The following is a 1,153,433-nucleotide window of genomic DNA, read 5'->3' as shown; positions in this document are numbered from 1 at the left end:
ATTTTCTTCCTGCCAAAATGGACAATTTCACATTTTCCCACATTATACTCCATTTGCCAGATCTTTGCCCACTCACTTAACCTATCGATATCTCTTTGTAGCCTTCTTATGTCCTCTTCACAATTTACTTTCCTACCTATCTTTGTGCCATCAGCAAATTTAGCAACCATACCTTCAGTCCCTTCATCCAAGTCATTTATATAAATTGTAAAAAGTTGAGGCCCCAGCACTGATCCCTGTGGCAGACCACTTGTTAAATCTTGCCAATCAGAAAATGACCCATTAATGCCTACTCTCTAGGCTGGATTTTATCAATGGGGACGCATTGGGGGCGGGACTGCTGGTTGACGGGTTTTAGTCCCGCCCCCAACGACATCCGGCCAACCCACGCTATTTTCCCTTGATTGACCTTGTTAAGCCCGCTCTGCGGCTTAGCTGGCCAATTATGGGGAAAGCCGGCGACAGAGGACATCAGCGTATGACGTTTCATCTGTCAAAATTTTTTGACAGATGAATTGTCAGCGTTTGACAGCTTAGAGAAGCTGTCAAACACTGACAATCTCTGTTCTGTGGTGAGCCCTTGTACTGAAGACTCACTAAAACCTCTTTCCTCAGCAGAAATCAGATGGCTGCTGCATCTGAGAATGCAGCAGCCATTCTGTCATCTCTGCCATTGAGATGAGGCACCTCCGGACCCCCAAGGGTTGAAGCCTGCAGGAAGAAGCAAAGGTAAGTAAACCTTTTCTAACACTTTACACTCACCTCTCATACTTACCTGTCCACACTTGCACCCATCACTCACCTCCACAGTGGACTTTTTGATCCCCCTCACCCCTGCAGACCTGCTGCTCGTCTCGCTGACCCTGGCGAGGTTCGCAGCTGTCGGGAAGCCCGCACTTGCTGGGGCAAATTGGGGATAACAGGCAATTAATTGGCTGTAATCCCCTTCCCGCCTCGAGGAGACGGGTCCCTGCGCGAATCGGGGACCCGCCTCCCGGGAAGATGGCACGGAGGCGGGTTGGGAGTGGGTTCGGTACCCGCTCTCAGTTTCTGCCATTTTCCCGGCAGTCCCGCCTCCCCAGGGCTGGCAAAATACCCCCCAAGGTTTCCTGTTAGCTAGCTAATCTTCTGTCCATGCCAATATGTTACCCCCTACACCATGAGCTTTTATTTTCCGCAATAACCTTTGATGTGGCACCTTATCAAATGCCTTCTGGAAATCTAAGCACAGTACATCCACCAGTTCCCCTTTATTCACAGCATGTGTTACTTCCACAAAGAACTCCAGTAAATTGGTTAAACATGATTTCCCTTTCACAAAACCATGTTGACTCTGCCTGATTACCTTTGAACTTTTCTAAATGCCCTGCTATAACATCTTTAATAATAGCTTCTAACATCTTTCCTGTGACAGATGTTAAGCTAACTGGCCTGTAGTTTCCTGCTTTCTGTCTCCCTCCCTTTTTGAATAAAGGAGTTACATTCGCTATTTTCCAATCTAATGGAACCTTCCCCGAATCTAGGGAATTTTGGAAAATTAAAACCAACGCATCAACTATCTCACTAGCCACTTCTTTTTAAGACCTTAGGATGAAGTCCATCAGGACCCAGGGACTTGTCAGCCCGCAGCTCCAACAATTTGCTCAGTACCACTTCCCTGGTGATTATAATTTTCTTGAGTTCCTCCCTCCCTTCCATTTCCTGATTTACAGCTATTTCTGGGTTGTTACTTGTATCCTCTATAGTGAAGACCGATGCAAAATACCTGTTCAATTCAACTGCCATCTCCTTATTTTCCATTATTAATTCCCCAGACTCACTTTTTATAGGACCAACGCTCACTTTGTTAACTCTTTTCTTTTTTAAATATCTATAGAAACTCTTACTATCTGTTTTTATATTTCTAGCTAGTTTTCTCTCGTGCTATAATTTTTCTCTCCTTATTAATCTTTTAGTCATTCTTTGCTGTTTTTTATATTCTGTCCAACCTTCTGACCTGCCACCCATCTTTGCGCAATTATATGCTTTTTCTTTAAGTTTGATACTATCTTTAACTTTTTTAGTTAACCATGGATGGTGGGTCCTCCCCTTGGAATTTTATTTTCTCGTTGGAATGTATATATTTTGTGTATTCTGAAATATCCCCTTAAATGTCTACCACTGCAACTCTGTTGACCTACCCCTTAACCTAATTTGCCAGTTCACTTTAGCTAGCTCTGCTTTCATGCCCTCATAATTGCCCTTATTTAAGTTTAAATACTAGTCTCGGACCCACTCTTCTCTCCCTCAAACTGAATGTAAAATTCAATCATATTATGATCGCTGCTACCTAGGGGCGCCTTCACCTATGAGGCCATTAATTAATCCTATCTCATTGCACAATACCAGGTCAAGTCTAGCCTGCTCTCTGGTTGGCTCCAGAACGTGCTGTTCTAAGAAACTATCCCGAAAACATTCTATGAACTCCTTATCTAGGCTACCTTTGCCCATCTTATTTTTCCAATCTCTATGTAGATTAAAATCCCCCATGATTATTGCCGTACCTTTCTGACAAGCTCCCATTATTTCTTCCTTTATACTTCATCCTACCGTGTGGTTACTGTTAGGGGGCCTGTACACCACTCCCACAAGTGACTTCTTGCCTTTATCATTTCTCATCTCTACCCAAACCGCTTCTACATCCTGGTTTCCTGAACTTAGGTCATCCCTCTCTATTGTGCTCATACCATCATTAATTAACAGAGCCGCCCCTCCACCTTTTCCCACCTTCCTGTCCTTCCTAAATGTCATGTACCCTTCAATATTCAGGTCCCAATCTATGTCATCCTGCAGCCATATTTCTGTAATGGCTATCAGATCGTATTTATTTATTTCTGCTATAGTTCATCTGTTTTGTTTCGAATGCTATGTGCATTCAGATGCAGAGCCTTTAGTTTTGCCCTTTTATTATTTTTGTAACCTCTAGTCTTAACTGTTGATTTACTCTTAGATTTGCCCTTCCTGTCATGGTCTGTTTATCATTTCCCATATTAATACCTTTCTCTCTTGCCTTGTCTCTACTCTTTGATTTACCACATCTTCTCAAATTTGATCCCTTGCCCCCACTATTTAGTTTAAAGCCCTCTCTACTGCCCTAGTTATACGACTCACCAGAACACTGGACCCAGCACGGTTCAGGTGAAGACCGTCCCAACGATACAGATCCCACTTTCCCCAGTACTGGTGCCAGTGCCCCAGGAATCGAAGCCCATTTCTCCCACACCAGTCTTTGAGCCACGCATTCATCTCTCTAATTTTATTTACCCTATGCCAATTTGCTCATGGCTCAGGTAATTATTACCCTTGAGGTTCTGCTTTTTAATTTAGCCCCTAGCTACTCATACTCTCTCAGCAGAATCTCTTTCCTAGTTCTACCTATGTCGTTGGTACCAACGTGGACCACGACCACTGGCTCCTCCCCCTCCCACTGCAAGTTCCTCTCCAGCCCAGAGCAGATGGGCCTGTGGGTCATTGGTTGTCTGTTCATTTGTCCAAACTAACTTTGATTGTAGAGTGAAAGATTATATTCACGCATTAACAAAACGCTAAGTTTGTCATTACAAAAGAATATGATTCCATGAAGAAGACAACTTGTCCAACCTTGAGTTCAAAGAACTCAAACCCAGTTTCTATTTACCACTTCAGGAGTTGCATATAAAACTTCATAAAACTTAAGACTTTAAATGTGTTCTTCATGGTACTGGCAGCAGTAATGCAACAATTACTTATATTTGTGTAGTGTCCCTTATGTTGGAAAATGGCTCGAGATGTTTAACAATGTTACTGGGCTAATAATCCAGAAAATGTAACTTCAAATCCCACCATGGCAGTTTTAGAATTTGAATTCAGTTTAAAAAAATCTGCAAATAAATAAAGCTGCTATCAGTAAAAGTGACCATGAAGCAGTTGTAAATTGTTGTAAAAACCCAACAGTAGTGCCCTTTGGGGAAGGAAACCTGCCGTCCTTACCTGGTCTACCTTATATGTGACTCCAGTCCCACACCAACATGGGTGAATCTTAACTGACCGCTGAAGTGGCCTTGAAAGCCACTCAGTTGTATCAAACCACTAAAAACCCTGGAACTTCCTACCAAACAACATTGTGGGAGTACCTTCACTTGGACTGCAGTGGTTCAAGAAGAAAGCCCACCACCTTCTCAGGGCAACTAGGGATAGGCAATAAAGACCAGCATTTCCAGTAATGCCAACGTCCTGAGTATGAATAACAAAAAAAAGGACACTGAGCCGGAAGAGGAGGATGAAGCAGTTGGAGGTCTGAAAGCGCAGTTGAAGAAATGGGTTTATGTGAGGCTTTTAAAAGAAATTAAAGAAATGGTGGCATGCAGTGATTTAGTGAGAGTTCGAGTGCCTGGGAGTAGTGACAGAAAAATAGATTATTGATGGTAGAGTGAGGAATAAACAGTAAACCAGAATCAGAGTAGAGGTTACATGCCTGGACATTAAATTAGAGAAAATTACACAGATAGCAAGGCACAAGGTCGTGGAGGCATTTGGAAAGGGGACAATTGCCTTGAAATCAGTATGCTGCAGAACAGGAAGGCAGTGGAGATTGCAACTAATGGGTGTGTGCAACTCACTACAGTTTGTGAAGTTGAGGAGGTCAGTGGAGAAGGCAATGAAGAAGTCAATCCTCAGCATGCTGAAAACATGGATTAGGGTTTCAGTAGAAGAGGGAGAAAGATAAGGATATGATATTTCTGAAGTGGAAAAAGGCAGAAAGGAAGAATGCCAGAGATGGGAACTGAAAAGGATGGCTTTGATTTTGCCAACTTTGAGCTGGAGGAAATTACTACTCATGCAGTCCTTGATGTTGGCGGGACATTCAGATGTGACTACTTTGGAGTTAGTGGTGGAATTGGAGAGTGGAGTTAATTGTCATCAGCGTACACGTAAAAGCTGATGCCCTGGTTGCAGATAATGTCGCCAAGAAGTCGTGTGTAATATTAAGTAGCAGGGGGCTTAGGATGGAGCCCAAGGGCAGACCTCATGTGCCTAACCAGGCATGGGAGGAGCAACTGAGGAAATTAAGTGGCTGCATTGAGATTGGAGCCAGGATGGCAGGGTACTATGTACTGTAGTTGAAACAGGAACAAAAGGCAGTGCAGAAGAATTGAAGGACTCTGGTATCCAATTAGTAAGTTGACTCTGTTACAACTTTCCATTTACATGCATGTCATCTTGGACCCAATTTGACCCCAAAGAGAACCAATTACCTCCCCTCCTCTGGTGCGCCAGTTGGTCATTTGACAAAAGACAAATGCAGGTTTGAGCACTCGCTAGGGATAGCACATAACAGGAGCTCCTTAAGTGTAACATGATGAGCAGGACAACTTGCCATTAGATATGTAAGTGCATTACCATTATCCTCCTGACCACAGCATGGGCATGCACCATACTCCATTGAACAATGGTTCCAACTATTGGGGGTGTAAAACTTGAACAGCAGCCCCTCATCTACCTGTAACCCAATCATGATAGGCACTAAACCTTGAGTATAAACATGCCATGCTCAGCCTCTGGGCAGTGCCTTCCAGCAGCTAATGTTCCAAACCTCAGAGTGTCCTCATCAGCTGTGCAACAGGAGAAGTAACGAATAAGCAACAGAAGAAAATAAGAGAACAGCCAAAGAGGTAGCAAAGAGAACTGAAGTGGAAGGAACCCCGTCAGAAAAGTGAAGAAACATGTAGAAACAATAAGCCTACTATTTAATTACTTCAATAATTTCTATGGTCAATTCTAAATCATGGTCTATCAAACAGTTGCTGTATTTTTGAAAAGCTGCAAATTAAAATACAGTAACAGAAATGCACACTGTCAAGTGTTCTGGTACGTGTATCGGTGATTTTAGTAATCACTGTTAACTAAAAATACTAAAAGGCAGTGTATCATTAAACTTCCTGAATTCAAAGTTAAACCTGATATTTCCTGCCTCCCTCTTCCAAGATGAAAGCCAAAATTAAGATTAAATGTATTAAAATCCAGAAACGGCAATGTTGGTATACTGCAGTCCTTGGGTGATGCACACTCTTCCCCTATTTAGCACTAGGTATACTTTTTACAGAGGAACAATGTTCATTGGGAGAGGAGACACTGAGCTTGTTACTAATGACGCACATCAACTCCTTGTTAGCATTAGATTTTGTGAAGACTTATATATATTATTTACTTGATGTATTTCATTTTTCCTTCAAAAAGTATTCTGATTAAATGTGAAGTTTTCTCATTATGAACATTATTTTTGACCTGAAAAATCCATATTTGCTCACAGCTGGGTTTTTTTTTAACCCTATTAGGAAAAAATGTTAATTTTTTAAAATAACCATATTGTGTACTGCAAGTATGCTGTGTTTCATGAGTAGAAAAAAGTCTTTGGATTGATTTTATATTTTCTAATTGGTAAATTCAGTTGGTTTTGTTTTATAAAAGTAAAGCACTGGTCTGTTTAGTTCCCTTGACTACAAAATGTCAATGTAACTTGCTACCACGTAAAGACCTGGTATTATCATCATGCAGTGGCGTGATGCTGCATACATTATGGTCCAATGTCACAGGTCAGTGTTACCCTGTCACCTATCTTACTCAAGGGACACAAACGTTGCCAGCTACTTATATATAATAAAAATGAAAGAAGTTTGACAGTGACGCACAGCAGCAATAGAAGCTTGCAACTTTGGTGACGTTGAAAATCATTTTAGTTTTAGTGTTGCGGTTTATGCTATCAGAATCTCTCCGTTCAGTTACTGCTTTTTATCTTGCCGAGAGATGTACATTTATACTTAAATACTATTAGTACCTCTCTAATCATATGATGAGAGTCACTCAAACTTGCAGCAATGGCGTTACAGGAAACTTTCTGGTATCCGGCACGAACGGGACCGACGTGGTGCCGGTTCATCAACAATTCCGGATAACCGAACGCTATAGTAAAAGATACGAGCTCAGAGCTCCGTATAAAGCAACAAACCCTGTTGCAGCTTCAAAACAATCGGCACAAGTTGCAAGCATCTCTGTAGCTTAGCAACAGCTTCAGCTACACCCTTGCACAGCAACAAATCAATTAAAAAAAGTAACTAAAAGTAAAAAAAGTTACCTGAACCGACTCCTGAATTTTGCCGGTGGATAGAGCGTTCTGGTTATTTAGGGGCCAGTTAACCGAAAGTTTCTTGTCCAATCATTTAATCTTTCAGCATGGAAGTCGTATTTAATGAAACATAGTGCACTGGTCATTGGTGCCTTACAATGCTGCTGACCGTCAAAACATAGCAACATAGAAGATAGGAGCAGGAGTAGGTCATTCGGCCCCTCGAGCCTGCTGCGCCATTTAATGAGATCATAGCTGATCATCCAAATTCAGTACCCTGTCCCTGCTTTCTCCCCATATCCCTTGATCCCTTTAGCCTTAAGAAATATATCTAACTCCTCCTTGAATATATTTAATGAATTGGCCTCAACTGCCTTCTGTGGTGGAGAATTCCACAGGTACACCACTCTCTGGGTGAAGAAATTCCTCCTCATCTCTGTGCTAAATGGCTTACCCCATATCCTGAGACTGTGACCCCTGGTTCTGGACTCCCCCGCCATCGGGAACATCCTTCCTGCATCTAGTCTGGACTCAAATGGACACAAAAGTGGATAATACGAGTACCATAAACTTCAGTGACCAAACAAAAACTGTATTTTCTTTAAAGTACCCTGTAGTGATTTCAGGACTGTAATTGTGCATCCAGATTCAGAAAACCGCCATAAACTGCTCAAAGTTTTCTGGTGTTATCATTTTTTATAATCTTATGAAAGGTCACCGACCTGAAACGTTAACTCTGTTTCTCTCTCCACAGATGCTGCCTGACCTGCTGAGTATTTCCAGCAGTTTCTGTTTTTATTTCAGATTTCCAGCATCTGCAGTATTTTGCTTTTGTTTTATCATTTTTTGTAGTTTGGGATAACCTGAACCCCTCAATTGAACTGTTTTATTGTACTACCAGCTATCCAGTAATCCCTCTCACCTCAGAGTTCAAGTAACTGCCACAAACCATTCAAGTTACAACACTGTCTGAACTTTCCCTATTCTTGTATTCACAAACAATGTGTAATGGTATATTTTTTAATTTATCAAAGACAGCTTTTGGAGAATGACACAAATGTAATTTTGAGGACTGACCTTAGTTACCACATCATGATCATATCTATTCTGACAAATTTTTCTTCTCAAATATATTATTTATGCTTTGTGTGTTCTAATCTTTTCAGCTTTTATGCACTACCAAGACATTTACTTTCATTTTTTGGCAAATGTACCAAGAAGACCTTCAAAAGCTGTTAAGTAAATTATTCATCAAGAAATGCAAATCACTACTCCAGTAGCTTAACTTGAGCAAAGTTAGTCTCAGCTTCATGTGCCACTGTCAAAAAGAATATTCTACTTACTTTCCAAAGTACACGGCAACGCTTTGAAGGATGGGTAGTACAATGCAAAGATCTCTTCTTGTGCAGAATAGGCCTATTCAGTTTGATTGATTTCTGAGTATGGTTGATGGTTATTCAAGCCAGACTGAGTTTAACATTAGATCTCTTACCCAAGTTCATGTGAAGAACTGGTCTGGTCTGCACAGTGTAGAGATTAGGCCAATTAGTAGCTTATCACTAGTCTTTCAAATAATCAGGATTGACTGCAAACCAATATGGTGAGTATATTGTGATTAATCAGAGTTTAAGACAGAATATAACATGCTAGTTATACAGCAAAAACATATGACCGTAGAGGGTAGTTGAATAAATGGTGTGAACACACCGAGTTATATTGGGCACCATACAAGGGATTTATTCATTGTAAGCCACTGGCTCCAGCTTGATTTCGATATCTAATGTTTTAATGGTTAATTTTGCTGATATTCACCAGATATAAAAAGGTGCAGATTTAGTGAGGGATAGTGGAGTGGCACACCTGGATATAAGCATTCTTATCTAAATAGGACATAGATCAGTGGTTGATCCACAAAGAAATCACACTTGTCTCAACCAGACTTTTGTTCAATAAAAGATTCTGTCGTGGCAAAGTGGCCATACAAACCAACACACACCAAAATGTTATACGAAAGGAAAATCTAATTGATTTTTGATAAAATAGAAAGATTGTGCAAACGAGAAGGTTAAACTCCAAAATCAGATTTTGTTTTGAAATCAATCTAAAATTCTCTCTCTCTCGTCCTCTCACTCACTATTCCACCTCCTCTCACTTTCTCTGTCTCCTCCTCCCTCTCGCTCCCCTCCTTTCATTCTCTCCCCTCTTTTCACTCTTTCCCCTCCTTCCTCTGTCTTTTTCACCTCATGGAGTGATTTTATTCAGATTTGGGTCAAAGCAAATTGCTGGAGAATGACAACAGAAGCACCTACTGGCTTTGAATGCTTGTGCATTCTGTGCCATCATGTATTGGTTAGCTTTCAGGATTAACATTGCTGACATCATAACTGCAAATTAATCAAACAGTAATTAGTAGTTGACTACAGGTATAGATTAGAATACCTCCTGTATTTTCCTTTTCCTGTAACAAGCCATTGTGCTTTAAATTTTTAGCTGTCGAGAAAATTTCTAATTTATTTTCCATATTAGTTTCCATTTTAGTATTACTAGTCGTTCTCCCATGACATTGCATATGGGAAGCTGAGACCAAGTATAGTCTTCAGGTGAAGCAGGGTTTGAGAGCAGTGGATAATTGGACCAGGGCATGCAGACCAAATTGGCTTCTGCGTTCCTACATTACAATAGTGACTACACTTCAAAAGTACTTCATTGGCTGTGAAGCGCTTTGGGACATCCTGAGGCCATGGCAGATGCTATAGAAATGCAAGTCCTTCCTCCTCCTCCTCCTCCTTCCTTCCTTCCTCTCTCTCTCTCTGGGACTTACAAAACCCTGATTAAGTGCAGATAATTTTATTTTTAAAAGGAAAGTGTATTACAAAAACATATGTTAATCAAATTGATTTTATAGTGGAGCCTTTTGAAGTACAATGCAACTAAATCCCATGGTCAAGTAAATATAATTGTGTGACAGTCACAATGTAGGATTCTACCTGATGATGCTGTGGTGACATATACTGGAAAAATATTGTAAAACCTAATTTCTCAATAAAAATAATGTTTTATTTTTGCATTTCGCTGGATCTGCAAAACATTTTTCGCACAAAGTTAATGTGATGTGTTGTCTCTTTTAATTTGCCGAGGTGTTGTCCAGGCTCACTGACACTTTACTTTTAATTAGCAGCATCAGTGAGGTGCCAGTACTCTGCCGTTCCCTGACCACCTGAGAGTGCAAGAGGTTTCCAGCTGGTGATTCCATCATGTGTTCCACCCATTGGCACATTTCTATCAAGGGGGCACCCATTTAAAATGGAAATGAGGAGGAATTTCTTCTCTGAGGGTCGTGAATCTTTGGAATTCTCTTCCCCAGAGAACTGTGGAGGCTGGGTCATTGAATATATTTAAGGTGGAGATAGACAGATTTTTGAATGTTAAGGGAGTCAAGGGTTATGGGGAGCGGGCTGGGAAGTGGATTTGAGGCCAAGATCAGGTCGGCCATGATCTTATTGAATGGCTGAGTAGGCTCGAGGGGCCAAATGACTTACTCCTGTCCCTATGTCTTATGTTCTTGGGTAAACTTGCACCAACAACAGCTTACACTCGGAGACACAGTTATGTTTTCAAGCACTTTAATATCAAAATTTACAATTGGTTTGCTAACCAAAAATGTAGTCAAAGATCAAGTTCTTACGAATTCTTCAAAGAACCCAAGTTTGCATCCAGTGTTACCTATTCAAGAATATTTTTATTAGATTAACAGTGGACTTGTACTGAACAATTAAAAAAAATATTTTCTGATAAATAGAAAGATCTAGACATTATAGTTGTATATTTGAATCAAAACCTTTTGAGAGCATCCAGTGAGTATGACTGTAAAACCAGCTGGTAACTTTCGCCATGCTCCACTGGCCAGGAAAACACGAGAGCTGGCGTTTTATACATGTTGATTAAACTTGAAGTGCTGGTGAGCCTCGGAAACACAGCTGCAGATTGAAAAAGGTAACGTTGTGAATCAGCAAAACAAAGTGGCAAAACATAGAATATGTGAAAATTCTCAGTTTTACAATATACTTCACATGGCTATTCTGCATCGTTCTCACACTGTAGGAATATGACCAAACTTCTCAGGTGTACATAAAAGATCTTGTGGCACTATTCAAAACTGAACAGTAGAGTTCTTCCAGTGCCCTGGTCAACATTTTATCCTTCAACCAAAATCACCAAAACAGATTACCTGGTCATATAGCACATTGCTATTTGTGAGATCTTGCCGTTCACAAATTCCCTGCCAAGTTTCCCTACATTGCAACAGTAACTACACTTCAAAAGTAATTAATTCACTGTGAAGCACTTTGAGATATCCTGAAGTCATGAATGCTGCTATATAAATGCAATATCTTTCATTAACTTGATGGGTTCTTGGAAAACCATGTGCTAAGCAGGCACATAAAAATGTCATTATGATATTGCACATAAGAGTTAAGATATTGCCTCCGACTCTTGTGTTGTTTAATGGATCACAACCTGCACCATTGCAGCAACCTTTTGTTCTCTAGCTAAAGGTTCTTTGGAGTTCTAATAACCAAAAGTTTAGAGCAACATTTACATCTCTGCAGGAGTAGGTTAGATTAGGCAGACATTAAGAACATCAGACATTCTGCGAATGTATCCAGCCTGTCTGGGTTCTTGTGTTTGTTTTCAGATTTCCCAGGAGATTTAAGTGTCGACTTGGGTTGGCATAAAGCTTTGAAGACCCATAAATATCATGCTAGACTGTACTTTGCAAGATAAATACGTAAAGGTATGGTATGTTCTCTATAGTAATGTAAAGAGCAAATAAAACAGGTTTAAAAACAAATCAGTGCATTAATGTACAAAGGCTTAGGCACAAATTGGAATTTTACCCTTGGCACAGAGTGTGGCCCAGTTGTGCTGTGGTGGTATGTATGCCATTTGACACTCAGAGATGTACAGTAACATATTCACACTGCATTAAAATCAAACTAAGTACCTCCGCATTAGCATCTACCAAAAGCTTTAAATACTGTGCAAACTGCAATTGTCTTTTCACAATCACTGATGCTTATGATCATCATTGTATAATATGCATGCTGCCTAAATTTAAAAAAAAATAATTCTTGGGATGTGGACGTCACTGGCATGGGCACATTTATTGCTTATCCCTAGTTCTCCTGAGGAGGTGATGGTGGGTGCCCTTCTGAACCGCTACAGTTGATGTTTGTAGTGGTTTGATACAACTGAGTGGCCTGTTAGGCGACCTCGGAGAGTAGTTAAGAGTCGACCATGTTGGTGTGGGACTGGAGTCACATGTAGGCCAAATTCAGCAAGGACGGCAGATTTCACTCCCTAAAGGGCATTAATGAACCAATTGCATTTTTACAACAATCCGATAGCTTCTTGGTCACTTTTTACTAGTACTAACTATTTACATTTTTTAACTACATTTAACTTCTCAAAGTGCCATGGTGGGATTTCACCTCACTTTCTCTGAATTATCAGTCCAGTAACATAGCCACTATGCTAACGTACCCTTAATGTGACATTGTGGCTTACCAAATTTGTCTCGGGTTTGCAAAATGCAACATGTATCCTGCATTATTCAGAATAAAATATAAGTGTACAGTAACTTAAGAAATCTGGCTGAGCTCAGTTGAGCATCATGGAAGGGGTTTAGCCAGGTGCTGGCCTTAGCAAATACAGTAAATTTACACTGAAGTTGCTGCTGGCTACATGAGACTTGCACTTTGGAACAGTCAGCAGAAACACCCCACTGACATCAATATTAAAGCATCTGAGACAGAATGTAAGATCTTCTTAGGATTTCATGCAGACCACATTATATTTTGGGATCTCTTACTGCCATATCCCTATGGACCACAGTCATAAAGGTCTTGGCCGACATGCAAGTTATTAACACTTAAGTGCAGGTTATAGCGGGACTCAGTAGATCCTTTGTATAGTACACCATCCTAGATTTGACAGTTATACTTCAGATTTGGACAGCTGGCAGCATCTGTGGAACTGTATTATAGTGTGAGTCAGTGCCTCGAGGATAGTAGAAATTTGGGGAGGAGGGGAAGAGAAACATGCAACTTTAAATATTTTTCTGTCACCAGATACTGGATTCCTTTCCTAAATGGACACACTAGGAATATGTGCGAAGATACATGAAATGTGACCCATTTCCATAATAAAAATTTTTTTTCAAGAGTGCCTTCAGGAAACATGGGGAGACAGTAATAAATCTCATCTATATTTATAATTGTCATTTTTATTTCTATAAAATTGTCCTAAGCTTCAATTTAGTCCACATGAAACTACACAAGATAAAACCTCCTATGTGGGTGTGAAAACAAACTATTGATGTACTTATTATGAATGTATCATGCAGGTAAGCCTGCCAGCGATGACGGCTGTTACGGATCTATAAATGTTCACTGTTCTAATCCAAACCTAGTGAGGAGAATTTAACGATGGAGCAATTAACTTTTCCTCTGATGAAATGCAACAATAAAATAAAGATTTATTAAATCACTGGTCTAAAAAGAAGTTTCCATCACCTCAGGAAGCACTTAAAAGAATAAACAGCCTTTAAATAATCAATAATGCATCTGCGCTAGAGAAGCAAGTCGGTCCAATATTCTCCAACTTAATTGAAACTTCAGATCAATGTTAAATGCATTTGATTTCAAACTAGTGGGTCGTATGTCATTGCCTAAGATTTCAAGAAAAAATTAAAAAGTAAAGGGACAAGGTGGCACCCCCACAGTGATGCCAGGTAGGCTATACAGGGAGAGGCCAGGCAAGAAGAGCTACTGCCACCTTACACTCTGTGTGATACAGGTGGGCCTAGTTTTTAAAAAGTTTCTTGTTTTTTTCCCTCTCTCTATTACCCTTCTTTCTTATCCCCTGCTTAAGGCCTCCCTTCCTTTAATCACCCTGTTTTTAGGTGTTTTTTGGTATCCTGTGTTCACCCTCTTCTTGCTTCCTTTTTCCTTTTTTGATTATTATCTTTATCCTGTTCTCCCTTTATGTTGTTTTTCTTTGCCTGTATCTTTTCAGGGATGAGGCGGGTGTAGGGAGTTAGGGTCGCGCTGGGAAGGAACCACTCAGGAAGCTGATTAAAAATTATTTACTTTTTTAAAAAGTTAAAAGAAAACCTATTTGAAGCGGGGGAACGGGGTGGGGCAAGGCACCTCAGCCAAGCCCAGTCACCTTCACCTGCTATCTATGTCCTCAAATTTCCAACAAGGCTAGATGGATAGACACCAGGAGTAGAAACACTTGCCAACTTGTTGTCATTTACCCCACCCCCTGCCTACCATGAGCTATTGAGCCAGCTCTCAAACCCTACCAGCACCCTGGCTGAGACCAGCTAACTCAACATAGACCAGGGATCAAACTTGGGATCCTCCTGATCTGTGTAGCTCAACTACAAACTGGATAAAGTCACCAAGTTTTTGAGAAGCTCGGCTGATATTCTTAGAAAACATTATTGATGCAGACTGTAGCAAGAGTGTGCTGAGAACGCAAACATAGAAACATAGAAGATAGGAGTAGGAGTAGGCCATTCGGCCCCTCGAGCCTGCTCCGCCATTCAATGCGATCATGGCTGATCATCCAAATTCAGTACCCTGTCCCTGCCTTCTCTCCATATCCCTTGATCCCTTTAGCCTTAAGAAATATATCCAACTCCTTCTTGAATATATTTAATGGATTGGCCTCTACTGCCTTCTGTGGTAGAGAATTCCACAGGTTCACCACTCTCTGGGTGAAGAAATTCCTCCTCATCTCAGTCCTAAATGGCTTACCCCTTATCCTTAGACTGTGACCCCTGGTTCTGGACTCCCCGGCCATCGGGAACATCCTTCCTGCATCCAGTCTATCTAGTCCTGTTAGTATTTTAAAAGTTTCAATGAGATCCCCTCTCATTCTTCTAAACTCCAGCGAGTGTAAGCCCAATCGACCCAATCTCTCCTCATACGTCATTCCTGCCATCCCAGGTATCAGTCTGGTGAATCTTCGCTGAACTCCCTCCATGGCAAGAACATCCTTCCTCAGATAAGGCGACCAAAACTGCACACAATACTCCAGGTGTGGTCGCACCAAGGCCCTGTATAACTGCATCAAGACATCCTTGTTCCTGTACTCGAACCCTCGCGCTACGAAGGCCAACATACCATTTGCCTTCTTAACCACCTGCTGCACCTGCATGCTTACCTTCAGCGACTGGTGCACAAGGAAACTCTGGAGGTGGGGGAGGGATTGAAGTTCAGTGAACAGAAAAGTTTCCTTGCAGTGGTTTAAACATTATAATAACTTGAAGCACTGTTCTCTTTGGTGTATTCCCAATCTATAAGCATAAATACTGACACTACTTTTTATTTGTTACAAAATGCCTGCATCTGTTTTGGCACAAGGTAATTGAAGCCCCGCAAGACAAAATTCAGCCAAATTATGCTGTAGTGCTTTATTTCAATCAAGTATTCAGCTTTTAAGTGTTCTTTTTGACACGAACAAAGCGCAACCATTGATTGTCTTTGTAAATGTTCTCCGTGTTATTCAAGCTGCCCATTGTCTTCTCAAAAGCTTATTTTGCTACACTTTGGCCTGTAGTGAATGACTATTGATGGTCATTATTCTGCGTCTGGTTATATCAATACACCTCCAGGAGAATAATGCATCTTCAATATTGCATGGTTGGTGTCAATAATTTGCTTAGAATTTCTATTGGTGCTTAATTGCAAAATTAGAATGGCATTTTTCTCTGTAAATCAGTAGTTGGTGTATGAAACAATTACTGTGTTTCATTTTTGTGTACAGATAAATTCAAAGCAAAGTTAAAAAAAATCTTGTTCTGCTTGCAGTTATATTGAAAAATCATTTCAGTAAAACTGCGATGAGATTTTGATGTAGTGTTACTGTGTTAAGGCTTCATTGCTTTTGAGTCATGTGTGTTTTATTTAATATTTATAGGTTCCTCAACTTTGAATCAGTGACTGCTTGAGCTGCTATTTTTTATTGTGCCAAGACCCATAGTAGTGGCACTGGTTCCAGATGAGGTCTTGTGCAATTAAGTCCAACACAAAATAAAGTTTTCTGAATTTGCTGAGGTCACTGCCCAACTTCAGCAAATCCCACCAGGTTTACTCGTGGGTTTCAGCCAGCTGCATAGGACTCGCACATTAAGAGCCAGCGCCATTAGCACAGGTCTTACTACAATTTAAAAGCAGCTTTGTAAATGAAGTGTCTCCTCATGGAAAATCAGCAATGGGGAGAAAGTTTAAAGTCAGATAGGTGAAAAAGATTAGGTCTAATGTAAATCAGAACAAGGTGCATCATAAAGGGATCTTCTGAGCTGAATTTATTTTAAAAACCTTGAGGATTTAAGATTTATTTATAATCATGCTTCCTTATTCACATATTGCAAGCAAATTCCCTCAGCAGTAAAGGTGCACAAATCTGATCAGATTTGTATTTTGTTCAAATAAATCTGGCGAATTGAAAAATATTGTCAGCCCATTCACCTTTTTCAGGTTTTAAAATATATATATTTAAATATTCTCTCCTTCCACTCTTGCTCACCAAGAACCTTCCCTGCCCATGAAGATCTGCAACAAACTGTATCTCGGCCTCTACTAATTCTGTAATGTACGAGGGTTACCGCTGTCACCTCTGTTAGTATTTCTCTCTTATTTCACCCTCCCTGTGCGAAAGCAACTGGCCTCTGCATCAAGTCTCAACAAAATACCAGGCCTCAAAATTTGCATGTGGGAAACTGCAGGCAGAGCCTCCACAGGTCACTGCAAAGCACAGTGCATTGGAGCACCTGCACACTCTGCTTAATACCTCAGATATCAGAAATTTACAGAAGAAAAATACGTAATGAAAATGTAATGTTTCAGCAAAGAGAGGATTTTAATGATTGTGCATTACCCAGAGATTTAATGAAAATAGGATGACTTAGTGAGAGTGGAAAGCCATCTACAGGAAACTCTCATTTAAACGGCACCTAATATCCGGAATTCTCTTTTAACCGGCAAAATTCTCTCTCCGAAAACAACACCTCAATAACCGGCAATGTTGCCGAGTCCGAGTCTCCTGCGGTGGCCGAGTTAGTCAGCGGGGATAGTTCTCCAAACTGCCTCTACTCGGCTTCTTGGCGCTATTGGGAGTCGGAACACCTCAAAACCCCTGTAACAGGAGTCTGACTCTCCCGCGCTGCCGGTAGTCTCTTCTGATCTGCCATTTTACAGGGGTACTGTGTGTCTCCCACACTGCTGGTAGTCTTTGCATTGCATTATGGAAATCCCAAAAGTTGGTCCAAGCAAAAGGAAGAGAGTGGTGTTAACTTTAAAATAGAAAATCGACATATGCCAACGACTAGAAAGGGCAGCGAAGGGTATCAACATTATGAATGAATTCAAAATCGGTTTGTCAACAATCTACAACATCAAAGCGCAGAAGGATAAGCTGCTCAAGTTTTATTCAAGCTCGGAGACATCTAAGTGTAGAGAAACGGTGTAAGCCTAAGCTTGAAGAGCTGGATACCATGCTTTGAGTGGTTTTCCCTTAAGCGTTCAGAGGGTGTTCCACCCATGCTAATCGAGAAAGCGAAAGATTTCTACGTAAAGATGGCGCTCACTGACAAGTGTGCTTTCTCCGAGGGATGGCTAACGTGCTTCAAGTTACGGCACGGGATACGACAACGCGATATTTCCAGGGAGAAGAAATCAGCTGATCACGACGCCGCAGAAGAATACTGCGATTATTTCAATCAGATTGTGCAGCAACATGATTTGTCGCCAGCACAGCTATACAATGCCGATGAAACTGGCTTATTTTGGGGATTTTTGCCAGAATCAACGCTTGCTGGGGCTAGTGAGGCTAATGCTTCAGGTTACAAGAAAAATAAAGATCGTGTAACCGTGCTAACATGTGCGAACGCTGTTGGATCACACCGGGTTAAACTTCTTGTCATTGGGAAGTATAAAAATCCCCATGCATTTAAAAATGTGAGGCACTTAGCTGTTCAAAGAAATGCTTGGATGGATAAAGAAATCTTTTCGAATTGGTTCCATCATATTTTTGTTCTATCTGTGAGGGAACATTTCCGTAGAATAGGGAAACCTGAAGATAGCAAATGCATTTTATTGCTTGATAATTGTAGAGCCCGAATCCAAGGTGGTTTCGGGAAATATTTTCACCATTTTTTTGCCACCAAATGTAACTTCTCTCATACAGCCCATGGACCAGGGCATTATCCAAAATCTCAAGTGTCATTACAAGAAAGACTTCCTATGTAAACTGATAAGCCAAGATGACAATATTCACGCATTTCAGAAGGAATACAATCTTAAAGATGCCATCTTTAATGCTGCATGTTCCTGGAACTTGGTGAAAGGTCACACTTTGAGACAAGCCTGGCGCAAATTGTGGCCTTCTGTAATGTTTGCTGAAGGTGGTTCTTCAGAGGAGGAATTTCTTGGGTTCAATGTTCGTCCCAAGAGGAGTACAATAATGGAAATGGCTGGCATGGTGAAAAATGTAGACCCAGCAAACCCTCTACGTCACCTCAGTGAAAGTGATATTGAGCAGTGGGTTGATGCAGATAGGGAAGTTGCTGTTGTGCATATGCTAAGTGATGATGAAATAATGGAGAATGTTTTGAATCCAAAGAAAGAAAAGGAAAGTGAGATGGAAAGTGAAGAGGATGAGATTTCTGAAGAGAAGACGATTTCTTGGGTTAAAGCTGCAGAAGGATTTGCTTCATTCCTCAAATTTGCTGAAAGGCATCCTTGCTATTCTGCCCAAGAAGTTATGCACCTCCATATTCTGCATTCCACCTTTCTACAAAAAAGGCAAGAGTCCACTAAGCAAGTAGACATCCGGGACATGTTTAGGAAAGCTTCCAAAAGAGTTGAAGCAGTGGAAGTGCCTGAAGAATCTGTTGATGTGCGTGATCCTGATGGCCCAGCTGACATGGATATTCCTGATCAACCAGCTGACTTGGAATAAGTGTACAGTCAACCACAGTACTTTATACTATACTGTACAGTTGTTTATAAGTTTTATTTTACTGTTAAGTAATTAAAGAGTTATGGATTACCCTCAACTGGCAGTACTGTATTTAATCAAGCATCTTTCACCATCCATTTAACACAACATTCTGTAGGTGAGTACCCAATTACTGTGTACTGCACATTTCTTGATTTTTTAATTTTTCTTTGTTAAAAATAGCCTCGGTAGATAAACATCTCCGTCATCCGGAAATTTTGATAAACCGACAACATGGCGGTCCCGTCGGTGCCGGATAAAAAAGAGTTTCCTGTATTAGAACGATGAAATGCAAGAACAAACACCAAGGTCTGCTTTGTGAAATTATTTCAGTTCTGTCTTGTGATCAGTGAATTGAATGACATGTCAAGAAAATCAAAGATCCCCAGCTTACTCCAGTATAAATGTTTATCTTTGATGTCAGAGATTGATGAGCAATAACAGATAATGGTATTTGTAACACTAACAACTGTCAAACCTACTCGGCATACCTTTTACACACTTTCTCATAAAGTCTGACATTGTTATGCTGAAGTACAGTTTCAATGCTCAGAAGGGGAATGCATCAGAAAGTAGCAATGTATTTCTGCTGCAGTTACAGATAGAAATTCCATTTGAATTTTATAATGAGTCTAGCTTTTTTTTCTCCCTCCTCTCCACAACACACTGATAGGGGACGGATCTGTGGGCATCAGCTGGTATCCAGTGCCTTGTCGAAGTAGACATTTACACATCAGGGTAGCTTTCTTTACATTTTTTAAGCTAACTTCCAGATTGCCCATTTTAGGTTTACAGGGTCCAAATTCATAAGAACATAAGAACTAGGAGCAGGAGTAGGTCAATCGGCCCCTTGAGCCTGCTCCGCCATTCAATAAGATCATGGCTGATCTGATCCTAACCGCCAATCCACTATCACAGAACCATCTCCTGAATCTAACAGAATTAGACACACGAAATAGGAGCAGGATCAGGCTACACGGCCCCTGGGCCCGCTCCACTACCCACAGGGCCATGTCCGATCCGAACCTAGACTCATGTCCAAATTCCTGCCCGCTCGCCGTAACCCTTAATTCGCTTTACTTCTAGGAAACTGTCTATTTCTGTTTTAAATTTATGTAATGATGTAGCTTCTACAGCTTTTTGGGGCAGCATATTCCATGGACCTACCACCCTCTGAGTGAAGTAGTTCCTCCTCATCTCAGTTTTGAAAGAGCAGCCCCTTATTCAAAGACTATGCCCCCTAGTTCTAGTTTCACCCATCATCGGGAACATCCTCCCCGCATCCACCCGATCCAACCCCTTCACAATCTTATATGTTTCAATAAGATCGCCTCTCATTCTTCTGAACTCCAATGAGTAGAGTCCCAATCTACTCAACCTCTCCTCATATGTCCATCCCCTCATCCCCGGGATTAACCGAGTGAACCTTCTTTGTACTGACTCGAGAGCAAGTATGTCCTTTCTTAAGTATGGACACCAAAACTGGATGCAGTATTCCAGGTGCGGTCTCACCAATACCTTGTACAACTGAAGCAATACCTCCCTATTTTTATATTCTATCCCCCTAGCAATGAAAGCCAACATTCCATTGGCCTTCTTAATCACTTGCTGCACCTGCATACTAACCTTTTGAGTTTTGTGCACCAGGACCCCCAGATCCCTTTGTACTTCAGTGCTTTCCAGTTTCTTGCCATTAAGATAATAACTTGCTCTACGATTTTTCCTGCCAAAGTGCATAACCTCACACTTTCCAGTATTGTATTCCATCTGCCAAATCTCTGCCCACTTACTTAGCCTGTCTATGTCCCCTTGCAGGTTTTTTATGTCCTCCTCACTCACTACTTTCCCTCCCATCTTAGTATCATCTGCAAACTTTGATATGTTACACTCGGTCCCCTCCTCCAAATCGTTAATATAGATTGTAAAGAGTTGGGGACCCAGCACTGACCCCTGCGGAACACCACTAGTTATTGATTGCCAGTCTGAGAATGAACCATTTATCCCAACCCTCTGCCTTCTGTTAGATAGCCAATCCTCTATCCATGCCAGAATATTACCCCCAATCCTGTGATTTTTTATCTTAAGCAATAATCTTTTGTGTGGCACCGTGTCAAATGCCTTTTGGAAGTCTAAATACACTACGTCCACTGGTTCCCCTTTATCCACCCTATATGTTACTTCCTCAAAGAACTCCAGCAAATTTGTCAAACATGACTTCCCCTTCATAAAACCATGCTGACTTTGTCCTATTAAATTATGATTATCCAAATGTCCTGTTACTGTCTCCTTAATAATGGACTCCAAAATTTTACCTACCACAGATGTTAGGCTAACCGGTCTATAGTTTCCAGCCTTCTGTCTACTGCCCTTTTTAAATAAGGGTGTTACATTAGCAGTTTTCCAGTCTGCCGGGACCTTTGCTGAGTCCAGGGAGTTTTGGAAAATTATTACCAATGCATCCACAATCCCTACCGCCACTTCCCTCAAGACCCTAGGATGTAAGCCATCAGGTCCAAGTGATTTATCTGCCTTGAGTCCCATTATTTTACCGAGTACCACTTCCTTAGTGATTTTGATCGTGTTTAGCTCCTCCCCCCCCTTTAGCCCCCTGTTTGTCCAGTGTTGGGATATTCTTAGTGTCTTCTTCTGTAAAGACTGATATAAAATATTCATTGTGTTTTTGCCATCTCCATATTTCCCACCATTAATTTCCCGGTCTCATCCTCTAAGGGACCAACATTTACTTTAGCCACCCTTTTTCTTTTTACATAACTACAAAAACTCTTACTATCTGTTTTTATATTTTTTGCTAATTTACTTTCATAATCTATCTTCCCTTTCTTAATCAATCTTTTTGTTATTTTTTGCTGTCTTTTAAAGTTTTCCCAATCCTCTATCCTCCCACTAGATTTGGCTACTTTATATGCCCTTGTTTTTAGTCGAATACTATCCTTAATTTCTTTACTTAGCCACGGATGGCTGTCTTTTCTTTTACACCCTTTTCTTCTCAGTGGAATATATATTTTTTGGAAGTTGTAAAATCACTCCTTAAATGTACACCACTGATCATGTATCGTCTTACCCTTTAATCTATTTTCCCAATCCACTCTACTCAATTCCGCTCTCATACCTTCATAGTCTCCTTTATTCAAGCTTAGCACGCTTGTTTGAGATCCAACCTTCTCACCCTCTAATTGAATATGGAATTCAACCATGTTATGGTCACTCATTCCAAGGGGATCCTTTAGTAGGACATTTTAAATTAATCCTGTCTCGTTACACAGGACCAGATCTAAGGTTGCATGCCCCCTGGTCGGTTCAGTTACATACTGCTCAAGAAACCCATCCCTAATACACTCAATGAACTCATCCTCAAGGCAGCCCTGCCCAATTTGATTTGTCCAATTAATATGATAGTTAAAATCCCCCATAATTATAGATGTTCCCTTATTACAAGCCTCAACTATTTCCTGATTGATACTCCGTCCAACAGAGTTGCCACTGTTCAGAGGCCTATAGACTACGCCCACTAGTGTTTTTTTCCCCTTATTATTCCTTACCTCCACCCAAACTGTTTCATTATCCTGATCTTTTGACCCAATATCATTTCTCTGTATTACAGTGATTCCTTCCTTTATTAACATAGCCACCCCACCTCCCCTTCCTTCCTGCCTGTCCTTCCTGATCGTTAAATAACTTGGTATGTTTAATTCCCAGGCATTGTCACCCTGCAGCCATGTTTCTGTAATGGCCACAAGATCATACCCATATGTAGTTATTTGTACCATTAACTCGTCTATTTTGTTACGAATGCTACGTGCATTCAGATAGAGAGCTTTCAAAGATGTTTTGTGACACTTAGTTCCTGCTTTTGCCCTTTTTATTACTTTACCTTTTACTCCATATCTTCTGCCCCTTCCTGACACGCTCTGGTTTTTAATTTCCCCACTGCTACCTAAGTCTATGACCCTTCTCTGTTGTCATTTTTATTATTTGCTCTCTAGGAACCTCCCCCCCACTAGTTAGTTTAAAGCCCTCTCTACAGCCCTAGTTATAGGGAGCACAGTGGCATAGTGGTTAGCACTGTTGCCTCACAGCGCCAGGGACCCGGGTTCGAATCCGGCCTCGGGCGACTGTCTGTGTGGAGTTTGCACATTCTCCCCGTGTTTGCGTGGGTTTCCTCCGGGTGCTCCGGTTTCCTCCCACAGTCCAAAGATGTGCGGGTTAGGTTGATTGGCTATGATAAATTGACCCTTAGTGTTAGGGGGATTAAATACGTGGGGTTACGGGGATAGGGTGGGATATGTGTTGGTGTAGGGGTTACAGGGATCGGGTGGGATATGTGTCGGTGCAGGCTCGATGGGCCGAAATGGCCTCCATCTGCACTGTGGGGTTTCTGTGATTTCTGTGATATATGATCCGCCAGGACTCTAGTCCCAGCACTGGCCAAGTGAAGCCCGTCCCAACGGAACAGCTCCCTCCTGCCCCAGTACTGGTGCCAGTGTCCCAGGAAGCAAAACCCATTTCTCCCACACCAGTCTTTGAGCCACACATTTAACTCTCTAATTTTATTTGTCCTAGCCAAATTAGCTCGTGACTCAGCTAATAATCCAGAGATTATTACCCTTGTGGTTCTGCTTTTTAATTTGGCCCCTAGCTGCTCAAACTCCCTCAGTAGAACCTCCTTCCTTGTCCTATCTATGTCGTTGGTACCAACATGGACCACGACAACTGGATCCTCCCCCTCCCACTCCAAGTTTCTCTCCAGTCCAGAGGAGATGTCCTTAACCCTGGCACCGGGCAGGCAACACAGCCTTCGGGACTCTCGCTCTCGGCTGCAAAGAACTCTCTCTATCCCCCTAACGATACTATCCCCTACCACTACAACATTTCTTTTAACTCCCCCCACTTGAATGGCCCCCCGCTCCACGGTGCTGTGGCCAGGTTGCTCATCCTCCCCGCAGTCCCTGTTCCCATCCTCTCAGGGAGTAAGAGCCTCGAACCTGTTGGACAAGTGCAAGGGCTGCGGCTCCTCCAACACTACCTCCTGGATCCCCGTACCTGCCTCACTTCTAGTCACACCATCCTGACCCTGGCCACGGACTACATCTGAATTAATTAATCTAATTGGTGTGAATACCTCGTGATACACGGAGCCCAGGTAACTCTCCCCCTCCCTGATGTGTCTCAGTGTTTGAAGCTCGGACTCCAGCTCTTCAACACGGAGCCGGAATTCCTCGAGCAGCCAACACTTACTGCAAATGTGATCACCGTGAGCATCAATGGTGTCCACCAGCTCCCACATATTGCAGCAGCAACACATCACCTGATCTCCCATTCTATGTAATTAATTAAATTTATTAATATTATTCTTAAATACCCTCTGCCCCGATTCTAGATGGTGAATATCACACCTTAGAAACTATAAACCAAAGAGATTTAAGCTTAAAAAGGGAGAAATACTTACCAACCAATCACTTACCCGCTTTCTGGTGACGTCACACTTGGATTACTTTTTACCTCTCTCCTTCCCTCCGAGTTCCGAGACTGGAGACTGGTAGGCCTTACCTGGGTCTCTGGGACTTTTATAGACCCGCTGCTGCCGCTGAGTTCCCGCCGACGCACTGAGGCCTTACCTGGGTCTCTGGGACTTTTATAGACCCGCTGCTGCCGCTGAGTTCCCGCCGACGCACTGAGGCCTTACCTGGTCTCTGGGACTTTTATAGCCCCGCTGCTGCCGCTGAGTTCCTGCCGACGCACTGAGGCCTTACCTGGAGCTGAGAACTTTTCCAATAAGTTCTTCTTAAGAAATGTTGTGCTCTTTTTTTTCTTTCTTTTCCAATCTCCGCCCCATCATTCCCCGCCCCTCCCTCCTCCCCACCAAATGAAATCTATCTTCCACACTCCATGACAAAACACAGGCCGTTCAAGCACCTGTTTTCCTGAAAAGTTTATCCAAGGTGCCTCTGTTAGGATGGCAAACTGCAGTTTATATATTTCCATTTTCTGCATTTCCCTAACTGACCAATTGTCTATATGTACTCCAACAACACATGAACATTTCATTTACAGCAATTGTGTTGAACAGCCAGCCTGTAAACTTATGAAATGTAAAATAGCCTTTGGTTATTGGCTCAATCTGTATTAAAAAAAAAAAAAAAAAATCCAGCCAATCCAGTTGGGTTTTGTGAACACTGTTTCTTGAACCTGGGAATCTTGAAGCCCCAGTCATAATGGATGCAGTATCTTAAATAGCAGGTTTGCCTGCATGCAGTAGTTTGAGTCACAAATCGATGCTATTTGGATGGTGTTGCAACTTTCCCCAATAGCTATTGAAGAGTTGTACAAGCCAGCGGAAGCAAAACCAGTTCATTAGATGACCTTGTTTACATGGCTGACTTCACCATTGGCAAGAAGCTTGGAGTTTATGCTGCCATTGAAGAGTATGTTGAAACTGCCTATTTTAGTGTCCTGTGCCACGTCTCTTGACCCCACAACAACTTGTGCCATTGGACTGCCTGTCTAACATTGTTAAGAACAAGCCACAACTTGCTCCAACTGAACATCAGGAAGACTAAAGCCATTGTTTTTGGCCTCCGCTGCAAATACTGCTCTCTTGCCACTGACTTCTCCATTATCCCGAGCCGCTCACTCAGGCTGAACGAACCTCTGCAAAACTTTGGCATCCAGTTCAACCCTAAGCTGAACTTAAAACTCCAGATCCTGTCCATTCCAAGACTGCTTATTTCCACCTGGGCAGCATTTGTTTGACTCCGCCTTTGTCTCAACCTCTCCACTGCCGAAAACCTAATCCACACTTTTGCCTTCTCTAGACTCGACTTCTCTACTGTCCTTCACGCAGGCCTCCCATCCTCCACCCTCCATAAACTGCTCAAAATGTAGCCGCCCATACCTTGCACTTACAGAATTGTGCTTGCCTATTCCACACCTCTCTTTCCCCCCCCCCCCCACCCATCCTCTGTCGTCGAATTACAGTATACAGACGACGCTTGCGTCTGCGCTCACTCGGAGGTCGAACTCCAAACCATCGTCAACACCTTCACCGAAGCGTATGAGAGCATGGGCCTTACACTAAACATCCGTAAGACAAAGGTCCTCTACCAACCTGCCCCCGCCACACAGTACTGCCCCCCAATTATCAAAATCCACGACAAGGCCTTGGACAACGTGGACCACTTTCCATACCTCGGGAGACTACTGTCAACAAGGGCAGACGTCGACGACGAAGTCCAACACCGTCTTCAGTGTGCCAGTGCAGCTTTCGGTCGCCTGAGGAAGAGAGTGTTTGAACACCTGGACCTCAAACCCGGCACCGAGCTCATGGTCTACAGAGCAGCAGTGATACCTGCCCTGCTGTATGCCTCAGAGACATGGACCATGTACAGCAGGCACCTCAAAGCACTGAAGAGGTACCACCAACACTGCTTCCGCAAGATCCTGCAAATCCATTGGCAGGATAGGCGCACCAACGTCACTGTTCTTGCTCAGGCCAACATCCCCAGCATCGAAGCTTTGACCACGCTCAATCAGCTCCAATGGACGGGCCACATTGTCCACATGCCCGATATGAGACTCCCAAAACGAGCGCTCTACTTGGAGCTCCGGCACGGCAAGAGAGCCCCAGGTGGGCAGAGGAAACGCTTCAAGAACATCCTCAAAGCCTCCTTGAAAAAGTGTAACATCCCCACCGACACCTGAGAATCCCTGGCCCAAGACCGCACAAAGTGGAGGAAAAGCATCTGGGAAGGCGCCGAACACCTAGAGTCTCTTCGCCGGGAGCAAGCGGAAGCCAAGCGCAAGGAGCGCACGTCAACCCAAGCACCCCACCCACCTGCCCCTTCAACCACCATCTGCCCCACCTGTGACAGAGACTGTAGGTCCCGCATTGGACTAATCAGTTGTGGTAAACCACTTTTATCGTTCACTGTCGTTACACTATGGTTATCACTGTTTCTATCGTTACACTATGGTTATCACTGTTTACACTGTTGTATCACTACACAAGGTCACCTCTTGTCACGCTGTTATACCTGGGCTGACCACAGCTGACTCCGCCCATGGCTCCGCCTGCTTGCCCAGGTATAAAGGTGGTCGACTGGCTGGTATTCCTCCTTGTTGGATCCGATCACCCACGAGGGTGGGCTCTGTTATTTAGCCAATAAAAACCTATAGTTACTAACTTAACTCGTCGCTTTTCATGAACTGAATTGATAGGTATATCAATTTTATTGGCTAAATTTTGAAATGTCTTCAACGGAGCAGCCAAACGACCAGCCAGACGTACAGCCTCAGCCAAACGGCCATCTACAACAGCCCCAGCAGCCGGCCTGGCTGCGAGCCCTCCGACTGCCGTACCTGGATCTAAACCCACAGGCAGCGAACTCAGCCCTCGACTTCGAACACTGGCTGAGCTGTTTCAAATCCTACCTGGGAGAATCCGGCGTGCCTCCGGGATCCAAACTAAGAGTTCTGACCGCCCAGGTGAGCCCTAAAGTATTTGCATTCATCCGGGACCTTGCTACATACGAGGACGCCCTCAACCTGCTGAAAGAGCAGTACCGGAGCCCTGTAAATTCCATGTATGCCAGACATCTCCTAAGATCCCGCTCGCAACAGCCAGGAGAGTCTGTAGATGAATTTTTACGGGCGCTACAAACACTCGGCAGGGACTGTGACTTTAAAGCTGTAACGGCTGCAGAAAATACTGAAGGGAATATCCGCGATGCCTTCGTGAAAGGCCTTCGGTCCGACTACTCACGGCAAAGACTGCTCGAATCAAAGGACCTCGACTTGAATACAACTGCAGCCCTCGCTCGCTCTCTGGAGGTGGCCCATCGGGACCTCGAGGCGTACTCCAGGTACTGTGCTGCGCGACCCTGGGACTCGGGCCCGACCCCGGCCGCAATACCCCTCGCACCGCCGCCTCTGGGACCTACCACAGCGTCGGCGTCCCGGAACCGATCGGGACCGCCACCTTGTCTCCAGACCCGACCACCGCCTCACCCGCAGACTACAGCAGCTCACTCAGCCATACACTAGCCTCCGTCACACTTGACCAAGCTCGCCCGCATCACCTGTCCAAGTCCATGATGGACATCAAAGTAAACGGCCACGCCACGACCTGCCTGTTCGACAGCGGAAGCACGGAGAGTTTCATCCATCCAGACACGGTGAGCCACTACTCCCTCACTGTCCGGCCAACGCGCAACCGGATCTCGATGGCGTCGATGTCCCATTCTACAGACATCAGCGGCTACTGTGTTGTGACCCTGTCGGTTAGGGGCACGGAGTATAAAAATTTTAAACTTCTCGTCCTGCCCCAGCTCTGCGCTGCCGTCCTACTAGGGCTGGACTTCCAATCCCACCTTCAAAGCGCCACTTTGGCATACGGTGGACCCCTCCCCCCACTCACAGTCGACAACCAGCAGCTTTTAAACCGCCCACCGTGTACCACCTGCGGCCTATCCACCCTCAAGGTCCCGCCCCCCTCCCTGTTCGCCAACCTCACCCGCGACTGTAAACCCGTCGCTACCAAGAGCAGGCGGTACAGCGCCGGGGACAGAGCTTTTATTAGCTCCGAGGTGCAGCGTCTCCTGAAGGAGGGCATCATCGAGAGGAGCAACAGCCCCTGGCGTGCCCAGGTCGTAGTCGTTAAGACCGGCGATAAAAACCGCCTGGTCATCGACTACAGCCAAACCATAAACCGGTACACCCAGCTGGACGCATACCCCCTTCCCCGCATATCTGATATGGTCAATCAGATTGCACAGTACTGGGTATTCTCTACCATCGACCTTAAGTCGGCCTACCACCAACTCCCTATCCGCCCTGAGGACCGCCAGTATACCGCCTTCGAGGCGAATGGCCGCCTCTACCACTTCCTTAGGGTTCCCTTCGGCGTCACCAACGGGGTTTCGGTCTTCCAAAGGGAGATGGACCGGATGGTTGACCAGAACGGGCTGCATGCCACGTTCCCTTATCTAGATAACGTCACCATCTGCGGCCGCGACCGGCAGGACCAGGATGTTAATCCTACAATAAGGAGAAATGTGTGTTTAATACCACGCGTCTTGCCATCCTCGGCTGCGTAGTAGAGAACGGAGTCATCGGCCCCGACCCCGAAAGAATGCGCCCCCTCATGGAGCTTCCCCTCCCCCACTGTCCAATGGCGCTGAAGAGAACCCTGGGGCTCTTCGCCTACTATGCCCAATGGGTGCCCAATTATGCGGACAAAGCCAGACCCCTCATGAAGTCCACCTCCTTCCCCCTGACGGCAGAAGCATGCGCAGCCTTCTCCCTCATAAAGGGAGACATTGCTAAGGCCACAATGCACGCGGTGGATGAGTCTATCCCTTTCCAAGTGGAGAGCGATGCATCCGACTTCGCCCTAGCTGCAACCCTTAACCAGGAGGGGAGACCTGTGGCCTTCTTCTCAAGGACCCTCCAGGGCCCTGAGATCCGACACTCTTCGGTCGAGAAGGAGGCCCAGGCGATCGTGGAGGCAGTACGACGCTGGAGGCATTACCTGGCAGACAAACGATTTACCCTCCTCACCGACCAGCGTTCGGTCGCTTTTATGTTTAATAACAAGCTGAGGGGCAAAATCAAGAACGACAAGATCTTGAGGTGGAGAATCGAGCTCTCCACCTATGATTATGATATCTTGTACCGGCCTGGTAAACTGAACGAACCCCCAGATGCGCTATCACAAAGTACATGCGCCAACGCGCAAATTGATAGACTGCAGACCCTCCACAACGACCTCTGCCACCCCGGGGTCACCAGACTTTACCACTTCATTAAGGCCCGCAACCTGCCCTACTCCATCGAGGAGGTCAGGACCATGACCAGGAACTGCCAAACCTGTGCCGAATGCAAACCGCATTTCTTTAGGCCGGACAGAGCAAGCCTGATCAAGGCCACCCGCCCCTTCGAGCGCTTGAGCATCGATTTTAAGGGGCCCCTCCCATCCTCGGACCGTAATGTGTACTTCCTCAACATTATTGATGAGTACTCCCATTTCCCCTTTGCCTTCCCCTGCCCAGACATGACCAGTACCACGGTCATCAAATGCCTGAACGACCTCTTCGCCCTGTTCGGGTTCCCGAACTGTATACATAGCGACCGGGGCTCATCCTTCATGAGCGAGGAACTTCGCCAGTTCCTACTAGCGAGAGGTATTGCTGCAAGCAGGACCACCAGCTACAACCCCCGAGGGAACGGCCAGTTGGAAAGAGAGAACGCGACTGTCTGGAAGGCCGTTCTCTTAGCCTTAAAGTCTAAGGGCCTCCCAACCTCTCGCTGGCAGGAAGTCCTCCCGGCAGCGCTGCATTCCATCCGGTCACTGCTTTGCACTGCCATTAACGCCACCCCCCATGAACGAATGTTTGTTTTCCCCAGGAAGTCAACTACGGGAACCTCACTACCAACATGGCTGACTTCTCCGGGGCCCGTCTTGCTGCGAAAGCACGTGAGGGCCCATAAAACGGACCCCCTGGTCGAGAGGGTGGACCTCCTGCACGCCAACCCCCAGTACGCCTATGTGGCATACCCAGACGGGCGGGAGGACACAGTCTCCTTACGAGACCTCGCACCCTCGGGCATCCCTGAGACACCACCGTTACCCCCCACCACCCCCCCAAATCCAGCCCAGGTAGACGGCATGCCGGAACCCCACGAGCCTTCGCCGACCACGCAGACACCAGCATTAACATCGGATACTGCATCACCGCCGCCGCCGCTGCGCCGATCAGAAAGGCTTACGAGGCCTCCGGACAGACTGACATACCCGAACTGGTAGTACACTTCACCCCGCCGGACTCAAATTTAAACAAGGGGTGAATGTGGTAAACCACTTTTATCGTTCACTATCGTTACACTATGGTTATCACTGTTTATATCGTTACACTATGGTTATCACTGTTGTATCACTACACAAGGTCACCTCTTGTCACGCTGTTATACCTGGGCTGACCACAGCTGACTCCGCCCATGGCTCCGCCTGCTTGCCCAGGTATAAAGGTGGTCGACTGGCTGGTATTCCTCCTTGTTGGATCCGATCACCCACGAGGGTGGGCTCTGTTAGTTAACCAATAAAAACCTATAGTTACTAACTTAACTCGTCGCTTTTCATGAACTGAATTGATAGGTATATCATCAGTCACCTGCGAACTCATTTTTAATGTGGAAGCAAGTCATCCTCGGTTCCGAGGGACTGCCTAAGAAGAAGAAGAGGAATAGCAACTTAACAAAATGAGTCGCCGAGGTTACGCAGGCAATTCAGTGTATCACTGTAAATTAGCATTAACAGACGCACAGTATGAATTATAGTAGTTATCAGAGTCTGAGGTTATTGTAATTGGTGAGGTTAGTTTAGGGTTAAATCCCTAGATAGCCGAAAGTTAACAGCTTTGGATATCCAGTCCATTGGATAGATTATCATCTAGCTATTGGTGGTTAGCAATGTTTCAGAGTTTACACAACCTCGTCCTTGTGAGCAGCATGCTTGAGTCAATCTCCTTCCTTTCTTGGGACACAGGCGTTAGCTTCTGGAGCATCAAATCAAAGAGCCCCTTTTGGCAACTGGGTTATTTGTTCCACTTGGGTCTTCAGTTCCAGCAGAACCCACCTTACAAATGAGCAACAATATCTGAGCTGGCTTCACTTTCACTTTTCTTGATCTAGACACTTGTACAGTTAGTGAAACACTTATTTGTACCTGTAACTGGCTGGTGTAGCCTTGCACTATAACTTCTTACTTTCTGTCTTGATTTATTTTGTACTTGTAAAGGTATTTCCTTTACAGCTGCTGGTTGCTTACAGTAGAAAACCAGTCTCCTGACTAACACAGAAAAGCTAAGAGAGTGTGAGAAAGATGGAGAAAACTTTGCTTCTATTACTACTTCTACAAGAGACAGAGATTTTTGAAGGAGTGACAAACATCTTAATGTCTTAATTTCAAAGTGAATTCTCCCAGATTCCCTGGACCAATATGAGTGGCATATGCCAGAAGGACTCATCCCTTCTCCTATCAATCACCTTTGATAAATGTGGAGACCTATGAATGTCATTGAGCTATTGAAGCATGGCTTCCACAGAGCATGACAGACTTTGTGCCTCGTTTCCAGCCTATCCATCACAGTTTCTCGAGGATTTTTTTCACACAAATAGGGAGATGTGACATCTTTATGTTCCATTAGTGTTAATCTAAATGGTTTGAGTTTTCCAAATGGTTTTACAACACCATTAAAGAATGCCTTGTATATACACAAATCTTCCTGGTGTAATTAACTTAGAGGTTTTATGACTTGATTACCTGCAAACTTCCATGGTTTGAACTAACTTAGAAAGCTCATTACCTAGCCACCTCCAAGCATTCAGTTCAACAGCTGAACTCCATTTTAAGTGGGCCGCTTTCTAGCTAAATTCCACTTTGGGCACATTTCAGGCAGTTTACAGGGCATTTCTCCTACGAATCATGAAGTTACCCTTCGGGCAATTTACGAGGCACAGTTTCTACAGTCCTCTGTCAGTAGAAAGCTTATTGTTCCTGTAGCTGACATTGTCCACACTCTCCAATCATTTGATGTACTACAGTGCCCTCGTCGAAAGGTTAAATTGAGGTGTACATTTAGCCTCCATGGTGTTGCGCTAGAGAAAGCTCAATCAACTGCTGCCTTTATTGAGATACACTTCCAACAGAAACTAGGAATCAAACCTGGGACCTTCTGGTTTCACAGCTTAGTGTTACACTGAGTGGTGCCTTTACCTATATAGACCATCTGGGAACTCAGGTACAGTGTCATATGGTTGGAACCAGCAGTTGCAACAACATTTTGTAAAAAATAACAATATGTGGCGGAGCCACTAAGAGACTCGGGGCAATTAGTAATCATCCCTTTAACTACCGTGTAGTGCAGCTGTGGACTGCACCTTTAAACTGTATGTACTTTCTTGCATTTCCGTGTGATGACGTCATGACGCCGATCACGTGACCACCAGTTGGCGCGGAGAACGTGATGATGTCATGACGTCAGCTTCCAGTACTTTGCAGCAGTCTTTGAGGGGCTGCACAGACCTGTGTACATCTTCTCCTGTAGTGTTACCAGTTAAGTTGTTTGTTTAATAAACTTTGTTATTTTGTTTCACTGAGTCGAACTTCATTATTCGGATAAGAACCTCCGTTCCTACATTGGTGACCCCGATCTTGTCGGACAACTTTCGTTGAGATATTTATAATGAATACGAACGCCGTCGCCCTTAAATTGCCGCAGTTCTGGGAACAGCAACCAGCAGCATGGTTTTTCCAGGCCGAAGCCCAGTTCGCACTCCGGGAGGTTACAGCGGATTCGACCCGTTATTATTACGTGGCCTCCGCTCTCGACAGCGCCACAGCCTCGCGGGTCGTTGCCCTCTGCCAGTGGATTGCCAAGGAGGCTAAGTATGAAGCACTAAAAACTCGTTTGCTACAGGTGTTTGGTCTAAATAAGTCGGAGCGTGCACGCAGGCTTATTTCTATGCCCGACCTTGGGGACTCAAAACCATCGGAATTGATGAACCCGCTTTTGGGTTCGGAGCCTCAATGTTTTTTGTTTCGAGAACTCTTCCTCTGCCAGCTACCTGAACCAGTTCAGGCAGCCTTGGCCAGTTCTGCGATTAGGGACTGTGCCGAGCTCGCTGCAGAGGCAGACAAGATTTTTACGGTCACACAGCAGAGTTGTGCAGCCACGAGGCGCCTTTCACCCACGCGAGTGAAGCCCAGCCCTCCTTCAGCAGGCTGGTGTATGTACCACGCCCGTTTTGGTGCCAAGGCTCGACGCTGCCATCCTCCCTGCAGTTTCGCTGAAAAAAAATCTCCAGCCGGCCCACGAGCTACAATGAGTACGACAGGGTCTGAAAAACACACCCAGTTCACCATGGCAGTCGGTTCAGCGGGAAAACTCCTCTACATTACGGATTCCATGACAGGGCAACGATTCCTGTATGACACTGGTTCTCAGTGCAGTATTTTGCCAGCTTCAAAGCTGGATCTGCAATCCGGCGGTCACAGTCCTTCCCTCGAGGCAGCCAATGGTGCGGCCATTCGCACGTTCGGTAAACGGACAGTTAATTTAACTCTCGGAGGTCAGCATTTTGTGTGGGAGTTTATAACGGCTAAAGTATCACAGGCCATCCTGGGGGCTGATTTTTTCTGTGCCAATGGCTTTCTGGTCGATGTTCGACATTGTCGACTCATTAATGCGTCCACTTTCCACGCGGTGCCTTGCCACCGCAGCACCGCCGTCTCCTGGTGGGTCGCCTGTGCGGTTCCATCGCAGGAAAGGTTTATGCGCCTACTCGGCGAGTTCCCGGAGCTCACCAGGCCTACATTTTCGGCAGCAGTCGCGAGGCACGGTGTGGTGCATCACATCACCACGACGGGATCGCCTGTTTACTCTCGGGCACGAAGATTGGAACCCGGAAAGCTTGCAGCTGCAAAGGCGGAGTTTCAGACCATGGAGTGCCTTGGGATTGTCCGACGCTCCGATAGTCCTTGGTCCTCCCCACTACACATTGTACCTAAACCAGGTGGCAGATGGAGGCCTTGCGGGGATTACAGGCGCCTTAACGAAGCCACTTTGCCGGATAGGTATCCAATACCGCATATACAAGATTTTTCAGCCCATCTGGCTGGCAACTCAGTATTTTCCAAAGTAGATCTCGTCCGTGGATATCACCAAGTTCCTGTGCACCCTCAAGACGTCCCCAAAACGGCAGTCATCACACCGTTTGGCCTTTTTGAGTTCCTCCGAATGCCGTTCGGATTGAAAAATGCGGCTCAGGCCTTTCAGCGACTCATGGACTCTGTGTTACGGAACCTTCCAATCATTTTCGTTTACTTGGATGACATTCTCATCGCTAGTAAGGATACGAAGGAGCATATGGCCCATTGGCGTACACTCTTTGCCCGTCTCAGCCAACATGGCCTCATCATAAACCTAGCCAAATGCCAGTTTGGGTTAACCAGCATTGACTTTCTGGGGCATAGGATTACCTCAAAAGGCGCCGTCCCACTGGCCACCAAGGTAGAGGCAGTTACGGCATTCCCGCGGCCTCTCACACTCAAATCTCTTCAGGAGTTCCTGGGGATGGTAAATTTTTATCATCGTTTTGTCCCCAAGGCAGCCCAGTTGATGCAGCCGCTGTACGAAGCACTCAAAGGGAAGTCGGGCAAAGATGTTATCATTTGGACACCGCAGATAGACCAGGCGTTCCTTAACACCAAGGCGGCGTTGGCAGACGTAACTATGCTTGCACACCCACTCCCGGGCGCGACCATCGCCCTTACTACCGATGCCTCTGATTACGCCATTGGGGCAGTTCAAGAACAATGGGTCGACGGGACTTGGCAGCCGTTAGCTTTTTTTAGCCGCCAACTGCGTAAGAACGAGCGAAAATATAGCACTTTTGACAGGGAGTTGCTGGCCCTGTTTTTGGCCATCCGGCATTTCCGTTTTCTCCTAGAAGGGCACCCGGTCACTGCATTCGTGGACCATAAGCCGCTCACTTTCGCAATGGCCAAAACGGCGGAGCCGTAGTCAGCTCGACAACAGCGCCACCTTACATTCATATCCGAATTTACGACATGTGTCCGGCAAAGATAATCTCGTGGCTGATTGCCTTTCATGTGCCCCAGTCCAGGCAGTTCACCTGGGAATTGATTTCGTCGGGTTGGCGGAAGAACAACTGGCAGATCCCAAAGTTCAGGCGTATCGGACTACGCCTTCTAGTTTGCAGGTAGCCGATGTTATGTTCCAATCAGCAGGAACCACGCTCTTGTGTGACTCATCCATGGGAGTGCCCCGGCCCATTGTGCCAGTCGAATGGCGTAAGAAGAATTTTCAGGCTATACACGGCTTATCACACCCGGGGATGCGAGCTTCACAACGGCTCGTGTCCCGCAAATACATCTTTACAATTAATCACAGCTGTACTGATGTAGTTCAAATCTGATAACTAATCAACAAGACTGCCATTCATAGTGATTTCTAATTTAAAAAAATATATATAATAGGTATGGAACTGTTCTGATAAAGTCACCTATGTTTTTTGTCAAAATTCTTTTCCTCATATTTGAAAATGAGACAGATGGTGCTGAAAGATGTTAGTAACTTTTATTAAAACTATTATCTTCGTATAAGTAGGAAAAGTTTAAACACTTAATACCACCCCCTTATATTAATGATGATCATGCCAGAATAAACCAAGGCTGCTTTTTTTCCTGCTTTCTGCACTTGTTTAATTGTTTCAGTAAATAGAGGAACAAAGCATTGGCAAAATGAAAGCTGAAGTCCACATGTCTTCTAGAACCCTGGGCTTGATGAGCAACAGTTGTGAATTAATTACCAAGTGCAAACTTGTGGAAAACATGTTCTGAAATAAAGCTTGTATTGATTTTGAATGACTTAAAGCCAAAGCATTAGCACTCATCATCTCTGATCCTCTAGATTTGATCATTCGCAGCTTCAAGTATGACCTTGTGCAGATGAAGCAGTCTTTTTTTCAAAGAGCTGGAATGAATATAGAGAATATCCACTGCCAAATCAAACTGCGTTGGAAAGGTAGCAAAGAGGAGAATGAAAGAGATCTAAAATAAGCATCCTCTGGGGAAAACAAAACCATTTTAATTCTGCTGACTTACTGTACCATTGACATGTAGTAGTATAATGAATATAAAGCTTCTATTTTGTCATCAACTGAAGGCTTTGGAAAAAAATTGGGTATATCAATGTAGTGAAAAAGATTTTATGGTGTCCGATCATCTCTTGAGAACCAAGTTCAGATGAAGTTATGGAATAGGAATGAAGGTTATCTCTTCTGATAGCTACCAAATGTTCTAAGTGAGAAGTTCATTCTCCGACAAAGGCCGAGGGGATCAGATGCCACAACACAAAAATGTCACTAACTATATAGAGTTTGTGAGGTGGGAACATTGAATGCAAAAATATATGTTTAACAATTCAGTCAAACAATCTGTAAGGCGTTACCAAGTAGACTATTTGTTACGTTATGGATTAATTGATTTAAAAAAAAATTATTTTGTTCTACAGGAAACTTTCGATTTACCGGCACCTAAATAACCGGAAATCTTGCTTAACCGGCAAAATTCAGGAGTAGGTTTTACTTCATATTGGTATTTGCCGCCTTCCATCTGTGCTGTGCAAGGGTGTGGCTGCAGCTGTTGCTAAGCTTCAGAGATGCTTGAAACTTGTGTTCATTGTTCGACAGTTGTTGCTAAGCAACAGGGTTTGTTGCTTTATACGGAGCTGTCAGCTCTCCCTATCTTTTACTTTAGCGTTTGGTTATCCGGAATTTTTGATGAACCGGCACCACGTCGGTCCCGTCCGTGCCAGATAAAAAAAAGTTTCCTGTATTTAGAAAACAGACAGGAAATCTAAATGGGGCATTTAAACTAACAATGAGCATACCTGATCTTGGCCATGCTGCCTTTTGAATATTATTGATGGCAGTAGCAGTGGGCAGGGCATTGTTCCAATAATGGAATTCGAAGTGTAGACAGCCAAGCAGGATAACTCATTACTAAGTGTTCTTTTTCATATTCTGCCCCATGCTACCACGTTCCTTACACAGTGATTTACTGATTCATGAAAGCAATCCTGAGAAGTCAACCAGTGACTGCTTCATAGCTTCCCAAGAGGAAGAAAGAATATTGAAGGCAAGGAACATTCATGTGCTTCCTTGAGAAAGGCTGGTGACTCTGGCCTAGAAATTCAGGTGTGTACATTGTTGGCCACACTGGGGGGGGGGGGCGTGGGGGGACAACAAATTTCTTTGTCCATCTGTCTTTGTAGAGAAGTGTCTTATATATTGTTGCTCCATTAGGGAGAAAAAAGTTGCCTGCTGTGCAGTTCTAATATAGTTATAAATTCAGTAACTTTATGATTTTGATCTAAATACATGGTGCAAGTTCTTTATTCTCGTCTACTGTGCAGTAGACAATACAATATTTTGGTGCATTTGAAAATATACATAACTACAGCCATTAATACTTTATATGTAGCAGAGAAGCTGGATTATTGTGAACTCCACAACATCCAACAGTACAGGAAGGAATGGTTAAGCTGCACTCTGTCACCAGCAACAAGGTTAGTTTACCACGTGTACAAGATGTTCCTACTGGCCCAAATATTGCTACTTTACTTAAGTGGTATGTGCAAGTTATAATGGTTTTTGGGAGTTGTTGTACAAGGTAAATATAGACGAAGTTGGTCATTCATACAGGAAAAAAATTAGGTCATCTAAATGTATATTCAATAATTTAAGATTTTTGCCTCCACTATCCTACCCAGAAAAGCACTACAAATGCTAATCACTCTGATTGAAAAAACCTTTATGACATAGTCCTAACTTGACCTTTCATCAGTTTTTACTTCCACCTTATACTCTTCTGCCTTCTCTTACCTTGATTATTGCTCTAGATTTACATTATCAACACAATTTAATGCCTCATATACTTCTAATAATCCCTCTCATTTGATTGTGGAAAGCAAACCAGGGGAGAACATCCTACAGGTAATATGGGTATGTGCTGTATTTGAAAATAAAATCCATCAAAAATGTGCAGTGTATGAAGTTAGCCATGAATTTCCACCTGTCTCTTCTGCTTGCCATTATGGAAATGTACGAGAATCCAGAATGAAGTGGAAGAGAATAAATGAGAAATAGGAAATGAAGTGGGGGGAAGAAAAGAAGGAAGTCAATTAGAAAAAAAAATGAGAGGGGATAACTGGATGGCACAGTGGGTTGGATACTGATTTTGTCACCTCCGGAACCTGCTTTCAAGTCCAGGCAAGACTCATGCAATGAGAGCCTCCTCTGTCTGCTGACGGTAAGGATTGTATGTGAAATGGGTTTGGGCAATCTCACGCGAGTTCCTCATGGCATGTGCCTGCAGCACAAAACCAGCACTAATTGTCAATCTCACTCAGAGTGATCATAGGCTGACTGGTGTGAGAAATGGAAAAATTGCCACACTGGCGCAGGATAGGGTGCTTCTATCAGGTTAAAACAGAGTACAGGGTGCTTTAATCTGCATCTGGCTGTGATATACCTGACCTGAGATGCTGATACGACTTGCCTAAAATGGGAAGAGTTCTATTTCCGAGCACTAACATCACCTTGATGAATATAAAACATTTTTAAAAAGAGAAAGAACGAGACCATGAAAAAATAATGAGAATGTAGAAGTTTGAAAGAGTGCAGCAAAGTACAAAGGATGAAAATAGAAATAAACGGATGAGTGTTTAGAATATCATGGTGATGTGTAGTACAGTATTATGATAATATTCTTTTGAACAAAAAAAACTATTCAGTCAGCTGCCATGGCTAGCACATGGCTCTGATTTTCAATCATTTCTATTGGCAGTTTAATATCCAAAGCCAGCTTTAAATATTGTTTATTCTCATTCTTGTTCTTGCATATATATGGGTGGTGGACTGGTTGGCTTATGCCATACATGTTCCATAGTGTACAGTCTTATTTTGTAGGAGCTACAGCGCATGACTAACCTGGTAAAACAGCTGAGTCTTGTGAATAATTGAAATACTACATGCTGTATACTGGTATTTGATTAATTCAGATTGTGGGGGAGTGGCGTCAATGCAGCGATTCCCAGTGTTTAGAAATCTTAAAAAAGAACGCAAACAGCAGATTAGTCAGCATCTATGGAGAGAACAGATTGATTGAAGTTTCAGGCATATCGCAGATTGTGTTGTCTGTTCTCTGCACAGACGCTGACTGACGTGTGCTTCCAGGTTTTTCTCTTTTTGTTTCCGATCTCCAGCATCTGTAGATTTTTGCTTTTTATTCATACTGCAGAAACTGGCTGCCTATTCCTGGCAGCAGAATTGTAGGCCAACAAGAAAAGATGCGCCTATGCTGTATAAATATGCTATTCGGTTAAGGGAGCTGGTTACAATAAATGTGGGGAGTCAGTTTCCACGCTGACACTCTATTTAGCAATCAGGCTCCACAAGACACGACAGGATCCAATGTGACCAGTAACCAACTGGAAAATAAATGGTGGAAGAGTAACGTGCTGAGTTCACCCTCCCTAAAAATAAAACTGGATTTAGACAATGTACCTTCGAAGGAAATATTGCAACCTATTCACAGCTCTCCATTTTCCAGAGGGATTGATTAGACCAGGGATATCCAACCTTTTGGAGCAGTGGGCTGGATCATGTGTCACAATTTATCAATAGGCTGTATATGATTCGATCACTTTTGAAACCTACAGAATCATGAGTAAACATTTAATTAAATTCCCAATCTAGTTTGTGTTTCTTGGAGTGATTGGACCAAGACTTTTCCTCCTCCATTTGTCTCTTGTCTCTCTATCTTTCCTCCCTTCTCCATTCTCTTTCTCGGCCTTCTCTCAGCCCCCTTTCTTTCTCCCCTTCTCTCTTCCTCTTTCTGCTTTTCTTCTCTTTTTCTCTCTTCTCTTTCCCCTCTTCTCTTTCCCCTTCCTCTTTCTATTTCTCACCCTTCCTTTCCTTCTTCCTTTCCTTCTTTCCTTTCCTTCCTTCCTTCATTTTGATATTGTTTGTTCTGGGTAATGGTGACAAGTTCCCTTCCCTCACTCAGACCATTTGGGTTTTTTCAACAATCCAGCAGTTTTCATGTTCATTTTTTCTAGAAGTAACCCACAAGTTACCAGATTTATTAAATTCAATTTCACAACATCTCTGCTTCCTTCTGATCTTTGACAGATTCTTCTGCTGTTTCACACACATGCCACTAACCCACTTTTGTCCAAGAAAGATCAATTGGGGCGCTTTGTGGTCAACAGCAGAAGACAAACCAGAGCCTGCTCCGAGGTCTTTGTTTTCTCGTTGGATTGTGCATGTGTTTATATGCAGGATGCTCCTGATTGTTAAAATAAGTACAGAATGAATTTCTGCGATAGATAATCTGGTCACTGTGCTGAGTGCATTCAACAACAACTTGCCTTTATATAGCGCCTTTAACGTAGTAAAATGTCCCAAGGTGCTTCACAGGAGTGTTGGCAAACTAAATTTGACACAAGCCACATAAGCGGATATTGGGGCAGATAGAGGTAGGTTTTAAGGAGCGTTTTAAAGGAGGAAAGAGAGGTAGAGAGGTTTCATAGAATGGTTACAGTACAGAAGGAGGCCATTCGGCCCATAGTGCCCATGCCGGCTCTCTGCAAGATTACTTCAGCTAGGTCCACTCCCCCTCCCTTTCCCCATAGCCCTGCAAACTCTTTTCCTTCAGGTACTTATCCAATTCCCTTTTGAAAGCCACGATTGAATCTGCCTCCACCACCCCCTCAGGCAGTGCATTCCAAATCCTAACCACTCGCTGTGTAAAAAAGTGTTTCCTCATGTCGCCTTTGGTTCTTCTGTCAATCACCTTAAATCTGTTTCCTCTGGTTCTTGACCCTTCCACCAATGGGAACAGTTTCTCTTTATCTACTCTGTCTAGATCCCTCATGGTTTTGAACACCTCTATCAAATCTTCTCTCAACCTTCTCTGCTGTAAGGAGAACAACCCCAGCTTCTCCAGTCTATCCATGTAACTAAAGTCCCTCATCCCTGGAACCATTCTTGTGAATCTTTTCTGCACCCTTTCTAAGGCCTTCACATCTTTCCTAAAGTGCGGTGCCCAGAATTGGACACAATACTCCAGTTGAGGCCAGACCAGTGTTTTATAAAGATTCATCATAACTTCCTTGCTTTTGCACTCTATGCCTTTATTTATGAAGCCCAAGATCCCATAAGATTTTTAACCGCTTTCTCAACCTGCCCTGCCACCTTCAACAATTTCTACACATACACCCCCAGGTCTCTCTGTTTATATTGCCTCTCCTCGTTCTTCCTACCAAAATGTGTCACTTCGCACTTTTCTGCGGTAAATTTCATCTGCCACGTGTCTGCCCATTCCACCAGCCTGTCAATGTCCTCTTGAAGTCTATCACTATCCTCCTCACTGTTCACTATACTTCCAAGTTTTGTGTCATTTGCAAATTTTGAAATTGTGCCCTGTACACCCCAAGTCCAACTCATTGATATATATAAAGAAAAGCAGTGGTCCTAGTCCCAACCCCTGGGGAACCCCACTGTATACCTTCCTCCGGTCCAAAAAACAACCGTTCATCACTACTCTCTGTTTCCTGTTACTTATCCAATTCTGTATCCATGCTGCCACTGTCCTTTTTATTCCATGGGCTTCAACTTTGCTGGCAAGCCTATTATGTGGCACTTTATCAAACGCCTTTTGGAAGACCATGTACACCACATCAACCGCATTGCCCTCATCAACCCTCTCCATTACCTCATCAAAAAACTCAATCAAGTTAGTTAAACACGATTTGCCTTTAACAAATTTGTGCTGGCTTTCCTTAATTAATCTACACTTGTCCAAGTGACTGTTAATTTTGTCCCGGAAAATGATGGTCAGGGCCTCTGCTATTTCCTCTTATGCTTCGCTTAACAGCCTGGGATACATTTCATCCGGGCCTAGGGATTTATCCACTTTTAAAGCTGCTAAACCCATTAATACTTCCTCTCTCACTATGTTTATTTCATCTAATATTTCACACTCCTCCTCCCTGATAGCGATGTCTGCTTAGCCCCTCCTTTGTGAAAACAGACGCAAAGTATTCATTAAGAACCCTACCGACGTCTCCCGCCTCTACACACAGATTACCCTCATGATCTCTAATAGGCCCTACCCTTTCTTTAGTTATCCTCTTACTCTTAATATATTTATACAACATCTTTGGGCTTTCCTTGATTTTACTTGCCAAGAATTTTTCATGCTCTCTCTTTGCTTCCCTAATATCCTTTTTAATTGCACCCCTGCACTTTTGATACTCCTCTATAAAGATTCTGCAGTATTTAGTGCTCGGTATCTGTCATACGCCTCCCTTTTTTTCTTTATCCTACCCTGCATGTCCCTAGACATTCAGGGGGCTCTAGATTTGTTAGTCCCACCTGTTTTCTTTAAGGGCACATATTTGGTCTGAGCTCTCCAGATCTCCTCATTGAATGCCTCCCACTGCTCTGACACTGATTTACCTTTTTAGAACCTAAATTATGCCCTCTGCCTCCATGCGTAGGTCTCCTTTTTGGTCCCTAATCGGTCCCACCCCCTCCTCTTACTACCTGTTTACTATTTATATGCCTAGAGAAGACTTTTGGATTCCTTTTTATGTTCGCTGCCAATCTATTCTCATACTTTCTGTTTGCCCCTCTTATTTCCTTTTTCACTTCCCCTCTGAACTTTCTATATTCAGTCTGGTTCTCAATTGTATTCTCAACCTGACATCTGTCATGTGCCCCCTTTTTCTACTTCATCTTCCTCTCTATCTCTTTCGTCATCCAGGGAGCTCTGACTTTGGTTGCCCTACCTTTCCCTCTCGTGGGAATGTACCTTGACTATACCCGAACCATCTCCTCTTTAAAGGCAGCCCTTTGTTCGATTACAGTTTTGTCTGCCAATCTTTGATTCAATTTATCCGGGCCAGATCCATTCTCAACCCACTGAAATTATCCTTCCTCCCATTAAGTATTTTTACTGTAGATTGCTCACTGTCCTTTTCCATAGCTAATCTAAACCTTATGACACTGTAATCACTGTTCCCTAAATGTTCCCCTACTGACACTTGCTCCACTTGACCCACCTCATTCCCCAGAACCAGATTCAGCAATGCCTCCTTCTTCGTTGGGCCAGAAATGTACTGATCAAGAAAGTTCTCCTGAACACACTTCAGAAATTCTTCCCCCTCTCTGCCCTGTACACTATTACTATCCCAGTCTGTATTAGGATAATTGAAGTCCCCCATTATCACTACTCCATAGTTCTTGCCCCTCTCTAATTTCCCTGCAAAGTTGCTCTATATCCTTCCCACTACTTGGAGGTCTCTAGAATGCACCTCGTAGTGTAATGGCACCTCTATTGTTTCTTAACTCTAAATAAATAGATTCTGTCCTTGACCCCTCCAGGACATCCTCTCTCCAGCCCTGTAATATTCTCCCTAATCAATACTGCCACCCCACCTCCTTTCTTTCCTTCCCTATCTTTCCTGAACATCTTATATCCAGGAATATTTAATACCCAATCCTGCATTTGAGCCAGGACTCCGTTATCACCACGACATTTTTTTCCCATGTGGTTATTTGCGCCTGCAGCTCACCAACCTTATTTACCACGCTTTGTGCATTCACACACATGCACTGTAAACCTATCTTGTATTCTCTCTTTGTCTGACCCCATCTAATACCGTACTATTTCTTACTCTAGTGCAATCTGTCTCTCCCAATCCTTTGTGTACCTTGTTTCTCCTTTCTAATGCTAAATCCTGGTGCCCATGACCCTGCCAAATTAGTTTAAACCCTCCCCAACAGCACTAGCAAACCCCCCCCCCCCCCCCCCAGCGAGGATATTGGTCCCAGGAATCTAAAGCCCTCCCTCCTGCACCATCTCTCCAGCCACGCATTCATCTGCTCTATCCTATTTCTATACTCACTAGATCATGGCACCGAGAGTAATCTGAAGATTACTACCTTTTGAGGTCCTGCTTTGTAATTTTTTTCCTAGCTCCCTAAAATTTGCCTGCAGCACCTCATCCCTCTTTCTACCTATGTCGTTGATACCGATATGGACCACAACCTCTGGCTGTTCTCCCTCCCCCCTCAATGTCCTGCAGCCGCTCAGTGACATCCTTGACCCTGGCACCAGGGAGGCAACATACCATCCTGGAATCACGTCTGCGGCTGCAAGAACTCCCTGTCTGATCCCCTATCACTATTGCTTTTCCGATCTTCCTCCCCCCCCCCCGCCCCCCGCCCCTGTACAGCTGAGCCACCCATAGTGCCATTGACTTGGTTCTGACTTCCCAGAGAAACCATCGCCCTCACCAATGTTAGAGAGTGAGATGCACTCAGTGGACTCCTGCACTACCTGCCTGGTGCTCCTTGTCTGTCTTGTGGTCACCCTTTCCCTCTCTGCCTGTACCACATCTTGAAACGCGCTGTCCACATAGCTCTCAGCCTCTCCAGAACCTTGAGCTTGAGCTCCTCTAGCCAACGATACTTCCTGCACACGTGGTTGTCCAGGACACGAGAAGCATCCTGGAGTTCTCACATGGCACAAGATGTGCATTCCACTGGACTGAGGTGCCCTGTCATGCCTCTATTTAATAGACTAGGTTTGGGGGGAATTCCAAAGCTTAGGTCCTCAGCAGCTGAAGGCATGGTCGCCATTGGTGGAGCGATTAAAATCGGGGATGGACAAGAGGCTAGATTTGGAGGAGCACAGATATCTCGGAGGGTTGTAAGGCTGGAGGATGTTACAGAGATAGGGAGGGGCGAGGCCATGAAGGGATTTGAAAATAAGGATGAGAATTTTAAAATCGATGCATTGCTCAACCAGGAGCCAATGTAGGTCAGCGAGCACAGGGGTGATGGGTGAACGGGATTTGGTGCAAGTTATGATACGGGCAACAGAGTTTTGGATGAGCTTAAGTTTATGGAGGGTGGAAGATGGAAGGTCGACCAGGAGTGCGTTGGAATAGTAAGTCTAGAAGTAACAGCCAGATGAGCTGAGGCAGGGGCGGAGTCGGCGATGTTACGGAAATGGAAGTGATGGCGCGGATATGTGGTCGGAACCTCATCTCTGGGTCAAATGCGACACCAAGGCTGCAAACAGTCTGGTTCAGCTCAGACAGTTGCCAGCGAGAGGGATGGAGTCAGTGGCTAGGGAATGGAGTTTGTGGCAGGTCCAGAGACACTGGCTTCGGTCTTCCCAACACTTAGTTGGAGGAAATTTCTGCTCATCCAGTGTTGGATGTTGGACAATTTAGAGACAGTGGAAGGGTCGAGAGAGGTGGTGGTGAGGTAGAGCTGGGTGTCATAAGTGTATATGTGGAACCTGACGTGTTTTTGGATGATGTCACTGAGGGGGCAGCGTGTCGATGAGAAATAGGAGGGGGCCAAGGATAGATCCTTGGGGGACTCCAGAGGTAACTGTGCCGCAGCAGGAAGAGAAGCCATTGCAGGCGATTCTCTGGTTTCAGTAATTGAAAAGCGTGTAAGCAGGTACCAAGTACCGGGGGGAAAACTCTCCACTGGCTGGAGTCATACCTAGTATAAAGGAAGATGGTTGTGGTGGTTGAAGGTCAATCATCACAGCCCCAGGACATCACTGCAGGAGTTCCTCAGGGCAGTGTCCTAGGCCCAACCATCTTCAGCTGCTTCATCAATGACCTTCCCTCCAACATAAGGTCAGAAATAGGGATGTTCGCTGTTGACTGCACAGTGTTCAGCGCCATTCAGAACTCCTCAGATAATGAAGCAGTCCATGCCCGCATGCAGCAAGACCTGGTTGACGTTCAGGCTTGAGCTTATAAATGGCAGGTATCATTCGCGCCACAGAAGTGCCAGGCAATGACTATCTCCAACAAGTGAGAGTCTAACCACCACCCCTTGACATTCAACAGCATCAACGTCCTGGGGGTCACCATTGACCAGAAACTTAACTGGACCAGCCACATAAATACTGTGGCAACAAGAGCAGGTCAGAGGCTAGGTATCTGCGGCGAGTGTCTCCCCTCCTGACTCCCCAAAGCCTTTCCACCATCTACAAGGCACAAGTAAGGAGTGTGATGGAATACTCTCCATTTGCCTGGATGAGTGCAGCTCCAACAACACTCAAGAAGCTCAACACCATCCAGGACAAAGCAGCCCGCTTGATTGACACCCCATCCCCCACCTTAAACATTCACTCCCTCCACCACCGGTGTACCGTGGCTGCTGTGTGTACCATCTACAAGATGCACTGCAGCAACTCGCCAAGGCTTCTTCGGCAGCACCTCCCAAACCCGCAACCTCTTCCACCTAGAAGGACAAGGGCAGCAGGTGCATGGGAACACCACCATCTCCTAGTCACACACCATCCTGACTTGAAAGTATATCGCCGATCCTTCATCATCGCTGGGTCAAAGTCCTGGAACTCCCTACCTAACAGCATTGTGGGAGTATCTTCACCACATGGACTGCAGTGGTTCAAGAAGGCAGCTCACCACCACCTTCTCGAGGGCAATTAGGGATGGGCAGTAAATGCTTGGCCTTGCCAGCGACGCCCACATCCCATAAAAAATGAATTAATAAAAAAGTCTATGTGGTTCAACAGGAACCATCATCCCACATTGCCTTGCCTCCACTCTACTACCATACTGCTACTGTTGGCTAACCTGTGTTCTCCCTGGCCCCCCACACAACGCCATACTTGTCACCATAAGTGTAAATTAAATTGCATCATTCCAAATGTTTTGGGTGGACTCAATGATGCACCTTGCACCCTCTGGCTCTACATGGCATATGCCTGCCCACAGTGATAAAGTGGAGGAATATTTTTTTCCAATTTCCACCCTTCCCTCACCTTCACATGGTCCATCTCTGACTCTTCCCTTCCCTTCCTCGACTTCTCCATCTCCATCTCTGGGGATAGGTTATCAACCAATATTTACTACAAGCCCACTGACTCCCACAGCTACCTGGACTACACTTCCTCCCACCCCGCTTCCTGTAAGGACTCTATTCCATTCTCCCAGTTTCTCCGCCTCCGCCGTATCTGCTCCGACGATGCCACCTTCCACACCAGTGCTTCAGACATGTCTTCCTTTTTCCGCAACCGAGGATTCCCCTCTACCGTGGTTGACACTGCCCTCGACCGTGTCAGTTCTATCTCCCGCACCTCTGCCCTCACCCCTGCCCCTCCCTCCCGGAACCACGATAGGGTTCCCCTTGTCCTCACCTTTCACCCCACCAGCCTCCACATTCAACGGATCATCCTCCGGCATTTCCGCTACCTCCAAAGTGATCCCACCACCAAACGTATCTTCCCCTCCCCTCCCCTTTCAGCATTCCGCAGGGACCGCTCTCTCCGAGACACCCTAGTCCACTCCTCTATCACCCCAAACAGCCCTTCCCCTTCGCCTGGCACCTTCCCGTGCAAGCGGAGGAGATGTAACACCTGCCCCTATACCTCCCCCCTCCCCACTGTCCAGGGCCCCAAACACCCCTTCCAGGTGAAACAGCGATTTACTTGTACTTCTCGCAATCTAGTATACTGTATTCGCTGCTCACGATGCGGTCTCCTCTACATTGGGGAGACCAAACGCAGATTGGGTGACCGCTTTGCGGAACACCTCCGTTCAGTCCGTAAGGGTGACCCCGAGCTTCCGGTCGCCTGTCATTTCAATTCACCGCTCCATTCCCACTCGGACCTCACCGTCCTTGGCCTCTTGTACTGTTCCACGGAAGCTCAACGTAAACTCGAGGAACAGCACCTCATCTTCCGATTAGGCAGTCTGCAGCCTTCCGGCCTCAATATCGAGTTCAACAATTTCAGATCATAACCTCGGCCCCTATTTCATTTTCACTTATATTTTTCCACTCCTTTCCTTTCCCCCCCCCCCTTTCCTTTTGTTTCTCTCTCACACCTGGCAGCTATCTTTTGCCCTGCCAGTACACTTTACACCTAATCACAGCCTATTACCATCTCGTCTAGCTTCTAATCTCTTTTACTTCTTTTGGTTCTTTAATTCTTTTGTCCGATCGCAGCCCTGCCTTCGATCTAGTTCCTTTTCTCTCCAGTTTTGAAGAAGGGTCAAACCCGAAACGTCAACTCAAATTTCTCTCCACGGATGTTGCCTGACTTGCTGAGTTTTTCCAGCATTTTCTGTTGTTATTTCGGATTTCCAACATCTGCAGTATTTTGCTATCGAATATTTTTTTGAGTTTGGTGCTGCTTCACAGCCTGATGAAATTAGAAAGTGGTTTGGACTTTGGGTACCCGAAGGTTGTCATTTGTTGATCTTCACAACAGAGCACAGCAACTAATCGATTCCAAAGATGTTTATTCACTGCTCCTAGGAATAACAAATTTACCATCGGGCCAGTTTTGTGTGGAGCTGAGAGGGCCTCATTTTTGTAAGCCTTGCAGTACTAGATTTTGTCCATCCTGAAATATTCTGTTGCAGCATTTGTGTGTTTTAAAGTGAAAATTCCAGCATCCCATTATGTTTCTTGAGAGTTCCAATTGATAATTGAAGTATCAAAATTTCAATTGGTTTAATGACATTTAAAGAGCAATATTCAAAAACCTCCTTTTAACAGGACTTGGGCGGACATGTCTTTTATCTTTTGGAACAAGGAACTCTAGTACTCAGAATTTTAAATGAAACTGTATAAAACTCTTTTACCAGTCTGAAGCATACATATAGTGTTAGTTTTTTTTTGTGCTTTAGACTAGAGTTCATTGCTCATGCTGTTTGAGACTAACATGTTGGTATTGATTAAAATAATACATTTTTGAAGGATACTATAAAATGCAGGTATTTTAATTGTGCACCTATTTTTTATATAACCTGTGGACGTTTAATCCAGTTAAAAGGTAATGCGCCAGATTTTGCGGTCAACAACAAACAAACGATGCCAGCCGTAAGTTACATTTGCACTTGCCCATAGACTTTCTATGGGCTTTTGCACTGGAAGTTTCTGTCAGTCAGCTATTAAAAAAGCGCACTGGGGAGACCAAACGCAGATTGGGTGACCGCTTTGTGGAACACCTCTGTTCAGTACGTAAGGATGACCCCGTGCTTCCGGTCGCCTGTCATTTTAATTCACCGCCCCATTCCCACTCAGACCTCACTGTACTTGGGCTCTTGCATTGTTCCACGGAAGCTCGGCGTAAGCGCGAGGAACAGCACCTCATCTTCCGATTAGGCACCTTACAGCCTTCCGGACTCAATATCGAGTTCAACAATTTCAGATCAGAACCTCGGCCCCTATTACATTTTTACTTATTTTTTATCCACACCTTTGTTTTGGCCCTCCCCCCCCCCTTTTTTTTCTCCCACATGGCAGCTGTCTCCCATTCTGCCAGCGCATTTCATACCTAATCTGGAGCCGTCTTTTGTCTCCACTAGTCCTATCACCATCTCGTCTCGTTTTGAATACCTCTTAATGTCTCTTCACTTCTCTTTTGTTCTCTCCCAGCCTGGCCTTTTAATCTATTTCATTTCCTGTGCTTTTTCAGTCTTGACAAAGGGTTTGACCCGAAACGTTGACTCTATTTTCTCTCCACGGATGTTGCCTGGCCTGCTGAGTTTTTCCAGCATTTTCTGTTGTTATTAAAAAAGCGCAGCGCCCTCTACTGATCATCTGGGACCTGTGTGAACAAGGCAAGCAACTGTGTATCTCCTTAACCAATCAGATTGAAGAATTGTTAATGAGCAGTGCAGAATCTAAACCATTAAGTGTCAGTTAGAATATTGAATTCAATGTCAAATCAGGTACTGAAAGCAAAATAACGAGGGAAAGAAAGATTGGATTGAGAGAGTAAGATAATAGACAGAGAATTTTTTAAAAATCTACAACAACAATTAAAATCTGAAGGAAAGAGACTCCACACTTGTAATAGTTAATTTTCAGTGCCAGAGAGGTTGTTTGGCACTAATTCAGACTTATCGCACCGTTAAAAGGGTACTTACGCTGGAATGGACAAGCCCTAACTTTTTCTGGCGAGTTTAGTCTGTATCAGTGAGGTAAGTACAGCAACTTCACGCCATTCAGTGTATTTGAATGGTACCGTTATTGCACAGCTTTTGGGGGAGCAGGGCATCTCTGACCGCTACTTTCTGATTTCTGGGTTTAATTGCTGATGTGCGGTTGCCGGAAGTTGCGTTCAGGTATGGACGCCTGGTGGGCTGTACTTGCACCCCTCCATGAACTTGGGAAACTGGTATTTTTCTTGCAAATCACTGGGCAATCAGAAGGCAGAAGCTACGGGAATTTGGGCAGGGAGGAACAATCTTGCCAGCATTGACTGTGCTACCTTTCTTTAGGAATTTATGTTAGTTTTCCAGTTAATTCAGGGGTTTGAGTAATTTGGGTCGATTTCCATTGTGTGCCGCCACCTAGTGGATATTTGGTACCTAGCAACTGCAGTAAAGTGCAGTAAAGCACAGTAAAGTAAACTACTGTATATCACAGACCTGCAGCCACACATGGTCTGGGAAGTTATATTCTTGTCACGCTCCAGCCTTGGACACTATTTGTCTGTAAGTACTTGAGAATGTTATAGATGATTAGTGTACACTATATTTTGCAAAAAATGTTTAGGTTGTAACCTTTCTCTGTAAGCAAACTTACACAGCTAGCCGTGAAGTGCTCGCTCTCTGTCTAGCTGGTTAACTTGTAGCTGTATTTTGATGCACTATGTACAGGGCTAATTTAAAAAGAATGCCTTTCAGTTTGCTAAATGTATATTCACAGTAAGCTGTGTTTCCACGTGTTTTGGTAAGTTACATGCCAAATGTACTGTGTTGCTCAGGCGTACCTAAATTTGTGTATGCATATCAGTTATGTGCTTGTGTACTAATGTGTGCTTCCATTTCTGTATTGTATTTCAGTTTCACAATAAGAATCTTTCAGTAAAGTTTACAAGAAAAGTCAAGCCTTGTGATTTTTATGGGAAGATATCAAGTTGTTAGCTACCTGTCTAGCTCTGCATAGGAACGCGCTGCAAGGGCAGAATATTGACTCTTTCTTATGTCATGGTCCTCCTATGGGATGGACAGAACTCCTGCCTTCCTCAGGCCCTAGTAGGAATTCTCCGCGATGCATCTTTGTTGCAGCAACCCACGTTTTTGAGTCCTGCCCAATTCTTCGGCCCCTCCATTGCTTTCATAGCCGTTTTATGCTCGGATTGTGTTCCACGTCTGAGGAAATTCTGGACACAGCTCTTTCTTCAGCCCCACCCGCCTCAGCCCTCGCACTTTCCAGGAGTGAACACTTCAGTAGAGTGTACTTATAAAGCATTAATTCGTCTTACTTGTTAACATTGATTATTGAACTGAACCAAGATCCTTTCAGCACCCAGCTATATTTGGTTTAAAGATGGATGGCTCTTTGATTATGTTACTAGGAGTTTGAAAGGGTATAATTGTGTTTATTTCCAATTTAAAGCCACAGACTTCTGGTAGTGCCCGACAGAGTGCACCAGATAAAATAATCAGAATTGAACTTATTTGACATTAAAACAGAATTGGAGGGTAGAGTAATCTATGCTTAGACATTAATGTATTTGATTTATAATGCTGCTGAGCAATGTGTAGTTAGCCCTGCAATATGACAGCAATCAATGAGCAAATTTTATTTTTTTGTTAAATGTATGCAGCACTTGTATTGGAAAATCTGTCTTTACATACGATAAAGAACCGATTGATCAGAACAATTGAACAAAGGAGTAGACAGAACACATTAATTTATAGCACGTATGAGAATTTTAATACTTTGGATATGAATTCTTCATAATATGAAACAGATTTAGAGTAGGAGTCAAATTTTAGAAGTTGTAGCCTTTTTATTCAAATAGGCATACCCCAGCCAGATAAATAAACCCTGCACTTAACTTAAAATAGCTGCTTTGCTTCTTTCAGAGAAGCATCGACTTGCAACTTTATAATCAATGCTCTGCATGGACTGGTGATATATTGCATTTTAATGGTTCAGGGCTATTAATCCCAACACCATTACACTGGACTTGGTGATTTTCAAGTCAAGTATTTGAATTATTAGTTACTCCAGTGAGCCACCAAACTGATATAAATTATACGTAACTACACAGGAAAATTTACATTCTCTTGAAAGCTGGTGAACATGTAGTTTATTTCAAGCCGTGATATAGTCATTTGAATACTTAAGATGCACAGCAGAATTAAGTGGAGTAGCCAGGTAGAATGTGGATTAAAATATTTCTAATTAACTGGACCGTTTTATATGGCTGGTGTGGGTTTACTTTCATAGATGATTTCCTTTTACTTAAGTGTTAATTTAATCTGGGTAATGTATGAACGCAGAGCTGTCATTATTTGTATTTGTCCAACAGCTAATCTTTCCATATATTTGATATATATAAATACAGTGAGCACATTTAATTTAATCTTTGCTGCAGTGTACTTATACACCAACCAGGTTCAAGTAACAAGGCAGCTTTTTGGAGCAGACGTTGCTGTTGTTGTGGTTCATGATGGATATAGCCAACATGTGATTTTTTTTTTGTTTTAATTCAGTTCTCTGCTGTGTCTGATGGGAGAATGCCTTGTGAAAATTAACTGTTCCCTATTCCAGTTGAAGTAAAAAAAACATATGCATCATCTGCCTGGAACCCCCTCCTCCATGCAAAACTGATTAATTAAACAAAACCCATTGATGCTAGTTGAGAAATATGTCTCCCTACATATTACACTAAGCAGCCACAGTGGGGAGGAAAAGGGGAAGCATTTTGTAATTTTAAAAAAACTCTCTCCTTTTTGAATTTTACTTGTTCACCCATTTGCAATAATAGTACAGCCCCCGTCCCCACCCCATCCACCCCAGGTGTGTGCTCATCACAAGCAGTTAGTGATGTTAGTCTTGGGGAATGGAACACTTTCCTATTTCAGGTACTTAGTGTCAGCATCAAGCACTGCTGGGTTAGGAATGACACAGCCAACTGTCAAGTAAAGCCCTCTTTCCACTGCTCCGAGCATATGTCTCAGTTGCAACCTCAGAAGAACACCCCCACTATGGCATTTCCACTTCCCACGTTCGCCATTTCTGTGGTGGCTCTAGGTGATATTGCCAATTTCGTGTCTGTTGAGGAGCAGTTAGTGCTATGGGCACACACCCACAAGGAACTGGGTTGAGACAGCTCAAACACAATTCACATGGAACTCTTACAGCTGACTGAAAACATTTGGACTTGATTCTAACCCAGGTCCTAGAGATGAAAGGACCATGATTGATCTAATCTCCCACAGTTTTATCAAATATAATTTTAGATTTTTTTGTAATCTTCGTGTGCTACAAAACCAATGAAAGTCAATTTTGCAAGGATTTATTTTCCCTCTGTTTAAAAATCATTGAACAGATTGCACATCTCACACATTTGTATTAGAAATGTCTATATTCACTTAACTAAATATTTGCTGTAGTGTTTTATATTTAGATATATTATCTTATATCGCCATCAATTGATGAAGTCCTGTATTGTGGCACTCCTTTGCCCTAGTTATAGACTAAAAGCAAATGTACATCGGTATAAAATAGTAGTTTTCAAATTGTTTTCCCACAAATATTAACACATTCTGTGATTTCCCTAAAAATCCAGGAGGTCTCTGGGACACACTCCCAGGGATTACTTGTGCTAACATCCAAAAGCCAGTGTCAACTACTCTAAGGAAAGCATGATATAACTCCAGGAAATGTGTTTTTAATGTATTAACATACAGCAGAAATAATGTACCAGTGAGTCAACAAATCCAGAATAAAACAATAACTGACAGAAATATGATGATCCCAAAGAACTCCTGTGATTCTTTTATGAACCGCTAAGGTCCAGATACCCTATTTTGAAAATATATGTGGTATACAAATGCAGCTTAACTGCTACCTGGGAATGTGATTATAAGCTATTAATTTATTAGTGAGGCTCAGATGTAAACCGTAAAAGTGAAGCTCCAGCAGTTCATAACCATCACCTCCCTCTTCACCACCACAAATTTGATTACAAATTTGATTTACTGCCTGCTATTTATTATTTGGACTGTATGTGGTTTAAAGTTTATAAAGGCAAGGAAGGAAGTTATTTAAGTTTGAATGCCATTTGGAGGTTTCAGTGTGAACAGAAATGGCCCTTGATTCAAGATGACATTCACGTAGGAAGATTGACAATTGTGACATTAGTTCTGCAGAGGAAAAATGTCTGTAATTACCAGGAAATTCATTGTGCAGAATGTATTTAATCTATTGTCTGTTTTATATATTTTCACATGATGGCTTTGGTTGCTTTCTACAATAAACAGTTTATTGTCTCTCTGGCAGATTTTATTTTCCAGTCCTTGCGATTTTGTTTACTTGTAGAGAACAACTGAAAAGATGCACCGGATGTAGATCTGACGCTTTCAGCTTGTAATGGATAGCAGTTACAGGATTTCTCATGCAGCGCTTATCAAAGAAGGAAGGTCTAAATTCAAAATTATTGAACAAATAAATTTCTATGATGACCGTCAGTAAAAAGAACCATTTGCGACATTAACTGTTAGCTCCTTAATCATACTGACTATAAGTGATTTGAAACTTAATTAGTGAATTTTTATTTAGCATCAGCCTGAACTGCTTGCACCCCCTGCAGCTCAGATGAGAAATAGCAGTCTTTTTTTAAAACCCAATACAGTGTGTATGCTTTGACTACATATTGGGTTTGTTCATTGTAGCAAATAATTTAGCTTTTCTGTTCCTCATGATTCCTGTGAAACGACAGGTGTATTGTCAGACAATTGGCAAATATTCTGCATTCACTGGTTGATCATCTTAAGCTCATCAAATAAACACATTAAATAAAAAGGTTCAGCTGTACATTGAAGTTGTTGTAACACATCTGTGTTAATAAATTTACATTTTAATTTGAAACTGAAATGTCAAGCTTGAAAGATTAAAATTCTGCCCGATAAAATAAGAGCAGCATATTTTCCTTTATATCTTTAGCACTTTGCAAAATATCTTGTATTTTGATATCAATTTTCTCTTAATGCCCACATTATCACCAAAATAGTTAAGTGTTCAGCACTATAGCCATTAAGATTTTGAGAAAGCACTGGGTGGTTTCACCTCTCGGAATTGAGTTTGATTACAGCCTAGAATTATAGAATAAAAATCTTCCCCCTCAGTAACTGAAAAAGGATCTCTATAAAATGAGTTTGAGTCGGTCTCGAGCCAGAGCACAGAGGCGTTGAAACCAAAGCTGCGTATGATGTGAACTCTCCGCAAGTTAAGAAAATCAATCCAGATGCTCAGTTTACACCACTAGATCTTGTATATAATTCATATTTGAGTCCTCATGGGTATGAAGTTGGCATAACAAAACCTTTTGACATGAATGCTGGCGTGAACGCTCTAGTTATCCTTGGGTGTCTAAACATTTTTAAACCTGTACCTTCTAAATATAAAGGGGGAAGCCTATTTTGATACCAGTATTGGCATTCAGCCAGCATTCACAGTCTGAATCTGTTTAGGAATTAGCTTGAACAAAAACAGTAACTCTGTAACTTCTAAAAGTGAGAAACATCAGTTTTCAATTTCCAAGAAATAGTTTAGATTAATTACTCTCCCACAGTGGTAAGAAATTCAAGAAAACTAAATTTACAAAGAATTAGTTTAGTTCTTAGAGTTGCAATCTTATTATTTTATTCTCCTGGGTTAGGTGGAAGGATGTCTATTGTAAGTATATAACAATATGATTTGACTAATATGCTTGTTCATCTTTTGGTTAATAAATTTGTTTCATATTTTTAAATTAAAGCAAGGTCAGTTATGATGCTCTATTTTTTTTGAAGACTGGAACTAGAGCTTATGGAGGCATAAGATTAGTTTAGTAGCTAAAAGCAAATACCAAACCGGATTTGCTGTTGATTTTTACTCGCACTTGTCAAGATCCCAGGTAAGAATAGACACTTGGAGATATGAGGAGTTGGGACCCGCCCCCCGAGGGTGATGTAAGGTACAAGAATAAAAATAATCTAGGGCCGGAAGATTAGACGAGACCCAAAAAGGTAATGGTGTTCTTGCACTAATGTAGTGCAGCAGCAAATGTTAGAGCACGAGTTCACTCCCATATTGCCAAACTAATTTTATTTACACTGGCAGTAGTTGAGTCATTTGATAGACACTGCTGTTACATAAGAGCTACTATTAAAGTCTCCTCATGAAGAATGGGCTGCTCTTCAGATAATTAGCTACAATAAAGAAAGAAAGACTTGCATTTATATAGTGCCTATCACGACCACCAGACGTCCCAATGCGTTTTACAGCCAATGAAGTACTTTTTGAAGTGTAGTCACTGTTGTAATGTAGGAAATGCAGCAGCCAGTATGCGCACAGCAAGTTCCCACAAACAGCAATGTGATAATGACCAGATCATCTGTTTTTAACTCCCCTGTTCTTCTTCAAAATAGTGCCATGGGATCTTTTACATCCACCTGAGAGCAGATGGGGCCTCGGTTTAACATCTCATCTGAAAGACGGCACCTCCGACAGTGCAGCACTCCCTCAGTACTGCACTGGAGTGTCAGCCTAGATTTTTGTGCTCAAGTCTCTGGAGTGGGACTTCAACCCACAACCTTCTGATTCAGAGGCGAGTGTGCTACCAACTGAACCACTGGCTGACACACAATAGAATAACAAATATTCAGCATTTTTATAGTACTCTAATGTAAACTTGCTATAATTTATAAAATGTTTGGCTGGTTTTGAGAGGATTTCAAATTGCTGTTTGAAAGACATTGTTTTCAAAATATGGCCTTTGACATCGCATTTACATAGAATTTTTCAGCACAGTAACAGGCCATTTGGCCCAACAGGTCTATGCCGGTGTTTATGCTCCACACGAGCCTCCTCCCATCTTACTTCGTCTCACCCTGTCAACATATCCTATTCCTTTCCCCTTGAATTTTGATTTGACATGTGTAACAAAAGCTTGAGCATGTTTCTCGACGAAGATTAACTTTTCATTAACAACTTACACAGTGATCTAAATTAGGACTGTGTCTATATATTTGCTGGATGATTGTGAGCCTTTTTCTTAAAACCTGGCAAAACAGGCCATCAAATAACATTGTTCAGTTGTCTAGCTCCACATGCAAGTTAAATTTATGTAGAATGCAATATCTTTCAATCTTAAATCCCAAAGCGTCAGCTTTGCTCAGATGGTAGCACTCTTGGATCTGAGTCAAGCCCCACTCCGGGATTTGATCGTGTAATCTAGGCTGACACTCCAGTTCAGTACTGAGATTGCTGCATTGCCTGTCAGATGAGACATTAACCTGTTCTGGTGGCTCAGATTGGCATTAAAGATCTCACGCCAGAAAATTGACTTGCACTGTCGGTTGCACGTTGACATTTTCACCTCTGGAATCTGGTTTCAAAATCAGCGCTCTGTCTGCTGGCTTTTAAGGTTCCTTGTGCACACAGGCCTATAGCTCAAAACTGTCCCTAATTTATTACTAAGGCGTTAGCCTTGGCTCAGTGGTAGCACTCTCGCCTCTTGAGTCAGAAGGTTGTGGGTTCCGCTGCAGAGACTTGAGCAGATAATCCAGGTTGACACTACAGTGCCACACTGAGGGAATGTTGTACGGTCAGAGATGACTTTTTTCCGATGAGACGTTAAACTAAGCCCCCATCTGCCTTCTCGGGTGGTTGTAAAAGTCCATGGCACTATTCAAAAAAAAGCAGGGGAGTTCTGCTTGGTGTTCTGGCTAATATTTATTCTTTAACCAACATCACTCAAAGAGATTATCTGGTCACTATCTCATCGCATTTTGTGGAACCTGGCTGTGCGTTTCCTTCCTTACAACAGTGATGCACTTCAAAAGGCACTCTATAAATGCAAATTCTTTCTTTCTTACTAATTGGCAATTTCACTCAGACTGGTTGGAAAAAATGTTACACTGGTACTGTTGGGGGTCCTCTTCTCAGGTTGGGGCTGAAGCAAGCTTTGGGGCAGAGTAAAGGAAGTTTTACTCTGCATTTGTCTGTGCTATACCTTGCTGGGAATGCTTATGGCTGATGAGCACAAAATAAAGATCCTTTGCTACTATTTAAAGGCCAGAGTGTTCTTTAGGTATCCTGGTTAGCAAGTGTCCTCAACAAATACCACCAACATTTATCTCATTGTTAGTTGAATCTTTCTGGGTCTAAATAATGCTACTTCTGCCTACATAATTAGTCACTGCACTTCAGGATCAATTGTGCCATGTGAAGCACTTTGAGACATTTCTGAGACGTGCAATACGGCATTGTATAAATGCAAGTCTCTTTTTCAAAAAAAAGTCAAAACATAATTCAAAAATCTCATTTGTGAGCAACACTGTTTCTAACTGTCAAATTTTCTCAACTTAGTACATTATTCGAACGTCAACTGAGAAAAAGCATTCACTTTTTTTCTAACTTTGTACACCCTTATATAAGGCAGATTTTTTTTTTGCTGTAAAAATAAAAGACTTCCTGAAAATATTTTAGAATATACTTTCTGTCAGTGTCCTACATGTCAACCCAAACACCATGGAACTTGTTGGAGTTTGCTGTTATTACTACAGGTAATAGATTATGTTCTATAGACTTGGCAGCTTTCTGAGAGATGTGATTTTCACCTGGCTGTCTTCTCATATTTTCTAATCATCAACTGATGTTTCTGCCCATTCCTGCAGTGGTTAACCTACACCTTTTCATACAGGAAATGAATTTTTGACGTGCATACTTTTAACCTTTTTAATTTTTAAAACCTTTCTTTACTTTCACCATTTTTTTTAAGCTAGAAAATAAATTGTTCTGTAGGGATCCGATTACTTTTGACATTGTTTTTCCATTAGAGTGAAGTTTTACATAAATATGTTCATATTTCTACTTAAAGGAATATATTTTCACTTGAACATTGTTGAAAGATGTACTCTTACCTATAAAATATTGAAAAATCTTGTGTGCATGCACTGCTTATATAAACTTGTCATGCTGTAATTATACCATCCCACTGCTGGCGCACTCAAGTACTTGCATCTCCTAAATCCTCAAAGAAACTTTGCTTCCCAAATTGCCATATATTTTATTAATTCATTATAAATAATATAAAATCTAAGTATTAGTAAAAAATCAGACAGAATGCATGACTTTGTCAAGGGGACTAAATTCATCCAATTTTCCCAAGCACTCTAACCTGTCCAAAAACACCGCCAATATGAACTCTTTTCTCAGAGGACAGTCATCCTTTTACGTCCACCTGAGAGGGCAGACAGGGCCTTGGTTTAACGTCTTATCCGGAAAACGACACCTCCGATAGTGCATCTAATATTCTAATAACCTTTTGTAAAAAAACAATAGGTAGCGATTAGGAACAGGAGCCCTGCCTGAAATACTGTAAGTATACAAGAACAAAGACCATTTTGTTTAATCAAAAGTTTTTTCTGGTCTCTGTGACTCACTTTAGACTCAGCTCTCCCTGCCATTGTCTGCACTTTTTCCTTGCACATATCCTAGAAGTGAGGAATTCTGTAGTTTTGAGGTCCTGAGTAGGAATGTGTTTTGGATGTTATAGCTGCATAGAACAGTGCTTCAAATCTTTAAGGCACCATGAATATGCTGATGGTTTCTCTCCTACCCATTTTTTTGAAAGAAGCTTGAACAGTAATGAGGTGACTTATGACATGTGATGTAAAATCCAGGTGACTGCAGAAGCAACAATTTCCAACTTGCTTTTTTTTAAGAAAAAAGGAACTAGTTGTATGATTAATGCAAACTATATTTTTGGTTAAAATTCCCATCGGTATGCTTTTAGACCCTAGCAAGAAACCTTTTTTGAGTCAAAAGTTAGTACATCTGGTAAGAATAAAGGGCAAGGAATTCTTCATGCTTCAACATGGAGGAACTCCCAATATCAGTATTTGACATTTAAGGAATAAAGGCCTAGAAATTGACTATAGCCCCGTTTGGGGCGCCAGCCTCGCCAGGGCGCTAAAAGTAGCGCCCCGGAAGCAGTCGCGGCCGCCCGCCGGAAATTCAGTTGGAGCACCCCAAAGGGAAGCACGGCGCATCCCTCTTGGGGCGCTGCAACTGAATATTGTTGCGCAACGTGCCGCAGCGCCACACGCTGCGGCACGTCGCGCTGCAGTACTGCAGGCCTTCATCCCCTTCTTAAAGGGGAGGGGCCTTGTGCAGCGCGATCTGGGGCCCAGCTGGGCCCCCGAGGATTGTGAGTGCAGGCAAAAGAGCCCGGCACCAAGAAGTGCCGGGCTCTTGGAACGCAGCCAGCACTCCGCGGGGGGGAGGTTCAGGAGGCCGGGGACAGCAGCGCGGAGAGGTTCTGGCAGGCGGCCAGCAACAAAAATGGCCGCCCCACACCTCTCCTTTAATTAGCGCCTCTACCACCGCAGGTCGGCCCCCCTGAACCGGTTGCACATAGCGACCGGCGTTAAATCAGGGGGCGCATCTAAATATCGCAATCGGGGCGTCAGCGGGGTGCTACGCACACTGATGACGTCATCGGTAGCGGCGCAGCGCTAACGGCTAGCGCCACCATTAGCGTCCCGCTAAATTTAGCGGGAGGCGTGGCCAGTGGCTTCCGACCCACTTAGCGCCCTCTTAAGGCGCTAACGGGTAGCGCGGCCCACTGAATTTCTAGGCCTAAGAGTCATTAGCTGGCACAAGAGTGTAGCTGCATCATAAGCATTCATAATTTTGCATGTTGGGGTTAGAAAGGATAGGTTATGGTGGATGATAAGGAAAAATATATTCTTGTGGGAGTATAACTAGATAGGCTATTGGTTACAAAAACAGAAGCAGTTTACAATCGGCTTCACAGAACATGCACGGAGGATATCACATTAAACAAGTGCCAACCTTGTCTGTTGTGTTTCCTTACCACTTGTTATTTTCCTGCCAGTACTGGGCCTGAATCACAGCACATAGGATAATACAACCCTTGTACTGGATAATGTGAGAGGTTTTGGCACATAATTAAAGGAAGAAGTTCTGTTATGATGTGAATAACTTTCCTGCAGGAAACTTGCCTGAATGAGTCAGCTGGGGTAAGACTGCTTGGGGATTCAGGGAACAAAGGTCTTATTCGTAGGTCCAAACACACACAACTCTGCATTGCAATATTGATGAAGCCAGACATCTCCTTTAAATTAACAAGTGAAACAAATGATGCAAGGACATATGATTCTGTTGAACATGTGATTGGAGGAAACTATACAATGTTAGAGCATATCAATAGCCTGAACATTGGCTGCCTCGGGTTCTTTCCTTAAGTGCCTATTTATTGGGAAGAAGAGGGATACTAACACTTGGGATGAGGTAAATCAATTGGGCAAATGGTCCTGAAAGCCACCTAAGAATCAGTTAGTTGGGGAAAGTCTTAGATTTAGATAATCTGTGGAGGTTGATGTGCCTTAAAAGGAGGGAGTATATTTATCTTTCTATAGAACCATAAAAACATAGCCTAGAATAGGCCATTTGACCCATTGTGTTTGTGTGTTTTTTTGCTAGAGTCATCCAAAACTATTCCCACTGCCCTGTCCTTTGCTGATACATCATTCATATTTCTGCATTGATTAGTGTCCCACTTGGGCACAAATGGCTGAAGTTGAAAAGAGAGGATATCATTGATTCGAACAATGATCCAGTATGGCTGAAATGGAACCAACAGGAGTTATGTCACACGAGATGATGATCCCTATTTGGATCCATCGAGTCTGGCTTCCACCATCATCACAGCACAAAGACTGCCCTGACCAAAATCATGAACGACATCCTCTGTGACAGATGCGTTATCCCTCCTTGTCCTCCAGTGTTTTGGTTGACCATATCATCTTCCTCCATTGCCCCTGTTCTGTTGTTCAGCATAGTGATTATGTTACTGGATTAGTAATCCATTTAAATGATTCTAATCCCACCATGGCTGTTTGAGAATTTCAATTCAGTTTTTTTTAAATAATCTACAAATAAAATGCTAGTATCAGTAAAAGTAGCCATGAAACTGTCGGATTGTCATAAAAAACCAACTGGTTCACTAATATTCTTTAGGGAAGGAAACAACCATCTTTATCCTATATACAACTCCAGTCCCACACCAAGGTGGTTGATTCTTAACTGCCCTCTGATATGGCCTAGAAAGCTACTCAATTGCATCAAATTGCTTTCAGGAGGAAGGTCCACCACGCTCAGGGCAACTACAGATGGATAATAAATGCTGGCCTTGCCAGCGATGCCCACATCCCAAAGGATGGATTTAGTGCAGCTCAATCCTACTTGTCCAAACACAGGTGAATCTCCAGCATCAATTCCTGCCACCTTGCAGCCACTTCTGAAGAACCCCCAGGATCTAATCAATATCCTTTTCCCTTCCTCAACTAGATTCTGCCCCTCAGTGAAATCATTCAGCTCTACTACTCTATCACTTCCCTTGAATCCATGACTGTTTCTGCACTGTTACACAGCCTGTCTAACATCAAGTCATGGATGAATCAGTATTTACTCCAACTGAATATTGGGAAGACTGAAGCCATCCTTTTTGGCCTTTGGCATAAACTCCACTACCTTGCCACTGACTCAATTTCCCTCTCCCTGGCTATTTACCCAGACTGAGCCAGGCAATGCAAAATCTTGCCATCCTGTTCGACCCAGAGCTGAGCTTCAAACCCCACATCTTATTCACCACCAACACAGCATACTTCCAAATCTGCAACTTCTGCTCCCACTGTTAGTGAAACCCTTATCTGTGCTTTTATTGACTTCTCCATCTTGCTGGGCTTCCATCTCCCACCCTCCATAACTCCAACTTGTTCAGAATTCTTGTCCATGTTGACTTACATTGAGCCCTTGCCCCCAAATGGATTAAGTTTATAAACCTGGTTCTCGTCTTTCTTTGCCCCATTCTGTTTCCCTCTATGGCTTCACTTGATCCTATTTCTGCAGTTTTCTCCAGCCTTGTATTCTTTCCTGCACCCTTTTTTCCGACTTTTTTTTTGTACATTACATCCTCCTTTCACCCTGTGATTGGTCACACAGCCTTTAGCCACATTTGCCTCTCTCTCTCAGGAGTGCCCTCCCTTTTCTGTTCCTCTCCACATCTCTCTCCATTTAAAAAAAAAATCTTAAAACACCTCTTTTCAACCAAGCTTTCAGTCACATCTTCTAACTATCTCTCCATGCCTCGGCATTAATTCGTTTTTATTTGTTTTATTTTTTACCCTTCTGCAAGCACCTTGTGGCATTTTCTACATCAAAGGCATTATATAAATGGAAGCCATTGTTGACACTGGCTCAGTATCATTGTTTTTATCTCTAAATATAGACGATAGGTAGGTCATTGGGGATTGTGTCTGCGAGTCATCATGGTGTCCTGGAGCTTGCTTGATTGCCTTTGGAGGGATCGGAGAGGAATTTCTGAGTGTGTTCCTAAATGGGCCTTGGTTTTTTTGTCTCTCTTTCTGCTTCTCCCAGGAGATTGCATGATGCATGTGGGAGATGGCTGGGTATGATGGGGGATGGTGCATGGGACTGTGTCTGGACGTGCAGCCCTTTTTCTGTTCTTTTTCATATGTTCCTATGTTTTGCAGGATTCAGAATTTTAGAAATTCGTGAGAGGAAATAGATCGCTACTTTGAAAGCAGTACAATAGAAATGGTAAACTTTTTAAACCAGTGCTTTTATGCTATGCCTCAAAAAATTAGATTGGAGACAAAAGAGAAACTAGAGGAGGAAATATTAAGGCTGGTAAATAGTAATGGTTGTTGATACTTATAAAGACTCATTTAGAATGCAACTCAATAGGATTAGCGGAATCCATGTGTATATTAGTCAGGACAAATGCTCGATTTTGAACAAGGGGGAAAGACAGAGTCTCCTGGCGTGGCAACTTAAAGTAGAGCAGGTTTTTGAAGAAGTTGACCCATATGAAATGTCTGGGGATACTAGTGTTGGAAAACACATGACAAATAAACTGCAACAAGATGTTGTACACAGGATGATTTTTTGTATAAATGGGGCGAAATGGATGTGATCAAGATGGCAGCGGTATCCAAAGTCAATCGTGAGTAACCCTTGCATTGGAGTGGCTGAAAGGTCGGCATCTTCAGTATGAATAGAATGAATTTGAGTGAAATTAGAGCACCTGATTTACACCAAGCAGTCAATAGATAAATAAATAAAGTGGCTAATCCTCTTATTCAATGTGCATGATTTATTTCTTGAAAAGTAGTAGAAGGATGGAGAGAGCAGGAAGTGCCCCAATTTAGGCCAACAAACGCTTCATAATGGAGATGTGCCATATATAATGCAAATATTTGGGAAACAAAAGGGATACATTTTTAAGATTTGATAATTCAGGTTAACTCAATATTTTGAGTAACTAAGAAAAAAATGCTTTCAACCAAGACGACCAATAAATTCCTGTAAGTAAGTGCTTGTCAGTAAGAATTAGTGGAGGCAGAAGTGACACTACCATGAATGTAGGGTAGCTAAAGTAGAAACAACAGTACCAGCAGTCTCTGATTTAAAATCAGGGAGGTCCACCTCAAAATCCTGCAAGGCATGGGAAAACAACTCGGGCAATTTAATTGATTGGGATCAGTGGAGAGACAGGTGGAAATTGGCACACAATGGCCTGAATTTTAGTCGGGAGGCAGGTTGGGAGCGGGGGTGCTCTGAAGCGGTCGGGAGAACGTGATTCCCGCAGGCACTGCTGAATTTAACGGCAGGGCCTGATTGAGGCTGGCTGGCTGCGGGCGGATAGGCCTGCGGCACTAAGCCACAGAGAGGAGGGAGGGATTGTGTGGGGGTCAGGGGGTGTTGGGAAGCACGGGGAGGGCGGGAGGGGTGGGTGGGGTTCGGGAACGATCGCAGGTGGAGGGGTTGGGGGCTGGGGCGGGCTGATCCGGAGGGGGGGGGGTTGGTGGTGGGAACGGTCGTGTCGGCGGGGGGGGGTGTCGGGAACGATCGGGCCAGAGGGGGGTTTGGGAACGATCAGTGGAGCGGGGGGGGGGGGGGGGGGACATGGGTGAGCATCAGAGGGCCAGGAGCAGCACGGGGTTTGGGGGGGCATAAGAACATAAGAAATAAAAGCAGTAGGCCATTTGGCCCTTCGAGCTTGCTCCGCCATTCAATGAGATCATGGCTGACCTTCTGCCTTAACTCCATTCACCGGCCCTATCGCCATATCCCTTGATGCCCTTACTTGTCAGAAATCTATCGACTTCTGTTTTGAATATACCCAATGACTGAGCCTCCACAGCCCTCTGGGGTAGAGAATTCTAAAAATTCACCACCCTCTGTGTGAAGAAATTTCTTCTCATCTCAGTCCTGAATGGCCTACCCTTTATCCTGAGGCTGTGGCCCCTGGTTCTAGACTCCCCAGCCAAGGGAACCATTCTCCCAGCATCCACCCTATCAAGCCCCAGGGCCCCAAATCCCCAGGGCCTGATAATCTACATCCCAGGGTACTTAAGGAAGTGGCCCTAGAAATAGTAGATGCATTGCTGGTCACCTTCCAGAACTCGATAGACTCTGGAACGGTACCCATGGATTGGCGGGTAGCTAATGTTACCCCACTATTCAAAAAAGGTGGTAGAGAAAAGGCGGGGAATTATAGACCGTAAGCTTGACATCGGTAGTGGGGAAAATGCTAGAGTCCATTATAAAAGATGTAATAGCAGAGCACTTGGAAAGCAGTGACTGGATCGGACAAAGTCAACATGGATTTACAAAAGGTAAATCATGCTTGACTAATCTACTGGAATTTTTTGAGGATGTAACTGGTAAAATAGATAAGGGAGAACCAGTGGATGTGGTGTATTTGGACTTTCAGAAGGCTTTCGATAAGGTCCCGCATAAGAGATTAGCGTGCAAAATTAAGGCACATGGGATTGGGGGCAAGGTATTGACTTGTATAGAGAACTGGTTGGCGGACAGAAAGCAAAGAGTTGGAATAAACGGGTCGTTTTCCGAGTGGCAGGCAGTGACTAGTGGGGTACCGCAAGGATCGGTCCTAGGACCCCAGCTGTTCACAATATATATTAATGATCTGGACGAGGGAATTGGATGTAATATCTCCAAATTTGCAGACGACACAAAGCTGGGGGGGAGGGTATGCTGTGAGGAGGATGTCGTGAAACTCCAGCACGATTTGGACAGGTTGGGTGATTGGGCAGAAACACATGGCAAATGCACTATAATGTGGATAAATGTGAGGTTATCCACTTTGGTGGCAAAAACAGGAAGGCAGATTATTATTTGAATGGTAATAGTTTGGGAGAAGGGGAAGTGCAAAGAGACCTGGGTGTTCTTGTGCACCAGTCGCTGAAGGTAAGCATGCAGGTGCAGCAGGCGGTTAAGACGGCAAATGGTATGTTGGCCTTCGTAGCAAGAGGGTTCGAGTATAAGAACAAGGATGTCTTGCTACAGTTGCACAGGACCTTGGTGAGACCACACCTTGAGTATTGTGTGCAGTTTTGGTCGCCTTATCTGAGGAAGGATGTTCTTGCCATGGAAGGAGTGCCGCGAAGATTCACCAGGCTGATACCTGGGATGGCAGGAATGACGTATGAGGAGAGATTGGGTCGATTGGGCTTATACTCACTGGAGTTTAGAAGATTGAGAGGGGATCTCATCGAAACCTATAAAATTCTGTCAGGCCTGGACAGACTAGATGCAGGAAGGGTGTTTCTGATGGCCGGGGAGTCCAGAACCAGGGGTCATAGTCTAAGGATATGGGGTAAGCCATTTAGGACTGAAATGAGGAGGAATTTCTTCACCCAGAGAGTGGTGAACCTGTGGAATTCTCTGCCACAGAGGGCGGTGGAGGCCAGTTCATTAAGTATATTCGAGAAAGAGTTGGATATATTTCTTAAGGCTAAAGGGATCAAGGGATATGGGGCGAAGGCAGGGACCGGGTACTGAATTTGGATGATCAGCCATGATCTCATTGAATGGCGGAGCAGGCTCGAAGGGCCGAATGGCCTACTCCTGCTCCTATCTTCTATGTATCTATGTATCTAAGCCCTGTAATAATTTTATATGCTTCAATAAGATCCCCTCTCATTCTTCTGAATTCAAGAGAATACAGGCCTAGTTTACTCAATCTCTTCTCATACAACAGTCCCGCCATCCCAGGAATCAATCTCGTGAACCTTCGTTGCACTCCCTCTATGGCAAGTATATCCTTCCTTAGGTAAGGAGACCAAAATTTTACACAGTACTCCAGGTGTGGTCTCATCAAGGCCCTATATAATTGGAGTAAGACATCTTTACTCCTGTACTCAAATCCTCTTGTAATGAAGGCCAGCATACCATTTGCCTTCCTAATGGCTTGCTGCACCTGCACATTCACTTTCAGTGACTCATGTACAAGGACACCCAGGTCCCTTTGAGTACCTGCATTCCCCAATCTTTTACCATTTAGGAAATACGCTGCCTTTTTGTTTTTTCTACCAAAGTGGATAACTTCACATTTATCCACATTATAATCCCTCTGCCATGTTCTCGCCCACTCACTGAACCTGTCGAGATCCCCTTGAAGCCTCTTCACATCCTCTTCGCAACTGACACTGCCACCTAGCTTTGTATCATCAGCAAATTTGGAAATGTTACATTTAGTCCCCTCATCCAAATCATTGATATAGATTGTGAATAGCTGGGGCCCAAGCACCAATCCTTGTGGTACCCCACTAGTCACAGCCTGCCATCCTGCAAAAGACCCGTTTATCCCTACTCTTTGTTTTCTGTCTGTTAACCAATTCTCAGTCCATGCTAGTATATTACCCCCAATTCCATGTGCCCTAATTTTGTTCACCAACCTCTTGTGTGGGACCTTATCAAAGGCCTTCTGAAAATCCAGATACACCACATCTACCGGTTCCCCTTTGTCTACTCCACTAGTTACATCCTCAAAGAACTCCAATAGGTTTGTCAAACAGGATTTCCCTTTCATAAATCCATGTTGACTCTGCCCAATCTTAATTATTGGTTTCTAAGTGCCCAGTTATTGCATCCTTTATAATAGATTCCAGCATTTTCCCAACTACTTATGTGAGGCTAATAGGTCTGTAGTTTCCCGTTTTCTCTCTCCCTCCTTTCTTAAATAGCGGGGTTACATTTGCTTTCCTCCAATTTGCACGAACCGTTGCAGAATCTATAGAATTTTGGAAGATGACAACCAATGCGTCCACTATCCCAATGGCCACCTCTTTCAAAACCCGAGGATGTAGGTCATCCGGTCCTTGGGATTTATCGACTTTTAGTCCCATTAATTTTGTTAGTACTTTTTTTTTTACTAATAATAATTTCTTTAAGTTCCTCATTCTCACCACACCCTTGGTTTTCTCACAGGCGGGAGAGCATTAGGAGGTCCAGGAGCAGCAACATGGGGCGGGGGGGGAGGCCACGTGGTGGGGTCCGATTGCGGGTGGTGAGTTAGGCAGGGACACTGGCTCCAGGAGGTTAAGTGTAAAGGCGCTTACCTCTTAGATCCAGCAGTCCTCGCCTTGCTTCAACTGTCAGATTTCACGAGGTCTGCAAAACCCGACCAGCCAGAGTTAAATTTAAAATGGAGGTTGAATCTGAGGCATGCTAGCCTCATTATAGTATTTAAATGGAAGACCCGCCTCCTGGGGCCGGGTTGGCTGCCCGTCCCCGTCCTGCCTCCGTTAAAACCGGAAGTGGGCGGGTTGGAGGCAGCTTCTGGTTGGGATTTAGACTTTTAACACCCAACCCAAACTAACCCGTTTTTTTGGTTAAAATTCCCCCCAGTGTGACTGCAGGATTGAAACTTTTCCAAATAAAGGTGATTCCGAGAGCACATCTAACTCCAGAGACCTTATACAATGCAGAAATAATAAGTAATGCAAACTGTCAATAGATGTGAAAATGTAGGGAAAGAGTTAACTCATTTGTTCTAGTGCCGCTTGGAGTCTTATAATTCTGAAACGAGGTAACAGGGTACAGAGAGAAATATGTGGAATGTACCAAAGAATATATATTTTGTTTAAGGGATAGTCAAATATGAGTCTAGCAAGTGAAGAGCCAAGCTTGAGAGTCTTGGTTAGGCAAGCATAGAAGGCAAAGGATTCTGAGTTGCAACACTGGAAAATATATTCTTAGACGCATCAAGATTGAACATAGCTGCTTCATGGTACAGTACCTAGGGAGTATTGAGCATTACCTGTGAATTTGGGCCCTGATGTGGAAGATGGTGGTGCAAGGTATATTGGTCATAAAAAACTATGAAATATGGTGCGCAGGGGACTAGCCAGAGAGAGAATGATTCAGTTATATTGTAGTTGAGGACAAGAAAAGGACAATAGAAAGGTCTATAATGTCTCATGGGAAAAGACGGGAGTATATATGATTAAATAGGTTGAACTATGAGACGTTAGAATAATTTTTTTTACATGACTTTGGATATAAAAAATATAGCATTTTTGGATCTAAATTTTGTGCTCATCAATTTGAGGGAACTTCGTGCTAGAAATGAAGCACTTCCCATTTGGAAATCCAGTTTCAGCATCAAGCCTTCCCAAGTCAGTTATCGCTCATTATAAGTCAAGTGCCAGTGTGTCCGTTTTCCATTTTCTGCACCAGCCATCCTATGGCTTTTTTGTGAGAATGCAAATTTAATGCCAAATTGAGGACAGTTTTGTTCTGTGGGCCCATTATTATTATTGGGAATTAGATTAAGACCACGGAACTGAATTGATTTCCAAATTAATTTCACACAACCAGCAAAGATGACTTTCGTCCCATTATGTTGGGATGACATGGCCCTGGAATTGACAGACCAGAATCTAACACAACACAGCAATGAAAAAGAAATCAATAATTTAAAAAAGTAAGTGGGTACATTGGGAATTTGAATCCTGAATGTTCATATTTTCACTTCACTTAAAGGTTCTGTGAGAGATTCACCAGATTTCAGAAATACTTAGTTTCATATTTTTTCTATTTAAGATGTTGTATCACATAGTACTGAGTAATGCACAAAAGCAAAATACTGCAAATCTGGAAAAAAAACAGAAAATGCTGGAGAAACTCAGCAGGTCAGGCAGCATCTGTGGAAAGAGAAACCGAGTTAACGTTTCAGGTCGATGACCCTTCGTCAGAACTGGGAAATGTTGGAGATGGAACAGGTTTTTAAACAAGTGTAGGGGCAGGGAAAGGGGGGAGGGGAGGAAAGAACAAAAGGGAAGGTCTGTGATAGGATGGAAGGCAGGAGAGAGTAATGTATCTTCATTTTCAAATTGCAAATTAATCACACTTAAATGGGTTCTATGCCTAATATCTTAATACAGTCAAGCCCACTTAAATGAATAACTGATAAAAAGAATAAAATGTTTAAGAATAAAACCGCCATGCATAAATCCCTTTCCTATCTTTTCCAATGATAGCTGTCCCTATTAAATGAATAACTTGAATTAATAAAACGTTGAAATGAATTGCAAAATTCATTTAAGTGTTCGACTGCCTTGCTAAAGTCGATGTGTTAAGCTCTTTATGCCAATCAGTGTGTTAAGCTCCTTTTACAAGCGTTTTTGTCTAGGTGTGAAAATTGCCTAGTAACCAATGCAGTGATGTTTCAGAGTCTTTTTCACCTCATCAAGTGCTAGGGCTCAAGGAATTTTGGCAGTCAATGTGACAACTGCTTTTGTTTAGATTTGAAAACCGCCTAATCAGGTGCTAATGCTAAAGATTTGTGACACTTATAACTTACCATTATTTTAGCGACGTACAAACCCTTCGGCAACAAACCGCCAGAAACTCGGGCAGAAATCACTGGCTGGCCGGCCGACGGGAGCTAAAATTCGGGTGGCAGGAGGCTGCTGCCAGGAACCCACGGAAACGGTCCCTGGCAGTCAGATAAGTGACGAGAGTGGGCTCTGCGATTGCGATCAGGGGAGGAGGGGTGGAAGTCCGGGTCAATAAAGACCCAAAGGAGCACTCCAGGCCCACAAGAAATCCTAAAATGAAAATTAAGATTACCTGAAATAACAATAGAAAATGCTGGAAACACTCAGCAGGTCAGGCAGCATCGAGGAGAGAGAAACAGAGTCAACGTTTCAGGTCGAACCCTTCAGGGTCGACTCTGTTTCTCGCTCCTCGATGCTGCCTGATCTGCTGAGTGTTTCCAGCATTTTCTGTTGTTATTTCAGATTTCCAGCATCCGCAGTATTTTGCTATTGTATTAAGTTTCCCTGACTAGGCCTCTTCTGACCCTGGCTCCTTTTCCTGGCAGGTTTGGCAAAGCCTCAACTGCTCCCCCGCTCAGGCCTCCAGTTGAAATAACAGATTTCATTGGAGCCTGGCCTACATATTTAAAGAGGACTCTGCCGGCTTCAGGTTGGTGTCCTTGCCACCTGCAAGTTAAAATTGCAGGCGGTCAGATCGGGGAGGGAAGGGAGTGGGTAAGGACTCAGCTCCATTTTAACTGCCACCCCCACCGCCTGGTTTCCGCCTGTCTTTCTGAATAATGAAATTGCCACCTCTGAAGAAGGTTCTTTCTCTTGCTGATAAGGTTAAAGTAATTGCGATGCTGAATGGGCTGAAGGTTTCCCAAATTCCCAGAGTAAAATCGCTAAATAGTTTGGTGTACCATAGCCATTTTTCAAAGATTTGTTGTGCTGCATTAGAGTGTGTATATTGTAATGACGCACATATCATAAATACACTTTCAGTTATCCATAACAACTGTGCGACCATTTTTACAGTACTGTAATTGCAATCCAGTTTGCATTCCATTGTTCGCTTAGTGCCAAACCTGATACAACAGCTAAAACTGATAAGAATAGAACGGTTAAGTGAATAAAATTACTTGGCTGAATCATTATTCATTTAACAGTTTTCCCCTGTACTCATTTTACAGTGGTACATATATTTGCTATAAGTGGTTTATTCCAGATACCAGTACAAGATCTGCACTGTTCGCACTTCCTCAATTCTCAAGATCTTTTCAAATGCAGTAAATCAGAAAGCAAAAAAAAGCAGTGATATCAAGTCTGCCGCTTGCATATTTATTTACATAGACACATGAGTAGATAGAATACTAACATCAACCTTCTACCTGCCCATTTGTACTGACATAAAAAACACAACCAGAAAAATAAGCTTTCATTCTTGGTTGGGGAAAGGAATCGGGCTGATAAATTCACTGAGAGTGAATCTATTATGGATTATTCTCGATTGTAAACTCAGCAGTCTGAACCATGCTTTAAATTTAAGATACACTCCATTATCATACTGCTTTAATCCTACGATGGCGAGTTGTATCGTCGCAACATTGTGTTGCACTCTTAAGACCTGCGCACGTCGAAGCTTGCTATCCATTACCGTATGGAAAAGAAAATGAGAAAGTCAATGATTACCAGCGCCATCAGCTACAGAATAGCGTATACCTCTGGGAAGACCTGAAAGAAAGGGAAAGGAGGAGGGAAAAAATTGAAAATTAAGGGAATGTAATATCTATATAATGTAATATTAATGAACCATGCCAACAATTGGGAAAGATTTCCTCTGTAACTGCATGTAAGAAAATCATAAACCATTGATAAAGAACCTGTTTACAATTTCACTACACATAATGGACAGAAGACATTTTTTCCCAGTGTATTTTCACACAAAAGGATTTATATATATTGCATCTATATAACATTAAGTATGATAACATTGTGCTTTATAAAAATGTTGTTTCCCCAGGAAATCACGTTTTATTCAGCGTAAAACATAATATAAATATGCAAAAGACTGTTGATTCCCCAAAACGACTTTTATGTAAAAATATTTCTTAATGCATTTCATATGCACTAGCAAAATTAATCTAATGTCCTGAAGAACCAGGGGACTGAGGGAAGTGTAGCTGTTATATTAATGAAACCTTTCCTGGACAATAATGCCCTTGGGAAATTGTTCTGCATTGTTTCCTGGTGTTCTGCAATTCACTGCGGTTTCCAGAACCTATCCCAACAGGAAAAAAAAAGCCAGGTAAATTGAATTTTGTATAGATTAAAATGGGAAAACCATGACTGGAGTGGCAACATGAAATGTAATGTACTCTTCTGGAACAGAAAGTGATCTGTTGAATAAAATATTTAAAGCTTTGCAACTGCAGGGGAATATGGTGGGTCACGTGCCCTAATTGAATCTATATTGTTTTAAGAAATAACACAGCGAGTGCTGGTATTGTATATGATCCCAATGGTGGAATGATAACTTAAACTGTGAATGATCCAATTCCATTTTGTAGAACTGCAGTGAAATATCATAGTAATTTTCTCAATATTGATTCTTGTACTTAGTTAATTTCCATGCATCTCTTGGGTTTTGAGGAAGATCATTTTACAATCTTAAGCTGATGGTTTTACCAGTATTAATTTTCCCGTTCTACTTTACCCATCATGGTTACTTGCTCATTCAAATAACTTCTGTAAAACAGCAAACCAGCTGAACTGCAACTCACATTCTAGCTTGGTTTACAGCAACAAAACCTTTTTAAATGAGTTTTAGAATATTTTTCAACAAAATGTTATTTAGGTAATAAATAACCTCTCTCCTCCACCCCCCCCCCCCCCCCCCACCACCACACTGGGTAAAGGCATGAACCATTAATATCTAGGTACCAATTATATGCTCCAGGGTGTTCTTCTAGTCATTTATCTTGGTGAAATGTGTTAGGATCAACAACTTGAAACTGAAAGTATGCAGTGTTATTTATTAACCATTTCCTTTCTTCTTAAAAAAACATATACCGGGTAACAGTAGAAATCTTGGACATTACTGAGTGTTGGTTTGGATTGATCAAGGGAGGTTCTACTGAGGTTCTCTTTTTACGGAGAAGGAATTGAGAGAACTATAGTAATGTGATGGTTACTGCACAATAGCCTAAAAGCTTAGAAATGGCAAAGGGCATGAAAAGTGTACAGATCGTATAAAGAAGGGAATGAGAAAAACCATTTAATTCATCAATCCTTTTTTTTCCCAAATATTCCATATGCAATTTACAAGAAGATGGACTGTCTTGAATTTAATATCCTGATTAAAATCGCCAAGAAAATGTGGCCCTGTAATTTCTTCCTTGTGTCAGGAGTAAACTCCAGACGATCAATCGAATGTTACAAGCCGGATTTGCTCGCTCACAGATCCTCTATTTACTCTCAAATAGAGTCTTCATCCAGCTGGGAAATGTAATCTTCCCTAATCCTATCCTACACAAAGCCCTGCCACAGTCCAGTTCTTTGGTTGTTTTCGCCTGTTGTTACAGCTGTTACCCTTCACACCAAGAAAATTTCTATATTTCTTTACTTGAGCACCATACTGGTTTGTTTGAGGTCAGCTTACTATACACTTTGTGTGACCTGAGAGAAATCACTGGGCTCTTCCATGCCCAGGTAGTTAATCACTGGTTTGTGTCCAGATCCTTCAACGCATGCCATGGATGTTCCAGTACCACTTGGTGTTAGACCATCTGTCTTGACATTTTATGGGATAAAGGCCACAGGTGTTGTCTTAACTTTCTTCCTAAATCGTTCCAAGCAGTACCTAAAGTTGAAGGATGTCGACTGAAACTGTGAACCTCTCACTTGTGAGGTATCTTCGGGCTGAATCTTCCAAGCCACACAGAGGTAGAATTAGCACTGGGATGTCCTTCGAAAAAGGCTATTCTGCCTCCCCCAAATTACATCCTTCGTGATGTTAACAGCCATTAAGGATTTGATGGCCCATATAGCTGTTCTGATCTAACCTATACAATCCCTGTATTTGGCCTGCAATCTGTAGGTTTATTGTGTTAATTAATCATTGTTTCTTTCCATTGCATACAGTCCTTGCCAGTTTAGGACAGTGTCCTTGATGGTTGCACTCTTCATGGCTTTGACAATCCTTTAAGTGCTGTCTGCCTTTTGCCACTCATGCCTCAACAATTGTTTTCTTTTGATGAGTTTTCATGCTGCTTGCCATTCCTAAACTTTCAGTTCATTGCTCAGTCCTGGATCTATTGAAAGTGACTGCCTCCTCGTGCTTTCCCAAATTTGTCCTTATACCGTACCATATTTTGGTCTATGATCTGCTGGTCACGATTTGGGAAATCCTGAGTTGGTTATCTTCTGCCTTTCCCAAAGTGAGCAATCTCTTAAGGAGTTGCAGTGGTCTTTGAAGGATCCTGTTTGTTTTAACTTCTTCAAGTTTCTCTCCTCCCTTCCTGTCCTGAAAGCATTCAGCACATTGCACAAATAGCCATCATTCAAGTGTGAGCCTTGACGTGTCAGCAGATTACTTAACTCACGGGGATGTTCTAGTTGAGTCTGATCCAGTCCTCATCTGCGGTCCATTTATGTGCATGTCCTGCAAGGGTCACTGGAAAGCGATCATGAGCAGGAACCCTGAACACATTTCTCCTGCCTAACATAGGGGTACTGAGGCCAATTGTATTGCCCCTGCCACCATACTAGCTAAAATTAGTTAACTCAGAATAACAGCAACAACAGCTTGCATTTGTATAGCAACTATAATGCAATAAAAAGTCACAAGGTGCTTCACATAGGAGGGATACAAGAATTAAGATCGAATGCACAGCCAAAACAAAGTATATTTCAAGGAGGTAGTGAGGGAAGTAAACCTGGGTCCTTCCTGATCTGTATGGCACAACCACTCACTGGATCAACTTGCTAAGACATTGCAAGCGAGTGAACCTTCTTTTACTTATCTTTTGCAAATCCCTCAGAAATATTCCAAGTGCAGTTAGACAAAGTATGCCAACGTCTCAGTACAGGGAAGAAAATCTGAGAAAGACTCCTAAGAAATCGAAATCGAATCAATTGCTCCACCTTTGGTGGCCGTGCCTTCTGTTGTCTAGACCCCAAGCTCTGGAATTCCCTGCCTAAACCTGTTCGCCTCGCCACCTCTCTTTCCTCCTTTAAGACGCTCCTTAAAACCTACCTCTTTGACCAAGCTTTTGGTCACCTGCCCTAATTTCTCCTTATGTGGCTCGGTGTCAAATTATTTTGTCTTAAAATACTCCTGTGCAACGCCTTGGGACGTTTTACTACGTTAAAGGCACTATATAAATACAAGTTGTTGTTGTTGAATATGGGTAGGATGTTGTACTTCTGTCGCACTTTACAAATAAAAGTGCCTACATATTGGAGGCAGTAAGTAAAAACGATCAAACAAGAAACTCAGATTCAGTGTATTGCCAAGGTGGCCCAAGCCTCAGTGAGTGATCATCTTTCTTGTGATGGGTAATACTTTATGGACTATGGAACTGCTCAAAGGTGTACTACTCTTTAGGTGTGTGTGCATTTGTTGCACAGAACATTCTGTCCTGTAAGCAAATGTCTCACATCCTCCTGAGTATTTTCAAGCAAAGCTATAAGCACTGCTTTGAAAACAAAAGCTGTTTTTAGAGGAATAGGCTGAAATATGATGGAATGTTTAAAAACAAAAACACCAGTAAAAGTGAAAGCCATCCCAGGAGTGACTCTGAAGGGACAGGCCATTAGCCCTCACTCTAAAGGAAAATAAATGCTGTTTTTAAGGATCAAAGTGACTAATATGCTTAGGTCTACCTGACTTAGACAGGAAACCAGTGTAGTCATTGAAAAATGCTGAATACTGCTGGATTCCGTGCTGGAAGTCACCACCCCCACCCTCGGCTCCTCAGCAGTAACTATCAGTAAGGGTAACTTTAAACAAATGGCTGTGACGTGCCTAAACAACTATCGACCTGTCGCACTCACACCCATCATAATGAAGTGTTTCGAGAGACTGGTCCTGGCTCACATCAAAGCCAGTGTTCCCGCCTCTCTTGACCAACACCAGTTTGCCTATCGTGCAAACAGATCAACGGAGGATGCAATCACAACTGCTCTACACTCTGCACTGAATCACTTAGATGGTAAAGAGACCTACATCAGAATGCTGTTCATAGATTACAGCTCAGCATTCAACACTATCGTCCCCAACAAGCTGGCCACCAAACTCCACACTCTTGGCCTGAACACTTCCCTCTGCAACTGGACCCTGGACTTCCTAACAAACAGACCCCAGTCTGTCAAATTAGGTAACCACACCTCCCCCCCCCCACCCCCCCCCGACCCTGAACACGGGGGCCCCACAAGGTTGTGTGCTGAGCCCCCTCCTCTACTCCCTCTTCACCCACGACTGTGTGGCTGTTCATGGTTCCAACACCATCATCAAGTTTGCGGATGATACCACGGTAGTAGGCCAGATCACCAACAACGATGAGTCAGCCTACAGGGAGGAGGTCCAGCATCTCGTGAAGTGGTGCGCTGATAACAACCTGGCCCTTAACATCAAGAAAACCAAAGAAATCATTGTGGACTTCAGGAAGTCTAAAGGCGGAAGTCACACCCCCATCCACATCAATGGGGCTGTGGTGGAAAGGGTGGACAGCTTTAAGTTCCTCGGAGTCCACATCACGGAAGACCTCTCCTGGTCCCTCAATACCTCCTCTCTGGTGAAGAAGGCCCAGCAGCGCCTATATTTCCTAAGGAGGCTGAAGGGATGTAACCTGTCACCCCTGATCCTCTCTAACTTTTACCGCTGCACAATAGAGAGCATCCTGACGAACTGTATCACAGTATGGTATGGCAGCTGTAGCTACTATGACCGGAAAGCCCTGCAGCGGGTAGTCAAAACTGCCCAACGCATTACCGGCACCCGGCTACCGACCATAGAGCACATATACCAGAAACGCTGTTTACGGAGGTCACGGTCCATCATCAAAGACCCTACCCACCCCAGCCACAGTCTGTTCGCCCTCCTGCCATCTGGGAGACGCTACAGATGCATTCACACCCGTACGACCAGATTTAGGAACAGCTCCTTTCCCAGGGCTGTCATCCTACTGAACTCCACAAATAAATTCTAAAGCCTGCACATCTGCCAATGCACTTTATTATGGTTATGTTTATGTTAATGTATTACAAGCCAAATGTATGTTGAATGTTTAAATGTCTTAATCTAAATGTACACTCTCGGGAGCCGCAAGCCTACATTTCGTTGTACTGCACTTGTGCACTAACGATGACAATAAAGTTGATTATTATTATTATTATTATTATTTCTGGCAACTTTTACAAGAAGGAGACATTGTGGTCTCAAATGGAGCTAAGAAAAATAGTCTAAAAGCAACATTAATTGAAAGGAGTTACTTCTCTGGATCAGTAAATGTCTTCTTGCCAGCCAGCTCCTATATTAATATTTTTAATAAATTATTTATCTCACAATAATAAAAACATAATCTTCCTTTAAACCATAGAGGAAACCCCTCTTGAAACATAACAGATCACTTGTTTTTAACTGAAAAATGTCCCTCCGACAGATATAAAACTTTATATAACTAGCACGTAGGTTGCTTGAAGATATTGACTCCTTGAGTTTGTCTATCACACCCACACTTTACAGCCGAAATTGAATTTCATCATCAAATGTACAAATGGCTTTTAGGCCAAATCGTGAGTGATCTTATCTTTAAAAAATCACTTAAAATCTTTGGTGCAATTGAAGATGTAATTGGCTAACTAATAGTTGGGAGTAAAGATCAATACTGCCAACCTATGAGCTGACTGAGAGCATTTCTTCCATTAGCAGATTTAGTTGAGGGGATTTGGTGTGTACTTCAACATGCAGAGAGAAATCACCATCTATTAGAAATTATGAACAAATGTTCTGTATTTTTATACTAGCTGGTGGTGAAAGAGGGGGGCGGGGGGGTAAGAGACAATGACCTAGAAATTCAATGATGCTGCGCTTGCTTTTCAAGCACAAAACAGGCACCTGTTTGGTGGGTGGGGACACGCAGGCGAGCTCATTAATCGCGGGTAGCATGCTACCCGCTATATTGATCAAGCCAGAAAAAGAGACGTCCCGGACCTGCACCTGAAACGGGTGTTAGATCCCTATTTGCATATGCAAAGTGCCTAACACGTTTCAGGCCCCCTATACAAAATTAGGCTGCCCTGAACGTAGCTGGTGCCAGGACAGCTGCATTAAAAAAAACGAGGTCTACATGCGGCCTTACAAGTGGTCCTTGACGGGATCACTGGGGGGGTCACTATCAGAAAGGTAAGTTATTTTTAAAATACTCAGTGAATGTGGAGCCAGGCAGAGCAGGAGTGCTCCTCCCGGATCCACTGCAGTGCCGACAACCGTTGTCAATCCCCACGCGGCCCACTCTCTCCCTCCCAGTACACCCCCCCCATCACTTCACCCCCTTTCTCAGGATGTACCTGAGCATGGCTGCCAATGACACAGAGGCCCGAAATTGACAAATTGAAATCCTCTTCACTGGTGAGCTCCAGCTCACTGTTCTTGTAAATGAGGCCCAATATCGAGTGTGCATCGCGCCTACCTGTTCTGGCGCATGGATCATTCCCAGTCACAAACGAGTTTCTAGGCCCATGTTTTTATTGTGATGTGGAAACATTACTATATTGCTAGGACCCTGTACGTAACATTTTTAACACGGAAAATAAAATGATGTAATTGCAAAGGAGACCAAATTTCTGGACACCAGGAACTTGTTGCATGTTACACCCTTGTTCAAAAAAGGGTGTCAAGATAAACCCAGCAACTATAGGCCGGTCAGTTTAACCTCGGTAGTGAGGAAGCTTTTAGAAACAATAATCGGGGACAAACTTAACAGTCACTTGGACAAGTGTGGATTAATTAAGGAAAGCCAGCACGGATTTGTTAAAGGCAAATTGTGTTTAACCAACTTGATCGAGCTTTTTGATGAGGTAACAGAGAGGGTTGATGAGGGCAATGCGGTTGATGTGGTGTACATGGATTTCCAAAAGGCGTTCGACAAAGTGCCACATAATAGGCTTGCCAGCAAAGTTGAAGCCCATGGAATAAAAGGGACAGTGGCAGCATGGATACGAAATTGGCTAAGTGACAGGAAACAGAGAGTAGTGGTGAACGGTTGTTTTTCGGACTGGAGGAAGGTATACAGTGGGGTTTCCCAGGGGTCGGTTCTAGGACCACTGCTTTTCTTGATATTTTAATGGCTTGGATGTGGGTGTACAGGGCACAATTTCAAAATTTGCAGATGGCACAAAACTTGGAAGTATAGTGAACAGTGAGGAGGATAGGGATAGACTTCAAGAGGACATAGGCTGGTAGAATGGGTGGACACAAAGCAGATGAAATTTAACGCAGAAAAGTGCAAAGTGATACATTTTGGTAGAAAGAATGAGGAGAGGAAATATAAACTAAAGGGTACAATCCTGTGCGTGAACAGAGAGACCTGGGGGTATGTGTGCACAAATCATTGAAGGTGGCAGAGCAGGCTGAGAAAGCAGTTAAAAAAGCTTATGGGATCCTGGGCTTCATGAATAGAGGTATAGAGTGCAAAAGTGTGGAAACTAGGATGAACCTGTATACCTGTATAAAACACTGGTTCGGACTCAACTGGAGTATTGTGTCCAATTCTGGGCACCGCATTTTCGGAAAGATGAATGCCTTAGAGAGGGTACAGAAAAGATTTACGAGAATGATTCCAGGGATGAGGGACTTCAGTTACGCAGATAGACTGGAGAAGCTGGGGTTGTTCTCCTTAGAGCAGAAAAAATTTGATAGAGATGTTCAAAATCATAAGGGGTCCAGACAGAGTAGATAGAAACTGTTCCCATTGGCAGAAGGGTCAAGAACCAGAGGACACAAATTTAAGGTGATTGGCAAAAGAACCAAAGGTGACATAAGAAAAAACTTTTTTATGCAGCGAATGGTTAGGATCTGGAATGCACTACATGAAAGGGTGGTGGAGGCAGACTCGATCACTGCTTTCCAAAGGGAGTTAGATAAGTACCTGAAAGAAGAAAAATTGCAGGGCTACAGGAAAAGGGCGGGGGGCAAGTTGAGGTGCTCTTGCAGGGAGCAGGCACGGGCTTGAAGGGCCAAATGGCCTTTTTCCATGCTATAAACATTCTATGATTCTATGAACTTGAATAGCAATTTGAAAATAATTCTTCAGAATAATTGAGCAGTAGCATGGTTATTGGCTTGACCACCATGCCAGTTCCTTCTATCATCAAGGATTAGGTGTGCTTTGTAATATCGACAATAGCTAAAGCTGGTGTATCATTTTGTAGACGAGAGCCAGGCAGATGTGCAGAATGTTGTCCTGAGTTGCTTCATGTGGCCGAGAATCAAAGACATTCTTCTGGACCTACAAAAAAGACGAATGGAGCTGCCTTTTTTAAAGTTTACTACCTTTTTGAACCAAATGGAAGCAACTGTTGAGAGATTTTTTTAAAGCATCAATAAAGCCTGAAAACTCCTCGACTATGTTGAGTTAGTTGATCTCAGCCATTTGTGGTGCTACAATTGGGAGGGGAACAATCAGCCAGATTTCTGCTCCTGACCACAATCCAGTGATTCCTGTGCACACTCACTGCCAAGGCTCAGATGTGAAGACCGGCCTCTTGAGAGAGGTCCTATGGAGCTGTTGATATTTGAGCAAGTGTCAGCACTATCAAGAAAGCAGGGGAGCAAAAGGAAGATCATAACTATGAAAAGTAACTTAGTATTCATTATACAGATATGAGCTTGTCTGAACATTAATATTTTTATATATATAGTAGATCTATATTTGTGATTTTTGTTTTCACAGACCTAAGGAAAAAAGTGTGGAACATTTAGCCTTATAATGGTGGCAGATAGGAATGGTATTTTTAAAATTCTTCTGCCTTTTAAAAAAAAAAAAAAAAATAGCATGGAACATTGTACCCAACTCTTTAGAAATCCTGATTCCATTCTGAAAACTGTATTTAGAAAAATGACACCTTTAACTTGTTTGCTTGTAAATAACAGCATTTAATGTGTAATCTTGGCCATTACCACATTCTAAGTATGCACGATGTACCTGTAAATGTATATAAAGATGATCATCAATGATAAAGTGTAATTTTAATGCAATCAACACCTCCTGATTTTTTCTCAACTTTACTGTTGCAATTTGTAGTTTTTAACACGATTCTTGATATAACACATAATTGGTTTGCCAAAAAATGTTCTACTTAATTAGAATTTCTATAAACCAGAGCCTAAAATAACCAAATTGCAAGTTTTTATGTCATGTCCCATTTAATCTTTCATTCAGCAATTAAATATAATTACTTCATCCACAATTAGGTGCATAATTATTAGCCAGGTGCAACTCCCTGCTCTCTAAAATTAGTATAGCAGCCACAAACCTGGGTTCCTAAGGGAAAAATACTTTTGAGATTACTCATACTATAGGGATTTCCAAAATAGAAAGGCTACACAATCTTGCCTAAAATTAATTACCTTTCACAAAGTGAGATGAATTCCCTGTGGTAGACCTAATTTGCAGTTCTAGTATTACTACAACAACTTGCATTTATGTAGTGCCTTTAACGTAGTAAAATGTCACAATGTGCTTCACAGGAGCATTATCAAACAAAATTTGGCACCGAGTTACATCAAGAGATATTAGGACAGGTGATCACAAGCTTGGTCAAGAGGTAGGTATTAAGGAGTGTCTTAAAGGAGGAGAGAGAGGCAGAGAGATTTAGGAAGGTAATTCCAGAGTTTAGGGTCTAGGCAACTGAAGGCACAGCCACCAATGGTGAAGCAATGAAAATCGGGGTTGCCCAAGAGGCCAGAATTGTAGGAGCACAAAGATTGTAGGGCTGGAGGAGGTTACAGAAATAGGGAGGGGCGAGGCCATGGATGGCGAAAACAAGTATGAGAATTTTAAAAGGGAGGCGTTGCTGCACTGCGAGGAAATGTATGTCAGCGAGCACAGGGGAGGTGGGTGAACGGGACCTGGTGCAAGTTAGGACATGGGCATCAATTTGGCTAGTACTCTGACCTTGTTTATGATCCATCATTTTCTAAGAGGTCATCTGGAATCATTAGCTCTACAAGCTCTGTACCAAAAGTGGGGTGTGCACAAAGTCTTGCATCATTGTTAATTTAAAAGCCCGCACCTCCTCCGGAACCTGTCTTTGAGACAAGAATAAAATGCTATTCCTGACAACAGTGTAGTAGTAGCACATTATGAATATTATACTGTTAGCTACATAGAAGGTTCTTAAGTGCCTTATCTTAAAACTAACACAGGTCATCGATACGATAGCAAAATACTGCAGATGCTGGAAATCCAAAATAACAACAGAAAATGCTGGAAAAACTGAGCAGGCCAGGCAACATCCGTGGAGAGAAATTAGAGTCAACGTTTCGGGTCAAAACCCTTTGTCAAGACTAAAGAGGCACAGGAAGGCTGGGAGAGAACAAAAGAGAAGAGACATTAAGAGGTATTCAAAACGAGACGAGATGGTGATAGGACTAGTGGAGACAAAAGACAGCTCTAGATTAGGCGTGAAATGTTCTGGCAGAATGGGAGACAGCTGCCATGTGGGAGAGAGAAAAAAAAGGAAGGGGGGGCGGTAAAACCAAAACAAAGGGATGGATAAAATATAAAAGTAAAAATGTAATAGGGGCCGAGGTTATGATCTGAAATTGTTGAACTCGATATTGAGTCCGGAAGGCTGTAAAGTGCCTACTCGGAAGATGAGGTGCTGTTCCTCGAGTTTACGTTGAGCTGCCGAGGACGGTGAGGTCCGAGTGGGAATGGAGCGGTGAATTAAAATGACAGGCGACTGGAAGCTCGGGGTCCCCCTTACGGACTGAACGGAGGTGTTCCGCAAAGCGGTCACCCAATCTGCGTTTGGTCTCCCCAATGTAGAGGAGACCGCATCGTGAGCAGCGAATACAGTCCTATCCACTAGTCCTATCACCATCTCGTCTCGTTTTGAATACCTCTTAATGTCTCTTCTCTTTTATTCTCTCCCAGCCCGGCCTCTTAATCTATTTCATTCCCTGTGCCTCTTTAGTTTTGATAAAGGGTTTTGACCCGAAACGTCGACTCTAATTTCTCTCCACGGATGTTGCCTGGCCTGCTGAGTTTTTCCAGCATTTTCTGTTGTTATTACAGGTCATCGATATCTCTAATTTAAAAAAGCTATATAGCAAGAAAGCAATTTGTGAAGAAGCACTGTAATAATTCCTCTCAAATTAAGTTACTTCTCTTCTTAGGCAGTCCCTCGGAACCGAGGATGACTTGCTTCCACATTAAAACTGAGTTCTCAGATGACTGATGAGTCCAATGCGGGACCTACAGTCTCTGCCACAAGTGGGGCAGACAGTGGTTGAAGGGGCGGGTGGGTGGGGTGCTTGGGTTGATGTGCACTCCTTGCACGGCTTGCGCTTGGCTTCTGCTTGCTCCCAGTGAAGAGACTCAAGGTTTTCGGAGCCTTCCCGGATGCTTCTCCTCCACTTTGTGTGGTCTTGGGCCAGGGATTCCCAGGTGTCAGTGGGGATGTTGCACTTTTTCAAGGATGCTTTGAGGGTGTCCTTGAAGCGTTTCCTCTGCCCACCTGGGGCTCTCTTGCCGTGTCGGAGCTCCCGAGTAGAGCGCTTGTTTTAGGAGTCTCGTATCGGGCATGCGGACGATGTGACCCGTCCATTGGAGCTGATCGAGCGTGGTCAAAGCTTCGATGCTGGGGATGTTGGCCTGAGCAAGAACACTGACGTTGGTGCGCCTATCCTGGATTTGCAGGATCTTGCGGAGGCAGCATTGGTGGTACCTCTCCAGTGCTTTGAGATGCCTGCTGTATATGGTCCATGTCTCTGAGGCATACAGCAGGGCGGGTATCACTGCTGCTCTGTAGACCATGAGCGTCGTGTCGGGTTTGAGGTCCTGGTCTTCAAACACTCTCTTCCTCAGGCAACCGAAGGCTGCAGTGGCACACTGAAGGCGGTGTTGGACTTCGTCATCGACGTCTGCCTTTGTTGACAGTAGGCTCTTGAGGTATGGAAAGTGTTCCACGTTGTCCAAGGCCTTGTCATGAATTTTGATAATCAGGGGGCAGTACTGTGTGGCGGGGCAGGTTGGTAGAGGACCTTTGTCTTATGGATGTTTAGTGTAAGGCTCATGCTCTCATACGCTTAGGTGAAGGTGTTGACGATGGTTTGGAGTTCGACCTCCGAGTGAGTGCAGCCGCAAGCGTTGTCTGCATACTGTAATTCGACGAGAGGATGAGACGACCTTAGATCTGGATTGGAGGCGACGGAGGTTGTTCTGTAAATTAGCTCCACTCCAGCGGGGAGCTTACTGAAGGTGAGATGGAGCATTGCAGCAAGGAAGATCGAGAAGAGCGTTGGTGCGATGACACAGCCTTGCTTGACCCCGGTCCGTACATGAATTGGGTCTGTGGTGGAACCGTTGGTCAGGATCACGGCTTGCATGTCGTCGTGAAGCAGGCGGAGGATGGTGACAAACTTTTGAGGGCAGCCGAATTTGAGGAGGACACTCCATAATCCCTCACGGTTGACAGTGTCGAAGACCTTTGTGAGATCAAAGAAGGCCATGTACAGTGGTTGGTGCTGTTCCCTGCATTTCTCTTGTAATTGATATGCGGTGAAGATCATGTCCATTGTGCCCCTTAGTCTGCATTGCGACTCTGGGAGGAGCTCTTTGGCCACTGAGAGAAGGCGATTGAGGAGGATTCTTGCGATAACTTTCCCTGTGGCAGACAGCAGGGAAACTCCTCTGTAATTACCGCAATCGGACTTGTCACCTTTCTTGAAGATGGTCACAATTACGGCGTCTCAGATCCCCTGGCATGCTCTCCTCCTTCCAGATAAGAGAAATGAACTCATGAATTCACGCCAGTTGTGTCTCCGCCACGCTTTAGTGCCTCGGCAGGGGTTCCATTTGCTCCTGAGGCCTTGTTGTTCTTCAGTTGTTGGATGGCCTTTTCAACCTCATGCCGGGCTGGGGTTGTGCTGAGCTGGTGGCGGGTAGCATGCTGCGAGATGGAGTTGAGGGCACTCACATCGAAGACAGAGTCTCAGTTAAGGAGATCTTCAAAGTGCTCCTTCCAGCGGGCACTGACTGCCTCTCTGTCCTTGATGAGTACCTCTCCATTCTTGGCCCGCAGTGGGGTAGGACCTTGGGTGCTTGGGCCGTAGATGGTCTTGAATGCACTGAAGAATCCACGCACGTCATGGTTGTCGGCTAGCTGCTGGATCTCCTGCGCTTTCTCCACCATTCATCTGTTCTTTAGGTCGCGAGTTACATAAGAACATAAGAAAATAAGAAATAGGAGCAGGAGTAGGCCAATCGGCCCCTCGAGCCTGCTCCACCATTCAATAAGATCATGGCTGATCTGATCCTAACCTCAAATCTTCTATCACTCTGCATCCACCCGAACCCATGTGATCTCCCGGGAGAGGCGAAAAACCAGATAAAGACCCAATGGCCAATTTGGGAGAAAAAAATCTGGGAAATTCCTCTCCGACCCATCTAGGCGATCGAAATTCTTCCAGGAGATCACTCTGTCCCTATATTTTCTACAGTACTTACCTTCTGTAAAGGCGATCTCCACCCCAGCCAGGAACAGGAATAAAACCATCTCCTGAAATCTAACACAGAATTAGAACACAGTAGGAGCAGAACAAGGCTACACGGCCCCTGGGCCCACTCCACTACCCACAGGGCCATGACCATTCCGAACCTAGACTCATGTCCAATTTCCTGCCCGCTCCCCGTAACCCTTAATTCCCTTTACTTCTAGGAAACTATCTATTTCTGTTTTAAATTTATTTAATGATGTAGCTTCCACAGCTTTCTGGGGCAGCAAATTCCACAAACCTACCACCCTCTGAGTGAAGAAGTTTCTCCTCATCTCAGTTTTGAATGAGCAGCCCCTTATTTTAAGATTATGCCCCCTAGTTCTAGTTTCACCCATCATTGGGAACATCCTCACCGCATCCACCCGATCCAGCCCCTTCACAATCTTACATGTTTCAATAAGATCGCCTCTCATTCTTCTGAACTCCAATGAGTAGAGTCCCAATCTACTCAACCTCTCCTCATATGACCACCCCCTCATCCCCGGGATTAACCGAGTGAACCTTCTTTGTACTGACTCAAGAGCAAGTATGTCTTTTCTTAAGTATGGACACCAAAACTGTATGCAGTATTCCAGGTGCGGTCTCACCAATACCTTGTACAACTGCAGCAATACCTCCCTGTTTTTATATTCCATCCCCCTAGCAATAAAAGCCAACATTCCATTGGCCTTCTTAATCACTTGCTGCACCTGCATACTAACTTTTTGAGTTTCGTGCACCAGGACCCCCAGATCCCTTTGTACTACAGTACTTTCCAGTTTCTTGCCATTAAGATAATAACTTGCTCTATGATTTTTCCTGCCAAAGTGCATAACCTCATACTTTCCAGTATTGTATTCCATCTGCCAAATCTCTGCCCACTTACTTAGCCTGTCTATGTCACTTTGCAGGTTTTTTATGTCCTCCTCACTCACTACTTTCCGTCCCATCTTTGTATCATCTGCAAACTTTGATATGTTACACTCGGTCCCCTTCTCCAAATCGTTAATATAGATTGTAAAGAGTTGGGGACCCAGCACTGACCCCTGCGGAACACCACTAGTTACTGGTTGCCAATCTGAGAATGAACCATTTATCCCAACTCTCTGCTTTCTGTTAGAGAGCCAATCCTCCACCCACGCCAGAATATTACCCCCAATCCCGTGATTTTTTTATCTTGAGCAATAATCTTTTGTGTGGCACCTTGTCAAATGCCTTTTGGAAGTCTAAATACACTACGTCCACTGGTTGCCCTTTATCCACCCTGTATGTTACTTCCTCAAAAAACTCAAGCAAATTTGTCAAACATGACTTCCCCTTCATGAAACCATGCTGAGTTTGTCCTATTAAATTATGTTTATCCAAATGTCCTGTTACTGTCTCCTTAATAATGGACTCTAACATTTTACTAACCACAGATGTTAGGCTAACAGGTCTATAGTTTCCAGCCTTCTGCCTACTACCCTTTTTAAATAAGGGTGTTACATTAGCAGTTTTCCAATCTGCCGGGACCTTTGCTGAGTCCAGTGAGTTTTGGAAAATTATTACCAATGCATCCACAATCCCTACCGCTACTTCCCTCAAGACCCTAGGATGCAAGCCATCAGGTCCAGGGGATTTATCCGCCTTGAGTCCCATTATTTTACCAAGTACCACTTCCTTAGTGATTTTAATCGTATTTAGTTCCTCCCCCCACTAGAGTCCCCCGTTTGTCCAGTGTTGGGATATTTTTTAGTGTCCTCTACTGTAAAGACTGATACAAAATAATTGTTCAGTGTTTTTGCCATCTCCATGTTTCCCACCATTAATTTCCCGGTCTCATCCTCTAAGGGACCAACATTTACTTTAGCCACCCTTTTTCTTTTTATATAACTATAGAAACTTTTACTGTCTGTTTTTATATTTTTTGCTAATTTACTTTCATAATCTATCTTCCCTTTCTTAATCAATCTTTTAGTTATTTTTTGCTGTCTTTTAAAGACTTCCCAATCTTCCATCCTCCCACTAGATTTGGCTACCTTATATGCCCTTGTTTTTAGTCGGATACTATCCTTAATTACTTTACTTAGCCACGGATGGCTATCTTTTCTTTTACACCCTTTTTTCCTCAGTGGAATATATTTTTTTTGGAAGTTGTAAAATAACTCCTTAAATGTACACCACTGATCATGTACCGTCTTACCCTTTAATCTATTTTCCCAGTCCACTCTAATTAATTCCGCTCTCATACCTTCATAGTCTCCTTTATTCAAGCTCAGCACGCTTGTTTGAGATCCAACCTTCTCACCCTCTAATTGAATATGGAACTCAACCATGTTATGGTCACTCATTCCAAGGGGATCCTTTACTAGGACATTTTTAATTAATCCTGTCTCATTACACAGGACCAAATCTAAGGTTGCTTGCCCCCTGGTCGGTTCAGTTACATACTGCTCAAGAAACCCATCCCTAATACACTCAATGAACTCATCCTTTTTTGTCGGACCTCAGCCTTCAAGCGTCTGTAGAGCTGCTTTCTTGCTCTCGAGTTGTTTTGCTGTTTCCAGATCAGGAATGCCTTGCACTTGCAGCTTATTAGCTCCTGGATCTCCTGGTCGTTCTCGTCGAACCAGTCTTGGTGTTTCCTGGTCGAGTGACTGAGCGTCTCTTCACAGGTGCTGACTATGGAGGCCTTGAATGCAGACCAGGCGCTGTGGACACTCTGTGTTTCTGCATTACTGGGAGTCGTCAGGTTGTTTGTGAGGCGCAGGCTGAATAGGGCTTTCTTGGAGTGCTCCAGCGTTGATTTTCCTGCGGCATTGTTTCTGTTGCCGCTGCCGTTTTGGGGCTACATTGATGGAGATGACAGAGCGGATTAAGCGGTGGTCTGTCCAGCAGTCAGTCGTCAGCTCCTGTCATGGTACAGGTGATGCGGACGCCCTTGCGGTCCCTCTAACTAAATTAAGTTAGATATAAAAGCAAATAGCACTTTCTCCTTGGGTGTCTTTTATGTAACAAAATCATATTAATACCTTATCTAAAGTAGAAAATAGAACTCTAGTTAACAAAAAAATCAGTTGGAGTTGAAACCAAACTATTTTTAGCTAAAGTAATAAATTCATATGAAACTGACGGACAGGAAAAGACCCGCTGTTCCATCTAACCTGTCCCATATATTTGTGATGCTTTATGCAGTACAATACAGATACTCCCCACCCACATGGAGCCGTGTTATCTCCTGGGAGAGGTGAAAACAGATAAAGCCCTGGACCAATTAGGGAAAAACAATCTGGAAAATTCCTCTCTGACCCCTTTAGGCGATCAAAACTAGTGCAGGAAATCACATTGACCTGATTTATATTACAGGGTACTTACCTCTTGTACAAGGTGATCTCCACCCCAGCCAGAAACAGATCCAGTTCTCTCTCGAAGCAATACAGCAAATCAGCATTCACTGCACGAGCCAATAACCTGTTCCACAGAACCACTATTCTCTGGGAAAAGAAGAACCGCTAAACATCCAGTCTAGTTCTGTACTAGTAATCGTGACCCCTGGTCCTCCCTAACCTATCCAGTTGAAATAATAGGCCCACGTAAACACAATCTAGTCCCTTTATTATTTTATAAACCTCGATCAAATTGACCCTGAGCCTATGCTTCTCTAAAGTATACAGACCCAGCTTGTTCAGCCGATCATGTTAACTAAGGTGTTTAATGTTGAAATTAAGGTATTCTTAGTGCAAAGGGTTACCATGCTGTCCTTTCAGTTCCGGCACTTGGATTTGAATCCTGCCCATAGTAATATGAAATTCTCTCCAGTAAAGCAGTAATAACTGCCCATTCTATAATGCCTGCAAAGTAGTTTTAGCTTCAAGGTAATGCTTGAATTTCAACAAATCTGCAGCTGAATCAATTTCAGATTTGAATTGAGGTGTGAGATTGCCTTGAGGGGCAGTTGGAGTAATGGCAGATATTCTTTCTCCCCATCAGCTCACAAAACTGTGCAAATATAAACAAGAGCGCTTCATGAGCCAACGAGAACATGAGTATGCGATTCTTCCAATGAATCCATTCAATGTAGTTACCAAACTGGGAATAAAGACAGTTTTCTGAACCAACAGTATCACTGTAAACCTGTACCAAGCTGAGAGACTTGAGACCACTGAAGATGGGGATAAGACATAAATCCAAATCATGCATAATCAGTTCATTATGAAACTTTCTTCCAATAAATGGATCAATATAAGTGTGTACCACTGAATCCTTTACACAGCTATCAATTGCACCCAATAGCTAAATGGCAAGCAATTCACTAGAATGGTACAGCACTTTACATTGGAGCCTGTTTAGTTTGAATCATGGGGAGTAACATCCATGTACCAGCTCCCCATGTTCACATTGCTAAAATCACCTGCCTTAGATCAACAACAGAATTATAGACCCACAAAAGTGCAAACAGCCTTTACAGAAGTAACCAAAAGTGTAAACAGAAGGCGGAGGATCTTACTGCACACAGTATGTAATTTCTGTAACCTGAAGAGCAGTAGTTTACCTTGCAACCCAATTTATTATTTTATTGTATCACTGAACTTTTATTTTTTTCTGTTTACACGTTTTTGTTGATGCATTAGTTTCAACAACAATTGAGTCTGAGCAGTAGTACTGATTGTTAGGCACACTTGCAATGCTTTTAAAGAGGGTGCCGTCTTGATTAAAGTATTGCCAGCCTGTTTGTTTACAAAATGAAACATGAAGTAAATGCCATAAATACATCATGTAATTTGCATGTGACTAGCCACAATGAAAATAACTTGCTGCATTTTTTGCACAAAAAAAAATTTGATACTTTTTTTCCACCAGATAGTACCCTTTTTAAAAAGCTAAATGATGAGATGAGATGTGTTAAGATTGGTCAGGAGCCGTGAGTCAATGAGCTCACATTCTATCAATGTTCATTTTAAAGTGTAGGCAACATTTACACCAGCTTTACGCAGATTGCAACCTGTTCTTTTTGGGCTCAGTTGGCAACTTTTAATGGTGTGTTCTGGTTCTACTCCCAAATGCTACTCACGAAAGCCTATTGCCCGTGAATTTTTAAAGGCATCTTGAGACAGTCTCTGCATTTCAGTTTATGGGTAAAACACTATGGCCTAGAAATTCGGTATAGCCGCATTTGGGGCGCTAGTCCTGCCGATGCGCAAAGTTTAGCGCCAGGCGCAATTTAGCGCCACCTAGCACGATATTGGGTTGCAGCGCCCCTAAAGGTGATTGCAGCGCTAAATCAGGTGCTGCACGCTACTCTTAAGGCGCTAACCCGGCGGCGCAACCCAATTTCGCGGCGGCGGGGCGCAGCGAGGGTGCTGTCAATAATCACTTTCCCTGAGACACAGTGGCGCCAGCTCTTAAAGGGGCAGGTCAATTGGCATCACCAGACACACACACACTGCCTTGTAGGCCTTCAAAGCGGTGGGAGCCTACCTGTGGCGCACCAGCCTAGCAAGACATGGAAAGGGTGAGGTAGAGGGCGGAACGCCTCACTGATGGGACATTGGATGCTTTGGTTGGCGCAGTGGAATCAAGGCCAAGGAAGATGGTCGGAATGTGATTTATGTTTTGGACAGTCTCCCGGGTGTGAGAGGCAGTTATGTGTCAGTGTATTAGTTTTGCTTTCTGTTGCCATAGCTTTCTCATGTTTGAAGGAACCACATTTTGTATAATGAAACACTTTCTTCATTTACAATGGCAATGCCTGCAATTTACATGCATCTTGCCCTTCACAGGCTTGGGGGTATCAGACCGGTTCCATTCCTGTTCTTGGAATGGCAGCAAGCATTCCGTGAGAGGGGCCTAGAAGCTACTTCTGATCAGCCTCTGACGCGCAGCCTGAGAAGAGCCGCTCGCGTAGAAGTTCAGGCCAGCAGCCATCTTCTCAGCCGCCGACAGAGATGTCCTGCACCTTATCTGAGGCTGCAGAGCTGGCTGAAGCAGCTGGCACAGCTCAGTCACCACCTCCTTTCTAAATCGCAGCCTTCTGACACACTGCTCCTCCAGCATGTTCATGTAGGAAAACTGCTGTCGGATAACCCTGCCAGCGTAAGGTCTGCTGTGGCGATGTCTGTTGGCCCTGCTCCGTCTGGCCATGCCCGCCCCCCTCCCAGCGTCTCAGTGCCCTTTCCAGATGATATAGCAGCAGGACGTTCCCCTCCAACGCAGCCCCCATAATAAGTGCCCACAGGAAGGTTCCCCATAGTCAAGGCTCACCAACAGCAAGGTGATGGTCAGAAGGCTGAAGATCGTCTGCCTGCGCTGGCTTCGTGGTCAAATGGCTCTCAGTGTGCAGCTCAGCAACTCTTTGTAGCTCTCGAGGAAGTTGTGATCCAAAAATGGCTGCCGCTTTTAAAGCACACCAGTCCCCTTTAAATAACGCTCCTCCAGCCCGAGAGCGACTTGGTAAGGCCCAGGTAAGCTGTCACTATTAGCGCTAGGCGCTACGGAGGGGGGGCGCCACTGAATTTCCAGTCCGGGACGCTCAAAAGGCGTTGCACACTCAAATGACATCATAATCAGCCTGCGCCCATGAGCGGGCGCTAAGATTTAGCGCCGGCGCTAAATACATGCTCAATATGGGGCGAGGCGCTAGGCACCTTGAGCCCGCCCGGAAATTGGCTAACGCCCCACTTCTCGGCCTCTTTAGGCGTTAATCGGTGGCGCAACCAACCGAATATCTCCCCCTAAGGGGGAAAAATTTGGTTGGTTGCGCCACCCATTAGCGCCTAAAAAGGTTGAGAAGTGGGGCGCTAACCAACTAGCGCCCGGGCGCAGTGAACCCTGCGCCTCTTCCCAAATTGAGCGAACATTTAGCGCCGGCGCTAAACCGTAGCGCCCGCTCACCGGTGCACGCAGATCATGACGTCATTTCAGTGTGCAACGCCCTTGGGGCGCCCCGGACCGGAAATTCAGTGGCACTACCAAGGACAGGTTCTCTGGAACGTTTCCCAGTCGCTATCGGGCTGGGAGGGCGCTATTTAAAGGGGACTCTTCCTGGATTATTAGTGGTAGCCATTTTTGGACCACACCTTCTGTGAGAGAGAGAGAGTTGCTCAGAGACAAACGGAGAGCCATTTCTGCAGTGAGCCAGCGCTGGCTGAGGAACTTTAGCCTTCTGAACATAACTTTGCAGTTGGTAAGCTTCTCAACCGGCATAACTTTCAGTGCACACTTACTGTGGGGGCTGCATTGGATGGGAACGTCGTCCTTCTCAATCACATTGACAGGGCACAGAGACGCAGGGATAGAGTGGCAGGCATGGCCAGACGGAGGAGGGCCAACAGACATCTGCACACGAGACCTTACGCTGCCAGGGTTTTCCACCAACAGTTTTCGTATATCAACATGTCGGAGGAGCAGTTTTTCCGAAGGCTGCGCTTCAGTAAGGAGGTGGTCACTGAGCTCTGCCACCTGCTTCAGCCGGATCTGCAGCCTCAACTAAGGTGCAGGACATGTCTGTCGGTGGCTGTGAAGATCACTGTGGCTCTGAACTTCTATGCCAGCGGCTCCTTTCAGGCTGCTGCTGGGGACATTGCCAACATCTCACAGTTCGCGGTGCATTGCTGCATCCGTCAAGTGACTAATGTCCTCTTTAAAAGGAGACGGCAGTGTAGTGTCTGAGTATCAATAATACACGGACTGCAGGAGAACAATAAAACAGGTATTTACTGAACAGAGGGTAAACTTAAGACTGAAGTACAGCAGCCTGCTATGGCTTTTTATACAGGTGTGGTCACTGCCGGTACTGCAGTATAAAAATCAGTTCTCTTAAAGGTACATACACAACAATTCCTCCCCTTTTAGATAAACAGTACATAACACTCATTTAACAACTAAATAATAACTAATTACAATGACAATTTTCTCTGTACTATATACATCAACTGAAATAATTATTTATAAGTTCAGTCTTTGAGGAGGCTTCCTGATCCTGACTGGATAGCGCCTTTCTCGAGTATCCTGTTCTTGCGGCGGAGTCGATTCTGGCTCATTGTCATTGGTTGGTTCGTCAGCTTCCAATACCACTGCTTCTGAGGTAGACGCAATCTGTACCTCGGGTTCATTACCAGGTGCACATGCTCGTGGTATAGGTTTGGCTTGTTCCTGTGACTCTAGAATCTGGTCAGCATGGCGTCTCACGATGCTCTCTCCAACGTCCACTGTGTACATTAGTGGTCCCTGCTGTGTGCATATCGTTCCTGGCTGCCATTTTTCTGTTCGGTAGTCGCGGGCCAAGACTGGTTGCCCTATCTTGAAGCTCCTGGTTGGCTTCTCATTGATGTGCTGGAATTGCTTATCCTCAACATCTCGTCTTATGTTTGGTTTGAGCAAATCCAGGCGACATCTTAGCCTTCGGTTGAAGAACATTATGGCTGGAGCTTGGTTGGTGACTGCATGTGTCGCATTCCAGTAAGCAAACAAGAAATTATTTACCTTGTGTTGTAGTGGTATGTCGTCGTTATACATCGCCTTTATTGCCTTTTTAAAGGTCTGAACAAACCTCTCAGCCAATCCATTTGTGGCTGGATGATATGGGGCAGATGTGTAATGTTTCACCCCATTATTCCTCAGAAACCTCCGGAAATCCTCGGACACAAACTGTGGCCCATTGTCGGAGCAAATCTGTTCTGGCAAGCCATTCCTGGCGAAGATGGTCCGTAGGACTGCAATAGTTTTCTCCGTGGTGGTGGAGGACATTTTGATGACCTCTGGCCATTTCAAATGGGCATCCACGGCGATTAGAAACATTGAGTCCATAAATGGACCAGCAAAATCAATGTGTACCCGTTGCCATGGAGATGAGGGCCACTCCCATGGGTGTAGCGGGGCCTGTGGTGGAGCGTTTTGGACCTTCTGGCATCCTGTGCATCTCTTGGTCATATCCTCGATTTCTTTATCGATTCCCGGCCACCACACAAACGCCCTGGCTAGGCTTTTCATTTTTACCCCTCCCAGATGACCCTCATGAAGCTCATTGAGCACTCTATCTCTCAACTTGGGTGGAATTACCACTCGGGATCCACACATCAAGGTCCCCCGGCACACTGACAGCTGTTCTCTCCTTGGCAAGAATGCTGGCAACAGTAAGTCGCCATGTGCTGGCCATCCCTTCACCGTCAAATCATAGACCCGAGAGTGTGTCGGGTCATTTCGGGTTTCCTTCTCTATACTTGAGTTTGTAACAGGTAGACATTCGACTATGGTCGCATGGAATATCACAACAGGGTCCACTGCAGGTGCTTCCTCTACCGTAGGCAACGGTAGGCGCGACAGCCCATCAGCGTTTCCATGCTGTTTTGTACCCTTGTACTCTATGTCGTACTGATTTGCCCCTAGAAAAAGTGACCATCTTTGCAGCCGTTGCGCCGTCATCACTGGAACGCCCTTCTTTGGGTTAAAAATGGAGACCAGGGGCTGATGATCAGTCAGTAGGGTGAATTTCTGCCTGTGCAGATAGTGATTGAACTTCTTCACCCCCCACACCAGGCTGAGGGCCGCCCTGTCAATCTGGGCGTAGTTACGCTCGGCTGAGGTTAACGAGCGCGACGCAAAGGCTATTGGCCTCTCTGAACCGCCAAGGAATTTGTGTGACAGCACCGCTCCAATGCCGTAGGGAGACGCATCACATGCCAACCGAATCGGTAGTGTTGGGTTGTAGTGGGCCAGTACTTCTTTTGAAGTGATTAGGCATTTACATTTCTGAAAGGCACGCTTACACTCATCACTCCATTTCCATGTTACTCCAGTTTGCAGCAGGGCGTTCAGTGGGTGCAGAATTGTAGATAAATTGGGCAAGAACTTATGGTAGTAGTTCACCAACCCGAGGAACGACCTCAGTTGCGACACATTTTCCGGTGCTGGAGCCTTGACTCCAGCCTCAATCTTGTCTGGTGACTTATGCAACCCTTCCTCATCAATCATGTGGCCACAATACGAGATTTGTCTCCTGAAGAACTCGCATTTGGGGCGGTTGGCTCGTAGCCCATATTCCTGTAATCTAGTGAGCACCTGCTCCAGGTTGGCAAGGTGTTCACTGTCATTTTCGCCCGTAACCAGGATGTCGTCCAAATAACACTGGGTCCCCAGGATCCCTTGCAGGACTTGTTCCATCGCCCTCTGCCAAATAGCCGGGGCTGATGCTACCCCGAATACCAGTCGATTGTACTGGTAAAGGCCTTTGTGAGTGTTTATGGTGAGGTATTTCCTAGATGCTTCTTCCACCTCCATTTGTAGATACGCTTGGGCCAGATCAATCTTCGTAAAGCGTTTCCCTCCAGATAGTGAGGCGAAAATATCTTCTATCCGTGGAAGTGGATATTGTACTGTGTGCAGGACTGGGTTCACAGTTACCTTGAAGTCCCCACAGATGCGAACCTTCTTCGGCTTCCCAGGCATGCTGCTCAATGATTTCTTCATTACAGGAACGATGGGTGTGGCCCACTCGCTCCAGTCCACCTTGGACAGCACACCCGAACGCTCCAGACTCTTCAGTTCTGCTTCAACGGCTGGGCGGATCGCGTATGGTACCGGTCTGGCCTTAAAAAATTTTGGGTTTGCGTTATCTTCGATTTTTATCGTTGCCTTTACTCCTTTTAGAGTCCCAAGTCCTTGTTGGAACACCTCTTTCGCGTCAGTTAGAATTTTTGACAGTCGTCCAAGTGTGACGTCATCATCCTTTTTGTCAGTCACAGTTAGCGCCTGAATGGAATGCCAATCCAATTGTATTTTTCGGATCCATTCACGTCCCAATAATAGTGGTCCTCCATCTTGTAGTATATATAGATACAGTTTCTGTGTTTCCTTGCCGTTGTATTTAACTGGCACCCTTATTTTTCCTCTGGGGTAGACTTTTTGCCCCGTGTATGTCTTCAATACAATGGACGTGTCCTTCAAGGGTATGTGTGATAATAGCCGCTCATAGTCTCGTCGATTCATGACAGTTAGGGCTGACCCTGTATCCAATTCCATCTTTACTTGGGACCCTGCTATCATGAGGGTGACCCAAATGGTTCGGTGATCCTCCTTTGCGATCACGTTGTGTAACTTTAGACAACTTAATCTCCTGCTCCCGGAGTCATTATCACTCTCCTGATCTTCCAAACTACTGTCTGTCATTTTTTTTTACTTTCTTGTACTTTTCCTTAGTAGTTCTTGTAGTGTTGGTTTTCTTTCCCGACCTGCAGACTCTTGCTATGTGTCCCATTTTCCCACATTGCCTGCATACTTTGTCCTTAAACCAGCAGTCCTTCTGATCATGGGTTGTTCTGCCGCAGCGATAGCACTTTTCTGCTCCATACGCCATTTCGTTAGCGCTGTATTCTTGTGGTTTCTGTTGTATTTCCACAGCTCCCCGTGCTGCTGCTTCGTAGGATACTGCCACGCTGAAAGCCTGTTCTAGCGTCAGGTCCTTTTCCGAAAGTAGTCGTTTCTGGGTTCCTTCACTCTGGAGCCCACAGACAAACTTATCCCGTAAGGTGTCTGCCAGTCTTGCTCCGAACTGGCAGTGCTTCGATAACTTGCGTAGTTCCGTAAGATAGTCAGCATTGCTCTCATCTTTGTGCTGGTTTCTTTTATGGAACTTGAATCTTTCTGCTATCAGCAGCGGTGTAGGGTTTAGGTGTTCCTGTAAGATATTAACCATCTCTACAAAACTTTTCTCCATTGGTTTAGCTGGGGTAATTAAATTCCGCAATAGGCCGTACGTTCTTGCGCCCATCAAATTTAATAATACCGACGCCTTCTTTCCATCGGTCACCTCATTTGCCTTGCAGTACACTTCAATTCTTTCCGCATACGTGGTCCAGTCTTCTACCTCGTTGCCGAAAGCAGTGATACTGCCACTCTTCGGCATCTTGGGTGATTTAAAATGGCGCCTCCCGCGCTTTTTCTTCTTCCCTAATGGAATAAAATGGCACCTCCCGCGCTTTTCCTTCTTCCCCAATGGAATAAAATGGCGCCTCCCGCGCTTTTCCTTCTTCCCCTTGCTGCCACGCTGCTCCCAGCGTTCTACAGGGTAATGGCGGCGACCCGCGACTTCGGCGCGTCTCACTTTTCCTTCCCCTCGTTTTATTTTCTCTACGCTGCCCGGTTCTTGAGCACCGACCGCACCCTGTGCGCTCCACCCTCTCTCTCTTTGCCTCCCGACGACGCTGCACGGCCCCTTTGCAGAGCCGCTCGATCGAACTCGAGCCCGCCGCAGTCCGGAAGGGTCAGCGCACTATCTGCTACCAGCACGACTTGCTGGAACACCTCGACTAGGGAGCCAAGCCCAGCTCTCCACAGCCTCCCCTGCAATTTTCCAATGGATCCCTGGGCGGTTGCTCGCGGTCGACGCCCGTTGCTCTGACTTCGACCTCCAAGAAGCTTCTCCTCAGGGAAAGATCCCCGTGAGGTGATGCAGCACTGCAGGTGAGTTCGAACCTGCCCGTCGTCAGTGTAGTGTCCGAGTATCAATAATACACGGACTGCAGGAGAACAATAAAACAGGTATTTACTGAACAGAGGGTAAACTTAAGACTGAAGTACAGCAGCCTGCTATGGCTTTTTATACAGGTGTGGTCACTGCCGGTACTGCAGTATAAAATCAGTTCTTCTCTTAAAGGTACATACACAACAGGCAGTACATCTCCTTCCCAATGACCCCGGACAAGCAGCGAGAGCGCGCAGAGGACTTCGCAAGGATAGCAGGCTTCCCCATGGTGCAGGGCGCCATTGACTGCACGCATGTGGCTTTGCGGGCGCCTCTGGAGAATGCGGAGGATTTCCGCAACCGAAAGGGGTTCCATTCTTTGAATGTGCAGCTGGTCTGTGACCACCGACAGCTGATACTCGCTGTCAATGCCCACTTTCCAGGCAGCAGCCACGACGCCTTCACCCTGTGGCAGACCTTTTCGAAGCCCCGGCTCACCCAGGAGGCTGGCTTCTCGGGGACAAGGGCTATCCTCTGTGCCCCTGGCTGCTGACCCCGCTCCATTTGCCCAGCACCCCTGCTGAAGAACGATACGACGAGAGCCATCAAGCGACCTGGAACGTCGTGGAGCACACAATCAGCGTGCTGAAGCAACGGTTCCGCTGTCTGGGCCATTCCGGAGGAGCCCTTCAGTACTCACCTGAGCGAGTCTCCCACTTCTTGGCTTGTGTTGCATGCTGTATAACCTGGCAATCCTCAGGACCCAGCCAATGCCACCAGACATTGAAGCACCAACAGAGTAGAAGGAGGAGGAGGAGCAGCACCAAGACGGGAGGGAGGCACAAACTGCAAGGGCCGTCCGTCAGAGGCTTATAGCAAGTCGATTCTAGGCCCCTCTGAGGGAATGCTTTCTGCCATTCCAAAAACATGAATGGAACCTTTCTGCTTCCCCTAAGCCGGTCAAGGCAACAATTTGTGCGAAGAACAGACATGGACATTGTGAATAAATAAACTTCTTTATTTAACAAACTGTGTATCCTTTCCGCATGACAAAACAATGGAAACAAACACCAAAACAAACAGACTGCCACATAACTGGCTCTCTCACCCTGGAGACAATGTCCAAAACATAACCAACATTCAGACCAGCATACTTGGCCTTGAATGAAAGAAATAACATAATTTAGCAACACCTCCTACTTTTTGCCCCTCGATGGTGATCTGCTTCCCTTGCAGAATTGCCCCCTTCCGCCCTGCAGCTCCTCCGTAATGGGACCCCAGTGGCTGCAGCAAGGCTGGGGGAGGCCTGCTGACTGTCCGAAACTGAGACCGCAGATGCCCTTGAGGGACGGCCTGGACCAGCTCTGGGCCTGGAGGGCCCGGCTGCTGACTGCTCCAACTCTGCATGGGCGGCAGCAGTCTGTCCTACAGGTGGTGGCAGCTGCAGTGGAGAAGTGCCAGTGGTGGCATCAGGAATGTTGTCATCCTGAGAGCGGACAGCAGCTCCCTGGTTGGCCGACACACTGGCACTCTGACGGGGCAGCACCGCAGCATGCGCAGCAATCGGCTGGTGCACAGATTGCTGGCCTGCTGTGGCGCGGCGAGGGTCCCGGGGAATCCTGCCCGATCCAGCGAGGGTGGCAGCAGTCAGTGCTCACGTGGCCTCAATCTGCGTCTGCATGAGACCAGCCACTGACTGCGTGGCAGCACTCAGCACTTGCGTGGCAGGTGCCAGTGCTTCACCGAAGTCCTGGACAATCCTTGCCAGTGCTGCGCCGAAGTCCTGCACACTCCTTGCCTGTGCTGCGCCGAAGTCCTGGACACTCCTTGCCAGTGTCTCAATGGAATTGGGCATCCTTGCCACTGCAGCCATGAGCTCAGTGTGCCTCTGCCCAGCCTGGGCGCTCATTTCTGCGAGGGCACGCACCTCTTCTGTGTTCTGTGCAGCAGCACTCGCGGCCCGACTCGCCCTCCGGGGAGACGGCCCCCGAGCTTCCCTACCCCCCTCGCGTTGCTGCAGGCCGCTGGGTCCTGGAGCTGCATCCTCCTCAGACCATTCCCCCCCGCTCCCCTCCAGGGAAGGCGTCTCCCCAGTCTGGACATAGGCTGGCTCGCCTGAGGGTGGCACGGATGGTCCGGCTTCCTCCTCCTCGTCGCCTCCAGAGTCACTCGCGCTGGCAGCTTGAGGGCCCGCCTCCCGAGCTGGTGATGCAGCATCTGAAAGCAGGGAGGTTCAAGAGTGGCTTTAGCGAAAGGACAGGGTGGCAGCAAGGGATGCATGAGTGCTGCAATGCTCTGAGTTGGCTCGAGAGTGAAAAAGCATGCTGGTGTGGGGAACAAGTGGAAGGAGAGAGGTCAAAAAGGTGATGACCTTACCATTGCTGTCCACAATGGGGTCGGCATCTCCAGAGGCGACGGGGCCAATCATGCAGCTTGCCACAATCCGATGGACTCGATCCTCCAGGTCTGTGAGGGTCTGCAGGTGAGGCCGGCCTCCTCCGGTCCGATGCTGTTGCCTTCTATTATGGGCCAGCTTGGCCTGCAAGAGAAAGGACGGGGTGTGAGGAAACCTGCAGCCCTGATCTGGGATGACATGCCTCCCATGGTCGGTTAGCCCTTATATTATGCTGCCCTGATCTGGGATGACATGCCTCCCATGGTTGATTAGCCCTTACATTATGCTGCCCTGATCTGGGATGACATGCCTCCCATGGTCCAGGAGCCCTTACATTATGCACAGAGCTGAATGTGCATGTGTGTTTCCAGAAAGGGCCATGGGTGCTGGATGACAGCTGGCCACTGGGGCTTTGCACACCCTCTGGCCATAAAGTGAGGTCCAGATGGAGGGATGATGATGATTCTGAAAAAGGCACTCACCCTGACGACCCCAGTGAGGTCGTTGAACTTCTTCCTGCATTGCACAGGAGTCCTGGGAACCATGTTGCTGGAGGTGACTCTGTTGGAAACCTCCCTCCAAGCTCTGTGATAGTCGCTGTGCTGAGGCCTCCTGCCATTCTCTGGGTAGAGTACAGATCGCCTGCGCTCCGCCGCGCCAACCAGAGCATCCAATGCCCCCTTGCTGAAGCGCTGCGTGCTCTCCCTGGCCCTCTCCATGTTCAGGCAGTTGTCGACGCCACAGGTAGGTTACCGCCGAGTTTGAGGCCTCCGAAGCGCAGGGTGCGGCTGGAGATGATGATCGACCCGCCCCCGCCCCTTTAAGAGTTGTCCGGTGCCAGCGTGTCTAGCTGCACTCGATAATTGACAGCACCTGCGCTGCGCCCGCCCGCGGAGATATTGCGTTGCGCCGCCGGGTTAACGCCTTAAGACTGTCGTGCAGCGCCTGAGCTAGCGCAGCAATCACCTTCAGGGGCGCAGGAGGTGGCGGTAATTTGCGCCTGGCGCTAAACTTTGCACACCGCCAATACTAGCGCCCCAAACGGGGCGATACCGAATTTCTCCCCCTAAATCTTACTTTCTGAAGAGCCTATAGTTTACTGTTATAGATCTCAACAGTAAGCTACATTTAGATTTTTATTTCCCCATTTATATGATCTATATTATTATATATATATTCCATCTGTCATGTAAATGATACTTGTGGACTATGTGTACTGAAATGATCCCTTGTGTGAAATTTTTGCTTATATACCATAATGTTAGTTCTTTCCTCAATTTGTCTTTAATCTGAAGTATGATAAATGAAAAGTTCTGCAGCAGCTGTTTGTGAGCATTAGATAACCTATCTCTTGAATAACTGCCTTTATTATGAGGAAATTTGCTAGAGAGGTAAAATCATTGGGGGAGAAATTCAGTATCGCCCCGTTTGGGACGCAATTACCGGCCGAGCGCAAAGTTTAGCGCCTGGCGCTAATTATCGCCTCCGACTGCAAACTTGGCTTCTATCGCCCCTGGAGGTGATTGGAGCGCTAAATCAGGCGCTACACACCTCTCTTAAGGCGCTAGTGCCAAGGAGCGAGGCACTACCTCAGAGCGCTGGCGAAGCTCTTGTGATGTCAGTCAGCAATGGAACACAGATACACTGGCGCCGGCCAGTTCTTAAAGGGGAGGGTCGATCTTGCTCTCCATCCACACCCTGTTCATTGCAGCCTTGAATCTTGGCCTGGAGAGACCTGTACATCAAATCTGTTGGAAAGAACAATGGAGAGGCTTCAGGAAAGAGCTCGGAGTGCAGCCCCCATAGACTCTTCTAAATCGATGCAAGGAAGATCAAATCAAAAAGAACATGCCAAGTGCTGCTCAGTACCCAAAACTCCTCAACACAGCTTTGAATATCTCCTGCAGTCTCTCTCTCTCACTCAGAATGCATGGTGCAAAAATGTCGCCGACAAAAAAAGGCAGGAAGCGGTCACCTTTAAATAGCGCTCCCCCCGTCCCTCCCCGACTGCAAAACGCTCCCCTCAACCTGCCGTTGCTAGCGGCAGGCGGTAAGACAGGGGCCGCCACTCAACATCCGGTCCGGGGCATTGCACGCTCGACTGACGTCACGATCTACAGGCGCCGGAGATCGTGGCAGTAGTGTTTAGCGCCGCCGCAAAATGTCTATAGTCAGTTTCGCGAGCGACGAAAACATCGCCGCGCACGGGCGCTAGTTGGTTTGCGCCCCATTAGCGCCCTTTTTAAGATTGTGTGTACACAAATGTTCATTAATTGTAAATAGATAATGATGGCTATATGAATGTTCTCCAAACTTTTGTTGCCTTCAGGGTGTGAGCTGTGATAAATGTTTCCCAGGCATCGATATAATCCTTGACCTCCAGCCTCGGTGTTTAATCAGTATATTTTAATTTATTAATGGAAACAGTAGACAAATGGAAGTCACATTTCAGTAGGAATTGTCATGTTATTGTGATGCACGGTTTTTAAAAATGGTAATTGCATTTTATTTTTTAGTTGAGTAAAATTTGCACTAAATATTTCCTGTTCATTGTTCTAAAACTGACTTCAGGAAATAAAAATCACAAAAAAAACTAATTTACTTGCAATTTTCCAGATGAGGTTAGCCCCTGATTGGTTCACAGCCTGTTTGACAAGTCTTGACTGATGGCTGGTGATTAACTGTAAACCTTACTAATAAAATAAGAGACTCATAATTGACAGCTGACTAAACAAATGACTGGGCAGATTTCTAGTCTCCCAAAGCGATGCTTGATGTGATTGTCAGCCTAGCTTGCCTTGAGATTGATGATTTTGAGTGGAAAAATTGCCACGGAAAGATGAATATGAATTCAGTGTTTGGCTCTAAATATAATTAACCGTGATATTTATCTTTTATATTTTCAAAATTTGTTTCTCAAACGCACCTACTGATTGCTTGGAGTTGTGTGTTTTGTGAATTGGGTGGTCTATTTTTAGAAACTGTTTTAACAGCTAATTCTTATGCTTGTAGCAATGACTGTGCTGGGAACAGATAAATTCCTAGCTAATTTAAGTATAAAAAAAATTAACCTTAGCTGTCAGCAAGAGTTGTTAGACATCTTGCTACTAATGATGTAGTTTGGACTAATGTAAAAGTTTTATAGTGTAATTGGTATGGTACAGTCAGGCAATTTGGAGTGGAACAATTTGGGAGATTTCTATTATATTTCCTATGAATTGAGATGGGGTATTTTGATCTAAAGATGTTTTCAGCTAGGAATCCCTTTGTCTCTGTGATAGGAAGGAGGAGGAGTGCCGATACATCTAAGAATCTAGACTCATCAGCATATTCAATAAGAGCATCTGTCCTGAGATTTGTTTTGTTGCCCGTGCCTGTATTCCAAAATTTGCTGCTGAAGGCAAGTTCTCTTTGAAATGTTAACGTAAATAAAATACATCGAAGTTATGACATCGATACAAGCCATTCATCCCAACCAGGCCACGTCAGCGTTTACCCTCCACACAAGCACACATATACGAGTCCACAGACAGGTAATAAACAAACTCATTACCTCTGATGGCTGAACAATCGAGGGGAATGCTTGAGAAAAAGGAAGTTCATATTTCAGTGTTAACATCTCATCTCATAAAAAGTATGGCCCCTGTTAAATTCGGGTTGTGGGTTGTTCTTCAAAGAGAGGGCTGTGACATGAAAGACTTCTCTTTGCCATAAACTGCTGCTCTGTCTGCTCAACTTTAGTTTAGTTCTGCACTGACATCTCTACTTCATGAACTTTGCATTGAACATATAAAAGATTGCTTTGTGCAGATCTACAAATGCCTCATCGAATTGCGTAGCTACTTATGCTAATCGCCTTTTTGCTGTGAAAGAGTAATGTATGCGTATGTATGTTATTTACAATGTTTGAACACCTTGACTGGCATTTATTTTTGAGTGGTTGCTTTTTTAAGAGTCATTTCATCAAAAGGAGAAGCAAAGCCAACACATGGTCATGTGACATTTATCACTGCTATTGGGTACTGCAGTGTTACACGGCTGAAATACATCAGGGTGCTGCTTGTGTTTACGTTGTTCTGGTGCAATATGTGTCCTGTGGAGACATATGCCAGTGACTGATTTATTTTATTCATCTGTTACTTTGCATCGTCGCTGTTTCTTGAAGCTAACAGATGTATTGCGTAATTTTCTGTAAAACCATTGTTCTTCCATTATACAGCAACCGCCCCCCCCCCCCCGCCCTTAAAAGCATTCACTTTGTGACACTGTAGTTAGGAAGTGCAATCCCATAAAATTATTATTTCTTCTTCTCTTGCCACCTCCCACTTCTTCGATTTATTCCTGTACTGTATCAATAATGGGACAATATCTGAAACGCAGCTGTGTTATTGGATAGCTGCCATGGAATAATGGAAGATGGAGAAAACAAATAGCCACTAGAGATTTAGTGGAAGACGTTGAATGGTGTATTGCTAAACACTGAGGAAATCTTTCATTGCAGGCGGGAACAATATATTTTCATACAACACTGCCATTTTAGTAATCCCTGTGAAATGTTATTCTGAATACAATTTTCTGTAGGACATGCATAACTCCCGTGCATGGTGCAAGGAGGTATAATGAAGGAAATAAGAACATTACTTCGCGGATGCTATGCTGCAGCATTTTAAAGTGGACAAGAAAATCTTAATGCAGTTTTGCGTATGCAGGAGCACGCATCTTAAATTACTTTCTGCTCCCTGTAGACATGCAGCAGATGAGAATAAATTGATTAAATGTTTTCAAAATCAGTAATTATTAGAGAAACGATTTCTGTTTGCAAACTGTACACAGTACAAGCGTATGACATTGTCTTTTTGGGAAGTATTCCATTTCAGAGGAAAGTGTAGCGCAAAAGACATTTAACAAATTATTTTGGAAATGATCTTGAGACTTTTTTTCAAAAAAAATGTTCTTTCACCTTTTATTAGATATTTGTTAGAGCATGTTATTTTTCAACCCATCGCTTTGGTTGTGTGGACTTGGAAATGTTTGAATATCTGTGTCATTGAGAGTGAAGGAAACACGAATCACTTTGTGCAGAGGGGCAGGCGGGCTTCAGAGAGGGAAAAAGCTGATCTGGCCAGGTCCTTGCACTCACTACCATCATTGAGGCAGGGTTCCACAAGCAGCTGGAGATTGGAGCTGCCTTCATAGACTTGTCATCGGCATACGACACTGTCTGGCACGAAGATCTGTTACTGAAGCTTTCAATAATCATCCAATGCCGCAAGACTCTCAGGCTTATCAACACCCTAACGAGTAACCGTATCTTGGTGACAAGACCAGCCGAATATGGACGCTCAACAACGGTCTACATCAGGAGTCGGTGCTCACACCGGTCTTTTTCAACTTCTATACGGTGACATGCCCGGCACCAAATCCTAGAAGTTCGCATATGCCGATGAAATAGCACTGCTGACACATGCATCAACGCTAGAGGAAGCAAGTAGGATGCTAACAAGCGACCTAGACCTACTAGAACGCTACTGGACCTGGCGTCTCCGCCCCAATCCAGAGAAGACAGTTGTGGCGGTTTTCCATCCGAACAATAATGCCGCCGGGAAAGAATTCACGTTTCCTTCTGCAAATGGCGACTTACCCATGAACCCCACCCAAAATACCTGGGCGTCACCCTGGACAGGACTCTCACCTATCTGCCTCATCTCACCAACACTGGCTGAAATTTAAAAACCAGAGTGAACCTGGTTCGGAAACCCCTGGAACGTCGTGGGGGAGCACATCCAGAACACTTCGCACCGCAACAGTGGCCCTAGTCCACTCTGCTGCAGAAAACTGCTCTGCCTCATGGTCTTGCAGCCACCACACACAGATCCTGGACGTACATTAAACGCCACCATGAGGACAATATCAGGGATGCTCAAGTCCACTCCAACTGGCTCCTGGTACTGTCCCACATTGCCCCGTCTGCCATTAGCCGCGATGCCACCGTGCTCCGTAAGATGGAAAAATTCATGAGCAACATCGACCTTCCCATTCACGAAAACTTGAAAAACCCACCACGAAAGCGCTTAAAGTCGCTCCGCTCATTCTGGGAAACAGCACCCAATATTCATGCAGCTGGTATCGACCCACTATCCAGATGGACAGAACTGTGGGATGCATACAACATAAAGAGCCAACACCTCATCATCACTGACCCAACAGCAGAGGTCTCTGGCTTTGACCTCCTGCGAGGAAAAAACCTACTTGACCTTGTCCTCACCAATGTACCTGTAGCAAATGCATCTGCCCACGACAGTATTGGTAGAAGTGACCACTGTGAAGCCCTGTCTTCACACTGAGGACTCACTCCATCGCATTGTGTGGCATGACCACTGTGCTAAATGAGATAAATTGAGAACAGATCTAGCAGCGCAAAACTGGGCATCCATGAGGCGCTGTGGGCCATCAGCAGCAGTAGGATTGTATACCACCACAATCTGTAACCTCATGACCATGCATATCCCTCACTCTACCATTACCATCAGGCCAGGGGACCAACCCTGGTTCAATGAGTAGTGTAGAAGAGCATGCCAGGAGCAGCACCAGGCGTACCCAAAAATGAGATGCCAACCTGAGGAAGCTGCAACACAGGACTACATGCATGCTAAACAGCGGAAACCGCATGCTACAGACAGAGCTAAGCGATCCCACAACCAACGGATCAGATCAAAGCTCTGCAGTCCTGCCGCATCTAGTCGTGAATGATGACTGACAATTAAACAACTAACGGAAGGAGGAGGCTCCATGAACATCCCCATCCTCTGATGGCGGAGCCCAGCACGTGAATGCAAAAGGCAAGGCTGAAACGTTCGCAACCATCTTCAGCCAAAAGTGTCGAGTGGATGATCCATGTTGACCTCCTCCTGAGGTCCCCACCATCACAGAAGCCAATTCAATTCACTCCACGTGATATCAAGAAACGGCTGAACACACTGGATACAGCAAAGGCTATGAACCCCGACAACATCCCACTGAAGACTTATGCTCCAGAACTAACCGCCTCTAGCCAAGCTGTTCCAGTACAGCTACAACACTCATATCCAGTGTTCCCTCTGATTTTTCTTTGGGTCCGTGGCCCATTCAAAATATTGCGCATGTGCGGCGTTTCACATTAAAAAGCCGGCTGCACAGGAGGTCCCAAGAGCTGTGCGGCCGCGCAGCTTAAAGGGAATATTGCTCGCATCTACCCAACAATGTGGAAAATTGCCTAAATATGTCCTGTCCACAAAAAGCCAGACAAATCTAATCCGGCCAGTTACCACCTCATCAGTCTACTCTCAATCATCAGCAAAGTGATGGAAGGTGTCGTCGACAGTGCTATAAAGTGGCACTTACGAATAACCTGCTCACCAATGCTCAGTTTGGGTTCCACCAGGACCATTTGGCTCCAGACCTCATTACAGCCTTGGTCAAAAAATGGACAAAAGAGATGAATTCCAGAGGTGAGGTGAGCGTGACTGCTCTTGAGATCAAGGCACCATTTGACCGATGTGACATCAAGGAGCCCTGGTAAAATTGAAGTCAGTGGAAATCAGGGGAAAACTCTCCACTGGCTGGAGTCATACCGAGCACAAAGGAAGATGGTTGTGGTTGTTGGAGGTCAATCATCTCAGCCCCAGGACATCGCTGCAGGAGTTCCTCAGGGCAGTGTCCCAGGCCAAACCATCTTCCGCTGCTTCATCAATGACCTTCCTTCCATCATTAAGTCAGAAGTGGGGATGTTTGCTGATGATTGCACAGTGTTCACTTCCATTCGCAACTCCTTAGATAATGAAGCAGTCCATGCCCACATGCAGCAAGACCTGGACGACATTCAGGCTTGGGCTGATAAGTGGCAGGTAACATTCGCGCCGCAGTCATTGCCTGGTACTTCTATCTCTAGCAAGCGAGTGTCGAACCACCAGCCCTTGACATTCAACGGCATTACCATTGCTGAATCCCCCACCATCAACATCCTGGGAGTCACCATTGACCAGAAACTTAACTGGACCAGCCACACAAATACTGTGGCAACAAGAGCAGGTCAGAGGCTGGGTATTCTGTGGCAAGTGTCTCACTTCCTGACTCCCCAAAGCCTTTCCACCATCTACAAGGCAGAAGTCAGGAGTGTGATGGAATACTCTCCACTTGCCTGGATGAGTGCAGCTCCAACAACACTCAAGAAGCTCGACACCATCCAAGACAAAGCAGCCCACTTGATTGGCATCCCATCCACTACCTTAAACATTCACTCCATCCACCACCATGGCTGCAGCGTGCATCATCCATAAGATGCACTGCATCAACTCGCCAAGGCTTCTTTGACAGCGTCTCCCAAACCCGAGACCTCTTCCACCTGGAAGGACCAGGTCAACAGGCGCATGGGAACACCACCACCGCCAAGTTCCCCTCCAAGTCACACACCATCCTGATTTGGAAGTATATCGCCGTTCCTTCATCGTCGCTGGGACAAAATGCTGGAACTCCCTACCTAACAGCACTGTGGGAGTACCTTCACCACACGGACTGCAGTGGTTCGAGAAGGTGGCTCACCACCACCCTCTCGAGGGCAATTAGGGATGGTCAATAAATGCTGGCCTTGCCTGCGACGCCCACATCCCATGTACAAGTTCAGCATTAACTCTTCACTTTTGTATTCTATGCCACTAGGTAGAAAGCTAAGAATTCTCTGAATAATTGCATATTCTGTACTTCTCTGAGGTTAGCCAGGTACAAAGGGGGAAAAACAGATGATGGGTCATTCTTCACAGTAACCTTTCCTCTGAGCTGTTTTTAGTTTCTTAAGAGGTGTTTGGCCAGTATGTTGGAAATCCCTTAACTGGGACATGTATTGAAACTTAATGACAAAAAGTCCTCTTATATAATGTATCTCTCTTTGTAGCTTCATTACTTTGTAGTGACACTCAAGTTGTTGAAGTGGTGCTTATAAAGGAATGTAACAGCTTTCATCTGTGTTCTGCAGTGCTTCTAAATGCAGCACTCATTTAACTTTGCAATATCAGATCCACTATTGATTTGCAGGGCAAACAATTTTGTTCTCTGACAGGTTGTTTTAGAAATAATTTTAGTATCCCCCAAATTATTATATATATACCAAGTCCTTGCTTGGGGGTATTCCAATAGGGGTATTCCAATGGGAGGACTCGTAAAAAATCAACATTTCATTGTGTAGTACACACGTCTGCTGCATATATGACAAATAAAATTGAATTGAATTGAATTGAATATGGCAACCAAACAGTAACTGGAGGGGAAAAACACTAGTCCAGTCTGAAAGCTATTTAACAACTGTTAGCAGTGCATTTGCAGGCTTGAGGGATATTTTGGCCACAAGAATGGTATTGGCATCGATAAACTGTATACTTTGGATAAAATATTTATTTTGTGTGTTTACAATGGTTCTGGCAGTTTTTCCAAGGAAGAGAAGGTCCTGTTCTTTGGAGAATATGGTGGATGTCATTCAAATTTAAGATTTAACATTCCCTTTATTCACAAGCCCCTCCCCCCCAAAAAAAACACTGTGCCTAAGTTACTGTATTTCTTGTATAATAAACTGCACCAATAAAATTGTTTTTACTGGTTCAAGCAAAAGACATATTTAGCTATTCCAAAGATAGCAGAGTAGAAGCATTTCGAATTTTTTACATCTGAGGGAAGGCAGAACCTTTCCTTATCAGATTAAATGGGTTGCGTAGAATCCATGATGGGGTGTGTTACAAAAAAAAAGTTGCTTTTTTTTTTGTTTCTCGACCGTTTTCTCTTCTCCTGCAGGTATTAGTGCCTTGCTATGTTTCAGTATCATAGGCCCCAGGCCTTTCATTAGTTTGAACTTGGATCCCCTTGTTCAAGTGTGGATTAATTTCAAGTTTCGAAGTTATGTTTTAACTTTTCTATACTGTTAACTATCTTGCCTACCTTTTATGCGGTAGTCGTGCATCAGTTGCTTCCATTCAATTCTGAAACGCACAAGTTTCTCCTGCCTTTCCTCATAACTCAGGAAGGATATATTTGCTTTCAAGTGAGTACAGCACAGATTCACCAGAATGCTACTGTGGCATTAAGGGTTAAATTATGAGGACAGGTTTCATAAACTTGGTTTGTATTCCCTTGCATTTAGAAGATTTAGGTCTTTAAAATGATGGAGATTCAATAGGGTCGGTACAGAAAAACTATTTCCTCTGGTTGAGGAATCCAGAACAAGAGGTCACCATCTTAAAATTAGAGCTAGGCCATTCAGGAGTGAAATCAGGAAGTACTTTTTCACACAACAGGAAGTGGAAATCTACAATTCTCTCCCGCAAAATGGCTTTGAATGCTGGGTCTGTTGAAATTTTCAAGACTGAGATCAATAGATTTTTATTAGGTAAGGGTATCAAGGGATATGGATCAAAGGCAGGTAAATGGAGTTGAGGTACAGATCAGTCATGATCTAATTCAGTGGTTCTCAAACTTGCATCCATAGAGACTTTCCAGGGAGTCCGTGAAATAATGTGAGTACCGAGCAGCGTCGGCTTTACGGAGGATGATGGGGGGCGCCGTGGCCAAGAGTAAGCGAATGAGTGGCAGATAGAGGCGGGCTGGTGCGAACTGGGAGGTGGGAGCGGATTGCGGCTGCCACATCTGCAGCACAGACTGTCTCACCTAGGAGGGGAGCACACATGGAGGAGCACTGAGGACGGCACGAAGAGCGGCAGGTCGACCTGCAGTTACCAAGGCTGGTGTAGGGCACCAAAAAGTTTATCGTTGATAGTGTGGCACACACATCTCACTGATATCTGTAGGTACATACCTGTTTTCTTAAAAGCATTATTAAAACACTCATAATTTGCAGCACTTTCATATTATGAGTATTGTGTAGTATTATAATTTAGATGGGGCGTCTGTGATTACTAATTCATTTGAAAAGGGTTCCTTCAACCAAAAAAGTTTGAGAACCACTGATCTAATTGAATGGCCGAACAGGCTCAAAGGGATGAATGGCCTACTCCTGTTCCAATTTTCCTGTATCTTCTCTGCACTGCCTCCAGCACTAAATTGTCTCCTTTGTGCTTTGGTGACCAGAACTGGACACAGTATTGAAGGTGTGGTCTTCTGAATCCAAGTTATTACTGTAAATTAGCAGGGATCTCAATACCAGTCCCTTGGGCATGCCACTCAGCACTTGTTTCTACCCCAACATAACTCCATTGCTGCTTCCTATACTTCAAACATTCCCAGGCTTTACCTTGAGTACTCACTGCTTAAAGCTTAAATAATAGTCCTTATATTACATAAGAACATTGTTGAATTTTTTATTAAGTCAATTTAGTAGGTAGCAATCTAGCAGCAGTGATGGCTATTTTTTTAACTAAAGCCTGTGATGCCCTACTACTATCCTGGCTGAAATCAACTTATTCACACAGCGTTTGAACCCACATGCTTCCTGATCTGTGTGGTTCTCACTGTATGCATTTACTGAAGCACTAGAGGAAACTTGATTATTGAAATTAAACTTACACATGATGGAAATTCACTTTCATAGACAGTAATACTTGGAATAAAAACAGAAAATGCTGGAAATACTCAGCAGGTCAGGCAGCATCTGTGGAGAGAGAAACAGTTAATGTTTCAGGTTGATGACCTTTCGTTGTTTTTATTTCAGATTTCCAACATCTGCAGTACAGGAAACTTTAGTTTAACCGGAGGTTAAATGTCCGGAAAGCTCTCTCTACCGGCAAAATTCAGGAGCCGTTTCCTATAAGTTTTTTTTACTTCTCGTTGCTTTTTTTTTCCAGTCGGGCTCTGCAAGGTCTAGCTGAAGCTGTTGCTTAGCTACAGAGACGCTTTTAAGCTGCGGCCGACTGTTTTGAAGCTGTTGCTAAGCAACAGAGTTTGTTGATTCACACAGAGCTCAAAAGCTCCGTATGTTTTAACATTAGCGCTGGTTTCTACGGCAGTTTTGATGGTACAGCACCAGCTCGGTCCCGTCAGTGCCGGATACCAGAAAGTTTCCTGTATTTTGCTTTAGTAATACTTGGAAGTTTTACTGGCAATCTGCCACAGCATGACTCCTCAAACACTTGTTTATTTGAATTGCACTCTTGAATTTGCAAATAGTTTTAACAAATTTTATGGGTTTGGATTACTGTAAATTCTTATTTGAACTTTGTAATGCAGTCCTAACCATTGTTTCTTTGAATTTGAGAAAGTCCAATGAGACAACAACTATGCCTTCAGAGACAGAACACAACATCACAAGGTGTTTCCATATGCCGCTTCTGGGCCAAAATGCTAATGCCAACAAACATAAATGATTGCCACTGCTTACTATCCGGGCCAACATTTTGTTCTAGTTGCAGGCTGTAGAATATCGGGCAATAGGTGGAGTGGACTAACACAACATGTCAGCTTCCTTCCCTCAGTGTTCTGCTCCTGTAAAACTATCAAATGCCTCTTGAGAACCAACAAAAATAGCTAATTTATGACCTGATTTATATTCTGTATTTCCAATGGAAGCTGCTCCCTAATATGAGACGGCTGCCTCTGTCCCAAATTCACTGTGAGATGGATTCCGAGACTGGTGACATCAGAACAACTGTGCGTGCGCAGTTACTCTAAGGTCACATTTGCACCTTATTGCTCCTGGCTGCAGACTTCTCCCAGTGTTGGAAGGTGCTACAGGTCAGCAACTTGAAAATCTTATTAGTGGCTTGTAAGGGTGGCTGCGCACAGGACCACAATATAAAATAGGTCCATTCCAGCCATCTGCTGCTTAAAAGATACCATTTAATTTGTATGGGGTGCTCTTTTTTTCCAGGTGAATTACACTTGCGGCTGTCAACCTACAACCTCATCTCAATATGTGATGTTCATAATAAAGGGTTAAAAGATTTTCTTTTGATATCAACAAAGTCGTGTAACTGAGTTGTATTTAGTTGTAATTTATTCCAGTATTTTCAATATTTTGCCTGTATTAGATATTAAACAGCAGGACATTTCAGAAGTCTAACTGAACTAGAAGTTAAATTGCCTCAGTTAGCAAGTGGTCGCTTACTAAAATAAAAACTTTGAAATGGCCTGTATCTAGCAACAGAGCATTGAACTTGCATCCAGCATGTGGCAAGGTTCATCCCCAGCCTCAGTTGTTAGTTGAACTTGACAGATAGCGTCCTTGTTGTTGGTTCCCAGCCAAGATGCGTTTTACAGTTTTACAAGAGCAGAACATTTTGAAGGAAGAAAATGTTGATGGGAGCGGATGTGTTTTTTAAGTCCACTCCACCTATTGATTGATATCGATAATGATTACCATTAAGACTGGCCTACTCATGGTTGATGGAAGATATTCTATTGATATCAGTGATGACCATTGAACCTGTCCTGTCCTCATGGTTGATGGAGGATGTCCCATTGATATCAGTGATGTCCATTGAACCTGTCCTCATGGTTGATGGAAGACGTGTGATGGATCAGAACAGCATTGAGAGACTGCGAGTGAGAGAATAGTATTATAAATTAGTTTGATTTGAAATGTTTTATTTTAAGATACATATCGTGTCCTTTTCGTTATATTTTAAGAGTTGATCTAGTTTTTATTACCTTAATACCTACAGCATTGTTTTCTCTATTTTGTCAGTTTCCCTTTCTGCCTTTCCCTATGAAGTATAAATTAACCTTCCAAGTTCATTGCTCCTGTTCACATTTCTACCAATCCATATTATTACAGATATATAGATTAGCAATGTTGTTCTTCTCGTAAGAGATTTTGTGAAGAGGAGGAATTTTGAACTTTCAAGGTGAGGGATAACAGTGCTGTGGAATAGAACATTTATTACTCAGTGGACATGTACACCAGATTTAACAGCACTTGAATCCCAACTGGATCAATAGACGTCAGATGTGAAGAATTAAGGCCTGAAGATTAGACAGCCGAAGGCTGGGAATCTCCCTACATCCAAAAAGATCTTCTATTTGTTTAAATGCTTAATGCAACAATAGATATGAGTGACGTGAGTGTATCTTTTGCCCATTTTTCCCACAGAATGTTTTGCTAATTCATTAAATGAATTATTTATAAAAATGCAAAGTGCTAACCTTAAATAAAATAGTAAATGCCAAAAATGCATAGCAGGTCAATCATCATCTCAAAAGAAACATAACTTAATGTTTTGAATAGAATCCTTCATCAGAACTCAAAGTCAAACTGCATCACCTTAGTACATAGATTTTATTTTAAAACAGTGTATGCCCATTTTTTTTCTTCTGTAAGTGCATGGAATGTTGTACAAATTAATAGTCTTTAATATCCTGAAAAAAATCCCTCAAGTTCTCAAGATATACCTATGGATGACCAGTTGTAAAATTAACAAATAGATCCTGACTTTTGCTGCACTAGCAGCACTCTGGTATGTTACCCAAGTGGGCACCACAACAAGTTTTTAGACCAAAGAGGTAATACTGCTGTGCCTAATGCTACCATCGACTGGCATCCATGCAAGAACAGTTTCCAGCAACAACTCATTGGATGGTGATCAGCATAATGGCCCATAATTTGCAAAGGCACTCTCCACTGGCCCTGAAGAATGCTGCTGGCGAGAAGTTTGCCTTTTCCAACTTTCAATTGATTTCAACTCTGTAATGGGAATTCTTAGTGCGATGCTGCTGTGATGTCAACAAGCTGCCTAAGCAGCCAATCACATTGCAGGATTCTCAGACATGAAACCAGGAAATGAGAAGCTGCTTTTATCCGGACTTTTTAAAAATGTTACAGAGAGCGAAATAAAGATTGCAACTCTCACATGGGGATAAAGTAGAAGCTGAAATATCATGAACAAATTTTTTAAAAATATATATTTTTTTTAAATGTTGAAATTGTCATTTTTATCATAATGGAGAAATTTGACACACCACAAATATAAAAATTCGTTTTTCAGGGCCAGAACGTATGGTTACCATTCAATACACTGTTAAAACTCCAGTTACACCTATTCTAACAAGGCTTAACATTTAATGGGGTATTTAACAGCAATATTACCACAGAAAAGCCCAAGTTTTCATCAGTTTCACTGATTGCACAGTTTGCCGGCTATGGGGGGGTGGTCCACAGCGCAGCCAGTGTTGGAGCAGTGAATGACTGATTGACCACAGCTTGAGGATTTCCTCGTTTAGATGCGCATGCGCTAAATCCTGAAGTTGCAGTCAGTTTCAGAGAGGTAATGACTGCAAACACTGGTAAATCGCCGCTATTACCCACTGCAAATTCCGGGCCAATGAATTTACAGAATTACACCTTTTGGGAAACGAGACTTTTTCTGAATTAAGTGTCAACATGATTGTGGGTAAATTTCTTCTATGATCTAGTTTGTAGTGGTGAATCAGAACAAATTCTGTATTTGCAGAAACGGGGCATATGTGAGTGATAAGAGTTGTATCAATCGGTAACAGCCTTGTATAATACAGGAATAGTGAGAGAAAAGGTGATGTATGTTTTGTCATAAATCGCAACTTCTACAAGAAGTAACTCAGGAAGTACTACTGGACGGCCAGCTGAGGGCGCCGTACGAGGAGTATAAATACTCGGGCGTGGGCCCAACTTGGCCAGAGACAATCTGGGAACAGGAAGCTAGTGACTACTAACTCGACCTCCATGTTTTGTTACAAGTCGATTAAAGCCTTGCTTTATGTTCAACCAAGTGCGTAGTGAGTCTTTATTACGTCATGTTTATGTCCATTATTAGTGGCTGTCTCATGCCAAGCTTTACCATTGAAGGGAGAGGGGAGAATTTGTGCCCATAGATGTCAGCCGTGGCTCAGAGGTAGCACTTTCGCCTCTGAGTCAGAAAATTGTTGGTTCAAGTCCCGCTCCAGAGACTTGAGCTCAAAATCTAGGCTGACTCTCCAGTTCAGTACTGAGGAAGCGCTACACTGTCAGTGGTGTCATCATTCAGATGAGACGTTAAACTGAATTCAGCTCTCAGTTGGACGTAAAAGACCCCATGGCACTACTTTGAAGAAGAGCAGGGGAGCTCTCCCCAGTGTCCTGGCCAATATTTACCCCTCAACCAACTCACTTAAAAAACAGATTATCTGGTTATTATCACATTGCTGTTCGTGGGACTTTGCTGTGCGCAAATTGGCTGTTGTAATGTAGGAAACGCGGCAGAGACCACACTTCAAAAGTACTTCATTGGCTTTGAAGTGTTTTGGAACATCCCCAGGTCGTGAAAAGCGCTATATAAATGCAAGTCTTTCTTTTATAATGGACTGATCTATCAAAAAAATGTTACTGTCAGAATGTGAAAGCTTCAAGAGACTTTTACTTTTGGAACAGTATGATCATCTTCACAATAACATGATCCCAAAAGTGAACAGTTTTATTTAATTGCACAATTTATGCTTTCTTTCATGGATTTTGTATGCATTATTAAAACCCCAAAATGAAAATTGATTATCGTAGTGTTTTTTTGAATTGATTCATGCATTTAACTCCCAATAGCTGTAGACTGCTGAAACAGTAATGGATTTAACTAAACCAATTTCCTTGCTCTGTTGCTATCTGCTTCCTCTTGAACTGATATCTCTAGGCTATATTGCTGAAATTTCAGTAGCGTTGCTGTATACATGCCTTGGCACAGCTAGGTAATGATGATTGATATTCTGATACACTGCTCCTAGAGACATGCTTTTTTATTTTTGGTTTTCCTTTCCTTGCTATTTTTTCTAGTTGCCATTTTCTCTAACAATCCTTGCTTTTAGTCTGACTGCTTACGTATTGAAAACTTTAAAAAAATCAAAATCAAGAATATCTGCAATTTAAATTAATTTTCAAGGAATTAACAGAATGACTTTTACCCAATTTGTAAGGAAAGTGTTGCCATTATTACAACCAGTTACAGTAAAAATATATTTTTTAATTATTAATTGACCTGACAGGTGAGCCAGCATGTGTAGGCATTTTGTCATGCTGTGCACACTGACTTGATCATTCAAGACTAGTTCCATTGTGATAATAAAGGTTGAAATGTATTTTAGGTTTTTAATTTCATTAGCTGGATGTGTGACATACAGTGCATATTGGGTACAAATACACTTTGAGCAATCTAGTCTTTATCCTGATGAGGACGGTAACACATGACTGTAGAAAACACTGACTGTACATTTAAACAGGATGTTACATCATTTTTGCAGTGGTTCACTGCATACCATTATGTGCTCGATTACAGTAATAGGCTTAAACTTATCCTAGATCATAGCCCAAAACTACCAAGTCATCAGAAAATTTCAGAAGATGTTACAGAAATTGCATACTGTGCCACAATCTTCACAATAAACATCGGGGATCCTTGGACTCGATTGATAATTGGTAAACAGGCATACCAATGAATGGTATAAAGTTGAGTGGACTTTCCTGCAAATGATCACTAAATGTTCTTTTAGAAGTTGACAGACAAATGGCCTCCCATTACTTGTCAGAAATTTCAGCCCTCATCAGCTTCTCACCTCTAGTAAAGACACAGTAATCATCCAATATCTATAAAAAGCAAAATATCGTGCAAGCTTCCAAGATCGAAACCTGCTAGAATATCTGGCAAGATTGCCAAACAGTGAATAAGAAATAGAAGAGATTTGTGGACAATTTAGAGAAGTCTTCAGAAGTAACAGGGCCATAATGATAGGGGACTTCAACTATCTAGGGAGTTACTGCGAAAAACAAATAATGATCATTAAAATGGGAAGGGTTTCATAGAATGCATTCAGGACTGTTTTCTAAGTCAGTACATTATAGTCCAACCAAGAAAGATGCAGTACTCGACCTCCAACTCTGCCGTCTTGTGCATCCCCCTGCCTTCGCCTCACCATCAGTGGCAGAGATTTCAGTCACCTTGACCCTTCTCTGTGAGGCTCCTCTCTAAACCCCTCTGCATTTCTACTTCTTTGCCCTCTTCGAAAATACTTCTCAAAATCCATCTCATCAATTAAGTCACCTCTCCTAACTTCTCTCCCAAGGCTCAACATCTATTGTTCTTATTTCTCTCTAAAGCACCTTGCGACATCTTTTACATTAAAGTCATTTAGAAATGCAAGCTGTTGTGTAGCTTTTATTCTGAATTTTTTTTCCCAGCAGCAGAGGTACTTAAATAATTAGTGATTGTGAGGGTTCATTAGTGGGAAATTCTATGTCCAGGATACCTTTTCTTGGCTTATGGTTTGCCAAGACGTATGCTCTATACCATTTTTATTTGCCTGCAGGTGCATACAATTGTATAAGAGGGCTTGACATGGTAGATGCTGAGAGGCTGTTTCCCCTGGCTGGAGAGTCGAAAACTAGGGGGCATAGTCTCAGGATAAGGGGTCGGCCATTTAAGACTTGGATGAGGAGGAATTTCTTCACTCAGACGGTTGTGAACCTTTGGAATTCTCTACCCCAGAGGGCTGTGGATGTTCAGTTATTGAGCATATTCAAGACTGAGATAGATATAGTTTTGGACTCTAAGGGAACCAAGGGATATGGGGATCGGGCGGGAAAGTGGAGTTGAGGTCAAAGATCAGCCATGATCTTATTCAATGGCGGAGCGGGCTCGAAGAGCTGTATGGTCTACTCCTGCTCCTATTTCTTATGTTCTTGTGTTCTTAAAACACCTGACCAGTCTGCCTTATATTTATGGTCTTATATGTGATTTCAAGATTTTTTTTAAAAGGTTAATTTTTCTGTTTTAGGAAGTTGTGGAATCCATTGACAGCAGAGGACAGAATGAGGTCTGATTTCCATGAGCAAGTCAGAGCTGAAATATTCCCCATTTTACTATAACTAAAGACGTTGAAAAATGTAATTCCTGGTGCTGCCTTCAATAAGTTCATCTCCTGCTGTTATGCCTTTTCATTCCATTCTAAATGTTCCCCTCTTATAAACAAATGACCCCAATATTAAAACAATAAAATTAGATTTAGAAGTTGCAACACAGAAACAGCCCATTCAATCCCAATATTCAATCCCATGTTGGTCTTTACCCTCCTATACCTACTGATGCCTCGTCCCAATAAATCAACCTAATCTTCAAATTCATGAATAAGTGCCTGCTGCCACCTATATTACAATGAATATATGCCAATAAAATACATTCCAGTGACTTTCATTTTATAAATTGCCCTGTTAATATATCTATAAATTTCATTTTTAGTGCTTGCCTTTAATAAATGACGTGCCCCAATATCATAGAACAATACCATCTCCTCCAACTTCTTGAGTAACACAAGACAGTCACATATGTTAATTATATTTTTAAAGTCTTGCATCTACATTCACTCCCGTCTCCACATCTTCCTATTGTCATGTTTTTGTCATACTCTATGTCAAATCTTCGCCATTATAAATTTCTTTGTCCACATTTATAATGAATTTTGCCTCATGTAAACTTGTCCTGCTGTAATTACACAATCTGGCTGCTGGGTAGTGGTGGGCTAAATTTGTGAGGTTTCTTGGAGAGCGCTGCCACCATCTTGTTTTTTCTTCAACTGACTTTTCTTGTCAGGTAATTTTTCTATCTTGCTTTGTCTATTGATTCTTCTTCGCTAGCTTTCTGCCTCTCCCTTTAGCTTGTTTTAATCCTCTATAGTGGTTCTAGCTCGGATCACTCTGGCCTTCCCCCGTGCTGTTTAAGTGGGTAGCAAGGCTTACATTCAGGGCCCCACTCTGCCTTCCCCTAACCCTAAATACGACTGCCTCATCAGCCCTTATCTTCACCAGAAAACCAGCAAGGCCTGATGCCACTGTTCTTAAAATAATTTTGAATGCATGGAGCAGATGTAGACTATGGGAAGTTCCATTGTAGTGAAAGTATGCTTCAATTTAGACTAACTGGCACCTTTTGAGTTTATGGATCCTTCCCCCTTTTAGATCCCAGTCCTCTTCCTCTCTCTTTCACTCTTCCTACCTCTACTCCCCTGTCCCAATCCCCTCCTCCCCACCTCTTTTCTCTTCCACTCCCCTCATTCCCACCGCTTTTCCCTTCCAGCCTGCCTCTCTCTTCCTCCCTGCCTATCCTAACTCTATCTTTCCCTTCCCCCAGCTCTGCTCCCAACAGGCTTACTATGCCAGTGTGACTTCCTCAGCAGTTTGGCTGCTAACTCGAGGTTCCAGCCCCATTGTGATGACCTTTGACAGCTTTCAATTATCTTCCCAGCCCCTGGGCGTCTAACTTTCCTCTATCCTCTTAATATACTCTACCTTCTGCCTCTTCACCCTGCTTGTAACTCCCCTCTACCTCCCCTCCCCTGGCCTCTAACTCTGCTCTACCTTTGCCCTACGCACCCACTCCGTCTTCCTCTTCTGATCTCCAGCATCACTGTACTCCTTCGACTACTGTCCAATTATCCCTCTACTCTGTAGCCCAATTCAATTGAAGACTGTTGTATTAACTCCCTGTGTGCAGCGCCACAAGAGATCGACTAGTGTGTGTTTTATTTTTATAATGTATCTATATATTTTCCTGTCCACACACCATACTTCCTCTTGTCATGACTTTTGGTCATTCTTTTCTGCCAACATTTCCCATTGTAAATTGCTGAAGTCAAGTGTTCAGACCAGAGGGTTGGAAAGTGCCCAAAAGGAAAATGAAGTTTGGTTGGAGCTAAGTAGAAGATCTAACAAAAGAGTTGGAGTGAGAATGGGAAGGGAAAGTTGAATTGGCAAGCCAGGGAGAGGTCAGAATATATATTTGATAAAACGGTTCATCAATCTGTACCCTTGCGATATAGAGAGACTACTGTAAGCAGCAGATACAGAATACTAGATTAGAAGAAGTATGTGATTTGTGATCTCCAGCAATGGTATGAAAAGGAGTGAATGGGTGGGTCTTGCATATGCTGCTCTTGCATGGAAAAATGCCGAGAGAAAATAGCCACAAGTGGTGAGTGATAGAAAAGTTGAGAAACAAGGATTTCATTGAAGCAGTGGCCCCAGTGGAAAGCATGAAAGGGACAATATCTGGTGTTGGGATCAAATTATAAATGGAAGATTATTTGACAGATGTGCAGACTAGGAGATCTATTAGATAGGCAATGTAATGAGTGCTTTTGGCTGATGTAGACACACCGTTCTAACACAGAAAACACTTAATGTTAGTGTTCTTTTCCCTCCCCAGATTGAAGTATCATATCTCAGGAATACAAGAATAACTTGGCTATGAATACGTCAAGTTTTAAAGACAAATTAGTTTTGTCAAATTGGAACTTTATTTTTCATCAACGTTATCAAATGTTAAGTACCTTATCTGATTTTCTTCAGATTGCAAGTGCATTTCTGTTTTCCCCCTGCCGCTGTGGAATGCATGACCTGCCTGCTTGCTGTTGCAATATATTTTATTGAGTTTAAACTGTCAGCATCTAGAGGCTGCAAAACTAATTTTGTTGATGTCAAAACCCGCAAGCCTGAGGACTGGGAGCTTTAGAATGATATCTTTATAACTTTTTCCTTTTATGATAGACAGGCTCAAATGCTTAATATTCTTCAGTTTAAAGACAACTCCCTCAAAGGTTCAGAATCTATACAGCTAAGTAAATATTTTATATGTGCTGATCGGTGCACGGGTGCTATGGGTTGCCAGGAAAGATTAGAGTGGAACCTCATTGTAATTTCGTGAGTCTTAATGCATTACTGAAATGTAATATGCTGGACAGCTGTTGATTTAAGTGAATTTTAATTAGATGATAATTTCAGATTTTCAATGCACACAGTTCATGTGATAGGATCATTCAGTAATTTGCCCATCTCCAGTCTTTTATAATGTATAGGCATGGTAACCACTTCTATATTGGGTTATATAGAATTGGGTTCTTTCCAGAAAGAATGGACGTTATTATTTGACAAAGTGGCACTTGAAGAATGTGACCAAGTTTATTGATGTGCCCAAAGAAGTGAATAATTTGATGTGTGCAGATATAACTTCATTTTTCTCCAGTTATTTTTCACTTCAAAAGATTCAAGTTTTGGAAAAAATCCAAAGTACAAACTAAAAAGTGTTTTTCTGTCTGGTTGCAAATTCTAGATTTTTATGCTTTTTCCTAATGCTCTTTCCAACAAACATCTAAAAACGTTAGAGTACCAACGGGCTTGTAGCACCTCATTCAGGCAGCTTCCAGGAATCGAGAGGATTGTGTAACCTTTTTCTCAGGTGCAGTGTTCCGCCTGGTGGCCCTGTTGTGAATTGGTTAAGTGCGTTTAAAACATATTGGCCCAGATTTTGCTGTAGCAGGGCATCTAACGACATAGGCCATTAGTTAGACATGCCCCTGCACGTTTAGGTTTTTAATTTTTTTACGTGAAAGTGCAAGGTGATAACGGCGCAGCGGGGAAAACAGGGCATTTGGGACCTGAGTGAACAGGGCAACCAATGTGGTATCTCCTTAACCAATGAGATTTAAGGACTGGGAAATAAACAGCACAAGGACTGAAAAGGAAGTGTAAATTAGTGTGGGTGAATTCAGTGTCAAATCAGGTACAGAAAGAGAAATAGAGAAGGGAAAGAAAAATCGGATTAAGAGAGGAAAATAAAAAAATGTTTAAATTTTAAAGTTCGCTTTTTAAAATCTCCAACAACAATTAATACCTGAAGGAATACGACTCCACACTTGTAATAATTACTTTTCAGTGCTAGAGAGGTTGACTAGCAGTAAATTAACACATCACATCGTTTAAAGGGTACTTAGATTTGAAATGACAAGACGTCTGTGGTGAGTTTGGTTCACAGCTACCGGGCAAATACAGCAACTTCACGCCATTCAATGCATTTCAATGGTGAGGCAGACAGCAAGATATTGTTTTCACGAAGCTAACGGTGGAGCGGCGCAACTCAGGCACAAACTTTTGGATTTCCGCGTTTAACCTTGTATCTGCCCTTCACCTGAAGTTGCTGTACCATTTGCACATAAATAACGGCGAGCACCATTAGCCTCACTGTTATTTTGAGAGCAAAATCGGGCCCATTCCCTGTGATTTTCATGAAGATGCTGCATTTGCACCTTAATTGCCCATTAATCTCGCCACAGAAAGTTAAGTCTAGTAATTAACAGTGTAAGTAGCCTTTTAACGATGTGATAATTGTTAATGACTGCCAATCAACCTCTCTTGCCCAGAGAGTGAACACTTAAAAGTGAGGAGTCTGATTCCTTCAGATTGTGAATTATTGTTGGAGATTTTAAAAATGTCATTTAAAAAAATTTTCTTACTTTTCTTTTCTGTCTCTACTCCCTCTCTTAATCCAATCTTTCTTTCCCTCTCTTTACTTGATTTGACATTGAATTCGCCCACTCTAATTCACCCTCTGTCTCGCAGTCCTTCTGCTGTTTATTTCTCAATCCTTTAATCTTATTGGTTAAAGAGTTACACTGTATGTCCCATTGGCGGTCCCAGATGCCCTGTTGCACTCATTGCACTGTTATCAGCTTGCACTTCCAGCAACTTTGTGGGCAAAAAATTGTCAAACCTAAATGTGCATGAACAAGTCTCACTAACTGGGCATATGACGAGTTGCCCTGCTTCAGCAAATTCTGGGCCAATGAAGTAATAGATCTCATCGCTCAAGTCTTTCGGGCGCTCCTCATGTTGGGATAATGTATTGCACTGTACTCTGGACAGTCACTAAACTGCTTGGTGTAATCTGGAGACTTTGTGGAAAATAAACAAGTAGGAATTTTAGGAGCAAAATCTGAAGCAAATAAATAATTTATACAGATAACCATATTCAATCGAGCAAGTTGAGTTTGAATAAGAAATTATTCAATTCAGCATAATGGTGTACAGTAGGCACATCAGTACATATACCAGACCTATAAATTGTACTGGTTTGTGTGTACAGTCCATGGCTGCACAATCTACAAATTAGTCATAAATCTATTACAGCCCTGTTCTGCGGTCGAGATGCTTTTTCACACACCCTTTCCTAGTTTTAGTAGACCTTTAATGGCCCTACATCTGCAGCAGTGGCCTAGACCACAGTATTTTTGTACATCATGTTACATTGTATTTAATAAAATGTCCTGTATTGTGCACGGCATATAGAAGTGTTAAGTACTGTGAATTTGCCCATTTAAAATGAATAAGATTTCTCTACTATATCACTGTCGCTTCCCACAATCATTACTGTTTTTTTTTATTTGTATGATATGCTTGGAGTTTCTTTTGGAAAAAATCAGAAATTCCTATGCAAGCATGGGTCTAATTGGCCAAGGAAGAGAATTTGAAATACTGGGACCCTAAATGGAACAGTGAAATGTGACACAATTTTGTTATAATTGTTCAGTATATTTTTCTCCATTTTTGGTTTCACTATGCCCTAAACCAGCCACTGCTCATGAGAATAAGTAGCAAACCTGCTCCCGAGCCTCTGCCATTGCCATTCAGTGATCTGCTAGTAGGTGTGCAAAAGTTGCCTTGAGTAAATCGTCCTTTAATAATTTTCTCTGCTAGCTACCTGATGCTCACTCATTCTCTTCTTCTTAGGCAGTCCCTCGGAACCGAGGATGACTTGCTTCCACATTAAAAATGAGTTCGTAGGTGACTGATGAGTCCAATGCGGGACCTACAGTCTCTGTCACAGGTGGGGCAGATGGTGGTTGAAGGGGCGGGTGGGTGGGGTGCTTGGGTTGATGTGTGCTCCTTGCGCTACCTGCGCTTGGCTTCCGCTTGCTCCCAGCGAAGAGACTCGAGGTGTTCGGTGCCTTCCCGGATGCTTCTCCTCCACTTTGTGCGGTCTTGGGCCAGGGATTCCCAGGTGTCGATGGGGATGTTACACTTTTTCAAGGAGGCTTTGAGGGTGTCCTTGAAGCGTTTCCTCTGCCCACCTGGGGCTCTCTTGCCGTGCCGGAGCTCCGAATAGAGCGCTTGTTTTGGGAGTCTTGTATCGGGCATGCGAGCTGATCGAGCGTGGTCAGAGCTTCGATGCTGGGGATGTTGGCCTGAGCAAGAACACTGACGTTGGTGCGCCTATCCTGCCAATGGATTTGCAGGATCTTGCGGAGGCAGCGTTGGTGGTACCTCTCCAGTGCTTTGAGGTGCCTGCTGTACATGGTCCATGTCTCTGAGGCATACAGCAGGGCAGGTATCACTGCTGCTCTGTAGACCATGAGCTTAGTGCCGGGTTTGAGATCCTGGTCTTCAAACACTCTCTTCCTCAGGCTACCGAAGGCTGCACTGGCACACTGAAGGCGGTGTTGGACTTCGTCGTCGACGTCTGCCCTTGTTGACAGTAGGCTCCCGAGGTATGGAAAGTGGTCCACGTTGTCCAAAGCCTTGTCGTGGATTTTGATAATCGGGGGGGCAGGTTGGTAGAGGACCTTTGTCTTACGGATGTTTAGTGTAAGGCCCATGCTCTCGTATGCTTCGGTGAAGGTATTTATGATGGTTTGGAATTCGACCTCCGAGTGAGCGCAGACGCAAGCATTGTCTGCATACTGTAATTCGACGACAGAGGATGGGACGACCTTGGACCTGGACTGGAGGCGACGGAGGTTCAACAGTTTCCCGTTTGTTCTGTAAATTAGCTCCACTCCAGTGGGGAGCTTACTGAGGGTCAAATGGAGCATTGCAGCAAGGAAGATTGAGAAGAGCGTTGGTGCGATGACACAGCCTTGCTTGACCCCGGTTCGTACGTGAATTGGGTCTGTGGTGGAACCATTGGTTAGGATCACGGCTTGCATGTCGTCATGAAGCAGGCGGAGGATGGTGACAAACTTTTGAGGGCAGCCGAATTTGAGGAGGACACTCCATAATCCCTCACGGTTGACAGTGTCGAAGGCCTTTGTGAGATCAAAGAAGGCCATGTACAGCGGTTGGTGCTGTTCCCTGCATTTCTCTTGTAATTGACGTGCGGTGAAGATCATGTCCATTGTGCCCCTTAGTGGGTGGAATCCACATTGCGACTCTGGGAGGAGCTCTTCGGCCACTGGGAGAAGGCGATTGAGGAGGATTCTTGCGATGACTTTCCCTGTGGCAGATAGCAGGGAAACTCCTCTGTAATTACCGCAATCAGACTTGTCACCTTTCTTGAAGATGGCCACAATTACGGCGTCTCTGAGATCCCCTGGCATGCTCTCCTCCTTCCAGATAAGAGAAATTAGTTCATGAATTCGTGCCAGTAGTGCTTCTCCGCCATGCTTTAGTGCCTCGGCGGGGATTCCATCTGCTCCTGAGGCCTTGTTGTTCTTCAGTTGTCGGATGGCCTTTTCAACCTCATGCCGGGCTGGGGTTGTGCTGAGATGGTGGCAGGTAGCATGCTGTGGGATGGAGTTGAGGACACTCGTGTCGAAGACAGAGTCGTGGTTAAGGAGATCTTCGAAGTGCTCCTTCCAGCGGGCACTGACTGCTTCCCTGTCCTTGATGAGTACCTCTCCATCCTTGGCCCGCAGTGGGGAAGGGCCTTGGGTGCTTGGGCCGTAGATGGTCTTGACTGCGCTAAAGAATCCACGCACATCGTGGTTGTCGGCTAGCTGCTGGATCTCCTGCGCTTTCTCCACCCACCATCTGTTCTTTAGGTCGCAAGTTTTTTGTTGGACCTCGGCCTTCAGGCTTCTGTAGAGCTGCTTTCTTGCTCTCGAGTTCCGTTGCTGTTTCCAGATCAGAAATGCCTTGCGCTTGCGGCTTATTAGCTCCTGGATCTCCTGGTCATTCTCGTCGAACCAGTCTTGGTGTTTCCTGGTTGAGTGACCGAGCGTCTCTTCACAGGTGCTGATTATGGAGGCCTTGAGTGCAGACCAGGAGCTGTGGATACTCTGTGTCTCTGCATCACTGGGAGTCGACAGGAGCTGACGACTGCTGGACAGACCACTGCCTAATCTGCTCTGTCATCTCCATCAATGCAGCCCCAAAACAGCGGCGGCAACAGAAACAATGCCGCAGGAAAATTAACGCTGGAGCACTCAAAGACCCCGCTAAGAAAGCCCTATTCAGCCTGCGCCTCACAAACAACCTGACGACTCCCAGTGATGCTCACTCATTACTTATTCCCTGACAACCCAACCAATTTGTTAAAATTAGCATGTAGAGTATTGCAGAAGCAAACCACTGTCCTAGCACTCTGTAGTTACATCATGTCTTAGTATCAATGTGAGGCATTGTCCAAGTCTACTATGGTCTCAGTATAGTTTTTCAACATTTTTATTTTCAACTTTCTCCCCTCCTCTCCTGGAAATGCTGATCACTGAATTAGCATTTATAGCATAATTTCTCAGATATAGGTACAGTTTCATGGGTAGTAGCAGTTTTCCCATATCTGACATCATCATCTTATCGTGTCCACGGACAGTCTATACATAGCCCAGCCAGAACTGGACACATTTTTGCGCCTTGTTGTTGAATTCGGCAAGATCTGCAACAGTGCAGGGTTCCTCTAACGATGGGCATTGCAGGAGATGTTGCATAGTCTGTGCCTCAGCTCCACATTCACAAGTTGTCGGGCTGGTTGAATATCCCCATCTGCTTAGTGACACCTTTGAGCAACCTACACCGGTCCTAAGTCTGTTAAGGCACTTCCAGATTGCCCAGTTGCAATTAGCTCCTGGGGGAAGGCTTTCATCAAGTAAAATTTCCATCGCTGGGGGTTGTTCAAGACTGGCGAGCTGGTCTTTCCACAAGGCGATGCGGGCTTCAGATGAGGTTGATTGTAATGGAACAACACTGTTCATGAAGCTCTTTCTTGACTTTAGGCGGCTGGGTGTAGGTGTATGACAATGCAGAGGGTGTCTCTGATCTGATGTTTGACGGAGTCGCTCTTTCTTGCTGGCTACCGTTCTTCTTATATCAGGGGGAGCGATACCCGCCAGGATATATAGGCTGTTGGTGTTTGTTGGTTTTAAGCAACCTGTGATAAATCGGCAGCTTGCATTCAGAACGGCATCCATCTTCTTGGCATGAGTAGACCTTTCCCATGCAGGGCAGGCGTATTCGGCAGTGGAATAGCAAAGAGCAAGTGCACTGGTTCGCAATGTTTTCGAGCTTGTTCCCCATCTTGTGTTAGTGAGCTTATTCAGGATGTTGTTTCGTACGCTCACTTTTGCCTTTGTCTTCTCGATGTGGTTCTTGAAGGTGAGGCATCGGTCAAGGGTGACTCCTAAGTAGATAGGGTGCTCACAATGCGTCAGTGTTGCTCCACACCAGGTTACTTTCAGCTGGCGTTTGGCTTCACGGTTTCTGAGGTGGAATGCACAAACTTGCGTCTGACTGAACAGGTTCTTCTTCTTCTGAGAGTCTGGACACTGAGTATTGACAGGCTATTTGAACATGTCTTCACCCAACCCTGTTCACAAGCACATTTTTCAGCATAGGCCACTGGTTAGTGATCAGAAGTGGGAAATCTAGTTGATTTTTTTTTAACTTTATCTCTACCCCAAGGGCACTCAGGCCAGTTTTAGTTTGCCTGGGATCTTCTATCGGTCCATTAGACATGTATATCTTGTACGTCTTCTAAAAGTGGTGGAAACCCAATTGTAAAATGGTTTCCAAACGCTATGTTGAAAACTGAAATGGCTGCTCAAAGAAGGTTTGTCTATACATCGTGCCTGAAAGCTTTTAGCAAGCAATAGTGAAGTTTAAAGCTGTCTTTGAACAGCAAGGGATATTATGAATGCTATTTCAGTGATCAACACCTGAATGTTGTTTGCAACTGGTTTATCAATAATGTTGCTAGACATTGCAGCATCTATGAATTGACCGCAAGAAACTTACAGTCCAGGAAACCATAATAAAAGTATGGTTTAAGAATGCTGTTATCATCATGGACAAGGCACCATTGTTCAGTGTAATCAAATTTGATAGGCACTGCCCTGTTCCAAGAATTTGCTTAAACTGCAAGGCAAGAAATATCCTTAGGAAACAGGAAGCTTCTAGTGGACGTCAGTTTTATTCATTGTGTCATTTATGGACGGAGGTGGACAAAGCTACATATGCATTGATTGCATACCAGGAACTGTGTATTTTCAATAGTTTGCCAAGAGAATTTGGAAAAACTGCAGACACTTTTTGTTCATTCAACCTGGTTGTAAATTGCTTTTAGTAATGTATTCCAACTTGCCTATGTATTTGCTTATATGAATCATTTAACGTGTAAAGAAATCTGGAGAACAATTTAGCCTGTATAAACTTGTCTAATTGTGTAATATTTTACATCCTCCGAATCAACAGGAGATATAGTGTGCATCCTATGTATCCACTAGTAAGCAATTTACAGTAATAGGCGTTCATCGTTCGATCTAAGTGTGGCAAAGCAGAAAAGATGCAGTTTGTAAGAGACACTACGTGCTTAGGGAAGTTGTTTATCAAAGAGAAAATGTGCTGGGAGACCTGAAATTGAACCTCAGACCTTCCTGGTCTTTGACTCAATACCACATCAGGCACTGTACATACCCACAGAGTTATTAGCTTTTGAAGATTTTCTTTTAAAGCCACTCGTCCTCAAATACTGAGAACCACTCGTAACTATGTGTTCCTGTTCCATTCTCTGCTTTCAAAGAAAACGAGAGAAAAAACAGCAGGACCAGGTTGAACAAAGCAAGTTCACACTATAACCTTATCAAGCTAAGAAAAACAAAGGTGAGAAAGGGAGTTTAGAGCTACTGATGGCCATTGTTGACATTGAGTGTGCCCAATATAAAAATGTGTATTTGCAAGAAAAGAGAAGACCCGATGGAACTGCCTACCGTTAAGTCTGGAAATGAACTGATAGGCCACAAAATTAGAGAGGTGAGTGACAGAATCAAGGATGAAATCATGGAATGAAATCTTAGAAGGTGGGGGAAGAGATAATGGAGCAGCCACACTCTCTAAGGTGCAAAACAGATTTCTTAGCACCCATCCACCTAGCTAATCTCATTGCAAGGATAGCATGAGAATCCTGCGATCCATGAGCCCCAATTAAAACATGAGGCCAATTATTCAAGAAATATCTGCGGGAGGTTAATTTGAGAGAAAGCAGAATTTGCTGTGACCATTTTGCAGACTCTGTAGATCCAGCAATGGAAAAACCTCCCTGGCAGCATTGTTAGGAGTCAGCAATGAACTGATTACATGTTCAATTGGAAACACAAGGGGCTGGATTTTCTCAATGGAGACGTGCTGGAGGCGGGACTTCTGGTCCCGCCCACAGCAACATCTGACCAACCCACGCTATTTTCCCTTGCTTGGCCTTGTTAACCCCGCCCTGCAGGCTTGCCGGCCAATTAAGGGAAAGCCGGTGACAGATGATGTCAGCTTATGATGCTTCATCTGTCGAAAAAATTTTGACAGATGAATTGTCAGCGTTTGACAGCTTTGAGAAGCTGTCCAACACTGACAATCTCTGTTCAAAGGTGAACCCTTGCACACAGGCTCACCAGTACCTCTCTCCTCAGCAGAAAGCAGAATGGCTGCTGCATCTGAAAATGCAGCAGCCATTCTGTCATCTCTGCCGTTGAGATGAGGCACCTCTGGATCCTCAAAGGTTGAAGCCTGCAGAAAGAAGCAAAGGTAAGGAAACTTTTTCCAACACTTTACACTCGCCTCTCATACTTACCTGTCCGCACTTGCACCCATCACTCACCTCTACAGCTGACATTTCGACCCCTCTCACCCCCACAGACCCACTGCTTGCCTCACTGACCCTGGCGAGGTTTGCAGCCGTCGGGAAGCCCGCAATTGCAGGCGTAAAATGGGGATAAGCCTCAAAACTACCTGTTAACAGGCAGTTAATTGGCTCTAACCCCCTTCTAGCCTTGAGGAGACGGGTCCCTGTGTGACTCGGGGACCCGCCTCCCGGGAAGATGGCACAGAGGCGAGTTGGGAGCGGGGTCGGTACCCGCTCCCAGTTTCTGCCATTTTCCTGGCAGTCCCACCTCCATATCCGCCTCCCCCCTTGAGTACGTTTTGAATTTTTTAAATCTGAAACTTTAGAAAACCATAAGAAAAAGTCACAGGTGAAAAAGACCATTTGATCCACCTAAGCCTAATACAGGAAACTTTCTGGTATCCGGCACGGACGGGACCGACGTGTTGCCGGTTCATCAACAATTCCAGATAACCGAACGCTATAGTAAAAGATACGGAGCTCAGAGCTCCGTATAAAGCAACAAACCCTGTGCTTCAAAACAATCGGCACAAGTTGCAAGCATCTCTGTAGCTTAGCAACAGCTTCAGCTACACCCTTGCACAGCAACAAATGGAGTAAAAAAAGTAACTGAAAGTAAAAAAAAAGTTACCTGAACTGACTCCTGAATTTTGCCGGTGGATGGAGCGTTCCGGTTATTTAGGGGCCGGTTAATCGAAAGTTTCCTGTATCTGTTTTAAATTTACTTCTGATTTATAGCCTCATACACTACCTGGTGGATTACCTTGGTGGAAAGTGTAAGATTTATGAATTTGTGCACAATAAATCTCCCACTTGCCTATCAGCAAATTGGGTAAACGTTTTAAGAGAAAATTAGAAAGATCCCATTCCCCACTCTCACCTGGAAGCTAGAGACTTGGTTAAGTTTGGCTTTCGCTGAGAATTTTTTGATGAAGTAACAGGGAGGATTGATGAAGGGAATGCAATGGATGTTGTCTGCATGGATTTTAGGAAGGCGTTTGACAAAGTACCACATAGAAGGCTGGTAAACAAAATTGAGGCTCATGGAATAGGTGGGTCAGTGGCAGCTTGGATAAGGAATTGGCTTAAGGACAGAAAACAGCGAGTTGTGGTAAGTGGTTGTTTTTCAGACTGGTGGATGGTGGTGTTCCCCAAGGGTCAGTGCTGGGGCCACTGCTTTTTTGATACATATAAATGACCTGGATATTGGAATACAAAGTAGAATTTCTAAATTTGCCATGACACCAAACTTGGAGGTGTGGCAAACAGTGAGGATGATACCAATCAACTGCAACAGGACATAGAAAGGCTAGCAGAATGGACAGACAAGTGGTAGATGGAATTTAATACAGAGTAGTGTGAGGTGATGCATTTTGGCAGAAGGAACCGGGAGAGGCAATATACACTTAATGGCACAGTTTTAAAGAGTGTGCAGGGACAGAGGGACCTGGGAGTTAATGTGCATAGGTCCCTGAAGGTGGTGGGACATATTGAGAATTTTTTTAGCAAAGCATATGGGATCTTGGGCTTCATAAATAGATGTATTGAGTACAAAAGTAGAGAAGTTATGCTGAACCTTTATAAAGTGCTGGTTTGGCCACAACTGGAGTATTGCGTCCAGTTCTGTTCACCACACTTTAGGAAGGATGTGAAGGCCCTTGAGAGGGTGCAGAGGAGATTTACCAGAATGGTACCGGGGATGGGGGATCTTAGCTACAAGGACAGATTGGAGAAGCTGGATTTGTTTTCATTAGAGCAAAGGAGATTGAGGGGTGATTTAATAGAGGTGTACAAGATTCTTTGGGTTTGGATAGGCTAGATGGGGAAAGGCTGTTCCCACTAGTTGATGGTACAAGGATTAGGGGACACAGATTTAAGGTTTTGGGCAAGAGATACAGGGGGGATGTGAGGAAAAACTTTTTTACGCAGCAAGTGGTGATGACCTGGAACTTGCTGCCGATGGCAGTGGTGGAAGTGGAGACACTGAATGTTTTCAAGGGGAGACTGGATAGGGACTTGCGGGAAATAAACTTGCAGAGCTACGGGGATAGAGCGGGGGAATGGGACTTACTCAATTGCTCTGCAGAGAGCTGGCATGGACTCGATGGGCCGAATGGCCTCCTTCTGTGCCGTTATGACTCGAGTGTTCCATTGACATTGATAAAGAAGTGGACCTCCCGCCCATGCTGTGTGCTTGCTGCTATCATAAATAAACTTTGTTTTAAATTCATTCTCAGCATGTGGGCGTTGCTGGAAAGGCTAGCATTTATTGCCCCTCTCTAATTGCCCTGAGGACACAGTGGATCATCTTCTTGAAATGCTAACAGCTTGATACGACTGGGTGGCTAGCTACACCATTTTAGAAGGCACTTGAGAGTAAACCATATTGGTGTGGGACTGGAGTCAAGTATAGGCCAGACTGTGTAAAGACGACAGGTTTCCTTTCCTAAAGGACATTCGTGAACCAGTTGGGCTTTTGTATCAATCTGACAGCTTTATCATCACTTTTATTGATCGCTTTTCATTTCCAGATTTTACACCACCGCAATAATGTACACTCATTTTTAAAAGATGTCAAATGACCCCAGAAATTTTCACATTAGGAATATTGGGAAAAACGTTTTTTTGAAGCTCTTTGAATAATTGGCATTGCATCTTTTTTTTTATTCATTGATGGGATGTGGGCGTCGCTGGCTGGCTAGGCCTGCATTTAGTGCCCATCCCTAATTGCCCTTGAGAACGTGGCGGTGAGCCGCCTTCTTGAACCGCTGCAGTCCATATGGTGTAGGTACACCCACAATGCTGTTAGGAAGGGAGTTCCAGGATTTTGGCCCAGCGACAGTGAAGGAACGGCGATACAGGTCCAAGTCAGGATGGTGTGTGGCTTGGAGGGGAACTTGTAGGTGGTGATGTTCCCATGCGTCTGCTGCCCTTGTCCTTCTAAGTGGTAGAGGTCGCGGGTTTGGAAGGTGCTGTTGAAGGAGCTTTGGCGAGTTGCTGCAGTGCATCTTGTAGATGGTACACACTGCAGCCACAGCGCGCCGGTGGTGGAGGGAGTGAATGTTGAAGGTGGTGGATGGAGTGCCAATCAAGCGGGCTGCTTTATCCTGAATGGTGTCGAGCTTCTTGAGTGTTGTTGGAGCTGCACTCATCCAGGCAAGTGGAGAGTATTCCATCACACTCCTGACTTGTGCCTTGTAGATGGTGGAAAGGCTTTGGGGAGTCAGGAGGTGAGACACTCGCCGCAGAATTCCCAGCCTCTGGCCTGCTCTTGTAGCCACAGTATTTATATGGCTGGTCCAGTTCAGTTTCTGATCAATGGTAACCCCCAGGATGTTGATAGTGGGGGATTCAGCGATGGTAATGCCATTGAATGTCAAGGGGAGATGGTTAGAGTCTCGCTTGTTGGAGATGGTCATTGCCTGGCACTTGTGTGGTGCGAATGTTACTTGCCACTTGTCAGCCCAAGTCTGAATGTTGTCCACGTCTTGCTGCGTATGGACACGGACTGCGTCAGTATCTGACGAGTCTCGAATGGTGCTGAACAGTGTGCAATTATCAGCGAACATCCCCACTTCTGACCTTATGATGGAGGGAAGGTCATTGATGAAACAGCTGAAGATGGTTGGGCCTAGGACACTGCCCTGAGGAACTCCTGCAGTGATGTCATGTGATTGAGATGAATGACCTCCAACAACCACAGCCAACTTCCTTTGTGCTAGGTATGATTCCAACCAATGGAGAGTTTTCCCCTTGATTCCCATTGACTTCAGTTTTGGTAGGGCTCCTTGATGCCACACTCGATCAAATGCTGCCTTGATGTCAAGGGCAGTCACTCTCACCTCACCTCTTGAGTTCAGCTCTTTTGTCCAGGTTTGGACCAAGGCTGTAATGAGGTCAGGAGCTGAGTGGCCCTGGCGGAACCCAAACTGGGCGTCAGTTAGCAGGTTATTGCTGAGTAAGTGCCGCTTGATAGCACTGTCGACGACACCTTCCATCACTTTGCTGATGATTGAGAGTAGACTGATGGGACGGTAATTGGCCGGGTCAGATTTGTCCTGCCTTTTGTAGACAGGACATACTTGGGCAATTTTCCACATTGCCGGGTAGATGCCAGTGTTGTAGCTGTACTGGAACAGCTTGGCTAGGGGCGCAGCTAGTTCTGGAGCACAAGTCTTCAGTACTATTGCCGGAATGTTGTCAGGGCCCATAGCCTTTGCAGTATCCAGTGTCTTCAGCCGTTTCTTGACATCACGTGGAGTGAATTGAATGGGCTGAAGACTGGCATCTGTGATGCTGGGGACCTCAGGAGGAGGCCGAGATGGATCATCCACTCGGCACTTCTGGCTGAAGATAGTTGCAAATGCTTCAGCCTCGTCTTTTGCACTCACGTGCTGGGCTCCACCATCATTGAGGATGGGGATATTTTTGGAGCCGCCTTCTCCTGTTAACTGTTTAATTGTCGTCCACCACCACTCACGACTGGATGTGGCAGGACTGCAGAGCTTTGATTTGATCCGATGGTTGTGAGATCGCTTAGCTCTGTCTATCGCATGTTGCTTCCGGTATTTTTGAGATGATCTTTTTCATCCTTATCAAAATTTATTTTGGGAGAGTGGCTTGGTAATTGGGGCTTTGAAAGTATGAATTTCACTGTGAAATTGTTTTAGCTACTTCTGCCAAAATGTTTCCCACTATGGATACTCCATTGCCTCGAATCCGTGCATGTGAACGCTTAACCTCTCATGACAACTTAAAATTTAAGACATTTGGGGTCTTCAGTACTTTGGTGCCAGATAAAAGCAGTCAAGAAAAAGAGAGAAAAATGGACAGGCGCAATAGTGATACATGCAAAGTTAAAGAAGAATTAAGCAGGAAAAGTAAGTGGTAGGATGTAGAATTTTTTTTATATTCATTCCTGGGATGTGGGCGTCACTGACAAAGCCAGCATTTATTGCCCATCCCTAATTGCCCCTTGAGAGGTGATGGTGAGCCGCCTTCTTGATCCGCTGCATTCCACTTGGTGAAGGTACTCCCAAATTGCTCCCCTAGAGTATAGGTCAGAATTTGTCATTTAAATATGTAGACTGATAGTTACATTTTTGCAAATTTTGACAGTTCAACTCCTAATATGTTCAAATAGAGAAGTTTTTACATGATGGAGCAGTGCTGTAGAAATAGCCCCTGGAGTTCCTTATGATAGCCACATTGGTCATAATATAAACAGGTTTAATGTTAGAGAAAATAATTCTGTTACACTACATATCACTCCATCAGAGAAAATAATTCTGTTACACTACATATCACTCCATCAGAGGGGGAAAACATGTGAGTGTGTCTTGATGAAGCTCCTGCGCATGTCTTCTGCCCTTTCAAACAGACAATATGCCTAGTGAGTCATGCAACACAATCGGAGAGATGAATGGGTATGTATTCCAACCAAAAAAAAAATGTACTTAGTTTTAAAAATCCTTGGTCGTTTCTGCAAAGCGAAGGTTGGCACTAAGGTACAGTAGATGTTGCCCTCTTGTGGATTAAGGTAAGCCTAGAGTAAATTTAAGGAATATTTGTGCTGATGCTGCTGATGTTTATGGTTTACGGATGGGAAAACCTGCAATTTGTCATGATCAAGTGTCTGTGCAATTTGTTCTATCTTTTGACACCTTTACTGAACAGTATGAAATGTGCTATTGACTTTATATTCTTGAGTAGCTTCATGGATCTTCAACCTGGTCACTCGAATAAAACCTTTATATTCTGCCACAACTTCAGTACCAGTACCAATAATATTGGAAATTTTGTAACTCAGTTTTTTCCCCTAACAAACACTTTTATTCCCTCAGCCAATTCAGGGGGAAATAAGTTTAATTATTTTAAGTGGATTTTGTTGTTTTCCTTTACTCCTCTTGCTTGAAGGTAGCGATTCATACTTGACCTCTGATCCCAAAGAGTGAGTTATTTGACCTCTGGAACATTCCTGTCAAGTCTAATCCTATCTTCACCTGGCATCTACAGTCACTTAATTCTGATAGTCAGTCATTGGGTATCAATTAGCAGAGAGGACTTGGGTTGATTTTTCTGCCTCGCCTGAGGATGCTAAGAGCAGTTGTGACAGGGCCAAGAGGGGGGGGAAAGGGAAATATACTCAGTGGGCTTGGGTCAAGAGCGGCAGCTAAAATGCACACACGAATGGACACAGAGGGAATTCAGGTTACATAATGCAGGGCACCGATTAGGAGTGACATGTCCTGGTCAGATGACGGAGGAGATGATATGAAACAGCCCAAGATCAATTTATAGAATTAAATTACACAGAATTACATATAAAATTGCAACACGGAAACAGGCAATTCAGCCCAACTAGTTGGTGTTTATCCTCCACACGAGCAGTAGTCCTTGTCCCCTGTGCCCATCCTGTTCACATATCCCTTTATCCCCTTTTCCTTCAACCGCCGACCAAACCTGGTCTCAATATTGACATGGCCTCTGCTTTAATCACTAATTCTGGTAATGCAGTTCACAACCTCACAAATCCTCGGTGTAAAAAAAACTTCTCCTGCTCGCTATCTTCATTCTAGATCGCTTCAATCACTGGGACTGCCTGTTTCTATCTACTCTGTCCCGGCCTTTCATGATTTTAAACACCTCCAGGTCTGTACTATTTCATGCCACAAAGGACCACCCAGGTCAGACGCCAAAGTGGAAGAAAAATAGAGAGCGACAGAATGAATTTGAGAGGAGCAGATAAGCAGAGTCAATTACAAGGCCTGCTTTTACCAGCTAAGGGTTTAAATGAATATAAAATACATTTTTTTCAATTATTTAAACATTAAAACACCTGTATAATAAGTTACGGATATTTTTAGCCCCTTTACATTTATTTTTCAAAAAACTAAATTTTTGTTTTAAATGTTGAATTAACTTGTATTTTAATTAATTTTAAATATGTAATTTTTTTAATTTATTTGATATGTAAATGTTTTTTATGTGATCCCCATTCATGCTTATGGGGATTCCCTATGTACAGAATCTCCATAAGCATGAATGGGGATTCTCCCTTCTTTCATTGGTTTGGCCGGCCCACGTGATCCCAGAAGCGCTTGCAAACCACCTGCACCCCGGGATACGTGGGCCTCTACACATGCCTACGCGTAGAGGCTCAGGAGCGCGAGTCTCCATGGATCCTGAGGCAAAAGGTAGGGGCGGATTTTATTTGCAGATCGGAGGCATTTCCATGCGGGAAGTCTCCGACCGCAAATTCAGGCCCATTATGTGATTCTGTGTCTAGAGTGAGCTATCTTGCACTGAAGATTCTTTGGTATGCTGTCCTAACCTTTTTAAATAGATGTTGCTAATACCTTTTTTCAAAGTCTTTTGTTGAAACCTAATATGAATAACTATTTCTGTCTTCATTGCAACAGTATGTGCACCGCATAAGATGCTAAATTGAACCTTGAGACAATTGGGCATGAGATAACTAGCAGTTATTGTACCTATACATCTTTTTAATTTTGCTGCATATTTGCAATTTTATATTCATGACTTTGCTCTAATGTATAAATAAATGCTTTTGGAGTCTCTCTGTTCTTTGTAGGCAGAGGGAAGAGGGAAAGAATTGTAGGGAGGTAACAACACTGTGATCATTCTGATTTGTATTTATTTTTATGCATTACTTACCTTATTAGCTTCAGTTCTTGTGAAAGAATACAGGTTTTAATGAATCTTACTGGCCTCTTTTGCCTGTGTAGTTATTGGTCTAATTGCAGTTTTGTCTTTTCAGATGTGAGAATCCTATTTAGCAAAATTGGCATTAAATTCACAATGTCACTCAAGGGTGGCTGCTGTGGGAAATTGAAAGTTCGCACTGGTATAATAAGCAGTGCTCAACTGAGTTGTCTTTTTTTCTTTTCAAGCTGGGGTCCTGTTCCCTAGCCTCAGACAGTACTTCATTGTAGCAGGAAGCTAGGAGGTGATTAAAAGCAGCTATGCAACTGTGCCTCACTCCTTATCTGTGGGCAAGCACTTACTTTGTGGCAAAGTGCACCAGCATTTAAATACACTGCACTACCAGGCTGCAACATGTACAGTGATATGGTTATTGTTGTCAGCAGCAAAACGTTGCTTCTTGGGTATGTTCAATATTTTCCCTCTGATTTTCTCCTGTTACCCTTCCCCTAATAATGGCAATTCATACCTGTAGTGTATGTAACCGTTCCACCTTTAAGAGAACTATTTTAAGGGTTGCACTACTTTATCTTGGCTGCTGTATACTGTAATACCGGTGGTGACCACACCGGTATATAAGTGCTGTGTAATGATTTATTGGGCAGTTCCGCCCTGACCTTCGACTAGTAAAGACCTGTTAAAGTTTACTCTTGTGGTCTGTGTAATAATTCTCATTATAACACACAGACTTAACAGTGGCGACGAGTACGATCTTACCCTGCGGCAGAGATACATCCAAGGCAGTTGATGGGCATTGAGAGGAGGCATCCGCCCTCATCATTCTGCTGAGAAAAGACTCGGGTCTGCAGAGCAAAGGAAGAATTCTGACACGAAGCCTTCCATCAGCAACAGGCAGTGATCATCCCTTCTATCACGGTGGTGGGTAAGCCGATCAGCGACGAGCAGCAAGTCGGCCACGTTGACTGTGAAGTAGGGGAGGGAAAAACGGAGGATATAAGGGCGGAGAACTCGACCACGGCCGGGGAAAAGAGCCGGACAGAAGTCGGGGCCAGAGGCGCTGAGATTGGGGCAGCGTAAGGCACGGGAGCCGCGGTGAATGCAAATGCAGCCGGTGTAAAAGACCGGGCTGCAAGCGGGCTGGGAGACGCAACAGCGTCGAGAGAGAGCTCGACCGCGACCGGTGAGAAAGGCCGGGCAGCTACCGAGGCCGTGAGGCGCAGCGACCGGGACAGCGTAAGGCGCAGGGGAAAATAAAATTTTAAAAAACCGCGGAGAACTCAGCCGCAGCCGGGGGAAAGGACCGGACTGCAAGAGGGGCTGGGAGGCACGATTTTGAAAACCGCTGGGGAGGGCGAACGCAGCAATCGCCATTACAGCCAGCGGGGGAGAAAGGCAAACGCGGGAAGCCGCCATTTTCGTAGGCGGGGGAAGAAGACAAGCGCGGGAAACCGCCATTTTGAAAAAAAAATAAAAGAAAAATTTCTTTTTGTTTCTCAAGAAGATTGTGAGGATGCCTAAGCGTGGTAACATCAACGATTTCGATTCCGATGTTGAAGATTGGGCCACGTATGTAAAACGCATAGAGATATGTTGTAAGGCAAATAAAATAGCAGATGAAGATAAAGCACTAACCTTACTAAATTCAATGGGTGTGAAGACATACGGGCTATTGAAGCATCTTCTATCACCAGCTAAACCGGCGGATCAGACCTTTGCTAAAATTGTTGCTGCCCTGAAAAATCATTTGAACCCCACACCGCTGATGTTAGCGGAACGATTTAAATTTTATGCGAGAACGCAACTGAAAGAGGAAAGCAACGCGGAGTATTTAATTGAACTGCGTAAGCTAGTGAAACACTGTCAGTTTGGGGAAAGCCTGACAGAGGCACTGAGCGACAAATTCGTGTGTGGATTGTCGAAAGAAGGAACACAAAAGCGGCTGCTTGAAGAGAATGATCTTACACTTGATAAGGCTGTCACTATTACAGCATCGCACGAAGCCGCAGCGAGAGGCACGGCGGAAATGCAGCTGAAGGCAGCGGTACTCAGCGTAGATCAAATGGCTTTGGGTACAATGAAATGTTATCGTTGTGGAAAGACAACACACGATCAGAACCAATGCTGGTTTAAAAACCAGGAATGTAGAAAATGTGGCAAGCTTGGTCACATAGCTAAAGTATGCCGGTCAGGAAAGAAGACCAGCAACAAAAAGTCACCGCAGGAAAAGTGCAGAAAGGTACATAAGGTGGCTGAGAAGAATTCAGATTCAGACTCCAACAGCAAGGAACTGGGTAGTCTGAGAATTCACAATGTGAGTAAGGAAGCTGACCGACAAACTATCTGGGTCACACTGCAGATAGCAGGAGTCCAAGTGAAGATGGAATTGGACACCGGATTGGCGTTGACGGTCATGAATAAGCAAGATTACAAAAGGTTATTCAAACATATTCCCCTACGGGATACGAAGATAGTATTGCAGACATACACGGGGCAAAGAGTATACCCCATCGGAAAGATAAAAGTCAAGGTGGTACACAAGGGCAAAGAACACCAAGGAATGGACTTATATGTACTACCTGAGGGAGGTCCACCACTTCTGGGACGGGAGTGGATCAGGAAAATAAATATGGACTGGCACTCCCTAAACGCAATAACGGTAGATTCCGGAAAAAAAGATGTCAAACCTGAACGATTGTCCAGAATATTGGATGAGGCTAAAGAGGTGTTCCAACAGGGACTGGGAACACTGAGAGGAATTAAGGCAAAAATCAAGATTGCAGAACATGCAAACCCAAAATTTTTCAAAGCCAGACCGGTACCTTATGCGATACGACCTGCTGTGGAAGCTGAGCTGGAAGGGCTAGAACATTCAGGAGTACTGTCTAAGGTAGACTGGAGTGAGTGGGCCACGCCCATTGTTCCCGTCATGAAGCGTTCATCGAGTAACAAGCCGGGGGAACCGGGGAAGGTCCGCATCTGTGGAGACTTCAAGATCACAGTTAATCCGGTGCTTCATATGGTGCAATATCCGCTTCCGCGGATTGAGGATATCTTTGCTTCATTGTCTGGCGGGAAACGCTTCACCAAGATAGACCTGGCGCAAGCGTACTTACAGATGGAAGTTGAGGAAGAGTCGCGCCAGTATCTCACAATCAACACGCACAGAGGCTTGTATCGATATAATAGACTGGTTTTTGGAGTGGCTTCGGCTCCAGCAATTTGGCAGAGGGCCATGGAGCAGGTATTACAGGGAATTCCAAGCACTCAATGTTACTTGGACGATATCCTGATTACAGGAGATGACGATGAGGAACACCTTGCAAATTTGAAACTGGTGCTCACCAGGTTGAAGGAATATGGCCTTCGAGTTAATCGCCAGAAATGTGAGTTCTTTCAGAAACGGATCTCGTACTGTGGTCATGTCATTGACCAGGAGGGGCTGCACAAGTCACCTGACAAGATCGAAGCTGTTGTGAAGGCTCCCGCTCCGGAAAATGTATCCCAGTTGAGGTCGTTCCTAGGGTTGATTAACTATTACCATAAGTTTCTGCCAAATCTATCCACGGTGCTGCACCCGCTGAATGCTCTTTTGCAGAAAGAAGTACCGTGGAAGTGGAGCGAGGACTGTAAGAAGGCCTTTCGCAAAAGCAAGGCATTGATCACCTCAGAGGAAGTGTTGGCTCACTTCAACCCAACGCTACCTATTCGTTTAGCTTGTGATGCTTCTCCTTATGGTATTGGAGCAGTACTCTCACACAAGTTGCCAAATGGCTCGGAAAGACCAGTCGCATTTGCATCCAGATCATTGACCTCCGCTGAGCGCAACTATGCTCAGATAGATAGGGAGGCTCTCAGCCTGGTGTGGGGAGTAAAGAAGTTTAATCATTACCTGCAGGGCCAGAAGTTTACACTGCTGACAGACCACCAGCCGTTGGTATCCATATTCAACCCTAAAAAGGGCGTTTCCATTATGACAGCGCAAAGGCTACAGAGGTGGTCCCTTTTCCTAGGGGCACACCAATATGACATAGAATACAAAGGATCAAAACAGCATGGGAATGCTGACGGTTTATCGCGCCTACCGTTGCCAACAGTAGAAGAGGCGCCTACAGTGGACCCAGTGGAGATGTTCCACTCAACCATAGTGGCATGTCTACCAGTAACAAATTCTACGATCGAAAAGGAAACAAGAAATGACCCGACTCTCTCACGAGTCTACGATTTAACGGTGAAGGGATGGCCAGCACATGGCGAACCACTGTTGCCAGCATTCTCGCAAAGAAGAGAACAGCTGTCAGTGTGCCGAGGAACTTTGATGTGTGGATCCAGAGTGGTGATTCCACCCAAACTCCAGCATAAAGTGCTAAAGGAGCTTCACGAGGGGCATCTGGGTGGAGTGAAAATGAAGAACCTAGCCAGAGCGTTTGTGTGGTGGCCAGGTATCGATGGAGACATCGAAGAAATGACCAAGAGCTGTCTAGGATGCCAGAAGGTCCAAAACGCCCCACCACAAGCCCCTCTACATCCATGGGAGTGGCCCTCATCTCCATGGCAAAGGGTACATATCGACTTTGCTGGTCCATTTATGGACTCAATGTTCTTAATCGCGGTGGATGCACACTCCAAGTGGCCGGAGGTAATAAAGATGTCCTCCACCACCACGGAAAAAACCATCACAGTATTAAGGACCATATTTGCCAGGAATGGGCTGCCGGAACAGATCTGTTCTGATAATGGACCGCAATTTGTGTCCGAAGAATTCAGGAAGTTCTTAAAAAACAATGGGGTTAAGCACTACACGTCCGCCCCATACCATCCCGCCACCAATGGATTAGCTGAAAGGTTTGTCCAGACCTTCAAGAAGGCCATAAAGGCCATGGGTAATGAAGACATAAATCTACAACATAAGGTAGATAACTTCTTGTTGGCGTACAGGAATGCAACACATGTGGTTACAAACCAAACTCCCGCCATGATGTTTTTCAATAGAAGACTAAGATGTCGGCTGGATTTGATCAAGCCAAACATCAGAAGGGACGTAGAGAACCGGCAATTTCAAGGCATGAATGAAAGGCCAACTAGAACCTTCCAGATAGGTCAACAAGTTTTGGCCCGGGACTACCGTACCGAGAAATGGCAGCCTGGAACTATTTGCACACGACTAGGACCGCTGATGTATACCGTGGACATTGGTGAAAGCATAATAAGGCGCCATGTTGACCAGATCATAGGGTCATCCGAAAAGGGACAACCTACTCCACAACTCTATACGCCTAATGATGAAGCAGAGATACCCATAGTATCTACCTCCGATCCGGTGATACTGGAATCAGATGAACCCGACACTGGCATTCAAGCCGAATCGACCTTGCCAAGAGAACCTACTGCACCACCAAAAACTACTACACCACCGAGGCGTTATCCGGACCGAGTCAGGAAGCCTCCAGAGAGACTGAATCTGTGAACTGTTTTTACATGAAGTTGTGTATATATGTTATGATGTTATGTCTAATGGGGAATATATATATTGTTAAGCTAAAAAGGGAGGATTGTAGTGTATGTAACCGTTCCACCTTTAAGAGAACTATTTTAAGGGTTGCACTACTTTATCTTGGCTGCTGTATACTGTAATACCGGTGGTGACCACACTGGTATATAAGTGCTGTGTAATGATTTATTGGGCAGTTCCGCCCTGACCTTCGACTAGTAAAGACCTGTTAAAGTTTACTCTTGTGGTCTGTGTAATAATTCTCATTATAACACACAGACTTAACAATACCTGGATCCACAGATAGATCAGAGGCATCCAAGCTTTTGTCTTTTTGGACCACACAGGTGTGAACCTTGGGGGGCCATGCACAAAGTTTAAATCCAGATTCCCACTCATTTGCATTAAACCAGTTGCTGATATTAACAGATCTTGGTATTTTGATTAGGATTTATCCAATGAGGCAATGGCACTAAACAGCCCTTAACAAACCTTCAGGTCCACAAGATTCAATAAGGGCAAGCCAGTCAGTAAGATACATCAGTGCAAATATGACTGAGTGGGGCTGGGCTTTGAGGGATAGATGGCATGGCTCAGGGATCAGTAGTTGTAGGTTGGATATCCTTGGCATAGACTGTCTAATGTCTTGTCTCAGCACATATTCTCCATGGGTAGTGAGTATCAGTGGAGTATCCGATCATGAGTGTCTCGAGAACTGAGCCATTCCTGTCATTATCTGACGTTCGCATACGTGAACTTTCAGCAGTGTTTGCCTGATAGTCAGAAATGACAACGCCTTGGGGGCCCCTGATAGCTCAGCTGATTAAGGCATTAGCACAGCTGAATCATACAGACCAGGGATGTTTTGGGTTCAGTCATCAATCTGTGCCAAGTAACTGATCTCAGCCAGGTCGGCAGGAGGAACGCTGCAATTGATCTCAGCACCCCCGAGTTAGGAAGGAGAAAATCAGACAGGGTTCCCATTCCTGTTTTTGTTGTAGCCTCACTGCTGCCCTGGCTGGCATCAGCACACTGAGCACAGACCAGAGATTGAAAATGGGACTACCCAGGTCTGTACCATTTAATGCCACAAATTACCACCCAGGTCTGTACATTCCAGTGCCACATCACATGGTGCATTGAGTTATCGGTAGTGAGGGAGGCATGTTAGCTTTGTAATTAATGTACATTTTTATCCTTCTGGATGTTGAAACAATGCTGTGCATGTTCACTAACTGGTATGGATAGAGAATAAACTTTAACCATAATATATTTCTTTAATAGACAGTGCACCTTTTGTACAGTGTCCAATCCATTATTTAATATTTGTACACATTTAATGAGTTAAGAAAAGACTTGAGGGGCTGTAAGCAATTGGCTATGATTACAGTGTGTTAAATACATGCCACAATAAATGCATATAAACTGGTATGACTGGGGGGGCAGGGGGATATTTAAAGATCAGAGAACAGGCAGTGTAGAACTGAACTGCATAGTGAACATGTTGAAAATAAATTCAATTTAAGGAGATATCTTCTCTTCTTGGGCAGTCCCTCGGAACCGAGGATGACTTGCTTCCACACTAAAAATTAGTTCTCAGGTGACAGATGAGTCCAATGCAGGACCTACAGCCTCTGTCACAGGTGGGGCAGACGGTGGTTGAAGGGGTGGGTGAGTGGGGTGCTTGGGTTGACGTGCGCGCCATCCGCTGTTTGCGCTTGGCTTCCGCTTGCTCCCGGCGAAGAAACTCGAGGTGTTCGGCGCCTTCCCAGATGCTTCTCCTCCACTTTGTGCGGTCTTGGGCCAGGGATTCCCAGGTGTCGGTGGGGATGTTTTACTTTTTCAAGGAGGCTTTGAGGGTGTCCTTGAAGCGTTTCCTCTGCCCAACTGGGGCTCTATTGCTGTGTTGGAGCTCCAAGTAGAGCGCTTGTTTTGGGAGTCTCATATCGAGCATACGGATGATGTGGCCCGTCCATCGGAGCTGATCGAGTATGGTCAAAGCTTCGATGCTGGGGATGTTAGCCTGAGCGAGAACACTGACGTTGGTGTGCCTATCCTGCCAATGGATTTGCAGGATCTTGCAGAGGAGTGGTACCTCTCCAGTGCTTTGAGGTGCCTGCTGTACATGGTCCATGTCTCTGAAGCATACAGGAGGGCGGGTATCACTGCTGCTCTGTCGACCATGAGCTTGGTGCTGTGTTTGAGGTCCTGGTCTTCAAACACTCTCTTCCTCAGGCGATATCAGCAGGAATGGGACAACTGCATTGAACAGTGGAGGTAAGTGTTTTAAAATACGGTAGACAAATGCAAGGGGTATTAAGAATAAACTAAGTGATCTGGAGCTCTATGCTGGTGACAAATCTGATATGGGTATTGCAGTGTCATGGTTAAATAAGGACACAGTGAAGGATATATTTCAAAGAATATAGATTGAGAAAGCAGTCAGCTTGATTGGCACCCCATCCACTGGTTTAATCATCGACTCCCTCCACAATCGGCGTACTGTGGCTGTAGTGCGTACTATCTACAGGATGCACTGCAGCAACTCACCAAGGCTTCTACGGCAGCACCTTCCAAACCCACGATCTTCACCACCTAGAAGGACAAGGGCAGCAGATGCATGGGATCACCTCCAAAATCTTGCTGCTCTTGTCCTTCTTGGTGGTAGAGGTTGAGGGACTGAGAAGTGCTGTTGAAGTAAGCTTGGTGAGAGTATCTACTGTAGCCACAGTGCACCAATGATGGTGGGGATGCATATTGAGTCCAATGGTAGGAGTGCCAACTCGCTTCTTACCTGGTTTATCAATTTCATTCCTCCCTAAAAAAAAAAAATGTGTCTCATCTGCATAGAAAACTAAGCTCTGAGAAGAGTTGAAAGTCACAATCTAATAGCTGCAGACCAGCATCTCTACTGCCAATCATGTTGCAGCTCATTGATACCATAACAAATGAGTATCTGTTGCAACAACTGAATTACAACTTGGTATTTCATCAAATTGCTTTCAGAGCAAATTGTTGCATTGTGATACATTATGGTATGCTAGAGAGATTGCAGAGTAAGTGGACCTTGACATTTCTAGAACTATTGATGCGTAATTTGTGGTGCATTGTTAATTTGGATATGTGAGGTCATTTCCTCAGAGAATCCAAACAAAGGGTTGCAATAAATGGATCTGGTTGATTATTGTTTGTCTATATTTTTGTTTGAATCTTTGTGCTTGACAAGGATGTCCGTTTTGGAAAAGGTGATGCTTTAATTTTGGTTACTCGGTGTCAATATCGAGTTCTCCCATGTCAGATGTAACATAACCAGCTACGGATAAAGCTTACTTCATTCTGTGACAGTAGCTTGGCTTAATCCCAAACTCAGATAGGCATAGTTCACTGCACCTATGTGAATTTTAAAATCCTACAACATCAGTCATAAATAACTGTCGGAATTAAATTACTCAATAGTGCTGAATTTGTACTAGTGGACACTAGAAGCTAGCCTGAAACCGCAAAAACTTGTTTCATACCGCTTTCTTAGAGCCAGCAGACAGCGAAGACTTTCAATCCATCAATCTAGGCTGGGTACACAAAGCCAGAAGTGAAAACCAATATGCTGATCCACTGCACCACCCAGTTCCTGCGCATTCATCATCTCATTTCAATACTTATGCAGAGGACTCTCGGAGAAACATGCATGATCCAACTTTGTTTTTATTCTTTGTCAGTGACCAGGTGGGTGTCATTAAAAGTGACAGTTTATGCTGATGACATAGTCCTCTTCAGAGGGACTTGGAGAGCACATTGAAGGCAGAAGCAATGAAGCAGATGAGCAGGTCAAGTGCAGCAGCTGTGCCAAGGCAGCTGGAGCCCTAGAGAAGTGGAATCTGAGAGGGTTGTTGGACACGGAGCTGGGGAATGAGTACGAGAAGACCTGCAAAATGTGTTTGAAAGAAGGGATGGGGCAAGAGGAGAGAGGAAGAGGGAGGAGATTCAAAAGCTTTTGTCTAGCTGGGGGGGAGGTGGGGTGGAGGATAGACGGGCTTTGCCCCAAGCTAAGAGTATGAAGCAGTGTAGACTGCTGTTGTGGAAGAGCCATGGTGAGCATAGCACAGGCTGTCTAGAATAGAGCAGAGGGAAACTGTGGGTCCATCCAGGTGTAACTTGGTCTCGGGATGGTGGTAGGGAAGCAGATCAGAGGCGGAGTAATGGCAACTGAATTTTCCAAATCAAAATCCCATTGCATTCTTTTTGGCACACATATTTGGCCTACTCTAAAACAGATTTATGTTTATAACAAATCTATTTTCCTTGCTTCTCGTTCTGTGGTCTCCACAAACCACACATAGCTTCTATGGGTGAGCGGGCATAGAGATGATCTTCTCCCAGACCATCAACAATGCTGTGCAACTGACTGCTAGAAGATGCAGAAGAACAACTAAGGTGGGCATTTTTCCACAGAATGGTCTTCTCGTGCCACTTTACTGCCTGTCTGTGCAGTCCTGTTCTCGAAAGCCAGACTGCTTTTTTTTAGGTGCATCAGATTCTGCTTTAATCCTAACTGTTCACAATCAGGAAGAGATTGAAACTTTCCCAATACAATGGGTGCAAGGTGTTTCTCACTTATAGAGAAAAGCAACTGAATTACTTAATTGGCCCGTACTTTCCGATCCCTACGGGTGTGTACGAGCTGTGTACACACCCTTAGGGTCCTCAAGTGCTGGTTTCAGGCATGCGAAGCACATGCGCTGAAAACTGGCACTTCCGATCTGTCAAGAATCCTCTTGACAGATCGGACGCCTGCCCTGGAGAAGGGCCTCTGCGGGTGGAGAGTTCCGCTTTCTGCAGAACCTCTGCCCGCTGAAATCCCTTAAAAAATCTTACGCCTGGTAAAAGCAAGCATAAGGCTTGCATTTATCAGCATAAGAGTTTAAAAATGTAAAAAAATAAAAAAAATTCACTCATTTTTAATTTTAAAATACTTTAAAAAAAAGTTAAGTTTATTTTTAGTCCTGTAAAAAAACTTGAATTTTTTTTTCAATTTAAAAAAAAAAAATTTTAATTAAACTTTTGTTTAAAATATTTAATTTAATGTAATTTTAACTCATTTTAAAAATGTGATTAAAAAAAAATTATTTAATGTTTTGATGTGTTTTTTCAGTGATCCCCATTCATACTTTTGACAGGTCTAAGCTGTCAAAACTATGAAGGGAGATTCCTTTCTTTCATTGGCTCACCTCATCCACGTGATCCCAGGGACGCTTGTGAACCACATGCGCCCCTGGGATACGTGGTCCTGCGCATTTCGACTGTGGAGAGGCCCAGGAGCGGAAGTGTCTGGACCTTGGGAGCCCTCAGGTAAGTCCGTAGATTTTTTTCCGATAGGAGGCATCTGCACGCAGGAAGCCTCCTATCGGAAATTACGGGCCATTGTCAATAGAAAATCTGTAATAATAGGTCTGTTTGTGTACAATGCTGTCAACCTTGTGATCAAAAACCTGAACAAGTTGATGTTCCATTCTATTTTTTTTTGACAAGGAAGCATGTATATTATCCATTTACATAGAGAAGTGGGTGAAAGTTGGGAATGTATTGGAAGTCTGTGATATGCTATAGTTTGGACTCCAGCATGGTCATTACCCGTTTAACATGTGAGGTAGGTTAGAATTACTTCACCTTCCAGTGTTCCCTAACCCATACTCACAGCAAGTACAATAGGGAGAAGCAGTTTTTAATATGGGCACACAAAGACAAGGAAAAAAAATTAAGCACTAAAGGTGTACTTTAACACCAGCTGGGTGTCTCGGGCATGCTGGCATTTACTAATAATCAGCCTGGGTTTATGTGCGGTAACATTGTCATGCTGTGACTTGCTATTACGAATATCCTACATCACAAGAGTGGTTAAAAACTGGGATTGTGCCTATAATTCCCTCACAACAAATTCCAAATCTTGTCTGGGTCATTACGTAGTAAGGTAAGTGATTTGACACTGCAAAAATTAACATAAAACAGTGCAGTTGAGGGGCAAATGACAAAAATCACAGGCAGTTACAAGAGGCTGGTCAGTCTCAATTTCTCTCCTGATGGGCACTTACATTTTAATCTGCAGCCTGTACCAATGTTGTGCCTTTCTTTGTCCCCATAAGACTGAACAAAGTTTACAGCTGGGTACTGTAATGTCTGCCCTTACAGTCAGCAAATGCTCAGCTCCACTCTGATCACTGGCACGCTGTTAACATTGGTGTGCAAATGAACATGCCAGTGAACGGAACAGAGCTGTGTGTGCACAGACTGCAAGACCAACTGGTGCAATAACCAGCTGAAATTCTCCTTCAATACTAGGTACATGAAAGAGGCAGAATAGGGGAACTTTAACTTAGGCTGTTGATTACAATTGAACTGCCACTGAGGGGAGAAACTAATGATGTTGTAGTGGAAGGTGAAAATCGTGGGACGTTGCACCGTGACATATGAATTACCCAGTCATCAGTAAAGGAGAGCAGGCTGTTTCCATAGGGGGAAAGAGGAGGAGTATTGGCCAGTGGTCCAGCTGCATGCATGTGAAGTTACAGCAATATAATATAAATAAGTCACAGATCTAAAGAACTTCATATAAAAACTTACTGTCAGCTGCTGCTTAATTTTTTCTTTGCTAACACTGCATACTTTTCTGTCTGTATATTTTATACAATTGGATTCTGAAAGTGGATACATATCTCAAAATCGCACCCTCTTAATTTAAAATGTACAGTGTCCCTAATACTGAAAGGATGACCGTGACAATTATGTTGTGTTTGTGGTTTTGCATAAGATTCATTTTTTAAATATAAGGGGAATAGTCCTCTTGCTTAATTTCAACAGCCACGTTCTTACAATAAACTACTGTGGAATGGAAGCTGGTTATTGGTCAGCTGTCACACATGTGGTTCTGCAGAGCTATCACCAGGAGATGTCTGTGTGTTGTACGTGCATTTACCATGGCAACTTATCGTACACGTTTTTGGTTCTGACGCAATACTGGAGGTCAACTACAGAGTCTTTTGTTGCCACTGCGCAGTAGCCTGAAGATGGTGCTGAAACTATCCTTTGGTAACTTTTATTTTGTGTCTTTACAAAAGCATTCCAAAATGTGTGAAGTAATCTGTAATGAATGGTTTAATCACTGAAAATTGCATACCAACTGTCCTTTGTGAGGAATTAGGATGGTTCAGCCTGACAATATCACTGAAGGCACCCACAATATAGATTTTTTTTGAAGGTACAATGTACAGTACAAGATAGTATATAGTAGGCAGCTATAACCTGAAAATATAAGACATCACATATACAAACTGTATAAAATTTACTTTTAACTGCTAGGTGTGACCCAAGTAGCTTATAAGTGAGCGGGTTTGGATAACATAGAAACATAGAAGATAGGAGCAGGAGTAGGCCATTCGGCCCCTCGAGTCTGCTCCGCCATTCAATGCGATCATGGCTGATCATCCAAATTCAGTACCCAGTCCCTGCTTTCTCGCCATACCCCTTGATCCCTTTAGCCTTAAGAAATATATCCAACTCCTTCTTGAATATATTTAATGAATTGGCCTCTACTGCCTTCTGTGGTAGAGAATTCCACAGGTTCACCACTCTCTGGGTGAAGAAATTCCTCTTCATTTCTGTCCTAAATGGCTTACCCCTTATCCTTAGACTGTGACCCCTGGTTCTGAACTCCCCGACCATCGGGAACATCCTTCCTGCATCTAGTCTGTCCAGCCCTGTCAGAATTTTATAAGTTTCAATGAGATCCCCTCTCATTCTTCTAAACTCCAGCGAGTATAAGCCCAATCGACCCAATCTCTCCTCATATGTCATGCCTGCCATCCCAGGTATCAGCCTGGTGAATCTTCGCTGAACTCCTTCCATGGCAAGAACATCCTTCCTCAGATAAGGCGACCAAAACTGCACACAATACTCAAGATGTGGTCTCACCAAGGCCCTGTACAACTCCAGCAAGACATCCTTGTTCCTGTACTCGAACCCTCTCGCTACGAAGGCCAACATACCATTTGCCTTCTTAACCACCTGCTGCACCTGCATGCTTACCTTCAGCGACTGGTGCACAAGGACATCCAGGTCTCGTTGCACTTCCCCTTCTCCCAATCTATTGCCATTCAGATAATAATCTGCCTTCCTGTTTTTGCCACCAAAGTGGATAACCTCACATTTAACATTGAAGAGGCAATCTCAATGTTTCTAAGGCTTCATAAGTCCCCTCACTTACATGCAGGGTATAGTAATGTAAGTGAGAGGCTTCTGTGGCACTAAGGAGTTACTGAGCTTGCTTTTACATGCTTTATTCAAGGGAGGAGGGCCATATCTGGAGGAATTTTGCATGGTTAAAATAGATCAGGTATGTAATCTGCTCTGGAAAATTTTCCACAACATTTGAATGAGGCAGTGTGCGTAGTCAATCATATCATTCATCAAAGATTTGAGAAGCACAGCCGCATGATATACAAGCAGAGTCTAAACAGCTGGACTGTTCTAGAATCTAGGAGAGTTTTCCTGGGCAACCTAGGAGACAGTGTAGTGGATCGAGGACAATTCCATGTGGTTCATGACTTTGACCCACTGAGATTCAGTATCCTTATGCTTTGAGTAAGGACCAGAATATATGGAGGAAGTCCGTGGTGGCTCCGCAACTCCTATAGCAAGTCACAGGAGCAAGATGTCCCAATATATAGGCATGTTGGGGTTTAGTAAATGCAGCATATGATTTCTGTATGGTCATGGCATAAGTAATCTATTGTGGCCATCACAAACAGATTCCCAATGTTTGAAGGGCTGATTAGAAATTACTATAGGAAGATTAGCTTCATGATAAGTAGCTAGAGTTGCTGGAGTAATGCCTTAAGGGCTCAGCCTTTAGAAGTGAGTGGAAAAGATGGTGGGCATCCCATATATTTCTCCAGTGAGCAATATGCTGCGATTGGGAGTTAATTTTTACGGCTGGGCATTCTGTTCCATATATGGCGACGGAAAGGACACGTTTTGCTTTATAAAAATTCTATTTACCTGTTGAAAACTTCTATTTAGCTGTGAGCACAAGTGCAAATGTTAGCAAATAGTCCAAACTGTAATAGAAACACCTCCTACCAGCTTACAAAGCTATTTCATGTGTTGATAAGCATAATATCCAGGTTCAGGCACAGGGACGAATTGATAGTCAGCTGCACTATTAAAATAGAGACATATATTCTGCCAGGTCTGTTCAGTGAAATCTCAAAGACTTTTGAATAAAGCGGAGGTGGGGGGTTCGAGGATGGCAGCGGTAGGTGGTACTCCATGGTGACCCATTGGTGTTCTATGACAACATTTTGAGTCTACTATGGATCTGAGCAGGCAATTTGAAAATAGGCAGTTATTATCCCTGCTCTTACCACCCACCCTCCTTCCGCGCGCCCCCCCCCCCGCCCCCCCAATGCCCTGAAAACTGGAGGCATTAGAGTATTGAGTGGTTACTGCTCTACATAGAAAGTGGGAGATTGAATGGTCTAGTATCTTTAAAAGCAGATTGTAGTATGTATACTGGGAGCATTTGATGCTGGGATAACCATATGGAGAGGCTCTTTACTTTCAAGATGCTGAATATACCCTGCGGAGAGATTAGTAGAAATCGCCACACGGGTTAGTTCCTTGTGGATTGTGTGCAGGATTAAAGGGGGTAGTTAACCCTGTATACAGGTACGATAGCAAAATACTGCAGATGTTGGAAATCCGAAATAACAACAGAAAATGCTGGAAAAACTCAGCAGGTCAGGCAACATCCGTGGAGAGAAATTAGAGTTGACGTTTCGGGTTGGACCCTTCTTCAAAACTGGAAAGAAAAGAAACTAGATCGGAGGCAGGGCTGCGATCGGACAAAAGAATAAAAGAAACAAAAGAAGTAAAAGAGATTAGAAGCTAGACGAGATAGTAATAGGCTGGGATTAGGTGTAAAGTGTACTGGCAGGGCAAAAGATAGCTGCCAGGTGTGAGAGAGAAACAAAAGGGAAGGGGGGGAGGGGGGGGGGAAGGAGTGGAACAATTACAAGAGAAAATGAAATGGGGACGAGCTTATGATCTGAAATTGTTGAACTCGATATTGAGTCCGGAAGGCTGCAGACTGCCTAATCGGAAGATGAGGTGCTGTTCCTCGAGGTACCCTGTATACAGGTACCCTGTATGTGAAGGAACTGATGGCCCATTTGAAGAGGAAGTAACCATGAAGCCCAAAGTGATGACATCAGGGATCCTGGCTTCTGTCTTGGTGCAATTAATCCTGTTCCCAGATGCGCAGTGGTGACCGTATTGGTGGATAACAGACAGCACAAATTGGAGAGCGATTTGGAAGTTGGATATTTACAAGAGTATGTTATCCATGTGTAGTGATACTTTGTGTTCGACTGTCATTCTTTGTCAACATTTGGCCCACATCTAGACAATTGGGCTTCTACGACCACTGGGGTCAGTGAACATTCTAGCTGTACATCTGTATATTGTCAAAGCTTCTGAATATAATGAAAGTAAAGTTGTTCTACTTGTCAAAGGCTTTCTCCACATTAAGGGAAAATACAATTGTGAGTTAAGCCTGTGTGCGAGCTTTGTCGACTTTCAGTAGACAGGTATTGAGTAGTGAGTGCCATCCATAGATAAAAGCTGGTTTGTTTGAATGGATTAACATAGTGATCCGATTGTTTGAGAGTTTAGCTAGCATTCTTTTCTCAGGATTTTAGAGTCACAGTTCAAGAGTGAAATCAGCCAGTAAGAGACGCAAACTGGAAGACCAGGGCAATGGTTAATTCTGCTGTCACTGATAATGGAATGTATGCGTGTTCTGGTGAAAGAAGAAGCCACCATCGTGGAGCTGATGGTGTGCAGAACCTCTTCCACAGAGATTGGGGAGTCTGTGTTTTAGCTTAAACAAAAAGCCATAAAAAAGCAAACAAAGCACTAGGGTTTATTTCTAGAGGGATAGAATTGAAAAGCAGAGAAGTTATGTTAAACTTATATAGAACCCTGGTTCGACCACACTTGAAATACTGTGAACAGTCTCCATATTATAAAAAGGATATGGAGGCATTGGAGAAGGTGGCAAAAAGATTAACTAGAATTATACCAGAACTGAGAGGTTATACTTATCAGGAAAGATTGAACAGACTGGGGCTCTTTTCTCTAGTAAAGAGAAGACTGACACGTGACCTGATAGCGATCTTTAAGATTACGAAAGGGTTTTGTAGGGTAGGCTTGGAGAAATTATTTCCACTTGCAGGGGAGACCAGAACTAGGTGCCATAAATATAAGATAGTGAGTTGAATAGCATAGATGCATTTAAGGCAAAGCTAGACAAGCACATAAGGGAGAAAAGAGTAGAAGGATATGTTGATGGGATTAGATGAAGGGTGGGAGAAGGCTCGTGTGGAGCATAAACACCGGCATGGACCTTTTGCGCCGAATGGCCTGTTTCTGTGCTGTAAATACTTTGTAAAACTTTGTACAAACAGCACCATAACCACTGGGCTACCATACTCAGTTGTTTTCTACTTCCTGGAGGCATGGACTATGATATTTACCTTTTAATAGTTTCCCAGGACATTGAGAATTTCTGGAGCATAATTGAATGTATTATTTTTGGTAGGATTGGGCTGCTGGGGGAAGGGCCTGAGCAGTGGAGAAGTATTTTCCTTTGATGAGGGCTTTGGCCATTATTGGCTTTGGGGGCAGGGGAGAGGTGGGGATGGTCTTGGCTTTCTGAGAGTTTATCTACACATTGGTTTCTCCCTCTAGTGATACTGGGGAATGTAAGAGGGAAGGATTCCAGGAATATCCTGCTGCATTGGTCATGAAGTTGTGTGTTTAGGAGGTTCTTTAATGGGGGATTAGGCTCTGGAATGCTCCATTTTCCCTTCTCGCTAAGACTGAAAAACAATCCCTCTGGGGAAGCAGTGTGCCAATAGAAATCCAATGCTTTGGCACCGTTAGGTATTTACCAAAGCTATTTCTTTTAAGTGTATATTGGGTCTTTTAAAGTGTTTTCCTCTCTATGTATTTACAGCTGAGAGGTTGGTAAGCAGCGTACTCCCAAGTTTTGCCTGATCCACTCGAGCCTGCTAGTAGCCACTGCACAGGAGCAACCCAAAACAATTCTACCTATGAATTTCCAACCTGATAACAAAGCAGAGACTGGAAATTCAGTTGAGTGGAGGAATTAACCTGTGCCCTACCACCCACGGCACCACAGACTGATCCTCTGGTGTACCTTTCTGTTTTATAATGAACTTCTGTGCTCATCGAGTGAAAGATATTCATTCTCAGCATGATTAGTCTTTTGCTTTTGGCACCTACTGTTCAGGTCAAGCACTCACAACAGGTGCATCATAAGTGAGATATAAGTGGTAGTTCTTGATTCTGCATTCCTATTGGAGAAGCAATGCTCAAGTGGAGCATGGGTCGGAGATGGGGCTACAATGTTTCAATTTGCTGTCCCTGAGTGTGGCTCCTGATGGGATTGCAAAATCAAAGAATTAGCCTGATTAAGTTCCTCATCACAAAAATATTATTCACAGGAAGATCAGTGTTAAGTTTATATTAAGATTTTAATTCAGGTAAGTAGTGAAATCAAGTAAGCATAGCATCACCAATCTACTGTCCCACATCATTTTTGAACATTGTAACATCAGAAAACTAGTGGTGAGGATATAATGTCTGCAGTACTCCCACTAAATATGACAACAACTTGTGAATTAAATGAAGTATGAAATGTAAGTTTCATGTTTGTACCTGTTAGTTCCTTAGCTAGACTTCGTGAAGGTTCACAATTTTTTAAAGCCACCCTCCTAACTTACTTCCCACTTTGTTGAATTTTTTTTTCATTCTCGGGGTGTGGACATTGCTGACAAAGCCAGCATTTATTGCCCTATTTGCCCTTGAGAAGGTGGTGAGCCGTCTGCTTGAACCACTGCAGGCTGTGTGAAGAAGGTGCTCCCACAGTGCTGTCAGGTAGAGACAGGATTTTGACCCAGTCACAATGAAGGAATGGCAATATATGTCCAAGTTAGAATGGTGTGTGACTTGGTGCAGAACTTGGAGGTGATGGTGTTCCTTGCTCTTGTCCTTCTGTGTGGTAGAAGTCGCAGGTTTGGGAGATGGTGCTGAAGAAGCCTTGGCGAGTTGCTGCAGTAAATCCTGTAGATAGTACACACTGCAGCCACGGTATGCCGATGGTGAAAGGAGTAGATGTTTAAACTAGCAGACTGCTTTATCCTGGATAGTGGCAAGCTTCTTTAGCATTGTTGGAGCTGTAGCCATCCAGGCAAGTGGGAGAGTATTCCATCATAGTCTTGGCTTTTGCCTTGTAGATGGCAGAGAGGCTTTCGGGAAACGAGAGGTGAACCACTTGCTGCAGAATACCCATCATCTGACCTGCTCTACTAGCCACAGCATTTATGTGACTGGCCCAGTTCAGTTGCTGGTCAATGGTGACCCCCAGGTTGTTAATGGTGGGGACTCCGATGGTAATGCCATTGAATGTCGAGGGGAGTTGGTTGTGTTCGTTCTTGTTGGAGATGGTCATTGCCTGACACTTGTGTTAGACGAATGTTACTTGCCACTTATCAGCCCAAGCCTGGAAGTTGTCCAGGTCTTGCTGCATACAGACTGCTTCATTATCTGAGGAATTGCAAATGAACTGAACAATGAAATCATCAGCAAACATCCCCACTCCTGACCTTATGATGGAGGGAAGGTCATTGATGAAGCAGCTGAAGATAGTTGGGCCTAAGACACTGTTGAGGAACTCCTACAGCGATGCCCTGGAGCTGATACAGTTGGCAGTCAATGACCACAATCATCATCTTTTGTGCCAGGTACAACTCCAGCCAGTGGAGTTTTACCCCTGATCCCCATTGACGTCAGTTTTACTCGGGCTCCTTGATGCCACAATCTGTCAATACTGCCTTGATGTCAAAGGCAGTCACTCTCACCCCCACTCTGGAATTCAGCTCTTGTGTCCACATATTTATTATCATTATTAAGTATTTATTGGGAGACATCACTTCCAAAAAAAAATAACTGGTGATTTTAGGCCACTTCATGACACTAGGGCCTGGGTTGTCCTAATCAGTGGAATTCTCACAGGAAGTGAAGCAGGCCATGACTTCTAACTGCTGAGCCAACCACATGGTGGCCTTGTCCCATTTCCTTGGGTCAGGACTAATTAACTATGCTACTCTTCCATTGGAGTCTGCCAATTTGTGGGATAGCTTCTGCAACTGCTTAAATGGGCGGACTAACAACCACATAAAATTGAGAAGCCCCTGAAACCAGAAAGCCTTTATGCAAAAATTGTAGTATAGAGAGGTGGGAAATAGCAGAAGAACTTAGTGAAAAAAGAACTTGCCAAAGATTTTATCAAACATACTGACTGATCCCTATCACCAAAACACTCTGAACGCCTTGTCCATACAGGCATTGTTCCTGGGAGGTGGCACTGACTGAGGGAAATGGGACACCAGACCAAGCTTGGCCTTTCTGCCATAATTTACACACAGTGGGGTGTGAAAGTGGTGGGCAGAGCACTCCATCTCCGGGAGGGAGGAAGGGAAGGAAAATTTATCTGGCCATTTTTAGTTGTGTGATATGGCAGAAGGCTTCTCTAATCTATTTTTCTTCTTTATCTTCTCGAGGGCCGCCTGTCTTTAAACCATCAAATTGAGAAAATCCTCACTCCCCCAAATCAGCGCTGAATACTTCAATGGAAACTATGAAAATGGAACCAATTTTTCCGCAGTTTTCTCATTCACTTATCCGTGGGTGCCAGCAGCCCTTTATACCTCACACAAGGAGCCATTCTTCAGTCGAATACTGTGTCAGCAGGATATTTAACCATAGAGGCATTGTTCAACACCCACACACATTCATTCCAGCAGGAGTCAATGAATAGTAGTCAGGAGTGGGGACCCTCACTGTTTTCTTATGCCCCTCAAGACATGGAGGCCAGTTGTAGAAACTTTGCCACTACCCCAGTTGAAATTAGCTTAAGTCAACAAGGGCCAATGTTTGAACCTGGTATCTTCTGCGTTTTGTATGGCTCAGCTCCACACCATGTGTTACATTTACCCAGTGAGCCATTCAGAGAACTCACATAAAATTATATTTTTTTAAACTTAATAATGTATGTTTTATAAGTACAAAACTTGTGAAGAATAAATAACCCACCCCTGTTGTAGGCATCATAGCACACTTGGACCCACAGGACTTATGAGTGGCTCCACCATTCGGTTTATCTTCCATAAATTACCAATCTCCAACCAGTGTTCCCTGTAAGCTGCTGTTGTGTTGTAATCAATCAATTAGCTGAGAGGGTGGCCAAATGGATTTGTAGATTGTAGCAACTTCCTACAGTACATCTGTGTTCTTCACCCGTCCAGGAACTATTTTACTTGTGGTAACATTCTAACACTTCGCCCATCCCTACCACAAAAATTGTAGGATGTTTTATTTCCATGAGGCTGGCTGATATCTATCTGAGATTATCATATTAGCAGCTGGTAGGTTTGTTTTCAGCTAAAGACATGACTCACACCTGCCACAATGATTGAAGCAGTAACACGATTGTGGCAATCTCATCGCTGTGGTTATGAAATGATGACTATTTTTGGATCGGTTAGTGAGGTAATGAAAAGTGCAGAGTCAGATCAGAGGTCATAGGGAGTCCAAAAGGGAGTGAAAGGGAAATGGGCTTCACAATATTTAATCATCTGTTGTGTAAATGATCCCTGTTCCAGGACCCTTCCTGAAAGTCTCTTTTTCACTCTCCTTTATTGGAACAGAAGTACTGGAGTGTAGACTGGTAAAGGAAACCTTTTGTAGCTCAAACATTTCATAACATTGGTATAGATGGGATTGTCTGCATCAAGACTAATCACCACCATTTTCATTGGTTGATTTGTTCCATACCAATCATTTGCTATGTTTTTTGTTAACACTTAGTGAAGGCAAGAGTGGAGCCCAAATTTCTAAACAGACTGACACTAGTTTCACATCACATGCACTGCAAGAGGATGCTATTTCTGTACTAAGACCAATGCGTCCCCTCCTTTAGCACTGAAATTCGTGAGAACCTTTGGGATTAGAATTTAGGATACATAACAAATGGTTTAGCTCGTCTTGAATTTGGCTGTCATTTCCCAAAAGTAACTATTAGAGTTCCCAGCACTTATTCCTACAGTATAGTTCACTTTTAAGATTTGATACAGGTCAACAGTTAATTTTGCTTTTTTCCCTTCATTTAGTAAGTTAAGGAGAGAAGTTATTTATTCAGCAGTTACTGTTATGAATGATCATGCCTAATTTGTTCACCACCTCAATGTGATCCTAACACTTGTTCAGGTACAGTACTCACTAAATGGCTCATCTGCTACCATCCTTCCAGACATCTTTTCCAGTATTTCTACCATTCAAGTTTAAAATATCATAGAAATGAAATGTGTTGCATACTGAATTTAGGAAGCAATGGAATAATGTTTTTTTGATGTTCATGCTGCTGTAAATTCAGTAGGGATGTCCATAGTTTTGTTATCGCAATAAGCTTTGATTTAACGTATACATTTTGTACCATTTTTAACAATATAATCCACATATTTTTAAAATAAAAGAACAGTTTAGGACAGCCTCAAGCGCTTAATAATCACACCAGGTAGGTCTAGTACGTTGGTGACCAATTAACAGATGAATATTTATGACATTAAGCTAGGCATATCAGTTCCATAATAGAAAATGGCTTTTATAGAAATAAACATAGGAATTTGGGCTTTTGCAAAACTGCATACTTAACCAGAAGAGATACTGTTTCAACGCTGAACCATGTCCTTGATTGTAATCAATGCCAAAATGTAAACAATGCTTTTTGTTAATTTGTTTCCTGCCAATGATGTACTGTATGTTTAGAATTGATAATACAGAGGGCAGGGTTGCAGCATGTAAAAGCACAAGAGCAGCTCACGGAGGTATCTCTCCAGAAACCGGATCTTTTAACCCGATGTAAAAGAGCCTTTAGAGAACCAGTTAACTTGGGCTGGTGTTGCACGCCTCCGTGTGACTGACTCGAGCAACATTGGCAGAAGCTTGAGAGCAGGTTGCCTACTTGGTGGCACTCTTGACTGAATAATCATCAATGGTCAAATGGAGTCTGCAGGGAAACATGAAAATACATTTTCAATAGAAAGTGATAGACACAAATGTAATGCAGACAGTTTGGGTAGTATTCACAGGAAAAAAACTAGTCCTTATTACTCGTGAGTGTGTCAAGCATGAGTGATTAAAGTTTTGTTTCCGAAGTTACGAGTACCCCTACTGGTTTATGTATCTTGTTTATACCATTGGTCAAATTTCTTTTGTTTGTTTAAACTTGGATTGCTGCTTCTGTAAATTTGGGTTTTAACATTTTTTTAAACTGGAGATTATGTTAGTTTCATCAATACTGTCCATCCATGATGAGCTGAACAATGGGGCTTTAGTTTCCTAAGAGTGTGGAGGATAACAATTACTTGCTCATCATGTCCCTTGATGGCTCATTGAGTAACTGTACCACACAATGTGGAACAGAGCCATACATAGCAGAAAAGGTCTCAGATTTGACCTCTGGCCTGTGCTGGGTTAGCATATTGTGGTAGGGATGCTAAATTTCCCCTTGGGGCCTTTTGAACTAGGGAAAGGAAAAATTTGCTAGGGTACTTAGAATCAAAACTGGATCCCTTAAAAGCTTGAATAGATGTGGAGTGTGATGACCATATTTACGGGTGTCCACTTGTTCGAATCCCTGCTTTCTAGGATGTGTTTCTGGCTGTAATTTACATCGAGGAGGAGGGATAGAAATCCACTTGAATCAAATTTTCTGTTGAGCTTCCCTCAGAAGGAGCGTAAAATAGAATTGGGGCTTTCACAAGCAAATGCAGCTAATTGTCATGGTTGGCAAGTACTAGATCCCCCAGTATTGAGATTTGGAAACCTACTTATTGTTACGGATTACACCTCGGCAGAACCGGGACCAATATCCTCGCAGGGGGGTTTGCTAGTGCTGTTGGGAAGGATTTAAATGAGTTTGTCAGGGGGCTGGTAACCTAAGTGTGGGCCCAGAACGGAGCTGGAAGTGCAAGTTAGAAAAGTAGTCAGCAAAATTAGTAGGGAGCAGAAACAAAGGCCAACAGTAAAGAGTGTCAAAGTGCAGAAAAATATTAAACAGGCAAAATGGAAGACACTTTATCTAAATGCACGTAGCTTTTGCAACAAGGTGGATGAATTAATGGCACTAATAGAAGTAAATGGGTATGATGTAATTGCCATTACAGAGGCATGGTTGCAGGGTAACCAAAGCTGGGAACTGAATGTTCCAGGGTACTCAACATTTAGGAAGGACAGACAAAAAGGAAAAGGAGGTGGCATAGCGCTGTTAATAAGGGATGGGATCAGTACAGTAGAGATAAAAGATCTTGGCTCGGCAAATCGTGATGTAGAACTGGAATCAGTTTGGGTGGAGCTAAGAAACAGCAAAGGGCGGAAAACATTGGTGGGAGTTGTGTATTTCGCAAGCCTACATTTCATTGTACTGCACTTGTGCACTAACAATGACAATAAAAGTTGATTTGATTTGATTTTGATTTGTATAGGCCACCAAACAGTAGTGGTAATGTAGGGCACAGTATCAAACAAGAAATTAGAAGTGCATGTAACAAGGGCAATACAGTAATCATGGGAGACTTTAATCTACATATTGACTGGGCAAATCAAATTACCACTAATGGTGTGGAGGACGAATTCTTGGAATGCATGTGAGATGGTTTCCTGGATCAGTATGTGGAGGAACCAACCAGGGAACAGGCTATTCTGGATCTGGTACTGTGTAATGAGAAAGGGCTAATCAATAATCTTGTGGTAAAGGGGCCTTTAGGGACAAGTGACCATAATATGATTGAATTTTACATTAAGCTTGAGAGTGATGTAGTCCAATCTGAAACTTAGGTCTTCAATCTAAACAGGAAACTACAAGGATATGAGGGACAAGTTGGCCTCATACCTCCACCTGGACCATGACCCCACTACCGAACATCAAACTACCGTTTCCAAGACTGTCACTGACCTCATCTCCTCTGGAGATCTTCCCCCCGCGGCCACCAACCTCGGTTCCCCAACCCCGCACAGCCCGCTTCTACCTCCTTCCCAAGATCCACAAACAGGACTGCCCTGGTAGACCCATCGTTTCAGCCTGTTCTTGCCCCACGGAACTTATCTCTTCCCATCTTGACTCTATCTTTTCTCCCCTTGTCCAGTCTCTTCCCACCTACATCCGCGACTCTTCGGACGCCCTCCGCCACTTTAAGTTTCCAGTTTCCTGGCCCCAACCGCTTCCTTTTCACCATGGACGTACAATCCCTCTACACCTCCATCCCGCACCAGGATGGCCTGAGGGCGCTCCGCTTCTTCCTTGAACAGAGGCCCGACAAGTCCCCATCCACCACCACCCTCCTCCGCCTGGCTGAACTTGTTCTCACATTGAACAACTTCTCCTTTAACTCCACTCATTTCCTCCAAATCAAAGGTGTTGCTATGGGTACCCGCATGGGTCCCAGCTATGCCTGCCTTTTCGTGGGATATGTGGAACACTCTTTGTTCCAGTCCTACTCCGGTCCCCTCCCTCACCTCTTTTTCTGATGCATTGATGACTGTATCGGTGCCGTTTCCTGCTCTCTCCCCGAACTAGACAATTTCATTCACTTTGCCTCCAATTTCCACCCTTCCCTCACCTTCACATGGTCCATCTCTGACTCTTCCCTTCCTCGACTTCTCCGTCTCCATCTCTGGGGATAGGTTATCGACCAATATTCACTACAAGCCCACTGACTCCCACAGCTACCTGGACTACACTTCCTCCCACCCCGCCTCCTGTAAGGACTCTATTCCATTCTCCTAGTTTTTTCGTCTCCGCCGTATCTGCTCCGACGATGCCACCTTCCACACCAGTGCGTCCGACATGTCTTCCTTTTTCCTCAACCGAGGATTCCCCTCTACCGTGGTTGACACGGCCCTCGACCGTGTCCGTTCTATCTCCCGCACTTCTGCCCTCACCCCTGCCCCTCCCTCCCGGAACCATGATAGGGTTCCCCTTGTCCTCACCTTTCACCCCACCAGCTTCCACATTCAACGGATCATCCTCCGCCATTTCCGCTACCTCCAAAGTGATCCCACCACCAAACGCATCTTCCCCTCCCCTTTCAGCATTCCGTAGGGACCGCTCCCTCCGAGACACCCTAGTCCACTCCTCTATCACCCCCAACAGCCCTTCCCCTTCGCCTGGCACCTTCCCGTGCAAGCGCAGGAGATGTAACACCTGCCCCTATACCTCCCCCCTTCCCACTGTCCAGGGCCCCAAACACCCTTTCCAGGTGAAACAGCGATTTACTTGTACTTCTTGCAATCTAGTATACTGTATTCGCTGCTCACGATGTGGTCTCCTCTACATTGGGGAGATCAAACGCAGATTGGGTGACCGCTTTGCGGAACACCTCCGTTCAGTCCGTAAGGGTGACCCCGAGCTTCCGGTCGCCTGTCATTTTAATTCACCGCTCCATTCTCACTCGGACCTCACCGTCCTTGGCCTCTTGTATTGTTCCACGGAAGCTCAACGTAAACTCGAGGAACAGCACCTCATCTTCCGATTAGGCACTTTGCAGCCTTCCGGACTCAATATCGAGTTCAACAATTTCAGATCATAACCTCGGCCCCTATTACATTTTTACTTATATTTTTTTTCCACCCCTTTGTTTTGGGTTTTCCCTTCCCCCCCCCCCCCTTTCCTTTTTTTTCTCTCTCCCACATGGCAGCTGTCTCTCTTTCTGCCAGTACACTTCACACCTAATCTGAGCCGTCTTTTGTCTCCACTTGTCCTATTACCATCTCGTCTGGTTTTGAATACCTCTTAATGTCTCTTTACTTCTTTTGTTCTATCGCAGCCCTGCCTTCGATCTATTTCATTTCCTTTGCAGTTTTGAAAAAGGGTTCACCCGAAACGTCGACTCTAATTTCTCTCCACGGATTTTGCCTGGCCTGCTGAGTTTTTCCAGCATTTTCTGTTGTTATTTCCAATTATATAGGGCCTTGGTGAGACCGCACCTGGAGTACTGTGTACAATTTTGGTCTCCTTACCTAAGGAAGGATATACTTGCCATAGAGGGAGTGCAACGAAGGTTCACGAGATTGATTCCTGGGATGGTGGGACTGTCATATGAGAAGAGATTGAGTAAACTAGGCCTGTATTCTCTTGAATTCAGAAGAATGAGAGGGGATCTCATTGAAGCATACAAAATTATTACAGGGCTTGATAGGGTGGATGCTGGGAGAATGTTTCCCTTGGCTGGGGAGTCTAGAACCAGGGGCCACAGCCTCAGGATAAAGGGTAGGCCATTCAGGACTGAGATGAGAAGAAATTTCTTCACACACAGGGTGGTGAATCTTTGGAATTCTCTACCCCAGAGGGCTGTGGAGGCTCAGTCATTGGGTATATTCAAAACAGAAGTCGATAGATTTCTGACTAGTAAAGGCATCAAGGGATATGGCGATAGGGCCGGTGAATGGAGTTGAGGCAGAAGATCAGCCATGATCTCATTGAATGGTGGAGCAGGCTCGAAGGGCCAAATGGCCTACTCCTGCTCCTATTTCTTATGTTCTTGTGTTGTTCAGGTTACCTGTTTCCTTCAATGCTAGATAGAAGCAACTCCTTGACTCTGGCTTTGGGAGCTTCAACCACCTCCTGTTACTTGTTACCCATTCTGTTTCCTAGTTTTATTTTTACCCTCATTTGGCATCGTAGCAGTCAGTGATCTCAGAATTTTGTGGAAACTGCTTCAAGCCGCTTCCCAAATGAGACGAGTGGAACGGATGTCATGTACCATCCAGGACTCGCAGCCAAAGGAGTTTATGTGGAGTGAAATGTGATTGGGGGGGGGGGAGAGTAATATTTGAGTGTTTAGTTTATTTTGCATTCTCTGCAATAAATTTATTTAGACACACAACATCCAGTAAAGTGAAGGTATTGTTGACCAGCAATAAAAAATTGTACCTGTACTAATATCCTTACTTTTTTTTACTTTAGGTGGAAAAATATTGCACCAATTTGTAAATCAGGACTCCAATACCAATTCAATTATGTACACATATTCCCATGGAAATGTGCAAGTGCTGTATTTGTTCTCCATAGAGCCATAATTGAATAGTATTTACTATTTACCAGAGTATTATTTTTCTTTTCCACTCCACTCCTCTCCAATGTTCTTGCCTTTGCTCCCCTCTCCTGAATGTGACAACACCTACTGGGATAAAGCTTCTTAGGCATCATTCACCCTCTGATACTCCACTCAAAGTGCCTAAACACTGATGCTGGCAGGTTATTTAACTATGGGGTATCACCGCACAGCTGTAACCTACTCTCCAACAATGTCCACATACGCATGTGCATGAAATTCCAAGTTTGCAATAAAAGTGCAAGTAGAAACGAGCACTTACGAGGTAGTTCTGTACTAATATTACAAGAAAATGCGAGAAAAGTCTTCTAATTATAATGTTTTTGAGCTGTGTACACTTAATTTTAAACGCATTGTCAATGTGGGTGGTGAAGAAAATTAGACTTGACTGACACTGTAGCTTGGACTCCATGTCTCTCAAATTAAATTTTCAAAAATCTGAGGAAACTTAATTTGGATGATGAAAAACAAAGAAGTTAATGGAAGTAGGTGGGCGTAAAAATTACTTTCTGATGTCTTGCCCAAAGCTACTATTTATTTAACTTGTTTTCCAATCAAAGATCGCCAATCTTAAGTTGTACCACGGACACTAAATCTAAATACAGGTTGTTATAAAATTGATGCTCTATTGCTAAGAAATTCCACGAGTGAAATAAGTAAGATTATTTGCATGCAGTGTAGTGAGGCAGGATTGTATTTTCAGATACAGTCCCTGGCAAAAGGGGAACAGCAGTTGTCATTCCTTTAATATAAAAAATTATACTCTTCCCACTTTTATGCATATTCACTCAAAAGGATATTTTAAATGCAAACAATTAGGATACATAGTTTAATTTATCTCACTCGCCCTCACATTCTATATATTATCCCACTCTAGTTGATTCAGTACCACGGGTTGTCCCACTTTATCTATGTGGATCTCTTTGGGCTGGATTTTACGAACCTCGGGTCCATGGCGGGCAACGTTGGTGGCGGGTCCCAACCCAACTGCTGTCTCCATCCCGGTCTCTGAAATGAATTTACCGTGATAGGGCTTGTTAAGCCCACCCAGCGCATTCCCCGGCCAGTTAGAGGAAGCGGGTCTGGTGACGTCATTTGATGATGCGTCGTCAGCCGGTTTCCTTAAAGGAACCATGGCCAACTTTAATTTGACATTTGCGCTGTCAGTGTTCTACAGCATTGAGGTGCTGCAAACACTGAAAAGCACAAAGGCACAGGGCTGCACCCAGGCTCTCCCATGACTCCCTCCATATAATTTTGGAAGGAGTCACAGCACACAGGGAGGTCCTCTTTTCTTCCCATGGGCGGAAGAGACCTCCCTAGGAGATCAACAGAGCCTGGTTGCACATTGCAGAGGAGGGCACAAGCAGGGATGTGGTCAGGAGGACCTGGGTGCAGTGCCGTAAACGTTTCAATGATCTCAGTAGATCACGAAATGTTAGTACAAATCCACACTCAACCCCATCCTGCTGTGCCTCTAATCACATCCCCATCACTCTGCCTTCCCTACCCTACTCCTGCACATCCTTATTCACACCAACTTACCTTGCACCGCCACCCATCCCACTCTATAACATCCCCCTCACACTCGCCCTCATCCTAGGGCAATCATACCAACTAACAACACTTGGGTGCAATGTTCATGTAAAGTTTCTGTTAATGTGCTGTCAAACGTTGAAACCTTTATTTTCAACACTTTGCGTTCTTGGACAGATTTGTGTGCACCTTTGGAAGTGGCTTAGTGAATTGTGAGACATAACGGTATCCCCCCGCAATGGTGATGAGTGTGAGAGGAGTGGCTTGGGCATTGTAGGGATGGTGTTGGTGTGGGGTGGTGCCAACCCGGTGCATCATGTGGCAGCCAGGGTGTACAGTGTCAATGAAGTAAATCTGGCCATGGTGAGGCAATCCCTGGCCTCCCAGGCAGCAATGTGCTCGGGTGCTGATGCCCTGTGTCCTGTGCAGCAACAGTTGATTGCGGAGAAGGTTGGAGCTGTTGTTGGTGATGCTGGTGTTGGGGCTGATCGTGGTGGGATTCTGAGGATCAAGTGCACCCATGCTGCTGTAATAGATGGCAGGTGAAGTAGAGATGACGGAAGCGATCTGTCAACGGTGGGAGAGGTAATGAGGTCACACTGGATGGAGACTTGTGTAAAGATTTGCAACATCCTGAATCTGTAGTAGAAATGCAGTTTTGAGAAGCTAGTGGTTAAGGGAACATTTCTCAATCAACTGGGAGCTTTGTCTCGATATTTGAAGCTGTCTACTCATCAGCTGATTCAGTAGCCACTGACCTCCTGCCTCAGCTTCACAGACGAGGCCCAGGCACAGCGGGAAACCGGTGGGCGACCTGTCAAATCCAAAAAGCTGGGGGAAAAACCATTGATAAGTTGTTGTAAACAAGCCACTAATGATTTAGCCACTCAGTGCTGACAGACCCGATATTTGGGAAAGGCGCGTGGCGGCGGATTCACAGCGGGGTCCCGACCCTCTGGGGGGAGGGAGGAAAAACACTTTCCCACCCGACCCGCCACCGATCGCGCCCGCTGACCCCCCCCCTGCAAAATCCAGCCCTTAGTTGCATACCATGGATAGAGATGGAGCGCTGCAAGCCGCATATAGAGAGTTACAACACAAACCACTAAACTCAAGGATTTAACACACAAGTTTTACTCCTCTTAAAGCTAATTTATGACTTACATGTTGATTTTATATAATTAAAACTACATAAAAGCATTTGCTTCCCCTCCACCCCCAGCCATATTACAAACTAAATTTGCTGCAGGCGGGTGAGTCACTGGCCTGGAAAGCCTGGGCTCTCAGCTGTGTATAGGTTGCAAGCAGAAGTTTGGACATTGTTGCTCCAGGTGACACCATTTGGGAGATTTGAAGCTTTCATTTTACCATTGTTTTTCCCGAGTAATACAGATGAGGTATGACTGAGGGAAAGATAACAGCTTTAAAACTAAATGATCCTGGAGCGAGTGCGAGTGTCCTTGATCTTAAAAAATCGTTCTCGATCCCTATGGCCTTTTCTGCCCAGTGGTAAATACTATACTTGATATCAGTCTGTCTCCCCCTACCCCTATTGTTTGACAGAATGCTCGATAATATCTGTGTAACTTCCATGTAATGGAGGCATACAGCTTGGTGTGAGTAAAACTGCTCTACCAACTATTATTATGAAGCTATTCCAGCCTTGTTAAGGAACATGATTAAACTCTGCCTCCATTAGTATAGACCTCTGTTGCTCAACCAGTGGCAGTACTCAAAGAAAGACTGATAAAAACATTCACTAGGATATGGAGATTGAGTTGCTCCAGTATTCTGGCCCATTTTACTGGGTGGTTTGATAGACTTTCCTTATAAACACAGTAAGGATAAATTTGGCATGAAAATCAAAGTATAACAAAGGCATAAGTGTGTGGGGGTTGGGGAGGGGAGTGATTGAATACTTTTTTTGCCTTGTTGCAGACCTGCTGTAATAGGTGAAAGAGTTACTGTGCCATGGAGTGTTTCTTTGCTGTTGCGTAGAAAATAAATTGTTTCCCTTGGTTTCATCTGGGGAAAGCCATCAACAGAATATGAGATAAAGTGACAGCATCTGTTTCTTTTGGGGAGAGAAAATTGGCAAAGGAGTATGTTAGAGAAGAATGAAAATGGAAACGGAGGAGCAATGACTGAGCAATGGCATCAAATCACAACAAATTTGGGGGAAACATTTAGAGCCAGAAATAGGAAAATGAATTGAGTTTCTCACTCTCCATTGCTGCTGAAGAAGACTCGATAGATGCAAAACAAAAAGTATTTTTCTTCTTTTCTTCCCCAATCTATTCACACCCACAAATCCCTCTTCCACCATATTTCTACCACGTTATTGACTCTGGTACTATCCAGCAAATTGCAAAACATTCATATTATCTCCACTGATGTTGCTAACTTTTTTTTTTCAAAAGCTGAACATTTTTATTGTATGCCAATTTAGATCATGCAGCATTTTGTATTTGTTCTTGGAACGTGGGTGACGGTGGCATGACCTCATTTATTGGAGCTTTTTTCTCTAGAAAAGAGAAGGCTGAGGGGGTGACCTAATAGGGGTCTTTAAAATTATGGAGGAGTTTGATAGGGTAGACATAGAGAAGATGTTTCACTTGTGGAGGAGTCCAAAACCAGGGATCATCATAAATATAAGATAGTCACTAATAAATCCAATAGGGAATCCCAGAGAATCATCTTTACCCAGAGAGTGGTTAGAATGTGGAACACACGACCACATGGAGTGGTTGGAGCAAATAGCATAGATGCATTTAAGGGGATGCTAGACAAGGACATGAGGGAGAAAAGAATGAAAGGATATGCTGCTGGGGTTAGATGACGTTGGGTGGTGAAGGCTCGTGTGGAGCATAAACACCGGCATAGACCTGTTGGACCGAATGGCCTGTTTCTGTGCTGTTAATTCTATGTAATCCCTAGTTGTCTTGAGAAAGTGGTGGTGGGCCTTGAACCACAGCAGTCCCTGTGCTGATGATGCTCCAACAATGGTGTTAGGTCGGGAATTCCAGGATATTATACTCGGAGGATGAAGGACTAGCGATATATGTCAAAACCAAGATGGTGTGCGACTTGGAGGAGTACTTGAAGGTGATGGTGTTCCCACGACAACGCTGCTCTTGTCCTCGGTAGTAGAAGTCGCAGGGGAGAAAGGCGCTGCTGAAGTCAGCTTGGTGATTTGCTGCAGTGCATCCTGTAGATCGGACATTTGGCGGTCATGGCGTACTTGTGGTGGAGGGGATGGATATTGCGTCCAATGGCAGGAGTGCCGATCAAGCGAACCGCTCTGACCTGAATGGTGTTGAGTTTCTTGTGTGTTGTTGCAGTTAACTCACCCAGGTAACTGATGAGTTTTCCAACATAATCCTGGCTTGAGCATTGTAGATTTGATACTGTTGATTAGAAACAGAAAGTGGTTACATTTATATAGTGCCTTTCATGTCCACAGGATGTCCCAAAAGCACTCCACTACCAATAAAATATTTTTTGAATGTTGTCACTGTTATGCAAGGAAATGCAATAAGGTCTCCACAAACGGGTGGTATTCATTGAGGGACAAATGTTGACCAGGACACTGGGAGAACGCCCCTGCTCCTCTTTGAATAGTGCCATGGATCTTTTATGTCCACCTGAACAGACAGACGCGGTTTAACATCTCATTTGAAAGACAGTACCTCTCACAATGCAGCACTTCCTTATTGCTGCACTGAACTGTCAACCTAGGTTTTGTGCTGAAGTCCTGCAGTAGGGATTGAACCCACAATTTTCTGATTTGAAGCAAGACATCATATTGTGTACAGTGCAAAGGGGTGCAAAAATGTGCAAAATGCATCTCATTATTTACGAAGACTCGTATTTGTAATTTCTTTGGTTTGCTAAACATGCAGACTATTTTGATTAGTATGACTAACTCAAATGGGAAATAATAAAAGCTTTTGGCTGCAGTACTTTCATTCTCTGCTGGTTAATTAGTGTAAATATAGAAATAGGGAACATGTTTAGCATTTATTGACAAACAACAATTAATAAGATGATCACACTTGTGATCTTTCTGAATCGCCATCTGTCAATAGTATGGGAATTTATTGAAGAAAGCAGTCATCAATTGATTTCTTTCTCTGACCTAATTGCTGAGAAAATTGTGCCTGAAGGGTCCAACAATTCTTGATGTATTTGATAAATCAGCAAACAGCACTAATTATGGTCTGGCTCATTGGTTCACTGTCAGTGTACTGCATACTCTAAACCCCATGGTGCAGTGTAATACACGACCTGCAGTCATTTGAGGAAGCCACCAACCTATATTTAGGTTAATGGACTAGGGTAATCCAAAGTTGCATTATGTACAGTTTAAGTGAGGAAACTGCTTTGTGCTTTGTTGTGGTCACTCCTTGCTGCTGATAGGAAGACAATGGAATACACTGAGGCCCATATGTGATTTGCTTGCTGGTAGAATTCCCCAACAGGCACTTCTGGATGCAGTCCAAAATAGCTTTTTCCACAGAAAATTAATGGATATTTAAACAAATATGCATTTTTATAAAATCATGTTAGCTGGAGTGCCCCATGATTCTACAGATGGAGGGCTTGGAGTTGCAGCCTGGCCTTACATTGAGCCAAATGATGATAAGGAAGTGTGAGTCCTAACCAGTTATTGGCTCAGAGAATTTTAATCTGTGCCTTGTGAACTTGGCACTACTGGTTTATAACATTAATTCAATTCAATTCAATTTTATTTGTCATATATGCAGCAGACATGTGTACTGCACAATGAAATGTTGATTTTTACGAGTCCTCCCATTAGGAATCTTTTGTGCTGTGAACTTTTGTCCCCTGGATATTGGGCTGAGATTTTGTGCACCTTTTCTTAAAAAGGCATTCCATCCAAGAGTTGCTTGCTCTATTCTCATTACAAATTGAAATTTCTTAATGCAATTTCTGGTTGTTTAGCAGATTCCTCCAAGTTAGACACATATTTGGTAATCAAAAGCAAAATACTGTGGATGCTAGAAATTTGAAATAATAACCGATTACCTTGGTAATCAGGTGCCCTTAACTTTCTCTGCTAATAACTGTAAGTGTTTGTCAGTCTGGTTACAGTTACCTGCACCTGAATTGCACTTATCAACAAACTGAGCACAAAAACGCCAAGCCATAGAAGGAGCTATTAGGAAAGGTGAGCAAAGGCTTGGTCAAAGAAGTGGATTTTAGGGAGAGTCTTAAAGGAGTAGGGGAAGGTGGCGAGATGGAGAGGTTTAGGGAGGGAATGCCAGAGGGTAAGTAAGGCCAGACCTCCAATGGTGAGGCGAAAAAGGGGAGAATGAACAAGAGGCCAGAGCCAGAGAAATGGAGAGCTCTTTGTATGTCTGGAGGAGGTTACAGGGTGAGACCATTAATGGATTTAAGTATGAGGATGAGAATTTTAAATTTGAGGCTTTTGGGGACGGGGAACCAATGTAAGTCAGCGAGGACAGGGGTGATCGGTGAGCGGTACTTGGTGCAGGATAGGACAGAGGCAGCAGAATTTAGGATGAGCTGATGTTTATGGAGTGTGGAGGATGGGAACCAGGCCAAGAGAGTATTGAAATAGTCGAGTCTAGCAAAGACAAGAGCAGTGATGAGGAATTCAACAGCAACCGGGCTATAGCAGGGGCAGCAAAGGGTGAAGCTATGGAGGTGGAACTAGGTGGGCTTTGTAATGGGGATGATATGGCATCCTAAACTCAATTAGGGTTGCCATGGTTGGGAACAGTTTGAGACAGTAGCCAGGGAAGGGAATGGAATCAGTGGCAAGGATACAGACTGTGTGACCAGCCAAAGACAATGGCTTCAGTCTGCCCAATGTTTAACTGGGGGAAATGGCAACTCATGTGAGACCGAATGTCGGCCAGTGGTTTTGAGGCATAAAGCGAAGCCATTGCTGGAGATGCTCTGGCTACAATTAGATAGGCAAGTGTGGAACCAAGCGAGGGCAGCTCCAGTGACCTGGACAATGGAGGATAGCTGATGGAAGATGATGGTGTGGTCAACCATGTCAAAGGCTGCAGAGAAGTCGAGGTTGGGGGTGGCGGTAGACAATGAGGATTTTAAGGGAGAGCTGAAGCGCTCAAACGAGGGGAAGGTACCAGAGTTGTTGGGGGGATGGGGGGCGGGGGAGACCAAGGTGTGATTCGAGTTAAGGGCCATACCTCCACCATTGTGGTTTTGATGGGGCAGGTGTTCGAAAGTATACCCAGGTGTGGTGGCTTTAGTGAATATACAAGTTCCTTTTGTCGTCTTTTCAAATAGCCTTGTTTTTTAATTTACCATTATTTATATGCTTATAACAAGTTTAATGCATTATTACAGTTTCCTTGGATCCAAATATAATTTAAAGGAGTTTTGGTTTGGAATATATTTCTTTTGCTTTTTTTCTACACAGTCTTCAACCAAATCAATTGATGCCTCATTAAATTTGATTAACTTTAAACTATGTACCTGTAAACAAGTAAATCAAAATAGCATTAAGTCAGTTATAGTAAATAAGATTACGCACATCAAAATACACTGATCTAGTTAATCCTCCAAGAAGTCTGAAAAGCAAATTCAGCCCAGAACAGGCTTCCTTTTACTGCTTTGAAGGTTGCAATAGAACCAGGAACATGTAAAATGTGAAAACCCCACATAGGGCAACAGGACAAGATTCAAAGTGACTTTCAAAATTGGTTAAGCTTGAGAGTTATGGTTGGGAGACTATAATACATGCATTTCCTCAGGGTTGGAATAGGTAGCTATGTAACCTTGACACAGGAACAAAGAGCAATATTCTTGAGCAGGTCATACTGCAGTTTTGAGAATTTTTCCCTCTGTCTTGAAGGGAAAATAGTTGAAATAGTAGAGGGTCACACCCATCCCAAGAAATATATCTGAATCAATGACTTAAGGAGTTGCTGTGTATCCAGGGAGGAAGAAACTGTACCAACAATATAATGGGATTTAATGTACAGTCTTCCAGTAGCTTACCCAAGTGGCCATTTTTAATGTGACAGCCAACTGTTTGTTTGTGCAGGTCCTCATTCCTCCTTACCACTCTTGGGCTATGGAGGAGGAATCGGAATCAGCCAGCGTTCCTTCCATCAATCATTATACAGTGACTGCCTGCTATAACGTGTAAATATGGGAAATGTAAATTGTTTTAAACTAAATATTTCTGAACCAAAACCCCAGCAGACAAGTGTTTTGTTTAAAAGAAACAGGGTTTCAAACTGTGCAGACTGGAAGGTTTGCATTCCATTGAATGTTTCCTTTTAGCTATGTCTGGAATCGAGCTCACAAACGACCTCCGTATTCAGTGACATTCAGTTTGACAATGGGTGTGACCACCACAGGCAAACACAATACTGTAAAATGGGAAACTATCACTATCAGTTTAAGTTTGCTATATTAGCGCAGGGTCAAGGCCATGCAAATCTAAATATACTGTGGAAAAATACCCATTTTACAAAGTAACTTTTTTTTGCAGTAAATACGGGTGTTGTATGGTGAACTCTTCAGCTGCTAATTATTGGACCTACTTCCACATGGTCCCACAGGTGATTGACTACCTGGGTGCAGGGCTCAATTGATCTTAACCATGCTCAAACTGGGTCTCCCTACTGTTGTCTGGGTTGCAACCTTTCTCATCCTGAACCCTTCAGCTCCCACTTGCTGTCCTCTATTCTGTCAATGTGATGTATGGTACTGTAGCTCACACTGAGGGAGGGCACTTACCTGATAGCCTGGTCCTGCTCACCTTTGTTTCCACAATTCTCCATTATTGACCTCCTGCACTTCCATCTCCTGGGCTCATGTTAACTGTCCCTCACACATTTCCCCTGTGCATAAATTCAATCAGTGACACAAACTGGAAAATGGAGAGACGTGTCGAGACTAGGCTGAATGGGACCAGACTAATAGGAAAGCCTGTAGCCAGGAGTTTCCTGGCTTCTTACTTGAGCTTAAAACAGGTAAGTCAAGAGCCATTCTTCCTTCTTTCTTTCTTTCATTCAAAGCAGTTGCTTTTTGGGTGAACAAGGTCACCAATCCAAACCAGTTGCAACTCTTATCAGTGCTCGGTCCCAAGTTTAGATTTGTGGTGTTGGACTGTATATTAAGCAGCCCTGGTCAACTGTGAATTAGATACAGAAAGTCACATTCATTTATATAGTGTGTTCTTGCACATTGAATTCAAACTAGTTAGCAATGCATGGATCCCTTCAGCTCAGAGGGTGAATGGCAAGTTGATAGTCCCAGCACACTCAGTAAAGTTGGACCACATGTTTTTTGGGGGGAGGGACACAAAATTGCAACTCCCCCCTCAGTGAAATTTGTAGCTGTGATATTAAACAGGTCTGCAGTATATACAACCACTGTTCTCAATATTTGTATGGGAAAATAAGTAGCATATTGCTAGTGAGGCCCAGGAGCTTTTTCTTTGAGAGATTAAGCAAGTGCATTTAGGTTAAGTATTTTGATTAAAGAATGCCTTCTTGAAAGGCTGTCATGGTAACTAGCTTACAGAGGGAATACTCCTCCATGCCGTATCATTGCTGCCAGTGGGATTCAAGTGAGCAAGGACCAGGGAAACATTCTTAGCCGTCTCGCCAGTCTCAGCTAAAAAATTCACCCCACACAGACAACCCTTTTAACAGGAGCCTTAATAGGCATGCATGCTAATGGAGGCCATGAAGAGACACAGTTCTTCTTTCTAATGTTTTTGGCCAAAGTACTACCCACATTATATTCCCTTTTTAAAGTCTTGTGTCAAAGGGCCAGAAGGAAAGAAATATTGAAGTCTTTTTCAGGTCATTTTGGAAGTCTTTTTTCTGTTTTCTGGATTGGACCATGATGGAATACTAATGTAAAGGGAAAGGCATATTCATTGTTTGCAATATCACAGAAAAACTTTGCAAGATTTCAACAGAACAGGAAAATCCTTAAAAAAAAAACACAATTGGAAAGTTTCTGCCACAGTACTACTGTGTGCACTACCCCAGGGTGTGCCACTATATCGAACTTGAAGCTGCACCATTAAGCAATGCCCTTTGTCAAATCATTTTTACCATATTACTTGGAAAGAACCCCAATCACAGTATTTTATGCTTTAAGTGATACAGGAAGAAATTAGGTATGACAGGGAGATCAGAAGCACCTACAGCTGATTGGCTGTGCTCATCATGATGTCGCCAATCATAACTGCAGGCTCTGGCACACTTGCCTGGCAATGACTGAGGGAACACTTGTAGGCAAGGATGTCAAGCACTTGTCATTCCTAATCCATCCTCTAGTTTGGGTCTGTTCCCTTGTAATAGGTGCCATGTTGCCATGCAAGCAGAGTGGTAGTCTTGACATGTTGTAAGTTGAAGGGGCACGTGCACAGTGGTGAGCTATATGCCGAAACTGCAGCCCATCTCTAGTGTCATTAAGTGACTATTTATCATGCAGCTAGATTATGTTACAGTGAAAGAAAGACTTGCATTTGTATAGCCCCTTTCGTGACCTCAGGTTGCCCCAAAGAGCTTTATAACCAATGAAGTGCTTTTGAAGTGTAGTCACTGTTGTAATGTAATGAAAACACGGCAGCACTCCCCTGCTCTTCAAGTAGTGCCATGGGATCTTTTATGTTCACCTGAGGGTGCAGACGGGGCATTGGTTTAATGTCTCCTCCAAAAGTCGGCACATCCTACAGTGCAGCGCTCCCTCAGTGCTGCACTGAAGTGTCAGCCTAGATTTTTATTCTCGAGTCTCTGGAGTGGGACTTGAATCCACAACCAGCTGAATCAAAGGCAAGAGTGTTACCCATGGCTGATACCTTACAGTGCTCCTGTGTGTGAAGCCCATTGAAGATGTGATTGTGGCAAGGCTTTCAATTATAATTCACAGCTATGGCATGTGCCCTATGAGTATATATGGCCAGCAGTGAAAGAGTTGTAAGGTAGTGTGACTGCTTGGCAGAGGTGAGCAATAAATGTGGAGCCAGATGCCCAGCAATATTTCGTGGCATGCATATGTGGGCCACATAACTGCTAAATGGAACAGTGGGGTATCCTTAACTTGGCAGCTGATTTTAAATGATACTGTCTTTTTCCATGCCTGTTCCTCGGTCTTTCATGTACTGCACCCAGCGTCGAGCCAAGCCACTACCTCCTACCACCTCTTCAATTCTCTGAGGAAGGTGAAAAACCGAGTAACATTTCTCACACCCACCTTAAGCTACAACACCTCAGCTTAACCAGCCATCAAACAAATGTTTGCATTTAAATACCTCCCTCAACTACAGAAAAAATCCCAAAATGCTTTACAGAGGACAAAAGGAATGGCACCAAGCCATTTTGATTAAGTTGGGAGAGGTGACCAAATGCTTGTTTGGAAAGTTGGAGTTGAGAAGGCTCTTAAAGGCAGGGAGAGAATAAAAGAAGCAGAAGGGTTTAGGGAGGGAGTTCCAGAGAAGTAGGGTTGAGGCAGCTGGAGGTTGTGGAACCAGTGGTGGGGCATAAGAAGCGGAGATACACGGAAGACCAGGTTTGGAGGACTGAAAGTTGCGGGAGGGGAGTTCAGGCTAGAGGACATTGCAAAGGTAGGATGGTGAGAGGCCTGGTGAAGAAAACACACATTAAAGTTGACCTATTGGTACAGTTGCTGTCCTTTGACTTCTTTTCTGGTTGCAGCTACACCATGTATTCCTCAAGCTCCACTGATAGAAATATGCTCAAAAACTGCTGGAATGATGTATGTAGGGGCCAGCATTCAGCTCCCACTAGCAAATTCTTCATGTTACAAACCGAGCTGGCAGTCCCCACTAAACTGTGTTTGCTCCACTGTATCAATATGGTAAAAGTTCAGAGTTTCAAGGATCCTAAAGAAAGGCATTTCCTGCTGGGCACGATAAAAGTCCCAGTAGAAATCTATAATGGCAATGTATTTTGAGAGTCTGAAATCCATCTATTTCCTCTTTTTTTTCTTCCCATACTGATCTTTCCAGGCTATACACCACCTGAGGTTGAGAGGTGACTTGCTGTCAGGCTAGGAAGCGCAACACTAACTTGGCGACAAGTCTGCTGATAAGTTAAAGCCGTGTTTCTTTGCAAGAATGTATCACAGTGCTGCTTTTCTTATTCCTCAGGTACTCATCGGCCATTTGTACACCACGCAAAAGCTCATCATTGAACATCAGTGAAACTGAGAATTCAGAGCCAACAAACATTGTGTTCAAAAAATAATCATTCCGTCTATCACCTTCTAGTCAACTATCTGGAACTCGTGGTGTCCCGATCTTCAAGATCTAAAGCTTCTCTCTCCTGTGTATTTGACAGATCTGTAAAGGATTCTGATGGCAATACTTGCACAACAATGTAATTCCTTCATTTAATTGTACTGCTAATTTAGAGTTATATAGTGCCAGCGATCCCCAATATTTTAGGATTTTGGAGTGATGGTACAGGTCAGCTATACAATATTAAATGTATACAATTTTGTGTAATTATAATGCTTTGGTTTTTTTTCAATGTTGCATCTACTTATTGGCAGTGACAAGACAATGTATTTATGCTTAAAACTGGATTTCTGCATAAGCAATAAAAGAACTGGATGAACTCACTAATAAAATGTAGTTGAAGTGTGTGCTCTTGACTAATGTTCTGTGCTAGAATAATCTCCACCAATATTTACATTCCTATGTAGTATGATAGTAGTGTCCTAGTTTTGAAATGGAGCAATTTATTTATATCCTGCACCACACTATTGATGGGATGGTACTGCTTCGAAACATCCTGATACTTTTAAAATAAATCACCTTACAAAAATTACAACACCATTGGAATAAATATAAATCACCAATCACAGATGACTTAAACATTTTGTCATTTTAATCTTCATTAGCTCACATTGCATTAACATACTGCTTTAATTAAGTTTCTGCGTCTCGTTGAAAATATAGAATAAACATAAACTTTGTTTCAATTAAATTGCAAAATTGTGTTTCTTGTAGGTTTTTGGGAGCTGATATAATTTACTCTCTGTTTAACTACAAAACTGTAGTGAATAACCAGTATTGTGCAAGATCAAACATTGCATCATTCTAATATGTTTACATTGGCCACATGAATAATCAGCTCCAAGTTGCTCACTGACTGTACTTCTGAACCGTCCTCATAGTTTTTCCATTTACTCACACACTGAGAAGCCTTGTTCCAACAGGTCACAGCTAATTAACAAATACAATGAAGATATATAATCCAAACATGGTGCATATAATGCACATATGCTGTCCGGCATACTTCAAGTATTGTACTCTATACTTTTTTTTTTAAATAGAAAAGAAATTAAAGAAACTCTACAGGAACAGAAAATACAAAGACAAATGGCTGCAACCTGTTTATTGATCTGTATGAACTCAACCCAATGTTTATTTCACAGCAATGTGGTTTTATAACTGTAAAGAAAGACATGTTTAGTAGAAGAATAATGCAATGTTTTTCATGGTATGATGTTACTATCCTTATAAAACTGCATCGCCTGACTTATTGTGAGCAACACCAGAGGGGATTTGCTACTAGATATAAAATCTTGCAGCTCCTCCACATCCATCCCACTCCAGATGTTACACCTTGTTATAGATGAAAAGCAGATTCAATAGTAACTTTCAAAAGGGGATTGGATTCATACTTGAAAAAGAAAAATTTGCAGGGCTATGGGGAAAGCGGGGAGTGGGGCTAATTGGAGAGCTCTTTCAAAGAGCCGGCACAGGCACGATGGGGTGAATGGGCGCCTTCTGTGCTGTTTTATTCTAAAAGTGGGGGGGGTGGAAGCTGGTCATTTCACCTTGGGTTCTGATGGAGAGCTTGAAAATTACAAGCGATTTACTGGCCTCTTGTAAGCTCTCTGTGGGTGTAGCTGTGACTGTTGGTAAACCAGGGCCCTTAAATATACCATTTAACTGTAGTGTAATTGGTGGGATTGATTTGATTTAATTTAATTTCAATTAATTAAAGGGTAAGTCATGACAGGAGAGCCCGGCCCTGTGGTATGCTGCTCCTGCGCTATGTGGGAACTCAGGGACACTTCCTGTGTCCCTGACAACTATGTGTGCAGGAAGTGTGTCCAGCTGCAGCTACTGGCACACCGCATTGCGGCACTGGAGCTGCGATTGGATACATACTGGAGCATTCGCGATGCTGAGAACGTTGTGGATATCACGTTTGAGCAGTTGGTCACACCGCAGTCAAAGGTTGCACAGGCAGAAAGGGAAGGGGTGACCAACAGACAGAGTAGTAGGTGCAGGCAGGTAGTGCAGGGGTCCCCTGTGGCCATCCCCCCCTCAAACAGATATACCACTTTGAATACAGTTGGGGGGGGGGGATGGCTTATCAGAGGAAGGCAGCAGCAGCCAACTTCCTGGCACCAGGGGTGGCTCTGCTGCACAGGACGGGAGGAAAAAGAGGGGTAGAGCTATAGTAATAGGGGATTCTATTGTAAGTGGAATAGATAGGCATTTCTGCGGCCGCAAACGAGACTCAAGGGTGGTATGTTGCCTCCCTGGTGCAAGAGTCAAGGCTGTCTCAGAGCGGCTGCAGAACATTTTGGAAGGGGAGGGTGAACAGCCAGTTGTCGTGGTGCATATAGGTACCAACGATATAGGTAAAAAACGGGATGAGGTCCTAAAAGCTGAATATAGGGAGTTAGGAGGTAAATTAAAAAACAGGACCTCAAAGGTAGTAATCTCAGGATTGCTACCAGTGCCACGTGCTAGTCAGAGTAGAAATAGAAGGATATTTCAGATGAATACGTGGCTAGAGGAATGGTGCGAGGGGGAGGGATTCAAATTCCTGGGACATTGGAACCGGTTCTGGGGGAGGTGGGACCAGTTCAAACCGGACGGTTTGCACCTGGGCAGGGCCGGGACCGATGTCCTAGGGGGAGTGTTTGCTAGTGCTCTGGGGGAGGGTTTAAACTAAAATGGCAGGGGTTGGGAACCTGAGCAGGGGGACAGAGGAAAGGGAAACAAGGATAAAAGCAAAAGATAGGAAGGAGAAAAACAAAAGTGGCAGTCTGAGAAATTAACGGCTTAAATCAAACATGGCCACAGTAAAAAATAATTCTAATAGGTCTAAGAACGTTAAAAAAACAAGCCTGAAGGCTTTGTGTCTTAATGCGAGGAGCATTCGTAATAAGGTGGATGAATTAGCTGCACAAATAAAGGTAAACAAATATGATTTGATTGGGATTACGGAAACATGGCTCCAGGGTGGCCAAGGCTGGGAACTCAACATCCAGGGCTATTCAATATTCAGGAAAAATAGGCAAAAAGGAAAGGGAGGTGGGGTAGCATTGCTGGTTAAAGAAGGGATTAACACAATTGTAAGGAAGGACATTAGCTCTGATGATGTGGAATCTGTATGGGTAGAACTGAGAAATACCAAGGGGCAGAAAACGTTAGTGAGAGTGGTATATAGACCTCCAAACAGTAATGTGGAGGTTGGGGATGGCATTAAAAGGGAAATTAGAGAAGTGTGCAATAAGGGCACAGCAGACATCATGGGTGACTTTAATCTACATATAGATTGGGCTAACCAAATTAGTAACAATACTGTGGAGGAGGAATTCCTGGAGTGTTTACGTGATGGTTTCCTGGACCAATATGTCGAGGAACCAACCAGAGATCAGGCCATCTTAGACTGGGTAATATGTAACGAGAAAGGATTAATTAGCAATCTTGTTGTACGAGGCCCCTTGGGTCGGAGCAATCATAATATGATCGAATTCTTCATTAAGATGGAGAATGAAGTAGTCGACTCAGACTAGGGTCCTAAATTTAAATAAAGGAAACTACGATGGTCTGAGGCGTGAGTTGGGTCGGATTGATTGGGGAATGTCACTCAAAGGGTTGACGGTGGATAGGCAATGGCAAACATTCAAAGACCGCATAGATGAACTACAGGATTTGTTCATCCCAGTTTGGCATAAAAATAAAACAGTGGATGTGGTGTATTTGGACTTTCAGAAGGCTTTCGATAAGGTCCCGCATAAGAGATTAGCGTGTAAAGTTAAGGCACATGGGATTGGGGGCAAGGTATTGACTTGGATAGAGAACTGGTTGGCAGACAAAGCAGAGTTGGAATAAACGGCTCTTCTTCCGAGTGGCAGGCAGTGACTAGTTGGGTACCGCAGGGATCGGTCCTTGGACTCCAGCTATTCACAATATATATTGATCTAGACAAGGGAACTAGATCTAATATCTCCAAATTTGCAGACGACACAAAGCTGGGTGGGCGTGTGTGCTGTGAGGAGGATGCAGAGAAACTCCAGGATGATTTGGACAGGTTGGGTGATTGGGCAGAAGCATGGCAGATGCAATATAACGTGGATAAATGTGAGGTTATCCACTTTGGTGGCAAAAACAGGAAGGCAGATTATTATCTGAATGGCAATAGATTAGGAGAAGGGGAAGTGCAACGAGACCTGGGTGTCCTTGTGCACCAGTCGCTGAAGGTAAGCATGCAGGTGCAGCAGGTGGTTAAGAAGGCAAATGGTATGTTGGCCTTCGTAGCAAGAGGGTTTGAGTACAGGAACAAGGATGTCTTGCTGCAGTTGTACAGGGCCTTGGTGAGACATCTTGAGTATTGTGTGCAGTTTTGGTCGCCTTATCTGAGGAAGGATGTTCTTGCCATGGAAGGAGTTCAGCGAAGATGCACCAGGCTGATACCTGGGATGGCAGGAATGACGTATGAGGAGAGATTGGGTCGACTGGGCTTATACTCGCTGGAGTTTAGAAGAATGAGAGGGGATCTCATTGAAACTTATAAAATTCTGACAGGACTGGACAGACTGGATGCAGGAAGGATGTTCCCGATGGTCAGGGAGTCCAGAACCAGGGGTCACAGTCTAAGGATAAGGGGTAAGCCATTTAGGACAGAAATGAGGAGGAATTTCTTTACCCAGAGAGTGGTGAACCTGTGAAATTCTCTACCACAGAAGGCAGTAGAGGCCAATTCATTAAATATAATCAAGAAGGAGTTGGATATATTTCTTAAGGCTAAAGGGATATGGGGAGAAAGGGACAGGGCACTGAATTTGGATGATCAGCCATGATCGCATTGAATGGCGGAGCAGGCTCGAGGGGCCGAATGGCCTACTCCTGCTCCTATCTTCTATGTTTCTATGACAGTAGTGACCTAATAAACAGGCTAGGTTAGCAGCTAAACATCACCATGCCCCAGACCTCAGGCAATGTCATGGGAGATTTGCTGGTAAAAAGAAATTTGTTTATATATGTGATAAATTCCAAGTGTTGTAACTTTGGCAGTATGACACATGGATTTCAAATTGGTCATTTGCCTACTGTCACATTTCAGGATTTTTTGATCTTTTTTCGACAGGATGTAGAAAAAGAGTTAGGTTTAATGGTGGGTTTTTAAAAAGCAATGTGTGCTCTCACAAGTGTGGTCACTATGCTAAATTTCTACAGAGAATAAACAGTAAGCAATTTTATGTTTGGTAATCAACAAAAGTTACACACCTATTGTGTTGGAAAGTCCTCTTGATCTCTGTCAGTGAAAAGAGATTCAAGGCGGAGGCTGAGACACAGGCTAAGGAGAGCGTTTTTGAAACACAGTCAAGATAGTAGGCAGTGAGTCAACTCTGACATGTAAGGTGTGGTATCTGCTTCTGAGAGCAACTGACAGCACTGACCCCCCAAAAAGTATCTACTGTGACTCAAATCTACAACACTTCTCCTTTATTTTTAATTTGTATGTTATTGTTTATATTTTTAACCCCAAATGTCACAATGACAGATTGGGGATTTCGACCCAATTATTGTAGATTTATTGACGGCAGATAGGATTTGGTAATCAGTATTATTTTACCGGACAACGAGTTGGGTCATAAAACAAGTGCCCATGAGCAGAAAGTGGAAAGTAACTGAAATTAACATCATTTAATAAAAAAAACATGAATGGAAGTGTTAACAAGTCAGGTCTGTCACGAATACCCTCTCGGGGTCAGTGGCATCCATTGTTCAGTAAGTTACAGAAGAATGGAAATAGAAACCGGAGGAGCAATGACTGAGTAATGGCATCAAATCACAACAAATTTGGTGAAAAATTTAGAGTCAGAAACAGGAAAATGAATTGAGTTTCTCACTCTCCATTGCTGCTGAAGAAGACTCGATAGATGTGAAACAAAAAGTATTTTTCTTCTTTTCCTCTCCAATCTATTCACACCCACAAATCCCTCTTCCACCATATTTCTACCACGTGTCTACCACGTTATTGACTCTGGTACTATCCAGCAAATTGCAAAACATTCATATTACCTCCACTGATGTTGCTAACTTTTTTTTCAAAAGCTGACCATTTTTATTGTATGCCAATTTAGATCATGCAGCATTTTTTATTCTTGGAACGTGGGTGGCAGTAGCATGACCTCATTTATTGGAGCTTTTTTCTCTAGAAAAGAGAAGGCTGAGGGGGTGACCTAATAGGGGTCTTTAAAATTATGAAGGGGTTTGATAGGGTAGACGTAGAGATGATGTTTCACTTGTGGAGGAGTCCAAAACCAGGGATCATAAATATAAGATAGTCACTAATAAATCCAATAGGGAATCCCGGAGAATCATCTTTACCCAGAAAATGGTTAGAATGTGGAACACACTACCACATGGAGTGGTTGGGGCAAATAGCATAGATGCATTTAAGGGGAAGCTAGATAAGTACATGAGGGAGAAAGGAATGAAAGGATATGCTGCTGGGGTTAGATGATGTAGGGTGGGAGAAGGCTCGTGTGGAGCATAAACACCGGCATAGACCTGTTGGACCGAAGGGCCTGCTTCTGTGCTGTTAATTCTATGTTCCCGAAAGCGATCTAATGGGAGTTGACGCACTGTGCCCAATATACTTGCACAAAAGCATACCCCAAGGATGTAGCAATAACAACTTGCATTTATATGCCTTTAACATATAAAAATATCCCAAAGGACTTCACAGAAGCATAATCACAAAAAAATGAACATCAAGCCAAAGAAGGAGATTCTCACAGAAAATATTGCAGATGCTGGAAATCTGAAATAAAAACAGAAAATGCTGGAGAAACTCAGCAGGTCAGGCAGCATCTGTGAAGAGAGAAACAGAGTTAACGTTTCAGGTCGATGACCAGTTCTGACGAAGGGTCATCGACCTGAAACGTTAACTCTGTTTCTCCCTTCACAGATGCTGCCTGACCTGCTGAGTTTCTCCAACATTTTCTGTTTTATTAAGGAGATATTCAGTCGGTGACCAAAAGCTTCATCAAAGTGGTGGGTTTTAAGGAGAGTATAACAACAACTTATATTTATATAGCGCCTTTAACGTAGTAAAACATCCCAAAGCACGTCGCAGGAGCGTTATCAAACAAAATTTAGCACAGAGCCACATGAGATATATGGGCAGATGACCTAATTAGGGCAAAAGCTTGGTCAGAGGTAGGTTTTAAGGAGCGTTTTAAAGGAGGAACGAGAAGTAGAGAGGTTTAGGGAGGGAATTCCAGAGCTTAGGGCCCTGGCAGCTGAAGACACAGCCGCCAATGGTGGTCTGATTAAAATCGGGAATGCTCAAGAGTCCAGAATCGGAGGGGCGCAGATATATCGGAGGGTTGTAAGGCTGGAGGAGATCACAGAGATAGGGAGGGTCAAAACCATGGAGGGATTTGAAAATAAGGATGATAATTTTGATATTGAGGCTTTGCTTAACCGGGAGTCGGTGTAGGTCAGCGAGCATAGGGGTGATCGGTGAACGGGATGTGGAGAGGTAGAGGGTAAGCAGTAGCATCCCCTCCTGATGTGGGCCAGATATTCATATCTTTTACATATATATTTCTTCAATTTCTCCAAAGGTGCACTAAGAGAGACGAAGCTTGGTTTGAAACCTTAAGCTGCTGGATTCCACAGTGTGGCAAACATGTGATCAGATTTGCATAGTTCAATCAATACAACTTGGTTTTGCATAATATAAAACAAAAATGCAACACTACTTTAGCAAAATACTGCGGATGCTGGAAATCTGAAATAACAACCGAGGAAAAGGAAGACTGTCGGAAGCACTGGTATGGAAGGTGGCATCGCCAGAACAGACGGCATAGCTAGGGCCCACTCACTTCCTCCAAATTAAAGGTGTTGCTATGGGAACCCGCATGGGCCCTAGCTATGCCTGCCTTTTCATGGGATATGTGGAACATTCTTTGTTCCAGTCCTACTCAGGTCCCCTCCCTCACCTCTTTTTCCAGTACATTGATGACTGTATCGATGCCGTCTCCTGCTCTCGCCCTGAACTTGATAAGTTCATTCACTTTACTTCCAATTTCCACCGTTCCCTCACCTTCCTCCATCTCCGACTCTTCCCTTCCTTCACTTCTCTGTCTCCATTTCTGGCGATCGGCTTTCGACAAACATCCGCTACAAGCCCACTGACTCCCACAGCTACCTGGACTACACTTCCTCTCACCCCGCTTCCTGTAAGGACTCTATTCCATTCTCCCAGTTTCTCCATCTCCGCCGCATCTGTTCTGGCGATGCCACCTTCCATACCAGTGCTTCCGACATGTCTTCCTTTTTCCTCAACCGAGGATTCCCCTCCACTGTGGTTGACACGGCCCTTGACCATATTCTTTCCATTTCCCGCACTTCTGCTCTCACCCCTTCCCCTCCCTCCCAGAACCATGATAGGGTTCCCCTTCTCACCTTTCACCACACCAGCCTCCACATTCAACGGATCATCATCCGCCATTTCTGCCACCTCCAACGTGATCCCACCACCAAACGCATCTTCCCCTCACCTCCACTTTCAGCATTCCGAAGGGATCGCTCCCTCCGTGACACCCTGGTCCACTCCTCAATCACCCCACCAGCCCTTCCCCTTTGCCTGGCACCTTCCCATGCAAGCGCAGGAGATGCAACACATGCCCTTTTATCTCCTCCCCACTGTCCAGGGCCCCAAACACCCCTTCCAGGTGAAACAGCGATTTACTTGTACTTCTTGCAATTTAGTATACTGTATTCGCCGCTCACGATGTGGTCTCCTCTACATTGGGGAGACCAAACGCAGATTGGGCAACCACTTTGCGGAACACCTCCGTTCAATCCGTAAGGGTGACCCTGAGCTTCCGGTTGCCTGTCACTTTAATTCACCGGTTCGCTCCCACTGTGATCTCTCTGTCCTCGGCCTATTACATTGATCCAATGTAGCTCAACGTAAGCTTGAGGAACAGCACCTCATCTTTCAATTAGGCACTTTAATTCTGGCCTCAACATTGAGTTCAACAATTTCAAATTATAACCCCTACCCCCATTTTTCATGCTGTATGATTTTGCCATTCCCATTTACAACATTTTATCTTTCCTGCCTCTTACAAAAGCACAGTGTGTTCCTTCATCCCCTCCTGTCTCTGCACCTGCTTAATATCTGTTACATCTCCAGCTTTCCAGTTCTGATGAAGGGTCCCAGACCTGAAACGTTAACTCTGTTTCTCTCTCCACGGATGCTGCCTGGCCTGTTGAGTTTTTCCAGCATTTTCTGTTGCAACACTACTTTGATAGGCCTACTGATCTTAGACAAAGTAACTCCTCTGTATTCTGATCTATAAACCCAGTGCATAATCTCTTCACAGCTGACTGCTGTTTTGATGTACATTTTTAAAAAGCCTGCCTCCAATACCAGCTTTTAGTCAAAACTGACTAACCCCTTCCCAAAAGTAGCATACACCAATCCAACTTGGCAATGATCCCTGCTGATTTCAAATCAGTAAGATCGTTGTAGCAATAGTGAGTGTGAATGGTGGCTGGAATGCCTCATTATCTTTCAATGTCTCCAGGATGCTCGTTCCACAAATCCCCATTTAAATTATGCTATAAAACATAATAAGTGTAAGACTTTGCAAGTAAAATTTGTATATAATGCAGGCTATAATAAGCATAAGTGACTTTGTTAATAGTCTCCAATACTTTGTGTGTTAGCTGTCACTTCTGTACAAAGGTATCTAACCACCATCTTTAAAATTACAGCAGTGTGAATTTTAGTTTAGAAATTGGAGCACTATATTTCAGTTACTTCATGGAGTTAGTTTATTTTTCTGTTTCTGTGTCTGAGTGCGTAATCATTGAACAATGTAAGTAAATGACAACTGTGACCTTGCCACTAAATGCCAAGCGTAAAAGGGAAACACTGTTTCAGTACACTGAATTTTTTATATAAAAAAAGCCATGTTACATTTCTTTAAGCAGTCTTGAATGATAGACTGTTGTGTGTTATGTACCACATTAAATCCTATGACAGGAAAATTGCTGTTAATAGGTCTTCATTTTTTCCAATGAGATTTTTTTTTTTTTTTTTTTTAAAAGAGAGGGAGACATTGATTTTACAGTTTTTTTCAGATATACCTGATTCTTGGGCCTCCCTGTCATTCACCATCCCTGAAGCAGAGGATGGAAAGATGACCTGTACCAAGACCTCCACAAGTGGCATCCTGTGCCATGACAGCTATTGGAGATTTACCAGAGGGACTGTGGATGACTTTCCATGTTTCCTGTCCTCCGCTGTGGTGAAAGGCCTGGTCTGCACTTGACACTTTGCACAACTCTGTGGTCTGAGAATGGTGACTCAGTGAGTGCAGGATTAAGAGCTTACGCCTGCATTCTACCACTCTGGCACAAGCATTGGGATACCAGTGTACTACCCATACACAATGTTATTAATAGATTTCATTCCCCTCTTAGTGCCTCTTTTTAAAAAATCAATTGGTTACAAAGGAACATTGTTACTTGAACACCCTCAGCGTTATTCAGCCCAGTAATGCAAGAAACTGAATTCCTATGCATGGTTGAAATGACACAATCAAAGGAGAAATTATGGTTAATGACTCTCTGATAAATCATCTTTCCACATATGGGCACAGTAACTCCTCCAAGCCAGATCTGCAGATGTTGTCATCAACACTTCCTATTTCAACAGACAGTGTTGGAAAAAAAAATTTCAACATTCAACTTAATTCTTGACAGCTAGATTTGTAAAAAAAATAATATTGATGGTGAAACTCCCTCCAAGCAAAAATTAACAGATCTCTCTCACTTTCAGTGTGAATAGAAAAGAACAGTTAATGCTAATTGAATTGGATTGTTCATGACATTTTTCCCACAATTTGCCATTGGTTCATCTTCCATCGGGAAACACGTCAGCTCAGCATGTCGTGAGTGGATTCAGCATTGAATTATCTCATGACCTGACAGCTACCAAAGTTGTATAAAAGATCACATGTTACAGCTGTTCACTTTCAAAGCTCAGAAACTGTTGGTTACTGCATTTGGAAGACATATTGAGCTTTCTGCAGCTTGCAAGTGTTTGGAGCCAACTCTCTATCCAGTGCCACCTCATTGGAACAACCTCTCTCACCATTGACAGGTTGCTTCTGTCATCTTAACCTCACTGCCATCTATTCCATCATCGTCAATGCCCTTGAAAATATCTCACCTTGGTCCTCAGAATCCTACCACAGTCAACCCCAACACCAGCATCACCCGGAACACCAGCAGCAACAGCAACACCAACCTTCTCCGCAATCAACTGATGCTGTGCAGGGCAGCAGCACCCGACCACATTGCTCACCACAGCCAGATTTACTTCAATTGACGCTATACACCCTGGCTACCACATGATGCGCCAGGTTGGCAACGCCCCACACCAACACCATAAAGCATCCCTACAATGCTCAAGCCATTCCTTTCATACGCCTCACCATTGCGGGGTGGGGGGTACCCTTATGTCACACCATTCACTGCAACTCACTAAGCCACTTCCAAAGGTGCACACAAATCTGTCCAAGAATGCAAAGTGTTGAAAATAAAGATTTCAATGTTTGACGAGTGTTGAAAATAAAGATTTCAATGTTTGACACCACATTAACAGAAACTTTACATGAACATTGGCGAAAACACCCAGGTGCCTACCCTTGTGTGTTAGTTGGTATGCTTGCACTAGGATGAGGGTGAGTGTGAGGGGTGGCTAGTGAGATGGGGAAGTGATACTGTAGCTAGAGAGGGATGGGTGGAGGTGCAAGGTAAGTTGGTGTGAGTAAGGATGTGCAGGAGTAGGGTAGGGAAGGCAGAGTGATGGGGATGTGATGAGTGGCACAACAGGATGAGGTTGAGTGTGGCTTTGCAGTAGCATTTTGTGATCTACTGAGATCATTGAAAGGTTTGCGCCACTGCAGCCAGGTACTCCTGATAACATCCCTGCTTGTGTCCTCCTCTGCAATGTACAACCAGGCTGCGTTGATCTCCTGGGGAGGTCTCTTCCGCCCATTGGAAGGGAAGAGAACCTCCCTGCCTGCTGTGACTCCCTCCATATACCTATGGAGGGAGTCATGGGAGAGCCTGGGTGCAGCCGTGTACCTCTGTGCAGTGCTTGTCAGTGTTTGCGGCACCTCAATGCTGCAGAACACTGACAGCACAACTGTCAAAATCAATTTGGACATGGCTCCTTTAAGGAAACTGGCTGATGACGCGTCATGAATGACGTCACCAGACCCGCTCCATCTAATTGGGTGGGGAAACGCGCTGGGCGGGTTTAACAAGCCTCATTGAGGTAAGTTCATTTTAGGCAGTGGGATGGAGCCACCAGCAGGGAAATGACCCACCGAGGTGACCAAAATCTCTCTCAACACCAACATTTAATAGTTTGTCACCATTTATCTTTTTTATTCTTCCTACCAAAGTGAATAACCTCACATTTCCTCCACATTATACTCCATCTGCCACCTTATTGCCCACTCACTTAACCTGCCTATATCCCTTTGCAGCCTCTTTGTGTCCTCCTCACAGTTTACTTTCCCACATAACTTTGTATCGTCAGCAAACTTGGATACATTACACTCGGTCCCTTCATCCATAGATTGATTGATATCGATTGTAAATAGTTGAGGCCCCAGCACTGATCCTTGCGGCACCCCGCTAGTTACAGTCTGCCAACCTGAAAGTGACCCATTTATCCCTACTCTCTGTTTTCTGTCCATTAACCAATCATCTATCCATGCTAATATATTAGCCCCAATCCCAGCTCAGCTCAGAATCAAACAGGACACCAACATTGTACACTGTCAGCCTGAGTCTGAGGAAGCTGCCAGAGAGTGGGCAGGAGTCAGATGTTAAGGTACAGAATTTTAGGAAGGAATGTCTTCAGACTTGCTGATGTTCAATTGAAGGACATTGTAGCTCATGTAGAGTACCAAAATCCAAGCTAAGACAGCACCAGTATAAAAGCAACTGAAGAATGCCATGGGAACTTCAACTTCCACCCAAACATGCAGACAGGGCCTCAGTTTAACATCTTGTTGAAAGGACAGCGTGTTCAGTAATGTAGCACTCTAAGTATTGCATTTGAGTCTACATTAGGACCTGGCATGGGGCTCAAACCTCCTGAATCAGAGGTGAGAGTTAAAAAAATTAGCCAAACTGACACACATGACAATTATTCAATTTTTAACTGAATTCATGATCCATTTGTCGCAGGATAGTTTTTGATACTGTGTGAACTAAGAATCATACTGCTTTGGTATTAAAACGTCAGCAGCTTTTGAAACCATGGCACAGAAATGCACACAATTAATGCCAAAGGTTATTGAAGTAACTTAAAGAATCTTAATACTTTCAGTCACTTTTATAACCTTTGGGATAAATGGTATGCATTTCTCTGCCATGGGATCTCAAAAGCTGCTGAAATATATAACCATTCAGGGTCATTTCTGCTGCCTAGAAGCAGTATGCTTACCTGTGTAACAAGAAATATCATTGGCCCGTAATTTCCGATAGGAGGCTTCCTGCGTGCGGAGGCCTCCTATCGGGAAAAAATCTACGCCCTTACCTGAGGGCTCCCGAGGTCCGGACTCTTCCGCTACTGGGCCTCTCCTGGTGCGCGCGCGCAGAGGCCCAGGAATCCCAGGGGCGCAGGCGGTTCGCAAGCGTCCCTGGGATCACGTGGGCCAGGCAAGCCAATGGGAGAAGGGAATCTCCCTTCATACTTTTGACAGGTAGACAGATGTGAAAAAAGACATCAAAACATTAAATAATTTTTTTTTTAAACCATCACGTTTTTAAAATGTGTTAAAATTACATTAAATTTAATATTTTAAACAAAAATTAAATTTTTTGAAACAAATAATTGTTTTTTTATGGGGTTGAAAATAAACTTACCTTTTTTAAAAGTTTTTTAAAATTATAAATGAGTGAAAACATTTTTTTTTACTTTTTTTAAACTCTTATGCTGGTAAAAGCAGGCCCTATGCAGGCTTTTACCAGACGTAAGATTTCTAAGGGTTTTCAGCGGGTGGAGGTTGTGCAGAAAGCGGAACTCTCCCCCCGCAGAGGCCCTTCTCCAGGGCAGGCGTGCGAAATGTCAAGAGCATTCTTGACAGATCAGAAGTGCCAGTTTTCAGCGCATGCGCTTGACATGCCTGAAACCGACACTTGCGAGGTCCCTACGGGTGTGTACACAGCTTGTACACACCCTTAGGGATCAGAAATTACAGGCCAATATCTATTATTAAGTCAAGTTTCACTGATTTTCTTTATGTATTCAGTGGGAAAACATCTGTCAATGGATTTTCAATCTCTCTGATAACTTTATGCTTGGCAATGGCCAGGTCTTGATGGCTGTTTGCTATTTGTTTTGATCAAAGACACTGTTCTGACATTGCTTTGTAGCTAGTCGTCTTCATAATTGCACCAAAGTTCAAATATTTCGAATTGACACTTTTGTTATGGCAATCTCATATCAAGGCATAGATACTAATTGATGTTAACTACAGGATATGGATCAGTAGAAAGCAATACAATAACAAAATCCACTTAAAGTCAGCTGTTTCTATAGCACAGTTTTAATCAATAGTCATTTAAAATCAGATTTGTTGCTGTCCTTCCAGTATTACAGTAACGTGTTACTCGCCACGGAAATCTTGTTAATCAGATTGCAAGGAGAGGAGGTCAATCTTGAACCTTGACATAGTTTCTACCTCAATCACTAACCCTGGAAGAGAATTTCACAGCCTCACAACTCGCTGTGTAAAGACATTTTCCCTGCTCCCTGTTCTAAATCTCTTGCTTTTAATCTCGTATCTACGGCCCCTCCCTCAACTACTATCCACCCTGTCCCATCCTTTCATAATTTTAAACACTTCTATGAAAGCACCCCATAATCTGTATTCTAACAAAAAAAGCTTCTCTTCATATTTGTATGTCCTCATATCAGGCAGCATCTAAGTGAATCTCTAAAGACTAAATATCCTTCTTATAATGTGGAGGTCAATACCGCACACATTGCTCCAACCGAGGTTTATATAGGCTCATGATTACCTCTTGGCTTTATATTCTATGACCTAGAAATTCAATGACGTTGCGACCATTTTACAGACATACAACAAGCGACAAAGCGTCCGTTGTGCCGTGTACAGGCACATTCTTAGCCGCAAGTGCGGCGCCCGCCATATTGGTATAGGCATCAAAAAAGAGATCCAGAGCCCATGCCAGAAATGGGTGTTAGGCCCTTTGCATATGCAAATAAGAGGCCTAAGCCTGTTTAATGCCTCCTTTACCAAATTGGTTTGATCGGGCTGGCTGCGTTCAGCAAAACCAAGTTTACATCCGGCCTAGCCAGCTGGTCCTTCAATGGAAAAAAAATCAGGCACGATGTAAATCTGACTGCCGATTTGCTATCACCTGTTTTGTAAGAACATAAGAATTAGGAGCAGGAGACGGCCATGCGGCCCCTCGAGCCTGCTCCGCCATTCAGTAAGATCATGGTTGATCATCAACCTCAACTCCACTTTCCCGCCTGATCTCCATATCCCTTGATTCCTCTAGAGTCCAAAAATCTATCCATCTCAGCCTTGAATATACTCAACGACTCAGCATTCACAGCCCTCTGGGGTAGAGAATTCCAAAGATTCACAACCCTCTGAGTGAAGAAATTCCTCCTTATCTCAGTCTTAAATGGCCGACACCTTATCCTGAGAATATGCCCCCTAGCTCTAGACACTTCAGCCAGGGGAAACAACCTCTCAGCATCTACCCTGTCAATCCCCTTCAGAATCTTGTATGTTTCAATGAGATCACCTCTCATTCTTCTAAACTCCAGAGAGTAAAGGCCCATTCTACACAACCTCTCATCATAGGACAACCCTCTCATCCCAGGAATCAATCTAGTGAACCTTCGTTGCACCACCTCCAAGGCAAATATATCCTTCCTTAGATAAGGAGACCAAAACTGTGCACAGTACTCCAGATGTGGTCTCACCAAGGCCCTATACAATTATAGCAAGACTTCCTCACTCTTATACTCCAACCCCCTTGCAATAAAGGCCAACAGGCCATTTGCCTTCCTTATTGCTTGCTGTACCTGCGTGCTAGCTTTCTGTGTTTCTTGCACGAGGACACCCAAATCTCTCTGAACACCAACATTTAAAAGTTTCTCACCATTTAAAAAATATTCTGTTTTTCTATTCTTCCTACCAAAGTGAATAACCTCACACTTCCCTACATTATACTCCATCTGCCACCTTACTGCCCACTCACTTAGTCTATCTATATCCCTTTGCAGACTCTGTGGTCCCGATTTTCTCTCAGCCATCGGGCGGGTTTTCAGGCGTGTGGGCGGGGAGAATTGCAAAAACAGGGGGTCGCGACCACCCCCCGCCCCCCCCCCCCGCCTGATTCCCCGCCCCGTCTGACTTTCGGACCGCCGTTTCTCTCCGACCCAAATCAGTCCCGCCCGCCGCTAGCGGGACTGGCCGTCAGGACCCTAATCAGCAATTATTGGCATGTTTAATGCCATTTTAAGGGGCCCTTGCTATTTTCAAGGGTTTCCCACGCTAAACACGCCTGCGGGGAACCCCGCTGATGAAACCTGGCGTGAAGCTTGCCGGCTTGCTTGCTCTCAGCTGCAGGTCATTCGGGAAAGCTGAGATTTAATCGGAGAGCATTTGTATGTTGAAGGACCTTGTTGTTGCAGGCTTGGGGCTACTTGTTCAAGGCTTAGGCACAGCTGTGGAAGGTTGGAGCCTCACACACTTCTCCAATGTGAGCTCCTGGGAAGCCCCTCTTGCCACCCTCACTCAGCGCTTCCTCAGTGGAGGCATCTACCAGAAGCATGGGACGCCTTTTTTTCCTTCCCTTCTTGCCATTAGAGGATCTCCAGCAGCAGAGGCGGCAGCAGCAGAACCAGGAACAGCAGGTTCAGCAACAGGAGCACCAGGCTGCTGCTCACTCACCTGAAGCTGCACAGGCCACAAGGGGCCAGCGCTTGGAAGTGGCTTGAGAGCACCTTGCTGCACATTAGGGGGCCATGGGGACCTCTATCTGCACTGACAGTCCTACTCAGAAGGACTTCCATGAAGGTCTGGTTTCTTTGTTCAATAGATGGCCATCGCTCCTCAAGAGATATCATTCTCTTATGAGCACGCACCATGTTTTCCATACCCTGGCGACTTATCTCCTCCATGGAGGTTGCCAACCTTTCCATGGTGATGCGTTCATGCGCCAATGACTCCGCAAAGGCTCTGCTCATGGTCGCTATGGACTCCTCCATTCGCTCCACACTCGCAGCGACCCTGGAGACAAAACCTGCCAGAGACTCCTGCATCTGTGCATGGAGATCCATCACCTCTTCTCTTGCGGATAGACCCAGAGGCAGAGGGTCAACATGCAGCGCAGCTGAGCTGAGCTGGCAGAGTCCTGCGCCCTCCGACGAGGACTCTCCACTGCTGTCCCTGTCTCCAGAATCTGCTGAGGCTCACTTGTGAGCTGTGAAACACCAGCTGACAACACTACTCTATGTCCCGAAGGTCCCCCCCGAGGTGTGAGTGTCTGCGCTAGTGCTGGATGCGCTTACTTCTGCTGACGCTGCGCCCTCAGAGGTTGGAGCTTCCTCTGAGGAGTCTGGCTGCGTAGCCTCTTCCTCCTCCACAGTGGGGATGGGGGCTCTGGATGGTCCTGTGGGGGAGTAGAGGAGGGAGTTAGAGATGTGATGCCAAGGTTACATGCACATTGGAGGTGGCAGATGTTCATAAGTCCAAATGATATCGCTTCAGAATCATAACAGCGACTCATGCTATGTCAATGAGAGAGATGGCAAACTATTCTGTCACCAGCTTGCGGGACTGCCCCCGTCTCTCCTTCCCCAACTTCCACGGCCACATCAGCCCCAACAATTTCCAGCACTCCTTCCTCCCAAGGGGTCAGGTGGGCTACTGAGGGTGGGCCTCCTCCAGTCCTGGCTCGCTCTCTGTTGTTGTGAGTTCCCTTTTCCTGCAATGAGGGAGACAAGTGGAGTTTGAGTGAGAAGGAAGGAGTGAGTGTAGAGATTGCATAGCATAGGTACTTAGAGGGAGACAAAGATGGTGTGAGGCTGCAAGACCAAGGGCCCTCCCTGTGTGTTGTCAGCTGTGTTCAAAGCATCAGAGTGAGAGGGAGTGTGAGGGCTGCATGGTGGAATAGTTATGTGAATGTGAGCATAGAGAGAGAGATGAAATGGGTAAGGGTGCATGGATGTGACTGTGAAGTGGGATGTGGAGGAAGAGAGTGCTAAAGCTGAGTGCTGGTGGGAAAGGCAATGGGGATCAGGCTGAGGGTGTTGGAAACTTCATTCTTACTTTTCCTGTACGGTGAAGGTCATGGAATCGTTTCCGACACTGTATCCAGGTTCTTCTGGTGACTCCCAGTGAGTTGATATCTGCTGACACCTGCATCCATGCAGCCTTGGTCTCAGTGGGAGGCCTCTTCCTGCCTGACCTAGGGAAGAGGACCTCCCTGTGGGCTCTAACCCCATCCAATAATGCCTGCAGTGAAGCTTCGTCGAATTTGGAGGCAGCTCGGGGTCTGGCACTGGCCACAGCTGCTGTAGGCTCCTCTGCCATCCTGTATGGTTCGTTTGGAAGCCAACAGAGGAAGCAATGCTTGCTGTGGACCTTGAAAGCACCACGAATGATGACATCATACTGTGGGGCTATCTGACTGGAAATGGACAATTAGCAAGGCTGTCCACACGCTGGAACTTAATTGGCCACTTGAGGGAAAATTGCGTGCAGCTGGCTGACCCATTTTTTTTCGGGTCGGAATCCGACATTCGGGGAACCCGAAAATTTCCCGCACGATCCAGAAAGTCGGGCCCTTTGTGTTCTCCTCACAGCTTACTGTCCCACCGAGCTTTGTATCATCAGCAAACTTGGATACATTACACTCAGTCTCTTCATCTAAGTCCTTAATATAGATTGTAAATAACTGAGGCCCCAGCACTGATCCTTGCGGCACCCCACTAGTTACAGCCCGCCAACCTGAAAAGACCCATTTATCCCTACTCTCTGTTTCTCTGTTTTCTGTTCATTAACCAATCCTTGCTACTATATTACCCCCAACCCCATGAGCCTTTATCTTGTGTAATAAATAACCTTTTACAGGAAACTCTCAATTTACCGGCACCTAAATAACCCGAAATCTCTGTTAACCGGCAAAATTCAGGAGTAGGTTCAGGTAAGTTTTACTTCATATTAGTGGCCGTTCCTGGATCTGTGGCTGTGTAATCGGGGTTCCTGCACTTGTTGCCAAGCAACAGGGACGCTTGGTCTGTGGCCGGGGTTCCTGCAGCTGTTGCTAAGCAACAGGGAAGCCTGGATTTGTTGCTGTGTACAGAGCTCTCGTACCTTTTAACTATACCTCTCTGTAATCCGGACTTTTTGATAAACCGACACCACGCCGGTCCCGTCGGTGACGGATAAAAAAGAGTTTCCTGTATATGGCACCTTATCAAATGCCTTTTGGAAATCCAAATATAGACTTTTAGACTTGCATTTATATAGCACCTTTCACGACCACCAGACGTCTCAAAGCGTTTTACAGCCAATGAAGTACTTTTTGTAGTGTAGTCACTGTTGTAATGTGGGAAATGCAGCAGCCAATTTGTGCACAGCAAAGTCCCACAAACAGCAATGTGAAAATGCCCAGATAATCTGTTTTAGTGATGTTGATTGAGGGATAAATATTGGCCAGGACACCGGGGATAACTCCCCTGCTCTTCTTCGAAATAGTGCCATGGGATCTTTTACGTCCACCTGAGAAAGCAGACGGGGCTTCAGTTTAATGTCTCATCTGAAAGACGGCACTTCCGACAGTGCAGGGCGCCCTGATATACTACATCCACTGGTTTCCCTTTATCTACCCTGCTAGTTACATCCTCATAAAGCTCTAATAAATTTGTCAAACACGATTTCCCTTTCATAAAACCATGTTGACTCTGCCTAATCATGTTATGATTTTCTAAGTGCCCTGATACCACTTCCTTAACAATGGATTCCAGCATTTTCCCTGACGGCTGATGTCAGGCCACTTCAGCTCTACTGAACCCCATAACCGCATCCTCCTGATCAGACTCCACCCCCCCCCCCACTCTCAGATCCCACAACCCTCTCTCTGTGTTCAAGAGCACTATTCCTAGTTCTCCCTGATTCATGAACCACCCTCAATGCATCCCGACCCTAAGACCTCCTTCCCAATGCCCCCAAATCCCAGGATCCCTCTCCGATTGATCGCAGATCCCATGACCTGCCACCATGTTCCTATAACTTCTCTGTATAGTGTTCCCGGAACCCTTACACTCCCTCCTCTACTGTGAGACCCTGCGACCACATCCTAATGCTTCCTCCTGGTCTCACAGTCGCTCCAATGCTGATATGTCAGTGTCCCTAGTAGCACTACTTGGCGTAATACTCCTGTCCTTATAAAACCTGGGATTCACTGTAGGCTTCACCATGGGAGAGCAGCTAGATTGTTAAAATTTTGTCCACGAGCAATATAATGGCAGATTTAGATATATTTTTCTACTTTCTTTATAAAACAGACAACGGTGCTACTGTAAAATTGACCACCTGAAAGCTGTTTCAGCAAAAGAACAATGAAAGGATTTATAATTGTTAAAAGATTATTGAAGTGCTACATGGTCACAAACTAAAATTAATCTCAAAGGTGTTCTCATTGGAAATTAAGTAACTAAAATCCTTGCAGGCTGCTCACTCAGTGACTGGATTGTCTGTTTCACTGTTACCTATTTCTCTGGGTAAAGTATATGATTATTGACACTAACCACTAAATGTCATTGTCATGTATCCGACACCATGTTAGGTATTAGCCATTGATCCTTTTTATTGTGAGGCACAGTGAATCATTCTCTGCGACATATTTGCAAAGTTTAGTTCAATACATTGTGTGTTACGTGGTATAACATTCCTGGGATTAAGAAACTGCATATCCTGTGACTCGCCCCACAAGTCATTAACTGTTGCCACTGGAGATCCACTAGTAAATTCTGAAAATGTGCAATTTTGTTGTATTTTTGTTTCTGGTCATTGTTACTATGGTCCTCAGAGAATTTACACTTAGACTGAAATTGCAGTTTACAGAGCTTTGATCAAATAATATTAGGTGAGCATAATGTCTAATTCCTGAGTGCACACTCATTCAAATATCAAATGTGTACAGTCACTGTATCTTGTCACAAAATTCAAGGGTGCTAGATTAATCGTTTCAATTCATTTTTTAAAATGTACTTTATAAACTATTTGCCCTTTGCCATTATAGTTTGTCCACAATGTAAACATACAGCTAATGACTTGTGGTTTCATGACACAGTATGCCTCCAATCTTTATATCTACAGTAACCTGCACACACTGAATGTTTACACAGTATCACAGGGTTCTGCAACAGTTACTGTGTGCCTTTCTCAGTAATTCAATATCAGAGTGAAGATATTGTACTGAGTACAATTGGGATCTTGATAGATAGAGGAATTTGACACCAGGGAGGGAAAGGGTTAATTTTTGGTAATGGGGCTCAGGTTAATAACATCATGGTTCATTTCCTGGACAATTGGAATAATTTTTGGTCCGATTCTTACAGTGAACCATAAACTTTAAATATTCAACTGCTCAAGTGCACAAATTTCCCAAGGCCAATAATCTTGTCTCACTACACCCTGTACCTCCACCGTTGTTCCAAAATACGTTGATGTCTATATTTCATGATGCTGGTTTTGAATTCACTCTGGAGTGAAACCTTTGGTTCTGTCTGAAGAGAAACAAGTGTCATATAAATCATCTTTTGGAATTAACACACTCTTAAAGGTGTGTTAGGCTTTGGAATGTTTGAACTGGTTTTAAAGTAGTACTTTATGCACCTTTTATAGATCTGCAGTAAACACTATGGCCTAGAAATTCAGTATCGCCACGTTTGGGGCGCTACAGTCGAGCGTGCGCTAAATTTAGCGCCCGGCGCAACTTAGCGCCACCTTCACCGAAATTGAGCTGCATCGCCCCAAGAGGTTGCTGCTGCGCTAAAGCAGGCGCTGCACGACTATCCTAAGGCGCTAAGCCGGCGAGCCGAGGCGCTACCACCGAGGGCGGGCGCAGCGCAGGTGCGGCGAGTTAGCGATTGCAGGCAGACACGCTGGCGCCGGTCACCTCTTAAAGGGGGAGGGTCGATTTGGCTTGCAGCCACGCCCTGCACATTGGAGCCCTGATTCTAGGCCTGGACAGACCTGCTGCGACATCGTTACGCCTACGACCATGGAGAAGGCCAGGGAGCCAGCGCAGCGCTTCAGTGAGGGGGCCCTGAAGGTTCTGGTTGGCGCAGTGGAGCGCAGGCGACCTATCCTGTTTCTGGACAGTGGCAGGAGGCCGCTGCCCAACGAATATCGAAAAGCTTGAAGGGAGGTGGCACACAGAGTGACCTCCAGCAGCATGGTACCTAGGACCCCAACGCAATGCAGGAAGAAGTTCAACGACCTCACTCGGGTTGTCAGGGTGAGTACCCTTTCCAGTATCCTCTTCATCCCTGCATGTGCACCAATTTATGGCCAAAGGGTCCTGAAAGCCCCAATGCCCAGCCCTCATCCAACACCTATGGGCCTCTCATGAAACTCACATGCACATTCACCACTTTACACACTGTAATGGCTATTCCACCATGGGAGGCAGTGCAGCCAAGATCAGGACTTGACACTGTAAGGGCTATTTCACCATGGGAGGCAGTGCAGCCAAGATCAGGGCTTGACACTGTAAGGGCTATTCCACCATGGGAGGCAGTGCAGCCAAGATCAGGGCTTCACACTGTAAGGGCTATTCCACCATGGGAGGCAGTGCAGTCAAGATCAGGGCTTGACACTGTAAGGGCTATTCCACTATGGGAGGCAGTGCAGCCAAGATCAGGGCTTCACACTGTAAGGGCTATTCGACCATGGGAGGCAGTGCAGCCAAGATCAGGGCTTCACACTGTACTGAGAGCCCGTCCTTTCTCTTGCAGGGCAAGCTGGCACACAATAGGAGGCAGCAGCAACGGACCAGGGGAGGCCGTCCTGAACTTAAAGACCTCAGCGATCTGGAGCAGCGAGTGGAACAGATTATGGCAGGCCAGATGATTGGCCCCGTCGCCACTGGAGATGCCGACCCCGTTCTGAACAGCAATGGTAAGGTCATCACCTTTTTGACCTCTCTCCTTCCACTTGTGCCTCACACCAGCATCCTTTGCCGCTATTGAACCAATGCAGTGCATTGCAGCACTGATTCAGCGAGGCGAGGCCCGACCAGAGCGGACCTGTGAGGGAGCAGTGAGCAGCTGAGGAGTTTAAAACCGGCGGCTGATTCAGCGAGGCGAGGCCCGACCAGAGCGGACCTGCGAGGGAGCAGTGAGCAGCTGAGGAGTTTAAAACCGGCGGCTGATTCAGCGAGGCGAGGCCCAACCAATTCAGCAGCAGGGGAGAGAGGTAAAAAGTAATCCAAGTGTGACGTCACCAGGAAGCAGGTAAGTGATTGGTTGGTGAGTATTTCTTTCTCCTTTACATTACAAGCTTAAATTCTGCGGTTTATATTTTCTTGGGTCTCTGTGGTGTGGTGGGGACAGTTGGTAAATAAGCGCCCTAGAGTATATCTTTAACTGGTGGTATTGAATTAATTTAAATTAATTAAAGGGGTAAGTCATGCCAGGAGAGCCCAGCCCCGTGTTATGCTCCTCTTGCTCTATGTGGGAATTCAGGGACGCTGCCAGTGTCCCTGATGACCACGTGTGCCAGAAATGCATCCAGCTGCAGCTACTAACGGGCCGTATGGAGGCGCTGGAGCTGCGGATGGATGGGTTGTGGAGCATTCACAATGCTGAAAGGGTCATGGATTACACGTTTGATGAGTTGGTCACGCCGCAGGGTAGAGCTGCACAAGCAGAAGGGAAATGGGTGACCACCAGGCGGAGCAATAGAAGCAGGCAGGTAGTGCAGGGGACCCCTGTGGCCATCCCCCTTTCAAACAGGTATACCAGTTTGGATACTGTTGAGGGGGATGACTCACCAGGAGAAGGCGGCAGCAGCCAACTTCCTGGCACCGGGTGTGCTTCTGCTGCTCAGGAAGGGAGGAAAAAGAGTGGGAGAGCAATAGTGGTAGGGGATTCTATCGTAAGGGAAACAGATAGGCGTTTCTGTGGCCGTAGACATGACTCCAGGATGGTTTGTTGCCTCCCTGGTGCCAGGGTCAAGGATGTCACTGAATGGCTGCAGGGCATCCTGAAGGGGGAGGGTGAAAAGGCAGAGGTCATGGTTCACATTGGGACCAACGACATAGATAGGAAGAGGGATGAGGTCCTGCAGCAAGAATTTAGGGAGCTAGGTAGCAGATTAAAGAGTAGGACCTCAAAGGTTGTAATCTCTGGATTACTCCCGGTGCCACGTGCTAGTGAGTATAGGAATAGGAGGATAGAGCAGATGAATGCGTGGCTAATGAGTTGGTGCAGGAGGGAGGGCTTTAGTTTCCTGGATCACTGGGCCTGCTTCTGGGGAAGGTGGGACTTGTACAAGTCGGACGGGTTGCACCTTGTTGTGTATGTACCTTTAAGGGGAGAACTACTTTTACAGCTCCTGTATACTGTAGTACCAGCAGTGGCCACACCTGTATATAAAGCCTGAGTAGGGATCTGTACTGTTAGTTTTCGAGCAACCCTCATCCAGTAAACACCTGTTGATTGTTTCTCTGCAGTCTCTGTCGATTTATTGAAGAACACCATACATCAAAATTCACAGATTTAACAGTGGCGACGACGAGTGGATTCAAACCTACCTGCAACTCTGTAGAAGAAGGCCGATTCCAGGAATACGGGCGTCGGCCATCCGGAGAAGACTTCAACATCGCAGAGGAGGCTGTGGAGAGCTGGGCTTGGGAAAAAGGCCAAACAGCGTCGACGGGGTAAGAAAGAGGGTGAAGCGCACAGCGTGCGGCCGGGGTTGAGGACCGAGCGGCCGGGAAAAAGAAAAAGGGAGAAAAGAAGAGAGAGAGTGGGTGGAGCGCACAGCGCGCAGCTGGTGTTCAGGCCCGAACGGCGTCGGAGGGAGAGGCGCACGGGAGGGGCGAGCAGAGCGCGCAGCCGGTGTTCAGAGGCTGAGCCCCAGCAGAGAAGACCGGTGTTCAGGCCCGAACGGCGTTGGAGAGAGAGGCGCACGGGAGGGGCGAGCAGAGCGCGCAGCCGGTGTTCAGAGGCTGAGCCCCAGCAGAGAAGACCGGTGTTCAGGCCCGAATGGCGTTGGAGAGAGAGGCGCACGGGAGGGGCGAGCAGAGCGCGCAGCCGGTGTTCAGAGGCTGAGCCCCAGCAGAGAAGACCGGTGTTCAGGCCCGAACGGCGTTGGAGAGAGAGGCGCACGGGAGGGGCGAGCAGAGCGCGCAGCCGATGTTCAGAGGCTGAGCCCCAGCGGAGAAGAAGTGCGCAGAGCGCGCAGCCACTGTTCAGAGGCTGAGCCGCAGCGGAGAAGAAGGGAGAGCGCGGGAGACGCCATTTTTCTTTTGGAGCCGCAGCGGAGAAGAAGGGGAAGCGCGGGAGATGCCATTTTGAGCCGGCGGAGAAGAAGGGAGAGCGTGGGAGACGCCATTTTTCTTTGCCAGTCTATCCACACCCAGGGATGCAGAAGAGTGGCAGTGTCACAGCGTTCGACAATGAAGTCGAAGATTGGGCGACATATGTAGAACGCATAGAAGTGCACTGCATGGCGAAGGAAGTGCCTGATGCCAGGAAAGCACTGGTATTGTTGAATTCCATGGGTGCAAAAACGTATGGGTTACTGCGAAACCTAGTAACCCCAGAGAAGCCAGTGGAAAAGGATTTTGAAAGCATAGTGGCAATCCTACAGGACCACTTAAACCCCACACCGCTCCTGATAGCAGAAAGATTTAAGTTTCACAAAAGGAACCAGCATAAAGACGAAAGTAATGCTGAGTATCTAACGGAACTGTGCAAGCTATCAAAACACTGCCAGTTTGGAACGGAACTAGCAGATAAGTTAAGGGACCAGTTTGTGTGTGGGCTTCAAAGTGAAGGAACCCAGAAACGGCTTCTATCAGAAAAGGATCTTACGTTGGACAAGGCTTTCAGCATGGCAGTATCACACGAAGCAGCCGCACGGGGCGCTGCAGAGATACAACGGAGACCGCAAGAATATGGCACAAATGAAATGTTATACGAAACAGTAAAGTGCTATCGCTGTGGCAGAATAACACATGACCATAAGGATCGTTGGTTCAAGGACCAAGTGTGCAGACAGTGTGGAAAAGTAGGACACAGAGCAGGAGTCTGCAGGTCGGAAAAGAAAACCAGCAGCAAGAAATCTCCACAGGAGAAGAACAAAAAGGTACATAAGGTAACGAAGAGTAGTTCAGACGAACAGGAAAGTGATACAGACTCCGGAAGCAAGGAGCTGGGTTCTCTGGAACTACATAATGTAACCAAAATGGAGGATCACCAAACTATCTGGGTCATGCTCAAGATAGACGGAGTCCAAGTGAAAATGGAATTGGACGCAGGATCAGCCCTAACAGTCATAAACCGAAGGGACTACAAGCGGCTATTCTCACATATACCCTTGAGAGATACAGAGATTGTCTTGAAGACATACACGGGGAAAAAAGTCTACCCCAAAGGAAAAATAAGGGTGAACGTGATATACAACGGCAAGGAAACACCAAAAATGGACATCTATGTATTGCCAGATGGAGGACCACCACTACTAGGACGTGAATGGATCCGGAAGATACCATTAGATTGGCATTCCATACAAGCACTGACGGTAGATGCCAAAAAGGATGACGACGTCACACCTGGACGACTGTCAAAAATGCTAACTGACGCACAAGAAGTGTGCCAGGAGGGACTCGGAACACAAAAAGGCATAACAGCGACAATCAAAATAGTGGAAAATGCGAGCCCAAAGTTTTTGAAGGCCAGACCGGTACCTTATGCGATCCGCCCAGCCGTCGAAGCAGAGCTGGAAGGTTTGGAACGTTCTGGAGTACTGTCCAAAGTGGACTGGAGCGAGTGGGCTACACCCGTCATTCCTGTAATGAAGAGGTCGTTCCTCGGGCTGGTGAACTACTACCATAAGTTCTTGACGAATTTGTCTACAGTACTACACCCACTGAACACCCTACTGCAAACGGGGGTACCATGGAAGTGGAATGACGAAGGTAAACGAGCTTTCCAGAAGTGCAAAGAATTGATCACATCAAAAGAGGTGTTGGCTCATTTCAATCCAGCACTACCAATTCGGTTGGCGTGTGATGCATCACCCTATGGTATTGGAGCGGTGCTGTCGCACAAATTCCCGGACGGCTCGGAGAGGCCAGTAGCCTTTGCGTCTCGGTCACTAACCTCAGCCGAGCGTAGCTACGCCCAGATTGACAAGGAGGCCCTCAGCCTAGTGTGGGGAGTGAAAAAGTTCAACCACTATCTACACGGGCAGAAGTTTACCTTGCTGACTGACCACCAACCACTTGTCTCCATCTTTAATCCAAAGAAGGGCGTTCCGGTGATGACTGCACAACGGCTACAAAGGGAGGAAGCACCAGCAGTGGACCCTGTCGAAATATTTTATTCGACTATAATTGAATGCTTGCCAGTAACGATAGAGAAGGAGACCCGAAATGACCCGACACTGTTTCGGGTATATGATTTGACGGTGAAGGGATGGCCAACACATGGCAACTCACTGTTGCCAGCATTCTCATCCAGAAGAGAACAGCTGTCAGTATGCCAGGGGACCTTGATGTGTGGATCCCGAGTGGTAATTCCACCCAAGTTAAGGGAGAGAGTGCTCAATGAGCTTCACGAAGGCCATCTGGGAGGGGTGAAAATGAAAAGCCTTGCTAGGGCTTATGTGTGGTGGCCGGGGATCGATCAGCAAATCGAGGACCTGACAAAGAGCTGCTCAGGATGCCAGAAGGTCCAAAATGCACCACCACATGCCCCTCTCCACCCATGGGAGTGGCCCTCCTCTCCATGGCAACCAGGAATGATATGCACACGGCAGGGGCCACTAATGTACACAGTGGATGTTTGGGGAGAACATTGTGAGGCGCCATGTCGACCAGATCCTAGAGTCACAGGAATGAGTCAACCCCATGTCTCGCGTACCTGGTGATGAACCAACCGACGACAGAGGGCCAGAATCACCTCCGCACCAAGAGCAAGACACTCAGGAAAGGCGCTATCCAGAAAGGATCAGGAAGCCGCCCCAAAGACTGAATTTATAAATGGACTATTTTCAATTAATGTTGCATGTTAAAAGTGTTAATTGTAATTAGTTGATATTTAATTGTTAAATGTTATGGTACTGTTAATCTAAAAGGGGAGGAATTGTTGTGTATGTACCTTTAAGGGGAGAACTACTTTTACAGCTCCTGTATACTGTAGTACCGGCAGTGACCACACCTGTATATAAACCCTGAGTAGGGATCTGTACTGTTAGTTTTCGAGCAACCCTCATCCAGTAAATACCTGTTGATTGTTTCTCTGCAGTCTTTGCCGATTTATTGAAGAAGACCATACATCAAGATTCACAGATTTAACACACCTGAACCAGAGCAGGACAAATATCCTTGCGGGGAGGTTTGCTAGCACTGTTCGGGGGGGTTTAAACTAAAATGGCAGGGGGTTGGGAACCTGAGCAGGGAGACAGAGGAAAGGAAAACAGGGATAAAAGCAAAAGATAGGAAGGAGAAAAACAAAAGTGGCAGTCAGAGAAATCAACGGTTTAAATCAAACGTGGCCACAGTAAATAATAATTCTAATAGGTCTAAGAGCGTTAAAAAAACAATCCTGAAGGCTTTGTGTCTTAATGCGAGGAGCATTTGTAATAAGGTGGATGAATTGGCTGTGCAAATAGTGGTAAACAAATATGATTTGGTTGGGATTACGGAAACATGGCTCAAGGATGGCCAAGACTGGGAACTCAACATCCAGGGGTATTCGATATTCAGGAAAGATAGGCAAAAAGGAAAGGGAGGTGGGGTAGCATTACTGGTTAAAGAAGGGATTAATACAATTGTAATGAAGGATATTAGCTCTGATGATGTGGAATCTGTATGGGTAGAATTGAGAAATACTAAGGGGAAAAAAGCATTAGTGGGAGTGGGATATAGACCTCCAAACAGTAAGGCGGAGGTTGGGGATGGCATTAAAAGGGAAATTAAAGAAGCGTGCAATAAGGGCACAGCAGTCATCATGGGTGACTTTAATCTACATATAGATTGGGCCAACCAAATTAGTAACAATACTGTGGAGGAGGGATTCCTGGAGTGTTTACGGGATGGTTTCCTGGACCAATATGTCGAGGAACCAACCAGAGATCAGGCCATCTTAGACTGGGTATTATGTAATGAGAAAGGATTAATTAGCAATCTTGTTGTACGAGGCCCCTTGGGTTGGCGTGATCATAATATGATCGAATTCTTCATTAAGATGGAGAATGAAGTAGTTGACTCAGAGACAAGGGTCCTCAATTTAAATAAAGGAAACTACGATGGTCTGAGGAGCGAGTTGGGTAGGATTGATTGGGGAATGGCACTCAAAGGATTGACGGTGGATAGGCAATGGCAAACATTCAAAGACCGAATGGATGAATTACAGAATTTATTCATCCCTGTTTGGCATAAAAATAAAACAAAAAAGGTGACTCAACCGTGGCTAACAAGGGAAATTAGGGATAGCATAAGATCCAAGGAGAGGACATATAAATTGGCTAGAAAAAGCAATAATCCTGAGGATTGGGAGCAGTTTAGGATTCAACAAAGGAGGACAAAGGGATTAATTAAGAAAGGGAAAATAGAATATGAGAGTAAGCTTTCAGGGAACATAAAAACTGACTGTAAAAGCTTTTATAGATATGTGAAGAGAAAAAGATTGGTGAAGTCAAGCGTAGGTCCCTTACAGTCAGAATCAGGGGAATTTATAATGGGAAACAAGGAAATGGCAGACCAACTAAATACATACTTTGGTTCTGTCTTCACAAAGGAGGACACAAATAACCTCACAGAGATGCCAGAGAACATAGGGTCTAATGAGAGGGAGGAACTGAAAGAAATCAGTATTTGTAGGGAAATGGTGTTAGGAAAATTGATGGGACTGAAGGCCGATAAATCCCCAGGGCCTGATGGTCTACATCCTAGGGTACTTAAGGAAGTGGCCCTAGAGATAGTAGATGCATTGCTGGTCATCTTCCAGAACTCGATAGACTCTGGAACAGTACCCATGGATTGGAGGGTAGCTAATGTTACCCCACTATTCAAAAAAGGTGGCAGAGAAAAAGCGGGGAATTATAGCCTGACATCGCTAGTGGGGAAAATGCTAGAGTCCATTATAAAAGATGTAATAGCAGAGCACTTGGAAAGCAGTGATAGGATCGGACAAAGTCAACATGGATTTACAAAAGGTAAAAATCATGCTTGACTAATCTACTGGAATTTTTTGAGGATGTAACTGGTAAAATAGATAAGGGAGAACCAGTGGATGTGGTGTATTTGGACTTTCAGAAGGCTTTCGATAAGGTCCCACATAAGAGATTAGCGTGCAAAATTAAGGCACATGGGATTGGGGGCAAGGTATTGACTTGGATAGAGAACTGGTTGACGGACAGAAAGCAAAGAGTTGGAATAAATGGGTCGTTTTCCAAGTGGCAGGCAGTGACTAGTGGGGTACCGCAAGGATCGGTCCTAGGACCCCAGCTGTTCACGGTATATATTAATGATCTGGACGAGGGAATTGGATGTAATATCTCCAAATTTGCAGACGACACAAAGCTGGGTGGGAAGGTAAGCTGTGATGAGGATGTCGTGAAACTCCAGTACGATTTGGACAGGTTGGGTGATTGGGCAGAAACATGGCAAATGCACTATAATGTGGATAAATGTGAGGTTATCCACTTTGGTGGCAAAAACAGGAAGGCAGATTATTATTTGAATGGCAATAGATTGGGAGAAGGGGAAGTGCAAAGAGACCTGGGTGTTATTGTGCACCAGTCGCTGAAGGTAAGCATGCAGGTGCAGCAGGCAGTTAAGAAGGCAAATGGTATGTTGGCCTTCGTAGCAAGAGGGTTCGAGTACAAGAACAAGGATGTCTTGCTGCAGTTGTACAGGGTCTTGGTGAGACCACACCTTGAGTATTGTGTGCAGTTTTGGTCACCTTACCTGAGGAAGGACATTCTTGCCATGGAGGGAGTGCAGCGAAGATTCACCAGGCTGATACCTGGGATGGCAGGAATGACGTATGAGGAGAGATTGTGTCGATTGGGCTTATACTCACTGGAGTTTAGAAGATTGAGAGGGAATCTCATCGAAACCTATAAAATTCTGTCAGGTCTGGACAGACTAGATGCAGAAAGGATGTTTCTGATGGCCGGGGAGTCCAGAACCAGGGATCATAGTCTAAGGATAAGGGGTAAGCCATTTAGGACTGAAATGAGGAGGAATTCCTTCACCCAGAGAGTGGTGAACCTGTGGAATTCTCTGCCACAGAGGGCGGTGGAGGCCAGTTCATTAAATATATTCAAGAAAGAGTTGGATATATTTCTTGAGACTAAAGGGATCAAGGGATATGGGGAGAAGGCAGGGACAGGGTACTGAATTTGGATGATCAGCCATGATCTCATTGAATGGCAGAGCAGGCTCGAAGGGCCAAATGGCCTACTCCTGCTCCTATCTTCTATGTTTCTATGCCTCCCTCGCTGCCGCCCTGTCCTCACGCTGAAGCAACTCTTGTACCTCCATGCTTTCAGATGCTGATTCGCCAGGCGAGGAGGCGGGCCCTCAAGCTGCCACTGTGAGTGATTCTGAAGGCGAGGAGGAGGAAGAGGAAGCCGGACCATCAGTGCCACACTCAGCCGAGGCAGCCCATTGCCATAATGGGGACACGTCTTCCCTGGAGGGGAGCAGGGGGGAAGGGTCTGAGGAGGGTGAAGCTCCGGGGCCCAGCGGGCTGCAGCAACGCGGGGGGGTGGGGGGGAGGGAATCTCGGCGGCCTTCTCCCCGGAGGGAGAGTCTGGCCTCCAGTCCTGCTACAGTGAGCGCAGAGGAGGTGCAGCTCCTCTCTGAAATGGGCGTCCAGGCAGAGCACAGGCACACTGAGCTCATGGCTGCAGTGGCAAGGATGCCTGACTCCATAGTGTCACTGGCAAGGAGTGTACAGGAATTCGGGGCAGCACAGGCAAGGAGTCTGCAGGACTTCGGTGCAGCACTGGCAAGGAGTCTGCAGGACTTCGGTGCAGCACAGGCAGCACAGGCGGCATCCACGCAAGTGCTTAGTGGTGCCATGCAGTCAGTGGCTGGTCTGATGCAGACACAGATTAGGGCCACACGAGCACTGAGTGCTGCCACCCTCGCTGGATCGGGTAGGATTCGTCGGGGCCCTCGCCGCGCCGCAGCAGGCCAGCAGTCTGTGCTTCAGCAGATTGCTGCGCATGCTTCAGTGCTGCCCCGTGCGAGTGCCAGTGTGTCGTCCGACCAGGGAGTGACTGTGCTCTGTCAGGATGGCAGCATTCCTGCTGCCAACACTGTCACTCCTCCACTGCAGCTGTCACCACCCGTAGGACAGACTGCTGCCGCCCATGCAGAGTTGGAGCAGTCAGCAGCCGGGCCCTCCAGGCCCAGAGCTGGTCCAGGTCGTCCCTCAAGGGCATCTGGCGTCTCACCATCTGACCCTCAGCAGCCTTCCCCCAGCCTTGCTGCAGCCACTGGGGTCCCATTGCGGAGGAGCTGCAGGGTGGGAAGGGGCCAATCTCGCAAGCGAGGCAGATCACCCTTGCAGGCCAAAAAGTAGGAGGTGTGGCAAAATGCTGTGATTTTTTTGTGTGAAGGCCGAGGATCATGGTCATTTTTGGTTAACTCTTTTGTTCATTGTCTGCAGGTTGTTCGAGCTAGTTATGTGTCTGACTGTTTTTTGGGGGGTTTCTCTGTATTTGTTTGTCATGCGGGAAGGGCACAGAGTTTGTTAAATAAATAATTGTCTTTATTCAGATTGTGCATGTTTACACTTTGAACTATTTGTTGCCTTGACCAGCTCAGGGTTTGCAGAACCATTCCATTCATGTTCTTTCAATGGCACAAGCCATTCCCTCAGAGGGGGCCTAGAACCAACTTGCAATAAGCCGCTGACGGACGGCCCTTGCACTTTTTGCCTCCCTCCCATCTTGGTGCTCCTCCTCCTCCTCCTCTGGTGGTCCTCCAATGTCTGCTGGCAGTGGCTGAGTCCTGAGGATAGCCAGGTTGTGCAGCATGCAGCACACTACAACGAAATGGGAGACTCGCTCAGGCGAGTACTGAAGGGCTCCCCCGGAATGGTCCAGACAGCGGAACCGTTGCTTTAGCACACCGATTGTGTGCTCAATGATGTTCCTGGTTGCTTGATGGCTGTCATTGTATCGCTCTTCAGCAGGGGTGCTGGGCGCACAGAGCGGGGTCATCAGCCAGGTGTACAAAGGATAGCCCTTGTCCCTGAGAAGCCAGCCTTTTGGGTGAGCCGGGGCTTCGAAAGGTCTGCCACAGAAGTCTGGCGCAGGATGAAGGCATCGTGGCTGCTGCCTGGAAAGCGGGCATTGACAGCTAGTATCAGCTGTCTGTGGTCACACACCAACTGCACGTTCAATGAATGGAACCCCTTCCGGTTGCGGTAATCCTCGGCATTCTCTAGAGGCGCCCGCAAAGCCACATGCGTGCAGTCAATGGCGCCCTGGACCATGGGGAAGCCCGCTATTCTTGCAAATCCCATTGCGCGCTCCTGCTGCTTGTCCAGGGTCATGGGGTAGGAAATGTACTGACGTCTCCTTTTGAAGAGGGCATTCGTGACTTGGCGGATGTAGCAATGCACCGCAAACTGGGAGACATTGGCAATGTCCCCAGTAGCGGATTGGAAGGAGCCGGTGGCATAGAAGTTGAGAGCCACTGTCACCTTCACTGCCACCGACAGAAACGTCCTGCTCCTCAGCTGAGGCTGCAGATCTGTCTGAAGCAGGTGGCAGAGCTCAGTGACCACCTCCCTTCTGAATTGAAGCCTCCGAATACACTGCTCCTCAGACATGTTGAGGTATGAGAACTGCTGGCGGTATACCCTGGGAGGGTAAGGCCTCCTGTGCCGACGCCTGTTGGCCCTCCTCCGTCTGGCCATGATTGGCACTCTGTCTCGGCGTCTCTGAGCCCTCTCAATGCAATGGAGAAACCCAACGTTTCGACCCATTGCAGCCCCCATTATATGTGGCCACTCAAGGCTATGGCACTGAAAAATCAATCCAACTGCAAAGCTCTGGGCTGAAGCCAGAAGTACCTGTGCGAGCGCTGACTCAATGCAGAAAGCTCTCTCCCTTTGTCTCTCTGCAAATCTCTCTCTCTCTCACACAGGAGTGGTCCAATAATGGCTACCACTAAGAAGGTAGGAAGAGCCCCCTTTATATAGCGCCCCCCCAGTGACTGGGAGCCGTTCCACTCAACCAGTCGCTGGGAGCACCAGGCGGAAAGAAGGGGGGCGCCACTGAAGTTCCGGTTCGGGGCGCACCAAGGGCGTTGCACCATGAAATGACGTCAGGATCTGCGCGCTGAGCGGGCGTTGCGGTTTTGCGCCGCCGCTAAATGTCCGCTCAATTTCGCGAGAGGCGCAGTTCGCGCCGCATCCAGGCGCTAGCCGCTTCGCGACCCACTTATCGCCCTCTTAAGGCGCTAGCGACTGGCGCTAAAAACTGAATTTCTCCCCCTATAATTTTAGCACAAGGAAGCTCTGACTCGGCTCTTGGTATAATGGTGAAAGCTGTTTCAATTTCACCATATGCAACAACAGGCTTGGGGTTCCAGTAACTCAAGTCAGTCAACCTTGATTGTGGTGAGCCTCTCAAGATGGTGCTATACTTTACGGGTTCTCTCTTTCCTATTGACAATTTTTAAAAATTTTAATGCTCATCAAAGTGAAAAATATTAGTGATGGGAAATGGAACTCTTTCTATTGGAGGCCCCCGCGACCTCTTCCACCTCGAAGGACAAGGGCAGCAGGCGCCTGGGAACACCGCCACCTCCAAGTTCCCCTCCAAGTCACACACCATCCTGACTTGGAAATATATCGGCGATCCTTCATCGTCGCTGGGTCAAATTCCTGGAACTCCCTTCCTAAGAGCACGGTGGGAGTAAGTTCACCACGCGGACTGCAGCGGTTCAGGAAGGCAGCTCACCACCACCTTCTCAAGAACAATTAGGAATGGGCAATAAATGCTGGGCCTTGCCAGCGATGCCCACATCCCGTGAATGAATAAATTAAAAGAAAACACAGTCAGCAACAGGCACTGCCAGATCAAAGGCTGCAGAGAGGTTGAGAAGGACGAGGAGGGGTGGAGCATCATAGTCACAGTCACAGAGATTAGTGCTATTTGAGTGCCATGGCAGGACTAGAAACCTGATTGGAGAGATTCAACCAAGGAGTTGCAGGAAAGATGGGCACATATTTTGGAGGCAACAACACAAGGGCTTTGGAGAGGAACAGGAGGTTGGGGTGGTAGTTTGCAAGCACAGAGGGGTTGAGGGTGGGTTTATTAAAGAGGGGAACAGTACCTTAGGAGAGGGAACCATTTACAGCTAGCATGGGGGCCAGAGAGATGTTGGGTGGTCAGCAGTGTTTCCTTTAAGCTGTGTGGCCACGCAGCGCACTGCAGCTCCCGCGCAGCCGGCTCACCAGCTTTTAAATTGGAAAGACCGCAGTATTCTGAATGGGCCACACACCCAAAAAGAAATTAAAGGGAACATTGGTGGTCAGCAGTTTAGTGGGAATGGAGTCAACACAGCAAGAGGTGGGTCTCATCATGTACAAGGTGGGATTGGAGAGGGCACGAGGGGCGACAGGAGAGAAACTAGAGAAAGACACGGGTTAAAGGCTAAGGCATAAGGTACCTTCTGGGAAGTTTGGCTTGGTGAGCAAGGAGAAGGGGGGATTCGGCAGAGGCTGCTGAACAGATGGTCTCAAATGTAGTGTTAAAGAAGTCACTAAGTGCAGAGGCTCAGGGAGGACATCTCAATGAGAAACTGGGGGTGGGGCTTGGAAGGGGGTGTTAAAGCACAGTCGAGGGGGCTGGACCAAGGAGGTGAAGATGCTAGAGGAGTATGGGAGAGACCAATGTATGATTTGGTGGTAAGGGCCATACTGCTACCGTAGAGGTTTGGGCGGGGCAGAGGGTGGAAAGCATAGCCAGGTGGGGAGGCTTCAGTATGGGGCAAGGTGTCACCACTCATGAGCTAAGTTTCCGTCAAAGCCATGATGTTAATCGACAATAAGGTTATCCGCAAGCGCCTAGTTTGCAAGTGAACGTACATTCTGGAAATGCGGAGAGACGTGGTGATGATTGATCCGCTGGCAGAGTCTGAGGAGGCGGTGATGGGTGTGGGGGGTGGGATGGGAATCTCTTTGATTAGCCACCAGCAGGTGCACTGAGCGGGAAGGTCAGTAGGAGATGAGGCTGGGTCAGGGCGTTTGCTGCTTATAAGGCAACAATGGGCCCTTCAGAGGATGCCAAGAGAGGGAAGAGGGTAGCTGTGAGCTTATGCAAGGGGGATTCTAGCCTGGACGGTGGCAAGGAGGTAAGAAGGCAGAAGAGTAGTGAAGGGTTGAGGTAGGGATTAGGGGGAAAAGTACCTGAGAGGGGTGAAATGAAAGGTAGAATGACCAGGTGACAGAACATAAGAACATAAGAAATAGGAACAGGAGTCGGCCATTTGGCCCTTTGAGCCTGTTCCGCCATTCAATAAGATCATGGTTGATCTTCTACCTCATCTCCACTTTCCTGCACTATCCCCATATCCCTTGATTCCCTTAATATCCAATAATCTATTGATCTCTATCTTGAATATACTCAACGACTGAGCCTTCACAGCCCTCTGGGGTAGAGAATTCGAAAGATTCACCACCCTCTGAGTGAAGAAATTTCTCCTCATCTCAGTCCTAAATGGCCGACCCCTTATTCTGAGACTGTAAGAATGTTGTATGTTTCAATGAGATCACCTCTCATTCTTCTAAACTCTATGGGATATAGGCCTAGTCTACTCAATCTCTCCTCATAGGACAATCCCCTCATCCAAGGAACCAGTCTGGTGAACCTTCGTTGCACTCCCTCTATGGCAAGTATATCCTTCCTTGGGTAAGGAGGCCAAAACTGCACACAGTACTCCAGGTGTGGTCTCACCAGGGCCCTATACAGGAAGGGGAGGAGACAGGAGAGTAAGGCCCAAGAGGGGTCAAGAGAAGAATAAAAAAAGCAAGATAGAAGTAATGGGCTCTGCTTGAGGATGGCAGCCAAAATGTGTATGCAATTGGACACAGAGGAAAGACAGGTTTCATAGGCATGCCAAAGATTAGGAGAGTCATGTCCTGGTTATAAACAGAAGTTAGGGAGGAGACAATTGCCCGTAATTTCCGATAGAAGGCTTCCTGCGTGCGAATGCCTCCTATCGGAAAAAAATCTACGCACTTACCCGAGGGCTCCCGAGGTCCGGACACTTCTGATCCTGGGCCTCTCCAGTCAAAATGCGCAGGGCCCACGTATCCCAGGGGCGCAGGCGGTTCGCAAGCGTCCCTGGGATCACGTGGGCCAGGTGAGCCAATGAAAGAAGGGAATCTCCCTTCATACTTTTGACAGGTAGACCTGTTAACAGTATGAATGGGGATCATTGAAAAAAGACACTAAAACATTAAATAATTTTTTTAAAACCATCATGTTTTTAAAATGAGTTAAAATTACATTAAACATTTTAAACAAAAATTTAATTTTTTGAAAAAAATAAAGTTTTTTACGGGGCTAAATATAAACTTACCTTTTTTTAAAGTATTTTTAAATTATGAGTGAAAAAAATATCTAAGTTTTTTCTGCGGGCGGAGGTTCTCCAGAAAGCAGAACTCTCCCCCCCGCAGAGGCCCTTCTCCAGGGCAGGCGTCCGATCTGTCAAGAGCATTCTTGACAGATTGGAAATACCGGTTTTCAGCGCATGAGTTTCGCATGCCTGAAACCGGTATTTCCGATGTCCCTACAGGTGGGTACACAGCGCGTACCCACCCGTAGGCGTCGGAAAATATGGGCCATTATAAGAGTCCAAAGTTAAAGTCTGTGGTCCTGTAATGGGATGAATTTGTCTTGTAAGCAGGGTGGATGGAGTCAGCTTGGACTCCACTGATATTCCATTGTGTGTTAGGATACTCTCCCAATCATCCCTGATGATTCATAATGCAGTTCAAACATCTAACTTACATTAAGTCCGTCAGATTCTGCATTCAAAAACGCAATAAAATAAAACCCTGTGCACTGTAGTGGGGAATTGAATGGGGAGGGGCTGATGTTCAATGATATTCATAGTTTCAGCCAACATGTTTGAAAGTAAATCTGACATTTCACGTTGCAAGTCAGCTTTTCATTCTTCCATACTCATTGGGTGACTGCTGCACACTGCTAGTTGGAATTGTCATACAGCAAATTCAGTGAAAAATATAAACTTTTATATAAGAACATTCAATCCAGTATGAAAGTGACTCAAGGATATAAAACATTTTCAAACACTGATCAAATTCCCATCTTATTGTCCGTAAAACAGGAGGAAGGTCCGTTGTATAAAACACTTTTAACCCATTCTATGATGTATTTTAAATGTCACATTAAAATATGTGTTCCATTTACACTCGTTAGTTTTCCATTTCATTCTGACTGAAAGTACATCCCATAGACAATACATATCATCTCCTGTGGTGTAACTGGTTTTTGCTCCAGCTAATAGTCACCTCGGAATTAAAGCCACTTCAGTTGGGGGTTGTGCTGACAGTCAGATGTAAACAAGTTCCTCCTCAATGTTCCTGCCAAACAGTCAGAACATTGACTGACATCCAGTATATGTACTGTTAAGGATCAACCAATTTGATCCTCATCAATAGACAAGAAGAGTATTGTATCTCTTACAATCCTCGATATGGGCTGCAGTCCTCAGATCATTACAAACACCCTCGCACACATACACTTCAGAGCGTCAAAGATCATCCTGCACATTGCACAATTCATTTTTGGACCATTTTTTAGACCATTTCATAAAATGTGATCATCTATATATATAAAAATATTAAATCTTTTCAGTTGCGATCACACCTTGTTCAAGCTGTGTTATTGCTATTGGGCATACTGTAAGGCACTGCAGTGCTGCACTGTACTTAACTCTCTCTACCACAGAGCAGTGGAATGTGCTTTTCTGCCTGCCTGCTTGGCACTGCTGGCAGGGGGTGGGGGGAGGAAGAGGAAATTCGGGCGTAACACCAAACTGCCCGCTCTCCGCACCTCCTCGGAGCTGGTGAGAGTGGCATTGGCGAGGGCTGGGAGCAGATTCTATATCCCAGCTCTGGGAATGTTGGAAGTCTCTCTTTATCCCAGGAAGGAAGGCAAAGCCAAAAGAAAATTGGAGGAAGAAGTAGGATGCAGTTTAAACCAAGCTCTTACAGTGCAAAATGTTCAAAGACAATTCAACAGACAATTCACTTCTGCCACTTGCGTTGTGTGCAGCGGAATCTTTTGATCGCAAGCCAGATATTCTTGATGCCATTGTGACTTTAATTTTCTTCAATAATTGTACTGGCAACAGCATACCTCAAACTTTATCCTAAAGTTGGAACATATAATAATACACTTCGTTGGGCAAGTTTGACGTCTGGTACTTTGTAAACCCGTGCTTCGTGTAATCGAACTAAAAGGAGAGATGGCACCTCCTTAATAGAGAACATTTGCAAAAATGTTTTTTGGGTTTTTTTTAAAATCCTAAGTGTTGGTGTCTTCAGCTGAGATGGATTCACACTGCAGGGCGTAATTTTTGTCGAAATTGTTGTCCCAGTATTCCTGGTTGTCCGCCCTGTAGCAGATGGCGAAGTGGATGAAGGAGCCCTGGTCCAGGAAAGGAGGGATGGACAGGGCGAAGGAGAACTGGTCGGTGCCCGAGTGGCTCGACCCTTCCACGTACTGCGCCGGGGTGTCCAGGCAGGACAGCCAGTTGTTGAAGGTGTAGCGGACCGTCACCTCCTTGACATACGAGACGTTCAGCACTCTGATCAGCCCGTGGACGTCGAAGTGGCTGACGGTGACCTTCTCCAGGCAGACCCGGTCCCTCTCGGCCCGCTGCAAGAAGTCGCTGGCCTCGCCGGGCATGGGGAAGGCGGGTCGCAGGCACTGGATGGCCAGCGCCTTGAACTTCTCGTTCAGGTCGTCCACGATGGCCGGGATGCTCTGGAGCCTCAGCAGGACCTTGGACGGGACGTAGGGCTCGTCGCTGGCTCGGAAGTGCTTGACGCTGGCCAGGCTGAGCCCCAGCGAGTCGGCGAACTTGACCTTCTTGCGCAGGCCGCCGCCGAAGTCGCCGAAGAAGTCGCAGGGGTGGTGCAGGCAGGGCAGGGACTTGGTGCGGCGGCGGTTCAGCCTCAGCTCGTTGCTGTGCCGGCTGACGGCGCTGAGCAGGACCTCCTTCTCCGGGCGGCACAGCTTGCAGGCTCGCTGCTGGTCCTGGGGGCAGCTGGTGCACCTTCTGGGGGTGCTGCTGGCGCTCCTGCTGGTGCTGCTGCTTCTGCTGGTGCTGCTGGCGCTCCTGCTGGTGGTGCAGCTGCTTCTGCTGGTGCTGCTGGTGATGCAGCTGCTTCTGCTGGTGCTGCTGGCGCTTCTGCTGGTGCTGGTGCTTCTGCTGGCGCCCAGGGCGAGTTGCAGAGTGTGGCAGGAACGAGGGGCAGGCGCGCCCTTCAGCTCCTGCTGTAGATCCAGGTGCACCGCCTGGGAGATGCCGGCCTCCGGCTCCTCCATGACATGCCTCTCCCCAGCCCCCTGCTGCACGCACAAAGTCCGAACCACAGCGGGGCTGTCAATGATCACAGTCAGCAGGAAGAGGTTGCTGCAAACTTCTACCGCCACTGCGTGCCAATTCCGAAAGCACCGCCCCAGCAGACACCGCCGCCTCCGCCTCCTCCCCCAAATGTCTGTTTAAAATGTGGCCGGATGCTTAACACGGGCTGGGAAGCCCAGAGCCCAGAGCCGCGGGGCGTCAGAGAGACGTGAGCACAACAAATAAACAGGCGGCAATGAGTCACCGCCGCCAGAGGGCAATAAACTCTCACTGAGGGCAACTGGGGCATCTCCAGGGCAATGAGCTGACACTGAGGGCAATTGAAGCATCTCCAGGGCAATAAACTCTCACTGAGGGCAACTGGGGCATCTCCAGGGCAATGAGCTGACACTGAGGGCAACTGAAGCATCTCCAGGGCAATAAACTCTCACTGAGGGCAACTGGGGCATCTCCAGGGCAATGAGCTGACACTGAGGGCAATTGGAGCATCTTCAGGGCAATAAACTCCCACTGAGGGTGTAGAAATATGAACTGGTGAATTGTGTAAAATGGCTGCCTTTACAAAATGGTCGAGGACTGTGAAAACTGCAGCCACAGTGAGATCTCAAATAAACAAAGCCTTGAAGCTGGGGGGGGGGGGGGGCGGGGAGGGCCTAGAGCTGTTCAAATAACATAGTTAACAAGCCTGCAAAAGAGAACAAGCTTGCAGGATGATCGAGTCTACAACAAAAATTAACTCAAGATAAGGGTGACAATCTAGTCCAACGGTTGAGCAGTCGCAAATCACATAATAAGGGACCTCTGGAATTCCCTAAACGACCAAGGATACTGATTGACTAACATCTCAGACAAAATGGCTGAATCTGCACACGGCACGCCTTGACCATTCTGTTGGGATGATCATAGAAGCTGTGAGCTAACTGTCAAGAGCTCTCATGACTGATTAGAGCAACCTTGTGCAAACGGTCTTATGGGAGGGGAGGGGGGGGGGGCACATAGGTAGTATAAAAGAAGGGAGCCAAGAACTAGTTTAGCAGCGAGAACCTAGGAATCACACTCGAGAAGGGAGGAGCCACAAGTCCGAGACTTGTTGTAGGACACCAGCGCGAAGGCTAATCAACTTTCAACGGGTAATATTGTTTTAAGTTAGCACACAGGGAAGTGAGCCCTGTGTCACTTCTCCTTGTAAGTTATTCAAACAACTTGTTAACCAATAAAGTACTAAATGTATGCAACTTATTGAGTCCGACCGACATTTGACACTCTGAACTAAGAACCGTAATTGTTGAACTGTTGTTGAGCTGATTACTTATTACTAGCTCAATAGATACAGTGAATTTGGGACAACAGAGGGCAATTGGGGCATCCTCAGGGCAATAAACACCCACTGAGGGCAATGGGGACATCCTCAGAGCAATAAACTCCCACTGAGGGCAATGGGGACTTCCTCAGGGCAATAAACACCCACTGAGGGCAATGGGGACATCCTCAGAGCAATAAATTCCCACTGAGGGCAATGGGGACTTCCTCAGGGCAATAAACTCCCACTGAGGGCAATTGGGGCATCTTCAGGGCAATAAACTCACACTGAGGGCAATGGGGGCATCTTCAGGGCAATAAACTCCCACTGAGGGCAATGGGGGAATCCTCAGGGCAATAAACTCCCACTGAGGGCAATGGGGGCATTCTCAGGGCAATAAACTCACACTGAGGGCAATACAGGCATCTTCAGGGCAATAAACTCCCACTGAGGGCAATTGAGGCATCTTCAGGGCAATAAACTCACACTGAGGGCAATACAGGCATCCTCAGGGCAATAAGTTAACAGTGTATACTATAGGCCACCAAATAGTGGGAAGAAGATAGAGGAGCAAATTTGCAGGCAAATTGGATCAAGTTGCAAGAACTTTAGTGATAATGGGGGACTTCAATTATCCTAATATAGACTGGGAAAATAGAATCTTAGAATAGTACAGCACAGAAGGAGGCCATTCGGCCCATCGAGACTGTGCCGGCTCTTTCGAAGAGCAATCCAGTTAGTCCCCCTCCCCCGCTCTTTCCCCATATCCCTGCAAATTTTTTCTCCTTCAAGTATTTATCCAATTCCCTTTTAGAGGTTACTATTGAATCTGTATCCACCGCCCTATCAGGCAGTGCATTCCAAATCCACTCGTTGCATATAACAGTTTTTCTCATGTCGCCTCTGGTTCTTTTGCCAATCACTTAAATCTCTGTCCTCTCGTTATTGGCTCTTCAGCCATTGGAAACAGTTTCTCTTTATTTACTGTATCTAAACCCTTCATGATTTTAAACACCTTTATTAAATCTCCTCTTAGCCTTATCTGCTCCAAGGAGAACAACCCCAGCTTCTCTAGTCTATCCACATAACTGTAATCCCTCATCTCTGGTAGCACTCTAGTAAATCTCTTCTGTGACAGTGTAAAGGTCAAAGAGGGGGAGGAATTCTTGAAATGTGTAAAGGGGAACTTTCTTGATCAGTATGTTTCCAGCCCAACGAGGAAGGAAGCATTGTTGGATCTAGTTCTGGGGAATGAAGTGGGGCAAGTGGAGAATGTTTCAGTGGGGGAGCATTTGGGAAACAGTGATCAAAATATCATTAGGTTTCAAGTAGTTATGGAAAAAGACAAGGAAAAATCAAATGTGAAAATACTCAACTGGAGGAGGTCTAATTTCAGTGAGTTGAAAAGGGATCTGGCCCAGGTGGATTGGAATCAAGATTGGCAGGCAAAACAGTAAATGAGGTCTTCAAAGAGGAGATACTTTGGGTACAAAGCATCCGGGAAGGCGCCGAACACCTCGAGTCTCTTCGCCGGGAGCAAGCGGAAGCCAAGCGCAAGGAGCGCACGTCAACCCAAGCACCCCACCCACCCGCCCCTTCAACCACCGTCTGCCCCACCTGTGACAGAGACTGTAGGTCCCGCATTGGACTCATCAGTCACCTGAGAACTCATTTTTAATGTGGAAGCAAGTCATCCTCGGTTCCGAGGGACTGCCTAAGAAGAAGAAGACGACAACTTTGGGTACAGACTAGTCACATTCCCATGAGGGGGAGAGGTAGGGCATCCAAAGCTAGAGCTCCCTGGATGACTAAATATATAGAGATTAAAATGAAACAGAAAAAGGAGTCAGACTAATAATACAGTAGAGAAGAACCAAGCTGAATACAGAAAGTACAGAGGAGAAATCAGAAAGGAAACAAGAGGGGCAAAGAGAGTGTATGAGAATAGATTAGCGGTAACATAAAAGGGAACTCAAAAGTTTTTTATAATCATATAAATAGAAAAAGGGTAGTCAAAGGAAGGGTGGGGTCAATTAGGAACCAAAAAGATGTTCTTGTGGAGGCAGAGGGTCATAAGGTATGGCTGAGGTACTCTAAGAGTACTTTGCACTTGGCTAAAGAAGAGGATGCTGCCAAAGGACGTGATAGTGGAGAAATTTGATAGGATAAAAATAGATAAAGAGGAGGTAATTAAAAGGTTGGCAGCACTTAAAGTAGAAAAGTCACCCGGTCCGGTTAGGATGCAGCCTAAGTTGCTGAGGGAAGTAAGGGTGGAAATTGCAGAGGCTCTGGCCACCATCTTCCAATCCTCCTTAGATATGGGAGTGGTGCCAGAGGACTGGAGGATTGCAAATGTTACACCCCCTGTTCAAAAAAGGAGAGAGGGATAAACCCGGCAACTACAGGCCGGTCAGCCTAACGTCGGTGGTGGGGAAACTTTTAGAGACGATAATCCAGGACAAAAATAATAGACATTTGGAAAAATATGGGTTAATAAATGACAGCCAGCATGGTTTTGATAAGGCAAATCATGTTGGACTAACTTGATTGAGTTCATTGATGAAGTTACGTAAAGGATTGATGAGAATAGTGCGATTGATGTTGTGTATATGGACTTTCAAAAGGTGTTTGATAAAATACCACATAATAGACTTGTTAGCAAAATTGAAGCCCATGGGATTAGAGGGGCAGTAGCAGCGTGGGTATAAAATTGGCTAAGGGATAGAAAGCAGAGAGTTGTGTTTTTCAGACTGAGGGAAGTATACAGTAGTGTCCCCCAGGGGTCAGTATAAGGAACACTGTTCTTTTTGATACATATTAAGGACCTGGACTTGGGTATACAGGGCATAATTTCAAAGTTTGCAAATGATACGAAACTCGGAAATATAGTAAACAGTGAGGAGGATAGTATCTGTCTTCAGGAGGACACGGACAGACTAATGAAATGGACAGACACATGGCCAATTAAATTTAACGCAGAGAAGTGTGAAGTGATGCATTTTGGTAGGAAGAATGAGGAAAGGCAACATAATGTAAATGGTCCAATATTAAAGGGGGTGCAGGAACAGAGAGACCTGGGGGTGTATGTACACAAATCTTTGAAGGTGGCAGGAAAAGTTGAGAAGGCGGTTAAACAGGTATACGAGATAACAACAGAAAATGCTGGAAAAACTCAGCAGGCCAGGCAGTATCCGTGGAGAGAGAAACAGAGTTAACGTTTCAGGTCGAAGAACTTTCGTCAGAAGTATACGAGATACTTGGCTTTATAAATAGAGGAATAGAGTACAAAAGCAAGAAAGTTATACTAAGTGTTTATAGAACACCAGTTAGGCCTCAGCTGGAGTATTGGCCCAGAAATTCGGGTCTCCACGGGTGAGTACGCACGGGGTACTCACCCGTAGGCCGAATGGAAGTGCCGGTTTTCTGCATGCACCGCGCATGCGCGGGAAACCGGCACTTCCGATCCTCTGAACGAAGGGGTTCAGAGGTCGAACGCACGCGCAGGAGAGGCTGTGCGTGCGCTTTGAACTTAGGTTTTTTTTGAAGGTTTTCATGCGAGGTTAAGCCTGCAGGATTTACACGTTTAAAAAGCAGGCGTAAGGCCTGCTTTTTGCAAGGTAAGTGGTCAATTAATTAAAATTAATACATTTTTTCCACAGGTTTATTATTTTTAAATACTTTAAAGCAAGGTAAGTTTATTTTTAGCCCCGTTAGAATATAAAATTATTTTTTTCAAAAATTTAATTTATTGTTTAAAATAGTTATTTAATGTAATTTATAGTTTATTTAAAAAGTGTGATTTAAAAAAAAAATTATTTGAAGGTTTACTGCTATTTTGGGGGCCGTAGTATTTATAAGTTTTGACAGATCTGCCTGTCAATCTTATGAATGGGCTTTTCCCTCCTCCGATTGGCTGCCCATGGCCCACGTGATCCCAGGGGACGCATCGCACTAACTACGCCCCTGGGACACGCAGCACAGCGCACCGGCAGCTGGGCCAGGCCCCAGATCAGAATTCCATGGGGCCCTACAGCTCAACTGCCGGCACGCAAGGTAAGTGCAGGTCGGGGGCTTACACCCACAGGAAGCCCCCGACCCGAATTTCTGGGCCATTGTGTCCAATTCTGGGCACCGCACTTTAGGAAGGATGTCAGGGCCTTGGAGAGGGTGCAGAGGAGATTACTAGAATGGTACCAATGTTGAAGGACTTCAGTTATGTGGAGAGACTAGAGAAGCTGAGATTGTTCTAATTAGAGCAGAGAAGGTTAAGGGGAGATTTAACAGAGGCGTTCAAAATCATGAAGTGTTTTGATAGATTAAATAAGGAGAAACTGTTTACAGTGGCAGAAGGGTCGGTAACCAGAGGACACAGATTTAAGGTAATTGGCAAAAGAACCAGAGGCGAGATGAGGACAACCTTTTTTATGCAGCGAGTTGTTGTGATCTGGAATGCACTGACTGAGAGTGGTGGAAGCAGATTCAATAGTAACTTTCAAAAGGGAATTGGATAAATACTTGAAAAGGAAACATTTTCAGGACTATGGGTAAAGGGCAGGGGAGTGGGACTAATTCGATGGCTCTTTCATAGAACCGGCACAGGCACGATGGGCCGAATGGATTCCTACTGTGGTGTATCATTCTATGATAATGTCTTTTGGTTCTGAGAAGACTTCCTTTATGAGAACAGGGACACCCTCAGGGCAATAATCTCACACCGCGGGCAATGGGACACCTCCAGGGCAATAAGTTCATACTGAGGGTAATGGGGGCTCCCTCAGGGCACTAGGTTCACACTGAGGGCAATAGAGGGCACCCTCAGGGCAACAAAGGCACCATAAAGGCAATAGGCTCACACTGAGGGAAAGTTTTACATTATGAGGGAACAGACTCACCCTGAGGGCAACAGAATCACACAATGGAGGCAACAAGCTCACACTCAGAGGCAACAAACTTACATTGAGGGCAACAGGCTCAAAGTATGGGGGCAGCAGGCCCACAATGAGGAGACAACAGGCTCATATAATGGGGCAACAGATTCACACTGAGAGGAAACAGGCTCACATTAGAAAGCAACAGCCTTAGGCAAAGAAACATGCATAGGGCTAATCATTAAAGGTTTGTGCTATTGTTTACTTTTTGAGGGGGGGGGGGAATCTTCCAAAGTACACTTGTTCTTATAATTTGCTGTCACTGGTACTGAAATCCTCGCATGTTTGCTTTCAGTACACGATAAATTATGTTTATTTCTTAAGTGATACCGTAAATTTGTCATCTGTTCCTCTCTGTATGTTATAATTGTGGTATTTCGCAGCTAAAACTCTTGTTGCCCTTGTAGTTAAATCCTTGTGCGGCAGGTTATCTCGAGTAATAGAGAGAGGCCAGGGTAATCTTAATTGGGATCACAGCAATAACATGCCTCACAGCAATTCCGATCTGTTTTTAGGTCAATAAATCACTGAAGTAGACTTTATTATCAATAGCACATGTGTTTATTAACGACTTACATGATGGGATAGAGAACCACATATCCAAGTTTGCTGATGGCATAAAGATAGGCGGCATTGTAAGGAGTGTAAATGGAAGCATAAAATTACAAAGAGATATTAACAGATTAAATCTAAATGTACACTCTCGGGAGCCGCAAGCCTACATTTCGTTGTACTGCACTTGTGCACTAACAATGACAATAAAGTTGATTATGATGATTATGATTATGAAGTGAATGGGCAAAACTGTGGCAAATGGATTTCAATATAGGCAAGCGTGAGCTCATTCATTTTGGACCTAAAAAGGATAGAACAAGAGTACTTTCTAAATTGTGAAAAGCTAGAAGCAGTGGAGTCAATGTACATCGATCATTAAAATGTCATGAACAGGTACAGAAAATAATCACAAAGGCTAATGGAATGCTCGGCTTTATATCTAGAGGACTAGAATACAAGGGGGTAGAAGTTATTCTGCAGCTATACAAAGTCCTGGTTAGACCACACCTGGAGTACTGTGTTCAGTTCTGGGCACCACACCTTAGGAAGGATATATGGGCCTTAGAGGGAGTGCAGCGTAGGTTTACTGGAATGATACCAGGAATCAAAGGATTAAATTACAGAGAGAGATTACACAAACTAGGGTTGTATTCCCTGGAATTTAGAAGATTAAGGAGTGATTTGATTGACGTTTTCAAGATATTAGGGGGAACTGATAGGGTAGATAGAGAGAAACCAATTCTGCTGGCTGGGGAATCTAGTACTAGGTGACGCAGCCTAAACATTAGAGCCAGGCCTCTCAGGAGTGAAGTTAGGAAACACTTCTACACACAAAGGGTGGTAGAAGTTTGGAACTCTTTTCTGCAAATGGCAGTTGATGCTAGGTCAATTGTTAATTTTAAATCTGAGATTGACAGATTTCTGTTATTCAAAGGTATTAAGGGATATGGGGCAAAGGCGGGTATATGGAGTTCGGTCACAGATCAACCTTGATCTCATTGAATGGCAGAACAGGCTCGAGGGGCTCAATGGTCTACTCCTGTTCCTATGTTCCTAACTATATTTCCCAGAACAGTTGATTAGAGTAATTATTACACAAACTACATTACATTTCTTCCTGTCATCAAAGCCCTCTGGGACTTTGAGAAGTAGCTGGTAGATAAGATTTTCTGCTAGAGACAAACATTACAATATTTGTATTAACTCATCAAATAGGGAGACACGGGTTTGCTGTCCCTTGTTGATGTTGGATGTTGTAATACATAAAACATGAAGTAGCCCCTACTAATGAATAAACTATTACTGGACTATGGAGCCCAATAGCTTTTTCATGACACTGGAAAGGTCAAAGCAAGTATTCTACCCTGGTACCCTCTATTTAGTTTACATTAAGAAGCAGTCCTGCATCTGGTCCATGAATTTACTTCTGCTTTGAAACAATCTCATAATCATTCCACAATTTCTAGGTATTTAAGTTGGCCATATACTGCACTTTTTCGTTGAATAATTCCACATTCATTTATCTCTTTCCGCCTGGTGTTGTATAGGATTCCCCAATTATTAACTTATTTTCCCTTCCACTCCTCTGGTCATCTAAGGCCAATCAATAGTTAGACTCATAAAATAACAACAGAAAATGCTGGAAATACTCAGCAGGCCAGGCAGCATCTGTGGAGAGAGAAACAGAGTTAATGTTTCAGGTCTGGGACCCTTCATCAGAACTGGAAAAAGCTGGAGATGTAACAGATATTAAGCAGGTGCAGAGACAGGGGTGGCGGGGGGGTTTAGGAGGGGAGGAAGGAATAGAAAGAACATCCTGTACTTTTGTAAGAGGCAGGAAAGATAAAATGTTGCAAATGGGAATGGCAAAAATCATACTGCATGAAAAATGGGGGCAGGGATAATTATCTGAAATTGTTGAACTCAATGTTGAGTCCGGCAGGCTGTAAAGTGCCCAATCGAAAGATGAGGTGCTGTTCCTCGAGCTTACGTTGAGCTTCACTGGAACAGTGTAAGAGGCCGAGGACAGATAGATCAGAGTGGGAGCGAAGCAGTGAATTAAAGTGACAGGCGACCGGAAGCTCAGGGTCACCCTTACGGACTGAACGGAGGTGTTCCGCAAAGCGGTCGCCCAATCTGCGTTTGGTCTCCCCAATGTAGAGGAGACCGCATTGTGAGCAGTGAATACAGTACATTAAATTGCAAGAAGTACAAGTAAATCGCTGTTTCACCTGGAAGGGGTGTTTGGGGCCCTGGACAGTGGGAAGGGAGGAGGTAAAAGGGCATGTGTTGCATCTCCTGCGCTTGCACGGGAAGGTGCCAGGTGAAGGAGCAGGGCTGTTGGGGGTGATTGAGGAGTGGACCAGGGTGTCGCGGAGGGAGCGGTCCCTTCGGAATGCCTCGGGCTATTGCATTGTTCCAATGAAGCTCAACGTATGCTCGAGGAACAGCACCTCATCTTTCGATTGGGCACTTTGCAGCCTGCCGGACTCAACATTGAGTTCAACAATTTCAGATAATTATCCCTGCCCCCATTTTTCATGCAGTATGATTTTTGCCATTCCCATTTGCAACATTTTATCTTTCCTGCCTCTTACAAAAGTACAGGATATTCTTTCTACTCCTTCCTCCCCTCCTAAACCACCCCCCCCCCCCCTCTGCACCTGCTTAATATCTGTTACATCTCCAGCTTTTTCCAGTTCTGATGAAGGGTCCCAGACCTGAAACGTTAACTCTGTTTCTCTCTCCACGGATGCTGCCTGGCCTGCTGAGTATTTCCAGCATTTTCTGTTGTTATTTCAGATTTCCAGCATCCGCAGTATTTTGCTATTATAATAGTTAGACTCATGTTTGTTAGCAATGCTATCCATACCCTCCTTTAATCTATTTTTCTATTCTTTCTGAACAATTTAAACCTCACCAAATGAAACTTGCCCCAGTCTTTAAACTTGGACCACATCTCTTCTAAAACTGATTGTACCTAACTTCTCCTTCCATATATAACATTATACAGCTTGCAGAATGGTCCCATGGCCCTGCCCCAGTAGAGGATTAATTCCCAGTTAGTTGATTGGGATTCTGCAATCAGCTTCGGTTCCGCCAGGAGGGTTCCCAACCCTCCGGGATTGGCCTGGAGTCTCCAGGAATTTAAGATGAATCTTCAGGACACGGCTGCGAGCAACACTGGAGAAAAATCGTATCACATTAAAAAAAATGGTGTTTTTTTTCATTTTCTTTGAACACTCAGATACTGTCCCCCTCTCCCTCAAATCTGCCGTCATCACCCCTCTCCTCAAAAACCAACCCTTGACCGCTCCGTCCTTGCAAACAACCGCCGCAGCTCCAACCTCCCTTTCCTCTCCAAAGTCCTTGAACATGTTGTCGCCTCCCAAATCCGTGCCCATCTTTCCCGCAACTCCATGTTTGAATTCCTCCAATCGGGTTTCCACCCCTGCCACAGTACCGAAACGGCTCTCCTCAAAGTCACAAATTACATCCTTTGTGACCGGGACAAAGGTAAACTATCCCTCCTCGTCCTTCTTGACTTGTCTGCAGCCTTTGACATGGTTGACCACTCCATCCTTCTCCAACGCCTCTCCACCGTCGCCCAGCTGGGTGGGACTGCACTCACCTGGTTCCATTATCTATCTAATCGTACGTAGCCAGAGAATCACCTGCAACGGCTTCTCTTCCTGCTCCCGCATCGTTACCTCTGGTGTCCCCTAAGGATCTATCCCTGGCCCCCTCCTATTTCTCATCTACATGCTGCCCCTTGGCGACATCATCTGAAAACACAGTGTCAGTTTCAACATGTATGCTGATGACACCCAGCTCTACCTCACCACCACTTCTATCGACCCCTCCACGGTCTCTAAATTGTCACACTGCTTATCCGACATCCAGTTCTGGATGAGCAGAAATTTTCTCCAATTAAATATTGGGAAGACCGAAGCCATTGTTTTTGGTCCCTGCCACAAACTCCATTCCCTAGCCACTGACTCCATCCCTCTCCCTAACATCTGTCGGAGGCTGAACCACACTGTTTGCAACCTTGGTGTCATATTTGACCCTGAAATGAGCTTCCGACCACATATCCGCAGCACAACTAAGACCGCCTATTTCCATCTCAGTAACATCGCCCGTCTCCACCCTTGCCTCAGCTCATCCGCTGCTGAAACCCTCATCCATGCCTTTGTTACCTCTAGACTTGACTATTCCAACACACTCCTGGCTGGCCTCCCACATTCTACCCTACATAAACTTGAGGTCATCCAAAACTCGGCTGCCCGTGTCCTAACTCGCACCAAGTCCCGTTCGCCCATCACCCCTGTGCTCGCTGACCTACACCGGCTCCCGGTTAAGCAACACCTCGATTTCAAAATTCTCATCCTTGTTTTCAAATCCCTCCATGGCCTCGCCCCTCCCTGTCTCTGTAATCTACTCCAGCCCCACCCCGAGACATCGGCGCTCCTCTAATTTTGCCCTCTTGAGCATCTCTGATTATAATCACTCAACCATTGGTGGCCTGCCTTCTGTTGCCTAGGCCCTAAGCTCTGGAATTCCCTCCCTAAACCTCTCCGCCTCTCTTTCCTCCTTTAAGATGCTCCTTAAAACCTACCTCTTTGACCAAGCTTTTGGTCACCTGTCCTAATTTCTCCTTATGTGGCTCGGTGTCAAATTTATTGTCTTATAACACTCCTGTGAAGCACCTTGGGACGTTTTACTGTGTTAAAGGTGCTATATAAATACAAGTTGTTGTTCTGTTTATTGGTACAAAAATGGACCAGGTACAGCAGGGACCTCAAAGCACTGGAGAGGTACCACCAACGCTGCCTCTGCAAGATCCTGTAAATCCTTTGGCAGGATAGGCGCACCAACGTCAGTGTTCTTGCTCAGGCCAACATCCCCAGCATCGAAGCTTTGACCACACTCAATCAGCTCTGATGGATGGGTCGCATTGTCCGCATGCCCGATACGAGACTCCCAAAACAAGCGCTCTACTCGGAGCTCCGGCACGTCAAGAGAGCCCCAGGTGGGCAGAGGAAACGCTTCAAGGACACCCTCAAAGCCTCCTTCAAAAAGTGTAACATCCCCACCGACACCTGGGAATCCCTGGCCCAAGACCGCACAAAGTGGAGGAGAAGCATCCGGGAAGGTGCCGAACACCTCGAGTCTCTTCGCCGGGAGCAAGCGGAAGCCAAGCGCAGGCAGCGCAAGGAGCGCACGTTAACCCAAGCACCCCACCCACCTGTCCCTTCAACCACCGTCTGCCCCACCTGTGACAGAGACTGTAGGTCCCGCATTGGACTAATCAGTCACCTGCAAACTCATTTTTAATGCGGAAGCAAGTCATCCTCGGTTCCGAGGGACTGCCTAAGAAGAGGAAGACAAAAATATTGGCGATGGAAAATGATTATCCTGACTTCTGTTATTACAGTATATGCTGTGGCTAAGTTGGTAGCACTCTCGCCCCTCATCCGACATCCAGTTCTGGATGAGCAGAAATTTTCTCCAATTAAATATTGGGAAGACCGAAGCCATTGTTTTCGGTCCCCACCACAAACTCCGTTCCCTAGCCACTGACTCCATCCCTCTCCCTAATATCCGCCTGAGGCTGAACCACACTGTTTGCAACCTTGGTGTCATATTTGACCCTAAAATGAGCTTCCGACCACACATCCGCAGCATAAGTCATAGAAGCATAGAAAAATAGGAGGAGTAGGCCATTCGGCCCTTCGAGCCTGCTCCGCCATTCAATATGATCATGGCTGATCCTCTATCTCAATACCCTATTCCCGCTCTCTCCCCATACCCTTTGATGCCTTTTGTGTCTAGAAGGTTGTGGGTTGAAGTCCCACTCCAGAGACTTGAGCACAAAAATCTAGGCTGACATTCCCAATGCAGTACTGAGGGAGTGCTGCACTGTTGGAGGTGCCGTCTTTCGGACGAGACATTAAACCGAAGCCTCGTCTGCTCCAGGTGAACATAAGATCCCATGGCAATATTTCAAAGAAGAACAGGGGTGTTCTTCCCGGTGCCCTGGCCACTATTTCCTTCAATTAACATCACTAAAAACAGATTATCTGGCCATTATCACATTGATGTTTGTGGGAGCCTGCTGTGCGCAAATTGGCTTCGGCGTTTCCCACATTACAATGACTACAGTTCAAAATGTACTTCATTGGCTGTAAAGCGCTTTAGGACATCCTGAGGTCGTGAAAGGTGCTATAGAAATACAGTTTTCTTTTAGAAGCAATTGCTCAACTCAACACCATTAAACCCTGCTCCTTTACACGCTGGCCTCCGACCAGCAGAGGGCGCAGCTGAGCTCTGGCTCTGGCTCTGGCCCTTTGAGACGGAAGCGCGAAAGGGAAGCTCCTGTTGGAGGCCTGAGCTGGTGGCGGCAGTGGGTCCGGGCCGGGACCGGCTATTGTAACGTGCGGGCGGCGGGAAAGATGCTGGCGAACGTGGAGAAATGCTCGCGACACCTGTTGGTCTGCGAGAAATCCAACTTCAGCCGCGGTAGGTCACGGCACCACCAGCATGTGCAGGCTCATCACTATAACTACCGGGTGAGTAGGTGACAGGGGGCGGGGCCTCAACACTACTACTGCCGGGTGATTGACAGGGGGCGGGGCCTAATCACCAACGACCAGGCGAGTGATTGACAGGGGTCGGGGCCTCATCACCAACGACCAGGCGAGTGATTGACAGGGGGCGGGGCCTCACCACTATAACTAGGCGAGTGATTGACAGGGGGCGGAGCCAAAGCCTCCACTGTAACTACAGGGGGCGTGGCCCCATCACCATGACGACCAGGTGAGCGAGTGATTGACAGGGGGCGGGGCTGGGGCCTGACCACCTGAAGCACCAGGTGAGGGAGTGACAGGATGAGTAGGGAGAGAGGCCAGTCAGTGGCTCATTGTGTTTTATTTAGTAACGAGACTCCCAAAATGAGCGCTTTACTCGGAGCTCCGGCACAGCAAGAGAGCCCCAGGTGGGCAGAGGAAACGCTTCAAGGACACCCTCAAGGCCTCCTTGAAAAAGTGTAACATCTCCACCGACACCTAGGAATCCCTGGCCCAAGACCGCACAAAGTGGAGGAGAAGCATCTGGGAAGGCGCCGAACACCTCGAGTCTCTTCGCGAGGAGCAAGCGAAAGGAGCGCACGTCAACCCAAGCACCCCACCCACCCGTCCCTTCAACCACCGTCTGCCCCACCTGTGACAGAGACTGTAGGTCCCGCATGGGACTAATCAGTCACCTGCGAACTCATTTTTAATGTGGAAGCAAGTCATCCTCGGTTCCGAGGGACTGCCTAAGAGAAGAGAAAAGAGTAACTAGCACTGCTTCTGTTGCATTGCCATCTGCATCAATCTGGCTCATGGATCTGTGCTTAGTTTAAAATTGTTGACTGTGACGAGAGACCCCAGGCTCTCTGCACCAGATATATAGATTTAAAGCTGATCATACAGCGTCAGCTGTGGCTCAGTGGGAAGCACTCTCGCCTTTGATTCAGAAGGTTGTGGGTTTAAGTCCTACTCCAGAGACTTGAGCACAAATATCTAGGCTGACACTCCAGTGCAGCACTGAGGGAGTGCTGCACTGTCAGAGGTGCCGTCTTTCGGATGAGACGTTAAACCGAGGCCCTGTCTGCCCCCTCAGGTGGACGTAGGTCCCACGACACTATTTCGAAGAAGGCCAGGGGAGTTCTGGTTATTCTCTCTGTTTGTGGGAGCTTGCTGTTCGCAAATTGGCTGCCGCGTTTCCTACATTACAACAGTAACTACACTTCAAAAAGTACTTTATTGGCGGTAAGCACTTTGGGACATCGGTGGTCGTTAAAGGTGCTATATAAATGCAAGTCTTTCTTTCTGATCACGAGTGCCTGTGAAACTGTGAGCTACAGTCACGTGTGTGTATAATTCTCAGGAAGGGTTGGAGCCCAAAAGATTAACTTATCCACAGGTGCTGACTGTGTTTCCAGTAGTTTCTGTTTGTGTGAATAGTGCTGTCCCTCTAAGTTCATGAAAATACTTCTTCTGAAAGGGTTTGAAAGAAAAGAAACCCTTGCATTGATATAGCACCTTTCACGACTACCGGACTTCCCAAAGCACTTTACAGCCAATGAAGTACTTTTTGAAGTGTAGTCACTGTTGTAATGTAGGAAAAGTTTGTCTTCGTTTTAGTTCAAGATAAACATGTACAGGGTTGAGATTTGCAAGCCTGTGTTGGGAAGGTAGTCAGAGCTGGCTTCCTATAGCCCTTTTATTAATTCACACACATACAGTGAACGCAGTGTTGTGTTTGTGACTTTGCTGATGTCGGGGAGCCAATAACGGTGAAAGTGGCAATGGGATGGTAAGTGCCACCAGTGGGGAGTCATTTATTTTTGCCATGTAGCAATGTTTGTTAGAGGCTCCCAATGAAACGCCTATTCAACGAGGGTTTCCGTGCCTATAGTAACACTATTGATGGGTCCTTATATTACAGGGTTGCCACCAGTGAGGGCCTTCCTTTTGCAGGCAACCATGTGGGTATGAAAGCGATGATAAACTTGGTGTAGTTTTTCTTTAAATGTTAATTGTTTTAAACTTATGAATGTCAGCACCATGATATTATGGTTGATCTTCCAGCTGTTGTACTTTTTAAAAAAAAATGTTACCCACACTGAAGGATTACAAATAATGAAAACTTTTTACTGCCAGATTTATTGGCAGGTTTATTCATGTTCTTTTTAATAATGCATTGTGCTGTGTAAATGTTTTCGTGCAGGTCTCCATTTTAATACCAGAATGTGGAATGATGCCACCAGCAGTGACTGCTGTCAGCAGAACTTTAGGAGACTACTATCTGGTGAAGCAGTTGCCACTTCATGAAATGCTTGAGCCTGACTTCATCAACAAATTTGTTAGAAAAGGTGATGTTTATATCTGTAATGTATGAAATACATTTTTCTTTATTTTGCTCACTATCCATCTTGCTGAGTTTAGAAGTTGTTTGTTTCAGGCTTTCTTTACGTGCTCTCGTACAACACCAGAATAGATCAAGACAACTGTATCGCTGTACTGCCAACAGGTAAGCCCCTTTACTTGAAATCAGCATTCAGGTTTGTGACCTATTACCTTAACAAAACACTGTTTACTTCGCTACAATAAATGAGTTAATGTTTCTAATCTTGTTGGGATTATAATACCAAATTTGTTTCAAATATATCACACATTGTTTAAAATTTTTAAAAATGTGCTTGGAACTCAGTGATTTTTACAAACGGTGTATGTATATTGTTTGACTTTGGAAAATGGGTATAAAACCCAGATGTGTACATGTAGAAAAATTACAATACATTGAATTTACAGCATGGAAGCAGTCCATTTGGCCCAACTGGTCTATGCTGGTGTTTATGCTCCACACGAGCCTCCTCCCACCCTACTTCATCTCATCCTATCAGCACATCCTTCTATTCCTTTCTCCCTCATGTACTTATCTAGCTTCTCCTTTAACATAGAAACATAGAAGATAGGAGCAGGAGTGGGCCATTCGGCCCCTCGAGCCTGCTCCGCCATTCAATGCGATCATGGCTGATCATCCAAATTCAGTACCCTGTCCCTGCTTTCTCCCCATACCCCTTGATCCCTTTAATGCATCTATACTATTGACCTCAACCACTCCCTGTGGTAGCAGGTGCCACATTCTCACCACTCTCTGGGTAAAGATGTTTCTCCTGAATTCTTTATTGGATTTACAGGAAACTCTCTTTTAACCGGCACCTAAATAACCGGAAATCTCTGTTAACCGGCAAAATTCAGGAGTAGGTTCAGGTAAGTTTTACTTCATATTAGTGGCCGTTCCTGGATCTGTGGCTGTGTAATCGGGGTTCCTGGATCTGTGGCTGTGTAATCGGGGTTCGTGCACTTGTTGCTAAGCAACAGGGACGCTTGGTCTGTGGCCGGAGTTCCTGCACATGTTGCTAAGCAACAGGGAAGCCTGGATTTGTTGCTGTGTACGGAGCTCTCGTACCTTTTAACTATATCTCTCTGTAATCCGGACTTTTTGATAAACCGGCACCACGCCGGTCCCGTTGGTGCCGGATAATAAAGAGTTTCCTATGTTAGTGACTATCTTGTATTTATGACCCCTGTAGGCTTGTTCTGGGAACCATTTCATCAGAGATTATTTTCATCTGATGCCCGAGACAGACAGCTTCTCCCTGCGGGACAATAGTCATGTACAAATGTAGGACTGGTTATAAAATACTTATGGTTCCACACATTTTCAGTACATTAAAGCTTTCATTTTTTTTAAATTCAGCAGTATTTCATTATATGAACTGAAAATCCAAGTGTACATCACAAACGCAGGCATGTGTGGGGTGGCGGTCGGGAATAGAGGTATCTTCGCGGTAACTTTGCAGTATAACGAGTGCAAGAAATAAATCCCCATGAATATTTTTTAAAAGTACTGTCATTTGATTAAAAACGTTGTGAGCTCTGATAGTGCAAAAACTAATATTCGTGAATGTGGTCCCAGATCCTGCATTGATGGAGTTCCTTATTGATGACTGTTGGATTTCACAGGAAAGCTGATTTTATCAGTTGACAAGGATACTTATGAGGAGCTTGGCCTCGAAGGACAGCCATCCACGTATTCACACAAGACAACAGTGAGATACAGTAGGTGCAAACTATTAAAACGTTCTAGGCGCCGGAGAATTTCTTGCAGTACCGGAAGAACGCACTAGCCTTGCCAGGTGCCTCTTGTTGAAATTTTGTTGCAGTTATGTTTGACTTTCCTAATATTTTCGTAGATATGAACGCACGCTGACTCAAAGTTAAAAAGGAATTAAAGCGGCCTGGTCTTTATCTTGGAGAGTGAAAAGAGCCACATGTCATTTGTCACAATGTTTTCAGAATATAGTGATGCAAACTGTGATATTTTCTGATGTAATCGACCAATAAAGAAGAGTGTATACATTGGGTGGTGTGGTGGGTTAGACACCTCTGGGACATGCCTTGGAGTCCAGTCTTTGAGTTCCTCTGTCTGGTAGTAAGGGTCCTGTGTGAAATGGGTTTCTAGTAGTCCAGTTGGCAGTGGGAATGGGCCTACAGCACATTTGACACTAAGGGCTGGATTTTCTCAATGGAGACGAGTTGGAGGCAGGACTGCTGCTTGTCATGCCAATGTCCCGCCTCCATCCTCGTCTGACCAACCAGAGGGATTTTCCCCTGATTGGCCTTGTTAAGCCCACCCTGCGGGCTCAGCAGGCCAATTAAGGAGGAAGTCACCGTTGACGTGCTATCTGTCAAGACTTCTTGGAAGAAGAAATGTCAGCGTTTGACAGCTCTGTGAAGCTGTCAAACACTGACATGCTCTCTAGTTTGACGAGCCCTTATGTTCAGTTCAGGACTCATCAAACCTTTCAACTTTGTTGATTTCAGATGGCTGTTGGTTCGGAGGACCCAACAGCCAGTCTGTAAAATTGACAACGAGGACGTCGGGCCTCCCGATCCAGAGAGGATGAAGGCTGTAGGAAGAAAACAAGGTAAGTGAACATTTTTTTACACTGATCACTCACCTTACATACTTACCACTCCACACTTGCACCCATCACTCACCTCTACATCTTACTTCCAGGTGCCTCCGGCCACCGCAGACCTCCTCCACGTCTCCTCCAACCCGGCGGGGTTCTCCGAGGTCGGGAAGCCTTCACCTGTGAAGGTAAAATAGCCTAATCCTTTTTTCTGCCTGTTAACTACCTGTTAACAAGCAGTTAAAAGTATTTAATGTCTTTCCCACCTCCAGGAGACGGGACCCGAAGCAACACATCTTCCTGCCTCCTGGCAAAAGGGCACGGAAGCGGGATGGGGGGCGGGATTGCCATCCGCCCCCACTTTCTGCTACTTTACCAGCAGTCCCGTCTCCTCGGGGCTTGGAAAATCCAGCCCTAACTAACTGGCAGTCTGACTCATAGGCCTCAGATGACTGATGTGGGAAGTAGAAAAATGCTACTGTGGTGCACTAGAGGGTGCTCTTCACCTCTTCTGAGCTTGGGGCTGCGACATGTTATTGGGCAGAGCAGGAACATTTACAAAACAATGAAACTATGCACTCCTGAATCAGTCTGTTTCTATGTCCTCTTATCAGATTGCTCCTTCATCTCCCATGTTCTAATAAAAACAACCCCAATTTTTCCAAGTCTTTCATTGTATTTGTATTTGCTCATAACTGGCAACATCCTAGTGAATCTACACTTTCCCTTCCACATCCTTCCTATAATGCGGAGCCCAAAACTGCACACGGTACCCCAGCTGTGTATTTACTAAGATTTTATGTAGGTTCACAATGTTCGATAGCTGATTATTACTAATTTGGCTTGGATAGCAGTGGAGGCACTAAGTTTGTCTTTAGAAGGGGAAAAATCAGCCAGTGTTCACACTTCTGAGGTGTGTGTGTGTGTATGTGTATGTGTAAGTCAGGATTTGGGCATGTTTAGGCGTCATATTGCCCCACCCCCAACCCCACGGTCGAATAGCTTGATGATAGTTGCTGTTTGGACTCGCACAAAAAGAATGGCCATTTTGGTGTGATGCTGGCAGGCTGCTGACACCTGTAGAGCCAGGGCCCCTGCATGAGCACCTTCAGAAAGAGACAACCCATTGGCACCATCACCCAAGTGGCCATTCTTCATCTATGTGCCTAAACAGTGAGCATTGTCAGGCTGTTTGCCCAGTCTTTTTCTCACTCGATGTTCATTCATGCACTTTTTAAGAGGCGTTGCTGGATAATGATCAGGAATGGGAACCCTGGCCGTTTCTTTAGCCCAGGGATGCCGAGATGAGCTAATTCAGAGCGGAAATTGAGTTGCTTGTTTATATGTCTCATTGCTGCACCAGTACACATGATGAAGCATAGATTTCTTTTCTTGATACTTCGTTGACGGGACATTCTGTGCAGTTTCCTTTCAAAACTATTTTTAACTCAACTGTTTATATGACAGAATGATCATCCAATGTCCCCTCATGCATGAATAAATTGGAAAGGTGATAGTCCAGAGGAAAAAAAGGAGTGAATGTTCCTCCTTTTATTTGTGCATGTTTGCTTATGAGGTTTGCATGTTTTGTATGTTCTGCAACTCTTGTTGCTCTTTGCAGAATTAAGATAGCAGAATCTGTAAACTTAGTGGCTGCGATTTTGCAAATGGATGCAGCTTGGGAGCAGGTCAGCTGGTTTCCGGCTTCCAGTCCCACCCCCAACTGCATCCAGCCCATGGACGTGATTTTCCCTTGATTGACCTCGTTAAGCCTGCCCTGCGGGCTTGTCGGCCAATTAAGAGGAAGCCGGTCAGATGACATCATTTGATGACGCGTCATTTGCCAGTTTCCTTAAAGGGACCATGCACAATTTTTTTTGACAGCTCATTTCTTGGTGTTTGACAGCATTGAGGTGCTGCAAACACTGACGATCACTGTACAAATGTGAGCTCTTGCACCCAGGCTCTCTAGTGACTCCCTCCTTAGGCTAGAACAGATGGCAGCTGCAGGTGAGGTTACAGAAGCAATCTATCACTGGTGAGCGAGGTGCTCCCAATGAGGTGGAACTAGACAGCCAATTCAAAACCTGTTACCTACAGAAAAGTGTACATGCATTAAAAATAATTTTCCCAACATTTTCTTACCTCTGAAACTCACCATATGCACCATTGGATCCTTCACACCACTTCTGCAGTGGTCATCAATGCAGATACATTACAGTAGACTTACAACACGCCACACTTACCTGGCGTGGTGTCCGGAAGTTGGAAACCCCGAGGCAGAAACGGCAAAATTGAAAAAGTTAAGTGGCTATAATCCTCTTCCCGCCGCTAGGTGTCGGGTTCATGTGCAAATCGGGGACCTGACACTTGGGAAGATTGATTGGAGGTGGGTTGACAGCGGGTTTCCTGCCCGCTGTCAATCTTTGCGATTTTGACAGCGGTCCCGCACTCTGAGGACCGGCAAAATTCCGGCCAGTGTATCTGAATGGAATATTAGAAGGTAGATTCTGTAAATTCGTATTCCTTGCATGGAGCTTCACTTGCTGGGGGCACTTATCAGGAATTTGAGTGCAGAGATCAGAGCACCCTACATGACTTTCCACCTGTTAATCTTCCCTTGCATGTCAGAGAATGCTCGCATCACCAAGTCTTTTCTCATTGTGATGCATTTTGGTGAAAAATAAGAAGTGAATATTGATCGATACTTTCTCTGAGAAAGAAAGGTTCCAGATCCTGTGAGTCATATTGAATCATTGTAGTTAGGTGGGAGATGCACAAAAGTCAAGTAGCTTTTTATATTTTCACAATAAAATACTAATTTGAAAATTGAAGAATTTTGCAAGAATGAAATGTCAAGAATTACAGAGATCGAAAAGTCAGTCATTACAAATAAATTGCAAATCCAGATAAGAAAATAATCAGGAATTTCCACTATTAACCGTCAAGGTTATAGACATTTGATATCAACTGTTAACATCTCTACGATTTTAACTAAGACTTTCTGGAAGAGTTTAGAATACCGTGGACCATACCAAGGGCAAGAAAAGTTGAAGGACGTGAAAGAGAAATAAATAGAACAGGGAAATGGAATCCATCACTGCAAGGAAAAGGGAGACAACTCGGACCCTTTCTCCTTACTGTTGAAGGGTGGAGAAACGTGGAGCAGGGCAGAACCCACACAGCGAATTGGGAAGCACAAGGAATGTTGTGCCTGGGGAGAAAAAGTAACAAAAATAAAGAGTATTCACATTCCTACCTAGGAGGAAATCAAAGAATCATATCTCCATATACGAATCATATTGCATTCTCTTCACCCCCATGCCCCCCTCATGAGCTTTGCCCAGTTAATCAGAAAACGTACATGATCTCTCCCCGTTGGGCCAACTTCCATATACCTTTGACTTAGACAGAGCTACACCAATGTCATACATCAGTGTGCAGCACAAAGGAGCAAGTTGTTCAGATGCCTCATATTGGAATCAAAACCAGTTTCTCTGGGGAGACCCAGCATAAAATGAAGGTTCAACCATAATGCCAGTGATTCCTTGTTCAAAATCACAGCCCAATATTCTTGGACCCATCCATGAAATGTGTAAAAGGCCACATCCCTCTAGCACCCATTGGGAAGTTCAGACAAACTGCTTTACAGTTACATGCGGCAATTGTGGGATGGCTCCTGATCCTTGCCTGAAATGTGCAAAAAATCGGCCCCATCAAACCACTTGAAATCAAGATGAGTTCACTGGTTGATGGAAGGCAAATGAAGAGAGATCTGAAACCGGCTTATCTCACAGCCTGCTTCGTAGAAATCCTGCAAGAGGATTTCAGTGTGAGTAAGAAATGAGGGATCTGGAGGTGATAAAGTAAGTCACTATCTTTGCGAGAAAGCAAACGATCTCACCAGTTAACATCCACCTCAGACTGACTGCTTTTTAGGGGAAGCATGGCTGTGACTCATTTCTAACCTGTCTTTCTAGATTCCATGTGATGCCGGTTACCCCTGATCTGTTCAGTTTTGGGTTTCATGATTTCATGCTGTGTTTTTCAGATGTTACTGTTGACTTGGGTAATGCTACCTTTGTTCCTGGTGAAAAGAGATATAACCGAGTAATGTGGGCATTGAAAGAGAAAAAGCCTTTAACCTTTGACTTTTTGATGAGCTGGCACCCCTCAGGTAAGAGATTAAGAAGATGCAGTTAAGACAAAACTGGATTTTTTCCCCCAGCACTCAATGATCCAATCTGGCTGCAACTGAGACCTTTACTTAAAAAAAACACAGTATAGTGAAAAGTTCAGAATGTTATTTGTGGTGCACATTTTCTGCTTCAATATTGTTCCACTGTGCGTAATGACATCACGGCTGTCGGTGTGGCTCACTTGCTAACACTCTTGCTTTTAAGTCAGACGATTATGGGGGTGAAATTTGGCTTCTTTGCGCCTGCCGTTAACGCCTCCGGGAGATGCTAATGGGGCGCAAAGGGGTTATCGCCTGGGGTGGGGGGGGGGGGGAGATGTTACCCTCGCAAAATTCAGCGGGGCGTTGCTGAGACACTACCCGGTAGCGCACCGCGCCTCCGGCGATGACATCATCGCCGTGCGTGGCGACCCCTTACCGCCCCGCAGCAGAAATTGGGCTGTGCCCTGCGAGGCTGCCGCAGGCCGTGTCGGCGCCAGCCTCGCGGGTCGCGAGCTGGGCCAACCTCCGCTCGCGGGGCGGTAGTTAAAGGGGCAGTGCGGCCACAACCTGCGCCGCCATTGTCTTTTTTTGGCTGACCTCCATGTGGTGTGGTCCTGGCCGCCATCACGCAGCCCGGCACCGCGTCTCAGCGCTAGGCTGCGGCCGCGGCACCACGCCGCCCTAGTAGCCTAGTGTGGGCCATCGGAGGCCCTGCAGAGTGCGCAGCGGCCCTCCCCTTTGACTGAAGGGGAGGGGCGTTGAAACGCTCGTGCCCTGACATCGCCTCTGTTACCGACCCACCAGGAAGTAGAGCACTTGACATTGTGCTCCACTTCCTGGACGGGGCGGTAAGGCGAATTTCGTGGCTGGGGCGGGACACCCTGCGCTGGGCGGTACCGAATTTCGCACCCTATGTGTTCGATCTTGCTCTGGGAATTGATTGCATAATCTAGACACATAATCATACCTTTCTGAATGGGATAGGCAGGATAATACCACAGGTAACGATAGAGAGATGGCAGAAATATTAAATAATTATTTTGCTTCAATATTTACCAGGGAGATAGAACAGGTGGACATCACATTGAATGATGAGATTAGTAATGAGATAAGTGCATTTAAAATAAAAAAAGATATATTAAATAAACTAATCAAACTCAGGATAAAACCCCATTGCATCCACACATTTTAAAATAATCTAGGGAAGTGATAGCAGAGGCATTACTACGCATATTTAATAATTCGTTAGAAAAAGGTGTCGTGCCAGAGGACTGGCGGATAGCTAACGTAATACCGATATTTAAGAAGGGGGATAGAACATGTCCAGGGAATTATAGACCAGTCAGCTTAACATCGGTGGTAGAAAAAATAATGGAATCCCCACTAAAGGAGAAAATAGAAGAACATCTAGAAACCAAAAATATAATAAGGAATAGTCAGCATGGATTTCAAAAGGGAAAGTCTTGCTTGACCAACCTTATTGAATCTTTTGAAGGGGTAACAGAGAGAGTGCAGTAGATGTAATTTATCTGGATTTTCAAAAGGCCTTGATAAGGTACCCCATAATGGACTGATGAACAAGGTCAGAGAATGTGGAGTCAGGGGACAAGCAGCAGAATGGATTGCTGGCTGGCTTCAGGACAGAAAGCAGAGAGTAGGTGTAAAGGGTAGCTATTCACAGTGGCAGAAGGTGGGTAGTGGTGTTCCACAAGGATCAGTGCTGGGACCACTGCTGTTCACAATTTACATTAATGATTTAGACTTTGGAATCAAAAACACAATTTCTAAATTTGCGGATGATACCAAATTGGGGGGGACAGTCAATACTGAGGAGGACTGCAACAAATTACAGGAGGACATTAATAAACTTGCAGAATGGGCAAATAATTGGCAAATGAAGTTCAACACATAAATGTGAGATTACATTTTGGTAGGAAGAATAGGGAGGTCACTTATCACTTAGAGGGTGCGAGTCTAGGTGAGGTAGAGGAACAAAGGGATCTCGGAGTACAAATAAACAAATTATTAAAAGTTGCAACACAGGTTAGCAAGGCCATAAAAAAAGCAAACCAAGCACTAGGGTTTATTTCTAGAGGTATAGAATTGAAAAGTAGGGAAGTTATGCTAAACCTGTATCGAACCTTGGTTAGACTACACTTCTGGTTGCCATATTATAAAAAGGATATAGCGGCATTGGAGAGGGTGCAGAGAAGATTTACAAGGAGGATACCAGAAATGCAAGGGTATACATATCCGGAAAAGATGTACAGGCTGTGTCTCTTTTCTCTTGAAAAAAGAAGGCTGAGGGGTGATGTAATAGAGGTCTTTAAAATTATGAAAGGTTTTGATAAGTGAATACAGAGAGAATGTTTCCACTTGTGGGGAAGAGCATAACTAGAGGCCATCAATATAAGATAGTCACCAAGAAATCCAATAGGGAATTCAGAAGAAACTTCTTTACCCAAAGAGTGGTGAGAATGTGGAACTCGCTACCACAGGGAGTGGTTGAAGCGAATAGTATAGATGCATTTAAGGGGAGGCTGGACAAGCATATGAGGGAGAAGGGAATAGAGGGTAATGCTGATAGATTTAGATGAGGAAAGATGGGAGGAGGCTCGAGTGGAGCATGGACTGGTTGGGCCGAATGGCCTGTTTCTGTGACGTATATCCTATGAATGGAGCCAGCATATTTCCAGAAATGTCTTCTCTTCTGACCCTCAAACTAATACCTCCTGGAGTCCGCCAAGGATTTATCCTTAGGCCACTTCCCTTCCTTATCTACATGTTGCCCATGGCGACACCATCCACAGACACTGGGTCAGCTTTCACTGGTATGCTGCCTCTCTCAGCCCCTCTGTTGCCAGACTGGTTGTCCAACATCCAGTATTGATGAGACATCATTTTCTCCAGGTCAGCATTGGGAAGGCCAAAGCCATCGTCTTCGGACCCCACCCTTATCACTGGTTCGATCTCCTTTCTGGACACTATCTCGGGCTGAACCAGACTGTTTGCAACCACTGTGACCCCGAGTTGAGTTTCAGATCCCAGATCTTATCCATCACAAAGACCACTCACTTCCACCCTCCCTCCCCACAACATTGCCTCTCCATCCCTCTCTCTTACCTTTTCAAAATTCATTTATGATTCTATGACTTTGAACAAGCTTTCAGTCACCCCTCTGAATCGCTCGCTTCCTGGCCTGGCGTTCGTCTTCTTTATGCCTAATTCTGAAGCCCCTTGACAGCTATGGCTCACTTGGCAGCACTCTTGCCTCTGAGTCAGAAGGTTTTGGGTTCGTTCCACTCCAGAGACTTGAGCACCAAGATCTAGGTTGACACTCCAGTGCAGTACTGAGGGAGTGCTGCACTGTTGGAGGTGCCGTCTTTTAGATGAGACGTTCAAACCGAGGCTTTGTCTGCTGTCTCAAGTGGATGTAAAAGAGCCCATGCAATGTTCCCTTTAAGCTGTGTGACCGCAGTGCTCTGCAGCTTCCGCGCAGCCGGCTCGCCAGCTTTTAAATAGGAAAAACCGTGTATGCGTGGTATTTCAAATGGACAGCGCAGCCCCTTAAAGGGGCCACGCACCCAAAAAAAATTAAAGGGAACATTGATCCCAGGGCACTATTTTGAAGAAGAGCAGGGGCGTTATCTGCGGTGTGCTGGCCAATATTTATCCCTCAATCAACATCACCAAAGCAGATTATCTGGTCATTACGTTGCTGTTTGTGGGATCTTGCTGTTCGCAAATTGGCTGCCGCGTTTCCTACATTACAACAGTGACCACACTTCAAAAGTATCTCATTGGCTGTAAAGCGCTTTGGGACGTCCTGTGGTTGTGAAAGGCGCTATATAAAGGCAAGTCTTTCTTTGGGGTGTTTTTCATGTTAAAAAGTGCTATATAAATTCAAGTATTTACATTAAATACAGTATGCAGTTGACTGCATGTTGCTCTAAATAATTTCAATTGAAATTCCTATGTTTATGTTTTAAAAAAATGAAACTAGGTGGAGAAGAAGCCACTTTGGCATCTTATTTCATGAAGTACCAATGTAAGGTTTACCAGCCTACAGTATCAACCAGGATATTAAACAACATTGACTGCCCTGTTCTGCTGAGTAATGAATTGAAAGGGAAGCAGAATGAATCCTGCTGCTCTCAGGAATTCCTTGACTGGCTCGGTGCAGTCCTCAATAATATTGATTGGTGAGTATAAAAAGCAGGAGCAGGAGTCGGCCATACAGCCCCTCGAGCCTGTTCAATTATATCATGGCTGTTCCTCGACCTCAACTCCACCTTCCCGCCCGATCTCCATATCCCGCTCCGGGGGTTACCTAACTACAGGAAACTCTCTTTTATCCGGCACCGACGGGACCGGCGTGGTGCCGGTTTATCAAAAAGTCCGGATTACAGAGAGGTATAGTTAAAAGGTACGAGAGCTCCGTACACAGCAACAAATCCAGGCTTCCCTGTTGCTTAGCAACAGGTGCAAGAACCCCGGCCACAGACCAAGCATCCCTGTACAGGAACCTCGATTACACAGCCACAGATCCAGGAACTGCCACTAATATGAAGTAAAACTTACCTGAACCTACTCCTGAATTTTGCCGGTTAACAGAGATTTCCGGTTATTTAGGTGCCGGTAAATCGAGAGTTTCCTGTATTTAAATGTGCAGAACTCTTTATACAATTTCCCTTCCCTTCCTCTTTCCCTCCAAAAGAACTCCTGTGTCACTTAGTATTCCTTAGCAGAGGGACCATTCGTAGGTGGGCAAAGGGTACGGTAGCATAGTGGCTATGTTACTGAACTAGTAATCCAGAAGCCCCACAAAGGAGGACACAAATAACCTCCCAAAGATGTCGGGGAACATAGGGTCTAATGAAAGGGAGGAACTGATAGAAATCAGTATTTGTAGGGAAATGGTGTTAGGGAAATTGATGGGATTGAGGACCGATAAATCCCCAGGGCCTGATAATCTTCATCCTAGGGTACTTAAGGAAGTGGCCCTAGAAATAGTAGATGCATTGCTGGTCATCTTCCAACATTCGATGGAATCTGGAACAGTACCCATGGATTGGCGGGTAGCTAATGTTACCCCACTTTCAAAAAGGATGGTAGAGAGAAAACGGGGAATTACAGACCGGTAAGCCTGACATCGGTAGTGGGGAAAATGCTAGAGTCCACTATAAAGGATGTAATAGCAGAGCACTTGGAAAAAAGTGACTGGATCGGACAAAGTCAACATGGCTTTACAAAAGGTAAATCGTGCTTGACTAATCGACTGGAATTTTTTGAGGATGTAACTGGTAAAATAGATAAGGGAGAACCAGTGGATGTGGTGTATTTGGATTTTCAAAAGGCTTTCGATAAGGTCCCGCATAAGAGATTAGCGTGTAAAATTAAGGCATATGGGATTGGGGGCAAGGTATTGACTTGGATAGAGAACTGGTTGGCAGACAGAAAGCAAAGAGTTGGAATAAACGGCTCTTCCGAGTGGCAGGCAGTGACTAGTGGGGTACCGCAGGGATTGGTCCTTGGACCCCAGCTATTCACAATATATATTAATGATCTGGACGAGGGAACTAGATGTAATATCTCCAAGTTTGCAGACGACACAAAGCTGGGTGGACGTGTGTGCTGTGAGGAGGATGCCGAGAAACTCCAGTATGATTTGGACAGGTTGGGTGATTGGGCAGAAGCATGGCAGATGCAATATAACGTGGATAAATGCGAGGTTATCCACTTTGGTGTCAAAAACAGGAAGGCAGATTATTATCTAAATGGCAATAGATTGGGAGAAGGGGAAGTGCAACGAGACCTGGGTGTCCTTGTGCACCAGTCGCTGAAAGTAAGCATGCAGGTGCAGCAGGCGGTTAAGAAGGCAAATGGTATGTTGGCCTTCGTAGCGAGAGGGTTTGAGTACAGGAACAAGGATGTGTTGCTGCAGTTGTACAGGGCCTTGGTGATGCCACATCTTGAGTATTGTGTGCAGTTTTGGTCACCTTATCTGAGGAAGGATGTTCTTGCCATAGAAGGAGTGCAGCGAAGATTCACCAGGCTGATACCTGGGATGGCAGGAATGACATATGAGGAGAGATTGGGTCGATTGGGCTTGTACTCGCTGGAGTTTAGAAGAATGAGAGGGGATCTCATCGAAACTTATAAAATTCTAACAGGACTAGACAGACTAGATGCAGGAAGGATGTTCCCGATGGTCGGGGAGTCCAGAACCAGGGGTCACAGTCTAAGGATAAGGGGTAAGCCATTTAGGACAGAGATGAGGAGGAATTTCTTCACCAAGAGAGTGGTGAACCTGTGGAATTCTGTGCCAAAGAAGGCAGTAGAGGCCAATTCATTAACTATATTCAAGAAGGAGTTGGATATATTTCTTAAGGCTCAAGGGATATGGGGAGCAGGCAGGGACAGGGTACTGAATTTGGATGATCAGCCATGATCTCATTGAATGGCGGAGCAGGCTCGAGGGGCTGAATGGCCTACTCCTGCTCCTGTCTTCTATCTTTCTATGTAAGCCTGGACTAATAATCCGGAGACGCGAGTTCAAATCCCACCACAGGAAGCTGGGGAATTTAAATTCAATTAATTAAATAAAACTAGTATCACTAATGGTGACCATGAAACTACCAGATTGTCGTAAAAACCCATCTGGTTCACTGATGTCCTTTGGGGAAGGAAATCTGCCGTCCTTACCCGGTCTGGCCTATATGTGACTCCAGACCCACAGCAATGTGGTTGACTCTTAACTGCCCTCTGCAGTTCAAGAAGGCGGCTCACCACCACCCTCTCAAGGGCAGTTAGGGATGGGCAATAAATGCCGGCCTTGCCAGCAACGCCCACATCCCATGAACGAATAAACAAAAAAATCAGTTTGGTGCAACTGCATTTATTCAATTTTTAAAACTTATTATTCAGTCTGTCAAATACACACAGAATGAATATTTCTTATCATAGAATGGTTACATCACAGAAGGAGGCCATTCGGCCCATCGAGCCCGTGCCGGCTCTCTACAAGAGCACTTCAGCTAGTCCCACTCCCCTGCCCTTTCCCTGTGGCCCTTCACATTTTTTTCCTTCAGGTACTTATCCAATTCCTTTTTGAAAGCCACGATTGAATCAGCCTCCACCACCCTTTCAATCCACCATCCTTTCAGTCTATCACTATACTCCTCACTGTTCACTATACTTCCAAGTTTTGCGTCATCTACAAATTTTGAAATTGTGCCCTGTACACCCAAGTCCAAGTCATTAATATATAGCACAAAAAGCAGTGGTCCTAGTACCAACCCCTGGGGAACACCACTGTATACCTTCCTCCAGTCCGATAAACAACCGTTCACCGCTACTCTCTGTTTCCTGTCACTTAGCCAATTTCATATCCATGCTGCCACTGTCCCTTTTATTCCATGGGCTTCAACTTTGCTGGCAAGCCTATTATGTGGCACTTTATCAAATGCCTTTTGGAAGTCCACGTACACCACGTCAACCCTCTCTGTTACCTCATCAAAAAAACTCAATTAAGTTAGATGAACACGATTTGCCTTTAACAAATCTGTGCTGGCTTTCCTTAATTAATCCACACATGCCCAAGTGACTGTTAATTTTAAACTGTTAACTACCGAGGTTAAACTGACTGGCCTGTAGTTGCCGGGTTTATCCCTACACCCTTTTTTGAACAAGGGTGTAACATTTGCAATTCTCCAGTCCTCTGGCACCACCCCCGTATCTAAGGAGGATTGGAAGATTACGGCCAGTACCTCTGCAATTTCCACCTTTACTTCCCGCAGCATTCTAGGATGCATCCCATCCGGTCCTGGTGACTTATCTACTTTAAGTACAGCCAGGCTTTCTAGTACATCCTCTATCAATTTTTATTCCATCCAGTATCTCAACTACCTCCTCTTTCACTATGACTTTGGCAGCATCTTCTTCCTTGGTAAAGATAGTTGCAAAGTGCTCATTTAGTACCTCAGCCAGGCCCTCTGCCTCCATGCGTAGGTCTCCATTTTGGTCCCGAATCCACCCCACCCCTCCTCTTACTACCTGTTTACTATTTATATGCCTATAGAAGACTTTTGGATTCCCTTTTAATGTTAGCTGCCAATCTATTCTCATACTCTCTCTTTGCCCCTCTTATTTCCTTTTTCACTTCCCCTCTGAACTTTCTATATTCATAGAAACATAGAAGATAGGAGCAGGAGTAGGCCATTCGGCCCCTCGAGCCTGTTCCGCCATTTAATGAGATCATGGCTGATCATCCAAATTCAGTATCCTGTCCCTGCTTTCTCCCCATATCCCTTGATCCCTTTAGCCTTAAGAAATATATCTAACTCCTTCTTGAATATATTTAATGAATTGGCCTTTACTGCCTTCTGTGGTAGAGAATTCCACAGGTTCACCACTCTCTGGGTGAAGAAATTCCTCCTCATCTCAGTCCTAAATGGCTTACCCCTTATCCTTAGACTGTGACCCCTGGTTCTGGACTCCTCCGCCATCGGGAACATCCTTCCTGCATCTAGCCTGTCTAGTCCTGTTAGAATTTTATAAGTTTCAATGAGATCCCTCTCATTCTTCTAAACTCTAGCGAATATAAGCCTAATTGACCCAATCTCTCTTCATACGTCATTCCTGCCATCCTAGGTATCAGTCTGGTGAATCTTTGCTGCACTCCCTCCAGGGCAAGAACATCCTTCCTCAGATAAGGTGACCAAAACTGCACACAATACTCAAGATGTGGTCTCACCAAGGCCCTGTACAACTGCATCAAGACATCCTTGCTCCTGTACTCGAATCCTCTCGCTATGAAGGCCAACATACCATTTGCCTTCTTAACCGCCTGCTGCACCTGCATGCTTACCTTCAGCGATTGGTGCACAAGGACACCCAGGTCTTGTTGCACTTCCCCTTTTCCCAATCTATTGCCGTTCAGATAATAATCTGCCTTCCTGTTTTTGCCACCAAAGTGGATAACCTCGCATTTATCCACATTATACTGCATCTGCCCAATCACCCAACCTGTCCAAATCATACTGGAGTTTCTCTGCATCCTCCTCACAGCACACACGCCCACCCAGCTTTGTCTTGTCTGCGAACTTGGAGATATTACATCTAGTTCCCTCGTCTAGACTAGCCTGGTTCTCACTTGTATTCTCAACCTGACATCTGTCATATGCCCCCTTTTTCTGCTTCATCTTACTCTGTATCTCTTTCCTCATCCAGGGAGCTCTGACTTTGGTTGTCCTACCTTTCCCCCTCGTGGGAATGTACCTCGACTATGTCTGAACCATCTCCTCTTTAAAGGCAGCCCATTGTTCAATTACAGTTTTGCCTGCCAATCTTTGATTCCAATTTTCCTGGGCCAGATCCATCCTCAACCCACTGAAATTGGCCTTCCTCCAATTAAGTATTTTTACTCTAGATTGCTCCCTGTCCTTTTCCACAGCTAATCTAAACCTTATGATACTATGATCACCGTTCCCTAAATGCTCCCCTACTGACACTTGACCCACCTCATTCCCCAGAACCAGATCCAGCAATGCCTCCTTCCTCATTGGGCCGGAAACACACTGATCAAGAAAGTTCTTCCCCCTCTCTGCCCTTTACACTATTACTATCCCAGTCTATATTAGGATAGTTGAAGTCCCTGATTATCACTACTCTATAGTTCTTGCACCTCTCTCTAATTTCCCTGCAAATTTGCTCCCCTATATCCTTCCCACTAGTTGGTGGCTTATAGAATACATTTAGTAGTGTAATGGCACCTCTATTACTTCTCAACTCTAACCAAATAGATTCTGTCCTTGACCCCTCCAGGATATCCTCTCTCTCCCACACTGTAATATTCTCCGTAATCAATACTGCCACCCCACCTCCTTTCTTTCCTTCCCTATCTTTCCTGAACAGCTTATATCCAGGAATATTTAGTACCCAATCCTGCCCTTTTTTGAGCCAGGTCTCCGCTATCGCCACAACATCATATTCCCATGTGTCTATGTGCGCCTGCAGCTCACCAACCTTATTTACCACGCTTCGTGTGTTTACATACATGCACCGTAAACCTATCTTAGACATTCTTGTAGTCTCTCTTAGTCTGACCCCATCTAATACCGTACTATTTCTTACTCTAGTGCTATCTATCTCTCCCAATCCTTTGTGTACCTTGTTTCTCCTTTCTAATGCTACATCCTGGTGTCCATCCCCCTGCCAAATTAGTTTAAACCCTCCCCAACAGCACTAGCAGACCCCCCCCCCCCAGAATGTTCTGCAGCCGCTTAATGACATCCTTGACCCTGGCACTAGGGAGGCAACATACCATCTTGGAATTACGCCTGCGGCCGCAGAAACGCCTGTCTGTTTCCCTTACTATTGAATCTCCTATCACTATTGATTTCCCGATCTTCCTCCTCCCCGCCCTGTACAGCTGAGCCACCCGTGGTGCTGTGGACTTGGCTCTGGCTGTACTCCCCAGAGGACCCATCGCCCTCCACCAGTACTGGTTAGAGAGCGAGATGCACTTGGGGGACTCCTGCACTACCTGCCTGGTCCTCCTTGTCTGGCGGTCACCCATTCCCTCTCTGCCTGCACACCCTTATGCTGTGGGGTGACTACCTCCTGAAATGTGCTACCCACGTAGCTCTCCGCCTCACGGATGCACCGCAGTGACGCCAGCTGCTGTTCAAGCTCCGAAACCTGGAGCTTGAGCTCCTCCAGCTAATGACACTTCCTGCACATGTGGTTGTCCAGGACACAGGAAGGATCCTAGAGTTCCCACATGGCACAAGATGTGCATTCCACGGGACTGAGGTGGGCTGCTATGCCTCTACTTAATAGACTATTAAGTAACAACAGAAATAAACTCAAGACTTAAAAAAAAAACAATTACCAGCTACTCACCAATCACCAGCTACTCACCAATCAGCTTCTTCCTTTGTGTTGATGTCACTTTAGGCTTTTTACCTTGCTCCCTCTGGGCTCTCGGGCCTGCCTTTATCCGCCGCCACTCCTCTCGCTCTCCCGCAGGTCCGCTCTCGTGGGTTCTGTGGCTCCACTCCTCCTTTTCAGTTAGACGTCTCGACTGCCTTCCTGCTCTCACCAAATTCTTGCACTCTGCTTGCAATGCACTCCATTTGCATTCTCCAAGCTCGGTGCTCAAGCTCCTTATAAAATATTGGCTGGCTATTGATCAAAATTATTGCTCCTTATTTTTGATAGCTGAGTTAATTGGCTTAAAATGTATAAACTGAAGGTACAAATTGTTCAAGTTTTTTTTAATTGCCATCTTCTGAGCCCCTTACACCAGGTAACACTTGGTCCCAGCCACCAGAAAATGTGCAAGAGGAACTCAGCTATGACTGTCCAGTTTTTCTTCACTCTGCACTGTCTTGCAGCTAAGTCGGAGAGATTGGGATCTCGGCCGTGTGAGGAAATGGGTGCATGAGCCAGTACTCGGTCACACTTTGGGGCTACTCCACAGCAACCTGACCCACGGGCAAATCCGTCCTCTGGTGAACCATTGGCTGATCTTCTGCACTGCTGCTTGTGGGTGGTCTGGACTCTGGGGCACTGTTGTGATGTCTACCTGCTAAGGTGAAGCTGTAGTTGACCAGGCCTGTCTCCTTAAGGCCACTACTCAGGTACTCCCTGGGAAATGGTCCCAACAGGCACACACCCTGAGGTCAATTAGAAGCTTGTAAATTCCCAGCACCTGCTTTTGGGGTGAGGCCAGGTTATCAAGGTCAGAAAACCAGCAGGAAATGATCGGCCTTTTTTCTCTTAACACTTTTCACACATTGAAGTGTGATGGACACGTGCTACATTCAAGCATTTTATATTTATTTATCAAAGAGTATTCAGTGAAGGAATGAACAAATTGATACAGTACTAAAAGTTCATCAATATTCTTCATAAAGATCCTGGGGATGATGATTAAATGCAATCGTGCAGAAATGTGTGTTTTAATGAAAGTTTCAATTTTTAATTCATCAACAGCAATAATCAAGCAGACAGTTTTATCTCTACCTACTGCTGTCCTTGGCCCAGCACAGTCCTGGATAAAGCATGCCTTTGTACTATTTCCGGCTTTATAATTCCTGAAGGGATAAATCTGTTATTGGACCAGCTTCGGTAAGCACCATTGTAAAAGCAGCTCTTTGTACTCAATCGCTCAGTGTGTTAGCATACTACATAGGATGATCTTGAGCCATGATTCCAAAACTCAGTCCTCCACCTGTGTTGAGTTAGCTGGGGTATCTGTCAGCACTACAGTTGGCCTTGGTGTACCTGGACCTGACAGGGTTTCAGCTCCTGATAACTCTCTCTCTAGTGTTCTGCGTTCCTCTAATTCTGGCCTCTTGTGCATCCCCGACTTCCTTCGCTCCAGCATTGACGGCCGTGCCCTCAGCTGTTTGGGCCTTAAGCTCTGGAATTCCCTCCCTAAACCTCTCCACCTCTCTCTCCTTTAGGAGTCTCCTTAAAACAACAACAACAACTTGTATATAGCGCCTTTAACATAGTAAAACGTCCCAAGGCGCTGCACAGGAGTATTTTAAGACAACAAATTTGACACCGAACCACATAAGGATAAATTAGGGCAGGTGACCAAAAGCTTGGTCAAAGAGGTAGGTTTTAAGGAGCGTCTTAAAGGAGGAAAGAGAGGCAGAGAGGTTTAGGCAGGGAATTCCAGAGCTTGGGGCCTAGGCAATAGAAGGCATGACCACCAAAGGTTGAGTGATTATAATCAGGGACGCTCAAGAGGGCAGAATTAGAGGAGCGCAGATATCTCGGGGCGGTTGTGGGGCTGGAGGAGATTACAGAGATAGGGAGGGGCAAGGCCATGGAAGGATTTGAAGGGTGAGAATTTTAAAACCTACCTCTTTGACCAAGCTTTGGGACACCTGTCCTAATATCTCCTTAAGTGGCTCGGTGTCAGTTTTTTGCCTGATTAATCTGTGAAACGCCTTGGGAGGTCTTACGGCATTCGAGGCGCTGTATAAATGCAAGTTGTCGTGACCCATGTTGGAATTTGTTTTATTTATCTCTACAGCAAATGCCATTGTTTCCTTGCATCCCCATTTAGACCAGTTTAAGAAAGGGGCAGTTTGGAATGATCCTTTCCAAGACCATTGAGGGGATGCAGAGTTACTCTTCAGGCGGTTTCTATGGCACCAATCATTTGCAACTTTATCCTGACAATCCAGGAGTCATATTCCCAATGTCTGTTTGCATCAATCAGAACCTGTTGATTGATTGGAATTAATTTTTAAGAAGTACACCTAGGATGCCCTTTCTTAGGCTAGTCATCACAAAATGAGGTTTAGCACCAAATGTGTGATATTAAAGAGTTTGGATTATCTCCCTGTGGTCACATCTCCACTCTGTTCAGCTCTATGGCAAAAGGCAAATATATCATGCAATTTTCTTTATTATGGAGTTTTCAAAAGTGGGCAAATTTGTCCTTAATATACTTTGTTTTTCTTCATGGAAACGCACAGGTTCTAAGATGGGCACTTTTGTAAATTAAGAAGTAACTTTAGGTTTCCTTCAGCTGATTGTCTACCAACTCCAGATGTGTCTCTTTGCTAAAAAAAAAATGTAAGCAAACCAGTTTTAGTGCTACTTGCCCGTTAAACCTTTGAAGCTGTGTTGGTGCCGATTTAAGGATTAGCAGCGAAAAGGCTGATCTAAGAATGGAGGGATGGATATCGAGTTCAGTGGCAGGGACACCAATCAAGTGACCTGCTCTGCCCTGGCCTGTATAACTCAGCATCATACCAGGCAGCTCGCTTATCCACTGAATGAAGCTCTCTCTAACTCTTCTTACTGCTGCTGTTTGTGAATGAGCTGTGATCCAGCAAGTATATCCTGTTATAAAATAGGTGATCAAACATGTATTTCAAGACTGGTCGCTGGTCACAGTGAAGAGCTTTAAGGTGTGTAGAAGAGCTTTTGAGGAGATTCTAAAGCTGAATTCAAGTTCAAAATATTTTAAACAAAATAGGTTCTTTTTCTACAAGGTGTGAGGTTGCATAGCGTAAAACTGCAGGAAGCGCTGAATTTCCTGAAATACCTAGGAAAGGCTATTACCCGCAATTTAAAAGCGAACGATAACAAGGTTACAAAGGTTTAAATACGTAGCAATATCTCGACTCCCTACAGAAGCTCAGTTGAGTGACAAAGGAATCATTGGTGGGGACTGAGTGGCAACTGAAAGTGTTCTGACATATGACCTAGCGATGGTGGGTTGCAACCTGACTGAAAAGGCAAAAATGAAAGGCACGTCTAAGATTTGAACACATAAGTGGGAGCTATCTCTGAGGGTTACAAAAGAAGCAAGACAGCGCATTGACAGTAATGGGAATTAAAGCTACACTTGGAACTTTGTGTGTAATTTGGGCCACATTAACCTTCAGTGGATGTTGACATATTGCAGAGGGTTCAGAGAAGAGGACCCAAGATGTCTGTTATGAATGTGGATTGACAGATTTGAGGAAACTCTGAGGGGGTTACGATCCAGTGTGACTTTAACTGTGAAATGCAAGTGCAAAACTGGCAAGATTAGAGATTAAAGATTGTTTTTGTTTTTCTGGACAGCTGTATAAAGGTGTCAACTTTTTAAAAAAAAAGATGCTGGGTGATTAAATATAGGCAGAAGAGATGGTGATTAATAGGGAAAAACTGATATTTCAAGTAGCAACATAGAAAGGAACATAGGAATAGGAGGAGGCCATTCAATCAGATCACAGCTGATTATCTTAACTCTATCTACCCACCTTTGTTCTTTAACCCTTAACACCTAACAAAAATCTATCAACCTCAGTTTTGAAATTTTCAATTGACCCCCAGCCTCAGCAGCTTTTTGGGGGAGAGAGTTTCAGATTTCCACTACCCTTTGTGTGAAGAAGTGCTTCCTGACATCACCCTTGAACGGCCTGGCTCTAATTTTAAGGTTATGCCCCCTTGTTCTGGACTCCCCCCCACCACCAGAGGAAATAGTTTCTCTCTATCAACCCTATCAACTCCTTTAATCATTTTAAACACCTCAATTAGATCACACCTGAATCTTCTATACTGAAGGGAATACAAGCAACCTGTCCTCATAATTGAACCCCGCTATAATTGTGGTGAATCTGCGCTGCACCCCCTCCAAGCTACCACCTGATCTCCAACCTCCCTTTCCTTTCCAAAGTCCTTGAACATGTTGTCTCCTCCCAAATCCGTGCCCATCTTTCCTGCAACTCCATGTTTGAACCTCTCCAATTAGGTTTCTGCCCCATGCAACAGCACTGAAACAGCCCTAATCAGAGTTACAAATGACATCCTCTGTGACCGTGGTGAATTATCCCTCCTCATCCTTCTCTACCTCTTTGCAGCCTTGACATGGTTGATTACACCATCCTCCTCCGTTGTCTGTTTCAGTGTGCCTGTCCACACCTGGTTCCACTCTTACCTATCCAGTCGTGGTCAGAGAATCTCTAGCAATGGCTTTTCTTCCCACCCTTGCACCATTACCTGGAGTCCCCACAAGGATCTATCCTTGGTCCTCTCCTATTTTGCATCTACATGCTGTCCCTCGGTGACATCATCCGAAGACATGACGTCAGGTTCCACATGTACGCTGTACCCAGCTCTACCTCACCAGCACCTCTCTCGACCCGTGACATCCAGTCCCAGTTGAGCCTCAATTTCCCCCAATTAAACATTGGGAAAACCAAAGCTATTGTCTTTGGCCTCCACAACAAATTCTGTTCCCTCACCCTCGATTTCATCCCCTTCCCTCTCATATTCGGATCCTTCCATGTCCTCACCCCTCCTTATCTCTGTAATCTTCTCCAGCCCTACAACCAATGTTCCCTCTAATTTTTTTTTCATAGAGTGGGCCATTAATTCCTTTGAGCGCAACCTTTTTGTCCGTGGGCAAGTTTAACAACAACAACTACTTTAACAACAACTACTTTAGCAACAACGATAGCGACAGCAGCCACTTAAAAGCATATATACACTAATGCCATATTGCCACCCCACTGTCTCAAATCATGAGACAATCAGACAAGGTTTGATACAGTTTTAACATAACCTCTCTGCTTTTGAATTCTATTCCTCTAGAAATGAGCCCCAGTGCTTTACTTGCACTTTTACGGCTTTTTTAACCTGCGTTATTACTTTTAATGATTTGTGAATCTATACCCCTAGATCCCTTTGCACCTCTACCCCATTTAGTCTCTTATTTTCCAAGGGGTAGGTGGCCTCCTTATTCCTCCTGCCAAAATGCACCACCTCACACTTATCTATATTGAAATTAATTTGTCATTTACATGCCCATTCTGCAAGTTTGTTTATGGTAGAATTAATTTAAAGCTTTTAGTTCATCATCTACAAACTCTATTTAAATAAAAATACTTGTCAGAAATGACTGGGATATAAAAGAACTGCATAATAATTAACACTTCAGAAACGTCACTCAGTTACCCTGTTATGCATCGACAAACAATCCAAAAACCCAAGGTGAGCTGAAAGAGGCATATCTATTCATGCAATTTGTATTAATTTTAAAGTTTTCAACGTATTAGCCTATCCCTCATGTCACTAGAGCAATGGCTGTACAAACAGCAAGAGCAGCAGCTTTCCTATGGCACTGACGTACTGGACGTCCACATAAGTGATTCGAATATTAATCACAATGCAACCAGGCAACCAATAAATATAAAGTGCTGTAGTTCTTTAATTCACAATATTAAAAAGAATTGAACAACTGAACAAGAACGTGAATCTGTATTTTCAACTTCAATCACTTCCATTAATAAACATGGTCTCCTTGAACCAGCACCCCCCCCATGTAACATGTCAGAAATGCAGCACTTATTCACAAGTGTAGAAAAACACATACACAATTTGTGTTACCGAATTAAAAACAAAAAGCAGGAAAAGCTATGATTTAACAGAAATAAACATTCATCTTTCTTCCTGGACAGGAGAACCAATCAGATTGACTTGGAAATGTTGACTAATATGGTGACGTAAAGATATTAATTTACAAATTTCGCTTCTAATGTTTTTCTCTCAAACATTCTCCACAGTATTAATCCCTGCTCTTATCACGAAGTGTTGAATTCTTTTAGGTAATTCGCAATTAAATAGTGGGAAACAAACTTCATTGTATTCTCAATTTTTAACCTCCTATTTCAAACATTTATACCAAATCGAAATTGTAAATTATCAGTTTAATCGAAGTATTTTCTGAGTCTTTCTCAATAAACAAATAATAGCTTCTTCTAAGGTAGCTTCCTGCAATTTTTATATATGATTACATAACTCTTGTTACTAGTAACACTCCACTAAACATTTAAGAAGAAATCTATATGTACATTATTCCTGGGAATTGTTAGGACTATAGAATGACAGACAAAATAAAATGGTTTGTGTTTTTCCCTTTTGTTCTCTTCCTAAACGTCTTAATATTTAAAAAAAAAAGTAATATGTAACTCCTACAAATCCTCCCCGCCCTCCCCCTCCTCAACAGCATAATTGCATGTTTGTGTAAAGCTACTCGCTTCTGTCGATCGCTCAAAATCAAATATTGAGAAATTTAAATTTTAAAATATTTTAAGCATTTCAGAGCCTCTTTAAAAGCATTTGGACTTCAAAACCTGGTTGAAACTTGTTTAGATGAGGGGAAAATTGAAATTTAGGGGGGGAATAAAAAGTGTTTTTAACACTAATTTTTTGTGAAAAGTTCATTAAAAACCTTTAAATTCTTTCAAGTCTCATTGCAGCTTTGACGGAAGAAGTTGCTCCAAGTTTCTCTTTCCCTCTTCAATGCTGTCGTTAAACATGCAACAAAAAATAATAAAATAAACTCTAATTCCAAACGGAGCTCAAATAAACAAGTGAATAAAGTGGTTAAACTTCCTACTAAGGCGGTGAGGTTATCTATCCCCAGCCTTGGTGATGAGTTGGGATCAGTTTTGGAGATGTTGTTTCCTTTTTTTCTGCTGCCGTTCCCTCCGTCTCTCACAGACTCTGAGGTACAAACGGGCACAAACTTTTTCCCCTCTTCAAAACATGATTTAAATAACCCTGATAGACTCTTTCAAAAGGGGACAACACCTGGCAAAATTTAACTGGAACTTACCGCGGGACATTCAACATCACTTTCCCATATTTTCTTTCCGGCTTTAAACAATTTTCCAAATTAAAAAAAAAAAAAAAAAAATTTCACTGCGAGCCCAAAAATTGTTTGTGTTAGCTTCCTTCCGGCAGCCATTGTACATGTGCTGCGTCTCCATCTGTGCTGTTCCAAAGTGCGACCGTTGCTCAGTCCCCAGGAACGGACTACACGCACCCGCCTGGACCCTCACCCTTCTCTCTCTCTCTCTCTTTTTCTCTTTCTCTCTGCCCCTGTCTCGCGCTCTCTCTCTCTCTTTCTGTCCCTGTCTCTCTCTCTCTGTCCCTGTCACTGGTTCTCTCCTCTCTCTCTCTCCTTCTGTTCCTGTCTCTCGCTCTCTCTCTGTCCCTCTCTCTGCCTCTGTCTCTCAATTCAATTCAATTCAATTCAAATTGCTTTATTGGCATGACAAGGTACATCTTATGTTGCCAAAGCACCGAAAAAACATTTATGGTTGAACACATAAACGCAGATCTATCCATACAGTGTATAAACAGATATATCCCTGTGTGTATAAATATACACTCATATAATATGCATATAATCTTTTCTTGGGTTTAATGGTTGTCCCTCTGCTTATGGCAAGCTGTAACATAGTTTGCCGCTAAAGTTACGCAATTTCTCTGTTCCCCTAATAAGTATGGGAGTTTTTGGTCGTCATTCAAATTTTTGAATTCAGGGCATATTTTTATGAATTTTGGGTAGAAATTGCCCCTTATGCCCTGATAGTTTCCACAAGCTGTGAGGAAGTGCATCTCTGTCTCCACCACTCCCTGACTGCAGTGAGAGCATATCCTGTCCTCTCTTGGCAGCCAGGTCTGCCTGTGTCTGCCTTTTTCGATGGCCAGGCTATGCTCACTAAGTCTGTACCTAGTCAAGGTTTTTCTCAATTTGTTATCTTTTACCGTGGTCAGGTATTCAGCCATGGTGTATTGTCTGTTTAGGGCCAAGTAGCTATCGAGTTTGTTTTGGGTTTTTGTTGTTTCTATCCAATAGGTCAGATATTTTTCCTTTTGTTTAGTGACAATTGTGTTGGGTCGAATTCTCTGTGCTACGATGTCACTGTCCTGGAGCTGGTTATTATTAGTAGTGTTAGTAGTTTCTTCACTGAATCCCAGGACTAGTTGACTGAGGGGACTCTTCTTTATGATCCTCTCTTGGCATTTCAGGGCTTCGTAATGATAGCAGTGGGGGTTGCTCATGTTTAGGTGTTTCCAAAATTTGGTGGCTCTTTTTTGGATATTAATTAGTAGTGGATATTGGCCTAGTTCTGCCCTGCATGCATTGTTTGCGGTTTTCCTCTGAGTCCGGAGGATACTTTTACAGAATTCTGCATGTAGGATCTCAATTGGGTGTTTGTCCCATTTTGCAAATTCTTGTTGTGTTAGCAGACCCCACACCTCACTGCCATAGAGTGCAATTGGTTCAATTACTGATTTAAACATTTTGACCCAAATGCCAATTGGGATTTCTATTTGGATTGACTTTTTAATGGCATAGAAAGCCCTTTTTGCTTTCTCTTTCAGTTCATTCACAGCCAGTTGGAAATTTCCCGTAGAACTGATTTTTAAGCCTAAGTATGTGTAGTTTGTAGTTTGTTCAATTTTAGTTGTTCCTAGTGTGAAATTTATTCTGGGTCCCTGATGTCTGGATCTTTGCTGGAACACAAGAACTTTGTTTTTTTGGGGGTTTATTGTCATGGCCCAGGTCTGACAGAACGACTCTAGCAGATCCAGGTTCTGCTGTAGACCCTCCTCAGTTGGTGAGAGCAGAACCAGGTCATCTGCATAGAGGAGGAATTTAACCTTGGAGTCATACAGGGCGAGGCCAGGTGCTGTAGATTGTTCAAGTAGTTTTGCCAATTCATTTATGTAAATATTAAAGAATGTCGGTGAGATGGGCGAGCCCTGCGCCACGCCACGCCCCTGTGAGAAGTATTTTGTTTGTTTGTCTCCAATTTTAACTGCACATTTATTGTTTGTATACATTGATTTAATTACATCATATGTTTTTCCCCCTACACCACTTTCAGTAAGTTTCAAGAATAGACCGTCGTGCCAAATAGAATCGAAAGCCTTCTGGAAATCTATAAAGCAGGCAAAAATTTTGCTTTTGTTTTGGTGAATATGTTTGTCAATTAGGGTGTGTAGGGTGAAGATATGATCCGATGTTCTATAATTTGGTAAGAATCCAATTTGGCTTTTACTCAAGACATTGTGCTCCTCAAGGAAGTTTATAAGTCTTTGGTTTATGATACTACAGAATACCTTCCCCAGGTTACTGTTCACACAGATGCCTCAATAGTTATTTGGGTCAACTTTGTCTCCACTTTTGTATATGGGCGTTATGAGTCCTTTGTTCCAGATATCAGGGAAGTAACCGACACTCAGAACCAAGTTGAAGAGTTTTAGGATAGCCAATTTCATTTTATTGTCCGTGTGTTTAATCATCTCGTTTAGGATGCCATCTGCACCGCAAGCTTTTCTTGGTCGCAGGTCCTTGAGTTTTTCAAATAGCTCTTTTTCAGTTATTAGGGAGCCTAACGGGTTTTGGTTATCTTTTAAGGCCAGTTCGAGCTTTTCCAGTTTTTTACATATTTGATCTTGCTCTGGGCTTAGTGTGTTTTTCTGGTATAATTTTTCAAAATGGTTTTCCCATGTGTCTCCGTTTTGAATGGGCAATTTGTCGTGTTGCTTTTTGTGTAATGTATTCCAGTTGTCCCAGAAACAATTAGAATCAATAGATTCCTCAATGGAGCTGAGTGTATTCTTAATATACTGTTCTTTCTTGGTTCTGAGTGTGTTTTTATATTGAGTTAGTGCCTGACAATAAGTAAGGCGTAATTCCTCGTTTTCTGGTTGTCTGTGTTTTTGGTTTGATATTTTTCTGAGTTTTTTCCTCATGTTATGGCAGTCTGAATCAAACCATTTTTCGTGGTTTTTTGTTTTGGGTTTATTCTTGCGAACTTTCAAGTTTGACATTGATGCCAAATTATCAAAAATATTATTTAGGTTATTCACTGCCCGTTATTACGCCTTCTTTATTGTGAGTGTATGTGTTTTCTAGAAAGGTGTCCAAGAGAGCTTGAGTTGATTGATTGCTAATTGCTTTCTGGTATTTTTCCGTGCTGTCTTTGGCCCATCTGTAGGATTTTTTAATGTTGTACAGCTTACTGGGCTGTGTTTCTGTGTTGGTTGTTTCTGTCCTTTTAAGATACGCAGTAATTTGGCTGTGGTCTGACAGTGTTGTTTGTGGTTTGACTGTGAATGCTCTGAAAGAGGATGGGTCCAGATCCGTAATCATATAATCTACGGTGCTGAAGCCAAGAGGTGAGCAATAGGTGGATCTTCCTAGGGAGTCTCCCCTGAACCTACCATTGACAATGTACAGACCCAGGCTTCGACAGAGCTGCAGGAGCTGTTTTCTGTTAGCATTTGTCTGTTTGTCGCAGTTATACCTGTGGGAATGAAAAGGGAGATCAAAGTGGTTATTCCAAAATATGTAATTATTCCCCTGATTACTGGTAAAGTCTGGTTCTTCGCCAGTTCTTGAGTTGAGGTCACCACAGATCAACACGTTCCCCTGGGCCTGGAATTGGTTAATCTCCCTCTCAGTGTTGGAGAAGGTGTCCTCTTTGAAGTACGGGGATTCTACAGGGGGGATATAGAGTGCGCAAATGAAAATATCTTGCATGCTAGAAATGATGCCCCTCTTAATCTTGAGCCATAAGTGGTTTTCGCCCTTTTTTATAAATTTAATGTAATTCCTAAGCTCTGCTTTAAACCAAATCAGTATGCCTCCAGAGTCTCTGCCCTGGGTTACTCCTGGCAGTTTATTGGGAGGGACCACCAGCTCTGTGTACCCACGGGGACAGCCAGTGGGCCCTTCTCCTCTACACCAGGTTTCTTGCAAAAAGATAATGTCCAGATCTTTGATTTCATCTAGGAACTCTGAGGTCCTACTCTTCAGGCCAAGCACAGAAGAGCGTAGACCTTGGATAGTCCAGGTTGAGATATACAAGGATTTCATGCTAAGATTGGTCTTTTACTGTGATAGGTTAAAATATGATATATAGTGATATGTGTTTGTCGTGTTTAAATGAGGAAAAAAGAACATTTCAAGTGTCTATAAATGCTGAGAATAATTGGCTGCAACTCTTTTTAACAACTAGTCCTTATGCTTCCTGATCCATAAGGCGGGAGTAGATGCTGCTGGGCATCTGCATTATGTCTCTTAATGGATTGTCTCTGCCTGTAGTATTGCGTACGTCCTGAGCACCTCTCCCTCTGCCTGGCTGGGGGTGGTCCTGCTCCCTCTCTCTCTGTCCCTCTCTGTCACCCTGTCTCTCCATGTCGCTCTGTCTCTCTGTCTCTTTGTTTCGCTGTCTCTCTCTGCAAAGAACATCGGAGCAAAAGGGGAAGCAGAGTGTTGATTCAGGAGAGAGCTTTCCTCCCATTTTGTAAAATATTTGAAATCCTGTCAATGTTGAAAAATTAGCAGAATTCTTTCCCTCTTGGGGGAAATTCCTCTTGACAACGCTTTCCTATTTGTGCTCTTGTGATAATGAAGGTGCTCATATCAGACACCAGCTCCACTAACCTGCTCGCAATTAAGTGAATGCCCCTAGTGTCCCAGCTCAGTGTAATCCTGAGCAATAACTGCCTGCAGGTTTTAGAAGAGACGATTAAATGAGGCCCTGTCGGTGGATGTTAAACATTTTTTTTTACTGTTATTGTAAGAAGCGCAGTTAATCTCTCCCCCAGTCTCTCTCTCCCCCTGTCTGTCTCTCTCCCCGTCTCTCTCTCTCTCCCTCTCTCTCTCCCCCCGTCTCGCTCCCCCAATCTCTCTCCCCCCGTCTGTTTCTCTCCCCCTGTCTCTTTCCCCCATCTCTCTCTCTCTCCCCTGTCTCTCTCTCTCTCTCCCTTTCTCTCTCTCCCCCCGTCTCTCTCTCTCTCTCTCTCTCCCCCCGTCTCTCTCTCTCTCTCTCCCCCCGTCTCTCTCTCTCTCTCTCTCCCCCAGTCTCTCTCTATCTCCCCCAGTCTCTCTCTCTCTCTCCTAGCGGATTCCAGGGCACAGGCGGTGAAATGGGTCCAGCGCACAGGCGCCGAAGCCCGCTCCTGTGGGCTTAAAGAACGAGCCTGTGGGACGCGATTAAAAAGAACGCCTGTGCGCTGGGGTGCGCTCCAGCGGGACTGCGCGGTCTGCAATACCTGATGCGCGGCAGCCTCGAGAGAACCGTGCAGGCGCGCAGCCGTGCAGCTTAGGGGCAAACAGTGCTTACAACCGTCCGAGAATTCTGCGTTCCCCCAACTCTGGCCTCTTGTGTATCCCAGCTTATTTCACCCAACCACTGGTGGCCGTGCCTTCAGCCGTCTAACCCCTGAACCTCGGCGCCTCTCCGCCTCCACCTCTCCCTCCTCCACCTCTCCCTCCTCCTCTAAGACCTTCCTTTAAAACCTACCTCTTTGACCAAGCTTTTAGTCTCCCATCTTAACAACTCCTTCTTTGGCTCGGAGTCAGTCTTTGTCTGATTACGGTCCTCTGAAGCGCCTTGAGTCATTTTCCTATATTAAAGACGCTATATAAATACATTGCTAGACAGCTTGCTTTTAGTTACGTTATATTCAGCAGTGAAAACAAAATGGTTTAGTAATAGGGCTGAAAATCAGTGCAAGGCAGCTGCAGGTTTCTCAGCACACAGGGTTAATATATGCATTATTTTGGTAGTTTTTGCAGTAGGTAATTATCCATAAATTGGCCAGTCTCGTGCTGCAGGTTGAGCCATTCTTGTGCATGAGTGACGTTTGTCTTCTAGAGTGAATGAGCCAGTTGGTAACAGTTTCGCTATTCTCAAAAACGCTGCATTGACCATTGGTTTGTGCTTCATCTAGTGGCTCGGCTGAACAGTGACCAGATGCTTTCTCCCCAGTAATGGCCACTGAAGTAGTAACAAAGCTGTAACCATGCTTTCGAGATAGGCACACTATTGCATCTGCTACCGGTAGCAGTTCAAAATAAGGTTCCCAAAAATAATTTCACTGTATTAAAAGTACGTGGGCGCCTGACTGCTATGCAAGTGTATTTTTTGTGTATGTTTTTACATTGCCATCAAGCAAGTGATGATTTAATAATTTTTCACCTTGAAGTTTTTTTTAAGTAAATGAATATGTGCCCTATTTAGGTCATAAGTATCCCTAGTCCTTATATATACCTGTGAGATATCTTTGAACTAAATATTACAATATTTTTTTTAAATGTGTGTGACCCACCTTTCTAATTTCATTTGAATTTTAAATCCTGCTGGTTGGCTTTGTATTAATTTTATCAGGCAGATGTAGTAGCTTTAGATGTTCTGAAGTGAATTGTTGACTGGTAAATGGGCACAGAACTGTTGACAAGACTTCATTGCATTTCTGACTTATGGGTCTCTAAGACTACTTGTGTTCTATGGAGCCTTGTACATGTTCAGAATTATAATTCTTCACGGCTCTACTGTATTTCCTGTTGTAATCTGATACGTGGTATGGCATTTATTTTTTCCAGACTCTATTTTGAGGAACCCAAGCTGGCTCAGTGGGTTAGTGTGACAGTCCACGGCTTTGCAGACAGCCCGGTTTCCTGGGGCGAAAGCGAACATGGGTACCACAAGGGAGGAGAGAACCTCTACAATTTTGTCCTGTTCAGTAACCAGGACTACTGGTTCCACATGGCTGTGGGGACACACAGTGGCTGCCCCCCGTAGCATTATAACTGCCATCTACTTCCTGATACAAATTTAGGCCTTTTGAGGAATTGAAGAGCGACAGCATCTGTTAGTTAAGAAATGCTTTGCTATAACTGATTTGTAAAGCCACATTATACCATGGATACAGAAACACGTTCAACTGAGAAAAACAAGGTGGTTTTAAATTCAGTTAGAAAATGTATTAAAAATGTGCACCATTGAGATGACCAAGCTAAATTCAAAACATTTTTCTTTGTTCACCATTTTCTTTTCCTTCCCTATCACCACACCATTTCATGAGCAAGCAGGCATCTTGACAACAGGTTTGTGGACCTTTGCCACTCCGGTCCAACAGGTATGCTTGAGCTTGGCGCACACGCTGAATTTAAAAAAGCTACTTTCTCTCTCGCTTTGAGGAAGTGGCTAGCACCCCTGCCAAGCTCTCCTAGTTAGAAAATATATGATGTGGGCAATTGCAGGCCAGAATTCACAGTCTTTACTGTTTGGTGCAACGTTTTAGTGCTCCCAACATTCTGTCACCAAACTGCTCTGCCAGCACCTCAACATCCACAACAACTTGCATTTATATATTGTCTTCAATGCAGAAAACATGCCCACGCACTTTTTATTTAGAAGGGAGAAAAAAAATTAATAAAAGGTATAAAGAGGAAGATGCTGAGCCACAGTGTGAGAGATCGGTGAGGTGACTGAAAGCTCGGCTGAAAAGCTACGTTTGGAGGGAGTTTTTAGGTGGAGATAGACTTGGAGGCAAAGATTTTTACGGGATGGATTTTCAGGGAGTGGGACCCAGGTGGCTAAATGCTCTGTCGCCAGGGGTGGAACGAAGAGGAATGGACAAAAATCCAGAGTTGGATTACTGAAGGGTGCAACACGGGGCGCGAAGCTGGAGGAGGTTGCAGAAATAGGGACTTGAGGATCAGGATTTAAAATTTAACGTGTGGGTAGTCAGGAAGCCAGTGTAGCTCAGTAAGCTCAGGAGTGATGGCGGTGGGAGTTAGTGCAGGGCAGGAAGAAGACAGCTGAGCTTTGGATAAGTTGGAGTTTATGGAAGGAGAAGGTTAGGAGGCCAACAAGGAGCGTATTGGAGAAATCAAGTCTAGAGGTGACAAAATTACGGATAAGGGTTTTGGTAGCGGAGGATAGGAGGGGGAAAGGAATAAGGTAGGAGTGGATGTAGGTGATGGATTGGATGTGGGGGTTTGAAGTTCAGCTTGGGTCAAATATGATGCCAAAGTTTTGCATGCTGGTTCAACCTGAGCAGGTGGCTGGGGTGTGGTGAAGAATGGAGCCAATGACAAGGGAATGGAGTTCCTGGTGGGAAATAAAAACAATGGCTTTGGTCGTCTTCACTTTTAGTTAGAGGACATTTTGACGTATCCACGACTTGATGTTCAGACATGCAGTCTGACACCACAGAGGTGGTTGTGTGTTTGAGAGAAGCGGTGGAATTGAGTGTCGCCAACATACATGTAGAAGCCAACCTTGTGCCTGCAAACGATGCCACTGAGGGGCAGCCTGTAGAAAAGATAGAGAGGGCCAAGAATGGATCCTTGGGCACTTCAGAAGTGACTGGGTGGGGGAAGAATCTATTGTTGGAGATGTGCCGACTTCCTTTTGTATGTTCCAGTACTGTTGTGCTAATGTTGTTATGGGTTCTAAAGTCCTTGGCTGCAGTTATATGCTGCACTACTTTGCGCCATTGCAGAGAAGTTCCCACTGTGTATAGTACAACTCAAAAGTAAGATTAGCTAGAAAAGTGACATTCCCTCCATTAGGCGGTTTCACATGTCTTCTGCTGCACAGCCTTCACCCGAATCCAAGCCAGCTGGAGATATACAGATGTATATAACTACGTTTGGCCTGAGGTAGGGTGAAGACCAGCATACTGGCGGAGCGCATGCCAGGAGCTCTGAAATAAGCACCCAGCACTTGAGATGTTAATCGGTGCTGGATGTTGCTTGTATGAAGATTTTTAGCTCTGCATTTCACACTGCATCGTAGTCCAGTAAGTATGTTGCCCTTGCAGATGCATGAATGGTCAGGCATGTGATTGTTATTATGCCGATGCCCCTGTTCGGTGCACGTTCACAAAGTCAACATTAGTTTTCACACCACCACAAATTTAGCTGGACTGAGGGGTAATATCTGACCGTAGTGCATTGAGACACATGCTGGCTCTGACGTGAGGTAATGGCAGTCCTTGATGGCCATCAGTGGAGTGTGCTATTAAGCAACACATAACACTGTATGTACCAGAAATTCTCATTTTAAATACAGTTAGGATAGATGAACGTTCCAAGAGGTAACAGGTTACAAATTCTTAATGCTAAATCCCTATTTTTTTTTGTTAACCTCCTTCCAGTTTTGTAATGCTAGAGCAAGTTTTTTCAAGACTCCCTCGAACGATAAATCCACCCAGCTCCCCTTAAAAGTCACGGAATACAAACTACTCTGAGATTCTGATAATCTGATTGTTTAGTTTCAAATAAAGTAGACACTGTTCGTATTGTGCAGAGTTTCCATCTGTTTCTTAATGCCTTGGAGAATAGTCAATGTTTTTATGTTGAATGTGCTATTTAATCGTAAAAGGGGGTTGCTAATAAATGACAAAGTTGTTGATTTTATCTGACTGCTATTTTATTCCACAGCTGTTCCTTTTAAGCATTTTATTTATAAAATGTTTCTAAGTATGTATGACTATACTGCATGGGAATTTCTGAAGAATGATAATAGAAGTGTTTGTATAGTTGGGAATGTATGATGAGTGAAACTGTCATTGGAATTTGGATGAATCTAGTTGAAGCTTGGTACTTGGTGTAACCGGCATTGCAAAGGAGTAGGTTAGAGTAGTGGCTTGTGTGCTAGTGCGAACATGGATAGACTGGAGCTGTTGATGGCCTTCAGTGCCTTTTAATATGGTCCAAGAAAATTTGTTGAGGTTGGGGGATGGAGGGTCTTGTTAATTTAGATAATTCATGTGTAATAGCGTTTGGTGGTGGTTGAGTATTTGATGCTGATTTTGGTTTAAATAGCTCTGCAGAAAAGTATTTCTGAAGAAAAGTCTTTGTCGAAAGCTTGTCGGGCAATATCTGCTGTTGCCACTCTTGACCTTTCCTTGTCTTTTAAGCTTGGAGCCAACCAGTGACTGGCACAGCTCCTTTGCAGTGTATCCACGCCTTTCAGTGTTCAGTTGCTGGAAGGTTATTACAGGCGCCGCAGTCACTGGGGTTGAATTCAACTTCAGCGGGGGTGCAAAACAGGCAGTAGCAGATTGGCTGCTCGTTCTCCACCTTGCACGACGTTCTTTCACATTGACTTCAATGGAAAGGAAGGTCCGGCGGGATGTATACCGATTGTGCCCCCCCGCTGAAATTGAATTTCAGCCCCATTGCATTTAAATCCAGATCTCAATGAATAGCTTCAATTTGTTTTTACCAGTTTTCGGACTCCCATCAAAAACATTGGTCATTTTGCTGGAATGTGTTTTACAGGTGGGTTTGGATGCGGTGGTGAATCATAGAAATTTACGACACAGAAGGAGGCCATTCGGCCCATCGTGAAGTACTTGTGTAAGGTCTTGGAGAGGGTGCAGAGGAGATTTATATCAAGAATCAGGGACTTCAGTTATGTGGCGAGACTAGAGAAACTGGGATCCTTAGAGCAGAGAAGGTTAAGGGAGATTTAATAGAGGTGTTCAAAATTATGAGGGGTTTTGATTGAGTGAATAAGCGTCAACTGTTTCCACTGGCAGGAGAGCCGCTAACCAGAGGACACAGATTTAAGATAATTGGCAAAAGAATCAGAGGTGAGATGAGAATTTGTTTTTACGCAGCGAGTTGTTGTGATCTGGGACGCGCTGCCTGAAAGGGCGGTGGAAGCAGATTCAACAGTAACCTTTTCAAAAGGGAATTGGATGTATACTTTAAAAAGGAAACATTTGCAGGGCTATGGGGAAAGAGTGGGATTAATTGGAGAGCTCTTTCAAAGAGCCGGCACAGGCACGATGGGCCGAATGGCCTCCTTCTGTGCTGTAAGATTCTATGATGTATGATGTTTGCCCAAAGTACCAACAACAAAGCAAATCTGAATCCAACAGTCAACCCCAAAAGATAAGCTTCTTCCTGGCTTTGTGGGAGGTAGGCAGAGTTGTCACAATCATTAGACTATCAAAGGACCATGAATTCTTTTGGGATTCATCTAACTTCAGAGTGCTTTCATAGAGGAGGCTTTAACATTTAAGCTGGCTCTTTTGGGCGCAAGGACACGAATAGGCACGATTTAAAAGCTTTTGAATAATTTTTTTTTTGAATTACTAAGAAACTGACCCTTGTATATCCCAATATAATTAGCAAACGGTTCTGTATATTCTTTGTCATTTTCAGTCATTTAAAATCGAGTTACTCACAGGTGCTGGATTGACACTGATTAAAAACACTTGTTTTTTGTGATAAACCCATTTTTAGCTGTATTCCTCAAACTGCACCAAGTTACCACTCTTAAATATAACAAGGAATATTTTTTAAAGCAAAATTTCTTTAAAAAAAAATGATGTTTTAAAATGCCCGATTTCGCGTTCGGCGATATGCAAATAAGTTTAAGCGGAAGCTCAAGGGGGGAAAAAAAATCACTTCTCAAAATGAGCGCAATTTTCCCCCGGATCGCCGATTGCGTCCAAATCGGAAGCTCGACCCCCCACCCCCTGATCTTTTGCACATATTTTCATATTAATCCAAATCCCTTGCAGTTTTTGGTGTTTGTTGAGTCTGTGTTTTCAATTGCAGTTATACTGAATAACAGGACACAGACTACAGAAGTAAGTAAACAGGTCTTTAGTGATTGAGGGTCAGGGCTGAACTGGAATACACTTTGCTCCGCAGGGTTTATATACCGGTGTGGTCACCACCGATACTACAATGTACAGGAGCCATCAAAAAGTAGTCCATCACCTTAAGGTATCCTCTTAAGGTGGTACAGGTTACATACACTACAGTGTTGATATGCAAATTCTTACAAGCCACACAGGCTAGTTGGGACACCATTGTCTTATGTTGATTGTGGATAAATTACGATTGTGGGCTCTTCCAGATAATATCATTGACTATCTTAGTCTTTCATGGGATTTCGCAGATGGACATACACAAGCGCGCACACACCGTGCTATTTCCACTGCTGGATGATATAATTCACGGTACTTCAGATAAATTGTGGCAGTAGGTACACAGTGATGGTCATTAATTAAATACTGCCGTCACCTCCAAGCTCGAGCTGGTTCCCTCAGATTTTGTGTTGAAGTCACTCTACAGAAGGGTTCATTTTTCTGACTTTTATGTTTTAGACTGAATTTTAAAGTATTCTGCAAGTGGATGAATGTTGTAAGTTTATTTCAGATGTATACCAACTGTGAGGCTGAAATAGTCGAAATCTTGCTGGAACGGGTATATCGCGGCGTGCGCTGTTAGACTTCTTCCTGCACCCTTCAACTCAAATTCTTTTATAACCGTGTGAGCTGCTGCAATTGCGAGCTGGTAACTGGGCCTTATGCTGATCATTTACATGTTGCAGGTAATAATATGCTTCACCTGCTTCACGGTAGGGAGGAGGATACAATGGCCCAGATTTTGCAGTAATAATAACGGTGAGGCTATCGGCGTTCACTTGTTATTACAGGGTAAATCGGACAGCAACTTCTGGTGTTTGCACATTCGCAGTTAAACGCAGAAATCCGAGATACCCTGCTCCTCCACAGGGTGCGCTGTTGCAGTCCTCACCGATGGACTCTGCATTGAAATGAATGCAACGGCATCAACTTGCTGTACTTGCCCACTGGTTCCCCACTCAAGACAGCTGAAAAAGTTAGGACTGGGGCATTCAGAAGTTAGTGAGTTTTTAACGGTGTGGTAAGTGAAATTACTACCAAACAACTTCTCGTGGCCTGAAAAATTAACTTTACAAGTGTGAAGTCTCATTCCCTCAGAAGAAAGTTAGTGTTGGAGATTTAAAACAATATATACTTTTTTTAAACTTTTTCTGTCTAGCTCTCTTATCTCTCTCTCCCTTAATCTCATCTGTATTTCCCAATCTTTATTTCGCTTTCTGTACATCATTTAAATCGAATTTATATTTCATGCTTTATACTTCCTGGTTTGGACTCTACGTGTCTCAGTGAGGATTCTTCAATCTGATTGGCTGAATTGCCTCACTGTTTCTTGGCCTGCTCACAGACGCCACAGATGGTGTCACAGATGCAGAATTAGAGCAAGCCTGCTCTCTAAAGCCGGTCAAAACTCTGTGGGCAGCTGTCAACGTTCATTCGCCGCTGATTGCAAAATCCGGGCCATTGTTTTACAAGGACTGTGCACTACATGTTATAATCCTTACGGGTATTATTCTGCTATTAAAGTGTGGCTGTGTGCATTGTGTTCCACTTAAGACCACAAAAATATAATTGCTGTGCCTTGCTCAAGTCAGGACGAGGCTGATTGGCCTTAACTGACCCGCCAGTCAATTGGAGGTGCTGACTGATCAAATCTGCATGCGTGGGGTGAATTCATCCACTTTTGAAATTGCTGCTGGTAATGCAAATAATCGGCTGTCAGCACAACCTATTTGCAGCCGGAGCCCTCTGCTGGGTGATATTTCTAATACCCTAGACCACTCGGGTTAGTGATTTAAAAAAATTCCCACTAATTAGGGCAGGGACTGTTTGTTATACACCTATTAAGTGCTTTAACAACAAACAACTTGTATTTATATAGCGCCTTTAACGTATTAAAACGTCCCAAGGTGCTGCACAGGTGTATTATAAGACAAGAAATTTGATACCGAGCCACATAAGGAGAAATTAGGGCAGGTGACCAAAAGCTTGGTCAAAGAGGCAGGTTTTAGAGCATCTTAAAGGAGGGAAGAGAGGCGGAGAGGTTTAGGCAGGGAATTCCAGAGCTTAGGGCCTAGGCGACAGAAGGCACGGCCACCAATGGTTGAGCGATTTATAAATCAGGGATGCTCAAGAGGGCAGAATTAGAGGAGCACAGATATCTCGGGGGGGCGGGGGGGGGGGGTTGTGGGGCTGAAGGAGATTACAGAGATAGGGAGGGGCAAGGCCATGGCAGGATTTGAAAACAAGGATGAGAATTTTGAAATTGAGGCGCTACTTAACCGGGAGCAAATGTAGGTCAGCGAGCACAGGGGTGATGGACTCATCAGTCACCTGAGAACTCATTTTTAATGTGGAAGCAAGTCATCCTTGATTCCGAGGGACTGCCTAAGAAGAAGAAGATGGACGAATGGGACTTGGTGCAAGTTAGGACACAGGTAGCTGAATTTTGGATGACCTTAAGTTTACGTAGGGTAGAATGTGGGAGGCCAGCCAGGAATGCATTGGAATAGTCAAGTCTAGAGATAACAAAGGCATGGATGAGGGTTTCAGCAGTGGATGAGCAGAGGAAAGGGCGGAGACGGGCGATGTTACGGAGGTGGAAATAGGCAGACTTTGTTATGCTGCAGGTATGTGGTCGGAAGCTCATTTCAGGGTCAAATATGACACCAAGGTTGCGAACAGTGTGGTTCAGCCTCAGACAGATGTTAGGGAGAGGGATGGAGTCTGTGGCTAGGACCGAAAACAATGGCTTCGGTCTTCCCAATATTTAATTGGAGAAAATTTCTGTTCATCCAGAACTGTATGTCGAACAAGCGGTCTGACAGACTCCTACTAATTGTGATAAAAATGCCTGTAACCACTGAAATTATTATGGAGGAACAGGAGCGATTCTGGCTGCTACCTATGCCAGGATATCACACTTTACTGACTGCTGTATTTGTACGTGTGGATGAAGCACTAGCTTGGCAGCAGCAAATATGCAAGGTGACAGATTACATAATCACTAAGGGCCACTGACTTCAGTGCGTGGCAGCAGACAGATTCGGTGACATTCAGAAAGTCACAAGAGTGATTGCAATGGAAACTAATTGGTATTGTGTTGTATATTTTGTTAACCAGTAGGGTTAGAAGTGTCCTGTCATTATAGCATACCTTCGGGGGGAAAATGTAGTCATCTCAAATGACAAACCATATGAACAGAAGTTGAACATTTATGAATTAATGAGCCAATAAGTTATAGGAATCTGAAACATGAAGGAGCTGAGCATCTATGAGAGTTTACATAGGATATACGGCACAGAAACAGACCATTCAGCCCAACCAGTCCATGCCGGCATTTATGCTCCTCTCGAGCGTCCTCCTGTCTTTCCTCATCTAACGATATCAGCCTAATCCTCTATTCCCTTCTCCCTCATATGCTTGTCCAGCCTCCCCTTAAATGCATCTATACTATTCCCTGTGGCAGCGAGTTCCACATTCTCACCACTCTCTGGGTAAAGAAGTTTCTTCTGAATTCCCTTTTTGATTTATTGATGGCCTCGTAGCTTTGCTCTTCCCCACAAGTGGAAACACACTCTGGGTGGCTACTCCATCAAACCCTCTCAATTTTAAAATTGGTGACGGCTAGCTAATCTTTCTGTTCCTGCCAGGCATTTGCACAATTGTGAGCAACTGCAAGACAATTAGGCTAAGGCAGCATGTTACTAAATACATGCAAAGCATCATCTCTTCCTTTTGGAACCTTTGTATTTTACCACTTGGCTAATTTTATTGGCCTACAATGCTCACTGGAGTTGGATCTCCAAAGCTGGTAGGTTCACAACCACCAGGCAGTGATGTTTGATAAGAAAATAATAGGTCTACTCAGCCTTCAGGTAGCCCCCATCTGACTGCAAGTACATTGCATCACGAGTTTAATTTTCCCCTTGTACTCTCCCAACTGATGAAGGAAGGACTGAGAGTGAGTCGAGGGACACATCCATATCGTTCCTTCCATAGAGCACTTTAAATAGGCACAGGATCACCAGCAGCTCACGCTCTCAGCAAGAACACACCTCACACTGCCATAGTAGTACAGCACAATATTAGCAGGTGGGCCGAGGGCAGGCTACAGCGAAAGCCGCAGGCAGGGTGCTGCCCAGGGATGAAGACCTATGTGCCAATCATTGATTGGGTGGGTGTAGAAAGACTTCAGGAGAACATAGATAGGCCAGCAGAATGGGCAGATAGGTTCACTGTAGAGAAATGTACAGTAATACATTTTGGAAGAAGGTGGGTAGAATTGTCATACCTGGTAGGACTCCCTTTAACTTCTTCATTGATCATTGTTTTCCTTATGCAGATCCACTTCTTGCCAGCCACCCGCTCCCCTCGATTGGTGCTTGATGGTAATCGCTGTATTTCCCTGTGGTGCTGCTACTTGACATGACCTTATCTGCTCCTCTATTCCATTTCAAACCTTAGCTTAAACTGTACTTCTTTTCCCTACATTTATTTCTAAAATGTATTAGTATTGACTAATACATGCATCAGTATTACTTACCCCCACTTGGGCATTTCCCAATTGGTGCTGGATGCTAATCTCTGGCTTTCCTGCAGACCAACTGCTCAACATCATCTTGCCCGATTCTCTACTCCATTTATGGTATTTCCTGTCTTATTTTTGAAATGTAAATACTTAATAGTTCTCTACATTGAACTGCATCTGCCACCTATCTGCCCATCAAACCTGTGTCCTGCTGTATTCTTTCTCAGTTTGCTATAACCCCTATTTGGTGTCAGCAGCAAATTTCCATATTGTTTCCCTCAATTCCTAAGTCCTGATCGTCTAAACAATATTCTGTGAAATGTTGCCAGTGTGCATTTTGTAACAGTAATCTGTTAGTATTGAATTTCTCCAACTCAGGCAATTCCTGAAAGGTGTTGGATGCTAAGTTATGGATATCCCTGTGGAGATGCCTCTTGATGTGCTCCTAAATGCTAGTGTAGTGTTGTATTTTGTTAAACCTTAACGTGTACCAGGCCTGTCCAAAGATGAAGCTACCACATTAACTGTTTTTATTCTAAGTCCCCACAGAAAAAGGAAGCACGTTCTACAATCCTGATTATGGACATCCTGGGGGATTGAATTTCCACGGGTGTTCCCTGATCTCACATTGCAACATTGTGTAGTGTGGAGAAACAACTTAAATGGCTTTTTATGCTATTTTTCATGGTTTCCATGGGATAAACTCACCTTCCAATTAATGCCACACTGCACTGTTAAACAAACCTCTAATGGACTCCCACAGATTGACTAAAACATCAGATAAAACAAATCATCGGGAACAGGGGTGGATCATTTAAAATCTCTGGTCTCATAACTTGCAGGGATTCATCAACGCTAACTGCTATGAAGCAGAGAGTTTCAGAGTTTTCTAGCAATGTACGATATGTAAAAACTACCTACATTTCATCCGAATGTCAAATTTAACAGGAGCACAAATTGCACTGGTCAGATTTAACGTGATTAAGGAAATCCGAACCCAAATGATGTGCCAAAATATATCAGAAACCGAGAGTTGGACACAGGCTCAGTTCATACCACAATCTTTGGATAATTTTATAAACTTGAAATGGCAACTACTTACCAGCCTCCTGACTGCAAGCCAAAGTAAGTGTTAATCCACACAATATGGTCTCTGGTATTAGTGTAACTTACTTGCAATTACATGCCCAGTTAGGGCCTACACATGATAACTATTAGGTGCCTAAAAGTTGGGACCATGGGCAGGATTGAGACTGCCAAAATCATCGCGGTGGGCAGGATTCCATTTCTGAGTTTTCCAGCTGAGACTCTGTTCCGTTCCTCCTACGTTCTTGGCAACCGATCAACCCTTCCCATATTCCAGGTCTCCAACTCGCATCCTTCTCCCATGGGAAGCAGTTTGATTGATGCCAAAGGGCTGTGGTGCTTAATTGTGCTGAAACTTGATTATATTCACCATATTTACACAATAAATTCTGTAAAATACGATGGTCCTCGATTCTTCTTGTAACCATGTGGAATCTAGTGCAACTTAATTGTTAATCCCCATCACAGCTCATACGAAATATACGAAAATGACAGGCAGGAAAAGACCAGCTGGTCCAGCAAGCCTGTCCCACACTCATGATGACTGACTGGAGCATCATAAATAGAACTCGAGGTTCTCTTGATCCTCTCCTCTAAAGGAAGAACTTGCATTTATATTGCACCTTTCATGTCCCCAGGATGTCCCAAAATGCTTCACAGTCAATTCATTACTATATGAAGTGTAGTCACAGTTGTTATGTAGTCCTAATCCAAATTGTACACTCGGGAGCCGCAAGCCTACATTTCGTTGTACTGCACTTGTGCACTAACAATGACAATAAAAGTTGATTTGATTTGATTTTGATTTGAAATGTGGCAGCCAATTTGTGCACAAACACCAATGAGATAAATAACCAGTTAATCTGTTTTAGTGGTGGTGGTGGTTGAGGGATAAATTATGGCCAGGTTGCCAAAACTCACCAGCTGTTCTCTGAATAGTTCCATGGGATCTGTTTCATCCACCTGAACAGGCAGATAGAGTGTTGAGGTAGCCTCTCATTCAAAAGACTACTGCTCTGAAGTATCAGTGTGGATTATGTACTCAAGATGACAAAGTTGCAGTTGTTTTTGGTGGGTGTGGTTAACACCCAAAGTATTCAGTTACTTAATGTGGATTATTGCTTAAGAACCTTGACACTATTAACTTAGATCGGAATCCTGTCCTCATTGAGAATAGCTTGCATTTTGCAATAAATACAGTTGTCTTACTGTAATCAAAAATATTTAAGTCCTACTGCCAAAATACATTTAAATACTTACTGGAGTAGACTTTGAATAAAAATCTGAAACTTTAATTATAGAATTTAATTATAGCCAATTTAGAAGATGCTCCTCGGCATGAATTGTATATTTCTACATATTTCTATTTTCCTAAAGGGCAAATTACAACTAACTATTTAAATTAATTCATTTTACGTTGAAATCATGTATTGATGAAATAAAAATGAAGACATTATTTCCAATATATGAGCATGTTCAATGATTAAAATAAAAATCTAATACCTCTCCATAATGATACCTGTACAAAGGGAACAACTGCTACTCTGTGTCCATGCGTGTGGACCACGTATTTGTCAAAACTGCAGTCGTGGGTTTTATTTTTCCAAAGCTAGACTGTTGTAAAATGTGGTACAGCAGGAACTTTTCTGTTCCAGTTATCTGACAATTTGCTAAGCTCATTTGTTGAAAGCGGTTATTTACAATTAGCAATATGTATATACTGTACATGCATGTAGGTAGGGACAGAATAGACCACAAGGACAAGCTTGATAAGCACAAAGTGTTACAATTCGGCTGCACTTTTGAATATGAAATATTAGTTTTATTTACCCAGATCTTTTCACAGCTCATTTTAATTATTAACCTATAAAACTTTACAGATTGTACAGTTTATAATATAGTTTAAACTACTGAACAAAAGTAGGTCCCACAGATGCAAAAATACTGTACCAATCCAAAGTAAAGGCAGATTTACACAATGTACAGCTCTCCACTGGCAAGGGGAGGTGGTCATTTCTAAGTACAAACAAATAAACTGTACAAAAATAAGATTTAATTTCCATTCATACATTCAGAGAAGATTGCAAATGCAGATATCTATATCCAGTGAGACATCTGCAAACAGGAATCAGTAAGCACTCCTAAAAGGAATGCACAATACTATTTACATGGGGCACTGTTAAGAATACCGCATAGTGTATCATAAAATAAGTTGACACAAGAATCACCTACTTTTAAAGGTAGTTTTTGGAAGGAGTTTTGATTTGAATAGTGTGCCAAAACAATTTTTTTTAACTTATTAAATTAAGAAAATGTTTCTAAAGTGGTACTAAAACCATAGTTTTGAATACATAAAGCATTTTTTGGTGTAATATATCAATTTAACCGGCAAAGAAAACACAAGCTCTTTCTATAATTTATCGCTTTCACCCAGAAACAGAAGTATATATTTGTAGTTGATTTAAAAAAAAGGAAAAAACCTACACTTTAAAAACACTAAAACTAATCTTTAACTTATGCTGTTTTCTTTATATAAGATTCACAAAGAATCACTAATACTGCAAGGCAAGTTTTTCTTAAAGAGCCAGTGGTTTCTTCATGCTTATTGGATAATAATATACTAGTATGTTCTGGAACTGGGTAAAACATTTACTGCACACCTCCTGAGCACATTTAACATGTACACATAGACTCTTCAAAGGGATATGTATAGACTTAAGGATTTATGTTAGACACTGGATCCACTGTCAGAAATTAGACTTGTCTTTTGTTCTTTTTTGTCGTTGAGGTATTTTTTAATCCTCTCCCCCAAACCATATACCCATGACCTTTCAGGTTTTTTGTGAGTGTTTATTTTTAATTTAAACCAGCCTTATGTACTCTCTGGCAGTGAGAAGGAGTCTGGTTATTATTACCCGTTTTTTTTTCCTCCCCATCTTTTAAGCTGAGTGTTTTTCCAAACTTTCCTGTCACAAACACATAACATAATGCATTTGTATTCGGAAAGTACAGTAACGCACAGTGCAGTAATTGCAAAGGACAGAAGCTACTGGATAAGCAACGACAACTGAAAAGTTTGGTAGTGCACACCAATCATTAACCCCTTGTAGCTTTCTTTTCTGTCGTCAGTTTGAATGATGAAAATACAGTACTAGACGAGATCTTCAGCTTCCATTGTCCAGCCTTTGCTCCTTAGCTTCTGAGTAGATGCGACTCGAGAATTTGTCTTTCTATAGTTTCTCCCATCCCTCTATTTTTTAAATGAGGGCATTTGTAAGCCAACAGGGACAACCCAGCAGGATAGAATTTTCCAATGACAAAGCACGTATTCAGAACTCATCAATTTTCTTCTGTAGGTATTTCAGCATAGAGTCCATCCCCTGAGAAGAGCTCCAGATTTTCCTCAGAACATCAGATTCATTTTCATTGGTCTGCTCCAAATCCCCCCTCATGGCATTTCTGACAAGAGCTTTGGATTCTTCAAGTACCTAGATGACGCAAACACACTCTTTTCAATACCATTTTATTGTCAAAAGTACAACGAGGCTTAGGGAGTCAGTGACTCAGCTAGCTGCAACATATTATGCATCTCTGGAGAGTCAATCCAGAACAAAGTAATGAAAGTCTCGCCTCAGTAGGGCAGTTGCCTTTGGTAAGTTAGTAAAACGAATTTGAGTTTCCAGCTATAATTGCATCAAAAATGGGACTCAGATGACCGAGTCTGAAATCGCATGGAACAAGGGAATCCAGTAGGCCAAGTGAGTCACACCAAGAAAGGCTGTGTGTTCATAGTTCAGGACAGTCTATCAAACAAAATGATTAGTTTCTATTAGTATAGTTAGTCAGTTCTTGGTTCAGTTGAAAGATGGAGCCTTATAAAGAAGCAGTGTTCCATCTTGATAATATCCCAGCCCGCTATCCTCAGTTGGAGGAGACTGCAAATTACTGAGTGTCCATAAGTGGTGGAAAATAAGAAAAATAGAACTGGCTTGTTTTGGACAAGGTGCATACCAATTAATTGAGGATCAATGACAAAAAAAATTCCACTATTGCCTGCTTTTGTAATGGATTCTGCTCTCCCTGAAATCTATTATATATATAAAAATGTTGTGAATGGTTGGAACTATTACTGATTGCATGTAATCTAACATTCTACTGATAAATACCACTTACTTTAGTTAACAGAAACATTCTTCTTCTACATATCAGCAATCTTTTACTATATATTACACAGACATACAGAATTGTTAAATACACACTATTTACTGTAGCCCTTTCTTAAAAAAAATGTATAAATCTTCAAGAACCATGAATTCTAAAGTAAAATGCTGCATTTGACTGACTGTAAGAGATCTGCATACTGAGGAATACTGAAAGTTACAGTTCCTGACTTACAAGGGAATTACATGCAACTAGTTCCTTAATGCGGACCATAACCTCCTGACTGAATGTTCCGGGCCAGAAAACCTGCGATACCAATCCTTTTGCACATGCTTCCTGTGCAGTCAACTTTCGGCCACTGAACAGCATTTCATTTGCCTGTAAAAAAAACAAAAACTTAGCACAAATGGAAAAAAATCCCAACTAACATTGCCTGAATGAACTATTTATGTACAACATTTTTCCTGTCTCCTTCACTCCATATTAGCCTTTCACATAGACACGATCTTATTTAGCCATGATAGCTCAAAATGTGGACAGGTCTACGGATGCCATCAATACAGGGAGGGAGTCTTTTTTTGTCACCCTGATAAAATTGGCTTCTGAGCTAATGTATATTATCCTTTTTATTTAAAAAAAATGACATCAGTGAGCTTCCTTCTTTCTCACAGGACACCCAGAAACAGAACTGGGTGTAAATCTGCTTTAACTCAATCACAAAAATGCACCCAACTGACCTGCATATGAACATGCAAGAAAACAGCACCAAGCCCATCACTGCACACCCTATCCATTAGATAGTGCAACCCAGTGAACCACCCTGCATAAACGTATCAAATTTTCCATTTTCAAACTCATTTCATACAAGTTCCTTGTACGTAGCATAGAAAGTGGTAGCTTTTATCACATGTATTCACACCCTGGTACCAGAGCTGAAAGGACAGAATTCCAGTGACTTTAGTTCCTAAAAGGGGGCTAGATTTTGAAAAAATTCTCAATGAATTTCTTTTTTTTTGGGTGGGGGGTGGCGAGGAGAGGGGCAATATGCATTATAATGCAATAAAACTTTAATTTGTTTAACATCTCATCACGCTGACACTTCTCAAAGCGCTTCACATTACTTTTGAAGTTCAATGATTGCTATGCAGGCAAATTATATAAATAAAAATATAAGATTTAGTAATAGTTGGTTCAACAATGATCTTTTCTTAAATGAAATTCTGACTCACAAACTATGGGTGCTAGTCCAAAACCAAAGGCTTATATTTTAGTGTTAAATCGAATAATTGGCCCCATAAAATGAATTCCAAAATTAGAGTTAAATCCAATAAAACCGAGAGGGGTCAGTGTCGACATACTACAGTTCTGCCGTGATGCACGCAGCTGCTCCCCTGGTTTGGTGCAGGGAGCATTGTACCAGTGGCCTCAATACTGATGGGCTCCATGCAAAGCACACCTTATAGTTGCAGCCAATGGCGCACCTCAACTCCTTTCCGCATAAAACACTTGTACACGTATATATTTAAAGTATTTTATTTATTCATTTCAATGCCATTTTACTAATTAAACTGGATGATTTCTGATGAATATTTTACTTTATTTTAGACCCGAGGGAAGTATTTCACTTTTACATTTTGACATAAAATTCTGGAAAAAAAATAAAAGTTGCTCAAATGCTAGAAGCTCGAAGCATAGTACACAAGAGGAAACTTTCAAAAATCACCTCTATTGAAACTTTCAACAATAACTTCCATTAATGTAGCCTTTAATGAAGGAAGTCATCTGAAGGCGCTTCACAGATGAGTCATCAGATACAAATTGACACCAAGCCAAAGAAGAAGATAGTGGGGGGGGGGGGGGGGCCTTGACAGCTGAAGGCACAGTCACCAATGGTGGGGTGAAAGGAGTGGAGTTGTGTAAGGGTTGCAGGGCTGGAAGAGGTTACAGAGACAGGGAGGAATTTGAATATGACAATGAAAATTTTAAAATGGAGGCATTGGTGGACTGGGAGTCAATGTAGGTCAGTGAACACAGGAGCGATGGGTGAATAGGACTTGGTGCGGGTTAGGATATGGGCAGCAGAGTTTTGGATGAACTCTAGCTTTTTCAGGGTGGAGGGAGGGAGGTCGGCCAGGAGAGGATTGGAATAGTAAGAGTCTGGAGGTGACAAATGCATGGATGAGAGTTTCAGCAGTGGATGGGAATGAGGCAGGGATGGAGACAGGTGATGTTACGGAAGTGGAAATAAGCGGTCTTTTTGATGGAGGTGATATGGGGTCGGAAGCGCAGTTTGGGGTCAAATGGGACGATGAGATTGTGAACCGTCTGATTCAGCTTGGGACAGTGGTCAGGTAAGGCGATATAATCAGTAATGAGGGAATGGAATTTGAGAGGTGGGGGGCGAAGACAATCGCTTCGCTCTTCCCAATGTTTAACTAGTGGAAACGGAGGACTTTCCAGGACTGGATGTCAGAAAAGCAGGCTGACAACACAGAGGCAGTGCAAGAGTCAAAAGAAGTGGTGGAGATGATTGAATTAGGTGTTGTCAGCATACATGTGGAACCTGAGGTAGTGTCTCTGGATGCTGTCGCCGAGTAGCAGCATGTAGATGAGGAATGAGGGGGCCAAGGATAGATCCTTAGGGGACGCCAGAGTTAATGGTGCAGGGCATGAAGAGAAGCCATGGAGGTTCTCTAGCTATGATTGGATAGGTAAGAGTGAAACCAAGTGAGGACAGTCCCATTCAGCTGGACAATGGACGAGAGGCGTTGGAGGAGGATCATGTGGACGACAGTGTCAAAGGCCGCAGGGATGTTGAGAAGGAAGAGGAGGGATGGTGCTCCACGTTCACAGAGGATGTCATTTGTGACTTTGATCAGGGCTATTTCAGTGTTGTGGCAGGGATGGAAACCTGATTGGAGAGGTTCAAGCATGGAGTTGCAGGAAAGCTGGGCATGGATTTGGGACACAGTCAAGAGCTTTGGAGCAGGAAGGTTGGAGATCGGGTGAAAGTTTCCAAGGTCTGAAGAGTCAATAGAATCACAGAATGGTTACAACGCAGAAGGAGGCCATTCAGCCAGTCGAGCCTGTGCCGGCTCTCTGCAAGAGCATTCAGCTATTTCCACTTCCCCGCCCTTTTCCCCGTAGCCCTGCAAATTTTTTTCCTTCAGGTACTCATCCAATTCCCTTTTGAAAGCCACGATTGAATCTTCCTCAACCACCCTTTCAGTTAGTGCATTCCAGGTCATAACCACTTGCTGCGTAAAAAAGTTTTTCCTCATGTCGCCTTTGGTTCTTCTGCCAATCACCTTAATTCTGTGTCCTCTGGTTCTCAACCCTTCCGCCAATGGCAACAGTTTCTCTCTATTTACTGTCTAGACCCCTCATGATTTTGAACACCGCTATCAAATCTCCTCTCAACCATCTCTGCTTTAAGGAGAACAACCCCAGCTTCTCCAGTCTATCTACATAAATGAAGTCCCTCATCCCTGGAACCATTCTTGTAAATCTTTTCTGCACCCTCTCCAAGGCCTTCACATCCTTCCTAAAGTGCGGTGCCCAGAATAATACTCCAGTTGAGGCCGTACCAGTATTTGATAAAAGTTAATCATAACTTCCTTGCTTTTGGACTCTCTGCCTCTATTTATGAAGCCCAGGATCCCGTATGCTTTTTAAACCGCTTTCTCAACCTGCCCTGCCACCTTCAATGATTTGTGCACACATACCCCCAGGCCTTTCTGTTCATGCGCCCCCTTTAGAATTGTACCCTTTAGTTTATATTGCCTCTCTTCATTCTTCCTACCAAAATGTATCACTTCGCATTTTTCTGCAGTAAATTTCATTTGCTCATTCCACCAGCCTGTCTATGTCCTCGTGAAGTCTATCACTATCCTTCCATATTTTTGTGTCATCTGCAAATTTTGAAATTGTGCCCTGTACACCCAAGTCCAACTCATTGATATATATCAAGATATATATTAATGGGTAGGTCAAGGATGGGTTTTTGAAAAGGGGAGTGATGACAGCAATTTTGAAAGAGAGAGAGGGGGCAGTACCCAAGGAGAGGGGACCAGTTATGTCAGCTGGTATTGGGGGGGGGAGGGGGCAGGAAGGAAAGTTGGATGGACAACAGTTTAGTGGGAATAGGGTGGCGAGAGATGGAGGTGGGTTTCATGGCCAAGATGAGCTTGGCGAGGGCACGAGGGCGATAGGAGAAACTAGAGAAGAATGTAGGCTCAGGGATGGAGTGGGGGTGTGTGGGTGGGGGTGGGGGAAATTTGTCTTGGTGAACAAGGGGAAGGGGGGAATGCAGCAGATTCAGCTGAACAGTTGGTAATGGAGAAAAGAAGTAGGGATTATCTTTACATTCCAGGATGATCCTGGACTAGTGAGCAGTTTTGGCAGATGAGAACATGGCACGGTAGTGCTTCATGTGTTCCAGCCAGACCTAGCAATGAATGCCATCCCTTTGATTTGAGGGAGAGAAAATGGGAGCCGTACTCAGGAAACAGCCAGGGTAGGAGAGAGTAAGGACTTTACTGGGGACAAGGGCATCAAAGGCAGAGGCGAGGGAATGATTGACAGCTGCAGAAGTATTGAGGCAAATGGGGGGGGGGGGGGGGGGGGCAAATGCTAGACAGTTGGGTGTTTGAAAGAGCGTTTACAAGTGAATAGAAGCGATTTTTTTTCCAGGTGTGGACACAGAAGAAAGTGGTGTTGGAAGGGGGCGGGGGGGAAGGGAAATGTGAGTGGTGAGGAATACAAGAGAGTGATCAGATACAGCGTTTTCTGTGACTGAGACAATGGGAATAGAAAGGCCATATGAGATGGCAAGGTTGCTGGGATGGCATGAATATGGGTAGGATAATTCCTATAGATGGAGAGATTAATGGAGGCCAGGAGAGGAGTGAACGCAGAGGAGAGAGAAACCTGGGTTGGAGCTTGGGGAGGAGGGGGGAGAAGGGAGGAGGGGGGAGAAGGGAGGAGGGGGGAGAAGGGAGAAGGGAGGAGAAGGGGGGAGAAGGGAGGAGAAGGGGGGAGAAGGGAGGAGGGGGGAGAAGGGCCACTCTGAGGAGCACGTGGGAGAGGAGTGAAGAGAGGGTTAATGGTGAGAAGAGTGACGGTTAGTGAACTTGTCAAAACATTCAACTAGATTAGTCAGACATGTGACCTACCCATCACAAATCTATGCTGACTCACTTTAATCAGCTCATACTTGTCCAAGTGCAAATGATAAATATTTGGACACACAATAGAGTCTCTTTTTTTACTTCCCAGGAAAATTGCGGTTAAAAGCACAATCACAGGGGAGAAATTGTATTATCTCTCACTCCCTGCGTCAAAAAAAATGTATAAAACAGTTTCTGTGGAACTACCAAGTAGTGTCTACCTAAAGAAGAAATAGGATTCCTTCTCACTGATTGCCAATGAAATGTGACTACTGATGAACCATTACAAATGTGTTACACAAGTCAGATACAGCAGTCAACATTACACAAGGGTATATTGTCATGTTCTCCACTCTAGTGGTAGAAGTGTCAGTAGGAGAGCATTTTGGTGACAGTGACCATAATTTGGTGAGATTTAAGGTAGTCATGGAAAAGGACAAGGATGGACCGGAAATAAAGGTTCTAAATTGGGGGAAGGCCAATTTTAATATGATAAGGCAGGATCTGGCCAAAGTGGACTGGGATCAGCTACTTGTAGAAAAATCCACATCAAAGCAGTGGGAGTCTTTCAGAAAGGAAAGAGAGAGAGTACAACACCAACATGTTCCCGTAAAGGTCAAGGGTGGGACCAACAAGCCCAAGGAATCCTGGATATCAAGGGATATACAAGAATAGATTAGGAAAAAAAAGGGAGGCCTTTGGCAGATACAAAGGACTAAAAACAGTGGAAGCCCTAGAGGAGTATAGAAACTGCAGGGGTGTACTTAAAAAAAGAAATTAGGAGAGCGAAGAGGGGGCATGAAAAAACACTGGCGGGCAAAATAAAGGAAAATCTCAAGGTGTTTTATAAGTCTATTAAGGGCAAGAGGATAACCAGGGAAAGAGTAGGGCCCATTAGGGACCAAAGTGGCAAATTGTGTGAAGAGCCAGAAGATGTAGGTGAGGTTTTAAATGAATATTTTGCATCTGTGTTCACTGTGGAGAAGGACAATGTAGGCATAGAAATCAGGCAGGGGGATTGTGATATACTTGAACAAATTAGTATTGAGAGGGAGGAGGTACTAGCGGTTTTAGCGGGCTTAAAAGGTGGATAAATCCCCAGGCCCAATCGAGATGTATCCCAGGCTGCTGTGTGAGGCAAGGGAGGAGATTGCAGGGGCTCTGACACAAATTTTCAGAACCTCTCTGGCCACAGGGGAGGTGCCAGAGGACAGCTAACGTATTCAAGAAGGGTAGTAGGGATAAACCAGGGAATTACAGGCCAGTGAGCCTAACATCAGTGGTAGGGAAATTATTGGAAAAAATTCTGAGGGACAGAATTAGTCTCCACTTGGAGAGGCAAGGATTAATCAAGGATAGTCAGCATGGCTTTGTCAGGGGGAGATCATGTCTAACCAATTTGATTGAATTTTGAGAGGGGGTGACTAGGTGTGTGGATGAGGGTAGTGCAGTTGATGTAGTCTACATGGACTTCAGTAAGACTTTTGACAAAGTCCCACATGGGAGACTGGTCAAGAAGGTAAGAGCCCATGGGATCCAGGGCAACTTGGGACATTGGATCCAAAATTGGCTTAGTGGCAGGAGGCAGAGGGTGATGGTCAAAGGTTGTTTTTGTGACTGGAAGCCTGTGTCCAGTGGTGTACCGCAGGGATCGGTGCTGGGTCCTTTGCTGTTTGTAGTGTACATTAATGATTTAGATATGAATGTAGGAGGTATGATCCGTAAGCTCGCAGATGACACGAAAATTGGTGGAGTGGTAAATAGCGAGGAGGGAAGCCTCAGGCTACAGGATGATATAGACGGGTTGGTTAGATGGGCAGAACAGTGGCAAATGGAATTTGGGAGAACTAACAAGGCAAGGGAATACACAATGAATGGTAAGACCCTAGGAAGGACAGAGGATCAGAGGGACCTTGGTATGCATGTACATAGATCCCTGAAGGCAGCAGGACAGGTAGATAAGGTGGTTAAAAAGGCATATGGGATACTTATATTCTATGCCTCGGCTAATGAAGGCAAGAGCAGGGAGGTTATGATGGAGCTGTACAAAACGCTAGTTAGGCCACAGCTGGAATACTGTGTGCAGTTCTGGTCGCCACACTATAGGAAGGATGTGATTGCATTGGAGAGGGTGCAGAGGAGATTCACCAGGATGTTACCTGGGCTGGAGTGCTTCAGCAATGAAGAGAGACTGGACAGGCTGGGGTTGGTTTCCTTAGAGCAGAGAAGGCTGAGGGGGGACCTGATTGAGGTGTACAAAATTATGAGGGGCTTAGATAGGGTAGGTAGAAAGGAACTTTTCCCCTTAGTAGAGGGGTCAATAACCAGGGGGCATAGTTTCAAGGTAAGGGGCAGGAGGTTTAGAGGGGATTTGAGGAAAAACTTTTTTACCCAGAGGGTGGTTGGAATCTGGAACTCACTGCCTGAAAAGGCAGTAGAGGCAGGAACCCTCACAACATTCAAGAAGCATTTAGATGAGCATTTGAAGCGCCATAGCATACAAGGCTACGGACCAAGTGCTGGAAAATGGGATTAGAATAGTCAGGACTTGATGGCTGGGGCGGACACGATGGGCCTCTTTCTGTGCTGTATAACTATGGGGAAAAAATTCGTATCGCCCCATTTGGGGCGCCGTTATCGGACGTGCGCAAAGTTTATCACCTCCGACAGCAAACTATCGCCCCTGGAGGTGATTGGAGCACTAAATGAGGCGCTTCACACCTGTCTTAAGGCGCAAACGCCGAGGAGTGAGGCGCTACCTCAGAGTGCTGGCGAAGCAAGGAAGGGCAAATCAAAATAAACCTGCAAAGAGCTGCTCAGTACTCAAAACTCCTTCACACAGCGTTGAATCTCTCCAGAAGTCTCTCTCTCTCTCTCTCTCTCTCTGACTGCGTGGTGCAAAAATGTCACCGACAAAAAAAGGCAGGAAGCGGTCGCCTTTAAATAGCGCTCCCCAAGTCCCTTTCTGACAACATAACGCTCCCCTCAACCTGTCATTGCTAGCAGCAGGCAGTAAGGCAGGGGGCGCCACTCAATATCCGGTCCAGGGCACTAACGGGGCGTTGTGCACTCGAATGACGTCACAATCTGCCGGCGCAGGAGATCGTGGTGGGAGTGTTTAGCGTCGCCGCAAAATGTCTAGTTAATTTTGTGAGCGGCACAAACATCGCCGCGCCCGGCCTCTAGTTGCTTTGCGCCCCAATTAGCGCCCTCTTAAGGCGCTAGCAGGAGGCGCAAACAACAGAATTTTTCCCCCTATGACTCTAACTCAGCTTCTATCTGGCATGGTACGAGTTTAATAAAATATGGCAGGGTACTGAGATTGTTTAGGAATCTGGAAGTAAAAATAGAAAATTCTTGAAATTATTTGACTCCGTTTAAAAACTACTACAATGTTTTAATTTGGGGTAACTATTGCAAATCTCTAGAAAAGGTGATCTGCAGATGGACTCCCAAGGGATTATTAATACAAACCAACAGGTTGGGCAAGTGACACCACTCTGTTAAAACACGATAACTCTAGATGACACTACAGGTAGTAAACATTATAGAAAACACAGATCTGGAAACTAGCTAACCCATGATAGTAAGACAAGGAAAACAGATTCAAACTAGTAAAGGGAATTTTAGGACTTGTCAGGAAATTCATCTTTGCACAAAAAATGACCAACACATGGGGTGGACCTTCTGTATTGGGTAGTGGAGGCAAAGACCCCGGAATCATTTACCAGTTGTATCCAACATGGGGAGGGAGGGCTGTCACCCAAGAACTGTATGACATTGTAAGTGGTTGCCTCTCCCATTCAATATCGTTGTCATCTTTCTAGGTGGATAAGCGGAGATGGATCAAATCACTTTGCTTGTTGCCTATCTTGTGAGCTTGCAATGGGAAGGGATTAAGAGAAATATAGCAAGACAAAGGGAGCAGATTGATCCTAACAGTATAAGTCTGGGCCAGCAAGCTGAAGATAATTGGTTTTACATTTTGAGGAGGTAGTATGAAAACTTATATTTAAATCCACAATTAAATGCTAACCAAAACATCACAACTTCCAACTCCTTGAAAGGGCTATTGTCAGAGGTATAGTATCGCTTTTCCAAGGTTATTTTGATGATTCAATGTGAGGCACAATATTGGATAACAGAAAAGATTGGGTATCACATTTTCCAGTTTAATGAAGTATGATATCAATAACATACTATAAAATCATGTTTTGAGATTAATTAAAAATAACACCTGAAATAGAAAGATCTATTTGCATTATCTGTGACTATTATAATCAATTGGATAAGAGCAAAGCTGCTGCATTCCTCGCAGATAGAAAGATAGCAAAGATACAACCAGTGCAAAATAAGTCACCCAAGAACTACATGAGTAAAGTGGTTCCCTCTCCCTTTCATCGCCCCCTCCTCCAAAAAAGTGATCAACCCATTTTGTCCGTGCCAACGATTGCCCTATCGCCAACCTCCCATTCCTGTCCAAAGTCCCTGAACGTATTGTTACCTCCCAGATCGATGTCCTTCTCTAAAATTTCTATGCCTATCTAAAATGTCGCCCTTTTTGGCCCTGTGCCCATTTTCCCTCGTCTCTGTGAAGCACCTTGGAACATTTTTCGACATTAAAGTTGCTCTGTAAATGCAACTCGTTGTTATTATATATAGTCTTGACTATTCTTAAGATATGAGAGCTGTTATATCCGTGTATCTTAATGTTGTGTCCTTCAATAATCAGACAACAGACTGCAGGGAACGATCAACAGGTGTTTACTGAATGAGGGTTCAAACTGCAACTGACTGTACAGATCACTACTCAGGGTTTATATACAGGTGTGGTCACTGCCGGTACTACAGGATACAGGAGCTGTAAAAAGTAGTTCTCCCCCTTAAAAAGGTACATACATTACAATTCCTCCCCTTTTAGATTAACAGTACCATAACACTCATTTAACAATTAAATATCAAACTAATTACAATTAACACTTTTAACATGCAACATTAGCTGAAAATAGTCTATTTATAAATTCAGTCTCTGGGGAGGCTTCCTGATTCTTTCTGGATAACGCCTTTCCCGAGTGTCTCGCTCTTGGTGCGGAGGCGATTCTAGCACCCTGTCGTCAGTTGATTCATCAGCTTCCAATGCTATTGTTTCTGAGGTAGATGCGACCTGTACGTCGGGTTCCTCACCAGGTACGTATGGCCGAGACATGGGGTTGACTCGTTCCTGTGACTCTAGGATCTGGTCAGCATGGCGTCTCACAATGTTCTCCCCAACATCCACTGTGTACATTAGTGGCCCCTGCCATGTGCATATCGTTCCTGGTTGCCATTTCTCTGTTCGGTAGTCGCGGGCCAAGACTGGTTGCCCTACATTGAAGCTCCTTGTCGGCTTCCCATTGATGTGCTGGAATTGCTTACTCTCAACATCTCTTCGTACATTTGGTCTGAGCAAATCCAGACGAGATCTCAACCTTCGGTTAAAGAACATCATGGCCGGGGCCTGGTTGGTGACTGCATGTGTCGCATTTCTGTAGGCTAACAGGAAATTGTCCACCTTATGCTGCAGTGGAATGTCGTCATCGCACATGGCCGTTACTGCTTTTTTAAAGGTTTGTACGAACCTCTCAGCCAATCCATTTGTGGCTGGATGATACGGTGCGGATGTGTAATGCCTTACCCCATTCCTTTTCATAAATCTTCGAAACTCTTCGGACACAAACTGTGGTCCGTTATCAGAGCAAATCTGCTCTGGCAAGCCATTCCTGGCAAAAATGGTCCGTAGGATTGCAATAGTTTTCTCCGTGGTGGTGGAGGACATTTTGATCACCTCAGGCCATTTCGAGTGCGCATCCACGGCTATTAAAAACATTGAGTCCATGAATGGACCAGCAAAATCAATATGCACCCGTTGCCATGGAGATGAGGGCCACTCCCATGGGTGTGGAGGGGCATGTGGTGGTGCATTTTGGACCTTCTGGCATCCTGAGCAGCTCTTTGTCAGGTCCTCGATTTGCTGATCGATCCCCGGCCACCACACAAGCCCTAGCAAGGCTTTTCATTTTCACCCCTCCCAGATGACCTTCGTGAAGCTCATTGAGCACTCTTTCCCTTAACTTGAGTGGAATTACCACTCGTGATCCACACATCAAGGTCTCCTGGCATACTGACAGCTGTTCTCTTCTGGATGAGAATGCTGGCAACAGTGAGTCGCCATGTGCTGGCCATCCCTTCACCGTCAAATCATATACCCGAGATAGTGTCGGGTCATTTCAGGTCTCCTTCTCAATACTAGCGTTAGTTACTGGCAAGCATTCAATTATAGTCGAATGAAATATTTCGACAGGATCCACTGCTGGTGCTTCCTCCGCAGTAGGCAGTGGCAGACGTGATAGCCCATCAGCGTTTCCATGCTGTTTCATGCCCTTATACTCGATTTTGTATTGGTGCACCCCTAGAAAAAGGGACCATCTTTGTAGCCGTTGCGCAGTCATCACCGGAACGCCCTTCTTTGGATTAAAGATGGAGACAAGTGGTTGGCGGTTAGTCAGCAAGGTGAACTTCTGCCCGTGCAGATAGTGATTGAACTTTTTCACTCCCCACACTAGGCTGAGGGCCTCCCTGTCAATCTGGGCCGGGTTACGCTCGGCTGAGGTTAGTGACCGAGACGCAAAGGCTACTGGCCTCTCCGAGCCGTCTGGGAATTTGTGCGACAGCACCGCTCCAATGCCATAGGGTGATGCATCACACGCCAACCGAATTGGTAGTGCTGGGTTGAAATGAGCCAACACCTCTTTTGATGTGATCAATGCTTTGCTCTTCTGGAAAGCTCGTTTACATTCGTCACTCCACTTCCATGGTACCCCCGTTTGCAGTAGGGTGTTCAGTGGGTGTAGTACGGTAGACAAATTCGACAAGAACTTATGGTAGTAGTTCACCAGCCCGAGGAACAACCTCAGTTGTGACACATTTTCCGGTGCTGGAGCCTTGACTACTGCCTCAATCTTTTCAGGGGACTTATGTAACCCCTCTTCATCAATAACGTGGCCACAATACGAGATCTACTTCTGGAAAAACTCGCATTTGTGGCGATTAGCTCGGAGCCCATATTCCTTCAATCTAGTGAGCACCTGCTCCAGGTTGGCGAGGTGATCACTGTCATTTTCGCCCATGACCAGGATGTCGTCCAAATAACACTGGGTCCCTGGAATCCCTTGCAGGACTTGTTCCATTGCCCTTTGCTGATGCTACCCCGAACACCAGCCGGTTGTATTGGTAGAGACCTTTATGAGTGTTGATCGTGAGGTACTGTTTCGAGGCTTCTTCTACCTCCATTTGCCGGTACGCCTGGGCCAGATCAATCTTAGTGAAGCGTTTCCCTCCACATAGCGAGGCGAAAATATCTTCAATCCGCAGAAGCGGATATTGTACAGTGTGAAGGACTGGGTTCACTGTCACCTTAAAGTCCCCACAGATGCGAACCTTCTTTGGTTTCCCAGGCGTATTACTCAACGACCTCTTCATTACAGGAACGATGGGTGTTGCCCACTCGTTCCAGTCCACTTTGGACAGTACTCCTGAACGTTCCAAACCTTCCAGCTCTGCTTCGACGGCTGGGCGGATCGCATAAGGTACCGGTCTGGCCGTAAAAAACTTTGGGCTTGCATTTTCCTCTATTTTGATCGTCGCTGTTATGCCTTTTAGTGTTCCGAGTCCCTGCTGGAACACTTCTTGTGAGTCAGTTAGCATTTTTGACAGTCGTCCAGGTGTGACGTCATCATCCTTTTTGGCATCTACAGTCAGTGCTTGTATGGAATGCCAATCTAGCTGTATCTTCCGGATCCATTCACGTCCCAGTAGTGGTGGTCCTCCCTCTGGCAATACATATAGGTCCATTTTTGGTGTTTCCTTGCCGTTATATATAACGTTCACCCTTATTTTTCCTTTGGGGTAGACTTTTTACCGTGTACGTCTTCAAGACAATCTTTGTATCTCTCAAGGGTATATGTGAGAATAGCCGCTTGTAGTCCCTTCGGTTTATGACTGTTAGGGCTGATCCTGTGTCCAATTCCATTTTCACTTGGACTCCTGCTATCTTGAGCATGACCCAGATAGTTTGGTGATCCTCCGTTTTGATCATATTATGTAGTTTCAGACAACCCAGCTCCTTGCTTCCGGAGTCTGTATCACTCTTCTGTTCGTCTGAACTACTCTCCGTCACCTTATGTACCTTCTTGTACTTCTCCTGTGGAGATTTCTTGCTGCTGGTTTTCTTTCCCGACCTGCAGACTCTTGCTATGTGTCCTACTTTTCCACACTGTCTGCACACTTTGTCCTTGAACCAGAAATCATTATGGTCGTGTGTTGTTCTGCTGCAGCGATAGCACTTCACTGTTCCGTATGATTTCATTTGTGTCATATTCTTGTGGTCTCCGTTGTATCTCTGCAGCGTCCCGTGCTGCTGCTTCGTGTGATACTGCAATGCTGAAAGCCTTGTCCAGCGTAAGATCCTTTTCTGATAGAAGCAGTTTCTGGGTTCCTTCACTTTGAAGCCCACACGCAAACTTGTCCCTTAAAGTATCTGCTAGTCCCGTTCCAAACTGGCAGTGTTTCGATAGCTTGCGCAGTTCCGTTAAATACTCAGCATTACTTTCATCTTTATGCTGGTTCCTTTTGTGAAACTTAAATCTTTCTGCTATCAGCAGCCGTGTGGGGTTTAAGTGGTCCTGTAGGATTGACACTATGTTTTCAAAATCCTTTTCTACTGGCTTCTCTGGGGTTACTAGGTGTCGTAGTAAGCCATACGTTTTTGCACCCATTGATTTCAACAATACCAGCGCTTTCCTGTCATCTGGCACTTCATTCGCCTTGCAGTATACTTCTATGCGTTCGACATATGTCGTCCAATCTTCGACTTCATTGTCGAACGCTGTGATACTGCCACTCTTCGGCTTTTTTGGGTGTGGTTAGACTGGCTTAAAATGGTGTCTCTCGCGCCTTCCTTTCTTCCCCGCTGTGGCTTAAAATGGCATCTCCCGCGCTTTCCTTTCTTCCCTGCTGCGGCTTAAAATGGCGTCTCCCGCGCTGCTGCCAACGCCGCTCTCGGCGGCCCTCGTGGCAAATGGCGACGCCCTGTGGGTTTCGTGCGCTGCTCCTGCCAATGTCGCTCTCTGCGGTCCTCGTGGCAATGGCAGCGCCTCGCGTTTTCCTGCGCGCCTCTCTCCCCCGTTGACGCTGCTCGGCCCTTGAACACCGGCTGCGCTCTGCTCTCTCTCTCCCCGTTGACGCCGCTCGGTCCTGAACACCGGCTGCGCCCTGTGCGCTCTGCCCTCTCTCTCCCCCGTCGACGCTGCTCGGCCTTTTTCTGTGCCGCTCGGTCGGCTCTAGCCGCCGCTGTCCGGGAAGGGTCTGCGCACTACCTGTTGCCAGCCCGTTTCGCTGGACCACCGTGACTCGAAAGCCAAGCCTGGCTCTCGACAGCCTCCCCTGCGATGCTCAAATCTACGCTGGATGACTGGGCGGTTGCCCGGGGTCGACGCCCGTGCTTCTGGACTCGACCTCCTTCCACTGTTCTCCAGGAACGAATCCCTGGGAGGTGATGCAGAGTTGCAGGTAGGTTCGAATCTGCGTCGTCGCCAATGTTATATCCGTGTATCTTAATGTTGTGTCCTTCAATAATCAGACAACAGACTGCAGGGAACGATCAACAGGTGTTTACTGAATGAGGGTTCAAACTGCAACTGACTGTACAGATCACTACTCAGGGTTTATATACAGGTGTGGTCACTGCCGGTACTACAGGATACAGGAGCTGTAAAAAGTAGTTCTCCCCCTTAAAAGGTACATACATTACAAGAACCTAATGCAAAATCATCAAGTACTGGGAAGACACTCCCTTTACTCATCAAACATCTTTTAGGCATCTCGTAAAAGTTTCAAGGGTGGTTTCTGCTGATTGTCTGCATGGTTAATATTGAATAGGCTCATGCATTTCTCTGTAGTCTGGCCCTCAAAACCTTTGACTCAGCCAGCCTCAAGAAAGATGTCCAATTTTACAGCTAACATCTATGAAGAACTTCTTTATTGATTAATGTTAAAATTATGACAGCTAACTACCTGGAAAGAGTCCTCCTTTTTTATACTGAACAAAAGTTAGGAAGAAATGTTGTATTAAAGGAGCTACGTGTGGAGGTCAAAATATAACCAGGTAACATTAACCACCAAGGGTTTCCACTCTGCATTCCAGAAAACCCATCTAAGTGCAGAATGGTGCTGTCTTTGAACTTTATGTACTGAAAGTTTCAACATTTTTAGGGCATATACACAGTACATTTGATGATTTGAGAATAAATGTCGACTTACCGAAGCTAAACCCATTATTCTGGGAAATGTCAGTGATGAGCATCCATCTGGAGTCTGCCCAAAAGTAGTATAAGGAGTCTGAAACCATGCTTTCTCATTAGCCCACACCACATCACAAAGAGGTAATATGGAAGCTCCAAGACCAATTGCAGGGCCATTCACGGCTACTATGATTGGTTTCTTAAACTGAATAAATGTATTGACAAAACTCCTAAAAAAAAAGAAACAAGCTTCAGTCTGTTGCTCTTTTAATGTTTTCCACATATATGCAAATATCAATCTACAGTTTAAATACCACTGGCACAAATATAAAGGTTAACGTTTAACATAATATTACACAACAGATGTCTCAGATCTCTGCGTAATTATAACAAAACATTTAGACGTAGAGATAAACACCTTTAATGCGTTCTTGGTGACTTGTCTAATGGGACTGATCAATCCTGAGGTTAATCTTTTGTATAATTCTGTAAATCACACAAAGATGCTGGACTTTTACACATCACACATTTTCAAACAAAGCTATTAAAATTTTCAAAAGTTTCCAACCCTCAAAGAACTTCCAAACTAATCAAAATGGTTTCATTTCACAATACGGTGTTAAAATCTTAGATCAACGTGATTATATTTCTGATGCCTAACCAAGCATTTAAAAAAAAGAGACTTTATCATTTGCATTTTTTTTTATATAAGAGAAATTTACAATGCAATGGATCCTTAGTGCATACAAAACAAAAGCAAAATACTGCGGATGCTGGAAATCTGAAATAAAAACAGAAAATGCTGGAAACACTCGGCAGCTCAGGCTGCATCTGTGGAGCGAGACAAAGTTAACGTTTCAGGTCGATGAACCTTCGTCAGAACCGGAAGTTACAGATTTAACAGTTTTTAAGCAAGTGCAGGAACAGGGAAAGTGTGTGTGTGTGTGTGTGTGGGGGGGGGGGGGGGGGGGGGACAACAGAGGGAGGTAATGGGACATGGAGAGAGATAAAAGGTGTAGTCAGCACCCGCTGTATGAGACAATGGGAGTGCTGTCAATGATCTAAAGTAGTTATAACCACTGCTCCTATTTTCTCGGACAGCAGTGGCTGGTAATAATTCTGCTGTTGTCATTTACACCTTCTCTAGACCCACCTTGTGTTTCTTCACTTGTTCCATTACCATCTCCTTTTGCCTTGCACCATCATCCCCTTTGTCATTTAATAATTCCTGCCTCCACCCCATCACAGACCTTTCCATTTGTTCTTTCCTCCCCTTCCTGGCTCTGCACTTGCTTAAAAACTATTAAATCTGTAACTTATTCCAGTTCTGATGCAAGGTCATCGCCCTGAAACGTTAACGCTGTTTCTCTCTCCACAGATGCTGCTTGGCCCGCTGAGCAGTTCCAGCATTTTCTGTTTTTATCCTAGAAGATGCATACCTGATGGACTCAGTCATTTTAGTACTTTCCTTTTTTCGGTCATCTGTTAATCGGCGAATGAAATAAATAAAATCAAGACCACAACAAAAGACGCTTCCTACAGCACTCAGCAAAACCAGTTTACTATCATCAGCTGCTGCAGTGTTCAGGGCACTTTGCATTTCCTTCATAACCTGCAAACAAAACAATTAAAAATAAATAAAAAACCTTAACTGAATACTGCCATTGTACAATTTTAATTCCAGAAACACTCATATAGATTACATTCATCATTAAAAACTTCCTATTTATGCAGACTTGTAACATGTAAAATCAGAGCCAGTATCCAGTCAAGAATCACTTTCATCACCTAGGCAATACTCAGCTTCAGATGCAGTATTCCTCATTATTTATTGACGTTATCCTCAAACATAAGAAGGGTCAGTAAATCAATGCAAAGAAAAAATATAAGGAAAACATTAAGATGTTTCCAAACAGAATGATGTCACATATCAGCAGGTACAATAGTGTAATAATTACGTTACTGGATTAGCAATCCAGAGGCCTGGACTAATAATCCGGAGAACGCGAGTTCAAATCCCACCTCCTGTCCCATACCAACATGGTTGACTCTCAATGCCCTCTGAAATGGCCTAGAAAGCCATTAAGTCAGGGCAATTAAGGATGGGCAATACACGCTGGCCTTACCTGGGCATGAATAAAAAATATCCTCACACACTAAATAAAGAAATACTCACATGGCAAATTTTCAGTTCTTTTCAATCAGAATGGTGAAAGGATAAGTAATTACTCCAAATCCAGCTTTTCCATTTAGTTACTTAGCTTTCCTCACCTCAACATGCATCATTTTTCAATTCACAAGACATCCTAATGAGGGATGCCATCAGGCTCACCGTAGCTTGGGTTACATCCATCATCCCATTTAATTATTTCGTGATTCCTTTTTTTCCCTCTTCTATGCCTTCCATGCATTGATCACTCTGTGAAGAAGCACTTCCTGACATCTGCCCTAAATTCGCCTTTCACTCATTTGAATCCGTCTTCTTGTCCTACTGGCACAGTTCAGTTTAAAGTAATTTTCTGTTACTACCTCTTTATTGTTTAAGGTCATATACTTATATAAGGTTATCTCTCCATCGTCTCCTTTCAAAGCTGTAAACCCCAAGACTCTCCAGTATCTTCTCATCCCTCAATCCTGAGGCTAGGGGTTAGCCTTGTGGCTCTATTCTGAAGTTACTCCAGGGTATGAATGTCTCCCTCGTGTCTCCATGACCAGGGATGGTCACAGTACTCAAGCTCTGGTGTGCATATACAGTTTGAGCACTGAGAACAGGTAACCTGTTCCCAAATTATCTGTTAGTGCTGTATAATAACAGCCCTGGTTCATCAGTACCCAGTCAAGTGTCTCACCTTCACTTTGTGCAGCCTCCCGAGAACATAACTGAGATTAGTAACGCATCACATGGAGAATCAATGGTAGCGGGAAGTGGGGGGCGCGTGGGAGAGCTCACAATCTACCATTTTGTGGCATTGCGAATATAGGAGAAGCAAATAAGCTTGTATGCGATATAAGTTAAACAGTATAAGTATAATAATGAATCTCAGGAACCAAATCTACCTCTGGGATTTGGGTTCAAGTCCAATCCAGGCTGATGGGATGAAAGCCTCCCGTCTGCTGTCGGTATGTGGGGCCCTACCTGGAATGAGTCAGGCTGATATCAATCCATTTCCTAGTGGACATAGACCTAATGCATAAAAATGCCCTAAATTCAACACTAACTGGCAATCTCACTTGGGTGATAGGATGGCTGGTATGCAAAATGTCACACTGGTGTGACAGAGGGTGCTCTTCTGAAATTCAGGTCACGAGACTTTGCTGCAGCACTGTAAAGGGAGCTTTACTCCGCCTTCAATAATCGGTCTATACTTGAGGGCAGCAGTGCTTGGTGCCGACACCAGATGCCAAAAACTATTCCATTCACTGATGCTAATTATCTCTCACTTCGACGAGCACAAAATTTACAGATTTTTCTGAAATGGGGCAAATCTCAAACGTGACTAAATGCATTTAGTTTGGTGAACATATAGAAGAACTTTCCAGTTGAAGAATTACTTTCTCCTCATTACATTATCCTTCACAATCCACCAAACTCCTGACTAAATAGTAAGCTTAGCAGAAGAAGCTTTACCTTCTGGGTGAGATGGGATTCCTATATTCAACACTGATCACTAAAATGGAATTTGTGTTGCACTTGGTTGGAGCAAGAATATAAATTCATCTTTCTGCTTCCTTTCTACATCTGTTCAGTTTGAACAATGACTAATAACTTCCTCCTCGATTTCCCTGTTTGTTTCTCTCATTCATCTTCCATTTGATTCCTTTCCAATTTGAAGCTCACTTTACTACTCCCCTTTTGTCTTTCTAGTACCTTTTCACTGCCTGTGACAGATAATCTATGTATGTCATTCAGCACTTTTTCACCCTTTTAAAAGAATCTATTTACAAGTTATTAAACCTTTAACTGGTTCTTTGACAGTACTGTAGTTAGCATACCTGACTCTGGATTTTTACCTGCTCTCCTGTTTTTCCATACAGCCATATAAAAGGAGTTTGCTTTTCTTTCAGTTTACAATTGTGATGAAGGGTTGACACCTGAAAAGTTAACATATCTTTTCAGGTTGCAAACAGTCTGGTTCAATCTGAGACAGTGGTCAGAGAGAGGGATGGAGTCAGTGACGAGGGTATGTAGTTTGTGGTGGGGGCTTAAGGTGATGGCTTCAGTCTTCTCGATGTTTAGCTGGGGCAAACTGCAGCTCATCAAGACTGGAAATCAGTCAAGCAGTCTGATAGCACAGAAGCAGTTGGGGGGGGGGGTGGGGAGCGAGAGAGGTGGTGAAGAGGTAGAGTTGGGTGCCGTCAGAGTATATTTGAAAGCTGACCGTACATCTGTCAATGATGTTGCGAAGGGACAACATGTAGATGAGGTAGAGAAGGAAGTCACAGATGAATCCCTGAGGGAGTGCTGAGGTGACACTGGGGGAGGGGGTGGGAAGGCAGAGAAGCCATTGCTGGAGATGCTTGGGCTACATTCTGTGCAGTAAAAGTGGAATTAAGCGAGGGCAGTCACATCCAGCTGGACAATGGAGGAGAGGCATTGGAAGATGACGATATGGTCGACTGTATCAAAGGTTGCAGAGGGAGGAAGGATAATGCACCATGGTCAACTGAGAGAGAATGCCATTCATGACTTTGATTAGGGCTGTTTTGTTGCTGTGGCATGGGTAGAAACCGGATTGGAGATTCACCTCTAGTGTTCCATTTCTAGGTTCACCCAGGTGTTGAATGTTGTTTGGATTCAGTGCTGCTCAATCTTGCAATCAGGGGAAAAAAGTGGATTAAGGGATATGGGCACATGATTAGGATTATTGCTTGTGTGGAGGATAAACACAGACATGTTGGGCCAAATGGCCTGTTTCCATCTTGAAATTTCTATGTAATATCTATATATATATATCTATCTATATATATATAAATCGGTACTTCTGTCTGTCTGTCATTCCGTCTGTCATCGCCTGTGCGTCTGTCGGGCTATGCGCTCGAAAGTTACAGGGCGTACCTACGCGCGCGTTACCTCCAAAGAAAGCTTACGCTTCCGAGACGGTCTTAAGCGTATTTACGTTTCGGCCGGGCTAAAATTGCGCCCGCGGTATCCGAAAAACCTTCAACGTTCCGCTCATTAGCATCTCATTATCCGCTCATTAGCGACAGAGTGACCTCGAGCTCGACCAATCGTACGCCGGGTTGCTGGCGTGTGCCGCCGGGCCAATCGGTGAGTGTGTGGCCGGGCCTTATCGTTCTGAACCGAGGTGAGTCGCCGCCATCTTGATTCCAAACTTTTCCTTTCTTTTTCCCGCTTTCTGCGTCTTAAAAAAAAACGTTGCTTTTAAAACACATATGGTTTTAAAAAAAAATGATTTAGAAAGTAATTAACTTATCTAATCTCATTAATTTTCCTACCTTTCCCCGTTTTTCCAGGTAGGCCTCGAAGCCTCGGCTTCTCCTTCGCACCCACGCCTGAGCTAGGCACCTCCCGGCCCCACTCAAAAGCTGGCGGGCCGAGCCTCAGCCCAGCGCCGCTAGGGTGCGCGCGCAGCAGGAGCTGAGACGCGGCGTCTCTCTCTGGCTCGGCCGGGGGGCGGGGCTTGCTGAGCGTCAAGCGTCACCCCGGCAACCGGCCGTCTCGCACAGCCGCAATCGGCGGTCTTCACCTCGGGGGGGGGGGGGGGGGGCGGGGGCGGGGGGGCGCGCGCAGCAGCTGAGACGCAGCGTCTCTCTCTCTGGCTCGGCCGGGGCTTGGTCAGCGTCACTGTTACCCTGGCAACCGGGCCCGCCGGCCGAGCCAGAGAGAGACGCCGTGTCTCAGCTCCTGCTGCGCGCGCAATCGGCGGTCTTCACCTCGGGGGGGGGGGGGGGGACCCTCGGGGGGGGCACCCCGCCCTCCCACCCCGCCCTCCCTTCCCCCCCTCCCCTCCCCCCTTCCTCCCCCCCGCCCCTCCCTTCCCCTCCCCCCCCCTCTCTTCCCCCCAGTCGCTCTCTCTCTTCCCCCCCCAGTCGCGCTCTCTCTTCCCCCCAGTCGCTCTCTCTCTTCCCCCCAGTCGCTCTCTCTCTTCCCCCGTCGCTCTCTCTCTTCCCCCCAGTCGCTCTCTCTCTTCCCCCCAGTCGCTCTCTCTCTTCCCCCCAGTCGCTCTCTCTCTTCCCCCCAGTCGCTCTCTCTCTTCCCCCCAGTCGCTCTCTCTCTCTCTTCCAACAACAACATGCCCTCGAAAAAGCCTCGGCACCGCCGGGCACTTCAGCTAGTAAACAATAAATGACAGGGTTATCCTAGTCTCCTAGAACTAAAAGTGCTTATCTCGCTGACTGCTTTTCCATGTTGGAGAAGGAGCAACAGTGAATCCATGAACAAGGGGCAGTTAGGGAATTGAAGCACAGGCTAAGTGGGTGAGGTTGGGGGGGGGGTGGGGGGGTGTTAATATGCTTTTCCAATATCACTGGCTCCTGATTTCTCATAGCACCCATTATTCCTGCTGTCAATCACTTAGCTGAGTATTGTGGTGGCGGGACTCCCCAATCTCTCAAAATAGTCTGCACTGGATTAACCCAAGAATAGGAAATCCTACTCTTAAAATGTTAAGCTAAGTGTCCAACTGTAATGACAAATAGGGAGCCAGTGATGATGGATCTCGCTCTCTCTTCAGTCCTCCTCCTTTTCCCCTACCCTTTAGTAAAGGAAATCAGTTAAATGGAATTTTCAACTCCAGTGATTCGGTTTGCAAAGGAGGAATGCTCAGTCAGCACTTGGGCATCAGGGAAACACAATTATGCAAAATGCCAATCTCTACTAACACTCAAGCACTGTCTATATGCAAAACCACACTGTCAACTCACATTGCCCACCACAAGGGCTACTCCTAAGTCTTCAAGGACATTACATGTAAAGGGAGAATGTATACCTACCTCTCATTATCATGGGATGCAGGTACTCACATGGGGGAAGGTGTCTGTGCCACTCACACACCTTCAACATAGCTTTCTCTCAAAGGAAAAGCTCGCACATAACCAGCCTAGAGAAATGCAACCAACAGATAAAAACCATCACTGAATACTCCACGGGAAAAGGAGGTGCTGGAAATCTTAGGCAGGCAGGAGAGGGGAAGCTTGGGAGATAGCACGGTTGGAGGGCAAGGTAGTGAGAGAAGGTTGGTAAAAGTTGGGAAGTGCTCAGCATAGGTAATGCCAGCTTCATATGTCTTCTCAATGTACTGCAACCTAGCTGGTATTTCTTTAAGGTGGAATGTCACTGTTTACACAGCTAAATAAGCTTTACTGTGTTTCTAATGAAGGGAGTTCTTTGGAGGTAGAAGTCAGCCATTCCAATGACCACCAGGCACTTCCAGAGTGGATTCTACTGGCACCTCAAAAACCCTAACTTCTGCCACTTCATCAATTCTGTCATGGCATCCTACCTGTGCAAGCACCACAACAAACACTTATGCAGGAGGAAGTAATTAGCGTAACAGGGTTTTCATTAGACGAGGCACTGAATACTAGTGAGAAAGAGGACCTGTTCTTCTGTAAAAAGGGAGTTTCTGACTTTTGGAACTTCGATGATGGCAAGGGGAAAGTAGACCTATTTTATGAAGGTAAAAGGCTGATGTCTTCTTTGTGAAGTGGCTTTATTTGATGCAAGTACTGAGCTACAAGTGTCTTCCTTTCTCTGGCTGCTGGCTAGGCTCCACATCCTCTCTTTCCGGTACACCCTCACGTTGTGGGAGGAAGGTCCTTTTACTGTCCATACTTTCCCCCCTACCCCCGCCCCAATCATCAACTTCAGATGCCAGAAGCAGGAAGCTTTTCTTCAATTCAATTTTATTTAGTACGCAGCAAACTACAATAATCCTGGAGACTCTGGTACCAATCAAGCGGGCTGCTTTGTCCCGGATGGTGTCAAGCTTCTTGAGTGTTGTTGGAGCTGCACTCATCCAGGCAAGTGGAGAGTATTCCATCACACTCCTGACTTGTGCCTTGTAGATGGTGGAAAGGCTTTGGGGAGTCAGGAAGCGAGACACTCGTTGCAGAATACCCAGCCTCTGACCTGCTCTTGTAGCCACAGTATTTATGTGGCTGGTTCAATTAAGTTTCTGGTCAATGGTGACCCCCAGGATGTTGATGGTGGGGGATTCAGTGATGGTAATGCTATTGAATTTCAAGTGGCTGTGGTTAGACTCTCGTTTGTTGGAGATTGTCATTGCCTGGCACGAATGTTTCTTGCCACTCATCAGCCCAAGCCTGAATGTCACCCAGGTCTTGTTGCATGCGGGTACGGACTGCTTCATTGCCTGAGGAGTTGCGAATGGAACTGAACACTGCAATCATCAGCGAACATCCCCACTCCTGACCTTATGATGGAGAGAATCTACCAGTCTGTAGAACTGGAAAGTTCTATCTTTTTGTTCTCTGGTTTCACTGGGAAGGAAATGAGCAGCACAACATGCCTGGAGAGAGAATCAGTCACCTCCTTGGTACAATGGGGAGCTGCTGCTTTACTAATGTGGCAAAGGTCCCAGATGTTGCCTGGAAGGATACAGTTGCAAAGAAATTCAAGACAATGATGACCTTGGCTGGTACAGACAGGGTTGTTTTCTGGTGGAAATGAGTTGCAGGTCTTCAGATGAAGAAGTTTCCTGGCGAGAAATGTAGTCTTCTGAGGTAGTGATATGCAGAGAAGACCAAGACCTGCTATACGTGTAAATTTTGTTGAGTTGATGTCAACATCCAGGAAAGAATTATTTTTTGTGCAGCCTCGCTCTAAGTGCCTGCAATCTAGCCTCTTCCATCTCCTCTTCATAACAAAGGAATAGAGGAATTGCCACTGGAAAATTCATACCCAAGTCCAAAGTTGTATTTTTTTTTTAAAGTAGCACAAGTTCTGACAGAATCTCCAAAGTACCAGTTTGATATGCAGGCAAAGTACCCTGTACTACTAACCTTCAGTTACAGCAAACAAAGGTAGTATCTGCTTTGTGGCTCAGCATCACACTACATTGTACATTGACACACCGAGCGATCAGTAAAACTTCTGATGTCCATTTTACTTGTGGTATCTCTGGACAGTCTCACATTTCTCTTACGCAACTCCTAAGCAAGATTCAACTCTACAGCCAACAAAGGTCTGATATAGTATTGCATTCCTACTATCTGCTGAGCTGTTTGTGTACTAGTGGAGAAAGCCCAAACTTTCTATTTCCTTAGATTTTATTGTAGAGCCTCATTCCTCCCCACCTCTGATCCCCACTAAGCACGTGACATTGTCCATTAATAGGACTGCCTTGGGTCAGATCAGAGCAAGGAGGTTTATTAAAGACTACCATACTATTATAATTTCAGCTTGTTGATGAATCACTACTTGATTTTTGGTAGGACCACATTATTCTGTTTCATAACAGGAGGGAGAAATCATGGAATTTTCTTATAACTGCAAAATATACACAACACAAAACTGATCCAATGGAAGGCATTATGGCTACGAAACATGATCATTTGTTAGAAGGGAAACTTGATATAGATTTTTAAAGCAGGCCGTGGCACAAATTTAAAAACAAATCTTTGATATAACATTGTGAAGCTAATCAAAACATTTGTTTTTCCTCTATTGTTTTTGAAATATTTAAACATTTCACAACAATAAGATATAAAAAGCATGAGAAAGAAAAAAAACTACTGTAAAATAACTAAAACATTCAATAATCTAACAAAAGGTTATACACCAAAAGAAAATCACCCTCATCTCCTGGATAAATGTGACAACTGTACGAGCTCACAACTCCGTGATGTGGCCTTTTCCAGCTTCTGAATACCTCAGCAAGAATTTTACTAAAGAAAACATTGAGCCCTGGAGCAATCACAGTTAAACCATCAATGGATCTCTGCTTTCCCACATCACTAAAACATTGCTGCAACTAGAATATTCAGACAAAATGGTCAGCCTGGCAAAACAGTATGACTCACCCTAGATTGCAAGCAAACACTGCAGGCTTGCTCAACATCGAAGCCAATATACTGACAATCAATTCTTGCCCCAATTAACATGCCATAACGTTCTCGCTGCATGGGATAGGTTATTCATTGTTTCTAAATGCTTTAATATTAATTATGTTAAAAACAGAGTGCTTAGAGTCTTGATTACAAATGTATTCGAAAACACATGCGGAAATCAGAAATACCACCTCATTTTTCTCTCTCTCCCAGGAGAGACCTTTATGGAGGCTCCCATATCTGATGCCACTTTGACCTCAGTTCTGTAAGGCACTCTCCCATGCAATGTGAAAGTGCTTTATTCTCTACAGTGAGAACAGACCTATTTCATACTGCAGGGCAGAATGGGGTCACTCAATGTCAGCGAGAGAGCACAGCTGAGGTGCCATGTCTAGGGAGAGATTGGAAAAAATGGAAGTAGACCAAGTGAGAGTGAGATGGGCAAGCATGGAGGACACAAGGGGCATGGAGAATGTTACAGCACAAAGGAGGCCATTCAGCCCATGCCAGCTCTCTGAAAGAGCTGCGCACTCAGTCCTGCACTTCCTTCATACCTTTTTTAAAAAAAAAAAATTCCCCCCTGCAAATATTTATCCACTTGCCTTTTCAATACGATTATAATGAATTCTGCTTCACCACCATTTCTGGTAGGACATTCCCTGCCCTAAAACCCTCCGCAAAAAAAAAATCTCCTAATCTGTCCCTTTATTCCTTTAGTGATGATCTTTAATTTATGGCCTCTAATTAATGACTCACTAACCACTGGAAATAGTTTTTCCCTGATTTACTTCATTAATACCAGTCATAATTTTGAACACCTCTATTAGTTCTTCTCAACCTTTTTATTTGTTCCAATGCAAAGAGCCCCAATGTCTCAACTCACTCATAAGGTACCACCTTAGTGAGTCTCTTCTGCACCTTCTCCATGGTCTTGACGTTCTTCCTAAAGTAGGGTACCCAAAACTGGAAAACAGTATTCAAACGCAACTCATCAATGATTTATACTGGTTTAGCATTGCCTCTTCACTTTTGTACTCTATGTTCCGATTTATAAAACCCAAGATCTCATATGCTTTTTAAAAAAAACAGATTTATCAATTTGTCCTCCAACTTTTAAAGATTTATGTATCAGAATTCCTAAGTCTCTCTGTTTCTCTACTCTTTTTTTTTAAAAAAGAGTTACCATTTAGTGTATATTTCTTCTCATCCTTCCTCCCAAAATGCTTCACCTCACATTTCTCCATGTTAAATTTCATCCGACATCTATTGGAGCAATCTACTAACCTGTCTATGCCTCCTGAAGTTGCATTCAGTCCTCTTTAGTTAACCGTGCTCCCTAATTTTGTGCTTTATGCAAATTTTAATATTGTGTCCCCTAAATCCAGTTCCACGTTATTTACATATATTGAGAAAAGCAACGATCTCAACACTGACCCTTGGGGGACACCATAGTTTACAGCCCTCCAGACTGGAAAATATCCATTAACCACTACTCTGTTTTTCATCCTTTAACCAACTTCATAAGCTTGCTACCACATTCCCATTAATATTATCTGCCTTAATTCTCCTATTTAGCACTATATCAAACACCTTTTTTTAAAATGGGGATATTGAGCATTAACAAAGACAGGCGAGTGAGAAACAAGAATGAAAATGGGAAAAACAAGAGGCAGGAGGAAGAAAAAACCCCACCAACAGATTTTTTTGAAGATCTGTTCAGGAGTAAATGTATGGAAATAATTATATTGCTTCTTTACTTTTTCCTCTGTATTTACGTTGGTGCGTATCAATAGCAAAAGTCAAATACAGGAAAATAGTGCGATATTAAGGAAAGGTTGGTTTAGGATATGGGATCACTGCAACCCAATTGCATTTGATGACAACAAGAAGATAGCTATGCAAGGGCACCCTGACTATTGAATGGGAAAGCAGAAATTCTACAATGGTAAATGGAAATGCATTACAGTAGAAGGATTATCTATCCCTTTAATAACTCTGTGACTACTAAGCTTATTCGGTACATTTGGAGAACGAACTTAAAATACTTGCGATTAAAAGAATGCCCCCTACAAGACTACATCATGATTATACACGGATCTAAAAATTGATAGTTTACAGAAAAAATGTAACTCTAATACAAGACCATCGGAGAATAGCTTTCAAAACCAAACCCTGTGGATTTATTATTATGCCTTGCAATTTATGATACTAGAAAACTTGAATATTGGAAAACTAGAATGCTAACGAAGCTTACAGAATCCCCCATTCAAGTAAGGACTGTTATTAAAGAACATGCATGCACATGGGAATTAAAATCTGATGGAATAAAAGAATTATCCAGTGCAAATTAAAACATTTTCAAAGTAACAACATAACACTGAAAACAAGTATTCCAGCCATTTTACTGTAAACTGAATTGGAATGATCCCATGTACAGGGAGGAATCGAGAGACTGAGGAGGTAGGCTTACATGCTGAACTTCTGTAAACCCTTTAAAGAATTCTCAAATTACAGAGGTGATAGACAAAAGATAGTAAATCTGAATTTCAGAGGAACTGCCTAATTTTTAAAAAAGGATTAAGAAATGGACAACTAGATAAGGGAGGGGGGGGGAGGAGTTTCTGGATAGTTTTATCCAGAAAACAGTCACACCCCAGAGGAAAGCACAGGTTCAGGAAAGGGAGGGGGTGTGACTGTTAGGGAGACGGGTAGCTGGGATTTAGGAGAGGTTGAGAAGGAGGTCCCGCAGACACTGGTCCTGTCCAACAGGTACGATGTACTTGCTACCTGCAAGGACAAGGAAAAAGATTGCGGGGAGGACCGCGACAACGTGGACCAGGGCACCGTGGCTCAGAAGGGGGAGAACAGCAGAATAGAAGTGTGGTAGTGATAGTGGATTCTATAATTAGGGGGATAGTGTCCTCTGCAGCCATGATCAAGAATACCGAAGGGTGCCAGGGTCAGGGATATCACGAGGCGGCTGGAGAGGAACTTGGAAAGGGAGGGGGTAAATCCAGTTGTTGTGGTCCATGTCGGAACAAACGACATAGGTAGGAACAGGGAAGGGGTGCTGCTGAGTAGGGTTGCAAAGGGGTGGAAAGTTTCCGGTAAATTTCCAGAAATTTTCCACGGGAAGTTTAGCTTGGGAATTTTGCCCAAAAAAGCACATGCTAGCATAATATTGTTTTTTTTGTATTTCTTTCTTTTTTTCCCCCCACAGGCCCTCTCTTAAAATTACTAACAGAGATGGAATCTTAATTATTAAGGAATTTATTAATCAATATATGTTTATCTTCTTACTTGGCTTGTTTTAATAATTACAAGTTTTGTGTGTGACTGTGAACAAATGTGTCCTGATTGGTTGGATGAGCGATTAGCTCCCTCTATTTGTAATATTTGCATATCGAATTGTGATTGGCCTGCAGGCATCTGTAAGACTGCTATAGTTTTTTTTAAGATCCAGGTTAGGGGTCCTGAGGGAAGTCATTTTGTTTTCTGCTGATGTTGTGATGATGCATTAAGTAAATCAGACTTTATACCAAATAAACCAGTTACTTGTTGAACTCTGTTGTCCTTCAATTTAAAATATACAAAATAATACACTATTGGTGATGTAGCGTCATGTGTGTACAGGTCATGCTTCCATCACATGGAGCATCAGCAAAAATGTACTCACCCTGTTGCAATCATGCTGATCGACCGCAGTTCGACACAGAGATGAATGCCCTTTATTTCTCTGCATAGAACAATGCCACGTTTACCGTCGGATGTGTGGAAAGATTTTACCCCAGGCATTAAAGATGGAAAGACTGTGTACATGTGCAAACACTGTAGAAAGCCATATGTAAAGAATGCCACAAAGATGCAGCAGCATTTATCCAAATGTAACAACTTCACTCAAAGCTCACAGCAGTCAGCCCAGAGTTCCTCTGCTTCCATTCAAGAAGATGATGGTTCTCATTCAGCATCAGGCTCCTTATCATCAGCAACTCCTGGCCCACTTGGAAGGTTCTTTGATACAATGGATAACCATAGCCAGAAGAATGCAGATGAGTGCCTTGCTCGAGCTGTATATGCAACAGGCTCACCCCTCATGCTCACAGCCAATGTGTACTGGAAGAGATTTTTCAATGTTATTCACCCTGCATACTGTCCTCCCACCAGACATGCTTTGTCTACTTATTTGCTGGAGGCTGAGTATAACAGAGTCCAAGGAAAGCTCAAAGAAACGATAGCGATGGCAGACTGTGTTGCAGTTATCTCAGATGGGTGGTCAAATGTACGAGGGGAGGGCATCATAAACTACATCGTCTCCACTCCTCTCCCAGTGTTCTTCAAGAGCACAGACACGAAGGACAACAGACACACAGGCACATACATTACTGATTTAAAAGAACAAATCAGCATTGCCCTACCCACATCCCTGCTGCTCAAAGCAGAGGAGAAGGCAATTGTTCAATTCATACAGACGCGTCAAGAATTTTGTGTCAAGCCGATTCATGCTGCAGCATACATGCTGGACCCAAAGCATGTTGGGAGACCAATACTTTCTGGAGAACAGATCAACAGCGCTTACAGTGTGATTTCTACCCTCTCACACCATCTCAATCTGGATGTGGGCAAAGTTCTGGGAAGTCTGGCAAAGTTCTCTGGAATGAGGAAAGGTCTTTGGAATGGGGATGGGAATCATGCAAGCATATCAGTGCACATACCTGGTGGAAGGGACTTTGTGCATCTGAGGCCCTGTCACCTATTGCATCGGTGATACTCCAAATCCCACCTTCATCAGCTGCCTCTGAACGAAACTGGTCACTTTTTGGGAATACACATACAAAGGTGCGCAACAGGCTGACTGACAAGAGAGTGGAGAAACTGGTGGCTATCCGGGCGAACCTACAACTTATTGAGCCAGATACAGACGTGTCCACCACACAGCTAGACACTGACACAGAGGAGGAAATGGACACGTCAGAGCCAGAGTCAGAGAATCAGGAGGAGCAATGAGGAGTAGAAGACTCAAAGGGACAAAATAAGGACAAATTACAGGCTAAATAAGCTGACGCTCTTTTTATTTTATTTTAGATGGGTCTTTTTTGTGGGGTTTCATAAAGTTCAAAATTATAACCTAAATAAAGTTTTGAAAGCCTGTTTTTATTTGTATGGAACAGTATGTCTATTTTGACGACAAAGATAATATAAGGGTCAGAGACAAAAACCATCAGTGTGCAAAAAAACTCAAAATTCCCATAAATTCCCGAAAATTCCCATGGAAAGTTTCCTCTTTTAAAAATTCCCAGAATTTTGCAACTGCTGAGAGAGTATCAGGAGTTAGGAGTGAAATTAAAAAGCAGGATCTTGAGGGTAATAATCTCTGGATCAGTCAGATCAGAAGAATTAACAAAGGACTGGTGTGGGAAAGAGGGGTTCCTTTTCATGGGACACTGGCAGCAATTCTGGGACAGGAAGGAACTGTACCGATGGGACGGGCTCCACCTGACCCGCGATGGGACCAGTGTCCTAGTGGAAAGGGTAAATAGCGAGGTGGCAAAGGCTTTAAACTAGTAAGACTGGGGGGGCGGGGGATCTACAAGAAATGAAACCAGCCTAATATAAACAAAACAGGAAAGGAGAACATAGGAAATAAGGGAGGACATTGATGGCCAGGGAATAAAGAGAGTTATAGAACAGGAGTGGTTAACAAATAGGGAATTCAGAAGGAACTTCTTTACCCAGAGAGTGGTGAGAATGTGGAACACTACCACAGGGAGTGGTTGAGGTGAATAGTATAGATTCATTTAAGGGGCGGTTTGATAAGCATATGAGGGAGAAGGGAATAGAGGGTTATACTGATAGAGTTAGATGAGGAAGACGGGAGGAGGCTCGAATGGAGCATAAACACCGGCATGGATTGGTTGGGCTGAATGGCCTGTTTCTGCGCTGTATATCCTATGGAATCCGATGTAAATCCATGACATTTCTCGGTTATACAGTGACAGTAAAAGCAAAGTGCATTTATAAAATGGAATCTGCAGAATGACGTGGAATTTACTGAATTAAATTTTATAAACAAACCATGTGCAGCTGATACTGAAAGAGAAAATGAAAAGAACTGAACCAATCAATCACAACATTGTCCAGTGCATTGACTGAAAAGAGGGCTAAGATTACAAATAACTATCCAAGGACAATAAAACAACTTGCATTTATATAACACTTTCAAAGTAAAATATCATCCCAAGCCACTGCACAGAGGCATAATCGGACAAAAATGGATGCCGAGGGGGAGAAGGCATTATTAAGAGGGGTGGACAAAAGCTTGGCCAAAGAGATGGGTTTGAAGGAGAATCTTAACGGAGGAGAGGGAGGTGGAGAGGTTGAGAGAGGGAATTTTACAACATGGCGCCTAGACAGTTGAAAGCACAGCCGCCAATGCTGAGGCGAATGGAGGCGAGGGGCACCGGGGTGGCACAAGAAGCCAGAATCGCAGGTTGGGGGAGGGGAATTGTAGGGCTGAAGGAGGTTACAGAGAAAAGATGGACCAAGGCCATGAAGGGATTTAAAGAGGTACAACATAAATGGCACAACTGTGCCAAATGTACGCGTGTGTATGTAAATATACATTAAATTTTTTGGGGGTGGGGGGGGGGGGAGGAAAGCGTATAGTAAAACCTTATAGAAACTTTTTTTCTATTTACAGGAACTTTTAACTTTAGAGGAAATTCAAAGGAATAAATGCAAAATTTAATGATGATTACAGTGGTTTCAGTTCTGTAATAACTTGTAATACTTAGCCAGATGCTCAAAAGTCCAACACACACAAGACATTATTCAAAGCCAAGTATCAGATGGCAAGGGGATGTGTGTACTTGGTGTGTTTACATTCCACTTGATTGTTTCTGTACAACAGATGACAAGATACGCAAATTGCATAGCTATGACAATACAACATTTAGTGCAACAATTAAACACAAGCATTTCCTATGAGGAACTGAGCTGCTAAACACTTCAGGCACAACTGGTTTTAATTAACATGGCAGTACCACAGTTTGACCTTCAGGTGGTGCACACAACCAAATAACGAAACGGCTAGCCTCGTCCTTCAGGCTCGTGTGCACCTCGGCATCTTTCTTGTCACTCGTGTATATTTCCTTAAAAGGGAATCCAAACCGATAGATATCTGGTATATCTTAAGTTGCATAAGGAAGACTCGGCTAACAGAAACTTACAGCTAGAAATACAGTAAACATGAATGAATGTAGGCGCAACTTTTTCTTTTCAACTTGTAATTCATTTCAAAGAAATCACTAATCTCACCGAGCTACAAAATACTGAAATGAGCAAGCTCCAGCATTTGAAGAATGGCTTTGCTGTTCTTCAGACAAAGCTAATATAAAGAAACCACAGAATGCTACTCACCTCTGGATTTAAGGAATTATTTTCTGATGACTTGGTGGAGAGTAAAATGTGTGTAAACCCGTCTTGTTTCCGGACAACGATATCCCTATATCGGTAGGCACTTTCTGTTTGTCTCACACTGAACCGTAGTCTCTTATCAAAAGGTTGGTCCCGTCTGTCGTCTATAAATTTCCTCTTGTTTCCTGTGACTCCTGTTACTGAACTTTGAATATTGGTTGTACCATTAGCTCCCAAAGCATCCAAGAAAGTAGGAGTACCTGTAGGAGCAAAACCAAAGATTTTTTATTTCCACATAAAGGAGTAGGTACCTCCTGCAGGTATTTGATCAGAACACCGACTTAAGACCAGTGACTGGCTGCCTTAAAAAGGACCACAGTAGCAATACTAGCAAGCTCCTGCAATAATCAAAACATTACAATAATCCACTGAAAACTTTAATTATCAAGAATATCGCTTGTTGGTCATTACATTTGTATACTCTCAGTTATTTAGGACTGTTATGTATTGTGTGTTCTTCTCCCACCTGTGGTGGCGCTGTCACAGGAGATAAATGGTTGGGTGTTCTCGGTTAAGTTTAGCTCTCTTTTTTCGGAACTTTCCAGAGCTTCCTTTCCTTCCAATAAAGCAGTTCATGTTTGAATCTCTGAGTTCTGAGTCCTAAATTGTGTCTAGGTAGAAAGGTACCGACACAACAAGTGGCGACGAGGATCGGATGAATCTGTGTTGTGGGAACTTTCTTGTTTTCGACTACAAAACACTCGGAACAGAGATTGCAGCATCACATTAACGTTACGGCAGTGAGTAAACAGAAATTTTAATTTGAAACGTGAGATGGCTACTATATTAGGAAACATCGGTGATTTTGATGAAAATGTGGAGCAATGGAGCGCATATACGGAATGTTTTGACTATTTTGTATTGGCGAATGCGGTGGCAAATGAAAAGGTAGTGCCTACCTTTTTGAGTGTAATCGGGCCGAAGACATTCAATTTACTTCGCAGCCTCGTGCAGCCAGATAAGCCAGGAACTAAAACATATAAGCAACTAGTGGAAATTCTTGGAGCACATTTTTCACCAAAACCTCTGGTTATTGCTGAGAGGTTTAGATTTCACAAACGGAATCAAGAGGAGGGGGAATCAGTGACGATGTTTATTGCGGCTTTAAAAAGGTTATCAGAACAGTGAGTTCAAGGAGGTGCTGAAGGACACCATTAGAGACAGACTCGTGTGTGGTCTGCAAAATGCAGCCACACAGAAGCGCCTTCTTACGGAGGACAACCTTACTCTTGAAAAGGCCATTGAAGTTAGTGTCTCCATGGAGATGGAGGAAAAGGAGGCTCACCAGTTGAGTTCAACAGGGAGAGTTCACAAGGTGTCGTCTGAGCCTAAAGGTGCGCGGAACGGCACATGTTACCGTTGTGGGAAAACGGGCCATCACGCCAATGACTGCTGGTGTACGGAGCTGGAATGCCGAAATTGTGGCAAAAAGGGTCACATTGAACGCGCCTGTAGAGGTAAAAAAACAGACAGAGCTGGGAAGCATGGAAGCAAAATGTCTGTATTTGGACAAAAGAGGAAAAAGAGTGTTCATTCAGTGCAGTATGATGGAACAAGCAAAACAGAGGGGAGCGACACCTGAGGAGGAAGAAGCGCACATACTGACGGTTGCAGGTGATTCAAATGGCTACTGGGGGTCACCACTGGTGGAGGGACAATCAGTGCAGATGGAGGTGGACACAGGCGCGGCTGTGTCCCTTGTTTCAGACACTGTCTGCAACAAAATGCTAAAGCATCTTACCCTTCAGCCAACAAACATTGTGCTAAAGACGTATACCGGCAAACCTGTGGCCATGAGAGGCGCCATTGAGGTGACAGTTAAATTGAACGGACAGACTGCAAAACTGCCACTATATGTGGTAAAGGGAAATTACCCATCGCTACTGGGACGTGCGTGGCTAGAGAAAATCACGCTGGACTGGCCTGCAGTCGCATGATGTCAAAAGCGGAGTCAGGTCTGACTGCAGTGTTAAACAAACATGCAGAACTCTTCAATGGGGAACTTGGGAGCATGAAAAAGATCAGCGTGAGACTGGACATTAAACCTGACAGCAAGCCGAAGTTTCACAAAGCCCGACCTGTACCCTATGCAATTAAGCCAAAAGTTGAGGCTAACTTGGAAGCCTTAGTCGAGAATGGAGTCCTGGAGCCTGTGAGCGTGAGCAAATGGGCCACACCCATTGTTCCTGTCCTGAAAAAGGATGGATCTGTTCGAATCTGCGGGGATTTTAAAGTCACTATTAACCCGGTGCTGTCTGCGGAACAGTACCCTCTTCCCCTCATTGATGATCTTTTTATGGGCCTGGCCGGAGGGCAAAAGTTCAGCAAAATAGACTTATGCCAGGCTTATCTACAAATGCATGTCGATGACAAATCAAAGGAGCTGCTGACAATTGTGACACACAAGGGGCTATACAGGTACTGCCGTCGTCCGTTTGGAATTACATCGGCCCCTGCTCTATTCCAAAGGGCAATGGATCAGATTTTGAGTGGACTGCCAGGAGTCCAGTGCTACCTGGACGACATCCTTGTCACTGGGACAAATGAGGAAGATCATCTTCTGAACTTGGATGCGACACTACAACGACTGAAAGAGTACAGACTCAGAGTTCGTAAAGACAAATGTGAATTCTTTCAGTCTTCAGTTGAGTACCTGGGGCATGTGATTGATGCTACTGGCCTGCATAAGGCGCCGTCAAAGGTCAAGGCGATTGTGGAGGCCCCAGCACCCCAGAATGTGAGCCAGTTACGTTCATTTCTGGGGCTACTTCACTACTATGGGAAGTTTATTCCAGACTTAGCAACATTGCTGAAGCCGTTACATCAGTTGCTATGTCAAGGCAAAACATGGAAATGGACTGAACTGTGCAACGAAGCTTTCGCCCAAGCAAAGAAAGCATTGCTGAAATCGGAGGTCCTGACACACTTCGACCCAAAGCTACCCGTGCAGCTAGCATGTGATGAATCACCATATGGTGTGGGAGCAGTCATATCCCACATCATGCCTTCGGGTGAAGAGAAACCTATCGCCTTCGCATCACGCACCTTGAACAAGGCCGAGAGTAACTATGCGCAGATCGAGCGCGAGGCCTTGGGAATCGTTTTTGGAATTCGAAAATTTCATCAGTACCTGTTTGGGAGAAGGTTCACACTCCTGACGGACCACCGTCCATTGACTTCAATCTTCGGGCCCCACACCGGAATTCCGTCTCTCGCTGCAAGCAGGATGCAAAGGTGGGCTTTACTGTTGTCAGGACACACATACGACATCAAATATCGCAAATCAGACTTGCACAGCAACGCAGACGGTCTCTCGTGGCTACCCTTGCCTGTTACTCCCCCAGAGCCTCGTCAGATAGACATCTTCTACTTTAGACAAGTGGAGGGAGCACCTGTCACTGCAGTTCAGGTGCGAAGGTACACCCGCAACAATCCAATCCTGTCTGAGGTAATGGACGATGTCATTCGAGGGAGAGCGATAGGAGATTCTCCTAGTTTGAAACCTTACGTTTCAAAAAGAAATGAGCTCTCCGTCCAGGCAGGTTGTCTTCTTTGGGGACGCCGTGTCATCATTCCGCCACCTCTGAGGGAACCTATACTGCAACAACTTCATACAGGCCACAGTGGGATGGTTCGGATGAAGGAAATGTCAAGAAGCTACTTCTGGTGGCCAGGTCTCGATGGGAATATTCAGGAGAAAGCCAAAACATGTTCCCCATGTCAAAGGGTCTGGAATGTTCCACAGCTGGCAACCCTACACCCCTGGGATTGGCCTGCAGAAGTGTGGCAGCGAGTACATGTGGACTTCGCCGGTCCTTTCGAAGAGATGATGTTTATGGTGGTTCTGGACGCTCGTAGTATGTGGCCGGAGGTCGCTGTGATGAGGCCTACCACGGCAGAGAAAACAATTGAGAAACTTGGTGAGATGTTCAGCCATTATGGCTCAGGAACAACTCGTAAGTGACAACGGTCCACAATTTGTATCACAGGAGTTTGCAACCTTCCTGCATGTGAATGGTGTCCAACACATCAGGTCTGCGCCCTATCATCCCTCTACTAATGGCCAGGCAGAAAGGTTCGTGCAAACTTTGAAGCACGCCTTGAAGGTATCGCAAGGTCAGGGCTCAATCCACCAACGTCTGAACAGCTTCCTGTTGTCCTACAGGAACGAGCCGCATGCCACAACCAAAATTTCCCCCGCTTCGCTCATGAAGAGGCAGTTGCGGACAAGTTTTGACTTACTCAAACCTCCAAGGGCAGAGCGGGTTGTCCATCGTCAACAACAAGCTCAAGTTGAAAAGAGAGACGGTTTCATCCGGGAGAGCACGTCCTAGCTCGAAACTACAACACTGGACCAAAATGGGTTCCTGCTACGGTGATCGCGCAGACAGGCCCTGTGTCTTACACGGTTGAGACTGCTGAGGACGTCGTCTGGAGAAAACACACAGATCAACTGTTGCTAGGAGCAGAGACAGCCACAGAGGCTCCAATGGCTGGTTGGCCTGAACTGTTTCCGGATATACCGCAAACCAGCAGCCTTTGCCACAGTGCTCTTCCCCAACACAGGAAGTCAGAGAGACTGTTCCACCTGTGCAAACTCCTGACTTTCAACTGACACAGGCACCTTCTCCATCCAGGCCTGTGTCAATGCCTACTGCTGTGGAAGCCAGTGATGACTGTCGGTATACTGTCAGAGAGCGGCGGCCACCAAGACGCTTGGATCTGTAGGCTTAGTGACTTACCCACAAGACTGGGGCAGAATAAACCCCAGGGTAAAGTCAGGGTTTGAGGCAGTCTAGCTCTACCCTAGGTTCGTTGAGTGCATTGAAAGTAACTTACCTGTTGAGGAATAATGTGGACCTTCCATTTAATAGGGGAGGAAATGTTATGTATTGTGTGTTCTTCTCCCACCTGTGGTGGCGCTGTCACAGGAGATAAATGGTTGGGTGTTCTCGGTTAAGTTTAGCTCTCTTTTTTCGTAACTTTCCAGAACTTCCTTTCCTTCCAATAAAGCACTTCATGTTTGAATCTCTGAGCTCTGAGTCCTAAATTGTGTCTAGGTAGAAAGGTACCGACACAAGGACAAATCCGATTCAAAATATAGAATATGGTCTTAATACCTTCTTCCAAATATGCAGTTTTGGTATTCCATGTCTAGTTGTACTTTACTTCCATTGTATGGTTTTAAAATTTAACTCCATTATTAGCTTCAGTGTTAAGAAATAATGCATTCAGAATCATAAGGTCATGGAAATGCACCATAAGCATTACATCATCATGTTGACTCATAAAAGTACACAAATACAAACAGTTACAAGCCTGCACACGTATCAAGTCATATCTTGTGGATTTGGGCCCTAGAAATCCAACTGCCAGCCACCGAGAGGCTGCAGTCATCCTACACAAGGCTAACTCAACAACACTGAATAAAATAATAATGATCTTCCAGGAATGGACCAGGTGGGATGACGTGTTTCATTGGAAATTATTTCTGAAAGGAAGTTCCCTACCTCATCTAGCGCATAGTTTGTAGGCCTGGTTCTATCTTGGAGAGATAAATAAATGGTTTACAGCTTCTCTGGTTCTGAAAATGATAGACCATATATCTAAGTTCACAGAGGGGGTTGCGTCCTTTCATTTCATCAAAACACAAACAGGAATATCAAGGGAGATTTTCCACTCCAATGTACTGGTGAAGGCAGAAATTTCAGTGCTGATTAGGAGTGCCAGAAATACACCTAGTGCGTGTGGCCTGGTATCTTCCATCTGGGATCAGGAATCTTGTGCTGCGGGAACGTGCGAATCCCATTAAACGTATGAAATGTAAGTAAAATAAGGGAGAGCGTCCCTCCCCCTGCATTTTCTGATATTTTCACCCGAAATTCAACATCAACACTATGAAGCTGTATAAAGCGAGTACATTTGCAACCTGACTTCTTGGGCTTCATAACTTTGGTTCCTAAAGGTGACAATGAAGTTTTAAATTACATTTTTTTTTTTTTTTTTTTTTTTTAAGGCTATTTGATTTGGTTTTGCTGCCTTTTTTTTTAAAAAGGTGCATTTATTTAAACCTTTTCTCCACCCCCACGCCCCTCCCCCCCGCCATTCTAAGGGAGTTGCCGTCTGAATGGAAACAGCTCGCACTGGATTGCATGGGTGTTCCTCTTGCCCTTGGGGAGTCTGACGATGAGGAGGAGCTGCTGAATAATGATTAAAAGAGGTTTGCTCGCACCTGAGGCACGCTGTACCTACCTGTTGTTACTCAAATATATGTGTCCATCAACCTCACCAGAGAAACTTGGGCACGTCAAAGGAGATGTACCTGCTTCACCAGGGATACCTTTCTACAGGTTGAGATGGGACCCTTAAAATGCCATCTTGTTTTACAAGCAGAAAGGTAGTCTGGAAGTGGAAGAAGCTCACAGAGTGAGACATAGGCACAGCCTGCACACCAAGCTTAGTGCCAGTAAGTTACTATGTATCATGCAGCTAGGCTGTTTCACAATAACTTGTGTCACATGCCCTTGGAGATAATGAGTGACATGACATTGCTCATTGTATGTTAAAGACGGGTCCTCCTGAGGTCTGAATATGCATGAGATGGAAAAAAAGCTGTTAAGTTTGTGTGAGAGCTTGGCGTGGCCAGATTTTCCAAATCCCCAAATTAAGCTTGCTCCTTGCACAAACAGCTATGAATAAATATTCAAATGCGCTAACCATAGAAAACTGGGTCAGTCACATCACTGTGTTGTTGGCTAGCTTTGCCCTAACAACTAGACAAGAAAGTCTATATTGCACCAGTAACAGAAAACCTCCCTTATTCTTTTTTACTCTCTTGCAAGCATGCCATTCAATGAACGCAGAGAAGAAAGTCTGATGAAAAACGTGTTGGTGGGTCTAACAACAAATTGCACTTATATGTTATTATCACACAAAAACGTTCCAAGGCACTTCACATGAGAAGGTGGGATAGGGCGAGTAAGGATAGGAGCTAAGGGAGCTATGGGGAAGTGACCAAAAGTGTGGCTGAATAGGAAGATTTTAAGAAGTCTTTTAAAAGGTGGGTAGAGATGTAGCAAGGCAGAGTTTAGGAACAGAGTTCCAGAGTGCAGAACAGTGAAGACTGTACCATTAGTCATGAAGCAAAGGGAGGGGCTGCACAGTAGGCTACAGTCAGAGGCTGGGGTGCAGAGTTAGAGTTGCAAAGGTAGAGTGGGGCAAGACCACAGCGGAATCTGTAAATTAGGATTTTAAAATCAGTCTACTGGAGGCAGGAAGTCAGGGATGATTGACAAGCTGGAATAGTATGCAGGCAATAAGGAGAGCACTGGAGAAGTCAAGCCTGACAAAAGCATGGATGGGTGAATCAGCAGTGTGAGGTTGAGGTAGGGACAGAGGTGACAATAATATGGAAATGGAAAGAGATAGTTTTGGCTAAGGAATGGATATGGGTTTTAACTCTCAGTTCAGGGTCAGGAATGATAGAAAAGGTTGTGCAGGTTCAGCCTGAATGAACTGGGGTCAGGTAGAATTTGGCACTTGGTTACAAAGCTCGGTAGGATGGTTTTGCCAATGTTAAGCTCAAGAACATTTTAGTTTATCACGATGTCCAAAAAGCTATTGGTTATGATAGCAACTGTTCCACTTGATGTTGGTGACTGAGGTGTAAAGTTGGGTATTAAGATATGCAAGGAAGCTGATCCCATGCTGTATGTAATGTCACCACCAACAGTATGTAGACAAAGCATAGGAGGGAACCAAAGCTAGAACTCTGGGCCACCCTGGAGGTGACTGGGAGGGAAAGTCAGTGCGGGTGGAGGGCTGACGACATTGGAACAGGTAGGAGTGGAGCCACGAGAGCATAGTAACATGTAGATGATCCAAGGAGCAGAGGTGGCAGCAAAGGTGGGTTGAGCGGTCGAATATATCGAACGAAAAGGAGGGGGATAATGCAGTCAAAATGGAGATTGCTGGCAACTTTAACCACTGCAGTCTCAGTGTTGGGGGAAGGACGGAAACAAGGCTGGTGGGGTTCAAACAGGGAATAGTAGCTGAGGCAAGCACAGACTAGTTATAGTGACATGCTTAAGTCCTTCAATTGCAGCAAAAAGGTACTATTTCAACTAGAGAGGAATAAAAGTATCCTCTCCAAGACAAAACAGGAGTACCTAGGGAAATAAATATTCCTATCACATATGAAGTCCCGCTCTCCCATCACCCTGTCCTGATTGACCAACATTGGGTCCCAGTGCCCCAACACCTCAAATTTTAAATTCTCATACTTGTGTTTAAATCCCTTAATGGTCTCACCCCTCCCTATCTCTGCAACCTTCGCCAGCCCTACAACCACACCCCCCCCCCCCAAACTCTGAACTCTCTGTCCCTCTAACTCTGGCCTCTTGTGTATCCCAAACCCCACTTTCCCCTCCCAATCTCTCCTGAAAATGTTATAAGCAGGAATATTGTTTGCAATCCTGTCCAAACATAAGTCACATCTCTATTATAACTAGTATATAATATCCCTCCATTGTTATTAATACTTCTAACTCTCCAATTTTGTTCTGAATGCTTTTACATATATTGGTCGCCTTATCTGAGGAAGGATGTTCTTGCCATGGAAGGAGTGCAGCGAAGATTCACCAGGCTGATACCTGGGATGGCAGGAATGACGTATGAGGAGAGATTGGGTCGATTGGGCTTGTACTCGCTGGAGTTTAGAAGAATGAGAGGGGATCTCATCAAAACTTATAAAATTCTAACCAGACTAGACAGACTAGATGCTGGAAGGATGTTCCCGATGGTCGGGGAGCCCAGAACCAGGGGTCATAGTCTAAGGATAAGGGGTAAGCCATTTAGCACAGAGATGAGGAGGAATGTCTTCACCCAGAGAGTGGTGAACCTGTGGAATTCTCTCCCACAGAAGGCAGTAGAGGCCAATTCATTAAATATATTCAAGAAGGAGTTAGATATATTTCTTAATAAGGCTAAAGGGATCAAGGGATATGGAGAGAAGGCAGGAACAGGGTACTGAATTTGGATGATCAGCCATGATTGCATTGAATGGCGGAGCAGGCTCGAGGGGCCGAATGGCCTACTCCTGCTCCTATCTTCTATGTTTCTAACTCAATCGTTACTCTAATTTTTTTGGAACATTGATCCTTACTCTTTTTCTTGATATTCTCATTAAAATTTCTGCTATCCCATGCCACATGTCCAACAGTGTTATTATTTTTCACTACCTCAGCCGGTTTACTTCCCATCTCCTTTGACAGTATTTTGTCGGTACCAATTTCTGTTAAACCCTCTATTCCAATTAGGGTTGCCAACTCTGGTCGGAGGGATTCCTGGAGGTTTAGCCATGCGATGTCTGATCACGTGACATCTGTGAAGGTTATTGCACTGACCGTAGAAAGGTTGGGTCCCCTGCAGTCAAGTATCGTGGTTTCGCGCCAGCAGCTGTCCAGAGAACCAGACGGCCACCCGTGAGCAGGCGAAGAAAGAAGACCGAGGGAAGGGAAGACAGGAAACCGAAGGTGTGGGAGGGATTCGCGGGGGAGAAATCGGAGGTGGGAGGAACTTTGATTCCACTAGTAACTCACTGAAAGTGCACTGATAACTAATAGTGACACTGGCAATACTCAGACTCCCCTCATAACCAGTGATCCAATAAATCACAAATAGTTTATCTGTAATTGATAGTAACAGGTGTAACTCCCAGATATCAATACAGGAGATGTTTCAGAGAAGGATACAAAATTACAGTACAGGAGGCAGCCATTCGGTCCCCGCTGCTTTATACTGGAATAACATTCCACCCAAATCATTTTATATTCCTCCTTTTCAAATACTTATATACCATTCCCTTGCAAATTATGTTCTAGCCTCTGCCTCAATAGCCACTTGCGGTGAAGCATCCTATAGTCTAATAGCCCTCAGTACAAAAACTTTCCTTCTCCCTTTGCTCTTCCAGTGAGAATCCGGTCTCCGTCCCCTTGTTCCCCACTCGCCCACCAGTGCAAACAATCTTTTGACTATTTACCCAGCGTAAAGTGCCCAGGTTCACTCACCTCTTCACTGGCTGCTCCTCTCAGCGCCACCCCAATCCGCTGACCCCCAGTCTCCTGTGTCCCCCAATCTCTCTCTCCCCCGAGCCCCCATCCATCAACCCACATTCCCAGTTACATTCCCCAGCCTCCCTCTCCCGACCCCCAGTCCGGTCTCTCTCCCCTGACCCCACCCAGTCCACTGTCACTCGCTCCCCTCACCCCAAGACCTGGTGACCTACTCTTCCTCCCAACCCTGAACCCCAATCCTCTGCCCCAGTCCCTGTTCACCTCTTCCAACCCAGACTTGCACCTCTCTGGTTCAGGCTCTCTCTCCCCTCAGAGCCTCCAGGATGTTTCTCCACCAGCCTCTTTCATTTACGGTCATCCATAAGGGGGCCGGCTCTCTGTGGCAGTGGGGTGAAGTCACCGATTTTGCAGGGGGGGGGGGGTGGGAGAGAAACAAGGGTGGGGGGGGAAGCTTCTGCAGCAAGAAATTTATAGGGTGAAGATTTCCTGGGCTGCTAGCAGTAGTGCCCAGGAGATTAGTGCACCAGGCTGAGAAACTTCTGGCCAATCTGGGAGGGTTGGCAACCCTAATCGTTAATTTTACTAACAGATTACCAGCATTTGTGGTGGACCAGCGTAACGTGTTTCAAGAAGGAACTAGTGAGATTATCGTCAACAAATGGAATTCAGGGTTATTAGAAATGCACCAAGACGATATTGCCGAGAGGACAACTCTGATGCTGTGGAGTGTTGCCAATTATTGCTTGAGCACAGCAATAATTTACTCCAGAGACTCCATTTTCTGACACTTAGTGCAAATTCCTTGCCTCTGCTAATAGATTGAGGATCCATAGTAGCCCATACAGGAAACTTTCTTTTATCCAGCACGGACGGGACCGACGTGGTGCCTGTTCATCAAAAATTCTGGATAACCGAACGCTATAGTAAAAGATAGGGAGAGCTGACAGCTCCATATAAAGCAACAACAGTAGAACAATGAACACAAGTTTCAAGCGTCTCTGAAGCTTAGCAACAGCTGCAGCCACACCCTTGCACAGCACAGATGGAAGGAAGGAGGCAAATAAATATGAAGTAAAACCTACTCCTGAATTTTGCCGGTTAACCGACATTTCCGGTTATTTAGGCGCCGGTAAAGTGAAAGTTTCCTGTATTTAGCACTCCGCACACATCACGGGGGTACCCTGCACTGTGATCCCTTTGTGTCCAACTTAAAAAACTGTAGATAGTGTTAGCTTTAACTCTCAAGAATCAAACTCTGCTGACTCGCTTCACACAAGTACAGAAAAAAACAAACTCCTCGAAGCTGAACTCCTGCTGAGGCTAAACTTCACACACACTTATGGCCTCTCAAAATGAAGGCACCAATTAAACAACTTTAACAGGCTCCTCATATTGATCAACTAAAATTAAGTAAATGAATATAAATATAAACTCAAAATTCTATAAAAAAACTCCACATTCTTCTGGCCTCTCCCCCCATTGACTTCTCACAGCTCTCGCACTCAAATAGCCTGGTCAACCCTCACTGACTGGACTCTAATGAATAATGCCCACTCACGAGAGGTACCGGGGGCCATGTGGCAAATGCTTGCTAACAATCAACACCTTCACGCGAAGAGAAAGTGTGAGCAGAAGGGAAATTGGTAACCACTCCTATACACATCATTATGCTTGGCTCATGAGCAACATTAGCAGTACACTTGCCTACCGTCATATTGAGAAAATGGTAAATTTGGTGCGCGCGTGTGTATCTCTTGCAATTAAGCCAACGAACACACAACTTTAAAACTTTAAAAGGCTGCTAGTATGTGCTTGGAGAGGAAGAGTATAAAAGGGGGAGGAAAAAGGAGATTACTTCACAGAACTTTGAGCTTAGTTTCCTTCCTTGCTTTATATTCTGTTTTCTATTCCAAATATTTTTAGAGTACAACAACAACTTGTATTTATATAGTGCCTTTAACGCAGTAAAACATCCTAAGGCACTCCACAGGAGCATTATAATACACCGAGACACATAAGGAGAAAGTAGGGCAGATGACCAAAAGCTTGGTCAAAGAGTTAGGTTTTAAGGAGCGTCTTAAAGGAAGAGAGAGAGGTAGAGAGGCGGAGAGGTTTAGGAGGGAATTCCAGAGCTCGGGGCCACAGCCGCTGAGGGCACGGCCACCAATGGTGAAGTGATTAAAATCAGGGATGCTCAAGAGGCCAGAGTTAAAAAGAGCATACATAAGTTAGTAGAGAGCAAGATTAAGATACAAGTGTCAAGGGTTGAACAAGAAGCTGATCTTTTGAGCTACTTTCACAAAGCTTAACACTAGAGTAAGTTTTACAGTTAACACGAGTGGAAGTTGTACAGTTTTCCATTTAAAAGAGGAATGGAGGATTCCAATCATTGCCAAGCTAGGTTCCAGGCACTAATTAAGCAAATGTTGCAAAGCCAGAATACTGGTATTCATAATTGGTGGCTGTAAAATGACTGTCCGAATATCACCATACAATGCTCTTGACATTTTATTATTCCTTTATAACTAGATGATGTCCTGGGTGCCAAGAATGTATCCACCACTACGATAGAAAACCTTCACCTAACTGTACATTCAATGTCATTTTGTCTCAGTTGACAGTACATTGGTTCAAGCATTGTTCTAGGGTTTCTGCGCATAATGAAGGCTCCAATGCAATACTGAGGAAGTACTGTGTATTGTCTGAGGTATCAACAACAACTTGTATTTACATAGCACCTTTAATGTAGTAAAACATCCCACGGTGCTTCATAGGAGTATTAAAAGACATAAAATGTTGACAACGAGCCACATAAGGAGAAATTAGGACAGGTGACTTGGTCAAAGAGGTAGGTTTTAAGGAGTGTCTTAAAGGAGGAAAGAGAGGTAGTGAGGCAGAGAGGTTTAGGCAGGGAATTCCAGAGCTTAGGGCCTAGGCAACAGAAGGCACGGCCACCAATGGTGGAGCGATTATAATCAGGGATGCTCAACAGGGCAGAATTAGAGGAGCGCTGATATCTCGGGGGGGTTGTGGGGCTGAAGGAGATTACAGAGATAGGGAGGGGCGAGGCCATGGAGGGATTGGAAAACAAGAATGAAAATTTTGAAATTGAGGCATTGCTTAACCGGAAGCCAATGTAGGTCAGCGAGCACAGGGGTGATGGTAGAACGGGACTTGGTGCGAGTTAGGACATGGGCAGCCAAGTTTTGGATCACCTCAAGTTTATGTAGGGTGGAATGTGGGAGGCCAGCCAGGAGTGCGTTGGAATAGTCAAGTCTAGAGGTAACAAAGGCATGGATGAGGGTTTCGGCAGCGGATGAGCGGAGGCAAGGGTGGAGACGGGTGATGATACGGAGGTGGAAATAGGCTGTCTTAGTTATGCTGCGGGTGTGTGGTCGGAAGCTCATTTCAGGGTCAAATATGACACCAAGGTTGTGAACAGTGTGGTTCAGCCTCAGACAAATGTTAGGGAGAGGGATGGAGTCAGTGGCCAGGGAACGGAGTTTGTGGCGGGGACCGAAAACAATGGCTTTGGTCTTCCCAATATTTAATTGGAGAAAATTTCTGCTCATCCAAAACTGGATGTCGGACAAGCAGTCTGACAATTTAGAGACCGTGGAGGGGTCGATAGAAGTGGTGGTGAGGTAGAGCTGGGTGTCATCAGCGTACATATGGAAATTGACGCTGTGTTTTCAGATGATGTCGCAAAGGGGCAGCATGTAGATGAGAAATAGGAAGGGGCCAAGGATAGATCATTGGGAGACACCAGAGGTAATGATGCAGGAGCGGGAAGAGAAGCCATTGCAGGTGATTCTCTGGCTACGATTAGATAGATAAGAATGGAACCAGGCAAGTGCAGTCCCACCTAGCTGGATGACGGTGGAGGTGTGTTGGAGAAGGATGGCATGGTCAACCATGTCAAAGGCTGCAGACAAGTCAAGAAGGACGAGGAGGAATAGTTTATCTTTGTCACAGTCACAAAGGATGCCATTTGTGACTTTGATGAGAGCTGTTTTGGTACTGTGGCAAGGGCGGAATATCGAAATAGTGTCCTTCAGATGAGATGGGATACCACGATCTCGTAAGAACACAAGAACAAGAGTCCACCATTCAATCAGATCATACCTCAGCTCTATTTATCTGCCTTTTCTCCATACCCTTATCTAACAAAAAAACAATTGATCTCAGTCTTGAAAGTTTCAATTGACCCAGCATCCACAGGGGGAGACGTTTCCAGATTTCCACTACCCATTGTGTGTAAAAAAGCTGGTAAATTTCATTCCTAACTGGCAATAAGAGGGAGGGGGGGAGGGTAAGTTCTGGGTGGAAATAATAGTAACCTAAAGACAAGGAGAAAGAGGAGATAAGAGCAAAGGCCAGAGTACAAAACGTTAGAAAGATAACAGAAATACTCCGGGAACAGAAAAAGGTTAGAGGAAGCGACAAGAAACCTGTTAAAAATAAAGCAGGCGTGATAACAAATAAGAACATATTAAATTACCTGTATATTAATGTACAGAGCATTAGCAACAAAACGGTGTATTTCTCATCTTTTTTTGAATTATCACACATCAGGGCATATGGACAGGGTGGGGACAGTTACCCAAACGTTTTGTGCACGAATGCATCTAGCATAAGAAATAAAACAAATGAGTTTGGAGCAGAAATTCAACTCAACGGGTATGACATAGTAGCCATTACAGAGAACTGGCTATAACCTGGGCATGTTGGGGAGCTAAATATTCCAGGCTATAGGATTTTAGAAAGGACTGAGAAATTGGGAAAGGTATCAGAGTAGCAATATTGATAATAGACACAATCACAGCAGAGGAAAGGAAGGATTTCAGCAAGAATGAAATCCTAACAGCAAAGGTGTGATATCCGAGTGGTAAGGTCAGAAACTGAGAAGCAGCGAGATATTAGGAACAAAACCCAACTGTTTATTACACGGTGTAGCAGAGAGGCATAGCTCTTACAAGCTGGAAGCCAGGCACCTTTCTTACTGCACGATGGCAAGATGGAGGATTCACCTCTGAGTCATACCCATAATGCAATGCCACATTACCGTATAAACTGGTGTACCAGGACATTCAATACATGACCCATTAGCTTAAAAACTGGTGAATGTGAACCCTTAATATTTGGCTCCATCTGGTGGATAATTTAAACATTACATCCCAGATTACTATAAAAGGATACAAGACTCTAGTGGGAGTTGTACAGACCTCCTGACAGTAGCGACGTAGTGGGGGGGGGGGATGTACAAATACGCAGTTCAGGGACGAACACAGCAGAAACAATGTGGTTATAATGGGAGATTTTAATTTTCACATTAACTGGGAGAAGCCGAACAACTCAAGTAGTAAAGGCAATGAATTTGTAGAATGTACTATCGACAGGTTTTTAGAACAATTTGTTTTAGAAACGACAAGGGAACAGGCTATACTAGATTTAGTTACGAGTCTAACGAACCAGAATTAGTTAACAATCTGATGGTAAGAGAACATTCTGCTAACAGCGACCATAATATGATTGAATTTGAAACTACGTTTGAGAGGGAGAAGGGAGAGTCATAAATTTAAAACCTTGGTTTAAGTAAGGCAAAGTTTGATGGGATGAGAAATAAATTGGCCACAGCCTGGGGGTGACTTGTTGATGGGTAAACTTACAAACAGTGGGAGGTATTCAAATAAATACAACACAGAACCATAAATGGCAAAAGCTCCACTTGTGCAGTTGAGCAACAATGGCCAACAGGAGAGACAGTATCAAGTTAAATGAAAAGACTGACACAAAGAAAAGTGGAAATCCAGCAGACGGGGAGAGCTATAAAACAACAAAGGGACACAAAGTAATAAGATGTGCAAAAAAGGAATATGGAAAAAAATTTACAAGGGATATCAAAGCAAACAGTCAGTTTTATAAATATTTTATGAGAAAGAGAACGATAAAGGGGAATGTGGGCCCTTTAAAGACAGAAGCACACAAGAGCATAATGGACAATAGAAAAATATCAGACTTGTAAAATGAATACTTGAATCCGTTTTCACAGTAGAGGAACAGGACAAAATACCAGCGGTATAAGGGAACCTAAAAATAAGTCAAGGGGAGGAACTTGTTGGATTTAATAGAAGTAAAAAATGATAATGGAGTAAATAATGAGCCTTAAGATGGACAAAATAGATGTGAGGAAATTGCTGATGCATTAGCCATAACTTTTATAAATGCTTTATGGATTCAGGAATTGTGCCTTTGGATTGGAAAAATGCAAATGTCATTCTATTATTTAAGAAAGGAGGGAGGGAGAAACCAGGAAACTACAAACCAGTCAACTTAACATCAGTTGAGGGGAAGTTACTGGAATCTATCATCAGGTACAGAGTGAGTGAGCACTTGGCCTAATATCAGCTGATCAAAGAAAGTCAGCATGTATTTGTGAAGGGTAGGTCATGTCTGACTAATCTAGTTGAATTTTTTGAGGTGGTCACTAACGTGGTGGATAGAAGTGTGTCTATAAACGCCGTCTCTATGGACTCCCAAAAGGCATTTGATAAAGTCCCACACAAGGGATTAGTAGAAATAAAAGCCCACGGAATTGGAGGTAACCTTGTGACTTTGGTTGGCAGGTAGGAGACGGAGAGTAGGGATAAAGGGAATGTACTCTGATTGGCGGGATGTGACGAGTGGTGTTCGTGAGGGATCTCTACTGAGGCCTCAGCTTTTCACCATATATATTAATGAGAGTTGTATATCAAAGTTTGCAGATGACACTAAGTTAGGAGGCACAGTAAGTTGTGTAGATGGAAGTAGGACATAGACAGATTAAGTGAGTGGGCAAAACTGTTGTAGATGGAGTTCAAATGTGGGCAAGTGCAAGGTCACCCATTTTGGATCCAAGAAAGACAAATCGGAATATTTTCTTAATGGCAAGAGACTAGGTATTGTGGAGGAGCTAAGGGATTTGGATGTCCAGGTAAACAAATCACTAAAAACTAACACACAGATAAAAAAAGTAATTTTAAGACTGCAGAGGTAACGGTATGGGTGCAGGTAGAGAAGCCATTGCAGGAGATTTTCTGGCTACGACTGGATAGGTAAGAGTGAACACAGTAACCAGATGGGGTCTGACCAAGGCTCTGTAGAACTGAAGAATCACTTCCTCTCTTTTGTATTTCAAACCCCTTGACATAAAGGCCAACATTCCATTCGTCTTCTACCAGAACCAGTGGTTCAGGTCGCAGTTGTAAATTCCAAGGCATCATCCGGCCAACATTCCTCCCTCAATTAACACTACTATCACGAGAACTGGAAATTTATCTCACTGATCCTAATGTGATTGTGCTGCGCTTAAAATGGCTACTGCATTTTCCTGCATAAGTCACTGCATTTCGTATGTAAAATGCTTTGAGACATTCCTGAGAAATGAAATAAAAATGCAAGTCTTGTTCAGCTATGAAATGTAGGCACCCTACTACCAGGTCTTTAAAAATGTTGCCCTGCAACCAGGTCATCAGGAATGTGTGTGTAGCTCAGAGTTAGAGGGGCTTAAATTGGATAGCCCCCGAAAACAGGCACGAGGATTGCGATGCACCTCTTACTTTCCCCCCCCCGCTTCCCTCACTACAACCTTACCCATGTGCCTTTTTCCTTTCAGATACCCAAGAAGTGCAACCTCGCCAGGCAGTGGAGGAAGACACCGTTACTTGATTTCACACTCGCAGCCACCAACTCCAACACTGACACTGCACGTATCTTACAGGATAGATTAGAGGCGGAATCTACGCGTGGTGAGGCACCGGGCACAAGTGTGCTGCAGCCAGGGCAGGGGGCAAGGATAGCACAGGTGCCAGCTCACCGGAGGGCGAGGTCGCACACGAGTTCTGTTGCAGAGGACTCAGATGAGGACTTTGATGGGCCAGACTACAGAAGGCTGATGGGTGTACACAACAAAATGCTTGCTGCCTTGGGAAGCCTGCCAGAAAGCCTGGAGAAGTCCGGCACCAACTTGGCACAGGACTTTGCGCAGAGCTTGGAGCCCATCCTTTCCAGCATGGAAGAAATGGCCAACTCCATCAACACACTTGTGGACCCCACCATGATGCAGCATCTGATGGCTGATGTCTCAGTTTCCATTGCAGCACAAGCAGCTTCCACCAAAAGTAGGAGTGCTGCAATGGAAGCTCAGTTTGCTGCCGTCATGGCTGTGGATACCAGTGTTCAAAGGGGCTTGCAGGGTGTCACAACAATCCAGCAATCAGTCCTCCAACAGATTACAGGAAACTCTGGTATCCTGCACCGGCGTGTTGCCGGTTGATCAAAAATTCTGGATGACGGAGAGGGTTATCTACCGAGGCTATTTTTAAACAAAGAATTTTTTTTTTAAATCAATAAATGTGCAGTATACAGTAATTGGGTACTCACCTACAGAATGTTGTGTTAAATGGATGGTGGTAGGTGCTTGATTAAGTACAGTACTGCCAGTTGAGGGTAATGCAATGCAATACAATGACAACCAGCAGCGTGGAAGACACACAGTACCCCTGTAAAATGGCAGATCGGAAGAGACTTCCAACAGCGCCAAGAAGCCGAGTAGTGGCAGTTTGGAGAACTACCCCCACTGACTAACACGGCCATCGCGGGAGACTCGGAGTCGGCAACATTGCCGGTTATTGAGGTGCTGTTTTCGGAGTGAGAACTTTGCCGGTTAAGAGAGAATTCCGGATATTTAGGTGCCGTTTAAACGAGAGTTTCCTGTACTAGGATTGCTGAGACGCCGCCCGGGGGGAGTGGCAGTGGCTCATTGAGCACAAGCCTGCTATCCTTTCAGGATGACAGCATTCGTGCTCCCACCACTGCCACTCCACGAGTGCCCTTACTGTTACCGGTCAGCCAGCCAACCCAGACTGCTGCTGCCCATGCAGAGATGGTGCAGTCTGAAGCTGGGCATTCCAGGCCCAGAGCTGCTCCGAGTTGTCCTCCAAGGCCATCTGCAGTCTCCTCCACGGCCATCTGCAGTCTCCTCCACTGAAAGTCAGCAGCCTTCCACCAGCCATGCTGCAGCCACTGGGGTAGCACTGCGTAGGAGCACTGGGACAGGGAAAGGCACACGAAAGACAGGCACTAAGGGAATGCACAAGGGTGATTAGTTGAAGTTTGCATGCAACAAGGCATGATTTCATATTTAAATTTGGTTTGTAACGTTTATTTTGTGTTGGCTTTTATTTTTGCATTTGTGGCCATGAGGACGATGTGACAGCCAGTGACAGAAGGAAGGTAAGGAGTGTAGTACTATTGCTGAATGGGGAATTGGGGTTGAGGTTACTGGTATCTCACTTGAATTAGTTCTTCACGTACAGCCCGGGAAGAAAGGGGCTGACTCGGTTGCCGCTTCCCTTCCTCTTCTTCAGCTTCTCACCTGATAGGTGGGGGCAAGCGCTGTCCCCTCATGCTGGCAAGGTTGTGCAGCGTGCAGCATACCACCACGAATCTTGCGACCCGCTCAGCCGAGTACTGCAGGGCTCCTCCAGAGTGGTCCAGGCAGCGGAATCATTGCTTCAGCACGCCAATGGTCTCCTCTATCACATATCTTGTGGTAGCAAGGCTCTCATTGTATGCATGCTGCACACCGTGTGCAAACCGGAGTCATGAGCCATATCGTCAGTGCATAGCCCTCGTCGTCCAGTCGTCACCCTTTGGTTTGCCCTGGTGGCTGAAATACAGCTGGTACAGCAGACTGCTGCAGAATGAAGGCATCAGAATACTGCCAGGATACCAGGCATTGACCTGCATGATGCACTGTCTATAGTCACACACCAGCTGGAGGTTGAAGAAGTGGAATCCCTTTCGGTTCTGGCACATGGCAGAATTGACATGCGGCGCCTGCAAAGCAATGCGTGCGCAGTCAACAGCACCCTGGGGAAGCCTGCAAACCCTCGTGCTTGCTCTGCCTGCCAGTCTCCGACAAGAAGAAATGAAGTCATCTCTCTTTGAATAAAGAGCCTCAATGACCTCCCATATGCAACAGTGGATGACAAACTGCGAGATGCAGTATCTCCAGCACCAGCCTGGAAGGAGCCAGGCACATAAAAGTTCATAGCCACAGTCACCTTCACAGCCACTGGCAATGCAGTCCTTGCCCTGCTCTGAGGTTGGAGTTGTGGCTGCAGCAGTTGGCATATTTCAGTGAGGACCTCTTTCGTGAAGCGCAGACGTCTCAAACATTGTTCATCGCTGAGGCTCAGGTAGGAGAATTGCTCCCTGAACACCCTGGGCAGATATGGCCACCTGCTGTGCGGAAGCCTTGAAGTCAGCAGAAGGTACTTCAGCACCTGCCACACTCCTGTAGACTTTTGAAACTTGAAACAACTATGGAAAGCACCAAAAAACATGTAGAATTGTAGCAACAGCCAGAAAAATCAACAGCAACTAACCTGTAAGTAGTGGATGATCACTTTAAATAATGCTGGTAGTGGGGGGTCCATCCTGCTGCTTAACGCGTGTTCAGCTGTGCGAGCTTAAGAAAGGGCATTGACTGGAGCGTTGAGCTCCAAAATGGCAGTGGTGGCGTCAAATTAGCATTGCACACTGATTGATGTCATGACCTGCCTGCTCTACATACTTCCGGAGGATGTTAGTTAACTGCACGCGCATGCGTGCTAATGCCTTTACCAAGATGGCGTTCGGCACGCTTCGCATCAGAAAGGCACTTGTAGCGCCCAAAAAACGGACGCTACCTAGCCCAATTTCTCGCCCACACTCTTTAATGCTTCCTCTTTTGTGGGTAAGCGCCTAGACTCCAATCAACATGTCCAGCATGACTGAAACGGGAATTTTTGGGAACAACCCATGCCCTATGACCAGTCTCCTGCCTGCTGTACTGACTTAAGAACAGAAGAAATAGGAGCAGGAATAGGCCACTTGGCCCCTCGAGCCTGCTCCGCCATTCAATAAGATCATGGCTGATCTTGGGCTCAAAGCCACTTCCCTGCACGCTCCGCATAACCCTTCACTCCCTTATCTTGCAAAAATCTGTCTATCTCCACCTTAAATGTATTTAATGACCCAGCCTCCACGGCTCTCTGGGGCAGAGAATTCCATAGATTTACGTCCCTCTGAGAAGAATGAATTTCTCCTCATCTCAATTCTAAAAGGGCGACCCTTTATTCTGAAACTATGCCCCAGAGTTCTAGATTTCCCCACGAGGGGAAACATCCTCTCTGCATCTACCTTGTCGAGCCCCCTCAGTATCTTATATGTTTCAATAAGATCACCTCTCATTCTCCTAAATTCCAATGAGTATAGGCCCAGCCTGCTCAACCTTTCCTCATAAGTCAACCCCTTCATCCCAGGAATTAACCTGGTGAATCGTCTCTGAACTGCCCCCAATGCAAGTATATCCCTCTTTAAATAAGGAGACCAAAACTGTACGCAGTACTCAAGGTGCGGTCTCACCAATACCCTGTACAGTTGTACTGTAGCAGGACTTACCTGCTTTTATACTCCAACCCTTTTGCAATTAAGGCCAACATTCTATTTGCCTTTTTGATTACTTGCTGTACCTGCATGCTAACTTTTTGTATTTCATGCACAAGGACCCCCAGGTCCCTCTGAACTGTAGCATTTTGTAATCTCTCTCCATTTAAATAATAATTTGCTTTTTTATTTTTCCTGCCAAAGTGGATAACCTCGCACTTTCCCACATTATACTTCATCTGCCAAATGTTTGCCCACTCACTTGGCCTGTCTATATCCCTTTGCAGATTCTTTGAGTCCTCTGCACAACTTGCGTTCCCACCCATCTTTGTATCATCCGCAAACTTGGCTACATTACACTCAGTCCCTTCATCCAAGTCATTAATGTAGATTGTAAATAGTTGAGGCTCCAGCACCGATCCCTGTGGCACCCCACTAGTTACTGTTTGACAACCGGAAAATGACCAATTTATCCCAACTCTCTGCTTTCTGTTAGTTAGCCAATTCTCTATCCATGCTAATATATTACCGTCAACTCCGTGAGCTCTTATCTTATGCAGTAACCTTATATGTGGCACCTTATTGAATGCCTTCTGGAAATCCAAATACACCACATCCACTGGCTCACCTTTGTCCATCCTGCTCGTTACATCTTCAAAGAACTCCAGCAAATTTGTTAAACATGATTTCCCTTTCTTAAAACCATGCTGACTCTGCTTGACTGCATTATGATTTCCCAAATGCCCTGCTACTGCTTCCTTAATGAAGGACTCCAGTATTTTCCCAATGACAGATGTTAGGCTAACTGGTCTATGGTTTCCGCTTTCGGTCTCCCTCCTTTCTTAAATAGGGGTGTTACATTTGCGGTTTTCCAATCCGCTGGGACCTCTCCAGAGTCCAGGGAATTTTGGTATATTGCAACCAATGCAGCCACTATCTCTGCAGCCACTTCTTTTAAGACCCTGGGATGCAGGCCATCTGGTCCAGGGGACTTGTTGTCTTTTAGTCCCATTATTTTACCAAGTACTATTTCCTTAGAGATAGTGATTGTCTTTAGTTCCCCCCTCCCTGTGGCCCCTTGATTATCCATTATTGGGATGTTGTTAGTGTCTTCTACCGTGAAGACAGATACAAAATATTTGTTCAGAGTCTCTGCCATTTCCCTGTTCCCCATCATTAATTCCCCAGTCTCATCCTCCAAGGGACCAACGTTTACTTTAGCTACTCTCTTCCTTTTTATATACCTGTAGAAGCTCTTACTATCTGTTTTAATATTTCCTGCCAGTTTACTCTCATAATTCATCTTCTCCCAATCCTCTGGCCTCTCACCAATCTTGGCAACATTGTATGCCTTCATTTTCAATTGGATACCATCCTTTACTTACTTAGTTAGCCACGGATGGTGCTCCCTTCACTTAAAATCTTTCTCTCTCACTGGAATATATTTTTGTTGCGAGTCATGAAATAGCTCCTTAAATGTCCGCCACTGCATGTCAACTATCTTACCCATTAATTTATTTTTCCAGTCCACTTTATCCAGTTCTGCCCTCATGCCATTGTAATTGCCTTTGTTTAAGATCAGGACACTGGTTTGATATACAACTTTCTCACCCTCCAACTGAATTTGAAATTCAACCATGCTATGACCACTCTTTCCTAGAGGATCCTTTACTATGAGATCATTTATTCCAACACACTCTGCCATTCATAAAAAGCAATTTTCCATTAACAAGTGTTATTCAATTAATATTACAATTACCTTTGAGGGATTATTTCCCCCTTCACCGCCCGCTCTCCCCCCTGGAGATATTGTCTCTCTAATGTAATATTTAATAGGTGCGATAGAAAGATTTGGAAATGACATCCCACCAAATAAAAAAATCAATGCAACCATCTTTCACTAGCACGGACAAAAAAACTCAATGCATACACACATACATGTGCAATTTAATTAAAACACAACTTGTTTTAATTCCTTTTTATAGGGATTAAAACGATTTTGTTAGTTAATTGAAGCATAAATCTTCTATGAAAAATCAGCTACAACAGTTTGTTGCTCTGGTCTGGTGATAAAGTAGATCAAGATTTTTACTCAATGATATCAATAAATTTCTGTGCACAATTAATTCAAGAAATGACATGTGTTTGCAGTTTCAAATGCCTATGAACATTTGATTATGTGGTTTTGAAACAGATGCAGTCATATAATACAATAAGTTGATAAACTCTATCTTCAACCAGTATCCAATCTATTGCATCTTTGCAGTACTGGCATAGCTTAGGGTACGTTTACACATGTTTATACAACTGCTGTCTCAGCTCCCCAGCAAGTCAGGTTTCTTTTTTCCTTGGAGTGGGGACCCCCTGTCGGAACACTACACTAGTCAGATGTTCTGCATACTTGGTACTAAACCTGCTTTTTTCTTATGCCTGGCTCCTGGAAACTGCTCCTCTTTCCAGATTTTCATGCTTCCCTTTTTATAGGCACGTCCCCCAGCTCTGTAAGCCATTCTCTGCATCTTGTATATGTCTTCAATTTCTTTAATTTGTCTTATTATGCCCCCTATTGTGTCATACTAATACCACATCTGTCATTTAAGCATCACCTATTCTCCACTCGAGTACTTTACAGGTCATTCTATTTCTTTTCCAAAGTGTGTGTTTTCCTCCCTCCCCATGTTCTTTTTAGATCCTGCTCTTGGGAATACCTCAGAGTTTTGATAAAGGATCCACACACAAAACATTGACTCGTCCGTTCTCTCTATCTGCTTGACCTGGAGTATTTCCAGCATTTTCGGTTTCAGATTTCCAGCAGCTGCAGTATTTTGCTTTTTTTTCTTTTTCCAGCCAATTCGATCACCCCTTCTGCTGAAATAGCAACTGCTCACAGAGGTATGGTTTCACAGATGTTGGCTACCCTCTGCTTACTTTGCTTAACTGGTCAAGTTTCTTGTGTGGGAGCGGTCCCTTCAGAATGCTGAAAGGGGAGATGAGGGGGAAGATGACTTGTGGTGCTGGGATCACTCTGGAGGTGGCGGAAAGGGCGGAGGATGATACGTTGAATGTGGAGGCTGGTGGGGTGAAAGGTGAGGACAAGGGGAACCCTATTGTGGTTCTGGGAGGGAGGGGAAGGGGGTGAGAGCAGAAGTGCGGGAAATAGAATGGACACGGTCAACCACGGTAGAGGGGAATCCTCGGTTGAGGAAAAAGGACATATCGGAAGCACTAGCATGGAAGGTGGCATCGTCAGAGCAGGTGCAACAGAGACAGAGAAACTGGGAGAATGGAATAGAGTCCTTACAGGAAGCGGGGGTGGGAGGAAGTGTAGTCCAGGTAGCTGTGGAAGTCAGCGGGCTTATAGTGAATGTTTGTCAATAGCCTATCCCCAGAAGCAGAGCGCCCTCAGGCCGTCCTGGTAGGGATGGAGGTGTAGAGGGCCTTCAAACACTCCTTCCAGCTGAAACAGCGATTTACTTGTACATCTTGCAATTTAGTATACTGTATTTGCTGCTCACGATGCAGTTTCCTCTACATTGGGGAGAACAAATGCAGATTGGGCAACCGCTTTGCGGAACACCTCCGTTCAGTCTGTAAGGGTGACCCCGAGCTTCCGGTCACCTGTCACTTTAATTCTCCGCTCCACTCCCACTTTGACCTCTCTGTCCTCGGCCTCTTACACTGTTCCAATGAAGCTCAACGTAAGCTCGAGGAACAGCAACTCATTTTTCGATTAGGCACTTTATGGCCTTCTGGACTTAATATCGAGTTCAACAATTTTAGACCATAACCTCTGCCCCAAAGTTTTTCCACATGGCAGCCGTTAATGAATCTGCCATTCCCATTTACACCTCATCTAGACTCATGTTTTGTTTCTTAACTTGTCCCATTAACATCTCCTTTTGCCTTGCACCATCATCCCTTTTGTCTTTTAATCTCTCCTGCCTTCCACCCTATCACAGACCTTCCCTTTTGTGCTTTCCTCCCTGCCCCCTTTCCCTGCCCCTACACTTGCTTAAAAACCTGTTCCATCTCTAACTTTTTCCAGTTCTGATGAAGGGTCATCGACCTGAAGGGTCATCGACCTGAAACGTTAACTCTGTTTCTCTCTCCACAGATGCTGCCTGACCTGCTGAGTATTTCCAGCATTTTCTGTTTTTATTTCAGATTTCCAGCATCCGTAGTATTTTGCTTTTGTATTAGGCAAGACTGACCATTTTCATCTGACATCTGCAGAATGGAATTTTCACAGGATCCACCGGATAGTGATTAGAAATGGAAACTCTAGCAGATTTTTCTATTCCTAACATAAGGATGCTACAACTGTGTTGAGGACAAATGAGTGTCCCGACTACTGCACCTGCTGAAATCCGTTACCTCAGCATTGACTAGGAATCAACTGGGATCTCTCATCTGTATGGTTCAGCTACTCATGACCTTAACTAGCTGAACCATTGAGAAAACGCATGTAATCTTGCCTAAATATTGTAGTCTACATGTGTCTGCTTTTTAAAATCACGTTGAATATCACATACTTGATACCAGCAAGACGGCACTCTGAATTAAGGAGAACATTGTCACTTGGATAGAAAGTTGGTGGATGGCAGAAAGCAAAGGATAGAGGTAATAGGAAGTTTCTTGGCCCAGGAAGAGCTATTCCAAGGGTTCAGCGTGAAGGCCTCTTCATTTACTTTATACATGTAAAGGATCTGGACTTAGGAGTTGAGGGAACAATACCAAAAGTTATTGCTGATAGCAATTTTTTCGGGGGGGGGGGGGAAGAGAAGATAGCAAATTGTGAAAGACTGCAGGAGAAAAGACAAGGTAGCAGGATGGGCAAAGAGGTGACAAATGCAGTTCAAGTGAAAAATGTGAATCAATACATTTTGAAAGGATAGGAAAGGAAATACACTCCCAGGGAGTCCTCAATGAGATTTCTTCAGCAGCAGAGAAAACACTAGGGGGGAAAAATTCAGTCGTTTGCGCCTCCCGTTAGCGCCTTAAGAGGGCGTTAATGGGGGGCAAAGCAACTAGCGCCTGGGCGCGGCAATGTTTGCGCCGCTCACGAAATTAACTAGACATTTTGCGGCGGCGCTAAACACTACCACCATGATCTCCTGCGCCGGCAGATTGTGACGTCAGTCGAGTGCGCAACGTCCCGTTAGCGCCCCGGACCGGATATTGAGTGGCGCCCCCTGCCTTACTGCCTGCAACGACAGGTTGAGGGGAGCGTTATGCTGTCAGAAAGGGACTAGGGGAGTGCTATTTAAAGGTGACCGCTTCCTGCCTTTTTTTGTACGTGACATTTTTGCACCACGCATTCTAAAAGAGAGAGAGAGAGAGAGAAAGACTTCTGGAGAGATTCGACACTGTGTGAAGGAGTTTTGGGTACTGAGCAGCACTTTGCAGGTTCATTTTGATTTGCCCTTCCTTGCTTCGCCAGCGCTCTGAGGTAGCGCCTCGCTCCTTGGCCTTTGCGCCTTAAGATAGGTGTGAAGCGCCTGATTTAACGCTCCAATCACCTCCAGGGGCGATAAAAGCCAAGTTTGCTGTTGGAGGTGATAATTAGCGCCAGGCGCTAAACTTTGCGCACAGCCGACAATGGCGCCCCAAAGGGGGCGATACTGAATTTTCCCCCTAGAACTCAAGTTATGATCCCAATCTGTCGTGCGCTAGATTTGGCAAGAGGTTGCTGTGGACACCAATTTAGAATCTCACCCTCTTAGAATCTCACTATCAGGACTGCACTACATAAAATAAAAAGAACACCGTTGCATAAAATTATGATTTGACAAAATAAAATTAGGTTCAATAATTTTACTAAACAATTGTGGTAATCGTCTGGCATATGTTTTGTAAAGATTAGCGAACCGGATTTCGAGAGAGCTAAGCTAGGTTGACACTAAAACATTCTTTGCTTAGTGACTGCCTGTATATTAACTTCGTTTCTTGACCAGTCAGCCTCAGCAACCTGGATAATGAATTTGATGAATTTTTAGCCTCTTCTGTTGAAACGAAAAAGGAATGGAACTACAGAAATGAATGGAACAAAAAATTAATGTTAAATCATAATTCCTAGAAATCATTTTTTTTTAATGAAGAGGTCCTGATGACAAAACTTTCTAAGGCCCTACATTTTTTTTGATATTTCAAATCATGCAGGATACACGGTAGAATCCAAACAAATTTTGTAACTGTTTTAGAAACAAGGCTTAGGCAACGGCAAGCAATAAATGTTTGCTTATATGTCTGCTGCAGTCACCACTCCTATAATTATCGCAGACCTCAACCCCTCACCATTTGCTGGACCTGTCCATGGTTTGCTTTGATTAAAATGTATCAGAGTGATATTTCATTTTACCTAGCAAGCTTAACGCACAACAAAATAAGCTTCACTTTACTCCATTCACTGATAAAAACACAGTTTGCACTTCGACTCAGGAACTGCACACCTTTTCAGACACAAATACGTTCTAACACGCAAAATAGTTGTGGAACAACATTCAGCATGCAACAGCTTAATCAGAAAACAAATCACACGCTGTCAACAGTATATATTCATCTAGTAACAACTGGCCACTCAGCTTCTTAAATTAGACAGTGGGACATTATCACAAGTGGTCAAACATCTTGCCCTTTGCCATTGACAATTGCTAATTTGCAAACATACAATATCAAATTGCAGGCATTTAAAAACAAAAAAAAAAGACTTGCATTTATACAGCGCCTTTCATGAACACCGGACGTCCCAAAGTGCATTACAGCCAATGATGTACTTTTTTGAAGTGTAGTCACAGTTATAATGTAGGAAACGCAGCAGCCAATTTGCGCACAGCAAGCTCCCACAAACAGCAATGTGATACCGACCAGAGAATCTGTTTTAGTGATGTTGATTGAGGGGTAACTATTGGTCAGGACACCGGGGAGAACTCCCCTGCTCTTCTTCGAAATAGTGCCATGGGATCTTTTACGTCCACCCGAGAGCACAGACAGGGCCTCGGTTTAATGTCTCATCTGAAAGACCTCCGACAGTGCAGCACTCCCTCAGCACTGCACTGGAGTGTCAGCCTAGGTTTGTGTGCTCAAGTCTCTGGAGTGGGACTTCAACCCACAACCTTCTGACTCAGAGGCGAGGGTGCTACCCACTGAGCCACAGCTGACAGAATCTTGCCCCTAGTCACTTGGCATTGTAGCAGTTTGGAAAATAGGAATTGTTAGACGAAAAAAGACCAAGGTCCATTTTGTTAGTCTTCTACCATCCTTGTCGTCGCATGATACAATGATAATGGAGTTGTTGACTAACCATGGCAATCAATCTATTCATTAGTGTACAACAGACCCAGACGTGAGGCAAGGAAAGCTTTGGGAACCATAAATCTAAAGTCACCTGTTCCTCCCATGCATACTACACTTACCATATTTCAAATTACTCTCGTACTGTGTCCCAAAATATTATTTTCTGAAAGAAACCTATCTAATTTGCATTTGAATGAATCAATGCTCTCTGCTTCCACCGTCTCCCTAGGGAGCCTGTTCCATAGATTGCCCACTCACTCACTGAAATAATGTTTCCGTAGATCAGTTTTGAATTTCGCCCCCTTCAAGTGCAGGCCATGTCGACTCGTTCTACTGTACTGTGCGAGGTGAAGCAACTCGTCATGATCTACATTATCCAGTCCCTTTAGAATCCTAAAATCAGCAATCTTATCACCTCTCAACCGTCTCTCTTCCAGTAACATACCCAGTTTACATAATTGTTCCTCATAATCCAATCCCTCCATCCCCATAATCATTCTGGTTGCATTTTTCTGTATCCTTTCAATAGCTGGAACATCCTTTCTGTCTTGTGATGACTGGAACTGTACACAGTATTCCAAGTGTGATCACACGAATAATTTATAAAGTAGCAGGATTAACCTCACTATTTTGGCTCAATATTGACCTTTTAATACATCCCAATACCTTGCTTTACTCACTGCCAATGAGCATTGTTGCGATAGCTTCAATTTATTGTCACCAGGACACCAAATCTCTTTCATTTCAATGCACATTATTTTCTTTATTGTAGTCTTGTAGCAAAGCACAATTGGAGCAAAGCTTATATAAATTTCATCCACATTTGACCAGCTTAGTGTTAAGTTTGTGTGTTTTTGGTTTTACTTGATATATTTTTGTTTGTGTTTCAGACTACTCTTGTAGGTGAGCCTTACTTCCCCATATCCCAGAGAGTGTTTCCACTTGCAGACAGGTAGGTACATTTGCTGCATGCCTAGGGAACCAGAGGGTTCATTTCAGCTACTGGTTTTCTCATCATCTGGTTCTCCTCGTCTTTGGAAAGTGGCAGAACACCACTACACTAGGTTTAGACCAAGGCTTTAACTGACAAAAAGTAAACAAACAGCAAATGAACAGCAACAGTAAAACAATATATAATTTTACTATCGTTAATTTTAGCTAGCTCCTCTTGCAGCAGGAAATAATGCTGGACAACTGCTATAAAGTCCTTTTCCTTTTCTCACTTTCTAAGGAAACTATCAGACTTGACTACTCCTTTGAAGGCTCCAATCTCTCTCTTGAAAAATCCAGGCTGATAAATACCTTCACAAAAAAGTGACCAGTGCATTTAATTAACTGCCTGTTAAATTCAAAAAGAACTAGCAATCAAATATATATTTGAACAAATTACGCAAGATTTGACTTTAATGGGTTGACTCCTTCCCAGGGCACCCGCCAGAGCACAAACACTAATCCAGCAACAGTTGCATCAAAATAATTTAGAGTGAATGAAGCTGTTTTTTAACCTGTTACATGCTGTGACAGCATAAAGGAACTTACAGCAAGCTAAAGCTCAGAAACCATATTTAATACGGTACTTACCTTAGAAAAATGCTTTTGATGGAAAAGGCAGCGAGCCCAAGAATATCAACAGATGAAGGACAAAGAGCGGAACTAAAGGTTAACATTGATAGCTGCTGATTGACCTTGTGAAAGACATGAGTAAGCTATATTTGAAGAATTAAAATAAACATTTTTGTTGCGCCATTAAAGGATTGAGGTAATCATAAATGCAGTGACTCAGCCATTGCACTGCAAGAGGAATGAAATTGTGTGTAGCGAGGACGTGTGTAAATTATCAACAAATAAATGGGTAGGGTTGAATAACAAGTGGAAGAGGCAGAAAAGTAACAGAGGAAGAAAGGGCTGAGCCCCACAGAACCTTAGTTAAGGGAATATAAACCCAAAGGATTTAAGCTATAAGGCTGATAGAGTGATTTGAGAGGAAATTAGATTAGTCAAGATCACAGCTTTCGTGGGAGACTTGTTTAGAAGTGCACAGTGCCAGACTGTATGAAAAGCTTTGGAGATGCTGGAGGCATGAAAAAATGATCCACCAAAAATTCAAGAGCAGAGTACAAGAGGTGTGTGTAACAAACAACAAGACTACCAATGAAATGGAATGCCAAAATCCATACTTGCAATCTTGGGTTAGATCAGAACTTTCAGTATGATAAACAGTGAGTTAACAGTAGCTTCTATAACTTTAGAAGATTTAAAAGCAATAGGGTGGTAGTTATAAGGGTTTAACATAAGAAATAGGAGCAGGGGTCGGCCATTTGGCTCTTCGAGCCTGCTCCGCCATTCAATAAGATCATGGCTGATCTTCTACCTCATCTCCACTTTCCTGCACTGTCCCCATATCCCTTGATGCCCTTAATATTCAAAAATCTATCGATCTCTGTCTTGAATATACTCAACGACTGAGCCTCCACAGCCCTCTGGGGTAGAGAATTCCAAAGATTCACCACCCTCCGAGTGAAGAAATTTCTCATCAGTCCTAAATGACCGACCCCTTATTTGGAGACTGTGACCCCTGGTTCTAAATTCCCCAGCCAGGGGAAACATCCTCCCTACATCTGCCCTGTCAAGCCCTGTAAGAATTTTATATGTTTCAATGAGATCACCTCTCATTCTTCTAAGCTCTAGGGAATATAGGCCCAGGTTACTCAATCTCTCCTCATAGGACAATCCCCACATCCCAGGAACCAGTCTGGTGAACCTTCATTGCACTCCCTCTATGGCAAGTATATCTTGCCTTGGGTAAGGAGACCAAAACTGTGCACAATACTCCAGGTGTGGTCTCACCCTGGCCCTATATAATTGCAGTAAGATGTCTTTACTCTTTTCCTCAAATCCTCTTGTAATAAAGGCCAATAAAGGTTTCTTAGCGATAAGATAAACATGAGCAAATTTCTAGGAAGGACAGATGGAGGGTGGGGTCTAAACAGGAATTCAACAGAAGCAGGGTTAAGTTTGGGGGTATTTCGAGAATATTAGGAGGGATACCATCAAAATTAGAGGTCTTACTGGATACCGGAGGGCTAAGCAGCTCAGCTTGCCTGTATATGCCAATAATATGGGTTTTCATTTGCTGGCTTGTATGAACATTTTGGAGCCATGGGTAAAGTGTGGCAGCCAGAAACAAAGACATGGAGCCATAAAGCACCAGGCCATTTGGTCCATCAATTTGCGCCAGTGTTTTTACCCATGAGTCACTTTGTTTAACCCCACGCTCTTGCTTACTCTGCATACCTTTTTTCAAGCAACTACATGCCTCTGTTACCTCTAGACTTGACTATTCCAAGGCATTGCTGGCTGGCCTCTCAAGTTCTACCCTATGTAAACTTGAGGTCATCCAAAACTCAGCTGCCTATGTCCTAACTCGCACCAAGTCCCGTTCACCCATCACCCCTGAGCTCGCTGACCTCCATTGGGTCCCGGTTAAGCAACACCTCGATTTCAAAATTCTCATCCTTGTTTTCAAATCCTCCATGGCCTCGCCCCTCCCTATCTCTAATCTCCTTCAGCCTCCCACAGCCCCACAACCTCCACACCCCAAGATATCTGCACTCCTCTAATTCTGCTCTTGAGCATCCCTGATTATAATCACTCAACCACTGATGGCTGTGCTTTCTGTTGCCTAGGCCCCAAGCTCTGGAATTCCCTGCCTAAACCTCTCCGCTTCTTTACCTCCTTTAAGATGCTGATTAAAGCCTACCTCTTTGACCAAACTTTTGGTCACCTGCCCTAATTTCTCAAGTGGCTTGGTGTCAAATTGTTGTCTTTTAATACTCCTGTGAAGCTCCTTGGGACGTTTTACTACGTTAAAGGAGCTATATAAATACAAGTTGTTGTTGTTTCTGTTTGGTGCTGTAGAGACCACTCGACAATATGAATATGGTGGATTCCATGACACTGGGACTTGAGCAATATAGACTGCGACATTAATTAAGTGCTTTCAAATTTAACTTCAGGTTATAAAGCTGAAAATCTTGTCCTAGTTCTTAAAATAGGAAGCATTCCAGTAGCACTATTGTGATGAGATAGTGTCAAGAATTCTATTCTTGATTATTGCTGAGGAGATTTCAAGGTGATGCCACTCACCAAGATGTTGCAGCTTATTTCATCTTTGTTATCTCCATGCTTGTGATGGTCTATATTATAGGTAGATTAAAAATTCATATATATTTAAAAATACACACGATCAACTAATATGGGCACACTATTCAATGCATAACTTTGAAATCCTAAACTTATTTTAATTGAGAAAATTCAAAATAATTCACTGTTGTCTTTGCTGCTCTTGATCCAGCAGGACTTCCACACTTAAGGAAATAAAATTTAGTATTTCACAGTTCCCTGATTTGCAATATAGTCATTCTATTTCACAGGTACAAGTAAAACAGTAATTTGAAAGTTATTTATGTACTATAGTTATTTTGAATACATTTTAAAAGGCAATGTACTGATAGTATTTTAGCGTTTTTGATTCAAAAAGGTGTAGGTGCTGGATCTAGTTCTGGGAAATGAAATGTGCCAAGTAGGTCATGTAAGGGTAGGGCGACATCTAGGAAACAATAACCATAACAAGGTTTGATGTAAAAATCTAAAAGGAGGGGGGCAGGGAAACAGTCAAAGGTGAAAGTTCTTGACTAGAAAAGTTAATATTCCAGTGAGAGAAGATGATACCAGTGCTTTTGTTATGAGGGGAGAGCAGAGAAACAGAGGTTCTTTTCATTAGAACAGAAAAGGTTAGAAGAGGTGTTCAAAATAATGATGGTATTGATAGGCTATGAGCTCAGTTCTGGAGTGGGCTTCAAAACTGATGGTCCATTCCAGTTGATGCAGTTTTGCAATATGCCTGGATTATGAACTTTGTCATTTGGACCAATTTTACAGCACCTTAAGCCAAAGCTTACAGAACAGCTAGCCTCCAGAGACAGTGGTGTAATGTAAACAACGGGATACATGTCTCCAGAGGCCAGGAACTCCATGTTACAAGATAAGTTTGCTCTTTGCAACTGAGGGCAAAGAACTGTTAGAAACTGGAGCCACCGTTTATTTTGGCCGTTGGTTACCCGACAACAGACTAGCAACACAATTTTATGTTGCTTGCCTTTCCTCAACATTGGGCAAGGTTCACAGCCAGCAATGCAGTTGCAATATTTTGATTATTATCACCGAGCGGAAGCAGAATTCAAAATTAAAGAGAACTTTTGCAGATTTCCTTTTTCTCTAAATGCACTTGTTTGACTAGGTATGAATTCATCTGTACACAACAACTTGCATTTAGATAGTGCCTTTGACACAGAAAAGCATCCCAAGGCATTTCACAGTCAGATCAAACAAAAATGAATGCCGAGTCAAAGGAGGAGATATTAGGAGGGAACACCGAAAGATTGGTCAAAGAGGGGGGTTTTAAGGAAGGTCTTGAAGGAGCAGATTGAAGTGGAAAAGCAGAAGGGCGTAAAGAAAAAGACTTACATTTATATAGCGCCTTTCACGACCACCGGACGTCTCAAAGCGCTTCACAGCCAATGAAGTACTTTTGAAGCGTAGTCTCTGTTGTAATGTGGGAAACACGGCAGCCAATTTGCGCACAGCAAGCTCCCACAAGTAGCAATGGTGATAATGACCAGATAATCTGTTTTTGTTATGTTGGTTGAGGGATAAGTATTGGCTATGACACCGGGGACACCTCCCCTGCTCTTCTTCGAAATAGTGCCATGGGATCTTTTACGTCCATCTGAGAGCGCAGACGGGGACTCAGTTTAATGTCTCATCCTGGAGTGTCAGCCTAGCTTTATGCGTTCAAGTCCCCGAGTGGGACTTAAATCCACAACCTTCGGACTCATGCGAGTGTGCTACCAACTGAGCCACAGCTGACTCTCGTAGGGAAGGATTTTCAGATCATGGGGCCTAGGCAGCTGAAGGCACGCTTGCCAAAGGTGCGGAGAGGGAAGGGAGGAATGCACAAGAGGCTAGACACAGTGGAGAGAGTTTGGGGGGGTTGTAGGCCTTAGCAGGTTACAGTGATAGGGAGAAGTGAGGCCATGAAGGGATTTAAACACAGGATGAAAATTGAAGATATTGGAGGATTGGAAGCCAATTAAGGTTAGCAAGGACACGAGTGATGGGCGTAAACATTTGCCAATCAGGCATTAAGATTCTCCATGTTAAAATGAAGAAGTTAGGTGTCAACCTTGGCTCAGTGGTAGCGCTCTCGCCTCGGAGTCAGAAGGTTGTGTGTTCAAGACCCAATCCAAAGATTTGAGCGTAATCTAAGCTGACACTTCGGTGCAGTACTGAGGGTGTGTTGCATTGTTGGAGGTGCTGTCTTTTGGATGAGATGTTAAACCAAGGCTCTGTCTGCCCCCTCAGATGGGTGTAACGATCACATGGCACTATTCAAAGAGTAGGAGATTTCTCCCAGTTTCCTATGTTGAGATTTATTAATCAATCAACACCACTGAGAAAACAGATTTATCTGGTAATTTACCCGCTTGCTGCTTGTGAGATGTTGCTGCGTGCAAACTGCTGGCTGCGGTATGTGCCTATATTACAACACTTCAAACCTACTTTATTAGCTGTAAAGCGCATTGGGACATCCTGCAGAAGATGAAAAGTCAATGCAACAATGATTTCTTGTTTAGAACCATTCAAGTTTACAACACAGGAGCCCACCACTCGCCCCATCATTGCTAAAGCAATCTAAAACGAATCCAACAGCCACACGCTCCCCGCATAGCCCTGTATTTTCCTCTGCTTTAAAATAGTTATCCAATTTTCCCTTAAAAGATGCAGTGAAGTAGACTCGACTGCAACCACTCCCGATTGAAAAGTATTCCATGCTCCCAACAACCTTCTGGGTAAAGGCATTTTTCTGACTTTCTCCTCAATCTCTTAGGGACCATTTTAAATTGATGAGCCAATGACACCCACTTCCCAAGTGGAAATAGTCTTTATTTATTCACCATGAAAACCCTTTATAATAAAAAAAAACCTCCATTAAACTTCCTCTTGGTCTTCTCTGCGCCAGCGGAACATTTACTCTCTCCACCACTCGCGCAACCTGAGCATCTAACCACTGCCCCTCGACATTCAACGGCATCACCATCGTCGAATGCCCCACCATCAATATCCCAGGGGCCGCCATTGTCCGGAAACTTAACTGGGCCAGCCACATAAATACTGTGGCTACAAGAGCAGGTCAGAGGCTGGGTATTCTACCGTAAGTGATTCACCTCCTGACTCTGCAAAGCCTTTCCACCATCTACAAGGCACAAATCAGGAGTGTGATGGAATACTCGCCACTAGCCTGGATGAGTGCAGCTCCAACAACACTCAAGGAGCTCGAAACCATCCAGGACAAAGCAGTCCGCTTTATCAGCACCCCATCCACCACCTTAAACATTCACTCCATTCGCCACTGGCACAACGTGACTGCAGTGTACACCATCTACAAGATGCACGGCAGCAATTCACCAAGGCTTCTTCGACAGCATCTCCCAAACCCACGATCTCTACCACCTAGAAGGACAAGGGCAGCAGGCACATGGGAACACCACCACCTCCAAATCACACACCATCCTGACTTGGAAATATATCACCGTTCCTTCATCATCACTGGGTCAAAATCCTGGAACTCGCTACCCAACAGCACTGTGGGAGTACACCACACGGACTACAGTGATTCATGAAAGCAGCTCACCACCACCATCTCGAGGGCAATTAAGGATGGGCAATAAATGTAGCCCTTGCCAGCAACGCCCACTTCCCCTGAATGAATAAATCGTTTTTTCCCCCCAAATAGTCCCAGTATCTCAAGTTTCTCTCATAAGTATAGTTTCCCATCCCTGGCATCATCCTGGCAAATCTATGCTGTGCGTGCTCTATAGCTTTAATGTGCTTTCTATAAATAGAGCCCCCAAAATTGCAGAGTCCTCTAACTGTGGCCTAATCATTACATTGTATAAGTTTATTACTTCTTTACTCTTGTACTCTATGCCCTACTTTTAAACTCCAACTGCTGTTACCTTTTTTTAAAGAAAATCAACCTGCACTTGTAAGGAATTATGTATTTGAACTCCTAGGTCTCTTTGAACCATAAACTTTGGGTGTCTTTCCATTGAGTATATACTCCCACTTCCTTGCTTTTCCTTCCAAAATTTATTAACCCACATTTCTCCATATTAACTCACATCTGCCACCTGTCTGCCTTCTGCTAACCTAGGTCTATCTGCAGTCTTTTACAGTCATCCTTGCTGTTTGCTAACCCTGGGATGGACCACCTCCTATCTGAGCAACACCCACAATTATAACCCTTTGTTTTGTGTCCCTGAGCCAAATGTGCATCTTTTCTGCTGCATTTCCTCTTGCATGGTATGCCTGATCTCTTGTAAGAAGCCACCTGTGAGACACTTGATCTAATGCCTTTTGAAAATCCATATACTAATCATAGAATCCAACAGCACAGGAGGCTGCCTTTTGGGCCATTGCACCTGTGCTGGCTCTCTGAAAAAGCTTTCATTAGTCCCATGCTCATTCCGCACTGCCTTTTAACTTTTTATTTTAAATATTTAGCCACTTCTCTTTTAAAAGGTATTATAAATTATACTTTCACACTGTTTTTGATGGGGCATTCCACATAAAAAAAATTCTCCCAACCTCTCTCTTTGTTCTTAAATTTATGGCTTGAAGTTAACAATTCACTGATCACTGAAAATAATTTTTCCTGATTTACTCCCGCTCATCATTTTGAACATCGCGATTAGATCTCCTCTAAACTGGTTTTGCTCTCTGGGCTCTCCTCGCATGAAAGCCTCTCATCCCTGGCATCATCTTAGTGAATCTCTTCTGCAACCCCTCCAGGTCTTGGCATCTCTCCTATGTTAAGGCACCCAAAACTTGAAAATATTCCAACTGTGGCCTAACCAATGATTGTCACAGGTTCAGGCTTACCTTTTTGCCTTTGTTCTCCTATCTATAAAACCTAGGACTCCATATACACTTGCTTCCACCCCCACACCCAAATAAAGATTTCTTTATCAACTTGTCCACACACTTTTAAAAATGTGTGTATCTGAACCCGAGGCTCTTTGTTCCTCCACTCTTTTTACATAGATACATAGAACAATAGGAGCAGGAGTAGGCCATTCGGCCCCTCGAGCCTGCTCCGCCATTCAACGAGATCATGGCTGATCATCCAAATTCAGTACCCTGTCCCTGCTTTCTCCCCATATCGCTTGATCCCTTTAGCCTTAAGAAATATATCGAACTCCTTCTTGAATATATTTAATGAATTGGCCTCTACTGCCTTCTGTGGTAGAGAATTCCACAGGTTCACCACTCTCGGTGAAGAAATTCCTCCTCATCTCTGTCCTAACTGGCTTACCCCTTATCCTTAGGCTGTGACCCCTGGTTCTGGACTCCCCGACCATCGGGAACATCCTTCCTGCATCTAGTCTGTCTAGTCCCGTTAGAATTTTATAAGTTTCAATGAGATCCCCTCTCATTCTTCTAAACTCTAGCGAGTATAAGCCCAATCGACCCAATGTCTCCTCATACGTCATTCCTGCCATCCCAGGTATCAGCCTGGTGAATCTTCGCTGCACTCCCTCCATGGCAAGAACATCCTTCATCAGATAAGGCAACCAAAACTGCACACAATACTCAAGGTGTGGTCTCACCAAGGCCCTGTACAACTGCAGCAGGACATCCTTGTTCCTGTACTCGAACCCTCTTGCTACGAAGGCCAACATACCATTTGCCTTCTTAACCGCCTGCTGCACCTGCATGCTTACCTTCAGCGACTGGTGCACAAGGACACCCAGGTCTCGTTGCACTTCCCCTTCTCCCAATCTATTGCCATTCAGATAATAATCTGCCTTCCTGTTTTTGACATTGGGAGACTACGTTTTTAACGTTTTACTGTTTAGCATACACACCACATGCATGGAATGCATGCGAGATGGTTTCCTGGATCAGTATGTGGAGGAACCAACCAGGGAACAGGCTATTCTGGATCTGGTAGTGAGTAATGAGAAAGGGCTAATCAATAATCTTGTGGTAAAGGGGCCTTTAGGGACAAGTGGCCATAATATGATTGAATTTTACATTACGTTTGAGAGTGATGTAGTTCAATCTGAAACTAAGGTCTTCAATCTAAACAGAGGAAACTACAAGGGTATGAGGGATAAGTTGGCCATGGTAGATTGGGAGACTACAGTAAAAGGAATGAAGGTGGACATACAATGGCTAACATTCAAGGAAATAATGCATAATTTGCAACAAACACATATTCCTCTAGGGCATAAAAACCCAAAAGGAAAAGTGATCCAACCATGGCTAACAAAAGAAATTAAAGCTGGTATTAAGTCAAAGGAGGAAGCTTATAAAGTTGCCAGAAAAAGCAGTCAGCCTGAGGATTGGGATCTTTTTAAAAATCAGCAAAGGGGGACCAAGAAATTGATAAAGAAAGGGAAAATGGAATATGAGCAGAAACTAGCGAAAAATATAAAAACGGATTGTTAAAGCTTCTATAGGTATGTGAAAAGGAAAAGACTGGCGAAGGTAAATGTAGGTCCTTTACAGTCAGAGACGGGAGAATTTATAATGGGGAATGAGGAAATGGCAGAGAAATTAAATAAATACTTTGTTTCTGTCTTCACGGAGGAAAACACAAAAAACCTCCCAGAAATACGAGAAAACCTAGGGTGTGGCGAGAATGAGAAACTTAAAGAAATTATTAGTAAAAAAACAGTACCAGCAAAATTAATGGGACTAAAAGTCGATAAATTTCAAGGACCAGATGACCTACATCCTAGAGTTTTGAAAGAGGTGGCCATTGGGATAGTGGACGCATTGGTTGTCATCTTCCAAAATTCTATAGATTCTGGAACGGTTCCTGCAGATTGGAGGATAGCAAATGTAACCCCGCTATTTAAGAAAGGAGGGAAGAGAGAAAACAGGGAACTACAGACCTGTTGGCCTCACATTAGTAGTTGGGAAAATGCTGGAATCCATTATAAAGGATGCAATAACTGGGCACTTAGAAATTAATAGCAAGACGGGGCAGAGTCAACATGGATTTATGAAAGGGAAATCCTGTTTGACAAACCTATTGGAGTTCGTTGACAATGTAACTAGTGGAGTAGACAAAGGGGAACCGGTAGATGTAGTGTATTTGGATTTTCAGAAGGCCTTCGATAAGGTCCCACACAAGAAGTTGGTGAACAAAATTAGGGCACATGGAATTGGGGGTAATATACTAGCATGGATTGAAAATTGGTTAACAGACAGAAAACAAAGAGTAGGGAAAAACGGGTCTTTCAGGTTGGCAGGCTGTGACTAGTGGGGTACCACAAGGATTGGTGCTTGGGCCCCAGTTATTCACAATCTATATCAATGATTTGGATGAAGGGACTAAATGTAACATTTCCAAATTTGCTGAGGACACAAAGCTAGGTGGCAGTGTCAGTTGCGAAGAGGATGTGAAGCGGCTTCAAAGGGACCTCGACAGGCTCAGTGAGTGGGCGAGAACATGGCAGAGGGATTATAATGTGGATAAATGTGAAGTTATCCACTTTGGTAGAAAAAACAGAAAGGCAGAGTATTTCCTAAATGGTGAAAGATTGGGGAATGCAGGTGCTCAAAGGGACCTGGGTGTCCTTGTACATGAGTCACTGAAAGTGAATGTGCAGGTGCAGCAAGCCATTAGGAAGGCAAATGGTATGCTGGCCTTCATTACAAGAGGATTTGAGTACAGGAGTAAAGATGTCTTACTCCAATTATATAGGGCCTTGGTGAGACCACACCTGGAGTACTGTGTACAATTTGGTCTCCTTACCTAAGGAAGGATATACTTGCCATAGAGGGAGTGCAACGAAGGTTTACGGGATTGATTCCTGGGATGACGGGACTGTCGGATGAGAAGAGATTGAGTAAACTAGGCCTGTATTCTCATGAATTCAGAAGAATGAGAGGGGATCTCATTGAAGCATACAAAATTATTACAGGGCTTGATAGGGTGGATGCTGGGAGAATGTTTCCCTTGGCTGGGGAGTCTAGAACCAGGGGCCACAGCCTCAGGATAAAGGGTAGGCCATTCAGGACTGAGTTGAGAAGACATTTCTTCACACAGAGGGTGGTGAATCTTTGGAATTCTCTACCCCAGAGGGCTGTGGAGGCTCAGTCATTGGGTATATTCAAAACAGAAGTCGATAGATTTCTGACGAGTAAGGACATCAAGGGACATGGCGATAAGGCCGGTGAATGGAACTGAGGCAGAAGATCAGCCATGATCTCATTGAATGGTGGAGTAGGCTCAAAGGGCCGAATAGCCTACTCCTGCTCCTATTTCTTATGTTCTTATGCATATTATCTATACAGTTCGTCACTTTTTCACTGAATTCGTCAAACATAACTCGCCTTTAACAAATCCTTGCTGGCTGCCCTTGATTAACCAATGCTTTTCTAAATACTCACTAATGTTTGGAAAGTAAATACCTTCATCAGTCAGCGGCATCCTTCTGCAAAGAATGCTGTCTATTTGACCAACTGAAAGCAAAGATATTGGCAGTGCAGAACAGGGGTAGTTTTACTTCCATTCCACTTGTATGGACAACTGAAGGGCACAGGGAGATTTTGCATCCTACAGAGTGCAGCAGAACTGAAGCGTGTGAAATGCCATATAGTTTTAGCATGCAATGAATGGCTGATTTCCAGAGCTCATATCAAATACTGTGTGTTGCTTGTCTATTCTGTGACTAGTATCTCTGCAGAATGTTCACTCTGTGTACAAAGATATGTTGCGAGACGACAGATCTATCTAGGCTCAAAATCAGGGAATGTAGATTATGCTCTTTCAAAACAAGACGTTTATACAATCGAATTACTGGCTACCACAAAGCATGTTCATGACGGGTAATGATTTTTGTGTTTTCCATAACCGTTTACACTTTCACCATGACTAATCCATTATTTTCCAAAAAAAGTACCAAGACAAAATTAGTCTGTGATGGAATAGGCTTTTCTTTAATTAAAAAAAAAATCAGGAAATCCAACACTTAACAATAATTATGGAATTAACACACATTATGTTAGCTCATTTTATCTCTACATTTTGCACCACTAACCTCCTAACCCAATTATAATTTTCAATAAGGGGCAGAAAATGTGTCTTGCTGCAATTAGTTTCCTATTCATCTTTTTCATTTCTTTTTAGTTATTTCTTTTGCATTTTTTTCATTATGGAAAGATAGTAATTTTAAACAAAAATTCACTTAAAAGTTAATGCCACATAAAGACATGCATTTTTGTAACCTGGCAGATCACCACAAACTCCTTCATTGTTAATTACTTAAACCATTCTTTTAATGATGTACAAAACTAAAATTATTATAGATTTGTTAGACAAGTTATACATTTGAACTCAATAAACAACCATTACAACAAAAAAAAATTAAAAACAGCCAAATCAGAAAGCTTATTTTTGTTACGAGCAGAAATGATATACAAGGTAACCTCGAGAAGAAATTGTGTTGACAAATGAATATTTCACTTCCTCCTTTTCATGTAGTAAAATTGATTGAAAGCTGTGTGAAGGAAGATGTAGTGGAGAAACTTGATAGGATAAAAATAGATACAGAGGAGGTGCTTAAAAGGTTGGCAGCACTCAAAGTAGAAAAGTCATCCAGTCCGGTTAGGATGCAGTCTAAGTTGCTGGGGGAAGTAAGGGTGGAGATAGTGGAGGCTCTGGCCACCATCTTCCAATCCTCCTTAGATATGGGAGTGGTGCCAGAGGACTGGAGGATTGCAAATGTTACACCCCTGTTCAAAAAAAAAAAGCAATAAACTTGGCAACTACAGGCCAAATTAGCCCAACGTCGGTGGTGGGTAACTTTTAGAAACAATAATCCAAGACAAAATTAATTGTCATTTGGAAAGATATGCGTTAATAAATGACAGTTTGCACGGATTTGATAAGGCAAATCGTGTTTGACTAACTTGATTGAGTTCTTTGATGAAGTAACGGAGAGGGTAGTGTGGTTGATGTGTATATGGACTTTCAAAAGGTGTTTGATGAAGTACCACATATTAGGCTTGTTAGCAAAATTGAAGCCCATGGGATTAAAGGGGCAGCAGCAACATGGATACAAAACTGGCCAAGGGATAGAAAGCAGAGTGTCGTGGTGACTGTTGTTTTTCAGACTGGAGGGAGGTATATAGTGGTGTATTCCAGGGAGTGGTATTAGGACCACTGCTCTTTCTGATATATGGACTTGGGTATACAAGGCATAATTTCAAAGTTTGCAGATGACATGAAACTTAGAAATGTAGTACACAATGAACAGGCTAGTATCAGACTTCAGAAGGACATAGGCAGACTGGTGAAATGGGCAGACACATGGCAGATGAAATTTAACACACAGAAGCATGAAGTGATGCATTTTGGTAGGAAGAATGAGAGGCAAAAGAAACTAAATGGTACGATTTTAAAGGGGGTGCAGGAACAGAGACACCTGAGGTATACGTACACGAATCTTTGAAGGTGGCAGGACAAGTTGAGAAGGCTGTTAAAAAGGAGGGAATTCCAGAGCTTAGGGCCCAGGCAGCTGAAAGCACAGCTGCCAATGGTAGAGCGAATAAAAATCGGGGATGCACAAGAGACCAGAACTGGAGGAGCACAGAGATCGTGGAGGGTTTTTAAATGTTGGAGGAGGTTACAGAGATAGAGAGGGGTGAGATCATGGAGGGTTTTGAAAACAAGAATGACATTTTAAAATCAAGGTGTTGCTGGACTGGAAGCCAGTGCAGGTCAGTGAACACAGGGGTGATGAGTCAATGGGACTTGGTGCGAGTTAGGATACAGGCAGCATAGCTCATGTTTACAGAGGGTGCAAGATGGGAGGCTGGCCAGGACAGCACTGGAATAATCAACTCTAGAGGTAACACAGCAATGGATGAGTGTTTCAGCAGCAGATGAGCGGAGGCAGGGGTGGAGATGGGTGATGTTACGGAGGTGGAAGTAGGCGGTCTTGGTGAGGGAGCGGGTATGGGGTCAGAAGCTCATCTCAGGGTCAAATACGACACCAAGGTTGCGAATGGCCTGGTTCAGCCTCAGACTTGGCCAAGGGAGAGGAATGGAATCGGTGACTAGGGAACGGAATTTGTGGCCTTCCCAGTATCTAGTTGGAGGAAATTTCTGTTCTTCCATTACTGGATGTCAGACAAGCAGCGTGACAAATCAGAGGCTGTGGTGGGGTCGAGAGAGGTGGTGGTGAGGTAGAGCTGGGTGTCGTCAGCGTACATGTGGAACCTGACGTCATGTTTTCAGATGATGTCACGAAGGGCAGCATGTAGATGAGAAATAGGAGGGGGCAAAGGGTAGATCCTTGGTAAACTCCAGCGCTAACGGTGCGGGAGCAGGAAGAGAAGCCATTGCAGGTGATTGGATAGATAAGAATGGAATCGGGTGAGGACAGTCCTGTAGGATGACAGAGGAGAGGCGTTGGAGGAGGATGGTGTGGTGAACCATGTCAAAAGCTGTAGACAGGTTGAGAAGGGATAGTTTACCACAGTTAGTGTCACATAGCATGTCATTTGTGACTTTGATAAGGGCCGTTTCAGTGCCACGGCAGGGGCGGAAACCTGACTGGAGGGGTTCAAACATGACGTTGCGGGAAAGATGGACATGGATTTGGGAGGCAACAACATGTTCAAGGACTTCAGAAAAAAGTGGGGTTGGATGCGGGGCAGTAGATTGCAAGGACAGAGGAGTCAAGAAAGGGTTTATTGAGGAGGGGTTGATGACAGCACATTTGAAGGGGAGGGGGACAGTACCTGAGCAAAGGGAACCATTAAGAATATTAGCTACAGCAGAGAAGGTTAAGGGGGGATTTAATAGGTGTTCAAAATCATGAAGGGTTTTGATAGAGTTATTACAGAGAAACTGTTTCCAGTGGCAGAAGGGTCAGTATCCAGAGGACACAGATTTAAGGTAATTGGCAAAAGAACCAGAGGCAAGATGAGGAGAACTTTTGGTTACACAGCGAGTTATGATGACCTGGAATGCACTGCCTGAAAGGGTGGTGGAAGCAGATTCAATAACTTTCAAAAGGGAATTGGATAAATACTTGAAAAGGAAAAAAGTGCAGGGCGATGGGGAAAGGGCAGGGCAGTGGGACTAATTGGATAGCTCTATCAAAGAGCCGGCTCAGGCACGACAGGCCGACTGACCTCCTTCGGAGCTGTATAATTCCATGATTCTATTAATCAGACTCATAAGGACATAAGAAATAAAAGCAGGCGGCCATTCGGCCCTTCGAGCCTGCTCCGCCATTCAATGAGATCATGGCTGATCTTCTGCCTCCACTCCATTCACCGGCCCTATCGCCATATCCCTTGATGCCCTTACTAGTCAGAAATCTATCGACTTCTGTTTTGAATATACCCAATGACTGAGCCTCCACAGCCCTCTGGGGTAGAGAATTCCAAAGATTCACCGCCCTCTGTGTGAAGAAATTTCTTCTCATCTCAGTCCTGAATGGCCTACCCTTGATCCTGAGGCTGTGGCCCCTGATTCTAGACTCCCCAGCCAAGGGAAACATTCTCCCAGCATCCACCCCATCAAGCCCTGTAATAATTTTGTATGCTTCAATTATACAGGGCATAAAAGTTTGTTGATGACATGAAACTGGGAAATGTAGCAAACAGTGAGGGGGATAGTAACAGACTTCAGGAGGATGTAGACACATGCCGATGACATTTGATGCAGAGAAGTGTAAAGTGATTCATTTTGGTAGGAAGAATGAGGAGAGACAATATAAACTAAATGATACAATTTTAAAGTGGGTGCAGGAACAGAGAGACCTTGGAGTGTACGTACACAAGTCTTTGAAGATGGCAGGAATATCTAGAACGACTGTTAAAAAGGCCTATGGTATCCTTTGCTTTATAAATAGAGCATGGAGTACAAAAGCAAGGAAGTTATGCTAAACCTTTATAAAACACTGGCTTGGCTCCAGCTGGAGTATTGTGGCCAATTCTGGGCACCGCACTTTAGGAAGGATGTCAAGGCCTTGGAGAGGTTAGAGGAGAATGGTACCCGGGATGAAAGACTTCAGTTACGTGGACAGACTGGAGAAACTGGGGTTGTTCTCCTTATAGCATAGAAGGTTAAGGGGAGATTTGATAGAGGTGTTCAAAAATCTCAAAGGGTTTTGTAGAGTAAATAAGGAGAAACTGCTTCCAGTGGCAGAAGGGTCGGTAACCAGAGGACACTGATTTAAGGTGATTGGTAGAAGAGCCAGAGACGACACAAGAAAACATTTTTTTTACGTAGCGAGTTGTTTTGATCTGGAATGCACTGCCTGAAAGTGGACTCATTACAGCGGATAAAATAAAATGTTATAAAGCTTAGGGCACTTACAGTATTTTTAGATGCCCAAACTTGTTCTACTGTACTGTACCTGTAGAGTGGCGCAACTCATTTATTTATTTGTTTTCTGCATAAATTGGTTTCTTTCCAGCCATTCTAGATGACCCATTTCAAACCAAATTTACAAAAATAATACAGTATTTTATTTTTGTAACAATTCCGATTTGGCTTACGATATACCACGGAGGTGAAATTCAACTTCGGCTGGGACACAAAACCGCCCTGAAGCTAAACCTAACCCCCAATGACTTTTTTTTTTCCCCCACTGAAAATGTATACACTTTGTCCTCTCTCAGGACACACCTGACACAATGCAATAAGTACATGTGCAAAGCTGTCACAATTTGCTCAATCTCAAATTCAGCAGCAGAAACCCTAAAGTGATTTTTGGAAGAAGGTACTGCACACATTTAAATGGGAAAGCCATTAGGCCTGATTTTCTTGCAGAATCCTTGCTTTGTCGATCAGTCTCTTAATTTTTTCAATTTATTATTTTAAATAAACATTGATGTATTCTTTCTTGTGACCATTTTTATTTGGACAGCAGGGTGGTTCATTTTGCAGACTACAGTATAACTGGTAACATTACTTCTCCAGGATAGGTTGAAAGCAGGTACCTTTCCAAGAGTTTGATAAATAGCCCATTTGTTTCTTACCCCAGGTAGAATAGTTTGTCACATATTAACAAGAAAAAAAGACAAATAATGTGAGGTAATGACCTGGCTCAATATTATTACATTAGGGAGTCATTTTAGAAGCAGAAGATTTGGAGAAAGAATGGTGGAACAAATTAATCACAAGATACCTATGAGGGAATTAGCTACACTATTGGGAAATCCTTAAATTTTGTATTCTATTTGTTTCAACAATCCTATTCTACTTTGCTTCTGCAAATCGGGTATGATGTGAAACAAACTGTTTAAATTTGCACCAATAACTTAAGAAACACAGCCCTCCTTGAGCAATACTCGCAGAATACAATTGATTGAACAGTAACAATTAACCTATGCATATAAATTAATCTGGGTGATAGAGCAGGGCTGCGTGTTGGACCATTATTTCAGTCATGAGGTTAGAAGGCAGACGTCATCCCCCCACTCTCTTCATCTCTGGGTTTAACTGTGCTAAGTGTGGGGGTGCGGTGGGGAGAAGACACTGGTCAATGGTTACTGCAAGACACGGGACATGATGATGCTGGGTCACTTGTGGGTACCCTTTAGGTGGCTGGCCAGAGAGGATGTTGGCAAAGTTCTGAAAACAGATCATCTGGCTACACTTTGGTATGAGACACAGACCTAAAAGACATCAAGAATACAACTGAATATGTCTCTTCATTCATGGCAATTCATCTATTACTTTATTTCAACTATTTAGGTTTGCCGAGCGTAATGAGAATGTCCTTTTACAATTCACTTACCAACATTGAAGGAGTGGGCCTTTGGCGTAGCGGTAGCATCCCCGCCGCTGGGCCAGAAGGCGTAGGGTTTCGAACCCCGCTCCAGACAGTCCCGGCAAGTGGAGTCGAAGCTCCGGCTCTAAATTCTGGGTTGACGTCCAGCGGGATACTTGCGTCCGTGGGTGTGGGTGGCCCCCCCCCCCTCGTATGGGTTGTGGGAGCCCGTAAAACCCTCCTGCCATAGGACTAACCACCCTAATGGTTGGTACGAAGATGGTTAGTGTCACGGAAGGAGCGTTAATCGCGGCCAGAAATCCTTCCACCACTTCATACAGTTCCCCAAAGGGCACAGTGTGAAGACACGTACGACGACGACCAACATTGAGCACTTCTTAAAAAAAATACTAAACTGTGTTTGTGTTCTTTTATTCCAGGCTTTGCACTAGCACTATAAATGATTAAGATATTTGAACGGAATGCAGCGTTGAGCGAGAGGAAAGCATTTACGAACACCAAGCTTTCCAAACTCATGCACTATTTAAACACAATATAAATTCAGGTTTATGCCCTACAAGCCAAGTCAGACACAACTGCCCAAACTCATGTGAATTAGGATCCTTGCAGCCAGAAGACTTTCATCCCATCAGTGCGGGTTAGATTTAAATCTAGACCCCAGAGGTGAAAAAGACATTGTGCTAGTTCACTGTAAAATAGTGGATTAGCACAGTGTCCTTTCATTTTTAAATAAAATTGTAGCCAAAATAGTTTGAGGAAGGTTTTATACACAAATGAATGAGCCAGCACAGCGAATGGTTGGTAACAATGATCGGGGTACATTTTCTTCCAAATTGTGAATGTTACTGAAAATAAGTGGTCTGAGTAAAGTGCGCAAAGTGGACAGAGGAAAATAAAATCCATAAATTAAAATGGCAGACAACTTCCAATTGCTCAGACATAAACAGGCTCTTATGATGAAATTTGGGGTTGGTGCAGTGAAAGGTTGACAAGGGTTATAAAAGGAGAAGGGAGAAATAAAAGCACAAAATCTAAAAAATTGGAAAAAGGAAAATATACTCATCAAGAGAAGAGAAAGTTCAATACTTGTACTGTAAAGGACATGGGGAGAAATGACAATGGAGCTGGGAAATCAGAAGGGAGACAGCAGAACCAGAAATTTGTGTGGAGACTACAGAAGACACTTGGATCTTTTCACCGAGAGTAGAGTTAATAGGTTATAAACTTAGATTTGCAGGTAAAGCCATCCTTGAACTTAAACCGTCATATATAGCATATCATAAAGTTCAACATGCATATATCCTGCCTTATTACGATACATAATTTATACAATCTGTCAAATAGATGGCACCTTGTTCAAAATACCTAATCAGGTCAAATACCATGGAATTACAAGGTTTAAAGAAATTAATTTAAATGGTTACATTAGCAATTTCTAGCACTGAACAGAATATTATGAAATTAAGAATTATTTTGACAAAAATAAAGAAGGGCTGATGCTTCTTTCTCAAAGCCAGCATTTAAAAAAAAAAATTGCCACTGCAAAAATAGCAGTAGCCAACTCTCACTCCAATCTCTTGGCAATCTGACTGCAATTTTTGTAACTGAGGTATGGTGTAAAATTCAGTAAGTTGCTTCAACAATTGACATTCCTTGAATCTCAAATGGCCGGAGGTGCATTGCATTTAGGGTGCACAGAGGTAAATACCATGTATCCAAACAGAAAAAAGGATTTAGTGCAAGTTTTATTTTTAACACTTAAATAAATGCATGAAATGCTCAGTACAATCTACCATATATTTGATCAAAATGTCGATATATTTCAACACACAGAAGGCAATGGGGCTGGGAAACAGGACAGATTTCAGCATTCCATAAGTGTGCTTCTATCGGTCAATATGGACCAGTACTGATGGCATCCATGACAGGCCACCAAAATAATACACGCACATGAACGTTATGAAAAGAATCGGGGGAAATTATGTAGAGTTTATTCTTGTGGATGTTAGAATAATTTTTTTTAAATGTAGAATTCTATTTGTATTGGAGGATACCAAAAGCCAAATTTTACATATAACACTTGGATCCCAACTTTGCAACTGATGGGAGATTGGGTAAATGAGGCTGCAGTGTTTTTTGGGTGGGAAGGTACTGGGTCAGATTTCATTACTTTGTAGCTCTATGGAAAGTAACCTCAAGCCTTTGATGTAATCGATAAACCACAGAGCTCTTGTAACAATTTTTCAACGGCCAATTATTCTGCTTTTATTAAAATGAATATACAATAATGCAAACACATTGACACTTACCTTTTCCATTAAATGATAATGTTGAAGCTGTGGCTCCCGTCACTGGCAATTGCATCTGGGGTGATAATGGTTGTGTCCTTGGCCTGGTTCCCATTCTGGCTCTCTCTGTTCCAGGGACAAGCAAAGCCCCAAATGGCTTTTCAATAGCCAGGTCTGGTGCTACAGAGTCTGGATTCTGCGCCATTTGCTCTAATCTATCTGATGAGGTATCCCGAAAACCATCAACAACTATCCTATTCTTTAGAGGGCTTCTGGGAACTAGGATTTTGATGCCAGATTTAGTAAGGTCCATCGTCTTCCTACTGGAGAAAGTCTGTGAGCTGGCTTTTCGATATTTCTGGTGACTTGACAAGAACTGGTTGGAGTTTTTTGAGTCACAGTCTTTACCAATTCCTGGTGATCTGGGAGAAGACTTTGACAGAGAACTGTTGGTCGACCTGGAAATCTGTTTTCGAGCATTGTTTAGAGAGTGTTTGTTTGTTCTGGAAAAAGGTCCATCTTTTTGTTTATCACTGTGCTGCCTGTTAAACTCCAGAATATACTCCTCACAGTTCACCAGATGATGTTCTGGTTCCCATGTGTCATCATCACTGTCATAACCTTTCCACCGGACCAAGTACTCTGTTCGCCCCTTTTTATTTTTCCTCTTGGCCACAATTCTCTCTACCTAGTAAATCAGGAAACAAAGGAATCAGTGACACAGAACTTGCTGTGGGTTAGGCGCTAAATAATGAGGGTTAACTCTCCTCTTCTGGTCTTAAAGGAGTTATCCTGGTAAATGACCAGGTCTAGAATTGTGTTCAAACTTTTATTTAATAGTTCCACAAAGTAGAATAGGATTATAATCTGGTGAGGAAATGTATTATTAGATCTGATGCAGTAACTTTACATTAAAACATGCATGGGGAATACAGCAGCTTACAGTTGTACAGTAGCTGTAGCACTGTTACGAGAATATATTATGCAATAAATAAAAATACAAAGAATTTTAGCAGTAGGAAAAGATCATGAGGCTCAAAAAGCTCATCCCTTTTTGATTGAACATGACCATACTCACCCACCTTACATAGGAAAATAGAAATGTACAGGACCAGAAAAGACCACTCCATTCCACCTGGTTGCCCCCACTGTCTTCTCACTATACCCTCAAGCTTCTCACTCCAAACAGTTAGCCAGTTGTTTCTTGAACACAGTTATACTATCTGTGTCAATGGCCCTCCCAATAACTTTTCCACAGTCAATTACCCTCCACCTAATTTAACTTCTTACTGCCTAATTTTCAACTTGTCCCCCTGGTATTTGAACCCTTGGCCAAAGTGATATATGGTATTTATCCCCTTTGCATGGACCACCTCTGCTAATCGCCAACATAGTTTTGAAAATGTCAATTAGTGCCCTTGAAATTTCCTCTCTTCTAAAGGGATGAAACCCATCTTTCTTAACCTTTCCTCGGGGCCTAAACTCTTCGTTATCCAGATTATTCTTCAATGTTGCTTAGAAGGACAATATCCTTCCAATGATTAGGTGATCATAAACATAGTGTGGCCCTTTTGATTTGTACTCTCTCTCTCTGCAAATACAACCCAGTTAGAACAAAAACAGAATGCTGGAAACAATTAGCAGATCAGACAGATTTGTTCCAGATTTCCAGTATCTGTGTTTTTTTGCTTCCAGTAATTTACCTGCCTTTTTTCTAAACTGGTCTTCATAGACTTATCCATAATAATCTCTAGGTATCTTTTCTGACCAGCATGCTTCACAATGGTTTTACTTAATACAGATACATTATTTTGGTTCCTTGTGCTCATACAAAATTACTTTAATGCTAATCTATGTTGAACTGCATCTGCTACCTACCAGCTAAATTACTTACAAGATCTAAGTCTACATTTGTTAATCCAAGCAAGATTTGTCAGATCAATGGGGTCCCAGAATAACAGGTTCAAGATGAAATACTATTAAAAAAAGAATGTGTAATAAACCCAAATGTGCTGTTTATGAAAATACAGTAAACTGAAATCTCTTGCAGTATTTTTGTGAGGTGTCCCTGGGCAAAGAGCCACTGTTTCCTCTGCTCTATTCCCCACCCCCACTGGGAGTGCAATATGCCAGCAAGCTGAAGGAATAAGACCTCCAGGGAGAGTGATCAGGACTTGCCTGGAGCAGAGGGAGAGGGGCAGGCAGACACATGGCAGAAATTGTGACATGATGGGTAGCAGATGGAAACAGACAGTCGGTGATAGCTGCTGTGTTCAGGACCAGGACAATAGTTGGATCTATGACCAAGCCACATCAGTAGTAACAATAGAAGCAGGGACACTAGCTGAGGGAACAATGCTAGTTTTGTTTAGTAATTGCTTCTTCAGTAAACCAAGTGTAGGAAATGACCAAAATTGTCTTGATTCTAGATGGGAGCAGCACAATGCAAGTTTCCTAGTTTTAGAAGTACAAAATGCACCGTTTTGAACATTCCTGAAGAATGGTGGAATTATCATGAATCCAGATGAGTGTTCCAGATTAAACAGAGCTGCTTGTATATTGCTTTTTCTCCACTCCACCCTTCTCAATGGTATGCAATGTCACTGATGGCAGGTCTGAATCTCAAACATACATTGAAGTTACGACACAGAAGCAAGCCATTCAGCCCTACCAGTCCACATTGACATTTACCATCCACACGAGGAAATCGTTCCAATCACACTTACCCACCTAGTTCCAATACCCCTTTAGTCCCTTTTGATTCATCCACCTATCCTTTCTAATCTCGAATGTTGACAAAGTTTCTGCCTCAACCAGTAACTCTGGAAGTGAATTCCACAGCTACACACCTGTATGTGAAGATGTTTCTCCTGCCCTCTGTTCTAAATCTCTTACATTTAATCTTGTAGTCCCTCTTTCTTGACACATCAATTACTGGACAAGTCTGTTTCTAATTACCATGTCCCACCCATTCATACTTTTAAACACTTCTACCACATCACCCCCATAATCTGCATTGTTCCAACAAAAACAGCCCAAGTCTTTTTTCATGGTTGGCTCTCCTCATACCAGGCAGCACCCAATTGAAGCTACATTGCACCCTCTCTAGTTCCTCAATATCTTTCCTAGTGTCGAGCCCAATATTGTACAAAGTATTCTAACTGAGGTCTTAAGATTTTATATAGGCCATTCAGTAGTACTTCGTTTTTATGTTCATTTGAAAAATGATAAGCAAAATCATAATAAAATTGAAGTTAAGACTGAATTTTAATAAAGGTCTCATTTACTGTCAAAATGATGTAGAAAATGTGTCATAGTCACTTCTTTAAAAAAAACTATATTACAAATTCAAAAAACATTGTTCATGAGTTATAGTCCATATTAAATGAAGATATAATCTCTTTATACCACTTTTTTAAAAAAATGGGGGAAAAAAGCTAAATAGCTGTGGGTTTCATGTACTGTACCTCTATCTGTAGGTTGGTTACACTGAAGCTGGTACTAATTTATCTACTTTTGTGCATTTAGAATCTTTGTGCCTTTAATATTTAAAAAAGAAAGACAGTAATTAAAATGCGATGAATCATTCTCTCTATGAAATCTTTGAGTAAATCACGTGATACACTACACACAATGAAATTTTGTGTTAGATATCTATTTACAGTATATACTTTTGTTGCCCAAAATCTGGTCGAAAGATAATGTGAGCCAGGGGCCATACCAATAAGATCCCTCATAGCATTGTACTGGATTCTGTGATCATGCATATGCCCAATATGAAATTCTATCATCTTTTGGAAGGTGGACTGATGATCACTCATGAGGTCATGTGTAAACCAACAAATTAGTTTATTTTGCATGCAGTATATGAAGGAACACAATAGTTTGCAGTGAATTTTAATTTACTTCAGATTGTTCCGCATAACATGGAAAGTAGAAAGTACTACTCCTACTCATGCCTTAAACCTAATTTACAGGCGAGCAATCCTTAAAACTAACTGGCACTAATCTTTCATCATTACAGGCTGCAGGCATTCATGTCTTAACTTAGCATTTAGTATAGCCTTCCTTTCTCTCCAAGGGAGACCATTCTGTCGCTCTTGCTGCTCCAGGCCTCACTTTTATTTAAGAGAAAGAGAAAGTGAGAGAAAGACAGAGACTATTCCAGTCTATCTTGGGATGGTTAAAATCACCCAGCTTATTGTCCTGTTGTTCTTGCATATCGTTCTCAACTGTTTGTGCCTGTAATGGACATTGGGAATTGTACTGTTTCCCTTCCTATTTTTAATGTTATTCATATTCATATGTATTCTGTCTCAACACAACCACCCCCTCCCTCCCCCAACCAGGGCATCCTTACGTTCTAGTGCAGTTATAGAATCCTCTCTTATAGCCTTCCTTTGCTGGAGAGGAAAGGAGACCATTCTGTCGCTCCTGCTGTTTCAGACCCCACTTTTTTTTTTTTTTTTTAAAGAGAGAAAAAGAAAGATAGAAAGAAAGAGTTATTAAGGCTTTTATCTCTTCAATCTTGTTTTTAATGCTTTGTGCATTCAGAAACAGATGCATTCACAAACACATACATCCCACTCAATCTGGATTCCATTTTTTGAGCATTGATCCTCATTTTTCCCCGTTTTTCTAATTTAATCTTTTGATGTCCCTTGCCCCTTCAAGGAAAGTGTCTTCTTTCTTTCCCTTTCTCCTCCAATAATATTTTTTGAACTTATTTCAGCTAAACCTATGCTTCCATTCCAACAGATTGATAAACCTCACTCTCCCTCTCAAACAAGACTTTTCCCAACCCCAGCATATTGGTTACATTCCTCCCCCACTATTCGATTTATGCTGTCACCTTTTCAGTTGAGGTAAAGACCCCCCTCCCCTGGTACAGCTTTCATTTGTATAAGAACTCGCTCCAGTGCCCTAAGAATGCGAACCTTCTCTCCTGCACCAGCCCTGCAGCTATCTGTTGACCATTTTATCTTCTTCTCTTCATCCTGCCCAGCTCATGGTACAGGAAGTAATCGAGATGCCATTACCCCCAACATCTTGTTTTTCAATGAATGTCTAACTCTTAAAATTCCCTGCACAAAATCTTAAACACACTGCCACGTACGTCACTAATTCCAGCTTTTCGCCATCCATTTCCAGAAGCTTTACCACCCATTCCGTGATGCCCTTCATCCTGACACCAGGAAGACTCGGACCATTTGGGACTCAGTTATAACTGCAAAAATAGCTAATGAAAAAAAATGAAGTTTTCTTATTGTAACTCTTCCACCACTCATGATGCAGAGCATGTTGCGGTAGTAAGTGTTAAAATAAATCATGGTAAATCTTCCACTTAATTGTTTACTGCCAGCTACACCAAAACATTGGTTACAGTTACATTAGTGTATTAAGAGATTTTGTCATACAAGATTCTTTCTATAGTATCCGATATGCATTCCACGAGGCAACCATACCACAGTTAGCACTCAGATGGTGGGTACTTGTAATGCCTGATGGGCAGACTGTTTCTTCCTCATCTTAAAGTACATTAATAACATATTATCACTCTTTCTCAGTTTAGTATGGAGAGGTATTCAAGATCACTACTGGGCACTAGAATCCTTTGTAACAAGTGCAAAGACTGAATGATGCGCAATATCGATGGGCCTCCAAAAAGTCCTCCCTGACTCACTGACTTGCACAGAAAGAGCAGGAAGGATCAAGGATATTTTATGCATAAAACGAATGGGTGGAAGGGATTTGCACACATTACAAAACGAGAGCCAGAACCAGGGTCAGAGGCAAGCAATTAAATAATGAGTCAGTAACTTCTATTATTTTCTTACTAAATTGAATCCAAGATTCAAAATTTTCCTTTTGGGGAAAAAAAGAACTTGCATTTACATAGTGCCTTCCATGACTTCAGGATATCCCAATCCACTTCATAACCAATGAAACACTTTTGAGGTGTAGCCCTTGTTGTGATGTAGGCCTTCATTATTGTGCCAATTAGGCACATTCACTATCGGGCCGAGGTGGCACTGTAACATATAACCATGCTCAACACCTGTAATTATATTGAGAAAGACAAAAACATGCAGTAAACTTCAGCACTTGCACAAAGATCATGCTGAAAAAGCTTACTATTGAGATCTGACAATATTCCAACATGCTTTCCCTTTTGGAAAACGCCAACTGGTAACGTTAGCAATAAAATGTTGCCATAATCTTTACAAAATGTAAATAACAAAAGGACAAAAAAAGCCCAACTGGAATATTTATACAGTACCATGAAAATTCGAAAAATATGGTCAGTTTTAAAATCCATGCATAGAGAGCTACAGTAAGTGTGGAATTCAGCAGGAATAAGATGTGCGCGAGTGGAAAACACAGTAAGTATCCTTTCTTCTACTATACTATATGTTATTGGGACCTGTGAACAGCGCGAAAGAAAGCAGAAATTATGGATTAAATAACTTACACCATCACTTACGGTGCTCCATACTTCCCTGCAACTTTTGCGCCACTCTGCCGGTAACTCCCATTGATAACAGTTGGAAGCTAATTAGAAGAATCATAGAATGGTTAGAGCACAGGAGGCCATTCGGCCCGTCGAGCCCGTGCCAGCTCTCTGCAGGAGCACTTCAGCTAATCCCACTCCCTTGCCCCTTCTCCGTAGCCTTGCAAATTTTTTTCCTTCAGGTACTTATCCAACTCCATTTTGAAAGCCACGATTTCGTCTGCCTCCACCACCCTCTCAGGCAGTGCATTCCAGATCCTAACCACTCGCTGCGTAAAGAAGTTTTTCCTGATGTTGCCTTTGGTTTTGATCGCGCCGCTTCTCACTGAAAATAGCGATCATGATTTTGCTAAATGTATTATTTTTCATGCTGCTGTCAACTTAGACATAAAAATAATGGCGCTGGTGGCTTGGCAGCAGCCCGTTTTACAGCTAATAGTTAATTTTTTTTTTTTTTTTTAAATCGCTTGAACGATTAAATATGGGCCGACCTGAGGCTAGAGAACAGGCTCATACATCCTTAGAATCTCTACACTGAAATTCATGAAGTGCTCTCAATGAAAGCAGGCTAATCAATTCCATCGAGAAGAGAGCGGCCTGGTGGGAGTAGCACTTGGTACGAGAGCCATACTTCGGATACTCATTAAAAGATGATTTTGAAACTTAAAATTGCCATCCAGTTGATGTATTTGTGGACATGTCGGGAAAAGAATGACCACACCACTTCCGAATCGCCGCCATCCTCACTGTGGCATATTCTAATTACAAATGCAGAAAAATATGGAGGGACGTATCGACGGCAAGATCGCTGCTCTAGACGGCGAAATTTACAGTCTAAGTCACCCATCTTGCTGCTGCAGGAAGATCTGGGCCGTTAAAACATTTGTTACAACTACTCTATGTAGTTGGCTTATTTTTTGCTCTAGCATTTTTTGGGTAAATTAACATTCTGTCCCTTACTGCATAACGTCAGCATTTAGTAAAAGTGTTGGTTGGTTTCATTGTAAGTTTGAGCTGAAGAAAAACAAACAGCAGCTCTATGAAAGGTTGTCTAAATGCTATCTTGCTGTGTAAAGCAGCTAAGAGCATACTTACCCTAAATAAATACTTTCTATACTGCATCCTCCTACTGTAGAATTAAAACATGTCCGCCCCCTCCCAAAGCACTTTGCTGCAAAAATGAGATGCTGTATGTGCCAAATACACTTTTACAACAATTTCAGCACTGTCCAGATCATAGAGTATTGTAATTGTACATTTTTAAGCATGGAATATTGCAAGAAAGCAATATCTGCTTTGCCAACTAGTCTCAGAATTCAAATACAGCAAATAAAGCACCTATTGGCATACCACATTATCTAGACTGTTAAAACAAGAAAACCAATGAGTAGATTAGTTCAATACAAAATTATTGATCCACAACTTAATTTAAATATGGCTAAGAGAGTTGAATGTGTGGCTCAAAGAGTGGCGTGGGAGACAGGGGTTTTGATTCATGGGGCACTGGCACCAGTACTGGGGAAAGAGGGAGCAGTTCCGTTGGGACAGACTCCACTTAAGCCGGGCTGGGACCAGTGTCCTGGCAAATCAAATAACTAGAGCTGTAGGTAGGGCTTTAAACTAAAAAGAGGGGAATGGTTCAAGTGAGGGGAATTTTTATCAATTTAAAGAGAAAAGTCGAGGCCATAGAGCAGTGTAGCGATTTGGGTAAAGATAAGCTGAGTGTGAGAGGAAGGGACCGCGAGTTTAACAGTAATAGTGCATCAGCGAATAAGGTCAAATCAGGGGAAAATGGAGCACAGACAAAATGGAAAAGGGGTGGGGGTGGGCAGGGTAGCTCGGATAAAGGATGACACAAGGACAGTAGTGAAGAAGGATCTTGCCTCTGAAGAGCAAGAAGTAGAAGCAGTATGGGTGGAAATAAGAAATAACAAGGGACAGAAAACTGGTGGGAGTAGTTTATAGGCCCCATAACAGCAATTACGCTGCTGTTGGACAGAGTGTTAATGAAAATATAATAGGAGCTTGTAACAAAGGTAATTGTCGGGGACTTTAATCTTCATATAGACGGGACAAATCAAATTGGCAAAAGTAATTTAAAGGGCGAGTTCACAGAATGCATCCGAGAGAGTTTCCTAGAACAATACATCATGGAACCAACCAGGGAAGAGGCTATTTTAGATCTTGTCTTGTGTAATGAGACAGGGTTAATTAGTAGTCTCATAGTAAGGGATCCTCTGGGGAAGAGTGATCATAATGATAGAATTTCACATTGAGTTTGAGAGCGACGTACTTAAATCCAAAACTAGAGTATTAAACTTAAATAAAGCCAATTACATAGGTATGAGGGATGAGTTGGCTTAAGTAGATTGGGAAATTAGACTAAAAAGTATGACAGCAGATAAGCAACGACGAACGTGTGAAGAAATATCTCATAATTCTCAACGAATATACATTCCATTGAGAAATAACTTCACGGGAAAAGTGATCCATCCATGGCTAACTAAAGAGGTTACGGATAGTATTTGATTAAAAGAATAGTAGTAAGCCTAAGGATTAGGAGGGTTTTAAAACCAGCAAAGGATGACCAAAAAATTGATTGAAGGAGAGAATAGAATCTGAGAGTAAACTAGCAAGAAATATAACAAGATTGTAAGAGCTTCTACAAGTATGTAAAAAGGAAGAGAGTAGCGAAAATAAATGTGGGTCCCTTAGAGGCTGAGACAGGAGAAATTATAATGAGGAACAAGGAAATGGCAGAGCCATTAAACAAATATTTTATATTTGTCTTCACAAAAGAAAACACAAAAAATCAAATCATGAACTTTATTGCATTTATCTGTGCTTGAGGTAATGAGAGTGGATTTTTCAGTTATTAATTAAAAAGCTGTAAAATTCTGGTTACTTGTTTGGACCAGGTTCAAATCCATAATACAACAAAGTCTGGGCTGCAGACATCACAAGTTTGGTTTTTGTAAGCATCTTTAGTGCACCAAGTATCACACGACGCAATTTATGAAATGTATATGCAGCAACCACAAAATTGATTTTCCAGCTTTAAGATTTTAATGTTGCACCGAAGAATATATGCAAGATGGAAACCGAGCCAAGCTTTGCTCATAATATTTTATAGGTTTGATTTTCTTAGAAATGAAGGATGTTCTTGAACCTTAAAGTCAGCTCTTCGGGAAAGCTAAAATGTGCAATTTTGTGCCAAACTGTTTAGTCCTGTGCTCTAACTTGAGCAAAAAAAATTCTAGCTTTATATTCTGAAATGGGATCTTAAAAAAAAAAAGTAGAAAAACCTTAAGTTTCTTCATCTCCAGTTTGTTAGATGCTCAATTTCTTGCACGGTATAATTCAAGTTGAACCATATTAAACAATGGAGTTACACACACCATCAGATGAAACTGGAGCTATTAAGATGCTGAGGGTTGCCCATTTTTGGGTGATTGGGTGGGTTGGGGGGGGGGGGTGGGCAGTGGGGTGGGAAAGAGACAATGCTATTTTGGACTCCACAGGAAGCACCTGGTTGAGTTTAACATTTGATGCATCTTTTAATGTTTAATGCCTTTGTTACTACAGGGTTATAGCCTATGAAACCCAGGCAGAGAGGACCTGCGGGAAGGAGGGAGGAGGACAGTAGGAGTATTTTTGTGTGCGTGTGTGCTAGGCCGATGTAACAGAGCCTGGTCTCCAATCGTCTTGAATTCCCCTTGACATTGGACCAAGACCATGCTCTGTCAAGCCCGTGTGGTAGCTGGTGTGCAACGGCCACCCCACGTTAAAAGAATTCACGCACAGGCATCTTCCACTCTTTAAAATGAAGTTTGGGACCTGGAACGTCAGGACCCTCATGGACAACCCCAACAGCGACAGAGACTGTAGGTCCTGCATTGGGCTCATCAGTCACCTGAGAACCCATTTTTAGTGTGGAAGCAAGTCATCCTCGGTTCCGAGGGACTGCCCAAGAAAGGAAGGTTCTTGATCCTAAACCTAGGATTGCAATATTCGGTACAAGCAGCTGTTACTTATTCACTAGACGTGAATGATGGATAAAGACAGCTTTGCTAACATGAGTAACACCATCGAGCTCTACACAGGCAGAGACCATTCAGCCCCTCGGGTCTGTTCCGCTTTTAAGAAATATAAGAAACTTCAATTAGATCTTGGCTGATCTGTATCTTAACTCCATCCACCCAGCTTGGTTCTAAAACCTTCAAGACCCTTGCCCAACAAAAATCTATCGGTCTTCGTTTTGACATTTACAATTGACCCCTCCCCCCCTCAACAGCTTTGAGAGACTTCCAGATTTCCACTACCCTTTTTGTGAAGTGGTGCTTTCTGACATCAACCCTGAACAGCCTAGCTCTAATTTTATGATTATGCCCCCTTGTTCTCAACTCTCCCAGAAGAAATAGTTTCTCTCTAGCTACCCTATCAACCCCTCTGATCATCTTAAACACCTTAATTAGATCACCCCATAATCTTCTATATTCAAGAAAAAGAAGCCCGTCGTCATAATTTAACCCTTTTAGCCCCGGTATCATTCTGGTGAATCTATGCTACACCCCCTCCAAGGCCAATATATCCTTCCTGGGGTGCAGTGCCCAGAACTGAATGCAGAATTCTAAATGGGGTCTAACCAGAGCTCTGTACAACTTCCACCCCTCTGTATTCCAGCCCTCAAGATAACGCCAACATTCCAGTAGGCTTTTAAATTATTTTTTCTCCCTGTCCTCTAGCTTTTAGTGATTTCTGTACTTAGACCCCTAAATCTCTCTGCTCAGCCACAGTTCCTAGCTTCTCGCCATTTAGAAAATACTCTGATCTATCTTTCTTAGGGCCAAGGTGGATGACCTCATACTTCCCCACATTGATCTCCATCTGCCACAGTTTTGCCCACTCACTTAATCTATCAATGTCCCTTGGAACTTTCTGCTCTGATCTACACTATTTACTCTGTCATCTAAATTGTCAGTAAATTTAGATTATAGTGCTCAACTCCTTCATCCAGTTTATGAATATAGTGAAAAGCTAAGGCTCCAGCAGATCCCTGGGGGACACCACGAGCCACATCCTGACAATTTGAGTGTATATCCATTATCCCTACTCCTATTTCCTAACCAATTTTATCTCATTTTTGTTAACAGTCTCTTATGTGGAACCTTGTTGAATGTCTTCTGGAAGTCCATATAAACAACATCCACAGACACCCCCTTATCTATCACGTTTGTTGCCTCCTCAAAAAATTCATTCAGGTTTGTAAGACATGACCAGCCAATTACAATTCCATGCTAGCACTCAATAAATTCCTAAATATGGGAATTAAGATTACATAGAAATTACAACATATACTTCAGCCTAACCAGACTGTGTTGATATGTATCCTCCACACAAGTAGCAGTCCTTATCCAATGTGTCTGCCCATTTTCCATATCCCTTCATTCTCCTTTCCTTCAATCACTTGTCTAACCAATGCTTAAATGTTTTCATGGTTCTCTGCTTTAATCAGTAACTCCAATAGTGCGTTTCACAGCTCCTGTTCTCGGCCCTAAAATTAAAAAATGTAACCTCTTGTCTATCTCCCCTTATTTTAGACCGCTCAATCACTGGAAACCTTGAACCAAACTTTCAGCTTCTAAATCAAGTAGAATGAGAAAACTGTCTGTTTCTATCCACACTGTCCTGTCCCTTCATCATTTTAACCACTTCTATCAAATCACCTCGGAATCTCCTCTGTTATAACAAAAACAGCCCCAATTTTTCAAGCCTTGCTTCATATTTGTATTTTCTCATACCAGGCAGCATCCTAGCAAATCTGCATAATACCCTCTTTATTGCCTCAACCTCCTTCCGAAAGTGAGGAGCACAAAACTGCACACAGTACCCCAACTTTCGTCATACTGAGGTTTTACACAGATTCACCATTAGATCTTGACTTTTATATTCTATACCACTTGCCATGAAACCTAGTATTCTATTGCCTTTTTTATGGTCTTATCTAATTAGGCTGCTGCTTTTAATGTCCTGTGAACCTAAACCTCCAAAATCTCTCTGCCCTTCCACATCATCTAACTTTCCACATCATGAAACATAAGATTGTGAAGGGGCTTGATCGGGCGGATGCGGTGAGGGTGTTCCCAATGATGGGTGAAACTAGAACTAGGGGGCATAATCTTAGAATAAGGGGCTGCTCTTTCAAAACTGAGATGAGAAACTTCTTCACTGAGAGGGTGGTAGGTTTGTGGAATTTGCTGCCCCAGAAAGCTGTGGAAGCGACATCATTAAATAAATTTAAAACAGAAATAGATAGTTTCCTAGAAATAAAGGGAATTAAGAGTTACGGGGAGCGGGCAGGAAATTGGACATGAGTCTAGGTTAGGAATGGTCATGGCCCTGTGGGTAGTGGAGCGGGCCCAGGGGCCGTGTAGCCTGGTTCTGCTCCTACTTCTTGTGTTCTAATTCTGTGTTAGATTTCAGGAGATGTTTTTATTCCTGTTCCTGGCTGGGGTGGAGATCGCCTTTACAGAAGGTAAGTACTGTAGAAAATATAGGGACAGAGTGATCTCCTGGAAAAATTTCGATCGCCTAGATGGGTCGGAGAGGAATTTCCCAGATTTTTTTCTCCCAAATTGGCCATTGGGTCTTTTATCTGGTTTTTCGCCTCTCCCAGGAGATCACATGGGTTCGGGTGGATGGAGAGTGATAGAAGATTTGAGGTTAGGATCAGATCAGCCATGATCTTATTGAATGGTGGAGCAGGCTCGAGGGGCCGATTGGCCTACTCCTGCTCCTATTTCTTATGTTCTTATCTTTCCCCAATGTATAATTCTTTCTTTTAAAAAAAAATGTGCACCACCTCTCACTTTTCACCCATTCCATCATCTTATCAATATCCCCTTCAAACATCCTTTGGTCTTCAGAATTATTTACTATGCCTTCTAATTTAGTATCAGCACATTTGAACGCCACTCCCTCTCGCCATATACCCAAATTATTGATGTGCACAATGAACAGAAACAGTTCCAGAACACAACCCTATGCAATACCGCTACCCATTTCCAACCACTCGGAGACATTGCCCTTAACTCCGACTCATGTCCTCCCCCGCTAACCATTTTTAAAATCCAATTTGCTACTCTCCCTCCAATTCTATACCCCCTAAGCTTCTGCAACAGTCTCCTGTGTGGTGCCTTGTCAAAGGCTTTCTGAAAGTCCACTTGCATTATGTCCACTGCAATTCCCCCATCCACCATATATACCATCTCCTCAAAGAGCAATCAGGTTCATCAAGCACAGTCCTCTTCCCTGAAATCCTCGTTGGCTGCTTCTACTTATTTTCTCTTCATCTAGATTTTTAGGAAATTAAAAGCTGTAAACTAACTGGCCTGTAGCTTGGTTTTCCTTTTTGAAGATGGGTACCCTGTATTATATTGGTCATTTTCCACTCTTCCAGCACGGATTCAATTTCAACCTTGCAGTAGAATTTCTAGAGCCTCTGCTATTTCTTCCCCCATTTCCCTGAGGATTCTTGGACACATCCTGTGCGGTCCTGGCACTTTGTTTGACTTGAGCTTAACTAACTTCTGTACTATTTTCCTATATTATGATAAGTATCCATTTTTTTCTGGAAAATACGTAACTGCTCACCCTACATAATACATCATTGTTGCCTTTCTTGATCTAAGCATCGCTTTTCATTCTGCATGTTTCAACCATCAAAAATGAAGTTGAATGTTTTAAGGGTTGTTCATTCTGCTGGACTTCAAAGCTGATTTTTTTCCCCCTCAAAGTTTCCATTCTCTACGACTACTATTACTCCCTCTCTAGCCAGCTATCACTGCGATCCAAATATAAGCTAGCATGCTCTTGGACCAACAGCATATATAGTTATTTTCAAAACGTGTATACAATTTCTGACATGCAATATTATACTGAAGTTGAATAATTTAATGCATAAAAGGCATGAGTTTTCATCCAGATTATAGATTACTGCAAACAATGCTCATTGTTGCCATTTGACATTTACTCAGTGTATCACCAACTTGATAAACTATTGGGCACAAATTTTGCTGTCAGCGGTGAACGAACGGCGCTCGCCATTCATTACACTTACAGTAATTAGAGAGCCAAAACAGCACGCTGCCCTCTACAGCGGATCAGGGACCTGTGTGCATAGGGCAAGCAACTTAACCAATCAGATGAAAGAATCCTTACTGAAACATGCAGAGTCTAAACCAGGTGTAAGTTAGAATATTTAATGCAATGCCAAATCATGTACAGAAAGTGAAATACAGAGAGGGAAAGAAAGATGGGATTGAGAGGGGAGAGAGAACATTAAAAAAAAAATCTCCAATTGTGAGACTCCACGCTTCAAATGTTAATTTTCAGTGCCAGAGAGGTTGTTTTGCAGTAATTAAGACATATCACACCATTAAAAATTCACTTACACTTGAATGGACAAGCCCCAACTTTTTCTGCTGTGTTTAGAGGGCAAGTGCCGCAAGTTCACGCTCTTCATGTATTTGAATGCCAAGTTTCTCAATGAGATACCAGTATAGCAAAGCTTTTGGAGGAGCAGGGCAACTTCCTAATTTCCACGTTTAACCGTGCATGTGCAGATGCCAGGAGTTGCTGTCCGATATACTCCTTAATCACGGTGCAGTATTCTTACTGCAAAATCTAGGCCATGGTATTTTTTTTTTGGTTGGGGGCAGGGAGGAAGATTCCTGAGAAATTGGTTGAATTTTAAAGTGAAAATTCTGTCCTTTTTCTAAACATAACAACCCAGCTTAATTATTAACAAGTTATCAATAAACAACTGGGGATGGAAGGGTCGGGCAAAAAAAAAAGAGAATACGCACTGGTTTTCTTAACCAGATTGTGACATTTAGAACACCCATACTAAAAGCAGGGCTAGTATTGAAATGCATAATGTATTAAAAAAGTTTTTTCATTATTCTACTAAGAACAGATTGGGCCATTATGTACTCAACAGTTGGTGCGTTTAAACTGTACCAAAAATGCAAGATAAACAATTACACTAATATTGATATTGCTCATGTTTATGTAATATTTTACTGTGCTCCGGTGAAAACACGAGAACTAAATCTTATGGGGGAAAAATTTGGTTGCTTTGCGCCTCCCGTTAGCGCCCAAGAGGGCGCAAAGCAACTAGCGCCCGGGTGCGCCGCCACCAACGCCTCCCGCGAAATTCATTAGCGCCCCCCTGACTTACCGCTGGACGCGATGTCCGACGGGGTCAGGGGGGCCTACCTGCGGCCGGGGTGGCGCGATATAAAGGCGAGGTACCGGGCGGCCATCTGCCAGCACCTGCCTCCGATTCCGTCCCCGGCCTCCTGACCCACCACCCCCCCGCGGAGTGCCAGCTGCGCTCCATGAGCCTGGCACTTCTCTTGAGTGCTGGGCTCTTTTGCCAGCACTTCAATCCCCGGTGGCCCAGCTGGGCCCCGGGTCGCGCTGCGCAAGGACCCTCCCCTTTAAACATAGAAGATAGGAGCAGGAGTAGGCCATTCGGCCCCTCGAGCCTGCTCCGCCATTCAATGCGATCATGGCTGATCATCCAAATTCAGTACCCTGTCCCTGCTTTCTCCCCATACCCCTTGATCCCTTTAGCCTTAAGAAATATATCCAACTCCTTCTTGAATATATTTAATGAATTGGCCTCTACTGCCTTCTGTGGTAGAGAATTCCACAGGTTCACCACTCTCTGGGTGAAGAAATTCCTCCTCATTTCTGTCCTAAATGGCTTACCCCTTATCCTCAGACTGTGACCCCTGGTTCTGGACTCCCTGGCCATCAGGAACATCCTTCCTGCATCTAGTCTGTCCAGTCCTGTCAGAATTTTATATGTTTCAATGAGATCCCCTCTCATTCTTCTAAACTCCAGCGAGTATAAGCCCAATCGACCCAATCTCTCCTCATACGTCATTCCTGCCATCCCAGGTATCAGCCTGGTGAATCTTCGCTGAACTCCTTCCATGGCAAGAACATCCTTCCTCAGATAAGGCGACCAAAACTGTACACAGTACTCAAGATGTGGTCTCACCAAGGCTCTGTACAACTGCAGCAAGACATCCTTGCTCCTGTACTTGAATCCTCTCGCTATGAAGGCCAACATACCATTTGCCTTAACTGCCTGCTGCACCTGCATGCTTGCCTTCAGCGACTGGTGCACAAGGACACCCAGGTCTCGTTGCACTTCCCCTTCTCCCAATCTATTGCCATTCAGATAATAATCTGCCTTCCTGTTTTTGCCACCAAAGTGGATAACCTCACATTTATCCACGTTATATTGCATCTGCCATGCTTCTGCCCAATCACCCAACCTGTCCAAATCATCCTGGAGTTTCTCGGCATCCTCCTCACAGCACACACGCCCACCCAGCTTTGTGTCGTCTGCAAACTTGGAGATATTACATCTAGTTCCCTTGTCTAGATCATTAATATATATTGTGAATAGCTGGGGTCCAAGGACCGATCCCTGCGGTACCCCACTAGGCACTGCCCGCCACTCGGAAAAAGACCCGTTTATTCCAACTCTTTGCTTTCTATCTGCCAACCAGTTCTCTATCCAAGTCAATACCTTGCCCCAATCCCATGGCCTAGAAATTCAGTTGCGTTCGCTAGCCGTTAGCGCCTTAGGAGGAGTAGATCTCGAGCGCTAGGCACTTAGTGGCCGGGCGCAGAACGATTTGCGCCTACGCCCAACTTCAGTAGACATTTAGCGCCGGCGCAAAGTGTTTGCGCGTGCTCAGCTGCGCGCGCAACTTATGACGTCATTTCGTCGTGCAACGCCCTTTGTGCGCCCCAAACCGGAACTTCAGTCGCGCCCGCCCAATGTGGGCGTGGCGGTGTTAAGAACTGTGAAGTGGAACGCAGCAGAGGCCCTGCGGGCCTCGGGGAGCGCTAATTAAAGGGCACTTAGACTGAACTATAAAGGCCAGCCATTTTGCTGCAATGACTTTAGTGCAACGGATTTCTGGACAGAGACCAAGGAAGACACCTTACTGATTTGGCCCAACATAGGAGAGGTATTTTTGGCTTCTGGCCAGAGCTTGGAAATTTGACTCATTGTGATTTCACTGTTTGCAAGTATATTATGGGGGCTGCATGGGGTTCCAACCCTCAGTTCCAGCATTATGTGCGACGGGCTCGCAGACGCTGTGTGAGAGGGGCAGCCATGCCTAGACGCAGAGGGGGCATCAGGCGTTGGCAACGTAGGCCTTACCCACTCAGGGAATACCGCCAGCAGGTGTCCTATCTCACCATGACTGCCGCGCAGTGTGTTAAGAAGCTGCGCTTCAGAAGGGAGGTGGTTGCAGAGATCTGCCAGCTGCTTCACAGAGATCTGCGTCCACAGCTGATGTGCAGGACGTCTCTGTCGGTGGAAGTGAAGGTCACGGTGGCTCTGAACTTTTATGCAAGCGGCTCCTTCCAAGCCGCTGCTGAGGACATAGCTAACATCTCCCAGTTCGCCGTGCATCGCTGCATCCGGCAGGTCACCGATGCCCTTTTCACAAGGAGACACCAATTCATCTCCTTCCCCATGACCCTAGAGAGGCAGGAGCAGCGTGCAGTCGGATTTGCGAGGATCGCCGACTTCCCCATGGTGCAGGGCGCCATTGACTGCACGCATGTGGCTTTGCGGGCACCTATCGACAATGCCGAGGATTACCGCAACCGGAAGGGCTACCATTCCCTCAATGTACAGCTGGTGTGTGACCACAGGCAGCGCATCCTAGCTGTCAATGCCCGCTTTCCAGGCAGCAGCCACGATGCATTTATCCTGCGACAGACTACTGTGGCTGACATGTTCCAGGCACAGCCTCCCCCAAGAGGATGGCTTATCGGGGACAAAGGCTATCCTTTGTGTACATGGCTCATGACCCCGCTCCGCGCGCCCAGGACCCCTGCTGAGGAGGCATACAACGAAAGCCATCAAGCCACAAGGAACATCATAGAGCAAACGATTGGCGTCCTCAAGCAACGGTTCCGCTGCCTGGATCGCTCCGGCGGATCTCTGCAGTATTCGCCGGATAGAGTCTCCCAGTTCGTCGTCGTTTGCTGCATGCTGCACAACCTGGCTATCCGCAGGACTCAGGCACTGCCACCTCACGTTGGACCACCACCTCAGGAGGACGAGCAGGAGGACCATGAGGAGAAGGAGGAGGAGGAGGAGGAGTACCAGCCCAGGAGGGAGCCACAAGGTCCAAGGGCCGTCCGTCGGCGGCTTATTGAACGACACTTCTAGGCCCCCTGTCAGGGAATGGCTTGCGGCAATGAACGCACATGAATGCAGCCGCTCCGCAAGCCCTCAGCCGGTTAACGCAACAACCACTTGAAACATCACACATGGACAAGCTGAATAAAGAAAAAGCTTTATTGAACAAACTCAGGGCCCTTCCCACATGAAACCGAAAAACAGACAACACCCCCAAAAAACACTCAAATACATATCTCACTCCCACAACCTGGGGAGGAATAACAAAACTTGTCCATCCAAATGGCCTTCATCCTCGGCCTTACCAAAAGAACCCCCCACAATAGACAAGACAACCACCCCCATATAAAAAAACATTTGCCAACACACTCTACTTTGTGTGCCGAGAGGGCGAGTCCTTGTCCAGGCTTTTCCGGCCCCTGGCCGACCTGCTGCTCCGCCTCAACCTGGGCCCTGTGGGTGCTGCAAGGCTGGGGGAAGGCTCCTGAGGGGCACATGGCGTGACGGCAGATGCCCTTGGGGGTCGGCCTAGACGAGCTCTGGCCCTCGAGGGGCTGGCTGCTGACTGCTGCAGCTGTGGCTGGGCAGCATCAGTCCCTCCAGCAGCTCGTCGCAGCTTCGCTGGGGGAGTGGCAGTGGCGGCTGCAGCAATGGGGGCAAGCTGGCTGATGCCAGGCGCTCGCTGCTCGCCTGAGACACTGGCACTCGGACGGGCTGGCACTGCAACAAGCGCAGCAATCTGGTGAAGGCCAGACCGCTGTGCTGCTGCAGCGCGGCGGGTGCCCTGGCGATGCCTGCCTGACACAGCGAGTGTGGCAGCAGTGAGTGCCCGTACTGCCCTGGTCTGTGCCCGCATCAGACCAGCCAGTGACTGCACGGCACCACTGATCAACTGTCCACTCGCTGCCTGTGCTGCCCTGAATTCGTCCCGACTCGCGACCTGTGCTGCCCTCAATTCGGCCCGACTCGCGTCCTGTGATGCCCCGAATTCGGCCCGACTCGCGTCCTGTGATGCCCCGAATTGTTCGAGACCCCTGGCCTGTGCTGCCGCGAGTTGTTCGAAACCCCTGGCCTGTGAGGCCCCGAAATCGGACACACTATGAGCCAGGGACTCGATGGCCTCAGGCAACCGTGCCACAACCCCCATGAACTCGGTGTGCCGATGATCCGAGTCCGCAGACATTTGATCAAGGAGGCGCACCTCCTGGGCGAGGACCGTCTCCGGACTCTCCCTCTGGGGAGAAGGCCGCCGAGCTGGCCGACCCTTCCCGCGTGGCTGGACGCCACTGGGCCCAGCAACTACACTCCCCTGCAACACTTCCCCCCTCTGGGGAGAAGGCAGCCGTGCTGCCCGACCCTTCCCGCGTGGCTGGACGCCACTGGGCCCAGCAACTACACTCCCCTGCAACACTTCCCCCCTCTGGGGAGAAGGCAGCCGTGCTGCCCGACCCTTCCCGCGTGGCTGGACGCCACTGGGCACAGGAGCTACACCCCCCTGCAACACTTCCCCCTGGCTCTCCTCCAGGGAAGACGTGTCCCCTCCATTGTCATCCCCTGGCGCGGATGAGGGTTCCCCCGATGTGCCGCCTTCCTCTTGCTCCTCCTCGTCCTCCTCTTCCGAGGGACTGACACTCGCAGCTTCAGGGACCTCCTCCTCACCAGCTGAAAGCAGGAAGGCACAAGAGTAGCTTTAGAGTGAGGACAAGGCGTCAGCGAGGGAGGCATGAGTGGTGGCATTCTGCGCATTGGTCGGACAGTGGCAAAGGATGTAGATCTGAAGCGCAAGGGGAACGAGAGAGGTCCAAACGGTCATGTCCTTACCATTGGGGCCCAGCACCGGGTCGGCATCTCCAATTGCAACGGGGCCAATCACCCGTGCACCCATGAGTCGACCCACGCGCTCCTCCAGGTCACTGAGCTGCTGGAACTGGGCACGGCCTCCCCCGGTGACAGTCCGGCTCTTCAGATTCTGGGCCAGCTTGGCCTGCAAGAGAAAGGGCGGCCTCTAAGTACAGTGTGGTGCCCTGTTGTGTGCACTGCCTCCCATGGTCGAATAGCTTGGCCAGTGTGGTGCCCTGTTGTTGTGTGCACTGCCTCCCATGGTCGAAAAGCTTGGCCAGTGTGTAAAGTGCAATTGATGTTCATGCCAGTGCCATAGCTGCTGGATGAGGGCTGGCCATTAGGCCTTTGAGGTCCCTTTACCCATAATGTGAGGTGCACATGCAAGGATGAGGAGGACACTGGAAAGGGTACTCACCCTGACAATCCGAGTGAGGTCGTTAAACTTTTTCCGGCATTGGACACCAGTCCTGGGGACATCGCAGGTGGCTGTGACCCTCTGGGCGATATCCCTCCAGGCTCTCCTGTACACCCTCTTGGGAGGCTTCTTGCCACTGTCCGGGAACAAGATATGACTTCTCTTCTCCAAAGCCCTAACCAGCACCTTTAAATCATGGGCAGAGAAGCGCTGCGCTCGCTCACGGGCCCTCTGCATCCTTCCTGGCGCTATTTCTCTCCAGCAGCAGTGTTTAGGCCTAGCTGGAGGGCTGCAGTATCCAGGGCGTGGCAGCAGACCAAGTCGACCCTTCCCCCTTTAAGAGCTGGCCGGCGCCAGGGTGTCTGCTGTCAATCAAAACATGACCGCACCTGCGCTGCGCCCGGCCTCGGCGGTATCAGTCTGCACCGCCGGCTTAGCGCCTAAAGATAGCCGTGCAACGCCAGTTTTAGCGCTCGAGCAAACTCCTTGGCCAAAGCTACTGAATATCGGCGAAGTGGCCTCCACTTTCTGGCGGGCGCAAACTTTAGCGGCCGCCCGACTTTACCGCCACAAAAGTGGCTATACTGAATTTCTAGGCCCATGTGCCTTAACTTTACACGCTAATCTCTTATGCGGGACCTTATCGAAAGCCTTCTGAAAGTCCAAATACACCACATCCACTGGTTCTCCCTTATCTATTTTACCAGTTACATCCTCACAAAATTCCAGTAGATTAGTCAAGCACGATTTGCCTTTTGTAAATCCTTGTTGACTTTGTCCGATCCTGTCACTGTTTTCCAAGTGCTCTGCTATTGCATCTTTTATAATGGACTCTAGCATTTTCCCCACTACCGATGTCAGGCTTACCGGTCTGTAATTCCCCGTTTTCTCTCTACCACCTTTTTTGAATAGTGGGGTAAAATTAGCTACCCTCCAATCCATGGGTACTGTTCCAGATTCCATCGAATGTTGGAAGATGATCAGCAATGCATCTACTATTTCTAGGGCCACTTCCTTAAGTGCCCTAGGATGTAGATTATCAGGCCCTGGGGATTTATCTGCCTTCAATCCCGTCAATTTCCCTAACCCCATTTCCCTACAAATACTGATTTCTTTCAGTTCCTCCCTTTCATCAGACCCTATGTTCCCCGACATCTCTGGGAGGTTATTTGTGTCCTCCTTTGTGAAGACAGAACCAAAATATGTATTTAATTAATATTTAAGAAGGGGAGGAAGGCTTGCAATACCGCGGCAGCAACAAAAATGGCTGCCTGGCACCTTGCCTTTAAATAGCACCGCCCCGGCCGCAGGTAGGCCCCCCTGACCCTGTCGGACATAGCGTCCGGCAGCAAGTCAGGGGGCGCTACCAAAGATAGCGGTCGGGGCGCTAACGGTTACCGCCGCCGCTGCTAACCTCCTGCTGAATTTCGCAGGTGGTGTTGGCGGCGCTGTGCCGGGGCGCTAGTTGCTTTGTGCCCCGGGAGGCGCAAAGCAACCAAATTTCCCCCCCCCCTAGATCTTGTTTTTGTTGAGGAAGGTCATCAAAGCAACCGAGATATTCCTTGAAGTGCTGCACACAAAAACTTAATTATTTGCACCGTTTACATAATTATCTGCCATGTTCAAGCTATTGCCTGTCTAGTTTAGTTCTGCATTTTTGGTACACTGCTCAACACATTAAATATTTTCAGTATAATGCAGCTACATACAATTAAAAAAAAAAATTCCCTCATTTGTGAAGTTGACATTTTAAAGCACCAAGATAGGTAAATATTTAAATGGTACGGTACCTGAAATCAGACACGCATGTTATGACAAGCTACTAAATCCCAAAACCAAACTCGAAAGACACAACCAGCCAAACAAGTAGGACAATTCTACAGGCGCTGGACTTGATCAGGTGTAATTTTTCTGTTTATTTAAGCACCTTTGCATATCAGAGCTAAAATTTCACCCAAGCTACTAATGCAGCTGCATGAGCAGATTATTTGGGAATATCATGTAGTATCCAACAGAAAAAATAATTTGTAGAATCTGAAGGTAAGTACAGTATTTCAAATGCAGCCAGTTGTACTGAAATCAATGCTAGTGTGCATATACAACAGCTTGCATTGATATAGCGCCTTTAACGTAGTAAAATGTCCCAAGGCACTTCATAGGAACATTATAAAACAAAATTTGACACTGAGCCACATTAGGAAAAGTGACCAAAAGCTTGGCCAAAGAGGTTGGTTTTAAGGAGCGTCTTAAAAGGAGGAGAGAGGTAGAGATGCAGAGAGGTTTAAGGAGGGAATTCCATAACTTAGGGTCTCGGCAACTGAAGGCATGGCCACCAATGGTAGAGTGATGAAAATTGGGAATGCACAAGAGGTCAGAATTGGAGGAGTGCAGAGATCTTGGAGGGTTGTAGGACTGGAGGAGGTTGCAGAGCTAGGGAGGGGTGAGGCCATGGAAGGATTTGAAAACAAAGATGAGAATTTTAAATGTGAGGTATTGTCGCACCAGGAGCCAATATACATCAGCGAGCACAGAGGTGGTGGATGAACAGGACTTGGCGAGAGTTAGGATACAGGTAGCAGACTTTTGGATGACCTCAAGTTTATGGTGGGTATAAGAATAGAGGCTGGCCAGGAGAGCACTGGAATTGTCAAGTCTAGAGGTAACAAAAGCATGGATGAGGGTTTCAGCAGCAGATGAGCTGAGGTAGGGGCCGAAATGGGCGATGTTACGAAGGTGGAAATAGGCGGTCTTGCTGATGGAGAGGATGTAGGGTTGGAAGTTCAGGTCAGTGTCAAATAGGACGCCATGTTTGTGCATGGTTTGGTTCAGCCTCAGACAGTGGCCAGGGAGAGGGATGGAGTCAGTGGATAGGGAATGGAGTTCGTGGCGGGGCTAAAGACAATTTAATGTTTCCCAATCTTTCTAATATTTAATTGGAGGGAATTTCTGCTCATCCAAAGCTGGATGTTGGACAAGCAATGTGACAAATCAGAGGTGGTGGAGGGGTCAAGAGAGGTGGTAGCGAGGTTGGCGAGGAGCAGCATGTAGATGAGAAAAAGGAGGGGGCCCAAGGATAAATCCCTGTGGGACTCCAGAGGTAACAGTGTGGGAGCTGGAAGAGGAGGTACTGCAGGTGATTCGCTGACTACAACTGGATAGATAAGAATAGTTTGCTTCCAATTTCCATCCTTCCCTCACCTTCACATGGTCCATCTCCGACTCTGCCCTTCCCTTCCTCGACTTATCTGTCTCCATATCTGGGGATAGGCTATTGACAAACGTTTACTGTAAGCCCACCGACTCCCACAGCTACCGGACTACACTTCCTCCCATCCCGCTTCCTGTAAGGACTCTCTTCCATTCTCCCAGCTTCTCCGTCTCCGCTGTATCTGCTCGGACGATGCCACCTTCCATACTAGTGCTTCCGACATGTCTTCCTTTTTCCTCAACCGAGGATTCCCCTCCACTGTGGTTGACACGGCCCTTGATCGTGTCCGTTTCCGTTCTATTTCCTGTACTTCTGCTCTCAGCCCTTCCCCTTCCCCTCCCTCCCAGAAGCACGATAGGGTTCCCCTTGTCCTCACCTTTCACCCCACCAGCTTCCACATTCAACGGATCATCCTTTGCCATTTCCGCCACCTCCAGTGTGATCCCACCACCAAACACATCTTCCCCTCATCTCCCCTTTCAGCATTCCGAAGGGACCGCTCCTTCCGTGACACCCTGATCCACTCCTCGATCACCCCCAACACCCCTTCCCCTGGCACCTTCCCGTGCAAGCGCAGGAGATGCAACACCTGCCCTTTTATCTCCTCCCTTCTCACTGTCCAGGGCCCCAAACACTCCTTCCAGATGAAACAGCAATTTACTTGTACATCTCGCAGTTTAGTATACTGTATTTGCTGCTCACGATGCGGTCTCCTCTACATTGGGGAAACCAAACGCGGATTGGGTGGCCGCTTTATGGAACACCATCGTTCAGTCTGTAAGCGTGACCCCGAGCTTCCAGTCGCCTGTCACTTTAATTCTCCGCTCCACTCCCACTTAGACCTCTCCGTCCTCGGCCTCTTACATTGTCCCAATGAAGCTCAGCGTAAGCTCGAGGAACAGCACCTCATCTTTCGATTAGGCACTTTACAGCCTTCTGGACTAAACATCGAGTTCAACAATTTCAGACCATAGCCTCTGCCCCTATCACTTTTTTTCGCTCTCCCACATGGCAGCTGTTGATCATCCTGCCATTGCCATTTACACTTCATCTAGGGTTATCTTTTGTTTCTTAACTTGTCCCATTACCATCTCCTTTTGCCTTGCACCATCATCCCTTTTGTCTCTTAATCTCTCCTGCATTCCATCCTATCACAGACCTTCCCTTTTGTTCTTTCCTCCCCCCCCCCGCCCCACCGCTCTCCTTGCTCCTACACTTGCTTAAAAACCTGTTACATCTCCAACTTTTTCCAGTTCTGACAAAGGGTCATCTACCTGAAACGTTAACTCTGTTTCTCTCACTACAGATGCTGCCTGACCTGCTGAGTATTTCCAGCATTTTCTGTTATTTCAGATTTCCTGCATCCGCAGTATTTTGCTTCTGTAGATAAGAATAGAATTAGGTGAGGGCAGTCCCACCCAGCTGGACAACGGAGGAGATGCACTGGAGGTGGATGGTATGGTCAATTGTGTCAAAGACTGCAGACAGGTCAAAAAGGATGAGGAGGAATAGTTTACAGTCACGCAAGATTTCATTTGAAGAAAGCAAGGAAAAGTTACTAGAATCACAGCTCTCCATCTTTACCTTTGGAGCATTCAGGTAATATAGATGGAGAAAGCATGGAAAAATATGTAACCTCAATGAAACAGCCAAGCTGACCTGTGGCTGCTCCATGACCAAAAAAGGTAGAAATTAAAAGCTAGTTGCTTCAGGGTTATCCACAGCCTCTGAAAAAGTACTGGCTGACTTGAAGATATACTGAATGACGGCTGTAAACTTTGGGCCAGTACTGGCCTAACACCAAAAGCATTCTGAAGTGCGTTTGGCAAAGGCATCATAAAATACACTTTCTCGTTTGTTAAAGAAATAGATTACAGTGGGCTTACGCATCCAAAAACAGAGGCAATGGATGAACAATTGTTGAAGCTAACTGAATCAAATTTCAAGCTAATTTGTACTAATTTCGCTCTGTTAGCACTTTAAGAGACTACTGAGTGGTTCAGGCAGTGGTGGGACCTTTCTCCCGAAGCAACTGCAACATTTGGATGGCTTCAGAAACTGATCCTCAATCAGTTCTCATCTTATGACTGCCAGTCGTTACCTGTCCGTTGACAGTGGCCACACCTTGAACAACTTTCTTGGCTGAAACTAGATGAGGGTAGCTATCAATATGGAGGAACACCTATCATAAGCCGAGAGCTGCAGATACTGCCGAGGAAGCTGTGGTGTCTTTGTAGTTCAAAAGTAGTGAAAAGGATCCAACGGTGTGTTGTGCATTAACTAGGACATGGACTCAAGATAAAGATGTCGTCAATGACTATCGACTGCAGACAATCATACCTCCAGTCGCTCTGACTCTGTCTGACCACTGGAACCTGACATGATCAAGATAGTGAGGTAGATCCCTGTGCTCATCTTCTCACTAATATACAGGTCCTCGATCAAGCCAAGTCCTGCAGCAAGTAGCTCGTAGTGAAGTGATAGGATTGGTCTAGACAATGCCGTCAGTTGGAATTGCAAAGTCCACAAAGGTGGGTAAGGATTTTTGTTGTTCTGCTGTTGAATTGGAGTGGCAACGGTGGTCAGAAGGATCCTGGATATTTAAGCTGCCCTTTTTAGGACTGCACTGCACATCCTCAATAGAGAAGGGACAAGAAAAAGGGGCAATTCAATTACTCTGGTCAGCTTACCGTGGCTGTTGGGGTAATTTCTCAAGCAGTTGAGACAAGCTGAAGAGGAAATCACTTGCTCCATGGAATGTCCACACGTTTATACATACCAGTAGACCTCATTATCCAGAGACTGACTGCTCGACTACCCAGAGTGTTTGCTCAATACAATATTGACAGTGATGTACTCCGTGAAAGCAGCTTGCCAGATAAAGACAAGATAGGAACAGGAGTAGGCCATTCAGTCCCTCGAGCCTGCTCATTGATGATCTGCGACCAAACTCCATATTTTCACCTTTGGCCCATATCCCATTAATACCTCTGGTTAACAGAAAGCTATCAATCTTCGATTTAAAATTAATAGCTCTAGCATCAATTGCCGTTTGTGGAAGAGTGTTCCAAACTTCTACTACTGTGTAGAAGTGTTTCCTAATTTCACTCCTGAAAGATCTGGCTCTAACATTTAGATTATGCCCCCTAGAATTCCCAACCAACGGAAATAGTTTCTCTCGATCTACCCTATCTGTTCCCCTTAATATCTTGAAAACTTCAATCAGATCACCCCTTAACCTTCTAAATTCTAGGGAATACAACACTAATTTGTGTAATCTCTCCTCGTAACTTAATCCTCGAAGTCCGGGTATCATTCTGGTAAACCTACGCTAGACTCCCTCCAAGGTCAATCTATCCTTCGTAAGGTGTGGTGCCCAGAACTGCTCACAGTACTCCAGGTGTGGTCTAACCAGAGATCACTAACTAAAGGATACACTTTCTTCTGGAAAGAAAAAGAGACAAAGAACATGTGCGAGTTTGGCACATGATTTGCTATCCGTTTCAATCTTGGAACCAAACTGCAAAGCCTCCCAAATAACAACCATCAAATAGTGATGAGACTCCTCCGATATTTAAGCTATCATCATGATCATAGAATGATACAGCACAGGAGACCATTCAGCCCATCGTGCCTGTGCCAGCTCAATGAAACAGCTATCCAACTAGTGCCACTCCCCTGCTCTTTCCCCATAGCCCTGCAGATTTCTTCTTTTGCTATCCAATTCCTTTTTGAAAGTTATTACTGAATCTGCTTCCACCATCCTTTCAGAAAGTGCATTCCAGATCATAACTTGTTGCAACACGAATGTTTTTCCTCATGTTGCCGGTTTCTTTTGCCAATTATCTTAAATCTGTGTCCTCTGGTTACTGACCCTTCTGCCACTGGAAACAGTTTCTCCTTATTTACTCTATCAAAACCCTTCCTGATTGTGAACACCTCTATCATATCTCCACTTAACCTTCTCTGCTCAAAGGAGAACAATCCCAGCTTCTCCAGTCACTCCACATAACTGAAGTCCCTCATCCCTGGTACTATTCTAGTAAATCTCCTCTGCACCCTCTCCAAGGTCTTGGCATCCTTCTTAAAGTGTGGTGTCCAGCTGGGGCTTAACCAGTGTTTTATAAATGTTTAGCAAAAAACTTATTTGCTTTTGTGCTCTATGCTTCTATTTATAAAACCAAAAGATCTTGTATGCCTTTTTAACAGCCTTCTCAACTTGTCCTGCCACCTTCAAAGATTCATGTACGTACACCCCCAGGTCTCTCTGTTCCTGCACCCCCTTTAAAATTGTACCATTTAGTTTATATTGCCTCTCCTCATTCTTCCTACCCAAATGCATCACTTCACACTTGTCTGTTAAATTTCATCTGCCATGTGTCTGTCCATTTCACCAGTCTGTCTGTGTCCTCTTGAAGTCTGTTACTATCCTCCTCACTGTTTACTACATTTTCAAGTTCCGTGTCATCTGCAAGCTTTGAAATTATGCCGTGTTTTCCCAAGTCTAGGTCATTAATATATATCAAAAAGAGCAGCGGTCCGCATACTGACCCCTGGGGTCACCACTGTATACTTCCCTCCAGTTTGAAAAGTTAACCGTTCAACACTACTCGCTCCTTTCTGTCCCTTAGCCAATTTTGTATCCACGCAGCCACTGCCGCTTTAATCCCATGGGCTTCAATTTTGCCAACAAGTTTATTATGTGGTACGTTATCAAACATCCTTTGAAAGTCTATGTACACACCAACTGCACTACCCTCATCAACCCTCTCTATTGCTTCATCAAAGAACTAAATGGCAAGAGTATCTCTACAATGGCAAGTGATGACACCAAACTGAAATTCTATGAAGGCCTGCATCAGACTCTCATTTTTGTTCCAAAGGAAGACAATCATCCTTTTTGGAGATTTTAATGCCCATTCAAGCTAGGATAAAAGTAGTTATGGGGAGGGTCCTGCAACAACAATAGTCTCCCCCTACTGTCCAAATGTGCTAAATCACCAACGTGATATTTCAGCGTGCTGATATAGACAAAACGACCTTGATTCAGCCTCACTCAAAGTGCTGTCATTTGTCAACATAGACACAGCTGTTGGACAAACCATCACCTAGTCTGCTCAGAGCTCTCTCTCTCGTCATCATTAATGACCCCGGAGTAGAAACCGAGCAGACAAAGTTGAGGGGAGCGATCTGCAAAACCTCAGCAGTCATCACTAGGACTGCGTTATATCCAAGCTCCCCTTGCTGAGAAGCCTACTGCCCAACTGCGTGACTGACAAAACTCCACTGAAAAGATACTAAGTACACAAACATCAAAACCAGAATGCAGGCTAAACTGAGAGAAATTAACATCCGATTAGAAAAAAATACATATCGGGGATCCAGTCATATGTGGACCAGTACCATTCAAAAAAAGTGTATGGTGCACTGAAGACTGCCTTTGGATTAATTGCCCAAGTGCTGTTCCTCTCTGAGGTACAGATGGTCCGATAATGATTACTTAATAAAAATACATTTGTTTGAGCACGTCAATGACCTCGGCAATAGTTCATGCAGTTTTCCATCCAGAACTACCAATATATTTGCTACTATCAGAACTGTGACCTGAATTTAACGGCCTGGAATATACTCCTTGGGTGCAACTCAAAAATGCGCCCAATGTTGCCCTCATTTTGTCGATATCAAGTTACACCCAAGTATCCTTCCAATCTCATTAAATTCGCCCGAACTTAAAATGGCCATAAATCAGCACAAATAATCGAGGCCCAGGAAACGGCAAACCCATTTTTAGTGTGACTTATAACTGTGTTACAAAAATGCATTAAAAGAAACAGAGCAGGTCTCTGAGGATTTTCTTTTTAAAAAATGCTCAAAAAATTGCAATTACAAGACCAGAAAAATGACTGTTTCGTACTGCGCCTGAAAATCTGGTCGCAATGTTGAGGGACCCCCGCCCCAAACAAGTGCTATTGGAGGATACTCACATTTGAAAGTTGGGAACGTGGCCAGTTTTGTGGGCGGAGATTAATTTGGATAGAGGGTTTGATAAGACGGATGTAAAAGATCGAGGAGACTTGGGCCCAAAATTCCGCAATCTTTTAAAGCATGTAATTGGTTTGCACCCAGATTACAGGTGTATCTGGAAGCAAATGCAGAGGAAACTCCAGGCCGATATTCGTAGTCTCATTAAATGAAAGGATAATGATTTGCAGCACAAGAAGTTATTTTCTGAAAAGACTGTACGCAGAGGAGCTTGATAACATGGGCCTCAGTTTGATAAGGTTCTGTTTTGGGTCCAATTGAGATTTCTAGAAACGGATATAAATTTCAGCACCTGAAACTTCAGGGAATCTTCCGAACTTCTGTCTTTGGAGTCTGTTGAAAGAGAGGAAGTGGAAGGATTGGGGAAGGCGAGGGGTTGGAAATGAAGGGGGGGAAAAGGGAGGAGGGAAGAGAGGGGAGGAGAGAAGAAGAGAGAGTTTGCATTTATATTGTTTGTCATGTCCTCAGGACATACAAAAGCGCTTCACAAAAACAGACTTGCATTTATATAGCGCCTTTCACGACCACCGGACGTTCCAAAGGACTTTACAGCCAATGAAGTACTTTTGAAGTGTAGTCACTGTTGTAATGTAGAAAACACAGCAGCCAATTTGCACACAGCAAGCTCCCACAAATAGCAATGAGATAATGACCAGATAATCTGTTTTTGCTATGTAGATTGAGGAATAAATATTGGCCTGGACATGGGGGATAATTCCCCTGCTCTTATTTGAAATAGTGCCATGGGATCTTTTACATCCACCGGAGAGCAGACAGGGCCTCAGTTTAACGTCTCATCCGAAAGATGGCACCTCCGACAGTGCAGCACTTCCTCAGCACTGCACTGGAGTGTCAGTCTGGATTTTTGTGCTCAAGTCTCTGGAGTGGGACTTGAACCCATAACCTTCTGAGGCAGGGCCAAGAGCACTACCCACTGAGCCACAGCTGACGAGCATAAATTACTTTTGAAATACACTCACTTATGCTGGTAGAGGAAGGAAGAGCGGGGAGGAAAGTGTGAGGCGGAAAGGAGGGAAGCATACAAGCTAACTTATTAAACAAGCAAAAGCTGATCAATAACTTCCAAAAAGTTGACAGCTTGTAAAAAGCCGTAAACACAAAAACAGCCCTGAATATAGGCCTATGATATGGATATATGCACTGGTACTGTCAGTTGCTAAATGTGATGTTTAAATTCTTTCTACAGTTGTGACATGGAAGTAGTCTTTTCTCCATCCCGCCCTCCATTTGTTAAAGCACTCTTCTATCCCCACCATTTGTGGATGAATTCTTATCCCTGCCTCCGCCTCCGCCTCCACCCCAAGTATTCACAGAGGCTCTCTTTTGCTGCCCTTTGCCTATGTTCATTGAGGCTCTTCCTTCTCCCCTCCCCTAGATCACAGAGGCACATCCCCTCCTCCCTACCATTATCATCCTCGGTTTCACTCCTAACTCCTTCCTTCTGCTTACTTTACTCAGGATCAAACTCTTGTGCATACTGTCAGCACAAATCTCCAATCTCAGAAAACTATCAAGATCAGCAATTAGAGATGATTAGCTGATCAGCTAACCCTCTCAGCATCAGGTGTCAAAATATACATTTTATAATTGAACACTGGCAGACAGACAAGTTTTGTTTGGTTGCCATCTTCCGCACTCAACAGAGTACAATTCCTGAGCAAGGGATCAACGTCATTGGCTAGACTTGATGTTGGTGGCAGTATTGTAATATAAAAAGGAGGTATTAGAAATTCTGCCTTTGTGCTAAGGATTAGAAAATCACACATGTAGATAAAATATATACAGTGTAAACATACCACATTGCCACTCAACAATGACTAGGTGCAGCAGGAAAATAATTTGGGAGTGGTGCAAGTCATCGAGTGTGACATGACATAAACTGAAGAAGTGGCGTACTGCATTGGTAGGAGACAGATTTTTGGGCCAAGATTCCTTACAAGAGGAATGCCTCTTTGTTTCCTCCCATATCCTCAGCTGGCTGTCTGACCATGTACTAAATGGAGGTAAAATGCTTGCCCAAAAAAAGGCAGGTACATAAATACAGCAGAGGGGGAACAGCACATTTCTGACCAACCAATTGCAGAGCAGCATTGCTACTGTGAACAAGTCCTCACTCTGATGGTGCAAGGAACTGAGGGAGCACGAGGGAGAAATACTTCAAACACTGAAATACTTCATAGGGTGAAGGAAAATAAATGGCAAAAAAGATTAAGAAACTCTAACAAGTCCAAGGAGGTTATATTAACTCCCTTCACATCTAGAATATGGTTTCCATACCTCTAAAAAGGACATTGATGTTTCGTGAACAAAAGATCAAAAAATTACAAATAGTTACTAAGTACAGATCATCTATGTATATTCTTCTCCATTTAACTATAAATTAGTTGTTACTCCAGTATGCAACCAGCTCCATTTTGAGTATGCTACATATCTACTACACTGATGGGGGTTCGAGATGAAAATATCACCCATTTTGTTCTTACATTGAGAGTTTCATAAACAGCTTAAATTACCCATACAACAACAACTTGCGTTTATCTACAGTCCCCACCACTTACACCATCCATCGTTTATCCTGGACAGCCACCTATATTGGGCAAATGGCACTGACCATTCGCCATTACCATAGACGTCAATTACTAAGTTGCCGCTTAAACCTTATTGAGCGGGCTGGCTGTTTTGGGCAGTTCAAGCAGCTGTTCGCTGGGTCATTACTGGTCAAGACATTAATTGTATATTGAGAAACAGTTTCCCTGTCCAATAAACCATCAGCAACCAACATGGGTTATTGGGAATAGGACAACTCGTAGTACTGTTTGTTCCAGGTTCGGAGTCACCTGCCATCTGTCCCTGTCACGGTCCAGGGCTTTAATCTCAGCACAAGTTGACAGATTCATTGGTGGACTGACTGCTGACGCAAGGTTCCCACATCACTGTTGGAATAAACTGTTTTGCAGAAAAGCTAGGGTAAGCAAATGCTCGTCAGTGATGCTTGCTCTTCTGCTACGGTGTTATTAGGGAGTCCGGTGGATTTACCGTCTACCGGGTATAGCAGGCAAATTGTTAGGATGAAGACGCCCACTATAGGAGGTGGGGATTGTAACACATTTAACATAGTAAAACATCTCCAAGGTGCTTCACAGGAGCAAAAATCAGACAAAAATTGACACTAAGCCAAACAACAACATGCATTTATATCGTGCCTTTAACATGGTAAAATGTTCCAAATCGTATAGGAAGTTGGAGATATTAGAACAGGTGACTTAAAGCTTGGTCAAAGAGGTAGGTTTTAAGGAGGGTATTAAAGCAGGGGAAAGAGGTGGCGAGGCAGAGGTTTTAGGAAGAGAATTCCAGAGCTTAGGGCCGAGACAGCTGAAGACACAGCCCTCAACGGTGGTGCGAAGGGAGTGGGGGGATATAGTGCTGGAGTAGGTTAGGGATAAGGAGGCGAGGTCATGAAGGGATTTGAGTATGAGGATGAGAAATTTTAAATCGAGGCATTGGTGGACCTGGAGCCATTGTAGGTCAGCGAGCACAGGGGTAATGAGCAGGACTTGGAGCAGGTTAGGATACAGACAGCAGAATTTTGGAAGAGTTTAAGTTCCTGTAAGGTGGAAGATGCAAGGCTGGCCAGAAAAGCTGAGTCTGGAAGTAACAAAAGCATGGAAGAGGGTTTCAGCAGCAGATGCGCTGAAGCAGGGGCAGAGACAGGCGATATTAGCAAGATGGAAGCAGGCAGTCTTTTTGGTGGAAAGGATATGGGATTGGAAACTCCGCTCAGGGTCAAATAGGAGGCGGAGATTGTGAAAGGTCTGGTTCAGCCTGAGTTAGTGACCAAGGGGGGGAATGGCTTCTGTCTTCCCAATGTTTAATTGGAGGAAATTGCAGCTCATCCTGGACTGGATGTCAGACAAGTAGCCTGACAACACAGAGGCAGTGGAGGGGGTCGAGAAAGGTGGTGGTGAGGTAGAGCTAGGTGTCGTCAATGCATATGTGGAAACTGATGTTATGCTTTGAGATGCTGTCACTGAGGGGCAGCATAGGAGAAATGAGAGGGGGCAAAGAATAGGTCCTTCGGAGACTCCAGTGGTTAACAGTGCGGGTGCAGGTAGAGAAGCCTTTGCAGGAGATTTTCTGGCTATGACTCAATAGTGAAGAGTGGAACCAGGTGAAGGCAGTCACACTCAGTTGGACAATAGAAGCGCTGGAGCAGGAAGGCGCGGTCACCGTATCAAAGGCTGCAGAGAGGTCAAGAAGGATGAGGAGGGACCATGCACCAGGTTCAGAGTTACAGAGGATGTTATTTGTAACTCTGATTAGGGTAGTTTTGGTGCTGTGGTATGGGTGGAAATCCTAATTGAGAGGGGTTCAAACAAGGAGTTGCGGGAAAGATAGGCAGGGATTTGGAAACAACACATTCAAGGACTTGAGGAAATGGAGGATGGAGATAGGGCGGAAGTTTGCAAGACCGAGGGGTCAAGTGTGAGTTTAATGAGTGGGGGGGGGGGGGGGGGGGGGGTTGATGACGGCAAATTTGAAAGGGAGGGGGACAGTGCCCGCAAACCGTTTACACTATCAGCTGGCTTAGGAGACAGGAAAGAAATTTGGGTGAGTCAGCAATTTAGTACGAATAGGGTGGAGGTGGGTCTCAAGGACAGGATGAGCTCAGAGAGGTCATGAAGAGAGATAGGAGAGAATCTAGAAAAACAACTCCTTTCAGTATTTTTTGCAGACTTGGATCATATTTCTTTTCAATATCTTCTAAGCAAAAACAAGTTAAATTCCAAGTCTCTTCTAGTTTTGAGGGTAGATGGGGGAAGCCTGAAGATAATCAATCCTGCTGGTTAGTTTCATTAACATTCTCTGAAGTTGATAAGACAAAAATAACTAATTCTAATGCAATGTTAACTGGAGAAATAAGAGTACACAGAACAAGACACTCTTGAGACACTTGTATTCTCAACATTTTGTTTTGGTTGTCCATATATTGCTCTCACCATGTATATTTATCACTGGGTGTCGGACTCAGTGGCCAGCTGGGATCTACTGTATAACACCTGCCTGATTTCAGAGAAGTCTGACCCATGGGATTGGCTGCTGGTGTTTAGACTGCTTGACAAAAAGCAGAATGCAGATTCCTAAACCCACACTTTCATTGGTTTACAATGCAGTTGGTTTGCTGCAGATTGGGATGTTTGTACTTAAATGTGCATCTAACGTGGGAGAGCTGCCAGTCTTCCATCGGAGGTACTCCTCTAATGCAAAAATGCCTCTTAAGATCCAACATGGCAGTTTTCAACAAAGCAACTCTCAGCCCGAAATTGCTATCGTCACTACGTCTATAAAAATGGTAGAAGGGGGAGCTGGCTCAGGTTTTAAAGGCATGCCATTATTCTTTGAACTGAACTCCACAGAAGGAGTCACAAGTTAAATATGAGGAAACCAGGAACAGTACAAACCAATGTAAGGCGGCACAAGGTTGTTGCTCAGTTTTGACTTACGAATACTATACAATAGCAAGGATTACAGTACAAATATTTGTAGAATAATTTTCATACAATGAACATTGCTGAGTGCTCTATTATAATGAATGATTACAGCATGTTCTCTGAAAATTTTAAATAAACCATATTAACCTAGATTTCAATGCACGGAGATGCGCAATACCTCGGCCAAAATGTTGTAGAAATATAACTAGTATTTGTGAGATAGCAGCGTCAAAGGTCAACAGTGACTGTGTACAACACTAATCAATTTTTGCATTTTTTTTTAAAGACGAGTTTTTTTTGCGTTTTTACATCTGAACAAGCCAGATTTACTTATTACTTATTCAGAATCTGTTTTAAAAAAAATTAGTTTATGGGATGTGAGCGTCACTGGCAAGGCCAGCATTTATTGCCCATCCCTAATTGCCCTCGAGAAGGTGGTGGTGAGCCGCTTTCTTGAACCGCTGCAGTCCATGTGGTGAAGGTACTCCCACAGTGGTTAGGGAGGGAGTTCCAGGATTTTGACCCAGCGACGATGAAGGATCGGCGATATACTTCTAAGTCAGGATGGTGTGTGACTTGGAGGTGATGGTGTTCCCATTTGCCTGCTGCTCTTGTCCTTCTAGGTGGAAGAAGTCGCAGGTTTGGGAGGTGCTGCTTAAGAAGCCTTGGCGAGTTGCTGCAGTGCATCTTGTAGATGGTACACACTGCAGCCACAGTATGCCAGTGGTGGAGGGAGTGAATGTTTAAGGTGGTGGATGGGGTGCCAATCAAGCGGACTGCTTTGTCCTGGATGGTGTCAAGCTTCTTGAGTGTTGTTGGAGCTGCACCTTATCCAGGCAAGTGGAGAGTATTCCATCACATCCTTACTTGTGCCTTGTAGATGGCGGAAAGGCTTTGGGGAGTCAGGAGGTGAGACACTCACTGCAGAATATCTAGCCTCTGACCTGCTCTTGTTGCCACAGTATGTGTGTGGCTGGTCCAATTAAGGTTCTGCTCAATGGTGACCCTCCAGGATGTTGATGGTGGGGGATTCGGCGATGGTAATGCCGTTGAATGTCAAGAGGTGGTATTTAGACTCTCGTTTGTTGGAGCTAGTCATTGCCTGGCACTTCTGTGGCGCGAATGTTACCTGCCACTTATCAGTCCAAGCCTGAACGTTGTCCAGGTCTTCTTGCATGCGGGCATGGACTGCTTCATTATCTGAGCAGTTGTGAATGGCACTGAACACTGTGCAGTCATCGGCAAACATCCCCATTTCTGATCTTATGTTGGAGGAAGGTCATTGATGAAGCAGTTGAAGATGGTTGGGCCTAGGACACTGCCCTGAGGGACTCCTGCAACGATGTCCTGGGGCTGTGATGATTGACCTCCAACCACCACAGCCATCTTCCTTTGTGCTAGGTATGACTCCAGCCAGTGGAGAGTTTTCCCCTTGATTCCTATTGACTTCAGTGTTACTAGGGCTTCTTGATGCCACACTCAGTCAAATGCTGCCTTGATGTCAAGGGCAGTCATTCTCGCCTCACCTCTGGAATTCAGCTCCTTTGTCCATGTTTTGACCAAGGCTGTAATGAAGTCAGGAGCCGAATGGTTCTGGCGGAACCCAAACTGGGCATCAGTGAGCAGGTTATTGGTGAGTAAGTGCTGTTTGATAGCACTGTCGATGACACCTTCCATCACTTTGCTGATGACTGAGAATAGACTGTTGGGGCGGTAATTGGCCGGATTGGATTTGGCCTGCTTTTTGTGGACAGGACATACCTGGGCAGTTTTCCACATTGTCGGATAGATGCCAGTGTTGTAGCTGTACTGGAACAGCTTGGTTAGAGGCACGGCTAGTTCTGGAGCACAAGTCTTCAGCACGACAGCTGGGATGTTGTCAGGGCCCATAGTCTTTGCTGTATCCAGTGCGCTAATCCGTTTCTTGATATTACGTGGAGTGAATCGAATTGGCTGAAGACTGGCGACCTCAGGTGTAGGCCGATACGGATCATCCGCTCAGCACTTCTGGCTGAAGATGGTTGCAAACGTTTCAGCCTTGTCTTTTGCACTCACGTGCTGGACTCCACCATCATTGAGGATGGGGATATTCATGGATCGTCCGCCTCTGCCTCCCGTTAGTTGTTTAATGGTCCACCACCATTCACGACTGGATGTGGAAGGATTGCAGAGCTTTGATCTGATCCATTGATTGTGGGATTGCTGAGCCCTGTCTATAGCATGCTGCTTCTGCTTTTTAGCATGCATGTAGTCCTGTGTTGCAGCTTACCCAGGTTGGCACCTTATTTTTAGGTGCGCCTGGTGCTGCTTCTGGCATCCTCTTCTACACTCCTTATTGAACCAGGGTTGTAAAGTGAGGGCTATGCCGGGACAGGGTTACAGATTGTGGTGGAATACAATTCTGCTGCTGCTGATGGCCCACAGCGCCTCATGGATGCCCAGTTTTGAGCTGTCAAATCTGTTCTGAATCTATCCCATTTAGCACGATGGAGGGTGTCCACAATGCCTGTGCGGTGGTTACTGTTACCAATACAGGTTGACTATCCCTTATCTGAAAACCTTGGGACCAGCTGTGTTTCAGATTTCGGAAATTTTCGGATTTCAGAAGATATTACTTCAGACTGGGAAACTCTGAACATTAAATTGATTTGGTAATTAGTATTTGTATTTAATTTAAATTTTAACAGTTCAGGCTACCTCTTGCGACTGTTCCGTGTCTCATTCCCCTTCCTGCTTCTCTGTGCTGCCGCTCCCAGTCGGTTTACAGCTCCCCCTGCTCCGTATCTGAATTCCTTGACTTAGTGGGGGTCTGGGGCTCGACTGCTGCCGCCAGTTGTGGGAAAGCCGGGTATCGGCTGACTCCTACGCTAAGCTGGCCCGCAAATCAGGTCAGAAAAGCATCGGCCGCGTCGGGTCATGTTTGGCGCCACTCGGGTTATGTCGTGCGCACGACTTACGCTCCACAAAAAAACTTTTGGTTTTCAGAAGTGCGGATAAAGGATAGTCTACTTGTACTGTCATGGACAGATGCATCTGCGATAGGTAGATTGGTGAGGACGAGGTCAAGTAGGTTTTTCCCCTCGTGTTGGTTCTCTCACCACCTGTTGCAGGCCCAGACTGGCAGCTATGTCCTTCAGGACTCGGCCAGCTCGGCCAGTAGTGGTGCGACCGAGCCACTCTTGGTGATGGACACTGAAGTCCCCCACCTTGCCACTCAGTGCTTCTTGCAAGTGGTGTTCAACATGGCGAATTACTGATTCATCAGCTGAAGGAGTGCGGTCGGTGCTTGAGCTGAGATTTCATGGGGTCTGGAGTCAATGTTGAGAACTCCCAAGGCCACTCCTTCCCGACTGTATACCAGTGTGCCGCCACCCCTAGTGGGTCTGTCCTGCCGGTAGGATAGGAGATACCCAGGGATGGTGATGGGGGAGTTTGGGACACTGACTGAAAGGTATGATTCTGCAAGTATGACTATGTCAGGCTGTTGCTCGACTAGTCTGTGGGACAGTCCTCCCAATTTTGGCGCAAGACTTTGCAGGGTAGCTGGTGCCGAAGTCGACGCCGGGTGGTTTCATTCTTATTACAGGTAGACTACCCTTTACCCGAACTTCCGAAAACCGAAACCCTCTAAAAACCTGAAGGTTTTTTCGTTCAGCGTAAGCCGTGCGTACGACTTACGTTGAACGAAAAAACCTTCGGTTTTTAGAGGGTTCTGGTTTCGGAAGCGCGGATAAAGGGTAAGTCGTGCGCACGACCCCCCGCGGACCCCCCCCCCCCGACCCCCCCGCGGACCCCCGCGGACTTACGCTGAGCGTCAGCGTAAGTCGTGCGCACGACCCCCCCGCGGACCCCGACAACCGCCGACCCCCCCCCCACCGGCCCCGACAACCGCCGACCCCCCCCCCCCCGCGGACCCCGCCGGCCCTGACCCCCGCCGACCCCCGCCGGCCCCGACCCCCGCGGACCCCCGCCGGCCCCGACCCCCGCGGACCCCCGCCGACCCACCTTCCGAAATCCGAAATTCTCCGAAAACCGAAACTCGGCTGGTCCCGAGGTTTTCGGATAAAGGATAGTCTACCTGTATTGTGCTTCGTAGCGGTTTGTTACAACAGCGTGGCTTGCTAGGCCATTTCAGAGGGCAGTTAAGAGTCAACATAAAGGCCAGATCAGGTAAGGATGGCAGATGGGTTTTTAACGACAATCTGATAGTTTCATGGTTACTACAGGAAACTTTGTTATATCCGGCACCGACGGGACCGAGCTGTTGCCGATCTATCAAAACTGCCGGACATACCAGTGTTAATGTTGAAGCATACGGAGATTTGCAGCTCTGGATCTGGCGACAAACTTTGTTGCTTAGCAACAGCTTCTAAACAGTCGGCCGTACCTTAGAAGCGTCTCTGTAGCTTAGCAACAGCTTCAGAGAGACTTTGCAGAGCCTGACTGTTGGGGGAAAAAAAAACCACGAGAAGAAAAAAAACCTAACAAAACGGGTCCTGATTTCTGCCGGTAGATCGAGGTTTCCGGACATACAACCTCCGGATAAACCAAAGTTTCCTGTATTTTGTTTATTCCAGATTCATATATCAGCTGAATTTAAATTCCCCAGCTGCCGCGATGGGATTTGAACTCGCGTCTCTGGATCACTAGCCCAGTGATATTACCACTGTGCCACCGTTCCCACAACTGTTGCTGTTAAGTGTTGATTCTGACTAGATGACAGTGATCTGAAGGGAAAGAAGAAAGTTGTGAACCAGCAGGAGCTCCAATGGGTTCAGGAACAGAAGTAATGCAAGGCCACAGGCAGAAGGAAGATTGAATTTTAGTTCGCTAAATATCATCTGGGAGATCATGGGGCTCGGGCTAACAGCTCCAGATCTTTAACCCTTAGTGTGCATATAAATAAAGCAACAGCAAAGAAGTAAAACAATCAGAGATCTGTAACCACTAAAGGTCAGACAGATTGAAACATACTTAAACACAGATGTTTTTATTTTTTAACAGTAGCATACATCTAGAAATGTCACATTTTTAAACCATAATGAGTGAAACTTCTACTAAGCAACACTTGGCAGATGTAGCCGAAAGATCAGGAATCAGGACCTTGTGTTCTTATAGTGCGGCACAAGAACATAAGAATTAGGAGCAGGAGTAGGCCACATGGCCCCTTGAGCCCGCTCCCTCATTCAAAAAGATCATGGCTGATCGTCGACCTCGACTCCACTTTCCCACCCGATCCCCATATCCCTTGATTCCCCTAGAGCCCAAAAATCCATCTATCTCAGCCTTGAATATACTCAACCACTCAGCATCCACAGCCCTTTGGGGTAGAGAATTCCAAAGATTCACAACCCTCTGAGGGAAGAAATTACTTCTCATCTTAATCTTAAATGGCCGATTCCTTATCCTGCGACTATGCCCTCTAGTTCTAGACTCTCCAGCCAGGGGAAACAACCTCTCAGCATCGACCCTGTCAATTCCCCTCAGAACTTATGTTTCAATGAGCTAACCTCTCATTCTTCTCAACGCCAGAGAGTACAGGCCCAATCTATGCAATCTCTCCTCATAGGACAACCCTCTCATCCCAGGAATCAATCTAGTAAACCTTTGTTGCACTGCCTCCAAAGCAAGTGCGTATATCCTTCCTCACATAAGGAGACCAAAACTGTGCATAGTACTCCAGGTGTAGTCGCAACAAAGCCCTGTACAATTGTAGCAAGACTCTTGTACAACAACCCCCTTGCAATAAAGGCCAACATGCTATTTGCCTTCCTAATTGCTTGCTGCACCTGTATGGGGACACTTAATCTCTCTGAACACCAACATTTAATAGTTTCTCATCATTTAAAAAACATTCTGCTTTGCTAATCTTCCCACCAAAGTGAATAACCCCACATTATACTCCATCTGCCACCTTATTGCCCACTCACTTAACCTGTCTATATCCCTTTGCAGGCTCTGTGTCCTCCTCACAGCTTACTTTCCCACCTAGCTTTGCATCATCAGCAATATAGATTGTAAATAGCTGAGGCCCAAGCACTGATCCTTGCAGCACCCCACCAGTTACAGCCTGTCAATCTGAAAATGACCCGTTTATCCCTACTCTGTTTTCTGTCCGTTAACCAATCCTCTATCCATGCTAATATATTACCCCCAACCCCATGTTCCCTTATCTTGCGTAGCAGCCTTTTATATGGCACCTTTTCGAATGCCTTTTGGAAATCCAAATATACTACATTCACTGGTTCCCCTTCATCTACCCTGCTAATTACATCCTCAAAAAACAAATGAATTTGTTACACACGATTTCCCTTTCATAAAACCATGTTGACTCTGCCAAATTGTATTATGATAGAAACATAGAAGATAGGAGCAGGAGTAGGCCATTCGGCCCCTCGAGCCTGCTCCGCCATTCGATGAGATCATGGCTGATCATCCTAGGGTACTTAAAGAAGTGGCCCTAGAAACAGTATTGCTGGGCATCTTCCAAAATTCGATAGACTCTGGAACAGTACCCATGGATTGGTGGGTAGCTAATGTTACCCCACTGTTCAAAAAAGGTGGTAGAGAGAAAACGGGGAATTACAGACCAGTAAGCCTGACATCGGTAGTGGGGAAAATGCTAGAGTCCATTATAAAAGATGTAATAGCTGAGCACTTGGAAAACAGTGACCGGATCGGACAAAGTCAACATGGATTTACAAAAGGTAAATCGTGCTTGACTAATCTACTGCAATTTTTTGAGGATGTAACTGGTAAAATAGATAAGGGAGAACCAGTGGATGTGGTGTATTTGGACTTTCAAAAGGCTTTCGATAAGGTCCCGCATAAGAGATTAGCGTGTAAAGTTAAGGCACATGGGATTGGAATAAACAGGTCTTTTTCCGAGTGGCAGGCAGTGACTAGTGGGGTACCGCAGGGATCGGTCCTTGACCCCAGTTTTCACAATATATATTAATGATCTGGACAAGGGAACTAGATGTAATATCTCCAAGTTTGCAGACGACACAAAGCTGGGTGGGCGTGTGTGCTGTGAAGAGGATGTCGTGAAACTCCAGTACGATTTGGACAGGTTGGGTGATTGGGCAGAAACATGGCAAATGCACAATAATGTGGATAAATGTGAGGTTATCCACTTTGGTGGCAAAAACAGGAAGGCAGATTATTATTTGAATGGCAATAGATTGGGAGAAGGGGAAGTGCAAAGAGACCTGGGTGTTCTTGTGCACCAGTCGCTGAAGGTAAGCATGCAGGTGCAGCAGGCGGTTAAGAAGGCAAATGGTATGTTGGCCTTCGTAGCAAGAGGGTTCGAGTACAAGAACAAGGATGTCTTGCTGCAGTTGTACAGGGCCTTGGTGAGACTGCACCTTGAGTATTGTGTGCAGTTTTGGTCACCTTACCTGAGGAAGGACGTTCTTGCCATGGAGGGAGTGCAGCGAAGATTCACCAGGCTGATACCTGGGATGGCAGGAATGACGTACGAGGAGAGATTGTGTCAATTGAGCTTGTACTCACTGGAGTTTAGAAGATTGAGAGGGGATCTCATCGAAACCTATAAAATTCTGTCAGGTCTGGACAGACTAGATGCAGAAAGGATGTTTCTGATGGCCGGGGGGTCCAGAACCAGGGGTCATAGTCTAAGGATAAGGGGTAAGCCATTTAGGACTGAAATGAGGAGGAATTTCTTCACCCAGAGAGTGGTGAACCTGTGGAATTCTCTGCCACAGACGGCGGTGGAGGCCAGTTCATTAAATATATTCAATAAAGAGTTGGATATATTTCTTGAGGCTAAAGGGATCAAGGGATATGGGGAGAAGGCAGGGACAGGGTACTGAATTTGGATGATCAGCCATGATCTCATTGAATGGCGGAGCAGGCTCGAAGGGCCGAATGGCCGACTCCTGCTCCTATCTTCTATGTTTCTATTTTCCCCACTACCGATGTCAGGCTTACCGGTCTGTAATTCCCCGTTTTCTCTCTTCCACCTTTGTTGAATAGTGGGTAACATTAGCTACCCTCCAATTCATGGGTACTGTTCCAGAGTCTATCGAATGTTGGAAGATGACCATCAATGCATCTACTATTTCTAGGGCCACTTCCTTAAGTACCCTAGGATGTAGATTATCATGCCCTGGGGATTTATCGGCCTTCAATCCCGTCAATTTCCCTAACACCATTTCCCTACAAATACTGATTTCTTTCAGTTCCTCCCATTCATCAGACCCTATGTTCCCCGACATCTCTGGGAGGTTATTTGTGTCCTCCTTTGAGAAGACAGAACCAAAGTATGTATTTACAGGAAACTTTGGTTTATCCAGAGGTTGTATGTCCGGAAACTTCGATCTAACAGCAGAAACCAGCAGCCGTTTTGGTTAGGTTTTTTTTCTTCTCCTAGCATTTTTTTTTTAAAGCAGTCAGGCTCTGGAAAGCTTCTCTGTAGCTTAGCAACAGCTTCAGAGACGCTTCCAAGGTACGGGCCGAGTGTTTACAAGCTGTTGCTAAGCAACAGTGTTTGTTGTCAGATACGTAGATGAAAACCTCCGCATCCTTCAACATTAGTGCTGGTCTTTCCGGAAGTTTTGATAGATCGGCAGCAGCTCGGTCCCATCGGTGCCGGATATCGCGAAGTTTCCTGTAATTGCTCTGCCATTTCTTTGTTCCCCATTATAAATTCCCCTGATTCTGACTGCAAGGGACCTACGCTTGACTTCACCAATCTTTTTCTCTTCACATATCTATAAAAACTTTTACAGTCAGCTTTTATGTTCCCTGCAAGCTTACTCTCATACTCTATTTCCCCCCTCTTAATTAATCCCTTTGTCCTCCTTTGTTGAATCCTAAACTGCTCCCAATCCTCCCAATTTACTGCTAAGTTCCCGGTTACCACTTCCTTAATAATGGATTCCAGCATTTTCCCGACAACTGATGTCAGGCTAACTGGCCTGTAGTTCCCGGTTTTCTCTCTCCCTCCTTTCTTGAATAGTGGGGTTACATTTGCTACCTTCCAATCCACTGGGACCATTGTAGAATCTAGGGAATTTTGGAAGATCACAACCAATGTATCAACCATCTCTGCAGTCACTTCTTTTAGAACCCTAGGATGTAGGCCATCAGATCCAGGGGGATTTGTCGGCTTTTAGTCCCATTACTTTTTCTCCACTGATCTTAATTACGCAAGTTCTTCACTCTCATTAGTCCCTTAATACAGATACAATAGGCAGGTACAAAATACTTGTTTAACATCTCTGCCATTTCCTTATTCCTCATTATTTCTCCTGTCTCAGCCTCTAAGGGAACAACATTTACTTTTGCTACTCTTTTTTACATATTTGTAGAAGTTCTTGCAATCTGTTTTCACATTTCTTGCTAGTTTACTCTCATTCTATTTTCTCCCTTTTTATCAATGGTTTGGTCATCCTTTGCTGGTTTCTACAGCCGTCCCAATCCTCAGGCTTACTACTTTTATTAGCAACATTATACATTATTGGGTCAGAGCGATCATAATATGATCGAGCTCTCAGTCGAGATGGAGAGTGAGGAAATTGAATCAGAGACTAAGGTCCAGAACTTAAATAAAGGGAATTACGAGGGTATGAGACGGGAATTGGGTAAGATTGATTGGGTGGTGTTTCTGGGGGGATTGACAGTGGATAGACAATGGCAAGCATTCAAAGATAGAATGGAAGAATTCCAGAACATGTTTATACCGGTTTGGCATAAAAATAAACCTAAAAAGGTGGCTCAACCGTGGATAACGAGGGAAATTAGGGACAGCATAAAATCAAAAAAAAGGGCATATCAACTGGCAAAAAAAAGCACCAGACCGGAAGATTGGGGGCAGTACAGGATACAGCAAAAGAGGACAAAGGGATTAATCAGGAAGGGGAAAATAGAATACGAAAGTAAACTTGCAGCAAACATAAAGACAGACTGCAAAAGCTTTTATCGGTATATCAGGAGGAAAAGACTGGTAAAATCCCAAGTCGGTCCCTTGCAGTCCGATTCGGGAGAATATATAATGGAGAATAATGAAATGGCAGACCAATTAAACTCATACTTTGGTTCTGTATTCACAAAGGAGGACACAAATAACCTCCCAGGAATATCGGCAAACATAGGGACTAATGAGAGGGAGGAGCTGACAGAAATTAGTATCTCTAGGGATATGGTGTTGGGTAAGTTGAGGGGACTGAAGGCCGACAAATCCCCGGGGCCTGATAAACTACATCCTAGGGTACTTAAGGAGGTGGCCCTGGAGATAGCAGATGCTCTAAGGATCATCTTCCGGAACTCCATTGACTCGGGAACAGTACCCGTGGATTGGAGGGTAGCTAATGTTACCCCAATATTTAAAAAGGGGGGTAGAGAGAAAGCAGGGAATTATAGACCAGTAAGCCTTACATCGGTTGTGGGCAAAATGCTAGAGTCCATTATTAAGGATAAAATAGCGGAGCACTTGACAAATGGGGAAAGGATCGGACAGAGTCAACATGGATTTACAAAGGGTAAATCGTGTTTGACTAATCTGCTGGAATTTTTTGAGGAAGTAACTGGTAAAATAGATGGGGGAGAGCCAGTGGATGTGGTGTACCTTGACTTCCAGAAAGCCTTCGATAAGGTTCCACACAAAAGATTATCATGCAAAATTAAGGCTCATGGGATTGGGGGCAAAGTATTAACGTGGATAGAGAACTGGCTGGCGGATAGAAAACAGAGAGTTGGAATAAACGGCTCGTTTTCGGAGTGGCAGGCAGTGACCAGCGGGGTGCCGCAAGGATCTGTCCTGGGACCCCAGCTGTTCACAATATATATAAATGATCTGGATCAGGGAATTGGATGCAATATTTCCAAATTCGCTGACGACACTAAACTAGGAGGAGGGGTGGGCTCTGATGAGGATGTCAGGAGGCTACAGTGCGATTTGGACAGGTTGGGGGAATGGGCGGATACGTGGCAGATGCACTATAATGTGGATAAATGCGAGGTTATCCACTTTGGGGGTAAAAACAGGAGGGTAGATTATTATCTAAATGGCAATAGATTGGGAGATGGGGAAGTGCAGAGGGACCTGGGTGTTCTTGTGCACCAGTCACTGAAGGAGAGCATGCAGGTGCAACAGGCGATTAAGAAGGCAAATGGTATGTTGGCCTTCATATCAAGGGGGTTCGAGTATAGGAATAGGGATACCTTACTACAGCTGTACAAGGTGCTGGTGAGACCGCATCTGGAGTATTGTGTACAGTTTTGGTCGCCCCATCTGCGGAAGGATGTTCTTGCCATGGAAAGAGTGCAGCGGCGATTCACCAGGCTGATACCTGGAATGGCGGGAATGACCTACGGAGGAGAGATTGAATAGTTTGGGCTTGTACTCACTGGAGTTTAGAAGATTGAGAGGGGATCTCATCGAAACATATAAAATTATGGCAGGCCTGGACAGGCTGAATTCAGAGAGAATGTTTCCAATGGCAGGGGAGCACAGAACCAGGGGCCACAGTCTAAAAATAGCAGGCAAATCATTTAAAACAGAGATGAGGAAGAATTTCTTCACTCAAAGAGTGGTGAGCCTGTGGAATTCCCTGCCACAGAGGGCTGTGAAGGCTAATTCAATAAATATTTTCAAGAGAGAATTGGATATATTTCTGAAGGCTAAGGGGATTAAGGGTTACGGAGAAAAGGCGGGGACGGGGTACTGAACTGGTAAGATCAGCTAAGATCTCAGATGAAGATCAGCCATGATCTCATTGAATGGCGGAGCAGGCTCGAAGGGCCGAATGGCCTACTCCTGTTCCTATCTCTATGTTTCTATGTTTACACGTCTTCTTTTAATCTAATACTATCCTTAACTTCTTTAGTTAGCCATGGATTGATCACCTTTCCTGTAGAGTTTTTATTTCTCAATAGAATGTATATTCATTGAGTATTTTGGAGTATTTCTTTAAATGTTTGTCACGACCATCATACCTTTTAATCTAATTTCCCAATCTACCTTCGCCAACTCGCCCTTCATACCTGCGTAATTGGCTTTATTTAAGTTTAAGACTCTAGCTTTGGACACAAAGAATTTCACCTTGGGTTTGAGAGTGAAATACATCATATTATGATCACTCTTCCCCAGAGGATCCTTTACTGTGATATTAACCTTGTCTCATTACACAAAACAAGATCTAAAATAGCCCGTTCCCTGGTTAGTTCCATGATGTATTGTTCTAGGAAACTGTCGCGAATGCATTCCATGAACTCGTCCTCCAAACTACCAGTCAATTTGATTTGCCCATTCTATATGAAGATTAATATCCCCCATAATTATTGCATTACCTTTGTTACAAGCTCCAACTAGTTCTTGATTAATACTCTGTCCAATGGTATAGCTACAGTTAGGGAGCCTATAAACTACTGCCACCAGTGTTTTCTGCCCCATGTTATTTCTTATCTCCACCCATACTGATTCAAGTTCCTGATCTTCCGAGCCAAGCGCCTTTCTCACTACTGTCATTATGTCATCCTTTATCAGGCCTCCCCACCCCGCCTTTCCATTCTGCCAGTCTTATCGAAACGTCAAGCACCCTGAAATATTTAGTTCCGAACCTTGTTCACATAGTAAACAAGTCACTGTAATGGTTATTAAATCAAACCCATTTATCTCTATTTGTGCCACTAATTTGTCTATCTTGTTACGAATGCTTCGTGCATTTAGATAAAGAGCGTTTAAGTTTAACTTTTTACCATTATTCCTTGCTTTCACCTCATTAATTGTTGCACTATTACCGTTAAACTCACTGTCCCTTGCGGTCACAATCTGCTTACCTTTACCCAAATCGCTACACTACTCTATTGCCTTGACTTTTCTCTCTAGATTTCTAAATTTTACCTCACCTGACCCCTCCCTCCCTCCCTGCCCCCTTTTTTAGTTTAAAGCCCTATCTACAGCCCAAGTTGTTCAATTCACCAGGACACTGGTCCCAGCCCGGTTTAAATGGAGCCCATCCCAACGGAACAGCTCCCTCTTTCTCCAGTACTGGTGCCAGTGCCCCATGAATCGAAACCCCTTCCTCCCACACCACTCTTTGAGCCACCTATTTAACTCTCTGATCTGCTTGTCCCTATGCCAATTTGCGTGTGGCTCAGAAAACAATCCAGAGATTTACCTTCGAGGTTCTGCGTCTTAATTTGGATCCTAGCTCTTCAAACTCTCTCAGCAGAACCTCATTCCTAGTTCTACCTAGGACGTTGGTTCCAACATGGACCATGACAACTGGATCCGCCCCCACCCACTCCAAATTCTTCGGCAGCTGTGAGGAGATATCCTTAACCCTAGCACCAGGTAGGCAACACAGCCTTCGGAACTCCCGGTCACAGCTGCAGAGAACAGTATCTATCCCCAACTACACGGTCCTCTAGCACTACAACATTATTTTTCACTCTCCCCACTTGAGTAGCCACTCCTGTACCACAGTGCCATGGTCAGTTTGCTCATCCACCCTGCAGACTTTGCCCTCATCCACACAGGCAGCAAGAACCTCAAACCTGTTGGATAAGGGCAAAGGCCGAGGCTCCTTCAGCACTGCACCTGGGGTCTCCTTACCTGCCTGAGTCGCAGTCACACCCTCCTGTCCCTGACCACTAACCAGATCTGTACCACTACCTAACTAAGGGGTGTGAATGCATCCTGGATCAGAGTGTTCAGGTAACTCTTCCCCCTCCCTGATGCCCTGCAATGTCTGCAACTGGAACTCCAGTTCAACAACTCGGAGCTGAAATTCCTCGAAATGCAGAAACTTACTGCAGACGTGGTCGTCCGGGATCGCGATGCTCTCCACAAACTGCCACATGTTGCAATTGCGGCACACCACCTGCACTGCCATCCCAATAGAATGGTGACAACACAGAAGGAGGCCATTCGGCCCATCGATCCCGTGCCAGTTCTCCGCAAGTCCCACTCCTCTGCCCTTTACCCGTAGCCCTGCAATTTGTTTTCCTTCAGGTACTTATTCAATTCCCTTTTGAAAGCTACACTGAATCTGCCTCCAACACCCTTTCAGGCAGTGCATTCCAGATCATAACAACTCGGTGCGTTAAAAAAGTTTTTCCTCATGTCGCCTTTGATTCTTCTGCCAATCGCCTTAAATCTGTGTCCTCTTGTTCTCGACCCTTCCGCTAATGGGAACGGTTTCTCTTTATCTTCTCTGTCTAGACCTTTCATGATTTTGAACACCTCTATCAAATATCCTCTAAACCTTCTCTGCTCGAAGAACAACCCCAGCCTCGCCAGTCTATCCACGTAACTGAAGTCCCTCATCCTTGGAACCATTCTCGTAAATCTTCTCTGCACCATCTCCAAGGCCTTGACATCCTTCCTAAAGCGCGGTGCCCAGAATTGGACACAATACTCCAGTCGAGGCCGAACCAGTGTTTTATAAATGTTCATCATAACTTCCTTGTTTTTGTACTCTATCTCCCATATTCTTTTTTAACCGCTTTCTCAACCTGCCCTGCCACCTTTAATGATTTGTGCACAGATACCCCCAGGTCTCTCTGTTCCTGCACCCCCTTAGAATTATATCCTTTAGTGTATATTGCCTCTCCTCATTCTTCCTACCAGAATGTATCGCTTCGCATTTTTCTGCAGTAAATTTCATCTGTCACGTGTCCGCCCATTCCACCAGCATATGTCCTCTTGCAGTCTATCACTATCCTCCTCACTGTTCACAATACTTCCAAGTTTTGTGTCATCTGCAAATTTTGAAATTGCACCCTGTATACCCAAGTCTTAAGTCATTAATATATATCAAGAAAAGCAGTGGTCCTAGTACCGACTCCTGGGGACCGCCACTGTGTACCTTCCTCCAGTCTGAAAAAACAACCGTTAACCACTATGCTCTGTTTCCTGTCACTTAGCCAATTTGGTATCCATGCTGCCACTGTCCCTTTTATACTATGGGCTTCAACTCTGCTGGCAAGCCTATTATGTGGCACTTTATCATACGCCTTTTGGAAATCCACGTACACCACATCAACCGCATTGCCTTCATCAACCTTCTCTATTACCTTCATCAAAAAACTCAATCAAGTTAGTTAAACACGAATTGCCTTCAACAAATCTGTGCTGGCTTTCCTTAATTAATTCACACTTGTCCAAGTAACTGTTAATTTTGTCCTGGATTATCATTTCTAAAACCTTCCCCACCACCGAGGATAAACTCACTGGCCTGCAGTTGCTGGGTTTATCCCGACACCCTTTTTGAACAAGGGTGTGACATCTGCAATTCTCCAGTCCTCTGGCACCACCCCCCTATCCAAGGAGGATTGGAAGATTACAGCCAGTACCTCTGCAATTTCCAACTTTACTTCCCTCAGCATCCTAGGATGCATCCCATCCGGTCCTGGTGACTTATCTACTTTAAGTACAGCCAGCCTTTCTAATACCTCCTCTATCAATTTTTATCCCATCCAGTATCTCAACTACCTCCTCTTTCACTATGACTTTGGCAGCATCTTCTTCCTTGGTAAAGACAGATGCAAAGGACTCATTTAGTACCTCAGCCATGCCCTCTGCCTCCATGCGTAGGTCTCCTTTTTAGTCCCTAATCGACCTCACCCCTCCTACTATTCATAAGCCCATAGAAGACTTTTGGATTCCCTTTTGTTAGCTGCCAGACTTTTCTCATACTCTCTCTTTGCCCCTCTTATTTCCTTTTTCACTTCCCCTCTGAACTTTCTATATTTAGCCTGGTTCTCGCTTGTATTCTCAACCTGACAGCTGTCATATGCTCCTTTTTTCAGACAACCATTATAAAGGAGTCATTGCGAGTGGTATCAGTAGATTGCAATCAGTCCAATATGCTGCCTATATTCAAACGGGGAGACAAAACAGACACATGCAACTCATTCTTAGTAAAATGATGGAAATGATGATCAAGAAAATTATCTGCAGAATAATAACTTACTAAACAGCAGTCAACATGGATTCAGATGAGGGAGATCCTATCTGACCAACTTCTTTGACTTCTTTGAGGAAGTGGCATCACAAATGGACTGTGGAAAGCCATGAGACAGTGGAGCTAGACTTACAAAAGACATTGAACAAAGTTCCAAACAACAGGCAATTATTTGAACTCAAGCTGTGAGGATTCTAGGTAGACCCAAAGAATGAATAAGCAACTAACTCAAGGGTAGAAAACAAGTATTAGTTAGGAATTATGTCAGGGTGGGACAAGTGTCCCACGGCTCGGTGTTGGGACTACCACTGCTTCTAATTTACACAAGTGACCTGGATTCAGAAACTCATTGCAAAGTGGTCAAATTTGCAGATGAACCCAAACTAGGAGGGGCAGTGGAATCGGAGGAGGCAGTTCAGGAATGACAGAATAGGTCAGACAAAATATGCACGCAAGAACAACAATGGAAGATGAAATTTAATGCAGAAAAGTACAAAAAAGAGACATGCGTATTCTGATTAGTGCTGACATAGCTAAGAATGAAGCTGAAAGAGATCTAGGAGTTTCAGTAGTCTCAGTATGTCCAACCAATGCTGAGCAGCAATCAATAAAGCCAATAGAATGTTGATCTACACAACCAATACAGAAGGATACAAGTCAGAGAAGGCAGTCAAATAATAGTGCTCTGGTTAGACTGCACCTTGCATACTTTGCCTAGTTCTGGTCAGTCAGGCACAAGCGTTCAAGTGCTGGAACCTGTTCTAGTGTCAAATATCTGAATTATAAGTAAAGATTGGAGAAATCTGGGCTTTTCAGCCAGGAAGAGGAGGCATCTGAGAGGTGATTCTATAGTGATATACAAAATAATTAAGGGAATGGAAAGGTATTACTTTAAATTAAACTGCAAGAGTAGGACAAGGGGAAAAGGTACCAGTAAAAGGTAAATTTAGAGCTGAGAATGGAAATTCTTCTTCACACAGTAAGGAATAGAATTCCATATGGTGCAGTGGAGACAAAATTCCTGGAAGAATTTTTAAATAGTTGGGATGTTGCAATGAGTGGAATTCAGGATCTCTGGATGAATTTCGATGGGCCTGTTCTTAGGTATAAGAACATAAGAAATAGGAGCAGGAGTAGGCCATTTAGCCCTTCGAACCTGCTCCGCCAGTCAATGAGATCATGGCTGATCTTCTGCCTCAACTCCATTCACCGGCCCTATCGCCATATCCCTTGATGCCCTTACTAGTCAGAAATCTATCGACTTCTGTTTTGAATATACCCAATGACTGAGCCTCCACAGCCCTCTGGGGTAGAAAATTCCAAAGATTCACCACCCTCTGTGTGAAGAAATGTCTTCTCATCTCAGTCCTGAGTGGCCTACCCTTTATCCTGAGGCTGTGGCCCCTGGTTCTAGACTTCCGAGCCAATGGAAACATTCTCCCAGCATCCACCCCATCAAGCCCTGTAATAATTTTGTATGCTTCAATTATACAGGGCATAAAAGTTTGATGATGACATGAAACTGGGAAATGTAGCAAACAGTGAGGGGGATAGTAACAGACTTCAGGAGGATGTAGACACATGCCGATGACATTTGATGCAGAGAAGTGTGAAGTGATTCATTTTGGTAGGGAGAATGAGGAGAGACAATATAAACTAAATGATACAATTTTAAAGTGGGTGCAGGAACAGAGAGACCTTGGAGTGTACGTACACAAGTCTTTGAAGATGGCAGGAATATCTAGAACGACTGTTAAAAAGGCCTATGGTATCCTTTGCTTTATAAATAGAGCATGGAGTACAAAAGCAAGGAAGTTATGCTAAACCTTTATAAAACACTGGTTTGGCTCCAGCTGGAGTATTGTGGCCAATTCTGGGCACCGCACTTTAGGAAGGATGTCAAGGCCTTGGAGAGGTTACAGAGGAGATTTATTACAATGATACCTGGGATGAAAGACTTCAGTTATGTGGAGAAACTGGGGTTGTTCTCCTTTTAGCATAGACGGTTAAGGGGAGATTTGATATAGGTGTTCAAAAATCTCGAAGGATTTTGCAGAGTAAATAAGGAGAAACTGCTTCCAGTGGCAGAAGGGTCGGTAACCAGAGGACACTGATTTAAGGTGATTGGTAGACGAGCCAGAGACGACATGAGGAAACATTTTTTTTTTTTTTTGCACAGCGGGTTGTTTTGATCTGGAATGCACTGCCTGAAAGTGGAAGCAGATCCAATAATAGCTTTCAAAAGGGAATTGGATAAATACTGGAAAAGGAAAAATGTGTTGTGCTATGGGAAAAGAGCAGGGGAATGGGACTAAATGGATAGCTCTTTCAAGGAGCCGGCACAGGCACGATGGGCCGAAGGGCCTCCTTCTCTACTGTATCATTCTATGATCCTATGAATGGTCTTCCTCAAACCTGACTATCTTGAGACTTTCATTTTCTAAACAAAATGGCTACCACTGAGCAACTCTTGATCTAGATTATAGCTGATCCATTCAATATTTTCAAAACCTCTACTGAATTTTGGATCAAAAGTCATATTCATGCTAGTTATTTATTTCAAAAGTCATATTCATTTATTTCAATCAGCTGGAACTTTTTTCAGACCCTCACGTACGTAATTATCTTGGTTTCTGAAAGACAGTTTGTTCTTAAGCATTTTTAAAACTTGGCTCAATTCCAACATGACGAAGAGCGAAAAGAAAAATCCCTGTACGACTGAACATTACAAAAAAGCAGCCAGCACACCCGCCAACAGCACCATACACACCATATTAAACAGCATGCTATCTCACTGAATTGTTTTTGTAATATTCTAATAGTTGTCATGAACCTCATCATGACTCATGAAGTAACACTGGGCGGCCAGCTGGTGGCACCGTCCAAGGAGTATAAATACTCGGGCGTGGGCCCAGCTTGCTCAGGATGTTTCTGTAACTAGGAACTAGTGATGTACAGGAAACTCTCGATTTACCGGCACCTAAATAACCAGAAACCTCTTAACTGGCAAAATTCAGGAGTAGGTTCAGGTAAGTTTTACTTCATATTAGTGGCCGTTCCTGGATCTGTGGCTGTGTAATCGGGGTTCCTGCACCTGTTGCTAAGCAACAGGGACGCTTGGTCTGTGGCCGGGGTTCCTGCACCTGTTGCTAAGCAACAGGGAAGCCTGGATTTGTTGCTGTGTACGGAACTCTCGTACCTTTTAACTATACCTCTCTGTAATCCGGACTTTGATAAATCGGCACCACGCCGGTCCCGTCGGTGCCGGATAAAAAAGAGTTTCCTGTAACTCGAAATCTCATGGTTTTGAAACAGTTGATTAAAGCCTTGTTTTATACTCAAACCAAGCTCAGTAGTCTTTTTACATCAAGTGTCATATGGTCAATATCCTACATTTGCTTACATCACAGGGACTTGGCAATTGATCTGATCACACACAAAAACCTGAGCACCAAGTGACCAGAATCTAATCCTTGTGCATAAAAGCAGTTCATCTACCCTCACTCTAACATGAATACAGTCTGCACCACAATGTGGGTCTTTCAGCGAAAAAGCCACGCGCTCTCGCTGTAAAATGCTTTTGCCAGAAGTGTGTGTTCATCTGACATTTATTCCTTTCTCTTGCATCTTATGGCCACCATATGATCACCTTGTTTCAAACACACTCTCAAAGTCTATCACACATTCTCATTAGTAGGCTTACTGAGACCACAAATGATCACAGATCCAAAAATTACCAACCCTTCCCAAACAAAACAATGTGGCATAACAACTGTTAAACTCCAGAGTTCTTCAAGCCAAGTTCAGATACGACTGTCTATCTATATCCACTGTGTTTAGTAATTAAATTAATAATCATAATAATCAGAGTCTAGCACGGTTTTCAAAACATGAGTTTTGACATTAATGAGATCATGACTTAGCAGAAGCAGTCATCAACGGTTACTTATTAATAAAATGAAACAATTTTCTGCAATATTTCAGCCTCAATTTTAACCCTGTCCGCCCGACAGGTGGGTGGGGTGGTTAAAATAGAGGGGGAGTACTACAGCTGCATTCCTGACTTGCTTCCACCCACCGTCATTTTAACCGCGCACTTTTCAGTGGTGGCCAAGGCACCTGCCATAGGCAGACGGGGCCGTCATAAATAAATTAAAATCGGGATCCTACGACGCAATTAGTACCCTGACACAGTATTAACTAAAATTTGCGGAGGTCCCAACCTAGTGGTAAGCAGAACGGGGCCAGAAGAGGCCCAGAAAATTAAGTAATTTTTACATTTTTTTGTTTCCTTAAGGGCCAGGAGGAACATATAGTTGTGCTGACATTCTTTAACATACATCAGGTTATACTCGTCACACAGACTAATGGACTTTCCAGCATAGCAGAAAGGCAGTGTGTAGTCAGCAAAGGGGTAGTTTAAAAAGCCTCAGTTAGGGTCATAGTTACAGAAGAGCATACGAAACGGCGAAAGTTACATAGAACATGATGGAGGAGCCCAGCACGTGAGTGCAAAAGGCAAGGCTAAAGCATTTGCAACCATCTTCAGCCAGAAGTGCTGGGTGGATGATCCGTATCAGCCTACTCCTGGAGGTCCCCACCACCACAGAAGCCAGTATTCAGCCAATTCGATTCACTCCACGTGATAGCAAGAAACGGCTGAACGCACTGGATACAGCAAAGGTTACGGGCCCCGACAACATCCCGGCTATCGTGCTGAAGACTTGTGCTCCAGAACTAGCCACGCCTCTAGCCAAGCTGTTCCAGTATAGCTACAACACTGGCATCTATCCGACAATGTGGAAAACTGCCCAGGTATGTCCTGCCCACAAAAAGCAGGCCAAATCCAATCCAGCCAATTACCACCCCATCAGTCTACTCTCAATCATCAGCAAAGTGATGGAAGGTGTCATGGACAATGCTATCAAGCAGCACTTACTCACCAATAACCTGCTCACTGATGCCCAGTTTGGGTTCCGTCTAGACCACTCGGCTCCTGACTTCATTACAGCCTTAGTCCAAACATGGACAAAGGAGCTGAATTTCAGAGGTGAGGTGAGAGTGACTGCCCTTGACATCAAGGCAGCATTTGACCAAGTGTGGCATCAAGGAGCCCTAGTAAAACTGAAGTCAATGGGATTCGGGGGGAAAACTCTCCACTGGCTGGAGTCATACCTAGTACAAAGGAAGATGGTTGTGGTGATTGAAGGTCAATCATCACAGCCCCAGGACATCGCTGCAGGAGTTCCTCAGGGCAGTGTCCTAGGCCCAACCATCTTCAGCTGTGTCATCAATGCCCTTCCCTCCAAAATGAGGTCAGAAATGGGGATGTTCGCAGAGTGTTCAGGGCCATTCACAACTCCTCAGATAATGAAGCAGTCCGTGCCCACATGCAACAAGACCTGGACGATGTTCAGGCTTGGGATGATAAGTGCAGGTAACATTCGCGCCACAGAAGTGCCAGGCAATGACCATCTCTAACAAGCTGACAGGAAATGGGTGACCACCAGACAGAGTAAAAGAACTAGGAAGGTAGTGCAGGAGTCCCCTGGGTCCATCTCTCTCTCCAACAGATTTTCCCTTTTGGATACTGATGGGGGGAGATGGTTTCTCAGGGGAATGCAGCAAGAACCAAGTCCGTGGCACTATGAGTGGCTCAGCAGCACAGGAGGAGAGGAAAAAGAGTGGGAGAGCAATAGTGATAGGGGATTCTATCGTAAGGGGAACAGATAGACGTTTCTGCGGCCGCAGGCATGACTCCAGGATGGTATGTTGCCTCTCTGGTGCCAGGGTCAAGGATGTCACTGAACGGCTGCAGGGCATTCTGAAGGGGGAGGGCAAACAGTCAGAGGTCGTGGTTTACATTGGTACCAACGACATGGGTAGAAAGAGGGATGAGGTCCTGCAACAGGAATTTAGGGAGCTAGGTAGCAGATTAAAAAGCAGGACCTCAAAAAGTTGTAATCTCTGAATTACTCCTGGTGCCACGTGCTGGTGAGTATAGGAATAGGAGGATAGAGCAGATGAATGCATGGCTAAAGAGTTGGTGCAGGAGGGAGGGCTTTAGTTTCCTGGATCACTGGGTCTGCTTCTGGGGAAAGGTGGGACCTGCACAAGTCGGACGGGTTGCACCTGAACCGGAACAGGACCAACATCCTTGCGGGGAGGTTTCCTCGTGCTGTTGGGAGTGGGGGGGGGGGGTGGGGAGGATACAAAGTGGAGCTATAGTAGGGGGTGATGCACAGCCAAATATAGAGGAAAAAACAAGTCAGCCTGGAAGGCAGAGCAAATATGTAACGGCACAAGGGAGTACGGCAAGACTGGATGGCATTTATTTTAATGCAAGGAGTCTTGCGAGTAAGGCAGATGAATTGAAGTTGTTGAACACATGGGAGTATGATATTGTTGCTATCAGAGAGACATGGTTGAGGGAGGGGCAGGACTGGCTGCTCAATATTCCAGGGTATAGAATCTTCAGGTGAGACAGAGTGGGGTGTAAAAAAGGAGGGGGTGTTGCAATATTAATCAAGGAGTCAGTTACTGCTGTAAGGAGGGGTGATATCTTAGCAGTTTCCTCGAATGAGGCCATATGGGTAGAATGTAAACACAAAAAGGGGGCAAGCACTTTGCTGGGAGTATACTATAGGCCCCCAAGCAGCCAGGGGGAGATCGAGGAACAGGTATGTTGGCAAATCTCAGAAGTGTAGAAATAATAGGGTAATAATAGTAGGGGATTTCAACTTCCCCGATATTAACTGGGATCGTCAGAGTGCGAAAGGCTTAGAGAGAGCGGAATTCTTAAAGTGCATCCAGGAGCGCTTTTTGAGCCAGCATGTAGAAAGTCCTACAAGAAAGGGGTCGCTACTAGACCTAATTCTAGAGAATGTAGCCGGGCAAGTGGTAGAAGTGTCAGTAGGAGAGCATTTTGGTGACCATAATTCGGTGAGATTTAAAGGTAGTCATGGAAAAGGACAAAGATGGACCGGAAATAAAGGTTCTAAATTGGGGGAAGGCCGATTTTTATATGATAAGGCAGGATCTGGCCAAAGTGGACTGGGATCAGCTACTTGTAGGAAAATCCACATCAGAGCAGTGGGAGTCTTTCAGAAAGGAAAGAGAGAGAGAGAGAGTACAACACCAACATGTTCCCGTAAAGGTCAAGGGTGGGACCAACAAGCCCAGGGAATCCTGGATATCAAGGGATATACAAGAATAGATTAGGAAAAAAAAGGGAGGCCTTTGGCAGATACAAAGGACTAAAAACAGTGGAAGCCCTAGAGGAGTATAGAAAGTGCAGGGGGGTACTTAAAAAAGAAATGAGGAGAGCGAAGAGGGGGCATGAAAAAACACTGGCGGGCAAAATAAAAGGAAAATCCCAAGGTGTTTTATAAGAATGTTAAGAGCAAGAGGATAACCAGGCAGAGTAGGGCCCATTAGGGACCAAAGTGGCAATGTGTGTGTAGAGCCGGAAGATGTAGGTGAGGTTTTAAATGAATATTTTGCATCTGTGTTCACTATGGAGAAGGATGATGTAGGCATAGAAATCAGGCAGGGGGATTGTGATATACTTGAACAAATTAGTATCGAGAGGGAGGCGGTACTAGCGGTTTTAGCGGGCTTAAAAGTGGATAAATCCCCAGGCCCAGACGAGATGTATCCCAGGCTGCTGTGTGAGGCAAGGGAGGAGATTGCAGGGGCTCTGACAAATTTTCAGAACCTCTCTGGCCACAGGGGAGGTGCCAGAGGATTGGAGAACAGCTAACGCAGTACCATTATTCAAGAAGGGTAGTAGGGATAAACCAGGGAATTACAAGCCAGTGAGCCTAACATCAGTGGCAGGGAAATTATTGGAAAAAATTCTGAGGGGCAGAATTAGTCTCCACTTGGAGAGGCAAGGATTAATCAAGGATAGTCAGCATGGCTTTGTCAGGGGGAGATCAAGTCTAACCAATTTGACTGAATTTTGAGAGGGGGTGACTAGATGCGTGAATGAGGGTAGTGCAGTTGATGTAGTCTACATGGACTACATCATATGGGAGACTGGTCAAGAAGGTAAGAGCCCATGGGATCCAGGGCAATTTGGCACATTGGATCCAAAATTGGCTTAGTGGCAGGAGGCAGAGGGTGATGGTCAGAAGTTGTTTTTGTGACCGGAAGCCTGTGTCCAGTGGTGTACTGCAGGGATCGGTGCTGGGTCCCTTGCTGTTTGTAGTGTACATTAATGATTTAGATATGAATGTAGGAGGTATGATCAGCAAGTTCGCAGATGACATGAAAATTGGTGGTGGTAAATAGCGAGGAGGGAAGCCTCAGGCTACAGGACGATATAGACGGGTTGGTCAGATGGGCAGAACAGTGGCAAATGGAATTTAACCTTGAAAAGTGTGAGGTGATGCATTTTGGGAGGACGAACAAGGCAAGGGAATACCCAATGAATGGTAGGACCCTAGGAAGGACAGAGGAACCTTGGTGTGCATGTACATAGATCCCTGAAAGCAGCAGGACAGGTAGATAAGGTGGTTAAAAAGGCATATGGGATACTCTATGCCTCGGCTAATGAAGGCAAGAGCAGGGAGGTTATGATGGAGCTGTACAAAATGCTAGTTAGGCCACAGCTGGAATACTGTGTGCAGTTCTGGTCGCCACACTATAGGAAGGATGTGATTGCATTGGAGAAGGTGCAGAGGAGATTCACCAGGGCTGCAGCGCTTCAGCTATGAAGAGAGACTGGACAGGCTGGGGTTGTTTTCCTTGGAGCAGAGAAGGCTGAGGGAGGACCTGATTGAGGTGTACAAAATTATGAGGGGCATAGATAGGGTAGATAGAAAGGAACTTTTCCCCTTAGTAGAGGGGTCAATAGCCAGGGGGCATAGTTTCAAGCTAAGGGGCAGGTGGTTTAGAGGGGATTTGAGGAAAAACTTTTTTACCTAGAGGGTGGTTGGAATCTGGAACTCAGTGCCTAAAAGGGCGGTAGAGGCAGGAACCCTCACAACATTCAAGAAGCATTTAGATGAGCACTTGAAACGCCATAGCATACAAGGCTACGGACCAAGTGCTGGAAAATGGGATTAGAATAGTCAGGGCTTGATGGCTGGGGCGGACACAATGGGCCTCTTTCTGTGCTGTATAACTCTGACTTTGAGCGAGAGTCTAACCACTGCCCCTTGACATTCAATGGCATTACCATCGCCGAATCCCCCACCAACATCAACATCCTGGGGGGTCACCATTGACCAGAAACTTAACTGGACCAGCCACATAAATACTGTGACAACAAGAGCAGGTCAGAGGCTTGGTGCTCTGTGGCGAGTGTCGCACCTCCCGACTCCCCAACGCCTTTCCACCATCTACAAGGCACAAGTAAGGAATGTGATGGAATACTCTCCACTTGCCTGGATGAGTGCAGCTCCAACAACACTCAAGAAGCTCGACACCATCCAGGACAAAGCAGCCCGCTTGATTGGCATTCCATCTACCACCTTAAGCATTCACTCCCTCCATCACCAGCGTACCGTGGCTGCAGTGTGTACCATCTAGAGGATGCACTGCAGCACCTCCCAAACCTGCGACCTCTTTCACCTAGGACAAGTGCAGCAGGCGCATGGGAACACCACCGCCTCCAAGTTCCCCTCCAAGTCACACACCATCCTGACTTAGAAGTATATCGCCGATCCTTCATCCTTGCTGGGTCAAAATCCTGGAACTCCCTACCCAAGAGCACTATGGGAGTACCTTCACCACATGGACTGCAGCGGTTCAAGGCGGCAGCTCAGCACCACCTGAGGACAATTAGGGGGATGGGCAATAAATGCCGGCCTCGCCAGCGACGCCCACATCCCATAAAACAAATTTAAAAAACATATGAAGCTGAAGAGGCTACTCAGCCTCTCGAGCCTCTTTCGCAATTCAATTGGTTTATGGCTGATCTGTACCTTAACTCCATTCACCCGTCATTGTTCCAAATCCCTTGATACCCTTACCTAACAAACATTTATCGAACTTAGTCTTCAAAATTTCAATTAACCCAGCATCCACAGCCTTTTTGGGAAGCAAGTTCCAGATTTCCACTACCTTCTACATGAAGAAAGTGCTTCCCAATTTCACTCCTGAATGGCCAGCTCTAATTTTAAGATTATGCCGTCTTGTTCTGGATTCCCCGACCAGAAGAAACATTTTCTCTGTATCTACCTATTGAATCCCAATAACATTTCACACACTTTGATCAGATCACTCCTCAATCTTCTAAACTAAAGGGAATAAAAGCCTAGTCAATGCAACTTGTCCTCAGAATTTAACCCTTTAAGCCCTGGTATTATGGTGAATCTGTGCCACACCTCTTCAAGGCCAAGATATATTTTCTGAGCTTTGGTGCCAAAAACTGAACACAGTACTCCAGAAAGGGTCTGACCAAGGCTCTGCACAACTGATGCACCACTTCCTCACTTTTGAAATGCTCCTGCAGGCCCCAAAAGGATACCTCGGGTCCCTGGTGGCGGCTTCTGACCACCCAAAATCCACTGTGGCCTGCTAGCACTTCTCGCCGGGTTCAGGTGGAAGACTCAAGGAACCCATTCAGACCAGGTAAAATCTCCCGGACCTTACCCTGTGGAGGGCCGGACACTTCCCTATCTGTCTCAGTGCCCACCTCTTGCTGGGAGTTAAAATCCGGGCTTTTATGTGTGCAGTTATACTGCCAATTTTGCATCGATATAAAATGATTGTGTTGTGGAATACTGAGAAAGCATGCACCGAGGTTGGCTGGGTATGTAGAGACATGCAGGGGGAAAGCTGCTGGAGCTACTGGAAGTTGGGATGGGAAGTGTGTCTTTTTTTCCCCCTGAATTGTTCATTCTTTGTGTGTTCATTATGTTAGAAATGTTATTTTTGGGGTATATACACTGGGCTGGGCAAGAAACTATTATGGAAACCTCATCTTGAAAAAACATTTTTGGTTGCAATGTTAATGGATAACATTTTTGAGAGGGGAGAAGACAATTGGAATTGGTTTTACATAATATGATTAATTAATTATTCACCAAAATACAAAAATGACCAAGGGAGCAAAATATAGACTTCAAACACTCAATGAGGAAGACAGCTGGCCAATAACTAAAAAACAAACAGGTACATGGCAGACATGAGCAGTTTTATTATCGATACACCACACTTCAGTTATTGGAGGCAGTTTTATTGTTGTTCTCGTTCCTCCTCCCTGGGCAGTGATCACAGCAGATATCAATGGCCAGACTGCTCCATTTACCACAATGAATACTTCCTCAATCTTCAATCCATTACCACAGAAAGATATTATACCAATAGATTAAATCATGCTAAATGTTAACATTTTGCAAACAATTGAGAATAAAATACAGATGGCGGGTAATAAACTATCAGATGGCATATTTGGTCAATTGCTGGTAGCTTTTATTTGCAGATGTGGCATGCTTTAGAATCATAGAACTTCATACCACATAAAGGCTATTTGGCCCATAGGGTCTCAGTTACAGCAATCTAAAATTAATCCCACTGCTCTGCTCGCTTTGCAGACCGTGTATATTCCTCAGCTTCAAATGTTTATCCACTCTTCCCTTAAAAGATGCAATGGTCTCTGCCTCAACTACCCCTTGTGGTAAAATATTCCACGCTCTAACTAGCCTCTATGTAAATAATTTTTTCCTAATCTTCAAGGTGCTATATAAAAACAAGTTCTTCCTCTGTCGAAAACAGGTGTAGAAAGGTTTAAACTAATTGCTGAATTGTGATTTCTTTGGTTGGTGTCACAGTATTATATAAAATCTACTTACTAAGGTATATTTGCACACACAGTAATCACAGAATTATGCTCGCCTTAACAGGCTCAACGGGAGCAGAAAATACGCAATATAATAGCAGAGTAACTATATGTCACCTTGAATTGTTCCCAGTTCAAGTTTTGAATTAAACAGGGAAAATATACATTTTTAAAAAGGTAACTTTTAAACAAAAAAAATACTTCAAATTGGGAAGTATGAAGAACAGCAAATCATTTTGAACTTTTCCATCACGGTCTTTCCTCCAAATACTGATTTCAGAAACTACCAGTATTCCATTGCCACAAAGGAAAAGGCAACAATTTAGACTTCTAATGCATTAACGTTCATTTATATTAGAAAGCACCATCGTTTGCCAAATTCTTGGCCTTAAATCTCAAGAGCTGGACTGGTTTCCATTTGGAAATCAGGCAGTTATAATAGCTCCTTTGCTTTCTGTACTCAGATGGCCACACATTTAAACCAGTGGAGACACTGAAGTCTTACTCAAGCACACTGAATTTTAAATTCGGAGGTCAGCAGATAAGTGAAATAGTCAAAAGAAGGGGGTTAGGAATAAACAATTTCAGGACTGAAATAGGTTTTCCACAAGGTAGGCAGTAGAAAACTCAAAAAAAGCGTCATATCTGAAATATGAATATTTGAAAAGACAAGGGCACCATCACCTCCATAATTCTCTAAAGATCTATCCTTGGCCCTCCTCTTCCTTATCTACATAATGTCCCTCAGGAATCTCTGCAAACACATCCGACAGCTTTCACACATATGCTAATCATGTCAAGCTCCATCTCTCCATCATTTATCTCAGCTTCACATTGTCAAACTGTTTGCCCGACATCAAATCACGGATAAGTCAAATTCCTCCACCTGAACGTTTGTGTCTCCCCCCCCCCCCACCACCATCACAAACTTCTTGCCCTTGGCATCGAGTCAAACCCCCCTCCCTGGCCATTCTCCTAGCTAACCCAGACCATTCACAATCTTAACATCCTGTTTGACCTTGAGCTGAGCCTTAAACTCCACATCCTATCTGTCATCAAGATCACTTGCATCCATCTTCACAACCTTGCCTGCTTTCACCCATCTCTCAGCCAGCCACTGCTAACCTTTATGCACACATTAGTCAGCTCCAGACTCAATTACTCCAACATTCTCCTCAAAGGCCTCCATCCTACACACTCCATAAATTCCAACTTGTCGAAATGTCTGTTGCACATATCCTGTCCCGCACTAAATCCCTCTCATCAAACTCATCGATCTAGATTGGCTCCCTGTCCCTCAATGCATTTAATTCAAATCCTTTTCCTCACATATAACTCCATCTATGGTTATACCCCATCCTATCTCTGCAATCTCCCCCAGCCCCTTTATACCCTCTTCCAAACACTGTTCCTGACTCTGGACTTTTGTATATTGCCCTCTTGCTTTGGCCCACCAACAGTGGCAGAGCCTTGAAATACCTTGATCCTATTCTTTTAACTTGCTCTGTAAAACTCCCCGACTCTGCACCTCTCTCTACCACTAAAAGCCTCCTCAAAATAACAACTTGCTTTTATATCGTGCCATTAACATAGCAAAATGTCCCAAGGCACTTCACAAAAGGAGAGAATAGGGCAGGCAAGCTTGGTCACAGAGGGAGGTTTTATGGAGCATCATAAAAGGAGGAGAGGTAGAGAGAAGGAATTCCAGAACTTGGGAGCGAGGCAGTTTAAAGCACGACCGCCAATGGTGGGACGATGGAAAATGGGGATGCACAACAGGTCAAAATTGGAGGAGCGCATCCCCATGGGTTGTAGGGCTGGTGGATGTTAAGAGAGCTAGGGAGGGGCGAGGCCATGGAGCAGCTTGAACAGGAGGATGCCTTATCTGAGGAAGGATGTTCTTGCCATGGAGGGAGTGCAGCGAAGATTCACCAGACTGATACCTGGGATGGCAGGAATGACTTATGAGGAGAGATTGGGTCGATTAGGCTTATATTCGCTAGAGTTTAGAAGAATGAGAGGGGATCTCATTGAAACTTATAAAATTCTAACAGGACTAGACAGACTAGATGCAAGAAGGCTGTTCCTGATGGCGGGGGAGTCCAGAACCAGGGGTCACAGTCTAAAGATAAGGGGTAAGCCATTTGGGACAGAGATGAGGAGGAATTTCTTCACCCAGAGAGTGGTGAACCTGTGGAATTCTCTACCACAGAAGGCAGTTGAGGCCAATTCATTAAATATATTCAAGAAGGAGTTAGATATATTTCTTAAGGCTAAAGGGATCAAGGGATATGGGGAGAAAGCAGGGACAGGGTACTGAATTCGGATGATCAGCCATGATCTCATTAAATGGCGGAGCAGGCTCGAGGAGCCGAATGGCCTACTCCTGCTCCTATCTTCTATGTTTCTATGAGAAATTTGAGATTTTGCTGCACCAGGAGTCAATGTCGGTCAGCGAGCACAGAGGTGATGAGTGAACAGAACTTGGTGCGAGTTAGGATCCGGGCAGCAGTTTTGGATGAGCTGAAGTTTATGGAGGGTGGAAGATGGGAGGTTGACGAAGAACATTGCAGAGAGTCTGGAGGTAACAAAAGCTTGGAGCTACCAAAGCCCATTTGTTCATCTTAGCTTTTGGTCACCTCTGTTAACCCCTTCCTGGCGAGTTCAAATTCTTTGCAGCTATTTGAGAAGGGCTTTGGGATTTTTCAAAAACACATTAAAGGTGATATATTAATACAAGTTGTAACAAGGCATCACCAGAGTAACTTTCAAATGCATCATGGAGGCCGCACTTCTTGAGTCAATGGCATATTCAGCTTTAGTCAGATAATTCTCAAGTAAATACAATAATTGAATTTCCCCAAACTACAATTAGCATACTTTCCCTCATTTATAGGAAATGAAAAATATAAAAAGCAACACATGAAGGAAATACTGGGAGGAAGAAAACAGAATATTAATGGAGAGGTGATGATTTGGGTGACACGGTTACTTAAATGTAAATGAACAAAAATTCACAAAATTAGCTCAAATTAAACAATGCACTTCACATCTCAACCAAAAAAAAAATCATCAAAACCCTTGTAGCACAGTAAACCCTTGGTAGTGAAGAAGAGCAGGATCATCCATTCCTATATCACAATACTTCATCGGCTCCATTGCATTGTTCAAAGATTGCACGACATGGAATTACTATGGATTTCCACTTACTGAATTGCACATTTGTCAAGATCAGAATGCACTGCAGCCAATTTACATACTTGGATACAAAGATCTTGTATTTTTTCTACTTTCATAAGATATCTATAGCTCTTTAAAAATACTCATACAGTATAGCAATTACAAGACATGCCGACATCACCTTGAGGCACTCAGTTTTGAAATAAAGATTGTAGTGCCAATAAGGGATTTTCCAAAGAATTGTTATAGATTTAAGTCACAGGAGAGAACATGGGTGCAGTATGCTCTCATTATGTTATTGTATATCTAGCTTTATATAGGAACAGGAGTAGGCCATTCATCCCCTCGCACCTGTTCAGCCATTCAATTCGATCCAGCCTTTGATCCATATCCCTTGTAATTTTACAATTATGCCCTCTTGTTCTGGATTCTCCCACCAGGAGAGAATCTCTGGGCATGATTTTACCAACCCCGAGGAGGCGGATTTGGAGGCGGGACTGCTGGGAAAATGGGAAAAATTGGGAGCGGGTCCCAAACCTGCTCCCGAACCATATTCCCGGGTGGCAGGTCCCCAACTCGCGCAGGGACCCATCTCCAAGCAGCGGGAAGGGGATGAGAGACAATTAAGTGGCTTTTCCCCATTTTCAGCCTGATGTGGGCTTCCCGACGGCGGGAAACCCCGCCGGGGCAGCGAGGCGAGCTGTGGGTCTGCTGCAGTGTAAGTGTGCAAATGACAGCTGCAGAGGTAGTGTGATGGGTGCAATGGTGCACAGGTAAGTATGACAGGTGAGAGAATGTAGGGAGAAATATTTTTATTCTGTTTATATGTACAGGAAACTTTGGTTTATCCGGAGGTTATATGTCTGGAATACTTGATCTAACGGCAAAAATCAGGAGCTGTTTTCTATTAGTTTTTTTTAGTTCTCGTTGCTTTTTTCCCCCCAGTCAGGCACTGCAAGGTCTGTAGCTATAGCAACAGCTTCAGCTAGAAACGCTTGCAGCTGCAGCCGACTGTTTTGAAGCTGTTGCTAAGCAACAGGGTTTGTTGATTCACACGGAGCTTTTCAGTTACGTATGTTTCAACATTAACGCTGGTATGTCCGGCACTTTTGATGGTACGGCATCAGCTCGGTCCCGTCAGTGCCGGATATCAGAAAGTTTCCTGTATCTGCAGGTGACAAGATTTGATATTTCTGTGAAGCCTCATCTGATCGGGAGAATTGACAGATGGCTTCTGCAATCTCACACGCAACTGCCATCTGTTTTCTCCTAAGGAGAGTCATGGTGAGCCTGGGTTCAAGGGCTCACCTTTGGACAGTGATTGTCAGTGTTTGACAGCGCCTCAATGCTGTCAAACACTGACAATTCATCTGTTAAAAAATGATGGGGCCCGTCACTTTAAGAAAAGCAGATGAAGCATCATGCACTGACTTCATCGGACACCGGCTTTCTCTTAATTGGCCGGCAATCCCGCAGTATTGTACCAAATACCTTTTGAATACAGCCAGTTTGTCTGTAGGTTTACCCATTAACAGTTCAGTCGCGATTACGGTGGTATTGTTGTTACTGTGGTCAATTTATTTTGCCTCTTGCTTTCCTTTTTTTTTATAAAACTGTGTAAAATAACCAGAGTCGACTCAAGCAAAGACAAGACAACTATTTTCAGAACTATATGCGTTTTCACTCTCCATGTTTCTCTTAAATCAGAAATAAACCATTCAGAATTATTAGTGGGCTATGCACCAAACAACAGATTATAATGAAACTTTTGTTTCAAAGTGCTAAAACTATTAACAGATAATGGCCATTTGGAGTATCAGAAGCTACATCACCGAACACACAAATGTAAGTTATCCTACATCCTTTTTTTCTTATACTGAATTCAGCAAAAGTTCAACACTCTTTTTAAAAAAAAAACTTGAATTTACATAATACGTATGTGCAATGTAGATGAAGCCCCGAGGTGCTTTACAGATTAGGAATTATCAAGCCAGGGAGAGAGAGAGAGAGAGATTAGGAAATGGGATGGAAAGTTTGGCTGAAGAGATAGGTTTCGAGAAAGAACGATGGAGTGGCAACGAGGTCTGGGGAGTGTGTTCCGGAGAGCCAGACAAATGTGACTGAAGGCTCTACCACCAGTGGTAAATTTTGATCAAGACAGATTCTTCATACGGGTTTATAATACTGGAGTTTGATTGTAATTGTCACAGAAGGCACACTTTCATATTATCCTATGATGCAAACTTTTATGCCGCTTAAGCATCTCAATTCAGACCTCATGCCTTTTTATTGCAAGCTACTAGAACAATATCCGTGTAATATGTTTTCACTCCAATTTTAACCAAAACTTGACAATGGACAGTATTTGTACCCACCTTAAGACAATTTTCTCCTCTCTTCCTCTCCTGAAAGAATAGGCTCCTGATAGGGGAAGAGAGTTGAACAGGTATGGCGCTCCCTTATCGAATTGGCCATTCTTCATGTGTCAGCTGGGCAGTTAGTCAAGCTTGGGAACCGTGTCTCATTTTCTGCCCCACCGTCCAGGAGCAGTGAGAGCAAATGAAAGAGACTGGCTTGGTCAAACAAGCAGGCAGAGATCGACTACAGGATAAGTCAGAATTTTCAAAAATTGTATAATCAGTGCACAACGCAGATTACTGGCATAAAACGATAGAGGAAGTTGGGGTGTGACCGACTTATGATTTATTCTTACATTACACCCGAATTTCCTCGATCTTTTGCTGCCGGTTCTCTGGAACCTGCCACCAATCATCAGCATAGACATGCCCACATCCAAAAGGGTGTCCAACACAAATTTCCTTCATCTCTGCGGGTTCAGAAAGGGTGTAAATTTGCCCCATAATTTTCAGTGCACAGGCTTCCTTTGGATTTACACTCTCTTCAAGGAGATTGGCAAACACAGTGGAACTCACAGTGTTAAAATAGAAAGTCTAGTGTCCTGAAACAATTTAATGTTCATTTCCTTAAATGTTCTCAGAAATCAATTCACGAGCGAGGTGTTTAAAAATTATTTATGCCAGGTAAATGTACATGTTCACATCCAAGACACCAATATATCAGCATGCATTTGATTTGAACGTGATCATTGAGCAGATATATCACCAGAGCAGCTGGGTGTCTGCTTCTGGCAGTTAATGATCATTTTGAAACAGAGTTAAAAAAATAATCACTGCGCGAAAGAGAAAGGGGACAAACTGAAAGGAGATGAGACAAACGGTTTTTTTCTTCATTAAATCTCTCAGAACTCAACTTTAATTAGAAGTCTAGAAAACTGTAGTCACTTCACGTCAGCAAGCTGGGCTGCAACAAATCTATCCCAGGTCTTTTCTTATACTGCCGATATTGAGAGAAATTACACAATTTAACACACCAGAATCATCTCGCTCACAATCACTCCAAATGACACATTTTAGAGCCTTTTAAAACTCTTAAGAATTGTTTTTTGTTGCTGTTGAATAGCAATACAACAATATAAATTGATTGTATGCAAGCGTTGTGCAGCGAGAGAAAATAACATTATTCTGGTAATAGATGGAGGCAGGAACTGTCGTACTGAAAAGAACAGGTAGTTTTCTTCCAGATAGCTGGCCCATCCTGCCCCCACTCCAACTATTTTGTCTTACAACTGGACTTGGATCTGTCTCGACTCCCATGGCAAAGGGTAGGAAAACTCTTACACAAAGTCTGAAGGCTTTGAAAGAAGCATTCTGGAACACTAGCCATTAGTCACCAAAATGTATTACCACATTCCCAGAATTGTTCTATAATCATTTGATTGTACTTCCGATGACAAATCTATGAAGAATTTTATTATATATTTATTGCCAAACTGGTACAGCCTGCAACAACTTAAGTGCAACCTTCTTTTCTCAAAGTAGAAAATAACTGTTGAGGTATCTCCGATAGAGATTTGACACGTCAGGACAATGTTAGAGGGCATTTCTTCATTACGCTTAAATCACGTTTTTTTTTTTTTTTTTTTTTTTTACACATTAGTTCCACAGGAAATTTTGGCATTAACAAAAATTGGGTGTAACTTCCCAATTATGCCCTCTCGCAACAGGACATTTCACCGCACTATGTTATGGACCTAACTACAGGAAACTCAAATCTAAACAATGATGTTACAAGAAATCAGGACATGATAATATAGTAGTGGACCCATTGGGAACTAGTAATCAATATGATTTAATTTTACAATTATTTGGCAGTCAACTTCAGTAAAGAGGAAAAAAATGATGAATTCAAGAAGTAAATATAAATGAACAACAGATGAGCTAAGGAATTTAACTGGATTGCATTGTTGAAGGACAGGGAAGTAATTAAAAATAATAATTTGCATTTATATAGCACCTCTAATGTGGAAAAACATCCCAAAGTACCTCAGAGGCTTAAGAAAAAATGGACACCAAGCCAAAAGGAGATGATTTTAAGAAGGGTAACCAAAAGCTTGGCCAAAAAGGTGGATTTTAAGGATGGTCTTAAAAGGAAGAGATGCAGGTTTGGGGAGGGAATTTCAGAGCATGGGGCTGAGGCAGCTGAAGGTTCAGCCTTAAATGGTGAGGTGAAGGGAGGGACCTTATAAGAAGCCAGAGTTCGAAGAACAGAGAGCTCGGGAAAGGGCTGTATCAATGGAGGAGGTTACAAAGCTAGGGATGGGTGAGGCGATGGGGGCACTTAAATGAGACGATGAGCAGTTTGAATTTGAGGTCTTGTGGGACTGGGATCCAATGCAGATCAGCAAAGACCGGAGCTATGGGTTAATGGGACTTGGATAGGAGCAGCGGAGTTTTAGATGTGCTGAAGATTACAGAAGGTGGAGAATGGGATTCCGACCAGGACAGCATTGAAATGGTTGAGTCTGAAGGTGGCAAAGACATGAATAAAGATTTCAGCAGCAGTTGGGCTGAGGTTGGGGCAGTCTTTGTGATGGAGAAGATATGGTCTGAAATCCAGTTCAACAAAAAGTCAAGGTTGCAGTCTAGTTCAGTTTGAGACATTAGCTGAGGAGGTGGTTGGAATCAGTGGCAAGGGTATGGAGTTTGTGATGGAGACTAAAGACGATGGCTTTGGTCTTCCCTATGTTTAGCTGAAAGAAATTACAGCTCAGCTAAGACTGGATGTTGAACAAGCAGTCTGACAATACAGAAACAATGAAGGGATTGAGAGGGGTCATGGAGATGGGTGTCAGCAACATACACGTAGAGGCTGATCCTATGACATAGAAACATAGAAGATAGGAGCAGGAGTAGGCCATTCGGCCTTTTGAGCCTGCTCCGCCATTCAATGTGATCATGGCTGATCATCCAAATTCAGTACCCTGTCCCTGCCTTTTCCCCATATCCCTTCAGCCTCAAGAAACATATCCAACTCTTTCTTGAATATATTTAATGAACTGGCCTCCACCGCCCTCTGTGGCAGAGAATTCCACAGGTTCACCACTCTCTGGGTGAAGAAATTCCTCCTCATTTCAGTCTTAAATGGCTTACCCTTTATCCTTAGACTATGACCCCTGGTTCTGGACTCCCCGGCCATCAGAAACATCCTTCCTGCATCTAGTCTGTCCAGACCGGACAGAATTTTATAGGTTTCGATGAGATCCCCTCTCAATCTTCTAAACTCCAGTGAGTATAAGCCCAATCGACACAATCTCTCCTCATACGTCATTCCTGCCATCCCAGGTATCAGCCTGGTGAATCTTTGCTGCACTCCCTCCATGGCAAGAACGTCCTTCCTCAGGTAAGGTGACCAAAACTGCACACAATACTCAAGGTGCAGTCTCACCAAGGCCCTGTACAACTGTAGCAAGACATCCTTGTTCCTGTACTCGAACCCTCTTGCTACGAAGGCCAACATACCATTTGCCTTCTTAACCGCCTGCTGCACCTGCATGCTTACCTTCAGCGACTGGTGCACAAGGACACCCAGGTCTCTTTGCACTTCCCCTTCTCCCAATCTATTGCCATTCAAATAATAATCTGCCTTCCTGTTTTTGCCACCAAAGTGGATAACCTCACATTTATCCACATTATACTGCATTTGCCATGTTTCTGCCCAATCACCCAACCTGTCCAAATTGTACTGGAGTTTCCCGACATCCTCCTCGCAGCTTACCCTCCCGCCCAGCTTTGTCTCATCTGCAAATTTGGAGATATTACATCCAATTCCCTCGTCCAGATCATTAATATATATTGTGAACAGCTGGGGTCCTAGGACCGATCCTTGCGGTACCCCACTAGTCACTGCCTGCCACTCGGAAAACGACCCGTTTATTCCAACTCTTGGCTTTCTGTCCGCCAACCAGTTCTCAATCCAAGTCAATACCTTGCCCCCAATCCCATGTGCCTTAATTTTGCACGCTAATCTCTTATGCGGGACCTTATCGAAAGCCTTCTGAAAGTCCAAATACACCACATCCACTGGTTCTCCCTTATCTATTTTACCAGTTACATCCTCAAAAAATTCCAGTAGATTAGTCAAGCACGATTTACCTTTTGTAAATCCATGTTGACTTTGTCCGATCCTGTCACTGCTTTCCAAGTGCTCTGCTATTACATCTTTTATAATGGACTCTAGCATTTTTCCCACTACCGATGTCAGGCTTACCGGTCTATAATTCCCCGCTTTTTCTCTACCACCTTTTTTGAATAGTGGGGTAACATTAGCTACCCTCCAATCCATGGGTACCGTTCCAGAGTCTATCGAGTTCTGGAAGATGACCAGTAATGCATCTACTATCTCTAGGGCCACTTCCTTAACTGTGGATGAAGTAGCCAAGAGGCAACTTGTAAATAAGAAAGAGGAGGGTATCAAAGATGGATCCTTGGGTGATGATGCAGGGGTGAAGATAGAAGCCATCGCTGGATGTCCTCTGGCAAGGAGGTTAGAATAACTAGAATAGCTATGAGTGGAACCAAGCAAGGGCAGTCCCAGCAAGCTGGACGATAAAGAGGTGTTGGAGGAGAATGGTGTCGTCGAAGGTTGCAGATGTCAAGGAGGATGAGAAGGGATAATGCACCATAGTTATTATCAGTGAATTTTATTTAGGCTTTTGGTTAGGGCTGTTTCAGTGCTGTGGGTGGGTAGGAAACATGATTGGAGAGATTCAGCCAGGGAGTTGAGAGATCTGGGAGGCAAAATGTTCATGGGCTTTGGAGAGGAAACATGGATTGGACGTGGGGCTGTAGTTTGCAAAAGCAGAAGGACTGAAGGTGTATTTTTATGAAGAAGGGGTGAATGCGGTGATATTTAAAGGGAGGGCAACAGTGCCTGAGGAGAGGGAACAGTTTGCAATGTCATCTAGCATGGGGAACAGGAAAATAAGTTGGATGGTTAGTAATTTAGTGGGAATGGGACTAAGCTCAAAAAGGGCATGGGAGGATATGAAAAGAAACAAGAAACAGATGGGAGTACAGGGAAGTTTGGTTGATGGGAAGAGGGAAGCAGCAAATGCAACTGAATGAACTAATGGTGTAGGGTTCTCAAAATTCCCACATTCCCCAAAGTTATGGATAAAGGGACCCTGTATTGGACAAGTTATGAAAAGGACAGGGTGCCCAAAATGGCTTCTGCAACCTCGGGACCAAAAGGACAGGATTTTAAAAGCAAGGTTCTGCAAGCAGGCAGACACCTTTTTTTCAAGCCTGGAACGAAACTTAAAATGCATAGACCTGTGAATAGACCCTGTGGGGCCAGACAGTGCAAACACAGAATATGCATTCCATTCGCCTTGAAACAGATCAGGTTAGAATGGACCGCAATCAAGGCCATCTGGTTTCTGCATATTTAATCGGTAACAGCTCACAGAAGCCATCAAGTCAGTAAAACCCGATTAAGTTTCATACATAACCAACAACCAGGACATCGAAACCATTAAAACACAGACAGCCATTTCAGGAGTCGTTAAAGTAAATGGCTGTAATCAGTTTAAACGAGCCTGCCAAAAGTTAGACAAAGGACTGACCTGATTTGGCGCGCAGATAAGGAATGAAGAATCGGGTGTAATTGTAGGCCCATCGGTAGTGATTGCTCTCTTGTCTCTTATCTCTCTTATCGTGCTTGCTCTGGGCTCTTAGCTCTCGTGCCTTGGCCTCGTGGCGGGCTCTCTTCTCGCTCCCCGCGCCGCTCAACACCAAGGACGCCCATTACTACACCGAGGGCCCAACGTGGGAGGAGAACGAGACCAGAGTTCGAAACCACACAGGACACAGGTCACAAATGGGCAGACGAGACGAGACGAGACGAAGAATACGGTAAACCGATTGGAGCAGAGAAGGGCAGCGAAAGACGCATTGGGGAACCAACGCCTAGTTATAAGCTGGCGTTTGGTGAATAAGTTGGCGTTACATGCATGGACAGTAAAACCCCAGTTTAAGAATATGCTGGCGTTCAAAGAATGGGTAGCAAAATCAAGACAAACAGCCTAGTTATAAGCTGGCGTTTGTCACATGGACAGTAACAGCCCAGTTGAAGAATAAGCTGGTGTTCGCAGCTTGGGTAGCAAAATCATTAGACGGTAAAGACCGCCAACCGACCCCGACAATACAGTCAGTGACCGCCCAATAGAGAAGGCCCATCGCGACGAAGACGTTAACGGAGAAGAAGGGAGGGTGCCTTTGCACAAACAACTCCAGCGCCACGCCTTGTGACCACGTGGCGATGGGATACCCCAAAGGACAGAAAGAGCGGGCCTCAAACCGCACCATCTAAAGCAACAAGTTTTGAATTGGTGAGCATGAATTCCTGGCCCCTCAGTTTAATCTAGTTAGGTATAGGGGGTGGGATAAGGATAAGGGGATTTTTAATGTATTTGTTTCCCTCGATGTGCTGTGCGTTCCCCATTCCCATATAAGTGTATTATTTGTTTATGCCTGTAACTATACCAGTAATTCTCAGTAGCAGTGTTTTATTCAGCCTTTTAATAAAAATTTGGTTTTCTTGCACCAAACCACTTGTCTATTCGATTTTCTGTATCGCCGCCTGTACCCAAGTCCGGTGTCTAGAACCCAGGAGGTGTGGAGCGATTCGAACCGCTCAGAGTCAGGGGCAGAGCTGACTGGGCACACACGCCAACAACCCCCTACAATGGCCTCCATTTTGGTGACAAAGCAGAGCATGAGCCTCTTGGACTGGCTCAATCATATTTTTTTTTACTGTAGTGTTAATAGCACCAATATCATAAATATATCCAATGTCAGCACTCATGTAATCATTCCATTTCATTGACATGACACAAACTTATTTCTGCAAGTCTATTATGCTTCAAAGTTGACCATGGGATTTCTCCACAGTGATATTTCACAGCTTACAAATCATTTTCAGTATTAGTCGGCATACATCCAACATTCTGGATGACCTACTTTATGCAGACTTTAAGTTTGTAAACAATCTTACTGAATATTAAGTATACTATAACCTTGGTGTTGATGTACCAAATCATTTGGCAATAATTCTGCACAAAATAAGTGGGTGTGTAAATATTGGAGTTAAGAGCCACAGAAAAGTCTGGCGCAAAGATTTATCAAAATAAAAACAAAATTTAGAAAATCACCCATTTTCTGCATACACACACTCAGTAGCTGCTCCATATAGGATATGATTTGTTAGCTAGCAAAAGAGGCAATCAGCAAGGGGACACGGCGATAGACAAGTTTGAACAGAAAAGGGAACGCAACAGGTAGTATAGCACAAGAAAACAACAGAAATGAACTTGTGGCCAAGAACAGCTGCTGTATTCCAGATTTCCCATCTTAAATCTTAAAAGGCTGCCCATATTCTCCAAGCAACGCAAGTAGCATTTATGAATTGTTCAGTTTATTACCGACATGCTCAAGACAGCACAACTGCAAGATTATTGAGCAAATCAGACAAAGCTTTGCAATGTTAAAATGTTGGAGTCCATTATTAAGGAAGCAGTAACAGGACATTTGGATAAGCATAATTTAATCGGACAGAGTCAGCATGGTTTTATGAAGGGGAAATCATGCTTGACAAATTTGCTCGAATTCTTTGAGGACGTAACAAACAGGGTGGATTAAAGGGGAACCAGTGGATGTGGTGTACAGGAAACTTTCTGGTATCCGGCACGGACGGGACCAAGCTGGTGCCGGTCTATCAACAATGCCGGAGAATCGAGCGTTATAGTTAAAACATACGGAGCTTCTGAGCTCCGTATCTAGCAACAAACCCTGTTGCTTAGCAACAGCTTCAAAACAATCAGCACAGCTTGCAAGCGTCTCTGTAACTTAGCAACAGCTTCAGTTAGACGCTTGCACAGCCAGAAATGAGTAAAAAAAAGTAGCTAAAAGTAAAAAAAGTTATCTGAACCGACTCCTGAATTTTGCCGGTTAACCGGCATTTCTGGTTATTTAGTGGCCGCTTAATCGAAAGTTTCCTGTATTTGGACTTCCAAAAGGCATTTGACAAGGTGCCACACAAAAGATTACTGCACAAGATAAAAAAATCACGGGATTGAGGGTAATATACTGGCATGGGTGGACGATTGGCTATCTAACAGAAAACAGAGAGTTGGGATAAATGGTTCATTCTCGGGTTGGCAATCAGTAACTAGTGGTGTTCCGCAGGGGTCAGTGCTGGGACCCCAACTCTTTACAATCTATATTAACGATTTGGAGGAGGGGACCAAGTGCAACGTATCCAAGTTTGCCGACGATACAAAGATGGGAGGGAAAGCAGTGAGTGAGGAGGACATAAAAAACCTGCAAAAGGACATAGACAGGCTAAGTGAGTGGGCAGAAATCTGGCAGATGGAATATAATGTTGGAAAGTGTGAGGTTATGCACTTTGGCAGAAAAAATCAAAGAGCAAGTTATTATCTAAATGGAAAGAAACTGCAAAGTGCTACAGTACAAAGGGATCTGGGGGTCCTGGTGCATGAAACACAGAAGGTTAGTATGCAGGTACAGCAGGTGATCAGGAAGGCCAATGGAATCTTGGCTTTTATTGCAGGGGGATGGAGTATAAAAGCAGGGAAGTCTTGCTTCAGTTATACAGGGTACTGGTGAGGCCACACCTGGAATACTGCGTACAGTTTTGGTTTCCATATTTAAGATATACTTGCTCTCGAGGCGGTTCAGAGAAGGTTCACTCGTTTGATTCCGGAGATGAGGGGGTTGACTTATGAGGAAAGGTTGAGTAGGTTGGGCCTCTACCCATTGGAATTCAGAAGAATGAGACGCGATCTTATCGAAACATATAAGATTGTGAGGGGCTTGATCGGGTGGATGCAGGGAGGATGTTTCTACTGATGGGTGAGACTAGAACTAGGGGGCATAATCTTAGAATAAGGGGCTGCCATTTCAAAACTGAGATGAGGAGAAACTTCTTCACTCAGAGGGTAGTAAATCTATGGAATTTGCTACCTCAGAGAGCTGTGGAAGCTGCGACATTAAATAAATTTAAAACGGAGATAGACAGTTTCCTAGCTGATAAGGGAATTAGGGGTTATGGGGAGCGGGCAGGGAAGTGGACGTGAGTCTAGGTTCGGATCAGCCATGATCCTATTGAATGGCGGAGCAGGCCCAAGGGGCCGTATGGCCTACTCCTGCTCCTACTTCTTATGTTCTTGAGTATATCTTGAGTATAGTTCCAATACTGAACACCGGTGATAAAAGCTAGCTTAAAGTGCTAAAGGTCTACAAAAGCACAAAAACGTTACTACAAAGGAAAATTTATTTAGAGACATGTATTCATGCTTTGAAGTCTTTCAGTACTGCACTTTGTGCATTTTGGTTAGATGAAAGGTGTAGCTACATTTGCTTTCAAAGAATGCATGAAGTAGAATTAACTAGTTTTTTTCTTACAGCATTTAAATACCGCAATGCAAAAATCAAAAACTGTATAAACAATAATTAGGGAGAACGCAAGTCCATAAATGATCACATCACATTTCAAATCATAAGTATTTAGGTTTCTAAATTACACACTAAATTGAACTATATTGTAACATTGCTTTTTTAATTCAATAAGTTGACAAGGCTTTTGTGTGTATGAATTAAAACAGAAGAGTGCCTTTATAGTAGAACTGTCCGTTCACCCACCAACAACACCAGACATTTTGCTGTCAGGGGTAGTCCACTATTTAGTAACAAACACATTTGAGTATCGCACTGAACCATTTTAGGCACAGCTCTCTTATTTAGAAGATCAGAACATTCTGTAATTGAAGCAAACAAGTTCTATCATAAAAGGGAATATTTTCCCTAAACGTTAGAAACCAAATCATAAAACAATTTCTTTACTTAAAAAATTAATTTCTAGGCTTTTCTTCCAATACTTCGCACTCTTTTGTTGCTGGTGTCAATCAAACCTAGGAAACGAGTTTCACTTCACTTCAGAGTCAGTTTAGGACACAATTCACAGATTCATGCTACAACTTGCTAGCATTGGCACAAAGTACTCGGGAGCCGCAAGCCGACATTTCGTTGTACTGCACTTGTGCACTAACAATGACAATAAAAGTTGATTGGATTCGATTTGATTTGATTTGATCAATGCTACAGTTGTAAATGTAAATGAAACCTTAAGAAGCTGCTATTACAGAACTTTATGATCTATCTAATCTGTGCTATCCTGATTTTGAATAGTTTGATGTCAGCAATGGTTCGGACAATGGAAAACATTGAATATATTGGGATAGGAATTGATAAGCACATACTTCACCCAAAAATAAAAGACACACACACCACACAGCTGTGAAAAGTAATTCTAGCTTATTAGGGAGATGCTTTAACAGAAACTGGCAGACAACGATATAAAAGATTTAAAGTTTTTGTTGTTTCTAAACCCACAGCCCCAACCACTCTTCAGCATTCTTTAACCCACTATGGGGCTTGTTTATCTTCCAGTTTTCAATTCCAGTGAAGGGTTGACAGCAGAAATATTAACCTGTTTTCTTTTTATAGAGAAAAATATTTGATTTAAGCAAGATCCAAACCCAAATACACATCATCTAAATGCTCGAAAGACTCAAATAACATTCTTATCTTTACAACAGCTACGAAATGGGTCAAAGATCAACCACATCATCAGCTTTCATCATCTTCTAAAAGTGACAACAAACTGCTGTGATTGGTTGATTTCCTAGTTGAAAATAGGTCTTTTTTTCAAAAAATTTTTTCATATGGGAAAGAATTTGAATAGTAAATTTTGAATTTTTACATCCAGATGCTATTCGATCGCTCTGTAGGGCACCAGTTTTGAATTTTAAAGGAAACACATGAGGCTCATAATTCTAAGATTGAATTCATGACAAATTCATTACTATCATTTCTTCTACTGTCATTTCCAAGTGAAGATTTTCCACTAGCATCCTTTAACTGCTCAAAGATTGTTAGTAGTCCTGCATTACTAAATAATGATGTTAGGAAGGCACCCGATCTACAAACTGGGCTGGATTTTAGATTCATTTTCTCGCTGGCGCAAGCGGATCAATTTTCATGATGACATCCTGATGATATCCCTGATCACTACACTGCTAAATGATTGGATCTCATCTGTGACTGATACAGCTAGAGTCATGTCCTTAACAGGGTGGGTTCAAGCTCGTGTGTTTACATGGTATTCAGAGAAGGCATTGAAAAGATGTTTAAATAAAACTGAGTCTTACTTCAGATCTGCACTTGCTGCAAGGTGGATATATCATTTCCGTGATAACAGAAAATGCTGGAAATACTCAGCAGGCCAGGCAGCATCCGTGGAGAGAGAAACAGAGTTAACATTTCGGGTCTGGGACCCTTCTTCAGAACTGGAAAAAGCTGAAAATGTAACAGATATTAAGCAGGTGCAGAGACAGGGGAGGGGGGGGGCGGCGTGGTTTAGGAGGGGAGGAAGGAATTGAAAGAACATGCTGTGAAAATGTTGCAAATGGGAAGGGCAAAATCATACTGCATGAAAAATGGGGGCAGGGGTTATTATCTGAAATTGTTGAACTCCATGTTGAGTCCGGCAGGCTGTAAAGTGCCCAATCGAAAGATGAGGTGCTGTTCCTCGAGCTTCATTGGAACACCGTACAGTAATAGGCCGAGGACAGAGAGATCAGAGTGGGAGTGAAGTGGAGAATTAAAGTGACAGACGACCGGAAGCTCAGGGTCACCCTTACGGACTGAACGGAGGTGTTCCACAAAGCGGTCGCCCATTCTGCGTTTGGTCTCCCCAATGTAGAGGAGACCGCATCGTGAGCAGCGAATACAGTATATTAAATTGCAAGTAGTACAAGTAAATCGCTGTTTCACCTGGAAGGGGTGTTTGGGGCCTTGGACAGTGGGAAGGGAGGAGGTAAAAGGGCATGTGTTGCATCTCCTGCGCTTGCACGGGAAGGTGACTGGTGAAGGAGAAGGGCTGTTGGGGGTGATTGAGGAGTGGACCAGGGTGTCGCGGAGGGAGCGGTCCCTTCGGAATGCTGAAAGGGGAGGTGAGGGGAAGATGTGTTCGGTGGTGGGATCACGTTGGAGGTGGCGGAAATGGTGGAGCATGACTCGTTGAATGTGGAGGCTGGTGGGGTGAAAGGTGAGGACAAGGGGAACCCTATCGTGGTTCTGGGAGGGAGGGGAAGGGGTGAGAGCAGAAGTGCAGGAAATAGAAAGGGACACGGTCAAGGGCCGTGTCAACCACAGTAGAGGGGAATCCTCGGTTGAGGAAAAAGGAAGACATGTCGGAAGCACTGGTATGGAAGGTGGCATCGTCAGAACAGACGCGGCGGAGACAGAGAATGGAATAGAGTCCTTACAGGAAGCGTGGTGGGAGGAAGTGTAGTCTAGGTAGCTGTGGGAGTCGGTGGGCTTGTAGTGGATGTTTTTCTAAAGCCGATCGCCAGAAATGGAGACGGAGAAGTCAAGGAAGGGAAGGGAAGAGTCGGAGATGGACCATGTGAAGGAAGGGTTGAAATTGGAAGTAAAGTGAATGAACTTGTCTAGTTCAAGATCCACAAACAGGACTGCCCTGGTAGACGCATCATTTCAGCCTGTTCTTGCCCCATGGAACTTATCTCTTCCTATCTCAACTCTATTTTTCCTCCCATTGTCCAGTCTCTTCCCACCTACATTCGCGACTCTTCTGATGCCCACCAACTCCCACAGCTATCTGGACTACACTTCCTCCCACCCCGCTTCCTGTAAGGACACTATTCCATTCTCCCAGTTTCTCCGTCTCCACCGCGTCTGTTCTGACGATGCCACCTTCCATACCAGTGCTTCCGACATGTCTTCCTTTTTCCTCAACCGAGGATTCCCCTCTACTGTGGTTGACACGGCCCTTGACCGTGTCTGTTCTATTTCCCGCACTTCTGCTCTCACCCCTTCCCCTCCCTCCCAGAACCACGATAGGGTTCCCCTTGTCCTCACCTTTCACCCCACCAGCCTCCACATTCAACGGATCGTCCTCCGCCATCTCCAACGTGATCCCACCACCAAACGCATCTTCCCCTCACCTCCCCTTTCAGCATTCCAAAGGGACCGCTCCCTCTGCGACACCCTGGTCCACTCCCCAATCACCCCCAACAGCCCTTCTCCTTCACCTGGCACCTTCCCGTGCAAGTGCAGGAGATGCAACACATGCCCTTTCACCTCCTCCCTTCCCACTGCCCAGGGCCCCAAACACCCCTTCCAGATGAAACAGCGATTTACTTGTACTTCTTGCAATTTAATATACTGTATTCGCTGCTCACGATGCGGTCTCCTCTACATTGGGGAGACCAAACGCAGATTGGGCGACCGCTTTACAGAACACCTCCGTTCAGTCCGTAAGGGTGACCCAGAGCTTCCGGTCGCCTGTCACTTCAATTCTCCACTTCACTCCCACTCTGATCTCTCTATCCTCGGCCTATTACATTGTTCCAATGAAGCTCAACGTAAGCTCGAAGAACAGCACCTCATCTTTCGATTAGGCACTTTACAGCCTGCCGGACTCAACACTGAGTTCAACAATTTCAGATAATAATCCCTGCCCCCATTTTTCATGCAGTATGATTTTGCCATTCCCATTTGCAACATTGTCACAGCATGTTCCTTCAATTCCTTCCTCCCCTCCTAACCGCACCCCCCCGCCCACCGTCTCTGCACCGGCTTAATATCTGCTACATCTCCAGCTTTTTCCAGTTGTGATGAAGGGTCCCAGACCTGCAACGTTAACTCTGTTTCTCTCTCTACGGATGCTGCCTGGCTGCTGAGTATTTCCAGCATTTTCTGTTGTTATTTCAGATTTCCAGCATCCGCAGTATTTTGCTATTATATATCATTTCCGTGGTTTGCTGACAATAGTAATTTTCAGCAAATATAAATGCAATATTTTATACTTTAGAGCTGATCACCAGCAGTGCAACACATCCTTGTTGGGAAGTTAAATGCTTACTGCCGGCAGTAAACAGTTGCTTCCTGCAGAATGAGGAATGGTCCCTGTTCAAGTGAAGTTTTAAAAGAGGGACAGATGAGATTGCACAAGTAAAAATATGCTAATAGTTGGCTGTATTAAAGGCTGCATTAAACTATGAACTGCTGCATGTTAAGATCCCATGTGAAAAGAGTTTGACCAGTCTCAATGCAGTTCCTAGTGGGCATTGGCCTACAGCACAAGACTGCCCCCATACAACACTAATTCACACTGTCATCCCTCAGAGAACTAAGGATGATTGGTTTGGGAAATGGAACACATATCACACAGGTGTAGTCGGGTTCTGGGGTTGGGCCTATGCAGACTATTGGGGCAGAGTGAAGGGAGCTTTGTTCTTCACCTGGCTGTGCTCTCCCGGACCTGAAAGTGCCTGGTATTGACAATGGGTGCCTGAAATGAAAAGCAATTCCACGCCCCAAACACTGACATCACTCACCTTGATGAGCACATGCACACTAAAAACACTGAACAACATAAATAAATATGGATTAAGAAAAGGACTTTTGTCTAACCAAGCTCAAATCAACAACTTCCATTGATAAAGTGCCTTTAACGGAGTAAAATGGTCCAAGATGCTTAAATTAAATCAACAATGAATTCCAGTCTACAAGGTCAGGAAAGCAAAGATTATAGAGTGATGAGTGGTTGACGAGCTGAGTTGTGAGGATGTGTTTTAAAAGGAGAGAGGGCGAGGTTTAAGCAGAAGAGGGGGCGAGGTTTAAGCAGGGAAATCCAGAGAGAGGACCAAGACGTTGAATGCCTCGCCAGAAATGGTGAGGTGATGAGTTGTGACTCGTCCAATACTAAATGTTAAACAAGAAGTTCAACGACACAGAGACAGTCGAGGTAGGTTATGGAGAGGTAGAGCTGGGTGTCATAAGAGCATAAGAAATAGGAGCAGGAGAGGCCATTCGGGCCCTCGAGCCTGGAAGATCATGGCTGATCGGATCTTGGTCTCAACTCCACTTTTCTGCCTGTTCCCCATAACCCTCGACTCCCCTGTAGTTCAAAAATCTGTCTAACTCAGCCTTGAACGTATTCAATGACTCCGCCTCCACAGCTCTCTGGGGTAGAGAATTCCAAAGATTCACGACCCTCAGAGAAGAAATTCCTCCTCATCTCCGTCTTAAATGGGTGACCCCTTATTCTGAGACTACGCCCCCTAGTTCTAGATTCCCCCACGAGGGGAAACATCCTCTCTACATCTACCCTGTCAAGCCCCCTCAGAATCTTATATGTTTCAATAAGATCACCTCTCATTCTTCTAAACTCCAATGAGTATAGGCCCAACCTGCTCAACCTTTCCTCATAAGACAACCCCTTCATCCCAGGAATCAACCTAGTGAACCTTCTCTGAACTGCCTCCAATGCAAATATATCCCTCCTTAAATAAGGAGGCCAAAACTCTAGGTGTGGTCTCACCAACACCCTGCACAGTTGTAGCAAGACTTCCCTACTTTTATACTCCATCCCCTTTGCAATAAAGACCAACATTTGATTTGCCTTCCTAATTACTTGCATGCTAGCTTTTTGTGTTTCATGTACGAGGACACCCAGATCCCTTGGTACCGCAGCATTCTGTACTCTCTCTTCATTTAAATAATATTTTGTTTTTCTATTCTTCCTACCAAAGTGGATAACCTCACATTTTCCCACATTATACTCCATCTGCCAAATTTTTGCCCACTCACTTAACCTATCTATATCCCTTTGCAGACTCAGAGGGTGCAATCTTACCTTTCGGTGCGAGTTGGGAGCGGGTCAGCTGACTAGCGAGTTGCAATCCCGCCCCCAACGAGGCCCAACGCACAGACGTAATTTCACGTCAATTGGCCTCGCTAAGCCCGCTTTGCGGGCTTGCCGGCTAATTAAGAGAAAGCAGGTGTCAGATGACATCAGTTGATGATGTGTCATCTGCCGGTTTGCTTAAAGGGGACGCGCTCGTTTTTTTTTGACAGATGATTTTTCAGTGTTTGACAGTATTGAGGTGCTGCAAACACTGTACAAAGGTGAGCCCTTGCACCAAGACTCTCCAGAGACTCTCTCCTTAGGCTAAAACAGATGGCAGCTACAGGTGAGGTTACAGAAGCGATCAGTCACTGGTAAGAGAGGTTCTCCCAATGAGGTGGGACTACACAAACACTTCAAACCTTGTTACCTACAGAAAAGTATAAAGACATTAAAAATGATTTCCCCAATATTTTCTTACCTCTGAAACACACCAGTGTACCATTGAATCCTTCACACCACTTCTGCAGTGGTCATCAATGCACAAACCTTACAGTAGACCCACAGCACGCCACACTTACCCTAGCGTGGTGTCGGGACGTCAGGAAGCCTGCAGTCGACCTAGCAAAATTGAAAAAAGCCTCTTAACTGCCTGCTATCTATCTGTTAACAGGCAGTTAAGTGCCTATAATCCTCTTCCCGCCGCTAGGTGTCGGGTCCCTGCACAAATCGGGGTCCCGACCCTTGGGAAGATTGCATGGAGGCGGGTTGACAGCAGGTTCGGGACCCGCTGTCAATCTTTGCGATTTTGCCAGCAGTCCCGCCTCCAAACCCGCCCCGAGCGCCGGCAAAATTCCCCTAGTGTCCTCCTCACAACTTGCTTTCCCACCTATCTTTGTATCATCAGCAAATTTGGCTACATTACACTCGGTCCCTTCATCCAAGTCGTTAATGTAGATTGTAAATAGTTGAGGCCCCAGCACTGATCCCTGTGGCACCTCACTCGTGACAGTTTGCCAACCTGCTAATGACCCATTTATCCTGAGACTGTTTTCTGTTAGTTAGCCAATTCTCTATCCCTGCTAACATATTACCCCCAACATGAGCACTTACCTTGTGCAGTAACCTTTTATGTGGCACCTTATCAAATTGCTTTTGGAAATCCAAATACACTACATCTAATGGTCCCCCTTTATCCACCCTGCTTGTTACATCCTCAAAGAACTCTAATAAATTTGTCAAACACAATTTCCCTTTCATAAAATCATGCTGACTCTGCTTGATTGTATTATGATTTGCTAAATGCCCTGCTACTACTTCCTTAATAATGGATTCCAGCATTTTCCCCAATCACAGATGTTAGGCTAACTGGCCTATAGTTTCCTGCTTTCTGTCTCCCTATTTTCTTGAATATGGGCGTTACATTTGCGGTTTTCCAATCCGCTGGGACCTTTCCAGAGTCTAGGGAATTTTGGAAGATTACAACCAATGCATCCACTTCTTTCAAGATCCTTGGGTGCAGACCATCAGGTCCAGGGATCTTGTCAGCCTTTAGTTTGCCTAGTACTTTTTCTCCAGTGAAAGTGATTGTTTAAGTTCCTCCCTCCCTTTTGCCCCTCGATTTTCCACCACTATTGGGATGCTTTTAGTGTCTTCTAGTATGATTGACATTCATGTGGAAACTGACCCCAATAATTCTTCTCTAGACCACAAACAATACTCCCCACCAAGGACTTGGCCCAACCCATTTAATCTCTCAATGAAAGTCCACAAGTACATCCACATTTAAATTTATCTGCTATTCCTCAGAATTCTTTGTCCATTCTTCCATGAGACACACTGGACCCAAGTGATGTTGGTATGTGTTTTGGGCAGAATCTGGACTGAAAGGGAATAGCATCCCCAGACTGGGCTGTCCATCCATGGGCAGATGAAAGGTAATTTAAATGTAAAACAGGCAGTTGTTTTGCATAGACAAAAATCAATTTTTTTTTAGCAATGTCTGGCTATTCAGGAAGACATTGAACACCTTGGGGTCAGTGGAAAGAGGCTTTTAAAAAATATATCAGGACATAGATACCAGAGTCAGTTAAGGCTGCAAAAGGAATAATGTATTTAATATATTCTGTGCAAAAAGCTGTGACAATTTGAATACTAACTGAAACACTCGAGGCCGGTGCCTTAAAGACTAAGTGGCATATTTGGCATTGTATCTCCACTGAAATCAGATATTGCCATCTTTAAGATTTTTTTTTTTTTTTTTTTTTTTTTTATAACAGTGACGTAACAAATCAAATGCACAAGATGAAGAGATCTTATTTTGCAAGCCTATTATTATAGGTGGAAGGTGCAAAGGATTTGGGTGCATTACTGATCATTCAGTGAAAACAGGTAGATAATGAGAGTGGTTACCAACAATGTTATTTGTGTACGGGACATTTAATTATTAGTTACAGTAAATTATTAGAATCTTTCTGCACCCACATTTAGAATATTGTGTGTACTACTTGCAAGAGGACATTAAAATGATCAGGTTCTACAGTTTGCAGAAGCTCATTAGAACTTAACTCATTTTCATTAGAGAGAAGGAAATTAAGAATATACATGATCCAGTGTCATGTTTCAGGATTACTATCAATTTTGCCGTGGAAGGCGATTTATAATAAAATGTTGCTTTTAAGCTAAATTTAGCTTAGAATGGATTAACATTCTCACAGTAGCCAGATGCTGGAGGCAAGTGGGAAAGAAGCATACTAAAGCTGAATGGACCAGTTTGTGGAATGTTGCTACTTACATGTGACTGAGATGATAATGGTCAACTGACTTGTCCCAGACTCATATTGCGATAGCCCCCATTCATTGATCCTCGACCAACCTGCCCCCGCCACACAGTACTGCCCCCCCCGATTATCAAAATCCACAACAAGGCCTTGGACAGCGTGGACCACTTTCCATACCTCGGGAGCCTACTGTTACCAAGGGCAGACGTCGATGACGAAGTCCAACACCGCCTTCAGTGTGCCAGTGCGGCCTTCGGTCGCCTGAGGAAGAGAGTGTTTGAAAACCAGGACCTCAAACCCGGCACCAAGCTCATGGTCTACAGAGCAGCAGTGATACCCACCCTGCTGTATGCCTCAGAGACATGGACCATGCACAGCAGGCACCTCAAAGCACTGGAGTGGTACCACCAATGCTGCCTCCGCAAGATCCTGCAAAGCCATTGGCAAGATAGGCGCACCAACGTCAGTGTTCTGGCTCAGGCCAACATCCCCAGCATCAAAGCTTTGACCACACTCAATTAGCTCCGATGGACGGGTCACATCGTCTGCATGCCCGATACGAGACTCCCAAAACAAGCGCTCTACTCAGAGCTCCGACACAGCAAGAGAACCCCAGGTGGGCAGAGGAAACGCTTCAAGGACGCCCTCAAAGCCTCCTTGAAAAAGTGCAACATCCCCACCGACACCTGGGAATCCCTGGTCCAAGGTCGTACAAAGTGGAGGAGAAACATCCAGGAAGGCGCAAAACACAGAGTCTCTTCGCCAGGAGCAAGCGGAAGCCAAGCGCAGGCAGCGCACGTCAACCCAAGCACCCCACCCACCCGCCCCTTCAACCACCGTCTGCCCCACCTGTGACAGAGACTGTAGGTCCCGCATTGGACTCATCAGTCACCTGCAAACTCATTTTTAATGTGGAAGCAAGTCATCTTCGGTTCCGAGGGACTGCCTAAGAAGAAGAGGTAAACTGCAGGGGATAGTTGATAGCCAGCTACACCTTGGGGAACAACAGCTGGTTTAATTGGCAGACATGATACCAAACCCAGGGACAGAAGTCGAACAACTGGCTTCCTGTTCAGCTAGGAACGAAAACAGAGTCTGCGATCAGTTTTGTTTCAAGATCTGGTAGGGAGACAAGGATTGGGCAGGTCCCTTTGTTTAAGATAGAACTGATCAGATTCAGAGAAATGACTGACCAGAAAGAACGAATGCTTAGCCTGATAACAGGGTTAGCGTGCCGTGTTTTATTTTCTATGCTACAAGAAGGTTTTCTGAAATTAAGTGGCAGTGGGGTGAGATTTACTACAACCGTTACACTGTACATTCACATACAAACTATAAAATAAACCTAGTATTAAAATTCATACCTAGCTTAGTTTTACAAAAGTGTTAATCAACTAGGGTTGCGAAGGGGTGGAAAGTTTCCGGTAAATTTCCGGAAATTTTCCACGGGAAGTTCAGCTTGGGAATTTTGCCCAAAAAGCACATGCTAGCACAATTGTTTTTGCTTTTTTTTGTACTTCTTTCATTTTTTTCCCCCCACAGGTCCTCTCTTAAAATTACTAACAGAGATGGATTCTTAATTATTAAGGAATTTCTTAATCAATATATGTTTATCTTCTTACTTGGCTTGTTTTAATAATTAGAAGTTGTGTGTGTGACTGTGAACAAGTGTGTCCTGATTGGTTGGATGAGTGGATGAGCGATTAGCTCCCTCTATTGGTGCTGTAGCGTCGTGAGTGCACAGGTCATGCTTCCATCACATGGAGCATCAGGAAAAAATTTACTCACCCTGTTGCAATCGTGCTGATCGACCGCAGCTCGACACAGAGACGAATGCCCTTTATTTCTCTGCATAGAACAATGTCAGGTTTACCGTCGGATGTGGAAGCATTTTACCCCAGGCATTAAAGATGGAAAGACTGTGTACATGTGTAAACACTGTACAAAGCCATACGTAAAGAAAGCCACAGAGATGCAGCAGCATTTATCCAAATGGAACAACTTCACTCAAAGCTCACAGCAGTCAGCCCAGAGTTCCTCTGCTTCCATTCAAGAAGATGATGGTTCACATTCAGCATCAGGCTCATCAGCAACTCCTGGCCCACTTGGAAGGTTCTTTGATACAATGGATAACCATAGCCAGAAGAATGCAGATGAGTGCCTTGCTCGAGCTGTATATGCGACAGGCTCACCCCTCATGCTCACAGCCAATGTGTACTGGAAGAGATTTTTAAAATGTTATTCGCCCTGCATACTGTCCTCCCACCAGACATGCTGGCCCCGATTTTCTGCCAGCTGTCGGGCGGGTTTTCATGCAGGCGGGGGCTGAAAATCGCCGAAGTAGGGGGTCGCGACCACCCCCCCCGCCTGACTTTCGGACCGCCGTTTCTCCGCGACCCGAATCAGTCCCGCTCGCCACTGGCGGGACTGACCGTCGGGACCCTGATCACCAATTATTGGCATGTTTAATGCCATTTTAGGGTGCCCTTGCGATTTTCAGGGGTTCCCCACGCTAAACATGCCTGCAGAGAACCCCGCTGATGAAACCTGGCGTGAAGCTTGCCGGCTTGCTTGCTCTCAGCTGCAGGTCATTCGGGAAAGCTGCGATTTAAAAAGGGACAGCATTTGTATGTTGAAGGACCTTGGTGTTGCAGGCTTGGGGCTACTTCTTCAAGGCTTAGGCACAGCTGTGGAAGGTTGGAGCCTCACACTTCTCCAATGTGATCTCCTGGGAAGCACCGCTCGGCACCCTCACTCAGCGCTTCCTCAGCGGAGGCATCTACCAGAAGCATGGGACGCCTTTTTTTCCTTCCCTTCTTGCCATTAGAGGATCTCCAGCAGCAGAGGCGGCAGCAGCAGAACCAGGAACAGCAGGATGAGCACCAGGCTGCTGCTCACTCACCTGAAGCTGCACAGGCCAGAAGGGGCCAGTGCTTGGAAGTGGCTTGAGAGCACCTTGCTGCGCTTTAGTGGGCCATGGGGACCCATATCTGCACTGGCAGTCCTACTCAGAAGGACTTCCATGAAGGTCTGGTTTCTCTGTTCAAAAGATGGCCAACGCTGCTCAAGAGATGTCATTCTCTTATGAGCACTCACCATGTTTTCCGTACCCTGGCGAGCTATCTCCTCCATGGAGGTTGCCAACCTTTCCATGGTGATGCGTTCCTGCGCCAATGACTCCACAAAGGCTCTGCTCATGGTCGCTATGGATTCCTCCATTCGCTCCACACTCACAGCGACCCTGGAGACAAAACCTGCCAGAGACTCCTGCATCTGTGCATGGAGATCCATCACCTCTTCTCTTGCGGATGGACCCAGACGCAGAGGGTCGACATGCAGCACAGCTGAGCTGAGCTGGCAGAGTCCTGCGCCCTCCGACGAGGACTCTCCACTGCTGTCCCTGTCTCCAGAATCTGCTGAGGCTCACTTGTGAGCTGTGAAACACCAGGTGACAACACTACTCTATGTCCTGAAGGTCCCCCCGAGGTGTGAGTGTGTGCGCTGGTGCTGGGTGTGCTTACTTCTGCTGACGCTGCGCCCTCAGAGGTTGGAGCTTCCTCTGAGGAGTCTGGCTGCACAGCCTCTTCCTCCTCCACAGTGGGGACGGGGGCTCTGGATGGTCCTGTGGGGGAGTAGAGGAAGGAGTTAGAGATGTGATGTCAAGGTTACATGCACATTAGAGTTGACATCTGCTGACACCTGCATCCATGCAGCCTTGGTCTCAGTGGGAGGCCTCTTCCTGCCTGAACCTAGGGAAGAGGACCTCCCTGTGGGCCCTAACCCCATCCAATAATGCCTGCAGTGAAGCTTCGTCGAATTTGGAGGCAGCTCGGGGTCTGGCACTGGCCACAGCTGCTGCAGGCTCCTCTGCCATCCTGTATGGTTCGTTTGGAAGCCAACAGAGAAAGCAATGCTTGCTGTGGACCTTGAAAGCACCACGAATGATGACATCATACTGTGGGGCTTCCTGACTGGAAATGGACAATTAGCAAGGCTGCCCACACGCTGGAAATGAATTGGCCACGAGGGAAAATTGCGTGCAGCTGGCTGACCCATTTTTTTGTGTGTCAGAACCCCACATGCGGGGGAATCCGACCATTTCCCACACAATCCACAAAATCGGGCCCGCTGTGTCTACTTATTTGCTGGAGGCTGAGTATAACGGAGTCCAAAGAAAGCTCAAAGAAACGATAGAGATGGCAGACTGTGTTGCAGTTATCTCAGATGGGTGGTCAAATGTACAAGGGGAGGGCATCATAAACTACATCGTCTCTACTCCTCTCCCAGTGTTCTTCAAGAGCACAGACACGAAGGACAACAGACACACAGGCTGTTCTGGACTTATCACATGCAGATAGCACCCTGTGGTGGTGGTTATTGTGTTAGTATACAGCAGAGGTCAGTTGACCTTTCTTCCTGTTTGACCCCGGAAGTAGTTTCCCAGAAAGAACCTGGCAGAGTAATGGGGAATCTTCCATGAGGGATTCCATTCTCAATCCAGTTCCATCTCATATGATAGGCCAGACGCAATATCGGAGTATCTTTGTTTGTTAACATGATAGCAACTTTGTCAGTGTAGTATTTGACAATACTTTGTTTATAAGAAGTTAATAGTTGGTAGTTACAGAAGTCCAGCTCAAATGTTAGCTACTTATACAATTAGTCTATTCTATTGTTATATAAATATGTATATATCTCATGTAATATCTAATGTATAGTACTCAGTTCTATGTACAAAACATATTTTGTCTTTGTTTACAGTTTCACAAATTTGTTCAAGTAAAGCTTCAAAACAGCAAACTGGCTTCTCGAGGAATTATTTGAATAAGTGTTTAACTTGCTGGATAATTAGATAGGAGCATGTCTAGCGAGACCAGTACACAGGCACATAGATTGCTGATGAGCTGAAAGTGGTCATCAACGATCTTGGATCACAAAAGGTCTTTGCAGTAGTTACTGACAATGCTGCAAATATGAAGGCTGTTTGGGCTCAAGTGGAGGAGGCCTACCCTCATATTACGTCTATTGGGTGCGCAGCTCATGGGCTCAACCTGCTCAAGGACATCATGGGTTTGAGAACCATGGAAACACTGTACAAGAGAGCCAAGCAAGTTGTTAAGTATGTCAGGGGAAAATAGGTAGTTGCAGCAACCTACAACTCAAAGCAAACGACTAAGAACAAGAACACCACACTGAAGCTGCCCAGCAACACTAGATGGGGTGGCATTGTCATAATGTACAACAGCCTTCTGGAGGGTAAGGAGTCACTGCAAGAAATGGCAATATCCCAGTCTGGGGATATGGAAACCACCATCAAGAAAATACTACTGGATGATGTGTTTTGGAAGGGAGTGGTTAGCAGCCTTAAACTACTCTCACCAGTAGCATCTGCAATTGCTCAGATCGAAGGAGATGATGCTATCTTATCAGATGTTCTTAGGCTTTTTGCTGATTTAAAAGAACAAATCAGCATTGCCCTACCCACATCCCTGCTGCTCAAAGCAGAGGAGAAGGCAATTGTTCAATTCATACAGGCGCGTCAAGAATTTTGTGTCAGGCCGATTCATGCTGCAACATACATGCTAGACCCAAAGCATGTTGGGAGACCAATACTTTCTGGAGAACAGATCAACAGCGCTTAGTGTGATTTCTACCCTCTCACACCACCTCAATCTGGACATGGGCAAAGTTCTGGGAAGTCTAGCAAAGTTCTCTACCAAGCAAGGCCTTTGGAATGGGGACGGGATATGGGAATCATGCAAGCATATCAGTGCACATACCTGGTGGAAGGGACTTTGTGCATTTGAGGCCCTGTCACCCACGGCATCGGTGATACTCCAAATCCCACCTTCATCAGCGGCCTCTGAACGAAACTGGTCACTTTTTGGGAATACGCATACAAAGGTGCGCAACAGGCTAACTGACAAGAGAGTGGAGAAACTGGTGGCTATCCGGGCGAACCTACAACTTATTGAGCCAGATACAGAAGTGTCCACCACACAGCTAGACAGTGACACAGAGGAGGAAATGGACACGTCAGAGTCAGAGAATCAGGAGGAGCAATGAGGAGTAGAAGACTCAAAGGGACAAAATAAGGACAAATTACAGGCTAAATAAGCTGACGCTCTTTTTATTTTATTTTAGATGGGTCTTTTTTGTGGGGGTTCAATAAAGTTCAAAATTATAACCTAAATAAAGTTTTGAAAGCCTGTTTTTATTTGTATGGAACAGTATGTCTATTTTGATGACAAAGATAATCAGGGATAAAAAGACAAAAACCATCAGTGTGCAATAAAGCTCAAAATTCTCATAAATTCCCAAAATTCCCATGGAAAGTTTCCTCTTTTAAAAATTCCCGGAATTTTGCAACCCTATAAGATTGGAAAGACGCATGGTTGATTACAAGTATTGTCTATATGATTTTCCAGAAGACATTTGATAAGGTTCCACACAAACAATTATTAGTAAAAATGAAAACACAGAATTGGAGGTAACCTGGTAACATGGGTCGGTAATTGGTTGGGAATTAGGAGGCAGAGAGTCGGGATAACGGGAACATTCTCTGATTGGTGGGATATGATAAGTGGTGTTCCTCAGGAATTACATAGCATTACATAGGATATACGGCACAGAAACAGGCCATTCGGCCCAACCAGTCCATGCTGGCGTTATGCTCCACTCGAGCCTCCTCCCGTCTTTCCTCATCTAACTCTAGCAGCGTAACCCTCTATTCCCTTCTCCCTCGTATGCTTGTCCAGCCTCCCCTTAAATGCATCTATACTATTCGCTTCAACCACTCCCTGTGGTAGCGAGTTCCACATTCTCACCACTCTCTGGGTAAAGACGTTTCTTCTGAATTCCCTGTTGAATTTCTTGGTGACTATCTTATATTGATGGCCTCTAGTTATGCTCTTCCCCACAAGTGGAAACATTCTCTCTGTATCCACTCTATCAAAACCTTTCATAATTTTAAAGACCTCTATTCGGTCACCCCTCAGTCTTCTTTTTTCAAAAGAAAAGAGACCGAGTCTGTTCATCCTTTCCTGATATGTATACCGACACATTTCTGGTATCATCCTTGTAAATCTTCTCTGCACCCTCTCCAGTGCCTCTATATCCTGAGTTATATCATGCAAGAGCCTACACACAGACGCATGAAACTTTAGACGATTACAATGACTCTTTATACACAATGTCATGTATTGAAGTCTTCCCTTTTCTTACACTAATTTCAGTCCGCAATGCTTCAGCTTCCTCCTTCATTTGTTCCAGGTTCTCACGCAGCTGATCAATTTCATACGCTTTAAATTCCACAACCTCCTGTAGATTGTTATAAGTGTCCTGGAGTGACCGCTTCTCTTCCAGAATTTTCTCATGCTCCAGCCTGATTTTATCCAGCTGTAATCTGTAATAGGGCCTCAACTTTTCACCATATATATTAATGACTTGGATGAAGGAAGAGAGTTGTATATCCAACTTTGCAGATGGCACTACATTCGGAGAGAAAGCAAGTACTACAGATGGGCAGAAAGTTACAATGGGACTAAGTGAGTGGGCAGAAATATGGCAGAGTTCCATATTGGGAAGTATGATGTCATTCACTCTGGATCCGAGAAAGACAAATCAGAGTATTTTTTTTGGGTGAAAGACTAGGAGCTATGGAGGAGCAAAGGAATCCATGTGCACAAATCACTAAAAGCTAGTGCACAAGTACAAAAAGTATTGCTTCAAGAATGAGTTTAAACTGCCACGGTCATAAAGGTATTACTGTTGGAAAGATTAAACACTAGGATCTCTGAGCTGCCACTTCCTGCACCTGGCATTTTCAATTTTAATATTGCCACATCAAATGTCTGGAGCCCATTGAATTTATGAGATTGTTTTCAGAAGTTAAATGACCTCTTCTGTTTTCCCCACAGTACTCAAGCTCACTAAAGCCACTAATGCAACAGACATCTTTTCTAACAACTCTAATTTGCTTATCAATGTAGGGCACAGTATCAATCAAGGAATTAGAAGTGCATGTAACAAGGGCAATACAGTAATCATGGGGGGCTTTAATCTGCATATTGCCTAGGCAAATCAAATTACCACTAATGGTGTGGAGGACGAATTCTTGGAATGCATGCGAGATGGTTTCCTGGATCAGTATGTGGAGGAACCAACCAGGTAACAGGCTATTCTGGATCTGGTACTGTGTAATGAGAAAGGGCTAATCAATAATCTCGTGGTAAAGGGGCCTTTAGGGACAAGTGACCATAATATGATTGAATTTTACATTACGTTTGAGAGTGATGTAGTCCCATCTGAAACTAAGGTCTTCAATCTAAACAGAGGAAACTACAAGGGTATGAGGGACAAGTTGGCCATGGTAGATTGGGAGAATACACTAAAAAGTATGAAGGTGGACATACAATGGCTAACATTCAAGGAAATATTGCATAATTTGCAACAAACATATTCCTCTAGGGCATAAAACCCCAAAAGGGAAAGTGATCCAACCATGGCTAACAAAAGAATTTAAAGCTAGTATTAAGTCAAAAAGAGGAAGCTTATAAAGTTGCTAGAAAAAGCAGTCAGCCTGAGGATTGGGATTTTTTAGAAATCAGCAAAGGGGGACCATGAAAGTGATAAAGAAAGGGAAAATGGAATATGAGCACAAACTAGCGAAAAATATAAAAACAGATTGTAAAAGCTTCTATAGGTATGTGAAAAAGAAAAGACTGGCGAAGGTAAATATAGGTTCTTTACAGTCAGGCAGAAGAGAATTTATACGTAATGGGGAATGAGGAAATGATAGAGAAAAATACTTTGTTTCTGATTTCACGGAGGAAGACACAAAAAACCTCCCAGAAATACGAGAAAACCAAGGGTGTGGCGAGAATGAGGAACTTAAAGAAATTAGTAAAAAAGACAGTACTAGCAAAATTAATGGGATTAAAAGTCGATAAATTCCAAGGACTGGATGATCTATTTCCTAGGGTTCTGAAAGAGGTGGCCATTGGGATAGTGGACGCATTGGTTGTCATCTTCCAAAGTTCTATAGATTCTGGAACGGTTCCTGCAGATTGGAGGATAGCAAATGTAACCCCGCTATTTAAGAAAGGAGGGAGAGACAAAACGGGGGACTACAGACCTGTTGGCCTCACATCAGTAGCTGGGAAAATGCTGGAATCTATTATAAAGGATGCAATAACTGGGCACTTAGAAATTAATAGTAAGATTGGGCAGAGTCAACATGGATTTATGAAAGGGAAATCCTGTTTGACAAACTTATTGGAATTCTTTGAGGATCTAACTAATGGAGTAGACAAAGGGGAACCGGTAGATGTGGTGTATCTGAATTTTCAGAAGGCCTTTGATAAGGTCCCACACAAGAGGTTGGTAAACAAAATTAGGGCACATGGAATTGGGGGTAATATACTAGCATGGATTGAGAATTGATTAACAGACAGAAAACAAAGAGTAGGGATAAACGGGTCTTTTTCAAGATGGCAGGCAGTGATTAGTGGGGGACCACAAGGATCGGTGCTTGGGCCCCAGCTATTCACAATCTATATCAATGATTTGGATGAAGGGACGAAATGTAACATTTCCAAATTTGCTGATGATACAAAACTAGGTGTCAGTGTCAGTTGTGAAGAGGATGTGAAGAGGCTTCAAGGGGATCTTGACAGGCTCAGTGAGTGGGCGAGAACATGGCAGATGGAATATAATGGGGATAAATGCAAGTTATCCACTTTGGTAGAAAAATGGTGAAAGATTGGGGAATGCAGATGCTCAAAGGGACCTGGGTGTCCTTGTAAATGAGTCACTGAAAGTGAATGTGTAGGTGCAGCAAGCCATTAGGAAGGCTAATGGTATGCTGGCCTTCATTACAAGAGGATTTGAGTACAGGAGTAAAAGAAGTCTTACTCCAATTATATAGGGCCTTGGTGAGACCACACCTGGAGTACGGTGTACAATTTTGGTCTCCTTACCTAAGGAAGAATATACTTGCCATAGAGGGAGTGCAACGAAGGTTCATGAGATTGATTCCTGGGATGGCGGGACTGTCGTATGAGAAGAGATTGAGTAAACTAGGCCTGTATTCTCTTGAATTCAGAAGAATGAGAGGGGATTTCATTGAAGCATACAAATTATTACCGGGCTTGATAGGGTGGATGCTGGGAGAATGTTTCCCTTGGCTGGGGAGTCTAGAACCAGGGGCCAGAGCCTCAGGATAAAGGGTCAGCCATTCAGGACTGAGATGAGAAGAAATTTCTTCACACAGTGGGTGTTGAATCTTTGGAATTCTCTACCCCAGAGGGCTGTGGAGGCTCAGTCATTGGGTATATTCAAAACAGACGTCGATAGATTTCTGACTGGTAAAGGCATCAAGAGATATGGTGATCAATAAATGGAGTTGAGGCAGAAGATCAGCCATGATCTCATTGAATGGCGGAGCAGGCTCGAAGGGCCGAATGGCCTACTCCTGCTCCTATTTCTTATGTTCTTATCACTACTGTTTCAGATTTGAGTAATTTGATGTACATACACCTCAAAACATTTGAAGCCCATCCACTCAGAGGAAAGTCAGCACATAACGTAAATCTTTGTGGTCCAAAGATTTACGATCGAGTCTCATTCAAACCCAGAACTTCTCAATAAGTTCAAAAGATTACTGAGCTCATTTTATGCCCTTGCAATCCACAAAAATAAAAAAAGTCAATAATTATTTTATTCCTACATTATTAATAATTTATAATGTAGCGACTTGGAGTGGCCCGAATGACAATGCTTTGGTTGGACCACTCTTGTACTGCACACAGTTCTGGTCTCCGTATTATAAAAAAATATAGAAGCACTGGAGAAGGTGCAACTAAGACATACAAGGATGATACCAGAACAGAGAGGTTATAACTATCAGGAAGGATTAAACAGGCTGGGGCCTCTTACATACTATAGAAAAAAGACTGAGAGGTGACCTGATGGAGGTCTTTAAAATTATGAAAGGGATTGATAAGTGGAAACATCTTCTGTGTCTACCCTGTGAGGAGACCAAAACTAGGAGCCATGAATATAAGTTAGTCACTAATAAATCCAATAGGGAATTCAGGAGAAACTTTTTTACCCAGAGATTGGTGAGAATGTGGAACTCGCTACCACAAGGAGTAGTTGAGGCGAATAACATAGATGTATTTAAGGGGAAGCTTGATAAAGATATTAACGAGAAAGCAATAGGTAATGCTGATAGGGTGAGATAAAGACGGAGGCTCGTGTGGAGCACAAACACCGGCATAGACTAATTGGGCCGAATGGCCCGTTTCTGTGCTGAAGAAGGGTAAGGGAAGGCTCATGGAGCAAACACTGGCATGGAACAGTTGGGCCGAATGGCCCGTTTCTGTGCTGAAGAAGGGTAAGGGAAGGCTCATGGAGCAAACACTGGCATGGGACCAGCGGGAGCAGCGAGGAGGAGCTCGGGAGAAAACCCGGCGACCAGCGAGGCCCGAGACCAGTCGGGAGCAGTGTGGTGAGACCGGTATAAAAACCGGAGAGAGGCGAGGCCCGAGACCAGTCGGGACCAGCGGGAGCAGCGAGGAGGAGCTCGGGAGAAAACCCGGCGACCAGCGAGGCCCGAGACCAGTCGGGAGCAGTGTGGTGAGACCGGTATAAAAACCGGAGAGAGGCTGGTGCAGTCGGGAGAGCAGGAGGCCAGTAACTGCTGGGGCAGTCGGGAGAGCAGGAGGCCAGTAACTGGTGAGTTTAAAAGCTCACCTTTCGCGGGCTTTTTCTTTCACAGCTGGTGCAGTCGGGAGAGCAGGAGGCCAGTAACTCTTATATAGGTGGAGCTGTTGCTAAACCCGAAACACTACAGTGTAGTGTCTCCCACCCTTCCACCTCCTCTAACCTTTTAGGGGTTAGGGGAAGTTGAAAAGGTAGGTTCAATTTATTTTATTTCAGGAGCCTAACCTAGGTGGAAAAGGTTCCAGGACAGGAGGCGGCAGTGAAAATACAACACCAGAAAACAGGTAGGTGACTGGTTGGTGAGTACTTTCACAAACTTATTCTAAGTAGAATTCAATAATTAAGCTAAATCGAAGTAAATAAAAGGGTATTGTAAGGGTTAAGTCATGGAAGGGCAGCTCGGACCCGTGTCATGCTCCTCCTGTGCCATGTGGGAAATCAGGGACACTGTCCCTGACAACTATGTGTGCAGGAAGTGTGTCCAGCTGCAGCTCCTAGCGGACCGCATGGCGGCGCTGGAGCTGCGAATGGACTCACTCTGGAGCATACGCGATGCTGAGGATGTTGTGGATAGCACATTCAGTGAGTTGGTCACACCGCAGGTAAAGGCCAGCTCAGACAGTAAATGGGTGACCAAAAGGCAGGGTAAAGGCAGGAAGGTAGTGCAGGAGTCACCTGCGGTCATCTCCCTCCAAAACAGGTTTACCGTTTTGGGTACTGTTGGGGGAGATGACTTATCAGGGGAAGGCACCAGCAGCCAGGTTCAGGGCACCATGACTGGCTCTGCTGCACGGAAGGGCGGGAAAAAGAGGGATAGGGCTATAGTGATAGGGGATTCAATTGTAAGGGGGATAGATAGGAGTTTCTGTGGCCGAGACCGAGACTCCAAGATGGTATGTTGCCTCCCTGGTGCAAGGGTCAAGGATGTCTCGGAGCGGGTGCAGAGCATTCTGAAGGGGGAGGGGGATCAGCCAGTTGTCGTGGTACATGTAGGTACCAACGATGTAGGTAAAAAGAGGGAGGAGGTCCTACAAGCTGAATTTAGGGAGTTAGGAGCTAAATTGAAAAGTAGGACCTCAAAGGTAGTAATCTCTGGATTGCTACCAGTGCCACGAGCTAATAAGTTTAGAGAGAGTAAGATAGATAAGCTAAATACGTGGCTTGAGCAGTGGTGCAAGGGAGAGGGATTTAAATTCTTGAGGCATTGGAACCAGTTCTTGGGGAGGAGTGACCTGTACCAAGGGGACGGTCTACACCTGAACTGTGAGGGAGCCGATGTCCTCGGGGTAATATTTTCTAGGGCGGCTCGGGAGGATTTAAACTAATTTGGCAGGGGGATGGGAACCTAGGTAGTGGAAAAGAGGGAAGTCATATGAAGTCAGAAATAGATGGTAGAAAGGTGAGAAGCAATAAGCAAAGGAGAGAAACACAAAGGGCCAAACTAATTCATAATGAGAGTGTGAAAAAAGCAAGCCTGAAGGCTTTGTATCTTAATGCTAGAAGCATTAGGAACAAGGTGGATGAATTAGTTGTGGAAATAGAGGTAAACAAGTATGATTTGATTGGGATTACAGAAACGTGGCTGCAGGGTGGGCAAGGCTGGGAACTTAACATCCAGGGATATACAATATTTAGGAAGGATCGGCAAAAAGGTAGGGGAGGTGGGGTAGCATTGCTGGTAAAGGAGGGGATTAATGCAATGGAAAGGAAGGATATTAACTCGGATGAAACGGAATCTGTATGGGTAGAAATGAGAAATAGCAAGGGGAGGAAAACGTTAGTGGGTGTGATATATAGGCCTCCAAATAGTAATATGGAGGTGAGGGAAGGCATAATAAGGGAAATTAGAGAAGCGTGCGATAAGAGCACAGCTGTCATCATGGGTGACTTTAATTTACATATTGATTGGACTACCCAAATTAGTAAAAATTCTGAGGAGGAGGAATTCCTGGAATGTTTTCGGGACGGTTATCTGGACCAATATGTCGAGGAGCCGACTCGAGATCAGGCCATTTTAGACTGGGTATTGTGCAATGAGAAGGGACTTATCAGCAATCTTCTTGTACGAGGCCCCTTGGGTCAGAGCGATCATAATATGATCGAGCTCTCAGTCGAGATGGAGAGTGAGGAAATTGAATCAGAGACTAAGGTCCAGAACTTAAATAAAGGGAATTACGAGGGTATGAGACGGGAATTGGGTAAGATTGATTGGGTGGTGTTTCTGGGGGGATTGACAGTGGATAGACAATGGCAAGCATTCAAAGATAGAATGGAAGAATTCCAGAACATGTTTATACCGGTTTGGCATAAAAATAAACCTAAAAAGGTGACTCAACCGTGGATAACGAGGGAAATTAGGGACAGCATAAAATCAAAAAAAAGGGCATATCAACTGGCAAAAAAAAGCACCAGACCGGAAGATTGGGGGCAGTACAGGATACAGCAAAAGAGGACAAAGGGATTAATCAGGAAGGGGAAAATAGAATACAAAAGTAAACTTGCAGCAAACATAAAGACAGACTGCAAAAGCTTTTATCGGTATATCAGGAGGAAAAGACTGGTAAAATCCCAAGTCGGTCCCTTGCAGTCCGATTCGGGAGAATATATAATGGAGAATAATGAAATGGCAGACCAATTAAACTCATACTTTGGTTCTGTATTCACAAAGGAGGACACAAATAACCTCCCAGGAATATCGGCAAACATAGGGACTAATGAGAGGGAGGAGCTGACAGAAATTAGTATCTCTAGGGATATGGTGTTGGGTAAGTTGAGGGGACTGAAGGCCGACAAATCCCCGGGGCCTGATAAACTACATCCTAGGGTACTTAAGGAGGTGGCCCTGGAGATAGCAGATGCTCTAAGGATCATCTTCCGGAACTCCATTGACTCGGGAACAGTACCCGTGGATTGGAGGGTAGCTAATGTTACCCCAATATTTAAAAAGGGGGGTAGAGAGAAAGCAGGGAATTATAGACCAGTAAGCCTTACATCGGTTGTGGGCAAAATGCTAGAGTCCATTATTAAGGATAAAATAGCGGAGCACTTGACGAATGGGGAAAGGATCGGACAGAGTCAACATGGATTTACAAAGGGTAAATCGTGTTTGACTAATCTGCTGGAATTTTTTGAGGAAGTAACTGGTAAAATAGATGGGGGAGAGCCAGTGGATGTGGTGTACCTTGACTTCCAGAAAGCCTTCGATAAGGTTCCACACAAAAGATTATCATGCAAAATTAAGGCTCATGGGATTGGGGGCAAAGTATTAACGTGGATAGAGAACTGGCTGGCGGATAGAAAAGAGAGAGTTGGAATAAACGGCTCGTTTTCGGAGTGGCAGGCAGTGACCAGCGGGGTGCCGCAAGGATCTGTCCTGGGACCCCAGCTGTTCACAATATATATAAATGATCTGGATCAGGGAATTGGATGCAATATTTCCAAATTCGCTGACGACACTAAACTAGGAGGAGGGGTGGGCTCTGATGAGGATGTCAGGAGGCTACAGTGCGATTTGGACAGGTTGGGGGAATGGGCGGATACGTGGCAGATGCACTATAATGTGGATAAATGCGAGGTTATCCACTTTGGGGGTAAAAACAGGAGGGTAGATTATTATCTAAATGGCAATAGATTGGGAGATGGGGAAGTGCAGAGGGACCTGGGTGTTCTTGTGCACCAGTCACTGAAGGGGAGCATGCAGGTGCAACAGGCGATTAAGAAGGCAAATGGTATGTTGGCCTTCATATCAAGGGGGTTCGAGTATAGGAATAGGGATACCTTACTACAGCTGTACAAGGTGCTGGTGAGACCGCATCTGGAGTATTGTGTACAGTTTTGGTCACCCCATCTGCGGAAGGATGTTCTTGCCATGGAAAGAGTGCAACGGCGATTCACCAGGCTGATACCTGGAATGGCGGGAATGACCTACGAAGAGAGATTAAATAGTTTGGGCTTGTACTCACTGGAGTTTAGAAGATTGAGAGGGGATCTCATCGAAACATATAAAATTATGGCAGGCCTGGACAGGCTGAATTCAGAGAGAATGTTTCCAATGGCCGGGGAGCACAGAACCAGGGGCCACAGTCTAAAAATAGCGGGCAAATCATTTAAAACAGAGATGAGGAAGAATTTCTTCACTCAAAGAGTGGTGAGCCTGTGGAATTCCCTGCCACAGAGGGCTGTGAAGGCTAATTCAATAAATATTTTCAAGAGAGAATTGGATATATTTCTGAAGGCTAAGGGGATTAAGGGTTACGGAGAAAAGGCGGGGACGGGGTACTGAACTGGTAAGATCAGCTATGATCTCATTGAATGGCGGAGCAGGCTTGAAGGGCCGAATGGCCTACTCCTGTTCCTATCTCTATGTTTCTATGTAACAGTTGGGCTGAATGGCCTGTTTCTGTGCTGTACATTCTATGTAATTCTATGATTTATAGGAACATAGGAACAGGCCATTCAGCCCCTCGAGCCTGTTCCGCCATTCAATTAGATCACGGCCGATCTGTGGCCTAACTCCATATACCCGCCTTTGGCCCATATGCCTGAATACCTTTGGTTAACAAAAAGCTATCAATCTCAGATTTAAAATTAATAACTAATCCAGCAACAATTGCCGTTTACGGAAGAGAGTTCCAAACTTCTACCACCCTGTGTGTGTAGAAGTGTTTCTTAATTTCACTCCTGAAAGGTCTGGCTCTAATTTTTAGACTATGCCCCCTAGTCCTAGAATCCCCAACCAGCAGAAAGTTTCTCTATCTACCCTATCAGTTCCCCTTAATATCTGGAAAACTGTGATCAGATCACCCCTTAACCTTATCAATTCTAGGGAATACAACCCTAATTTGTACAATCTCTCCTCGTAACTTAACCCTTGAATTCCGGATATAATTCGGGTAAACCTACGCTGCACTCCCTCCAAGGCCAATATATCCTTCCTGCGGTGTGGTGCCCAGAACTGAACACAGTACTCCAGGTGTGGTCTAACCAGGGTTTTGTATAGCTGCAGCATAACTTCTACCCCCTTGTATTCTAGTCCTCGAGATATAAAGGCCAGCATTCCATTAGCCTTTTTGATTATTTTCTGAACTTGTTCATGACATTTTAGTGATCTATGTACCTGGACCTCCACGTCTCTTTGGACATCCACTGTTTTCAGCCTTTCACCGTTTAGAAAGTCACAATTATGACATCTCTGAGATCCCCTGGCATGCTCTCCTCCTTCATTTCTCTTATCTGGAAGGAGGAGAGCATGCCAGGGGGTTTCAGAGATGCCACAATTGTGACCATCTTCAAGAAAGGTGACAAGTCCGATTGCGGTAATTACAGAGGAGTTTCCCTGCTGTCTGCCACAGGGAAAGTCATCGCAAGAATCCTCCTCAATCGCTTTCTCCTAGTGGCCGAAGAGCTCCTCCCAGAGTCGCAATGTGCATTCCACCCACTAAGGGGCACAATGGACATGATCTTCACCGCACGTCAATTACAAGAGAAATGCAAGGAACAGCACCAACTGCTGTACATGGCCTTCTTTGATCTTACAAAGGCCTTCGACACTGTCAACCGTGAGGGATTATGGAGTGTCCTCCTCAAATTCGGCTGCCCTCAAAAGTTTGTCACCATCCTCCGCCTGCTTCACGACGACATGCAAGCCATGATCCTGACCAACGGTTCTACCACAGGCCCAATCCACGTACGAACCGGGGTCAAGCAAGGCTGCGTCATCGCACCAACGCTCTTCTCGATCTTCCTTGCTACAATGCTCCATCTTCCCTCAGTAAGCTCCCCACTGGAGTGGAGCTAATTTACAGAACAAACGGGAAACTGTTCAACCTCCGTCACCTCCAGTCCAGATCCAAGGTCGTCCCATCTTCTGTCGTCGAATTACGGTATGCAGACGACGCTTGCGTCTGCGCTCACTCGGAGGTCGAACTCCAAACCATTGTCAACACCTTCACCGAAGCATACGAGAGCATGGGCCTTGCACTAAACATCTGTAAGACAAAGGTCCTCTACCAACCTGCCCCCGCCACACAGTACTGCCCCCCGATTATCAAAATCCACGACAAGGCCTTGGGCAACGTGGACCACTTTCCATACCTCGGGAGCCTACTGTCAACAAGGGCAGACGTCGATGACCAAGTCCAACACCGCCTTCAGTGTTGCCAGTGCAGCCTTCGGTCGCCTGAGGAAGAGAGTGTTTGAAGACCAGGACCTCAAATCCGGCACTAAGCTCATGGTCTATAGGGCAGCAGTGATGCCCGCCCTGCTTTATGCCTCAGAGACATGGGCCATATACAGCAGGCACCTCAAAGCACTGGAGAGTTACCACCAATGCTGCCTCCGCAAGATCCTGCAAATCCATTGGCAGGATAGGCGCACCGTCAGTGTTCTGGCTCAGGCCAACATCCCCAGCATCGAAGCTTTGACCACGCTCGATCAGCTCCGATGGACCGGTCACATCGTCCGCATGCCCGATACGAGACTCCCAAAACATACGCTCTACTCGGAGCTCCGACACGGTGAGAGAGCCCCAGGTGGGCAGGGGAAACGCTTCACGGACACCCTCCACCGACACCTGAGAATCCCTGGCCCAAGACCGCACAAAGTGGAGGAGAAGCATCCGGGAAGGCGCCGAACACCTCGAGTCTCTTTGCCGGGAGCAAGCGGAAGCCAAGCGCAGGCAGCGCAAGTCAACCCAAGCACCCCACCCATCTGCCCCACCTGTGACAGAGACTGTAGGTCCCGCATTGGACTCATCAGTCACCTGCGAACTCATTTTTAATGTGGAAGCAAGTCATCCTCGGTTCCCGAGGTACTGCCTAAGAAGAAGATGATTTAGAAAGTACCCTGTTCTATCCTTTTTAGGTCTAAAGTGGATGACCTCACATTTGCTTACATTGGAATCCATTTGCCACAGTTTTGCCCATTCACTTAATCCATCAATATCCCTTTGTAATTTTATGCTTTCATCCACACTGCCTACAATGCCATCTATCTGTGTGTCATTGGCAAATTTGGATATATGACTTTCTATGCCATCATCTAAGTCGTTAATAAATACTATGAATAGTTGAGTCCCCAACACAGATCCTTGCGGGACACCACTAGTCACATCCTGCCAATTTGAGTACCTACCTATTATCGCTACTCTGTCTCCTGCCGCTCAGCCAATTTCCTAACCAGGTCAATAATGTGCCCTCAATTCTACCTTAGATAACAGTCTCTTATGTGGGACTTTCTCAAATGCCTTCTGGAAGTGCATATAAATAACATCCACAGACAGTCCCCTGTCCACTACTTTAATCACCTCCTCAAAAAATTCAATCAGGTTTGTCAGGCATGACCTACCATTCACAAATCCATGCTGGCTCTCTCTAATCAACTGAAAATTTGAGGTGTTCAGTCACCCTTTCCTTAATTATAGACTCTAGCAATTTCCCAACAACAGATGTTAGGCTAACTGGTCTAAAATTCCCTAGTTTCCCTCTCTTGCCATTCTTAAATAGCGGAGTGACAGGCACAATTTTCCAATCTCAAGGAATGGTTCCTGAATCAAGAGAACTTTGGAAGATTATAGTTAGGGCATCTGCAATATGCTCACCTACTTCCTTTAAAATCCTGGGATGGAAATGATCTTGTCTTGGGGATTTGTCACTCTTTAGTGCCATTATTTTCTTTATTACTGTTACTTTACTTACGTTAATTTTATTGAGTCCTTGTCCCCGATTCAATATTAGTTTCCTTGGGATTTCTGGCATGCTGTCCTCTTCTACTGTAAATACTGACAAAGGTCGCGATTTTGCTGGCGCTGAGGGCGGGTCAAAGGTTAAAATCATTTTGATTGACGGCGGGTTGCGATCCCACTGTCAACCCGGCTCCAAACAATTTACCCAAATGTCAGCTCCCCGATTTGCGAATGGACCCGACACCTAGCGGCGGGAAGAGGATTAAAGGCAATTACCTACCTAATAATAGGTAGTTGCCAGTAGTTGACAGCCTATTTTTGAATTTTTCCTCTTCCGGCTCGGGTTTCCCGACATCCGGACACCACGCCAGGTAAGTGTGGCATGTTGTGAGTCTACTGTAATGTTTCTGCATTGATGACAGCTGCAGAAGTGGTGTGAAGGATCCAGTGTTGCGGATGGTGAGTCTCAGAGGAAAGAAAATGTTGGGAACATCATTTTTAATACATTTACACTTTTCTGTAGATTACAAGTTTTTAAATCCATGTCCAGTGCCACCTCATTGGGAGAACCTCTCTCACCAGTGACAGATTACTTCTGTCACCTCACCTGCAGCTGCCATCTATTCCAGCCTATGGAGGGAGTCATTGGAGAGCCTGGGTGCAAGAGGTCACCTTTGTGCAGTGATTGTCAATGTTTTCAGCACCTCAATGTTGTCAAACACTGAAAAATCAACTGTCAAAATAAAAGTGTGTGTGGTCCCTTTAAGGAAACCGGCAGATGGCACCTCATCAAATGACGTCATCTGACCCGCTTCCTCTTAATTGGGCAGCAAGCCCGCAGGGCGGGCTTAACAAGATCAATCAAGGCAAAATCGCATCTGTGGGCCGGATGCAGCTGGGGGCGGGACTGGAAGCCGGAAACCACCTGACCTGCACCCAACCCACCACTATTAATAAAATCGTGGCCGAAGTAATTATTCAACATGTCCACCATTTCCTTATCAGTGACAATATCACTGCTCTCAGTTTTTAAGGGGCCAACATTGCTCCTGACTACCCTCTTTTTCCTAATGTAATTGTAAAAACTTTTTGTATTGATCTTGATATCCCTTGCAAGTTTCCTTTCATACTCCCTATTTGAAACTCTTCATCAGTTTTGTGACTCTTTGCCAGGATTGGTGTTATTTTTTGCATTTTTGTATGCTTTTTCCTTTTAGTTTTATGCTGTCCCTTCCCTCTTTAGTCATCCATGGCTTTTTTTTTGGCAAATAGAGCTCTTGCCCCTCAGGGGTACAAACTGGTTCTAAATCACATGAAATTCAGTTTTGAACAACTCTCACTAATCGTCTGTCACTTTACCCATCAACAGATTTGCCCAGTTTACTGTGGACAGTCTCTGCCTCATCCCATTGAAATCAGCCTGACCTAAAAGTAGAAACTTAGTAACTGTTTTGCGTTTCTCCCTTTCAAATGCTACGTCGAATTTGATCATGTTATGATCGCTATTGGATAAATGTTCACGCACAGTTAACTAAATCTGGCTCATTACTAAATCTAATATGGCATACCCCCTTGTTGCCTCTCTGACATATTGTTGCAGGAAACTATCCCAGACACGCTTAATCAATTCCTTTCTGACAGGTGCTAGTCTGCTTATCCCAATCTATATGAAAGTTAAAATCCCACATTAAAACCACTCGTACACGCTTGCCTAGTCTCTGCATTTATACAATCTAGCACTTCATAGCTGTATGAAGCTATAGATCACACACAGCAGTGAAACTGCCATGAATCTCAAAACTTGAAAAGGGACACTGCAGCTCAGCATAATTGGAGATTGAAAGCTTTTTTTTTAAAGAAGTTAGACTTCCATTTACTAAAACCCTCCCATAGCCTCAGCTGGTAAATGTGCCATCACTACAACTATTAGATTGGCGCTGATTCACCACTATGGTCGCTGCGGTGGTATCTGTTGCAGCAATGGTAAGATGGCAAAATTTACGGTGTGTGTTGCCAATTGCGCTGTTGCGGGAAAATCCGGGGTGTTATTTCACCTGATTGGTGTAAATTACCAATTTATGAATTGAGTGATTATGAAATTGATCACCTCAGATGAACTTCTACTGAGTGGAACCTCCTCCCACCCTACTGCAATTATTTGGGAACATACTACTAGTTTCAAATACACAAAAGGATACAATTGTTGTAACAGAAAATGCTGGAAACACTCAGCAGGTCAGGCAGCATCCGTGGAGAGAGAAACAGAGTTAACATTTCAGGTCGGTCATGTAATGACAAGCATATCCAGTGCTTGGGTTTAAAGCAGCCTCAACAATACATAAGACTTCAGCAATGTTTCATAGAAATCAAAGAAAACAGATTTGAATAGGATTGCTTTTGTGAATGACACAATTCACCTCTCACTCCGATCTTAATAACATGGAAGTACAACTCTGGACTGAGTGTTGGTCAATAAATAAATTCTAACATTTTTACCAGTGGTGAGAGAGACTAGGGAGAAGATCTGTGAGGCAATTACAATTGTCAGAGTCACTAGACATTGGTGAGATACCAGGAGATTGAAAACAGGCTAATGTGGTGTCCATCTTCAAAAAAGGTGACTAAGCAGACCCTTAGTCTTAGTTCAATTCCATGTAAAATAATGGTATTAATTATCAGGAGTAAACTTGATCACACGTTCAATAAACGCTGGCATGGACCAGTTGCACTGAATGCCATTTCTGTGCTGTACATTTTATGTAATTCTAAGGGCCCAGTAAACAGCAGTCAACATAGCTTTGGAGGGAAAAAGCTGCCTGACCAACCTCCTTGACGTCTCGTAGGAAGTGACAACCCAAGTGGACTGTGAAAAACCCGATGTGATGTACAGTACATGGACTTCCGAAAAGCATTTGACAAAGTATCACATGAAAATGTTCCTTTCCTTTCTGGTGGGAGGGGGTGGATGGAAGGGGTGGTGTGGGGAGAAAGGAACTACCAATGGTTGCAGGCTGCATTTGGGAAAGTAGAAGTGCAGAAAAAGAAACAGGAACATGAAGAACAGTGGCAGTGATAGAAGGACCATATTCTCCAGCTTATCATGTGTTATATCACGAGATATAGCATACAATGTTGATCTTCTGTGGCGCTGCACAAGGAAAGTCAAGACCAAATGTAGTCTTCAGATGAAGGAAAATGCGGCCCTTCATGGCTCTCTTCCCATGCCCTCCCCATCACTTGGTGTTACTGCCACCATATTACTCCCATCACATGACCTACCCCTTCAACTTACTATCACTCCCTCGTTTTCCTACCACCTGTCAGTTTGATCACTAGCTGTACCTGTTCCCTCTGAACATTCACTCAACCCTTGTATCCTACTCTCACCTTTGCTTCACTGCCACACACCTTACTCAACCACCCATCCACTGCCCCACTTGTCCCCCGAGGGGCTGAGGCAAGAGGTCAGAAACCTTATCTAACTTCAACCTAGTTCCCTACTCTCCTCTTCCTCCCTTTATATCTGTTTCCCTCAAAAGTGGCTTGTTTCTTTTCAAAATGCAACAAAAAATCTAATTAGAATGAGGAAAGAAGCCCACATCTGTCTGCCTCTCTCACATTTGTTACCAACTTAAATCTGTAGCTCACAGATGTAAGTAATTGCAACATTTATATTTTCTAAAATGTCCGTACAAGTGAGATAATTAGTTAACTTTCATCAATATAGCTGGCTGAATGGTATGGATTCAACTTGGAACATTAAGTACACTGCATGTGCTTATTAGACTGCACAATCCAAATTCAGCTCACTGTGTCACAGCTCTTAGCAAAAATAGTGGCTAGCGGGTGAGGAAGAAACTAGGTCAACATTCAAGATTCGATTGGAGAGGTAGATGAAGCAAAAAGGGGCTAAAGGGATATGGGAACAAGGTGGGTAAGTTTGATTAGGTCTATTTGCTTGTGCAAAGGGTAAATACCATCACGGACTGGTTGGACCGAATGGCCCGTTTCCATGTTGCAACTTCGACGTATCTCTAGAGGTCCTCCAGTGCCACCACTGGAGGGAGGGTTTAATTATAATGTGACAAGTTTACATAGCTAATTTCTATGATAAATGCAGACATAGGGATTTCTAATGTCTGACAAGAAGTATGGATAGACAAGATGTTTAATAAGAGATATATGTGTGGATATATCTATAGATCCATGATTTATACTTGTGTCTAGGAAGCAAAGTATAAACATGTTACTGATCATACAAAAGTAGTTTACGCAAACAGCGAGGAAGAATGTAAAAAAAACTTAAGGACAGACGCTTTAGCAGAATGAGCCAACAGGTGGCAAATGCAAATTTAATGGGGAAAATTAAGGTAATGCATTTTGGAAGGTAAAATAAGAAATGGGAGTATACACTCAATGGAAAGACAGTGAAGGTGTGAATGAACAGAGAGAGACCTAGGGGATAAAATATATAATTCTCAAAGTGCAAGTAAATAAAGCTGCAAAAAAAAGTCCAACAGCATTTTGAGTTTTATAAATAAGGGAAAAGAGGTAATAACAAATGTGTACAAGGTAATCATTAGGCCACTCAAATTTTGTTTGATAATACTCCTATGAAGCACCTTGGGTCGTTTTACTATGTTAAAGGTGCTATATAAATCCAAGTTGTTGTTGCTCGGTGCAGTTTCGGGCACCTAATAGAGGACATGAAAGTCATTGACAGCATACAGTGTAGATTCACCAGGATGGTATCAGGAATGGGAAACTATAATTATGAGACACCCGAGGTACTGGGGCTATTTTCACTACAGCAGAGAAGTCTAAATGGAGATTTAACAGAGGTTTTTAAAAATTATGAAGGGCTGCAATAATCTTTCCCTATTCACCCAATTTTCTCTGGTCGAGAAGTCAATGACAAAAGGGTATCAATTTTAAAAGGTCATTAAGAATGAGGAGAGGGGTTAGGAGAAATTTCTTTACATTGTGGACTGCTGGGAGCATGGAATGCCTTGCCACAGGAGTAGCGGAGGCAGAGCGCATTGCATCTTTTATAAGCAAAACAGAAACATTTGAAGCAGTCGAAGATCTAGGTTATGGGAGAGTGTAGGGTAATGGGATTAGTTTTGGATTGCTCCAACAAGAGTTGACACAGACATTAGGTTGAAATGACCTCCTGTGTTGCAAACTTCCACAGCTCTATGATATTTAAAAAATAGGCTATGAACATTGTACAATCATTTTACATGACACATGTTTAAGCAATCAAGTTCTCAGTGCATTATATTCAATTAAACTTCGATCCAAAAATGGTCAGAAGTTAAAACCACACTTGAAAGGATCATTAGAGGGAATGGATGGATTACTGCAGTATGGTCGGAAAACCTCTGGGCTCAAATAGAGGTCAGATTAATAAGATGAAAGTCTTTCTCTGCTGGCTACAATTTCCTACTTGAAATGAGTACTATTTCAAGCTTGTCTACAGCAATTCAGTAAAAGCTGTTGTGCACATCTTTCATGATACAGTTATTGCTGGAGAGAGAGAGTTGGGACAGCATCAGTCAATCTTCAACATAAAAGCTTTTCAGACATTCTGACCAGAGACAAATCTCAGAACTAAATTTGTAAATCAAGTCTGTGATTACTTCAGTCACCATTATTTTCAAGAGCAAGGTCAAACAACTCTCATAACTTAGCAATCTGTGTTAAAAAGGGTCTTCATCCTTATAATTATCCCCATTAGAAACAATTTTAAAAAATTAACTACGCTGAAATATTTTTGGATGATCAGCCATGATCGCATTGAATGGCGGAGCAGGCTCGAGGGGCCGAATGGCCTACTCCTGCTCCTATCTTCTATGTTTCTATTTTTGAAGCTTAGTGTGATTATACATGTTAGTAGATAACTGCAACCAGAATCATTTACTAATCATAATCTGGTTAGACCCCCTAAGGACATTGTGATTTGAGATTTTAGTCTTTTACTCTATCCTACAAAATGTTCAATACTGTGAAACGTGGTGGCGCAAAGAACTGGCAACACAGCCTCATCCCAGGCCTCAGATATACAAACCCAATGCAGAATGATTGCCTTAGTACTAAATATTATAATGTATCACTAAATATATATAAAATCTTAGCACTAAATCATTAAGAAATGTTATAGTTAATAGTTGCTAACATGGTACAGCTTGCATCTTAAATGAAAAGTAGTATTCATATATACCGGCACAATGGCTCAAGGAAAGAAAATACAAGTAATTGTTTGGTGAAATCACTTCAGAAAAAAGCCAACACCTGCTGGACAATGAACAACGCAACATGAGATTTGTTGCAAATGTAGCTGAAAGTGCACATTGAACGAACTTGGGGCTGTGGAAACAAAAACTGTATTTGGTACTTGATAATAAAAAGGATGGGTGCATCTCAAGCACAAACCATCCTTGTTAATGTTAGCGTTCCAAAGTCTCAATATACTTTCTAGGCATAGATACAATGCATGAAAGAAGAGCAAATTCTAGAATTATCCACACAAGAAAGCTTAAATAATGAAGCTTGTCAAAGCCATGGAAAAAGACAATGCTCAGCAGCGGTTGGACATGAAGGTAAAGTCTACCAAAACTCGGTCATTTTCAACATCATCCTTAACTACTAGAACATGGAGTATGCGACTATTTTCCCTTCCTATGAGCAGTACTTTACATTTATCAGTATTTGTCCAACTTGTTTTGTAATTTCTGAGCAGCCTTCTTTGATTCAGCTACCCCTTCTAGTTTGACCAATTTACACTGGATTGCAAGCCCAAGTCGTTGATATAATTTAGAAACAGCAGTGGTTCCAATACAACTCCCTGGGGAACACATTCAGTACTTCCTTCCCACCCTGACGTAACTCTTCTAACAAGCACCCATTGTTTTCAGCCCGTTTCTTATCCATGCCAAAGATTATCCAGAATCCCCATAACTTTTATTTAACCAATAGCCTTTTGCATGGAACTTTGCCAAATACCTTCTGGAAGTCTAGTTCCAACACGTCATAGGGTTTACTGCAGTCCACTTGAAAAGTCACTTCCTCAAGAAGTCAAGCAGGTTAGCCAGACAGTATCTACCCCTTCGGAATCCATGTTGACTGCTGTTTACTAAGTTATTATTGTACAGAAAATGTTCAAGTTTAACTCCCGACAGTTCAATCCAAGTAATAATGACATTGATGAAGAATGATTGGTTTATAGTTGCCATGTCTTGCTTACAACTAAGTATATTAAGTGCATGAACTTGTGCTCAAGTAAAAACTGGCAGTTTTTGTATTACATCAAACATTGCATAGGGTAAATATGATTTTAAAATTGGGTTTGGCCAGCTGTATCTCTGTTCAAAGCCCACTGTTTCTGTGAAAATATAGTGACCAGTTCGTAATTGGCTGCACAATCACATTATGGCAATGGAAGATGTCTGCCCAGATGGATTTAACTTTTTGTGTCAATACTTCAGTCTAGAAATGAAAAGTTGCTTTAGAGCTAGGATTGGCTGTTTGAAATGTTAACGCACTTCTGCCCTTATGATGGAGGGAAAGTCATTGATGAAGCAGCTGAAGATGGTTGGGCCTAGGACACTGCCCTGAGGAACACCTGCAGCAATGTCCTGGGACTGTGATGATTGGCCTCCAACAACCACAACCATCTTCCTTTGTGCTAGGTATGGCTACAGCCAGTGGAGAGTTTTCCCTGACTCCCACGGACTTCAATTTTACTAGGGCTCCTTGGTGCCACACTTGGTCAAATGCTACCTTGATGTTAAGGGCAGTCACTCTCAACTCACCTCTGGAATTCAGCTCTTATGTCCATGTTTGGACCAAGGCTGTAATGAGGTCTAGAGTCTCGTGGTTCTGGCGGAACCCAGAATGAGCATCAATGAGCAGGTTATTGGTGAGTAAGTGCACCTTGATAGCACTGTCGATGACACTTTCCATCACTTTGCTGAAGATTGAGGGTAGGCTGATGGGGTGGAAGTTGGCCAGATTGGATTTGTCCTGCTTTTTGTGGACAGGACCTAGCTGGGCAATTTTCCATATTGTCGGGTAGATGCCAGTGTTGTAGTTGTACTGGAACAGCTTGACTGGAGGCGCAGCTAGTTCTGGAGCACAAGTCTTCAGTTAATTATCAATTAACTCGAATTGAAATTCTGCAATAAGGTCTTGTGTTGTTTTATTAAAACGACTTAATTCGCACTATTGGATAATTTGAAATTTTGGCAAGCAAAAAAGTCTAACCCTGAGATGGGAGTGTTACCAAAGCGAGAAAAGAAAGGAACTCCATAGATTAGAAATTTGCTTCAATCACGTATAATTTGCACCATGAAGTTCTTGAAAAGATTTTCATCCAAACATCGTCACTTATCAAACTGTGCAAGAAATACACTTCAAAAAGGGTATTTTAACTTATTATGGACTGACTCTATCTAAATAGTTTTAGACAGTAGACTTTCCGTAACTTGGTTTTACTGCTATGTATTATTTTACCTGTGAATAATTGTTTTTTTTAGCCTGTGCGCATTGTCTTGTAGCTACTATATCCCACCTTTGAGAGGAGTGGGTGCTGAACATCCCACTTGATCTGCAGTGGCTGATATCGCCATAATCAATTCCAGGCATGTTCTCTCACACCCAGCACACAGGTTTCGGTTCACAGGTAATCAAGTCTGTTTACGGAAACTGCCGCTTGCCTTGAACACTAAAGTATTGACAACACACAATCTGGAACAGATCCATTCCCATAAGAATGGTTTCAGTAATCTATCTACAGTAGAAAGTTTGCCACAGTCACTAAGTGGGAGCTTACTTAAATAAGAGAGAGATTTAGATCATTTTTAATTGGTTCAAAAGGTGTTAGTGTCAAAAATCTATGCTAAATGAATAGGTATCAAAACATTAGGCATTCTTACTGTTTATACAGCAATGGTACAAAATTGAAAAGAAGTGATACCTCTCATGGATAAGTAGCAGATGCCATTACCAAACAATAACATTCTCAAGTACTTCAGATCTGAACACTGCCTAAAGAAAGAGATTGTGAAGGTCAGAAATCAACACAAAGCTGCAGGAACATGCAGCAACATAGCATTAGCACAACACAACGGCAGACTCAATGAAATGTAAGCTTATTCGCTCCCCTCCTATATATGAAAAATGTATATATCCAGTGCTGTCAAATACATTAGCCACGTGACGAATTGCATTTCTGGTTAGTAAATAAAACGTCATTGGCATGTGATATTAATATTCATAATCACAGCATATGCATGTGTATTTTAATCTTTTTGTTGGAAAAATGCAAAGACAAAAAGCCAAGTGCGTGAGTGTTTTTGATCGCTTTGTGTGCTTCACTTCCTTGGATACTGCTTCTTGATTATCTGCTAAGATGGTGTGCAACACAGGTGAAAACACCCAACTTCAGCACCATGGAAACACCAGCAACATTGTACAGAGAGGGGGATCAGTCAGAATAAGCCAGCCAAAGAAAGCAAACCTAGCCCTTAAGGAGCAGCTCCACAGGACGCGGCATGGCAGAGGGCAAAGAGCATCCAACCGCATTCTGCATGGAGAGCAGGGGCAGGTCTGGCGCGTCTTGCAAAAGAAAAATAAAAGGATTGAATAGATTTGCAAACAAATAAATTTGTCACAAGAAAATGGGGAACAGCGACAATGTCTGTGAATAGTTCTTTTGGAGAGCTGACTGATGCGCCAGTGGAACCTCTAGTCAAAAAGAGCAGAGATTGGGCAAAATTTGTACAAAAATTTCACTGACTGGCAAATTCAGTTTGCCGTAGTAGAAAGTGATAAGAAGCCACTTTACTTTTTGTACACACAGTCGTTTGCTGAGAATAAGGTGGATAATTTGAATAAACATTCTGACATTGAAAAAATACACATTGCCATCAGAAAAAAGGTTTGAGAGATTACGCTGACTGTCATCATAGACACTTTACTGGAGAACTATAAACTGAAAATCAGAAAAGATATTCTGCAGAAAATTTGAGAGCTGCGGTTGAGTCATTAGATAGTTTGTCATTGCTTGCTGGCTCTGTCTGGCAGCATTAAATCACAGCTGTAAGATTCTCTTGCATTTTCACTTGCACTGGATGAATCGTGTGACATTCACAACACAGCCCAATTGGTGTCCTGGGTGCTATTTATTAAGCAAGACTTAAACCGAGAGAAAAGCTGTTGGTGCTTACAGGGCTGAAAGACCACACACGTGATTCTGACATTTTGGCTGCCACAAAACTTGTCGTCGCAATGTTGGAGCTGAACCTGGACAATCTAGTCTCGGTCAGCACTGATGGTGCATCTGCCATGAATGCTCGAAACAATGACTTCTTTCCAGTACTGAAAGACATCCGAGTGAGGTCAGAAGCACACATCAGTCGCTGGTCTCCGTTCACTATATAATTCACACTCAGATGGAAACTGATGATTGGTTGAAAGGTGCAATGGAAGCTGTTGCAGAGTCAATTTTATCTGATCCAGTGTGCTAAACCATCAGCAGTTTGTCGAGCTGCTGACAGTGTGAGATTTTCGGAAGTTGGCTATTTCACGACTGTGCTGGCTGCGCCTGGGTTTATCAAACTACTGCACCCAGTGACTTTCTTGATAAGAAAGGCAAACTGGACAATTACTTGCAAATTGAAAATAAAACTTGGAAGTGCGATTTCTTCTCATTAGCAATAGTCACCTGATTGAACTGAACATAAAACTGCAAGGAAAAGGAAAGACGGTTTGTGATTTTATGTGCTGTTATGGAATTTCAAGAAAAGCTGAAACTGTTCATTCTCAAACGGAAGAGCAAGACTTTACTCATTTCCAAAATTTGTACCAATATGCAGCCGACACTATGCTGCTTGGCTTTGACATTTGCTGGGAAAACGGAGGAGATATTTACTGATTTTAATGGTTTAATCCTGGCCTTTCAGTTCATGAAAGACCCATAGCACTGACATTGGAAACTTGAGGAAACGAGTGCAACAGAGGTGGATTTGCTGACACTGCAACATGAATACATGACTAAGTCCGACTGCTGAAAATGTGGCAAAATTCCCTGATGGAGGGTGAATATCCAGTTTTGAGAATTACTACCACCAAGCTATGTTCAACGTTCAGCTCAACTTGGATGTGCAAGCCAACATTCTCAACAATCACTCTAACGAAGACAAAGTGAAAGGAGAAACAAAGACTGTAAAGCTTAGCACAGAATGGCGGTAGATATAAGTAAATAAATATACACGTGAAGTACATTTATTTGTGTTGAGTGTATGTATGATGTGTTCTACTAAAAGTACTGCATCGGTCATTGCAGCCATGACTGTGGCTGCTCAGCAATTTCAACTGGACAACACCGTCATAGTTCATCTCTTGGGGTGTTACACATGTGGAGTCAAGACCAAGTGTAGTATGTTCATAATAACAGAAAATGCTGGAAACACTCAGCAGGCCAGGCAGCATCCGTGGAGAGAGAAACAGAGTTAACGTTTCAGGTCTGGGACCCTTCTTCAGAACTGGAAAAAGCTGGAGATGTAACAGATATTAAGCAGGTGCAGGGGGGGGGGGGGGCGGTTGGGAGGGGTGGAAGGAATTGAAGGAACACACTGTGCTTATGTAAGAGGCAGTAAAGATAAAATGTTGCAAATGGGAATGGCAAAATCATACAGCATGAAAAATGGGGGCAGGGGTTATAGTTTGAAATTGTTGAACTCAATGTTGAGTCCAGAAGGCTGTAAAGTGCCTAATCGAAAGATGAGGTGCTGTTCCTCGAGCTTATGTTGAGCTTCATTGGAACAATGTAATAGGCCGAGGACAGAGATCAGAGTGGGAGTGAAGCGGAGAATTAAAGTGACAGGCGACCGGAAGCTCAGGGTCACCCTTACGGACTGAACGGAGGTGTTATGCAAAGCGGTCGCCCAATCTGCGTTTGGTCTCCCCAATGTAGAGGAGACCGCATCGTGAGCAGCGAACACAGTATATTAAATTGCAAGAAATATGCCCACCCTCTCAATCGCACCATTTGCAGTGGCCTCTCAACTTCCATGGTCTCAATCACCGACATGGTCATCTTGACGACTTCCTTTGATCCCCCACCACTCATATCCCCCTACCCTTTCCAATCTCACTTCCTTCTACATCTGCCCTTGGAAAACAACTTTATCCCACGTTGCATACAACAGTACTTTCAAACTCCCAACTACCTCACTTTGGCCCTTCATTCACCATGAAACCTCTGTTGCTGTTGAATTACTCAACCATTCCCTCACCTCTACCTTGAATGGCCTTATCCCCAGCGAAACCTTGATCATCTCCCATCCTGGTTGTCCTCGAGTACGGCCTACATTTTTACTCCCAAGTCCAAGTGGCACATACTTGAGTGTACCTACCGCACAACTGACTTAGCCAACTATCATCATCCATCACAATATTTGGCTAGACCATGTCAATCTAAACTTGGTTTCACTCTCCTCTGCCAAAATGCCCAATACCCGAAAATCAACCTGGAGAGTAAAAGATGACCCTCGGTTTCTTTACTCCACTACCAACTATTGCCTTAAACCCTTCTCCCAGTCCCCCTCACCTCCAACAAGTGCAAGAAGCTTATTAATATTTTTTGTCACCAAGATGGACCATCGGTTCAGCTGCCTCTGCTTCTTCCTCTCTCCTTGCTCACCATGCCTTTTCCAACCCACCCCAAATGTTCCCTTCACCCCTCCACCCCCAACACATTCTCTAACCAGTCTACCATCCTCTAGCCTCTGTAAACTTAAGTTCATCCTAAACTCTGCTGCCTGTATCGTATCCAGCACCGTCCCGCTCGCCAATCATCTCTGTACTCACTGACCTACATTGGCTCCTGGTCTCCCAAGGCGTCCCATTTAAAATTCTCAGTCTGTTGAAATCACTCCATGACCGCATAGTTCCCCATCTCGAACTTCATCCAACGTCAACCCATTGCCCCCAAACTCTCCATTCCTCTGGCTCTGACCTTTTGTGCATCCCACTGGCGGCTGTGCCTGCAGCTGCTTAGGCCCCATACTCTGGAATTCCCTCCCTAAACCCCTCCACCTCCCTCTCCTCCTTGAAGATGCTCCTTAAAATCCACCTCTGACTAAGCTAAGCTGTCTCTTAATACCTTTCTTTGGTTCCACATCCATTTATTTTAAATGACACCTGGATAAAGAGCTTCAGGTATTTTATCTATGTTAAAAGCATCAAGACCAAGGACAGTAGGAAATAAAGAAGTACCGAGAACTGTTTTTTTGGACTCGGGATCATAGAGTCAACTTGTTCTTTTTTTAAACCATTAACTCGCATCATACTATATATTAGATATTGTCTTAGAAACTAATGTTACATGACATTTAACATCGAAAACCGCCATCACCTACAGACGAAATTGGCAACTGTAGATAAATGTTGACATCTTTATAATGCACTTTCCCATTGAGATAGTATGATATTGGACTTTACTATATTTCCAAATGGAATGCTACAACCCAATTACTTCAATATATTATAAATAGATGAGTTTTTGTTTCTTAATTATGCTCCTGGCTCTTTCAAAATACAAGAAAATTACTTCCTGTACAGGTTTTTGCCCTTAAATTTCTATTTATTAATAAAGTATAATCTTGTTTGGTTATTGTTCCAGTAAATGACGATTGCAAAATAACAGCACTAACACAAAACAAAGACTATATATGGCCAAGTGTCAACCTAGCTCTGTTAGCAGCACTGCCACCACGTCAGGAAATCATGGATTCAAAGTCCACTGCAGGACCGGAGCATGTAATCTAGACTAACACTTACACAGCACCGAAAGAGTGCTGCATTGTTTGAGGTAGAGACGTTAAACGGAGTCTGCCTTCTCAAGTGGACATAAAAGATCCAATACCACTACTCTAAGAGGAATAGGGAAGTTCTTTGTGACCTGGCCAACATTTATTCCTCAACCAACACCACAAAAACATATTCACTGCCCATTTATCTTATGTGGGCACTGGCTCCCACATCACCCTACATATCTGGATACTTCTAAAGTAATTAATTCGCTGTGAAGTGTACTGGAACATCCTGAGGACATGATAGTGCTACATAAATGCTAGTTTGCTTGTTCGGATGCAGAAAAAGATAGTTCCACATTCCTAATTTTCAAATAAAGTTCTCCTTCATATACAATGGGATACAATTCAATGCCAGCAATGCCCGAAGGAGATTTCAGGAATAATTACTTTCATTTTCCTTTTAGCTTGCAGATATTTGATGAGTGTATTCCTAGAACCATCTCCACACAGTGCTAAGTGTTTTATATTGGTCATTTGATGTTCTTTTCTGAAGGAACAACGGGAGCCTGACGTGGACCAATAAGTGGAGCTCACACAGCATGTCGATGCATGGAACCAGCTCGAAGCATTCAGCAGCATAGCAGATAAAGACAGCAACTTATGAATCCCACAAAACAGTGGGTCCCCAATGCAACTGGAATACTGCAGGTCACACTCTTTACACAAGAGTTGCCAACACCATACCCCAAGGTAAAGTCACCCCAAGATAACAATCCTTTGACATTCCCATGCCTTCTCCCAAGTATATTTTCTACTGGCAGAGGCGCAACTACATTTTCATAGCTGGAAAATAATGCATATTTTTTAAAAATTTCTTCATTTTCCCAAGGCACGCACCATCCCTCGTTAAGGGGGGTGTGGAAGGGGAAGATGGCCTGATCCCAAGCAGCTACCAATACGATTCCGTGACAAACTACTAGAAGCTACGCGAGAATTGCCCAAAACAATTCTTCGTGAGAAACTAGCTTGTATTCATTGACACCTCACCACAATATCCAGTAATTGAGAGATCAGAAACGCGCTATGACCTGCCACTTCATGGCACAGACACTCCAATGTGTCACTCAGGAATGCTTCGTCTTTCTTAGTCACTCACACTTTGTCGCCTGAAGCCTGCTTTGTCTTTGTAATGTGCAAGTTATGACAACAAAAAAATGCATATTTAGTATGACTATCTTATACTAAACATTAATAATCTTTTCTTCAGTCCAGATCCAGCAGGAAAGGATCATGGTGATTGAGCCTCAACTTGGTTCCTGTGCACATCATGGCCCGGAATTCGCGGTCAGCAGCAAAGCAAAGGCATTCGCCGCCATCCCCGAAGTAAGCTTCGCACAAAGATCTCGTGATTTCTGTGTTGAGAACTTTGGGTTTTACACCATTCAATACAAATCAACTGAGGTCAATGGGGATCCCCTTGTGCGAACTGCTGTGCCGTCAACAGGCTGCACAAGCAGCCAATCAAAACGCAGAATTCTCAGACCGTGAACAAGGAAGTGAGTAAATTCTTAAAATACTGGCCGGCAATTTCCAATGCCTACGGGTGTGTACGAGCTGTGCACACACCTGTAGGGACCTCGCAAGTGCCGTTTCAGGCATTCGAAGCCCATGCGCTGAAAACCGGCACTTCCGATTTGTCAAGAATGCTCTCGACAGATCCGACGCCTGCCCTGGAGAAGGGCCTCTGTGGGTGGAGAGTTCCGCTTTCTGCAGAACCTCCGCCCGCTGAAATCCCTTAAAAATCTTACGCCTGGTAAAAGCAAGCGCAAGGCCTGCATTTACCAGCGTAAGAGTTTAAAAAAGTAAAAAAGTAATTTCCTCCCCCCCACTTTTTTATAATGTAAAAATACTTCTTAAAAAAAAATAAGTTTATTTTTAGCCCGTAAAAAACTTCAATTCTTTTTCTCAAAAAATTATATTTTTGTTTAAAATATTTAATTTAATGTAATTTTAACTCATTTTAAAAATGTGATTTAAAAAGTTTTTATTTAATGTTGTACAGGTTGAGCGTCCCGAATCTGGCAACCTCGGGACCGAGGCCAAGCCAGTTTTCCCGGACTTCAGAACGTGTTTCTGATGTCCGAAGTCCGGAAACGTCCACGCCCAGGTTTCTGGTAAGCCTCCCTCAGGGTGTCCGGATTCCGGAACATTTTACGGATTCCAGACCTCTGCCACCAATCGTCCAGGAGTCCGGAACATTCCGGAACTCTGGATTTGCAATGCTCAACCTGTACTGTCTTTTTTCTGTGATCCCCATCCATACTTTTGACACGCGCACCAGGAGAGGCCCAGGAGCAGAAGAGTTCGGACCTCGGGAGTCCTCAGGTCAGGGCGTAGATTTTTTCCCCCGATAGGAGGCTTCCTGCGTGCGGATGCCTATCAGAAATTATGGGCTACTAACTTTTTAAAAATGTTAGAGAGCAAAACAAAGATTGGGACTCTCGCATGGGGAAAAGGCAACCCTGAAATAAAGATGAACAAAGTTTAATTTTTTTTTTTTTTTTTTAAATAAATGTTTATAAAATGGATACCCTGCACACTGCACAAAATTTAAATTAGTTTTTCAGGCCCATAACCTTTGTTTAGCAGTCAATACGCTGTTAAAACCCCAGTTACACCTAATCACTTTGGGTCTAACTTTTAGTGAGTAATTTAACAGCGTATTTACTGCGGAAAAGCCAAAGTTATCAGTTTCCCTGATTTGGGTGATTACGCAGATTGCTGACTCTGTTGCCAGGGGGAGTGGGGGGGGGGGGGGGGGCGCGGGGTTACAGCACAGCTTGTGTTGGAGCAGTGAATGACAGTCTTCAGGATTTCCACATGCGCCTGATCCTGAAGTTGCGGTCAGCTTCAAAGGCGGAATGATGCCGAACGTTGCCAGTTCGCCATCACCAAGGCCGCAAATTCCAGGCCAACAAGAACAAAGTTAAGAGAGTGTTCAGGAGAAGAAACTGTGCAAGTGGAAGTTACAGCAGCTTTACAAAACAAATGGCTGTAGTTTAATCATCGAGCTGAAACACTAACACTGTTTCTTTCTCCAAAGATGCTGCCTGACCTGCCGCGTGTTTCCAGCATTTTCTGTTTTTATTTCAGATTTCCAGCATCTGCAGTATTTGGATCTTGTTTTAATGCCTAAAGTTAATCCAGGTTGTGATCACAATTTTTAGCTTGTCATTCATTCTCAACAGCAAAAACTGTTTCCACAGGGCACAAATAGTTGGATCAGCTTTCATAAAACTTTCAGCAGTCTATAAAATAGTTTGTATTTTTAGCCATTGTGCAGTGCAGTGGGTTTATTACAGTATTGGCTTTCACCGCATGGATCAAAATTCAAATCCAATGCAGGGGGGAGAGGAGACTTTCATCTTGTCTGCTAAGGGACTTGCACAAAATTAGTTTTGACTGTGTCAATCCACTTCCTAATGAGCATGAAACTGCCACTAACAGAATTGGACAAGAAAAAAAACTTGATTAATTTAAAATGAATGAGGGAAAAAAATGACAATGCAATGAATATCTAATATACACTTTGACTTTTGAGAGTAAATTAGCAGACACTTAAGTTTTTCAAAAACAAGCTGGCAGCTGAAAGCACATAATTTTACTGAGTGAAGAAATCAAAAGATCCGCAAGATAACCAGAAGCTGGCCAATAACCCAAGTGTGGCCTTAGCTGGCTGCACTGAATAGACTGATACTGAGCCCAGGGTGAATGGGGAAGTACAAAGTGAGATTATTTGAAAGGCTGTTATGACTTTATTTCTTTCACTTAACCAAAATAAACTAACAGTTGATGGCGGGGTAAAAGCAAGGCATAGCTCGTTGAGGCACCGTGTTATTGGAGACTCAACTGCGATGTGGATAAGAGAGATGATGGCTAATAAAGCTCTCCATTTTGTAGGGGTATTATAGAAACAAGGGCTGATGACATGGACAAATATCATGGACAGAAGGGGATATGAACCTAAAGGAGGAATATACTGGTATGGTGGAGAAGTTAAAGGCAAAAGGGCATAAAGAAGTTTGTACCTAGCTTTCTGGGGATGTGGCCACAATGATCAGAATAATGGGGTTCAAGGAATGGTTACTTAAACAGCTTGTACAAGAGAGGATTGATTTTATGTAACTAGGAGTGCTGGCTCATGTGGAAGAAATGTATATTAGGATGGTTTATGTATAGCCAAATAGGGAAATGAGCCAATGGCACAAAACTGAAAATAACAGTCAGTTAAGCTTAATTTAGGAGAGCAAATATATTTTAATAATCAATAAGCAAATGTTTCTGGCCAACAAGAAGTAGATGAGGTAGGAAAGGAGAGAAATGTGAATGAGAGAGATTTGGATCAACTGAAAAATGGTTGAAGGACAGGCTTAAAATGTTTTCACTAGATTGATTCCTGGGATGAGAGGGTTATCCTATGAGGAGAGATTGCGTAGATTGGGTCAATACTCTCTGAAGATTAAAAGAATGAGAGGTGATCTCATTGAAACATACAAGATTCTGAGGGGGATTGCTGAGAGGTTGTTTCCCCTGGCTGGAGAGTGTAGAACAAGGGGGCATAGTCTCAGGATAAGGGGTCGGCCATTTAAGACTGAGATGAGGAAGAATTTCTTCACTCAGAGGGTTGTGAATCTTTGAAATTCTCTATCCCAAAGAGCTGTGGATGCTGAATCGTTCAAGGTTGAGATAGATTTTTAGACTCTAGGGGAATCAAGAGATACGGAGATCGGGCGGGAAAGTGGTGTTCAGGTCAAAGATCAGCCATGATCTTACTGAATGGCGGGGAAGGCTCGAGGGGCTGTCTGGCCTCCTCCTGCTTCTTATGTAATGCAGACAGTATTAGGAAAAAGATTTTAATCGATTAACCCAAACAGTAAAGAAACATCCCTGCAAGCAGAAGATGGGCAAAGCTTACAAGTAATAGGATATAGAAAGTTCAGCGAAGAAACATCTGTTAAGTTATTCGAAAGGAGTGTCTGACATTATTGGTAAAAGGATGGTGTATTTATCATTTTACTAGTTAGAACAGCAGAGGAACAGTAGAAGTTGTATGGATAGAAATTAGTAGTGACAAGTAATAACTGACAACATGTATTGTCCACTAACAAGAAATAAGATAAACAGAATACGGTTTTGGCAACTAAGAGAGGGTGCAGAATAATACAGTACTGTGATTATCATTTGGAATTTCAGTAAACCAGAGGTAAAGTGGATGGGCCAGGGGCAACCAGAAGAGACAGGTAAAAGTATAAAGAATTCTACAAAATTAGTCAGTCAATCAGTGCTCAACAATGAAATGTTAATTCAGATTTAGGAGGAAGATAAACACGGGTTAAGTAACCTTGCAAATATGAAAGATTATCCACGGATTTATGGTGACTATCTAGGAAGCAAAAAAAGAAAATCAATATTTTCTGTGTTCTGCAGAAATACAAGTTATTCCAGTCATTTAATGAAGTTGCCAACTTTGTATTAAGTCCATTTATAGCAGATTTTTCATTTAATACGACATGGAGTAACTTTCCAATTTGTAAACACTCATCATCTTCGGAGAATTTTTTGTAGATCAGACAGATTTTGCTTCATGAAAATATCTACAATTTGGAGATCTTCACTGAACTAGACAGAAAATTAACTAGGTGTATCTGTCCCCGAGATGTTACTGAAATGTGCTGAAGGAGGTAGTTAAATTGGATTTCTGTATAGCAGTCTGAGAAAAAAAGTGTCTGGTCCTAAGCAAAATAGAAAGTCGCAGCCAGATGATGTCAACAACTAGGAATCTTTTGAGCCTGTATCAGCAGTGTTTGGGAAGTGGGCTAGACATTAGTGCAGTGTTTCACTAACCAAGAGGAAATGAAAAATCTCTCAGGTTTGCAGGGTGTTTTTATTTTAGAAGCTTTATTGAAATCAATTTAAAACGATACTGGCCAAAACATTGCAAAAGTATAGCTCTGTCTGAACATAACTTGGATTTAATAAAAGTTTCCAGGGAACAATATTTTACTAACAACTGTTCAGATTTTTAAAAAAATTAAACATTCATTTTCTTTCCAGGTGTTCCTACACTCAAACTTCAACTTAAGTATGAAACGATAAAAAAAATGAAAGTTTCAAATGGCTTGAAAAGTATACCATAACTTGCATTCTACTCTATAGAGGCTATGTTCTAAAGGGCTCAAAATATAAAAATTGTCTTATTTATAAAATATAATTACTATTTGAGCAGTTGATTATTACATGATTAAAGCCAATCACTAAACTCAATTTAAATGATACTGTTGAATTGGAGTGAGAAACAAAATCAATCAGTTTTGTCATTTTTTCGTTCACCTTTTCTTGACAGTCTTGAATTGGCACCATTTCAAGATGCGTCAGCCAAGCCACCTCAATGAAATACCCACATTTGCTGCCCCGCTCACTTTCTTGGGCGTTTACCAATTAACAACTTATATTTATATAGCGCCTTTACGCAAAAGATACATCCCAAGGTGCTTCACAGGAGCGTTAGTAAAAAACTGACACCGAGCCATATAAGGAGGTCCTAGGGCAGATGACCAAAAGCTTGGCTATAGAGGTAGGTTTTAAGGAGCATTTTAAAAGAGGAACGAGAAGTGGAGATGCGGAGAGATTTAAGGAGGGAATTCCAGAGCTTCAGACCCAGGCAGCTGAAGGCACGACCACCAATGGTGGAGCAATTAAAATCGGGGATGTTCAAACGGCCAGAATAGGCGGAGCGCAGAGGTCTAGGGGGATTACAGGGCTAAGGAAGGGCAAGGCCATGGAGCGATTTGAAAACAAGGATGAGAATTTAAAAAAAAAATCGAGGTGTTGCTTAACTGGGAGCCAATGTAGGTCAGCAAGCATATTGGAGATGAGTGAACGGGCATCAGAGTTTTGGATGATCTCAAATTTATGGAAGGTAGAATGTGGGAGGGCGGCCAGAAGCGCATTGGAATAGTCCAGTCTAGAGGTAATAAAGGCATGGACGAGGGTTTCGGGAGCAGGTAAGTTGAGGCAAGGACAGAGACGGGCGATATTACAGAGGTGGAAATGGGCAGTCTTAAGTGATCGAATGGATATGAGGAAACTCAATTCGTGATGAAATATAACACCAAGGTTGTGAACAGACTTGGTCAGCCTTAGACAGTTACCAGGGAGAGAGATTGAAATCAGTGGAAAGGGAATGGAGTTTGTGGCGTGAATCGAAGACAATGGCTTCGGTCTTCCCAATATTTAATTGGAGGAAATTTCTGCTCATCACTGCTGGATGTTGGACAAGCAGTCTGACAGTATACAGACACTGGAAGGTTTGAGAGGTGGAGGAGAGGTGGGGCTGGGTATCATTAGCGTACATGTGAAAACTCACGTTGTGTCGTCGGATGATGGGGCAGCTTGTAGATGAGATATAGGAGGGGGCCAAGGATAGATCCTTGGGCGACACCAGAGGGGACGGTGTGGGACTGGTTAGAGAAGCCAAAGACTCTCAGGATCCACATGAAGATATGACACATCTAATGCAAATCATCATTTTTGTAAGAAAGGAGCTTCTATATTGACAGAAGTCCTACGGTTCATCTCCCAAATAGAATTGTGAACAATACTTTTTGTGTGAAGTAATAATCCTTCAATGTAAAAAAACACTAATTTAACGATCATCTGTACCACAAGTTTATCAAAAAAAGGCAATTTTCGAATGATGCACTGCATTTATTCAATTGCTCAATCACAATGAGGAAAAAAGAGCTAATGATTAATAATGTGCACTTGCTTTCAAAGTTTAAACATTATGCAAGTAAAAAGAAATGTTTAACTATTATAGTTTATCATACTGCTGCAAAAGTATATATACATATATACACACACAAACACAGAGGAAGCAGATAGTATTGATTCATTTAAATGCACATTAGGTAAGATTCCTTACAGAAAATATTTTAGGATACAGTGTATGAGTAATTTGAGGCTTGACATATGGTAAGTGTAGCATGCTTGGGAGAAACAGGTGACCCTGGACCTATGGTTTCCAAAGCTCTCCACCACTGGGGATTTCCTCGCCTCATGTCTGAGTCTGTTGTAGACTAATTGAGGGACTGATTGCTATGATTAGTCAACAACTCTTATCGATGTATCATGCAACTACCATGATTGTAGAAAACAAACTAAATGGACTTTGATCTTTTTATTCATTTAGCAATTCTTATAATTCTATATTTAAACTACTTAGGCACTCCACAGATCTACATATATGCATTTTGTCCAGAGCGTGGGTGGCTAACAGTTACCATTCAATAATAAATGGACTTTAAATCTACAAACTAGATTTCAAATAAATAAATCTAACCAAATTAACTTGAATGCTTCCATACAGATTTTAAAATCCATGTCATTGCTTCACACTGTACTAAATAATTAATATTCTTGCACTCGTCATTGAACAAAGAGGGACTTTATTTCATCTGCAAACAGCACAGATCAATAAAACTTGAAAAGGCCAATTACGTTTATGAGAAGGTCTCAACAGATGCAAGGACCAACTGTCGAAGTAGAGTTTGATAGACTGAAGTCATACACCTTGCACTATAGTGGAACATGCACAAATGTATGGATCCATGGATTCTACACCAAACATTCAAGTTCAATTTGTTATCCATAGAAGCCTTAAGGCAAGTATGGCAAATTTTAAATCCAATGAGCAGCACATTATGGCAGATATATGTCATTGTGGGAAATATTAATTATTTTTGTAACGGCATGTTCAACTGCATTACACAACCATGCAAGTCATCAGGTATTGCCATAATTCACTGGGCTTTCGGTTGATACAACACGACTGCTCAACTTGTAGGGGATGGGGGGGTGGGGGTGGGGGGAGAAAGGCAACAAGTTTTATATGTCTTTAGATAGACAAAAGTAAATGCGGTGTAAAAGTTGGTTTCAGGCAGCAGTATCTCTGGGCAAAGTTATCTGGGTTTCGGTCACAACCATGATCAACACACATAACTGGCGCCAAAATCAGACAGGGGCCAAAAGGAACAGCTGGCCTGAATTAATTCTCTCTGTCCAAATGAATTCTCTTCGTCTCTATCAACACTGCTGCCTAGAAATTAAGTAAAATGTTACTCGACAGCTTGGCCAGGCTGTTTGATATATTCATGCATGTAGGGTAACAGATGGAGGAATAGACAAATTCAATCAATCTGACTGAACTATTGAAGTAACTTGTTTTCAGAAAGAGAGCAATATCCAGACATCAGCACCTTTACTCAAAAGGTGCAAGTTCTGTTGTGTTTTTGGGTTGGCTGTGGACTTCAAAAAGGTATAGGATTAAATTGAATGATTTCCCATGACATAAAAATACAGCTCTGATTACACAGCTTTAACTTTATCTAGCGATCTGAACTCCTTGAATTGGACGTTCACATTATCCATGTAGAACTTTACATCATGAAGGTCAACGACAAACATTTCATACAAGAGTCCCGATGCTTATCAAGCGGTGCAAGAAATATTCTTAAAAAAGGGAATTTTAACCATTTGTAGACGTATCGTATCTTCATTGCGTTAAACATTGTACTTTTAAGAAACTTAGTCTTCCTGCTTCTGTCATTTTCTGCCTTTTGAAAGAAGCAGAGAACACATGGACATTTTGCATTATCTCCAGTGGCTGATATCACAATTAAAAGGATGATTGCTAATCCTCGACATGCCATCTCAGACATGATATGTATAAAGACAAATTTTCAGTTGATAGGAGAATCCGCCTGCTTATTGAAACCAGATGCAATTGTTGGGAGGAAGTCCATATAGTAACAGGGTGTCGAGTGCCATCCTTACCTTTACCTGAATCTTGTTTCTTCATGTGACAGTCAGCAACACCATCCCAAATCAACCTTCATTGCCTAGGTTTCTTGGGAATCTCTAAGCATGTCTCTTTAACCATGCCTCCACAAATCCAACATCACAACTATACTGCAAGCAGCTTACACCTCTACACGATGTTCAATCACCAGGTCTGCATAATTTCTAAGCTTCCTTTCATATGCCTCCTCTAAATGTCTCCAGAGAACTGCCAAATTCACCATCTGCATAAAAATAGGGTCTTCATCTGCTCTCATCATGACCTCAGATCTGGCCTCAGACTGATCTGGACCATCCACACCAGAAAAGAGCCAAGACCCTCAAAGTCTCCTGTTAATCTCCAAACTTCCATGTCAGTCAACAATTTCTTCCCAACACTTCATCTGTTGCTCCTCCTTCATAAATTCAATTACCTGCCCGTCCTTTCTGATTGCCATCAAGGATCTCCAATGTCTGATTATGGCACCACGTGCACATCCCCATTAAAACAGAGTGTTTTCCAAATTGGCTAATCCCTGGCCACATACTGTGCACCCCAAGAATCCCACCACGTCACTGCTGCAGCTGACATTAGATAATCAGCTCCCTGGATGGTGTGCAGAGACAAAATGCGGGTCTCTGCAGGGTTGTAAAATAGAAATGAACAAAGATTATCCTGACCACCCAAACCAAAAGCTCAGCAGATAGGAAGCTTCACAAGGCCAAATAAGCTTTTTTTATTGACATGTCTGGCAACCTTAAGACGTTATACTTGAAGAAATATCTCCATGTAACCTCTGGTTTCAGAGTACATACAGAATTCACTGACACAGCAGCAGAATATTTGAATGAAAATGGGTAACATGCAAGGCAAGTCTGATACGATGACATGGCAACTTATCCTAATTGCATTGTATGAAGAAGAAATTGCCACAAGAAAAAACAGAAATGCAGACTCTGCTAGGGCTCAAAATATTTGATTGGAAAAACTTTATGGCATCATTTCTATTATGAGTCACCTTTGCTCATGTCAAGCAATTCTACCTTTTTTCCTTTGGAATTTTGCAAGTATCTACTGATAATTCATTCAATATTTAATCCTGTTCATATAAATGGTTTTCAAGTCCATAGCTGCAAGTTACTCAAACGGAGTTAAATAATTTACTGAATGCTAAAATCAAATAAAGTACTGAATGGGTCAGTGAACTATATAAACACCACTTTGAGTCTGGTCGTGCTCTTTGAAATCAACAACACCTAGTTCAATTTGTGATTTCAATTACATGAAACTTAAACCAATAATTACTTAACTCAAAAAAAGTATTTGGTGAAAAAAGTTTATTCTCAATAATGTCTCTTATTAGACACATTGAACAGCACAAGATGTTTTTAACTTCATGAAAATGGTCAGACAAAAATAAATTAACCCAACATATATGGGGCAAGAATGATTTATAATTATTTGGGCAGAGATGAAGAAATGTTTTATACTGAAAGCAATCCCCACTTACGTTCTTCTTTAAAGACATGTGGTTCAAGACTTTCTTTTTTAGACATCTCCTGAGAATCAGTAATATTACAAAGTGTCACATAAACACACTGCATTATCTGAATCAGAAGCTGTAACAATAGCCAGTCATTAACTCTTCCCAACTTCTGTCAGGGCAAAAGAAAATCCATGCTTTAATCAAGTGTTAAAGACCAACGAGGTCCTCGAAGGAATGTTGGGTTGGAGCATTATAAGCCATCAAGAAATGTAAAAGCGGTTAAAGGAATTTTTCTCATATCTCCAGAAATGAAACCATTGTCAAATTCTAGATCTGGTCAGTCAAACTGCTTAAAAATCTACAGCCTTTGAAGAAATCAGTAAAACAAGCTGTGTGAAGAAACAAAGTATCTTCAGGCTACTTGGATTAGGTAGGCTACTTAGATTAGGTAGGATACAATTTACTTGGATTTTCTTAAGGTATTTGATGAAGTTCCACATTGGAGACTTGAAAGAAAACATAGCATTTTCCAATCCAGATTTATGCATATGAAAACAAAGCAGATGATGATGATATCTGGACAAGGTTGTGCTATGGTTCAGTAACTAGTGAAGTTCCCAAGGAGTGCCCAACCTCCTGGAGCAGTGGGCCAGATCCTGGTGATGTAACCAGTGAGTGAGCCACATCTGATTAAAGGTGAAATTACACTGTAATTTTTAATATGTATGTAGAACAGAAACTGTTCTGCCCTGATGTCAAGGTTCTATTGCCACTGCACTCTAAATTGTTCTAATCCTTCATTTCAGTCTCCATCTCGTTTCTCTCTGCCCATTTCCACATTCACATCTGCTTCCCTATTCACTGTCTAATCTTTTTTCTCTTTCTCATGGTTGTTTTTAACCTGCCTTTGTCTCTATACCTATGGCAGGTGAGAGAAGACAGCAATGGATCAGGTGAATGGTCAAGTTAGAAGCAGCAGCAGGCGGGGACTCGACAGATGGGCAGAAGCAGCATAATCTGGTATCAGGTGGGTTAAAGGTGACTATTGTGTCTGGGGTATGGTGGGAAAGAGGATAGTGATATGCCAGATGCTCAGGGCCAGTCCAACAGTCTTGTGCTTGGTAGCCAACTGTGGGAGCAGGATAATGGCAACCTCAGGCTCAAGCTTTAATGAGCCTCATCAGTCAGTTGTTCAAAGGTGGACTATTCTTCCACAGAGCTATAGATAAAAGTGTGGTTACTGCTTCCATAAATACACTAGTTTCTGAAAAACCCACAAGTTGAAACTGCTCATTTTCTGGAGAGCTTGTGGGAATTGAAGAAGTATCTTAGGCAGCACTACCAGCTTTGTCAATCAGCAGAAGCTCACAAGACTGAAGTGCAGCTGTGGCTTCCAGTAGCACTCCCCACCTCCACGAGTCAGGAACTGCCTCAGAAATTCACTGCACTGCAGGTACTCAACCGAAGGAAGAAAGCACCGCTGCTGGAAAAGGGAGCTAAATGTGAAACCAATGCACTCATACCAAGAAAGCCTATAGCCCTGCCTAAGATTTTTCTTAAATTCCCACAAATGTACTAGCAGATCAGCTGTTTCGGCCAGTGGGAAGGACTAAAAGCTGGCGCACCACATGCTGTACAAGATTAAGTTGCTGGACAGATCTTACCCAAGGGCTGGATATTGTCAATTTACAATATTCACAAAAGGTATGGAGAGGAATCCTCAAGAATTCTGGTGACAACTGGCCAGTTGACTAGTTTCTCAATAACTTTAAAAAAAACTCTAATGTGAAGGGCCATGGCACACAGTGATGGACACCACCAACGGTTGAAAAATAAGAGTGAACTAGAAGATGAGGCAAGTTGGGAATTGGTAAATCAGTGATGTCATGCTTGGATTTTAAAAGACTGTAGATTTTAGGAAGAAAGACAGCGAGGAAGGTAAAGAATTCCAGCTTAGAGGTCCTGGAAAAGAATGAACGATTTTGGAGATTTTGCAGGATTGGGGAACTATGAGGTTGGAGGCCGTGAGAGAACAATTTCCAGAGAAGATGTGCAAGCAGTGTTGCTTCCAAAAGAGTGCGGAAAACCACATAGGGCAGTATATTTTGAACCCAGGAGAAGAGAAGAGAGCGTGCACCAAACATCGAACTAGCTTTTTTAAAAAATGTATCCTGCTCCATGTCCAGGAATGGGAGAGGTGCTGCTAAAATCTTCCTAGGGTCTGGAATGGAGGGAGTTGTTGAGGGGGAAAGAAGTTAAATAGAATTTACACCAAGGAAACAAGCTGTGTTTCAGCCCAAACAGTTTGTGTATGGTGTATCCTCCACATAAGCAGTGGTCCAAATCCCAAGTGCCCACCCAGTTACCACTTCTCTTTATTCTCTCATCATTCAACCAGCTATCTAATCTATTCTTAATTATTGCCATTGTCTTTGCTTCAATCTCAACACCCTAATAACCCCTATAAAGATTTCTCCTGCTCTTGACCTTAAATTCCTTACATTTAAACTTGCATCCATGTCCCCTTGTTCCAGGCCCTTCAATCACAGAAAACAGTCTGTTTCTACTGACACAAACCTATCTCCCTTCATTATTTTAAACACGTCTATCAAATCACCTGTCAATTTCCTCTGTTCTAACAAAAACATCCCCAATTTTGCCAAGTCTTCGAATTTATTTCTTCACACCACGAGCATCGTGGTAAGCAAAAAACAAAATGCAGCTGATGCTGGAATTCAACAAAAACAGAAAATATAGGCAAACTTTGCAGGTCTTGCAGTAATGTGCCAACTCTTCAGTAGAACTGAAAGATATTACAGATAAACATTTCAAAAAGGAACAGGACAAGGGGAAGGGGAATAAAACAAACAAACAGTCATATTGTAAATGGTTCCCTCTCCTGAGGTACTAACCCCCGCTCTTTCAAAACTGCCGTCATCACCTCCAGTCTCAAAAAAAAATGCTCGATCCTTTTCTCCTTGTAAAAAGTGACCCATTTCCAACCATCCTTTCCTCGGCAACGTCCTTGATCGTGCAGTCACCTCGCAAATCTGTACCCATCTTTCCCGTAACTCCATGTTTGAATCTTTCCAATTAGGTTCCCGCCCCGGCCACCACACTGAATCAAAGAAACAAATGACATCCTCTGTAACTATCCCACCTCGTCCCTCTTGACCTCGCTGCAGCCTTTGACACTATCCTTCCCCCAATGCTTCTCTTCTGTTGTCCAGCTCAGTGGGACTGCCTTTGCTTGGTTTCACTCTTAACTATCCAATTGTAGCCAAAGCAACTCCAGCAATGACTTTTCTTTCCACGCGACACCGTTACCAAGGTTCTCCCCTTCACACCTTCCTCATCTACGTGCTGCCCCTCGAGATCATCCAAAGACATGGAGTCAGCTTCCATATATACACCAAAAGGATATCCAGCTCTACCCCTGCAGCAGCTCTCTCAACCCCTCCTCTGCCTTTGTGCTGTCAAACTGCATGTCGGACACCCAATCTTTGATGAGCCACCATTTGCTCCAATTAAACATTGAGAAGACTGAAACCATGGTCTTCAGCCCAGCCACAAACTCCATAGCCTTGCCACAGATTTTATTCCCCTCCCCGGCCACTGTCTCAGGCTGAACCAGACTTTTCATAACCTCAGCATCCTATTCGTCCCAGAGCAGAGCCTCCTGCCCCACATCCTCTCCATTACAAAGACCGTCTACATCAACCTACTACATCGCCTGCCTCAACCAATCCATTGCTGAAACTCCCATCCATTCTTTTGTTGCCTCCAGACTCAACTATTCCAATGCTCTCCTGGCCAGCCTCCACACTCTAAACTATAGCTGAACTAGATGGCTTGCAACCTCGGCATCCTATTCAACCCCGAGCTCAGTTTCTAACCCCATATCTTCTCCATCACAAACAGTGCCCAATTCCATCTCCGCCTTTACCTCAGCCCATCTGCCGCTAAAATCCTCATTCATGCCTTGCTTAACTTGAGACTATGCCAATGCTTTCCAGGTCAGCCTCCCATCCTCCACTCTCCTAAAACTTCAACTCATCAAAAACTCTGCTGCACGCATCGGTCCCACACCCAGTCCCTCTCATGTGTTACTTCTGTCCTCGCTAACCTACACTGGCTCCCAGACCACCTACACCACCAATTTAAAACTCTCATCCTTGTTAAAATCCATTCATGATCTCATTCCTACAACCCCCTTAGAACTCTCCATCTCTTCGCCCCAACACTGGTGGCTGTGACTTCAGCCAACAAGGCTGTATGCTCTGAAATGCTCTTCCTAAACCCCTAATATTTTTCTCTTTGGTTCGGTGTCCATTTTGTCCAGTTACACCTTAGGGTATTTTTTTTAAGGCACAAAATAAATGCACATTGTTGATGAGAGAGAAGTGCACAAAGAGAAGAGTCAGAAACGGACCACATTAAGGTAAGGGAGGGGTGAAAATCTGAAGCAAAGTTAGTCAAATTCTCTAGATCAGGGCAACAGCAAGAAGTAACACTGACACAATCAATAATGTAATAGAAGAGGTCAGGGAGGGGACCAGAATAAAGAATGTTCAACATATCCGACAAAAAGACATGCATAACTAGGAACCATATGGGTTCCCATAGCGACACTTTTGATCTGGAGGAAGCGTGTTAAAAGGAAATCTTGTTCCATGTGAGAACAATTTCAGCCAAGCAAAGAAGTGTGGCTAGATGTGGCGCTATTTGAGAAAAAAGTGAAGTGCCTACAGGCCATCGTCGTGAGGAATGGAGATGTAGAGGGACTGTACATCTGTAACAAAAAGGCGACAGGGCCAGAAAACTGGAATCTATTAAAGTGGCAGAAGGCGTCAGAAGTGTTGCTAATGTAGGGGAGTAGGGACTGGACAAGGGGGCAGGAGGTGTAGGAAGAAAAAAAGTCTAACTCGGAGGAATTAAGTTCAGCAGGACAGGAGCAAGCTGAAACGATTGGTCTACTATGTCAGTCCCCTCTGTGGATCTAGGGGAGGAGGCTGAAGCAGGCTTTGCGGGAGTGGGGAACTATGAGGTTCGAGGCCGTGGGAGGAAGATTTCCAGAAGAGGTAAAGTCAGCATCCTAGTGAATCCGCAATGTACCTTCTTCTGTTGCCTCAACATTCTTCCTAGAATTTGAAACCCAGAACTCTGTACAGTATTCCAATTGTGGCCTTACTAAGGTTATGTATAGATCCACCATTACATCGCTATACTTATTGCTATAAAACCCAGTATTCCATTAGCTTTTTTATGGTCTTAGCCATTGAAGATGCTGCTTTTAACGTGAAGCTGAGCCCTGTAGTCCCTCTACTCTTCCACATAAAATATTTGGCACCAAAAAGGAAACTGAGCTTCTTGGAGCCACTAGCTAGTTACCACGGGCAATATCTGACAGGAGCAAAATCCAAGTATACAGACAACATTGCTGTAATCAGGCTATTTAACTTTATTTTGTACTTTTCTCTCTAGTTCTGTGATCCCAGTTTAACAAGACTGAGCGACACATGTGTAAGACTCCCACGAAAAGCAGTTAATGTGTTGATCACACTCCATTAAAAAAGGAGATAAACAAATATCTGACTAATACGACTAAAGGTTACAGGGGCAAGTGGGATTCAAATGATCAAAACCACAATGCTGCAGCATGGTTCTAGGCCTGTTGGAACTACAGGAATGTCATCTGTGGAATGTAATCAGTCAGGATTAAATAAAGTAGACTACAATGTTAGATTGACATCCTGGAGTTGTAAGTTTCTTATAATGATCAGTGAAAAAGTTCAGAATTTTGCCTATTTGGACATTTTACCAGAAAGTGAAATAAACTGGGAGAACCCCACAGGAGTTGTGCATGGTCTGTTGAGTAAAAGAAAAAGACACAATAAGCTAAGTGGCTCTTTCTTTCCCTCTATTTTATATCGCCATTGTTACAAGACCAGAATCAACAAGCCTTCACCTAGTGACTGGACCTAGAAAGAACAAAAGTACATTTATCACCACATCCTCAGGCCATCCCAAAGCCTTTTACAACCAATGGATGGCTTTTGAAGTCCAGTCACTGTTAATCTTATATGATGTCCAATTATATCTTGGTAAACTGAATGCTAATAGTTTTTTGACTTGCCAGTGACTTTGCAGAGAGCAAAATTGGTAATCCCAGGAATATATAATTTTATTTATTTAAACAGTAGCTACTGATAACCAATCAATGTAAAATATCCAAGTATAATAAGCACAATGGCTAATACTGCCTGTGAGGCTATTGCATTTTTGAGTATTCCAGAGAAGTTTAACCCCTGAAACAGGAATGCAGCAGTAGGCTGCTGGGTAGGGTTGCGAAGGGGTGGAAAGTTTCTGGTAAATTTCCGGAAATTTTCCACGGGAAGTTTAGTTTGGGAATTTTGCCCAAAAAAGCACATGCTACCATAAGTTTTTTTTTGTATTTCTTTCATTTTTTCCCCCATGTCCTCTCTTAAAATTACTAACAGATGGAATCTTAATTATTAAGGAATTTCTTAATCAATATATGTTTATCTTCTTACTTGGCTTGTTTTAATAATTACAAGTTTTGTGTGACTGCACAAATGTGTCCTGATTGGTTGGATGAGCAATTAGCTCCCTCTATTGGTGCTGTAGCGTCGTGAGTGCACAGGTCATGCTTCCATCACATGGAGCATCAGGAAAAAATTTACTCACCCTGTTGCAATCGTGCTGATCGACCGCAGCTCGACACAGAGACGAATGCCCTTTATTTCTCTGCATAGAACAATGTCAGGTTTACCGTCGGATGTGGAAGCATTTTACCCCAGGCATTAAAGATGGAAAGACTGTGTACATGTGCAAACACTGTACAAAGCCATATGTAAAGAATGCCAGAGAGATGCAGCAGCATTTATCCAAATGGAACAACTTCACTCAAAGCTCACAGCAGTCAGCCCAGAGTTCCTCTGCTTCCATTCAAGAAGATGATGGTTCACATTCAGCATCAGGCTCCTTATCATCAGCAACTCCTGGCCCAATTGAAAGGTTCTTTGATACAATGGATAACCATAGCCAGAAGAATGCAGATGAGTGCCTTGCTCGAGCTGTATATGCAACAGGCTCACCCCTCGTGCTCACAGCCAATGTGGACTGGAAGAGATTTTTAAATGTTATTCGCCCTGCATACTGTCCTCCCACCAGACATGCTTTATCTACTTATTTGCTGGAGGCTGAGTATAACGGAGTCCAAGGAAAGCTCAAAGAAACAATAGAGATGCAGACCGTGTTGCAGTTATCTCAGATGGGTGGTCAAATGTACGAGGGGAGGGCATCATAAATTACATCATCTCCACTCCTCTCCCAGTGTTTTTCAAGAGCACAGACACAAAGGACAACAGACACACAGGCACATACAATGCTGATGAGCTGAAAGCAGTCATCAATGATCTTGGATCACAAAAGGTCTTTGCAGTAGTTACTGACAATGCTGCGAATATGAAGGCTGCTTGGGCTCAAGTGGAGGAGGCCTACCCTCATATTACGTCTATTGGGTACGCAGCGCATGGGCTCAACCTGCTCCTCAAGGACATCATGGGTTTGAGAACCATGGAAACACTGTACAAGAGAGCCAAGCAAGTTGTTAAGTAGGTCAGTGGAAAACAGGTAGTTGCAGCAACTTACAACTCCAAGCAAACGATAAATAACACGAACAACAAACTGAAGCTGCCCAGCAACACTAGATGGGGTATGTGGAACACTCTTTGTTCCAGTCCTACTCGGGTCACCTCCCTCACCTCTTTTTCCGATACATTGATGACTATCGGTGCCGTTTCCTGCTCTCGCCCCGAACTAGACAATTTCACTCACTTAGCCTCCAATTTCCACCCTTCCCTCACCTTCACATGGTCCAGCTCCGACTCTTCCCTTCCCTTCCTCGACTTCTCCGTCTCCATCTCTGGGGATAGGTTATTGACCAACATTCACTACAAGCCCACTGACTCCCACAGCTACCTGGACTACACTTCCTCCCACCCCGCTTCCTGTAAGGACTCTATTCCATTCTCCCAGTTTCTCTGTCTCCGCCGCATCTGCTCAGACGATGCCACCTTCCACACCAGTGCTTCCGACATGTCTTCCTTTTTCCTCAACCGAGGATCCCCCTCTACCGTGGTTGACACGGCCCTCGACCGTGTCCGTTCTATCTCCCGCACCTCTGCCCTCACCCCTACCCCTGCCCCTCCCTCCCGGAACCACGATAGTGTTCCCCTTGTCCTCACCTTTCACCCCACCAGCCTCCACATTCAACAGATCATCCTCCGCCATTTCCGCCACCTCCAACGTGATCCCACCACCAAACGCATCTTCCCCTCCCCTCCCCGCATTCCGTTGGGACCGCTCCCTCTGAGACACTCTAGTCCACTCCTCTATCACTCCCAGCACCCCTTCCCCTGACACCTTCCCGTGCAAGCGCAGGAGATGTAACACCTGCCCTTATACCTCCCCCCCTTCCCACTGTCGAGGGCCCCAAACACCCCTTCCAGGTGAAACAGCGATTTACTTGTACTTCTTGCAATCTAGTATACTGTATTTGCTGCTCACGATGCGGTCTCCTCTACATTGGGGAGACCAAACGCAGATTGGGTGACTGCTTTGCGGAACACCTCTGTTCAGTCCGTAAGGGTGACCCCGAGCTTCCGGTCGCCTGTCATTTTAATTCACCGCCCCATTCCCACTCAGACCTCACCGTCCTCGGCCTCTTGCATTGTTCCACGGAAGCTCAGCGTAAACTCGAGGAACAGCAACTCATCTTCCGATTAGGCACTCTGCAGCCTTCCGGACTCAATATCGAGTTCAACAATTTCAGATCATAACCTCGGCCCCTATTACATTTTTACCTATATTTTTTATCCATACCTTTGTTTTGGCCTTTTCCCCCCCACCTTTCTTTTTTTTTCTCTCCCATTCTGCCAGCACATTTCACACCTAATCTAGAGCCGTCTTTTGTCTCCACTAGTCCTATCACCATCTCGTCTCGTTTTGAATACCTCTTAATGTTTCTTCTTCTCTTTTGTTCTCTCCCAGCCTGGCCTCTTAATCTATTTCATTCCCTGTGCCTCTTTAGTCTTGACAAAGGGTTTTGACCCGAAACGTTGATTCTAATTTCTCTCCACGGATGTTGCCTGGCCTGCTGAGTTTTTCCAGCATTGTTCTGTTGTTAATTTGGATTTCCCGCATCTGCAGTATTTTGCTATCGTACTAGATGGGGTGGCGTTGTCAAAATGTACAACAGCCTTCTGGACGGTAAGGAGTTGCTGCAAGAAATGGCAATATCCCAGTCTGGGGATATGGAAACCACCATCAAGAAAATACTACTGGATGATGTGTTTTGGAAGAGAGTGGTTAGCAGCCTTAAACTACTCTCACCAGTAGCATCTGTAATTGCTCAGATTGAAGGAGATGATGCTATCTTGTCAGATGTTCTCAGGCTTTTTGCTGATTTAAAAGAACAAATCAGCATTGCCCTACCCACATCCCTGCTGCTCAAAGCAGAGGAGAAGGCAATTGTTCAATTCATACAGACGGGTCAGGAATTTTGTGTCAAGCCGATTCATGCTGTAGCATACATGCTGGACCCAAAGCATGTTGGGAGACCAATACTTTCTGGAGAACATATCAACAGCGCTTACAGTGTGATTTCTACCCTCTCACGCCACCTCAATCTGGACGTGGGCAAAGTTCTGGGAAGTCTGGCAAAGTTCTCTACCAAGCAAGTTCTTTGGAATGGGGACGGGATATGGGAATCATGCAAGCATATCAGTGCACATACCTGGTGGAAGGGACTTTGTGCATCCGAGGCCCTGTCACCCACTGCATCGGTGATACTCCAATTCCCACCTTAATCAGCGGCCTCTGAACGAAACTGGTCACTTTTTGGGAATACGCATACAAAGGTGCGCAACAGGCTGACTAACGAGAGTGGAAAAATTGGTGGCTATCCGGGCAAACCTACAACTTATTGAGCCAGATACAGAAGTGTCCACCACACAGCTAGACAGTGACACAGAGGAGGAAATGGACACGTCAGAGCCAGAGAATCAGGAGGAGCAATGATGAGTAGAAGACTCAGAAGACTCCTGAGTAGAAGACTCAAAGGGTCAAAATAAGGACAAATTACAGGCTACATAAGCCGATGCTCTTTTTATTTTATTTTAGATGGGTCTTTTTTGTGGGGTTTCATAAAGTTCAAAATTATAATCTAAATAAAGTTTTGAAAGCCTGTTTTTATTTGTATGGAACAGTATGTCTATTTTGATGACAAAGATAATATAAGGGTCAGAGACAAAAACCATAAATTCCCATGGAAAGTTTCCTCTTAAAAATTCCTGGAATTTTGCAACCCTACTGCTGGGAAATAAAAAAATCCAAAAGTCGTAGTAGAAAGGAACAAACAAATATACAGGGTAGTCCCTGAAGTTTGTCCCAAGCAAACAAATAAAGAGCTGTCAACTCAGCAAAAATCAGCACCATTAGCAGGGGAAAGTACATGGACAGCAGGGGTGAGCATGATAAGGGAGAATACAAAGACATTCGGAGAGAAGTGAAAAAAAACAATTAGGAAGGCAGAGAGGAACTATGAAATTAAATTATCAAGGAACATAAAACAAATAGTAAAATATTTTATAGGCATGTAAATAAAAAAAGGTCAGGTTGGGAATAGGGCCACTAAGGGATGGACAGGATAATACCACAGGCAGCGATATTAAATAATGACTTTGCTTCAGTATTTACCAGGGAGATAGAACAGGTGGAGAGGACATCAGATGATGAGATTAGTAAGGAGATAGCTGCATTTAAAATAAAACGAGGAGATATATTAAATAAATGAAAGAAAGTCAAAGAGGATAAAACCCCTGGTTACATCCACGCATTTTAAAAGAATCTAGGGAAGAGATAGCATTATTACACATATTTAGTAATTCTTTAAAAAAAATGTGTAGTGCCAGAGGGCTGGCAGATAGCTAATGTAATACCTATATTTAAGTGAGATAGAACATGTCCAGGGAACTATAGACCAGTCAGCTTAACATTGGTGGTAGGAAAAAATAATGGAATCCCTACTAAAAAATGACAAAATGGAAGAACATCTAGAAACCAAAAATAATAAATAGTCAGCATGGATTTCAAAAGTTAAAGGCTTGCTTGACCAACCTCAATGAATATTTTGAAGAGGTAAGAGAGAGAGTAGACAAGGGTAATGTAGTAGATGTAATTTATCTAGATTTCAAAAGGCTTTCAATAAGGTACCACATAATAGACGAATAAGGTGGGTAGTGGTAGTTCCACAAGGATCAGTGCTGGGACCACTGTTGTTCACAATTTATATTAATGATTTTTAGACTTTGGAATCAAAAACACAATTTCTAAATTTACAGCCAAATTTTTTTTTTTGGGGGGGGGGGGGGGGGGTGGAAAGAGAGACATAGTTAATACGGAGGAGGACTGCAACAAATTACAGGAAGACATTAATAAACTCGCAGAATGGGCATATAATTGGCAAATGAAATTCAACACAGATAAATGTGAGGTATTACATTTTGCTAAGAAGAATAGGGAGGTCACATATTACTTGGAAAATAAGAATCTAAATGGGGTAGAGGAGCAACGGGCTCTCAGAATATAAATACACAAATCACAAAGTATCGACACAGGTTAACAAGGCCATAAAAAAGCAAACCAAGCACTAGGGTTTATTTCTAGAGGGATTGAATTGAAAAGTAGTGAAGTTATGCTAAACTTGTATCGAACCTTGGTTAGGCCACACTTGGGAGTACTGCGTACAATTCTGGTTGCCATATTATAAAAAGGATATGGCAGCACTGGATAGGGTGCACAGAAGATTTACAAGGATGATACCAGAAATGCGTCCATCAGGAAAGGATGAACAGGCTGGGTCTCTTTTCTCTTGAAGAGATGGCTGAGGGATGACCTAATTGAGGTCTTTAAAATTATGAAAAATTTTGTTAGAGTAGATAATGTTTCCACTTGTGGGGAAGAACATAACTAAAGAGCATCAATATAAGATAGTCACTAAGAAATCAAATAGGGAATTCAGAAGAAACTTCTTTACCTAGAAAGTGGAACTCACTACCACAGGGAGCGGTTGAAGCAAATAATATAGATGCATTTAAGAAGCACTTAGATAAGCATGAGGGGGAAGGGAATAGAGGGTTATGCTGATAAGAATTAGATGAGGAAAGACAGGAGGAGGCTCGAATGGAGCATAAACGCCGGATGGCCTGTTTCTGTGCTGTATATCCTATCTAAATCCTTGGCCAATGGCTACAGCAACTGAGCAGTGTCACAATAAAAGACTCATCAATTTGATAAAAGTAGATGACTCTCCAAACACATATGCCAATTTCACCTGTTTAACATTAGATTTACCGATTCCCAATTGTTAACTGGCAGTAACCAAGGCAAAACTAACAAAAATTGTGGAAGTGTTATTCAAATCAGCAATGCTGTTTGGGCTCAAAACATAACAGCGATTTGAGAGTATTTCACGACCAAAGGTGCCTTTCTAGCTAAAAAGAGAATTCGTCAAATCGAGGTCATTAACATGTTAATGTCAGCTTTGGCTCAGTGGTAGCACTTCTGACCAACCACAATTTTGAGACATGCTTTTTGTGTCAATATTTAGAATGGAAGTCTATATGCCAACATTTATATTGCCAATGTTCAATCTCACAAATGTCAGCCTTGCCTCCAAGTCAGAGGTTTAGGGCTCAAGCCCCACTCCAGAAGTTGAGCACATATTACAGACCAACACTTCATTGCAGTACTGAGGGAGTGCCACACTGTCGGTCGGACGTACCATCTTTCAGATGAGACATTAAACCAAGGCCTGCCTGCTCAGGTGAGCATCAATGATCGCACAGCACTATTCAAAGAGCAGTTGCATTGACCTGGTTTTGTTGCCAATACTTCATCCCTCAAGTCACGCCACAAACAGATTATCTGATCATCTATCCCATGGCAGTTTGTGGGACTTTGCTGTAGGCAAATCAGTTGCCACACTTACCTACATAACAAGTGACAATTCAAAAAAGTACTTAATTGGCTGTGAAGTGCTTTGGGATGCCCTGAGGATGTTAAAGACAATATATACTCTCTATGTTGGGGACCTCAGGCTGAAGCTGAAAATTTGTCACTTTGGTCATGCTATAAATGGTCATGGTGTAGAAGTAGAATTGACAAAAACTGCTGCTATGGTTATAGCATCAAACATGGTAAAGGCACAACCTGGAAGTGTGGACTAAGGCACAATGTATAAAAAAAAGTCATACTTCAGGGCTTCACATAACAACGTGCATTTACAAAGCACCTTTCATGCAAAAGGTCTAGGGAGGGAACTCCAAAGAGTAGGACCAGGCCAGCTGAAAGATCTGCCACCAACGTTGGAGTAAAGGGAGCGCACAGTGCACAGAAGGTTGGAATCAGAGGAACGCAGCTTTTGGGAGGGGAAATGGGTCTGGAAGAGATTGCAGAGATAAGTTGAGGCAAGGTCGTAGAGGAATTTATATTAAAGGACAAGGATTTTGAAATTAAAAGATCCGGGGACAAAAGTCCACTGTAGGTCAGCGAAGACAAGGGTAATGAGCGAGTAGGACAGGGAACGTGCAGCAAAGGTTTGGATAAGTTGGGAGTTTATGAAAGATGTACATTGATGATACCCAGCTATACCTCGCCACCATTTCTCTCATCTTCCCCACTGCCTCCACACCGTCAGCCTGCCTGTCTGAATCAAGACTTCCTTCAGCTGTACATCGGGTAGACCAAAACCATGATCTGCTGCAAACTCTGCTCCCAGCAAGCAAGAGGTCAGCAATCAAAAACTTTAAGAACAGTCCAGTCTGGAAGTAACAAAGGCAGCTAGAAACATAGAACATAGAAACATAGGAGCAGGAGTAGGCCATTCGGCCCTTCGAGTCTGCTCCACCATTCAATATCATGGCTGATCCTCGATTGCAATACAATATTCCCGCTCTCCCCATAACCCTTGATGCCTTTTGTGTCTAGAAATCTATCGATCTCCTTCTTAAATATATTCAGTGACTTGGCCGCCACAGCCTTCTGTGGTAAAGAATTCCACAGGTTCACCACCCTCTGAAGAAATTTCTCCTCATCCCAGTCCTAAATGTTCTACCCCGTATCCTGAGACTATGACCTCTCGTTGTAGACCCCCCAGCCAGGGGAAACATCCTCCCTGCATCCAGTCTGTCTAGCCCTGTCAGAATTTTATACGTTTCAATGAGATCCCCTCTCATTCTTCTAAACTCTAGTGATTACAGGCCTAGTCGACCCAAGCTCTCCTCATACGACAGTCCTGCCATCCCAGGAATCAGTCTGGTGAGCCTTCGCTGCACTCCCTCTATGGGAAGTATATCCTCTCTTAGGTAAGGAGACCAAAACTGCACACAGTACTCCAAGTGTGGTCTCACCAAGGCCCTGTATAACTGTAGTAAGACATCCTTGCTCCTGTACTCAAATCCTCTTTCAATGAAGGCCAACATACCATTTGCCTTCCTAACTGCTTGCTGCACCTGAATGTTTGCTTTCAGTGACTGGTGTACAAGGACACCCAGGTCCCTCTGTACATCAACATTTCCCAATCTATCACCATTTAAATAATACGCTACCTTTCTGTTTTTCCTACCGAAGTGGATAACTTCACATTTATCCACGTTATACTGCATCTGCCATGTATTTGCCCACTCACTCAACTTGTCTAAAATCGCCTTGAAGCCTCTTTGCATCCGCCTCACAACTCACAATCCCACCTAGTTTCGTGTCGTCAGCAACTTGGAAATATTACATTTGGTTCCCTCATCCAAATCATTGATATATAGTGAATAGCTGGGGCCCAAGCACTGATCCCTGCGCTACCCCAGCAGTCACCGTCTGCCACCCCGAAAAAGACCCATTTATTCCTACTGTTTCCTGTCTGTTAACCAATTTTCAATCCATGCCAGTATATTAGCCCCAATCCCATGTGCTTTAATTTCACACACTAACCTCTTATGTGGGACTTTATCAAAAGCCTTCTGAAAATCCAAATACACCACATCCACTGGTTCTCCCTTAGCTATTCTACCAATTACATCCTCAAAACACTCCAGTAGGTTTGCCAAACAAGATTTCCCTTCAATAGAGTTTCAGCTGTGGAGAGGCCGAGGTTGGGTTGGAGGCAGACACCGTCATGGAGATGGAAGTAAGCGATCTGGACGATGATGGGATGTGGCATTTAAAGCTAAACTCAAGGTTGAACAGGATGTCAAGATTATAATTAATCTTGTTCAGCCCGAGACAATGGCAGGGGAGTAGAGTTTACAGCAAGGGCCATAGCTGATGGTTTTAATCTTCCTGATGTTCAGCTGAAGGAAGTTGTTACTCATCCAAATCTTGATTCAGACAGGCAGTCTGACAAGTGAGGAGACAGGCGATGAGACAAGAGTAATGGTGGAAAGGTAGCACTGGGTATCATCAATGTACATGTCAAAACTGGCCTTGTGTCTGCAGACGATGTTGTTGAAGGCCAGCATATAGTTAAAGAAACTGAAGGGGCCAAGGATCAATTCTTGAGACCCTAGAGGTGTTGGGGCAAAGGAGGAAAACGCTGAAGGTGCATTGGCTGGTTCAGATAGGTGGGAACAAAACCTGCAAGAACACACCCTGAAGCTGGATGACAGAACAGAGGCTTCAAAAGGAGGGTGGCATGGTGAACCATATTAAATACCGTGGAAAGGTTGAGGAAGAATAATGCACCATGGTCAGTGTCACAGAGGATGTGATTTGGCTAGGATCACTTCAGTATGGGCAGAAACTAAACTGACATTTTTGGGAGAGATGGGCACAGAGCTGGGAGCTCAAGGACCTTGGAGAGGAAAGGAGAGTTTGGAGATGGATAAATTGAGGGCGTGTTCTCAGAAGGGGGCTGAAGACGGTAGTTTTGTAAGGGGGCGGGAAGTGTCAACAATTCCTTTTCCTCAGGCAATGTCAGCTGACATGGGGGGGGGGGGGCCAGTGGTAAGAAGTTGGAGATCTAGGGAGCAAGGTGTAATCCTCATCGATCAGATGAGCTTCGAGGGCCAGAGTGAGGGTGGTGCAGAAGGGAGAGAGATTGGCTAGAAACTGCAAACAGACGATGTTCCTGGACAAGGTAGGCGAGGTGGTAGGAGGAGAAATATATCTTTTATAATCATGCTAACAAAGGAAGGTGGGTTTTGGGGAAGCAGAAAGAACAAAAAAAGTACTTGCATCTTAAGAAAATAGTTCAAAATCGAGCAGTACACATAAACTACATTCCAGGTCCCAGACAGCTCAATCAATTGTTTTTACTGGAGAAACAGATACACTGAGACCAGCAGAGACACGCGTTAACCAATGCAAAGCAACAAGGGTACTACTAGAAAAGAATGGGCTGTTGGTAATCAGAAATACTTTCAGAATTCATAGACAAAAAGGTACTTGCAATTACTTGCGATGACCAACTACTTATCAATTCATTAAACACCTAGACTGGCAGCAATCAATGTGAGTGGCAAGCCTGCCTGCTGAGAATTGTCCAGTTCAAGGATAGAGGTTCAACAAAGCTACACATACATCTAGATTTCAAAAAAGAGTAACTGGACAGTGTTTCAGAACATAGCCAAGACCACTTCAACTTACCTACAAATAAACAAAATAAATCGTATCCAAAGCTCTGCAGTCAAACCTTAGCAGTTCTGTTCTGAAACTCACAAAGATGTTTGCAATTCAATCCTAAAATTTGAATGACTCCTGAACAAACAATATTACCTCATCTGGTGGAAAAGTGATATAAAGATCCCAAAATATCCATGGCCTAAATGCAAGGATCAACAAGCCATAATTAGGCAGGGCATCTCAACTGGGTTTACAACAGTGGAGCAAAGAGCCTTCCTTGCAAAACCATGAAGGTACCAGCAACTGGAATTACAGGGTACAGTCCTGAAATACTCGATGTGGAACACTATAATTTATTCAGAGACAACTAGCTTTGGAAAGTTTAAAAAGGACAATTATTTTGACTAATAATTAAGCCTAAAATTAAACAGTTTTCCCCTACAAACTCCATTGTTCTACATGTGCATGGTCATTTCCTGTGACAGTCTGGCATAACTTACTAAAATACTAGAAAATTCTTACCGTAGAAGAACATTTTGTGTTCAGTCAAGCAAAGCTACAGAAGCTACTGAATTTTTTGAGGCTTGTTACAATGTCTGGAAATTTCCTGCAATGGCAATATTGGGGATGTGCACCCCTATCTTCCAGTGACAAATTTACACCAAAATTTACTGGAAAACTGATCTGAATACCCAACGATACACGAGGTTAGTGGCCAATCAGAAGTGGCGCAGCCAGCAGCCAATAATTTGTTTGTTTCCTTTCTGATTCTCTGGTACAAGGCTCCAGTTCTAGCAAAATAACTGAGTGCACAATCACCAAGTGCTTTCTATTGGACTGTTTCTTTACGCAGGAGGCAAGAATGTTTCTGGCTAATTTAACATAGAAACATAGAAGATAGGAACAGGAGTAGGCCATTCGGCCCTTCGAGCCTGCTCCGCCATTCAACGAGATCATGGCTGATCATCCAAACCCTAGCACCCGGTCCCTACACCGACAGCCATCCCACCCAAGCCCTATCCCCGTAACCCCACGTATTTAATCCCCCCTAACACGAAGGGCCAATTTTTTTTTTATCATGGCCAATCAACCTAACCCACACATCTTTGGACTCTGATATTCAAGATTAAAAAAACACAAGTTTTAAAAAATCAAATGAAATATAGAACAGCTAAAAGTTGTTCGAAAGGGAATTTGCACCAAATGAGTAAGTGAAATATATTATTTAATTTTGGTATTTTAGGCTTACAGCAGTCTGGAAGTAAAGGAGATGTTCCTGAGGGAACTCAGTAGTTCAGGGATTAGTCACTGATCTTCCAGGAGAAAATCAGATTTTTTTTCTTTCTACACAATCCTGCACTTTTCCAAGTTTTCAACCATCAAATTCTTAACTTCAGTATAAATCAGCAGCCGTGTTGAATCCAAAGCTGCTTCATTTCCAAATCAGATCAACCAGTTCCAAGCTCGTCAGTTTCAGTCTTGATTACCGAGGCGTGTGTGCGCCTTTATCAGCGTGACTGCAAGTGGCGAGGAAACTAGAGCAAATCAAGGAAATTGGCCATCACTGCTGTTGAGCGGAGCTATTATAATTTCCTTTTTATTGTTTCGATGAGGGTCTCAGCAGATCAGCGCATCGGAAATTTTGGCACGCCATAAAAAACTAGCAGAAATCACTTGCGCTATAATTTCCTGGAATTTCTGCACTAGAATAACGGCATACACCATCGATGCGCCATTACTATGGCACACTTTCAGGAAATTCCAGATCCAGTGTGTCTCAACATGCATTTCTACAGTAAGGAAGCTCTGCTTTTGGAGTCCTGTTGTACAACTTCAGTTCTTTATCAAATTAGCAAACTTGGCAGGACTTAAGTGAACACAGTCAAGAATATTTCAATTCCCTGAATTTCTGATATAGAAATAGACAAAACAATTCGATCCAAAAATAAGTCAATGTTACAGCACAGAAAAAGGCCATCAGCCCATCAAGTCTGCGCCAGTGTTTTCCTCCAAACAAGTCTCCAGTCTAACCCCACTTTCCTAATCATTTCCCAAACCATTTAATATTCCTCTTTTCAAGCAACTTTATAATTCACTTTTGGTAGACTTCAACAACTGCATATGGCAAAGAATTCAATATTCTAACGATATTTTTCCAAGCACCACTTCAAGTCTTATGATTATCTTAAAAAGTGCTGCCCTATCACGAGCCGCTCACCAACCAGTAGAAGCACTATTATTTGCTCCCTCATAATCTTAAAGATTCTTTAACCTTCAAGAGATCCTTAACCTTATCAGCTCAAATGAAAAAAGCTCTACCTTTTCCAAGTCTTTCTTCATAACTGGCAACATTCTAGTGAATCTAACTGTACACAATACCCCAACTGCAGCCCAACAAACCTGTAACTATATTTCATAGCTTCCACTGAACGTAGTTTTATATTTGTTTGACCTATATATTTATTTGGCTAGCTCATAGTTATTGACTACTATTGATCTAGTTCACAGGCTTATGACCTATGATCCGTGGACGCTGATGGGACTCTGCGAGGTCATCCAGGCATACAGAAAGAACAATGTCTCAACAATTCTGCCCATTCTATTTTTGACTTACTAGCATATTATAAGCATTTTCTGCAATAATAGTACTCTTTTCCTTTGGGTAGATGACACGGTCATTCAGTAGCTAGCTCAGGGGTCACTGGGAGTAGGTCAATTATTTGCATAAGGTCCATGGAACAAAGTAAAATGTGCTGAGGTCCTCCAGTCAGAAGAAAAAAGACTGAAAACCAATGACCAGGGATAAAATAGCCGAGAGCGTGCAGCCCCTATGGTAGGTACTCAATGGAAATCTATGTATGAGGATCATCACAATACTTTAAAAACTCAGTTCAGTAAGTAGGATTCTATCTGGAGAACTCAGGTCTACTCTATCCCCCTTTCTGAATACCTTATAGACCCCCTTTTAAAAGCATATCTGAATATCTAAACACTTCCAAAGTGTAAAAGTGTCATTCTTGTTTCACAAACATCTGGCAGGGAGAATAAGGAGGAAGGGAAGAAAGAAGAAATACTGTGTTTAAACAACATCAATTAACAGATTCCATTGGAGAAGAACTGGATGGAAAGAAGCAATGGTGTTCTTTGGAACAAGAAACTCTCAGCTTTAGTCCTTGCAGAGAAAAGGGCTGAAAAAATTACCAGCTCAATTCACACATTTTATAGTTATAAATTCTAATGGTCAGCAATAGTTTCACTCTAAGAGACCATCCTGGAATGTCAAAGAGGACTGACAAGTCCCTATTGAGGGCTACAACTCAGCGCTCCCACTTTCTTACCAATACCAGACCATATAGTCTCTTGGCCCCCATAAAAAAAGGCCAGATCTTTTTTGGAAAGCTCATTTATTTAAAAGAGATCTATACATGAATAAACTTAAATATTGAAAGTTGTGTGTATGGCATGCACTTCCTGTTGACAAACCATACTTCTTGTTGACATGATTTTTGAGTAACGCTTTCATGCCAACATTTACAATAGAAACCATCTATGCAAACATTTAAAATAGATATCTGTATGTAAATAGTTGCCCGTTTTTGTAAGCCTGGTTGAGTTGTGGTGCTAGACCCAATGGCTGCCGCGTTTCCTACATTACAACAGTGACTACACTTCAAAAAGTACTTCATTGGCTGTAAACGCTTTGGGACGCCCGGTGGTCGTGAAAAGCGCTATATAAATATATAGAGGAACTGAAAGAAATCAGTATTTGTAGGGAAATTGATGGGATTGAAGGCCAATAAATCCCCAGGGCCTGATAATCTACATCCTAGGGTACTTAAGGAAGTGCCCTAGAAATAGTTGATGCTTTGCTTATCATCTTCCAGCATTCGATGGAATCTGGAACAGTACCCATGGATTGGAGGGTAGCTAATGTTACCCCACTATTCAAAAAAGGTGGTAGAGAGAAAACGGGGAATTACAGACCGGTAAGCCTGACATCGGTTGTGGGGAAAATGCTAGAGTCCATTATAAAAGATTTAATAGCAGAGCACTTGGAAAACAGTGACAGGATCAGACAAAGTCAACATGGATTTACAAAAAGGTCAATCGTGCTTGACTAATCTACTGGAATTTTTTGAGGATGTAACTGGTAAAATAGATAAGGGAGAACCAGTGGATGTGGTGTATTTGGACTTGCAGAAGGCTTTCGATAAGGTCCCGCATAAGAGATTAGCGTGTAAAGTTAAGGCACATGGGATTGGGGGCAAGGTATTGACTTGGATAGAGAACTGGTTGACAGACAGAAAGCAAAGAGTTGGAATAAACGGCTCTTTTTCCAAGTGGCAGGCAGTGACTAGTGGGGTACCGTAGGGATCGGTCCTTGGACCCCAGCTATTCACAATATATATTAATGATGATCTAGACAAGGGAACTAGATGTAATATCTCCAAGTTTGCAGATGACACAAAGCTGGGTGGGCGTGTGTGCTGTGAGGAGGATGCCGAGAAACTCCAGGATGATTTGGACAGGTTGGGTGATTGGGCAAAAGAATGGCAGATGCAATATAACATGGATAAATGTGAGATTATCCACTTTGGTGGCAAAAACAGGAAGGCAGATTATCTGAATGGCAATAGATTGGGAGAAGGGGAAATGCAACGAGACCTGGGTGTCCTTGTGCACCAGTCGCTGAAGGTAAGCATGCAGGTGCAGCAGGCGGTTAAGAAGGCAAAAGGCATGTTGTCCTTCGTAGAGAGGGTTTGAGTACAGGAACAAGGATGTCTTGCTGCAGTTATACAGGGCCTTGGCGAGACCACATCGAGTATTGTGTGCAGTTTTGGTTGCCTTATCGGAGGAAGGATGTTCTTGCCATGTAAGGAGTTCAGCGAAGATTCACCAGGCTGATACCTGGGATGGCAGGAATGACATATGAGGAGAGATTGGGTCGATTGGGCTTGTACTCGCTGGAGTATAGAAGAATGAGAGGGGATCTCATTGAAACTTATAAAATTCTGACAGGACTGGACAGACTAGATGCAGGAAGGATGTTCCCGATGGTCGGGGAGTCCAGAACCAGGGGTCACAGTCTAAGGATAAGGGGTAGGCCATTTAGGACAGAGATGGAGGAGGAATTTCTTCACCCAGAGAGTGGTGAACCTGTGGAATTCTCTACCACAGAAAGCAGTAGAGGCCAATACATTAAATATATTCAAGAAGGAGTTAGATATATTTCTTAAGGCTAAAGGGATCAAGGGGTATGGGGAGAAAGCAGGGACCGGGTACTGAATTTGGATGACCTGCCATGATCGCATTGAATGGTGGAGCAAGCTCGAGGGGCCGAATGGCCTACTCCTGCTCCTATCTTCTATGTTTCGATGTTAAATGAAAGTCTTCCTTTTTTTTTTGCTATTCCCTTTGTTATGGCTTCTCTACAGAAGATTGACTTTAATTTCCTTATCATTTAATTTTATGTATTTATTTTCATTTCTTCACCTGGTCTGCCCTTCGCCACCAACCCCCCACTATCCACCAACATCTCTCTGACCTTTCTTACATCCAACTTAGGCCTTTTCCTTTTTTCTCCAGCGTCAGTTCTTTTTTTAAACAATTGTGCTTTGTTTTTACTTTGGGCTTACTGCCCCACTCCCTGCTGGCCATTCCATGCTCTCTCTTCAAAATCCAGCTTCATCCAAATCCGCTCTCATTCTTCCTGGCTCCAGCTAAAAAGAATTCTAAATGTAACCTTGTTACCTACTCTTTATCCAGCTATTCCCAAACAAAATTAAATATGCAGCCCCGCTCCAGGTTACCACCTTCATCCCCTCTTAACAGCTTTCCCATCTCTATTTCAAATGCACCTCCACCTCTGCAATGACACTCATGAAAAATAAAACCAAGGCCCCATTCCTGATTGTGCTGCTGGTTGTAAAAAAAAATACAACACCAGCCCACACACTTCCCCCAGTTCTGCAAAGGTTAACAATTGCTCTCTTACAGAAAAAAAAATCCCAGTCCGAGTGTACTTGGTATGCAGTCACTCTCATTTGAAGACTGCCCTGGAAAAGCACTCCTATCCCATTCATCCTGTCCAGGGTAATAGCTCTGGCCCAGAAATTGCTGCAATGACAACTCGCAGCGAGCGGTGTTAATTGGACTTTTTAACCTCACCCTTCAGATCGCACTATATTTGCACCGCAAATTGCTGGAAATGCAAATTGATAATGGTGCAGTGATGTCAATGGCGCATCTGGGACCTCATGAACGCGTGTCCAATGGTCTATCCTCTTAACCGATGAAAGAAAAGGCTAGATAAAGAAAGAGCACGAAATAGGCTGAATTAGAGTCAAATTAGATACAGAAAGAGAAAAAGAGAGTGTAGATTGAGGGAGAAAAAAAAGAGACAGAAAAGGGAAAAAAAAAATACAAGGTCATTGTAACCCAGTTGTGTTTGGGAATTGTTGTGCTGGTCCTTGAGATGTTAATGAGTGAATGGCAGGATAGGTGTACAAAATGTACAAACATTCTTGACCCATTAAGTACAGAACCATTGGCCCCATCCATCATGATCAGGAACAATGGAACTGCTAGACGAAAAAGACCAAGGTAGTCACATGATACAATGATAATGGAGTTGTTGACTAATCATAGAAATCAATTAGTCTACAACAGATTTAGACACACGAAAAACCCCAGTGGTGGGGAGTGATGCAAGAAAACTACTAGGCACTTGGTTGAAGCTTTAAACAAAGCTTTAAATCAACTGTTTTACAACATGGAGGTCTAGTTGTGTCCTTCACTAGCTCCTGTTAAGAATGTCCTGCGCAAGCTGGGCCCGTGCCCGAGTATTTATACTCTCCCTGGACAGTGCCACCCGCAGGCTGCTCAGCTGATTCATGTCATTTTTCCCGCCTGAAGGATTGGTAGTCCGGCGACTTCCTTATCGGATTAATCGGGCTACGAATAGCCGCAGTCATTTGGATCTCCAGTTGTGGCTGGAAGGCACGTCTCCTCCGACCAAGTCTTGGTCCCTGGGTCGCTTGGTTCGTACCGGCGGGCGGGCAGAGCCAGTGTCGCCTTGATCGACCTGCGGGGGACTGGGGAGATAGTGACTCCAGGTGCGGGCCCCCACAGGCGCCGAGCTGGCTTCATCCTGCTCAGTAGTCGGTGATTGACCGGCGTCCTAGCGTCGGGTGGTCATCCCCCGGGGAGTGCTCTGTTCCCCGGGTTGATCCGGCGGAACAGCTGGCAGATCCCTTGACATCCCGGGTAGGGCGTCATCCTCGGAGGAGCGCAGACTATCAGCGTCGTTAATACGGATCCCTCTATCGATTGGGTCCCTGGGACCGGTTGGGCAGAGAGCCAGATCCCGAAGTGAAACTGTGGACTCCCGGCCATCAGGGTACCACACGTACACGTATGTAGGATTGAGGGGATTACTCTTGGAGGATCGGACGAATCTTTGGAGCAGCACGGGGCCAGGAGCTGCCAACCATGATGGTAGGGCCGTCCCATGAGTGGAGTGACGCTGGAACCCGAAGACTTGTTCATGAGGAGCAACACTGGTGGATGTAGAAAGGAGAGACCTGATGGAATGCAACACGTCAGTGAGCACAGTTTCCCACTGCTGATCTGGTAGGTTGTGACCCCTTAGTGCAAGATGAACAGCATTCCAAATGATAGCGTTGTATCTCTCAACCTGTCCGTTTCCAATAGGATGATACAGTGTCGTTTTACTTGTGGCGATTCCCCGTTGGGAAGGATAACTTTTGAGTTTGCTTGACATGAAGGAGGGACCCCGATCAGAGTGGATGAAATTGGCCATACCGCAAAGGGAAAAGACCTGATCGAGGCATTTGATCACTGTGGAAGTAAGCATATTGGGACAGGGGAAAGCAAAGGGAAAGCGTGAATATTCGTCCACCATAGTAAGCAAGTAGGTGTTTCGCGTTGAAGGCGGCAGTGGCCCTTTAAATTCAATGCTGAGTCGCTGCATAGGCTGTGTAGCGTGTATGAGTGAGCCATCTGACGGGCGGAAGAATTGCGGTTTTAATTCCGCGCAAATTCTACAACTGGAGCATGTTCTTTTCACGTCTTCCGTAGAAAATGGGAGATTTTTAGATCGCACAAAGTGTAACATACGGGTAACGCCAGGATGGCATAAGTCAGTATGAAGATCCGCAAGAGTCGAAGTTGACATGGAAGAGCAGAATGCACGTGTGAGGGTAGACGGGGCCACATTATCTTTGCCAGGTCGATAATGTATGGTATAGCCAAAGGCGGCCAATTCCCTTCTCCAGAGCTGTATCTTGTTATTCTTGACCTTTATGCTGGATAACCGGAAATGCACCAAGGCCATGGAGCGCTGATCGGTTAGAAGTGTGAACTGGCGACGATCGAGAAAATGACTCCATTTACGTAACGCTTCGATGATAGCCATAGCCTCCTTCTCAACAGGGGGATAATGGGGCTCGCTACCTTGCAAAGTTCTGGACAGAAATGCAACGGTTTGACCAGCTTGATGCAAGGTGGCTAAGATCGCCACCTCTGATGCATCGCACTCGACCACAAAAGGGAGATTTATATCAATGGAACAAAGCGTGGCTTTTTCCAGTTGTTGCTTGAGGAGGTCGAAAGCTGAAATAGCTGTTGCCTCCAACGGAAATGACTTCGCATGAAGCAGGGGCTGGATCTTGTCGGAAAAGTGGGGTATCCACTTCGCATAATAGGCGAACATGGCGAGGGCCCGACGAAGAGAGCCGAGATTTGTAGGAGAAGGGAGCTCCTGAAGCGGACGAAGTTGTTCCGGATCCGGTTTGATGACACCATTGCCCACCCAGTAGCCAAGGATGTTGACCGATGGTACTGATTTCACGGATTTGGACTAATTTAAGGTTAAGTTGCGATGACCGAGAACGTCAAGAAATTTCTGGAGTTTGGCATCGTGCTCCTTCTGGTCATGACCAGCAATGGTGCTATTATCCAGATATGGAAAAGTGTCCATTAAGTTCTTCTGTTTGACTAGGCTGTCCACTGCCCGTTGAAAGACGGCCACCCCATTGGTGACCCCAAACGGAAGGCGACAAAACTGGTAAAGCCAACCGTTGGCCTCAAAGGCCGTATACTTCTTGTCAGAGTCCTTTAATGGTACTGGACGATATGCGCTCTAAGTCAAAAGTTGAAAATACCCTGTAGTTGGCAAGGTTGTTGACCATGTCATCGATGCTTGGTAGTGGGTAGGCATCCAGGTCAGTATGCTGGTTAATAGCTTGCGAGTCATCGATGCAAAGACGTTTCTTGTGTGGCTTCAAAGGATTTTTAACAACGACGACTTGAGCCCGCCAGGAAGATGAACATGGCTCAATGATACCGTCTGCTAGAAGGCGAGAGATTTCTGCCTCGATAAAGGATAGGTCATCTTGACTGAAACGTCGTGTGTTAGTGACTATGGGCTTACATCGGGGGGAAAGATTGGCAAACAAGGAGGGCTTGTTGAGCGAAGCCACCGAAAGCGCACAAAACGTTACTTTGGAAATAGTAAGCTCCGGCTTTGACCTTCCAAACTCGAAAGTGAGTCTTTAGTGTTGCTTCTGGAAATCCTGTCCCAGAAGCATATCACTGCATAGGTTTTTGAGCACCCCAAGCCGGGTGGAAAAATAAGTGCGGCCATTGAGAATAAGGTCGACAAGACAAAAGCCGGAAGAGTTGGTGGTCAGTGTTGTCAGAGCCACTGCAATTTCCCTGTCCGAGGGGTAAATACACAGTTTTAACTTACTGACAGCCTGCTCACTGATGAAGCTGTCAGAGCTACATGAGTCAATTAGTGCACTCAAAATGTGTCCATTTACCAAAACCTTCGTGGCTGCATAAGACAGGCTTTGGGGAAACAGCTGTGATGGGAGGAGGGGCAGTTTTATACTTGATAGCTGTAACATTAGTAGTGGCTCTTGGGGAAGGAGCAGTTTTATAGGTAGCAGCTGTAACCCTAGGAGAGGCTCTTGGCTGACATACTTTAAAAAAGTGACCTTTCTTACTGCAATGATTGCAGGTTGCATTCCGAACAGGACAAAATTTCCTATACTGAAATGCAACTCCACAGAAGAAACACTTCTTTATAGATTGCCAAGATGCCGCAAGGGTAGGATCGTCATCAGCCAGGATAGAGTAGTCATCAGTGAGGGCTTCCGCCTGAGGCTTAATCGGAGAAGTCACTAAAAGTGATAGCAGCAGTTCGTGCACGTGGTAAAAGATAGCAACAAAAAAAAATGCAGATGCCTAAGTCCAGAGAATATGCCTGGTCAGCTTGTAACGCGAGGGTTTTATTCTCCAACAGACGCTGGCGAATGAAGGGAGACACAATTCCATTAATAAAGGAATCACAAATGAATTCCTCCTGGTACTGCTCAGCTGAGACAGCTTTGAGATTACAGTCTTTGCTGAGCCTGCGAAGCTTTTGAAGGAATTCGTCAAGTGATACACCGGGTTATTGTCGAGTTGTGGCCAGTAAGTGCGGAGCAAAAATTTCGTTTGGGGCCTTAACATATAGTTGCTGCAGTATTTGGATAGCGGAGTCATAGTCTACACTGTCTTCGATATAATCAAACACATGAGGAGATACGTAATTGGCAAGCATTTGTAACTCATCAGGAACATTCTCACCACAAACCCCGAGGAAGTTGCTGAAGGTACGATATCAGTGTTTCCATAACTTAGCAGTTGTAGGTGAATTCGGGTCCAGGTCAAGATGGGCGGGTCTGAGTAGTTTCTCCATGATGGATTGATTACTACGTCTGGTTCCCTTCTACACGTTAGAGTAGTAGCCGTCTGTTCCCAAAATCACTTAGAGCATGGAGCAAGTTTCAGTTGATTAAATTGACGTAAGAAAACTACTAGGCACTTCGTCTAAGTGTTAAACAAAGCTTTAATCAACTGTTTTACAACATGGAGGTCTAGTTGTGTCCTTCACTAGTTTCTGTTAAGAATGTCCTGTGCAAGCTGGGCCCGTGCCAGAGGATTTATACTCTCCCTGGACAGCGCCACCCGCAGGCCGCTCAGTTGATTCAAGTCAGGGAGCTTTGGGAACCATAGGTCCCAAGTCACCTGTTTGCTCCCAAGCATGCTACACTTCCACGTCATAGAATCATACAGCACAGAAAGAGGCCATTCGGCTCATCGTGTCTGTGCTGGCTCTTTTGAAAGAGCTATCCAATTAGTGCCACTCCCTTGCTCTTTGCCCATAGCCCAGTAAATTTCTCCTTTTCAAATAGATATCCCATTCCCTTCTGAAAGTTACTACTGAACCTGCTTCTCAGGTGGTGCATTCAGGATCATAGCAACTTGCTGCATAATTTTTTTTTAAAATTCTCACAAATCCCCTGGATTTTTTGCCAATTATCTTAAATCTGTGTCCTCTGGTTATGGACTCTCCTGCCACTGGAAACAGTTTCTCCTTATCTATCAAAACTGCTCATAATTTTGAACATCTCCCATTAACCTTCTTTGCCCCAAGGAGAAAAATTCCAGCTTCTCGAATCTCTCCACATAACTGATGTCTGTCATTCCTGGTACCATTCTAGTAAATCTCCTATGCACCCTCTCCATGGCCTGGACATCCTTCCTGATGTGCAGTGTCCAGAATTGGACACAATACGCCAGCTGATGCTTCCTTGCTTTTGTACTCTAAGCCTCTACTTAAAGCCAAGGATCCTAGATGCTTTAACAACCTGCTCAACTTGTCCTGCCACATTCAAAGATTTGTGTACGTGAACCCCCCAGGTCTCTCTGTTCCTGCACATCCTTAAAATTGTACTGTTTAATTTATAGTGCCATGCATCACTTCACATTTTCTCTGCATTAAATTTCATCTGCCATATGTCTGCCCATTTCACTAATCTATGTTTCATGTCTCAAATTACTCACATACTGTACCCCAAAATAATTTTCTGAAAGAAATCTAATTTGCATTTGAGTGTCGAAACAGCTTTGCATCTTGAAAATGATTGCCTTCCGACACTAATAGGGGTGTGGATGGCAAGACTGGCACAAAAAACTGCCAAGATGGATAACACATTTTTAAAAACCTATAGGAATAATTCGCTCCACACCTTACTGGGCCTGCAAGGTTCAGTGTCATGTCAGGACCATCAATCACATCATGAACAGGATCCTTACGACATGAATTACCAGCCCTAAATGGGTGTGGTGAGTTTTATTTGAATTAACAGCGTAAATCTAGCAATTTCATGACACACAATTAATTTCAATGGGGAGGCTCAGGGCAAGGTTGCAAATGTTTTGGTTTTGTCGAGGAAGTGCACAAGGATTTTTAACCTTACACCTAACTGATGACGACAAACTGAGTGTGGGGGATAGAAAGCTGGCTAAGTGAGTATTGGAATAGTCAAGTTTTGAAGGTGACAAAAGCATGGATGAGGGTTTCAGTGGCAGGCAATGTGTGGTGTATGTGCCTTTAAGAGCCCCCTGTGTACTGTAATGCCGGTAATGGCCACTCGGGCTATATAAGCCTGTATAGTGTCTTGTATCTGTTAGTTCACCTCCAGACTTTGTTCAGTAAACACCTGTGAAACCAACTTCTGCATTCCGTGTCTCCATTAACACACGGATACAACAGTGGCGACGAATTAGAAACGGACTTACCTGCAATTCGGCAGCACCTCAAGGAGATCGATTCCTCAGACGAAAGTCGAAGAAAAACAAGAAAAAAAAACTGTGGTTTCACCAGCTAGCCAAGCTGGTGGCAGGTAGTGCAATAATCCTTCCTGGGCGGCGGGCTGGGGCTCCATCGGCTGGCTCTGCAGCGGGGCCGAGCAGCGAAGGCGGAGGCAAACAGAGACAGAGGGTGGAGCACTCGGGAGACGGCTGGCGCTGCAAAGCAGGTCGGCGTTCGGACCAAGCAGAGGGAGGGAAAAGTCCCATAGAGTCCGGCGGGAACGAGTCTCCACCTATTAAAAAAAATACCTGTGGAAATAAAAACCGCAGAGAACAGCGTTGTCAGCAGCGGGAAAGCACGGGAGGCGCCATTTTTTTTCTGCGGGGAAGAAAGGAAAGCGCGGGAGGCGACTTTTTTTTCAGGATGCCTAAGACTGGCAATATTACTGCTTTCGATAGCGATATAGAGGATTGGACCACATATGTGGAAAGAGTGGATGTATATTGCACAACAAATGAAATAGATGATAAAAAGGCATCAGTACTTCTAAATCTAATGGGCGCAAGGACATACGGGCTGTTACGAAACTTAATCACTGCAGCCAAACCGAGGGACAAGAATTTTAAAGGAGATTGTCGATACCCTACAGGAGCACTTAAACCCAACACCGGTGCCGATAGCGGAACGATTCAAATTCTTCAGGAGGAATCAGCACAAAAATGAAAGCAACGCTGATTACCTCACCGAATTAAGGAAGCTGTCAAAGCACTGCCAATTCGGAGCAGGACTGGCAGATTCTCTTCGAGACAAATTCGTCTGCGGTCTCCTAAGTGAAGGAACACAGAAAAGGCTACTTTGAGAAAGATTTGACACTGGACAAGGATTTCAGTGTGGCTGTATCATACAAAGCAGCCGCAAGAGGAGCTGCAGAGATACAGCAAAAGCCACAGGACTTCGGCACCCATGAAATGACACAGGGTTGAGAGAGATGTTATCGCTGCGGCAGATCCACCCATGACCAGAGGGACTGCTGGTTCAAGGACAAAGCATGCAGGCAATGTGGAAAGATTGGACACATTGCACGTCTATGCCGATCTGGAAACAAAAAATCCACGGACAGGAAAAAAATCAATAAGAAAAAGTACAGAAAGGTACAAATGATGATGACAGCAGCTCCGAAGACCAGAAGAGCGATAGCGACTCTGGAAATAAGAGACTAAGCTGTCTCAAATTACATAATGTAATTGCCAAAGAAGATTACCAGACCATTTGGGTTACCCTCACGATAGCGGGGTCCCCAGTTAAAATGGAGCTAGATACAGGATCAGCTCTGACCGTCATGAGTCGACGGGATTATGAGCGGCTATTTCCGCATATACCTTTGAAAGACAATTCCATTATCTTGAAAACATATACGGGGCAGAAAGTATACCCCAAAGGGAAAATAAGGGTGCCTGTTGTATACAACGGCAAGGAAATACAGAAGTTGTATTTATACGTTCTGCAAGATGGTGGTCCACCGCTGTTGGGACGTGAATAGATCAGGAAGATACGTTTAGACTGGCACTCCATTCAGGCACTGACGGTGACCAGTAAGAAAAAAAATGATGACGACGTCATACCTGAACAATTAAAAGACATCTTGGCCAACGCCAAAGAAGTGTTTCAACAGGAACTAGGAACCTTGAAAGGCGTCACCGCCTCAATAAAAGTGGAAGATGCGGCAATTCCCAAATTTTTTAAGGCAAGGCCAGTGCCATACGCAATTCATCCAGCAGTCGAGGCAGAGCTGGAGAATTTGGAAAAGGCAGGCATATTATCCAAGATAGATTGGAGCGAGTGGGCGACACCCATCGTCCCGGTCATGAAGAAAACGTTGAATAATGATAAATCTGAAGAACAGAGAAAAATTTGCATCTGTGGGGACTTCAAGGTGACTGTAAACCCGGTCCTTCACACGGCACAGTATCCTCTCCCGAGGATAGAAGATATTTTCGCCTCACTATCCAGAGGGAAACGTTTCACCAAAATTGACTTGGCACAAGCATATCTACAGATGGAGGTTGAAGAGGCCTCTAAAAAGTATCTCACGATTAATACACACAAAGGCCTGTACCAGTATAATCAACTGGTTTTCGGAGTAGCATCAGCTCCAGCTATCTGGCAAAGAGCTATGGAGCAAGTCCTCCAAGGGATTCTGGGGACTCAATGCTACCTCGACGCCATCCTTGTAAACAGGAGAAAACGACAACGAGCACCTTGCCAATTTGGAGCAGGTGCTCACTAGGCTGAGAGAACGGGACCTACGAGCAAATCGCCCCAAGCGCGAATTTTTCCAGAAACAAATATCATATTGTGGCCACATAATTAACAAGGAAGGGTTGCATAAGTCACCTGAAAAAACTGAAGCGGTCATAAAAGCCCCAGCACCTGAAAATGTCTCATAATTAAGGTCGTTCCTGGGATTGATAAATTACTATCATAAATTTTTACCGAACTTGTCAACTGTTCCACACCCTCTTAACGAACTGCTACAAACGGGAGTAATTTGGAAATGGAGCGAAGACTGTAAACGTGCCTTCCATAAATGCAAAGGCTTGATCACGTCCAAGGAAGTTTTGGCTCATTACAACCCATCACTGCCAATCAGACTGACGTGCGATGCATCCCCTTACGGCGTAGGAGCGGTATTATCGCATAGATTCCCTGATGGCTCGGAGCGGCCGATAGCTTTTGCGTCACGCTCATTGAACTCAGCTGAGAGTAACTATGCCCAGATCGACAGGGAAGCACTCAGGCTGGTATGGGGAGTTAAGAAATTCAACCATTACCTACACGGACAAAAATTTACCTTGTTGACTGACCATCAACCCCTCGTCTCCATATTTAACCCTAAAAAGGGTGTTGCCATTATGACAGCGCAAAGGCTACAGAGGTGGTCCCTTTTCCTAGGGGCACACCAATATGACATAGAATACAAAGGATCAAAACAGCATGGGAATGCTGACGGTTTATCGCGCCTACCGTTGCCAACGGCAGAAGAGGCACCTACAGTGGACATGTTCCACTCAACCATAGTGGAATGTCTACCAGTAACAAATTCTGCCATTGAAAAGGAAACGAGAAATGACCCGACTCTCTCACGAGTCTACGATTTAACGGTGAAGGGATGGCCAGCACATGGCAAACCACTTGCCAGCATTCTCGCAAAGAAGAGAACAGCTGTCAGTGTGCCGAGGAACCTTGATGTGTGGATCCAGAGTGGTGATTCCACCCAAACTCCAGGATAAAGTGCTAAAAGAGCTTCACGAGGGGCATCTGGGTGGAGTGAAAATGAAGAACCTAGCTAGGGCGTTTGTATGGTGGCCAGGTATCGATGGAGACATCGAAGACATGACCAAGAGCTGCCTAGGATGCCAGAAGGTCCAAAACGCCCCACCACAAGCCCCTCTACATCCATGGGAGTGGCCCTCATCTCCATGGCAAAGGGTACACATCGACTTTGCTGGTTCATTTATGGACTCAATGTTCTTAATCGCGGTTGATGCACACTCCAAGTGGCCGGAGGTAATAAAGATGTCCTCCACCACCATGGAAAAAACCATCACAGTATTAAGGACCATATTTGCCAGGAATGGGCTGCCTGAACAGATCTGTTCTGATAATGGACCGCAATTTGTGTCCGAAGAATTCAGGAAGTTCTTAAAAAACAATGGGGTTAAGCACTACACGTCCGCCCCATACCATCCCGCCACCAATGGATTAGCTGAAAGGTTTGTCCAGACCTTCAAGAAGGCCATAAAGGCCATGGGTAATGAAGACATAAAACTACAGCATAAGGTAGATAACTTCTTGTTTGCATACAGGAATGCAACACATGTGGTTACAAACAACTCCCGCCATGATGTTCTTCAATAGAAGCCTAAGATGCCGGCTGGATTTGATCAAGCCAAACATCAGAAGGGACGTGGAGAACCGGCAATTTCAAGGCATGAAAGGCCAACTAGAACCTTCCAGATAGGTCAACAAGTTTTGGCCCGGGACTACCGTACCGAGAAATGGCAGCCTGGAACTATTTGCACACGACTAGGACCGCTGATGTATACCGTGGACATTGGAGAAAGCATAATAAGGCGCCATGCTGACCAGATCATAGAGTCATCCGAAAAGGGACAACCGACACCACAACTCTATACGCCTAATGATGAAGTAGAGATACCCATAGTATCTACCTCCGATCCGGTGATACTGGAACCAGATGAACCCGACACTGGCATTCAAGCCGAATCGACCTTGCCAAAAGAACCTACTACACCACCAGAAACTACTACACCACCGAGGCGTTATCCGGATCGAGTCAGGAAGCCTCCAGAGAGACTGACTTATAATTGATTAACTGCAGCAAATGTGTAGATTATTGTTCTTGTAACATGTTAATTAATGATTACTTAAAATGTTATGTACTGGTTGTCTAAAAGGGGAGGAATTGTGGTGTATGTGCCTTTAAGAGCCCCCTGTGTACTGTAATGCCGGTAATGGCCACTCGGGCTATATAAGCCTGTATAGTGTCTTGTATCTGTTAGTTCACCTCCAGACTTTGTTCAGTAAACACCTGTGAAACCAACTCCTGCATTCCGTGTCTCCATTAACACACGGATACAACACAATGGATGAGGGTTTCCGTGGAATATGTTCTGAGGCAGAGGCAGGCAATGTTAGAGAGATGGAATTAGGCCGTCTCTGTGATGCAGAGTAAAGGTGGTAGGAAGCTCACCTTGGTTAAATAGGACACGGAAATTGCAAAAAGCCTGAGCCAATAGCCAGCGAGGGAGATGGAATCGGTGGAAAGGGTACATAGTTGGTGAGGGGGGCCAGAAACGACAGCTTCAGTCTTCCCAATGTTTAACTGGAGGAAATTGCAGCTCATCCACGACTGGCTATTGGACAAGCAATCTGACCAGAGCGAGACAGTGGAGGGGTCGAGAGATTTAAATATTTTTCTAAGACTTGTTCTCGATTTGGCATGCATAAGTTGAGGCTGAAAGACTAAATTAGGATACATTATTTAATTGAATGTCTCTCGTTACAAGGTTACATTAACCCAAAGTGGAAAATTTTACTTTGAGAAGAATCAAAAAACTGACAATTTATGATTGACTGATGTTCATGTTCTTATTTAGGAGCGTTCAGTAGATTAAATACAGTTAAGGAATCAAGTACTTGAAAGACATACAGGAAACTTTGGTTTATCCAGAGGTTAACTGTCCGGAATGCTCGAGCCACTGGCAAAAATCAGGAGCCGTTTAGTTAGTTTTTTTTTCTTTTCGTTGCTTTTTTTTCCACCAGTCAGGCTCTGCAAGGTCTCGCTGAAGCTGTTGCTAAGCTACAGAGACGCTTGCAAGGTACAGCCGACTGTTTAGAAGCTGTTGCTAAGCAACAGGGTTTGTTGCCAGATACGGAGCTCAAAATCTCCGTATGTTTCAACATTAGCGCTGGTTTGTCCGGCAGTTTTGATGGGACAGCAACAGCTCGGTCCCGGATAGCACAAAGTTTCCTGTATTAGGTTTCTTTCAGTAAGAACTCTGGAACATTATATGCAATGGTGGTTGCTCTTCGCACCTGAAGACAATGGGCCAGAAATTACTGGACAAATGACACATTAACAGCGATCAAGATTAGTTTGTAAAAATTACCCAGCAATTTGTGGCAGAGATACGCCACGAGTTCCAATTCTCCACAAATTGTTGGCCGATTTACGGCGCTGCTCCATTAGCTTCAACAAAAATCAAAAAAATGACCATCTTGTGACGTGGTAAGTGCAACATGCTTGGGAGGAAAAAGGTGACTTGGACTTATGGTTTCGAAAGCTCTCCACCACTGGGGTTTCCCTTGTGTCAGTTCTAGATTAATTGATAGCTATGATTAGTCAACAACTCCAATATCATTCTATCATGCGACGACCAGGATGGTTGAAGGCAAACTAGATGGACCTTATCATCTAGCAAATCCTATGTCCTATGAAAGCAGTTCCACTGTTGCTAATTATGAGGGCTGATGGTTCTATACTTAATGGGTCAAGGATTTTTGTACATTTCTCAAACCTATCCTGCCATTCACTCATTAACTGTTCAAGGATCAACACAATTCCCAAACACAATGGGTTACATGTCCTCCTCCTTCTGCTGTTTTTTTTTTTCTTTTCTATCTCTTCTCTCTCTTAACCCACCCTCTTCCTGTCTCTCCATTTCCACGGATGCTGCCTGGCCTGCGGAGTATTTCCAGCATTTTCTGTTGTTATTTCAGCCTATTTCCTTCTCCGTTGTTTACTTTTTTCTTTCTCTATGTTTTTCTTTCATTGGTTAGGGAGATAGACCATTGGGAACAACATTCATGAGGTCCCAGATGTAACCTTGACTTCACTACGCCATTATTATTTTGGAGCGCAAATATGTGATGCGAATCGTGAGGCTGAAAAGTCCAATTAACGTTCACCACGAGATGCACTGTGGCAGCAATTTCTGTCCCAATAACACGTGAGAGAAAGAGAATCAGTCTTGATGAAAGTGATGATGATGATGAAGACCAATACAAGAGAGACAAGCTCTTTGGATGCTTCATAGGTCAAACCCCCTGTCTGGGATCGACAAGCTGCAGCAGTTAATGTTTCCATCGTTGACACTTTAGCGCTGGTGTTACTTTCAGCAGCTTGCAAGCTCACGGAATTAGCTGTAAGATTGATATTACACAGCTTGAAGTTGTGCTTAAATGTACTCTTAGATTTTTTCTGATGCCTACCTGCTTCTCTTGTTTCAGCTCACTGGTTAGACATTCTGGTATCTTCCATACCAGTAGTTATATGATTATCAGTATGGTCTCAATGCCAGTGGTTTTGATGTGCTTGAGCATCTTACAGCTGGTAATTTTATCCTGCAATAGGCGCACAATGGATCCCTAGTTAGAGGTGGAACTTGTCAAAACTTCCAAATGTGACAATAGGAACAAGTTCAGGACTCTCATCCATACAGAAGGGTGGAAATGACTAACGTCCTGTACGGTGTCAGCTTTGTTGCAAGCTTATCCAATGTTAATTCCATGCATTATTTTTCACTTTGCCAAATGCACAGCAAGGTTTTTGGGAATAGAAATAGCACTTCACTGTCTATTAGTGCATCATTTGACAGCACACTACGTGGATAAGTGAACCAGTTAACAACATTTAGTTTGGCAGTACCAATGGGGATGGTTGGCTTGATGTCGCCCTTTCTACGAGTAGGCTAATCCAAAACCCTTGTTTTCTTCATGCTGGTCAGTAATAAGTTACATTAATTCTTCCTGTGTCCACTTCAACAGAGAGTTACTTGAAAACAAAAGTTCACCTATAATCTCATATGACCGCTGTCGCTGTTTATTGAGGCTGGTATTCAGTTCAGGTTAAATACCATGCAAGGGTCTTCATGTTGTTCCACAAAATTCCCTTGAACTGCTCAGCCAATATTGCGGTGATTTCCTCTGAAGCTACAATGTGTCTCTGGCCAATGACATTTTCAAACAGGCAACTTGAGTAACACTTCCAAATTTTTTCCCAGCTACTGAAAGAAGCAAGATTCCATGATAGCTGTCACAGTCAGTCTTCACTCTTTTCTGCTTGTAGATAGTAACAATCATCGCACAGCGCCATTTCTTCAGATGGTTTTGAAAAACCTGTGTAGCGAGCGAGAGTCCTGCAGCACACTTCTAAATCTCTGCAGGAATTCCATCGAATGTGGTCTTGTCTAATTTTACAAACTGCAACAATCATGAGGGATCTCATCCATGTTATGTTATGACTGCTGTGTGACTGTTTTGGGTTTTATCCATAATGGTGAGTGATCTATTCAAAACTTCAAAGTATTTGCTTCAGCTTTGCATGATCTCAACCTTGGACCACGTATCTCTTCAGCACACCATAGATGCACTCTCATATTCTGGTCTCCATGGGACTGATTTTATTAAACTTTTCTGTTCCATCTTAATTTGCCATAACTTACCTTGAAACAAGATCATTTGGGGCAAATGAAAAATCTTCCATGTGATTTCTTTGCAGCAGAGTTAGGGTCAGAGAATAGGCTATTGTGTGCCCGCCATTTCTCTTTAAGCAATGTTCTAACTACTCATTCTCCTCAAACCATTCCTGATGCTCGTGCTTGCCAAAATAAACAGTTGCAGCAACCCTGTATAATGTCTTGACCGATGTCCATGTTGTTATGTGGGCAGAGTATATTAGATTAAAGAGATTATCTCTACTTAAGACAGATAATAGGTTTCTTGGAGGAGGTGCACCAGCACCTGGAACATAATGAGCATTACAACCAAGTTGATGCACTGTTAGCCGACTCCCCATTTGGTGACCCTCAAGAACTTTTGTTAGCTAGCCTTCAGTTCCATGCAAAAGTACCTTTCATTTAGTTTTCTGACCTTTTAAGGAGATACCATCCTATTTGTATGTGAACTTTTATGTTGCTGAAAAGGCCGAGGTCCAGGGTAGCTGAATATTTTCTAACCGAGCACTACAGTATGTCAGTACTGATCTTTTAACTTCCCTAGCCTAGATGACTCTCCAATTTGTACTGCAAGGAAACAATTACATTCAAGTTATTAGTTGACAGATAAGACAACTGAAACTAATCAAATTAAATGCTCTTCTGAATAAAAGTTGCTTTTGGACTGTTTTAGGTGTCAATTTTCTCACAACCAGTGGTTAGGCAAGAATATAGACAATAATGGAGTCAATGCCGAGGTGTGACAGCAGGGAGTGGAGCAGAACTGTGTGTATTGTATCAGTCCTGGGGCATAAAGACTCCAGCATAAAAGTATTTATTTGGCACTAGCCTGCTGTATACTGCTCTTTGGAAGCAATTCCCATGGTCGTTCTTAGATTTACTGTTTAAAAAAAAAGTAATCCATCATTTCTTCAAACTGCTCCACAAAGGATAGCCTTCTCCACAAAGAAAATCTCTAACTTGAGACATAGCCATGCACACCTGCCAATAAAGATATCCTGGTCAGCAGAACGTGTTCCCAGCTCAACAGCAGCAGCAGCACTGCTTTGACATGGATTTGAAATCTGCATGTACCCCAATCACAGCTGACGAAAATGGTATGGACCAGCTGAAATGGAAAGTAAAACCTAGGAACACACATACTGGACAACTCCCAACAGTTCCAAGACTGAATTAATAATCTAAAACCTCAACAGCAAAGTTTCATTTCAAATGATTCTACGTGAGTATTACGCAGGAAGTGTCAAGATAAAAGTGCCAAAAATCTGGACGCTCTTCCCACCATTCTTTATGAATTAAAAATTTAGACGGTGGACTTGAATCAGCAAGTTCAGTGATTTCTAATACTTTGGCAAAAGCAGAATGAACCAAAGCACATGCAACAGGCACGGCAATGGCTGAAGACTGTATTGAGGCAACAGCTTAAATGTGTATTATTGATCTTTATGAAGCTAAAGCCAGTATAGTTTGGCTTAAAACAGCTATGTCAAATCGTGAAAAGCTACTGACATTGAAGCAAATCCTTTCACAATGGAGAACTTCATCTTGGGGCTGAGGGGGAGCACAAAGGTTCTCACCCAAGGAGTGGGAGCTTTGACTTCTACTTGTGCTTGAAAGAGAGAGAGACCAGGAACAGAGGATTAAAGCCCATGCACTTCTACTGGTCTTTCCAAACAACTGTCAGCCAGGAGAGTCATCAACCCATTTTAAACTATGAAAATTAGTTCGGCAACTGCTGCCTAAGATCAGAGGTCTGAATGTCTACAAACATTCTCCTTAACAAGAAGGTCACAAAAAAGTTGAAAGAAATCAGACACAGCCCAGACATGAACCTGTAGGGCTTAAGGGGAAGCTGGACAAACACATGAAGGTGAAAGGAATGGAAGGTTATGCTGATAGGGTTAGAGGAAGTAGGGTGGGAGGAGGATCGTGTGGAGCATAAAACACCGGCTGGGGCTCTTTTCTCTAGAAATGAGAAGGCCGAGGGGTGACCTAATAGAGGTCTTTAAAATGAAGAAGGGGCTTGATAGAGTAGATATAGAGATGTTTCCATTTGTGGGGAGTCCAATATCAGGGGTCATAAATATAAGATAGTCACTAATAAATCCAATAGGGAATTCAGGAGAAACGTTCTTTACTCAGAGTGGTTAGAACATGGAACACGCAACCACATGGAGTGGTTCAGGCAAATAGCATAGATGCATATAAGGGGAAATTAAATAAGTACATAAGGGAGAAAGGAATCAAAGGACATGGATTACATAAATTACATAGGATATACAGCACAACAACAGGCCATTCAGCCCATGCGGCGTTCATGCTCCACTTGAGCCTCCACCTGTCTTTTCTCATCTCTTCTTCAGCAGTCCCTCGGAACCGAGGATGACTTGCTTCCACATTAAAAATGAGTTCTCAGGTGACAGATGAGTCCAATGCGGGACCTACAGTCTGTCACAGGTAGGGCAGACGGTGGTTGAAGGGGCGGGGTGCTTGGGTTGACGTGCGCTGCTTGTGCTTGGCTTCCGCTTGCTCCCGGCGAAGAGACTCTCGGTGTTCGGCGCCTTCCCTCATCTAAATCTAGCAGCATAACCCTCTATTCCCTTCTCCCTCATATGCTTGTCCAGCCTCCCCTTAAATGCATCTATACTATTCGCTTCAACATGTGGTAGCGAGTTCCACATTCTCACCACTCTTTGGGTAAAGAAGTTTCTTCTGAATTCTCTAATGGATTTCTTGGTGACTATCTTATATTGATGGCCTCTAGTTATGCTCTTCCCCACAAGTGGAAACATTCTCTCTGTATCTACTCTATCAAAACCTTTCATAATTTTAAAGACCTCATTACAAGAGAAAAAAAGAGACCCAGCCTGTTCATCCTTTCCTGATATGTATACCCTCGCATTTCTGGTATCATCCTTGTAAATCTTCTCTGCACCCTCTCCAGTGCCTCTATATCCTTTTTAGAATATGGCGACCAGAACTGTACGCAGTACTCCAAGTGTGGTCTAACTAAGGTTCGATACAGGTTTAGCATCACTTCCCTACTTTTCAATTCTATCCCTCTAGAAATGAACCCTAGTGCTTGGTTTGCTCTTTTTATGGCCATGCTCACCTGCGTCGCAACTTTTAGTGATTTGTGTATTTGTACTCCGAGATCCCTTGGTTCCTCTCCCCCACCTAGACTCGCACCCTCCAAGTGATAAGTGACCTCTCTATTCTTCCTACCAAAATGTATAACCTCACATTTATCTGTGTTGAACTTCATTTGCCAATTATATGCCCATTCTGCAAGTTTATTAATGTCCTCCTGTAACTTGTTGCAGTCCTCCTCAGTATTGACTATCGCCCCCAATTTGGTGTCATCCGCAAATTTAGAAATTGTGTTTTTGATTCCTAAGTCTAAATCGTTAATGTAAATTGTGAACAGCAGTGGTCCCAGCACTGATCCTTGTGGAACACCACTACCCACCTTCTGCCACTGTGAATAGCTACCCTTTACCCCTACTCTCTGGATTGCTGGCTGGCTTCAGGACAGAAAGCATTCTGCTACTTGTCCCCTGACTCCGCATTCTCTGACCTTGTTCATCAGTCTATTATGGGGTACCTTATCGAAGGCCTTTTGAAAATCCAGATAAATGACATCTCCTGCATTACCCTTGTCTACGCTCTGTTACCTCTTCAAAAAAATTAAATAAGGTTGGTCAAGCAAGACTTTCCCTTTTGAAATCCATGATTATATTTTTGGTTTCTAGATGTTCTATTTTCTTCTTTAATAGGGATTCCATTATTTTTCCTACCACCGATGTTAAGCTGACTAGTCTATAATTCCCTGGACATGTTCTATCCCCCTTCTTAAATATCGGTATTACGTTAGCTATCCACCAGTCTTCTATGCTGATGGGGTTAGATGAAGAGGGGTGGGAAGAGGCTCTTGTGGACCAGTTGGGCTGAATGACCTGTTTCTGTGCTGTACATTTTATGTAATTCTATGTAAATTTAAGAAATCACCTGCCCCAGAAGAATGTGAGGGAAATGAGTTATCACATGCAAGCCTCCATAATGTTAAAAGTCTTACGATGCAGCCTTCTTCAGATTGTTACATCATTAAAGAGCCCAATGGTGTCTCCCAAAAACAGATGAAAACCTATAGAGATTGTTTCAACTGGTGAGCTGGAGATGGATTAGTCCCACAACCAAGTACAATGTCAATGTGTACTAGGTCAATTGGCTAAGAGTGCTGGTCATTTTCAGATTTGAGCAGCAGCACAATCCCAAAATTGATTCCTGATGAATGAACAACTGTTCAGCAAAGCTGTCTTATCTTCATGGGCCCCACAAATATTATATGCAAAATTTGAAGTCCAGCATCATATGTGACAGAGCACTATTATCTCCAACATCTGCTTGACAAGAAAGTAATTTACAATAAGATGCCTAAAAGGAGTCAGTCACAAAATTGCTTACCGCAAAGTATTTTTAAAATTTGTTCTCAGAATGTGAGCAATGCCATTAGGCCCACATCTGTTGTCCATCCCTAGTTGTCCTGAAAGGTGGTGATGGGCTTTCTTCTTGAACCGCCATGATTGTACAACTGAGTGGCCTGCTAGGCCACTTCAGAGAACATTAAAACCCAACCATGTAGGGGCAGGGTGGCAAGCTTTATTCCCTGAAGGGCATGAGTGGGCCAGTTGGATTTTGAAGCATCAGCAGCTTTAGTTTTATCTAGCACCTGCCCACGATTTACTGAATTCAATTTCTCAACTTGCCATGGTGGAATTTAAACTCTCACTTCTGGGTTGCTAACCCAGTATCATAACCACCATACCCCATTGCTAACATAATTACTTGGAAGGGAGATTGTCATTTACATTTGGACAAAAATTACTACTTGGGGCAAGGTTAAAACAAACTACACATCTGTGGCAACTCTAAACTGGCAACAGCCTTGGTCTTAGGATTTATAGAACAAATAAACACTGCATGGAAATATGAACATTTCAAATCCCTATCAGGATCCAACAGTTGCTTCATCAGAGTAACCAAGCCATGGATGACATCTGGATCATTAGATTGACTATAAACATAAAGTTGAGGTATACAGTAGTACAACCACTAAAAACAGACACTCAACTATAATGACTTTACTAACATTATAGCTTGGTTAACTTAGCTGTTAGTCATCTTGGAAGAGAAAAAAAGTACTAGATTTACATCCAATATCAAAATGAAGCCAAACATGCAAAATAGTTTTGCAAGACTGAACAGAAGGATGGCACCAATGACTTCAAATTATGTTTATATTCAGAGAAAAATGACCCAGAAACATTGCATCTGAACAGAACCCAAATATCACCACTTGTGTGCATCTTTTTCCAGTTGCATTGGATTACAGAACCACAGCTTCTAAATGATTTGCAAAGACTTTGACATAGGCCATCAAATTTTGTACAGTACTGCAATGGATTACTATGTAATAAATCTAAAACCATCCTAACCTTAATATTTGGATGTATATATAACCATTAAAAAGATTAGAAATCTGATTTATTCAATACACCTTTCATAACTTTATAAACTTGTCACTTTTCAGATAATATATACAAAGAAATACTGTTAAGGGGTAAAAATAGCACCTGTTCATGTTAATGGCTGCATCCTTTTTTGGATCCCAAGTGAAAATCTAGTAAGTATTTATCTTGGGAGAAAAAAAAAATCAAGACTCTTACCTGATGCACCTCTGTTGGAGGCCCCATCTCAAGCAGCATTAATCATTTTGGTGCATCATTTACTCAAAGCCACGAATCAATTTTACAAGATATTCAGAGATGGACAAAGATTGCAGATTTTTAACAATTACAATGTAAAATTCTCCATTTGGTCTATCCAGCCAGACCATACACAAAGTTTTGCTCATTATCAATTACATACTGCAGCAAAACCACCGTCACTTCTTAGATCAACATTAAGACCATTTAAAAAAAAATGTTAATCATGGTTTACTTCTGATGGTTGACAAAAACCCCACAATGTTCAACACAATTCTTTGCTCAATGATAATTAGAAATTACTGCGTAACATTTCAGCATCACCACTAAACATTTCGACTAGATACATTGGAGAAGCTGAAAAAACATATTTTTAACATTACAAGAAATCCAGTCAAGAACTACAAAAGGTTACTAAGAACAAACCAAAATAATGTAACCCATTGCTATGTTTTTGAAAGAACAAAATTCCAAAAGATGTTGATTGACTTATCCAGACCATCTAAACTGCCCATCTTCGAAACTCATACTCAGGTTTGACAAAAGTGTGCATGAAAGATATTCAGTGTTCCCTCTGTTCTTGGACCTTATTGATGGCGAATATTACATGCTCAAAAGTCAGTATCTGCTAAACCAACAAATGTCACCAGTCTTCCATAGAACACGATCTTAAACAGGTTATTGCACTGTATGCCGTCATATCTTAACCTGCCCATTAAATAAGCTCCTTCTTACAGTTCAAACATCCAGACAATTGCCACTTGGGCTCTGAATACAGAAATCTGAAGCATCAAAATTGGGTGATCACACAACCATTGTTTCAAGGTATAAAACAATTAATCAGATGACTGCCAACAGTGAAGTAGTAAAGGTCAAATTCTAAATCAATTATTCATCCACCCAGCCCTGCTTCACTTATTTCTGTCATTCTTGCATTAAGAAATCAGAATTGTTAGTTCAGTAAAACCATCATCTATGCATGTGTTTCCAAACAATCCTTGCTCCTGGTAAACAATAATTTCAACTGTCAAGAGTAATTGAAATTTCATCGATAAAAATGATGCGAGGTAAAAGTCCTTTTCCATCAGTTGTCATCAAAACACAAGGAATGGAAGAGCCAACAATCTTCCATTTAAGAACATAAGAAATAGGAGCAGGAGTCGGCCATTTGGCCCCTCGAGCCTGCTCCGCCATTCAATAAGATCATGGTTAATCTCCTACCTCAACTCCGCTTTCCTGCACTATCCCCATATCCCTCGATTCCCTTAATATCCAAAAATCTATCGATCTCTGTCTTGAATGACACGGTTGACCACTCCATCCTCCAACGTTTCTTCACCACTGTCCAGCTGGGTAGGACTGCACTCACCTGGTTCCATTCTTATCTATTTAATCGTAGCCAGAAAATCACCTTCAATGACTTCTTGCCCCACTCCCGCATCATTACCTCTGGTGTCCCCCAAGGATCTATCCTTGGCCACTTCCTATTTCTCATCTATATGCTGCCCCTTGGCGACATCATCCGAAAACACAGCATCAGTTTCCACATGTATGCTGACGACAGAAAGCTCGACCTCACAGCCACTTCTCTCGACCCCTCCACGGTCTCTAAATTGACACACTGCTTGTCCAACATCTAGGACTGGGTGAGCAGAAATTTTCTCCAATTAAATATTGGGAAGACCAAAGCCATTGTCTTCAGGCCCCACCACAAACTCTGTTCCCTATCCACCGACTCCATCCCTCTTCCTAGAATTTATCTGAGGCTGAACCAGACTGTTCACAACCTTGGTGTCATATTTGACCCTGAAATGAGCTTCCGGCCACATATCGGTGGCATAACTAAGACCACCTATTGCCACCTCCGTAACATCGCTTGTCTCCACCCCTGCCTCAGCTCATCTGCTGCTGAAACCCTCATCCATGCCTTTGTTCCCTCTAGACTTGACTATTCCAACACACTCCTGGTTGGCCTCCCACATTCTACCCTACGTAAACTTGAGGTCATCCAAAACTCGTCTGCCCGTGTCCTAATTTGCAGCAAGTCCTGTTCACCCATCACCCCTGTGCTTGCTGACCTACACTGGCTCCTGGTTAAGCAACATCTTTATTTCAAAATTCTTATAGATCCGATTTGCAATGAGAATGGACATGGATTAAGAAAGTCCCATTTTTTTTAAGCACATCTCCAATTTCCTTAAAAGACAGACCCAATGCACACATCTACACTTGCTATCTATAGTCTAGGACTTCAGCTTCTTCCAAACCCGCACAGCCCCAACCAACAAAAAAGCACTTTTTGATCAAGGACTGCTCTCCAAACATCTGAAGAAGCCAAAAAGCTTCTAAATTTAAAGATGGGACTTTCCACCCACCCAACAAGAACTCGCAGTCCACATCATTTTCTAGAGCCGTACTTGACCAGTTTAGGATCTCGGAGTGACACAAATTACACTCTCATATCACATCACAGAATTACACCTTCAGGGCATTTTGTAAATAAGAGAGGGGGAAGAGAGAGAGAGAGAGAGAGAGTAGACAAGGAAGTTTGAAGGAAAAAGAAAACCATGAATACCAGTAACAGAAGACTGAAGAACCTTGGGTGCTCTAGGTCACAACCTAGAAAGGAGAACCTACGCCAAACTGATTACCGATCACTAACTATAGGCGGATTATATTACTTATTAACCCTTCACCCAGAAAAGAATCCGCTTAAAAGAACCATTTTTGCAAAATCCTTTCCACAACGAGTTGATGGAACCTTGCTGAAATCAGGAAGATAACCAGCCACCCCATTCGAGATACGACAAATTGCAATTCAGAGAATCCCATATGAACATGGGAGTGGTTGAGAAGTACATAAAGTCAATGACCTTTAAAAAAAAAGTTCATCCGAAAAAGAAAAGCTTCCCCCCTCCCTAAAAGAAAAAGGTGAAAGGCGAGTTGTTGGAACCCTATCTTCGTTAATGTGTTGCGACATAGCCGAGGACGGCACTAGTTCTGACTGTACGGCCAGCAGCAAATAGTTAGAGACCGTCTCCATACACTCCCTTACACTTAGCCACACACTCTGGGATCTTGCATACAACACACACCGCGGGAGGGAGGGGGGGAAAGAGGCACATTTAGAGACTTCAAAAAAAAAAGACAAAGTCAAGTCTCCTTTAAAAGATGATTTCAAACAACTCTCTTTCAAACCACCACCACCACCACCTTCCCCCGGACGCGTGCCGTGCGCATCCACGCACACACCGGGTCCACTCCAGCAAGAACAGAGAGAGGGGAGGGGAGAGGGTGAACTGGACTCGGATCGCCATCCGACTCTGGGTTTAGAAGGAGGGAGCAGGAGGAAAGGAGGGGGGGAAAGAGTGGGTGAGTACGTCTTCGGAAACCAACCCCCCTCCCCTCCTCATCAAGATAGCTTAATTAATCATTCTTTTTTTTTCATACCTCATACAGCTCTTCCGAAGCCATAATCCTCAATACCTCTAAAAATCAAGTCAGAGAGAATCACTTTCCAACCCCCCCTGTGCTCTGGATCTCTGGCCTCTTTTTTTTACTCAAGAGGGAGGAGGTGGAGGGAGGGAGGGAGAAGATGCCAGTGCGCAGATCGCACTGCGCAGCGGGGAGCTCGCGCTGCTCCACGAGGGAGAGCGGAAGTTGTACTTTTTTTTCCCTCGCTCTCTCTCGTCAATTCACTGTGAGCCACTGCGCGTGCGCGTGGTAGCGGGAGAGTGGGAGAGGGAAAAAAAAACGGTTTTTAAAAAAAAAATTGGTTGGGGGGCGGGGCGGAAAGGAGAGCGAGAGGAAAAAAAACCCCACCCGAGCGTCGTTACGTCAACACTCGATGGACGAGTCCTTACGTCGCAACATCATCATCATCATCAGCAAGTCAGGGCTGGCTGGTGACGTTGGCAGCCACAGAGCGTGAGAGGGGGCGGGGCACAGAGAGAGAGAACGCGCGCGGTAGGGGTGGGGCTTGGTTGGCCGTCCAGTTAGTGTGAGCGGGAGAGAGAGCGAATCAAAGTCCGAGTGGTCTCTCGCCCTTGGCAGTGGCGGGGACTCTGGGCAAAGGCTGAGACTCGTTTGATGGCCGCTGTTCTGCTCGCCTTGCCGGGACGCTGGCAGTCTTTGAGAACAGTCAGGTGAGGGGTTTGTTGCCCTATTTCAAAATTGAGGTGGGGAGTTGGGGGGGACGACGATGTTGCTGAAAGTTTAACGCTGTTTCTTAACCTTTTTTGCTCACTTTTTTTTAAAAAAGAAGTTAATTCAGTTCTTCCAAAATCAGCTGTTGAGCCGACTCCTTGCAGCTTGACAGCTGAGTTGGGCCTGGGATTTTTATAACTTGAGCGATGTTTGAGATTTCATTTCAGCTTTGAAAGATTCTGAATGGAGCTTCTTTATCCAAAAATCTGAGATTGACCTGTCAAAACTTGTGATCGTTAATCAAAACCCACAATGCCTTTGTTTGTAGACTTAATTATTTAGGCTTCATTCTTCAAACATTAATTTCCTACATGTATAAGTTTGCCATCAGGTGCTCCATGTGGAACGAAGTGAATGAGCATTGTTTCAACTATCCATATTTCCTCAAGTGTGTAATCTTTAGAGACTCGGGAAAACAAACTCTTTACCCACCAAATGTTTTTAAAGAAGTTAAAGAGACTGTTTTGTGGTATGTCTGTTGAGAGTACAGACCACCTCACCTTTATTTGTTCTCTGGTTATGCTTGATACTGGCAAAACTGTATTAATTGCCCATCCCTAGATGTCCTGTGGTGGTGATGGGTCGTCTTGAACTGGTACACTCAATAATAATAATAATAATAATAATAATAATAATTCAACTTTATTGTCATTGCACAAGTACATGAACAACGAAATGTGATCTTGCAAGCTCCCATGACTAGGAGAAGCAAAGCCGCTGCGTCGGTGCGTGCCGCCATTCCATTTCCACCATTCCTCCTGTCCGACAATCTTCAGCCCACCGCCCGGGCCTGCTCACCAGCCGCTCCTCCTTCCGTGACCTTCTCACCAACCGCCCCTCCTCGGGGCTCCTTCCGTGACCACCTGCACCTGGTCTTCCCTGATGGTCACCCCTCCAGGTACTAACCAGGCCTGGCTCTGCTTAGCTTCCAAGCCTTGCCAGTGACCCTGTCCCTAGTCCCACAATGAAGTTCGGTCAAATTCCAGGATTTGAACATTGTGAAAATCATTACTTCTCTTGGTCATGCTTTATTCCTACACTGTATTGGTCTATACAAGCCAAACTTGATGCAATCAAATCATCATTGCTTTAAATATTGCCTACTCTTTCCTGCCCTTGTCATCCTTGCAGGTGCCATGCACTGTGGGCCTTGCCTGGATTTTTCAATGTTTACAAAAAACTCTAACCCACATGGAGCTCTCGCATTGCTAAAACTGTTGCCAAATAGCTTGGTATCCTTTTTCATGCAAAACACTTCTCTTTTCAACATTTAACACTAAAGCTCAAGTTCTTCAAAGACTCTCCTATCTGAAAAGGCTCATCTATTTTTTTTCCAGAAAAACTTGTATGTTGGACAGTCCTACTGTCAATGATACAACTTGACTTTCCTTGCACTTTTTCAATCAATACTTCTACAGTCATTGCTCATTCTGACTTTTCTCACTTATTCTTTCTAAACTCCAAATGTACCGCCTGCATGCATGCATTTTACAGCACAGAAACAGGCTATTGGACCCATCAAATCTGTATTGCTGTCTTTCTCCACATGTACTACTTAGTCCAATCCAACTTTCCTGCTCACTGCCCTTGTCCTTTTAATATTCCTCTTTTCAAGCAATTATCTAATTTCCCTTTTAAACATAGAAACATAGAAGTTGGGAGCAGGAGTAGGCCATTCGGCCCCTCGAGCCTGCTCCGCCATTCAATGAGATCATGGCTGATCATCCAAATCCAGTACCCTGTCCCTGCCTTCTCCCCATATCCCTTGATCCCTTTAGCCTTAAGAAATATATCTAACTCCTTCTTGAATATATTTAATGAATTGGCCTCCACTGCCTTCTGTGGTAGAGAATTCCACAGGTTCACCACTCTCTGGGTGAAGTAATTCCTCCTCATCTCTGTCCTAAATGGCTTACCCCTTATCCTTCGGCTGTGACCCCTGGTTCTGGACTCCCCGGCCATCGGGAACATCCTTCCTGCATCTAGTCTGTCTAGTCCTGTTAGAATTTTATAAGTTTCGATGAGATCCCCCCTCATTCTTCTAAACTCCAGCGAGTATAAACCCAATCGACCCAATCTCTCCTCATACGTCATTCCTGCCATCCCAGGTATCAGTCTGGTGAATCTTCGCTGCACTCCCTCCATGGCTAGAACATCCTTCCTCAGATAAGGCGCCCAAAACTGCACACAATACTCAAGGTGTGGTCTCACCAAGGCCCTGTACAACTGCAGCAAGACATCCTTGTTCCTGTACTCTAACCCTCTTGCTACGAAGGCCAACATACCATTTGCCGCCTTAACCGCCTGATGCACCTGCATGCTTACCTTCAGCGACTGGTGCACAAGGACGCCCAGGTCTCGTTGCACTTCCCCTTCTCCCAATCTATTGCTGTTCAGATAATAATCTGCCTTCCTGTTTTTGCCACCAAAGTGGATAACCTCGCATTTATCCACATTATACTGCATCTGCCATGCTTCTGCCCAATCACCCAACCTGTCCAAATCATACTGGAAAATAATTTGTGTGCTCTGCTTCACCAACGGGTTATGACGGATGATTCCACATTCTAGCACCTGTCTAAAGGATTTTTTTCTAATTTCCCTTTAGTTCATTTTATGATCTTAATTTTTGCCCCCTCATAGATTGCCATCTTACCAGTAAGTGGAAACAATCACTATAGTATTTAGACGAAGTGACAGTTCACTGCACAGTTGATGTTAACCAAACAAAGAATGTTTTCTCCTCTTTCGGTCAAGTGGCCTTTGCAGTGTCCGGGTATCAATAATACTCGGACTGCAGGAGAACAATAAAACAGGTATTTACTGAACAGAGGGGAATTGAAGACTGAAATACAGAAGCCTGCTATGGCTTTATATACTGGGGTGGTCACTGCCGGTACTGTAGTATAGAATCAGCTCTTCTCTTAAAGGTACATACACAACAATTCCTCCCCTTTTAGATAAACAGTACATAACATTCATTTAACAACTAAATAATAACTAATTACAATTACAATTTTCTCTGTACTATATACATCAACTGAAATAATCATTTATAAGTTCAGTCTTTGAAGAGGCTTCCTGATCCTGACTGGATAGCGCCTTTCTCGAGTATCCTGTTCTTGTGGCGGAGTTGATTCTGGCTCATTGTCATTGGTTGGTTCGTCAGCTTCCAATACCACTGCTTCTGAGGTAGATGCAATCTGTACTTCGGGTTGATTACCAGGTGCACCTGCTCGTGGTATGGGTTTGGCTTGTTCCTGTGACTCTAGAATCTGGTCAGCATGGCGTCTCACGATGCTCTCTCCAACGTCCACTGTGTACATTAGTGGTCCCTGCTGTGTGCATATCGTTCCTGGCTGCTATTTTTCTGTTCGGTAGTCACGGGCCAAGACTGGTTTCCCTATCTTGAAGCTCCTGGTTGGCTTCTCATTTATGTGCTGGAATTGCTTATCCTCAACATCTCGTCTTATGTTTGGTTTGAGCAAACCCAGGCGACATCTTAGCCTTCGGTTGAAGAACATTACGGCTGGAGCTTGGTTGGTGACTGCATGTGTCGCATTCCGGTAAGCAAACAAGAAATTATCCACCTTGTGTTGTAGTGGTATGTCGTCATTATGCATTGCCTTTATTGCCTTTTTAAAGGTCTGAACAAACCTCTCAGCCAATCCATTTGTGGCTGGATGATATGGGGCAGATATGTAATGTTTCACCCCATTATTCCTCAGAAACCTCCGGAAATCCTCGGACACAAACTGTGGCCCATTGTCGGAGCAAATCTGTTCTGGCAAGCCATTCCTGGTGAAGATGGTCTGTAGGACTGCAATAGTTTTCTCCGTGGTGGTGTAGGACATTTTGATGACCTCTGGCCATTTCGAATGGGCGTCCACAGTGATTAGGAACATTGAGTCCATAAATGGACCAGCAAAATCAATGTGTACCCGTTGCCATGGAGATGAGGGCCACTCCCATGGATGTAGCGGGGCCTGTGGTGGAGCGTTTTGGACCTTCTGGCATCCTGCGCATCTCTTGGTCATATCCTCGATTTCTTTATCGATTCCCAGCCTCCACACAAATGCCCTGGCTAGGCTCTTCATTTTTACCCCTCCCAGATGACCCTCATGAAGCTCATTGAGCACTCTATCTTTCAACTTGGGTGGAATTACCACTCGGGATCCACACATCAAGGTCCCCCGGCAAACTGACAGCTGTTCTCTCCTTGGCAAGAATGCTGGCAACAGTGAGTCGCCATGTGCTGGCCATCCCTTCACTGTCAAATCATAGACCCGAGAGAGTATTTCTTTTATTACAAGCTTAAATTCTGCGGTTTATATTTTCTTGGGTCTCTGTGGTGTTGTGGGGACAGTTGGTAAATAAGCGCCCTAGAGTATATCTTTAACTGGTGGTATTGAATTAATTTAAATTAATTAAAGGGGTAAGTCATGCCAGGAGAGCCCAGCCCCGTGTTATGCTCCTCTTGCTCTATGTGGGAATTCAGGGACGCTGCCGGTGCCCCTGATGACCACGTGTGCCAGAAATGCATCCAGCTGCAGCTACTAACGGGCCGTATTGAGGCGCTGGAGCTGCGGATGGATGGGTTGTGGAGCATTCACGATGCTGAGAGGGTCGTGGATTACACGTTTGATGAGTTGGTCATGCCGCAGGGTAGGGCTGCACAGGCAGAAGGGAAATGGGTGACCACCAGGCGGAGCAGTAGAAGCAGGCAGGTAGTGCAGGAGACCCCTGTGGCCATCCCCCTTTCAAACAGGTATACCAATTTGGATACCGTTGAGGGGGATGACTCACCAGAGGAAGGCAGCAACAGCTAACTTCCTAGCACCGGGGGTGTTGCTGCTGCTCAGGATGGGAGGAAAAAGAGTGGGAGAGCAATAGTGGTAGGGGATTCTATCGTAAGGGGAACAGATAGACGGTTCTGTGGCCGTAGACGTGACTCCAGGATGGTTTGTTGCCTCCCTGGTGCCAGGGTCAAGGATGTCACTGAACGGCTGCAGGGCATTCTGAAGGGGGAGGGTGAACAGGCAGAGGTCGTGGTTCACATTGGGACCAACGACGTAGGTAGGAAGAGGGATGAGGTCCTGCAGCAAGAATTTAGGGAGCTAGGTAGCAGATTAAAGAGCAGGACCTCAAAGGTTGTAATCTCTGGATTACTCCCGGTGCCACGTGCTAGTGAGTATAGGAACAGGAGGATAGAGCAGATGAATGCGTGGCTAAAGAGATGGTGCAGGAGGGAGGGCTTTAGTTTCCTGGATCACTGGGCCTGCTTCTGGGGAAGGTGGGACGTCTACAAGTCGGACGGGTTGCACCTGAACCAGAGCGGGACAAATATCCTTGCGGGGAGGTTTGCTAGCACTGTTCGGGGGGGGTTTAAACTAAAATGGCAGGGGGTTGGGAACCTGAGCAGGGAGACAGAGGAAAGGAAAACAGGGATAAAAGCAAAAGATAGGAAGGAGAAAAACAAATGTGGCAGTCGGAGAAATCAACGGTTTAAATCAAACGTGGCCGCAGTAAATAATAATTCTAATAGGTCTAAGAGCGTTAAATAAACAAGCCTGAAGGCTTTGTGTCTAAATGCGAGGAGCATTTGTAATAAGGTGGATGGATTGGCTGCGCAAATAGAGGTAAACGAATACGATTTGGTTGGGATTACAGAAACGTGGCTCAAGGATGGCCAAGACTGGGAACTCAACATCCAGGGGTATTCGATATTCAGGAAAGATAGGCAAAAAGGAAAGGGAGGTGGGGTAGCATTACTGGTTAAAGAAGGGATTAATACAATTGTAATGAAGGATATTAGCTCTGATGATGTGGAATCTGTATGGGTAGAATTGAGAAATACTAAAGGGAAAAAAACATTAGTGGGAGTGGTATATAGACCTCCAAACAGTAAGGTGGAGGTTGGGGATGGCATTAAAAGGGAAATTGAAGAAGCGTGCAATAAGGGCACAGCAGTCATCATGGGTGACTTTAATCTACATATAGACTGGGCCAACGAAATTAGTAACAATACTGTGGAGGAGGAATTCCTGGAGTGTTTACGGGATGGTTTCCTGGACCAATATGTCGAGGAACCAACCAGAGATCAGGCCATCTTAGACTGGGTATTATGCAACGAGAAATAATTAATTAGCAATCTTGTTGTACGAGGCCCCTTGGATCGGAGCGATCATAATATGATTGAATTCTTCATTAAGATGGAGAATGAAGTAGTTGACTCAGAGACAAGGGTCCTCAATTTAAATAAAGGAAACTACGATGGTCTGAGGAGCGAGTTGGGTAGGATTGAGTGGGGAATGGCGCTCAAAGGGTTGACGGTGGATAGGCAATGGCAAACATTCAAAGACCAAATGGATGAGCTACAGAATTTGTTCATCCCAGTTTGGCGTAAAAATAAAACAAAAAAGGTGACTCAACCGTGGCTAATAAGGGAAATTAGGGATAGCGTAAGATCCAAGGAGAGGACATATAAATTGGCTAGAAAAAGCAAAAATCCTGAGGATTGGGAGCAGTTTAGGAGTCAACAAAGGAGGACAAAGGGATTAATTAAGAAAGGGAAAATAGAATATGAGAGTAAGCTAGCAAGGAACATAAAAACTGACTGTAAAAGCTTTTATAGATATGTGAAGAGAAAAAGATTAGTGAAGTCAAGCGTAGGTCCCTTACAGTCAGAATCAGGGGAATTTATAATGGGAAACAAGGAAATGGCAGACCAACTAAATGCATACTTTGGTTCTGTTTTCACAAAGGAGGACACAAATAACCTCCCAGAGATGCCAGGGAACATAGGGTCTGATGAAAGCGAGGAACTGAAAGAAATCAGTATTTGTCGGAAAATGGTGTTAGGAAAATTGATGGGACTGAAGGCTGATAAATCCCCAGGGCCTGATGTTCTACATCCCAGGGTACTTAAGGAAGTGGCCCTAGAGATAGTAGATGTATTACTGATCATCTTCCAGAACTCGATAGACTCTGGAACGGTACCCATGGATTGGAGGGTAGCTAATGTTACCCCACTATTCAAAAAAGGTGGTAGAGAAAAAGCAGGGAATTATAGACCGGTAAGCCTGACATCGGTAGTGGGAAAAATGCTAGAGTCTATTATAAAAGATGTAATAGCAGAGCACTTGGAAAGCAGTGACAGGATCGGACAAAGTCAACATGGATTTACAAAAGGTAAATCATGCTTGACTAATCTACTGGAATTTTTTGAGGATGTAACTGGTAAAATAGATAAGGGAGAACCAGTGGATGTGGTGTATTTGGACTTTCAGAAGGCTTTCGATAAGGTCCCGCATAAGAGATTAGCGTGCAAAATTAAGGCACATGGGATTGGGGGCAAGGTATTGACTTGGATAGAGAACTGGTTGGCGGACAGAAAGCAAAGAGTTGGAATAAACGGGTCGTTTTCCGAGTGGCAGGCAGTGACTAGTGGGGTACCGCAAGGATCGGTCCTAGGACCCCAGCTGTTCACAATATATATTAATGATCTGGACGAGGGAATTGGATATAATATCTCCAAATTTGCAGATGAGACAAAGCTGGGCGGGAGGGTAAGCTGCGAGGAGGATGTCGGGAAACTCCAGTACGATTTGGACAGGTTGGGTGATTGGGCAGAAACATGGCAAATGCACTATAATGTGGATAAATGTGAGGTTATCCACTTTGGTGGCAAAAACAGGAAGGCAGATTATTATTTGAATGGCAATAGATTGGGAGAAGGGGAAGTGCAAAGAGACCTGGGTGCCCTTGTGCACCAGTCGCCGAAGGTAAGCATGCAGGTGCAGCAGGCGGTGAAGAAGGCAAATGGTATGTTGGCCTTCGTAGCAAGAGGGTTTGAGTACAGGAACAAGGATGTCTTGCTACAGTTGTACAGGGCCTTGGTGAGACTGCACCTTGAGTATTGTGTGCAGTTTTGGTCACCTTACCTGAGGAAGGACGTTCTTGCCATGGAGGGAGTGCAGCGAAGATTCACCAGGCTGATAGCTGGGATGGCAGGAATGACGTATGAGGAGAGATTGTGTCGATTGGGCTTATACTCACTGGAGTTTAGAAGATTGAGAGGTGATCTCATCGAAACCTTTAAAATTCTGTCAGGTCTGGACAGACTAGATGCAGGAAGGATGTTTCTGATGGCCGGGGAGTCCAGAACCAGGGGTCATAATCTAAGGATAAGGGGTAAGCCATTTAGGACTGAAATGAGGAGGAATTTCTTCACCCAGAGAGTGGTGAACCTGTGGAATTCTCTGCCACAGAGGGCGGTGGAGGCCAGTTCATTAAATATATTCAAGAAAGAATTGGATATATTTCTTGAGGCTAAAGGGATCAAGGGATATGGGGAGAAGACAGGGACAGGGTACTGAATTTGGATGATCAGCCATGATCTCATTGAATGGCGGAGCAGGCTCGAAGGGCCGAATGGCCTACTCCTGCTCCTATCTTCTATGTTTCTATGTGTCGGGTCATTTCGGGTTTTCTTCTCTATACTTGAGTTTGTAACAGGTAGACATTCGACTATGGTCGCATGGAATATCTCAACAGGGTCCACTGCAGGTGCTTCCTCTACCATAGGCAACGGTAGGCGCGACAGCCCATCAGCGTTTCCATGCTGTTTCGTACCCTTGTACTCTATGTCGTACTGATGTGCCCCTAGAAAAAGTGACCATCTTTGCAGCCGTTGCGTCGTCATCACCGAACGCCCTTCTTTGGGTTAAAAATGGAGACCAGGGGCTGATGATCAGTAAATAGGGTGAATTTCTGCCCGTGCAGATAGTGATTGAACTTCTTCACCCCCCACACCAGGCTGAGGGCCGCCCTGTCAATCTGGGCGTAGTTACGCTCGGCTGAGGTTAACGAGCGCGACGCAACGGCTATTGGCCTCTCTGAACCGTCAAGGAATTTGTGTGACAGCACCGCTCCGATGCTGTAGGGAGACGCATCACATGCTAACCGAATCGGTAGTGTTGGATTGCAGTGGGCCAATACTTCTTTTGAAGTGATTAGGCATTTACATTTCTGAAAGGCACGCTTACACTCATCACTCCATTTCCATGTTACTCCAGTTTGCAGCAGGGCGTTCAGTGGGTGCAGAATTGTAGATAAATTCGGCAAGAACTTATGGTAGTAGTTCACCAACCCGAGGAACGACCTCAGTTGCGACACATTTTTCGGTGCTGGAGCCTTGACTACAGCCTCAATCTTGTCCGGCGACTTATGCAACCCTTCCTCATCAATCATGTGGCCACAATACGAGATTTGTCTCCTGAAGAACTCACATTTGGGGCGGTTGGCTCGTAGCCCATATTCCTGTAATCTCGTGAGCACCTGCTCCAGGTTGGCAAGGTGTTCACTGTTATTTTCGTCCGTAACCAGGATGTCGTCCAAATAACACTGGGTCCCCGGGATCCCTTGCAGGACTTGTTCCATCGCACTCTGCCAAATAGTCGGGGCTGATGCTACCCCGAATACCAGTCGATTGTACTGGTAAAGGCCTTTGTGAGTGTTTATCGTGAGGTATTTCCTAGATGCTTCTTCCACCACCATTTGTAGATACGCTTGGGCCAGATCAATCTTTGTAAAGCGTTTCCCTCCAGATAGTGAGGCGAAAATATCTTCTATCCGTGGAAGTGGTTTTTGTACTGTGTGCAGGACTGGGTTCACAGTTACCTTGAAGTCCCCACAGATTCGAACCTTCTTCGGTTCCCCAGGCGTGCTGCTCAATGATTTCTTCATTACAGGAACGATTGGTGTGGCCCACTCGCTCCAGTCCACCTTGGACAGCACACCCGAATGCTCCAGACTCTGCAGCTCTGCTTCAACGGCTGGGCGGATCGCGCAAGGTACCGGTCCGGCCTTAAAAAAATTTTGGCTTTGCGTTATCTTCGATTTTTATCGTTGCTGTTACTCCTTTTAGAGTCCAAAGTCCTTGTTGGAACACCTCTTTAGCGTCAGTTAGAATTTTTGACAGTCGGCCAGGTGTGACGTCATCATCCTTTTTATCAGTCACAGTTAGCGCCTGAATGGAATGCCAATCCAATTGTATTTTTCGGATCCATTCACGTCCCAATAATGGTGGTCCTCCATCTGGTAGTATATATAGATACAGTTTCTGTGTTTCCTTGCCGTTGTATTCAACTGGCACCCTTATTTTTCCTCTGGGGTAGACTTTTTGCCCCGTGTATGTCTTCAATACAATGGACGTATCCTTCAAGGGTATGTGTGAGAATAGCCGCTCATAGTCTCGTCGATTCATGACAGTTAGGGCTGATCCTGTGTTCAATTCCATCTTTACTGGGGACCCTGCTATCATGAGGGCGACCCAAATGGTTCGGTGATCCTCTTTTGCGATCACGTTGTGTAACTTTAAACAACTTAGTCTCCTGCTCCCGGAGTCCTTATCACTCTCCTGATCTTCCGAACTACTGTCTGTCAATTTCTTTATTTTCTTGTACTTTTCCTTAGTTCTTGTAGTGTTGGTTTTCTTTCCCGACCTGCAGACTCTTGCTATGTGTCCCATTTTCCCACATTGCCTGCATACTTTGTCCTTAACCCAGCAGTCCTTCTGATCATGGGTTGTTCTGCCGCAGCGATAGTACTTTTCTGCTCCATACGCCATTTTGTTAGCGCTGTATTCTTGTGGTTTCTGTTGTATTTCCGCAGCTCCCCGTGCCGCTGCTTCGTAGGATACTGCCACGCTGAAAGCCTGTTCTAGCGTCGGGTCCTTTTCCGAAAGTAGTCGTTTCTGGAGCCCGCAGACAAACTTATCCCGTAAGGTGTCTGCCAGTCCTGCTCCAAACTGGCAGTGCTTCGATAACTTGCGCAGTTCCGTAAGATAGTCAGCATTGCTCTCATCTTTGTGCTGGTTTCTTTTATGGAACTTGAATCTTTCTGCTATCAGCAACGGTGTAGGGTTTAGGTGTTCCTGTAAGATATTAACAATCTCTTCAAAACTTTTCTCCATTGGTTTAGCTGGGGTAATTAAATTCCGCAATAGGCCGTACGTTCTCGCGCCCATCAAATCTAATAATACTGACGCCGCCTTTCCATCGGCCACCTCATTTGCCTTGCAGTACACTTCAATTCTTTCCACATACGTGGTCCAGTCTTCTACCTCGTTGTCGAAAGCAGTGATACTGCCACTCTTCGGCATCTTGAGTGATTTAAAATGGCACCTCCTGCGCTTTTTCTTCTTCCCCAATGGAATAAAATGGCGCTTCCTGCGCTTTTCCTTCTTCCCCAATGGAATAAAATGGCGCCTCCCGCGCTTTTCCTTTTTCCCCTTGCTGCCACGCTGCTCCTAGCGTTCTGCAGGGTAATGGCGGCGACCCGCGGCTTCGGCGCGTCTCACTTTTCCTTCCCTTCGTTCTATCCTCTCCACGCTGCCCGGTTCTTGAGCACCGACCGCGCCTTGTGCGCTCCACCCTCTCTCGCTTCCTCCCGACGACGCTGCACGGCCCCTTTGCAGAGCCGCTCGATGGAGCCCGAGCCCGCCGCAGTCCGGAAGGGTCAGCGCACTACCTGCTACCAGCACGACTTGCTGGAACACCTCAACTGGGGAGCCAGGCCCAGCTCTCCACAGCCTCCCCTGCAACGCTCCGATGGATCCCTGGGCAGTTGCCCGCGGTCGACTACCGCCGTTCTGACTTTGACCTCCAAGAAGCTTCTCTTCAGGGAAAAGATCCCTGTGAGGTGATGCAGGAGTGCAGGTGAGTTCGAACTTGCCTGTCGCCAGTGTAGTGTCCGGGTATCAATAATACTCGGACTGCAGGAGAACAATAAAAGAGGTATTTACTGAACAGAGGGGAATTGAAGACTGAAATACAGAAGCCTGCTATGGCTTTATATACAGGGGTGGTCACTGCCAGTACTGCAGTATAGAATCAGTTCTTCTCTTAAAGGTACATACACAACAGCCTTGGATAAGAACGTGATATGGCTGAGGCCATAGTGTACATTTCTTGACTCATCAATATTCCATGTTATCTTGCTGAAGTTCCTACAGGCTGACAGTTTCAAAAGCTTGTCTGCATACTTGAGTGACACCTTTAAAAAGGGCTCCAGATAACCAAGTTGGCCTTTGATTAGTTAAGATACCTGAAGTGATTCTCTTTATTCTAGTTTAATATATTTAAGGTCATTCATCCCTATACCCTCATTATGTTAATATTGTGACTCACTGCTCTAACTCATGGCTTCCTTCCCAGAACGTAACTCTGGAAATCCTTACCACTTTTGGCTTTCCCTTTTTCCTGCAATCTAAAGGCTTATAAAAAGCCATGTTTGTGTTATCCAATCGCGTCTTTTTGATTTACATCTGCTTCTATCTATTTTCCCCCCAGTATTGGTGGTCACATGAGTTTTGACCCTTCTCCTGCTCTTTTGAGTGTTGGATTTGGAGTGTGCATCTACAAACTCTTATGAATGGGTGTGGCAGATGCTTCCAGGTGTGATAATGTATTTGCTCTATGTGAAATGAATATATAAACAACTACCATATATGTAAATTGGTTATAGAGTAACTGCTGTTATGTTAAGCTAAATCGATGGTTAGAAGAACTGAAGAAAGAGGAGTTACAAGAAATGAAATCCTAATGGAGCTGTTTTAGTTGCATTGTACATCCATTGTAACCAATACACAGAGAAGGAGTATATATAGCATACAACTACTATTATCTACATAATTTGAAAGATCTTTGTCTTGCAGTAAAGAAAAACTTTGAATGTAGATCAGTTGTATCTGAAATACTGATGGAGTATGGGAATCAGCTCAGAATGCTTGAATTTTCACCTAATCAGGTGACGTAATAACATTTTACCTTTTTAATATAGGAACTTAATAGTGCATCGATTCACTTATTCTAGAAATGATGGTGTGTAACTGGTGAAACACTAGATAGGTTCCACTGCACAACACTAACATTCCTTGATCTTGTTCATGAAGGATTTTATCAATGGGTGAGTACTTACTTGGGTAATTTGAATTAGTGTGTGTTACGCATTCTAGTCAGCCATACATACATTCTAGACTTCAGAGGTGCCAGTTACTCCCATAAACAGTCTGGGCATCTTCTGTGGGAGTTGATTTTTGCTGCCCTATATCTACTTGAACAATAGTGGGACCAGGGTGTGTGACAATGGGAACGCCATTGTGACCTGAGCTGGATATCGGTTTCTTTTACATGTGTATTTAATTGCTGTGAAGGCAGACTGAGTTAATACTTAATGCTCGAATTGTTAAGCTGCTTTATTTCACAGTAAGGTGAATGTACAGTGCAACAGATATGATCAGATTCATCTTATCAATTGATGCAATTTATCTCCACGTAATAACATTAAAATAACAAAGACGCTATGTTATCCCACTTTAGTGGGTCATTTTGCTTGACTGATTTAGATTAATTCCTCTGTGTTATGTCCCACAGCCCAAGCCAGAACCTCTCTCTCTACAGTCTCCTGTCTTTCATGGCCTTTGCCTGGCTGCCTGTACCATTTCATGTTTCCAAAATGCAGGCTATAATTTTGATATCTGTCTTTATTTTTAACCCCGCTTCACAGTCAAATGGAGATCAAAGGGCTTTACAACATAATGTGTGAGAGGTCTTTCCTGAATATCCAGACCAGCAAACAACATTTTTATTGTTTAGATTGTGGGGGGAAAAGCAACTTCTTTTTAACATATTAGCCACTGTTCGCCTGGGTGTCCTAATCCTGAGAATACACATTGCATTGAAAGTAATGTTTTTCCCCAAATCTGTTCTGTGTGGCAGGGGGAAATGGTTAAACAAAAATCCCAAAACATGATCGTGTAGAAAGCTGAAATTTCTTCCAGGTGCACACTCCATTGAAGAGGGTCAAAGAGCAATCTTTAGTGTAAAGTTTTCACATGCCAGATTGTCAACAGTGTAATAGGGAATTTAAAAACAGTCGTGCAGCCACCAAGAGGTCAAACGACAGTTGTAGAATTGCATTATGGACGTCTTCCCTAAGGATGAGATGGTGCATATAATAGTCTCTTTTAGGGCCCGATGACTCCAATGTAAAGGGCCTTGTGGCTCTCAATTTAGTCATTCAAGAACCGAGCCATCAGACAAAGATGCTTCATTTATATGTGCAGAAGAAAATTTTGTTTTGAAGGATGTAAAGGAAACCATTCATTGCTTTCTGCAAAATATCTCCTTTTATAGATTGGTGTTTCTACATCTGTGTGCAGAAACAACTGTTTATATTTTGTTTAAGATTATTAACAATCTGTAATTACTAAAATCTGTACGAACCATTCGCCTTCATCCTCTGAAATGAAGTGGCTAAAAAAATAATTCCTCCAATAAATTCTTCAACAATAATTTGCATTTACTGATTCTGCAGTAGCTGCAAAGTACATTACCACATTAACTGTCCATGAGAAGAGATAAGAAATATTGTAAGTATATATTGCATCAGTCAGGAAGGCCATAACATAGGCACGCACTAGTGAGTACAAGGGACCAATATCCTTGCAGGCAGGTTAACTAGTGTTGTGGGGGAGCGTTTAACTTCATTCGGCAGGGGGTTGGGCATCAAGATCTAGTATTAAAAAGTAGAAACGAGCTGCACAGAGGCCTGGGAGAGACAGTTAGAGTTAGAAATAATACAGAATTAGGTGGGATCAAAGAAAGTACAAAGAAGTCTAAGTTAGGAGTTAGGTTTGGAGTGCATGTGTGTAAATGCACAAACTGGTTAATAAGATTAGTGAGCTGTAGGCGCAAATCGCCACGTGGGAAGACCATGTAGTGGCAATAACTGAGACCTGGCTCAAAAAAGGGAGGCTTGGATGCTTAATATTCTTGGGTACAAGGCAATGATCCCTTTAAGCTGCGCTGCGCTCTCGAGCTCTTTCGCAGCTGGCTCACCAGCTTTTAAATGGGAAAAACCACGCATGCGTGGTATTTTGAATGGGCCGTGCAGCCAATTAAAAGGGCCGCGCACCCAAAAAAATTAAAGGGAACATTGGTACAAGGTCTACAGGGGAAAAAAAGGAGGTGGGGTAGCAGTTTTGATTAAGGAAAATATTACAGTGCTAGAAAGAATATCCTTGAGGGGATTAAAGACAGAATCTATTTGGTTGGAGTTAAGAAACAATAAAGCAGCTATTCTGCTACTTGGTATATTTTATAGGCCACCAAATAGTGGGAAGGAGATAGAGGAGCAGATTTGCAAAGCAATTACTGAGAGGTGCAAGAACTACAGAATAGTGGTAATGGGAGACTTTAACTACCCCAATATTGAATGGGGCAGTGATTGTGTTCAGGGCGAAGAAAGGGAAGAAATTGTGAAGTGTGTTCAGGAGAATTTTCTTGATCAGTATGCTTCCTGCCCAACGAGGTTATGTAACGAGAAAGGATTCATTAGCAATCTTGTTGTACGAGACCCCTTTGGTCGGAGCGATCATAATATGATCGAATTCTTCATTAAGATGGAGAATGAAGTAGTTGATTCAGAGACTAGGGCCCTAAATTTAAATAAAGGAAACTACGACGGTCTGAGGCGTGAGTTGGGTAGGATTCATTGGGGAATGTCACTCAAAGGGTTGACGGTGGATAGGCAATGGCAAACATTCAAAGACCGCATGGATGAACTGCAGAATTTGTTCATCCCAGTTTGGCACAAAAATAAAACAAAAAAGGTGACTCAACTGTGGCTAACCAGGGAAATTAGGGATAGCATAAGATCCAAGGAGAGGACATATAAATTGGCCAGAAAAAGCAATAATCCTGAGGATTGGGAGAAATTTAGGCTTCAACAAAGGAGGACAAAGGGATTAATTAAGAAGGGGAAGATAGAATACGAGAGTAAGCTAGCAGGGAACATAAAAACTGACTAAAAGCTTTTATAGATATGTGAAGAGAAAAAGATTAGTGAAGTCAAGCATAGGTCCCTTGCAGTCAGAATCAGGGTAATTTATAATGGGGAACAAAGAAATGGGAGACCAACTAAATACATATTTTGGTTCTGTCTTCACAAAGGAGGACACAACCTCTGAGATGCCAGGGAACATAGGGTCTGATGAAAGGGAGGAACTGAAAGAAATCAGTATTTGTAGGGAAATGGTGTTGGGGAAATTGATGGGATTGAAGGCTGATAAATCCCCAGGGCCTGATAATCTACATCCTAGGGTACTTAAGGAGGTGGCCCTAGAAATAGCAGATGCATTGCTGATCATCTTCTGACATTCAATGGAATCTGGAACAGTACCCATGGATTGGAGGGTAGCTAATGTTACCCCACTATTCAAAAAAGGTGGTAGAGAGAAAACAGGGAATTACAGACCGGTAAGCCTGACATCGGTAGTGGGGAAAATGCTAGAGTCCATTATAAAAGATGTAATAGCAGAGCATTTGGAAAACAGTGACAGGATCGGACAAAGTCAACATGGATTCACAAAAGGCAAACTGTGCTTGACTAATCTACTGGAATTTTTTGAGGATGTAACTGGTAAAATAGATAAGGGAGAACCAGTGGATGTGGTGTATCTGGACTTTCAGAAGGCCTTTGATAAGGTCCCGCATAAGAGATTAGCGTGTAAAATTAAGGCACATGGGATTGGGGGCAAGGTATTGACTTGGATAGAGAACTGGTTGGCAGACAGAAAGCAAAGAGTTGGAATAAACGGGTCGTTTTCCGAGTGGCAGGCAGTGACTTGTGGGGTACCGCAGGGATCGGTCCTTGGACCTCAGCTGTTCACAACATATATGAATGATCTAGACGAGGGAATTGGATGTAATATCTCCAAATTTGCAGACGACACAAAGCTGGGTGGGCGTGTGTGCTGTGAGGTGGATGCCGAGAAACTCCAGGATAATTTGGACACGTTGGGTGATTGGGCAGAAACATGGCAGATGCAATATAACGTGGATAAATGTGAAGTTGTCCACTTTGGTGGCAAAAAGAGGAAGACAGATTATTATCTAAATGGCAATAGATTGGGAGAAGGGGAAGTGCAACGAGACCTGGGTGTCCTTGTGCACCAGTCGCTGAAGGTAAGCATGCAGGTGCAGCAGGCGGTTAAGAAGGCAAATGGTATGTTGGCCTTCGTAGCGAGAGTGTTTGAGTACAGGAGCAAGGATGGTCTTGCTGCAGTTGTACAGGGCCTTGGTGAGACCACATCTTGAATATTGTGTGCAGTTTTGGTCGCCTTATCTGAGGAAAGATGTTCTTGCCATGGAAGGAGTGCAGCGAAGATTCACCAGGCTGATACCTGGGATGGCAGGAATGACGTATGAGGAGAGATTGGGTTGATTGGGCTTGTACTTGCTGGAGTTTAGAAGAATGAGAGGTGATCTCATTGAAACTTTTAAAATTCTGACAGGACTGTACAGACTAGATGCAGGAAGGATGTTCCCGATGGTCGGGGAGTCTAGAACCAGGGGACACAGTCTAAGGATAAAGGGTAGGCCATTTAGGACAGAAATGAGGAGGAATTTCTTCACCCAGAGAGTGGTGAACCTGTGGAACTCTCGACCACAGAAGGCGGTGGAGACCAGTTCATTAAATATATTCAAGAAGGAGTTGGATATATTTCTTAAGGCTAAAGGGATCAAGGGGTATGGGGAGAAAGCAGGGATTGGGTACTGAATTTGGATGATCAGCCATGATCGCATTGAATGGCGGAGCAGGCTCGAGGGGCCGAATGGCCTACTCCTGCTCCTATCTTCTATGTTTCTATGAGTCTAGTCCTGGGGAATGAAGTGGATCAAGTGGAGAATATCACAGTTGGAGAGCATTTTGGGAATAGTGATCATAGTATCGTAAGGTTTAGATTAGTTATAGAGAAGGATAAGGAGCAATCTAGAATAAAAGGAGGGCTAATTTCAGCGAATTGTGGAAGGACTGGCTCAAGTAAATTGGAGACAAAGACTGGCAGGCAGAAATGTAATGGAGCATTGGGCCTTTAAAGAGGAGATGGTTTGGGTATAGTCTACATACATTCCCACAAGGGGGAAAGGGAGGCCAACCAAAGCCAGAGCTCCCTGGCTGACAAAGGAGTTAGAGAGTAGGATGAAGCAGAAAAAGAGGGAGGATGATAGATGTCAGCTTTATAATACAAGGGAGAATCAGGCTGAATATAAGAAGTAGAGAAGTGAAAAAGGAAATGAGGGGCCAAGAGACAGTATGAGAATAGATTGGCGGCTAACATAATCGGGAATCCAAACATTTTCTCTCGGTATATTAACAGTAAAAAGGATGTCAGAGGAGTGTTGGGGTCGATTAGGGGCCAAAATGGAGATCTATTGGTGAAGGCAGAAAGCATGGCTGTGCAAATAATGAGAACTTTGCATCTGTGTTTACCAAAGAAGGGGACTTTGCCAATGTTGTAAACGAAGAGGTTGCCAGGATACTGGATGAGATAAAAATAGAGAAGGCACTAGAAAGGGTGACTGTACTGAAAGTGGATAAGTCACCCAGTCTGTAATGATATCAGCAAATAGTGATGGTATTTGCCTGTTTGATTATGATGCCTTACCAGCATGTTTGCCTGATTGATTACTTATGCCTGACCAGCAGAGGGCATGTGAGAGACAAGCAGTTCAGTTTAGTTTCGGTTTCGTTTTAGATGTATTTCTAGCATGGTGTCTCCTGTAAGGCTGTTAACCAGAGTTGAACAAACGTTAGATTAAAAGACATTCTCTTTCATAAATGTCTCGTCATTGAACCCACAAAGAAATTAATACATGGTGTCAGAAGTGATTGAAAGAGATGAAGAGGAAAAATCCGAAGTTAAATCAGCTCCCCACATACTAGCAAGCCAAAAGAGAACATCGTTACTTACCTTTGGAGAATAGCTAACGAAGTGAAAAATGGAAGGTTTACTCCCACCGGCGAAGCTTCAGTTGACAGGTAATGTGGCTGAGAATTGGAGGAGATTCAAACAACGTTTAGAGTTGTATTTAGCGGCAATCGGAGCTGACGAGAAAAGTGAGAAACAGAAATCGTCAGTGTTCTTACATGTCGTGGGTGATGAAGCGCTGGAGCTGTATAATAACTTCACATTCACTGCTGATGGAGACAAAATGAAACTAGATAAAATAATGCAACAGTTTGAGGCCTACTGCATACCTAAACGTAACGTGACGTTTGAGAGGCACAGATTTTTCACATGTGTACAGAAAACGGGAGAGACTATTGATCAGTATGTGACTGAACTGAGAAACCGAAGCAAAACATGTGAATTTGGGGGACTGACAGACTCGCTGATAAAAGACAGACTGGTGTGTGGTATTCCAGATAATGGTCTAAGGGAAAGACTGCTAAGAGAGCAAGATCTAGACCTGGGAAAAGCCATAGCACTGTGTAGGGCTACAGAGACTGTGAAGTTGCAGGCAAAGGAGCTGTTCAGTGACAGTAGCTGCAACGTGGATGCAGTGAGAATGAACGGACACAAACCGTTTAACAAAAAGAGCGCCAATGTGAAAAAAGAGGCGTGGCCAGCGAACAAAAATGAAAGGGGCAACCGAAAGTCATGTAGTCGATGCGGTACACAGCATCCACCAAAAAAGTGTCCAGCATATGGTAAAACATGCAATAGTTGCAACAAAAACAACCATTATGCCCGTTGCTGCAAGAACCAAGCGCAACAAAGCAAGGTCCATGCAGTAGATGAAAGCGGGATAGAGGAGTTCTATGTGGATGTTGTGTCTGAAAACAAAAAAGAAAAAAGAGACTGGATGTTGACACTAAAAGTGAATGACATACATATTCCATTTAAATTGGATACTGGAGCACAAGTTAATGTGATATCAGAGACTGATTTTAAGAAAATTAGACCCAGACCAAAGATACATGGAATAAAAGTGAAAGTGACAGGATACTCAGGTACTGATATACCAGTGAAAGGAAGATGCATTGTCAAAGTGACACACAAGGACAGAGAGCACACGCTAGCATTAATCGTGGTGCTAAAGGATGTGCAAGCCATACTCGGTTTAATAGCCTGTGAGAGACTGAACCTGGTAAAGAGAGTCCTCATTGTGGAAAGCGAAGGAGAGACAGTCTATGATGAACTCATGAAAGAGTACAACGACCTATTTCAGGGTCTAGGCTGCATTCCAGGAGAACACACGATCAGAGTAGATAAAAGTATGCCAACGGTCCTACATCCATGCAGAAAAGTTCCGTTTGCTCTTCAAAAGCAACTGAAGGCAGAGTTGGACAGGATGGAAAGCCTGAACGTGATTCAGAAGATAGATGAGCCAACTGAGTGGGTGAGTTCCCTCGTAGTTGTGGGCAAAAAGAATGGAAAGCTCAGAATTTGCCTGGATCCAAGAGATCTAAACAGAGCAATAAAGAGAGAGCACTTCAAGCTTCCTACACGTGAAGAAATCATGTCACAGTTTGCAAATGCAAAGTATTTCAGCAAGTTAGATGCATCATCAGGATTTTGACAGATGAAATTGGACGAGGCAAGTTCAAGACTGCACGTTCAACAGTCCATTTGGCAGAGACAGATTCCTAAGGTTACCATTTGCATTGCCTCAGCTCCTGAAGTGTATCACAAAACTATCCATATGGTCTATGAGCATCTGGAGGGAGTTGATACATCAACGGATGACATCATAGTATGGGGAACCACGAGAACTGAGCATGACGAGAGACTGAAAAAAGTGCTGGAAGCAACAAGGAAAACAAACCTGAAGAGAGAGAAATGCCAGCTCGGGGTGACAGAACTGACATTCGTGGGAGATATCCTTAGCAGTGAGGGCGTCAGACCAGATCCCAGAAAGGTGTCCGCCATTGAGAATATGCCAAAGCCACAATGCAAAAAGGACGTGCAGAGGTTTAATGGAATGATCAACTACATGGGTAAATTCATATCCAACCTCTCAGAACAGATGGCGCCACTGAGAAGACTAACTGAAAAGAACATAGAATGGGAATGGAATCATGAGCATGAGAAGTCATGGAGCGATCTAAAGAAACTGCTCACAGAGGAACCAGTTCTGAGGTTTTATGACCCAGCGAGACCCATCAAGATATCATCAGATGCATCACAGAGTGGGCTCGGAGCCGTTCTTCTGCAAAAATATGACTACTGGCAACCTATTGCATATGCATCGCGCTCAATGACAGACGCGGAGACGCGATATGCTCAAATAGAAAAGGAGCTGCTCAGCATCACGTACGCCTGTGAAAGATTTCACCAGTTTGTGGCAGGACAAGCAATCAGTGTAGAGACTGACCATAAGCCCTTGATTGCATTGTTCCAAAAGCCACTAAATAGCTGTCCGCTTAGAATACAAAGAATGATGATCAGGCTGCAACGCTATACACTGAATGTTGCGTACACACCGGGTAAGCTGATGTATACAGCAGACCCAAGTGAGCCCGCAAACACCAAAATGGATGAAAAAGTGAACGCCTACGTGGACATGATCACAAGTGCACTGCCCATAGCAGATGCAAAAATGGAGCTCATAAAGACTGAGACAAACAAAGATGAAACAATGAGACGACTGAGGAAAAGCATCTTGGATAGATGGCCCAACATGAAGCAAGACTGCTCACCTGACATGGCAGAGTACTGGAACTGCAGGGCGGAACTATCGGTGGTCGAAGACATCATCTACAAAGGAAGTAAAATAGTTATCCCAAAGAGTCTGAGAAAAGAGATGCTAAAAAGGATCCATGGAGGACATCTGGGAATCGAAGTGTAGGAAAAGAGCACGAGAGGTGATGTACTGGCCACGAATCAACCGAGATGTGACAAATGAGGTGTCAAACTGCACAATATGACTGAAATATCAAGCAAGCAATCCGGTAGAACCACTAAAGCCACACCCAGCGCCAGACAGACCTTGCCAGAAGGTAGGCGCTGACCTATTCGTATGTCAAGGGAAGGACTATCTTGTAGTCACAGACTATTACTCCCTGTATCCAGAGGTTTGTAGACTGTACACCACCACTGCAGATGCTGTGATAACATGTATGAAAGCCATATTCTCCAGACATGGCGTGGCAAGCGAGGTCTTCACAGACAACGGACCCCAGTTTTACAATGCAAGTTTCCGACACTTTGCCAAAGAGTGGGACTTTGTCCACACAACGTCAAGTCCTCACTTTCCACAGTCCAATGGACTAGTGGAAAAATCGGTCCAGACAGTGAAAAGACTGATGTACAAGGCAAGAGACAGTGGAACTGACTTCTACCAGAGCATGCTTGTATACCGCACAACGCCGCTCGAGTGTGGTATGTCATCAGCCCAACTCCTTATGGGACGTCGGCTAAGGTCAAACCCACCCATCCCGGAGAACCTCCTGAAACCAAAAGAGAGGGAGAAAGTGAGGAAGTTCAAAGAACAACAGAAAGAAAAGTAAAAGTACTACTATGACAGAGGAACACACAACCTACCTGAACTCCACACTGGTGACCAAGTAAGGTTCAAAGACAAAACAAACATATGGACTCACAAGGGAACTGTCCTGAGTGAAGTTCAACCAAGATCATACACCATTCAGACAGATGAGGGTGCTGTTCTGCGAAGAAATCGTCGAGATCTTCTCATGAGACCAGCCACAGCAAGTCAAAAGACTGATACTGTTGAACAACCTGGGCACACAGCTGAGAACACATCATCTGAGGCAACAACTCAGATTCAAGGACAATCAATCAGAAAATCCTCAAGACGCGTGAAGCCTCCTGAGAGACTCATTGAGCAAATTTAAGGACTCTTGTTATAGAAGGAAGTAATGTTATCTTATTCTTTCTTCAAGTTCTAGTGTATTTACATATTTCATGTGAACACACAAAACAATGTTAACTAACTTTGATAATGTAAGTTCATTAAGTGTTAAAATGCAGAGTAATACAAAGAAAAAATGTTAGTTAAAAGTAAAATACTTTTGTTTTAAGAAAGGGAGATGTAATGATATCAGCAAATAGTGATGGTATTTGCCTGTTTGATTATGATGCCTTACCAGCATGTTTGCCTGATTGATTACTTATGCCTGACTAGCAGAGGGCATGTGAAAGACAAGCAGTTCAGTTTAGTTTCGGTTTCGTTTTAGATGGATTTCTAGCATGGTGCCTCCTGTAAGGCTGTTAACCAGAGTTGAACAAACGTTAGATTAAAAGACATTCTCTTTCATAAATGTCTCGTCATTGAACCCACAAAGTAATCAATACACAGTCCAGATGGGATGCAGTGTAGGTTGCTGTGGGGAAGTAAGGATAGAAATTGTGGAGGTGCTGGCCACAATCTTCCAATTCTCCATAGATTATGGGGTGGTGCCAAAGGATTGGAGGATTGCAAATGTTACACCCTTGTTCAAAAAAAGGGTGAAGGATAAACATGGCAATTACTGGCCAGTCAGTTTAACATCGATGATGGGGAAGCTTTTATAAACAATAATCTGGGAGAAAATGAACAACTACTTGCACAAGCATGGACGAATGAGGAAGATTCAGCACAGATTTGTTAAGGGCAAATCATGTTTGAGTAACTTGGTTGAGTTTTTTGATGAGGTAACAGAGAGGGTGGATGAGGGCAGTGCAGTTGATGTTGTGTATATGGACTTTCAAAAGGCGTTTGATAAATGACCAAATATTAGGCTTGTTCGCAAAATTGAAGCCCATAGGATAAATGGGGCAGTGGCAGCATGGATACAATATTGGCTAAGGGATAGAAAACCGAGTTGTGGTGAATGGCTGTTTTTCAGACTGGAGGAAGGTATACAGTGGAGTTCCTCAAGTACAAGGACCACTGCTGTTTTTGATATACATTAACAACAACAACTTGTATTTATATAGCGCCTTTAAAGTAGTACAACGTCCCAAGGCACTTCACAGCGATTATCAAACAAAATTTGACACTGAGCCACATAAGTTGATATTGGGACAGATGAAGAGGTAGGTTTTAAGGAGCGTCTTAAAGCTCTCCACCTCTCTTTCGTCCTTTAGGGAGGGAATTTCGGAGCTTAGGGCCTTGGCAGCTGAAGGCATGGCCGCCAATGGTGGAGCGATTAAAATCTGGATGCTCAATAGGCCAGAATTGGAGGAGTGCAGATATCTCTGGGGGATGTGGGGCTGGAGGAGATTACAGAGACAGGGAAGGGCCAGGCCATGGAGGGATTTGAAAACTCGGATGAGAATTTTTAAACGTTTAACTGGGAGACAGTGTTGGTCAGCGTGCACATTAATGACTTGTACTTGAGGGTACAGGGTACAATTTCAGAATTTGCAGATGACACAAAACTTGGAAGTGTACTAAACAGTGAGGAAGATAGTAATAGACTTCAAGAGGATGTAGACAGTCTGGTAGAATGGGTGGACACATGGCAGATGAAATTCAATGCAGAAAAGTGTGATGTGCTGCATTTTGGGAGGAAGAATGAGGAGAGACAATACAAGCTAAATGGGCTGGTACTCTCTGGAGTTTAGAAGAATGAGAGGTGATCTCATTGAAACATACAAGATTCTGAAGGGGATTGACAGGGTAGATGCTGAGAGGTTGTTTCCCCAGGCTGGAGTGTCTCGAACTCGGGGGCGTAGTCCATTTAAGACTGAGATGATGAGGAATTTCTTCACTCAGAGGGTTGCGAATCTTTGGAATTCTCTGGCCCAGAGGGCTGTGGATGCTGAGTCTTTGAGTATATTCAAGGCTGAGATAGAGAGATTTTTGGACTCTAGGGGAATCAAGGGATATGGAGATTGGGTGGGAAGGTGGAGTTGAGGTCGATGATCAGCCATGATCTTGAATGGCGGAGCAGGCTCGAGGGGCCACATGGCCTACTCCTGCTCCTATTTCTTAAATACAATTTTAAAGGTAGTGCAAGAGAGAGAGACCTGGGGGTATTTGTGCACAAATCTTTGAAGGTGGCAGAACAGGCTAATAAAGCATATGGGATCCTGGGCTTCATAAATAGAGGCATAGAGTACAAAAGCCAGGAAGTTATGCTAAACCTAAATAAAACACTAGTTTGGCCGCAGCTGGAGTATTGTGTCCAATTCTGGGCACCACACTTTAGGAAGGACGTGAAGGATTTGGAGAGGGTACAGAAAAGATTTACTCGAATGGTTCCAGGAATGAGGGATTACAGTTATGTGGATAGACTGGAGAAGCTGGGGTTATTCTCTTAGCCTTCTCTGCATTGAGAAGATTTGATAGAGGTGTTTAAAAATAATGAAGGGTTTAGACAGAGTAAGTGAAGAGAAACTGTTTCCAATGGCTGAAGGATCAATAACCAGAGGCCACAGATTTAAGGTGATTGGCAAAAGAACCAGAGGTGACATGAGGAAAAACCTTTGTTACGCAACAAGTGGTTAGGATTTGGAATGCACTACCTGATGACAGGGTGGTGGATACAGATTCAATAGTAACCTTCAAAAGGGAATTGGATAATTACTTGAAGGAGAAAAAATTGAAGATCTTGGGGAAAAGAGTGGGACCAAATATGATTGGACTTCGAAAGATCTGGCGTAGACTTGATGGGCTGAATAGCCTCCTTCTGTGCTGTACTATTCTATGATTCTAAGAACCAGATGTTATTGCAGAGACTCGTTGAAGGAAGATTAACCAGCTTTAGGGAGAACGTATTGGCATAATGGCATTACGTCAGGAGGACGTAATTAAACTTGAGATAAAATACACTGGAACTCCTTGGGGACTTTTGACCAAGTCTTGCTGAGGTTAGTGTAAGCAGTCAAGATGACATGCTTGCGACCTCCTGGAAGAGTCCTTGGTATGGTGAGTATTGGTACTTGTAGCTTGTGTGCACTGCATGTAAGGGGTTATGTTTTATTATCTCATAGACTTGATTTAATAAAGAATATTAACCAAACATTCCTAGTCCTTGAACTTCTATTTGAGGTAAAGGATGTATGACAATATCCTAGAACACCTCCACATTAGAGCAATATGACTATCCTACATAACCCCACACAGATAAAGTCTCAACACACTTCACAGATAAGCATAAGGAAAATGGATGCCAAGCTGGAAATGAGAGATTAAGAAAGGCGACCAAAATTAAGAGATGGGTTTGGAGGAGGTTTATAAAGGAGAGGCGGAGGTGATTAGGAAATAAATTCCAGAAAGTTGGACCTAGGCGGCTGAAGGCTCTACCAGCAGTGGTGGAGTAAAGGGAGGGAGGGAAGCACAAAAAGGCCAGAGTCAGAGCAAGGAGGGGGCTCGGATGGAAAGGAAGTAAGACGGAGAGATTTCAGAAAAAAGATGTGGTGAGACTGTTGAGGAATTAAAAGACGTGGATTTTAAATTTAATGCATTGAGGGACATGGAGCCAATCTACTACCACAACAACAACTTGCATTTATATTAACACATTTAATATAGTAAAACGTCCCAAAGCGCTTCGTGGGAACATTAACAAACAACATTTGACACCGAGCCACATGAGATATTAGAATCAGTGACCAAAAGCTTGGTCAATTACGGTACAGCAGCCAAGGGTGAGCAATGAAAATCGAGCATACGCAAGAGGCCAGAATTGGAGGTGTGCAGAGAGCTCAAAGTTGTGGGGTTGGAGGAGGTTTGAGATAGGGAGAGAATACATGCAACAGAGTTTTGGAAAAGTTAGAGTTTATGGAGAATGTTGGAGTAGTTGAGTTTGGAGATGAAGACCCATGTAAAGGTTACGGGAGCAGAGATGGGCAACGTTGCCGAGCTGGAAGTATGTGGCCCTTGTGATTGAGAGGGTCTGAGATCTGAAACTCTGCTCAAGGTTGAACAGGATTCCAAAACTGCAAGCAATCTCGTTCAGCTTAGAGTTGGAATCCAGCGGAAATGATTCCAAGAGATTGCTTTGAGATTTGAAATAATTTTGTTTGTCAGAGTTTTTGTTCCTGCTAGTGATAAAGATTGGCCTCACAGACTTAACAATTGAATTTCTTGAAAGAATTGCTGATTGTTGGATTATATATCTTGTCGTGTCTTTGCTCTCAGTTGTATGTGTAGGATGTTTCCACTGAGAGTAAGTCCTGGTGAGTAATGGGAAGAGTGTGTTATGCGACTTGGATGATTTTGGGACAACGCCTATGTGACTCCTCTTTCATATACTATGTTTAAGATGCCTCCGTGTTGTTCATTTTTACCGGGAGAGGCAAATAACTAAATACAATGGCCCTGATATTACCCACCCCCAACATCCATAACGGATGTTGGTGGGGGGTTAAATTGTCAAATTCGGAAAACTCAATCCTAACCTGCCGCGCCCGCACCAATTTCCGCTTTAGCTGCGGCAGATACCGAGGGGGGTGACCGACTAGCAAGCTCTGGAGAGGCAGTTCAGTCATTAGCATATTTAAATAAGGCTTTTATCATGTGATTTTTTTTGCCAATGCCTCCGGCATGGGTTTCCCGGCAGTGAAACAGAGGCGAGATTGAGAGGCACTTTATCAGGATGGATGAAGGCCTGACCTGAATACACTGCTAACAGCTGCTTTCCAGTTCCCTCTGGGAAGCAGTTTAGTGAGTACTTGTGAGAGTTTGGAGGTGTTCACACAGAAAATATGATGGACGGCACCATGGCTGCTTTTGATTGGACTTCGGACAAGGAAGACGATCAGCAGCAAAGGCATGTTGTGGAGGGAGTTGCAGGTCGCCAGCAGACAAGGGAGCAGCGGAGTGGTCGCGGTCACAGGAGACACGACCCACCGAACTGTCTACAGACAGAGGCTCGGATTCCTTGACCTCTCTGAAGAGCAATGCTTCTGAAGGCTGAGATTGTCACGTCAGGAGGCCGCAGACATCTGCAACTTCCGAGAAGACGACCTGCTGTCTGCTGGACCTGGTGGCGACACATTACCACGGCTGTAAAAGTTACCAACGCCCTCAATTTCTCTGCCTCTGGTTCTTCAAAAAGAGCGGGAGCGGAGAGCCAGAGCGGCGATTTAAAAACAAGGAGCGAGGTCACAGGACAGCAGGTAGTTAACTCGGTAAACTAATTAATATAACGAAATAATTGAATAAAGATTTTAACTAATTAAATAAATAAAATAAGGTTAAAGTCATGGCAAAGCAGGTTGTGTGCAGTGTGAGAGTGTTTGTGGACAGTGAGACTGTCCTGAGCGAACATGTCTGCAGTAGATGTCTCCATCCCTAATCTCTCCGGCTCAGAGTCATGAGCTGAAGTGCGAGTTGGAAACACTCTGATACTTAAGGAATGGGAAAGAGTATCTGGGCAGTTTGCTCCAAACTTCGGTGTCACCTTGTAGAGAGGTTCAGGTTCAGAACAGGGTTGGTGTGACCGATAGTGTGCAGAGTAAAGGGAACCCAGGTAAGAAAGGGAATGAGGATTCACAGAAACTGATCCTATCCAATGGGTACAATGTACTTGCTACCTGTAACATTAAGGATAAAGACTGTCGGAAGGACAGCCAGAATGTGGACCATGGCATTTTGGAGCAGGAGGCTGTCCTGAGGAGGAGGAGAGGAAGCATAATGTGGTAGTTGCAGGGGATTCTATAATATGGGAGATAGATAGCATCCATTGCAAGCAAGATTGAGAGTCCCACATGGTATGTTGCCGACCTGGTGCCAGGGTGAGGGACATCTCTAACCAGCTTGAAAGGATATTGGAGAGCGAGGGGGAGGATCCAGTCATTGTGGTCCATGTTGGGACCAACAACATAGGGAAGAGTAGGCAAGACGTCCTATTTGGGGAGTAACAGGAGCTAGGAGCTAAATTAAAGAACAGGACCACGAGGGTTATAATCTCTGGATTATTACCTGAGTCACGTGCAAATTGGCGTAGGGATAAGCTGACTAGGGAAGTGAACACGTGGATAAAGGAGTGGTGTGGGAAAGAGGGGTTCCATTTCATGGGTCACTGGCACCAGTATTGGGACAGGAATAAACTACCATTGGGGCGGACTCCACCTGAACCGGTCTGGCACCAGGGTCCGAGCGGAAGGGATAAACCGGGCGGTTACAAGGACTTTAAACTAGTAAATGGGGGGAGGAGGGCTCAGGTGGAAATTGTTTTACAAATAGTAATTCAAAAACAAACGAAAGGGAAGGGAGTTTTTTTAAATTTGTTTATGGGATGTGGGCATCACTGGCAAGGCCAGCATTTATTGCCCATCCCTAATTGCCCTTGAGAAGGTGGTGGTGAGCCGTCTTCTTGAACTGCTGTAGTCCATGTGGTGAAGGTACTCCCACAGTGCTGTTAGATGGAGTTTTCCAGGATTTTGACCCAGCAACAATGAAGGATTGGCAATTAGGGTTGCGAAGGGGTGGAAAGTTTCCGGGAAATTTCCGGAAATTTTCCACGGGAAGTTTAGCTTGGGAATTTTGGAAATTTTGCCCAAAAAAGCACATGCGAGCATAATTTTTTTTTTTGTATTTCTATCATTTTTTTCACAGGTCCTCTCGTAAAATTACTAACAGAGATGGAATCTTAATTATTAAGGAATTTCTTAATCAATATATGTTTATCTTCTTACTTGGCTTGTTTTAATAATTACAAGTTTTGTGTGTGACTGTGAACAAATGTGTCCTGATTGGTTGGATGAGTGGATGTGCGATTAGCTCCCTCTATTGGTGATGCAGCGCCGTGCGTGCACAGGTCATGCTTCCATCACATGGAGCATCAGGAAAAATTTACTCACCCTGTTGCAATCGTGCTGATCGACTGCAGTTCGACACAGAGACGAATGCCCTTTATTTCTCTGCATAGAACAATGCCATGTTTACCGTCGGATGTGTGGAAGCATTTTACCCCAGGCATTAAAGATGGAAAGACTGTGTACATGTGCAAACACTGTAGAAAGCCATATGTAAAGAATGCCACAAAGATGCAGCAGCATTTATCCAAATGCAGCAACTTCACTTAAAGCTCACAGCAGTCAGCCCAGAGTTCCTCTGCTTCCATTCAAGATGATGATGGTTCACATTCAGCATCAGGCTCCTTATCAGCAACTCCAGGCCACTTGGAAGGTTCTTTGATACAATGGATAACCATAGCCAGAAGAATGCAGATGAGTGCCTTGCTCGAGCTATATATGCGACAGGCACACCCCTCATGCACACAGCCAATGTGTACTGGAAGAGATTTTTCAATGTTATTTGCCCTGCATACTGTCCTCCCACCAGACATGTTTTGTCTACTTATTTGCTGGAGGCTGAGTATAACAGTCCAAGGAAAGCTCAAAGAAACGATAGAGATGGCAGACTGTGTTGCAGTTATCTCAGATGGGTGGTCAAATGAGTCAAAACGAGACAGGCTACAGGGAGGAGGTAAGAGCCCTAGGAGGATGGTGCAAGTACAACAACCTCACCCTCAACATCAGCAAAACAAAGGAGATGATCGTGGATTACAGGAAGCGGCAGGGGGAGGGACACACCCCAATCTACATCGAAGGGGCCGAGGTGGAGAGGGTCAGCAGCTTCAAATTCCTGGGTGTATTCATTACGGAGGACTTAACATGGTCCCATCACATTGATGTTGTAACCAAGAAGGCATGCCAACGCCTGTTCTTCCTCAGGAGACTGAAGAAATTTGGAATGGCCCCCCAGATTCTCACCAACTTCTACCGGTGCACCATCAAGAGTATCCTGTCCGGCTGCATCACTACCTGGTATGGCAACTGCACCGCCACAGACCGCAAGGCTCTGCAGATGGTAGTGAAAGCTGCACAACACACGATAGGAATTAAACTACCTGCTGTGCAGGATATCTACCCCGAGAGGTGCTGGGGGAAGGCCCTGAGAATCATTAAGACTCGAGTCACCCCAGCCACAACCTCTTCGCCCTGCTCCCGTCCGGTAAGAGATACCGAAGCATACGGTCTCGTACCAACAGGTTTTGAAACAGCTTCTACCCCCAGGCCATAAGACTCATGAACGATTAATTTATTATTATTTATTACTGTTTTATTTATTATTACTGTCTTTCTATTTGTATTTCTATTAGTATTTTTATCATTGTTATGCCATATTTATTCCAATGTTGGGAGGACTCGTAAAAATCAACATTTCATTGTGCAGTGCACACGTCTGCTGCATATATGACAAATAAAATTGAATTGAATTGAAATGTACGAGGGGAGAGCATCATAAACGACATCGTCTCCACTCCTCTCCCAGTGTTCTTCAAGAGCATAGACACGAACAGACACACAGGCACATACATTGCTGATGAGCTGAAAGTGGTCATCAACGACCTTGGATCACAAAAGGTCTTTGCAGTAGTTACTGACAATGCTGCAAATATGAAGGCTGCTTGGGCTCAAGTGGAGGAGGCCTACCCTCATATTACGTCTATTGGCTGCACAGCTCATGGGCTCAACCTGCTCCTCAAGGACATCATGGGTTTGAGAACCATGGAAGCACTGTACAAGAGAGCCAAGCAAGTTGTTAAGTATGTCAGGGGAAAACAGGTAGTTGCAGCAACCTACAACTCCAAGCAAACGACAAAGAACAAGAACACCACACTGAAGCTGCCCAGCAACACTAGATGGGGTGGCATTGTCATAATGTACAACAGCCTTCTGGAGGGTAAGGAGTCGTGGCAAGAAATGGCAATATCCCAGTCTGGGGATATGGAAACCACCATCAAGAAAATACTGCTGGATGATGTGTTTTGGGAAAGTGTGGTTAGCAGCCTTAAACTACTCTCACCAGTAGCATCTGCAATTGCTCAGGTTGAAGGAGATAACGCTGTCTTGTCAGATGTTCTCAGGCTTTTTGCTGATTTAAAAGAACAAATCAGCATTGTCCTACCCACATCCCTGCTACTCAAAGCAGAAGAGAAGGCAATTGTTCAATTCATACAGACACGTCAAGAATTTTGTGTCAAGCCGATTCATGCTGCAGCATACATGCTGGACCCAAAGCATGTTGGGAGACCAATACTTTCTGGAGAACAGATCAACAGCGCTTAGTGTGATTTCTACCCTCTCACACCACCTCAATCTGGACGTGGGCAAAGTTCTGGGAAGTCTGGCAAAGTTCTCTGCCAAGCAAGGCCTTTGGAATGGGGACGGGATACGGGAATCATGCAAGCATATCAGTGCACATACCTGGTGGAAGGGACTTTGTACATCTGAGGCCCTGTCACCCATTGCATCGGTGATACTCCAAATCCCACCTTCATCAGCGGCCTCTGAACGAAACTGGTCACTTTTTGGGAATACGCATACAAAGGTGTGCAACAGGATGACTAACAAGAGAGTGCAGAAACTGGTGGCTGTCCGGGCAAACCTACAAGTTATTGAGCCAGATACAGAAGTGTCCACCACACAGCTAGACAGTGACACAGAGGAGGAAATGGACACGTCAGAGCCAGAGTCAGAGAATCAGGAGGAGCAATGAGGAGTAGAAGACTCATAGGGACAAAATAAGGACAAATTACAGGCTACATAAGCTGACGCTCTTTTTATTTTATTTTAGATGGGTCTTTTTTGTGGGGGTTCAATAAAGTTCAAAATTATAACCTAAATAAAGTTTTGAAAGCCTGTTTTTATTTGTATGGAACAGTATGTCTATTTTGACGACAAAGATAACATAAGGGTCAGAGACAAAAACCATCAGTGTGCAAAAAAACTCAACATTCCCATAAATTCCTGAAAATTCCCATGGAAAGTTTCCTCCTTTTAAAAATTCCTGGAATTTTGCAACCCTATTGGCAATATATTTTAAAGTCAGGATGGTGTGTGACTTGGAGGGGAACTTGGAGGTGGTGCTGTTCCCATGTGCCTGCTGCCCTTGGCCTTCTAGGCGGAAGAGGTCGTGGGTTTGGGAGGTGCTGCTGAAGAAGCTTTGGTGAGTTGCTGCAGTGCATCTTGTAGATGGTACACACTGCAGCCATGGTGCGCCGGTGGTGGAGGGCGAGAATGTTTAAGGTGGTGGACGGGGTGCCAATCAAGCAGGCTGCTTTGTCCTGGATGGTGTCGAGCTTCTTGAGTGTTGTTGGAGCTGTACTCATCCAGACAAGTGGAGAGTATTCTATCACACTCCTAGCTTGTGCCTTGTAGATGGTGGAAAGGCTTTGGGGAGACAGGAGGTGAGACACTCGCCACAGAATACCTAGCCTCTGACCTCTTGTTGCCACAGTATTTGTGGCTGGTCCAGTTAAGTTTCTGCTCAGTGGTGACCCCCCAGGATGTTGATGTCACCCCAGGGTGACCAAGGATGGGAATTCAACATCCAGGGGTATACAATATTCAGGAAGGACAGGCAAAAAGGAAAAGGAGGTGGGGTAGTATTGCTGGTTAAAGATGAGATTAACACAATAGTAAGGAAGGATATTAGCTCCAACGATGTGGAATCTGTATGGGTAGAGCTGAAAAATACCAAGGGGCAGAAAACGTTTAGTGGGAGATGTATACAGACCCCCAAACAGTAATGCTGAGGTTGGGGATGGCATTAAATGGGAAATTAGAGACGCGTGCAATAAGGGCACAGCAGTTGTCATGGGTGACTTTAATCTACATATAGATTGGGCTAACCAAATAAGTAACAATACCATGGAGGAGGAATTCCGAGACTGTATATGGGATGGTTTCCTGGACCAATATGTCGAGAACCAACTAGAAATCAGGCCATCTTAGACTTGGTATTATGTAATGAGAGAGGATTAATTAACAATCTTGTTGAGCGAGGCCCTTTGGGGAGGAGTGATCATAATATGATAGAATTCTTCATTAAGATGGAGAGTGAAGTAGTTGACTCCGAGACTAGGGTCCTGAATTTAAATAAAGGAAACTATGGTATGAGGCGCGAGTTGGCTAGGATGGATTGGGGAACGTTACTTAAAGGGTTGACGGTGGATAGGCAATGGCAAACATTTAAAGATCGCATGGATGAACTACAGAATTTGTTCATCCCTGTTTGGCATAAAAATAAAACAAAAAAGGTGACTCAACCGTGGCTAACAAGGGAAATTAGAGTTAGCATAAGATCCACGGAGAGGACATATAAATTAGCCAGAAAAAGCAGCAAACCTGAGGATTTGGAGCAGTTTAGGATTCAGCAAAGGAGGACAGGGATTAATTAAGAGGGGGAAAATAGAATGAGAGAGTAAGCTTGCAGGGAACATCAAAACTGACTGTAAAAGCTTCTATGTGAAGAGAAAAAGATTGGTGAAGTCAAGCGTAGGTCCCTTGCAGTCAGAATCGGGAATTTATAATGGGGAACAAAGAAATGGCTGACCAATTAAATACATACTTTGGTTCTGTCTTCACAAAGGAGGACACAAATAACCTCCCAGAGGTGTCGGGGAACATAGGGTCTGATGAGAGGGAGGAACTGAATGAAATCAGTATTTGTAGGGAAATGGTGTTAGGGAAATTGATGGGATCGAAGGCCGATAAATCCCCAGGGCCTGATAATCTACATCCGAGGGTACTTAAGGAAGTGGCCCTAGAAATAGTAGATGCATTGCTGGTCATCTTCCAAAATTCTATAGACTCTGGCACAGTTCCCATGGCTGGGAGGGTAGCTAATGTAACCCCACTATTTAAAAAAGGTGGTAGAGAGAAAACGGGGAATTATAGACCGGTAAGCCTGACATCAGTAGTGGGGAAAATGCTAGAGTCCATTATTAAAGATGTAATAGCAGAGCACTTGGAAAACAGTGACAGGATCAGTCAAAGTCAACATGGATTTACAAAAGGTAAATCGTGCTTGACCAATCTACTGGAATTTGAGGATCTAACTGGTAGAATAGATAAGGGAGAACCAGTGGATGTGGTATACAGGAAACACTTTTTTTATCCGGCACCGGCGTGGTGCCGGTTGATCAAAAAGTCCAGATTACAGAGAGGTATACTTACCAAGGTACGAGAGCCCCGTACACGGCCACAGGTGCAGAAGTCCCTGTTACGCGGCCACAGATCCAGGAGTCCCTGTTGCACGGCCACAGATCCAGGAGTCCCTGTTGCACGGCCACAGGTGCAGGAAACCCGGTTACACGGCCACAGATCCAGGAAGCCCGGTTACAAGGCCACTAATATATAGTAAAATTAGCTGAACCTACTCCTGAATTTTGCCAGTTAAGAGAGATTTCCGGATATTTAGGTGCCGGTAAAGAGAGTTTCCTGTATTTGGACTTTCAGAAGGCTGTCGATAAGGTCCCGCATAAGAGATTAGCGTGCAAAGTTAAAACACATGGGATTGGGGGTAAGGTACTGACTTGGATAGAGAACTGGTTGGCAGACAGGAAGCCAAGAGTTGGAATAAACGGGTCTTTTTCCGAGTGGCAGGCAGTGACTAGTGGGGTACCGCAGAGATCGGTGCTAGGACCCCAGCTATTCACAATATATATTAATGATCTAGACGAGGGAACTAGATGTAATATCTCCAAGTTTGCAGATGACACAAAGCTGGGTGGGCATGTGTGCTGTGAGGAGGATGCCAAGAAACTCCAGTGTGATTTGGACAGGTTGGGTGATATGGCAGATGCAATATAATCTAGGCCAGTCTTATCTGAAGTATTCCCCACAATAAATAACTCCTTGTCCAAAGTCTTACCATTTAGATCCATGTAGAACAAACTGAGTGTTTGTTCTGGAGTGGTTACTTCTTAGAAGTCTATTAGCAATATTACCTGCAGGAGGATCAGGTTGACTTTGCAAGCTCAAAGATTGGCTGCTGCAGGAGGAATGTGACTCGTTCCATGCTGTGGGTCTTGTGTATTGCTCTAAATACCTGATCAGGGAAGTCCTGAAGTAGCAGCTGGTGCTAATTTGTATACAATGCAAAGCAGCAGACTCTCCCTCATGTGTGGGATTTCTAGGGTTCTGAAACCTAAGGTCTTGGTCAGCTATACATTAAACTAGTTAGACAAACTTTTAAGAAGTATACTGTACCTACTGCTTGAATAAGTCCAAGGCAACAATGTGGAGTAGCAAAGTTTTGTTTTTAACCATGATGTAACCATGAAATCCTGTGCCATAGAAAAGGCATCTTGCCATGAGTACTTTATTTTCCCTATTGCCCCACCTGTGACAGAGACTGTAGGTCCCGCATTGGACTCATCAGTCACCTGCGAACTCATTTTTAATGTGGAAGCAAGTCATCCTTGGTTCCGAGGGACTGCCTAAGAAGACAAGATTTTCCCTATTACCAGCTGTCCTTGTGGTTCATTTGCGTTATTAGATAGTCCACCTTGGTAAAATGCAACTAAGCCAAATTCATCAATTTAGATTTTGAGAATTCGATTTGAAGAATTGTGTTGCAGTGAAATCAAGAATATGTTCTTAAATTTGTGAATGAAGCAGACAACTGCATTAGTTCACTGTTGTGTCTCAAGGGGTTTTCTACCCTTACCTATATAACAATTAAGGAGGATTCCGCGGGGGAGAGTTTAGTTAACGGCCATTTCATTTACAATGTGCTTCTTCACTCAATGCACTACATTTCCCATAGTGCATTGCAAATCACCACTACGGTATCCCATGTGGGACAATTCTAATACACATTCAAAATACACAACATTCACCCATATGCTTGGGAGTTGTACACTTGGTTCTTGAATTTCTTTGAAGAATAGGAAAACAGCTTCTAGATCTGGTATATTTTGCTACTGGTGATCTAGTTATAAAACCTCAGTCCATTTCTGTTAAAGGGCTCCCCATATTATGGAAGAAGCATAATTAGCAAGGTGCGGGCTAATTGAAAGAATTTGATGTCCTGGGTCCACTACTGTCAATCCATAGCAGGAGCTTGATATCGTCATATCTGCTGGTACATTGGTGATTTCTTGGATCAGAGAGAGAATGGTGACCTGGAACAATTTTTATGACTTGTCTCTTGGCTTATACTGTCGCAATGGTATTTGCTATAAAACCCAGAACTCGAGCAAAATTTGGGTTAAACCAAATGTTTGATCTTCTTTATGGTGAAGGAAAGAGTGGAACTTTTGGCAAGGCAGAACAAGACATTGTTTCCACTTTCCTGAACTCAAGAGGCTGTGCATCCAGGACTTTTGGGTAGGAGCCGAGTACTTCTAGTATCCATTGACGGTGCCTGGAGCTCTGGCTTTTGTTAGTCCACAGTGTTTCCACAAAATGGACCAAACAAAGAGGCTTCTTATAAGTAACACTGAGGGTAGTCAAAATCTTTAATGTCTGTCTTTCTAGAAAATAATATAGTAAGTTCTATTGTTTCTCAAAGCCTTAATTTTTTTGCAGGACAGATGATAATCAGGGTCGAAGATCATGGAAACTTTACCCAGATATTTAACACACTCTGAATGTTCCACGTGGTGTTTATAAAAGTAATTCTAAAAATTTTTGCCAGTGTATCAAACCAATTAGTTGACTCCAGTGAAGGCCAAGTTCACAAAGTGATAAAAGATTGATTTAACAGGTTCTTTACATGTCAATGTCAGTGGAACTTCTTTTGTTGGATTTGTCCTGATAGGCATCAGAATCTCTTTCAGCAAAAACTCTGCTTAAGAATCTCATCACATTGGGGGATGAACCAATCATGATAGATTATAGACACATCCAAGATTGCCTTTGAATACTGTGGCTTTAATCAAGATATTTTTTTTCTTTTAAATTTGGAAGTTAGATCTCCCATGTGTAATTAGAATTGGCTGTGTGCTGCAGGTTTTATTACTGATTTATTCAGTATCCTTCGACATTCCAAGCTCCTTCACCAAAGGGAGTTGAGCAAGATACATTATTTGACGGCTCCAAACAGGATAGTAGGTCCTTTATGTTCTTAAGTTGCAATGTTCCCACTACGTCATTCCTAATTCCAGTCACTGGATCTTGATCTGGCTTTGCCACAAAATTCCAGTGTATTGCCAGATATATTGAAATATCAGAACAGCAGCAAATATCCAGTGATTTTCTTTCTCATCAGAGTTTCATTGCTGATTTATTTCAATTGTCTTTTACAGTACCTAATTAATTTTGTAGCACGACAAGGGAAGTGTACCATTTAATATGTACCTTTTGCTTGGTTCACAACGCGTTAAGAATGTTATCAAAAAGCAAAATATCACTGTGGTGTATTTTTGATGGTGAAGACAGATGATACTTGGAGTCTTTGGAAATTACTCAGTTAGATGGGAAAAGGCTGAGCAGTCAAACCGGTTTTGTTGTAGTTATTCACAATTATTCGGTATATAATTACAAATACAATAAAGCAGACTATTAATTACATCAATCTTTTAGACTTGCATTGAAGAACTTCTGTGACCTCAGTCCTAAATTGAACTTTCTGCAGCTTAAGCCTGTGCTGCCTTAAAGACAAGATGGCTCCTAGGCTGGTAGTTCCATCGGGAGCTCCTCACTGCTTCACCTCTATCCATGGGAATCTGCTGCCATCCTTTGCCCTTTCTCTTCCAAATCTTCTCACTTCCACTGTTCAAGTTCTCCAGGCTCTAATAGCTGGTGTATTTTTGCCCTAACTACAAGTTAACTGCTACTTTTAACCGCCATTACCCCCCGCCCCCCCAATCCCTATGCCTGCTCTCTGCTTCTCTCACTGAGCTGCTGGATCTCTTAAATTTGGCTTCCGAATTCCTGGACTTCTCTGGCTATCAAGACTGCGCTTCTGCGCTGGACTATATTGGATTACACTATAAAACTCATCATTTGTGTCTCTGATTTGCTGTTCTGCTAAAAATTTAAAGTAACTTTGGTCAGCTGCAGCCCTTCTCCCCCCTGCTGCTGTTCTCTGCTGAGCATGTGACTGACTGACTGACTCGTTCTGCTGGTTTTTCAGCTTTGTTGGTTTCTTGCTAGTGGCTTACGTTTCTCTGCCACTTCTGACGAAGGGTCATCGACCTGAAACGTTAACACACTTTTTCTTTCTCCACAATGCTGCCTGACCTGCTGAGTGTTTCCAGCATTATCTGCTGTTATTTCTCCGCCACTTCTGATCTATGGTGACTTCCAACTTCGCCATCATCTTTCTGCCCCACAACTGATTCTACACATCTCTGGGATCCTCATTCCCACGGATATAACCTCAATTCACTACCCTTCAAATAGCTTCTGGATTGCACTCACCTGCTACACCTGTCTGCGAACTTGGACAACAGTTCGTCGATGCTCCATGCCCGACTCCATCCTACCCACAACAACTTCGACCTTCCTACTATCGTGCCGCCGTTCCAGGCTTAACTCTTAGATAAGCCTGCAGCTTCCCTCTGCCTTACTTGGCATCCTCTGAAGGGCCCATCGAGGCGCTCATCGCTGTCTCCTCACAAGCAGCGATCCCAACTGTCCCATTCTGCTCTCGAGATGACCTTCCTGCCCAGTGCGCTCGCTGGGGGCTAATCTTGCCAACCTCCTCCCAGGCCAACTCGCCCCTCCCAGTGCTGACCCTTTGGACTCTGGCAGTGGTTCAACCATCGCCACCTTACCCCCCCCCCCCCCCCACCAACCCCTACCTCTCCTCTGCATCACCCTCCATAATCCTCCATAATGTTCGTTCACTTGTGAACAAGGCTCTTGCTATTGCCATCCATGAGCTTATCGTGGATGATTGCATTGACATCATGGCCTTGACTGGAACCTGGCTGAGATGTGATGGCACCTTACCCCTAAATGAAGCCTCCCCGCCTGGCTATACCTTCCACCACTTGCCCTGCCCAGACCGTCGTGGTGGCGGTGTGGCTCTTATCAAATCACACCTTGGTCTGTTCCCCTACTCTTCTGGCAATTTCTCCTCCTTTTGAGCATCTCGCCTTGTTCCACCCCTCTCGCCTCTCATTTAAAATTCTCATTCTCTACCACCCAGCCAAGTACCATCAAAGATGTTCTCACCAAGATACCTTCACTGCTTTCCTCCCTCAGCCTCTGCACTGAGCGACTTCTCTCATCTTCAGTGATTTCAACCTCCATCTCGATTTATCATGCTCTCTCCTGAGTTCACTGCCCTCCTATCCTCCCTTAATCTTTCCCTCCATGTAAACTCCCCAACCCATATTCACGGCCACCCCCTTGACCTCGCCATCTCACGTGGCCTCGCTACTCCCATCGTGTCAATCACAAAAAAGACCATTTCTGACCACTTGTATCACTCTCCACCCCCATTTCCCAACCTTGTGTCCACCCCTGGAAAAAACGTTCTCCCAACTCACTTACATCTGCACTTATGAAATCCCAACTGTCCACCCTTTGACCCCCCCCCCCCCCCCCCATTCACCACAGCATTTCTGCAGCTACCAATCTGCTCAGCCACACACTCACCACCACCTTTGATGCCCTGGTCCCTATTAAAACCATTACTCTCGCTCTCTCACCCTGGCCGTTCCCCCGGTATGGCAGCTCCCTTAAGTCCAAGGGACGCAGACTGGAACAGATATGACGCACAACTGGTTTCGCTTTTTACCACCAGATCTGGCTGGACCACATAAAGCATTCTCAGATCCTGCTCTCGTCTGCCAAAACTGCTCTCTATTCCAGGATCATTCTGGAATGCAAAGATAACCCCCAGATTCTATTAACTACTGCTAACTGTCGTCTTATACCCTTCTCCCTTGTCTCCTCCACCCTCACCTCAACTAAGTGTGAGGAACTCATGGACTTCTTTGTCTTTAAGATTGAGAGCATCTGATCAGCTGCCTGTGCCACTTACCTGCCTTCCCCTAGCCCACTGGGTCTAACTTCCTCTAAGGTTCCCCTCTGCCCCAGCCCTGAACTCACATCTTTCTCCAGTTTCTCTCCGATCTCCCCTCATGCCCTCTCCGCGCTCATCTTGTCCATGAGACCCACTTCCTGCTCCCTCAATCGTATTTCCACTAAACTGCTGACCACCCAACTTCCTTTTCTGGCTCTCATGTTGGCTGTTAACGGTTCTCTCTCCTCAGGTACTGTTCCCCTCTCCTTCAAATCTGCAGTCATCACCCCTCTCTGTTGCAAACTACAGTCTCCGCTCCAACCTCCCTTTCCTCAAGTCCTTGAATGTGATGTCACCTCAAATCTGTGCCCATCTTTCCTCGAACTCCACGTTTGAATCCCTCCAATCAGGTTTCCGCCCCTGCCACAGTACAGATACAACTCTTCTCAAAGTCAGAAATGACCCCCTATGTGACTGTGACAAAGGTAAACTATCCTTCTCGACCTGTCTGCAGCCTTTGTCACAGTTGACCACTCCATCCCTGCCACCGTCGTCCAACTGGGTGGGACTGCGCTCGTCTGGTTCCATTCTTATCTGTCTAATCATAGTCAGAGAATCACTTGCAATGGCTTCTCTTCCCACGCCTGCACCGTTGCCTCAGGTGTCCCCAAGGATCTATCCTTGGCCCCCTTCTATTTCTCATCTACCTGCTGTCCCTTGGCGACATCATCTGAAAAAATATCGTCCGTTTCCAAATGTACCCAGCTCTACCTTACCACCACTTCTCTTGACCTCTCCACTGTCTCTAAATTGTCAGACTGCTTGTCTGATATTCCGTACTGGATGAGCAGAAATTTCCTCCAACTAAATATTGGGAAGACCGAAGCCATTGTCTTTGGTCCCTGCCACAAACTCTGTTCCCTAGCCACCGACTCCATCCCTCTCCCTAGCATCTGTCTGAGGCCGAACCAGACAGTTCTCAACTTTGGTGTCATATTTGACCCTGAAATGAGCTTCCGACCACATCCACGCCATCACTAAGACTGCCTATTTCCACCTCCGTAACATTGCCTATCTCCATCCTTGCCTCGGCTCATCTGCTGCTGAATCCCTCATCCAGCCTTTGTTATCTCTAGACTTGACTATTCCAATGTACTAGTCCTCACTAGTCCTATCACCATCTCATCTCGTTTTGAATACCTCTTAATGTCTCTTCACTTCTCTCTTGTTCTCTCCCAGCCTGGCCTTTTTAATCTATTTCATTTCCAGTCTTGACAAAGAGTTTGACCCGAAACGTTGACTCTGTTTTCTCTCCACGGATGTTGCCTGGCCTGCTGAGTTATTCCAGCATTTTCTGTTGTTATTCCAATGCACTTCTGGCTGGCCTCCCACGTCCTACCATTATAAAAGATGTAATAGCAGAGCACTTGGAAAGCAATGACTGGATCGGACAAAGTCAACATGGATTTACAAAAGGTAAATCATGCTTGACTAATCTACTGGAATTTTTTGAGGATGTAACTGGTAAAATAGATAAGGGAGAACCAGTGGATGTGGTGTATTTGGACTTTCAGAAGGTTTTCGATAAGGTCCCGCATAAGAGATTAGCGTGCAAAATTAAGGCACATGGGATTGGGGGCAAGGTATTGACTTGAATAGAGAACTGGTTGGCGGACAGAAAGCCAAGAGTTGGAATAAACGGGTCGTTTTCCGAGTGGCAGGCAGTGACTAGTGGGGTGCCGCAAGGATCGGTCCTAGGACCCCAGCTGTTCACAATATATATTAATGATCTGGACGAGGGAATTGGCTGTAATATCTCCAAATTTGCAGACGACACAAAGCTGGGGGGGAGGGTATGCTGTGAGGAGGATGTCGTGAAACTCCAGCACGATTTGGACAGGCTGGGTGATTGGGCAGAAACATGACAAATGCACTATAATGTGGATAAATGTGAGGTTATCCACTTTGGTGGCAAAAACAGGAAGGCAGATTATTATTTGAATGGCAACAGATTGGGAGAAGGGGAAGTGCAAAGAGACCTGGGTGTTCTTGTGCACCAGTCGCTGAAGGTAAGCATGCAGGTGCAGCAGGCGGTTAAGAAGGCAAATGGTATGTTGGTCTTCGTAGCAAGAGGGTTCGAGTACAAGAACAAGGATGTCTTGCTGCAGTTGTACAGGGCCTTGGTGAGACCACACCTTGAGTATTGTGTGCAGTTTTGGTCGCCTTACCTGAGGAAGGACGTTCTTGCCATGGAAGGAGTGCAGCGAAGATTCACCAGGCTGATACCTGGGATGGCAGGAATGACGTATGAGGAGAGATTGTGTCGATTGGGCTTATACTCACTGGAGTTTAGAAGATTGAGAGGGGATCTCATCGAAACCTATAAAATTCTGTCAGGCCTGGACAGACTAGATGCAGGAAGGATGTTTCTGATGGCCGGGGAGTCCAGAACCAGGGGTCATAGTCTAAGGATAAGGGGTAAGCCACTTAGGACTGAAATGAGGAGGAATTTCTTCACCCAGAGAGTGGTGAACCTGTGGAATTCTCTGCCACAGAGGGCGGTGGAGGCCAGTTCATTAAGTATATTCAAGAAAGAGTTGGATATATTTCTTAAGGCTAAAGGGATCAAGGGATATGGGGAGAAGGCAGGGACCTGGTACTGAATTTGGATGATCAGCCATGATCTCATTGAATGGCGGAGCAGGCTCGAAGGGCCGAATGGCCTACTCCTGCTCCTGTCTTCTATGTTTCTATGTATACTTGAGGTCATCCAAAACTCTGCTGCCCGTGTCCTACCTTGCACCAAGTCCCATTCACCCATCACCCCTGTGCACGTTGACTTACATTGGCTCTTGGTTAAGCAACGCCTTGATTTTAAAATTCTCATCCTTGTTTTCAAATCCCTCCCCCGCCCCCCCCCCCCATGACCTCGTCCACCCCTATCTCTAATCTCCTCCAGCCGCCCCCCACCTCGCCCCGAGATATCTGCGCTCCTCTAATTCTGCCCTCTTGAGCATCCCTGATTTTAATTGCTCAATCATTGGTGGCTGCTGCCTAGGCCCTAAGCTCTGGAATTCCCTCCCTAAACACCTCTGCCTTTCTACCTCTCTTTCCTCCTTTTTAGATGCTCCTTAAAACCCACCTCTTTGACCATCTGCCCTAATTTCTCCTTGTGCGGCTTGATGTCAAATTTTGTTTTCTAACACTCGTGGGATGTTTTACTACATGAAAGGAGCTTATGCAAACACTTGTTGTAGACTCGATATAATCTTTTACAGGCAGATGGTGATTAGCCACTCATCCAAAAGATGGTATCTGCAGCCTTGGAATATTGTATGGATGTATTAGCCTAGATTATGTACTGAAGCCCACAACCTTCTGACTAGAATGCTGACAATCAAACCAAGCTGACACTTGGAGGAGTGGTAGAATTAGCTCCAAATGGATATTAAAAAAATGTTTCAGCTCGGCAAATGTGAAGCGCCGTGGGACTACATTAAAGGCACCATATAAATACAAGTTGTTGTTGCCTTGAATTACATTTATGGTTTGAGTAGTGTCCCATATTCTCTACTGTCTTCCATAATATGAGGTTGCCTCTTTGTCACTACCTTTCAATGCTGAAGAGCTCAAGTTTGTAAACCTTTCATCATTAACCCAGTGGCTCTTTGCACTGTCTCCAGGATTGAATATCTCCTTTCTGTCTTGGTCAAAACTGGATGCAGTACTTGAGGTTTAGTCTGAGCATAACACTGTACAGTTTTACTGGGACATCCTCCAACTATTTGGATTTGGCTGCATAGTTCAGCATTCTATTTTCTTTGTACATTACTGCTCTGCAGTATTACTGCTCTGCAGTGTGTAGACATGTTAAGCTCTGAATCTTAATGGCTCTACTACAACGGCTTGCATTTATATAGTGCCTTTAAAGTAGTAAACATCCCAAGGTGCTCCTCAAGACTGCAATCTGACAAAAATTGACAGCGAGCCCAAGAGAGAGACATTTGGACAGGTGACCAATTGCTTGATCAAAGAGGTAAGGTTTTAAGCAGTGTCTTAGAGGGGAGAGAGGTGGAGAGAAGGGGGAGTTATTTTGGCCTAAGGTTTGAAAACTGGCACTAAATGGGTGTTGTGCGAATAAGACACGCCTGTTTGAAAGTCTGGTTTTAGGGCACAATTTTGGTCCTAATTGTTGCTCAGCATAATTTGAACATGTCTGTCGGTGCTAAACAGACACCTGCAGGTTTAGAACTCGAGCACTGATTAGGCACAATTTATGTGGACACCACTTCCACTGAAGGTGTGGAGTTGCAAGGAGAAATGGAGTGCTGGGTCATGGCCATCTTGCAAGGAGGAATGGGAGGAGGACATGAGGCCAGGCTGAGCAGCACCAGCTGCTGCAGGAAGGGCAAGGTGGACCACCACTAGTGGGACAAGGGAAGTGAGGGATGCGCGAGGCCAGAATTGGAGGAATGCAGCGCATGCTGACACACAGCGGCAGGTTTCAGCGTGGCTTGGACTGAGCGAGAGGGCGTACAGGTTCTCGGAAGCGGCACTTGTCCCCCTCTCCTGCAGCAGCTGGCGCTGCTCTGCCTGGCCTCATCCTGCACCCATTCCTCCTGCAGACCAAGGGGGAACCTCTAGCAAGATGCCCATGACCAAGCACTCTTTCTCCTGGTGACTCCTACCTCCTATAAAGTAGAATAGTACAGCCTTGCTTGACCCCGGTTCGTACGTGAATTGGGTCTGTGGTGGAACCGTTGGTAAGGATCACGGCTTGCATGTCATCGTGAAGCAGGCGGAGGATGGTGACGAACTTTTGAGGGCAGCCGAATTTGAGGAGGACACTCCATAATCCCTCACAGTTGATGGTGTCGAAGGCCTTTGTAAGATCAAAGAAGGCCATGTACAGCAGTTGGTGCTGTTCCCTGCATTTCTCTTGTAATTTACAGAACAAACGGGAAACTGTTCAACACCATCTTCAGTGTGCCAGTGCAGCCTTCAGTTGCCTGAGGACATCAAACCCAGCACTAAGCTCATGGTCTACAGAGCAGCAATGATACCCACCCTGCTGTATGCCTCAGAGCAATGGACCATGTACAGCAGGCACCTCAAAGCACTGGAGAGGTACCACCAACGCTGCCTCTGCAAGATCCTGCAAATCCATTGGCAGGATAGGCGCACCAACGTCGTGTTCTTGCTCAGGCCAACATCCCCAGCATTGAGCGTGGTCACAGCTTCGATCAGCTCCGATGGACGGGTCACATCGTCTGCATGCCCGATACGAAATTCCCAAAACAAGCGCTCTACTCGGAGCTCCGGCACGGCAAGAGAGCCCCAGGTGGGCAGAGGCAATGCTTCAAGGACACCCTCAAAGCCTCCTTGAAAAAGTGTAACAGCCCCACCGACACCTGGGAATCCCTGGCCCAAGACCACACAAAGTGGAGGAGAAGCATCCGGGAAGGTGCCGAACACCTCGAGTCTCTTCACCGGGAGCAAGCGCAGACAACGCAAGGAGCGCACATCAACCCAAGCACCCCACCCACCTGCCCGTTCAACCACCATCTGCCCCACCTGTGACAGAGACTGTAGGTCCTGCATTAGACTCATCAGTCACCTGCGAACTCATTTTTTAATGTGGAAGCAAGTCATCCTCAGCTCCGAGGGACTGCCAAAGAAGAAAAGGAGAATAGCACAGCACGCTCCCTTTTTAGGTGAAGTCCTCCGAGAATTTCTGGAATACATGTTGGAGTGTTGGCGAAGTCTTGACAAAGTGTCCCAGAAAGTCTCCCAATGTGTTTCAAAAGTCCTCTGCAAACCTCCAGCAGCAAGTGAGCAGTAAAACGTGATGTACCTTTTTAAGTGATGCTCTATCCTCAACAATAACTTGTTTAGTCCCAATCAGCTGGTCGATGTTTGGTCAAGCACTATCCACTAAAATGCTGTGATGCCTCTTTAATGAGTGCTAGCAGGCAGTTTAATTGTCAATCAGCCTCTTAACAATCCTCCGGGTGGCCATTCCAAGCGCCCGCTTCAACTCCTTTACGAAGCGTCTTGCGCTAAATGCGGGCTAAACCGGCTTTTCAGCTTAAGACCCCATCTTGGCCAGCTCGGAGGCTCTTTAGCGCCTGAAGTATCTGAGGAAAATTGCCCCCAAGAGGTTTGGGGAGGGAATTCAAGAGCTTGGGACCTAAGCAACTGAAGGCATGGCTACCAATGGTGGGACAAAGGAAGTGAGGGATGCATGAGGCCAGAGTTGGAGGAATGCCGAGTTCTTGGAGGGTTGTAGGGCTGGAGGAAGTTGGAGATGGGGAAGGGCGAGGCCATGGAGTGATTTGAACACAAGGATGAGAATTTTAAAATTGAGGCGATAGTCGACCAAGAGCCATTGTAAGTCAGTGAGCATTGGGTGATTGGTGAACAGGCCTTGGTGCAAGTTAGAATACAGAAGATGGGGAGCAGGCCGGCAGAGCATTGGAATAATCAAGTCTAGATGTAACAAAAGCATGGATGAGAGTTTCAGCAGCAGATGGGCTGAGGCAGGGGTGGAGACGGGCGATTGTACCAAGACGGAAGTTGGCGGTCTTTGTGATAGGACATCGGGTTGGAAGGTTAGCTCAGGGTCAAATTAGATGCCAAGATTGCGAACAGTCTTGTTCAGCTTGAGACAGTGACCAAGGAGGGGGATAGAATCAGTGGCTAGGGAATGGAGTTTGTGGTGGTGGCTGAAGGCAATGACTTTTGATTCATCAATGTTTTAATTGGAAGGAATTTTGGTTTATCCAAGACTAGATATCTGACGAGCAGTCTGACGACATAGACAATGGATGGGTTGAGAGACGTGGCTGGGAGATAGAGCTGGGTATCATCAGTGTATATGTGGACCTGGCATTGTGTCTTAGGATGATGTTGCCGAGGGGCAGCATGCGATAAGAAATGAGAAGGGACCAAGGGTAGATCCTTGGGGGACTCCAGAGCTAACGGTGCGGGAGTGGGAACGACTGGATATGCTAGAGTGGAACGACAAGAGGGCAATTCCATTCAGCTGGACAAGAGAGGAGAGGTGTTGGAGGAGGATGGTGTGTTCAGTAGTGTCAAAAGACTGCAGACCAGTCGAGAAGGATGAGGAGCAATAATGCACCATGGTCACAGTCACGTAGGATTTCATTTGTTACTTTGATTAAGGCTGTTTTAGAGTTGTGGCAGGGGCAGAAACCCAATCCGAGAGCTTTAAACATTGCAGGAAAAATGGGCACGGATTTGGGAGGCAACAGTATGTTCAACGACTTTGGGGAGGAAAGGGAGGTTGGAGATGGGGCGGTAGTTTGCAAGGACAGAGGGGTCAAGGGTGGGTTTTTTGAGCAGGGTGGTCTAACCACTTACAGATTTTACATTTTTCATTTGTAAGTCCTTAGCTGCCTCATCAAACCATTTCCTCTCTTCCACCCCCCCCCCCCCCCCCCACACACTGTTTACTATTGTCTGAAAATCTGACCAGTTTGTATTCAATTTCCAAATCCATGGAATTAACTCAGTGTGCTATTTAGTGATTGTTTAAACAATGACCACTTATTGGGAGAATTTTGTCTAGGTGGGGGAAACTGAGTGGCGTGCCCCAGGGATCGGTGTTGGGACCACTACTGTTTCTAAATTAGATAAACAACTTGGACTCGACCCTTTTCAAATTGGTCTAATTTACATTAATAAACTGAGGGCCAGTGGAATCCAGGGAGGCAGCTCAAATTACAGAACAAGTTGAACCAAACATGTATGTCGGCAGAGAAATGTCAGAATTTTAATAATGACAAATGTAAAGAACTAGGAAAAATGGGCAACACATACTCCGTGAATGGTATTGTAATAGCTGAGGATGAAGTCGGATCTTGGTCGGCTTGCGTCTGAATTGAAGAGAGATTTGAGAAACATTAACTTTTAAGCAACAAACGGAGGTGTCTGAGAGGTGATCTTAAATATACAAGAATGTAAACTGTATGGAAAAGGTAAATGTGGAAAATTACTTTGCGAGTAGAACAGCTACAGGTTCAAACTGAAGGTCATTTTAGGACTGATATCAAAAAGTTTTTTCATACAAAGAGTGATCAACACACGGAATGGACTTGGAGTTGTGGAGGCAAAAGCCCTAGAATCATTTAAGAAACAAATAGATTTCCTGTTTGCGCCCAAAGCGAAAACTCTACCCCCAAGACTTGTGTTCACTCGGAAAAGTGGTAATTTGCCCTTCCATAACCATTATTGAACAAACTAAATGAAGTTTTGTTTTATAAAGTCACTGTTACGCCACAATAAACCCTTTATTGCTATCAAGTACGATCAAAAATATCTGAATTTAATTCAAAGAAAAGCAGGTTTTAATGTACTTTATGATGGTCAAGAAATCTGATAGCTTCTTGCCCATTTTGGACCAGAAATATTGTGATTCTTGATGCAAGAGATTGAATGGTTTAAGCTGTTTCAAATACTTTCATGCATCTGTCACTTCAGCCTTTAGTCTGAAGGACAGCAGGCTCTGCTTCTTCGTCTACCAGTGGCGGAAGATGTTTTTACTAAATGCTAGTAGCTGCACAACTCCAAGGATATATAGTCGTACTTTTTCCAGACAAATCTTTTCTTCTGCTCAACCTCAAAGATGCTAATTTATGCATGTCTTGAATTAAGCTAGTGATCAATTAGCAAAAGTATTAACTGTCTCAAAGCCAACGTACAACATGAGTGCCTGTTTCGTTAATAAAAATGAATTGTTTATCCATTGGTAGAGAAGTTTAACAATATTCCATCCAAGGTTTGGAAACATCAGTATTTTTGAACGCTAGTCGTGTCTGGTTTTGTTTGCGGTTCCTTGCATTTACCTTTTGATGTATCCTCTTTATTCCCACGTTCTGGCTTGCTGTTTTGAGAAGCTCCTTTTGTCCTGCACACAAAATTCATCAAAATAATTATTTTTGTCAAGGCCTTATTGAATAGTATAAATCACAGACATCTGAGTTGCCTGACTCTAGCTTCGGCTACTTTAAATGACTTGGTGTGACAGATGGGGAATTCCCAGTGGATATTGATTTAGGGCCATTTGGATTGTGAAAGAGCAATGGTACTGCAACATGTCTCCATCTACTTGCAAGCTCCGCTGGTGGTGGGATTAGGCAGTGACCCATGAGCCGTTCAGATCAGGATGGGACAGCTTTGCCCTCCCGCCCCCCCCCCCCCCCCCCCCCCCAAAGTCAGTGCTGAGGTTGGCAGATCTCAGCCAGGACAGCAGTACACGTGCTGCAATTTGTCTCTGCACTGCTGGCATATGGAGAGAAAAATAAGCCATGTTCTCACTCTTAATACTAACTAGGAATTGCTGCTGGGAAGAGTGTGCATGTGTGGGAGAAACATGTATATGTGTCTAAAGGGGTGATTTTGAACACTGGCCTCCCAGTAGGTACCGGGCGGGATAAGGGTTAAAATTACATGCAGGGGTTCTACGCACGGTTACCACCAGTCCTGCACCCCCTCCATTTTAACTCATCAGTTTCTGTTTGCGTGTCAGACGCCCGCCCCAGGAAAATGGGGTCCTAATTGAAAGCTCTTGATTAAATTAAGTAATTGCCACCACTGCTGTGGTTTAACTCCAAATCGTGGATAGCCTTCCCAGTCTAGGACCCTCCAGCAAAACCTAACTAAATTGGTGTCTGAGAGCTCCCGAAGCAGTATAAAAAGGGGCCCTTCATTGCAGTTCACATGGACCTGCGGATCTTTTTAATGTGTTTTACCAGGAGAGTTTCCAGCTTCCAGATCACTATTTCTACACTTTGTTGCCTTACAACCCTTTAGTCAGCTTTCTCTACTTACTATGGGTGCCATTCTTGCTTCTTTGTTCTGAATGGAGCAACACTGGGAGGAGGACAAGGGAACAGCAGCCTTGGCAACCAGCACCTGGGCCTCAAGACAACAGATAAGTGGGCTGTGCACAGGAAGCCATATCCAGCACACAGGGTCTACAGAGCAAGAGGTACCTTCTTGTACCTAGCTGAGGAGCAGCGTGGGAGGAAGGTGCGCTTCTCCATGTAACCTCCTGCAACAGAACCTGCTGTTTGCTGGACCAAGGAGGAATCCCCTGCCAGTAGCCCTGTCGCCACAGCCTTGACACCACTAGATCCTTTTAGTCTGCTATAGGGGATATCAGCCTCATCTCTCCGCTTGCAGTTCGCAGCAGCATTAAGCAGGTGATCGACGGCCCTTTTGACAGGGCTGAACAGTCGTTATCTTCCCCACTGACATCAGCAGTCAACAGGAGAGACCTCGTGCAGGGTGTGATTGACTGCAAATGTTGCCAACGGGGGACCAGATCACAAGCCAGCAACATTCATCATTAGAAAAGGATACCACTCTGTCAATGTCCAGCTAGTGGCCGAACGCAGGGTACCCAAGGAGATGCTAAGAGGCTTTTCTTCTTGGGCAGCCTCTTGGAACCGAGGATGACTTGCTTCCACACTAAAAATGAGTTCTCAGGTGACTGATGTAGGTGTCCAATGTGGGACCTACAGTCCCCGTCACAGGTGGGGCAGACGGTGGTTGAAGGGTGGGTGGGTGGGGTGCTTGGGTTGACCTCCTTCCACTGTTTGCGTTTGACTTCCGCTTGCTCCTGGCTAAGAGACTCGAGGTGTTCGGCGCCTTCCCGGATGCTCCTACTCCACTTTGAGCGGTCTTGGGCCAGGGATTCCCAGGTGTCTGGGGATGTTGCACTTTTTCAAGGAGGCTTTGAGGGTGTCCTTGAAGCGTTTCCTCTGTCCATCTGGGGCTCTCTTGCTGTATCGGAGCGCCGAGTAGAGCGCTTGTTTTGGGAGTCTTGTAGCGGGCATGCAGACGATGAATTAACTGCGCAAATAGATGTAAACGGATATGATATAATTGGGATTATGGAGACATGGCTCCAGGGTGACCAAGGCTGGGAATTCAACATCCAGGGGTATTTAATATTCAGGAAGGACAGGCAAAAAGGAAAAGGAGGTGGGGTAGCATTGCTGGTTAAAGGGGAGATTAACACAATAGTAAGGAAGGATATTAGCTCTGATGATGTGGAATCTGTATGGGTAGAGCTGAGAAATACCAAGGGGCAGAAAACGTTAGTGGGAGTTGTATACAGACCCCCAAACAGTAATGCTGAGGTTGGGGATGGCATTAAATGGAAAATTAGAGACGCGTGCAATAATGGCACAGCAGTTATCATGGGTGACTTTAATCTACATATAGATTGGGTTAACCAAATTAGTAACAATACTGCGGAGGAGGAATTCCTAGAGTGTATACGGGATGGTTTCCTGGACCAATATGTCGAGGAACCAACTAGAGATCAGGCCATCTTAGACTGGGTATTATGTAATGAGAGAGGATTGATTAGCAATCTTGTTCTGCAAGGCCCCCTGGGGAGGAGCGATCATAAAATGATACAATTCTTCATTTAAGTTGGAGAGTGAAGTAGTTGACTCCGAGACTAGGGTCCTGAATTTAAATAAAGGAAACTACGATGGTATGAGGTGCGAGTTGGCTAGGATGGATTGGGGAACGTTACTTAAAGGGTTGACAGTGGATAGGCAATGGCAAACATTTAAAGATCGCATGGATGAACTACAGAATTTGTTAATCCCTGTCTGGCACAAAAATAAAACAAAAAAGATGGCGCAACCGTGGCTAACAAGGGAAATTAGGGATAGCATAAGATCCAAGGAGAGGACATATAAATTAGCCAGAAAAAGCAGCAAACCTGAGGATTGGGAGCAGTTTAGGATTCAGCAAAGGAGGACAAAAGGATTAAGTAAGAGGGGGAAAATAGAGTATGAGAGTAAGCTTGCAGGGAACATAAAAACTGACACAAAGCTTTTATAGGTATGTGAAGAGAAAAAGATTGGTGAAGTCAAGCATGGGTCCCTTGCAGTCAGAATCAGGGTAATTTATAATGGGGAACAAAGAAATGGCTGACCAATTAATACATACTTTGGTTCTGTCTTCACAAAGGAGGACACAAATAACCTCCCAGAGATGTTTGGGGAACATAGGGTCTAATGAGAGGGAGGAACTGAATTAAATCAGTATTTTGTAGGGAAATGGTGTTGAGGAAATTGATGGGATTGAAGGTCGATTAATCCCCAGGGCCTAATGATCTACATCCTAGGGTACTTAAGGAAGTGGCCCTAGAAATAGTAGATGCATTGCTGGTCATCTTCCAAAATTCTATAGACTCTGGCACCGTTCCCATGGATGGGAGGGTAGCTAATGTAACCCCACTATTTAAAAAAGGTGGTAGAGAGAAAACGGGGAATTATAGACCGGTAAGCCTGACATCGGTAGTGGGGAAAATGCTAGAGTCCATTATAAAAGATGTAATAGCAGAGCACTTGGAAAACAGTGACAGGATCAGTCAAAGTCAACATGGATTTACAAAAGGTAAATCGTGCTTGACCAATCTACTGGAATTTGAGGATCTAACTGGTAGAATAGATAAGGGAGAACCAGTGGATGTGGGCTGATTGGGCTTATATTTGCTGGAGTTTACAAGAATGAGAGGAGATCTCATTGAAACGTATAAAATTCTAAAGACTAGATGCAGGAAGGATGTTCCCGATGGCGGGAGAGTCCAGGCTAAGGATAAGGGGTAAGCCATTTGGGACAGAGATGAGGAGGAATTTCTTCACCCAGAGAGTGGTGAACCTGTGGAATTCTCTACCACAGAAGGCAGTTGAGGCCAATTCATTAAATATATTCAAGAAGGAGTTGGATATATTTCTTCAGGCTAAAGGGATCAAGGGATATGGGGAGAAAGTAGGGACCGGGTACTGAATTTGGATGATCAGCCATGATCTCATCAAATGGTGGCGCAGGCTCGAGGGGCCGAATGACCTACTCCTGCTCCTATCTTCTATGTTTCTATGTGGCCCATCCATCGGAGCCGTTCGAGCGTGGTCAAAGCTTCGATGCTGGGGATGTTGGCCTGAGCGAGAACACTGATGTTGGTCCTGGCCTTCAAACACTCTTCCTCAGGCGACCGAACACTGAAGGCGGTGTTGGACTTCGTCATCGACGTCTGCCCTTGTTTGACAATAGGTTCCCAAGGTATTGAAAGTGGTCCACATTGTCCAAGGCCTCTTCGTGGATTTTGATCATTGGGGGGCAGTACTGTGTGGCGGGGGCAGGTTGGTAGAGGACCTTTGACTTACGGATGTTTCGTGTAAATCCCATGCTCTCGTACGCTTCGGTGAAGGTGTTGACGATGGTTTGGAGTTCGACCTCCGAGTGTGCACAGACGCAAACGTCATCTGCGTACTGTAATTCGATGACAGAGGATGGGACGACCTTGGATCTGGACTGAAGGCAATGGAGGTTGAACAGTTTCCTGTTTGTTATGTAGATTAGCTACACTCCAGCGGGGAGCTTACCGAGGGCGAGATGGAGCATTGCAGCAAGGAAGATCGAGAAGAGCGTTGGTGCGATGACCCAGCCTTGCTTGACTCTGGTCCGCACGTGAATTGGGTCTGTGGTGGATCTGTTGGTCAGGATCATGGCTTGCATGTCGTCGTGAAGCAGGCAGAGGATGGTGACAAACTTTTGAGGGCAGCCAAATTTGAGGAGGACACTGCATAATCCTTGACGGTTGACAGTGTCGAAGGCCTTTGTGAGGTCAAAGAAGGCCATGTACAGTGGTTGGTGCTGTTCCCTGCATTTCTCTTGTAATTGATGCGCGGTGAAGATCATGTCCATTGTGCTGTTTAGTGGGCGGAATCCACATTGTGACTCTGGGAGGAGCTCTTCAGCAGCTGGGAGAAGGCGATTGAGGAGGATTCTTGCAATTATTTTCCCTGTGGCAAACAGCAGGGAAACTGCTCTGTAGTTACCGCAATCGAACTGGTCACATTTCTTGAAGATGATCACGATTACGGCGTCTCCGAGATCTCCTGGCATGCTCTCCTCCTTCCAAATAAGGGAAATGTGTTCATGTATTCGCGCCAATAGTGCTTCTCCGCCATGCTTTCGTGCCTCGGCAGGGATTCCATCTGTTGTTGTTCAGTTGTCGGCTGGCCTTTTCAACCTCATGTCGGGCTGGGGTTGTGCTGAGATGGTGGCGGGTAGCATGCTGCGGGATGGAGTTGCGGGCACTCACATCGAAGACAGAGTCTTGGTTAAGGAGTTCTTCGAAGTGCTCCTTCCAGCGGGCACTGACTGCCTCTCTGTCCTTGATGAGTAGTACCTCTCCGTTCTTGGCCCGCAGTGGGGTAGGCCCTTGGGTGCTTGGGCCGTCGGTGGTCTTGACTGCGCTAAAGAATCCACGCACGTTGTGGTTGTCGGCTAGCTGCTGGATCTCATGCGCTTTCTCCACCCACCATCTGTTCTTTAGGTCGCGAGCTTTTTGTTGGACCTCGGCCCTCAGGCACCTGTAGAGCTGCTTTCTTGCTCTCGAGTTGTGTTGTTGTTTCCAGATCAGGAATGCCTTGCTTTTACACTCTGACACACTACCATCTCCCTGTTATTCGAACCTGTGAGGAGCATGACAGGATGGTGCGTGGCTGATGACGCCCCTGTGCAACCTCACGACTCCCAAACAGCACAAATACAATCATAGCCAGGATGATTATAGAGCACACAATAGGAATGCTCAAACAAAGTTTTAGCTGTCTGGACTGTTCGAGTGTCTCCCTGCAACCCGAGAGGCCAGCACATACTGCTTTCATTGCGCCACCGCCACTTCCGTGGGGTTGGGCCTCATCACTTCCACTGATCTGCAGGACACCAGATTGTAGCAGATTACCGACGCCTTCAAAATACTTAACCATTTGAACCACCAAGCCCTTCATTGTGGAGCCCAGAGGCTGCATAGTAGCCGTTTTAAGTTTCTACCAAAGCAGCAAAGTGTGTTAGCATGGATTCGGGCTATGAGGGCCCAGCTGGAGGGATCTGGAGTTGACCACACTACCCAGCCTGAACTGCAGGATGTTGATGCCCTGCAGGATGACACTATAGAGTGCCGACTCTCAGCCATAGTGGTGAAACTCCTTGACACACGTACCAATCTGTCAGACAGCTGCTTGTGTGAGGCCAGCAGTTTTCTTCTCATGGCTGGGTCCTTAAAGATCTCATCTCTACCAGCCTCCGCGGAGCTGGGAGAGGCCCTGCTCTCCGCTGAGGTCTATTTTGGGCTGTCCCTGCCACCCAGTAGCTGCTGCTGTCCACTGGTGCTGTGTGTTCTAGCACATGCAGATCCCTCCAGCTCATTATACAGCCCAAGGAGAGTGCCAGTGTCTGAGCTGGGCCCGGAAGAGCTGGAGTGTTTGACTGTGTATCCTCAGGAGGATTGTCCTTCTGAGGTCTGTTCTTCAGTAAGAACCTCTTGGTGTTGAGAAGGCCCAAGAAGCAAGAGGGAAGGGAGAAGAGTTAGGATGGGAGAAAGAAGCTGTATATGATCAGGTGGCCGTGTTGAGAATGCAGGTTGACGTTACAGGAAACTTTCGATTTACCGGCACCTAAATAACCGGAAATCTCGGTTAACCGGCAAAATTCAGGAGTAGGTTCAAGTAACTTTTATTACTTGCCTTCCTCCATTTGTTGCAGTGCAAGGGTGTGGCTGCAGCTGTTGCTAAGCTACAGAGATGCTTGCAACTTGTGGCCATTGTTCTGAAGCAACACGGTTTGTTGCTTTATATGGAGCTCTCAGCTCCGTATCTTTTACTATAGCTTTCGGTTATCCGGAATTTTTGATGAACCGACACCACGTCGGTCCCGTCCGTGCCGGATAAAAAAAAAAAGTTTCCTGTACGAAGCTTGCTGCATCTATGTGGAGTTGAATGAAGGAGTACACGGACACCTTGCTCTACTCCAGCAGACTCTCCTTTCCTGATGCTCATGACCCTTCCTAGGCCAGTGATCTCCTGGGATTCTTGCTATGCCTGTGAGCTCTATGATGTTGCGGGCTCCTCCACCTGTCCTGTTCCTTTCCCTGGCAGTTTTGTGCTGCAGAAAGAGAGAATGAGTTAGTTTGTGTTGAGAAGGTGAGTGGAAATGTGTGGTGCTTGTGCACCTAGTGGATGTGTTGCGGTGCAGAAAAAGCAAGGTAATGACGATGGGGAGGTCATGAACGTGAAGGGAAATATGTGTGATACGAAGTGAGGAAGGAGTGGTGAGTAGTTACTTGCGCAAGTGGTAGTATGCAAGAAGTGAATGGTGTTAGGATCGGGTGTGAAGCGGAAAGGAAGAGAGGAGCGCCTGAGATGAACAGAGGTATTTTAGTGTACCGTTGTGATGGTACGAAGGATGTGATAGGAGGAGAGGTCATAGTTGAGAGTGGTGGGGAAGGGGGCGAGAGGAATGTTGAGGTGCTGGTGAGAATGAAGATGAGATTTACTCCCCCTCGCTGCACTTGAGGTTATTAAAACTCTTTCTACATTTGAACCTAGATGGTGGTACTGACCCTCTCTGCCACCTCTGCCCAGGTCTGCCTGGCAGTGGCCTTGGGGATGCTCCTGCCGGTTCTGGGGAAAAGTACATTACCCCTGGCCCTCAGGACCTCCAGGGATGCATCAGGAAAGTGGGGGCAGCCCATCTAGTCATCTCTGTGGCCAACAGGTTTTCTGCAGTTGTTCAGTGAAAAATGCAAGCAGGGGTGTGCACCTCTTAAAGCAAGGTTGTATCCTTTTACGTACAATTTGGAAATGCTTCTGAAATTGCATGGGTCACGTGAATGGGCTGCCTGATTCTGCAGGCGATTGGGAGGGCAGTCTCTCCTTCAAATGTTAATAAGGTCTGGGAATTAGCACAGCCTGGGCCTCATGCTGGCAACGCCATCGAAGCTTGCCTCCTGCCTTAAGTTAAAATCGGGGCTTAAAAAATCGAGTTAAGTACATGAATAATAAATATTGGCCCCTTGGGGAAGATGCTTGAGGTCACCCACTTGAGGGAGAGATAGTGAGTGAGGAAGGGGTAGATATAGGTTTAAGGGAGAGTTGAATGACGGTAGGGGAGGGGAGAATATAGGGGTTGTACAAGTAGCTCATTGGGGTAGTGATGGGAGTGTGGGGTGGTAGGAAGAGATGGGGGATGTAATAACTGAGTACAGGAAGCTCGAGGCGGGGGAAGAAATGAGGGAAGAGTCGCTCAGGGCCACATTGGCTGCATTTGGTGTGGCGGTGGCAGGGACAATGGCTGCTTGTGGCTCTTTTTTCTGTTACACCAACCACCACCTCCTGTCTGAAAGGGAAGAAGAAAAAGATCCCGAGAAATAAAAAGAGAAGTTAAGAGGAGCGAAACAAAAGCAGGAAAGAGAGACAGAAATATGGGGGAGAAACAACACCAAGACAGCTAAGATAGTGACCATATTCTACAAATTACCCATGCAATATCATGGAAGATCTTGTGTTTGGTACACTTTCCTACCTGTCATGATTTTAACACGTGCTTTTTATGTCAACATTTATATTGGCAACATCCTATCTGAACAAATGTCAGCCTTGGCTCAGTGGTGGCACCTTTGCCTCTGAGACAGAAGGTCATGGGTTCAAGCTTCATTCCAGGACTTGGAGCACATAATCTAGGCTGACACTTTAGTGCAGTATGGAGAGAGTACTGCATTCTCTGAGGTGCCTTCTTTTGAATGAGGCCCCATCTGCTTGTTCAAATGAACGTAAAGGATTCCGTGGCGCTATTCGAAGAGGAGTAGGGGAGTTCTCCTGTCCTGGACAACATTTATCTTTTGCTGTGCACAAATTGGCTGCTGTATTCACCTACAAAAAGACAGTGACCATACTTCAAAAGCAATTCACTGACAGTAAATTGATTTGAGATGTCCTGAGGATGTGAAAGGTGCTATATAAATGCAAGTTTGTTCTTTCATTCTTTCAATGTCAACTTTTCATTGTCATGGCAATTACTCAAATGTTTTTCGGGGGGAAAAAAAAAATTAATTCGCCAATTTTTTTTCTCAGTTACTGAAATTTTTCTTCAGTTACATAAACTTATGATTTACCCATTGAATTATCTTTTCTGTGTTTCAATACTTGCACTAAAGGTTTTGCTTGAAGACCTTAATCTATATCAAAAGCCTGGGCTTCTACTGGATAAATTTAGTTCAGCAGTTAGAGAGCGCTTCCACCCACATATGTGCCTTCTGAGTATATACTATTTTCAGAATTTCCCAGTATGTAAAATATCCATCAGCATGCCGTAGAAGGGTGATCCTTTTCATCCTGTGAGGATTTGAGGGTTGTTGCTTTTCCCCAGAAGAATGTGGGTGTAGAAGTTCCGCAGGGGGCTCCCTAGCTTTTGCCATAACTTCAGTGGAAGATTGGCAGACCCCCCTGGTGTAAGTGGTTGTTTTTAGCCTTTTGCACAGTTTTCCAGCCAAAGTTACGGTGCGAGATCGTATGAGTCCCTGTAGAAATTCCAAGCATTTGAAACAATGTGGAGATTGAATTCTTAAAACTCTATTTTAGGCAAATCTGATATTTATTTATTTAAATATATTAACAACTGCTGCTTTTCTATTGTGAAGTATTCACCGATATGTGATTTCATTAACAGTAACAAAAAATGATTGTTTGAGAATGTGTGCCCTTTTAGTCACTCCTCTCTATTTCAATTTAAAATGCAATTTTAAAAATATCTCTTCCAAAACATCTATTGAAGCTTAAGGGGAAAAAAATATAAAACTCCACTGTATACATAATGAACTTTGAGCGTTTTAAAGACTAAGTCAACAAACTCTCAGTTAACTATAGGGTAAATTTTCCACATCTATAATCTAGTAAATAGCTTGCATTTTCCTGTCCACACAACCTTACTTCCCATTGTTATTTATTTGTCCTACTTTTATATCCACTTTTTCCATTTATAAATTCTTGTGTCTATTTATGATGTTACCTGCCTATGTAAACTTGTCATGCATATAATTAAACCCTCCTAGCAGTGATTGTGCAGCAGTGTCTCCGTTTTGAATCTTGCAGCTCCTCTGCTTGTAGTGCAGAGAAACTCCTATGCTGCAACCAGGTTTACTTCTCTGCTTCCCAAATTGCCACACATTTTGATATTTAGCTGTAAATAATATTTTAAAAAATAATTATATAACAAGAACAGATGCATGACTTCAAAAATGTGGACTGAATTGCATCTGTGCACCATGCTCCAGTTAGCCCCTCCTAAATCTCTCTTCACCTGACCTGGTGTACCATGCCACGGAAGATCATTTGATGTACAAGTTACTTTTATTCAGTACTTCTACTTTGTGACGATCCAAGAGTGCAAGAAGTCCCAGAATGTTGTCATTATATCGATTTCAACTGCAAAATTCTAACATGTAAATAAATGCATATATTTCATAGAAAAATGCTGAACGAACATTGGAATTTTTAATGAAGAACTCAATATAATTAAATTCCAGTGTTTTAATACCTTGATCTTGAGTGTGTGTGTGTGTGTGTGTGTGTGTGTGTGTGTGTGTGTGTGTGTGTGTGTGTGTGTGTGTGTGTGTGTGTGTAATTTAACTTGGCAGAGTGGACTGGACCGCCCCCCCCCCCCCCCATGGGCAGATGCAAGATATTTAAATAAAACACGCTCAGAATAGCAACATTTTGTTTTTGAAAGACAAGTAACCTTACTGTTTCTGGTGTGTCTGTTTGTCATCGGTGGCATAACTGGGTGTAGCTGGATATCATTGTAACAAAGTCAGATGTCTCACTATTGTAATGCTGATGACTGCTAGAACCACAGAATAATTTATAATGGGAATCTCTCGCCAAATCCCACCTCTCTCGGTGCAAACCAGCAACCTTGGTTCGATAGGTTGTGAAATTGGCAATCACTCATGTACATAGTGGATATGTTATTAGAGCATGGTGAAAATCGAACACCAGTGACTTGAAGCAGAGGCTATGCTCACTACTGGCTTATTTTTCTATAAGCTACTGAGCTCCAATGCAAAAGGTATAGCATATGCATCATCGTACGATGAGGAGGTCTTGTGGCAGCTGATGTATTTTGGTATGTAGTGAAAATAGAGGTCAAAATATTCTCTACAGGCAAGAGGAACTGACTTTGTCTCTATATTGGCAATGTTAATACCGTGTAATAATGGAAAAAATATATACTTAAAAGGGAATACGGTTTAGAAGTTTGCCATAAGTGCAACAGATGATTGATTAATTTCAGGAGTCAAAACTACTAGTTTCAAAAATAATCTGTTGTGGAATGAATAAAATCATTTATCTACATGTCTGGTAAAATACTGAGTAGAAAATTGTAAGGGAACCTACAGAGAAAAGTGTAGCTCAAAAATGCTTGTAGAAACCAAATGCAATATGCACCATTACCAAATTCCCTACCAGCCATAAATCCCTCTGCAGAAAATAACCAAGTCAGGTGGTCACAATTACTCTGAAGCCTAACTCTCAGTATTAACAGCACAGAAGCAGGCCAACTTTCAGCAAAACTGCAAACAAGAGTAACTTGAGGAATACTTGCATACAAAAAGTCTCCAAATAATTACTTTTGAAGTATGTGAGTAAACGTGGTAGCCAATTTGCATGAAGCAAGGTTCCACAATGAATGAGTAACCAGTTAATCTATTTTTGGTTGAGGATGAAATGTTCGCCAGGACACAGGGAGAACTCCTTGTTCCCCTTCAAGTAATGACATGGGATTTTTTTGCATCTGCTTGATCAGGCATATAGGACCTCGGTGGTGCTGTCTTTCAGATATGTTAAACCAACAATGCAACGTCCCTCAATATAGCAGTGGAGTGTCAGCTTAGATTATGTGTTAAAGTTTGTAGTGGGGCTTGAACCAACAACTTTCTGACTCTGGCAACTGAGCCAAAATGACACACACAGGTAATTAAATGCTTGAAGAGGAAAAAATATTTTTAGAGTTGAAGGAAATGGGATTAGAGTTGATAATTCTGATGTGGACCATCTACAGGAAACTCTTTTATTTATCCGGCACCGGCATGGTGCCGGTTTATCAAAGTCCGGATTACAGAGAGGTATAGTTAAAAGGTACGAGAGCTCCGTACACAGCAACAAATCCAGGCTTCCCTGTTGCTTAGCAACAGCTGCAGGAACCCCGGCCACAGACCAAGCATCCCTGTAAGTGCAGGAACCCTGATTACACAGCCACAGATCCAGGAACGGCCACTAATATGAAGTAAAACTTACCTGAACCTACTCCTGAATTTTGCCAGTTAAGAGATTTCGGGTTATTTAGGTGCCGGTAAATTGAAAGTTTCCTGTACATAGTTACGCCATACATTAACTGTGGTAGCGGTTGGCAGAGGAAACTAGTAGGTAAAAACTTTAGACTGACTCAGACGGCCCTTAAAAGTAGTTATTAGTGTAAGCAGGAATCTGCAAAACTCCGAACAATACCCATGAATTTGCACTCCCAAGCCTGTTTTTGATTTGCACCATTGCAAAAAAGTGTATCTGGTAATGTAGTGCAATTACAAATGGAATTCTAGAAAGCCAGTATGCAGTCTTACCAAGATCTGAAATGCAAAATCATGCAGATGATCCAAGATCTGTATGGGTAGAACTGAGAAATACCAAGGGGCAGAAAACGTTAGTGGGAGTGGTATATAGACCCCCAAACAGTAATGCGGTGGTTGGGGATGGCATTAAAAGGGAAATTAGAGGTGCGTGCAATAAGGACGCAGCAGTTGTCATGGGTGACTTTAATCTACATATAGATTGGGCTAACCAAATTAGTAAAAATACTGTGGAGGAGCAATTCCTGGAGTGTATACGGGATGGTTTCCTGGACCAATATGTCGAGGATCCAACTAGAGATCAGGCCATCTTAGACTGGGTATTATGTAATGAGAAAGGATTAATTAGCAATCTTGTTGCGCGAGGCCCCTTGGGTCGGAGCGATCATAATATGATAGAATTCTTCATTTAAGATGGAGAGTGGAGTAGTTGATTCAGAGACTAGGGTCCTGAATTTAAATAAAGGAAACTATGATGGTATGAGGCGAGAGTTGGGTAGGATTGATTGGGGAATGTCACTCGGGGTTGATGGTGGATAGGCAATGGCAAACATTCAAAGATCGCATGAATGAACTACAGAATCTGTTCATCCCAGTTTGGCATAAAAATAAAACAAAAAAGGTGACTCAACCGTGGCTAACAAGGGAAATTAGTGATAGCATAAGATCCAAGGAGAGGACACATAAATTGGCCAGAAAAAGCAGTAAACCTGAGGATTGGGAGCAGTTTAGGATTCAACAAAGGAGGACAAAGGGATTAATTAAGAGGGGGAAAATAAGAGTATGAGAGTAAGCTTGCAGGAAACATAAAAACTGACTGTAAAAGCTTTTATAGATATGTGAAGAGAAAAAGATTGGTGAAGTCAAGCGTAGGTCCCTTACAGTCAGAATCGGGGGAATTTATAATGGGGGATAAAGAAATGGCAGACCAATTAAATACATACTTTGGTTCTGTCTTCACAAAGGAGGACACAAATAACCTCCCAGAGATGTCTGGGAACATAGTCTAATGAGAGGGAGGAACTGAATGAAATCAGTATTTGAAGGGAAATGGTGTTAGGGATGTAATACCCACTGGAAATGTTATGTACGCTAAGTATGGTTATCAATCTTTAACTTAGACACTGTATTATCATTGTTATAAATCCCTGGGTTAAAGTTGCCCATGTGAAGGTACGGCAAGAACTTTTAAGGACACAATGTGACTAAGAGCAGACTTTCCATAATTCTGCACCAGTATCAACTGTTGCAGACAGTGAGGCTGCGCAGTCTCCAGGCAGAAACCCCAGGAGGAAGGGGTGGAGTCGGGTTTTTCGAGCGGGAAATGGGAGCGACTGGGGAAAAAAAAGAGGGCAGGAGCTCTGAAAAGAGGGCTCAGGAGGCAAATGGCTGCCGCATCCCATCCCGGGCTTCCAAACTCGGCCGCCGCCCTTCGTATTAGTAGCTCTGCATCCAGAACTCAAAGTGGGATTCAGTGATCGTGAAGAGAATTCAACGAAGGGGTTCGGAGTCGTAAGTCTTGCAGACATGATACATACCATGAGCTCCAACTTAAGCGCGCCAACGAAAGAGTGCACTCGAATTTGGACACAGGGACAGATTCTCCTTTGAATCCATGTAAATGGAGAATGTATGCTTATTATGTCTAGATTCATTCTAATGTATGCAAATGTCTAATTTAGGTCATTGACCCGTAATCTTCTTATACTGTCTGACGTTAAAACTATAAAGTAAGATAATTAGAATTAAGCCATTGTAGTAGTGATCTCCTTACTGGACTATAGAATACTGTCTACAACAGAGACCACATCTCGCATATATCTAGAGAACCGTGAAGGGGTTACAGGGAAATTGACGGGATTGAAGGCCGATAAATCCCCAGGGCCTGATAATCTACATCCTAGGGTACTTAAGGAAGTGGCCCTAGAAATAGTATATGCATTGCTGGTCATCATCCAAAATTCGATAGATTCTGGAACTGTACCCATGGATTGGAGGGTAGCTAATGTTACCCCACTATTCGAAAAAGGTGGTAGAGAGAAAACGGGGAATTATAGACCGGTAAGCCTGACCTCGGTAGTGGGGAAAATGCTAGAGTCCATTATAAAAGATGTAAATAGCAGAGCACTTGGTAAACAGTGACGGGATCGGACAAAGTCAACATGGATTTACAAAAGGTAAATCGTGCTTGACTAATCTACTGAAATTTTTTGAGGATGTAACTGGTAAAATTGATAAGGGAGAACCAGTGGATGTGGTGTATTTGGACTTTTAGAAGGCTTTCGATAAGGTCCCGCATAAGAGATTAGCGTGTAAAGTTAAGGCACGTGGGATTGGGGGCAAGGTATTGACTTGGATAGAGAACTGGTTGGCAGACAGAAAGCCAAGAGTTGGAATAAACTGGTCTTTTTCCGAGTGGCGGGCAGTGACTAGTGGGGCACCGCAGGGATCGGTCCTTGGACCCCAGCTATTCACAATATATATTAATGATCTAGACGAGGGAATTGGATGTAATATCTCCAAGTTTGCAGACGACACAAAGCTGGGTGGGAGTGTGTGCTGTAAGGAGGATGCCGAGAAGCTCCAGTATGATTTGGACAAGCTGGGTGATTGGGCAGAAACATGGCAGATGCAATATAATGTGGATAAATGCGAGGTCATCCACTTTGGTGTCAAAAACAGGAAGGCAGATTATTATCTGTGGCAAAAGATTGGGAGAAGGGGAAGTGCAACGAGACCTGGGTGTCCTTGTGCACCAGTCGCTGAAGGCAAGCATGCAGGTGCAGCAGGCGGTGAAGAAGGCAAATGGTCCTCCTTTGTTGAATCCTAAACTGCTCCAAATCCTCAGGATTATTGCTTTTTCTGGCCAATTTATATGTCCTCTCCTTGGATCTTATACAATCCCTAATTTCCCTTGTTAGCCACGGTTGAGTCACCTTTTTTGTTTTATTTTTATGCCAAACTGGGATGAACAAATTCTGTAGTAAACACTCCAGGAATTCCTCCTCCACAGTATTGTTACTAATTTGGTTAGCCCAATCTATATGTAGATTAAAGCCACCCATGATGACTGCTGTGCCCTTATTGCATGCTTCTTTAATTTCCCTTTTAATGCTATCCCCAACCTCTGCCTTACTGTTTGGATGGTAGCCATGGTGTGGAGATGCCGGTGTTGGACTGGGGTGGACAAATGTAAGAAGTCACACAACACCAGGTTATCGTCCAACAGTTTTATTTGCAATCACAAGCTTTCGGAGCGCTGCTCCTTCGTCAGGTGACGAAGGAGCAGCGCTCCGAAAGCTTGTGATTTCAAATAAAACTGTTGGACGATAACCTGGTGTTGTGTGACTTATATTTACTGTTTGGAGGTCTCTATACCACTCCCACTAATGTTTTCTACACCTTGGTATTTCTCAATTCTACCCATACAGATTCCACATCATCAGAGCTAATATCCTTCCTTACAATTGTGTTAATCCCTTCTTTAACCAGTAATGCTCCCCCACCTCCCTTTCCTTTTTGCCTATCTTTCCTGAATATCGAATACCCCTGGATGTTGAGTTCCCAGCCTTGGCCATCCTTGAGCCACGTTTCCGTAATCCCAACCAAATCATATTCATTTACCTCTATTTGCGCAGCCAATTCATCCACCTTATTACGAATGCTCCTCGCATTAAGACACACAGCCTTCAGGCTTATTTTTTTAACGCTCTTAGACCTATTAGAATTATTATTTACTGTGGCCATGTTTGATTTAAACCGTTGATTTCTCTGACTGCCACTTTTGTTTTTCTCCTCTTCTTTTGCTTTTATCCTTGTTTCCTTTTCCTCTGTTCCCCTGCTCAGGTTCCCAACCCCCTGCCATCTCAGTTTAAACCCTCCCCCAGAGCACTAGCAAACACTCCCCCTAGGACATCGGTTCCAGCCCTGCCCAGTTGCAAACCGTCCGGTTTGAACTGGTCCCACCTGCCCCAGAACCGGTTCCAATGTCCCAGGAACTTCAACCTCTCCGCGTTGCACAATTCCTCTAGCCACGTATTCATCTGAAATATCCTTCTATTTCTACTCTGACTAGCACGTGGCACTGGTAGCAATCCTGAGATTACTGCCTTTTGAGGTCCTATTTTTTAATTTACCTCCTAACTCCCTATATTCAGCTTTTAGGACCTCATCCTGGTTTTTACCTATATCGTTGGTACCTATATGCACCACGACAACTGGCTGCTCACCCCCCACCCCTTCCAAAATGTTCTGCAGCCGCTCTGAGACATCCTTGACCCTTGCACCAGGGAGGCAACACACCATCCTGGAGTCTCGTTTGCGGCTGCAGAAACGCCTGTCTATTCTCCTTACAATAGAATCCCCTATTACTATAGCTCTACCTCTCTTTTTCTTCCCGTCCTGTGCAGCGGAGCCACACCTGGTGCCAGGAAGTTGGCTGCTGCTACCTTCCTCTGATAAGCCATCCCCCCCAACAGTACTCAGTGGTGTTTCTGTTTGAGAGGGGGATGTCCACAGGGGACCCCTGCACTACCTGCCTGCGCCTCGTACTCTGCCTGTTGGTCACCCCTTCCCTTTCTGCCTGTCCAACCTCTACCTGCAGTGTGTCCAACCCCATAAACGTGCTATTCACGATGTCCTCAGCACCGTGAACGCTCCAGTATGCATCCAATCGCAGCTCCAGCGCCGCAATGCGGTCTGTCAGTAGCTGCAGCTGGATACACTTCCTGCGCACGTAGTTGTCAGGGACACAGGAAGTGTCCCTGAGTTCCCACATAGTGCAGGAGGAGCATACCACGTGGCCGGGCTGTCCTGCCATGACTTACCCTTTAATTAATTGAAATTAAATTAAATGAAATCAATCCCAGCAATTACACTACAGTTAAATGGTTTACCAACAGTCCCCGCTACACCAGAGAGACCTTAGCAACTATAAACCACAGAGCTAAAGTTTAAAAAGAGAGAAATACTCACCAACCAATCACTTACCTGCTTTCTGGTGACTTCACACTTCGATTCCTTTTTACTTCTCTCCCTCCCTCTGAGCTCGGAGACTGCAGATTAGTAAGCCTACCTGGACTCTGGCGCTTTTATCCTGCCTCTCAACCCTTGTTCCTCGCAGGTCCACACTGCCGCCACTGCTGCTGTGGGGCCTACCTGGACTCGGAGCCACTTTTATCCCGCCTCTCGACCCTTGTTCCTCGCAGGCCTGCACTGCCGCCGCTGCTGCTGAATATTTTGTGCAGTTTTGGTCGCCTTATCTGAGGAAGGATGTTCTTGCCATGGAGGGAGTTCAGCGAAGATTCACCAGACTGATACCTGGGATGGCAGCAATGACGTATGAGGAGAGATTGGGTCGATTGGGCTTATACTCGCTGGAGTTTAGAAGAATGAGAGGGGATCTCATTGAAACTTATAAAATACTAACAGGATTAGATAGACTGGATACAGGAAGGATGTTCCTGATGGTCAGGGAGTCCAGAACCAGGGGTCACAGTCTAAGGATAAGGGATAAGCCATTTAGGACTGAGATGAGGAATTTCTTCACCCAGAGAGTGGTGAACCTGTGGAATTCTCTACCACAGAAGGCAGTAGAGGCCAATTCGTTAAATATATTCAAGAAGGAGTTAGATATATTTCTTAAGGCTAAAGGGATCAAGGGGTATGGGGAGAAGGCAGGGACAGAGTACTGAATTTGGATGATCAGCCATGATCGCATTGAATGGCGGAGCAGGCTCGAGGGGCCGAATGACCGACTCCTGCTCCTATCTTCTATGTTTCTATAGAGGAGCAAATTTGCAGGCAAATATTAGAAAATTGCAAGAACTATAGAGTAGTGATAATGGAGGACTTCAATTATATCCTAATAAAGGACAAAGAGCTGGATGAATTCCTGAAATGTGTACAAGAGAACTTTCGTGATCAGCATATTCCTAGCCCAATGAGGAAATATAGTAAATAGTGAGGAGGACGGTAACAGACATCGGGAGGACATAGACGGACTTGGGCAGACATGTGGCAGATGAAATTTAATGCAGTGAAGTGATGCATTTTGGTAGGAAGAATGATGAAAGGCAACGTAAAGTAAATGGTACAATATTAAAGGAGATGCAGGAACAGAGAGACCGGGGGGGTGTACATGCACAAATCTTAGATGGTAGGACAAATTGAGAAGGCTGTTTAAAAAAGCATATGGGATCCTTGGCTTTATAAACAGAGACATAGAGTACAAAAGCAAGGAAGTTATCACTGGTTAGGCCCCAGCTGAAGTATGTGAACATGCACCTTCAGGTCCCTCTGCTCTTGCACTATTTAGATTATACTGCCTCTCCATGTTGTTTCTCCCAAAGTGCATCACTTCACACTTATCTGCATTAAATTGCATCTGCCATGTGTCTGCCCAATTCACCAGTCATTCTGTGTCCTCCTGAAATCTGCTACTATCCTGTTCACTGTTTTCTACGTTGCCAAGTTCTGTATCATCTGCAAACTTCGAAATTGTACTCCCTATACCCAAGTCTAGGTCACTTATATATAAAATAAGAAAAGCAACGATCCTAATACTGACCCTTGGGGGACCCCACTGCATACTTCACTCCAGTCAGAAAAACATTCGTTCACCACTACCCTGCGTGCTATCCCATAGCCAATTTTGTACCCAAGTTACCACCTTCCCTTTAATCCCATGTGCTTTTATTTTCCGAATACGCCTGTTATATGGGACTTTATCAAATGCCTTTTGGATGTCCATATATACATTTACTGCACTACCTTCATCAACCCTTTCTGTTACTTCATCAACCCCTACTGTTACTTCATCAAGCCAATCTGTTACTTCATCAAGCCCTTCTGTTACTTCAAGTCCTTCTGTTCCTTCATCAAGCCCTTCTGTTCCTTCATCAAGCCCTTCTGTTCCTTCATCAAGCCCTTCTGTTCCTTCATCAAGCCCTTCTGTTCCTTCATCAAGCCCTTCTGTTCCTTCATCAAGCCCTTCTGTTCCTTCATCAAGCCCTTCTGTTACTTCATCAAGCCCTTCTGTTACTTCATCAACCCCTTCTGTTACTTCATCAAAGAACTCAATCAGGTTAGTCAAACATGATTTGCCTTTAACAAATCTGTACTGGCTATCCCTTATTAAACCATGCTTCTCCAAGTGAAAATTAATTTTTCCCTTGACAATGTTCCCACCACTGATGTTAGACTGATTGGCCTGTAATTATTAGTTTTATCCCTCCTTTTTTGAACATGGGTGTAACATTTCCAATCCTCCAGTCCTCTGGCACCACTCCCATATCCAAGGAGGATTAAAAGATTGTCAGAGCTTCTTCTATCTCCACCCTAGCTTCTCTCAGCAACCTAGGATGCATTCCATCTGGATGGGGTAACTTCTTAACTTTGAGTGATGCCAACCTATTAAGTAGCTCCTTGCTATCTATTTTTACCCTATCCAGTAGCAGAGGTGTTCAAAATTAGGGTTGCGAAGGGGTAGAAAGTTTCCGGTAAATTTCCTTGGGAATTTTGCCCAAAAAAAGCACATGCTAGCATAATATTGTTTTTTGGGGAGTTTTTTGTATTTCTTTCTTTTATTTTCACAGGTCCTCTCTTAATAATTAAGATTCCATCTCCATTAGTAATTTTAAGGAACTTCTTAATATATGTTTATCTTCCTACTTGGCTTGTTTTAATAATTACAAGTTTTGTGTGTGACTGTGAACAAATGTGTCCTGATTGGCTGGATGAGCGATTAGCTCCCTCTATTGGTGATGTAGCATCATGCGTGCACAGGTCATGCTTCCATCACATGGAGCATCAGGAAAAATTTACTCACCCTGTTGCAATCGTGCTGATCGACCACAGTTCGACACAGAGATGAATGCCCTTTATTTCTCTGCATAGAACAATGCCACGTTTACCGTCAGATATGTGGAAGCATTTTACCCCAGGTATTAAAGATGGAAAGACTGTGTACATGTGCAAACACTGTAGAAAGCCATATGTAAAGAATGCCACAAAGATGCAGCAGCATTTATCCAAATGCAACAACTTCACTCAAAGCTCACAGCAGTCAGCCCAGAGTTCCTCTGCTTCCATTCAAGAAGATGATGGTTCACATTCAGCATCAGGCTCCTTATCATCAGCAACTCCTGGCCCAATTGAAAGGTTCTTTGATACAATGGATAACCATAGCCAGAAGAATGCAGATGAGTGCCTTGCTCGAGCTGTATATGCAACAGGCTCACCCCTCGTGCTCACAGCCAATGTGTACTGGAAGAAATTTTTCAATGTTATTCGCCCTGCATACTGTCCTCCCACCAGACATGCTTTGTCTACTTACTTGCTGGAGGCTGAGTATAACAGAGTCCAAAGAAAGCTCAAAGAAACAATAGAGATGACGGGTTGTGTTGCAGTTATCTCAGATGGGTGGTCAAATGTACGAGGGGAGAGCATCATAAACGACATCGTCTCCGCTCCTCTCCCAGTGTTCTTCAAGAGCACAGACACACAGGCACATACATTGCTGATGAGCTGAAAGCAGTCATCAACGATCTTGGATCACAGAAGGTCTTTGCAGTAGTTACTGACAATGCTGTGAATATGAAGGCTGTTTGGGCTCAAGTGGAGGAGGCCTACCCTCATATTACGTCTATTGGGTGCGCAGCTCATGGGCTCAACCTGCTCTTCATGGACATCATGGGTTTGAGAACCATGGAAGCACTGTACAAGAGAGCTAAGCAAGTTGTTAAGTATGTCAGGGGAAAACAGGTAGTTGCAGCAACCTACAACTCCAAGCAAACGACAAAGAACAAGAACACCACACTGAAGCTGCCCAGCAACACTAGATGGGGTGGCGTTGTCATAATGTACAACAGTCTTCTGGAGGGTAAGGAGTCGCTGCAAGAAATGGCAATATCCCAGTCTGGGGATATGGAAACCACCATCAAGAAAATACTGCTGGATGATGTGTTTTGGGAAAGTGTGGTTAGCAGCCTTAAACTACTCTCCCCAGTAGCATCTGTAATTGCTCAGATTGAAGGAGATGATGCTATCTTGTCAGATGTTCTCAGGCTTTTTGCTGATTTAAAAGAACAAATCAGCATTGCCCAACCCACATCCCTGCTACTCAAAGCAGAGGAGAAGGCAATTGTTCAATTCGTACAGACGCGTCAAGAATTTTGTGTCAAGCTGATTCATGCTGCAGCATACATACTGGACCCAAAGCATGTTGGGAGACCAGATCAACAGCGCTTAGTGTGATTTTTACCCTCTCGCGCCACCTCAATCTGGACGTGGGCAAAGTTCTGGGAAGTCTGGCAAAGTTCTCTACCAAGCAAGGTCTTTGGAATGGGGATGGGATATGGGAATCATGCAAGCATATCAGTGCACATACCTGGTGGAAGGGACTTTGTGCATCTGAGGCCCTGTCACCCATTGCATCGGTGATACTCCAAATCCCACCTTCATCAGCGGCCTCTGAAAGAAACTGGTTACTTTTTGGGAATACGCATACAAAGGTGCGCAACAGGCTGACTAACAAGTGAGTGGAGAAACTGGTGGCTATCCGGGCGAATCTCCAACTTATTGAGCCAGATACAGAAGTGTCCACCACACAGCTAGACAGTGACACAGAGGAGGAAATGGACACGTCAGAGCCAGAGTCAGAGAATCAGGAGGAGCAATGATGAGTAGAAGGCTCAGAAGACTCCTGAGTAGAAGACTCATAGGGACAAAATAAGGACAAATTACAGGCTACATAAGCTGACGCTCTTTTTATTTTATTTTAGATGGGTCTTTTTTGTGGGGGTTCAATAAAGTTCAAAATTATAACCTAAATAAAGTTTTGAAAGCCTGTTTTTATTTGTATGGAACAGTATGTCTATTTTGATGACATAATATAAGGGTCAGAGACAAAAACCATCAGTGTGCAAAAAAACTCAAAATTCCCATGGAAAGTTTCCTCTTTTAAAAATTCCTGGAATTTTGCAACCCTATTCAAAATCGTGAAAGGTTTTTGATAGAGTAAATAAGGAGAAACTGTTTCCAGTGGCAGAAGGGTCGGTAACCAGAGGACACAGATTTATGGTAATTGGAAAAAGAACCATAGGCAAGATGAGAATTTTTTACACGAGTTGTCATGATCCAGAATGTACTGTGTGACAGGGTGGTAGAAGCAGTTTCAGTAATAACTTTCAGAGGAGAATTGAAGTGGAAAAATTGCAGGGCTTTGGAGAAAGGCAGGGGAGTGGGACTAATTGGATAGCTCTATCAAAGAGCCAGTGCAGGCATGATGGGCCAGATGGCCTCCTCCTGTGTTATGATGTGACACAATGCGGCCTTTACACTGATGAGAGTTTGTTGTGTAAATTTACACCAGTTTCATAGCAATAGGATCAACAGTGTAAATAAAGCATGCAGTGTTAATGGGCTAGAATTCAGTTTAACTGAATCTCGTTAATTTGCATTGAAGTGGTCTTTAAGGGTCTAAAGAGTTAAACTTCCAGTCATCTCCATGGCTGCCTATTAATATTCTTTTAATATGGGTTTTAGGTGCATGTGAAGATTGTCTCAACTACAGGTGTGTAGGATTTGAGAAAGTGAATTATCTCCCACACGGTGATGTGTATATTGAGGTAATTAAAAGGAACTATTATCAATTAAGATACTATAATTATACATAATGGATTTAATGCCAAAAATGTTACAAAACTCATTTACCTTTCTGGATTTATATTAATATATTTGTAAAATAAAACTACTAGATAATTTGAAATACCTATATATTTAAAATCAGGTTTCCGCCACTGCCACAGTACTGACACGGCTCTTCTCAAAGTCACAAATGACATCCTATGTGACTGTGACTAAGGTAAACTATCCCTCCTCGCCCTTCTTGACTTGTCTGCAGCCTTTGACACAGTTGACCACTCTATCCTCCTCCAAAGCCTCTCCACTGATGTCCAGCTAGGTGGGACTGCAGTCGCCTGGTTCCATTCTTATCTAATCATAGCCAGAGAATCACCTGCAATGGCTGCTCTTCCCGCTCCTGCAAAATTACCTCTGGTGTCCCCAAGGATCTATCCTTGGCCCCCCTCCTATTTCTCAGCTACATGTTGCCCCTTGGCGACATCTTCCGAAAACACCGTGTCAGTTTCCACATGTCTGCTGACGACACCCAGTTCTACCTCACCATCACTTCTCTCGACCCCTCTACGGTCTCAAAATTGTCAGACTGCTTGTCCGACATCCAGTACTGGATGAGCCGAAATTTCATCCAAATAAATATTGCCGTTGTCTTTGGTCCCCGCCACAAACTCTGTTCCCTAGCCACCGACTCCATCCCACTCCCTAGCATCTGTCTGAGACTGTACCAGACTGTTCTCAACCTTGGTGTCATATTTGACCCTTAAATGAGCATCCGACCACATTTCCGTGACATAACTGAGACAGCAGTTTATTTCCACCTCTGTAACACCGCCCGTCTCCACCCTTGCTTCAGCTCATCTGCTGCTGAAACCCTCATCCAGCCTTTGTTCCCTCTAGACTTGACTATTCCAATGCTCTCTTGGCTGGCTGGCCTCCCACATCCTATGTAAACTTGAGGTCATCCAAAACTCTGCTGCCCGTGTCCTAACTCGCACCAAGTCCTGTTCACCCACCACCCCTGTGCTCGCTGACCTACATTGGCTCTCAGTCCAGCAACACCTCGATTTTAAAATTCTCATCCTTGTTTTTGAATCCCTCCATGGCCTCCTTGCCCTTCCCTATCACTGTAACCTCCTCCAGCCTCACAACCCTCTGAGATAGCTGCGCTCCTCTAATTCTGGCCTCTTGAGCATCCCTGATTTTAATCGCTCAACCCTTGGTGGCCGAGCCTTCAGCTGCCAAGGCCTCAAGCTCTGGAATTCTCTCCCTAAACCCCTCTACCTCTCTTTCCTCCTTTTAAGATGCTCTGTAAAACCTACCTCTTTGACCAAGCTTTTGGTCATCTGCCCTAATATCTCCTTGTATGGCTCAGTGTCACATTTTGTTTTATAACACTCTTGTGGTGGTGGTGGAGGATGAGGTTTGTTGTGAACAGAACTGAACATTGTGGAATCCCCAAACACCTCTTCAGATTTCTATTTTTAAAAAGGTAAATTCTTAATATTGGTTTTCTTACTTCACAGAGCGAAAACTGGGAAAAGCTTTAAATGTATTTAATTACAGCCTGTCTGTTTTAGTATTGAGCTTTTTCCTGTTTTTAAGTACCTAATCTTTCACTAAATTCTATTGCCCCTGCCATTATGGCTGCCCAGCTTTACATCAGATGAAAAGGAGGAGGTTTACTGGATTTGAGGGATGCTGATTTTACCAGCCTATTCTCTATCTTGTATGACTACAATGTGTCACGCTACAATAAAATAGACCTGTTTGTCAATACTTCAATATTTGACTAAAATAGAGTGTTGGAAGAATAAGGATGTATTCAACACTGAGCACGATAAGATTTCTGCCTAAGATCTTTCAGTTTCTTATTACTGTACCTTGCCAGTGGTTTTTATTTTATGACGTGCTCTATTTGGATTTTAGTACAATAACTGATATGTACAAGTAATAAAAGCAAATCTATTGTAAATCAATAAAAGAATGGAGTGAGAAAGATGCACATTTTTTGAGTTTAAAAATGTACCCAAATTAAGAGATTACAAAATACACATACCAATTGAACTCCCCCACTTCCCGGCACGGACATGATGGGCCGAATGGCGGCCTCCTGTGCCGTAAATTTCTATGATTCCTCCTATGCCTGGGATTTAAATGGAAACCCTAGCAGGGTGTCTAATTATATGTGGAATAATGAACATTCAGGGGGAATTGCAGACTTTTGTACAGAATGCTGTTGAACAACATCTGATGTGCTGACGCACAGTGATGCTCATAAAATCAGCAGAGGTTTACAATGGATGTTGCAATCATTAAAAGATAACTGCTTGCAATGTGGGCCAAAATCAACCAGAAAACAAACATTCGTCACCAGCAAACAAAACCAAAGTGGGGGTAGAAGGCCAAAAAGTATAACCATTGACACCTGAACTGAAAAGAACCAATTCACAAATCATGGCAACAAAATCTTTCTGGACAGTAATTGTGGTCAAAAGAAAGTAACAATGGTGAAACAAGTGATTGGCAAAGACAGGAAAAAAGAAAGCACTTGCATTTGTATTGCACCTTTCCCAACCGCAGAATGCCCCAAAGCGCTTCACAGCCAATGAAGTATTTTCAAAGTGTATTCACTGTTGTAATGTAGGGAAATGTAACAGCCAATTTGCACACAGCAAGATCCCTCCAATAGCAAGGCGACAAATGGGCAGATAATCTGTTTTTAGTGATGCTGATTGAGGGACAAATATTGACCCAGGCAACATGAGAACTCTCCTGTTCCTCTTTTAATCGTGCCTTGGAATTTTTTGCATCTACCAGGGCAGATGTGACTGCAGTTTAACTGTTCATCTGAAACATGGCATAAATTGTCAGCCTTGATTATGTGCTCAAGTCCTGGTGTGAGCTTGAACCCACAATCTATTCATTCAGAGGAGAGAGTGCTGCTACTGAGCCATGGCTGACACCTACCAACATGCAAAAATGCTTGACCAATTGATAGCATAGCCTAACTGCCTACATCAAAAGATAAATTGTTGGGTTTGGCCACTGTTTCATTTAGGTGTTAAACCTGAACCCAACATGCAGTGGGAATATTTGAGGTGTAGATGTAACACAGGATGGTCCATTACGTTTGATATCGTGCATGACGAGCAACCAGGTGCTCAACTTAGTTGGGGTGGGGGATGCTGCTGAGTTGAGTAGTTCTTCGTAAGACCATATACAGTGGCTATCTCATTGGAGAATCACAGGGTCAGCTAATGTGTGCATTACTGACGGGGAACCATTGAAGGAAAGAAAACAAAAGGGAAACAGACACGTGTGACTTGAGATCAAGGAATGGTTCGAAGTCAAGAAGGTGAAGCAGATTGTCCAACTGAATCGGAATTCAGGCGTGTTTGCCATTAAGGCTGTCAACTTCCAAATCAGAAATTATACATGTAACAAGAACAAGAAATACAAGTGGTCATGGCAGCTACAAACCTGTAATGGGCTAGTGTATCCACAATTTAGCATCCAACTTCTAACACACTGTCCTTAAAGGTACCTCTTACACCTGCTAGGTAAACGTTCTTACAAAAGATCAATAGAGGAAATAAAAGCTGCCTTGACTGCTAATTCTAGCAAAGACAAAGAACATTTCTGTTCCCGAGTGACCCATGTGTCAGAAGGGCTTGCCCTAATTTCTGTCAATCACCACCAACAAGTCAGTACTGAAGCATCGGTCTCCTGACAGGTCTGCTCCATTTTGACAGGCTCCCCCCACCCCCATACCTTATACTTTTAACAAAGGGACCCACACAAATATGATGGGTCATGACATGGTTACGACTCATTAAGTGCTTCTTCCCTGGACCGGAGCCAGGGAGAATGACTTTACGACTTATTTGCTTAGAAGCCTGCATTAACTTTACACATCTCAGCACTTAGTTCAACAGCTGAACTCCATGTTGTAGGGCAGGCTCAGGCAGTTTACAGGATATTTCCCTTCTGAATCTCGAAAGCAGCCCTTTAGGCAATTTTACGAGGCACTGTACCTACAAGTTCTTTTGAGAATATAACTGAGTTATAGTTGGTATGGGGCACTCACTAGCTTTGATACACCTAGACTTTAGCAATAAAGTACAGCATAAGAAATTACCAAGTAGGAAGGCATAAAATAGGAGGCAAGCTTCTGAAATGGAAAAACCTTTAACTAGTTACAGTGAGTCTACAGCGCAGGAACAGGCCATTCGGTCCAACTGGTCTATGTTCCACTTGAGCCACCTCCTACCCCTCTTCACCTAACCCCATCAGCATATCCCTCTATTCCTTTCTCCTCCCTCATTTGTTTAGCTTCTAGCTTCCCCTTAAATGCACCTATGCTATTTGTCTCAACTACTTGTGGTAGCGCATTTCTCGTGAATTCCCTATTGGATTTATTAGTGACTGACTTATATTTATGACTTCTAGTTTTGCACTTTTTTCTACCCCCCCAAACACGTGGAAACATTTTCTCTACATCTACCCTTTAAGATAATGAAAGACCTCTCTGATCACCCTTCAGACTTCTCTTTTCTAGAGTACCACTATTGCATATCAAAACAAAATAGCAGTTTTATCCTCACCGCCTCGAGGTTAGATCACAAATTAGATTTCTTGAATCATGTGTGCTGATGTTTGCTGTTCTGTTAAGGAGGCCTGTAAGAGTCATGAAAGTTTAAGAAAGAAAATACTTTAAAATATTGGTTAATTAGTATAATAGTTCATTTACCTGGCTGACTTATTGTATTGAGAAACCCCCTATTTTCTTGTTCCAATAGTATAGTCTGAGATACCCCCTTTATTCTTGCTACAATGGTACAGTCCTTAAGCTTGTCACATGGTATCCAGCCATTTTACAGAAAAAGCACCACGAGGCTGGAGGAGGCAGAAGCTTTGAGGGCTGGAGCAATACAGTTTTTGACCGTGTTCGTTTAAACGTGTTTTGCTTTGTAATTCTGTTTGTAAGGTGTTACAGTAAACAGTTTAAAGACAAAGTTATGGTTTGGAACGTTTTATTTCGACACGCGTCTACTCGTTGCTAAAGTCTCAAAGCTCAGTGGCTGCATGTTTGGAAATTACAAAGCGCCACTACAAGGCCTGTCCTGATTTTGAAGGTAATGCAGCTGAGTACTAGCCAGATTTGCCCACAAATGTCAATGTAAGTGTCTTAACAAAGCTGCAACAACTTTGGAAGTGGCAAGTCCAGCTGAGTGAGCATCTCCGCCTGCCTAGATTGATTCACTTATTGTGCCATCTTTCCAGCAGCCAGATGTTCTATTTGTGCAGTCAGACAATGCACTCTTCAACAAGCTTTTCAGAATCTGATGAACTGTCTATGAATCTGAAGTAACTGTATTCATGCAAATATGACTTTCTTTTGTAATCAACCTTTTCTTTGGTTAACCCAGGACAGGTCAAAAGGAGATGCTATTGGCCCATCACCTTGCAAGGGTGGTTCAGACAAATGTCTTTAATTGGCTGCACAATGTGACCAACTTCTGACCCAATGGTCAAGGATTATTGTTCTAACAGGGCTGTCTTCCAAATGATTACACTTCATGTGTATGTTACAACAACCAACACAGCGTTCAATGGAGGATAAACAAGATGGACTGTTTGGACCACCATGTTGTCCACCATTGCCATAGTGGTAGAATCAAAAGCCTTTAAATTATGCCATGAATTATGCCATGGGATATTTTTGCACAAATTCTTAATGTGTTCATCTTGAAATTCATCCTTCTATAACTTTAGCTGAGGTGTGTTTTTTTTAATGGTTAATGCTAAGATAGAGAAGATAAAGGAAGTTCAGATCAACATGTTTGAGTATTTGAATGGTCCCATGGCATAATTTCAAGATCAGAGTTTTCTAATCTGTTTGCTGCAGGAGCCTTATATCAACAAGAATGATTCAAATGCATCTCAAAGATAGGACCCCAGTTTCAGGGTTAATAAATAAACAGCCACTGTCAAAGGCATCCTTGAAGATGGAGGATTATTAGGATTCTGGTGTATGATGTGTATGAATAATTAGTGAAGGAAAGCAAATGTCTACTAAATGTATATGACCACTTAGTTGTGACCTGCTTCAATATGAATTGTTGTTTAGATAAAGTTGGTATACTGAAGTTTAAGATTTGTTTAGGCAGCACCACCATCTGACAGTTGAAGACACTTGGCTTTGATGAGGTTTTCCCATTGTCTTATGTTGCATATCTACACCAGCCTGCCAATTTGCACATTATTAGTATTCTCCGATGATGATCAAATTTTTCCAGTAGTCTATACCCCGTGTGTGTGTGTGTTGGTCAGTACCGTGTGTTAATCTATACTGTGTGTGTCAGATTTCTTTTGTGGTTTTTAAATGGAAAGGCAATACAGGAGTTGCATCATTTTGAGATTGACTGACTCGCTCATTGATATGTAAGTGCCATTTCTGAAATGGGCCCATGCATTGAATGTTGTTAGTTTGAAGCCATTACTTTGCTGTAGAGGATGCAGGCGTCCTGTTCTGTTTTATACATTGTGTAATGTCCCAATTTTAGTTGCTCTGTCTCTCGCAACTTTTCAGATACAGAAAAGAAAAAAAAATTCTCCTACATACAGAAATTAAAAAATCTTAATTTATTTAGCAAAATGCATAGTTCCCATTTCAACTGTATCCTTTAGACCCTAAAGGTGTCTTTCTTTATTAATGCAAGTAGCAATGTTCCAAACATTAATATATTGAACCACCTGAACCAAATTTTTATTCCTTTTTACCATTTCAAGAGCTATTTGCACCTTTTACTTAAGAGAATGTGCAAGCTTTCCCCCATGGTTCAATTTGAAGATAATATCCTAAATGATTCACATAACTCATTAAGTTCTCGTCTTTGTTGATCTCATCTGGGGCGACAGTAGGAGTCTCGGTGTTCCTGAGCTCTGTTGATCTGATCTGGGGTGACAGTAGGAGTCTCGGTGCCCCTGAGCTCTGTAGACAGCAGGAGTCTCGGTGCCCCTGAGCTCTGTAGACAGTAGGAGTCTCGGTGCCCCTGAGCTCTGTAGACAGTAGGAGTCTCGGTGCCCCTGAGCTCTGTAGACAGTAGGAGTCTCGGTGCCCCTGAGCTCTGTAGACAGTAGGAGTCTCGGTGCCCCTGAGCTCTGTAGACAGCAGGAGTCTCGGTGCCCCTCAACTCTGTAGACAGCAGGAGTCTCTGTGCCCCTGAGCTCTGTAGACAGCCGGAGTCTCGGTGCCCCTGAGCTCTGTAGACCATGAGCTCGGGCGCCTGAATGTTATCGAGTGATGCCTGCTAGAAAGTGTGTAGCTGTGGGCATTGGGTAAGGAGAGGATTGGGCTTGGCTGTGATGCTCCCATGGTGAACGGCCCATCACTCGCTAGACGGTCACATGACACTTGAATGAAGTACTAAAGAGCAACCAGGGCGCATATCATCAGGAGTTCACATTTTTGGAGAGGACAGAAGAGAGAAAGTTGGTGATGTTTTAAAAGAAAAGAAATGGACATCTCGGTAGTCGGAAAGTAGTTGTACTAATATGTTGCACCGTGGCATGCTGGATCCGAGTTTTCCCGCACATGGAAATTCCCGTTAAATTTTTGGGTCTTTGCCTTTCTCTAGATACTTTGGTTTCTGTGTTTTTAGTTTATTCTCATAGGCGAGTCTTGGCTTCATAAAGTTTTGAGAAGATATTCATTGGCCCTGGTAGCTAGGTAAGTTTCTGATAATGAGCCAAGGACAACAAATGGACAACCTTGGTTAATGACTTTATTACATCTGTCTTATGGCTCCACAGGAATTTTCTTCTGTCCTTGAAATGTTGTAGGGCATCACATCAGACCTTGTCTTGGGTTTTTAATTATCAAGTGAATTTATTGAATGAAAGATGACGCAAATATATAACTAATATTTACAGTAGATTTTATACTGTGACTTCTTGAATGAAAAACAGTAAACGGTCGCAGTTTATATGCCAAGCTATTCTTTCGCAGATAACTTTTAGATATATAGTTTTATGCTTTTCTTTCCTGCCTACAGGAGTAAGCTAGCTTTTTTGCTGAAGGTTCCAAATAACTGACAGCTTAATTCTGCTCAGCTCAGCTCAGTTTAACTCAGTTTATTGAGCAGCTTTAGGTCATGAAATACCCCTGAAAACATTTGCTGTGCTTTTCTGGATTTAAGTAACTGTCAGCTACATTCAAAACTTAACTGGCTTTCATACACATTTATTGAGCAAATATGTGTTTGTTTGAATTTTGCTTAGCTTGACCCACCGGCCTTTCAGTTAGAAAACCATAATGTACTGTCCTTGCAACATTTGTTCTGATTTAGCCGAGATGTGGATTTTAACTGATGTCTTGTGGCTGCGTTAAACAAACGTCTACCCAGCCAAAACAAAATCAAAACACTTCATTCTTCAATTTCACAGTTCCCGATACCAACCAAGCTTTTGAGGAAACAATGAGCAAAGGAGAACTGATCTACCTGCACCACCTTTGCGTGTACCCCACCGGCTGGCTCAAAATCCACCTTCACCAGAGACCTGGGAGTCGGTCGCTTATCAAGGAATTGTGTACGCTATGAGAAACCTAAAATAATGTTTTAAAAATGAAGCGAATGCAGGAAGAAGTGATGTCTGTAATGGGAAATTATTTGCCCACATGCCAGATTATTTGCCCACATGCCATCTGGGCCAGATTCATTAACTTGGAGCATAGTTTACCTTCCTGAATGTTGTTATGGAGCTATGAGTTTTATCTTTAAACAATAAATGTTCATTTCTTTAAAAATATTTTCATATTTGTCAGGACACATTTACGGAGAATGTGTCCATTAATTATGCTCACTATATACTTCTATTACTAAAGCTGGTCTGTTTAGAATGACAGAGCGCATATGTTACTCTAAGAGTCATGTTTACAGCTGGGAATAACTGAACAAAGCTAACCTATTTGAGACACAAGGAAGGAAGTACTTTACTTTCCTCTTGCACCTTTTCTCAGACATCTTTAATTCACACTAGCTAATAATGATCTGAGTTATTGGCCCGGATTTTGCGGTCAATGTCGAAGGAACGGTGCTCGCCATTCACCTTGCTGATAGTTGCCCACAAAGTTAGCGCGGGCTTCTCAGCGGAGAATATCCTCTAATCCGACGTCTTTTCCAGTGCGGTGCCCCTCTACAGGGTGTCTGTGAGCAGGGAAAGCAACAACGAGGCTCTTCAACCAACCAGATTGAAGAATCTTCACAGACACACACACAGTCCAAACCAGGAAGTATAAAGCAGGAAACATAGATTAGATTTAAATGATGTACAGAAAGCAAAATAAAGATTGGGAAATACGGATGGGATTAAGGGAGAGAAATGAGAGACACAGAAAAAGTTTTTTTTTAAATGTTTTAAATCTCCAACACTAATTTTCATCTGAGGGAATTAGACTCCACACTTGTAAAATTAATTTTTCACGGCCAGAGAGATTGTTCAGCAGTAATTATCACCGGTGTTATAAACTCACTCACTCCTGAATGCACCAGCCCTAATTTTTCAGTCATCTTTAGTGCGGAACTAGTGAGCAAGTACACGCCGTTGCAATCATTTCAATGCTGAGTCTATCGGCGAGGACGGCAACAACGCAGCCTGTAGAGGAACGGGGTATCTTTCTCAGCAACTTCTGGATTTCCACATTTAATTGTGCATGTGCAGGCGCCAGAAGTTTCTGGCCGACTTACCCCATTACAACTGTGAGCACTGTTATTGTTACCACAAAATCCAGGCCAAGTGAGTTTGGGGTTATAAGTGTAATATTTACAAATTGATTATGTCCAGAATAGAAAGTGGCAACAATTTGGCAAACTATAAATTCCCAAAAGGGAACATTAAAAACTGGATGGATTTTTCAATTGGTGTCTTTTTTCATCGCCAGCAGTAACTCATTTATTTTAAGTGGATTGCTACTGGCGTTAAAGAAATGGTATTTGAAAAATCCAAAGGCTGATCAAATGAAACAGGATGGCTCTCCAGTCAGGCACGCCTCATTATTTATCATATTGGGAAGTGACAGATAATTGAGATCCACCTAAAGTCTTTCACAGTGCAGCAGTATTCTCAGCACATGAATGAGGCAAGTAAATAACATTTTATTTAATAGTTCCAGGGCGCTGAGTTTGATTTTATGCCAGATAGGCGGATATTGGTGTTGGTATGCATAGTAATGAGTCAACCTCGGGCAAGCCTTTGCCCCATGAAAATTTTAAAATTGATAGTTGGAGCATGGATGATGAAGTTTCCATTTTAAAGGTATGTATTGTCGGGTCTTGATCTCTGTGATTGATTTCAATAGTTTTTTTTCATGACAGTTAAATCATAACTTTTAAAAGGGATTTTATGGTACATTAATGGATGTCATAGAGCGAGAACACTCCTTGAGTTAAAGTATTTAGGAATGCAGCTCAAACAATTTTAGTGACTCCAAAATCCCACCATTTAATTGCTCTTCGTGCTTCCCACTCCGCATTTGTTATTTTAGAAAACTCTAGTAATTACTGCATGTTTATGGAAGCAAGATGGTTTACAAAATTAATTCATAAATGGTGCATTTAAATATGAAGTCCTAACTAGACCGCATTGCTGCTAAATCTAAATATTGCAATATAAGAACATTGTTAATCGAGAGTACCATTGTGATATTGATAAATGAACAGCTAAGTGTACAATATTCACTAAGGTAACGGTGTTTTTTTTGAATGTCATAGAAAATGTTATGGACCTGTACGATTAATAAGTTGGTCATTTGAAAACAGCCCATCTTGCTTCAAATTGTCGAATCCCTTTTATATCTTTTCCACATGAGTGTTTAGATAGGCCAATATTTTGTGATGGAACTTTTGAGTTTCTTTGGGTGTTCGATTTAAAGCAGTACACGCATGCTGCCTAAGTACATAAATATTTCTGTTGGAACTATGTAGTCCAACTGATTTTCTGTAGGGAAGTCGTTGCACGTTAACTGAATCAGAAATTCTCTCCTGCCTTTGAAGCATTGGATGTATGTAAAACTTGCAGAAATGTGTTGGCCAATTTTGGTTGTTCTTGGGTCTAAGCTAGTAATTAGGCAGGTGAAATATCAGAAGAAAACAAAATGTATCCAAAATGTGAAGTTGGCAGTTCACATACTATCTATCTGAAAGATAACATTGATTTTTTTGTTAAAAAGTGGCTGTGTGCCTCGTGTAGAAGGACTGCATTAATACGAGATGTCAAAATCTGGCTTGGTTTAATACAAGTACTGCTGTTTTTTCACTGGTCTGGTCCCTTGCTTCAACCTCCATATTTCCGCATTGTGTTGGCGAGAGGGATATCTGTAGGCAGAAATGTGTCCGTGTCAGATTTCTACACGACTCCATTGAAAGATTCTGAAATGAGGCCCTAACCTTTCAGACAATTTTTATTATTTTTGAAGTAGTTTCCAGTATTGTATAAGACAAATATTGATTTACTGATTATTTGTTGCATATTTTGTTCCTTCTGAGTAATTAAAAATTATTGAAATAAATTCAAATACTGGTTTTAGCCTGAATGTTTGTCAGAGTAAACAGAAGTGCATGGTGGATAGTTTGTGAAATATTTTGGTAAGAAAGGTAATTGCTACTGCCATTCATGGCAGACATAAGTGTAGTGTATGTAACCTGTACTACCTTAAGAGGATACCTTAAGGTGATGGACTACTTTTTAATGGCTCCTGTACATTGTAGTACCGGTGGTGACCACACCGGTATATAAACCCTGCGGAGCAAAGTGTACCTCAGTTCCGCCCTGACCCTCAATCACTAAAGACCTGTTTACTTACTTCTGTTGTCTGTGTCCTGTTATTCATTATAACTGCACTTGTAAACACAGACTCAACAATAAGAGTGTAAATATCAGGTGCTGAGCAATGCCGGTCTGCCAATGAAAATTGCACTTTGCTGTGAACACAGAGTTAGGAGAGAGTCTCAATAGTAAGAGATGTCATAAGGCTCAATTGCTGTTGCAATTATTTTTTAAAGAATTCTTTTTAATGTTACATTTATGTTCATGTTCATGTTCCTTGGAAGTGGGCAACGCTGGCTAGGCTGCACTTATTCCCAATCTGCCGTTTGTACAAATGAGTGGTGTATTGATTTCTTTGTGGGTTCAATGACGAGACATTTATTAAAGAGAATGTCTTTTAATCTAAAGTTTGTTCAACTCTGGTTAACAGCCTTACAGGAGACACCATGCTAGAAATCCATTTAAAACGAAACCAAAACTAAACTGCTTGTCTCTGTCACATGCCCTCTGCTGGTCAGGCATAAGTAATCAATCAGGCCAACATGCTGGTAAGGCATCATAATCAAACAGGCAACTACCATCACTATTTGCTGATATCATTACATCTCCCTTTCTTAAAACAAAAGTATTTTACTTTTAACTAACAACATGTTTTCTTTGTATTACTCTGCATTTTAACTGTAACACTTAATGAACTTACATTATCATTATCATGATCAAGGTTTTTTAACCTTGCTTTGTGTGTTCACATGAAATATGTAAATACACTAGAACTTGAAGAAAGAATAAGATAACATTACTTCCTTCTATAACAATAGTCCTTAAATTTGCTCAATGAGTCTCTCGAGGCTTCACGCGTCTTGAGGATTTTCTGATTGATTGTCCTTGAATCTGAGTTGTTGCCTCAGATGATGTGTTCTCAGCTGTGTGCTCAGGTTGTTCAACAGTATCAGTCTTTTGACTTGCTGTGGCTGGTCTCATGAGAAGATCTCGACGATTTCTTCGCAGAACAGCACCCTCATCTGTCTGAATGGTGTATGATCTTGGTTGAACTTCACTCAGGACAGTTCCCTTGTGAGTCCATATGTTTGTTTTGTCTTTGAACCTTACTTGGTCACCAGTGTGGAGTTCAGGTAGGTTGTGTGTTCCTCTGTCATAGTAGTACTTTTACTTTTCTTTCTGTTCTTTGAACTTCCTCACTTTCTCCCCCTCTTTTGTTTTCAGGAGGTTCTCCGGGATGGGTGGGTTTGACCTTAGCCGACGTCCCATAAGGAGTTGGGCTGATGACATACCACACTCGAGCGGCGTTGTGCGGTATACAAGCACGCTCTGGTAGAAGTCAGTTCCACTGTCTCTTGCCTTGTACATCAGTCTTTTCACTGTCTGGACCGATTTTTCCACTAGTCCATTGGACTGTGGAAAGTGAAGACTTGACGTTGTGTGGACAAAGTCCCACTCTTTGGCAAAGTGTCGGAAACTTGCATTGTAAAACTGGGGTCCGTTGTCTGTGAAGACCTCGCTTGCCACGCCATGTCTGGAGAATATGGCTTTCATACATGTTATCACAGCATCTGCAGTGGTGGTGTACAGTCTGCAAACCTCTGGATACAGGGAGTAATAGTCTGAGACTACAAGATAGTCCTTCCCTTGATATACGAATAGGTCAGCGCCTACCTTCTGGTAAGGTCTGTGTGGCACTGGGTGTGGCTTTAGTGGTTCTACCGGATTGCTTGCTCGATATTTCAGGCATATTGTGCAGTTTGACACCTCATTTGTCACATCTCGGTTGATTCGTGGCCAGTACATCACCTCTCGTGCTCTTTTCTTACACTTTTCGATTCCCAGATGTCCTCCATGGATCCTTTTTAGCATCTCTTTTCTCAGACTCTTTGGGATAACTATTTTACTTCCTTTGTAGATGATGTCTTCGACCACCGATAGTTCCGCCCTGCAGTTCCAGTACTCTGCCATGTCAGGTGAGCAGTCTTGCTTCATGTTGGGCCATCCATCCAAGATGCTTTTCCTCAGTCGTCTCATTGTTTCATCTTTGTTTGTCTCAGTCTTTATGAGCTCCATTTTTGCATCTGCTATGGGCAGTGCACTTGTGATCATGTCCACGTAGGCGTTCACTTTTTCATCCATTTTGGTGTTTGCGGGCTCACTTGGGTCTACAGCTCTGGACAACGTGTCTGCTGTATACATCAGCTTACCCGGTGTGTACGCAACATTCAGTGTATAGCGTTGCAGCCTGATCATCATTCTTTGTATTCTAAGCGGACAGCTATTTAGTGTCTTTTGGAACAATGCAATCAAGGGCTTATGGTCAGTCTCTACACTGATTGCTTGTCCTGCCACAAAGTGGTGAAATCTTTCACAGGCGTATGTGATGCTGAGCAGCTCCTTTTCTATTTGAGCATATCGCGTCTCCGTGTCTGTCATTGAGCGCGATGCATATGCAATAGGTTGCCAGTAGTCATATTTTTGCAGAAGAACGGCTCCGAGCCCACTCTGTGATGCATCTGATGATATCTTGATGGGTCTCGCTGGGTCATAAAACCTCAGAACTGGTTCCTCTGTGAGCAGTTTCTTTAGATCGCTCCATGACTTCTCATGCTCATGATTCCATTCCCATTCTATGTTCTTTTCAGTTAGTCTTCTCAGTGGCGCCATCTTTTCTGAGAGGTTGGATATGAATTTACCCATGTAGTTGATCATTCCATTAAACCTCTGCACGTCCTTTTTGCATTGTGGCTTTGGCATATTCTCAATGGCGGACACCTTTCTGGGATCTGGTCTGATGCCCTCACTGCTAAGGATATCTCCCACGAATGTCAGTTCTGTCACCCCGAGCTGGCATTTCTCTCTATTCAGGTTTGTTTTCCTTGTTGCTTCCAGCACTTTTTTCAGTCTCTCGTCATGCTCAGTTCTCGTGGTTCCCCATACTATGATGTCATCCGTTGATGTATCAACTCCCTCCAGATGCGCTCAGACCATATGGATAGTTTTGTGATACACTTCAGGAGCTGAGGCAATGCCAAATGGTAACCTTAGGAATCTGTCTCTGCCAAATGGACTGTTGAACGTGCACAGTCTTGAACTTGCTTCGTCCAGTTTCATCTGCCAAAATCCTGATGATGCATCTAACTTGCTGAAATACTTTGCATTTGCAAACTGTGACATGATTTCCTCACGTGTAGGAAGCTTGAAGTGCTCTCTCTTTATTGCTCTGTTTAGATCTCTTGGATCCAGGCAAATTCTGAACTTTCCATTCTTTTTGTCCACAACGACGAGGGAACTCACCCACTCAGTTGGCTCATCTATCTTCTGAATCACGTTCAGGCTTTCCATCCTGTCCAACTCTGCCTTCAGTTGCTTTTGAAGAGCAAACGGAACTTTTCTGCATGGATATATGACCGTTGTCATACTTTTATCTACTCTGATCGTGTGTTCTCCTGGAAGGCAGCCTAGACCCTGAAATAGGTCGTTGTACTCTTTCATGAGTTCATCATAGACTGTCTCTCCTTCGCTTTCCACAACGAGGACTCTCTTTACCAGGTTCAGTCTCTCACAGGCTTTTAAACCTAGTATGGCTTGCACATCCTTTGGCACCACGATTAATGCTAATGTGTGCTCTCTGTCCTTGTGTGTCACTTTGACTGCATCTTCCTTTCACTGGTATATCAGTACCTGAGTATCCTGTCACTTTCACTTTTATTCCATGTATCTTTGGTCTGGGTCTAATTTTCTTAAAATCAGTCTCTGATATCACATTAACTTGTGCTCCAGTATCCAATTTAAATGGAATGTGTATGTCATTCACTTTTAGTGTCAACATCCAGTCTCTTTTTTTCTTCTTTGTTTTCAGACACAACATCCACATAGAACTCTATCTCGCTTTCATTTACTGCATGGACCTTGCTTTGTTGCACTTGGTTCTTGCAGCAACGGGCATAATGGTTGTTTTTGTTGCAACTATTGCATGTTTTACCATATGCTGGACACTTTTTTGGTGGATGCTGTGTACCGCATCGACTACATGACTTTCAGTTGCCCCTTTCATTTTTGTTCGCTGGCCACGCCTCTTTTTTCACATTGGCGCTCTTTTTGTTAAACGGTTTGTGTCCGTTCATACTCACTGCATCCACGTTGCAGCTACTGTCACTGAACAGCTCTTTTGCCTGCGACTTCACAGTCTCTGTAGCCCTACACAGTGCTATGGCTTTTCCCAGGTCTAGATCTTGCTCTCTTAGCAGTCTTTCCCTTAGACCATTATCTGGAATACCACACACCAGTCTGTCTTTTATCAGCGAGTCTGTCAGTCCCCCAAATTCACATGTTTTGCTTCGGTTTCTCAGTTCAGTCACATACTGATCAATAGTCTCTCCCGTTTTCTGTACACATGTGAAAAATCTGTGCCTCTCAAACGTCACGTTACGTTTAGGTATGCAGTAGGCCTCAAACTGTTGCATTATTTTATCTAGTTTCATTTTGTCTCCATCAGCAGTGAATGTGAAGTTATTATACACCTCCAGCGCTTCATCACCCACGACATGTAAGAACACTGACGATTTCTTTTTATCACTTTTCTCGTCCGCTCCGATTGCCGCTATATACAACTCCAAACGTTGTTTGAATCTCCTCCAATTTTCAGCCACATTACCTGTCAACTGTAGCTTCGGTGGGTGTAAACCTTCCATTTTTTCACTTCGTTAGCTATTCTTCAAAGGTAAGTAACGATGTTCTCTTTTGGCTTGCTAATATGTGGAGAGCTGATTTAACTTCAGATTTTTCCTCTTCATCTCTTTCAATCACTTCTGACACCATGTATTGATTTCTTTGTGGGTTCAATGACGAGACATTTATGAAAGAGAATGTCCTTTAATCTAAAGTTTGTTCAACTCTGGTTAACAGCCTTACAGGAGACACCATGCTAGAAATCCATCTAAAACAAAACCAAAACTAAACTGCTTGTCTCTGCCACATGCCCTTTGCTGATTAGGCATAAGTAATCAATCAGGCCAACATGCTGGTAAGGCATCATAATCAAACAGGCAACTACCATCACTATTTGCTGATATCATTACAAATGGCTTGCTAGGCCATTTCAGAGGATATAGTCATTCACGTACTGAGACTAACTTCATGTAGACCAGACCAGGTAGGGCTGGCAAGTTCTCGTCCCTAAAAGACATGAGTGAACTAGTTGGATTTTTTACAAAGGCAGCTTTCATGCTCATTTTTTTCCTCTGCTTTCATGCTCATTTTTTTCTGGTGCTAGCTCACAAATTGCATGTTGAAATGTTCAGTATTACCAATAATAAACTGAAATTCAAGTGTATCGACCCAATGCTAAATAAACAACTGACTTGAAGTGCTGTTGTTGGTGTCATTTATCAGCACTCTTGCTCAGAGGGCTAACTACATTGAAACCCTTTTTAAAATTGATGCTGTTCAACTATCCGTTCTAATTTTTAAAAACTCAATTTTGGTTTGATGTGTTTAATTTTGCAGATTGGTCAGGAGTTTACCAGCAATTAAACTGCATATAACTGGAGCTGCCATGGTTGCAACAGAAGCTGAATTTGATGAAGCAAAGGATAAGTTGAAGACTTTAAAGAAAGACCCTGGAAATGAAGTAAAATTGCAGATATATGCATTGTTTAAACAGGTAATACATTTAAAATCGGAAAATCTAAGTCATGGTTAGGGGAAGAACCCGTTGTTTGAGAAAGCTCAACAATTTCAATTGAAGTTAGATGAATGGCTTTCGCACTAACCATCTGAATTTACCTTTATATAATTTACCTTTGTATCCTAAAGAACTGACACAACGGGGGGCACGGTGGCATAGTGGTTAGCACTGTTGCCTCACAGCGCCAGGGACCCGGGTTCGAATCCGGCCTCGGGTGACTGTCTGTGTGGAGTTTGCACATTCTCCCTGTGTCTGCGTGGGTTTCCTCCGGGTGCTCCGGTTTCCTCCCACAGTCCAAAGATGTGCAGGTTAGGTTGATTTGGCTATGATAAATTGACCCTTAGTGTTAGGGGATTAAATACGTGGGGTTACGGGGATAGGGTGGGATATGTGTCGGTGCAGGCTCGATGGGCCGAAATGGCCTCTATCTGCACTGTAGATTCTGTGATTCTGTGAACTGGTGGATTCACATAATGTAAAGCATACAAGAAAGAAATGAAACTGAAACAAAAGTGGGATTAGGAGGATTGTTCTGCAGATGTCTGAGCAGGAGAGGTCAAGGTCTGAGTTGGCAGAGTATGTAATGGTGTTTTTTTTGGCGGGGCGGGGTTTCCATTTCATCTTGTCTATGTTACAGTTTGAGTGGATCATCCATTCTGGTACTTTCGCTTCAATTGCAAAATCTTCAAGAGGCTGCTGCACCCATTTCTTTTCAAAATAATGCTAGCCAGTTCCCAATTCTAGGAGGATAGTGATCCCTCTTTCTCATTCCTGTGAATGTCAAAATCTGTAAATCTTACAGCAAAAATGAAGACTATTTAACAAGAAAAAATATATAATTTTTTCCACTATTTTCTGTCTTTTTCTTCTCTAAGTGTTGGCTTCTTGCTGTAGTATGTTTCCATGGTGCTGGTGCCCTCTGGTACTGTACCATACCCAGAGGCCTTTCATCATATGTAGAACTTGGCATTTTTGATTTTTATCTCTTTTCTTTCTGAAGAAAATGTCATTTTTATCATGGTATTACAGTACTTTATTTACTCAATTTTCCCCAATATTCTCCTGAATTCTTTTATATTGCACAATTAATTGTCTGACTTCTTGGTATTTGGAAGAGGGCACAGTAGTGTAGCGGTTAGTTACTGGACTGGTAATCTAGGGGCCTGGACTAATAATCCAAACGTTCGTTCAAATTCCACCGTGGCAGTTTGAGAATTTGAAATGCATGGCTGTGATTCTATGCTATGCAAGATTTCTTCCCAAGTTATCCTAATGCTATGATATGATGTCTGGATCCTAACCTATTCCACCAGTATGGTCTTTCCATTTCCCATTATGTTTGACCTGTAGGTTTACCTTTAACATGGCAATATTAGTCAGTTGTGGTGAATTTAAGGGAAATTAAGTCAAAGTGGAAGTGTTTTCAATATAGATTACTCTACACAAACTTTTAAGATTGTATCTGTAGGAAGTAATTTCAGTTTAGTGATTTAAATTTTCTGTCCGATGGAGATTTGCCATTTTGGCTGGCCTCTTTCTGCTCAAGCGCCCTGTTGACATGGTTGGTCGTGGCTATGGAACTTTAATTCAGTAGTCTGGAAATTGGCATTACAGATAGACCTATATTTAGATGGCAGAGCCTTCATAACTAGGGCTGAGTACGTTGCCATATCAGTATTTCTTGGTTCTGGTGCCTCATCATTGGCACCCTGTCTAATCTACAGTATTGACGTCTGAATTACATTTCATGGTGTACAGATCCCTACTCAGGGTTTATATACAGGTGTGGTCACTGCCGGTACTACAGTATACAGGAGCTGTAAAAAGTAGTTCTCCCCTTAAAGGTACATACACTACAATTCCTCCCCTTTTAGATTAACAGTACCATAACATTCATTTAACAATTAAATATCAACTAATTACAATTAACGCTTTTAACATGCAACATTAACTGAAAATAGTCTGATGTAAGAAAAAGGAGACTTACCATCAAGTAACTTTAAAGTAAGCTTTAAGTAACTTATAAACACACTATATACACAAGAGAGGTCTTTACCATGCCTCTGGTAGAAGCCTCTTACAATACTGAACAGACCAGTATTTATACCAGTCCAACAGGAAGTGACATATGACAGGAAGTGAGGTATGTACACAGTTCATCGTTCACAGGAAGTGATGACATAACTTCCCGGAAGTTATCATTTTTATCACATTCTTCCCTCCTGCAGGATTAGGAGGCTGTGGTCTACCTTTTGGTCCGCAGCCGCCGAACAAGGAAGAGTCGCACCCGTTTGGATTCCTGTCGTAGAGGGTCGCTGGTCCGCTTACATGCGGTTGGCCATTGGTCAGAGTCTGTGTGGCCTGGATTGCCCTGTGAAGGGTTGGGGAGATCATGGCTTCGAGTACGAGCCCCAATAGGTTCAAAGTCGGACTGCCTCTGTTCAGAGGGAGGTGCAGAGCTGGTCTGTGGCGGATCAGTACTTTCATGCGCGGTACTGGGAGGGTCGCAACCTTGAGCACGGGGTTCTACCGGCACCAAGCTAGTTGGTGTCCGATCAGGATCCTGGAGAGGGGTACCCGATAGGTCCCAAGAGTTACCTGGTGAAATGCCACCACCCGATGTCCCACTAGGTCCTGGTGGGCAGGGAGCCAGATCCCGTAATGATACGGTAGATTCTCGGCCGTCGGAATATCGTATGTTTGCATAGGTGGGGTTGGCATCGGTTAGTTCGACCTCGTCTACAAGAGGGTCATTTTTAGACGTCCGAACGTATCTTCGGAGTAATACAGGTCCAGGAGTAGTTAGCCATGACGGGAGTGATGTCCCATGAGATGAGCGACGCTGGAATCCAAAGAACCGCTCATGAGGTGTAGTATTTGTGGCTGTAGAAAGCAGGGACCGTATAGAGTGCAATGCATCCGGAAGCACTGTTTCCCATTGCTGGTCTGGTAGGCCCCGAGATCTTAAAGCGAGACGTACGGAATTCCAGATGATACCGTTATACCTCTCTACCTGCCCATTTCCGATGGGATGGTATGGTGTTGTTTTGCTTGTAGCAATTCCCCGTTCTGAGAGGTAGTCCTTGAGTTCCCTCGACATAAAGGATGGACCCCGATCTGAGTGAATATAAGCCGGCATGCCACAGAGAGAAAATACCTGCTCAAGGCAGCAGATTACTGTGGACGCCAGCATATTGGAGCAGGGGAAGGTAAACGGAAAACGTGAATATTCGTCGATCATGGTGAGCAAATATGTGTTCCGAGTTGAAGAGGGCACTGGGCCCTTAAAATCGATGCTAAGTCGTTGCATCGGTTGGGTTGCATGTATGAGTATACCATCTGAGGGGCGGAAGAACTGAGGTTTTAATTCCGCACAAAGCCGGCATTCTGAGCATATTTTCTTTACATCTCCAGTGGAAAAAGGGAGATTCCGTGATCGTACGAAATGTAGCATGCGCGTAACGCCAGGATGACACAAACCATTGTGGACATCCATGAGAGTGGAGGATGACATAGTGGAGCAGAATGCCCGTGTGAGGGTGTCCGGGGCCACATTCTCCTTGCCAGGCCGATAGAGAATGGTATAACCAAAAGAGGCCAGTTCCATCCTCCAAAGTTGTATTTTATTATTCTTAATTTTGTTTCGTTTTCGATTATCGAGCATGAAGGCAACTGATCGTTGGTCCGTGATCAATGTAAAGTGCTGGCGAGCTAGAAAATGGTTCCACTTCCGTACTGCCTCTATGATGGCTGTGGCTTCTTTCTCAACCGGAGGATAATGTAGCTCGGCACCTTGTAAGGTCCTGGACATAAATGCTACAGGACGACCTTCCTGATTCAGAGTAGCCGAGATCGCCACCTCCGAGGCATCACATTCAACCACGAAAGGGAGATTCTCATCAATGGAGTGAAGAGCCGCTTTCTCCAACTGTTTTTTGAGAAGGTTAAAGGCTGCAACAGCCGCTGTTCCCAGTGGAAATGATCTAGCATGCAGCAAGGGTTGGATTTTGTCCGAAAAATGAGGAATCCATTTAGCGTAGTATGCAAACAGACCGAGAGCCCGACGTAAAGAAGCCGGATTCTTAGGTGACGGGAGCTCTTGGAGCGGGCGAAGTCTTTCTGGGTCTGGCTTAATGATACCATTGCCTACGCAGTAGCCAAGGATGTTGATGGTCGGTTGCGACTCAACAGATTTGGAATCATTCAGGGTCAAATTACGGCGATGGAGGGCATCCCGAAATTTTTGGAGGTTGGAGTCGTGTTCCTGTTGATCGTGACCTGCAATGGTAATGTTATCAAGATAGGGAAAAGTGTCCCTTAGGTTTTCCTGCTTAACCAGGCCATCCATTGCCCGTTGAAAGACAGCCACTCCATTAGTAACCCCGAATGGGAGGCGACGAAATTGGTACAGCCGTCCATTAGCCTCAAAGGCTGTGTACTGCTTATCTGAGACCTTCAAAGGTAACTGATGATAGGCACTTTTAAAATCGTAAGTTGAGAACACTTTGTATTCGGCCAGTTTATTAACCATATCATCAATGCGTGGCAATGGGTAGGCGTCCAAGTCGGTATATTGATTGATGGTTTGCGAATAATCGATGCATAGTCGCTGTTTGTGAGGTTTTAGAGGGTTCTTGACAATGACGACTTGAGCCCGCCAGGGCGACGAACATGGTTCAATGATATCCTCTGCTAGAAGTCGAGAGATTTCAGCCGCAATAAAAGATTGGTCTTCCTGATTAAAGCGCCGCGATTTCGTTATTATCGGTTGGCATTGAGGCGGAATACTGGCAAATAATGAGGGTTCATCAAGTGAAGCTGCTGATAATGCACAAAATGGTAATTTAGATGGTATATTAGAAATAGTAAGTCCGGGTTTGGATCCACCAAACTCAATGGTGAGTTTCTTATGCTGTTTTTGGAAGTCCAGCCCTAAGAGGAGATCACTACATAAGTCTTTGAGCACCGAAAGTCGGGTGGAGGGATACATACGACCATGAAGTGTCATATCAACAACACAAAAGCCGGAGATTCTGGTATTAAGTGATGACTGGGCCATCGCAATTGCCTGGTCCGATGGGAAGACATGTAGTTTCAATTTCGCAACAATCTGTTCCTTAATGAAACTATCAGTACTTCCTGAGTCAATTAAGGCATCTAAGGTATGCCCTTTAATTGAAATTTTTGTGGCTGCCTGAGACAGGTTCTGTGGGCAAGCAGCTGTAATTGGTGTCGTTGCACAGAGAGTGGCTAAAACTCTCGGTGTGCTTCTTTGGGAGAGAGCTCGAGAGGAAGCTTGATAGGTCCTAGCTGGAGCCTCTTGATAGGCCCTAATTGGGGCAGTTCGGTAGGCCTTAGCTGGATTGGCCCTCGTAGAGGCCCTTGATAGGCAAACTTTAGCAAAGTGTCCTTTTTTCCCGCAATAACTGCAGATTGCATTGCGAGCAGGGCAGGTTTTCCTAGGGTGAAAAGCATCTCCACAAAAGAAGCATTCCTTCCTAGATTGCCAAGAGGCTGCTAAAGTGGGGTCGTCCTCCTCTTCTTCATCAGAATTATCAGAATTAGATTCCCCCATGATAGGGTTCACCTGAGACCGCTTGAATTGTCTGGTTGCAGCTACAGCAGCAGATCGAGATCTGGGCAGCTGATAGAGGTCTGCATTTCTCTTTGCCAAATCCAGTGAACAAGCTAGGTCAAAAGCTTTTTGTAGCTCAAGTGCTTTACTTTCTAGTAGACGCTGGCGTATAAATGGAGAGGCAATCCCGCAGATGAAAGCATCACGAATCATTTCTTGGCGGTACAGCTCAGCTGAGGCTGCCTGAAAGTTACAATCTACGCTGAGCCTGCGAAGTTCTTGCAGGAATTCGTCAATTGATTCCCCTGGCCCTTGTCGGGCTGTGGCCAGTAGATGTCTAGCATAGACCTCATTTGGGGTCTTCGCATACAGTTTCTTAAGTGCCCGAATCACCTCTTCGTAATTATCCCAGTCATCAACATATTCGAACACTTTTGGGGTCACATAATTGACAAGTATCTTCAATTTAGCAGGAGCATCCGCTTTACATTCACCCAGAAAATTCTCAAAAGTACGATACCAATGCTTCCATACCCTGCCAGCTGCTGGTGTATTCGGGTCCAAGTCCAGACGAATAGGTCTAAGGATTTTCTCCATGATGGGTGGTTCCCTGGACCCTTAACTTCCGAGTTTGTCTGAAGGTCTAGTATTTGTCAGTGTAAATACTAAGTTACTTAAATTGATGTAAGAAAAAGGAGACTCACCATCAAGTAACTTTAAAGTAAGCTTTAAGTAACTTATAAACACACTATATACACAAGAGAGGTCTTTACCATGCCTCTGGTAGAAGCCTCTTACAATACTGAACAGACCAGTATTTATACCAGTCCAACAGGAAGTGACATATGACAGGAAGTGAGGTATGTACACAGTTCATAGTTCACAGGAAGTGATGACATAACTTCCCGGAAGTTATCATTTTTATCACATAGTCTATTTATAAATTCAGTCTTTGGGGAGGCTTCCTGATCCTTTCTGGATAGCGCCTTTCCTGAGTGTCTTGCTCTTGGTGCTGAGGCGATTCTGGCCCCCTGTCGTCAGTTGGTTCATCAGCTTCCGATGCTACTGTTTCTGGGGTAGATGCTACCGGTATGTCGGGTTCATCACCAGGTACGTATGGGCGAGACATAGGGTTGACTCGTTCCTGTGACTCTAGGATCTGGTCGACATGGCATCTCACAATGTTCTCCCTGACATCCACTGTGTACATTAGTGGCCCCTGCCGTGTGCATATCGTTCCTGGTTGCCATTTCTCTGTTTGGTAGTCGCAGGCCAAGACTGGTTGCCCTGCATTGAAGCTCCTTGTCTGCTTCTCATTGATGTGCTGGAATTGCTTATTCTCAACATCTCTTCGTACATTTGGTCTGAGCAAATCCATACGAGATCTCAACCTTCGGTTAAAGAACATCATGGCCGGGGTCTGGTTGGTAACTGCATGTGTCGCATTTCTGTAGGCTAACAGGAAATTGTCCACTTTATGCTGCAGTGGAATGTCGTCATTGCACATGGCCCTTACTGCTTTCTTAAAGGTTTGTATGAACCTCTCAGCCAATCCATTTGTGGCTGGATGATACGGGGCGGATGTGTAATGCTTTACCCCATTCCTCTTCATAAATCTTCGAAACTCCTCGGACACAAACTGTGGTCCGTTATCAGAGCAAACCTGCTCTGGCAAGCCGTTCCTGGCAAATATGGTCTGTAGGACTGCAATAGTTTTCTCCGTGGTGGTGGAGGACATTTTGATCACCTCAGGCCATTTCGAGTGCGCATCCACGGCTATTAAAAGCATTGAGTCCATGAATGGACCAGCAAAATCAATATGCACCCGTTGCCATGGAGATGAGGGCCACTCCCATGGGTGTGGAGGGGCATGTGGTGGTGCATTTTGGACCTTCTGGCATCCTGAGCAGCTCTTTGTCAGGTCCTCGATTTGCTGATCGATCCCCGGCCACCACACATAAGCCCTAGCAAGGCTTTTCATTTTCACCCCTCCCAGATGGCCTTCGTGAAGCTCATTGAGCACTCTCTCCCTTAACTTGGGTGGAATTACCACTCGGGATCCACACATCACTGTCCCCTGGCATACTGACAGCTGTTCTCTTCTGGATGAGAATGCTGGCAACAGTGAGTCGCCATGTGTTGGCCATCCCTTCACCTTCAAGTCATATACCCGAGACAGTGTCGGGTCATTTCGGGTCTCCTTCTCTATCTCAGCGTTAGTTACAGACAAGCGTTCAATTATAGTCGAATGAAATATTTCGACAGGGTCCACTGCTGGTGCTTCCTCGGCAGTGGCAGGCGTGATAGCCCATCAGCGTTTCCATGCTGTTTCGTGCCCTTATACTCGATTTCATATTGGTTCGCCCCTAGAAAAAGTGACCATCTTTGTAGTGGTTGCGCAGTCATCACCGGAACGCCCTTCTTTGGATTAAAGATGGAGACAAGTGGTTGGTGGTCAGTCAGCAAGGTGAACTTCTGCCTGTGCAGATAGTGGTTGAACTTTTTCACTCCCCACACTCGGCTGAGGGCCTCCCTGTCAATCTGGGCGTAGTTACGCTTGGCTGAGGTTAGTGATCGTGACGCAAAGGCTACTGGCCTCTCCGAGCCGTCTGGGAATTTGTGCGACAGCACCGCTCCAATGCCATAGGGTGATGCATCACACGCCAACCGAATTGGTAGTGCTGGGTTGAAATGAGCCAACACCTCTTTTGATGCGATCAATGCTTTGCTCTTCTGGAAAGCTCGTTTACATTCGTCATTCCACTTCCATGGTACCCCCGTTTGCAGTAGGGTATTCAGTGGGTGTAGTATTGTAGACAAATTTGACAAGAACTTATGGTAGTAGTTCACCAGCCCGAGGAACGACCTCAGTTGTGACACATTTTCCGGTGCTGGAGCCTTGACTACTGCCTCAATCTTTTCAGGGGACTTATGTAACCCCTCTTCATCAATAACGTGGCCACAATACGAGATCTGCTTCTGGAAAAACTCGCATTTGTGGCGATTAGCTCGGAGCCCATATTCCTTCAATCTGGTGAGCACCTGCTCCAGGTTGGCGAGGTGATCACTGTCATTTTCGCCCGTGACCAGGATGTCGTCCAAATAACACTGGGTCCCTGGAATCCCTTGCAGGACTTGATCCATTGCCCTTTGCCAAATAGCCAGAGCTGATGCTACCCCAAACACCAGACGGTTGTATTGGTAGAGACCTTTATGAGTGTTGATCGTGAGGTACTGTTTCGAGGCTTCTTCTACCTCCGTTTGCAGGTACGCCTGGGCCAGATCAATCTTAGTGAAGCGTTTCCCTCCAGATAGCGAGGCGAAAATATCTTCAATCCGCGGAAGCGGATATTGTACCGTGTGAAGGACTGGGTTCACTGTCACCTTGAAGTCCCCACAGATGCGAACCACCTTTGGTTCCCCAGGCGTATTACTCAATGACCTCTTCATTACAGGAACGATGGGTGTAGCCCACTCGCTCCAGTCCACTTTGGACAGTACTCCTGAACGTTCCAAACCTTCCAGCTCTGCTTCGACGGCTGGGCGGATCGCATAAGGCATAAGTCTGGCCTTAAAAAAACAAAAACAAAAAAAAACAAAAACTTTGGGCTTGCAATTTCCTCTATTTTGATCGTCGCTGTTATGCCTTTTAGTGTTCCGAGTTCCTCCTGGAACACTTCTTGTGCGTCAGTTAGCATTTTTGACAGTCGTCCAGATGTGACGTCGTCATCCTTTTTGGCATCTACAGTCAGTGCTTGTATGGAATGCCAATCTAGCTGTATTTTCCGGATCCATTCACGTCCTAGTAGTGGTGGTCCTCCCTCTGGCAATACATATAGGTCCATTTTTGGTGTTTCTTTGCCGTTATATATAACGTTCACCCTTATTTTTCCTTTGGGGTAGACTTTTTGCCCCGTGTACGTCTTCAGGACGATCTCTGTATCTCTCAAGGGTATATGTGAGAATAGCCGCTTGTAGTCCCTTCGGTTTATGACTGTTAGGGCTGATCCTGTGTCCAATTCCATTTTCACTTGGACTGCGGCTATCTTGAGCGTGACCCAGATAGTTTGGTGATCCTCCGTTTTGATCACATTATGTAGTTTCAGACAACCCAGCTCCTTGCTTCCAGAGTCTGTATCCCTTTTCTGTTCGTCTGAACTACTCTCCGTCACCTTATGTACCTTCTTGTACTTCTCCTGTGGAGATTTCTTGCTGCTGGTTTTCTTTTCCGACCTGCAGACTCTTGCTATGTGTCCTACTTTTCCACACTGTCTGCACTCTTGGTCCTTGAACCAGCAATCCTTATGGTCGTATGTTGTTCTGTCGCAGCGATAGCACTTCACTGTTCCGTATGCCATTTCATTTGTGCCATATTCTTGCGGTCTGAGTTGTATCTCAGCCGCGCCCCGTGCTGCTGCTTCCTGTGATACTGCAATGCTGAAAGCCTTATCCAGCGTAAGATCCTTTTCTGATAGAAGCCGTTTCTGGGTTCCTTCACTTTGAAGCCCACACACGAACTTGTCCCTTAAAGTATCTGCTAGTCCCGTTCCAAACTGGCAGTGTTTCAATAGCTTGCGCAGTTCCGTTAAATAATCAGCATTACTTTCATCTTTATGCTGGTTCCTTTTGTGAAACTTAAATCTTTCTGCTATCAGCAGCGGTGTGGGGTTTAAGTGGTCCTGTAGGATTGACACTATGTTTTCAAAATTCTTTTCCGCTGGTTTCTCTGGGTTTACTAGGTTTTGCAGTAAGCCATCCATTTTTGCACCCATTGAATTCAACAATACCAGCGCTTTCTTGTCATCTGGCACCTCATTCGCCTTGCAGTATACTTCAGTGCGTTCGACATATGTCGTCCAATCTTCGACTTCATTGTCGAACGCTGTGATACTGCCACTCTTTGGCATTGTTGGGTGTGGTTAGACTGGCTCAAAATGGCGTCTCCCGCGCTCTCCCTTCTCCGCTCCGGCTCAAAATGGCGTCTCCCGCGCTCTCCCTTCTCCGCTGCGGCTCGGCCCTTCAACACCAGCTGCGCTCTGCGCGTTTTCCTGCGCGCCTCTCTCTCTCTGTGCCGCTGCTCGGCCCTTGAACACCGGCTACGCTCTGTGTGCTCTACCCTCTCTCTTCTCCCGTCGACGCCGCTCGGTCCTGAACACCGGCTGCGCCCTGTGCGCTCTACCCTCTCTCTTCTCCCGTCGACGTTGCTCAGCCTTTTCTGTGCCGTCGGTCGGCTCTAGCCGCCGCTGTCCGGGAAGGGTCTGCGCCGTACCTGCTGCCAGCCCGTTTAGCTGGACCACCGTGACTGGAGAACCAAGCCCAGCTCTCAACAGCCTCCCCTGCGATGCTCAAATCTCCGCTGGATGGTCGACGCCCGTGCTTCTAGACTCGGCCGCCTTCTTTCACTGTTCTCCAGGAGCGAATCCCTGGGAGGTGATGCAGAGTTGCAGGTAGGTTTGAATCGTCTCGTCGCCACTGTTAGATCCGTGTATCTTGATGTTGTATTTCCTTCAATAATGAGACAAGAGACTGCAGGGAACAATCAACAGGTGTTTATTGGATGAGGGTTACTCTTTTTTTTTATTAAAAAAAACTAACTGTGCAGATCCCTACTCAGGGTTTATATACAGGTGTGGTCACTGCCGGTACTACAGTATACAGGAGCTGTCAAAAGTAGTTCTCCCCTTAAAGGTACATACACTACAGTAGCAAGTTCCACAAGGCCAGCATTTATTTCCTAACCCTAGTGGCCCTGAGAAGGTGGTGGTAAGCTGCCACCTTGAACCACTACAGTCCATGTCGTGTAGGTACTCCCGCTGTTAGGTAGGGTAGGATTTTGATCCAGTGGTAATGAAGGAACGATGATATATTTCCAAGTCCGGTAAGTGACTTGGAGGGAACTTGGCGATGGTGGTTTTCCCATGTGCCAGCTGCCCATGTCCTTCTAGGTAGAGGTTGTGGGTTTGGGAGGTGCTGCCGAAGACGCCTTGGCGAATTGCTGCCGTGCATCTTGTAGATGGTGCACACTGCAGTCACGTGCCAGTGGCGAACGGAGTGAATATTTAAGGTGGTGAATGGGGTGCTGATAAAGCGGACTGCTTTGTCCTGGATGGTGTCGAGCTGCTTGAGTGTTGTTAGAACCGCACTCATCCAGGCAAGTGAAGAGTATTCCATCACACTCCTAATTTGTACCTTGTAGTGGTGGAAAGGCTTTGCGGAGTCGGGAGGTGAATCACTTACGGCAGAATACCCAGCCTTTGACCTACTCTTGTAGCCACAGTATTTGTGTGGCTGGTCCAGTTAAGTTACTGGACAGTGGCGGCCCCCAAGATATTGATGGGGCACTCGACAATGGTAATGCCGTTGAATGTCAAGGGGCGGTGGTTAGGCTCTCTTGTTGGGGATAGTCATTGCCTGGCACTTGTGTGCAATGAATGTTACTTGGTACTTATCAGCTCAAGCCTGAATGTTGTCCAGGTCTTGCTGCATGCAGACATGGACTGCTTCATTATCTGAGAGTGCGCGAATGGAACTGAACACTGCAATCATCAGCGAACATCCCCACTTCTGATCTTATGATGGAGGGAAGGTCATTGAAGCAGCTGAAGATGGTTGGGCCTGGGACACTGCCCTGAGGAACTCCTGCAGCGATGTCCTGGGGCGTGAGATGACTGGCCTCCAACAACATCAACCATCTTCCTTTGTGCTCGTTATGACTCCAGCTAGTGGAGCGTTTTCTCCTTGATCCCCATTGACTTCAGTTTTACAAAGGCTCCTTGATGCCACGCACGGTCAAATGCTGCCTTGATGCCAAGGGCAGTCACTCTTACCTCGCCTCTGGCATTCAGCTCATTTGTCCATGTTTGGACCAAGGCTGTAATGAGGTCTGAAGCTGAGTGGTCCTGGTGGAACCCAAACAGCGATTTGGTGAGCATGTGCCACTTGATAGCACTGTCGACAATACCTTCCATCACTTTGTTGATGATTGAGAGTGTCGGGGGTGGCGTGTGGCGCGTGCGCCCAGTCAGCTTCGCCTCTGACTGTCCCTTGAGCGGTTCGAATCGCTCCCGTTCCCCTGGGTTCTAGACACTGGACTTAGGTATAGGCGGCGATGCAGAAAATAGAGTAGACAAGTGGTTTGGTGTAAGAAAACCAAGATTTTATTAAAACTGAATAAAACACAGTCTTATGAGAAGTTACTGGTAGAAAATACAGGCAAATACAATAATTTATACTTATACAGGGAATGGGGAACACACGGCACATCGAGGGAAAAACAACTACATTAACAATCTCCTTATCCTTATCCCACCCCCTATACCTAACTAGATTAAGCTATGAGGGGCCAGGAATTCATGCTCACCAATCCAAAGCCTGTTGCTTTAACGTTGAGTTTTGAGGTTTGGTCTTCTGTCCTTTGGCGTACTCCGTCGCCACGTGGTCTCAGGGCGCGGTGCTGGAGTTGTTGCTGCGACACACCTTCCCTCTCCTCCGCTACCATCATCGTCTCGTCGTGATGGGTTCTCCTCCTCTTCTCCCTCGGGTGGTCGTCGGCGGTAACGTTGCGGTTGGCGGTCTTGACTGCTTATTCGATTTCATTACCCATTCTTTGAGCGCCGGTATATTCGTCGTGGGCATGGACACCCGCGTTTAATACCAGCTTATTCGCAGTGTTCAAATGCCAACTAATTCTCACTGTCCATACATATACTTTCTTCCCCAAGTGCCAGCTTATAACTAGGCGTTTGGTTTTTACCAATGCGTCTTTTGCTGCCCTTCTCTGCTCTTGTGGGTTTTACCTCCTCCTTCTTCGTCTTGTCTTGTCTCGTCTCGTTTTGTGGCCCGTGTGTCCTGTATGACTTTAAACTCGGGTCTCGCTCCCCTCCCGCGGTTGGTATGGATGTCCTTGGTTGTTACACAATGCGGGGAGCGAGAAGAGAACCTGCCACGAGGCCAGGGCACGAGTACGAGCGGCAGCAGCCCAAGACCAAACAAGAGGTCAGAGTCAAGAGAGCGATTGCTACTGATGGGCCTACAGTTATCCCCGTTCTTCCACTCCTTATCTGCGCGCCAAATCAGGTCAGTCCATTGTTTAACTTTTGGCGGGCTGTATTAAATGATTACAACCATTTACTTTAACTACTTTCGGAGTGGGTACCTCTGGGTCTAATGGCCCCGATGTCCTGGTTGCTTTGTCATGGATGAGACTTCATTGTCCTCATCCTACCTTAATGGCTACTGTGAGCTGTTATCGATTAAACATGCAGAGAGCTAATGGCCACAATTACAGGCCCATCTAGCTTGATTCGATTTGATTCAAATAAATGCGTATTCTGTGTTTAATTTGTCTGGCTGGCCTCCAAAGAGTCTCTGATCACAAATTCCTGCATTTTAATGCTTTCGTCTGCAGGCCTGCTTGCTGGCAGAGCCTTGCTTTTAAAAATCCTGTCAAATGTTGGTCACGAGGTTTGCAGAAGCCATTTTGGGTGCCCTGTGTTTAATAACTTGTCCAAAAACAGGGTCCCTCGATCCGTAACTTGGGGAGTGCGGGAATTTTGAGAACCCTGCACTTAGAGTAGACTGATGGGGTGGTAATTGACTGGATGGTAGTTGTCCTGCTTTTTGTAGACAGGACATGCTGGGCAATTTTCCACAGTGTCGGGCAGATGCCAGTGTTGTAGCTGTATAGGAACAACTTGGCTAGAGGCGCAGCTAGTTCTGGAGCATAGGTCTTCACGATAGCCAGGATGTTGTCGGGGCCCATAGCCTTTGCTGTATCCAGTGCACTCAGCAGTTTCTTGATATCACGTGGAGTGAATTGAATTGGCTGAAGACTGGCATCTGTGATTGCGGGGACCGCCGGAGGATGGATCATCCACTCGGTACTTCTGGCTGAAGATGGTTGCAAACTCTTCAGCCTTGTCTTTTGCACTCACTTGCTGTGCTCTGCCATTGTTGAAGATGGGGATGCTCAAGGAGCCACCTCCTCCTGTTTGGTGCCCACCACCATTCACGACTGGATGTGGCAGGACTGCAGAGCTTTGATCTCATCCATTGGTTGTGGGATCGCTTAGTTCTGTCTATCGCATGCTGCTGCTCCTGTTTAGCATGCATGTCGTCCTGTGTTGTAGCTTCACCAGGTTGGCACCTGATTTTCATGCTCTTCTACGCTCCTTATTGAGCATTCTAAGCACTCTCTGGATGAAGACGTTTCTCCTAAAATCCTTATTGGATTTATTAGTGACTATCTTGTATTTATGACCCTACCTTTGGACTCCACACCCCTGCCCCCCCCCCCCCCCCCACAAATGGAAACCTCTTCTCTACGTCTACCCCATCAAACAACTTCATAATTTTAAAGACCTCTCTTGGGTCAGCATTCAGCCTTCTCTTTTCTAGAGAAAAGAGCCCCAGTCTGTTAAGCCTTTCCTGATAGTTATAACCTCTTGGTTCTGGTATCATCCTTGTAAATCTTTTATGCATCTTCACCAGCGCTTGTAATATGGAGACCAGAACTGTGCACAGTACTCTGGTGTGGTCTAACCAAGCTTCTATATCATTGTGAATAGAATACTCCAAGGCACTTGCAAGTCATCCTTATAAACTACATCAACAGAACATGTGACGGTACCAGTGAAAGTTAAAAGCGATGGGGCAATTTGGGAGGTAATTTAGTTACTAAAGAGTGACCAATCCTCTTTTTAATGAAAAACGGGAATTATCTTGGCAGTTAACAACCTGTGATTTTATTAGGTCATTAATTGTGGAGAAAATAAACCATTTCCCATTTCTTTGGTTCAAAAGGAGAATTTTGCTCCTTTTAAATTGATGGCTTGACAGATTTTTTTTGAATGCGCTATGAGTGCTTTGTACTGAAAGTACTCCCCAGGCTTTTCTTTTAAGGGCAGCTGTGTGCTCCATCTCTGAGAACTGAGCTCAGTTTCAAAACTTGTCATAGTGGGATATGAACGTGCAACCTCTGGGTTGCTAGACCAGTACGATAGCCATTGGGCTATCCTGCCCAGTATATGTTGTACAATCCTGTTTAGACCATGGTGAATGATCTGTTCAAACTACTGCCCATTTGAACACTCAATAATGGGGGTGAGGTGGGGGGGAGCCTCCCATTATTGCTGCTACACCAACAATCTTTCAACAAAAATTATAAATGCACTAAGGGGAAGAAAAGAATCATGTAAATATGAAGAAATATGTACACTTTGCATGCTGGAGACCCAGTGTGCTGACAACATGCTCTGTTCCAATCTGGTGACAATACTAATATTTGCTATGAGCAGTCTTCTTTGTAATTTCTACAATAAGAGGAGAATTCTGTCCAATTTTGGATTTCAAATCTTCAAACAGATTCAGAAGATAGTTCAAGGTGGTATTGCAATAATATGGTACTGAGACCTGGTACTGCCATGGATCATTGGGAAGTGTATTTCACATTGTCATCCAATCCTGTCATTGAAAGTGCCTACGATTTAATTTCTAGAGTTACAGTTATGAGTACAGAGCACCCACTCTCCCCTGAGATTTTCTCCGCCTCTGGGAATTAGTCATTGCACATCTATTCATATTTAGACAATTGGTTATCTGAGGAAGGATGTTCTTGCCATGGAGAGAGTGCAGCGAAGATTCACCAGACTGATACCTGGGATGGCAGGAATGACATATGAGGAGAGATTGGGTCGATTAGGCTTATATTCGCGAGAGTTTAGAAGAATGAAAGGGGATCTCATTGAAACTTATAAAATTCTAACAGGACTAGACAGACTAGATGCAGGAAGGATGTTCCCGATGGTGAGGGAGTCCAGAACCAGGGGTCACAGTCTAAGGATAAGGGGTAAGCCATTTAGGACAGAGATGAGGAGGAATTTCTTCACCCAGAGAGTGGCGAACCTGTGGAATTCTCTACCACAGAAGGCCGTAGAGGCCAATTCATCAAATATATTCAAGAAGGAGTTGGATATATTTCTTAAGGCTAAAGCGATCAAGGGATATGGGGAGAAAGCAGGGACAGGGTACTGAATTTGGATGATCAGCCATGATCTCATTAAATGGCGGAACAGGCTCGAGGGGCCGAATGGCCTACTCCTGCTCCTATCTTCTATGGTTCATGAGAGCTCCATTTACCAAGAGTGGATCCCCACTCTGTGTACTACACTACAGTACAAAGGCAAAATGACTGCATAGAATCTACCCATCAATCTCAAAGGGCTGAATTTTGCCAGCGCTCTGAGTGCGGGTTTGGAGGCAGGTCCGCTGTCAATATGGAAATGATTGACAGCGGGTTGGGAGCCCGCTCCGAACCCGCCTCCATGTAAGTTTCCAAAGTGTCGGGTCTGCGATTTCAGAACAGACCTGACACCAAGCGGCGGCAGAGGCATTTAAGATAGTTAAATGCTTGTTGACTACTATTTTGCCTGCCTATTTCTATTTTACCACTTTTTTAATGAGTTCACGTCGGTGGGAGATCACGTCGGGTTCTCTCTCCCCATTGCTGTGAATAGGTGACAGCTGTAAAAGTGGTATGAAAGCTACCATTTCACAGCTGTTCACTTTCCAATGTCAGAAGCTTGAGTCTTCAGGACTTGGAAGACACTTTTGAGCTGTATGCAGTTTGGAAGTGTTTGGAGTAAACTCTATCCACTGTCACCTCCTTGGCGCAAGCTCTCTCACCATTGACAGATTGCTTCTGTCATCTCAACTTCAGCTGCCATCTATTCCAGCAACATCGGTGCCCTTGAAAAAAATCTCACCTTGGTCCTCAGAATCCCTTCACAATCAGCCCCATCACCAACAATAACTCCAACCTTCTCAGCAATCACCTGATGCTGCACAGGACACAGGGCATCCGCACCAGATAGCATTGCTGCTCGGGAGGCCAGCGATGGCCTCGCCGTGGCCAGATTTACTTCACTTGACGCTGTACACCCTGGCTGCTATATGGTGCACCAGGTTATGTCTCAACATTCACTGGAACTCACTAATACACTTCCAAAGGTGAACACCGATCTGTCCAATAAGGTAAAGTGCTGAAAATAAAGATTTCAATGTTTGACAGCACATCAACAGAAAATTTACATGATCATTGCATAAAACACCCAAGTGCCTACCCTTGTGTGTTGTTAGCTGGTATGATTGTACTCGGATGAGTGTGAGGAGTGGCTAGTGAAATGGGGAAGTGATGATGTAGATAGAGAGGGATGGGTGGAGGTGCAAGGTAAGTTGGTGTGAGTAAGGATGTACAGGAGTACTGTAGGGGAGGTGGAGTGATGAGTGGTACATCAAGATGAGGTTGGGTGTCGATTTGCAGTAACGTTTCGTGATCTACTGAGATCAATGAAAGGTTTGCACCGCTGCAGCCTGGTCCTCCTGACCACATCCCTGCTTGTGCCCTCCAGGCTGTGTTGGTCTCCTGGGGAGGTCTCTTCTGCCCTTGGAAGGGAAGAGAACCTCCCTACGTGCTGTGACTCTCTCCATAAGCATATGGAGGGAGTCATGCAGGAGCCTGGGTGCAACTGTGTGCACCTTTGTGCAGTGCTTCTCAGTGTTTGCAGCACCTCAAGGCTGCAGAACAACTGTCAAAATAAATGTGACCATGATCTCTTTAAGGAAACCGGTTCACAATGTGTCATCAAATGATGTCATCAGACCAGCTTCCTTTTTAATTGGCCAGGAACCTCAAAGGGCGGGCTTAACCAGCCCAATCAGGGGAAAATCCTTTTCACAGAGTGGCTGGAGCCAGGAGCAGGACTGGGACCTGCCAACGACCTCTCCCGCCGCGATCCCGCCTCCGATGGCGAAATCACGGCCAAAGTCTTTATCCCCTGTGATGATCCTTTGTAATGTTGCATCCATATATAGGCTTTCAAAATGGCTAGTGGAATGCATTCTTTACTTTCATTTTAGAAGAAACCTTGTTTAAAATATGACCTTGGTCAAGGGCCATTCAATTTGATCACTAGTACCACGTGACATTCTTAAAACAAGTAAGGCATTCTGTAAAGACTTGATGTCAACCTTGGCGCAATGTTAGCATTCTCTGTTCAGAGTCCGAAGGTCGGCAGTTCAACTCCCACTCCAGAGACTTAAACACGTAATCCAGGCTGACATTTCAGTGCAGTATTGAAGGAGTGCTGCACTGAGGTGCCGTCTTTCGGATGAGATGTTAAACTGAGGGCCCCATCTGCCTTCTCAGGTGAATGTAAATGTGAAGGGGTATTTACTAGCCTTGGCCCCTTTAGGGCTACCCCGGATCAGGCATATTTCTCAGACGTTCACTTTCAACTGAAGTTTGAGGTAGCCGAATCCTAAAGACGCTTAATTGGGTCTAAAGGTCTGGGCTATCTCTCCTTAAAGGAAAGGAACAACCCAAGAATGTTACCATCCTCCAGATAGCGCTTTTAATAAGTTTAGCTAGACTGCAACGTTCCGGATATTATGAGGGTCTGGAAAACTCCCTCAGAATTCTGCAACTCCTCACCAAAGAGTGCACAGAGATTGAGTTCGCGAGTTTTTGATGCAGAAGTCTTACGTGAGACAATTCTAAAAATATTTCGATTTATTAAAGATCTGACATGCAATTTACAGTTGGTGAATCAGTCAATCACAACATTAACCGTCTAAAAAGAAAAAAATGCTATCTTATTAACAGAGAATCTTACTTTTAAATCTTAACTTCGCTACAGTATTACCGTTCTTAAAGGTTTCTATTGAGGATATCCATCAATATCAAATACCTTTTGATCCCCGAGGTACAAAGAGTTGTAGACTACAGAGCCGCTTCTGAAGCTGAGAATCGCTTTGCCCAATTAAAGTGAGTCTGTTATCCCATTTGAGAGTTCAATATTTTTACCCTTTTCTAGTAGTATTTCCTTTAAGGTTTTCTGCTGATGCAAGCTAATTATCGCTAGTCATTTTTCTGCCGACCTCTGCAACTCTTACTGCCACCTCAGCCAGAATCTTGTCTCCTCTCCAGGTGTTCTAAGTTTACCATATAAAAGCGGTGTGACAGCAGGTGTTCCTTACTTTGTCATCTTTACGAGGGCAGATGTTCCTTATCTTATGTGCTTTACAAAGTGCAAATTAGAACACCTTATCCAGGGTAAACCATTGTTTTTTTCCCAAAAGGTCAGCTTGTCAGAGCCCTTCACCTTCTGTTTCAATAAGGTTATTTATTCAGGGTCAACAACTGTCTTATCTCAATCAGAATGCTTTCATAGCTATTTCATAGTTAGGTTTCTAAATTTCCAAACCCAGTTTGTCATGTTTTAATAAGGCTCATAAGATAGTGTATTTTTCTGAATAGGTTATGTGGCTTATTCCTTCACAAATGGTCCCATGGCACTATTCAAAGAAGAGCAAGGAGATCTCCTAGTATCCTGGCCAATATTTATCCCTTGCCTAACACTATAATGAGAAAGGGCTAATCAATAATCTTGTGGTAAAGGAGCCTTTTAGGGACAAGTGACCATAATATGATTTGAATTTTACATTAAATTTGAGAGTGATGTAGTCCAATCTGAAACTGAGGTCTTCAATCCAAACAGAGGAAACTACAAGGGTATGTGGGACAAGTTGGCCATGGTAGATTGGGAGACTACACTAAAAGGAATGAAGGTGGACATACAATGGCTAACATTCAAGGAAATAATGCATAATTTGCAACAAACATATATTCCTCTAGGGCATAAAAACTCAAAAGGAAAAGTGATCCAACCATGGCTAAGAAATTAAAGCTAGTATTAAGTCAAAGGAGGAAGCTTATAAAGTTGCCAGAAAAAGCAGTCAGCCTGAGGATTGGGATCTTTTTAGAAATCAGCAAAGGGGGACCAAGAAATTGATAAAGGGAAAATGGAATATGAGCACAAACTAGCGAAAAATATAAAAACTGATTGTAAAGGCTTCTATAGGTATGTGAAAAGGAAAAGTCTGGCGAAGGTAAATGTAGGTCCTTTACAGTCAGAGACAGGAGAATTTATAATGGGGAATGAGGAAATGGCGCAGAAATTAAATAAATACTTTGTTTCTGTCTGCCTGGAGGAAGACGCAAAAAAATTCCCAGAAATACGAGAAAACCAAGGGTGTGACGAGAATGAGGAACTTAAAGAAATTATTATTAGTAAAAAAACAGTACTAGCAAAATTAATGGGACTAAAAGTCGATAAATCGTAAGGACCAGATGACCGACATCCTAGGGTTTTGAAAGAGGTGGCCATTGGAATATTGGATGCATTGGTTGTCATCTTCCAAAATTCAATAGATTCTGGAACGGTTCCTGCAGATTGAAGGATAGCAAATATAACTCCGCTATTTAAGGAAGGAGGGAGAGCGAAAATGGGGAACTACAGACCTGTTAGCCTCACATCAGTAGTTGGGAAAATGTTGGAATCTATCTATCTATCTTCTATCTATCTATCTATATATATAAATCGGTACTTCTGTCTGTCTGTTATCGCGTGTGCGTCTGTCGGGTATGCACTCGAAAGTTACAGGGCGTACCTACGCGCGCGTTACCTCCAAAGAAAGCTTACGCTTCCGAGACGGTTTTAAGTGTATTTACATTTTGGCCGGGCTAAAATCGCGCCCGCGGTATCCCAAAAACCTTAACATTCCGCTCATTAGCATCTCATTATCCGCTCATTAGCGACAGAGTGACCTCGAGCTCGACCAATCGTACGCCGGGTTGCTGGCGTGTGCCGCCGGGCCAATCAGTGCGTGTGTGGCCGGGCCTTATCCTTCTGAACCGAGGTGAGTCGCCGCCATCTTGATTCCAAACTTTTCCTTTCTATTTCCCGCTTTCTGCGTCTTTAAAAAAAAAAAAACCGTTGCTTTTAAAACACATATTGTTTTAAAAAAAAATGATTTAGAAAGTAATTAACTTATCTAATCTCATTAATTTTCCTACCTTTCCCTGTTTTTCCAGGTAGGCCTAGAAGCCTCGGCGTCTCCTCTGCACCCACGCCCGAGCTAGGCACCTCCCGGCCCCACTCGAAGGCTGGAGGGCCGAGCCTCAGCCCAGCGCCGCTAGGGTGCGCGCGCAGCAGGAGCTGAGACGCGGCGTGTCTCTCTGGCTCGGCCGGGGGGCGGGGCTTGCTGAGCGTCCAGCGTTACCCTGGCAACCGCGCCCGCCGGCCGTCTCGCACAGCCGCAGTCGGCGGTCTTCACCTCGGGCGGGGGGGGGGGCCGCGCGCGCGCAGCAGGAGCAGCTGAGACGCGGCGTCTCTCTGGCTCGGCCAGGGGGCGGGGCTTGGTCAGCGTCACCGTTACCCAGACAACCGGGCCCGCCGGCCGAGCCAGAGAGAGACGCCGCGTCTCAGCTCCTGCTGCGCGCGCAATCGGCGGTCTTCACCTCGGGGGGTGGGGTGGGGGGGGGGGCGCGACCCTCGCGGGGGGGGGGCGACCCTCGGGGGGGCCTCCCTCCGCTCCCTCCCCCCCGCCTTCCCTTCCCCCCGCCCCCTCCCCCCTCCCTTCCCCCCTGCCCTCCCTTCCCCGCCCTCCCCCTCCCCCCCAGTCGCTCTCTCTCTTCCCCCCAGTCGCTCTCTCTCTTCCCCCCAGTCGCTCTCTCTCTTCCCCCCAGTCGCTCTCTCTCTTCCCCCCAGTCGCTCTCTCTCTTCCCCCCAGTCGCTCTCTCTCTTCCCCCCAGTCGCTCTCTCTCTTCCCCCCAGTCGCTCTCTCTCTTCCCCCCAGTCGCTCTCTCTCTTCCCCCCAGTCGCTCTCTCTCTTCCCCCCAGTCGCTCTCTCTCTTCCCCCCCAGTCGCTCTCTCTCTTCCCCCCAGTCGCTCTCTCTCTTCCCCCCAGTCGCTCTCTCTCTTCCCCCCAGTCGCTCTCTCTCTTCCCCCCAGTCGCTCTCTCTCTTCCCCCCAGTCGCTCTCTCTCTTCCCCCCAGTCGCTCTCTCTCTTCCCCCCAGTCGCTCTCTCTCTTCCCCCCAGTCGCTCTCTCTCTTCCCCCCAGTCGCTCTCTCTCTTCCCCCCAGTCGCTCTCTCTCTTCCCCCCAGTCGCTCTCTCTCTTCCCCCCAGTCGCTCTCTCTCTTCCCCCCAGTCGCTCTCTCTCTTCCCCCCCCCAGTCGCTCTCTCTCTTCCCCCCCCCAGTCGCTCTCTCTCTTCCCCCCCCCAGTCGCGCTCTCTCTCTTCCCCCCCCAGTCGCTCTCTCTCTTCCCCCCCCAGTCGCTCTCTCTCTTCCCCCCCCAGTCGCTCTCTCTCTTCCCCCCCCGTCGCGCTCTCTCTTCCCCCCAGTCGCTCTCTCTCTTCCCCCCAGTCTCGCTCTCTCTTCCCCCCAGTCGCTCTCTCTCTTCCCCCCCCAGTCGCTCTCTCTCTTCCCCCCAGTCGCTCTCTCTCTTCCCCCCCAGTCGCGCTCTCTCTTCCCCCCAGTCGCGCGCTCTCTCTCTTCCAACAACAACATTCCCTCAAAAAAGCCTCGGCACCGCCGGGCACTTCAGCTAGTCTATATATATGTGTAAAGGTGTCTGTCTGTGTGTCCGCTATACACTCAAAAGTTATAGAGCGCACCTACACACATGTTATATCAAAAGAAAGCTGATGATTAGGGGAGTGTCATAGGCGTATTTACTTTTTGGTCAGACAAAAATTGTTCTGACAGTATACAAAAATTGTTCTGACAGTATACAAAAAACGTTCAAAAATCGGCTCATTAGCGGTTGACCAATCCTACCGCTCATTAGTGTTGAGTGACGTGATGGTTGACCAATCCTACAGTTCAGTGACCTGATGGTTGACCAATCGGTGCGTCACCGGTGGGACCTAATCCTGCAGCCTCCCGAAACCTCGCTGCCATTTTTTCCCCTGCTTTTCCTCAACAGCGAGCGGGGCAGCTGCGTCGGCCCGCCGGAGCGGGAGGTGAGTTGGGGTCACTCGGGCCGGGCCTCACAACCGCTCGGCCCGAGACACAGAGCGGGGGAGCGGCAGTGGGCGGCCATCAACCGCGCAGCCCCTCTAAGCTGCCCTGGCAACGCCGGGCCCCCCCCAGCTAGTCTATTATAAAGGATGCAATAACTGGGCACTTAAAAATTAATAGTAAGATTGGGCAGAGTCAACATGGATTTATGAAAGGGAAATCCTGGAGTTCTTTGAGGATGTAACTAGTGGAGTAGACAAAGGGGAACCAGTAGATGTGGTGTATTTGGATTTTCAGAAGACCTTCGATAAGGTCCCACAAGAGGTTAGTGAACAAAATTAGGGCCCATGGAATTGGGGGTAATATACTAGCATGGATTGAGAATTGGTTAACAGACAGAAAACAAAGAGTAGGGATAAACGGGTTTTTCAGGATGGTAGGCTGTGACTAGTGGGGTAGCAAGGATCGGTGCTTGGGCGCCAATTATTCACAATCTATATCAATGATTTGGATGAGTGGACTAAATGTAACATTTCCAAATTTGCTGCCGATATAAAGCTAGGTGGCAGTGTCCGTTGTGAAGTGGCTTCAAGGATATCTCAACGGGCTCTGAGTGGGCAAGAACATGGCACATGGAATATAATGTGGATAAATGTGAAGTTATCCACTTTGGTAGAAAAAACAGATGGCAGAGTATTTCCTAAATGGTGAAAGATTGGGGAATGCAGATGCTCAAAGGAACCTGGATGTTCTTGTAAATGAGTCACTGAAAGTGAATGTGCAGGTGCAGCAAGCCATTAGGAAGGCAAATGGTATGCTGGCCTTCATTAAAAGAGGATTTGAGTACAGGAGTAAAGAAGTCTTACTCCAATTATATAGGGCCTTGGTGAGACCACACCTGGAGTACTATGTACAATTTTGATCTCTTTACCTAAGGAAAGATATACTTGCCACACAGGGAGTGCAGCGAAGGTTCACGAGATTGATTGCTGAGATGGCAGGACTGTGGTATGAGAAGAGATTGAGTAAACTAGGCCTGTATTCCCTTGAATTCAGAAGAATGAGAGGGGATTTCATTGAAGCATACAAAATTATTACAGGGCTTGATAGGGTGAATGCTGGGAGAATGTTTCCCTTGGCTGGGGAGTCTAGAACCAAGGGCCACAGCCTCAGGATAAAGGGTAGGCCATTCAGGACTGAGATGAGAAGAAATTTCTTCACACAGAGGATGGTGAATCTTTGGAATTCTCTAACCTAGAGGGCTGTGAAGGCTCAGTTATTGGGCATATTCAAAACAGAAGTCGATAGATTTCTGACTAGTAAAGGCATCAAGGGATATGGCGATAGGGCCGGTGAATGGAGTTGAGGCAGAAGATCAGCCATGATCTTATTGAATGGGGGAGCAGGCTCAAAGGACCGAATGGCCTACTCCTATTTCTTATGGTCTTTATAATTAAAAAAAAACTGATCTCATTTATTCCGTTGCTGTTTGTGGGAACTTGCTCTGCGCAAATTGGCTGCCGCATTTCCTGCACTACAAAGCGACAACATTTCAAAAATGTAGTTAATTAGCTGCAAAGGAGGATGTCAGGAAGGGTGGTGATAACTTGCATTGTAAGGCTGCCTTCATTTTTCAAAATTAAAGGCATCTTCCACACACCAGGCACCCCCTCATTCCCTTGCAGGAGGGTGAGTGAGGTGGGATGCTGTATCTGTTTTGGGAACCTCTGGGTCAAAATGAACTGAATAGGGCACAGGAACTGAACAGGCATAGCTGTCATTTTATCCAATATGAGGACCGGGAAGATCACATGGTGACTTCATGATGTAACCACATCAAAGTATCTTGGCGAGAATTCTCAGTGATATTTATTTTCTCTTTCTTCCCCGCCCTGGCCAAATCAAAAATGATGCCGGTTCACACTAGCAGTGTTTAGAGGATGTCTTCACTTTATTTTTAAAAATCGTAATATCATACAGCATACAGAAGGTGTCATTCGGCCCATCATGGTTGTGCCGGCTCTTTGAAAGAACTGTCCAATTAGTCCCACTCCCCCTGTGCTTTTTTTCTCCTAGCCCAACAATTTCTTCAAGTTTACATCCAGTTCCCTTTTGAAAATTACTATTGAATCTGCCTCCACCATCCTTTTTAGGCTTTGCATTCCAGATCATCATAACTCCTCATCTCACCTCTGGTTCTTTTGCCAGTTATCTTAAATCTGTGTCCTCTGGTTACGGAATGAAGAATCTTTGAGTTAGGCAATACTTTTCAATTCTTTTAATAATCAATTGAAATATCTTTTTAAAACAAATGTCTTCTGCTTGCTTGAATTTAATAGGCTACACAAGGTCCTTGCGATTCACCAAAGCCAAGTATGTTGGACTTTATCAACAAGGCAAAATGGGAGGCTTGGAAAGCGCTTGGAAAAATACCCCAGGTAACTGCTGCTTTATTTTTGTTGTGTAAATCTGCAGTTTTATAAAAAGCCTCAAGTAAATTCTGTTCCAATCTGAGAATCTTTTCAGCGTAATTGATGATGTTTATCCGTGTATGGTAGGCACAACTTATGTGACTGGTGCTAAAATGGTTGTTATAAATTGTGTTGTAACTATTTGTTTGTTTTCTATTTTGGATCTTGTAAGCAGTTTCTCCATTTACAATGAAGTATTCAGCCTGCCACTGAAGAACTATTCCGTCTGCAGTTTCATGTTGTTCAATGTCCCAATCCTTAGAAAAAATCTCAAAAGGCAGTTGAATATTAAGCAGAAAATGCTGGAAATACTCAGAAGGTCAGGTAGCATCCGTTCAATTCGCAAGCGTGACCCCAAGCTTCCGGTTGCCTGTCACTTTAATTCCCTGTCCCACTCCCACTCTGACCTCTCGGTCCTCAGCGGATTATATACATAGGATTACATAGGATATACGGCACAGAAACAGGCCATTCGGCCCAACCAGTCCATGCCGGCGTTTATGCTCCACTCGAGCCTCCTCCCGTCTTTCCTCATCTAAATCTATCGGCTTAACCTTCTATTCCCTTCTCCCTCATATGCTTGTCTAGCCTCCCCTTAAATGCATCTATACTATTCGCTTCAACCACTCCCTGTGGTAGCGAATTCCACATTCTCACCACTCTTTGGGTAAAGAAGTTTCTTCTGAATTCCCTATTGGATTTCTTAGTGACTATCTTATATTGCTGGCCTCTAGTTATGCTCTTCCCCACAAGTGGAAACATTCTCTCTGTATCCACTCTATCAAAATTTTTCATAATTTTAAAGATCTCTATTCGGTCATCCCTCAGCCTTTTTTCAAGAGGAAAGAGACCCAGCCTGTTCATCCTTTCCTGATATGTATACCCTCGCATTTCTGGTATCATCCTTGTAAATCTTCTCCGCACCCTCTCCAGTGCCCTATATTCTTTTTATAATATGGCAACCAGAAGTGTAGTCTAACCAAGGTTCGATACAGGTTTAGCATAACTTCCCTACTTTTCAATTCTATACCTCTAGAAATAAACCCTAGTGCTTGGTTTGCTTTTTTTATGGCCTTGCTAACCTGTGTCGCAACTTTTAGTGATTTGTGTATTTGTACTCCGAGATCCCTTTGATCCTCTACCCCACCTAGACTTGCACCCTCTAAATGAGGTGACCTCCCTATTCTTCTTACCAAAATGATATACCTCACATTTATCTGTGTTGAATTTCATTTGCCAATTATATGCCCATTCTGCAAGATTATTAATGTCCTCCTGTAATTTGTTACAGTCCTCCTCAGTATTGACTCTTTCCCACCCCCTCCCCCCCCCCCCCCCCCCCCCCCCCCAAAATAAAAAAAATTGGTGTCATCTGCAAATTTAGAAATTGTGTTTTTGGTTCCAAAGTCTAAATCGTTGATGTAAATTGTGAACAACAGTGGTCCCAGCACTGATCCTTGTGGAACACCACTACCCCCCTTCTGCCACTGTGAATACCTACCCTTTACCCCTACTCTGCTTTCTGTCTTGAAGCCAGCTAGCTATCCATTCTGCTACTTGCCTCCTGATTCCACATTCTCTGACCTTGTTCATCAGTCTATTATGGGATACCTTATCAAAGGCCTTTTGAAAATCCAGATAAATTACATCGACTGCATTACCATTGTCTACTCTCTGTTACCTCTTCAAAAAATTAAATAAGGTTGGTCAAGCAAGACTTTCCCTTTTGAAATCCATGCTGACTATTCATTATTATATTTTTGGTTTCTAGATGTTCTTCTATTTTCTCCTTTAGTAGGGATTTCATTATTTTTTTTCTACCACTGATGTTAAGCTGACTGGTCTGTTATTCCCTGGACATGTTCTATCCCCCTTCTTAAATATCGGTATTACGTTAGCTATCCACCAGTCCTCTGGTACTACACCTTAATTATTAAATATGCGTAGCAGTGCCTCTGCTATCTCTTCCCTAGATTCTTTCAAAATACGTGGATGCAATCCATCTGGACCGGGGGTTTTATCCTCTTAGAGTTTGATTAGTTTATTTAATACTAGCTGGAGTGCCCGGCGGTGCCGAGGCTTTTTTGAGGGCATGTTGTTGTTGGAAGAGAGAGGGGGAAGAGAGAGCGACTGGGGGGGAAGAGAGAGAGAGAGAGAGAGAGAGCGACTGGGGGGAAGGTGGCCCGATGGATCCCTGCAAAGGAAGGAAGAAGGTAAGCTGTCCCACCCCCTCACTCGTTCCCTCCCTCACCCTCTCCCTCCCCCGTCTCTCCCTGCTTTACTCTCTGTCCCTCCCTCCCCCTCTCCCCCTGTCCTCTCCTCACCCTCCCTCCCCTCACCCTCTCCCTGTCTCTCCCTGCTTTACTCTCTCTCTCTCTCTCTCTCTCCCTCCCTCCCTCCCTCCCTCCCTCCCTCCCTCCCTCCCCTCCCTCCCCCTCTCCTCACCCTCCCTCCCCCTCCCCCTCCCCGCTCCTCTCCCTCCCTGCTCCTCTCCCCTCCTTCCTCCCTCTCTCTCTCTCTCTCTCTCTCTCTCTCTCTCTCTCTTTTCCCCCCCCCCCCTCCTCTCTCCCTATTTCTCTCTCTGACGTCTGTCTGTTGACTGTTCCCCTCTGCCACTCTCAGTTTTTCTGCCGTTCTTTGTCTCCGAGCTCGCCGGCCGCTCAGGCTCTGTATCGAAATCATCTTGGCGCCGTCCGCCCGCTCTCCAGGCCGAGCTAAGAGCCAGGCTCCGGCCCCACACCCACACCGCCAGGGATCAGCACCCGGGGAACCCACCCAACATGAACAACAAACACCCTCCTCACCTGTCACGGAGTTGAAGTGTCCGAAAGCGGCCACAGTGCCCCGGGCCTCTTCCCCTGTGCATTCAGGCCGCGTGGGGAAGAGAGAGAGAGACTGGGGGGGGGGGGGGAGAGTGAGACGCCGCCACGCACCTGCTCCGCGGAGCTCCGTGCCGCCACCGCCGCACCAGCCTTTACTAAGATGGTGGCGACGCTCGGCTCAGGCCCGCCCCTCCAGCCTTCACAAAGATGGCGGCAATCGCGGGCCACTTGTTGACCGGGACAGGAGGTGCCTAGCTCGGGCATGGGTGCGGAGGAGAGGCCCAGGCTTCAAGGCCTACAAAAACGGTGAAAGGTAGGAAAGTTATAGAGGTTAGAGAAAAGATGTACAAATTAATTAACTTTTTTTTAAAAACAGTGTGTTTTAAAAGCAACTTTTTTTTTTTGCTGGAAATGTATATTTGAAAAGAAACGCAGAAAGCGGGAAAAAGAAATGAAGAGTTTGGAATCAAGATGGCGGCCACTCACCTCATTTCAGAACGATAAGGCCCGCCCACACACGCACCGATTGGTCAACCGTCATGTCACTGAAGTGTAGGATTGGTCAATCATCCTGTCACTCGACTGTAGGAGGGCCTGCCCGCACGCGCGATGAACCCGCCCCCGCGACGCAGCGATTGGTCGACCGTACGATTGGTCGACCTCGACGTCACTCGATGCTAATGCGCAGATAATGAGCGGAATTTTGAACGTTTTTTGGATACCGCGGGCGCAATTTTTGTCTCACGCTTATGACCGTTCTGGAATCGTAAGCTTTCTTTTGATGTAACGCACGTGTAGGTACGCTCTAACTTGAGAGTGTATAGCCAGACAGACAGATCCTTTTATATCCCCTTTTTAAAATTTTAAATGCATTTATCTCATTACTAATCGCATCATCCAATGTCATGTCCACCTGTTCTATCTCCCTGGTAAATACTGAAGCAAAATAATTATTTAATATTTCTGCCATCTCTCTATTGTTACCTGTGGTATTATCCTGTCTATCCCTTACTGGCCCTATTCCCATCCAAACTTTCCTTTTTTTATTGAAGTGCCTATAAAGTATTTTACCATTTTGTTTTATGTTCCTTGATAATTTAATTTCATAGTTCCTCTTTGCCTCCCTAATTTTTTTTTTACTTCTCTCCTAATCTTTTCGTATTCTCCCTTATCATGCACTCCCCTGCTGTCTATGTACTTAATGTATGTCTCTTTCCTTACCCTCATTTGTTCCCTTATGGCTTTATTTATCCATGGTGTCGCATTATTGTTTAGTTTGTTCTTTCCTGTCAGCGGAATATATTTTTCCTGCATTCTGTTGAACACCGTTTTAAATGTTTCCCATTGCTGTTCTACGTCATTGTTTGCCAATATTGTTGTCCATTTTATTCCCCCCAAGTTCTATTCTCAGCCCCTCAAAATCAGCTGTTCTCCAATCTATTAACCTGATCTTGTCATACTTACATCTTTCTCAATTATCGTCTTAAAGCATATTATATTATGGTCACTATTGACTATATGTTCCCCTACTTTTACTTCTCTTATCTGCTCTGGTTGATTCCCCATTACTAGATCTAATAGCGAATGCTGCCTTGTTGGGCTTTTTACATAATTGGGTTAGAAAGGACATCCTTCTGAGCTATGGTGCCTTGGTCTGCATTGTGGCTGTACTCCCTGCAGTCTTTCTCCTTGTCCTCACAGGTAACGAGTAAATCGTACCTGTTGAACGGGACCAGTGTCTGCAGGACCTCCATCTCAACCTCTCCTAAATCCCCACTAGCCGTCTCTCAAACAGTCACACCCTCCCCTTCCTGAACCTGTGCTTTCCTCTGGGGTGTGACTGTATTGTAGATAAAACTGTCCAGAAATTCCTCCCCCTCCCTTATGTGTCGGAGTGACTCCAGCTCATGACTCTGAGCCGGAGCGATTCGAGATGGAGACATCTCCTGCAGACGTGTTTGCTCGGGACAGTCTCGCTGTCCACAAACTCCCACATACTGCAGTCCAGGCACACAACCTGCCCTGCCATATCTTAATCTAGCCTTATTTTATTTATTTCATTTGTTAAAGCCTTTATTCAATGATTATTTATAGTTATATTAATTAGTTTAACTAGTTAAGGTATAAATTTAATACAGTATGTTGTAGTTTCCTGCTCCTAGTTTAAACCACTGTCCTAGTTTAGAGAGAAAAAAACCCATAATACTCACCAACCAATCACCTACCTGCTGTTCTGTGATGTCACTTTTTTTTTGGAAATCCTTGAAGGTTTGGCTGCCTCCAATCAGGTCTGCGTTGTTCCTCCGCTCTCTCCTTTTATGTCCCACCACTGCTGTCTCTGATTAGGTCTGTGTTGTTCCTCCGCTCTCTCCTTTATGTCCCGCCGCCGCTGCCTCCTACACTGTTCCAATGAAGCTCAACGTAAGCGCAAAGAACAGCACCTCATCTTTCGATAAGGCGCTTTACAGCCTTCCGGACTCAACATTGAGTTCAACAATTTCAGATCACAACCACCGCCCCCATTTTTCCGGACAACAGCTGTTGGTAATGATTCTACGATTGCCATTTACACGTCCTCTCGACCCATCGTTTGTTTCTTTATTTGTCCCATTACCATCCCCTTTCACCTTCCACCATCATCCCTTTTGTCATTTAATCTCTCCTGCTTTCCACCCTATCACAGACCTTCCCTTTTGTTCTTTCCTCCCCTTCCCCCCCCCTTTCCTGCATCTGTACTTGCTTAAAACCCGTTACATCTCTTAACTTCTTTTCAGTTCCGATGACCTGAACCATTAACTTTGTTTCTCTCTTCACAGATGCTGCGTGACCTGCTGAGTGTTTCCAGCATTTTCTGTTTTTATTTCAGATTTCTAGCGTCTGCAGAATTTTGCTTTTGAATTGCTATGAATGAATGACCAAATAAATTGACGTGTTATCGCTCATAATGGGTAAATGGGGATTAAAACTAATGATAGTCATTTAAGCACAATAAATTTTATGTTACAAATATGAATGCTCAACATATAATGATGATATGGTACTAATTTAATTTGTCATACTGCAGTTGGTACCCTTTTTATAATGAAATCTTGTTTACCATGACAACATTTGTAATGCATCAAGAAACATGTGACACTGAATCAGAGACAAATTAAGAGGAGAACTGAATCAACATTTACAGACTTAATGAAACCTGTTCCAATGCTGTTTTCAACTTCCTGAAGTAAGAATAATTACATCATCTCTCAAAGTTAGCTAAAGAAAAAAATCATTGCTATCTTGGAAAACATAAAATTAAATTCTAGGAGACAAGACGACTGGGCAAAATTGCACTGTATGAGACAGATGACAGGTTATTTTAATATAGCAACTTGTTTTAGAACTTGAGGATTTTGTTTTGGACAAGAAACCACATTCGGGAAGGTTCAGTGGATTAATCATCCATTCTTGAGGCTAAAGGGGATCAAGGGATATGGGGAGAAAGCAGGGACCGGGTACTGAATTTGGATGATCAGCCATGATCGCATTGAATGGCGGAGCAGGCTCGAGGGGCCGAATGGCCTACTCCTGCTCCTATCTTCTATGTTTCTATGACCCAAGGTTGAAAATTACAATTGTAGCCTCAACTACTATATCCATTTTATTTTGGCAATAAACTGTATTCCTTTGCTCCCCTAATCACTTGATGTGTAAAGACAATACCAGGTGTACTACTAAACTATATACTGAGCCAGGTTTGAATCTGGGTCTGTGCTGAGTCAGCTAATCTCGGTGGCGATAGTGCTTTGAAACTACAGTTGGCCCTGGGCTAAGGAAGGAAAGAAATTAGCCATGTTCCTGCTTCTGATCCCTTGCCAGTGACCTCACTGCTGGAAGATGTGTACGCGTGGATATTAGGTGAAAATTGGATCAGACTCCGCTGTTATACCCCCCCATGATGAATTACATGACAACACTCACTGGGGCCGCATCTGCAGAACAGCTATTTGATTTATGTGCTGGAAGTCTTGCAGCACTCATGGAAATGTTCTTCAGCAGAAGACTAGGAAATAAAACTGGAAAAGACAAATACAACTGTACACTATTCAGTCCAAAAGCAGCTCCATGACTAAAGAATTAACAGCAGTAAATGAAAGGTGGGAAAGTTGACCTCTTCCCTTGCCTCAACAATTTTCTACAAGTTCTGTTGCATTGCAGAAATTCCTGCAGTCCAATATTTTTAAACTGTTACATAAAAATCATGAAACTGCTAGTGGTAACCTGATCAAAAATGGTATTTTGTTTCAAATAATGCTGCAAATCCACCATTTTCAAGTGCATTAAGTGTTTGTGAAAATTAGTCTGTTCTGCAGTTCAATTCGATCATGTGTGATCCGTACATCATCTCCATTTACCCATCTTTCTTCCATATCTCTTGATGCCCTTACCTAACCAGAATGTATCAATCTCAGCCTTGAACATTTGAATTGACCCAGCATCGACAGCCTTTTGGGGGAACATGGTCCAGATTTCCACTACTAATTGTGCAGAAAAAGTGCTTCCTGATTTCACTCCTAAATGGCCGAGCTCTAATTTTAAGATTATGCTCTCTTGTTCTGGATCCCCCCACCAGAGGAAATAGCTTCTCTGTATATACCCTATTGAATAGAGGTAGCAAAGGCATGGATGAGGGTTTCAGCAGCAGATGAGCTGAGGCAGGGGCAGAGACGGGCGATTTTACGGAGGTTGGAAGTAAGCTGTCCTCGTGATGGAGAGGCTGTGGGGTTGGAAGCTCAGCTAGGACAACACTGTTGTGAATGGTCTGGTTCAGCCTCAGACAGTGGCCAAGGAGAGCGATGGTGGTGGGTAGGGAACAAAGTTTCAATCCAAATGAAACCTTAAAAAAGAAAAGATTGGGCATGTGAAGATCATAGTATTTGTCTATTAGGTAAGCATAACAACTGTATGGTTAAAGGCAACTGGCATCAGGACAATAAAAACAGAAAAGGCTGGAAATACTCAGCAGGTCAGACAGCATCTGTGGAGAGAGAAACAGAGTTAACGTTTCAGGTCGATGACCCTTCATCAGAACTGGCAAAAGTTGGAGATGGAACAGGGTTTTTGAGCATGTGTTGGGGCAGAGAAAGGGGGGAGGGGAGGAAAGAACAAAAGGGAAGGCCTGTGCTATGATGGAAGGCAGGGGCGATTGAGACAAAAGGGATGATGGTGCGAGGCAAAAGGAGATGGTAATGGGACAAGTTAAGAAACAAAAATTACTCTAGATGAAGTGTAAATAGCAATGGCAGAATGATCAACAGCTGCCATGTGAGAGAGAAATAAAATGATAGGGGCAGAGGTTATGGTGCTGTTCCTCTTTCGATTAGGCACTTTACAACCTTCTGGAGTTCAACAATTTCAGACCATAACCTCTGCCCCAATCTCTCTCTCTCTCTCTCTCTCACATGGCAGCTGTTGATCATTCTGCCATCGCCATTTACACTTCATCTAGAGTCATCCTTTGTTTCTTAACCTGTCCCATTACCATCTCCTTTTGCCTCGCACCATCATCCCTTTTGTCTCAATCTCTCCTGCCTTCCATCGTATCACAGACCTTCCCCTTTCTCTGCCCCTACACTTGTTTAAAAACCTGTTCCATCTCCAACTTTTTCCAGTTCTGACGAAGGGTCATCGACCTGAAACGTTAACTCTGTTTCTCTCTCCACAGATGCTGCCTGACCTGCTGAGTATTTCCAGCATTTTCTGTTTTTATTTTAGATTTCCAGCATCTGCAGTATTTTGCTTTTGTATTTGTCATCAGGACAGATGTCTTTCAAAATTAACCCTGGTGCCTGGGAAGAGCACCGCTACCTGTAGAATTAGATTGCTTGTCAGCACAAAATCTTGAGCTCTAGTTTCACCTATTGCATGCTCCATCAAACCTAATTTAGTAACTCTGGATTTCTTTCTGGGTGGAATTCAAAGACAGGGGACATGGTATTTGAAGCTTTACCATTTTGTATCTTGGGTTGGTTCTCTGGACACAATGTAGTAGACTAACAATCTGGCTAGGTCACTTGATTTTGTATGGTAACTGCGGTTCACACAATAACTAATTGTATGTGAGCCCCTGGGACGTCCTGAAATGGGATGCTTTGGGGTAAATGTTATGATTTTAGCATTCCAAGTGCAGAGCTTCGCAACACCTATCGAAAATTTGGACACAAGGTAAAAAGGGCACCCATTAAAATTGTGCATACTGCAACTTGGGCATGCCTACCTCCACACCCAAATTCCTGATCTGTATTCCCATAGTTCTGTGTTGGAGCAGTAAATCATCAAACTTCTAATATAAGTGCTTGCTTTCTTGAACAATCTCTCACTCCAATCTTCTCTTTCTCACAAAGGTCTTAATTGGTTTTTTTTTACAGCCAGCCAACTGCAGCTACACTATTCCATCACAGAACAGATATCGCAGTAGTGACACCAGAAAATTGTTATGAAGATAGAAATGAATGAGGACATAGAAAGGCTAGCAGAATGGGCAGATGGAATTTAATACAGAGAAGTGTGAGGTGATGCATTTTGGCAGAAGGAACAGGGAGAGGCAATATACACTTAATTGCACAGTTTTAAAGAGTGTGCAGGGACAGGGGAACCAGGGAGTTAATGTGCATAGATCCCTAAAGGTGGCAGGACATATTGAGAGAGTGGTTAGCAAAGCATATGGGATTTTGAGCTTCATAAATAGAGGTATCGAGTACAAAAGTAGAGGTTGTGCTGAACTTTTATAAAACGCTGGTTAAGCCACAACTGCTGGAGTATTGCGTCCAGTTCTGGTCACCGCACTTTAGGAAGGATGTGAAGGCCCTCGAGAAGGTGCAAAGGAGATTTACCAGAATGGTTCCGGGGATGGGGGATCTTAGCTACAAGGACAGGTTGGAGAAGCTGGATTTGTTTTCATTAGAGCAAAGGAGGTTGAGGGGTGATTTGATAGAGGTGTACAAGATTATGACGGGTTTGGATAGGCTAGACGGGGAAAGGCTGTTCCCACTAGTTGATGGTACAAGGACTAGTGGACACGGATTTAAGGTTTTGGGCAAGAGATACAGGGGGGATGTGAGGAAAAACTTTTTTACGCAGCAAGTGGTGATGACCTGGAACTTGCTGCCGATGGCAGTGGTGGAAGTGGAGACACTGAATGTTTTCAAGGGGAGACTGGAATAGGCACTTGAGGGAAATAAACTTGCAGGGCTATGGGGATAGAGCGGGGGAATGGGACTGACTGGATTGCTCTACAGAGAGCCGGTGCGGTCTCGATGAGCCGAATAGCCTCTTTCTGTGCTGTTATGACCGAGTCCCTGAATAGTTTTCTGCCCCCGGCTGCTGGAAAATCGGCATAAAGATGCATGTTCCATTCTGAGGGTGAGGGGCAGGGCAAGAGAGATTTTTTGACTACCTGACCAGAAATAGTGGCTTTGCATCCCTAGCTGGCTTAGTTGACTTGCACTACAAAGTATAACATTATGAAAAACAAAATATTGTATTGACACATTTTTAAAAATTCAGTCTTCATTGTTAGAATTGTGAACACATTCAGTTTAACACTACCATTCGATTGTTGGTAATTAAAAATCTACATCGTTATTGCTATCCATATCCTGTTACAGCTGAATCCTGCATATCTCTACTATTCTGTGTTGTACCCAATTCCTTTGTAATTCCAAGTACCCTATAAAGATGTTCTTGACCACCTCGTTGACCCATTTCCACTCTCCCTACAAACAGTATAATCAAATGACTACAATGCTGATAATAAATATTACTTGGCATCAATCCACTTCCTAGGATAATAGAGATTTGTTGTAGGATTGATAACTACTGTAATGCTGCTATGGAAAATAGTTCCAGTTGTATGCTATTTTAGGAAAATCATCAAAGTATTTATAAAGAATGTCACACTCAAAATTCGGTGCCACACTTGTTTTTTAAATCCAAGGACACATTAGACACAGGAACCAGGATGTCGGTCTCCTCAGTGACTTTACAAATCTCTTAGAAAAAGGGAAAGCTAGGCTTGTGACCTTAAGTCTTAAGAACTGTTAAACTCTGACTTCAACTGTTAAACTCTGACCTCAGCTGTTAAACTCTGACCTCAGCTGTTAAACTCTGACCTCAGCTGGTGTTTAGCTAAGCAACAGAATGATACATTGTGCATTACATAACTTTATTTTTTTGGTTTTAATGCTGGACATTCTTGGGTGCAGCATCACTGACCAGTCCAGTAAGCAGACCTTTGTATCCTTTATGAACCAGAGTGTGCCTTTTCTTGCCCACTATCTAGGTAAATGTGGTGTCAAACAGGGCATCTTTGCCATGTACTCTGGCTCACTGGAATATATCGCGTAGCACCACATGATCTTGAATTTGGTTAACAGAAAGTTATTAGACTGTGGTTCCTGCTGTGAAACACTAGATAAATGTATTGAAAATAATTGGGTAATATAACAGTACTCTTAAATGTATTTACAGTAATTATAAATTTTTATCGGTTTCTCTTAAATGTCAAAAACAACAAAGACATCTCTGACAACCTTCAACAAAAGACTGAACGATGATTACTTACTTCTTACATGAGTACTCATTACCACCAAGTCCTCTGACTAAGTTTGTACACGTGACAGCTTATGACTGACTCTCTGGTTGCAGTTCAACTAAGATATAGTCCAAATTCCTTTGAAGATAGACCAACAATAGGGACATTAAAATTGTATTTATTATAACTACATTTAAGAACATAAGAAATAGGAGCAGGAATAGGTCACTTGGCCCCTCAAGCCTGCTCCGCCATTCAATAAGATCATGGCTGATCTCGGGCTCAAAGCCACTCCCTTATCTTGCAAAAATTTGTCTATCTCCACTTTAAATGTATTTAATGACCCAGCCTCCACAGCTCTCTGGGGCAGAGAATTCCACAAATTTACGACCCTCTGAGAGAAGAAGTTCCTCCTCATCTCAGTTCTAAAAGGGCAACCCTTTATTCTGAGACTGTGCCCCGAGTTCTAGATTTCTCCAAGTGGGGCAACATTCTCTGCATTTACCTGGTCGAGCCCCCTCAGTATCTTATGTTTCGATAAGATCACCTCTCATTCTTCTAAATTCCAATGAGTATAGGCCCAGCCTGCTCAACCTTTCCTCATAAGTCAAACCCCTCATCTCTGGAATTGACCTAGTGAATCGTCTCTGAACTGCCTCCAATGCAAGTACAGGTAGACTATCCTTTATCCGAAAACCTCGGGACCAGCCGTGTTTCGGTTTTCGGAAAATTTCAGATTTCAGAAGGTATTTTATAAAACTGGGAAATTTGTCGCGGGTGGGGGTTGGCGGGGGATCGGGGTCGGCGGGAGGTCGAGGTGGGGGTCGGCGGGGGGGTGGGGGTCGGCGGGGGGTCGGGGGGAGAAAAGAATATCGGACGAGCCGCTGTATTGTTGGGTTCACTCTCCCGGTACCTCCTTCACACTGCCCGGCTCGGCCTGCAATCTCCTACCCAGGAGGGAACTCTGTGACCCTCTGCCCTGCTCAGCGTAAGTCGTGTGCCACTCTGGTCATGTCGTGCGCACGACTTACACTGAACGAAAAAACTTTCGGTTTTTAGAGGTTTTCGGAAGTTCGGATAAAGGATAGTCTACCTGTATATCCTTCCTTAAATAAGGAGACCAAAACTGTACGCAGTACTGCAGGTGTGGTCTCACCAATACCCTGTACAGTTGTAGCAGGACTTCCCTGCTTTTATACTCCAACCCCCTTGAAATAAAGGCCAACATTCCATTTGCCTTTTTGATTACGTGCTATACCTGCATGCTAACTTTTTGTGTTTCATGCATAAGGACCACTAGGTCCCTCTGACCTGTAGCATTTTGTAATCTCTCTCCATTTAAATAATAGTTTGCTTTTTTATTTTTCCTGCCAAAGTGGATAACATAAGAAATAGGAGCAGGAGTAGGCCAATCGGCCCCTCGAGCCTGCTCCGCCATTCAATAAGATCATGGCTGATCTGATCCTAACCGCCAATCTACTATCACAGAACCATCTCCTGAATCTAACAGAATAAGACACACGAAATAGGAGCAGGATCAGGCTACACGGCCCCTGGGCCCGCTCCGCTACCCGCAGGGCCATGACCGAGCCGAACCTAGACTCATGTCCAAATTCCTGCCTACTCCCCGTAACCCTTCATTCCCTTTACTTCTAGGAAACTGTCTATTTCTGTTTTAAATTTATGTAATGATGTAGCTTCTACAGCTTTTTGGGGCAGCATATTCCATGGACCTACCACCCTCTGAGTGAAGTAGTTCCTCCTCATCTCAGTTTTGAAAGAGCAGCCCCTTATTCTAAGACTATGCCCCCTAGTTCTAGTTTCACCCATCATCGGGAACATCCTCCCCGCATCCACCCGATCCAACCCCTTCACAATCTTATATGTTTCAATAAGATCGCCTCTCATTCTTCTGAACTCCAATGAGTAGAGTCCCAATCTACTCAACCTCTCCTCATATGTCCATCCCCTCATCCCCGGGATTAACCGAGTGAACCTTCTTTGTACTGACTCGAGAGCAAGTATGTCCTTTCTTAAGTATGGACACCAAAACTGTACGCAGTATTCCAGGTGCGGTCTTACCAATACCTTGTACAACTGAAGCAATACCTCCCTATTTTTATATTCTATCCCCCTAGCAATGAAAGCCAACATTCCATTGGCCTTCTTAATCACTTGCTGCACCTGCATACTAACCTTTTGAGTTTCGTGCACCAGGACCCCCAGATCCCTTTGTACTTCAGTACTTTCCAGTTTCTTGCCATTAAGATAATAACTTGCTCTACGATTTTTCCTGCCAAAGTGCATAACCTCACACTTTCCAGTATTGTATTCCATCTGCCAAATCTCTGCCCACTTACTTAGCCTGTCTGTGTCCCCTTGCAGGTTTTTTATGTCCTCCTCACTCACTACTTTCCCTCCCATCTTAGTATCATCTGCAAACTTTGATATGTTACACTCGGTCCCCTCCTCCAAATCGTTAATATAGATTGTAAAGAGTTGGGGACCCAGCACTGACCCCTGCGGAACACCACTAGTTACTGATTGCCAGTCTGAGAATGAACCATTTATCCCAACTCTCTGCCTTCTGTTAGATAGCCAATCCTCTATCCATGCCAGAATATTACCCCCAATCCCGTGATTTTTTATCTTAAGCAATAATCTTTTGTGTGGCACCTTGTCAAATGCCTTCTGGAAGTCTAAATACACTACGTCCACTGGTTCCCCTTTATCCACCCTATATGTTACTTTCAAAGAACTCCAGCAAATTTGTCAAACATGACTTCCCCTTCATAAAACCATGCTGACTTTGTCCTATTAAATTATGATGATCCAAATGTCCTGTTACTGTCTCCTTAATAATGGACTCCAAAATTTTACCTACCACAGATGTTAGGCTAACCGGTCTATAGTTTCCAGCCTTCTGTCTACTGCCCTTTTTAAATAAGGGTGTTACATTAGCAGTTTTCCAGTCTGCCGGGACCTTTGCCGAGTCCAGGGAGTTTTGGAAAATTATTACCAATGCATCCACAATCCCTACCGCCACTTCCCTCAAGACCCTAGGATGTAAGTCATCAGGTCCAGGTGATTTATCCGCCTTGAGTCCCATTATTTTACCGAGTACCACTTCCTTAGTGATTTTGATCGTGTTTAGCTCCTCCCCCCTTTAGCCCCCTGTTTGTCCAGTGTTGGGATATCCTTAGTGTCTTCTACTGTAAAGACTGATATAAAATATTCATTGTGTTTTTGCCATCTCCATATTTCCCACCATTAATTTCCCGGTCTCATCCTCTAAGGGACCAACATTTACTTTAGCCACCCTTTTTCTTTTTATATAACTATAAAAACTCTTACAATCTGTTTTTATATTTTTTGCTAATTTACTTTCATAATCTATCTTCCCTTTCTTAATCAATCTTTTTGTTATTTTTTGCTGTCTTTTAAAGTTTTCCCAATCCTCGATCCTCCCACTAGATTTGGCTACCTTATAGGCCCTTGTTTTTAGTCAAATACTATCCTTAATTTCTTTACTTAGCCACGGATGGCTGCCTTTTCTTTTACACCCTTTTCTTCTCAGTGGAATATATTTTTTTTGGAAGTTGTAAAATAACTCCTTAAATGTACACCACTGATCATGTATCGTCTTATCCTTTAATCTATTTTCCCAATCCACTCTACTCAATTCCGCTCTCATACCTTCATAGTCTCCTTTATTCAAGCTTAGCACGCTTGTTTGAGATCCAACCTTCTCACCCTCTAATTGAATATGGAATTCAACCATGTTATGGTCACTCATTCCAAGGGGATCCTTTACTAGGATGTTTTTAATTAATCCTGTCTCGAAACCTCGCACTTTCCCACATTATGCTCCATCTGCCAAATGTTTGCCCACTCACCTAGCCTGCCTATATTCCTTTGCAGATTCTGAGTCCACTGCACAACTTGCTTTCCCACCCATCTTTGTATCATCCAAGTCATTAATGTAGATTGTAAATAGGTGGGGCCCCAGCACCGATCCTTGTGGCAGCCCACTAGTTACCGTTTGCCAACCAGAAAATGACCCATTTATCCCGACTCTCTGTTAGTTAGCCAATTCTCTATGCATGCTAATATATTACCCCCAACTCTGTGAGCACTTATCTTATGCAGTAACCTTTTATGTGGCACCTTATCGAATGCCTTCTGGAAATCCACATCCACTGGCTCACCCTTGTCCACCCTGCTTATTTCATCCTCAAAGAACTCCAGCAAATTTGCTAAACATGATTTCCCTTTCCTAAAACCATGCTGACTCTGTTTGACTGCAGTATGTTTTTCTAAATGCCCTGCCACTTCTTCCTTAATGAAGGACTCCAGCATTTTCTCAACGACAGATGTTAGGCTAACTGGTCTATAGTTTCATGCTTTCGGTCTCCCTCCTTTCTTAAATAGGGGTGTTACATTAGCGGTTTTCCAATCCGCTGGGACCTCGCCAGAGTCCAGGGAATTTTGGTATATTGCAACCAATGCATCCACTATCTCTGCAGCCACTTCTTTTAAGACCCAGGGATGCAGGCCATCTGGTCCAGGGGACTTGTCGTCTTTTAGTTCCATTATCTTACCGAGTACTTTTTCCTTAATGATAGTGATTGTCTTTAGTTCCCCGCTCCCTGTGGCCCCTTGATTATCCATTATTGGGATGTTGTTGGTGTCTTCTACAGTGAAGACAGATGCAAAATATTTGTTCAGACTCTCTGCCATTTCCCCATTCCCCATTATTAATTCCCCAGTCTCATCCTCTAAGGGACCAAGTTTACTTTAGCTACCCGCTTCCTTTTTATATACCTGTAGAAGCTCTTACTATCTGTTTTAATGTTTCTTGCCAGCTTACTCTCATAATTCATCTTCCCCCTCTCATTCTTTTTAGTCATCCTTTGCTGGTTTTTTAAAATTTCCCAATCCTCTGGTCTCCCACCAATCTTGGCAACATTGTATGCCTTCATTTTCAATTTGATACCATCCTTTACTTCCTTAGTTAGCCACGGATGGTGCCCCCTTCTCTTAAAATCTTTCTTTCTCACTGGAATATATTTTTGTTTAGTTATGAAATATCTCCTTAAATGTCTGCCACTGCATTTCAACTTTCTTACCCTTTAATTTATTTTTCCAGCCCACTTTAGCCAGTTCTGCCCTCATGCCATTATAATTGCCTTTGTTTCAGATCAGGACACTGGTTTGGGATACAACTTTCTCACCCTCCAACTGAATTTGAAATTCAACCATGCTATGATCACTCTTTCCTAGAGGATCCTTTACTATGAGATTGTTTATTAATTCTGTCTCACTACATAGTACCAGATCCAAGATAGCCTGCTCCCTGGTTGGTTCCATTACATACTGTTCTAAGAAAACATCCCGGATGCACTCCATGAACTCCTCCTCCAGGCTACCATGGCCAATTTGATTTGTCCAATCAATATGGAGATTAAAATCACCCATGATTATTACTGTACCTTTTTTACAGGCCTCCATTATTTGTTGATTTATACTCTGTCCAACAGCATTGCTTCTGTGCGGGGGCCTGTAGACTACGTCCACCAGAGACTTTTTCGCCTTATTATTTTTTATCTCCACCCAAACCGATTCTACATCTTGATCTTGAGCGGGCAGGCAACACAGCCTTCGGGACTTGCACTCTCGGCTGCAGAGAACAGTATCTAGCCCCCTCACTATACTGTCCCCAATCACTACAACATTTCTTTTTGCTCTCCCCCCCCCGCCCCACTTGAACGGCTCCCTGTACCACGGTGCTGTGGTCAGTTTGCTCATCCTCCCTGCAGTCCCTGGCCTCATGCACACGGAGCAAGAATCTCGTACCTGTTGGACAAGGCCAAGGGCTGAGGCTCCTCCACCACTACCTCCTGGATCCCAATACCTGCTTCGCTTGTAGTCACACCCTCCTATCCCTGACCATGGGCCAAATTGGAAGTAATTATTCGAGTGGGTGTGACTGCCTCCTGGAACATAGTGTCCAGGTAACGCTCCCCCTCCCCCTCCCTAATGTGTCGCAGTGTCTGAAGCTCGGACTCCAGCTCATCAACTCTGAGCCGAAGTTCCTCGAGCAGCCAACTTTTGCTGCAGATGCGGTCGCCTTGGACCTCAATGGTGTCCACCAGCTCCCACATAAAACAACAACAACACATTGCCTGGTCTCCCATCTCAATTAATTAATTATTTTTAAATTTTGGAACACATCTTTTAATCTACACCAAGGCACTTAAATTTAGACGCTCAAGTTTGGGGAGAAATAGAGAAATACTCACCAACCAATCACTTACCTGCTTTCTGGTGACGTCACACTTCGATTACTTTTTACTTCTTTACACTCAGCGGTCCTTTGTATCTCAGCCTGCTCCCGCTGCTTTTGAACTCACCCGGGTTTTGGCACTCTCACTCTGCTCCCGCTGCTTTTGAACTCTCCCGGGTTTTGGCGCGCTCGCTCTGCTCCCGCTGCTTTTGAACTCTCCTGGGTTTTTAGGTAATCAAACATTCAGAAGATTCAAAACCGTCAAGTATTGCTATCAAAGAAACATAACTTTAAAAAGATCTGGAGGTACTACTTTTTTGACTTGAATAGCCTCACCTTCTACCTATAACCAAAGCATCTTGTCCCACATGAATGTTACAAAAACAATCCAATTCATCCTCATCAGTAGCTGTGTTAAATACAATAGACAGACAATCGGGGACACAATGTAGGTCTGTCATATCAATATCAAAAAGCCGGTGCTATTTTTCTTTAAGCGAGTCTTAATTTTAATCCTGTGTGTACCATAACTTGTCTCGTTATCCAATTAATAACATCAGATAAAAGTACTTCATTTTTGTCACATCACAATATATGGTCCATATAAAACAGCGCATTGGCTAACTTACTATGAGCACCACAAGAGATTAAATAATTTTAGTATAATTGCACCAGTTTAAGACATAAAAGGATCTTCCTCTTTTATTTCTTCTTGGGAACATCCGAGATATCTTATGGAAAACTACAAGCCCTCAATTACCAATCATTATTTAGAATAAAATATGCCATATTCACACATTGAATCATTTACAAAATAATTATATTCTGAAAATAGTAATACAACACATGTGCTTACATTGTAGGGAAAGCATATCCTCACTGACAGGAAGTTATATAACTGGAAGATGAACATATTGTAATGTTCAACACTTTTTACCATCTGGCATAATGCATCATGACTGTATAGGACAGGCTGGATGGACCAGTTGGTCCTTTCCTGTCCGACTCTTGTATATTCATATGTATCTGATTTAATAGGAGCATTGACCGAACCCCATATATAGAGAAATCCTTGCCCTTTTGGATGCAAATGACACTTATGCAGGCTCACCTGAGGAGGAGAAAAGAACTTAGAATTAAAAAATATTTGTGCAACATCTCCTGCAATGCCCATCGTTAGAGGAACCCTGCACTGTTGCAGATCTTGCCGAATCCAACAACAAGGCGCAAAAATGTGTCCAGTTCTGGCTGGGCTATGTATAGACTGTGGACACAATAAGAAGAAGAAGTTATAGATTCTGTTTTAAAGCTACACACACTGTCCACTTGGTAGTACATGATTGTGTCAAATGCTAAAATAAACGGATTCCTTTTTTCACCAAAATTACCACCATTTTCATAAAGAAATCAAGAATTCCACTGGATGGTTAAGACGAAAGAATATGCTGGACAAATACAAACTAATTTTGTTTTTGAAATTTGTAGGAGGAAGCCAGACAAAAGTACGTTGCCCTCATAGGAACATTGGCTTCTGCAGAGGCCCCCACCCAGAGTGAAGTCATCGCCACAGGAGATGTGAAGTCACCATTCCAGACAATAAATGTCACAACTGAAAACAACATCACCACTATTCTTCTAAACAGGCCAGCTAAAAAAAATGCTATTTCCATTACGGTAAGATTAATATGATTTATTGGTTTATTGAATCTCAATAGTAGCTAATGGTTATATCAATGTTTTAATCTTTTGTTACATCCATGGATATCTGGTGTATCGCAGAAGGCCAGTCAATATTAATGGAATGTATATTTGAAGTATTACAGTATATTTAACCCTTCCCGGAACTCCATGTTTGTATCCCTCCAATCATGTTTCCGCCCTTGCCACAGCACTGAAACAGCAAAGTCACAAATTTACATCCTATGTGACTGTGACCGTGGTAAACTATCCCTCCTCATCCTTCTTTACCTGGCTGTAGCCTCGGACATGGTTGACCAAACCCCCCTCCTCCAGCGCCTCCTCTGTTGTCCAGCTGGGCGCGTCTGCCCTTGCCTGGTTCCGTTCCTATCTATCCAGTTGTAGCCAGAGAATCATCTGCAATGGCTTCTCTTCCCACTCCCGCACCATTACCACTGAAGTCACCCAAGGATCTATCCTTGGCCTCGCCTGTTTCTCATCTACATGCTGCCCCTCGGCAACATCATAGGAAAACACAATGTCAGGTTCCAGGCGTATGCTGACGACACCCAGCACTACTTCACCACCACTTCTTTCAACCCCTCCACTGCCCCCAGTTTGTCACACTGCTTGTCCGACATCCAGTATTAGATGAGCAGAAATTTCCTCCAATTAAATATTGGGAAGGCCGAAGCCTTGGTCTTCGGTCCCCGCTACAAACTCCGTTCTCTAGACACCAACCCGTCACTCTCCCTGGCCACTGGCTGAAGCTGAACCAGACCTCTCGTTAGCTTGGCATCCTATTTGAGCTGAGCTTCCAACCCCATATCCTCTCCATCTCCCATCTCCGCCCCTGCCTTAGCAAATCTGCTGCTGAAACCCTCAGCCATGCCTTTGTTACCTCTAGACACGACTATTCCAATGATCTCCTGGCTGGCCTTCTACCTTGCACCCTCTGTAAATTTAAGCTCACCCAAAACTCTGCTGCCCGTATCCTAAATCACACCAACCCCTGTGCTCACTGACCTACATTGGATTCCAGTCCAGCAACATCTCGATTCTAAAATTCTCATCGTTGTTTTCAAATCCCTCCATGGCCTGGCCCCTTCCTATCTTTGTAACCTTCTCCAGCCCCACAACCCATGAGATCTGTGCACTCCTCCAATTCTGGCCTCTTGCACATTCCCGATTTTAAATCGCTCCACCATTGGCAGACGTGCCTTCAGCTTCTATCTATAAAACACTTCTTACAGCAACTGACACCACAGAACCCAAGAAGGTCTCTACAGAAGACCCAAATTTGTAACTGGCACGTTTTGTTTGCTGTTGGTAAATGCCACTCTGCTTCCTGTTTCAGTAACTTCAACTCCGTCCAATTTGTAAACCATTTCCTACAATAGTGTAATATTTTTGCCAAGTATTTTGTTTGGAATGCCAATTCATTTGAAAGTAGTATACTTGTAATAACTTATCAATTGTAGTGGAGGGTACTACAATATATTTATTTTGTCAACATGTGATACTTGGACTGGAATCACTTCCACTATACCTGAACATTGCCAATGTAATTTCTGAGGGAATTATAGAGGAACGAATACTAGAACATTTGTTTTTATGGTACTATTTTCCCACCTGAGCTGTAAATAAATATGCACCATTTGTATAGCTGCACTGCAGTCTCGTTTCAGGTTCAAATGACCATTATAAACCAGGTTTTATGGTTTAACTCAAACTCTGATTATATTACTGCCTTATAATCTCGAAGCATCCATGACTTTTATTTATATCAATATTGTACAAGTAATGGCCCGCAATTTGTGGTCAGCGGCGAAGCAGAGGCATTCGCCACTGGCCCCCAAAGTAAACTTCCCACAAAGATCTTGCGAGATCTGTGGCAAGAATTTTGGGTTTTCCAACGCATAATTGAAATCAACGCAAGTTAATGGGGATTCCCAGTGAAGAGCTGCTGTGACGTCAACAAACTGTCTAAGCAGTCAATCAAAATGTTAGAGAGAGCGAAACAACGATTGGCGCTCTCGCATGGGGAAAAGGCAAACCTGAAATAAAGATGAACAAAAATGTTTAATTTTTATTAAAATGGATTAATTTGACACTCCACAAAATTTAAATTAGTTTTTCAGGGCCATAACCTTTGTTTAGCAGTCAATACGCTGCTAAATTCCCAGTTACACCTAATCGAAAACGCTCTAACTTTAAATGGGGTTATTCTGCCCTTGCAGCGCGTTCCTATGCAGAGCTAGACAGGTAGCTAACAACTTGATATCTTCCCATAAAAATCACAAGGCTTGACTTTTCTTGTAAACTTTACTGAAAGATTCTTATTGTGAAACTGAAATACAATACAGAAATGGAAGCATACATTAGTACACAAACACATAACTGATATGCATACACAAACTTAGGTAAGCCTGAGCAACACAGTACATTTGGCATGTAACTTGCCAAAACACGTGAAAACACAGCTTACTGTGAATATACATTTAGCAAACTGAAAGGCATTCTCTTACATTCACTTTAAATTAGCCCTGTACATAGTGCATCAAAATACAGCTACAAGCTAGATACAGAGAGCGAGCAATTTACGGCTAGTTGTGTAGGTTTGCTTACAGAGAAAGGTTACAGACTAACATTTTCTGCAAAATATAGTGTACACTAATCATCTATAACATTCTCAAGTACTCACAGACAAATAGTGTCCAAGGCCGAAGCGTAACAAGAAAATAACTGCAAGACCATGTGTCGAGCTGCAGGTCTTGTGATATATCGTAATTTACTTTACAGCACTTACTTTACTGCGCTTGCTAGGTACCAAATATCCACTAGGTGGCGGCACACAATGGGAATCGACCCAAGTTAATTAAACCCCTGAATTAACTTGAAAACCAATATAACTTCCAAAAGGAAGGCAGCACAGGGGTATTTAACAGCGGAAGAGCTGAAGTTTTCGTCAGTTTCCATGATTTGACAGATTACTTCGATTCCTGGCTCTGGGGAGGGGGTGCACAGCGCAGCCTCTATCGAAGCAGTGAATGACCAACCGCAACTTCAGGATTTCCGCGTTGGGCTGCACATGCGCTAAATCCTGAAGTTGCGGTTAGTTTCAAAGGCGAAATGACGGCAAACGCTGCCAGTTTGCCGTCATCAGGACAGCACATTCCGGGCCAATATTTCTTGTCCTACAAGGAATATTTTGAGTGTAATAATACCTATGGCATAGTTTGTCCAAACTTTTCCCTCCAGTTTTTTCCTCTAACCTTCCTCTTCTCCTGAAGCATTGGCTACTGTTTCACAAGCAATAGTCAGGTTCTGATGCCTTGTCCAAGTAACCATGCATCATAAGCAAGTCAAGGCAGTAAGAATCTTGGGGGAGGGGCTATACACTCACTCACTTACTCCTTTAACAGTGGTCGTGGCACAGTAATAAGGAGAAGGAACTCTGTTTTAAATTCCTCCTCCATGGCTCATGAGAGAGCTGATTCATAATGCTACACTACAATCCCAGCTGAGATCAGTTAACTTGGGACCAACCAGAACTCTGGGACCACCTTGGTTTGTATTGTTCAATACAGCAGCAGATCCTCCATTTACCCAGTGTCACCCATGTTTTTTTTTAATGTACTTCAAGGAGGAGTATCGAACAATTGAAGGTAATTTTTTCCCCTCAGCAGACCATGTGACCTGACTCCTTTCCATAGTGTGTGGTTACCATCTCTTTTAAAATATGCTGGGGCAGATTTTTCACTTCAACGTCGGGGCATAAGAGCTTGGCGGGACAGAATCTTTATCGCTGTATCAGGCATAAACTGCTTGGTCTATTTGTTTTAATGCATGGAAAAGCGGGAGTGTTTTGTGCCTGATTGTGTAACAGGTGCTTCTATCTGCCTAGCTCGTACACCTGTGTGCTGAAGAGGAAAATCTCTCCTGTTGTTTTTAAAATATAATAACGATGGGTACATGACTGGTGATAATGTCGTGGTCTGTGGATAGACTGGCTTGATGAGCTGATTAGGGTATTCTCATTTCATGTTTTCTTTATATTCTTGATCAGATATGATGTTTTGGACTCTGCATTGTCATCCAATACACAAAAAATACTTGAAGGGAGCTCGCATAGCTGAGTTAAGGAATGTAACCAATTTCATGCAAAAGGACTATATCTTACAGCACTTCCATAACCGGTGCACATCCTGTTCACACATTATTTACCTCCACTCTTTTAAATTGGCTGAGAATATAAACTGTTCAAGCTCTTACGGCTCTAAAGCTACCATAATTATAGGGAACGTTTTATGAATCAAAATTAATTGCTGAAAATCTTTGCAGTATGTGCTCCCAGTGCATGAATCTCCACCCAGGAAGTGCAGATTAAACCCCGTATGAGTATTATACCTCAAACCTGCACATTTGTGCCGACTCCTGTTGGGCAGAAATTCCATCCCCACATCTTTTCCTTCCTCTTTCTCTAGAATACAACTTAACAGATTCATCCAAAAAAATACAGAACCAATCTTTGCACTAGAGAGATGAAGACATCAGTTCCCTCTCCACTTCAATCAAATACGAATAGATCTCCCATGCCATTAGAATGCTAATAGGTCTCTCCATGCACAGGAAGCCAACAGCTGTACTGGTTTAAGTTAGTGTTTGAAGTAGAAAGTGGAAGCTCTCAGTAATTCTACATGTAAAAATGCACATGAAGAAACAGCTCATCTGTTGTTAGACACCTCTGAATACACCATACTTTGCTGTGCCAGGGCATCCAACGGTGTCTGCCATTAGTTAGACTTGCCCTTGCACGTTTAAAATCATAAAATGGTTACAGCAAAGAAGGAGGCCATTTGGCCTGTCGAGCCCGTGCTGGCTCTCCAAGAGCACTTCAGCTCGTCCCACTCCCCCATCCTTTCCCCATAGCCCTGCAAATCTTTTTCCTTCAGGTACTTATCCAATTCCCTTTTGAAAGCGACGATTGAATCTGTCTCCACCACCCTTTCAGGCAGTGCATTCCAGATTCTAACCACTCGCTGCGTAAAAAAGTTTTTCCTCATGTCACCTTTGGTTCTTTTGTCTTAAATCTGTGTCCTCTGGTTCTTGATCCTTCCGCTAATGAGAACAGTTTCCCTCTATCTACTCTGTCTAGACCCCTCATGATTTTGAATGCCTCTATCAAATCTCCTTTCAACCTTCTTTGCTCTAAGGAGAACAACCCCAGCTTCTCTATTCTATCCACGTAACTGAAGTCCCTCATTCCTGGAATCATTCTCGTAAATCTTTTCTGCACCCCCTTTAAGGCCTTCACATGCTTCCTAAAGTGCAGTGCCCAGAATTGAACACAATATGCCAGTTGAGGCTGAGCCAGTGTTTTATAAAGGTTCATCCTAACTTCCTTGCTTTTGTCCTCTATGCCCCTATTTATGAAGCCCAGTATCCCGTATGCTTTTTTAAACTACTTTCTCAACCTGCCCTGCCACCTTCAACGATTTGTGCACATATACCCCCAGGTCTCTCTGTTCATGCACCCCCTTTAGGATTGTACCCTTTAGTTTATATTGCCTCTCCTCGTTCTTCCTACCAAAATGTATCACATTGCACTTTTCTGCGTTAAATTTTATCTGCCACGTGTCCGCCCATTTCACCAGCCTGTCTGTGTCTTGAAGTCTATCACTAATCCTCCTCACTGTTCACTGTACTTCCAAGTTTTATGTCATCTGCAGATTTTGAAACTTTATCCTGTACTCCCAAGTCCAAGTCATTAATATATATCAAGAAAAGCGGTGGCCCTAGTACCGACCCCTGGGGAACACCACTATATACCTTCCTCCAGTCCGAAAAACATCCATTCACCACTACTCTCTGTTTCCTGTCACTTAGCCAATTTCGTATCCATGCTGCCACTGTCCCTTTTATTCCATGGGCTTCAATTTTGTTGGCAAGCCTATTATGTGGCAATTTATCAAATGCCTTTTGGAAATCCATATACACCACGTCAACCACATTGCCCTCATCAACCCCCTCTGTTACCTCTTCAAAAAAACACGATCAAGTTAGTTGAACATGATTTGCCTTTAACAAATCCATGCTGGCTTGCTTTCCTTAATTAATCCACACGTGTCCAAATGACTGTTAACTTTGCCCCTGCTTATCGTTTCTAAAAGCTTCCCCACTGCCGGGATTAAACTGACTGGCTTGTAGTTGCTGGGATTATCCTTACACCCATTTAATGTGTATTCCCTTTCCTTGTTGGCCCTCCCCAAATGCATTACCTCACGTTTCTCCAGATTGAATTTCATTTGCCACTGTTCTGCCCACCTGACCAATTTATTGATATCTTACTGCAGTATGCAGCTTCCTTCTTCAGTATCAACCACACAGCCGATTTTAATATCATCTACAAACTTAATCATACCCCCTATATTCAAGTCTAGATCATTGATATATACCACAAAAAGCAAGGGACCTAGTACTGAGCCCTGTGGAACCCCACTGGAAACAGCCTTCCAGTCACAAACACCCGTCAACCATTAGCCTCTGCTTCCTGTCTCCGAGCCAGTTTTGAATCCAACTTGACATTTTGCCCTGGATCCCATGGGCTTTTAACTTCGTGACCAGTCTGCCATGTGGAACCTTATCAAAAGCCTTGCTAAAGTCCATATACACTACATCAAACTCACTACCCTCATCTACCCTCCTTGTTACCTCCTCAAAAAATTCAATCAAGTTTGTCAGACACGACCTTCCCTTAACAAATCCGTGCTGACTATCCTTGATTAATCCCTGTCTTTCGAAATGAAGATTTATCCTGTCCTTCAGAATTCCTTCCAATAATTTCCCCACCACCGAGGTTAGGCTGACTGGCCTTTAATTACTCGGTCTACCCTTTTCTCCCTTTTTAAACAAGGGTACCACATTAGCAGTCCTCCAGTCCTCCGGCACCACACCTGAATCCAGAGAGGATTTTAAAATGATGGTCAGGGCCTCTGCTCTTTGCTCTTTTCCTTCGCTTAACAGCCTGGGATACATTTCATCCGGGCCTGGGGATTTATCCACTTTTAAAGCTGTTAAACGCCTTAATACTTCCTCTCTCACTGATTATTTCACACTCCTCCTCCCTGATAGCGATGTCTGCTTCGCCCCTCTCCTTTGTGAAAACAGACGCAAAGTATTCATTAAGAACCCTACCAACATCTCCCGCCTCCACACACACATTATCCTCATGATCTCTAATTGGCCCTACCCTTTCTTTAGTTATCCTCTTACTCTTAATATATTTATATAAAACATCTCCCTTTTGGTCCCTAATCAGCCCACCCCTCCTCTTACTACCCGTTTATTATTTATATGCCTATAGAAGACTTTTGAATTCCCTTTTATGTTAGGTTTTTACATTTATTGCATCACAGGTTTCTGAAATGCGAGCTTGTAACGTCGCAGCGAGGGAAACGACATCTGGGACCTGAGTGAACAGGAAAAGCAACTGTGTATCTCCTTAACCAATCAGATTGCAAGATTGTAAAATTAATAGCGGAAGGACGTGTTGTGTATGTACCTTTAAGGGAATAACTGGTCTCAGACTGCAGTACCGGCAGTGACCACCCCTGTATAAAAGGCCCTAGCAGGCTTCTGTAGTTTCAGTTTCCAGGTTGTCTCCATCCAGTAAAGACTTGTTATAATCAACTCCTGCAGTCCGTGTCTCAATTATACACGGACATAATACTGGCGACGAGTAAGAAACGAACTTACCTGCAACTCGGCAGCACCTCGGACGACGTTATTGAAGGTCGAAGCCAGAAGAAAGAAAAAAAAATAATCCAAAGAAACTCGAGAAATGGGCGTCGACCGTGGGCAACCGCCCTCCAAATCATCGAATTGAAAAGTGCAGGAGAGACTGTCGAGAGCCAGGCTTGGTCTCCAGTCTGTGGTTTCCCAGCTAATCGGGCTGGTGGCAGGTAGTGCACTGATCGTTCCTGGGCTGCGGCGGGCTAGAGCTCGATCGGGTGGCTCTGCAACGGGGCTGGGCAGCGAGTCGGGAAGCAAAGAGAGAGAGAGAGGGTGGAGCACACAGGGCGCGGACGGTGCTTCGCAGCCGGGCAACGTTCGGACCTAAGAAGAGGGAGGGAAGTGTCCCAGAGGGTCCGCTCCACGACGGGAACGGTTCTTCAATTAACGGAGCAAATATTGAAGCGCGATAGTAAAATAAATATAATCGCCAGCAACAGCGTTGGCAGCAGCGGCAGCGGCGGGAAAGCGCGGGAGGCGCCATCTTAACTCGGCGTGGACGAAGGCAAAGCGTGGGAGGCGCCATCTTAGATTTTCAAGATGCCGAAGACTGGCGATATCACTGCCTTTGATAATGCAATAGAAGACTGGACCACGTATGTGGAAAGAGTCGAGGTATATTGTGAGGCAAACGAAATAGCCGATGAGAAAAAGGCATCGGTATTGCTAAATTTAATGGGCGCAAGAACGTACGGCCGATTGCGGGACCTGATTACTCCAGCCAAACCAAAGGCGAAGAGTTTTAACGAAATTGTTGCTATCTTACAGGAACACCTAAATCCTACACCGCTGCTGATAGCAGAAAGATTTAAATTCCACAGGAGAAATCAGCATAAAAATGAGAGCAATACTGATTACCTTACGGAACTACGCAAGCTATCAAAGCACTGCCAGTTCGGAGCAGGACTGGCAGATACCTTATGGGACAAATTCGTCTGTGGACTCCTGAGTGAAGGAACCCAGAAGAGGTTACTCTCAGAGAAAGAGCTGACGCTAGATAAGGCTTTCAGCGTGGCAGTATCGTACGAAGCAGCAGCAAGGGGAGCTGCGGAAATACAACAAAAGCCACAGGAATATGGCACCCACGAAATGACACGGGGATTTGCAAAATGTTATCGCTGCGGCAGAACAAACCATGACCAGAAGGACTGCTGGTCCAAGGACAAAATATGCAGGCAATGCGGAAAGATGGGACACGTTGCACGAGTTTGCAGATCTGGGAAGAAGACCAACGACAACAAAAAGGCTACTAAGGAACCGTACAGGAAAGTACAAAAGATGACGGACAGTAGTTCCGAAGACCAGATGAGCGATAGTGAATCCGGGAACAAGAGACTAAGCTGTCTCAAACTTCACAACGTAATCGCAAAAGAGGATCACCGAACCATTTGGGTCACCCTCACGATAGCAGGGTCCCAAGTCAAAATGGAATTGGATACAGGATCAGCTCTAACCGTCATGAATCGACGAGACTACGAGCGGCTATTCTCACACATACCCTTGAGAGAGACATCCATTGTCTTGAAGACGTATACGGGGCAAAAAGTATACCCCAGAGGAAAAATAAGGGTGCCTGTCGAATACAACGGCAAGAAAATACGGAAATTGTGTCTCTACATTCTGCAAGATGGTGGACCACCGTTATTGGGACGTGAATGGATCAGAAAGATAAGTTTAGACTGGCACTCCATTCAGGCACTGACGGTGGCTGGTAAAAAGGATGACGACGTCACTCCTGGACGATTGTCAACAATCTTAGCTGACGCCAAAGAGGTATTTCAACAAGAACTGGGCACTCTTAAAGGCGTAACCGCCTCGATAAACATAGAGGAGAATGCAATTCCCAAGTTTTTCAAAGCAAGACCGGTACCATATGCAATTCGCCCAGCCGTCGAGGCAGAGCTGGAGAATCTGGAGAAGGCAGGCGTGTTATCTAAGGTAGACTGGAGCGAGTGGGCGACACGCATCATTCCTGTCATGAAGAAAACGTTAAACAATAAGTCTGAGGAGCCAAGGAAGGTTTGCATCTGTGGGGACTTCAAGGTGACGGTGAACCCAGTCCTTCACACAGTACAATATCCTCTTCCAAGAATAGAAGATATCTTCGCCTCACTATCTGGAGGGAAGCGTTTTACAAAAATTGACCTAGCACAAGCATATTTGCAGATGGAGGTTGAAGAATCCTCTAGGAAGTATCTCACGATAAACACTCACAAAGGTCTTTACCAGTATAATCGACTGGTATTCGGAGTAGCATCAGCTCCGGCGATATGGCAAAGAGCGATGGAACAAGTCCTGCAAGGGATTCCGGGGACTCGGTGTTACTTGGACGACATCCTAGTGACAGGTGAAGATAACCGTGAACACCTTGCCAACCTAGAGCAGGTGCTCACTAGACTACGTGAACATGGGCTACGAGCCAATCGCCCTAAGTGCGAGTTTTTTAAGAAACAGATATCGTATTGTAGCCACGTGATTGATGAAGAGGGGTTGCATAAGTCCCCTGACAAAATTGAAGCACTCCAGCGCCTGAAAATGTGTCGCAACTGAGGTCATTCCTCGGATTGGTGAATTACTACCATAAGTTTTTTGCCGAATTTGTCCACAATTCTGCATCCACTGAACGCCCTACTACGAACGGGAGTAGCATGGAAATGGAGCGATGAATGTAAGCGGGCCTTTCAGAAGAGTAAGGACCTAATCACTTCAAGAGAAGTATTGGCTCACTACAACCCATCACTACAACCCATCACTACCGATAAGACTGGCATGTGATGCGTCTCCCTATGGTGTTGGGGCGGTACTGTCACATAAATTCCTTGATGGTTCAGAGAGGCCGATAGCTTTTGTGTCACGCTCGTTAACTTCAGCCGAGCGTAACTACGCCCAGATTGACAGAGAGGCCCTCAGCCTGGTGTGGGGGGTGAAGAAGTTCAATCACTACCTGCACGGTCAGAAATTTACTCTACTAACTGATCATCAACCTCTCGTCTCCATTTTCAACCCTCAGAAGGGCATACTGATAATGACGGCACAACGGCTACAGAGGTGGTCCCTTTTCCTAGGGGCACACCAATATGACATCAAGTACAAAGGAGCTAAACAGCATGGGAATGCTGATGGATTGTCGCGCCTACCGTTGCCGACGGTGGAAGAAGAACTGGCAGTGGATCCAGTGGAGTTATTCCACTCGACTATAGTCGAATGTCTCCCTGTGACGAATGCAAATATAGAAAAGGAAACACGAAATGACCCGACACTCTCCTGGGTCTATGATTTAACGGTGAAGGGATGGCCAGCACATGGCGACCCACTGCTGCCAGCATTCTCGCCGAGAAGAGAACAGCTGTCAGTGTGCAGAGGAACCTTGATGTGTGGATGCAGAGTAGTAATTCCACCCAAATTGAAGGATGGAGTGCTCAATGAGCTTCATGAGGGTCATCTGGGAGGGGTAAAAATGAAGAACTTAGCCAGAGCGTTTGTGTGGTGGCCGGGAATCGATAGAGAAATCGAAGAGATGACCAAGAGCTGTACAGGATGCCAGAAGGTCCAAAACGCCCCACCACAAGCCCCTCTACATCCATGGGAGTGGCCCTCATCTCCATGGCAAAGGGTGCACATTGATTTTGCTGGTCCTTTTATGGACTCGATGTTTTTAATTGCGGTGGATGCACATTCAAAGTGGCCAGAGGTAATAAAAATGTCCTCAACCACCACAGAAAAAACTATCACAGTCTTACGAACCATATTCGCCAGGAATGGGCTGCCTGAACAGATTTGCTCTGACAATGGACCACAGTTTGTGTCTGAAGAGTTCCGGAGGTTCTTAAAGAACAATGGCGTTAAGCATTACACATCCGCCCCATATCATCCAGCCACTAATGGATTGGCCGAGAGGTTTGTTCAAACATTCAAGAAGGCTATCAAGGCAATGTGTAATGAAGATATACCCCTACAACACAAGGTGGATAACTTCTTGTTTGCCTACCGGAATGCGACACATGCGGTTACCAACCAAACTCCAGCCATGATGTTCTTCAATCGAAGACTACGATGCCGCTTGGATTTGGTTAAGCCAAACGTCCGAAGAGATGTGGAGAACAGGCAGTTTCAGAATATGAATGAAAGGCCGACCAGGAGTTTTAAGATAGGTCAACCAGTTTTGGCCCGGGACTACCGCACAGAGAAATGGCAGCCAGGAACGATCTGTACACGGCAAGGACCTCTAATGTATACCGTGGACGTTGGAGAAAGCATTGTAAGACGCCATGCTGACCAGATTCTAGAGTCACTGGGAAACGTCAACTCCACACCACGATCTGATACACCTGGCGATGAAACCGAAGTACCAATTGCATCTACCGCAGAATCGGTGATATTGGAAGCAGACGAACCAAACAACGACATTGATCCCGACGCAACCTTGCCAGAAGAACCTGATATCCCAAAGAGGCGTTATCCAGACAGAATCAGGAAGCCTCCTCAAAGACTGAACTTATAATTGCTTAACTTCAACCAATGTATCTAGCAACCATAATTGTAATTAGTTATTATTTAGTTGTTAAATGAATGTTATGTACTGTTTATCTAAATGGGGAGGAATTGTTGTGTATGTACCTTTTAAGGGAATAACTGGTCTCAGACTGCAGTACCGGCAGTGACCACCCCTGTATAAAAGGCCCTGGCAGGCTCCTGTAGTTTCAGTTTCCAGGTTGTCTCCATCCAGTAAAGACTTGTAATAATCAACTCCTGCAGTCCGTGTCTCAATTATACACGGACATAATAGGACGGAGAAGGAAGTGCAAATTAGAGAGGGTGAATTCAATGTCAAATCAGGTACAGAAAGAGAAATGAAGGGAGGGAAAGAAAGATTGGATTAAGAAAGAAAAAAGAGACAAAGGAAAAGTAAAATGTTAATTTTACATTTTGAAAATCTCCCACAATTAAAACCTGAAGGAATGAGACTCCACACATGTAATAGTTAATTTTCAGTGCCAGAGAGTTTGTTTGGCAGTAATTAACACTTATCACGTCGTTAAAAGGGTTCTTGGACCAAAATGGACAAGACCTAACTTTCTGTGGTGAGTTTAGTTTGTATCTACTGCGCAAATACAGCAACTTCATGAATTTAATACATTTCAATGGTGAGGCAGACAACGAGATGGCATTTTAGTGAAGCTAATGACGGAGTGGTGCAACCCGGACAGTAACATTTGGATATCTGTTTTTAACCTCGTATCTGCCCCTCGCTTGAAGCGGTACCATTTGCACATAAATAACGGCGCGCGCCATTATAGCCTCACCATTATTTTGACAGCAAATTCTGGCCCACCATTTCTTCTTGTGACAATCCTCTATAATTAGGGTTGCCAGCCATCTGTTTTTCAGCTGTTTTTATTTTTAAGGTAAACTCAGCAGTAAAAGTTTGATTTTTGTGGAATGTTTTCAAAGCCATAAAGAGCATCTTGGTTTTTTTCTGCGTATTCCGAGATTTTATAATCTAGAAAAGTCCAGTCTCAATTCGGGTCCTTAAAAATGCTCAGCACATGCCCTGGCAAATTCATCCTGCAATGAGAAAAAGCATGGGTGTGAGGAACATTCATGGATAATTTGGTTAGGTTCAGCACATCTCTGACTATCTGCTACAGCTCCAGTTCACCATATTCCTCAGAGAGCATGGGTAGAAGATTTTTTTGTTAACTGCAGCTACAGATCAAATTTTTTGTCTTACAATACTCCTGTGAAACCCTTGGGATGTTTTACTACATTAAAGGTGCTATATAAATACAAGTTGTTGTTGGTGTAGAGGGGTGAGCTTCTAATACTAAAATCACTTCTGAGCTTATATAACCACAAGTTTTGGAGTCATCCACATCATAGATTCTGGAGGATGTTTATATTTTCTAAATGCCTGATCTTTGGGGATATTGGGATATAAGTACTTTAGAGTGGAAGGATTGAAATTCCAGTCAGTGCTGGCAGGGGCTTTCACTGGCAAGACTAGCTATTAAGATAGTGTTTCGGGACTTGATGGTGGAGTGCATTATAATTGCAGTCTGTTCTGTTTAACTTCCAAAGATCTTTGCAGTCCAGCTTGTCCTACATGCAAAGGGAAACTGAAGCTTCAGCGGCCACTAATTAATTGGAAAAACTAGCATTTGGCTAATGTGATATCCAGTTGTTCACAAGTACTAAAACAATTGTAGAAATTATAAATGCAGTAACCACCATCTATCAGCAAGTGACCCCCGGCACATCCAAGTTTTTTTTAAATACACCAGTGATGAACCAGAGAGTATATTACAACGAGGGTATTCTAACGTGATATGTATAATGCATTGTAGTATAATGCAGTTGATCTCGTATGCATTTGTTCCTCAAGAAAAATCAAAGCAATATGGTCTCTTGTTCTTTCTACGTTACTCTCTGAATCTTTCTGTTGGTCCTCCGCTTTTATTTTCTGCCCCTCTCTGGCTCTGACAATTTTCTCATTGTGGTGTTTATTTGTCTCTGAATTTATTTCTCACTCCTCTCTCACTTGTGTAAGTCCCTCCTTTGTCAAGTCTTCTTTCTCTTGTATCTGTTCCTATATCTTTGGACATGTTTCTTTACCTACGTACTCAATTTCTATCAGCCACCTTTTTAAAAAAAAAAAAAAAGCCCAAAATATGCAGCCAGATGGTAGGCAATGTACACCTGGTTGGATTTGAGTACGAAGATCAGGAAGGGAAAGGCCTTTATGGATGTGGTAGAGTGTACATAAATGAGAAGAAAAGTTGGTGGCTTAGAATTCGGACTGGGTTTGGCATGTAGGAGGCAGGGAGATGGACGTATGTTTGCAGCTTGAGAGTGCTTGTGGGGTTAAGGAAATTGGAGCTTGGGATAACTCTGTGGGATTGGGGTTTGGAGCACTGGGGAGGTGGGGTTAGAGAGAAGCTGGGGTCTGGGACTACAAAAATATAGTGGGGAGAAGGCTGGTAAAGGAGGAGGGGGTAGAGAAATTAGATAGGATATAAATAGATAAAGTAGTACTAAAATGGTTGGCAGTGCTCAAAGTAAAAAAGTCATCCGATCCGGATGGAATGCATCCTAGGTTACTGAGGGAAGTAAGGATGGAAATAGCAGAGGCTCTAGCCACAATCTTTCAATCCTCCTTGGATATGGGGTGGTGCCAGAGGACTGGAGGGTTGCAAATGTTACACCCATGTTCAAAAAGAGTGAAAAGATAAATCAGGCAACTACTGACCAGTCAGCCCAACATCGGTGATGGGGAAACTTCTAGAGACAATTAATTGTCACTTGGCAGAACATGGGTTAATAAATGACAGCCAACACTGATTTGTTAAAGGCAAATCATGCCTGATTAACTTAATTGAGTTCCAGAGAGGTTTGCTGAAGATAGTGCAGTTAATGTTGTGTATATGGACTTCCAAAAGGCATTTGATAAAATACCATAAAACAAAATTGAAGCCCATTGGATTAAAGGGGCAGTGGCAGCATGAATACGAAATTGGCTGCGACACAGAAAGTAGAGAGTAGTGGTGAATGGTTGGTTGTTTTTCAGACTTGAGGGAAACATACAGTGGTGTCCCCCCAGGGGTTGGTATTGGGACCACTACTCTCTGATATAGATTAATGACCTGGATTTGGGTATAGAGGGCATAATTTCAAAGTTTGCGGATGACACAAAAGCTTAGAAATGTAGTAAACAACGAGGAGGATAGTAGCCGACTTCAGGAATACATAGACAGACTAGTGAAATGGGCAGGCACATGGCATATGAAATTTAATGCAGTGAAGTGATGCATTTTGGAAGGAAAAATGAGAGGCAGTATAAACTAAATGGTACAATTTTAAAGGGGGTGCAGGAACAGAGAGTCCTGTGGGTTCACGTACACAAATCTTTGAAGGTGGCAGGGCAGGTTGATAACTTTTTTTAAAAAGCGTACGGGATCCTTGACTTTATAAGTAGAGGCATAGAGTACAAAAGCAAGGAAGTGATGGTAAGCCTTTCTAAATCACTGGTTTGACCTCCGCTAGAGTATGGTGTTCAGTTTTGGACACCACACTTTAGAAAGGATGTCGAGGCCTTGGAGAGGGTGCAGAGGAGATTTACCAGAATGGTACCAGGATGAGGAACTTCAGTTATGTGGAGCGGTGAGAGAAGCTGGGATTTTTCTCCTTGGAGCAAAGAAGGTTAAGGGGTGATTTAATAGAGGTGTTCAAAATTGAGGGGTTTTGATAAGAGTAGATGGGGAGAAAGTATTTCCACTAGCAGGAGGGTCGGTAACCAAAGGACACAGATTGAAGATAATTGGCAAAACAAATCAGGGGCAATGAGGAGAGTTTTTTTTAAACTCGGTGAATGATCTAGAATGCACTGCCTGAAAGGATGGCAGAAGCAGATTCAATAGTAACTGTTGAGTCTGTGTTTTCAAATGTAGTTATGCTGAATAACCAACCGGACACAGACTACAGAAATAATTAAACAGGTCTTTAGTGATTGAGGGTCAGGGCTGAACTGGGATACACTTTGCTCCGCAGGGTTTATATACTGGTGTGGTCACCACCGGCACTACAATGTACAGGAGCCATCAAAAAGTAGTCCATCACCTTAAGGTATCCTCTTAAGGTGGTACAGGTTACATACACTACAGTAACTTTCAAAAGGGAAGTGGGTATGTACTTAAAAAGGAAAAATTTGCAGGGCTACAAGGAAAGGGCAGGGAAGTGGGAATAATTGGTTTGCTCTTTCAAAGAGCTGGCACAGGCACGATGGGCCAAATGACGACCTCCTTTGCTGTATGATTCTATTGCATTTGCTGATTTGAGTAGTAAGTTTGAAAAATAATTAAATGATTTGGTTGGTTTTATGTTTGGTATTTCATGATTTGTAGTATTTCCCACCTGTTTACTGGTTCTCAATGGGTAGGCTTTTCTACTTGTTCGGATCAGCATGGAGAATCAGCGTGGTTAAACCAACAGACAGTAATTGAGAGCTAATCAGTGTGCCACTTTCAAGTGTTGAAGCAATTTGCATTTATATAACAATGTGTCTCAAGGCGCTTCACACAAGCAAAAAGAATAATTAGGAAGCTATGCTCAGAGGTAGGTTTTGTGGCAGCTTTTGAGAGAGTATTTTTATGCATTCATTTTAGGTATTTTATTTTTAACCCAGGATTACTAACATCAAGATGCCGGCTCAAAACACTCAAAAATACTTTGAGGGATTTTATAGGTTGCTCGTCTATGAATGATACTTGAGCTAATGACATGCAAGTGTGATGGACACTTTTTGTATGAGGGACAGACCAATCCTACATATTTTGGACAGGCACGAGATGGAAGATTTAATTATTCACCCAGCGATTTTAAAAAAAAAAAAAAAAAACAATTTTCTTTTTGTAAAAGTGTCATATTTTGCAGATATTCAAATGAGGTGAATTTATCACCTGAGTATTCATCTTAAACTATATAAATTCCACCAAACTCCATATTTTCACTCACTCACTGTGCAAATAGTAATGTGAAAAACTGAGATTTCTAAAGTTGCTTGCTGGAATGATGGATAGGAATAATCCCCATATGTCTCTGCTTGATAAGCTGAATAAATGGTCAGAATGCAATCTTTCGAATTCTGTTCCTTAATATACATTGACAGAGGGAGAAGCACGTGATCCATCTGCAAAAGCCCATTTAATCAATGGTCTAAGTTTATAATGAGTCATACCATTTATTGATCCGAGAACCAAGCCTACCTGATAATCTGTTGATGAACATACAATGTAATCACATTGGTAGCAAATAAACTGTAATTCTTTCTAGTGCTTCATTTTGTTAAAAAACATTCATCTTTGTGTCTCTAGAATGAAAGTAGCAAGGTTACCAATCTCTGCAAATCCATCTTATTGTAGTTTATCAAAGGGCCCAAATTAATGGCTATCTTATTTTGCACACATCAGAGGTAAATTTTCTGCCCAACTGTATTGTGCCCTCCCACTAGCCACCAGAAAGGCAGATTACTAAGAGATGCTAACAAACATATCCTAGATATGGGAATCTCTTATGACCATGAGACAGTAGAGCAAAACCTGTGGGATTTTAACCTACAGAGGCATGGTTCTGGGAACATGTTTTCTTTCTTTGGAATGCAGTGAAGTACTGGGGATAGTGGTGTTGAAGGGCATGTTAAAGATTTTGGAAATAACAACAGAAAATGCTGGAAAAACTCAGCAGGCCAGGCAACATCCGTGGAGAGAGAAATAGAGTCAACGTTTCAGGTCGAACCCCCTTCGTCAGGACTGAAAAAACACAGGAAATGAAACTGAATAAAAGGCCAGTTTGGGGGCTGGGAAATGAATGGGGATGCAAGAACAAAAGAGAAGTGAAGAGACATTAAGAGGTATTCAAAACGAGATGAGATGGTGAAAGGACTAGTAAAGAGACAAAAGACAGCTCTAGATTAGGTGTGAAATGCGCTGGCAGAATGAGAGACAGCTGCCATGTGGGAGAGAAAAAAAGAGGGAAGGGCACAAAACAAAGGTGTGGATAAAAAATATATATAAAAATGTAATAGGGGCCAAGGTTATGATCTGAAATTGTTGAACTCGATATTGAGTCCGGAAGGCTGTAAAGTGCCTAATCGGAAGATGAGGTGCTGTTCCTCGAGCTTACGCTGGGTTTCCGTGGAACAATGCAAGAGCCCGAGTACGGTGAGGTCTGAGTGGGAATGGGGCGGTGAATTAAAATGACAGGCGACCGGAAGCTCGTTAAAGATTTTGGAATTTGCTGGCCAGCTGTCAAAAGGCAATGGACTGTTCCACAAGAAATTGCTGTCTTAACATCTCTGCAAACCTCCCTTTTAGGTTAGGAGATTGTGCTACTATGAGGTTTTTTGCATGCCACTTGGTAGTTGCTGGGAGTCTGGGAACAGCATACCCTGAAAGGTGATGGGAAGGGAATTGTTTACCTCAATGGCAGTGTTAGATTTTCAGGGGAAGCCGTGTTAGATAATGATACTATCAAGCTGTGTCTCCCCATGAAATTTTGGCAGGCTCGGTCAACCCTCAGTTTTGGAAAGCTGTAGCCACTTGGGCTGTATTCAGGATCTCTTGCCTGTCCAGAGGAATTTGGAAAAGCACATGAGGAGCATGTAGTGAAGGTGAGGAGTATATTTGCCTCCATTGTGCTTAGCCTCCCTATCACTGAAATGGGCAAATTACAGCATCGGGTTCTGCATGTATGCTGACGACACCCAGCACTACCTCACCACCACCTCTTTCGACCACTCCACAGTCTCCGATTTGTCACGTTGTCCGACATCCAGCATTGAATGAGCAGAAATTTTCTCCAATTAAGTATTGGGAAGACCAAAGCCATTGCCTTCGGTCCCTGCCACAAACTCCGTTTCTTAGACACCGACCCATCACTCTCCCTAGCCACTGTCTGTGGCTGAACCAGACCACTCGCAACCTTGCCGACCTATTTGAGCTACGCTTCCAACCCCATATCTTCTCCGTCTCCCATCTGCACCCCTGCCTTAGCTAATCTGCTGCTGAAACCCTCTTCATGCCTTTCTTACCTCTAGACACGACTATTCCAATACTCTCCTGGCCAGCCTTCCACCTTGTACCCTCTGTAAACGTAAGCTCATCCAAAACTGGGCTACCCGTATCCTAACTCGCAAAAAGTCCCGTTCACCTGTAACCCCTATGCTTGCTGGCCTACATTGCCTTCTGGTCTGGTAATGCCTTGATTTTAAAATTCTCATTCTTGTTTTCAAATCCTTCCATAACCTCGCCCCACCCTATCTCTAACCTCCTCCAGCCCTACAACCCACAGATCTCTGCGCTCCTCTAATTCTGGTCTCTTGCGCATCTCCAATTTTCATCGCTTCACCATTGGCACCCGTGCTTTCAACTGTCTAGACCCTAAGCTCTGGAATTCCCTCTCAACCGCTCTCATTTCCTTTAAGTTACTCCTTAAAACCTACCTCTTTGACCAAGCTCAGTATTGTATTGTAGTATCAGCCTACATTATGCGCTTAAGTCTCTGAATTAGGGCTTGATTACATAGCTTTCTGAATCTGAGGTGAGAGTGCTACCACTGAGTCAAGGCCGGCACCTAACATGGGAAATAATCTCAGATGATTACGAAATGCTGTCGGGTAACCTTCTATAAGTAAAATCTAACTTGGCTGCCATTGGTACTTCTGTATTCTTGGTGAATGTACCTTTAATTTGTTTTTAATTTAACAGACTGTAAACACATAAATAGACCACTTATTTTGCTGTTAAATATTCCTACATCATGTGGAAAGCTAATGCTTAAGGTTGATGCAGTGCTGTTGAACTATATTATATGCGCCTGGGTTTGTAAATGTTATATATAGTTTTGAGCACCCTAATTTCTCAAGGACATTGATGTCACTTTGAGTGAGGATGGACATGAATCCAGGCTTTTTGAAGTGTTGAGCTTGTATTTTATGTAATTCAATGCCTTCTTTCCTGATCATAAACCTCAGCCTTTTCTAATCTTTCCTCAACTCACCCTTTTATTGACTTTCTTTGCACTGTTCCCTATGCTTATATATTTTTTTGTGTGGTGACCAAAACTAATTACAATATTGCAAATGTGTTCTGCCATTCGTTGTAAAGTTTTAGCACAACTTGTATCTACTGTTACAGCGATGTACTCTGATATTCTATTACTTTTAGCTGCTTTGCTATAGTAATTCCGTTACACAAGAAAGAGAGAAATGAAATGAGTGCAGGAGCTCAACGCATTAATTATCCTGACGTGTCTGGAAATGTGTCTGCTAGTGTGTTTCTAGATGGAAAGTTTAAAGAAAGTCAGTGTTTTCAGAGAGAAATATGAATGTGCTGACAAGTTCTTTGCACTGAGCCAGATGAAGGAAAAAGTGCTTCAAGAATAGAAAATGCGTTGATGTGTTTTATAGACATTTAAGTAAATCTATGAAATAACAACAGAAAATGCTGGAAAAACTCAGCAGGCCAGGCAACATCCGTGGAGAGAGAAATAGAGTCAACGTTTCAGGTCGAAACCCTTCGTCAGGACTGGAAAAACATAGGAAATGAAACAGATTAAAAGGCCAGTTTGGGGGCTGGGAAATGGGGATGAAAGAACAAAAAAGTGAAGAGACATTAAGAGGTATTCAAGATGAGACGAGATGGTGATAGGACTAGTGGAGAGACAAAAGACGGCTCTAGATTAGGTGTGAAATGCGCTGGCAGAATAGGAGACAGCTGCCATGTGGGAGAGAAAAGGATGAAGGGCACAAAACAAAGGTGTGGATAAAAAATATATGTAAAAATGTAATAGGGGCCGAGGTTATGATCTGAAATTGTTGAACTCAATGTTGAGTCCGGAAGGCTGTAAAGTGCCTATTCGGAAGGTGAGGCGCTGTTCCTCGAGCTTACACTGGGTTTCCGTGGAACAATGCAAGAGCCCGAGGACGGTGAGGTCCGAGTGGGAATGGGGCGGTGAATTAAAATGACAGGCGACCGGAAGCTCGGGGTCATCCTTACGGACTGAATGGAGGTATCCCGCAAAGCGGTCACCCAATCTGTAAATAAGTAAATCTATGCTTCAGTATGCAGAAGAAATGTCTGCAAGTTCCTGGGACTAGATCACTGTATATGTCCAATAGCACTTTGGAAAAGTTTGCATTATAAATGTTCCTATGAACACAATATATTGTGAAACATTCCCCAGACTGTGTATTGGCCTAGAAATTCCTCCGTGGACACAACCTGGAAGTTAGACCCAAAAATGCACCCAATCTGCCGATGTCCAGCTACATTCAAATTTCCTGCGAATCTCAATAGATTACACCCGAATGTAGAATGAGCGTAAATCAGCGTAAATAATCGAGGTTCAAGGAAAGCACCAACTCTCACCATAGATTTCTTCTTTTCAGTATGAAATTAAAGTTTCAACTCATTCACGCACATTAAGCACAGTTTAAAAACCTGCAATTGGAAGCTTTTCAATTTTTAATGTGATTTATACTTGCGTCATACAAATGCATTCAAAGAAAGAGAAATTATAGTTCGGGTCTCGGTGAAGATTTTTTTTTTAAAACGCTCATAAAATTGTAATAAAACCAGAAGAATGACTGGCCCGAAATTTGCGGTCAGCAGCAAAGTGAAGGCGTTCGCTGCCTGCCCCTAAGTACGCTTCGCACAAGGATCGCGCGATCCCTGTGTCGAGAAGGTTTTTCGACGTTCAATTCAAATCAACGGAAGTTAATGGGGATTCCCTTGTGCAAACTGATGTGACGTCAACAGGCTGTCTAAGCAGCCAATCAAAAGGCAGAATTCTCACACAGCGAACAAGGAAGTGAGTAAGCTCTGAAAAGTCTAACTATTTAAAAATGTTAGAAAGAGTAAAACAAAGTTTGAGGCTCTTACGTGGGGTAAAGGCAAACCTGAAATAAAGATGGATAACCTTAAAATGTTAAGTTTCTTAATTTTTATTAAAATGGACAAATTTAACTGCACAAAATTAAAATTAGTTTTCCAGGCCCTTAACATTTGTTTAGCAGTAATAACACTGTTAAAACTCCAATTGCACCCAATCCCTTTGGGTCTAACTTTTAGTGAGGAATTTAACAGCGTACTTACTGCGGAAGAGCCGAAGTTTTCATCAGTTTCCCTGATTTGGGTGATTAAACAGATTGCCAGCCTTGGGTTTGGGGGGGTGGGGTGGCACAGCGCAGCCTGTTTCAGAGCTGTCAATGACGGACCGCAACTTCAGGATTTCCGGATGCGCCAAATCCCGAAGTTGCGGTCCGTTTCAAAGGCGGAATGACGGTGAACGCTGCCAGTTCGCCATCATCCCGACCTCAAATTCCAGGCCACTGTTTCCCGCTGCACCTGAACATCGTATGTTCTTATTTTGGATACTAAGGGACGCGAGGGATATGGGGATAGTGAGGGAAGGTGGAGAAGAGTTAGATCAGTCATGATCTTATTGAATGGTGGACCAGGCTTGAAGGGCCGAATAGCCTACTCCTGCTCCTATTTCTTATGTTCTTCTATGTAATTTGAAGAGAGCCTCTGAGCAAACGCTATTGCAGGAAACTCACTTGTAAGGCTCTGTAACTTGGGGCGGGGGCACTATTATGTGCAGCGGGATCGATAGATGATTGTAAAAGATAGGAGCTTTGGGCGTATCGTACTTACGAGTAATTCACCTCTGCCCAAAATTCCACCTTTTAGGCCACGTTTTGATTTGTGCCCAAATTGTGTGTGAAAATACACAGGAAATTTCAGGCCATTAATTGGTGACTGAGTGGACTCAAGCTGCTTGCTTACACTTTGCATTCCTTGTTGCTCTTCCACACCACCTAGCAACGAGTCATACTGTGGGAATGGTAGAGGCTGCAGGACCTCAAACAAAGCATGTATGCGTGCAATGCAGAGGCACTTCAGAGTAATGTAAGAAGTCACACAACACCAGGTTATAGTCCAACAGCTTTATTTGAAATCACAAGCTTTCGGAGCGCTGCTCCTTCGTCAGGTGAAGTGGAGAAATGCATAAAGACACAGCTTATATAGTCAGAGAATAATGTCAGATGTTTACAGGTAATCTTTCCAACTGCCATTTATCGCACCTCGGCAGAGAGATAAGCACAGCAATCAAAGGTGTAAATGGTGTCCAAACAGGTCAGTCAGGAAAACATTACATCAAAGAACATGCAGATGCTGGGGTCTGTATGAAAAACAAAAAAACAGACAGAAAACATTTTTTTTGCTGGAAATCACAGCAGGTCCGGCCGCATCTGTGTAGAGAGAACAAGCCAATGTCGACTCGAGTCTGGATGACCCTGCGTCAGGTGAGGTTACATGTAGCGTGACATGAACCCAAGATCTCGGTTGAGGCCGTCCTCATGGGTGCAGAACTTGGCTATCAGTTTCTGCTCGACGATTTTGCGTTGTCGTGTGTCTCGAAGGCCGCCTTGGAGAATGCTTACCCGAAGATCGGATGCTGAATGTCCTTGACTGCTGAAGTGTTCCCCGACTGGGAGGGAACACTCCTGACTGGTGATTGTTGCGCGGTGTCCGTTCATCTGTTGTCGCAGTGTCTGCATGGTCTCGCCGATGTACCATGCTCCGGGGCATCCTTTCCTGCAACGTATGAGGTAGACAACGTTGGCCGAGTCACATGAGTATGTACCATGTACCTGGTGGGTGGTGTCCTCACATGTTATGATGGTATCTGTGTTGATGATCTGGCATGTCTTGCAGAGGTCGCTGTGGCAGGGTTGTGTGGTGTCGTGGTCGCTGTTCTCCTGAAAGCTGGGTAATTTGCTGCGAACGATGGTCTGTTTGAGGTTAGGCGGCTGTTTGAAAACGAGTAGTGGAGGCGTGGGGATGGCCTTAGCGAGGTGTTCGTCGTCATCGATGACATGTTGAAGGCTGCGAAGAACATGGCGTAGTTTCTCCGCTCCGGGGAAGTACTGGACGACGAAGGGTACTCTGTTGGTTGTGTCCCGTGTTTGTCTTCTGAGGAGGTCTATGCGATTTTTCGCTGTGGCCCGTCGGAACTGTCGATCGATGAGTCGAGCATCATATCCCGTTCTTACAAGGGTGTCTGTAGGTGTCCATCACGTTCCTCCTCGTCTGAGCAGATCCTGTGTATTCGCAGGGCTTGTCCATAGGGGATGGCTTCTTTAACGTGGTTAGGGTGGAAGCTGGAGAAGTGGAGCATCCTGAGGTTGTCCGTGGGCTTGCGGTAGAGTGAAGTGCTGAGGTGTCCGTCTTTGATGGAGATTCGTGTGTCCAAGAATGAAACCGATTCTGAGGAGTAGTCCACGGTGAGTTTGATGGTGGGATGGAACTTGTTGATGTTATCGTGTAGTCTTTTTCAGTGATTCCTCGCCGTGGGTCCATAGGAAGAAAATGTCGTCGATGTATCTGGTGTATAGCGTTGGTTGGAGATCCTGTGCAGCGAAGAAGTCTTGCTCGAACTTGCGCATGAAGATGTTTGCGTATTGGGGTGCGAATTTGGTCCCCACTTCAGAGTAAAACAAACCAACAGTGGAAAATGGAATTTTCCAAAATGTACAACATTATGGAACTTTAGAAATGGCACATAATTCAAATTCTACAACCTCAACCTATGTTTATTTATACACTTGGGATGCGAGATGGATGGTATAATTCTTTCATGTTTACGATGGGAAAATAATTAAAGATGCAGTCCTCTGTTCTTTGAGATAATGCCCATTGATTGTACCAACCCGTGCCATATAACAGCACCTTTTTGGGATAAAGTGTCAGTTTTCTAGTCAGCAGCTCGTGATTGCCATGCAGTTTGGTGTTTGGGCATTTTTCTTTGTGTTGTCTAAAAGTTAACTGCGTGGTTAAATATTGAATCACGTTGAAGTCACTTGGTTTCAAGAATTGTGTGAAATTTATCAGAATATTTACCCTCAATTAATTACATTCTAAATGCCTTGTGCTTCTGTTGAGACTTAGCAGATTGTTCTTACTGGCCTGGGCTTTTCCACCCTAGCCTAGAGGGACAGGCTCTGAAGGTAATGAGTCCAAGGAAGCTTCAGAAATCTTTGTGCAGCAGCTGAAGCAGATGCACCCCTAGTATCTGACAGGCCTTGTTTAAACTAATCAGACTTGATTAATTGCATCTATTCAGCAGCACCTTCAATCAGTGTGATAGGGCACCAATAAAGTTTGCTAGTTCTTTTCCCTACTATCATCAAGGCGTGGGTGCTTGGCATCATCCAGTACTGAGACAAAAAAGAGGTCATCGTTCCAGACAGTAGCTTGTCACAACATGTTCATGATTCACTATAGATTAGTATTTTAATCTGAATCTACCAGTTTTGATGTTTATTTACATAGAATCTGCAGCACAGAAACAGGCTGTTTGGCTCAACTGATGTATGCCATTGTTTGTACTCCACACAAGCTTCCTCCCATTCTAGTTACCTCTTCCCAAGCTCCCCTAGCACCCTCCTATACCCTTCTCCCTCCCTCTATACCCTTCTCCCTCATGTATACATGCAGTTTCTGCTTCGACTTTCTATGACCGTATATCAGGTGGAGGCTGTGTGGGTATTTTTGTAAGGCAAAGCCTTGGTCGATAGCAACATGGGTTGCGGAATTAACCCTATAGTACAGCTTTATTGCCAGCCAGTGCAGTTGTCTAGCAAGGCTGCACACTGGGAGCAGACCATCACAGATTACTCCTTGTCTGTCCATAAAAAAGGGGGAGGCAAATTGGCTGATGTTTCAGCCTTGCTATATAAATGCATGTTGGTGTCATCATTCTACGTCACCCTTTTTCCCCTTGTCCTTTTTCCACAGTCTCTAAATTAACACACTGCTTGTCCGACATCTAGTACTGGATGAGCAGAAATTTTCTCCAATTAAATATTGACAAGACCGAAGCCATTGTCTTTGCGCCCTGCCACACACTCCGTTCCCTAGCCACCGACTCCATCCCTCTCCCTAGCAGCTGTCTGAGGCTGACCAGAATGCTCGCAACCTTAGTGTCATATTTTACCCTGAAATGAGCTTCCGACCACATATCCGTGGCATAACTAAGACCGCCTATTTCCACCTCCGTAACATTGCCCGTCTCCGTTCCTGCCTCGGCTCATCTGCTGAAACCCTCATCCATGCCTTTGTTACCTGTAGACTTGACTATTCCAATACACTCCTGGCTGGCCTCCCACATTCTACCCTACGTAAACTTGAGGTCATCTAAAACTCGGCTGCCCGTGTCCTAACTCGCACCAAGTCCTGTTCACTCATCACCCCTGTGCTCGCTGACCTACATTGGCTCCCGGTTAAGCAACGCCTCGATTTCAAAATTCTCATCCTTGTTTTCAAATCTTCCTCGCCCCTCCCTATCTCTTTAATCTCCTCCAGCCCCACAACCTCTTCCCCGCCCCCCCCCCCCACCCCAAAGATGTCTGCGCTCCTCAAATTCTGCCCTCTTGAGCATCCCTGATTATAATCGTTCAACCATCAGTGGCTGTGCCTTCAGTTGCCTAGGCCCTAAGTTTTGGAATTCCCTCCCTAAACTTCTCCGCCTCTCTACCTCTCTTTCCTCCTTTAAGATGCTCCTTAAAACCTACCTCTTTGGCCAAGCTTTTGGTCACCTGCCCTAATTTCTTATGTGGCTCGGTGTCAATTTTTTGTCTTCTAACACTTCTATAAAGCGCTTTGGGACGTTTTACTACGATAAAGGCACTGTATAAATACAAGTTGTTGTTGTTGTCCTCTTGCCAGAGTCTGATGCACAAGCCAAGAAGATTAAAAGAGAATAGAAACTGCAGCTTTGTTTTAAAAAAAACATTAAACAGCTAAAGAAAAGCCTTTGCAATATACAGATCCAGAATTATGTTCAAATCATGGAAATTGATCTTGACTGCTAGAAATTTGGCTAAAAGGATCCATCAACTTAATAAACTCGAGCACTATTGTATGTGTCTGTGATTTTTTTTAATGGCATTTCAACATTTCTACATGCTTGAATCAAATTATACTTTTTTTTCCCATGTCTAACATGAAGTTGGAGCAGTAACAAGATTTTTCTAGAGTAAGGCATTGTAACCTTTTCCAGCATATCTGCCGAGTCAGTTAAAACTGGATGCGCAACTTCTTCAGACGGTGTGACTATCCGGTTACAGTGTGTTCATGTTATCGCAGTACCTATGCAGGGAGCCTGGGTGGGAGTTGTTTTTTTTTTACCCATCAACAAACTGGTGCATGTCATAAAGTGACCATCGCCCAGATTTTGCTGTCAAAATAACAGTGAGGCTGATGGCGCTCGCTGTTACTTATGGGTAAATGGTGCAGCAACTTCAGGCAAGGGGCAGATGCACGGTTAAATGCCAATACCCAAAGGTTGCTGTCCGAGTTGTGCCGCTCTGCCGTTAGCTTCGCGAAAACTGCATTGCGCTGTCTGCCTTACTATTGATATGCCTTGAATGGTGTGAAGTTGCTGCATTTGCACGGTAGATACGAACTAAACTCATCACAAAAAATTACGCCTTGTCATTACAAGCGCAAGTACCCTTTTAACAACATAACTTAATTACTGCCAATCAACCTCTGGCACTGAAATGTAATTATTAATTTTGGGGTCTCATGCCTTCAGATATTAACTAATTGTTTGAGATTTTTTAAAATGTCATTTAAAAAAAAAAAAAATTACTCTTCCGTCTTTTTTCTCTCCCTCTTAATCCAATCTCTCTTTCCCTCTTTATTTCCCTTTCTGTACCTGATTTGACATTGAATTCACTGACTCTAATACTTCCTTCTCTGGTTTATTTCTCAATCCTTCAATCTGATTGGGTGAGGAGATATACAGTTGTTGTCCCTGTTCACTCCGGTCCCAGATGCCCTGTTTCCCTCACCTCGCCGTTATCAGGTCGCATTTCCAGCAACCTAGCAAAAAATTGAAAAACCTAAACGTGCAAGGACAAGTCCTCACTAAGGGCAGATGTCCTGCTGCAGCAAACTCTGGTCCATTGTCTCCTTTGACACTATCGGCTGCAGTGTGGGTGGTTCTCTATCTAAAAGACAGGTGCTGGTGAAATCGCTTCAGGCAGATGTAGACAGAATTCAGGAGTGAGCAAACAAGTTGAATGTAATCTTCAGTCATGAAATAACTCTGTTGAGAAAGATTGACTGCATGTGATGAATAGAGAGTTGGTCACAATTTTAATCATAAAGGTTATATATATATTAATAACTTTGTGTAGGAAACTGGCGGTCACTTGAAATTTTGTTTGTTACAAAAGCCAGTTTGTCAGATGAACTGTGGGTTGAGAGTCATGAGGTGTTGCTGTAGTATGATACTTTTCAGTTGGAAATATGTTCACCTGCATGCTTTTTTCTGTGGCAGGTCTATTGTAAGGCTACAAAGAGGTACACCACCATCCAGCATGCATCCCCTAAGTTTTAAATCCTGCAGATGTTTGACAATCTGAAACAACTGAGAAATATATACTTGTTCCTGGTTGAATTGGGATGGAAGAATATCTTGGACAGTCTTGTTTTAGTTCATCAGAGAAAGGCCAGAGACTTTGTGGAGGCGTAGGGAAAGAACCTCACATAAAGCTATAGTTAAGAGACCCTTAACCTTAGGCAGAGTTTCCGCTTTGGGCACAATGTGGAAATTGCGGCCAAAATGCACTTGAAATTGCGCTGGTTAGGTTTCAGTTTAAGTTTCTGCTAATTCATTTGCATAATCAAATGTAACATTTTCCATGAACCAGCGCAATCTGGCAGCATAATAGAATGTTGTCAACCCTTTTTTTCCAGTAAAAAATATTCATTGATGTAATTAAGAGTGGTAACCTGGTGCAGTTTTATTAATACAGCTGTAAATGGGTTTATCAGCAAAAATAAGCATTTTTAGTCAGGGTGTCCTGTGCTCCACCTCCAAATAACCAAATTTAAAAATCATTAAAAATGACTTAAAAGAACTAACCAGTTTAACAGTTTCATTGGTGTACACTGGAAAGTTTCTTAGTAAATTAAATATTTTTTGATCAAACATAGCTGCTAGTGCCTGTGCGCCTAAGAAAATTAGCGCAATTTGAAGAGCCTTCCAGAACCAGCACAATCGGCGGAATTTTGCAATTCTGACCTGGGAGGGCATGGCCAGTTTTGTGGATAGGGTCCGATTTGGGCAAATTGAATCTTGAACCAGCGTAAGAGATTGTGGAAAACACGAGTGTAAGCAGTTTTGGGCGTAACTCACTTTCGTTTTAAATTTCCAATCTTTTGTGTTGGTTTGGCCAATTGCGCTGGAATCTGGGCGCAAAATTAGTGGAAACTCTACCCCCATATCTCTGATCCAGTGGTGGTAAGAGAATTAACAGCGGGCCATGTTTCTTTTTTTTTTGTATTGGAGGAGGAATAGATTCTATCTGTTATATTCATGGCCAATGCATATTCCCAGTTTCTAAAACTTCTTTTGTAGTTTACAGCCTAAGCCATGGTCGGGTGGAATGTTTATTGCACTACTTCCTGAAGCCTAGGGCACGGGATGCCTAAACTTTCCTTTTTGAGCTTTGAACAGCACTCCTGCTCAAAATTTATCTTTTTGGGCTCTTCAAGCCCAGACCCCGACTCCTCTTCCCGTAATGTTGGCCTAGTGAGAAATCCACTACAGCTTCCCCATGCCAGCCTGTGATTAAAATAGCAGTCGGGTCCCTGATTACATCATCGGAGCCCAACTGCATGTGTAAAAAAAAAAAAGACCCCGCCAATTTCCGATATGTCCTTTCCCCCTTCCCCCTCCCCCCCCCGTCCCCCCAACCCACCCCCGCTTAGAAGAGCAGATTATAATCAGAACATGTGGGAAGAGTGGGACCTCAGCGGGAAAGTCACACGGGCGACGCTTCCAGTTTCTGCCAGGTGGGCAGGGTTATAATTGCCTTCAATATCTTTCAATTGTGTGTGTTCACTACTAAATTATGGAGTAAGCATTCACTGAAATTCAGGTTTCATAGAACAAATTGCTGCCACATACAATTTCTACTCTAAAATGGAGAGCTGAGGTAACACTGTTGTAACAATACAAGGCTGAATGACATGTTATTGGAATGCTATGCTTCCAAAAGCAGCCAAATTATTTGTGAGAACACATAATAATGGTCTATGAGAAAACATGCCTAATGGTCGATGAGAAAACATGCCTATCTGTTATAGTCATCATCCTTGGCTCAGTGGTAATACTCACTTTGGGAGTCAAAAGGTCGTAGATTCAAGCCACAGTTCCTGTACTTAAAACACATAATTTAGGTTGACACTTGAGTGCAGTACTGAGGGAGTGCTGCACTATCAAAGGTGCCATCTTTTGGATGAGATGTTAAATCAAGGCCACATCTATCCTCCTAAGAGGATGTAAAAGATCCCATGGCGCTACTCGAGGAAGAGCAGGGAGTTTTCCTGGCTAACGTTTACCTCTCAACCAACATCACTAAAACAAATTAACTGCTCATTATCACATCGCTGTTTGTGGAATTTGCTGTGCACTAATTGGTAGCGTTTCCTGTGAAGCACTTTGGGCTGTTGTGAAAGGCACTATATTAATGCAAGTTCTTTCCTTTCTAGAATGTGGCCAGTGTACTTTCTTTAACCGTGCTCACCCAGTGAGTTATTAAGGATGTTGGTGCAATTCTCTTTAACCACAATTAGCTATGATTAACACATTGTGCAGATGTACTGTATATTTAATAAATGAAGTAACAATTTAGTTGTAGAATGGAATTTCCTTACCAAGTGTTGAGATATTTTGAGGTTAATACAACTTGAGAACAACCTGCTTTAATCTACAAATATAGCTTGATCTTAGAGGTCTTAATTGTGATCTCTTTTTAAAAAATGGTGCCCTTGTCAAGGGAAGTACTAGGCAATGGAACACTTCTTCACTTTGAGCATGCCTAGATGCAGAGTAAAAGTCCCTCAATACTTCTGTAACGATGTATCCTAACACCGATCTTAGAAGCGCATTGCTTCAGTGTCCGTTAATTTTCAACACCGAATACCTGTATGGCCTCTCTGAATGAGGATGCCAATTTGTATTGAATTGTAGATAGTTTTTTTGTTCCAACTGGATTAAGAATTCCCATCCTAATTTCAGATAGGACCAACAAATAGAAGAGACTGCAGCACTAATTTTACAATCCTGGCAAAATTGACTCTTTTTCCCCAACTGTGCAGTCCCAAAGAGGACCAGCCTCCTTTTGGTGCACCTCCTGTCGCAGGGCCTTCAACTGTTCAGCAAGGGGAGCATTGTGCCCTGCATGTCCATAATCCAGGATTAAAATCATTTTCACTTGGAAAAACATAGGTTAGTTAATGACTGTCCACATTGATTTGTTAAAGGTAAGTCATGTCTGACAAACTTGATTGAGTTCTTCGATGAAATAACTGAGAAGGTTGATGAAAGTAGTGCAGTTGATGTTGTGTATATGGACTTTCAAAAGGCTATTGAAAAAGTACCACATAATAGACTTAGTAAAATTGAAGCCCATGGGATAAAGTGGGCAGTGTCAGTATTGATACAAAATTGGCTAAGAGACAGAAAGCAGAGAGTAGTGGTGAATGGTTATTTTTCAGACTGGAGGGAAGTATACAGGGGTGTTCCCCAGGGGCAGGTATTAGGACCACTGCTCTTTGGTATATATTAATGACCTGGACTTTGGTATAGGGGGCACAATTTCAAAGTTTGCAGATGACACGCAATTTGGAAATGTAGTAGTGAGGAGGATAGCAGCAGACTTCATGAGGACATAGACAGACTGGTGAAATGGGCAGACGCATGGCAGATGAAATTTAATGCAGCGAAGTGATGTATTTTTGAGGAAGAATGAGGGGAGGTAGTATAAAGTAAAAGGTGACATTTTAAAGGGGTTCAGGAACAGACAACTATGGGTCACATACAGAAATCTTTGAATGTGGCAGGACAAGTTGACGAAGCTTTTTTTTTAAAAACGCTTGTGGGTTCCTTGGCTTTATAAATAGAGGCATAAAGTACAAAATCAAGGAAGTTATCTAAACCTTTATAAATCACTGGTTGGGTCTCAGCTGGGGTAGTGTGTCAAATTGTGGGCAGTGCACTTTAGGAAGGATGTCAAGGCCTTGGAGAGGGTGCAGAGGTGATTTATACCAGGGATTAGGGGACTTCAGTTGTGTGGAGAGACTATGAAAGCTGGGATTGTTCTCCTTAGAGCACAGAAGGTTAAGGAGTGATTTAATAGGTGTTCAAAATTATGAGGGGTTTAGATAGAGTAAATAGGGAGAAACTGTTTCCACAGGTGGGTGGATCGGTAACTAGAGGACACTGATTCAAGATAATTTTTAGAAGAAGCAGAGGGAAATAAGAAATTTTATTTTTAATGCAGCAAAATTTTATGATCTGGAATGCACTGCCTGAAAGGGTGGTGGAAGTATATTCAATAATAACTTTCAAAAGGGAATTGGTTATATATTTGAAAGGAAACATTTGCAGGGTTATAGTGAAAGAGTGGGACTAATTGGATTAGCTCTTTCAAAGAGGCAGCACAGGCATGATGGGCCGAATGTCCTTCTCATGTGCTACAAGATTCTATGGCCGAGATTTTGCTCACCTCGGTAGATCTGGTGTGGCTGGTATTGGTGGCAGTTCACGGCCCTGATGCTGGCTCCATCCTGCTGCCTAAAATGAGCTGGCCTCAGTGGGGCTTGTTAAGCCCACCCAGCACATTTCCTGGCCCAAATTAGATGGCGCGGGTCTGGTGACGTCATTCATGATACGTCTTAAGCCGGTTTCCTTAAAGGGACCATGGCCGCCTTACTTTTGACTTTTGTGCTGTCAGTGTTTTACAGCCTTGAAGTGCTGCAACTAATGACGATCATTGCTCAGAGGTGCAGGGCTGCACATATGGAGGGAGTCACAGAATGCAGGGAGGTCCTCTTCCCTTCCGATAGGCGGAACAGACCTCCCCAGGAGACTAAGACAGCCTAGTTGCACATTGCAGAGGAGGTGAACAGCAGGGGTGTGGTCAGGAGGACCTGGGTGCAGTGGTGCAAACCTTTCATTAGATCAGGGAACATGAGTACAAAGCCACACTGAACCTCATCCTGCTGCGCCTCGCATTACATCCCCATCACTCTGCTTTCCCTACCCTACTCCTGCACATCCTTACTCACACCAACTTACCTTGCACCGCCACCCATCCCTCTCTCTCTGGTGACATTATCGCATCCCCATCTTACTAGCTACCCCTCACACTCGCCCTCATCCTAGTGCAACCATACCAATTAACAACACACAAGGGTAGGTACTTGGGTGTTTTATCCAATGTTTATGTTAAGTTTCTGCTAATGTGCTGCCAAACATTGAAACCTTTACTTTCAACACTTTGCATTCTTGGACAGATTTGTGTGCACCTTTGGAAGTGGCTTAGTGAGTTGCAGTGTATGGTGAGACATAACGGTACCCCCCACAATGGTGATGAGTGTGAAAGAAATGGCTTGGACATTGTAGCGATGCTTTATGGTGTTGGTGTGGGGTGGTGCCAACCTGGTGCATCATGTGGCAGCCAGGATGTACAGCGTCAAGTGAAGTAAATCTGGCTATGGCAAGGCTATCCCTGACTTCCCGGGCAGCAGTGTGCTTGGGTGCTGTGGCCCTCTGTCCTGTGCAGCATCAGGTGATTGCGGAGAAGGTTGGTGGTGCTGCTGGTGTTGGGGCTGATTGTGGTCAGATTCTGAGGACCAAAGTGATCCAGTATAAACGGTACCCATGCTGATGGAATAGATGGCAGGTGAAGTTGAGATGACAGAAACAAGCTCTTAGTGGTGAGAGAGGTTGTTCCAATGAGGTGACACTGGATGGAGACTTTTGCTCCAAACACTTGCAGCCTGCATAAAACTCAATCTATCTTCCAAATGGAATAAAAGCTTCTGCGCTTGGAAAGTGAACAGCTGAGAGGCGGGAACTTTTATAGTACATTTCAAGCGGTCAACTAATCAGCTGATTCAATGGCCATTCAACTCCTGCTTCAGGCTAACAGATGTGGACCCCATGGGTGAGCAGTTAAAGTTAAAAGGGAAGGTTAAAACCATTAAGGGTCTGTCAACAAGCCAATAATTGCTTTAATTGGGTCGCCCGCCTCCAAGATCACAGACGCGCCATTGGGAAAGGCCCGTTGCGGTCAGGAACCCGCTGTCAAAAAAAATCAAACTGCCCACCCGACTAGCCACTGATCCCACCCGCTGACGCCCCAGAAAATTCCGGCCAATGACTCTGTTGTGCCATTGTAAAGTATTAGGCCATTTACATCCAGCACCACAACTTCCCTTCCCTTAGAAACCTGTAGCTCTAAGCTGCTGCAACACCAGGCTTTGCTTTCCTCAACCAAGTACTGTATGCTGCAAGATTTTCCTGTGCCTATTCAGTTTAGGAGTGGGTCTTAGATTGCAGCCCTGGTGGCAGGAAGTTGTGGCCCCAACTTAAAAAGGATTTTAATATTTGAATAAGGTTACATGTGTCATTTACATGACCTTGATATTTGCTCCCAAATCACCCATCAGAAAAACAAACAAACAATTGTATGAGGTTGGAATCCTGTGTGTTACAACGTCCTGTTGGCCTCAAAGTTTACCTTTGTTTCATTAGTCTAGGCTGGATTCCAATGTGGGTTTCAGAAGAGGCATGGCTGTGTGCTAACTTACAGCACCACCCAGTCCCCAAAAGGGCTGTGTTGTATTTACATTATTTACTTACAATTTCTTTAAATAAAAGGGGTCATAAAAATTGTAACAGGAGTAGGCCTTGCAGCCCCTCGAGCCTGTTGTGCCATAAAAAATTATATATTTGCCTAGATGTACGTAGATGTTTTTGTTTACATTGTCAAAGTTGCATGAAAGCTGTAAAACTTGAAATTACAGCCTTTAAAATGCATGCATGTATGATACCGTTGGTAAGTAGGGTTACTGCTGATGTTCAAACAAAAAGAGAATGTATTTTTACTGATTATTATCATTTTGATCCTAAGTAGCCATCTAAATAGATTGAAATATTACCTGGAAAAACTAAAAGGAGTTGCACTTGATATTTGGTTTATTACATTGGCATGTTAATTTATTTCTATTATTTGATAAGTGCCCTTAACAACACAATCTTTCTTTCATCCAGATGTATGAAGAAATTATGGAAGCACTTGAACAAGCTGCGAAGGATGATTCTGTACTGACCGTAATGACAGGTATACTTCCAGTTTAGTAGCTTTACCACACCATTAAGCTTGCTTGTGTTTGGAGATTTGGTCCCATCCAGGATTGCAGTGTAACCACACCTTCACTATTGAAATTTATTGTTGTTTACTATAAACATAGTAATTGTTTATTTACAATAAATAGCACCAAATGTACAGGTTAGTTTGACACACTCTCCTCAGAGTAGAGAAAGGTAGTGGGTTCAAGTCCCATTCCAGGACTTGAGCACAATATCTAGGCTGACACTTCAGTGCAGTACGAAGAGAGTGCTGCCCTGTCAGAGGTGCCATTTTTCGGATGACTGATTAAACCAGCCTGTTCAGGTGGAAGCAAAAGATGCAATGGCACGATTTGAAGAGGAGCAGGAAGTTCTTCCAGTGTCCTGGTCAACATTTATCCCTCAATCCAACATCATCAAAACAGGTTGTCTAGTCACTTATCTCACTGCTGTTTGTGGTAACTTGCTGTGCGCAAGTTGGCTGCTAGCTTTGCTTACGTAACAACAATTACTAAAATAATTTTTTTGGATTTGAAGCACTTTGAGATGTCCTGAGAACATGAAAGGTACTATATCAATGCAAATGTTTTTCTTGTTTCTTTCTTGATCCATGAACTCCTAGCTTTGAACTGTGCTCTATGCTTAGTTAGCTGATCACAGCTGTGGTAGCCTTAGGAGTGCTGCAGCCAGTCTCCATTCCTAAAGAGGGAAAAGGCCAACCAAGGTTTCCACTCCTGATTCCAGCCAGTGGCCTATGCTGGAAACGTCATACATGTGGATATTAGGCGAGAACAGGATCAAGCTCATTTTGATGACCCACATTAGAATTTTACAGCACAGAAACAGGCCATTTGGCCCAACAGGTCTATGCCGGTGTGTGTGTGCTCCACACGAGCCTCCTCCCACCTTACTTCATGTCACCCTACCAACGTATCCTACTCTTCCCTTCTCCCTCATCTGCTTACTTATTTAGCTTCCCCTTAAATGCATCTATGGTCTGCCAACACTCAGTATGTAGAATTGCACATGAGGAATGGGCAAAATGCTAGAAGAGAACTGGCTCCCATGGAACCAATCCTCCGTTTCAGAGAGGAAAAAAAGTACCGAAGTTAAATGTTTTTGTGCTGTGCACCACGCAGCTTTGAAGGAACTAGCTGCCAAAAATAAATAATTAGCAATGTCATGAATGTTATCATGACTCATGAAGTAACACTGGGCGGCCAGCTGGTGGCGCCGTCCAAGGAGTATAAATACTTGGGCGTGGGCCCAGCTTGCTCAGGATGTTCCTGTAACCAGGAACTAGTGATGTAACTAGAAATCTCATGGTTTTGAAACAGTTGATTAAATTGATGTAAAAAGACAACTGAGCCTTGTTTTATACTCAAACCAAGTGCTTAGTAGTCTTTTTACATCACAATCTATTAGACATATAGCTGTCGAAAGGAATCCATGGCCCTCCCGGGTTGCATTTGCCGTAAATGAGGGCAAATTTTCGCTCGCCCCTTACAAGACCAGCAACATAGGAGGGGGGAGAACTCTCAAAGCTAAGAGTTCACACATTTCTGGCCTTTCAGTAGGCGGGTGCATCTTTGGCGGCAGTACCAAGCATACGAGGCCACAAAATGCCAATTGTGGGTCCCAACTAGTGGGCCAGGCCAGCATTATGGCCTGAATCCCCGAAGAAATATCAATTCGTTTTTTCATTGTTTAAGGGCGAACCCCTAACAAAAGGAGGCTAGTGTTGCCCTTTTTGTATTTGTCAATTGAACCACTGAGGGAACTGCTAGACCTATTAGTGTTATTTTTGAGCTAGCTGATTGGCGTTATGATTCAAGCTCTCGCTTTTCTCATGCCCAATGCAAAAGTCAGCTCCTGTAGACAAGCATTTTTGCTCCATATGTGCCAAAAAAATGTGGCCTAATTCACAAAGTTCACCATATAGAAAATAGAGGCATTTGTCAAGGTCAACTAATTTTCAACATTGCATGAAAAAGAAGCAGGCAAACCAGTTGGTTGAGTTCCTTTGGTTTTACTTTACAGACTTCTCAAATAATGAACAACATACGCATTTTGGTCGCTTAGTAGAACACTAATCCCTATTACAAAAGCAAAAAACTGCGGAAGCTAGAAATCTGAAATAACAGAAAATGCTGGCAATACTCAGCAGGTCAGGCAGCATCTGTGGAGAGAGAAACAAAATTAAACTTTTCAGGTTGATGACCTTTCATCACAACTGGAAAATGTTACAGATGTAACCGGTTTTAAGCAAGCACAGAAGCACGGAAAGTGGGGAGGGGAGGAATGTAAAGGAGACCGCATAGTGAGCAGCGAACACCGTATACTAAATTGAAAGAAGTACAAATAAATTGCTGTTTCACCTGGAGGGAGTGTTTGGGGCCCTGGACAGTGGGAAGGGAGGAGGTAAAACGGCAGGTGTTGCATCTCCTGCGCTTGCACAGGAAGGTGCCGTGGGAAGGGAAGGGGTTGTTGAGGATGATTGAGGAGTGGACCAGGGTGTCGCGGAGGGAACGGTCCTTTCGGAATGCTGAAAGGAGGGGAGGGGAAGATGTGTTTGGTGGTGGGATCACGCTGGAGGTGGCAGAAATGGCGAAGACTCCCTATTACTTTTAGTTGTAATTTCATAGGTGTTACTACCAAGGAAGCCCATATCTTTTTCATCTCTATTGTGGCTTCAGCAAAATTGCAACGCATTAAAATATCAGCAATATCCAAACTTTATACCACTTGCACTTTTGTAATTAAACTTTTGCCATAATCGAACCTATTTGAGAGACATGGGCAATTCTTTGTTCAATGTATGACCAAATACCTTAACACTTACTCAAGGCCCGTTGACCATTTGTGAGGTTGACGAGGGCTGTCTAAACCAACTTAGTTCTGAATACATTGCCATCAATGCTTCTTCTTTCGTATGGTAATAGCAAAGCAAAATCAAATGTCAATATTCAAGTCAGATATCCAGGCCAAAGCTTCTGGTGTAACAGCATGGATATCTTGTAGGCTGCCTGCGAATTTCCTCTGAGGGCAGTGCTCAATGATGTGCTCCAGGGTCTGATTAGGAGCTCCACAGTTGCATGATGGGGATGCTTTAATCTTCCATCTATGGAGAAAGTGGCAGCATCTACCATGACTGGTTCTAAGGCGGTTGATGGTTGTCCACTGTTTGCGAGGAAGGTTTGATCCTTCAGGTTGTACTGTGGGGTCCTCTATAAGGAATCCATTCCGTACGTCATAGTTCTTCCAAGCATTTCGTCATCGGTCATCAAGGCTGAGGGGAGATTGCTGAAGTGCTTCAGCGACGGTCCAAAATGGCCTTCCAGATTTGAGACGGGTTGGTGGTAGGTTGTTCAAGTCAGCCTGGATCGGCATGTCTTTGCTGGTGTAGCGGTTGTATTCTCTGGAGACTGCATATTCACGGCATAGGTATGGTGGTGCGATGTTTGCAAGCACGGGAAGTCAAGGTGTTGGTGTCGATAAAGGCGTACCGGTGATGATTTTCCTCATAGAATTCAGCTGGACATCAATGGATTTGACATGCGGAGTTGATAGCCATGCTGGAGAGCAGTACTCCGCAGTAGAGTACACCAGGATGAGTGCTGCCGTATGGGGGGTTTGAGCGTTTGCTCCCCATGTGGATCCGGAGAGTTTCTGGATCAAGTTGACCCCACTCTTTAGTGAGTCCGTTGTTCAATGTCCTATATCTGCTCTTCTGGGTTCCAGAGTGTACACGGAAGTGTCAGTTGCTAAGCATGGAGTTGAGAAAATGGATCGTTGTTCTGTAGGGTAAAATGGTGGAGAGCTTGAAAAGCAGTCCATGCTTCCATACTGTGTCATACGCCGCTGACAGGTCTACAAGTGCTACGGTGGTCTTGAGCTGGTGCTGGAAGCCTGCTTTGACGTACGTTGTTAAAGCTACCACTTGGTCGCAACAGTTAGGGCCGCTCCGGAAGCCCACTTGCTCCTTAGGAATGGTTGGCTCAATGATGGAGGCTAGTCTATGGAGTAGTAGCCTCTCCAGGACTTTATAACAAGTGCAAAGTAAGGAGATCGGATGGTAGCTGGAGGCTTCACAAGCATTCCTCCCCTGCTTCAGGAGGGCAATTATTTTCGTCTCCCTCCAAATAGGTGGAATTTTACCAGTTGCCAGTACCTCAGAAGGAGATCAACCATCTCTTCGCTTTGGGTCCCAGTGCTTTTAAAAATTCTAGGTAAACCCCATCTAGACCAGCAGCTTTTCCAGATTTGGTTGTCGACAGGGCTAAGTTTAGTTCGTCCAAGGTGACTGGATCAGACATCGTTGACGATCTTGGTGCCGCCATCAAGTTTGTCGAAAACTGCTGCTTCACCTGGCGTCAAAATTCTTTGTCCACCAGAGCCTTTGATGTTTGTATCAAGTGGGATGCAATGGCGTCTGCTCTGATGGTCGTCCTGTGTTTATAGGTGAAGTTTGCCCTGCCAAGTTGACGGAGCAGGGCCCATGCTTTCCTGTTGGAGTGAGTGAAGTTAGTCTTCTCCACAAGGTTCCTCCACCTTTCATGTCTCGCCGAGTTCAAGGACTCCAGCATTGCGGTGGCTGTGGCTGGGTTCTTTTTCAGCGAATACTCCTGGTAGAGAGCCTCGCTTTCTTCCGTCTAACAAGGAATATATGTCTTTCTAAACACCCGAGGTATACTGCGTTTTGCGGCAGCTTTAATAATTCCTATAAATCTGTTGAAGGCATTGGTGGTTGGTGGAATCCACCTGATGTTGGTGTCAACTGACCTGTGGAAGGTTTCCCAGTCTGCTTTTTTGAAGTTCGTGGTTCCGGCGTTGATGTAATGACAGAAATTTCAATGCCAACGTTGATGATTGAGGGCCTGTGTTGACTGTTGGAGAAGTCGTCAAGAACGGTTCTGGAGGCGATGATTGGGTTTCCTTCACTGTCTTTAGAGAGGAAGCATAGGTCTGGGTTATATTCTCTCTGCCACCTTGACGAATGAAACGTACCTCGAGCTTTGGCGTCAAAAAGGAGGAATTTATTCTCTAGTGATGCCCACTGTACAATTGCTTCTCCATCATAGTTGATGCCTGCACATTGTGTGGTGGCTATTAAAGTCTCCGAGATGAATGGATGGATGTTGACTAGGAGGGAGTGGTGGGTCAGGCCACTGTACGAGTGGTGGTTTGTAGACATCGGAGATTGTTAGCTCTCCTACGCATATTGCTGTGGTGAAAACTCCAGCAATATTGGTATTCGAGTTCAGTGCAGCCTTCGATGCCTTTTTTGACATAGCACACCAGGCCATATTTGGTTATTGAAAGCGATTAGGTCAAAACCTGTGATACGTCCTCTTGTGTCGAACTGGTGGATGTGTTTCTTCAAGAACCAGGACATCGACACTGTTTCTTGAGTAACCTTTCGAGGTATTCGCATTTTGAACGAGAGATGCTTTCGATGTTAAGTTGGCATATTCGGATGGCTGGGCCTACATGTGGTTTTCTTTGGTCCTGGAGAGGACCGTTCAATTTGCTTGGTTTGCTACTGTCACCAGGAGGTCAGTTTAACGACTAGTTCAGTGTCCTTTGAGATGACATTAGTTGTGATCTAAGATCACTTAACCGGGTGGGCCACGAGAAGGCTGTCAACGTCCACCCCATAATTGGCCATGATGCATATTAATTGTTTCTAGCACATAGGTCGTTGTTCTCTTCAGATGACAGCTTCACTGGCTCCTTTCTGATGTGCTTCAAGCAGTGCCAGAAAAACAGCCAATTACCCACCATGCAGAAGCCATTTTGAAGGAAGTACTTCTCTTAAAAGATTGTTTTTTTTTTAAAAAAAGCTATGGACATAGTATATAGAGAAGAACTGTAAACGGTGGACAGATATGCTCCATTTTTGTCACCGTGCCTGGTCAGATCTTTGTTTTGCACTGCTGCCAATTTCCGCCCCTCACCCCCCAAACCTTAATCACGCTGATGTTACACCCCTCAGTCATGTTGCTTCATTCCATCTGGTTAGATAGGTAGGCATGATGATGCACTGGACTTTATGCATAATCTGCCTTGCCCGAGAACAGCGACTGAAACCATAGCAACGTTTCTGTGTGGGAGACAGTTGCGCTGATTAGAATAATCTTGCCCACTGAGCAACCTGTTTTACTCTCATCCAAGAGGTCTGTGATCTCTCTCCCTATTCCAGTGTGGCCATGATACCTGGGATGAGGTAGTCCCATTTAAGGTATAGTGGCAGCATATTTACATGGTAGACACAGCACTTACATGGTCAGTTGGATATTTGGATATCTTGACTATGTAATCTATCTCGGTGCGCCTTTCTACCACTGAGCACTGATCTGCCCAGTGAACGTGCAATTTGTTAAACGTTATTGGCAGCAGCAGCAGCACCAGCATGCTCTGGCTTGCATGGTACTCCGAGTGACTGGCATTGTGATCATGTCACCTTTTCTGGCAGTCCAATACGTGCTCGTCGAGTTTCAGCACGCACTCCACTACATTTCTGTCCTTTTTAGTAGCTTTTGCAGATCATGCCTCTGATAGGAACAGGGGTAGGCCATTCAGCCCCTCGAGCCTGTTCTGCCACTCAATGAGATCATGGCTGATCTTTCACCTAACTGCATATACCCGCCTTTGCCCCATATCCCTTAATACCTTTGGTTAACAAAAATCTATCAACCTCCGATTTAAAATTAACAGTTGACCTAGCATCAATTGCCATTTGCAGAAGAGAGTTTGAACCTTCTACCACCCTTTGCATGTAGAAGTGTTTCCTAACTTAACTCTTGAATGATCTGGCTCTAATTTTAGGCTATGTCCCTCTAGTTCTAGACTCCCCAGCTACTGGAAATAGTTTCTCTCCGTCTACCCTGTCAGTTCCCCTTAATATCTTAAACTTCGATCAAATCACCCCTTAACCTTCTAAATTCCAGGGAATACAACCCTAGTTTGTCTAATCTATTTAACCCTTGGAGTGTATCATTCTGCTAAATCTACGCTGCACTCGCTCCAAGGCCAATATATCCTTCCTAAGGTATGGTGCCCAGACCTACTCGCAGTACTCCAGGTGTGGTCTAACCAGGGTTTTGTATACCTGCAGCATAACTTCTACCCCCTTGTATTCTAGTCCTCTAGATATAAAGCCATGCATTCCATTAGCCTTTTTGATTATTTTCTGTACCTGTCCATGACATTTTAATGATTTATATACATGGACCCCTCAAGATTCTTTGGACCTCCACTGTTTCTAGCTTTTCATCATTTAGAAAGTGCACTGATCTATCATTTTAGGTCCAATGTGCATGACCTCACACTTACTTACATTGAAATCCATTTGCCACTGTTTTACCCATTCACTTAATCTATTAATATCTTTGTAATTTTATGCTTACAATGCCGTCTATCTTTGTGTCATCGGAAAACTTGGATTTGTGAACATAAATAGGAGCAGGAGTAGGCCATACTGTGAGGGAATACGCTATATTTCAAAAAGATACACCATATACTGGGTTTAAAAATCTAAAGCCTCGGAGACACAGGCTGTAAACATAATACAGGAAACTTTGGTTTATCCGGAGGTTGTATGTCCGGTAACCTCGATCTAACGGCAGAAATCAGCAGCCGTTTTGGTTAGGTTTTTTATCTTCTAGCATTTTTTTTTAACCGTCAAGCTCTGGAAAGCATCTCTGTAGCTTAGCAACAGCTTCAGAGACGCTTCCAAGGTGCGGGCCGAGTGTTTACAAGCTGTTGCTAAGCAACAGTGTTTGTTGTAAGATACGGAGATGAAAACCTCCGTATCCTTCAACATTAGCACTGGTCTATCCGGAAGTTTTGATAGATCGGCAGCAGCTCGGTCCCGTCGGTGCCGGATATCGCGAAGTTTCCTGTACAGGCTTCTGAGATAAAGATCAGTTGTTTAACAAAGTTGTAAAAAACCAAACAAGCTTTGAAATGGGAATTAGTTAAATATACTAAAACAATTACCCCATTGAAATGGCAGTTTGGCGCTTCCGCAAGGTCTAGAGCTTGGAGGGAACACAATGAAAATGCCCAGTTTAAAGTGTTAACAACTAACACGTAAAACAGAAACACAAACATTAAAAGAACCATGTGCCTTTGAAAAGATGACGTCAAGTAAAAAACACCTGCCTGTCAAACAGTTTTTAGGTTAAACTTGGATGACAGGAAACATACGATTAAATATGCAACCAATTGAGATAGCTAGAAATGCATGAACCACCCTAGTTGAAGTGTCTTTAATTTAGACATAGTAAATATGATACCAACAAGAACACTTTGAAGATATGACTTCAATAGATGCACCAAGCAATTACATTGTGTTTGTATTGAACTTGGAGCAGCATGGAGTCACAATGTCTGCTAAAAACCAGTAAAGCCAATATTAAGAATTGAATGAAGCATTTTGTAAGAATGACATCAAATAAAGACTCCTGTCATATTGGCCCAGAAATTCGGGTCGGGGGCTTCCCGCGGGTGCAAACCCTCGACCTGCACTTACCTACCGCGCCGGCCGTTGAGCTGTGGGCCCACGTGGGATTCCGAACCTGGGCCTCCTCCAACTGCCGGCGCGCAGTGCTTGCGTATCCCAGGGGCGCAGTTAGTTCGATGCGTCCCCTGGGATCACATGGGCCATGGAGAGCCAATGGTAGCAGGGAATGCTTCATTCATAAGTTTGACAGGAAGACCTGTCAAACCTATAAATACTATAAGCCCCAAAACATCATTAAATCTTCAAATAATTTTTTTTTAAAATAAACTATAAATTACATGAAATAACTTTTAAACAATAATTTAAATTTTTTTTAAAAATTAATTACATTTTCTAACGGGGCTAAAAATAAGCTTACCTTTCTTTAAAGTATTTAAAAATAATAAACCTGTGGAAAAAATGTTTTAATTTTAATTAATTCACCACTTACCTTGTAAAAAGCAGGCCTTGCGGCTGCTTTTTACATGTCTAACTTCTGGAGACTTACCTTCCCGGGAAAACCTGCAAAAAAAACGTAAGTTCGATGCGCACGCTCTGCCTCTCCTGCGCACGAGTTCGACCTCTGAACCCCTTCTTTCAGGGGAATGGAAGTGCCGGTTTCCCGCGTATGCGCAGTGCATGCACGAAACCGGCACTTCCATTGGGCTTACGGGTGAGTACCCCGTGCGTACTCACCCATGGAGACCCGAATTTCTGGGCCATTGTTTTTATGATGGTTTTTGAAACACCTAAAGGTAGAGACATAATTATGCATGCAATATTTGAATTGACAGTAAGATAGAAAGCATTCAACAGAGGTCTCAATGAAGACAATTAGTTGACATCAGCAGAGAACTTCAAAGAAGAAACCACTGCCAAAAGGGTATAAAAATAAGAGCTTTTCAAACAAAGTCAGAATTCACTGAACAGGCCAAGCGTTTCTCAACTCTTCAGAGGCATCTCTTAAGTTTTTAACTATGAGTCTCGGGTAATCAAAGTAATTGATTTTGGTGGATAATCTGGATTTAGAAATAAGTAAGAAATGTAGAAATGTAACGAAGTAAAGATTTGAAAATAAGGATCTGAAATAAGAAATGTAAGCTATCTATATTTTGAATTGTTAATGTTGCGACTGATTCAACAGCTATTAAATGAATGTCGGCTCTTAAATAAAACTATATATTTTTAGAATTGTCTGAGTATTTCTGTATAAACTCGCGAACCCAATTTCTGTACACACTTTTGTAAGGAGTTGCAGAATTCTGGGGGGTGTTCCGGACCCTTATAATATCTGGAAGGTTACAGTCTAGTTAAACTTATTAAAAGTACTATCTGTAGGACGGTAACATCTTCAGTCGTTCCTTTCCTTTAGGGAGAGATAGCCTGAACCTTTAGACTCATTTAAGCGTCTTACAGAATTCGGCTATCTCTAACTTAAGTTGAAGGTGAACGTCTGGGGAATACGCCTGATCTGTGGTAGCCCGAAAGGGCTAGGACTTGTAATTACCCCTTCAATACGTCCCCTCGAGCCTGCTCCGGCATTCAATAAGATCATGGCTGACCTTCGGCCTCAACTCCACTTTCCTACTTGATCCCCAAATCCCTTGATTCCCTTGAATCCAAAAATCTATCTCAGCCTTGAGCATTCACAGCCCTCTGGGGTAGAGAATTCCAAGGATTCACAACCCTCAGTGAAGACATTTCTCCTCATCGGATTCCTAAGTGGCCCCTTATCCTGAGACTATGCCCCCTAGTTCTAGACCAGCCAGGGGAAACAACCTCTCGGCATCTACCCTGTCAATCCCTCTCAGAATCTAATATGTTTCAATGAGATCACCTCTCATTCTTCTAAACTCCTCAGTACAACCCTCTCATCCCAGGAATAAATTTAGTGAACCTTAGTTGCACCACCTGTAAGGCAAACATATCCTTCCTTTGGTACGGAGACCAAAACTCTGCACAGTACTCCAGGTGTGGTCTCACCAAAGCTCTGTACAATTGCAGCAAGACTTCCTTACTCTTGTTCTCCAACCCCCTTGCAATAAAGGTCAACATGCCAATTGCCTTCCTAATTGCTTACTGTACCTGCATGTTAACTTTCAGAGATGATTGGATATGAGCCGCAAGCCTACATTTCGTTGTACTGCACTTGTGCACTAACAATGACAATAAAGTTGATTATGATTATGATAGAGAGCCATCTAAGTCACTAATACATATGGTGAATAGTTGAGGCCCTGAGACAGATCCCTGTGCGACACCACTAGTCACATCCTGCCAATTAGAGTACCTGCCCATTATCCTTACTCTCTGCCTCCTGCCGCTCAGCCAATTTCCTAACCAAGTCAATAATTTGCTCCTATCTTCTATGTATCTATAAAGGGGTACCAGTGGATGTAGTATATTTGGATTTCCAAAAGGCATTCGATAAGGTGCCACATAAAAGGTTATTACACAAGATTAGGGCTCATGGGGTTGGGGGTAATATAGTAGCATGGATATAGGATTAGTTAACGGACAGAAAACAGAGAGTAGGGATAAACGGATCTTTTTCAGGTTGGCAGGCTGTAACTAGTGGGGTGCCACAAGGATTAGTGTTGGGGCCTCAGCTATTTAAAGGTGAAGAGACCGAGTGTAATGTATCCAAGTTTGCTGCTGATACAAAGCTAGGTGGGAGAGTAAGCTGTGAGGAGAACACAGAGTCTGCAAAGGGATATAGATAGACTAAGTGAGTGGGCGTTAAGGTGACAAATGGAGTATAATGTAGGGAAATGTGAGGTTATTCACTTTGGTAGGGAGAAAGAAAAAGAATATTTTTTGAATGGTGAGTAACTTTCAAACGTTGGTGTTCAGAGAGATTTGCGTGTCCTTGTGCAAGAAACACAGAAAGCTAGCATGCAGGTACAGCAAGCAATAACAAAGGCAAAATGGCATGTTGGCCTTTATTGCAAGGGGATTGGAGTATAAGAGTAAGGAAGTCTTGCTACAATTGCTGAGAGGTTGTTTCCCCTGGCTGGAGTGTCTAGAACTAGGGGGCATAGTCTCAGGATAAGGGATAAGCCATTTATGAGGAGGAATTTCTTCACTGAGGGTTGTGAATCTAATTCTCTGCCCCAGAGGGCTGTGAATGCTGAGTATTTGAGTGTATTCAAGGCTGAGATATAGATTTTTGGACTCTAGGGGAAATCAAGGGATATAGAGATTGGGCGGGAAAGTGGAGTTGAGGTCGATGATCAGCCATGATCTTATTGAATGGTGGAGCAGGCTCGAGGGGCCGTATGGCCTAATCCTGCTCTTATTTCTTATGTTCTTAAGTGACTAAAGTAGTGGACAGAGGGAGTGTGTTTGGATGTTATTTATTTGGACTTCCAGAAGGCAGTTGATAAACTCCCTCGTAAGAGACTGTTAGCTAAAGTTAAAGCTTGTGTGATCATGGCTGATCATCCAAATTCAGTACCCTGTCCTTGCTTTCTCCCCATATCCCTTGATCCCTTTAGCCTTAAGAAATATATCTAACTCCTTCTTGAATATATTTATTGAATTGGCCTCAACTGCCTTCTGCAGTAGAGAATTCCACAGGTTCACCACTCTCTGGGTGAAGAAATTCCTCCTCATCTCAGTTCTAAATGACTTACCCCTTATCCTGTGACCCCTGGTTCTGGACTCTCCTGCCATCGAGAACATCCTTCCTGCATCTAGTCTGTCTAATCCTGTTAGAATTTTATAAGTTTCAATGAGATCCCCTCTCATTCTTCTAAACTCTAGCGAATATAAGCCTAATCGACCCAATCTCTCTTCATACGTCATTCCTGCCATCCCAGGTATCAGTCTGGTGAATCTTCGCTGCACTCCCTCCATGGCAAGAACATCCTTCCTCAAATAATGCAACCAAAACTGCACACACTACTCAAGGTGTGGTCTCACCAAGGCCTTGTACAACTGCAGTAAGACATCCTTGCTCCTGTACTCACATCCTCTCGCTACGAAGGCCAACATACCATTTGCCTTCTTAACCGCCTGCTGCACCTGCATGCTTACCTTCAGCGACTGGTGCACAAGGACACCCAGGTCTCGTTGCACTTCCCCTTTTCCCAATCTATTGCCGTTCAGATAATAATCTGCCTTCCTGTTTTTGCCACCAAAGTGGATAACCTCGCATTTATCCACATTATACTGCATCTGCCCAATCATCCAACCTGTCCAAATCATACTGGAGTTTCTCTGCATCCTCCTCACAGCACACACGCCCACCCAGCTTTGTGTCATCTGCAAACTTGGAGATATTACATCTAGTTCCCTCGTCTAGATCATTAATATATATTGTGAGTAGCTGGGGTGCTAGCACCGATCCCTGCAGTACCCCACTGGTCACTGCCTGCCACTCGGAAAAAGACCCGTTTATTCCAACTCTTTGCTTCCTGTCTGCCAACCAGTTCTCTATCCAAGTCAGTAGCTTACCCCCAACCCCATGTGCTTTCACTTTGCATGCTAATCTCTTATGCGGGACCTTATCGAAAGCCTTCTGAAAGTCCAAATATACCACATCCACTGGTTCTCCCTTATCTATTCTACCAGTCACATCCTCAAAAAATTCCAGTAGATTAGTCAAGCATGATTTAACTTTTGTAAATCCATGTTGACTTTGTCCGATCCTATCGCTGTTTTCCAAGTGCTCTGCTATTACATCTTTTATAATGGACGCTAGCATTTTCCTCACTACCGATGTCAGGCTTACCGGTCTATAATTCCCCGTTTTCTCTCTACCACCTTTTTTTAACTAGTGGGGTCACATTAGCTACCCTCCAATCCATGGGAACTGTGCCAGAGTCTATAGAATTTTGGAAGATGATCAGCAATGCATCTACTATTTCTAGGGCCACTTCCTTAAATACCCTAGGATGTAGATTCTCAGGCCCTGGGGATTTATCGGCCTTCAACCCCGTCAATTTCCCTAACACCATTTCCCTACAAATACAGGAAACTTTGGTTTATCCGGAGGTTAACTGTCCGGAATGCTCGAGCCACCGGCAAAATTCAGGAGTCGGTTCAGTAAATTTTTTTTCTTTTCATTACTTTTTTGTCACCAGTCAGGCTCTGCAAGGTCTAGCTAAAGCTGTTGCTTAGTTACAGAGACGCTAGCAAGCTACGGCCGACTGTTTAGAAGCTGTTGCTAAGCAACAGGGTTTGTTGCTAGATACGGAGCTCAAAAGCTTCCGTATGTTTTAACATTAGCGCTGGTTTGTCCGGCAGTTTTGATGGGACGGCAACAGCTCGGTCCCGTCGGTGCCAGATATCACAAAGTTTCCTGTACTGATTTCATTCAGTTCTTCCCTCTCATTAGACCCTATGTTCCCCAACATCTCTGGAAGGTTATTTTTGTCCTCCTTCGTGAAGACAGAACCAAAGTATGTAATTAATTGGTCTGCCATTTGTTTGTTCCCCATTATAAGTTCCCCTGATTCTGACTGCAAGGGACCTACGCTTGACTTAATCAATCTTTTTCTCTTCACATATCTATAGAAGCTTTTACAGTCAGTTTTTATGTTCCCTGCAAGCTTACTCTCATGCTCTATTTTCCCCCTCTTAATTAATCCCTTTGTCCTCCTTTGCTGAATCCTAAACTGCTCCCAATCCTCAGGTTTGCTGCTTTTTCTGGCCATTTTATATGTCCTCTCCTTGGCTCTTATGCTATTCCTAATTTCCCTCGTTAGCCATGGTTGAGTCACCTTTTTTTGTTTTATTTTTATGCCAAACAGGGATGAACAAATTCTGTAGTTCATCCATGCGATCTTTAAATGTTTGCCATTGCCTATCCACCGTCAACCCTTTAAGTAACGTTCCCCAATCCATCCTAGCCAACTCGCGCCTCATACCATCGTAGTTTCCTTTATTTAAATTCAGGACCCTAGTCTGAGTCAATTACTTCACTCTCCATCTTAATGAAGAATTCGATCATATTATGATCGCTCCTCCCCAAGGGGCCTCGCACAACAAGATTGCTAATTAATCCTTTCTCATTACATAATACCCAGTCTAAGATGGTCTGATCTCTAGTTGGTTCCTCGACATATTGATCCAGGAAACCATCCCGTATACACTCTAGGAATTCCTCCTCCATGGTATTGTTACTAATTTGGTTAGCCCAATCTATATGTAGATTAGTTACCCATGATAACTGCGGTGCCCTTATTGCACGCGTCTCTAATTTCCCGTTTAATGCCATCCCCAACCTCAGCATAGAAACATAGAAGATAGGAGGAGGAGGAGGCCATTCGGCCCTTCGAGCCTGCTCAGCCATTCATTGAGATCATGGCTGATCATCCAAATTCAGTACCCGGTCCCTGCCTTCTCCCCATATCCCTTGATCCCTTTAGCCTTAAGAAATATATCCAACTCTTTCTTGAATATACTTAATGAACTGGCCTCCACCGCCCTCTGTGGCAGAGAATTCCACAGGTTCACCACTCTCTGGGTGAAGAAATTCCTCCTCATTTCAGTCCTAAATGGCTTACCCCTTATCCTTAGACTATGACCCCTGGTTCTGGACTCCCCGGCCATCAGAAACATCCTTCCTGCATCTAGTCTGTCCAGGCCTGACACAATTTTATAGGTTTCGATGAGATCCCCTCTCAATCTTCTAAACTCCAGTGAATATAAGCCCAATCGACACAATCTCTCCTCATACGTCATTCCTGCCATCCCAGGTATCAGCCTGGTGAATCTTTGCTGCACTCCTTCCATGGCAAGAACGTCCTGTTTGGGGGTCTGTATGCAACTCCCACTAACGTTTTCTGCCCCATGGTATTTCTCAGCTCTACCCATACAGATTCCACATCAGCAGAGCTAATATCCTTCCTTACTATTGTTTTAATCTCTTTAACCAGCAATACTACCCCACCTCCTTTTCCTTTTTGCCTGTCCTTCCTGAATATTGAATACCCCTGGATGTTGAATTCCCAATCTTGGTCACCCTGGAGCCATGTCTCCGCAATCCCAGTTATATCATATCCGTTTACATTTATTTGCGCAGCTAATTCATCCACCTTATTATGAATGCTCCTCGCATTAAGACGCAAAGCCTTCAGGCATGTTTTTTTTAACACTTAGTCCTTTTAGAATTATTATTTACTGTGTCCCTGATTGATTTCCACCCTTGATTTCTCTGCCTTCTACTTTTGCTTTTCTCCTTCCTGTCTTTTGCTTCTATTCTTGCTTCCCTTTCCTCTGTCTCCCTGCACAGGTTTCCAACCCCCTGCCATTTTAGTTTAACCCTCCCCAACAGCACTAGCAAACACTCCCCCTAGGACATTGGTCCCGGTCCTGCCGAGGTGCCAACCGTCCAGTTTGTGCTGGTCCCACCTCCCCCAGAACCGGTTCCAATCCCAGGAATTTGAATCCCTCCCACTTGCACCATTCCTCTAGCCACGTATTCATCTGAAATATCCTTCTATTTCTACTCTGATTAGCACGTGACACTGGTAGCAATCTTGAGATTACTACCTTTGAGGTCCTATTTTTTAATTTACCTCCTAACTCCCTATATTCAGCTTTTAGGACCTCATCCCATTTTTTACCTATATGCACCACGACAACTGGCTGTTCACCCTACCCCTCCAGAATGCCATGCAGCTGCTCCAAGACATCCTTGACCCTTGCACCAGGGAGGCAACATACCATCCTGGAGTCTCGTTTGCGGCCGCAGGAACACCTGTCTATTCCCCTTACAATAGTATCCCCTATCACTATAGCTCTCTCGCACTTTTTCCTCCCATCCTGTGCAGCAGAACCACCCATGGTGCCAGGAAGTTGGCTGTTGCTGCCTTCCGCCGATAAGCCATCTCCCCCAACAATATCAAAAGCGGTATATCTGTTTGAGGGGCGGATGGCCACAGGGGACCCCTGCACTACCTGCCTGCGCCTACTACTCTGCCTGGCGGTCACCCATTCCCTTCCTGCCTGTGCAGCCTTTACCTGCGGTGAGACCAACTCCCTAAACGCGCTATCCACGACGTGTTCAGCATCGCGAATGCTCCAGTATATATCCATTCGCAGTTCCAGCGCCGGAATGCGGTCTGCCAGTAGCTGCAGCTGGATACCCTTCCCGCACACATGGTCGTCGGGGACACAAAGTGTTCCTGATTTGCCACATAGTGCAGGAGGAGCATGCCACGGGGCCGAGCTGTGCAGCCATGTCTTACCCTTTAATTAATTCAAATTAAATTAAATCAAATCAATACCACTAATTACACTACAATTAAATGATATACTCAAGGGCCCTTGTTTGCTAGCACTCCTCGCTACACAACAGAGACCTTAGAAAGTATAAACCACAAAAATTAAGACTTTCTAAACTTTATAAACTATTAACCTTAACTGTCAAACTATATAGTATAAATACTCACCTGGCCGTACTCACCCAATCAGCTGCTTCCTCTTGCCTGCATCACTTTTTGAATCGTGATGTTGCTCTGGAACGCCGCCGCCGGTCTGCGAGATTGGTAAGCCTCTGAAAAAAGCCAGCGAAAGTGAGTTTAAATTCTCACTAACGCCGCTGTCCTGCTGCTCCCGACACCGGCCTTATCTACCCTGCTAGTTGCATCCTCAAAAAAGTCTCAAATTTGTCAAACACTATTTCCTTTTCATAAAACCATGTTGACCCTGCCTAATCATATTATGATTTTGTAAATGACTTGATACCACTTCCTTAACAATGGATTCCAGCATTTTCCTGACGACTGATGTCAGGCTAACTGGCCTGTAGTTCCCTGTTTTTTCTCTCCCTCCTTTCTTGAATAGTGGTATTACATTTGCGACCTTCCAATCCGCTGGGACCATTCCAGAATCTAGGGAATTTTAGAAGATCAAAACCAATGCATCCACTATCTCTTCAGCCACCTCTTTAGAACCCTAGGATGTAAGCCGTCGGGTCCAGGGGATTTGTCAGCTTTTAGTCCCATTAGTTTCTCTAGTACTTTTTCTCTACTTATATTAATTATGTTAAGTTCCTCACCCTCATTAGACCATTGGTTCCCCACCATTTTTGGTATGCTTTTTGTGTCTTCTACTGTAAAGACAGATACAAAATATTTGTTTAACATTTCTGCCATTTCCTTATTCCCCATGATAATTTCTCCTGTCTTAGCCTCTAAGGGATCAAGGTTTACTTTTGCTACTTTTTTCCTTTTTACACACTTGTAGAAACTCTTACAATCTGCTTTTATATTTCTTGCTAGTTCTCATTCTATTTTTCCCCTTTTTATAAATTTTTTGGTCAACCTTTGCTGGTTTCTGAAACTCTCCCAATCCTCAGGGTTACTATTATTCTTTGCAACATTATAAGCTTCTTCTTTCAATCTAATGCTATCCTTAACTTCTTTCATTAGCCACGGTTGAATCACTTTTCCCATTGAGCTTTTGTTGCTCAATGGAATGTATTTTTATTGAGAATTATGAAATATTTCTTTAAATGCTAGCCACTGCTTATCTACTGCTATACCTTTTAATCTATTTTTCCAATCTACCTTAGCCAACTCGTCCCTCATACCTATGTAATTGGCTTTATTTCTTCAAAAAAGTTAATCAGGTTCAACAGGTATGACACATCTTTTACAAATCCATGCTGGCTCTCTCTGATCAGCTGAAAATTTACGGTGTTCAGTTACTCTATCCTTAATTATAGACTCTAGTAATTTCCCGACACAGATGTTAGGCCAATTGGTCTATAATTCCCTAGTTTCCCCCTCTCACATTTCTTAAATAGCAGAGTGACGTGCAATTTTCCAATCTAAAGCAATGGTTCCTGAATTGAGAGAACGTTGGAAGATTATAGTTAGGGCATCTGCAGTGTTCTCACCTACTTCCTTTAAAACCTTGGAATGGAAACCATCTGGTCTAGAGGATTTATCACTCTTTAGTGCCATTATTTTCTTCATTACTGTTATTTTACTTGTGTTAATTTTGGTGAATCCTCATCCCTGATTCAATATTTGATTTTTTTGGGATGTCTGGCATCCGAGCCTCCTCCTCTACTGTAAATATTGACACAAAGTAATTATTCAATATGTCATTCATTTCCTTACTTTCATTTACAATATCACCATCATTGGTTTTCATGGGGCCCACATTAATCCTGACCACCCTCTTTTCCCTAATATCCCCTGCAAGTTTCTTTTCATATTCCCTTTTTGTAGCTCTTACTATCTGTTTTGTCACGTTTTGTTGTTCTTTGTATCTCTCACAGTCGCCAGGATCTGTGCTAGTTTTTGCATTTTTGTATGCTTTTCCTTTTAGTTTTATGTTGGCCCTTATCTCTTGTCGTGGTGCATATAGGTACCAACGATATAGGTAAAAACCGGGATGAGGTCCTAAAAGCTGAATACAGGGAGTTGGGAGGTAAATTAAAAAATAGGACCTCCAAAGATAGTAATCTCAGGATTGCTACCAGTGCCACGTGCTAGTCAGAGTAGAAATAGAAGGATATTTCAGATGAATACGTGGCTAGAGGAATGGTGCAAGGGGGAGGGATTCAAATTCCTGGGACATTGGAACCGGTTCTGGAGGAGGTGGGACCAATACAAAACGGATGGTTTGCACCTGGGCAGGGCCGGGACCGATGTCCTAGGGGGAGTGTTTGCTCGTGCTCTGGGGGAGGGTTTAAACTAAAATGGCAGGGGGTTGGGATCCTGAGCAGGGAGACAGAGGAAAGGGAAACGAGGATAAAAGCAAAAGACAGGAAGCAGAAAAACAAAAGTGGCAGACAGAGAAATCAAGGGTTTAAATTGAACATGGCCACAGCAAATAATAATTCTAAAAGATCTAAGAGCGTTAAAAAAACAAGCCTGAAGGCTTTGTGTCTTAATGCGAGGAGCATTCGTAATAAGGTGGATGAATTAGCTGTGCAAATACAGGTAAACGGATATCATATGATTGGGATTACGAAAACATGGCTCCAGGGTGGCCAAGGCTGGGAACTCAACATCCAGGGGTATTCAATATTCAGAAAAGATAGGCAAAAAGGAAAAGGAGGTGGGGTAGCATTGCTGGTTAAAGAAGGGATTAACACAATTAGCTCTGATGATGTGGAATCTGTATGGGTAGAGCTGAGAAATATCAATGGGCAGAAAACGTTAGTGGGAGTGGTATATAGACCTCCAAACAGTAATGGCATTAAAAGGGAAATTAGAGAAGCGTGCAATAAGGGCACTGCAGTTATCATGGGTGACTTTAATCTACATATAGATTGGGCTAACCAAATTAGTAACAATACTGTGGAGGAGGAATTCCTGGAGTGTTTACGGGATGGTTTCCTGGACTAATATGTTGAGGAACCAACTAGAGATCAGGCCATCTTAGACTGGGCATTATGTAATGAGAAAGGATTCATTAGCAATCTTGTTGTGCGAGCCCCCTTGGGTCGGAGCGATCATAATATGATAGAATTCTTCATTAAGATGGAGAGTGAAGTAGTTGACTCAGAGACTAGGGTCCTGAATTTAAATAAAGGAAGCTACGATGGTATGAGGCACGAGTTGGGTAGGATTGATTGGGGAATGTCACTCAAAGGGTTGACGGTGGATAGGCAATGGCAAACATTCAAAGAGCGCATGGATGAACTACAGAATTTGTTCATCCCGGTTTGGCATAAAAATAAAACAAAAAAGGTGACTCAACCGTGGCTAACAAGGGAAATTAGGGATAGCATAAGATCCAAGGAGAGGACATATAAATTGGCCAGAAAAAGCAGTAAACCTGAGGATTGGGAGCAGTTTAGGATTCAACAAAAGAGGACAAAGGGATTAATTAAGAGGGGGAAAATAGAGTATGAGAGTAAGCTTGCAGGGAACATAAAAACTGACTGTAAAAGCTTTTATAGATATGTGAAGAGAAAAAGATTGGTGAAGTCAAGCGTAGGTCCCTTGCAGTCAGAATCAGGGGAATTTATAATGGGGAACAAAGAAATGGCAGACCAATTAAATACATACTTTGGTTCTGTCTTCACAAAAGAGGACACAAATAACCTCCCAGAGATGTCAGGGAACATAGGGTCTAATGAAAGGGAGGAACTGATAGAAATCAGTATTTGTAGGGAAATGGTGTTAGGGAAATTGACGGGATTAAAGGCCGATAAATCCCCAGGGCCTGATAATCTATATCCTAAGGTACTTAAGGAAGTGGCCCTAGAAATAGTAGATGCATTGCTGGTCATCTTCCAACATTCGATAGACTCTGGAACAGTACCCATGGATTGGCGGGTAGCTAATGTTACCCCACTGTTCAAAAGAGGTGGTAGAGAGAAAACGGGGAATTACAGACCGGTAAGCCTGACATCGGTAGTGGGGAAAATGCTAGCATCCATTATAAAAGATGTAATAGCAGAGCACTTGGAAAACAGTGACCGGATCGGACAACGTCAACATGGATTTACAAAAGGTAAATCGTGCTTGACTAATCTACTGGAATTTTTTGAGGATGTAACTGGTAAAATAGATAAGGGAGAACCAGTGGATGTGGTGTATTTGGACTTTCAGAAGGCTTTCGATAAGGTCCCACATAAGAGATTAGCATGTAAAGTTAAGGCACATGGGATTGGGGGCAAGGTATTGACTTGGATAGAGAACTGGTTGGCAGACAGAAAGCAGAGTTGGAATAAACGGCTCTTTTTCTGAGTGGCAGGCAGTGACTAGTGGGGTACCGCAGGGATCGGTCCTTGGACCCCAGCTATTCACAATATATATTAATGATCTGGACGAGGGAACTAGATGTAATATCTCCAAGTTTGCAGACGACACAAAGCTGGGTGGGCGTGTGTGCTGTGAGGAGGATGCCGAGAAACTCCAGTATGATTTGGACAGGTTGGGTAATTGGGCAGAAGCATGGCAGATGCAATATAACGTGGATAAATGCGAGGTTATCCACTTTGGTGTCAAAAACAAGAAGGCAGATTATTATCTGAATGGCAATAGATTGGGAGAAGGGGAAGTGCAACGAGACCTGGGTGTCCTTGTGCACCAGTCGCTGAAGGTAAGCATGCAGGCGGTTAAGAAGGCAAATGGTATGTTGGTCTTCGTAGCGAAAGGGTTTGAGTACAGGAACAAGGATGTCTTGCTGCAGTTGTATAGGGCCTCGGTGAGGTCACATCTTGAGTATTGTGTGCAGTTTTGGTCGCCTTATCGGAGGAAGGATGTTCTTGCCATGGAAGGAGTGCAGCGAAGATTCACCAGGCTGATACTTGGGATGGCAGGAATGACGTATGAGGAGAGATTGGGTCGACTGGGCTTGTACTCGCTGGAGTTTAGAAGAATGAGAGGGGATCTCATTGAAACTTTTAAAATTCTAACAGGACTGGACAGACTAGATGCAGGAAGGATGTTCCCGATGGTCGGGGAGTCCAGAACCAGGGGTCACAGTCTAAGGATAAGGGGTAAGCCATTTAGGTCAGAGATGAGGAGGAATTTCTTCACCCAGAGAGTGGTGAACCTGTGGAATTCTCTACCACAGAAGGCAGTAGAGGCCCATTCATTAAATATATTCAAGAAGGAGTTGGATATATTTCTTAAGGCTAAAGGGATCAAGGGATATGGGGAGAAAGCAGGGACAGGGTACTGAATTTGGATGATCAGCCACGATCGCATTGAATGGCGGAGCAGGCTCGAGGGGCCGAATGGCCTACTCCTCCTATCTTCTATGTTTCTTTATCGTTCATGGCTGTTATTTTTGGCAAGTAGAGCTCTTGCCCCTCGGGTAAAAACTGGGTCTGTATCACGTTAAATTCTTTTTTGAACACTGCCGACTGATCTTCTGTTGACTTACCCATTAAGAGATTTGCTAAGTTTATCGTGGACAGTCTCTGCCTCATCCCGTTAAAGTCAGCCTTGCTTAAATCTAGAATCTTAGTAGCCATTTTGCATTTCTCCCTTTCAAACACATTGAACACCATCATTTTATGATTGCTATTTGACAAATGCTCACGCAGCGTTAGGCTGTTCACTAAATCCCGCTCATTACTCATTATTAAATCTAATATGACCTGCCCCCTTGTTGGTTCTAGGATATATTGTTGCAGAAAACTATCCTGAACATACTCAATAAATTCACTACCTTTCTGACATGAGCTAGCCTGCTTATCCCAATCGATATAAAAGTTATAATCCCCCATTAAAACCACTCTGCCTTTGCTACATGCTTGTCGAATCTCTGTAGTTATACATTCTGCCACATCACAGCTGCCTGCTTCCCTCTCGTTATATCCTCTCTTATCATTGAAGTAATTTCATCCTTAATTACTAAGGTTACTCCTCCCCATCTACCAGTTTCCCTATTCTCCCTGTAGACCTTATAACCTGGTATATTCAGTTCCCAGTCCTTACTGTCTTGCTACCATGTCGTACCGTTAATGGGTCACATTTTAGTGTCTGTATAGCAATTCAAATGTTTGGAAGCCTGTGGATTCTTTTGATACTATCCTTAGGTTTCCGATCAGCATATGCACATAGCATGTGAGTCAGTGTGCCTTTAAACTTTCTACTAGACTAGCCATTGGTCTCAGGAATGTATAGATGGATCAACGTGGTTTTATTTTGCATAATTGCCACAATTGAGTAACTGAGACATAAATCTAGCCCTCTACTTGTGCAAAATCTATTGTGGGATCTTGACTCCAGTGAACATTTTTAACACCATATTGGCTGTGACATCAGTAGTCATTGACACAAGAGCTACTGTGCCTGCTACCTAGGCACAGTCTACTGAGGTCAATATCCAAATACTTGAAGCACTATGAATAATTTATTATATAAAGAGCTTTCTGCCCTATTTTAAATTTGACTTTTCTTCCAGCATCAAGTCATGAGCAGCAAGAACTGCACCTCTACAGGAATACAAATCTTACTCCACTGTATATTGGATGAAAATATAGTGAACGCTTTAACAACGTGATGGCACCAGCTTCTTGTCCCAAAGTCCTTGGTCCCAGCAATGAGGGTTTGCTAATGATTCAAAAGCCCTTAAGAATCTATCTAATTTGTCCCATTCTTTAAAATTTGGTTTCAGACTAGATTTAGTGAAATGATTGCATTCAACATTACATACCCTTATTTTCCAGATACATCATCAATAAGCCTTTCTCCACCAGTTCAGGTGCATATTGTTGCTGCTTCTCTTTTTGCTCTTGTCTTGAGTTGGTGTTGCTGTTTCTTCTGTTGATCTGACACAAACCTGTGCTGATGCTTCTTTCTCATCAACCTCTGCACAAGTGTTCCTTATCAATCTCCAATTTATGCAGTTGTAGCTGATATGCCCATTCCTTGTCCTTTTTACTCTGCAGCCAATCAAGCTATTTCCAGCTCTCTCCACATGAATTTCTCAGCTCCTATATACATTTTTAAAATACCGCTGCTTGTGTCTGCTGGTTTAATTTCAGCCTGTTTGCATGCAATATTAATATAACACAAAAGTCAGCTCCCATAGACAAACAGTCTCACTCTGAGTCAAACCATGACAGTGTTTGTGATGAAATATTCCATTCATCACTGCCTGTGACTGTGGTTGGTTTCAGGTTCCCCCTTACCATTGTATTGCCTGTGACTGTGGTTGGTTTCAGGTTTCTCCTCACCATTGTATTGTGTATTGGAATGTATGGAATGTGTTGTGTGTAGGGCTCCGCCCATACCTGGCCTCTATGTAAGCCAGCTCAGTCTGGCCTCACAGCCAGTACTGCAGACCTCCAGGGAAGATACCTCTCTCCACTGCGTGTTATCTTCTAAGTTAATAAAAGCCTTGTTTTGTTTCGCTAACATCGAGTCTTGGGATTATTGAGGCGCATCAATTTTATTAACTTATTTTTCAACACAATGGATCAACTCCTGAAACCCGAACGTTTGGATTTGGATCAGCATGCTCAGGACGCATCAGCACGCTTCGGACACTGGTTTATGTGTATGGAATTCTTCCTGGACAATTCCGCAGCCGTCAAAGACGCTACGGACGCTGCGAGTATGAAACTCGGAATTCTGCGGAATTGGGTAAGCCACCGGGTTTACCCCCTCATCCAAGACGCCGACACGTACCTGGCCGCCTGCGACATCTTAAAGGCGCATTACCAGCAACCTACGAATGAGGTGTATGCTAGGCATCTGCTCGCCACTCGCTCACAGCGACCTGGGGAATCGGTGGAGGAGTTCCTAGGCACCCTGAAAATGCTTGGCAAAGACTGCAAGTGCCGAGATGTAAAAGCCGCAGTGTACACTGACGAGCTTGTTCGCGATGCCTTTATCACAGGCCTCAGCTCCACTTACATCCGGCGAAGACTGCTTGGAAAAAACGGGATTGGACCTGAAACAGGCTGCGGACACCATGCGATCCCTGGATGTGGCCCAGAGAAACTCGGACGCCTACTCTTCAGCCCGCGCCGTCCACGCCGCCACGTGTGCACCAAGGGCGCCGCCATCTTGGAAGGCATCTTCCCCGCCCGGCAGCCCGACACCGTCGGGGCCCCGCTCTCCCCCCAGAAGCCCTACGACAGCCGCGACACGTCGGGGACCCAACTGCTACTTCTGCGGGCAGCCAAAGCACACCAGAAACCTGTGCCCGGCGAAAGGCACCACCTGCTTTAAGTGCGGTAAGAAGGGGCACTTTGGGAAGGTGTGCAGAGGGAACCCCGCTGGAAAACCAAAACCCGCCTGCGCCGTGGGAGCGGCCATCTTGGACGCCATCTTGCTCGACCTCGTGGGGTCCGCCATCTTGTGAGCAGACAGCGCGGATGCCATCTTGTCTCGATCAGGGCCCTACAGTGGCATCGGTCACAGTGGACCAGACCAGGCCCCACCCGCTATCCAAATCAATGGTGGACATCGAGGTAAACGGGTGCGGGGTTAAATGTTTAATTGACAGTGGAAGCACGGAGAGTTTTATCCACCCGGAACTGGCACGACAACTCTCCCTAAAGGTGGTCCTTACTCGGGGTACCATCTCTATGGCTGATAAAACCCAGACATCGACCATTCTGGGTTACTGCAAGGTACAATTGTCCATTAACGGGACTGTATACGATAATTTTAAAGTATTAATCATGAAGAATCTATGCGTGAGCGTGATCTTGGGCCTGGATTTCCAGTGCAACCACCAAAGCATCACGCTCAAGTACGGTGGGTCCCAGCCGCCCCTCACAGTGTGCGGCCTGGCTACCCTGAAGGTAAAACCGCCTTCGCTATTCGCGAACCTTACCCCTAACTGCCGGCCAATAGCGACCAAAAGCAGGAGGTACAGCTGGGAGGACAGGTGGTTTATCGCAACCGAGGTAGACAGGCTCCTGAAAGAGCGCATTATTGAATGCAGCAATAGCCCGTGGCGCGCCCAAGTGGTAGTGGTAAGGGGTAGCGAGAAGAAACGGATGGTGATCGACTATAGCCAAACGATCAACAGGTACACCCAACTAGACGCCTACCCGCTACCCCGCATATCAGAAATGGTGAACCAAATCACCCAATACCGGGTGTTCTTCACCATCGACCTCAAGTCAGCGTACCACCAGCTCCCTATCAGACCAGAGGACCGCCCGTACACCGCCTTCGAGGCGAACGGACGCCTCTACCAATTCCTCAGAGTCCCCTTTGGGGTGACGAATGGGGTCTCGGTCTTCCAGAGGGAGATGGATCGCATGGTCGATGACCACCACTTGCAGGCAACCTTCCCCTACCTCGACAACGTCACCATCTGCGGTCACAACCAGCAGGATCACGACTCGAACCTCGAGAGGTTCCTGAAAACCGCACAAAAACTCAACCTCACCTACAACGAGGACAAGTGCGTTTTCAACACCACGCGCCTCTGCATACTAGGCAGCGTGGTGGAGAATGGGGAAATCGAACCAGACCCTGACCGATTGCGCCCCCTACGGGAGCTGCCCCTGCCCAACACTCCCAAAGCCCTGAAAAGGTGCCTGGGGTTATTTTCTTATTATTCCCAGTGGGTCCCCAACTACTCCGACAAAGCCCGCCCCCTCTTGAAAGCATCCTCTTTTCCGCTCTCTGCTGAGGCCCACGCCGCCTTCAAAAGCATTAAGCAGGATATTGAGCGGGCCACGCTACAGGCAGTGAACGAGAACACTCCATTTCAAGTGGAAAGTGATGCGTCTGACTTTGCCTTGGCGGCCACCCTCAACCAGGCGGGGCGGCCCGTAGCTTTCTTCTCGAGGACCCTCCAAGGGCCCGAGATCAGACACTCCTCCGTGGAAAAGGAGGCCCAAGCCATCGTGGAGGCAGTGCGCCACTGGCGCCACTACCTAGCCGGCAAACGCTTCACCCTACTTACCGACCAGCGGTCGGTAGTGTTTATGTTCAATAATAAACAGAGGGGGAAGATCAAAAATGATAAGATTCTTAGGTGGCGGATCGAGCTCTCCACCTTCGAGTATGACATCATTTACCGGCCAGGGGCCCTTAACGAATCCCCAGATGCCCTCTCACGAGGGATGTGTGCCAGCGCCACCGGGGATCGGCTACAGACCCTCCACAACGACCTCTGCCACCCAGGGGTCACGCGGCTGTTCCACTTCATAAAGTCCCGCAACTTACCCTACTCGATTGAGGAAGTTCGGTCTCTGACCAGGAACTGCCGCACTTGCGCTGAGTGCAAGCCTCGGTTCTACCACCCTGATAGAGCCCACTTAATCAAAGCTACACGGCCCTTTGAGCGGCTCAGCTTAGATTTCAAGGGCCCCCTCCCGTCCGTCGACCGCAATGTTTACTTCCTGAACATTGTGGACGAACAGCCTGTTCTGCCTGTTCGGTATGCCGAGCTACATCCACACGGATAGTGGGGCGTCCTTCATGAGTGAAGAGCTACGCCAGTACATGCTGTCCAGGGGTATCGCCACGAGCCGTACCACCAGCTACAACCCCCGGGGTAACGGTCAAGTGGAGCGAGAGAACGGGACAGTATGGAAAGCAGTCACTCTAGCTCTAAGGACCAAGGGCCTCCCTATCTCCCGCTGGCAGGAAGTCCTCTCAGATGTGCTCCATTCGATACGGTCGCTATTGTGTACTGCCACTAATGCCACGCCTCATGAACGAATGTTTAGCTTCCCCCGGAAATCCACCTCAGGCGTATCCATGCCGTCATGGCTCTCCACCCCGGGTCCAGTATTCGTGCGAAGGCATGTGAGGGGCCATAAGACGGACCCTCTCGTGGAGCCAGTGCACCTACTCCACGCCAACCCCCAATACGCGTATGTCCGGCACGCCGACGGAAGGGAGGACACCGTGTCCATAAAAGACGTCGCCCCAGCCGGTAACGACAACAACCACGGCAATAGCAGCAACAACGACCACAGCAACTCTTACCCACCCACTACTCTTTCATCACCCCCGGAAGAACATCGACCAACGGCACCCCCACCAACTACCCCTTCAACAACCCTGGCGGCACCCCCGGCAGAGACCCAGGAGGCCACCGGGGACACCCAGCCGACACCCGCGACACCACAACAGCCACGTCGGTCGCAGAGGACTACCAAACCCCCGAACAGACTAAATCTATAGAAGGGGTGAATGTGATGAAATATTCCATCCATCACTGCCTGTGACTGTGGTTGGTTTCAGGTTCCCCCTTACCATTGTATTGCCTGTGACTGTGGTTGGTTTCAGGTTTCTCCTCACCATTGTATTGTGTATTGGAATGTATGGAATGTGTTGTGTGTAGGGCTCCGCCCATACCTGGCCTCTATGTAAGCCAGCTCAGTCTGGCCTCACAGCCAGTACTGCAGACCTCCAGGGAAGATACCTCTCCACTGCGTGTTATCTTCTAAGTTAATAAAAGCCTTGTTTTGTTTCGCTAACATCGAGTCTCGGGATTATTGAGGCACATCAGTGTTAAAACAATTTGAATAGTGTGCCTTCAGTGAAAAACCAACCCTTTTATTGTTTTTGATTTTATGTGTAGGATTTCTACTGCACACCCACATCAGCTCATCGGATGATTAATACCTGTCACGTTAAACGCCTTTGCACAACACTGAATTACCAAACCGGTTTATTCACAGATCGTCTTTTACTAGCAAAAAAATACAGCCAGTTGTTGAAGTCAGCTTGCTAGCACAGTATTTTTGAACCAGTTCATGAAAGAGTTAAACAAATAAATCTTGACTTTCTTTGCAGTTCCTTTGCAGAATTTTTAAGTAATAGATAGTACTCTTCTTAGTAGTTTAGCTAATCCTTACTGGATTACATATTTGGATTACATAGATGATCATACCTACTGGGTTTGCATCTCACCTGTGTGTCTGTTGCAGCTCAATCAAAACTCAATATTAGATATGTTCAAACTTTGTATATCTTGCACTTTTTTTAATTACAACCTCGCCATAGAGAAACCAATATGTGAAACTAAAACAATTACTAGTGCAATTACTAGTTAGCTACACTCACACCTACACAAAGGTCTGTCAAAGACTTCTGGGGGCGCTAACGAATGCTATCTAAACTGAGGTTGTTCATTAATTGGATAGTAATGCATATTAAGTGTTTCTTGCACTTGTGCCATTGTTTTTCTCAGAAACTATGGTCTCAATTTTCTGCTGTCAGTAGCCTGTTGTAAAGATGTTAACCTCTCAGCTAGTAGTGAAAAATGAGCGGAGTTCCATCCTGCCAGAATTCCACCCCTTTCCGCCTCAGCATGGTTTCTGGAGGGTGGGACCACTCGTGTTGGAAACGCCCACCTTAGAGCGGTGGGTGCTTCATTTAAATATACAAGAATATATATAAACAAGGCGAATGTATATTTATAAACTGTATGAATGGAACCGCGTTTATGTGTTCAACCATAAATGTATTTTGATGCTTTGGCAACATAAGATGTACCTTATCATGCCAATAAAGCGATTTGAATTGTGAATTGCATGCCCAGCCCTCATGGTACTTCTCATAGTTTAGGCATGCATATCATCAAGTCTGAAGGGTGCCGATTTGAAATGGACAACCAAGGTTGCTAGGGAAACTAGTTATCAATAATGCCAACCCCATCGTCTCATAAATCATGAGACAAAATTTTAAAAATCAGGATATTTGGTATAGAAATCATGAGTTGCTGTTTTTTTCCCTGACCCAACCCCTCACGGACCTTTGCTCCCGGACAGGAAGCGCGTTCTGCGACCTTTGCTTCCGGACAGGAAGCACATTCAACCGTAACTAACCGATTACTAACATAAGAAATAGGCGCCTTGCACTTCTGATCACAAAAAGTAAAAATAAAATAAGGATTTCTGCACACATGGGGTGCGGATCTAAGTTTCCCATAACAGTCACTCAGCCCTCTAGTTGTAAATGATCAATAATTACCATGCAATTTCTTTTTTGCCTGCTTGTTAGCTTTGGACCTCGCCTTTTTTTTGGCGGTGACTGTCCTCAGGCCACGATGGTGATGATGGTGTTGTAATATAAATGCGATGGTGTTGAGATATGTTAAAAGCAGCTTAAGAGGAAACGCACATTGATCCGATGCATATGAATGCATTAAAATCTCTCTCTCCCTCTCCCACCCTCTCAAAAAAAAATTTGGTTACAGTGCTGAGATGGCTGGTGGATGAAATGCAATGGGCGCTCTCTCTCTCATACACGCACAATCTCTGCAGCACCTTTCCTCTCTCTCACTCCCACCTTCCAGATCACTTTAACGCGGTCCTGTTACCTTTCTTATCCTTTCATCCCGAAACTTTTTGCAAACTGCATCTTGTGTTTCTTTTTAAATCATCTTGTTTTCTTTTGCAGTACGATCCCTTCTGGTTATAGTATTAATTTGGATGTGCAAATAGAAAAGAGCCCGCACGGTCAGATTGCAGGTGGGAGACTCACTTTTTGGGAAATTTACCTCCAGAGAACGTGACCATCCAATACTCAACTTTACAATCGCCATTTTTTTTCTCGCGCAAGCGCAAATAGCAGAGTTTTTCCTCGCATACACAAATTGGTGTATTTTTTCCCCACGCATGCAAAAATTGCATTTTTTTTGAGCTCAGGATTTCCCAAGATTTAGGCATTCCATCGCGAGTGATGCTTTATTTTATGCCGAAATCGTGGCTCTTGCGATGGAATCGCGCGAGTTGGCAATACTGGTTATGACAGTAGGTGATTTAAAGGGTTGAGATAAGTGACTTCAATGCTCACATTTCATTTGTTTCTTTTAACTGCTTTCGTTACTTTGTTCTTTTCTGATGGCACCGTGTGCCAATTGTTTTAAAAATGTATTTTTCCTCTCTGGCTCCAATGGGAATGGCCATATCTGACGTATTTGGAAAAAGGGGAGAATCTACAGAGGAACACCAGGCAGGTCAGACTGCACAAGATATTGTCTGTGCCCACCTGCTGGTACCCATTCACCCTCATTTGTAGACACACATGACGATATCTTGCTTCAGCAGACAATTAGTGAATGTGGAAGCGCCTCTTCAAATTAAATTGGACAGCAGACCCAATAGTACCACTAAGATATGTGAATGACTGATTAACTGCAATTTTGATTGCTTCCTAGAAGTACCCCAATCACGTTGTCAGTACATAAAAGAAGGCATGCCAGGGTGATCAATAGCCAGCACCTGCCAATAAGCCACTACGCATTTCTGCAGGCTCTGGCATACCTATCTGGCAATGACCATGGAGAACTATCTTCGCAGGCCATCACAGAGCCAGATGCAGAACTGTGCCATTTGGTATCAGGACATTTGTAGGGCTGCATATAGTGATAACACAATTCCCAGCCAGAATGGAGATGATTGGGTAATTCCCCCGTCAATCACGCCTGAAGACCACATTGCTGTAAGTGACTGGGATTGATTTTATGCACATAATTTGTATGTAACTACCCTCCACTCACTGCAATTTGCTGGAGAACTACTCCATTTATATTATGTAACTATTCTCTACTTGCTGGAAGAATTACCCTGCTATTATCGGGAGAAGTTGCTGCAGTTTGTCATGAGTTCTGTTTGCTGCATTTCATAGAAACTTTTTAACTAGACTCTGTAGACTGTTTGCTGAGTAAATAGATTTTGGTTGCTTTGCATTTTGCTGAGTAAATAGACTTTTTTTGAGTCTTGTCCTGCCTCCAACTTATTGGCTGACAGTGTTATCAATAAACACTATGCACTTGCAGTTACCACACAATGTGGAAGGAAACCCAAGGTGCAGCATAGGACTGGCACATCTAGTGACAGTAACAGTCAGATGTAGCATGAAACATAGCTCCACATTCTTACGCACATGCTACAATGCTGACAAATGAGTATGGTACTGTGGAGTGGCTCAGAGAGCCACTATCCTCATGCAGCACTATCTCATCCAGTTGTTGTCAAGTACTGGGTTGATCTGGCATTTGCCTACAGACTCATTACTGCACCTTACTCTTGTTGATTCCAGTTTCATAGCTGTACTGGAACAGTTTGGCTATGGGAGTGGCTAGCTCTGGTAAACAGGTCTTCAGTATTACAACTGAAATGTTGTCAGGCCGCATAGCCTTTGCTGTGTCCAGTGTACTTAGCCATTTCTTAATGTCACATGGAGTGAACTGAATTGGCTGGCTAGCTATGATGAGGAGGGCCTCGGGAGGAGGACAAGTGGGATTATCCATTCAGCACTTTGACTGAAGACGCTCGCAAACACTTTATCCTTTTCTCTTGCACTCACATGCCAGAATGGTTGAGGATGGGGATGTTTATGTAGCCTTATCCTCCTGTTAGTTGCTTGGTTGCCCACCACCATTCTTAACTGGATGTGGTAGAGCTACAGAACCATTGGTTGTGGGACCCCTTAGCTCTTTCTATAGCCTGCTACTTTTAGTGTTTACCATGCAAGTAGCCCTGTGCAATAGCTTCACTAGGTTCTTAGCTCATTCTAAGATATGCCTGGTGATGCTTATGACATGCCCTTCTACAATCCACATTGAACCAGGATTGGTCTCCTAGTTTGATGGTGATCAAGATTTAGGGATGTGCTGGGTCATGAGGTTACAGATTGTGGTGATATACCATTCTGCTGATGGACCACAGCACCATCAGTTTTGGGTTGCTAGATATGTCCTTAGTCTGTCTCCCTCAGCACTGTACTAGTGCCACACTGCACGATGGAGGATGTCCTCATGGTGGAGACAAGACTGTCTTCACAAGGATTGTGCTTTGTCATTTCTGTGAATGTTGTCATGGACAGTTATATCCACAACCGGTAGGATGAGGTCAAGTAGATTGCTGCCTTGAGTTGGTCCTTCACCACCTGAAGCTGGCCCAGTCTAGCAATTATGTCCTTCTGGATTCGACCAGGTCGGTCAATGGTGGTACTACCAAGCCATTCTTGGTGCTGGACATTGAAGTCCCGTGCTCAGAGTATATTATATGCTCATGTTACCCTTAGTTCTTCCTCCCAAGTGGAGTGTACTGAATCGTCATTTGTGGTTTGTGGGGGTGGGGCGGGGGGGGGGAAAGAGGTGAGCAGTAGGTGGTGAGTAGGCAGTATGAGTTTCCCTTGACCTTGTTTGACCTGAAATAATGAGACATCATGGGGTCCAGAGTCAATGTTAAATCTCAGGGCTACTCCCACCTCATCATTGTGCCCCACTTGCCAGTGATTCTATCCTGCCAGAAATTGCTGGAGAGGCGTGAGTTGGATTATTTCCTCACCCTTCAGGTCGTATTATATTTGTGTCGCAAGTTGTTGGAAATGCAAATTGGTAATGGGGCATCTGGGATGCCATGAACATCTGGTCCAGTGGTCTAGCTCCTTAACCAATGAAATTTAAGAATAGATGAGAAAAAAAAGAACGAATGCTTAAATAAGGTGAATTAGAGTCAAATAAGATACAGAAGAGAAATAGAGAGAAAAGAGACAGAAAGGAAAAGTATCAAAAAAAATTCTAAATTTAAGAAACCTCTGGGAACAATTTACTACCTGCAGGAGTGAGACTCCACAATTTCAATTGTTCCCTTTCTGGGCCTCCAAGATTGAGTTTCATTTCAGGACCATAAATCACGTCATTAGCAGGGTCCTTATGGCATGAAATATTAGCCCTAAATGTCTGCGGCGAGATTCATTCGTATTTACGGCGCAAACCCAGCGATTTCTTGACATTCATGCAGAGATTGATGACCAGCTACAGCACAAGTGGTCCAGCAATTTGTGGCGCCTTGCAATGCAAATCTGTTCCTTGCCACAAATTGCTGGGCTTTTTTATCCACTAATAATGGCGAGCACCATTATTTTTCCAGCAATTTCTGGGCTACTGTGATGGAGTATTCCAGTGTATTTGAGTAAATCAAAGGCAGCGCACATGCTGTACACAAAGTAAAAAATTTGGAATTGCGTATCTTCAACAAAAAAAAATTGGTTTCAGTATTTTTTAATAGCAAAGCAAAATACTGTGGATGCTGGAAATCTGAAATAAAAACAGGAAAACAGAAATTGCTAGGAATACTCAGCAGGACAGGCAGCATCTGTAGAGAGAAAAATAGAGTTAACGTTTCAGGTCGATGACTTTTCATCAGAACTGGAAAAAGTTAGAGATGTAACGGGTTTTAAGCAAGTGCAGGGGGAGGGGAGTGTAGTGTATGTGCCTTTAAGAGCCCCATGTGTACTGTAATGCCGGTAATGGCCACTCGGGCTATATAAGCCTGTATATTGTGTTGTATCAGTTAGAACCCCCCCCCAGACTTTGCTTAGTAAATACCTATGAACCAACTCCTGTCTTCAGTGTCTTTATCAACACACGGACACTAAAGTGGCGACGAAGTGGAAACGGACTTACCTGCAATTCGGCAGCACCTCAAGGACATCGATTCCTCGGGCGTCCAGAAGACTCAAGGAAGTGAGAGAAGCTGTGGTTTCACCAGCTGGCCAAGCTGGTGGCAAGTACTGCGCTAATCCTTCCTGGGCGTCAGGCTGGGGCTCCAGCGGCTGGCTCTACAGCTGAGACAGGCAGCGAAATCGGAGGCAAGCAATAACGGACTGGGAGGGAGCACTCGGGAGACGGCCGGCGCGGCAAGCAGGTCAGCGTTCAGACCTCCGGCGGGAACAAGTCTCCAACAGTAAATTTAAAAAAAAGAGAACGGAAACCGCAGTAAACAGCGTTGTTATCAGCAGCAGCGGCGGGAAAGCGCGGGAAGCGCCATATCTTTGCTACAGAAAAGAAAAAAAAAGCGCAGGAAGCGCCATATCTTTTCTGAAATGCCTAAATCTGGTAATATTGATGCTTTTGATAGCGAAATAGAGGATTGGACCACATACGTGGAAAGAGTAGAGGTATATTGCACTGCAAATGGAATAGAAGATGAAAAAAAAGCTTCAGTACTTCTGAACTTAATGGACGCAAAGACATACGGGCTGTTACGAAATTTAATCACTCCAGCCAAACCAAAGGACAAGAATTTTAAAGAAATTGTTGATACCCTGCAGGAGCACTTAAACCCAACATCGCTGCTGATAGCGGAACGATTCAAGTTCTTCAAGAGAAATCAACACAAGAATGAAAGTAACGCTGATTACTTAACCGAATTAAGAAAGCTATCAAAGTACTGCCAATTTGGGGCAGGACTATCAGATTATCTTCGAGACAAATTCATTTGCGGTCTCTTAAGTGAAGGAACACAAAAAAAACTGCTTTCTGAAAAAGATTTAACATTGGACAAAGCTTTCAGTATGGCTGTATCATACAAAGCAGCAGCAAAAGGAGCTGCAGAGATACAACAAGAGACACAGGACTTCGGCACCCATGAAATGACACAGGGTTTCGAAAGATGTTATCGCTGCAGCAGATCCACCCATAACCAGAGGGACTGCTGGTTCAAGGACAAAGCATGCAGGCAATGCGGGAAGATTGGACACATTGCACGGGTATGCCGATCTGGACAAAATAAATCCACTGACAGGAAAAAAAAAATCAATAAAGAAAAGTACAGGAAGGTACAAATGATGACGGACAGTAGCTCCGAAGACCAGAAGAGCGATAGCGACTTCGAAAACAAGAGACTAAGCTGTCTCAAATTACATAATGTACTGGCCAAAGATGATTACCAAACCATTTGGGTTACCCTCACAATAGCAGGGTCCCCAGTTAAAATGGAGCTAGATACAGGATCAGCTCTAACCGTAATAAATCGACGGGATTACGAGAGGCTATTTTCGCATATACCTCTAAAAGACACATCCATTATCTTAAAAACAGATACGGGGCAGAAAGTATACCCCAGAGGAAAAATAAGGGTGCCTGTTGTATACAACGGCAAAGAAATACAGAAGTTGTATTTATACATTCTATAAGATGCTGGTCCACCGTTGTTGAGACGTGAATAGATCAGGAAGATACGTTTAGACTGGCACTCCATTCAGGCACTGACGGTGACCAGTAAGGAAAAAAAACAATGATGACATCATACCTGAACGATTAAAAGACATCTTGGCCAACGCCAAAGAAGTGTTTCAAGAGAAACTAGGAACCTTGAAAGGCATCACCGCCTCAATAAAAGTGGAAGATGCAGCAATTCCCAAAATTTTTAAGGCAAGACCGGTGCCATACGCAATACGTCCAGCAGTCGAGGCAGAGCTGGAGAATTTGGAAAAAGCAGGCGTATTATCCAAAATAGATTGGAGCGAATGGGCAACACCCATCGTTCCAGTCATGAAAAAGCATTGAATAAAGATAAATCTGAAGAACAGAGAAAAATTCGCATCTGTGGTGACTTCAAGGTGACTGTAAACCCGGTCCTTCACACAGTACAGTATCCCCTTCCGAGGATAGAAGATATTTTCGCCTCACTATCCGGAGGGAAACGTTTCACCAAAATTGACTTGGCACAGGCATATCTACAGATGAAGGTTGAGGAGGCCTCTAAAAAGTATCTCACGATAAACACACACAAAGGCCTGTACCAGTACAATCGACTGGTTTTTGGAGTAGCATCAGCTCCAGCTATCTGGCAAAGAGCTATGGAGCAAGTCCTGCAAGGGATTCCGGGGACTCATTGCTACCTAGACGACATCCTTATAACAGGAGAAAACGACAACAAGCACCATGCCAATTTGGAGCAGGTGCTCACTAGGCTGAAAGAACGGGGCCTACGAGCAAATCGCCCCAAGTGCGAATTTTTCCAAAATCAGATATATTGTGGCCGCATAATTAATAATGAAGGGTTGCATAAGTCACCTGAAAAAATTGAAGCGGTTATAAAAGCCCCAGCACCTGAAAATGTTTCACAATTAAGGTCGTTCCTGGGATTAATAAATTACTATCATAAATTTTTACCGAACTTATCAACTCTTCTACACCCTCTTAATGAACTTCTACAAACAGGAGTGATTTGGAAATGGAACGAAGACTGTAAACGTGCCTTCCATAAATGCAAAGACTTCATCACATCCGAAGAAGTTTTGGCTCATTACAACCCATCACTGCCAATCAGACTGGCGTGCGATGCATCCCCTTACGGCATAGGAGCAGTATTATCCCATAAATTCCCTGATGGCTCAGAACGGCTGATAGCTTTTGCGTCACGCTCATTGAACTCAGCTGAGCGTAACTATGCCCAAATCGACAGGGAAGCACTCAGCCTGGTATGGGGAGTGAAGAAATTCTACCATTACCTACACGGACAAAAATTTACCTTGTTGACTGACCATCAACCCCTCCTCTCCATATTCAACCCTAAAAAAAAGGTGTTCCCATTATGACAGCGCAAAGGCTACAGAGGTGGTCCCTTTTTCTAGGGGCACACCAATACAACATAGCATTCCCATGCTGTTTTGACCCTTTGTATTCTGACGGTTTATCGCGCCTACCGTTGCCAACGGTAGAAGAGGCACCTACAGTAGACCCAGTAGAGATGTTCCACTCTACCATAGTGGAATGTCTACCAGTGACAAATTCTGCCATTGAAAGGGAGACGAGAAATGACCCGACTCTCTCACGGGTCTACGATTTAACAGTGAAGGGATGGCCAGCACATGGCGAATCACTGTTGCCAGCATTCTCGCAAAGAAGAGAACAGCTGTCAGTGTGCCGAGGAACCTTGATGTGTGGATCCAGAGTGGTGATTCCACCCAAACTCCAGGATAAAGTTCTAAAGGAGCTTCACGAGGGGCATCTGGGTGGAGTGAAAATGAAGAACCTAGCCAGCGCGTTTGTATGGTGGCCAGGTATCGATGGAGACATCGAAGAAATGACCAAGAGCTGCCTAGGATGCCAGAAGGTCCAAAACGCTCCACCCCAAGCCCCTCTACATCCATGGGAGTGGCCCTCATCTCCCTGGCAAAGGGTACACATCGACTTTGCTGGTCCATTTATGGACTCGATGTTCTTAATCGCAGTTGATGCACACTCCAAGTGGCCGGAGGTAATAAAGATGTCCTCCACCACCACAGAAAAAACCATCACAGTATTAAGAACCATATTTGCCAGGAATTGGCTGCCGGAACAGATCTGTTCTGATAATGGACCGAAATTTGTGTCCAAAGAATTCAGGAAGTTCTTAAAAAAAACAACGGGGTTAAGCACTACACGTCCGCCCCATACCATCCCGCCACCAATGGATTGGCTGAAAGGTTTGTCCAGACCTTCAAGAAGGCCATAAAGGCCATGGGTAATGAAGACATATAACTTCAGCACAAGGTGGATAACTTCTTGTTCGCATACAGGAATGCAACACATATGGTTACAAACCAAACTCCCGCCATGATCTTCAATAGAAGCCTAAGATGCCGGCTGGATTTGATCAAGCCCAACATCAGAAGGGACGTGGAGAACCGGCAATTTCAAGGCATGAATGAAAGGCCAACTAGAACCTTCCAGATAGGTCAACCGGTTTTGGCCCGGGACTACCGTACCGAGAAATGGCAGCCTGGAACTATCTGCACACGACTAGGACCACTGATGTATACCGTGGACATCGGAGAAAGCATAATAAGGCGCCATGCTGACCAAATCATAGAGTCATCCGAAAAGGGACAACCTACACCACAACTCTATACGCCTAACGATGAAATAGAGATACCCATATCTACCTCCGATCCGGTGATACTGGAACCCGATGAACCCGACACTGGCATTCAAGCCGAATCAGCCTTGCCAAAAGAACCTACTACACCACCAGAAACTACTACACCACCGAGGCGTTATCCGGACTGAGTCAGGAAGCCTCCAGAGAGACTGACTTATAATCAATTAACTGCAGCAATGTGTAGATTATTTTTCTTGTAACATGTAATTAATAATTACTTAAAATATTATGTACTGGTTGGCTAAAAGGGGAGGAATTGTAGTGTATGTGCCTTTAAGAGCTCCATGTGTACTGTAATGCCGGTAATGGCCACTCGGGCTATATAAGCCTGTATATTGTGTTGTATCAGTTAGAACACCCCCCCAGACTTTGCTTAGTAAATACCTATGAACCAACTCCTGTCTTCAGTGTCTTTATCAACACACGGACACTACAGGGAGGAAAGAACAAAAGGGAAGGTCTGTGATGGGTGGAAAGCAGGAGAGATTAAATGACAAAAGTGATGATGGTGCAAGGCAAAAGGGGGTGGTAATAGGGAAAGTAAAGAAACAAAAAATGGGTCTAGAGGAGGTGTAAATGGCAATAGCAGAATCATTACCAACAGCTGTTGTCCGATAACATGGGGCAGTGGTTGTGATCTGAAATTGTTGAACTCAGTATTGAGTCCGGAAGGCTGTAAAGTGCCTAATCTAAAGATGAGGTGCTGTTCCTCGAGCTTCCATTGAGCTTCATTAGAAGGCCAAGGACAGAGAGGTCAAAGTGGGAGTGGGGCGGAGAATTAAAATGACAAGCGACCGGAAGCTCAGGGTCATGCTTGCGAACTGAACGGAGGTATTCCACAAAGCGATCACCCCATCTACATTTGGTCTCCCCAATGTAGAGGAGTCCACATCATGAGCATCGAATACAGTATACTACATTTAAACAAGTACAAGTGAATCGCTTTTTCACCTGGAAAGAGTATTTGAAGCCCTGGACGATGGGAAGGGAGGAGGTAAAAGGCAGGTGTTGTATCTCCTGCACTTGCTCGTAAGATGCATTGGGAAGGGGAGGGGGTGTTGGGGAGATAGAAGGGTGGACCAGGGTGTCGCGGAGGAAACGATCCCTTTGGAATGCTGAAAGGGGAGGTGGAAAGGTTTAGAGAGTGAATTCCAGAACTTTGGGCCTAGACAGCTGATAGCACAGCCACCAATGGTGGAGCGATGACAATCGGAGATGCGCAAGGGGCCAGAATTGGAGGAGCGCAGAGATCTCGGAGGGTTGTAAGGCTGGAGGAGATTATGGAGATAGGGAGGGACAAGGCCATGGAGGGATTTGAAAACCAGGATGAGAATTTTAAAATCAAGAGATGAGTAATGAGATAAGTGCATTTAAAATAAAAAAGGGGATATTATTAGATAAACTAATCAAACTCAAAGAGGATAAAACCCCTGATTGCATCCATGCATTTTAAAAGAATCTAGCGAAAAGATAGCAGAGGCATTACTACACATATTTAATAATTCATTAGAAAAAGGTGTCGTGCCAGAGGACTGGCGGATAGCTAACGTAATACCTATATCTAGGGAATTATAGACCAGTCAGCTTAACATCGGTGGTAGGAAAAATAATGGAACCCTTCCTAAAGGAGAGAATAGAAGAACATCTAGAAACGAAAAGTTTCATAATGAATAGTCAGCATGGATTTCAAAAGGGAAAATCTTGCTTGACCAACCTTATTGAATTTTTTGAAGAGGTAACAGAGAGAGTAGACAATGGTAATGCAGTAGATGTAATTTATCTGGATTTTCAAAAGGCCTTCTTTAAGGTACCCCATAATAGACTAACGAATAACGTCAAAGAATGCGGAGTCAGGGGACAAGTAGCAGAATGGATTGCTGGCTGGCTTCAAGACAGAAAGCAGAGAGTGGGAGTAAAGGGTAGCTATTCACAGTGGCAGAAGGTGGGTAGTGGTGTTCCACAAGGACCAGTGCTGGGACCACTGCTGTTCACAATTTACATTAACGATTTAGACTTTGGAATCAAAAACACAATTTCTAAATTTGCAGATGATCCCAAATTGGGGGGGAATAGTTAATACTGAGGAGGACTGCAACAAATTACAGGAGGACATTAATAATCTTGCAGAATGGGCAAATAATTGGCAAATGAAGTTCAACACAGACAAATGTGAGGTATTACATTTTGGTAGGAAGAATAGGGAGGTCATTTATCACTTGGAGGGTGCGAGTCTAAGTGGGGTAGAGGAACAAAGGGCTCTCAGGGTACAAATACACAAATCACCGTTGCGCCACAGGTTGGCAAGGCCATTAAAAATGCAAACCAAGCACTAGGGTTTATTTCTAGAGGGATAGAATTGAAAAGTAGTGAAGTTATGCTAAACTTATATCGAACGTTGGTTAGACCACACTTGGAGTATTGCGTGCAGTTCTAGTTGCTGTATTATAAAAAGGATATAGAGGCACTGGAGAGGGTGCATAGAAGATTTACAAGTATGATACTGTAGGAGTCGCTGGAAATAAACAGACTGCGAGACTTTCATAGCAGCAAAGAAAAACGCGTGTTAGCTTTATTAACTCTCCGCATGGACAGAGGGACCTGGCCTCGTCGCAGGACTATGACGTCATCACACAATCGACGACTCTTAAAGGGACCCTGCCCCGATAACCCAACCAAGTTCCGTACATAACGTGGAGCGATAACAACATTGGCTATACATAGTGAATTGTGTTACTGTCCCTATGTGGTCTCCGCCACAATACCAGAAATGCGAGGGTATACATATCAGGAAAGGATGAACAGGCTGGGTCTCTTCGCTTGAAAAAAGAAGGCTGAAGGGTGACCTCATAGAGGTCTATAAAATTATGAAAGGTTTTGATAGAGTGGATAGAGAGGCCTCACAAAGGCCTTCGACACTGTCAACCGTGAGGGATTATGGAGTGTCCTCCTCAAATTCGGCTGCTCTCAAAAGTTTTTCACCATCCTCCGCCTGCTTCACGACGACATGCAAGCCGTGATCCTGACCAATGGTTCCACCACAGACCCAATTCACATACGAACAGGGGTCAAGCAGGGCTGTGTCATCGTACCAACGCTCTTCTCGATCTTCCTTGCTGCAATGCTCCATCTCATCCTCAGTAAGTTCCCCACTGGAGTGGAGCTAATTTACAGAACAAACGGGAAACTGTTCAACCTCCGTCGCCTCCAGTCCAGATCCAAGGTCGTCCCATCCTCTGTCGCCGAATTACAGTATGCAGACAACGCTTGCGTCTGCGTTCACTCGGAGGTCGAACTCCAAACCATCGTCAACACCTTCACCGAAGCGTACAAGAGCATCGGCCTTACACTAAACATCCGTAAGACAAAGGTCCTCTCCCAACCTGCCCCCGCCACACACTACTGCCCCCTGATTATCAAAATCCATGACAAGGCCTTGGACAACGTGGACTACTTTCCATACCTCGGGAGCCTTACTGTCAACAAGGGCAGACGTCGACGGCGAAGTCCAACACCACCTTCAGTCTGCCAGCGCAACCTTCGGTCGCCTGAGGAAGAGAGTGTTTGAAGACCAGGACCTCAAACCCGGCACTAAGCTCACGGTCTACAGAGCAGCAGTGATACCTGCCCTGCTGTATGCCTCCGAGACATGGACCATGTACAGCAGGCACCTCAAAGCACCGGAGAGGTACCACCAACGCTACCTCTGCAAGATCCTGCAAATCCATTGGCAGGATAGGCACACCAACGTCAGTGTTCTGGCTCAGGCCAACATCCCCAGCATCGAAGCTTTAACCACGCTCGATCAGCTCCGATAGACGGGTCACATTGTCCGCATGCCCGATACGAGACGCCCGATACGAGACTCCCAAAACAAGCGCTCTACTCGGAGCTCCGGCACGGCAAGAGAGCTCCAGGTGGGCAGAGGAAACGCTTCAAGGACACCCTCAAAGCCTCCTTGAAAAAGTGTAACATCCCCACCGACACCTGGGAATCCCTGGCCCAAGACCACACAAAGTGGAGGAGAAGTCCTCGAGTTTCTTTGCCGGGAGCAAGCGGAAGCCAAGCGCAGGCAGCGGAAGGAGCGCACGTCAACCCAAGCACCCCACCCACCCGCCCCTTCAACCTACATCTGCCCCATCTGTGACAGAGCCTGTAGGTCCCGCATTGGACTCATCAGTCACCTACGAATTCATTTTTAATGTTTCTGTGCCGTATATCCTATGTAAGGCATTGCTGGACAGGAAGGCAGTGCTGGTCAGGGAGCACAGAGGTGATGGATGAACGGGACTTGGTACAAGTTAGGATACGGGCAGCAGAGTTTTGGATGAGCTCAAGTTTACCAAGGGTGCAAGGAGGGAGGCCGGACAGGGGAACATTGGAATGGTCAAGTTTGGAGGTAACCAAAGCATGGATGAGTTTGCCAGCAGTAGCTGAGCTGAGGCAAGGGCAGAGCGGGGCGATGTAACGGCACATACAATACAAAAGAAATATAATGATTCACCCACAGCCTTTTTCATTTATGCAATTAAGTTGAAGAAAATGCTGACAATAATTTGAAATGATATTATGAAGGATGCTATCTGGCCACAAACCAGCAAATATTGGATAGATTTTACTTGGTGCTTGTCTTTCTTTTCCAGCTGCATTTTTTTTTTCAGAAATCAGAATGTCGTACTTCAACGTATCACACTTCCACAGAGAAACAATTTGTGATTGGCTGAAATGGGTGAAATATGTTAAATTACAATCAATTACTAACTACCAATGAAAAATGAGTACGCTGCAGAAATCCAGTAAACAAATTCCCCGTTTTTCATTCAAAGCTACCAATTGCTAACTAGCTGGTAGCAGAAACTAACCAAGCAAATTACTAAACTCATTTTGTGAAGTTGGATGCTCAAGATGATGCTGACAGTCATTTTAAATTATATTTGATTATATTGTTTGAATTTATCACCAACTTGAAAGGCTGTTTCCCCTGGCTGGAGAGTCTAGAACTAGCTGTCATAGTCTCAGAATAATGGGTCGACCATTTAGGACTGAGTTGAGGAGAAATTTCTTCACTCAGAGGGTTGTGAGTTTTTGGAATTCTCTATCCCAGAGGGCTGTGGTTGCTCAGTCGTTTTTCAAGACTGAGATTGCTAGATTTTTGGGCACTAAGGGAATCAAGGGATATAGGGATCGGGCGCGAAAGTGGAGTTGATGTAGAAGATTAGCCATGATCTTATTCAATGGCGGAGCAGGCTCGAGGGGCTGTATGGCCTACTCCTGCTCCTATTTCTTATGAAAAGCTGGGGGCGGGGTGGGATGGGGGAGATCGTAGACTGCAGCCAAAGAGTGGAGGAAAGGATCGGAAAGGCAATTGGGGGGAGGTGAGAGATCAGAAATGCTGGATCAGTGGGAGTGGGCTGATCACAGGAATGGTTTACAGGTAAGCTCGGGAGGCCGGGAGGAAGCGCTCCTGCTCCGCCTGGCCCACAAGCAGTGCTGGAAAAGCACTTGCCTGCTGGATTCAACAGTCCTTGCCTCCCTTAAGCTGAAAAATATTGAAATAATGGAAAGCATGAACTTTTTGATCCATTGAGATAACTTTGAAAGGACCTCAATATTAGATAATGTGTCTCAACTGCAATTTGAGGAGAGCCAGAGATACTACTTGTGAGAAACTGTCGGGATGAAAGACTCAAAGGAACCACTTGGGAAGGGTTAGGCAGCCACCCTGCAAAGTACTTTGGTGGTGGGAGGGGAGGGACAAGGAGTAACAAGAGAAAGTTAGGCTGCAAAGGACTCCAGGTTAGTCAAGCCCGGGGTAGGCGGACGAACTGGCCTACAAAGATCTCCCGTGCTTCCACCTCTATTAGCAAGTGTTTCTCAGCCTGCCTGCTCATTCACCCACCCTCAGTAGTTGATAGCTCAACCCCTCACTTGCCCACTTTGATTGTTTCCTGGCCCATCTGCTCACTCACCCACCCAGTCCAAATGCTACCTGACCTGTCCTACTCACTCGCCATCTTAAGGTGCTGCCTTGCATGTCTCCCAAATTTGTATTTGTTTTAGTGCTCTTGCATTGATTTCTGTATGTGGTAACTGTGTTTCAATAGTGTTCGCTTCAAAAAAAGTATTGGTTACAGGAGCTTTATAAGCATGCATTCATCTCATTCCAACAAATATTTAGGAATTTCCAGGAGTTTTGCATGGTGCTTTTTTTCTGATTTGACAACCATGAGAAGCCCAAAGGGGTGGGCGGGGGGGAGCACTGCATGACTCATATCTTGCCAGAAGACCACCCTGGCAAAATCATGAGAAGAAACCTTTGTGAATTATATTTGCAGTACCATAGCAATTTTGTCAGATGTATATTTCAGATGTATTGGGCACGTGTCAAATTGACATGCCACGTTCACTCTCTAGAAACAGAAAATGTAATTTTTTTAGACGGTAAACATTTAAAAACCTTCCACATGAATTTGATCACTTTATTGTCTCTCTATCTGCAGGTAGTGGTGATTTTTACTGTAGTGGAAATGACTTGACTAACTTCACTAATATTGGGTCAGAAGGCATGGAACAGAAGTCCAAGAATTCAGGAGCACTACTGAAGTGAGCAATGGGTGACAATTAAAATATTCTGGAGGCATGGGCAGTGATACCTCTTTGAATCTATTGTACATGCATAACTGATGTGGGAAATAGGATCCTTGTTATATGGAATATGGCTGCAATATTCAATGTTTATTGCCGTTTTCTACCAGGCATATATTAGAATGTCTTAGAATAAGTTTTAAAAGAATAAAAGTCATTTATATCCATTAAGAAATATATTTGAACATAGCACTCATTTATTACTGTTTCCAGGAGACTTTTTAATTAATTATTGTAGCATTCATTTACTTTTGTTGAAATGTAAGCATTTTTTTTCAATGACCTCATTAACCTGACTGATATGGTTTAATTTCCCTCCAACAGGAGCTATGTAAGCCATTACATTGATTTTCCAAAGCCACTGATTGGTGTAATTAATGGTCCTGCTATTGGAGTTGCTGTCACTGTTTTAGGATTATTTGATGTAATCTATGCCACTGATAAAGTGAGTCTTCTCATGTGTTCTCATCTGGTTGGTCATTTTTATATTTTCTAAAATATCTGCTGTTTTGCTGCAGCAAAAACTGTTTTAGATAATAAATAGCCTTTATGTTGGAGAAGAATGCTAATGTATCGAATCTGTGTTGTGTTTTCCCCCCCAATACAGGCCACATTCCACGCACCATTTAGTGAACTTGGTCAAAGTCCAGAAGGCTGCTCATCTTACACCTTCCCTAAGATGATGGGTAATGCCAAGGTATGGGTAGCAAGTTTCACCCACTGAGATTCCTTAACAAATCATACCGAACAAACATATTGATAAACTTTGCAGTATTTAGCATAATAGCATACGTTTAGCACACGTTTACTGATGCACAACGATATTTATTTTGAAAGAAATAAACCTCCAGGAATGCATAAATCTACACAGTGCTTCTTGTTAATTTGATTAGTGCAGTTTCACATGAGGCATTTGATTAATTGTGAAATTGATACAGGAAAAAGTGGTCAGCATTATAGTCGCACCCAACTTTTTATGAACATTAATAAATGTGAGAAAATGTGCCCCAAAATTGTAGCAATAAAAACTTGCACATTTTTTTAATTCTTTGTTCTCAGGATGCATTTACTGCCTATCTATACTTTCCCTGAGAAGGTTGTGATGGAGCTTACTTGAAGTAATTGTGTTACAACTGTATGCCTTGCTAGGCCACTTCAGAGAGAACCACATACTGTGAGACTGAAGCCACATGTAGACCAAAATGGGAAGGGGTGGCAGGATTCCTTCTATGAAAAATATTAGTCAACCACTTGGGTTCTTTCTCAATCTGGCAGCTTTCATGGCCATTCTTTTTGATTTATTGAATTCAGTTTCACAACTTGCCACGGTGAAATTTTAACTTGTGACCTTTGTGTTGCTAGTCTAGAAGCATAACCACTATGCTATTGTATCATTGTTATCTGAACACATTCTGAAGGGAATTTTCTCAGAACTTTTGACACATTCAGTGATTGTATAGCCCTGAACACCAAACCTTCTGCTTCTTTTTATTCGCTGGCAACGCCATGAAACTAGAGCACAACATTTTTAGTACTATGCTTTATTGCCTTGTAAAATGTTCTGACTGAAGTTCAGTTAAAACTTCTGCCTTCTTAATTTTAAAAATGTGATGACCACAAGTTGGGGCGCCATGTAGGATGTTGTACTCCACAAACTGCTTTTATGGCAATAATGTAGGAAACCACAGAAACCACTACTCATGCAATTTGCCTCTGTAAAGTTAAGGGAGATTATGTGATCTTATTAACAAGGGCCAAAGTATGAGAAACATGGTTGAATGCTTGCAAAAAATAATAGAAAAACCTTTTTAGATGAAGAATGTCAGTGTTGTAAATGCAATTTTCCCCCCTTTAGTACCCGACATGCGCACTGCGCACCTAATAGACCAGGTCTACCACAAATTAGAGGTATGCAAATGTTCGCCATACATGGCCACAAAAATGGACCTTAACCAGTCTCAGGCCATAGTCCACCAGTGTGACCTTGTGACCGGGGCAGCACGGTGGCATAGTGGTTAGCACTGTTGCCTCACAGCGCCAGAGACCCAGGTTCGAATCCGGCCTCGGGTGACTGTCTGTGTGGAGTTTGCACATTCTCCCTGTGTTTGCGTGGGTTTTCTCCGGGTGCTCCAGTTTCCTCCCACAGTCCAAAGATGTGTGGGTTAGGTTGATTGGCTATGATAAATTGACATTAGTGTTAGGGGGATTAAATACGTGGGGTTACGGGGATAGGGTGGGATATGTGTTGGTGTAGGGGTTACGGGGATCGGGTGGGATATGTGTCGGTGCAGGCTCGATGGGCCGAAATGGCCTCTATCTGCACTGTGGGGTTTCTGTGATTCTGTGTGAGTGAGTTTGCCAATTTAATGCCAGTTACTCCTGACTTTTGGGAGGTTTTGTGCTGTGGACTCCTACCAGGAACTGGCCGAGACTGGCCAAAGTAATTTCATACAGGAACCTTACCACATCAGCAATAGACAGTGATGATGATTCATTAATTCAGGTAGGTGATGCAGGTGTTTTGAGATGTAAAGCTTGTTAAACACTTGTCCAGGGAAAATGTTCTTTAAGTTAACTCTGATGAAGCAACAAACTCAGCTCAAACAATTCCTTAAATCAGTAGTTTTGTATATGAATATTTCTGTTCATATGGGCCTCACAAAATATTTCTTTTAACTGAACATTTTCATTTAGATGACATCCATTAACCAGCACATATTTAGAGACCACATGGGCTTAATGGTTTAACCAAAAATAACACTGATGTAAAACTACATTCTATGGCTAAATAATGAATGTCATATTTGAGTGAGTTGTGTGATCTGTAGAGTAGATCACAACTGAGCTTGATCCTATCCTCGCCTGGTGTCCACACAGTAGGGGTTGCTGGGTAAGGATCTGGAGGACGACGCCTTTGCAGTTTCTTCCCTGCCCCCAATGGGTGTGAGAGAGAGAGAGAGTAAGTGTGTGCGTTAGTGTAAGACACTGTCGGGTTTGGCTGTGATGCCCCCTCCTCTATAATTGAACACTGTCTAGGCTTTCACATGAAGAATGAACACTTGGTAGGAAGAATAGGGAGGTCACTTATAACTTGGAGGGTGCGGGTCTGGGTGGGGTAGAGGAGCAAAGGGATCTCGGAGTACAAATATACAAATCACTAAAAAAGCGACACAGGTTAACGAGGCCATTTTAAAAAAAGCAAACCAGGTTTATTTCTAGAGGGATAGAATTGAAAAGTAGCAAAGTTATGCTAAACCTGTATCAAACCTTGGTTGGACCACACTTGGAGTACTGTGTACAGTTCTGGTCACCATATTATAAAAAGGATATAGGAGCACTGGAGAGGGTGCAGAGAAGATTTACAAGGATGATACCAGAAATACGAGGGTATACCTATCAGGAAAGGATGAACAGGCTGGGTCTCTTTTCGCTTGAAAAAAAGGCTGAGGGGTGACCTAATAGAGGTCTTTAAAATTATGAAAAGTTTTGATAGAGTGGATACAGAGAGAATGTTTCCACTTGTGGGGAAGAGCATAACTAGAGGCCATCAATATTAGATAGTCACCAAGAAATCAAATGGGGAATTCAGAAGAAACGTCTTTACCCAGAGAGTGGTGAGAATGTGGAACTCGCTATCACGGGGAGTAGTTGAGGCAAATACTATAGATGCATTTAAGGGGAGGTTAGATAAGCATATGAGGGAGAAGGGAATAGAGGGTTATGCTGATAGTGATAGAGTTAGATGAGGAAACATGGGAGGAGGCTTGAGGGAGGAGGCGCGAGTGGAGCATAAACGCCGGCATGGACTGGTTGGGCTGAATGGCCTGTTTCTGTGCTGTATATCCTATGTAAAAAAAAAAGTTTAAATATGTTAAAGAAAACTGTACACATCAGAAGTAGATAGATTTTGTTCACCATTTACATAAATGATTTAGACTTGGGAATCGGAAGTACAATATCAAAATTTACGAATGACACCAAATTGGGGGGTATAGTTAACAATCAGGAAGACTAACAAAATACAAGAAGACATTAACAAACTTTCACAATGGCTGTGTAAATGGCCAATTAATTTCAATGTAGACACTTGTGAGGTGTTGCATTTTGATAGGAAGAATAAGGGGGGCATGAAAAATAAGAGTATGGGTTAGAGGCGCAAAGGGATCTAGGAGTACAGATTCACAAATCATTAAAAGTAGCAACGCAGGTTAACAAAACCTTAAAAAGTGCAAACAAAGCACTGGGGCTCATTTCTAGAGGAATAGAATTCAAGAGCAGAGAAGTTATGTTAAAACTTACATAGCACCTTGGTTAGACCACATTTAAAATACATTGCACAGTTCTGGATCCATATTACAAAAAGGATATAGAAGTACTAGAGAAAGTGCAAAAAAGATTTACAAGGATGATACTAGAACTGAGAGAGTACAATTATCAGGAAAGACTGAACAGGCTGGGGCTCTTTTCTTTAGAAAAGAGAAGACTGAAAGGTGACCTGATAGAGGTCTTTAAAATTTTGATAGGGTAGACGTCGAAAAGATGTTTCTACTTGTGGGTATCCAAACTTAGGGGTCATAAATTGTTCTATGTGTTGTCAGTTCAAAGCTATCTATTATTATAGGGGTAGTAAGTTCTAAGTTACATTATTTCTATCGTCCCATCAGGCCAATGAATTTCTCCTGTTCAACAAGAAATTAACAGCAGCTCAAGCTTGTGAACAGGGACTGGTGACGGAGGTATTCCCTGACAGTACGTTCCAGAAAGAGGTTTGGAAAAGGTTGCATGCTTATGCAAAACTGCCCAAAAATGTACGTAACCATTTTAACTAGAATATTTTAAGTAAAATTTTTCATACTGTTATAAAAATGTAGCGTGTACTTGGATTTTCTGCTCACTCTGACTCCTTGAAGTAATGTCACTTCCATTTCTGATTCAAAACTCCATACTTTTCCCTTTCTTATTATTTGGAATATAAAGAGCTGAATCACAACATGGGTTTACAATACATTTTATATTTAAATTCTTGTATCTGTGCAGTGTTCTGTAGTCTGCCACTTATGTATTCGCTATCACATTTTACTTGTATTTTATTCACTGACTCAAAAGTAAAACAGTAATAAATGAGAACTGGAGGTAGAGAATATACAATCAAAAACGACTCGAAAGGGACCAATGAGACATACAGAAGGACAGGGGAGAGAAAGGGAGCAGAAGAACAGGACAAAGAAGGTGACAAAAGGGAAGGAGGGAAAAAAGGATATAATGGACAGAATGAGAGGGAAGAGGAGGACTGGGAAACAGGGAGGAACAGAAGGGCACAAGGAAAGGAGGGCAGTGAGAGAAAAGAAAATGAGAGGAATAAGCAAAAGTGAAGGGGAGAGAGAGGAGTGAAGAAAGTGAAATAGTAGTGAAGAAAGAAAATGAGGTAGAAATAAGTGGAAAAGGAGAGACCATTTTTTCAGGCTTACTCATTAGTATCCTTAATTACAAGGACTAAGATTTTTTTTGAGGAGAAAGTTGCAAAAAAGGAAGTGTTTTGAGAGCTACTTAATTATAATTTTTGCTTGTGTATTGTCAATGTTCACTTGTCACATGAACACAGCACTGGCGTATGTAGGCTTAAAAATATTCAAATAAAATACATTTTGCTCCAGAGTGCCATGATTTTGTTCCAGCAAAATCAGGTGTGCCCATCCCTGGCTCTTCTCACCACCTGAGTGGAGCAGAGCTTGAAGTTCTGTTTATCCTTGCTCATGGTACCAAGTGTTGGCTAACACATCTGCTCGGATTTTAAGACTGGGATAACTCTGGAGAATAGGATTGTTTAATAACCATTCAGCAATAAATAGGTTTCTTTGTGTAAACATATTGATGGAAACCTTCATAGGCATTGTTACTTTGCTGTCTCGTGACTGTCCCTTATTTCAAAGATAGTCATCCAAGGATTCAAAACACTGTTTAGCTTTACATTCATTACCAATTACTCCATGCATAAAATTGAAGCAAATTATGGCTGATTATGCCAAGTGCCAATCTATATGATGAATAATGTAATCATTCTGTACCCCTGCTATGTGTTACAGGCATTGTCAGGTGTCATTTTATGCTTTGAATATAAATTGTAACATCTGTATTCTTACTACATTGTTTACTTCAACTTTTTATGTATTTATGCTGCATTTAATCATCATTTCGATGGTTTTCCGTTGCAAGGTATTATTTTGATAATTGTAATTTTTTTTAATAAAAGGTGTAGACACACTGGATGAAATGATGCTGTTTTATTGATGCAGATCTAATAGAACATGACTGCCTCATTTTTAACAATTTAATATTGTTATCCATGTTAATTTCATTTCAGTCTCTGGCCTTTTCAAAGCAGCTAATAAGAAGTGTTGAAAAGGAAAAGCTGCATGCTGTCAATGCCCAGGAATGTGACAGACTGGCGGAGAGATGGTTATCTGAAGAATGTATGAATGCTATAATGGGCTTTTTTGAAAAAAAGTCAAAGTTATGATTTTGTTTCCCCACTATTCAGTAATTGACATCCAGAAATCTAAATACTAGTTATGATTGAATAACATCATTATGCTATTAATGTTTTGGATTAGGTTACAATTTTCATTGTCAATACTGTATTGCAATGTAATTATTAAACCGACAGCTAAACTGCTGTGTGCTTTTCATGTGCTAATTACCCCTAAATGTATAGCTTTAAACATCAGTTTTATGTGTGATTACTATTTTGGAAAATGGTAGATTGGGGGTGGGGAGAGAGCTGAATATCAGAATGTGTGAAGGTAAAACAATTTGTACTGCTAAGTTGCTCTTGTACGTTTAAAATCTGTAATATTGCATCATAAATGGATAATACCAAAAACAATAAAAATGTTTTTCTGACAGTGTAATTGGATGAGTATTAATTGCTTTGCATGCTGACAGTATATCATTGAACACAACTTGTGCGCTATTCTTTCCAGAAAAGATCACTGAATCAATGGGCCCATATCTGCACAGCTCTTGGACGATGAACCATCTGTATAACGTCTCAGGCATGTCTTTGCTTACTGACCACCTTTAAGAGAAAATATTTGGAAAATGTTAAAGTAACAATTAAACCATTAATCACAGTACCAATTACTGTAGAACCTAATTCCTTAACTGAAGAGTGACCATTATAAAACTGGGACAGAATTCAGTTTTATATAATGTGGGACTATATTAAACATTTTATTAAAAATAGACACCTAAATCAAATCAAATCAACTTTTATTGTCATTGTTAGTGCACAAGTGCAGTACAACGAAATGTAGGCTTGCGGCTCCCGAGAGTGTACATTTAGATTAAGACATTTAAACATTCAACAAACATTCAGTCCAAAGATGTGCGGGTTAAGTTGATTGGCTATGATAAATTGACCCTTAGTGTTAGGGGGATTAAATACATGGGGTTACGGGGATAGGGTGGGGTATGTGTTGGTGTAGGGGTTACGGGGATCGGGTGGGATATGTGTCGGTGCAGGCTCGATGGGCCGAAATGGCCTCTATCTGCACTGTGGGGTTTCTGTGATTCTGTGATTGTGATACATTTGGCTTGTAATACATTAACATAAATGTCTTGCAATAACCCGAACAGAACCCCACTCAAAAATCGAAATTGACTTTTTTTCTCCATTTATGTCCACATTTAAAAAAAAAAAATAACTGTGAATGTTGATTACATTATTTGGATACTCATTTGGATGACTTATTTAGCTTCTGGTGTGAGAATTTAAATGAACACAGACTTAAAACTGGAAATTTAAAGCTGCATCCTACTGTGGACTAGATTTTCGCTTTGGGGGTAAATTGGTTTTGAATTTATTCCTTTGGCATTCTATTCCTATTCGGTATTTTCTGTTATCTGGGGAGAATGAGCTGTAAGCGAATCACCTAGGGACACTGTCCCTTTCAGACATTCATCCCCCTGCCATGCCATTTTAGTCATGTGATAATTTCTGTTGTGTTCAACACTTTGTTCCGAGTTGAACCATTAGTTCTTTTTCTCTCATCATTGCGGACACAGAAAAGTTATTTGCAATTTCGTAATTTTCTAGGCTGCAAAATATGTTGGTTTTGTAATATACAGATCTCAGTTGTCCTGTAAAGATTTGGGGTGTTGAATTGGGCCACATAGCGCCCATTTTTCAGGTGCTGCACAGCCTCCTAAGGCCCCAAAATGGCGGGCAGGAAGTGTGCGCACACTTGCGACCGGAAGTGCAACACCCGCCACATTGGGTAAGGACAAACGAGAGGAGCCCTTTACCCACACCTGAAGCAGACACTAGTCACTTTGCATATGCAAATCAGGGGCCGAACGTCTGCTTCAGGTCCCTGCTGCAACATTGTTTTGTCCCGAGGTTACCTCAGGGAAAATCAACCTTAAACATTAAAAAAAAAAGGTAAGTACTCGCCACGATCAGCAATTCCATCGGCTCCCGGTCCCGAGATCCAGCCCCCGACTCACCCCCGATCCTGACCCGGCTCACTGATCCCGAGTTTAAACGCCTATCTGTGCAGCAGCCCCAACTTGGAGCACCTACCTCCTGCTGCAGTGCCGTCTTCATTATGATAAGATCTGAGGCCCAATATCTGGGGCTCCTCAGACCTCACCGTTTGTGCGCAGGGGAATATGCTGCCCGGTGGGGGGGGTATGCACCCAAAATTGGGCGCTTCCGAATTTAACCCCCTTGATTATTTTTGAAAGCTTGATATTTTGTTGAATTTCTGTAGTTTCATTTTGAAACTTACAAACAAGCTTTTCTGTCAATGTGTGATTTATTTTTCATGCCTTTTATATTGACCACAGATTCTAATTGATTCCTATTCCACCTCGAGTAAATGACAACTTCTAGTTTCAAGGTCTTCAAAGGTCACTGATCCTTCCCAATAGCTTGTGTACTACCTGCTAATGTTGCACCCACCACCTACGGCCCAAGGTCCTACCCCACTGCCGGCCAAGAATGGAGAGGTACTCACCAAGGACAGAGAGGCAGTCAGTGCCCGTTGGAAGGAGCACTTCGAAGATCTCCTTAACCAAGACTCTGTGAGTGTCCTCAACTCCATCCCGCAGCATACTACCCACCACCACCTCAGCACAACCCCAGGTTGAAAAGGCCATCCGACAACTGAAGAACAACAAGGCCTTGGGAGCAGATGGAATCCCCGCCGAGGCGCTAAAACATGGCGGAGAAGCACTATTGACACGAATACATTAATGCATTTCTCTTATTTGGAAGGGGGAGAGCATGCCGGCGGATCTCAGAGATGCCGTAATTGTGACCATCTTCAAGAAAGGTGACGAGTCCGATTGCGGTACTTAGAGGAGTCTCCCCGCTGTCTGCCACAGGGAAAGTCATCGCAAGAATCCTCCTCAATCGCCTTCTCCCAGTGGCTGAAGAGCTCCTTCCAGAATTGCAATGCGGATTCCGCCCACTAAGGGGCACAATGGACATGATCTTCACCGTACGTCAACTACAAGAGAAATGCAGGGAACAGCACCAACCGCTGTACATGGCCTTTGACCTCACAAAGGCCTTCGACACCGTCAACCGTGAGGGATTATGGAGTGTCCTCAAATTCGGCTGCCCTCAAAAGTTTGTCACCATCCTCCGTCTGCTTCACGACGACATGCAAGCCATGGTCCTGACCAATGGATCCACCACAGACCCAATTCACATACGGACCCGGGTCAAGCAAGGCTGTGTCATCGCACCAACGCTCTTCTCGATCTTCCTTGCTGCAATGCTCCATCTCACCATTGGTAAGCTCCCCGCTGGAGTGGAGCTAATCTACAGAACAAACGGGAAACTGTTCAACCTCTGTCGTCTCCAGTCCAGATCCAAGGTTGTCCCATCCTCTGTCATCGAATTACAGTATGCAGACGACACTTGCAACTGTGCACACTCTGAGGCCAAACTCCAAGTCATCGTCAACACCTTCACAGAAGTGTACGAGAGCATAGGCCTTACGCTAAACATCCGTAAGACAAAGGTCCTCTACCAACCTGCCCCCGCCACACAGTACTGCACCCCGATTATCAAAATCCATGACTAGGCCTTGGACAATGTGGACCACTTTCCATACCTCAGGAGCCTACTGTCAACAAGGGCAGATGTCCATGACGAAAGTCCAATACCGCCTTCAGTGTGCCAGGGTAGCCTGAGGAAGAGAGTGTTTGAAGACCAGAACCTCAAACCCAGCATCAAGCTCATGGTCTACAGAACAGTAGTGATACCTGCCCTCCTGTATGCTTCAGAGACATGGACCATGTACAGCAGGCACCTCAAAGCACTGGAGAGGTACCACCAACGCTGCCTCTGTAAGATCCTGCAAATCCTTTGGCAGGATAGGCGCACCAATATCAGTGTTCTCGCTCAAGCCAACATCCCCAGCATCGAAGCTTTGATCACACTCGATCAGCTCCGATGGACAGGTCACATCATCCGCATGCCCGATACGAGACTCCTAAAACAAGCGCTCTACTCGGAGCTCCGACAAGGCAAGAGAGCCACAGGTGGGCAGAGGAAACACTTCAAGGACACCCTCAAAGCCTCCTTGAAAAAGTGCAACATCCCCACCGACACCTGGCAATCTGTGGCCCAAGACCGCACAAAGTGGAGGAGAAGCATCCGGGAAGGCGCCAAACACCTCGAGTCTCTTCACCGCAAGCCAAGTGCAATCAGCGGAAGGAGCGCACGTCAACCCAAGCACCCCACCCACCAGCCCCTTCAACCACCGTCTGCTCCACCTGTGACAGAGACTGTAGGTCCTGCATTGGACTCATCAGTCACCTGCAAACTCATTTTTATTATGGAAGCAAGTCATCCTCAGTTCTGAGGGACTGCCTAAGAAGAGGAGAATGTTGCAGGGCTTTCAGAAGTGTACTGGCTGCTCCAAACTCAGTAAAGGGAACAGCAAAGCTGTTGATAGGAATGTCTAAGTTCTGATTCTTCCAAGGCGTTAACCTGTAACTCCACATTCGTAAAGGAGTCCAGTGTACGTAGGAAGTATTCCAGTAGAGAATTGGCTGAGCAATGTTTTGCACCAGCTCAATTGGCCAGGGAGCAGACATCTGTGTCCTCTGTGACTTGCACAACCTTTTTCAGTATAAGTGGATGTGCAGGTGCAGCAAGCCATTAGGAAGGCAAATGGTATGCTGGCCTTCATTACAAGAGGATTTGAGCACAGGAGTAAATAAGTCTTACTCCAATTATACAGGGCCTTGGTGAGACCACATCTGGAGTATTGTGTACATAGAAACATGGAAGATAGGAGCAGGAGTAGGCCATTTGGCCCCTCTAGCCTGCTCCGCCATTCAATGAGATCATGGCTGATCATCCAAATTCAGTACCCTGTTCCTGCCTTCTCTCCATATCCCTTGATCCCTTTAGCCTTAAGAAATATATCCAACTCCTTCTTGAATATAGTTAATGAATTGGCCTCTACTGCCTTCTTTGGCAGAGAATTCCACAGGTTCACCACTCTCTGGGTCAAGAAATTCCTTCTCATCGCTGTCCTAAATGGCTTACCCCTTATCCTTAGACTGTGACCCCTGGTTCTGGACTCCCCAACCATCGGGAACATCCTTCCAGCATCTAGTCTGTCTAGTCCTGTTAGAATTTTATAAGTTTCAATGCGATCCCCTCTCATTCTTCTAAACTCCAGCGAGTACAAGCCCAATCAACCCAATCTCTCCTCATACGTCATTCCTGCCATCCCAGGTATCAGCCTGGTGAATCTTCACTGCACTCCTTCCATGGCAAGAACATCCTTCCTCAGATAAGGTGACCAAAACTGCACACAATACTCAAGATGTGGCCTCACCAAGGCCCTGGACAACTGCAGCAAGACATCCTTGTTCCTGTACTCAAACCCTCTCGCTACGAAGGCCAACATACCATTTGCCGCCTTAAACGTCTGCTGCACCTGCATGCTTACTTTCAGCGACTGGTGCACAAGGACACCCAGGTCTCATTGTACTTCCCCTTCTCCCAATCTATTGCCATTTAGATAATCTGCCTTCCTGTTTTTGACACCAAAGTGGATAACCTCGCATTTATCCACGTTCTATTGCATCTGCCATGCTTCTGCCCAATCACCCAACCTGTCCAAATCATACTGGAGTTTCTCGGCATCCTCCTCACAGCACACACGCCCACCCAGCTTTGTGTCGTCTGCAAACTTGGAGATATTACATCTAGTTCCCTCGTCCAGATCATTAATATCTATTGTGAATAGCTGGGGTCCAAGGACCGATCCCTGCGGTACCCCACTAGTCACTGCCTGCCACTTGGAAAAAGAGCCGTTTATTCCAACTCTCTTTTTTCTGTCTGCCAACCAGTTCTCTATCCAAGTCAATACCTTGCCCCCAATCCCATGTGCCTTAATTTTACACACTAATCTCTTATGCGGGACCTTATCAAAAGCCTTTTGAAAATCCAAATACACCACATCCACTGGTTCTCCCTTATCTATTTTACCAGTTACATCCTCAAAAAATTCCAGTAGATTAGTCAAGCACGATTTACCTTTTGTAAATCCATGTTGCCTTTGTCTGATCTGGTCACTGTTTTCCAAGTGCTCTGCTATTACATCTTTTATAATGGACTCTAGCATTTTCCCCACTACCAATGTCAGGCTTACCGGTCTATAATGCCCCATTTTCTCTCTACCACCCTTTTTGAACAGTGGGGTAACATTAGCTACCCGCCAATCCATGGGTACTGTTCCAGAGTCTATCGAATTTTGGAAGATGACCAGCAATGCATCTACTATTTCTAGGGCCACTTCCTTAAGTACCCTAGGATGTAGATTATCAGGCCCTGTTGCTCAGACAATTTTGGTCTTACCTAAGGAAGAATATACTTGCCATCGAGGGAGTGCTACGAAGGTTCACGCGATTGATTCCTGGGATGGCGGGACTCTCGTATGAGAGATTGAGTAAACTAGGCCTGTATTCTCTTGAATTCAGATGAATATGGGGGGATCTCACTGAAGCATACAAAATTATTACAGGGCTTGATAGGGTGGATGCTGGAAAAATGTTTCAATTGGCTGGGGAGTCTAGAACCAGGGGCCAGCAGCCTAGGATAAAGGGTAGGCCATTCAGGACTGAGATGAGAAGAAATTTCTTCACACAGATGGTGCTGAATCTTTGGAATTCTCTACCCCAGAGAGCTGTGGAGGCTCAGTCATTGGGTATATTCAAAACAGAAGTCCATAGATTTCTGACTGCTAAAGGCATCGATGATTATGGCGATCGGGCCGGTGAATGGAGTTGAGGCAGAAGATCAGCCATGATCTCATTGAATGGCGGAGCAGGCTCGAAGGGCGGAATGGCCAACTCCTGCTCCTATTTCTTATGTTCTTGTGTTCTTACAGCTGGCTGACGAGAGTGATTAAGACTTTCAAATCTTAAGTGTCAGTGCAGTTATCGGCACCGACAGTACAATGGCCTAAGGTTTGCTACAAATCAAACCTTCCCATTCCAATTGATACCGATGCACAAAAGGAGAAAAGAACATTGGTAGACAAACAGCCTCCCCTCCTCCTCCCCACCCCCGGACAATCTCCAGGAAATGTAATTAATCAAAACCCCTTCTCAGAGACATTCTGCAGAACTCTACAGCAGGTAAATTTGGCAGGAACAGAGTCAAAACTCAGTCTGTCACATTTGGCAGATGGAGTTACTAGGATGCAGACCTCATGGCAACTTAACATAATTAGGTTTAATATAAAAACTGAAAGGTAGAAGGAACAGTCAAAGGTACTGCATTGGGGAAAGAAACAATCTCGCAAGATAAATTGTAAAGAAAAACTGTGGCAGATGAGACAGTGGACAGAAAATGGGAAAAGTTCACACAAATGATTAGGGTACAAACTAGACATATTCCAACAGGAAATAAAGGGCATGCTTCAAAAACGGGTGTTCCTTGGAGGAATAGAGATTCAAATTAAAATGAGACTTAAAGGACATATAACAAAACTATGGCTAATAACACAAAAAATCAAGCAGAGTCTAGAACATATTGGGGGGGAAGCAAAATTTCCTTAGAAAGGCTAAGAAAATGTATGGAGAAAGAACATAAGAAGTAGGAGCAGGAGTAGGCCATATGGCCGCTCGGGCCTGCTCCGCCATTCAATAGGATCATGGCTGATCCGAACCTAGACTCACGTCCACTTCCCTGCCCGCTCCCCGTAACCCCTAATTCCCTTATCAGCTAGGAAACTGTCTATCTCCGTTTTAAATTTATTTAATGTCGCAGCTTCCACAGCTCTCTGAGGTAGCAAATTCCATAGATTTACTACCCTCTGAGTGAAGAAGTTTCTCCTCATCTCAGTTTTGAAACGGCAGCCCCTTATTCTAATATTATGCCCCCTAGTTCTCGTCTCACCCATCAGTGGAAACATCCTCCCCGCATCCACCCGATCAAGCCCCTCACAATCTTATATGTTTCGATAAGATTGCCTCTCATTCTTCTGAATTCCAATGAGTAGAGGCTCAACCTTTCCTCATAAGACATCCCCCTCATCTCCGGAATCAAACGAGTGAACCTTCTCTGAACTGCCTCGAGAGCAAGTATATCTTTTCTTAAATATGGAAACCAAAACTGTACGCAGTATTCCGGGTGTGGCCTCACCAGTACCCTGTATAACTGAAGCAAGACTTCCCTGCTTTTATACTCCATCCCCCTTGCAATAAAAGCCAAGATTCCATTGGCCTTCCTTGTGTGTTTCATGCACCAGGACCCCCAGATCCCTTTGTACTGTAGCACTTTGCAGTTTCTTTCCATTTAGATAATAACTTGCTCTTTGATTTTTTCTGCCAAAGTGCATAACCTCACACTTTCCAACATTATATTCCATCTGCCAAATTTCTGCCCACTCACTTAGCCTGTCTATGTCCTTTTGCAGGTTTTTTATGTCCTCTTCACTCACTGCTTTCCCTCCCATCTTTGTATCGTCAGCAAACTTGGATACGTTGCACTTGGTCCCCTCCTCCAAATCGTTAATATAGATTGTAAAGAGTTGGGGTCCCAGCACTGACCCCTGCGGAACACCACTAGTTACTGATTGCCAGCCCGAGAATGAACCATTTATCCCCACTCTCTGTTTTCTGTTAGATAGACAATCTTCCACCCATGCCAGTATATTACCCCCAATCCCGTGATGTTTTATCTTGTGCAGTAATCTTTTGTGTGGCACCTTGTCAAATGCCTTTTGGAAGTCCAAATACACCACATCCACTGGTTCCCCTTTATCCACCCTGTTTGTTACGTCCTCAAAGAATTCGAGCAAATTTGTCAAACATGACTTCCCCTTCATAAAACCATGCTGACTCTGTCTGCTTATCCAAATGTCCTGTTACTGCTTCCTTAATAATGGACTCCAACATTTTACCAACCACAGATGTTAGGCTAACTGGTCTATAATTTCCAGCCTTTTGTCTACCTCCCTTTTTACATAAGGGCGTTACATTGGCAGTTTTCCAATCTGCTGGGACCTTTCCTGAATCCAGGGAGTTTTGGAAAATTACCACCAATGCATCCGCAATCCCTACCGCTACTTTTCTTAAGACCCTAGGATGTAAGCCATCAGGTCCAGGGGATTTATCCGCCTTAAGTCCCATTATTTTACTGAGGACCATCTCCTTAGTGATTTTAATCATGTTTAGCTCCTCCCCCCACCCCCCCCCCCCCAAATTGCCCCGTTTGTCCAGTGTTGGGATATTTTTAGTGTCCTCTACTGTAAAGACTGATACAAAATATTTGTTCAGCGTATTTGCCATCTCCATGTTCCCCACTACTAATTTCCCGGTCTCGTCCTCTAAGGGACCAACATTCACTTTAGCCACCCTTTTCCTTTTTATATAGCTGTAGAAACTCTTGCTATCTGTTTTTATATTTTTTGCTAGTTTGCTTTCATAATCTATCTTCCCTTTCTTAATTAATCTTTTAGTTATTCCTTGCTGGCTTTTAAATGCTTTCCAATCTTCTATCCTCCCACTAGATTTGGCTACTTTATATGCCCTTGTTTTCAGTCGGATACTGTCCTTTATTACTTTACTTAGCCACGGATGACTGTCTTTTCTTTTACGCCCCTTTTTCCTCAGTGGAATATATTTTTCTTGAAAGTTGTGAAATATCTCCTTGAATGTACACCACTGCTCATGTACCATCTTACACCTTAATCTATTTTCCCAGTCCACTTTAGTCAACTCTGCTCTCATACCTTCATTGTCTCCTTTATTTAAGCTTAGTACGCTGGTTTGAGATCCAACTCTCTCACCCTCCAACTGAATTTGGAATTCAACCATGTTATGGTCACTCATTCCAAGGGGATCCTTTACTAGGACATTTTTTATTAATCCTGTCTCATTACACAGGACCAGATCTAAGATTGCCTGCCCCCTGGTTGGTTCAGTAACATACTGCTCAAGGAACCCATCCCTAAAGCACTCTATGAACTCTTCCTCAAGGCTGCCCTGCCCAATTTGATTTGTCCAGTCAATATGAAAGTTAAAATCTCCCATGATTACAGCTGCTCCCTTATTACAAGCCCCAACTATTTCCTGATTTATACTCCGACCAATAGAGTTGCAACTGTTAGGAGGCCTATAGACTATGCCCACTAGTGACTTTTTCCCTTTATTATTCCTTATCTCCACCCAAACTGTTTCACTATCCTGATCCTTTGACCCAATATCATTTCTCACTATTGCAGTGATTCCATCCTTTATTAACATAGCCACCCCACCTCCCTTTCCTTCCTGTCTGTCCTTCCTAATAGTCAAATACCCCTGGATGTTTAGTTCCCAGTCAAGGTCACCTCGCAGCCATGTTTCTGTAATGGCCACCAGATCATACCCATGTGTAGTTATTTGTACCATCAACTCATCTATTTTGTTACGAATGCTGCGTGCATTCAGATAAAGAACTTTTAAATATGTTTTGTGACAATTTATTCCTGCTTTTACCCCCTTTACTACTTTACCTTTATCTTTATATATTCTGTCCCTTCCTAACATGCTCTGGTTTTTAATTTCCCCACTGCTACTTTGCTCTATTGCCTTCTCCGCTGACATTTTTATTTTTCGCTCTCTTGAAACCTCCCCCCCACTAATTAGTTTAAAGCCCTCTCTACAGCCCTAGTTATTCGATTCGCCAGGATTCCAGTCCCAGCACTGGCCAAGTGAAGTCCGTCCCAACGGAACAGCTCTCTCCTGTCCCAGTACTGGTGCCAGTGTCCCAAGAAGCAAAACCCATTTCTCCCACACCAGTCTTTGAGCCACGCATTTAACTCTCTGATTTTATTTACCCTAGCCAAATTTACTCGTGGCTCAGTTAGTAATCCAGAGATTATTACTCTTGTGGTTCTGCTTTTTAATTTGGCCCCTAGCTGCTCAAACTCCCTCAGCAGAACCTTTTTCCTTGTCCTATCTATGTCGTTGGTACCAACATGGACCACGACAACTGGATCCTCCCCCTCCCACTCCAAGTTTCTCTCCAGCCCAGAGGAGATGGCCTTAACCCTGGCACCGGGCAGGCAACACAGCCTTCGGGACTCTCACTCTCGGCTGCAAAGAACCCTATCTATCCCCCTTATGATACTATCCCCTACCACTACAACATTTCTTTTTACTCCCCCCACTTGAATGGCCCCTCGTTCCACGGTGCTGTGGCCAGGTTGCTCATCCTCCCTGCAGTCCCCGTTCCCGTCCTCACAGGGAGTAAGAGCCTCGAACCTGTTGGACAAGAGCAAGGGCTGCAGCTCCTCCAACACTACCTCCTGGAACCCCATACCTGCCTCACTCATAGTCACACCCTCCTGTTCCTGACCATGGAATACATCTGAATTAGTTAATCTAATTGGTGTGACTACTTCCTGGAACACAGAGTCCAGGTAACTCTCCCCCTCCCTGATGTGTCGCAGTGTTTGAAGCTCGGACTCCAGCTCATCAACACGGAGCCAGTTCCTCGAGCAGCCAGCACTTACTGCAAATGTGATCACCGTGAGCATCAATGGTGTCCACCAGCTCCCACATATTGAAGCAGTAACACATCACCTGCTCTCCCATGCTATGTAATTAATTTAATTGATTAATATTATTTTTAAATACCCTCTGCCCCAATTCTAGATGATGAATATCACACCTCTATTTAATTGAACTTACCAACTTATAAAATTTACCAACAAATTAAATTAAATCAAATCAATCCCACCAATTACACTACAGTTAAATAGTATATTTAAGGGCCCTGGTTTATAAACAGTCCCCGCTACACCACAGAGAATTTAGAAACTATAAACCACAGAGTCAAAGTTTAAAAAGAGAGAAATACTCACCAACCAATCACTTACCTGCTTTCTGGTGACGTCACACCTCGATTACTTTTTACTTCTCTCCTTCTCTCTGAGTTCCGAGTTCGGAGACTGGTAAACCTACCTGGCTCTCTGGAGCCTTTTATAGCCCCGCTGCTGCCGCTGAAATTCCCGCCGACGCACTGAGGCCTACCTGGGTCTCTGGAGCCTTTTATAGCCCCGCTGCTGCCGCTGAAATTCCTGAAAGACTGGCAGATAACAAGAGGTATAGGACCAATGAGAGATTTTATTTTAAAAAAGAGAATCTTGTGGCAGATGAAGGAATGGCGGAGGTACTAACAGGTTTTTGTCTCAGTTTTCACAGAGTGTAGACAGATGAGATTCTGTTAAGTTGATCAGTATGCTGCTAAGGTATGCATTTCAATGGAAAATTACTGAACATTTCAGTCCAGTGTGAGCTCGAATTCGGGAATGCAAGTGTCAGCATTTTTTAAATGAGGAATGTCTTGTTTTACACCTTTACTCTTATTTGTTAACATTGTGCAAAAGGGGATGTGTAAATCGAGGGTCGTCTGCAAGGTATGGTACCTATATGTGTGATAATAGAAGATTCTTGTGTCATAGTTGAGCACGGTCAGATCACGGATGCAGTAAGCAGGTTAAGTATAAATATAGCTAGGATAGCCACAGCTTGTTAAAACAGATTCTTCCTGGATTGAAGTAACTATACTCTCTTTACTTTGTGGCCGTGCGAATAAAGTTATTGAAGACAATTTGTTGTTGAGAGCTTGATTATATGGTGGGAAATTTTAACCCCCAAAAACATGTGGGTTTGGGTCAGGTGGGAAGTGTAATTGTAAAAAATTGCGAACCCGAATCAAACCCGCCTCAAACCCAACCACTTCCAGTTTTAACAGAGGCGGGATGAGGGGCAGGCAACCAATCCGCGCCAATGAGACTGCGTACCTCAAATTTTACCTCCATTTTAAATTTAATGCTGTCTGGCCAGGTTTGCCCAGGCCTGGGGAAACCAGTCAGCTAAAGGGAGGTGAGGACTCTGATGTGCCTCAATAAATCCGAGACTCGATGTTAGCGAAACAAAACAAGGCTTTTATTGACTTAGAAGGTAACACACAGGAGAGAGGTATCTTCCATCCAGAGCTCTGCCGTACTGGATGTGCTGCAGGCTGGGCCAGCTTACATAGGGGCCAGGTATGGGCGGAGCCCTACACATAGTACAATACAATGGTGAGGAAACGGAACAGAGGTAAGGGAAATGAAACTGAAACCAACCACAGTCACAGGTAGTGATGAATGGAATATTTCATCACATTCACCCCTTCTATAGATTTAGTCTGTTCGGGGGTTTGATAGTCCTCTGCGACCGACGTGGCTGTTGTGGTGCCGCGGGTGTCGGCTGGGTGTCCCCGGTGGCCTCCTGGGTCTCTGCCGGGGGTGCCGCCAGGGTTGTTGAAGGGGTAGTTGGTGGGGGTGCCGTTGGTCGATGTTCTTCCGGGGGTGATGAAAGAGTAGTGGGTGGGTAAGAGTTGCTGTGATCGTTGTTGCTGCTATTGTCGCGGTTGTTGTCGTTACGGGCTGGGGCGACGTCTTTTATGGACACGGTGTCCTCCCTTCCGTCGGCGTGCCGGACATACGCGTATTGGGGGTTGGCGTGGAGTAGGTGCACTGGCTCCATGAGAGGGTCCGTCTTGTGGCCCCTCACATGCCTTCGCACGAATACCGGACCTGGGGTGGAGAGCCATGACGGCATGGATACGCCTGAGGTGGATTTCCGGGGAAAGACAAACATTCGTTCATGAGGCGTGGCATTAGTGGCAGTACACAATAGCGACCGTATCGAATGGAGCACATCTGGGAGGACTTCCTGCCAGCGGGAGATAGGGAGGCCCTTGGTCCTTAGAGCTAGAGTGACTGCTTTCCATACTGTCCCGTTCTCTCGCTCCACTTGACCGTTACCCCGGGGGTTGTAGCTGGTGGTACGGCTCGTGGCGATCCCCCTGGACAGCATGTACTGGCGTAGCTCTTCACTCATGAAGGACGCCCCCCTATCCGTATGGATGTAGCTCGGCATACCGAACAGGCAGAACAGGCTGTTGAGGCATTTAATGACCGTGGCGCTGGTCATGTCTGGGCAGGGGAAGGCGAATGGGAACCGGGAGTATTCGTCCACAATGTTCAGGAAGTAAACATTGCGGTCGACGGACGGGAGGGGGCCCTTGAAATCTAAGCTGAGCCGCTCAAAGGGCCGTGTAGCTTTGATTAAGTGGGCTCTATCTGGGCGGTAGAACCGAGGCTTGCACTCAGCGCAAGTGCGGCAGTTCCTGGTCAGAGACCGAACTTCCTCAATCGAGTAGGGTAAGTTGTGGGACTTTATGAAGTGGAACAGCCGCGTGACCCCTGGGTGGCAGAGGTCGTTGTGGAGGGTCTGTAGCCGATCCCCGGTGGCGCTGGCACACATCCCTCGTGAGAGGGCGTCAGGGGATTCGTTAAGGGCCCCTGGCCGGTAAATGATGTCATACTCAAAGGTGGAGAGCTCGATCCGCCACCTAAGAATCTTATCATTTTTGATCTTCCCCCTCTGTTTATTATTGAACATAAACGCTACCGACCACTGGTCGGTAAGTAGGGTGAAGCGTTTGCCGGCTAGGTAGTGGCGCCAGTGGCGCACTGCCTCCACGATGGCTTGGGCCTCCTTTTCCACGGAGGAGTGTCTGATCTCGGGCCCTTGGAGGGTCCTCGAGAAGAAAGCTACGGGCCGCCCCGCCTGGTTGAGGGTGGCCGCCAAGGCAAAGTCAGACGCATCACTTTCCACTTGAAATGGAGTGTTCTCGTCCACTGCCTGTAGCGTGGCCCGCTCAATATCCTGCTTAATGCTTTTGAAGGTGGCGTGGGCCTCAGCAGAGAGCGGAAAAGAGGATGCTTTCAAGAGGGGGCGGGCTTTGTCGGAGTAGTTGGGGACCCATTGGGAATAATAAGAAAATAACCCCAGGCACCTTTTCAGGGCTTTGGGAGTGTTGGGCAGGGGCAGCTCCCGTAGGGGGCGCAATCGGTCGGGGTCTGGTCCGATTTCCCCATTCTCCACCACGCTGCCTAGTATGCAGAGGCGCGTGGTGTTGAAAACGCACTTGTCCTCGTTGTAGGTGAAGTTGAGTTTTTGTGCGGTTTTCAGGAACCTCTCGAGGTTCGAGTCGTGATCCTGCTGGTTGTGACCGCAGATGGTGACGTTGTCGAGGTAGGGGAAGGTTGCCTGCAAGTGGTGGTCATCGACCATGCGGTCCATCTCCCTCTGGAAGACCGAGACCCCATTCGTCACCCCAAAGGGGACTCTGAGGAATTGGTAGAGGCGTCCGTTCGCCTCGAAGGCGGTGTACGGGCGGTCCTCTGGTCTGATAGGGAGCTGGTGGTACGCTGACTTGAGGTCGATGGTGGAGAACACCCGGTATTGGGCGATTTGGTTCACCATTTCTGATATGCGGGGTAGCGGGTAGGCGTCTAGTTGGGTGTACCTGTTGATCGTTTGGCTATAGTCGATCACCATCCGTTTCTTCTCGCTACCCCTTACCACTACCACTTGGGCGCGCCACGGGCTGTTGCTGCATTCAATAATGCGCTCTTTCAGGAGCCTGTCTACCTCGGTCGCGATAAACCGCCTGTCCTCCCAGCTGTACCTCCTGCTTTTGGTCGCTATTGGCCGGCAGTTAGGGGTAAGGTTCGCGAATAGCAAAGGCGGCTTTACCTTCAGGGTAGCCAGACCGCACACTGTGAGGGGCGGCTGGGACCCACCGTACTTGAGCGTGATGCTTTGGTGGTTGCACTCGAAATCTAGGCCCAAGATCACGCTCGCACATAGATTCTTCATGATTAATACTTTAAAATTATCGTATACAGTTCCGTTAACGGACAATTGTACCGTGCAGTAACCCATGATGGTCGATGTCTGGGTTTTATCAGCCATAGAGATGGTACCCCGAGTAGGGACCACCTTTAGGGAGAGTTGTTGTGCCAGTTCAGGGTGGATAAAACTCTCCGTGCTTCCACTGTCAATTAAACATTTAACCCCGCACCCGTTTACCTTGATGTCCACCATTGATTTGGATAGCAGGTGCGGCCTGGTCTGGTCCACTGTGACCGATGCCACTGTAGGGCCCTGATCGAGACAAGATGGCGTCCACGCTGTCTGCTCATAAGATGGCGGACCCCACGAGGTCGGGCAAGATGGCGTCCAAGATGGCCGCTCCCACGGCGCACACGCAGCGGTGGCGGGTTTTCCGGCGGGGTTCCCTCTGCACACCTTCCCGAAGTGCCCCTTCTTACCGCACTTAAAGCAGGTGGTGCCTTTCGCCGGGCACAGGTTTCTGGTGTGCTTTGGCTGCCCGCAGAAGTAGCAGTTGGGTCCCCGACACGTCGCGGCTGTCGTAGGGCTTCTGGGGGGAGAGCGGGGCCCCGACGGTGTCGGGCTGCCGGGCGGGGAAGATGCCTTCCAAGATGGCGGCGCCCTTGGTGCGCACGTGGCGGCGTGGACGGCGCGGGCTGAAGAGTAGGCGTCCGAGTTTCTCTGGGCCACATCCAGGGATCGCGCTGTGTCCGCAGCCTGTTTCAGGTCCAATCCCGTTTTTTCCAGCAGTCTCTGCCGGATGTAAGTGGAGCTGAGGCCTGTGATAAAGGCATCGCGAACAAGCTCGTCAGTGTACACTGCGGCTTTTACATCTTGGCACTTGCAGTCTTTGCCAAGCGTTTTCAGGGTGCCTAGGAACTCCTCCACCGATTCCCCAGGTCGCTGTGCGCGAGTAGCGAGCAGATGCCTAGCATACACCTCATTCGTAGGCTGCTGGTAATGCGCCTTTAAGATGTCGCAGGCGGCCGGGTACGTGTCGGCGTCTTGGATGAGGGGGTAAACCCGGTGGCTTACCCAATTACGCAGAATTCCAAGTTTCATACTCGCAGCGTCTGTAGCGCCTTTGACGGCTGCGGAATTGTCCAGGAAGAATTCCATACACATAAACCAGTGTCCGAAGCGTGCCGATGCGTCCGAAGCATGCTGGTCCAAATCCAAACGTTCGGGTTTCAAGAGTTGATCCATTGTGTTGAAAATTAAGTCAATAAAATTGATGTGCCTCAATAAATCCGAGACTCGATGTTAGCGAAACAAAACAAGGCTTTTATTGACTTAGAAGGTAACACACAGGAGAGAGGTGTCTTCCATCCAGAGCTCTGCCGTACTGGATGTGCTGCAGGCTGGGCCAGCTTACATAGGGGCCAGGTATGGGCGGAGCCCTACACATAGTACAATACAATGGTGAGGAAACGGAACAGAGGTAAGGGAAATGAAACTGAAACCAACCACAGTCACAGGCAGTGATGAATGGAATATTTCATCACAGACTCCTGGTTCCAGCAGGAAAGTGCCTTTCCAGCACTGCTTGTGGGCCAGGAGGAGCAGGATTGCTTCCCCAAGGGCCCACCAAGCTAACCTCCTTCCCTCCCACGCCCACCGCGATCAGACCCCCGCCACAATCCGATCTCTTTCTGCCCCCACCCCTTGAGCCACGATCTCCCACCGACCCGGCCTTTACAATTTCCACCCCCATCACCAGTCTTTCCGATCCCTCCCTCCCTCCTCTGCGCTCCCCAGCTGTGGCCTGGTGCCGAAGGCCTACCCGCACGACAGCCAGCCTCTCAATCAGACTGGCTGCGGCCAGGAAATGGAGACAAAATATGTTAATCAGGTCCTGCTGTTAAATTCGGCAGGACCGGAGGGAAACCCATTCTTCCGGGCCTCTCGAACTCAAAACTGCCCATTCACTCCCTCCCCGCCTCCCCATAAATATCGGGGCCATGATGTCTGAAACCGTTAAGATTCAATCTTTAGAGTCAACAAGTAGTGAGAATGAAAGATACAACATGAGCCACAGGAGCAATTAGATAGGATACTACAGATAAGGAAGAAGTACTGAGAAAAATGGTATTCAAAGTTGAAAATCCACCAGGCCTTGATGGCATGCATCCTAGAATATTGAGCAAAATGAGAGAGGAAATACCAGAGGTTCAAACCACAATCTTTCAAACATCCTTAGATATAGAATTTGTACCAAAGGACTGGAGGGTTGCCAATGTAAGAACTCTGCTCAAAAAGTGGAACATGACGAGCCAGGTCCCTATAGGCCTAACATTGGCAGTGGCTGAGCTTCAAGGGGCCATAATGCAGGTTAAATTTAATATTCACTTAAAAAGACATGAGTTAATCGAGGACAGCCAGCACAGATTGGTAAAAGGCAAGTCTGACAATTTAAATGAGTGCTTTGAGGAAATAATGGACCGTATTGATAAAGAAAATGCAGTGGGCTTTGTATACAAGGGCCTAGAAATTGGATATAGCCATGAAACAGGCACTGTTAAGGCCTAACGATGTTAAGCTGCACCACTTCAAAATGGTCTAGGTAACATGCAAAATTCATGCTCACGCCTCATTAACATGATTATAGTCATGATTTCAGCGCTAAAACTGCTGCTCATTGGCTTAACGTTCAACAGGTGGACCAATATCAGGGCCAGACTAATTCCAGTCATGTGTGGCACAGGCTTTATTCAGTACTTAAAGGGGAGGTGCATTGATGCTACAGCACCTCATTGTCAAGCCAGTTCCAACTGCAGCTGCAGGAAGAAGAAGAATTCTCCCGGAGATTTTCTGACGCAGCTCTGGAGGCACTGGTTGTGGCCATGGAGGGGAGGCGGGCCACACCCCTCCCGAAGGATGTGGGAGGAGATAGCCACCCATGTGACATGCCGAAAGAAGTTTAATGACCTCACACGAGTGATCAAGGTGAGTGAAAACTTCAGCAAATGCCATATCCCACCAACTGCACCACAAGCCTCTCACACTGCTCAATGCACCACACCCCCAGCACTCACCTACCAACAATCTCTACCTATCACCACTCACACCTCACAATCAGAGCTTCACTTCAGCCTCACAACTTTACTACTGCTGCAACGCTCACACCTACATCTCACACCTTGCACACAAATTCAGCTATTCAGCCATGACAGGCACATCACCCAAACATTGCACCACACTCACTCACACATTTCTCTTTCTCTTGCAGGCCAAGGTGGCTCACAACTGCCGTGAGCAGCAGTACACAGGTGGGGGGCAGGCTGACATCCAGGACCTTGTGCCAGCTGGAGGAGAGAGTTCTGGAGATCATTGTGTGGCACATCGTAGAGGCCGTGGCCACCAGCAAGGTTGAAGCCCTTGGAGACAACAACAGTATGGTCATTCCTAATCCTTTTCTCCCATCCCACTTCCCACCCCATCCCACAATCTCTTCTCACTTTCAAGCTGCTGATGCGGCATGCATTATTATCTTGCTTCCCCCCCCCCTCCCCTCACCATAACCCAACTCTTGTGCCTTTCTGCTTTCAGATAATCAACAACAAGCACTGGAGCAGCCTGTCCATGAGGCGATGCATGAGAGCAAGGGGGGAGAAGAAGAAGACACTGCTTCACTGCATCTGTCACTCAGACACCCGCTCAGAAACTGGCACTACGCGTACTTTAGAAGCTAGTGTAGCAGCGGGATCTGCACAGGGTGAGGCATCGGGCATGAGTGGGCTACAGCAAGGCCAAGGGAAAGGGTAGCTTGGGGCCCAGCTCCCCGGAGGGTGAGTTCACGCGAGAATTTTCTGCACAGGACTCTGATGAGGACCTCGATGGGGCAGCCGTCAGAAGAAGGGTGATGGGCATGCACACCGAATTGATAGGTGCAATGGCAAGTCTCATGGCAATATCAAAGAGCATGAGGAATCCGCTTCCAACATTGCACGGGGCTCTACGCAGAGCTCGGAGCCCAGGATTTCCATGCTGGAAATGACTGAAGACTCCCGAAGAGACCGTGTCGACCCAGACGTGGTGGTGTGTGTGATGGGCAATGTCACGGCTGCCATTGCAGCTTAGGCAGAAGCGACCCAACGTCTCAGTGTTGCAGCGGAAGCGCAGACTGCTCTCATGTATTCTCAGCTTGATGCTATTAAATCCGTGTGTTAATGGAGACACGGAATGCAGGAGTTGGTTTAACAAGTCTTTACTGAATGGAGACAATCTGGAAACTGAAACTACAGAAGCCTGCCAGGGCCTTTTATACAGGGATGGTCACTGCCGGTACTGCAGTCTGAGACCAGTTATTCCCTTAAAGGGACATACACAACAATTCCTCCCCTTTTAGATAAACAGTACATAACATTCATTTAACAACTAAATAATAACTAATTACAATTACAATTACGGTTGCTAGATACATTAGTTGAAGTTAAGCAATTATAAGTTCAGTCTTTGAGGAGGCTTCCTGATTCTGTCTGGATAACGCCTCTTTGGGATATCAGGTTCTTCTGGCAAGGTTGAGTCGGGATCAATGTCGTTGTTTGGTTCGTCTGCTTCCAATATCACCGATTCTGCGGTAGATGCAATTGGTACTTCGGTTTCATCGCCAGGTGTATCAGATCGTGGTGTGGAGTTGACGTTTTCCAGTGACTCTAGAATCTGGTCAGCATGGCATCTTACAATGCTTTCTCCAACGTCCACGGTATACATTAGAGGTCCTTGCCGTGTACAGATCATTCCTGGCTGCCATTTCTCTGTGCGGTAGTCCCGGGCCAAAACTGGTTGACCTATCTTAAAACTCCTGGTCGGCCTTTCATTCATATTCTGAAACTGCCTGTTCTCCACATCTCTTCTGACGTTTGGCTTAACCAAATCCAAGCGGCATCGTAGTCTTCGATTGAAGAACATCATGGCTGGAGTTTGGTTGGTAACCGCATGTGTCGCATTCCGGTAGGCAAACAAGAAGTTATCCACCTTGTGTTGTAGGGGTATATCTTCATTACACATTGCCTTGATAGCCTTCTTGAATGTTTGAACAAACCTCTCGGCCAATCCATTAGTGGCTGGATGATATGGGGCGGATGTGTAATGCTTAACACCATTGTTCTTTAAGAACCTCCGGAACTCTTCAGACACAAACTGTGGTCCATTGTCAGAGCAAATCTGTTCAGGCAGCCCATTCCTGGCGAATATGCTTCGTAAGACTGTGATAGTTTTTTCTGTGGTGGTTGAGGACATTTTTATTACCTCTGGCCACTTGAATGTGCATCCACCGCAATTAAAAACATCGAGTCCATAAAAGGACCAGCAAAATCAATGTGCCCCCTTTGCCATGGAGATGAGGGTCACTCCCATGGATGTAGAGGGGCTTGTGGTGGGGCGTTTTGGACCTCTTGGCATCCTGTACAGCTCTTGGTCATCTCTTCGATTTCTCTATCGATTCCCGGCCACCACACAAACGCTCTGGCTAAGTTCTTCATTTTTACCCCTCCCAGATGACCCTCATGAAGCTCATTGAGCACTCTATCCTTCAATTTGGGTGGAATTACTACTCTGGATCCACACATCAAGGTTCCTCTGCACACTGACAGCTGTTCTCTTCTCGGCGAGAATGCTGGCAGCAGTGGTTCGCCATGTGCTGGTCATCCCTTCACCGTTAAATCATAGACCCAGGAGAGTGTCGGGTCATTTCGTGTTTCCTTTTCTATGTTTGCATTCGTCACAGGGAGACATTCAACAATAGTCGAGTGGAATAACTCCACTGGCTCCACTGCCAGTTCTTCTTCCACCGTCGGCAACGGTAGGCGCGACAATCCATCAGCATTCCCATGCTGTTTAGTTCCTTTGTACTCGATGTCATATTGGTGTGCCCCTAGGAAAAGGGACCACCTCTGTAGCTGTTGCGCCATCATTATCGGTACGCCCTCCTGAGGGTTGAAAATGGAGACGAGAGGTTGATGATCAGTTAGTAGAGTAAATTTCTGACCGTGCAGGTAGTGATTGAACTTCTTCACCCCCCACACCAGGCTGAGGGCCTCTCTGTCAATCTGGGCGTAGTTACGCTCGGCTGAAGTTAACGAGCGTGACGCAAAAGCTATCGGCCTCTCAGAACCATCAAGGAATTTATGTGACAGTACCGCCCCAATGCCGTAGGGAGACGTATCACACGCCAGTCTTATCGGTAGTGATGGGTTGTCGTGAGCCAATACTTCTCTTGAAGTGATTAGGTCTTTACTCTTCTGAAAGGCCCGCTTACATTCATTGCTCCATTTCCATGCTACTCCCGTTCGTAGTAGGGCGTTCAGTGGATGCAGAATTGTGGACAAATTCGGCAAAAACTTATGGTAGTAATTCACCAATCCAAGGAATGACCTCAGTTGTGACACATTTTCAGGCGCTGGAGCCTTAACTACCGCTTCAATTTTGTCAGGGGACTTATGCAACCCCTCTTCATCAATCACGTGGCCACAATACGATATCTGTTTCTTAAAAAACTCGCACTTGGGGCGATTGGCTCGTAGCCCATGTTCACATAGTCTAGTGAGCACCTGCTCTAGGTTGGCAAGGTGTTCACTGTCATCTTCACCTGTCACTAGGATGTCGTCCAAGTAACACTGAGTCCTCGGAATCCCTTGCAGGACTTGTTCCATCGCTCTTTGCCATATCGCCGGAGCTGATGCTACTCCGAATACCAGTCGATAATACTGGTAAAGACCTTTGTGAGTGTTTATCGTGAGATACTTCCTAGAGGATTCTTCAACCTCTATCTACAAATATGCTTGCGCAAGGTCAATTTTTGTAAAACGCTTCCCTCCGGATAGTGAGGCGCAGATATCTTCTATCCTTGGAAGAGGATATTGTACTGTGTGAAGGACTGGGTTCACTGTCACCTTGAAGTCCCCACAGATGCGAACCTTCCTTGGCTCCTCAGACTTATTGTTTAACGTTTTCTTCATGACAGGAACGATGGGTGTCGCCCACTCGCTCCAGTCTACCTTAGATAACACGCCTGCATTCTCCAGATTCTCCAGCTCTGCCTCGACGGCTGGGCGAATTGCATACGGTACCGGTCTTGCTTTGAAAAACTTGGGAATTGCATTCTCCTCTATTTTTATCGAGGCGGTTACGCCTTTAAGAATGCCCAGTTCTTGTTGAAATACCTCTTTGGCATCAGCTAAGATTGTTGACAATTGACCAGGAGTGACGTCGTCATCCTTTTTACCAGCCACCGTCAGTGCCTGAATGGAGTGCCAGTCTAAACTTATCTTTCTGATCCATTCACGTCCCAATAACTGTGGTCCACCATCTTGCAGAATGTAGAGATACAATTTCCGTATTTTCTTGCCGTTGTATTCGACAGGCACCCTTATTTTTCCTCTGGGGTATACTTTTTGCCCCGTATACATCCTCAAGACAATGGATGTCTCTCTCAAGGGTATGTGTGAGAATAGCCGCTCGTAGTCTCGTCGATTCATGACGGTTAGAGCTGATCCTGTATCCAATTCCATTTGGACTTGAGACCCTGCTATCGTGAGGGTGACCCAAATGGTTCGGTGATCCTCTTTTGCGATTACGTTGTGAAGTTTGAGACAGCTTAGTCTCTTGTTCCCGGATTCACTATCGCTCACCTGGTCTTCGGAACTACTGTCCGTCATCTTTTGTACTTTCCTGTACGGTTCCTTAGTAGCCTTTTTATTGTCGGTCTTCTTCTCAGACCTGCAAACTCGTGCAATGTGTCCCATCTTTCCGCATTGCCTGCATATTTTGTCCTTGGACCAGCAGTCCTTCTGGTCATGGTTTATTCTGCCGCAGCGATAACATTTTGCAAATCCCCGTGTCATTTCGTGGGTGCCGTATTCCTGTGGCTTTTGTTGTATTTCTGCAGCTCCCCTTGCTGCTGCTTCGTACGATACTGCCACGCTGAAAGCCTTATCTAGCGTCAGCTCTTTCTCTGAGAGTAACCTCTTCTGGGTTCCTTCACTCAGGAGTCCACAGACAAATTTGTCCCGTAAGGTATCTGCCAGTCCTGCTCCGAACTGGCAGTGCTTTGATAGCTTGCGTAGTTCCGTAAGGTAATCAGCATTGCTCTCATTTTTATGCTGATTTCTTCTGTGGAATTTAAATCTTTCTGCTATCAGCAGCGGTGTAGGATTTAGGTGTTCCTGTAGGATAGCAACAATTTCGTTAAAACTCTTCGCCTTCGGTTTGGCTGGAGTAATCAGGTCCCGCAATAGGCCGTACGTTCTTGCGCCCATTAAATTTAGCAATACCGATGCCTTTTTCCCCTCGGCTATTTCATTTGCCTCGCAATATACCTTGACTCTTTCCACATACGTGGTCCCGTCTTCTATTGCATTATCGAAGGCAGTGATATCGCCAGTCTTTGGCATCTTGAAAATCTAAGATGGCGTCTCCCGCGCTTTTCCTTCGTCCCCGATGGATGAAAATGGCGCCTCCCGCGCTTTCCCGCCGCTGCCGCTGCTGTCAACACTGCTCTCCGCGGTATTTTTATTTTTAACCATTCCCGTCGTGGAGCGGACCCTCTGGGACACTTCCCTCCCTCTTCTTAGGTCCGAACGCTGCCCGGCTGCGAAGCACCGGCCGCGCCCTGTGTGCTCCACTCTCTCTCTCTCTCTCTTTGCTTCCCGACTCGCTGCCCGGCCCCGTTGCAGAGCCACCCAATCGAGCTCTAGCCCGCCGCAGCCCAGGAAGGATCAGTGCACTACCTGCCACCAGCCCGATTAGCTGGGAAACCACAGACTGGGGAACCAAGCCTGGCTCTTGACAGTCTCCCCTGCAAGTTTTCAATCCGATGATTTGGAGGGCGGCTGCCCACAGTCGACGCCCGTTTCTCTAGTTTCTTTGGATTTTTTTTTTTTTTCTTTTCTGGCTTCGACCTTCACTAACGTCGTCTGAGGTGCTGCCGAGTTGCAGGTAAGTTCGTTTCTTACTCGTCGCCAGTATTAAATCCATGTGTTAATGGAGACACGGAATGCAGGAGTTGGTTTAACAAGTCTTTACTGAATGGAGACAATCTGGAAACTGAAACTACAGAAGCCTGCCAGGGCCATTTATACAGGGATGGTCACTGCCGGTACTGCAGTTTGAGACCAGTTATTCCCTTAAAGGGACATACACAACAGATGCCACCCAAGCTCTGGCAGCTGCCATCCTGGCTGGGTTTACCCACTGTCGACCAGGGTCTGCAGGGTGTCTTTAGCAGGTCAGAAATCTGACCACCAACAGATTGCTAGGAATGCTGTGGGTCAGTGGAGCAGGACCCTGCTGTCCTCTCTCAGGATGACGACATTCCTGCTCCCACCACTGCCACTCCGCCATTGCTCTTGCTGCGGTCAGTCAGCCAGCCAGCCCAGACTGCTGCTGCACATGCTGAGGTGGTGCAGTCTGCAGCCGGGCCTTTTAGGGCCAGAGCTGCTCGAAGTCGTCCTGCAAGGCCATCTGAAGTCTCCCCCATGGAAACTCTGCAGCCTTCCACCAGTCATGCTGCAGCCACTGGGGGAGCACTTTGTAGGAAAAGGCACCCGAAAGACGGGCACTAAGGGATTGCACGAGGGTGATTAGTTCATATTGTTACTGTAAATACGTGTGGTGATTTTTGATAAATGTATTAATTTTGTTTGGAATCTTTTGTGGTGTCTCTCATTTGTACCCAGGAGGACGCTGTGATATTCTGTGACAGAGGGATGGTATGATGGGGATGTGGTGACCTGGGGTTTCATTCATTTGAATCAGAGTCTGATGAGCTGTTCACGGACAGCCTATCCGGAAGGGGGATTGGCTGCCTGCCTTCTCCCTCCCTCGTCCTCTTCCTCCTCCTCCTCTCCCTCGTCCTCCTCCTGAGGTGGTCCGGCAATCTCTGGTGGCAAGGGCTATGCCCTCATGATGGCCAAGTTGTGAAGCATGCAGCAGACCACCACGAAATGGGGCACGCACTCCAGCATGTACTGGAGGGCTCCTCTCGAGCGGCCAAGGCAGCGGAATTGCTGCTTCAGTATGCTGATGGTGTGCTCGATGATGTTCCTGGTGGAAGCATGGCTCTCATTATATGAGTGCTGGGCACCAGTGTTGGGGTTGCGGAGAGGAATCAAGAGCCAGGTGGAGAGCAAATAGCCCTTGTCTCCAAGCAGCCACCCTCGAGTTTTCTGTGGTGGCTGAAAGATTGCTGGCACAGGATGAAAGCATCATGGCTGCTGCCAGAATAGCAGGCATTGACCATCAGGAAATGCTGGGCATGGTCGCACACCAACTACACATTAAGTGAGTAGTAGCCTTTGTGGTTAAGAAAGACCTCAGGATTGTTATACGGCGACTGCAAAGTCACGTGAGTGCAGCCGATGGCGCCCTACACCATGGGGAAGCCCGCTATCCTGGCAAAGCTACATGCGCACTTGTCCTGCTTCTCTCTGCTCAGAGAGAAGACAACGTAGTCATTTCTCCTGGTGTAGAGAACCTCAGTGACCTCGTGTATGCAGCAATGGACAGCAAACTGGGAGAAAGCTGCTGGAGTTGCAGGAAGTTCCACAGAGCCAGTCAAACTGAACAAACATGTCAGGTGCAAGTTGTTGCTGATGATCCCTTTAAATACCGCTGCTGGAGCCTCCTACCTGCTTCTCAACGCTTGCTCAGCGTGTTGTAGTTAAGGCATGCCGGTAAGTGGAGTGGCAAAGTCCAATGTAGCAGATCGGGTGTCAAGTGAGCATTGCACACTCACTGACGTCACGATCTGCTTCATTTCAATGATTTTCGCGATCGCTGCTATTGGCAGCACTGCCAGCCACCTAAAAATGGTGGTCACCGTGGAAGAGCAGCGGCTGCCATTTTTTCGCCCAAATATGGCGGTAACGGGTAGTGATAAACCACCTAATTTCTAGGCCTAAGTCTCTTAAGAAATATAGGTCATGGCAAGAATGTCTAGTATGTAACGTATAGAAACTGTTCCAAGTGCCAGTTTTTATAGATAGCTTTGAGATGGACTCCTTTGAAGTTAAGCCAAGTTGAGGGAACCCACTTCCCACCTGGAACACTCTTGCCGATGCTCAGTGGAGTTCTGTCAAACTAGTAACAATGGAAGAGGAACTTTACTGCAGTAGCAAGTGTCTACAGTATTCTAAGATTAGTCTCGGGTACTCTTGTTTTGAATCAGTTCAGTTTTTAAAAGTAATCCCATTTACATTTGTGTTTGATATATTGGGTGGAGACATAGAAAAAAAAGACCTGTAAATGGGATTAATTAAAAAACTAACTTAGTTAAAAATTAATGTATAGGACTTAACATAAGAACATAAGAAATAGGAGCAGGAGTAGGCCAATCGGCCCCTCGAGCCTGCTCCGCCATTCAATAAGATCATGGCTGATCTGATCCTAACCGCCAATCTTCTATCACAGAACCATCTCCTGAATCTAACAGAATTAGACACATGAAATAGGAGCAGGATCAGGCTACATGGCCCCTGGGCCCGCTCCGCTACCCACAGGGCCATGACCGATCCGAACCTAGACTCATGTCCAAATTCCTGCCCGCTCCCCATAACCCTTTATTCCCTTTACTTCTAGGAAACTGTCTATTTCTGTTTTAAATTTATGTAATGATGTAGCTTCTACAGCTTTTTGGGGCAGCATATTCCATGGACCTACCACCCTCTGAGTGAAGTAGTTCCTCCTCATCTCAGTTTTGAAAGAGCAGCCCCTTATTCTAAGACTATACCCCCTAGTTCTAGTTTCACCCATCATTGGGAACATTCTCCCCGCATCCACCCGATCCAACCCCTTCACAATCTTATATGTTTCAATAAGATCGCCTCTCATTCTCCTGAACTCCAATGAGTAGAGTCCCAATCTACTCAACCTCTCCTCATATGTCCATCCCCTCATCCCCGGGATTAACCGAGTGAACCTTCTTTGTACTGACTCGAGAGCAAGTATGTCTTTTCTTAAGTATGGATACCAAAACTGTATGCAGTATTCCAGGTGCGGTCTCACCAATACCTTGTACAACTGAAGCAATACCTCCCTATTTTTATATTCTATCCCCCTAGCAATGAAAGCCAACATTCCATTGGCCTTCTTAATCACTTGCTGCACCTGCATACTAACCTTTTGAGTTTCGTGCACCAGGACCCCCAGATCCCTTTGTACTTCAGTACTTTCCAGTTTCTTGCCATTAAGATAATAACTTGCTCTACGATTTTTCCTGCCAAAGTGCATAACCTCACACTTTCCAGTATTGTATTCCATCTGCCAAATCTCTGCCCACTTACTTAGCCTGTCTATGTCCCCTTGCAGGTTTTTTATGTCCTCCTCACTCACTACTTTCCCTCCCATCTTAGTATCATCTGCAAACTTTGATATGTTACACTCGGTCCCCTCCTCCAAATCGTTAATATAGATTGTAAAGAGTTGGGGACCCAGCACTGACCCCTGTGGAACACCACTAGTTACTGATTGCCAGTCCGAGAATGAACCATTTATCCCAACTCTCTGCCTTCTGTTAGATAGCCAATCCTCTATCCATGCCAGAATATTACCCCCAATCCCGTGATTTTTTATCTTAAGCAATAATCTTTTGTGTGGCACCTTGTCAAATGCCTTTTGGAAGTCTAAATACACTACGTCCACTGGTTCCCCTTTATCCACTTCCTCAAAGAACTCCAGCAAATTTGTTAAACATGACTTCCCCTTCATAAAACCATGCTGACTTTGTCCTATTAAATTATGATTATCCAAATGTCCTGTTACTGTCTCCTTAATAATGGACTCCAATATTTTACCTACCACAGATGTTAGGCTAACCGGTCTATAGTTTCCAGCCTTCTGTCTACTGCCCTTTTTAAATAAGGGCGTTACATTAGCAGCACGGTGGCATAGTGGTTAGCACTGTTGCCTCACAGCGCCAGGGACCCGGGTTCGAATCCGGCCTCGGGTGACTGTCTGTGTGGAGTTTGCACATTCTCCCCGTGTTTGCGTGGGTTTCCTCCGGGTGCTCCGGTTTCCTCCCACAGTCCAAAGATGTGCGGGTTAGGAGGATTGGCTATGATAAATTGACCCTTAGTGTTAGGGGTATTAAATACATGGGGTTACGGGGATAGGGTGGGATATGTCTCAGTGCAGGCTCGATGGGCCGAAATGGCCTCTATCTGCACTGTGGGGTTTCTGTGATTTCTGTGATTTCTGTGATTAGCAGTTTTCCAGTCTGCCGGGACCTTTGCTGAGTCCAGGGAGTTTTGGAAAATTATTACCAATGCATCCACAATCCCTACCGCCACTTCCCTCAAGACCCTAGGATGTAAGCCATCAGGTCCAGGTGATTTATCCACCTTGAGTCCCATTATTTTACCGAGTACCACTTCCTTAGTGATTTTGATCGTGTTTAGCTCCTCCCCCCCCTTAGCCCCCTGTTTGTCCAGTGTTGGGATATTCTTAGTGTCTTCTACTGTAAAGACTGATATGAAATATCCATTCAGTGTTTTTGCCATCTCCATATTTCCCATCATTAATTTCCCGGTCTCATCCTCTAAGGGACCAACATTTACTTTAGCTACCCTTTTTCTTTTTATATAACTATAAAAACTCTTACTATCTGTTTTTATATTTTTTGCTAATTTACTTTCATAATCTATCTTCCCTTTCTTAATCAATCTTTTTGTTATTTTTTGCTGTCTTTTAAAGTTTTCCCAATCCTCTATCCTCCCACTAGATTTGGCTACCTTATATGCCCTTGTTTTTAGTTGAATACTATCCTTAATTTCTTTACTTCGCCACGGATGGCTGTCTTTTCTTTTACACCCTTTTCTTCTCAGTGGAATATATTTTTTTTGGAAGTTGTAAAATAACTCCTTGAATGTACACCACTGATCATGTATCGTCTTACCCTTTAATCTATTTTCCCAGTCCACTCTACTCAGTTCCGCTCTCATACCTTCATAGTCTCCTTTATTCAAGCTTAGCACGCTTGTTTGAGATCCAACCTTCTCACCCTTCTAATTGAATATGGAATTCAACCATGTTATGGTCACTCATTCCAAGGGGATCCTTTACTAGGACATTTTTAATTAATCCTGTCTCGTTACACAGGACCAGATCTAAGGTTGCTTGCCCCCTGGTCGGTTCAGTTACATACTGCTCAAGAAACCCATCCCTAATACACTCAATGAACTCATCCTCAAGGCAGCCCTGCCCAATTTGATTTGTCCAATTAATATGATAGTTAAAATCCTCCATAATTATAGATGTTCCCTTATTACAAGCCTCAACTATTTCCTGATTGACACTCCGTCCAACAGAGTTGCAACTGTTCGGAGGCCTATAGACTACGCCCACTAGTGTTTTTTTCCCCTTATTATTCCTTACCTCCACCCAAACTGTTTCATTATCCTGATCTTTTGACCCAATATCATTTCTCTGTATTACAGTGATTCCTTCCTTTATTAACATAGCCACCCCACCTCCCCTTCCTTCCTGCCTGTCCTTCCTGATCGTTAAATAACCTGGTATGTTTAATTCCCAGGCATTGTCACCCTGCAGCCATGTTTCTGTAATGGCCACAAGATCATACCCATATGTAGTTATTTGTGCCATTAACTCATCTATTTTGTTACGAATGCTACATGCATTCAGATAGAGAACTTTCAAATATGTTTTGTGACACTTAGTTCCTGCTTTTGCCCCTTTTATTACTTTACCTTTTACTCCATACCTTCTGCCCCTTCCTGACACGCTCTGGTTTTTAATTTCTACACTGCTACCTAAGTCTATGACCTTCTCTGTTGTCATTTTTATTATTTGCCCTCTAGGAACCTCCCCCCCACTAGTTAGTTTAAAGCCCTCTCTACAGTCCTAGTTATATGATCCGCCAGGACTCTAGTCCCAGCACTGGCCAAGTGACTAAATACTTAATATGCCTAGTGCTTACCCTTCTGTACTCCAGAATTACCCTTTAATATAATGATGCTTGCAACGTTGGTTAAAATTTAAGAACCTGAAATAGGTCAACAAATGAGCCTGGTGAGTACAAGTAAATTATGTTTTCCTTTTAACATAAATGAATTAAAAGCAGTAGTGCATAATAATGAATATGATATTCTTTTCATTATTATTTTTCTGCATATAACTTTTTATTATTTAAAAAAATCTAATTGTATAATCTATAACCGGGGAATAATAATGTAGTGAAAGAGAAGAGCTTATAATTGCAAACTGATAATGTTCCACGGTGTGTCAGAATGGCTCAGCAGCTAGACCTGAAATTTGACCAGGCCAGATGGTGTCATGTTTATGCTAACCTTAAGATACATGACTTGTAATGCTAGGCGCATAAGGTAAACAGTTCAGATAGGTTTTAATTTCACTTCCTGCTATCTGTGCTGGATTATGGGTCACTCTGGGGCTTGATTTAAAGAGAATGCCCCGCTTTGTGCACTATGAGATTACCCATAGTAAATAAATTCGGAAGAGGAGATGGCAAATAAATGACTCTGCTTTGACTTTATGTTACTCTGCACTACACGGTGCATTCTCTGCCCACTGCCTTGTAAACGTGCAACTACTTAAAATGCAAATATATTCTACTGAATTGTCACATAATCCTTACAGTTATAAAGGCGGTACCTGCTCATTTACTGGTATCTTTCAGGCACCTCGTGTTACCTTGCATTAAACTGCTGGCTAGAGGCTGCCTGGAAGAAGATATTCGTGCCGAGCTCCCCTTAATGATATCCAAAATGGAAACAATAGACGGTGCACAGCTGGTCCCCTACAAGAACATAGGAATTAAGAGCAGGAGTAGGCCATATGGCTGCTTGAGCCTGCTCCGCCATTCAATAAGATCATGGCTGATCTTCTAGCTCATCTCCACTTTCCCGCCCCGATCCCCATATCTGTTGAGTCCCTTAGTGTCCCACCCTTAGATTCACAACCCTCTGAGTGAAGAAATTTCTCTTCAACTCAGTCCTAAATCGTCAACCCCTTATTCTGAGATTGTGACCACTGGTTCTAGACTCCCCAGCCAGGAGAAACAACCTCTTAGCATCTACCCTGTCAAGCCCTCTGAGAATTTTATACGTTTCAATGAGATCACCTCTCATTCTTCTAAACTTCAAAGAATAAAGGCCCATTCTACTCAATCCCTCAAAACAGTTTACTCTCATATGTTGGACTCATTTTCGCCCAGCATATACAAGGACCGCAGCAGGACTCAAACCGGCAATCTTTTGATAACATTATGATTGGTACCAAACTCAGACGCTTTATCCATTAGGCTATGCGACCATTATGATATCACACAGAGTGCGGGCTGGACTTTGATACTGGAGGCGTGTAGGAGGTGGGACTACAACTTTCGGGGTTGTAGCCCCGCCTCCATCGAGTTGTGGCCGACCCAGCGGGCTCAGCAGGCCAATTAAGGGCCACCTGGCAACAGGTGAAGTCACAGATTGATATTTCATCTGTCAAGAGCTTTTGACAGATGAAATATCAGCTTTTGACAGCTGTTTGAAGCTGTCAAACACTGACAATCTGTACTCCAGGTTAATTCCTTCCTCTCAGGATGATTTAGAGATCTCTCCGGAACAGAAAGCTGAATGCTGCAACTTTTGACAGCTGGCAGCCATTCTGCTTTCTGTGCCGGTGAGATGAGGGACTCCCGAGACCTGAAGGAAGGAAGGCTGTAAAGGTAAGTAAATGTAAGTAAAACTTCTTTAAACACTTTACACACACCAAACACATTTACCTCTGCACTCATGCACCCATCACTCACCTGAACACCGGACATCTCGAACCCTCCAAGCCCTTCAGCCCGACGGTCCGCCTCGCTAACTTGGCGTGGTTTGGAGCCGTCGGTAATCCCACACTTCAGGAATAAAAATAGGGATTCGGCTAAAAACTGCCTGTTAACTACCTGTTAACAGGCAGTTAATTGGCACTAATCCCCTTCCCGCCTCGGGGAGGTGGGTCCCAGCACAGGTCGGGTATCCGCCTCCTTTGAAACTGGCATGGAGGCGGGTTGGGGGCGGGATGGGTTCGTGCCCCCCCGACTTTGAGATTTTAACCCCCCACACGCCTCCAATCCTGCCTCCACGGCCCAATGAAAATCCTGCCCTGCATGTCTACACAAAGTATCTCCCTCCAGGCTGCTCCTAACCAGCAGAGCTGGAGCATAAAACCTGACAACCAGTGGTGATTAAGAACACCAGTGAATACCTTCCCCCTTTTCTAAAATATAGGATCATTGAGGAATTCTGTAGATTGTGCACCGTCTTTAACATCATTCAGAAACATCAGGCAATAGAGAGTAATGTTGGACGGGGTGTAAATCCAGCTTTCCACCCGGTCCTTTTGGTTTCCCACCAAGAGAGTTAGGTTAAAATTGCCTTCAAGGATTCTGCAAAGCTTTGGCTCTGCAAATGTGCTTTTGCTTTTTCCCCATCCCCTAGCGACCCTGGCCGGCAGTTGTATGCAGGCATGATTACTGCTGAGTATAAATGAGGTTGTAAAATACAGAAAATGAGACATATGGGAATGGAATGGAAAAAGGAAGAAAATCCCAGCTTTAGAATAGTGGATCGAGAAAAGCAACGCAAAAACCATAGGCTAGGCAGCACTGAAAGGGCCTTAATTCAGACCAGAGGGGATTTAAATAACCCACTCCCCACGGGTGTAGGACAACTTTTTTGTTTCACCAGGGCAAAATATATTTTGGCTAGCCTGGAAATCTCTTGGCGGAGAGCTGGATTGATAAGACAAGTAAATGGCAAACTTAACTCTGACCTCAACGAAATAACCAGGAAGTTTGTGATTTCTGCACTTCATCATATATCTCAGGATGACAAAATATCAGCAGGAACCCCAAATGCTATCTTGCAAACCTCCCCCAACGCTCACAAGAAGATAACCAGTCAGCGGACACCCACATCGGGATAACAGAGGCTGCAATAAATGGGCTACAATCACCTGAGCCTGAGGGGGTTCTTAGCTGAATATTATAAAGCCTTACTCTACGAACTAATGCCAATTCTGCTGAAACTCTTCCTTCACATTCAAGATACAAATACCCTTCGGTGCATTCTCAGGGCTGTAGCAATCACATTGAGTCAAAGAGCCCACTTCACACATCGTACAGACCAATATCCCTTCTTAATGATGACTATAAAATACTAACCAAGGCCTCCAGACTGGACACAGTGCCCCATAAATTCTGCCTACAATGCCCCCAATATGGCAGACGGGAATCGTGTGCACATTTTCGGCTGGCCACCCGCCATATTGGTAAAGGAGATTGCGCTGCTGGCAGGGCTGCACGTTGGCAACATTGAAAGTGAAGAATAGTTTATGTAAATTAGCATCCTGCACATCCTCTCCAGCATTCACTGACAGAGACTAGTTGTAATTAATGAAGATGTAAGTGGTGCAGCTGTGAACACAAATATGAGAGCCATCTTCTTCCCTTAACAACTCTAGTTATATCATTGAATTTTGTATGGCATCACAGTCATGTCCTTGGTGCAATGTTCCTGGTATTGACATACTTGGCAATTTTTTCCCACTGTCTATGAAGATGATGTCTGGAGGGCATCCTATTCCCTCGGGGAAGAGGATATCCCTCTTCCTCTCCACTGCCTGCACCAAGGCCTCGAGTGCAGCATCGGAGTACCATAGTGCCCCCTTGGTCCCTCCTTGAGCCACTTGTTAATAACCTCTTCCTGCGTGTTTTTGCACAAATACAGAAAGGCTACTCCTTCAGCCTACTCCAAGGTGTCAGCTGTGGCTCAGTGGGTAGCACTCTTGTCTGAGTCAGAAGGTTGTGGGTTTAAGTCCCACTTCAGAGACTTGAGCACAAAAGCTAGGCTGACACTCCAGTGCAGTGCTGAGGGAGTGCTGCACTGTCGGAGGTGCCGTCTTTTGGATGAGACATTAAACCAAAGCCCCATCTGCCCTCTCGGGTGAATATAAAAGATCCCATGGCACTATTTTGAAAAAGATCAAGGGCGTTCTCCCCAGTGGCCTCTCCAATATCTATCCATCAACAAACATCACTAAAACAGATTATCTGGTCATTATCACAGTGCTGTTTGTGGGAGCTTGCAGTGCGCAAATTGGTTGTCATATTTCCTACATTATAACAGTGACTGCACTTCAAAAAAGCATTTAATTGGCTGTAAAGTGCTTTGGAACCTCCTGAGGTTGTGAAAGGCACTATATAAATGCAAGTTCTTTCTTTTTTTTCTTCACATGATCCGACAAGGGCTTCGGATACTTGGGTGTAGCAGTAACTCTTCGACTGTGTATAAAAAGAACTATCTCTTACTGATTTCAAGAATAACACCAGGCTTCTCTTCCCTACCACTAACAGTCTTCTCAAACCACCCTCCCCTGAACTCCTCCTCCCTCACCTCCAACAATAAATGTGTGGAGCTCATGGACGTCTTTGTTAAAAGAATCGACAACACCTGTTCAACTGCTTCTGCTTTCAATTCCCTCTCGTCCCCTAGCCCACTTCCTCTCCGTTATCCCCTGCCCTAACCCTAAATTTGCATATTTCTCTCATTTCTCCCCTCTTGCCCTTTCAAAGCTCATCTTGTCAATGAGACCGATCTCCTGCTCTCTCGACCCTATTCCTCCTAAAATTGCTGCCAACCCATCTTTCTTTTCTGGCTCCCATGTTAGCGGATATTGTTAACGGTTCTCTCTCCTCCAGTATTGTCCCCCTTTCCTTCAAATCTGCCGTCATCACCCCTCTCAAAAAAACAACCCTTGACCCCTCCATCCTTGCAAACTATTGCTCCATCTCCAACCTCCCTTTCCTCTTCAAAGTTCTTGAACGTGTTGTCGCCTCCGAAATCCGTTCCCATCTTTCCCAGAACTCATTGTTTGAATCCCTCCGATCAGGCTTCTGCCCCTGCCACAGTACTGAAACTGCTCTTACCAAGATCACAAATGACATCCTAATTGACTGCGACAAAGGTAATCTGTCCCTTCTCGTCCTTCTGGACCTGCCTGCAGCCGTTGACACGGTTGACCACAAAATTCTGCTCCATCGGCTCTCCACCGTCGTCCAGCTGGATGGGACTGCACTCGCCTGGTTTCATTCCTATCTTTACAGCCGTAACCATAGAATCACCTGCAATGGCTTCTCTTCCCGATTCCGCACAGTCATCTCTGGTGACCCCCGTGGATCTATCCTTGGCCCCTCCTATTTCTTGTCTACATGCTGCCCCTCAGTGACATCACCTGGCAACACAATGTGGGTTTTCACATGTACATAAATGGCACCCAGCTCTACCTCTCCTCCACCTCTCTCTCTCTCTCTCTCTCTCGAGCCCTCCACCGTCTCGATACTATCAGACTGCTTGTCTGGATGAGTAGAAATTTCCTCCAATTAAATATCGGGAAGACCAAAGCCATTGTCATCGCTCATGCCACAAACTCCATTCCCTTCCCACTGATTCGATCTCTCTCCCCAGCAACTGTCTAAGGCTGACCAAGTCTGTTCACAACCTTGGTGTCATATTTGATCACGAATTGAGCTTCCTACCTCATATCCATTCTATCACTAAGACTGACCATTTCCACCTTCGTGATATCGCCCCTCTCTGCCCTTACCTCAACTTATCTGCTGCCGAAACCCACATTTATGCCTTTATCACCTCTAGACTTGACTATTCCAATGCACTCCTGGCCGGCCTCCCTAGCTCTACCCTCCATAAACTTGAAGTTATCGAAAACTCTGCCAGCCGTGTACTAACTCGCACCAAGTCCCGCTCACCCATCTCCCCTGTGCTTGCTGACCTACATTGGCTCCCAGTTAAGCAATGCCTCAATTTTAAAATTCTCACCCTTGTTTTCAAATCCCTCCATGGCCTCGCCCCTCCTTATCTCTGTAATCTCCTCCAGCCCTATAATCCCCCTAGACCTCTACGCTCCGCCTATCCTGGCCTTTTGATCATCCCCGATTTTAAATGCTGTTCTGACGAAAGGTCATCGACCTGAAACGTTAACTCTGTTTCTCTCCCCACAGATGCTGCCTGACCTGCTGAGCATTTCCAGCATTTTTTGCTTTTATTTACAATAAAAATGTATGTGCTGCCCTTACTCCCTTAGTTGTCAGGGTCTTGGCCTTGCAGTTCCGTGATCTTAATAAGCGCATAATTAAGTTCCTTTGGGCAGTCAAACAGCCAGAAAAATGCCTCAGGCCTTTAAAGCTCCCTAAGCTCAAGGGAGGATTTGGACCTCCCACCCCACAAAACCTTAGATCCTCCTACTGAGCAGCCCAGCTTCGTGGAATTGTGGCCTGAATTGCAACTGTGGTACAAAACTCAAAGCCTTCCAATCAACACCCCTTTCTAACTTGCCCCTAATACTCTGGCAAGAGAATTTGCCAAAATGCATTTTATGTCAGTAAGTCAGAAAATGTGGCATCGAAAAACTGATAAAATAAATTCTCAAAATTGACAGGAAGGCATTCACCATGGTCTCACGGAACTTTGCTTGGTTTCGGGGACAGAGAGGAATTTCCTAAAAAAAAAATTCCTGAATTAACCTCAGGTTCTTTCATTGTTTTTTTTTCTATATAGCATTGCTTCACTGGTCAATAGTGTAAAGAGGCTACACCATGTTTGGATGGGGCTGCCTTGATGGACCAGATGGCCTCTGACGTAATAAAACTCACTACGTGCTTGGTTTGAGCATAAAGCAAGGCTTTAATCAACTTGTTTCAGAACATGGAGGTCTAGTTGTACTTCACTAGCTCCTTGTCTTACAAAATGTCCCTGGGCAAGCTGGGGCCGACGCCTGAGTATTTATACTCCTTGGACTGCGCCACCAGCTGGCCGTCCAGCGTTATTTCACGAGTAGTTTCTTGATGAATGATGAGATTTACAACAGCCTCCACCTATGTTTTTTTGTGTAGTTATATTATAGGTCTTCCCACAAAAGTATTATAATACTTATTAATTGAGAATATCTGGCTGAAGAAAGTAAATAAAGGATCCTATGTCCCTTATAGAGGAAGAAAAGAGATTTAATGACCCTGAAAGGATGGCACGACTAGGCTTACCAACTCTCTTACATTTGTCAATGGGCTCACATCTGAAATTATAATTTAACACCCTCCTACCTGAGGATTATAATTTCACAACAATTCTCATAATGCAAAGCAGCACAGAAAATTATGCCATTGGTTGAGGCACTCTGCATTATGGGAAAAATGCACCTGCATGTGGGATCTTTGTCAGCTGAGTGGACACATGGGCAGAGAGAACTTTATGGAGGTGGTAAGGTGAAGCACCTGGGCTAGTGGCAATGGGGAAGTAATCAACTTTATTTTTGTTCCTGAAAAAGCAAAAGGATGAAGAGTATAGGAACAAGAGAAGGATGGATTAAATTGAGCAATAATAATGAGGTTGGACACTTGGCAACATCTGTTGGGTTTAATCTATTGAAGTGGAAACTGAGTCAACAGTGCCTAATTTTAGAGTTATGGTGTGTAAACCAAGCCAAGTTGAGTAAATGTTAATGGTAACCAATGTAACTGAAGCAGATTTCTGCTTATGTTTTAGTGAAAAATGGTATATCTTGAGCATGACTCAAAATGGGCCATAGCAAATTAAAGGGAAAAAGTCAAAGGGTGGAGCTGTGGTTCTTATTGAAACTCTGATAGAACCAGAAGAGGACAACGCCCATCTCCCAAACTCTGAAGGTGGAGGAGACAATTAGGTTATTTTATATATCTGTCATTCACAACATACCATTAAAAACACATGTAATGTAGGTTCACTTGATATGGATGTCATTATTGTGTTGTATAGCATCTTGGAAACACTTGTGATGTTCATTGTCCAACTGCACCTATATTCTGCAGAAAACTACCTTTGAGGGTGTGATTTTCCGAGTCTGCACTGTCAGTGGAGAGGCTCCTCACTGGCAGTGCAAATCAGGAATTCAGGTGCACACTGCCCCCATGGTGAGAAATTGTGGGCAGTGCACAGCCAACTTCCAACTTTTGCTGCCAGCAGGCAAGGTTCACACCAATGGCATAGGCTTGTAAAATTCTTCTTCTTCTTCTTAGGCAGTCCCTCGGAACCGAGGATGACTTGCTTCCACACTAAAAATGAGTTCTCAGGTGATTGGTGAGCCCAATGCAGGACCTACAGTCTCTGCCACAGGTGGGGCAGACGAGGTACCACCAACGCTGCCTCCGCAAGATCCTGCAAATCCATTGGTAGGATAGGCGCACCAACGTCAGTGTTCTCGCTCAGGCCAACACCCCCAGCATCGAAGCTTTGACCATGCTCGATCAATCCGATGGAGGGGCCACATCGTCCGCATGCCCAATACGAGACTCCCAAAACAAGCGCTCTACTCGGAGCTCCGACACGGCAAGAGAGCCCCAGGTGGGCAGAGGAAACGCTTCAAAGACACCCTCAAAGCCTCCTTGAAAAAGTGCAACATCCCCACCGACACCTGGGAATCCCCGGCCCAAGACCGCACAAAGTGGAGGAGAAGCATCCGGGACGGCGCTGAACACCTCGAGTCTCTTCGCCGGGAGCAAGCGGAAGCCAAGTGCAAACAGCGGAAGGAGCGCACGTCAACCCAAGCACCCCACCCACCCACCTCTACCCCGCTAAACTCAAACACAGGATTCTTTAAACAGTATTAAATCTTTAAATAACACGTTGTACACAGTCAACAATTCATAATTTCCAGGTTCATATCTTGACAGATGATTCATCTACACACAAACAATGCAGTGTCTGAGGAGCAGGAGGACAATGGCTCAGAAATAAGACTCCTTACCCCTTGCATTGCATGGGAATATTGACTATGAAGCTAATTAAAAAATGGAAACAATAAGCAAAACAAAGAAGGAAACAGAAAGTTCTGAAGAACGAAGGTCTAAGAAACATTTCAGATAAAATGCAGAGAGGATACCTCAATCTAAAAATCTACCACACATATGAACATAGGAATTGCTAGATGGAAAAAGATCAAAGTCCATCTAGTATGCCTTCTACCATCCTGGGAGTCACATGATACAATAATAATGGAGTTGTTGATTAATCATAGCAATCAATGTCTAACAATTAGTCTACAACAGACTCAGAAATGACATAAGGAAAACCCCAGTGGTGGAGAGCTTTGGGAACCATAGGTCGAAAGTCGCCTTTTTTCTCCCAAGCATGTTACACTTACCACATGTCATGGCTCAGATTACACCTCACGAAGGATAGCCAAAAAGCAGCAGAACAGCCAAAATCAACTGGTGTTTGATCTCAACACTCAGAGAGAGCAAGAGATGAGAAGAACCATGAGGACTCAGGCCAAAGAAAATACTGTACCTTGCAGTCTATTTTGCATAATTACAACATCTCTCTATAATTCAATATTAAACAAAGACTAGGGGGTAGATTTTCCCAAACCTGTCGGGAAGAAGGCGGGACTGCCCCTTTCGGGTTTTTGACCCGCCTACTTCGACGTCCAGCCAATCCGCGCGATTTTCCCTTGATTGACCTTGTTGAGCCTGCCCAGCGGGCTCAGCAGGCCAATTAAGGGCCACCCGGCAACAGGTGACATCACAGACTGAAATTTCATCTGTCAAGAGTCCTTGACAGATGAAATATCAGTGTTTTACAGCTGTTTGAAGCTGTCAAACACTGACAGTCTGAGTTCTGACATGAGTCATTCTGCACAGACTCAGTTAGAACTCTTACTGGCACTCAAAGCTGAAGGCTGTCACTTTTGACAGATCGCAGCCGTTCAGCTTTCAGTTCCGGCTGAGTGATGCGCTCCCGGCGGCTACAGGAAGAAAGGCTGTGAAGGTAAGTACAGGTAAGTAAAAGTTCTTTACACACTTTAGACACACCAAACACACTTACCTTTACACTCATGCACCCATCAGTCACCTGAACACCGACATCGCGACCCCTCCAACTCCTTCAACCCGACGGCCCGCCTGCTCTAACCTGGCGTGGTTTGGAGCCGTCGGGAAACCCACACGAAACCCCTCAAAATAGGGATCAGGCTAAAAACTGCCTGTTAACTACCTGTTAACAGGCAGTTAATTGGCACTAATCCCTTCCCGCCTGGTTTCGGCGGGTCCCAGTGCGGAGCGGGGACCCGCCACCCCTGAAACTTACGTGGGGTGGGGCTTTGGGCGGGATGGTGCCGGGGCCCCCAAATTCGGGATTTTCAGCCCCCGCCCGCCTGAAACCCCGCCCGACAGCTGGGGGAAAATCGGGGCCTAGGAATAGATAGCCAAACAGCCAATAAGGAATCCTCTAATTAAATTTGTTTGTAATATATCATTGGCTTTCCCACAGCTCAGCGACATCGCGTGTCAGAGCTTCTCTGAGTAATCTGACAGGGAGACTGCTAGGATTATGTAAACAGTCTTTAGTGCCACTATTGCTAATATACCAATTCACTTAGAGCCTGACTATATGGGCAATCCAACCACATGTAAATTATTCAGGAGTTAATTTCACTATTTATTCTAAATTAAAGACTTATGAATCAAGTACTGTTTGAACTGTAATATGTGATGTAGCAGTTAACTACTGTACTAATATTTTTCTATTACTATGTAAATAGCCCTTTTTCCTCAATACAGGAAATCAGTTATTATACCACACTAAAAAAAAAATCACGTTGCTTGGTGCCACACACAGGACCAGGCCAATTGCCTCCTTCTCTATTCACCATTCACCCTACCGTTGGAGTCTACTGATACACATTGGACCTTTTTATTCTCTGCGTTATTTCTTAATTTATGCATGTTGGAGGTGACTTGCCTGATACCAGTTAACTTGTTATAAAATGAAATGCCATATACAAGTCAAATTGTGGCCTTTGAATAAAGTGTCAAAGACTGTGATTAAAATGTTATTTTTGAAAGCTCATACATTGATTACACATTCTGAAAGATAACAATTACAACCTGCACTTACTTGGGGGGAAAAATTCGGTTGCTTTGTGCCTCCCATTAGCGCCTTAAGAGGGCACTACCGGGGCGCAAAGCAACGCCTCCCGTGAAATTCAGTGGGAGGTTAGCGGCGGCGCTAACCATTAGCGCCCCACCGTGCTGCGCCACCAGCGATGACATCATCACTGTGCGCAGCGCCCCACTCGCGCACCACTCGTGATTTTCGGTATCGCCCCCTGACTTACCGCCGGACGCTACGTCCAACGGGGTCAGGGGGGCTTACCTGCGATCAGGGCAGCGCTAATTAAAGGCGAGGTTGTGGGCCGCCTGCCAGCACCTGCCCCCGTTGCCATCCCCGGCCTTATCAGCAGCCCCCCCCCCGCAGAGTGCCGGCTGCGCTCTGTGAGCCCGGCACTCCTCTTGAGTTCCGAGCTCTTTTGCCAGCACTTCGATCCCTGCTGGCACGTAGCACCATGATATTCCCTCGCAGTGCCCCAAGAGGGAGGCGGGGCACTTCCAGTAGCGCCCCGCCTCCCTCTTTGGGTGCTACCGGTCAATTTTGGCCGCGGGGATGCTAACTTTCTCGGGGCGCTAAAAGTAGCGCCCCAAATGGGGCGCGACTCAATTTTTCCCCCATAATGCCTTTGATGTAATAAAACAGTCCAAAGGGCTCCACATTGCTGAAAATAACAGGACACTGGGCTTTGGTGCGAGAAAGATTAGGAGTGTTGACCAAAGGTCTTCTTTCTTTCTTAGGCAGTACCTTGGAATCGAGGATGACTTGCTTCCACATTAAAAATGAGTTCGCAGGTGACTGATGAGTCCAATGTGGGACCTACAGTCTCTGTCACAGGTGGGGCAGACGGTGGTTGAAGGGGCGGGTGGGTGGAGTGCTTGGGTTGACGTGCGCTCCTTGCGCTGCCTGCGCTTGGCTTTCGTTTGCTCCCAGCAAAGAGACTCAAGGTATTCGGTGCCTTCCCGGACGCTTCTCCTCCACTTTGTGCGGTCTTGGGCCAGTGATTCCCAAGTGTCGATGGGGATGTTGCACTTTTTCAAGGAGTCTTTGAGGGTGTCCTTGAAGCATTTCCTCTGCCCACCTGGGGCTCTCTTGCCATGCCGGAGCTTCGAGTAGAGCGCTTGTTTTGGGAGTCTCATATCGGGCATGCGGACAATGTGACCCGTCCATCGGAGCTGATCGAGCGTGGTCAGAGCTTCGATTTGTCCACATTGTCCAAGGCCTTGTCGTGGATTTTGACCAAAGGTATGACTAAAGAAATGACTGAAGAAGGGGAGAGAGGTAGCAAGACAAAGGCATTTAGGAATATCCTTTACAGAGTGTGGGGACAGGATGTTTGAAGGTTTAGTGGCCGAAGGCGGAGCAGGAGGAGGGCAGTTGCAAAAGAAGGCAGTGTTGGAGGAGCCAAAGACACGTGGTTGAACATAGGGCTGAAGGAGGTTGCAAGGGATGAGCCATGGGGGACATGGAGATAAGGACAAGCATTTGAAGTCAATGCATTGGGAGTCCATGAATATTGGCGAGGACCGGGGCAATAGAAGTGCAGGATTCAGTGTGGGATCCTGTCTGCTCTCTCAGGTGGACTTAAAAGAGCCCATGGCAATATTTCGAAGAAGAGCAGGGGAGTTATCCCCGGTGTCCTGGCCAATATTTATCCCTCAATCAACATCACTAAAACAGATTGTCTGGTCATTATCACATTGCTGTTTGTGGGAGCTTGCTGTGCGCAAATTGGCTGCCGTGTTTCCTATATTACAACAGTGACTGCACTTCAAAAAGTACTTCATTGGTTGTAAAGCGCTTTGGGATATCCGGTGGTCGTGAAAGGCGCTATATAAATGCAAGTCTTTCTTTTACTTTTTTAAAATGCAGGTGATGGAGTTTTGTGTGGGAGCAGAACTCAGGATAGCATTCAGCATCAAACCTAGAGGCAACAAAGGTGTGAATTAACATTTCAGCGTTGGTGGGGTAAGTAAAGGACAAAGGCCAATGATGCTGCAGAGGGGGAAATAGGCTATTTTAGATCTAGTATTATGCAATGAGAAAGGGTTAATTAATAACCTTGTAGTAAAGGGGCCTTTAGAGAAGAGTGACCATAATATGATAGAATTTTATATTAAGTTTGAAAGTGATTTAGTTAAATCTGAAACTAGGGTCTTAAATCTAAACAAAGCAAACTACGTAGGTATGAGGGACAAGTTGGCTAAGTTGGATTGGGAAACTACATTAAAAGGTATGATGGAAGCAATGGCTAGCATTTAAAGAATTAATACATAATTTACAACAAATATACAGTCCTGTAAGGCACAAAAACACTACAGGGAAAGTGGTCCAATTGTGGCTAACAAGAGAAGTTAAAGATAGCATTAGATCAAAGGAAGAGGCGTATAATGTTGCCAAAAAGAGCAGTAAACCTGAGGATTGGGAGGATTTTAGAATTCAGCAAAGGAGGACCACGAAATTGATAAAGAAAGGGAAAATAGAATATGAGAGTAAACTAGCGAGAGACATAAAAACAGACTGTAAAAGCTTCTATATGTATGTAAAAAGGAAAAGATTAGCGAAAGTAAATGTGGGTCCCTTACAGGCTGAGACAGGAGAAATTATAATGGGGAATAAGGAAATGGCAAAGAAATTAAACAAATACTCTGGCCGCGATTTTATTTCAGGAGGCGGCTTGGAGTCGGGTTGCATGGTGGGCGGGGATCGGACCCGCTGCCGGCTGGATCAGCTCCGGTTTTGAAATTTTTATTCAATTGCCTTGTTAAGTTCATTGGGGTGCGCTGGCCGGTCCAATGCCTGGGATCGGGTCTGTTAGTCGCCTCTGATGATGTCATTATTGCAGATGCTTTTAATGGTCCCATGCAGCCTCAGCACTTTCAGTTGTTGATTCTGCTGGTTTGTGCATGCCTGAGAGCAAGAATGAGTGCTTCCAGAGGCAAGGCAGCTCCGCGCTTCAATGAGGTGTCCCTCCAAGCTCTTGTTGAGGCAGTAAGGGGGCACAGGGAGATTCTCTTCCCTCCCAATGGCCGGAGGAAGCCGCCTCACCATACCAAGGCAGCCTGGTTGCGCATTGCTGAGGAGGTTAGCGCAAGGTCCGTTTGTCCACGCACATGGATCCAGTGCAGGAAACGCTTTAATGATCTTCTGCGATCATCAAAAGTGAGTATCCCATCACACTTACCTTCAATCTGCTTCCCTTCTCTTCTCATCACCAGCACTCTGCTTTGTAAGCCTGCCCCTCCACATCCCACCTTACCCTTACTTCTCTTGTAGTCTTACCTATCCCTCTCTCTCTCTGTACTGAATCACTTCACCATCCTACTATGCACCCCTCACACTCGCTCTCACAGTTATGCAATGACAACAACTAACAACGCGCAGGGAGCTAGCTTCCTCTTAGCACCTCACTCCATCTTGGTCTCCCTCTAAGCTTCTGTTAGGGATTCTTCACACTCACTCCATCACTGGTTGAAACTCCGCTTGTGTCCCTCCTTGCAGGAAAAGGTAGCCCACAATAAGAGGGAGTGAGCACAGACAGGAGGAGGCACACCAACACTTGCATCATTGACAAGTGCTGAGGAGGCAACGCACAAAATCTTCGGAGGTGGTGAGGATCTGGAAGTGGGCGATGGAGAGACGGGCGCACTAGACGAAGCTGGTGACAGAATAGAGTTTCATCCCTCTCATTTACGTTTAACGATTGACTGCAATGTCATATGATTTTCAGAGAGATTCCCTTTGTATCATCTGCACAAAAGGATGTGTCTGCTACATCAAAATCAGATGTCTAAATCATGCCTTTAGTCTCCCACAGAACCAGCGAGCGCCCTCCTCCCCACTGTCCAGGAGGAACAGCCAGACGACTCCTCAGAGGAACCTGCAGCCTCTGAGGGAGCAGCGTCGCCAGGACTTAGTGCACCCAGCACCAGCTCAGAGACGCACACCTCGGCGGGGCCCCCACGACTTAGAGTAGTGTTGTCACCTGGTGTATCACAGCTCACAAGTGAGCATCAGCAGATGGTGGAGACAGCGACAGCAGTGGAGAGTCCTCGTCAGAGGTCGCAGGACTCTCCTAGCTCTGCTCAGCTGCATGTAGATGCTGTGCCTCTGGGGCCATCCAGAAAGAGAGCGTTTCGGGAACTCCAGGAGCAAGTGCAGGTGTCTCTGGAAAGGTGTGCCTCCAGGGTACGTGCGAGTGTTCAGAGAATGGAGGAGTCTATCTCTAACATCAGCACTGCTGCTGTGGAGGCAGTGGCGCATGAACGTACCTCCATGGAGAGGATGGCAACCTCCATGGAGAACATAAGTCGCCAGAGTAACGAAAACATGGTGACTGTTCAAAATAGATTGTCATTTCTGGAGGAGAGATGGGCAGCTATTGAGCAGCGACACCAGAACTTCATGGAGTATTTTGCTAGTGTATTAGAGATTGGGAAATGTTGACATTCAGCAGGACTTGGGTGTCCTTGGACACGAACCATTGAAAGTTAACATGCAGGTACAGCAAGCAATTAAGAAAGCAAATGGTGTGTTGGCCTTTATTACAAGAGGATGTGAGTATAAGAGTAAAGGGCCTAGAAATTCGGTAGGCTTAGCGCCGCTTTTGAGGCGCTAGAGGGCCTAGCGCCGGAGTTATGGCCAGTTTGGAAATTGAGTGGGTCCCTAAATCGGCTTTATACCGTTAGCGCTGCACCGGCACCGATGACGTCATCGGTGTGCGCAGCGTCCCGGTTGCCATGGTAACCCGCCCGAACTCCGAAATTGACTTGCGGCCGCCTCGCCCGTGGCAGCCGCAAGCAACGTTCTGGCAGAGGTGCCTTACTGGACTTTGCGCCGGCGCATTAAAGGCCCCGCGGCGGCCGGCCGCTTTCCAGCCGGCCGCCTGGCCGCAGCTCCCTCCCCGGACTTCTCCTCCCCGCCCCCCCCCGGGACAGATGCAAGCCCGGCACTTGTCCGAGGTGCCGGGCTCATTTTTACAATGATTTTCGCGGGCCGCGGCCGGGTGCAGGCAGCTCCTCCTTAAGGGAAGGAGGAGGCCTGCACTTCCCGAACCTGCCGCACCGCAGCGGGCGCCGCAGCGCCGGAATAGCGCCGCAATTCAGCGCGTAGCGCCAGTTTTCAGGCACAAACAGCTTTCAGCAGCGCCGGCAGCCATTTGGGCGCAGAACTAGTGAATTTTTGGCCCGCCCAGCGCGACTTAGCTCCGGCACTAACTTCCGGCGCTAAAGCCGTCGCTGCGCCAAAACCCAATTTCTAGGCCCTTAGATGTTTTACTACAATTATATAGGGCCCTGGTGAGACCACACTTGGAGTATTGTGTACAGTTTTGGTCTCCTTACCTAAGGAAGGATATACTTGCCATAGAGGGAGTGCAACGAAGGTTCACCAGACTGATTCCTGGGATGGGGGGTTTGTCTATGAGGCCAGATTGAGTAGACTAGGCCTATATTCTCTGGAGTTTAGAAGCATGAAAGGTGATCTCATTGAAACATACAAAATTCTTACAGGGCTTGAAGGGTAGATGTAGGGATCACAGTTTCAGAATAATGGGTCGGCCATTGAGGACTGAGATGAGGAGACATTTCTTCACTCAGGGTGGTGAATCTTTGGCATTCTCTATCCCAGAGAGCTGTAGAGGCTCAGTCGGTGAGTATATTCAGGATAGAGATCGATAGATTTTTGAATATTAAGGCAATCAAGAGATATGGGGATAGTGCAGGAAAGTGGAGATGAGGTAGATGAGCAGTCATGATCATATTGAATGGCGGAGCAGGCTCGAGGAGCTGAATGGCCTACTCCTGCTCCTATTTCTTATGTTTTTATGTTGATGGTGTCTAGGATGTGGAGTTGAATCTCAGCTCAGGGTCAAGCAGCACACTGAGCTTATGCACAGTCCAGCTCAGCCTAAGCAAGCAACCAAAGTGGTGAAGTAGGACGCTAAGGTGCAGAGGTTCGGGCAGGGGTCAAACAGATGGTTTTGGTCTTGCTGATGTTGAGTTGAAGGAAGTTCTAACTCGCCCAGGACTTAATAATAAGGTTGTATGACTCACAATAGATTCATATTTCAACATAAAATTCTTAGATCTTTGTAAACAAGTATTAGTGTGAAGAAATGGAAATGTGTTAAATCCTTTTTCAGCTTCGATATTAATAGCACATGTTTAGCCTCCTAAAAAGGTAGAACATTTTAGTCTTGCTTATTCAAATGTCATCTATTTTAATTGATAGTTTAGTCCGAATTACTAAGCTATTAATGCAAGTTTTGATATTACATGGTCAAAATGAATGGTAATAATTTTTCCTATTGGAGAATTTGCTTGGGTGTAAAACCATGGTAGCTAGAAGGGGCATTCACTTAAATAATGAGATTTATTATCTCTGCAGGGTGCTAGATTTAGATTTGTGGACAGTAAATGGCTGTGACTCCAGTTCCATGCTGCGCGTTTGACTCTTCTCATTAATGCCCTCAGGGCAACTAGGAATGGGCAATAATTACTGCCTTGCCAGTGGTGCGCACGCCTTGCGAAGAAATAAAAAAGAATACTCGCCACTGGTAAGCTAAGACGTCAAGGGGTAGAGTTTCCACGAGGCTGCTCTGGCATTTTCCGCGTAATTTGCCCCAAAATCGGCCTAACCAGCCCAAAAGATGGAGGAATTTCAAGTTACATCCACCGCAAATCGAGTTGCCGCACTTTTTTGCACTGGGTTAACAAACATTGCTCTGGAAACGGGCCCCGCCCACAAAACTGGCCCCGCCCACAAAATGGGCCGTGCCCACAAAACGGGTCGTGCCCACAAAACAGGCCCCACCCACAAAACAGGCCCCGCCCACAAAACGGGCTGTGCCCACAAAACTGGCCCCGCCCACAAAACGGGCCGTGCCCACAAAACAGGCCGTGCCCACAAAACTGGCCCCGCCCACAAAACGGGCCGTGCCCACAAAATGGGCCGTGCCCACAAAATGGGCCCCGCCCACAAAACGGGCCGTGCCCACAAAACGGGCCCCGCCCACAAAACGGGCCGTGCCCCAGTTCTACTTAATCACCATGGCGAGTTTCCGCTAATTGGGCCCGTTTGCGGGTCTTCAGGAAGGTTTCTTACAAATAAGCTTTTTTGTAAAGCACGGGGCACTAATAGGCACCTTTTTAAAAGCTTTTAAATGTAAAAAAAAATTATTTTACGAAAAAACTGATGAAAATAGTAAATGTATGGTTCTCGATAGTTTCTTTTTAAAGTCATTTTCAGTTATTTAAAATCAGGTTACTCACAGGTGGTGGACTAGACACTCCGATTAAAAACGTTTATTTTTTCTGATAATCCCATTATTATATTAATAAAACCGTACCAGGTTACCACTCTTAAATATATCAAGGAATATTTTTTAATGCAACTTTAAAAAATTTTAATTACTTTCTCAAACGCTGCCTGATCGCACTGGTTCATGGAAGGTTTGTGATTATGCAAATAAGTGGTAACCTGAGCAAGAAATTCAATTAGGAAAACCAGCGCAATTTTGAGCGCAAGGATGTCCACCTGGACCTCCAATTGTGCCCAAAGCGGAAGCTCTGCTCCCTAATATTTACCATGTTATCAACTGAAACGAGCCACTTGACCTTTGCAAATGAGCCTGGCTTATAACACTGTGATGCTAAGAATGCTAAAACTGCGACTGGCCCCAGGGAGATACATTGCCATAATTTTACTCATTCCCCATTGAACCTTTTTAGCAAAAGAATTCATCAAAGACTCTGAGGGAGGCAATAGTTGGGTGTAATCAGCATGCCAACCATTAAACGGCCTCAGTTGCTCAGAATATCTTTTGATATAGCGATGATTGCCTTAAAATAATAAACTACCTCAAATATGTTGCCAGGGAATAGGTACAATTTACATTCCCTCCTGCACTGTTAATCTATTTCGAACTAATTGAAAAGAGCTTATGGGACAGTCAGTCAGAAGAAACGAGAGTGGTATAATGGGAAGCGGCTTTCGTTTTAAAAAAATGGGTGAACAAGTTTATGAGCGTTGTATCAGATCCAGTTATGTTGCGATCAGCAGAATGGAAATTAGGTGAAAGGCCGTCTCTTGAAAACAGCTTGATTTATACCACAACAGTGGAGACTGGGAAGGGATTTAGGGCATTATACTCCACACTTAGATCAGACTGATGAAAGTCTTGACACGGCACTGCTCCATATGTGGAGTATGATAAGGTGGTTGCAGACCCTTGTCTGTGGTATTTAGAAGAGAAATTAATTGAATGATGAAGGAGTATATTACATCTTTGGTGAATCGTGTCTGATTAGCAAACACTTTATCAGCCTATTTACTCAGCACTTAAATGTACTAACACACTGCGGAGTCACAGGTTCCTCCTACTTAATCCCACAATAGTGAATTTGTGATTGAACTGGCTGAGGGTGATACCAAACACAAGGAAGGCACTCCCCGGAGCGATGGAAGGTGAAAGGGAGGATGAGCCATCCCACACTACTACTGCTTTAAGCAGATGGCTGAAGTGTTGCATTGACAGTGGCCTGAAAACAGAATGCCGACAGGCTCTGTTGGTTGGGCAACAACCAATGCTGCAAGAGATGGAGAATATCATTGTAAAACATGGGCAAAAAAGGAAGAGAAACATTATCATAATAGTGTTACAATGTTACTTTGATCCTTACTTTCCTGAACAAAACAGAAACTAGTGACCATTACTTTAAGTTAAAGGGAACCAATTCTAATTGATAATGTCACTTACCATAAGGATGATAAGCCTTATTGATGTTCCTGTACAAACGATTGTAGCCAACATCCCAGACTCCTCCATCACCATCCCTGCGTATGTCCTGTCCCACCGGCAGGACAGACCCACCAGAGATGTTGGCACAGTGGTAAACAGTGGAGTGTGAGTGGCCCTGGGAGTCCTCAACATTGACTCCGGACACCATGAAGACTCATGTCATCAGGTCGAACATGGGCAAGGAAACCTCCTGCTGATTATCACCTACCACCCTCTCTTAGCTGATGAATCAGTACTCCTCCATGTTGAATACCATTTGGAAGAAGCACTGAGGGTTGCAAGGGCACAGAATGTACTCTAGATGGGGGACTTCAATGTCCATCACCAAGAATGGCTCGGTAGCACCATCACTGACCAAGCTGGCCGAGTCCTGAAGGATATAGCTGTCAGACTGGGCCTGTGGGAGGTGATGAGAGAACCAACACTTGACCTCGTCCTCACCAATCTACCTTTCGCAGATGCACCTGTCAATGCCAGTATTGGTAGCAGTGACCACCACACAGTCTTTGTGGAGACGAAGTCCCATCTTCACACTGAGGACACCCTCCATCGTGTTGTGTGGCACTACCACTGTGCTAAATGGGATAGATTCAGAACAGATCTAGCAGCTTATAACTGGGCATCCATGAGGCACTGTGGGCCATCGGCAGCAGCAGAATTGTATTCCACCACAATCTGTAACCTCATGGCCCGGCATATCCCTTACTCTACCATTACCATCAAGCCAGGGGACCAACCCTGGTTCAATGAGTAGTGTAGAAGAGCATGCCAGGAGCAGCACCAGGCATACCTAAAAATGAGGTGCCAACCTGGTGAAGCTGCAACATAGGACTACATGCATGCTAAACAGCATAAACAGCATGCTCGAGCCAGAGCTAAGCGATCCCACAACCAATGGATCAGATCAAAGCTCTGCAGTCCTGCCACATCCAGTCGTGAATGATGGTGGACAATTAAACAACTAACGGGAGGAGGAGGATGAAGGTCTTGTCTCGAGTGGTCGACCCGTCCAGAATACTAAGGGACTGGGAGGTAGTCACTTATATACCTGGAATAGTGGGAGGAGTCAGCCGAGGCATGTCCAGACCTGTACCTAGTGGAATACACATACAGACACAGACAGGTATGACAGTGGTTTACCACATTCACCCCTTGTTTAAAAATGAGTCCGGCGGGGTGAAGTGTATTTAAAAGTTCGTGTATTGGAGTCTCTCCGGAGGTCTTGTCTGCCGCTGTGATCGACGTGGCGACGGCAGGGGTGGTGGAGCTTCCGGCGTCGCGGCCCGTGTAGGCTGGGGCCCTGGAGTGTAGTCCTCGTGGGAGACGGTCCAAGGCGAGCCGGCTGCTGGGGTTGGATATCGGGTCATGGGGGGGGGTGGTAATGGGTAGTGGGTTACAGCGGTCCCTGAGGGTGCGAGGTCTCGTATGGAGACCGTGTCCTCCCGCCCGTCCGGGTACGCAATGTAAGCGTACTGGGGGTTAGCGTGGAGGAGGTCGACCCTCTCGACCAGGGGGTCCGTTTTATTGGCCCTCACGTGTCTTCTCAGTAGTACCAGCCCTGGGGACGTCAGCCATGGCGGTAACGATGTCCCCGATGTGAACTTCCTTGGGAAGACAAACATTTTCTCGTGAGGGGTGGCATTGGTGGCAGTGCAGAGCAGTGACCAAATCGAGTGGAGCGCATCGGGGAGCACCTCCTGCCAGCGGGAGGTCAGGAGGCCCCTAGACTTTAAGGCTAGTAGGGCGGCCTTCCAAACTGTTGCATTCTCTCTTTCCACCTGTCCGTTCCCCCGGGGGTTGTAACTGGTGGTCCTGCTTGTGGCTATACCCCTAGCGAGCAGGTACTGGCGGAGTTCGTCGCTCATAAACGATGAGCCCCGGTCGCTATGGATATAGCTGGGGAAACCGAACAGGGTGAAGAGGCTGTTCAGAGATTTAATGACCGTGGCACTGGTCATGTCCGGGCAGGGGATAGCGAACGGGAACCGGGAGTACTCGTCAATGATGTTGAGGAAGTACACATTGCGGTCGGAGGAGGGGAGAGGCCCTTTGAAATCGACGCTCAGGCGTTCGAAAGGGCGAGTGGCTTTTATCAGGTGGGCTCTGTCTGGTCTATAAAAGTGCGGTTTGCACTCAGCGCAGACTTGGCAGTTCTTGGTCATGGTCCTGACCTCTTCGATGGAGTAAGGCAGGTTGCGGGCCTTGATGAAGTGGAAGAACCTGGTGACCCCCGGGTGGCAGAGGTCATTGTGGAGGGCCCTCAGCTTATCGATCTGTGCGCTGGCGCAGGTGCCACGCGATAGGGCATCTGGGGGTTCATTGAGCTTCCCAGGCCAGTACAAGATCTCGTAATTGTAGGTGGAAAGTTCGATTCTCCACCTCAAGATCTTGTCATTTTTGATTTTGCCCCTCTGCTTGTTGTTGAACATAAAAGCAACTGAACGCTGGTCAGTGAGCAGGGTAAATCGTTTTCCGGCCAGGTAGTGCCTCCAATGATGCACAGCCTCCACGATAGCCTGGGCCTCCTTCTCGACCGCGGAGTGTCTGGTCTCTGGGCCCTGGAGGGTTCGTGAGAAGAATGCCACAGGTCTCCCCGCCTGATTAAGGGTGGCGGCCAGAGCGAAGTCGGACGCATCGCTTTCCACCTGGAAGGGGATGGATTCGTCCACTGCGTGCATGGTGGCTTTGGCAATGTCTTCCTTGATACGGTGGAAGGCTAAGCGGGCCTCTGCCGTCACGGGAAAAGAGGTGGACTTGATCAGCGGACGGGCTTTGTCTGCGTAGTAGGGGACCCACTGAGCGTAGTAGGAAAAAAACCCTAGGCACCTCTTCAGAGCTTTTAGGCAGTGGGGCAGTGGGAGTTCCATAAGGGGACGCATCCGGTCCGGGTCGGGACCGATGACCCCGTGTTCCACAACACAGCCAAGGATGGCGAGGCGGTCTGTGCGGAATATGCACTTCTCCTTGTTATATGTCAGGTTCAGGAGTTGGGCGGTGCGGAGGAATTTCTCGAGGTTTGCGTCATGGCCCTGCAAGTCATGGCCGCAGATGGTTACATTATCTAGGTAAGGGAAAGTGGCCTGCAGCTCGTTTTGATCGACCATCCGGTCCATCTCCCTTTGGAAGACGGAGACCCCGTTGGTAACACCGAAGGGAACCCTAAGGAAGTGATAGAGGCGGCCGTTTGCCTCAAAAGCAGTATACTGGCGGTCTTCAGGGCTGATGGGGAGCTGGTGGTACGCTGATTTCAGGTCAATGGTCGAAAAGACGCGGTACTGCGCGATCTGGTTGACCATGTCAGCTATGCGGGGGAGTGGGTAGGCGTCCAGCAGGGTGTAGCGGTTTATTGTTTGGCTGTAGTCGATGACCAGGCGTTGTTTCTCGCCGGTCTTAACGACCACAACCTGGGCTCGCCAGGGGCTGGAGCTGCCCTCAATAATCCCCTCCTTCAGGAGCCGTTCCACTTCGGTTTTGATGAAAACCCTGTCCCCGGCACTGTATCGCCTGCTCTTTGTGGCGATGGGCTTACAGTCGGGGGTGAGGTTAGCAAACAGTGGGGGGGGTGGGACTCTGAGTGTGGAGAGGTTGCATCTGGTGCACGGCGGGCAATTTGGAGGCTGCTGGCTGCGGACTGTGAGTGGGGGGAGGGGGCCACCGTACGCCATCGTAACGCTTTTGAGGTGGCACTGGAAATCCAACCCCAGTAGAACGGCAGCGCAGAGGTCGGGCAGGACCAGGAGTTTAAAATTATTGAACACAGTCCCGTCTACTACTAGTGTCACCACGCAGTAGCCGCCAATGTCCGCTGACTGGGACTCGGAGGCCATAGAAATCCGCTGGTGCGCAGGCAGGACTGGGAGAGAGCAACGCCGCACCGTGTCGGGGTGGATGAAGCTCTCTGTGCTCCCGGAGTCAAAAAGGCAGTTTATTACATGGCCGTTTACCTTAACGTCCATTTTGGACCGAGCTAGCTGGTGCGGTCTCATTTGGTCCAGCGTCACAGAGGCCAGCGTAGGGGTCGGTGTGTCGCTGCAAGTATCAGATGGGGGGGGGTTGGCGGTCTGCTGCGTCCCGGCTGGTGTCCAAGATGGCGGCGTCCATGATTCCCATGTGGCTGGAGTCGTCCAAGATGGCTGCTGCTGCGGTGGTTCGCACATGGCTGGGGAGGCCCAAGATGGCGGCCCGCATGGCCCACACGCGGCGCTGTTGGGGGCCCAAGATGGCGGCTCGCACGGCCCACACGCGGCGCTGCTGGTGTTCGGGTGGCTTTGGCCTTGCAGACGCTGGCGTAGTGTCCCTTTTTCCCGCAGCCCGAGCAGGTCGCATTCTTCGCCGGGCAGCGCGCTCTGGGGTGTTTGGCCTGGCCACAGAAGTAGCATTTCTGGCCTTGGGATACTGCTGTCTGGCTTTGGGACACTGCTGCGGTAGTTGGGCCGTTGTTGGGCTGTGGCTGGGGTGGCACGGTGCTATGGGGCTGTCCTACCATGTCCCAGGTTGTCGTTCCCCGCGGCGTCCACGGTGCAGAGGAGTAGGCATCCATGCCCCGGAAGGCTGCGTCCAGCGTTAGTGCGATGTCGGAGGTTTTGTCGAGGGTGAGGTCACTCTGCTCCAGCAGTCGCTGTCGGGTGTAGTTGGACCTGTGGCCCGCTACGAAGGCATCCCGGATCAGTTCCTCCGTGTACTTAGTGGGCGTTACCGCCTTACACCCACAGGCCCGGCCAAGCACGGACAGTGCTTGGAGGTATTCCTCAGTCGATTCCCCAGGTTGTTGCTTGCGACTCCCCAGAAGGTGCCTAGCGTATACTTCGTTCACAGGGCGCGTGTACTGGGTCTTGAGGAGCTGGAGGGCGGCTGTGTACGAGGTCGCGTCCCGGATGACTGAGTACACTCGGTGGTTCACCTTGGAGAACAGGACAGACAGTTTGTCCGCATCCGTTTCGACCGCAGTGGAGGCAGTCAGGAATGTCTCGAAGCACGTGAGCCAGTGAGCAAACTTGGTGGAAGCGTCCGCTTCCCGACTGTCCAGGTCCAGGCATGCTGGTGTGAGGATCTTCTCCATTATAAAAAATTTAGTTAATAAAATTGATGCGCCATCAATTACTCAAAAGACTGAGGTTGAGTGAGTAACAATCAGGCTTTTATTAACTAAAGAATGAAGGTCTTGTCTCGAGTGGTCGCCCCGTCCAGAATACTAAGGGACTGGGAGGTAGTCACTTATATACCTGGAATAGTGGGAGGAGTCAGCCGAGGCATGTCCAGACCTGTACCTAGTGGAATACACATACAGACATAGACAGGTATGACAGTGGTTTACCACAGACAATTAACTAACGGGAGGAGGAGGCTCCATGCATATCCCCATCCTCAATGATGGTGGAGCCCAGCACGTGAGTGCAAAAGACAAGGCTGAAGAAGCGTTTGCAACCATCTTCAACCACAAGTGCCGAGTGGATGATCCATGTTGGCCTCCTCCTGAGGTCCTCACCATCACAGAAGCCAGTCTTCAACTAATTTGATTTACTCCACATGATAGCAAGAAATGGCTGAGGGCACTGGATACAGCAAAGGCTATGGGCCCTGACAACATCCTGGCTGTCGTGCTGAAGACTTGTGCTCCAGAACTAGCCGTGCCTCTAGCCAGCTGTTCCAGTACAGCTACAATACTGGCATCTACCTGACAATGTGGAAAATTGTCCAGGTATGTCCTGTCCACAAAAAGCAGGACAAATCCAATCCGGCCAATTACCGCCCCATCAGTCTACTCTCAATCACCAGCAAAGTGATAGAATGTGTCGTCGATAGTGCTATCAAGCGGCATTTACTCACTAATAACCTGCTCAACAATGCTCAGTTTCGGTTCCTCCAGAACCACTCAGCTCCAGATCTCAATACAGTCTTGGTCCAAACATAGACAAAAGAGCTGAATGTCAGAGGTGAGGTGAGAGTGACTGCCCTTGACATCAAGACAGCATTTGACCGAGTGTGGCATCAAGGAGCCCTAGTAAAATTGAGGTCAATGGGAATCAGAGGAAAACTCTCCACTGGCTGGAGTCATACTAGCACAAAGGAAGATGGTTGTGGTTGTTGGAGGTCAATCATCACAGCCCCAGGACATCGCTGCAGGAGTTTCTCGGGGCAGTGTCCTAGGCCCAACCATCTTCAGCTGCTTCATCAATGACCTTCCCGTCATCATAAGGTCAGAAGTGGGATGCTCGCAGCTCCTCAGATAATGAAGCAGTCCATGCCCGTACGCAACAAGACCTGGACAACATTCAGGCTTGGGCTGATATGTGGCAGGTAACATGCGTGCCACAGAAGTGCCAGGCAATGACTATCTCCAACAAACTAGCATATAACCACCGCCCCTTGACATTCAACAGCATTACCATCACCGAATCCCCCACCATCAAGATTTTGGGGGTCACCATTGACCAGAAACTTAACTGAACCAGCCACATATATATTGTGGCTACAAGAGCAGGTCAGAGGCTGGGGATTCTGCAGCGAGTGACTCACCTCCTGACTCCCCAAAGCCTTTCCACCATCTACAAGGCACAAGTAAGGAGTGTGATGGAATACTCTCCACTTGCCTGGATAAGTGCAGCTCCAACAATACTCAAGAAGCTTGACACCATCCAGGACAAAGCAGTCCATTTGATTGGCTCCCCATCCACCACCTTAAACATTCACTCCTTCCACCACCGGCGCACCGTAGCTGCAGTGTGTACCATGTACAAGATGCAGTGCAGCAACTTGCCAAGGCTTCTTTGACAGCACCTTCCAAACCCGTGACCTCTGCCACCTAGAAGGACAAGGGCAGCAGGCAGCATGGGAACACCACCACCTCCAAGTTCCCCTCCAAGTCACACACCATCCTGACTTGGAAATATATTGGCCGATCCTTTATCGTCGCTGGGTCAAAATCCTGGAACGAACTCCCTAACAACACTGTGGGAGAACCTTCACCACACGGACTGCAACGGTTCAAGAAGGTGACACACCACCACCTTCTCAAGGACAATTCGGGCTGGGCAATGGCGCTTGCCAGCGACACCCACATCCCAGGAATGAATAAAAAAAACACATTGGAAGCCTAATTTAGTGAACTATGTAAAGGTGATCTATGTACAGGTTCTATTTCTATCACCATTGCACACGGTTGAATCTTGCAAAAAAAATTATTTTATTGACAATTATAATTTATTCTGAATTCTTCCTTAACTTGTTAATTTGGTAGCTAAATAATATGGGGAAAATATTATTTTTTGTTGAATAATATTCTGTGATTATCTTGAATTTTTTGCAAAATATTGTTATTTAGAAACACATTTTACCTTACAACAATGGTTGACAGTGGTGTACATTCTTGCTTTCTTTTCAGCTCTTTCCGAAATTCATTATTACATTCATTTGTTGAAGGCTTTCTTCCCAGAACTGGTAATTGAGTTATCTGAAGTATATCATCTTGAGGGGGCAGTCTACAGCATTCCGGCAGCGTCTTTGAACCTAAATTTTGAATATTAATAGTTTATTGTTAAAGAGGTGGTTAGGTGATGAACTTCACCAGCGAGGAGTCTGTGTGTGGCCCCTGAGCAGTCCAGAAGCTGTCAGCACCTGAAGAATAGGGGCTAAAAATTCAGTTTGGGGCGCCAAGCTCGCCTGGGCGCCGGAATTACCGCTGCGCGCGGAGCCACTTGCGCCATCGGGATATTCAGTTTCAGCGCCCCAAATGGAAGCCGGCCGTTAAACAAGGCTTTTGGCACCCCGCTTGGGGCGCTGAAACTGAATTTCGGCGCGCAAAGTGCCGCAGCGCCACCCGCTGCGGCACGGCAGGCTGCGGTACTGCAGGCCTTCCTCCCACTGTTAAGGGGGAGGTGCCTGCAACAGCGCGATCCCCGCTCGCGAGTGCCGGCAAATGAGCCCGGCACCAAGGAGAAGTGCCGGGCTCTCGGGAAACAGCCGGCAATGCTGCGGGGGGGGTGGTGTAGGAGGCTGGGGACGGAGGTGCGGGCAGGCGGCTGCCGAAAAAGCGGCCGGCCGCACCTCCACCTTAACTCGCCCCACTACCGCCACAGGTAGGCCCCTGTGTACCGGTCGCGATTTGCGGCCGGCGCGGAAGAGGCGGCCGCGACCTAATATGGCGCTCGGGGCGGTAGCGGGGTGCTGCGCACACCGATGACGTCATCGGTGGTGGCGCAGCGCTACAGGCTAATGCCGCCATTAGCGCCCCGCTAAATATCGCGGTGGTTGTGGCCAGTGGTGCTAAAGCCTCTGAGTGGCCTCTTTGGGCGCAAACTGGTGGCGCAAGCAACTGAATTTCTAGGCCTAGAAGTTTGTGGAATAGTGAGGACAAGCGTTTTAAGAATGACAGCACTTCTGCAGTTGCACAACTAAAGTATGTTCATCAGTGGATCTGTTGAAAACTCAGGGAACATTATGCAATTAATGACATTGCCAAGTCCTCTGTAAACCTGATTTCCTATACCTATCCACAAATTATATCATTTGACATCAGATTGAAAAGCCCAGACATCACTGGGGCAGCAGCATATTTGGACTCTTGCTTTCAAATCAATAGGATCAATTAACTGAAATCTAACGGCAGACGCTGCAGCCTAACAATGGAACTATTTCAGTGTGATAGCTGTAGGTATCATGTATCACAGAAGAAATCACAGAAACCCCACAGTGCAGATAGAGGCCATTTCGGCCCATCGAGCCTGCACCGACACATATCCCACCCGATCCCCGTAACCCCACGTATTTAATCCCCCTAACACTAAGGGTCAATTTATCATAGCCAATCAACCTAACCCGCACATCTTTGGACTGTGGGAGGAAACCGGAGCACCTGGAGGAAACCCACGCAAACACGGGGAGAATATGCAAACTCCACACAGACAGTCACCCGAGGCCGGATTCGAACCCGGGTCCCTGGCGCTGTGAGGCAACAGTGCTAACCACTATGCCACCGTGCTGCCACATTGTCATCAAAAGCCAAAATTGACAATTAGATGCTAAAACCCCCGTGGTGCTGTTTGAAATAGAACAGGAAGTTCTCCCAGTGTTCTGCCCAACATAGAGTCATAGGCTGGAATTTTGCCGGCACTCTGGGGGTGGGTTTGGAGGCGGGACATCTGGCAAAATCGCAAAGATTGACAGCGGGCAGGAAATCCGCTGTCAACCCGCCTCCAATCAATCTTCCCAAGTGTCGGGTCCCCGATTTGCGCATGGACCCGACACCTAGCGGCGGGAAGAGGATTATAGCCACTTAACTGCCTGTTAAAGGTTGCTAACAGGCAGTTAACAGGCTCTTTTGCAATTTTGACACTTCTACTGCGGGCTTCCTGACGTCCGCACACCACACCAGGTAAGTGTGGCGTGCTGTGAGTCTGCTGTAATGTTTCTGCATTGATGACAGCTGCAGAAGTGATGTGAAGGATCCAATGGTGCACTGGTGAGTTTCAGAGGTAAGGAAATGTTGGAAAATTCATTTTTAATGCATTTACACTTTTCTGTAGGTAAGAAGTTTTGAATTGTATATCTAGTCCCACCTCATTGGGAGAACCTCTCTCACCAGTGACAGATTGCTTCTGTAACCTCACCTGCAGCTGCCATCTGTTCTAGCCTAAGGAGGGAGTCACTGGAGAGCCTGGGTGCAAGAGCTCACCTGTGAACAGCGATTGCCAGTGTTTGCAGCACCTCAATGCTGTCAAACACTGAGAAATGAGCTGTCAAAGAAAAAATGTGCGTGGTCCCTTTAGGAAAACCGGCAGATGACAGCGTCATCAAACGACGTCATCTGACCGCCTTCTTCTTAATTGGCCGGTAAGCTCACAGGGCGGGCTTAACAAAGCCAATGGACGTAAAATCACATCCGTGTGCCAGATGAAGTTGGGGGCGGGACTGGAACCCAGAAACCAGCTGGCCCGTTCCCAAGCCGCATCGATCGATAAAATCACGGCCATAGAGTCATAACGACACAGAAGGAGGCCATTCAGCCCATCGAGTCCGTGCCGGCTCTCTGTAGAGCAATCCAGTCAGTCCCATTCCCCCGCTCTTTCCCCGTAGCTAGTCGTTTATTTCCTTCCAGTGCCTATCCAGTCTCCCATTGAAAACATTAAGCGTCTCCGCTTCCACCACTTCCGTCGACAGCGAATTCCAGGCCCTCACCACTCGCTGCATAAAAAAGTTTTTCTTCACATTCCCCCCCCTGTATCTCTGGCCCAAAACCTTAAATCTGTGTCCCCTAGTCCTTGTACCATCAACATACCTCCTCAACCAACACTACCAAAACAACTGGTTATTTATCACATTATTATTTGTGCGGTTTTGCTGTGCCCAAAATGTCTGCTGCGTAGCAACTGTCGCTGCATTTCAAAGTAATTAATTATATGAGAATTATAAATTTTCTTCTTTCTCCCTCTTTCTTCAAACATAGATAGAGTGGAGGTGATGTTCTTTTAAAAAGGTGTCCCATAATATTACATTGTACAGGCCAGACCAGGAAAGTTATCAACTGGGGGTTTATGGATGTGGAGAGGTAAAGAGAGAAGAAAGAATTTGCATTTATATAGCAACTTTCACAACATTTCTGGACATCCCAAAGTGCCTTACAGCCAATGAAGTACTTTTGAAATATAGGGGGGAATTTTAACCCCCAAAAATGGGTGGGTTGGGGTCGGGTGGGAGGTTAAAGCGTTAAAAAACTGAATCCCGACCCGAACCCGCCTCCAACCCGTCCATTTCTGGTTTTAACGGAGGTGGGACGAGGGCGGGCAGCCAACCTGGCCCCAGGAGGCGGGTCACCCATTTAACCACCATTTCAAATTTAACTCTGGCTGGTCAGGTTTCTCAGGCCTTGAAGAACCCGCCAGCTAAAGTAAGGCGAGGACTGCTGGATCCAGGAGGTAAGTGCCTTTAGCTTACCTCCCGAATCCAGCATCCCTCTCATCCAAACTCCGCAATCGGAGACACCCGAGGCTTCTGATTCCCCCCCCGACGAGACCTCCGATCACCTCCCCGGACTCCCCCACCCCCCGAGATTCTCCGGCCCTGATGCTCACGTCCCCCTCATGCTCCGGCCCCGAATCCTCTCTTCCCTCCCCCACTCCGATCCTCCTCCGGCCACCACCACCCCCCAGCCCCCACCCGATCCCTCCCTCCCTCCTCACTGCGGCCTCGTGTCGCAGGCCTACCTGCCCGCAACCAGCCAGCCTCGCCATCTGGCTGCCTGCGGGTGGGAAACAGACCTTTGAAATGCAAATCAGGCCCTGCCGTTAATGGGCCTACGGGAAACCCTGCGTTTCCTACATTACAACAACAACAACGGCCGGAATTTTAATCAGGAGGCAGGTTGGGAGTGGGGGAGCTAGGAAGCGGTCCGGAAACCCGTTCTCCCGGATTTCCCGACCGCTTCCTAGCTCCCCCTGCTCCCAACCTGCCTCCCGATTAAAATTCCAGCCGTCGTCATTGTTGTAATGTAGGAAACGCAGCAGCCAATTTGCACACAGCAAGGTCCCACCAACAGCAATGAGATAATGACCAGATCATCTGTTATTTTTAGTGATGTTTGTTGAGGGATAAATATTGGCCAGGAGAGCTGCCGGTAGGAGGAAGATTAGATATTGTGCAGCATGGTTTTGACAAAGGGATAGAAGAAATGGGAACTGCTGAAATTAGTCTTGCTACATTCCAAAAGAGGTTTCTCTTGACTCCAACTCTCAGGTAGCGGGAGGGACAGATGGCTGATTGTGTGTTAAGGATTCTGATATCCCGGAGGCACCAAAACCATTTGTGACTGCAGAGGTCACTGCATGAAGTCCAACCAAGTAGGGTTACTGACATCCATTGGGGAAAGCCTTGCGCGCCTTCAGAGTGCATTTTGTCTACAACTGTAGTGTTGTTGTGAAGTGGTTTTGAGTCACCAAGCCTGTGGTTGTAGTGTAAATGCAGCCTGGAGTCACAGTCAATGCGCGATCTGGCAGCACACACTGGAGGAGGGAGTCTCACTCTGCTTGGACCTTTGTGCCCCATTTACACTCCAAGTTTGTACAAAGTGGTTTCAGCTTGGCACCGATGCTGAACTTGTTCTAGCCAAAATTTTGAGAGCCCTGCAGAATGTGTGACAGAGGAGAACTCCCATCCACCCATGGCCAGCGACACAGACCCCATCCCAAATTGATATTGCTCGGGTAACCTGAAAGCTTGCTTAATGAGAACTCTCATTATGGGGTGGGCATCATTATATCAGTGCTGCGATTGTTTACAGGGATTCATCGGGGGGTCATCAGTCATGGGCACAACGCATATCTTTTGATTCACAGGGACCTGTCATCTGTGCCACCTCCCTGTCTGAACAATTTGTTCACACAGGGCTGCTATAGCATAAGTGAATCGTGTGTATTTCCTGGGTAGCATTAATTAACACGCAGGACTTTGAGTTGCTGCTCGCAAACCATTGTCACATGGAGGATGTGGAAACTTCTCCTATTCTGCTATGGTCCTGGATTATGAGGAAATTACATGAGTGGCAATGTGGATACAATCAGTAATACACTGACTCTGGGCAGTAAGTAGAAACCTTTGCTCCTGCTGCTCACTCTGAACTCAATGAACTGCTTTGCCTTGTGGTGGGGAGCTTCAGTCATATCATGAATGCAACAGTTCTCTTTGTGGCTAATTTCTGTCAAGTCTTCAGTGGCTGCCTGGAAGGTACCAGTAACGTGGAGACTCAGAGCAGTGGTCACCTTGACTTCCACCGACACTGCTGTCGATTTTTTTGACATTGGCTGCAGATATTACTGTACTAAACCGCACAACACGGTGACAGCTTCTTTGCTCAGCCTGAACGCCATCAGTGCTGGGCCTCCTACGCCCTCGATACTCCCTTTCTGCGGTCTCTATTCTGTCTCATAGTTAACCATTGGTCTTGTATGAGTTCTGTTGCTTGTGAGCATGCACAGGAAGCAACGGCTCCAGTATGTGATCCACAAAAATCCTCAGTCTAAGATAATAATTCTAATCCCTTGCAATCGCAAGTATCCCACCTTACTCCATGTTCCAAATTAGGCTACCTACCCAAATGAGGAGAGCTTCTGAGCATCTATTGTGTATAAGGGGTACCTACTCACTGAGGCTTCATTTCAATGTGTGGGGTACTTGACTCACACATGTGGTCCTTTATAGTTTAAGTGGCTGACTCTCCATTTTGGCTAGCAAAGCTACATTTGGCATATTGAGCAGCTTGGCGCAGTCCTTCTAACACCAGTCAAGTTCAAGGCTCATTGAGAATGTGGTGAATATACGGTGAGTGCTCAGGTGAGACATGAGGATTGATTACGTCACATGATGTTATTTGTTAAACTCCACGAAGCCGGTGCCCTTGTACCATATATTATAAAAGAAGGCAATAACAATTTACGCAGCTGACATGGTGATTTAGAATGTACACTCCTCGCAGAAGTTTGTTACATATACACCATACAATCCTGACAGCGTAGATTTATCCTGCAAAGAAAATTCACTCGTGTCTCATACAATTCATGCTGAGCTTCAGCTCCACAGAACGCGGTGGGGTTTCAGAGCCCACATGTGAATGCTAATTCCTGGGATTCCCGCCAGCAAGAAGCCCACTAATACTACTTGGATCTAGCAGTTAGTAAATAAAGAACCTCACATGGACCTTTCTCAGTATGGCCCTTGTAGACTAAACATAGCAGGATGGTCAGATTTAGAGATTGGAGAGCTCTACGTACATCTTTGGTGTGGAGATGCCGGAGTTGGACTGGGGTGGACAAATGTAAGAAGTCACACAACTTTTTAAATGTGATGAGGGTTTCTGCCTCTACCACCCTTTCAGGCAGTGAGTTCCAGACCCCCACTATTATGTCCGTGTATAATTAAGACACGGACTGCAGGAGTTGGTTATAACAGGTCTTTACTGAATGGAGGCAACCTGGAACTACTATGCAAATGTTACTACACAGGCTTATATACAGGGGTGGTCACTACTGGTACTGCAGTATACAGGGGCTGCAGAATATAGTTCCTTCTGCAAAGTACATACACTACAATTCCTCCCCTTTTAGCTAAACAGTACATAACATTCGATTAACAATGAAATAACATATTTACAATTACAGCTGCTAGATACATTAGTTGAAGTTAAGCAATTATAAGTTCAGTCTTTGAGGAGGCTTCCTGATTCTGTCTGGATAACGCCTCTTTGGGGTATCAGGTTCTTCTGGCAACGTTGAGTCGGGATCAGTGTCGTTGTTTGGTTCGTCTGCTTCCAATATCACCGGTTCTGAGGTAGATGCAATTGGTACTTCGGTTTCATCGCCAGGTGTATCAGATCGTGGTGTGGGGTTGACGTTTCCCAGTGACTCTAGAATCTGGTCAGCATGGCGTCTTACAATGCTCTCTCCAACGTCCACAGTATACATTAGAGGTCCTTGCCGTGTACAGATCGTTCCTGGCTGCCATTTCTCTGTGCGGTAGTCCCGGGCCAAAACTGGTTGACCTATCTTAAAACTCCTGGTCGGCCTTTCATTCATATTCTGAAACTGCCTGTTCTCCACATCTCTTCTGATGTTTGGCTTAACCAAATCCAAGCGGCATCGTAGTCTTCGATTGAAGAACATCATGGCTGGAGTTTGGTTGGTAACCGCATGTGTCGCATTCCGGTAGGCAAACACGAAGTTATTCACCTTGTGCTGTAGGGGTATATCTTCATTACACATTGCCTTGATAGCCTTCTTGAATGTTTGAACGAACCTCTCGGCCAATCCATTAGTGGCTGGATGATATGGGGCGGATGTGTAATGCTTAACACCATTGTTCTTTAAGAACCTCCGGAACTCTTCAGACACAAACTGTGGTCCATTGTCGGAGCAAATCTGTTCAGGCAGCCCATTCCTGGCGAATATGGTTCGTAAGACTGTGATAGTTTTTTCTGTGGTGGTTGAGGACATTTTTATTACCTCTGGCCACTTTGAATGTGCATCCACCGCAATTAAAAACATTGAGTCCATAAATGGACCAGCAAAATCAATGTGCACCCTTTGCCATGGAGATGAGGGCCACTCCCATGGATGTAGAGGGGCTTGTGGTGGGGCGTTTTGGACCTTCTGGCATCCTGTACAGCTCTTGGTCATCTCTTCGATTTCTCTATCGATTCCCGGCCACCACACAAACGCTCTGGCTAAGTTCTTCATTTTTACCCCTCCCAGATGACCCTCATGAAGCTCATGGAGCACTCCATCCTTCAATTTGGGTGGAATTACTACTCTGGATCCACACATCAAGGTTCCTCTGCACACTGACAGCTGTTCTCTTCTCGGCGAGAATGCTGGCAGCAGTGGTTCGCCATGTGCTGGCCATCCCTTCACCGTTAAATCATAGACCCAGGAGAGTGTCGGGTCATTTCGTGTTTCCTTTTCTATGTTTGCATTCGTCACAGGGAGACATTCGACTATGGTCGAGTGGAATATCTCCACTGGATCCACTGCAAGTTCTTCTTCCACCGTCGGCAACGGTAGGCGCGACAATCCATCAGCATTCCCATGCTGTTTAGTTCCTTTGTACTCGATGTCATATTGGTGTGCCCCTAGGAAAAGGGACCACCTCTGTAGCCGTTGTGCTATCATTATCGGTACGCCCTTCTGAGGGTTGAAAATGGAGACAAGAGGTTGATGATCAGTAAGTAGAGTAAATTTCTGACAGTGCAGGTAGTGATTGAACTTCTTCACCCCCCACACCAGGCTGAGGGCCTCTCTGTCAATCTGGGCGTAGTTACGCTCGGCTGAAGTTAACGAGCGTGACGCAAAAGCTATCGGCCTCTCTGAACCATCAAGGAATTTATGTGACAGTACCGCCCCAATGCCGTAGGGAGACGCATCACACGCCAGTCTTATCGGTAGTGATGGGTTGTAGTGAGCCAATACTTCTCTTGAAGTGATTAGGTCCTTACTCTTCTGAAAGGCCCGCTTACATTCATCGCTCCATTTCCATGCTACTCCCGTTTGTATTAGGGCGTTCAGTGGGTGCAGAATTGTGGACAAATTCGGCAAAAACTTATGGTTGTGGCGGTACCACTGGTTGTCCCTTACATTGAGACACATAATTCCCTTTAACTTACCTTACTGTATGTTTAACTTACCTTTTGGGGCCGTTGCCCTTTTAACTTACCTGTTGGGGCCATTGCCCCTTTAAGATGCGCCCTAGCGCGTGACGTCACGTCACGTACAATGTGATGTGCGTGCGCTGGCACAGCCTGGCCTAGCGTCTTCGGCCTCAACGGCCAGCCGACGGGAGCGACGCAATCTTCCGCTCCCGCGGCAAGCACCGGCACAGCCCGGCCTAGCGTCTTCGGCCTCAACGGCCAGCCGACGGCAGCGACGCGATCTTCCGCTCCCGCGGCAAGCACCGGCACAGCCCGGCCTCGCGACCTCGGCCTCAACAGCCAGCGACGCAACGACGCGCATCACGTAACGCCCTAAGCGCGGGAAACGCGAGCAACGTGATGACGTCACAACACAAACGCGATGACGTCATCACGCTCCCCACAGGACTGCGAACTCAGTCCTCGTGGAGTCCCCGCTGGGATAAGACCGACACCACAGTGCTCCTACAGTCAGCCATCTTACCTGCTATCTTACCTGCTGTGATTAGCCTGTTCCTGTAAATAAACAACTTGTTAATACTTCGTCGAAGCCAAACTCTCTTATTTAGTGGCGATCTACACGAACCGGTACATTGGTGACCCAATGATGTGAGTACGGGAGCTCATCGATTCCAACACTACAATTGGTGAACCCGTATCCGTGAACGATTTTCACGGTAGCAACGCGCGCCTGAACCTCCTCTTCACTCAAGATGACCAACGTACAACCGACGAACAACCACGGAACAGCAACCGCCTAACACCGATTCCACCAAAAACGACCCCGTCTTTGCATACGTATTCGCAACGGAAGCGCAGCTTGGACGTGAGCCCGTTTTTCACGAACGATTTCACAGAGGTAGAGCACGACCAATGGCAACCGTCATCCACCAGCGCTACAATTGGTGGGTTTGTGAACGTCTTTCACAAACGAAGCACGCTATGGAAGCATCAGCCGTTCTGCTGTCGCTACCGCAATCCAGGGAGCCACGGTCTCCCTCGTGCTTTGTGAAGGTAGAAGCCCTGTTCGCCGAGAACATCGATGCGGCACAGACCACGCACGTGCTCACGGTCTCCGTATTCGACTCTTCTACCGCCACACGGATCGTCCGCCTCTACGTCCAAAGCAACAGCAAGTATACATCTCTCCAAGCGCGGGGTACAGCATGTTCGGGCCCACAAGATCGGAGCGCGCCTCGCGGGGATACCACGAGGACTCACGCCTGCGAAACACGAGGACGCACTCCTCGCGCACGAGGACCCCTCCCTCGTGAACCACGACGACCCATCCCTCATGCGAAACGACGACCCCTTCTCCACCGACGACGCACCAGCCCTTCAGCCTGCTGGTTGTGTTACCTACTACACGATTCGGCGTGAACAAAAGCGTGCCGCCCTCCCGGCTGTTTTCTCCTAAATCTACAACTGTTACAAGTGTTGACGCCCTCCAGGCAGAGTTTACCCCGCCCGAAAGCAACAACAACCTGGACCGTTGCTGCCCTTTATCCAGTTTTCCCTTTACCAAATGCAAACGTCTACTGAAGCTGCACACATCGAGGACGGGTCCAACGGGCATCCTGCGGCCGTGATCAGCCACGTGAAAGTTGCTGGTCTCACCGATCACTGATCAACGCAGCAACTCTTCACCCTCTGTTGTGTTATTGTCGTAGCACTATGGCACGCACCGTTCCGTGCGTTCCAGCCTCCCGAAGGTTTCGCTCACCTGTCGGCGAGTTCACCGACCTCACCAGTCAAGTCCTCCTGGATCGCCCATCGGCGATCCTGCAGATTTTGTCGGAACAAGGACTTGTTTCAACATCAACGGAGACATCGCCCGCGTCCGCCCAACCTGCCCGTCACTCTGACAAGGCCTGCTGTTTCGTACGTCTCCGCGGTCCTTCGCCTGACGGATACGTTTTATTCACCACGACGCGCGTAAGGATCCGCTCACGAGCAGCATCTTCATACCTCGCCTACCAAGTCGAGACAGCACGACCGCCGTGACCACCAGCTCCTCAGACCATCTCATCCTTCGACTTTCGTTAAAGCGAATTCTGGGGGGGCCTATGTGGCGGTACCACTGGTTGTCCCTTACATTGAGACACATAATTCCCTTTAACTTACCTTACTGTATGTTTAACTTACCTTTTGGGGCCGTTGCCCTTTTAACTTACCTGTTGGGGCCATTGCCCCTTTAAGATGCGCCCTAGCGTGCTGACGTCACGTCACGTACAATGTGATGTGCGTGCACCGGCACAGCCCGGCCTAGCGTCTTTGGCCTCAACGGCCAGCCGACGGGAGCGACACGATCTTCCGCTCCCGCGGCAAGCACCGGCACAGCCCGGCCTAGCGTCTTCGGCCTCAACGGCCAGCTGACGGGAGCGACGTGATCTTCCGCTCCCGCGGCAAGCACCGGCACAGCCCGGCCTCGCGACCTCGGCCTCAACGGCCAGCGACGCAATGACGCGCATCACGTGACGCCCTAAGCGCGGGAAACGCGAGCAACGTGATGACGTCACAACACAAACGCGATGACGTCATCACGCTCCCCACAGGACTGCAAACTCAGTCCTCGTGGAGTCCCCGCTGGGATAAGACCTACACCACGGTGCTCCTATAGTCAGCCATCTTACCTGCTATCTTACCTGCTGTAATTAGCCTGTTACTGTAAATAAACAACTTGTTAATAGTTCGTCGAAGTCAAACTCTCTTATTTAGTGGCGATCTACACAAACCGCTACATGGTAGAAATTCACCAATCCGAGGAATAACCTCAGTTGCGACACATTTTCAGGCGCTGGAGCCTTAACTGCTGCTTCAATTTTGTCAGGGGACTTATGTAACCCCTCTTCATCAATCACGTGGCCACAATACGATATCTGTTTCTTAAAAAACTCGCACTTGGGGCGATTGGCCCGTAGCCCATGTTCATGTAGTCTAGTGAGCACCTGCTCTAGGTTGGCAAGGTGTTCACTGTCATCTTCACCTGTCACTAGGATGTCGTCCAAGTAACACTGAGTCCCCGGAATTCCTTGCAGGACTTGTTCCATCGCTCTTTGCCATATCGCCGGAGCTGATGCTACTCCGAATACCAGTCGATTATACTGATAAAGACCTTTGTGAGTGTTTATCGTGAGATACTTCCTAGAGGATTCTTCAACCTCCATCTGCAAATATGCTTGTGCTAGGTCAATTTTTGTAAAACGCTTCCCTCCAGATAGTGAGGCGAAGATATCTTCTATCCTTAGAAGAGGATATTGTACTGTGTGAAGGACTGGGTTCACCGTCACCTTGAAGTCCCCACAGATGCGAACCTTCCTTGGCTCCTCAGACTTATTGTTTAACGTTTTCTTCATGACAGGAACGATGGGTGTCGCCCACTCACTCCAGTCTACCTTAGATAACACGCCTGCATTCTCCAGATTCTCCAGCTCTGCCTCGACGGCTGGGCGAATTGCATATGTTACCGGTCTTGCTTTGAAAAACTTGGGAATTGCATTCTCTTCTATTTTTATCGAGGCGGTTACGCCTTTAAGAGTTCCCAGTTCTTGTTGAAATACCTCTTTGGCGTTAGCTAAGATTGTTGACAATCGTCCAGGAGTGACGTCGTCATCCTTTTTACCAGCCACCGTCAGTGCCTGAATGGAGTGCCAGTCTAAACTTATCCTTCTGATCCATTCACGTCCCAATAACGGTGGTCCACCATCTTGCAGTATGTACAGATACAATTTCTGTATCTCCTTGCCGTTGTATTCGACAGGCACCCTTATTTTTCCTCTGGGGTATACTTTTTGCCCCGTATACGTCTTCAAGACAATGGATGTCTCTCTCAAGGGTATGTGTGAGAATAGCCGCTCGTAGTCTCGTCGATTCATGACGGTTAGAGCTGATCCTGTATCCAATTCCATTTTGACTTGGGACCCTGCTATCGTGAGGGTGACCCAAATGGTTCGGTGATCCTCTTTTGCGATTACATTGTGAAGTTTGAGACAGCTTAGTCTCTTGTTCCCGGATTCACTATCGCTCATTTGGTCTTCGGAACTACTGTCCATCATCTTTTGTACTTTCCTGTACGGTTCCTTAGTAGCCTTTTTGTTGTCGTTGGTCTTCTTCCCAGACCTGCAAACTCGTGCAATGTGTCCCATCTTTCCGCATTGCCTGCATATTTTGTCCTTGGACCAGCAGTCCTTCTGGTCATGGGTTGTCTGCCGCAGCGATAACATTTAGCAAATCCCCGTGTCATTTCGTGGGTGCCGTATTCCTGTGGCTTTTGCTGTATTTCCGCAGCTCCCCTTGCTGCTGCTTCGTACGATACTGCCACGCTGAAAGCCTTATCTAGCGTCAGCTCTTTCTCTGAGAGTAACCTCTTCTGGGTTCCTTCTCTCAGGAGTCCACAGACAAATTTGTCCTGTAAGGTATCTGCCAGTCCTGCTCTGAACTGGCAGTGCTTTGATAGCTTGCGTAGTTCCGTAAGGTAATCAGCATTGCTCTCATCTTTATGCTGATTTCTCCTGTGGAATTTAAATCTTTCTGCTATCAGCAGCGGTGTAGGATTACGGTGTTCCTGTAGGATAGCAACAATTTCGTTAAAACTCTTCGCCTTCGGTTTGGCTGGAGTAATCAGGTCCCGCAATAGGTCGTACGTTCTTGCGCCCATTAAATTTAGCAGTACCGATGCCTTTTTCTCATCGGCTACTTCGTTTGCCTCGCAATATACCTCGACTCTTTCCACATACGTGGTCCAGTCTTCTATTGCATTATCGAAGGCAGTGATATTGCCAGTCTTCGGCATCTTGGAAATCTAAGATGGCGCCTCCCGTGCTTTGCCTTCTTCCCCGATTTAACAAAATGGCGCCTCCCGCACTTTGCCTTCTTCCCCGCTGGATTATGATGGCGCCTCCCGCGCTTTCTGTCTTCTCCGCTGTTGCTAGCGCTGTTGCTGGCGTTTGATGCCTTGATGGCGACGCCCTATGGTCTTCGCGCACTTTCCCCCGCGCTGCTGCTAACGATGCTCTCCACGGTTCCCGTGGCAAACTGCAGCTCCTCGCGGCTTTCTGCGCGTTTAATTTTTATTATTTCCCCGTCGTCGGAACAACCCTGCGGGACTCTTGCCTCCCTCTTCTCGGGTCTGTACGCTGCCCGGCTTCGTAGCACCAGCCGCGCCCTGTGTGCTCCACCCTCTCTCTCTCTCCTCTTCCCGACAACGCTGCTCGGCCCCATTGCAAAGCCACCCGCTCGAGCTCTAGACTGCCGCAGCCCAGGAAGGATCAGTGTACTACCTGCCACCAGCCCGATTAGCTGAAGCACCATCGACAGGATAACCAAGCCCCACTCTCGACAGCCTCTCCTGCAAATCTTCAACTCTGCTGACTCAGAGGCGGATGCCCACGGTCGATGCCCGTTTCTTCTGTTTCTTTCTTCCTTCTGGCCTCGACCTCTGATAACTTCGCTTCAGGGATGGATCCCCATGAGGTGGTGCAGACTGTAGGTAAGTTCGTATCTGCTTGTCGCCAGTATTATGTCTGTGTATAATTAAGACACGGACTGCATGAGTTGGTTATAACAGGTCTTTACTGAATGGAGGCAACCTGGAACTACTATGCAAATGTTACTACACAGGCTTATATACAGGGGTGGTCACTACTGGTACTGCAGTATACAGGGGCTGCAGAATATAGTTCCTTCTGCAAAGTACATACACTACACCCACCATCTTCTGGGTGAAAACATTTCTCCTCAAATCCCCTCTAAACCGCCGGGCAATTACTTTAATTCTAAGCCCCATCTCTCAGGTGGGCGTAAAAGATCCTCTGGCACTATTTCGAAGAAGAGCAGGGGAGTTATCCCTGGTGTCCTGTCCAATATTTATCCCTCAACCAACATCACTAAAAACAAATTACAAAAGCAAATCCCAGGTCGATGACCTGTTCTGATGAAGGGTCATCGACCTGAAATGTTAACTCTGTTTCTCTCTCCGATGCTGCCTGGCCTGCTGAGTATTTCCAGCATTTTCTGTTTCTTTTTCACTCAAACAAATTATCTGGTCATTATCACATTGCTGTTTGTGGGAGCTTGCTGTGCGCAAATTGACCCTAGTCTGTGAGTCAACTACTTCACTCTCCATCTTAATGAAGAATTCTATCATATTAGGTGACGATGCCACCTTCCACACTAGTGCTTCAAACATGTCTTCCTTTTTCCTCAACCGAGGATTCCCCTCTACCGTGGTTGACACGGCCCTCGACCGGGTCCATTCTATTTCCCACACTTCAGCCCTCACCCCTGGCCCTCCCTCCCGGAACCACGATAGGGTTCCCCTTGTCCTCACCTTTCACCCCACCAGCCTCCACATTCCACCACCAAACGCATCTTCCCCTCCCCTCCCCTTTCAGCATTTTGTAGGGACCGCTCCCTCCAAGACACCCTAGTCCACTCCTCTATCACCCCCAGCACCCCTTCCCCTTCGCCCGGCACCTTCCCGTGCAAGCGCAGGAGATGCAACACCTGCCCATATACCTCCCCCCTTCCCACTGTCCAGGGCCCCAAACACCCCTTCCAGCTGAAACAGCGATTTACTTGTACTTCTTGCAATCTAGTATACTGTATTCGCTGCTCACGATGTGGTCTCCTCTACATTGGGGAGACCAAACGCAGATTGGGTGACTGCTTTGCGGAACACCTCCGTTCAGTCCGTAAGGGTGACCCCAAGCTTCCGGTTGCCTGTCATTTCAATTCACCGCCCCATTCCCACTCGGACCTCACCGTCTGCGCCCTCTTGTATTGTTCCACGGAAGCTCACCGTAAACTCGAGGAACAGCACCTCATCTTTCGATTAGGCACTTTACAGCCTTCCGGACTCAATATCAAGTTCAACAACTTCAGATCATAACCTCGGCCCCTATTATATTTTTATATTTTTTATCCACACTTTCGGTTTGCGACTTTTCCTTGTTTTTCTCTCTCCCACATGGCAGCTGTCTTTCACTCTGCCAGCGCATTTCACACTTCATCTAGAGCCATTGTCTGTTTCTTTACCTGTCCTATTACCATCTCGTCTCACCTTGAATATCTCTTAATGTCTCTTCTTTCATCCCCTCCCCCATTTCCCAGCCCCCAAACTGCCTTTTGTTTCATTTCCTGCCTTTTCTTCTCAGTTCTGTAGAAGGGTTTCAACCCGAAACGTTGACTCTATTTCTCTCTCCACGGATGTTGCCTGGCCTGCTGAGTTTTTCCAGCATTTTCTGTTGTTATTTCGGATTTAACATGTTAAGCTAATCAGGTAGAAGAACGGATGGTTTCCACTTGTGAAAGCGAGAATAGGTACAATATAATTTGCAGTTTAAGTGTGGATTGTATGCATGGACCTCTGGGGGGGAGGGGGTAAAATTTAACAGAACACTTTTTTTCATAGAAAAGAGTGAAGAATCGTAATGTTCTAAAAAAAAAACTACACATTGAAACATGGTGAGAATTCACAGTGGCATAGCCGCACTGCAAACATTATGGGCAATGAAGAGAACATTTCTGATAGCCCTCTAAACAGTGCAAAATAACCACATTCGTGCCAGTTGCTGTTAATGTGTAGCTATGCAAAGCTGTGGTCATGAGATGAGGTACGGGGTTCGAGCTGTAAAAACAAGAGTCTAACATTTACACTTCCTGTAGCGGTATTTAATTTTAACACCTCTCTAACAGGTCCAAGGCTGAGAAAAGGTAAAATGTACAGTGCATGCCTAAAACAGAGTTAGACTTGATCTTACTTAAACTTCACAGAAAACTTTCTTCTGCTCTATGCGTGCACTTTTGGGCATCTTATCTACAAGAGCATCAGTGCACTTGAGAAGGTTCAAAGAAGGATGACAGTGATAATTCTTGAGGATTTCAAAAAATGTGGAAAGGGCGGGCGTCCCCCAAACGTTCTTTGTGGGGCCCAGAGGCTCATTCCTGCTCCTTCTAGCCCCACAAAAATAAGTTTTGTAATTATTTTTTGGGGGGCCTCTGCTTCTGCTCCAAATAGTTCTACTGCGTGGAGTAACTTGGCCGTTAAAATGGACCTGAGGTCCGGTCCAAGTGAGAGGACCCCAATTAACATCTGTCTCTCAGACAACGACCTGAGTCAGGCGGGCAGCTCGAAGTCCCAAGAAAACAAAGGCTGCGGGGCAGAAAGAGAGTAATAAGTGTGTTGCTTTCATTGAAACTCCCGCTCCGCCTGGTTTCTGCTGTGCAGACGGAATCAAAATCCCTCCTTTAGAATCCAGTGTCTGGAAATATAAAACAGACAAAAACTTGGGTTAGGAGTTCTTTAATATCTTGAGTTGTTGATAGACAACAATTTCCATGTTATGTTTGACCTTTTATATTCTGCGCAAGTGTAGTCATTAACACGCTCAAAATGGTGTACACGGGCAAAATCTAAAACATAATGGGCCGGATCTTGCTGGGAAAATAATGGCCTGTTAACAGGACACACGCCATTATTAATGCGCAAATCAGCCAGAAAGTTCAGGGGGTTAAGAGATACGCCGCGAGTTGCAAATCTCCATAACTTGCTGGTCGATTTACGCTGTTCCTGCATTTGCTTTGCACAAACGGCATCTCGCTCTCTGTTGTAATGATCAATAACATGTCATTCTATAGTGGACACTAGGTGGAGCCGTAGAGCTGTGTAGAGCTGTATATAGCTGTATGTATAAGACTACACTACCCAGCTGTATGTATATTAAGACTACATTACCCATGAGGCACTAGGCTACCCACAAGGCAGCAATCAAGATGGAAGCCTCTACAGATACTGTACCTAGTCCACATGTGCTCAATAAAGTAACTAGCAAAAGCTAGCTGTGTTCATAATAAGAATGTCTATTTATTTATGAACATAAGATGGTACCAGGATGGTGAAGATCTGCTTAAAATTGTGAAAAGCGACATGGAGAATTTGAAGCCACCAGAGCATTTGAATCTCGAGGGAAATGTCGACTACAATTGGCGGATTTTTAAACAACAATTCGAACTCTACATTGCAGCCATCGGATTCGGTACGAAGCCAGACGCAAGAAAAATAGCGTTGCTGCTTACGGTTGCAGGCCCACAGGCGATAGAGGTATTTAATACATTTGTATTTAATCCAGAGGAGAACAGAGAAAAATTAGAAGATGTGCTAAAAAAATTTGATGCACATAGCTCTCCCAAAAAGAATGAGACCTATGAAAGATACATCTTCTGTTCTCGGACACAGCAGCAAAATGAGACTTTTGATAGCTTTATAACTGATCTGAAACTGAAAGCACAGACATGTAATTTCTCTGAGCTCAAAGCATCCATGATTCGTGACCAGATTGTGTTTGGTATTCATGATAAAAAAAGTCAGGGAACGTCTGTTGAGAGAAACCGAACTAAATTTGGAAAATGCGGTGAAAATATGCCAAGCCAGCGAGCTAGCTCGAAAGCACGCGAAGACTTTCAGTGAAATCAATAATGATGCGATTGTAATGAGTGATAATGCTGCTGTCGGTGCTGTGTCCTACAAGGGGAAGAAACGCGGGCAGAACAGAAATGAAAAGCAATCGGAGGATGACATTTTTAATTGTAAACGCTGTGGTTACAAACACCAGTCAAGACAATGCTCAGTGTTTGGAAAAATGTGCACAAAGTGTAATGGAAAGAATCACTTTGCCAAACAATGCTTTTCAAAAGTAAAAACAACGAAAGGGCAACAAGTTAATGTGATTGAGGACACTGATTTAAGTGAGACATTTTTTGTAGGAATGGTGTCATGTGACAATATCAAAAAAGATACAGAAAATGTGCAGCCCTCAGAAATGGACAATGCTGAACATAAAGTTAATGCAGTAAAAGAGGACAAATGGATGATCCCACTGCAGGTAAATGGAGCATTAGTTACCTTGAAACTAGACACTGGGGCAAAAGCAAACTTAATCAGTATGAGTGACATTAACAATATGAAAGAAAAGCCCAAAATCCAGAAAAAGTCAGTACTACTGAAGAGCTATAATGGACAGAAAATAGATAGCTTAGGTGTATGCAGACTTAAAGTGACAGTCAAAGACAAAGTGCATCATCTCATTTTTTCTGTTGTGGCTGAAAGACTTGATTCGATACTAGGTGACAAAGCTTGTGAAGACTTAGAACTGGTCAAGAGAGTCTACCGTATAAACTGTGCCATAAGCAGACCAGATGACTCAGGTAATGAAGCAGAGAGCCCATCAAGGATGAAAAGGCCAAAGGGTATCCATGTCTTCAAAAAGCCTAGTTTCTCCAAGAAGAAAGAAAAAGACTTTAAGGTCAAAGAGAAGCCAAAGGAAGAAAAGCACAAAGAGGAAAAACACAAGGGCCCAGAACTTGGTGTCGGGGGCTTGCCGTGCGTGCAAGCCCCCGATCTGCACTCACCCTGCGCGCTGACATCTGAAGCCCGGGCCTGCTTGCATTACCTGTCACAGGCCCGGTTCAGATGTCAGCACGCAGTGCTTACCTGATCCAGCGGCATAGTTAGTGCGATGTGCCGGCTGGGATCAGGTGAGCACTGTACAACCAATCAGGGGAGGGGAAGGTTCATTCATGAGTTTGAGAGTAAGAACTGTCAAACTCATCAAAACTACGGGGGCCCAAAACACTATTTAAATTTTAAATAAAAATTTTAAAAAATCCCAATCATTAAATTAAGTATAAATAAGTTTTAAAAAATAATGTAAACAATAATTTTTGAAAAAAATAAATTTTTAATAAAAAGGGTCTAAAACTAAACTTACCTTATTGTAGATTCTTTAAAATAATAAACCTGTGGGGAAAAAAATTCTAAATTACGCTAAAACACCACTTACCTGTAAAAATAAATACTTACGTGTGCTTTTTACAAGTGTAAAAACCGGAGGCCTTTATGCGCAAATCCCCCAAAACGGAGGAAATCCAAGACGCACGCGCTGCCCCCTACAGCCCACGCGCTAGCCTCTTCACCTCTTGGGTTAGAGGAGAGGAAATGCCGGTTTTCAGCGCATACGCTGTGCATGCTGAAAACCGGCATTTCCTCCGGCCAGACGCGTGAGTACCCCTTCCGTACTCACGCGTTTGGGGAGGAATTTCTGCCCCAAGGAGAAAAAGTCCAAAGATATAACCATAGCAGATGTTGTTAAGCAGTGGAAAGAGAAAAAGAAAAAGAAGAAGCCTGCACCAGAGCAGGAAGCAGTTCCGGTGGATACTCCTTCTTCCCTCAGGCCAATCTTTGGTGTTCCATTAGCCGAGGCTGCTGAGAGGACTATGCTGTATGATGGGATCCAGCTGCCAGCAGTTTTTCGAGAGTGCATTGACTACATTGAGAGTTATGGCATGAAGAGTGAAGGAAACACTGAAACCCTCTCCAAGCAAAGGAGACCTCGATCTATACAAGAGCAGATCGATGACAATGCCGCAACTGCATCTTGTCAATCACCACCAGAACAATCTCATGAAGACACATCAGACTTACCCGTGTTGAGAAGATCCACACGTGAAGTAAAAAAGCCTGATAGACTTAATCTTTGAGTACAATGTAAAGCTTTGAAAATGTGTTGACTGTTTTGAAAATGTTTATATGTTTATAGAGCACTAACAAAAGTGTTACTGATATTATCTTTATTGTTTTCTTGAAAGTTGATTGATATTGATTTTGTTAAACCTCAAAGAAAGGGGGATGTAATGATCAATAACATGTCATTCTATAGTGGACACTAGGTGGAGCCGTAGAGCTGTGTAGAGCTGTATATAGCTGTATGTATAAGACTACACTACCCAGCTGTATGTATATTAAGACTACATTACCCATGAGGCACTAGGCTACCCACAAGGCAGCAGTCAAGATGGAAGCCTCTACAGATACTGTACCTAGTCCACATGTGCTCAATAAAGTAACTAGCAAAAGCTAGCTGTGTTCATAATAAGAATGTCTATTTATTAATGAACATAAGATCAGTCTCCCGTTATTTTTTTAAAACTTGCTGGATTTGCACATTACTTGTCCATTAAACTCGCTGCAGAAAGTTAAGTTACAATGATACCCATATTTACCAGTGTTAGAAATGCCTTCTTAAACGTGTCGGCTGTGGCTCACTTGGTAGCATTTTCGTCTCTGAATCAGCAGGTTGTGGGTTCATAGTCCAACTCCAGAGACTTGAGCACATAAATCTAGGCTGACACTCCAGCGCAGTACTTAGGGAGTGCCGAGGCCACCCAACCGAGGTCAACCAAAATCACTAAAAAACAGATTATCTGGTCATTAATACATTGTTGTTTGTGGGATCTTGCTGTGTGTAAATTGGCTGCCGCATTTCCCACATTACAACAGTGACTACACTCATTAGCTGTAAAGCACTTCGGAACATCCTGAGGTTGTGAAAGGCACTAAAAAAATGCAAGTCTTTCTTTATAAAAGGCATAAAGGACTGCAAGCATGTCTTATATGTTGTGAAGCAATGTTTTGTAAATTTCTCTTTGGGAATCTGTATAATTCGTTAACATCTGTGAAAAACACTAGTGCAGACTTGTTCTGGTGAATGGCCTGTTTCTGTGCTGCAATGCTCTATGATTCTATCTGCTGGTGGCAACATTGCAAGTATAAGGGGTGGGGGGGAAGACATCCTCTGATTTCTAATTCAAGCCAAATTGGAAATGCATTTTTTCAGAACGCTTTTATGACCAGTGCAGTACTGAAGGAGTGCTGCACTGTCGGAGGTGCTGTCTTTCGGATGAGATGTTAAACCGAGGCCCCCCTCTGCCCTCTCGGATAAAAGATCCCATGGCACTATTTCTGCATCGAGCCTGCATCCGTACATCAGGTGAAGAAGAATCCTTGCACCTTCAATCCCATGGAGTACAGAATTAGAGCCTTCTGCCCCTCACTGGGCAGCCAGGTAAAACTTAAACTCTCTAATCCGCCATGTGCATCATTGACCATCTCTGTGGGGGATGCTTTCATGTCAAATCGTGGGAGCTTATCCAATTCAACAGACACTTCAGCAAGGTTTCGACTGTTTCGCAACATCCTCATCACCATTAGTAGTGTATTGTTACCCCCCGGACTAATTAGACACTTATGAAAGGAACAAACACTTTATTTTGTAGCTTCAACAAACACCCAACAACCACATAACAGAAAGAAAATGGCGGATCCCCTTTGACCTTTATCACATCATCACTTGCTTTCCCAGAACTCCCCATACAACCCACACATGCTCAGTACTATACAGTACCCCACACAAATATTGATGCAAATATAATAATGCAACCTGTCGAAAGGCTTGGATTCTGTACTAGCTTTACTGAGTCTTTTTATAGAACCGATCGTCAAAAAAAAATTATAGAGTGGATTAAAGAATTAACTTTTCTAAAATTGTTATTTCCTCTTTCATTTAGATGACGATTGCTTGTTCTGATCTTGACTGAGTTTCTGTCTCCTGCGTAATTATCTAAGAATTTGCTCTTGATAAGCCTTTTCCAAGGCTTCAATAATCCTTAACAAGCAAATTCAACCAATGCATTTCAGAATGGAGCACAAAATATCTGTTACTGTTTTCCCCTCTTTACTTACATCTACTTTTTGGTAAAAAAAATTAGCAGACAATGGAAAATATGTTTGTTTGTAACTGAGGAAAGAGAATTGCGAGGGGATACAATAAATGTGCTCAGATTGTCTAACTTAAATGGTGACCACAAGATTGGAAGCCACGTGAAGCTAGAGATTAGAATTTCTTTCCCTACACGCTAGTAAATATGCAAAATACATGGGGTAATGCTGTCCCAGTAAACGCCTTTAAAAAGGAATAGGACTGACATCTGATTATGAAAGAGATTGAGGTTATTCTGATAAATATGCACATAGACGATGAAACACCCAATGGCAAAATATGTGTGAAAGAAGATGAGTTAGCATTGGAAATAACAGCAGAAACCGCTGGAAAAATTCAGCAGGTCAGGGCAGCATCCGTGGAGAGAGAAACAGAGTTAACGTTTCAGGTCGATGACCTTTCGTCAGAACTGGAAAAAAGCCTAACAATGATTTAGCATTGAATTGCCTGGATTATTGTGCTAACTTGATATCGTAGAGTTTCACGTTTTCCCTTCCTTCACGTCCTTCAGAGGATTAAAAAAATGAAGGGGAGTTCATAGCAAACCAAGTTGGAATATGTTTCATTGATAAAAGTGGTCTGACTAGGTCAAATGATCCATTCTTGCTCATGCTTTCTTAAATCTTAAAAAGCATTTAAGATACTATAAATAAGGACCTATTAATACATTGGTGGCCTGATAGCTTAAGCAAAGGAACACTTAATTCTCAACCAGAAGGTCATGGGTGTGAGTCTACTGAGATACCCATTAATTTTGCTTCTTTGCTTGTAAGGCTGTTTTCAACTCTCAATTTAGACCACTAGACAAAGTACAGTGTAGAAGAGATTCTACCTTGGCAGCAGGAAAAAAATCTGATGCTGTTTGACTCATTCTTTCTGGTTGATCAAGTAATATTATTGGCACTGACCATGGAGTAATCTTGAACAAACTACCCTGTTAGTAAGAGGCTGTGTTATGGATTGACAGTCTGGAAAGGCAATAAAAACTGTATACGAATGTTGGTTTTGAATATTGCAGTAGATTTTGGCAGGTCAGTGGCATATGCTAGCCTAGTTTTACAATGCCTGACTGTAATACTTTCTGATATAACAAACATTCCCCGTGTTTCTCTCAGAAACCATATCAAATACCTTCTGTATAATATGTCCCTGCTATAACATACGTTTTGTAAAACCGCCAAAGATAGCATTATAGAAAGAGCATTCTGTGCGAGTAAAATTATGAACCTTTTCAACATTCAATTCTTTTCTTCCTTATACAATCTGCAAGAAACTATTTCTATTGAACATGACAAAGTAGAATTAGAAAAATATACAGAGCCATAGGACATTTGAAGATGATGATTAGTAATGGACTCAGTTAAAATACAGTAATTGAATCAGATGATAATTTTGTTACAGAAAGGCCACTGCAAACCTCAAAGTATAAGTTTCACAGTTGCATGTTATATTTCCTCCATCCATCAAGCAGTTTATTAAAAATAAGACATACAATAGAATCATATTATTCCCAAAATAACAGTCAAATTCCTGACGTGAGCAGGCTTATAGAAACAAATACAAGGACCTGGAGATAAAACTAAAAGGAAGGTAATCAATGGAAATGAGAAAGAAGGCAGATGCAAACTAGTGAAGTGAGTTAAGAGGCGGTGAGAAGGAATTAAAGAATAGCTTGTGCCAGTGCTCACCACCAACTGCTGTTTTTCTGTGGAACGATTCAACAGACCAGTTAGAGCGTTGTTCACGCAGGCTCACCATGGAAGGGTTTAAGTGTCTTTTTAAGTTCATTGAGAGATAGCTTTTTGAGCTAAGGTGCTCTACACATGTTCATTGTAATAAAAATAAAATTCACAGCAAAAAATTTAACATCTTCAGCAGAAAACTAAAACACATCTTCTGAGCAGGAAATGAAATCAATGTTTTTTTAACACATGTAGGGGTTCGCAAAATCCCTCAGCCCCGAAGATACTGGAGATATTAATCTACATCATGGACGAAGACTTGTGGAATTTAAATTGTCTCTGGGTTGGACAATGTTTTAAAACATACCCAGAACTGAAAAAGGCTGCATTGAAAAGCTCGTTGGCAGGGCAGCACATGGACAACACCAGAATCGAGGAACTTCGTGGAAAAATTCACACACTTTAAGACAGTACATTTTTATTAATAAAATTGTTCCCTTGAGTTTGGTAAATTGCAAAGGGGTTTAAAAAATGGCCGTCAGAAAAGCATGGCAGAGACAATGGGGCTTGGAAAGCAGCTCGTGGATGTCTGTGAAAAGTGGGATGATCAAGCAGTGGCAGTCAGATTCTGTCAATCAAAACCAGGGAGTTGCCCTTCCCTACAGAGGCAATGTTTGTTTACAAGAAACTGCAGGATGTTGACATAAGGGATTAAACCACTTGAGACTGCAGTTTCAGTGACCACAGTGAATGGGTTTCTGTTTACATAGTAATCCAACTCCATTCAAAGCCCAGCAGACAATGGGACACACCTAAACCACAGAAGAGACTTTTGAAAGGAACAGTTTAAGAATTGAATGGGTTTGAATCACCCATTACTCAGACAATAGGGCAGTTGGGTCCCTTTTGTTTTAGCCAAATGAACTCCGGATGTGGGTGGGAACATTTCGGCCCCAGAATGAAGACACATTCAAACCACCCCAAGCTTTATTCGAAACCCATTCCAGACAAAGGAAACAGTTTGGCCACTGGGAAATAGCCCGTTTGAATCAGCCAATCAGGGCCTTTCTCTTGTGTATTAGAACTTTTCAGCGCGAATTTGCACACTGACTGTAATAATAATAAATAACTTCCGGATGAAGTTATGTGCACATCACTTCCTGTGAACTGTGAACTGTGAACTCTGTGCATACATCACTTCCTGTGCATACATCACTTCCTGTGTTTGGACTAGTATAAATACTGAACTGCTCAGTATGGTAAAAGGGCTTCTCCTAGAGGCATGGTGAAGACCACTCTTGTATATAGTATAATTATAAGTTGCTTAAAGCTTACTTTAAAGTTCCTTGATGTGTGAGACTCCTTTTTACATCAATTTAAGCAACTTAGTATTTACACTCACAAATACTAGACCTTCGGACAAACTCGGAGTTAAGGATCCAGGGAACCACCCATCATGGAAAACATCCTTAAACCTACTCGTCTGGACTTGGACCCAAATGCACCAGCAGCTGGCAGGGTATGGAAGCATTGGTACCGTACGTTTGAGAATTTTCTTGATGAATGTAAAGCGAATGCTTCTACTAAACTGAGGATACTTATCAAATATGTGACCCCAACAGTGTTTGAATATGTTGATGAATGGGATAATTACGATGAGGTGATCCGGGCACTTAAAAAACTATATGCCAAGACCGCAAATGAGGTCTATGCTAGACATCTACTGGCCACAGCCTGACAAGGGCCAGGGGAATCGATTAACGAATTCCTTCAAGAACTTCGCAGGCTCAGCATAGATTGTAACTTTCAGGCAGCCTCGGCTGAGCTGTACCGCGAAGAAATGATTCGTGATGCTTTCATCTGCGGGATTGCCTCTCCATTTATACGCCAGCGTCTACTAGAAAGTAAAACACTTGAGCTACAAAAGGCTTTTGACCTGGCTTGTTCTCTGGATTTGGCAAAGAAAAATGCAGACCTCTATCAGCTGCCCAGATCTTGATCTGCTGCTGTAACTGCAACCAGATGATTCAAGTGGCCTCAGGTGAACCCTATCATGGAGGAATCTAATCCTGATGATAATTCTGATGAAGAAGAGGAGGATGACCCCACTTTAGCAGCCTCTTGGCAATCTAGGAAGGAATGCTTCTTTTGTGGAGGTTCTTTTCACCCTAGGAAATTCTGCCCTGCTCGCAATGTGATCTGCAGTCATTGCGATAAAAAGGGACACTTTGCAAAAGTTTGCCAATCAAGAGCCTCTACGAGGGCCTATCCAGCTAAGGCCTACCGAACTGCCCCAATTAGGGCCTATCAAGATGCTCCAGCTAGGACCTATGAAGCTTCCTCTCGAGCTCTCTCCTGAAGAAGCACACCTAGAGTTTCAGCCACTCTCTGTGCAACCACACCAATTACAGCTGCTTGCCCACAGAACCTGTTTCATGCAGCTACAAAAGTTTCAATTAATGGGCATACCTTAGATGCCTTAATTGACTCAGGAAGTACTGATAGTTTCATTAGAGAACAGATTGTTGCGAAATTGAAACTACATATCTTCCCATCGGACCAGGCAATTGCGATGGCTCAGTCATCACTTAATACCAGAATCTCCAGCTTTTGTATTATTGATATGACACTTAATGGTCGCATGTATCCCTCCACCCGACTTTCGGTGCTCAAGGACTTATGTAGTGATCTCATCTTAGGGCTGGATTTTCAAAAACAGCATAAGAAACTCACCATTGAGTTCGGCGGATCCAAACCTGGACTTACTATTTCTAATATACTGTCTAAATTACCGTTTTGTGCATTATCAGCAGCTTCACTTGATGAACCCTCATTATTTGCCAGTATTCCTCCTCGATGCAAACCAATAATAACGAAATCGCGGCGCTTTAGTCAGGAAGACCAATCTTTTATTGAGGCTGAAATCTCTCGACTTTTAGCAGAGGATATCATCGAACCATGTTCATCGCCCTGGCGGGCTCAAGTCGTCATCGTCAAGAACACTCTAAAACCTCACAAACAACGACTATGCATTGATTATTCGCAAACCATCAATCAATATACTGACTTGGATGCCTACCCATTGCCACGCATTGATGATATGGTTAATAAACTGGCCGAATACAAAGTGTTCTCAACTTACGATTTAAAAAGTGCCTATCATCAGGTACCCTTGGAGGTCTCAGATAAGCAGTACACGGCCTTTGAGGCTAATGGATGGCTGTACCAATTTCGTCGCCTCCCATTCGGGGTTACTAATGGAGTGGCTGTCTTCCAATGGGCAATGGATGGCCTGGTTAAGCAGGAAAACTTAAGGGACACTTTTCCCTATCTTGATAACATTACTATTGCAGGTCACGATCAACAGGAACACGACGCCAACCTCCAAAAATTTCGGGATGCCCTCCATCACCGTAACTTAACTTTGAATGAATCTAAATCTGTTGAGTCGCAACCGACCATCAACATCCTTGGCTACTGCGTAGGCAATGGTATCATTAAGCCAGACCCAGAAAGACTTCGCCCGCTCCAAGAGCTCCCGTCACCTAAGAATCCGGCTTCTTTACGTCGGGCTCTCGGTCTGTTTGCATACTACGCTAAATGGATTCCTCATTTTTCAGACAAAATCCAACCCTTGCTGCATGCTAGATCATTTCCATTGGAAACAGCGGCTGTTGCAGCCTTTAACCTTCTCAAAAAACAGTTGGAGAAAGCGGCTCTTCACTCCATCGATGAGAATCTCCCTTTCATAGTCGAATGTGATGCCTCAGAGGTGGCGATCTCGGCTACTCTAAATCAGGAAGGTCGTCCTGTAGCATTTATGTCCAGGACCTTACAAGGTGCCGAGCTACATTATCCTCTGGTTGAGAAGGAAGCCACAGCCATCATAGAGGCGGTACGGAAGTGGAACCATTTCCTAGCTCGCCAGCACTTTACATTAATCACGGACCAGCGATCAGTCGCCTTCATGCTCGATAATCGAAAACGAACCAAAATTAAGAATAATAAAATACAGCTTTGGAGGATGGAACTGGCCTCTTTTGGTTACACCATTCACTATCGACCTGGCAAGGAGAATGTGGCCCCGGATACCCTCACACGAGCATTCTGCTCCACTATGTCGTCCTCTACTCTCATAGATGTCCATAATGGATTGTGTCATCCTGGCGTTACGCGCATGCTACATTTCGTACGATCACAGAATCTCCCTTTTTCTACTGGAGATGTAAAGAAAATGTGCTCAGAATGCCGGCTTTGTGCAGAATTAAAACCTCAGTTCTTCCGCCCCTCAGATGGTATGCTCATACACGCAACCCAACCGATGCAACGACTTAGCATCGATTTTAAGGGCCCAGTGCCCTCTTCAACTCGGAACACATATTTGCTCACCATGATTGATGAATATTCACGTTTTCCGTTTGCCTTCCCCTGCTCCAATATGCTGGCGTCCACAGTAATCTGCTGCCTTGAGCAGGTATTTTCTCTCTGTGGCATGGCGGCTTACATTCACTCGGATCGGGGTCCATCCTTAATGTCAGGGGAACTCAAGGACTACCTCTCAGAACGGGGAATTGCTACAAGCAAAATGACGCCATATCATCCCATCGGAAATGGGCAGGTAGAGAGGTATAATGGTATCATCTGGAATTCCGTACATCTTGCTTTAAGATCTCGGGGCCTACCAAACCAGCAATGGGAAGCAGTGCTTCCGGATGCATTGCACTCTATACGGTCCCTTCTTTCTACAGCCACAAATACTACACCTCATGAGCGGTTCTTTGGATTCCAGCGTCGCTCATCTTATGGGACATCCCTCCCGTCATGGCTAACTACTCCTGGACCTGTACTACTCTGAAGATACGTTCGGACGTCTAAAAATGACCCTCTCGTAGATGAGGTCGAACTAACCGATGCCAACCCCACCTATGCATACATACGATATCCCGACGGCCGAGAATCTACCGTATCATTACGGGATCTGGCTCCCTGCCCACCCGGACCTAGTGGGACATCGAGTGATGGTATTTTACCAGGAGCCTCTTGGAACCTACCGGGTACCCCTCTTCAGGATCCTGATCTGACACCAACTAGCTTGGTGCCGGTAGAACCTCGTACTCAAAGTTGCGACCCTCCCAGTACCGCGCACCAAAGTACTGATCCGCCACAGACCAGCTCTGCACCTCCCTCTGAACAGAGACAGACCAACTCTGCACCTATTGGGGCTCGTACACGAAGCCATGATCTCCCCGACCCTTCACAGGGTAATCCAGGCCACACAGACTCTGACCAATGGCCAACAGCATGTAAGCGGACCAGAGACCCTCTACGACAGGAACCCAAACGGGTGCGACTCTTCCTCGTTCGGCGGCTGCGGAATAAAAGGAAGACCACAGCCTTCTAATCTCGCAGGAGGGAAGAATGTAATAATAATAAATAACTTCCGGATGAAGTTATGTGCACATCACTTCCTGTGAACTGTGAACTGTGAACTCTGTGCATACATCACTTCCTGTGCATACGTCACTTCCTGTGTTTGGACTAGTATAAATACTGAACTGCTCAGTATGGTAAAAGGGCTTCTCCTAGAGGCATGGTGAAGACCGCTCTTGTATATAGTATAATTATAAGTTGCTTAAAGCTTACTTTAAAGTCCCTTGATGTGTGAGACTCCTTTTTACATCACTGACCTTTTCAGCGCCAAAACAGCAGGAGCTCACAGGATATAAAGATAGCTTCTCAGAAGCTCTCTCTCTTATTTTCCTGGGACAGCAGGTGAGCTCTTCTCTCTTTGGACCACAGGTGAGCAGGTTTCTGACTCTTCAGCAAGGCAATCTAGTAAGGAGTTAGAGGGGTGGGAATTTAAGGGAAATTGCTAAGATTGTTTAATTAACATTGTAGCCATTTATCCCTCGTTTTGCCATCTGCCTTCCCCTATTTAAGCAATTTTACAATGATTACTGTAATCGTGTGGTGTAGTTTTCTTTAGTTTAATAAAGTTTGACTTTCTCACATCCAGACCAGTTGTCCGTTTTTAATATATCATTAATTATAAGTTCCTCCAGTTAGAACTGGAAGGTGGGGTTTAGCGATTCGAAACCGCTGTTTGGGATTGGTCAGAGGTGCAGTGGCAAAAAGCTGCCTGACCAGGTGAATTACCGTAAACCAGGTAAAAGGTTGGAATTGGTCACAATGCAGGCAAAGGCTGCTGACCAGGTAAATTACCATAAACCCCAGAAAAGATGCCCCCCCTACACACAGGGAGTTGTTGTGATCTGGAATGCACTGTCTGAAAGGGTGGTGGAAGCAGATTCAATAGTAACATCCAAAAGAGAATTGGATAAATGGAATCATAGAATCATAGAATAGTGCAGCACAGGAGGAGGCCATTCTGTGCTGGCTCTTTCGAAGAGCAATCCCATTAGTCCCACTACCCCGCTCTTTCTCCATATCCCTGCAATTTTTTTCTCCTTCAAGTATTTATCCAATTCCCTTTGGAAGGCTACTATTGAATCTGTGTCCACCACCCTATCAGGTAGTGCATTCCAAATCCTAACCACTCGTTGTGTAAAAAAGTTTTTTCCTCAAGTCGCCTCTGGTTCTTTTGGCAATCACCTTAAATCTCTGCCCTCTGGTTATTGACCCTTCAGCCATTGGAAACAGTTTCTCCTTATTTACTCTATCTAAACCCTTCATGATTTTAAACACCTCTACCAAATCTCCTCTTAGTGTTCTCTGCTCTAAGGAGAACAACCCCAGCTTCTCCAGTCTATCCACATAACTGTAATCCATTATTCCTGGAACCATTCGAGTAAATCTCTTCCGTACCCTCTCCAAATCCTTCACGTCCTTCCTAAAGTGTGGCTCCCAGAATTGGACACAATACTCCAGCTGGGGCCAAACTAGTGTTTTATAGGTTTAGCATAACTTCCTGGCTTTTGTACTCTATGCCTCGATTTATAAAGCCCAGGATTCCGTGTGCTTTATTAATTGCTTTGTTAACCTGTTCTGCCACCTTCAAAGATTTGTGCACAAACATCCCAGGTCTCTCTGTTCTTGCGCCCTGTTTAAAATTGTACCATTTATTATGTATGGTCTCTCCTCATTCTTCCTACCAAAATGTATCACCTCACACTTCTCTTTATTGAATTTCATCTGCCATGTGTCTGCCCATTCCCCAGCCTGTCTATGTCCATTTGAAGTCTATTACTATCTGTCTCACTGTTTACTACACTTCCAAGTTTTGTGTCATCTGCAAATTTCAAAATTGTGCCCTGTACCCCCAAGTCCAAGTCATTAATATATATCAAGAACAGCAGTGGTCCTAGTACTGAATCTTGGGGAACTCCACTGTATACCTTCCTCCAGTCTGAAACACAGCCATTCACCACAACTCTGTTTTCTATCCCTTAGCCAGTTTTGTATCCATGTTGCTACTGCCCCTTTTATCCCATGGGCTTCAATTTTGCTAACAAGCCTAATATGTGGTACATTATCAAATGCCTTTTGAAACTCCAAATCAACTGCACTGCCCTCATCCACCCTCTCTGTTACCACATCAAAAAACTCAACCAAGTTACTCAAACACGATTTACCCTTAACAAATCCGTGCTGGCTCTCTTTTATTAGTCTATGCTTGTCCAAGTGGCTGTTAATTTTGTCCCGGATTATTGTTTGTAAAAGCTTCCCCACCACTGATGTTAAACTGACTGGCCTGGTTTATCCTTCTCCCCTTCTTTGAACAAGGGTGTGACATTTGCAATCCCCCAGTCCTCTGGCACCACCCCCGTATCTAAGGAGGATTGGAAGATTGTGGCCAGGACCTCTGCAATTTCCACCCTTACTTCCTCAGCAACCTAGGAATCATCCCATCTGGTCCTGGTGGCTTATCTACTTTAAGTACAGACAGCCTTTCTAGTACCTCCTCTTTATCTATTTTTATCTCATCCAATATCTCGACAACTCCTCGTTTACTGTTTTGGCTTTGGCAAAATCCTCTTCCTTGGTAAACACCGGAGGGAAATACTTGAAGGGAAAAAAATATCATGGTTATGTGGAAGGAGCAGGGGAGTGGGGTTAATTGGATAGCTCTACCAAAGAGCCAACACAGGCATGATGGGCTGAATGGCCTCCTTGTGTGCTGTATCATTCTATGATTCTACATATGGAAAAGAGAGATTCAACCCTGAGCCACTCCAGCAACAAAAAAGCTTTGTGGGGCTAGAATCTCGATGCAATAAGACATTTTCTCGACAATCTGCACCAATGTCTGCCAAAAATGTAATTAGAATTATAACTATATCCCCCTTGTTTTCAGCTTGAGGGTGGCTACTGCACTATCTGTTGTCAGAGAGCAGTGATGGTGCTGTGCCTGATGAGTCAGTTCAATTTGTTGCTCCCAAGACTGAATTCAAGGACTGCCCACCTCAGGTTTTCTGCACACTGCGTGGGCTGTACACTGTGTGGGCTACACACTTCCTGTTTGCTTATCATGGGTTTCTGTGCAGTCATCGTGCAGGGCCTAAAAAGTGCTTGCACAGACGTGTACGTCCCAAAGTGCAAAGCAGCATATTTCAGGATTTAGACATTTTCCCTGAAAAACATTACTGAGGTGCTGCCTGGATTGCCTGCAGTCCTGAAATGGATTATTTTATCAAGTAATTTATACATGGTTGTGGCGGTTGAAGGTCAATCATCACAGCCCCAGGACATCATTGCAGGAGTTCCTCAGGGCAGTGTCCTAGGCCCAACCATCTTCAGCTGCTTCATCAATGACCTTCCCTCCAACATAAGGTCAGAAATGGTGATGTTCGCTGATGATTGCACAGTATTCAGTGCCATTCACAACTCCTCAGATAATGAAGCAGCCCATGCCCGCATGCAACAAGACCTGGACAACATTCAGGCTTGGGCTGATAAGTGGCAGGTAACATTCGCGCCACAGAAGTGCCAGGCAATGACTATCTCCAACAAGCGAGAGTCTAAACACCGTCCCTTGACATTCAATGGCATTACCATCGCCGAATCCCCCACCATCAACAACCTGAGGGTCACCATTGACCAGAAACTTAACTGGACCAGCCACATAAACACTGTGGCAACAAGAGCAGGTCAGAGGCTAGGTATTCTGCGGCAAGTGTCTCACCTCTCGACTCCCCAAAGCCTTTCCACCATCTACAAGGCACAAGTAAGGAGTGTGATGGAATACTCTCCACTTGCCTGGATGAGTGCAGCTCCAACAACACTCAAGAAGCTCGACACCATCCAGGACAAAGCAGCCCGCTTGATTGGCACGCCATCCACCTTAAACATTCACTCCCTCCACCATGGCTGCAGTGTGTACCATCTACAAGATACACTGCAGCAACTCACCAAGGTTTCTTCGGCAGCAACTCCCAAACCCGCGACCTCTACCACCTAGAAGGACAAGGGCAGCAGACGCATGGGAACACCACCACCTCCAAGTTCCCCTCCAAGTCACACATCATCCTGACTTAAAAGTATATCGGCCGATCCTTCATCGTCGCTGGGACAAAATCCTGGAACTCCCTCCCTAACAATACTGTGGGAGCACCTTCACCACACGGACTGCAGCAGTTCAAGAAGGTGGCTCACCACCACCTTCTCAAGGGCAAGTAGGGATGGACAATAAATGCTGGCCTTGCCAGCAATGCCCACATCCCATAAACGAATAAAAATAGCTGCAGAAGTACTGTGGCAAATGGAAGGCCAATGGCTAGACAGTTGGGAGTTTGAAAGTGGAATTGTCAGTGACTTGGAGAGATTTTTCCAGGGCTAGACACAAAAGGAAGTGGCCTGGAAGAGGGTGGTGAGGGATACAAGGATGGGAGTAGAGAGGGTTTGTGAAATAGCATTGTTGAGGGGTAGGAGAGTTTATTTGGAGGGAGAGATTAAGGGAAGAGGACAGTGAAATTAGAGGAGAGTTGGCATGGTGAGTTGCGATGGAGATTGAAATCACTGATGAGGAGTCACTCTGTACAGCGGCTGAGATATCTCAGTGAGAAACTCAGGGTGGGTCTTGGGGAGGGGCAGTAACGAATGAGGATTTTATAGAAGAGGTGAGATGAGTGGGACATGGTAAGGGGCTTGAAAGAGATGAAGGTGCCAGAGGATTAGGGGGAGAGACCAAGGTGTGAGTTTGTGATAAGGACCACACATGGCGGTTTGTGCTGGTAGCATGTATAACCAGGTGGGGAGGCTTCAGTAAGGGGTAAAGTGTCACCACCCGTGAAACATGTTTTCATCAATGCCAGAATGTTAATACAATGATCCACAATAAGGTCATGCATAACAAGGGTCTCGCTCATGAGTGAACGGACATTCTGGAGGTAATGTGGAGAAGGACGATGATTATTAATCTGCTAGCAGAGTCCAAGGGGTCAGTTGTGGGTGAGGTGAGTGGAACGGGAAGGTGGTTGGCGAGATTAGCCCCCAGCTGGCTTGCTGGGTGGGAAGGTCGGTAAGAGAAGAAAATGGGGCAGTGAAGCCTGCCTCAGTAAAACTTTTGGGGGGAAAAATTCAGTTGTTTGCGCCTCCAGTTAGCGCCTTAAGAGGGCACTAATGGGGCGCAAAGCAACTAGCGCCCGGGCGCGGCGATGTTTGCACTGCTCGCGAAATTAACTAGACATTTTGCGGCAGCGCTAAACACTACCGCCACGATCTCCTGCACTGGCAGATCGTGACGTCAGTCGAGTGTGCAACGCCCCGGTAGCGCCCCAGACCGGATATTGAGTAGCGCCCCCTGCCTTACTGCCTGCCGCTAGCAACGACAGGTTGAGGGGAGCGTTCTGCAGTCAGAAAGGGACTGGGGGAGCGCTATTTAAAGGTGACCGCTTCCTGCCTTTTTTTGTTGGTGACATTTTTGCACCACGCATTCTGAGAGAGAGAGAGAGAGTGAGACTTCTGGAGAGATTCAACGCTGTGTGAAGGAGTTTTGGGTACTGAGCAGCACTATGCAGGTTCATTTTGATTTGCCCTTCCTTGCTTCGCCAGCGCTCTGAGGTAGCACCTCGCTCCTCGGCCTTTGCGCCTTAAGACAGGTGTGAAGCGCCTGATTTAGTGCTCCAATCACCTCCAGGGGCGATAAAAGCCAAGTTTGCCGTCGGAGGCGATAATTAGCGCCAGGCGCTAAACTTTGCGCACAGCAATACTGAATTTTTCCCCTTTGGAGTATGCTGAAAGAGGCACAGAGGGTAGCTGTGGGCCTATCCAAGGGCAATTCAATCCTTGTTTAATGTTTAAGCTATGGAATTTTTATAGAAGAAAATGAAATCACGTTGACTAGCTACTGAGCAAATCCCCCAAATTCCAAACAGAAGGTGCCGCAGGGGATTCTTAAAACATCCCACAGCCAATTATATACCAATAGCTAGAGCTTACGAAAGCATAAAGCTTTGCAACGGAAGTACAAAATTTATCACATGGTGCAACGAAGTTGTCACTGGATGAGTGACTCATCCTCTGATTATTTCTGTAAATCTGCCATATTTAGGCACTAATATGGAACAGAGGCAGGCCAAGTACTTCTGTCTGCACAATAAGCAATTTGCCAAAATATTCTGATTGGTTATGCTTGTGGGACATTGATACACATACTTATTAGTCATAACATTTTCATTGGAACTAGCTCCAGCTGAAGTAGCCCCGTGAACGTCATGTTCAGTCCCATCAAGATAATCTACAAGATTCAGTCACACTGTCACAGACAGGCAACTGACAGGATGTAGCAGAGACTTTGGAACACCCTTTATCTCTTGTAATAATCCTCGTTAAAGAAAATGGAAAAATAAATAAAACAAATTATTTTAGTTTTGTGTTTATTTTCCTTTAAGTCCAGACATAGTGGTGGTCATGATGTTATCACTCTGCAATTATATATATTTTTTCTCTTAATCTCTTGACAATGAGATAGGAAAATACCAAAGAATATAGGGAGCAAGAAAATGCCATTCAGCTTCCAGAGTCAGTTCCATCATCCTGTCCGGCCACCTCTCATCTCAATCCCAATATCCTTCCCTCTGCTTAATCAGGAATTGAGGAATTGACCAGTTCCTTCCTGAATGCTTCAGCGAATGTAGCATCTACTATATTAAGTGACAACCTGAATGACTCAAAGTGTGAAAAACTTCTTCCTTATACAGAGTTTCACTTGCATTTTCTGATATGTGCTGTGGTCGCCCTAACCTAATGTTGCACAAAATACTTCTTTACATCCATATCACCAATTCCTTTCATCATTTCAAACACGTGAAAGCTGTCATAGAAACATAGAAAAATAGGAGCAGGAGTAGGCCATTCGGCCCTTCGAGACTGCTCCGCCATTCAATAAGATCATGGCTGATCCTCTATCTCATAAGAACATAAAAACATAAGAAATAGGAGCAGGAATAGGCCACTTGGCCCTTGAGCCTGCTCCACCATTCAATAAGATCATGGCTGATCTTGGGCTCAAAGCCACTTCCCTGCCCACTCCCCATAACCCTTCACGCCCTTATCTTGCAAAAATCTGTCTATCTCCACCTTAAATGTATTTAATGACCCAGCCTCCATGGCTCTCTGGGGCAGAGAATCCCAAGGACTTACAACCCTCAGAGAAGAAATTCCTCCTCATCTCAGTTCAAGAAGGGTGACCCTTTATTCTGAAATTATGCCCCCGAGTTCTAGATTTCCCCATGACATCTTCCCATACCCCTTGATGCCTTTTGTGTCTAGAAATCTATCTATCTCCTTCTTAAATATATTCAGTGACTTGGCCTCCACAGCCTTCTGTGGTAGAGAATTCCACAGGTTCACCACCCTCTGAGTGAAGAAATTTCTCCTCATCTCAGTCCTAAATGTCCTACCCCGTATCCTGAGACTGTGACCCCTCATTCCAGACACCCCAGCCAGGGGAAACATCCTCCCTGCGTCCAGTCTGTCTAGCCCTGCCCTTCCCCACTTCCAACTTTCTTTCTTTTCCAAATGAGAATAGTGTAAGAATACTGGACATAGAAGTAAAATGGGCATCTCTTGCTTGGCCATAGTAACTGACATAAGAAAACTACTAGGCACTTGGTCTAAGCGTTAAACAAAGCTTTAATCAACTGTTTTACAACATGGAGGTCTAGTTGTGCCTTCACTAATTCCTGTTAAGAATGTCCTGCGCAAGCTGGGCTCGTGCCCGAGTATTTATACTCTCCCTGGACAGCGCCACCCGCAGGCCACTCAGTTGATTCATGTCAGTAACCATCCTGCACTGCGAATCAAAGTGTTAACGTTTAAGCCCACTGACTGCTGACGCAAGTCAGAAATCAATCACATCGTGGGGTCATTGTCCGATTAGGATATGCTAATATTGGAGATTAGTCCGGACAATGGGAAAGCAGGATCATGCAGATGGATCGACAACAGGTCCCTTTGAAACGCCAGGCAGGAAACTACAGTTTAAACTGATCAGTAGCTAAACTAACAGGATGGCCATTATCTGCTGAACGGAGGTGCTAACTACAGTTTTGATGGTTCAGGAGATGGGATAGATGTGTTGCTAGGGTAATTGATTCTCCAGGAGCAAGACAGCAGTCTTACAACTTGTTCTCTGGGTTTAAAAGCAGCACCAAGTTTACATTGTAAATTGCAGTGTCAACACTAGGAGTCACGCCGGAGGAGTATAAAGTCAAGGCAAGGGAGCAGGGCGCAACCTGACGGGCAGCTGGCAAATGAGGCGCTGGATTCTACCCAGGTGTGGTAAACCACTGTTAACTCTGTACAGGTCCGGGCATCACCAGGTAATATCAATTCTCGCCCGAATACAAAAGCAAAATGCTGCGGATGCTGGAAATCTGAAATAAAAACGGAAAAACATCCTTTATTTCATAATTCTATTTCCTATTTTTAGGAATGTAATATACCAATGGGCCAGATTTTGCTGTAGCAAGGGATCGAATGGTGTCTGCCATTAGTTAGACGTGCCCCTGCACCCTTCACCTCAAAACATTTAAAATGTAAATTTTTAAAAATCACCCCGAAAATTTCAAAACCTGAAGGAATGAAACTCCGCACTTGTACGAGTTAATTTTCATGGCCAGAGAGGTTGACTGATAATCATTAACACTTATCACGTCGTTAAAAAGGTGCTTGCGCTTGTAATGACAAGACCTAACTTTCTGTGGCAAATTTAATGGGCAAATACATTGGGCCAGAATTTGCTGTCAAAATAACGGTGAGGCTAATGGCGCTCGCCATTATTTATGGGTAAATGGTACAGGAACTATAAGCGAAGAGCAGATGCACGGTTAAATGTTAATATCCAAAAGTTGCTGTCTTTTTTTTTGAGGGGGGAGGGGAGGAAAGAACCTTGCACCATCATCCCTTTTGTCTTTTAATCTCTCCTACCTTCCATCCTTCCATCATTCCATTGGATGATCAGCCATGATCGCATTGAATGGCGGAGCAGGCTCGAAGGACTGAATGGCCTACTCCTGCTCCTATCTTCTATGTTTCTATCCTATCACAGACCTTCCCTTTTGTTCTTTCCTCCCCTCCTCCCTTTCCCTGCTTAAACCTGTTCCATCTCCAACTTTTTCCAGTACTGACGAAAGGTCATCAACCTGAAACATTAACTCTGTTTCTCTCTCCACAGATGCTACCTGACCTGCTGCGTATTTCCAGCATGTTCTGTTTTTATTTCAATTCTTGCCCTGTTCTGTTAACTGTTGTGTCCGTCAGTAGTAAGACACAGGCTGCAGGAGAACGGTACAACAGGTGTTTACTCAACCACCTCAGCTCACTCTGGAACTGAACTGTACAGATTACTACTCAGTGCTATATACAGGTGTGGTCACTGCCGGTACTACAGTATACATGAGCTCTAAAAAGTAGTTCCCCCCTTAAAGGTATATACATTACAATTCCTCCCCTTTTAGATTAACAGTACCATAACACTCATTTAACAATTAAATATCAAACTAATTACAATTAACACTTTTAACATACAACGTTAGCTGAAAATAGTTCATTTATATATTCAGTCTTTGAGGAGGCTTTCTGATCCTTTCTGGATAGCGCCTTTTCCGAATGTCTCGCTCTTGGTGCGGAGGCGATTCTGGCACCCTGTCGTCGGTTGGGTCATCAGCTTCCGATGCTACTGTTTCTGGGGTAGATGCGACCTGTACGTCGGGTTCCTCACCAGGTACGTATGGGCGAGACATGGGGTTGACTTGTTCCTGTGACTCTAGGATCTGGTCAGCATGGCGGCTCACGATGTTCTCCCCAACGTCCACTGTGTACATTAGTGGGCCCTGCCGTGTGCATATCGTTCCTGGCTGCCATTTTTCTGTTCGGTAGTCGCGGGCCAAGACTGGTTGCCCTACATTGAAGCTCCTTGTTGGCTTCTCATGGATGTGCTGGAATTGCTTACTCTCAACATCTCTTCGTACGTTTGGTCTGAGCAAATCCAGGCGAGATCTTAACCTTCGGTTAAAGAACATCATGGCCGGGGCCTGCTTGGTGACTGCATGAGTCGCATTCCGGTAGGCGAACAGGAAATTGTCCACCTTGTGCTGCAGCGGAATGTTGTCATTGTACATAGCCTTTATTGCCTTCTTAAAGGTTTGTACGAACCTCTCAGCCAATCCATTTGTGGCTGGATGATACGGGGCGGATGTGTAATGCCTTACCCCATTCTTTTTCAAGAACCTCCGGAACTCTTCGGACACAAACTGTGGTCCGTTATCGGAGCAAATCTGTTCTGGCAAGCCGTTCCTGGCAAAAATGGTCCGTAGGACTGCAATAGTTTTCTCCGTGGTGGTGGAGGACATTTTGAAGACCTCAGGCCATTTCGAGTGCGCATCCATGGCTATTAAAAACATTGAGTCCATGAATGGACCAGCAAAATCAATATGCACCCGTTGCCATGGAGATGAGGGCCACTCCCATGGGTGTAGAGGGGCATGTGGTGGTGCATTTTGGACCTTCTGGCATCCTGAGCAGCTCTTGGTCAGGTCCTCGATTTTGTTTATCGATTCCCGGCCACCACACATAAGCCCTGGCAAGGCTTTTCATTTTTACCCCTCCCAGATGACCCTCATGAAGCTCATTGAGCACTCTATCCCTTAACTTGGGTGGAATTACCACTCGGGATCCACACATCAAGGTCCCCCGGCACACTGACAGCTGTTCTCTTCTTGTCGAGAATGCTGGCAACAGTGAGTCGCCATGTGCTGGCCATCCCTTCACCGTCAAATCATATACTCGAGACAGTGTCGGGTCATTTCGGGTCTCCTTTTCTATACGAGCGTTAGTTACCGGTAGGTATTCAACTATAGTCGAATGAAATATTTTGACAGGATCCACTGCTGGTGCTTCTTCCGCAGTAGGCAGTGGCAGGCGTGATAGCCCATCAGCATTTCCATACTGTTTCGTGCCCTTATATTCAATCTCATAGTGGTGCGCCCCTAGAAAGAGTGACCATCTTTGTAGTCGTTGCGCAGTCATCACCGGAACGCCCTTCTTCGGATTAAAAATGGAGACAAGAGGCTGGTGGTCAGTCAGCAAGGTGAATTTCTGCCCGTGCAGATAGTGATTGAACTTTTTCACTCCCCACACTAGGCTGAGGGCCTCCCTGTCAATCTGGGCGTAGTTACGCTCAGCTGAGGTTAGTGATCATGACGCAAAGGCTATTGGCCTCTCTGAGCCGTCCGAGAATTTGTGCAACAGCACCGCTCCTATGCCGTACGGTGACGCATCACACGCCAACCGAATTGGTAGTGCTGGGTTGAAATGGGCCAATACCTCTTTCATAGAAACATAGACATAGAAGATAGGAGCAGGAGTAGGCCATTCGACCCTTCGAGCCTGCTCCGCCATTGAACGAGATCATGGCTGATCATCCAAACCCTAGCACCCGGTCCCTACACCGACAACCATCCCACACAAGCCCTATCCCCGTAACCCCGTAACCCCACGTATTTAATCCCCCCCTAACACTAAGGGCCAATTTTTGTCATGGCCAATCAACCTAACCCGCACATCTTTGGACTGTGGGAGGAAACCGGAGCACCCGGAGAAAACCCACGCAAACACGGGGAGAATGTCTGTGTGGAGTTTGCACAGTCACCCGAGGCCGGATTTGAACCCGGGTCCCTGGCGCTGTGAGGCAACAGTGCTAACCACTATGCCACCGTGCTGCCCGTTGTGATGTGATTAGTGTTTTGCTCTTCTGGAAAGCTCGTTTACATTCGTCACTCCACTTCCATGGCACTCCAGTTTGCAGTAGGGTGTTCAGTGGGTGTAGTATTGTAGACAAATTTGGCAAGAAATTATGGTAGTAGTTTACCAGCCCGAGGAACGACCTCAGTTGTGACACGTTTTCCGGTGCTGGAGCCTTGACTACTGCCTCAATCTTTTCTGGGGACTTATGTAACCCCTCTTTATCGATAATGTGACCACAATACGAGATCTGTTTTTTAAAAAACTCGCATTTGGGGCGGTTAGCTCGGAGCCCATATTCCTTCAATCTAGTGAGCACCTGCTCCAGGTTGGCGAGGTGATCACTGTCATTTTTGCCCGTGACCAGGATGTCGTCCAAATAACACTGGGTCCCTGGGATCCCTTGCAGGACTTGTTCCATTGCCCTCTGCCAAATAGCCGGAGCTGATGCTACCCCGAATACCAGCCGGTTGTATTGGTAGAGACCTTTATGGGTGTTGATTGTGAGGTATTTTTTTGATGCTTCTTCTACCTTCATTTGCAGGTACGCCTGGGCCAGATCAATCTTAGTGAAGCGTTTCCCTCCAGATAGCGAGGTGAAAATATCTTCAATCCGCGGAATTGGATATTGCACGGTGTGAAGGACTGGGTTCACTGTTACCTTAAAGTCCCCACAGATGCGAACCTTCCTTGGTTCCCCAGGCGTGCTGCTCAACGACTTTTTCATCACAGGGACGATGGGTGTAGCCCACTCGCTCCAGTCTACCTTGGACAGTACTCCTGAACGTTCCAAACTCTCCAGCTCTGCTTCGACGGCTGGGCGGATCGCATAAGGTACCGGTCTGGCCTTAAAAAATTTTGGGCTTGCGTTTTCTTCAATTTTAATTGTTGCTGTCATGCCTTTTAGTGTTCCGAGTCCTTGCTGGAACACTTCTTGCGCGTCGGTTAGGATCTTTGACAGTCGCCCAGGTGTGACGTCATCATCCTTTTTGGCAGCCACAGTCAGTGCTTGTATGGAATGCCAATCCAGCTGTATTTTCCAGATCCATTCACGTCCCAGTAATGGTGGTCCTCCATCTTGCAATACATACAGGTCTAGTTTTGGTCTTTCCTTACCGTTATATATAACGGTCACCCTTATTTTTCCTTTGGGGTAGACTTTTTGCCCCGTGTACGTCTTCAAAATAATTTTGTGTCTCTCAAGGGTATGTGTGAGAATAGCCGCTCATAGTCCCATCGGTTTATGACTGTTAGGGCTGATCCTGTGTCCAATTCCATTTTTACCTGGACTCCTGCTATCTTGAGAGTGACCCAAATGGTTCGGTGATCCTCCGTTTTGATCAGCTTATGTAGTTTCAGACAACTCAGCTCCCTGTTTTCGGAGTCGGTATCACTCTTTTGTTCGTCTGAACTATTCTCCGTCACCTTATGTATCTTCTTGTACTTTTCTTTTGGAGATTTCTTATTGCTGGTTTTCTTTCCCGACCTGCAGACTCGTGCTATGTGTCCTACTTTTCCACACTGTCTGTACACTTTGTCTTTGAACCAGCAATCATTCACTATGGAGAAAGACGATGCAGACATAGAAATCGGGCAAGGGGACTGTGACATACTTGAACATATTAGCATCGAGAGGGAGGAGGTGCTAGCGGTTTTAGCAGGCCAAAAAGTGGATAAATCCCCAGGCCCGGACGAGATGTATCCCAGGCTGCTGTGGGAGGCAAAGGAGGAGATTGCAGGGGCTCTGACACAAATTTTCAGAACCTCTCTGGCCACAGGGGATGTACCAGAGGACTGGGGAACAGCTAACGTAGTACCATTATTCAAGAAGGGTAGCAGGGATAAACCAGGGAATTACAGGCCAGTGAGTTTAACCTCTGTGGTGGGGAAATTATTGGAAAAAATTCTGAGGGACAAAATTAATCTCCACTTGGAGAGGCAAGGATTAATCGGGGATAGTCAGCATGGCTTTGTCAAGGGTAAATCATGTCTGACAAATCTGATTGAATTTTTCGAGGGGGTGGATGAGGGAAATGCTGTGGATGTGGTTTACATGGACTTCAGTAAAGCTTTTGACAAAGTCCCGCATAGGAGACTGGTCAAGAAGGTAAGAGCCCATGGGGATCCAGGGTGCCTTGGCGCGTTGGATCCTAAACTGGCTGAGTGGCAGGAGGCAGAGGGTGATGGTCGAAGGTTGCTTTTGTGACTGGAAGCCTGTGTCCAGTGGGGTACCTCAGGGATTGGTGCTGGGTCCCTTGTTGTTTGTGATCTACATAAATGATTTGGATGAGAATGTAAAAGGTATGATCAGTAAGTTCGCAGATGACACGAAAATTGGTGGGGTGGTAAATTGCGAGGAGGAAAGCCTCAGGCTACAGGACGATATAAACGGGTTGGTCAGATGGGCGGAAAAGTGGCAAATGGAATTTAACCCTGAAAAGTGCGAGGTGATGCATTTTGGACGGACAAATAAGGCAAGGGAATACACAATGAGTGGTAGGACCCTAGGAAGTACAGAGGGTCAGAGGGACCTTGGTGTACATGTACATAGATCCCTGAAGGCAGCGGAGCAGGTAGATAAGGTGGTTAAAAAGGCATATGGGATACTTGCCTTCATTAGCCGAGGCATAGAATATAAGAGCAGGGAGGTTATGATGGAGCTGTACAAAACGCTGGTGAGGCCACAGCTGGAGTACTGTGTGCAGTTCTGGTTGCCTCACTATAGGAAGGATGTGATTGCTTTGGAGAGGGTGCAGAGAAGATTCACCAGGATGTTACCTGGGATGGAGCGCCTCAGCTATGAAGAGAGGCTGGACAGGCTGGGGTTGTTTTCCTTGGAGCAGAGAAGGCTGAGGGGGGACCTGATTGAGGTGTACAAAATGATGAGGGGCATAGATAGGGTAGATAAAGAGGAACTTTTCCCCTTAGTGGGGGGGCCAATAACAAGGGGGCATAGATTCAGGGTAAGGGGCAGGAGATTTAGAGGGGATTTGAGGAGGAACTTTTTCACCCAGAGGGTGGTTGGAATGTGGAATTCAATGCCTGAAAGGGTGGTAGAGGCAGGAACCCTCACAACATTCAAGAAGCATTTGGATGAGTACTTGAAATGCCATTGCATACAAGGCTATGGACCAAATGCTGGAAAATGGGATTAGACTGGACAGGGATGGATGGGCGGCGCAGACACGATGGGCCGAAGGGCCTCTTTCTGTGCTGTAAAACTCTATGACTCTATGACTACGACTCTATTGTGGTCGTATGTTGTTCTGCCGCAGCGATAGCACTTCTCTGTTCTGTATGACATTTCGTTTGTGCCATATTCTTGCGGTCTCTGTTGTATCTCTGCAGCGCCCTGTGCTGCTGCTTCATATGATACCGCAATGCTGAAAGCCTTGTCCAGCGTAAGGTCCTTTTCAGATAAAAGCTGTTTCTGGGTTCTTTCACTTTGAAGCCCACACACAAACTTGTCCCTTAAGGTATCTGCCAGTCCCGTTCCAAACTGGCAGTGTTTCGATAGTTTGCGCAGTTCTGTTAAATATTCAGCATTGCTTTCATCCTTATGCTGGTTCCATTTGTGAAACTTGAATCTTTCTGCTATCAGCAGCGGTGTGGGGTTTAAATGTTCCTGTAGTATCGTCACTATGTCTCAAACTCTTTTCCACTGGCTTCGCTGGGGTTACTAGATTTCGTATTAAGCCATACGTCTTTGCACCCATTAAATTTAACAATACCGGCGCTTTCTTGTCATCTGAAACCTCATTTGCCTTGCAGTATACCTCTATTCGTTCGACATATGTAGTCCAATCTTCGACTTCATTGTCAAATGCGGTGATACTGCCACTCTTCGGCATTTTGGGTGTGGTTTAAAATGGCTTAAAATGGCGTCTCCCGCGCTTTCCTTCCTCCCCCGCTGCTGCCAACGCCGCTCTCGGCGGTCCTCGTGGCAATGGCGGCGCCCTGTAGGTTTCGCGCGCTTCTCCTGCGCTGCTGCCAACGCCGCTCTCGGCGGTCCTCGTGGCAATGGTGGCGCCTCGCGGGTTTCTTCGTGTCTCTCTCCCTCTCCTCGACGCTGCTCGGCCCCTGAACACCGGCTGCGCCCTGTGCGCTCTGCCCTCTCTCTCTCTCTCTCTCCCGTCGACGCTGCTCGGCCCTTTGCTGTGCCGCTCGGTCGGGCTCTAGCCCACCGCTGTCCGGGAAGGGTCTGCGCACTACCTGTTGCCAGCCCGTTTCGCTGGACCACCGCGACTGGAAAGCCAAGCCTGGCTCTCAACAGCCTCCCCCGCAATTCTCGAGTCTCTGCTGGATGACTGGGCGGTTGCCCGTGGTCGACGCCCGTGTCTCTGGCCTTGACCTCCAATCTACTGGTCTCCAGGAATGAATCCCTGGGAGGTGATGCAGAGTTGCAGGTAGGATCGACTTTGCCTCGTCAATGTTGTGTCCGTCAGTAGTAAGACACAGACTGCAGGAGAATGGTACAACAGGTGTTTACTCAACGTGGCTCACTCTGGAACTGAACTGTACAGATTACTACTCAGTGCTATATACAGGTGTGGTCACTGCCGGTACTACAGTATACATGAGCTGTAAAAAGTAGTTCCCCCCTTAAAGGTATATACATTACATTAACTACCGCTTAAATACTTGCATGTATTGATCTTTTACTTGTTGACAATAAAACAGCCGCTATAAACCGTATTGGTGTCAGTCTTGAACCATTCGACATTTCCTCCACAAATTAAGAAAATAGGTTGAGCTTCCTCAGCCTCTCTTCATTACTCAATAATCTAAAACCTGGAATCATCTTCCTTTCACTCCTCTGAATCCTTTCCACGGCCCGTATTACTTTTCATAATTTTGGTGACCACGAATGTACATCGCACTCTATTTACGGTCTCACTTCAGTAACTTTGCACTTATACTTTAGGGGCCTGCTTCTTTACAATATTTGACTTGCTTTTGCAACTGCTGCCTTGTGCTGCGAATAGCCCCCCCCTGTGGATTATTGCTGTGGCGGGGCTCTTTCCCAACTCAAGTTACCAGTAATGCCAAATCCCATCCTCCAATTAGCTAAAAGTGAGATGTATGTGACCTGCTGCTGGCTCTGGGCTGGCTGGGCACTCACTGCAGTGGCATTCAACAGCATGGAGCGTGGCTTTGAAAGTGGGAAGAAGTGACATTGATAGAGGAGTGTTGGAGAGTGGGAAGCGACATCCAGTGAGAAACATTGTGTGAGAGAGGCAGCAGAGAGTTGTGAACATGGGCCAGTGCTGAGAAACTGATCAGCTAAATAATTAAGTGGTATTGCGTGAGAAAGGAAAGTGCCCTACACTTAACTAACATAATTAAGCATCCTTTATTTCATAACTTTAGGAATGTAATATACCAATGGGCCAGATTTTGCTGTAGCAAGGTATCGAATCGTGTCTGCCGTTAGTTAGACTTGCCCCTACACCCTTCACCTCAAAACATTTCAAATTAAAAAATGTTTTAATCTCCCCGAAAATTTCAAAACCTGAAGGAATGAGACTCCACACTTGTACGAGTTAATTTTCATGGCCAGAGAGGTTGACTGATAATCATTAACACTTAGCACGTCGTTAAAAAGGTGCTTGCGCTTGTAATGACAAGACCTAACTTTCTGTGGCAAATTTAATGGGCAAATACATTGGGCCAGAATTTGCTGTCAAAATAACGGTGAGGCTAATGGCGCTCGCCATTATTTATGGGTAAATGGTACAGGAACTACAGGCGAGGAACAGATGCGCGGTTAAATGTTAATATCCAAAAGTTGCTGTCTGAGTAGCTTCGCGAAAATGGCATCTTGCTGTTAGGCATCACAAATCATAATCATAGTCTTGGAAGGCACTTGAACTGCTACTCCATCAAAGACATTAATTATTTCCCTGTTATACATATATATATAACAGACCCATAATTCCCAGGGTTGTTTCTCGGACCATTTTGAAACAACTGGTGTAGGACATTTAGATATTTCCCACTTTTCCGATTCTCCTCATTTTTTCCCAGTTTTCACCCTTATCCTTCTTCTAATAGAATACATTTCTACAAGTACTGATAGTGCTCTGCTACATTGCCTGTGTGACCATTCATCGTACATGTGCCACGATAGTCAGTGGCCTAGAAATGTGGCCTCCTAAGCCTCCAATATGGCAGGCAGGAAGCACATGCTCATTATGAATCAGAGGTGCACCGCCCACCATATTGGTAAAGGCCAAAAAAAAATCGGCGTGCAGTGCGGCAGCGTGCGTTAGGCCCTTTGCATATGGCAAATCAGGGGCCTAACTCTAACTTCCGATGGAAAATCCCAGAAGTGCGGCAGAGCTGATTGAGTGGCTGGCTGACACACTTCCTGCTCTTGCCTACCCAAAAATACAGCTGAAAACTGGAGCGAATGAGGAACATCCAGCCTGCAACTCTACACCTTCAGTCACTGCCACACATTTTTTTTCCCCCGCTTGTTAACCCAAGATATTTGGAGGATTCAAGGAAATTCATTTCAAATACTTCATGTGAATACAGGCTGCTTTTAAAATCGACCAATTGACCATTTCAGATTTATATAGGACAAAAAAAAAATTCCTCTGAGTGTTGCATTTATCCCATGGTACAAAGTCATAGAATTTTGGCTTTCGATAAGGTCCTGCATAAGAGATTAGCGTGTAAAGTTAAGGCACATGGGATTGGGGGCAAGGTATTGACTTGGATAGAGAACTGGTTGGCAGACAGAAAGCAAAGAGTTGGAATAAACAGGTCTTTTTCCGAGTGGCAGGCAGTGACTAGTGGGGTACCGCAGGGATCGATCCTTGGACCCCAGCTATTCACAATATATATTAATGATCTGGACGAGGGAACTAGATATAATATCTCCAAATTTGCAGACGACACAAAGCTGGGTGGGCGTGTGTGCTGTGAGGAGGATGCTGAGAAACTCCAGGATGATTTGGACAGGTTGGGTGATTGGGCAGAAGCATGGCAGATGCAATATAACGTGGATAAATGTGAGGTTATCCACTTTGGTGTCAAAAACAGGAAGGCAGATTATTATCTGAATGGCAATAGATTGGGAGAAGGGGAAGTGCAACGAGACCTGGGTGTCCTTGTGCACCAGTCGCTGAAGGTAAGCATGCAGGTGCAGCAGGCGGTTAAGAAGGCAAATGGTATGTTGGCCTTCGTAGCGAGAGGGTTTGAGTACAGGAACAAGGATGTCTTGCTGCAGTTGTACAGGGCATTAATGAGACCACATCTTGAGTATTGTGTGCAGTTTTGGTCGCCTTATGTGAGGAAGGATGTTCTTGCCATGGAAGGAGTTCAGCGAAGATTCACCAGGCTGACACCTGGGATGGCAGGAATGACGTATGAGGAGAGATTGGGTCGATTGGGCTTATACTCGCTGGAGTTTAGAAGAATGAGAGGGGATCTCATTGAAACTTATAAAATTCTGACAGGACTGGACAGACTAGATGCAGGAAGGATGTTCCCGATGATCGGGGAGTCCAGAACCAGGGGTCACAGTCTAAAGATAAGGGTAAGCCATTTAGGACAGAAATGAGGCGGAATTTCTTCACCCAGAGAGTGGTGAACCTGTGGAATTCTCTACCACAGAAGGCAGTAGAGGCCAATTCATTAAATATATTCAAGAAGGAGTTGGATATATTTCTTAAGGCTAAAGGGATCAAGGGGTATGGGGAGAAAGCAGGGACAGGGTACTGAATTTGGATGATCAGCCATGATCGCATTGAATGGCGGAGCAGGCTCGAGGGGCCGAATGGCCTACTCCTGCCCCTATCTGCTATGTTTCTATGTTTCTATGTTTAATTACATAGAATATTCAGCACAGAAACAGGCCATTCGGCCCAACCAGTCCATGCCGGCATTTATGCTCCACTCGAGCCTCCTCCCGTCTTTCCTCATCTAAATCTATCAGCGTAACCCTCTATTCCCTTCTCCCTCGTATGCTTGTCCAACCTCCCCTTAAATGCATCTATACTATTCACCTCAACCAGTCCCTGTGATAGCGAGTTCCACATTCTCACCACTCTCTCTGGGTAAAGAGGTTTCTTCTGAATTCCCTATTGGATTTCTTGGTGACTATCTTATATTGACGGCCTCTAGTTATGCTCTTCCCCACAAGTGGAAACATTCTCTCTGTATCCACTCTATCAAAACCTTTCATAATTTTAAAGACTTCTAATTAGGTCACCTCTCGGCCATAGCGAGGTATGTCTTTGCCTACGGGATAAATGTAGCACACAGAAGAACCTGCCCCACCCCCACCCCTACCGAGGTGTTTGGCTGCACAAGAAGGCGGGTCAGAAAAATTCCCTCAATCCCTTGCCTCAAGTCGAGAATCTCTTTCACACAACACAAGCAGAATGTGCGTGTGACTCACTATGGGAGTGTCGGCCTGATTCCATTCTCTGACAGCTAAATAGGAATGTGATTAAAACCAGACACTTGAGGCTGACATATGGGAAGACGGTTGCCAGTCTGTACCCAGCTCCTCTCTGCATACAGGGCACGAGGGACCCCATTTCAATTAAAACATAGAAGCTTCTACGCTCTCGAGGCCTCATTGGGTGGATCCAAAATGATTTGATATTAAAATAGAAAATGCTGGAAATACACAGCAAGTCTGTCGGCATCTGAAAAGAGAAAAGATAGGTTAACATCGCGGGTAGACACCGTTCATTGGAACTGACTGCTTCGGTTCAGCCTTGTCTGCAATATGTTTATTCATGCTCAGAGATGGCTGGCAATTGCCAGTCTGGGTCTGCTACGAACTGAACTTGCATCTTTATTTTCTGCTGTGTATGGGTAACATGCTCAGGTTTATCAATTAACCCCGAATAACTTACCGGAGAATACCCATCCTGTCATTTCAGAAAGTAACATACCGCCAGGTCAATGCGTACAGTCTGAAACTATTTGGTCGGATTTATTTATCTGAAAAGATACACAGAACTAAAAGGACACAACACAATACTAATTGCATGCAAAAAGCAAACGTGCGCGATAAATGAACTCTATTTAAAAACGGGAAAAGAAATTGGGGCCAATTTTCACGGCTTCCACCTGGCAGGAACGGGGCGGTAGCGGGTGGAAAATGGCACAGCCCCACTTATCGCCCTTTTCCCGCTCCCGGTACGGCCGCCATGGTTTTCGTTCGGGGTGAACAACGGGCAGAACATGGGCCACCCACGATCCGTCCATTGGCACCAGTGGTTGAGCGGCCTAAGCAGCCTTTACCCTCCACCCGAGCAAATAGTTCGAATCCATTTACCCACTCTGTTCCCATATCCTTCAATCACCTTTTCCTTTTTCCACCTATAACAAAGTGTGACAACTTATGTGTGACACATGTGTGACAACTAGATTGTGCCAACTGTGCATTAGATGCAAGACTTCATATACCAGTGGATTTTTCAGGGCACCTGGTAACTCAGAGACTATGATCTCTCTCTTACCTTTCTCTTTCATCTTCGTGGTTCTTGATCGCAATTCTGCTTTTCTCGCTATACCTATTTCTTTTGCTTTCCTTTCCTTTTCAGCTACTCCCTCTGTATTTAACGTTGCAGTTGTTAAATCTGTGAGTTGTTCAAGTAATTAATACTCAGACTTAATCAGTAACAATAAAACAGGTCTTTACTGGTTGGAGGTAGGGACTACACGTAGGTCTTTACTTCATGCCCACAGGCGGGAACTGAGGGGAGATCAGTACCCACAGTACTATTTATACCCCTATGGCCAGGAGTGGTACTGCGTATCACTACGCCCTACAAGTAGTGCAGTCCTGTCCATAGGTTCAAAGTAGCACACATATTACATACACAACATTCCTCCCTTCCTAGCTTTACAGTCATCTCCCCATTTAACATAACGTAATAACATATATACATATATAACTTCAGGTTTACATAACAGAATAACATAGATACATAGATAACTTCATGTCAAAACAGATCACAGATTCAGTCTCTGCGGAAAACAGTTCACAGATTCAATCTCTGTGGTGTAGTCGGTTCACGTTGCTGGAGTGACTCATTCAATAGTCCTTCCATGGATTTAACAGTTTGAACTTCCGAACTGAATTGGCTCCGTTCGGAGGGACCACGTGTGTGATCTGGTAGAGGTAATAATGGTTCAGATGGGTCATCTTCTGTTTCGACTTTTCCTTTTCTGCTTCTTGGAGACTCTCTGGGCTCCACTGTCAGCTGCCAGCTGCATGCGCAGTTCCTCCTTCTCTTCCTCCTTTTTCCGTAGTAGAGCCACCTTCTCCCGATGTTTCGTAGACTTTCGGTGCTCCTCCATGATTTCTGTATGGTGGGAGTCGAAGTTACAAGTTGGGCAGGACAGGACATAGTAATATTCGGTGTCGTCCTGATCTAGGCCAGCGAGAGGGTCTTCTATTTCCTCCATACCCAGCTGGGCGTTAGCCAGCTTTTGTTCCAAGTCCAGACATCTTTCCTGAAGAGACTTCTTCATGCGTACCTCTTCATCCAGCTTTTTCTGGGCTTTCAGCAAGTCGTTTACTAATGACCTCATTTGAGATTTTACTACTTCAACTTCTTTTGGAGATTGATTGATCGGACTATTCAATCCCTCTACCGGAGCAGCTGTTTCAGCGGTCTGTTGTTCTACGTTGACGTGAGTCAGCATACTTTTGGCATCCAAGGGCTGCTCTGTTGCAGTCATCTCAGTCTGTGTTGCCACCTCAGCTCTTCCAATAACCTTTGAGAGCTCCGAACCCCTTTCGTTTGAATATTGAAGTTCGTGTTCAAGTTTTTCCCACTTCAGAGTCCTGTCCTTCAGCATATGCAGGAGTTGGCTGACCGTTAACTCCTCTGACATCAGACGTTTTGTGTGCTCCTGCTCCATTTTCTCCATCAGCTGCTTCTGTTGTCTTTCCAGATTCTCCAACTCTATATCAAAGAACTCTTTCGTTGCATTCAACTCTTGCTCAAAACGGCGAAGCATTTGTTCTAATTGCTGTTGTAGTTTGAAATGGAGTTGAGTTCGAGCCCGGTGTCCCTCAGAAATGGGCACATCAGTAGACTTGCCAGACTCAGAATCCACAGTTAAACTATGTTGTTGTTGCTCAGTGGAATTCTGTGCTGAAACTTTGTCTTTTGCACCTGAGTTGGGCTTACCATCATCCGTTCCAGAGTCTGGGCCGACTATCTTCACCGAGTTCGCACTCGTTATTGTTTGTAGGAAATGCCAGTCCATATTCATTTTCCTAATCCACTCCCGTCCTAGTAGTGGAGGACCTCCTTCAGATATCACATATAAGTCCATTATTTGACTGTCTTCGCCCTTGTGGACCACTGCAACCTCTATTTTCCCGATGGGGTACACTCTTTGCCCCGTGTATGTTTCCAATATAATCCCCGTATACTGTAGGGGAATATGTTGGAATAACTTTCCGTAATCTTTCTTATTTATGACCGTCAATGCCGATCCAGTGTCCAATTCCAGTTTTACTTGGACTCCTTCTATCTGAAGAGTGACCCAAATTGTCTGGAGGTCTGCACCCTTACCAGCGTTGAGTACTCTTAAGCTAGCCAGTTCATTACTGCTAGCGTCTGAATCGGACTCCTGTTCGGTCACCTTGTGTACCTTTGCGTATTTTCCTTGCGGTGACTTCTTGTTGCTGGTCTTCTTCGCTGACCTGCATACTCTAGCTATATGTCCAAGCCTACCACAAGTTCTACATTCTTGGTTTTTAAACCAACACTGGTTCTGATCATGCGTTGTCTTTCCACAACGATAACATTTGCCAGAACTCACACCCAATTTGTGTGCACTGAGCTCCGGTGACCGTAGCTGCATTACTGCCGTGCCTCTCGCTGCGGCTTCGTGTGCTGCTGCCATAGTGACCGCCTTCTCAAGCGTCAGCTCATTCTCCTCGAGCAGTCGCTTTTGTGTATCCTGTTTAAATAAACCACACACAAATTTGTCTCGAAGTGCCTCTGTCATTCCCGTTCCAAACTGGCAATATTTCGCTAATTTACGCAATTCCAGCAAATATTCAGCATTGCTTTCATGCTGTAGCTGCCTTCTGTCGTAAAATTTAAATCGTTCCGCTAGCATCAGCGGCGTGGGGTTTAGATGATCTTTCAGGACAGTAACAATCTCATCGAACGTCTTATCCGCCGGTTCATCTGGTGATAACAGGTGTTTCAATTGCCCGTATGTCTTCGCACCCATTAAATTTAATAATGTTAGAGCTTTATCTTGGTCACGAATTTTATTGGCCTTACAATAATTTTTTACTCTTTCAACATATATGGCCCAATCTTCGAGGTCACTATCAAAGGTGCTAATATTCCCGTGTTTAGGCATTGTAGATTTGCAATTTCTCAGATTTTATTTTCTTTACTTGTTATCAAAGATGGCGGCTTCCCGCTCTTGCCGTCGTCCTCCGCCCACAAAATGGCGGTTTTCCCGCGCTTGGCGGTCTTCACCCGTCCCCCGACGCCGTCTCCCTTCAGCCCCCGAGTGCGGCCCTTATCTTCGCCGCGATCGCCCGAGTGCGGCCCTTATCAGCGGATGCGATCGCTGGATCGCGAAGCGGCTCTCGGCTCTTATCAGGAGATGCGATCGCTCTGTTGAAACGCCTCCCGCTCGAAGCGGCTCTCGCGCCCTATTCCTCCAGCTCCCCCAGCCCCGTTCGTGCGGCCAACGCGGTCGACTGCCTGTCGCGTCGCTGCCCGGCTCAGACAACGGCTTACCCACCACCAAGCTGGAGAAGAAGCTGACGGTCGCCGATGGAGGCTCCGAGGTCAGGATGTCTTCCAGTGGGGTGGAGAGGGTGGAAACCTCTCTGCAACGTCCTGGCTGTGGACGAAGCTGCCGTGGAGTGACTGCCGCAGGGTCCGAATCAGACTCGTCGCCAGTGTTAAATCTGTGAGTTGTTCAAGTAATTAATACTCAGACTTAATCAGTAACAATAAAACAGGTCTTTACTGGTTGGAGGTAGGGACTACACGTAGGTCTTTACTTCATGCCCACAGGTGGGAACTGAGGGGAGATCAGTACCCACAGTACTATTTATACCCCTATGGCCAGGAGTGGTACTGCGTATCACTACGCCCTACAAGTAGTGCAGTCCTGTCCATAGGTTCAATGTAGCACACATATTACATACACAACAGCAGTCAGGTATGACCTGGCTTGGTCTGGCGAGAAAAGAAGCCATTGAGAGCTCAGACATCATTTTCCAGTGTTTCCCCTTGCTTCCACCCACTCCCTCAAGCGCTCCACCCCCATTTACCTTTCCATGAACCCCTCCTCTTCAACACCTGCGCACTCCCAGCACTCCCTTTTGCCCCTCTGAACTTGTATCCTCCCCTCCCCTCACTCTGATGTTACTCACCTCACTCTTAACCCTCCATCCACTCTCACCTCACTCCTACTGACTTGACCCATGGGTGGGTGGCCTTAACCTGTTTCCCTCTGATTCATGGTATAGAATCAGAACCACAATAAAATTCTGACAGGGCTAGACAGACTGAATGCAGGGAGGATTTTTCCCCTGGCTGGGGGGTCTAGAACGAGGGGTCACAGTCTCAGGATACGGGGTCGGACATTTAGGACTGAGATGAGGAGAAATTTCTTCACTCAGAGGATGGTGAACCTGTGGAATTCTCTACCACAGAAGGCTGCGGAGGCCAAGTCACTGAATATATTTAAGAAGGAGATATATTTCTAGACACAAAAGGAATCAAGGGGTATGGGGAGTGTTAGAATAAAATTTTTCTGGACAAGATTGCTGGACAAGATTTTGCTGGAAAAGACACAAACAACAAATTTGCTGACTGGGACTAATTGAATCACTGCACAGTGAGACATGCCACGTTTACGCATGGCTGGAACAAAGTTCGTCTCGTGTCCTGACTGGGACTAATTGGATCACTGAGGACTAACAAGGTTCACTGGTATCCTATCATCGAACTAATCACTTGTATCCTATTATCGAACTAATCACATTCCACCGGGGAACAAGACGGAACGAAGACCTGAAGAGGCAGAATTGGCAACACAAGTGTGTAAACTCCTGACTGGAGGAAAATAACGATATGCGCCAATAAACGAATTGATTGGATGAATGTAAATGATCTAAAACCAACTTCTTGGAATTGTATATAAGCTCGGCACGTACTACAATCGGGGAGAAGGTGCTCTCGCAGACCGCGTGGTTGCAGACGCTTCTCCCAGAGCTCTGTCATTTAATAAAGTTGTCTCTCTTACTCAAAGTCTAGTTTCCAAGGAATCATTTTTCCTACAACAGGGAGAGAGCGGGAATATGGTATTGAGATAGAGGATCAGCCATGATCATATTGAATGGCGGAGCAGGCTCGAGGGGCCGAATGCCCTACTCCTGCTCCTATTTTTCTATGTTTCTAACTAATAAACACTGTTGGTAACCCTGCAAATAAAACCTCTCTCCTGTGCACTGATTAAATACCCCCGTTCCGCAGTCTCGGCCTCTCATTAGCACATGGTAGCTGTTTATTGCCTCGTACCACTCAGGGCCAATGCTTATCCTTTCATTTTATTTTTGAGAAGGAGTTTAGTTAAAAGTGACAAATAGCTTATTCCCAATATAGTTTGAGGTCAAGATCTTTGAGGCGTTCTAAAATCATATCGTGAGGAGTGGAATCAATTAAATTTGTACATGGAAAATAAATTTGTGAACACTTCACTGCAACAGCTTCAGAAGCACCTCAATTCCTGTTACGTAATTTGTCCCTTGTAGCTTCCTCCCTAATAGGGAGACTATTTATAAATACACTATCTGTGACACGACCGTCACTTTAATCGTTTTCTCCATTGTTTGTAAAAACCTTGGAGATTTGGTTTGAATGGATCGTTCAAAGAGAATAATTTTAGGCGGGTTTGTTTATAATTACATTGGTCTTTCCAAAATGCGACCAGTCACTAATCTAATGATCAGGGATCTAATTAGAGCAGCGAGGGCACTGTAGCAATATGCCTCCTCCCAGCTCCCTGCTGTCTCAAGTATAATGGCCTCAAATTTCCCACTACTTTAAGCAGGCTCAGGGAGCAATGGTTGTAGCGGAAACCGTTACTGGAATGGATTTTGGGCACGGACCCATTCTTGCCGGGTTTACACCCCGTTTTGATCCTGACAAAATTTCCGGCAGAACAAGGAAAGGGGCAGATGCTTACAGTGCCTGTCCCTTTTGTAGCATATGTAAGCCAATCAAATAGTTGTGACATTGTGATGCCTAATGTCTAATTTTGCTCCATTACTGCTCCCATTGGATGCTGGGTGATGTAAGAAAACTACTAGGCACTTGGCCTAAGCATTAAACAAAGCTTTAATCAACTGTTTTACAACATGGAGGTCTAGTTGTGTCCTTCACTAGTTCCTGTTAAGAATGTCCTGCGCAAGCTGGGCCCGTGCCCAAGTATTTATACTCTCCCTGGACAGCACCACCCGCAGGCCGCTCAGTTGATTCATGTCAGTGGGTAAGTAAACAACTGTATAAATGAGGCGTGCAATCAGTCGATCCTGGCTTTATTTAAAGGAACTCCTAGCCTGAACTTTTGCCGATAGCTCAGCATTTACTGGATTGATTTGGATGTATTTTTAGTTGGTGAGCTGCTGAGATCTGCTACAAGTGGCTAGAGTGAGAAAATCTCTGGTAATCTACAAATTTTGCCTATTGCCCCCAAAACATTGAAACCAAGGGGGGAATTTTCCCAGCCCTGGGGAGGCAGTTATGCAGGTGGGACTGCTGGGAAAATGGCAGAAACTGGGAGCAGCTACCCAACCCGCCTCCGTGCCATCTTCCTGGGAGGTGGGTCCCTGAATTACGCAGGGACCCATCTCCTCGAGGCGGGAAGGGGATTACAGCCAAGTTAAGAGGCTTATCCACAATTTGCCCCTGCAATTGCGAGCTTCCCGACGGCTGCGAACCTTGCCAGGGTCAGCGAGGCGAGCAGTGGGTCTGCGAGTGTGAGAGGGATCGAAAAGTGCACTGTGGAGGTGAGTGATGGGTGCAAGTGTGGAGAGGTAAGTATGAGAGGTGAGTGTAAAGTGTTAGAAAAAGTTTACTTACCTTTGTTTCTTCCTGCAGGCTTCAACCCTTGGGGATCCGGAGGTTCCTCATCTCAATGGCAGAGATGACAGAATGGTTGCTGCATTCTCAGATGCAACAGCCATCTGATTTCTGCTGAGGAAAGAGGTTTGGTGAGTCTTCTGTGCAAGGGCTCACCATAGAACAGAGATTGTCAGCGTTTAAGTGACAGCTTCTCAAACGTCATACGCTGACGTTCTCTGTCACCGGCTTTCCCTTAATTGGTCGGCTAAGCCCGCTGGGCGGGCTTAACATGGTCAATCAAGGGAAAATAGCATGAGTTAGCCGGATGTCGTTGGGGGCGGGACTAAAACCCAACAAGCAGCAGTCCTGTCCCCAATGTGCCCCCCATTGATAAAATCCAGCCCCAAGGGTTTCCCTGTGTGGATCCCAATTTCTATCATGTTGGTGGAAGAGTAGGAAGATTCCCAAAGACTTGCATTTCTATAGCACCTTTCACGATCTCAGGACGTCCCAAAGCACTTTACAGCCAATGAAGTACTTTTTGAAATGTAGTCATAGCCAATTTGCACACAGCAAGCTCCCACAAACAGCAATGTGATACTGGCCAGAGAGTCTGTTTTTGATGATGTTGATTGAGGGATAAATATTGGCCCAGGACACCGGGGATAACTCCCCTTGTCTGCTTCGAAATAGTGGCCATGGGATCTTTTACGTCCACCTGAGAGGGCAGACGGGGCCTCAGTTTAACGTCTCATCTGAAAGACGGCACCTCCGACAGTGCAGCACTCCCTCAGTACTGCACCCGAGTGTCAGCCTAGATTTTTGTACTCACGTCTTTGGGGTGGGACTTGTACCCACGACCTTTTGACTCAGAGGTGAGAGTGCTAGCCACTGAGCCACGGCTGACACTGTAAAGGTGTATCAGGAGGCATAGGAGAAGGCTAAAGGCAACCTGTCAATATCCATTACATTGGCCCAGAAATTCCAGAACGGGGCTTGCAGCGCGTGCAAGCCCCGTATTTGCACTTACCCCGCGCTCGTGCCGATCAGCTTCTGGGACGCCTGAACTTGCAGAAATAGAAAGCACATTCCCGGGCAGCGTATGACATCACGCCACCCAGGAGTGCAGCCAGCGCGAAGCCAGGAGCGTGCAGTGTAAGTGAGACACGCCCCTTGAGGTCTCAGTTTCACTGGACACGCCCCCAATGTTTCTGTCAAGCTGCTAAGGATTTTTACATGCAAAGCAGCAGTTTAAATAGGTTTTTGGAAGTTTTTTGAAGATTTTGGTAACTTTTATAAACCTTTTAAAATGTTTACATTATTTTGAGTAATCTGAAGTAGTTTTAAAGAGAATTAAAGCAATTTAAAGACTTTTAAAAGCCCTAAAAGAATTTTTTTAATTCCATTTATTTATTTAGCAATGTCGTTGTCATACGTGTCTTCACACTGTTCCCTTTGGGGAACTGTATGAAGTGGTGGAAGGATTTATGGCCATGATTAACGCTCATTCCGTGACCGTAACCATCTTTGAACCAGCCATTAGGGCGGTTAGTCCTATGGCGGGAGGGTTTTACGGGCTCCCACAAGCTATACAAGGAGGGGGGGCCACCCACACCCACGGACGCAAATATCCCACTGGAAGTCAACCCAGAATTTAGAGCCGGAGCTCCGACTCCACTTGCCGGGACTGTCTGGAGCGGGGTTCGAAACCCTACCCTGATCTGGCCCAGCGGCGGGGATCCTACCACTATGCCAAAGGCCCAATCCGATTAGCAACGTGAAATGGCTGGAATGAGCACAATTCACGGCATTAAAAGAACTCACAATTGAACTGATGATGACCTCAGCAATCTCCTCAAGGAGGTGGAGGCGCAGTGCCTGCTCATCATTGGTAATGAGAAGTCAAAGGCGCCGCAAAAAGGGCAGATGATAGCTTGGTCTTTCAAGTGGCAGCATAGGGCTCCAGTCACGGGGAGGGAAAAGGCGCAGGAAACGTATGGGTGTCACCTTTTGTGCGGAGTGGGCCTCTTGCGTAGCAGTAAGCATCCCCGCCGCTGGGCCAGAAGGAGTAGGGTTTTGAACCCCACTCCAGACAGTCCCGGCAAGTGGAGTCGGAGCTCCAACTTTAAATTCTGGGTGGACATCCAGCGGGATACTTGCGTCTGTGGGTGTTGGTGGCCCCCCCCCCTCAGATGGGTTGTGGGAGCCCGTAAAACCCTCCCGCCATAGGACTAACCACCCTAATGGCTGGTTCAAAGATGGTTACGGTCACGGAATGAGCGTTAATCATGGCCATAAATCCTTCCACCACTTCATACAGTTCCCCAAAGGGAACAGTGTGAGGATACGTACGATGATGACCTCTTGCGCAATGCACCTCCTTGGGCCCTCAGTCGCAGATGCGAGGGGGCAAGTCGTGCAATTGTTAAATTTTTTATTTTATTGACATGTAAAATGTTGGCCCAGTAATTCCCTTCCAAATGCGCTAGTACGGTCGGGGTACTTACGCATCTGGCCGGATGAAATGCCGGTTTTCAGCATTCACAGTGCATGTGGGGAAAACCGGCATTTCCTGTCCTCTGAACGAAGGGGTTCAGAGGCAGAACGCGTGCGACTGCACAGGCAGCGCGTGCGCAGTATAATTCGCCGCTTTCATTAATGCTTTCAGTGAGGTCCAGTCATTACAACTTACACATGAAAAAAGCATGGGTACAGTTGCTCCACAGGCTGCGGAGGAAGATATTTCTTATCGTGGAGCTTCTGAAAGTATGTATGTCTGTATATATTCCTTTGCGTGTTATGTATATATTCCTTTATTTATGTGTATGAATGTATTATTTAATTATGACTTTCAGAGAAAGTAACTTATTGGAAAATCATAATTAAAAACATACATTCATACACATTAGTAAAGGAATATAAAACATACATACATATACGTAAAGGAATATATGTGGACATACATACATAACTCATTCTCACATTCCATTCACACAGCCACAATTGCTCCTTCTACCTACCGTTCTGAAAACCCTTTAAAAAAAAAATTTAAACTTTAAAACTTAATTAAAATTTCTTAAAATAACTTCCCTCCCTTTCCCAAACAAAAATATTGCATTTCAAAAGCTCCACGATAAAATATATCTTCCTCCGCAGCCAATGAACAACTTTACACTTGCTTTTTTCACGTGTAACTTCTAAGGACTTACCCTCACGGATTTCATGAATGAAATCCACGAAGTTCACTGCGCAAGCGCTGCCTGTGCAGTCGCACGCGCTCGAGGTCTGGAAATGCCAGCGTTCCCCGCATGCGCTGTTCATGCTGAACGCCGGCATTTCCAACGGCCAGAAGCGTGAGTAAGCCGACCGTACTCACGCTTCTGGCCTGGAATTTCTGGCCCATTGTGTTTATAAGCACAGCAGCTTGTACAAAGGCACAAGAGAGGAGTTGTGCTTCAGGAAGCCTTGGATAATCTGGCCAGAATTTTCTGTACCTGGGCAGGTCGGGTACGTGTGGTCGGTGTGGCAGGTCGCGACTCTATTGCTGCTTCCACCCCGCTGCAGAAAAAGACTTTCTGATAAAGGGCCCTGCGCGTTACCCGGCCCAATTAAATGGTGCGGGTCGGATGACGTCATCCATAATGCTTTTTCAGCTGGTATATTTAAAGGAGCCATGGCCACATTGCATTTGAAGGTTCATCTAGGAGTGTGCAGGCCGCACACTGGCGGTTTTTATTGCTCCAAACAGTTGGAGAGATGACTGCACAGAGGAAGAGAGCTGCACCCAGGTTCTCCGATGACTCCCTCCATATACTTGCAGGGAGGTCCTCTTCCCTATAAATGGGCGGAAGAGAACTCCCCAGGAGACAAAAAGAGCCTGGCTCCAAATTGCAGAGGAGGTGAACAGCAGGGATGTGTTCAGGAGGACCTGGGTGCAGTGCCGCAAACGTTTCAATGATCTCATTAGATCAGGAAAGGTGAGTACAAAGCCACACTCAACCTCATCCTGCTGTGCCTCTCATCACATCCCCATCACTCTGCCTTCCCTACCCTACTCCTGCACATCCTTACTCACACCAACATATCTTACATGTCCATCCATCCCTCTCTCTGTAGCTACATTATCACATCCCCATCTCACTAGCCACCTCTCATATTCACCCTCATCCTAGTGCAATCAGACCAACTAACACACAAGAGGCCATTTGGCATTGCCACCCCACTCCATCATAGTCTCCCTCCACAAGTATATGGAGGGAGTCATCGGAGAACCTGGGTGCAGCTCTCTTCCTTTGTGCAGCCATCCCTCCAACTGTTTGGAGCAATAAAAACCACCAGTGTGCGGCGTGCACACTCCTAGAGGAACCTCCAAATGCAATGTGGCCATGGCTCCTTTAAATATACCCTCTAAAGATGTAACCCATCCATTCCTTACACTCAGTCCATCACTCTCACTCAACCTTCTCTTCTTTCCCTCCTTGCAGGAGAAGAGAGCCCAAAATAAGAGCGAGAGGGAGAGAACTGGAGGTAGGCCTCCACAATTTGCCACCCTCACAACAGCAGAGGAAGTTGTGTTGGAAGTATCGGGAATGGCCGAGCAGCTGGGGGTGGGAGACGGAGAGAGGGGGCATCTCAGCAACCTGGTGACAGAATTGCATATCATACAACTACAGCAGTCACTCATATGGGGTCAGACGTCATCATGTGTATAATGGCATGTGCACCCATTCGTCATATGGCATATATCTCTTTACTCTCCCACAGGTCCATCAAGAGCACCCCCCCCCCCGCCACTGTACAGGAGGAAGAGCAAGACCACTCCTCAGAGGAGCCTCCAGCCTCTGAGGGCACAGCGTCACCAGACATGAGCGCACCCAGCACCAGCGCAGAGACGCACACCTCGGTCAGTGCAATGTGAGATAGAGTAGTGTCATCACCTGGTGTCTCACAAGTCACAAATGAGCAACAGCAGATGGTGGAGACAGGGACAGCAGTGGAGACTCCTCGCCAGAGGGCGCAGGACGCTCCCAGCTCTGCTCAGCTGCATGTAGACGCTGAGCCTCGGGGACCATCCAGAAAGAGGGCATTCCTGGAGGGGCAGCAAGAAGAGCAGGAGGCTCTGACAGGTTTCGCGAGCGCGATGTCTGCAAATGTCCAGAGAATGGGGGAGTCCATCTCCTACATGAGCACTACCATGTCGCAGATGATGGTGACTATAGGCTCTTCCAGGAAAGGATGGCCACCTGCATGAAGCAGCTAATGCGCCACTCACAGGAGCACATGGTCTCTATGGAGAATCGATGGCTATCTATGGAGAATCGATGGCTATCTATGCATAGATTGCAGAGGCTCATAGACCTCCTGTCTAGCAGGGATGTCAGTGTAGACATTGGTCCTCATGGCCCCACTGATGTGCAGCAAGATGCTCTCCAGCTCCTTGCTAGCAGGGAGGTGCGGGTGGCCCATGAGAGGGATGACGGTGAGAGGGGAGAGGGAAGTGTGGGCTCCTCTTAAAGCGCTTACACTTCTACCCCGTTGCACCCCCTCAGTCAGAGCCTCAGATGGCTCCTCCAACAGCGATGGCCGAATCTGCCCCTGCACAGTTGCAGGAGGAGCAGGCTTTGGCGGGGCAATCACAGGCTCCAAAACCCAGAGGACGTCCACCAAGATTGTCTAAGCAGTCGCAGCAGGGAAGCGAGCAGGCTGCCTCTACCTCTGCTGAAGCCACAGGGGTAGCATCTCATAGAAGCATGCGGAAGAGAAAGATGACACACAAGTAGATTCACAAGGGTAGCCACTTGGGTGTTTGATTCAATGTTAATGGCAAGATTCCATTAATGCATTGTCAACCATCAAAACCTTTATTTTCACCACTTTGCCGTCTTGGGACACATTTTTGTGCACTTTTGGAAGTGGCTTAGTGAGTTGGAGTGAATGGTGAGACATAACGGAACCTCCAGCAATGGTGGTCAGTGTGAAAGGAATGGCTTGGTTATTGCAGGGATTCTTTATGGTGTTGGGTGTGGGGTGGTACCAACCTGACACAGCATGTGGAAGCCATATGGGTGTACAGCGTAAAGTGAAGTAAATCTGGACATGATGAGGCCATCCCTGGCCTCCAGGGCAGCAATGTGCTCGGGTGCTGATGCCCTCTGTCCTGTGCAGCATCAGGTGGTTGCGGAGAAGATTGGTGCTGTTGTTGGAGCTGCTGGTGTTGGGGCTCATCATGGTCCGATTCTGAGGACCAAGGTGAGACAGTATAAACGGTACCCATGCTGATGGAATAGATGGCAGGTCAAGTAGAGTTGACAGAAGCATTCTGTCAATGGTGAGAGAGGTTCTTCCAATGAGGTGACACTGGATGGCGACTTTGCTGGAAACACTTGCAGCTTGCAGAAACATAGAAACATAGAAGATAGGAGCAGGAGTAGGCCATTCGGCCCCTCGAGCCTGCTCTGCCATTCAATGAGATCATGGCTGATCATCCCAATTCAGTACCCGGTCACTGCTTTCTCCCCATATCCCTTGATCCCTTTAGCCTTAAGAAATATATCCAACTCCTTCTTGAATATATTTAATGAATTGGTCTCTACTGCCTTCTGTGGTAGAGAATTCCACAGGTTCACCACTCTCTGGGTGAAGAAATTCCTCCTCATCTCTGTCCTAAATGGCTTACCCCTTATCCTTAGACTGTGACCCCTGGTTCTGGACTCCCCGACCATCGGAAACATCCTTCCTGCATCTAGTCTGTCTAGTCCTGTTAGAATTTTATAAGTTTCAATGAGATCCCCTCTCAATCTTCTAAACTCCAGCGAGTACAAGCCCAATTGACCCAATCTCTCCTCATACGTCATTCGTGCCATCCCAGGTATCAGCCTGGTGAATCTTCGCTGAACTCCCTCCATGGCAAAAACATCCTTCCTCAGATAAGGTGACCAAAACTGCACACAAGATAAATATGTGCTAGCAATGTAGTCAGCAACAGCTTCTGCCTGAGGAAAGTGATCATCTGTCAGGCGGGAGCTTTTACTGTACATTTCATGCTGTCAAGTATTCAGCTGGAGGAATGGCCATGAAACTCCCGCCTCAGGTTGACGGGCGTGGTCCCCGAGCTTTGTGAATCCCGCGGCCATGCAGGGAAATTTGAAATGTAAGGGAGGAAAAGCTCTTAAGTGCCTGACAACAAGCTTATAATGATTTGAATTAGGTCGCCCGCCTCTGCCGCTCGGGTCGTTGCCGCACCGGCAAATGCGTCCGAGGGAAAGGCGCATGGGGGCTGGATGACGGCAGGTTCCCGACCCACTCCGACTTTTTTCAAATTTCCCACCCGACCCGCCTCCGATCGCGCCCGCACGGACCCCAGAAAATTCCGGCCTCTGTGTCAGCATCTGGACCCAGACCTTCAGCCCATATCCAGTGTTCGAACAGCACTGACAATGGCAGTAAAAGTGACTAAACCCCTCTCAACTTTTATGACACTGGCTTCTTCCAGGCTGCCACCCGGGACTTGTGTAATCTTACTCAAGGTGCAATCTGTGCCTGCATTTGCCAGGTGATGGATTCCCTCTTTAGGAAAGCTGGGGACTTCATCAATTTTGGTCTGATAGCATGGCAATTGGATGAAAGGGTGATACAATTCTCCAAAGGCAATAGATGGGATCCATGTTGCCTTGCCAGCCCCATCCATTAACCCAATGAATTTCCTAAACAGAAAGGAATCTCACTCTCTCAATGTCCAACTGGTATGTGACCAGCAGCATAGAATTCGTCACGTGAACGCCTGCTTTTCTGGAAGTTCTCACGCTGTCTTTGTCATGCGGCGGACTAGCTTGCTAACTCTTTTTAGGGAAGATATGGAGGTGTACGGATGGTTCTTGATCAACAAGGTGTACCTGTTGCTTCTCTGGCCGATGACTCCACTTCAAGTGCCTGTCTCAGCAGCTGAACGTTGTTACCACGAGGCACAGGCATCCACCAGAGTGGTCAAAGAGAGGTCTATTGGAGTACTGAAGGGATGATTCCAATGCTTTGATAGGTCTGGAGGGGCACTACAGTATGCCTCTAGGTGGGCTGTTCACATCTTGGTGGCTTGTTTTCTAGTGTGATGGAAGACTCTCCACTTGCCTGGATGAGTGGAACTCCAACAACACTCAAGAAGCTCGACACCATCCAGGACAAAGCAGCCCGCTTGATTGGCACCCCTTCCACCACCTTAAACATTCACTCCCACCACCACCGGCGCACCGTGGCTGCAGTGTGTACCATCTACAAGATGCACTGCAGCAACTCGCCAAGACTTCTTTGACAGCATCTCCCAAACCCGCGACCTCTTCCACCTAGAAGGACAAGGGCAGCAGGTGCATGGGAACACCACCACCTCCAAGATCCCCTCCAAGTCACACACCATCCTGACTTAGAAGTATATCGCCGATCCTTCATTGTCGCTGGGTCAAAATCCTGGAACTCCCTCCCTAACAGCATTGTGGGAGTACCTTCACCACACGGACTGCAGCGGTTCAAGAAAGTGGCTCACCACCATCTTCTCAAGGGCAACTAAGGATGGGCAATAAATGCTGGCCTTGCCAGCAACGACCAGATCCCATAAGCGAATAAAGAAAAAACTTCACAACTTTGCTCTGCAGGAAGATCTGGAACTGCAGCCCTGGAAGAGTAAGGCTTGGCTGCCTTGGAGGCAGAAGAATCTGCAGCCCAAACTCACTCAGGAGGACCTGGAATTGGAGGAGTCTACAGTCCCAGCTGCCTGATATTCTTCCAGGATTAGCATCACTACCCTGTCGACACAGCCCTCGCTATAGCCCTGATTTTAACTCGGAGCGCTTTCAGGGCGGGCGGGGTGCAGGCCGGGCGAGAGTCCCCCTCGGCGTAAGGTCGAGGTCATTTTAACTCCTGGGCCTCATTTAAATACATCACAACTACCCCCCACCCGAAGCTGGTGGGAATGATGCCGGGGCCAGCGGGCGGCAGCCCCATGACGTCAGGGACCCAAGGGAACGGTCCCTGGCATAGCTGCCTCTACGAAGTGAGCTCTAAGAGGTAGGATTGGACAAGTGAATAATCCTTACAATTGAGTGTTATTACAGCTCCTCATGGTCGTCGGGTGAGACTCTGGGTCTGTGATCCGTTCAGATGTAGCTGGCCCGAACACTCTAATGTGAATCACTGATTAACTAGCTTAACTCGGGCGTTTATGAAAATCTGTCATTTTAAGTATTATCTCTTTGTTTACAGTTACAATGTCAAGTTATGCTGAATTTTTATTGGTTTTACAGTTCAAGTGGAACTTTACTTTCTTGATACTTTTATATATCATGAAATAAAAGCCATTTTTATTCACACTGATATCTCTAATGTCATCATTTCCCCCATTCAGTCAGCCTTTCAGTCTCATCTCAAAGAGATAGAAGGGCAGATTTTCCTCTTCATTGCACTGAATGTGAGTAATGATACCAATAGGGTATGCCACATAAGATTTAAAATTTACAGCGGGACTCAAAGTAATTGTAACTGTTGTCCGCCTTCCCTTGATTAAATTGTTATTTTAATTCCACCAGCATAAAAGATGCCCCACAGGGTCAAAGCTACATTGGAATTGGTGAACTAACTAATCTTACCCAATGCAACCTCAATGTCCAGACTACCATTAACTACATGTAGAAATCTGGCATAAAGATTACCGACAGTTAGAATATTACCCTACCCGTATTTCTCTGTAAGATGTTCTCTATGATCAGAAGGCATGTGCATGGAAAGGCTTTTCCAAGCTGGCTTTTTCAATGACAACACAGACATAAAGGATAGAAACAGCAAAGCTATTTCCCCAGACATTGAGTATAATATAGTTATTCTGCCTGACATACAGCAACACATATTCATCACATGCCGAGTGGATGACCCATATCGGCCTCCTCCTGAGGTCCCCACCACCACAGAAGCCAGTCTTCAGTCAATTCGATTCACTCCACGTGATATCAAGAAATGGCTGAGCGCACTGGATACAGCAAAGGTTACGGGCCCCGGACAACATCCCGGCTGTCGTGCTGAAGACTTGTGCTCCAGAACTAGCCGCGCCTCTAGCCAAGCTGTTCCAGTACAGCTACAACACTGGCATCTATCCGACAATGTGGAAAACTGCCCAGGTATGTCCTGTCCACAAAAAGCAGGACAAATCCTATCCGGCCAATTACCGCCCCATCAGTCTACTCTCAATCATCAGCAAAGTGATGTAAGGTGTCGTCGACAGTGCTATCAAGCAGCACTTACTCACCAATGACCTACTCACTGATGTCCAGTTTGGATTCTGCCAGGACCACTCATTACAGCCTTGGTCCAAACATGGACAAAAGAGCTGAATTCCAGAGGTGAGGTGAGAGTGACTGCCCTTGACATCAAAGCAGCATTTGACCGAATGTGGCATCAAGGAGCCCGAGTAAAACTGAAGTCAATGGGAATCGGGGGTAAACTCTCCACTGGCTGGAGTCATACCTAGCACAAAGGAAGATGGTTGGAGGTCAATCATCACAGCCCCAGGACATCGCTGCAGGAGTTCCTCAGGGCAGTGTCCTAGGCCCAACCATCTTCAGCTGCTTCATCAATGACCTTCCCTCCATCATAAAGTCAGAAGTGGGGATGTTCGCTGATGACTGCACAGTGTTCAGTGCCATTCGCAACTCCACAGATAATGAAGCAGTCCATGCCCGCATGCAGCAAGACCTGGACGACATTCAGGCTTGGGCTGATAAATGGCAGGTAACATTCGCGTCACACAAGTGCCAGGCAAAGACTATCTCCGACAAGTGAGAGTCTAACCACCGCCCCATGACATTCAACGGCATTACCATTGCCGAATCCCCCAATATCAACATCCTGGGGGGTCACCATTGACCAGAAACTTAACTGGACCAGCCCCATAAATACTGTGGCAACAAGAGCAGGTCAGAGGCTAGGTATTATGTGGTGAGTGACTCACCTCCTGACTCCCCAACGCCTTTCCAACATCTACAAGGCACAAGTCAGGAGTGTGATGGAATACTCTTCACTTGCCTAGATGAGTGCAGTTCCAACAACACTCAAGAAGCTCGACACTATCCAGGACAAAGCAGCCCGCTTGATTGGCACCCCATCCACCACCTTAAACATTCACTCCTTCCACCACCGGCATACCGTGGCTGCAATGTGTACCATCTACAAGATGCACTGCAGAAACTCGCCAAGGCTTCTTTGACAGCACCTTCCAAACCCGCGACCTCTACCACCTAGAAGGACAAGGGCAGCAGGTGCATGGGAACACCACCATCTCCAAGTTCCCCTCCAAGTCACACACCATCCTGCCTTGGAAGTATATCACCATTCCTTCATCGTCGCTGGGTCAAAACCCTGGAACTCCCTCCCTAACAGCACTGTGGGAGTACCTTCACCACACAGAGTGCAGCGGTTCACCACCACCTTCTCAAGGGCAACTAGGGATGGGCAATAAGTGCTGGCCTTGCCAGCGACGCCCACATCCCATGAACGAATAAAAAATAACATTCTATGAGCAGTTGCTGCCTCCCTGCAGGTTTCTCTGGCGGGTTTGCTGATGCGTGGGCCTCCCAATTTTTTAAGTTAAAATAGAGTTGCGGCACCATTACATCGTCGGGCTGCGACTTTTGAATGTCAAGTAGGCCCCTGCCTGCCTGGGGCGGGCTGCCCTCCCGAACAAGTATTTTACTGAGTGAAAATGGTAGCAGGAGGGAAAAGAACAAGCTTCAGGATTTTCCCGCTGGTTGCCAGACTGTGCTCCTGCAGCAGGAGGTGGCTAATGCTTCACACTCAGCAACCCTACAGCCGGCAGAGGCCCACCATCTTCACCGTCTCCTAGAGCCATCTCCATCAGCTCTTCATAGGGAGTGAGCTGCCTGCTGTCTACCCCTGATGACCTGCCTCTCATTGAGGTTTCTGCACCATCTTCTACTACAAGAATACCCGTACCAAGAGAAGGCGTCTTGAAATATTCAATGAATCCCTGGTGTCAGCGGGCAGCTAATGTTACGGCTGCATATAGCGACACCACTATTTCCGACCAGCATGGAGATGATTGGGTTATTCCCCCGTCAATCACGCCTGGAGACCGCACTGCTGTAGGTAACGGAGACTGATTTTGCGCACATAATTTGTAGATAGCTATCCTCCACTGACTGCATTTTGCTGGTGAAATCACCTTGCTTTTATCGAGAGATGTTGCTGCAGTTTCGGTCATGAGTTCTGTTTGCTGTAGTTCGTGGAGACTCTTTTTAAATAGACTCTGTGGACTGTTTGCTGAGTAAATAGAGTGTTTGCTGTAGTGTGCTGTTTAAATAGACTCTGTTTGCTGTTTGGTGATTAAATAGACTTTGTTTTCTGTAAATTAGACTGTTATAAGTCCGGCCGTAAGTCCTGCTCCACCTCCAACTCATTGGCTGACACAGTGTAACTCATTGGCTGACAGTGGTGCCAATACACTGTTCTTTATTAGGCATGGGAACACATAGCGCACATATAATTTACCTACCTCATGTACCTTAAACTCAAACATAGAGTCATAGTCATAACGGCACAGAAGGAGGCCACTTGAGGGATGCGGAGCTGCTGGTGTGTGGGAAAAACAAGTCTCAATGGCTGATGAGGGAGACACACGAACAAGACCAATCTTGCTGAAATAGTAATTGTGAGGGTTTCGGTTGAATTGCAAGGGTAAGTGATTGTGTTGCTACAAAGACAAGAGAGAATCCAAGAGCTGAAGGACTGTAGGACCAATTTTATATATATATAAAAATCACATTTTTCAATGAAGGGCTTAGACCTTGGAGATGAAAAGGGAGACTAAATGGGACGAGTGGAGTGGGGACCTGGGAGGCAAAAGATGTCCCAGTAATAAAGAAATAATAAAGTAGAGGGAGAAAACTGGGTCTGATGGAAACAAGGTTTCCAACCAAATGAGAGGCAATGAAGACAGTTTGGCTGAGACAGCAATGATGTCAGTAGAATCCCAAACTTGAGAAAAACAAGAAAGGAATATTACATAGAATTTTACAGAAACAGGCCATTCGGCCCAATTGGTCTATGCCGGTGTTTATGTTCCACACGAGCCTCCTCCCATCTTACTTTATCTCAACCAATCAGCATATCCATCTATTCCTTTCTCCCTCATGTACTTATCTAGTTTCCCCTTAAATGCATCTATGCTAACTGCCTCAACCACTCCATGTGGTAGCGAGCTCCACATTCTCACCACACTCTGGAGATAAAAACACAACGTTGACATTTTTCTGTTTTATCTTTAGCTATTTGGTTAGCTCTTTTAGAAACATAGAAACATAGAAGATAGGAGCAGGAGTAGGCCATTCGGCCCCTCGAGCCTGCTCTGCCATTCAATGAGATCATGGCTGATCATCCAAATTCAGTACCCTGTCCCTGCCTTCTCTCCATATCCCTTGATCCCTTTAGCCTTAAGAAATATATCCAACTCTTTCTTGAATATATTTAATGAATTGGCCTCTACTGCCTTCTTTGGCAGAGAATTCCACAGGTTCACCACTCTCTGGGTGAAGAAATTCCTCCTCATCTCTGTCCTAAATGGCTTACCCCTTATCTTTAGACTGTGACCCCTGGTTCTGGACTCCCCGACCATCGGGAACATCCTTCCTGCATCTAGTCTTTTAAAAACATTCCTTGATTTTTCTCTCTCAAATCTCTTCAAATGAAAAGAAATGAATTGGAAACTGAGGTTGGTTATAGTCGGACATGAAGCAGAAAAGGCAGCACAGTGCTCTCGTTAATGCTCCCAACACCCTTCCTGAAAGGAAATCACTCGAAGCAGCAACCCTGTACTCCAAAAGACTTTATTTAAAAGTTGTCATGAAATGTCGACATTTATTAACTATGGTTTTTCCTTTGCACATTCAAGGCCAGTCGCATACTATACATTTTCAATTAAGCACTGCACAATGATTTTTCATGGATCCATTGAGGAAAACACTAGCCATAGCAACTTTAGGTGTCCATGTGGAAATCAGTCAAGCCTTTGACCTTATACAGGTAGACTATCCTTTATCCGAACTTCCGAAAACCGAAACCCTCTAAAAACCGAAGGTTTTTTCGTTCAGCGTAAGTTGTGCGCACGACATGACCAGAGTGGCGCACGACTTATGCTGAGCAGGGCAGAGGGTCACTGAGTTCCCTCCTGGGTAGGAGATTGCAGGCCGAGCCGGGCAGTTGTGAAGGAGGTATACCGGGAGAGTGAACCCAACAATACAGCGGCTCGTCCGATAGCTGCAGCGGCCTGTCCGATATTCTTTTCTCCCCCCCCCGACCCCCCGCCGACCCCCACCCTTTCGGATAAGGGATAGTGTATCCTTTATCCGCACTTCCGAAAACCGAAATCCTCTGAAAACCGAAAGTGTTTTCGTTCAGCGTAAGTCGTGCGCACGACCCCGACCCCCGCCGACCCCGACCCCCGCCCCGACCCCCCGCCGACCCCGCCCCGACCCCCCGCCGACCCCCGACCCCCCGCCGACCCCGACCCCCCGCCGACCCCCACCCCCGACAAATTTCCCAGTCTTATAAAATACCTTCTGAAATCCGAAATTTTCCAAAAACCGAAACACGGCTGGTCCCGAGGTTTTCGGATAAAGGATAGTCTACCTGTATAGCTTTTATTATCCCCCACCATGCCTGTCAAAGAAATAATGCTTTCCATCTGTGCATCTTGCCTCTATTGATAAAAACTATAAAAACGAATTGTTCTTCTGCCTCAACATACGGCTTCACCATATTATTACCATTAATGGCAAACAGACTTCAGTAAACTGACTACATTTTGCTGGTTCTAGTCATATTGGTTTTATTTCATTAATGTCTTTAATAGACACCTGACTCCCTTTTCTTACTATATAGCCCATAAGTAGCTCTAAGTTTGCATGCTATTTTTGGGGGTTGATTTTACTGAGAACAATAGCTGAGGAGACCCGAGAGCTCATTGTGAAAGGGCACGATTGCCGTCAAATATGAGTAAAGAAGGTAATTACCATTTGAGTAGTCTGAGGTACAGTGGGAATCTTTAGGTTTCATAACTTACAAGTAATGCTGATGATATTACAGAACCTCGCTTCAGGGGTGGCTGGAGGAGTCGTGATTGTAAACAGCATTTTTTATTGTTGGGGTCATTGACATAGCACAGAAAGACATGATGGTCTGAATATAAGCACTAGTTTGTGCGTGGTAGGGTGTGGGTGTTGAAATAATTCAACTTGAGACATTGAAAAGCACAACCTTTGGGTGCATGAATCACATCTTCCTGGTGAATTATGATATACTGCAGCTCATAGCACGCCATCAGCTTTTCCAACTATCTTCTCTCTCTTATAACTTAACTTCCGAGCCTAGAACTTCCGCTCTTTTATGGGGAGGTTATCAGGTGTCTCGTGAGCAGAGAGGCTAAAAATTGAGCCGCAAACTGTCTCTGCCAGCTTCCCGCCCCTTGATATTCCAGTTGGAGGGGGCCTTCTTCCATCCCCACTCCTCCATCCCAAAGTCAGTTTTAGGGTTTGCTGGGGGCAGAGGGTTCTTGGGTTCCTCTGGAAATACCACCAGATAAACCATCAATGCAGTTTTCTGTATAAACATAAGACGTGTGAGCAGGAGTAGGTCATTTGGCCCCTCGAGCCCGCTCCGCCATTCAATAAGATCATGGCTGATCTGATCTTGGCCTCAACTCCACTTCCCTGCCCGCTCCCCATAACCCTTGACTCCCTTACCATTCAAAAATCTGTCTATCTCCACCTTAAATATATTCAATGACCCAGCCTCCACAGCTCTCTGGGGAAGAGAATTCCAAAGATTCACGACCCTCTGAGAGAAGAAATTCCTCCTCATTTCCGTTTTAAATGGGCGACACCTTATTCTGAAATTATGTCCCCTAATTCTAAATTCCCCCACGAGGGGAAACATCCTCTCTGCATCTACCCTGTCAAGCCCCTTCAGAATCTTATATGTTTCAATAAGATCCCCTCTCATTCTTCTAAACTCCAATGAGTATAGGCCCAACCTGCTCAACCTTTCCTCATATTATATATATATATATCAAGGCTATTGTGAGTCACCTTATAAGAATTCAAATGGCAATCGATTCTAGTCTGGGTCCACCAATGAGGGAGGAAGCTTCTTAGCCTTTGGCCAGACCAACCCGACCTACTCCCATTGAGAATTAAGCTGCTGCTGTGAAATCCCACCAGGTTCATGGGATGGGTGGTCCCTGTAGAGCCGAATTGGTAAATGAGCCTGAGATATTTAGGATGGGGTCGTGGCAGGGGCAAAGTGCCAGAGTTTCTACCCTTCTAAGTTTATTCTTGTATGTGCTGTCGTCTCCCACATCTGCGCCCATCTTTTCTGCAACTGTATGTTTGAATCTCCCCAGTTAGGTTTCAGACAGCGGCTGATCAGACTTGTATTACGTATTATACCAAGTGACATACCTGGACTGTGGCCAATAAATTCGGCCGTACAGCACTCATTTTCCGGGCATGAACTGGCCTACTAAGCCCCCAATATGGCGACAGGAAGTGCACGCACAAAAGTGTACCACCCACCATATTGGTGAAGGGGGAAAAAATAGGCGTCCAAGGCCCAGGCCTGAAACAGGTGTTAGGCCCCTGATTTGCATTTGCAAATCTGAGTCCCCCACCGCAAGAATGATTTGCTGGCTGCAATCAGTAAAACCAGATCATGGGACCACCCGTTATCAAAAAGGTATATTTTTTTGAAATTTACTTACCTGAATGTGGCACCAGGAAGAACAGGAGTGCACCACCCAACCTCACATTTAAAGAACGTGGGCTGCAGCTGCCCACCCCCCTCACGCCCCATCAATCACCAGCACTCTCCCCTCCCCAGCCCCTGATTTCCCAAACCCCCGGCTACTGACCCCGCTATCCGGCCTCCGATCCAGCCGCAGCCTCCTACTTCCTGCGCCCAATTCCCCTTTTTTGGCCTCCTATCTCCTGACCCTCAGTTACCTGAGGGCTGCTGCAACGCCAGCAGAGGCCTCAGAACATAAGAAATAGGAGCAGGAGTAGGCCATTCAGCCCTTCGAGCCTGCTCCGCCATTCAATGAGATCACGGCTGATCTTCTGCCTCAACTCCATTCACCAGCCCTAATCGCCATATCTCTTGATGCCTTTACTAGTCAGAAATCTATTGACTTCTGTTTTGAATATATCCAATGACTGAGCCTCCACAGCTCTCTGGGGTAGAGAATTCCAAAGATTCACCACCCTCTGTGTGTGAAGAAATGTCTTCTCAGCATGGTTTAGTCCTCACCAGTTCCACCGAAATGAGGCCCGATGCCCACCGGGAGCGGCTTTGGCCTCATCCATTCAGACAAAGGGAATTTACCTGCACCCAAAATGTGTGCTGGTACCAGTGGGTGGGCATAGAACATTTCTCATGCAGCATGACTTTCCTGGTACCCCTCCACTGGTTATCCTCTTTTCCAAATATGTAGATTTGGGGAATTGCCATCGGGAAACCCAATGGTGCCAGTAGTGGAGCTGGACGTCTAAAAATAATAATTTCCAACATATGGAAGAAATGCTCATGAAAGCATAACAGCCAACAGGAAAAGAAAGACAAGTTATTAAGAAATAGCTGAAATTAGCTTACTATTACTACATCCTTTCTATGATCTCCAATATAGTTACCACTGCCCAGCAACCTTGTTTCATGGATATGCTTAAGATATCTGACATCCTGCATGCCAGATGGGTGTGCAGGACGGACACGCCTCCAAATGAAATATTTCGATGAAGCGGCCCAGATGTTTGAGGCAAGCGTTTCCACTCCTGCTGACCTCACCCACTGGAAAATATATTGAGCCACAAAATGAGCAATGTCCAGTGGGGCAGAACATTTGTTCTCCAATCCCTGTTTCCACCACAACAAAGGTGCCTGGCAGAGGGAAATCCAGGCTCTAGCCTGGACATGTGCAGAAGCTCACAACTGAACAGAGGTACACGCGCCAGAGAAGGAAAAGAAACACATGTGCATAAAGTACTCAAACATTTTTAATATACCTGGCACTCTTTCGTTCCTTTACTGTGCAGGAAAGAGACTGCTGATAGTCCAAAAGCAATCGGAAAGCATTCAGTTCTTAACAAAAGCTAAACAGATAGGGCAACTAGCAGTTCCATGATTGCAAATGTGTTCAATCAAAAGTAATAATGGTCAATTGCAGAGCTCATGAGAAGAACTAGGTAATGAGACCCTGCTGGTATACGACCCCTCAGCTGACATGCTGGTCTGCTGTGCACCATTCTCCCTTTGGTCTTCTATGGCGCTTCATCAAAATACTCTTCATGCATATCCACTGTGAGGTCTCTGTCCATGGCAATATTGTGACCATTCAACATGCTGTTCTATTTTTGCCAAACACTTCTGGGCCGTATTGTAAGATTCCCGACTGGCTTAAGCAATTGCTTTGGTTCTTCAAACGTTTCTTCGACGAGGATCATAGCTCACTGATACGCCTTGTAGCTGTTCTCTGCTGGTGTATGGGAGTTGTACAGAGATGCCATCAGCCCATATCGCCAAGCAGCCAGCTCTCTCTGTTCCAACTGCTTCAAAGAGCTGTGTCATCTCAGAAACTCCCTGGGAAGCATGCATCGAAGTGTATGGCATGGGATGCATGCCATTTGCACATTGTAAATGATATTAGCCCTTCCTGTTTAGGTATGCTGTAGGACTGTTGGTAGGCATGTGTCAGTCAATAGTGACCTGTACACTGGATAAGTCATCAATATGGTAAAACCAGAGCTGCCTCTGCTCCTGCTGGTGGTCAATGCTGAAGTTTATGGTAAAACAGGTCTGGCCCTGTTTTTAACTCCAGGTGGGCTTTGGGCGGGTGGGTGGTGAGGTGAGTTGAAAGGCCTGGGCTCATTAACATCCGGCTGGTTCATTTCCCGCCCGGGCAGGACTCGGGTGGGTAGCGGCTGCTGGCCTGCGGAAAATCGAGTGACTCGAGGCCACCTGCTGACAGGAAGTAGGTGGCGGGTTTGGGTTCCAGGGACGTCTCGCGGGGGGTGGGGGGGTCTCGTGTTCGGGAAGATGGCGTGGAGTCCGTGGCAAGAGAGACCTAAGCTTTCCTAGTTGGGCTTGGAGTAACACGCCTGCTCCCACAAAGAAAAGAAAAATACTGACCTTCTCCAGCATCTCCTGGGGCTGATCCTCTTCTGTCCCGGGTCGGCCTGGCGCAGGAGCTTCCCCGCTCAGGCCTGAGTTAAAACTGCAGTCAGGTCCCGATTATGTCACTGGGGCCCGACATACATATGCAAAGAAGGAGCCTGCTGACTTTGGACGGGGGTCCATGCCGCTTGTTCGGTGGAGCAGGTTAAAAGCTCGGTTGGCGGCTCCAGTGTGGGCAGGTAACTCGGGACAGTTTCCACCAGGCGGGTAGGGTTAAAATCACCCACAGGGCTTCAATTACCTCTTTAATATAGAGTGGTGGGTGAGTAAGTGGCTGATTCCTGCACTGTCCCCTGTGTCTAGAAGGTTGCCGTGACATAAAAGGACAGGGCAGTGGGGACCTTCGCTGCCGCTGGTCATTCAGCGCAGCTGGTTGACTGCCTCCCTTTCAGTTGTAACCTGTCTGCCGAGCTTGGGTCTCATTATGCACTGTGCTCCTCTAGCAAGCCTAGTAACTGCTGGAAGATCTGCTACTCGGGCAGGTGCTTCATGAGTCATACATCTCCTAAGTCCTCTGTGCTCTTGAGCCTCCTGGTCCTACTGTACATACAGACCCCAGCATCTGCAACATTTCACCCCTTGTGACCCCACCTCATTGTTCTTTGATGTAATGTTTTCCTGACTGACCTGTTTGGACACCATTTACACCTTTGATTGCTGTGATTATCTCTCTGCCGAGGTGTGATAAATGGCAGTTAGAAAGATTACCTGTAAACATCTGAAATTATTCTCTGACTATATAAGCTGTGTTTTTATGCATCTCTCCACTTCACCTGACGAAGGAGCAGCGCTCCGAAAGCTTGTGATTTCAAATAAAGCTGTTGGACTATAACCTGGTGTTGTGTGATTTCTTACTACTGTACTAAGACACTGCCAATAATGGCCATTGCACACGCGCTGTGTGGCTGAAAACCTTTCTACTCTAATCACTTCTGTCACTGCTTAAGTGATACTAAAAAAAAACCATGCACTTCCTTCAGCTGAGGAGTCACTTTTTATTCGTGTTCCTCCCTGCGCAATTCAGCAGCAGGTTCTCCTGTTTTGCCATTCACCAGGGCCTTAACAGTTCTTGACGATCACGAACATCCTTCTCCGCTCCCATTGCCTCTGCCGGCTGGCTTCCTTGCACGTTGTACATCATCCAGTGCCCAATCCTTATCTAAACTTATCAATCCGAGTGACTATCTGAGCTGGTGACTGTCAGTGAGAGGATGAATGAAGTTGTGAGGAAATTTCTGCTCACACACCCTGATGTTGAAGGTCCCAGTACAGCATCTATTTCTCTCTCTCTCTCTCAGCGTTCTCCTTTTTTTTTTGCTTCCCGGTCCTGTGGAGAGAAAAGGCAGAGAAATGCACTGAGTTTACTCGCCATCTACCGTTCTCCTTACTGTTCTGCTTATGCAAATGCGTCCCTGCTGTACGAGTCGGAAAAGTGATAAAAAAAATCTTTTAACATAACCAACTTGCTCTGCCCAAACTAGCTGTGGGTGCAGGCCCTTCCACATCGCCTTTCCCATCGCCTCAGCTTAGCCGGATCCCATTATCTCAATGGCTTCTCCGCCTGCCAGCTTAATCAATGGATGCCTGCTGCTCTGTATCATGCAGCTTGTTCACCTGAATAATATATCATTTTTTTTCTTGCTTGAGGACAACATGCTTTCGGGCCAAAAAAATTGATCTACTTGACAACTACTGATCAACTCATATCACTTCTCTTATGCTGCTCGCAGAGAGAAAATGATCCTTCAATGGGCACGCCTCCATTACAGGCTTCTCCAGTGAGATAATTTTATATCCTTTTATTTGTTACTCTGCTTTTAGGGTTAATAGCGATCTGTAGTCTGTGACGTGTAAAATATAGATTAATGGCAGCTTGCTGCTATTACACTTACTGTTGTTGACCTTGTGAGGTCATTAAACTTCTTCCTGCACTAGAGAGAAGTACTGGGGGTTGGAGGCTGCTTGTGCCTCTTCCTTCCGCATGGCTCTGGTTGCTGTATTAGTAGGTCTCTTTCCACCCACACCCACTATTCAATTCCTCCAGCACCTAATTTAGTCAGAAGAATATTGATATCACTTGCTGAAAGGTTTACTGAACCCCTTTTAGTTGTTCCTGCTGGAGCCATTTTTTCACCTTGCTGCCTGCTGATCCTGTTTTACAAACAGTCCAGTTTTAAATCCTAATAAAGTAAGGATGATCCAGGCATCTTGAATGTGGGACAGTTTTTTTAAATTCGTTCATTGGATGTGGGCGTCGCTGGCAAGACCAGCATTTATTGCCCATCCCTAATTGCCCTTGAGAAGGTGGTGGTGAGCCGTCTTCTTGACCCGCTGCAGTCCGTGTGGTGAAGGTACTCCCACAGTGATGTCTGGGAGGGAGTTCCAGGAGTTTGACCCAACGACGATGAAGGAACGGCGATATAATTCCAAGTCAGGATGGTGTGTGATTTGGAGGGGAACTTGGAGGTGGTGGTGTTCCCATGCGCCTGCTGCCCTTGTCCTTCTAGGTGGTAGAGGTCACGGGTTTGGAAGGTGCTACCGAAGAAGCTTTGGCGAGTTGCTGCAGTGCATCTTGTAGATGGTACACACTGCAGCCATAGTGTGCTGGTGGTGGAGGGAGAGAATGTTTAAGGTGGTGGATTAGGTGCCAATCAAGCGGGCTGCTTTGTCCTGGATGGTGTCGAGCTTCTTGAATGTTGTTGGAGCTGCACTCATCCAGGCAATTGGAGAGTATTCCACCAAACTCATGACGTGTGCGTTGTAGATGGTGGAAAGGCTTTGGGGATTAAGGAGGTGAGACACTCGCCGCAGAATACCCAGCCTCTGACCTGCTCTTGTTGCCACAGTATTTATGCGGCTGGTCCAGTTAAGTTTCTGGTCAATGGTGATCCCCAGGATGTTGGGGGATTCGGCGATGGTAATGCCGTTGAATGTCAAGTGGTTAGACTCTCGCTTGTTAGAGATAGTCATTGCCTGGCACTTGTGTGGTGTGAATGTTACCTGCCACTTATCAGCCCAAGCCTGAATATCATCCAGGTCTTGCTACATGTGGGCATGGACTGCTTCATTATCTGAGGAGTTGCGAATGGAACTGAACACTGTGCAATCATCAGCGAACATTCCCACTTCTGACCTTATGATGGAGGGAAGGTCATTGATGAAGCAGTTGAAGGTAGTTGGGCCTAGGACACTGCCCTGAGGAACTCCTGCAGCGATGTCCTGGGGCTGAGATGATTGACCTCCAGCAACCACAACCATCTTCCTTTGTGCTAGGTATGACTCCAGCCAGTGGAGAGTTTTCCCCCCGATTCCCATTGACTTCAGTTTTGCTGGGGCTCCTTGATGCCACGCTCGGCCAAATGCTGCTTTGATGTCAAGGGCAGTCACTCTCACCTCACCTCTGGAATTCAGCTCTTTTGTCCATGTTTGGACCAAGGCTGTAATGAGGTCCAAAGCAGAGTGGTCTTGGCAGAACCGAAACTAAGCATTAGTGAGAAGGTCGTTGATGAATAAGTGCCGCTTGATAGCACTGTCGACAACACCTTCCATTACTTTGCTGATGATTGAGAGTAGACTGACAGGTCGTAATTGGTGGATTGGCTTTGTCCTGCTGTTTGTGGACAGGACATACCCTATTATTGCTTTTCGTAGTGGTCAGTTACATCTGAGTGGCTTGCTAGGCCATTTCAGAGGGCAGTTAAGCGTCAATCACTGTGTGGAGTCACATATCGGCCAGACCAAGTAAGGACGGCAGATTTCCTTCCCTAAAGGACATTAGTGAACCAGATGGGTTTTTACGACAATCTGATAGTTTCATGGTCACCATTACTGACACTAGGGGCTAGATTTTCAGTTGCTTGCGCCAGCAGTTAGCGCCTTAAGAGAAGTGATTTTCGGGCGCTATTCGTGTAGCGCCCGGGCGCAGCGCAGTTTGCACCCCGCCCCAAATTAAGTTGCCCGTTAGCGCCGGCGCAAAGTTTAGCGGCCGCCCGGATGCGCGCGCAGAAAATGACGTCACATCCTCGTGCAACGCCCTTTGGCCGCCCCGAATCCAAACTTCAGTCGGACCGCCCCATTCTGCGGCTGGCGTCCAGAGCGTTTGTAAAATGGAACGCAACACACCCTGGGGAGCGCAAATTAAAGGGCACTCCTCCTGCACTATAAACGGCAGTCTGCATGTGTTGTGTGGAAGGATCCAGTGTGTTGTTGTGAACGGTGTATTTATGTTTCCAACCACCACCACCACCTCCTCCTCCTCCTCCTCCTCCTCCTCCAAAAACACATGCACCCTTCCCCTTTAAGAGCTCACTGGCACCAGAGTGTCTGCCGTGCGCTGCGCCCGAGCTCGGGCGCTGCGCTCTGCACCGCCGGCTTAGCGCCTAAAGATAGTAGTGGAACACCTCTTTTAGCGCTCCACCAACCTCTTAGGGCGAAGCCACTGAATTTCCGGCAACGGGGCGCTACTTTGGGGCGGGCGCTAACTTCGGGCGGGCGCTAAGGTTAGCGCCCCAAAACTGTCTATACTGAAAATCTAGCCCTAGATCTTTAATCCAGATTTATTTAATTAACTGAATTTAAATTCCTCAGCTGCCGTGGTGGAATTTGAACTCACGTCTCCGGATCATTGATGGACCAGATGGTCTTTTCTTGCCCGTCATTTTGGTATGTTCATAAATAAGCTGACCCTGCAATCACTGGCAGTCAGTGTTGAGCCATTGGCCAATCGGAATCCCCCGCACCACCCCCTCCCACCCCCACGGCGCTGCCCTTCCAGTCGCAGATCACGGCTCTTGGAATTTTGCGGCTGTTATTTTTAATTAAGATTGTTGCCAACAAATTTCTTTGGGGTTTTTGGTGCAGTTATTGGGATGGACGGGACTAATGGGGGTGAAAATTGGAGGGGGACCCATTACCCCAGGTCACCGCTCCCTTTTCTTGATATACTGGGGTTTTGTGGGGGGGGAGCGACAGGTGGTTGTTGTGTCCGACCACTTTCCAGTCGATGTCAGAGAAGAATGCGGGACTGATGGGATGACAAAACTTGGCAGAATTGCCACCGGTTCCGCCTCTAATGCCCCCCATTGTGGTGCAGACCTGCATGAAGCAGGTGCACTATACTGCCAGGTGGTGGCAGTGGGGCCCAGCAAATTTGGAAAGGCTGGTTTCTCTACAGCAGCTGACCATGGGCTACCTCAAAGAAAATAGCCTTCTTGGAAAAGGACCAATTCTTTGCGTTTGAAACCATCTTCGGCTGGAGCTGCCAGCTCTTGGGCCAAAGTTGCTATTTCCTCAATCTCGGCACCACAGCTCCACTGATACTGGCACAGGCATCTGCCCATTTTATTCAAGTAGCTCTGCCAGAATAACGACCGCAGAGATGGATCGTAGATTTTCATGGCCTGGGCTTCAAGTGTTTGTTTTAGGTATATAGGGGGAAAAATTCAGTTGTTTGCGCCTCCCGTTAGCGCCTTAAGAGGGCGCTAATGGGGCGCAAAGCAACTAGCGCCCGGGCGCGGCGATGTTTGCGCCGCTCGCGAAATTAACTAGACATTTTTGCGGCAGCGCTAAATACTACCGCCACGATCTCCTGCGCCGGCAGATCGTGACGTCAGTCGAGTGCGCAACGCCCCGGTAGCGCCCCGGACCGGATATTGAGTGGTGCCCCCTGCCTTACCGCCTGCCGCTAGCAACGGCAGGTTGAGGGGAGCGTTATGCTGTTACAAAGGGACTGGGGGAGCGCGATTTAAAGGCGACCGCTTCCTGCCTTTTTTTGTTGGTGACATTTTTGCACCACGCATTCTGAGAGAGAGAGAGAGAGAGACTTCTGGAGAGATTCAACGCTGTGTGAAGGAGTTTTGGGTACCGAGCAGCACTATGCAGGTTCATTTTGATTTGCTCTTCCTTGCTTCGCCAGCGCTCTGAGGTAGCGCCTCGCTCCTCGACCTTTGCGCCTTAAGACAGGTGTGTAGCGCCTGATTTAGCGCTCCAATCACCTCCAGGGGCGATAAAAGCCAAGTTTGCCGTCGGAGGTGATAATTAGCGCCAGGCGCTAAACTTTGCGCACGGCCGATAATGGCGCCCCAAAAGGGGCAATACTGAATTTCTCCTCCATAGAGCGTGCCTGAAGTTCTGATATGTGCTGTCAGTGGGCAAGGCACCCTGCTGACAGCGTGAAGTCAGAAAACTGCCCCCATAGAGTAAATATTATTGTGATAAGGCCAATCCTAACATTGCAGTAACATTATCACTATGACACTAGTGTTAAGTTTATGAGCTGCAAAGTTAGAAGACTGGCCAGCTCAGGGAGTCAGTCATTCCGAAGGAGCTGTCAACAGTCTAAGCATTGATATAATCAAAGTGATAGGGTGACATGACACACATGATTAGTGCTCAATGTGCTGACCCACAAAGAATATGAACGCGGAACATGGATAAGATTCCTCATACAATGAGTTCCTGATCTTGGCCTTTTCATCAGGAAGAAACATTTCTCAACAGAGGAAGAGACAGAATCAGAGGGAGAATCATCCCTAACCACCTTTCTGCGCTACGGCAGAGCCCTGTGGACAGGTAAACCTAGCAGAAGTGATTCATTCCCTAACTACTGTGGCAAAAATTTCCAGTAAACTTGGTTCTTGCTTCCTCCCTTCTCTGGACCCTTTCCACTGCCGTATCTTTCCAGAGGTATGGTGACCACAGCTAGACACAATACACCATGCACAGCTGGATATATCTATGTGCAACCCTATACTGTATTTTACCTTGAGACAACTGCGATGATCATCAATAATTTGTCAATTCTGGGCCTAAAATTGCACTCAACTATTCGTACTTGTCCCCAGGATGCGGGCAACACCACATTTATTGCCCATCCGTAGGTGTGGTGGTGGGTTTATTCCTTGAACTGCTGCAGTCCTTGTGGCGATGGTGCTCCCGCAATGGTGTTAGGTAGGGAATTCCAGGATGCTGACCCAGTGACAATGAAGGAATGATGACAGACATCGAAGTCAGGATGGGTGTGTGACTTGGATGGGGAGGTTGGAGATGATGGTGTTCCCAAAACTTTGCCGCTCGTCTTTCTCTGGGGAGGGAAGGGGACTGTCGCAGTGACCTTGAGGCCGTGCATTCTGTAGATCGTATAGTGCGCCGCTGCTTTAGGTGTGGATGCCGATACTTCAGCCTTTACCAATATAGCGGGCGGTGCATTTCCGGTGCGGAATGCGCGTGCGTACGCTGTTCACCATATTGGATGCTTAGGTGCCCATTTTATGCCAGTAAAACGAGGATGGTATCAACAAATTTCTAGGCCATTGTCTTTGTATCCAGATTTGGTGAACAAGTTACTTGCTTTTTTTTTGCTGTGTGTGCAAGTTTTTCTTCTGATTTTTTTAAATGTCTTGTGAGAATCTCGGAATTTCTGTTTAATATGCAGCGGAGCAATCATTGGCAACCATTTGTTTTGAGAACGAGTCTTCCCCACCACTAAACATCAAGCCATCTTGTCCTGGCCAAAAGCAACTTGAGCCACACCATGGGCGTTCCTTTAGGGATTCTACTATTTGCAAGTTGAGGAGGAGATGGACCAGCAGACGCAGAGGAAGAGACCACTGATGAGTCAGAACAAAAGGCAGAGCATGCGAACTGTTCCGCCCCCCTTGAACAGCAACACGAGACAAAGATTAATACAAACCCGCATCACTTCAAAGGTCATTGCTCCTTACAGAAACCTATCTGGATCAGGTTTTACTTGACTAGACACACCGACCCATTCTATGCTGAATCTTTACTTTCCCCCAGCTACCCTCACTGAAAGGCCAAGCATGTATGGAAGCAAAAAAAAGCAATACCAATCAAGGGAAATAAAAAATACCAATATCCCTTGCAACCATTTCCAGTCTGCTTCCAGCGTTTCCAAGTGCTACCCTAGTGGGAGAAGTGGCTGGCTGCTAGATATCCCTGAGACGTTTCTGAGATGTGAGTGGCTCCTTGGCTCTTTCAACAGAGCCGTCAGCAATGTCTAGGGCGAGCTCCCCAAGGCAAATCAGCGTCTGGAGGTTTGGCAGGCGCCCTCCCAGTTTTCAATCTCTCTCTTCTGCTGCATGTCTCCTTGGCCTGCAATGAGAAGATGATAATGAATGACAGACCATTTCCCAAGGCCTATCAGAGCTAAGCAATTGGGAATTTGCTTCCCTCGTCGGGAGTGCAAGACAAGCAGCCTGCGAAAGGGTACTGAGGGAACCTTTAATGGATCTACCCAACAAATCTGAAGGAGGTCCAGGCAAAGGCTTTGTACAACTACAACAAATACAACAAAATGGGGGAAAAATTCAGTATCGCCCCATTTGGGGCGCCGTTATCGGCCGTGCGCAAAGTTTAGCACCTGGCGCTAATTATCGCCTTCGACAGCAAACTTGGCTTTTATCGCCCCTGGAGGTGATTGGAGCGCTAAATCAGGCGCTTCACACCTGTCTTAAGGCGCAAAGGCCGAGGAGCGAGGCGCTACCTCAGAGCACTGGCGAAGTAAGGAAGGGCAAATCAAAATAAACCTGCAAAGTGCTGCTCAGTACCCAAAACTCCTTCACACAGCGTTGAATCTCTCCAGAAGTCTCTCTCTTTCTCTCTCTGACTGCGTGGTGCAAAAATGTCACCAACAAAAAAAGGCAGGAAGCGGTCGCCTTTAATTAGCGCTCCCCTAGTCCCTTTCTGACAGCATAACGCTCCCCTCAACCTGTCGTTGCTAGCGGCAGGCGGTAAGGCAGGGGACGCCATTCAATATCCGGTCCGGGGCGCTAACAGGGCATTGCGCACTCGACTGACGTCACAATCTGCCGGCGCAGGAGATCGTGGTGGTAGTGTTTAGCGCCGTCGCAAAATGTCCAGTTAATTTCACGAGCGGCGCAAACATCGCCGCGCCCGGGCGCTAGTTGCTTTGCGCCCCAATTGGCGCCCTCTTAAGGCGCTAACGAGAGGCGCAAACAACTGAATTTTTCCCCCCATGTATTTATATAGTGCCTTTAACATAGTAAAACGTCCCAAGGCGCTTCACAGTAGTGTTATAAGGCAAAAAAAAAGAAAGCAGTCTGTGCGAGTATGCAGCTGATGAAGATGCAAGTGTATGTGTGTGTTACAGCAAGGCACTGCAGACCACTACACAGATAAGTAGAGGACTCATGTACTTTGGAAAGCTTCTTGTGTGTCTTTTTCCCCATTTGGAAGGCTGTATTCTTCACTTCCGAGACTGCATTCACTTGCTCTGCCATCTCGTTCCATGCAGCCATCACTGCATGTTGTTGAGGAGGGTGCCTTTTATACCCAAAGATGTTGTCTGCTTCTCCTTCAATGTGCCTTCCAAGGCTCTCTCAGTAAAGGGAGCAATCCTGTGTGAACCCCTGGAATTCAGACTTTGCACTCCTTTTCAACACTCTCGCCAAAACTGTTGGCAAATCAATGTTTCTCTGTTCTTTCGATTCGGCACTTTACAACCTTCTGGACTCAACATCGAGTTCAACAATTTCAGACCATAACCTCTATCTTTTTTTCTTTTTTTTTCTATTTTTCTCTCACATGGCAGCTGTCGATCATTCTGCCATTGCCATTTACACCTCATCTAGAGTCATCTTTTGTTTCTTAACTTGTCCCATTACCATCTCCTTTTGCCTTGCACCATCATCCCTTTTGTCTTTTAATCTCTCCTGCCTTCCATCCTATCACAGACCTTCCCTTGTGTTCTTGCCTCCCCTCCTCCCGCTCCCTGCCGCTACACTTGCTTAAAAACCTGTTACATCTCTAACCTTTTCCAGTTCTGACGAAGGGTCATCGACCTGAAACGTTAACTTTGTTTCTCTCTCCATGGTTGCTGCCTGACCTGCTGAGTGTTTCCAGCATTTTCTATTGTTATTTCAGATTTCCAGCATCCGCAGTATTTTGCTATTGTGTTTCTGTGCCCCATGTGGAGTGCAAATACAGCTTTAAGGTGCTGTACCTGCACTTTGAAGGCTTTGCTTCGGAAACTGCATCCCTTCTGACTTCTACGGTCCCAGTGAGCCGGGCAAAGTGCGCTGTGAGCACAGCTCCCATGTACTAATGGAAAGTGAGCTGCACAAAGGACCTCTGTGCTGACAATGTGCCAGGAAGGCAAACTGAGGCCCGAGGTCTCCAGAGACACACCCAGGTAGTGATGGTGCAATCTGTAAACGCTGGTCCTTGGGAAGGCAGCGAACATGACCCCTGAGGTGTCCTTGGACCTGATAATGTGCCCTCGTGAACTGATCCTCACCATCCAATTCATGCAGCACTATGGGAACAGCCAAAGAGATTCTCATCCTTCCAACTTTGTTAGCTGTAATTTGTACTGCAGCAGCAGCTGACAAAGCTTCAGGAAAATATGTTTTAGCTAACGAAGCACTTCAACATTAAGCCAAAATTGGAGCGGGAAATAAAAGTATGTAAGATGTTTAATGTCCAAGTAAAGAAATGCTCACTGCAAAAATACAATAAGCTAACAAATGTTCCTGTGCTTTGCATGTGGGAATGTTTATTCCTTAAGTGTAAAGCACAGGAAAAGGGCAGAGACCCACGATGCTGGACCTCCACCCCCTCTACATTGCCCAGCATTTTCTAGGGCTTCCCCAGAGTGTGGGGAACAGGTTGCTTGTATCTACAATAGGTGCAGCCTGAGGGCTGCCAATCTAGGCTGCATATAGCGACACCACTATTCCCAAACAGAATGGAGATGATTGGTTAATCCTCCTATTCAATCACGCCTGGGGACCGCACTGCTGCAAGTGACTGGGATTAATTTTACGCACATAGTTTGTATCACGTAACTATCCCCCGCTCACTGCAATTTGCTGGAGAAATCACCCTGCTTTTATCAGGCGAAGTTGCTGTAGTTTCAGTCGTGAGTTCCGTTTGCTGTAGTTCACACAGACTCTTTTTGAATAGACTCTGTAAGTAGACTGTTTGCTGCGAGTCCCGCCCTGCCTCCAAATCATTGGCTGACGCAGTGGAAGTCATCGACTATCAGTGGTGTCAATAGACATTCTGGTCAATCTATCGAGGTAGGACGGGGCATGCCTGAACCTCCTGCATAGACATTCTGGTCAACCTATCGAGGTGGGACGGAGCATGCCTGAACCTCCTGCCTCATTTTCATTCTCCAATGGCAGCAGGGTGCCCATTTTGAGGGGCACCCAGGAGAGGGCCTTCTTCCAGCTTCTCCCTGACTGAAGGATCTGAGTGGGGCACTCGACAAAGACATTAGGAGCCAAGGTCGGTCCATTTTTTCCTCCAGGGCCAGGGATTGACGCTGGAGGCCTTTAAACCTGCAGCAATGACCGACTTTCCTGGTCTGCTTCCAGAAGCTAGTCCCTGCCAGGGAGGTTGACCTGTGCTGAAAGAGGGCCTGGCCTATGTTAACGACCTGGACCTGGAAATACAGACAGGCTCAGGTCATTGCGGGCGGAGCCGACTTCGTGTGCCTGCCTGGTGCCCAGGCATGGCGGGAGGGGGAGGGAAGGGGGCAGGCAGAAAAATCAGCCCTTAGGCTTCAACATTCAAAGAAACAAAAGCAACCTTGCTTTCAGAAACATGCTGAAGCAAACTATTTCATAGGGACAAGGTGCACATTAGACGCAAAGCCTCACCCGAAGTCATGGAATTCACCACGGGGCCCTCATTTATGTAAATCCATCTTTCAGATGAGACGTTAAACCGAGGCCCCACTTGTCCTCTCGGATGGACGTAAAAGATCCCACGGCACTATTTCGAACAAGAGCAGGGGAGTTCTCCCCGGTGTCCTGGCCAATACTCAAACCCTCAACCAGCACCACTAAGAAAAACAGATTATCTGGCCATTATCAGCAATGCTGTTTGTGGGAGCTTGCTGTGCGCAAATTGTCTGCCGCGCTTCCTGCATTACAACAGATCGAAAAGTACTTCATTGGCTGTAAAGTGCTTTGGGGCGTTCTGTGGCCATGATAAGTGCTACAGTATATATAAATAAAGCTCACATAGGCCCGTAGTGAAGCCTCGATCAACCCCCACAATCACATATGGGAAAATAGAACATGCTGTGAATCAGGCTTACATGGCTGGGGGCTGTGAGGCTGCTATACTGCCAGTGGAGATTTGTAAAGCGTATAATAGTAATGCAGGAAACTCTCTTTTAACCGGCACCTCAATAACCGGAAATCTGTTAACCGGCAAAATTCAGGAGTAGGTTCAGGTAAGTTTTACTTCATATTAGTGGCAGTTCCTGGATCTGTGGCTGTGTAACTGGGGTTCGTGCACTTGTTGCTAAGCAACAGGGATGCTTGGTCTGTGGCCGGAGTTCCTGCACATGTTGCTAAGCAACAGGGAAGCCTGGATTTGTTGCTGTGTACGGAGCTCTCGTACCTTTTAAACTATACCTCTCTGTAATCCGGACTTTTTGATAAACTGGCACCACGCCGGTCCCGTTGGTGCCGGATAATAAAGAGTTTCCTTAATAGTATCAAATCAATCCTTTGGTTACCTTATATTTCTCGTGATTAAATACCATCTGCCATTCATCTACCCAATTTGTAAAAAAAAACTTTTTGACTGTCAGCACTTTCCTCAGACAACTTGATACCGTTTTCAGAAACTGTACATGTAATAAGCCATTAAGGTTATTTCAAAAAATGACAACAGAAAAATGCTGTAAGCACTCGGCAGGTCAGGCAGCATCCGTGGAGAGAGAAACAGAGTTAACGTTTCAGGTCGGTGGCCCTTCGGCAGAAAAAAAAAGCCAGTTCTGACGAAGGGTCATCGACCCGAAACGTTGACCCTGTTTCTCTCTCCACGGATGCTGCCTGACCTGCTGAGTGTTTCCAGCATTTTTCTGTTGTTATTTCAGATTTCCAGCATCCGCAGTATTTTGCTATTGTATAAGATTATTTCAAAATATGGGAGAGGGGGATGAATTTCCGCAGGGGCTCATCCGCTGTAACTTTGGCAGAAGAGAACCCCGTTTATCTGGGGGTTTTCATGGTTCTTCCATCAAAAAGTCACCCTCACTGTGTGATGGACAGCACCAATCAATACCATCCCATACATCACTACCCTTAGATTTCCTGTTATAAAGCCAAATTCATTTATATTATTTATGACTTCCTTATCCCACAAACTATGGGCTAAAAATTGGAGAGCGCTGAAAAACCTGCCCGTGCCACTGGAGTTAACGGCCGCCAAAATTAATGGTGCCGGCAGGACCGGTTAATTGCTGCTGGTTGTTAATTAACATTAGCCCAGCGCCAGACTCACAGTGCGAGGCCGGCAGGAGGCCCGATGTAGCGTGGCCATAGCGTCCCTGCAGCAAGAACAGCCTTCGCTTAAAGCAAGGCTGTCATTTTAGAAAGCGGTGTGGTCCCTTAAAGGGGAACTGCCTTCTAAAATGCAAAAAATAAAAATCATTTAAAATAGGCAGTTTTTAGCCCTTAGAGCTCCACTGCCTTCTGGGAAAAAAATTCCCAAATGGCAGTCTTCAGCTCTTAAAGCTGAATTGCCTTCCGCACCTAAAAAAAATAGAAGTGCTTCAGCACTAACACAAATGGCTCAGCAAGCTAGGGAAGGACACCCAGGGTCCCGCACACAGCACTCCAACTTTGTGCAGGGGGTCAACACTGCAAGAGAGGTCCTCTACCCACAGGGGCCAGGTGACCCTCCAGAAAGAACGATGTAGGACTACATCACCGAGGCTGTCACTGCCAGCAGTGTCGCCCCCACCACCTGGCTCCGGTGCCCAAAGAAGCTTCACGACCTCAGACCAGTGGTCAAGGTCAGTGAATGCATCTTCAAAAGCCAACTCCTACCAACTGCATCACTAGCCTCACTCCCCACCCAATCACTCACCTAGCAACAATCTGTACCATCCACGAGGCATGCCTCCCATTCCGAGCTTCACCTCATCCCCCTTGGAGGAGACAGTGCTGGCCATTCTTGGCAGGGTCACGGTTGAGCCCTTGGCCAGCGGTGGGCAGAAAGGATACAAGATGCGGGTATCCTCATACGTTATCCTCCTTCTCACAGGCACTTCTTGCTTTCCCACCCTCCCCTCACCACAACTCCACCCTTGTGCCTTCCTCATTTCACACACCTAAGAAATGCAGCCTGCCCAGCCAGTGGTTGACCAAGAAGAGTGAGAGTGAAGAAGAAGAAAAAGAAACAGCGTCTCTCGATTTCACACTCCCAGCCACCTGCTCTTCAAGGTCAACCAGCAAGGCCATTTGCAGTGACCACCACTGAAAGTCAGCGGCCTTCCACCTGTCATGCTGCAGCCACTGCGTGACACCAGTAGGATAGACAAAGGCACACACAAGAGAGTCACTAAGAGAGTACATAAGGGGTGATGAGTTGATTTCTTGATGTCATATTGGATGGGTAGATTTATCAAGTTGGATTGGAAAGTTTGCTTTGTGGTTAGTTTTATTTCAGCGTCGTGGCCAAGAGGACGCTGCGATGGTCAGTAACAGAGGGAAGGTAAGGTGTGGGACAAATGTTGAAAGGGGAATTGGGGTTGTAGTCACTGGAATCGGATATCCCAGCCAGAAAGGGGCTGTCTGGGTTGCATCCTTCCTTCTGCTTCCTCCTCTTCTGCTTCCTCCTCTTCCGCTTCCTCCTCTTCTGCATCTTCCTCTTCCCTCTGCGAACAGATGCTGGAAATCTGAAATAAAAGCAGAGAATGCTGGAAATACTCAGCAGCATCTTGACCTGAGACGTGAACACTGTTTCTCTCTCCACAGATGCTGCCTGACCTGCTGGGTATTTCCAGCATTTTCAGAGGCCTTCCTTTACCATCCAAGGCCTTGTAAGCATCCACCAGCACGTCCTGCACTCCCTGCACACTTTAAAAACTTTTAACATGTATTCCACCAAGCCCTTACTTCAATAAAATATTTAAAAATCCAGTCCAAAAGCTTAAATACAAACTTAGCTGAAAGATGTGTGTGCCCCTTTAAGAACTGCTGACAGCGTCTCTGTCAGTCTGCTGCACGCTCGCTTTTCAGAGCGAGGCTTAGGACCCAGCGCTAAACTCAGCACAAAGGTCCAAGTTCGCAGAGCGTGGCGTTATGTCAGCGTGCAGACATCACGCTCTCTCCATATTTGCATGTCTAGGGCCAGCGCTGCTATTGGCGGCCGTCGGGTCCCGCGCCAGAGGAGGACGCTAGAGCGGCGGCCGCCATTTCTTTCAGGAAACCGACGGGATCTCGTGGTCAAATTATTCCCCCTTTGATTTTAGCCGTAAGTCTCTGGGAGGGACCTAATCAAAATTGCCCATCAACTAGGTTACCATCATCCACCAGTCATGTAACAATTTCAAACAGAATCCAAAGGATTAGTCAGGTTTGATCTGCCTTCCATAAATCCCACATTAGTCTGGAATTCTTCTCTTTATGTTTGATAAGTGCACTGGAAATGCTTTCTGACGGACTGCAATATATTTCCTGTTATAAGTATTAAGCTGACAGGATTGAGTTCCTGACCTTTTTGAATGGCTGGGATTGCGCTGGCTTTTCTACACTAACGTTTCAACATGCAGTTAGTGAAGGTCAAACTGATCAAAATTCTAACACATGAAATATACAGTCAAATCATGATCAACACGCAACAGTTTGTCCAGGAAATGTTTTTAATTAGATTATGCTCAGATCCTGAATCAGGCCTGAGCTACTAAGGGAGTGAACAAGAATAGTACACTGGAACTCTGTTCTTAAATTAGAATAAATGTCAGCCTTGCATTCGAGCCCGTGAGTCAGAAATTTGTGAGTTCAGGCCCCACTCCAGTGACTTGAGCACTTAATCCAGGCTGACACTTCAGTGCAGTACTGAGAGAGTGCTGCAACGTGGGAGGTGCTGTCTTTCAGGTGGGATATTAAATTGAGGCTCTCTCTGGTGGATGTAAAAGATTGCATGACACTATTCAAAGAGCAGGGAAGTTCTCCTGGTGTCCTGACCAAGAGGCAGGGAGAACCCCCATAAGGGAGCCCGATAATTCTCCATCCCTGTGAATTAAGGGACAGGAAATCGGGCAGGCTTCATTAGGGGCCTGTGCTCTTTCCCCCTCGATTTTCCTGTATTCACAGGACCCAAGCGATTCAATACCCCATACACAGCACCTAGTAAAACAGTCCCGTAACCTCTGTCCCTGATGGATGGACATGCTGGGCCTAGCTGTGTAATTGGCCAAAAATGGGACTGAAATGATCAGCGCACTCTGATGGCACGCCTGTTAATGGGGGCTCAGAGGCCATGCTAAATTGGTCACCACGCCTGCTTAATATTAAATAAGCTAGTCGCCGGCGCTACTCGTGTCTTCATTGGTGGCTTACCCAATGGGGCGGGGGGTGGAGGCGGGGGGGGGGGCGGGAAGAATCTGAAGTCACTGACATCAGTTAAAGTCTTTAAGGGGAGGTGCAGTGTGGCTGCAATCAGATTCATTCTCAACACCACAGAAGAGAAAGTGGAAGGTTTCCCCACTTTTCAGATCAGCTTTGGAGATGTTGGTAGAGGAGGTCGGCAGGAGGAAGGACCTCACCTTTCCACCCAGCGGCTAGCTTCGCGGCAAAAGTGGGCAGAGGTGGCAGAGCAGGTCAGTGACAGAAGCATTGCTGCCAGGACCTGGCTGCAATGCTGAAAAAAGTTTAATGACCCGACAAGGGCAACTAAGGTAAGCCTCCTGATTCATATCTCTCATCACCCTCTGCTTAGCCCTGCATTGCCTGTAGCCTCAACACTCACAACACTTCCCTCCCTCGATTACCCACGCTCTCCTCCATTCACTGCCGCGCACTTCACTCCACCTCCTCCTGCTGCTACTGCATCACTCTGCACCTGCTGCTCACCTGTGCCATCTTTCACACATTATTCTACCCCGACAACAACAACAACTTGTATTTATATAGCGCCTTTAACGCAGTAAAACATCCCAAGGCACTTTGCAGGAATGTTAATCAAACAAAATTTGTCACCGAGCCACATAAGGAGATATTAGGGCAGGTGACCAAAAGCTTGGTTAAAGAGATAGGTTTTAAGGAGCGTCTTAAAGGAGGAACAAGAGATAGGGAGGCGGAGAAGTTTAGGGAGGGAATTCCAGAGCTTAGGACCTAGGCAGCTGAAGGCACAGCTGCCAATGGTGGAGCGATTAAAATCGGGGATGCTCAAGAGGCCAGAATTGCAGATATCTCGGAGGGTTGTAGGGCTAGAGGAGATTACAGAGATAGGGAGGGGCGAGACCATGGAGGGATTTGGAAACAAGGATGACAATTTTAAAATTTAGGAGTTGCTTAACCGGGCATGCACATCCTCAAAACAGCTCACATAGACATAGAAACATAGAAGATAGGAGCAGGAGTAGGCCATTCGGCCATTCGAGCCTGCTCCGCCATTCAATGAGATCATGGCTGATCATCCAAATTCAGTACCCTGTCCCTGCCTTCTCCCCATATCCCGTGATCCCTTTAGCTAACACTAAGCTAACACTAACACGCTTCCTTCTTTCTTGCAGAAGCTGGAGCACAGTAACAGAGAACAGGAAGCCACAAGAGGTCATGCATCTATACACATCCTGTCCTCTCTGGAAGAGATCATCATGGATGTTGTTGGCAGGGGACATGTCAAGTCGTTTACAGGTAGAATAGAGGTCTGCACTGGGAAATTCATGGAGCACAAGTGCTCAGGAGCAAGGGCAGGTGGATAGGGCAACTTAGGACTCAGGAAGCATGTCACTGGAGAGCAACTTCACATCCTAGCCCCGCTGCAAAAGGTGGAGATGAAGTCCTCAAGGGCCCCCCTTGAGAAAAAAACTGTTGACTATACAGCACTCTAACTGCACTGCGCAGCTAGCCAGAGAGCTTCCGTACAATGGCAGAGAGCATGCAGGAGGTGAGCTGCAACACATGCAGAGTCTTCATGCATGGCATCCAGACCATGCAGTTAATCATGGGGCGGGCGGTCAGCTTTATGAACACTACAATGGGATCCGCAATGATGGAGCCGCTGGTGACAGCTTCAATGGAATGTCAGCCTGCTGCCATCTTGGCCCTGGGCTGCAGCATGTCCTCTGGCTTGCAAATCCTGAAGGCCAGCATTGATTTGGCTTTGAGACTGCCTCATCACTCCTGCATTCTGTTCTTGCGCAGAGCAGTGGGAGTGCTGAGGTGCAACCCCACGAGAGTGGCAGTGGCTCCACCGGAGAGGGAGATGCTGTCCTCTCTTAGGATGACAGCATGCCTGCTCCCCCTGCCACACTCTCAACCAGTGCCCTTGTTAGTGCCAGACAGGCAGCTGGGCCTGACTGCCCAGGCCACTGCCAAGAGACTGCAGTCTGCAGCTGGGCTCTCTGCTGTCAGATCTACTCAAGGTCACTCACCATGGCCATCTCAAGAGTTCACAGTGGAAGTTCAGCAGCCTCCCCCCTCCCTTACTGTAGCCACTACAGATGCACCTCATAGGAGCACTAGACTAGGTAAGCGAACACACAAGACAGGTATGAGGGCTTTGCACAAGGGTGATTTTCAGTTTAGTATGAGTAAAGACATCTTACTACAATTATATAGGGCCCTGGTAAGACCACACCTGGAGTATTGTGTACAGCTTTGGTCTCCTTACCTAAGGAAGGATATACTCGCCATAGAGGGAGTGCAACAAAGGTTCACCAGACTGGTTCATGGGATGGGGGGCTTGTCCTATGAGGAGAGATTGAGCAGACTAGGCCTATATTCTCTAGAGTTTAGAAGAATGAGAGGTGATCCCATTGAAACATACAAAATTCTTACAGGGCTTGACAGGGTAGATGCAGGGAGGATGTTTCCCCTGGCTGGGGATTCTAGAACCAGGGGTCACAGTCTCAGAATAAGGGGTCGGCCATTTAGGACTGAGATGAGGAGAAATTTCTTCACTCAGAGGGTGGTGAATCTTTGGAATTCTCAACCCGAGGGCTGTGGAGGCTCAGTCATTGAGTATATTCAAGGCAGAGAGCGATACATTTTTGGATATTAAGGGAATCAAGGGATATGGGGATAGTGCAGGAAAGTGGAGATGAGGTAGAAGATCAGCCATGATCTTATTGAATGGCGGAGCAGGCTCGAAGGGCCAAGTGGCCGACTCCTGCTCCTATTTCTTATGTTTTCTGTGTTCAGTCTAAGCAATTGTCAAATGAAGAGTGAATGAAGTATCTTGGTAAAGATTTTTTTTCTTGGATTGCTTTTGGTTTTGATATTCTTAGCCATGTAAGGGCAACACCCATGATGTTGGACTGTATGAGGACATTCAGATGGTAGTTGTGAGGACTGGGTTAGGTGGATGTTGGTGCACTGGGGAAGAGAGGGAACATTTGTGAGAATCCCTCATCAATGAGTGGCTGCTTCAGATCTCTGTCAGTTGGCAGCACTGTTAGGCTTTGCTCTTTCCCCACAACCTCAGCCTCCTGATATCCTTCTTCCAGTTCCTCAACTCCTTCCACCGCTTGCAGCTCCAACGTTTGCCCCTTTCTACAGCAAATTTGTGCAGCATGCAGCAAACAATGAGAAATCTTGACTCTCGCTCCGGGCTGCAGTGAACCACGCCTCCAGATGTGTCGATGAGAGCCCTGGGGTCATGAACCAGGTGTTCAGGGGATAGCCTTGGTCTCCAAGTAGGCATCCTGAAAGCCAACAGTCTGGGTGGAAGAGAGGAGGCGTTGAGGACTGGCGCAGGATCATGACTACTGCCAGGACACCAGGTACAGACCTGTACAAGGCCAAGCCCTCTAATACAGGAAGAGATTCCATTTTTTAAATATCCAATTGTTTATGACCATGGAATCTCTTCCTGTAATAGAGGGCTTGGTCTTGTACAGAAGCAGGCAGGGCCATGTGGAGCAGTCAATGACCCACTCCACCTGAGGCAATCCAGCATTTCTTGCAAAGTCCACTGTTCTCTCCTCCTGCTTTGCAGCCTCCATTGGGAAGGTGGTAGATTCCTGGCACCTAGCAAACAGTGCACCTGTGCCCTCCTTTATTACAGTGTGCAGCAACTGAGAGATTTTACTTATATCACCCGCTGGATGTTGGAAGGAGCCCAATGCATAAACGTTCAGGGCCACAGTGACCTTCACAGCCACAGGTAGTGCTGTGGATGCCCTGGTGCTGCACTTCTAGTCTTGGTTGAACAGGTGGCAGATCTCAGACCCCCCCCCTGCCCCGGGAGAACTGGGGCCGGCTGACGCACTGCTTCTCTGTGAAGCTGAGGTAGGTAATCCATTTTACTGCACACTCTCAGGGTGTACAGCCTCCTCCGCCCTTCCCTCCTTCGCCCTCTTCTAGCAGCCTGCGCAATGCTCTGCTGTCTTCCTTGCTCCTGCTGCCCCTCCTCCTCATACTGCAGCACCAAAGGCAGATCAAACAGAATACCAACTTTGCAACAATGATGGGAAGGCAAGGCTGTGGCAAGAGTGCAAGACCTCCCAAAAATCACTCTCCGAGTTCAGCTCAGCAAATCGGTAGCCAAAAATACCATTAAAAATCAGCAAAACGCTCCCCAGAAGCCTATGTAGTCCAAAAAGACTTACCTTAATGGAAGTGAGTATCCCTTTAAATAGTGTTTAAGCAGTGCGCTTCCCGACTGTTGAGGCAATGGCTGCCTGCTTAAGGTTAAGACCCAGCGAATCAGTCGCTTCCATGCACGAATTTAGCAAACGGGTCCTTATTCAGATGCAAGACCCTCATTTTAATATTTAAAGCAATGCTGCGCTCAATACAGGGCAGCTGCCAGAGTTGCCTAAAAAAGGTCTTGGGACCGAATTAGCAGTGGCCCCGGCATGCACAATCAGGCGCAGTCCTACGCATTGCTAAATTCGTCATCTCCGTTTCTCCCGTTTCAGGCCTGAAAACAAGTGGAACGATGTGGAATTTAGACCTCGGTGTGTCAGTCTCTCCTTGTTTGTGTGTGGAGAAAGAGAGTGGTTCAATGATTTTCTTTCTACTTTTTTTTAATAAGCCTTGAACTAATGGTATTTGCAGTGTAGTATAAGTTCCGTAATCTAATGGAAGGGTTTGATAACGCTACTAACTGATGGTAAAACAGGAACAATTTACAGATATCATCTGTACTCTGAGCTTAGGTTACAACCTACAAAACTGTTCTAATGGATTTATGTTGAATATAATATACAGTTTCAATTTTTAAAGTTAAAAATTCTAACTGTTTTTGGGAGAGGTCCCATGTTTCTTGCTGTTTGCCAGTGTCAGTGCCCATGGCATTTACAGAATCGTACCACCCTTCTTGGTGATACTATTTTTTTAAATTCATTCTCGGGGTGTGGGCGTCATTGGCAAGGCTGGCAGTTATTGCCCATCCCTAATTGCCCTGAGAAGGTGGTGGTGGGACTTCTAACGGTTTGCTGCAACGAAGTGGTTTGCTAGGCCATTAACTGAGGGCCGTTAAAGAGTCAACCATGTTGGTACGGGACTGGAGACACTTATAGGCCAGACTGGGTAAGGACGGCAGGCTTCCTTCCCTTGGCATGTTGGCCTTTATTGCAAGGGGTTTACAGTATAAGAGTAAGGAAGTCTTGCTGCAATTGTATAGGGCTTTGGTGAGACCACACCTGGAGTACTGTGTACAGTTTTGGTCACCTTACCCGAGGAAGGATATACTTGCCTTGGAGGCGGTGCAACGAAGGTTCACTAGATTGATTCCTGGGATCAGAGGGCTGTCCTATGATGAGAGATTGAGTAGATTGGGCTTAAACTCTGCGGAGTTTAAAAGAATGAGAGGTGATCTCATTGAATCGTATCAAATTCTTAAGAGGGCTTGACAGGGTAGTAGCTGAGAGGTTGTTTCCCCTGGCTGGGGAGTCTAGAACCAGGGGTCATAGTCTCAAGATAAGAGGTCGGCCATTTTGGACTGAGCTGAGGAGAAATTTCTTCACTCAGAGGGTTGTGAATCTTTGGAATTCTCTACCCCAGAGGGCTGTGGATGCTCAGTCGTTGAGTATATTCAAGGCTGAGATCGATAGATCTTTGGGCACTAAGGGAATCAATGGATATGGGATTCGGGCAGGAAAGTGGAGTTGAGGTCGATGATCAGCCATGATCTTATTGAATGGGGGAGCGGGCTCGAGGGGCCGTATGGCCTACTCCTGCTCCTATTTCTTATGTTCTAAAAGACATTAGGTTTTTTTTTAGACAACTGGACAGCTTGATGGTCACTTTTACTGATACCAGCTTTTTATTTCCAGATTTTTAAACTGAATTTAAATTCCCAGACTGCCATGGTGGGATTTAATTCAGGTTCTCTGGATTACTAATCCAGTAACAACATTATTTGACAACATTATCAACAACATTACTGAATATTATTTCCAACAGAAGTTACACATACATTATCATTCAGCAATCGGAACCAGCTAGTTAAGCATTGGAATTTATTCCATTCGTGCAATAAAATTGCTCAAACCAGGAAGTTTTCTATTAATTTAATTCTATTCGTTACTTAAGGAGGACACGGGGAGATACCAAAGCGAAAGCAAAGGAGGTAGTACCGAGACCCCCAGAAACCTTCCGGCCACTTGTTAGAACTTTTGGAAACGCTGCACAAAATATTTCAATGAGAAATTCAATCGATCCTGTTCACGACCAACTCTACCAAAATATAGGAGGATTTTTAGAGTGGAAACGTTTCATAAACTGCACATTTTATCATCATATATTAGTATTATTTTACTTACTGTTGTCCTGACTTCTGCCCGGGTCTTTGCCGGGTAGGCTGGTGTGAATTCGTGTCAATCTGAGGAAGGTGGCAGAAATATCCTCGTCCTCCCTGCGTCGATCATTCCCTTTTGGAGTGGAAAGTGGGGGAGGGAGATTCAACTTTGTGTGACGCTTTGCCATCTGCCGTATAAGCTGACATTTGAGTAATTGTTTTCAAGTTCAAAATGGTATTTTACCGATCAGCAGAGAGGGTTCCTCCCGCCCATAGTCTTGTCTGTTCTACCCCCCACTGTGCTTTATGGGCCTTGGCAAGGAGGTGTTTCTATTGGGAAAGGTCAGATTGCATCAGCGGGACAGCATCCTCACGACCTGCCCAGTTGATCAGCAAGGAGCTGCGAATTCAGCTTCATCACAAAACCCTTGTTGACGTTGATCAGTAACCCCCCCCCCCCCCACCTCGCCAGACATTCTAAAGCTACATTTGCAGTGGGTCAGGATTTGACAAAACAGCTTGAGTTCACAAGGGAAAGACTTGGCACCTTTGCACTCGCCCCAAGGAGCTATCCTGTGCCATGAATTCCAACTGGGAAATTGAGCGTGGCCAGTGGGCCCCAAGGGATTTCCCACCTATTAAAATCAATTGATGGATTGTCTTGGGAGCCCCACTGTCCTCCACACCCATACTTCCCATGTGCACTCGCAGAGCGTGAACCTCCTCACCAGCAGTACGGATTTGGAAGATCATTTGGTTTTACAGGGTTTTACAGTTGTACAGGGCCTTGGTGAGACCACACCTTGAGTACTGTGTGCAGTTTTGGTCACCTTATCTGAGGAAGGATGTTCTTGCCATGGAAGGAGTTCAGCGAAGATTCACAAGGCTGATCCCTGGGATGGTAGGAATGACGTATGAGGAGAGATTGGGTCAATTGGGCTTATACTCATTGGAGTTTAGAAGAATGAGAGGGGATCTCATCGAAACTTATAAAATTCTGACAGGTCTGGACAAACTAGATTCAGGAAGGATGTTCCCGATGGTTGGAGAGTCCAGAACCAGGGGTCATAGTCTAAGGATAAGGGGTAAGCCATTTAGGACAGAGATAAGGAAGAATTTCTTCACCCAGAGAGTGGTGAACCTGTGAAATTCTCTACCACAGAAGGCGGTTGAGACCAAGTCTTTAAATATATTCAAGAAGGAGTTAGATATATTTCTTAGAGCTAAAGGTATCAAGGGATATGGGGAGAAGGCAGGTACGGGGTACTGAGTTTGGATGATCAGCCATGATCTCATCGAATGGCGGAGCAGGCTCGAGGGGCCGAATGGCCTACTCCTGCTCCTATCTTCTATGTTTCTATGTTTTCAACAATAGCGCCTTTAATGTAGTAAAACGTCCCAAGGCGCTGAACAGGACTGTTTTAAGACAACAAATTTGACACCGATCCACATAAGGATAAATTAGGGCAGGTGACCAAAAGCTTGGTCAAAGAGGTAGGTTTTAAGGAGCGTCTTAAAGGAGGAAAGAGAGGTAGCGAGGCGGAGAGGTTTAGGCAGGGAATTCCAGAGCTTAGGGCCCAGGCAACAGAATAGATACAGGGATAAATTCACCAATCTCATTCTCCCAGTGGGGAACCGTTCTGAGAGGATAGTGTAAAACGGGCGCTATCGATTTAGCCGCACGCTATAGATCTCTCCTGATTTTCATATGAGATGTATAACGGATGGCTGAATCGATATTGCCCCTTTTTACGCTATCGCACAACATAGAAACATAGAAGATAGGAGCAGGAGTAGGCCATTCGGCCCCTCGAGCCTGCTCCGCCATTCAATGAGATCATAGCTGATCATCCAAATTCAGTACCCGGTCCCTGCTTTCTCCCTATATCCCTTGATCCCTTTAGACTTAAGAAGTATATCTAACTCCTTCTTGAATATATTTAATGAATTGGCCTCAACTGCCTTGTGTGGTAGAGAATTCCACAGGTTCACCACTCTCTGGGTGAAGAAATTCCTCCTCATCTCAGTCCTAAATGGCTTACCCCTTATCCTTAGACTGTGACCCCTGGTTCTGGACTCCCCCACCATCGGGATCATCCTTCCTGCATCTAGTCTGTCTAGTCCTGTTAGAATTTTATAAGTTTCAATGAGACCCCCTCTCATTCTTCTAAACTCTAGCGAATATAAGCCTAATCGACCCAATCTCTCTTCATACGTCATTCCTGCCATCCCAGGTATCAGTCTGGTGAATCTTCGCTGCACTCCCTCCATGGCAAGAACATCTTCAGATAAGGCGAACAAAACTGCACACAATACTCAAGGTGTGGTCTCACCAAGGCCCTGTACAACTGCAGCAAGACATCCTTGTTCCTGTACTCGAATCCTCTCGCTATGAAGACCAACATACCATTTGCCTTCTTAACCGTCTGCTGCACCTGCATGTTTACCTTCAGCGACTGGTGCACAAGGACACCCAGGTCTCGTTGCACTTCCCCTTTTCCCAAAGTCAAAATGACCCCCTTAAAGGGAGTGTGGGACTGATATAGAGCTACAACACTGTAGTGCAATTCTTCAACTCACGATCTCTTCAGCGCGGCACCCTGCTGGCAAAAGGGATTGGTAAATTTACCGTACAGATTTCCTTTTGGTCAATTACATCTTAGTGTCAAATGGAAACCAATACTTAAGAATCTCCAAAAAACGCTACTGAAAAATCTACATGGGGAGAGGGGGTAATTTTAACCCAACTCACTGGGCAGGAGATCCACGGGATCGGGTGGAACACCAGTTTTATACACCGCCCAATATTACTCTCCATTGACATAAATAGAGAGGAAAATCAGGCGGGGTATTAAACCAGCACCGCACCCGATCCCGTCAGTTTCCCGACAGGTTATGATGCCCCCCACACTTTCTGTTTGCCCAGAATGCACGTGAGTACTTTATCCCTTTCTTCACTTAGGAACTGGTTGTCAAGAGCCAATGCTTATGTACACCCTAAGAATTTAACCAGCTAAAACAGCAAAGTCGATCAGCATAGAGCACTGGTAAACTTCGCCATACTTGCCTAGCCAGGACCACCCTATCCATTAGGGCATTAACTTGCAGGTTTATCTGGAACCAAGTGGGATGAATCCCAGCCCCAGTGGCAAGTCTACTCTTACAGGTTCCATTAGCTGGTTGGTCAATCAATAGTATCTTTTACATAGGATTACATAGGATATACAGCACAGAAACAGGCCATTCAGCCCAACCAGTCCATGCCGGCGTTTATGCTCCACTTGAGCCTCCTCCCGTCTTTCCTCATCTAACTCTATCAGCATAACCCTCTATTCCCATCTCCCTCATATGCTTATCTAGCCTCCCCTTAAATGCATCTATACTATTTGCTTCAACCACTCCCTGTGGTAGCGAGTTCCACATTCGCACCACTCTCTGGGTCAAGAAGTTCCTTCTGAATTCCCTATTGGATTCATGTTTTGGATTAGATTCTACCACAGAAGGTTGCCATGGTTCCGAACATCCATCACTAGACATGTCATTGTGGAGCCAACTTGAGCCCAAAGACACATTGCCTATCTCCCCTCAAGGAGGTTAGTCACTGGTTAATTGTGAGATAACTGACGAGTTCAGTTTTGAGCCATCATTAGGAAGACAGCAAATGCCAGGATTTTCTCATGAGCAGCATGGTGAATGGCGCAAACTCACCATAAAATATGTGAGTGCCTTGCCATCATCCTCTTCACCACCGGATGGACACACACCATATCCCGTTGAATGGTGGTTCCATCAGTGCATAGGTTGCACAGCATCTGTTGGCAATAATGGTCAGGACTGAACCCTGGATATATAACCATGTGTTTCCATATCCATCCTCCAGATAATGCTTTCCAGCAACTGTCATCCTAAGTTGCAGAGGTTCCTCCTCTGCCTGGTGGAAGGGCCCGTTGCGGGACCAGAGGTCATTTGGTCCATCTTAGCTTCTCCTGCACTCCACCCATCACAGCATCCATCTGTTTCTAAAATGATTCCAGGGTTTTCACTTCCACCCCCACTGTGGTTAAAAATCCACTCTGTAAAAGTTTCAAATATTGAGCCACTTAGAGCCTTTAAAATCTGTTGCCTTATTTGCCATATTCTATGCTTTTAATTGATTCTGGCGAAATCACAAGTTGACTTTGAATCAAACCCCTCATAATTTGTATTTATCTTGTGAAGTGATAGATGTGGCAGAATTATTCATTTGGCAAGGAGCAAGAAATACAATTATTAGATGAAAGCTACAGTGTATATTCTGATGGAGAGTAAAATATTAATCAAAGAAGTCACAAAAAGACAGAACACCATGCAGTGCAAGCCCCGTGTGTGAGCTGCGCTGAACGATTTGTACAGTTTAACCTCGCTGAGTCAAAGGCTGGTATTGATTGCCCAATGCCAGCCCTTCGGTGTAACTAAAAATGCCTTTAAGACGCACCTGTGCAGACAATTGCCAATCTCTTTTGGTCAGTCAGTTGAATAACTCCTGATGTGGAATATTCGGTCAAAGACTGTGAGCGAGCAAATTGAAGATTACTACCGACTCTCATTAAGAGCTTAAACTCCAAATTACACCATTTCACCAGCACCATGAAGAGCAAAAGAATTCTAGATATAGTCAAATTGTAGCGAATTTACTTATATGTTGTGCTAGTGCAGTGAAGTTGAGTAAAGTCTGTGGAAACCTATGTTCCTGTCTATGATAACTGATGAAACATGCTTTAGGTTTAATGCATTTGCCAGTTTAGCAACTGTCTGAACAAATAGCCTCTACTATAAGTTCAGTGCACTAGATTCAATTTACAAAATGTAATAAGACTGTTCCCAGTATCATAAAGATATTGAAGTGCTTTTCCGTGCATTTCAAATAAAAGTGCTCATATTTAAAAGTCACTGAGTTTGATGTTCATTAAGATCAAAGAAACACTGGTTTAATTGCTTGGATTAAAGGTGTACTGACTCCTACAGACTAGTTTGCGAAAAAAAAGATAAATGGATCTTTAATGGAGCTTTAAATAACACGGCAAGCAAAACAGAGTGATGTAAAATTGGTACAATTAGGTTATCTAATCAATTGACATCTCTTAGGACATCATTCAAGGAAACACAGCACCCAGCAACAATCAGTGAGAATGAATAATTACGTAAACTGATTCCAAATGGTAATATAGTCGTAAAATTGCATTACTTCAAAAAGTCTGTAAAAATTAATGACAGAAGCTCATTACCGTCCATGCTCCATAAGGAATTACACAAAGGGAATTTCCCTAGAATCTATTTACGTTTCATTGCTTTGCCCATTATAAGGACATTTCAACAATATTTTTCTCTATGAATGGCACTACTCAAGCTTTTGCAATTAAAAAACAGCACCAAAGGAACAGAGTGTCCTTAAAATAGTAACAAAACATAGGCCTAGAAATTTGATGGTGCTGCGCCCATTTTTCAGGTGCAAAATGGCACCTAAGCATCCAATATGGTGGGCGGGCGTGGCCGTGCGCTCATTACATGCCGGAAGTGCGCCACCCGCCATATTGGTAAAGGCGGAAAAAGAAGCATCCCGGGCCAGTGCCTGAATCAGGCGTTAAACCTTTTGCATATGCACATAGGGGGCCTCACGCCTGTTTGAGGACCATATTTGTAAAATTGTGCTGCCATCTAACAGGACACAATATAATCCCATTATTACTTTATAAACCTCAATCTTAGCTCCTCTAAGCCTGCATTTCTCTAATGAAAATAGCCGCAACTCCATAAGCTTATCCTGATAACTAAAAACCCGAAGACTGGGTATCATTTTGCTTGCCTTCCTCTGTACTTTCTCCAAAGCCTCGATATCCCCTGCCATGTCATGGGACCATAGCTGGACACAATATTCCAAGTGCAGCTGTATCAAGTAATTGCACAGTCTAAGTACAGTATTAAAATAAAAACAGAAAATGCTGGAAATACTCAGCAAGTCAGGCAGCATCTGTAGAGAGAGAAACAGGGTTAACGTTTCAGGTCGATGACCCTTCGTCAGAACTGGAAAAAGTTGGAGATAGAACAGGATTTTAAGCAAGTGTAGGGGCAGGGAGAGGGGGGAGGGGAGGCAAGAACACAAGGGAAGGTCTGTGATAGGCTGGAAGGCAGGAGAGATTAAGAGACAAAAGGGATGATGGTGCAAGGCAAAAGGAGATGGTAATGGGATAAGTTAAGAAACAAAAGATAACCCTAGATGAAGTGTAAATGGCAATGGCAGGATGATTAACAGCTGCCATGTGAGAGAGAAAAAAACATGAAAAAAAGATCAGGGCCGAGGTTATGGTCTGAAATTGTTGACCTCTATGTTGAGTCCAGAAGGCTGTAAAGTGCCTAATCGAAAGATGAGGTGCTGTTCCTCGAGCTTACGCTGAGCTTCATTGGGACAGTGTAAGAGGCCGAGGACGGTGAGGTCTGAGTGGGAATGGAGCAGAGAATTAAAGTGACAGGCGACCGGAAGCTCGGGGTCCCCCTTACGGACTGAATGGAGGTGTTCCGCAAAGCGGTCACCCAATCTGCGTTTGGTTTCCCCAATGTAGAGGAGACCGCATCGTGAGCAGCGAATACAGTATACTAAATTGGAAGAAGTACAAGTAAATTGCTGTTTCACCTGGAAGGAGTGTTTGGGGCCCTGGACAGTGGGAAGGGAGGAGGTAAAAGGGCATGTGTTGCATCTCCTGCGCTTGCACATGAAGGTGCCGGGCGAAAGGGAAGGGGTGTTGGGGGTGATAGAGGAGTGGACCAGGGTGTCGCGGAGGGAGCGGTCCCTTCGGAATGCTGAAAGGAGAGTTGAGGGGAAGATGTGTTTGGTGGTGGGATCACGCTGGAGGTGGCAAAAATGGCAGAGGATGATCCATTGAATGTGGAGGCTGGTGGGGTGAAAGGTGAGGACAAGGGGAACCCTATCGTGGTCCGGGAGGGAGGGGAAGGCGTGAGAGCAGAAGTGCAGGAAATAAAACAGATATGGTCAAGGGCCGTGTCAACCACAGTAGAGGGGAATCCTCGGTTGAGGAAAAAGGAAGCCATGTCGGAAGCACTAGCATGGAAGGTGGCATCGTCAGAGCAGATGCGGCAGAGATGGAGAAACTGGGAGAATGGAATAGAGTCCTTACAGGAAGTGGGGTGGGAGGAAGTGTAGTCCAGGTAGTTGTGGGAGTCAGTGGGCTTAAAGTGAATGTTTGACAATAACCTATCCCCAGAGATGGAGACAGAGAAGTCGAGGAAGGGAAGGGAAGAGCCGGAGATGGACCATGTGAAGGTGAGGGATGGGTTTTGCTTTTGCCTAAGTATAGTATTCTTCATTTTATATTTTACTACCCTAGTAATACAAACTAAGCCCTATTTTGCTTTTCCAATGGCCTCGTCACATTGCTTGTGAATCTTCAATGATTTATCGACTATAACCCTCAAATCCTTCTCCTGCTCCATAAGGAAAGGAGATGGTCCAATTTTACGTGTGCATTACAGGCCACCAAATGCTGATGAGATAGAGGCAAGATCCACAGACAGTTTGGAGAGATATGCAAGAATAACAGCACCGTGGCTACAGTGTGTAACATCTACAAGATGCACTGCAGCAACTCGCCAAGGCTTGTTCGACAGCACCCCACAAACCCGCGGCCTCTACCACCTAGAAGGACAAGGGCTTCAGGCGCATGGGAACACCACCACCTCCAAGTTCCCCTTCAAGTCACACACCATCCTGACTTGGAAATATATCGCCGATCCTTCATCGTCACTGGGTCAAAATCCTGGAACTCCCTCACTAACAGCACTGTGGGAGCACCTTCACCACACGGACTGCAGCGGTTCAAGAAGGCAGCTCACCACCACCTTCTCAAGGGCAATTAGGGATGGGCAATAAATGCTGGCATTGCCAGCGACGCCCACATCCCACGAACAAATTTAAAAAAAATGTTGGATGATTTTAATTACCCCAAAATAGTTTGGACTAAAAGTAACGTATGTGGTCAAAGCGGCGACCACCTTTTGGAATGTATTGAAGGCTGCTTCCTAGGTCAGTGTGTTTTCTAATCCAACAAGGAAAAAAAAACATTGTTTGGTTTAGTTCTGGGAAATGAAGTGGGGCAAATAAAAATGAAAGAAGAGTTCTGTGGATAAATAGAGAGAAAGTCGCCGAAATGTCATGGGGGAGCACAAGCAGAATACTTTACACTGCAACAGTGGCCCTAATCCACTCTGCTGCAGAATACTGCTCTGCCTCATGGTACTGCAGCCGCCAATGATTGTGGACGTGCAGCTAAGTGTCGCCATGTGGACTGTGTCAGCGATGCTCAAGTCTACTCCAACTGAGTGGTTCTCGGTGCTGTCCCACATTGCTCTGCCTGCCATTCGCCGCGACACCACCGTGCTCCGTGAGATGGAAAAAAGTCATGAGCAACGTCGACCTTCCCATTCTCGAAGACTTGAAAAACCCACCACGAAAGCGCTTAAAATCGCGCTGGCCATTCTGGGAAACAGCAGCCAATATTCACACAGCTGGTATCGAACCACTATCTAGATGGACGGAATGGTGGGACACAGGCAACATAAAGAACCAACACTACCTCATCACTGACCCAACAGCAGAGGTCCCTGGCTCCGACCTCCCTCGAAGACAGTGGACAGCGCTCAACCCAATCCGCACAGGGCACGGACGATGAGGCTCCCCGCTCCACAAGAGGAAGATGAGGGACGGCCCGAAGTGTGACTGTGGCCATGAGTCCCAGACCATGGAACACATCACATCAACCTGCCCACTGAGATCTGTTGCGGGAGGCACCTCATTGATCTACTCGGCATCTCAGGAGGCCATCGAATGGATAGACAAACTAGACATCCCATTATAAGCTTTTCCCGTCGTAGTAGTATAGAGAGTTAGAAAAAAACCCTGAAATTTAAAGGGGAAACAAACGATAAAGTTTGGGCTAACAATCATGAGGAATATAGAAAGTGCAATGGGAAAGTGAAAAGAGAGAGGGCTACTTGTGCCCATGTGATTAGATGCACGCTGCCAGTGCAGCGCCGATTCTTGGTGTGCCAAATGAGCTAGAGAACATGGTGGGAAGAGGATATCCCGCTTCCTGCCAACCTTCTAAAAGAGAACATGAAAGAAGGCTAGTAATAATATAAAATGAAATAGTAACTGCTTTTTTAAGCATATAAAAAGTAAAAGGATAATTAAAGAGATGGTAGGACCCACTCAGGGGTGAAGGAGGGAGTCCAATAGTGGAGGATGAAGATATAGGGACATATTAAATCAATACTTTGCATTGGTTTTTCAAATGATGATGGAAGTGAGAATTTAGGTGTAATATCAGAGGATATGGAACAATTGAGAACGCTAAATGTAGAAAAGGAATTGGTTCTGAAAAATATCACAGAATTCAATATGTATAAGTCATTGGGCCCTAGGCTGTTTAAAGAAGTCAGAGCAGAGATAACACAGGTTACCCACCTTAAATATGCAAACTGTGCCACTGAACTGGAGATTAGCTAATGTTTTGTTCAAGAAAGAAGAATAAACCGGGTAACAATGGCCCAGTTAGTCTAACTTTGGTTGTGGGTAAACCCTTAGGGGGCGATTTTGCCGGCGCTCAGGGGTTGGGTTTGGAGGCGGGACTGCTGGCAAAATCAAAAAGATTGGCAGCGGGTCCCGAACCCGCTTCCAACCCGCCTCCAATCAATCTTCCCGGGAGTCGGGTCCCCGATTTGCACAGGGCCCCGACTCCTAGTGGCGGGAAGAGGATTATAGCCACTTAACTGACTGTTAACAGGTAGTTAACAGGCAGTTAAGAGGCTTTTTCCAATTTTGACAGGTCGACTACAGGCTTCCCGACGTCCAGACACCACGCCAGGGTAAGTGTGGCGTGCTGTGGGTCTACTGTAATGTTTCTTCATTGATGACAGCTGCAGAAGTGGTGTGAAGGATCCAATGGTACACTGGTGAGTTTCAGAGGTAAGGAAATGCTGGGGAAATCATTTTTAATGTATTTAGACTTTTCTGTAGGTAACCATCTCCCCTTGACATTCAATGGCATTACCATCGCTGAATCCCCCACTATCAACATCCTGGGGTTACCATTGATCAGAAACTGAACTGGACCAGCCATATAAATACTGTGGCTACAAGAGCAGGCCAGAGGCTGGGAATTCTGCGGCGAGTGTCTCACCTCCTGACTCCCCAAAGCCTTTCCACCATCTACAAGGCACAAGTCAGGAGTGTGATGGAATACTCTCCACTTGCCTGGATGAGTGCAGCTCCAACAACACTCAAGAAGCTCGACACCATTCAGGATAAAGCAGCCCGCTTGATTGGCACTCCATCCACCACCTTCAACATTCAACATTCACTCCCTCCACCACCAGCGCACTGTGGCTGCAGTGTGTACCATCTACAAGATGCACTGCAGCAACTCGCCAAAGCTCCTTCAACAGCACCTTCCAAACCCGCGACCTCTACCACTTAGAAGGACAAGGGCAGCAGACGCATGGGAACATCACCACCTACAAGTTCCCCTCCAAGCCACACACCATCCTGACTTGGAACTGTATCGCCGATCCTTCACTGTCGCTGGGCCAAAATCCTGGAACTCCCTTCCTAACAGCATTGTGGGTGTACCTACACCATATGGACTGCAGCGGTTCAAGAAGGCGGCTCACCACCATCTTCTCAAGGGCAATTAGGGATGGGCACTAAATGCAAACCTAGCCAGCGACGCCCACATCCCATCAATTAATTTTTTAAAAAAGGTTTGAAGTGTTTGTGTAGTCCCAGCTCATTGGGAGAACCTCTCTCACCAGTGACAGATCGCTTCTGTAACCTCACCTGCAGCTGCCATCTGTTTTATCCTAACGAGAGAGTCTCTGGAGAGCCTGGGTGCAAGGGTTCACTTTTGTACAGTGATTGTCAGTGTTTGCAGCACCTCAATGCTGTCAAACACTGAAAAATCATGTCAAACAAAAATGAGCGTGTCCCCTTTAAGAAAACCGGCAGATGACGTGTCATTAACTGACGTCATCTGACATCGGCTTTCTCTTAATTGGCCGGCAAGCCCGCAGGGTGGGCTTAACAAGTTCAATTGATGCAAAATAGCGCCTGTGCGTCAGGTGTCGTTGGGGGCAGGATCGGCACCCGCAAGTCAGCTGACCTGCTCCCAACTCACCTCTTCAGGTAAGATCGTGGCCATAGAATCCATAATTCAAGATTAAATTAGCGAGCATTTAGAAATGCATGGGTTAATCAAGGACAGCCAGCATAAATTTATTAAAGGCATGTTGTGTTTGACAAAGTTAAGAGAGTTCTTTGAAGAATTGACTGATTGATTACGTACAGGGAATGCAGTAAATGTAGGATATATGGATTTTCAGAAGGCATTCTACAAGATATCTCACAAGAGGCTTGTTAGAAGAAATTGAGAAGTATGCTATAAAATGAAATGCAGCAGCATGGATAGAAAACCGGTCGAGGTACCAAGAATCGGCCCTGCACCGGCAGCAGACACCTAATCACATGGGCACAATTAGCAGCCAAAATTGGTGAGGGGCCCTCATTATCATGAAATAGGCGAGCTGCCTGCACTAGTCCAGCTGTTGATTGGCAGCTCGCCTTATCGGGGGCTTCAATGTCGGGCGGTCCTGATGATATTTAAAGGCAGCCTGCTCCTCTTTAAGGGTAGGTGCACTTTGTCTACAGGCAGCCGGAAGGCAATTAAGGAGATGGCATGCCAAGGAGAAGCTTCAAATGTCCCCCTCTTCTCAGATGCAGCACTGGAGGTCCTGGTGGAGGAGGTTGGCAGAAAGAGGGACATCCTCTTCCCACCAAGTGGCAGGAAGGTATCCAGAAAAGCAGCTCGGCAGCAGTGAGCACATGTAGCAGAGTGGGTCATGGACCTGGCTGCAATGCAGGAAAAAGTTTAATGACCTGACCAGGGTTACTAAGGCAAGGCTCTTAACTCCTATCTTGCATCACTCTCTGCATAACCCTGCACTACCTGAAGTCCCAGCATTCACCACACTTCCCTCCCTTGATTACCAGCAACCTCCACCATTCACTGCAGAACACTTCGCTCCACCTCCTTCTGCTCCTAATGCCACACTCTGCACCTCCTACTCTCCTCACTTTAACTGCCTCCGCCTCCTCACATCTCTGGCACACTTCACTCAAGCTAGAGCTGGACTCCTCCATACTCTGTGCCATTGTGCAACCAGCACCACTATTCCACCTTGACATGCACATCCTCAAAGCATCTTACTAGGCTACTGCTAACACTCTCCCTTTTTTCTTGCAGGCAAAGCTGGTGAGCAATAACAGAGAGGAGGTGAGGAGGGAGAGCATTGTAAGATATTCAGCTCCCTTGTGCCTTACAAGGATTCTTGGACTCTGGATGTACAGGAACAAAATATACACGACACAAAGGTTTAGGCTCAAGCCAAAACTGTTAGTTTATTAAACCAACAAACCACAGACAAAAACCCCTTCGAGATTTGGTTGAAACTTACAATCGCCCATGTGACTGGTCGTTACCAATGTTGATTGTAGGCCTGGATCTGGAGATGACCGGTCCTCATCCTTCTTCACCTGACTGCAGCAGTATCCACGGGTCGATGTCATTCCTTCTTATAGTTCTTCAGTCACCTAGTCCCATAGCTGGACCTCCCCCAACCAGTTTTGGTTGTCGGTTTGCTGAACTGCCCGACCTTCACACCTCATCAATCTGTAATTCAATCACCGGAGGTATACAGAGCTGTGAGATCGACGATAACTCCTTGAAAAAATGCAGTTGTTTGCGCCTCCCATTAGCGCCTTAAGAGGGCGCTAATGGGGCGCAAAGCAACTAGCGCCCGGGCGTGGTGATGTTTGCGGCGCTCGAGAAATTAACTAGACATTTTGTGGCAGCGCTAAACACTACCGCCACGATCTCCTGCGCTAGCAGATCGTGATGTCAGTCAAGTGCGCAATGCCCCGTTAGCGCCCCGGACCGGATATTGAGTGGCGCCCCCTGCCTTACCGCCTGCCGCTAGCAACGACAGGTTGAGGGGAGCGTTTTGCAGTCAGAAAGGGACTGGGGGAGCGCTATTTAAAGGCGACCGCTTCCTGCCTTTTTTTGTTGGTGACATTTGTGCACCACACATTCTGAGAGAGAGCGAGAGAGACTTCTGGAGAGATTCAACGCTGTGTGAAGGAGTTTTGAGTACCGAGCAGCACTTTGCAGGTTTATTTTGATATGTACTTCCTTGCTTCGTCAGCGCTCTGAGGTAGCGCCTCGCTCCTCTGACTTTGCGCCTTAAGACAGGTGTGAAGCGCCTGATTTAGCGCTCCAATCACCTCCAGGGGTGATAAAAGCCAAGTTTGCTGTCGGAGGCGATAATTAGCGCCAGGCGCTAAACTTTGCGTGCGGCCAATAATGGCGCCCCAAACGGGGCGATACTGAACTTTTCCCCCAATATCTCCTTTCCCGCTCTCTGTAACAAAGTCCAAAGATGTGCGGGTTAGGTTGATTGGCCATGATAAAAATTTGATCCTTAGTGTTAGGGGGGATTAAATACGTGGGGTTACGGGGTTACGGGGATAGGGCTTGGGTGGGATGGCTGTCGGTGTAGGGACTGGGTGCTAGGGTTGGGATGATCAGCCATGATCTCGTTGAATGGCGGAGCAGGCTCGAAGGGCCGAATGGCCTACTCCTGCTCCTATCTTCTATGTTTCTATGTTTCTATGTAATGCATATACAATGTGATTTCTATTACTGTTGATGGGCGGTTAGCTGACGGTCTGCTCAGGACTAGTGTGTCTTCCATTCATGTCATGAAGTCGATCGTGACCCCATTGTTTCAGTTAAACTCAGAACATTGTCCAGATGTTCATTTTTCCCATTGAACCCAATCATGATTCAAGGCCTCACAGTTCAATGTCAATGTCCTTTTCAGAGTTAATCATGAGTCAAAGCTTTCATTGTCCAGTGTCAATGTGTTCTCCAAGAACTGATCATGATTCAAACTTTAGATGACTGGCACCTTTTCTGTGCCTCGAAGTTTAACCGTTTCATGCCCTTCAGTGCTGGGGCCAAACTGTTCCATGAAACTTACAGCATCCATTCAGGTATTCTTCCCAATCGAGGAGGAAGTCATGGAGATCCTGGGGTTGGGTCATGTCAGGGGCATCGTGAGTGGCCAGATTGGAGGACGCATCCTGCGGGGTTCTTGGCTAACATTCACTCTGTTCCTTCTCACTGAAATCTCACTCTCCCCACACTGAGCGTGACAAAGTGCAGCGGCTTCCAGCAGCCATTCATCTGTCTCAGCTTATCCTTCACATTAAGATCTAGAAGATTGTGGGGTCAAGCCCCACTCCAGAAACTTGAGCACAAAATCTAGGCTGACACTCCAGTGCAGTATTGCGGGAGTGCTGTACTGTCAGAGGTGCTGTCTTTCGGATGACACGTTAAACTGAGGCTCCGCCTGCCCTCCAAGGTGGAAGTAAAAGGTCCCATAGCACTATTTCGAAGAAGGGCAGGGGAGTTTGCCCCGGTCTCCTGGCCAATAATAATTCCTCAACCAACATCACAAAAACAGATTATCTGGTGATTCTCACATTGCTGTTTGTGGGAATTTGCTGTGTGCATATTTGGCTGCCGCATTTCCTACATTACAACAACACTTCAAAAGTACTTTATTGGCTGCTGTAAAGCATTTGGGGATGTACTGAGGTCATGAAACGTGCTATATAAATGCATGTCTTTCTTTTAATGATAGCATAACACAGTAATGTAACAATAGCGCCCCCTTGTGATCTAAATGTCTTTTGTGCGTGTCTTTCTTGACGGGCCAAGTTAATACTAGATGAGGCAAAGTTGGTTTGTATTGAAAGGAGCTTTATTCCACAGTAAGGTGAAACATACAGAGCAATCGGTGAGATCAAAATCGCTTAGTTCAATTGGTACAATGTATATTCATGAAATTATACAAAATAAAGAACATGCATTGCTACCCCACCTCAGTGGGTCAACTTACTTAACTTAAACAGAACCCTCTGCATCCTGTCCTTAGCCCAGGGCATAATCACTATCCCTGGAGTCTCTGTGTCTCACAGCCTTTTTCTGTCTGCCTGTGCAGTGTCCTTTTGATATCTGTGTCTCTTTTTTAAAAAGCCTAACTTCAATGTCAGTGCTAGTCACAACTGACGACTGCCTCACCAAGAGCGGCATCTACCAGCCTAACTTGGTTAAGGTCCCTGCTGAGTTCAAATGATTAGGATTGTTGCAGCAGCAGTGAGTGTGACTGGTCACTGCAATGTCCAAATTTTCTTTCATAGAATCATAGAAATTTACAGCACAGAAGGAGGCCATTCGGCCCATTGTGTCCGTGCCGGCCAAAAAAGAGCTATCCAGCCTAATCCCACTTCCCAGCTCTTGGTCCGTAGCCCTGTAGGTTACAGCACATCAAGCGCATATCCAAGTACTTTTTAAATGCAATGAGGTTTTCTGCCACTACCACCCTTTCAGGCAGTGAGTTCCAGACCCCCACCACCCACTTCTCCCCAACTCCTCTCTAATCGTTCTACCAATTATTTTAACTCTATGCCCCCTGGTTATTGACCTCTCTGCTAAGGGAAATTGGTCCTTCTTATCCACTCTATCTAGGCCCCTCATAATTTTATACACCTCAATTAAATCTCCTCTCAGCCTCCTCTGCTCCAAGGAAAACAACCCCAGCCAATCCAATCTTTCCTCATAGCTAAAATTCTCCAGTCCTGGCAACACTCTCGTAAATCTCCTCTGTACCCTCTCTAGTGCAATCACATCTTTCCTGTAATGTGGTGACCAGAACTGTACACAATACTCTAGCTGTGGCCTAACTAGTGTTTTATACAGTTCTCTCCAGAATGCTGGTTCAGGCACCGTGCCTGAAACTAATGGAGTCCAGTGAATTTAATTCCTAACTTAGAAATATCCTTTTCAATAATTCATATCCAGATCTTTACTGTGGACAGATGGTCAAAAAATCCAGAAACATGACACTCCCTACCCCAAAGCATCGCTCCCAGTGTCTCTTCTCCCTCTTTCACTTCCACCTTCATTTCCCCCTTCCCTTCACTGCCATCCATTTGCCCCTCTCCTTTCCGCTTCACTGCCATTCATTCTTCTCTTCTCTCTCTCCTTCATTGCCATGCATTCTCCTTTTTCTTGCTGTGTGACAGGTTTCTTGTGCAGACAAATCTTCTACCTCCTGGTTAGGGTCATCCTCATCTGTTATTTCAAGGACCAGAAAAACTGGATGGATGGCTGCTGGAGGACCAAGGCTGCAGCCATGGTTGCTTATCCCATTGAGACTCCCAAGGACAAGATCTTGAAGAGAGATATAATGAGGTGCCGCTGTTACCAGGGTATTGGTGGAGCAGACACCATCAGCAGCCTGAAGCAAAGGTTCGGATGCTTAACCTGACCTTGAGAGGGCTGCCGCACAGTCCAGATGGGATGTTCAAAATTATTGTTTGCGACATGTTACACAATTTTGCCCTGCAAAAGGGCCTTGCAATGGAGCAGGCAAGAGAAGCCAGGCAGCTGCAATCAGATGCAAAAGATAACCCCAATCAGAAGTTAGGAGATTTGTCTGCACACAGAACCAATCACTCACCAAGAGTCACAAGGCCGTCTCCAATAGAGGACACATTTAGTTAAACGCTTGAAACATGCAATGCACAAAAGTCATCTGCTAAATAAGTCAATGTCCAAGCCGTACATCAAAACCCCTTGAATGAACAGAAAGAAAGAATTGCATTTATATAGCGCCTTTCATGACCTCACGATGTCCCAAAGCGCTTTACAGCCAATGAAGTACTTTTTGAAATGTAGTCACTGTTGTAATGCAGGACACATGGCAGCCAATTTGCACACAGCAAGCTCCCACAAACAGCAATGTGATAATGATCAGATAATCTGTTTTAGTGATGTTGATTTCTCTCCACTGTCCCATATAAAATGGATTGTCAGGGCACTTTCAGTATCAGTCCTAACTTTTATTAACCCTTAACAATGTCTGGAACAGGTATGGTGTGGGGATGCCGGAGTTGGACTGGGGTGGACAAATGTAAGAAGTCACACAACACCAGGTTATAGTCCAACAGCATTATTTGAAATCACAAGCTTTCGGAGCGCTGCTCCTTCGTCAGGTGAAGTGGAGAAATGCATAAAGACACAGCTTATATAGTCAGAGAATAATGTCAGATGTTTACAGGTAATCTTTCCAACTGCCATTTATCACACCTCGGCAGAGAGATAATCACAGCAATCAAAGGTGTGAATGGTGTCCAAACAGGTCAGTCAGGAAACCATTACATCAAAGAACAATGAGGTGGGGTCACAAGGGGTCAAATATTGCAGATGCTGGGGTCTGTATGAAAAACAAAAAAACAGACAAAAAACATTTTTTTTTTGTTTTTTTTTGTGTGACTTCTTACATTTGTCCACCCCAGTCCAACTCCAGCATCTCCACACCATACCTGTTCCAGACATTGTTAAGGGTTAATAAAAGTTAGGACTGATACTGAAAAAAAAAATGTTTTTTGTCTGTTTTTTTGTTTTTCATACAGACCCCAGCATCTGCAATATTTGACCCCTTGTGACCCCACCTCATTGTTCTTTGATGTAATGTTTTCCTGACTGACCTGTTTGGACACCATTCACACCTTTGATTGCTGTGATTATCTCTCTGCCGAGGTGTGATAAATGGCAGTTGGCAAGATTACCTGTAAACATCTGACATTATTCTCTGACTATATAAGCTGTGTCTTTATGCATTTCTCCACTTCACCTGACGAAGGAGCAGCGCTCCGAAAGCTTGTGATTTCAAATAAAGCTGTTGGACTATAACCTGGTGTTGTGTGACTTCTTACATTGGAACAGGTATGTCCAGTGTGTTTTGACCTGGTGCTCTTCCTTTGTGAAAATGTATGGTGCGTGTCGTCTACTTCCTAAATGTGAGCTCCATTCAAATATCTCCCCAGTGGAAGGAGGAAGTGATGTAGGTGGCTGTTAGATATCAGTGTCTGCATTCAGTGGACCAGTACAACCTAGTGCTGGGCCAGTGGCTGTCCCTGCAACCACGCCTGCCTGGGTCTATGTGCTTAGTGATACACCAGGAGTCATCTGAGCAGGACAGCTGAGTGATACAGACATGGCTTTGCTCTGAGAGACATCGCCATCATCTGCACCATTCCCCTGTCACAGACCTGTGTGGGAACAGACCAATGGGCAGCATTAAGGTTGTTGCCCTGCGTTATATGGTTTTCCAGCATGTGGACTGTGGAGAAGAGAGTTTGCCCAAGGTCTCCAGAGCCTGAGGAAGTTATGGCTGAGGTTATGCCCTTCGCCGAAGTGGGCTGTAGAATGACCATATTCTTTACAATGGTCTTCAGCAATAGTTGTGGACTCCTGTGTAGAAGCCCCCAAGTTGTACAGCTTGCTTGGAAAATCTCAAATGACTGCTTGAGGGGCTGATATGGAGCTACCAAATGGCATTTTTAGGGAAATCAGGTGAGGTCCAAATCCCCGTTTCAGTAGCTGAAGGAGTCTTTGAGCTGCTCCACCAGCAGGTTGTGGCTTCTTCAATTCCACCTGCACTGGCACCTCCTGTGCTTCATCACATTCTCACTCCTGCAACTCACTAACTGAATCCTCCTTCCACTGCAGTGGATATATCTGTGATGGTGCTTGCCACTGTAAGAGTGGGAGATGCAGGTGCTGTGAGCGGCTCAGTTAGGCTTGTGCATTGGGCTCTGCCAGTTTCTCTTACTGGATACCTAGCGGAGCAGAAGCATACCATATTTTAGAATGTTGGTAGTAAGTCGCCCCTTGAAACAGCTTACACGGCAAGACATTATGCTCCATCGCCGCAATGGATGCCTATGTGGGAGGGAATGAATGAATGAGCAAGTAAGGAAATAAAGAATGAAAAGCAAAGATAAAAGGGCTAATATCGGAATCATCCTTGCCACTCCTTCTGCACCTTCTCCGTCAGATCAGTGACCTCTTAAAGGTAAGAGCCCAAACTGCACACCGTATTTCAAATATGGTTTCACCAATGATCTGTACAAGATAGATGCTGGGTTTGAGGTCCTGGTCTTCAAACACTCTCTTCCTCAGGTGACCGAAGGCTGCACTGGCACACTGAAGGCGGTGTTGGACTTCATCATCAACGTCTGCCCTTGTTGACAGTAGGCTCCCGAGGTATGAAAAGTGGTCCATGTTGTCCAAGGGTGATACCCGCCCTCCTGTATGCTTCAGAGACATGGACCATGTACAGCAGGCACCTCAAAGCACTGGAGAGGTACCACCAACGCTGCCTCCACAAGATTCTGCAAATCCATTGGAAGGATAGGCGCACCAACGTCAGTGTTCTCGCTCAGGCCAACATCCCCAGCATCGAAGCTTTGACCACGCTTGATCAGCTCCGATGGACGGGACACATCATCCGCATGCCCGATACGAGACTCCCAAAACAAGTGCTCTACTCGGAGCTCTGACACGGCAAGAGAGTCCCAGGTGGGCAGAGGAAACGCTTCAAGGACACCCTCAAAGCCTCCTTGAAAAAGTGCAACATCCTCACCGACACCTGGGAATCCCTGGCCCAAGACCGCACAAAGTGGAGGAGAAGGCGTCGAACACCTCGAGTTTCTTCGCCGGGAGCAAGCGGAAGCCAAGCGCAAACAGCGGAAGGAGCGCACGTCAACCCAAGCACCCTACCCACCCGCCCCTTCAACCACCATCTACCCCACCTGTGACAGAGATTGTCGGTCCCGCATTGGACTCATCAGTCACCTGAGAACTCATTTTTAATGTGGAAGCAAGTCATCCTCGGTTCCGAGGGACTGCCTAAGAAGAAGAAGAAGTAGTACAAGATAGAGTAACTTCTTTCACGTTATGGTCAAATGTCTATTCATCCACCCCCTTCAGTATCTTTGCAGTAAGTGTATACTCCCCATTCCTTGTTTTCTTCCCAAAATGTATTAACTCACACTTATCCACATTAAACTGCATCAGCCACCTGTCTGCCCATTCTGCTAACATTTTATAGTCCTCCTTATTGTTTGCTAAACGTCCTACCTTTGTCTTGTCAGCAGATTTTGAGATTGCGTTCCCTATACCTAAGGCCAAATCATTTATATAATCCCAAAAACAAAAGTGAATTCCACACTGATCCCTGGGGTACACCATTTCCAACCCTTCTCTGATGTCAGCAACACCCAATTACCCTAACTCTGTCCAACAACCAACTTTCTATCCGTGCTGCTACATTTCCTTTTATATACTATACACCTGAATGTTTCTAATGTCTTGGGAGACATTTTATTGAGCGCCTTCTGAAAATCCACATAACCCTATATCTACTCCAGCTACTGCCTTCCTTTTATCTGTCAAATCTGTAACTCCTTCAAAAAACTCTATTACATTTGTCAATCATGACTTGCCTTACCAAATCAATGCCATGGGAGATCTGCTAGTTATTTTGAAATAAGATCTGCCCTTAAGGTTCAGTGAGTAAATGCAGTGCTTAAGCAGCAATCAAGCATACAAAATGGGATTTTTTTACTGCATAAAGATCCATATGAATTTACATTCTTTCACCTCTCTGCCAACATTTCAATTTCCATTTTTGAAATATGAAGGTGATGAGAACAACTTGTATTTATATAGCGCCTTTAACATAGTAAAACGTCCCAAGGTGCTGCACAGGAGTATTTTAAGACAACAAATTTGACACCGATCCACATAAGGATAAATTAGGGCAGGTGACCAAAAGCTTGGTCAAACAGATAGGTTTTAAGGAGGGTCTTAAAGGCGGAGAGAGAGGGAGAGAGGCGGAGAGGTTTAGGCAGGGAATTCCAGAGCTTAGGGCCTAGGCAACAGAAGGCACGACCACCAAAGGTTGAGCGATTATAATCAGGGATGCTGAAGAGGGCAGAATTAGAGGAGCGCAGATATCTCGGGGCGGTTGTGGGGCTGAAGGGGATTACAGAGATAGGGAGGGGCGAGACCATGGAGGGATTTGAAAACAAGGATGAGAATTTTGAAATCGAGGTGCTGCTTAACCGGGAGCCGGTGTAGGTCAGCGAGCACAGGGGTGATGGGCAAACGGGACTTGGTGCGAGTTAGGACACGGGCAGCCGAGTTTTGGATGACCTCAAGTTTACGTAGGGTGGAATGTGGGAGGCCAGCCAATGTAGGTTGTAATAGTCAAGTCTAGAGGTAATAAAGGCATGGATGAGGGTTTCAGCAGCGGATGAGCTGAGAGAAAGGCGGAGACGGGCGATGTTGCGGAGGTGGAAGTAGGCGGTCTTAGTTATGCTGCAGATATGTGGTCGGAAGCTTATTTCAGGGTCAAATATGACACCAAGGTTGCAAACAGTGTGGTTCAGCCTCAGACAGATGTTAGGGAGAGGGATGGAGTCAGTGGCTAGGGAACGGAGTTTGTGGCAGGGACCGAAAACAATGGCTTCGGCCTTCCCAATATTTAATTGAAGAACATTTTTGCTCATCCAGAACTATATGTCAGACAAGCAGTTTGACAATTTAGACACCGTGGAGGGGTCGAGAGAAGAGACACCTACTGGGATACGCTTTGGTCAGGCATCCTTTGGAAAATACAACAAACCACGTGGGCAGTAAAAGAGACTCAAACTGTGGTGTCCTCTGCAAGTCTTACCTTTAATCATCAATAATTTTTTGGGTGGGGGAGGGGGAAGATAAGTTGTGTCACAGTGTAAAATAAGCATTTCAACTAGCTGGTAACCCAACTCACTGACTTGTAAATTGTTACTGTTGGAAATGTTCTAATCCTCAGAGGCATCCACACTGTCGGTCCAAGTGAGGAGCTAAATTCATGCATTTCTCTAACCTATAGTAATACAAGTACACACACACACGATAACTTTACGGCAGAATCTATGCTTGGTTATTCATGTACAACATACAATACCGATGGTAACAATACAGTTTTCTTGGTAGAAAATCAACCTATGGGGACCTATAAATAATGGATCAGAGTTTACAAGCTGATAGGCATGCCGGCCCTGAATTTTTGCAAGGTTCTTCCGATATCTCACCATAGCTTCGGTGGATGATCGGCAGAAACCCTGAAGAAATGGCATAAGCAGCTGTTCTTTAGCCATGTACGCAGTTTCTCCGGGCGTTCTGCTGATCTCTGCTGGAGAACTCCTGTGGAAATTACAGGCAATTGACTTTGAAATTTTGCAGTGTAAATATTAGTACAGTATATGAATACTTAATGCATTTGTGTAATCTTCTATAGTCTCATTTTAGCAGAGCTGTTAATCTGTTTAGTAAATGGATTAAGCCTCTGTTAAAATAGCAGATAAAGGAATTTCATACCAATGTATTAAGTACTTTCTGCACTAATGTTTGTACAGGACAATTTCAAGGACATTTTTTGGGGGAAATTAGCCTGCTCAACACACCCTGTCTAGGCTCACGCATGAAGAACGGTTACTTGATAAGGAATCACTTGACTAATCCTGAATCATTTTCGGCTCCACTGCTGCCCTCCTGAATCAGCCTGTTTCCCTGGATCAAATCTTCACTTCCTCACTAGCCTCTGGGATCACGGACCACTGGCTTCTGGCCAATTCTCCGCTCCTTCAATGGCAATTGAATTATCTCCCACTCCTCCAGTTACGTTCGGATCAGCTTCCACTTCTCTTCCGGCTTTTGAATGGGGTTTCACTCCTTTGCTGGCTACCAGATTGGTCATCACTACTGCTGGGCCCAAGTTATACCTTCGCTTTTCCTGCTTGTCCCTGAATCAGATTCATTGCTGCCAGGTGGCTTAACCCCCTCAAGTTAGGCCCGATGATAGTGGACTGGTTACCTTGGGGGAGAAATTCGGTATCGTCCCATTTGGGGCGCAATTATCGGCCTGGCGCTAATTATCGCTTCCGACTGCAAACTTGGCTTTTATCGCCCCTGGAGGTGATTGGAGTACTAAATCAGGTGCTACACACCTGTCTTAAGGCGCAAAGGCCGAGGAGCGAGGCGCTACCTCAGAGCGCTGGCGAAGCTCATGTGATGTCAGTCAGCAATGGAACACAGACACACTGGTGCCGGCCAGTTCTTAAAGGGGAGGGTTGATCTTGCTCTCCAGCCACATCCTGCTCATTGCTGCCTTGAATCTCGGCCTGGAGAGACCTGTACATCAAATCTGCTGGAAAGAACAATGGAGAGACCCAGGGAAAGAGCTCAGAGTGCAGCCCCCACAGTCTCTTCTAAATCGATACAAGGAAGGGCAAATCAAAATGAACCTGCAAAGTGTTGCTCAGTACCCAAAACTCCTTCACACAGCGTTGAATCGCTCCAGAAGTCTCTCTCTCTCTCAGAATGCGTGGTGCAAAAATTTCACCAACAAAAAAAGGCAGGAAGCGGTCGCCATTAAATAGCGCTCCCCCAGTCCCTTCCTGACTGCAAAATGCTCCCCTCAACCTGTCGTTACTAGCGGCAGGTGGTAAGGCAGGGGGCGCCACTCAATATTCGGTCCAGGGCGCTACTGGGGCGTTGCACACTCGACTGACGTCATGATCTCTGCCAGCGCAGGAGATTGTGGCGGTAGTGTTTAGCGCCGCCGCAAAATGTCTAGTTAATTTCATGAGCGACGCAAACATCGCCGCGCCCGGGCACTAGTTGCTTTGCGCCCCATTAGCGCCCTCTTAAGGCGCTAACGGGAGGCTCAATCCAACTGAATTTCCCCCCCCCCCCCATCAGTGCCTATTCTAACACACAGTTCTACCTCTCCACCACCTTTCTGAACCTTATGACTACATCCATTATGTAAGACTGGCTGCCTGACATCAAGTCATGGATGAGTCATAATTTCTTCAAACTGAACATTGTGAAGACTGAATCAATCATCTTTGGCTCCCACTGTAAGCTCTGCTCCCTTGACACTAATTCTAACCCCCTCCCCAGCCACTCACTCAGGCTGAATTAGTGTGAAACCTTGGTGTCCTGTTCAACTTACAGCTGAACTTCACACCCTACATCCGATCCATCACCAAAATCACCTATTTTCACGTGGCAACATTTGCTACTTCTTCCCTACCTCAGCTGCTTGACTGCTGAAATCCTTATCCATGCTTTTTGTTACTTCTAGACTCAATGGGCTGGATATTGCGGGAGGTCAGCGGGCGTGATCAGTGGCGGGTCGGGTGGGAAAGTGTTTTTTTTCCCCAGCGGGTCGGGACTCCGCTGTGAACCCGCCGCCATGCATTTTTCCCTGATGTCGGGTCTGTCAGCTCTGAACAGACTCGACACGCAGCGGCGAGTTCACAGCGGGGGACCCAGTTCAGGTAATTAGTGGCTTATTTGGAGCCACTTAAGAATGAATTTCAGCTCACCTTCTGCATTTGACAGCTCGCCCATGGGGTCCACGCTGGTCGTGGACCACATCTGTCAAGGTGAGGCGGGAGTTCAGTGGCCATTGAATCAGTTGTTGAGTTGACAGCTTCAAATGTACGGTAAAAGCTCCCACCTTACAGAGATATCTTCCCTCAGCCACAAGCTCTTCCTCACTGCATTTCCACTACAGATTCACCATGCTGCAAGTCTTTACACAAGTCTCCATCCAGTCTGACCTCATTACCCCTCTCACCGTTGACAGATCGCTTCTGTCATTTCTACTTCACCTGCCATCTATTACATCAGCATGGGTGCTCTTTATACTCTCTCACCTTGGTCCTCAGAGTCCCACCACGATCAGCCCCAACACCAGCAGCACCAGGGACACCAGCAGCACCAACAACACCAACATTCTCCGCAATCACCTGATGCTGCACAGGACAGAGGACATCACCACCCAACCACATTGCTGCCCGGGACGCCAGGGATGGCCTCACCATAGCCAGATTTACTTCACTTGACGCTGTACACCCTGGCTGCCACATGCGCCAGGTTGGCACCACCCCACACCAACACCATAAAACCTCTCTACAATACCCAAGCCATGCCTTTCACACTTATCACCATTGTGGGGGGTAACCATTATGCCTCACCATTCACTGCAACTCACTCAGCCACTTCCAAAGGTGCACACAAATCTGTCCAAGAACACAAAGTGTTGAAAATAAAGGTTTCAGTGTTTGACACCACGTTAACAGAAACTTTACATGAACATTTCATAAAACACCCAAGTGTTGTTAGTTAGTATGATTGTACTAGGATGAGGGTGAGTGTGAGGGGCGGCTAGTGAGATGGGGAAGTAATAATGTAGATAGAGAGGGATGGGTGGAGGTGCAAGGTAAGTTAGTGTGAGTAAGGATGTGCAGGAGTAGGGTAGGGAAGGCAGAGTGATGGGGATGTGATGAGTGACACAGCAGGATGAGGTTGAGTGTGGCTTTGTACGAACGTTTCATGATCTACTGAGATCATTGAAAGGTTTGCGCCACTGCACCCAGGTCCTCCTGACCACATCCCTGCTTGTGCCCTCCTCTGCAATGTGCAACCAGGCTGTGTTGATCTCCTGGGGAGTTGTCTTCCACCCATGTGAAGGGAAGAGGACCTCCCTGCGTGCTGTGACTCCCTCCATAAGCATATGGAGAGAATCAGGGGAGAGCCTGGGTGCAGCCCTGCACCTCTGTGCAGTGCTTGTCAGTGTTTGCAGCACCTCAATGCTGTAGAACACTGACAACACAAATGTCAAAATAAAGTTAGCCGTGGTCCCTTTAAGGAAACCGGCTGATGACGCGCCATCAAATGACGTCACCAGACCCACTTCCTCTAATTGGCCGGCAAACGCGCTGGGTGGGCTTAACAAGCCCTACCGAGGGTAATTCATTTCAGAGGCCGGGATGGAGACAGCAGTGGGGTCGGGACCCGCCACAGGCGTCGCCCACCGTGGACCTGCTGAGGTCAGCAACATCACGGCCAAGGACTCCAATTCTCTCTTTGCAAGCTTCCCAAGCTGCACCCTCCATAGACTCCAACTTGTCCAAAATGTATCCATCGTTACCCTGTCCTGCTCACTCTTCCTTCCCGTCTTCATTGACCTACCCTAGCTCCCTGTAACCCAGTGTATGAATTTACACTCCTCAGCACTAAAGTTCTGATTCATGCGATGTGCTGATTATAAATGTGGTGGAGCGGGACTTCTGCCTTCCCATTTGCCCCAATACTGATCCCATCAGAAATCCAGAGGAACAAATTTTAACATTGCTGGGCAGGACAAAGGCACTGGAAGTGCCATCTTTCAGATTATACTTTAAACCAGGACCCCATCAGGAGGACACGTAAAAGATTCCCAAGTGTTATTTGAAGAAGAGCAGGGGAGGTGTAAACGTCACTAAACCGGATTATCTGGTCATTTATCTCAGTGCTGTTTGTGGGACCTCGCTGTGCAATAATTGGTTCCCTATATTACACCAGTGACTACACGTCCAAAGTACTTCATTGGCTGTAAAGCAGTTTGAGATGTTGTGAAAGGTACTATACTATAGAAATGCGAGTTTGTTCTTTCTTTCTTAAATATTCTTCAAACTGAAATTAGGCACAGAAGCAGGGGGAACAGAATAGTGACAAGAGACCTGCTGCCAATACAGCAGCTCGGAGCATGTGGAAGAAAGTAGAACAAGTACAGGAAACTCTCGATTTACCAGCACCTAAATAACTCTCTGTTAACCGGCAAAATTCAGGAGTAGGTTCAGGTAAGTTTTACTTCATACTAGTGGCAGTTCCTGGATCTGTGGCTGTGTAATCGGGGTTCCTGCACTTGTCGCTAAGCAACAGGGACGCTTGGTCTGTGGCCGGGATTCCTGCAGCTGTTGCTAAGCAACAGGGAAGCCTGGATTTGTTGCTGTGTATGGAGCTCTCGTACCTTTTAACTATACCTCTCTGTAATCCGGACTTTTTGATAAACCGGCACCACGCCGGTCCCGTCGGTGCCAGATAAAAAAGAGTTTCCTGTAGTGAGTGACAATGCCCTAACCCACAGGCCCTCCTCCTATGCATGTCAAGGTTTAATGACCTCACAGGATTAGAAAAGCTAAGTGTTATGGCCGTGAGCTTCCGGTAATAAATATTTTGTACATTTCAGACAGTAGATCTATATTTACCCAGTCACAAATTTAAGGGTATCACCCTGTACACTAAACGATCTGTACTGACATCTGCACATGGAAGGCTTTAATTAAATGGAGGCAGTATCCCACAATGCATGCATGTATGTTGAAGCCTCACTATTTCTGCGGGAATTCCATAAGGGAGCTGAGGTAAAATCTCAAATAACTGTCAAATTCAACAGTAGTGAGAATTTTTGCCCTGTAGGAAAAGATGGTGCACAGTTCCTGAGAAGGACAGGTTACAGGAGAAGAAACAGCAGGAGGGGTTGGCAAAGCAAATCCTGTCAATTCATTGAGCTTATGCTGTAGGGGATAGAGGCGTGGGAGAGCCTGTGCCCACAGATGGTTTGTGCTGACTATGTGCTAAGATCAGAAATGCTGTTCTTTGAGGCTCATACTCTAAGGAAGCCCATGCATGAGCCTAACAGGAAGCAAAACGTAGACAGCAGGAAACTCATTGCATTCCTCATTCTTCTTCTCTCCACAGAAGCCAGAAGCAGGAAAGATGCTGGAGAGATCAGGAATCAATATCAGAACCTTTCACATCTAGCAATGCCAGCAGAAATTGGTCCACTCCAACATTAACCCTATCTTTAGCATTCACCAGCCCAGATAGGTTAACTTGGGGTGATACAAATCATCCAGATAAGGAGTTGACATTGGGTGATTCACAGCTCACAAGGAAGCCAGAGGATCAGTTATTGGCAGTGGGGTATGATGTATCTGAGTGGAGGCTTAGGAGATGTCATACGTTGGCTTTTTAGCATTCAGATGATGACCACACGGGTCCTGACATAAAGAGCCAAATGCTTACAGAGCATCGTAAACATATGAAGGCACTCTGAAGATATGCGGCAGTTGGCATGGATGAGTCCAATGCCATCCTTTCAGCACTATCAGAGTGAGCTTCTCTACAATGCCAAGCATTCTCATGCCACAGAAACCTGTGGTGCTGCCTTCTGAGCCCGACTTCCCAGGTTTCCTGCTGTTCCTCTTCCCCCTCCAACAAATAAATCATAAAGAGGGAGTCCCCATGGGGAAAAACATTTTGTAGCCTTCCTCTTTGTTTTAGAGAAATTACCCCAAAATACAGGCTCGAGGGAACCTTCTAAATGAAGCTAGGAGCCTCCAAAATAGAGAGCAAAAAAAAATTGACCAGACTAAATTTAAAAAAAGTTATGAGTAAAATAAAACACACCTTTAAGATCTCAGCCTCAGCCTTCCTCACTTCTTCTTCTTAGGCAGTCCCTCGGAACCGAGGATGACTTGCTTCCACATTAAAAATAAGCTCGCAGGTGGCTGATGAGTCCAATGCGGGACCTACAGTCTCTGTCACAGGTGGGGCAGACGGTGGTTGAAGGGGTGGGTGGGTGGGGTGCTTGGGTTGATGTGCGCTCCTTACGCTGCCTGCGCTTGGCTTCCGCTTGCTCCCGGCGAAGAGACTCGAGGTGTTCGGCGCCTTCCCGGATGCTTCTCCTCCACTTTGTGCGGTCTTGGGCCAGGGATTCCCAGGTGTCGGTGGGGATGTTACACTTTTTCAAGGAGGCTTTGAGGGTGTCCTTGAAGCATTTCTTGCTCAGTGTTCTTGCTCAGGCCAACATCCCCAGCATCGAAGCTCTGACCACACTCAATCAGCTCCGATGGACGGGTCACATTGTCCGCATGCCCGATACGAGACTCCCAAAACAAGCGCTCTACTCGGAGCTCCGGCACGGCAAGAGAGCCCCAGGTGGGCAGAGGAAACGCTTCAAGGACACCCTTCCTCAACTGCTGTTCTAAGTTACCCATTTTATAATGACACAGCTTAGATTGGAGGATCATAGGGGGAAATTACGGCATTTAGGACGGATGATGTCATCCTTGGCCTAAATGCGTCATGTGCATGGCTGCACTTTAGCTGGGGTGGGCACAAGCTTCACCCTCCCTCACTTCCAGCCGAATTTAGGGCAGAACTTAAATGGGGGCGTCAAACCAGTATATCCTCTCTAAGTCCCAAATTCCAACTCCCCCCAGATGGATTCCCCAGGTTTACAGTCGATCAAACCATTAGAATTTTGGGGCCCACGTACTCAAATCCCTCCATGGTCTTGTCCTACCCTATCTCTGCAACCATCTCCACATCCTTCAGTCAAGATGGCGACCGAGGCGGTCCGGAGGTAAGCACTCTCCCTGCTTCGGACGGCCCGCTCCCCTCGCTGCCCGCTCCCGCTGCCGGAGCGATGTGTTCGGCGAGTCGGGCGGAGGCAGCGCAGCAGCAACAAGCAGCAGCAGCAGCCACGACGACCTGCTACAGCACGTCGGCTGGCAGCTCCTCGGCGGGAAGCTCGCATTCCGACTCGGAGGAGGGGAGCCGGGCCTGGCAGCCAGAGGCCGGACCGTGAGCGGGAGAAGCAGGCCATCACATCGTGGAGCCGGCAACAGTGAGGAGGAGGCCGCGGTGACGGAGCGGCTGAGGGACATCGCGTTCCCACTGCCATTGGATGCCATTGAATTGACTTTTTCTGAACATGGCGCTGGAGAATAGCGACGTGTCTCTGTGAGCTCCCACAGCTTATTGTGGGAGTGATCGGGGAGTAAGCATTCCATTGTACTAGTTACATATGGCAAATAAAAAAAATTGAAATTGAATTGATTCTGGCCTTTTGTATGCCTCCCCTGCAACACCCCCCACCTTCCACCTTCACCCCATCATTGGCAGAATTTCAGCCACCTCTGCCCTATTCTCTAAATGCCTCTCTTCCATGGCTGGATGTGGCCGTGGAGAAGGAGCACGCGGTGTTTGCCAGCACGCTTGAGGTCTTCCACGACCGGTGAGCACCGCAGGGACTGGAGTGCACGACGGCTGATAATATTATTATTTAAATCATAGAAATTTACGGCACAGAAGGAGGCCATTCAGCCCATCTTGTCCGTGCCAGCCGACAAAGAGCTATCCAGCCTAATCCCACTTTCCAGCTCTTGGTCCGTAGCCCTGTAGGTTACGGCACTTCAAGTGCATATCCAAGTACTTTTTAAATGTGATGAGAGTTTCTGCCTCTACCACCCTTTCAGGCAGTGAGTTCCAGACCCCCACCACCCACTAGGTGAAAAAAGGTCTCAACTCCCCTCTAATCCTTCTACCAATTACTTTAAATCTATGCCCCCTGGTTATTTACCACCCTGCTAAGGGAAATAGGTACTTTCTTTTTTTAAGTTTTCTATTAATTGTGCCTCTCTTTTTAAAAAAAAAGGGAGCATATTTTAGTTACTTTTTTATGACAATGGGGGCAACCCAGTGTCTCCTTGACAGTGAATGAATGCAAAGGCAGACAGAATACAGATGGTTGTGTCTCGGGAGTCCCTGGCTGGGTTTTCGTGCTATTGGTGGGAGGGGGAGTGAGTCTTGCGTCACTATGGTAACGAATTGTTACCTGGCCCGCTGACAACGAGCCACCCGTTGGGGAGGCTGGCGAGGTGGAACAAGTCGATGGGGACAGAATGTGAGCCGCGGCTCCGCTTCCCCCCACCCGCACAGCTGCTACATGAGCGGGGCAGCGAGAGCTCTGGCCTCCCCGCAGTCCCCAGCATGGGCAGCGACTGGAAAAGGGCCTGTGACAACCTGACTATCAACTACAACAAGCACTGGCCCACCTCGCCCACCCTGGAGAAGCAGCAAGGACACAGGCACCCAGCGTAAGAGGACAAGTGTACACACATCTCACTCAGTAAAAGGGAGGGCAACTGTTAGCTGGAGCAACAGAACTGCTGAATGGTAATGTATTTACATCTGATGATTATTATTTGTTGTTGTGTTGCAGAGTTAAGAAGAAAGGTTACTTCTCGCCCATTGATGAGGTGTGGAAAACTCCAACCATCCGAAATACCTGTGGAATGAACCATCTGTATTCAAACCAGTTTCAACAGGTGAGCCAGTGGTTGGGGTGTGTGCTGGCCACCGTCTGGGTGGTTTGTCGCAGGCGATATCCGTGGTTTCTACTGGCAGGCTTGTTATCGAGTTAGAAACAGAAACTGCTGGAAACACTCAGCAGGTCAGGCAGCTTCTGTGGAGAGAGAAACAGAGTTAAAAGTTAGAGATGTAACGGATTTTGAGCAAGTACAGAGGGAGAGACAGGAGGGGAAAGAACAAAAGGGAAGGTCTGTGATAGGGTCGGAGGCAGGAGAGATTAAAAGACAAAAGGGATGATGATGCAAGGCAAAAGGGGGTGGTAATGGGACAAGTAAAGAAAAAAAAGAGGGGTCTAGAGGAGGTGTAAATGGCAACAGCAGAACCATTACCAACAGCTGAAAAAAATGGGCAAGAGGTCAATGTTCCCATTAATTTCTTTTTTGGGTGTCTGGCCCCTTTAAGGGGCTGCGCAACCCATTCAAAATACTGCGCATTTGAAAAGCCGGCGAGCCGGCTGCGCCGGAGATCCAGAGAGCTGCGCCGGAGATCCAGAGAGCTGCGTGGCTGTGAAGCTTAAAGGGAACATTAGAAGAGTTATGATCTGAAATTGTTGAACTCGATGTTGAGCCCAGAAGGCTGTAAAGTGCCTAATCGAAAGATGAAGTGCTGTTCCTCGAGCTTACATTGAGCTTCATTGGAACAATGTAGGAGCCTGAGGACAGAGAGGTCAGACTGGGAGTGGAGCGGAGAATTAAAGTGACAGGTGACCAGATGCTCGGGGTCACACTTACGGACTGAATGGAGGTGTTCCACAAAGCGGTCACCCAATCTGCGTTTGGTCTCCCCAATGTAGAGGAGACCACATCGTGAGCAGCGAATACAGTACACTAGATTGCAAGAAGTACAAGTAAATCGCTGTTTCACCTGGACGGTGGGAAGGAAGGAGGTAAAAGGGCAGGTGTTGCATCTCCTGTGCTTGCACAGGAAGGTGCTGTGGGAAGTTATTGAGTGATTGTGAAATGGAAATTGCGTCACTTATGTGCAAAAATGGCGGTATAATTGGACAAGCAGATTTTCTAAGTATTCCAGGCAGGAATATTGACTATATTGATATTGCATAGAATTTGCAGCACAGAAACAGGATTTCAGCCCAACAGGTCTGTGCCGGTGTTTAAGCTCCACACAAGCCTCCTCCCAACTTCTAACCCTATCAACATATACTTCTCTTACTTTCTCCCTCATGTACTCATCGAGTTTCCCATTAAATGCATCGATACTATTCGCCTCAACCACTCCCTGTGGTAGCATGTTCCACATTCTCACCTCTCTCTGAGTAAAGAAGTTTCTCCTGAATTCATTACTGGATTTATTAATAACATATTTATGGCTCCTAGTTTTGGACTCCCTCACAATTGGAAACATCTTCTCTACGTCTACCCTATTGAACCCCTTCATAATTTTAAAGACCTCTATCAGGTCACCTCTCAGTCAATGTTCCCTCTAAGCTGCGCGACCGCGCTGCTCTCAGTAGATCCCGCGCAGTCGGCCAGACCGGCTTTTAAATAGGAAAAACCGCGCATGGGCGGTATTTTGAATGGGCCTTAAAGGGGCCGTGTGCCCCCCCCCAAAAAAAATTACAGGGGACATTGCTTTCAGTCTTCTCTTTTCAAGAGAAAAGAGCCCCAGCCTGTTCAGTCTTTCCTGATAGTTGTATCCTCTCAGTTCTGGTATCATCCTTGTAAATCTTTTTTGCATTTTCTCCAGTGCTTCTATGTCCTTTTTGTAATATGGGGAACGGAAATGTGCACAGTAAGTGTGGTCTAACCAAGGTTCTATATAAGTTTAACATAAATTCTCTGCTTTTGAATTCTATTCCTCTAGAAATGAACCCCAAATAACGAGATTTTTTTTATTATTGAGGGCTACTGCTTTCATACTTTACACAAATGTATTGATTTTTAGAATTAGATATAAAAAGTATTGTAATAAACGTTATTGTAGTCTGGCTATAGTGTGTGAGTGTAAAGTTTATATTCAGGGAACATGATGAGAAGCCATAGGCCATAATAATCTACCAGTGGGCTGACTTGATAACTCACCAATACTGTAGGCACGAGAGGAATATTCACATCCAACTGCTCATCATGATGTATTCTGGTTTCCCATGTTAGATAAGTAATTAAGATTGTAAATGAGTAATCTCAGTGGGCAACATTGTTTAAAAAATCCGTACAAAGCTGTTTGTTCTTATTTGTGAAACCATCCCTATCCAATTTGGAAAGTGTTTCATAGAGTCGGAGTCATAACGGCACAGAAGGAGGCCATTCGGCCCATCGAGTCTGTGCCGGAGATGCTGGCATCGTGTGATTATAAAGCGAGGAGTCCTGATGGACCTCAGTGCTTTACTGAAAAGTAACTCTCCCGTAAACTTGGGATGAGAATTCATTCCTCTGGTCATTATGCTTTGCAAAATTCCAAATGCATTCAAGATTTTGTTTGTAGTATTTTTAGTTAAATTGAAAATGTGTTCTGTTAGGACGTATTTATTATTTCACCAGTAATGGTGAACAGAGAAAATCTTCGCAGGTGCATTCACAATGTAGCAGAACGCAGTGATTGAAAATGAAGAGTATTATTACTTGTTGGCTTACCATTGCGGAAGGCTGTGATTCATAGCAGTTGTACCATGGGGATGTGTTCATTGCCAAGGCAAGGTTGGCTGAGGTGCACATTATGGAAAAAGCAGAGTAATTTTAGAGGAGGCTGGGGCAGGAGAGACCGAGAGCATTAACTAGACAAAGCCTTTTTAGAGTGAAGAACTGCTGTCTGTAGTTTATAGTTGGCACTTAAAACTTTTTAAATTGCTGCTGTCACCAGGAATACACACAGATTTTTGGCATCAATTTTTAAGTGCCAGAAATATTTCAGATATAATCCACAGCAAGTAAAAATGTGGTTTTCAGTGCACACTCTTGGTACAAATGCTGGAATACGGAGAGGGCACTGAACTACTGCCCCCATTTACTTTGGCCTTGGTGGACAGCTCCGCGAAGGCGCCAATCCTCTAAAAGTAAACAAAACGATGCCAATTGCTGCTGGAAGCGCCACGATTCGCTTTGAGAGGGAGTTCTGCCTGGTGTACGATTTCTGGATGTCGCTGCTGGCAAATATAAACAGTGACTGCTGCTATCACAGGTCAGCTTGCCTATACAGGCACGTTCAGCAGTGTTCTCCTGTATGGGGGCCTTCCCCTGGCAAAGTCACAATTGTGGGAGTACGATATTGTTGCTATCACGGAGACATGGTTGAGGGAGGGTCAGGACTGGCAGCTGAATATTCCGGGGTATAGAATCTTCAGGCGAGACAGAGGGGGGTGTAAAAGGGGAGGGGGTGTTGCAATATTAATTAAGGAGTCAATTACTGCTGTAAGGAGGGATGATATATTAGCGGGTTCCTCTAATGAGGCCATATGGGTAGAATTTAAAAACAAAAAGGGGGCAAGCACTTTGCTGGGAGTGTACTATAGGCCCCCAAACAGTCAGGGGGAGATAGAGGAACAGATATGTAGGCAAATCTCAGAAAAGTGTGAAAATAATAGGGTAATAATAGTGGGGGATTTCAACTTCCCCAATATAAATTGGGATAGTCAGAGTGTGAAAGGCTTAGAGGGTGCAGAATTCTTAAAGTGCATCCAGGAGAGCTTTTTGAGCCAACATGTAGAAAGTCCTACAAGAGAGGGGGCGGTACTGGACCTAATTCTAGGGAATGTAGCCGGGCAGGTGGTGGAAGTGTCTGTAGGAGAGCATTTTGGCGATAGTGGCCATAATTCGGTGAGATTTAAGGTGGTCATGGAAAAAGACAAAGACGGCCCGGAAATAAGGGTTCTAAATTGGGGGAAGGCCGATTTTAATAAGATAAGGCAGGATCTGGCCAAAGTGGACTGGGAGCAGCTACTTATAGGAAAATCCACATCAAAACAGTGGGAGGCTTTCAGAAGGGAAATAGAGAGAGTACAACACCAACATGTTCCTGTAAAGGTCAAGGGTGGGACCAACAAGCAAAGGGAACCTTGGATGACAAGGGATATACAAAAATGCATTAGGAAAAAAAGGGGGGCTTTTGGCAGTTACAAAAGACAAAAGACGGAGGAAGCCCTAGAGGAGTATAAAAGGTGCAGGGGCATACTTAAAAAGGAAATTAGGAGGGCGAGGAGGGGCCATGAAATAACACTGGCGAGCAAAATAAAGGAAAATCCTAAGATGTTTTATAAGTATATTAAGGGCAAGAGGATAACCAGGGAAAGGGTAGGGCCCATTAGGGACCAAAGTGGCAAGCTGTGTGTAGAGCCAGATGAAGTAGGTGGGGTTTTAAATGAATTTTTTGCCTCTGTGTTCACTATGGAGAAAGACGATGTAGACATAGAAGTCGGGCAAGGGGACTGTGACATACTTGAACATATTAGCATCGAGAGGGAGGAGGTACTAGCGGTTTTAGCAGGCCAAAAAGTGGATAAATCCCCAGGCCCAGACGAGATGTATCCCAGGCTGTTGTGTGAGGCAAAGGAAGAGATTGCAGGGGCTCTGACACAAATTTTCAGAACCTCTCTGGCCACAGGGGATGTACCAGAGGACTGGAGAACAGCTAACGTAGTACCATTATTCAAGAAGGGTAGCAGGGATAAACCAGGGAATTACAGGCCAGTGAGCCTAACATCTGTGGTAGGGAAATTATTGGAAAAAATTCAGAGGGACAAAATTAGTCTCCACTTGGAGAGGCAAGGATTAATCGGGGATAGTCAGCATGGCTTTGTCAAGGGTAAATCATGTCTGACCAATCTGATTGAATTTTTCGAGGGGGTGACTAGGTGTGTGGATGAGGGAAATGCTGTGGATGTGGTTTACATGGACTTCAGTAAAGCTTTTGACAAAGTCCCGCATAGGAGACTGGTCAAGAAGGTAAGAGCCCATGGGATCCAGGGGGCCTTGGCGCGTTGGATCCTAAACTGGCTGAGTGGCAGGAGGCAGAGGGTGATGGTCGAAGGTTGCTTTTGTGGCTGGAAGCCTGTGTCCAGTGGGGTACCTCAGGGATCGGTGCTGGGTCCCTTGCTGTTTGTGATCTACATTAATGATTTGGATGAGAATGTAAAGGGTATGATCACTAAGTTCGCGGATGACACGAAAATTGGTGGGGTGGTAAATTGCGAGGAGGAAAGCCTCAGGCTACAGGACGATATTAACGGGTTGGTCAGATGGGCGGAAAAGTGGCAAATGGAATTTAACCCGGAAAAGTGCGAGGTGATGCATTTTGGACGGACAAATAAGGCAAGGGAATACACAATGAGTGGTAGGACCCTAGGAAGTACAGAGGGTCAGAGGGACCTTGGTGTACATGTACATAGATCCCTGAAGGCAGCGGAACAGGTAGATAAGGTGGTTAAAAAGGCATATGGGATACTTGCCTTCATTAGCAGAGGCATAGAATATAAGAGCAGGGAGGTTATGATGGAGCTGTACAAAACGCTGGTGAGGCCACAGCTGGAGTACTGTGTGCAGTTCTGGTCGCCTCACTATAGGAAGGATGTGATTGCTTTGGAGAGGGTGCAGAGAAGATTCACCAGGATGTTACCTGGGATGGAGCGCCTCAGCTATGAAGAAAGACTAAACAGGCTGGGGTTGTTTTCCTTGGAGCAAAGGAGGCTGAGGGGGGACCTGATTGAGGTGTACAAAATGATGAGGGGCATAGATAGGGTAGATAAAGAGGAACTTTTCCCCTTAGTAGGGGGGTCAATAACAAGGGGGCATAGATTCAGGGTAGGGGGCAGGAGATTTAGAGGGGATTTGAGGAGGAACTTTTTCACCCAGAGGGTGGTTGGAAGCTGGAACTCACTGCCTGAAAGGGTGGTAGAGGCAGGAACCCTCACAACATTCAAGAAGCATTTGGATGGGCACTTGAAATGCCATTGCATACAAGGCTATGGACCAAATGCTGGAAAATGGGATTAGACTGGACAGGGATTGATGGACGGCGCAGACACGATGGGCCGAAGGGCCTCTTTCTGCGCTGTAAAAACTCTATGACTCTATGACTGTATGTAACTGTTGTAAATCCTAGGAGTGCAGTTGCTTTAAAGTCATGCTTGTGATATCAGAGCAACTGTGCATGCAGGAATCTATACATGTGCAGTTATCCATTGTTCGTGAACCTGAAGTAGAAATGGAGTGGAAGTGGCAGTGAAGGATATTGGTTTATACTACTGAACCATTTCCAGTGGAAGCAGTTCTGTAATAGAAAATGAAGTCCAATTGAGGCAGGAGTCAGTAGCCGAGTGATTTAAGTTTATCACTGGGGAACCTCCGTTGGTCTTCTTCAAATAGTGCCCAGGGATGTTTCATGTTCATCCAAACTAGCAAACTGGGCTCCAGTTTTCTCTCTTGTCCAAAACACGGCACATCAGCCACTGCAGCGTTCCCTCTCTTGCCGTGTCGGAGCTCCGAGTAGAGCGCTTGTTTTGGGAGTCTCGTATCGGGCATGCGGACGATGTGACCCGTCCATCGGAGCTGATCGAGTGTGGTCAAAGCTTCGATGCTGGGGATGTTGGCCTGAGCGAGAACACTAATGTTGGTGCGCCTATCCTGCCAATGGATTTGCAGGATCTTGCGGAGGCAGCATTGGTGGTACCTCTCCAGTGCTTTGAGGTGCCTGCTGTACATAGTCCATGTCGAACACCTCGAGTCTCTTCGCCGGGAGCAAGCGGAAGCCAAGCACAAGCAGTGCAAGGAGCACACGTCAACCCAAGCATCCCACTCACCCGCCCCTTCAACCACCGTCTGCCCCACCTGTGACAGAGACTGTAGGTCCTGCATTGGACTCATCAGTCACCTGAGAACTCATTGTTAATGTGGAAGCAAGTCATCCTCGGTTCCGAGGGACTGCCCAAGAGAGAGACTCCCTCTATACTGCACTGAAGTCTCAGCCTAGATTATGTGTAGGGCTTGAACCAACAACCTTCTGACTGAGAGATGAGAGTGCTGTCGCTAAGTCAAGGTACAATTAAACATAAACAAAGGAGGAGCATAGATATTTTGGATCTCTAGCCCATGATCGTCTCTTTTTCACCATGGATGAGCATAAGACGTAGGAGCGGGAGTCGGTCATTCGGCCCCTGGAGCCTGCTCCGCCATTCAATAAGATCATGGCTGATCTGATCTTGGCATCAACTCCACTTCCCTGCCCGCTCCCCATAACCCTTGACTCCCTTATCGTTCAAAAATCTGTCTATCTTCTCCTTAAATATATTCAATGACCCAGTCTCCCAAGCTCTCTGGGGTAGAGAATTCCAAAGATTCACAACCCTCTGAGAGAAGAAATTCCTCCTCATCTCCGTTTTAAATGGGTGACCCCTTATCCTGAAACTATGACCCCTAGTTCTAGATACCCCCACTAGGGGAAACATCCTCTCTGCATCTACCCTGTCAAGCCCCTTCAGAATCTTATATGTTTCAATAAGATCACCGCTTATTCTTCTAAACTCCAATGAGTATAGGTCCAACCTGCTCAACCTTTCTTCATAAGACAACCCCTTCATCTCCGGAATCAACCTCGTGAACCTTCTCTGAACTGCCTCCAATGCAAGTATATCCTTCCTTAAATAAGGAGACCAAAACTATACGCAGTATTCAAGGTGTGGTCTCACCAGCGCCCTGTACAGTTGTAACAGGACTTCCCTACTTTTATACTCTATTCCCTTTGCAATAAAGACCAACATTCCATTTGCCTTCCTAATTACTTGCTGTACCTGCATGCTAACTTTTTGTGATTCATGTACAAGGACCCCCAGATCCCTCTGTACCTCAGCATTTTGTAATCTCTCTCCATTTAATGCTTAATCTACATCTCCATCCCTCATCAATATGATCTCTAGGCCCTCTGCTTTTTACTCAAATAATTCTCCAGCCAGTCTCCATTTACTATTGCCCTCCTCCACTTAGCTGAACTGGCTCTCAGGCTCAACAAGTCTTTTCCCTACAAACCAAGCACTGGGGTTCATTTCATAGAGGGATAGAATTGAAAAGCAGAGAAGTTATGTTAAACTTGTATCGAACCTTGGTTAGACCACACAGGTTACTGTGCACAGTTCCGGTCTCCATATTATAAAAAGGATATAGAGGCACTGGAGAAGGTACAAAAAAGATTCACGAGGATAATACCAGAACTGAGAGGATATACCTGTTTTATCTGCCAACTTTTTGTGAACACATTTTGGGTGTCACATCTTACCTGCAAATTTATTGCAACTGATTCTCTCAAATTTTGTATTCATAAAACAGCAACAAATCAAAACTGACCAGATAGTAAACATACAAATCTGCGGTAAATTATGAAAACATGGAAAAATTGGGTTGCTTACGAGGCAATCTCTTAGGCAGTCCCTCGGAACCGAGGATGACTTGCTTCCACACTAAAAATGAGTTCTCAGGTGACTGATGAGTCCAATGCGGGACCTACAGTCTCTGTCACAGGTGGGGCAGACGGTGGTTGAAGGGGCGGGTGGGTGTTGTGTTTGGGTTGACGTTCGCTCCTTCCGCTGTTTGCGCTTGGCTTCCGGCGAAGAGACTCGAGGTGTTCGACGCCTTCTTGGATGCTTCTCCTCCACTTTGTGCAGTCTTGGGCCAGGGATTCCCAGGTGTCGGTGGGGATGTTGCACTTTTTCAAGGAGGCAATAATCTCATTTTGAATGATGACTATAAACCACTTGAGCTCCTTTTATATTCCATGACATCACAGACCCTCTAAAACGATTACCGCCTTATAATCGCTCCTGGATATCTATTAATGGGCAAGAATTTGCTGTTAAAATAACGGTGAGGCTAATGGCACGCGCCATTATTTATGGGTAAATAGTACTACAACTTCAGGCGAGGAGCAGATGCGCCGTTAAATGTTCACATCCATATGTTGCTGTCCGAGTTGCACCGCTGTGCCATTAGCTTTGCGGAAATGGCCTTTTGCAGTTTGGCTCACCATCGACGTGCTTTAAATGTCGTGAAGTTGCTGTATTTGCATGGTAGATTGGAACTAAACTTGCCAGAGAAAGTTAGTCGAGTGTAATCACCCTTTTAACAATGTAATAATTGTTCATTACTGCTAATCAACCTCTTTGGCACTGAAAATTAACAATTACAAGTGTGGAGTCTCATTCCTTCAGGTATTAATTGTTGGAGATTTTAAAAATGTCAAATTTAAAAATTTTTAAAATAAATTTTCCTTTTCCTTTCTGTCTCTTTTTCTCTCTCTCTTAATCCAATCTTTCTTTCCCTCTTTATTTCTCTTTCTGTACCTGATTTGACATTGAATTCACCCTCTCCAATTTAAACTTCCTTCCCTGTCCTTGCGCTGTTTATTTCACAATCCTTCAATCTCATTGTTTAGGGCGATACCCTGTTGCTTGCCCTGATGCCCTGTTTCCCTCGCTGCGCCATTATCAGCTTGCACTTACAGCAACTTAGCGGGCAAAAATATTCTGAGCTGATGGGTGCAGGGCACGTCTAACTAACAGCAGACGCAGTTAGATGCCCTGTAACAGCAAAATCTAGCCCACAATCTTCAATTTAATCTACATACATACATATGCATCGCGTGCACATAATCAGCACTGCGCAAAGAGCATTTTGAGCATTAAAATATCCTAAGGTATGATTGCAATGTTGCACAAAGTATACCAATACTATTGCTTGGTATGAAATTAATTACAAGCCTTTATGTTAATCCAGATTACACCTGACTGCAGTTTAGAATTCGATCTATCTTCTATGTACAGAAATGGTAATAAGTCAGAAACTGATTTGACAAAAAATGGTGAGTCATAGAATCATAGAAAGTTACAGCACGGAAGGAAGCCATTTCGGCCCATCGTGTCTGCGCTGGCCAACAAAGAGCTATCCAGCCTAATCCCACTTCCCAGCTCTAGGTCCGTAGCCCTGCAGGTTAGAGCATCCCAAGTGCACATCCAAGTACTTTTTAAATGTGGTTAGGGTTCCTGCCTCTACCACCCTTTCAGGCAGTGAGTTCCAGACCCCCCACCACCCTCTGGGTGAAGAAATTTCCCCTCAAATCCCCTCTAAACCTTCCACCAATTACTTTAAATCCGTGCCCCCTGGTTTTTGACCCCTCTGCTAAGGGAAATAGGCCCTTTCTATCCACTTTATCGAGGCCCCTCATAATTTTATACACCTCAATAAGGTCTCCCCTCAGCCTCCTCTGTTCCAATGAAAACAAACCCAGCCTATCCAGTCTTTCCTCATAGCTAAGATTCTCTACTCCCGGCAACATCCTTGTAAATCTCCTCTGTACCCTCTCCAGTGCAATCACATCTTTCCTGTAATGTGGTGACCAGAACTGCACGCAGTACTCTAGCTGAGGCCTAACTAGTGTTTTATACAGTTGAAGCATAACCCCCCTGCTCTTGTATTCTATGCCACGGCTAATAAAGGCAAGCATTCCGTATGCCTTCTTAACCACCTTAGGCTGACTGGCCTGTAATTACTCGGTCTATACTTTTCTCCCTTTTTAAACAAGGGTAGCAGTCCTCCAGTCCTCCAGCACCACACCTGAAGCCAGAGAGGTTTGGAAAATGATGGTCAGGGCCTCTGCTATTTCCTCTTTTGCTTCGCTTAACAGCCTGGGATACATTTCATCTGGGCCTGGGGATTTATCAACTTTTAAAGCTGCTAAACCCCTTAATACTTCCTCTCTCACTATGTTTATTTCATCTAATATTTCACACTCCTCTTCCGTGATAGCAATGTCTGCTTCGCCCCTCTCCTTTGTGAAAACAGAACCCTACCGACGTCTCCCGCCTCTACACACACATTACCCTCATGATCTCCAATAGGCCCTACCCTTTCTTTAGTTATCCTCTTACTCTTAATATATTTATAAAACATCTTTGGGTTTCCCTTGATTTTGCTTGCCAAGAATTTTTCATGCTCTCTCTTTGCTTTCCTAATATCCTTTTTAATTGCACCCCTGCACTTTCTGTACTCCTCTAAAGATTCTGGAGCATTTAGCCCTCGGCATCTGTCATACGCCTCCCTTTTATTCTTTATCCTACCCTGTATGTCCCTAGACATCCAGGGGGCTCTAGATTTGTTAGTCCCACCTTTTTTCTTTAAGGGCACATAGTAGCTGTTTCCAGTCCACTATGGCTAAATCCCCTCTGAGCTTAGCAAAATTTGCTTTTCCCCAATTTAGAATTTTTATTCCTGGTCTATCCTTGTCCTTTTCCATAACTACCTTAAATCTAACTGAATTATGGTCACTAGCACCAAAATGCTCCCCCACTGATACGCCTTCTACCTGCCCAGCTCCATTCCCTAAAACTAAGTCCAGAATCACCCCCTCCCTTGTTGGGCTTGCTACATACTGGCTACAAAAGTTCTCCTGGATGCATTTTTAGGAATTCCGCACCCTCTATACCCTTCACACTAATTTTATCCCAGTTAATATTGTGATAGTTGAAATCCCCTACTATTACTTCCCTATAGTTTTTGCACTTCTCAGAAATGTGTCTACATATTTGCTCTTCGAGCTCCCTCTCACTGTTTGGGGGTCTGTAGTACACTCCCAGCAGTGTGATCGCCCCTTTTTTGTCTTTCAATTTGACCCATGTGACCTTGTTTGATGATCCCTCCAACATATCATCCCTCCCCACAGCTGTAATAGTTTCTTTAATCAGTACCGCGATCCCCCTCCCTTTTTACATCCCTCTCTATCCCGTCTGAAAATCCTGTAACCAGGAATGTTGAGCTGCCATACCTGCCCCTCTTTCAGCTATAATATCATAGTCCCAAGTATCTACCTGTGCCCTCAGCTCATCTGCCTTGTTCGCTATACTCCTTGCATTGAAGTATATACCATTTAGTACAGGCAAACCTCCTTGTTGACTACTATCTAGCCCTTGATTCCTCTGTCCTTCCAATTTACTTTCTACATTTTTGTTTTCCAATTCCAGTTTTTTTCCCTCCCTACTGACTCTACTCTTAGGTTCCCATCCCCCTGCCAAGCTAGTTTAAACCCTCCCCAACAGCGCTAGCAAACCCTCCCGCGAGGATATTGGCTCCGTTCCCGTTGAGGTGCAACCGTCTGGCTTGTAGATGTCCACCTCCACCAGAAACGGGTCAGAATTCTTCAGGAATCTAAAGCCCTTCCTCCTACACCATCTCTCCAGCCACGCATTCATCTGCTCTATATTCCTTTTTCTGTACTCACTAGCACGTGGCACGGGTAGGTTACTACCTTTGAGGTCCTGCTTTTTAACCTCTTCCCTAGCTCCCTAAACTCTGCCTGCAGGACCTCATCCCTCTTTCTACCTATGTCGTTGGTACCGATATGGACCACGACCTCTGGCTGTTCACCCTCCCCCCTCAGATTGCCCTGCAGCCGTTCAGTGACATCCTTGACCCTGGAACCAGGGAGGCATCCTGGAGTCACGTCTGCGGCCGCAGAAACGCCTGTCTACTTCCCTAAATATTGAATCCCCTATCACTATTGCTCTCCCTCTCCTCTTTTCCCCCCCCCCCCTTGCAGGGACTCCTGCACTACCTGCCTGGTCCTCCTCTTCAGTCTGGCGGTTACCCATTCCCTCTCTGTCTGCACACTCTTAAGCTGCGAGGTGACCACCTCCTGAAACATGCTATCACATAGCTCTCAGCCTCGCGGATGCACAGCAGTGACTGCAGCCGCCGCTCAAGCTCCGTAACCTGGTGCTCGAGCTGCTGTAGCTGGCGACACTTCCCGCACATGTGGTCGTCCAGACCACGGGAGGTGTCCAGGACTTCCCACATGGCACAGGATGTGCACTCCACCAGTGTGAGCTCTAATTAACAGACTATTTACTAACCTAGCTGGAATAAACTTAAAACTTTTAAGAAAGCCAAGTATAAACACTTACCAGATACTCACCAATCAGCTCCCTCCCCTTGTGCCGACGTCACTTTTGACTTCTGACGTCACTCTTTGAAAGTTCTGCTGGTGCGGAGTTGGTACCGCCGCTGCCATCTCGCCGCTCCTCCCAGGTCCGCACTGCCACTGCCGCTGCCGCCTCGCCGCCCCTCCCAGGTCCGCACTGCCACCTCGCCGCTCCTCCCAGGTCCGCACTGCCGCCGTCGCCTCGCCGCTCCTCCCAGGTCCGCACTGCCGCCGCCACCGCCTCGCCGCTCCTCCCAGGTCCGCACTGCCGCTGCCACCACCTCGCCGCTTCTCCCAGGTCCGCACTGCCGCTGCCACCACCTCGCCGCTTCTCCCAGGTCCGCACTGCCGCCGCCACTGCCTCACCGCTCCTCCCAGGTCCGCACTGCCGCCGCCGCCACCTCGCCACTCCTCCCAGGTCCGCACTGCCACCGCCGCCTCACCGCTCCTCCCAGGTTCGCACCGCCGCCGTCGCCTCGCTGCTCCTCCCAGGTCCGCACTGCCGCCGCCGCCTCACCGCTCCTCCCAGGTCTGCACTGCCGCCGTTGCCTCGCCGCTCCTCCCAGGTCCGCACTGCCACCGCCGCCTCACCGTTCCTCCCAGGTCCGCACTGCCACCGCCGCCTCACCCCTCCTCCCAGATCCGCACTGCCGCCGTCGCCTCGCCGCTCCTCCCAGGTCCACACTGCCGCCTTGCCGCTCCTCCCAGGTCCGCACTGCTGCCACCACCACCTCACCGCTCCTCCCAGGTCCGCACTACCGCCGTCGCCTCACCGCTCCTCCCAGGTCCGCACTACCGCCGTCGCCGCGCCGCTCCTCCCAGGTCCGCACTGCCGCCGTCGCCTCGCCGCTCCTCCCAGGTCCGCACTGCTGCCGTCGCCTCACCGCTCCTCCCAGGTCCGCACCACCGCCGTCGCCGCGCCGCTCCTCCCAGGTCCGCACTGCCGCCGTCTCCTCGCTGCTCCTCCCAGGTCCGCACTGCCGCCGTCGCCTCGCCGCTCCTCCCAGGTCCACACTGCCGCCGTCGCCTCGCTGCTCCTCCCAGGTCCGCACTGCCGCCGTCGCCTCGCCGCTCCTCCCAGGTCCGCACTGCCGCCGTCGCCTCGCTGCTCCTCCCAGGTCCGCACTGCCGCCGTCGCCTCGCTGCTCCTCCCAGGTCCGCACTGCCGCCGTCGCCTCGCCGCTCCTCCCAGGTCCGCACTGCTGCCACCACCACCTCGCCGCTCCTCCCAGGTCCGCACTACCGCCGTCGCCTCGCCGCTCCTCCCAGGTCCGCACTGCCGCCGTTGCCTCGCCGCTCCTCCCAGGTCCGCACTACCGCCGTTGCCGCGCCGCTCCTCCCAGGTCTGCACTGCCGCCGTCGCCTCGCCGCTCCTCCCAGGTCCGCACTGCCACCGTCGCCTCGCCGCTCCTCCCAGGTCCGCACTGCCGCCACCACCACCTCGCCGCTCCTCCCAGGTCCGCACTGCCGCCGTCGCCTCACCGCTCCTCCCAGGTCCACACTGCCGCCTTGCCGCTCCTCCCAGGTCCGCACTGCTGCCACCACCACCTCGCCGCTCCTCCCAGGTCCGCACTACCGCCGTCGCCTCGCCGCTCCTCCCAGGTCCGCACTGCCGCCGTTGCCTCGCCGCTCCTCCCAGGTCCGCACTACCGCCGTCGCCGCGCCGCTCCTCCCAGGTCTGCACTGCCGCCGTCGCCTCGCCGCTCCTCCCAGGTCCGCACTGCCACCGTCGCCTCGCCGCTCCTCCCAGGTCCGCACTGCCGCCACCACCACCTCGCCGCTCCTCCCAGGTCCGCACTGCCGCCGTCGCCTCACCGCTCCTCCCAGGTCCGCACTGCCGCCACCACCACCTCGCCGCTCCTCCCAGGTCCGCACTGCCGCCGTCGCCTCACCGCTCCTCCCAGGTCCGCACTGCCGCCACCACCACCTCGCCGCTCCTCCCAGGTCCGCACTGCCGCCACCACCACCTCGCCGCTCCTCCCAGGTCCGCACTGCCGCCACCACCACCTCGCCGCTCCTCCCAGGTCCACACTGCCGCCACCACCACCTCGCCGCTCCTCCCAGGTCCGCACTGCCGCCACCACCACCTCGCCGCTCCTCCCAGGTCCGCACTGCTGCTGCTGCTGCTGTGAGTGCTTAAGTTTTGTTAAGAAATGCTACAACATCTAGTTCAGTTTTTAAATCTTACAACATAAGAAAACCTGTGATAAATTTAATTTTATTCCCACAGATGGGTCAACACAGGCCAGAAACAAGGTAATTAGTTTCTTACACTCTGTCCGATAAATATTATTAAATGAGTTGGGTGACTCCTTTATTTCCGGCTGAGGATTTTGCTGCAGTAGTAAATCATGACTGCTTTTAGGTTTTATTTTCACTTGTTTTGTTTCTCAGAGAATTGTTTTAAAATGTTGGTATTTATGATGGGGCAGATTTTACACTTATTGGGTGTAAAGGATTGCCTGGGTGCAGCACAGAGGAAAATCAGGTGGTGGGGGTGGGACGGGGGGGGAGGGGGACGACAATCGAACTAAGGGAGCCCACCGGATTGTTCATCCATTAATTCAAGTCGGACTGTGATCCTCCCCATTCAGTTTTCCTCTATGTACCTCGTCCAGGCAATCCTTTATTCCAAGCATAGCAAGAGGAAAATCTGCCCACATTCTCAGACTGTTTCTGCCCATTTTCTCTCCTGAAGGTGTTGATTCCTTGCTGGGATGCAATTGCACAGGTACCGCGCACTCTTCAGCAATGTTCACTTTAATTTTTTTGGAGTGCGTGGCCCCTTTAAGGCCCATTCACAATGGGGGTGATTTTGCCAATGGGGAGCTTTTGGAGGCGGGACTCCCACTTGTCGGGTTTCAGTCCCGCCTCCATCAACTTCTGGCCAACCCACGCTATTTTCCCTTGATTGACCTTGTTAAGCCCGCCCAGCGGGCTTCGCAGGCCAATTAAGGGAAAGCCGGTTACAGAGAACGTCAACGTATGATGTTTTATCTGTCAAAACTTTTTGACAGATGAATTGTCATCGTTTGATAGCTCTGTGAAGCTGTCAAACAGTGACATTCTCTGTAGTTTGATGAGATCTTGAATTCAAGACCTCATCAAACAGCTTTCTTTTGCAGAAATTAGATGGTTGTTGCATTGGAGAATGCAACGGCCATCTGTCATCTCTGCCGCAGAGGTCCGAGACTCTCCGCATCCCCACTGACTGAAGCCTGCAGGAAGAAACAAAGGTAAATACACTTTTACTAACACTTTGCACTTACCTCAGATACTCACCTCTCCACACTTGCACCCATCACTTATCTTCACAGCACACTTTTGCACCCGACCCCCGCAGACCCACTACTCGTCTCGCTGACCTGGCGGGTTTCAGAGACTTCGGGAAGCCCGCACTTGTGAGGACAAAAAGAGGATAATCCTATCTTCTGCCTGTTAACTACCTGTTAACAGGCAGTTAATAGGCTTTAATCCCTTCCCGCCTCCAAGGAGACGGGACCTGACGCGGGTCGGCTACCCGCCTCCTGGGAAGATGGCATGGAGGTGGGTTTGGGGTGGGATGGGTATCCGCCCCCAAATTCTGCCATTTTCCCAGCAGTCCCGCCTCCATACCCGCCTTCTCAGGGCTGGCAAGATCGCGCCCTATATCGCGCATGCACGGTTTTTTCCTATTTAATAGCCGGTGAGCCAGCTAAGCGGGCGCTGCAGAGTGGCCGCGCTGCTTCAAGAGAACATTGCTCTCCAGTACCTTGCTCAAGTGGCTATTATTCGTGTGTGTGCGCCGAGCTAGTGAGCACTGGCTGACTGCCAGAGCATCACAGCTCAGCCAGACCCTTTTCTCACCTAAGATCTAACAAATGCATTGGGGTCACTGAATTGCAACGATGAGCCGATGAAACCCTGTCTAACTTTTCCTTCCTTAACATAAGGGCACTGATGGCAGCTGTAGTGGCACCCTTGTTAAAAGTGAGCTGAATCAGCGCAGAGCAGGGACTACACCTGGGCACTTCCGGCTCTGTCACTCTCTTAACCAGCTGAGCTATAGGGGCAGTTCATTTTTTGTACGCATCTTTTATTTGAATACTTTTCAGGCGTATCATTTTATTGAACTGGAAGAAGTAACAACCCTTTGAAGTGGCCGAGCGAGCCACTCAGTTGTATCAAAACCGCTACAAAGGATAACAAGAATAAAACTGAATGGGCCACTCAGCTGTGACCGAGCAACTCCCTACCTAACAGCATGGTGGGAGCACCCTCACCACACGGACTGCAGTGGTTCAAGGACAAAGTCCACCACCACCACCTCCTCAGGGCAACTAGCGATCGGCAATAAATGCCGGCCTTGCCAGCGACGCCCACATCCCGAGACTGAATAATAATAAAAAACAACAACTGTGATGAAATATTTCCATTCATCACTGCCTGTGACTGAGATCGGTTTCAGTGTCATTTCCCTTCCCCCAGACCTCATTGTATTGTGTACTGGAATGTGCTGTATTGTATACTGGAATGTGCTGGAATGTGCTGTGTGTAGGGCTCCGCCCATACCTGGCCCCGTTTGTAAGCTAGCTTCAGTCTAGCCCCAGTCTCCAGAAGGACGACATCTCTCTCGCTTACGTGTTTCGTTCTAAGTTAATAAAAGCCTTGTTTTGTTCTGCTACCTTCGAGTCTCGGAATTATTGAGGCACATCAATTTTATTAACTTATTTTTCAACACTATGGATCAACTCCTGAAACCCGAACGTTTGGATTTGGATCAACATGCTCCGGACGCATCAGCACGCTTCGGACACTGGTTTGAGTGTATGGAATTCTTCCTGGACAATTCCGCAGCCGTCAAAGACGCTACGGACGCTGCAAGGATGAGACTCGGAATTCTGCGGAATTGGGTAAGCCACCGGGTTTACCCCCTCATCCAAGACGCCGAGACGTACCTGGCCGCCTGCGACATCTTAAAGGCGCATTACCAGCAGCCTACGAATGAGGTGTATGCTAGGCACCTGCTCGCCACCCGCGCACAGCGACCTGGGGAATCGGTGGAGGAGTTCCTAAGCACCCTGAAAATGCTTGGCAAAGACTGCAAGTGCCGAGATGTAAAAGCCGCGGTGTACACTGACGAGCTTGTTCGCGACGCCTTCATCACAGGCCTCAGCTCCACTTACATCCGGCAAAGACTGCTGGAAAAAACGGGGTTGGACCTGAAACAGGCTGCGGACACCGCGCGATCCCTGGATGTGGCCCAGAGAAACTCGGACGCCTACTCTTCAGCCCGCGCCGTCCACGCCGCCACGTGTGCACCGAGGGCGCCGCCATCTTGGAAGGCATCTTCCCCGCCCGACAGCCCGACACCGGCTGGGCCCCGCTCTCCCCCCAGAAGCCCTACGACAGCCGCGACGCGTCAGGGACCCAACTGCTACTTCTGCGGGCAGCCAAAGCACACCAGAAACCTGTGCCCGGCGAAAGGCACCACCTGCTTTAAGTGCGGTAAGAAGGGGCACTTCGGGAAGGTGTGCAGAGGGAACCCCGCCGGAAAACCAACCGCCGGAAAACCCGCCACCGCCGCGTGTGCGCCGTGGGAGCGGCCATCTTGGACGCCATCTTGCCCGACCTCGTGGGGTCCGCCATCTTGTGAGCAGACAGCGTGGACGCCATCTTGTATCGATCAGGGCCCTACAGTGGCATCGGTCACAGTGGACCAGACCAGGCCGCACCCGCTATCCAGATCAATGGTGGACATCGAGGTAAACGGGTGCTGGGTTAAATGCTTAATTGACAGTGGAAGCACGGAGAGCTTTATCCACCCAGAACTGGCACAACAACTCTCCCTAAAGGTGGTCCCTACTCGGGGTACCATCTCTATGGCTGATAAAACCCAGACATCGACCATTCTGGGTTACTGCACGGTACAATTGTGCGTTAACGGAACTGTATATGATAATTTTAAAGTATTAATCATGAAGAACCTATGTGCGAGCGTGATCTTGGGCCTGGATTTCCAGTGCAACCACCAAAGCATCACGCTCAAGTACGGTGGGTCCCAGCCGCCCCTCACAGCGTGCGGTCTGGCTACCCTGAAGGTAAAGCCGCCTTCGCTATTCGCGAACCTTACCCCTAACTGCCGGCCAATAGCGACCAAAAGCAGGAGGTACAGCTGGGAGGACAGGCGGTTTATCGCGACCGAGGTAGACAGGCTCCTGAAAGAGCGCATTATTGAACGCAGCAACAGCCCGTGGCGCGCCCAAGTGGTAGTGGTAAGGGGTAGCGAGAAGAAACGGATGGTGATCGACTATAGTCAAACGATCAACAGGTACACCCTACTAAACGCCTACCCGCTACCCCGCATATCAGAAATGGTGAACCAAATCGCCCAATACCGGGTGTTCTCCACCATCGACCTCAAGTCAGCGTACCACCAGCTCCCTATCAGACCAGAGGACCGCCCGTACACCGCCTTCGAGGCGAACGGACGCCTCTACCAATTCCTCAGAGTCCCCTTTGGGGTGACGAATGGGGTCTCGGTCTTCCAGAGGGAGATGGACCGCATGGTCGATGACCACCACTTGCAGGCAACCTTCCCCTACCTCGACAACGTCACCATCTGCGGTCACAACCAGCAGGATCACGACTCGAACCTCGAGAGGTTCCTGAAAACCGCACAAAAACTCAACCTCACCTACAACGAGGACAAGTGCGTTTACAACACCACGCGCCTCTGCATACTAGGCAGCGTGGTGGGGAATGGGGAAATCGGACCAGACCCCGACCGATTGCGCCCCCTACGGGAGCTGCCCCTGCCCAACACTCCCAAAGCCCTGAAAAGATGCCTGGGGTTATTTTCTTATTATTCCCAATGGGTCCCCAACTACTCCGACAAAGCCCGCCCCCTCTTGAAAGCATCCTCTTTCCCGCTCTCTGCTGAGGCCCACGCCGCCTTCAAAAGCATTAAGCAGGATATTGAGCGGGCCACGCTACAGGCAGTGGACGAGAACACTCCATTTCAAGTGGAAAGTGATGCGTCTGACTTCGCCTTGGCGGCCACCCTCAACCAGGCGGGGCGGCCCGTAGCTTTCTTCTCGAGGACCCTCCAAGGGCTCGAAATCAGACACTCCTCCGTGGAAAAGGAGGCCCAAGCCATCGTGGAGGCAGTGCGCCACTGGCGCCACTACCTAGCCGGCAAACGCTTCACCCTACTTACCGACCAGCGGTCGGTAGCGTTTTATGTTCAATAATAAACAGAGGGGGAAGATTAAAAATGATAAGATTCTTAGGTGGCGGATCGAGCTCTCCACCTTCGAGTACGACATCATTTACCGGCCAGGGGCCCTTAACGAATCCCCTGACGCCCTCTCACGAGGGATGTGTGCCAGCGCCACCGGGTATCGGCTACAGACCCTCCACAACGACCTCTGCCACCCAGGGGTCACGCGGCTGTTCCACTTCATAAAGTCCCGTAACTTACCCTGCTCGATTGAGGAAGTTCGGTCCCTGACCAGGAACTGCCGCACTTGCGCTGAGTGCAAGCCTCGGTTCTACCGCCCAGATAGAGCCCACTTAATCAAAGCTACACGGCCCTTTGAGCGGCTCAGCTTAGATTTCAAGGGCCCCCTCCCGTCCGTCGACCGCAATGTTTACTTCCTGAACATTGTGGACGAATACTCCCGGTTCCCATTTGCCTTCCCCTGCCCAGACATGACCAGCGCCACGGTCATTAAATGCCTCAACAGCCTGTTCTGCCTGTTCGGTATGCCGAGCTACATCCATACGGATAGGGGGGTGTCCTTCATGAGTGAAGAGCTACGCCAGTACATGCTGTCCAGGGGGATCGCCACGAGCCGTACCACCAGCTACAACCCCCGGGGTAACGGCCAAGTGGAGCGAGAGAACGGGGCAGTATGGAAAGCAGTCACTCTAGCTCTAAGGACCAAGGGCCTCCCTATCTCCCGCTGGCAGGAAGTCCTCTCGGATGTGCTCCATTCGATACGGTCGCTATTGTGTACGGCCACTAATACCACGCCTCATGAACGAATGTTTGTCTTTCCCCGGAAATCCACCTCGGGCGTATCCATGCCGTCATGGCTCTCCACCCCAGGTCCGGTACTCGTGCGAAGGCATGTGAGGGGCCACAAGACGGACCCTCTCGTGGAGCCAGTACACCTACTCCACGCCAACCCCCAATACGCATATGTCCGGCACGCCGACGGAAGGGAGGACACCGTGTCCATAAAAGACGTCGCCCCAGCCGGCATCGACAACAACCACGGCAATAGTGGCAATGACGATCACAGCAACTCTTACCCACCCACTACTCTTTCATCACCCCCGGAAGAACACCGACCAACGGCACCCCCACCAACTACCCCTTCAACAACCCTGGCGGCACCCCCGGCAGAGACCCAGGAGGCTACCGGGGACACCCAGCCGACACCCGCGGCACCGCAACAGCCACGTCGGTCGCAGAGGACTATCAAACCCCCGAACAGACTAAATCTATAGAAGGGGTGAATGTGATGAAATATTTCCATTCATCACTGCCTGTGACTGAGATCGGTTTCAGTGTCATTTCCCTTCCCCCAGACCTCATTGTATTGTGTACTGGAATGTGCTGTATTGTATACTGGAATGTGCTGGAATGTGCTGTGTGTAGGGCTCCGCCCATACCTGGCCCCGTTTGTAAGCTAGCTTCAGTCTAGCCCCAGTCTCCAGAAGGACAACATCTCTCTCGCTTACGTGTTTCGTTCTAAGTTAATAAAAGCCTTGTTTTGTTCTGCTACCTTCGAGTCTCGGAATTATTGAGGCACATCAACAACAAAGATAGTGGTTTCAAAATACAGGTTAACAGGATCTGGGTGGATTTTGGGGCCAGGGATTTCTGCATAGATCAGGTGAAAATCAACACCAACAACAGTGCAACTGGGAAACCTGAAATAACAACAGAAAATGCTGGAAAAACTCAGCAGGCCAGGCAACATCCGTGGAGAGAGAAATAGAGTCAACATTTTCAGGTCGAAACCCTTCGTCAGTGCAACTAGGATGTCTGTCTCAGGTGCCAGGCTGAAGAGATTTAAAGTAAAAAATTGCCCAATTTATGATAGCCTCACTGCAGTCGATTGCTCTGTCTTTTAATTTTGAAATACCCCTCCAATGCCTTTAGCAATGCTGGATGCCATGGACACACAGGCACACACCCTGGCTCAATGTTCCCTATAAGGTGCGCGGCTGTGCACCTCCCTGTCGGTCCCATGCAGCCCAGGACCGGCTTTTTCAATGTAAAGTTTCAGGGTCTCGCAGCCCCTTGAAGGGGGTCACGCACTGAAAAAAAAAATGAGGGAACATTGCGCCTTGTTGCTAAGGGCGCCAATGCAGGAGCTACATTGTATGCCAACACTCGTGCATTTGCATGCACACATCCAATAATGGGATAGAAATTCTGATGGTATCAAGGCAAGACCAACCTTCAAATGGCAACTCACAGCAGCTGCACCACTAGCCTCACCTGCTGAGCTGAGTCTACACCAACCCATCCTCGCCTACCTACAAATCTCTATCAATCGGTCCTCAATCCATATGCTTAACATCACCCTCCCACGCTCAGCACTATTGCAAACTTCATACCCACAACTCACAGCTCACACACACACACTCACACACTGGCAGCTATTCAACCATGACAGCCACGCCACCCAGGACCACCACCAACACACTTTCCTTTTTCTTGCAGGAGAAGGGAGGGGGTGGAGGAAACTGCAACCAGTAGAGGAACAGCCACCTTCACATACTTAACCCCATGGAGGCGACAGTCCCGGCCATCATGGCAAGGGGCATCGTGGAGGCTGTGTCCACTGGTGACGCTGGAGGGAGTGATGATTAGGGTTTCTACATACCTAATCCTCTTTTCACTTCTCCCTCACCTCACACACTCTTAAATGAGAAACTGCAGATGGTATCAGCACACACTTCTTCCCCTCTCCTCTCCCCACACTGCAGCCTAACCCTTGTCCATTTTTCATTTCAGACTCCCAGGAAGTAGAAGCTCCTCAGCCAGTAGAGGAAGAAGAGAGCGATGATGACGAAGCACCGTCACTGGATCTTACACTCGCAGCCACCAGCTCAGAGACTGACACTGCCCGCGGACTTTAGAGGTTAGGATAGAGGAGGGATCTGCACATGGTGTGACACCGGGCACAAGTGCGCAGGAGCCAGGGTGGGGGGAATGGATGCCACAAGTGCCAGCTCGACGGAGGGCGAGGTCACACACTAGTTTTGCTGTAGAAGACTCAGATGATGACTTCGATGGGCCAGGCTACAGAAGAAGGCTGAAGGACAGACACCACAACATGCTTGGTGCAGTGGGAAGCCTGCTGGAAAGCTTGCGCACAATGCCAGGGAGCATGGAGGAGTCCACCTCCAACTTGGCGCATGGCTTTGTGCAGAGCTTGGAGCCCATCCTTCCCAATGTGGTCACTTTGATGAGCACAGCTGCGGAACCCACCACGATGGAGCATCTTGCTGTTGCCCGTCAGCCAGCCAGCCCAGACTGCTGTATTCCAGGCCGAGAATGTGCAATATGCAGCCCGGCCCTCGAGGCCCAGAGTTGCTCGAGGTCATCCTCTAAGGCCATTTGCAGTCTCCTCAAATGAAGCTCAGCAGCCTTCCACCTCCCAAGCTCCAGCCACTGGGGAAGCACCTTGTAGGAGCATCAGGATAGGGAAAGCAACACGAAAGACAGGCACTAAGGGACTGCGCAAGGGTGATTAGTTTCATTTTGTATGCATTATTCAATGATTCAGTTGATAAATTTTGATTTGATGTTGCATTTGGTGTTGATTTTTAAGCCTGCAGTCAAGTGACTGTGGTAAACCACTGTTATTGTTGTTCACCGTTGTTGTTGTTGCATACTGTTGTATCTATGCATGCCTCAGCTGGCTCCGCCCCTGGCTCCACCCACATGCCCAGGTATAAAGGTGACTGCTCTGCAGCCCCCTGCCTTCTTGGAAACCAGTCAACCACGAGAGGCATGCTCTGTTCTTTGGTAATAAAAGCCTTTTAGTTACTCTCCTAACTCTCCGTCTTTTATGAGTAATTGATAGCGCATCAATTTTATTACCAAAAACAAAATGTCAGCACCAAACGCTGAGCAGCAGGCGCTGCAGCAAACGACGGCACCAAACGCTGAGCAGCAGGCACTGCTGCATGCCCTCAGACCAACATGCCTGGACCTAGACCCTCAAGAGGTGGGTTCGTCTACCAAGTTCGCACAATGGCTGCGTTGCTTCGAAGCTTACCTGGAAGCCTCAGCCGTGACACTAGATGGAAACAAACTAAAAATCCTGGCCTCCAAGGTGGGCCACCAAGTCTACACGCTCATCCAGGACGCGACTACCTACGCGGCGGCTATCGATCTGCTAAAAGGACAATACACACGCCCGGTAAATACGGTTTATGCCAGACACTTCCTGAGATCCCGCAAACAGCAATCCAGGGAATCGGTGGAGGCATTCCTACGGGCACTACAGATACTCGGCCGAGCCTGCGATTGTAAAGAGGTATCGGCCGCGACACACACGGAGGGACTTATCCGAGATGCTTTCGTTGCGGGCCTCAAGTCCGACTACTCCCGGCAGAGACTGCTGGAGAAGGGCGAAATCGACCTGAAGAAGGCAGTGTCCCTTGCGCTCTCGCTAGACGCGGCCCACCGGAATATGGACGCATTCTCCCCTAACCGCTCCGCACCGTGGACGCCGCAACCTTGGGTCATGGGACCGCCACCCCCGGCACCAACTGCTGCAGCGATGTCCAAGGGCCCGAAATGTTACTTTTGTGGCCAGGCAAAACACCCCAGAGCACACTGCCCGGCGAAAAACGCTACCTGCTCTGGCTGCGGGAAGAAAGGACACTACGTCAGCGCCTGCAAAGGTAAAACCGCTAACGCCAGCAGCGCCGCATGTGAACTGTGGGGGCAGCCATCTTGTCCGCCATCTTGGACACCTCCAGCCACGTGGGGATCGGGATCATGGGCGCAGCCATTTTGTCCGCCATCTTGGACGCCTCCAACTCCAATCGCGGGTGACCCGGACTCGACCACCGCCTCGTCTGACGACCACAGCGACTCGCTCGACCATACGCTGGCCTCCGTGACGCTGGACCAATCTCTCCCTCACCAACTGTCCAGGTCCATGATGGACATTATGGTAAACGGCCGCGCCACTACCTGCCTTTTCGACAGCGGGAGCACGGAGAGCTTTATCCACCCCGACACGGTGCGCAGTTACTCTCTCCCGGTCCTGCCAACGCGCCATCGGATCTCTATGGCTTCCAAATCCCATTCAGCAGACGTCGGTGGCTACTGTGTAGTGACCCTTTCAGTAAGGGGCACAGAATACAAACATTTTAAACTTCTTGTCCTGCCCCATCTCTGCGCTGCCGTTCTACTGGGGTTGGATTTTCAGTGCCACCTTAAAAGTGTCACATTAGCGTACGGCGGACCCCTCCCCCCACTCACAGTCTGCAGCCAGCAGCTTTTAAATTGCCTGCCGCGCACCATTTGCAGCCTCTCCACGCTTAAAGTCTCCCCCCCCCCCCTTGTTCGCTAACCTCACCCGCGACTGTAAGCCCATCGCTACCAAAAGCAGGCGGTACAGTGCCGGGGATAGGAGCTTCATTAAATCCGAAGTAGCAAGACACCTGAAGGAAGGGATTATTGAGGGTAGCACTAGCCCATGGCGAGCACAAGTGGTGGTAGTGAAGACCGGCGAAAAACAGCGCCTAGTTATTGACTACAGCCAGACGATCAATCGCTACACCCAGTTAGATGCATACCCACTCCCCCGCATATCTGACATGGTCAATCAGGTAGCACAATACCGGGTGTTCTCGACGATTGATCTGAAGTCGGCATACCACCAGCTCCCCATCAGGGCTGAGGACCGCCAGTACACAGCTTTTGAAGCTGACGGTCGTCTCTACCACTTCCTCCGAGTCCCCTTCGGCGTCACCAACGGGGTTTCGGTCTTCCAAAGGGCGATGGACTGAATGGTTGACCAGAACGCGCTGCAGGCCACCTTCCCCTATCTAGACAACGTCACCATCTGCGGCCACGACCAGCAGGACCATGACGTTAACCTAGAGAAATTCCTCCGTACGGCCCAGCGGCTGAATCTAACATACAACAAGGACAAATGTATGTTTCGCACCACGCGCCTCGCCATCCTTGGCTGCGTAGTGGAGAACGGAGTCATCGGCCCCGACCCCGACAGAATGCGCCCCCTTATGGAGCTCCCCCTCCCCCACTGCCAAAAAGCACTGAAGAGATGCCTAGGGTTTTTCTCTTACTATGCTCAGTGGGTGCCCAACTATGCGGACAAAGCCAGACCCCTCATCAAGTCCACCTCCTTCCCCCTGACAGCAGAGGCATATGCAGCCTTCACTCTCATAAAAGGAGATATTGCGAAGGCCACAATGCATGCAGTGGATGAGTCCATCCCTTTCCAAGTGGAGAGCAACGCATCCGACTTCGCCCTAGCTGCAACCCTTAACCAGGCGGGGAGACCCATGGCCTTTTTCTCAAGGACCCTCCAGGGCCCCGAGATTCGACACTCCTCTGTCGAAAAGGAGGCCCAGGCCATTGTGGAAGCGGTGCGACATTGGAGGCATTACCTGGCCGGAAAACGATTTACCCTGCTCACTGACCAGCGTTCAGTAGCTTTTATGTTTAACAATAAGCAGAGGGGCAAAATCAAGAACGACAAGATCTTGAGGTGGAGAATTGAACTCTCCACCTACAATTACGATATCTTGTACCGGCCCGGGAAACTCAATGAGCCCCCAGATGCCCTATCACGTGGTACATGCGCCAACGCGCAGGCTGATAGACTGCAGACCCTCCACAATGACCTCTGCCACCCGGGGGTCACCAGGTTCTTCCATTTCATCAAATCCCGTAACCTGCCCTACTCCATCGAGAAGGTCAGGACCATGACCAGGAACTGCTAAATCTGTGCCGAGTGCAAACCGCATTTTTATAGGCCAGACAGAGCAAGCCTGATCAAGGCCACTCGCCCCTTCGAGCGCCTGAGCATCGATTTTAAAGGGCCCCTCCCCTCCTCTGACCGCAACGTGTACTTCCTCAACATAATTGATGAGTACTCCCGTTTCCCGTTTGCCATCCCTTGCCCAGACATGACCAGTACCACGGTCATTAAAGGTCTGAATGACCTTTTCGCCTTGTTCGGCTTCCCTAGCTATATCTATAGCGACCGGGGCTCATCCTTTATGAGCGACGAACTCCGTCAGTACCTGCTCACGAGAGGTATTGCTACAAGCAGAACCACCAGCTACAACCCCCGGGGGAACGGCCAGGTGGAAAGAGAGAACGCGACGGTTTGGAAGGCCGTCCTCTTAAACTTAAAATCTAAGGGCCTTCCGACCTCTCGCTGGCAGGAGGTCCTCCCTGCGGCGCTCCACTCCATTCGGTCACTGCTTTGTACGGCCACCAATGCCACCCCCCATGAAAAAATGTTCACTTTCCCCAGGAAGTCCACATCGGGGACCTCACTACCAACATGGCTGACGTCTCCAGGACCCGTCCTACTGCGGAAGCACGTGAGGTCCCATAAAATGGACCCCCTGGTCGAGAGGGTGAGCCTCCTCCACGCCAACCCCCAGTATGCTTACGTGGCATACCTGGACGGGCGGGTGGACACAGTCTCCATACGAGACCTCGCACCTTCGGGTGCCCCTGAAACACTACCATTGCCATCCACCACTACCCACAACCCAACCCCTGTAGACGGCATGCCGCAGTCCCAGGACCCGTCATTGACCACCCAACCACTCAATGAGACGCCAGATTCAATGTTGGATGCTGCACCATCACCGCCGCCACCACGACGATCAGGACGGCATACAAGGCCACCTGATAGACTTACTTACACGAACCTTTAGTACACTTCACCCCGCCGGACTCCATTTTAAACAAGGGGTGAATGTGGTAAACCACTGTTATTGTTGTTCACCATTGTCGTTGTTGTTGCACACTGTTGTATCTATGCATGCCTCAGCTGGCTCCGCCCCTGGCTCCACCCACATGCCCAGGTATAAAGGTGACTGCTCTGCAGCCCCCTGCCTTCTTGGAAACCAGTCAACCATGAGAGGCATGCTCTGTTCTTTGGTAATAAAAGCCTTTTAGTTACTCTCCTAACTCGCCGTCTTTTATGAGTAATTGATAGCGCATCAGTGACGGAGATACCAATAAGTGTTGACAGAAAGAGGATGAGGTGATGGTTATTCAGAGAGGAAAAGTAAACAGTGTGGGACTACTGGTGAATGGGGAGGTGCAGTTGAGCTTAGTGGAAGCGCTCCTCAATGAGCTGACCTCTTAGAGCCGTGGCATAAAGGGGCTATCTAGGTTGCTACCTATCTTCTTCCTCTTCCTCCGCAGGTAAGGGCTGGTCCCTCATGATAGCGAGGCTGTATGGCATGCAGGGCTCTTCTTGAATGGTCCAAGCTGCAGAAGCGTTGTTTGAGGACACTGATTGCCTGCTCCATGATGTTCCTTGCGGCCGCAGGGCTCTCCTGCTGTGCAGGTGTGCATGGGTTCCTGACAGGAGTCATGAGCCCTATCAGGAAGGGATAACCCTTGTTGCCCAATAGCCAGGCTTTAACTTAGAGGGCTGGTTGGAATATAAAAGTCATAGAGGACTGCCACAGAATGAAGGAGTTGCAATTGCTGCCTGGATAGCCGGCACAGATCTGCATAATACGCTGCCTGTGGTCGCAAACCAGTTGCACGTTGAGGGAGTGGAAACCCATTCGATTTCTGAAGATTGCAGAGTTCTCATGAGGAACATGCAACACGATGTGTGCAGTCAATGGCATCTTGCACCATGGGGAAGCCTGCAATATGAGTAAAACCTCATGCTCTCTTCTGCTTCTCTATGGCAATTGGGAAGGAGATGTACGTATTTCTCTTGGAATTGAGAGCCTCAGTGACCTCCCTGATACAGCAGTGCACTGCAAACTGGGAGATGTTGCTAATATCTTCTCTTGTAGCCTGAAATGAGCCTGTCATGTAGCAGTTTAGAGCAGCGGTTATCTTGACAGCCACAGGCAGTGCTGTCCTTGCCCTGCTTTGAGGCTGCAGTTGTGGCTGCAACTGAGATAGCCCAGTGACAACCACCTTGGTGAAGCGAAGGCGCCTCATGCACTGACATTGAGGTAGGCGAAATGCTCGCTGAAGACCCTCTGTGGATATGGCCTCCTGCAGAGCTCCCTCCTCCTCCTCCCTCTTCTGGCAGCTTGTCCTGCTCTGTGGTGTCCTCCTTCATGCTCCCAGTCATGTTCTATTCCAAGAAGTAGCCCTACCAGGCCATCCCTGTGTGGAGACAAATAATTTGTGCAGGAGCTAACAGCCAAAGGACTGCAGTAGCAGCCAGACCCCTCTGTACAATACTGAAACTTCCAACAGCCCTAGAACTGATCAAATAATTCGAGCAGCAGTCAAAAATAATAATCCAGCAATTTACCTGCGACTCCTGCATGATCCCTTCAAATAATTATGGCGGGGATCCTTCATGCCGTTTAGCATCATGTTCTGCTGGGCGAAGTCAGCACAGGGCGTCCGATTGACTTGAAGCCTTCCAAAATGGTTATGGTGGCCTCCATTCAGTGTTGCATGCTGATCCACGTCATGCTCTCACTGTTCTTGTCGCCGCCGTTCAATAGACGTGTACGCGCCAAGCCCTTTACCAAGCAAGTGTGTGCACCCATCTTGGACTCCATTTTCGGACCTTAGGTGGCTGCATAGCGTCTTAAAATATGTAACCCCCATCATATCTGGCGAAGATATATTGATAGCAGTTGCTGAGAGGCTGAAACCAGTTGCTGGGAAAAGTGCAAGAGTGGCCTTAGGAATGGCTGTTTCCAGTTTTCTCACCCTCCCTGCGCAGAAGCATCGAACCTCTGCTTCATGGCATAGCTGAGAGCGGCCAGTCAGCATGTGGGGGAATTACAAATGTCAACTCATGTCTCACTATGCACTGCACCACTCTGCTCTCTGCAAAAATGAATTAAAAAATAACAAAGTGCGTCTAAATGTGTTGTCGCAAACACTTATTGACCAATATGTTTGAAAATTGTGAGCAATTATTTGTGGAAGATAATACCACCTGTTATATACACTGTGATATCTTCTTAAGGTAAACCTGTTTAAGCAAATCATTTAACAACATATTTGGGACAATTTTACAAACTGGGGGCTATACCTTCTTTGTTGGAAAAAAGGTGACTTTAAGTAAGTATCACGGAGCACACCTTGATATACTCTGGGTGAGGGACTTCAATGTCCATCACCAAGAGTGGCTCGGTAGCACCACTACATCAAGGCAGCATTTGGCCGAGTGTGGCATCAAGGAGCCCTAGTAAAACTGAAGTCAAGGGGAAATGGGGGGGAGAACTCTCCACTGGCTGGAGTCATACCTAGCACAAAGGAAGATGGCTGTGGTGGTTGGAGGTCAATCATCACAGCCCCAGGACATCGCTGCAGGAGTTCCTCAGGGCAGTGTCCTAGGCCCAACCATCTTCAGCTGCTTCATCAATGACCTTCCCTCCATCATAAAGTCAGAAATGGGGATGTTTGCTGATGATTGCACAGTGTTCAGTGCCATTTTCAACTCCACAGATAATGAAGCAGTCCATGCCCACATGCAGCAAGACCTGGATGACATTCAGGCTTGGGCTGATAAGTGGCAAGTAACATTCGTGCCACACAAGTGCCAGGCAATGACTATCTCCAACAAGCGAGCGTCTAACCACCTCCCCTTGACATTCAACGACATTACCATTGCCAACTCCGCCACCATCAATATCCTGGGGGTCACCATTGACCAGAAACTTAACTGGACCAGCCACATAAATACTGTGGCAACAAGAGCAGGTCAGAGGCTGGGTATTCTGTAGCGAGTGTCTCACCTCCTGATGCCCCAAAGCCTTTCCACCATCTACAAGGCACAAGTCAGAAGTGTGATGGAATACTCTCCACTTGCCTGGTTGAGTGCAGCTCCAACAACACTCAAGAAGCTCGACACCATCCAGGAAAAAGCAGCCCACTTGATTGGCACCTCATCCACCACCTTAAACATTCACTCCCTCCAACACCGGCGTGCCATGGCTGCAGTGTGTACCATCTCCAAGGTGCACTGCAGCAACTCGCCAAGGCTTCTTCGACAGCACCTTCCACACCTGCGACCTCTACCACCTAGAAGGACAAGGGCAGCAGGCGCATGGGAATACCAAGTTCCACTCCAAGTTACACACTATCCTGACTTGGAAGTATATCGCTGTCCTTTCATCGTCACTGGGTCAAAATCCTGGAACTCCCTCCCTAACAGCACTGTGGGAGTACCTTCACCACACGGACTACAGCGGTTCAAGAAGGCGGCTCACCACCACCTTCCCAGGGCAATTAGGGATGGGCAATAAATGCTGGCCTTGCCAGCGACGCCCACATCCCATGAACGAATAAAACAAAAGCACAAATCATAGTAATATTGACGGATAATTATTTCCTATCCACTAGCGCAATGACACTTGGCTTTTAAGTGTACATTTGTACAGTGCAACTTCATTAATGGGAATGATTTAACATTTCTTAAGTTGTTAACGAGTCACTTAATTAGTGTTAATGTTCTAAAGCTAATCCAGTTGTGAAGTGCACAGTTTTTATGTGAAACAGTCAAATGAAAATTGAGAATTTCCTGATTTATTACCCAGGAGGTACTATTTCCAAGCACACGTACACTGCCTTGTAAAATGACTCGGGTGCAAGTTTTCTCAGCTCTTTGTCGATGAACAATGCTCCCCTCCTGTTCCCCGCAAACTGACTCATTGCGTAAAGTCTTTTTAAAATTTTAACAATGAATTTGGCACTAAATGTAGAACATGAAGGCTTATTTTTGATGTATTCCCATTCAACTATAGCAGGACCTCACTAAATCGACCCAAGTAGAGGACTAGTCAATAAAGGTTGATTTAGTGGACTGGTCAGGTTAACTAGAATCATAAAAAATTAGAATGGAGAAGGAGGCCATTTGGCCCACTGCGCTGGCTCTTCAACTAGAACTACCCTTGTCCTTTCCCCATATCACCCAATATTCTTCCTTACCAAACATCCCATTCCCTTTTAAATAATGTTGCAGTCTCCATCTCAATGGCCACTTGTGGTAAATTATTCTACATTGTAGTAACCCTGTGTACTGAAAAAATTCTTCCAACCTCCTCCTTTATTCTCCTAGTGATAATCTTGGGTATGTGCCCCATTATTATCTATTTACCCTCTCAAAACCTTTCATAATTTTGAAAACCTCCTTTAGATACGCCTTCACTTTTCTCTCTTCTTCTGAAAAACGCCCTAATCTTTCGAGCCGCTTGTGATAATTATAACCTCTCATTCTTGGTATTATGCTAGTGAATATTTATTGTAACCCTTTCCACGGAATCATATCTCTGCTATAATGGGCTGCCCAGTACTACATGCAGTACTCTGACTCTGGCCTAGTCAATGGCTGGTATAAATGTTATGGTCAGCACTTTAAAGGAGAGACCACAAATTGTGTTGCCAGCTGTAGCATCGCTAATACTAGCTGTCGGTTTAGAAAAGAAGTATAAGCAGAATAACACTCCCGTTACGCTGCCACGGTCGTCCTGTTTGGTGTGGGTAGACTGTACAAAATGATCGCCTTCGGCTCCTGGCCCCCTGCGATCTGACCTCATTCCCCATTGGCCACGCTGTGACATATACGACTGGCTCATTACTGCGTCAGTATTTTTGCAGCGAAGCTGAAGGGAAGCAAAAAGCCAGGTTTTTTTGGAGTGCTACCTGCTGGATTCGATTGTTTTTATTTATTAACAAGACATTCAGCTTGCCGGTCAGTTCCAGCTGAGCTTCACTATTAATGCTGCCTCGTCGACATTTGTGTTCGTAAAACATCTCTAAAGACTTTTATTCTGGCAGATGGAAATTGTAACTGAACAACTTTTCTTTCTCGATACCTCCACTGGTGTGCTGAGATCAGCTTCAGCACTTTGGCATAAGGGGCAGGACATGCTACCATTAACACAGTCATTAGCAGAACCTCACATATTTGCTGCACATACACTTTTCACAGTGGTTTTCTTATGTTAAGAAACATAGAAGATAGGAGCAGGAGTATTTCAAAATTGACATTGAATTAGTCGGAGTGGTCCAATTGTTGCCAGCTACCTCCCAGGCTGCAGCCACAGGGACTACATGGAGGAGAACTGCCAGCTTAAATAGTCAAGCGCCCACTGATAGGAAGGGGAAGCGCTGCGGTACCAGGCCCTGGCTTCAGAGAAACTTCACACATTGGCTCATGGATGATGCTGGCACCGCATTTCAGCTGTGAGACTGGGGTAAGAAATGTGCAGTGAAGAGGTGTGGTTTGGCTCACAGCCACGCAGGATGGCGTGCATTGTGTATACACTGGTGGGACTTCGAGCCATCAGCACTGGGAGCATGCTGAGAAGAGGAGTGGGATCTGTTTGGTGCATTAGTCACTGGACTCGGGACGAGCAGGGCTGGGAGGCACAGGGTAGAAACATAGAAACATAGAAGATAGGAGCAGGAGTAGGCCATTCGGCCCCTCGAGCCTGCTCCGCCATTCAATGAGGTCATGGCTGATCATCCAAATTCAGTACCCTGTCCCTGCCTTCTCCCCATATCCCTTGATCCCTTTAGCCTTAAGAAATATATCTAACTCCTTCTTGAATATATTTAATGAATTGGCCTGTCTATGCTAATTTTTGTCAACAGATGCTGACACAGTGAATGCGCCCCATAAATGCTGTCAGTGTGAAGTGCTGGTGGTTGGCATGTTTACTACATTCTGTCATATGTTAGTGATATTAGTGGCTTGTCCTTAACATTAGCTCATCGTCTGTCACTTCTACCTCCTAACCCTTGTTGACTTCTTCTAAGTGATTCTCGGTGGAAGAAGTGAGTGGGCTAACTGGGTGCAGAGTTTCAGTAGGAACTGTTGGGTGATCCTATATAATAGCAAAATACTGCGGATGCTGGAAATCTGAAATAACAACAGAAAATGCTGGAAATACTCAGCAGGCCAGGCAGCATCCGTGGAGAGAGAAACAGAGTTAACGTTTCAGGTCTGAGACCCTTCATCAGAACTGGAAAAAGCTGGAGATGTAACAGATATTAAGCAGGTGCAGTGTAAAGTCTGCGCCTCAATAATACACGGACTTCGGGAGAACAGTTTAACAGGTACTTTACTGAACAAGAGGCAGCTTGAAACTGAAACTACAGAAGCCTGCTAGGGCCTTTTTATACAGGGGTGGTCACTGCCGGTACTGCAGTCTAAGACCAGTTATTCCCTTAAAGGTATATACACAACAATTCCTCCCCTTTTAGATAAACAGTACATAACATTCATTTAACAACTAAATAATAACTAATTACAATTACAATTTTCTCAGTAATATATACATCAACTGAAATAGTCATTTATAAGTTCAGTCTTTGAGGAGGCTTCCTGATCCGGACTGGATAGCGCCTTTCTCGAGTATCCTGTTCTGGCGGTGGAGTCAATTCTGGCTCATTGTCATTGGTTGGTTCGTCAGCTTCCAATACCCCTGCTTCTGAGGTAAACGCAATCTGTACTTCGGGCTCATTACCAGGTGCACATGCTTGTGGTACAGGTTTGGCTTGTTCCTGTGACTCTAGAATCTGGTCAGCATGGCGTCTCACGATGCCCTCTCCAACGTCCACTGTGTACATTAGTGGTCCCTGCTGTGTGCATATCGTGCCTGGCTGCCATTTTTCTGTTCGGTAGTCGCGGGCCAAGACTGGTTGCCCTATCTTGAAGCTCCTGGTTGGCTTCTCATTTATGTGCTGGAACTGCTTATCCTCAACATCTCGTCTTATGTTTGGTTTGAGCAAATCCAAGTGACATCTTAGTCTCCGGTTGAAAAACAGTACGGCTGGAGTTTGGTTGGTTACTGCATGTGTCGCATTCCGGTAAGCAAACAGGAAGTTATCCACCTTGTGTTGCAGTGGTATGTCGTCATTATACATTGCCTTTATGGCCTTTTTAAAGGTCTGAACAAACCTCTCAGCCAATCCATTTGTGGCTGGATGATATGGGGCAGATGTGTAATGCTTCACCCCATTATTCTTCAGGAACCTCCGGAAATCCTCAGACACAAACTGTGGGCCATTGTCGGAACAGATCTGTTCTGGCAACCCATTCCTGGCGAAGATGGTCCTTAGGACTGCAATAGTTTTCTCCGTGGTGGTGGAGGACATTTTAATGACCTCTGGCCATTTCGAATGGGCGTCCACGGCGATTAGAAACATTGAGTCCATAAATGGACCAGCGAAATCAATGTGTACCCGTTGCCATGGAGATGAGGGCCACTCCCATGGATGTAGCGGGGCCTGTGGTGGAGCGTTTTGGACCTTCTGGCATCCTGTGCATCTCTTGGTCATATCCTCGATTTCTTTATCGATTCCCGGCCACCACACAAATGCCCTGGCTAGGCTCTTCATTTTTACCCCTCCCAGATGACCCTCATGAAGCTCATTGAGTACTCTATCTCTCAACTTGGGTGGAATTACCACTCGGGATCCACACATCAAGGTTCCCCGGCACACTGACAGCTGTTCCCTCCTTGGCGAGAATGCTGGCAACAGTGAGTCGCCATATGCTGGCCATCCCTTCACCGTCAAATCATAGACCCGAGAGAGTGTCGGGTCATTTCGGGTTTCCTTCTCAATACTTGCGTTTGTAACACGCAAACATTCGACTATGGTCGCATGGAATATCTCCACCGGGTCCACTGCAGGTGCTTCTTCCGCCGTAGGCAACGGTAGGCGCGACAGCCCATCAGCGTTTCCATGTTGTTTCGTACCTTTGTACTCTGTCATACTGATGTGCCCCTAGAAAAAGTGACCATCTTTGCAGCCGTTGCGCCGTCATCACCGGAACGCCCTTCTTTGGGTTAAAAATTGAGACCAGGGGTTGATGATCAGTCAGTAGGGTGAATTTCTGCCCGTGCAGATAGTGATTGAACTTCTTCACCCCCCACACCAGGCTGAGGGCCTCCCTGTCAATCTGGGCGTTGTTACGCTCAGCTGAGGTTAGCGAGCGCGATGCAAAGGCTATTGGCCTCTCTGAACCGTCACGGAATTTGTGTGACAGCACCGCTCCAATGCCGTAAGGTGACGCATCACATGCCAACCGAATCGGTAGTGTTGGGTTGTAGTGGGCCAATACTTCTTTTGAAGTGATTTGGCATTTACATTCCTGAAAGGCACGCTTACACTCATCACTCCATTTCCATGTTACACCAGTTTGAAGGAGGGCGTTCAGTGGGTGCAGAATTGTAGATAAATTCGGCAAGAACTTATGGTGGTAGTTCACCAACCCGAGGAACGACCTCAGTTGCGACACATTTTCTGGTGCTGGAGCCTTGACTACAACCTCAATCTTGTCCGGCGACTTATGCAACCCTTCCTCATCAATCATGTGGCCACAATACGAGATTTGTCTCCTGAAGAACCCACATTTGGGACAGTTGGCTCGTAGCCCATATTCCTGCAATCTCGTGAGCACCTGTTCCAGGTTGGCAAGGTGCTCATTGTCATTTTCGCCCGTAACCAGGATGTCGTCCAAATAACACTGGGTCCCCGGGATCCCTTGCAGGACTTGTTCCATTGCCCTCTGCCACATAGCCGGGGCCGATGCTACCCCAAATACCAGTCGATTGTACTAGTAAAGGCCTTTGTGAGTGTTTATCGTGAGGTATTTCCTAGATGCTTCTTCCATCTCCATTTGTAGATACGCTTGAGCCAGGTCAATCTTTGTAAAACGTTTCCCTCCAGATAGTGAGGCGAAAATATCTTATATCCGCGGAAGCGGATACTGTACTGTGTGCAGGACTGGGTTCACAGTCACCTTGAAGTCCCCACAGATGCGAACCTTCCTTGGCTCCCCAGGCGTGCTGCTCAATGCTTTCTTCATTATAGGAATGATGGGTGTGGCCCACTCGCTCCAGTCCACCTTAGACAGCACCCCCGAATGCTCCAGACTCTCCAGTTCAGCTTCCACAGCTGGGCGTATCACGTATGGCACCGGTCTGGCCTTGAAAAATTTTGGGGTTGCGTTATCCTCAATCTTTATGGTTGTCTTTACTCCTTTTAGAGTCCCAAGTCCTTGTTGGAACACCTCTTCCGCGTCAGATAGAATTTGTGACAGACGTCCAGGTGCGACGTCATCATCTTTTTTGTCAGTCACAGTTAGTGCCAGAATGGAATGCCAATCCAATTGTAGTCTTCGGATCTATTCATGTCCCAATAATGGTGGTCCTCCATCTCGTAGTATATACATGTATAGTTTCTGTGTTTCCTTTCCGTTATATTCAACTGGCACACTTATTTTTCCTCTGGAGTAGACCTTTTGCCCCGTGTATGTCTTCAATACAATGGACGTGTCCTTTAAGGGTATGTGTGAGAATAGCCGCTCATAGTCTCGTCGATTCATGACAGTTAGGGCTGATCCTGTGTCCAATTCCATCTTCACTGGGGACCCTGCTATCATGAGGGTGACCCAAATGGTTCAGTGATCTTCTTTTGCGATCACGTTGTGTAACTTTAAACAACTTAGTCGCCTGCTCCCGGAGTCCTTATCACTCTCCTGATCTTCTGAACTACTATCTGTCAGTTTCTTTACTTTCCTGTACTGTTCCTTAGTAGTTCTTGTCGTGTTGGTCTTCTTTCCTGACCTGCAGACTCTTGCTATATGTCCCATTTTCTCACATTGCCTGCATATTTTGTCTTTAAACCAGCAGTCCTTCTGCTCATGGGTTGTTCTGCCGCAGCGATAGCACTTTTCGGCTCCATACGCCATTTCGTTAGCGCTGTATTCTTGTGGTTTCTGTTGTATTTCCGCAGCTCCCCGTGCTGCTGCTTCGTAGGATACTGCAACACTGAAAGCCTGTTCTAGCGTCAGGTCCTTTTTTGAAAGTAGTCGTTTCTGGGTTCCTTCACTCTGGAGTCCGCAGACAAACTTATCCCGTAAGGTGTCTGCCAGTCCTGCTCCGAACTGGCAGTGCTTCGATAACTTGCGTAGTTCTGTAAGATAGTCAGCATTGCTCTCATCTTTGTGCTGGTTTCTTTTATGGAACTTGAATCTTTCTGCTATCAGCAGTGGTGTAGGGCTTAGATGTTCCTGTAAGATATGAACAATCTCCTCAAAACTTTTCTCCATTGGTTTAGCTGGGGTAATTAAATTCCGCAATAGGCCGTACGTACTCGCACCCATCAGATTTAATAATACCGACGCCCTCTTTCCATCGGCCACCTCATTTGCCTTGCAGTACACTTCAATTCTTTCCACATACGTGGTCCAGTCTTCGACCTCGTTGTCGAAAGCAGTGATACTGCCACTTTTTGGCATCTTGGGTGATTAAAAATGGCGCCTCCCGCGCTTTTGCTTCTTCCCCAATGGAATAAAATGGCGCCTCCCGCGCTTTTGCTTCTTCCCCTTACTGCCACGCTGCTCCTAGCGTTCTACGGGGTAATGGCGGCGACCCGCAGCTTCGGCGCGTCTCGCTTTCCTTCCCCCCCCGTTTAGTTTCTCTCCGCTGTCCTGTTCTCGAGCACCGACCGCGCCCTGTGCGCTCCACCCTCTCTCTCTTGTTTTCTTTTCCCGGCGACGCTGCGTGGCCCGATTGGTAGAGCCGCTCGATCGAGCTTGAGCCCGCCGCTATCTGGAAGGGTCAGCGCGCTACCTGCTACCAGCACGATTCGCTGGAACCACAGTCTCTCCCGCAATTCTCCAAACACCGATGGATTCTTTGGGCGGTTGCCCTCGGTCGATGCCCGTTGCTCAGACTACGACCTTCCAGTACCTTCCTTTCAGGCGAGATCCCCGTGTGATGATGCCACACTGCAAGTGAGTTCGAACTTACTCGTCGCCACTGTAAAGTCCGCGCCTCAATAATACACGGACTTCGGGAGAACAGTTTAACAGGTACTTTACTGAACAAGAGGCAGCTTGAAACTGAAACTACAGAAGCCTGCTAGGGCCTTTTTATACAGGGGTGGTCACTGCCGGTACTACAGTCTAAGACCAGTTATTCCCTTAAAGGTACATACACAACATGCAGAGACAGGGGGGGGCGGTGGTTTAGGAGGGGAGGAAGGAATTGAAAGAACATCCTGTACTTTTGTAAGAGGCAGGACAGATAAAATGTTGCAAATGGGGTGATCCTATACCCCTGCACTGGTCATGAGATGGCTCTGTAATTGTCTCTGCTACATCTGTGGCTGTATGTCCATCTGGCCCTGCTGACTTTCTGGCACATCCTAGCAGAGGTGGCAGGTTGGTCTAGACATAGTGTTGGCCGGAGAGATTCAATACCTCATTCATACCTACTCCAGTCATTCATCCCCCCCTGCTGCTGGGCACTGCCTCAGCAGGTCCAGTGATGGGCTTGAGAGAAGGCATTTGGCCAGCCAGAGGTCAGTGAAGCCTGATCTGAAGGCTTTCTCAATCCAATCCAATCCCCCATCGACAAGATGACTTTTGTTGATTAGAGTCGAAGGACTTTATAGCATCAGTCTGAGCATTCATGAGAGATACTTCAGCTGGCTGCAGGACCTCTGCCACTGGGGGCTCCACAGCAGTTGTCCCTGGAGTTACTGCAAGCTCCATGGTGGACTTGAGTTACTAACAGCTTTCCTGCACCACTCCAAAGATCCATTTAGTAGACTCCTCCACATTTCTATGTAGACCTTAGAGCATTTCGAGGCCTTCCGCTCATTGGAAACAGGGCGGCAGCGCCCCAAAAATGGTAGGGAATGACTTGCCGCCCCGTGTCCGCTGTCGCTGTGGCCGCCGCAACTGTCCCCCGGCCGGAGCACTCACCTGAGTCAGGCAGTAGCTTCATTTTAAATGCTAATCAGGGTCCTCTGATGTATCGAGGATGCCGTTTGCCATTATAGGCGAGTACTGGGTGGAGCGTGTGCTGCACATCCACCGCCCATCATCAGCTGGCAGCCCACCCGAAGAGGAACCCAGTTTTACTGTATTATTGTGGGGCCGGGAGGAGGAGGAGTGCTGCTCTGTCTCCTAAACCCCCACCAAGGACATTGGGCTGCCCAAAATTGCAAGCTGCCCCGGGGCTCATTTTGCACCCACAGCCCGCTGGCCAAATGCTAAGCCTTCAAATGCCATTGGGCGGATGGTGGGTGCATTCCGCCTGATGTCCAGGGATAATCGACCCTGAGTCAGTAATCACAACCAAATCCTTATCCGCTTTGTGCCAGCTCATTTATCTCATAGATATCTTTGTTCCAAAGTTCCTTACCTTATACTTATCCACATTAAGTCAGCATTTATTGCCCATCCCTAATTGCTCTTGAAAAGATGGTGGCGAGCCACCTTTTTGGAGAAGGCAGTCTGTGTGGTATCAACTGAGTGGCTTGCTAGGCCAATTCAGAGGGCAGTTAAGACACACATTGTGGGTCTGGAGTCACATGTAGGCCAGACCAGGTAAGGTTCCCAAAAGGACATTAGTGAACCAGGTGGGTTTTTTCAACAACTTGATTGAACTATATCCCTTCAAATATTACCACTTGCCTTACACATCACCTGTAAATGTTACTTACCTTGGGAACTTCCTTGAGGCTTCTCCCACTCCACTGCCATAATGTGGCAGAAATCCATTTATGTGCGTAAGCCGGAGTCGCAGGAGATGCCCCGAGGAAATCCCTGCCATTATAGTGTCCGGCGCAAATGTTGTAGTGTCCTCCGTACCCAGAACAGACCAGTGCAGAACTCACTGCTCTTTCCACTGTTGCAAAGCCAATTTCAATTCACCGACTTAATTTTGTTATGTCAGTAAAGTTTTCTTGTCTGATTCTTGACAGGGATCATATCAAATGCTAATTCAGCAGCTGGAGGAATTAAGCATGATGAGACATGGCAGGAGGTTTAGGAAGGTATGAGTCTCATAATTGAAGTTTTGCAGTAATAGGTCTCTTACAACTGTGCCAAAGTAGATCATACATCACATGGAAGCATTATAATTATTACAGTATCCTCATTGCGTTAGCATCATAAAGCTGGTTTTCTTCAAATACGTATTTAAGTAAACAGATAAAGATGTATTGCAAATCAGAGAGTTAAATTATTACTTGAGAAGACCTAAACTAAATTTAATGTCCAACTAGAGATTTATGGATTATTAACTGTGGATACTGGAGGTGGAGGTGTCACAGCCCAGTGTCAACAGGGAAGCCATGCACGTACCAGGCAGCTTGTAGGAAAATCGGCGGTGGTTTGCCATCTGTTGGCATTGAAGGTTCTTGAGTGTTGTTGAAGCCCCACCCGCCCCGGCACGCCCTCTTTCATTACTTAAAGGGGCTGCTCCTAGATTTTTGGTTGCACTTCAGTCCCACGCTCCCGATCTTCAGTCATCTGGTGCGGAGGGGAACGGGCGGGTCGAAGGACCTCCTCGTGGGACTGCTCCTGGGCCTGGCCAAAGTGGCCATTAACAGGTCCAGGCAGCGGGCGGTCGAGGGGGTCGTCCAGCCCTATTGCCTGCCTCTCTTCCGCGGCTATGTTCGCGCCCGGGTGGCCCTGGAGATGGAGCACGCGGTGTCCGCCGGCACGCTCGAGCTCTTCCGAGACCGGTGGGCGCCGCGGGGACTGGAGTGCATCGTCACCCCGGGCAATGTGATTTTAATTTGATTTGCTAAGTTTCATTTCAAGTTCTAGTTAATTTACAGGTCACTTGGTTTTCTATAAAAAGAGGACCCGCCCCGGCACAGTTGACACAGCGGGTCCTGTGTGGAAAACACACAGGGAATTTGTACAAATTACTTAAAAACTAGCTGACCCTGTGGAACCCAGCAAAGGTTGGCTGGTGCAGTCAAGCAGCGTGGGTATGCTCATGGGTGCTGAGAGTATGAATCATTTTTTTTGGCACAATCACAGAGTCAGCCCCAGAGTTCTTAGAGGAACGTTACAAGCATTGTTATTTTTTTTATATAGCTCTACAGGCCTGACTCTGATTCTGAAGAAGTGACAAATAAAAACGCAACAAACCACTACACTAAACAAGTCTCTGTCAGCAAAAGCAGGTGAATATTATTTTCTCTAACTGGTCTTGCAACAAGAAATTATATTTTGACCAACCACATATATCACCTACAATATATAAACACAATATTTGACAATCGGGATTGTATTTATCATTCATTTATAATAAGGAATTGGCAGTATATATATGGGGGTAAAATATATATCTGCTATATATAAAAAGTCCTGAGTTCATTTAAAATTCCACCCCAAGCTGCTATGTTCGGCTCCATCTATCCAAAATCCATCATGAGGATGTCAGCATTGAGCTGCAGCACCTGTTATGCCGGCATGTGATGCTGTGAGAGGGTTTTCAAATATTAAATGACGTGACATTAGCTTCTCAATCAACAGCTGCTGAAAAGCAGTAATTCATTAATTCATCCAGTTCCCTTGCACTGAGTAGCAATTCAGCACCTGGATCCCCCCCCTTCATTCCCACTGTGCAGGAAATCAGCCCGTGCCCCACTGCCAATGACCAGCGTTGCACCCCCACTATACTGAGAATCATTTTGCCCACTCCCCCTCCCATTCTCTTGCCCCATCTCTCCTTTTCCCCTCCTCCTTGCTTCCCAACTTTTCCCCTCTCCTTTCTCTTCCTTCCTCTCCCCTCGACTTTCCCTCTTCCCTCCACCATTCTACCCTCCCCTCCCCTCCTCACTGCCCCTCACCTCCTCTACCTCACCCATTTCCTCCTCACTCTTTTGTGCTCCCTTTTCCCCCTTACCCCTCCCAAATGATCCTCCCTTTCCCTCCTCCTTGCACCTCCTCTCCTATATTTGTACCCCCTCCAACCTCCCCTTTCCCCCTCCTCTCCCTTCCAGTTCCTTCCCCTTTTACCTTACCTTCCCCTCTAGTTTTCCATTTCTCTTCTCATTCTCTCTCCTCTCCCCTTTCCATCTCACTTTTCCTCCCTACCCTTGCCTCTCCTCTTGATCTCCCCTCTTCCCCTCCCTCTACTGCCTTCCTTTAACTCCCTTCGCCCTTAAACTTCTCCTTTCCTCTCCCTTCCCCCTGCACTTTCCCTCATCTCCTTTTACCCTCATCTTCCTCTTCCCTTCCCTTCTCCCTGTCTCCTTCCTCTCCTTCTCCCCTGCCTTTCCCTTTCTCCACCTGTCCTCTATCCCCTCCCTGATTCCATGATCGGTTGCTCCTGGTGAGCAGTGGTGTTTGCACTGGTCTGGAAATTGGAGGTCCACAGCCCCTAATTTTCTAATCATTCAAATTAATGGACAGAAGATCAGGGGCTACAGGCTTGTCATGTCCCTCCCTGCAGGTACTCTCCACTTGCCTGGATGAGTGCAGCTACAACAACACTCAAGACACTCAACACCATCCAGGACAAAGCAGCCCGCTTAATCAGCAGCCAATCCACCAACTTAAACATTCACTCCCTCCACTACTGGTGCCCCGTGGCTGCAATATGTACTATCTACAGGATGCACTGCAGCAACTCTCCAAGGCTTTTTTGGCAGCACTTCCCACACCCGCGGCCTCCAGCACCTAGAAGGACAAGGGCAGTGGGCGCATGGGAACACCACCACCTCCAAGTCCCCCTCCAAGTCATACACCATCCTGACTTGAACATATATCGCCGTTCCTTCGTCGTTGCTGGGTCAAAATCCTGGAATCCCTCCCTAACAGCACTGTGGGAGCACCTTCAGTACACGGTTCAAGAAGAAAACTCACCACCACCTTCCCAAAGGCAACTAGGGATGGGCAATAATGACTGGCCTTGCTAACAACGCCCATATCCCAATAATAATTTTTTTGAAAGGGCTGGCAGATCTTACAGTCCTCTCCCACCCCCAGCTTTCACATACCCTGGGAACCATCTACCAATGGTGCCAGGCCCTGGAATTTATCTCCCCAATTCTGTGAGATCACAAGATCCTTCCAATTGCTACCAGACCCAGGACCGTAGCCCCAGTAACGGCAGACTCCACGACCCTGCCCCAGAGCTGCGACAGACCAGGAGCTCCCCAGTGAACCAAACCGGCAGGTTTAGCCTATCGCTTTGCTTTGTATCCTGCACTCTGAAGAGATAAAACTTGAACACACAGCTCAAAGAACCAGTGTATCAATGAGCAACATCATAGAACTAGTATTATAATAGAAGTCATTTGTCTCACATGCACTTCCTACTTCCTGCAACTTCCACACTTCTTTCTGGCACCCTGCTCAGTCACTTCTAACCATATTACAATTAGCCTCAATTTATTTTACTTACTTCCAATTGGCTCATTCCAACTATGTGACCACTGGTTCTCCTCACCTTGAATCCCAGTTTTTCTGAATCACCAGCCCAGCTGAATCCATCAGAACAAGTTACAGGCATTTTTCATAATCCCTCCCTTTTACTTTTATTGCTGTTGTGATATGAAATAATATTGTTAGCTTGGCTTGACAGTGGCACTCTGGCCTCTGTGTCAGATGATCATGGGTTCAAGCCTTGTTCCGAGACTTGAGCACATAATCTAGGTTGACACTTCAGTGTAGTAATAAGGGGGTGCTGCACTGCTGGAGGTGCTCATGCCCATAGTGGATCCGAATCCATGATCTTCTAACTTCGAGTTGAGAGTGTTACTACTAAGCCGTCATTACATCAGGTTTAACTGAAATAATTTGCAGTGTATTATTAATAAGTAGCACTTTAATAGTGACTGAATAAATCAAATTCTGTTTTTTTTACATGGACTTTGGGGATTTTTACCAGGGTTCTAGGAATTGTATTCCACAATTGCATCTAATTACAATGAAGGTGATTTGTAAGTCTGATTTTGTTTTTATTACACGTGGTTTGGGGATTTTTAATTAGTGTTTTTTGGATTGAATTCCATGATTCCCCTCCATTTTTCCATGAAAACCTTAAATCAGTGGCCTTGTTTTTTTTGTAAAGACATATAAAATTGGGTCTCTTGCTGGCTTGGGAATAGATGTTGCATGAGTAACTCAAAGTCAATGAGGTATGGCGTACGTACACCTTTATAATTCATCCTTGACTAACTGAGGAAGGTGTCATACAATAATTCCGCTTTCAGAGGCTGTTCAAGAGAGGGACCAGGAAAACAGCAGAGAGGAATTTTAATCATTTCTGATCAGGAGAAACTCAAACACCTGTCCAACAGCCTTACGACCTCAGATCCACAAGGAAGGGTGGATGGTCTCTCAGAATTCCGTTCGAGTGTGTCTACTGCTAACAATGATCAAAGAGAAACATTGCTGGAAAATGATTGCCACAAAGTTGAAAGTAAGCCTATCGACTCTTTTCGTTACAGTACAAAACCTATTAATATCAAGAGAAATAATCAACATTTCTTTTTTCCTCTTTGGATTTTGAAACATGCTGAAAATAAGACAAATCAGTTGGACACGGGTCGAGCTGTTTTCAGCAATCATGTTTAGACTTTAGCTCAGCGGTTGCCGAAGCGGATAATGTGTCTTCCAGCTGCAACCATGAACAAGAAGGGAATCTGTACCCCTACCCTGACTTTCTTCCGCCGCCATTTAATCGAATAGACTTCGGTGAGTTGTCGATGTTGGAGAACTATAAGTGGAAGGAAGCTTTACCGGCGAGGCCGAATAGGCCTCTGGAGCAGCTAATAGATCGGATTGTGCAGCTGGAGAAGATCCAGTTCATGACGATACAAAAGGAGAAAGGCCGAATTACTGGGATATTGCCAAGCGCACCTGCAAACACTTCCAGCTCGAGGAAAAGCACAAAAGGAAGCCGAAAATCTCGACAGTGTGATCTTCTTTACGTGCAACCACCGCGTGTTGAGGTTTGCTTCAAGAAGTCAAATCCGGCCAAGCTTGACAAACACAAGTATCTGTACCGATTGAGTCCCAGCCACTCGTGCACTGATCCCCAAGATTGCCAGTTATCGACCGACCACCTCAAACTCAAAAGGCGGCTTCGAGCTAACTGCAATGTCTATAAACATTTCAAAAGGTCTATGTACGGTTCTAACCAGATAATATTAAGTAGGATTGCCTCAAACTATGCCAACACGCAAGGCTTTGCTGCAGTGAAGCCTGTGAAACCACTACCTGCACAAAAATCCTCAAGTAGTGGTCCCTGTAAGCACAAAAAAACCAGAAATAAATCCAAACAGCATTAGGGAAGTCTATGGAAGGACGAGCAAAGCATTGTTATCTCAGCAGAGACATTCATTAATTGATCCTTCTGTCCTGAGAAACGCCATAAGTCGCATTACCAAAAATAATTTCTCATTTTCTGAGGCAAATAGACCGAGCAAACCAAATTTGCTTCTGACAAACTTTCAGAACGATACTGTATACTTTTTTAAGAAAACATCTATAATGTACTGTTGATGCAGGTAATAAAGATGAATTTTAATACTTTAAAAGTAAAATCCTTGAAGTGTTCACAGCACGGTGCAAATCTTTCAAAATTGCTCAAAAACGTGCAACAGACTGGGTAATTTCTATATTAGCAAAAGGACACACTGACTCAGTGGTAGCCCACTTGCCTCTGAGTCAGAAGCCCCATTCCAGAGACTTGAGCACGTAATTTAGACTGACACTTCAATGCAGTATTGAAGGGGAGCTGCACTGTCGGAGGTGCTGTCGGTTGAAATGTTAAACCGAGGCCCTGTCTGTCCTTTCGGGTGGATGCGAAGAATCCCTTGGCACTATTCGAAGAAGAGCAGGGGATTTCTCCCCATGTTCCTCAATCACTATCACTAAAACAGAGTATCTGGCCGTTTATCTCATTGTTGTGTGTGGAACCTTGCCATGTACAAATTGGCTGCTGTGTTTCCTTGCATAACAACACTGACCACACTTCAAAAGTAATTAATTGGCTGTGAAGCACTTTGGAGATCCTGGGGTTGTGAAAGGAGCTATATAAATGCAAGTTTCATTCTGTCAGTGGTGAGAGAGGTTGTTCCAATGAGGTGGCACTGGACATACAGTTGGCTCTAAACACTTGCAAGCCAAAGAAATCTCTATATCTCTTACAAATGCAGTAACCAACAGTTTCTGCGCTCTGAAACTGACCATCTGCAACATGGCATCCTTTACACCACTTCTGCAGCTGTCAGCTTATCAGATACATCAGAGCAGACTCAAATCTCGCCAGGGTGAGCTGCTGGGTCGGGGAACCCGTGGGGGAGCACGTAAAATCGGAAGGGAGCCTCAAAATACAATTAAATTGGCTTTTAACAAGCCATTTAATGATATGAATTGTCTCCCCCGCCATTTGGTGTCGGTTCAGTTCTCCGCTGACTGACCCGACACCTGGGAGACTCACGTGGAGGCGGGGCTGACAGCAGGTTTCCTACCCGCTGTCAATCTTTGCTATTTTGACAGCCAACCCGCCTCCAAACCCGCCCTCTGAGCGCTGGCAAAATCAAGCCCATTGGCTCAAATAATCTGGGACAAATGGCCAAAATTTAAAATCTCTTTATTGTACCGTGTAGCATCTTGATTATCTGAATAAACCTAATGGCTCGGATTTTGCAGTGGTAATGATGGCAAAACTGTCAGCGCTCGCCATCATTACCCCTCTGGAACTGACAGCAATTTTAGGATTTAGCGTATGCGCAGATAAGCGCAGAAATCCTGAAGTTACGGTCAGTCATTCACTGCTCTGCCACAGGTTGCGCTGTGGAACTCCCCAGAGCTGGTAATCAATTGAAATCACATATAAGGACGAAACTTCCCCTATTATGCTGGAATATTGCTGTTAACCCCCCACCCCCACCCTCTGAAAAGGATAAGCCTTGTTGAAAGAGGTGTAACTGGGTTTTTAATGGAATATTGACTGCTGAACAACCGTTCTAGCCCTGAAAAACTAATTTTATACTTGTGGAATGTCAAATTTTTCCATTAATATGATTAAGAATTACAAGTTTTTAAAATAATTTTTTGAAAAGTTTGTTTATATTTCAGCTTCTACCTATGTGTATGCCCTAATCTTTATTTTGCTTTCTGTAAAATTTCTAAAAAGTGAATTAGAATCTGCGCATTTTACTTCCTGGTTTGCTGTCTGTGAGAATTCTTCAATGTGATTGACTGCTTAGCCAGCTTGATGACATCACTGTTGCCGGACGCTGGAGATTCGCTTGATTTGGTGCCAGAATCAAACAAAGGTCAGGAGAGCTGATATTGATGCCACAGAGATGCTAGATCACTGCGGGCAGCTTTCTTTGAGGTCAGCGGTGAGTGTTGTCGCTTTGCTGCTGGCTGCAAATTCAGGACCATTATCTTCATTTTTGTATCGTTTAATACATAGATATGGTTTACACATGTTTTAAAGTTCTTTGTACTGCACTTTAATGTGAAATTCAAACACTATAAAGTGCCTTGGGTAAGCACAGATGTGCAAATACCTCTGGTACCCAAATCTTACAGCAGCCTCTGCTAAATGGATTAAACGTGTTAATTTTTATGGGGGGAGGTGCGCGCGGGGTGCTTGGGCCAATGTTGCAAAATTTTGCATGGGGTTTCATTTGAAAATTAGTAATTAGGTTTGGGTTCTGCTTACCTGCCGCGTTTCCTACATTGTAACAGTGACTACACTTCAAAAAGTACTTCATTGGCTGTAAAGCGCTTTGGGACGCCCGGTGGTCGTGAAAGGCGCTCGATAAATGCAAGTCTTTCTTTACCTTCACCACCCCTCCCCAAAATTGTGCCTTACAAATTTCATCACACTAGAGTCAGGCACACCAAGTCATGCTGCCGATCGTCTGAACCGTGCCTGCAGTGAGGCTCCACCACGGAGCTATGATGGACTGTTTAAACATTTAATAAACCAGCGGCAAATTCTTATGAATAAAAGTACCAAAAAAAACCCTGAAAATATTTAATCAATTTTGGAAGTTTTTATGAGGAAAATAAATGAATACAGTTACAAAATGTCCAAAATCAATTATTACAATTTTACATCGAAACATAGAAGATAGGAGCAGGAGTAGGCCATTCGGCCCCTCGAGCCTGCTCCGCCATTTAATGAGACCATGGCTGATCATCCAAATTCAGTACCCTGTCCCTGCTTTCTCCCCATATCCCTTGATCCCTTTAGCCTTAAGAAATATATCTAACTCCTTCTTGAATATATTTAATGAATTGGCCTCAACTGCCTTGTGTGGTAGAGAATTCCACGGGTTCACCACTCTCTGGGTGAAGAAATTCCTCCTCATCTCAGTTTTAAATCACTTTCAGGAAGAAAACATTCTAACCCAAATTAAATTGGCAGTGGCAAAGCTTTTATTTCAACAAAATATCCCAATGATCCCTTACGTCGTATGCATAATTGGTAACACAAAAGTAACAAAGTAACAGGGTGGATAAAGGGGAACCAGTGGATGTAATGTATTTAGACTTCCAAAAGGCATTTGACAAGGTGCCACACAAAAGATTATTGCTTAAGATAAAAAATCACGGGATTGGGGGTAATATTCTGGCATGGATAGAGGATTGGCTATCTAACAGAAGGCAGAGAGTTGGGATAAATGGTTCATTCTCAGACTGGCAATCAGTAACTAGTGGTGTTCCGCAGGGGTCAGTGCTGGGACCCCAACTCTTTACAATCTATATTAACGATTTGGAGGAGGGGACCGAGTGTAACATATCAAAGTTTGCAGATGATACTAAGATGGGAGGGAAAGTAGTGAGTGAGGAGGACATAAAAAACCTGCAAGGGGACATAGACAGGCTAAGTAAGTGGGCAGAGATTTGGCAGATGGAATACAATACTGGAAAGTGTGAGGTTATGCACTTTGGCAGGAAAAATCGTAGAGCAAGTTATTATCTTAATGGCAAGAAACTGGAAAGTACTGAAGTACAAAGGGATCTGGGGGTCCTGGTGCACGAAACTCAAAAGGTTAGTATGCAGGTGCAGCAAGTGATTAAGAAGTCCAATGGAATGTTGGCTTTCATTGCTAGGGGGATAGAATATAAAAATAGGGAGGTATTGCTTCAGTTGTACAAGGTATTGGTGAGACCGCACCTGGAATACTGCATACAGTTTTGGTGTCCATACTTAAGAAAAGACATACTTGCTCTCGAGTCAGTACAAAGAAGGTTCACTCGGTTAATCCCGGGGATGAGGGGATGGACATATGAGGAGAGGTTGAGTAGATTGGGACTCTACTCATTGGAGTTCAGAAGAATGAGAGGCGATCTTATTGAAACATATAAGATTGTGAAGGGGTTGGATCGGGTGGATGCAGGGAGGATGTTCCCGATGATGGGTGAAACTAGAACTAGGGGGCATAGTCTTAGAATAAGGGGCTGCTCTTTCAAAACTGAGATGAGGAGGAACTACTTCACTCAGAGGGTGGTAGGTCCATGGAATATGCTGCCCCAAAAAGCTGTAGAAGCTACATCATTACATAAATTTAAAACAGAAATAGACAGTTTCCTAGAAGTAAAGGGAATTAAGGGTTACGGAGAGCGGGCAGGAATTTGGACATGAGTCTAGGTCCGGATCGGTCATGGCCCTGTGGGTAGCGGAGCGGGCCCAGGGGCCGTGTAGCCTGATCCTGCTCTTATTTCGTGTGTCTAATTCTGTTAGATTCAGGAGATGGTTCTGTGATAGTGGATTGGCGGTTAGGATCAGATCAGCCATGATCTTATTGAATGGCGGAGCAGGCTCGAGGGGCCGATTGGCCTACTCCTGCTCCTATTTCTTATGTTCTTATGTTCTTAAAGCGTGAGTGCAGAAAAGCGGAAAATTGCACATGTGCTGGGAGAAACTCTAAACCCTCGTTGATCCAAAACAGACAGCCCCAAGACATTAAATGAATTACTCAGTGCAGAGAGGTTGACGCAGCTTTCCCTCCTATCCAAAAAAAAAAGACACCGAGCCTCTGATTCCTGCAGCAAGCCCCAAATGAAGGAGGCAGAGGAGCCCTGCTGTAAGTGTGTGCAGCTCTGTGCGCTCCCATTGACAGAGTCGACAGTACTGTCTGAACATTTTATTCCCCACTGGCAGGTCGACTGTCAGAAGTGAACACTTTTGGACAAAATAGAATTTTGTTCATGGTTTCTATTTTTTTTTTGCTTAAAATAGCGGTTTTAAACATCACCCTTAAAATGGAAGTCACACTGTAGCGGGTTTGCCAACCCTCCACGCTTGCCCTGGAGTCACTAGGAATTAATTATCAATGTCCAGGACACTGCTGCGCACAACCCCAGGAGAAAAATCATAGGGACTTTTTTTTTTAAGTGCCTTCTTTCTATTTTCTTCCAACAGTTTTTTAATTTATTAGTTATAAAAATATTCAAGATTGGGAAAAAATAGGCTGTTTGGCAGACAGTCAAGAATCATCCAATCAGGTAGTGAAGAGTCTGTTTGCCTTCCAATTGGTGGGGGAAGGCGGGGTGATTGGAGACAGGAGGTCGCGTCAGGAAACCTCCCAGGAATATATCCAACCAGAGTTGGCAACCCTACACTGTAGACAAGGGCCGGAATTTTCCTTACCTGGGCGGGTCCGGTGCGGCTGGTGTCCGTGGCGGGTCGCGACCCTGCTGCTGGCTCCACCCCGACGTACAAAATGAACTCAATGGGACCTATTAAGCCCGCCCATCGCATTACCTGGCCCAATTAGATGGAGCGGGTCTGGTGACGTCACTCAATTTAAAAAGTAGGAGGGAAAAGGCTTTTAAGTGCCTGTAAAGAACCTCAATTATTTCAGTTGGGTCCCCCGCCGCTGCCGGTCGGGTCGGCTCCGCGACGACAGATACGCCTGGGGGAAAGACGTGTGGGAGCGAGTCGACAGCGGGTTCCCGACCCGTTGTCAATAAATACCCAACTTTCCCACCCGGCCCGCCACCGATCGCGCCTGCGACCACCACGGAAAATTCAGCTCAAGGTGTCTGGTATACTGTCTTGGCAAAAGACAAAGTATGTTTGGCATTGCTGATGTACTGATTAGGAACAAGCTGCTTGCTTTTGATCAGAAATAAATTTAAGTTCTTTTGAATCAGGTGCAAATGAACCATATGTCTTTGCGTCTATGGATGTAGAGTTTCCTGGTATTCGTCAGCCAATCACCTTTATTAGCTTCACCAGTCTTCAAAACAAGCATCCATTCCTGAAAGGGTTTACCAACAATGGTCACCAGAATTTTTATTGGGGGTGCGCGGTCCCTTTAACTGGCTGCGCGGCCCATTCAAAGTTTCGCCCATGCGTGAAATTTCACATTTGAAAAGACGCTCCCGCGCAGACAGCTGCAGGGAACGTTGACTATAGAAAGACAGCACAGGAACGATTTTCAACTACCTGCCGTCCCTTTCTTGGCTGAAAAACAGGTGCCCGACAGTTGACAATGGGGCAGGCACCTTGGAGCTGTCTGTGGGACCCCCCCCCCTCCCCGCCCCGAGGCTCACCTGATGCAGTTTTCAGGCAGGCTTGTAAATGGGTGCACAGCATGTTTGCCTGTTTCGGGCAGGATGCTGTTTAAATATGGAAATCAGGGTCCTACGGCATTGTAAGTCCCCGAGCACAATTTTGAAGTACCAATAGTTGGAACGTGCGCCACACATGCTCTGTCCATGTACACTAGGCAGTGAGCAGCCTAGCCAGCGGTCCTTAATGGGATTGCTGGTGACCACCCCACAAAAGGGCCCCAAACTTCTTTCCTTTATTTTTATGGGCCTAAGAGAAGAGATACGGTAACATAGTGGTTCTGTTACTGAACTAATAATCCAGAGGCCTGGACTAAAGATCCAGAGACATGAGTTCAAATCCTGTTATGTTCATTAATAACTAGTCATTTTTATTAAGAACAGCTAGCTTTTGCTAGACACTTTATTGAGCACATGTGGACTAGGTACAGTATCTGTAGAGGCCTCCATCTTGACTGCTGCCTTTTGGGTAGCCTAGTGCATCGTGGGTAGCCCACTCTTATATACATACAGCACCACCTAGTGTACCATTCCAGAATGACAGGTTACTGATCATTACATCCCCCTTTCTTTGAGGTTAAACAAAATCAGTATCAATCAATAACAACATAAACATCTTCAACAGTCAATACATTTTCAATGTAGTTTTCTTTGTACTCAAAGATTAAGTCTATCAGGCTTTTTTACTTTTGAAAAGCATTGTTTGGCAAAGTGATTCTTTCCATGACATTTTGTGCACATTTTCCCAAACGCTGGACATTGTTTTAACTGGTGTTTGTAACCACAGCGTTTACAATTAAAAATTCCTTCCTCCGATTGCTTTTCACTTCTGTTCTGCCCATGTTTCTTCCCCTTGTAGGACACAGCACCGACAGCAGCACTTACTGCAATCGCATCATCATTGATTTCACTGAAAGTCTTGGCATGCTTTTGAGCTAGCTCGCTAGCTTGGCATATTTTCACAGCAATTTCCAATGTTAGTTCGGTTTCTCTCAACAGACGTTCCCTGACTTTTTTATCATGAATACCAAACACAATCTGGTCACGAATCATGGATGCTTTCAGCTCAGAGAAATTACATGTCTGTGCTTTCAGTTTCAGATCAGTCAAAAAGCTATCAAAAGTCTCATTTTGCTGCTGTGTCCGAGAATGGAAGATGTACCTCTCATAGGTTTCATTCTTTTTGGGAGAACAATGTGTATCAAACTTCTTTAGCACATCATCTAATTTTTCTCTGTTCTCCTCTGGATTAAATACAAATGTATTAAATACCTCTATCGCCTGTGGGCCTGCAACCGTGAGCAGCAACGCTATTTTCCTTGCGTCTGGCTTCGTACCGTACCCGATGGCAGCAATGTAGAGTTTGAATTGTTGCTTAAAAGTCTGCCAATTGTAGTCGACATTTCCTGTGAGTTTCAAATGCTCTGGTGGCTTCAAATTCTCCATGTCACGTTGCACAATATTCAGCAGATCTTACCAATCCTGGTACCATGTTATGTTCATTAATAACTAGGCGTTTTTATTAAGAACAGCTAGCTTTTGCTAGACACTTTATTGAGCACATGTGGACTAGGTACAGTATCTGTAGAGGCCTCCATCTTGACTGCTGCCTTTTGGGTAGCCTAGTGCATCATGGGTAGCCCACTCTTATATACATACAGCACCACCTAGTGTACCATTCCAGAATGACAGGTTTACTGATCATTACAAATCCCACCACAGCAGCTGGGGAATTTAAATTCAATTAATTAAATAAATCTGCAATATAAAACTAGTATCAGCAATGGTGACTATGAAACTACCGGAGTGTCGTAAAAACCCATCTAGTTCACTAATGTCCTTTAGGAAAGGAAATCTACTGTCCTTACCCGGTCTGGCCTATATGTGACTCCAGACCCACAGCAATGTGGTTGACTCTTAACTGCCCTGTCAAATGGCCAAGCAAGCCACTCAGTTCTTGAGGGCAATTAGGGATGGGCAATAAATGCTGGCGATGCCAACATCCCCTGAATGGAATGTCAGGAAAAACGAGCAGGAGTGCTGCTTCTGGATCCACAAAAGTACTGTAAGCCTGCTGCCCCGCCCCCCCCCCGCCCCCTGCGGCTATGGGATCAGCCTGACCTACCAGCTGACTCAGTGTAAAATGTACTGCCCTCTCACAACTGGTGGGGTGCTGCCTGCAGCTCACCAGCTACGGTTCCAATGAAGCCTGAACCGGGAAATGGTTTGGAGCCTCCCGTGTCCGCTTCAGGCGGGCTGCTCTGCCGCCCGTGTTTCCAGTGGAAGTTGAAGATAACGTCCCCCCTATCTTGCCAAGGTGCATTGATGTAAATTGGGCTCTATCAGTTTATGCATGCACAATTTGTACAAATTCTGTTTACTTAATTCGTTCTGAGAAGCAAACGATCTCAAGTTCTGTAAGGATTCAAAGGGACTTGATTAACCCCTTGTGAACTGTATCCACATCTGGGATTGTGTGGTACAGTCCAAATCTCACTTATATTGTTTAATTATAAATAATTCCATTCATGAAGAAACTGGTTTAATAGTTTAACTGCTTATGAAAACTGTCTGGTGCAGTTGATATTACCCACCCTCTGAAGTGATGTGGAATATAATGGAATCCTCTAGGGCCAAGCTTACTATAAAAGGGAAGGCTGTTTGCCCAGTGGTACACTTTATCCCATGCACTAAATACACGAGGTCAAGGTTCAAATCATAGGGAGTCTGGGGGGTCGTCTATTGAAGTTGCCTTTTGCGGGGAGAATGAGAAAAAAATTATTGAGAGCAAGCTCAAATCGTAATAACGAGTGGTAGCCACAGTGGGCTTCTCATCAATTGCAGACCAAACAGCCTGAAAATAAAATGAAACAAGCAGCAGCAATCAGCAGTAATTTTTAAAAAAAAGAAAGAATACTAAGCAGGGCTCAGAAAGACATGGAATGCAACCTAGAATTAGAACCCAAAGCAAAATACTGTGGGTGCCGGAAATCTGAAATAGAAACAGGAAATGTTGGAAACAATGTTCCCTCTAATTTTTTTTCCGTGCGTGGTCCCTTTAAATTGCTGTGCGGCCCATTCAAATTTTGCGCATACGCTGTTTTTGCAATGCAAGAGCCGGTGAAACATAGAAACAGAAGATAGGAGCAGGAGTAGGCCATTCGACCCCTCAAGCCCGCTCCGCCATTTACTGCGATCATGGTTGATCATCCAAATTCAGTACCCGGTCCCTGCTTTCTCCCCATATCCCTTGATCCCTTTAGCCTTAAGAAATATATCCAACTCCTTCTTGAATATATTTAATGAATTGGCCTCAACTGCCTTCTGTGGTAGAGAATTCCACAGGTTCACCACTCTCTGGGTGAATAAATTCCTCCTCACTTCTGTCCTAAATGGCTTACCCCTTATCCTTAGACTGTGACCCCTGGTTCTGGACTCCCCCACCATCGGGAACATCCTTCCTGCATCTAGTCTGTCTAGTCCTGTTAGAATTTTATAAGTTTCAATGAGATCCCCTCTCATTCTTCTAAACTCTAGCGAATATAAGCCTAATCGACCCAATCTCTCTTCATACGTCATTCCTGCCATCCCAGGTATCAGCCTGGTGAATCTTCGCTGCACTCCCTCCATGGCAAGAACATCCTTCCTCAGATAAGACGACAAAAACTGCACACAATACTCAAGGTGTGATCTCACCAAGGCCCTGTACAACTGCAGCAAGACATCCTTGCTCCTGTACTCGAATCCTCTCGCTATGAAGGCCAGCATACCATTTGCCTTCTTAACTGCCTGCTGCACCTGCATGCTTACCTTCAGCGACTGGTGCACAAGGACACCCAGGTCTCGTTGCACTTCCCCTTTTCCCAATCTATTGCCATTCAGATAATAATCTGCCTTCCTGTTTTTGCCACCAAAGTGGATAACCTCACATTTATCCACATTATACTGCATCTGCCATGCATCTGCCCAATCGCCCAACCTGTCCAAATCATACTGGCGATTCTCTGCATCCTCCTCACTGCACACACGCCCACCCAGCTTTGTGTCGTCTGCAAACTTGCAGATATTACATCTAGTTCCCTCGTCTAGATCATGAATATATATTGGGAATAACTGGGGTCCTAGCACCGATCCCTGCGGTACCCCACTAGTCACTGCCTTCCACTCGGAAAAAGACCCGTTTATTCCAACTCTTTGCTTCCTGTCTGCCAACCAGTTTTCTATCCAAGTCAGTACCCTGCCCCCAATCCCATGTGCTTTAACTTTGCACACTATTCTCTTATGCGGAACCTTATCGAAAGCTTTCTGAAAGTCCAAATACACCACATCCACTGGTTCTCCCTTATCTATTCTACCAGTTGCATCCTCAAAAAATTCCAGTAGATTAGTCAAGCACGATTTACCTTTTGTAAATCCATGTTGACTTTGTCCGATCCTGTCACTGTTTTCCAAGTGCTCTGCTATTACATCTTTTATAATGGACTCTAGCATTTTCCCCACTACCGATGTCAGGCTTACCGGTCTATAATTCCCCATTTTTTCTCTACCACCTTTTTTAAATAGTGGGGTTACATTAGCTACCCTCCAGTCCATGGGAACTGTTCCAGAATCTATAGAATTTTGGAAGATGACCAGCAATGCATCTACTATTTCTAGGGCCACTTCCTTAAGTACCCTAGGATGTAGATTATCAGGCCCTGGGGATTTATCGGCCTTCAATCCCGTCAATTTCCCTAACACCATTTTCTTACAAATACTGATTTCATTCAGTTCCTCCCTCTCATTAGACCCTATGTTCCCCGACATCTCTGGGAGTTTATTTGTGTCCTCCTTTGTGAAGACAGAACCAAAGTATGTATTGAATTGGTCTGCCATGTCTTTGTTCCCCATTATAAATTCCCCTGATTCTGACTGCAAGTGACCTATGCTTGACTTTACCAATCTTTTTCTCTTCACATATCTAGAGAAGCTTTTACAGTCAGTTTTTATGTTCCCCGCAAGCTTACTCTCATACTCTATTTTTCCCCTCTTAATTAATCCCTTTGTCTTCCTTTGCTGAATCCTAAACTGCTCCCAATCCTCAGGTTTGCTGCTTTTTCTGGTCAATTTATATGTCCTTTCCCTGGATCTTATGCTATCCCTAATTTCCCTTGTTAGCCAATGTTGAGGCACCTTTTTTGTTTTATTTTTATGTCAAACAGGGATGAACAAATTCTGTAGTTCATCCATGCAATCTTTAAATGTTTGCCATTGCCTATTCACCGTCAATCCTTTAAGTAACATTCCCCAATCCATCCTAGCCAACTCGCGCCTCATACCACCATAGTTTCCTTTATTTAAATTCAGGCCCCAAGTCTCTGAATCAACTACTTCACTCTCCATCTTAATGAAGAATTCTATCATATTATGATCGCTCCTCCCCAAGGGCCTCGCACAACAAGATTGTTAATTAATCCTTTCTCATTGCATAATACTCAGTCTAAGATGGCCTGATCTCCAGTTGGTTCCTCGACATATTGGTCCAGGAAACCATCCCGTATACACTCTAGGAATTCCTCTTCCATAGTATTGTTACTAAATTGGTTAGACCAATCTATATGTAGATTAAAGTCACCCATGATAACTGCTGTGCCTTTATTGCACGCATCTCTATTTTCCCGTTTAATGCCATCCCCAACCTCAGCATTACTGTTTGGGGGTCTGTATACAACTCCCACTAATGTTTTCTGCCCCATGGTATTTCTCAGCTCTACCCATACAGATTCCACATCATCAGAGCTAATATCCTTCCTTACTATTGTGTTAATCTCCTCTTTAACCAGCAATGCTACCCCACCGCCTTTTCCTTTTTGCCTGTCCTTCCTGAATATTGAATACCCCTGGATGTTGAATTCCCAGCCTTGGTCACCCTTGAGCCATGTCTCCGTAATCCCAATTATATCATATCCGTTTACATCTATTTGCGCAGCTAACTCATCCATCTTATTACGAATGCTCCTCACATTAAGACACAAAGCCTTCAGGCTTGTTTTTTTAACACTCTTAGACTTTTTAGAATTATTGTTTACTGCGGCCATGTTTGATTTACACCCTTGATTTCTCTGACTTCCACTTTTGCTTTTCTCCTTCCTGTCTTTTGCTTCTATCCTTGCTTCCCTTTCCTCTGTCTCCCTGCACAGGTTCCCAAACCCCTGCCATTTTAGTTTAAACCCTCCCCAACAGCACTAGCAAATACTACCCCTAGGACATCGGTCCTGGTCCTGCCCAGGTACAAATAGTCCAGTTTTTACTGGTCCCACCTCCCCCAGAACCGGTTCCAATGTCCCAGGAATTTGAATCCCTCCTCCTTGCACCATTCTTCTAGCCACGTATTCAGCTGAAATATCCTTCTATTTCTACTCTGACTAGCACGTGGCACTGGTAGCAATCCTGAGATTACTACCTTTGAGGTCTTATTTTTTAATTTACCTCCTAACTCCCTATATTCAGCTTTTAGGACCTCATCCCATTTTTACCTATATTGTTGGTACCTATATGCACCACAACAACTGGCTGTTCACCCTCCCCCTCCAGAATGCCCTGCAGCCACTCCGAAACATCCTTGACCCATGCACCAGGGAGGCAACATACCATCCTGGAGTCTCGTTTGCGGCCGCAGAAACGCCTATCTATTCCCCTTACAATAGAATCCCCTATCACTGTAGCTCTCCCGCACTTTTTCCTCCCGTCCCGTGCAGCAGAACCACCCATGGTGCCAGGAAGTTGGTTGCTGCTGCCTTCCCCCGATAAGCCATCCTCCCCAACAATATCCAAAGTGGTATATCTGTTTGAGACGGGGATGGCCACAGGGGACCCCTGCACTACCTGCCTGCGCCTACTACTCTGCCTGGCGGTCACCCATTCCCTTCCTGCCTGTGCAGCCTTTACCTGCGGTGTGACCAACTGATTAAACATGATATCCACGACATCCTCAGCATCGCGAATGCCCCAGTATGTATCCATTCACAGCTCCAGTGCCAAAATGCGGTCTGCCAGTAGCTGCAGCTGGATACACTTCCCGCACACATGGGCGTCAGGGACACAGGAAGTGTCCCTGATTTCCCACATAGTGCAGGAGGGGCATGCCATGGTGCCGAGCTTTGCTGCCATGACTTACCCTTTAATTAATTTAAATTAAATCAATACCACCAATTATATTACAATTAAATGATATACTCAAGGGCCCTTGTTTCCTAGCACTCCCTGCTACACAACAGAGACCTTAGAAACTATAACCACAAAATTAAGACCTTCTAAACTTTATAAACTATGGCCTAGAAATTCATTGACGCCACTTTTGGGGCGCTAAAGTGGGGCGTCCGCTAAAGTTTGCGGCCGCCGCCAAATCGATGCCACTTCTCCGATATTCATTAGCTTCGCCCTAGGAGTTCGGGCGAGCGCTACAACTGCTGCTGGACGCCTCTCTTTGGGCGCTAAGCCGGAGGTGGTGATCGATAGCGCCGAGGCCGGGCGCAGCGCAGGTGCGGCCATCTCGTGATTGACAGCAGACACCCTGGCGCCGGCCAGCTCTTAAGGGGGAAGGGTCGACTGTGTCTGCTGCCACGCCCTGGATAGTGGAGCCCTCCAGCTAGGCCTGAACACTGCTGCTGGACCCAAATAGCGCCTGAAGACATGGAGAAGGCCCGTGAACGTGCGCAGCGCTTCTCAGAGCGTGATCTGAGTGTGCTGATTGCTGCTGTGGAGAAGAGGCGCCATGTTTTGTACCCGGACAATGGCAAGAAGGCGACGGTCCGCGTCTACAGGAGAGCCTGGAGGCATGTCACCACCAAGCTGTCAGCCAACAGCGACGTCCCCAGGAGCGGTGCCCAATGCCGCAAAAAGTTAAATGACCTCACACGCATTGTCAGGGTGAGTACCCTTTCCAGTGACCTCCTCATCCTTGCATGTGCACCTCACATTATGGGCAAAGGGACCTGAAAGCTCTAATGGCCAGCCTTCATCCAGCAGCTATGGGACAGGCATGAGCATCAATTACACATTCTGCACTTAACACACTGGCCAAGCTATTCCACCATGGGAGGCATTGCACACCAGATCATGGCGACACACTGGCCAGGCTATTCCACCACGGGAGGCAGTGCACACCAGATCATGGCGACACACTGGCCAGGCTATTCCACCATGGGAGACAGTGCACACCAGATCATGGCGACACACTGGCCAGGCTATTCCACCATGGGAGGCAGTGCACACAAGATCACGGCGACACACTGTACTTAGAGGCCGTCCTTTCTCTTGCAGGCCAAGCTGGCGAATAATCGCAAGAACCGGACTGCGACCGGGGGAGGCCGACCCCATATCCAGCCACTCACCGACCTGCAACATCGCGTGGAGCGCCTCATGGGTGGCCGGGTGATTGGGCCCGTTGCATGTGGAGATGCCGACCCTGTTCTGGGCAGCAATGGTAAGGACATCACCTTTTGCACCTCTCTCGTCCCACTTGCGCATCAGATCTACATCCTTTGCCACTGTCCGACCAATGTGCTGAATGCCACCACTCATGCATCCCGCACTGACGCCCTCTCCTCACTCTAAAGCTACTCTTGTGCCTTCCTGCTTTCAGATGGTGAAGAGGAGGTCCCTGAACTTGCCAGTGACAGACCCTCCGAAGAGGAGCAGGAGGAGGAGCAAGAGGAAGGCGGCCCATCAGGGGAACCCTCAGCCGCGGCCACCCAGGCCAATGTAGGGGACACGTCTTCCCTGGAGGGCAGCGTGGCGGAAGTGTCGAAGGGGAGGGGAGCTCCTGGGACCTGCGGGCTGCAGAAAGGCGGGAGGGGGGTGGAAGCTCGGCGGCCTTCTCCCCAGAGGGGGGAAGCGTCGGAGGGGAGTCCAATTGCTGGGCCCAGCGGCCTCCAGCAACGCAGGAAGGGTCGGCCAGCTCGGCGGCCTTCTCCCCAGAGGGAGAGTCCGGCCTCCAGTCAGGAGATGCTCTTCGCCGAGGAGATGGAATGCCTCGAAGACTTGTCCGCGGACTCGGAGCGCCGGCACACGGAGCTCATGGCGGCAGTGGCACGGTTGCCTGAGTCCATCGATTCCCTCTCTCAGAGTGTGGCCGAGTTCGGGCCCTCAGAGGCCACCAGTCGGGCGGAATACCGGGCAGATCAGGCAGCGAGTCGGGCGGAATTCGGGGCAGCTCTGTCAGCGACTGGCCAGGTGATCAGTGGTGCCGTCCAGTCACTGGCTGCTCTGATGCGGTCAGTGAACAGGTCAACACGGGCACTCACTGCTGCCACACTCGCTGTGTCAGCCAGGCATCGCCAGGGCACCCGGCGCGCTGCAGCAGCACAGCGGTCTGTCCCTCGGCAGATTGGTGCGCATGCTGCAGTGCTGGCCCAGGCGAGTGCCAGTGTCTCAGGCGACCAGCGAGCGCCTGCCATCCGCCAGCTTGCCGCCATTCCTCCAGCCGCCACTGCCAGTCCCCCAGTGGAGCTGCCAGGAGCTGCTGCAGCGACTGATGCTGGCCAGCCACAGCTGCAGCAATCAACAGCCGCCCGCTCGACGGCCAGACCTCGACTAGGCCGACCCCCAAGGGCATCTGCCGTCACGACATGTGCCCCTCAGGAGCCTGCCCCCAGCCTTGCAGCAGCCAATGGCCTTACTTTGAGGCGGAGCAGCAGGGCGGGCAGGGGCCACCCAAAGATGGCCAAGGCATCGCCCTAGCGGGCCAAATAGTCGAATGTGTGGCCATTTGTGTTTGTTTCTTGAGGCCGAGAATTGGATGTTTGTTTTTTGAAGACCGATGATGTGATGTTTGTTTTTGACGAAGGCCGAGAATGACGGCCATTTTAGTTGCCCTATTTTGTTAATCCTCTCCAGGTTGTGGGAGCGAGTAATGTGTTTGAGTGTTTTTTGGGGGTTTCGTCTGTTTTTGGTTTTCATGTGGGAAGGGCCCAGAGTTTGTACAATAAACCATTTTATTTATTCACATTGTCCATGTTTGATCTTTGAAGTGTTTGTTGCCTTAACCGGCTGAGGGCTTGCGGAGCGGCTGCAATCATGTTCTATCATTGGCACAAGCCATTCCCTGACAGGGGGCCTAGAAGTGACGTTCAATAAGCCGCCGACGGGCGGCCCTTGGACCTTGTGCCTCCCTCCTGGGCTGGTACTCCTCGTCCTCGTCGTCCTCATGCTCCTCCTGCTCCTCCTCCTGAGGTGGTGGTCCAACGTGAGGTGGCAGTGCCTGAGTCCTGCGGATAGCCAGGTTGTGCAGCATGCAGCAAATGACGACGAATTGGGAGACTCGATCCTGCGAATACTGGAGGGCTCCCCCGGAGCGATCGAGACAGCGGAACCGTTGCTTGAGCACGCCGATTGTTTGTTCTATGAGGTTCCTCATCGCTTGATGGCTCTCGTTGTATGCCTCTTCAGCAGGGGTCGTGGGCGCGCGGAGCGGGGTCATGAGCCAGGTACACAAAGGATAGCCTTTGTCCCCGATAAGCCATCCTCTTGGGGGAGGCTGTGCCTGGAACATGTCAGCCACAGTTGTCTGTCGCAGGATAAAGGCATCGTGGCTGCTGCCTGGAAAGCGGGCATTGACCGCTAGGATGCGCTGCCTGTGGTCACACACCAGCTGTACATTGAGGGAATGGTAGCCCTTCCGGTTGCGGTAATCCTCGGCATGCTCAAGAGGTGCCCGCAAAGCCACATGCGTGCAGTCAATGGCGCCCTGCACCATGGGGAAGCCTGCTATTCTTGCAAACCCCACTGCACGCTGCTGCTGCTTGTCCAGGGTCATGGGGAAGGAGATGAATTGATGTCTCCTTCTGAAAAGGGCTTCGGTCACCTGGCGGATGCAGCAATGCACGGCGAACTGGGAGATGTTAGCGATGTCCCCAGTAGCGGATTGGAAGGAGCCGGTGGCATAGAAGTTGAGAGCCACCGTCACCTTCACTGCCACCGACAGAGACGTCCTGCGCATCAGCTGTGGCTGCAGATCTCTCTGAAGCAGCCGGCAGATGTCTGCAACCACCTCCCTTCAGAATCGCAGCCTCCTAACACACATCGCGGCAGACATGGTCAGATAGGAGGTCTGCTGGCGGTATACCCTGCGTGGGTAAGGCCTCAGTTGGCGACGCCTGTTGCCCCCTCTGCGTCTAGCCAGGGCTGCCACTCTCTCACGGCGTCTGTAAGCCCTTCTGGCATAAGGCTGAAATTCAGCGTTGCCACCCAATGCAGCCCCCATTATATGCTGGCAAACACTGAGCTCTGAATGAAGGCAAAGATAATTGGTAAGCTCTGGCCTGAGCCAAAAATACCTGTCCAAGTGTTGGTCCAAACCAGTAAACTCTCCTCCTTGGTCTCTGTCCAAAAAACCGTTGCACAAGAGTGAATGCTGCAAAATGGCTGGCCTTTATACTGCTGGGTAAGTGCCCTTTAATTTGCGCTCCCCGTGGCCCGGCTGGGCTGTGTACCGTTCCACTTCACAGTCGCTCGGGCCGCCCGGCGCACAATGGGCCGGTGCGAGTGAAGTTCCGGTTCGGGGCGCACAAAAGGCGTTGCACTAGCAAATGACGTCATGATGTGCGCGCGCAGCAGGGCGCGCGCTAAGACTTTGCGCCAGCGCTAAATGTGTACTGAAGTTGGGGCGAGGCGCAGATCGCGCTGCGCCCGGCCGCTAAGCGCCTAGCGCTCGAAATCTACTCCTCCTAAGGCGCTAACGGCTGCCGCGCCCAACTGAATTTCTAGGCCTATGAACCTTAACTGTCAAACTATAGAGTAGTATAAGTACTCACCCAATCAGCTGCTTCCTCCTGCCCGCGTCACGTTTTGAATCATGACGTGGCTCTGGAACGCCGCCGCCGGTCTGCGAGATTGGTAAGCCTCTGTAAGAAAGCCCGCAAAAGTGAGTTTAAATACTCACTGAATCTCTGCTCTCACCGCTCCCGGTGAGCAGCCTGCGCGGGATCGCACGGGCACTGCGCAACCACACGGTCACACAGCTTCGTAGAAAACACTCGGCAGGTCAGGCAGTGTCTGTGGAGAGAGAAACAGAGTTAACATTTCAGCTCATTGACCTGCTGTCAGAACTGGAAAAAGTCAAAGATTAAACAGTTTTTTTAGCAAGTGCAGATGCAGGGAAAAGCAGGAGGGGAGGAAAGAAGAAAAGGGAAGGTCTGTGATAGGGTGGAAAGCAGGAGAGATTAAAAGGCAAAAGTGGATGGTAAAGGAACCAAAGGTGGGTCGAGAGGAGGTGTAAATGTAAATAGCAGAATCATTACCAACACCTGCTGTCTGAAAAAATAGGTGCCGTGGTTATTGCATCTTGACCGAACAGTAATGAATAGAGGAGACGGAACGTACCTTTTACTATTTATTAAGTAAATGGTTGGACATTGCAGCACATTGTCTGCATGGCAGAACCGAAACTGAAAGTCAAAGTCAAAGTAAAACCGAGCCCCCCAGCACCCCCTTCAGGTAACACCCGGGCACTGGGACAAACTTAATTGAAGCAAAACTCAAAACACAACACTCCTTTCCCCCAGATAAAACCCCTTAGTCCTCCAGGCGTCTGGGACAGAATCTAACCCGACTTGAGCGCCGCTGGACAGGCATAGTCGGGGTGCCACTGCTAGCCGCAGGAAAACCTTCCTCCGTGGCTGATGACTCCGTGACACCTTCTGTCGATGTGGCTTCCGTCGTTGTTGCCGGAAGCAGGCCGTCACTGCCTGACAGAGGTGGTGGAGACAATGGCCTAGCCTGTGACGTCTGTTACTCTCACCGGAGTACGACCCCGTAGCTGGTCTACGTGGCGCCTGTGTAGCTGGCCATCAGGTGTACGGACGCTGTACGACAGGGGACCCGTGGCCTGCTCCACCACGGCAGGCATCCATTTGTCTCCTCCTGCATAGCAACGGGCAAACACAGTCTCTGACGACTCGAACTGCCTGGTGGTGCCCTGGTGCTTCTTAGCCAGCTCCTCTTGCTTTGTGTGCATCTCATCCCTGTATTCCGGGTGTAGCCGGTCCAGTGCAGTCGCCAACCGGCGACCCATCAGCATCTTGGCAGCACTCTTCCCCGTTGCTGAGTTTGGTGTGGTATGCTGTGATAACAGGAACCTGGCCAATCTGGTTTGCCAGTCCCCCACCGATATCCTCACCAGTGCCTCTTTTGTGGTTTGCACCATCCTCTCTGCCTGCCCGTTAGAGGAGGGGTGATAGGGCGCTGTGGTCACGTGGCGGATCCCGTTTCTGCCTGCAAAAGCCTTGAACTCCGCTGACGTGAAGGCTGCTCCATTGTCCGAAACCAGCACGTCGGGGACCCCATGTGTGGCAAACAGCAAACGCAACGCGTTGATCACTGCACTGGATGTCATGGAGCTCATGATAGCCACCTCCAGCCATTTCGAATGAGAATCCACCACTATCAGAAAGACCTTCCCCTGAAATGGCCCTGCAAAGTCAATGTGGAGTCTTGACCATTTACGAGTGGTCCACTCCCAGGGGTGAAGGGGAGCCTTGGATGGGCTATGGTGAGTCAGCTGACATGTCTCACAGCTCTTTACCACCTCCTCCACGTCTCGGTCCAACCCCGGCCACCAGACGTAGCTTCTCGCCAGCGCCTTCATGGGCACAATCTCAGGGTGTGAGTCATGCAGTATTTTCAGCACCTCCTCTCTTGCGGCGGCAGGAACCACCACACGGCTTCCCCAGAGCACGCAGTTCTTGTGTGCAGACATTTCATGGCGCCTCTGAACAAAGGGCTTGAAATGCTCCTCCTGGACCTCGGAGGGCCAGCCATGCAGCAGCCAGCGTAGCACCCGTGATAAGACTGGATCTTTCTGTGTGAGGCTGCCAATCCGCTGGGCATGGAGTGGGGCCTCCGGAACCTCCTCCAGTAGCAGCACCTCCAGGGGTGGTGGCGTCTCAGCCATCGGCCGGTTCAAAGGCAAGCGACTCAGAGCATCAGCATTAGCCAGCATCTTCCCAGGCCTGTAGCAAAGTTCATAACTGTAGGCCCCCAACATCAGACTCCACCGAAGCATACGCGGTGATATGATCTGGGGCATGGGCTTGGAGTGATGCAGGAGCCCCAAGAGTGGCTTGTGGTCTGTGTAGATGACGAACTGTCTCCCTAACAGGTACTGGCTGAACTTCTTTACCCCAAATATGATGGCTAGGGCCTCCTTGTCAATCTGGGCGTAATTACGTTCTGTTGTTGAGAGTGTTCTTGAGGCAAAACTGATAGGCGCTTTCCGGCCATCTGGCTCTATGTGACCCAACAGAGCTCCCAGCCCGTATGGTGAGGCATCACACACCAACACCAATGGCTTGTTTTCATCATAGTGTGCCAGAACCTTATCTGCTTGTAGCAGTTCCTTTGCCTGTCTGTAGGCTGTTTCATGAGCTGAGGTCCAGTTCCACACTGTTGCTTGGTCTAACAGCCTGTGCAGTGGCTCTAAGATTGTGGCTTTGCCCTTGAGAAAACAACTGTAGAAGTTTAACAGTCCGAGGAATGCCTGCAATTCGGTCTTGTTCTTGGGGGTGGGAGTGCTCCTGATAGCCTCCACCTTCTCCGTAGTCGGATGCACACCGTCTTTGTCCACTCGGAATCCCAAGAACTCCACCCCATTGGCAGCGAACACACATTTCTCCTTCTGAAGGCGTAGTCCTACCTCAGCCAGCCGGCGTAGTACTTCCTGCAGCCGCTCATCATGGGCTTCCTGTGTCTTGCCTATAATCAGTATGTCATCCAAGTAAGGCTGAACTCCCGGAACACCAGCCAACAGGGTGTCCATGAACCTCTGAAAGATTGCCACAGCCGTAGACACCCCAAACTGCAGCCCTGTGGCTCGGAAAAGTCCTCTGTGGGTGTTGATTGTCAACAGCTCGGCTGACTCTTCATCCAGGACCAGTTGCTGGTATGCTTGCTTGAGATCCAGCTTGGTGAACAGAGTGCCGCCAGCCAGTGTTGAAAACAGCTCTGTAACTGTTGGTAAGGGATACACATCTGGTAACACAACAGTATTAACCGTACATCTGTAATCTCCACAGATTCGCAGGCCCCCATCCTTCTTTGCAATGGGCACGATAGGGGTGGCCCAACGGGAGTTCTTCACTGGCAAGAGAACCCCTTGGTTCACCAACTTATCCAGGGCCTCATCCATCTTCTTGCGCAATGCAAAAGGAACTGTTCGCGCCTTGAAGAACTTAGGCGCTACCCTTGGGTCCACTTCGATTGAGACTGGCGGTCCCTGACAGGCCCCGAACTCACCAAAAACCTCTTCATAGTTCTCCAACATAGGCATTATGGGCTGTCGCTGTACCGTGTGTACTCCTGTCACTTCAATACCGAGGGGCTCAAACCAATCTCTGCCCAGCACGCTTGTGCCCTGCCCTGCCACCACATAAAGTGGAAGTGTGTCCTTGACTGCCTGATACTTAACTTCCACATGAATCATACCCAGCACCTGGAGTTGAGCTTGGGACCACTGCCGTAGCACGCCACTGACCTGAGCCATCGCCGGGGGTTCACTTGGCCACAGCCTATTGTAAGTCTCTTCACTTATCAACGAACACGCTGAGCCTGAATCCACCTCCATGCAGAGTGGTGCCTCATTCATGATCACATTTGCCGTGTAACCCCACCGTCTGTGGGGTAGCTGCTCAGCTTCCGTGGTATACACTGTGTACTCATCGTTGTCCTCCAGTGTCAGGGTGTGTGTCTGCGATGCTTGTGTTGGCTCTGCTGCAGCAGCCTGAGCTTTCTTCATGCAGACACAAGCTATGTGTCCTCTTTTCTTACAGAAATGACATACCGCTGACACAAATTTGCATGTAGTGGAACCATGGAGAGCCCCACAGCGGAAACATTTTCTTCCTGTCTCTTTAGTTGCCTCCATGTCTCTCGCAGCAGCAGCTGCGTGTGTGGTCTTGTGCACCTCCTCGGCGGCCTGAGATGGTGCTGCCTCTGTACGGAGCATACGTGTGTTCATCGATGCAGCCTCTGCTGCTAAAGCCTTCTCCTCGGCCAGTCGGAACGTCAGGGCCTTCTCCGCTAACAGCTGTCTCTGCAATGCCGAGTCCAGCACTCCACACACAATCTGATCACAGAGCATATTGTCTAAATGGTCACCAAAATTACAATGTAATGAGCGTTTCCTCAACTCAGTAATGTAACTTGAAATAGATTGTCCAGGTTGTTGTTTACAATTGTGAAAATGGAAACGCTGCACAATCTCTGAGGGTTTTGGGTGAAAATGTTTCTGCGGCTTCTCAATCAAATCAGCATAATCCATCTCACTAGGTTTACGAGGAGCCACCAATGAACGCAGGACGGAGTAAGTAGCAGCTCCGCATACACTTAGCAACACTGAGCGCTTCTTCTCTTCTTTGTCAATATTATTGGCCTCCAAGAAACACCCCAGTCTTTCTGTGTATTCCTCCCATGAACTGTCCTTATCCCCAGAGAACTCTTCAATACGTCCCAAGGTCGTCATAGTTTTAATGTGCACTGTCCCTTTAAGATCCACAGACTTTTTTCTTTTTTTAAAAATTCTTTTTCTCCTCCGGCCAGAGTTCCGGTAGCTACACTCACGGTAGTTGCCTGGCCCGCACAATACTCTGTCCGCCGTCTACGTCGCAGCTAGCCAACTATCAAAATGCCGTTGATGTTGCTAGCTGAGTGGCCCGCTCGTCGCAATTTCCAATATCACAGCTGTAGGTTCGCATGTCTATCTCCGTCCTTCTAGAGAGTTCAACAGCCGCCTCGTCGCCAGTATTGCATCTTGACCGAACAGTAATGAATAGAGGGTACGGAACGTACCTTTTACTATTTATTAAGTAAATGGTTGGACATTGCAGCACATTGTCTACATGGCAGAACCGAAACTGAAAGTCAAAGTCAAAGTAAAACCGAGCCCCCCAGCACCCCCTTCAGGTAACACCCGGGCACTGGGACAAACTTAATTGAAGCAAAACTCAAAACACAACAGTGGTTATAGTCTGAATTTATTGAAATCAATGTTGAGTCCAGAAGGGTGTAAAGTGCCTAATTGAAAGATGAGGTGCTGTTCCTCGAGCTTCCATTGAGCTTCATTGGGAAAAATTAGCCCAGGGCGAGAAAAATAGTGAGAATTAGCCGGTCTGGCAGCAGAGGAAAAAGATAAAGAACACGTGCACCAGTTAAAAGTTCTTAAACTGGAGACTGTAGGGAGCAGTGCAAGCACGAGGAGGAAGAAAATGTGCAACTCCGCCAGCACGTGCGGGCTCTGTACAGGCAGGACGCTGAAGTAATGGAGCAGCAGTGGCTGCATGACTTCACAATACAGGAAATTCTTTTTTATCCAGCACCGACGGGACCGGCGTGGTGCTGGTTGATCAAAAAGTCCGGATTACAGAGAGGTATATTTACCAAGGTACGAGAGCCCCGTACCACGGCCACAGGTGCAGGAGTCCCGGTTACACGGCCACAGATCCAGGAGTCCCTGTTGCACGGCCACTGATCCAGGAACCCCGGTTACACGGCCACTAATATATAGTAAAACTTACCTGAACCTACTCCTGAATTTTGCCGGTTAAGAGAGATTTCCGGATATTTAGGTGCCGGTTAAAAGAGAGTTTCCTGTAGCAGGATGATTTCCAACAGAAACAGTCCCAAGTGGAAGTATGGGAAATCTGGCCCGGTATATAATAGACGCAGTAAGTCCAATCTTATTGCAATATTTATTGACTAGGCAGACATACAGTAGTTGGATTTTTAAGGGCATTTGAATTGTGAGCAGGTCATCACAGGCGGGCCTGTGAAACAATGGGCAGAAAGATGAGTAGTGTTACACAGTGGATGTGGCCTTACTGCATTATCCCAAAAAATGAAAGGCTTGCATTTCTATAGCGCCTTTCATGACCTCGGGACGTCCCAAAGCGCTTTGCAGCCAATTAAGTACTTTTGAAGAGTAGTCACTGCTGTAACGCAGGGAATGGGGCAGCCAATTAGCGCACAGCAAGCTCCCACAAAGAGATAAAGAGATCCTGAACTCTGCATCAACTATAATACAAAGAATTGTGCCTAATTGCAGGTAGAAAGAATTAGCTCAGGAGATGTAGGATGCACAGAAGCTGGTTAGAAATGGAATATGCAGAATTAAGTGGGAAGGTAAGTGAACTCATGCTGAAAGATCAGTTTCTAGCAGTCATCATTCCAGATAATTTGCATGTATGGTTACAGGACAGCAAATGGGAAACCTTGATTCAGATGAATCAGACTAACAACAACAATTTGCATTTATATAGCACCTTTAACATAGTAAAACCTTCCAATGTACTTCGCAGGAATGTTAACAAACAAAATTTGACACCGAACCACATAAGGAAATATTTAGACAGGTGACCAAAAGCTTGGTCAAAGAGGTAGATTTTAAGGAGCGTCTTAAAAGAGGAGAGGTGGAGAGATTTAGGGAGGGAATTCCAGAACTTAGGGCCTAGGCAGCTGAAGGCACGGCTGCCAATAGTGGAGTGATGAAGATCAGGGATGCGCAAGAGGCCAGAATTTGAGGAGCGCAGAGATCTTGGAGCATGGTAGGGCTAGAGGAGGTTACAGTGATAAGGAGGGGCAAGGCTGTGGAGGGACTTGAAAACATGGATGAGAATTTTAAAATCAAGGTATTGCCAGGCTAGGAGCCAATGTAGGTCACCGAGCACAGAGTTAATGGGTGAACAGGATTTGGTGTGAGGTAGGATACGGGCAGCAGAGTTTTGGATGATCTAAAGTTTACGGAGGATGCAAGCTAGGAGGCCGGCCGGGAGAGCGTTGGAATAGTCAAGTCTAGAGGTAACAAAATCATGGATGAGGGTTTCAGCAGCAGATGAGCTGAGGCAGGGGCAGAGACGGGCGATATTACGGAGGTGGAAGTAGACGGCGAGGATATGGGGTCAGTAGCTCAGCTCAGGATTAAATAGGATGGCAAGGTTGCGAATGGTCTGGTTCAGCCTCAGACAGTGGCCAAGGAGAGGGACGGAGTTGGTGGTTAAGGAACAGAGTTTGTGGCGGGGATCAAAGACAATGGCTTCAGACTTCCCAATATTTAATTGGAAGTCAGATGACTCTGATTAAGAATGTCAACTATTAGTCCCATACGTTTAGGGAACCAGTAAATGAGCAGAAGAGCAAACTGCTCATGTTGGCTGACAGAGGATGATACAGCAGATAGTGGGATAAGCTACAGCCAAAGAATAAGACTGAAATGGGTGAAATTAGTAAATAATGATGTTCCAAGTGTAATGAAATTGGGAACGGGGTCTGGAGCACAGTCGAGGAGACCAAATATTGGTGCAAAACTCTGGTGAGATGCAAAAATTATGCATCAAGGTAGTCTCAACAAAACCTTAAGCAGTTCACAATCCCAGTACTCGAGAATAATCAGCCCGTATTTGCCTTACGGGATTCAGGGTGTACCCTAACAGTTTGTAGGAACAAATTACTAGCTAAAGGCGGAAAGGGTCTTCATCTGTGGTTTTACAGGAAAAACCAAAGATCGCTTAAAGTGTTAACTGGACTGTCCATTCTGAACAGGCAAATGCATGCAGGGGCCAGAAAAGGATTAAACCATGATATATTACTGGAGAACAAATGAAGGTATGGGGGAGAAACAGCTCAAACAGGCTGAAAACCAGACTAAGGAAGTACCAGCTGGTGCTGTTGGCAGTGTTCCACAGCATTAAATTTCACAACCGAAACTTTAGACTCAGCAGCTCACCATGTGGTAAACATGTTCCACTGTGGGGTAGGAACTTCTAGGAGTGTGCGAAGCAACAGAGGATTTTTCATATTTCAGGGAACAGTTGATTGTGCTGTGCCCAGTTGGTGAAGGCTAAACGGACTGACCATCTATGCCTTTGTTACTTCTAGACTTGACTATTCCAATACACTCCTGGCCGGCCTCCCATCTTTCACCCTCCATAAAATTAAGCTCGTCCTAAACTCTGCTGCCTGTGTCCTAACTCGCACCAAGTCCCGTTCGCCCATCACCCCTGTGCTCGTTGACCTACACTGGCTCCCGGTTAAGCAACGCCTCGATTTTAAAATTCTCATCCTGGTTTTCAAATCCCTCCATGGCCTCGCCCCACCCTATCTCCGTAATCTCCTTCAGCCCCACAACCCTCCGCGATATCTGCGCTCCTCCAATTCTGGCCTCTTGGGCATCCCCGAATTTAATCGCTCCACCATTGGTGGCCGTGCCTTCGGCTGCTGAGCCTCTGAGCTCTGGAATTCCCTCCCTAAGCCGCTCCACCTCGCTACCTCTCTTTCCTCCTTTAAGACGCTCCTTAAATCCTCTTTGACCAAGCTTTTGGTCGTCTGCCCTAATATCCCCTTACGTGGCTCGGTATCAAAGTTTGTTTGATGACGCTCCTGCGAAGCGCCTTTGGACAATTTACTACTTTAAAGGCGCTGTATAAATGTAAGCTGTTGTTGTTGACTGCACATTAGACGGAGTGCAAGATCGGGCCACACAGGTCATGAGTGTGCCACAGTCTGAGCCAGCAGAGTGATATGCTAACTCTCACCAAATCCCGTTCTCGCTGACCTACATTGGCACATCGATTTTAAAATTCTTATGCTCGTGTTCAAATGCCTCCATGGCCTGCTCCAGCCCACCAATATCTCTGTGTTCCTCCAATTCTGGCCTCTTGTACATCCCCCCGATTTCCTTCGCCCCACCATTGGCGGCTGTGCCTTCAGCTGCCTGGTCCCCAAGCCACTGGAATTCAATCCCAAAACCTCTCCGCGCCTTTTTACATATCTGTCCTTTAAGCTGCCCCTTAAAACCAACTTCTTTGACGATGCTTTTGATCACCTGTCCTAATATCTCATGTGGCTGTGTCAAATTTTGTCTGATAACGCTCATGTGAAGCACCTTGGGATGTTTTGTTAAGGTGCTATATAAATGCAAGTGGTTGATATAGATGTATAAATTAGTTTGTGAATTAGGCCATTCTGAAATTAACTGCAGTTTTCAACACCATTTTCCGAATTCCTTAATTTGCTTCCTGACGTATCATTTTCCAACATGGCTTCCCAGAACAAGGAAATAATTTTACTCCTAGAAAATTCAAATGCCTGAAATTCCACAAACCCTAGTAATAAAAATGCAACTTTGAGTAAAGTTGAAATTTCAGTGTAGTGTTCACAAAATCACCGAATTTTGCAATCTGGTGCTTCAAGCAGCTGCATTGGTCACAAGTGACACGTGGTAATAAATGGTTATGGTTAATAGATATAATAGGTATGAAACAAGAAAAGGCCGGTTGCTTCCATGTACAACGTGCTCTATCGTGGTCTTTACCCACTTTTAACTTCCTGCTGAAAGATTCCTTAGCTGCATGTACATCAGTGAAAGAGGAAGTTCTCATTGCCAATATACGCAGTGATTCCCCTCCCATTCAAAGGTAAATTTCAAGTTTAACTCTGACTTTACTATACAACAACTTGCATTTATATAGCTTCATGAAAATTGTTCCAATTTCTAGTGGTCTTCCATGGCATGACATTTCCACAGCACTAGAAGCTCCTTTTTCTCCATCTTTGCTTAACATTGATAATACTCTAGCTTAGCTCAATTGGTCGCACTCCTGCCTCTGAATCAGGTCATTGGTTCAAGTGTTACACTGGGGCTTGAGCACATAATCTAGGCTGACACTCCAGTGTTGTACTGAGTGGTGCATTGATGAAGGTGCCATTCCTCAGCTAATACATTAAACTGAGGACCTGTCTAGCTGCTCTGGTGAACGTAAAAGACCACATGACACTGTTTGAAGACAACAGAGTTCTTTTGATGTCTTGATTAACATTCCTCCCACAACCAATGCCACTAAAAACAGATTAACCAGTCACGTGTCATTGCTGTTTGTGGGATTTTGCTTTGTGCTGAATGATTTGATTTTCTCTGCATAACAGCCATTGTATCTCAAAGTGATTCATTGTATGTGAAATATTGGGATGTTTTTAAACATAGGAAGGTACAGGACCAGGAAAGGCTCTGCAATCCATCTGGCCAGTCTAAAAAAAACAAATATGGCTCAAATCACCACTCCCTCAAAAATTTCTCCAATTCATCCTAAGCATTTTATACTCCATCCTCTTCTCCCTCCAATTTCTATACACCAACATAGAATTTACAGCGCAGGAGCAGGCCATTCAAGCCTAACAGTTCCGTGCCAGTGTTTATGCCCCTACATGAGCCTCCTCCCACTCTACTTCATCTAACCCTGTCAGCATATCCTTCTATTCCTTTCACCCTCCTATCTAGCTTCCCCTTCAATGCATCTATGCTATTCACCTTAACCACTCCAAGTGGTAGCAAATTCCACATCTAACCACTCTCTGGGTAAAGAAGCTTCTCCTAAATCTGTTACTGAATTTATTAGTGACCATCATAATTTTAGACCTTTATTCGGTCATCCCCTCAGCTTTCTGAAGAGTCCCAGCCCGTTCAGTCTTTCCTGATGGTGCTAACCTCAGTTCTGGTATCATCCTTAAATCATTTTGCACCTTCTCCAGTGCCTCTATTTCCTTTTTGCAATGTGGAGACCAGAACTGTGCATAGTATTCCAAGTGTAGTCTAACCAAGGTTCTATACAGGTTTAACTTAACTTCACTGTTCTTCAATTCTATCCCTCTAGAAATGAATCCCAGTGCTTGGTTTGCTTATTTTAGGGCCTGATTAACTGTCATTACTTTGATTTGTGAATCTACTCTAGATCCCTTTGCTCCTCTACCCCATTTAGACTTTATTTTCTTGGCCTCTTTATTCCTACCAAACTACATCACGTCACACTTATCTATATTGAAATTCATCTCATTTGCACACCCATTCTGCAAGTTTATCAACCCTCACTGCTTCCTATTGCAGTCCACTCCACATGTTTCCAATCTTTCCCTTTGTGACAATAAGACTGCAAAAATTTTAAAATGAACGACTCAGTGACCTATGGAGATAACCCTGTGAAGTACAGGTCCAGAAAGTACAAAGGAAGATTCCACAAAAATGCTTAATTTTTGAGACATCGTTGGCCAAAGGTGAACCAGATTGTTTTGAGCTGAATGATAGGCTGAGCCCAAGTTACCGAGAATCATTGAATGGTTACAGCACAGGAGGCCATTCGGCCCATCAAGCCTATGCTGGCTCTCTGCAAGAGCACTTCAGCTAGTCCCACTCCCCCACCTTTCCCCCATAGCCCTGCAAAACCAGTTGTGACATTCTTTGCTTCAGCAAGGTGTTCAGACATATGGAGTGACTCACCTAGAGAAACTTATTCCAGGGCTATCCTCTGTCCTAACTCTAGATTTGGTGCTGATATAGCCTTTAAGGAGGGGGGAGAGATCACCCAGCCAGAGTACTTTAAAAGAATATTTTCAATGTGAAAGGCCCGATTAAACAGAGATCATGAACTTTTTCTAGCATGCTGCTCAAAATGGAAACTGGTGCCAACATTTATTACCACCACTTTTATTAGCAAAAATGAGAGGGTGAACGAAGTTGGAGGTAGCCTTTTGACTTGGTTGGAAATTGATTGTGAGGTAGGAGACAAAGTGAGGTTAAAGGGTATGTAATCCGATTGGCGGGATGCAACAAGTGGTGTTTCATATTTATTAATGATTTGAATGATGGGAGAGTTGTATATCTAAGTTTGCAGATGACACAAAGTTTGGAGGGACAGCAAGCAGTGTAGATGGAAGAGGGGCAGACAGATTAAGCAAGTGGGCAAACTTTTTGCAAATGCATTTCAATGTGGGCAAGTCTGAGGCCATCCACTTTGGATGCAAGAAAGATAAATCGTATTTTTTCTAAATGGTGATGAGCTTTAGAGGAGGGAGGAGATTTGGGAGTGCAAGTACACACATCATTAAAATCAGTTGTATAGGACCTTGGTCAAACCTGATCTGGAATACTGCATTCCAGTAAGGATATATTGGCCTTGGAGAGAGTGCAGTGCATGTTCACCAGAATGATACAGGGGCTTACAGGGTTAAATTATGAGGGCAGGTGGCATAAACTTGGTTTGTATTCCCTTGAGTATAGGAGATTGAGGAGTGATCTGATCAAGGTGTTTAAATTTTTTTTAATAAAAAGGATTTGATAGGGTAGATGTAGAAAAACTATTTCCTCTGGTAGGGGAATCAAGAACAAGGGATCATAAAATTAGAGTCAGGCCATTCAGGAGTGAGATCAGGAAGCACTTTCCCCCACACAAAATGGTAGCAGAAATCTTGAAAACTCTCTCCCAAATGGCTGTGGATGCTAGGACAATTGAAACTTTCAACAGATAGGTTTTTTTTTTGCTTGTAAGGGTATCAAGGGATATGAAGCAAGGGGGGAAAATGGATTTGAGGTGCCGATAAGCTATGATCTGATTGAATGGCAGAGCAGACCAGAGGGGCTGAATGGCCTACTCTCCTGTTCCTAATGTTCGTAACATTGACAAGAGGAGAAAAATAAATATGCTTTGCTAATGCGCTAATGGGGAAATTTTCTTCAGCAACCAGGACATAAAATTGATCTTCACTTAGTGATAACAGAATCTTAAAAGAAAACAATCACTTTGATACTAAATTCTTTTAATGAAAGCAATAAAAATATTTTAAGCATTGCCAAAGTATTACATTTACAATGTTGCAGCTAGACAATACAAAATGTCGACAAAATGCACACATTACTGTGGTTTCAACACCTAGAAATTAGCATTCTAGTCCACTGTCAAGATGTCTTATTGAGTTGAAGATGTTTTATTGAGTTTGTAGGGTTTCTTAGTGTTTCAGAATGACCAGTACCCAAGATTAGTAAAACAGGCAAATTCTTGCATTTTATTTATATATATCTGCAACTTAAAGCTGAAATATTTCAACAAACAGCAATACAATTATACTTTTAGTATAACCGTATTGAAAAATAAGTGTGTGAAACCACCGTCTTCACTTTCATTCAATACTGAAGAACTCTTTGCTGTCAGTAACTGGTGTTGAAGCTAAGATAATGAATCATCATTCGCAGGTGTAGGCATTTTACATTGTGGTCCCTACCTATGAAATAAAACACAGGATAAGAAAATAGTATAACATGATTCAAACATGAAACAAGCTTACTTATGAATTACCCCTCAATTTGCAACATAGCCCGTCTATTTATAAACTCTCTTTAACTAGGTTCCCTGCAACAAAAATGCAGTGCAATATTTAACTAGGCCAATGGGAAATGGGGGTCAAACCTGGATATTGCCTGCTATAATGGCAGTTAGGTCATTCACATACAGAATGATAATTGAGATATGGATTATCTGCTATATCAATTTCACTGCATATTAAAGCTTTCACATATAACCTAAATAGACCCTGCAAAAAGAAAACAAACAAAAGTCTGAAGATAACCAAAATTTACCACCAGAGACTGTACTACAGAGTTCAAGCTAGGCTGACAGAATTATAGCTTTTTAAAAAACCTTACTACACTTGCAGCAAATCATTTCTTTTCACTATAAAGACAATATCCAACAAAAAGTGGGGCTATTTTGGTTTCTGAAATCACTAAACAGTCTTTGGTAAAGATACAAATGTCGGGCACCTTGATTTTACAAGGTTACGACTCTAGGCCAATCTTACACTACCTTACTTTACTAAATGAACTACCCAAATTATAATGTAAAACATGCACAGTTCATTTAAACCTGTAACCAATTTGTCAATCTCTCACTTAGAAGAGTAACAATAAAGGTAAGATACTGGTCCCTGCCAGTTGAGAGTTAGCAATGAAGGTCTTTAAAGACACCATTTTAATTGAAAAAAATCACAAGCAAACAGTGATATTCCAGTTACTTAAAGTCACTGTAAGTGTTGTCTTTATGGGACAGAAACCTTAATTCAGTCTTCATTTTCTTGCAATATGCATCGTCTCCCATCAGGGTGCACCTAAGAGACAGAGAACAAGTAAAGAAACACCTTGATCCCTTAAGTTTTGCTGTGCTTTAAAAAAAAAAAAAAAAATGCCTGTGAAAGAATTCTGCATAACAATAAGGAATTTAAATAATTTTCTTGAGTAAACACCAAGTCTGAAATAAAAACAGAAAATGCTGGAAATACTCAGCAGGCCAGGCAGCATCTGTGGAGAGAGAAACAGAGTTAAAGTTTCAAGTCGATGACCTTTCATCCGGTTCTGATGGAAGGTCATCGCCCTGAAACGTTAACTCTGTTTCTCTCTCCACAGATGCTGCCTGGCCTGCTGAGTATTTCCAGCATTTTCTGTTTTTATTTCAGACGTCCAGCATCCGCGGTATTTTGCTTTTGTACGTCAAGTGTGAAGCTCTCAGACTTAATTTAAAAACTTTACATTCATCACAATTCAACAGGAGCAAAGCAAAGAACCCTTAGAAGTGTCAGCTATTCAAAGAAAAGTGTTTTATTTTCTTAAAAGATAACAGTTGCAAGAAATGCACGTTTCATCTGGTATGAAATGCTTATCTAGGCATGCCGTCAGAAATGACCTTGTGGAGAAGGTGAAGGAGAAGGTGTCTCATTCAAAGCAGGCCCATGGAATAGGCGACGTGGCCTGTTGCCTCCCAGCATAGCAACATAACGTGCTTTCTTTTCTCTCTCAGCACCAGCGAAGGGAAGTAAGAAAACAGTACAAAACATTAGTCATTTTACAGTAACAGGGTAACTGGATCAGACTTCCAAACAGCTTTGTGAATTGTGGTGACCTTTAACTTATTCTGAGACACTCATTTCCAATAAGTAACCACCTTTTAAAAAGGTACTTTCACAGTAAGTTAAAACATTAACTAAACTGATGTTGAAAAGAGACACTAGGAAACTGATCAACTACTCCTTTGCATAAATCATTTTTACCAGTTTTTATTTTTTTTTGAAATAGTAAGTGAAAGGCTTACAGCAACTAAAGGCAATTTACGTTGAGTGCATTGATTTGTGACTTGATAATCTTACTTTTTTTTTTACTTTGTACAAAAGGTTGTTGGATAAAAATGTCACATTTACATAGAAAATGACGCTCGTTAAACATTTCATACCAAGACAATTGGGATAACAAAATAAAATTAAAAAAACAGATCAGATCAGCAAGTCACCACTGTAGTTTTATGGCTGTACAGAGACTTGACTGCACGTAGGGCCACTGTGAAACAGCTATAATAATGTTTATCCAAAACGAATACTTTATTCATCAATGTATCTATAATGCATACCAAAATCCTCCGGTATTCTGCAAGGGTAACTTTAGATGCAGGAAGAGTGTGCTGCTGTCTGACAAAATGCCCCAACTTACCTTTATATATAAGCAAAGGCATTGTGCAATTATTTTAACTCCTTCACTGGCCAGTTGCAAGTCTGCAGGCCTTAGTGCATCGCTAAGTTCTGATCAGCTAGTCTTTGAATGTTACCTTTCTTTGTTGGTTATTTCAACAAGTCGCTATCAAAAATTTTATGCCCATTTAATGCATGGATTATTTGCACACAGGTGCAAAGGTTTACTGAATCAAAAAAAAAAGCTGTTCTGCACTCAGAAACTGGAGGGTTTAATAGATCCTTTTGCAGTCTGAAATCAAATGGTAGCTTGTGCCAGTGAAGGGGCTAAGTACAGAACTACAATTCAAAGTCATCACAACTCATCTTAAACAAAAGAAAACTAAAAACCAAATTAAATGTACAAAAGAAAAAAGGTAAAGAAGCAATTACCGCTTTAAAAAGCAGCTGCTTTGCTCAAGAGTGGAAGGTTATGTATGCCTGTATTGAGAGACAACATGATCACAAATAATGAAACCAATGCACATAACGTAGCAAAGGAAATTCTTACTGTAAAACAATCTTAATTTTAATTTTTAAAAATTCAGTCATATTTTAGACATCTACAAAGAAATATAAAATCCCAATCTTTTTCCATTTTAATGACTAAATGAAACTGCTTCTGTTTATTAATGGACTATAGGTACAGATTTACTAAGAAACAGAATTTTATGGCATTGACATATTTCTACCACAATTCTATAACAACTTCAAAGGGTAATGAACAGTACACTGAAGGTGCTATACTCATCAAGCTTCCCCGCACTGAAGTCTATAAATTGGCATAGTTTCAGCAGTACATTAGCAAATTCACAAGCTAGTTAATATCTTATCACATTCGCCAGCATGCAAGGCATTCTGCCATGATGCCAATACTCCTCATTCATGAGCTGTGCCTATCTGTGACAATGAATGCTAGTACACCAGTAATGTTGATGGTTTAGCTTACCTTCAGTGTACTGAAAGTGGTACACAACCTGCTTTAAATGATGTGACCATCCCTGCGAGCAGGCACAGGTAGGGACAGACCCCTTCGGCACTGAGTACACCAAGGGCATGCTGGCCTGCGCACACACACCTAGGAAAATGTGAATATAAACATCATTTTACCTCGGCCATTGTTACAGAGACAAGGATGGGCTAAGCCTGCACAAAAACAAAAAGGTGCATTTTGCAGATTTGCAGCCAAAATTCTTCTACAGAAACACCATCGTTTACAAGATCTTAAAATAACTTTTTTTTTTAATAAACAGTTTGTGTGCAGTCTTAGCAGTTAAAACAATTCAACAAAACTACAGTGTAAGTATGAAGAAAACATTTGGAAAAAACAAATCAATATATTTACAGTGACTCATATTCCTACTAGAAGTAACATTTTTCTTTTAACTTAACTTCATGCATATTTCACGGTAAACATCGTGTTTCACATATACTAAAATACTTTTCTCTGACTTTTCCAGTCTTTGTTTAATTGCTCAAACCCGTTAAATCCTCCGATTAAATCTTCTCCTGAATGAATGGGTGCTGCAGTGCCTGGTTAATGCTGACACGTTTGGCTGGGTCCAACATGAGAATCTGCTCGAGCAAGTCCTTGAGCTGATGAACTTTTTTACGCTGGTCTTCTGGCAAACGCTGACAACCAATCATGTCAGCCAACAGGTCCTTAGTAGAATTAATAGTGCTCATAACAGTGACTTTCTCCTAAAACAAAAAAACAAAGAAATCAGCCTGTGTCTGGATGCATCTTGTGCTTCAATATTTTAGATGTGCAAAACATTCAGAACTGTGCACTTAACAGCAGCATTACGGCGACACGCATTTTACCCAAAGTCAAGGCAAGACCACAGAATGTGTTCAATAATGATTAAGCCTGCGACATGGTAAAGCATTTACACTTTAACCGTCCTAAATTAAAAATAACCGTAATAGTTTCATATTGATTTACAAACTTTGCTGCAAATAGTCGCAGAGAAAAAAAGTATAATGTGCTAAAGGCACCATAGCTGAAGTACAATGGAGCAGAACACTTAATCAAACTAAAGGCAAGTCAGCCACCTTGCAGTAGATCCTTCTCTAATTGTCTAATGGCACATACTTATATTTCTGTGCGGTGTAAGTCTCAATCATCACATTGCAAAGTTACTGCAGCTCAGGCACCAATCCATACCCATACACTCGACAGAGCTTGTTTAATAGAATTGTATAGAACTGTTCACTGCCAGGGTGCTCCAATTAAATGTCTTCTGCTACATTCTATGCTTTCAAAGCATTAGACCCAAACATGGTTTGTTCGATTATGGAAAACATGCGAAAATCTGTATCCTTTGCAGACCATACCATCTACACAGTATGAATCAGTATGTGTATTCCACAGGTTTCTTGTGCTTACAATATGTTAAAATGTATAAAAACAGTTCCATGATCTGAATGATGCCTATGGGACATCAAGATCTTTATACTCGACTATTGTCACTTTTATCATGTTTATGCCACAATAAAGCAACAGGCATATCTAGAAATAGTAATGGATGTTTGTAATGTGTGTTTTATGTCTTTATGGTTGTCAAAGGCCCCAGAATCTGATCTAATTTGAAACAAAGCATGAATGCATAGACAATGGAGCCAAACATGCAAACAAACCTCGACATGATTCATGCAGTGCAGAGAGTGTGATCTGCAAACAGTATACATTTTAACATGTTTTCCATAATATAACAATTATAAGTGTCAGCCATGGCTAAGTGGAAGCACTCACCCGAGTCAGAAGGTTGTGGGTTCAAGCTCCACTCCTGATCTTGAGCAGTCTAAATTGACACTTCAGTGCAGTACTGGGGGGGGGGGGGGGGGGGAGAAAGAGTGCTGCATTGTTGGAGGTGCAGTTTTTTTGGGATGAAATGTTAAACTGAGGTTCCGCCTGCCCTCTCAAGCAAATGCAAGAGATCCTAAGGCACTATTCGAAGAGGAGGAGGGGAGTTCTCCCAGTGATTGTTTATCCCTCAACCAACACCACCAGGCATAGACTAACTTGTCATGTTATTGCTATTTATAGGAGTAGCTGTGTGTAAATTGGCTGCTGTATTTGTCTATAAAAGTGATTATATTTCATACGGTAATTCATTGGCTGTTGAGCGCTTTGGGACATCTTGCGGATGTGAACGGTGCTATATAAATGCAAATTCTTCCTTTAACATTCTTCTGGGGCTCTGTTGGTAATTTAGAACTGGTGGAATATTCAGAGTGCATCGCTTCAAGCTTTGTTTACACCATAGAAGGTGCCATTGTCTATGCATTCATATTCCGTTTCAAATTATATCAAATTCTAGGGTCTATGCATGACAATAAGGACTTAAAACACACATTACAAATGTCCATTACCTTCTTTAGATATACATCCATCCTTCAGACTTCTGCAAGGCATTTTTAGTCAGGAAATTTTATAGGATCAAAGGATTGAAAACAATTCATTTCAAATTGCCTTTTAAAGCATTTAAATTTCACTGGCATAATCATCTCTTGAAGACAATGCAAATTTCCGTGCAGATCCACAGTACTTAATGGATTTGAATAGTAGGAAGTTGCAGTGCATACCATATATGCCAAGAGAATTGCAATGATTACAGTCAATAGTATTACAGGTAGACTATCCTTTATCCGAAAACCTTGGGACCAGCTGTGTTTCAGTTTTCGGAATTTTTTGGATTTCAGAAGGTTTTCATCTCCGTATCTGACAACAAACACTGTTGCTTAGCAACAGCTTGTAAACACTCGGGCCCTGCCTTGGAAGCGTCTCTGAAGCTGTTGCTAAGCTACAGAGACTCTTTCCACAGCCTGACTGTTTAAAAAAATGCTAGGGGAAGAAAAAAAACCTAACAAAACGGCTGCTGATTTCCGCCGTTAGATCGAGGTATCCGGCTCCCCCCCTGCTCCGTATCTGAATTCCTTGACTTAGCGGGGGTCTGGGGCTCAACTGCCGCCACCAGTTGTGGGAAAGCCGGATATCGGCTGACTCCTACACTAAGCTGGCCCGCAAATCAGGTCGGGGGGGGGGGGGGGGGGGGAGAAAAGACTATCTGACGGGCCGCTGCAGCTATCGGACAGGCTGCTGTATTGTTGGGTTCACTCTCCCGGTACCTCCTTCATGCTGCCCGGCTCGGCCTGCAATCTCTTACCCAGGAGGGAACTCTGTGACCCTCTGCCCTGCTCACAGGGAAAGGCAGAGCTCCCGGACCACTCCGGTCATGTTTGGCGCCACTCGGGTCATGTCGTGCACACGGCTTACGCTCCACGAAAAAACATTTGGTTTTTAAAGAGGTTTTCGGAAGTGCAGATAAAGGATAGTCTACCTGTACTCAACTTCAATACAACGTGCCTCAATTAAAACAGGCTGTAGGAGCAGTGGTACATTTTCTCACACTCAATCTAGTCTCTATGCAACTACTCCCACAAACCAATTCCATTTCTCTGAAATGTTTCCATCCCTTAGCGAGGCTGTTGGTAACTGCTACCTGTTCTGCCGTTACTTTTACCCTCATAGAATCATAGAAGTTTACGGCACAGAGGCTATTTGGCCCATCGGGTCTGTGCTGGTCGTAAGAGCTATCCAGCCTAATCCCACTTTCCAGCTCTTGGTCCGTAGCCCTGTAGGTTACGGCACTTCAACTGCATGTCCAAGTGCTTTTTAAATGTGATGAGGGTTTCTGCCTCTACCACCCTTTCAGGCAGTGAGTTCCAGACCTCCACCACCCTCTGGGTGAAAAATATTTTCCTCCACTCCCCACTAATCTTTCTACCAATTACTTTAAAGCTATGCCCCCTGGTTATTGACCTCTTTGCTAAGGGATATAGATCCTTTCTATCCACTCTATCTAGAACCTCAATTTTATACACCTCAATTAAGTCTCCTCTCAGCCTCCTCTGTTCCAAAGAAAAAAACCCAGCCTATCCAATCTTTCCTCGTAGCTAAAATTCCCCAGTCCTGGCAACATCCTCCTGGATCTCCTCTGTACCCTCTCTAGTGCAATCACATCTTTCCTGTAATGTGGTAACCAGAACTATACACAGTACTTTAACTGTGGCCTAACTAGTGTTTTATACAGTTCTAGCATAACCTCGCTGCTCTTATATTCGATGCCTGAGCTAATAAAGGAATGCACCCTGTCTGCCTTCTTAGCCACCTCATTGAGGCTACAGTTGCTACCTAGAAATACTACTCTTCCCAAAGTGACTACAAACAGCATCACCTGAAACAAAAACCTCCAAATTCAATTTTCACAGGAGTTGTTGAAAACGTGGCACATCAACACACGGTATAATACATTATTGGGACAAAGGAAACAGGTACGGCTTCTGACTCAAATCAGACTATGAATTATATGCAGTAGCTGCGATTTCTGTAATAGTTAGTTCAGAGATAGCAATTCATGACAGACATAAAGGGAAACAAAATTCACTTCTTGTTCATTAAGGAGCCAAGAGTTGTCTTTTGTGCTGGTGGTGGGGTGGGAGCACACTGGGATTCCACAAGTAAAATCCCTTTCAGCCGACTGTTGAGGTTTAGGCAAGATTAGAGTGGATTCATTTTAAAAGCTTTGAGTCTAATTTGACAAAGTGCAGCATTTGTGTTTCATTCTATTTATCACAAAGTCTTTTACATCAGGGATACAAAATATATTTTAAAAATGAATATTTTTTAGTAGGATATCTTCCAGTTTATATATTTACTATAGTGCACATCCACACTTACAATTGTGCACAGGGTTGAACAGAAATGAAACTGCAACACAATGCAGCCCTTAATAAATATTGCCCACGACTCGCAAGTTATTTGTGCCAGCCGGAATACCCAGGAGAAGCTTTATACACTCCAGTGAGACAGCCTAGATTGTTTTCACACAGTTCCAAGTGGTAATCACAAATTGACATTTCTAGAGATTGGAAGCGGGTCATCAGGCCAGAGAACGGAAAGGGATGTAAAGAGAGAGAGGAAAATGCTTTTTTTGAAACATTTTTCCATCTAATTTTTCCTTCTCTGGTCTCCATGGATCCCACACAGCGCCTACAACTATGCTCCCAACTCACTGCAAAATGGAACAGAGGTGCAAGAGGAACCCAGGACGATTATCTCTCATGTTTGTTCTTCTTCGAGGAGGCAATTGTATTTTATTTTACATCTTCATGCACTGCCGCAGATGTTGAATTTAGAAGCGGAATTCAACAGAACGGTCAAGGTTTGTTCTCATTTCAACTAAAAGGATTGCTTGTGGCTATCAACATAAGGGGAACACACTGATCTAAATGACATGACTTTTTAAAAGCAGCAAATAATTTTGTGCTGCAGTCTAAAGACAGAAACATGGAGAGTATATAATCCTAAAGCTGACAAATAGAAAATACACGATACTTTTAAATTCAAGGTTTCCCAACTCTTTGCTTGCCTTCAACGGTCAGTTTTGTAATGGAAAATGTTCTAAAATATATTAGAAGCTGTAGTGCACTAACCCTTTCCGTCACTTTATCCACTTCAATGTACATAAAGTTCAGGTTCTGATCAAAGTGCTGGTCCTTGAAGACACCCTTTCTGATCATCTGAAAAGAATCAAATACATTTCACACAACTGTGCAAACACACAGGAAGCCAACCAGAGAGACATTTCACTGCTCGAGAGCCTAATCTTTTACAGATCATAGAAGAATGCGGCTGTGGCACTGAAAAGGTCGACGCAACAGAGCTCCCTGCCCCTACAGTATCTTGCAAAAAGAGAGTCTTTCTTGGGTGGCAAGAGAGAAAGTGGCAGAAAATAAAGATTCGTAAAACTTAAAAAAAAAAAAAAACGGTAACTAGAGCTAATAGCATAAACCACCCTGTAGAGAAGAAAACACGTTTCAAATACTGACATTGTACCCAAACTATTAAAATCTGACAAAATAAACAATTTATAAATACACAGTATTTACAAAAAAGTTGGTTTCTGTGATAGTAATTTTATAATTTTCATAAAGATAAAACATCTACAGAATGGAACTTTATTTTGTTTAAAAAAAGACCTACTGAGCTGCTCATCTACATTAATCGAAACTGCAGTGGAGTTCAAGAACTAGAAGAATACAACAGGAAAAACACTAATGTACCGACCTTGGGTATAGCCTTCCATACTCAGTGGATGTAGTTCAACCGCCACAGACAATTCAAAATTCCATGCATGCAGAGCCCGGTGCACCAGCATCCAAGTACCAATAAAACTTTGAGTGTTAGCAAAGAGCCAGTGAGACAATTGGCTTTTTGACATTCAAAAAAAGTTAAAGATTGAGATGATCCTAGTCAGTACAACTGTTTAAAGCGAGTTATGTACCCATTACAGTGCAAGAATACCTCCTTTACATTAATAAAAAAGTCCAAGTTGAATCCCCCAAAGCTATGCTGCAGATTCTGTATTGGCTTGACACAAAATGCTAAGTATAACTGACTCATTAAGACACATGCAAGTACCGATGTGATACAGCATCAATTCCATGTCACTATGATTTAACAATTTAACAGGAAAACTAACTGCTCACCGAGCTTAAACATTTATCTTCCCAAAAACCATTACATCTATAAATGTTTCAATTTTAAAATTTGGTTTTCCTTAGTAACGTGACAAGAAATTAGAAAATTCATTCTCAAAGCATCACTGTTAAATGCAAATGATTGATAAACTACAAAACACTCAAGTTAAAAGTTCTCATTACCTAATGAATATAAATCAAATTCTAAGGTTCATTTTCCTACCTTATTTGGCATTTTGCCCTTTAAGTCCATCATGAGTTTCAGCATATGATTATTAGTTTTGCCAGGAAATAGGATTTTTCCTGTGTATAGCTCATAAAGTGTGCAACCAACAGACCACAAGTCTATGGCATAATCATAAACCTTTCCAATAACTGTAAAAGATAAACAGAAGTGTTTAAGCTTGGATACACACATATACTGAAATATTACTGCTTATGGTTACTGCATTTTGATGAAAAAGTGTCTGCTAAAATTAAAACATAAAATGCTAAAGTTACAGCATTGTATATAAACAGGTCATGCTTGACAGGGCTAGTGCTGGGAAAATGTTTCACCTGGCTGGGGAATCCAGAACACGAGGTCACAGTCACAGAATAAGGGATAGGCCATTTAGGACCGAGAGGAGAAATTTCTTCACTCAAAAGGTTGCGAATCTTTGGAATTCTCTATCCCAGAGAGCTGTGGATGCTCAGTCGTTGAGTATATTCAAGACAGTGGTCAATAAATTTTTGGGAACGAAGGGAATTAAGGGATATGGGGATAGTGCGGGAAGGTGGAGTTGAAGTGGAAGGTCAGCCATGATCTTGAGGAATGGCGGAGCAGGCTCAAAATGGCCTACTCAAGCTCCTATTTCTTATGCTCTTATGTGTACATATTGTACATGTCCTGGTCAATATTTATCCCTCAATCAACATCACAAAAACAGATTATCTGGTCATTATCACATTGTTGTTTGTGGGAGCTTGCTGCGCGCAAATTGGCTGCCGCGTTTCATCAGTGACTACCCTTCAAAAAGTACTTCAATGGCTGTAAAGCGATTTGGGGTGTCCGGTGGTCATGAAGAGCACTATATAAATGCAAGCCTTTCTTTCATATTCAAGCATCCAAGTAACAATACTGAACCAAGGCACTCTTCCAAATAATGGTAAAATATTGGATTATAGCTGTTTATTCTTAAAGTGAACGTGTTATCTTAGCTAAATCATTGGGGTAAGACACAAAAAGGACGCAGCAAGGTAGTTCCCCAGAGGGAGAAAAGAGAAATCAACTCAGGTTGCACCCGCACAATTCTTAATGTGGTTACTGATCAGCTACAACTTGCATTCATTTAGCACTTTTAACGTAGTAAAATGTCCCACGGTGCTGGCAAAGGCCTTGGAATAGTATGTGGCAAGGGAAGAAAAAGCTTTGACAGCACAATTTTATGAGGAGTTTGGTGGAGAGGACAATCTATAATAAAGAATAAAGCAGCACAATGGAATTCCAACATGTCACCACAGCATGCAAGCTTGCATCTATAATTTACCCAGGCTATGTTCTTGAACTCAAATATGTTGCTTTATGGTGTTACCATGTCTGCTTGAACCACCTGGGTACCTCCTATTGGCCAGCTATAAAATAGCACTGGAGCAGACTTGGGGGGGGGGGGGGGGGGGGGAAGTCTCCAGGCTTAATCTCTTGGGTCAGAATAAATGTAGGGTAGGTCAGCAGAAGACTCAGAAGGATGAAAAAGGGGAAGACATCTAATTACCAAAAGTTAAAACAAAATGTGCAAATTTTCATCTGCTTCAGATGTTAAATAAAGATTTAAAACTTACTGATTTCAGGGGCTCGGTAAAATCTGCTGACAAGGTATGGTGTTATATCATTATCAGCCACGTGTGAAGCTGAGCCAAAGTCACAAAGCTTCAGGATAGTTTTGGATTCATTTACCTGTAAAGAAATAGTCATTGAAAACCAGTTTATATATTTGGCAATTTGCCTACATGGGAAATTCACATGTATTCTGGACAGCAGAAATTGGAACCCTTAAGAACTATTTCCCACACTAAATAATATGACTGTGGATGTTGAACAATTCCAGTGACATTAATTTCAGAGAAAACATCGTTTTAGTGATCTTATAATATGGCCTTTATATTTGTACCTTACCAACACAATGAATTACTTTTGAAATGTACACGTGTACTGATCTTATATGTTTGCATCAGTTTCACGAGAACTAACAATCTTCACCTCCAACTGTTTATCACTAATCTTAAGAGCATCTAATCAACTAGTCATCGACTTAGACTGGTGGTCGACTGCCAAGGAGGTATCTGCTTCTGGTGTTAAATAAAGATTTAAAACTTACTGATTTCGGGGGCTTGGTAAAATCTGCTGACGAGGTATGGCGTTCTATCATTATCAGCCACGTGTGAAGCAGAGCCGAGGTCTCAGTAAACAAAATGTTTACATCTTGGCAAACATTTACAAAAGACTATACAGTACATGAATGATGCAACAGCAAGCTGCCTCAAGAATCTACATCTCTGAAAACTAATACTTGCATACAGGCTCCTTCAGATTACCCTTATGGATTTTCCACGTTTAAGACATTACGCCTCAGTGGAGAAACATGTAAACAAGTCCTTATATCCTATGCGTAGAATTATGAATAGGTCTCAACAGAACTGTCTCCCCATAAATGCACTGTATATCCCAATGTGCAATGCACTAAAGGCAACATTGCCACCATGCAAATGAACTAAAACCACACTGGTGCTTTTTAGAAAAAGTTGCTGTGAAGCTGAAAGAAAAATAAGTATGTCTGTGTTTATATTTGTAAGCTAAAACTCACGCACCCCGCACACCTGATCAGCTCCCATTTTTCTCCCCTGAAGGGGAGTCGCCATTACAAACTTAATCTAGCCATTTTGCTATCCTCCGTTCTTCCTTCTCCATCGCCGCCTTTTGCTTTCCTGCAAATATCTACTGACCAAGCCAAGAACTTACAAAACTCAACTGACAAGAAAAGGAGTACTCTACCAACTTGTGCTACCTATGAATGATGGTATTAAAAAAATTATGGATTTCCCTTCCCCCAAAATTATCAGGATATCAAAAACTTTTCATGCAAATCACTGTTTTAACTTTATATTAGTGCCAAAAGTTGTAATTTACCAGAATATTGTCAGGTTTGATGTCAGCGTGCAGGATGTTACATCTCTTTAACAGTTTCAGAGCCAGGAAAAGCTGTTGACTGTATGATCTTACAGCCTTTATATGAAGGCCGACATCTTTCCCATATTTTTTCAACACCTCACGCAAATTCATACTGTGGGAAAAGGGAACAAAATGTTTTAGTACCCAAATTGTATAAATGTACATAATGAAATGTAGGTGTCACCCATTAATGTAATTTTCGCAGCACATACAACTCATTTCAAATAAAATTACTGTAAATATAAGGGGCATCAATTTTATAACCTTTGTTTCAATTTAGTAAAAATGTTTGGTCCAGCTCTTTTAAATATACCAAGTGATGCTCAACTTAAGCCAAAACACTTTGGAAACACATCTATTATGGTCTTTATGTTCCAACTTGAAAACCCAAAATAGCCTTAAATCCTGCTTCAGGTGGCAGATGTTACAAACAAGCCCTGTGTGTTTCCACAATGCCAACGTCCTTAGCTGCGTGCAAGTGCTGAGCCTACAAGAATAATTCCATTTTAATCTCTCCTAGAGTAAAGGCAGTTTGCTTCCATTTTCACAAAAGCTTTGTTACAAGTACCCCAGTATTGGCCAACATCCTGTTTTTAAACTGATCAACTTCTTTATCAATCATAGGTCCTCAGCTTCCTTCAATTGTTGGTGAAAGGTGATGGGGAAGTATATCAATTTCAACTCGTCAAAACAGAATGGAGCTGGATTTGCTATTTTTTTTTTAATGCTTTATTACCATGGATTTCGCAAATCATATATGCGACTCAGTCCCGACATCCCTCTCAACATCCTCAGTGGGTACTGCCCCTCATTCCCTACCCTCTGAACTTGCTTGGCAAGACTAGGAGGATAAAACTGCTTACCGCTAAGTTCTTTAAGGAGAAAGCACCCTCCACTTACCACAAGGATAACCTCTAGCTACCACTAGGGAGATTCACGAAACAATGCTTCTGTAAGAGATTATGAGCCAAAATGTTACAACACTAGTGTGGTCCCTTTACTCTCCCTCCTACAGTAACGAGCTTGCACCGAGGGTGAACAAAAATAAAGTTCACCGGTCAAAGGGAAGACGCAAGTCAAGCAAATTTGAGATCCCCCTCCTCCCATCCCACCCCTCAAGATTGAGGTACAAAGTATAAAGCTATTGTGAAAAAGTCTAGGTGGCAGCACCAAAATCATCTCTGCAACATCAAAATCAAGAGAAGCAGAAACAGCAGGTTCAAAGACCAAAACATATTCCATGCTGGCCAATAGTGAAATGCTTTGTGCTGAACCTTGCCAGGAAACTGTAGCCCACCAAAGGGTTTGCAATCATTCAAGCATCAATATTATTACATAGTGTTGAAGCGTTGGTGCCAGGTGATGCCAAGAGTTAGATGGCAAAGTCTGGCTTAAAGTGTTAATCAAAGAAAATGATTGTCCTGGGACTGTGGTCAGATTTCACACTACTCTTGGTCAGTATGCCAAAACAAAAGAAAGACACGTCCACAAAGAAGATTTAGTAGATCTTAACCTTGTACTAAGACTACCCAATGAAATCCCTCATCAGAATGGGACATAACAAGCATATATGGGGAGATTATTTATGGACCAAACCCAGGAACTTTCTGACATCCCAAGTGGCAATGTGGTCCTGCAGGATTGGTTTTGAAGAATCTTAAATTATCTAGTATTATGTGATCTTGGAGCTTCCTGGACAACCCACCTCAAGGAACAATCATAGGTGAGCATTGGTCCATCCACTGACATTTGCAGTGGCTTTACCATCGTGTATATCATGGAACCATTTCTCAGGAATTCAAGACAGCGCCTCCAAGTTGATAGCTTAAGGCTGAGGGAAGAGATTTCTATTTTGGTGGGTTGGTTGAGGGAGGAAATATTGGCCAGGTCACTAGGAGTACTCTCTTCTCTTTAAAAATTGTACCCAAGAATCTTTTATGCCCACTTGTTGAGAAAAATCTAACTCTTACTAATAGTAAACTAGAGATATAGCTTGCTTTCAACATGGGAAAAAGAACAGATTCCCATGGGAAAGTGTTTTTAATGCAGCACATAACTGATACTCTGTTAACAACCTTCAAAACATCCTACAGGGTGCCATTTTCCTGATTCTCCCCAATGATGTCCTTTGTTTTTCTCCTAGTAATACACAAGTTGTCAATGCAGTTGCAGGATTACTAATAGCCAATTATCTATGAAGTTTCTCCAATAACATAGTTCAGATTAATTTATTTGCCTTTGTTCCTTTTGCAGAACATTCATTTCAGGGATTCTGTGCGCTGCAGCCACAGAGAGGACATCAGCGCCAGAGGATCCCTCCAGATTACAAGACCAGTAAACAGAAATTCCTAATAAGGCTGATCACGGTATTAGTTTGCTTCTCCCCCTCCCAGTTTCTGCCACATAGTCACCAAGTGGTGGTAGTGCGGGGGGAGGGAAGAGAAAGTGATTTATATTTACAGGTTATACAGTAACCAGTTACCTCAGAGGTTCAAAGACCAAGCAGAGATGTTGCTTGTGGTAGAAATGCCTGAAGAGTCTCAGGCAGTGAAACTTATCATCAGGGTCTGCGTCATTCAGCTTCTTCAGGAACTCCAGCTCTTTCAAGCCAGTCTTCTGCCTGCCAACACAAATATAGATCAACCTTATTTTTAGTCAACAAGAAAAAACTAAACTGCAATGAAATAAATTACATTGCACATCTAGAAAGCAAAAACACAATACAGTTGGGGGTACAAGTGCTTCAATTGACTACAGCTCCCTTAAGGCTGGGAAGGGGGCAGAAATCAGCCAGGGCTTCTGCTGGGAATGCACACATGTGGATGTTGGGCGAGGACAGCATGGGCGGAGCTGTGATGTTCCTCCCAACTGAATATCCAGCCAACACACGCCATCAGAGCCCACGTATGAGGAATGACCATTTGTACTATTTCTGTATTTTTCAAAACCTTTTACCAGATGATCTATACTTGGATTTGGTAGCTCACAGCAAACTATAATCATTGTAACAGTTCAGAATACAATTCATAATGTCTGTGTGTGCAACTTATGCATGACAAGTCCAGGGATAAAACTTCTTTGATGAGGTAACAAAGAGGGTTGATGAAGGTAGCGCAGTATATGTATATATGGACTTTCAAAAGATATTTGATAAAGTACCACATAATAGACTTATTCGGAAAATAGAAGCACATGGCATTAAAGGGACGGTGGTAAATCGGGTACGAAATTGTCTAAGAGCTAGGAGGCAGAGAATAGTGGTGACCGGATGTTTTTCTGACCGGAGAGAAGTATGCAGTAGGGTCCCCCCAGGGGCCAGTATTAGGACCCTTGCTTTGCTTGTTATATACAAGTGACCTAGACTTGGGTATAGGAGTACAATTTTGAAGTTTGCAGATGATACAAAACTTAGCAATGTAGTAAATAGTGAGCAGGATAGTAGCAGACTTCAGGAAGACAAACAGACTGGTGAAATGGACAGACACATGGCAGATGCAATTTAATGCAGGTAAGTGCGATCTGATGCACTTTGGGAGGAACAACATGGAGAGGCAGTATAATCTAAATTGTAATATTTTGATGGGGTGCAAGATCAGAGGGACCTGGGGGTGCATATTCACAAGTCTTTGGGAACGTGGCAGGGCAAATTAAGGCAGCTAAGAAAGCAGATGGGATACTTGGCTTTGTAAAGAGAGACATTGGATACAAAAAATAAGGACGTCATGCTAAACCTTTACAAATCATTGGTTAGGCCTCAGTTGGAGTATTGGGCACCACACTTTAGAAAGGATGTCAAGGCCTTGGAGAGGGTACAGAGGAGTTTTACCAGGATAAAGGACTTCAGTTATGTGAAGAGATTAGAGAAGCTGGGACTGTTCTCCTTGGAGCAGAGAAGGTTAAGGAGAGACCCAATAGGAGGTATTCAAAATTATGAGGGGCTCGGAGTATGGAGAAACTGTTTCCTCTAGCAAGTGCTTCGGTAATCAGAGGTCATAGATTTAAATTAATTGCCAAAAGAACTAGTGGGGAAATCAGGAGATTTATTTATTTACTTATTTTTACAAAGAGGGTTGTTAAGATCTGTAACGCATTACCTGAAAGGGTGGTGCAATCAGATTACAAAGGAGCTTTCAAAAGGCAATTGGAAAAGTACTTGGAGGACTAATTTGCAGGGTTATGGGGAGAATGCTGGGGTGTGGAACTAAATTGGAAAGCTCTTTCAAAGAGCTGGCACGACGGGTCGAATGGCCTCCTTCTGTGTTGTATGATTCGATTATTCTATGACCCATATGCAAAGGACAAATGGTATGTTTCCTTATAAGGTCATAGTTGCCCAAACTTTAAAAAACAATCATGGAAATATACTTCAAAATGAATGAGGGAATCATTAATCATTCTAGTGTTCCACCTCTTTGTCCTTTTTATAGTCCCGCAATTAGCTCTATAAGTTGGCAGGCCTTTACAGGCTTTCAGAAAAGGGCAGATGAGTCTACTCTGACTAGCACCCCACTGCACAAACCAAAGACTTGGACCATCCTGCTTTGCATGGCTGATTGCCACATCTTTTCTTTATTTACTTATATAACCCCCAATGCCTACAAAAGGGGATGTAACTAAGAGGTCTCTCCCGCCACCCACCATCTTTTTATCAGTTTTTACATGAGTGCTACTGCAACATACTTGTGTTTCCGATGCCTTTGCTACAGTAATGTTGCTTGCACATTCTGGCAATTCTACAAGACACACTTGGCAGAATAGAATGGCACCATAACTATGATCTCATATCAGGACCTTGGCGCAGTCCAAACTTCACCTCAGAAGAGACTTACATGAGCTCATTGTTCCTGATGATTTTGACTGCCACCTCCTGGCTAGCTCTTGCCATGTCTCTGGCACGTACAACATTACTGAAAACTCCTTGACCAGTGTAACCATACACACTGTAACGCTTATCGAGAACTTCCCCGATATTTACTCCTGCAAAACACAGATGAACATTTATAATAAGTTATAGTTCAAACAATGATGTTGAATGAAAGCAAGGCAAGAGAACCTTTCCTCAAGTGGCCAAGGATTACTTATGATTAACAAATGCATGGTCAGGTTGACAAGATCTACAGCTTTCCCCTTATCTAACCTGAGATTTTATTTAAAGAAAGTTATAATTACTTGTTAAGTTAGTACTTCCTGTAGCTAGTTTGTGTGCGTTCTTTCTTCTCTCCCTTGTTAGGCCCACTAGTGTCACTATTCACTGGCTAAGGAGAGCACTTGAATTAGTACCCATGTTTCACAAGTGGGTCAATTTCCCCTCTAACGGGAAGCAACGCTTTACTCGATGTCAACATGGTTGAGATCCAGTATGAATCATGCAGAATATCATGGGGAACAAATACAATTGTCCACTTTCTGGCACTGTGCACTGCTAACAAACATACCAGATCAAAACATTTCATCACATTCAAAGGCCAATTTATGATGGGTTGACTAAAGGACTGTGGACTGAATTGTTCAGTGCCGATACTGTAGCTTTTCATAATGTGGACAATTGAAATGATTGGTCAGGTCTTAGCTTAGTTTAACCCAAGACCTACAGAGCTGTTCTAAATCCTTACTATTATTCGCAGCACGGTCTTATACCACTTTAGAGCTTGAACGCTCATTACCAAGGTATGGTCAATTGTGGGCTTGTGCCAGAGAGAAGTCACCATGGGACTCTTCTTATGTGCCTCCTGGAGGCCAGCTTAATAGCAGTCCTGGCAGGTGCCTGGAAGGTCTCTTACTTGCCCTCTCAGCTGGAACTGGTGTGTGACTTGGAGAGCTGAATATGGGAAGAGAAAATAATTTTAAATCAACAGCATCTTGCAGCAACTCCCCTCAAAGAGAAACTAATACCACCCCCTCCCCCACAGCAATTAAGGCTGATGTACATTTGTTAGCAGAACTCTGACCATTGTGTCAGTTGCTTAGCAAGAGTATACCACCCTTGCCCTGAAACACTTCATGGCAGATGGCCGTGTCACAAGCTATGAGAATTAACTCAGTATCTATAATTCTGTGGAAATAGGAGACGACTGGTAAGGACCTCAGGGATGCAGGAACGTCAGGCAGCATAGCCTGTCATATCCAGCCTGCCCCAACTTTGTCGCAAATGAATTCTTCTGACTTACAAGGATAATTTGAATTACAGAACCAATTTTGAAAATTCACTGACGGTATATTTGGCAAAGCTATCCAATTCTTGATCAATTTTCAGTCTTCCGCAACATAGCCTCAAGAGAAAACACCCTTTCCACTCTTTGAAATTGTGGTTCATTAGACAGTAACAGGGACACTATTGGTGATAAGTTCTGTAGTTAAATGACAGATTCTAATGTTTTTCTTGAAACAACCTTCCATTTGTCAAAAGATCTTGAGCCAAAAGAACAAAAAGGCTTCAGAGTGGAGAAACATTTTTGCTTCAGTTTTCAGTTACAATGGATATGACACCAGAGGTACAGGGAAAACGAGAGATCGAAGGAGGAGGAGAAACTCACACTGATTAGTATAAACATAAAAACAGTCATGGATGTTTTAATAGGAATAAAGCCAGAAAAATACTTAGGCCCAGAAAGTTTGCATCAAGTTATTAAAAGAAACAATCAAAGAATGGGTATGCATTCGTCATTATCTTTCAAAAGACTATGAATTCAGGGATAAGGCCAGAGGATGAGAAGGTAGCAAACATTATAGCTTTATTCAAAAAGGGAAGGAGGGACAAATTAACTACGTACCAGCAAGTTTAATGTTAGTAGGAGGAAAATTATTAGAAGACATTGTCAGAAACTGAATAAGTATACATTTAAAAAGTAAAAACTGCTAAGGACAGGGCGGGGGCAGCATGATTTTATGACAGGCAGGTCATGTCAAATTAACCCAGTAGCGTTCTTTAATGGTTACTTCAGATGATAGTACAAGTTCATCGATGTCACATACATGGATTCTCAGAAGGTATTTGAACAGTTCCGCACAAGAGATTTATGTAGGACACCTGGACTGGAGGCAAACTTGTGGTATAACGAAGGAATTGATTGGGAGCTGTGGGGCAGCAAAGTTGGGATGCAAGTAACGTTGTCAGATTGACAGGAAGTAACATGTTGCGTTCTCCCACAATCAGCGCTAATGGCCTCAGCTTTTCACCGAGTGAGCGGAATGACAGCAGGTGCAGTTTAACAAGTTAGGAGGCAGCACACCCTGGACACAAGAATGGCAGATAGGGCTACGAAGGTTAATTCCACAATCCTGCATTCCAAGTGAGGGGCCACGCTCAAAGGCAGATTGTAGCCCCTATTCTCAAAGTCTCCTCAGAGTCTACCCAGAGGGGTAGATAAACTATGGATCCAAGTGCATAAATTAAAAAGCTGGCTCATGGGTTATCAAAAAAGTCTAATGGCATGTTGTGGGTGAAGAATGTGAAACACACAACCCTTGAAGACCATGGATGCAGATTAATGAAAGTATTCAGAAGGAAGAGAGATACTTGGGAAACATTAACAGTAATGGAGAGGCCAGAACAATGCAGTTAAAAGATAAAGGAGCTAACAATGGTGGAGCAGGTTGTGTGAGCTGAATTGCCAACACCTGCTCCTATGACCAACTGAAAGAGAAGCTGGTACCAAAAATACAACCGTTATGGCTGCAAACTGAACTGGCTACCAATTCACAAAGCAGGAAAGCAGCATTAAGGAGTTTTCCTACTGGAATAGCAACACCGAGACACTCCTGCAGACTAGAGAAAAAGATCCGCCCTCAGTTTTGAGGCCATGACGAGCTCACAGCATAAAAACAGGGGAAGATTGCAAGGCTACAGTGAGCATAGCCCTTGGTACATCATCGTGCAATAAGGGAAACTTGTACAATCGACTCGATCTAAATTTATGTAGAGGATAAAACATTGAAGAATGAAAAGTTTACAAGAATACAATAGAGTTCCTTCTGAATATGTGGAGGCAGAGTAATGAGAGCGCGACTCTGTATGTAACCAACGCTAGCCTGGGAATGCTCGATCCTGACAAGTGAATCGTAAAAGTGGAAGGGTTTCAGTCCTCAGCAGTGGCAATCCCGATAAACATTATACCATAATTCTTACTATTACAAAAAATAATTTTACACTGGAGATTAAGATGTTCTGAATATATATGGATATATCTGGATAATTTTGCTCAATTAGAAAAAAGTTACCAGATTAATCACATAGCTAGCTTTCTAAACAGCTGTATTTTAGAATACAACAGATCAAATGGAAAGAATTTCCATTTATACAGTCCCTTTTATGATCTCAGGATGTCCCAAAGCTCTTTACATTCAAAAGTACTTAATTGACTGTAGTCACTGCTGTAATGTAGGGAAACAAAACAGCAATGAAATAAATGAACAGATAATCTGCTTTAGTAATATTGTTTGAGGGATAAGTATTGGCCAGAACACCAGGAGAACTCTCCTGCTCTTCAGATACTTTTTACCCCCATTTAAGAGGGCAGACGAGGCCTCTGTTTACATCTCATCTGAAAGTTAGCACCTCCACTCAGTACGGTGATGAAGTGACAGCCTAGATTATGTGGTTGAGGAAGAGGATACATTATTTTATTAAGCCCTCCTAGCTCACTTCGATACTTATAGGAGATGGGGAAAAAATGTTCGAATACTCACGATAGTAGCCTTCTGCGTCAGTCCAGTTATCCCTGAGATTGGGATTTTCTTTGAAATCTTTTCCAAATCCAGCAGCTCTCAGGTGAGCACTCTGGAAATAAACATATATACTTTAGATTTCAAGGTGTTATTGATCATTTATACTTCCAAGTAGGTACAGCGGAGACTCGTGAAATCAATCAATCTCTCTCTCTGAGAATGAATTAGCCTATAATACAAGATGAAATTGATAAGCACTTTGAGAAACACAATATTCAGAGCCAAGTCAGCACAGATTTCTAAAAGGCATGTTATCTTTAACCAATCGCACAGAATTCTTTGTAGAAACAGCGAGGACAAAGGAAAAACAGTGGATTTTCAAAAGCTGTTGTACAATACCACGTGAAAAAACCTATGGCATAGATAATGCCAAGTAAAATTAAGGGTAATAAGGTCACAGCTTGTTGCAGGCAGAATGAAAGGCTATGGGTAAAGATGGAAAGATGTAGCGAGGGGGGGGGGGGGGGAAGAAATCGGTGTTGGGGCTGCTATATACATAAATATTAAAACAGAGAAATTGCTCATTTGGCCCATCAAATGTTTTTTCTCTACGAGTTACTCAGTGTAATCTCACTCGCCTACTTGCATCCTCTTTTTAAGCAACTATCTAATTCCTTTTCAACAGAATTATCAACATTGTTTTCAAAATATTTGAGGCAGGAAATTGCACATTCGAACCATCCCTTTTAAAACCATCTCGAATCAGTGATTAAATTTGTGCCCTATTGTTACCAGTTTGACAATCACTGCAAACAATCCGTCAATATTTATCTGATCATAAATTTCCATAATTCTTGAAGGCCTTATCAGGCCACCCCCTCAAACTTTTCAGCTCTAGTAGAAAAAAAAGCTAGACTCTCAATTCTCTCTTCATAATTAAAATCCCTTATCTCTGGTAACATCCTAAGGAATCTATGCTGCAACTCTTCCAATACTTGTACCTTTCCTGTAGCAGGGTGTCCAAAACTTCTCACAACCCCCAACAGTAGTCTATGGTTCTCCACAGGTTCAACATCATCTCCTTGCTTTTGTATTCGATGCCTCCAGATGCAAAACTAACAATTCTGTTTGCTTTTCTTACGGCCTTATCCACTTCTGCGGTCACTTTTAATGACCCATGTATCTGCACATCAAGGTCCATCTGCACCACTACTCCACTTAAAATCTTGTCATTTAAGGTGTATTTGCTCTCCCCTATTCTTATTTCCAAAATGTATTACTTTTATTTTTTTATATTGAATTACATCTGCCACATATATGCTCTTCCTGCAAGCTTCTCTACATCCCCATGTCAAAATTTGCCATACTTCTAATTTGATGACCCTGCCGTGCATAATGACAAAGACTTTTTGTGGGCGCCCGCGGAAACTGCTTGGGCATTGAATTTTGTTGGGAATAATTTAGAGGTAGTGACAGGAATCAGTTATTCATGAAAGAAAGACTTATGAAATAATACTGAGCGGCCTATGGGTGGCGCTGTCCAAGGAGAGTATAAATACTCTGGCACGGGCCCAGCTTGCGCAGGACATTCTTAACAGGAACTAGTGAAGGACACAACTAGACCTCCATGTTGTAAAACAGTTGATTAAAGCTTTGTTTAACACTTAGACCAAGTGCCTAGTAGTTTTCTTACGTCAGGTAGCGTATTTAGGTCCGAGTTAGGGATACAGATAGAATCAAGAAATGCAAGTGCTAGTGGCAGTTTTATACCACTGGAAATAAGGCAGTTCTGAAACTCCCACTTGGGACAGAAATAGTGGCTATATGGCACTGTATAAGAAGTTACCAAACTGCAGATCAGTTTTTACATTAGAGTTCAATAATGTAATATTAGACATTAGATACTCTGGGATACACCTGAAAGCAAGTTAATTTAACACACTGTAATGCAAGAAACATTAATTTGTTTCTCTTTCAATTTTGTGTGTTATTTTGGCAGTTAACTAGAATCAACAGGATTGGGCTGTATTTATTATCGACAATGAAAATATCGTGCGAGTGGGGTGCAAGCAAAGGATGGACTTAAAAAATAGAAAATTAAAATATAATTTTACTCCAGAGCTTCAAGATTTTGCTTCAAAAGATTAGGTGTGTCCACCCCTGAAAGCAGAGCATTGGAAAGACAGAAATCACAATAGGGCAAGAGATTTAAAGAGGAAAGCCAAGAGGCAAATACAAAGATAGAACACCACATTTTTGGGAACACACAAAAACGAAGTCAGTTACAAGCTCAAAGACTTCTGATTTTGTATGCTCTTGCTCTATAATTTGGAAATGGAATATTCTCTTGACACTCCAAACTGAAAACACGATATATATGTACTAGCTTATTAACTAATAAACCACAATTGCAAGGCTTGCTGCAGTGGACGCAATCTAAGATTAGGTAGTAAGGAAGCCTTAAAGCTTCAACTGTGGTACTTAAATTTGAATCAAGATGGTCAGGTTGGAAATGACAATGTAAACCTCAAAGCTTCTGTTCAACAAAGTCTTTAAAGGATATATATTTGAAGCAATAAAACACCAAAAGACGAGTTTTGATACACAAGCTATTAAGTTAAACAAAAAAGAGTTAATATTTATAATTTACAAATCAGAAAAAACACAAGGCGAGTTGGAGATGACTTGAACACACAGCCTTTGGCACCACGTGACTTTTTTAAAAAAAAGCGAGGTAGAGCATACATACATCAAAATAGGCAGCAAACATGTCATCAGATTCTGTAAACATATCTGGAACTGTTGGCTTTTTTAGAGCAGCTCCTGTAAATAAAAATACTTAATTTCACTCAACACTGTCCAGAACTTCAAATACAAATCTAACATTGCAAATAGGCTCAATTCACTGTTCGACACAGGAAAAAGAGCCAACTGCGCATTTAAAGCATTAGGAAGAAACCACTCTCTCGACGCCCCCCCCCCAAAAAAAACCCAACATTTGTCATATTGTAAAATCAATTTGTTGGAAACCACTGTATTCAAACTTGAAAAGGGAGTTGGAGGCAAACTACAAGTGCAAGAACCATGAAAAGTTTCAATGTCTTTAAACCAAAATTTGTGCAGTGACTATTGTGATTTTTATTCAAACTTCATTAATGTTGGAATAGTGATAGGAATGTTTAGTTCCAGTGGTGAATGTCTGCTTGATCCAAAGCGACAACTGCGGCTTGGACAGGGAAGGAGAGGTTTTCACCGAGTCTATATGGGTGGACTGTTCCAACATAACTGCTTTGCTGATGCTTCTTGAAGATATCCAGCACAGTTTTCACCCAGTCACCAAGTGCTTGCTGTAGACAACAGCAGCTTCATTAACCTCCTTAGTGAACACTGGATATCCTGATAATCTACATCCTAGGGTACTTAAGGAAGTGGCCCTAAAATAGCAGATGCATTGCTGGTCATCTTCCAAAATTCTATAGACTCTAGAACAGTTCCCATGGATTGGAGGGTAGCTAATGTTACCCCACTGTCAAAAAAGGTGGCAGAGAGAAAACGGGGAATTACAGACCGGTAAGCCAGACATCGGTAGTGGTGAAAATGCTAGAGTCCATTATAAAAGATGTAATAGCAGAGCACTTGGAAAACAGTGACAGGATCGGACAAAGTCAACATGGATTTACAAAAGGTAAATTGTGCTCGACTAATCTACTGGAATTTTTTGAGGATGTAACTGGTAGAATAGATAAGGGAGAACCAGTGGATGTGGTGTATTTGGACTTTCAGAAGGCTTTCGATAAGGTCCCGCATAAGAGATTAGCGTGTAAAGTTAAGGCACATGGGATTGGGGGCAAGGTACTGACTTGGATAGAGAACTGGTTGGCAGACAGGAAGCAAAGAGTTGGAATAAACGGGTCTTTTTCCGAGTGGCAGGCAGTGACTAGTGGGATCGGTCCTAGGACCCCAGCTATTCACAATATATATTAATGATCTAGACGAGGGAACTAGATGTAATATCTCCAAGTTTGCAGACGACACAAAGCTGGGTGGGCGTGTGTGCTGTGAGGAGGATGCCGTGAAACTCCAGTATGATTTGGACAGGTTGGGTGATTATACTGCATCTGCCATGCATATGCCCAATGTGGATAAATGCGAGGTTATCCACTTTGGTGGCAAAAACAGGAAGGCAGATTATTATCTGAACGGCAATAGATTGGGAGAAGGGGAAGTGCAACGAGACATGGGTGTCCTTGTGCACCAGTCGCTGAAGGTAAGCATGCAGGTGCAGCAGGCAAATGGTATGTTGGCCTTCATAGCGAGAGGATTCGAGTACAGGAGCAAGTATGTCTTGCTGCAGTTGTACAGGGCCTTGGTGTGACCACACCTTGAGTATTGTGTGCAGTTTTGGTCGCCTTATCGCTGAGGAAGGATGTTCTTGCCATGGAGGGAGTGCAGCGAAGATTCACCAGACTGATACCTGGGATGGCAGGAATGACGTATAAGGAGAGATTGGGTCGATTGGGCTTATACCCGCTGGAGTTTAGAAGAATGAGAGGGGATCTCATTGAAACTTATAAAATTCTAACAGGGCTAGACAGACTAGATGCAGGAAGGATGTTCCTGATGGCAGGGGAGTCCAGAACCAGGGGCCACAGTCTAAAGATAAGGGGTAAGCCATTTAGGACAGAGATGAGGAGGAATTTCTTCACCTAGAGAGCAGTGAACCTGTGGAATTCTCTACCACAGAAGGCAGTTGAGGCCAATTCATTAAATATATTCAAGAAGGAGTTAGATATATTTCTTAAGGCTAAAGGGATCAAGGGATATGGGGAGAAGGCAGGGACAGGGTACTGAGTTTGGATGATCAGCCATGATCTCATTGAATGGCGGAGCAGGCTTGAGGGGCCAAATGGCCTATTCCTGCTCCTATCTTCTATGTTTCTATCCTCAGCTAAGCTATGCGGCACAAGGTAATGCACTAGATAGCCATCCTGGCCCTTCATCAAGGGCATCTATGACTGACTACTAAACTAATTTTGCTGTTTGGCTGGTGATGTCCACATTAGTCTGTACCTAGTAATGGTCTTGGGTAGTAGCCAAGTCACCTTGGTGAAATATCTGTACAAGCCTAACTTGCTAGGTTTTATTGGAAGCCACATGCAGGTGGGGCATCTCGTGAATAAAGCCTCTCACGCAACTTTCGCAGTTTTGTTCGCAGATGAAACTGAGCTTTCTCTTAGATGAAGAACTTCTTGTACACAGGATAAGCAAGTCAGTAGAGAGCTGTAAAACAGGAACCTTTCAGCTACTTGAGGCACATGGCACAGTCTGTTTAGCTTAAATGTCTTTGAGGATGCTTGGGACCTTCACTGGGGACAAGAAAGAGCGGTAGGAGGGAGAGGAAACAATGCAAACACATGCCTTGCAGAAATATCTACTAGGTTGCCAGACTTGAGGCAGAACCCTGAAGGTAGGATGAAACCTCTAACTACTACTGGAGGAATGAAGAAGACCCCTACAATGTCTTCTTCACACTAGTCCCATGAACTGACTCAGAATATGGCTTTACTGATGCATCCTTATGGAAGTGGTCCCCATCTACACTGGATAGGATTCCATGCTGAGCTGCAGCCCCAGATCTCTGTGCCATGATGATTCAAGCATGCACAGTCCGGTGGCCAAGATCGCCTTCCAGAGGAAATAGTCATGTCATGCACTTCTGCTGAGTTGTGAACTGGATTCACCCTATAAAATCACTCGATGATGGAAGGTAGACATCATGGGAATCAGTTGCTTAAAAAAGGTCTATGGCACTTCAAACACATTTTAAACCCAGAAATGACCAGCTTCTGCACTGGAGGTCAACCCAATTAACTTATTAGCCCTTGGTAGGCTGCAAATCAAAATATCATGAAAATGACAGAACTACAAATTAAACTCAAATGATTCAAAATGCTATTAAACTTTTTTGCACAGGAAGACCACAGGAAAGGATAGGATATAAAATGTAACACCTGTCCTTATACCTCCCCCCTTCCCACTGTCCAGGGCCCCAAACACCCCTTCCAGGTGAAACAGCGATTTACTTGTACTTCTTGCAATCTAGTATACTGTATTCGCTGCTCACGATGCGGTCTCCTCTACATTGGGCAGACCAAACGCAAATTGGGTGACCGCTTTGCGGAACACCTCCGTTCAGTCCGTAAGGGTGACCCCGAGCTTCCGGTCGCCTGTCATTTTAATTCACCGCCCCATTCCCACTCGGACCTCACCGCCCTCGGGCTCTTGCATTGTTCCACGGAAGCTCAACGTAAACTCGAGGAACAGCACCTCATCTTCCGATTAGGTACTTTACAGCCTTCCGGATTCAACATCGAGTTCAACAATTTCAGATCATAACCTCGGCCCCGATTACATTTTTACTTATATATTTTATCCACCCCTTTGTTTTGGTTTTTCCCTTCCCACCCGCCTTTCTTTTTTTCCTCTCTCCCACATGGCAGCTGTCTCCCATTCTGCCAGCACATTTCACACCTAATCTAGAGCCGTCTTTTGTCTCCACTAGTCCTATCACCATCTCGTCTCTTTTTGAATACCTCTTAATGTCTCTTCTCTTTTGTTCTCTCCCAGCCTGGCCTCTTAATCTATTTCATTTCCTGTGCCTCTTTAGTCTTGACAAAGGGTTCACCCGAAACGTTGACTCTAATTTCTCTCCACGGATGTTGCCTGGCCTGCTGAGTTTTTCCAGCATTTTCTGTGGTTATTAAGGATATAAAACTGTTCACCGTTAATAACCAAAAATGTTTTTGGGTCGAAACTTTGATTCCCAGTCTGTACTGAGCTAGCTGATCTCAGCCAGGGTGGCAGCTGGGGAATTATTGTCTCAGTACCCCTAGACTGGGGAGCAGAAAATTAGCCTGGGTTCCACACTTGATCACTAACTAACAACACTTGCTGAAAGGGAGTGTACAAACATCAGCCGAGGACAGAATTGGGCTTGGCTGGATACCCCCACAGTATAACAGCCCGTTAACACTCGCTGTCTAGGCTCAGACTTGAAGTGTAGCCATTCAGGCGAGGTACTAAACGGTGCTTGGCTCCCATGGAACTGTACCTCTGCAAGAAGCCAACAGCTTTAGGAGTGGAGGAGAGAAGAGGAGAGGTGGGGGGGGGGGGGGGGAGAATAATTCATTAAGTGGCAGCTTAATTTTTGACAATGGGAGCAACAGAATTAAGAATGCAACTTAAATTTCAACCTCAAAGTGGAGCTGGGAAGATCATATGACTAAAGGAGGGCAACATTCAGACCCCCAAAGAGAAGTGATACTGCAAACCCAATCCATGCACATTTCTGAATCGCACCTTCTTTTTGCTCGAGTGCCATGAGGTTGCGTTTGGCATTCACAGAAGCCTCAAATGTATCAACGTTTTCCCTTTCGTACTCCTTGACATCAGCTGCAGCTCGCTCAAAAATGTCATCCGGAGAAGGAGAGCGGCTTCTAGCGCTGCTCTGAGGACTGTTTGGTTCAGACAATCCAGACATGTTGCTGTCTTCATTTGGGTTTCTATATTTCTACAATATAAGAGAAATTAGTTTCAGTTCAACCCCTTAACTTTTATAAATGTTACCCCGCATCCTTGGTTCTTATTCTTTAAGATTATGCCTTAGCAGCAAAGGGAGAGACTAGCAAAACTAGTATATGTGACTAATGAAAAGAATTGCTTAGAATCTCATCATACAAAAAACATGTATAGTCTGTGGATGCAACTTACATTACTGTTGTACAAGATAATTAAATTCATATAGACATACAATATAATTAATGTCACAACTTAGAAATTTGTGAGCAAACTTTACCAACTTAACACTATTTCATAAAAATGTCACAATGAAGCAACACAAGTTGATAAGGCTGTAAAGAGTGCAAAGTACTCTGGTTCATTTCTAGAGGAAAAGAATACAAACGCAGGGAGGTAATGTTTAATTTATACAAGTCCTCAGTTAAACCACGCTTGGGAGTACTATGTGCAGTTCTGTCTCCATTAAAAAAAAAAGGATATTAAAGGACTTGAGAAAATGCAGAAAAGTGTCACAAGGTTGTCATCAGGATTGAGAGGATATAACTATCAGGAAAGATTAAGCAGTTGGGGGTCTTTTCTCTGAACAGAGACCAAGCGAGATCTGATAGAACTCTTTAAAATGATGACGGGATTTGATTAGGGTACATATGGAGAAACTGTTTCCACTTGTGTGGGAAATATAGAAACCCAAATGAAATATAGAAACCCAATAAATACGTGGGGTTACAGGGATAGGGTGGGATATGTGTTGGTGTAGGGGTTACGGGGATCGGGTGGGATATGTGTCGGTGCAGGCTCGAAGGGCCGAAATGGCCTCTATCTGCACTGTGGGGTTTCTGTGATAACGATAAGATAGCCACTAACAAATCAAATAAAGAATTTAGGAGGAATTTATTTACACGAAGAGTGCCAAGAATGTAAGACTCGCTGCCACATGGAGTGGTTGAAGCAGACAGCAGTGATGCAGTTAAGGGGAGCATTAATTCATACATGATGGAGAAGGGAATAGAGGGAAATGAGGACAGGATGGGACGAGGTCATTAGAGTGGGAGGAGGCTCATCTGGAGTATAAACACCAGCATAGACCAGTTGGGCCGAATAGCCTGTTTATGTGCTGTAGATTCAATGTAATTTTGAAAGAATGGCATTCAAATGAAAATGTTAATAATCCCTTCCCCCCACACCCAAAAAGTCAGACCATTGACATCTTCACAAATGCATAGCTCACATCAGCCACCTAAGGATTTAACAGAACAAGCTGTGACAGAAAGACACGAGTACATGTGCCATCTGTTTCTAGCATTTAGAATTATGGAGCAATACAACAAAGAAAAAGCTTAAGAGACAAGAGGAGCTACTTGAGATAGCATGTTATTACAACATTAACACAGGCATTAACTTTTATTAAATCCCTTGCTTTTTTGAGTTTCATTCACTATTTCTAAACACCATGATCAGATAATTGAGATCTTTTCCATTTCAAAGCTAGAGTCTAAAGCCTGAAACCATACCTGAACAATTGCCAATCTCTGTTCACGCCTTTGTTGGATAACGGCTTCTTCATCTTCCTCCTCTACATCAAAATCCTCTAGACTAGATTTTAAAAAAACATAAAATTTAATATTACACATCACAAACCGAACAAGTTTAACCCTGGGTAAAGAACTTCCTCCTGAATTCCCCATTAGATTTATTGGTGACTATCTTATATTCATGGCAGCCCCCCCAGTTTTGGACTCCCCTCAAGTTGAAACATTTTCTCTACGTCTACCCAGTCAAACCCTTTCATAATCTTAAAGACCTCTATCACGGCACCCCTCAGCCTTCTCTTTTCTAGAGTAAAGAGCCCCAGTCTGTTCAGTCTTTCCTGATGGGTGTAACCGCTCAGTTCTGGTATCATACTTGCAAATCTTTTTTGCACCTTCCCCAGTGTCTCTATATCCTTTTTAGAATACGGAGACCAGAACTGTGCACAGTACTCCAAGTGTGGTCTAACCAAGGTTCTGTATAAGTTTAACAACCTCTCTGCTTTTCAATTCTATCCCACTATAGAATCATAGAAATTTACAGCACAGGAGGCCATTCGGCCCATCGTGTCTGTACCGGTTGAATAAACAAACCCCAGCGCTGTGTTTGCTTTTTTTATGGCCTTATTAACCTGTGTCACAACTTTGTGATTTGTGTATTTGAACCCCTAGATCCCTTTGCTCCTCTACCCCATTTAGACTTATTTTCCCAAGGAGTAGGTGGCCTCCTCATTCTTCCTACCAAAATGCACCACCTCACTTATCTGTATTGAAATTCATTTGCCAATTTCATGCCCATTCTGCAAGTTTATTAATGTCTTCCTCAGTACTGACTATACCTCCCAATTTGGCATCATCTGCAAATTTTGAAATGGTACTTCTGATTCCAAGTCCAAATAGTTTTTGTAAATTGTGAACAGTGGTCCCAGCACGGATCCTTGTGGAACACCACCTCCTACCTTTTGCCAGTCTGAGTAGCTACCCTTAACCCCTACTCTGTATTGCAGCCAGCTTGCTATCCATTCTGCTACTTGTGCATGACTCCACAACTCGACCTTAGTCGTGAATCTACTATGTGGTACTTTATCGAAATCCAAAATATATTACATCTACAGGAAACTTTGTGCTGTCCGGCACCGAGTTGTTGCTGTTAGATCAAAACTGTTGGACAAACCAGCACTAATGTTGAAACAGAGATTTTGAGCTCCGTATCTGGCAACAAACCCTGTTGCTTAGCAACAGCTTCTAAACAGTCGGCCGTACCTTGCAAGCGTCTCTGTAGCTTAGCAACAGCTTCAGCGAGACCTTGCAGAGCTTGACTGTTGAGAAAAAAGCAACGAAAAGAAAAAAAACCTAACGAAACGGCTCCTGATTTTTGCCGGTGGCTCGAGCTTGCCGGACATTTAGCCTCCGGATAATACAAAGTTTCCTGTACTACATTACACTTGTCTACTGTTGTTTCTTCAAAGAATTCAGTAAGGTTGGTCAAGCATGACCTTCCCCTTTTTAAATCCCTGCTGACTATTCTTTACTATATAAACTAAAGAAAGCCGTTAACCAGGTAGGCACTGCAACAATAATCAAAAAGGACACAATAGTACACTACAAACAGAAAATCTAATTTAGTCACAAAATCTTAGTTCTCATTCCATTTAAATGAAATTGACAGGAGGAAAGGCCCAATTTTACCACCATTTGCCAACACTTATTTTGTGATTTGCGACTTTAAAATTCTCACCCACCACTGTTTCTTGACTTGCAATAGCCTGTATAATGAATGTGAACACTTCTGTTTCTTTTACTTAAAAAGGGGAAATATATGGTATAGTACTCTTCCGCCATTCCAAGTGGTGAATTTTGGGGGGGGGTGGGGGGGAAGAAGACGAAAAATCTTATGTCAGTGTAAAGTACATTTAGTCCTCCACTGCAAATATGAATATGCTGTGTAACTGACCAGTGGTGACATTTCCCAACTCAGACACCTTTGTTCAACTCGGACTACTCTCTATGGAGCTGCCTGCTGATAGGTCTCGTACAGCTCCTTACTAAAAGGTTTGAAAACCTCACATCTCCTCTTATATACTTTTATAGTGTGTTCTCTTATCGCAGAGCATTTTTAAACAAAGAATCTTACTTTTCGTCAGAAGATTCCTGTTCAACTTTCATGCCTTCAGAAAGACTGCCTTTAAATTTGTCTTCTTTGTCTCTGCTTCCACTTCTACGTCTACGTCGACCTCGTGACCTGGATCGCCTTCTGCGAGATCTACTTCTCCGATTCCAGTCTCTATCCAGAGACCTGTGGGAGAAAAGAATGGATGAAGGAGGAGGTGTGCTAACTTTCTCTCTTTGTAAGTCACTAAAATACGTAGCATGGAATCCCAGAGGCCACATATAAAAACAATTATAACACCAAGTTCAAGAAGTACTGCATGTTAAAATACACAAGTTTTCTAATTAAACAAATACGGCATATAGCACAAATTTTTGCAACACAAAACTAAAATCCCAAGAGGAGCAGTGTAAAGGTCATTAACTTTGCTGCTCCCTGATTTTTTTTGTCCATTACTGATTTGCACTCTGTTCTCCATCTCCAATGGATTATTCTTCTCCTCCGCGCTGGTTTTCAAGTTGTACTTTTTCCACTGTTAGGTTTGGCTTCTTGAATGTCACAGATATGGAGGATTGGAAAAAGTGTGCTACCACATCGGTGAAAAGGAGATGCTACGTCCCTGGTTGTTTAGATCCTAAAATTGAGGAAGCCAAACCTAATTGTGGAAGAAATATAGTTGAAGTGTACAAGTAGAAAATGTGATCGAGGACCAGCGAGTCACGGGCTGAATAACTGCAGCTTGCGAGCTGGATATAATCCACGGGCCTTAATTTGGACATGTCACAGATACAGAAATAGAGGTGCGAAAATTCACTTCCCTTGTAGCCTAGTGTGTAAAGGCACTGCCTGGTCTAGCAGTAAGCTATATGAACCAGATGATCCTAGGTTCAATTTCCAAACTATTCCGAGTTACAGCTCTCAGTTGGGAGTCAGTTGAAATGCTGTAGGCCAACGGTGGGGGCGAAACAGAAGAGCTAGCAAAGGTTTCCACATCACCATCTTTTGGTTGAGGTAACGGAAAGAGGGACTCTCCATGTTCATGGAGAGAAGAATAGTTTTGGTTGTTTTTTTTTTTTTTTATAAATACAGCTTTGCACAATTACAGATATCTGGAAAGCTCCCTTAATGACCTAGTAAGTAAAGATATCACCCAGCCACAGAGACCAGTAAGCTCCCTGTTTGTACTCAGGGGAATATGTGAATGTTGTGTATGTATATGGCTTTCCAAAAAGCATCGGATAAGGTGCTACACAAGAACTCCTTGGTAAAATTAAGGTGCAGATTATGGAAATGTGGCAAAATGAATATGAAGTTAATTAAAGGACAGAAAACAGGGACAGGAATTTAAAGGACAAAAAACAGTAGTGGTTAATTGCTATTTTTCAGACTGGAGGACTGTGAACAAGTTTGCAGACGACACAAAGCTGGGTGGGCGTGTGTGCTGTGAGGAGGATGCAGACAAACTCCAGTATGATTTGGACAGGTTGGGTGATCAGGCAGATGCAGTATAATGTGGATAAATGCGAGGTTATCCACTTTGGTGGCAAAAACAGGAAGGCAGATTATTATCTGAACGTTCAATAGATTGGGAAAAGGGGAAGTGCAACAAGACCTTGTGCACCAGTCGCTGAAGGTAAGCATGCAGGTGCAGCAGGCGGTTAAGAAGGCAAATGGTATGTTGGCCTTCGTAGCGAGAGGGTTTGAGTACAGGAACAAGGATGTCTTGCTGCAGTTGTACAGGGCCTTGCTGAGACCACATCTTGAGTATTGTGTGCAGTTTTGGTCGCCTTATCTGAGGAAGGATGTTCTTGCCATGGAGGGAGTGCAGCGAAGATTCACCAGACTGATACCTGGGATGGCAAGAATGACGTATGGAGAGAGATTGGGTCTATTAGGCTTATATTCGCTAGAGTTTTAGAAGAAGGAGAGGGGATCTCATTGAAACTTATAAAATTCTAACAGGGATAGACAGACTAGATGCAGGATGTTCCCGATGGCGGGGGAGTCCAGAACCAGAGGTCACAGTCTAAGGATAAGGGGTAAGCCATTTAGGACTGATGAGGAGGAATTTCTTCACCCAGAGAGTGGTGAACCTGTGAAATTCTCTACCACAGAAGGCAGTTGAGGCCAATTCATTAAAATATATTCAAGAGTTAGATATATTTCTTAAGGCTAAAGGGATCAAGGGATATGGGGAGAAAGCAGGGACAGGGTACTGAATTTGGATGATCAGCCATGATCTCATTAAATGGCGGAACAGGCTCGAGGGGCCGAATGGCCTACTCCTGCTCCTATCTTCTATGTTTCTATGAGCAGTGATGTCCCCAGGGGTCAGTGTTGGGACCAATGCACCCAAGATCTAGACTTGCACATAGGAGGCATAATAATATCTCTTCTTTTTTCTTCTTAGGCAGTCCCTCGGAACCGAGGATGACTTGCTTCCACATTAAAAATGAGTTCGCAGGTGACTGATGAGTCCCATGCAGGACCTGCACAAGATGAAATATGAATATATACAGAAGTAGGGAGCATGTTTTACTGTGAAGCAGGCCGCAAATAACTTAAGGACATGTGCAAGTTAATAAATTGGACAGATAGACGGCAGATGAAATTTAATGCAGAGAATTGTGAAGTGGTATATTTTGGTAGAAATAAGGACAGGAAAGAGAAACAATTGTAAAACTTCAGAGGAAGAAAGTGATTTAGGGGTTCAGATGTACAAATCTTGAGAGAGGACAAGTTGATAAAGCTTCTATTAAAAATCATATGGGATCCTAGGTTTTATAAATAGGGACACAGAGTAAAAAGCAGAAGCAATGCTAAACCAATACAAATCTGTGGTTAGACCACAGTTAGAACCATTTGTTCAGTTTGGGTGCCCTACTTTAGGAAAGCTGTCATGGTTGTGGAAAGGTACAGAAAATATTCGAGATAATTAAGATTATACCAGGCTTTAGTTAGGAGAGACTAGAGAAATTAAAGTTAAGAGGTGATCTGATAGCAGTGTTCAAAATGATAAAGAGCTTTGATAAGGTAAAAAGGGTATAACTATTTCCACTGATGGCAAATTAGTAACTGGAGAATAAACTTATCACCAAAAGAGCACAATGGAGAGGTTAGAAGTTATTAAATACGCAGAGAGTTGTTAGGACATGGAATGCTCCACCAGAAACAGTGTTGGAAGCAGTAGTAACTTTTAAAAGGAAATTAAGCCATTATTTTTTGAAGAAATATTTAAAAAGGTATATGGAACTAAGTGGATAACACTTTCAGAGAGCTGGTGAAAGTGCCTCCACATGTAAAATTCCATGATGCCATTTTAGCAATTGGCCTGTTGCAACTTGCCTCAGCACCCAGGGTAAGGAAGGTAACCAGTTTCAGATGGGGTTGGGGAATTTGTATTAGTTTTAGGTACAATGTGTTCAGAAAACTGTCCCATACCCCATTTCCTCATTGTGCATCAGAGTAACAAGAGGTTCAAAAAAAGTTTTTAAAAAAATCTTTGATGAAAATAGGAAATCTAAAGCATCCCCTCACTATACCCCTGGAGGAACAAGGACAGTCATGAAGTAGAGTCAGAATAGAACCGGAATTCGGTTTTTGAGTTGAATACTCAACACTTCTGATCAACCAAGCTTTTATTCTGATCACTCACACAGAATTGAAAGCTTATAAGAATACAAACAAATATCAGATGAAGCATTTCAGTTCTTTTCAGCATTGATGATTAAAAAATGATTTTAAGATTTTGATCAAGGGGGAAAGAGAGAAAGAAATTAACTCAAAAACCCCAACATTCCTATGTTGCTGAATCTTGTTCTCCCACGTTAAATGTTTTCCTAATTACAATTTAACCGAAAACAGTTAACAATTTTCAGAAAAAAATGTAATATTTACCTCCTTCTAGATCGGCTTCTCCTCCTTGGAGAACGACTTCGTCTGAGGAGCGAACGAGATCTCCTCCGGATAGGAGATCTGCTGGCTCTTCTCCGTGCTGGAGACCACCGAGAGGTGCTTACATCTCTGGATCGGTCTAGCCTATTCAATGGCTCGTCTCGAGACCTGGTTCTAAAGTTGACAAACACAGGCAATACTTCAGTAACAAATGCGGGGAAAAAACCATTAAAAATAGCAACACACATTTTTCTTCAGGAGGTTCCAACACCACAATTAAACAATCTTTCGGCATTGCACATAGAATACGGGATTTATCACTCGAGGCCTCTAGCAAGCGATATGAATGCTCCAGCAAGTTATAATGGTAGAGTGGATTCTAGCTCTATCATGTTAACAGGAATCATATTAAAGTCCAATGGATTTTACAAAGCCAGGCCCTGGACAGTGGAATTTACACTTGCAGTTAAAAAGACTTGGCTTCCCCTTTCTAGAGTTCCCACAAAAAGCACAGTATAACACACCACCATTTTTTATCACTACACAATGCAACAGATGAATACTGATTTGCATGGTATGAATAGGGAACTCCTTCAGAAAAGGAGTTGCATATTCTTCCATCCTAATTTAGCATAGCACAGCGTTACTGTACGCTGAAAACATCTACATAAGGAGTCCACTCCCCTTGCAGAGCTATCTGCTGGGGTGAGAAGTGCGACAGATAATTTAAATTCTAATGGCTAGTGAAAAAGCAACACTAACAGAAAGTAAACTTCCACATGACCATATTCTGTCAGCAGGTACCATCTTTTCCTGATTCAACTCAGGGAGGGGGAACCTGTCAGGGTATCGGAGGCATAAGCTTGGTGTATTTTCAGAGAGATTTAAATGCGCTGGGGGAGTGGGCCACACAGTGGCAATTGGTGTTGAATTTAGATAAATGTAGTGTCATGCATGTTGTTCGGCCCCAACACAGAATACATGTATCATATGCAGGGAACAACGCTGAAAGAGTTGGACAGAGAAAAGATCTAGGTGTTATTGTACACAGATCACTGAAGGTTCATGACTAATGTAGAGAAACTAGCTAAAGATAACAGAGCATTGGGATGTATTAATAGAATCAGTGTAAATCAAAGGACACAATTTTGATACTATACAGATTGCTGGTTAGACTGCATCTGGAGTACTGTGCCCAGATTTAGTTCGCCCCCACATGGTGGGTGATAGTGGCCTTGGAAGAGGTCCAGAAGATAGCTACAAGAATGATTCCTAGCTTAAAGAACCTCAACTACTCAGGCAGGCTCAAGGACTGTAGTCTATTTACTTTAGAGCAGTATAGACTTAGAGGTGACCCGATAGAGGTTTATAAAGTAATTAAAGGGCTAGCTAGCATGCCTACTGATAGATTATTTCAGCTTAATAGACTGAGGAGGACCAGGGGACATGAGTTTAAACTAAGGAAGAGTAGGTATAGACAATGTTGGGCTATTCTTCTTTTCCTAGAGTAGTGTGCCTCTGGAATACACTGCCAGCTACTGTGTCTGCATGCCTTCACGAGGGAACGGAACCGGTTCTTGACTGTGGCAGAGACTGCATCATATACAAGGTAAGTGTCTTTATAGGTAACACTTAGTCTACATGATCTACTGGGCTGGTTTTGATCACCTGAGGGGGTGGGGGGGTCAGAGAGCAATTTCCCCCTTATTGGCCCTGTTTCTTTTTGCCTTTTACAGGAACTTACATGGCTGGGGGGGGGGGGGGGGGGGGGGGGGGAAAAGAGAGAGGAGAAAGAGAAGAGGAAGTGTTTAGTCATGATGCTCCAGCCATCATGTGGGACAGGCTTGACGGACCAGCTGGTCTTTTCCTGTCCATCAATGTTGTATCTTCATAGGACTGGTCCCTTTGCCAACTGTATCCAGCAACTATGCACTGCTCGGGACTTTTGCCCAACTACCTGCAAATTGCAACACTTGCCCACCAAAGGGCCTCTGATCATTTTAGGGTACTCAATGCTGTAGACTGTACCACTAGTTTGACACAACAGTGTCCCAAATGTTCAGCTCCATGTGTGTCATTCCTGTGTGCGTGTGCAACTCTGGCTGGGCTTTTGGTTAGAGAATGCAGTCTAAAGTTTGAAACATTATTCTGCTCTTAAAGAACAGTTGTCCAGTTTATCTGGATGTTTGAGACATCAGAGATTCTAACTCTGATGTTGATTGTGTTGTTTCAGCAGTACCTTAAAGACTATGCATACCTCCTGCAGTTGTGCCTATTAAATGGATACTCAGTCTCCTTTGGATGCATCAGGCCATTTGGAGTAGGTTAAAACACTATTGTTATGAGGTCTCCGTGTAGACCATCATTGGTACCAGAGAATCCAGAGAGTGACCTCAAATTGGTTCTGCAGCATCAGAAAGTGTAGACTATAGTCAAGGGATACAAAAATCAGCCAATGCCTCACTCAACTCCCAGTTGTTAATGAGGCAATGAAGAGAGTTACAGGCATTATATTGTGATGATGAAAATGCACAAATTAAAAGGTTCGGCAGTCAAAGAAAAGCTTCTTTCGTGGCACACGCTAGTAATGCTATCAGTGGCATTATTCTTCGATAATTGCTGTACAACACAATAAATTTTAAATAAGGATGCCGTATTACCTTGGAGATAAAGCTCTTGTTCGTTCATTCTCTCTCCGTCTTCGTTCTATAGATCTACTTTTAGCTCGTCTGGGTGGGGACTTATTCCGCAAGGGAGACTGACTCGGTTTAGGCGCGCGATCATTAATAATAGGTGATCGGCTGTGTTTGGATGACTTTTCTCGATGTTGTTTCGGAGATAGGCTTCTCCTTTTAGGGGAAAGTGCAGGTTTCCTCAGCGGCGATCGATTCTCCTTTCCAGAAGGAACATCTTTTGATGGAGACTTAACAGATTTTTTTTCTTTTTCCATTTCAGATTTTCTAGGTCGCTTCTCGCGCTCTTTGGATTTAGATCTCTGGCTTCTGTCTCCCGACTTACTCCTTTTCACTGTGGGCGATTTAGATTTTTTATTTCGCTCCCTCGCTTTGCTTTCATTAGTTATATTCTTTCGATCCTTTGACCTGGTCCCATCTTCTGTGGGAGTTGATTTTTTATTCTTTTCTTGAGATCGTCTTTTAGTCGACGTCGGAGACTTTGGTTTTTCTCCAGACTTGCTGCTTTTGACAGGACTTTTTGATCGCTTCCGCTCATGCGATTTACTTCTCGTTTTTTCTTTATCTTTTTTGTGTTCTGAACTCACCCTACTTTTCTTTTTCTCAGATTTAGTATGTTTAGTCCTGTCTTTTGATCTGCTTTTACTTCGCCTCCTTGAAACAGGCTTAGATTCTATAGGTTCCCGTTTAGCTTTGCTGTCCCGAACGGGTAACATTTCAGAAACATCACGACTGGATGCAACTCTTTCACCGTTGTGAGTCTTCTCATGGATTTCCCCCTCTTCCTCAGAGTCAGACACATAACCCTGTAGAATTAAGCCCATGCCGGATTGAACCTTCCCTTCCATTAGTTCACTGTCCAATTCAGCTTTTATCATAGCCCTCTGTTTCTCCAAGTCCTCCAGAAGAGCATAATCATCAAACTTGGGTCTTTTTATTGAGTGATCATCATCCTTCTCAAAGCCTTCACTCTCTTTCCTTTTATGCTTTTTATGCTTGTGTTTGTGTTTATGCTTTCGGTCCTTGTCATCTTCTAAAGAGTGCTTATGCTTCTTGTGTTTACTCCGATGCTTGTGTTTCTTTTTCTTGTGTTTAGTGGATTTGCCTGGAGCTGTATTTGGAGCTGTATTGGGATCTCGATTTTCATCCGACACTTCCCCATTCTCTTCATTTCCACTTTTTTCAGATGAATCTGCAGCTTCCTGACTGCAAAATTAAAAAAAAGTTCAAAATAAGTAACAACGAGAAAAATGTTTACAACAAAAAAACACATAAATGGAGCTCACTTTCAAAACTAAGTATTCATTGCAATTTAATTTTTTTTCTGTATGGGGAACCCCTCCAAATAGTGACATCCCAGGGACCACTTTCCTGTAAGTAACCCAATGAAGACAGAGAAAAGTAGAGTACAAAATTCAAGATATTCTGCTTGCAACGCTGGCTATGCCTGGCCTAGAAAGACAAAAATATGACGACCTTGCAGACCCCCTTGGGGTATGGAATTGGCTCAAAAATAACCAATCTTTAGCTACAATTCTCTACCACGTTAGCCAGCAACTGAGAATGGACAGTTTTTGCCTACAATCATGTCGAACGCTGCACTGTGTACACAGCATAATAAAGGGTGGTAGCTTTGAATCCAATTCCTCTGCTTGGGTCAGTGAACATAGGGGAGCTGGGTTTAGAAGCAGTCAGAGCACCTTCCTTCCCCTCCCCCACCCACCCGTCGCCGCCAAAAAGATACAGGTGTTTTGTCTTTATGTTCTTGTGTACTAAGCTGCAAAGAAAGGTGGCAATGAAATTACATTGACATTTCTATAGCATATTTTATGGCACTTTATTCTGGATGAGATAGCATTATACTTATATACTGTTGACTTCATTTTTCTTGCAGTTCCTGGTTCAATTTGACAACATTTAATTCATTAAAAAATAAAATATATGAAACAGAAAATATTTTGCCGTGGAGTTTTTTGAACTAGAAATAAAATCGAAAATTTCATGATAGCAGGCATTAAAAAAAAAAGGTAATTTTCCTCTTTTTTGAAAAAAAAAGGAGGACAAACTAAACCTCAGGTAGGAAACCCTGTAGATTTTTCTACATAAAGTTAAAAACATTCCCACATTGACATAGTACAAGAAAAAAAACATTCCAACGCTTGCACAGGAAGTGAAATAATCAGGACACTGTTGCAATGTAATATTTTTTGAACTCAGCAAAATGCACAGAAACAGCAACTGTGACGCTCTTCAACTTAGGAACCCTGGGCAAAAGCTGCATTTATTTCGCACATGACTGCAGCAATTTTCTATTGTTGTAAGTTCTGTCTGTGCACTGCAAACATTCAGTTTTTAAATTAAAGATGTGACTTAGAACAACAAAACTTTGGAACACAAGGCTCGAGTTTGCCGCTTTTAATATGGAGAAAAATAACACTTAAGAAATGGAACTAACTTTAAGTAGGCTTACGCTACAGTACTAACCAGCTTGGAACAGGGATGATCAACATTAACTGATGTCTAATTTGACATCTGGATATGGTTAACAGGCAATTGCTAAATGTTGACTCAAACATTATCTAAGTTGTACACCATATTTTCTCTGCATTCCTCCCAACACCTTCCAGAATTAGGTTATCCATCAAAAAGGTTTCAACCTTTTTGTTCTGAAGGGAGAACCCTCCATCACTGATATCATTTCACTGCTATCTTCTTTTCAATACGGAACTATAGGTTTTGAGGGGTGATTTGATAGAGGTGTACAAGATTATGACGGGTTTGGACAGGCGAGACGGGGAAAGGCTGTTCCCACTAGTTGATGGTACAAGGACTAGGGGACACAGATTTAAGGTTTTGGGCAAGAGATATTGGGGGGAAGAGATGCGAGAAAAAACTTTTTTACGCAGCGAGTGGTGACGACCTGTAATTTGCTTTCGACGGAATAGGGGAAGAGGAGACACTCAATGTTTTCATGGGGAGACTGGATAGGCACTTGAGGGAAATAAACCTGCAAGGCTACGAGGATAGAGTGGGGGAATGGGACTGACTGGATTGCTCTACAGAGAGCCGCCACGGACTCGATGGGCCGAATGGCCTCCTTCTGTGCCATTATGATTATGTATTACAGGTGTGCTGGAGCGGAACAGTGGTGCAGATCTTTAAAGGTGGTACTGCTGGTCAAAAAAAATCAATGGGATTGTGAGTGCAACACATACTGATACTGAATAAAAAGCAAGGAAGTGATGCTGAATTTGCACAAAGCAATTCAGTTAGGCCACAGTTCAAGTGTTGTATTCCATTATAGGAGGGCTATTAAAAGACCTCGAGAGTAAAGATTCACTAGAATGATACCATAGTTATGAAAGATTGAAAAAAATGTGGAAATGTTATTACAGGTCCAGCTGAAGAAATAGCCCCAGCACAAACAATGGGATGGATGGCTTCCATCTGTGCTGTAAATTCTATTAAGTTCCTGATCCAAGGCTTGAAGCGGTGTCAAGCAAAGCTAGGCGAGACCCCCCCAACAGGCTACATATTACTCACCCAGGCAACTTGGGTGGTCAACGGTTTGGTGGGAATAGGGTTGAGAGAGCAAGAGGTGGGTCTCATGGGCAAGATGAGATCGGAGAGGGCATGAGGTGGAGACGAGAGAAACTAGAGAAAGATGCAAGTCAAAGCTAGGGCAGGGGGTAAGCATGGCTTGGTGGGCTAGTGGAAGGGAGCGAAGCGGCAGAGGCAACTGAACAGATGGTCTCAATCTTAGTGACAAAAAAGTCCATGAGCTCCTCTCACTTGTTGAGGTGAGGGCGAAGAAAATAAGCTGGGGTTTTCATTGCATTCCAGGATGATCCTGGAGTAGTGAGCAGTTTTGGCAGGAGAGCTTGATCTGGTCCAGCCAGATCTGGCAATGAATGGCTAAAACAGTTCTGCACCATAAATATTCAAATCTGGACATCTTGACTTAAAGGAGCCTAGATAGGGGCCATACCAAGGGGAACAATCAGGGTGGGAGAGTGTAAGGGTTTTACTGGGGGAAACATTACAGATGGAGGCGAGGGTGTGAATGAGCATGTCAGTGGCTCAAGTATCACAGCGAATGGAGAGCCAAAGGCTAGACAGTTGGGAGTTTGAAAGAGCCATTGTAAGTGACTTGGGGGAAGTGTTTTTCCATGGGGCAGATGCAGAAGGAAGTGGGGAAGTGAATGGTGAGGGATACAAGGAACGGTGAATACGGGTAGGAGAGTTTACATGGAGGGAAAGTTTAACGGTGGACAGTAATGGAGACATGGTGACTGTTAATCTGCTGGCAGAATCCACGGGGTCAGTGGTTGAAGGAATGAGTGGGACAGGAAAGAGGTTGACAAGCGTTGGGTGGGACGGTCACGGCCGTGTAGGATGGGGCAGTTGGGGTCGTTCAAATGGAAATGGGGTCTGAAGATTTTAGCTATAACTATTTCTAGTTATTGCAGGATACATGTTTGGAGCATCTGGACAACCAAGACCATTCCAGGGCCGGGTTGTGGAAAGGAGGACTGAGTAACTGCAGTGAAGGGCAACCACCTAACAGAAGATACTTACCAGCAGAAATGGCGGCTTTTGTCCAAATCTGTGATGCATTTTGGGAAGAGGAATGAGGAGAGGCAATAAAAACCAACAAAGGGCCAGCACAAGCACGATGGGCTAAATGGCCTCCTTCTCTGCTGCAAGATTCTATGGAAGTATTTGGTAAAGCCAAAAATGTTTTTGTTCCCTTATTTAACATCATGTGTATCGAATGTCATAGCAATCAAAAAGATGCATGCTAGAACCAGGAGCAAGCTCTTATCTACTATATGACATCACTGAAAAAGATCCATTAGTATTTTGGCAATGCAATCTAATTCTGACAAAGTTTTTATAATGCTGGTGATGCCTGACTTCTTTCTCATGCCTACCAGCAGTACCCAAAGATCTGGTTTTCCCAGAACCAGCTGCATGTTGACTTAGTGCATTATTCTGGAATACAAAATTGACCTTAAAACCTACACCTGGTTTAAACCTGCACCAGGTCTTTAAAAAAAGTCTCCTTCAACTGCATTGCTAATCCAAAGTGGGTCAAGCGAAACAAGCATAAACAGAAGTCATTCTCAAAGTCAGTTATAGTTAGCCACCCATCAAAAGCTCAGTTTAGTGTATGGTAGAAAAAATTAGCATGCATATATTTTGTGGCAGGAGTATTGATGCTTACAGCAAATGTAATTTGTAGTGTAGAAGGATTCAAATAAACTGGGTAAACAGATTACATTTCATCAAGGTTAAATTTCAAGCAGTCACCACCACTTAAAACTGTCCACATTTAAATCAGGAAAATATCAGCAACCAATTTCCATTATTGATTACAAAGTTGTCACTTACAGCGTGCTGGCTATTTCGGGCAGAAACAGATGTTCAGGAAGTAGATTGCATCTTATTACAGTGCACTTCTTAGTAACTTACATGACAATAACCCAACCAAGCAGTTCAGGTACTGTTAATTCAGCCAGCTTTTTATAATACTCTTTTTTTGGTATTTGTTCACTATGCACAGGTTGGCAAAGGATTTATTTTTTGTCCATTTCAAGGTTTACTTAGGGTCAGAACTTTTTGATCACGTAAACCATCCCAAAACATATAGTGAACACATTGCGGTAGCACCAATACGTTTACTATAAGTGGTGGAGATTGTATTTTGAAAAGAAAATGTGCTTCACAAATGTACAATGAATGAAACACAAGGAGAATTTAAAGACAATTTTACTTTGGCATTGAGATGTCGCCAGAGTAGAGCTCAAGTGAAGACCCACAACCCCCAAGCACAACTGTTTTTTTTACTCCTCCCGTCTCTCTCTAGTCCCATGCTGGAAGACCAATAGAAGCAGTTGCTTTCCGCACTTCCACAGAAAATTGGGCCCTGGGTGTAGTCTGCAGTCTACCTTCTTTATATTAGAGTGCCTTGATTGTGGGAGAGCTGCTCACCTGCCATTATAGACACCAGTGCCAAAGTACATATAGAAAGTCACATGGCAAGAGTAAAGAAGTAACTTTCAATGTCTAGATAATATGGCAAAGGAACTAAAATAGTGAACAGAATGCTCTAACATATATCTAGAACAGCAGAGTTCAAGTCTATGCAATGTCTTTACAATGTACTTGTCACACAAGACTTGGGACTGTTGTGTTCAGTTCTGGTCACTTTTCCACAAATATTGTATATATGCTTTGGAAAAAGATGCAGAGCAGAATAGCAAGACTGATTCCAAGTGTGATGGGGATAAGCTATGAGGAAAGATTAGAGAAGCTGTTTGGGAGGAGGAACAACCTCATAAAAGCACAAATATTAAATGGGTAGCTATGGTAACCCCAGAACATGACTTCAAAGTAATCTAGGGAAGTAGGGCCACAGGACTCATCTAAATTGTTGAAAAGAAACACATCAGAAGCACTTCTTACTCAGAGCGATAAACTTGCCAGGCAGAGTCATCATAAACATGGAGAATGTTCACAATACAGTTGGATGCTAAGAGGAAAGTTACAATACTGGACTAATGAGTTCAATGCAGGAATGGTCTTTTATCATCATTGACTTGTCTTATGATCTTATAACCAGAAATACATTTAAGACGTTAAGGAAAATTCAGACTTTGTAACAGTGATATTCATCAGTACACTGCTACTTTACTTGTATTAGAAGATATTTATGCACATATATACTGTATATTATTAAACAATATTTGTTTAACATATTGTATCAGCATTAGGGAAATATGCTAAAGAACAATTAAGTGTAATGTTTAATTTTGAAACCCAGATACACTTATGAATGGATGATTTAAATGAAGTGCATCGCCTACATTGACTGCCCATTAATTTGGATTAAAAAAACCTTAAGGTGAGCAGTTTTAAAATTGTTTGGAGTAAAACCTTTGTTGAATGCAGATAAGTACCTGAGCAACAGAGACATTTTACCCCACTTTCTGTACCTCCTTTGAGATTCTACATGGCTGTGTTTATAAGCAAAGCCATGTGAGGGATGGAGGAGAAATAAAAAAACACTTTCTAAAATTTGCCACTTCCAAATTTAACTGATTAATCAATATGAAAACGGCCCAATATACCAAGATCTTTTCCTGGCAGCCAGCATTTGTTTAAAAATGTTTCCATTACAGTATTGTGCAGTTATTTATGATGTTATCCAAGTGCACTACTTGGTACTACAGGAAACTTTGATTTATCCGGAGGTTGTATGGCCGGAAACTTTGCACTAACGGCAGAAATCAGCAGCCGTTTTGGTTAGTTTTTTTTTCTTCTCCTAGCATTCTTTTAACAGGCAGGCTCTGGAAAGCGTCTTTGTAGCTTAGCAACAGCTTCAGAGACGCTTCAAGGTACGGGCCGAGTGTTTACGAGCTGTTGCTGAGCAACAGTGTTTGTTGTCAAATACGGAGATTTTCATCTCCGTATGCTTCAACGTTGACTTTGCATGTCCGGCACTTTTGATACATCGGCAACACGCTGGTCCTGTCGGTGCCGGATATCAGAACTTTTCCTGTATAGTAAGAAACAGGGATGCAACTACCATTTAAGGTAGATCTGATAGTGTTAGCAAAAAAGGTTACTTGCATCGCCCACCGTCAGCATCATCATAATCTACAAGCATCCTCGCTTGGGGGGCCCAACCATTTTCTTAAGTGCTCTACCACTCAACCTATTCTATGTTGCAAATAAAACTACTGTATTAATTTCCTTTAAAAAAAAAATAACCCAAGCTTCCTGTAACTTTCTACATTGTGTTTGAAAGTTGAAAGTACTGCATTTGTTTTATAAGCAAGAGAAGATTTCACACAAGAATTCAACATTCTTATTGATTACGAAAGAGACCCTATCTCGGTTCCCACCCCCCACCTCCCGAAAGTCATCCAACAACATACAATCAGTAGCTAAGTTACTGTAACAATCAACGCATATTACCATATAAAAACAAGTAACAAGCACTCCATGATCCATAATATGCACAAGAAACATAAAAACAAGGATTGCAATGTGTGTACTCTGACTCCAGTGCCTGGGAAAGCAAGTTGCAAGCCTATCACACCACCTCCCCTTTGTTTTTGCTCTATCTCAACAAATAGGAATCAAACAGGAAGAGAAATGCTTCAAGTTTCAAAATTTCCACAATGTAACTTTAATTCAGCAATGTAGCATCCCTACTGCTAGTATCATATAGATGTTACATTTGCAGACTAGAGAAAAGAGAGATCAGAAATGGACTTGTCTCCAGTGCTGATTGAATTAGGCCAAGCTCATGAACTCCCATCAGCTTCAGAGGATAGATTAAAATGGGGGTAACATTTTTAATAAATGTTGACATTAGATATTTGTAGACCCCACCAAAATTTGCTCCATGAATTATGAAATTCTAAAATCATATGCTGTTTTTATTTATAAATACTGCTTAAAAATTCACCAAAACAAACCACCTTCCAAAGTAATGTAAATTGATTCGGATCTATTTCGAGATATGAGAAAATCAAGTAGCTCCTTTGCAGATATGAAAGACCCAAAGTTCAAAGATCGCAAATTCATGAGTTTTCTGACACACCAGAGTCAGTCATGGCTCAGTGGGTAGCACGCTCAGCCGAGTCAGAAGGTTGTGGATTCAATTCCCACTCGAGACAAGAGACTTGAGCACAAAAATCTAGGTCGACACTCCAGTGCAATACTGAGGGAGTGCTGCACTGTCGGAGGTGCCGTCTTTCGGATGAGACGTTAAACCGAGGCCCTGTCTGCCCTCTCAGGTGGGCGTAAAAGATCCCGTGGCACTATTTTGAAGAGAAGCAGTGGAGTTCTCCCCGGTGTCCTGGCCAATATTTATCCCTCAATCAACATCACTAAAACAGATTATCTGGTCATTATCAAATTGGCTGCCGCGCTTCCTACATTACAACGGTGACAACACGTCAAAAATACTTCGTTGGCTGTAAAGCGCTTTGGGACATCCAGTGGTCATGGAAGGCGCTGTATAAATGCAAAGTCTTTTCTTTCTTTTTCCAAAAGTGAAAATACCTCAAATTCGTTGTCACCAAGATTTCGTGGGTACCCAGCAAACAGCTCCAAATAAAATCAATGAGCTTGCTATAAATGAAATGGAAGTCCTAGGCAAGCTAATTGGACTCAAAACAAGTAAATCCTTGGAACAGATGGTATTTATCCAGGAGTGCCGAGAGGGACTAGGAGTTTTGTGAAGCAATCATTATGTGGGAGGCAGTGGACATAAAGGTGGTGCCAGAAGATTGGAAACAGGCTAATGTGGTGCCTATAATCCAAAAGGGTGCAAAAAACACACAGGCGACGACAGGCCTATTGAGCCTTGCTTGCACTCCGTGTAAAATAATGGACTCAATTATCAGGTGTAAATTTGAGGATCATCTGTACAACACTGAACTCAGTATCAGCAGTCAACATGGATTCAGAAAGGGAACATTGTGACTGCTCAACCACAACTTCTTTGAGGAACGACATCCCAGGTGGACTGTGCTAAGCCCTATGATGTGGTCTGTCTTGAATTCCAAAAGGCTTTTGACAGTTACACACAAAAGTGTATTCGTTAAACATAAAGTTGTGGGGATTCTGGGCTAACCCCAAGAATGGATAATATGGTTCAAGGGCAGGAATCAGTACTTGTTAGAGAAGTTATGTCAGAGTGGGGAGAAGGGGTAAACGGAGGAAAAGAGGAAGGATGGTGGGGAGCAAGAGGGAAAGTGCTGACTGGGCTGCCTCATGGCTCAATGCTGGGACCAGAACATTTTCAAATTTACATCAATGACCTGGATTCGTGTACTCAATGCAAAGTGGTCAAATTTGCAGACGATACCAAACTAGGAAAGGCAGTGGAATTGGAAGAGGCAGTTCAGACACAACAGAATTAATAGTATAAAATATGAAGGTGGGCAGAGCAATGGCAGATGAAACTCAATGCAAATATTGTACTGCACAGAAGAAGAAAAAAAATATATAATACACATATTCCATGCATGGTGTTGAAATACCTATGCCTGAAGCCCAACCAGACCAGAGAGTCTTTGTAGGCTCAATGCCAAACATGTCTGTCTAATGCAGAGCAGCAAACAAAGCCAATAGGATGTTCAACCACAATGCCAAAACTGTACAATACAAGGAGTGATCAAAGTTTACAATGTTCTAGTGAGACCGCACCTTGACTATTGCATCCAGCTCTGGTCACCAAAAAAGAGGCGCATTCAAGTGCTTGATGCAGGGCAAAAAGCTGCAAGACAGATCTCCAGTGTTATGAGGAAAGACGAGAGAAGGGTCTTATAGTCTGGAAAGGAGATTAAGAGGTATACAAGAGTGTTACGGGTACAGAAAAAGTTAACCTAGAATATTACTTCAATCTGGATGGACGATTTAAGATGGGCCAAATACCCTTCTCGTCAGTAACTATCTTGAGATCTTTATGAACAAATTTGCAAACATGCAAAGCTGCCAAATATTAGGTGCGGTGACCAGTGAAATACTAATTCATACTCAAAGTAACCGACATCTCACCAGTGAATTACAAGCTTCTCCTCCTCAAATGTTGAAGACCCATAACTCTCGGGCACAATCTTGTATACCAATAATCTTTAAAACTCACAACCCTCTGTTGTTAGATGAATGAATATTCCATCAAATCTTAGTTCAGTCATGAATTGTAACAGACTGTCTTACTTTCAAAAGATTACTCACTACCTCTGAGGAAATAGAAATATGCATTTACACAACTTTAGATCCCTGGATACGTTACCAGCAAGTTAAAAAATAAAAGTGGACAGCAAATCTAAAAATCACATTAAAAAAAATATTGAATCTTCCATTCATTACAATGGCTGTTTCTAGCAATTTTGGGCTTCAAAAATGTGCAGAATGGGTTTTAAAAAGCAGAGTCAAAACGACAGGAGCTTCCACTTGTGGAAGTTATTTCTACATTCAAACTATTTCTAAATTGCCATGGTCTGACTAAGCACAGAGTGATGTTTACAAACATACTGGAAAAAAATTGAACTTGAAAGAAAGATACAAAGCTGAATTTATTTTCGTAGTGGAATTTGGGAATTGACAGATCTGCTTGCCAGACTAGTAAAATATACTAAAATGTCAGCTTGGCTCCATTTGTAGCATTCTTGCCCAAGTCAGAAGTTTATGAACTTCACTATGCACTTGAAAATAACATAAGTTGAACACAAGGGAGAGAATGCTATATTGCTGGAGGTGCCACCTTTCAGATGAGACATTAAACCGAGACCCTGCCTGCCTCTTCCAGTTGACAGAAAAGATCCCGTAACACTGCTTGAAAAGTCAGAAATTGTTCCAGTATTCTAGCCAATAATTGTTCTTCAACTAACACCACCAAAAAAACCCCCAGATTATCTGGTCATTCATTCACTTGCTGTCTGTGCTGAAACTAGCAACCGTGTTTGTGTACTAATTGCAGTGACTACACTTCAAAAATAATCCATTGCTTTAAAGTACTTTGGGACATCCCAAGGATGCAATATGGCAACATTTAAATACAAGTTCTTTTTGTTGACTTATGTGGATTATTGTTCCAGAGTCAGTATTTCGATATATTTAGAAAGAACCAATTTTAGAAAAATAATTTATATACTCCAGTTATAACTCTACAATCTATAATTAGTCCATTAAACAGATTCGTTGGTCAAATAGTGAATAGACACATGCAGGTTACTTTAAACAAAAAAAATTGAACTGTCAAGCAGGAAACACACAAGAGATAATCACAAAGTAGGATAAAATAATCAACAGCAAGGATAATTAATTTAGAATGGGAAGGGGGAAATTGCAGGATGAATAAATCAACAGGAAGGATAATGAAATAAAAGCAATAAAATACTGTATAAACACCCAGCAGGTCAGGCAGCGTCTGTGGAGGGGGAAGGATAATGAATTTAGCATAGAGGGAGAAAATAATGGGAAGGGATGGGGGGGATAATATGGGATCGAGATGATGAGTGAAAAGATACCTATTCCTTCATCTTCTCCTCGCCAAATCAAATACTGTACAACAAACCAGCATAGAGAGAAATTAATGGGAAGCGAGGGGGCAATAATATGGGATCGGGAAGGAAATGAGTGAAAATAGAGCTCTCTCTTCACCTTCTCCAAACCAAATACAACCAACCAGCATACAGGGAGAAATTAATGGGATGGGAAGGAAAGGGGGGAATAATACGGGATCGTGGAGGGGATGAGTGAAGAGAAAACCTGCTCCCTCCCCCTCCAAACCAGCTTGGCCTCTGTTACTCACATGCTGAGTGAGGCCCAACAGCCGCTTCGCTCAAAAGCGCCAGCGGCATAGTGTGACTTTCAGAGCGGCCGGGCGGCAACTTCTTTGCGCCCGAGAAACCGGCCGAACCGTGGAAAAGACAGGCGGTAGCCGCGCCCGCGGGGGAGAGCGGCCCGTGTGGCGCAGGCCCCACGTTATTATTTAAACCACAAGCAGCGCGGCCACCCGCCTACCGGCTCTCACACACACTCTCTCTCACACACACACGAGGTTTAACGGTAGGTTTATTTAATCAATCGTTAAAATAAAAATCAATTCTATTCTGCGTCGACACCCGGAGCGCGGACGGCTCTCTTACTCTTCCCCCACGCCGGCCGTCAGCCGCTCGTTCTTGCTCCAGTCCGCCTCTTCCTCCGGCTTGTGAACATCCGCCATTTCGCCGGGGCCGTCTCTCGCCATCAGCTCCGCTCTGCCACTTCCCCACAATGCACCCGCGCACCTCCTCCTCCAGTATCCCACAATGCAGCCGCGCACCACCTCCTCCACCATCCCACAATGCAACCGCGCTCGGTCACCCAACCCAGCGCGCATGCGCCGAGGCAGAACTGGGGCTGCAGGGGCCATTGAGTGGCCAAACCTGTTGACTGCTATCTCTGTCTCTCTCTCCCTGTTAGAGGTTAATTTAGAATCTGCCATATTTTATGTGCAAAACAATCAAATCAAAAGAAACTAGAAATCTGAAATAAAAACAGAAATTGGTAGAATATATATAGAGGTATGTCACCAACTGTAAAGAGGAAAGACAACTGAATAGGTAAAAACAGTTCTTACGAAGCGTTAATTCTGTTACTTTCTCCACAGATGCTGCCTGGTCTGCTGAGTGTTTCCAACAGCCACAGTATTTTGCTTTTGTATTAATACTTAGATTGTGTGTCTGCAGCCTTTGACACTCCATCCATTCTTATCTATCTGATCGTAGCCAGAGAATCACCTGCAACGGCTTCTCTTCCCGCTCCCGCATCGTTACCTCTGGTGTCCCCCAAGGATCTATCCTTGGCCTCCTCCTATTTCTCATCTACTTGCTGCCCCTTGGCGGCATCATCTGAAAACACAGCGCCAGTTTCCACATGTACGCTGACGACACCCAGCTCTACCTCACTTCCTCTTCTCTCGACCCCTCCACGGTCTCTAAATTGTCAGACTGCTTGTCCAATTAAATATTGGGAAGACCAAAGCCATTGTTTTCTGTCCCCGCCACGAACTCCGTTCCCTAGCCACTCCATCCCTCTCCCTAACATCTGTCTGAGGCTGAACCACACTGTTTGCAACCTTGGCGTCATATCCGACCACATATCCACAGCATAACTAAGATCGCCTATTTCCACCTCCGTAACATCGCCCGTCTCTGCCCTTGCCTCAGCTCATTCGCTGCTGAAACCCTCATCCCTGCCTTTGTTATCTCTAGACTTGACTATTCCAACGCAATCCTGGCTGGCCTCCCACATCCAACCCTACGTATACTTGAGTTCATCCAAAACTCGGCTGCCCGTGCCCTAACTCGCACCAAGTTCCGTTCACCCATCACCCGTGCTCACTGACCTACATTGGCTCCCGGTTAAGCAACGCCTCGATTTCAAAATTCTCATCCTTGTTTTCAAATCCTTCCATGGCCTCACATCTCCCTATCTCTCTAATCTCCTCCAGCCCCACAACCAACACCCCCCCTACTGGTATAGTATTGAGCCATATGGACCAAGAAGTATGCTCATTTGCTTCTTCTTGGGCAGTCCCTCAGAACCGAGGATGACTTGCTTCCACACTAAAAATGAGTTCTCAGGTGACTGATGAGTCCAATGTGGGACCTACAGTCTCTGTCAGAGGTGGGGCAGACGGTGGTTGAAGGGGCGGGTGGGTGGGGTGCTTGGGTTGACGTGCGCTCCTTCCGCTGTTTGCGCTTGGCTTCTGCTTGGTCCCGGAGAAGAGACTCGAAGTGTTCGGCGCCTTCCTGGATGCTTCTCCTCCACTTTGTGCGGTCTTGGGCCAGGGATTCCCAGGTGTCGGTGGGTGTTTTCAAGGAGGCTTTGAGGGTGTCCTTGAAGCGTTTCCTCTGCCCACCTGGGGCTCTCTTGCCGTGTCGGAGCTCCGAGTAGAGCGCTTGTTTTGGGAGTCTCGTATCGGGCATGCGGACAATGTGACCCGTCCATCAGAGCTGATCGAGCGTGGTCAAAGCTTCGATGCTGGGGATGTTGGCCTGAGCGAGAACACTAACGTTGGTGCGCCTATCCTGCCAATGGATTTGCAGGATCTCAGCTGCTTGCAGATTAAAAATACCAACACACTTACTGTGTTTTTCCAGCATTTTCTGTTTTTATTTCGGATTCCTCATTGTGTAGACCTAATTGCCTTAGTTTCCCCCAGTGGCTCCGCTCATTAAAGGAGTGAGCATCTGAGCTATAGACAGGAAGGCTCTCGGTTCAATCCTCCATCAGCTAACCATAGTCTTAGTCCCTCTCAATTAGGGACCAGAACATTTCTGAGGATTCCAGCTGGAATGTGTGGAGAAAATCACCCCCCACACACACACACCTGTTTTTGAGTAATTTGCCAACACTGTTTAGGTTAACACGTGAATAATGGCTGCCTGTGTTAGGTATTGAGGGCAAAGGAACCACACCCCAGCGAAGAGTCAACATATTCAGTAGAGCAGGAAGGAAGGAAAGAAAGTTAGCAGAAGAAAAGGGTTGGTTGTTCTCATCATGATGACAGTTACGGATGTTACAAGAGACTTTATTGTCCACAGACTGGAGAAGGGGAAAAGCAGTCTTTGTTTTGCTGTTTGTTATCTAATGACTTCTGCTGGATTTATCCATTTTATTCAACTTCCTTTTGGATTCCACCCCCCCCCCCCAGAGTAATTTTTATAGTCTTTTGTGAGGACTTCACAATATTTAAGCTAACACAAGCTATTGTTTCCACGTTTGAACAAGTAACCAACATAGCATTGTTCTCTTTCATAATTCAACTTTATCAATGTAGAAACAGCAATACTATCAAAGTCCATATGACACTGGGGCTCTTTATAAACAGCAATAAAAGTACAGCTATGTCTAATGCTCAATTAGAAGTATATATTCAGACATAAAATTTAACACGCATGTGTGTCTCAATTTTATGTCACTTACACTACAGTTACAACAATGCAGCATTGACTGCATTTTTAACAGTGATCCAATCTGAGAATTGCAGTTTCACTTAATATTTGGGCCTTTAGTAAAACAGATTTAACTTTAGACATGTCTCAATGATGGAATGACCTGTTCATAAACAGTTTTCACACGTCCCTCTTCTTAACCAACTCTTCATCAAGCACAGAAACATTTTCTCTTAATTTCTTGTGTGTGTGGTTTTTTTTTACACCAAGTCATTCTTTAGTATCATTTAAATATTTTCTTTACTGTTTGGTATGATTTCTGCCATATCAAAATGTGAAGTCTTGGTTCCACCTATAACATGGAGGAAAAAACATCTTGTGTCTACACTATAATAACTTTGTGTTGAGCTAGATATATTTAGTTTGTACGGAATATTCAACAGACAGAACTTGTCACAATTGTCACTTTATTAAATATTAGTTGAACAGAACAGCAATCACTTACAAACACTTTCATATTTGTATTGGCTTTCATGTTGAAAAGTAAATGTATTCAATAGAATAAACAATGTGCAAAGAATACATAATACATCAGAGATAACATGCTGATAATGATTGACTAGGTAAAAAGTTTAATAAACAAGGATGTGTTAGATAGCATTACAACTTATTACAGCTAGTTAAGCACCATGTCTGCTTATTCTCTACGTCCTGCTGGTGAGAATACAACACAATTATCATTGCTTTTCTTTCATGCTGAACCAGAATTGTTAAAGTAAATGATGGACACTGGGTTGTCATGAACTATACATATTAGAATCTCAGGCTCGAACCCGGATGTGTTTGGTTAGGTTATTTAATCAGGACAATATTTGGATACTACAATTGGCTCTCTGTGTCCCTGGTCTAGGGAGGTGGAAAAACTACCCAAAGTTCCCATTCATTACTGCATAGGTATCCCTGTCAGAAGGTGTGTGTAGACAGCAGGTGAAGCCATCGTGGGCTTGGCTGGGATAGCTTCCATGATCAAACAGCCTGCCAACACTTAGGGTTGGATTTTCATTGAGGAGTCGGGTAGGAGGCGGGACTACAACTTTCAGGGTTGTAGTCCCGCCTCCATCGAGTTCTAGCCAACCCACGCGATTTAGATTTGATTGACCTGGTTGAGCCCGCCCAGCAGGCTCAGCAGGCCAATTAGGGGCCACCCGGCAACAGGTGACATCACAGATTGATATTTCATCTGTCAAGACCTTTTGACAGATGAAATATCAGCGTTTCACAGCTGTTTGAACCTGTCAAACACTGAATCTGTATTCTAAGTTAATTCCTTCCTCTCAGGATGATTTAGAGATCTCCCCGGAACAGAAAGCCGAATGTTGCAATTTTTGACAGCTTGCAGCCATTCTGCTTTCTGTGCCGGTGAGATGAGGTACTCCCGAGAGTTGAAGGAAGGAAGGCTGTAAAGGTAAGTAAAGGTATGTAAAACTTATTTAAACACTTTACACACACCAAACATACTTACCTTTGCACTCATGCACCCATCACTCACCTGAACACCGGACATCTTGACCCCTCCAAGTCCTTCATCCCGACAGTCCGCCTCCTCTAACTTGGCGTGGTTTGGAGCTGTCGGGAATCCCACACTTCAACATTAAAAATAGGGATTAGGCTAAAAACTGCCTGTTAACTACCTGTTAAACAAGGATGTGTTAGATAGCATTACAACTTACTACAGCTAGTTAAGCACCATGTCTGCTTATTCTCTACATCCTGCTGGTGAGAATACAACACAATTATCATTGCCTTTCTTTCATGCTGAACCAGAATTGTTGAAGTAAATGATGGACACTGGGTTCACCCTGTTAACAGGCAGTTAATTGGCACTAATCCCCTTCCCCCCTCGGGGAGGCGGGTCCCAGTGCAGGGTGGGTACCCGCCTCCTTTGAAACTGGCACGGAAGCGGGTTGGGACGGGATGGGTTTGGGACCCCCAATTTCGGGATTTTAACCCCCCACATGCCTCCAATCCCGCCTCCACGGCCCAATGAAATCCTGCCCTTACTGTCTAGGCGCACACAGAAAGACTGGTCGCTTGGGGAATATACTGGAGGGTTGTTGGTACATATTATACTTTACTCTGTCATGAATTACCACCTTTGGGAATACAGGAGAGAAAATTAAAATTAGGGCAACATCTGACCTGTAACTACATTTGTTTTAAATAAATAATTTTGCAGGAAAATGGAGCATGATACCTGCTCCAAGAACACTACGCACCACACTTGTTTCAACTAATATTTTTATATTGAATAACAGCTTCAAAAAGTTAATTCTGCAATATTATTTGAGGGTTCTAGTGCTACATAAGAACAGCAGAAGTAGGCCATTCGGCCCCTCGAGCCTGCTCTGCCATTCAATGAGATCATGGACCTCAAATCCACTTTCCTGCCCAATACCCATATCCCTTGATTCCCCACAGAGTCCAAAAATCTATCTATCTCAGCCTTGAATATACTCAACAATTCAGCATCCACAGCCCTTTGGGGTAGAAAATTCCAAAGATTCACAACCCTCTGAGTGAAGAAATTCCTCATCATCTCGGTCTTAAATGGCCGATCCCTTATCCTGAGACTATGACCCCTAGTTCTAGTTCTGGTGCTGTAAAGATTGTTGGGCAAATTCACCAATAGTTGGGACAATAGGAAAAGCAACTGTGTGTGCACAATCTCTTGCAATGTGCAGTTGTTTTAAAGTTGCAGTTCAATACTCTATTTCTGGCTGAGGTATAGAAGTGCAGACTAGTGAGCTGGTAGGATCAGACAAGATGGCTGCCTGTGCCTTCAACAACACTTGAATTGTCACTGGGGATGTCACTGCCAGTAGAGCTGCTGACAAAAACAACTTCTTTGGGTGAATGCTCTGAGCTTCCTTAGAGACCAGGGTGTTGAAGTCAAGATTAATGCAGCATACCATTCAATAAGGGAGAGATTTTGCATTTAATGCAGTGTTTCAGATTGGTACCAACAGAATACCATTTGTGACACATCTTTGAAATCTCTCAGTCTACCATTTCCCTCACTAACTTTTGCAATCTCTTAACTGGGGGAACCAAACTTTTAACTTCCAATTGGGTAGATACCCGGAGGACCTGCCGAATTTAAACATCATTTAAATGTTTTTTCTCTGTTTCCCGGCTGGCTGGCTGCCGTGTGGGAAAGCTCACAGCACCAGGCCACAGCTGGGGAGAGGAGGGAGGGAAGGAGACACTGTGGAGGCTGAGGGTGGGGGGGATGATGGGGGAGATCATAAGCCTAAAATATCACTCACTTAAAAGTGAATTGTGAACCTTGATTTGTGCTTCTCAGGGGGAACGTCACTTGCCTTAGCTTGTTGAATTAGAAACTTTGGAATAGCAACAACAACTTGTATTTATATAGCACCTTTAACGTAGTAAAACGTCTCAAAGCTCTTCACAGGAGTATTATCAGACAAAAATTTGACACCAGGCGACATAAAAAATTAGGACATATGACCAGCAGGCACATTTCAGGAGTTGTTACAATATAAGCCGGAGATCTGATCCTGTAATTAGAGGAAGGCAATGATCTAAGCTGTGTAATGCTATTAAATATCACAAACCAGCATCCCAGTTGGCACTGTGTTGTGGAGGCCAGGGAGGGAGGTCGGGGAAGGGGAAAGTTTGGAAAGAGGTCGTGGTTATCGGCGGATCGCAGGGGGGAGATCAGGAAAGGTCGGGGGGGGGGGGTTAGCGGATCGTGAGGGGAGTCCAATCGTGGATGGGGTCCGATCACGGGGAGGGGGGTCCGATCACAGGGAGGGAAGCAGGTTAGCTTAAGGGACGGGGGGGGGGGGGGGGGCGCCCACAGGCAATGCCGGAAAGGCACTTACCTACTGGATCTGGCCGTTCTCACCTCCATCCAGCTGCCGGGTTTCCCGAGCCCTGGGAAACCCAGCACGCAGCACTTACATTTAAAACTGTGGAAAAATTTGAGGCACGCAGCCTCATTAAAATATTTAAATTAGGGTTCTGCCTCTGGAGAGCAGGTTAGTCGCCTGCCCCCCAACCCGCCTACGTTAAAAACCGGAAGTGGGCTCGTTGAAAGCTGGTTGGTGTTTGGGTATCCGAGTTTATAAATTTTACGCTCCCCCTGCCCCTCCACCCACCTGTCATGGGCGGTTTTAATTTCCCCTGGATTTAGCCATGTTTCTGTTATTTCCAATACAAGTTCCCTACTGTCACCATAGCCTCCAGTTCTAATCTTCCAGCATTCATGCATATACATCTTACAGATTTACTACCTTTCATGTCCCCCAGTGTTTGCCTATTCCTGGTCTCCAGTTCATGTATATCGATGTGGGTATTATTGTCTCTTTTGGTTTCATTAAGGTGAGCCATGTCTGTGCTGAGGAATAGAACGCTTTGCTTGCGTCAGTGTCAAGCACTCACAGGTCAGATCATTCTTAAAGTTTTCACAGCAGGTATTATTGTTCAAAATAAACAGTGGAAATGAATTATATATCAACAGCTAAGAACATAACAACTTCAGAAATAGGAGGAGTAAGCCATTCAGCCCTTTGAGCCTGCGACCTCAACTCCACCTTCCTGCACTATCCCCATATCCCTTGGTTCCCTTCGAATCCAAAAATTTATCGATCTCTGTCTTGAATCTACTCAACAACTGAGCATCCACAGCCCTCTGGGGTAGAGAATTCCAAAGATTCACAACCCTTTGAGTGAAGAAATTTCTCCTCATCTCAGCCTCAAATGGCCGACCCCTTATTCTGAGACTGTGACCCCTAGTTCTAGGCTCCCCAGCCAGGGGAAACATGCTCCCAGCATCTAATCTGTCAAGCCCCTTAAGAATTTTATACGTTTCAATGAGATCGCGGGGGAGTCCAGAACCAGCGGTCACAGTCTAAAGATAAGGGGTAAGCCATTTAGGACTGAGATGAGGAGGAACTTCTTCACCCAGAGTGTGGTGAACTTGTCCAATTCTCTATCACAGAAGGCAGTTGAGGCCAATTCATTAAATATATTCAAGAAGGAGTTAGATATATTTCTTAAGGCTAAAGGGATCAAGGGATATGGCGAGAAGGCAGGGGCAGGTTACTGAATTTGGATGATCTCAGGCTCAAGGGGCCGAATGGCCTACTCCTGCTCCTATCTTCTATGTTTCTATGACCTCATTCTTCTAAACTCTAGGGAATATAGGCCTAGTTGACTCAATCTCTCCTCAGAGGACAATTCCCCCATCCCAGGATTCAGTCTAGTAAACCTTTGTTGCACTCCCTCTAAGGCAAGTATATATATCCTTCCTTAGGTAAGGAGACCAAAACTGTACACAGCTACAGGCTAATTTAAAATGGGGAAATAAAAAATTCAAAACAAATAAAAATATAAAAAATAGGATCAGAAAGGTACAACTCAATGTTTCACCATTCTTGCAGGTAGTGTCTTCAGTAAAGACAAATTAAAAACTCTGTTACATAGTAGCAAAAACAGGTCAGATAACGCATGGCCAGCTGCAGAATAATGCTTCCTCTACTTTGCTATTCAGAATGTGCTTTAACTCCAACATCTCTACTGTACTGGCGTAAATGTTCCTACTTCATTCGCCAGCCATCCTAATGAGTGAGATTGTGAGTTTAGTGACAGTTTATACCAAATTACGGGGAGTTTTGTGCAATGGAGGTAAATACACCAGGAACTGGAGTGACATTACCTCCATTTATTTCACATGGGACCTATACACTCAGCAGAGAGATGAAAAACTTTCATCCCATCCAAGTTTCATCTGCCATTGTTCTGTCTACTTACATACAGTATTTTATTTAACTCATTCGGTAATTTCTGAACTGCCCCCTCCGATTCCACCTATACACCATCTCCTTTTCTGTCCACTCCGCGATTTCGCCCGCCATGGCGAGTCCGGTGCGGCCGGAACAGACAGCGGCCTCAAACTCCGCACCCGTCTTCATTCCACCTCCTCCAAGTGATTTTGCCCTGATTGGGCTCGTTAAGCCCGCCCTGCGAGGTTCCCGGCCAATTAAAAGGAAGCGGGTCTGATGACATCATCTGATGATGCCTCATCAGCCAGTTTCCTTAAAGGGGCCATATCCAAATTCATTTTGATAGTTGTGCTGTCAGTGTTCTACAGCACTGAGGTGCTGCAAACACTGCACAAAGGTGCACGGCTGCACCCAGGCTCGCCCATGACTCCCTCTATATGCTTATGGAGAGAGTCACAGCACGCAGGAAGGTTCCCTTCCCTCCTAATGAGCGGAAGACACCTCCCCAGGACACCAATGCAGCCTGGTTGCACATTGCACAGGAGGTCACAAGCAGGGATGTTGTCAGGAGAATCTGGCTGCAGTGGCGCAAACGTTTCAATAATCATAGTCGATCATGAAACGTTACTGCAAAGCCACACTCATCCTGCTGTGCCACTCATCACATCCCCGTCACTCTGCCTTCCCTACCCTACTCCCACACATCCTTACTCATACCATCTTAACTTGCACCTCCACCCATCCCTCTCTATCTATATCATCACTTCCCCATCTCACTAGCCACCCCTCATCCTAGTCCAATCATACCACCTAACAACACACAAGGGTAGGCACTTGGGTGTTTTAGCCAATGGTCATATAAACTTTCTGTTAATGTGTTGTCAAGCATTGAAATCCTTATTGTCACCACTTTGCCTTCTTGGATAGATTTGTGTGCACCTTTGAAAGTGTGTTAGTGAGTTCCAGTGAATAGTGAGACATAATGCCCCCCCCCAATGGTGCTGAGTGTGAAAGGAATGGCTTGGGGACATGTAGGGATGCTTTATGGTGTTGGTGTGGGGTGGTGCCAACCTGGAGCATCATGTGGCAGCCAGGGTGTACAGTATTAAGTGAAGCAAACCTGGATATGGTGAGGCCATCACTGGCATCCTGGGCAGCACAGGTGATGATGCCCTGTGTCCAGTTGATTGCGGAGAAGGCTGGTGTGGATGTTGGTGCTGCTGGTGTGCCCGGTGATGCTGGTGTTGGGGCTGATTGTGTTGGGATTCTAAGGACCAAGGTGAGATCTTTTCAAGGGCACCGATGCTGATGGAATAGATGGCAGGTGAGGTTGAGATGACAGAAGTAATCTGTCAATGTTGAGATAGGTTGTTCCAAGGAGGTGACAGTGGATAGAGAGATTACTCCGAACACTTCAAAAGTGCATAATGCTCAAAAGTGGGTTCCAAATCATTAATGCTCCAGCTTCTAAGATTGGGAAGTGAACAGCTGTGAAATGATAGCTGCAAAAGTGGTCTAAAACCTTTCACCTATTCACAGCAATCCACAGTCATTGAGAACCCGACATACTTACCTGACGCGATAGCCGCTCTCCAGGAACCTCATTGGAAAACCTGGGAAAATGGTAAGTACATGGGAAAATGGTTCTTAACTACCTTTTAACTATCTAAATTGGCTGACCCGCCACTTGGTGTCGGGTCTGTTCAGGGATGACATACCCGACACTTGGGAAACTGACAAGGAGGCGGGTTTACAGCGGGATACCAACCCACTGTCAATCTTTGTGATTTTGACAGCGGACCTGCCTCCAAACCCACACTCTGAGCACCGGCAAAATTCAGCCCTTTCTCTGTAAAGACCCTATACCTTTGAATGTTAAATTTATTTCCATCCTCTGGATTTAGCCATATTTCTGTTATTCCCACTACATTATTGTTCCCTACTGTCAGTATAGCGCCCAGTTCTGGCATCTTATTTATAATGCTTCTAGCATTCATGTATATACCACCTTTCATATCCCCCAGTGTCTGCCTAGTCCTGGTCTCCGGTTCATGTATATTGATCTGGGTATTATTGTCTATATTCACCTGTTGACTATCTTCTACCCTGCAATTTGTCTTTTCTGGGATTTGGATTTCTACTTGCTCTCTCTCCCCACCTCCACCCGACCTAGTTTAAATGATTTTTGACTGCTGCTTCAAAGTTCTTCACAAATCTCTTTGTTCCTACTTGGGTTGGATCATTGAATAGTAATCAGGAAGGAAAACCCTGGCCAATTTTTAACCCAGAGGCACTAAGGTCAAATTGCACCAACTTTACTGTCGCCCTCAGCTGGTATCAGTTAAGGCAGCACAGACATCATCCTTGTGAACCTGTGTTGTACCTTCTCTGAAGCCTCAATATTCTTCTTATAGGGGGGAGCCCAATACTGCACAGAGTACTCTAACTGAGATCTTATTAAGGCTTTATATAGGCTCATGATTACCTGCTGGCTGAGGAGGTGCTGCACCGTCTTTCGGATGAGACGTTAATCCGCGGCCCCGTCTGCTCTCAGGTGGACGTAAAAGGTCCCATGGCACTATTTCTTAGAAAAGCGGGGGAGTTCTCCCCGGTGTCCTGGCCAATACTTACCCCTCAATCAACATCACTAAAACAGATTATCTGGTCTGTAAGTATCTATATTTGCTGTTTGTGGGAGCTTGCTGTGTGCAATTTGGCTGCCGCGTTGCCTACATTCCGAAAGCTCGCCGAGGTTGTGAAAGGAGCTGTGTAAATGCGAGATAAAAACAGAAAATGCTGGAAATACTCAGCAGGTCAGGCAGCATCTGTGGAGAGAGAAACAGAGTTAACGTTTCAGGTCGATGACCCTTTGTCAGAACTGGAAAAAGTTGGAGATGGAACAGGTTTTAAGCAAGTGCAGGGGCAGGGAAAGGGGGGGGGGGGAGGAGGAGGAAAGAACAAAAGGGAAGGTCTGTGATAGGATGGAAGGCAGGAGAGATTAAGAGACAAAAGGGATGATGGTGCAAGGCAAAAGGAGATGGTAATGGGACAAGTTAAGAAACAAAAGACGACTGTGTAAATGCAAGTCTTTCTTTCTTTCGAGGAACAAATCATACTTAGATTTCTCACCAGCAAAAAAAACCCACAGTAGTGGTGTGTAGAAATTACTTTTGGTAACCTATCCTGCTAACTATGCCCCTCCCCCACCCTCCACTGAACATGCACTGGCGGCAGTATACTGCCAGACACGTGACCTCACAGGCTCCCCGCCCGCTGCATTCTGGGAATTGTAGTTCTCGGGCTCGCCCATCGCTTTTCTGACGTCACGGGATGGAACTACAACTCCCAGCGCGCATTGTGTGGGTTTGGGTCGCGCGCACCTTCCTGGTGCTGAAGTGAGGAGGCGGCGGGAGCCGCGATGATGTCCCTGTTCTTCGGCCTAATGACACAGTCAGATCCAAGGAGAAGAGTAAAAAAGTTCTCGTCTTTTTTGAGGCTGCAACCAGAGGATTAGCTCAGATAACCTTGCCCGGACAATCAATCAACTGCCAAGCTGTCCGAGGTCTGTGTGTAACCCTATTGATTGTTAACACTGGAACAAGTTTGTCAGCAAGAAATTTCCATCGCTGTCTTAGTTTTGCTAGTAGTAAATGTGCCATATCCATAGGTGAGGGTTAATATTGTGTGATTGCTGATGGTTTCCTTGTTGTTTTACTATTATTACCATCGTGCTATTATACACACACACACACGGCAGCTGTTGGGAAATTCCTCTTAACATGCGCACAAGTGTTCATGTGTGACTGCAATTACAGCACAGGCCAGAGTGCAAAATGTTTGAGTTAAGAAAAAATATGTGGGCATTGGAGGCTAGCCTTTTCAGTAAAAGTCATCGAACATTTTCAGAAAGCTAAGCAGAGCCAGGCCTGGTTAGTACCTGGAGGGGTGACCATCAGGGAAGACCAGGTGCAGAAGGTCACGGAAGGAGTCCCGAAGAGGGGCGGTTGGTGAGAAGGTCACGGAAGGAGGAGCGGCTGGTGAGCAGGCCCGGGCGTTGGGCTGAAGATTGTCGGACAGGAGGAATGGTGGAAATGGAATGGCGGCGCGCACCGGCTTTGCTTCTCCCAGTCATGGGAGCTTGCAAGATCACATTTCGTTGTTCATGTACTTGTGCAATGACAAAGTTGAATTATTATTATTACTATTTTGGTAAAGAGTCCAGTGATGTGTTTGAAAGTTCACATGATGCATGTTTACAACCAGGTGTGGAGTTAGGGTTTTTAAGAGGAAGGGCAGAATATTTGGGAAGTTACTCAACTAAGGCGGTTCTATGGCTGAAGTTTTGTTTCCGTTTTAACTATTAAAACTCTTTCCTCCTCTCCCAGTTCCTTATGGTCCCTGGAAGAGCTTCAAGTCTATTGTTAAAATGACATTTTAAATAGTAAATGTCCCATGTCCTTGCCCACAGGCAAAATGGATCGGATTGTAATAAGAGATGTGGTGAAGTTATAAATTGAGATGGGAACTTTATTAAATTAGTAATGGATCTCATATAGTGTTGCTGGTGGTGTGGTGTGGTGTGAGGAGGCAGACTCTGACAGTATTGGGGCCCAGGGTTCTGGCAGTAGTATGGAAAGAGGGGTCTGCCAATGTCTTTTATGTGCATGGTTTTAGGTCAGAATTAGGATTGATGTTTGCCTTTATGTAGAAGAACAAACTAAATATACAGCAGCAAACTGCATAACCTGTTTTCAGTAATCCAGAAAATGTTAGAATCCAAACATGTACAATATTACACCATGCACCATAATCCAGTTTAGGCAAGTGTAGGATGAAGGTGTGGAAATTGTGCCCATTTAATTTTAAGGATAAAGTAAATGTGAGTAGATAATGGGAAATCTCACCCTGTAATCATGCCAACATTTTGGTTATTGACAAGGAATTTCAATCCTTGGTTTCTTTGTTATTTTGATTTATTTAATGACCTCAATTTTGGCTACCAGCATGTCTAATAATATACCTCGCAATTTAAAAATGCGGAGTTAATTATGACCTTTAGTATCATAAGACATTCCACAGAAGAGTATTTTTTACTTCATGAATTGTATTTGAAGAGCTACATTCTGCTGCATCATAAACTTTGAGTAAGGGTTTACCCAGCAGTGAAAACAAAACCAGTAGTTAATGTCATGGATTTAAAGTTTGTCATTTTAATCTGTATTTGCAGATATGATTATTTTAAAGAAGATGAATGAAGCAACATTCGTCTTCCAGAACATTCAGCCAGTGACTTTACATTTATCAGAAGAGACAACCACGTCGAGTTTGTGCGTAAGCAATATGGAAGGCATCGAGTGCCAGTTTAAAGACTTTGTGGAGATATTCCTTGTTGAAGTTTACAGATGCAAAATCTGTGCATTCACCTGCAGCCTGAAGATCAAAATGAACTCTCACATGGAAGACAGTCACAAACCCCGGGCCAGTGATCAGCTTTCTAAGAAGATGGCTGGCACCCGTCACACAGAACACGACCCCTCATACAGCACGGCGGTAGACATGGACACTGAAAGTAAAGTGGCTGAGGACATTATTGTGGACAACCTGGAGAGGATGTCTTTTCTTCTTCCCATGTACAGGATGCTTCACAATATTAGCCCAGTGGCCTGTGAAATGGGACTGGGAGGGCGCAACGATAATCTGCACGCCGCTGATCCATGTGAGGTCAGCACCTTGTTAGAAGGGGAGTCTACACCTTTTCAATTAGATGGACCCCACCCTGTGACATCAGGGCCACAGCCATCCCCAGTTGGGACGGCCATGCCTGGTATGTGTGAAGATGATGAAGAAGCTCAGTCAGAGCACCTTATGTCGCTAGGCCTCTGTCGGATATCCAATAATAATAAAACTCATACGGCGAGCTTAGAAGCCTACTGCCAGAAAGCCGATGGCGATCGTGCAATTCCCAAGAAGCAAAGGCAGCTCAGTAAGAAAAAGTGGAGTGAAAACCAGCATTCCTACAATGCTGAAAACTCTCAAACGGTCTTGAAAAGTGAACATTATTTTTGCGAGTTGTGCAAACTGGACTTGAAGGCAAAAGACATTTACGACCTTCACTTGAACTGTCACGATGGGGACACGTGCTTTAAGTGCACGTACTGCAGTTCCTGCACGACTGAGTGGAACCTGATGGAAAAGCACCTCAAGACCCACAGTGCTGGAAGGTGGACCTACAGTTGCTCATTCTGCAAGAAAGTATTCACGAGGCAAACTGCTTGGAAACTGCACGAAGACAGCCACCAACAAAAGTCAGGCCTCTTCTACTGTCCAAAGTGTCCGTCTTTCTATTCCTCTAAGAATGTGAGAGATTTGCATTCTGCCTGCCATTATGAGGATGGCTTTAAGTGTACACAGTGTGATTTTACTGGTAGGTCTTTTCATTTCCTCGCCCTCCCCCCAAGAAATTGGCAAGAACTCCTTGACACTTGCTTTTTATTTTTGCCGAGTCTGCCCCATCTTACAAACATACGAACAATGATGGACAGGTAAAGACCCTCTGGTCCATCCAGCTTGTCCCACACAATTGTGATACCTTGTGTACCACAATATATACACTCTATCCCACCCAAAACCATGAGATCTCCTGGGAGAGGCAAATTTTTTTAAAAACCCAGGCCAATTTGGGAAAACCAATCTGGGAAATCCCTGTCCAACCCATCCAGACGATCAAAACTGGTCCAGATCACCACTTCTGGCCCTGAAGTACCTACCTTCTGTAAGAGGTGATCTCCACCCCAGCCAGAAAAAAAGGACCCTGGTTTGATCCCTAGCCTGAGCCAAGACCACTTATCTCAGCTGGAGTAGTGGTTGGCCTCAGCAACCCTGAGCTAGCGAGGAGAAAAATCAACCAGGATTTCCTCTCCCGATGCTTTTTAGTAACCCCTGTTGGAAAGTGCACATGCGTAGGGACAGGATTAGGCTGAACTGATTTCTGCACAGCCCGTCGCCCTCTTCATCTAGCCTATCAACACATGAAGCTTAGCCATGTGGGTGACATAGCCAGAGAGCAGTCAACACCCACAGGACCATACCCTAGCATGAGCCAGCATCCTGGCACGGCGGGGCAGGGGGAGAGAAGAGATGATGGCTTTTAAGTGTAACAGATTGCACATTATTCTCCATGAGAGAAAAACACACACACACACACATCTGCCGGCCTAATCGCTGAAGCAAAATACTGCAGATCTTAAATAGAAACACTCAGCAGGTCAGGAAGTATCTGTGGAGTGAGAAACTGATAAATTTATGTTTCAGGAATGGGCCCTTCATCAGAACACAACAACTTGTATTTATATAGCGCCTTTATAATGTAGTAAAAAGCATTTAAAAGACGAGGAGGAGGAGGGAAAAAAAAAGCACATATAGGAAAAGAAATAGTATAGTAGCAGAAGTAATAATAAACAGACAACAGGAAGTATAATGAGAGAAACAAAAGGACATATATGTGACACAAATTGTGTGAATAGCAAAAGGGGTGGTGCATAGCCTGGTGGAAAAGGAAGCAGCAAACTGGTAAAGTGGGAGAAGACTTTAGTGGGCCAGGTAGAAGGAAAAAGCAGGTTCTCACCAAGGATTCCAACCACTCCACCAGCAAGGTGTTCCGACGGGTGGAGTAACTGGGAGAAGGAAATGAAGCCCTTACAGGAAGCCGGGTAGGAAGAAGTATAATCCAGGTCACTGTGGGGGTCAGTGGGCTTGAATTTTTTTAGTGGAAAGCCCATCCCCAGTTTGGAGCGTGGACTGGACTTTAATTTCAGTTCTACCAATTTAAAAAAAATAAAATAAATATTTATTTGTACTGTAGCACATCTTTCTAATTTGTCAGAATGTAAAGTCACCCACAGGGATTTCAGTATAGTCCTGTAATGGAAACAGAAATAGCACTTTAGATAAAGGAGCAGATTATTTGTACTTTAGAAGTTCAACTTTTAATCCACAGCACCTCTCTGCTAGCTTTTTTAAAAAAAAAAAAGCATATTTACACTTAAAGTATGTTTTGTCCATTGCCATATTGCAACAGTGGTAACAATTTATAGCTCTCTCAGGGATAACATTGTGTCTTGTTTTGATTAACTTTGTGTTGCATATAATTGCTGTCACTGAGTCAGTCAGTGTGTTCCTATGCTTCTGCGAACATCGTTCGATAGCTAAAGATATATAAAAGTGGTTTGCGATGGTTCACGTTGCTTTATTTTTCTTAATTGCTGGGATAAAGCATCTGACCTCAGGTCTGTGTCTATCTCTGACAAAATAGCTTATAAATGTGTGAACTAGGTGCCATATCATTCTGTGGCATAGCACTACCCAAGTTAAATACTGTACAAGTTAATTTAATATCTAGTGTTACAGAAGTTATCCATTATTAATGTGGTCAACTGTATGTAAATAGGGCCATTAGCCTTGGCTCAGTGGCTAGCACTTTCACATTGGAGTCAGAAGGTCATGGGTGCAAGCTCACGCTGGAGACTTGAACACCATCTCAAGGCTAACACAGCTGTGTAGTACTGAGGGAGTGCTGCACTGTCAGAGGTGTCGTCTTTCCGATGAGTCGCTAAACCGAGGCCCCGTCTGCCCCCCTCAGGTGAACGTAAAAGATCTCGTGGCACTATTTGAAGTAGCAGGGGAGTTCTCCTGGTGTCCTGGCCAATATTTATCCCTCAGACAACATCACTAAGAGAGATTATCTGGTCGTTTGTTTCACTGTTTGTGGGGCCTTGCTGCGTTTGCCAACACTACAACAGTGACTTCGTTGGTTGAGAAAAGCTCTGGGAAATCCGGAGGTCATGAAAGGCACTATATAAATGCAGTTCTTTCATTAAATGCTACACCATAAAAAATGCTTCATTCTAGTTTGAAAGCAATTAAAATAGCATAATTTACAGTGAGGTGGCCCAGCAACTGTTATTTTACTGGACTAGTAATTCAGAGGCTTGGACTAATAATCCAGCAAACACGAGTTTAAATCCCACCATAGTAGTTTGAGAAATTGAATTCAGTTTAAAAATTCTGGAAATAAAAAGCCAATATCAATAAAAGTAACCATGAAGCTGTCAAATTGTCATAAAAACCCAACTGGCATGTCCCATTAGGGAGGGAAACCTGGTGTCCTTACCTGGTCTGGCTTCAATGTGACTCCAGTCCCACACCAACTCTTAACTGAGCTCTGAAGTGGCCGACCAAGTCACTCCGTTGTATCAAACCGCTTACCTCCTTATCACAGCAACTAGAGATGGGCAATGCATGCTGGCTTTGTCCATATCCCAGGAACAAATATTAAAAAAGTGATGCATATTCTAAGGGAACCTGGGACAAAATTGAAGTTTTCATTATCACAAAACTTTGACTGGGCAGAATTATCAGAGGTACATTTATGCCTCCGGATCAGCTACCTAAACGCCTTATTGGAATTTGTACAAACCACATTTTAATCATCATACAATGATTATCCTTTGACTCGGTGTGAGCAATGCTGTGGGCGATCTGCTAGTCTATAGAAATATTTTTTTATATATATATATATATCTCCTTTTTTCAGACTTGGAAAGTTACAGTATGCAGATTTTCTTTACTAACAGTAATAAACATCCAATTGACCTCCGCTTTGTTACAAGATCACAAGAATTAAGAGCAGGAGTCGGCCATACAGCCCTTCGAGCCTGCTCCGCCATTCAATAAGATCAAGGCTGATCTTCAACCTCAACTCCACTTTCCCGCCCGATCTCCATATCCCTTGCTTCCCCTAAAGTCCAAAAATCTTATCTAACTCAGCCTTGAATATACTCAAAGACTCAGTATTCACAGCCCTCTGGGGTATAGAATTATAAAGATTCACAACTCTGAGTGAAGAAATTCCCCCTCATCTCAGTCTTAAATGGCCTATCCCTTATCCTGAGACTGTCCCCCAGTTCTAGACACTCCAGCCAGGGGAAACAACCTCTCAGCATCTACCCTGTCAATCCCCCTCAGAATCTTGTATGTTTCAATGAGATCACCTCTCATTCTTCTAAACTCCACAGAGTAGAAACCCATTCTACTCAATCGCTCCTCATTAGGACAACCCTCACATCCCAGGTATCAATCTAGTGAACCTTCGTTGCACCACGTCTAAGACATGCATGTCCTTTCTCAGATAAGGAAACCAGAACTGTGCACAGTACTCCAGGTGTGGTCTCACCAAAGCCCTGTACAATTGTAGTAAGACTTCCTTACTCTTGCACTCCAACCCCCTTGCAACAAAGGCCAACATCCCATTTCCCTTCCTAATTGTTTGCTGTACCTGCTGGCTAACTTTGTGTTTCCTGTACTAGGACACCTAAATCTCTCTGAACACCAACATTTAATAGTTCCTCACCATTTAAAAAATACTCTTTTTCTATTCTTCCTACCAAAGTGAATAACCTCACATTTCCTCACATTCTACTCCATCTGCCACCTTATTGCCCACTCACTTAACCGGTCTATATCCCTTTGCAGGCTCTTGGTGTCCTCCTCACAGCTTACTTTCCCACCTAGCTTTGTATGGTCAGCAAACTTGGTACATTACACTCGGTCCCTTCATTTAAGTCATTAATATAGATTGTAAATAGCTGAGGCTCAAGCATTGATCCTTGCGGCACCCCACTAGTTACAACCTGCCAACTGGAAAATGACCCGTTTATCCCTACTCTCTGTTTTCTGTCTGTTAACTAATCCTCTATCTATGCTAATAATTACCCCAATCCCATGAGCCCTGATCTTGAATAGCAATCTTTTATGTGGCACCTTACCGAATGCTTTTTGGAAATCCAAATATACTACTTCCACTGGTTCCCCTTTATCTACCATGCTAGTTACATCCTCAAAAAACCTCGAATAAATTTGTTAAACACTATTTTCCTGTCACAAAACCATGTTGACTGCCTAATCATATTATGATTTTCTAAGTGCCCTGTTACCACTTCTTTAACAATGGATTCCAGCATTTTCCCAACGACTGATGTCAGGCTAACCGGCCTGTAGTTCCCGGTTTTCTCTCCCCCCTCCTTTCTTGAATAGCGGGGTCACATTTGCTACCTTCCAATCTGCTGGGACCGTTCTAGAATCTAGGGAATTTTGGAAGATCACGACCAATGCATCCACTATTTCTGCAGCCACCTCTTTTAGAGCCCTAGGATGTAGGCCATCTGGTTATGGGGATTTGTCGGCTTTTAGCCTTCACGAATAAGTAGCAATTAGACTATGTGGCCAGGTTAAACATAGCTGTAGCTTTGCAGCAAAATAACAGTGCATAACATGGTATAATATTCCTGTTATGAAACAGTACATCATCTGACTTACCAAAAGCGCTGTCATGGGGCGATCTGATAACACTCCTGTGAAGCGCCTTGGAACATTTTACTACGTTAAAGGCACGGTATAAATGCAAGTCGTTGTTGTTCCCATTAGTTTTCTCCCCTCGTCTGCTTTTGTGGAAGCAGCGACTCCTTCCACAGGCAATGGTCACCCTGCAGTGCTTCACCCAAGTTACTGTTTAACTCAAAATTTGAGAGATTTGACACAGACGGTCAGCAAGTTATTGAGTGCAGGTACCGTCACAACCCTGTCCTGACCCAACATTCACCAATCCAGCAGGGATTGCTGAACAGTGATAGGGAACAGGAACCCTGGATATTCCCCCCCTCCCTTTAATGGCAACACCAATTGCAGCATCCCTAATGTCTAGCGGAGACTCAGCACAAACATTGTGTAAAAAAAGTAAATGACTGTTTGTATATATACACACACACACACACACACACACACACACACACACACATGTATTTTTCCCTATACAAATGGAGGAAAGAAAGGTGCTATATAAATGCAAGTCTTTCACGACCACCGGACATCTCAAAGTGCTTTACAGCCAATTAAGTACTTTTGAAGTGTAGTCACTGTTGTAATGTGGGAAACTTAGCAGCCAATTTGCACACAGCAAGCTCCCACAAACAGCAGTGTGAAAATGACCAGATAATCTGTTTGTGATGTTGATTGAGGGATAAATATTGGCCTAGGACACCGGGGAGAACTCCCCTGCTCTTCTTCGAAACAGTGCCATGGGATCTTTTATGTCCACATAAGAGAATAGACGAGGCCTCGGTTTAACGTCTCATCCGAAAGACGGCACCTCCGACAGTGCAGCGCTCCCTCAGCACTGCACTGGAGTGTCAGCCTAGCTTTGTGCTCAGGTCCCTGGAGTGGGACTTGAACCCACAACCTTCTGACTCAGAGGCGAGGGTGCTACCCACTGAGCCACAGCTGACACGGTGAGCCAAAATACTTTGAGCAAAAGGTAGTCTTTTCCCCTCCCCAACATAGAGTTGCCTTCCCATTTAAGGTATTGATCAAAAGGCAGCCACAAGCACTGTATCGATTTAAACCAAATTATATTTTCTTTTTAATCAGATGAAGCATGGAGCAAGGTTTATAAACATCTGTGCAACCACGACAGCAGTATTAAGCCACACGGGTGCCCGGAGTGTGACAAGAGATTCTTCAGAATGTAAGTGCTCTACGGGACTCCGTGGTGTAACTTACTAGAATCAGCAGGCACAGCATTAATGGCCATGGAGAAATGTACAGCCCAGATTTTTCTTACCCCCTGAGCCAGGAGCAGAGACTGGGGGGATTGTGGAAGGCTAGATTTCAGAATTTATCTGTTTTAGTAAAACTTCAGTAGTCAAAACATCCCATTTTCCTAATAATGTATTCCCAAAAAAGCAAGTTTTTGTAATAAAAATATATAGTGTGTAATTCCTATTTGTTTACTAGTGTGAAACACACTGGTTAGGTTTGAAGGTCATCATAAAGTAATTTCAACACTAACCTTTTCTGGCATACAGGATCCTTTATACTACAGGAAACTTTGTGATATCCGGCACCGACGGGACCGAGCTGTTGCCGTCCCATCAAAACTGCCGGACAAACCAGCGCTAATGTTAAAACATACTGAGCTTTTGAGCTCCGTATCTAGCAACAAACCCTGTTGCTTAACAGCTTCTAAACAGTCGGCCGTACCTTGCAAGCGTCTCTGTAGCTAAGCAACAGCTTTAGCTAGACCTTGCAGAGCCTGACTGGTTGGAAAAAAAAAAAGCAACGAAAAGAAAAAAAACTTACTGAACCGACTCCTGAATTTTGTCGGTGGCTCGAGCATTCTGGACAGCTAACCTCCGGATAAACCAAAGTTTCCTGTATTTAAAAAGGCACATGATGCCAGCTTTTTAATTCACAGTAAAAAGTCAGCTTAATTTACTGCTAACAACTGGCAAAAACAGCAACACAACCCTCTCCACCCAAGGCCTATTGTTGGACAGGCACAAAACAACTCATCTGCTTGCAAGTCAGAAGCGTACATCAGAGAAGGCAATGTTATCCATAAAATATACACCAATATCTGTAAAACACAACAACTTGTATTTATATAGTGCCTTTAATGTAGCAAAACATCCCAAGGCGCTTCAAAGGAGTGTTATAAGACAAAAAAAATGACACCGAGCCACATAAGGAGAAATTGGGGTAGATGACCAAAAGCTTGGTCAAAGAGGTAGGTTTTAAGGAGCATCTTAAAAAGGAGGAAAGAGAGGTTTAGGGAGGGAATGCCAGAACTTAAGGCCCAGGCAACAGAAGGCACGGCCACCAATGGTTGAGTGATTATAATCAGGGATGCTCAAGAGGGCAGAATTAGGGGAGCGCAGATATCTCAGGGAAGTTGTGGGGCTGGAGGTGATTACAGAACTAGGGAGGGGCGAGGCCATGGAGGGATTTGAAAACACGCCCTAATACTATCCATAAAACTTAATCCCCATTTTGTTCATTAAACAGATCCCCCAATAAGCTCCATCTGGCCCCACAAGGAACATTAAAAAAAAAGTAGTTTAAAAGACTTACCTCTTTGGGCCTCTTCCCACAAGGCTGATCTGGTGGGAAACCCACAATGACTTCCCTGCTCAGGCCCATGGTTAAAATAGCAGTCAGACCCTGATGATGTCATCAGAGTAGGATCTGTATATTTAAAGAAGGACCCCACTGGTTTCTGGCAGGTGTTCTTCCTTTCTGCCTGCGCAGAAGGGCAAGTTAAATTGCAGAAATCGGGATGTTGGCAGTATGTCCCCTGGGTGATTTTAACCGCCTGCCCACCTGGTTTCTGCCGGACTGGCAGGATCAATGTCACCCCTACAGTGTCTAGACTCAGAGATGAAGAATGGTTGTAGATGGCCTCTCTGTGGGACCATATCACAACAAGAGTCTGCATCTCTAGGAGGAACGGAGATAAAAATGGAGGGAAAAGAAAAGTTTTTTAAAAAATGGTGAAAGCTCATTTTTCTCAGCTTGATATTCGATCATTGGGCCTTTTCCTTCGATTATCTATAAGCCTGTTCAATATACAGCAATTTATGTACGAGCAGGGTGATCTGCTTTTTTTTTTGCAGCATGCGATGGAATTATTTTCTGCTTTTGTCAGAGTTGAACTGAAGGAACACGTGGCAAAGCATAACGAGGCGAGGCCATTTCTCTGCCAGTTTTGTGGACGGACATTCAAGTACAGGCGGCAGATGAATAAACACCGCAGACAAGCCCATCAGAAGACAAAGGACAAGAGGAGAGAAAATGAAAATGGTCTGACAAGTAGAAGGCACGAGGAGAAGGTGCCTCGAATTAAGACAAAGAAATCAAGCAAGGAATTCATCTGCAACATTTGTACCAGGTAATAACTCACCAAGCTAAGAAATACTAAATAGTATTTTTAAACAGTGACTATTGCCTCTTGAAACATAGGGGTATAAGCTAAGGAACTTCTGAAACCCTTATCTGCATTTTTGTCACCTTGAGACTCAATTTCTCTTGTGTCCTTCTTGCTGGCCTGCCATCCTGTCCCTCCATAGACTCCCAACCGGTACAAATCTCAGACGCCTATATCCTGTCCTCCACTCAGTGCCACTCACCCCATCCCTGTTGCACTACATCAGCCCACAACGCATTCAACCTAAGATCTTCAGTCTCCTCCCACCACAGCCTCACGCATCTATCCCTGCAACCTCCTCTGGGCCTGTATTTCCTGCTGAACCCTTTGATCCTCTGACATTAACTTGTTATGTTTCTCGCCCTCCCTTTGCCCACCATTTATAGCAGAGCCGTCAGCTGCCTTGGCCTTACTCTCTGGAACACCCTCCCAAAGCTCCTCTGCCTATCCTCACCGCGGCTCAGTGGGTAGCACACTCGGCTCTGAGTCCGAAGGTTGTGGGTTCAAATCCCACGCCAGAGACTTGAGCACATAAATCTAGGCTGACACTCCAGTGCAGTGCTGAGGGAGTGCTGCACTGTCGGAGGTGCCATCTTTCGGATGAGATGTTGAACCGAGGCCCTGTCTGCTCTCTCAGGCGGAGGTAAAAGATCCCATGGCACAATTTCGAAGAAGAGCAGGGGTGTTATTCCCGGTGTCCTGGCCAATATTTATCCCTCATTCAACATCACAAAAAAACAGATTATCTGGTCATTTATCTCATTGCTGTTTGTGGGAGTTTGCTGTGCACAAATTGGCTGCCGCATTTCCTACATTAAAACAGTGACTACACTCCAAAAGTACTTCATTGGCTGTAAAGTGCTTTGGGAAGACGAGGTCATGTAAGGTGCTATAGAAATGGAAAGTCTTTCTTTTCCTCTTCTCTCTCCTTCTCAAAACCCATCTTTTTACCCAAGCTTTTGGCTACCTCCCTAATCTCACCCTCCATAACTTGGCATCTTTTCCTCATCTGCTTCCTTTTGTTTTTGATTGCTATCCCCTATGTTGAAGATACTATGTAAATGCAAGTTGATTTTTATTCAACTGTGTGTTTTATATTGTGGTATATACGAGTTACAATGTATTTTATTAGTTAGATTTCATTGGTAACCAACTATTGCCACTCTCCATTTATGTAAAAAAATCAATTACATCTTGAAATGGTGGTCACAAACTACCAATTTATGGAGCTATAATTTAAATAACTATTTCAAAAAAGTAATTTTATCACAATAAATGTTCAAAATGTCACGCTTTGCTTCATGTGTATTAACACAACACAGATTGACATTTTGGGCAGAGCAGAACCTGGGCTCTGTTTTGTTTCAGATTTCCACCATTTGCAGTTTTTTGCTTTTTATTAAGATTTCCATTTAGTTTAATTACAAAGTAGATTGTAGTCTCCGAGATTGCTGGAACTTGTGCTTTTATAATTACAGAAAATGTATATTTTTAAGAGATTTTGTTAGTAATATATAAAGGACTGTTGTTGAGACTACATTCGATTTTATATCCAAGTAATCTTCTCATAACATGACCTGATTTGGCCCATAGTTGCTGGGACTCTGCAACTTTTATAGTGCTGTTGGATATCTGACTTGCTTTGGTTATTATGGTTTTTCAGCCGAATACCAAACTTCTCCTCTGCACGTGTTTTGAGGCCTTGGCTGAGAAACTGTTTCAGGATTCTTGCTTTTTGTACGGGTTTGTGATAATTCATGAGAAGCAACATTCCCAGGCTTGAGCGTCTGATTCCCACATTAATAATAAACAACAATCGGCTCTATCTCACCACCACCTCTCTGGACCCCTCCACTGTCTCTGATTTATCACACTGCTTGTGTCTGACATCTAGCATTGGATGAGCAGAAATTTCCTCCAACTAAATATTGGGAAGACTGAAGCCATTGTCTTTGGTGCCATGCCACAAACTCTGGCCCCTGTCCACCGTTTCCATCCCTGGCAACTGTCTGAAGCTGAGCCAGACCGTTCGCAAGCTTGGTGTTGTTTGTCCCCGAGGTGAGCTTCCAACCACATATCTGTACCATCACCAAGACTGCCTAACTTCCACCTCCGTAACATCGCCCGACTCAGATCCTTGCCTCAGCTCATCAGCTGCTGAAACCCTCATCCATGCCTTTGTCACCTCTAGACTTGACTATTCCAAAGCTCTCCAGGCCGGCCTCCCACATTCCACCCTACGTAAACTTGTGCTCATCTAAAACTCTGCTGCCTGTATCTTAACTCACTCCAAGTCTCGTTCACCCATCACCCCTGTGCTTGCTGACCTACACTGGCTCTCGGTCCAACAACGCTTCAGTTTAAAAAAAATCCTCATCCTTGTTTTCAAATCCCTCCATGGCCTCGTCCCTCCCTATCTCTGTAACCTCCTCCAGCCCTACAAGCCGTCGAGATATCTGCGCTCCTCCAATTCTGGCTTCTTGCGCATCCCTGATTTTAATCGCTCCACCGTTGGCGGCCGTGCTTTCAGCTGCCTAGGCCCCAAGCTCTGGAATTCCCTCCCTAAATCTCTCTCCTCCTTAAGATGCTCCTTAAACCTACCTCTTTGACCAAGCTTTTGGTCATATGTACTGATACCTCCTTCTGTGGCTTGGTGTCAAAAATATTTTCATTGATAGCGCTCTTGTTAAGCGCCTTGGGACGTTTAGCTACGATAAATGCGCCATATGAATGTAAGTGGTTATATATTAATAAACTAAATGTCTCTACCAATGAAGAAATGCTTCGACCCATAGTTTTGAAAATATGGGCCCAGAATTTCGGGTCGGAGGCTTCCCGCGGGTGCAAGCCTCTGACCACTTACCTAGCGCGCCGGCCGTTGAGCTGTGGGCCCGCGTGGGATTCCGATCCTGGGCCTGCTCCAACTGCCGGCGCACAGTGCTTGCGTATCCCAGGGGCGCAGTTAGTTCGAAGCGTCACGTGGGATCACGTGGGCCATGGAGAGCTAATGGTAGCAGGGAATGCTTCATTCATAAGTTTAACAGGAAGAGCTGTCAAACCTATAAATACTATAAGCCCCAAAACATCACTAAAACTTCAAATAATGTTTTTTTTTAATCACATTTTTAAAATAACTATAAATTACATGAAATAACTATTTTAAACAATAATTTAAAATTTTGAAAAAATTAATTACATTTTCTAACGGGGCTAAAAATAAACTTACCTTTCTTTAAAGTATTTAAAAATAATAAACCTGTGGAAAACATGTTTTAATTTTAATTAATTCACCACTTACCTTGTTAAAAGCAGGCCTTGCGCCTGCTTTTTAAAAGTGTAACTGCTGGAGACTTGCCCTCCCGGAGAAACCTGCAAAAAAACATAAGTTCGATGTGCACGCGCTGCCTCTCCGGCGCACGCGTTCCACCTCTCAACCCCTTCTTTCAGGGGAACGGAAGTGCCGGTTTCCCGCGCATGCGCAGTGCATGCACGAAACCAGCACTTTCGTTGGGCCTACGCGTGAGTACCCAGCGCGTACTCACGCGTGGGGACCCGAATTTCTGGCCCATTGTGCGCACTTTTTCCTGCTGTGTGAGCTTCGTGTTTAAAAAAAAATAATAGCTGTTAAATATTTCATTGGTTTTAGATATTGGTTGAATTGTATGTTTTGTTTGCACAATATTTGTAGGAGTATACATTAATCCATTGAGTCTGTTGGCATAGTTGCAGTATTTGGAGGAGCTGTGGATTAGAAGTGGGAGGGTGCAGTATAGCTAAATGTTCCATATAAGCTGTGCAGCCGGCTTGCAAATAGAAAAACCGCACATGCGTGGTATTTTGAATGGACTGCGCAGCCCCTTAAAGGGGCCATGTGGCCCAAAAAATAAATTACAGGGAACATTGGTATAGATGGCGGGACATTTGAGATTTCTTCCTACTTGTTTTGAGATGGTGTTGGATTGGTCAATTGCTCTTTGATTGGGCTGTCCTTCCTCCTATAGTGTTGTGCGATGATATTTATGAAGTATTGTTGTCTAAACCTCCAGGCAGAAGGCTCGGACTGCTTGATATTTCTCCACACACATCAGGTCCAGGCTGTAAATTATTTACTCATTGATCTATGTCACATAGGTACCTTATTCACATCTCTGTTATGGGGAGAAGGAGGAAGGACAGATGAATTCCTGTAACATGCAAGTTGGAACCACTGTCCCCCTCCAATAGGAAGCCTCTGTCTATATTATGAACTCACTTTACTATAAAAACACTTATTGGTATTTGTTGGTTATGTGGTAAATTCTTCTATCCTGTGCTCCAAGTGGGGAAACCGTGCTTGGAGAGGGCTACAGCACTGCAACCCGATTCTCCAGCCAAACTCTCTGCGAGTGCAGTTCCCCACTGTAAATGTACTTTTATACAAAATAGGCATTTTACATTTTTCCTATTGACTAACCAAAATGATGCACATTTGTGATGGGGAACTGTGCTACAGTAATGTCGCCAACTACAAAACGCTTCAGTTATGCTTCAGAAATAATTTTCTCTTGCCAGATACGGAGTTGGACTTATACACTCTGGAGTTTAGAAGAATGAGAGGTGATCTCATTGAAACAGATAAGATTCTGAGGGGGATTGACAGGGTAGATGCTGAGAGGTTGTTTCTCCGGACTGGAGAGTCTAGAACTAGGGGGCATAGTCTCAGGATAAAGGGTCGGCCATTTAAGACTGAGATAAGGAGGAATTTCTTCACTCGGAGGGTTGTGAAACTTTGGAATTCTCTGCCTCAACGGGCTGTGGCTGTTGAGTATATTCAAGGCTGAGATAGATGGATTTTTGGACTCTAGGGGAATCATGGGATATGGGGATCGGGCGGGAAAGTGGAGTTGAGGTTGATGATCAGCCATGATCTTATTGAATGGCGGAGCAGGCTCGAGGGGCCGTATGGCCGACTCCTGCTCTTATTTTTTATGTTCTTGGAGTTCTTTTTTTTTGTAAATGAAGACGGCCGCATTGCTCTAACTTCCCCCTAGTACTTGATTAATTAGCCCCAATGAGTTAGGTTCAAAATGTGAAACAGCCCAAACTAGACCTGTTGTGGCACTCCATTAGAGCTTGCAAACTTTGGTTGCCTTATTTCAGCATCTTAATACAGTTACTGTAGCTCTTGACACTGGGTAATGCACACTGTTGCTTGTAACACTGAGGCAAAGGTTCTGATTCTGGCGCAGAGACATCATTTATCACAGTATGATGGGAACGGTAGCATCGTGGTTGTGCTACTGGACTAGTAATCCAGAGGCCTGGACTAATAATCTGGAGACATGAGACCACATCCCACCACGACAGCTGGGGAATTTAAATTCAGTTACAGGAAATTTTCTGGTATCCAGCACTGAGCTGGTGCCGTACCATCAAAACTGCCGTAGAAACCAGCGCTAATGTTAAAACATACGGAGCTTTTGAGCTCCGTGTGAATCAACAAACCCTGTTGCTTAGCAACAGCTTCAAAACAGTCAGCCCGCAGCTTAAAAGCATCTCTGTAGCTAAGCAACAGCTTCAGCTAGACCTTGCAGAGCCTGACTGGGGAAAAAAAAAGCAACGAGAAGTAAAAAAAACTTACAGGAAACGGCTCCTGAATTTTGCCGGTAGATAGAGCTTTCCGGACATTAAACGAAAGTTTCCTGTAATTAAATAAATCTGGAATAAAAAGCTAGTATCAGTAACGGTGACCATGAAACTACCAGATTGTCATAAAAACCCATCTGGTTCACTAATGCCCTTTAGGGAAGGAAATCTGCCGTCCTTACCTGGTCTGGCCTATATGTGACTCCAGACCCACAGCAATGTGGTTGACTCTTAACTGCCCTCTGAAATGGCCTAGCAAGCCACTCAGTTGTACCAAACCGCTAGGATAAAGTTGCTGTGGGAGTACCTTCACCACACGGATTGCAGCGGTTCAAGAAGGCAGCTCACTACCACCTTCGGGCAATAAATGCCAGCCTTTCCAGCGATGCCCGCATCCCATGAATGAATTTTTAAAAAGTACAGCATTACACATTGCACCAACCTAACGATGTACACGCTGCTGGCAAATTAGCTTATTTTTAGTGGACGCTGGAAATGTTAATTATTCAGATCATTAGCCTACACTAAACCACAGAACTGTTTGAAAAAATTGACATAAGAAGTCATTTAACTTTACCTCTAGCATATTACTCCTCAAATTATAATATATTCTCCTCCTGCCCCTGCCTCTCTCCAACATCTCAATTTCCAGGGAAAACAACACGTCATTATTTCTCCAGCGCAGTGAGGCACTGCACCAACTTGTGTTGTCGTGAAATAGTGGGCTACAGGTCAGTCTCTATCTGAATTCAGCCACGCAACATAGGGCAGGTGCTGAGTGATGGCCAGGTGCTTCCCCTCGATGTGGGGAGCTGGGCAGCATCTGCGTCAGAGCAGCATTGGCAGATCCTCTGGAGCGTGGTGCCTGTTTACCTCCTCAGCTCCTACCTGTTTGGCCACGTGTCTTCCCCAACAAGCTGACTATATACACACCTAAAAAGATAGCATTTATAACAGAAACACACACAAACTCAAAATGTATTTAAACATACCCTTAAATTGCCCTTGTCCTTTTGGGAATCTGTCTAACAAGTTTTGTCGTCAAAACCCAACCTCTCGCCGGGTCTTCAGTACAGCTGGAGCTTCTGTTCTGGTTTTTTTTTTCACCATGCTGTTCACCATACACATCCTTTCAGGCCTCTGTGCATTAGAAGTAACAGTTACTCATTCACATTCCCCTGCTGTTGATCCAGTAAGTGACAGAAAAGAACCTCAACTAAAATCACTGGCAATCATCCCAAGAAACAGAGCATTTCTGTAAATAAAAACCAGATTAGGAGAAATTATAGATCACTTCACACCCGCAAAGGGAACAATTCCACCGCGATGATTCTCCTAATTTAGATTTAATTATGAAAATCAGTCTCTCGTGGGTGCGATCATGCCTATTGTAAACCTTACAAGACAAATGTTCAATTTGAACTAACATTGATGGGGTTGGTGCTGCCTTTGGCTCAATCTCAGGATGCAGTTTTACCTCATTTACTTCCAGCTGTTCATCATTATTGTGGGACCTTGCAGTACAGAGGTGCAGGCACCACAAGTATTACTCAGTAGGAAGGCCAGTCACAAAAACCAGAGCGTGTCAGGAAGGGGCAGAAGGTATGGAGTAAAAGGTAAAGTAATAAAAAGGGCAAAAGCAGGAACTAAGTCACAAAACATATTTGAAAGTTCTCTATCTGAATGCACGTAGCATTCGTAACAAAATAGACGAGTTAATGGCACAAATAACTACATATGGGTATGATCTTGTGGCCATTACAGAAACATGGCTGCAGGGTGACAATGCCTGGGAATTAAACATACCAGGTTATTTAACGATCAGGAAGGACAGGAAGGGGAGGTGGGGTGGCTATGTTAATAAAGGAAGGAATCACTGTAATACAGAGAAATGATATTGGGTCAAAAGATCAGGATAATGAAACGGTTTGGGTGGAGATAAGGAATAATAAGGGGAAAAAAACACTAGTGGGCGTAGTCTATAGGCCTCCGAACAGTTGCAACTCTGTTGGACGGAATATCAATCAGGAAATAGTTGAGGCTTGTAATAAGGGAACATCTATAATTATGGGGGATTTTAACTATCATATTAATTGGACAAATCAAATTGGGCAGGGCTGCCTTGAGGATGAGTTCATTGAGTGTATTAGGGATGGGTTTCTTGAGCAGTATGTAACTGAACCGACCAGGGGGCAAGCAACCTTAGATCTGGTCCTGTGTAACGAGACAGGATTAATTAAAAATGTCCTAGTAAAGGATCCCCTTGGAATGAGTGACCATAACATGGTTGAATCCCATATTCAATTAGAGGGTGAGAAGGTTGGATCTCAAACAAGTGTGCTAAGTTTGAATAAAGGAGACTATGAAGGTATGAGAGCGGAATTGAGTGGATTGGGAAACTAGATTAAAGGGTAAGACGATACATGATCAGTGGTGTACATTTAAGGAGTTATTTTACAACTTCCAAAAAAAATATATTCCACTGAGAAGAAAAGGGTGTAAAAGAAAAGACAGCCATCCGTGGCTAAGTAAAGAAATTAAGGATAGTATTTGACTAAAAACAAGGGCATATAAGGTAGCCAAATCTAGTGGGAGGATAGAGGATTGGGAAAACTTTAAAAGACAGCAAAAAATAACAAAAAGATTGATTAAGAAAGGGAAGATAGATTATGAAAGTAAATTAGCAAAAAATATAAAAAGAGATAGTAAGAGTTTTTATAGTTATATAAAAAGAAAAAGGGTGGCTAAAGTAAATGTTGGTCCCTTAGAGGATGAGACCGGGAAATTAATGGTGGGAAATATGGAGATGGCAAAAACACTGAATGAATATTTTGTATCAGTCTTTACAGTAGAGGACACTAAGAATATCCCAACACTGGACAAACAGGGGGCTATAGGGGGGGAGGAGCTAAACACGATCAAAATCACTAAGGAAGTGGTACTCGGTAAAATAATGGGACTCGAGGCGGATAAATCACCTGGACCTGATGACTTACATCCTAGGGTCTTGAGGGAAGTGGCGGTAGGGATTGTGGATGCATTGGTAATAATTTTCCAAAACTCCCTGGACTCAGCAAAGGTCCCGGCAGACTAGAAAACTGCTAATGTAACACCCTTATTTAAAAAGGGCAGTAGACAGAAGGCTGGAAACTATAGACCGGTTAGCCTAACATCTGTGGTAGGTAAAATTTTGGAGTCCATTATTAAGGAGACAGTAACAGGACATTTGGATAAACATAATTTAATAGGACAAAGTCAGCATGGTTTTATGAAGGGGAAGTCATGTTTGACAAATTTGCTGGAGTTCTTTGAAAGTAACATATAGGGTGGATAAAGGGGAACCAGTGGACGTAGTGTATTTAGACTTCCAAAAGGCATTTGACAAGGTGCCACACAAAAGATTATTGCTTAAGATAAAAAATCACGGGATTGGGGGTAATATTCTGGCATGGATAGAGGATTGGCTATCTAACAGAAGGCAGAGAGTTGGGATAAATGGTTCATTCTCAGACTGGAAATCAGTAACTAGTGGTGTTCCACAGGGGTCAGTGCTGGGTCCCCAACTCTTTACAATCTATATTAACGATTTGGAGGAGGGGACCGAGTGTAACATATCAAAGTTTGCAGATGATACTAAGATGGGAGGGAAAGTAGTGAGTGAGGAGGACATAAAAAACCTTCAAGGGGACATAGACAGGCTAAGTAAGTGGGCAGAGATTTGGCAGATGGAATACAATACTGGAAAGTGTGAGGTTATGCACTTTGGCAGGAAAAATCGTAGAGCAAGTTATTATCTTAATGGCAAGAAACTGGAAAGTACTGAAGTACAAAGGGATCTGGGGGTCCTGGTGCACGAAACTCAAAAGGTTAGTATGCAGGTGCAGCAAGTGATTAAGAAGGCCAATGGAATGTTGGCTTTCATTGCTAGGGGGTTAGAATATAATAATAGGGAGGTATTGCTTCAGTTGTACAAGGTATTGGTGAGACCGCACCTGGAATACTGCATACAGTTTTGGTGTCCATACTTAAGAAAAGACATACTTGCTCTCGAGTCAGTACAAAGAAGGTTCACTTGGTTAATCCCGGGGATGGACATATGAGGAGAGGCTGAGTAGATTGGGACTCTACTCATTGGAGTTCAGAAGAATGAGAGGCGAACTTATTGAAACATATAAGATTGTGAAGGGGTTGGATCGGGTGGATGCGGGGAGGATGTTCCCGATGATGGGTGAAACTAGAACTAGGGGGCATAGTCTTAGAATAAGGGGCTGCTCTTTCAAAACTGAGATGAGGAGGAACTACTTCACTCAGAGGGTGGTAGGTCCATGGAATATGCTGCCCCAAAAAGCTGTAGAAGCTACATCATTACATAAATTTAAAACAGAAATAGACAGTTTCCTGGAAGTAAAGGGAATTAAGGGTTACGGGGAGCGGGCAGGAATTTGGACATGAGTCTAGGTTCGGCTCGGTCATGGCCCAGGGGCCGTGTAGCCTGATCCTGCTCCTATTTCGTGTGTCTAATTCTGTTAGATTCAGGAGATGGTTCTGTGATAGTAGATTGGTGGTTAGGATCAGATCAGCCATGATCTTATTGAATGGCGGAGCAGGCTCGAGGGGCCGATTGGCCTACTCCTGCTCCTATTTCTTATGTTCTTATATGTTGATGTCTGTTATGGTAAGAATAAGCACAATACCTTGCATTCAAATGGGCTTAGTATACGTCACTCTTCCTGATCAGAAATGTCACTCCTAATATTTCTCACTATGTTGACAGCCTAAGATCGAGCTGAGTTTAATGCCCATTTAATAAGTAATACGAAGATGTGTAGGAAGATGTGACCCGTCTCAAAATGTTACTGCAAAAGTAAATTTTAAATTACATCCTTGTGCAAACACACACAAATAATAATAGATTATAATTAGTTTTTCTGAAGTTACTGGTGTTATAAAAGCGTATTTTCCGATTCATCACCAAACTATATTTATGTAGTAGCTTTAATGTAGAAAAATGACGCACGGCACTTTACAGAGAGAATTTTTTTTTAAAAAGTGTCGGATAGTCATGGTGGGAGAGTTAAGAGAGGCGACTGAAAGCCTGGTTGAAAAGATGGGTTTTATGGAAGCATTTAAAGATGAAGAAAGAAGGAGAAAGATAGAAGGATTTCAAAAGCAAGTTCCAGAGAATTGGGCCAATGGGACTGAAGGCTGTGGTGGCGCAAAAGGAGGAGGGAGAATGCACAGAAGAGCAGAGTTGGAGGGATTGAAGGAGCAAGAAGTGGGTGATGGAGGTAGAGTGGGTCGTGTGGGAGCAAGCCCATGGAGGAGATTCAATTCAATTCAATGTTATTTGCCATATGTACTAGTACAATGGAATGCTTATTCCCCGTAGGGACACGTCCGCTATTTTCACAGCGCCGTGTTCAGAAAGTCAATTCTTCGCCATCCAGTGGCAGTGGGAGCACGATTGAAGATGAGGACGAGGAACATAGGACATAGGAACAGGAGGAGGCCATTCAGCCCCTCAAGCCTGTTCCTCCATTCAATGCGATCATGGTCGATCTGTGACCTAACTCCATATACCCGCCTTTGCCCCATATCCCTTAATACCTTTGGTTAACAAAAATCTATCAATCTCCGATTTAAAATTTACAATTGATCTAGCATCAATTGCCGTTTGCGGAAGAGAGTTCCAAACTTCTACCACTCTTTGCGTGTAGGAGTGTTTCCTAATTCCACTCCTGAAAGGTCTGGCTCTAATTTTTAGACTATGCCCCCTAGTCCTAGAATCCCCAACCAGCAAAAATAGTTTCTCTCTATCTACCCTATCAGCTCTACTTAATATCTTGAAAACTTCGATCAAATCACCCCTTCAGCTTCTAAATTCCAGGGAATACAGCCCTAGTTTGTGTAACCAACAACCCTAGTTTGTGTAGGAGTTTAAATTCAATGCGTTGGGGGGCCAGGCAGCCGGTGTAGATCAGTGAGGATTGGAGTGATGAAAGAGCAGACCAGGACACGGGTTGGGGTTCACGGAAAAAGGAGGATGGCAAAGAGGAGGATGACGAAAGCATGGATAAAGAGTATTGTGCATGGAGAACGGTCAGCTATATTCAATGTCGAGGAAGGAAAGCACACTGATATTGCAGTCACCGAGAACATGATCACGTACCCAATTCACGTACGGACCAGGGTCAAGCAAGGCTGTGTCGTCGCATCAACGCTCTTCTCAATCTTCCTTGCTGCAGTGCTCCATCTCACCCTCAGTAAGCTCCCCACTGGAGTGGAGCTAATCTACAGAACAAATGGGAAACTGTTCAACCTCCATCGCCTCCAGTCCAGATCCAAGGTCGTCCCATCCTCTGTCATTGAATTACAGTATGCAGACGACGCTTGCGTCTGCGCACACTCTGAGGCCGAACTCCAAACCATCGTCAACACCTTCATCAAAGCGTACGAGAGCATAGACCTTACACTAAACATGTGTAAGACAAAGGTCCTCTACCAACCTGTCCCTGCCACACAGTACTGCCCCCCGATTATCAAAATCCACAATGAGGTCTTGGACAATGTGAACCACTTTCCATACCTCAGGAGCCTACTGTCAACAAGGGCAGACGTCGATGACGAAGTCCAACACCGCCTTCAGTGTGCCAGTGCAGCCTTCGGTCGCCTGAGGAAGAGAGCGTTTGAAGATCAGGACCTCAAACCCGGCACCAAGCTCATGGGTTACAGAGCAGTAGTGATTCCCGCCCTGCTGTATGCCTCAGACACATGGACCATGTACAGCAGGCACCTCAAAGCACTGGAGAGGTACCACCAACGCTGCCTCCGCAAGATCCTGCAAATCCATTGGCAGGATAGGCGCACCAACGTCAGTGTTATCGCTCAGGCCAACATCCCCAGCATCGAAGCTTTGACCACGCTCGATCAGCTCCGATGGACGGGCCACATCGTCAGTGTAATAAAACTCACTACGCACTTGGTTTGAGTATAAAGCAAGGCTTTAATCAACTTGTTTCAGAACATGGAAGTCTAGTTGTATTTCACTAGTTCCTTGTCTTACAAAATGTCCCTGGCAAGCTGGGGCCCACGCCCGAGTATTCATACTCCTTGGACAGCGCCACCAGCTGGCCGTCCAGCGTTATTTCACGAGTAGTTTCTTGATGAGATTTATAACAGTCAGCATGCCCAATACGAGACTCCCAAAACGAGCGCTCTACTCGGAACTCCGACACGACAGGAGAACCCCAGGTGGGCAGAGGAAACGCTTCAAAGACACCCTCAAAGCCGCCTTGAAAAGGTGCAACATCCCCACCGACACCTGGGAATCCCTGGCCCAAGATCACTCAAAGTGGAGGAGAAGCATCCGGGAAGGCGCCGAACACCTCGAGTCTCTTCGCCGGGAGCAAGTGGAAGCCAAACGCAAACAGCGGAAGGAGCGCACGTCAACCCAAGCACCCCACCCACCCGCCCCTTCAACCACTGTCTGCCCCACCTGTGACAGAGACTGTAGGTCCCGCATTGGACTCATCAGTCACCTGAGAACTCATTTTTAGTGTGGAAGCAAGTCATCCTCGGTTCTGAGGGACTGCCTAAGAGAAGAGATCTGTGATTTTGGCCAGGGTGCTCTCAATGCTAGGTACAAGGCAGAAGCTGAACTATTGGGGGCAGGGGGGATTTGAACAGGGAGTTTTGGGAGAGATGGGCATGGAGTTGGGAGGTGACAACATGTTTAAGGACTTTGGGAGAAAAGGGCTAGACATGGTTGGTAGTTGGAGATGACAGACAAGTCAAGGGGGGTTGTTTCAACAGTAGAGTGATGATGGCTGTTTTCAAAAGGAAAGGGCAGTGCCCGAGCAAAGCAAGCTACTAACAAGATCGGCAGGCACAGGGACCAGGAATGATAATTGAATGGTTAGAATTCAGGAAAGGGAACGGGAGGTGGGTTTCATGGAAGAGATGAGCTTGTAGAGAGCATGGTGGAGATGGGCGAAACTAAAGAATACCCTATCCAGCGAATGACAGTGTGGAATCCAAGAACAGCAACAGAAAGGAGATCTAATAAAGCACATGGCTCCACAAGGGTACAGATAGAACGTACAGTAGGCGTGCTGAAACAAGAGATTGTGTTGTCTGGATAGGTCGGAGTGTGTGCTGCAGTACACCCCTGAAATATAGTGATGGTGGTAGGCCAGGTGCTGCACAAGTCACCATGCAGCAGGTGCAAGGGGAGGGTCAGGAAAGGCCAGAAGAAGATAGAGATAAGCAGCCACAGGCGGAAGATTTGCCAGCTGCACCAAAGCTGTACGTAAAAGACAAATCAGCAACATCTAAAAGATAACCATTTTGAATAAAAATGAAAGGAACACCTATACAAGTGTTTCTGAATACATGTTCCCAATGAACTGGCATGTGCCAAACCCCCCACACACAACATTATCCTCTATTTGACATCCACCATTATGCATGCAATTCCTTTCATCTCCTGCTATAGAAATGTGTCCAATGCAAATGAATGCTGCACAAAGTTGAAATCAAATTCCAATAATTTATTTCTCTAACAGTGTGCTATCGATGTCTTTGAGCTATCTCTTACTGACTGTATGATGCGTGTCTCCTACTAGCTGATCAGGTGCTCCTCTTGTGGGAGGAGGCGGTGAAGTGACTGGGTGCTGTATGTCCCCAAGGGCTTCCTGGGATTGTTGATGGCTCTGTAGGTGGCCGCCTTCTGCAAGATGTTGAGGCCAACCATTGCAGGTGCCACATCTGATAAAGTGATGGATACCTAGGCTTTCCCACTTATTGAGTTATTTGAGTGGGTCCAATGGACAGAGTCACTCTGAGAACTACCTCTCTTACTTGTGCTGACTCTTGCCATGCTTCTGCTGCTGGGCATTCCTACAGCATGTCCTGCCATCTGTGTGAGGACAGATTGCAGGAATGGAATTGGCTTCCTGAAAGCCTACATCAAGCTGCTCTCCAGATGATTACCCAGCATGCTGAATCCAGACAGAACCTACCCAGACGTTGGAGCCCAAGGTTTTTATAGCACATGATGTTCCCTTTAGAACCCCCCTTCTTCTTAGGCAGTCCCTCGGAACTGAGAATGACTTGCTTCCACGCTAAAAATAAGTTCTCAGGTGACTGATGTGTCCAATGCGGGACCTACAGTCTCTGTCACAGGTGGGGCAGATGGTGGTTGAAGGGGCGGGTGGGTGGGGTGCGTGGGTTGACGTTTGGGTGGTCCATGAGGGTCCTGACGTTCTAGGTCCTGAACTTCATTTTAAAGGGTGGAAGATGCCTGTGCGTGAATTCTTTTAACGTGGGGTGGCTGTTGCACACCAGCTACCACACGGGCTTGACAGAGCAAGGTCTTGGTCCAATGGCCCATAGCAGTGATTAAGACCTCTGTTACAGATGTTGTTGGTGGTGCCACACGCTCCAGGGTGGACTGCAGTTCTGCGAAATGGCTATACGCAACTGATGTGAGTCGTGGACTCCTCTGTATTAGCTGTTGCACCTTAAAGGATGCTTTGCATTCTCTCAAACAACACAAAAAATGGATAGTTCTCAAAGTAGTATTCTTTAGTAGGCCAACCCCTTCCTGTTCCTCTTCTGCCACCTATACCTACTCCTACTTATTTGTGATGAGTTTCAGCTGATGCTCCCTGCCCATCTGATTTCCCAGAATGGATATACTTGGGCAGATGCTTGCTGCAAGATAAGTGAGTATATAAACTAAATTTATAGAAGTTAAATGGTGCAATTGGAAGTGTAGTAAGCAGTGAGGAAGATAGTAATAGACTTCAAGAGGACACAGGTGGGCTGGTGGAATGGGCTGACAGCTGGACACTTAGCAAATGAAATTCAACGCAGAAAAGTGTGAGGTGATACATTTTGGTAGGAAAACTGAGGAGAGACAATACATGCTAAATGGTACAATTTTAAAGGGGTTGCAGGAACAGAGAGACCTGGGGGTGTATGGACACTAATCTTTGAAGTGGCAGGACAAGTTGATAAGGCTGTTAAGCATATGGGATCCTGGGCTTTAGAAATAGAGGCATTGAGTTAAAAAGCCAGGAAGTTATGCTAAACCTTTATAGGTTAGGCCCCAGTTGGAGTATTGTATCCAATTCTGGGCACCACACTTTAGGAAGGATGTCAAGGCCTTAGAGAGGGTGCAGAGGAGATTTACCAAAATGGTACCCAGGATGTGGGACTTCAGTTATGTGGAGAGACTAGAGAAGCTGGGGTTGTTCTCCTTCGAGCAGAGAAGATTAAGTGGAGATGTTCAACATTATGAGGGGTGTTGATAGAGTAGGTAGGGAGAAACTGTTTCCACTGGCAGGAGGGTCGGTAACTGGAGGACACAGATTTAAGGGTAATTGGCAAAAAATCCAGGGCGGAAATGTGAAGAAATCTTTTACACAGCGAGTTGTTATGATGTGGCACGCACTACCTGAAAGGGTGGTGGAAGCAGATTGCAAAACAAAATGTTTTACGGGGAAAGTGTGTGTGTGTGTGTGTGGAATGACTTTCAAAAGTGAATTGGATAAATACTCAAAGTAGAAATGTGCAGGGCTATATGGAAAGAGCGGGGGAGTGGGACTAATTGGATAGCTCTTCAAAGAGCTGGCCTCCTCCTGTGCTGTATGAGTCTATGAGTAGTGCTGTGTGGCATGAGGTGGATGCCCTGCAGTCTCTGGACTCTGCAAGCTGTGGTAGTCGGCGATTCCTATGTAAATATAATGGAATGAAGCATTTATTGCTATCAGCAAGACAATTCATAACCCATTTCACCAGACAAACACACCATAAGGTCATGGGGGTTTACTGACTTTCCTAATGACAGAATACATTCTCCAAAGTGCTCAACGGAGTGAGCCACATCAGGTTGCAGGGTTAATTCCTCTGAATTGGTATGGGATTTTTCAGTTTGGGTGTGCCTCTACCATTTAATAGCCTCTCCCTTTCGTTAGACACTTCTTCCTGCAATGATAAAGGTAATGGGCCAACATTTGCGATCGGAGGCTTCCCACGGGCAGATGCCTCTGACCTGTAAAAATTCTACCCGGTGGCCCGGGAGATACGGAGGCTTGTGCTCCTGGGCCTCTCCGGGTCCGGGCGGGCAGAGCTCCCCATATCCCAGGGACGCAGGCGGTTCGTAGGCGCCCCTGGGTTCACGTGGGCCGGCCCAACCACTAAAAGAAGGGAATCCCCATTCATACTTATTGGAGTTCTGTACGTATGGAACTCCAATAAGTATGAATGGGGATCACTTAAAAAATACACCAACGCATGCAATACATTTTTTAAATTACATTATTTAAAATGAATTAAAAGTGCCCAAAAATTATGTTTTACGAGGCTAAAAATAAACTTTCCTTATTGAAGAGTATTTTTAATTTATAAATGAGAGAAAAATAAAATGTTATCAATTTTTTAAAACTCTTATGCTGGTAAAAGCGGGCCTTACGCCTGCGTTTACCAGGCGTAAGAATTTGACGGGCATTCAGCGGGCGGGAGTTGGGCAAATAGCGCAACTCTCCGCCCGCAGAGGCCCGTCTCCCGCGGATGCGGAGGATCTGTCAAGCGCAAGTGCCGGGTTTTCGCGCGTGCGCTTCGCATACCTGAACCCGGAACTTGCGCGGCCCCTCCGGGCGCGTGCACACCCGTAGGGGTCGCAAAATACGGCCCATTGTTGAAACCTGAGCCCTGCCCTTGCTATGGAATTAGCCACTGTGCATCCCAAACCATGAGTGCACGAACATGCAGCGTGCAAGCAGGGTTTGCTGCAGTCTTTTATGGCCTTACCCACCATTATTAAAAGATTCGCTTGGAATGTGAAAGGTGTCCTGTCTAAATATTGGTTGCCTAGTGATCGTGTTGGGCAGGCCCGAGTTCCTAAAGATAAGCAAGAATACTATTTGCATATACAACTTATGGAGGTAAAGGTCAGTGTTACTGTCGTGCAGTAGAACCGTGGAAAGAGATACTTCAGCAAACAATTATCTTGGCCAGTGTCTTCTAGTTGTGCTTTCCTTTGCATCAGGGTTGCTGATATTTTTACCTCTGAGCAAAGATAGCAGCCCTTCTTTGTCTCACCTCCCCCTGCTTTATCTCCCAGGCTCCATCAGAAAAAGGAACAGCCCTCCCTTTTCCCTGGACCCTTGCAGATTCTCGGACATCTGCAGAAAAGTCCCATCAAAATGAATTGTAGTGAATGATCCATCACAACAGGAAATGCAGGTGCCCCTTTAAGATGCTGCAGCTGCTGTTCTCTAACTGTGCCCTGAATATCCTGCCCCTCCCCAGTCTCCATGCTCCCAGCACAAGACCCAATCAACTGTGGGAATGCTCCATAATTATGTAAGAAACCGTGGAAAATACTGGATGTCCCTCCCTTGATCCATGGTGTGAGCTGCACCAATGCATTCCTGCATGCACTAGCGCATTCCTGGGTGTGCCTCCACTGCGGCTGTAACGGAAGATCTCCCCCTTTCTGATCCTTTTTCCCCAAAAAATTGCTGCAGCAATGCAAAGGTTTGAAAGTTTCCCATAAAATTAACCAAATAGCTTTGTGCTCCTGTAAGAATGATCCAGTGAAAGACCCACACAGATTGCTTTTTGTTTGCGAATCGTGTGAGAGCAGCTGTCGTCATTGGGGAAACTGCTGGTTAACCTTTAAAAAATGTCACGAGTTGAGGCCAGCAGCTATTCGTGTTGCTTCCAGTAGAGGGCAGCAAAGGATAGTTATTTCACGCCCGCCTCATGTCTCCCTCCCAGCTCGACACACACACACTTTCCCCGTAAAACATTTTGTTTTGTCGTAAAATTAAAGGTTGCTGGATTCTAAGTTAGTATTGTTTTTAAGCTACTTTAGGTAGAAGACGGTAATAAATCCAATAGGGAATTTAAGCGAACGTTCTTTACCCCGAGAGTGGTTAGAATGTGGCACTCGCTACCGCAGGGGGTAGTTGAGGCGAATAGCACTGATGCATTTAAGGGAAAGCTAATAAGTACATGAGGGAGAAAGGAATAGATATGCTGATAGGGTTAGATGAAGAGGGGTGGGTGAAGGCTCGTGTGGAGCGTAAACACCAGCATAGACCAGTTGGGCCGAACGGCCTGTTTCTGTGCTGTAATTTTTATGTTAGAAGAAATTGTCTTGGGATAATTGTTCATGAATTGAGGTTACAATCCAGGTTTTGCGGAATCTCACTGTAAGAAATGCAAAACTTTGTAAGACCTTTTTACCTATTTTTATAATGTGAATAGGTTGTGAAGTTTGTCTGTCCCAGAAAAGTGTCCACCACTCTATCAAAACAAGCTTTTAAATTCTCGTGAGGAACGTTTGCCTAAAGGACTGATTTTGACACAGCTCACATATATTGTAGCTAACAGTCAGACCGAGGTTGCCTAGGGCTGAGTTTGTCTCTCGGGAAAATGTTTCTGTTCTAACCATTGATCTGTGTGGTAGCATTATTTCTGGGAAGGAAAATAAACTTGCTCCTCTGTTGACTGGACACTTTTACATCATAGTTGTCATCAATAAAGATGTCATCAATCCTCAGAAGATGTTTACGTGACCTTATCTACGTTTTTATAAGCATCTGCAGCCCTCTGGTACCTTACCCAAGTGGCTGTTCTTCACGTGCGAGTGCAGCGTGCTTTCAATCCTGGAGGACAGTGCAGTGGAGCCATATCCTGCATTACACACACTTTACCAGCAGGAGTCACTGGATAGTAATCAGGCGGCATGAGTCCCGACTGATACCTCCTTCCCTAAGCCGGGGGGTGCTGAGACCAACTATAGCCGCCCTATTGCCGCTCTGATTGAGATCAGCTGACCAGACAGATTGGGGATTGGATCTGGTCCATGTGGTTTGGTACCACACTGGGTGTGCCCATAAACCAGTAGGACATCAAATTATATCTTTAACTAAAACATTGAATAATGTGTACAATTAACAACGTTTTGGACCGTATATTTACAGCAAAGTTTTGGCCTATAAAGTGGAGCAATGTAAAGCTTAGTATGACTGTACCATCACAGAATTTAAAATGGGAGTTCATCCAGTAATAAAAAATGAGCTCCATTTCAGTATTTAGCCACTAAAATCTCATTTTTCCCTCATTGGCTTTCTGATAATGTCTGTATAATATACAGGTATAGTTTTGGAGTCTATACAAAACTGTACACTTGAGCAGAAGACTTGATGCCCGCATTCTCATGTGTGCACATAAAATAGCTTCCAAAATTTAAGGGAAACTAGAAAGAAATCTGCATTTGTTGCACATGAGATTTTTGACAATTAGATTTGGTCTCAAATTTTCAGGGGGAGAAATTCATTATAGCCTCGTTTGGGGCGCTAAATCTTAAAAGTTTGGAAAATTAGCACCAGGCGCTAATGTTTCCAAACTTTAAAAAAATTATTTTTTGCGCTCCAAGAAGGAAGGGGCGCGCTAAATCAAGCCCCCCGCTTCCTTCTAGAAGCGCAATCGGCAGCAGGCGGGGCGGTAGGTGAGCAGCGCTGCCGCGTTCAAAGGCTCCTTCCCTCCCTTAAAGGGAAGGGCCATCGCTGCAGGCTCTGCAATAGAAAAATTACCTACCCGGACCAGCGAGGCAGTCGCGATCCCGCGTGATCAACCCGGTTCTCAAGCAGAGTGCTAATCGATCGCGGGCAGGAAAGTGGAACAAGAAAGGTAAGTTTTTTTTTACTTACCTCTGCCACCTCGCCTTTAATTATTGCCCCCGAAGCGGCCGGCCGACCGATGCACGCCTCCTGCAGCTGTTGATGTTTTTTGCCCGCGCTGCTGCAGGAGGCGGTAGTCAATTTTGGGTCCGGGGCGCTCCTGGAGCGATGCACGCGCAATGACGTCACAATCTCAGGGGCGCTAACGGGAGGCATAAAGGCACCCAATTTTACCTCCTCAGTGTCCTGAATAATCTAGCCTGAGCTAAATGTCATTGCTGGAATTCCTGGATGCATTTTTTTTGGGCAATTCTTCTTTACTCTTCCCTTTCCCCCCCCCCCCCCCCAACACACACAATTCCCTGTCCAAGTGGAAGGGCAGTTGACCAGTTCCCAAGCTCCTGCCAAATGCTCCTCTTGACCGACCAGCTGAAACTAGACCCTACTGTGTTTCAGAGATGTACACTTTTTCTGTAGCTAAAACGAAACGCCGCACCTTAGTGACATCCCACTTACTGGCAACGTTCCCACTAAGCTGCGCGGCCGCACAGTGGTCTGGAGGTCCTGCGCAGGCCACTCACCAGCTTTTACGTGGTAGAAACCGTACATGCGTGAAAATTTGAAACGGCTATGCAGCCACTTAAAGGGACCGCACATGAAAAAATACTAGAGGGTACACAGAAAAATAGGAGCAGGAGTAGGCCCTTCGAGCCTGCTCCGCCATTCAATATGATCATGGCTGATCCTCTATCGCAATACCATATTCCCGCTCTCTCCCCATACCCCTTGATGCCTTTTGTGTCTAGAAATCTATCTATCTACCACAGCCTTCTGTGGTAGAAAATTCCACAGGTTCACCACCCTCTGAGTGAAGAAATTTCTCCTCATCTCAGTCCTAAATGTTCTACCCCGTATCCTGAGACTGTGACCCCTCGTTCTAGACCCCCCAGCTAGGGGAAACATCCTCCCTGCATCCAGTCTGTCTAGCCCTGTCAGAATTTTATACATTTCAATGAGATCCCCTCTCAGTTTTCTAAACTCTAGTGAATACAGGCCTGGTCGAACCAATCTCTCCTCATACGACAGTCCTGCCATCCCAGGAATCAGTCTGGTGAACCTTCACTGCACTCCCTCTATGGCAAGTATATCCTTTCTTAGGTAAGGAGACCAAAACTGCACACAGTACTCCAGGTGTGGTCTCACCAAGGCCCTGTATAACTGTAGTAAGACATCCTTGCTCCTGTACTCAAATCCTCTTGCCATGAAGGCCAGCATACCATTTGCCTTCCTAACTGCTTGCTGCACCTGCATGTTTGCTTTCAGTGACTGGTGTACAAGGACACCCAGGTCCCTTTGTAGATCAGCATTTCCCAATCTATCACCATTTAAATAATACTCTACCTTTCTGTTTTTCCTACCAAAGTGGATAACTTCACATTTATCCACGTTCTACTGCATCTGCCATGTATTTGCCCACTCACTCAACTTGTCTAAATCGCCTTGAAGCCTCTTTGCATCCTCCTCACAACTCACGATCCATCTAGTTTCGTGTCGTCAGCAAACTTGGAAATATTACATTTGGTTCCCTCATCCAAATCATCATTGATATATATATTGGCCCAGAAATTGGTGTCGGGGGCTTCCCGCGGGTGCAAGCCCCCGACCTACACTTACATAGCGCGCCGACAGTTGAAGCCTGGCCCTGCGTGGATTTCCTGTCAGTGGCCCGGTTCAGCTCCCGGCGCGCTGTGCTTGCGTGATCCAGCGGCGTAGTTAGTTCGATGAGCCGGCTGGGATCACGTGAGCACTGGGCAACCAATCGGAGGTTGCAAAAGTTCATTCATGAGTTTGATAGTAAGAACTGTCAAACTCATGAAAACTTCAGACGCCCAAAACAGTACTTAAACTTCAAATAAAAGTTTTAAAGAATCCCACTAATTAAATCAACTAATAATAACTGTAAAAAACTATTTTAAACAATTATTCAAATTTCTGAAAAATTTTTTTTTTTTACGAATTCGGGTCTAAAAATACACTTACCTTACTGTAAAGTCTTTAAAAATAATAAACCTGTGGAAAAAAATTCTAACTTTAATTATTAGACCACTTACCTTTTAAAACGAAGTCCTTACGTCTGCTTTTTTCATTCGTAAAAAGTTGAGGCCTTCACGCACGGGCAAACCTTTATTTAAAAAAGGAATTTCAGCGCGCTCGCGCAGACTCCTGCGTGCATGCGTTCCACCTCTGAACCCCTTGGTTCAGAGGAAAGGAAATGCCGGTTTTCCGTGCATGCTGAAAACCGGCACTTCCATCGGGCTCACGCGTGAGTACCCCGTCCGTACTCACGCATTGGGACCCGAATTACTGGGCCATTGTGAATAGCTGGGCCCAAGCACTGATCCCTGTGGTACCCCACTAGTCTCCGCCTGCCACCCTGAAAAAGACCCATTTATTCCTACTCTCGGTTTCCTGTCTGTTAACCAATTTTCAATCCATTGCTTACTGGTAGCTATTCTATGATTTAATTAGTGATCGGAAGCATCGTAGTATGTGCACTGGGTACTGACGGTTCAAATACCCGTCTGTGGTCAGAATTTTTAAAGTTTTTTTAAAAATAGAATTAAGTAGTCAATTCAATCACTGCTTAAAAAAAAAAAAAAAAAAGTGCACTTTGAAAAGTTCATATTAATGCAAGTCTTTGCTCTTTCTGCTACCTTGATGGTGTGTGTCATGTTTGACTCATGTCTTAATTTATTTTCCTCTTGGACCATAATTGAATTGCTATCTTCTGATCTCACTAATTCACTTGCTGAAGTAGCAATTATGGGGAATGATGCATATGGGTTTTTGCCAGACTTGCATTGGGTATGTATTTTATAAAAACACTCATTCCAGCTACAGGGTATTCTCTGTAGACTATAGGAGCTGTGGTGATGTAATTCGGCTCCTTGAGCTTTGCCTCCACACTGGTTGTGGATCAAACTTCTGTTTACTCATGCCCAACAGATCTGATGACCGAGGTCACTTACTTGGAGGTCAGTTTGCAGGGCAGAGTTAGTACAAAGAGTGGTTCAGTGGTAGCACCCTCGCCTTTGAGTTAGAAGGTCGTGGCTTTAAGACCCACTCCAGAGACTTGAGCACATAATCTAGGCTAATACTTCAGTGCAGTCCTGAGGGAGTGCTACACTGTCAGAGGTGCCGTCTTTCGGATGAGACATTAAACCGCAGCCCTGCCTGCCCCCTCAGATGGACGTAACAGATCCCATGGTACTATTCGAAGAAGAGCAGGGGAGTTCTGCCGATATCCTGGCCAATATTTATCCCACAACCAGATTATCTGGTCATTATCACATTGCTGCTTGTGGGGCCTTGCTGAGTGCAAATTGGCTGCCGTGTTTCCTACATTACAACAGTGACTATGATTCAAAAGTACTTAATTGGCTGTAAAGCACTTTGGGATGTCCTGATGGTCGTGAAAGATGCAAGTACTTCCCTTTATCAGAAGATCACAGTATTACATGAGACGGTTGAAGTGAGTCGTGTGTCCTTGTGAGAAATACTTTACCCATGAGGTTCAGTTGAATCCTTTTTGAGGATGGCCGTATTGCATCCTATCCTATCACCTGCTTATGGATTATAGATTATGGATAGTGTAATCAATCTTCTGCAGTCAAAATTTGATTCAAACCTCAAAGAAAAATTTACCTTTTTTTTTTTAATGCTTGCCACCTGTGAAATACAACACTGGGTGTGTTAACCCTGGAAACGCTGTAATCTAATAAAGCCATTTTGAGGAATTTTCAACTTCTACGAGGGCCTAAAACAGGCGGTAACAGATCGGCCAGCCGTTATAAACCCCACCTGATTTCCCTTTCCATTACCCTCCGTCCATTGTGTTAATCAACATCAACTTGCATTTATATAGTGCCTTAAACATCCCAAGGTGCTACACAGAAGCATAACCGGACAAAAAATAGACGCTGAACCAAAGAAGGACAGAGTGGCAGGGATGATTAAAAGCTTGGTTAAAGAGCTGGGTTTTAAGGAGGAAAGGGAGGTGGGGAGATAGTGGGGTTTAGCAAGAGAATTCCAGCGCGTGGGGCCTGTGACCGAAGGCATAGCTTCCAAAGGTGGGAGGAGGGGATGTACAAGAGGCTGGAGGAACGGAGAGTTGGGGGGGCGGATGGTGGGGGTTGGTTAATCCTTGGATCTGTCAACATGTATTTTGCAACATTACATCAGTCCTTCCTTTCTCATTTTGTTTATAATATAATTATAATAATTGTCTGCTGACTTTATAAAAGTTCAGCCTCGATATTTTCAGAACTTGTCTTAGTGTTGCTAATAGTCTGGTTGTGATACTTGGCCTTAAGCATGTGTCTGCACTTAATCGGAGATGTACATTTTAGATAGGCTAGGAAGTTCCTAACTTCCATTTATGGAATGTCTTCTGGTGGCTCACCGGTGATTGCAAGATGTTGGCCACGCAGCTTCTATATAGGGAGGGGCATCTGAGTGATGGTGGTATAAGTGTGATTTAAAAAAAAAAAAATCAAAATGTGTATTAAAACAGTTCCACCCTTGTACTTTACTCCCGTCTTTCCCAAAGACTATGCAGACTTAGTTCTTTTGGGTGCTGTTTGTCCTCCGATAGCTTCCCTAAGTGGTCATCTTTATTTGGGAGATGGATGCTGAATTTTGGAAGGCTATTTGATCATGCAGCTGAGCCAATCTTGTGATCACCCGACAACTAGATGCACACTTTACATTAGGGTTTCTTGGATAGAAGGCAAGCAAAGGAATCCTGGCTGACTGCACGCCCCCGCCCCCCCCCCGGCCCCACCACTTCTAGAGTCCATTATAAAAGATGTAATAGCAGAGCACTTGGAAAACAGAAAACAGTGACAGGATCGGACAAAAGGTAAATCGTGCTTGACTAATCTACTGGAATTTTTTGAGGATGTATCTGGTAGAATAGATAAGGGAGAACCAGTGGATGTGGTGTATTTGGACTTTCAGAAGGCTTTCGATAAGTGCACGCCAAGTTAAAGCACATGGGATTGGGGGTACGGTACTGACTTGGATAGAGAACTGGTTGGCAGACAGGAAGCAAAGAGTTGGAATAAACGGGTCTTTTTCCGAGTGGCAGGCAGTGACCAGTGGGGTACTGCAGGGATCGGTGCTAGGACCCCAGCTATTCACAATATATATATTAATCTAGATGAGGGAACTAGATGTAATATCTCCAAGTTTGCAGACGACACAAAGCTGGGTGGACGTGTGTGCTGTGAGGAGGATGCAGAGAAACTCCAGTATGATTTGGACAGGTTGTGTGATTGGGCAGTTGCAGTATAATGTGGATAAATGCGAGGTTATCCACTTTGGTGGCAAAAACAGGAAGACAGATTATTATCTGAACGGCAATAGATTGGGAGAAGGGGAAGTGCAACGAGACCTGGGTGTCCTTGTGCACCAGTTGCTGAAGGTAAGCATGCGGTTAAGAAGGCAAATGGTATGTTGGCCTTCATAGCGAGAGGATTCGAGTACAGGAGCACGGATGTCTTGCTGCAGTTGTACAGGGCCTTGGTGAGACCACACCTTGAGTATTGTGTGCAGTTTTGTTCGCCTTATCTGAGGAAGGATGTTCTTGCCATGGAGGGAGTGCAGCGAAGATTCACCAGACTGATAGGGATGGCAGGAATGACGTATGAAGTGAGATTGGGTCGATTAGGCTTATATTCGCTAGAGTTTAGAAGAATGAGAGGGGTTCTCATTGAAACTTATAACATTCTAACAGGACTAGACAGACTAGATGCAGGAAGGATGTTCCCGATGGTGGGGGAGTCCAGAACCAGGGGTCACAGTCTAAGGATAAGGGGTAAGCCATTTAAGACTGAGATGAGGAGGAATTTCTTCACCCAGAGAGTGGTGAACCTGTGGAATTCTCTTCCACAGAAGGCAGTACAGGCCCATTCATTAAATATATTCAAGAAGGAGTTGGATATATTCTTTAAGGCTAAAGGGATCAAGGGATATGGGGAGAAAGCAGGGACAGGGTACTGAATTTGGATGATCAGCCATGATCTCATTAATTGGTGGAGCAGGCTCGAGGGGCCGAATGGCCTACTCCTGCTCCTATCTTCTATAAACTGTGTGCTGAGGCCAACTTGCTGAGATCAGCTAACTCAGCACAGAGTAGGGATCAAACCTGGTGCCTTCTTGCATTGCATGGTTTCGCACTATACTGGGAAGCATACTTAACAATATCGTGTTTGAGTCAGAAGATTGTGGGTTTAAGCTCCACTCAGGATTTAAGCACTCTATCTAGGCACACACCTCAGTGCAGTACTGAGGGAGTTCTACATTTGTTGCAGATGCTATCTTTCAGATGAGACGTTAAACTGAAGCCTTGTCCAGCTGTTCAGGTGGATATAAAAGATCCCACGGTACTATTCGGTGAAGATCAGGGTGTTCCGCTACTGTCCTGGACAACATTCCACCCTCCACCAATAACACCCCAAAAAAATCAAACTGCTGTAATAAAAACTAGCTGCTTTTATTTTCAGACCCTCTAGAATATTCCGTAAAGAATGACAAAAGCAATACAAGAGATACCTTGGAGTGTAATTGCTACAATGTGCTTGCTCACATCAGGGGGCCATCTAGTTAACAACATGCAAGTACCATACATATCAATTGTTATTAGAAGTAAAAGATTAGACTGTCTATTGACACCACTGTGTCAACTAATGAGTTGGAGGTAGGGCGGGACTTACAATTGGACTCAAGCAAAGTCCTATGTACTTAGTAAACTGCAAAGCAAATGAAGTGTATTTACTCAGCAAACAGAGTTTGTTTAAACAGCACACTACGGCAAACAGTCTACAGAGTCTATTTAAAAAGACTTTCTACAAAATACAGCAAACCGAACTCATGACCGAAACTACAGCAACTTCTCCAGATTAAAAGCAGGGTGATTTCTCCAGGAAAATAGTGTGTGGAGGATAGTATTGTATTACACATTGATTAATTCTCCAGCAGATTGCCGCGAGTTATGTGTATAAAATCAGTCCCAGTCATGTAACAGCAGTGATTGACGGGGGAATTACCCAATCGTCTGCATTCTGCCGGGGAATAATGGTATCACTATATGCAGCCATAAAAGATTGGCGTCAAACATCTTTGGACTGGAAAGCAGATTATCTTAACGAGCTTAAAATAGATTGCAGATGGGACCGTGGAAAAATTGATTGTGACAAAATGTCTGTAATAACCACTTTGTTGTAATGGTATTTAAGCACACTTGGTATATTTCAGTACTGTTTAAGTGCCTTGGGACGTTTTGCTACGTTAAAGGCGCTATATAAATGCAAGTTGTACAGCTTTTGTTAGTGTTCATTTTTTATAGTTCTCAATTTTATCCAGCAGAGTAAGGGGTAAATAAAACAATGGCCCAGAAATTCGGGTCTCCACGGGTGAGTACGCAAGGGGTACTCACCCGTAGGCCCAATGGAAGAGCCAGTTTCCTGTATACACTGCGCATGCGCGGGAAACCGGCACTTCCGTTCCCCTGAAAGCAGGGGTTCAGAGGCCGAACGCGTGCGCGGGAGAGGCTGTGCGTGCGCATCGAACTTCGTTTTTTTTTTTTTTAACAGGTTTTCCCGGGAGGGTTTATTATTTTTAAATACTTTAAAGAAAGGTAAATTTATTTTTAGCCCCGTTAGAAAATAAAATTATTTTTTTCAAAAATTTAAATTATTGTTTAAAATAGTTATTTCATGTAATTTTATAGTTTACTAGCCAGGGCAGTTTAGAGGGCCGCGCGGTTGACGGCTGCTCGCTGCCACTCCCCCGCTCTGTGACTTGGGCCAAGTGGTTGTGAGGCCCGGCCCGAGTGACCCCAACTCGCCTCCCGCTCCGGCGGGCCAACGCAGCTGCCCCGCTCGCTGTTGAGGAAAAGCAGGGGAAAAAATGGTGGCGAAGTTTCGGGAGGCTGCAGGATTAGGTCCCGCCCGTGACGCACCGATTGGTCAACCATCAGGTGACTGAACTGTAGGATTGGTCAACCATCACGTCACTCAACGCTAATGAGCGGTAGGATTGGTCAACCGCTAATGAGCAGATTTTTGAACGTTTTTTGTATACTGTCCGAACAATTTTTGTCTGACCAAAAAGTAAATATGCCTATGACACTCCCCTGATCATCAGCTTTCTTTTGATATAACATATGTGTAGGTACGCTCTAACTTTTGAGTGTATAGCGGACAGGCGGACAGACATACATACTGCTTTTTTCTTATATATAGATTTTAAAAATGTGATTTAAAAAGAAATGTATTTGAAGATTTAGTGATGTTCTGGGGCCCGTAGTATTTCTAAGTTTTGACAGGTCTTCCTGTCAGACTTATGAATGGAGCATTCCCTGCTCCGATTGGCTCCCCATGGCCCACGTGATCCCAGGGGACGCATCGAACTAACTACGCCCCTGGGATACGCAAGCACTGCGCGCCGGCAGCTGGAGCAGGCCTAGGATCGGAATTTCACGGGGGCCCACAGCTCAACGGCCGGCGCGCAAGGTAAGTGCAGGTCAGGGGCTTGCACCCGCGGGAAGCCCCCGACCCAAATTTCTGGGCCAATGCTTATTAAATGGCAGTAAACAATTGTAACCTTGAAATGTGAATGAAAAGTGCCGTGAAATGTTTTGTGAAGGTGATGAGTCTGTTTCCTCCTGCACAGGAAATGCTCCTCCAAGTTGGCACTCCAGAGACACATGGGAACACACACTGGTATAAAACCATTCCATTGTCAGCACTGTGATTATAAGACCAGACTGAAGGCATCACTGATACAGCACCTGAGAATTCATACAGGTAAGAATAAGGTACCACATATTGGACAAGTGTTTTCTGTTGTCTAACATGTACTATAAAATTCAGCCAATTTGTTGTCCAAAGAATAATTTGAAATGATTTTAAGTGTGTTTTTCCCCACTTGTTAAGGTTTGAAGTTCCTATGTTCTCTCTCCAGTCTCCCTTACGGTTTCTGTGGATCTGGAAGCCCAGGCAGCATCACTAACATGCTTCCAGCTTTGCTTTCTGTAACTCTGAGTTGGCCATTGGAAGGTTCATGAGGTGATCTTGAAATGACTCTGATTTCCCCTCCCACCTCTTGGCATGAAGAGGGGCTTGACTTGACATTCCCCTCGCCTTCCACCGGGGACGAGGGCATCAAAGGTGGAGATGAGGAAGTGGTTGAGCCAATCAACTGCTGCAGTTACTGTGGCAAGTGGAGGGTCAAAGGCATGGCAGTTGACAGTTTGAAAGTGCAGCTGTAAGCGACTTGGGGACTGTTCTTTCCAGGGGCGGATGCAGAAGGAAGTGAGCTCGGAAGGGAATGGGGGATGTGGGTGGTGAGGGACACAAAGAAGCGGTCAAAGGATGGCCTTGTTATTGACCGAGGCTACGGGAGGTGGTGAGGTTGAGGGGATGGCCATGAATATGGGTAGGAGAGCTTATGTAGAAGGAGAAGTTGATGGAGAACGGGTGGGCAGTGAATTCAAAAAATACAAAACTTGAGCACTATCTTCAGAAAGTCATACAAATCGAGAAAATTACATTTAATTGCGATCTTCATTTTGTGATTTAATTTGCCTACATAACAACTGTGATTGCACTTCAGAAAGTAATTTGTTGGTTATAAAGTGCTTTGGGAGGTTAGTTGTTATGATAAAACACTTTTTAAAATTTAGGGAGCTATGAAGTATTTTTTAACAACTTTCTTTGTGAAAAGCACACACTTTACCTGTCCTCTTTCCCCTTTCATTATCTTGTTATCTTCTTTGATGAATTTGTTTGAAGGATTACTATATATGCAAATTGTATTTCCATGAACATGATGCCTCTCTTTCAGACAGTGAAGATTACTGTGTATGAGCTGCTGAGTTACTGCACAGATATTTCTTGTACATGTCACTGCTGGGTCTCTTCACTGCACTGGGTATTCAGGTTCTGAATAATTAATTCTCCAGTTTGATTTGTAGGGGATGGTGGTCAGGGAGGTGAACTCATTAAGTACAATGCGATGTGTTACTATAATGCTCACACTACGGTCAATTCTCTGGAGTACAAAGGACAATGAAAACGAAGTCAATGGAAAGTAATTAGGAAAGCAAATGGTATGTTAGTTAGCCTTTATTAAAAAGGGATTGGAGTATAAGGGTAAAGCAGTCTCACTACAATTATATAGGGCCTTGGTGAGACCACATCTGGAGTAGTGTGTATAGTTTTGGTCTCCTTCCCTAAGGAAGGATATACTTGCCTTAGAGGGAGTGCAACAAAGGTTCACTAGACTGATTCCTGGGATGAGGGGATTGTCCTGAAAGGAGAGATTGAGTAGACTAGGCCTGTATTCCCTAGAGTTTAGAAGAATGAGAAGTGATCTCATTGAAACATATAAAATTCTTAAAGGGCTTGACAGGGTAGATGCTGAGAGGATGTTTCCCCTGGCTGGGGTATCTAGAATTAGGGGTCACAGAATAAGGGGTCGGCCATTTAGGACTGAGATGAGAAATTTCTTCACTCAGAGGGTTGTGAATCTTTGGAATTCTCTACTCCAGAGAGCGATAGATTTTTGGATACTAAGGAAACTTAGGGATATGGAGATAGTTCAGGAAAGTGGAGATGAGCTGGAGGATCAGCCATGATCTTATTCACAGAAACCCCACAGTGCAGATAGAGGCCATTTCGGCCCATCGAGCCTGCACCGACACATATCCCACCCGATCCCCGTAACCCCCACACCAACACATATCCCACCCTATCCCCGTAACCCCACGTATTTAATCCCCCTAACACTAAGGGTCAATTTATCATAGCCAATCAACCTAACCCGCACATCTTTGGACTGTGGGAGGAAACCGGAGCACCCGGAGAAAACCCACGCAAACACGGGGAGAATGTCTGTGTGGAGTTTGCACAGTCACCCGAGGCCAGATTCGAACCCGGGTCCCTGGCGCTGTGAGGCAACAGTGCTAACCACTGGCTTGAAGCTGGCTTGAAGGGCCAAATGGCCTCCTGCTCCTATTTCTTATGTTCTTAAAGGAAAATCAGGCAGAGTGTATAACGTGCGGCCGAGCCGATTCCACCCGTGTTACGCCTCCGCCGAAGTTGAAAGTTCTGCCCATAGTGTTCTACACAATAAGTACTTTTAGATGAATGTAGTTTGGAGATCTGTGTTGCAGAGGGGAGGAGAAATGGAAGTAATTGTTGTATTTTTGAATTGCACATACAGATCTGAATGAGAAGCTGTTTTACGCAGTATTTTATCTTTCTTTCGCATCCAAAGGTGAGAAGCCCTTCAAGTGTACAATCTGCCAGTATGCCTCCATTGATGCCAGCTCTCTGAGACGGCATTCCCGCACACATTCTACTGAGAAGCCTTACAAATGCCAGCTCTGCTCCTATAGTTGGTAAGTGGAAACATTATCCATTATTATCAGGAGTTTTCATGTTCCTGACCTTATTTACCTTTCCCACTCCACGTACCCTAGGAGCGTTCAACTTTGCCCAACTGAGGGGATAGAAACCCTAACCCTCAATAAGTACTGTACTGAAACGGCCAATAAGAATCGTGGACTTTCCAAGAACATTTTGCCCCTTAAATGTGGATGTAGATGCTCTGTCATTGAGTATATTCAAAGCTGCGATCGCTAGGTTTTTGGACTCTTAAGGGAATCAAGGGATTTGGGGATCGGGCAGGAAAGTGGAGCTGAGGTTGAAGATCAGCCATGATCCTATTGAATGGCGGAGGGGCCGTATTGGCCTACTCCTGCCCCTAATTCTTCTTCTTATTTTAAACTATGCATTTCCTGGGGGAGCCTCAGCTGAAATCAGAAACACTCTGGGCTGAATTTTGCTGGCACTCAGCAGGTGGGTTTGGAGGTGGGTCCGCCGTCAAAATCAAAACGATTGACAGCGGGCCGCTATCCTGCTCTGAACCCACCCCCTTGTCAGTTTCCCGAGTGCCGGTTCTGCCTGCGCTTTGCAGACATGGCACTAAGCGGCGGGTCATTCAATCGTGCTGGTTAGGAGGCTGTTTAAAGTAACTTAAAGTAATTGCAGACGACACAAAGCTGGGTGGGCGTGTGTGCTGTGAGGAGGATGCAGAGAAACTCCAGTATGATTTGGACAGGTTGGGTGATTGGGCAGATGCATGGCAGATGCAGTATAATGTGGATAAATGCGAGGTTATCCACTTTGGTGGCAAAAACAGGAAGACAGATTATTATCTGAACGGCAATAGATTGGGAAAAGGGGAAGTACAACGAGACCTGGGTGTCCTTGTGCACCAGTCGCTGAAGGTAAGCATGCAGGTACAGCAGGTGGTTAAGAAGGCAAATGGTATGCTGGCTTTCATAGCGAGAGGATTCGAGTACAGGAGCAAGGATGTCTTGCTGTAGTTGTACAGGGCCTTGGTGAGACCACACCTTGAGTATTGTGTGCAGTTTTGGTCGCCTTATCTGAGGAAGGATGTTCTTGCCATGGAGGGAGTGCTGCGAAGATTCACCAGACTGATACCTGGGATGGCAGGAATGACGTATGAAGAGAGATTGGGTCGATTAGGCTTATATTCGCTAGAGTTTAGAAGAATGAGAGGGGGTCTCATTGAAACTTTTAAAATTCTAACAGGACTAGACAGACTAGATGCAGGAAGGGTGTTCCCGATGGCGGGGGAGTCCAGAACCAGGGGTCACAGTCTAAAGATAAGGGGTAAGCCATTTAGGACTGAAATGAGGAGGAATTTATTCACCCAGAGAGTGGTGAACCTGTGGAATTCTCTACCACAGAAGACAGTTGAGGCCAACTTATTAAATATATTCAAGAAGGAGTTAGATATTTTTTTTTAAGGCTAAAGGGATCAAGGGATATGGGGAGAAAGCAGGGACAGGATACTGAATTTGGATGATCAGCCATGATCTCATTAAATGGCGGAGCATGCTCGAGGAGCCGAATGGCCTACTCCTGCTCCTATCTTCTATGTTTCTATGTAAATCCCAATTTTCCCAGTTCCAAAGCATTTTGCCAAGTCTTCCACAAGGTTCCCGTTACTCAGGGATTACACCAGGTAAGTATGTCATGTTCCGAACAACTCTCTCTTTCTTTCAATAGGTGACAGCTGCAAAAGTGGTTTAAAACCTGCCATTTTACAGCTGGTCACTTTCCAATCTCAGAAGCTGCAGACTTCATTATTTGGAACCCACTTTTGAGCTTTATGCACTTTTGAAGTGTTTGGAGTAATCTCTCTAACCACTGTGACCTCCTTGGAGCAACCTATCTCAACATTAACAGATTACTTCTGTCATCTCAACCTCACCTGCCATCTATTCCATCAGCATCGGTGCCCTTGAAAAAATCTCATCTTGGTCCTCAGAAACCCAAAACGATCAGTCCCAACACCAGCATCACCGGGCACACCAGCAGCACCAACATCTACACCAACCTTCTCTGCAATCAACTGATGCTGTACTGGACACAGGGCATCATCACCCATACACATTGCTGCCCGGGAGGCCAGCGATGGCCTCACCATGTCCAGATTTGCTTCACTTAACACTGTACACCCTAGTTGCCACAGGTTGGCAGCACCATGAAGCATCCCTACAATGTCCAAGCCATTCCTTTCACACTCAGCGCCATTGTGGCAGGGGGTGGGGGGAGGGGGGAAGTTATGTCTCACCATTCACTGCAGCTCACTAAGACACTTCCAAAGGTGCACACAAATCTGTCAAAGAAGGCAAAGTGTTGAAAATAAAGAATATCAATGCTTGACAACATATTAGAATACACTTTACACAAACATTGGCTAAAGCACACAAGTGTCTACCCTTGTGTGTTATTTGATATGATTGGACAAGGATGAGGGCGAGTGTGAGGGGTGGCTAGTGAGATGGGGAAGTGATAATGTAGATCGAGAGGGATGGGTGGAGGTGCAAGGTAAGTTGGTGTGAGTAAGGATGAGCAGGAGTAGGGTCGGGAAGGCAGAGTGATGGGGGTGTGATGAGTGGCACAGCAGGGCGAGGTTGAGTGTGGCTTTGCAGTAACGTTTCGTGATCTACTGTGATCATTGACAGGTTTGCGCCACTGCAGCCTGGTCCTCCTGACAACATCCCTGCTTGTGCCCTCCTGTGCAATGTGCAACCAGGCTGCGTTGGTCTGCTGGGGAGGTGCCTTCTGCCCATTGGAAGGGAAGAGAACCTCCCTGCATGATGCGACTCCCTCCATAAGCATATGGAGGGAGTCATGCAAGAGCCTGGGTGCAGCCGTGCACCTTTGTGCAGTGCTTGTCAGTGTTTGTAGCACCTCAATGCGACAGAACACTGACAGCACAATTGCTAAAATTATTGTGGACATGGTCCCTTTAAGGAAACCGGCTGATGACGTGTCATCAAATGACGTCATCAGACCCGCTTCCTATTAATTGGCCGGAAACCTCGCAGGGCGGGCTTAACAAGCCCCATCAACGGAACATCTTGTTGGAGTCCGGGATCGACACAGATGCGGGGTCCCCACACGCCACCGACGTCGCCCGCCGAGATTGGAAAAATCCAGCCCTCTGTGTGGGATGAGCTCGACAGACCAGTGTGGGAATGTGCTTAAGAAAATATACAAATTTTATAAACAGCCCAAACAACTTCTGGCTGTTGGGGTAACAATTTCTGATTCATTTGTTGTCTGGGTGGATTCCATCCCACGTGTCAGCTGCTGTAGGAGGCTTTCTCTCCCATTGCAAGATTGTTTTAATAACCAACCAAAATATGCTGTTTTTCTTCCCCATCCCTTCTGATTTAAATTTAAGTATTTTATTCTTCAGTATATTGGCTTTTATTGCTTGTTTCTTCAGCCGAGAGTGGCTTGCCTTTTTCTGCAAAACGTAAAAATCTTAAAGACAAAGAAATCAGGCAGTTGCATGATTATCATTAAAGCAGGAAGGAAATGGCAGAGAAACGAGAGGCCCCATGACATCCAGACTCTGCAGATTTTTGCTGTAGTATTGGCCTATTGTAGGAAAGTGGTTAGATCAACAACATTTATAAATGTTTTCCGGCACTATAACTTGTATTTTTGTTTTTGAGAGTTTCTGCTATTTAAACTTAAGTACCAGCTCAGTTGTTAAATGCATTGCTTGGAGTGGTATTGATCCACGCAGACCAATGTTTAGACCCTGGTCTGTGCCCAGTTCACTGGTCGCAATTAGGGGGCGCGATCTTGCCAGCCCTGGGGAGGCGGGACTGCCGGGAAAATGGCAGAATCTGGGGGCGGGTGCCCATCCCGCCTCCGTGCCATCTTGCCAGGAGGCAGGTAGCTGACACACGCCGGGTCCCGTCTCCTTGGAGGCGGGAAGGGGATTAGTGCCACTTATCTACCTGTTAACAGGTAGTTAACCGGCAGATAAGAGGATTATCCCCAGTTTACCCACACAAGTGCGGGCTTCCCGAAGGCTGCGAACCCCGCCAGGGTCACCGAGGCGAGTAGTGGGTCGGAGGGGTGCAAAAGTGCGCTGTGAAGTTAAGTGATGGGTGCAAGTGTGGTGAGGTGAGTATGTCAGGTAAGTGTAAAGTGTTAGTAAAAGTTTACTTACCTTTGTTTCTTCCTGCAGGCTTCAGGAGTTGGGGATGCGGAGAGTCTCGCACCTCACCGGCAGAGATGACAGATGGCTGTTGCATTCTCCAATGCAGCAACCATCTAATTTCTGCTAAAGAAAGAGGTTTGATGAGTCTTGAATTCAAGAAGTCATCAAACTACAGAGAATGTCAGTTTCACAGAGCTGTCAAACGATGACAATTCATCTGTCAAAAATTTTTGACAGTTGAAACGTCATATGTTGATGTTCTCTGTAACCAGCTTTCCCTTAATTGGCCTGCTGGACGGACTTATCAAGGTCAATCAAGGGAAAATAGCATGGGTTGGCCAGAAGTTGATGGAGGCGGGACTAAAACCCAACAAGTGGGAGTCCCGCCTCCAAAAGCTTCCCATTGGCAAATTCCAGCTCGGGGTGTCCGTGGAGGTACTGTAGTCGGTGTAACTGTTGGAAAGTGGAACATTTGGTCAACATTCATGGTTTCTGTTTGTTATCCAGTCATTAGACTCAACTGTAATATACTCTCCCTCAAACAGTTAATACCCTGCTGACACTTTGGCCTAGGTTTTCCAATTGTTACACCAATGGTGACCCACTTAAAATGAAATGGTTACTGTTGTAAAACCTAGGTCTCGCCGTGTGAGGCCACACAAAAAGGAACAGTCTAAAAATGACCTTTTTCAATTTCTGTTTCCAGTAACAGCTTATTTGCACTTCTGAGGGGATATGCTTCAAAAAATATATGTTTTTAAAAATAAATTATATTTAGAGAGAAAAAAAATACTTAATGGAAAATAGTGCTGGAACTCTATGGGCTCCCAGTGCCAGTTGTTTGAGTCCTTATTTACCAATACAATAATTTTATTTTCACATAAAAGGTTGAAAAAAAGCCAAAAGATTTTTTATTTTAAAACACTTTCCCTAACTAATGGATTAGATTTTTGTCTGCCACTGGGGGAAGAAGCTTCAAATTGTAACCAAATTTTCAAATAGCAAATGAGAGGTTATATTTGCACCCAAATGCAGGGCTTTAATCTCATACCCGCTATTGAGGATTCCTACGGTAGACATTTTTGGCTCTCTTTTTGCCACCTCTAGTTTTCTTGCACTCTCCTTTGACATCTCTGACTTAAGTTGCACACTTGCTCTTGTGTACATTCTTTCTCGTTTTACTAACACAAGGCACAAGTCAGGAGTGTGATGGAATACTCTCCACTTGCCTGGATGAGTGCAGCTCCAACAACACTCAAGACGCTCGACACCATCCAGGACAAAGCAGCTTGTTTGATTGGCACCCCATCCACCACCTTAAACATTCACTCCCTCCACCACTGGCGTACTGTGGCTGCAGTGTGTACCATCTACAAGATGCACTGCAGCAACTCACCAAGGCTTCTTCGGCAGCACCTCCCAACCCTGCGACCTCTTCCACCTAGAAGGACAAGGGCAGCAAGCGCATGGGAACACCACCACCTCCAAGTTCCCCTCCGAGTCACACACCATCCTGACTTAGTATATCGCCGATCCTTCATCGTCGCTGGGTCAAAATCCTGGAACTCCCTACCTAACAGCACTGTAGCACCTTCACCACACGGACTGCAGTGGTTCAAGAAGGCGGCTCGCCACCACCTTCTCAAGGGCAATTAGGGATGGGCAATAAATGCTGGGACGCCCACATCCCATAAGCAAATAAAAAAAACCTCAGTTTCTTTTGCTGTCTATTTTTGTTGTTCTCATGCTCCTTTGTTTCCGATTCTCTTTTTTTCCTCGCTCTGCCCCTCTCCTTTCCTCTTTTTTATTTTGTTTGGTGCATTCCCTCCTGTTCACTGTTGCCACTTTGGGAGGAGGGGGGTCTTTTATCTTCTGTTCTCAAAACACGCGGCTCTGAAGCACTAGCAAAATGGGAGAGATAACAAAAGATGAATATTGCATAAAGATGGTTGCTCGTAAAACAAGAATTGCATTGGGGAAACAGCCATATACCCAAAAATGTTACCGAGGGAATGAGGACATGTTGTCGCTTAGCAACGTAAGCATCTCGTGATTTTTTTTTTTGCTGTTACTTCTAAATCTACTTTAATGACTCTCTGATTTTTGCACACTAGATTAGCAGTACTGTTCATCTTCAGCTTCACCGACAACCGTGACTGGGCGGGGGGGGGGGGGGGGTTAATTTTTATGCAGTAGTTGAAGTGCTGTTAGGTGAACAATTCTGCCCTTTGACCTTGCTACAGTTAGCTCCCTCAGCAACAGTGCTCACACCTTATTGAGAGAATAGTGGATTTGACTCCCTTTGAGGTTTTCTTTTTCTAATTATTTTTGCAAACTTGCCGTTGACTTTTGTTACACGGGGGGGGCAACAGAAGTGTGTGCAGAGCATTGCATGAAAAGAACTCGATTGGCAGCTGCAAACGCAAAGTGACTGATGAAATGAAAAACAAACAGGAGTTACGTGTTGAAAATCAATGGAACTTAAGAATAGGTGAGCGTTGTGAAGTTAAATGAGAGGGCATTTAATGGAAAGAAAAATCATTCAAAATGGAACTGCTTCTATCTAACTCTGTGAAGTTTGGATTTTAAAGCCAGTTTGTTGGGTTTTCATTCTATTATATATTTTACAGGTTGCAGCTCCCCAAATAAGTGCAAAATGGTTATTTATTTTTTAAAGTACTAGATAGAAATGACTCCAAAATAAAAATCACAACAGGTTAATAAACTACTGAGCCAGGGACTGAGCTGTGGCTCAGTGGCTAGCACTCTCCAGAGACTTGAACACGAAAATCTAGACTGGCACTCCAGTGCAGTACTGAGGGAGGTGCCGTCTTTCGGATGAGACGTTAAACCGAGGCCCCGTCTGCTCTCTCAGGTGGACGTAAATGACCCCATGGCACTATTTCGAAGAAGAGCAGGGGTGCTCTCCCCAGTGTCCTGGTCAATATTTATCCCTCAATCAACATCACTAAAACAGATGATCAGGTCATTATCACATTGCTGTTTGTGGGAGCTTCCTGTGTGCAAATTGGCTGCTGCGTTTCCTACATTACAACAGTGACTACACTTCAAAAAGTACTTCATTGGCTGTAAAGTGCTTTGGGACATCCGGTGGTCATGAAAGGCACTATACAAATGCAATCTTTTCAGAAATATTAATGAATAGATGTGACAGTTTAGATTTTCTGCGTAAGCAAAATATATATTTTACCATCAGTGTTTCTGCTTTGCAGGAAGGATTAAAGATAGCAATAAGACTGGTTGGTCTGTACTGGTCTGTCACTATTTGAAGTTGTAGCACCTTCTTCCTAATTGCAGTGAGTTAACAAACTGGTTAATTAAAGGAAATGGAACTCGTGTAAAGGCTAATCTTGTTATCTGCAAAGCAGTTAATGTCACAGGCTGCCATTTTTCAGCCCATTCAGCCCGCCAATGCTGTTCTTGCATTGTCAGGCTGTACAGATCTTTCCCAGCCGGCAGCGAATCCTGACAGGTCAGATAGCCAAAGTCACAATCGGAACTTTAAAAAGAAAATTGGGCACGCGCAAGTGCACGTTTATTCTCGTGCTGCCGTGGTGCTTTGGAATGCATCCTGCACCGTCGACAGGGGAGATTTCCGACTCCGGGCAAAATGGAACTGCTTCTATCCAAAGTGGTTCTGCAGAATATAAATAATATAAATACAAAGACACATTGAAGTCGCAAGTTTTAATTGGCTTTGATTCTTTTCTGCCATGCAGCATTCAGAAGAAGAGCCTGGACCTTCACGTGCGCAGGCATCACACGGGCGAGACGTTCGGGTGTCACTTGTGTGTCTACTCCTCTCCTGACAAGCAGCTTTTGCAAAAACATCTGAAGAAACACCAGAAGGAGATGGAAGAATCATTAAGGAGCATACAAACAGCCCCTGGAGTGGAGCCATTCACAGCAGAACATTTTGTGGCAGCCCCTGACATCCTGCAAACTGGCAAATCCTAAGAATCTGTGAGATCTGCACATCTGCAGGCTGGGGATTTTTTTCCCCCTGTTTTGAAACAGGTCAGCTGGGCCAACTGCTATTATCTCCAGACTGAAGGAGCTAGCAGCAATTACTGAACTCGCTGAAGGCTAGGAGTACCTTCCAAGATTGTTAACATTCTGAAAGGAGCTTTGGTATGCCCAAGTTAGAATGCGTCAGTGAACTGTGAGAAAGTTAACTGTACAATCCCTTGTGCTTACAGAAAATAGTATCTCTTGTGTTCCGGACATTTAGACCTTTCACAACTGAGCATGCCCAACCCCAGTGTTACCTCCCCTGCTTATTTATTATTCAAGGGAGAGTTAAAGTGGTGGGTTTAATTTAATAAAGACAGTCTTTGCAGTAAGGCTGACCAGAGAAATTAAAAATACTTACCAAATAAAGAATGAAAATGACTCTCTTAATTTAAAAAAAAAAAAAAAAAAAAAAGCTGCTGCTGTATACTTTTAGTATATTGTTAATAAACAGTGTTCCGTAACTCTTAACACTTGCATCTAAAAACCGAGCTGGATAGAAGCAAGTTTGGCTTTTTCTGCAGATTTATGCCATGTTTGGTTCTTGTCACACATTCTGATGGTTCACCTGTTAGTTTAAGTTTCCATTATTGCATCATTCAGAGCTCTAAAATGTTTCCATCGCCACACAGCCTGCAATTGAATAACAGCTAGTTGCTTGCAATAGAAAACATAATTGATTTTAGATTTTGATAATTTCATTATTATCTGAAGTTCTCAACAAATGCAATTAATTACAAATAAACTAATGCCGCCATTTAAACAAAGTTACAAAGCAATAGGCAATGAGGTACCAGTAATGCATTTTTTCCTGAAGGAACAATAGCTTAGAAATTACATTTGGCAATATTAGTGGAGGAACACTTAATGCGTTGGCATGATGTTCCTCCTTGGTTGTCAGCCTTGACTTATTGCTGGCACTTACCTAGGAGTTAGAAGGTCGCAGGTTCAAATCTCACTCCAGACACATGAGCATATAATCTAGGCTGACACTTCAGTACAGTACTGAGGGAGTGCTGCACTGTTGGTGCTGTCTTTGAAATGAGACGTTAAACAAAGGCGCTGTCTGCCCTCTTTGTTGGATGTAAAAGATCCTACAGCAGTATTCGAAGAAGCAGTTATGCCGTTGTCCTGGCCAATGGTTATCCCTCAACCAACATCGGTAAAACTGATTTATCTGATTATCATTAATCTCACTGCTTTTGCTGTGTTCAAATTGGCTGCTGTGTTTCCCTACCTTACAACAGTGACTGTGCTTCAACAGTACTTCATTGGCTGTGAAGCAATTTGGGACATGCTGCAGTTGTGAAAGGTGCTATATAAATACAAGTTCCTTCTTTCTCTGTTAATTTAACAAAGGCATTAACACGTAAAATAAATGTGTTAATGTTAAAATAGCAGAGAGGAATGTCCTACCAATGTGTGAAGTATAACCCTGTTAATATTGTCAAAAGTAACTTCTCGACTAATATCTTCATTCTGTAAGAAAAATGTATCATGATTTGCACATGCTATTAATTAGCGTGGGTTAAATGCAGAGTCCGTCCCTTTAAGTTTCTTGGAATACCATACCTATAGCTAAAGAATAGGATTGCAAGCAGACGCAAAACTTAATTGTGGAAGTGATGTTGACATAGCTGAGCTAAATATGCAGCCCGGGGGTGGTGTTGCCAAAGAGGAACAACCTGCAGCACATTTAATTATTAATACTTCACTTGCAAATCCAGAGAAGCACACAGTGACATGGTAACACAAGAAATGTGGCAATTGGGGCCAGTGTATTCTCGAGCTGCGGATTGGATGTGAGTTGGTGTTTGTGTTGAGCTCTGATGCCTCAGTCCAGGCAGAGAAATGTAAAGTTCCAATGCCAAATGAAGTACAGCTGTCTAGTTTAAATCATTAACTCTCTAGATGTGACCATGAGAACTTCCCTGCTAAACCATTATATTTTCCCCTTGGCCTTATAAATTTTTTGGAAATGTTTCTTGTGTTTGTGTAGGTTTGTTTTGTTGAAGCCTGGCTTTCAGTAGCTCTGTAAGGCTGCATTTAGTATTCTGAATGGAAGTTACATTTGCATGTTAATTTGCTGATTCCAATGTCTTTTTTGGAATACTGAGACTCAAACCCCCCAGTGTCCATGGATTTTGAGTTGGCCGAAACCCAGCTCCTTTTGTTGTTTCTGATTTTCTGAAACAACTCGAGCCTCTTGCATTACTTTAGTTCTCCACTCTCAATGTGCAGTTGGCACTTGGCAGCATTAGGAAAATAAAGATATGGTGGCCTCCACATGACCGACATTTCGTAGATCTCCCAATCGACCACTAGAACCTCTCCCGGTGACCTTCTGAACATGCTGAATTGGATTAATGTGCTCATATCGTCAGATAACGTTCCCTGTGACCTATCTGATCTGTGTGGCTAGATATCGCAGCAGGCAGCAAATTCCCCCATTAAGACAGCTGGGGAGCCTAGTCAGCTGTGGCTCCGTTGGTAGCACACTCGCCTCTGAGTCAGAAGGTTGTGGGTTCAAGTCACACTCCAGGGACTTGAGCACATAAAG

General features: G+C 44.9%; 7 protein-coding genes and 1 pseudogene across 19 annotated transcripts in view; 5 read left to right on the top strand and 3 right to left on the bottom strand.

The window, feature by feature from the left end:
• LOC147117859 (LYR motif-containing protein 4-like) overlaps nt 1–181,427 on the top strand; it is a 252,117-nt gene extending 70,690 nt beyond the window's left edge. The window contains exons 3-4 of one of the 2 annotated variants that reach the window (XM_085989240.1): nt 150,288–150,381; nt 180,946–181,427. In XM_085989240.1, coding sequence (XP_085845366.1) covers nt 150,288–150,359 — 72 coding nt within the window. In that variant the 3' untranslated portion in view covers nt 150,360–150,381; nt 180,946–181,427. The remainder of the gene's footprint in view (nt 1–150,287; nt 150,382–180,945) is intronic. The other variant, XM_085989241.1, reaches the window with a different exon arrangement.
• A 38,236-nt stretch (nt 181,428–219,663) lies between these two features.
• Nucleotides 219,664–222,216, bottom strand: ppp1r3g (protein phosphatase 1 regulatory subunit 3G). The gene has a single exon (XM_085989233.1). It carries the CDS (start codon nt 222,006–222,008, stop codon nt 220,983–220,985), a length of 1,026 nt encoding a protein of 341 aa, XP_085845359.1. The 5' UTR covers nt 222,009–222,216; the 3' UTR covers nt 219,664–220,982.
• A 12,954-nt stretch (nt 222,217–235,170) lies between these two features.
• Nucleotides 235,171–272,082, top strand: rpp40 (ribonuclease P/MRP 40 subunit). 2 transcript variants are annotated; one of them, XM_085989232.1, is made up of 8 exons: nt 235,171–235,353; nt 237,607–237,751; nt 237,841–237,909; nt 239,409–239,504; nt 244,413–244,538; nt 248,545–248,743; nt 256,542–256,676; nt 269,257–272,082. In XM_085989232.1, the coding sequence occupies exons 2-8, from the start codon at nt 237,634–237,636 to the stop codon at nt 269,453–269,455; spliced, it is 942 nt and encodes a 313-aa protein (XP_085845358.1). In that variant the 5' UTR covers nt 235,171–235,353; nt 237,607–237,633; the 3' UTR covers nt 269,456–272,082. The 2 variants fall into 2 exon arrangements, with proteins under 2 accessions (XP_085845358.1, XP_085845357.1); XM_085989231.1 differs by having other exon boundaries at nt 235,171–235,403.
• A 9,666-nt stretch (nt 272,083–281,748) lies between these two features.
• On the bottom strand, nt 281,749–546,267 carry cdyl (chromodomain protein, Y-like). 2 transcript variants are annotated; one of them, XM_085989226.1, is made up of 7 exons: nt 545,984–546,263; nt 367,160–367,826; nt 317,063–317,319; nt 301,054–301,226; nt 299,634–299,844; nt 284,344–284,487; nt 281,749–283,436 (listed from the first exon to the last, which is right to left on the bottom strand). In XM_085989226.1, exons 1-7 carry the CDS (start codon nt 546,005–546,007, stop codon nt 283,278–283,280), a joined length of 1,635 nt encoding a protein of 544 aa, XP_085845352.1. In that variant the 5' UTR covers nt 546,008–546,263; the 3' UTR covers nt 281,749–283,277. The 2 variants fall into 2 exon arrangements, with proteins under 2 accessions (XP_085845352.1, XP_085845353.1); XM_085989227.1 differs by lacking the exon at nt 281,749–283,436 and adding an exon at nt 283,443–283,751 and having other exon boundaries at nt 545,984–546,267.
• Nucleotides 546,268–546,478: 211 nt separating this feature from the next.
• eci2 (enoyl-CoA delta isomerase 2) lies at nt 546,479–769,845 on the top strand. 3 transcript variants are annotated; one of them, XM_085989228.1, is made up of 10 exons: nt 546,484–546,678; nt 636,761–636,917; nt 662,717–662,815; nt 682,014–682,202; nt 717,693–717,762; nt 762,793–762,895; nt 763,262–763,409; nt 763,545–763,634; nt 767,602–767,745; nt 769,299–769,845. In XM_085989228.1, the coding sequence occupies exons 1-10, from the start codon at nt 546,623–546,625 to the stop codon at nt 769,452–769,454; spliced, it is 1,212 nt and encodes a 403-aa protein (XP_085845354.1). In that variant the 5' UTR covers nt 546,484–546,622; the 3' UTR covers nt 769,455–769,845. The 3 variants fall into 3 exon arrangements, with proteins under 3 accessions (XP_085845356.1, XP_085845354.1, XP_085845355.1); XM_085989229.1 differs by having other exon boundaries at nt 546,489–546,678; nt 763,262–763,382; XM_085989230.1 differs by lacking the exon at nt 662,717–662,815 and having other exon boundaries at nt 546,479–546,678.
• Nucleotides 769,846–957,307: 187,462 nt separating this feature from the next.
• Nucleotides 957,308–1,004,243, top strand: LOC147117854 (uncharacterized; annotated as a pseudogene). Its single transcript, XR_015078549.1, has 7 exons — nt 957,308–957,513; nt 957,639–957,744; nt 967,498–967,582; nt 972,924–972,949; nt 998,655–998,726; nt 999,781–999,869; nt 1,002,909–1,004,243. The product of XR_015078549.1 is annotated as an uncharacterized LOC147117854 (transcript).
• A 30,593-nt stretch (nt 1,004,244–1,034,836) lies between these two features.
• On the bottom strand, nt 1,034,837–1,087,646 carry LOC147117853 (serine/threonine-protein kinase PRP4 homolog). Of its 7 annotated transcripts, none has more exons than XR_015078547.1 (17): nt 1,087,476–1,087,646; nt 1,074,769–1,076,007; nt 1,072,112–1,072,282; nt 1,068,239–1,068,400; nt 1,066,090–1,066,171; nt 1,064,360–1,064,570; nt 1,059,750–1,059,823; nt 1,057,022–1,057,112; nt 1,053,166–1,053,313; nt 1,050,819–1,050,956; nt 1,048,295–1,048,448; nt 1,046,950–1,047,064; nt 1,045,352–1,045,503; nt 1,044,082–1,044,168; nt 1,036,770–1,039,284; nt 1,036,105–1,036,197; nt 1,034,837–1,035,315 (listed from the first exon to the last, which is right to left on the bottom strand). XR_015078547.1 is itself a non-coding variant. In XM_085989225.1 (15 exons), the coding sequence occupies exons 1-15, from the start codon at nt 1,087,574–1,087,576 to the stop codon at nt 1,039,081–1,039,083; spliced, it is 3,129 nt and encodes a 1,042-aa protein (XP_085845351.1). In that variant the 5' UTR covers nt 1,087,577–1,087,646; the 3' UTR covers nt 1,036,664–1,039,080. The 7 variants fall into 7 exon arrangements, 1 of the variants encoding a protein (XP_085845351.1); XR_015078546.1 differs by having other exon boundaries at nt 1,036,144–1,036,197; XR_015078544.1 differs by having other exon boundaries at nt 1,034,837–1,036,197; nt 1,036,770–1,038,024; nt 1,038,533–1,039,284.
• An 11,767-nt stretch (nt 1,087,647–1,099,413) lies between these two features.
• On the top strand, nt 1,099,414–1,153,159 carry LOC147117852 (uncharacterized). The gene is made up of 7 exons (XM_085989223.1): nt 1,099,414–1,099,640; nt 1,101,306–1,102,502; nt 1,108,559–1,108,655; nt 1,110,615–1,110,857; nt 1,139,951–1,140,084; nt 1,142,558–1,142,681; nt 1,150,582–1,153,159. The coding sequence occupies exons 2-7, from the start codon at nt 1,101,308–1,101,310 to the stop codon at nt 1,150,817–1,150,819; spliced, it is 2,031 nt and encodes a 676-aa protein (XP_085845349.1). The 5' UTR covers nt 1,099,414–1,099,640; nt 1,101,306–1,101,307; the 3' UTR covers nt 1,150,820–1,153,159.
• The last annotated feature ends 274 nt before the right edge of the window (nt 1,153,160–1,153,433 follow it).

Source organism: Somniosus microcephalus, chromosome 5, assembly GCF_052327205.1.
Source record: "Somniosus microcephalus isolate GS21.2 chromosome 5, FLI_Smic_1.0, whole genome shotgun sequence".
Taxonomy (NCBI): domain Eukaryota; kingdom Metazoa; phylum Chordata; class Chondrichthyes; order Squaliformes; family Somniosidae; genus Somniosus; species Somniosus microcephalus.
This window is presented reverse-complemented; position numbering and strand designations above follow the sequence as displayed.

Excerpts from the sequence above, each read along its gene's own strand:
- cdyl (XM_085989226.1), bottom strand. The coding sequence starts at position 546,007 with ATGGCTTCGGAAGAGCTGTATGAG. Across the intron at positions 299,845-301,053 it reads AAAATGACTGAGTCCATCAG|GAGTTTTGTCAATACATTTA; the intron begins GTATGCATCTTC and ends CTTTTTTTTTAG. Across the intron at positions 283,437-284,343 it reads TAGTTGCATGTAATTCCCTT|GTACTTGAAGAATCCAAAGC; the intron begins GTAAGTCAGGAA and ends TGCGTCATCTAG.
- LOC147117853 (XM_085989225.1), bottom strand. The coding sequence starts at position 1,087,576 with ATGGCGAGAGACGGCCCCGGCGAAATGGCGGATGTTCACAAGCCGGAG. Across the intron at positions 1,050,957-1,053,165 it reads ATCAGGAACAATGAGCTCAT|GCAGAAGACTGGCTTGAAAG; the intron begins GTAAGTCTCTTC and ends TTGTGTTGGCAG. Across the intron at positions 1,048,449-1,050,818 it reads TTGGTCTTTGAACCTCTGAG|TATGAATTTGCGTGAGGTGT; the intron begins GTAACTGGTTAC and ends CTTTTCCCACAG.
- ppp1r3g (XM_085989233.1), bottom strand. The coding sequence starts at position 222,008 with ATGGAGGAGCCGGAGGCCGGCATCTCCCAGGCGGTGCACCTGGATCTA.
- eci2 (XM_085989228.1), top strand. The coding sequence starts at position 546,623 with ATGGCCGCTGTTCTGCTCGCCTTGCCGGGACGCTGGCAGTCTTTGAGA. Across the intron at positions 636,918-662,716 it reads TATATGCATTGTTTAAACAG|GCTACACAAGGTCCTTGCGA; the intron begins GTAATACATTTA and ends TGAATTTAATAG. Across the intron at positions 767,746-769,298 it reads ATGCAAAACTGCCCAAAAAT|TCTCTGGCCTTTTCAAAGCA; the intron begins GTACGTAACCAT and ends ATTTCATTTCAG.
- LOC147117852 (XM_085989223.1), top strand. The coding sequence starts at position 1,101,308 with ATGATTATTTTAAAGAAGATGAATGAAGCAACATTCGTCTTCCAGAAC. Across the intron at positions 1,102,503-1,108,558 it reads TACACAGTGTGATTTTACTG|ATGAAGCATGGAGCAAGGTT; the intron begins GTAGGTCTTTTC and ends CTTTTTAATCAG. Across the intron at positions 1,108,656-1,110,614 it reads GACAAGAGATTCTTCAGAAT|AGTTGAACTGAAGGAACACG; the intron begins GTAAGTGCTCTA and ends TGCTTTTGTCAG.
- rpp40 (XM_085989231.1), top strand. The coding sequence starts at position 235,287 with ATGCTGGCGAACGTGGAGAAATGCTCGCGACACCTGTTGGTCTGCGAG. Across the intron at positions 235,404-237,606 it reads CTCATCACTATAACTACCGG|GTCTCCATTTTAATACCAGA; the intron begins GTGAGTAGGTGA and ends GTTTTCGTGCAG. Across the intron at positions 244,539-248,544 it reads GATGAGCTGGCACCCCTCAG|GTGGAGAAGAAGCCACTTTG; the intron begins GTAAGAGATTAA and ends AAATGAAACTAG.